A 1,153,433-nucleotide genomic window follows, 5' to 3' on the forward strand; every position below is an offset into this window, starting at 1 on the left:
TTTCCCGAACGTTATCCACAATACGCTCCCAGAATGTAAGTTTATTATCGGATTAGTTATTATTAAATCAGATCCATTTTCTCGTTAAACGTAGATTTGATGCATTTTCAAATAATACAATGACACCATTTATGTAACCTTCATTTCTATTTAAGTTCAGAATACTGCAATAAGAATACATCGTCGGATGTTAGAACTCGACATTTAGAACAAGATTGCCTCACTAGATTTCTAAACGAGAACTCACGCTCTCCATCGTCAGTTGCGCAGTCCACAATGGCTATAAAACGCTTGGGCCAGTCATCAACCAGCAAGAATTTGAGAACTTTTCTCGTACAACACAGATATTTTGTTAGTTTATACTGAAAGTAATAATCTACATTACGACAAAAAATGAAAAGTACATATCCCCGTCTGTAATTACGGAGTTTATCACATTGCAGTATAGAAATTGTTCCGAAAGAGCTTACACCAATAACTGTCATTTGAGTTAGTAAATATTAGTATTACCAGTACAAATCACAACATGGCCAACTCCGGTAGCTGAGTGGTCAACTTGACAGAATGTTAATCCTAAGGGCCCGGTTCGATTCCCGGCTGGGTCCGAGATTTTCTCCGCTCAGTGACTGGGTGTTGTCCTGATCATCATCATTTCATCCCTATCGACGCGCAAGTCACCGAAGTAGCGTTAAATCGAAAGACTTGTGCCCGGCGAACGGTCTACCCGATGGGAGGCCACCGGAAGGAGAAGAGGAAACGAAATGAACCTTCATGGGTTGAGAGGATATTTGTTGTTATTCCAGTGATTACAAAATTCAGTCAAATTAAGAAAGAACTTGGCTGTATGAGCCCACTTACGAGCAAAGACGTTGGACCTCTTCTGGCCTGGAAGCATTCACTGATTCGGTTAGGAAGGGTGTCATCAAGGCGTTCAATCCCCTCTTGAGGCAAGCTGACCCACAGCTGTTGTAACTGGATACTTGCACTAGGACGGAGTTTATGTCTGTGCTGATCCCCTACATGTTCTATCGGGGAGAGATCTGGGCACCATGTTTGCCACAGAAGTACCTCAAAACCATGCAGACAGTTCCTAGAGACACATACCATGTGCGGACGAGCATTGTCCTGTTGAAGCCTGGCACCACAAGATTGTCGCATGAGAGTTAACACATGTGGACGCATATTATCCGTGACGGACAGTAGTACCATCAGTGTTACCTTAATCACTACCAGCCGTGATCTGAAGTCATATCCGATGGTTCGACACATCATGATCACAGGAGGAACACCGCTGTGTCTCTCCAAAGTATTGGAAGAATGGAACCTTTCGTGAAGTCGCTGCCGTCAATACTGGTCAGATGAGACTCCATGCATCAGCAGTTCATGCCTCCTAGTCATTGCACCATTTCCAGCTCGACCGTTTACGGTGAGGTGTCAATGGCAGCGTGAGACTGTAATTTCTTAGTCAGGCTGCTGCTAGTCTCCGAGCAATGATGTGCGATGACACAAAGTGTTGCATGGTGTCCTTTTGGTGCAGAATAGGGCGGTACTCCCTTGTGGTGATCAGACGTGGTCGACCGGAACCTTGACGACGGGTATGCTTGCCCTTACGTTTCCATGCAAAGGAGCCATTGCCAGATACGAATGTCCCACAAGTCTGGGTATTGCACAATTCGACCAGCCGGGTAAATGGAGATTCACTATGAGTCCCCTTTCATATTCTGTTATACACACGTTAAAACAAGTTTTGCATCACCTCGGTTCCGGCCGGCCGGAGTGGCCTTGCGGTTCTAGGCGCTACAGTCTGGAACCGAGCGACCGCTACGGTCGCAGGTTCGAATCCTGCCTCGGGCATGGAAGTGTGTGTGATGTCCTTAGGTTAGTTAGGTTTAATTAGTTCTAAGTTGTAGGCGACTGATGACCTCAGAAGTTAAGTCGCATAGTGCTCAGAGCCATTTGAACCATTTTTGAACTTCGGTTCCGAGAGTTCCGGAACCTGTACAGAAAAGTGGAATAGAGATCAACATAAACATCATTTCCACCCTTTTTATTGCTCATCAGAATCACACATGTATGTTGTACCACCATACAGCGAGACCTTCAGACGTGGTGGTCCAGACTGCTGTACACACTGGTACCTCTAATACCCAGTAGCACGTCCTCTTGCACTGATGCATACCTGTATTCGTCGTGGCATACTATCCACATGTTCATCAAGGCACTGTTGGTCCAGATTGTCCCACACCTCAAAGACGATTCGGCGTAGATCCCTCAGAGTGGCTGATGGGTCACGTCGTCCATGAACAGTCCTTTTCAATCTATCCCAGGCACATCGATAGGGTTCATGTCTGGAGAACATGCTGGCCACTCTAGCAGAGCGATGTCGTTATCCTGAAGGTAGTCATTCACAAGATGTGCATGATGGGGCGCCAACTGTCGTCCACGAAGATGAATGCCTTACCAATATACTGCCAATATACACTCCTGGAAATGGAAAAAAGAACACATTGACACCGGTGTGTCAGACCCACCATACTTGCTCCGGACACTGCTAGAGGGCTGTACAAGCAATGATCACACGCACGGCACAGCGGACACACCAGGAACCGCGGTGTTGGCCGTCGAATGGCGCTAGCTGCGCAGCATTTGTGCACCGCCGCCGTCAGTGTCAGCCAGTTTGCCGTGGCATACGGAGCTCCATCGCAGTCTTTAACACTGGTAGCATGCCGCGACAGCGTGGACTTGAACCGTATGTGCAGTTGACGGACTTCGAGCGAGGGCGTATAGTGGGCATGCGGGAGGCCGGGTGGACGTACCGCCGAATTGCTCAACACGTGGGGCGTGAGGTCTCCACAGTACATCGATGTTGTCGCCAGTGGTCGGCGGAAGATGCACGTGCCCGTCGACCTGGGACCGGACCGCAGCGACGCACAGATGCACGCCAAGACCGTAGGATCCTACGCAGTGCCGTAGGGGACCGCACCGCCACTTCCCAGCAAATTAGGGACACTGTTGCTCCTGGGGTATCGGCGAGGACCATTCGCAACCGTCTCCATGAAGCTGGGCTACGGTCCCGCACACCGTTAGGCCGTCTTCCGCTCACGCCCCAACATCGTGCAGCCCGCCTCCAGTGGTGTCGCGACAGGTGTGAATGGAGGGACGAATGGAGACGTGTCGTCTTCAGCGACGAGAGTCGCTTCTGCCTTGGTGCCAATGATGGTCGTATGCGTGTTTGGCGCCGTGCAGATGAGCGCCACAATCAGGACTGCATACGACCGAGGCACACAGGGCCAACACCCGGCATCATGGTGTGGGGAGCGATCTCCTACACTGGCCGTACACCACTGGTGATCGTCGAGGGGACACTGAATAGTGCACGGTACATCAAAACCGTCATCGAACCCATCGTTCTACCATTCCTAGACCGGCAAGGGAACTTGCTGTTCCAACAGGACAATGCACGTCCGCATGTATCGCGTGCCACCCAACGTGCTCTAGAAGGTGTAAGTCAACTACCCTGGCCAGCAAGATCTCCGGATCTGTTCCCCATTGAGCATGTTTGGGACTGGATGAAGCGTCGTCTCACGCGGTCTGCACGTCCAGCACGAACGCTGGTCCAACTGAGGCGCCAGGTGGAAATGGCATGGCAAGCCGTTCCACAGGACTACATCCAGCATCTCTACGATCGTCTCCATGGGAGAATAGCAGCCTGCATTGCTGCGAAAGGTGGATATACACTGTACTAGTGCCGACATTGTGCATGCTCTGTTGCCTGTGTCTATGTGCCTGTGGTTCTGTCAGTGTGATCATGTGATGTATCTGACCCCAGGAATGTGTCAATAAAGTTTCCCCTTCCTGGGACAATGAATTCACGGTGTTCTTATTTCAATTTCCAGGAGTGTAGTTGCAATATCGGTCGGAGGATGGCATTCACGTATCGTACAGCCGTTACGGGACCTTCCATGACCATCAAAGGCGTACGTCGGCCACACATAATGCCTCCTCAAAATAGCAGGGAACCTGCACCTTGCTGCGCTCGCTGGACAGTGTGTCTAAGGCGTTCAGCCTGACCAGGTTGCCTCCAAACACATCTCTGACGATTGTCTGGTTGAAGGCATATGCGACACTCATCGGTGAAGAGAACGTGATACCAATCCTGAGCGGTCCATTCGACATGTTGTTGGGCCCGTCTGTGTGCTGCATGATTTCGTGGGTGCAAAGGTGGACCTCGCCAAGGACGTCAGGAGTGAGGTTGCACAACATGCTGCCTATTGCGCACAGTTTGAGTCGTAACACGACACCCTGTGGCCGCACGAAAAGCATTATTCAACATGGTGTCGTTACTGTCAGGGTTCCTCCGAGCCATAAATCGTAGGTAGCGGTCATCCACTGCAGTAGTAGCCCTTGGACGGCCTGAGCGAGGCTTGTCATCTACAGTTCCTGTCTCTCTATATGTCCTTCATGTCCGAACAACATCGCTTGGTTCAGTCCGAGACACATGGACACTTCGCTTGTTGAGAGCCCTTCCTGGTACAAAGTAACAATGCGGACGCGATCTAACCGCGACATTGACCGTCTAGGCATGGTTGAACTATAGACAACACGAGCTGTGTACCTCCTTCCTGGTGAAATGACTGGAACTGATTGGGTGTCGGACCGCCTCCGTCTAATAGGCGCTGCTCATGCATGGTTGTTATCATGTTTGGGTGGGTTCCGTGACATCTCTGAAAAGTCAAATGAACTGTGTCTGTGATACAATATCCACAGTCAACGTCTATCCTCAGTAGCTGGAAACCGGGGTGATGCAAAACTTTTTTTGATGTGTATATATAGTATATGGTGCCTATCATAAGAACTGTCAGCCGCATTTTCAGTGGTGTTCTGGCAGATTTTTGGAGTTTCAATTTTGCAGTGTGTAGATGGAGTCAGCGGCTTGGCGAGACGCGCTGTCACTATCCTTTGGACTAAACACCTACCGCAAAAAGCGACATAACTCTAGTCTATGAGGAGCATCTGAAAATTTGTTAAACTATTGGGAGTTCGGGATTCTTGCATGACTCGCTTGAAAAACGGCTAAAATTTCCTGTAAGCTGTTTTATTGTCTTTAAAACACAAAAAATGTCTATCAAGTCCTTATTTAATATCCAGACACTAATTCTGCAATGCTACTGTCTCAGTAATAAGTTCACACCCAAAAGCAGCCAGAAAATGTTTAGTCCGACCCGATATTTTAAACGTCCTGAACAGTCACTGACCCACGACTACTTGCGAGTTAAAACATTCAGTCGTTCAGTAGGCTTCTTGTACAGAAATGGTCGCCTTAATGTCTCGTAATTTGCACGAAACACGCCAAGCGGAGTAAATGTACGACTTAAAATGTCTACACGCGATATCTCCTAAAACAAATCATTCACAAAGTCCAAACTTCTCCAAAATACTGGATACTGTAGCCGTTTTTCATCAGGTACACGAGAACCGATCAAACGCGCGGTGCCAATTCGATCAGCGCGGTTTGACATAGGTGACAACCAGAAGACGGCTCCCGAACGACTATCTCGACTCATAGCTCCGAGGCTTAAAGCCCTACTCAAACGCGCGGGAAAGGCTGAATTCTTATTGCCTACTATGTTAAGCAGCTGATCAGATCAACTCGAGCACTTCCATACTCGCGGTATTTCTAATGTCAGCCAATCAGATTACCACACGTAATTCAGACTAGAAATCTCGTAGTTCCGAGATTAGGTAAAGTTAAATGAAAACAAAATATGATCCCTTTCCACAAAATAAAGTTACTAATAAATTTAACTCCACGTCCCTTCTGGCTGCCTTTTACGAAATCAAGCTCACTCGAACATATATCACAAATCCCCCTATTATACAACAACTTTCTCACGCTTACATTTACGTAGATTTAATAAAACATCACATTCTCACTTTATGCATGTTCTCCATTAACTCTCTGAATCTCTCCAAAACACTCACACAACCAAAACACAATGATATAATAGTTATCCAATGTACTGTTAATTACGTCAGGAATCTGTGGCAATGAAACAAAAGAAATTTACAGAAAATTATATTATATGAACCTATCGTCTTGGTTGTAGTTCCTATTGATACTATAGATGAATACATTACAGTCCCTAATCGGTTTCACAATGCCAGCACAGTTCTTATGTGTTTTAGGTAAAAATTAATATCTCCGAAAATATTGACATTACAGATTTGAAATTTTATCAGTGTGGTTTTGTTATCCATAGAATTTTGTACACTGAGTATGAAAGCGATCGATTAATATTTAATAATACTTCTTTACATTCACAGAGAGTACGTGTAACGTATTGCACACAGCGTTAAGTAAGTGCACGGCTCACCCGGTCCAGTAGCCGGGCCGGCCGCTGTGGACGAGCGGTTCTAGGCACTTCAGTCTGGAACCGCACGACCGCTATTGTCGCAGGTTCGAATCCTGCCTCGGGCATGGATGTGTGTGATGTCCTTAGGTTAGTTAGGTTTAGGTAGTTCTATGCAAGTTCAGTGTCAATGGAAAGTGTCGGTTTGTTTTTAAACCGAAATTTTACGTGCTTATTCGACAGAGTGGTCCCAAATCAGTCTAGAGGGATATTTGTTTTATCGATACGTATTAACAGGGGCAGTAAAACAGGAAGAATAACCAGTACTGCAATAGCGACGTTATAGTACTGCTGTATGGTGATAGCAGGCAGCGCCGGTCAAGGCGGAACGTGAGTTGCTGCTGTACATCTGGTTCAAAATGGCTCTGAGCACTATGGGACTTAACTGCTGAGGTCATCAGTCCCCTAGAACTTAGAACTACTTAAACCTAACTAACCTAAGGACATCATACACATCCATGCCAGAGGCAGGATTCTAGCCTGCGACCGTAGCGGTGTACATCTGGATATTCTTTCTGTTCAGCTGTCCCATTTGATACATATCAAAAAAAGGAATATCGCAAGTGAGTTATTAGGGACCACTCTACCGTAAAATTCCTCTTTAAAATCATTTTGTCTGTAACGGAAAGCAAACCACGTCGTTTATTATGACTGAGCATCGCATGAAATAAGTGATGAGCAGTATGTATGTGGGCTGACTTACGCATCGACGTATTGCTGCACGTGTTGGGCACAATATATCGGTGATGTGTCGCTGCTTTCAGTAATGGTCTTTGGAACATTCCCGCACCTGTAGACCACGTTCTGGATATCCGAGTACTGTGGAAGCACATCAAGATCGATGCATTATGCGAACGGTGGTGGCCGACTAAAGGCTGTCCTGGGACGAAATCTGAGCTCAAATAGTACCTGCTGTGTCATTGGACCATCGGGAACCGTCTGCTTGCAGTAGATTAGAACCACGTGTGTCACTGGCCTAGCTACCACTGTCACCACGATACTAACAAGCATGCTTACTCTGGTGTGATGCCGCACAGGGTGGTCGCGCGGTCTAGGGCGCCTTGTCACGGTCCGTGCCGCGCCGCCCGTCGGAGGTTCGAGTTCTCCCTCGGGCATCGGTGTGTGGGTGTTGTCCATAGCGTAAGTTAGTTTACGTTAGATTAAGTAGTTTGTAGGCTTAGGGACCGATGACTTCAGCAGTTTGGTCCCATAAGACCTTACCACAAATTTCCAATTACTCTGGTGTCGTGAAAGAGTCGACTGGACTGTGGAAAGGCTCTCTATAGTCTTCAGTGATGAGAGTAAGTTTTGGCTGTATGTAGACGATGGACGTACACGTGTATGGTTTAGACCTGGTGAACGGGCTATATTGGAGTGCATTCGCCCACAACACACAGGTCCCACCGCAGGTCTCATGGTGCGGGGGGCCATTGGTTACAACACGCGGTCACATTTGATGTTTCTGCTGAGTAAAGTAACCAGTGCCCGCTACATTGCTTAGGTTGTTATCCCCGTTCTATTACTATTACTTCGACAGTAAGGTGATGTGCTTTATCAGCAGGGCAATGTACGTTCACATACAGCTGCTTAGGCGCAACGTGCTCCTCGTGATGTACAACTACTGCCCTGATTCGCAAGACCATCTGATCCCTTGCCTACTGAACAGCTATGGGACAGGATGAAGCGAGAAATTAATGGTTCTCCAGGCTCTCCAAGAACCACTGCCGAATTATAACAAAAGGGGCAATAGGCTTGAGGCACGCGAGGATACATGCCTGCGTTGCTACTAGAGAGGGGGGGGGGGGGGCTGGGATGTACTGTGTATTGATGCGACTGTTTGAGTACCCTTTCCTGTGACATGTGTGTTTCATTTGGTCTGAATTTGTTATTCTGTACTTGATTCGATGACGAAATACCTGTCACCCCACTTGTCAATCAAATGACCTTGTCCTTCAGGGTTTTGCATTTTTTCTCCGGCAGTGTATACAGGGTGAAGAAAAAATGTCGCACCTGGAGGTCGGCATGAGACCCCTCACCCAGATTAAAGTTTATCCGGCAAAATGAGGTCAGGTGCATTTTGAAAATAAATCTATGCAAATGAGGAGCTGGCAACACTGTCACACTATGGAGTGCATCAGAATGTACAGGGGAACATGTATTACCCTACGCTACCGTACCAGCTCTTGTAGCTCACTGAATAGACTGCTGGGTCATCACATCCATCACGGAGCCATGATTCGAATCCTCGTCAGATTCCTTTTTTTAATTTTTGTAGGCATCTGTTCCAGTAGGTGTTTTGCGACAGTTATGGTTTCAACGTGATGCATCTTTGGAATGAATGTGGGTACCTATTTAAATGAAGCGTTCCCAGGGAAATGGGCTGGTCGTGGCAGTCCAGTGTTATGACCTCCACATTCCGCAGGCCTTAATCCACTAGATTTTTATTTGTGGGGACATTTAAAGGGTCAGGTTTCTTGCAGTCCACTCATGGATGTACACCACGTAATAGACCGCATGCATACTGCTTCGACAATGGTGGTCGCCGGTGTGTTGTGTAGGGTCCAGCAAAGTATGATCCAGCAAGTGGTGAAGTGTTTACAAATACAAGATGGTTGCTTTGATCGTCTTCTCTAAAGTGAATGTTGCTCGTACGTGTACTTACCGACTCTGTGAAGATAAGCCTGGACGTCACAAGTACAGAATGGAATAGTTGTGCGGAGCATAATGTGCAATCTATTCTAGCCTATCTATTGTGTTTTTTGTACCCCATTGGATACAGATGAGGTTATTGTTACTACCATTATTTTTTATTGGATTTATCTGTGTCATATACGAAGAAAAGTTCATATTATGTCTTAATGTTTAAATAAAGTTAACAGTAACAGAAAGAAATACACAAGATACAGCATTGTGGAGGTGGAAATTGCATATAGTTTGATTCTTTAAATGAAGAAAAAACAAAAAAGGTTGGTGTGAACGCAACTCGAACATCGGCGAGTCTCCATATCCATTCCCCACGGCATTGCCTCCTCTCACTGAGCGAATGGGACAGCTGTGGCAGCACGTAGAGTTCATGCTGCCCGTTCTTAGCCACGCTGCACGCAGTTACGGCACTGACAGAGCTTCGTTTTTTAAATCGCATTTCTATTAAACTTATAGGCAGAACTAGGTTTTGCTACATACAATTTTGGCTTGAAATGGGATGAGGAGTCGCATGCCGACCTTCAAACGTGGCGTTTTTTCTCCTCCCGCTATACAGGGTTCCCCATCTAACTTTGCCACCTCATAAATTTCCGAAGTGACACAAAATGCGAAAAATACAGTTGGCTGTGAATGTGCCTATGTCAGTGGCTCACACAACGGGTAGGAATACACAATCCATAAACGGGAACAAACGTCACTTTCAACACAAAGTTATGTTTTTTCGTTTCGGAAATATATCAGGCAGCTGAGTATATAGTGTATCGCGTAAGACGTAACTAGAGAGCCTGTATTGGGAGAGAGTGGCCAACCGGACGACACGGCGGCCATTTTTCTGCCAAACTGCGGGCGGGACTTTTGAATGACCAGTAGTGGAGTACACACTCACCGAATCAAAAGCACAAGACAACATGGCGAAATCATTCGTTAAATGCCTTTGTTTATAAGAATAATGTGTTATAATAATTTTCACACAGCCAATTTACAGGTCTGCTTTCAAATTTAACTATGTATATTGCAAGTTGTTTTATATGTAGTAAAAAGCAAAAACGACTTACTTCGCATAGATAAGAGTACTTGGTTGGTTTCCACAAGGCTCCTGTTTGATTTATGTCAGCCCTGTTCATTGCGACTGCCCACTACTTTCGTCTTTCTTCATTGCGTGAAAATGCTAACATGCGAAATCCACCTTCGCCTCTATTGGAACAACCAAATGCAGCACAACCTGGCATCATTTACGAACGTCTGCAGAACGAATTACAGATGTCAAAAACAATACTGTACAATTACTAACGTGTTTACTTCAAACATGTAGGCCTACCGACTTCATCACAAAACGCTTCATTATTTCAACTCGTATTTAAGATCGAAAACGCTAATTACGTACTAAAAACGATATACAACTTAATCGAACATGCATGCACAACGGATAACAAGTCTCTCAATAATTCAAATACCTTTTAATCCTTTCCAAAAGTCCTCTGAACTTCAATTCAACTCAAAAGCACGGCGAACAAATGAAGCGCGAGAGACGTTTGGCGCCATTTTTCTGCCAAAGCTAATTGACCAATCACGGGCAACTTCACCTATGGCCACTCTCTCTGTATACAGGCTCTCTAGACGTAACCCTCGGAAGTCACACATGGCTCCACAGTGATGAAATTCCGAACTATCGTTATATGGAATATTTTGCTCCATTCGACGACCCCAACCCTTCTCTGACTTAGTTAACAGCAAGTTTTTCTCCACACTTTAGACGTACGAGAGGTGTTCAGTAAGTAATGTAAAATATTTTTTATGAAAGTGGGTTGGATTTATTCAGGATTCCAACACACCATACTGTTCCCACTCTTCTGACTACAAGACACTATTTTTCAACATAATCTACGTTCAGTGCGACGCTCTCACGCCAGCTTACTGGGAAGACCTGTATGCCCGCATGGTACCGGTATACTAGTCAAGGTCAGAGCCAACGTCTTGCTGCAACACTGACCTCCCTAACATCCATGTACTGCTTCCCGTGGAGTGCGACCTTCACTGTGCCAAACAGATGGAAGTTGGAAGGTGCGAGATCCGGGCTGTAGGGCGAATGAGCAAGAACAGTCAGATTAAGATTTATGAGCTCCTCCAGAGTGTGCAGACTTGTTTGAGGCCATGCGTTGTAATGGAGGAAGAGAAGTTCGTTTGCATTTTTGTGACGACGAACACACTGAAGTATTTTCTTCAATTTTTTGACGATTGCACAATATACTTCAGAGTTGATCGTTACTCCCTGAGGGAGAACATCAAATACAGTAACTCCCGCCCCCCCCCCCCCTCTTGTACTATGTTTGACAAAAAATTGTCACAGTCAGTCTCGTAACGCGCAAGCAATTCCGCACAGAAGCTCCTGCGTTACTCTTTATGGTCTTCTGTTAGCCGGCAAGGAACACAACGGGTTCGAGTCCTCCCTCAGGCATAGGTGTGTGTGTTTGTCCTTAGGATAATTTAGGTTAAGTAGTGTGTAAGCTTAGGGACTGATGACCTAAGCAGTTAAGTCCCATAATATTTCACACTCATTTGAACATTTTTTAACACAACGGGCACACGCCTTTGAATGCCGCGATCGGTGGAAGAGTGTATCAGCACTACCAACGGAGACGTTCTATTGTGCAGCGAGGTGTCTGATTGTGATCCATCGATCACCTCGAACGAGACTGTCCGCACGCTCCAACATTGCAGGAGTCTTATCTGTTTGCGGCCTGCCGGCACACAGGAGATCGGACAGGTTTGTGCGACCTTGTTGCGATGATGACAGAAGCGTTGTCCAACGAGTCATTGCTTTTTTTTTTTTCACTGCCAAGTCTCCGTAGACATTCTGCAAGCGCCTATGAATGTCTGCGATGCTCTGGTTTTCTACCAAAAGAAAACCAATGACAGCCCTTTGCTTGGAACACCTCTGTTACAGATGCCATTTCGAAGGACACGTATAGCGCCGCCACCTATCGGAACCTCTTGAAACTATAGGGGCCGAAGCGGGAATATTCCACGATGATCCGCAACAAATTTCGATTTTCATGTGTTGCGACATTTATTGAACGCCCCTCTTATATAAAGGGCTTTGCACGTTGATGTCTGAGAGGAAAGAACGAGAAGAAGCCCGAATCAGCTTGCTCCTTAAGCTCGCTTTACTCTAAATATTTGTCGCGCTACTAGTGCTGATGCTGTTATTTTGTGTAAAGCACATTGTGACGTACGTAAGTAGCGATAAAACGACAGATACGCGCGGCGTGAAGGAGCGGCGTGCTAACAGCGCCGAGACCGTGGCCCGGTGCGGTGCGGCGCGGCGCGGCGCGGCCGGCACTATTACCGACACGTGATTTCAGGCCGGGGCGACCCTCCCCGCGGGCGCTGGCGCTGCCGCAGCAGATGTACTGCCGAGATGCGCCGATAGCCGCGCCCGGGAGATTGGTATGCGTCCGCTTGGCGCCCGGCGCACCGTCAGCGCTGCCGCGATGCTTTATCTGCGCCGCCGCCACTGCCGCAGCCGCCTGCCACGCACAATTAACGCCAAACTACCCTCGGTAATCTAAAGCACATACACCCGTGCGTTACATGACAGACACACCTTGTAAATTCCCAATTCCTCGCGGAAAAATGGAACTTGTGTCCAAAAACACAGCAGCGCGTGTCCTAAAAATAGTGCTGGAAACAATACAACTACGAGGCGCGTTCAACAAGTCATGCAACACATTTTTTTCTGGCCCATTTTCGCTTGAAAAAAAAAAATGCGGAATTTGTTGTGAGACATCGTGGAATATTCCTGCTTCAGTTCCTATAGTTTTAATAAATTTCTGATAGGTGGCGGCACTAAACGTAGCTTTCAAATAACGGAAGAGCGTTCCAAGCAGAGAGCTGTCATTGAGCTTTTCTTGACGGAGAACCAGAGCATCTCAGATATTCATAGGTGCTTGCAGAATGTCTACGGAGTACTGGCAGTGAACAAAAGCACGGTGAGTCGATGGTGAGGCGTCTGTCATCATCGTAGTAAGGTCAGGCAAATCTGTTCGATCCCGCACACAAGTGGGACTCCTACAGTGTTCGAACGTGCGGACACTCTCATTTGAGGTGATCGACGGATCACAATCAAACACGTCGCCACAGAGCTGGACGTCTCTGTTGGTAGTGCTGACGCACTCGACCACCAGTTGAGGTACTCAAAGATGTGTGCGCCTGAATTCCTTGCCGCCGATCAGATGGCCATAAAGAGAAACGAAAGACCATAGGTGGGCAATTGCTTGCGCTTTGCGAGGCTGATTATAACAATTTTAGTCGAACATTGTCACAGGCGATGAAACGTGGGATCACCACTTCGAACCTGAAACAAAACAACAACCCATGGCGCCACACAATCTCTCCTCATAAGAAAAAGTTCATAGCCGGTGAAGTCAAGTCGATGGTCTTCTGGGACTCTGAAGGGATTATTCTGTTCGATTTCCTCCCTCATGGTGCAGCGATCAAAACTGGAATGTGTTGTGCTAGCCTCAGGAAATTGAAGAAACGTCAGGATGTTCGTCGCCACAAAGATGCAAACAAACTTCTCCTTCACTATGATAATGGAAGTCCTTACACAAGTTTATGGTGTACTGGAATCTCGAATAAAACCAATCTGATTTTTTTAAAAAAGTGTTGCATTACTTATCAAAGGACCCTTGTATTTACTAATTTACTTAAGCGCGTCAGAAAACATTCATTAATCAAAATAATACCTAGATAATTTCAGTCTGATACTACAAACATTACCAGGACCCGCCAGGGTAGCCGAGAGCGCTAACGCACTGCTTCCTGGACTCGGGTAGGCGCTCCGGCAACGGATCGAATCCGCCCGGCGGATTAACGACGGCGGCCGGTGTGCCGGCCAGCCTGGATGTGGTTTTTAGGCGGTTTTCCACATCCTACTAGGTAAATACCGGGCTGGTCCCCACGTCCCGCTTCAGTTACACGACTCGCAGACATTTGAAATACATTCACGCTATTTCACGATTTACACTAGATGCAGACAGCTAGGGTACACTAATTCCGTCCAGAGGGGGGGGGGGGGGTATGGGGTGGCGGCAGGAAGGACATCCAGCCACCCCTAAACATTAACATGCCAAATCCATTTAACCATGGCCGACCCTGCAGGACAAGGCGCAAGCGATAAATAGACTACAAACATTACCAGCTTTCTAAAAACAGATGGTACATAGTAACACACATTTAAAATGGTGTGTGACCAATATTTAGCGACCTCACGGGGCTCAGGGGTAGTGCCATCAGTTCATGTAGCAAGCATGTAGCCAGACACAGCTTGCAGATGAGGACATGGTCTATGATTTGCTCTTCTCCGCATTCGCACAGTGTCGAGTCTCAAGAAAATCCCCACTTCTTCAAGTTGGTCTTGCACCTGCTGACTCCAGATCTTAGCCTGTTGAGCTTTTGCCATGCCGGCCAGCTTTCTTCATGGCCAGAAGGTACATTCTCATATGGGACCATCAGTTCTGTGATGTTGCAGTCTCAGTTACGCCAGGAATTTAGCACGAATGCTGAAGGTAGTCCAGTGAGAGTTTCTGTAGTATAGAGAAAACTTCGCCTTGACTTGAATCGGCAGTTGCTGGTGATTACGCATGCAGAGTGGATCTCGAAATTTACGGTTTCATTGCTTTCTAGTCGGGCAGTAGATTCATGGTGAATATCCGGGGGTTGGATAACTGCTAGATAATAGACTTTTGGAGTGGAGTTGATCTCCTGGGGCCTGTGATGATTCTGAAGGTCTCGTTCAGGGCAACGTCAACCTCCCTGGCATGCACGGAGCTGCACCAGGTAGGACAGGCAAATTCTGCTGCAGAATAACAGAGGTCTAAGGCTGATGTTCTCAGAACACGAGGCTGTGTCTCCCAAGTTGTACCAGCTAGTTTCCGGACGATGTTATTTCTTGCTGATACCTTTCTTTTGGTGTTCAGGCAGTGGGTTCTGTAAGTTAATGTTGTGTGACACATTCCATTGTCCTGCTGGTGGATGTAAAACTGCATGCTGATGTGGGCATGGTCCTCAAGAAAAGATGCAAGTGCATACTTGTGTTGATCCATTGTGCCTTCCATAACGACAAGATGACCCAGGAAGAGCCACGAAAACATTCTCCAGACCATGACGCCCTCTCCTCCAACCTGGACCCTTCCGACGATTGTTCCATGGTGTTTGTTTTCAGATGTCCCGCGCCATACACGCGAAATATCCTATGGAGCATGAAACGGGATTCATCCGAAAAAAGATTACATGTCACCACTCAGTGCGCATCCAATTGTGGTACTGGGTAGCACATTACAGCATTCGTCACTGATGAACAGTAGTTAGCATGGGTACATAAACCAGGCGACTGGTTCAGTGGCCCGTGCACAGCAACGTTCGCAGAACGGTCGTTGAGGAGACTGTTGGTAGGCCCCTGGTTCATCTGGGCGGTCAGTTGTTTAACAGTTGCGTGTCTATTCGCCCGTACACGTCCCCGTAGCCACTGTCACCTCTATCATCTATGGCCTATAGTACTCAACAGTTGCCTCGGCACCGGTTTTGGGTAGCGCCATTTGGCCATGCACAGTGTACAACGGAAGTGTCCATGCGTCTCGGAGTGAACCAAAGCGATGTTGTTCGGACATGGAGGAGAGACAGAGAGACAGAAACTGTAGATGACACGCCTCGCTCACGCCGCCAAGGCCTACTACTGCAGTGGATGACCGCTACCTACGGTTTATGGCTCGGAGGAACCCTGACAGCAACGACACCATGTTGAAGAATGCTTTTCGTGCAGCCACAGGGCGTCGTGTTACGACTCAAACTGTGCGCAATAGGCAGCATGATGCGCAACTTCACTCCTGACTTCCATGGCGAGGTCCATCTTTGCAGCCACGAAATCATGCAGCACGGTACAGATGCGCCCAACACCATGTCGATTGGACGTTATCTTCACCGATGAGTGTCGCATATGACTTCAACCAGACAATCGTCGGAGACGTCTTTGGAGGCAACCCGGTCAGGCTGAACGCCTGAGACACACTGTCCAGCGAGTGGAGCAAGGTGGGGTTTCCTGCTGTTTTGGGGTGGAAATATGTGGGGCCGACCACGCCGCTGGTGGTCATCGAAGGCGCCGTAATGGCTGTACGATACGTGAATACCATCCTCCGCCCGATAGTGCAACCATATCGGCAGCATATTGGCGAGGCGTTCGTCTTCATGAACTACAGTTCGCGCCCCCATCGTACACATCTTGTGAGTGACTTCCTTCAGGATAACGACATTGCTCGACTAAAGCGACCAGCATGTTCTCCAGACATGAACCGTATCGAACATGCCAGGGATAGATTGGAAAGAGCTGTTTATGGACGACGTGACCCACCAACCGCTCTGAGGGATCTACGCCAAATCGCCGTTGAGGAATGGGACAATCTGGAGCAAGAGTGCCTTGATGAACTTGTGAATAGTATGCCATTACGAATACAGGTATGCATCAATGCAAGACGATGTGCAACTGGGTATTAGAGGTACCGGTATGTAGAGCAATTTGGACTGCCACTCTGAAGGTCTCGCTGTATGGTGGTACAACATGCAACGTGTGGTTCTGATGAGCAAGAAAAAGGGCGGAAACAATGTTTATGTTGATCTCTATTCCAATTTTCTGTACAGGTTCCGGAACTCTCGGTACCGAGGTGTTGGAAAACTTTTTTGATGTGCGTATATCCTCCACTGCTAGTGCTGCCACCAGCTGTCCGTTAGTGGTTATTGCACGCTGAGGTCGAACATAGGCGGTGGTTACACTAGTGTGACTGGACGGTGTATTACATGTTACAGAAGCATTTTTAATTTATTAATATCAGAAAGGATGACAGTGTGACACGAATCTGACGGGGAAAAGAGACAATACCAAATTATATGTACACAAACGAATTTATTTCATTCTAAGATTTTGAAAGTTTACAAGCACATGACACTAATTTATTTTATTGCTTATTGTATACCGCGTAATATTATTTAACAAGTCGTAATACATGTCTCATGTGACAGTGATAAGTAGCAGACTTGATCTTCGGGGGATCGATAATTTGATAACATACGGATGAGATCTTTCTTTTTGTGTCGGCTAATAGACGTAACGGCGTACAATAGTATATTGTTTTCGTACAACATACGCACAGAAGTAAGGTCTACTCCTGTCGACATGTACTAGCCATGTATTATAACGTAAGATGGAGTTGGAAGCTTCGGATACATGTTTGAAAATGACCAAAGATTGAAACTGACCATCGTGTAGATAGTAAAAAAAAATACAGCCTACCAGAATCATATTTTCACTCACAAAACGCATTGAGGCTGTGGACCACACAAAAATAAAATAAAAAAGTTAAAATAATATTGAAACCTTTAATTATCTTAAATGTTTCTCGCGCCTGAATATTGTCATAATACGTCGATTTGCAGCTACAAGGCTTGCTTGCCCACTCAGCCTCTTGTCTGCATCTTTCAGCCTTCCATGTCTTTTACGTAATTTAGCACGATTTGTAGTTTTGTGGCGGTGTTCGTAGCGACAAACAATTCGCTGTAGAAACGGCTTACGAAGTCACCGCCACACTTTTAATAGCGGGCCGACCGGTCCGCTGGAACAGTGAACAGAAAGATGAATACCCAAACACTCTGATTAAATAAAAGTCGGTACTTATCTTTATTAATGAAGATACAGTAACACAGTAGTGAACTCGGTGTCTACAGAAATCTGTCTAGTTCGAGTCGGAGCGGCTAGGTCAGCGTCGGCTGACGACAAACAACAACTCTGCTGCGATGAACACACAACTGACTAGCCAGTACACAGTTCGGTGGCGAGTATACAACTGAGCGGCGAATACAGAACTGTGTCCTAGCGCTCGCGACTCCAGCGCTTAAGAAGCCAGAAGCCAGCGGTGGCGCGCGCAGACTTGCGGCGATTTGTTGTCTCGCTGGCGCTGCTTATGCGGACGGCGTCCGGACTTTGATGCTGCCAACCTTTTGGCAGCGGGCTCGGGTGGCATTACTGGCTAGGATATAACATGTAGATGTATGTATGTCAACATTTTCCTCTATTCTAGATAAACAGTCTCCCTTCAGCATGTTGCAGGAAAAGAGAAACAAAATAAAAATCTACTGCTAGCCAGCAGACATACTAGTAACAGCACTGCACTAACAAAAACATTGCTCCCAAAACAATAACAAGCACAGTGAGACTGAGTGTTTGGTCTGAGGGTAGGACAGAAGTGGAAGTTAAGTGTTAAACCAAATTGTGATTATGTTCGTTTCAATATACATTAATTTGAAATTGTTATTACTCACTTCACACACGCACTTCATAATCCCGAAATCTTAGGACTACCTATTCCTACGATCACGATTTCAACGTATTTATAGTAGAGTCTGACACGTACCATGCACACACCTGATTCATGAATATTTCCCATCGGATGAGGCAAGGATGGGGAAGGAAACCGGCCGTTCCCTTTTAAAGGAACCATCCCGGCATTTTTCTGAAGCGATTTAGGGAAATCACGGAAAATCAAAATCATGACAGCCGGAGGCGGGTTTGAACCGTGGTCCCCCCCGAATGTGAGTCCAGTGTGCTACCACTGCGCCACCTAACTCGCTCATTGTATTAGTCTATGAGATATGGGACAGGTGCACAGAGGGATTCAGTTTACAAATTAACTGTCGGTTCATTTTAGGATTTCAGCGCTACGTTTTAACGCTATAGTAAGAATAGCCTTCCTCTATACTAATAATAAAACGGTAAAATCGTTCTGTCTGTTTGTTCAGGTTAAAATCAACAATCGAGATCGCAATAATATTTGTTTATTTACCGGTTTCTGGTTATGTTAAAGTCATCCTCAGGAATTTTGGCCCGCTGTGGCCGGTGCTGGCAGCTCCTTGATTTTCTCGTGATACCACGATCGAACACTGTTATTGTTGATTTTAACCTAAATATAGCGCCGAATCGCTGCACTCCATAGATAATGTTGTCTAAATTTGTGATGTCTGTTTGTTTGAACACGCTAATCTATAAAACTGCTAGACGAATTTTCATGGTGTTTTCACAGGTAGCTTGAGAGTATATGGGGTCAACATATAGGCATTATTTCATCAAAATCGGATGAGACTTTGTGATTTAAAGTTTTACCTAAAATCGTGTGCTCAGCTTAGTAGTTCGCATGTTTAATCATCACAGCGTAGTACGCCAAAGAACCAATAGATGACGCTGTTAGTTCCGAAGTACACCAAAAAACCAACTGGTAGTGCTGTTAGTTTCTTTTTAATTCAGTGACAGAAGTATTTTCGGAAGTCAGCGACAGAATGAAGTGCCACATTCTCTTCTTTATAAATATATGTTTTCGTAGAGACGTTCAGCTGTATATGCGGATACTATCTGCGAAATATGTTGCGAATACAGCCAGTAGTAAAGAAGTAAATAATTAAAACGCCATGCATGATGCAGCAGTTTCTCACACATCTCAGTACTCGTATTTTTACATCATATCTCCCGGACTATGTGTCATACATTCAGCAGTATGTGTGGATACCGTCTGCGAAATATGTCGCTAATAGAGTTGTTAGCAAATATGTAATAAATTTAAACGTCACCCACGATGCTGCAGTTTTTCGCGCATCGAATTGTTTATGACGTCATATCTCCTGAACTATGTACCGAACAATGGTATGATTTTGCTACCGGCCGTTGTGGCCGATCGGTTCTAGGCGCTTCAGTCTGGAACCGCACGACCGCTATGGTCGCAGGTTCGAATTCTGCCTCGGGCATGGATGTGTGTGATGTCCTTGGGTTAGTTAGGTTTAAGTAGTTCTTAGTTCTAGGGGACTGATGACCTGAGATGTTAAGTCCCATAGTGCTCAGAGCCATTTTTTTATAATTTTGCTGGTACATTCAGCAAAATGTGCTGTGAATACAGTTAGTAATAAAGACGTAATAAATTACAACGGCATGCCTGATGCGGCAGTTTTACAACATGAACAGCGAGAATGTAGTAAACTATAAATTTTTCTCTTTCATCACTTTGTTAGGGTTCTCATGGAGACAAAGTTTCGTAATGGTTTGAAAATATGTGAAAAGTTTGTTCCAAGTCACTAAGTGCTATCATTTTCAAATACTGGTTGAATATAGTCTCGCTATTTGCGCGTCGTGAACAACATTACAGTTTGCCCCCACCCCATCCCTTTAATAGGCACGTGTCCTTACCCTCACATCGATTGTTTCCAGACAGTTAATAATAATGTGTGCCAAGTTTGGTTGCAGCCCCTTTCCACCAGGTACAAAGATGGAAAAACTAAAAAAAAAATGGTTCAAATGGCTCTGAGCACTATGGGACTTAACTTCTGAGGTCATCAGTCCCCTAGAACTTAGAACTACTTAAATCTAACTAACCTAAGGACAGCACACACATCCATGTCCGAGGCAGGATTCGAACCTGCGGCCGTAGTGGTCGCGCGGTTCCAGACTATAGAACTAAAACTTTGTCGCAGTAGTCTATAATACACTTTAAGTAACATGTACATTTATCTGAAGACGGAATTGCTGATATCCCTTTGTAAACTGTGCTTTAAGTTCGTTAGTGCTTGTTCGATTATTTCTTCTTTTAATATGACATCCGTTTCTTCAATGTCACTATATGGATTGATAATCCACTGAGGCAAAACATCCTCAGACCTAGTTGCAAATATGTGTGAAGGACGTTTAAATGTTGACCGTACACTGAAACGTCATTATCCTGGCAACGCGTCTATGTCAAAGTGGAAAACTAGCAAAATTCGTTCCGTCCATTGTTTTGCTTCAATAATTTAATTGTGGCACGAAAATCTGTATCAGATTTAGACTGTCACTTTAAAACAGAAAGTCAATTTCATCAAATTTAGTAAACAAATCTGTTAAATAAGGAACGTGTGGTTTCCACTTGATTAAATTTTATTTTAAAAGTGTTATCTTACGCGTTCAAAATATCGAAAACAGTCTCAAAAAACGAAAAAAGTATTGTCCAACATTGATTGCCAGCGTGCTTCAGAGAGAAGGAGTAAACTATCAAAGTTCCCATCATTTTCTTCACATAACAGCGCATATGCCCTGGAATTTAACGCATTGAATCGAATTTTGTTTATTACTTTAATGATAAATTGGAGAGGTTGATGCAGTCTACCTCTCAGATTTTTTACAACTAAATGTTGTCGATGGATGGCACAGTGTACTCCAAACACTGCAGGTATATTTTGCTTTAAATGACTTATACTGTAGGTCCACGATAGCTGCTGATGTTATATTCTATAGAGGGGTCACTTTTTCCATTGAACAATCTTTGAAAACATTAAATAATGGTTCACCTCAAGTGTCTGCTGTCACGGTTCTCTCTAACAGCTGTTCTGCATGGATTTCTTGGTCCATACAAAATGAACATATGCCAGTAATAATGCTTCATTAACAGGCAAAACTGACTCGTCTAGTTGTGTGGAGGACTGAATCGTTTGCTGATAATTTTGCAAGATGCTTTCAATATTATACCTCATTTTCCGGGCAGGAAGGCGTGCCAGTCCCCAGCAATCTGCCTGGCGGATTAGTGTCGAGGTCCGGTGTGCCGGCCAGTCTGTGTATGGTTTTTAAGTCTTTTTTCCATCTGCCTCAGTTACACTATGTCGGCGATTGCTGCGCAAACACTTTCTCCACGTACCCGTACACCATAATTACTCTACCACCCAAACATTGGGGCTACACTCGCCCGGTGTGAGACGTTCCCGGTCGTAGGTCCACTGGGGCGTCGAACCGCACAATAACCCTGGGTTCGGTGTGGGGCGGCGGTGGGATGAGTGAACTGCTGGAGCCTGTTGTGGGGTTGTGTACCACCGAGGCTACGGCGGGGACGAAGTCTCTCCGTCGTTTCTAAGAGCTCACTTCAATACAATACAATACACTACAATACCTCATTTAGTCAATACGTCTTTGAAGTGTGTTGTTCCTCAAAGGAATCGGTGTTCAGTGTATCATAAGTTTTTAAAATGTTTTGAACGGCTAGCAGAATTAACTGTTCCCATTGTCCCACTCCTCAACGGGGATTCAGCGTAGATCCATCAGAGTGGTTGGTGGGTCACATCGTCCATAAATAGCCATTTTAAGTCTATCCCAGGCATGTTCAATACGGTTCATGTTTGGAAAACATGCTGGTGACTCTAGTCGAGCGATGTTGTTATCCTGAAGGCAGTCATTCACAAGATGCGCACGATGGGGGCGCGAACTGTCGTTCATGAAGACGAATACCTCGCCAATATGCTGCCGATATGGCTGCAATATCCTTCGGAGGATGTCATTCACGTGTCGTACAGCCATTACGGCGCCTTCCATGACCACCAGCAGCGTACGTCGGTCCCACATAATGCCACCCCAAAACAGCAGGGAACCTCCACCTTGCTCCACTCGCTGGACAGAGTGTCTATGGCGTTGAGCCTGACCGGGTTGGCTCCAAACACGTCTCCGACGATTGTCTGGTTGAAGCCTATGAGACACTTATCGGTGAAGAGAACGTGATGCCAATCCTGAGCATTCCAATTGGCATGTTGTAGAGCACATCTGTAGATTTCCCTATAATTTCGGTGAAGAGAACGTGATGCCAATCCTGAGAATTCCAATTGGCATGTTGTAGAGCTCATCTGTATCACGCTGCATGGTGTCGTGGTTGGAAAGATGGACCTCGCCATGGACGGAGTGAAGTTGCGCATCATGCAGCCAACTGCGCACAGTTTGAGCCGTAACATGACGTCCTATGGCTGCACGAAAAGCATTATTCAACATGGTGTCGTTGCTGACAGGGCTCCTTCGAGCCATAATCCGTAGGCAGCGGTCATCCACTGAGCGATGAATGTCATGGACAGTTCCTGTCTCTCTGTATCTCCTTCATGTCGGAACAACATCGCTTTGGTTCACTCCGATACTCCTTCACACTTTCCTTGTCGAGAGCCCTTCCTGGCACAAAGTAACAATGCGGACGCGGTCGAACCGCGATATTGACCGTCTAGGCAAGGTTGAACTACAGACGACACGAGCCGTGTACCTCCTTCATTGTGGAATAACTGGAACTGAACGGCTATCGGACCTCTCCGTCTAATAGGTGCTGCTCATGCATGGTTGTTTATATCTTTGGGCGGCTTTAGTGACATCTCTGAGCAGTCAAAGGGACTGTGTCTGTGATACAATATCACAATCAACGTCTATCTACAGGAGTTATGGGAAACAGCGTGATGCAAAACTTTTTTTGATGTATGTAGATTTAGCCATATTTAGTATCAGTTATCTGTGGGTAAAAGTTAAACTGTTTAGTTAGATAAGATAAGACATAGCAATCATAATCAATTTTCTCTGTCTCAAGTCATAAGACTATGCAATCGAAAGAAATACAAAAGAAAATTTGATAAAAATGAAAATAATGATTTACTAATTTTCTGTGGCACTCCTAGACAACATGCGATTGTCCTACTTTAACTCATATAGTACCTGATCGTTCACAGAGAGATGAGCGACGAGGGCTTCTAGTTTTGGATCGGTAGAAGTCAACCGACTTTCTCCCGCTCATGTTTTGTTAGCTGCATATATCACTGATGTAACAACCTGAACATTGTGATGTAGCCATTTTGAAGTGATCGTTCTGGCGTGTTGTGTTGTGTTGCATATTAATCATCTCTCGATGAGTGACAAAGCCGTTCCTAGCCCATCACGGGCACCGCCAGACAGTCTTTCCATTCCTCGGAGAAGGGCAGGGGATAATACTTTATGGAGCGGAGGTAAATAAATAATAATTTAGCTGCATGTTGTGAGCAGGAGAGCGAGTTGCTCCGTCCTCACTCTCACCCAAATAGACGAATAAGGAAAAGTTTCAGCTCTGTGAGTACAATTCGGAATTGAGGTTGCGACCTGACAAAATAGGATCAACTCTCGTGGATCCCCACATAAATAATGAAATATCTACAAGAAACTATCATTAGTGCAAAGAAGGCAAACTGAAGCTGAGCCTGTGCTGGACAAAATCATTTAAACCCATTTACGAACTGCTATAGAGATCGGTTTACCTGTTCCGAATGGAGAAGAAGAAGAACACGAAGAAGAAGAAGAAGAAAAGAGACCAAGAAAATGCAGACAATGACGCTGAAGCCAAAGCAGACAATGTATTTTTGAAAGCAAAATTTGGAGGCATTGGAGGGAGGAGAAGAAGAAGAAGAAGAAGAAGAGGAGGATGACTGTAATTAGGAATATGATGACGAAGAAGAGCATGATTATTAAAAGGAAGATGATGATTCTGTTGCTGCTAATGATGATGAGAAGAAGAATAAGAGGATGGCTATGATGGGCAGGTGATATTTACACCTGGAAGATCATCTTCAGTGAATCGCCAGCAGATATCAACAGTGTCTACTGGAATAGCCCAAATAAACTGGTAGAACGATTAGTTATCTTGCTAGCTTCAAAAGTGGTAGGCAACAATTTACATGATAATGAAATAATAGCTGTTGTAGAGGAGCTGTAAGGAGTATCGATTATTGCTTGAAGTTTCCAATGACTGTGGAAAATAGAGTGAAAGGCACAGTTGCAGAATGGTAAATTCCGTATAAGAACACCAAGTCTTACTTAAAGAATGAAGAGCTTAGATGAATAATGATGAACTTTGTAACGTTGTTACTTTAAGGGGATACGGAATCACCTATCCCCGCAATGTTAATATATGCCTACTATAGGGAACATTTTCTCACAAACTACTGGAGACAGAGAGGTAAAAATTTTACTGTATGTGCATTCATATGTTACAACAATACTGAAACAACAGTTTATTGTCAAAGTATTTTCTTACAGAGATATTGTACATTTATTTTTAAGTAAATTTTTTCCATCGCTTTTTACTAGACTATCACCCCTAAGTCTTTTGTAAATCAAGTAATTAAAAAATCGTTGTTTCAGTATGTAATAGGGACCTATGTCACTACGTCATAAAAATTTCAGACTTCTAGGTTGACCAGTACCTGAGATAATGTTCCTAGATGAAGTAAAAAGTAAACTTACGGGAAACGGAGAAAGAAGATTAAAACGTTCCTGATCCGCAGCTAATACCCCCTTCACAGTCTTCATAATCATCTTCAAGTCTTCTTTTGGCACCCCTCTGCACCTGTCTTGCTTTTTTCACTAATGTCTTGATTATATTATCAGCATGCCTTAGTCTGTGCTGATCTAAAAAGAACATAGCACGTACCGTACGGGAACCAACACACATACCCAACTTTTGAAGGACCTGGCATTTAGTTATATTTCCAAGATTGAAGGTTGCCACAGCATCATACACACCAAAATGTAGTGTATTAATTCCGACAAACACTGTTTTTGGGAGACGATGCCATATCACACTATTCAAGCACTCGTTGGGGTTCTGCGTTTTTCCGTGAAGACATTTCATCAGAAGACTTCTGTCAGCCAGATCTCTGAAAATGGGTTTTATTTCTGCCATGATGGCTGATGGTAGACTGTGGTGGTGAATGTATTTCTCTCCTGTTGTTAGTCCCCTATTGTATTTACACCAGCTGTTTTCACCTTTGGGGCACAAACCATGTTGTGGATGCTCATCCGTGGATGCGGTGTGGAAATATAAAGCCCATATAGCTCTCCTCATTTCTTCAAGATTGCCTGTATTTTGCCTGATTGCAAGGCCATAGCAGTTCTGAATGTGGTCTATTATGGAATCAGTCAATCTTCCTCTGCCATCCAAGGTTTTCCCATCATCTAGTTTTTTCCCTTTCATAACTGATTTTAACCTTCTCAGCCTGGCACCCATTCTCTTCTGCACATGTCCTATACATTCAAGTTTGCTTATATTTACACTGTTCCCATATGGTTTGCTTTCCAAAACTTCTTTGAATGCTTTAGAGTCACCATCTCCCAGATATTTGACATAGCGAACATTATACCACTGTGAAGAGCGATGAAAAATTTTCTTCACCCCAGCAACCTCCATGCCACCACTACTACCATAATAATTAGCAATACAGTCATCACTGTGTTCATTTTTCAGCCTGCCTGTGCACCTACAGTATTTAGACATTATTGCAACATCAATAACCTTGCCAGTATCAACACTAGTTGCTGTTACAACACCATTGTTGGAGGTGTGGCCCCTTTTCTGCCACGTGCCATCAAACGCCACTGTGAGGTCACGACTGCCGTCATTTTCTTCCACTGCTTCTTCCACAGCAACCTGCATTGACTTCTGTGCTACATCTTCAACTGCAGATCCTAGTACATAATTGTAAGCTTCAAACTTTGAAGGTGCACTTGGAAGATTTAGAACACCACATAGCATATCACCAGCTGCTTTGCCCTTACCAATTGCTCGCAATCCATAAACTAACCTAATATTTACACTATAAAGTTCAGTTTTCTTGTATCCATTATTTACAGTTACTGAAACCGAACTTGGAAACTTACAGCTGTATTTACAAACACTGCATATTAAATTAAACTGGGCAGCCAGGCCAACATGGGATTCTACTTTCAGAGAAACGTTTCCATGACATTTTTTGCAGCACAAACTGTTTTCAAGAGCTTCACACAATATATTCGTATCAATGAGTTCAAAAACTTCATTCCCTCTATCAAGTAAATTATATTTCTCTTCCAAATCTCTTAGTTTTTTATGAGAAGCACTGTTTTCATTTGGTGTAAGTTCGTTCGGCAAATCAGTAATAAGTGGATTCACATTTTCCAACAGTGATGATGATGAACTGCTTTGCTTTGCTAATGAATCATTATTTCTTTTCTTTTGCCAGTTCACACGCTTTTTAAATACTTTTGCTTTAGCTCTAGGCATTTTCACTGCGAAAAATGAAGCACTAAATACGAAATAACTCAACAACAACTACTTTCTTATATCACACTGTTAACAAAACAGTCCCGCCACAAAGTCAAAGAGTAACTTGAGGAAACCAGAGAGAAACATTTTCGGGCAACTAGTGTATAAATAGGCGCTGGAAACCGGGATATTTGAATTCATGTCACTTTAAAGGTGCTGCCAAAAAGTTCATGGTCAGCCACGAGAGACGTGTATAACTAAAGCGCAATACCCGATCTCACAAATATATAAAAATAAAATAGTTATAATTGTAGTAGAGCTATGTATGATACGTCATTTTAAAGAGGAAACATGGCAGAATATAATACGCCAATAAAAAAAAAATTCGATTTTTTAACCCAAAATCCGATTCCGTATCCCCTTAATTTCTTCTGAAAGCGGTGCTGATATTCAAGACCATAAAAGTGGGTTAAAAGCTGTGAGCTGTCTGGGGAAGTTAACCTTGCATTACTGAGCAACTGTTTCACCAGGTCTCCAGTCTAGCTTACCAAATTCCCAACCAGACTAACATTAATTATAATCTTTTAATAGTCATACGACAACCGGTGATATGTATATAAAAAAGAGAATTTAAATAAAAAGAAATAAATCAGTTTATATTTGGAAATTTATTTTAACATTGATCATTGAAATTTCAGCATATTAAACTCGATTCATAACTAAGCTGGTGCCTTATTTAGGATTGTGAAAATGTGAGATTGTAATCTTACGGAACACATCAAATATGGAGCCAAGATTGGGAGACTGCATACAACACTGCATTCATAAAATAACACACGAAGAACGTTGAAACATATGCAAGAGGAAATTAACCACAACCAACCGATTCAATTTTCACCCAAAGAAGTTACGTTCGTAGCACAATCCTGTCCGTCATGTAATTACCAAATACTGGTATACCAAATTCATGCTAACTCCCTGTGAAATCTTCCCGAAAAGAGTAGCTGAGGGCTACTTTGATTATAACACCACATGCTTCACGTGGTCAACTTGGTTTACACAAAGAGTGTAACTCCACAATAATTTTGATAATTAAAATAAATTAGATCGAAAAGCAATTTACAAAAGAAAAACCTCAAACTGGTTACTATCGTCTTACTATTAACCTGATGGGTCAAACCATTGTATGAGCACGTGGTACTGGTCTCACAAAGTACACCCCACGTGGGTTGAACATAAAGAAAAGTTGCTATATTGAAAAATATTGTCAGACGAGACGTTATAATCTCACGCACATTCGCATTTAAGATTGATGATCTTAGTTAGAGTTACTGATCAACACGTGGTTCCACTTTACTCACAAAGTAGTGACAAAGCAACTACCGGAATATATTCTGAACTTCACACTCGAATTACACTGCGCTGCAATTTTAGATAACATTAGATATTTTAGAGCTAAACTTGAAATAAAGGTGATTAAATTTTCAGTTAGGCTGAACTTAAGAAATCCATTGTCCTACGGACTTAGCAGACACGCGCTTAGCCGGAGATTTTACCACTTCCGACGCTCGCCACTGACAGACTGCCGTGGTCCCTTACTGAGGGTGGCTCACAAATACAAACAGAAGTGGCCAGAGGGGCAGCTTCCTATACCAACATGACAAGGGATGGACAGGACCATACTAAGAATAGAAAACTCTCTGCTTTTAGAAAGCGTAGCTACCTGTTCCAACGTTGGTCCTACTGTTCTCTAGCAGACAGGCTTGTTTGCTACCCTCAAGCATGCAACTAGAAATACATTTGCTCATTCATCCTCTCACATAGAAGGGAAGGGGGATGACAGTATCTTATCATATACAGTATATAAAAGAAAGCGGATGTAGGTTCCGTATGAGACTGTGTGACATGAATTACATAGAAACTGTGTTTTAAAGTGTAGTAATGTGACGGATCGTTCTTGTTTATGTGTAAAAGTAACACGTTCCACTACTCAGTCTCCTCCCAGATAGTCAGAAACGCCACAGTAAATTTAGAAGAGGAATTTATGCCGTAAATGACATCAGATTTAAGAAATTAACATGAAAGGAATCCAGCAGAGACCTTTCAACTTACTCCATTGACACACATACTTGGTAAGTTGTTGATGGAACCAAGTGCAAGTAAGATGATGGTTCTGTGGGAAAACATATCAGTAACTCCATTTTCCCAGAGGCTGTTGCTGGACAGCATCTTTTAGCGTATAAATAAAAAGCATTTGCTGGTGTTAGGTATTTTGATCATATTGCTATGCAAAATGCACTACAATCATAGGAATATGTATGGATAAATGGTGAACTAACTGAAACTGCTTTCTGTGAGCATAAGATGTTATCAATGCATAACATTGCCTACATCGGTAATTATCGTTGATAAATAGACTTTTAGCCGTAAGTTGAATCACCTGTAGCGTCCATGTGTGTTTTGAATGTTCTACAACCAATTTTATGTATTTAGATGAATTTAATGCACGGTACAGATATTAAACTACTTTTATCTACTATCCTATCATTTATTTCAGTAGTGCCAATAAGCAAGCTACATGAATTTTAATAAGTAATACAGACAATTAGATGTGGAAATATTTAAATTGGAGGTCCATTTTGCTTGCAAAATGTGGCATAAGAAATGAATTTTAATTTGTAATACAGATAATTTAGATGTAGACATATTTAATTTGAAGGTACATTATGCTTGGAAAGTCTCGTACAACAATTGTTAACTAGTGCTGCTTAGTCTACAAGTTTTTCTCAGTAGTGCCAATATACAAGCCATATGTAATTTTTTTAATGTCATGGAACAATTAAATTATGACAGTAGTACCATATATGTTTTGTGCTGGAAGTCTTCCATATTATGAGAAATAACACAGTTTTACTTTTCTGTCAACTCTGAATTGTTTGCAATCAGAGACCTGTAATTATACTTGCCAACTGTGGTAAGCAACCTGTGTGTGTATGTGTGTGTGTGTGTGTGTGTGTGTGTGTGTGTGTGTGTGTGGCGGAGGAGGGGGGGAGGGAGGGGGGAATGGGTGGGTGGATGTGCATGCATACGCGTGTGTGTGTTTGTGTTCCTGATGTATTTTAGATGTGGCAATACTGCAAATTATACCATTTATATAATTTTTTGGATAAATAGTTCTGAGCACGGCACAAATAATTCACATCATTCACATACTTTTGAGCACAACCCATGCGGATGTTTTTGCTTACATTGCGACAGGCTATATCATTTCAATGTCCTGTAAAGCACTGGTATGTGATGAGCTGTTTCGTTAATCGCCACCTCCGTTCCAAGAAATGTGGTGTGGCTTCTTGGATGTGAATCACATCCAAGGGATGGCTTGGCTTGTCATATGATCATAATAACATCATAAATAAATGGGTCTGATTTGTGGTATCATGGGTACTGCACTGACCGGGCTCACATGACGTCACAAACGTAAACATCGTGTGCCACAGTCACTATAGATATTTTACTGAAATAGTCTTTCTTGATCCTTGTTACAAAAAAAAAAAAAATGGTTCAAATGGCTCTGAGCACTATGGGACTTAACATCTATGGTCATCAGTCCCCTAGAACTTAGAACTACTTAAACCGAACTAACCTAAGGACATCACACAACACCCAGCCATCACGAGGTAGAGAAAATCCCTGACCCCGCCGGGAATCGAACCTGGGAACCCGGGCGTGGGAAGCGAGAACGCTACCGCACGACCACGAGATGCGGGCGATCCTTGTTACATGTTTGATACTGTTTCAACAATGACGATAAGCCATGTAGAGCATGGTAACACTCTGTTTTATGTAGTGAAACGCGTCAGTGGTTTGGAGAATCAGGTCAGCTCTGATGACATCGGGAGGCACGTGCGACACCCTCTGTACCCGCTCTCGAAGAGAAACATTGAAGGAGGTTGAAGTAGGTAAGCACACTGGCCACGCCGCTGGTCCTCTTCGGTGTGCTGGTGCTCCACCATGCTCCGACCAGTGCTTGCCATTCACAGCAAATTTTACTATGCCCAGCAGACTAATACATTCTGTGTGCAGAGACTGATGAGATACACGTCATAGAAGACGATAATCAAGCATAGCACGTCTCTGTTAAAGGCGGCCTTGTTAAATTTTTGTAAAAGAAACCAACTCTTAGACTCCATAGGAGGTGCGAAATCAGGTGGTTGTGGTGCTTGCACTTTCTGAGGGTGGTACTCGTTCATACTGTACTGTAGCGGTGGCTGCCAGCAGTTAGGCGACTTGTGCCCATAACACGCGACTGAACTAACTGAAATTGTACCGCCAAACCACAGTCACATGACCCATAGTAAATACGATATTCTCACATCACGCTTTACAGCGCCAGCCTTATCAGTACGAAGGCGCCTTGTTCCTTTATCGTGAAACTGCAGCAAAGGCGTCTGTCTTCTGTTAGGAAACCTATGCTCTTACATACGAAGGGCTTCTTCCCCCATTGCGTCTCGCTTCATAGTAAACCATACCCCTGTTAATGATTTCAAGCAGTTTGTAGTGCATACTGCATCCACAAGTTCATAGGTAAACAATAAACTGGTAAGGTACACTGAACGATTAGAAGCAGGGTACCACTTAACTACGTAGTGGCTACAGTGCACTATATACCATAACCAATGCGCTTCACTTATGACATAGTGAGAATCCGTTGTTGGAGTCGTACTGGAACTGTGCCCGCACCGGTTCGTGGTTGTAGTACTTTCATTCTCCTGGAAACTTCTCTCGGTTATTGCTTGTACAATTTACCCTTGAATATTTTATCAAAACAACGCCGTAATAGGGGGACCTGTGCCCTGTTAGCTTCAGAACTTTTTTTTAACAACTATTACACTTATATTTTTTTGTATCTCTAAATGAACGATATTCGTAATTCTTCTACGGAGTTGGACGAACGTGTGCTGAATTTCACTGCGTGAATCCTTTCTTCCAAGCTGCAACGTCGCTTACGCCCCCTGACTCCGACATTGACCGATCTCTCAGCCATAGTCAAGATATCGTTCAACAGGTGTACGCGGTACCTTCCATACCCTTTAAGTGGGCCTCGTTTGCCCTTGGCCGAACTGAGACACCCACAGACGTTTTGTTTTGTTTGATACCTGAGGACATCCTGCTACATGAAGTTAGTTCACAACCACATTGACATAGCGTATCCACGAATTGGAGGAGATGATTATCTATGACAGGTTACTGCTGTTGTTTGTATCCTACACTGCAGTCTGTAACCAGTCACTATTACACTTAACATAAAATGTTCGCGTTCACAAATAACAGTAATAGAAAAACAATTTACGCTGGACAGAGGAATAATCGTTTATTCGAGATAAACATTTCTTTAAAAATGAAGAACAGCACTTAAAATCAGTAGTGCAGCTGAGGTAAAATACTTTGGCTGCGTTGCTGTAATGTCCAAAGCCATTGCTCATTATGCAGGTTAAAAGGTGTGCCTCAAGGCTGATCGGATATTCCAACGTCCATGTCCTTCCCGCGGCATTACTGTTGCCTTAATGGTGCGACCACGACGCGCCGTACATAACATTATGCCGAAGCATGCAGGTACAATTTACATTTTAGGGCAATGTATCACAAATATATATTGACGCAAGGGTAATCCTCTTCTGTAAGGCGTCTGACATTTTTGTATACATTACGTTCTCGCTTTCTTCGTCCATTAAAAGACAGAACATAAATTAATACGCTGAATTTCGATGACATGAAGACATATCCATCGCTAAAATATTTTAAGCTTATCTAATAACTTTCTGTTAACAATATAGTGCCGACTTTGATGCGAATGGATAAGTTAAGCAAAGAATGTAACACATATAGCGGAACATTTATGAGACCAAATGGTAAATTTAGAGTCAACAAAAATGACATTGTAAGTAAAGCTCTTTAGAATAAGCGAATCTAAAGACTGAAGTAGCGCAGCGGAGCAGCCCTTTACAGACTGTTCCAGGAGGAATGGTCAGTACTCAGGGAATGGCAATAACGATTATTCGAAGCAAAAAGTTTAGTAAACATGGGCTCTAAAACGCATACCTTAAGAGCTATGAGAACCTACTCATCTCTGTACTATGAAATGCATCTCTCCTCCTGAACAAGTCCTCATAGCTCTTAAGGTATGCAGTTTAGGATCTATATTTACTAGACTTTTTTGCTTCGAATGATCGTTCCTGTCATATCCCTGAATGCTGACCATTCCTCCTAGGACACCCTGTATACAGGCTGTTTGTTTTACTTGAGGCAACTAGATACATCGAATACGAATTATCGCACAAAGAATGTTTTCTGTGAAAAGTTAATATTAGTAAAGGTGACATCTGTCTGTGCTCCAGCTGGTCGTCTCCTAACCACCCCTCCTGCGTGCACGGAATCAACTTTGTATTTCCAAATTGGATTCTACGCACCATTCTTTCCCATTCGTGGTAAATGGTGCTGTAATCGACGAATATCATTTGTGCCTGTCTTTGCAGCTAAGAAATGACGCACTTAATTCTTAATTTAATTTACGATGTAAATGTAAACTTTTGTGTTCTAACGGTTGATACTGATATTTTGATACTGATATTCAAACGTTACTTGAGTGTTGTAGACGTGATTGTACAGTACAAACAATATTGCTAGACATTGACATTTTTGGCAATAGTTTTCTGTTCCCCAAACCATCGAAATGCTTTAGTTTGGTGGCCGTCCTCGGACCACGAAATCTGGGTGACTGATACCGGTGTGTGTTTCCATCCAACCGCCCTGACTCTCGTTCTGGCCGCTACGCGGCTACCGGCGGAATACAAACCACAATCCTGCAATAAGGTAAAATGTCCATCAAGTGACAGTGGCAGGCAGACCTGCCATGGATACAAGCCGAAATCTAGCATTCCAATAGTGAGAGGCAAGGGAACACTCGAAATCAAGCACATCAATACCAGAGGCAAGAGGACTCCCCGGTATCATTCATTCTGATGGAAACAGAAAACTATTACATCCACGTCGTTTTTCCTGAATTACGCTAAGCGCAGTTTCTAACGAGACAGTGAAACGGGCAACCATGTTATTCAGTACAATTAAATTTGTAAGACTAAAGTGACTTTCGAACATCAAAATGACCCGTTAGAAGACACATGTTTACATTTACACCGCAAATGAAATGTAGAATCAAATGTGTCGGTTCTTAATTGCAAAACAGTCATACTTGATATATGTCGATTACAACGCCTTCTATCTCGAATGGAAAACACTGGTTTGAGTAAGCCGAACGTATTTTTTGGCGTACCATACGAAAATGCAATTAAATGGGTGGTTCCCATCTGAAAGTACAAAGTTGACTCCGCCCACGCAGGAGGGTTGGGTAGAAGGCGGCCAGTTGCAGCACAGATGGATGTCCTCTTTGCTAATATTATCTTCTCACCTAGAACATTTTTTTCTTCATACGATGCACCGTTTTCGATATATTTAGTTGACTCAAGTTAAAACAAACAACCTGTATTCACTAAAGGACATGAAAACCTTTACCGAATGCTACCTAACTGATATTCCAGCATTTCCTCGCCTGTGAAATATGTTGATTAAAATTTCATCTTCATAAGCTCTTATTTTCTGTGATTTTGGTACAGAAAAACCCATTCCTACCTACATTAAGGAGGCAAAAGTCATGGTATAGCAATATGTACGTATACAGTTGTGGTATTATCGCGTATAGATGGTATAAAAGGGCAGTGCATTGGTGGAGCTGTCATTTGCACTCATCTGTTTCATGTCAAAAGGTGTCAGGTGTGATTAGAGCAGCACGACGGAAGTTAACAGACCCTGAACGCGGAATGGTACTTGGAGCTATACACGTGGGCATTCCATTTCGAAAATCGTTAGGGAATTCCGAGATACACAGTGTCAAGAACGTGCCGACAGTACAAAATTTCAGGTATTACCTCTCAAGACGGACAACACAGTGTCCGACGGCCTTCGCGTAACGGCCGAGAGCAGTGCCTTTTACGTAGAGTTGTCAGTGCTAGCAGACAAGCAACGCTGCGTGACATAACCGCAAAAATATGCGTGGGACGTACGGCAAACGTGTCCGTTACGACGGTGCGGCAAAATTTGTCGTTAATGGGCTATGGCAGCAGACGATCGACGAGAGTGTCATTACTAACAACACGATATCGCCTGCAGCACCTCTCCTGAGCTCCTGGCCATATCGGTTGGATCCTAGACGACTGCAAAACCGTGGCGTGGTCAGATGAGTCTGGATTTTAGTTGGTAAGAGCTGATGGTAGGGTTGGAGTGTGGCGCAGACCCCAGACCCCGCGTAGCCATGGACCGAAGTTGTGAATAAGGCACGGTGCAAGATGGTGGTGACGGTGTAATGATGTGAACTGTGTTTACATGCAGTTAACTGGGTTCTCTAGTCCTATTGAACCGTTCATTGACCGGAAATGGTTATTTTCGGCTGCTTGGACATCATTTGCAGCCATTCATGTACTTGATGTTCCCAAACAAAGATGGAATATCTTTGGATTGCAATGCACTTTGTCACTGGGTCACAATTGTACGGGATTCGTTTCAAGAACATTCTGGACAATTCGTGCGAATGATTTGGCTACTGAGATATACCGACATGAATTCCTCGAACACTTATGGGACATAACGGAGAGGTCAGTTCGTGCTAATATCAAGCACCGGCAACACTTTCGCAATTATGGACGGCTAAAGAAACAGCATGGCTCAAAATTTTTGCCGGCCGGAGTGGCCGAGCGGTTCTAGGTGCTTCAGTCTGGAACCGCGCGACCGCTACGGTCGCAGGTTCGAATCCTGCCTCGAGCATGGATGTGTGTGATGTCCTCAGGTTAGTTTAAGTAGTTTAAGTAGTTCTAAGTTCTAGGGGACTGATGACCTCAGATGTTAAGTCCCATAGTGTTCAGAGCCATTTCAACCATTTCAAAATTTTTACAGGAGACTTCCAGCGACTTGTTGAGTCCAAGCCACCTCCAATTGCTGCACTACGGCGGCAAAAGGAGGTGCGACATTATGTTAGGAATGTCCCATGATGGTTATCATCTATAGGTATGAAGAATAATATGAGTAGATGACGGCTATTGGGAGTGACTAACGTTATGTTAAGAACAGAATGTGTAGACAGGTGGCTGTAGTGTAGCGACTGCAGAACGAATGATAACGAGATGGAATCAGGGCAACAGTTTGGCAAGAAGGGCTACACCACGAGAAGACAGTAGGCTTTAAGACATTGTTAGATCGGCTCTGATGAACAGACATATGACAATGGATGAAATCCAGGCAGAGGTTAGAGACAAAGGGTCACCGCGAACCGTCGCGAGCAGTTCGGTGGGTTGAGATCTCTAATTGCTGTGCATTGTTTACCGCCGATGCCACACTATGGACGACAGATTTTGATGTGTAGAGAAGGAGTGAGCTGGATCACCGAGTGGCTTCCCCATGACAAGACCTGCCGTAAGGCAGAACGCAAAGTTTTTTTTTTTTTTTTGTGCAAGCTTCAACATTATTTGCTTTTTCATAGACGCTATTTTTTACTTACATGCGACGATTTCGCCCCGTTAAAAGCCAGGTGTTCCTTTCTATCTGCTAGTAAGCCATGAATCAAGTCATAAATCTTGTGTGGTATATCGTAAGCTCACAGTTTGTTGAGATGTCTGCAGTGTGGAACTGTATGGAATGCCTCTCGGAAGTTGAACAACACAGCATCAATCTGGTCACCGTTATGTGCTGCCCTCTTGTTTTCATCGACGAAAAGAGAGAGTAGAGCCTCAAAAGATTCCTATTTTCAAAATGTGTGTTGTTTGTTACAGTGGAGATTTTCGTCCTCAAAAAATAATAATACACGAGCGCAAAAACGTGTCCGATAATTCTAGAACAGACTGACGTTAGCGATACAGCATGCAGTTACAATCTTCTCGGAAACGAGAATGCCTCTCAGACTACTTCCAAACACTTGGAACGCTTCGTTCCTCCAGTTAACTACATATACATCCACGTGACTACTCTGCAGTGTCTGGCAGAGGGTTAATAGAACTAACTTCAAGCTATTTCTCTACCGCTCCACTCTCGAACAGCGCGCGGGGAAAACGAACACTTAAATATTTCCGTGAGAGCTCTGATTTCTCTTATTTTACTGCCATGATCGTTTCTCCCTATGTAAGTGTGCGCCAAGAAAATATTTTCGATACAGAGGAGAAAGTTGGTTACCGAAAATCGTGAAAAGATCCTGCCGCACCGAAACACGCCTTTGTTTTAATGACTGCCACCCAACTTGCGTATCATGTCCGTGACTCTCTCTCCCGTTTCGCGGTAATACAAAACGAGCTTCCCTTCTTTGAAATTTTAGATGTCCGTTAATCCTGTCTCGTAAGGGTTCCATACCATGCAGCAGTACGCCAGAAAGGAAGGACAAGCGTTGCGTAAGCAGCCTCTTACGTGGATTTGTTGCATGTTTAGTGGATGTGTTGCAGTCTTTGGTTCACCTTCCCCACAACATGATCTATGTTTCCTTTCCAGTTTAATTTATTCGTAATTTTTATCCCTAAGTATTTAAATGAGTTGACAGCCTTTAGATATGTGTGATTTATCGTATAACCGGGATTTTGCGGATACCTTTTAGTATCCATGTTGATGACTTAATACTTTTTATTGTTTAAATTCAATTGCCGCTTTGCACACCATGCAGATAGCTTGTCTAAATCATTGGAGAACGCCAGATACCACATCTGCTTCAAACCATGGCTTTCTGTCAATTTCTACGATCCGTGACATTTATAACAGTAAATCACGAATCGAGTCGCACAACTGAGACGATATTCTATAGGCTTGCAATGTGGTTAGAAGTCACTTGTGAGCAACAGTGTCAAAAGTCTTCTGTGATTCTAGAAAGATGAAATCGAATTGAGATTCCCTTTGGATAGCACTCGCTACATATGGGGATAAACAACTAGTTGGGTTTGAGAAGAACGATATTTTCTAAATCCGCGCTGAATATTTGTCAGTAGATTGTTTTCTTTGAGGTAATTCATAACTGTCGAATACAGTATACGTTCCAAAAAGCTACTGCAAATCAACATCAGTGATACGGATCTCTAATTCAGCAGATTACTCCTACTTACTTTCTTGAGTTTTGGTGTGATCTGTGTAACATTCCAATCTTTAGGAACGGGTCTTTCGTTGAGTGAGCGGTTGTATATGGTTTATAAGTATGGAACTGTCACACCGACATACTCTGAAAGGAACCTAATTCGTATAAATCTGGACAGGAGGACTTGCTGTTATTAGGTGATTTAAGCCGCTTACCTACACCGATGATCTCTACATCTAAGTTGTTCATGTTGGCAGCTGTTCTTTATTCTGCCAAATACTGAGAGAAAGTTTCGTTGTGTGAACTATTAAATGCATCGTGCATTGAAGTGCGCGCTAAATTACGAGCTTCGGTAAAACATCGCATATGTTGGAGATTTTACGTGCTATTAAATTTGGCTTGCGTTTTTCTTTTCTTCTACAAGAATGTCCTGATGTTTTTTGTGTATCATGGGGGAACAGTACCATCTCTTAATAAATGTAGCTGGCATATACACTGAAGAGCCAAAGAAACTGATACACCTGCCTAATACCGTGTAGGGTCGCTTCGAGCACGCAGAAGTGCCGCAACACGACGCGGCATGATTTCGACTAATGTTTGAAGTAGTGCTCGAGGTAACTGACACCATCAATCCTGCAGGGTTGTCTGTAAATCCGTAAGAGCACGAGGGGTGGAGATCTCTTCTGAACAGCACGTTGGCAAGGCATCCCAGATATGTTAAATAATGTTCATATCTGGGGAGTTTGGTGGCCAGCGGAAGTGTTTAAACCCAGAAGAGTGTTACTGGAGCCACTCTGTAGTAATTCTGAACGTGTGGGGTGTCGCATTGTCCTGTTGGAATTGTCCAAGTCCGTCGGAATGCACCATGGACATGAATAGATGCAGGTGATCAGGCAGAATGTTTACGTACGTGTCACCTATCAGAGTCTATCTAGACGTATCAAGGGTTCATATCACTCCAACTGCATAAGTCCCACACCATTACAGAGCCTCCACCAGCTCTAACAGTCCCCTGCTGACATGCAGGGTACATGGATTCATGAGGTTGTCTCCTTATTCGACACGTCCACCAACTCGATAAAATTTGAAACGAGACTCGTCCGATCAGGCAACATGTTTCAAGTCATCAGCCACCTAGTGTCGGCGTTGATGGGCCCAGGAGAGACGTAAAGCCTTGTGTCGTGCAATCATCAATGTTACAGGAGTGGGCCGTCGGCTCCGAAAGCCCATATCGATGATGTTTCGTTGAATGTTTCGCACGCTGACTCTTGTTGATGGCCTAGCGTTGAAATCTGCTGCAATTTGCGGAAGGGTTGCACTTCTGTCACGTTGAACGATTCTCTTCAGTCGTCGTTGGTCCCGTTCCTCCACGATCTTTTATCGGCCGCAGCGAGATTTGATGATTTGCCGGATTCCTGATGTTCTAGGTACACTCGTGAAATGGTCGTACGGGAAAATCCCTACTTCATCGCTACCTCGGAGATGTTTTGTCCCATCGCTCGTGCGCCGACTATAACACTATGTTAAAACTCACTTATATCTTGATAACCTGCCTTTGTAGCCGGCCGCTGTGGCCGAGCGGTTCTAGGCGCTTCAGTCCGGAACCGCGCTGCTGCTACGGTCGCAGGTTCGAATCCTGCCTCGGGCATGGATGTGTGTGATGTCATTAGGTTAGTTAGGTTTAAGTAGTTCTAAGTCTAGGGGACTGATGACCTCAGATGCTGAGTCCCATAGTGCTTGGAGCCATTTTGAACCTGCCTTTGCAGCAGCAGTAAACAATCTAACAACTGCGCCAGTCACTTGGTGTCTTATATAGGCGTTGCCGCCCGCAGCGCCGTATTATGCCTGTTTACATTTCTCTGTCTTTGAATAGGCATGCCTATACCAGTTTCTTTGGCATATATATATTGTAGCGCCAATGGAACTGGTATAGGCATGCGTATTCAAAGACAGAGATATGTGAACAGGCAGAATACTGCGCTGCGGGCGGCAACACCTATATAAGACACCAAGGTTTTTTCATGATTTCCCTAAATCGCTTAAGGCAAATTCCGGGATGGCCCCTTTGAAAGGGCACGCCGCGCGGGATTAGCCGAGCGGACTGAGGTGCTACAGTCGTGGACTGTGCGACTAGTCCCAGCGGAGGTTCGAGCCCTCTCTCGGGCATGGGTGCGTGCGTTTGTCCTTAGGATAATTTAGGTTAAGTAGTGTGTAAGCTTAGGGACTGATGACCTTAGCAGTTAAGTCCCATAATATTTCACACACATTTGAACATTTTTTTTTTTGAAAGGGCGCGGCTGACTTCCTTCCCCATTCTTCCTTAATCCGATGGGACCGGTGACCTCGTTGTTTGGTCCCCTCTCCCAAATCAACCAACCAACCAACCAACACTAAATGGAATGCACGCAATCTTTGGAGCTGTTATATCCCCTCTCTTTCGTACAGAAACAAGTATTCCAAGCGAAGTTAAGCCAGGCTTCCAAAATGCAATCAAGAATTAAAGGCTATTGCTTACGTATTCTGTGTATAACTTATGCACCAGAGTACCAGAACTACCTCAAGAAAGTAGAAAAGTGATTCTGACCTGTTCCACTTTGGAAACACAGGATTTCTTAACGCAACTTCTACGAAGTGTTACTGATACCACTCTGAACACTACTACGTCAGTGGCGAGCTGATCGGTTTTGTCAAATGTCAGCAACACAAGCTGCGCTCTCTTTGGGACTGCTCACTCTTTGGTACATTTACCGCATGTAATTTTGTATGTGTGTTTGTGTGTCGTGCAAATATTTTTTATTCATGTGTATATGTACACGTCAATATATACACATCACGTGTTGAAAAAAAGAAAAGAATGTATATTTATGTGTGCATATATCACACCATGTGTGTGAAAAAAAGTTAAAAATTTTTAATACCATAAACAAAAAATGTTTCTACATTTATTTATCCATTAATAGTTACCTAGCCAAATAAATGGTTCAAATGGCTCTGAGCACTATGGGACCCAACCTAACTAACCTAAGGACATCACACACATCCATGCCCGAGGCAGGATTCGAACCTGCGACCGTTGCGGTCTCGCGGTTCCAGACTGCAGCGTCTAGAACCGAACGGCCACGGCGGCCGGCCCTGGCCAAATATCTCACAAAATAAGCATCAAACGAAACAACTACAAAGAACGAAACTCGTCTAGCTTGAAGGGAGAAACCAGATGGCGCTATGGTTGGCCTGCTAGATGGCGCTACTACACGTCAAACGGATATCAACTGCGTTTTCTTATAAAGGAACCCCCATTTTTTATTACATATTAGTGTAGTACGTAAAGAAATATGAATGTTTTAGTTGGACCACTTTTTTCGCTTTGTGACAGATGGCGCTGTAATACTCACAAACGTGTAAGTACGTGGTATCACGTAACATTCCGCCAGTACGGACGTTATTTGCTTCGTGACACATCACCCGTGTTAAAATGGACCGTTTACCAATTGCGGAAAAGGTCGATATCGTGTTGATGTAAGGCTGTTGTGATCAAAATGCCCAATTGGCGTGTGCTATGTATGCTGCTCAGTGTCCTGGACGACATCATCCAAGTGTCCGGAGCGTTCGCCGGATAGTTACGTTATTTAAGGAAACAGGACGTGTTCAGCCACATGTGAAACGTCAACCACGACCTGCAACAAATGATGATGCCCAAGTAGGTGTTTTAGCTGCTGTTGCGGCTAATCCGCACATCGGTAGCAGACAAAATTGCACGAGAATCGGGAATCTCAAAAACGTCGGTGTTGGGAATGCTACATCAACATCGATTGCACCCGTACCATATTTCTATGCACCAGGAATTGCATGGCGACGACTTTGAACGTCGTGCACAGTTCTGCCACTGGGCACAAGAGAGATTTTTTGCACGCTTTCTATTTAGTGACGAAGCGTCATTCATCAACAGCGGTAACGTAAACCGGCATAATATGCACTACTGGGCAACGGAAAATCCACGATGGCTGCGACAAGTGGAACATCAGCGACCTTGACGGGTGAATGTACGGTGCGGCATTATGGGAGGAAGGATAATTGGCCCCCATTTTATCGATGGCAATCTAAATGGTGCAATGTATGCTGATTTCCTACTTAATGTTCTACCGATGTTACTACAAGATGTTTCACTGCATGACAGATGGGCGATGTACTTCCAACATGATGGATGTCCGGCACATAGATCGCGTGCGGTTGAAACGGTATTGAATAGCATAATTCACGACAGGCGGATTGGTCGTCGAAGCACCATACCATGGCCCGCACGTTCACCGGATCTGACGTCCCCGGGTTTCTTTCTGTGGGGAAAGTTGAAGGATATTTGCTACCGTGATCCACCGACAACGCCTGACATCATGCGTCAGCACATAGTCAATGTATGTGCGAACATTACGGAAGGCGAACCACTCGCTGTTGAGAAGAATGTCGTTACACGTATTGCCAAATGCACTTAGGTTGACGGATATCATTTTGAGCATTTATTGCATTATTGTGACATTTACAGGTAATCACGCTGTAACAGCATGCGTTCTCAGAAAAAGATCACACAGGTACATGTATCACATTGGAACAACCGAAATAAAATGTTCAAACGTACCTACGTTCTGTATTTTAATTTAAAAAAACCTACCTGTTACCAACTGTTCGTCTAAAATTGTGAGTCATATGTTTGTGACTATTACAGCGCCATCTATCACAAAGCGAAAAAATTGGCCCAACTAAAACATTCATATTTCTTTATGTACTACACGAATATGTAAAAAAAAATGGGGGTTCCTATTTAACAAAACGCAGTTGATATCCGTTTGACCTATGGCAGCGCCATCTAGCGGGCCAAGCATAGCGCCATCTGGTTTCCCCCTTCAAGCTAGACAAGTTTGGTTCTTTGTAGTTTTTTCGTTTGACGCTTATTTCGTGAGATATTGGCCCCGGTCACGATCAATGGACCAAATGGACCACCCTGTATACACGCAAATGCCTCTTTTAGTTGTGAACAGCTGCAGCTATGCCAAAAACAACGGAACTTTGAAAGATCACTGCTTTTTGTTTTACAGTGTTGGGCGCTAACAATGATTTCAAAATTGCTGTTGTTTTTATTATGCCTAAAGCCACTTTTCTTGCAGCTTCGGAAACGTTCAAAAGTTCGGAGCTTAGAGTCAACGTATAGTTCAATGATTTCAAACATATAATGAAATATTTAACGGTATGACAGCACATTGCTAATTTCGCTGCTGTTACTGACTGACCCTGTTCGATTGCATTTGAAACAAAGTAACTGTCCATTTCTTTAAGTGCTTCCAGAGTGCACTTTTGATTTGTGCTTTACGTTAGCTAAGTGATTAACTAAATGATCCTTAATATCTGCTCTTCCCTATCCGCATTAATATCATAATACTTACAAATTACACATTCTGCTTCAGAGTCACGCCTCCCTCGTTTTATGAAAGACCATTCATCTGAATATGTTTCTTGGAATGAACACTTCCTCTTCGGAATTTTCAGTTCACTTGAAACAATCAAACACTTTAATAACAATTTAACAGCGATTCGACTCAGAGAAACGGAGAGACACGTTGCTGACTAGCTTAAACTAAAGTGAGATATTTTGGTGGTAAGTTCCTATGAGACGAAACTGCTGAGGTCATCGATCCCTAGGCTTACACACTACTTAAACTAACTTACTTTAAGGACAACACACAAGCCGATGCCCGAGGGAGGACCCGAACCTCCGACTGGGGGAGGCTTGAGAACCGTGGCAAGGCGCCCCAGACCGCGCGGCTAAAATGAGAGAAGGGACGTTGATAGTGACGCATCAGTCTGGCATTACGCATTCGAATCATAGTGCGTAAAGCAGGATTCATACTTTGAAATGAGTTCTTCCCTTTCAAACATGTCAGGTAGCAAATAAAATCACATAATAATGGTACAAGTTGCGTAGGGAACATACAGTAATCGAAAGCGTTCACACAGCGACGAGTCTTAATCAGTTTCATATAAATATTCGAGAGCACGTTACACACATTTCTTGGTTTCACCCGCTCAAAAACGATGTAAACAGTAACATTCTCTTTTTCTAGTGAATTCGTAGTCTTCAAGGTTAAGTGCTGTAACATATCGAAGAAGTAAAAGCTATAGAATATTTTTTCTAATGTGTGGATACGGCTCTGTTCTTGAATAAACAGAGCTGTTCAGTCACTATCCCTCTTTATAGCGATAACTAAAGTATGACCATACTTTGCACAATACACTCACTACCATTCCTCATATTGACTCTTAGAATTACGGCATTACCTTATTTATAGACATCCTGCACAAAGTTGAAGCTGAATAACTGAATGACGATGGATTCATAGTGGTTACTTAGTTACATACAGGTGGTGCGCTGAAAGGGGTAAACAGAAATCTATTTGTACGATTGGAATAAAGCATTTTTTGCATTCAAGCCTATAGGATGTTTCTGCATAACTAAGTATTCCTATCTGAATATTCAGCTCCCGCACACACATGTTTCAGGATCTAAACAGGTATGTATCATTAAGTGCCCATTTCTCGAACATGTAACAAACAAAATCTTTGTATGACGCTCTAAGAGGCTCTTTTGTTTTTTCGTAACAAACTCAGTTTTGCTAGCAGCAACAGATCAGTCTCATAGTGATCCTTCTCCTGCTCTAAAGTGTAAAGAGATACAGTGCTTAGCAACAGGAACTTAAAATGTGCTTAGACTCGATGCAGCACAGTTTTGCGGGTTCTCCACCCATTTGTTTGGCTTCTGAAAATTAACTCCGATTGGACGTACCCTAGTATATATTACATTGCAATGATTTCTTGGTCAGCGGAAATTTGTATGATCTCTGTGATGGTGAGTATGTCTACGGTAGCTATGCATGGAATTCACTGTCACAAACCCCGACTTGGTGGTCTGAAAATACATTGGACGCCACTGTGTATTGGCCGTATTTACAAGTATCATAAATACGAAAAGGTTTCGTGGAAGTGGTGAAATCCACAAAATAAAAAAAAAGATGCTCGGGCTTTTTAAAATTGTAATTACATCCTTTGTTCATCGCCAAATATGTGACGGTGGGGGGCTTTATTTGCCAGTGGGCAGTACGAAAACGATACGCAGCTGGTGCGAGTGTAGACGTATCATTTTTTTTATACACCTATAAATGACAGGCAGGAACGTTATGCTGCTGCTTGAACGTAAAGGCACTGTGGCTCGTGTTCCGACATATCACCCGACGTTTGTGAGAAGTAATAAGACAACTTTTCGTGTAAAAAAATTACATATGTTAGTCGTAAGGGAGGGATAGATTTGACTTGGTGAATTGTGATTTCAACGCATTGAGGAGTATATCCGAACGGAAGGGCCGATAGATTCATTTTGTAAACATGCACAATATAGCAATGCAAGGGTTCAACTGGATCTGCTATAATGTACAAATAGGATGGCAATACGGCTGTAACAAAATGGTTACGCAGAACGTACTCTCATCGGCTCCCCTAAGGAGATCGTAGCGTTTTCTTAGGTGCACTATCGACTGCGATGCTGATTACAGTACACCAACCCACGTCGGTGATGTCTTCCCAACCCTTGCGTCCGCGGGACCGCTGCTGATTATCAATAGTGTTGGACGCCTGTTTGAGAGAGTCTTGGCAGGATGCAGTACCTTCCGGAAGCGCTGAAAATGGTTCAAATGGCTCTGAGCACTATGGGACTTAACATCTGAGGTCATCAGTCCCCTAGAACTTAGAACTACTTAAACCTAACTAACCTAAGGACATCACACACATCCATGCCCGAGGCAGAATTCGAACCTGCGACCATAGCGGTCGTGCGGTTCCAGACTGAAGCGCCTAGAACCGATCGGCCACAACGGCCCCGGGAAGACTTAAAAGTCAAATAATTTCCTATAACTGAGGAGAATCGAGACACTTAGCCAGTGTGAGTGTGGACATGCACACATACAAACGATAACTGTACTGCTTGGCCGAAATGTGTATATTTTGCAGCGTAAAATTATTGTGGTTTATGTTCCGGCATGTGCAAAGCAAGTGGATTTGTCTGGTCGAAAGGGATGTATAGAATCGACACATCGACAGCCTTAAGGGTAAAAGAGAGACGTTCCGTGGAAAATAACGAGCGCTATAGATATTGAGATTCGTTCCAGAACCACAGCTGATAAGAGGAGACCATACATCGCTAGTTGTCTGACTGCAACAACAGTCATAATATTTAATTGTAATTACACTGATAAATATGTGCCTGGTTCCCAGTACTCTTGTGAGTCTGGAGATGGCCGTAGACAGCATAGCAGGAAGCAGGCAGGTCGGGCCCGGAAACACTATCTCAGCGGACGCCGTGTTCCAGGCTGGGTGTGGCTCAGCCCTTGTACACCAGTTCGTAGTGTAGATAAAGCTTCTGGTCTGCCGGTGCTCATGACGATTTGGCTCGCGGCTCCCAATGGACTGATGAATAGCGAACCAATATACAGTTTGCAGTGAACCGCCTTCAGGACCGCTTGTGTTGCAAGTATACTCCGTGGAAATTTGAGAAGGTTCAGTATGGCGAGTGTTGGCACTGGGAGTATAGATAGCATTCGAATTCCTACCACTCATATCCTCCTGGGGAGAACCCTCCACGGCTGGCGGGCCTCTCTCTGGCTGACACGCGGTTCCACGGCTGCGGCCATGGTCTGCGTTTGTGGTGGTAGTTTTCTCGGGTCTCTGAGCGTTGGCGCTGTACTAGAGCTCCGTGCGCTGCATCTGGTGAGTACGTCTGATGTAAGAGTTTTTCAGTGATCTCATGCATCTAGCCGTGAATGGGTCATGTTTCTCAATACACAGCAACAGTTTTCGTTGTTACTATCCTATCACGCGGTTAGCGCAACGCAATCTGACTTTCAAAATTCCCTACAAAAGAATGGCCCTGACTAACATTAAACTATACCTTTCACAAATCACTTACCTCACAAAAATCTTCGCTGCTCAAGCTACTGCAATACAGCGAGCGCCACTACTGCCAGCTAAATAAAAGATTCAAACTATGGAAGGCACTAACTACTGATAGGGATAGTTAGCAAATGAAAGATATTAATAGAGAACGAACAATGTATTTACCTTGATATCATCATATATAAATATAGCAGTTCATGACAAATTACAAACCTCCGCCATCTCTCTGCCCACATCCACCACTGCTGGCGGCTCACCTCCAACTGTGCAACGCTACGCGCTGTTCACAGCCAGCTGCCTAACACTACAATGGCGAGTATTACAACAATGCAAAGCAGCCACAGACTGCACACAGCACAGCCAGTGATTTTCATACAGAGGTGGCGTTACCAATAAAAAAACCTAAACAGCCTACTTACATAGCCCCCATGCTCCCCACAAAAAATTTTACAAATTGTGTTGGACAGTGGCCAATACAGATTTGATAAAATTTTTTATAATTACAATAACAAAGATATCAAATGCACACACTTATTGATACAATGTTGGTCAAAAGCTAAAAATTTCTCACAGTCCATAAAGACAGTCCAGATTGTTCATCACAGTAAAAATGCAGAGTTTTTCTCAAAGTCTGAGCAGTAAAAGAAAATGCACACAGAAGTAGTGGATTTCCATGCAGTCTTGAAGAAGTAGTGTTGTCCTTCCAACGGAAAGACAGTGCTGACTCTTGACATGCATACAGGTAATGGGCCACAACAGAGCAAACCCACAGCAGAGTCAGTCGAAATTTTGAAGAGTATTGGTAGGTAGGTCATCACAGAGGAGACCCACTGTAGTCCTGGTGGAGATTACGGTATTGGTGGGCCACCAGAGGTGCAGACCCACTGCAGTCCTTGTAGAAATAATGGTATTGATGGATCATCAAAGATGTAGACCCACTGTAGTCCTTGTAGAGATAATGGTACTGGTGGGTCATCAAAGATGCAGACCCACTGTAGTCCTTGTAGAGATAATGGTACTGGTGGGTCATCAAAGATGCAGACCCACTGTAGTCCTTGTAGAAATTACGGTACTGGTGGGCCACCAGAGGTGCAGACCCACTGTAGTCCTGGTAGAGACAGCCAGCAGCCATCTGTTGCAAATGTGCAGGTGCACAATCACCATCGAAGAGTCTTGCGGACAATATAGCAAGTCCATAAACCACCACTTGTGCACTCACAAAGTTTCTGGAATTGTCCTTAGATCCAGCAAAGCTGTTATCCAGTCCCTTGCTGAATCATTAACACACGTGCAAACACTATCAGTCCCTACTTCTCACATATTGTCCATGTACTATGACCAACAGAAACGTGTGCAGTGAAATGTTACTTAATTTGAAGAACTGGTAACAATTACAATTTGGTAACGTAAAAATACAATAACAAAGGTACAAAATACATCATTAAAGAACATAATAATACAGATAACATTTGTAGTACAGGCTTTACAAAAGAATAGAAATGAACATATACATCAGCGTTACAGGAATTATGACATGAGTACAAAAATAAAAGATCAGAATCACTTTCGAAACATCAACTTCACACATGAGCATTAAAACGAAACAGAATAAATAATGTGTAAGCATATTTATAAGGTAAATAACATATTATTAATGCCAATTATATTCGAGGATAACAGTATTCCTCATCATAGTGAATGTAGCTTAATATTAAAAGAAAAAAAAATTCTATGAAACTACACAGAGACAGGAAGAAAACAAATACACAAGGGTACACAAACATATAGTGGGATAATACAAAAGGGAAAGGACAGGGTTTGTTTTACTGCAGTATTTTGCATGGAGATCTCCCTTTGTTCAACATTATTCCCAAAAAGTCCTATCTATACCTGCTTTCTGTATTTTGTTCACATCCTCTGTCAATAATAGTTTTTCTCCACTGTACAGTATCCTATTTCTTATAAATTTATAATAGTTAGTTTCTTATATAGTCTACCCCCTCTTAAGCTAACTTAAATCTACTGAGCTCAGATGCTAAACTAAGGGACGAGGCAATGCAGCAGCACATAAAACAATTAATATAAACAGCAATAAAAAAATGGAAAATCGCAAAGCAAGCTACAGTAAATCTAAATTAACAGAAAAAATGCAAAATTACAACTAATATGAGCCAATGTGCAGCAACATGAAAAATAAATGAGTAGTAAAATTGGCTTAGCAGAGTAACACAAAGTCAAATTCAGTAACACTACGCCTGGCAAACAGCAGTAACTTATACCTAAACATGACATAGCTCAAGCAGAAAAAATATTACAGTAAAAACAACAATGCAGATAAGGGAAATGTATATTCACATCTTAATATCTATGTAATTAAAGTGGTGCACCACAACAACTTATTGTAAAAGAAATATTACCATGTATTTGAAAAGAATATTATGTATGCAGTTACTGTTACTAGTTCCTTCTTATTGTTCTTTCCTTTCCAAGAGCTCCTTTATCGAAGAATGTGGGTCATAAAATAATTATTTAATAGATCTGTTGACAGAAAGTGTTCACATTAGCAAATGCATTTTATTTTATAAAAGCAATGCTGCAACACAGCTGGAAACCAGATGTCAAATGAAATAAGCAATTACGCAAACCAAAGCATAAAAACATCATTCAATAGTCATGTGGCATTTCGTAACTCAGTAGCTCTCAACTCTCGTAGAAAGACACTTGTCATAATCAGGTGTGCAGATGTACGAATATTTCCCATCAATTCATAAGCATTTCAGTAATTAGCACAAAGTACGAGTAACCATATGTTTTCAGGTAGTGAGCGAGTAATATTTGCCATGTTTTCTACAAAAGAACGTCAATAGCCAGGAAAATGGCCTCCCTTTTTTTTCTACCTGTGCCGCTGAAAGGCTAATGGCTTTCTTTTTTTTTTTTTTTCGGGCGGCTGTCGCCCAGGTGGGTGCCCGCGACGCATTACGTGCAGGTGGTCACTTAACTTTCTTACGGAAAGAATTAGCGTTGCAAATCTGTAGAAACAAAATCCTATGAATATAACAGTGTCCAAAAAAATTTTCAGTGGCATTGTGATACATTCACACATGATTCACACATGTACACACATTTCATAATTCTAAAGTATGATTCTTGGTTTCCAACATCCTTTTCCATAAGTCAGAGTCCCTAATCACTATTCATTACTCCTTACCTTATTACACACACATACATATATATATACACTCCTGGAAATTGAAATAAGAACACCGTGAATTCATTGTCCCAGGAAGGGGAAACTTTATTGACACATTCCTGGGGTCAGATACATCACATGATTACACTGACAGAACCACAGGCACATAGACACAGGCAACAGAGCATGCACAATGTCGGCACTAGTACAGTGTATATCCACCTTTCGCAGCAATGCAGGCTGCTATTCTCCCATGGAGACGATCGTAGAGATGCTGGATGTAGTCCTGTGGAACGGCTTGCCATGTCATTTCCACCTGGCGCCTCAGTTGGACCAGCGTTCGTGCTGGACGTGCAGACCGCGTGAGACGACGCTTCATCCAGTCCCAAACATGCTCAATGGGGGACAGATCCGGAGATCTTGCTGGCCAGGGTAGTTGACTTACACCTTCTAGAGCACGTTGGGTGGCACAGGATACATGCGGACGTGCATTGTCCTGTTGGAACAGCAAGTTCCCTTGCCGGTCTAGGAATGGTAGAACGATGGGTTCGATGACGGTTTGGATGTACCGTGCACTATTCAGTGTCCCCTCGACGATCACCAGTGGTGTACGGCCAGTGTAGGAGATCGCTCCCCACACCATGATGCCGGGTGTTGGCCCTGTGTGCCTCAGTCGTATGCAGTCCTGATTGTGGCGCTCACCTGCACGGCGCCAAACACGCATACGACCATCATTGGCACCAAGGCAGATGCGACTCTCATCGCTGAAGACGACACGTCTCCATTCGTCCCTCCATTCACGCCTGTCGCGACACCACTGGAGGCGGGCTGCACGATGTTGGGGCCTGAGCGGAAGATGGCCTAACGGTGTGCGGGACCGTAGCCCAGCTTCATGGAGACAGTTGCGAATGGTCCTCGCCGATACCCCAGGAGCAAGTGTCCCTAATTTGCTGGGAAGTGGCGGTGCGGTCCCCTACGGCACTGCGTAGGATCCTACGATCTTGGCATGCATCCGTGCGTCGCTGCGGTCCGGTCCCAGGTCGACGGGCACGTGCACCTTCCGCCGACCACTGGCGACAACATCGATGTACTGTGGAGACCTCATGCCCCACGTGTTGAGCAATTCGGCGGTACGTCCACCCGGCCTCCCGCATGCCCACTATACGCCCTCGCTCAAAGTCCGTCAACTGCACATACGGTTCACGTCCACGCTGTCGCGGCATGCTACCAGTGTTAAAGACTGCGATGGAGCTCCGTATGCCACGGCAAACTGGCTGACACTGACGGCAGCGGTGCACAAATGCTGCGCAGCTAGCGCCATTCGACGGCCAACACCGTGGTTCCTGGTGTGTCCGCTGTGCCGTGCGTGTGATCATTGCTTGTACAGCCCTCTCGCAGTGTCCGGAGGAAGTATGGTGGGTCTGACACACCGGTGTCAATGTGTTCTTTTTCCATTTCCAGGAGTGTATATATATTCCTCGACACGTCAATCTTGCGACGGCACTTCAATATTTCATCATAATAAATACATAGCATAACCAAATTCCTCATATAGCATCAGCTTATTGATCATAAACATACCTCAACAGCATAATACACATCGTGTCATCTGCCTCAAACGTACTTTAAAAATCATGAATCCATACCAAATACATCATTCAAAGCTCTCATAGTATCACAATGGTTCCGAAAAAATATGAAGAGTTCACACAGTACAGACAAAATACAATTTCGTAAGTGTGAAGTTATCCAACAGTGTAATTACGTAAACATGTGTCACTGACGTAGTAAAAAAAATGTTTATCTCTCAGTTAAATGATCAGATAGCTGTGTAATTTGTGTGTTAGAGAAATATGGTACCGATGTGTAAAGTTGTATAAGCAAATACCATATTAGCTAGGGTTCCTTGTGGTTGCCACACACATGGTACACAAAGTAGGCGTATACCCCCCTGTGGATTAATGTAATTATACCCTCAGGTGTTACAGATTACAGCAATGGAATGAAATGTATCACGGAAAACTTTCTTTGTAATTCAAAAATCTTTAAAAATAAATGTTTTAAGTACAACATTAATCACTGAAATGCGTGTCCTGCAGCGCTAAATGTGCATCTTGTTGTAAGATAATCTCTGTGGAAGTGTCGTAGTTATCGTCCTCCAAAAGCTAAGTTCTGCAGAAGCCAATGTACTTACCTCATGATAAACAAAAGTGAAATGCTTTGCGTATAGATATCTTAGTTATTACGCTTATTGTTGTGATGAAGAAATTACTGTGCTGTAACGTATTGTTGTGCTACGGAAAAGGCTGTCTCATTGTAGCTATATCACAAAAGTTACTATTAAAACATGTTTTACTTTCCAGAATAATACAGAAAAACTGTGCAGATATAAAACAGATACTCCGCAAAAGCAACAATGTAAATTGTCACACATTAGTAACGTCGTGATATAAATCGTGTAGCTGTCCCATAAACTAACCACTGTGTCATCTGGTATCTCACAGAAAGTACTTTAAATACAGAATGTATTTTCAGGTAACCAAAATGTTGCATTAAAATCTCATTAGCAGTACCAGATATAATGTTATTTTTCTCGGAGCCAGCCGGCGCACGTGTATGCCTGCGGTGCGAGTCATTGTCTGTCTCTTTGTTGCCGCGCGTCGTTACTGGGATTAGGAGGCCTAACTTCCACAAATTCGCCATGCCGAAAGGGCCCAGCTCTGTTTAAAGCTCGCCAGTTCTGATGGAATTCAGGTCTGTCGTTTTGTCGGTAGTTTACACAGTTTCTTTCGTGTCGGTCATGTGGTGGAGAATTTCTCCCTGAATCGTAACTGCGCGCTGAACTGTTGCGTCTGAAATTATTCTGTCTCCCTTGATAATAATAGTTCTGACTACCATATTGTCTGTTTCTATGGTTATCTCTGTCATATTCATTACTACGGAAATGCGATCTTTCTCTGTAACTATTACTCTGCCAATGGTTGTCATATGGGTGGTGTCTGTTTTGGTCACGATTTGCTTTGTAAGAATAGGCTTGTCGTGTCCAGTTATTGTTTCTGTCGTCACGGAATTGTGACGGAAGTGACCTGTAGTGATTGTTTTCCTGTTTTCGCATCCCGCGACGGTCTGTGTCAGTTTCCAATTCTTGTAACAGTCCCTGAAATGCTTCAATGTCGTCTTTGCAACGTCCTGCTAAAATAATGTGTCGTAAATGTTCAGGCAATTTGAGTAAGCAAATGCGGATGAGTTCTGAGGAGCTGTATGGGTTTGAAAGATATTGATTCTTATGCAACATGTCTTCAAAATATTTGACAAGACTGGAAAATTCAGATTGTTCAAAGTGTTTCATCATCATGATGCTATGTTTTACACGGTCTTGTGTAGCTTGAGACCAATATGCTGAGAGGAGGGCATGGTAAAACTCTCCTTCACTGTGGCAATCGTGAATTACCGATCGCATTCTTACAGCTGGTTCATTCTCCAAGTAGCCACACATAAATTCTAATCTGTGTTCTAACGACCAGTTGGGAGGAAAACAATGCGAGAATTGATGGAGCCATGCTTGTGGATGAATGTCGTTGCCAGAATTCTTAAATGTTTTGAATTTACGTGTAGTAATGAATAGCTTATAGTCAAAATCATCATGTCGGCGAGTCGCATATCGGTCATTGTTAGGTCGTGTCGGCCGTTCCATCTCAAAATTCGGTGCACATTCCCAATTTCTTTCATAACTTCCGAAATGCCCTGTGTTATTATTTTGTGGCTGTTCCGTATTTCTGTGTCCCTCTTCCCGTATTGGGGCGCGAGTATCCTCTGAAATACGTAATTCTTGTATTACCTGTGTCAGCTGATCTTGTACTTCTCGGATTTCTCTTTTGTACTGTGTATTGATTTGATTTTGATTCTGTTTGAATTTTCTAATTTGTTCATACTCTTCTGTGTCAGTGAAGGCTACAGGTCTTGTGTCATTCAGATCATCATCTACCTTTGTAGATAATTTAGTGACCTTATCCGAAAGTTCGGCTACTTTCTCCGATAGTGAACACATTTCCTGAGAGTGTTTTTCTGAACCAAGTTTCAGAGTGTCCATTTGTGTTGAAATCGTATCTACTGTGTCCTTTAAGTTTTCTTGAGTTTTTGCAAGTTGCGTAACCGAATCGGTAGATGCAACTAAGTCAATTTTAGCTTGCAAGGTGTTGTGATTTTCATGAACAATGGTTTGCAGTTCTTTTATGGCTGCTTCGTGATTCTGTAATACATTTTCATGCCGCGAAAAAATGGGTTGAAAATGCTCACAAATTTGTGTTTTTATGTCATTACAGACTTTTTGACATTTCGATTCAATGTTATGTAACTCACTAGTTAAATCTTCACGTGTTTGTTCAAGTGTGGTGTCTAACTTTTGAAGATTTTGTCCCATTGCGTCTAACTGTTGCTGTGTTTGTCTCTGGTGTTGTTCCATTGTGTCTAACTTTTGAAGATTTTGTTCCACTGTGTCTAACTTTTGCTGTGTTTGTCTCTGATTTTGTTCCATTGTGTCTAACTTTTCAAGCTTTTGTCCCATTTGTTGCATTAATTGTAATAACAATGCACTGGTGTCTGAAACATGTTCCTCAGTGCTTTTCGGCAGTGAATTTGCACCGGCAACATTCACATTTTGACAAGCGGAAAATGTGTCTTGACTCATTTGAGAAAACGGTGAGAACCCAAAACCTGAGTCTGCAGTATTTGCAATATTGTGTTCTGTCATTCCCGATTCCTGAGGCGAGCTGTTGCCGACCAATCGATCGATAACGCTTCCCAGTTCACTACCTGTTTCACTGTCTACACCATTGTTTGCCGCCCGCTCCATTTCCCTATGCGCAATTACCAAATTACTACTTTGAACATTAGTTAATTCATTACCCAGTGGTGCTGGCAAGCTACGCTCGTCGTCACTATCATTTCTCAATTTACTTTGGAGCCTAGTGTTACGTTTTTCACACGCCATAATTGTCACAATATTTCACACGACAACACAGAAAAGCACAATTTGAAGAGCAAAAATAAGAGAACACATTAACATAACACTGAAAATAATATATAGTTAATTGCAGCTGCGAAATACTTGGTGCAAATCTACATGCATGCCACAACTGTTTTACTGTACAACAATGAAAGACTGCAACTACAAAGGAGATTCTCTCTATAATTATGCGCTAGCAATAAACAAAATCTACACTAATTACACAAACTACACGAAAAAAATCAGAAGATTCCAGTGAGGTATCCTGGCACGGTCGCCATATGAAACGTCCCCTTAGGACAATTATACATGACTGTGCTTAAACTGACACACAATATTTTGTTAGCGCAACGCAATCTGACTTTCAAAATTCCCTACAAAAGAATGGCCCTGACTAACATTAAACTATACCTTTCACAAATCACTTACCTCACAAAAATCTTCGCTGCTCAAGCTACTGCAATACAGCGAGCGCCACTACTGCCAGCTAAATAAAAGATTCAAACTATGGAAGGCACTAACTACTGATAGGGATAGTTAGCAAATGAAAGATATTAATAGAGAACGAACAATGTATTTACCTTGATATCATCATATATTAATATAGCAGTTCATGACAAATTACAAACCTCCGCCATCTCTCTGCCCACATCCACCACTGCTGGCGGCTCACCTCCAACTGCGCAACGCTACGCGCTGTTCACAGCCAGCTGCCTAACACTACAATGGCGAGTATTACAACAATGCAAAGCAGCCACAGACTGCACACAGCACAGCCAGTGATTTTCATACAGAGGTAGCGTTACCAATAAAAAAACCTAAACAGCCTACTTACAACGTCACCGCTTCCAATCACGATGTCAAATAATAATAGGTTTGGATTGTTTAATGAAATTTCTCGTCAAAAACATGACACTGTAGTTTATGGATTAGACTACTGTGTAGTGTCAACCTTTTTAATATCGTGTAGTTTTAAACAGTGTGTGTGAGAGAGGGAGTGTGTGTGTGTGTGTTTAAGTTAATTGTTTAAACGCCTGTATTAAGTATTTAATCAATATTTCCTGTGGCACATCTTCTGAAGCAACATTTGTGACATCTTAAAGATGTGATATTCGGCACCAGATTTGATACCTCCTGAAGCAGTTCATGAAGTGTACCACAACAAATTTTGCGTGGAGGCCTGGAGCAGATTAGAGTCCACGGCGGAATGAAAGCAAAGCAAACTACAGCCCCCCCTCTCCCTCTCCCTACCTCTCTCTCTCTCTCTCTTACTCTCTCTCTCTCTCTCTCTCTCTCTCTCTCTCTCTGTATGCAACGATCTTTTCTTTAAAGTGTATTTCGAGTCAGCCTGCTACTTGTTTTGTGACATCATCAGTTTATGTGTATGTGCAAGAGCTACCACTACTGACTTCTATCCCCTTCATCACGATCATGTGACCGAAATTTAATTATTTATTAACTTCAGCAGTATTTCTGGATCGATCCCCAGTCAGGCATTTACTTTGTAAGGGAGGCGTGTCTCGTGTGCGCCGGTATCCGACAGGTTGATTCAGGTATACAGTCCACAGTCCACTGAACAACAGCGCTCAGGTTGATACCGTGTTCCTTGATTTCAGCAAGGCTTTTGACACCGTCCCGCATTGCCGCTTAATGAAAAAAAAAAAAAAAAATGCGAGCTTACGGAGTATCGGAGCAGACCTGCGATTGGATTCAAGATTTTCTTGCAGATAGAACTCAACAAGTCGCTCTTAAGGGAACCAATTCGCCAGATGTAAAGGTAATATCCGGAGTATCTCAGGGAAGTGTGATACGACTGTTGCTGTTTGCAGTATATATAAATGATCTAGTAGAAAGCGCTGGATGCTCTTTTGGTTCAAATGGCTCTGAGCACTATGGGACTTAACATCTGAGGTCATCAGTCCCCTAGAACTTAGATCTACTTAAACCTAACTAACCTAAGGACATCACACAAAGCCATGCCCGAGGCAGGATTCGAACCTGCGACCTTAGCGGTCGCGCGATTCTAGACTGAAGCGCCCAGAACCGCTTGGCCACAACGGCCAGCCCGGATGCTCTTTAAGACTATTCACAGATGATGCAGTTGTTAATACCAAAGTAGCGACATCAGAAGATAGTAAGAATTTGCAAAACGACATGCAGAGATTTGATGAATGGTGCAGACTCTGGCAGTTGACCCTGAACGTAAATAAATGTAACGTATTGCGCGTACATTGGAAAAGAAATCTTCTACTGTATAGCTACACTATTGATGACAAACAGTTGGAGACAGTGTCTGCTGTGAAATATCTATGCGTAACCATCCAGAGCGACCTTAAGTGGAATGACCGTAAAAACAAGATAGTGGGAAAAGCAGACACCAGACTCAGATTCATCGGAAGAATCTTAAGGAAATGTAGCTCATCGACGAAAGAAGTGGCTTATAAGGTTCTTGTTCGCCCGATTCTTGAGTATTGTTCATCTAGCTGGGATCCCTATCAGGTAGGACTAATAGAGGAGATAGAGAAGATCCAACGAAGAGCGGCGCGTTTCGTCACGGGATCGTTTATCTGGCGAGAGAGGGTGACGGAGATGCTAAACAAACTCCACTGGCAGCCGTTACAAGAGAGGCGTTGTGCATCACGGAGAGATTTACTATTGAAATTTCGGGACAGCACTTTTCAGGAGTCAGACAACATATTACTTCCCCCCACATACATCTCGCGTATTGACCACGAGGGGAAAATTCGAGAAATTAGAGGCAACACAGAGGCTTACCGACAATCATTCTTTCCATGCACTATTCGTGAGTGGAAGAGGGTTGGAGGGATCAGATAGTGGTACTGAAAGTACCCTCCGCCACACACCATTAGGTGGCTTGCGGAGTATGATGTAGATGCACATGCCTGCACGCTGAGGCAGCCAACAGCCATCGAGGATCCTTGGGTGCGTGGCCGTGGCAGCCGACGCTGTGAGAACGGCGCATGGGTTCTTGGAGCTGGTGCAACTCTGGTGCGTGGAGCGAGTGCGAGAAAGTTTTTCCGATATGTTTAAGCGGTCTGTGACAGTGTAGTTACATGTTTCCTTATGCGATCGGAATGAAAAAAGCTCTGCGATTGTTTCAATATTCCGTACACTGAATCGGTTTCCTGACAAATTCTTTAAATGAACTATATTCCATACACCACCCTGTATCACGTAAATTTGTTAAGTAAACGTTATTCCATACACTGCAACCAGTTTTCTGAAAAATTCTTTAAATTAATGAATAAACTATTTTCCAAACACCCCCTTGTGTCCCATAAACTGTTTAAATAAACAATTTTCCATGCACTGCAATCGGTTTCCTGAAAAATGTCTAATGAACTGATTCTTTTCCCCGTCAATTTCAAGCTGGGGGAGGGGGGAGGGCTGGGTAGTTTCCCAGAAGGGGAGGCGTAATTAATTGAGCGATTTAATTAATATGTGAATCAAACTGAAATCAAAAGTGTGTTTGTATCAGTGAGGGAGTTCCCAGGGGAGGGGGAGGAGGAGACGGGGGCTACTTGGAAGGATGGATTATCCTCACGAGGTCATAATCCATTTGGCGGAACAATAGGTTAAGGACCTGTCAATCAAAAGAGAATGATAGGTTTACCCATGAATGTATACACTTGCCTGAAGTAGACAACCCGCACTAACGAATGGCGCTTGTGTCCCCATTGCCCTACTGCTTACCATGTCAAACGCTTTTCAGATGACTAAGAATATGGGAAAGGTCTGTGGCCCTTCATCCATGATTCGCAGGATATCGTGTGACAGTAGGGCAAGCTGAGTTTCGCACGAAGAATGCTTCCAATTCTGTGGTGTTTTGTGGACAGAAGCTTTTCTGTCTCAAGAAAACTTATTGGATTTGGACTTAAAATATGTTTAGTTGCTCTGAAGCTAATTGATATTAAGAATATGAGTCTGTAATTTTGTGGGTTCGTTCCTTTACCCTTATTGTATAAAGGAATTCATAGAGATAAAGATCCACGAGAGTCTTGTGAAGCCGGCCGATGTGGCCGAGCAGTTCTAGGCGCTTCACTCCGGAACCGCGCTGCTGCTACGGTTGCAGGTTCGAATCCTGCCTCGGGCATGGATGTGTGTGATGTCCTGAGGTTAGTTCGGTATAAGTAGTTCTAAGTCTAGGGGACTGATGAAAAAAATGGTTGAAATGGCTCTGAGCACTATGGGACTTAACATCTATGGTCATCAGTCCCCTAGAACTTAGAACTACTTTAACCTAACTAACCCAAGGACATCACACACATCCATGCCCGAGGCAGGATTCGAACCTGCGACCGTAGCGGTCGCGCGGTTCAATACTGAAGCGCCTAGAACCGCTCGGCCACACCGGCCGGCCACGTTACGAACTCTGTCTTTTTAGTGAAGGAAGGCGTACGAATGGACTCTGATTGAAGTGTTCCTAGACGTTATTCCAAACTACACAGAAGCTCTTCTGCGGACCTTGCAGAAGCAGCAAAAATGATTCAAATGGCTCTGGACACTATGGGACTTAACTACTGAGGTCATCAGTCCCCTAGAACTTAGAACTACTCAAACCTAACTAACCTAAGAACATCACACACATCCATTCCCGAGGCAGGATTCGAACCTGTGACTGTAGCGGTCGCGCGGTTCCAGACTGTAGCGTCTAGAACCGCTCGGCCACCCTGGCCGGCGCAGAACTAGCACTCCTGGAAGAAAGGATATTGCGCGAGAAATGGGTTAGCCACAGGCTGGGGGATGTTTCCAGAATGTGATTTTCACTCAGCAGCGGAGTGTGCGCTGATATGAAACTTCCTGGCAGATTAAAACTGTGTGGCGGACCGAGACTCGAACTCGGGACCTTTACCTTTCGTGGGCAAGTGCTCTACCACCTGAGATTAAAGTTTGACGTCCCATCGCCACTGGGGTAATGGGAGACGGGCTACAAACTCGGAACACTTCAGGGATCGGGAACGAAATCGGCCGTGCCCTTTCAAACGAATCATCCCGGCATTTGCCTGGAGCGATATAGAAAAATCAGGATGGCTCGCTACCTCGCTTGGTTCCGCAATTTCGGTTACGCTAGCACAGGGTACAGCAAAAAAAGATAAAAAAAATCCGTTTTTTCGAACAGAAATATGATAAACTATGCATTCTAAGGAAAGTTCCTTGATAATGATAATAAAAGTAATAATAATAAAAGCACATAGTCACTCCTGACACAAAACTGCACAGAAAATAAAAGTAAATTGTAACAGAAAAGCGTCAGAACCATCATTTTTACCTAATGTCTTTTTAGTAGAGGACGACTATAACGGAAAAAATAAGGCTGTATTCTGAAATACCCAGAGCAACTGTTACTCCTAAGACTACCCGTGTAACATCATAAAGATACTATAAATAGCACATGCTTTGACTTCAGAAGGCCGACTACTCAGTAGCTCGTAAGTCATCTTTGAAGGTGTGTAAATATCAATACTTACACCTCAGCAGCTTCCCAGGCGTTGTATGAATTTAGATGGACACTCACCGAGCTAGATGGCGCAATGATAAATCGATGGACTCGCATTCGAGAGGACTCTTGTTCAAATTCCCTTCCATCCTTCAATATTTAGGTTTTTCACGGTTACTCTAAGTCGCTTAAGGCGGACGCCGATGTTGATCCTGTGAACAGGACACCGCCAATTTACTTCCTCGCCCTCCCAAATCCAAGCTTGTGATCCATCCCTAACGTCGTCGTCGTCGACGGGACGTCAAACCCTAATATCGATTCCTTGAAATGGGCACAAAAAACGTAGAGATATAGAAAAAAATGTCATAAACTTTCGTATTCAAAGCGGGAGTAAGTCAAGGATACGGACTTTCCATGACACTTGGAAAGCGTCGTTGAAGAAGTATGGAATGTATTTATTCTTAAGATCAAGCAGTTGACAATATTGAGCAGGCATAGACAAAAACTGGTGACGCCACAATGGCCTCAAAATAGGTGAAAATTCGTATAAGAAACTATAAATGAGTAGCCCTCCAGAGTGTATAAATTCTATCCAGTTGGCGCTTTAGATCGTCAAAATCCTGAGATGATTGGAGGGCCTTGCCCATAATGGCTCTAAAGTTCTCAATTGTGGAGAGATCTGGGGCCCTTAATGACCTCGACAGGGTTTTTCAATCATGAAAACGGGCAGCAGAAACTTTCGCCGTGTGCGGACGGGCATTATCTTGCTGAAATGTAAGCCCAGGAGGGCTTGTCACGAAGACCAACAAAACGGGGCGCAGAGTATAGTCACCGTACTGCTTTGCTGTAAGGGTGTCGCGGATGACAATGAAAAGAACCAGCACTCCAGACCTTGTCGGGCGGTATGGCGGACGTCAGTTACGTTGGTCTCACACCTCTGTAAAGGGTGTCTCCATACACGTTCTCCGCCTGGAAACTCATTGACTGGAATATAATTGTCTTCAGTGATGAGTTTCGCTTCGAACTGAGCCCCAACGATTAGCAAAGAACCCAGCTAGGTCGCCAGATCTTTTCCCAATAAGAGCAGGGCAGGGCCCTCCAATCAGCTCGAATTTTGACAATAAACTCGCCAGTTGGACGGCATTTGGCACTATATGCCTCAGGAGCACATTCAACAATCCTAGACATCAACAAGAAGCCGAATAACTGCTTGCATAAGGCCAGAGGTGGACCATCGCGTTATTTACTTGCTCAGTTTGTGAAGCTCTTTCTCTCGAATAAATCACCAATTTTTTCGGAAATTGTAATCGCAAAAGAATGAGCTAGCAATGAAGATTTTCAGAACAAAGATGAGAGTGAACGGAAATTTGGCAGAGCGGTTCTAGGCGCTTCAGTCCGGAACCGCGCGACTGCTACGGTCGCAGGTTCGAATCCTGCCTCGGGCATGGATGTGTGTGATGTCCTTAGGTTAGTTAGGTTTAAGTAGTTCTAAGCTCTAGGGGACTGATGACCTAAGATGTTAAGTCCCATAGTGCTCAGAGCCATTTGAACCACTTTTTTTTTAATCGGAAATAACGTTTTCCAGGAATCTGCACCATTCACATCTGAAAACTTTTACAAAATTAGTGTGATTCTGTGGTCACTAATAAAAACTATTTTTTGCAGAACGCTCTTAATAAAGTGAAAGATAATGATATACGAAAAACAAGTGGAGATAAATACCATTAAGACTCTGATTAACGATTTACTGGGTGCTGTCACTACAAGAAGCCCGACTGTTCACTGACTACAGTAGTAATGCAATACCTTAAGTTTATTGGTCATTGTTTAAAAGTTTGGAATGATGCAAGACATACATTAAAAGACTTCATTCTACACTGGAAAGGACTTCCGACACCAACAACTGATTACGGTGCCTTTATATTACGTTATATTTTTGTGCTTTTAGGTACCATGTAAAGTCATACGTTTCTTGGAAATCATGTTACCATTAGTCAGTAACGATCTGAGGAATTATGAGGTAGAAGCAGTGGCTCATACAGCCGGTTATTCAATTATTAATTAAAATTCGCAGCCATTTAGGGCCATCATGTAGAGGATAACGTGATTTAAGTAGGCAATAAATTCAGACAGGTGCCTGGTGAAAGATATATAAAATTTTACACCTATTAACTTGTTAATGTTTGAATATTAAGAGGAACTTAGTAATTCTGAAAGAGTGCTATAAATTCTCGGCGAAAGTAGAGCGATGAAGTGAAACAAGTAGTGTAGCTTGCTGTTGCGATCACTCCCATAATCACGTGCTGCCTCGAACAAGGTTGTCAAAGTTTACCATTCTAGTTACACGCATGGAACGTAAGAGCTATGTGAATTATCAGGCTGAAAGGTAGAGTTTGCAGCTAGATGCAGTTGTGTAGTGATTTAGTAAGAAGTAAGGGTGAATCGTTGAACAGAGCGTCCAGCCAGTGCACTGCAGGCACACAAAAGAAGTGAAAGAAAGAGACACAGAGGGAGAAAGACAGAAAAAATCAAGCTGATTAATAAAAATGTTGGGCTACATATTAAATGACCATAGCAGTTGATTCACATTGTTTTTGATGGTGAGAGAGACTGAAATGAGATTAAAGTCACTAGTTCATATAATTTTTCTCATTTACCACCCATCGTGTTTTGCAGTGAGATCCACTAAACTGAGAAGAAAGATCTGAAATTCCGGGAAAGCTTGAGATGTAAGACTTGAGAGAATGTAATAATTGTCTCTGATTTGCACTGTTTTAGCAGTTTATATGTATAGCACATAGCATCATTACAAGCAATATATAACATTCGTTAAATAATATAATTTTTATTTGTTCTAAGTCCAGACTTTTGCTGTTGTTTCTTGACTTCCTTCAGAACATTGATGAACTCTGCGTGGCAGGGCGGCGTTATCTGAGACTCTCTAAGATTCGTACTGAGTATAGCTATGATTTTCTTGATCACAAAGTAGCTGAGCTCTTTTGTTTTAAGTAAAACATACAACACATCTGTTAGCATGAATTTAACTAGTTAATTACTTTTGAACAATGTAACAGTTCCGCATCTTCTAAACCAAATACATCTTACCTTCACAGGTCAGATAAAGGTGAGGAAAATATTAATGCGTATTAGTTCAAATGGTTCAAATGGCTCTGAGCACTATGGGACTTAACATCTGAGGTCATCAGTCCCCTAGAACTTAGAACTAGTTAAACCTAACTAACCTAAGGACATCACACACATCCATGCCCGAGGCAGGAGTCGAACCTGCGACCGTAGCAGTCGCGCGGTTCCAGACTAAAGCCCCTAGAACCGCTTGTTCACAGCGCCCGGCTGAGTATGAGTAAACTGTGGAAACTTTGTTTGGACGTAAAAACGAGGGCCGTTCAATAAGTAATGCAATACATTTTTTTCTGAAAGCAGGTTCGTTTTATTCAGGATGACAGTACACCATATTATCCCTCACTCTTTTGGCTACAAGCCCCTATTATTCGACATAATCTCCGTTCAATGCGACGGCGTTACAGCACCTACTGAGAGGACTTGCATGCCCGTGTGGTACCACTCTACTGGTCGACGTGAGCCAACGGCTTGCTGCATAATAACTTCCCCTTCATCAACGTACTGCTTCCCGCGGAGTGCATCTTTCATTGTGCCAAACAGGTGGAAGTCGGAAGATGCGAGATCCTGCCCTTAGTGTGAATGACGGAGACAGTCGAGTGAGGGTTTGTCAGCTCCTCTCGTGCCCGCAGACTTGTAAGACACCTTGTGTTGTCATGTAGAAGGAGAAGATCGTTTGCATTTTTGTGGCGACGAACACGCTCAAGTCGTTTCATAAGTTTCCTGCGGACAGCACAGTACACTTCTGAGTTGATCGTTGCACCAGAAGGGACATCAGACAGAATAAGCCCTTCATAGTCCTGCAGGACCGTCCGTATAACTTTACCGTCTGAGGGTGCGGCTTTGAGCTTCTTCTTCGGAGGAGAGGTGGTGTGGCGCCGCTCTATGGATTGCCGTTTTGTTGCTGGTTCGAAGTGATGAAGCCGTATTTCATCATCTGTGACGATGTTCGACGAAATATTGTTACGCTCGGCCTCGTAACACGCAAGCAGTTCCACACAGATGGTCCTTCGTTGCTCCCTACAGTCTTCTGTTAGGAGGCGAGGAGCGCAGCGGGCACAAACCTTCGAGTATCCCAACTGGTGGACAGGTATGTCAGCACTACCAACAGAGACGTTCAGTTGTCCGGAGAGGTGCTTTATTGTGATGTGTAGATCACCTCGAGTGAAACTGTCCGCATGTTCCAACATTGCAGCTGTGTTCGGCCGGGAGGTACTCGCAGATCGTACAACTTCGCACGATCTTGTTGCGATGATGGCAGATTCCTGGTCCAAGGACTCACCGAGCTTTTATTCACTGCCAGTGCTCCGTTGACAGTATGCAAGCGCCTATGAGTACCAGCGGCCACAGCCTATACCACAAACTGACAATAGTAGAGAACTTCCACATACGTAAGGCAATAGCAGAAAGCAAACAAGTGTTAAATGTAAACACTACACTCTTTAAAGGCACATTATTTAACACATTAAAGGAACTTTACAGAAAAGGCAACATAGAAAGCCAAAGGAACTTACACACAAGCGCGCTCGAGCACGCACGCACACAAGTAGAGAGAAAAAGTAAACAAAATTCAAATTTGAAGCCAAACTTTCTCTGGAAAAAATATAGTGCTCAACGCTTTTTGCGAAGTAGAAAGGCGTTCGTAAAATCGAAATTACACAAAGTCCCTTAACATGTATGTGCGGTGCACTCAGGACGCAAAAGAAGAAGGATCAGTCACAACAAAAATGACAAACATATACGCAAAACATTGCCACACCAAAATCATGTTTTTTAAAAGTCAAGGGATGTGTTAACTCTCCGACGAAACTCACATTTACATCGTTTGGTTTGCAGATGACGAGCTATCAGTACACGACACCATACAGATGGTCCTGCAAAATCATATAATGTAAAATCACGCTAAGAACAAAAACGTACAAAAACTTTCTTTAGGCCTCACTGTGTCAGATCAGTTACATCCTAAAATATGTGCACTTGTTACAGTTTTCAATAATCAAAACCTACTGATGATGGCACGTAGATGCCGAAAGTTGTTTGAGTAACAAGAAAAATGAGTGTTTTGCGTAAAAGGCGGAACCTATATCCAATAATTTAACTGAAGACACGGAAAGAAAGACAAGAGCTGCAGATCCAAAAGAAGAAAAGTGCATATGGAGTACATGAACTGTACAGATCAGTAGCACTAGTGGATCTGATGGACCAGATGCTAAAATGTCCATATTAGAACGTGATGTAGTCTCTACAGGTGGCAATGTAGGTGCTGACTCTGGCATACAGTCGATCGTACTCATGGCAAACACTGTCCTGGGATACATCATGCCTCACCTGCTCTACCTGTTCACGTAGTTCTGTAAGAGTTGATCGGTTGAAGAGTCGTATGAGTCCTACCATATCCTACACGTGCTCGGTTGGATACAAGCCCGGAGATCGAGCTGGCCAGAGTAGCTACTGCACTTCTCGAAGAGCACGTTTAGTTACATGGGCAGTGTGTGGGCGAGCATTTCCTCTTAGAACAACACATCGCCTTCCTGTGGCAAGAACGAAAAAAAAACGGGTCTAACAACATTCCGCACTTACCGAGCGCTGACTAGCGCCCATCCAGAAGCACCAAAGGGAACGAGAGTTGTAGCTTGTGATATCCGAGACCGTAAGGCCTGGAGTGGGGCCAGTGTGTCTTGGACGAATGCGCTAACCAGACCAACGTCGTACGCCCAAACGGCCATCACTTGCGTGCAGGCAGAATCTGCTTTCATCACTCAAGAACACGGCTCGCCATTCCATCTTGCGAGTGATCTCTGACGGCACCGATCGAGTCGTGCTCGTCGATGCTGTGGCGTGGGTGGAAGACGAGCTAGAGGTGTGTTTGCCTGTAGTCCCACTGCTAATAACAAGTTTGCAACAGTTCGTGTTGACACGTCTGGACTCACGCGTCCTCTTTCTGCGATGTTGTACCTGACTGATCTACCATTGCTTCCCTCACAATACGATGATGTTGGCAGGCGTCTGCGTTGCGTGGACGTCCGGAACCACGTTTGCGGTTGTGAGAACGTTCACGTGACCATTGATATCAGCATCGTTGAACAAATGACGCAGCACATCCAACCTGTATGGAAGTTCTCCGAAAGGACCATCCCACCATTCGGAAGGCCACAATTCTATCCCTTTCAAAGTCTTTCATTTGGCTGCAGGCGGCACGAGTGCGTCCCCATGGCACGGTTGGCTGCTTGCTTCACACGTTTGCTCCACCCTGAGCCTTCTGGCTATGAGCATTCCCCATTGAAGAACAGACACAGACGGTGCTCTGGTACCAATGCCACTATGCTATCTGTTGGGGGACGACGCTGAAACTGTTATCAGTACATCTACAATCCCCCCAGGTGCCATATGCCGTCATATTTAAAAAAAGTTGAGCATCACCACGGTTCCCAGAAATCCTGAAGAAAGACGTTGACTGTGGGTATTGCATCACAGACACAGTCCCTTTGACTGTTCAGAGATGTCACTAAACCCGCCCATAGATGTAAACAACCATCCATGAGCAGCGCCTATTAGACGGGGAGGGGAGTTTAAAAATTGGTTCAGATGCCTCTAAGCACTATGGGACTTAACATCTGAGGCCATCAGTCCCCTAGACTTAGAACTACTTAAACCTAACTAACCTAAGGACATTAAGCACATCCATGCCCGAGGCAGGACTCGAGCCTGCAACCGCAGCAGAAGCGCGGTTCCGGACAGAAGCGCCTAGTACCACTCGGCCATAGCGTCCACAGCGGCTGGCACGGAGGGGGTCCGACAGCTGATCAGTTCCAGTCATTACACCAGGAAGGAGGAACACGGCTCGTGTTGTCCTTAGTTCAACCATACCTAGAAGGTCAATACCGCAGTTCGATAGTGTCCGCATTGTTCCTTTGTGCCAGGAGGGGCTCTCAACAAGGGAAGTGTTCAGGCGTCTCGGAGTGAACCAAAGCGATGTTGTTCGGACATGGAGGAGATACAGAAAGACAGGAACTGTCGATGACATGCCTCGCACACGCCATCCAAGGGCTTCTACTGCAGTGGATGACCGCTACCTACGGATTATGGCTCGGAGGAACCCTGACAGCAACGCCACCATGTTGAATAATGCTTTTCGTGCAGCCACAGGACGTCATGTTACGACTCAAACTGTGCGCAATTGGCAGCATGATGCGCAACTACACTCCCAACGTCCTTGGCGAGGACTATCTTTGCAACCACGACACCATGCAGCGCGGTACAGATGGGCCCAACCTGCCGAATGGACCGCTCAGGATTGGCATCACGTTTTCTTCACCGATGAGTGTCGCATATGCTTTCAACCATACAATCGTCGGAGACGTGTTTGGAGGCATCTTGGTCAGGCTGAACGCCTTAGACACACTGACCAGAGAGTCCAGCAAGGTGGAGGTTCCCTGCTGTTTAGGGATGGCATTATGTGCGACCGACGTACGCCGCTGGTGGTCGTGGAAGGCGCCGTAACGACTATACGATACGCGAATGCCATCCACCGACCGATAGTGCATCCATATCGGCAGCAGATTGGCAAGGTATTCGTCTTCATGGACGACAGTTGGTGCCCCCATCGTACACATCTTGTGAATGATTTCCTTCAGGATAACGACATCGCTCGATTAGAGTGGCCAGCATGTTTTCCATACACGAACCCTATGGAACATGCCTGAGGTAGAATGAAATGGGCTGTTCTGGACCACATGACCTACCTACCACTCTGAGGGATCTACGACTAATCACAGTTAAGGAGTGGGACAATCTGGACCAATAGTGCCTTGAACTTATGGGTAGTATGCCAAGACTAGTACAAGCATGCATCAATGAAAGAGGACGTGTTATTGGGTATTAGAGGGACCGCAAATGGACCACCACCTTGAAGGTCTCGCTGTATGGTGGTACAACATGCAATGTGTGGTATTCATGAGCAACAAAATGTTGCTTTCTATTCCAATTTTCTGTACAGGCTCCGGAAGTGTCGGAACTGAGGTGATGCAAAACTTTTTTGATATATGTATATATCATTGCATATATATATATTCATTGCACGATCCAAACTGTCTTGAAACATACATTTGTGGTTCTGCATGTGTTTGTGGTGCCGTTTGTTCATCAAGAATTTCGAAACGTGTTTGTTGCGGTGCAGGCTGTCTGATTTCACGTATGTTGTTTTCCGCCTGTGATTGGAATCGAAAATGCATGTTATCTTCGTTAATTGCTTGTTTTTCCGGTGCTGTTACAGATACGGATATGGTTGCAGACTCAGTGCTTATTCGATCTTGTTCACTACGCTCTTCAATGGTTTGCGACAGCTCTGTTCGCAATTTCTGAAATTGTCGCTTCGTTTGCGCTTCTATTTTGACTATGCGGTTATCATATCTTTTCAGCGCTGCTTTTGTGATACGTTTGTGTAACACACTGTTTTCAACAATTTGACGCGCTGTACCTGCTGCTTGTATAGTAATTACGTTTATCTGTTTCTCTAGTTTCTTGACTTCTCCCTGGGTGTTGTTACGTAATGTTTTGATCTCGTCCTGTGTGTACGTCCGCTTGTACCTTGTCAATGTCTGTTCTCAATTGATTGTGACCTGTTATTAAGTTTCCTATCACTTCTCGAGATTCTTTTGCCTCATCTACAATATGACTTAGGAGTAACAGAATTTTTTTGTTTTGTTCTTTAATCTCACGCATCTGTCTCGTGGTTTCTGCAATTTGGTTCGTCGTTTCTGCATTCTGAATTTTAATTTGTTTCGCAATTTCTTTATTTTGTCTTGTCATGGTTTCCGTCATTAATTGTAATAATGCTGCCAGATTGGTGAGTCCTATTGCGTTTTCTTCCGACGTCCTACGCTCTGTGTTTTCGCACAAGTGTTGGTTTGCAACCGATAGCATTGAACTGTGCGGTGACACGTTTCTGCTCGAATTCCTTGTACTCTGTGGTGAGGGAGCTCTGATTACTTGTACTATGGGTTCTACGTATTGAAGACGCAAGTTAGAATCCTCATCGGCTGTCTCTCTACTTTCCTGCTCCTCTGTCGTATGCTGACCTAGGTTTTCTGTGCCTTGACGTACATTATCCTCGTTATGGTGCGTTATCTGTACTATTTCTCGCGATACTGCATCGTCTGTTGTACTGTCCTCTATTCTCTGTCCATCTTCATGCTGGGTCTCTACCTCAATTCGGTCAAGGTCTGGATCTGCCATTGCTAATCTTTCCGAATCCCTTATTTTCTGTTTTAAAAGCATTTCACGCACCCTACTTCGCGTCAACATGCGCTCATACGATCACACGCGTTTCATAAACGTGATGCACACACGACTTGACAAACCGTTTACTTACTTGTTGGGCCAGAACCAACTTGTCAACGATGTATCCGCCACCTGTGCACTTGCATTGGAGAGAAAACTTAATTCTAACAATATTAAAATTCACAACTTAATTATGCTATTGTCTCTGCTAGAATGTCTCACGTTCTATTGAATACTTTCTTACTATCTATGGCTGCAGCTACTGTTTTCGACTATTTATAATTTTAGGAAAAAAAAAATTGTTACGAAAATTTTTCAAGATATTTTTCTGACCTAGTTAGGCATGTGGTCGATCTTCAATCATGGTATTTTACCATCCTGGCAGGGTCGCCATTCTCTAACATTCTGCATGGTTTCTGTTTGTTCTAAGTCGTGTCTCTCTACCACTTTCGCGCAACAACGCTCTGAGTGTGTTTTTTAGGGGATTGACTAGTTTGAATCTGAGACCTGTTGCTGGTAAGGAGACGCCAGACATGTAGAGTTCAGAAGAGTTCAGTGAGACTAGCGATGATATAATCAAATCCTTAATGATTTCAGCGTCAGTTCCACTGCACTCCCTGTAAAAGAATCTTAATACTAACTAAATTTAGTGGAAGGGGTTCAAGGCTTTCCTATTTTTAGTTAGCTGATAAAATAACGTCGAAAAAGCAGTTAAGTTTACCATTGGAATTTTTATTCTACTCACAAAACTTTGTTTATAAAATGCACTATTGATAAAAGGAAATATTTTAATAGCGGATGATGAAAACCAACTGTGTTCAACAAAAATGTGAACGAATATTCCCTGAATGGGTTTCCAAGTGCTACAATGGATCGAAGGATGACCTATGCCATATCACATCTATAATCTAGATTTAAGTTAAGTTTCATAAAAGAGAAAACTATGAAATTGGTCTACAGTGACCCTCAATTATCTTTAATTACTTATTTAACTTGTTGTAAAGTACAGTGGCTGTTGTGGCTTCTCAATAATTATGTAACAGAAAAATCATCGCGTTTCAGATTTTTACTTCACGTAGCAAATGTGAATACCATGAGCTTTAATTGACGATCGACACTAGTATTACGCAAAACGGGGATGTAATTGATGAGACTTCTGCAGTTCTGAGGGAAGCCTTATGCGCTCAAAAATTCGGCATCGCATGCGTTCATTACCTTGTCGATGGTTATGCAGCGTCAGAGGGCGGCGGGCGACGCAGCTCCATACAGCTCGCCATCACGGAAGCAACTCACTCCTAACTTCTCCTTACTACAATTTACCGAAGTTGGTTTAAAAAAAACTATCTGGCTGTGTTTTCATCTGACCAATCATGGTCTCAATGTTAACCTTAAGCTCCGCCTACAAAAATTCTGTCTATCCAATGAGAAACGTTATACTTTTCATGGTGGGCAATGTTTTTAACGTTTGCAACGTAACAGAGACGCGAAAAAGTCTCACACTAAAACTTGCGGCTGGTGTGGCCCTTTTAGTGTTATCGTAAGATCTATACTGTTCTTCTGGAGGGATCTAGCTTTTAACATGGGCTGGGGGGTGGTCCTGGTGGTTACTTTACGTGGTGGGGCAATGTTTTTAACGTTTGCAACGTAACAGAGACGCGAAAAAGTCTTACACCAAAACTTGCAGCTGGTGTGGCCCTTTTAGTGTTATCGTAAGATCTATACTGTTCTTCTGGAGGGCTCTAGCTTTTAACATGGGCTGGCGGGTGGTCCTGGTGGTTAGCTGGCGACGTGGGTGTCTGTCCCTTATCGTAGGGCCTTCTAGCCTAACACGTTTCTGCTCTCGGCTTCTGTTCTCGTTTCTCCCCTCGGAACTGCGTCTGTTTCACGGTGGGAAGGTATGACATGCATGTAGGCATTCTTGCGTTAGTCTGTGGTACTCCATCTGATCACTGGTTACTCGTATTACTTTGGTTAATTTAATGTCACGATTTATTCAGAGCTGTGTGACATACTACTGGATTTGCTTATCATGTCAGGGTTTTCATGGAAGGTGTTGGATTTGCCTTACACCTTACATATCACCACCCTTCGAACTTAATTTTTGCACTGAAGTTAGGCAATGATTGAATCGTTGTCTGTCAGTCAAAAATTATTCCTTTATCTAAATTTGGTTGCCTACTGCTCAGCCACGTTATTCTGGTTCTATGCTAGTTTGTATTACTAATTTATATTTTTATTTTCTTCCACATTATTCTCAAAAATATGTTTATATTGACAAGAGAAGAATATTTTTATGCTATTATTATTATTATTATTAATTTTTAATTATTTTCTTTCTTTATTTAAGTGTGAAGTTTGTTTTTTAAGAAGTTTGTTATCGAAAGTGAGGAGTCTTTCACATCGATTTTCTTAGAAATTTTTTTTTAGAAATGTAGTAATTAAGTAAAATTTATTCCTAACACATTTTCTAAATATCATGTACAAGTAAAATGTTTTTGTTTCTAGACACTCATTTCAACATTGTTACACTAACAAATAAGAATTATTTCCAAGAATTGCTTTGACAAAGAAATAAACATAAACAAGTATTGAGATATTATCCTAACAAATGGTACAAATGTTAAAAAAAAGGGAAAAATCCAACAAGATAATTTTTTATTCTTTGTTTTTGTATGGAGAAAATAAGTAAAATATAGTTATTCTTTTATTTTTATGAGGAGAAAATAAGTGGCATATAGTTTTTGTGTTTATTATGCCTTACTTTTGTTCTTTATGTACTGTCCATTTCAGAACTAATGACTTATTTTTATCGATAGTCTATTTCTTACTCAATTCCATAGTCAATGACCGTTATTTTGTAGTTTATTAGCTGTCTGGTGTGCTTAACTTATTTTGTTTTTCACACGTTTCTTTTTGCACAATTCCTACATCACATAATTTGATTTCACACATTCACACATTCCTATGAATGATTAAGCATGAGGTTGGCGAATGTTTTTGCACGAAGGTGATGGACTTGAGCGAGATGGATGTGGGGAAGTATATGATGTACAGCTTCGTTCATCGTTCCTTGTTGGCTTTGCAAGTGTGTGTTGCTGTTGTGGAAGTCCCATAATAAAATGGAGCCGTGAGTGCAGAATCTTGTGGTTTACTGACTTTGTACGCGTGAAAGTGATCGATATGTGTCGCTGAAAGTGGTCGGTTTTCGTTGTAATACTTCGCAGACGGCTTGTTTACAATAGGATAGGGATTTGGGAAGGTATGTCGTCTATTTTTCACCCATCTTCTTTCTTGGTCTCAATCATGCGAATCTTCAACTTCTGTTCTTCCTACTTTTTCTCTGCTTCTTACTTGCTTCTTGGTTCTTCTCTGGGCAGGATATGGAAATATTTAATGATAACTAGTCGCTTTGAAGTTCTCCTCTTAGTACCAGTTTGATAAATTGTTTTCGTGTGTCATTTTTACTTTGTGGAAGTTTTCTTCAGTTTCGTGCATCAGCGTGCTCTTTAATTGCAGTAGTGTGACTTTTACACATTTTTTTTTTTTTTGACAGTGGTGGCTTGCCCAAGCGGTCTTCTCGTCGGGCCGTGGTTTGCTCGCTCCGCTGAGTCGGGGCGTTCCAAGACCCTCTTGGCCTTCCGTGTTCTGTCCCAGCAGGGTTCCCCCAGTCTGTGGTTCCGCATTCTGTCCCAGCAAGGTTCCGCCACTCTGTGGTTCAGCAGATTTACTGCCCACTTCAGCTACAAGAGCCCTCTGTTGGTCTTGCTGTCCTTTCCCTTCTCTCGATGCTTCTGCCTTGTAGGAATCGTGTCTTGCTAATTATGTCCTTTTCTTTCTTGATACTTCTCGCGTTGCAACTTGTGGGTTGTTGCATCTGGTCTTTGCTGGAGTTTTTACAATGGTTCTTACAAAAAGCTTTACTTATAATCATCTAACATATGTCTAGTACCTACATTGTTTTACGCTTTCTTAAAAAACTTTACAAATTTCGGCGCCCTTTCCATCAATTCTAAGATATTTTGAGTCTTAACTTCTACAAGAATCCTCAAATTCGTTTTTTATTTTTGTGTAGTGTCGTGGTGTATATCATTTTAGTATTTCATGCTGTTAGACTATCTACCTTTTATCCCTTCACCTTAATCTATGGTACTATTGGTGTTATTTTTGTTTTTGTTTTTATTGAAACTACTTTTTTTTCCCACCTTCCTCTCTCTTCATTCTTCTTTCTCCTGACGATCTTATATGCAACATAATCTTGAAATATTATGCTGATTATTTACCAGTAACAAAATTAATGTTCAAACTTTTTGATATGGTTCACATGGTGAACTCCTAAGGTTTTGCCTGTTTTTGGGTTCATTAGTTCCACAGCATTATCATGAGCAATTCGGCTAATTATGACAGGTCCTTTGTATGCAGGGTAAAACTTATGTATTTTGTGTTTCTGTTTGCTGTAGAGATAATGTGTGTTTACAAATACTTTCTGGCCTACTGAGAATGTTCTTTTAATTGCGGTTCTATCTCCTCTTTCTTTTCTTTTAATGGCTGCCTTTCTGATGTTGGAGAGTGCTGTTGCTATGACTTGTTTGTGCTGTCTACGTGGTACAATAGGAAATCTAACATTTTCTCTGGTTATGTTTGGGGGTTCAATATTTTTAAGTACAGTAACTGGAGGTAGTAGTATAGTGCTATGTGGCATTTCATTTATTACTTCTTGAAAATCTTTAAGGTATATATCCCAAGTGTTGTGTCTTTTGCCTGCATATGATCGGCATAAAGTGCCTATGTCCTTCATAGATCGTCCTGCTGGATTTACGCTAGGTTTGTACTTAGATATGTAGATGGGTTTTATTTTGTGTTGTTTTAACGTGTTCTGCCATTGCACTGATTTGTATTGTGGGCCATTATGCGAAATTATTCGTTCCACTCGACCTACTTGTCTGAGAAAGTCTTTTCTAAATCCTTTACTTATAGTAAGACCTGTTGCCCATTTCAGTGGTGTCTAGGTAACATATTTAGAAGTAAGTTCCTAAACGACAAATATGAAAATATATCCATTTTTTGCGTGGGAGGGGCCCCATCAAATCTGTTGCAGCTATTTGTTTTAATTTTTTAGGGATTATTGGAAACATAGGTGGTTTGGTTTGGAAAGTGACGTGTTTAGCCCTCATACATTTTTTGCATTTGACTAATACTGTTCTAATTCGTCTTTCCATATTAGGAAAATGGCTTGTTTGTTTTATTTTTAAAAAGCATTTCTTTGGTCCAAAGTGGCCATTACTTAAATGTGTATACCATATGCACTTACTAATTAACTCATCTGGGATATAAATTAACTATTCATTCGTTGCAACATTTCGTCTAAAAAATAAAACATTATTTTTTACGAGATAGTGCTGTCGAATGTCTGGAAAATCCTTACTTCTCCACTTGTGTTTGATTCCTAGTATTTCGGGATCCTTGTCCTGTTCTTTGCCTATGTTTTTCAATGCTGTCGTAATGTAGTTTTCGAAAGGTACTTGTTTCATATAGTACATTGTAAACTGGTGTTCTGCTGCTTCCAAACCTATGTTACTGGATGCACCCTGTGGACATCGTGATAAAGCATCTGCTAATACATTCGCAGGTCCTGGTATGTGTGTAATAGTGAAGTCAAATTCTTGTAGTGTTAACATCCATCTGGCTAACCTCCCATGAGTTAGTTTGGCGGATAACAGAAATTCTAATGCTTTTTGGTCAGTGTATACTTTTGTTTTTCTTCCGAATAGGAAGTATCGAAAACGTTGGAAGCCCCATACAATGGCCAATGCTTCCAGCTCCGTGACTGAATAGTTTTTCTCGCTTTTTGTGAGTACCCGACTGGCAAATGCAATTGTTCTATATGATCTTAGCCCTGCCTGTTCGCATTCTTGGAATAAAACAACTCCTAAACCTGTTTTCGCGCTATCAGTAGCCACACAAAAATTTTGTGTTAAATCAGGATGTGCTAAAATCGGTGCTGTTGTTAGTGCGTATTTCACTTTTAAAAATTCTTCGTTGGCTTGTTGATCCCATACCCATGGCTTGTTCTTTCCAGTCAATGCACATAGGCGTGGTGTTGCGAGAGAGTTGATCGAAATAAATTTTTTATAGATTCCGGTGAGACCTAGAAATCCTCTGAGAGTTTTCTTATTATATGGAGTACATAATTCTTTGATTGCCGTTAGTTTTTCGGGGTCGGGCATTACCCCTTTCTCTGAAATTATGTGTCCTAGAAATTTGACCTCTCCCCTTCCAAATTTGGATTTTGTTATATTTGCTGTGCCCCATGCTCTTTCATGATCTGTAAAAACTGATTTAATGTGTCGTTGTGATCTTCCCAAGAGGGTTCTGCTATAATCACATCATCAACATAACAAGTAATTTTTTGTAAAATTTCAGGACTGAGTATAGTATTAAATCCCCTAATAAACGCTGCTGATGATATGTTTAAATCAAATGGCAATCGTTTAAACTGGTAACATCTACCGAATACGATAAATGCTGTAAATTGTCTACATTCTGGGGCCAATTCTATTTGCCAGAAACTACTCCGTAAATCAATTGATGAAAATATCTTAGCACCGTGGAAGTTTTGTATCAATTCCTCTAATTTTTCTGGGCGATCTGTCTCAGAGATTATGATTGTGTTGATCTGTCTGGAATCAAGCACTAACCTGATGCTCCCATCTCGTTTTTGTACAATATGGAGCGGGCTGTTATATGTGGAGGTAGCTGGTTCAATAATATCATCATCTAACATTTTAGATATCTCCTGTAATACTTTATTCCTGCTGCTTAATGGGATTGTATAGGGTGGCACTCTAAATGGTTTGTGCTGTTTTACTTCAAACTTGTACTGAAAGTGTTTAATACTGCCAGTCTTAGGTAAAAATACCTCTGCTTTATCTCGTAAAATACCCTCTAATTCTCTTTTACTGTGTTCCGAAATACCTTGAACTTCTTGCAATTTTTCGTCGATTTCTTTATGGACTTCTAACATGAGTTGAGGCGATTCCCCCTTTTGTGTATACCATTCTAATTCTTCATCCTCTTTATCTCGCGTCATTCTTAATTGTTTGTTTATAACTGGTATTTCTTCTAATTCTAGCTTTTGCTCAAAGAGAAGTGTGACATTCCCGAATGTTACGCTACCTTTCCCCATATCTATTATCGCTCATCTCTCATTTAAAAAATCTGCACCTATAATCAAATCTACAGTCAGTTTAGGTATAATCACGAAGTTGGCTTCGATCTTTTGACCTTGACACGAAAGAGTTAAGCTTGTTTGTCTCGTAACTTCCGCAGCATTGTTTCTAATAGGACCTCTTACTTTAATCTTACGTGTTTTCAGAACTGGCAATTCCTCATTGGCATTACACTGCATGAATAAATTTTCCTGAGATCGCAGTCAGTTCACTTCCGCTATCAATTACAATATTGACTGGGATACGCTTTACCATGGCCTTCACAATTGGTTGAATTTGAAAGGGTTGGTTCTGTTCTTCTTCTTCTTCTTGCATCAACGAATCCTCCACAGAATCATACATGAGTCTTTTCAGGAATTTCCCTTGTGAATTCGAACTTTCTGTAGGATAAGCTTCGACTGCTACTTCTCTCTCTTTTATTTCCTCTTCTCTATTTCTTCCTACATTTACGCTTTCTTCAACATCCTCTACTTTTTCCTCATCCTCGTCTATCTTCTCCTTCTTCGTCGCTACTTCCACATAATCGCATCTAAATGCTCTAATTATCACTTCATAACTTCCTTCATTATATACGTTGGGTTGTGTGCCCACTAGTAACTTATTTTCAACTTCTGTCGACTGTGCATTATCCTCATTGAATTCGCTTTCTCTGGTTTCCATCTCAAATAGCTCTGCAATACTCATTACTTCGTCCTTTCCTCCTACATTTGTTGTGCATGCCTCTGGTAATTCATCTTCCTCGTCAGTATTCTCCCAATTAATTTCATCCCAACACGATATTGTTATTTTCCTGTCTCCGTTTTCATCTGGTCCCTGCGGATTTGTTTCTTCCTTCTTCTCTTCTCGTGATAAGGTATTTACTTCTCTGTTCAAGGTGCTGCAATTGTCCTGGGTCGGTGCGTCATTCTCTTTGGCATGGGCGCTTAGCTGTCAATTCAAACGTTTATCATGGTTTGGTGGTCTTACCTCCACCTCTTCTATCTGTATTCTCTTTTCTTGTTCAGCTTGTTGATAGTGGTTTCTTTGTTGATAATTTGTCGGTCTATTGGTTCTCATGTACCCGTTCCGGTTGTCGTTATTCCCTCTGTAATAGTTGTTGCCGTTCCTGGGTGAATTACAGTTATTGCCATATTCTCTTCTAAATCCATAACCGGTTCTTTGTCGAAATCTATTGTCGTTTCTTTGTGCGAAGTTATCACGTGGTTCGTAATTATTGTTTCTTCGAACTGTGTCTTGTGGATTCCACTATTTTTTGCTTTCGTTTTCACGTGCGCTTCGTCTTTTTATTGCGTCATCTTCCGAAAATATGAACTCTAGTTCCCTTAGAATACCTTCAAATGCTTCGACGACATTGCCTCCGCTACCTACTAATGATTGCTGTTATTTCAATGGTAACTTCGTCGCGCATAATTTAATCAACTCTCCATCACTGTATGGTACATCTAAGCATTGATTTTTCTTTGCCATTAATTCGAAATATTTCACGGGACTCTTCTCTCCTGAATTTTCAAAATATGGGTTCTGTAGTAATTCGTACTTCACTCTGTTCTGTGCTTCGCTGGACCAATACCGTGAGAGAAAGTTCTCTCTGAAATCTTCGTACGATCGGCACGTCACTGCAATATTTTGCATGGTTTCTGCGACTGTTCCTGACGTGTGTGCACATATAAAGTCTAATTTGTGTGCTAGCGTCCAGTGTTCTGGTAATCCTACTCGGCATTGACCAATAAAAGTTCGTGGATGTAATGAGTTTCCTTCTCGAAAGTGTTGAAGTTTTCTGACTGTGAGGAAATGATCGTTGTCGTACTTCGTCATAGTTCCATATGAAATTCGCGATTCTTCGCCACTTTTGTTTCTGATAATTTCTCCCGTCGTTCTTTCCGGTTGTGGTAGATCCATTGGATATTGTCCACAGTAACTTTCGCGTACCCTTGCGTAGTATCGTTGGAGTGGTATGCAATAATTTTCTTCCATCGGTTGTGAACGTGTAGCTGAATGCATTGCACTGTACTCTTCCCGACCTGGCTTTCCATTGTCAGGTATTGGTTCGGTATCTTGTCTGGCTAACCTTGCCCTTCATTGCACGATCCAAACTGTCTTGAAACATACATTTGTGGTTCTGCATGCGTTTGTGGTGCCGTTTGTTCATCAAGAATTTCGAAACGTGTTTGTTGCGGTGCAGGCTGTCTGATTTCACGTATGTTGTTTTCCGCCTGTGATTGGAATCGAAAATGCATGTTATCTTCGTTAATTGCTTGTTTTTCCGGTGCTGTTACAGATACGGATATGGTTGCAGACTCAGTGCTTATTCGATCTTGTTCACTACGCTCTTCAATGGTTTGCGACAACTCTGTTCGCAATTTCTGAAATTGTCGCTTCGTTTGCGCTTCTATTTTGACTATGCGGTTATCATATCTTTTCAGCGCAGCTTTTGTGATACGTTTGTGTAACACACTGTTTTCAACAATTTGACGCGCTGTACCTGCTGCTTGTATAGTAATTACGTTTATCTGTTTCTCTAGTTTCTTGACTTCTCCCTGGGTGTTGTTACGTAATGTTTTGATCTCGTCCTGTGTGTACGTCCGCTTGTACCTTGTCAATGTCTGTTCTCAATTGATTGTGACCTGTTATTAAGTTTCCTATCACTTCTCGAGATTCTTTTGCCTCATCTACAATATGACTTAGGAGTAACAGAATTTTTTTGTTTTGTTCTTTAATCTCACGCATCTGTCTCGTGGTTTCTGCAATTTGGTTCGTCGTTTCTGCATTCTGAATTTTAATTTGTTTCGCAATTTCTTTATTTTGTCTTGTCATGGTTTCCGTCATTAATTGTAATAATGCTGCCAGATTGGTGAGTCCTATTGCGTTTTCTTCCGACGTCCTATGCTCTGTGTTTTCGCCCAAGTGTTGGTTTGCAATCGATAGCATTGAACTGTGCGGTGACACGTTTCTGCTCGAATTCCTTGTACTCTGTGGTGAGGGAGCTTTGATTACTTGTACTATGGGTTCTACGTATTGAAGACGCAAGTTGGAATCCTCATCGGCTGTCTCTCTACTTTCCTGCTCCTCTGTCGTATGCTGACCTAGGTTTTCTGTGCCTTGACGTACATTATCCTCGTTATGGTGCGTTATCTGTACTATTTCTCGCGATACTGCATCGTCTGTTGTACTGTCCTCTATTCTCTGTCCATCTTCATGCTGGGTCTCTACCTCAATTCGGTCAAGGTCTGGATCTGCCAATGCTAATCTTTCCGAATCCCTTATTTTCTGTTTTAAAAGCAATTCACGTGCCCTACTTCGCGTCAACATGCGCTCATACGATCTCACGCGTTTCATAAACATGATGCACACACGACTTGACGATCCGTTCACTTACTTGTTGGGTCAGAACCAACTTGTCAACGATGTATCCGCCACCTGTGCGCTTGCATTGGAGAGAAAACTTAATTCTAACAATATTAAAATTCATAACTTAATTATGCTATTGTCTCTGCTAGAATGTCTCACGTTCTATTGAATACTTTCTTACTATCTATCGCTGCAGCTACTGTTTTCGACTACTTATAACTTTAGGAAAAAAAGTTTTGTTACGAAAATTTTCAACAAGATATTTTTCTGACCTAGTTAGGCATGTGGTCGACCTTCAATCATGGTATTTTACCATCCTGGCAGGGTCGCCATTCTCTAATATTCTGCGTGGTTTCTGTTTGTTCTAAGTCGTGTCTCTCTACCACTTTCGCGCAACGACGCTCTGAGTGTGTTTTTTAGGGGATTGACTAGTTTGAACCTGGGACCTGTTGCTGGTAAGGAGACGCCAGACATGTAGAGTTCAGAAGAGTTCAGTGAGACTAGCGATGATATAATCAAATCCTTAATGATTTCAGCGTCAGTTCCACTGCACTCCCTGTAAAAGAATCTTAATACTAACTAAATTTAGTGGAAGGGGTTCAAGGCTTTCCTATTTTTAGTTAGCTGGTAAAAAAACGTCGAAAAAGCAGTTAAGTTTACCATTGGAATTTTTATTCTACTCACAAAACTTTGTTTATAAAATGCACTATTGATAAAAGGAAATATTTTAATAGCGGATGATGAAAACCAACTGTGTTCAACAAAAATGTGAACGAATATTCCCTGAATGGGTTTCCAAGTGCTACAATGGATCGAAGGATGACCTATGCCATATCACATCTATAATCTAGATTTAAGTTAAGTTTCATAAAAGAGAAAACTATGAAATTGGTCTACAGTGACCCTCAATTATCTTTAATTACTTATTTAACTTGTTGTAAAGTACAGTGGCTGTTGTGGCTTCTCAATAATTATGTAACAGAAAAATCATCGCGTTTCAGATTTTTACTTCACGTAGCAAATGTGAATACCATGAGCTTTAATTGACGATCGACACTAGTATTACGCAAAACGGGGATGTAATTGATGAGACTTCTGCAGTTCTGAGGGAAGCCTTATGCGCTCAAAAATTCGGCATCGCATGCGTTCATTACCTTGTCGATGGTTATGCAGCGTCAGAGGGCGGCGGGCGACGCAGCTCCATACAGCTCGCCATCACGGAAGCAACTCACTCCTAACTTCTCCTTACTACAATTTACCGAAGTTGGTTTAAAAAAAAACTATCTGGCTGTGTTTTCATCTGACCAATCATGGTCTCAATGTTAACCTTAAGCTCTGCCTACAAAAATTCTGTCTATCCAATGGGAAACGTTATACTTTTCGTGGTGGGGCAATGTTTTTAAAGTTTGCAACGTAACAGAGACGAGAAAAAGTCTCACGCTAAAACTTGCGGCTGGTGTGGCCCTTTTAGTGTTATCGAAAGATCTATACTGTTCTTCTGGAGGGCTCTAGCTTTTAACATGGGCTGGCGGGTGGTCCTGGTGGTTAGCTGGCAACGTGGGTGTTCGTCACTTATCGTAGGGCCTTCTAGCTTAACATTGTTCTGCTCTCGGCTTCTGTTCTCGTTTCTCCCCTCGGAACTGCGTCTGTCTCGCGGTGGGAAGGTATGACATGCATGTAGGCATTCTTGCGTTAGTCTGTGGTACTCCATCTGATCACTGGTTACTCGTATTACTTTGGTTAATTTAATGTCACGATTTATTCGGAGCTATGTGACATACTATTGGATTTGCTTATCATGTCAGGGTTTTCATGGAAGGTGTTGGATTTGCCTGACACCTTACAACGTGTTTCATACGACGTCCAGTATCGACTGAAAGTGTCGGTTTATTTCCCATTACAAACAAAACAATTTTTGTAGTGGAATTTTACGTGCCTATTCTATTGAACGGTCCAAAATTAGTCTAGCGACATTTGTTTTAATCGAAATGCATTGGTATGAAGAGTAAAACACGAAGAATCACAACTAGTTCAGTGGCGACAGACCAGCGGCTTCGCCGGCGTTGACTGCTTCCGTCATGCAGCAGCGGTGCTGGTGTACTTATTATTTTTCATGTTTTACTGCCCCTGTTAATACATATCGATAAATCGAGTATGCCACTAGACTAATTTGGGTCCACTCTATCGAATGGGCACTTAACATTCCGCTTTAAAATCATTTTGTTCGTAACGGGAAACAAATCGTCGCTTTCCGTGGATACTGTGCGTCACGTAAAAGATGTGATGAGAAGTGTTTTTTGGGGGTGACTCTAGCTATACACTGCAATAAATAAATGGCAATTATCTGCCAAAACACCGGAGGAAATGCGCCTGACAACTCTTAGGCGGTACAGCCGGTATATTATAAATATTTAAAAAATACATAATCTATGTCTGTCCAAAGTTTTGTTAGAGTATCGTGTAAAAATCTGAAGTAATTCGGTCAAGTATTTTTCGAGATTTGTGGTAACAATATAAAACAACGACTTGCCTTTATGTAATAGTATAGGTGTATCAGAAACCTGAAAGCAACGACATACTTTCAAAGAACTTTCAATGAGTTTACTAATTCACCTCATATAAAGGGTGTCCCATCCCTATACAATTATTATACAGAATGTAGAAGTGTTGAGTGAAGAAACTAATGTTCGTAAATGAATGTTTCAGGTGGTATGAGATCTTGAACGAGCTATAGGTGGGAGGCAAATGTTTGTTAACTGATCATGTTTCAAACAACTCTTTGGCCACGCAAACCTTACCAAAACCAATCACACCGACCAAGAGATGAAATCCTAAAGGTCACGGACATTAATCTGCCTGTCCGTTTAAAAACGTGGTCATGTGAGCCCCTGCTTGAGCCAATGCATCAACTTACAAGTAGACTACCATTCGTAAGATTATACGTATTACAACTTTTATGCACTTCAAATATATATGACACATACTCTTGGTTGATTAGCGATTAGATATCCAATATTAAACATAGCTAAATAACTAGCTTTATTGAAATTTTATCTACAACTAACGGAATTGGGGGAACCAAGTCATGTTAACAATCCTATTCACTTTGGCACTGTAGTCCCATGTTACTCAAATGACAATTTTAAAAAGGTCAAGATACTAAATTCCCATTAAATAAAAATAATGAAAATGAGACAATGGGACGAACCACTCATGCTAGCGATAATCGCTAGTGTAGGTGTGAAGAAACCTTTGTTTCGACATCATTCTATGATTTATTGATTAAATTTTTTATAAAAAATTGTGAATTTGTTGAACAATAATGGAAATATGGTCATTCCTTTGCCGACTTCAAGACGTATCCAACTGAGCATCGTAAGCATACATTGCATGTCTGTGTATTTTTTATTGATTTTTTAAACTATATTAGTACGAATGTTAATAAATTTGATGATGATGACTTTATACACCTGGTAATAATTTTAGTTAGCTTATATCACTATCGCAAGTTCTGTCTCTTGAGTTTTCATAGCTTGTCATAGCTTATTAGTTTTAATGTTTTCAGCAATATTCTAAGTTTAAATTTTAACATATTCAGTGCCTGGTCATTTTGCTTCGCTTCTTTAAGCATTCGTTGGAACACGCTCCCTTCTCACTAAGGGATTATGCAAGTCGCTAGGTCGCTGCTGTCGGCCGAGCAGATCCCCTCCTCCGTTCACAGCTCGCTGCGGTAACTTGGCTACGCTGCTCAGCGCCCGCTGACTTTACCTGCCCTGGACACTACAGGGCAACTTGCAGCCACATATCGCTCAACCAAATACTCTGTTTTTGAATGCAACTTGTTTGCAAACTCGTCGTGCGAAATGTCACACACTCTTTGTTATCTTACCCAACTTCCCCTACATAAAGGTATTGCCAAGCCTTCAGGGTCAAAAACATACAGATAGTACAGTATCTTAAACTGAATACTTTATGATAAGGAACTAATGGTCGCTAATGAATATGCAGTTTTTATTGCATTTACGATTTACACCTTACAGCAACAACTTAGGGCCATATCAACTGTTCATAAACTGTCAGTATCACTGAATGCATTACTACATAATCCGATGACACAGCTGGACTCTGAGTTAAACATAATATGGCCTCATTGCTTGGACACGTTGCTTATGAAACACAGGAAGCCACTACAGAGTGGAGGCCGTGTGGAGTGGGATGAGCGGCATTTTAGGTTACAGAGTCTCAGAAAAACACAAAAAGGGCTTCAGTCTCAAAGGGTATCAATCAAACATAGGACGAGGATACATCTAGGAAAAATCGCTATTATATTCGTAAACTGTCGTAGCTGTGTTGGGAAAGGACCATAGTTCCAAGCGCTAATAGAAAGTACTGAAGCTCAAGTATTTATAGGTACTGAAAGCTGGCTAAAGCCGGAGGTAAGTTCGACCGAAATTTTTAGAAAGCACCTAACGGTGTTCAGAAAGGGTAGAATTATTAAAAGTGGTTGGTCTTGTAGAGAAACTGAAACGGATAGTTGCTGTAAGTTAGTATGGGTAGATGTTATACTTGACAATCGAAATAAATTGGTTCCTTTTACCAACTCCCCGACTCAGATGATATTATTGCTTAAAAATTCAAAGGAAACTTGAGTTCAGTATCAATTGGATACACTACTCCTACAGTTACAGTTGGCGATGACTCCACTGTACCCTCGATATGTTGGTGAGAATACATGTTTAAAGTTGGTAGTAGGCATAAAACATAGCCAGAAATTGTACTAAATGCCTTCTCCAAAAGTTACTTTGAGCAATTAGGTTAGGATTCCATTCGAAGTGCAAATGTTTGTGAAAACCTACTGGACCTCTTAAGCCGGCCGATGTGGCCGTGCGGTTCTAGGCGCTTCAGTCTGGAACCGCGTGACCGCTACGGTCGCAGGTTCGAATCCTGCCTCGGGCATGGATGTGTGTGATGTCCTAAGGTTAGTTAGGTTTAAGTAGTTCTAAGTTCTAGGGGACTGATGACCTCAGATGTTAAGTCCCATAGTGCTCAGAGCCATTTGAACCATTTGAACCATTGGACCTCTTAGCAACATATATAATCCTGAGAAAACAGCGGGACGGCTGTGATACAATACACCATTCTCCAGGGCTGCATCAGCGCATCAGGGATTCCATGCGACGGAGGGTGGATGCATGTATCCTCGCTAACGGAGGACATTTTGAACATTTCCTGTAACAAAGTGTTTGAAGTCACGCTGGTACGTTCTGTTGCTGTGTGTTTCCATTCCATGACTAATGTGATTTGAAGAGAAGTAATAAAATGAGCTCTAACATGGAAAGTAAGCGTTTCCGGACACATGTCCACATAACATATTTTCTTTATTTGTGTGTGAGGAATGTTTCCTGAAAGTTTGGCCGTACCTTTTTGTAACACCCTGTATAAAAAAGGAAATTGAAATAATTTGCTGAATTACAGATCCGTATCACGGACGTCGATTTGCACTAGGAATGTTTCCTGAAAGTTTGGCCGTACCTTTTTGTAACACCCTGTATAAAAAAGGAAATTGAAATAATTTGCTGAATTACAGATCCGTATCGCGGACGTCGATTTGCACTAGGATTTTCGGACATACACTGTGTTCGAACATTACGAATTACCTCGAAGAAAATAGTCTATTGGCACACAGTCAGCATAGGTTCAGAAAATGTCGTTCTTGTGAAGCAAAACTAGTTCTTTATTCTCACGAAGTAACGAATACTATCGACAGGGGATCTTAAATTGATTCCATATCTCTAGATTTCCAGAAGGCTTTTGACACGGTTCCTTAAAAGCGACTTCTAATCAAACTGCGTGCCTATCGAATAGCGTCTGAGTTGCCGGACTGGATTCGTAATTACCCATGGGAAAGGTCACAGTTCGTAGTTACTGACGGAAAGTCATCAAGGAAAACTGAAGTGATATCTGGCATTCCTCAAGGAAGTGCTATAACCCCACTGCTATTTTTAATTTGTATAAACGATTCAGGAAACAATATGAGCACTGTCATAGATTATTTGAAGATGATGCTGTAATTTACCGTCCAGTAAAGGCATTCGGCGATAAAATCCAGTTGCAAAATGACTGAGACAAGATATCTGTATAGTGCGAAAGGCGGCAGTTGACTCTACATCTACGGTCGCAGGTTCGAATCCTGCCTCGGGCATGGATGTGTGCGATGTCCTTAGGTTAGTTAGGTTTAAGTAGTTCTAAGTTCTAGGGGACTGATGACCTCAGAAGTCAAGTCCCATAGTGCTCAGAGCCATTTGAACCATTTGACTCTAAATAGTGAGATGTGTGAGGTAATCCACATGATTACTGAAAGGAATCCGTTAAATTTTGGCTACACGATAAATCACCCAAATTTAAATGCTGTTAATTCAACTAAATACCTTTGGACTACTATAACGAACAACTGAAACTGGAAAGATCACGTAGAAAATGTTGTGAGGACGGCTTACCAAAGACTGCGTTCTGTTGTCATAACACTTAGAGGATGTAACAGATCTACTAAAGAAACTGCTTACATTACGCTTGTCCATTTTCTTCTTGAGTACTGCTGCGCAGCACGGGCTCCTTAACAGAGAGAATTGACGGAGGACATGGAAAACATTCAAAGAAGGGCATTTCGTTTTGTATTATCGCCAAATAGGGGCGAGAGTGTCACAAATATGATACGCGAGTGGCGTGGCAATATTTAAACGCCGACCCATGTCGCCGAGCGGTTCTAGGCGCTTCAGTCCGGAACCGCCTTGCTGCTACGGTCGCAGGTTCGAATCCTGCCTCCGGCATGAATGTGTGTGATGTCCTTAGGTTAGTTAGGTTTAAGTAGTTCTAAGTCTAGGGGACTGATGACCTCAGATGTTAAGTCCCAAAGTACTTAGAGCCATTTGAACCATTTTTGGAACAATTAAACCAATGGCGTATTTGATTGAGATGAGATCTTGTCACGGAATTTCAATAAAAGCTTTTCTCCTCCACAGGCAAAAAATTATTTATTTAACCCCTTCGTAAATAGGGTGAACGATCATGCTAAAAAAAATAGACAAATCAGAGCTCGTGAGGAAATATTTAGGTGTTCAATTTTTCCACGTGCTATTCGAAAGTGGAGCAAAAAATATGCTGAAAGTGATTCCAAGAACCTTCTGCTAAACACTTACGTGTGAATTGCAAAGCAATCACGCAGATGTAGAATTAATGAAAACAAATGTCGTGGGGCATTGTTAGCTGGGAAATCCCAATGAGCGGGTTGAGCCGCCTGCTGGAAGGGTTGTACGTCCTCTATACTAGTGGGCTTTGCGGATATATAAGATGTGTGACGTATGTGTATTTTTGGAGCGTATAGTGCGGTGTTATGTCTGTGTCGTATGATGATGATGCTGAGAGAAGGGAGGGGGCTAAATCCGGCGTCGGCCCTTAGCCTACTCCTCTCGGATAGTCCCAAGGGGGCCGTCGAACTTAAATGTCCCCATCCGACGGATGGATGACTGTCAACAGTGTCACATGCTTCCACTCAATGAAACGCTGCGGGGGGGGGGGGGGGGATTAGGAATTCAATGCAGAACATTGGCGCAAAGACTGTTGACAGGAACGCTGTCAGCAAAACTCATACCCTTGCCTGCCAAAGACTAGAAGTGAATAGTTCCCGGCTGGTCCCGGCGGAGGTTCGAGTCCTCCCTCGGGCATGGTTGTGTGTGTTTGTCCTTAGGATAATTTAGGTTAAATAGTGTGTAAGCTTAGGGACTGATGACCTTACCAGTTAAGTCCCATAAGATTTCACACACATTTGAACATTTTTTTTTGAATAGTTCCACCACCAGGATTCTAAGCTGCTAACCTCTGAGTAGAGTGGCATCGCAGCAATGTCGCCTACCTTTTTTTCTTTTTTTACCTGCAACGGAGGTAGGTATATCAGCACAACTTCCGTGGTATTTGGAAGTTTGAAAAATCATATAAGAGGCGTTGACATTATGTTAGCTGTATGGTTAAATGTTGAATAAGTTGTTCTTGATACGTGCTACGGTATTAAGTGTGAGTAACTGCCATAGGATAATACAAAATCACTTGAAACCGCAAAAGGAAGATTGGGTTTAACATCCCGTCGACATCGAGGTCATAAGAGATGGAGCATAAGCTCGTATTGTGTCAAGGATGGGGGAGGAAATCGGCAGTGCCCTTTCCAAGGAACCATACCGGCATTTGTCTGAAGCAATTTAGGGAAATTACAGAAAAGTTAAATCTCGATGGGCGGACGCGGATTTGAACCGTCGTCCTCCCGAATGCGAGTCTAGTGTGCTAACCACTGCGCCACATCACTCGGTTTGAAAACGGTTACAGAGCCGAAACTGCAACATTCTAAAAAAGGAATAGGAAAGAAGAGAAGGAATAGCGAAAGTGATATCATTTAGCCAGTCTATTAAGTACCTAACTGCATATTATTATGATGTAAAGGGCGATCAGAAAGTTCCCGTCTGAGGGCGTTGCTGCAGCAAATGTGCAGCGTAGCACGACTCCGATGTGGATCTATAAGCACCGACATATCAGCAAGGGATTATAGCAGCATTCGTGTCCTTCCGACGTGCGTACGGTAAATGCGTAAACGTGAACCATTGCGACGTTATTAACAAACGCTTCCAAACAGGACCACCGTGCTGTGATTTCTTTCTTGACTTCCAAAGGACAAATACCTGCAGACATCTAACGGAGAATAAAAAAAGTGGATGGTGCAGCATGTCTATCGAAAAACGGAAAACCGCGCCAAAGGATGGTGCTGCTTTGTGATAACGCACGTCTCCATATCGCGAATATCGTAACGCAGGAGTTACGGCAAGTTAAGTGGGGGACACTCTCCCCATAAACTCTGCCCATACGATTATCATGCCTTCGGTCCCTTAAAAAGGCCTGGAGGGGTCGACGATTTCTGTCGGACGAAGATTTGCAGCAGGCAGTTACGGACTTGTTCACACAGCAGAACACAGTGATTTACCGAAAGGGTGTCTTCGACCCCTGTGCGCCGGCGGGATGATTGTGTCAATACTTACGGTGATTTTCCCTGATTGAAATACCGATCCTGGATTGTACGGAATTCGAATGGAAACCTTTTGCTCGCCCCTTACATATTGTGCAAATAATTTGTGGAAAATATAACTAATAAACCTACTGTCTAACAAATGAAAGTGCCAAGTAAGTATGTCTCGACTGACCGGAAATGTTACCCGTATTTGTTCAAGTTGCCGATTTGAAAGAGCGACGAGAAAGAAGAACGTGGACTTTCCGTCTCCGGGAAACTCCAAGAGCAGTTCACTTTAATTTGCAGAAATTCAGCTTTCCTACAGCCACCGGCGTAAGACGGCATTTTTAACTCGCTTTCATCAGCGTTACGTACCGACAACAGTAGCGTGCGGGAGCGGTTTCGCTGGGAAGAGGTGTGTCAGCGAACGGTTCTCAGGGATCCGGCGGCTGTTAATATCCCAGGAAGGCTGTCAGCAGACGGCAGCCGGCGCGCGAATCAGCAATTGGTGAGCGGCGCATGCCGACCAGCACGTAGCCGGAGCCAGGCTCGCGTCAGTACAGCCGGCCTTGCGAGGCCACTGTCTAGCCCAGACTGCAACTAGCCACGTGCGAACCACCGCCAGTGCTCGCCTTTCGCTTTCGAGACCGTGACTCCGCACAGCGCAGCCAAGTGCAACGCGGGCGGAACAATATTGTCGAGCTACACCCTCGTTGCGTTCGACGACGATGTGTACGGACTTATAAATAAGCGTATTGCGTTGCAAGTTGTCTGTCACATTTTTAACTTTCGCTACTGAATTATTTCGCTTGTTGTTAACTCGCAGGTGCGCTGCAAGGTACAATATTGTGTTCGAACATCGTGAATTACATAGGAGAAAACGACTTATTGACAAATAGCCAACATGGATTCAGAAAATATCCTTCTTGTGAAACACAGCTAGCTCTTTATTCTCACAGGGGATGTCAAATTAGTTCCATAGTTTTTGATTTCCAGAACCCATTTCACATCGTTCCTCACAAGCTACAATCAAATTGCATGCCTACGGAGTATCGCCACAGTTGTGTGGCTAGATTCACGATTTCATGTTGGAAAGGTCACAGTTCGTAGTAATTGACGAAAAGTTATCGAGTGAAACAGAAGTAGTATCTGGCGTTCCCCAAGAGAGTGTTATAGGCCCTCTGCTGCTCCTAACCCATACAAATGATTTACGAAACAATTTGAGAAGCGCTGTTAGGTTATCTGCAGATGATGCTCTCATTTATCGATTGTTAAGTAAAAAAAAAAATGGTTCAAATGGCTCTGAACACTGCGGGATTTAACTACTGAGATCATCAGTCCCCTAGAACTTAGAACTACTTAAACCTAACTAACCTAAGGACCAGAATGAGATTTTCACTCTGCAGCGGAGATCATATCAGCGCACACTCCGCTGCAGAGTGAAAATCTCATTCTGGAAACATCCCCCAGGCTGTGGCTAAGCCATGTCTCCGCAATATCGTTTCTTTCAGGAGTGCTAGTTCTGCAAGGTTCGCAGGAGAGCTTCTGTAAAGTTTGGAAGGTAGGAGACGAGGTACTGGCAGAAGTAAAGCTGTGAGTACCGGGCGTGAGTCGTACTTCGGTAGCTCAGTTGCTAGAGCACTTGCCCGCGAAAGGCAAAGGTCCCGAGTTCGAGGCTCGGTCGGGCACACAGTTTTAATCTGCCAGGAAGTTTCATAACCTAAGGACATCACACACATCTATGCCCGAGTCAGGATTCGAACCTGCGACCGTAGCGGTAGCGCGGTTCCAGACTGTACCGCCTAGAACCGCTCGGTCACCCCGGCCGGCCTGTTAAGCCATCAGAAGATCAAAACCAGTTGTAAAATGATTTAGCCACGGTATCTGCGTGGGGCGAAAAGTGGCAACTGACTCAGAATAATAAAAAGTTTAAAGTCATTCACATGAGCACTACAAGGAATCCGCAAAATTTCCGATACATGATAAATCACACAAATCTAAATACTGAGGGGTTACAGTTACGAATAACTTAAACTGGAACTATCAAATGGATAATGTTGTAGGGAAAGCGAACCAAAGATGAAAGTGGAACGGGTCTACAGTACGCTTGTCCGTCCTCTGCTGGAGTGCTGCTGCGCCGTGTGCGATCTGCGTCAGATAGGACTTACGGATGACTTCGTAGAACTTCAAAGAAGGGTAGCTCGTTTTGTATTATCACGAAATATCGGAGAGAGGGTAACTGATACGATACGCGAATTTTGACGGTAATCATTAAAACAGAGGCGTTTTTCGTTGCGATAGCATCTTCTCATGAAATTCCAATCCCCAACTTTCTCCTCCGAATGCGAAAATATCTTTTTGGCTCCCACCTACATATGGAGAAATGATCGTCATAATAAAATAGGAGAAATCAGAACACGCACGGAAAGATCTGATCGTTCGTTTTTCCTGCGCACTATTCGATAGTGGAACGATGCAGAAATAGAATGAAGGTGGTTCGATGAACCCTCTGCCAGGCACTTAATTGTGACTTGCAGAGCAGCCATGTAGATGTAGATTCTGTGTTGACTGTCACTAATGACCGCGCTGTCGACGGGACGTTAAATTCTAATCTTCCTTTTTTCCTGTTCCGAGCTATTATTTCTACGATCGTAACTGCCTTTGACACTTTCAGTTAGGTGGTCGGAAGACAATGAGTTTCAAGTTCCTCAGGCCATTCAGATTTGATCGCGCCTCGTGGCGAAAGATGGACTATGTATTTGAAACGGACAAAGTGCGTACGATTCAGTATGGCCTGCTTGCATGAGTCGGTCGGTGACCTTGAATGGGGTGCTGCGCTATGATAAGATGAAATATGGTTGTGTAGAATTTGAGTACAGACTCAATCAGTCTGCTGCTGGCTCGCAGATATGCTGCACTTAATGAGTGCCTATTTTTCTGGTTCGTATTGCACGTTTTGAAGTTGTAGATATTCACGGAATCTTTTAGGACCTTTGAGCGTATTTTGCATATTGAGACCGAGAGAAGTGACGCAGTGGTTAGCACACTGGACTCGCATTCGGGAGGACGACGACCGCACGGGTTTTGATTTTCCGTTATTTCTCTAAATTGTTTTAGGTAAATTCGGGGATGGTTCCTTTGAAACGGCACTACCGATTTCCTTCTCTATCCTTGAAACATTCCGAGCTTGCGCTCCGTCTCTAACGATCTCGATGTCGACCGGATGTTAAACCCTAATCTTTCTTCCTTCTTTCCCATTTGGAGATGTTGCTCCTGTGGGATCGAGAAGAGAGTAGTATTCGATGCACTGTACAGAATCGATTTTCTATTAATCGATCCAAGTAATAGGAATTTAAACCCATAATGTCCCCCACCAATGACCCTCTTTTTGTGCACGAATACTGTGTGTACCATTGCGGTTAAGTATATTTTGGAAGTAACTAGATGCTATTCAATTAAAATATTTTCAAAATCATTAGAAATTCCTTGCTATCATTTCCCTGTTGTTGTTGTGGTCTTCAGTCCTGAGACTGGTTTGATGCAGCTCTCCATGCTACCCTATCCTGTGCAAGCTTCTTCATCTTCCAGTACCTACTGCAGCCTAAATCCTTCTGAATCTGCTTAGTGTATTCATCTCTTGGTCTCCCTTTACGATTTTTACCCTCCACGCTGCCCTCCAACACTAAATTGGTGAACCCTTGATGTCTCAGAACATCTCCTACCAACCGATCCCTTCTTTTTGTCAAGTTGTGCCACATATTCCTCTTCTCCCCAATTCTATCCAATAATTCATCATTAGTTATGTGATCTACCCATCTAATCTTCAGCATTCTTCTGTAGCACCACATTTCGTAAGCTTCTATTCTCTTCTTGTCCAAACTATTTATCGTCCATATTTCACTTCCATACATGGCTACACTCCATACAAATACTTTCCGAAACGACTTCTTGACACTTAAATCTATACTCGATGTTAACAAATTTCTCTTCTTCAGAAACGCTTTCCTTGCCATTGCCAGTCTACATTTTATATCTTCTCTACTTCGACCATCACCAGTTATTTTGCTCCCCAAATAGCAAAACTCCTTTACTACTTTAAGTGTCTCATTTCCTAATTTAATTCCTTCAGCATCACCTGACTTAAATCGACCACATTCCATTATCCTCGTTTTGCTTTTGTTGATGTTCATCTTATATCATCCTTTCAAGACACTGTCCATTCCGTTCAACTGCTCTTCCAAGTCCTTTGCTGCCTCAGATAGAATTACAATGTCATCGGCGGACCTCAAAGTTTTTATTTCTTCTCCATGGATTTTAATAACTATTCCGAATTTTTCTTTTGTTTCCTTTACTGCTTGCTCAATATACAGAGTCAATAACATCGGGGAGAGGCTACAACCCTGTCTCACTCCCTTCCCAACCACTGCTTCCCTTTCATGCCCCACAACTCTTACAACTGCCATCTGGTTTCTATACAAATTGTAAATAGCCTTTCGCTCCCTGTATTTTACCCCTGCCACCTTTAGAATTTGAAAGAGAGTATTCCAGTCAACATTGTCAAAAGCTTTCTCTAAGTCTACAAATGCTAGAAACGTAGGTTTGCCTTTCTTTAATCTTTCTTCTAAGATAAGTCGTAAGGTCAGTATTACCTCAGGTGTTCCAACATTTCTACGGAATCCAAACTGATCTTCCCCGAGGTCAGCTTCTACCAGTTTTTCCATTCGTCTGTAAATAATTCGTATTAGTATTTTGCAGCTGTGACTTATTAAACTGATAGTTCGGTAATCTTCCCATCTGTCAACACCTGCTTTCTTTGGGATTGGAATTATTATATTCTTCTTGAAGTCTGAGGATATTTCGCCTGTCTCATACATCTTGCTCACCAGATGGTAGAGTTTTGTCAGGACTGGCTCTCCCAAGGCCGTCAGTAGTTCTAATGGAATGTTGTCTACTCTCGGGGCCTTGTTTCGACTCAGGTCTTTCAGTGCTCTGTCAAACTCTTCACGCAGTATCGTATCTCCCACTTCATCTTCATCTACATCCTCTTCCATTTCCATAATTTTGTCCTCAAGTACATCGCCCTTGTATAGACCCTCTATATACTCCTTCCACCTTTCTGCTTTCCATTCTTTGCTTAGAACTGGGTTTCCATCTTAGCTCTTGATATTCATACAAGTGGTTCTCTTTTCTCCAAAGGTCTCTTTAATTTTCCTATAGGCAGTATCTATCTTACCCCTAGTGAGATAAGCCTCTACATCCTTACATTTGTCCTCTAGCCATCCCTGCTTAGCCATTTTGTACTTCCTGACGATCTCATTTTTAAGACGTTTGTATTCCTTTTTGCCTGCTTCATTTACTGCATTTTTGTATTTTCTCCTTTCATCGATTAAGTTCAATATTTCTTCTGTTACCCAAGGAGTTCTACTAGCCCTCGTCTTTTTACCAATTTGATCCTCTGCTGCCTTCACTACTTCATCCCTCAGAGCTACCCATTCTTCTTCTACTGTACTTCTTTCCCCCAGTCCTGTCAATTGTTCCCTTATGCTCTCCCTGAAACTCTGTACAACCTCTGGTTCTTTCAGTTTATCCAGGTCCCATCTCCTTAAATTCCCACCTTTTTGCAATTTCTTATTACGACGAATTTACGCTGAATTGCACCCTGCGATCAGTACCAAACCACTGAACATAGAGTGCATTTTGCCATCAGCAAAGGTAGCTACGTTCTTGAATTATTTCTACGTTCAGAATAAAATTATTGAGCAGCTGCAGTGAACTATACTCACCGTCTTCCTATGCACGCTTTTTAGAACAGACGGTAAGACAGGCGCTCACGTATCTGACAGAGATGCAGTTTATACTTTTATATACTGCTCAAAATAATTGGGGGGACACCTGTATCAAGTCTCGTATGCTAAATCTGTTTTAATATAGGCTGTACCTGAGGTCTTATTGCATAGCCTGATATTTTCCTCAGTCCGGAACCGCGCGACTGCTACGGTCGCAGGTTCGAATCCTGCCTCGGGCATGGATGTGTGTGATGTCCTTAGGTTAGTTAGGTTTAAGTAGTTCTAAGTACTAGGGGACTGATGACCACAGATGTTAAGTCCCATAGTGCTCAGAGCCATTTGAACCATTTTTTTGAACCTGATATCTTCCCTTTCAAGGCATGCAACACCCAAAGTTTTTCGCTATCTACAGGCTGTGTTATGCATTACCGTGGACGTGAGTAGCGGTGTCCCAAAGTTCTATTATCAGGTACACAGACGACAGTTGCCATTTGCGGACGTTGTATTCCACCAAGCATATGCAATTCGTCATGTTAATGAAGTGCAAGTAACCATGACAGAGTATGTGATGCAGTAAGGATGGACTTCACCTTGCTGTCATCCATAGGTTGCGGACACGCTACAGGGAGACAGGTCAGTACACAAGGCGAGTTGGATAAGATCGCTCACGCATTAGAATCCCACGTGAAGGCCGATATCTGCCCAACTCTGAGTAACGGCATCGTACGGATACCGCCAAAGCACCGCAAGACGATCTCAGAGCCGCTGTGCATGATCAGACTGTAAGGAACAGGTTACGAGAAATGACCTTACGACCCAGACGTCCTGTTCGTGAACCTCGCTTGGCACGAGAACATCTAGCAGCTGGCCTTCAGTTCTGTCGTTTCCACGTCAACTGGTAACTTCGTCACCAGCGAAACGTGTTATTCGCAGACGAGTCCAGATTTTCCCTAACGCAAGATGATGGCCGGATTCGTGTGTGGAGGTTCCGTGGTGAGCGGTACCTCCCAAATGTTGTTCAGGAAATCCACGGATTCTGCCAAGGTTGTGTGACTGTGTGGGGAGACATCAGAGTTGACAGCGGTGCGGATCTTGTCGTTGTCCACAGTTGCCTTACCGCCAGGCATTACATCGCACAGATCCTGTTGGACCATGTGGTGGCTGCTGTAGAAGTTGATGGTCGAATTCCTATGTAGCGGGCGTCAGCACAGATGTTTTGCGACGCCAGGGCAATGGAGTAATGAAATGGCCAGCGATGAGTTCCGACCTAAACACCATCGACCATGTGTGGGACATGCTTGGAGGCCTGTTCCATCATAGATTCTCCAAAATTTCTCTAAGGTTCTCATTAAAGAATGGGAACAGATACCACAAGGTGGCCTCCGTAGACTTATTCGTCAGGCGGTGATGCACGAATACAAAGGGCATACATGTTACAGAAGCTCTCAAAGTCTAACGAGAAACATCCAGGATAACGGGATGATTGATTGTTTCCACTTTGTTTTCGACACCTGTCAGACATTTCAGTTCTTGTTATGTAAATGAATGAGGATGTTTTGATCTTACGTTGTGTACTTAATTTGTGAAAGGTGAAGTTATAATTTGGTAACATAACCGATCCTCAGTCATTGCACAGTGAAGGTTGGCAGACGCCCAAAATCATGTTCCCCTAATTCTTTAGGGCAATGTCTAAAGTGTGACTACGTTGCGTGTTGCATTTGAGTTCTTATAAGACTGGGAACTGCTTTCCCTTTGCACACAACGGAGCTGCAAAAACGGTGCCTCGCACGTTTCTCACGTAAATTCAGGCATTAGTTACTACTAGTCCGCTTCACGCAGATCAGTTGACTACTTGCTACGTCCGTTATAAATATGTTGCACAAAGTATACCTTTCCTATTCTAGGTCATATTTTCTTTTCAGATCGCGTACTTCGTAGGACAAAACCTTGTATATGAGAGGAGATTTATATTCAGAGCTTATTTCGGGCTTGCTTATGCACCCGCCTTAAAAACTGGATAGGGAGCTTACAACGTCGCGACGATAATTTGTTGCTATGTAGAGTAACCGCCGTTTGCAGCAACCACTGCAGACATACGAGCAGTATGTGTTATTCAATGTGCTGTAAATCATATTTACGATAAATGTCAAGTGAGCAGAAAATTTCAGGACCATTAAAAAGCATGTAAAGTCATATGGCTGCACGCTGGTGGCCGTTTACAGGTTAGTTATTGACTGCTTATTTATATTCAACATTTCCTCTGTGTCATAGAAAGGGGTGTTAATGGGTAAACAATTGTGACCTACATTTGGAAATACATCTGCAGTCTTTCAGCCTATTTCTTTCTATGAACATGTTGTAAAAGAGTTTTGTAGCTGTGTATATCACTCCTTTTTGTTTGAAAGCTAGAGTCACCAAAGGAAGGTACAATTAAATAAAAATATGGCTTTTTAGTCTTTGATCGCTATTTAAGACAATCATGTCTAGTTTTGATGAAGGTACAATTCATTTTTCCTTCTAGTGTTACAAGCACATCGGACAGCAAATTAGTCACCTTCAGGAGAAATCATGCTAATAGCGTATAACACCGCCTCAACTCGTCAAGGAAAAAGTTTCAGAACAGTGGCTCTGTTGTCGCTTTCTACTCGTTCTCTCTTACTGAAACATGCAGGAGTGTGGGTGTACGGTTGATCGTGATAAATCACAAAAAGTTTTGCATCACCCCGGTTCCCAGAACGCCTGAAGATAGACGTTGACTGTGGATATTGTATCACAGACACAGTCCCTTTAACTGTTCAAAGATGTCACTACACCCGCTCAAACATATAAACAACCATGCATGAGTAGCGCCTATTAGACGGAGGGGGTCCGACAGCCGATCAGTTCTAGTCATTCCACCAGGAAGGAGGTACACGGCTCGTGTCGTCTGTAGTTCAACCATGCCTAGACGGTCAATACTCCGGTTCGATCGCGTCCGCATTGTTACTTTGTGCCAGCAAGGGCTCTCAACAAGGGAAGTGTCCAGGCGTCTCGGAGTGAACGAAAGCGATGTTGTTCGGACATCGAGGAGATACAGAGAAACAGGATCTGTTGATAACATGCCTTGCTCAGGCCGTCCAAGGGCTACTACTGCAACGGATGACCGCTACATACGGATTATGGCTCGGAGGAACCCTGACAGCAACGCCACCATGTTGAATAATGCTTTCCGTGCAGCCACAGGACGTCATGTTACGACTCAAACTGTGCGCAATTGGCCGCATGATGCGCAACTGCACTCCCAACGTCCTTGGCGAGGTCTATCTTTGCAACCACGACACCATGCAGCTCGGTACAAATGGGCCCAACAACCTGCCGAATGGACCGCTCAGGATTGGCATCACGTTTTCTTCACCGATGAGTGTCGCATATACTTTCAACCATACAATCGTCGGAGACGTGTTTGGAGGCAACTCGGTCAGGTTGAACGCCATAGACACACTGTCCAGCGGGTGCAGTAAGTTGTAGGTTCTCTGCTGTTTTGGGGTGGCATTATGTGGGACCGACGTACGCGGCTGGTGGTGATGCGCAACTGCACTCCCAACGTCCTTGGCGAGGTCTATCTTTGCAACCACGACACCATGCAGCGCGGTACAGATGGGCCCAACAACCTGCCGAATGGACTGCTCAGGATTGGCATCACGTTTTCTTCACCGATGAGTGTCGCATATACTTTCAACCATACAATCGTCGGAGACGTGTTTGGAGGCAACTCGGTCAGGTTGAACGCCATAGACACACTGTCCAGCGGGTGCAGTAAGTTGTAGGTTCTCTGCTGTTTTGGGGTGGCATTATGTGGGACCGACGTACGCGGCTGGTGGTCATGGAAGGTGCCGTAACGACTGTACGATACGTGAATGCCATCGTCCGACCGCTAGTGCAACGATGTCGTCAGCATATTGGCTAGGCATTCGTCTTCATGGACGACAATTCGCGTCCCCTTCGTGCATATCTTGTTAATGACTTCCTTCAGGATAACGACATCGCTCGACTAGAGTGGCCAGCATGTTCTGCAGACATGAACGCTATCGAACATGCCTGGGATAGATTTAAAAGGACTGTTTATGGTCGACGCGACCCACCAACCACTGTGAGAAATCTACGACGAATCACCGTTGAGGAGTGGGACAATCTGCACCAATTGTACCTTGAACTTGTGGATAGTATGCCACGACGAATACGGCATGCATCAATGCAAGACGACGTGCTACTGAGTATTAGAGGTACCGATGTGTTCTGAAATCTGGACCACTACCTCTTACGGTCTCGCTGTATGGTGGTGGTCAGCCGATTTGGCCGAGCGGTTCTAGGCGCTACAGTCTGGAACCGCGAGACCGCTACGGTCGCAGGTTCGGATCCTGCCTCGGGCATGGATGTGTGTGATGTCCTTAGGTTAGTTAGCTTTAAGTAGTTCTAAGTTCTACGGGACTGATGACCTCAGAAGTTAAGTCCCATAGTGCCCAGAGCCATTTTGTATGGTGGTACAACATGCAATGTGTGGTTTTCATGAGCAATAAAATGGGCGGAAACGATGTGTATGTTGATCTCTATCCCAATTTTCTGTACAGGTTCCAGAAGTCTCGGATCCGAGGTGATGCAAAACATTTTGGTGTGATATATGTGATAAGCTTGTAATGGTAATACATGGAAAGTGTGTTGAGAAGTAATGTTAAGAAACGGATTCTATTGCACCGGATCCGAGTGAATTAGCACTGAAGTTAGCCAATAAGGTCGAAGCGAGCACTAACTCAAGTATCTTGCCAGGGACGGTCTCGCTAAACGTGTACTTCGTTTGGTTTCCTCAAACCGAGTAAGCGTACCTTTTACTTACCTAGTGCAAATTTATGATTTTCGAAAAAGGCACATTTTACCTGATAATCAGCATTTCAACAAAGGGACACGGACCCACAGATGTCTGCGCTCCATCGCATTTTAGCGCGTGCAAATTCTTGCATTTGCACGCGAAAAAACGTAATTGGCTAATTTCAATTATAAATAATTCGAAAATTTTTTCTTAACAATTATTTCTCAGCACAACCGCAGCTGCACTGTTTCTGACCACCCTATGGAAATACACATTTATGAGGGTGTCCTGAAGAGGAATTTTTGTGTGATAACTCTTCAAGCTTTCTACATAAAACAAACGTTATTAATGTCTTACATCTTGTTTTTCACGTCTACATATTTATTCCCCAACATACTGACATTGGCGACGGACATATTTATTCCAACGATAGACCAATTTGTTGATACCGTCACTTGACTGCCAGTCAACCGAAAACTCCTCAGTTGAGTCTGTTGACGGAGCGGCAGCCTCACCACTATTCACACCGCTTGATCACTGTGAAAGTGAAGTTCTCGAATGTGTACTGTAAATTTTGGGAATAGGCGAAAATCGGTTGGGGCCAAGTCGGGACTGCATGGAAGATGATGGATGACAGTGGACCCAAGGCGTCCGACTGTTGCAAATGTATTTGATATGGCATTGTCATACTGAAGGATAGGGTGCTCCATGGGTGGACGAGCTCTTTGAGTTCGAAACTCGATTACAGCATGCTGTTTCTCACGCACCGAATAGTTATGTTAGATACCATCGTGTTACAAGTTACAGTTTGGAGCCCTCTAGCGGCAGAGGGCTGCAAATATGTAGACATGAAGAGCACAGATTTAGAATGTTAACAACATTAGTTTTATTTGAAAAGCTTTTAGAGTTTTCACGTAAAAAGATCGGAGGCATTACTTTTCAGCACGCCCTCGTAGATATACGTACACTCATATACATACATACACTGTACACACATACACACGAGTGTAATATACATATTCACTGTCAACTGATCAGCCATTGTACTGGTACTAAAAAATCACCATGCCCAATGGCTGCGTATGTAGCAGCATTACAGCGAGTCGACGGCTGTAGTCGCGAACTCGTACACTCGCTCTCCTTTCTACGCTGGTAGAGTCCACTTGTACTTTACATCAGACTCAAGTGAGGAGTTTTCGGTTGACTGGCAGCGACGGAGACTCGCGAGTAGCGTCTCTGAACGTAAGAAGGCAGCGAGTTCGGAGATGACGTCATAGGACTCGCGGGCGAACTTAATGCAAATATACAGAGCTCATTTCTGATCTCTGCTGTGAACACGGAAGTTGTATTCTTGGAACATGGCAGTGTCCACTCCACTACAAATCATGAAACATATGAGCATCACGATAGATTCATTCTGCCACTCTGTCACGTTTCCATTTCTGCCCATTTTACACATCTGATTGTATACGACCGAATGGTGAATACACACCGCTTTAATGGTGAGGATAACCTTATCGCCTTGTACCAGTTCCACACCGTCTGCAGGACTCCAATACGATCAGTATGCTCTTCCAAGGAAATGAGTTGACATCAAATATCTTCGATAAATAAATGTATTCTGAGGCTGTGATTAATGATACATATCCACAAACTTGGAACCTTCCACCTTGTTTCTCATTTTATGTTGGTGTAATACCTTACTGAAGATTTGAACCTTAAAATCTGGCCCTAGTAAAAACTATTCAAAGAATGCTAACGAAGTGCACAGAGAGTATAAGGGATATTTTGTAAACAGCCAAGTGGAAGTTCCGTGACAAAACACATTAATATAAAGAATGAACTGGATCAAATAAACAAAACAATTTGCATTTTCACTTACCTTTGGTTAACTTCCTATTGCCATTTTAACTCTGAAATTCCTTCCAGAAACATCTGCAAATTATAATATAGGCGTTTTGATATATACATTTCTTCAATGCCCTGGCCAAATTTCATCTTTGTGATTTTTTTTAAGCATTGTTAGCCTGACTTCTTAAGTTATGGAGTTTTACTTGAATCTCTTCAACAGTCATACAAAATTCTTCCGCCATTTCAGTTAAAGCATTATGTTTCTTCATTCTGTCTATATATTTTGCATGTAACGCTGTATAGCTTAAGTTTACTGTCAGAAAGGTAAAAGAGCCGCCAACTTACGCGATGTCTGCCTAATGAGTTTGAAATTGCAAGTAATCAATATTTATATCTATTCATATAGATGTGCTTATGCATTTAATTGGTGGTAGAAGTATATATCTTTGACACAAATTTTTCAGTGTTTACACTAGACACGATTTCCGACTGACATATGTCAAATGTAAGTGTATCTTAGAACACAATGAACTCCTCAAATCAAAAATGTCATACATGTATGACATACAAATATTTGACATACAATTTACATGTGGAATTAACATGGTAAACATAACTATAGTGTGCGAAGGGGGAAGGAGGAAGTGCGGGGGGATGTGTGCAGACTTGTAATACAGAAAATTCGATGTATTCAGCCTGTTTACATATCTCTGTATTCGAAAATGCATGCCTATACCAGCTTCTTTGGCGCTTCAGCCTATGTTGAGTGCTGATCACAATGAAAAAACTTTAATGAATTCAAAAACTATTAATTTGTGTGTGTGAATTTTTATTGAATGTACTGATTTGTTAACAGCCATAGACTTTCATTTATTGTCCTGACTGTTTCTGACTGTCGTGAATTATGTATAGAGCGTTAGAGCATTTCATTTAAGTTTCAGAATGTTGAGCTGTAAACTTGTTCACCGAATATTAATGACAGCACGTTCACCATCACTTTCTGGCTGTCTGCACAAACAATTTTCAGGCTCTTGTATTTAAAAAAATTCGGACAAACTTTCAACAACAATAAAACCAAGAACAGAACTTCCAAACTCCTTAATGTCAGCCACCGCCCCATAATTCCTAACACTTGGTTTAAGATGCATGTGAGAAGGTTGTATAGGTGGGAAAGACTTGGAGGCAGGGAATGTTTCACGACCTGTAGACAGTGGAAGGTCTCAAACTGTTTACATAATGGTAAGGCGAGGATTCCGAAACCAAATTTTAAACTGTGAGAGATTTCCAGAAGTGGATGCGGACACTGACCATAATTTATTTGTTATGAACTGTAAATTAAAAGTTAAGAAATTAAGGAAATAGGTCTGGATAAGTTAAAAAGAATCAGAGATTATTAAAAGATCCAGAGAGAGCTTTATGTAACATTTGGCTGATATAGAAGAATGGAATACAGTAGAAAACGCATAGCTGGCTTTGAGAGAGGAAGCTGTGAAGGCACCGGAGGAACAAATGGTGAAAAGATAACGCCTAATAGAAATCCATAGATAACGCAGGTGATACTGAATTTAACTGACCAACGAAGGAAATATAAAAATGCATTGAAATCAAAGCAAGCGAAAGAGAGTACAGAAATCTAGAATACAGACTGGCACAAAGTACAAAATAGATAAGCAGAAATGACTGAAGAGCAGGCTATAGAAGCATGTAAACCTATGGAAAAATATATACCACCTACAGAAAAATTAGTGACACCTTTGCACGAAAGAGAAGCCACAGTATGAACATCAAACACTCAGACGGCAAACCAGTACTAAGCAAGGAAGTTAGAACTAAAAGGTGAACGGAATATACAGGATGTTAAAATAAGTGTATTCCATAGTTTTAGAGGTGGTAGTATGGACCAAAATAAGAGAAGAACGCCTAATTTACATGGGCTCTAAAGTGCATACCTTAGGAGCTATGAGCATTAGTTCTTCTATGCTGGTGTGAAACTCATCTCTTCTAATGTAAGCTCTTTGCTATTACGAATGATGTACACAATACAGTAAACAACTGACAACACATTCCTCTGTTGTTGTCTATGGATATAATACGCTGTAAACATCTGTTAGAGTTGTTGCTATAAATTGTATTCTCAGTTCTGCGTAGGTGCAATGCATACATTACTTCTAATGGAACAAGTTATGTTTTGGCGAATTTGTGAAATGTGTTACATTGTAGATTTATCTTTTAATTTACCAGTATAATGGTAGCCAATTATTCCACATGGGAAGGTGTATAAAGAATGCAGGGTACGATATGCACAAACAGTCAGTTGTCCTGCAGAATCTGGTTCTATAGCTCCAACAATGGCAGATCATGACAGACCTTGGACCATTTGCACTCCTGTTGTGAAGGAGAGAGTGTTGCAATGAATGCTAGAAAATCAAGGAACTAGCGTGTGTAGAATTTCAGTATTAATTTCATGGTTACTTGTGCACGGTTGCTTGTATAAATATGTAGAAGGAATTAAAAACAGGAAAAATCATAAACAAAGATATTAAATAAATATAAGTCAAAAAATGTTAAAATTTTTCAATCATTCTGAAGATACTATTTTTGGATTAAGCCCTGTTGGTAAATATACCGTTAAATTCAATGGTGATAAATTAAAGTTGGCGAAAAAAATGACAGAACAGACAGATTAATGATTAATACAAAACTTTTCATTAATTCTTTAAATTCTATGTTGTATCTGTTTGTAAATTTTTTGCTTGTCTTATTTTGAATATTTTTTGAGAAGAATGAACTACATTTTTATGTGTTTTTATCTTTAACTGGTATAGCCCAAGCAAATTTTGGGAAAGTCTATAACAGTTAATACGTTTTTATATCTTTTATTTACTTTTAAAATTCCTTTAATTTTTCAGAATCCATTTCAACCAACTCAACTTGTCATACTCATTAATTTCAAAAGAAATTACATTTTTTTGTCTTTGGTTCATGCAATTCATTAATAATTTTTTCATGAGTATTTAATCAATTACCTTCAATTTTTTAAGATATTGCTTTCTTAAATTTTACAGATTGAACAAATTCCCTCAATTCCATGTTTTCCAATTGGAATTGTTAATTTTTGAGGGTTATGCATTTCAATAAAATTTTTGCAGTTCAAACAGTGGATGTAATTATAATGCTCCATTTATATAGAATAAAGAATAATTAACAGAATCTTTTGATCTTACATTTGGAAAATTTTAGTTGCTTACTACTTAAATTGATTGGATGTCAGCATTTATTTTGTAAATTTTGTCAAAAACACTCATCAACATATAGTTAAAGCGCTGTTTATATTTTGACCAACAAAAACAACTTTTTAAGAATAAATCACATTTTTTGAAATTGTACATTTTTTGTTTGCCATCCATCATAAAAGTAAATTCAATTATTTGTTTAGAATAGCGTTTATCTTTAAGAATACTGATTTTAATATGGAGTTAAATCTCTTTTTGAGGAATAATCAGAGAAACCCTTTTCTATTTGGTTTTTTGTAAACTAGTTAGCCAGATTAGTTTTATAATACTGATTAAAATCCGTTTTAGTGATATAATCATTCAATCACGTTAAAATACATGTATATTCAGCTTTAGTAACGAGAATCTTTACTTCATTAGCTAAATATTGTCTGATCAGTGCATTGTTTGCATGAGTAGGATCATTTATGTTCACAATTTCTCTACCTTTAAAAGTAACAGACCCTTAGTTACTTTAAAAAAGGCATTTAATATTTTCTGGAATTTTTTAATTACAATATCTATTTCTGAGTCTAATGATGGTTGAATATTTTTCAATTTTGTTTTTAATGACAGCAATGACAGTTTTCTTATTTTAATCTCATGCTCATTCTTCCTGTAGTTTGGGATGCAATGCTGAACAAATATTTTTAATTTTGATTGAAAATCTGTATATTTTGATTGAAAGTCTTCAAATTTTGATATTAATTAATCATTGGTTTTTGGTTCTAATGATAAAAATTTTTAATTTTTTTCTGTAGCGTTACTGAGTTTAGCATGTAACTTACTTCCAAAAAGTTTCATTTATTAAATTGAAAATATGATTAAACTTATAATTACTATGTAATAGCTTTAAATAAAAAAAGCACAAATGACGACAAATAAATTCACTAAAATTTTGTATTATTTCGACGCCAGAATATAAATCATATTTTTCACAAGTAATTTACCAGTTGTTTCGATATATTTTCTCCCAAATGAATGAAAAACAAATTTTATATTTTTATTCTTATAATAACAAATCTAGTGAGTACCAAAATGATCAAATGTATCTTAATTTACTATTCTACATTCTAAACTTTTTGGTTTATCAGGTAAAACACTATAAAAGTATTTATTTCTTAATCGTTAGAGGGTCTATAAAAGGGCAGTGTATTTATGCAGAATGTTATTTAAATGGAAGAGGATGTAGATGAAGATGAAATGGGACATATGATACTGCATGAAGAGTTTGACAGAGCACTGAAAGACCTAAGTCGAAACAAGGCCCTAGGAGTAGACAACATTCCATTAGAACTACTGACAGCCTTGGGTGAGCAAGTCCTGACAAAACTCTACCATCTGGTGAGCAAGATGTATGAGACAGGCAAAATATCCTCACACTTCAAGAAGAATATAATAATTCCAATCCCAAAGAAAGCAGGTGTTGACAGATGTGAAGTTTTGCTATTTAGGGAGCAAAATAACTGATGATGGTCGAAGTAGAGACGATATAAACTGTAGACTGGCAATAGGATGGAAGGCGTTTCTGAAGAAGAGAAATTCGTTAACATTGAGTATAGATTTAAATGTCAGGAAGTCGTTTCTGAAAGTATTTATATGGAGCATGGCCATGTATGGAAGTGAATAATGGACGATAATTAGTTTGGGCAAGAAGAGAATAGAAGCTTTCGAAATGTGGTGCTACAGAAAAATGCTGAAGATTTGATGGGTAGATCACATAACTAATGAGGAGGTATTGAATAGAACTGGGGCGAAGAGATATTTGTGGCAGAACTTGACTAGAAGAAGGGATCAGTTGGTAGGACATGTTCTGAGGCATCAAGGGAGGGCAGCGTGGAGGGTAAAAATCGTAGAGGGAGACCAAAAGATGAATACACTACGCAGATTTAGAAGGATGTAGGTTGCAGTAGGTACTGGGAAATGAAGAAGCATCAAACTAGTCTCAGGACTGAAGAGTACAACAACAACAATCGTTTAACTACTCATCTATGTCAAAATTAGATAAGGGATTATTAAAATTTGTTATTATTTCTTTGAATTTTTTTTTTACTTTATCCAAAACGTTTGCTTCATTTTCCCTTGCTAGATTGTCTTTTTCGTTCTTCTGATTCTTTACCAACTTTTGTCTTGATTATAACTGCATTTGCAATTGCTGCAATTCCACCAGCAAGTGAACCAATATTTGCTGGATATGGTGATGCAGCTAATAAAATTTGTAAAAAACAAAATTCATGCTTTGTTTCTTTTTTGGTCATTAAATATTAAATAATTTTTTCCGCAACAGGGATACCTGATTTAATAATTAAATTTCCACCAGTGGTTTATCTCTTTTCTTTTCTGTGCATCACTTAAAAATTGATCAGTACAATTTAATGCCTTATTATTCAGTTCAAATTTTATAGATTTTGATTTATTTTGCTATTTGGAAGTGTAGTATAATCAATACTAAAGTTATTCATATATATAGATCGAAAATTAGTGAAGAATTTCTTTACAGTCCCTATCCATTTTCATTTACATTTAATCCAAGTCCTAATTATTCCTTCAACTGCAATTGCACCCATTTTTTCACCAGCTGAAGAATCTGAAGCGTGCATTCTTTCTTTTGCAACTAATTGAAGTTTTTCATTAGCTTCATGCCTTTTTCATAATTTTTTATGATCATTATAAAAATATTGTGTTCTTTACATGCTTCATCAATGGATTTATTCCTATATCTGCACATACTACTCTTTTATTTACTTTAGTCCCATTGCTACAACAATTACAATAGTTTGACGCATTTTAAATGGTAAATTATCAACTGCATCATTAACTGGTATTTTCACTTTGCCAAAATGTATGTGTAAGCTATTCAAAACTCTAATAAAATATGGAATTCCGTTTGAATTGTTAATTATAAAATCAGTGAGTTTATTAGTAAACATATCTCTTATTCCAACTTCAGCAGTATGATAATTTTTATTTCCGGCTGATTCTTCTCCATAGATTACTGTTCACCTCTCACTTAATTGACGAATGTCATACAACCAAATATATTCAACTGGTTTTTCTCAATATTTTTTAACTAAATCTTGACAAATATTTTGAAAGGTATCATAAAAATATCTTTGTGAGAAACAAGCAAAATATTCTTCAACAAATGTTTTTATCAATTAATTATATTTATTCCCTGTCCTGACATAATTTTATTTAGATTATTTATTAGATTTTTTATTTAGACATTGTAGTTGCCCATATCATTAACGTCGATATGCAGCAGGATTTTAGAACATATATTTTGTGTGAACATTATGAATCACCTCAAAGAAAATGATGTATTGACACACAGTCAACATGGGTTTAGAAAATATTCCTGTGAAACACAACTAGCTCTTTATTCACATGAAGTGTTGAGTGCTATTGACAAGAGATTTCCGATTTATACCATATTTATGGATTTCCGGAAGGCTTTTGACACTGTGCCAGACAAGTGTCTCATAGTGAAATTGCATGCTTGTGGAATATAGTCTCAGTTATGTGATTGGATTCGTGATTTCCTATCAGAGAGGTCACAGTTCATAGTAATTGATGGAAAGTCATCGAGTAAAACAGAAGTGATTCTGGCGTTCCCCAATGTAGTGTTACAGGCACTCTGCTGTTCCTTAACTATATAAACGATTTTGGAGGCAATCTGAGCATCTGTCTTTGGTTGTCTGCAGATGACACTGTCATTTATCGACTAATAAAGTCATCAGAAAATCAAAACAAACTGCAAAACGATTTAGAAAAGATATCTGAATGGTGCGAAAAGTGGCAGTTGACCCTAAATAACGAAAAGTGTGAGGTCATCCACATGAGTGCTAAAAGGAACTCGTTAAACTTTGCTTACACGATAAATCAGTCTAATCTAAAAGCTGTAAATTCTACTGAATACCTAGGTATTACAGTTACAAACAACTTAAATTGGAAAGGACACATAGAAAATGTTGTGGGGAAGGCTAAACAAAGACTGCGTTTTATTGACAGGACAGTTAGAAAATGTAACAGAACTACATACGAGACTGCTTACACTACGCTTGTTCGTCCTCTTTCAGAATACTGCTGCGCAGTGTGGGATCCTTACCAGATAGGACTGATGGAGTACATCCAAAAAGTTCAAAGAAAGGCAGTATATTTTGTATTATTGCGAAATATGGGATAGAGTGTCACAGAAATGCTGCAGGATTTGGGCTGTAAATCATTGAAAGAAAGGTGTTTTTCGTTGCGATGGAATCTTCCCACGAAATTCCATCCACCAAATTTTTCCTCTGAATGTGAAAATATTTTGTTGGCACTGACTTACATAGGGAGAAACGATCACCATGATAAAATAAAGGAAATCAGAGCTCACACAGAAGGATATAGACGTTCAGTCTTTCCGCGCGCTATACGAGATTGGAATAATAGAGAGTTGTGAATGTGGTTCGATGAACCCTCTGACAGGCACTTGATTGTGATCTGCAGAGTATCCAAGTAGATGTAGATTTGTAGATGTAGAAAATACAGAATTTGAGTTGAATGAAATTTAGCATAACTTATTAAATCAAAAGAATCAATTTCTTCACCTAACTCATCCAAAGTAATTGTTTTTTGGTTGAAAGATCAATTAATCAATCAGTATCTTCATATTGTTTTTCACTAATATTTAATTTATTATCATTGAGTTCTGTTGGATATTTAACAATGTATTAAAAAGTACCAACAGATCTTAAGCCAAAAATAGTATCTTTTCCATGATTGATAACTTTTAACATTATTTCAGTTATATTTTTTAACTTTTTGCCTTTTGATTTTTTCTATTTTTAACTTCTTCTTCATATTTACACAATAAATCCTGTTTTTCTGATACACATAATGTGTAAACTGTTTTATCACTATCACATTGCTCAATTGTTGCAATATCGCTAAATCCTTCCAAGTAATGGTGTTTATCAGGAGCCATTTGCTTTTCAACTCTGTTTTCTTTAATAGCTTTAAACACATTATTACCTAATGCTTCACTTCCTTGTTTAACTTGTACCAGCTGCATCGACAACTGGTTGATCTTTGTTTTTTAAAGTTTTTATAATCTATTCTTGGTTGTTTTTTTCAATTTTAAACACTTCTTTGAATTGTTCTTTTACTTTTCTGTTTTGTTTAGTTTTTCTAACAACTTCTGAGATTAATTTTGAAAACATTTATTAAGGATAAAAACGGAATAATTATGTTTATATTTTAAATTTATCATTTAAATCAACCTTGTTATGTTTCATGTTAATATTCAATGTTTTTATGTTTAACATTTTTATGTTTAATGTATGATGTTTAAAAATATCTTTTGTCTGTTTTACCATTATTAGTCTTATCTATTGTAATAATTCATCTTTATTCCAACATTTACTACATATTTCTTTAGCATCATCAAATTTTTAAACAGTACCTACAAATTCATGATGAATATGCTTTAATTTTGTGTGATCTTGTATGAACTATATAAAAATATAGATTATCTCTAAGTAATTGTTTTGGAATTTTTGAATTGGCTTGGGCTAAGAAACACCAATCTATTCCTTTATGTCTACCTGTAGTAAAATACTCTCTAAGTGCAACCTGATTTTCAAGAAAGAAATTATGTGAAAACTACAACTAAATTATTTTACCTTTCATCTAATGGAATAAATTCATCATTATTTTCAATAAATTTTTTATAAATTCTTGATATTTTGGTTGATCTTAAACTTTAGATTCGATGAACAAACGACTAAAAGAAAAAAGGAAAAAAGATTAAGTGTTCCAATAAAAGAAACGTATAAAAATGTTTCACTACTTGGTTTTTATTCAACTATTACTTATATTCCGCCAAAACGAGGATAATGGAATGTAGTCGAATTAAGTCGGGTGATGCTGCGGACATTAGATTAGGAAATGAGACACTTAAAGAAGTAAAAGAGTTTTGCTATTTGGGGAGCAAAGTAACTGATGATGGTCGAAGTAGAGAGGATATAAAATGTAGACTGGCAATGGGAAGGAAAGCGTTTCTGAAGAAGCAAAATTTGTTAACATCAAGTATAGATTTAAATGTCAGGAAGTCGTTTCTGAAAGTATTTGTATGGAGTGTAGCGATGTATGGAAGTGAAACGTGGACAATAAGTGGTTTAGACAAAAAGAGAATAGAAGCTTTTGAAATGTGGTGCTACAGAAGAATGTTGAAGATTAGATGGGTAGATCACATTACTAATGAGGAGGTATTGAATAGAATTGGGGAGAAGAGGAGCTTGTGGCACAACTTGACTAGAAGAAGCGATCGGTTGGTAGGACATGTTCTGAGACATCGAGGAATCACCAATTTAGTATTGGAGGGTAGTGTGGAGGGTAAAAATCTTAGAGGGAGACCAAGAGATGAATACACTAAGCAGATTCAGAAGGATGTAGGCTGCAGTAGGTACTGGGAGATGAAGAAGCTTGCACAGGATAGGGTAGCATGGAGAGCTGCATCAAACCAATATCAGGACTGAAGACCACAACAACAACAACAACACACATTTGAAACGTGATGCATGAGAACAATCAAGGCATACATCACTATTTCAATGAATCTGGAAATACTCATGTTAAGTTTTGGCAAGTAAGATTTTCATTTAACACATGCAGTTATGCATAGCCAAATAAATCATTCACCATTTAAGGGATTTTTATAATTTTTCCTTTTTTAATTATTTCGTTGCAAATTTTTGCACATGAAGAGATCCTAGTGACATCTTTTTAAAATTAATCAATATATTTTGTGTAATTACACATGAAACATTGTCCTTATGGACATCTAGCACTTTTTTTAAACTTTTCGTTATAAAAGATCTAGAGGAAAGACAACAACTGCCATGTCTAATTTTTTTATGAAATAATTATAGTTTACTAGTCAAAAATTTAATGCACGTGGAAGAACACCTGGTATGTTATCCCAGGCTATAAAATAACGTTATAATCATCTTATTGGTATCGAGGGGGTCAGAAATACCTGTTTTCTTGTTAAAGATTGATAACGCATCTTCATACAAACTAATCTGGAGATATCACAGTTATCTTCCTCATTTTATTGTCGTTTTAACCAAAGAGGCAATGATACAGCGCTTCATTTTTATTCTAATTTGATGAAAGACTATTATATGAGTTCTATTGTTAGGCCGAAGTAGATGATTGTCCTCGTGACTATCGAGGATAGCAATCATAGGAGTTTTATTCTTTTCATAAGGACAAGTGGTGGGGTGATGTGCCGTTACAGTCACATATCGCTACACAATGTTTAATCAATTTATTACCTTATTTTTGGCTATGTTTAAGGAAAGCGGCTGGCTACCTCTGCAGAAAGATTTCTGTTTGGCTTGGTGGAAAGCGAATGAGCCCAGTGGCTGTTTACCAGGTCTGGCTTGACCGCTAGCCCATCGTGGAAAAATTAGTTGCCTTCACTCCAAAACCTTGTCATCCATTCAGTCATATGAATCTTGTCTGACACAATGCTGTGGCGTGAAGGGATCGACCAATAAGGAAGTAGGGAGTTAGTTTGAGTGGGCGTTCTGCTCTGGGACTTGTTATGGGAAAACCATATGGATCTCTCCTGATCCAAAAGAAAGCGGTCGCAGCCTTTCCTTGCCGCCATCTATGTCGTTTTAATTCACATCTGACTTGCGCGTTTCGCAATTAGCTCTGTCCGTTAGCTCATCAGCCCACAATTGGTAGGATTTGCTGAGCGACCTGGGTTGCTTGATTAACTGAGTTAATTCGTGAGTCTCGCAATCGTTTGCCTTGCATTTGCAAGCTGTGCAGATTACGAAAGCTTGTAGCTCTTCCCAGGCAGTCTTCCATTTAGATTCGAAGTGTACTCCAGTGTGTTAGCGGTACATCCAGATGCAATTAAGCTTCTAATGAGCCAATGTTTGCTGTTAACACTAGTAAACAGATGTCAAACTATAGTAACTGCTTAACAGTAATTTTCATTCATTGACGTAGAATTTGATTACAATAAATCGATATTGTCCAGTGCACGCTTTCTTTGCAGTGATAACCGCGAATCTCCTATAACTAATTCTGACTATGCGGCGCTCAAACAATAAATATAGTCAGCTATTTGCATATCTAATTTGTTGTCTCACTGTGAAGCTGTTTTCGTTACAAAACAGGTGCCCATGCTTCGGAAATCAGTGTTAATTTTTTAAGTGATGTATAATGAGCATTGCATTCGCTTGCATAGCATTTTGATGTTGGAGTCGTATGTGTGGTAGGCAGACTGCACATTCAACTGCCGAGCCCCTACACAACTTCGACTTAACTTATCATTGGAAGGCTGATCGCACCACAAACAAACGGTAAGAAATTTCTGTGGTCATGGTAACATATCGACGGCGCCAGGACTGTCGATCGTTATCGCTAGAGCATACACAGAATGAGTGTCTGTCGCTTTATTAATTGACTTGCCTCTTCTAAATACTTAATGGTGAGGGCTTATCGAATGTAAAAGTCTGTGATTTTGTAACATTTTTGCATGATAGTTTTGCAAATGTATCATGGAGAACGTTCGGAAGGCAAATTGTTGCGTAGGATTTGGTATCATCGGATCCTTGTCTTGCCTTTAACTAATTATCGCCATCTCAGCATTCTTCCTCCGTGCGGAGACCCGTCCTTGGAAGATACACTCGTTATACAGTTCACACAGGTAGATATCCAGATAGTCACATAAAGCTTGCTTTACTACATCAGGTATCCTATCCGGTCCTGGAGATTTTTTTGTTTCTCAGTCTTAAAATTATTCGCCTAATTTCTTCTTGTGCAAAGGAGTACACAAGCTTATTGTTTCTATGTTCTTCCCACAACATAGCAACCTACGCTGATTATCTGTCTCATGTACTTCTTTATCGTCAGGAAGCAGTTCTCCCATTAACAGGGCCGCAAACTGTGAACCTACATCTACATCTACAGACATACTCCGCAATCCACCATACGATGCGTGGTGTTACTGTCCCATCAATTCTTTAGTATGTGGACAAAATTGTTGATGTTCGTATTTTCTCGCAGACTATTTTGTATATTTTTCCAGGGATCGCTTTTTAAGTTAGTTTCCACTAAAGGTCTCCATCGTTCAATTTTTGTGTTTCGTAATTCTTTCTTAACGTGTTGTTTAACATACCTGTGAACATGCAGCCGTCGGATTTTTTCTTCTTTGGTGATGCTGGATCTCCTATCTTAATCTCTAGAAGAGCCTCTCCTGATAGGTATCGAAGCCTACATTGTCAGTTCTTGTACTTTAAAATCCACATCACCACCCAACTAAGGACTTCCCTGACACTGAAACACTCCTCTCACTTTTTCTCAGTCAATCTTCTTGGTGTTGCATTTTGCCCTTATACACACCTTTTCTGTGCTGTCTTGGGTTTTCCTTCCATTGATAACAATGTGCATGATTTTGTGATCACTTTATGTCATTCCACTCTCAACCACCCAGACTTTTCAATACTTCCGACTACTCTTGTGACTGAAATGAAAGCCAGTTTTTATAATTTTTAAAAATGTTTGAGTTCTGCAGTTACTTAAGCTATGCTGCACGTTTCATAGAAGGTGTATTGCATGGTATCATTCAAAGTTCACAGTTCACATTTTAACGTTATCTGACGGATTTCTGTTCTGAACAACAAACGTAAATTAGTGGTACTTTTGGGGTGTGATGTTTGGGAACTTTTATGATAACATATAATCGATAGGACAGCCTTGTCTTTTAGCTGCAGAATAACTATGTCTTGAGTTCTTGTAGTCAATCTAGTTACCAAAATTACCAAAGACTACTAGAAGTATCACCATCCTGTAAATAAACAGTTTACTGCAGCAGTCAGAAAATTACTGTTGAATTAAGGATACAAATGAAATATTCTGACTCATTTACGAGCATAGCACCAATAGGACACTAGGCAATAATCATTTATCTGGCCAAGATACTTTACTGAATCATTTCTGGGGATGTTTCACCCTTTTATTGTGACTTAACGATTCAGAAGTATCCTCCTGGAAATGAACATAATTGTACTGTATTCACTGGATTAATTTTAAATTTTCAGAAGTCTTCACCATCTACAAATAGCATGGCAATGTAAGTTGGGTTGTTTGTGGGAAGAAATCAAACTGCGAGGTCATCGGTCTCGTCGGATCAGAGAAGGACGGGGAAGGAAGTTGGCCGTGCCCTTTCAGAGGAACCATCCCGGCATTTGCCTGGAGCGATTTAGGGAAATCACGGAAAAACTAATTCAGGATGGCCGGACGCGGGATTGAACCGTCGTCCTCCCGAAGGCGAGTCCAGTGTGCTAACCACTGCGCCACCTCGCTCGGTCGCAATGTAAGTGAGATTTTCATAACTCCAATAAATAGCTGTATTCTCCGCTGAATGTGCAAGGTTGATATTTGTCCTGTTTGTAACGTTATTATGCAATAGACAGGTTTTCTGGACATATTTATTTATTAATTTATCATATGATTACAGGAGAAAATACAAGACCACTATTTACATCAAATACATACATTCCCATACAGATACACACAGCGTCGGGTTCATAGCCATCAGTCCAGATTAAAAATCCTGTCAGAGGCTTCAGCAGACAAATTCTGAATATCTTCCATTGTTCCTCTGAATGTTCTGAGGGAACATTCAAACGTTATATGATCTACAGTTTGCTCCTTTTCACCGCATTCACACTAAGAAGAAGACTTCCATTCCCATTGGTGCAGCAATGCTGTTCATCTGCCCTGGTCAGTTCTGATCCTATTCAGTATGCAGTAGTGTCGTGGGAGATAAAAGCCTGCTGGTCGGGAGTTTTAATTGGTCAAGGAAGTTTGCTCCTGCCATTTATTGTCCTAGGCATCTTGCATATTAGAACGGCTGTTCTGCAGACTGATTTATGTGCGTCACAATGGTTTTCTAGACCCCAACCGCTGGGGTTATGATAATAAAAATTCTGAATTAACTGGTAACTCTGGGATTCTTGTTCACACGTTCAGAAATACTTGTGTTCTGCTGATGATCTGTATAGGAACATTTCTAAGAGCCAGTAGCCAGTGCGTGTTTGTGGGACGAATACATCCAATGATGAGGTGCATTGTTTGAATGAGCTGTGTTTCAATTATTTTGGTATGAGCACTGTTTAGGCTGGTGGAACAGCAGTATTCTGCGACTGATTGTGAAACAGCTAAAGGTGACTACTTGAGAACTGTTGCAATGGGAGGTTCCTGTATACTTTTGGAATATATTGTTCCGAGTTTTGATTTTAGCTGCCCCATTCCGATAATGGATCTTGTATGTCAGTTACCCGTATAGGGTCACTTCTTGTTATTTTGGAGAGTTTCAATATTGGAAATTCTGATCTCTAAATGTGATATAAGGTTTGTAGGTGGCTTGTTTATTCCGCAGATGAAAAGTTGATTTGGCTGGAAAGAATTATATTTGAAGTTTCATATGTCTTCAGATCTGACGTTGTTTTGATTCAGCTTCCCTAAAGATTTGATCCTGAGCCATCAAAGCTATATCGTCAGCGTAAATAAATTTCCTGGATTTAGATTTTGTTAGGTCATGTTTACACAAGTTAAAACAGTGTGGAACCAAAACAGAACCTTGTGGGATAACATAATTCATTTTATCAACTATCGTTTTTGAATACTCTGAGAACGCCTGGATGTATCTATTGTTCAGCATGTTGCCAATTAGAACGGTTGATTTCAAATACGGAGTGTTACTGATAAATTCGAGCAGTAGCCTGAATAGTCTGTCACGAGAGACGGTATCATAGGCTACAGTTAGGTCGAAAAAGACCCACGTGCTTAACTTTTGCTTCTCAAAGTCGTTTTAGATCTGTGTTGATATTGTTAGTGCTGTTTCACTCTACTTCCGTGTAGCTTCCCTGAAATAGGAAGACGTCCATTTGATGTGCTTTCTGTCTGTATCTTCGATAAACATTCACTCTTTGCTGTGCTTATGCCTTCGATGGTCAGTTGATAAACTTAAATTGAAGATCAAATGTTCCGAACCTGAGGGTTCTAAGAAGGACTTATTTGGGTATCCCTCCTCCATAATTTTTGACTGAGAGATCGTTTAAGACAGTTGGTTCTTAGGAAAAGCCTTATTCCTTATTCGTAAAACGACTTCTACACCTACATAAAGTAGCAACAATTCTGTTTATGGAGACAGATTACAAGATCTTAATAATTTACTGTGATGAAAAGTGTAGACAGAGATTATATAGCAGGCCATTGTGTCATGGACAGCTAAAGGCTCTTTTATTATTTTCAAATACCGTCCCTGTACTGTGACCATTCACTTGTGACTTACATATGGAAGGCCGGAGTGGCCGAGCGGTTCAGTCTGGAACCGCACGACCGCTCGGTCGCAGGTTAGAATCCTGCCTCGGGCATGGATGTGTGTGATGTCCTTAGGGTAGTTAGGTTTAAGTAGTTCTAAGTTCTAGGGGACTGATGACCTCATATGTTAAGTCCCATAGTGCTCAGAGCCATTTGAACCATTTTTGACTTACATATTTACTTTATGTCTAAGAATAGCTATTTTTACGACTTTCAGAAAATGTACAGGCCAACAACATGTCTCATTCCCATATACATTTTCCATCACCAGCAGCGGAGATTCATAATGTATGTATTCCATCAGTATATTTTCATTGAGACAGAGCTAATATTATCAAGTCCTCAGTACGTTCCCACATTTATTTCAGTTCAAACTGCTGTCAATGTTTGTCTAGTTATTTGACACTCTAAGTTCAATATGTTCCATAACATTACTGCACCAGGAGCTCAACTCTGTGCATATATGTTCACTATCACATTTTTCATCCACATTCATATATCAGAAACTACCTGCTGATAACAGATATGCTTGGCTGGTTCAGTAAGGTTTCTACTGAGTGTTTTTACAACTCTTTAGGTGATATGAGAGTCCTGTTAATATACACATTTTTCCACTTAGGTTGTGTACACTAGTTTTTGAGACCTAGACTGAATGAAGTCACAATACAGTGATTATCCAAGATTTATAGGCTTTAAATGTGTATTGTAATTTATTCAGGAAAGGAATTATGATTTAATTTTTGTTTACTAATGAAAAAATGTGAATATTCTGTTAAATTCAAATTTTTAGTTTTGGAATAGTTCCTTTGCAATGCATTCTTCTCAGTGAATCATTTTTAATTTATCAGTAACAGCATTTACGTTATCTATGTAAATACCTTCAATAGATTGTGCAGGATCGATTTAAACTGGGCATCAACAGATGACAGAATTTTGTCTACAATTAATCAATACTTTTAATTATAATTGGAGAAATCATTTAAAATTAAAACATTTTTTTCATTCCTTAGAATTGATGGCCTATATTGAGTATAGGACCTCCATTAGCGTGTTCTAGTACTTCAGTACGCTGTGCACATAAAAATTGGCAGATACTAGCTCAAGATGACAAGACCCTGTAAATTCTGTAAAACTGCGCACAGGAATTTGATCGATGCAGAGTAGAAACTGAATCAAAAGAATATTTTGTAGACCTGCACGTAATAATTTTCTTCTCTCTACTCACTTCATTATCATCACCTATTTGGCATCGGTTGCTGAATATTGATCTCCTCCAGAATCCATACATTAATGAGATGAACAATAGGTATTCATATTGCCCTTGCAAGTTTTTAATATCATTCACCCATACTCCATGAGGTCAATTTTAAAGACTTCTCGTATATCTTGTGCTCCAGTAAGGAACTTCCGCTAATGACAACGTCGGCTACTCCTTCCAACACCGTGGCACGAACTGATATAAAAAAAGGAAAAAGAAAATTAAAAAAAACCCTGAGCCTGTTCTACCAAAAAGGGTTTGGTTAAAGGCAGCATTAGTGACAACCGCAATAAATATCGAAGGCCTTTCTGCAGATAAGGACTTATTTCTAATTACTCTACCGAAGGATACAAACTGTAATTTCCTCCTACTTCCGGGGACACACTGAGGAACAGAAAGCAGATGACCTCTTGTTCAAGGTATGAAGCAAATACTGCAGAGAGCTCACGAACAATATGGAAGTGCAGTCTTTGCTAAAAGTAACATTAAATTCACGTCGGCAGCTCCAACTGTAAAAAAGACGTCGATATTCTTATCTTCGAGGGCAACTCACGCACGGTAACTTCCTTCTACAAACCACCACCTGTAGATTTCACCTTCAAGGACCAAAAAAATCTCCGAAATCAGACCTTAAAATCTGTTATTGGTGATTTTAACTGCCATAGCACGGTGAGCAGCTACTCTGAAACAGACATACATAGTGAGAGACTGTAATAATTGGCAAAAAGGGTGGATGTAAAAGTAATACATGATGTGAAACAGCCGACGTCCTTCAACAGTGGAAGATGAAACAGAGGATACAACCCAGGAAATATCTTTGTTAGTGACAGAATCAGTGGCTAGACATCAAAAACTGTGGGAAGCCCGATACCACAGTCGTAACACAGACTAACAACCCGCATAGTCAGTGCAACTGTCAGACCCCATAGTAGTTCTCTTTAAGACACTTTAATTTTAATAAAGCAAAGTGGAAGTGTTTTACAGAAGAACTGGACCGAGAAATCATACAACTGGTACCACGTACCAGTTCTTATAACAGCTTTTTTCTGCTGGTAAAAAAATCCAGGAAGTGTATACAGAAGGACTGTAGGGCTGAAGATATTGTAGACATGGAAGGAGGACCTAAAGAATTTGTAGAGCAGTAACAATCGATGTACGACGATTATTTCTCAGAAAACACTTTTCGAGCATGTGAAGAGGTCTTACAATCAATATTAACAGTGCGAACAGAAAGATAGTCAAAACTGGTAACGGATCTCGATATGAAGCCAAACAGCCTGCGAGCGTGGATGGTAGGAAAATGTCTCTGGAACGATCCTACAACTCCAACACCTGATCTAACTGGAGTAACTTCTGACATGATAGCTCACCGCTCACCGCCTTCTGTTAAGTGGTTAAATACCATCTAAAGTGAGAAGACTGAAAATCGAACGTGATATAAGTAATGAAGTCGACGCCCTCGCCACGCCATTTAGTATTCAAGAGTTGAGAAGAACGATCCACCAAATGAAAAAACACAAAGCTGCTGGCTTGGATGGTATCCGCACTGAACAAATAAAGCATCTTGGGCCCGCAGTCCTAAACTGGATTGTACACTTAATGAACAGTTGTATCACTCTGAAGAAAAGCCAAGGTGGTAGCACTTTCAAAATCAGAGAAAGAACCTACAGATCCACAAAAATTCAGGCCTCTGCCACTTCCGTATTATGTATACAAGACACTTGAAAGAATGTTTCTTGACAGAATTTTTGGCACAATGGAGACCAAAATCATACCAGAAAAGCAGGATTTATTCCTGGTAAAATATGTTGTGGCCAAATACTCACTTACGCAACACAGAGGACGGTTCCGAATGGAAGCAGACAACCGAACTCACTTTTACGGATCTCTCGGCTGCCTGTGATAATGTCAACCACCAACGACTGCTCGTTAAATTTTAACGTCGCCAGTTTTGTTTAACATCTATACAAATGACCATCCAATAAATGCCGAGGTGAAACAGTTTATATATGCCGATAATACTGCCGTGGACGCACAAAGAAGTGGAAGGGGAACTGATGCGGACTCTCGAACACTTAGCTGTCTACCACAGAGAAAATTTTCTCAAGCCAGATCCCTATAAAACTCTGGTGTGTGCCTCCCAGATTAGAAACAAAGACGCATACAGGCAATTGAAAGTGATGTGGCAGGGCCAGGAGTTGAACCATGAAGGCTCTCGACATTCATTTCCCATCAGGCCACGACAGAGCCGCCGTTTACTTTGCGAGAAACCCGAGTTAGAGTAATATTCAACAGATAGCATCTATCGGAGACAGAAAAAGCGGAAGTTACGATGACAGCAGCTGTGTGCGACCACATGAGTTATCCTTCCAGGTTCTCTGGTGACGATGGCCAAGATCCAAACAAGTGGCTGAAAGTACGTGAGCGTATAGCCTGATTTAACAAATGGGATGACACCGTGTGTTTGGCTAACGTATTTTTCTACTTGGAGGCCACTGCCAAGCAATGGTATGAGAACAACGAGGAGAAGTTCACAAGCTGGGAAGTATTCCAGGCGGAACTGCGTAAGTATTTCGGCGACACACAACGACAGAAGTGCAGGGCTGAAGATAAATTAAAGTGCAGGGCACAGCGTCCAGGAGAACCTACAGCATCCTACATTCAAGACAGCCGGCCGCAGTGGCCGTGCGGTTCTAGGCGCTGCAGTCCGGAACCGCGGGACTGCTACGGTCGCAATTTCAAATCCTGCCTCGGGCACGGATGTGTGTGATGTCCTTAGGTTAGTTAGGTTTAAGTAGTTCTAAGTTCTAGGGGACTGATGACCACAGATGTTAAGTCCCATAGTGCTCAGAGCCATTTGAATTTTTGAACATTCAAGACGTCTTGGAGCTGTGTAAAATAGTGGATCCTAGAATGAAGGAGGAAGATAAGGTTGCACGTCTCATGAAGGGTGTTGCTGAGGACATGTATCAAGCCCTACTCCTGAAGGAGGTTTCGACAGCAGACGACTTCATAAAATGGTGCCAGTATATCGAGACAATGCATCAAAAAAGAATTACACGCAAGTAGTTTGGACGGCTTCCAAACGTCGTATCGATGTCTGTGATGGAGGAAGAAACTGATTTCAAAAAATGGTTCAAATGGCTCTGAGCACTATGGGACTTAACATCTGTGGTCATCAGTCCCCTAGAACTTAGGACTACTTAAACCTAACTAACCTAAGGACATCACACACATCCATGCCCGAGGCAGGATTCGAACCCGCGACCGTAGCAGTCGCACGGTTCCGGACTGAGCGCCTTAACCGCGAGACCACCGCGGCCGGCAACTGATTTCACAAGTGCTCTTCGTCAGACAGTGAGAGAGGAAGTTCAGAAGGCACTTGGATTGCATGGCGAGCAAAAAACCGAGACACTTCAAGAGGTCATAAGGGAGGAATTGGAACAGACATTGAACCTAATCTCTCGTCCTTCATTTCCCTTTAAAACGGTGAAAAAGTCGAGACCCAGGCGGAGTTACGTTCCTACACTGCCACATGAGGAACCTGTTTGGGCACCAAGGAAGACTGACGTCTGGAGGACCCAGGCTAACCAACCAGTATGTTTCCACTGCGGACGACCGGGACATGTGGTGCGCTATTCTCAAGAAAGGCGGCGGGTATTTGATGGCGCCCGCGCCAGAAGACAGCAGACCGATCTTAGCCGACGCCAACTCCGGGACGACGAAGATCAACAAGAAGATGTGGGCGCAGGACGACGTAGGTCACCATCGCCGCAAGCTGGCCGCTGGACGGGACGCTCCCCAACACGCCGATCAAGTCTCCATCTCCGTTTAGAAGCTCCAGTCGATCACCTAGCCGCCGCAACCTGAAAAACTATAGGATGCGACCTTCTTTGAAGGTGAGGCCGCCGAAGAGAAAAATCCTCCGCCGTCGATCACTACAAAAATGATAGGAAACTATGTCGATATCCGCATGGATGGCCGACCAGCCGAAGCTCTTGTGGACTCTGGAGTATCATATTCAGTCATTTCGGAGACGTACCGTCGCCAGTTGCAGAAAACAGTATTCGTCGACAGCAAAACATCTCTGCTGAAGGAGGCTAACGGGAAATATGTAAAACCTACAGGAAGATGTACCATTCGTGTGGGTATCAGTGGCCATACGCAACCCTTAGCATTCATTGTCTTACAAGAGTGTAGTCATGACGTCATTCTCGGATAGGACTTTTTGAAAGCTTCTCGGGCAATTATAAATTGTGGCCACTCGAAGGTTATGCTAGACGAGATGAGATACTGTGGACAGGAAGATGCTCATCCGAGTGTGTGGAGACTATGTGTGCTGGATGAAGTGATCATTCCTGTAGTTAGCGCTAGAAAGGTAACTATCACATGTCATGTCATGCATCAACCCATGGATCTTTTAGTGGAATGTAAGAGAAGGTTATAGTCTATGCTTCTAGGACACATACAAAAGCCGAGAGAAACTACTCAACTACAGAAAGAGAATGTCTTGCTGTGATCTGTGCCATGTGCAAATTTCGACAGTATCTCTATGGAAGGCCATTCTCAGTTGTTACAGACCATCATTCACTTTGTTGGTTGATAGGTCTTAAGGATCCAATAAGACGACTCACCAGGTGGGCACTACGTCTTCAAGATTGTGACATTACCATAGTGTACAAAAGTGGAAGAAAACACCAAGATGCGGACTGTCTCTCAAGAAACCCTGTGCAAGACCATCAGGACTTTGATTAAGATAGTGACTGTCTCACTGCACTCCAAGATCTCTCTGCTGAGCAGAAGAAGGACGCCAAGATATCTCAAATTATGCTTACCTTAAATCGGTCAGAGAATGTGAAAGGACAATTTAAGGTAGTTAATGGATTACGTCGCAAGAAAAACTTTGATCCGCTTGGAAAGAGGTGGTTACCAGTGATTCCTAAACATATGCGCTTAGATGTTCTACAGAAATTCCATGACACACGAGAGGCCGGATATTTAGGACTTATTAAGACATATAATAGGATCCGTAGGAGATTTTTCTGGCCAGGTTTATTTAGGAGTGCCCGCCACTATGTGGTTCAAATGGCCCTGAGCACTATGGGACTTAACTGCTGAGGTCATCAGTCCCCTAGAACTTAGAACTACTTAAACCTAACTAACCTAAGGACATCGCACACATCCATTCTCGAGGCAGGATTCGAACCTGCGACCGTAGCGGTCGCGCGGTTCCAGACTGTAGCGCCTACAACCGCTCGGCCACCTCGGCCGGCTCCGCCACTATGTGTCGCACTGTCTAGTTTACCAGAGGAGAAAGGCAGTTCTTCAGAAACCTGGCCGACTCACACCAATTCGACCAGCCAAAACGCCTTTCCAGCGTGCTGGGATTGACCTTCTCGGTCGATTTCCAACGTCTGCTAGTGGCAATAGATGGATTATTGTTTGCACTGGTTATCTGACACGCTATGCCATTACAAAAGCCGTAAAAACAGCCGAAGCATTCGAGGTAGCCAAATTCATCGTAGAAGACATTGTATTAAAACATGGTGCCCCAAGGTCGTTAATTACGGATCGAGGGCAAGTTTATCATTCGAATCTTGTGACGGAGACAAACCGTCGGTACAACATTACTCATCACATGACGACGCAAACTAAGGGGCTTACTGAACATCTTACTAAGACATGCTATCAATGTTCGTCAATGTGAGCCGAGCAACTGGGATGAGGTGTTAACTTTCGTGACGTTTGCCTACAACACCGCCAAACAAGACACACAGGATTTACGCCATTTTTCCTGGTGCATTGGCGTGAGGCGACGACGATGATGGACACTGTGTTTCCGTTACATCCTGATGACGTGGACGACGGCTACATTGGCCAGTTGTTAACCAGAGCTGAGGAAGCTCGGCAGTTAGCTCTACTCCGCACGCTGCAGGCTCAAGAAAACGATCGCCGGAGGTATGACGCGAGCCACCACCCCGTTGTTTACCAGCCTGGTGACCTCGTCTGGATCTTCACTCCTGTTCAGAAGGTTGGTCTCTCTGAGAAGCCCCTCAGGCGCTACTCTGGACGTTATAAGGTTGTAAGACAGTTGTCTGATGTTACTTATCAAGTTGAAGATTTCGACCCCGACACAAGACGACGAAAGATCAGAGATACGGTCCACATCTTTCGAATAAGCCCTATAAGGATCCTGCAACCCAGGGTAAATTCGAAGCTTCAGAAACAGGCAACAAGCGGAAAGGTGACGAAGAATGTAGCGGCAAGGGAAGTTCTAAGAAGATCACCGCCAGGGCTAGAATCAGTCATCGGGAGTCGGAGTATGCAGGACCGGTGACTCGTTCCCGAACTAGGACGATGTAACAACGAGAAGCTGTTCTCTTAAGGAGGGAGTAATGGAGTAGAAGAAGCTGAGTAACACAGCTGTAATGCCGGAACGGTAGCTCATCGTGTTCTGTCAGAGGGTTTAGCTGCCCTCTGTAATAAAGGAACTGAGCGAAAGGAACAACGAACAACCTGAACAAGTGTCATCGGACGTACGCCACGAACAAATTCAACTAACAAAACAGAACAAATTGAGATAAAAAAATAGTGTAGTGGTTATCATGCTGGACTGTTGCATGGAGGGTCGTGATTTCAAAACTCACCTGAACTGCAAAATCTTAATTTCTGTATTCGGTTCGAGTACATTCCAGAAGTATCCACAATTGGCAAGAATCATTGTACTGGAATGTTCTGTAGCTGTATATATCCGTATGTGTTCTGGCCGGAGGCAGTTCGCTCCGAGCTTTGTATGTGCAAGTGCTGAATAAACCTTCGTTAAGTGAAGTTTGTGTTCGTCATTCATCTAATTACACCTTCTTCTACGTGACAATATACATTTCACTGAGGAGGATAATAATCCTGTAATTTTTATGATTTATTTTTCTCCTTTATTGTGGAACAGAGTAATTACAACATTGTTCCCATTTTGTCCATTGTCTTCCTTTGTAGACATTTGGTAAACAGTTATGCTAGCTCCTTTTGGATTACCTTGACTCTATATTTCACCATTTCTATTGAAACACGATTATACCGACGTGCCCTTAGTTTCCTCACACGTTCAGTGGCTTGATTCATGTCATCTGGCACTACTTCCAGAATCAAATTATTTATATACTTAACGATTTCTGTTTATGTTTCATCTCTAGAGCTATAAAAACCAAGCATGTAAGGAATTATTGGAATGCTTTTAAAAATTTGTATCATAGTTAGTTATGGTGTCATCTGTCATTTTAAATGATGAAGGTAACGGTTTATTTTCTCCACACTTTTACTGTAATCAGTCGTTTCCTCTATAAAATTTCTATTGAAACTTCCATATTCCCTTGAAGAAATATGAGAACAGTTTTATTTGATTTTCTAGCATGTTTCTAACAATTTTTACTGGAAACTTAACGTTTTCTTTAATAGTGACCTTGTTCCGTTAGAGACTTCCCTTTCCTTTGTTTTCTTTTTAACTACTGCAGTTCAAAGAAGAGCAGCTATTTTGCATTATCGCGAAATACGGGAGAGGGTGTCATGAATGTATTATTCGTTTCGGGCATCAATTATTAGAAAAATCATTAGATCCTTGAAAGCGAAAATATTTTTTCACTCCCTTCTAGATGGGAGAAATGATCATCGTAATAAAATGAGTGAAATCAGAGATTCCACGAAAAGATTTGGGTGTTCAATTTTCTCACACGCTATTAAAGAGTGCCACGGTCGAGAAATAGCTTGAGAATGGTTGTATGAACCCGTTGCCAAGTGTGAACTGCTGAGTGCTCATGAAGATAGATGTAAGGATAGATTTTTTTCTTGAAAATATATTTATTTTTTTGTCTGTTGACAGCTGTTGTTTTTATCTTTTGATTACCGTTTGTGGACACTGTCACACATTTTCATTTAATTTGTAGTTATATATTAACTAGTTTTACAGAAACATTACCAGTTACAGTGTCATTTATATTAAACTACAGTTTTGTATGCTTTCCTTTGTGTTAAAATTCAGAAGGGGCAGGATACCAGTTTTGTGTTTCGTATGAGTGGTTTGGATCGTGTATTACTCGTTATTGACAGATATGTCCAGATTTGAAAAAAAAATCTTTTGTTGTTTGTGTAAATAGCTGTGTTCAATAATTGCTTCTTCATCTATGTTTGTATAACCTTAATTTTCTAAGGTGCTTAATTAAATATCCATTCTTTAATAAATTCTCATAAGCAACATTTGTGATTTCCTGTGTAATGAGTTTGTTTCTTTCTAGTTTAACATCTATTTTCAGTCTGTCTTCTCAGTCTATTATCACTTGAAATTCTGCGCTACTGTAGGGCTATAATATTTTGTAGAATTTCTTCACTGTTTCGCAAAATACTATCAATTACGTTTTTAAATCCATTAGGTCCTTTCCAAGCCAATTTTATGTTTGTTTTCTTCTGATAGAATGTATTACTTTCATAGCTGTTGTTCTTATTGGTAACTTTCAACAACGCCGAGCCACTATTGTTTCACTACTCACCTCATTAGTTCCTAGTGATCAAGATGTCGGCTCGACGTTGTGTGTCCTCCTTTTCTTCTCTTCACGTTAAGAGAACTCAATGCTGCTAACGCATTAGTTGCCAGAATCGAAGGCTTGGAACCATTTCAATTAGAGTTTACGAAGTATACCAGTTGAGTAAGAAGTGAGAGAATTTGAAATAGATAGATATAGTCCACTGTCTTCTGTTTCCGTAAGAAGCGTTTGATACATTTTCGTGCAAAAATATTAATAAATTTTAGTGTTCTTATGTGTGCTTCAGGGGAATTTGAAATGAAAAGAATAGAAGTGTTTATATTTATTGGATTTCTTTTGAACACATGACAATAGAAAGTCTAAATTCATAGTACTGAATTCTGTAAAAAACTGTATTGGACTTAAGTAAGAGATTACGGATTTTGTTCTGTGTGAGGGCGAAACAACTGTAAGGGGAGTGGAATGTCAGATGATCGCAATCGAAGGGGTAGTGCAAAAGCTGAGTGGTCTCAACTCTACGTGTCTACTGAATTAACTTTTCGACAGGGATACACGTGGCTTCCTGGATGAGCCAGATCTATCACACTGTGTGCCTAGCAATTCTCGAGCCAATATTTATATTAATCACTGCGCAGAAGCGTTTTTTTCTGCCCCTCGGCTAAGAACACAATACGATGATCGAAATGACTAGTGTCTCTCTGTCATACCACATAGATACTTGTCTTCTCATTTTGCTCTTCTGATTTGTGTGCAATTCCTCTATCGCGAAACTATGATTTGAACACGTTCGATCGCAATAGCAACGCCCTACTACCAGACACATTCCTGCTTCTTTGATGTAGCGTATAGTACTGGCCTAGCCAAGTGTTAATTTTTAAGATACTACTGTTTGCCTCAACGTGACTCCTGCGTTACATGGGGTATCGTGTAATATTAGCTTTCATATTCACCTGACTAACTTCTTTGTGGTATGTTATTTATGACAAACCTTAAGATATTCTGAAATCTCGAGCTGCTAATAACAATAATTTAATCTCTCACTAGACGTCTGTGTCCTGAATTTAATATACTGGGTGCAACGCGTTTGAGTGCAGATATTTTTACGTGTGGTACCTAAATATGTATTCACATTAGTGTGTTGAATACTTTTTCCCTGGGTCGAACAGTCTTCTCACAAACTTCACGGCGAGATGTTTCCTTCACGGTCGTAACTCCACCACTACGTAGACTGCACCTGCCAGTATAGACTAATGATTTTGCTTTCACGCGTCCATTCTTCAACACCTCACCTGCTGCACAGTGGAAAACAAGCATTAATGGTTTGCTCTTGCCACGTATACTTGGAGATGCTACCCAACCTAGAAACACACTGCTTTTAATAGCAATAATTATTGGTCTGTAGATGACGTAAATACTAATGCACTGTCGTTTAGCCCACTGTCCTCAGCCACCAATAGGAATATGTGCACTTGTACCTGTTACACGCTGTATCTAGAGGAAAAAGTTATTTTTTATTGCATTTCGGTCTTACTTTCTGCAATATTTTGTGTGCCCAGTTGTAATTCACTGTATCACCTCCAGAGAAACATGTATAAGTGTGTTGTTTACTTCTATGTGTTGTCTTTCCAGAATGATTATTTGTGTGTTGCCAACAACGAGAAGATTAGCGAGTGATGCTCTTGTCTTTCAAATTTGGTTGATATTTACATGTCTTTATTTAGGGAATTAAATGAAAAACCATATTTCTTATTAGTTTTGGTCCGCAAGGATTGGTGTGGCATGGAGATGTACTGTCTCTGCTTTGACAATCAGTGCGTTATTCGATTTCAATGAAGTAGTTAAAGGTCTATGCCAACGTCTATGATTATGTATCACAAGAGTCAGTGTTTATGCTAATGTTATTTGCTGCGTTCAGTTCCTGTAATTCCCCATGAAGATACATTCTCTGGATTTCAAAAGTAGTACTTTATGTAATGTGTGAAGTATATCTTTGAGTCATTGTATTGTATTATATCTTAACCGGAGGCCTAGAAACGACGGAGAGGCTCCGTCCCCGCCGCAGCCGCAGTGGTCCACAACCCCACGACGACTACCGCAGTCCACGTCACCCCTCCACCGCCCCATACCGAACCACTCTTTCAGGGTTATTGTGTGGTTCGGCCCCCAGTGGACCCCCCCCCCCCCCCCCCCAGGGAACGTCTCACACCAGATGAGTGTAACCCCTATGTTTGCATAGTAGAGTAATGGTGGTGTGCCGGCCGCGGTGGTCTAGCGGTTCAGGCGCTCAGTCCGGAACCGCGGGACTGCTACGGTCGCAGGTTCGAATCCTGCCTCGGGCATGGATGTGTGTGATGTCCTTAGGTTAGTTAGGTTTAAGTAGTTCTAAGTTCTAGGGGACTGATGACCACAGATGTTAAGTCCCATAGTGCTCAGAGCCATTTTTTTTTTTAGTAATGGTGGTGTACGCATACACGGAGAACTTGTTTGCGCAGCAATCGCCGGCATAGTGTAGCTGAGGCGGAATAATGGGAACCAGCCCGCATTCGCCGAGGCAGATGGAAAACAGCCTAAAATCCATCCACAGACTGGCCGGCTCATCGGACCTCGACACAAGTGCGCCGGGCGGATTCGTGCCGGGGACCAGGCGCTCCTCCCCAATCCGGAAAGCCGTGCGTTAGACCTCACAGCTAACCGGGCGGGGTCTTTTGAGTCGTAGTAAAACACTGTGGTTTTCAAGCAAACCTTCACGTAGAAAGCTGTTTTAGGTTACTCTTTCGATCAGCTGGCAGTCGCTGCAGCCAACACAATATTCTTAGGAAACTACCGTGCTACAAACGACACTGTCGTTTATGACAATTTTAGAGAGGTAATGCTACTGCTTACGAAAATGTTTATTCTGGATGATACGAGAAAATAAAGAAAATTTCCATCCTTATTTATCTGTATTCTAGCTTTTGGGTGAAAAATATTTTGGAGAGAGCAGCAGCGAGTATGACGCTGAATAAATGTGGACCACACCCTATCTTGGCCCCTTACCCCTGCGATCCCCGTAGGGCGACATGCCGCCGGCTACTGCTTTGATTTTTGCCGACGGTAGGGCACGTATTGACACACCATACTTCCCATCACTGGGACTGTGGACTAGATTTGCGCGTGGGTTGTCCCAGTTACTTCTTGTAACTAGGCTCCTCGGTACAGCTGAGCGTGCCGTAATTTTATCGGAACAGTTAAATGTCAGGTATGCATGAAATGTGTGGAGTGGCCGAATATAACACAACTGTACACAAGCAATTGCGAGAAACGAGGCACTTCACAAATCGAACAATTTGCTATGGAAAAGAGGGTAGCTTTCAAACATTTGAGCTCTAAAGACAGGTGGCTTGTAAGAATTCGTGTCGGTTTAGACAGAGGAGGTGAGAGGCTCTGATGAAAGTCATGTTATTTGAACCAAAATTGCGGCTAGAATTCCACATTAATAAGAGGTCAGTCTTACGACCCTTATTAAAAAGAACGTTCCCTGTGAAATCTTTTAGCCACGTAAGACGCACTGTTACTCCAGCCACCTATACTGTACCAAAGCAGTAAGAGAGTGGTGTGTAAGTAACAAAGTGGTTGAATTATGCTTTCTGCGCAGAGAGAGGCGGAGGATATTTGACTTCGTCGATTTTTGGTTTCTATTTCTGTCCCAGAATAAACACTCCAGTTATTCTCTCACAAGGTAAATGGTAACGCTAAGGTATGCTTCTCATGAATGCAGTGTTTCTACTTCCGAATCTCCCTTCGAGAAATAGCGCTCTCGCTTATTACGGCTAGACGTTTTTAGGCTAGACGTTTCTGGGTTAAACTCTACGACATGTCCACTTCATATCTGGCTGTATGGAATATAATTTAGACAGATTGTGTATGACTCTCAAACAAATGTTACACTCTGCTGGTTTTCTTTAGACATATGACACTCCATGTAACACGTATCAAGAGACATTGATATCGACAAAACAATTCCAAATTTTTTTCTGGGTTTCAGCGCTAGGTCAGAATATGAAAGGCTTTATCATCTTGGATATCTGCGAGGTCAGTTTTTCTTCCTACCATCTCGACTTTATCACCAATTATGGGAAGCAATGCTGCTTGAGTTAAATGTCAGTGATTTATGTACAGTCTCCTCGGAGTGTTTCGCATCTTCACTGTTTGTGTATTGGTTGTCTGAGGTGACTGAAATAATCCAACAAAACGGCCCTACTAGTAGCCAGTTACGTGAACATGAAATATTAATCACGCCAATGAGTCTAGCTTCAGGCCAATGAGTCTAGCTTATCTCTCTGTGTCCGGCCGAGTGGTTCTAGGAGTTTCAGTAAGGAACCGCGCTGCTGCTACGGTCGCAGGTTCAAATCCTGCCTCGGGCATGGATGTGTGTGATGACCTTAGGTTAGTTAGGTTTAAGTAGTTCTAAGTCTAGGGGACTGATGACCCCAGATGTTAAGTCCCATAGTTCTTAGAGCCATTTGAATATTTTTATCTCTCTGTCCTGCAATCTGCCATTGTTTTCTCGAGGTTCATTTTGAAATAGACCTGATGTTGCATTTAACAGAGAGAAGAGAGACATAGCGATGTTATGTTGATTAGGGTATTGACATGTAATAGTTTTTGAAATCAAATGCTGGCAACAGCAATTGAGTAAGGATTGTGAAGGGAAGTGTTAATGGAATGGAAGTGTAATTCGGCTGTTGTTTCTCTCAGTGGAAAATACTATATTGTTAATCAATGAATTTATTTTTATTTATTAATTTATTAATATTATTTTGTTTCCTGAAAATTTAACTCTACATGCATTACACGTGTCTTTCTAAATGCAACATCAGTTGATTCCTACAGCGGTAAGAAATATACATCTGTTAGAACATTTCGGAGGGACATATTCATTATTTTCTTCTGCTTACGATTCTCTTATTACACAATAAACATACATTACTGTTGACACATTTTACGGCGTACAAAAGATTCATACTTATCAAATACAAACAAACATTTAAACACATTACAGATTGCCTCATATAAGTTTTAAATACTTGTCAAATAAATTATATCTGTAAATATCAAGGTCTTAGAGACAAATTAATTTTAATGTTGTAATGGCAGTGAAATTTTCTTGCATACATAGTAGTACAGCCTCTACGAAATGATTTAGAGCTATGATCCATCTCATCATACAAGGAATTCTTTGCAAGGCACTTACATATTTTTACGACCACTTTTTAGTAGTGTAATGGTAAAACACAAAAAATAAATGAAAAAACAAAATCACTGTTTGTGTTGAACATAGTACTTCTTCAACAGTGATGAGATTCAAAAATGTCTTTAGTGCTGACGAGAGGGAATGTATCCCACTAACACGAGAATTAATAAGCAATTTCTAATTAAGATATATACTTTCAGTACTTCAGAAATTAAATTCTTGGCACTGTGACATTAAACGTGCTATGCACGCAGAACGGCTGGATAAATAGGTGTACGGTATTTCAGAGAAACTTGCTTCTTCAGCCTTAGTCAGTCATTTGTTTGTGAAAGATTCATTTATTCTATTGAGGTTACAGGTAATTAGCTCTGAATATTAGTAGGATACTGAATTGTCTTTGGCATTTTGTCTACATACATATTCAGTGATTTGACTAAAGTTCATGTAGGATTATGATGATATTTTGTAATGAATACATTTTAAAGTTAAGCAGTTACATTTTATTGAGGTGCTCATTTAAAACTAATAATACTGCATCACCATTGTCATCTATATTATGTTATTACCGTTAGATGATTTCAGCATTCGGTGGCGGGAATGTCAGCAACTGCTGAATCGACTGCATTTCATGAAGATGATTTCGTTTTTTGTTTTTTTTTTTCAGTTCAATAATCTTGAAGAATAGTTATTTTGTTGTACATAAATGTTAGAAAGTTAGTACGAAAATTGTACACTATTTTAAGTTACTTTTTGACCTTTAAAATTATCGGTTTACTGACATTCAATTTCACAGTAGGTAATACTAAAACACACCTTAATTTCATAGTGTGATAAATTCTTAAATATGTTTACTGTTCTTCATACAATACTCACGAACATACATGACAAAAATATTTTTTATTCTAGTGCCATTGTGTCATAATTAGTTTTCAGAAAAATTGCAGAAGATACGCCCCTTCCACCGACACAGCTGTTACTGTAAGCAAGGTGTTTTAACACCTATTAGAGAAAAGTTAGTTGTCTGTTTTTTCTACGGCACACTCAAATGATTTTTCCATGCTCATTATTACAATATTGTATGTACAAATAATTATGCTGAACGAATTTAATTGATATTTTCGTTTGCCATAATTTTAAGGTATTTGATATCCTAAAAATAATTACATACTGCATGACAAAATCAACAGGGAAACTGAAACCCATACAATGAGCTTTTTCGCTTTGGGCGTCTCTTATGAGACGTGGAAAAGCCGTTACTGCAGAAGCAATTATGGCACTGTCTCTCTCTCTCTTTTATTATATTTTTTTATGATGCACCTACGGCCCAGGAACATTAGCTCCAAATATATTGTTAATCTTCTAGGAAATATTTGTCGTTGATCCTCTGGATGTTAATTGCTTTCCACAATTTACAACTCGGTCTCTGGCAAAAGTATTTTGACCTACTCCAACACAAAAATGCCTCGCGTATGGTCTGTGTCATCCGCACGTTTCATTTCTATCGTTACAATGTCCCTGAGTAGTTCCGTCTTGCTCTTGAGTGAAACGTGATACCACAATAGTAAACATTGACGTCTTTCATGTATTTCGTTCCTTTCTTCGATCTTCGCTACAGCACAGTTTCTCTGAAAAGATATTTGGACTTTAGAGGCAATTTCACATATAAATTACATTCATTCGCATTCAGACATTCAGTACTCATTGCTTACGCACCCTAGAGTATTTCAAATTTTTCTTGTTTTACCGAACTAAACTGGAAATCAATAGTGGCACTGTGTGGCCTGAACTGCATTAAAAACAGAACTTCTTCTTGCGATGACTAAAAATTTTTACAAAAAATCGACAATTTCTAAACGATGCGAATAAACTGTTTCAACTAATTTGTGAATGGAGCACATACAGTAGTACATTAATGCAGTGTTCATTCGGGTATGTTCAGTACACGTTTGGTGGCAGCTCAAATTCTTAGCTACTGGGTGGGTCGCTGGCGGGCCAATATTTAAGCAATACTTGATTTTGTTAGGTACATAATACTGATAAAACTTACACGCAGCATATGAATGTATGGTAACGTAAAACTTAATTAAATACGACGATAGTAAATTTTCACACACACGGCTGAAACAAATACTGTGACACAATATACTTCGGGAGCGAGCACAACATTTTAGATCTCGGGGATCGACGAAAATATACACAAGGTTGCACTGCGCTCATTGGGAACCAATTCTGGTATACAAAAAACTCCATTTTGGCCGACGTATCGCGGGGAGATTATTGTACAGCGGTAACATATTTTTCAGACCGTGAATACTGAAGTGTTTCCGTAATCGAGCTTAGTGTACAGAACAGTGTGTGACAGATGTACAGGAGAGAGAAGTTATTCGAAGTAGTCCACTGAGCGCACAAAAGTAAAGGAATTGGAAGTCGCGCAACCCAAACCGCGAATGCTGCCGTTCCAAACCTTTTGGGCCTGTCTTTAGAACACGTTCTCGTGATCGTATTTAATACACAAAAGTGGCAACTGGCTCTTTTGTCGTAGCAGACGGAATTCACTCTCACTACGACTGTGCGACAGAGCGACTGTGCGACAGAGCGAATAGTGCGAGAGGGTGCCTACGCACGTGTCGAATAACGAACGAGCCACCGAATTTCGCCGAACGTACCCGAAGACGGAGCTCTGTTTGCGGATACGTTAGAACGTCTCATACACGAGGGCGGGAAGACACGACTAACTTTTGACGGATACAAGAAGGAGGGACAGACGGAGAGAGATCGCTCGTTCGCCGATTTCAACTGACACCGTCTCGGGCAGCCTACGTAGCAGAGCCGTCTAAATGCGCGACGTTTCGATGTCTTTACTCCACCGGCAGTCCCAGACGACTCGGGTAGTAAATTTTGCCACAGTCTTCCCACAATCCAGCCAGGACGTACGAGGAGAAATCTACTAAAAAGCCTACTGCGGGAGAGAGAAACTGTCGGCTAACAGACGAGACAGAAAAAAGGGAAAAACGGAAAGGCCTTAGACGTAAATGAAATATATACACTATATACAACAATGACGTACACTTTTACTGCAAATAATACAATCGAAGAGTAATCTACCTTGTAAATCTATTTATAAAAGAGTCTGTGTGTGGAGAGAGTGTGAGCACGCAGGGTGTCGCGAGTCGAGTGGAGAACGCTGGCCGCGGCGAGCCACAGGGGTGCCGTGAGTCATTGCGGGCGGACCGTCGTCGCCTCCGCCGCGGCCGCCGCCGCCTCCGCCGTCAGTCTTTCCGCGGGCTCCGCGCTGCCGCTGCCTTCCAGATCTCTTTGGTTCGTCCGGTCCTTAAAACTAGAGTCGGCGGCGGCCTGCTTGCGGCGCCTGGCGCGGCCGCGGCTGCGGTCGCGGCCCCTCCGCCGCTGGCGCTGGCGCTGGCGCTGCCGCCGGCACTGCTCGCGGTCGGCCGCGTCCTTGCAGCGGCGGCGGGCCTTGCCGCCCTTGGCGGGCCGCCGCGCCTGCCCCTTGCCCCGGCCCTGGCAGTCTTCTCCCTCCGGCTCGCCGTCGCGGCAGCGCCGCTTCCTCTTCTTGCGCTTGCGCCGGCGCCGGCAGCGCGTCTTGTCGCGGCCGTCGGCGTCGCCGTCGGCGGCCGCGTCGTCGGGCGTCTGCGCGGGCGCCCGCGACACGGGGCACAGCTGGTGGTGCGCGTGGTGGCGCAGCGGGTGCGCCGTGGGCTGCGGCTCGGAGCCGGCCGCGGCGGCGGCGGCGGCGGCGGCAGCGGCGGCCAGCAGCCGGTCGACGGCGGCCTGCGGCGCCGGTTTGGTCAGCGTGCGGGTGTACGTGCTCAGGCGGCGCAGCGGCGCGCCCGCCCGCACCTGCACCTTGCGCGGCAGCCCGCGCTTGTTCAGCGCCACGTACAGCGTGCGCCGGCCGTCCGAGTAGCGCGCCGACGTGTACGTGTTGTAGTGGTGCTGCTCGAAGATTTCGTTGAAGATACAGTCTTTCGTGAATTCTTTCTGAAACATCAAAGTGAACGCTCGTCACTACTTCTGACATAAATTTTCTATACAAATACGGAAATCTGCAACCGGTCACTTCTCTTATAACGAGCAATAAATAATGCAACAGCTTCCTTAACGTAACTTTGTATAATTCGTATTAAGTTAAGAGAAGAGAATGTACCGGGTGATCAAAAAGTCAGTATAAATTTGAAAACTTAATAAACCACGGAATAATGTAGATAGAGAGATAAAAATTGACATACATGCTTGGAATGACATGGGGTTTTATTAGGAAAAAAAAAAACACACACACACACACAAAGTATTGCTAGACCCGTGAAAGATCTCTTGCGCGCGTTTTTTGGTGATTATCGTGTGCTCAGCCGTCACTTTCGTAATGCTTGGCCGCCCAGGTCCCCAGACCTCAGTCCGTGCGGTTATTGGCTTTAGGGTTACCTGAAGTCGCAAGTGTATCGTGATCGACCGACATCTCTAGGGATGCTGAAAGACAACATCCGACTCCAATGCCTCACCATAACTCCGGACATCCTTTACAGTGCTGTTCACAACATTATTCCTCGACTACAGCTATTGTTGAGGAATGATGGTGGACATATTGAGCATTTCCTGTAAAGAACATCATCTTTGCTTTGTCTTACTTTGTTATGCTAATTATTGCTATTCTGATCAGGTAAAGCGCCATCTGTCGCACATATTGTGAACATTTCTATTTTTTTGGTTCTAATAAAATCCCGTGTCATTCCAAGCAATTGTGGCAATTTGTACCTCTCTATCTACATTATTCCGTGATTTATTCAGTTTTCAAATTTATACTGACTTTTTCATCACCTGGTAGATGAAGATGAAATGGGAGATACGATACTGCGTGAAGAGTTTGACAGAACACTGAAAGACCTGAGTCGAAACAAGGCCCCAGGAGTAGACAACATTCCATTAGAACTACTGACGGTCTTGGGAGAGCCAGTCCTCACAAAACTCTACCATCTGGTGAGCAAAATGTGTGACAGGCGAAATACCATCAGACTTCAAGAAGAACATAATAATTCAAATCCCAAACAAAGCAAGCGTCGACAGATGTGAAAATTACCGAACTATCAGTTCAATAACTCACAGCTGCAAAATGCTAACACGAATTTTTTACAGACGAATGGAAAAACTGGTAGAAGCCGACATCGGCGAAGATCAGTTTGGATTCCGTAGAAATATGGGAACACGTGAGGTAATACTGACCCTACGACTTATCTTAGAAGCTACACTAAGAAATGGCAAACCTACGTTTCTAGCATTTGTACACTTGGAGAAAGCATTTGACAGTGTTGACTGGAATACTCTCTTTCAAATTCTGAAGGTGGCAGGGGTAAAATACAGAGAGTGAAAGGATATTTGCAATTTGTAAAGAAACCAGATGGCAGTTATAAGAGTCGAAGGACATGAAAGGGAAGCAGTGGTTGGGAAGGGAGTGAGACAGGGTTGTAGCCTCTCCCAGATGTTATTCAATCTGTATATTCAGCAAGCAGTAAAGAAAACAAAAGAAAAATTCGGAGTAGGTATTAAAATCCATGGAGAAGAAATAAAAACTTTGAGGTTCGCCGATGACATTGTAATTCTGTCAGAGACAGCAAAGGACTTGGAAGAGCAATTGAACGGAATGGACAGTGTCTTGAAGGGTGGATATAAGATGAACATCAACAAAAGCAAAACGAGGATAATGGAATGTAGTCGAATTAAGTCGAGTGATGCTGAAGGAATTAGATTAGGAAATGAGACACTTAAAGTAGTAAAGGAGTTTTGCTATTTGTGGAGCAAAATAACTGATGATGGTCGAAGTTGGCTAATGGTTCAAATGGCTCTGTGCACTATGCGACTTAACTTCTGAGGTCATCAGTCGCCTAGAACTTAGAACTAATTAAACCTAACCAACCTAAGGACATCACACACATCCAAGCCCGAGGCAGGAGTCGAACCTGCGACCGTAGCGGTCACGCGGTTCCAGACTGAAGCGCCTTTAACCGCACGGCCACAGCGGCCGGCATGGTCGAAGTAGAGAGGATATAAAATGTAGACTGGCAATGGCAAGGAAAGCGTTTCTGAAGAAGAGAAATTTGTTAACATCGAGTATAGATTTAAGTGTCAGGAAGTCATTTCTGAAAGTATTTGTATGGAGTGTAGCCATATATGGAAGTGAAACGTGGACGATAAACAGTTTGGACAAGAAGAGAATAGAAGCTTTTGAAATGTGGTGCTACAGAAGAATCCTGAAGATTAGATGGGTAGATCACATAACTAATGAGGATGTATTGAATAGGATTGGGGAGAAGAGGAGTTTGTGGCACAACTTGGTAGGACATGTTCTGAGACATCGAGGGATCACCAATTTAGTATTGGAGGGCAGCGAGGAGGGTAAAAATCGTAGAGGGAGACCAAGAGATGAATACACTAAGCAGATTCAGAAGGATGTAGGCTGCAGTACGTATTGGGAGATGAAGAAGCTTGCACAGGATAGAGTAGCATGGAGAGCTGCATCAAACCAGTCTCAGGACTGAAGACCACAACAACAACAACAACAACAACAACAACAACCCCTACCCAGTGATAGATACAGAAAAACCTCAAAGAGGGGGCGCTAAAGATATCTTGCGCTACCTTCACTTTTACCGTTATAAAAAATAGTCAAGTCACATGCAAAGTTTAAGAAAGTTTTATTTCAACTGATTATACACCCAGGTGTACCGGTATGAAATGAGCGTTAAGATACAAATGTGTCGATAGGGAACATTTGTTGTGAACGAGCGTTAATTTTTTGTTTATTTGGTGGGTATGAAATCCTTCAAAGATATTTAGTATACATCAAGTCATGGAACAAACAACATCATATGTTTTCATCGTGTTAGCAATGTCGAATTTTGTACCAGAAAGTGATGATTTGCGGAAAGCATTAATTTTTTGTTTTCATTTGAAAAAAAGTGCTGCAGAGTCGCATCGAATGCTTGTCGGGACATATGGTGATCATGCTCTATCATAAGCAACATGCAAAAGATGGTTTCAACGGTTCAGAAATAATGATTTTGATGTAAGAAATGAAGAACGTGGAAGACCACCAAAAAAGTTCGAAGACGCCGAATTGCAAGCAATATTGATGGTTCAAATGGTTCTGAACACTATGGAACTTAACATCTGTGGTCATCAGTCTCCTAGAACTTAGAACTACTTGAACCTAACTAACCTAAGGACATCACACACATCCATGCCCGAGGCAGGATTCGAACCTGCGACCGTAGCAGTCGCGCTCTTCCGGACTGAGCGCCTAGAACCGCTAGACCACCGCGGCCGGCAATATTGGATGAAGACGATACTTTGAGTCAGAAGCAAATGGCAGCCATGCTAAATGTTGCACAACAAATAAATTCTGACCATTTGAAAGCTATGGGGAAGATCCAAAAGTGTGAAAAATGGGTGCCACATGAATTGAATGAAAGACAGATGGAAAACCGAAAAACCATTTGACACATTTTGCTTCAAAGACATGAAAGAAAATCAATTTTGCATCGAATTGTTACTGGAGATGAAAAATGGATTTATTTTAAGAATTCTAAACGGGAAATATTGTGGGTTAATCCGGGACAACCATCAACATCGACTGCAAAACCAGATCGATTCGGCAAGAAGACAATGCTCTGTGTTTGGTGGGATCAGAAAGGTGTGGTGTATCATGAGCTTCTAAAACCAGGTGAAACTGTGAATACTAATCGCTACAGACAAAAATGATCAATTTGAACTATGCATTGATCGAAAAAAGACCATAATGGGCCAGAAGACATGGCAAAGTAATTTTTTTAGACGACAATGCACCTGCACACAAAGAAAAAATGGTTCAGGATACGATCAAAACACTTGGCTAGGAGCTGCTACCCCACCCGACGTATTCACCAGACTTGGCCCCTTCCGAGTACCATTTGTTTTCACCAATGGGACACGCATTGTCTGAGGAACAGTTCGATTTCTACGAAGAAGTCGAAAATTATGTGTCTCATTGGTTTGCTTCAAAAGACGAACATTTCTATTGGCGTGGTGTCCACAAATTGACAGAATGGTGGTCAAAATATATAGAAAGCAATGGCCAGTACTTTGAATAAAATGTTTTTACTTTTCAATTCAAAATTAGTGTTTCATTTTCACAAAAAAACGCTCATTTCATACCGGTACACCTTACAAGACAATGCCATCTTATGACATAAACAAGTTATAGTTGTGGTTCTCTTTCTTAAATGATGAATTCTATGCTCCCAATCCTCCTGGCAAGTTGGTTAATTATATCGCTAATAGGACAATCAATGTCAGGGTGAGTGTTCAACAGAGCTAAGCCGTTATGTCAGTCCTCATTCATAGTCGAGACAGAAAGTACAACTACTCAATAACTCGATTCAGTCGAGTCGACTGACGAAAGAAACGAACGAATAGCGTGCAGCCTGACTGGTGGGGGCGGCGCAGGTGGCAATGAGGCTGGCCGCGTAAGGGGGGGGGGGGGCGCCCAGCGCCCCCCCCCCCCCCTATGTATCCGCCACTGCCCCCACCTCAGGAGCTGTATTGCTGTTATTGTGTTGTTCATAGGGCCTGACGATGGCATAATGCAATGCCGAGACCGATTGGCTCTGAAATGAATCACAGATAAAAACACAGCTGTTGGTTTATTTGTTTATTGCTGAATATATCGTCAGTTGTCCTATCGTCCCTCATAGCAAGGATGGATGAAGTGGAAATTACTTCTTTGACCAAATGTTTCAGGGAACGAAAAAAAGATTCCCTAGTTATTACACAATGGATAATTGAGGATTTTCATGGCCAAACGAAGAGTGGGAAATGAACAAACGAAATATCAAATTGACCAGATTGAGGGTTCGTTATGCAAAAATAGATTTAATCGCTTGACAATAATCAGGCTAATTAAGGACTACTTGATTAGTGATTTCAAGAAAACGAAATATCTCACGAACAGCTGCTACTAGTTTTGTAGAGATAGTTTAAAAAAATGTAAAGTCAAAGCACAAATTGAAAATTCTCTGCTTTCTCTTGATCTGTATACTCTTAATAGAAACTGCATGCCGATCCCTAATAAAAATACACACATCAAAAAAAAGTTTTGCATCATCCTGGTTCCCAAACCTCCCGAAGATAGACGTTGACTGTGGATATTGTATCACAGACACAGTCCCTTTGACTGTTCAGAGATGCCACTAAACCCGCCCAAACATGTAAACTACCATGCATGAGCAGCGCCTAGTAGTCGGAGGCGTCCGATAGCCGTTCAGTTCCGGTTTTTCCACCAGGAAGGACGTACACGGCTCGTGTTGTCTGTAGTTCAACTATGCCTAGACAGTCAATACCGCTGTTCGATCGCGTCCGCATTGTTACTTTGTGCCAGCAAGGGCTCTCAACAAGGGAAGTGTCCAGGAGTCTCGGAGTGAACCAAAGCGATGTTGTTCGGACATGAAGGAGGAGATACAGAGAGACACGAACTGTCGGTGTCATGCTTCGCTCACGCCGTCCATGGACTGCAGTGGATGACCGCTACCTACGGATTATGGCTCGAAGGAACCCTGACAGCAACGGCACCATGTTGATTAATGCATTTCTTGCATCCACAAGGCGTCGTGTTACGACTCAAACTGTGCGCAATAGGTTGCATGTTGTGCAACTTCACTCCTGACATCCATTGCGAGGTCCATCTTTGCAACCACGACACTATGCAGCACGGTACAGATGGGCCCAACAACATGCCGAATGGACCGCTCAGGTTTGGCATCACTTTTTCTTCACCAATGAGTGTCGCATATGCCTTCAACCAGGCAATCGTCGGAGACGTGTTTAGAGGCAACCCGGTCAGGCTGAACGCCTTAGACACACTGTCCAGCGAGTGCAACAATGTGGAAGTTCCCTGCTATTTTGGGGTGGCATTATGTGAGGCCGAAGTACGCCGCTGGTGGTCATGGAAGGCGCCGTAACGGCTGTACGATACGTGAATGCCGTCCTCCGACCGATAGTGCAACCATATCGGCGGCATACTGGCGAGGCATTCGTCTTCATAGACGGCAATTCGCGCCCCCATCGTGCACATCTTGTGAATGACTTCCTTCAGAATAACGACATTGCTCGACTATAGTGGCCAACATGTTCTCCAGACAGGAACCCTATCGAACATGCCTGGGATAGATTGGAAAGGGCTGTTTATGGACGACGTGATCCACCAACGACTCTGAGGGATCTAGGCCGAATAGCCGTTGAGGAGTGGGACAATCTGGACCAACAGTGTCTTGATGATCTTGTGGATAGTATGCCACGACGAATACAGGTATGCATCAATGCAAGAGGACGTGGTACTGGGTATTAGAGGTACAATTGTGTACAGCAATCTGGACCACCACCTCTGAAGATCTCACAGAGCCATAAAAAGGGCGGAAATGGTGTTTATGTTGATCTCTATTTTAATTTTCTGTACAGGTTCCGGAACTCTTGGAACCGAGGTGATGCAAAACTTTTTTTGATGTGTCTATACTATACTTCATACTTTCTGAACGAAAATTGTAAAAGTAAAAACATTTAAAAGAAAAAGGTCACACTTTTGTGAAATGATTTGTCTTATAGTAAGAAACGAAATGAAAAAATTTGAGGCAGCTTTGAATGATGCGGATTAGCCGAGCGGTCTACGGCGCTGCAGTCATGGACTATGCGGCTGGTTCCGGCGGAGGTTCGAGTCCTCCCTCGGGCATGGGTGTGTGTGTTTGTCCTTGTGCTAATTTAGGTTAAGTAGTGTGTAAGCTTAGGGACTGATGACCTTAGCAGTTAAGTCCAATAAGATGTGACACACATTTGAACTTTTTTTGAATGATGCTCGAATTCATCTACAGCAAATGAGGTACCAAATGAGAATTTCAAGTCCAATGTTTAACTTAGTATTCTATTATTCTAAAGAGCACTACATAATATTCCAAATAATTTCACAAAACATTAAACCTTTTTTCATTTTTTAAAACTCTTCGGTTATACCCATACACTAGTTTTCGAACTTTTTCATGCTGATCTTCAGCTGGGATACATGGACGTCATATGTTTACTTGTGCAGTGTGATACTGGTTACTCGCTTGCAACAGTACTTATCACTTTGTAGTTGGTATTAACCTGGCACCTTCGTTTGTGATTACCAATTGGCCAGAGATTACTCACTTTTTAATATTAATATAAATACAATCCGATTATCACTATAAATATGTTTATCGTAACAGTCAGTGAATATTTACATTGAAAGTGAGAAGTTAGTAAGTGAATATTAAAACATATCGAGAGACCACAGTTCCTCCCAGGGTATACAGTGTTCAAATAACTTATGAGAATGCAGCCGCGTGACGTTATCGACAACAGCCGATTTTTGAGACTACACACCCTGCCGGTTTCAAGACAAAATTTCTTTGAAAGTGGCACGGTGTACACCTTTTGAATATCGGCAGTTGTCGACGAAGTCACCCGGCTGCAATCCCGCAAATTATTTGCAAATAAATATCGACTATTACGATAAATCTGTAAATATATTTGCCGGCCGGAGTGACCGAGTGGTTCTAGGCGCTACAGTCTGGAACCGCGCGACCGCTACGGTCGCAGTTTCGAATCCTGCCTCGGGCATGGATGTGTGTGATGTCCTTAGGTTAGTTAGGTTTAAGTAGTTCTGAGTTCTAGGGGACTGATGACCTCAGCAGTTAAGTCCCATAGTGCTCAGAGCCATTTGAACAATTTTTTTGTAAATATATTTATCGTGACAATCGGTGTATATTTATATTCATAGTGGAAATTGAGTAATCTGTGACCATTTGGCAATCACAATGGAAATTTCCTGATGGATACCAATTACAGAACCGCCCATACTCTCGCAGAGCCAGCATCCAGCATCACACTTTGGAAACAAACATGTAGCTTCCACGTATCCCATCTGAAGATGAGCCTGAAAATGTTCGAAAACTAGTTTGTGACAGTACATGAATATTTTTTTTTTTAAAAGATACTGGTTGCAGTTTTCAGTATTTGTATTCAATACACAGTCACGTGTTCTAGAACATCCGTAATGGATGAGCTTAAATTTTATAGATGTTAGTTTACAGCTTGGCGCAAAACCGCTATCCTCACACCAGGAGAAGTCGTAGCAACTTGTAGGTATGTCATTTAGCGCAAACACTACAGCCTGAACTGCCAGCACTGTCCCACTTGCCACACTAACAACGAGGCTACTGATGTTTGCACGCAGTACACCCCATTACTCGCTTTACTCATGCGCAAAGGCCAGTTTCCTCTTACAGTCCCCCTCGCTCCTATGACAGAGGATATCTCGTGGCGCGGGTAAAGTAATATATCTATTTGACACAGCTAAGCGTACCGAACAAAATGTTAGTCACCTCCCTAAAAGAGCAGCACGCTACGGAATTGAACACGTAGCTTCCTCGAGCGTATCTGTAGATCAGCCTGAAAAGGTTCTAAACGATGTAAAAGTGTAGAACTGGTACCAGGCGGTCAAGTAATCATCCAACGTTGACTCAAATCGTGGCTGTGTGCCAATCGATTGCATGAGACCAGCGTAGTTAGATGAGTTGACGTGAAAACGCGAGACAATGGCAGAAAACAGCTACCGTGTGTGAGTGAAGAGGAGAGATTTGTTGGTGCATCAACGCGAACTGTGCAACGTGCCTACAAGTAGAGGTGTACCTCTCGCAGCCATGTTAAACGGCGAACAAAGGATGCAAAGAGATCCGAACCGATTGTGACCGGATAGGAATGTGGCGCTTTGTCAATGAAAATCGGTTTCATGGTCTATAGGAATTGCTGCCGTCAGTGAACTCGGGTCCATCTCAACCACTCTGCAAGTGAACACCGCGAAGCGAACTTCGCGCAATAGACAGATGGAGTCGCGTACCTGGTAAAGGACCATTGCTCACAGCGGCATGTATGGTGAGTGAGGAGGAAAGGTGCATGTGTTGAGGCCTGATAGTATTGGTGATCCTGAACAAAAAAACTGCAAATGAACATATGCCCTCTTCTTAACCGCATCCGACATACAGCTCTCTTAAAACCACAGGCGTCAGTCACATGTCCTTCTTCACCAGCATTCACATGTAAACATAACCGAAGCGACATTAGGCTATATAGTGTTGTCTTTAGTGACCACAGGTCATTTTTCTGAAGCCACACTTTTTTTCTCCACATACACATTGACTAAGTGGGCCCGCTGCTTCCAGCGGTAGGGTTCCGATGTCTTCACGGTAATTCATTTGTACACCAGTTGGGCTGATGCTACTCCAAACAGGACATTTCAACTTAAAAAACAGCCAAGGCATCCCTCACTACGTGGAATTTCTCGCTCGTATTTTACATGCTTGCGCTCAAGTAAAGGATCGTAAGAATGAGCTCAGGTCAGTAACCCACCAGCTGTTTACAATAGCTGTAAACTGCATTGCAGTTGACAGTAAACTTTTTAAACATCTTTACGAGAAAATGGACGCAGTTAAACGAAACATTAGATTACACTATTTAATTTTATATCACGTGCATTTGTCCTGTTCCCCATTGTTTTCATTAGTTTCCTTGGAAAATATTAAGAGCAGGAAATATATTAGTATGTGGTTTTTTGTTCATAATAACTAATTCTATTACCCCTCAAAGTTTGTACCTTTCCTCTTGCTTCACCCTGTATAAAGATGCACGTGTTCAATGTGTCAATACAGATGCCGGACAGTAACGAAATGGAGGCAAATGGTGTGGTCCGACGAGCTGCAAGTTGCCCTCTTTTCAAATGATGCTAGGTGTCGAGGGCGGCAACGACCTAGTGAGATCCGTGTGGAGACTGTAATTCAGGTCTAGGGGTGGTTCTGTGGTGTTTTGAGGGTGTACTTCGTACCATTACTTGAGCGCCTCATACAGGTCGACAATAATATGAACCAGGATGCTTGTTTCAACATTCTCAATTCTCAATAAAGAGGTGTTTCCCTTTATTCTAAGTTTTCATGAAGAATATGTTGTGGACACTCCTGACGTCCTAGATGACAACAGCTATGTTGACTAGGCTGAACGCATACCATCCTCGTTTGACGAAAGCTCAGGCGCCCTACCGTATCTCGACTACCCTTTAAATCAGCCGATCTTTAACACATGGAGAAGGTCTGGAGCTATTTGGAACAGGAGCTGAAACACAGAGCTCTTCATCGCCGAAATGTAGTAGTTGTGCGGGATCTAACCATGAACGAATGGCTTCAGCTGGATGTGGCATACTAGAAGAAACCTGCGGGCTCTCTTCCTCGCCGAACTGATGTCATTATGAAGGAAGGAGGCGGTAATAGCGGGGTGGGATGACTAACTTTGTGTTCGGAGTGCTTACAGGTACGTTAAGCCTCGCACACAACAGCTGCAACCAGCGATAAAATTCACCAAACGGTTACACCTAACACATCTAATACTACTACAAAAACTAGCCTTTCTACGTCCTGATCTGCTGCATGAAAAAGAGCCCTACTTTTTATCTGAGTACTTTATCGCAATACTACTGTTAAACCTACCATAAAGCATACTTTTCCGTATTACTAGGTAATCAAAAAGCATGTATGTATTAAATTTTTACTTAATTACATTACAACGTACACATAGCACTTACTACACTCTATAAAATATCGTACAACCCTTCTCAGTTTACATGTTCAGATGCAATTTCTTTTTCCATTTAATTGTGGTCTCAATACTTACATTGTACGGTTATTACTTTCAGATAAAATTTGTGATGAAAGTTGCCCATCGCTAGAGTTTCTAATTTTCTAGTCAAGTAGTTGAACTATACAACGAGACTAGATGTCCATTGGGATGAAATAAATGTCAGTATCACCGTCTACCAAATGCAGCTGTAAACAACATAACAACGAATAAAGTGAGAAAACAAGACCTACATCTATATGTAGCTCAGTACTCTACAACCCATTTGACAGTTTGTGGGGGAGGGTACTTGTGGTACCAGTAACTGACGTCCCCTTCTCTGTTATACTCGCGAAGAGCGCGCGGGAAGAATGGTCGTCGGTAAGCCTCTGTATTAACTCTAATTTCTCGAATTTTCTCATCGCGGCATTTCGTGACATGTATGTAATGTGATGTTTTACTCTTCCCGGAAAATACTCTCTCATAATTTCAATAGTAAACCTCTCCGTGATGCACAATGCTTCCTTTGTAGTGTCTGCCACTGGAATTAGTTGAGCATATCTGTAACGCTCTCACGCTTACTAAACGATCCCGTGAAGAAAGGCGCTGTTCTTCGTTTGATCTTCTCTATCTCATATATCAATCCTACCTTGTAAGGGTTCCACATTGGTGAACAATACTCAATAATCGGACGGGCAAGAGCATTGTAAGCCACATCTTTCGCGGTAGAGCTACATTTCCTTAAGAAACATCCTATGATCTCAGTCTGGCATCTGCTTTTCGTACTATTTGTTTTATGGGGTCATTCCATTAAGGTCACTCTGGATAGTTACTTTTAGAAATTTTACGCTAGGTAGTGTACCATAAATTTGTCATAAATCGTGTAGGTACACAGTAGAGTAAATATTTTCCTACATATGCGCATTATATTACATTTATTTACATTCAGGGTCAACTGCCAGAGCATGCACCATTTGTAAATCTTTTGTAGGTCATTCTGCAAATCGATACTGCCTTCTGGCGTTGCTACTTCATCTGTGAACAGTCTTAAATAGCTTCAGTCGCTTTCTACTACATCATTTATATACACTGTAAACAGCAACGGTCCTATCACGTTCCTTGGGGCATTGCGGAAAATACCTATATAGCTGTCTATTTTGTTCCGTTAAGAGCGACTTGTTGAATTCTGTCTGCAAGGAAGTCTTTAATCCAGTCACAAATCTGGTCCGATACTCAGTAAGCTCTTTTTTTTTCACAAACTGGTAGTGTTCGACGGCGTCAAATGTCTTCCCGAAGTCAAGGAACACGGCATCAACCTGAGCGCTTTTGTCTACAGCACTATGGATCTCAAGGAGGAACGGAACGAGCTGAGTTTCGTAAGATCTCTGTTTGCGGAATCCCAGTTGATTTTTACAGAGGGGATTTTCATTCTGCAAAAGCGGCATAATTCTTGAGCATAAAACGTGCTCCATGAATCTCAAACAGACTGATGACAACGATATAGGCATCTAATCATGAGAATCTGTTCTACGATCTTTCTTGAAAGCTGCAACGACCTGCGCTTTTTCTATTCACACAAAAATATCTATAGTAAAGTGATAGAAATGACGCGGAACGATAACAGGGGTGCACATCACGTTAGTTGGATCAGAGTAGTCAGTCCTGCATAGTTCTCAAGGAAGAGGTTAAAGCTGTCCTATCCGCATCATATGTCAAGAGTACCACGATACACGTGAGGCAAAATCAGCTGAAATGCAGTTTGGTTCGGCACAGATGATAATGACGGAAACTATGACTACGAACTTCGTGCCATCATTGGTGTCGAAAGACTGAGGCATCAGTATGGACCTTATCCAGTCCATAAAGATAGTGTTAAAAGAACAGTCAAGATTTAGATACAAATTCGCTGATCAGATGAAGCCGTCTTCCATGTGAGTGGACTCGTCAATCACAGCTGTCACTGTTAACCTTCTCGCCTAGAAAATCGCTAATTTATGGTAGGGAAAATTGGACAGCGTCATTCTCTAACTATTGGTGTAATATTCGGTGCAGTGCTATTTGGTGTGTGTATATTATTCTTGGTGTGATGAATTTGAAAATGTATGTGCAAATGCCAGAATTATTCGTTCAGCCTACTGTTGCAACCTCATGCGATAAGGAAAATGCGCACTTAACACGGGTTTTGGTGCCACCTCATTGGTTTTACGAACAAAGAGTCAGAGTTTAACGATCAAAATTCTTAAACATAAGCATCGAAAAGACGTGTTCTTTGTCCCGAGTAATGTGAGACACCTTGCTCAGACAGAAAGTAAAAGGAACACTTGTCTTATGCTGCGTTTTTCATTCAGGGCCAATGTTTCCAGAAGGACGACTGCTGAAGCAAAGCAGATGCAGGCTACCAACATCGCTTTATAGCAAAGCTGTATGTAGGAATGCATCTGCCAAAATGTGGCGGTGATCTGGAGTGTGGCGTGGCTTGGAAAACTAAAACAAAGGCTCTTTGTCAGCTCTGAATATCCGTGGTGAGAGCTCAGCGCGCAACGCATCAGCTTTGCTTCTACGTCAACATCTACATCTATATGATTACTCTGCTATTCACAATTAAGTGCCTGGCAGGCAGAGGGTTCAATGAACCACGTTCAAGTTGTCTCCCTACCGTTCCACTATCGAAAGGCGCGCGGGAAAAGCGAGCACTTACATTTTTCTGTGCAAGCCCTGATTTCTCTTATTTTATCGTGATGATCATTTATCCCTATGAAGGTGGGTGTCAACAGAATGTTTTCGCAATCGGAGGAGAAAACTGGTGATTGAAATTTCATGAGAAGATCCCGTCGCAACGAAAAACGCCTTTGTTTTAATGATTGCCACTCCAATTCACGTATCATGTCTGTGGCACTATCTCCCCTATTTCGCGATAATACAAAACGAGCCACCCTTCTTTGTACTGTTTCGATGTCATTCGTCAGTCCCACCTGATGCGGTTCCCACACGGATCAGCAATACTCCAGAATAGGGCGGACAAGCGTGGTGTAAGCAGTCACTTTAGTAGACCAGTTGTACCTTCTAAGTGTTCTGCCAATGAATCGCAGTCTTTGGTTTGCTCTACACACAACTTTATCTATGTGATCGTTCCAATTCAGGTTATTTGTAATTGTAATCCCTAAGTATTTAGTTGTATTTACAGCCTTCAGATTTGTGTGACTCATCGCGTAATCGAAATTTAGCGGATTTCTTGTAGGACTCATGTGAATAATTTCACACTTTTCTTTATTCAGGGTCAATTGCCACTTTCGCACCATACAGATATCTTATCTAAATCATTTTGCAATTCGTTTTGGTCATCTGATGACTTTGCAAGACGGTAAGTGACGCATCATCTGCAAACAATCTAAGACGGCTACTCAGATTGTCTCCTATATCGTTAATACAGATCAGGAACAATAGAGGGCCTGCAACACTACCGGCCGCGGTGGTCTCGCGGTTCTAGGCGCTCAGTCCGGAGTCGCGCGACTGCAACGGTCGCAGGTTCGAATCCTGCCTCGGGCATGGATGTGTGTGATGTCCTTAGGTTAGTTAGGTTTAAGTAGTTCTAAGTTCTAGGGGACTGATGACCACAGATGTTAAGTCCCATAGTGCTCAGAGCCATTTGAACCATTTTTTGAACCTGCAACACTTCCTTGGGGAACGCCGGATATTACTTCTGTTTTACTCGATGACTTTCAGTCTGTTACTACGAACCGTGACCTTTCTGACAGGAAATCACGAAGCCAGTCGCACAACTAAGGCGCTATTCCACAGGCAAGCAGTTTGGTTAGAAGAAGCATGTGAGGAACGGTGTCGAAAGCCTTCTGGAAATCTAAAAATTGGAATCAATTTGACATCCCCTGTCGATAGCACTCATTACTTCATGAGTATAAAGAGCTAGTTGCCTTTCGCAAGAACGATATTTTCTCAATCCCTGCTGGCTATGTGTCAATAAATCATTTTCTTCGAGGTAATTAATAATGTTCGAATACAGTATATGTTCCAAAAGTCTACTGCAAATCTAAGTTTGTGATATGGGCCTGTAATTCAACGGATTACTCCTACTTCCCTTTCGGGGTACTGGTGTGACTTGAGCAATTTCCCATTCTTTAGGTACGGATCTTTCTATGAGCGAGCGGTTGTATATAATTACTAAATATGGTGCTATTGTATCAGAATACTCTGAGAGGAGCCTGACTGGTATACAATCTGGACAGGAAGCCTTGCCTTTATTAAGTGATTTAAGATGCTTTGCTACTTCTATGTTTCTCATCTTGGCAGTTGTTCTTGATTGGAAAGTCCTATTGTCAAAAGTCTCTCTCCCTCTCTCTCTCTCTCTCTCTCTCTCTCTCTCTCTCTCTCTCTCCATTCGTTTGTAACTTATGGAAATATACAATTTTATTCCAGTCTTGACGAAATTTTGCGCACTTTACTTTCAAGAAAAGAGGAAGATCACTGTTTACATAAGATTTCGTAATCTGGCTTCAAACGTATATGTATGCCATATATAAAGAGGAAAAGTTCTTCTCAAAAATCTCCAAAAGTTCTTGGTGGATTTACTTCAGATTTCTACACGATTCCATAGTGAACACTTGGGTGGATGTAGGCTATGTATATTTTTAATATAGATATATAGGAGGAATGTTGTTACCAAACATCTCTAAAAGTACTCGAACGTTTTATTTCAAAGTTCTTCACCAATTTACTTCTAATTTATAAATTCAGATGATTCGATGAAGAAAATTAATGAAAACCTAAATGCCTCGCAAACGAAATATATCGTGGTAAACTGACTAATTCCTGTCACGAGAATAAATCACAGCGTCTTGGTGTAGACGTAACCAGATCGCGGGACGAGCGAAAGCTCGAGAATTTGACAGAAAAAAGATTGCAAACTGTTATTTATTAATCTGTTGCCGTTGTTACATGTGAAATATACCCTAGAAGATATTTTAATCCATGTGGCAGTCATTAAACATCCCGGGTAACGACGGGCACTGCAGTTAGTAAATCATAAGAATGTTGTTCCTCCTTTGGTGAAATAAATACAGTCTAGAAATGCCAGTTGTGAAATGTAATTCTAGATTCGTTAAAATCTAGAATAAAAATAATCTAATGAAACAATTTTAGCTCGGTGTTATTTCAGGTAAATAAAAGCGCTTTCTCTTTATGAGAAACATGCACAATATCATACGAAATGTATGCTACCGTCAGAACGTGGGTTTAGACCAAAAATTAGTTGCGAGAGAATGAGTTGTGAATTCGACTAAATTGTGGCTGATTGATTTATTTCGTCGTTGCTAATTCCTATATAGCCACCGAGTTCTCAAGACATATATGAAATAAGGCAACATTTGTAGTTCTTGCTGTATATAGCGGAGGCGGCCTCCAAGGCGTGACAGGGTGGTGGGAAGCGGCTGCCCAGCTCGCTGTGTTCCTAAATTAGGTGCCATAGTGGTCTGGACCATAACGAGAAGACGGCCGCCACGCCCACCTATAGATCAGGCGGCTATCTCCCGTCACTGCCAGGGCAGGGCGTGTCTGTTACACTGTGTAACTTCACGTATGTTAATGAATTTATCATTCGGTTCTTGACACGATATTATGTATATTATTATACAAATATTTCGGTAGGTGAGTTCCATTGTGCTCACATATTTATTTATGATCTCGGTTCGGCTTCGAAGCTCGCCGTCAGATAAGCCACGTGCTATATAACGTCTAAACCCACGTTTAACGTAAGAGAAAAGAGACAACACGAGGAAAGTTTCATAGGTTCTCAGCTCTGGACGCTACTGCGTATTTCCTACACCGCTAAGGAAACAAGAAAAAGGATCACCAATCTCTATTAGAGAAAAAGTTCTTTCCTAAGAACAGTGATCATATCTCGGAATAATCTGTCCTAGACTCAGAAATATTCAATATCATCACGTTTTCAACAGAAGTTTCTAGTGAGTGTAGGTCACGTGTCACCCAGACGCTAGATCAGGTCAGAATATTTTGAATATTTTTAACAAAAATTAACATCTTCGAGTGAATTTATATTACGTGAGAGTTTCTAATCTACTAGAATGAAAACGATACAGAACTACGTAGTTGTTCTGTAGCTGATCCTGATAATGACGGGAAGGAGGTCGTCAAAAGCTCACATTTTACTTTAAATGCAAGATTAGCCAGAATATTTTAGTATAAAATGTCTTTTTGGAAAGCTTAATTCACATAAGTAATAGTTGTTGTTACTGGTTTTAAGGAGTTCAATCACACGGTTATTAAGCCGTTCCTAAAATACTGCATGACGAATATCGTTAAAATCTTTAAGACTGTAAAATTGAAATAATAAAATATTCTTTAAATGCCAGATTCACACATTCGCAGTGCAAGTATTCCTTCTGCACAGCAGTGTGCCTAAGTGCAGAGGAGTATGCTAAAGAATAATTTATCCGCAGACGTGTTAACCTCATTTTTACTGGATGAGCCATCTAAGTTCTTAACTTTAATATGGACAATGAAATAAGTGTTTCAGCGATAGATAGTGCCCCAGTGCACCAATATTTTGCTGTATATTCCGTGCATTTAACTTTCTAATCTGCTGAGACACTGCAATTATATTTTCTAAATCAAACTGTATGCTTCCTCTTCGGCATTCAGAATGAAGATTAGAGTTTAATGTCCAGTCGGCAGAGCGGTCATTAGAGACTGTGCACAGGCACGGGTTACGAAGAGATGGCGAAGGAAATCGGCCGTGCCCTTTTCAGAGGAACCATCCCAGCATTTGATGGAGCGATTTAGGAAACTCACGGAAAACTCAGATTTTGACAGCTAGACGGGGATTTGAACCGTCATCCTCCCTAATGCCAGCCCAGTATGCTAAGCATTGCTCCACCTCGCTCCCTAGGCATTTGGGCGCCCCTGTAAAGAAGGAATAAAGGTAGCATGATTATGGTTGAACACCCCACGACTAGACTGGTAATGTTTCAGCAAAAACTCGATTTAGAAACGGATGAGTAAGGAAATCGACCACGCCGCTTCAGTGAACCCATTTGCTGTGAGCGATTGTGTCACCTTTCTCGGTACCTGAAAAGAGGAGAATAGTGATAAGACACTTGCAGCGAATGGCACGGAACATTTTTCAATAAGATGCTACGTAACGAGGCTGCCACCGTCGGTACAGTGCAATTTTTAAGTGTGTTTTCAAGCAAAAGTAGAAAAGTGGGGTATAGCCTCGACCTTCTTCTTACGTCGTTCCCGCAAACGATATCAGGAGTTTACATTAATGTTCTCCATTTTTAAAGGTCACTAGAACGCCGTTTAGATAATGGAACTTTATAATAAAATCATTTACTTAAATGGTTCGATAGATACAAAATTATGAGCGTGGCCATAAAGTGAAATAATCACCCCATAGCGTACTATCCCTTTCTGAAACCTTATCCCAACATATTTAGCGGTTGCGGAAGTATTTGGGTTGTCAGCTTAGGACAATTAATAGGAATATTTTTATAAATTAGGAGATGACAGCAAGGATATGGAGTGGGACATAAAGTGATCACTAGAAACAAACTTTCTTGTGTTCACCGTAAGCTGTTGTTAGAAATCCAGAAGAGCTTAAATCGGGATTTCTAGCTAGGTTTGATGCGGTTAGTCCTCGCTGCTAAGACCGTTAGATGAGCGACTGTCTTTACAGTTGCCAAGTGTCTGGAGAACGCGAGTGCTGGGGCCTTGGACAGTGTCACTCGGGCCAGCAGCTCGCCTGTCCAGAGTTTCTCAGATTTTTCGGAACCTCTTCAAAGAGCACAGGCACCAAAAATGAATGCCGAGAAAAAGTTTTGTTCGTGTAACTATGAGATGTTTGCCTCTTTTTTCCCCTTGCCATTCCGTTTACGAAAGGAAACATTTAAGCCCGAGCGTCCTCGTCGGAACGAGAGGCTGACGCACAAAAAGAGTGCGTCTCGGCTGGGATGAGCGCGGCTCTGCACAGTCTGCTCCCAGTACTCCGGTGGCGTCAGTCCGACTACACCGTCCGCATGAGATACAGGGGTGACGGCAGCCAGCACTAGTATGCTGTACTCGTCGGTACGCGTCTGCGTTGAAATAACTGAACGGTTTACCGATTAAAGCTGCTTTCCTCAAATGTAATATTCCTTGTGCGCCATCAATACCACATATCACATCCCCCATTGATACGTTAATAACTGTAACTCCCTTATTCTACCATTAAGTACAATCTACTGTTTCAATATGATAGGATAATTGTTGAGATGCCACGGCCGTGCTGATATGCTCTGTAGATTCTTACGAGCTACAGTCGTAGGTTACATATGGACACGGAGGGCCGCGTGATTCATATATATAACAAACGCCCCATAACAGTCACTCTTCTTAATCAAAACGAAGTTATCTGTTATGAAATCTTACTGCAACTATATCACATCAGTACAGATATAAGGACGCACCAGCTATCCAAATGTGTGATTTATTTAATTTAAAAATACATGTATAGGGAAGACATGATCCCAGTATCTTTCTCTTTCTTTTTTCCTGGCCTTATCCCGTACATTCACGGTGTCGACATGTTAATCCGGATTTGGCAATGTGAGTGGTAGTGGTGAGCTGATGCCCTTCCTGTCGCCATCCCTCCCTCCTTGGGATAGAAGAGCATGACCTGTGTGTCCGTCTAGTGTTGTCTCATCTGAAACGGTGAGAATGTATTCGAATTGTTTGTGAGTCTTGTAGCTGAGGCGAGACGTGGGTGCTAGCCCGGTATTCACGTAATCGTATGTGGGGAAATGCTGTGTCGTCCGAAAAAGACATAGCCAGGGCAAAAGCATCACAGGCACAAAGATGCGAGCCATAGAGACTCACCACTTGAGCGAGTTCCAACAGCGCCACGAGCGGCGCTGAGGATGAAGATATCGACTTCACCTCGGCCAATTGCCGGCCGAATCAATCTGCCAATGACCGGATGACAACGGACGGAAGCCTACTCGGAAGATAGAAGAGCAGCTCTCGCCCACTTGGTTATAGACCACCGTCCAGGGCTGACTTAGACAGGAAACGTCGTTTAGTGAAGTCTTAGGAGTGAACAGACAGTTGTTGTGAATTGCATTTGATATGTCTGTGACGTTTATCTACGATTATTTGTACTTAGCCATTGAAGACCTTCATTATTCAACTAGTCATAAAGATAAGTAAACCTTTTTTACTTATCTAACGCATTGCTACTAATTTGCTAGTGTGTTGTTGAGCCTTCCTTCTCCTATCCTGTTACCCGACCCTGGGGCATAGCTGTGTAATAGTGGCAGGGAGAAATTGTCTCAGCGGTGTGCAGCACCAGAAGCCGTTTCACCAACTCACAGATTCGGCCTACTGTAACAACAGTGGCAACTCGGTCTCCACAGCAGTAGCGACGAGACCTTTACAAAACTGGCGACGAGGATTTACAAGAGGAACCGCCTAAAAACCACATTTACGCTGCCCCACGCACCGGTCTTCGTCGTTAATCAGCCAGGCGGATTCGATTCGGGGTCCGAGCACCTCCCCGAATCACAGGGGCGGTGTGCTAAAACGCTCGGCTTTCTGGGAGGGTCGACGTGATCACCGTATTAAGTTCTTAAAACTGTTATGTCCTTAGCTGCAACAGACAGCAAGAATTCGTTATCAGATATCATGGTACAGCGTTCGCAATTACTGGTGGCTCTGAGCATGCTCTTAGAGCTCTGTGTAGATATTTTTGACTGTGCTTAGTGACATAATACTTTCAATGACTTAATAATGGGATCATGTCTCCCCTAAATATGTAGTGCTTTTAAATTCAGAAAATTACTCATTTGGAAAATTGTTGCTTAGTAATTTCGATAATGTTATCGAAACAAATGTTGTTAAGTAATATTTCGCATGATCAGCAGACAGCCGTACTGACTCTTCTTTGTAAACGGAATATATATTCTCCAGAATAATAAAAATTACATCAGAATGTTTTGCGATTTTGTTCCACAAAAGTGTTGAAAACTTATTAAAAGCCAGCCCTATTCCATTTTAGACAAGATATGCCGAAAGTATCAATAAATCCATGTATTTTATTGTTCTTGTTACGTATCCTGGCGTGCCTGTGCTAACCACAATCAACTGTGGTGATGCGAAGATCGCTTCTAATGAGTTTTCCCTTTTTTTCTTGGAGTCCATTTGTAATTTGTAAGATATATTTTGTTGTAATTTCATCTACTTTGTAAGATATACTTTGCTCTAATTTCATCTATATTTTTATTGCAGGAAATTAATTTAAAATTTGTGTTAGAAAATGGGTGAGTTTATTTCAGTTAGTTGTTTCAAATGTGTGACAGCCGGGAACGTTAATGAACGTTAGTGTGGTGGCTTCCGACCCGGAGATAACCGGCCGGATACTGGAGAGTGGAAGGAAATTTCATCACTAATATTGGCTCTTTATGAGGAGCAGAGGTGCCGACGTAAAATGCCTGATCACAAAACCTTCTGCAAGAGTCTTGAGACATCTCCTCATTGTCTAATGCAGAGGAGAGGAAGGACAATCAGGTTTAAAAGCCCTTCAACGACGAGGTCATTAGAGAAGGAACACAACCTCGAATTTCGTTGGACGGAGAAGGTAATTGAGCGTGTCCTTTTCTTTGGAACCGACCGAGGATCGACCTTAGTGATTTATGGAAACCACGGAAAATCAAAACCTGAATGACCGGACGGGGAATTAATCCACGGTCATCCTGAATGCGAGTCCACTGTCTTATCCATTGTTCCACTTCGCTCCCCCATCATGAAGTGGAGTAGAAATGCACTGCGTGCCAACAGTGTTTGTCATTTTCTTCTTCCTTTCATCTCGCAATCATCCACAATAACGCAAAAAAAATTTCCGTACTTTACCCAACCCTTTATATGTCCTCACTCAGTTTCTAGACGGTTCACCGCTTCCAGTTTTTAGGGCAATCTATTAAGACACTGTTCGCTTACGTAAAGAAAGCGGTCGGTATGGGTTAACGTCCAAGAGGTATGCAACACACCTAACTTACATGTACCGCGGGTATGACCTTAGCTGACTAAAGCTACCAGGAAAACTACTTATGATAGTCTACGGTAGCATACGATAGTCTTACAACTCTAATCACGGGCCATTTCCTTCCCATCCTTGTCCAAAAAATAGCCCGCAATCTGTCTCTAATGACGTCGCAATCGTCGGGTGTTAATCCCTAATGTTCCTTTCTCCCGCCGTCTCGTATCGGGTGAGGCTATAGTAAGCCAACGGTGCACTCAGTTAAGAATTGACGGAGTTGGGTCTGAGGAGCGCTGTTTACCTGGAGTGGCAACCTGCTGGTCATCTGGAAGCGCTACGTAGCAAGCAGGTCCGCGACTCTGACCCGACGCACTGCCCGGGAGATGGCCAGGCGGGAGCTGCAGACCTTTTGCTCATTTTTGCGCGCCGCGCCGGCCTCTGTTTCTTTGTTCTCTGTTCTTCATACGTCAATGAGGAATGCCGCCGCCTCCGACCATGTCAAAGCGGTATTTATTTGCCGCGACTTTTTGCCGCCCTCTCTGCATGAACTATTTGTGAGGCATCTGCAGATGAGACAAGAAGACCGCCCAAAATTTGCCGAACAATTTGTGCGCCGCGTGCTTGTGCGACCAAACTGCGCTCGTGATGGATTCCCCACACGTTCGCGGCGACTGTATTAGTAATCGACGGCGATAAAACAGACGTCAGAAATTTGCCCCGTTTTCGCGCGGCGACGGGAATGTGTTATTTCGGAGTTCCCTTCACGGCAACAAACGAAAAGGCAATAATTTTCATTTTTTTTTATTTAGGAGCCTAAACAACTTACGCTTGTCATTTATGACCTGTTAGATATTTCTAAAGTTTTATTCTAATGATATACCAGACCGCTATTGAAAATGTTTCCCTAATGTCCTTTGAGTACAGCTTTAGGCAGGATAAGATTTAAGAATTCAAATATTTTGTTTCTTATACCTATAATGATTTCTGTGGCTTTTCTCCTTTAGAATATTTTCTCAGAATTACGTAATAGTTAATTCTCTTTGCTCCTTATCACTAGCAGAGGAATTTTCATACTGCATAGACATTGCGGTGGCGGTTCTCCCTAATTAAGAATTCTGGAACGCAATGTGCTAATCATTAAACGCCTCATTACGTTGCTGAGTGTGGTGACGCAACTATTAATAAGCCAGTATATTTGCATTCCAGAGTGAAGCTCAAATCCGACCCGCCATGGTAGCCAAGAACGCTAACGCGCTGCTTCCTGGACTCCGGTAGGCGCGCCGACCCCGGATCGAATCTGCCCAGCGGATTAACGCCGTAGGGCCGGTGTGCCGGCCAGCCTGGATGTGGATTTTAGGCGGTTTTCAACATCCCCCTAGGTGAATAATGGGCTGGTCCCCACGTTCCGCCTCAGTTACACGACTCGCAGACATTTGCAACACATTCGCACTATTCCATGGCTTACATTATACACAGACAGCTGGGGTACACTAATTCCTTCCCGGGGGGTACGGGGTGGTGGCAGGAAGGACATCTGGCCACTCCTTAAACTTACCATGCCACATCCGATTAACCATGGCCGACCCTGCGTAACTGCGGGAGAAGGCTCAGACAAAGAAAGAAAGAAAGTGAAGCTCAAATCCCCTTTCGGTTAACCTGAATTAGGCTTTCGTGTATCATCTAAATTAATTCAAGCGAGTTGTGGAACTGTATCTTGCCGATCCATGGCACTCGTTTATCTGATCTTGCGGTTCTGTTGCAGCATCGTTTTAGACGAGCCACACTCCTCTCATAGGTCACGCCGACGTCCTACCAGTGTTTACTTTCTCCTCCGGTGACTCGATCTTAAGATTGGTGCATCGTACTTATCGATAGCAAGTAGCTATTTGTAGATATTACGTTTCACACGCTATCTATTTCTCCCATCTATAGTTACGCATAGCAACAACTATTAGCTCCTATCCTTTGCCTAATATGAATAGTCTGCAACTGTTCGAAAATATAAGGAATTTTAGGATTTAATATCTTGTTGACTTCGTAATCATTAGAGACAGAGTACAAGTTGAGACTGTACCTCGATGCAGCAGAACCGTCTTGCTATTTGCATTAAATGTTTTTAGCGAAATCGCCAGCAACTTATATCAGTGTGGCTGCTTCCCCCGAAAACGAGTCCAGTGTGTCAACCGTTGCGCAAAGTCGTTTGGTCACGATGAGTTACAAGTTCCATTACAGCAAGATGAGGACGAGTTCTGAGCGATGCGCCAAAGCAGAGTGGGTTCTTAACCAGCCGAAAATAATTTCGGTTGCACTTTTTCTCGGCAGCTTCTTTCCCTCCCCTTATTTCGCTCTGCTGCTTTTCGTAGACAAGCTATCAGTCTCTCGCGATAGCGGAACGAGGGGCGTTTCTGGCGGAGGACGTGTAATAATGACATCTGCTGCGCCTCGCGGCTAGCACGCGCCTCGGCTGCCTGGAGAGTTATGATTCATCCGGAAACGTTTGGCGCAGCGCACGCACCGTAATGAATGCCTCTATTAAAGATGTTAACTTTCTAACGAGATGATAGTCGAAAGGCCACACCCACACACGGCCACAATGCCATCGCGCACTAAATCTGGTGCACGGCGTTGCAAGGACGTCTTGTTTCATGCGGTCCAGCACCCACCCTGTGTCTCACCAGCATCATTCCAGCCAAGTTTCGTTTTTGACTTCGGCGCACGCGCGGATGCTTTACATACTGTTTCCGCTGCGAATAGTAGAGTATCCAAAAGAAAGCATCAAGTGAATGTGTACGTTATCTCGATGGAAACATTAGCCACACGGGTGGCATGAACCAATATTTGGTCAACATTCAGCCCGAGAGTGATGACTGAGTGAAGTGTAACACAGTGAACTCGTTTTCATGAGGAGCCCGGTTCAAACCCCTGTCCTTCCCGAACTTTTTCATGTGTTTTTGCCAAGATCGGTCTCCAATGACCTCGATGTAGACAGGATTTTAAACGGTAGACTTCCTTCGTTAATGACAGCGAGGACACAGAAGCCACTTTTATACCTCATTAATTTTTTGTGTCCCACAAGATAGTCATGTGTTGGTGCCCAGTTGTACTACAGTTTTACCTACATAAAAGAAAAATATAAAATGAAACTAAACTATGCTTCAGCATCACGTCGATGACGAGGTCAATGGGGACAGTGCTGCACAAAGATGGAGTACGACATTGACAATCGGTTCACCTAGTAACCTCGTCGAGATCCCTCTGAAGTGATTTAGGAAATCATGAAAAACCTAAATCTGCAATGAGAGCCAAATGCATTTACAATATCCCACGGTACTCACTTCATAATCAAAAGAGATGTGCCCTTGTGAAGGACAGTAACAGTAAAAATATTTTTACTATTTTTAAAATATTCCCTTGTTGTTAATATGTGTATATGGCACTGACTTTTAAAACGATATCATCATTGCTGAACGGTTCACGCTGTACAAAATCAGACTGAAGCTTCTGAACATTTTTCAGAAGCTGTACCAGTACTTTAAAGGCTAGCACGCACTCATTTCCGTTGCGATATAGTTTCACATACAGCACTAAAATAAGAGTTTCTCCTGAAACAGCACACCAGTTCTTGCTGCTAAAAAAAGGCAAACCACCCAAGTTATTCTTGTTGCTAACCGAACATATCCAGTTCATTCCTACCATCACGCCATTTTCTTTCTTCCTACTCACTTATTTTACCTATTAGTTATGCTAAAAAAATAAATCTGAAATAGCGCATTCTCCAAATTTCAGTAATATTTTCGGGTAACAAACTACACAGACAAGAAACGTCCATATGGCGATTCGAGAAACTGAAATGAATTTTCTCAGTGTCTTTAAACACTGAAAGCCAATTCCCTGAAACAAAGTAAATTTCTGAAACCAAGACTCTTAGTTTAAGACGTCACTCTATTAACGGAACGTCTTATCATGTGTTTCCGTCATTTATCGGAAACCCTGCATAAAAGTTCCTCAGACGCAATGTTGAGCTAAAAAGCGTTTCCGAAAACTAAAGACGGTTGGAAGACTTTACATACATTATTACAAATACTGAAGCTTCCTTTTCGTACTAAAAAAATGTCCCCTTTACACCTCCATAGTGAAGTATGTTTGTAACAGTTTCAGTTTTCATAGCAGTATTTCTAAAATTCGTGGACGCACGTATTTTATTACTCATTGCGATACACCGACATCATATACGACCTCCTACTGAAACCGAATGGAAAATTTGGCACTTCCAAAGCATTATTCCCAATAAGGCAAATTTTGCAGACAACTATCAGAACAGACTCAAATGAAATCTGATTTTCACATTGTATTTACGTCATAAATATTTGTCATTTATTTTTGAATGCTTTTTTATAATATGTCCTCTAAAAATCGTTGGTTGGGGAGCGCGAGTGTAGATCAAAACATTGGCCGAGTAAAAAAGGCAAGCCCACCGGGGTGGCCGAGCGGTTCTAGGCACTACAGTCTGGAACCGCGCGACCGCTACGCTCGCAGGTTCGAATCCTGCCTCGAGCATGGATGTGTGTGATGTCCTTAGGTTAGTTAGGTTTAAGTATTTCTAAGTTCTAGCGGACTGATGACCTTTAGAAGTTAAGTCCCGTAGAGCTCAGAGCCATTTGAACCATTTTTAAAAAAGGCATTTCAATGCTAATCCCTCGACTTCTCTTAACTCATGATATCTCCGCAGCAGTCGATTCAATCTTGCAAGGGATTGATGGATTAGATCTCAATCTACATCTACAGCATACTCCGCAAGTCACCGAATGGTGTGTAGTGGAGAGTACTTTTTGTACCTCTAACTGAACACTCCAGCCCTGTTCTATTCGCAAATAGCACGTGGTAAGAATGGTTGTATTGGTTCTAATGTCTCGAATTTTCTCCTCATGACCATTACGCGAGGCGTATGTTGGGGGAAGTAATATGTTGTCTGACTCTTCCTGGAAATTGCTTTCTCGAAATTTCAACAGTAAATCTCTCCGTGATGCACAACGCCACTCTTGTCATTTGCCAATGGAGTTTGTCGAGCATCTCTGTAACGCTTTTGTATCGACTAAACGATCTCTTGACGAAACGCACCGCCCTTCGCTGTATCTTCTCTCTGTCTTCTGTCAGCACTATCTGGTAGGGGTCCCAGACAGATGAGCAAACTCAAGAATCGGTCGACCAAGCGCCTTATAAGCCATTTCTTCATGGAGCTACTGACCCAGGCGGTCTATAAAAGCATCCGATTACCATTTTTGACCGATCTTTGACACTTAACTTCATCCAGATTAATTCACATTCGGAATCCGTGACAACCTCACTAGATTTTATCGAATTCTTTGCTGCAATAAACACGCCGCCACCACTGGCGACTGACCTATCCTTACGATAAATATTCCAATCTGAACTTAGGGATTCGTTGTCATTCATGTCTGGTTTCAATTAACTTTCTGTTCCTAATACTAAAAATAAATGTCGTGTGACGAGGGCCTCCCGTCGGGTAGACCGTTCGATGGGTGCAAGTCTTTCTATTTGACGCCGCTTCGGCGACTTGCGCGTCGATGGGCATGAAATGATGATGAGTAGGACAGCACAACACCCAATCCCTGAGCGGAGAAAATCTCCGACCCAGCCAGGAATCGAACATTGACATTCTGTCGCGCTGACCACTCAGCTACCGTGGACGGACTTTTTAATACTGTCTGTGCGTTATAACCTTCAGTAAGCGATACTAATTCTGGGACCTTTCCTTGTATGCTCCTGCAGTTTACTGAAATCATATTAACTTTTCGTATCTCTGATCTGCGACGACGAACGTTCTCTGAGGAGATTGTGGCTAATTTATGAGGCAATTCGTCTTTGATCATAAGGGAGAATTTCTGTAGCCTAAAAACGCCCCGTGCGCATGCCACGCGTACTCTGCTACCCCAGTAGCTGCTTCCTGAGTGTGGTGTAAGCCTTACCTATTAAGGGGAAACCTACAATTCTCTACCTGACACCGGTGGTCGAGAAATTCACGTCAGATACCGTCGCAAAGTCGTCTGAGCCTGTGGTTTAGACTTTCCACTCTGTTCCAAACCAGAGGACCGCGATCAACCTTGGGTCTGATGCAAGAAACAGATAGCTTAGTCTTCACCCTGCATGCGATGCCAGTTGAATAAACTCGATACTAATTACAGAGGGTCACCGAGTTCCCAGTAAATGCGTAAACACATATTACATTTCGCTGAGATTACGATACAGGACATAAAACCCGTAAATAGGACGGTGATCACTATTAACTCATACAAACAACATTTTCGTCGAGATTTCAGTTATCCTATTTTATCTTATAGTATTTCTTACAGCACTTTTCGGCGACGCCACCATGAGGTACTTATAGAAGAGGAACACGTGAGGAGAGAAAGGAAAATTGTAAAATGAAATGTGATACCTCCGAGGTAGACAAAAATTCTATGTGTCATTTAGAACAGAAAAATAAGGTGGAATCTATACAAAATGCAGTTAAGACAGATGATGTTTTTTCTACGTTTATGTGAACCATTTAAGAAACAGCAATTATACCAACTACATTGTAATCTTCGGCGGCATCTTCATCGATACGACACAACATGTAGTATTACCAAATGTGTCCAGTACTCGTAGAAGTATATAATTTTTTGTGTACGGATAATCTTATGAAGAATAAACGAAAGTAAATGTAAGCTAAAAAACTAACTGACGATTTTCAAAAAATATCCAATGTTGGCCTATAGATTTGTTACGATGACTGCGTTGAAAATATGATCGGAGTAAATTTAAATGTAAAATACATTTCACATTCAGTTTAACTATTGATAAATTCTCCGTAGAAACGACGAGAGAAAAATATATGGACAGTCTATGAAAGAAGAAATAGTAACATAATATTACAGGGAACCGTAGAAGGCACAAATTGTAGGTGCCACTTTGAGAGGCACAAGGCAGGCAATCGTCGCGGGTGGCATCAAACCAGTCAGAAGACTGATGAGTTGCACCTTTCCCCACATCCTAAAAAAAAAAGCACCTCAGTGATTATGGAGAAACGGAAAAGGACTTGCAGTTCGGAACGGGTTGGGCAGAACAGCAGAACAAGCAGCACAACACAGATAGTGGAAACTTAGTTGGAGGTCGCCAGACCTGGCGCCTGCGTCGGCGTCGGCAGACAGTATGTATCGGATAAGAATGGAATGCCTCCATGCACGTTGGTCGGCATTGTCCTAGTTAGGTGGCCGTTGATTTAGGAAGCTGTTAAGGGGAGACTGGCGTGGGAGGGCCCGCACGACCACGTCGTTTGTCTCACCAGGTTTACACGATTCCAACACGCTGATTGGACAGGCTGTTCTTATGTCCACGACTGCTTACAGAGCTCAGATCGACGTAATGCCGACCATACATCTGGACCGCACTGTGTAATGAGGCGGAGCCATCGGACCGCGCCAGTCACCAAACGCGGCATTATGCAATCTCTGGCAACGAAGCGAGTGCGCCAAATTTTGTCGTTACAGTCTAAGTGAATTAGAATTTGTGTCGTCGCCTTCGCACTTACTTCTGCATCCGCAGCTACAGTCTGCGAATCACTTGCAGTTTGTAGCTGATGGTGACTTCTTTGCCTTTCCATTCGCTGATGGAAAGTATCTCTGCGTGGTCGCAGTCGTAAGGGGGATTAGCGCCCGATCCGAAGCGTGCCGGTTCGAAACCTGATGGTGGAAGAAAATTTCATCGCACCAATTTAACGGACAAGCGGTGAAAAGTTGATGGCGCATACTCCGTGTGTCGATTTGTGTTTTAAATTTCAATTCTCTCTGAGAGTCTTATGCTGTGAGGACTCAAGGTGACGTTGATGATTATCTTTTTACCTGGTAGACTTCAAGCTCGGCTGACCTGTTCGAGAGTAGAGCACTATCTACAGGCACTAGGTCTCACGTTTGACGTACTGTCATCATCTTCAAAAATACCACACCCTACAAGCACTCAACAGTTATCAATACTGAATATTTACACGTAACACAATACTTAGCGAATGGAATGTGCGAATGTGCAATAACAGATAAATAAACAACTCGGTGATGTATCTAACGATTTTTAGTGTGGGCAGTGGTGCAGTGCTTACAACAATGTACTCATTATCGAGAGGAGTGGTGTTCAGAACCTTATCCAGTGTTTCTTATTTATAAAACTTGTGGTTTCACTAAATAACTTCGGGCTTCCGCTGACAGTTCCTTAAAAACAGATGAGGTTGACATCCAGTCTCGCCCATGTTCGATTGGAGCTTGTGCTCCGTCTGTAGTGTCACTGAATTCAACGCGACACGGTACCTTAAAACCATTTTATTCCGTCTGCCTTCTAGTTAAGAATGACATTCGCTACTGATTTTATACTTTTATGGTACGGTATAATAACAATGCGAACGTATAACTTGTGGAATTCAGTGCAGAGAGTGAGTTTCGCTACAAGTAATGCTCTATCAGTTCTGGTTGAATGGTGCAGGTTTATTTTCCTTGTATTAATGCAAAAAAGTGAACTATGATTATGGAGTAGATAGACTGTAATTACGTCAAAGTCATGAAATAATATCACTCAGAGTGCATACGTGTTACTGTATAGTTGAGGAAACGCCAAAAGTTCTATTCCTTAGCGTGACGTGGAGTAATTGTATGTAGTCTACAAAGGTGATGCCGATATGACGTTTCTAAGATAGCTTTCGGGGTATAGACAAAATACGTGAAATAATAAAGTCTTATTTGTGAATGCAAGTACTTCTTTGGATTATACTGTTTGAAGAAGCTGGAAAATACACATGATAAACTATGAAAGCAAGATATGTATATTTTGGTGGTAAGAATGATCAGGCCGTTAGTTAGTTTTGGTTCTAAATGCCCGGGATGCGTTGCAGTGCCTCTTTTTCTTTCTAAGTAGGTAAACGCAGACAAAGTGTATGCATGTGTTATATATATATTTCATACGCATTTATATTTGACATACATTTAACATACGTCGCACATATTTTACACGTATTTCATCCGTATCTTTAGCAAATTTCACCCTGAAATTTCATATGAATTCTAAGAAAACTTGTACTTTTGCGAGTAGCTAATTGTCGTTTCGAGGAAAAGAACTGTCACTGGAAATTGTGTGATTCACCGCCGTTTTACACCATGCGACTCTAAAGAGGACATTAAATGTATCTGTGCTATTGACCCGTGTGGCATAGTCTTCGGTCCCGAAACACGCTGGCAATATTATTGGCTCGCTGCAATGTTTATTTGCACGATGTGGTCGATGCACTGAACAGCGCTTCATATTTTTAAAGTACTCCAAGTCAACTACTTGCAGGAAAGAAATATTAACAGATCGTTTTCAGACGTTTCCAAATGTCACCCTTTCTCATCGTCTACTCCACTCTTAGCGATAGTAGGAATATCTTACACCCACAGTATTTTTATACGATTAATGAGTCAATTATATACGAAATTTGGCTGACATGTATCCAGGCGTTGTTTATGCTTTTCTGTCGTCCTTTTTCACCCCAAAGCCTCAGCCATATGGTTACTAGGGATCTCTTGCAGTTACAGTCAATTTTCGCAGATAGTATATGTACCACTATGGGTAAAAATCCCTTCAGGCGTTACAGAGACATTCTCTCTCTGTCTTTGCATATCGACTCCGAAAATTATGCATCTGATGCCAGTAGCGGTCGATATCGAATATTTTTTCATGTCACGTCTTCTCGCCTCCACCATTACCCCTCTGGGTTGTTGAGGTACACTAGCCCACAAATTTTTTACAAATAATTATAAAAATGATGAGTCATATAAATACAAAACTTGATAAACATTGCTCCAGGTGTTCCTGATTTTAGCTTCTATGTCATCTCCACTTCATCTCGACTCCTATACGTTTTAGGTGGCTCTTACCCCACAGAAACCTTCGTGGGGGTGCGCACAACAATTCGCCAAAATTTCGTCGTTCTCAGGTGCATAGTATAGGAACGAATAGAAGAAGAAAAAACAAATACTCATGTTTATGTACTCGATTAGTTTAGTCTATTTCCATCAACTGAAATACCCAAAGATAATAAAGTCTAGATTGACTCAGCGCACGTTGCTTTTACGTACGAGAATCTCGAGAGCAGTAAGTCCCAGCATTACAATATTTCACAGTGATACCGTCTCACCATAGAAATCTCTACAAAATAAAAAATGGTTTGAAAGCTTATATGAAGTTGTGGGCACACTTGATAACTCTCATACCGCCGACTACAACCACCGTTGGAAGGTGGGGAAAGTACCAAAGGCAAAGAAGCGATTGTTTTCGGCAAATGTCACGTGCCACAGAGTTCACATTTTAATTTAGGAAGATAGCGACTCGAGTATTCCCATTGTCTGCCTCCACTCATTGTGAATTCTGAGCGCGTTGTGGCCGCTGATAGAGATAAATCAATTCGAGAGCTGATCAGTTTAGCAATGATTCATGTGTTCGGCACATTGTTTCGCATCTGACCACCGGATTCTTTTTTCGCGGGACGAATAATCTTCGTCTGGCCATCCAACGACGTCAGAGAGAAGCAGAGGACTTCTTAGTGTTCGAATTTTGCCATCAGAAAGCGAGTTGTTCTGAAATGGTAAAAGAACAAAGGGGCCGACAGCGGCACGTGTTTTCCGATTGTCCGGCTGGTCCGGTGAACAAGGGAATCCAGTTCGAGCCCGATACAGTCTCTTCTCCAGTACGTGTGGGTTGTATAAACTGGTTCTTTATACCACCGTCATTACTGATTGTTTCTGTATCATCTGGTGAACCACAGAATTGTTGTCGTTATAATGCATTAGTTACTTTGGAATCAATACCATACGCAGTAAGTTAAGGTGACGTATTGTGCGATCGGCTTCTTCTCATCGGAATAATATTACTAGATGTATCCACTCGACGCTTTCAGAGCTGGAATATTTGTCAGGATAAGAAATCTTTCCTTCAATCCAACGAATTTGCAGTACATATTTTTATTACACAACTGAATTTATGTTACAGCTACAGTGAGGTGGCTAAAGTCAGGGGATAGTGATATGCATATATACAGATGACGGTAGTATCGTGTACACAAGGTATAGTTAGTTAGTTGCTCTCATGTGCCATGGATCATTTTGCACGATAAATCGTGCAATGCATTGGTGCTGCTGTCATTTGTACTCAAATGAGTTATGCGAAAAGGTTTCCGACGTTATTATGACGACGGGAAGTAACAGACTTCGAATGCGGAATGGTAGTTGGAACTAGATGCACGGCACATTCCATTTCGGAAATCATCAGGGAATTCAATATTCCGAGATCCACAGTATCAAGAGTGTGCCGGGAACACCAAATTTCACGCATTACCTCTCACCACGGCCTTCACTTAACGATGGACAGCAGCGGTGTTAGCGCAGAGTCGTCAATGCTAACAGACAAGCAACACTGTATGAAGTAACCGCAGAAATTAATATGGGACGTACGGCGAACGTATCTGCTAAGACAGTGCGGCGAACTATGGCGTTAATGGGCTATGGCAGCAGAACGACCTACACGAGTGCTTTTGCTAACAACGTGACATCTCATGCAGCGCCTCTCCTGGGCTCGATACCATATCGGTTGGACCCTAGACGACTGGAAGCCGTGGCCTGGCCAGATGAGTTCCAGGTTCAGTTGGTAAGAGATGATGGTAGGGTTTGAGTGTGGCGCAGCCACGGGCGCATTCTGTTAACAAGGCAGTGCAGTGAAATTCTGGCCCCCGGATGCGTGAGAATAGTTTTGTGAGATATTGAAACTGCGTACTAGAACGGATTTAAAGCTCAATTTCAACCCACTGTTGGTATTTTTTTACACATGAAGTATTCCTGCACGCCTTAGAGACTTACGCAAAACAACAACCTGTCAGGTACTGAGCCAGTCTACCTATCCTACGGAGGCTTTTCAGCTAGCTATTAGGAAGCAGTTCTAAGATGGTATTTCATTGCAGAGCACTCGATTTAGTGGTATTTCCCTTGGAATGACGAGCACCGGGACAGCTCAGGTTGCAGATAGATGCAAGTGAAACACTCTCGGCATGGCCCACTGTATGATCTTATCTCAGTCTTACAATGCGTTGTCCGAATGGCAGATTTCGTTCGAAACTCAGTGAGTACTGGAAGTTTAGATTTTATAAGAAAGGCTGTTCCATTTTGCTTACCATAGATGCCGTTTCTCCACAACACATTGTTAAAAGTTGTGTACTTTTTCCATCACCGTAAATGTGGGAAGCAGTAAACTTTATTACCATCAGCGAGACTCAAGACTTCATTTGATTCTGTACTGGCGTTTAAAAATAAGACTGTTCTTCATTAGCGCAAACTTAACATAAACTGAACGAACATTCAACCGTTGGTTATCACTGCAGCGGAGTCATTTTTACTGTGGGTAGCAGTTAACTTCCAAGACACGAGAGTTTGTTATTGTTGTGGCTCTCCAGGATATTAGAGAGTATGTGTATGGTCACTTTATTGTAAAAAATTAATTCATCAGTCAAAGACTGGTCGACACTGAACAAATATTTTCGGTTTTAGTTGGCTATGAGCATCAGGTCTGCTATTTGTTCCGATGTCAGGAAAGTACTCCTTGAATGGAGCAAAGGCGTATAGTAATCAGAAATATACATGTAACCAAGATCATTGAATGCTAAATGTATGGCGTTCTTCCAAGTTACGAGACTGATTTTATTCCTGGCGTATAAGCGACGTCAGCACAGTAGCTAGAATAGCACCCTGAACTGTAAACAACAGATATGCTTTCCAACAGTCAATTGTAAGCAGTGGACGAGCGGACGTAGTGTGTCGACGTTGTTATGTCACAAATCACAACAATAAAGACATTCTCTAGAATGTTTCGAAGAAGAGAAAAATGTTAGCAACTTTTGTCCCGTACACCTTGACTCCCGAACAAAAGCAACGACGCACGGACGTCAGGCGCGAATTGATCGAAATGCAAAACGCGGACAATTATTTTTTAGTAAAAATCATCACAGGTGACGAGACTTGGTGTTATCAATACGAAGATACCACAAAACGACAAAGTGCAGAAATTCACGCGAAGGGTCAGCACCGGCATTCAATCCAAAGAAGGACTTGTCTGACAAATATACGGGGTTGTAAGAACGTTCTGTACGATCTATTCAAGTGGAAGGGGGAGGGGGGAAAGAGACTATGGAGAACGTCTGAAGCATTAACACTACCATCCTAAAGTTTCTCTATTTTTTACGATGTTTTTGGTATGTCTCTTTCTTGTCTGTCTGTTCGGTATAAATTTTACTTTATGAGCTAGAAGCGTAAATGGATGACCGTGCAATATGTGATTTCCATATGAGCTAGAGATTTGAAACCTTCGCCATAGCTCAGAACTGGATAGCAATGCAGTATTAACTCGCTTTCTTGTCTCGTGTGTGGCGGGGGGTACGTTGTGTACCACTGCCATTTCCCACTCTTCCTATTTCAGTGACGATGGTCCGCGGGAAGAACTATTGGTGGTCAGCCTACGTGTGAGCTCGAATATGTCTTTTTTTTACCGTCACGGTCTTTTCAAGAGATATACTTGGGAGGAAGCAGAGTACTTATTGTGTCACGTGAAGAGAGACCGTGCGGTGGCCTATGGAGTATGTATGTAGATGTGGATGTAGATATTCCTACAATCTTTTTAAAAATCGCTTTGTATGCACATTCTTGACGTACGGAACTGTTTTTGGCTATCTTACTACCGTACTCGAGCGAGGAAGTGCGCAGATTAAATTTTATACGAAATGAACAACAAAAAGTTTTTAAGTGGGTTTCATTGTGTATTAATATGTAAATCATGCCGCTTGCACAGCCACCGCACGTGTACTCTACCAGTTTTGAGCTTGACAGGACTTCATATAAACCCGTATACTCTTACGAGGAATGTGATCAGTGCCCGCAGGTGAAACACTTTTATACACAGCAGAGGTGTAATGCTCCATCTCCGAGGAGATCCTTTCATCGAGCGTAACCAATGCGTAACCTCAAGCTAGAGGCCAGTGTGTTATTTGGGAAACGCGGCGCTGCTCCTCGGGCCATTCAGTTTATAGGCTTTCTCCGGGCCCATAACTCTGGCTTCTAATAATGTCTCAATTTCCTAACACGTTGGTACTGCTTCAAGTATTATCTGATGTCTACTGGTACTGCTGGATCAAAATTTCATGCACTCCTTGAATCGACTCCTGAGTTGGTCAAATAAAAAAATATATATATCGACTTTCCTCTCTATTGAAATCGTTGAAAGTACAGCTTTGTTAGAAAGTGTAACAACGATACTGAAATATGTTTGGAGTCTGCATTAATTTTCACATGGTTTCACTAAATATATTATGGCGAAAAAAAGAGACACAACTAACTTGGTTTCGCATCCCAGTCCATTTCGTACTGTTTCTCCGTCTCGACGTCGTCGAAATGTAAAGCTCTAATCTTAAATCTTTGATTCCCTTTCCTTTAACTTTCTGTCTCTTAGGATAGCTAAAATATTTAATTTATCGGAATACGGTTTGCTCCACGGATGCCAGACACTACACCATTTCGATCAGTTTCCTGGATATGGAGTATGTTACTGTTAAACACATGAGCCAGCTGAACAGGTTCCTGTTATATAATTTATGAACGAAAATTGCTTTCTCAAAGTAATGTAAACCTCTGGATGCTACTCTTGTCAAGAGGGTTTATAATTTCCCATCTTAACGATTCGTCCTCGTGTTCACATTAGTAGTGAACGTTGCTAGTTCTAATCCAGCTGAAGGAATTATTTTTACTGTTGTACCGAACATTTTCGCTTGACAGCGTAGTTCAAACTGTACCATATAATTTCGTATACCAGACTGAGTTCCCGCGCGCTGATCAATTCTTAAAAATCTGTGCAGTATCTCGTGAAACGAGAGAATAGTAAAGTATCGACCATCAGATGCCGGCCCTAATGGTGATTTATGGAACAACATACGCTGTCGACAGGAGTCGCCTGTGAAACTTTACCTCTGTTCTCAGCAACAGCAACAAATAAATGTCACACGTATTCATTAGAAATCAATATTTGAATAATTTCCACATAAAGGTAGGGCTGCCCTCGACCCGGCTGGTTTGAACATCTCATTGTTTTAATAGGTATGGACTAAAGAAGGTGGTATGTCCTTGCCATCTTCCGACTTCTGAACCAATTAAACCAGGCAGTTACAGGGAGACGTACAGTCTCACATGGATTACCAACCACGGTGCATCGTAGTATTTCTCACAATAACTACTAATTGCCAAAGATGAAAGAAGCGATCAGTATCATAAGGAAATGTTTGCACCGTCTGAGGTTTTAACCGTATATCTTTAGATTTGTTGACTAACACCTATCCCCTTTGCCACCGAGCCACGTACAGACGAAGTACAATACATGAAAGTCTTTGGACGTCAGTGGCAAGCCATTTCCATTGAGACGTTGATCAAAGAAAGAGCATAGGATAAAGTGCCCACATTTCGAGTGGTTGCCTAATTTCAGGTAGCTGAATATCTCCCTCGAATGGAGCTGCACTGTGCAGCTCGCTCCGATAACCAATAGCAAGGGTAATTCTGATAGGCCATTGTGAGTTTGGTGCCGGTGCTGTTAAACGTTCCATTCTCCACAACTTTTTTTGCACTGTAGTCAGTATAACCATTTTTTACAGAGTTCAGTTGGAGGTCTTTCCTTTCAAAGTACTTTCAAAGTATTTCATTTGAGGCAGTAGTTCTAAGCATGCTCTTTCTTATCTAATTGATAAAACTGTCGCCCATCGTTCACTTACTGATTAGATTGTACATTAACAGAAGTAAAGGATGGTCTTTCATGCTGGGTTGTAATAGTTTGCACTATTTCGGGTACCCGAAATTAATACAAACAAATGTTCTGATTTTATTCCAGATGCCACCTTTCCAGTGTGTGAGAGACAGAGACGTTGGTCCACTGATAGGTAGCCACAACAATGGAAGTGGCTGCAAATAGTTAAAAAAATGTGGGATCTATTCTTGTGACCCCCTGATTTCTTCATCTATGGATTTTACTCATGAGTAACCAACATCAAATGCTGATAAGGCCTCAGAAGCTACAGCAGCACCACATTGTCGACTGCAGTTACTGTAATGGAAGAAACAGCGGTTTCTATTTTTGAAGTCAGCTCGCCTACTCTACTTCCAACAGCAAACCCATCACCAAGAGCAAATAAAGCAACAGTGTTGACATCATCTCCCTTGAAATAGGCTTTGGTGCAGCCTCTGCCTCAAGGAAAAAGAAAGCAAGTGCCAAGACTACAGGAAAGCCACCACCTTCAACAAAACCTGCTCCTGTAGCTCCGTTTGATGCGTCTAATAGACCTCCAACAACTGGCGCTACCAAAAGAAAGCTGTTCGCAAGAAAGAAGCAAAGCGCCAAGAAACCGCAAGACCGCTACGGTCGCAGGTTCGAATCCTGCCTCGGGCATGGATGTTTGTGATGTCCTTAGGTTAGTTAGGTTTAACTAGTTCTAAGTTCTAGGGGACTAATGACCTCAGAAGTTGAGTCCCATAGTGCTCAGAGCCATTTGAACCATTTGAACCAAAGCGCCAAGAAACGGCAGCATCATGGTGACGAAGACTCCGATTCAAGCCTTGATGAAAACATATCGTAAGACTCATTAGCTGAATATGAAGAGGACGAGGAGTGCTTTCACTGCAACAACTGTCATCAACTGATACTCCTATACTGCGTCGGTTGCTTTCGCTTGTGTAATGAGCTTTGTTCAGATGTCGACGATAATACTTTGAAAGATTTTAAATGTGACTTCTGTATCAGAAAGCACAAAGATAACTTTTCCGTGTAATAGCTGGAACATTTGCATGGTTACCGACAATTATACACTACTCTTTAATTTTGAAACAAACCCTTGGTGCGAACAAAGGCTGTGTAACTAATTCACTAAATGTTGGTGTTTATCTTCAATCCGTAATTAGGAAACCAGAAATTATGAACCATATTTTCTGGAGGTAAAAATTACACATTTTAATTCTTTGTCTACATCTACATCTACATTTATACTCCGCAAGCCACCCAACGGTGTGTGGCGGAGGGCACTTTACGTGCCACTGTCATTACCTCCCTTTTCTGTTCCAGTCGCGTATGGTTCGCGGGAAGAACGACTGTCAGAAAGCCTCCGTGCGCGCTTGAATCTCTCTAATTTTACATTCGTGATCTCCTCGGGAGGTATAAGTAGGGGGCAAGCAATATATTCGATACGTCATCCAGAAACGCACCCTCTCGAAACCTGGCGAGCAAGCTACACCGCGATGCAGAGCGCCTCTCTTACAGAGTCTGCCACTTGAGTTTGCTAAACATCTCCGTAACGCTATCACGGTTACCAAATAACGCTGTGACGAAACGCGCCGCTCTTCTTTGGATCTTCTCTATCCGTCAACCCGATCTGGTACGGATCCCACAATGATGAGCAATACTCAAGTATAGGTCGAACGAGTGTTTTGTAAGCCACCTCCTTTGTTGATGGACTACATTTTCTAAGGACTCTCCCAATGAATCTCAACGTGGTACCCGCCTTACCAACAATTAATTTTATATGATCATTCCACTTCAAATCGTTTCGTACGCATACTCCCAGATATTTTACAGAAGTAACTGCTACCAGTGTTTGTTCCGCTATCATATAATCATACAATACAGAATAATAAAACATTCGGAAATTTTTTGCAAGGGTAATATTCAAATATTCCATAGTACAGCACGTTTTCAATTTTTAAGGACTGTTAATTCACCGGTAATCTTAAATTTTAAAACGGTACGCTGCAACGTCCCCACGAGTGTTCAGTAACGGTGTCAACCGAAAGGAAATCCTTGCTCACCGTAGGCATTACTAGGGAATTTATCGCAAACGCTGGCCAGTACACGAGTGCTGGATCGATTTACTCTTAAATTACACACCTCATATACACTGATCAACCAGAACATTATGACCACCTACCTAATAGCCGTTATGTTCACCTTTGGCACGAATGACAGCGGTGACGCGTCGTGGCATGGAAACAATGAGGTCTTGGTAGGTCGCTGGAGGGAGTTGAGACCGCATCTGCACACACAAGTCACCTAATCCCCGTTAAGTCCGGGGAAGGGGACGATAAACTGTGACGTCGTGTTCAATGACATTCCAGATGTGTTCGATCGCGTTCATGTCTGGCGAGTTGGGGGGCCAGCACAGCAACTGGAACTAGACACTGTGTTCCTCGAACCACTCCATCACACTCCTGGCCTTGAGACATGGCGCATTATCTTGATGAAAAATGTCACTGCCGTCGGGAAACATAATCGTCATGAAGGGGTGTACGTGGTCTGCAACCAGTGTACGATACCTCTTGGCTGTAATGGTGCCTTGGACGAGCTCCAGTGTTCCCATCGACGCCCACGTGAATGTCGCATAATGGGGACGCCACCAGCTTGTCTCCGTCCCGCCGTGCAGGTGTCAAGGAGCTACGACGGATTCGCGACCTCCAATCGGCATCATGAAGAAGGTATCAGGAATCATCAGACCATACAACGCCCTGCCACTGCGCCAACGTCCAGTGCAGGATGGCCACATGCCCATTTTAGTCGTAGTTGCCGATGTCGTGATGTAACATTGGCACATACATGGGTCGTCAGCTGCTCACCACAGCACTCCTTGAACACCCGACAAGTCGGGGAGTTTCCGAAATGCTCTTGTCGAGCTTCCGGGCCGTCACAATCTGCCCTCGGTCAAACTCAGACGGGTAGCACGTCTTCCACATTCTACACACGGATATCACGCTCACTGATACTACATGCACCGTGCGTGTGTCTGACTAGCAGTCATTCCTCGCCAGGTGACGCTGCTACCGCCTGGACGGGTTTGTATCGATAGTAGGTCGGTGGTCATATTGTTCTGGCTGGCTAGTGTATGGTTAATTATAAGAAATGTCTATCGGCGTTATGTGGCTCTCAAAGTCAAATACGTATAATCGGAAGAGAGAATTACGTGCATACATAAAAGTTGAACAATGATACTCCCACGACCTTAAAAACCTGCGCAAGATATGAGTACATCGACAGTCAATATACAAGCAACAAGTATCGATAAAATGTAATATAGAACCTAAAATAGTTTCAGCTTTAACTTAATGTGAAGAGACGTATCTCGAAAATGAACTGATACGAGATCTGTTTAAAAAATTGTTACCTTCTAGCTGGTACCACTCCCCGACATCCTTAATAACTTTACTATTTCATATCTCGTTTAGTTTCCAAGCTGATGTTATCCAAACGAAAGACAGAGCTATGATCGTGACTATTATTTCAATATTTAGCATGCGAGAGCAACGATGCAATGTGAAATTTCGAGAGAAAGCTGAGAAAACATTTGCGAGAACATTTCCACCGTTGAAGAAAGTTTGCAGAGCTCTTGCTGCAGGATGAGTGCACTGTCCCGTATGGTTTTTCGTGTTCAGATTGGTCGCCAATCAATTCAAGGTGACCGTCGGCCCGGAAGGTCTTCGAGTTCAACTGTGAAGACCTCACTTTCAGCTAATCGATGATCTGGTGCACATCAACCGTTGTTCAGCTGCAGAGAACTCGAAGACGAGGTTAGAATCTCAACTGAACACAAGTTGAATTTCTGCAAAGTTTGTACTTTGTTTTATGACTGAAGAACAGAAGGAACACCGAGTGAACGTTTGTAACGAATTTCTTAATCAAAATAACAATGACGAAATATTCATGCAACGGATCATCACAAGAAAAGAGTGATATACGGCTACGTCGCTGAGATAAAAGTCCAGTCATAACAGAATATTAGCACCCCAAAAAAGCAAGATTGTTCTGACCTAATGTCAAACAGTAACTTATAAGTTTTTCCTATGTCAGTGGAACTGTGCATTTAGAATTTTTACGTCTGGGTCAAACATCCAACCGCATTACACTGCAAGGTATTTCAAGCAACAAATGAAATAAAAAGAGACCACAGTTGTAGCAAGACAATTAATGGTGCTTTCAGAATGACAATGAGCTTCCTCACTCAGCTTTGTCTGTTTACGATTTTTGTGTATAAAATTCCGATTACTCTCGTTCCCTGGCGATGCTCTCCAGATCTCCCGCCAAGAGACTTTCTCTTGTTGCCAAAATTAAAATCAGTGCTGTAAGTGCACTCTTCTTGACACTACTGCTGACATTAAGAAAAATTCGCCACGGATAGTGAAGTACATTAAAAAGAAGCTTTCGAGGGCGACTTAGTGAGGTGAATAAGACACCGCGAGGGTAAATGCGTAGACAGTGTGTGGTGTGCTTTGAAGGAAACAAATACAACAGATATTATTAAAGGGTTATTTTTAACAACCCCCGGACAATGCAACCTGAAAATTATTAAAATAGCACTCACGCTTTTAACTCCACCTGCAGCTGAGTCCATTTCACGCAGTATTTATTGCGCTCTTGTGTGACGACTGCTAGACCTTCTCTGGGATGACAATCGGTGCCTTCCAACTTTATTTCTTTGTTGGAGTTATACGACCGTCATAAATTTTAAAGCGTTCCAAAGCAACATCGAGTGGAATTTTGAAACGATTCTGTGAAAAGCATAGTTCAATGGTAGCATTTTTTCGCTAAGAAATACGGCAGTCTACAAATTAAGACTTCGATTTATAAGGGAATTAATTCCTCCCTTCAGATTCGACAGTAACGAAATCATTGCCTAAGAAATAAGTCTGACAGTTCGTTGTTACAACGTCTGGATGCGTGGTTGGCTGTGCCACCCATTGCGAAGTCCGCAGGTTCTGGTCGTGTCGTTTCTACGAACGCGCGTTTATGTAGGCGCACGTGTGTGATACTGTCAACTATTTTACGAAGACACGAACCTTAAAATCTAGGAAGCTGTATTCGAACAGGTTTCCCAGGAGCAGGGCGTTGTCACGTGCAAGTGGGCACACTCCATCACAATTCTCTGCAGAAAATAACTGCAACATTTCAGAGGTTTCTTAAAAACGAATAGAGCTGCCGCCGAATCGGTATCTATGTTCAATTCTCATACTATGAGATTTATTTAAGGATAAGTCTGCGCTGTTACGACGTCTGCTATAAACGGCAAGGGAAGAAAATTGTGGTTGAGCTTCCAGCGTTTCGTAGTGTATTACGAATATGTTGGAACTTGGCCTGTCTTAATTTTGTATGATACGATGTTCTCTAATGATAAAAAGGTTTTATGTTAATATTTTTTGAAATGTTTAGGATTGTGTATTAATGACAATTTCGCTTAGGGTTAGCAGCTGTTGCATCCATAATCTCATAAATTAAGTCTCAAATAAGGTAATTACAAGCTTTAATGAACAACCATTATTGCAAAAGAACTATCTATAATATTCTGTCTTTCGTTTGGACAACATCAGCTTGGAAACTAAACGAGGTATGAAATAGTAAAGTTATTAAGGAGGTCGGGGAGTGAAACCAGATAGAAGGCATCAATTTTTTAAATAGACCTCGTATCAGTTCATTTTCTAGATATGCCTCTTCACTTGAAGTTAAAACTGTAACTGTTTTAGTTTCTAGATAAACATTTTATCGATGCTTGTTGCTTGCATATTGACTGTCGATGTACCCATATCATACTCGAATTTTTAAGGTCGTGGGTGTGTCACTGTTCAACTGAAAAATTAACGTCTAAGTGTTCAAATGCTATTATTATTGCTTTAATGTGATTTGAAAAAGGTACAGATAACTGGAGAAATACAGATGTTTATATCTGATTGGTGTCTAATGTAATTATTTTATTCTCTCATTTTGCATTTCACTCTTGGAACAACACAATGAAATACAAGCTGCAGTTTTTCTTGACAATATTGTTACTGCCATATATATCAGATGTATTACAGCATAGCGCTGACACATTTGTTACTGCGCTCAGCATTATTGAGGAATTGTATGTCTTTCCTCTTCGGTTCAGTACTGACATTTGCACATAATGGCTAAGTACATTCATGTCCATAACTTAAAGGATCTTCTAGTTGCACCAAACAACAAGAAACACCACAATTAGGTGTTTATCAAAATGTGTTCTCTCAACATTATGACGTACGTCACAATGATTCGCATGCAAAGTGTACCAGATACCCGACTACTTGATATGTCCTCCATCGATGGCATTTAGAATGTGAATACAGGGTTTGATGCCCGCGCATGCAGTGTAGGACGCACAACCACTGCCCGCTTCTGCATCAGGCCCTCCAGCATGCCTCGTGGTAGCCTCTCATTGACAGACAAGCACCCTTCGGAGACAAGCAACCGACCATGTAGGCGGTGTTAGGAACATTAGGTTTTAGCATTCTGTCAAGAACGAGGTCATCAGAGGCGGAGTAGTGCTTTTGAAAGAAACCACCCAAAAAATGTGTGAAACCTGATGGGACTTAACTGCTGAGGTCATCAGTACCTAAGCTTACGCACTACTTAACTTAAATTATCCTAAGGACAAACACACACACCCATGTCCGAGGGAGGACTCGAACCTCCGCTGGGACCAGCCGCACAGTCCATGACAGCAGCGCTTAAGACCGCTCGGCTAGTCCCGCGCGAAACCATCCAAGCATGCGGACAGGTATGCGGGTATGTGAAACGTGTTTAATCCAAATGCAAGTCCAATGCTGTAACAACAGTGGGACTTCATTTGGTGAGATGTTTGAGCTGCAGTCCTTAGGCCTAAAGCGTCCCGTGTGTATTCCATCCAATTGAAGTCTGGTGAACGAATAGGTTGCGTGGTCTCATCTGCTGCAAGTAGTAACACACTCTCTGTGTATAAACCATCAGATAGGACACAAGACCACATCCACCACGAAAAAAGCTCATGTGCCTTATTAAAACGACATCCTGTACCTCTGTAGCCCCAGGAAACTCCTACAGTGTCATACGTGCTCATTAATTCATGCCACTTCTGCATAGAACGCTGGAATCACCTTTTCCAAATTTTAGCACGGTTAAACGTGTCCTCGAAGTGCGACAGCCAGTAGAATTACTATCGAGGTTGAACAGAGACTTACTCGCGAACAAGAAATTACGTCATAATCCTTGTCTACTCATAGCGGGAAAGACATTTTATTCGCCAAGGCATTGTGGTAACTTTGTGTAATACGGTCACTGGTATTGGGTTGCCGACAGTATAAAGTAAATCTGTGGAAACCGGTGATGTATTGTCTGCCGGTAGATATTTGAAATCGAGGCTAGCGTCGGGTCTCTAGCCAGAGCGCATGTCTTCCGGTGTCTAAGATAAGGTAACGATCCAAACACACAGACACACACAGACACACACACACACACACACACACACACACACACACACACACACACACACATGCGAACGCTATTCAACCACCCAGTCTGGGACACTGAGCGTTCGAAATGGTATAATACAACAGCAATGTAGCAGATTTTACGAATTACTGAATCAGAGGGTGAAACAGTAAGAAGATACAGGAGGAGGAGATTACTGTTTAACGTCCCATCGACAACGAGGTCATTAGAGACGGAGTACAAGCTCGGATTAGGTAAGGATGGGGAAGGAAATCGGCCGTGCCCTTTCTAAGGAACCATCCCAGCATTTGCCTGAAGCGATTTAGGGAAATCACGGAAAACCTAAATCAGGATGGCCGGACGCGGGATTGAACCGTCGTCCTCCCGAATGCGAGTCCAGTGTGCTAACTAAGACGATACTGTCTTATTGAAAGAAGAAAGAAAAACGAAGGAAGGAAGACTGGGGTTTAACGTCGCGTCGACAGCGGTTCATTGGAGACAGTGCAGAGTTTCGGATTATTTTTGTTGAGGCTGGGAAAGGAAATCGGCCGTAACTTTTCAAAGGAACCATCCCGGAATTTGCAAGGAGCGATTTAGGGAAATACGGAAAACCTAAATCTGGATAGCCCGAGGCGGATGAACCGCTGTCATCCCGAATGCAAGTCTAGTCTGCTAACCACACTGAAAAGCAGAAAGAGATGAAATAAAATATTTATAATTGAATAATAGCTACTGATTTCAGAAAGTTATTTAGAATTCAGTAGAGTGTGCTGGGCAAAGGACTTTATTTAATTATGCCTTTACTGAGGACTAATTTGGCGCTAAACCAGTGACAGTCAACCTGTTCCTTACCACCCACTAGTGGCCGTTGCAGCATTCATGGTGGGCGGTGGGCGGTTGGGTGTTAAGGATATTTTGATTAGGTTTCCATAAGTTTTGACATAAAGTATTTGGTAAGTAATTATTGTTATATGCTTTAACTTGCTACAACTCTGCTTTATAAACTTTATAACGTAACGTTACTTCCCTACTTTATAAATCACTGTTACTGTGGAAATGGTGGGTGGTTAGAAAGTTTTACCACTAACAGAGATACAAAAGGGGCGGTAGGCAAAAAAGGTTGACCACGCATGCTCTGAACTATAGCCACATCGGTTTTCGGAGGACCTGCGGTTTGGCGTGAGCCACAATGAGACAACAGTAAAGTGAAGGTATTGTTGTAGTATGAATTTTTGAGCGTCGAAATGGACGAAGAGTTAACTTGATTACGTTAGACTGTGTTCCAGTAAGAATTTATGAATATCACAGTGGACGAGTAACAAGTTTGGCGAAGTGGTCCGTCGCCGGATATCCTTAACTAGTAACGACCGGTACAGAGAATGCCATAAGCTTTCTTAGCAAAGAAATGGCGGTCATAACCGTAAATTTCTTCCAAGACATTATTACGCCAAAGATGCGAAATATCCTTGGATCCTTCTTGGCTTTGAGGAAATTTATCACTTTGTTTAATGACCACTGTCTTACTTTATTATAGGGACACAAAGGGTTATCGATTACACTGTAAACAGCGCATACTGCAAGCAGGGAAAGTTGCTGCTTTTAAACAGACATTAACAGAATTCATCTGATGCATCGGATTATTTAAGTTGCACATGTCTGCCCCATCTCACACGTCTCCAAATAGTCAGTCATAAAGCGCTACTGACGCCAGCGAGCACCAGCACAGTGCCGTGACAGAAGATAATGCTGGACCATTCACCGAAACGTGTGCTGACCGCAGCAGAATTACATAAATTCCACACCAGACGTCCTCAACAGGACTCCTCGACGAGACACAAATACTACAAAATTATTAACTCTGCGTTCAAGAACACGGCCAACCAAGCTTTACTAGTATGCCAGGGCTTCCTTGATGTCAGTTGTATAGTTAACCTGTCGCCAGTACTGTCACGGACTCTCGATTTATGAGACAGACACGTGACACGTCACTATCCTCCACCACATACAGGGAATTTTCGACAAGGATTGCAGTATAATGTCAGAATGTATCGCAGAACCACGTCCCAGGCCGCAAACACTGTCAAAGAATCGAAATACTTTTATTGAAATTTCGGCGGCTTCACGAAATACTAACTTTATATTAACACTACGTTTGTAGTCATCTGAAACGACAGCCGCTTATTGATCTCACTGTTATATACACTGAAGAGCCAAAGAAACTGGTACACCTGCCTAATGTCGTGTAGGGCCTCCGCGAGCACGGAGAAGTGCCACAACACGACGTGGCATGGACTCGACTAATGTCTGAAGTCGTGCTGGAGGGAATTGATACCATGAATCCTGCAGGGTTGTCCATAAATCCGTAAGAGTACGAGGGGTTGGGGGTCATTTCTGAACAGCACGTTGCAAGGCATCCCAGATATGCTCAATAATATTCATGTCTGGGGATTTTGGTGGCCAGCGGAAGTGTTTAAACTTAGAAAAGTGTTCTTGCAGCCACTCTGTAGCAATTCTTGTCGTTTGGAGTGCAGTATTGTCCTGCTGGAATTGCCCAAGTCTGTCGGAATGCACAATGGTTCAAATGGCTTGAGCACATGGACTTAACTTCTGAGGTCATCAGTCCCCTAGAACTTAGAACTACTTAAACTTAACTAACCTAAGTACATCACACACATCCATGCCAGAGGCAGGATTCGAACCTGCGACCGTAGCAGTCGCGCGGTTCCGGACTGCGCGCCTGGAACCGCTAGACCACCGCGGCCGGCAATGCACAATGGACATGAATGGATACAGGTGATCAGACAGGATGCTCACGCACGTGTCACCAATCACACTCGTGTCTAGACGTATCAGGTGTCTCATATCACTCCAACTGCACACGCCCCACGCCGTTACAGAGCCTCCACCAGCTTGAAGAATCCCCTGCTGACACGCAGGGTCCATGGATTCATGAAGCTGTCTCCATACCCATAAACGTCCATCCGCTCGATACAATTTAAAACGAGACTCGGCCGATCAAGCAACATGTTTCGAGTTATCAACAATCCAATGTCGGTGTTGACGGGCCCAGGCGAGGCGTAAAGCTTTGTGTCGTGCAGTCATCCAGGGTACACCAGTGGACCTTTGGCTCCGAAAGCCCATATCGATGATTTTTCGCTGAATGGTTCGCAGGTTGATACTTGTTGATGGCCCAGCATTGAAATCAGCACCAATTTTTATCACGTTGAACGATTCTCTTCAGTCGTCGTTGGTTCCGTTCTTCTAGGATCTTTATCCGACCGCAGCGATGTCGGAGATTTGATGTTTTACCGGATTCATGATATTCACGGTACACTCGTGAAATGGTCGTACGGGAAAATCCCTGCTTCATTGCTACCTCGGAGATGCTGTGTCCCATCGCTGGTGCGCCGACTATAACACTATGTTAAAATTCACTTATATCTTGATAGCCTGTTATTGTAGCAGCAGTAACCGATCTAACAACTGCGCCAGACATTTGTTGTCTTACATAGGCGTTTCCAGCCGCAGCTCCCTATTGTGCCTGCTTATTGTATTGACTGTATTTGAATACGCATGCTATACCAGTTTCTTTGGCGCTTCAGTATATCTTGTTTAGCGCTATTTTGCATCTGTGTAATTTCAGCAGAGCAATGTAGTTTTTATAAATATTAGAGACTTTGGTTATGTAAATGAAACGTCATAATATGAACACACTTTTTGCAAGGTAATGTGCTGTGGGGCAATCGATGAACACAGTTCACAAGCCGCGATCGCAGTGTAGACATTTTCATTGTTCCAAGATGACCGGTTTCAGTAGTCTCATGCTGCCATTTTCTTATCTTATGCAACTTTTTATAAAATTTGCCATGTTACATTACATGAAGTCAATGCATAAAAGGCACTTCCCACGTATACATGACTTGATAAAAATCCAATTGATAAAATGCACAGAGTTTATAAAATGCACGCATCTGATAAAATCGTCGTATAGTCCATGCCTGTTGTTGGCGAACATGATTCTGTAGCGTAGTGCTACACGGCAAGTTTGTGAGAATAATTTTCGCCACCAACCACCAACATGCATGGACGATACGACGGCTTTATCAGCTGTGTCGATTTTATCATCTGTGTGCATTTTATCAACTGTGTGCATTTTATCAATTGAATTTATGTATATGTGGGGAGTGCCTTTTATGCTTTGACTTCATGTAACGTAACAAGGCAAATTTTATAAAAAGGTCCAAAAGATCAGATGATGGCAGCATAAGACTGCTGAAACCGGTCATCTTGGAACAATGAAAATGTCTACAATGTGATCGCGGCGTACGAAACGTGTTCTTTTTTAATATGAAGGCTATTGCAAGAGGGTTTAGATTCATAAGAGATCTGCAGCTGAGTCATTTCTTTTTGTAAATTTACAAATGTGTTCCCGCAGATGATTGACTTCAGGGACAGAAATGTAGATAACCTGAAATCTGTGGCCAGTGAATGATAACTGAAACGAATACCAATGTAGAATTTATGTTTACTAGGTATGACTTCCGCACTTCTACGTCGATAGAGATCTCAGACTGGGCTGTTCTGGTACTGAATTATCTAAACAAGCAGAGGTGGGAAAACAGTGCACAGCACCGCTACATGGAAATGAGTAATGTTGCTGTTGGGCTCTCATGGCAGGTAAGTGAAAAACACTACAGCGTTTCTCATCTTTTGGACGAGTCGACTTGTAACATTCAGTTAGCCGAGACGACATGAATACATCAAATGGTGGAGAAGGCACGGAGAAGAGGCAGATAAAGCCATAAGAGAGACACTGCCGTTCCGGCGGAAGATTTAATGTCCCTCCGGCGGGTTCTGATGTCCATCCGGTAGTGTTACAGAATATTGAATAGTAACAACGTTTTCACTCTGAATGGCTAGTACTTGATTTCTGAAAGTACTTTAACTTCTTAGATACTCATGTTTATACTAGTCGGCAACGCAAAAAGATAGCCAATAACAAATAATTTCCTTTTTTTTAACCTGACAGGTTAATCTATTCTCCCGTTAAGTCTGAATGTAATACGGTAAGATTCTTTGCCACGTATGGCTGCGTAGACGTCAGATCATAATGTAAAAGTTGTCAGTTAAACAAATTACAGAGAATGGTTGTATCTCCATCATTTCTAATATGTTGTCTCCAACGAGAAAGGTCTCCTGCATGTTATATTGCAAGGAAGCATTTTGAGGAACTCCACATTTTTTGGACGTTGATATGCTGATGACACCGCTAGGTTTATTTATTTTTTATTTATTTATTTATTGTTCCGTGGGGCCAAATTAAGGAGAAGTCTCCATGGCCATGGAACGAGTCAATACATGAAATTGTAACACGATAGTAGAAACAGATAAAATGAAATACAAGAAACGTATTCAGGCCACAATTCGTAAGTTTAAATAAAGAAAATCAACAATGTAACACTGGAATTTGATTAATCTTTCAGCTCCTCCAGGAGCTCCTTGACAGAATAGAAGGAGTGAGCCATGAGGAAACTCTTCAGTTTAGACTTAAAAGCGTTTGGGCTACTGCTAAGATTATTGAGTTCTTGTGGTAGCTTATTGAAAATGGATGCAGCAGAATAGTGCACTCCTTTCTGCACAGGAGTCAAGGAAATGCATACCACATGCAGATTTGATTTCTGACTAGTATTAGCTGAGTGAAAGCTGCTAACTCTTGGGAATAAGCTAATATTGCTAACAACAAACGACATTAAAGAAAATACACTCCTGGAAATGGAAAAAAGAACACATTGACACCGGTGTGTCAGACCCACCATACTTGCTCCGGACACTGCGAGAGGGCTGTACAAGCAATGATCACACGCACGGCACAGCGGACACACCAGGAACCGCGGTGTTGGCCGTCGAATGGCGCTAGCTGCGCAGCATTTGTGCACCGCCGCCGTCAGTGTCAGCCAGTTTGCCGTGGCATACGGAGCTCCATCGCAGTCTTTAACACTGGTAGCATGCCGCGACAGCGTGGACGTGAACCGTATGTGCAGTTGACGGACTTTGAGCGAGGGCGTATAGTGGGCATGCGGGAGGCCGGGTGGACGTACCGCCGAATTGCTCAACACGTGGGGCGTGAGGTCTCCACAGTACATCGATGTTGTCGCCAGTGGTCGGCGGAAGGTGCACGTGCCCGTCGACCTGGGACCGGACCGCAGCGACGCACGGATGCACGCCAAGACCGTAGGATCCTACGCAGTGCCGTAGGGGACCGCACCGCCACTTCCCAGCAAATTAGGGACACTGTTGCTCCTGGGGTATCGGCGAGGACCATTCGCAACCGTCTCCATGAAGCTGGGCTACGGTCCCGCACACCGTTAGGCCGTCTTCCGCTCACGCCCCAACATCGTGCAGCCCGCCTCCAGTGGTGTCGCGACAGGCGTGAATGGAGGGACGAATGGAGACGTGTCGTCTTCAGCGATGAGAGTCGCTTCTGCCTTGGTGCCAATGATGGTCGTATGCGTGTTTGGCGCCGTGCAGGTGAGCGCCACAATCAGGACTGCATACGACCGAGGCACACAGGGCCAACACCCGGCATCATGGTGTGGGGAGCGATCTCCTACACTGGCCGTACACCACTGGTGATCGTCGAGGGGTCACTGAATAGTGCACGGTACATCCAAACCGTTATCGAACCCATCGTTCTACCATTCCTAGACCGGCAAGGGAACTTGCTGTTCCAACAGGACAATGCACGTCCGCATGTATCCCGTGCCACCCAACGTGCTCTAGAAGGTGTAAGTCAACTACCCTGGCCAGCAAGATCTCCGGATCTGTCCCCCATTGAGCATGTTTGGGACTGGATGAAGCGTCGTCTCACGCGGTCTGCAAGTCCAGCACGAACGCTGGTCCAACTGAGGCGCCAGGTGGAAATAGCATGGCAAGCCGTTCCACAGGACTACATCCAGCATCTCTACGATCGTCTCCATGGGAGAATAGCAGCCTGCATTGCTGCGAAAGGTGGATATACACTGTACTAGTGCCGACATTGTGCATGCTCTGTTGCCTGTGTCTATGTGCCTGTGGTTCTGCCAGTGTGATCATGTGATGTATCTGACCCCAGGAATGTGTCAATAAAGTTTCCCCTTCCTGGGACAATGAATTCACGGTGTTCTTATTTCAATTTCCGGGAGTGTATATAGTGTGAGGGAAATGTCAGAATTCCCAGACTATTTAATAGTGGTCGACAAGAGGTTTTCGAACTTACACCACATATAACTCGAACAGCCCGTTTTTGAGCCAATAATACCCTTTTTGAATCAGAAGAACTATCCCAAAAAATAATACCATATGACATAAACGTATGAAAATATGCTAAGTAGACTACTCTTCGTGTTGAACTGTCACTTATTTCAGATACTGTTCTAATGGTAAATAAAGCAGCATTTAGTTTCTAAACAAGATCCTGAACATGGGCTTTCCACAACAGCTTACTATCTATCCGAACGCTTAGGAACTTGAACTGTTCCGTCTCGCTTATAATATGCTCATTCTGTCTGATCAAAATATCAGTTCATGTAGAATTGTGAGTTAGAAACTGTAAAAACTGAGTCTTACTGTGATTTAGCATCAAATTATTTTCCACAAGCCACGAAATTATTTCATGAACTACATTATTTGATAATGTTTCAATATTACACACAAGATCCTTCACTACCAAGCTGGTGTCATCAGCAAACAGAAATATTTTTTAATCACCTGTAACAGGTAAACAACACCTATCTGTTTCTCATATTGTTTTTCTCTTGTGGATTCAAGGAGAATGCAACAGAAATATGCTCTCTAATAAGCGTTTCTAATAAATTGATGTTAGATTCAACTGTTAGACTAGTACTGCCAGCCCGTTAATTTGTCAGCCAGCTTTTGGAAAACAGTAACGTGGCTCGAAGAATTTTGTACTGGTTCTCAAGGATGCTCGTTTATACTGTCCGACGTGGATATTATTCTTTCGATTAGAAGAAGCAGCGATTACACCGGCGGAGGTCAGAACATCCTTAGTGATTATTGTGTCAGTGGGGCGTCGGTCGCACGGGATAAAGAAACTCACAAATTAGAAAAGAGTTCTGCACGCGCGCTGCGCCATTAATTCCCCCGTGCAGCGCGCCGGCCACAAATAAAGAGGAGACATGTTTTCATCAGCACGTTTGCGCACTCTTTGTTTCGTTTTGCTCTCGCGCTGCCGTTTCGGCGTTATTAATCGCTGCTCCCGCAGCGGTTCACAGCGGCGACGCCCACTACAGCAGCGCAAGTCTATTTCGGCGCTCCCTGGTCTGCGAAACCGAAGAGCTGGCTTCAGTAGCTAAATACTCTGTTAGGTACACTGACCCACTGTTCTGAATTCTCTGGCACGTGGCACAACGGGAAACGAGAGGTTATTTCAGGTAAACTTCAAAGAAATGTGCCTTGTCCGTTGACTTGAATGGACGCTAGGAAGGTCAAGGAGGTGTGATTTAAAACGGGACCTTCAGCACGTGTGGAACACTTATAACAAAATAAAATTCGGATTGCTGCTAACAAACTATGTCTGGCAACAATAACACCGAAGACAACCTGTTAATATGTCTGGAGCGATTTACGCGAAGAATAGATCTCAAAGAAAAAATCTGTGAAGTTTATTCTTGGAGTGGTGTAGAGTAACAGTTGAAGGCGCCAACTCAACGATCGAGTGAGGAATATGAACGAGACTTTATCTCAGTTATCTCAAAGAATTTGTAGAAGAACATTTTTATAGTTTACCACAACACTTGGTAATCTTTTTTACTTCAAAAGCCCATCACAGACGGCGAGTTTGAAGCAGGGCATATGGAGCGGGCAGTAAGAACCGGCATATTTCACCAAAATCCGTTTTTGTTATTCGCCACCAGTGTGTTTCCTCTCATAACATTTTATCTCCATTAAATTTTTATAATTCCAGTGCGGCAGTATCCAGTTGACTTTAACAGACGACGACGCCATTAAAAAAAAAAAAAAGTGTGATTTTCAGATATCTACAGAGTCCTTTGCCCCCAGTAACCCTGATGTTATTTCTCTTCTAAAATTTCGATTGTGGTTCATCTGCATCTACATATATACTCCGCTAGCCACCAAGCGGTGTGTGGCGGAGGGCACAATTCACGCCAAAGTCATATTCCCCCCCCCCCCTTCCCACTTGTTAAACTCGCGAGAGGGAAAAACGACTGTCTGAACGCCTCAGTACGAGCTATTAGTTCCCTTACCTTTGAATGATGGATCCATATGTGACAGAATCTCGAAGAAGTTTTGCAATGGACTAGATACTTCCAAACAGGTAAACATGAAAGTATATCTGTGTTATCTTGTCCGCAGCTCGTGGTCGTGCGGTAGCGTTCTCGCTTCCCACGCCCGGGTTCCCGGGTTCGATTCCCCGGCGGGGTCAGGGATTTTCTCTGCCTCGTGATGACTGGGTGTTGTGTGCTGTCCTTAGGTTAGTTAGGTTTAAGTAGTTCTAAGTTCTAGGGGACTGATGACCATAGATGTTAAGTCCCATAGTGCTCAGAGCCTGTGTTATCTTGAGTCTTACTCTGTAGTCTGTAGTTTATACAGTTAGCCGGAACTACGACTATCAACCAAGAAATTTATGTCGTTAATGGCTTTGAAGTTGACTACCACTTCACCTTTCAAGAACAGGACCAGACAGAATGTTGTAAGAAACATTTTTTCTTTTCTTTTGATACCTTGCTCTGTTGATGAAAGAAAATTTCAAGCAGATCAAGTGAATAAGAAAATGTTGAAGTCTTTTCACAGAGGACAAAAAAAAAAAAAAAATGGCTCTGAGCACTATGGAACTTAACATCTGAGGTCATCAGTCCCCTAGAACTTAGAACTACTTAAACCTAACTAACCTAAGGACATCAAACACATCCATGCCCGAGGCAGGATTCGAACCTGCGACCGTAGCAGTCGCGCCGTTCCGGACTGAAGCGCCTAGAACCGCTCGGCCACACCGTCCGGCATAGAGGACAGATCGCTGCGGCTTCGTTAGCTGGATCAGCCATGTCCACATCTGCCGTTGCGTTAGGTATATCGAAAGAAACTGTACCCAAACCAAGACAGTATTCGGGATGCATAAAAAGGTTTGATCAGAAACGACTACCTAACACTGGAACGGGTTGTCGCAAGGGACTGCTAAGCTGTCTAACAGAAGAGATATCATGTAATAATCGGTGTACCGAACAGCTTATTTCTGAAATCAAAATCCGGCTAGATGTGCGTAAACTGTACAACCCTGGCTTGTTGTCAACGTGAAAATTTCACCATCATCAGTCACTTCAGATTCACTGCTAGATCATGGTCTCGTCTGGAATCTTCCATCGAAAATGAACTATTAGGAGAAAATGGTATAGGTTCCATGCTCCATGGAACAGTAGTGGTCGTAGGAGAGGGACAGATATGGTGCAACGCTTTACATTTAACTTTGTTTCCAATATGAGGTTGGATCTATATGTGACAGAATCTCGAAGAAGTTTGTGCAGTGGACTAGATACTTACAAACAGATAAACATGAAAGTATATTTGTGTTATCTTGAGTCGTATTTCGTGGGTCAGTTTATTACTCTTCAAAAACAAATTACTGCCAGATATCATATTGATATTTTTGGTCAGTAATTGCATTCTGTGGTGCGAAAGACCCTTCAGCTATGACTGCGGGCACCAATCTGACATAGCACTGGCATATTTTGCAACAATGTTCAGAAGTGGATGAATTTCAACACTTAGGCCGGTGACGGAGAGACATTATCGAATGGTTCGTATCAGATCAGAAGGAAGCAAGGAATATTCCAGGTTAACGTCCTGTCGACATCGAGGTTATTAGGGATGGAGCACCAACTTGGACTGGGGAAGGAAGGGAAAGCAAATCGGTCGAATCCATTCAAAGGAACCATTCCGGTATTTGCCTTAACAGATTTAGGGAAATCAGGGAAAACCTAAATCTCGTTGGTCGGACGGGGATTTCAGCCGTCGTCCTCCCCAATACGAGTCCATTGTGCTAACCATTGCACCACCTCGTTAGGTTGCAGGTCAGAGGATGTATTGCAGATGTTCTTCCACATCGTCGCTGACGGGAGAAGTGCTTCACTACAGGAGAAATAACACAACATTTCTCTGAAGACAATTCCAGAGCTGTATACATACACATGAAACTGTACCAGGGTCTACAGATGGTCCAACGCCTACTTAATCATGCTCATTCAAATGTTTCCAGTACTTTGATCATTCATCCAGTGACACAGAATCAAGTAATATGTTGTCCGGTTCCTCCTGAAAAGTACTGTCCCGTAATTTCAACAGCAAATCTCTCCGTGATGCACAACGCCTCTCTTGTAACGTCTGCCAGTGGAGTTTGTTTAGCATTTCCGTAACGCTCTCGTGGCGACTAAACGATCTCTTGACGAAACGCGCCGCTCTTCGCTGTATCTTTTCTGTCTCTTCTGTCAATCCTATCTGGTAGGGATCCCAGACAGATGAACAAACTCAAGAATCGGTTGACCAAGCACCTTATAAGCCATTTCCTTCATGGGTGAGTTACATTTCTTTAAGATTCTTACGATGAATCTGAGTCCGGTATCTGCTTTCCCACTCTCTGTTCTATGTGATCATTCCACTTAAGATCACTCTGGATAGTTACACCCTCATATTTTACGGTATACGCTGTCTCCAGCTGTTGTGTAGCTGTAAAGTAGTGGATTTCGTTTCTGTCGTTGTCATCTCGTTCAAATACACTGCCAGACAAAAAAGGTGAAGCACCTCGAAGACGTGGTCGGATGCCAGGGCCACTGTAAGTTCGTATTGGTACATACCATCGGTAGATATGAAAATTATCAGTGACGGGCAGAACGGCAACCAGAGTGCGTTAGTGTTCTTCGTGTTTAGTTTTGTAACCATGCCTAGTGAGGCAGCTGATGTTGAGTGCTCCCTGTCAAGGACACGGAGTGCCATAATCTCATATGAGACAGCGCTATCACCACCTGACAGAGTCAGAGTCTCATGGGCACCGTTCAGTATCCACATATGTGGGGTAATCCCGATATTGTACTGCACGGGAACTTGAGGGCAGACATAGTTGTTGTCAAGGTTCCGGTCGATAACGTCTGATAACCTCAAGGGAGGGTCACCATATTGTGCCCTTACACATCGTAACCACTTCACATCTGCACTTGCCATTCGAGAACAAGTAAAGGGCTCCTGAGTCATCCCACACCATTGGCCGGAGAATAGCAGCAGTCAGAGTAAGGAATTACTGTCCCATGGGTAGGCTGCCGTTAACACCACAACACAAGCGCCCGCGTTTGAAGTGATCTCGTGATGGGGAAGCATGGACTACTGATAAATAGCGTCGCACTGTGTTCACTAATGAATCGCTGTTCTGCACCACCCTGGATGGCTGTCGTCTCCGAGTTCGGCGGCGACACGGGGACAGGACCCATTCTTCCAACGTTTCGGAGAGACACTGCGGTGCTACTCCTGGTGTCATGGTACGACTGGTAGTGACTGAAGGAATGTCATTTTTCAGCAAGACAGTAGTTGTCCACAACTGGCGCATGTCTCTATGAGATGTCGGTGCATCGCAGAGGTACTCTTGTGGCCAGCAAGATATCCAGATCTCAGGGTCTCTCCCCGATGGAACGAGCTCGGACGTCAGTTCCTTCCCAGTGGCAGTATCCAAGATATCAGAGACCAATCGAAACAGTTGGAGGTCAGTTTGCTCCAGGAAACGATGCAACGACTTTATAACATTCTTCCCAAGCGAATCACGCTGATAAGTGATCTCAAACTGCTAAGTTCTTTGTAAAATGGATCCGATATTGTAATCACTGAAATAGCATCACATATTCTCTCAAACTGTGAAGTTTAATTTCGTTTCCTCTTCTTCTTGCCTCAAGTTTTTTATTAGTGTATGTCTTTCTCTAAAGTACTGCACAGTGACGAAACATCACGGGGTTATACTCGTTAAAGCACTGCGGACTTGCTGGCTCATTCTGCTCACGAGGCAGTCAGGGAGAGGATGTATTTTGCGAGCTGTTTTGTGGAGTCGGTGTGAACAGCAACACGCGCTGCCTGCTGGCGCTATTTCTGTTGGAGGCTCGTCTGGTTGCCCACCATTGTATTGGCAGCCTCTCACATTCCACATCACCTGCCTCAAATACAGGTGCAAACCTTCACTATTTCCCAATGGGTGAGTCAATCTTTTTATTGCCTTATTATTCCTGGCAGTACGTGCCCTAACTAAAAACGTCAGTTTCTGCAACAGTCACTGCCCGATAATAAATGGGTTTGAGCAATTACGTGGACCTGTATTCATTTCCGAATGCAGTGATCACTTAGAATCTCGAATAATGTCGCTACAAGGCGAGGAAACGTGATATTTTAAGAAGGGAATCTGTGAAGTTCATAAGAAGAGGACACCGGACTGGAATGCCGCCACTGCAAAAGCATTCTTGCGGCTCTTGCGCTTATAAGGACAGGCTGTCGCCGAGGAAGTGGAACGCTGTGGCTAATGGCTCCTAAACGAAATAAGGGCCTGCGTATTTCTGCATCGGATGCCACAGAGCCACGGTTTCTTCGTGCCTGTCGGTCAGCCTGTCTCAAGTGCTAAAAGCTTTGTAAAGTAAGAGGACATATTACGGTAGAAGATGAAGCAATGTCAATTTCTTCCGTAGTTAATTTCACCGTTGTCAGATAACAAATAATAATTAAAAAAAACGACGGTAGTCGTCTTCTTCATAAGTTCTGCAAATGTAATTTTATAACTGCCTAAACCGTTATTGTAAAATTTCTAGAGTTATGTGAGAAAAGTTATATGATGTATGGCATGTCTGTCAGTACTAATCACACTTGACACACGATGTTACAGAAAGACATGTCTAGAAATTATAGGTTTTCTTTTGTAACGGATTAAATAGTGAGAATATTTTAAATTGCAAGCAAGTTATTTCTCTTGATAAAACTTCTCTTTTCTCTATATTACCGTTTATTAATCAGGTAACTGCGCTGTTAATGAGTACTGTCGTTAATGTTACCGAGATACTCCCGATACTGCTCTTATCCGATGAAATGTTTTTAATTGACATAGTATGAAATTGTTTACACGTTTATTTTCAGTTGGGGCTTAATCGTCATAAACGTAACTCTTCATTGCACAGGTCTGGGAATGATTGAGAAAAGCAAAAGGCCGGAGACCTGTTTCCCGAGACATTCTGCCATTCACATGTAGTGTTCTAGGAATCGAAACACCCTATGAATTACAATTTCATTTGTTCCCTCGGCAGGTTGCGAGTAATCGCTGCATCTCTAAGCCCAGTGAGCCACTTCTGCGACTATATTTAAGTCTCCACAATGGCAGGCCATAATGTCGTCTGTTGTTGATGTATTGTACATTATTACCAGTATTACTTGTTAAGACAAAATTCGCTCTAACGAATGCTCTAAACAATATTTTTATTAGGTAGTTCACGTGGGCAACTTTTTCAAAAACATGAATCATTCAGTACGACAGTAATCAAATTTTGTATTTACTTAACAGTATGAAAACATGTTCTCAATGAGATAATGCCTTTTATTCTGTGTGGTATAACTCCCCCACGGAAAGGGATGGGGGTAATTTGGCCCGCTGCCTTTCTTTCTCACGAAACGCAAGGATCATCTGAAAATTATTTTCACCAGAATCGTTGTATAAAAGACAGTGACTGTAACGGCATCTCATTGTTAATGTCATTCCAGTCGTACGTGTCCATCAGCCAGCGAACCAGCATTTACCTCACTGCCAGGCACTGCCAGGACCTCGAAGATTTGACGATGAATGTTTGCTGTTTAAGGAACGAATCACGGGAGTCATGATGGCACAATAACAATGTTATGAAATTATTACGAATGCAAGGTGAGCTCATAGAAGATACAAGAAGCGGCGAATTCCTGTTGGCAAACAGACGCTGCTCAAAGACAAAACAAACGTAAGTACGGCTTTGGGAAAAGCGTTCAGTGAATTTGAAATGAAGGTTTTTATCAGCCAAGTTATCATAAAACGTTTGGATCCGATGTGAAATTATTTGATGGATTAACGTCATTTATTCAGATACTCATTCATCACATTGTCACAGAAACGAAAGAACGTAAACTGAACGTTCAATGGTTAAATTCTGTATTTCAAAATCGATTCTTCAAAGAAGATCACAACACGCTACTACATCATGTCGTCGCACGAATGAGAATATGAAAGACACAGACATATCTGAGTATAAAACTGAAAACCAGCTAAATACGTTCGTTAAAGGAAACCCATGGGACCCGATGGAGTACCGATTACGTTCGATGTCTAATATGCGGAAGAAATGGTAACCATCTATCTTGGATTGTTGGAACAATGGGGCATATTTACGTCAACGATGTTAGTTTGCGGTTTAATAAAATAAGATATTTTTTTCTAGCCTACTACGAATTTTTTGGAGGCCCAACAGATTTTGGTTAGGGATCAAATCAGAGAGCATCTGACAGCCATCTCATTCCGCCGGTTCACGACACCCAGATGGCTGCAGATAGCGGGACGTAGATTGATGTCTGTCGCCTTGATTACCGATGAATTTCATCTCTGCCGCTGTTTAAATAAAATAACTGCTTTTGGAATATTGAAACATGAATGCGACTGTATTGGATACATACTAGGAAACAGAAGTGAGTGCGTCGTTCTTAATGAGGGAATCTTTTCAGAAGTGAAAGTAGCCTCCGGAGTGTCTCAAGAAAGTGTGATAGGATCATTACTGTTCACGATATATTTAAACGATCCGGTAATATCTGTAGCTCTCTGGGACTGACGCAGACGACGCATTTGTGTACAGGCAGGGAACATCGTTAGAAAATTGTCACGAAATGCGGGGAAACCTGAAGACGATCGGTGTTTGATGGACAGCACGGCGGTTTACTGTCGACGTAATTAAATGTGATTTAATGTGGGTAAACAGGCAAAAAGGCCAGATATCATTTGACTGCATCATCAGTCGTTGGATAGATTTACAATCGTTAAATATCATAGAGTACCTATCTGGAGCGATTTCGGGTGGAACGACGACATAAACCCAGGACGGAGTCCAAACTGGTTTATACACGAAGCAGATCAATTGTTCGATCAGTTCTTGAGTATTATTCGTCGGGCTGGGATCTAGGGTTAAGTGAAGAGGTGGAGAAGATTCGAGAACTGCGCGATCGTCACTGGATGGTCTAATTAGTACTAGAGCTCAACAAATTCCAATGGAAGACGCTTCCACGAAGATATTTCGTATCACGGAGAGTCGTACTCTCAAAATTACTACAGTGCACGTACGGATACGTACATTAGCTAATCAAAAGAATCAGGACACCTATTAGTGAAGATTAATTAGCCTTTATGACGTTTTGAATTCTGATGGGGACAGTATCAGTGAGACGTCATTACGTCTGTGTAGCAATGGCAGCCCATTCTTCCTGGAGAGCCGAAATCAGAGAAGGTACTGATGTTGGACGCTGGGTCTGGAGCGAAGTTGAAGTTCTAAATAATTCCAAAGATGTTCTTTTGGGTTCAGGTCTTGAATCCGGGCACGCCAGTCCATCTTAGGAATGTTATTGTTCACAAACCACTGACTCAGATACGCTGCTTTACGACATAGCGTACTGTCATGAAGACACAAACAATTACTGTCTCCGAACTGTTCCTGCACTGTACGCAGTACACAGTGGTGTAAAACGTATTCATATCCTTCTACATTTAGCGCAAGTCCAATAAGGTGACTACACCCTACGCACGAAAAACACACCTATATCGTAACATCAGCTTCTTCGCACTTCACTATTGGCACTAGAAATGATAGCAGGTAACGTTCTCCAGGCATTAGCCAAACCAAAACCGTTCCATTGGATTGCCACAGGGTATTAATCACTCCAAATCATTCGTTCCAAGTATTCCGCAGTTCACTGGCGTCACTCTTTACAGCACCTCGAGCGTCGCTTAGCACTGACGACAGAAATGTGTGACTTATGAGGAGCTGCTCGACCATTGTTCCCTATTGTTTTTTACTCCCTACGCACAGTCATTGTACTAGCTGGACTGCCGGTAGCACTCTGTAAGTAGCGAGTGATTTCTTCCGCTAATATAATGCGATTTTTTTACAGTCACACTCTGCAATGCGCGACGGTCCCTGTGCGTCGCCGGCCGCTGGTGACCGAGCGGTTCTAGGCGCTCCAGTCTGGAACCACGCGACCGCTACGGTCGCAGGTTCGAATCCTGCCTCGGGCATGGATGTGTGTGATGTCCTTAGGTTAGTTAGGTTTAAGTAGTTCTAAGTTCTACGGGACTGATGACCTCAGATGTTAAGTCCCATAGTGCTCAGAGCAATTTGAACCATTTGAACCCAATGCGTCCGACATGGGGTCTGGTCTCGGTTTGGCTGTCGCTGTTCCTTCGCGCTTCCACTTCACAGTTACATCCCAAACAGTCAGCCTGAGCAGCTTTAGAAGGGTTGAAATGTCCGCGATAGATTTGTTACTCAGGTGACATAAAATGACTAGTTAACGCTCGAAGTCGCTGACCGACCCATCCCGCAGTTATTCCAATTCTGACAGTGCAATGCCTCCCTCATCCTTTTATGCTGGCTGTCGTGACGTCTAGTGGTAAAGACCGCATTAGGTAGGGCTGTCCTGACCTTCTGATCAGTTAGTGTGTATCTCGTGTAATAACAACGATTGGAAAATCAAATAAAATCTATGTTATACAGATGAGTATAAAAAAATCGCTTTTTCCGAGTACCAGTTGCATATGGAAAAGCAAGGTGGGAGACTGATACTATAGTACACTACTTACTGCCACACATAGGCCTACCTCATAATCTCTTGGGTAGCAAAATAATGTATCAGACAGCACTCGTACGCCGTACACAACTAAATGCAAATTGTATATATTTCTACCTATAACAAAATCTCTTCGACAGATGCACAAAAGGTACCTCCCTCGTATCACTGGCTGGATTCATCTGCAGTAACTACTTTTCGTGTGACTTGCGCCACAAGAAAGTTGTCACCTGAGGTGCAGACACAATGCAGTTAATAAGAGCGATTTGCAGCGGTTTAGTAAATGGGCTGGGCCGGTATTCTTAGCGCGGGTGAAGTGGTCAGCGACCCGACGTCGCCGGCTGCGGCTCTGTCTCGCCGCGGCTGGCGGCCCGCCAGCCCACACCAGCTGCCACGCGCTACACTCACCCAGACGCAGCCCTCAGCCCAAGCCTCCCCCGCCCCCACCCTGCTCCAGCCCAGCACAGCGACATCTACACTCCACTCGCCACCTCACGGTGTGTGGTGTACCACTGTCACTCCCCTTCCCTGATCCATTCGCGAGTGGCAGGCTGGAAGGACGACTGTTGAGAAGCCTCTGTACGAACTCGAATCTCTCCAATTTTGTTTGCCTTCGTGGCCTTTCCGAGAGACACACGTAAGAGCGAGCAAATTTTTGTTGATTCTTCTACAAATGCAGGCGCTCGGAATTTTAACAGTAAATCACACTGCCGTGTCCAACGCTTTTGCCATGATGGACTATGCTCATCTCCTTTGGGTCATCTCAGTTTCATCTTTCGGTCTTACCTTATAAGAGTCCTTAACTGAGAAGCAGTACTGTGAGGATTTTGTAATCTACCTCCTTCGTTGTTGGATTACACTTACTGAGTTTTCTTCCAGTGAATCAGCAGGTACTTACTATTAGTTTTATATGGTCGTCCTTCGCTTCGTACACATACTCTCAGCTATTTAATAGACGAGTCTTTTTCCAATAAATGCTCAGCATTCGTGTAACCGAGCAGTAATTGGTCTTGTCGGATCCTGTAACTCTTCCTAGGATGAACGTCTTCACTGGAGATCTACATCTACGTGACTACTCTGCGACTCACACCAAAGTGGTTGGCAGAGTGTTCATCGAGCCACTTTCAGACTATTTCTCTACCGTTCCACTCTCGAACAGCACGTGGGAGAAACGAACACTTCAATCTTTCCGTGCGTGTTCTGATTTATTTTATTACGATGAACATTTCTTGCTGTACAGGAGGGAGTCAACAAAGTATGTTCGCACCCGAAGGAGAAAATTGGTGATTGAAATTTAATGAAAAACACCTGTGTTTTAATGATTACCACCACAATTTGTATATCATATCCGTGACATTCTCTTACTTTTTTCGAGATCATAAAAAAACGAGCTGCCATTATTTGAAGTTTTGTAATATCCTCCGTCGAGCGAAGATATTACATTTGGTACTGTTCATATTCATTACGGTGGAGCAACCATTATTATGAACACGCTGACAGTTAAGTCGGTCTTACAGTGTCAATAGAGTAATGGTAATAACGATAGTGGTAATGTCTCAGGCTAGGCCAGGAGCCCCACCTGCGCAGAGCCCAGGAGCCTGGTGCAGGTCTTTCGAGTTGACGCCACTTCGGCGACTTCCGTGTTGATGAAGACAACACAACATGCAGTCTCCAAACGGAGAAAATATGCCCTCCAGCCAGGAATCGAACCTCGTATGGCATTCCACCATGTTGACCGCTCAGCTATGGCGGCGGATGCAGTTAAAGAATGCTCCACGACGGATGTTTAACCATCCAAATTTAGGTTTTCCATGGCTTCTCTAAACTGCATAAGGCACATGCCAATATAATATCTTTGTAAAGAACATTGCTAAATTCTTTCCCTATCCTTTCCCATCATGAGCTTGTTCTCCGTCGATGATGACATCGCTGATGGGATGTTACGCCTTGATCCAGGGTGCTCATTTCATAATGCTTTCTATGTCGACTATCGCAGATATACAAACGACACCTGAGCTTTCAGCAGAAGTAGACTTTTTGTTGTTTGTCAGAGCTTCACTCCCTATTGGTATGGTCTTTAGATATAGTGCCAGACCTTTATTGGACAGTAACCACTCACGTTCCTGGATGAAACAGGTAGCGTGCGATATCACAGCTGTTCTCGACTTGAAGATGGACAGTTCGAACCTTTATGGGGAAGAGAAGTTTAATACAGCAAGACAAAACGATAAATTTAGACATAGCGCTCATGGAACCGCAGCGACTGATTATCAAAAACCATTATTGATGCAACAGATGTCGCATTTTTTATTCCTGGTGACCGGTTTCGATTAAACCATCTTCAAAGATGTCCATAATGAGGTGGCAGTGTAGGCAGCACTGATGAAGTACCACGGTATACTAGGTGCCATCAGCGATGTAAAATAACAACTTGTGACAAAAAATAGCAGCTTTAGCTGTATAAAGATCAGTTTATAACAAAAAAGATAACGGTGCACAGTTGGTTTTAAACAGTGTGCACCAATGCGCTGGGTTACTTTCGCAGCCTTTCTGCAATGTCTTAAGGTGAGGGCATAATGTCCTTTTAATGGCGATCCCAATGTCGGATGGGGACTTTAATTTACGCGACGCGCCGCTCGGGATTAGCCGAGCGGTCTAAGGTACTGCAGTCATAGGCTGTGTAGCTGGTCCCGGCGGAGGTTCGAGTCCTCCCTCGGGCATGGGTGTGTGTGTTTGTCCTTAGGATAATTTAGGTTAAGTAGTGTGTAAGCTTAGGGACTGATGACCTTAGCAGTTAAGTCCCACAAGTTTTCAGGCACATTTGAACATTTTTACGATACGCATTTATTGGTATTCTAGCGGAATAGGCTATGTACCGTCATAGGGTCCTGCACTCTCTTTTCTCTTGCCGACATCAAGAACTCAAACCCTCTCCGTGTAGCCTTCCGGTTGTAGTTACTGGACAGATTCCGCCAGTCGCGACATATCAGAGGAGATGGCTCGTAGCTTTGATTGTGGATTGTACGCACAGGTATCACAAGGGTGGAGAATATAGTTACAATAATCCAAACTTAGTTATCGGCTGTTGGTTTACCACATTGCATCCAGTTCTGTAGAAATGTATTGATTAAAATTTGAATGCAGTCGCATATGCGCCACTCGTGGTGGTAATGGTAATACAGAGTGTGGCGTATTCCAGTCTGTACATCCTTATTTTCATAGGAGGTTTCAACGACTGAGTTTATTAGCAGGCTAAGTCCCACAACTGACGGTGAAATAGAACAAGTCGTCGTTCACGAACCATTCTGTTAATTCCTAATGCTTACTCCTCGAGACGAAAAATATACCGGCGAAACCTCTTTTGCCGATTATCGTTGTAATTCTTACCGGCCTACCCAAGTGAGGGTATACGAGATAAACTTGCACACATGGCCAGACTATGGTCTACAGTTCGTATGCCCTATGTTTGCTTCAGAAGAACTCTCAGTAATTCTGCTCAGAATATGATTCCAATTACAAAAGTCTCCCAATAAGGAAGCCTGACTACTTTCGCCACCTCATCCCTTCCTGAACTAGACATCTTCTACTATACAGAGCAGAAACGAAGGGGAGTCATTCTAGCGACGATGTAGGCCGCAGATAGAGAAAACGACTTTGACAAAGGACAGTTCGCTGTGACCTAGCATCTGAGAGCAAGTGTCTCAGAAACGACAAGCAGGTCGGCTGTTCGGTGCTGTTGTCATGAGCAGCATGGTGTATCTACGAATAGGCTGCAATATGCTGGATGTCACGCCTGTTCACAGAAAATGGAGGTCGGAATCTTGCTCGGTCTGTAAAGGAGCGTAGTGTGCGATCTGTGGCAAGTATAACGAGAGAGTGCAATGCTAGTATATGCACAAATACTCCGGAGCACGCCATTTAACACACGCTGTTGAACTCGAGTCTCCACAGCAGATCACCACTACGTGTCCCCATGTTGAGCCAACGGGATCATCATTTATTACTGCTGAAGGCAGGGGACCAAACAGACGACTGTTGACCAAGTGGAAATGTGTCGTTTGGTCGGATGAATCAAATTTCTTTTCAACAGTTCGACATAGTGAATAGATACACCATCATCCAAGCGAACAAAAAAATGTGTGAAATCTTATGGGACTTAACTGCTAAAGTCATCAGTCCCTAAGCTTACACACTACTTAACCTAAATTATCCTAAGGACAAACACACACACACACACATGCCCGAGGGAGGACTCGAACCTCCGCTGGGACCAGCCGCACAGTCCATGACTGCAGCGTCTGAGACCGCTCGGCTAATCCCGCGCGGCTTGCCGTAACATTCATCTCACAACAGACACATGCCGGTTTTTGCGATATTGTGCCATGAGGCACACCTGGGCTTCTGCGAGTCGTGTGGCAGTGATCGATGCCACCAGACGGCTGTGGACTATGTGAACTTTGTTGCGGGCGACCTTTGTCCCTTCATGTTTGATGTCTTTTTCGTCAGCAATGACATCTACCACCAGGATAACTGTCCGTGTTACAACGTCAGGATCGTGCTGCAGCATTTTGAGGGACATGTTAGTGAACTCACGTTGATGTTCTGACCACCAGATTCGCCTGACATGAAACTGATAGATCACATCTGGGCCGTTACTGCTCACCAGCTCCACGACTACAAACCAGAAGTCCGTAATTTACGGGCATTGTGTGACCTGAACGAGACATCTGGTGTTACGTACCACCTGCAACCTACCAAGAAAGAATTGTGGAATCCATGTCACGCAGAACTGTGTCTGTATTTCTTTGTACAGGTGGACCAGTATGCTATTAATCAGGTGGTCATAATGTTTCATCACATCATTGTACAGATCCAATCACATTAAACCGAGCGAGGTGGCGCAGTGGTTAGCACACTGGACCGCATTCGGGAGGACGACGGTTCAATCCCGCGTCCGGCCATCCTGATTTAGGTTTTCCGTGATTTCCCTAAATCGCTCCAGGCAAATGCCGGGATGGTTCCTTTGAAAGGGCACGGCCGACATCCTTACCTAATCCGATGAGACTGATGACCTCGCTGTGTGGTCTCCTCCCCCAAACAACCCAACCCAGTCACATTAATGTGACCACCGAGTATGCAATAACCACTCACAGACGGTGGTGGCGGCACTAGCAGTGGAGGGTACATGAAATGTGTAGGATAAACACAGACAACCGTGCAGTCGTTGTCGCAATGCGGATACAGAGCAATTTATCTGAGGTCCAAATGGTCTTGTTCATTGGCTTTCAGACCAAGAGTGGAAGCATTTCCGATTCGGCTAACTTTTTAAACTCTTAGTTTGTCGTCGCGCTTGCAGTGTACCGTACGTAAAACCGCCCTATCCAAAACCAGCGCCAGGGCTACTGTGGTGCACCATTGGCCATAAATGACAGGTGTGAACGATGGCTGCGGGGATGTGTAGGGGCCAACAGAAGTGCAACTGTTGAGCAGCTGGTCGCACAGCTGAACCAAGGGTCTACCAACAGCATCTCCTCAACGCCCCTACAGCGAACGTTGCGGTGTATGGGCCTCCGCAGCAGGCACCTGGTTCATGCACCCACGCTGACTACTGTTCATCGGTGACAAAAGCTGGAATTTGCACGCCATTACCGCAACTGGACGTCCACTGAGTGGCGACAGGCGGACTTTTCCGATGAATCACGTTTTATGCTCCATCGGACAGATGGCCGTTGGCGGGTACGGCCCTGCAACAATCTTCGAAAGGGACCGGGCCGGAGGAGGGAGCGTTATGGTCCGGTGAATATTTTCGTGGCATTCCCTGGGTGATCTCGTCGTTTTGGAAGGTACAACTGACCAACACAACTATGCATCTATCGTTGGGGACCATGTCCACACATACATGTAGTTTGTTCTTTCCTTGGAACGATGGCATCTACCTGTACGACAATGCAACGTGTGACGCAACTGATGTGTGTTTCGAAGAGCAACAGGAAGAGTTGGCCGTACACCTATGGCCCCCAAACTCCCCGGATTTAAGCTCAATCAAGAATCTGTAGGACCACCACGAGCCGGCTTTTCGCGTGATGGATCGTCAACCGAGAAACCTATTGCGGCTGGCCACGGCACTAGAGTCGGCATGGCTGCACATCCCTATCGGTACCTTCCAGAATCAAACCGACTCCGTTCCTCCACGTCTGCCCTGCAAAAGGTGGCTATTCAGGCTTTTGACAGGTGCTCACATTATTGTCATTGGACCATGTATAATAGGGCAATATCAGGATCAGCAAACTAACTCTTGTTACCCAAAACATGATACCTCTCTGATAAGCAATAATGTTGCAAATTGTACCAAAAAGATCATCATTCCTATATGTCTTGCTCTATCCCATAGTTATTTTGACCATATCTGGCCCCAGTGCTGAGAGGACCTATACGAAAACCGCAATAAATATCTTCATTTATCACGCTTTTCACAGACTTTCACTAAACACTAGTAGTGACTGTGCCGTTTGTCATTACGAATACTTCTACTGCAGTTACTTTATGACAGCCTCAGTACAGACTTTAGTTAAGTTTATATTACGTCCTCCTGTGCAATGGCTTTCTGGTGGAATTTCATAGCAAATGAAGTTGTTTTTAGTTATACAGTGGCTGGCATACGTCACTCATGTTTTGTGTGGAACGATATAGAGCTGAAGATGGACCCCCGGCCGATACTAGATCGATGTTAACGTATCACATAATTGGTAGCCTTCGTGGATTATTTCAAAATGTCGTTCCTTTAGTGTTGAGAGTGTTATCATGATGCATCATATTCCTTCGGCATCACAACCATTAAACGTGAGACATAAACCACACCACCTGACTGATTCCATTATTTCATTTAATGCTTTACTATCCCACTTTTCACCTGGGATGAAAATCACAGAAAACGTAAATCAGCATACTCGCTTATTATTTTCGAACATTAGTTCAGCATCCTGAATCGGTAGGACCGCGTCAATCCCATGACTGCGACTGGTGTGCATAGGTTACTCGTAAGTGCATTGTCTAGTTCGTTTATAACGGTACCTATCCACTGTCAGAATATATATTTCTTCTTTGCAAAACTCTTCTGTTGATCAATCATTGTACTCCGCATTATTTCCTACAGCTATCGTCGTCCTTGTTATCAAAATGAAAGTAACTGATTTAAAATGTGTCATGAAGTCGCCTACAGTGATCTATCAGTGTTGTAGAAAGCTGTCACGAATGGGTTGAAAGGGGCGGTTATAACTGCGCTATGGACTTGGCAGTTAGCGTAAGCGAAACGCTGTGAACTGCTATAAAGAAACTGGTCAATTGGTGTGTCAAAAATCCGATGCTTGAAAATGGCACAAATACTGAAATTCCAAAAGTAAATTGAAAACAGTAACACATAAAAGCAAATATGACAACGTTTCAAAACTTCTACTATGAAATGCCTGATGCATGCAAACATACTGTGGTCCTCTAACATCTTAACAATTATGACTATCTTGAACATGAAAATATGTATTAGTTTCCCATAGCTTCTATGTCTATGGATTGACTTTTAACTGGTTTTTGAAAATACCTCTACTTAATTTGATTTCATTTACTGTTTGCTAGTGTATAGTGGAGTAACACTGTAACGCATGGACTATTAAATACAATACTGACACAATTTTCTAGCTTGCAGCGCTTTTAAATTTCAATAGAATATTTGTTCCTAGGAACATGACAATGTTCTACCTTGGAGCATTTTTTCACGTTTGGAAAAATCTTAATTTTCTGGAATAGTTTTTGTAAGTTCAGAAAAAGACTGCTGCACACAAATAGTGTACCGTATCATTTAACAATAGAATAAGAAAATATGTCACACTTCTGATACAAGGCTGTCTAGAGGCCGTCTGAAAAGTGTTCTACGGTACGACAATCTCCCCTATATATACGACATGCTGTAATTTTTCTATCCACATGGCGAGCAAAATATCCGATCTACAGTCGTCGTCAGAGATGGAACAGAGAAAATATAGTTGAGGCTTCATCACGGTTCACAGCACTTACGTTGCGTACAGGAGAAGCTATGAGAGAGAGCGAAGTAAACGCACTGGTACAGGCTGTTAGATGAGCGAGGCCTGCGGCTGTCGTTTTTTGCGAGGCATAAGCAGCACGCCAGCCGGAAGCACTGGATTCCTCGAGGGCTCACACCGGGATTGACAGCAAGAGAAACGGCTGCTCGCTACATTGGTCTCCCTCTAACTGTACGCTCCGTTGCTATTATGTGGCTAGCTTCGGACACTCCTTCGTTTTTTGGTCATCTGTCTTCCCGGTAGCCGTCAGATCGTATCGCCGTGTCACCGAGATGTATAAATACGGACCAGATCACTCCATGAGCATCAGGGCACACTCTCATATCCGTGACAGATTCTAAGTGAAGTAAAGGAAATGTTATTACGCAGTGACCGCAAACGATTGGATCGGAAGTTTACTTTAATAAGTAGTTGGAAACATCTTCTAAGGAGGATCATACATCATATCAATCGGGAATCAGAAAAGTACTCAAATGAATGATCCTTCATCTTTTCCCTTGAATAAAAAAAATGAAAAGGAAACAATATATTTCAACATATAACACTCCAGCTCTCAGGCTGCATTTTGGTGGATACAATTTCCTGCACTTCCAGCTTTGCGGTTCCCTATTCTTTACTGACGATTAGCATTCAGCGTGCAACTGGGTTTACCCCCTAAGGAACGTTTGTTCTCGCCACACAATGATCTGGAAATTAACCTTAGATTACTAAATCCTCGTAAGATTTACGATTTCAGTAGGTTATAAAACAGGACATTTTGTAGTTAATTCGGTATGTAATATACCATTGAAGATCCAATAATTGTAACTAACTAATGCATAACCTATAAATTATGACTTTCTTTGAATAAAATGTGGAGTAGTAAGCTTTACGATGGTTTAACAGCATTGTAAAATTTCCCGTCCTTTAGTGTACTAGAATTAATTGTCTGTGGTATTTAGTGAAAACTGCTACGGTGTTCACAATTCCAAGAAAAACCTTGAGCAATGCGAATCGCGAGTATTCGACCAGTATTTAAACTGCGCTCCTCGTGACAACGAATTATGATTAAACACTGCACAAAATCTTGTAGTTACCGACTCCTGAAGTTTTTTTCATTAAACTTCTTTCGAATGCGATTCTTGAGATTTAAAGCCAAATGACGCTTAATGAAGAAAAATTATATGAGTTTAAAAGCAAGCGCGTTGGCTGGTTCCCTGAAGCAAGTCCACGATGAAACACAGCCTGCAATATCATTTTAACGTCATAACATCCTATTAATGACAACAACGCAGTCATTTTATCACACATACTAATACATTCCTAAATGACTTAATTACCAACCAAACGTTAGCCATAATTTTGCTGGATACCACGCCTACAACAAAGATTAATAGTAAAGTCATTGCAGTAAGTTCTCTAGCTCTTTCTTGTATTCACATTTGCGAAATAAATTTAATTTGAAGAAACTCTACCTTCGTCGAAATACAAAATACTTTCTTGGCTTTTGTTACCTGGCTGATTTCAGCACCTATGAATCACCTTATGTAGGTGTCTAGTTACATAATTCTTAGTTTATGACATCAACGATTTAACTTATAAAATGGAATTTTTAGGCAGACTGTAAGACCTTGCAGTATTCCAATTTTTTTTCATAAATATCATCAATATCATCAATAGTGGGTAGTACTCGTTTACTGGTGTATTCTTACGGTACAAAAATTAAAAAAAAAAACGTAGTGGAACCGTTTTCCGAACAATAAGGCAGACTTTACACGTGCAAATTATTACTATATAAAACGTGTCAAGTGCTCAGTTTCCTTGTTGATTAGATTTAATAATCAATAAAGGAGTCACATTGACATGGAAAAATATTGGAATGAACATAAGAAAAAAAATATTTTGCGATTTGAGGAATATGGATTTTCAAGGAAAACACAAAAATAAAGCTGCCGTTACGTTAAGAAAATACCAAATAGATACTAATGAAACAGAAAATGAATACAGACAGAAGTCTTGTTATCGAGTTCCGTAAGTAATTTATTCTGTTTCGGCAAAAATAATTTATACATTAAGTTATTAATGGTTTTTAATACAGGGATCTGCGGACCAGTCTGAAACGCTATCTGTGCTGTTATCACTGGTATATGGGCTGGAGATTGTGTGCTTTATCGCAGAAAATTGCTCTTCCTGAGAATTTGTTTAGTCCTCTCTTTGTTCCAGCAAGGGGTCGTCCGGGAGTTTTCCCTCCCTTTTTCTGAAGTAAACTTGAAGCGGCGTCCGTGGGTGACGCCAGATAATAATCGTTATTTATGACACGTTTCAATAACGTGTATTTCTTATCTGGGGAAGAGGGTGCGCGCTTCCTGAAAACTACCACACCAGAGATTGGTATCTGCTTTACAGACAGGTCAGATGATCTATATATGGCGGCCAGCGGGCCGCTGCTATATCTCTCGGTCGCTCGAAAAACACTTTTCGGGGCCACAGTCCGCCCGTCCGTGCTCGCTTCAACACTACCACACATTCGTAAACGTGTGAGCTCGGTGACTCGATCTCAGGTAACAGGTATAGATGTAAATCGATTTTGTTTTATACGATTCCTCTCCGGCGTCCTTTGTCGAAAGAACATAACTTTTATCGACTCACATTCCCAGTTCGGTGAATAGCAGGCGGACACCTGAGAGCCGTGTTGTGTGAGAGAAGTGGCTTGCTATGGTAAGTGCGAGACGCTCACAGATCCCGACGTCGACACGACAAAATGTGTGCGCACAGCTCGTTTAAATGTTTACGCTGAGGGGATATTCCACACTAACAGCGAGCAGACCATACGTACGGGACAGTCGCCCGGCCGGACGACAAACAGGAATGTCCTTCCCGGTAAAGCGACAAGGATCGTCCGCGTCAAGTTTAAGGCGCTCTTAAGGAGCCTTTGTAGCACTTGTAGAAGAAATTGTCAATAAAGTCGACGGATAAGTGAATTTCCGTATCTCTTGAAAGGTAAAGGCCAATTGTACTTCCAATTGAGTCTTGAGACGGGTTATCTCCGAAGTACAGTCGCGTACAGTTGGAATCAGCAGCTTTTCAGTTCCACGGCTCATATTTCCTTGCTGTCTTTTACAAACGTGTGCAGCCAAGCGAGAGGGTGCTAAAATGTTCTCACACATACCTCAGTAGATATAATCACACAGCAGAGTAAAGTAGATCCTAATCGATAGAAAAGGAAATTGATATTTCAGCTTCAGTTAAACATCTCGAAATAATGTCTCTCGAATGACAAACAATACTTCTTTTCGTCATCATCATCTACTTGTTCGTCCTCTTCTTCACAAGGCTATGTCCTGACAAGCATTTTCCCCTAGTTTGTGCTGTTCTCTTCATTTCTTGATTAGTTTGGTACTTCGATACTTTCATATATCTTCAACTGTGTTCTTTCTTGGCTTCTCCATCGCTATCTTTTCGAAAATGTCTCCTTCCTATACGTCTGTTAAAACTAATTTTATCTCAATAAATGTGAGAAAGTTCTGTTTTTCTTTTTTGGATAGTTGTTATTAGGTTTCACTGCTTTCAGAACATCTTCGTGGATTTTGGCTGCTGTCCAACTGTTTCTTGTTAGCCACACTTCCATCACTTCTAAGAGCTTTCTGTCCATCTTCAACTGTGTCCAGCTATCACCGGCGTATAGGAGTACACTCCAAATGAACGCTTTCTGTTTTTTTCTTTCTATACCAAACTACGTGTTCACTAGTAACTTTCTTCGTTAATTAAATCATCTTTAGCTGTTGTAACTCTTTTTCTGATTTCTATGCTGCATATGTTGTCTTCTGTAATGTCGATGTCTAAATAACAAAATTTATCAATTTTTTATTTTGTTTCTTTCAGTGTGTATGTCAGATGTCCCCATTTTCATTTGTATTTGTATTTTGGTTTTATGACTTTCGATTTTAAGCTCAAACTTTTCATAATGTCTGAAAATTTAGAAAATATATTGTGCATAAATTCTTCAATTTCAGCTGTTATGGCAATATCATCTGCAAATCTTGTGCAGTGAAAGGGAATTTCTTTTATTTTAACTCCAAATATTTTACCTTTGAAGATCCTCCTAGACTCACCAACGAAAAGTTAAGCTTATAAGGGAAGAAGGAGCATACCTGCTTTACCATTTTTCTAATTTTGATTCCGCATTGTTCTCCATTATTCTTTTAATAGCTCTTTGAATAAATTTCTCTGGCAAATTGTTCTGTCAGTCAACTAACAACGTCACCTCACTGCGGCTTTACGACGAATTTCCTACTCTTCATAAAGATATTCACAAATCATCAACATACGACAGCGTCATAATGACAGACACAATCAATGTTTAATTTTGGTAAACATTTTTGGAAACAGTGATCAATAGAGTATTATATTTTAACTTAAGTTCAGTCTTGATCACAACATTTATGTCTCAATAACATAGGTGACCGGTTTCGGTTATATTTATATAACCATCTTCAGACCCATGGATTCCCTGGAGGATGGTAGGCGGAGCTCTCCTTAGCTACTACGAAGTTGAGCACTATAGGACTTAACATCTGAGGTCATCAGTCCCCTGGACTTAGAACTACTTAAACCTAACTAACCTAAGGACATCACACACAGCCATGCCCGAGGAAGGATTCGAACCTGCGACCGTAGCAGTCACGCGGTTCTAGGCTGAAGCGCCTAGAACCGCTCGGCCACCGCGGCCGGCTCGTGGTATTTCATGAGCCCCATGGTTACTCTGTAAGATCGCGTTACTGCCAAGGATTATGCGACCGTTTTGGCTGATGAACTCCATCCCACGGTATACTATATGTTTTCCAATGGTGACGCTGTGTTCTAAGACGACAAGGCCGCTTTTCATTCCGCTAGAATCGTCCAGTACTGATTTTATGAGCGCGAAGATGAATTATCGCATCCAACCTGGCCACCGCAGTCATCAGATCTCAATACTATTGAACGTTTGTGGTCTACTTTGGAGAGAAGGATGCATGGTCGCTGTTCACCTCCATCATCGTTACCTGAAACTAGCCACTATTTTGCAGAATGAATGGTATAAGTTTCCCCTTGAAAACCATACAAGTTCAATTTTTATCCTTTCTGTGACGCCTGGAAGGTGTTTTCAATGCCAACGTGTCTCCTACACCGTATCAGGCACGCTAATGTGTTTTATTTTTGTTTTTTTCCAAACTTTTGCCAACGCGGCTGCTGCGGGGAACCTAGTGCTGATATCGATATCTGGTGATAATGTCCCGACATTCGCCTTAACCTCTTCGTTCCTTCGGTCCATACTTGTGGACTTTCGTTCATTTTTTCTCCATAAATAAGAGTATTTTTCCACTAAAAGACCGATGGCCCGCGAGTACAGGCATTCTAGTTCTTAGTTTTGAAACTAGTGCTCGGTATCTTTTTGCAAGGAACGATTAGTGTGTTAGTTTACAGCTGGTGGTAGGCAGAAAATGGTTACTACTAAAAATCGAAAAGGTGTACAAATAATTATTATGTCTAAATGAAGACCTCTACCTGTGTTTTGTAAACTAACGTTCGTTAACTATTCTAGATATTGAGAACTAGTTCGGATTCGTATAAATTTTATTCGTTAGTATGAAACAACCAATTTTCTGAAGCTCCTCGGAAGTGGATCTCAGGTCGTAATGCATCTCTGCTAGTTTCAGTTTAGTCCTCGAAAGTGGAATATTGACATAACCGTTATTTCTACACTCTACAGCAATGCATGAAATATTAACTGGTGAGTAATTGGAAACTTGTCTTAATGATAGCAATGCGGAATTATCTGCTTGGGAAGATGAAGAGTTCTCGTTTTTATTCGAGTGTCCTGTCGAGCTTGATGAAAATAACTGGTAAAGAATGAGAACGTTAAGGTGTCGTGACAGTAGCTAGGAGGAGTCCTTGGACAGTGAATTGATCTGAGGGTGAAGATGTAAATGATATGGAAAATATGAGAAAAAAGGCTAAGAAGAGCTGTGTTGCAACATATTTCAGAAGTACGTTTTTACGATCTTGGTCAGCTATCAAAATTTGTCGAGGCTCCAAAGGCAGCAAACCTAGCTGCAGTTCCAAGGTAAGAGACTTGTGTGTCAAATGTGGAATGTATTTATGTATTGTCAAAATTATTGTTTCGAAGCTTATTTACTGGCAGTAGCAAATTATTACTTACCAGAAATTACTGTATGATTATTATTTTTTTGCATTTATGAAGTTGTTTTGGATCATCAACAAAAATGTATAATGGAATTCGTATATTTCTAAAATATTAACATTAAGAATCCTATTTTCTGTGTACATTAGCAGATATAGTTTGCTGTTTTAAACAAATATATACAATAGTGAAAAATAGTTTTATTGAAGAAAGGTGAAAGAAAATGCAAAGCAAAGACTAGTACGTTTTCATTATAAGTGTGACTTGAGATCTACATATGTGGACATCCATTTATGCCTTAGTCAATCATCAAGAAAATATTTCATTTGCATTTGTATCATGCTTGTTCATTAGTTTGCTGGAAAATATCAAAAGAAAAATTTGCTGCTTTTTTTTATTTCAGGAGTGAAGAAGTTATTTGAGTAGAGAAATCATGGACAACGTAGCTCTGGTTGATCTGACGGGAATTTGAACAGTTATCCTCCCGAACGTGTGTCCAGTGTTTTACCACTGCACAGTCTTCTATCTTATTAGAAATAAGTTCAGCTAAAGAAGTAAAACTCCACATTACAGAAATCAGGTGTGCCTTTTATTAGCAGAGTTAACAAGATGATAGCCAACATCTCGTCGAGATTGTGGTAGCTTATTCGGGTGAAGAAGGACGAGGGAAGGAGTCGATCGCAGCCTGGATAGCGGAACCTCGGCGACTTTAGGAAGAAGTAACTAAGAGAACCTAAGGAAAATGAAATTCACACTTAAGGGACCGTGTCTAGGTCCCCGCTTATTCGAAGTCATGTTGCTTACCTCTGCGTCACCACGCTCGGCATTGTTTGTATCCCTGAACGCTTTGTGTCACTCCAGGTGTGACAAAATGATATGATAGACAGGGGAATACATTGTTATCGGAAGTGTAGAGGCGAGCCGCATGGCAGAGCAGGTTGCAGGTTGCAGCTGTCGCTACATTCCTGAGCTCGCCGCGCCTGCCGCGCGATAATACAAATGTTACGCCCCCGCCGCCATCCCGGGGAATGGCTGTATTTTACGATCCAGCTAGGGGGTGTATTTTTTGCCCTTTAATCCTCACACCACCCCGCTCCAACTCAGCGCTTCCCACATACTTATGGAGTAGCCCTCAGCAATTTGTTGCATTCCGAGTTTTAACACTTAACCACATCTGAAGTCTTTTTGGGGACAGAGGAGATTTGATTTGGAGGTGAATTTTTTTCCCCCGCGTTCGCGTCTCGGGGCTGGCAATTACGGACCGCCGGCGTTTGATGCTTGTCTGACTTACCGGCGGCGCCTTGTTAGGCAAACTTCTCCCACTGCCGCTTCCATACAGATTCATTTTCTTCTTTAACGGTCGAATGTTGCCGTCAGCCTCCGACCTTCGGAACTACTGAACGTTACTAGAACGACTTTATGGCTGCGCAGATTCTTGTTAATTTTAAGGAACGGTCGTTACAGGTGCAGGAATCGTGAGTAATTAGCTCCTCGCCTCGGAAAAACGACACCGTAAAACAGTAAATCGAATTATGTTAACTATCTTCCGAGAAGGCGAGAAGGTTGTGGAGTATTAAATACTTTTCTCCGTCATTGGTGGCAGCTGTAAGTTCTCAAAGACTATTCCCTACGGACATGAGTTTCATAGTTAGTTCCTTCTCTCTCTCTCTACCTCCCTCTCTCTCTCTCTCTCACTCCCTCTTACACACACACGCACACAAACACAGACAGCTTTTACTGGTCATACGTGATCAAGATCATGAGGAATTCTGGGAATTAAGTTTATAAAGTGGAGTTAGCAACTAACTGCACTATAATAACCGACACATTCAGTTATAAGGCACAAAACATATCTGACCCGAATGTTATATTATTGTTTCCTGAGTTGCAATAATTAAAAATTGTAACAAATGTTGTGTTGTTGTTAAATGGAAAAGTACAAAATTTAGGCAAAAGGTATCAGATACGGAACAAATGAGACCGGAAAATTTTGTGGTGTCTTTTCGGCAAAAAATATTTAAGACTGGGTACAGCTGAGGTTTTAATTGTCGTAGTGGAAAACTATATGGATATATAGTTCGAAAGAGTGCTACCTGGTGTATAGGATGACGAACACTCGAGGGGAACGTTAGTCAGAGCACACAACGTTGAATCAGTGCGCATAACGTTGAAAGAGGACTACTTGTGACTGAAATGGGATACGAGTGAGACACTACAAAGTTATTTCATACAGAAATGATAAGTTTTACATGAATCTCCTCTTGACCCCCTTACATTAAAATTTATTTTTGAGAACATTATGTTTTAAAAGGAGTAGAGGGTATTTATTGAAGAAATGTGTCGAAATTACGCCTAAAGCACTACACTATTACTTTAGTTTTCCTCCAGGTGTTTCAGCACACTGCGTGGTTATCGTCAGTGGCTTGGTTATTTTTCTGCCTGTATGATCTCGCATTAAGACATATTACCGCTCAAGTGTTGTGATGAACAGCCACCATAGTCAACTGACTGTCTTTTCCAATGCGACAATTACTTGTATAAACAAATAGAAAGAAGCACGAACTGTGACAGTCTGCAAAACTGAATCTCCTGTGGTGCGAGAATTTTGTGTAGCCTTGAAAAATAAATTGCCAAATTACTGAAGGTAGCAGATAATGTGCTGAAACATGTATGGGGTCTTGAATAAGACGGGCTCTCGATAACAGTTTAATCAATTTTTCTTTACAACCACGGAAATTAAAAGAACTACAACCTCCAAACAGTATATTACTTTTTTGTATGGAAGCTATATGAGAAAATGTAAGCAGGTAATAAATTTACTCAGTATCTGTAATATGAAGCTATATGACCTTTTGAAAGAAGCAGTCACGAATATAGACAAAATACTAAGATAATTTTTATCACGGAAATGTTGCCACTCATGGTCATACGCTCGTGCAAGAATGAAGTATTCATTTGATTACAGCATGGAATACAAGAATGTAGAGGCACACATAGACGATGTCATATCTACGCTGCAATTAGGTAGAAAACAACAAAAATGATGTTGTAAGAAGACGGATAGTCAGTAATAAAGTTTTTTCACCGACATATCATCCGTTCCATATATATGCAGTTAATACTTCGTAATCAGGAAAAATGGCAGTAGAGACGCGCATGTTTCGATAACCAACAACGAACAACAGATATTCACAAAATTTCAGGGGGAAGCTGATGTCTACTCTCTATTTCGCTACCGTTGTTTGGGACAGTGCTCTAACTCCCATTAAACTCAGTTAAGATTATCTCCTCCACTTCATTTGTCCCACCATTGGACTCTACTGTACTTGCCTCTTGGATTACCACCTGCTCTTTACAGAATTGGAGAGCAGGCAAGCCTAGATGTTAAAATGGGTTGTCCGCCAACGGCTGGTGTGCCTCGTTTCCATGACACCCATCTCCATCTGTTGAACGACCACAACATACCGTTTCTCAAGTCCCTTATAGTCGCAGTTTATCTATTCTCTGTACTCTGAGATGGTTGGCTTATTCGCCTCTATATTCAATATCAGTCATATCCCTTTAGCTACTCGTCACACAACATCTGCGTGGACCTACGCGCGGTCATTAGCGTGGCAAGCTTTTGCATGATCGGTGTATATTTGAAAAAAATACAAAATCTTTACAATCACAAATATGTCCACATAAAATAGGACTGCAATTGTGCTGTTTAATGCAAGTTACTTAAACCATATGATGATGATGTGGAGGTCTGTCGTTGGCGTTGTGTGGAGCCGTTGCAGTAGATGGTGCGGCCCTCGGCTGCTCCTGGATGACCGTGGTGTCGAGGATGGTACACGTTGGCCAGCTCCAAATATTAGCAACGGACATGTTAGCTGGGAATACGTACGTGCTAGGAATTCCAAGGATTAGCGTTGATAGTAATGGGTTGGGCACATAGGAAGTCTTGCTTTGGATAAGTGGTTAACTGTAGGAAGGGAGGATAGGATACCGGAGTCTTGATCACGAAATGGTAAAGACAAACTCTACTTACTAGAATTTTATAATTTTTGAGATAGAACAATCAAATTAGACAGGGTTAAATTAGCTTCCGATAATGATTTAGAAATACTAGAGACAAGCTAAATCAGTACGGCCGGATTATAATGGGAATAATTAAATGTTCAGCACTTTACTGGTTTATCGGATCCGTATGTTCTTGCATTACTTATGCCTGGGGCATATCAAGAGTGTGGAACAAACTTAAAGAAAAATTATTTTCCACCAATGTAGAGTTTACTAAAATTATTGTGCTTCATAAAACATTCACTAAGGACATCGTTCCTTTTTCTCTTGCGACTTCCTTTGGAACAGTTTAAAACTACCATACACTTAAACAAAATTATTAGGTTCAGTGGACGTACTTGACCGTTCTGTAAATTACTTAATTCCAATCCGAGAAGTTTCCTTCAACAACGACTAAGAGTAAGCCGTAGTCAGAGGGATTATGAGCCGAATGTGGATATCGATTTAGTGTATGTGTGTATGTATGTATGTGTGTGTGTGTGTGTGTGTGTGTGTGTGTGTGTGTGAAATTTCCTTTTTCATTCTTATTTATTAAATATTGTCACAATGAATAAATTTTAAATTTCAGATCTTACGATACGTCTTAATAACTGCGCTAGCGTTAAGAAAAACAGAAAAAAGGAAAGTAGGCATTGTCTTTCGCAGTATTTAGATTCAATAAGAAAGAGCAGAACGACACAGTCCATCTATACAATGGAAGACTAAGTCAATTAAATTGCCACTGAAAACGTAGTTTGTTTTAAATTAGCCTTTAGCTACAGACGTGCTCCAGATATCATATTCATGATATCTCGGTATAGGGCCCATTATGTCAGTCGACTTATGCGAGAGATTCGTACTGACATTTAAATAAAATTAAATAAGGTCAGACTTCTTTTTGTTGTGGCCTTCAGTCCAAAGACTGGTTTGATGCAGCTCTCCATGCTATTTTATCCTGTGCAAGCCGGTTCATCTCCGACTAACTACTGCAACCTACATCCTTCTGAATCTGCTACTGTATTCATCTCTTGTCCACCCCCTCCGAGTTTTACCCCCCCCCCCCCACGCTTCCCTCCAATACTAAACTGATGATCCCTTGATACCTCAAATGTGTTCTACCAACCGATCCCTTCTTCTAGTCAGGTTGTACCATAAATTTCTCTTGTGACCGATTATATTCAGTACTTCCTCATTTGTTATGTGATCTACCCATCTAATCTTCAGCATTCTTCGTTAGCACCACATTTCAAAAGCTTCTATTCTCTTCTTGTCTAAACTGTTTATCGTCCATGTTTCGCTTCCATACGTGGCTACACTCCATACGAATACTTTCAGAAAGGACTTCCTGACACTTAAATCTGTATTCGATGTTAACAAATTTCTCTTCTTCAGAAACGCTTTTCTTGCCATTGCCAGTCTACATTTTATGTCCTCCCTACTTCGACCATCATCAGTTACTTTGCTCCCCAAATAGCAAAACTCATCTACTACTTTAAATGTCTCATTTCGTAATCTAATTTCCTCAGCATCACCTGATTTAATTCGACTACATGCCATTATCCTCGTTTTGATTTTGTTGATGACACTGTCCCTTCCGTTCAACTGCTCTTCCAAGTCCCTTGCTGTCTCTGACAGAATTACCATCTTATCGCCAAACATCAAAATTTTTATTTCTTCTTCCTGGACTTTAATTCCTACTCCAGATTTTTCTTTTGTTTCCATTATTGTTTGCTCAACATACAGATTGTATAAAATCGGGTATAGGCTACAACCCTGTCTCACTCCCTTCTCAACCACTGCTTCCCTTTCGTGCCCCTCGACTCTTGCTCGTATAAATGCCATCTGGTTTCTCTAAAAATTACAAATAGCCTTTCGCTCCCTGTATTTTACCCCTGCCACCTTTAGAATTTGAAAGACAGTATTCCAATCAACATTGTCAAAAGTTTTCTCTAAGTTTACAATTGCTATAAACATAGGTTTCCCTGTCCTTAAACTATCTTCTGTGTGAAGTCGTAGGGTCAGCATTGCCTCGCGTGTTCCTGCATTTCTCCGGAATCCAAACTGATCTTCCCCGGTGTCGGCTTCTACCAGTTTTTCCATTCTTCTCTAAAGGATTTTGCAGCCGTGACTTACTAAACTGATAGTTCTGCATTCTTTGGAATTGGAATTATTATATTCCTCTTGGAATCCGAGGATATTTCGCCTGTCTCATACATCTTATCACCAGATGAAAAAGTTTTGTCATGGCTGGCTCTCCAAAGGCAATCAGCAACTCTACCGGAATGTTGTCTACTCCCGGGGCCTTGTTTAGAATTAAGTCTTTCAGTGTTTTGCCAAATTCTTCACGCAGCATCATATCGCCCTTATCATATTCATCTGCGTCCTCTTCCATTTCCATAATATTGACCTGAAGTACATCTCTCTTGTATAGACCCTCTCTATACTCCTTCCACCTTTCTGCTTCACCTCTTTGCTTAGGGCTGGTTTTCCATCTGGGCTTTTGATATTCATACAGGTGGTTCTCTTAAATTTTCCTGTAGGTATCATCTATCTCCCCCCTAGTGATATATACTTCTACATCCTTACATTTGTCCTCTAGCTATTCCTGCTTAGCCATTTCGCACTTCCTGTCGATCTCATTTTTGAGACGTTTGTATTCTCTTTCACCTGCTTCATTTACTGCATTTTTATATTTTCTCCTTTTATCGATTAAAGTCAGTATCTCTTTTGTTGCACAAGGATTTCTACTACCCCTCGTCTTTTTACATACTCGATCCTCTGCTGCCTTCGCTATGTCGTCTCTCAAATCTACCAATTCTTCTTCTAATGTATTCCTTGCTCCTATTCTTGTCAATCACTCCCTAACGCTCTCCCTGAAACTCTCTACAACCTCTGGTTGTTTCAGCTTATCCAGGTCCCATGTCCTTAAATTCCAATCTTTTTACAGTTTATTCGGTTTTAATTGGCAGTTCATAACCAATAACAATTTAAATCCTGGTTCCGAAATCTCCGTCTTACCATTATATAATCAGTCTGAAGCCTTCCGGTGTCTTCAGGCCTCTCCAATGTATACAACCTTCTTTCGTGATCCAGAATGAGATTTTCACTCTGCAGCGGAGTGTGCGCTGATATGAAACTTCCCGGCAGTTTTAAACTGTGTGCCCGACTGAGACTCGAACTCGGGACCTTTGCCTTTCGCGGGCAAGTGCTCTACCAACTGAGCTACCGAAGCACGACTCACGCCCGGTCTCACAGCTTTACTTCTGACAGTATCTCGTCTCCTACCTTCCGAACTTTACAGAAGCTCTCCTGCGAACCTGGCAGAACTAGCACTCCTGAAAGAAAGGATATTGCGGAGACATGGCTTAGCCACAGCCTGGGGGATGTTTCCTGAATGAGATTTTCACTCTGCAGCGGAGTGTGCGCTGATATGAAACTTCCTGGCAGATTAAAACTGTGTGCCCGACCGAGACTCGAACTCGGGACCTTTGCCTTTCGCGGGCAAGTGCTCTACCATCTGAGCTACCGAAGCACGACTCACGCCCGGTACTCACAGCTTTACTTCTACCAGTATCTCGTCTCCTACCTTCCAAACTTTACAGAAGCTCTCCTGCGAACCTTGCAGAACTAGCACTCCTGAAAGAAAGGATACTGCGGAGACATGGCTTAGCCACAGTCTGCTGCAGTCTGTCTACCACACATACGACTCCAACATCAAAATGCTATGCAAGCGAATGCAATGCAGAAGTAAAGCTGTGAGTACCGGGCCTGAGTCGTGCTTCGGTAGCTCAGATGGTAGAGCACTTGCCCGCGAAAGGCAAAAGTTCCGAGTTCGAGTCTGGGTCGGGCACACAGTTTTTAATCTGCCAGGAAGTTTCTTTCGTGTTTCCTAAACCAAGTGTCAGCTATGATTTAATTATAATCTGTGCAAAATTCTACCAGACAGCTTCCCTTTTCATTCGTTTCCTCAGTCCATGGTCACCTATTGATTTTCCTTCTCTTCTTTTTCCTGTTTCCGAATGCCAGTCCCCCATGACTATTAAATTTTCACCTCCCGTAACTATCTGAATAACTTCTTTTACCTCATCATACATTTCCTCAATCTCCTCCTCATTTGCGGAGCTAGTTGGCATATAAATTTGTACTGCCGTGGTAGGTGTGAACTTCGTGTCTTTCTCGGTTACCATAATGCGTTCACTATGTTGTTCATAGTAGCTTATCCGCGTTCCTATTTTTTTACCCATTATTAAACCCATTCCTGCATTACCCCTATTTCATTTTGTATTTACAGCCTGGCATTCACCCGACCAGAAGTCCTGTTCCTCCTGCCACCGAACTTCACTAATTCCCACTATATCTAATTTTAACCTATCCATTCCCCTTTTTAAATTTTCTAACCTACCTGCCCGATTAAGGGATCTGACATTCCACGCTCCGATCCGTAGAACGCCAGTTTTGTTTTTCGGACTTCAACAGACAATAGTCTCTCCCTCCCTCTGTGTCTCACACGCAGTTTCCTCTCCATCCCTCCTCTCTCTCTCTCTCTCTCTCTCTCTCTCTCTCTCTCACACACACACACACACACACACACACTCACAGTATTTGTTGTAATAATGAATAAATCAAGCGATCACTAATCTCCTCACACGCCAAGCTACTACACTACGCTGCAAAAATCTGTTCTGTTGACTATGAGAGAAGTAGAGCTTAGTATTTAGTAATATCAGTTGTTGCGTCATTATACAAAACGTTTCTTACTTCGGCACTTTTTATTTTTTAGTGGTAAATCATCAGAGTCTCTAAGCAACCTCATAAAGGTAGACGTGCCCCATCACGGTGAAGGACTTTAATAATATATTTCTAGCAACTATTCAGATCTGATATTATTACGCGAACAAATTTCAGGTCAGTCATTTTATTTGTTGTTTGCAGCATGTATGATGCTGTAAAGACTTGTGTCTACAACCTAGTCAATTCGGTTTCTGTCAACTCTGCACTGTCTTCTTCAGTTGTACTAACACTCACGTCGCAAGGAAACTAAGTGCACGAGCCTTATTTTATGGAAATCACGAAGTGTCTAATTCAATATGGGCAGACGGAGATCTGAACTCTTCTCATCCAGAATATACATGTGCGACGTCTTAGCCATTACGTTATGTCGCGCAACCAGACAGACAGGATCTTAATGAAAAAGGCACTTCGACGCCTAATAATTCTTTGATGCTCTTACTGTAGACTACCGTATTGTTGACAGAGTCCACACGCTCCTTATGTGCTAATTGTTAGGCTAGTGAGACAGTCTTGTGTTTTTGGAAGCCGGTCGCCCGCAGTGGAGTTGGAGTGGTGGGAGGCCGTGCCCGATGGCATGGAGATAATTCCCGAAACGCGCTCACACAAATAATATCGTATTCAATGTATTACAGACCATTACGCCGGCGCTCGGCGTCGTAAAAGTGAATTAGTGCGCCTGTTGAGGAGCATCCTCGCGGGCCCTGATAACTCTTTTCCTTCCGGTGCCGTCTTCGCCGTTGCGTTGCTGCCTTTTGTTTTTAACGTCTGGGATTGCTCGCTCTAACGAAGTGCCAGTAATTTTTTCTCCAACGGGTCAAGAGTTTCTTTAATAGCATGTCCACCAGCTTGACCAGTATACCCGTGGAATCAAATGTAGGCACTTACGTTCATTTGCCTTTACAAAACTTTCAGTTTTTTCGATCATTCATCGAGAAATGCGGAAGAGTGAATGTGCATATGTAAAATGTGAATGTTAAACGGTATTTATCGTTACAGCGAATTAGTGCTATACGAATATTTATGAACAAGAAGAAGTTTCCCGCGCTGGCCTAAAAATAATGTCGCTCTACCCGTCATCATCTTTATACGAACTCTGAGTAATTTCGTCGTTATAAAAGGTTGGATAATCTGAGCCGGTATCTTGCAGGCATAAGAAGAGCGATCGAGGTTCCTTCGACTGGCTCAAGTGCATCGCACTTCAGCATGTCTCTATTATAATCGTCAGTAACTACTTGTGATGCTGAAACCAGGAGTAAGGCCATAATATGGCAGCACATATGCATTCGGACACCTACGTCGACCTGGCAGCACTGATTGTGCATACAAATGTTGCCTACACATTTGGGAAATCGTTTGTAGTTACCATCAGAATACTAGAATAATTGACCGAGGCGCAACGCAATTATTTTACGAAGAACTACGGAAACGGGAACTGTGTTAGAACGCGAAGACGTGCTTGTTTGGGCACGTAATTATTTGTTCAGTAATGTTATATCCCTCGAAATTTATCAACAACAAACGTATCGTGAAACCATTCTCACAGGACTGTTCTTGTTTCAAACGAGAAATTAGATTACACTGGCTGCCAATGTTTTAGTCAATATTGTGTTGTTAAAATCTGCAGAGGATCTCCGACAGGTCTTTGAAAGAACTGACCAGTTTAGCATAACCGAACTATACATTGTTCGTCAGAAAGTTTTAAGGAAAAACTGAAGAGCTAGCTGTTTCCAATAAGCAGTTCATATACAAATGTACCCAGTTTTCACAATAAACGAATGCCAACAGTGTCACAAGCCTTAAATACAGGAAAGACTGTAGCTAAATTTGGGAGTGAATCTACACTAGTCTAGAGATCAGGAAATGTACGCCGCCACCTCTTCCCCTCCTGCCAGCAGTATACGGTATGAAAATTCCTTTCCACGCTAGAATTCACTTCAGCTAACTTCGGGTTGAGGGTCATTTCACTGGCGTTTATCTGCGATCTGGATTCGGAAGCGAGTACTAGCGTTACGACGGCCTTCCACAATCTCCAGGATAATGGACTTGCCAGAGATTGTGTCCCCATATGCTACTGTCCTTAAATGAAGCAAAGTTCAGCCATAACTTTGGAATGTCTCAACAACGTTTATTGTTCAATTATTTTCTTCTATGAACAACTATTATAATTTGTCTATGGTTAATCAGTTAATGTGCCACATATTGCGTCTTAGTTAAATAATCTTACATCGCATTTACACTCAAATAATCCCCCTTGTTTTATTCCCAATTCTAACAGTAACATTTTTCTTCTCAGGAAATGGAGATACTCTGCAGATGTACTAGTTTCAAATATTTGATCCAACAAAATTTCACTGCGCCAATAACTTATCTTTGTTCCTGATGATGGTGTAACAGCCGAAAACCGGTTCGTGAGACAAATAATAAATATGAAAGAATATTATACCAGTATTATGTGTGTTTCACTCATAATATATAACAGAAGCTAATGAGGTGCTGCAATATAGGTAAAGCAAACATTCCAGGAAATTTTAAATTCAAGAACAAGTCATTGTGCTGTCAAACCGAAAAATACTTCACTGGGAAAAACTATTATTGGCGGAGAGAACTGTTATTGGCATGAGGGGTTTCCGATCATTCTTGACAAATGAACGGCTGAAATTCGTTTGCAAAGCTATAGCCCTATGTGATATTGTTGGCATCAATGCACGTTAGAAATTAGAAACACGTTTTATTTTCGCGTATTGTGTACTTTCTGTAGACTACAGGTACTCTCTATAGAAATCAACATGGATTCCTCAACCAACCATTATGTGAAACCGATCTCACTCGGCAACGAGACCCAGAAGGGAGCAGGCAATCCGACTCGTTCGTTGAAGTCCGGAAGGGATTTGATACTGTTCCTCGCTATCGTCCCATGAGCAAAATACGAAGGCACGGCGTATCAGACGAGGTTTGTAAATGAACTGAACAGTTCTTAGCAAATAGAACACACCGTGTCGTCCTTAACGGGGTGAAATCGTCGAACGGAATAGTAGCCTCGGCATTATCCCAAGAGAGTGCTGTAGGTCCATATAACCTAGCAGATCATGCTGGGAGTTCCACGAGGCTGTTCACGGATGATACTGTTGTGTAAAGAGATGATGCAATGCTAGGAATCTGTGGAGGAATGTAGGAAGACCTATAGGCGATCGAGGTTCTCTCCAGTAATTTTCAGCTGATCTCCAGCATAAATCAATGTAACGTATCGCACATGAGTGAGAGATAAGCTAGCACGCAGCTTGTGGGATTCAGAGAGGCGCGCCAGGCCTGGATAGAGTCCGCCCCGCCCGGTGGATTAACGGCGAGGGTCATCGTGCCGGATGTGATTTTTAGGCAGTTTTCTGCGTTCGACTAGGTAAATATCGGGCTGCTACCCACGTCCCGCATCTATTACACGATTCGCAAACATTTACAAAAACGTTCGAACACTTTCACATGAGATAACACTAGAAGTAGGCAAATAGGGTACAAAAATTCCATATTGCGGGGAGGGTGGTGGTGGTGGTGGGGGGGGGGAATAAGAATGTCATTCGTCAACCCTTTGGTACTAACATTATCGAATCTCACAATTAATATACCGACCCAATGAAGATAAGGGATAAAGGCGAGGAAAAAAGAGGATGGTTTGATTACTCGACTGCCGAACAGTTACTGGAAACAGTCACAGCCATAAGATAGCTGGGCTATGCGTACGGAGTAGACTTATAAAACTACCTTAGGCTCCCGCAGATAGACGTTAATAAGCGTAGGGGTTTTCCTAATAACTTTGGTCACTTAAGATCGTAACAGTGTTCGCTGTACGTTAGGTGTGTTGCGTATTATCGGGCGTTAATTCATTTCGATTTTTTTGTTTGCGTATGAGATCAGTGTCTTACAAGACTCTGCTAGAAACCGGAAGTGGTGGACCATCTAGAAACTGAGTGTCGATGTGTAAAGGGCCGCGTAACCTCTACATAGTCTGTTACTTAAAACTAAGCGTGTTTATAGCAAAAATGAAACTGTCGTTGTTTAATTCAGGTTCTATTCGAAAATGGCTGACTTGTAACGTGAAACAGAGGGACTTTGGAATAATAATAATAATAATAGAATAAAGGAAATACAGATTTATTATATGTGTTCGAAAATGCAGTTGCCTCAAAGAAAGATAAAATTTAAAAAATGCTAAACAAGAACTTATCAAACATCGTTTCAATACTTCGTCGAGCTTATATAAAACATGTTTCTGTTGCTGCTAAAGAGCTATCACTCTTATCTACAACAGGAAACTCTTGCCTATAATGTGACGAAGAACGCCCTATTGAGTACAAAATAACAACAACAATTATACAGATTTTTTGTGTTTGAGCATGTAACTTGCATGAAAAGTAATTGTTTCGGTTACATGAAAGAGCAGCTCAAAGAGAAGTCGCCAGTACCAGTTCGGCTCTCACACATTTATTTATTCTAGTGGCTAGCGTTGCTGCGTCTGGATTACGGGGTCCCGGGTTCGATTACCGGCTGGGTTGGCAATTTCCCCAGCCCGGGGACTGGGGGTTTGTGTTGTTTTCATCATTTCATCATCATTGTTATTCGTGACAGTCGCTCGATTGGACCTTGAGTAAAAAAAATTGACTGTTTATAAACTGGGATTTTGTACGGGCGCTGAAGAGCGCCCCACAAACCAAACATCTGCTTCAACACTTATTTATGTTTCTTTTCCTACCAATACTACCAGTACTACCGGTGATCCTACAGTTTACTACGTTATTTATGTTCTGTACCAAAACTACCGAACCGTAGTTTTGGTAGAGCGCTACTCTAATAGAAAGCGATTTATGCACGAACGAAAAAATGGCTGACATCTTAATAAGTATCCAAGGAATAGAAAAGCAACTGAAATCACTTAACAGAGGAAAGTCCACTGGACCTGACGGGATACCAAAAAAAATGGTTCAAATGGCTCGGAGCACTGTGGGACTTAACATCTGTGGTCATCAGTCCCCTAGAACTTAGAACTACTTAAACCTAACTAACCTAAGGACATCACACACATCCATGCCCGAGGCAGGATTCGAACCTGCGACCGTAGCAGCCGCGCGGTTCCGGACTGCGCGCCTAGAACCGCTAGACCACCGCGGCCGGCACGGGATACCAATTCGATTCTACACAGATTACGTGAAAGCACTTGCCCCCCTTCTAACAGCCGTGTACCGCAAGTCTCTAGAGGAACGGAAGGTTCCAAATGATTGGAAAAGAGCACAGGTAGTTACAGTCTTCAAGAAGGGTCGTTGAGCAGATGCGCAAAACTATAGGCCTATATCTCTGACATCGATCTGTTGTAGAATTTTAGAACATGTTTTTTGCTCGCGTATCATGTCATTTCTGGAAACCCAGTATCTACTCGGTAGGAATCAACATGGATTCCGGAAACAGCGATCGTGTGAGACCCAACTCGCTTTATTTGTTCATGAGACCCAGAAAATGTTAGATACAGGCTCCCAGGTAGATGCCATTCTCCTTGACTTCCGGAAGGCGTTCGATACAGTTCCGCACTGTCGCCTGATAACAAAGTAAGAGCCTACGGAATATCAGACCAGTTTTGTCGCTGGATTGAAGAGTTTTTAGCAAATAGAACACAGCATGTTGTTATCAATGGAGAGACGTCTACAGACGTTAAAGTAACCTCTGGCGTGCCACAGGGGAGTGTTATGGGACCATTACTTTTCACAATATATATAAATGACCTAGTAGATAGTGTCCGAAGTTCCATGCGGCTTTTCGCGGATGATGCTGTAGTATACAGAGAAGTTGCACCGTTAGAAAATTGTAGCGAAACGCAGGAAGATCTGCAGCGGATAGGCACTTGGTGCAGGGAGTGGCATCTGACCCTTAACATAGACAAATGTAATGTATTGCGAATACATAGAAAGAAGTATCCTTTATTGTATGATTATATGATAGCGGAACAAACACTGGTAGCAGTTACTTCTGTAAAATATCTGGGAGTATGCATACGGAACGATTTGAAGTGGAATGATCGTATAAAGTTAATTGTTGGTAAGGCGGGTGCCAGGTTGAGATTAATTGGGAGAGTCCTTAGAAAATGTATTCGATCAACAAAGGAGGTGGCTTACAAAACACTCGTTCGACCTATACTTGAGTATTGCTCATCAGTGTGGGATCCTTACCATGTCGGGTTGACAGAGGAGATAGAGAAGATCCAAAGAAGAGTGGCGTGATTCGTCACAGGGTTATTCGGTAAGCGTGATAGCGTTACGGATATGTTTAGCAAACTCAAGTGGGAGACTCTGCAAGAGAGGCGCTCTGCATCGCGGTGTAGCTTGCTGTACAGGTTTTGAGAGGGTGCGTTTCTGGATGAGATATCGAATATATTGCTTCCCTCTACTTATACCTCCCGAGGAGATCACGAATGTAAAATTAGAGAGATTCGAGCGCGCACGGAGGCTTTCCGGCAGTCGTTCTTCCCACGAATCATACGCGACTGGAACTGTAAAGGGAGGTAATGACAGTGGCACGTAAAGTGCCCTCCGCCACACACCACTGGGTGGCTTCCGAAGTATAAATATAGATGTAGATTTGAAGTGGAACGACCACATGAAACTAATCTTAGAGGAGGCAGATACCAGACTGAGATTAAGTGGAAGAATCATGGAAAAGTGTAATTCACCTACGAAAGAGGTAGCTTACAGAACAGTCGCTCGACTGATACTTGAGCTTACCAATCTGGGACCCTTGCCAGATGGGATCGATAGAGGATACAGGGAAGGTCCAGAGAAGGACAGCACGTTTCGTCACGGGTACCTTTAGTAAGTGCGAAAGCGTAACGGAGATGCTGGTTCAGCTTCAGTGACAGGCGTTAAAAGAGAGGTACTGGGCATTACGTAGAGGTTTGGTGTTAAAATCCTGAGAGAGTACATTCCTAAAAGAGGCAACTAACACGTTGGTTCCTCTTACATATATCTCACGAAGGACCACGATAGTAAAATTAGACAGATTCGAGCTCATACAGAGGGTTACTAATAGCCATTCTACTTGTGCCCCTTTCGCAATTGGCTACTGGAATACGAAAGGGGGAAGAGACAAGTGTTACACGAAGTAACCTACGCTACCCACCGTGGAGTAGAGATGTGGTAGTCAACCACGATGTTATTGCAGCTGGCCGTTATCAGAAACACGCGGTGACGTTACAGTACAGTGGTGACTAAGGAAAACGCGTCGCATTGTCAATGCTTTCAGGTTAGTTGCGTAGGTACTATCACCCGCGATTACGCCATGAGTCACGATGTGCCGACAGAAGTTCCCTGAACAATATTGTGGTCGACTTATAGAGCTAGTTTCGGAGAGAGCTGTGCGTGCTCTCACTCCGGTGGATTTGGTTTACGGCGCGTTCCGCAGCCTGCGATCGCCACAGGCCAGAGAGCGCTGGTATTCCTACTGCAGCCGCTACTTACGCGGTTGCAGCTCGTCGGCCGGCCGTCTGTGGCGACGCGCGACTATGGAGGCGGGTGCCTGCGGCGGCGGCGGCCTCCGACACTCGTAAAGCAGCGTCCGGCGCAGCCGCAGCCCCGCATCGTACGAGCAATTACGCGCCGGCCGGCCTCTGGGGCGCTACCGGCCCGCTTCGTTAGCCTGACCCTCCCGCGGGATGGGCGCCAAAAGCTACCGACCTTCAGCTGCCTCGAACCTACTTTTTCAATTACTTACTTTAATTGACAGTTATCGTCGTTATCCTCGTGAGCCTCACTGTTCGTGTACACACGTAGGGATGAAACTCAACCACTAGCCCGAACTTTTTGCTCGATTATGTGGAAGGGAGATAGGGCGTGACGTACTGTCGACGACGAGGTTATTAGAGACTGAGCAAATGCTCACACTGGGGGGGGGGGGGGGGGGGGGGGAAGGGGAAGTAAATAGGCCACGTTCGAAGGATCCATCCCGGCATTTGCCTTAAGCGATTAAAGGAAACCACGGAGAATGAAAAATCTGGATGGTCGAACGGGAAGTTGAAATCGGGTCCTCCAGATTGCTGGTCCAGCGCCCTGCCATGATTTGGCGCCATGGCAGCAATACACTGAGGTGACAAAAGTCATGGGACACCCCATAATATCGTGTCGGGCCTTCTTTTGCTCGGCGATGTGTAGCAGCTCGACGTGGCATTGAGTCAACAAGTCGAAGGAAACCCCTGCAGAAATAATGAACCATGCTACCTCTATAGCTGTCCATAATTGCGAGAGTGTTGCCAGTGCAGGATTTTGTACACGAACTGACCTCTAGATTATGTTGTATAAATGTTCGATGGGATTCATGCCACGTGATTTGCGTGGCCAAATCATTCACTCGAACTGACCAGAATATTCTTCAAACCGGTTGTGAACAACTGTGGCCCGGTGACATGGCGCATCATTGTCATTCATAAAAATTCCATAATTGTTTGGGGACTTGAAATCATGAATGGCTGAAAATGAACTCCAAGTTGCCGGACATAATCATTTCCAATCAGTGATCGGTCCATTTGACCCAGAGGACCGGTCTATTCCATGTAAACACAGCCCACACCATTATGAAGACACCAACAGCTTGTACAGTGCCTTGTTAGCAAATTGTGTCCGTGACTTCATGGGTTCTTCGCCACACTCGAACCCTACCATTAGCTTTTACCAACTGAAACTGGGACTCATCTGACCTCGCCAAGCTTTTTCAGTCGTCTAGGGTCCAACCGACACGGTCTCGAGCTCAGGTAAGGTGCTGCAGCCGATGTCGTGCTGTTAGCAAAGGCACTCCCTTCGGTCCTCTGCTACCATAGCCCATTAACGCCACATTTCGCCGCACTGTCTTAACGGATACGTTCACCCTATCTCCCACATTGATTTCTGCAGTTATTTTACACAGTGTTGCTTGTCTGTTATGAGTTGCAACGCCGCAGCCCTCAGTCGTTAAGTAAAGGCCGTCAGCCACTGCGTCGTTCGTGGTGAGAGGTAATGCCGGAAATTTGGTGTTCTCGGCACGCTCTTGACATTGTGGTTCTCTGAACATTGAATTACATAACGATTTCCGAAATGGTATGTCGCATGCGTCTAGTTCCAACTAACATTCCCCGTTCAAACTCTTAATTCCCGCCGTGCTGCCATAATCACATCGGAAATATTTTCACATGAAGTTCCTGAGTACAAATGACAGCTCCGCCAATGCACTGCCCTTTTATACCTTGGTTACGCGATACTATATACACCTATGTAAGTGAATATCGCTATCCCATGGCTTTTGCCACTTCTTGTAATGAGCCGAGTTTGATTCCCGTTTGACTGTTCCCGTTGGAGTTACCGTACTTCTCAGTTAATACATTCTTGCCTATTACGTAAGTTTTAGGCTACTGTGAAAACAAATCTTTTGTTTAGTCTGGGAAATACCATGGATTTTCTATCCAGTCTGAAAGTGATTTCCAAAATACAAATAGTCGAATGCTGCGCTGGTCTACGAGTCCTCTCTCGTCTTCTCTGATCACAAAGGCTGAGGCAAGGATTTATGTCTAAAATGTTGAAATCCGACAATAAATTTAGTAGTCATAACTGTTTCTCCGCTTAGCAGTTAACTGTGTTGATGCGAGAGCTTAAGAAGCAGTGAGGAGACGCTAGAAATTAAAATGTGGGTTCCAGAAAACTGCTTAGGTTATTATTCCGTTTGGAATCCAAGACCGTAGTGAGAACCGTTTTAATTCTTCGTTCGCATCGTACCCAGGCCATTTTATAAAGATGACGAGGGTAGTTTTTAAGTTGTGGAAATGACTTGCTAACATAGAAGACACGAGTTTTATTGCCTTTAGCAATCTAATGTGAAGTATATGTTAAAAGTCAGCAAAATGTGAACTTAATTTATGGAACTAGGAAGACAGTTACTGAATTATCTTGCTGTTTGTTGAGGAAAGGAAGACCAGGTGCTTAACGACCCATCGACGAACAGGTGATTAGAGACGTGCCTTAACCTCATGTTGGAGAAGTAGGCGGAAGCAGATTGACCACGTTCTTTCTTAGAACACATCCGATCGTTCTGTCGTTCACTGAGAATACGTCGAACCATGCAATTTCGACATACACTCCTGGAAATTGAAATAAGAACACCGTGAATTCATTGTCCCAGGAAGGGGAAACTTTATTGACACATTCCTGGGGTCAGATACATCACATGATCACACTGGCAGAACCACAGGCACATAGACACAGGCAACAGAGCATGCACAATGTCGGCACTAGTACAGTGTATATCCACCTTTCGCAGCAATGCAGGCTGCTATTCTCCCATGGAGACGATCGTAGAGACGCTGGATGTAGTCCTGTGGAACGGCTTGCCATGCTATTTCCACCTGGCGCCTCAGTTGGACCAGCGTTCGTGCTGGACTTGCAGACCGCGTGAGACGACGCTTCATCCAGTCCCAAACATGCTCAATGGGGGACAGATCCGGAGATCTTGCTGGCCAGGGTAGTTGACTTACACCTTCTAGAGCACGTTGGGTGGCACGGGATACATGCGGACGTGCATTGTCCTGTTGGAACAGCAAGTTCCCTTGCCGGTCTAGGAATGGTAGAACGATGGGTTCGATAACGGTTTGGATGTACCGTGCACTATTCAGTGACCCCTCGACGATCACCAGTGGTGTACGGTCAGTGTAGGAGATCGCTCCCCACACCATGATGCCGGGTGTTGGCCCTGTGTGCCTCGGTCGTATGCAGTCCTGATTGTGGCGCTCACCTGCACGGCGCCAAACACGCATACGACCATCATTGGCACCAAGGCAGAAGCGACTTTCATCGCTGAAGACGACACGTCTCCATTCGTCCCTCCATTCACGCCTGTCGCGACACCACTGGAGGCGGGCTGCACGATGTTGGGGCGTGAGCGGAAGACGGCCTAACGGTGTGCGGGACCGTAGCCCAGCTTCATGGAGACGGTTGCAAATGGTCCTCGCCGATACCCCAGGAGCAACAGTGTCCCTAATTTGCTGGGAAGTGGCGGTGCGGTCCCCTACGGCACTGCGTAGGATCCTACGGTCTTGGCGTGCATCCGTGCGTCGCTGCGGTCCGGTCCCAGGTCGACGGGCACGTGCACCTTCCGCCGACCACTGGCGACAACATCGATGTACTGTGGAGGCCTCACGCCCCACGTGTTGAGCAATTCGGCGGTACGTCCACCCGGCCTCCCGCATGCCCACTATACGCCCTCGCTCAAAGTCCGTCAACTGCACATACGGTTCACGTCCACGCTGTCGCGGCATGCTACCAGTGTTAAAGACTGCGATCGAGCTCCGTATGCCACGGCAAACTGGCTGACACTGACGGCGGCGGTGCACAAATGCTGCGCAGCTAGCGCCATTCGACGGCCAACACCGCGGTTCCTGGTGTGTCCGCTGTGCCGTGCGTGTGATCAATGCTTGTACAGCCCTCTCGCAGTGTCCGGAGCAAGTATGGTGGGTCTGACACGCCGGTGTCAATGTGTTCTTTTTTCCATTTCCAGGAGTGTATTTACTTGTCCATGACATGACAGGCAAAAAATTGAAGCATCCGGAAGGCGATAGGTAAACTAAATGAAACTTTACGGGTTGAGAGGGCATGTGATGTTATTTCAGTGATTACAGTAGAAGTATTGTCCTCTCCTGAGGCAACGTGACCCGCAATTGTTTAACTGAGCATTGATATTCTGGATACTGGCAATGAAACGGAGTTAATGTCCGAGCTGGGCCCTTACATGTTCTGTCGTGAAAAGATCTGGGGAGCTTGCTGGCCACGGGAATACCTCGACATCACAAAAGTAGTTCATAGAGTCATGCGCCATGCTTGAACGAGTATTGTCCTGTTGAAAAATGGCACGAGGATATTGCCGCACGAGAGGTAGCACATAAGGAAGCAGGATGTCCGTGATGTATCGTCGTTCCGTCAGAGATCCTTCAGTCACTACCAGTTATGACATGAAGTCATACCCGATAGCTTCGCGCACCATGACACCGCTGTACCTTTGCTAAACATTGCAAAAATACGACCTGTCTTCAAGTCGTCGCCTTCCTAGTCAACAATGGCCGTTCGAGATGATGCAGACTCGCGACGCATCGCAGAGCACAATGCGACGCTATTTATCAGCAGTTCATTCTTCCCGGACACGTCACCGCTCCAAACGCAGCCGTTTGTGTGATAGTATTAACGGCAGCCTACGCGTGCGCCTGGTAATTCCATTGTCCGGCTGCTGCTAGACTCCGACAGATGACACAGAATTTTTCTGGGAGTCCATTACTTGTTGTCTGATGGCAGTTGTGGGTGTGAAGCAGTTACGATGAGCTTCGTGTCCAGTACGACTATCCTCCCTTGCTCTGGTAAGACGTAGTCGACCGTCAAATGGAGAACAACTAAGGGGTCTCTTTCTAACTGTATCAGAAGCTGATAGCGCTGTATCATACTCGTACACCGCATCTCCGTATCCTCCACAGTAATAACACAACGTCTTACTCTTCTCATGCCTCTTACATGCCTTATAAGCCGTGCTAACGAACACTGAACACGAACAACACTAACGCACACTGGTGGCCGTTCTGCCTTTACCAGAGAATAGAACTCTACTTATTAAAATACCCACGTGTACAATGTTACACTGACTACAGAGCATATCTTTTGGGTACTTCATTTTTTTATGTCAAGCAGTATATATTCCAGTGAGGACTGACAATGTCTTTTCATCCTTTTCGTGTTCTTGCTAGGATACATTTTTGTTCCATTTAGAGATCGACAGAAACGGAGCTTCCCTGCAGATCTGCAAGGAAGTAACGTCCTGTGGTATGAATGGCTGAAATCTCGGCTACGGAGGCGGGAAGAATTAAGTAAGAATTTCGATGTAACGAACCAAACTAGTATTCGTCTTGGGTGGTTTAAGAAATGTACGGAGATAATCCATGCATTGATGGGAGAATGGAAGCGTAAAAACGCCCTCGTCGTTGTGTGTAGGACTAGCGGCCTGTTGACAGCAGAAGCGCAGGGAGCACAGGTGTTGTGGAGGCGGCGTGCAACACGCGCCCTATTTGCATCTGCTGGCTCGACCCATAAACTGTGGCAGTTATCGCCGCTGGAGCTGCGCTGTCTCTTAATAAAGGCGAGCGGGGAAATAATTGCGAATAATTTAGTTCTCGGGGGATACGCTTGGAATTCCGAGCTTGAGGTTTGTTCTCGGCTGACGGATGGTGACAGAGAGCGCCATAAATCGCGGCGTCCACAAACGGAGGCGCTATCTCGGCCCGGCATCTCGACCACTGGGTTAGCGACGCGACGCATAATGCGCGCCGCTGCCTCCCGTCAGCTGGTACACTCCACCGATACCATACGTCACGGTTCCTCCAACCGCCTCCTTGTTGTACCAGTACTGTTGTTGCAAAGACTGTAGGGTAGGCAACTGTCAGAGGTGGAATGGACCAAAACAAGGAAACAAATTCAGTAAACATTGGTTCTGAAAGGCATACATTAAGACCTATGAGCGCTTCATCGTCTTCCACATTGTGAAACACACATCTTCTACTGGAAGATCTTTGGTTTGCATATTTGTGGAGGAGATAGTGCGAATCAAAACAAGAAAAAAGTTACAGCAAATATGCGCTCTAAAATGTATATCTTAAGAGCTATTGGCACTTATTCAGTAAAAGAGGTGTGGTTCACAGTAGCGAAGATGAACAAGTAAGGTATGCGTTTCAGATCCCATTTTTACTAGATATTTTTTTCTCGCTTTGATATGTACTACTACCACTGAAAGTTTCCTACCACATTGTTTTAGCAACAACTGTACCGGTACATGTATTCTATTGACAGAGGTATCAGAAAGAATTTCACTTATAACTTTGGACTCGGGCGTCTCTGGACCAGGGTACCTTACCTGAAATTGATACATTTATCCTTCTCCATCATCCCTGAAAATTTATAACATGGTCACGGTATCATCTTGTATATGCGTCTGCAGGTGCTACAATCATCAGGTGGATGATGGACCCACAGGGTCTGCAGTGCGTTGTGTGATTTAACAAGACATGGAATTTGTGACTAAAGGCATTATTATTCATATATCCTATGTATAGGACCGAAAAATATTTATAAAACAAGATAAAATATCTTTCTTTCAAAACCTTGATGTGGGCCCCCTTGTAATCTTACCTTAAGTGGACGTGATTATTTTGAATGGGTTTATTTTTCAGAGGATAGCTGATACGAATGAAGTTATAGCGTTTTAGCGGCAAATTCCGGCTTCGATAAGTGTTGAAAGTGATATTTCAAGATAACTAAGCAATGAATATGCTATAAGTAACTTCAGTAGTAGAAAGTGAAAGCATAAACCAATTAGCCGGTAACATTACCAGAAGGTAACATTACTCGTATATGTTAATACCATGTGAGGTTCTCAAGACTTTTACCACTAACTTTGTAATCAAATGCTACAAAGTCGTCCTTCTTTGTTATAGGCACCATGTTGCAGTTATTCGCATTTAAAGAGAGCTGCCATTCATTACAGCAAGCGGAAATTTAGTCTATGTCTTTCTGTAATACGCTACGATTGTCCAGTGACGATAATTTTTGTGCATAACACCCTCGTCAACGAACTAACCTGTAGTGCTGCTAATCCTGTTTGATAAATCGTTTATGCATATTGAAAGTATCAGAGTTCCTGTTACGCTTCCGCTATCCATATTCTCAATTGGCTATATTCGATCACTTCATTTAGCAAGAATTTTAACTGCCTACTCTTCTCCGAGTAACTGATCTGTACGCACAGAAGGCATTATGTCCCGTGTGGCCACAGTTAACAGCCAATGCGTCGACGCCTTGCACGACGGAGTAAGGCCAATCCTATCACAGATCGTCCTCTCTGTCTGCTCTCAGCCGTAACTTTTGTTCCCTAGCCTTAGAGCGTATGCTAAGCAGAATGCGGGAAGCCATACTATAATAAGAAAAGTAATCCAAAGGATAGCCACAAGGATAAATCTGACCTCAGAACGTCTGTAGTACATACAGCGCAACAGAAGTAAAGGACAGCTTTTTCGAAATCCTTTAATTGTCTCCCATCGCGACGTAGAAATTTGAAATTTGGCTCACAAGTGCCTAAAAGCTTTCTCTGTAATGTTGAAAAAGCGTGGCACCCTGCGACGTCACCCTCTGGCTCGATGACGCTTGAAACAGCAAGGTGTCGATACAGGCGAGGAAAGGCCAGAGCTCAGAAGTTCATGTGACGTGTGTGGTGAGTCACTGATGTCACATTTGCACCATATTTCACCATAATTTTGCCCAATACCACTGTGGTCGTATAATACGATGGGAAGGACGTCACAGCTCCTTTTATTCACATTGCACCCTTTGCTTTGACGCCTCTGTGCTGTAGGTCAGAACTGCAACGCCCAGAGTTGAAATCACGCGGTTTTCTTATGAGTGGCCGAGGAAAACATTTCAGACACACCGCAGCTCAGAATCGACAGAAAAAGGCGTCATGAGATGGCATAAAGGGCATCAATGAAACTACCCATTTTCTAGGGAAATTGATTCCCACACATTTTGCAGTCGAAAACAATAAATCGCAGTGCGATGAGCAACACAACGATGATCTTGACTACCTTTGACACCATCTGGGCGATTCAACCGGTATCATCCCTATCGATGGACACAACGGCACTGCAGTCCCAATGAATACGATCTCGCATCTTTGGAGTGCAGGGCGACTGCAATATTTGCTCTCTTGTACAGACTGGAACGATTAGAGACTGTTCATAACTCTTCGAGAAATTTCAACGTGATCCAGAGAGAAGCAAATGGTGTTTATATTTTTCCAGCCCTCTTTTTTCGCGTCCTTCTCTGGCGTGATCAAGGGGGGATGGAGGAGTAAGGTTGATGGGTGCATGAATAAAACGGCAAAGGGTCCTTCTATGACTCCTTAAGTGGACAGAACCATTGGTGGTACCCGCCCACTTTACTGAGAATTTTAAAAATGAACCTGCACCCAACTCGCCTTATTTGTTCATGAGACCCAGAAAATATTAGATACAGGCTCCCAGGTAGATGCTATTTTTCTTGACTTCCGGAAGGCGTTCGATACAGTTCCGCACTGTCGCCTGATAAACAAAGTAAGAGCCTACGGAATATCAGACCAGCTGTGTGGCTGGATTGAAGAGTTTTTAGCAAACAGAACACAGCATGTTGTTATCAATGGAGAGACGTCTACAGACGTTAAAGTAACCTCTGGCGTGCCACAGGGGAGTGTTACGGGACCATTGCTTTTCACAATATATATAAATGACCTAGTAGATAGTGTCGGAAGTTCCATGCGGCTTTTCGCGGATGATGCTGTAGTATACAGAGAAGTTGCAGCATTAGAAAATTGTAGCGAAATACAGGAAGATCTGCAGCGGATAGGCACTTGGTGCAGGGAGTGGCAACTGACCCTTAACATAGACAAATGTAATGTATTGCGAATACATAGAAAGAAGGATCCTTTATTGTATGATTATATGATAGCGGAACAAACACTGGTAGCAGTTACTTCTGTAAAATATCTGGGAGTATGCGTGCGGAACGATTTGAAGTGGAATGATCATATAAAATTAATTGTTGGTAAGGCGGGTACCAGGTTGAGATTCATTGGGAGAGTGCTTAGAAAATGTAGTCCATCAACAAAGGAGGTGGCTTACAAAACACTCGTTCGACCTATACTTGAGTATTGCTCATCAGTGTGGGATCCGTACCAGATCGGTCTGACGGAGGAGATAGAGAAGATCCAAAGAAGAGCGGCGCGTTTCGTCACAGGGTTATTTGGTAACCGTGATAGCGTTACGGAGATGTTTAATAAACTCAAGTGGCAGACTCAGCAAGAGAGGCACTCTGCATCGCGGTGTAGCTTGCTCGCCAGGTTTCGAGAGGGTGCGTTTCTGGATGAGGTATCGAATATATTGCTTCCCCCTACTTATACCTCCCGAGGAGATCACGAATGTAAAATTAGAGAGATTAGAGCGCGCACGGAGGCTTTCAGACAGTCGTTCTTCCCGCGAACCATACGCGACTGGAACAGGAAAGGGAGGTAATGACAGTGGCACGTAAAGTGCCCTCCGCCACACACCGTTGGGTGGCTTGCGGAGTATCAATGTAGATGTAGATGTAGATGTAAACAACCTCTGAAGTAGTCCTACGCGCTTGCAGGCAGGCAGCTGAAATCTGAATGGTGTCAAGGGGTTCCCTGCCTCCAGGCGCCTATGACTGTTGTTCAATGGCTTTATGGCGTCGGACACGGTGCATTGGTATAAGCAGATATAAGCGAAACCATTGTACTGCACTTGGTAAGAAATGTATTCTGTTAATTTGGCAAGTAAAATGGCGAATTCGATAGTGTCACAGGCTTTTATGAACTCTAAGAACCACATGATAGTCGCCTCTTGTGCATCCATGGCAAGTTTCAAGTCATCTGTTACCTTTATTAAGGCAGATGTTGTGCTGCGATGTTTACGGATAGTTTGTTAGCTGATCGTAGGCTATGTATTCCACATACATTTTGGAATTTCCACATACCAGCATCAGGTTGACATCAGCCTACAGCACTGCACAATCAATCGCATTCGCCCAATATAAAATTCCAAGATGGCGACTACCGTTAGGACCCGTAATTTAAATCGACACAACGAAAGACAGAAAATTTAAGGCTGACCTCTAGGACTTCGCCGCTAGGGACGCAGTTCAAGCTCAGCTTTTTAAGGACGTGGGTGGAAATCGGCTGTAGCCTTTCCAAAGGTAACATACCGACATACGTTTGTACTGATTCAGGGAAAATATGCGAAGTCTAAATATGGATGGCCCGTATGGGATTTGAACCACGCTACTCCCGAATGCTTGTCGAATACTTTAACCACCGTGTCATTTCTCTCGGTATTCGCATATTGAACCCTGACGGCAGGTTTTATTCACAGTTAGTGGCTATTTTGATTATCTTCTCTAAAGTAACTCAGAACTTCTTTTCTGTGATTTACTATTTACTAATCGTTATTCAAACAGTAAAGAGTTAGTTCCTTGCATCGAAGCTGGCTCTTTCATAATGGAAGAAGACAGCATGAATGGTTTCAGTTATGTATACGTGTCAGATTTAACCGAAGCAGTGTGGCCTGGAAGTTTTAGGATAGAACGTGACCTTCGGGAAGGGAATTGGAGTGCTGTCAAATAGTCCATATCTAATGATGGCATGGTGACTACATTTCCATTCGTTCCATCCTACTTATTCGCGTCAGGGATCATAAAAATTTTGGACCATGGCCTACAAGTGTGCAAATTTCGTCTGTGTGCTCATTTACCACCACGTAAGCTCCTTGATATTATTAAACACATATACAAGAGGATGTGCCTGAATCTGTCAAACGTCAGAAGGACAAATAAAAAGGAAACAAACTTCGAATTATGTCTAACTTAGATTCCGACGAAGAAATGTGAGGATTAATTCCTATATACAGAGAACAAAGTTCGATGGAGACTGATATGAAGTTTTTCTCTAGCAAATTTTAACGAGGTCCCTAGTAGTCTAATTAATAAGCTATTCTGCTATCCTGCACATTCAGAGTTCATATTCCTCAAAATTATGAAAAAAGTCGAACTTTCCCTGGAACAAATAATAGTTTCATAATGCATTAACATAACTTTTTGAGTATGTCCTGTTTTGCAGAAAATCATGATAGACCCACTGAATACCACTAGGGTCATATGCAGCCCCCCTTCCCTCTTGGGGTTTTATAATACATTAACGCTGTTTTACAATCTATAATTACTGTTGCATTTGTTTTGTTACATTCTTGGAAATATTTTTGGAATGTTCGTTGTTGTCAGGATTTCATATGCTGTTAGTTTTCGATTTTATGCTTGTGGAGACTAGTTGTGTGTCTGTGGCTTTAGCTGAAAATGGCTCGTCACCTTACCGAGAAAGAAGTGCTCGGAACACGACTGCAAGATAATCCTCTCGCTGGAGAATACAGTAGTGATATCAGTGACATAATTTCTGATGTTTGATATAGTGAAGTAGAAATATAAGTCTTAGTAGAGAATATTCCTGAGTCAGACTGGAGTTCGAAAGAAGATATGGCCAGGGCAAATTTCCAGCTTGTAAAGAGAATGACACATATCTCTAACTAAATGTGCGGTAGCATCTAGTGCCAAGATATATATTTTTATCTTTTTGGTGTAAGTAAAGAAAGAAATACGAGTTGGCAAACTTGTGGAGAAGAGGACAGATGTAACATAATGCAGGTAAAGCTACGCCCAAAAAAATTCACAGTATAAAATGTGGACACCACAGAATCAGGTTTTCAGTTGTTTCTTAGGATGAACACAGTTGATGAAATACTAAAGTGGACTAACGAAAAGGGAAATCTTGTTTGCAGTACTATATTTAATCCACTGAAATTAAGTGCTTTATCGGTTTCTTGATACTGGAAGGTGCTTACAAGGCCTATAATGAAGCAATTACATGTCTGTGGATAAAGTGCTTGGTAGATACATTTTTAGTGAAACAATGGCTAGAAATTGTTTTGCTCAGATTTAAATATGCATCCGATTTGACGACGCGCATGCGAGACGTCGCAAGTGTGCTCCTGGCAATGTGGCTCCCATCAGAGAAATATCTTAAATGCGGGTAAAGACATTTCAGGACACTTATGCTCCTCGCAGCAATGTAACTATCGTCGAGTAACTCGTTACACTTCGTGGTAGATGTCCATTTCGGCAACATATTCCTTCGAAACCAGGAAAATATGGTCTGGAGCTACAGGCACTATGTGAGAGTGTAACATGTTACTTTCTCAATCTGCAAGTTTGCACTGTCGACAAGAAAATGAATCACGTGAACGTACACTACAAAGAGAATGAGCAGAAAGTGGCCAACGATATTATTTTACAACATGATATAGAGTAGTGAGGTGAGAGAACTAATAATATGGCTACATCTTCCACCAGGCTGGTCAGAAGCAGACATTCCACGTAGAACTAGGAGAGTAACTCATTGGTAGAAAAATAGGTATTATTAGTTCCCCAGTACTTTTATCAAACCACAGACGGAAAAAAAGAGGACGGCGTTCATTTTGTGAAAGATCTGTTCGTAGAAAATACACTGACAAGTGCTAAAAATGTGGATGTTGTAAAACCCACTTGGCATTTTCTTATCTTACATGCAATGCCTCACAATTGTCGCTTTGGAATTTGACCAAAAATATTTGTAGTTTCGTCAGTATCGTTTCTTGCAGCTTCATTTATGATCATACCACTACCATTAAGTTTTAAAGCGTGAAAAATGAAAGGAATGTGATTATATTCAACAATCATTGAAATTTTACTTAGTAAAAAACAGATTGTAGTGGACTCATTAGGGACGAGAGTGGTACCCAGCGCAAAAAAAAAAATCAGTATTAGGAGAATTAATGTTTCCAGACGATGGACAGATTACTATCAACAATACAAGATGCCCCACTTCATGAGATATCGTGGAAGTTCGGAGCCGATTCGCACGCTGCCTCGTGATCAGAAACTGTACACCACCACTTTTCCTGTTTTTAACCGCCAACTATCTGTTTGTGTGTCTACATCTAAAGCACTAGCCTGCATTAGATATCTCAGCTATGGAGGCATTTTTCACTATCAGTGGCTTATATACATTATATACGAACTCTCACAGTACAGAAATGATACTATCGTCATTACTAATGAACTTAAAACAACGTCCTCACTCTGTGCCATATTTCATCTTCCTCGATCAATTCAGTGGTAGAGGAAAGTCGGTTTGCTACGGACTTCTTCTTGCGCTCCGCCAGTAACTGTATACCGTGGTCTGACACGAGACTGATACTGCAGGTATGTGTAATTACCAAATAACTAGTGATCGTTCCTGACCTACTGCACACATCTGCATTCATTCCTTCCACCGCCGCAAACACTCCTGCATGTCGTTCAGCACAAGGGTGCGCGGGAGCTTCGCTGTTCTCTCCTTCTAGCAGAGCACATGAACACAGTAAACAGTAAACTGCTCGTCCATTGCTACTGCGCCGACCCAACAAGCTGACGCTTTTCACAGCCTAAGGATACACACCAGCCAGTCGCTCAAGATATTATGGTTAATGTTGCTGACTCTCGATCACAGAGCCCCGGGTTCGATTCTAGGGCGGGTTGGGCATTTTCTTTTCTCGTTACAGGGTATGTGTGCTTTCCACATGATCATTTCATCATCATCACGCTCAAGTCGTCGAAGTGGGATGAAATAAAAAAAGATTTGCACCAGGCGGTCGAACTCCACACACAGGGGCTGCAGGCCAAATATGCCACACGCACATTTTGCTAGCACGTTACAAAAAAAAATTTCGCAGCAAGCCTATCTTTGTACAAGATGGTTGAGGGACTTCGGTTCTTCAGTATAAAATGTAAAATTAAACATATCTTCAGCCGCCGTGTGTTTTGAATGTGGTTTATTTATGCGACCAGCTTCGTCATTTCAATATGCCACCTTCAGGCCCCCTGACCTAAGCGTAGGAGGATTTTTGACCTGTTCGTTTTGAATGTTTATTTAGCAGTCTTCAGCTGATGAACGACGGGATGGCCTTGTTGAAAGTGGAAGTCTACGGATACCAGTTACTTAAGGCTGGTCCCTACTTCGACTGCACATGAGATTGCATTTCTCCTACATGTTAGTCAGGGGGCATGAAGATGTAGTTGTGAAACCCAGAAAGTGGTCGCTCAAATAAATTACATTCAAAATATAGATGGCTGTAGGTGTTTTTAATTTCAAATTTTAAAAATTTACTAGTAGTGTCGAGAGTGTCGTTTCTCTCTGTCCTGGTTCCGAGTCCTCGTTTTTCACGTTTTGTTCTAAACTTTCACCTTTCTGATTGCATGAATTGTTCGCTAGAAAAACAAGAGCCTGACTGAACGACATGATGAAGAAGGCAATGGTAGAAAAAAAAAATGGTTCAAATGGCTCCGAGCATCATGGGACTTACATCTGTGGTCATCCGTCATTAGAACTACTTAAACCTAACCTAACGACATCACACACATCCATGCCCGAGGCAATATTCGAACCTGCGACCGTAGTGGTCACGCGGTTCGAGACTGAAGCGCCTAGAACCGCACGGCCACACCGGCCGGCGCAATGGTAGAACCTATAAGATGTCGTTACCTTAAGTGAAATTATCATGTTACCTAATGCAGTCGCGGAATTGCGGCTTTGGCGTCAAATAAGGGGAATATTTGAGAGCTCCAGGACACCGGAGACAACGATGAGTGTAAGACTAGAACAATCAACAACTTTTTCCAGAACAACGTTGCAGTAACTCGTCGGCTTTTCAGCGTGTTGTAGGACAGCTCCACGGAATGGGAGAGCTGTGTGGGGAATGTCCAATACCCAGGCGTGCTGCTATGATAAGGATCGCGATGCGGTGCGTGCATCAAATCGTACCTCAAACGCAATACTACGGCCGCTCAGTGCCAAGCAAGAGGCTGGACGATGACATATTTTTCAGAGGAATACATAAACGCGCCAGTACTGACCTCATGACTGGGTCATTATCCGTTTCATTACGATTATTACTGTCGTTTGATTTACATAAGTGGCGTTATTTGTTGCGTAGTTACATAAGCGATAAAAGTACATTGCCGGAAATAAAAGTAGGACTAAAAGGAAAGGAAGCATTGGAAGCAGCTCATTGTGCTGTTAGTAGAACATTAAGCTTGTCACCGAAGTTTTAGTTTACGTACATTTCTCCAGATCGACCTGGCGAAGAGAAGAGAGCAAAATTATTCTGTGTCTAATGATTATAAAATGTGTTACTAAACACCATGCTACAATCATCACAGTGCGTTAACTACTCAACAATTAGTGCTCACAACCAAATAAAAATGTGGTTAACATGGAACTGACTCTTCTGAAGCATATCGGACGAGACAGATAATGAATGGCGAGCGTTTTCTTTTTAATTTATTTTCCTATTTATTTCAGTTTTACTATTTTCTCATGATTGTAAATGAAACTCACAAAATTATGCTTGTTGTACAGTATTAATACATTTCGTTAACCTGTTTTCGCTTTAAAGGCCATCATCAGTCTTTGTGAAAGAGGAGATAGGGAAGCTATTGAAGACAAATTTAACTAAAGGTAACTAGCGGAGCAACTATTAGTTACTCACCCAAGATACTGTAACTCCATAAACTTGATATGCTATATGGTTAAGATACGTGACGCGAAGGTCATTAGTGCAGAGCTAAATACAGTAGCAGTTGTGAAATCCGGAAAAGAAGTGTAAATTAGAACCAAACTAATACTCATCAAAGTCAATGAGGAAGATCCTCTAAATGATGTTTATTCCCTCTGTTCCCAGTCTGAACGACCAACCCTATCATAATTTCTTCCAGACCACAGCCTCAAACTCATTCACGACCCATTTATGCACAACTATGCAAACAGTGCTCTTTATCCTTGTACACAGACTTCCAGATCCGCCGATGAAGCGTGTCTGGGCGAACTATGTACACTGTGTGGTGTTTGAAGGAATGTGTAGATGATTCTGTTGCTTCAATACTTCTGCTACTCCTCAGCCGAATTCGTTACAAGCAGGTCACTTCACTAACAACTGACAGTGTCAGCCTGAGCCAGTTTTTTTTTGAATATATATACCACTAAGTCTTGTAGCAATTCCTCCGGGAGAAAACAAAAGCTGAGGATATTCCATGTGATATAATGAAAACTGTCACCATGATGATGAAAATTCCGATTCCGAACTCTAGGAATTCGTTCTCTTAAAGTCTCAGCCATTCTCGTTAATCATTACCTTTACTGCATCCTACTTGCATTGCGAACACAATATGAAGTCACCGTGTTACTCTAATGACTCTAGTAAAGACTGAACATCCTGTTTAGACGCAGGTCAGCAGCATGTACGAATATTAAAAACTTCATTACACTATGCTGTCTGTGATAATGATATTTATTCTGCAACCGGCTTCTGTCTTAAACGCCCTTCAACGGCAGAAAGCTTATCGCAGATTTAATACATGTTATACGTTACTTCCGAAAACCGTAATTGCCAATATAAATGGAAAAACGTAGCAAGATTACAATACGATGACTCTCTCACAAAAGCTTGTATTGCCATACATTATATATTGTCCTTTTGAAAATGGCTTAAGACCGAAACCGGCAGAATAAATATCATTATCACAGACAGCACAGTGTCAAGCATTTTGTAAAAAAAAATATTTATAATAATAATAATGACTTCAGCGTCTTTGCTACTAACCTAATGACTATATTTGATGATTGCACGCAAATGCTAATAAACATTCCGTACCCTGAGCTATTTTTCTACTGACAAGGGAACCTCCCCATCGCACCCCCCTCAGATTTAGTTAGAAGTTGGCACAGGGATAGGCCTTGAAAACCTGAACACAGATCAATCGAGAAAACAGGAAGAAGTTGTGTGGAACTATGAAAAAAATAAGCAAAATATACAAACTGAGTAGGCCATGCGCTAGGTTTGCAACATCTAGGAATCTGTCAGCTTGCGAGCGCCATGGTCCCGTGGTTAGCGTGAGCAACTGCGGGACGAGAGGTCATTGGTTCAAATCTTCTCTCAAGTGAAAACTTAAATTTTTTTATTTTCAGACAATTATTAAAGTTCAGGCACTCACACGTAATCAACTTCGCTTTCCAAAATTCCAGGACATGTTTAGATTTGCTTGGACATATGAAGGATTTGACGGTCTACACACGGAAACATTTGAAAACGTAAAAAAAAAAACATGTTTTGACAGAGCACAGGGAAAACTGTGCGACTGTGAAACTGTTGCATTCGTTTGTTCAGTTTATGTGACAAGCTCTTATGTTTTCATCAGTTTTTTGGGAGTGATTATCACATCCACAAGAAAACCTAAATCGGGCAAGGTAGAAGAATCTTTTTACCCATTCGCCAAGTGTGCAAGTTAGGTGGGTCGACAACATATTCCTGTCATGTGACGCACATGCCGTCACCAGTGTCGTATAGAATATATCAGACGTGTTTTCCTGTGGAGGAATCGGTTGGCCTATGACCTTGCGATCAAATGTTTTCGGTTCCTATTGGAGAGGCACGTCCTTTCGTCTACTAATCGCACGGTTTTGCGGTGCGGTCGCAAAACACAGACACTAAACTTATTTCAGTGAACAGAGACGTCAATGAATGAACGGACACATCGTAACTTTGCCAAACTAAAGAAAATAAAATTTTCACTCGACGGAGGACGCGAACCAAGGACTTCTCGTTCCGTAGCCGTTCACTCTAACCACGGGACCACAGCGCTTCTCAACTGACATTGTACTTGAAGTTGCCTATGCTGCACATGGACTACTCAGTTTGTATATTTTGCTTATTATTTCATAGTTTCACACAACTTCTTCCTGTTTTCTCGATTGATCTGTGTTCAGTTTTTCAAGGCCTATCCACTGCGTCAATTTATAACTAAATCTGAGGGGGGTGCGATGGGGAGGTTCCCTTGTGACTATCACGGGAATAAGCCGCTACAAGGCTACTGTGTTGTTAGGATTTATCTCAACAGTGAGAGGACAACGTCCAACTTCTGTCAGACGCCCGTATTAGTTAGTCACCTGTGAGAACTCCTGCATATTTTGTGGTGGATTAATCTTAGCGAACCATGTATCACTGATTTCGACACACTCTTTGACTGTACGAAGACTATCTAAATTCAAAGCCACTGCCAATAACAGCTGTAGCACTGTGGTATTTCTTTGGATGTAAAAACTACTCTCCTTTTAATTTTATAAGATCCTGAGTCAATCACATTTTTTCTTCATATTTCTCATATTGATTATCTCCCTCCCCCTGTCGGTGCATCTCTTTTCCAGTTTTGTTTTATTTCCTTTTTTCTCAATCGAAAACGTGGAAGCGTAGGCATTAGTTGCTTTTGTCAATACCAATCTCTCAGATTTTCTTACAGCTAGATGTTGAACAACGATTTCTGCATTGACTTACACTATACTTCTATTTCTCCTTTTGAACCAATGAAAAATCAATTCAGATTACAAGTCTGGTTACACTGATCAGCCAGAACATTATGACCACCTACGTAATAGCCGTAATGTCCACCTTCAGCACGGGTAACAACAGCGACGGGTCGTGGCATGGAAGCAATGTGGCGTAGGTAGGTCGCTGGAGGGAGTTGGTACCACATCAGCACACCCAACTCACCTAATTTCCGTAAATTCGGGGGAGGGGGCGATGAGCTCTGACGCCATGTTCGATCACATCCCAGGTGTGTTCTATCGGGTTTAGATCTGGCGAGTTGGGGGTAAGCATATCAACTGGAGCTCTCCACTGTGTTCCTCGAACCACTCCGTCACACTGCTGGTCTCTTGACATGGCATATTATCTTGTTGAAGCATGCCACTGCCGTCGGGAAACATGATCGTCATGAAGGAGTGTACGTGGGCTGCTACCAGTGTACGATACTCCTTGACAGTCATGGTGTCTTGCACGAGCTCCACGGGCCCCATGGATGACCATGTGTGTGTTCCCCAGAACATAACTGAGTCACCGCCAGCTTGCCTCCGTCCCGCCGTACATGTGTCAAGGATCCATTTCCCTGCAAGACGACGGATTCGCACCCTCCCATCGGCATGATGGGTATCGGGATCCCTCAGACCATGCAACGCTCTGCCACTGCGCCAACGTACTGCGCCGATAGTCACGTTCTCATTTCAGTCGTAGCTGCCGATGTCGTGGTGTTAACATTGGCATATGCATATGCGTGGCTCGTCGGCTGCGGACGCCCATAGTTAAGAGTGTATGGTGCACTGTACGCTGCCCAGCATTAAAGCATGATGTAAATTTCGCCACAGTTCGCTACCTGTCTTTTCTACCAGTCTGCTCGGCCGACGACGTTTGGGAATGGTTTCATCTTAGCTTCCCCACGTGTTGAAGACACTCACCATAGCACCCCTCGAACACCCAACAAGTCGTGCGGTTTTCGAAATGCTCACGCCGAGCCTCCGGGCCATCACAATCTGCCCTCGGTCAAACTCAGACAGATCGCGCTCCTTCGCCATTCTAGACACGGACAGTCCGCTCACTGATACTTCGTGCACCGTGCGTGTGTTTGACTAGCAGTCATTACTTGCCAGGTAACCCTGCTATGCCAGGACGGGTTTATATCGATAGTAGGTCAGTGTCCATAATGTTCTGCCTGATCAGTGCTTTATGGAGTTGTTTTGGAATCAGACGAACCAGAAAGTCCTTCGTTAAGAAACAGGAGAAAATGTCATATCGCCTTGCTCAGTCAGATGCCACAAGAAGAATGTTGTTGTTGTTGTGGTCTTCAGTCCTGAGACTGGTTTGATGCAGCTCTCCATGCTACTCTATCCTGTGCAAGCTTTTTCATCTCCCAGTACCTACTGCAACCTACATCCTTCTGAATCTGCTTAGTGTATTCATCTCTTGGTCTCCCTCTACGATTTTTACCCTCCACGCTGCCCTCCAATACTAAATTGGTGATCCCTTGATGCCTCAGAACATGTCCTACCAACCGATCCCTTCTTCTGGTCAAGTTGTGCCACAAACTTCTCTTCTCCCCAATCCTATTCAATACTTCCTCATTAGTTATGTGATCTACCCATCTAATCTTCAGCATTCTTCTGTAGCCCCACATTTCGAAAGCATCTATTCTCTTCTTGTCCAAACTATTTATCGTCCATGTTTCACTTCCATACATGGCTACACTCCATACGAATACTTTCAGAAATGACTTCCTGACACTTAAATCTATACTCGATGTTAACAAATTTCTCTTCTTCAGAAACGCTTTCCTTGCCACTGCCAGCCTACATTTTATATCCTCTCTACTTCGACCATCATCAGTTATTTTGCTCCCCAAATAGCAAAACTCCTTTACTACTTTAAGTGCCTCATTTCCTAATCTAATTCCCTCAGCATCACCCGACTTAATTCGACTACATTCCATTATCCTTGTTTTGCTTTTGTTGATGTTCATCTTATATCCTCCTTTCAAGACACTGTCCATTCCATTCAACTGCTCTTCCAAGTCCTTTGCTGTCTCTGACAGAATTACAATGTCATCGGCGAACCTCAAAGTTTTTATTTCTTCTCCATGAATTTTAATACCTACTCCGAATTTTTCTTTTGTTTCCTTTACTGCTTGCTCAATATACAGATTGAACAACATCGGGGAGAGGCTACAACCCTGTCTTACTCCCTTCCCAACCACTGCTTCCCTTTCATGTCCCTCGACTCTTATAACTGCCATCTGGTTTCTGTACAAATTGTAAATAGCCTTTCGCTCCCTGTATGTTACCCCTGCCACCTTTAGAATTTGAAAGAGAGTATTCCAGTCAACATTGTCAAAAGCTTTCTCTAAGTCTACAAATGCTAGAAACGTAGGTTTGCCTTTCCTTAATCTTTCTTTTAAGATAAGTCGTAAGGTCAGTATTGCCTCACGTGTTCCAGTGTTTCTACGGAATCCAAACTGATCTTCCCCGAGGTTGGCTTCTACTAGTTTTTCCATTCGTCTGTAAAGAATTCGTGTTAGTATTTTGCAGCTGTGACTTATTAAGCTGATAGTTCGGTAATTTTCACATCTGTCAACACCTGCTTTCTTTGGGATTGGAATTATTATATTCTTCTTGAAGTCTGAGGGTATTTCGCCTGTATCATACATCTTGCTCACCAGATGGTAGAGTTTTGTCAGGACTGTCTCTCCCACGGCCGTCAGTAGTTCCAATGGAATATTGTCTACTCCGGGGGCCTTGTTTCGACTCAGGTCTTTCAGTTCTCTGTCAAACTCTTCCCGCAGTATCATATCTCCCATTTCATCTTCATCTACATCCTCTTCCACTTCCATAATATTGTCCTCAAGTACATCGCCCTTGTATAGACCCTCTATATACTCCTTCCACCTTTCTGCTTTCCCTTCTTTGCTTAGAACTGGGTTTCCATCTGAGCTCTTGATATTCATACAAGTCGTTCTCTTATCTCCAAAGGTCTCTTTAATTTTCCTGTAGGCGGTATCTATCTTACCCCTAGTGAGATAAGCCTCTACATCCTTACATTTGTCCTCTAGCCATCCCTGCTTAGCCATTTTGCACTTCCTGTCGATCTCATTTTTGAGACGTTTGTATTCCTTTTTGCCTGTTTCACTTACTGCATTTTTATATTTTCTCCTTTCATCAATTAAATTCAATATTTCTTCTGTTACCCAAGGATTTCTACTAGCCCTCGTCTTTTTACCTACTTGATCCTCTGCTGCCTTCACTACTTCATCCCTCAAAGCTACCCATTCTTCTTCTACTGTATTTATTTCCCCCATTCCTGTCAATTGTTCCCTTATGCTCTCCCTGAATCTCTGTACAACCTCTGGTTCTTTTAGTTTATCCAGGTCCTATCTCCTTAAATTCCCACCTTTTTGCAGTTTCTTCAGTTTTAATCTACAAGAAGAAGGTGGACTGAATTCCGACGCTAGTAAGTACACAGATATGTAATCAAAACTATTTTCGGCTCTGCAGTTGCAACAAGTTACAAATAAAATGGTAGCTTAAACATTGTGACTAAATTACACTCGAGTAACATTTAATATCTACCTTAATAAGATTGGAAAACAAATGACAAATCATAAATAATTGGAGAGCCGTGTTCACGGTTTCGTATTAGTTTCCCCGGTGACAGTATGATATGTATTAAGCCGCGCACGAGACAATGTCAAGATTGAATCGTTCTCATCCGATTATATTTATTACTGTTGTCGCGCTAGGACATTACTCAGGCGGAGAATGAATGGATCAGCGTGACATAACAGTAACTAAAAACCCAGCCCGGCGTCTGGCTGCGCGCGCCTTTCACCCCGAGGAGACAACAATAATAAGTTGGCCCATTCGGCTAGCCGGGACTCCGGTGTCATGCACTGCGACGCGCCTCTGCCCAGTACTCGGATGGCAGCTGCTTGCATTCCCTGCCGGAGGCTACACTCTAGGCTCAAGGAAAACCGAACCTCGCCCAACAGTATCTGTATTGTCATTCATTTCCAGGAAGGAACGCTAAACGTCACCTACTTCTTGCATTCACTAAAGCATCAAGAGAGGTGTGGCATTAGGCATATTGTAATTTCCTTTACAGCAATATTTATACAAGTTATTGTACACACGGCTACAGAGATGCCCTCTGTTTTGGGAGAAATAATTCTGGAATAAATCACTTACAATTAATTGTGTTTTCCTGTACAAACAAATGCACGTAATGGAATACATGCCTGAGTCACATGTTACAACTTGTGGCATCAGTAAACCAAGTGAAGTTTTCTGTTTTTAGTGTCTTATAGTTTTGGGTTAGCTGTGTTTTTTTGAGGCACCTGCTTCTATATCTTAAAGCGCAGCTCGCTAGCTTCGGCGACAGGCAGGGGAGCGCTACCTCCCCTCCCCCCCTTTCCCCCTCCTAGACGGATCGTATCCGAACGTCGGATTAACGACGGTGGCTGGTGCACCGCCTAACCTGACTGTGATATTTAGGCTCTTTCCCACGCTCATTTGGGCAAATAGTTCGACGGTCCCCAATTTATGCCTCAACAGGCACAATACTCAGTTAAAATACGATCACACGGAACAAAAATTACATACTCCACTGGCAGGTGGCACTCACAGCTTCCTTCCCTTAAGTAGCTGACGATGATGGCAGTACGAATGGCATCCGGACACAAAGTTAAATAAAACATATTGGCCAAATCCAAATCTTGAGTACAGCCGAACCTTCACGAGACTGTATTAATGCGAAGGAGAAGTGAATAAGGTGAATAACCAAATGGGGGAGGACCTTTAGAGGTTAACACGAATCAAAAACGATGTCGCTGGATACGGAGTTCGAAAACCGTGGTGAAGGAAAGTAACCGGGGCCTACTCAGAAGTACCATTCCGAGTCTCGACTGAAGTGATTTATGGAAAAGCAAAATCTATACCTCGGTACTGGAAAGTGACTTGAATCTCGTTATTCTGATATGCGAGTCCAGTCCTCGGCCAAACCTGGCTGGTTCGAGTTTCGCAGCAGACGTATGTCACGTATGGATTTTTAATCTCTCTCTTTCATCCGGTGCCAACGAGATATACGGGCCGTGCAGCGTGCATCACAACAAGTGACATTACAGGTCTCAAGAGTTCCAGCGATCGTCTCCGGCGGGTAGCGAGTTACTATTTCACACCAATTCAATACTTGTACCTGCGCGTTTAAATATAGTCTAATTTTCGATAACGCATAGAATAGTTAAAGAATTTCGTGGGCGCCTTTCCATTCACATACTGTTTTCCCTTCTGCTCCGGACTTAGCCAAGGGTTGACGAGGCATGTCGGGCAAGGCAACTAGCGCAACGTCACAAGTTCGTTGTGGGGCGCGTATTTTCCGTGGGCCCTGCTTTCACTTATGCACTGCGACGCGCCTCTGCCCAGTACTCGGATGGCAGCTGCATGCATTCCCTGCCGGAGGCTACACTCTAGGTGCGCAACTTTAATCCCAGTTCCATAGATAGATGCTCCCACTCCTTACCTAACTGGTTTGTCTGAAAAGTTACAGAAATGCCTCGCCGCCCATGGTAATTTTGCACATATATAAACAGATGCCACATGGATATCAAGCATATTCAGCTTCATCGACATCGAAGAATCAGCTGTGCACATTTGATACAATAAACGATAGGGTTTGTTGGATGATAATTTCTTTGGAATTTTGGCGAAGGGTGGACAGGAGGTTAGAACTTAAGGTCTCGTTGTCACTGAGATCATTAACTGCGGAGCACTATACTAGCTGGACAAGGATTGAGGAAGAAATCGGTCATTACTATCTTTAATAAATCGTTTTCTACTATGTCACGCGCCGCAGTCTTTGCTCAGGATCCCACCAGAATGAGCATTCGTTGCATTGTTACGTCGTGTAATTGGAGAAGGAGGGAAGATTGAGTTTAACCTCCCGTCGTCATTAACCTTATTAAAGACGGGCCACAGACACGGAGTCGACAAGGATGGGTAAAAGGTAGCGTGTTAGGTTGCTACGAAAAGCTGTGTAGGATGCTCCGATATGTTGTTATACAAAGGAAATGTACTCATAGCAGAATAATATTTGCGGACGTTCTTCATTATATTACTTGAAGACAACATGAGCCACCACATTCTTAACCTTTTACGCTGGCAATAGTCGCACGGTGTGGCCTAACATGGTACGGAATCTTCCACACGAGCAGACTCCGGTGTAATATGCCAATAAGTAGACACACAACACGAGACTGGATGTGACGAAATAAACTGCATACTTCTACCTTTTGTATCGGGTTTTTGGACCGGTAATACCTGTTGTACAGGGCGTAACGGATATAAATGCACATATTTTTATACGTGGTACCTTAATATGTACGCCAACGGCGTTGCCGCATTGGTAACATCGGTGCTCGACAGATCACCGCAGCTAAGCGCTGAAGGGCTGTTGGCAGGCGGGGAGCACTCAGCACCCAGCCCCTGGAGCTACTTGAGTAAGAAGTAGCGAAGCCAGTCACGAAAACTGGCGACGGCCGGGAGAGCGGTGTGCTGACCACATGCCCTCCATATCCGCACCCAGTGACGCAACTCTATAAGGTTGACACGGCGGTCGGTCGGTTCGCTAGGTCCTTCCAAGGCCTTTTCGGACGCAGAGAGAGAGAGAGAGAGAGAGAGAGAGAGAGAGAGAGAGAGAGATAGAGAGAGACCTTAATATGTACACACATAAATGTGTCGGGTGTTTTTTCTCTGTTGAACACTCCTCCCATAAACACGTCATCTAATTTACTACTTGATGTTTTCTGCGTGGTCGTAACTGCACCAAGTGGACTATGCTGTCAATATACTAGGGCTATTCGGAAGTAAGTTCCGACTGACCGCGAAATGGAAACCAATTCGAAAATCAGAAATATTTCATCTACAACAGTTAGCTACAGCTTTCAGTCACTGCTCTACATAGTCACCACTCCGACTTAGACATTTGTCGTAGCTTTGTACCAACTTTACAATACCTTCCCGCCAATTCTCTACGCTCACCTATAGCTCGTTGTCTGTGCGAAAATGTTGTCTTCACGGCCAGCAGTTAACGTGACCAGAGATGAAACACAGAGGGAGCCAATTACGGGCTGTAGTGCGGGTGACCAAACACTTCCCATCGAAAACGCTGCAGGAGCATTTTCATTGCCCCTGCAGATTGCGACCGAGAATTGTCACAAAGTAGGAATCGTATGACAGATCTGTAATGTGGGCTGCGTAACATCAGGCGAAACCTCTCACCAGGACCTCATACTTGGCGGGAGACACTATTTTCTACGCATCTTTATGTGCTCACCATGTTCTCAGAACTGAAAAGAGCGAAGTGATGCAATCGACAGGCGTACTAGAGACACTGTCGAACAGACTTTCACAGTGGTTTCCATTTCTTGATCGATCGGAACTTACTTTTCGAATATCCCTCATAGAATATCCGTTTAGCTTCCATACGTCACCACCCGATCTGGTGCCCACGGGGAATAAGCATTAATGGGTTGCTCCTGCCGCATGTACTTGGAGGCACTAACCAACACAAAACCATACTACTCCTAACAGCTATAATTATTAGTCTGCAAATCATGTAGATACGGAAGTAATGTCGTTCAATACACCATCCTCATCTGCACTTACACCCGTAATACCCAGTATAGGGTGAACCAGAACTCTACGGAGAATCTTTCAGAGGTGGTAGTATGGACTGAAAGAGGAAAGAAATGTCTAGTTAACATAGGCTCTGACGTGCGTATCTTAAGAACTGTAAGCACTTTTTCAGCAGAAGAGATGTGTTTCACAGTATTTAAGACGAATAAATGCTCATAGCTCTTACGTTATGCACATTAGAGTCTATATTTAATGGACTTTTTTCTTGTTTTGGTCCATACTACCATCTCAGAAAGATTTTGATTTTTGGTTCACACTGTATATACTTATTTTAGTTGATTGTTACGTTTTAACTTATAAATTATTATATATCATTACTTTTCACATGAAATGAAGAATTAATTTTGTAGCCGGCCGCGGTGGCCGTACGGTTCTAGGCGCTCGAGTCCGGAGCCACGCTGCTGCTACAGTCGCAGGTTCGAATCTTGCCTCGGGCATGGGTGCGTGTGATGTCCTTAGGTTAGTTAGGTTTAAGTAGTTCTAAGATCTAGGGGACTGATGACTACAGCAGTTGAGTCCCATAGTGCTCAGAGCCATTTGAACCATTTTTTGAATTAATTTTGTGTAGCAAAGGCGAGTGTATGTCACTACATCTCCGTTATGAAAAGGAGCATCCACTTATGCCCAAAAACAAAACAAAAAATTCTTTTCCATATTATGTGATGTACGGGTGAGTCACTATTTTTTTCATTATTATTGGTACTCAGTTTCACTGTGTATATCATTACCCTATTGTACGATCTATGGTGGCTATTATCTTTTGTTTCGTTTCACTCTCACTCGAGAGTCCAGAAGCAGAAGCAAAATTAACAGAAATATGTTCGGAATTGGCCAAGTCGGTAAATGTGAGTCCCAGAAGCAGAAGCAAAATTAACAGAAATATGTTCGGAATTGGCCAAGTCGGTAAATGTGAGTTTATGCAGGGTGGTCAGAAACATTCTGAAAAGCTTGTAAGAGTGTTGGAGGATAGGTTGTGCTGAGAATAATTGTTAAGAAAAATATCGATACTTTGTGCCGTTTCAGAGTTATTTAGCATTGAAGTTAGCCAATCAGGCCGTTGCGCGCCCAGGTTTAAGCTTCGCTCCATGTACAATTAGTGTCAAAATGGTTCAAATGGCTCTAAGCACTATGGGATTTATCATCTGAGGTCATCAGTCCCCTAGACTTAGAAGTACTTAAACCTAACTAACCTAAGGACGTCACACACATCCATGCCCGAGGCAGGATTCGAACCTGCGACCGTAGCAACAGCACGGTTCCGGACTGAAGCGCCTAGAACCGCTCGGCCACAGCGGCCGGCACAATTAGTGTCGCTTGTTCTCATAGCGTAGATGGTAGTACGTGAGACTCCTCGGCCCTTGGCTCGGGTTCGATCCTTATTACCGTCCCATGTCCAATTTTTGTATTGCTCTCTTGCTTGGTTTTAGGAAACCAAATGAAGCAGACGTTTGGCGATACCGTCACTGGACGGCCGCTTGAATTTGCGTACGCAGCGGACTGATTGGCTAACTTCAATGACAATTAACTCTTAAACAGCCCAAGGGTATTGCATTTTTTCTTAACAATTATTTCTCAATACAACCTACCCTGCAACACCCTTAAAAGCTTTTCAGGCTGTTCCTGACAACCCTGTATATTACTTCGCTCAAAACTCTTCGTCAGAAAATGAAAAAAGTAAAAAAAGGAACTGAAACTTTTACTGGCTGGATTAAGTTTCATAATAGCATAAACACTTTGTTTCGTCTCGTAGCGAAAGCAAGCTTTCAGCGGTCCTTCGTATGACGTGCTGCGTAGCGAGTGTGCACTCTACTTGGTCCGTTATGCATATGGCAGGTCTCGTGCTTAGCCTCCTCCGTCGTTGTGCAGCACATAACCTGCTTACAACTTTTATTTTGTTCTGCTCCAGAGAATAAACTAAAGTATATGTGTCTGAGTGTAGCATATACTTTTTTACACTATATGCTCTCTGTGCATCATTTGTTTTCTGTCCTGTATGCTCCCAGCAGGTCGCAGTACCTGCTTGAAGAAAGCTGTTTATCACAGTGTCAGCATGTCCGGGAACCTTATTTGTTTTTAGTAATTTTTAACTAGAATGCAGTGATATATTTTTTGCTCCATGTAGCACTGGGAGTACATTCGGCAACGACCTATACTTTCACATTCCAGTTCCATTGTTCTCTTAATTTTAGTGTTTAATACTGAGATTTCCGAGTAATGCATATATTTAAGTTATTTTCTAACGCAAATAGCATTCACTTTGAACTTGTCTTATAAATTTTGTTGAATCAGACTAATTTTTTAAATTTGGTATTTTAATCTTCTTTGTCCCATAACCACGCATTGACCAACAATATTAACTCTTCAGTCATAAAATATGAGCTCAAGACTGAGGAGGTTAATATCTTTGGTAGGAACGTTAAAATTGGAAGGAATATCCCTCTGCTCAACAAAAAGGCTTTCGTGCTTGAGAGTGACTGACGACTGCCATTCCAGCTCGCTGCTTGCGCAGAGCGGCACCGACAACGGTCTACCGACGCTGGCACTAGAGGCTGCCCGATAATATCGGCCGACGGATTCGTCGCAGTGCATCCGATCTCCTTCGTCAGGTTTTGGAGGGATGAAGGATGTTAGGTAAGACTCTTTTCTATGAAGGAAGTTGGGATCTATTTTAACCTCTGTGGCCGGGATATGTGACACGACGCTTCTGTGCCTGGAAACGAATGCTGCACTGCGCCTTTTTCTACTAAAATAACGCCGAATGCACGTGAATGAGCTGTATCTGTTTCTAAAACAGCATGGCGAGTACCACTCACTCTTTCCTCAGTTACTGGAATATCCAAACAAGTTTTACGAATATATGAGACGAAGAGAGAATCTTTCTGATACATATTAGAGGCGACTCGTGGTGACATTGAAAAGCAAGATTACAAACACTCTGCACTACTTCAGATTTGACTGCCATTCAGCACTCACGTGACAAGCAAAGATAGATTTCAGAATAAGATACTGTGACCATCTAAAGCACTGAAACGTGGATACACATACACAACGTTTGCAAACTACCTCAAATACGAGAATCACCACCCTACTGGCATAAAAACGCAAGTAAGCCGTAATAATGATTCACAGACAGCTAATGCCCATCTACCACAACCCAAAAAAGATCCACTACAGTAACTTTAAGAATAATGATTTCAGTCCATAGATTTTGAGCTGTATCCCGATTATGATATTTTTCATCCCCAGGATGCCACAAACCCTTTCTTTCGTCGAATGAAATTATCAGTTTCTCACAGTCCATATTTCATGTGTTAGAGCATCGATATATTCGGCTGAAGAAAACAAAATGATTTATATTTAACCGATTGTCGTCCGAAGTCCGCACTTAGGGTGACGAGAACGGCTGCATTGTGACCGCGCACGTAATCGCGTATTGATTTGAAAATATCAGTCAACTTCGGCAGACGTCAGTCGTCTTCGGCCGATGTCGGTCGTTGTTGGAGTCCCCCAACGGCGGTGCCACTGTGACCGCAGCGTATGAATAATCTGCAGATGATATGCGATGTCTGCCCGATCAGCGGACATGTGAGGAAGGCGGCAGCGGTTTGAGGGCAGGTGCGCGTGCAGCGAGCGAGTTGTGAACCCGGATGCTGCGGCTGAGGCTGCGAGGGCGTTGGTCCGGAGAAATCCGCGGCCCCCCACGCCCGCCCCCGCCGCGCCCCCCAGGCGACTACTCTGGCCGTTGGCCGCTCTACATTGTCCGCACGAGGCCACGTGTACTCCTCGCTCACGGAGACACGCCCACGGAGGAGCTCGCCGCTCGCTTACCTAGCGTAATATATTACACCGGAATTTCGAGCATATTTCACTGTTGCAGGTAGCTTTGGCCACAATGGTCTATTTTTCTACGTACTACCCGTCCGAATCAGTTGCCGCACGCCGGCGATATATGGGAGGTTGAGCGCCGTTGTATGCCAGTCCGCAGCCCGATGTCGCAAGCGATTCTCGATCTCCCTGACAGCTTAATCTTCTCTTTATATTTCTTACCACTGTCTCCCTCGGAACTCAGAGAGCCTGCTAGTTTAGTACTGGGAACGAACAGTGTGTGACTCGAAGAGTCGAGAATGCTCTACAATAATCTAAAAGCTGCAAGTGACGTCTCTTTATGACGAAGCAGGTCCAAATTAAATCCTCACAGGGCAAACAAGAGACCAATAATTTCTCATCTTTTTCGGAAATTTCGTGTGCAGTCATAGTTTCTTATTGCTTTCTAATATAACAGCAGTAGTAAAATTAGCTACATATCTTCTGTTTCCACTACTCAAGCTTTCTTTCCTGAAGGATTAATGTAAGCAGTCATGGCGTTACAAGGCTATACGTTTGAATGACTGCACTTCTCATTAATACCAACATGAACAGTTAATAAAATAAAACAATCTTCCGAATGCTTATGTATTTCTCCAGCCAGAATTACGTGGGCAGTTATATCAGAATGTTATTATGCAAATCTAGGTATTTATTAGAAAAACTCCAAATTTTCGAGTGAGATAGTTTACAATGGAATGGAATCTAGCAGTGTCGTGGAACATTTTCTCAACGTTAGCTTTCCTGTGTCAGACGTATAACACGGAAAGGTAATGGATTCTGCTTAGAATCTGGCGGAAAGTATTTTGGCAAGGAAACTTCCTAACAGGTTAAAATGCTGTTCGTGAGCTGTAAACGAACTCGAACCTTTCTTGGCTAAGACGGAAACCGAAATGGAGCTTCCGATGTCCATCTTTAACAGCGTTCTAATATACCCAGTAGTGGAATTACAGGGTACTGTAATACTCTGCAAACCAGCCTTCTGCGTGTGCCTAGGGTACCCCGTAGCAGTCGTATTCGAACTCTTAGAGCAGCTCTTTACGTGCAACACGACGAGATCTATTTTGGTGTCTGATTTTAGTTAATTGAAAAATAGCTACTCAGATATCCCCCCCCCCCCGCTTAGATTGCAACCCTTTACAATATTTTTTAGAAACTAAAGGTTTAATGAATTTCGTCAATTAGTGAGAGCATATCTGCAGTCCTATCAATAGATAGGTACGTTCTCTTCCAGCGTTATGTCACACACAACAGAAACAATTTCATCGAAAAGCCGCTGTCCAGCAACAGGTTCAGTCAGTAACGCATTAAGTTTCGTAAACTAATATATGTATACATTCTTCGGGATCTGTTCACGGGACCAGTGGGGAACCTACACCAGTATGAGCAGACGAACTATAGCTTTTTCCGTTTATTCTTTACCATTAATCATGTCGTCCGATTGACGAAGAACGCTTTGCGTCTTAGCTACTTCTTACTTTGTACTAGTTTCTATGGGATACATGCCTTAAATAGCGAGTTATACAATATTATCCTCTGTACTGAGGAGGCGGCATGGACACTCCATTGCAATCTGGATCTGTTGGAAATATTGTGGAAATATGGAAGGAAGATCGATCGTGGTTCAATGTCTAGCCGGCAGTCTGGTCACAGAAAGCAAGCAGGTACGGACAAAGACGCGGAAAGAAATCGGCCGAACCTTTTTTGAAGGAAAATTATGAGAAACCTATACCTGGATGAACCGACTGGTATGGGATCACCATACTTCCGGAATACGATTCAATTGTAAGCTAATACGAGACCTTGCCTATTAGCATGCGTAGGCTCCAGCGGAAATGGATGAATCCTGACGTCCCTAGGTTAAAAGGCATCGATTACTAAATGTCACGAGTGGTACACCCACCGATATAAAAGAAGACGGGGAGTACTGTGAGTCAGCATGGAAGCAGTAGCAGCAGAATAGATTTGTCAGGAAAGCTTTGTGACTTAGAACGTGGGATATTCATTGGATATCACCTGAATAACAAATCAATCAGGGACATCTAAAACCTTCTACAACTGCTCAAGTCGACAGTAGGAGATGTGATTGTGAAGTGGAAATGCTAGGTAACAACAACAAGGAGCCAACACCAGGCAGACCTAGGGACCATCGAGCATTGCGATGGGTGGTTGAAAAAAAAACCACATGAAATAAGTGAAAGAAATCACTCGTGTGTTCGAAAGTGCTCCCAGAAATCCAGCTAGCATAATGATTGTGCGTAGGGAGCTAAAAAGAATGGGATACAATGGTCCATCAGCTCCTCATAAGCCCCATATTTCTGATGTCAGTGCTAAGTGATGCTTGAGGTGGCGTAAACAGCGACACCACTGGACAGTGAATGACTGGAAGTAAGTGATGTGGAGCGATAAATCACGCTATACTCCGTGACGATCCTATAGAAGTGTTTGGGTTTGGCAGATGCCTAGAGGCGTTACTTGCCATCATGTGTAATGCCAACAGTTAAGCACGGAGGAGGTGGTGTTAAGGTGTGGGGGTGTTTTTCGTGGTTAGACTGTGATCCCCTTATTGCGGTTAAGGGAATGATAGATTTGGAAGGATATGCTCACTTTTTACAGAGTTATGTACTGCGTAAAACAAAATAGCAGTTCAGAGACTATGATTTTACCAGTATTACAATGCACCCAGTCATAAAACAGGATTTTTGAGGCAACAGTTTATGGACAGTAATACTCTTTAAATGGACTGGCCTACGTGAGTCCCGTCCTTGAACTAAATGGCACACCTCTGGAATGAGTTGGAACGATGGTGTCGCTGCAGACCCCAGTGTAAAACATTGCTACAGTCTCTGGTTTTGGATGTTCAGGAGAAATGGTCTGCCATTCTTTCGCAGACATTCATACACTCCACTGAAAGTGCTTCCAGCAGGGTTCAAGCTATCATAAAGGCGAATGGTGGACACATCTTATCATAATGTCCACTAATAGGTGTTCGTATACTTTTGATCATACAGTGCTGTGCGGCTGGTCCCGGCGGAGGTTCGAGTCCTCCATCGGGCATGGGTGTGTGTGTATTTGTCCTTAGGATAATTTAGGTGAAGTAGTGTGTAAGCTTAGGGACTGATGACCTTAGCAGTTAAGTTCCATAAGATTTCACACACATTTGAACATTTTGATCATACAGTGTGGCTTCGTGGCTACTTTTTGGTCCCGAGATTTTCAGCTCAGTGTAGTATCGAAAACACAGATACTAGCTGTCACACATTATTATGCGACGTGCACAGAGATGCCGCAGATAAAAGTTGATCACGAAGTTCGATGTTGTTGTTGTTGTGGTCTTCAGTCCTGAGACTGGTTTGATGCAGCTCTCCATGCTACTCGATCCTGTGCAAGCTTTTTCATCTCCCAGTACCTACTGCAACCTACATCCTTCTGAATCTGCTTAGTGTATTCATCTCTTGGTCTCCCTCTACCATTTTTACCCTCCACGCTGCCCTCCAATACTAAATTGGTGATCCCTTGATGCCTCAGAACATGTCCTACCAACCGATCCCTTCTTCTGGTCAAGTTGTGCCACAAACTTCTCTTCTCCCCAATCCTATTCAATACTTCCTCATTAGTTATGTGATCTACCCATCTACGAAGTTCGATACAGGGTCTAAACCTTGACCTACGGTTTTACAGACGACTATTGTTTTGGAACATAAACGGTACAGCCAAACGTGCTAAACTTCTGGCCCCGCCAGCGAGCGAGAGCTCGTTAGCATTGTCACTTTCATAGTAGATAGGTGCCGAGTCGCGCCTGAAGCGAGTTGCGGTCGGCCGGAATGAAAGGCGTGCCCTCCTAACGGGAAGCGCGCCGCAGCTCCAGCCTGGACACGGATCACGGCCCGCCGACTCGCTCCTCTCCAGCCAGCAACCAGCCGCCCCAGCCCTGCCCAGTGTCCTGGGGAAGGTCACGTGCGACGAGTCAAACACGTATTTGTAGAGGACCGTGGGCTGAGTCATAAATTAGAGCTCGAGCGATGTGCCGCGTTTTCATGGTTGTTCACAAGGTACAGTGAAGCTCGGAGGTTGTCTCACTCTCCGTTTAGCGTAGTGCGTCAAGTGATTATCTGTACCTCGTGGACGACTGTGACGAGTGCGTAACCGATGAAGTGTTGCGGTACAGATGTTACGGACACGTGGAGACAAAAAGAAGACAGTGGGACGTAGTATCAGCTGGCGGCATGCTCGTCTCGAGTAGCACCGAAGAGGCCGTCGCGCTTAGCGTTCACAACCTACGGTCGGGTTACGGTGAATAGTGACATGCAACCTCACTGTGCGAGACGACGCTGATACATAGGGCATAGAAGCACATTCAGACGCTCAGAAACAGTATAGCACAACGCTTTCTCCCTTTATCGGGAAAATATTGTTTATGATAATTTCCTACATCACGAGGATTCGAAGCGTCTACCTCTGTGTCGAGAGTCATTACACTCTTCACCCGTCCCCTCTCGCTCTCTTCACAACAATTCCTACAGCATGTTTGTAAGGTAAAGTCTTCAACTGGGTTTCCTTAGAAAAATGTGTCGAAAAAATAACATTTCCGGCCATTCAGAATACGAGTGAGAGGGTAATGTAACATACGCCTCTTTTGACTTACTGATTTATGCACTTATGCGTTTTCTTCACAGTTCACAATATATCTGCCTCCACGAAATCAGCATTGCGCTACTGCATTACAATGAAGCTGAATTCTAGAGATTATGCGGTAAAAACACGATGAACGTACTACGCAGTTGTGACTGAACGTGTGTAGGCACGTGCCGCGTCTTCGTGAAAAGCGTGGGCATCCAGATGAGTGAAATTGTGGAACCGTTAGTTGAGAGACTCAGTATCAGGTCGACTATCTTTGGAGCATTCTTTTGGAACAGACTTTAATCCCGGCAGATAGTTTAAACGGACGTTAACGAGTGTGCGGTGAAACGATGGTTTATTTTACGTAACGTCCTTCTACTAGACACTGAACCGAAGATTTCTTGCTCGTCTAAGGAGTTGAATAACATTCAGTCAAACATACAGACAAGATTATCCGCTAATAGTGAAACTCTTCGTGGTCCTCGTACAGTCGCCCATTACTGACTCATAAAAATTATTCTTTGCCATTACGCATGTTCATTGCAGATCCTATTTAACTTGTTACTTCCCTTCACTGTAAAGCAGGAATGCGACTGGTGCTGTCTGCGACAATCCCCTCATTTCCATCCGTATAATTTGACAATGAAAACACGTTTACTAAAGAAGTGATAAGTTCATAAAACGTTGCTACCCATTTCAGCACGTTCTTCTAAATTTTTATTAGAAAATCCTTTTCCATTAGATTAAACCATAATACACCTAATGAATTAATAGTGCTACGTACAGATATATGTTACTGTCCTCCCTGTTAATTCTTAGGAAACTTACGTGGTATGAGATTGTATTTCTGTTTACTTAAAACCATAATTCGTCTCTCTTAGCGAGGTAATAAGAAAAGGAGATAAATTAGACAAAAATCTTGAAGGTGCTTCTAAGGAATCAGCAGAAGTAGCCCAAGGAAATCGCATCTATAAGAGGATTTTTTTTTTCATCCTCCGATTGGTTCTGAAATTAAAACTGCAGTGGAAATCCAGTGAAGCTTGTTTCTAATATGCTTGTCGATCGCATCAGGTTGCACTTTTCAGTTCCGAGATCACAGTGAGCACGTAAAGATGCTTACAACAACAGAGTCTCCCGCTAACTGTGCAGTGCCTGCTAGGGATTCCACCGGATTTCAGGCAGCCCACATAACGTAGCTGTCATGCGTTTCCTTCTTCATTAAAGTGCTCGGCCACATACTTCAGGTTCAACAACAACGCTCCTGCAGCGTTTTCGATGGGAAATGTTTGATAACCGACCACACATCTCGGAGTTGGCTCCCTCTGAGTTTCATCTCTTCGCTCACGTGAACCGCCGGCTATGAGGACAACATTTTGGCACACACAGCGAGCTACAGACCAGAGTGGGGAATTGGCGGAAAGCACAGGTGGCTGCCTTCTATGACGAGGGTGTTGGATACTTAGTATCGCACTACGACTAATATCTATGCAGGGGCACCTATTATGCCGAAAAGTAGCTGAAAGGTGTAGCTGACAGTTTCAAACAAAAGATTTCTGATTTTGTGTGTGTTCTCTATTTCGCAAACAATCGGTAGTCGAAAATATAACCCTCGTATGACTGGGATTGGAGCTTCGGCTACCATTTATATTAGTCCAACAGGTTAAAACAGTCAGTCACTATTATGGGAAGGAATTTACCTCTGTCAACGAATGGGACCAGAGGTTGTGGGTCGCCGCAGTCAGCTAGAAGCGCGGGAATCTGCACGGCGATGACTCGTCTGGACTTCAGATAACAACCCTCTCGAATACGAGTGCGTCCGGCCACCGTCTCACCATGTAACATAGAGCTATTCCTAGTAGCTACTAATAGCAAAGGATAGTGCACGGACGTAACACAGCCAACGGCTACAGACATCATAAAATATTCATTACTCCTTGAAGTAGAGGCGTAAAACATTACTAATTCAAACGAGAAGAATAACATGAAGAAATTTTAAGTAAATAGTCATAAGTCAGAGCAATTATTCACAAAAAGTGAAAATAGCATTCTGACGCTCTTACGTGCGAAGCGTCAACGATATTAGTCTCCCTATCCAAATCCATACTCTCCGCCAAATTTACAGTCTACTTCGCAATCCATCACACGACGTATGGCAAAGGGTACTTCTTTTACCACTTCCATTCCCAGTTCTTAAACAATACGCGGAAAGAAAGAATATCGGCAATTCTACGTAACAGCTCGAATTTCCCTCATTTTACCGCCACAGTTATTTCACGAGATATACATATGCGAGGAAGTAATATATTGCTTGAGTACTCATGAAAAATGCACTCTCCTAATTTTATCAGCAAACAACTCCGTAACGGACAATGCGTGTCTTGTAGCGTCCACACCTGGACCTTGGTAAGCATCTCTTTGACGATCTGTCGTTTACCAAACGAGCCAGTGACGAAATGCGTGAGGCCACCCTGGTGTTGGTTCAACTGTGAGTGTTCCTTCGCATTTCCACTTAACGCTCAAGTCACCAGCAGTCGACTTGGGCAGCTTTAGAAGGAATTAAATGTCTCTGATGGAGTTATTACTCAGGTGACATCTAACGACCAGTCCATGTTCCAAGTCACTGACATCTCCTGACCGACCCATTCCACTGTCAACGTTTCTCTCGTGGCAACGCAATACCCTCCCCCTCGTTTTTACTGGCGTTCATGTCCGGATACTTTTGATCAGAAAGTGTACAAAGCGTCATCTGTGAAAAGCCTCATGGAATTTTAGATGTTACAGATTGTTTATTACAAAGTTTACGGTGATGGTTCCATAACAGTCCCTTTAGGCACATCCAATACTAATTTCAAATCTGACAGTTTCTTCTCGTTAAGAAAAGCATAATGTGTGGCATTTTCTAGGGAGTCTTCAATCCTGTAGCACAATTGATATTTTCTTTACCTGACTATATCGAATACCTCCAGGACGTCATGTAATAGAGCATGAACCGGAGCACAGGAATCTATTGTCTTCCGATTATGACAAAGGAGATATTTCGGTCTGCTAAGAATGTTTGTATAAAACGTGTTCCATAGTCATAAAATAAGTTGACGTTAGGGATATGTTTGTCTATAGCTACGCACAGCTGTCTGTCGGCATTTCATAAAAACAGAAGTGATATTTATCTACTTCCACTCTGGGACTCGCATTCGGGAGGGGGACGGGTCAAACCCGCGTCCGCCCATCCAGATTTAGGTTTTCCGTTATTTCCCTAGGTTGTTCCAGGAAAATTCCGGGATGATTCCTTTGAAAGGCAGGGCAGATTTCCTTCTCCATCCTTGACACAATCCGAGCTTGTGCTCCGTTGACCTCGATGTCGACGGGTTGTTGCACCCAATCTTCCTTCCTACCTTCTAATTCCAATCTCCTGTAACGCCACGTTCGTCCAGTGAACCACGTTAAGCTGTTGTTAAAAGGAGAACAAGCTCTTTTTATGAAAACTGTAGAGATACACTATGTGATCAAAAGTATCCGGACACCCCCCAAAAACATACGTTTTTCATATTACGTACATTGTGCTGCCACCTATGCCAGGTACTCCATATCAGCTACCTCAGTAGTCATTAGACATCGTGAGAGAGCAGAATGGGACGCTCCGCGGAACTCACGGACTTCGAACGAGGTCAAGTGATTGGATGTCACTTGTGTCATACGTCTGTACGTGAAATTTCCACACTCCTAAACATTCCCAATGTGATAGTGAAGTGGAAACCTGAAGGGACACGTACAGCACAAAAGCGTACGGGCCAACCTCGTTTGATGACTGACAGAGACCGCCGACAGTTGAAGAGGGTTGTAATGTCTAATAGGCAGACATCTATCCAGATCATCATACAGGAATTCCAAACTGTATCAAGATTCACTGCAAGTACTATAACACTTAGGCGTGAGGTGAGAAAACTTGGAGTTCATGGTCGAGCGGCTGCTCATAAGCCTCACATCACGCCGGTAAGCCGGCCGGAGTGGCCGAGCGGTTAAAGGCGCTACAGTCTGGAACCGCTCAACCGCTACGGTCGCAGGTTCGAATCCTGCCTCGGGCATGGATGTGAGTGATGTCCTTAGGTTAGTTAGGTTTAAGTAGTTCTAAGTTCTAGGGGACTTATGACCACAGCAGTTGAGTCCCATAGTGCTCAGAGCCATTTGAACCATTTCACGGCGGTAAATGCCAAACGACGCCTCGCTTGATGTCATGGAGGGGCCTGCTCCCCTTGTTGTTTTCCCGGCACTATTACAGCACAGGCCTACATTGATGTTTTAAGTACCTTCTTGCTTCCCACAGTTGAAGAGCAATTCGGGAATGGCGATTGCATCTTCCAACACGATTAAGCGCCTTTTCATAATGCACGGACAGTAACAACCTTGTAATAGACTGGCCTGCACAGAGTCCTGTCGTGAATACTATAGAACACCTTTGGGATGTTTTGGAACGCCGACTTCGTTCCAGGCCTCAGCGACCGACATCGATACCTCTCCTCAGTGCAGCACACCCTAAAGAATGGAGTGCTTTTCCCCAAGAAACCTTCCAGCACGTGATTGGACGTATGCCTGCGAGGATGGAAGCTGTCATCAAGGCTAAGGGTGGCCAACACCATATTGAATTCCAGTATTACCGATGGAGGGCGCCACGTACCTGTAAGTCATTTTCAGCCAGGTGTCCCGATACTTTTGATCACATAGTGTATCACACCAGGAAAGAAAGACTCTCCTATGTAACGACGAATACGTAGAAACTGCACGTTCGTTTGGGACGGTCACCTCACACATCGCAGTGCACGCTACTTGAGGTCTGTGACATTTTTCCCGACAGTTCGACTGGGCCCGAGACTTGTTTGCTGTCCGACGCTGCGCTCTCTCCGGTGCTGCTGGAGCGCTAAGTGCGTGGACTACCAGAAGCACGAGCAGCGACACTTTAAAGGTCGTGTTAAATTGTACGCCTTTGATGACTACTCTCCATCCACGGCGCCGCATGTGTCCTGAAAAGCTGCTACAATGCCGCTGTTACTGTAGCCACTGTTTTTATTCATTGCAGTGGCAAAGTATATGGGTCCTTGTACTCACCCCACATGACTTAAAATGAAAACCAAATAAAAAAAAACCAAACCGACTTTTCCCTCTTGCTGAGGACCACCAGCTGTTAACTTAAAGTACACTTTCTCACGATACTCAGTGACCTTAAATACGGGTAACGTAGCGAAGCGAGACAAAGCTCGGATTTTAGAGGAAGCCCTTCTTCAGGCTTTTTGGTTCATGATGACACGCGACATGCAACGTTGGGGAACTGACGTCAGGCTAAGCGCGGAAGCACTTCTAAATAACCCCTCCGTAACAAATAAATAAAATGCGCTCGGTGTGAAACAAAGGGAATTACGTAAACAGCGGGGGCGCGTGGTTGGAGTCCCTTCACCGAGGCTGAAATACGCCCCTTAGGCACGCATAAGTAGCGGCAATTAACGCAGGACGGCCTCTGCTAAATACAGGCCGGCAATAATTCCACAAAAACGTGTATGCTGATTAGATTCATAAATCCTCATGTTCACACAGTACAAGTCCAATTTTACCTTCTTAGCACGAGAGATGAATGGCAGGAAAGAAACCTATTGCGACTGCATGTTTCAGGAACATTGGACTTCCTTCACTTCCCTCTGTTGTGAGAGGGTGATAAGTTAAGAGACATAAGACGTAATTATAAACAAATGACGAAGCTGGTGCGTCGCTCACAGATGGTGCGAATAAGGAAATGAAAGGTTAAGAAACTCTCGTCCTTTTATTTGTTCATGTGATTCTGTACTGTGTTATTTGAATTAATGACCCCTCTCTCTCCCTCTCACTCTAATTTCTCTCTCTTTCTCTCTATCCTCCACTTTGTCTAATATTAATGTCATTCATTAGTTGTCAATTTATAACCTAGAAGCTGTTTCTTCACTGAGTGTCAGAGTGAGGCGTACAGTTCAACTAACTAAGAAGTGATATTAGCAGAAAACTCATTTTCTAACCTATCTTCCTCTACAGTAGGGGAGAGTGTTGAACCGTGGAACAACTGTCAGACTTTCGCCCTGTAATAGAAGTTGATTGTATTTTCTTATTTCATTTTTAGATGATAGCATTCAATTTGGTTTGGTGTAATCTTTTACTGGAATTATAAAAATTGCTCCGGAGAATTCAGGTTTTCCAAATGCGAAAGAGTATTCCAAGGTACAACACGGTCATGTGCTTATGAAAAAATATTCGACTGAAATTTAAAAGTGTTGCAATAGAGACGCTCTTCTCATTACTGTATTTATATCTGTTGTATTATTAATGTACTTGCTTTAAATGTGGTAAGGGCCTTTTCGACCATACGACTGCCCTACGACACTCTTCCATTTCTTTCTGTTGAGTGCACCGTTTATTCATTTGGTGTTGATGCTCATCCTCTGTGACCTCCCTGATGATGTCTCGCTTCCTCATTCTAGATATTCCTCTTCATCGCGTTCAATCTATTGTCCTGCAGAATACTGTTCTAGGTGTTCTATTCTCATGGCCTGCCCAGTCCAACCTTTAGTTGTTTAGCACTTCGTGTCTGCAACGCTCTCGTAATTCTTCATTTCCTCTTCTCTTCTGTTCCTTGTTATTTTCATCATATAGAGGTCCGAAAATTTTCCTTAGTGTTTTTCTTTCGAAGAGTAACGGTTTTTCTTCGTCTTTCTTCCCAAATGTTAATGCTTCACATCTGTGTCATGTTACTGGTATGATAGTCGACTGACACAAGCGGATTTTGAAGTTAGTACTAATTGATATTTTCTTTAAGATTTTGATCAGTGTAAAATGGGTTTTGTTCACTGTTGTTAGACTGTTACCTATTCCTATATCCGTTCTATCGTAGGTACTAAAAAGACTCCCTAAGTACTTGAAGCGGCCGACTGTCTTGAAAATGAATAGCCATAGATGAAGTATTACTTCACTAAACACCAATAATCAGGAAGTAAATCAAATGAAGTATAAGTATTATCGAAACTCAGTTAGAAGTTAAACATATTTTAAAATAGAAGCCAACGCAAACTAACACAAATTTCCATTTTTAAGAGAGGGAAAGTTGTTTAGACAGCAAAGAAACCCTCGTTAATTATGTTTACTCACCATAAAATTCTTCCAACTAATTTTAATATATTATACAACAATTAAATGCGCAGAACTCAGTTTCATCGGAAGAATCTTAAGGAAATGTAACTCATCCACGATAGAAGTGGGTTATAAGGCGCTTGTTTGTCGATTCTTGAGTATTGTTCTCTATCTGGGATCTCTATCAGGTAGGACTGATAGAGGAGACAGAAGATCCAACGAAGAGTGGCGCGTTTTGTCAGTGGATCGTTTAGCTGTCGAGAGAGCGTTGGGGAGAAGCTAAACAAACTCCACTGGCAGGCGTTAGAAGAGAGACGTCGTGTATCACGGAGAGATCTACTACCGAAATTTCGGGACAACTCTTTTCAGGAGGAGTCGGACAACATATTACTTCCCCCCACATACATCTCGCGTATTGACCACGAGGAGAATATTCGAGAAATAGAGCCAATACAGAGGCTTACCGGTAATCATTCTTCCCACGCTTTATTCGCGAGTGGAACGGGGTTGGGGGGATCGGATCGTGATATCGAAATTACCCTCTGCCACACACCATATGATGTAGACGTGAACTCAAAATTTTACAAAATTCTGTACAAAACGCAACGGCGTGTGTCACAATAGAAACAGTAGAAAATGCCGTTATGGCGCTATCTACTGTGCTTTCCTTCATGTGATTCTAAAATGGCTCGCCAGATTGAAACCTAGGCCAGGAAACAGCATGTATTCCTCGGTGCACTATCCGCAATGCGTAACACTCTCCTATATTAGAGATTCCTATCGGAACTTACTATCGATGAATAATGAAAAAAGAATCAGCAACTATCGAAACCCGGAAGAAAAATAGTCCATTTCCCATTTGACGGTCTAAAGAAAGTTGAAATACCGCTTTTTCTATGTGACTGCCTCAACTGATGTTAACAGATTGCAAAATTTACCGTTAATGAACGTTATCACGACTCAGCGGTACGTCCACGTGCATCGAGATGATCGATTTCTTTGTATTAATTATCACATCAAAAGATTAAGAAGCCACAATGTTCGATTTCTGATTGAAGATTTTCATTGTTGTCTTATAAGGATGAGAAGTGTGTGGTACGAGAGACTGATGGTTACGATAGCGCTCGGGTAAGATTGCCTCGACGCAGAGTACCGGAAGAGCAGAGGACTGGAGGATGAATCATTCTCCTGAGTGTACCCGGCAGCGGACATCAACTACCAATCTGGGCCGCCTGTGATGTTCCTCGTATAGGTCTTATTATCATTTTCGTTGTGGATTTTACGGACGCAGTTCCAGCTGTCGAGCAGCCCCTGGAGATCAAAATACGATTCCGGTCGCCTCACACGAGCCACGTCACATCGCTTTAAAAACGAGTTTTACTATAAAGATGTCAGATAGCCGTGACAAAATTCTGGTGCATGAATATGTATTGCACCTGAATGAAACTGTCACCGGCTCTAAGCCCGTGTCTATAAATAAGTAAATAAAAGATCACTGAAGGAGGACAGTGTTCACCGTAAATCATGCGCATTAGAGAGGAACAGCGGGCTGCCCTCGCGAGTAATTCAGAAGACGCACAGCCGCATCGGGCGTTGCGCCTGCCAACCACTTTCTAACTATACTTCACTGCCGACTCGCTACGCAGCGGTCTTATCAGCGCTATGCGTATCAGCCCTCGCCACATGCAAAACACAGCGCACTTTGTTATCGCGAGCGCAAACAGCGCCGCTCTTGCCGCATTTGGTTTTGCAAGAGCGGCCCAGTTGAGAAGCTGACCTTCGGCACTGTAGCATTCAGTACACCCCGACGCGAAACGCGCCGTCCTTAGGATCACTGACCGCTTAACTTCAGTGCCTTGACGTGCACAGCATGTCTATAGGGAAGAAAAACGTCTTATGTGCCAGAGATGTTGGCAAATGACATAGTCTAGACCGATTGTAACTCACATTATGGTTTAGTGTCCTTCACCGTAGTTCCTGCAATATGTCATTCGTGTCGATTGACGTAATAACGATATGACTAACGAGAGGCTGAATCACGCTAAACTCGTTGAAGGCCTTCCAGCATTTTACCGACTATGTTCGATGTTGTGCAGAAAAAAAAATAGCTCTGAGCGCTATGGGACTTAACATCTGAGGTCATCAGTCCCCTAGAACTTAGAACTACTTAAACCTAACTAACCTAAGGACACCACACACATCCATGCCCGAGGCAGGATTCGAACCTGCGACCGTAGCAGTCGCGCGGTTCCGGAGTGAAGCGCCTAGAACCGCTCGGCCACAGCGGCCGGCTGTTGTGCAGAAAGTAAAACGACATTATATTGCGAATGCCAAGCATTGTATACCCTTTCTAACCAGCATAGACCAGTTCACTGCTGTCTATATACGTGCTGCATGCAGAGAATCTTGTGAAACCAATATAGACTCAAATCTCTTGATGGCAGAATTCAGGAAGTACTAAAGGCAACTGCTTCCCCGATAAATTCATTGTGTGTATATTATTGAAAAATAATTTTGGTGTATATCTAAAATGTCCACCGCTCGTGGTCTCGTGGTAGCATTCTGGCTTCCCGAGCACGGGGTCCCAGGTTCGATTCCCCGCGGGACCAGGGATTTTCACCTGCCACGAGATGACTGGGTGTTGTTGTGTCGTCTTCATTGTCATCGTTCATCATTATTACAGTCGGAGGAAGGCAACGGCAAACCACCTCCATTAGGACCTCGCCTAGTGCGGCAGTGCCGGTTTCCCGCATCGTTCCCCTACGCTCTGTCAAGAAGCATGGGACTTCATTTCCATGTGAAATAAAATTCTTTCTCTGTATTTTCTTAAAATCCTACAGTTACAGTTATCTTTCGACGTTTGATGAGTAGGAATTACAAAGACAGAGTAGAGAAAGTAAATACATGATAATTTCTGCCTCGAGTACACATGAGAGAGGAAGTAAAGAAAGACGTGATAACTTCTCATCTCCATTAGGCGAGGGAGAGGAAGGTAGAAAATACATAATTAACCCTGAAGCATCTGTCTGCAAGAGAAAAAGTCATTAAAATGATTTTTTAAAATGTCAATCGTTTAATTCAAAATTTCCATGTCCGAGACTCGAACCTGCAGTGATTTTTAATCCGATTCTCCCAGTACACTTGCTGATAATTGAGAGAAAGGGTTGAAATTTCAATTCTCATCATTTGTCAGTTGGCCGGTTCACAGCAGTGCTTGTGTAAGTGAAGTTCCACGACATTTTTTAATTCATTAATTTCACTTCAATTTCTAATGTCCCACACTTCTTAATTAATTTTTGTAATACGAATCGTCATTATCAGGAGCGACATCTTCATCTGAACCGAATCTGCGTAACCTAACTACTGTAAGCCAGGTTAAGGAAGACGGTGATTTGGTGGGCTGAGTCTGTGCACTTACAGTGAATCCGTTAAGGAAGCCGAATAGAGGACAGTAACGCGACCTTTTCTGGAATGCTGCTGATGCAGTGATAGTAGTTTTTATTAACCTGACCTGCCAGAATACGTCAATGGAATTCATGGACTGCAATCGCGGCAGTTGGGTATAGCCTATACGAATATGTAACACATATGCTAGGAACCAAAACGGGAACAGTTAGAAGAAAGTTGTTCTCATAAATCATGTAGCATACATTTTTAGATCCGGCATTCGAAATGTGTCGTACAAAATTTCCAGTCTGCTTCATGTATATCGTGAGGGATCTTTAGAATCAAGTAAGAGGTCACGGGTGCATACGCAAGCATACAGACCGTCCATGTACTGCCGTTTCATATGTGAATGTTATAAGACAAATACAGATAATACTTGTGTCCTCCGCCACGCGTAGTACATCGGCTTGTATGTATGTGTGTAGACATCCACGCTCTCCCCAGTACGGAGACATTTTTTTTCAGAAACATTGCGCCACCATCATCTCACTAACGGCAAATATCTTGACACCAGGTACACAAAGAGCTGTGTCACAGTTCTGCGAATGTACAACAACTACTACCGGCTTACTAGCGACAATTTAATTCAGTTCAGTTTATTGCTACGAATTTTTGACCTGTTATCTGGGAACTCTGAATAGGTCGTACATGATGATGACATGATGATTACGTATGTAGTAGTAAACCATGTTAACAGCAACCATTGGTAATATTAATGTAGAAATAAAACAGAACATTTGCAAAATAAAAATCAGTTAAAGAATAATATCAAATAAAGGGAAATAACGCAAGTTCCAAGTGAATAACTCTCATCTTAGAATGAGATTTTCACTCTGCAGCGGAGTGTGCGCTGATATGTAACTTCCTGGCAGATTAAAACGGTGCGCCCGACCGGGTCTCGAACTCGGGACCTTTGCCTTTCGCGGGCAAGTGCTCTACCATCCGAGCTACCGAAGCACGACTCAAGCCCGGTACTCACAGCTTTACTGGCAGAAGTAAAGCTGTGAGTACCGGGCGTGAGTCGTGCTTCGGTAGCTCAGATGGTAGAGCACTTGCCCGCGAAAGGCAAAGGTCCCGAGTTCGAGTCTCGGTCGGGCACACAGTTTTAATCTGCCAGGAAGTTTCAACTCCCATCTTACATTACTAGATATGTTACTGGCAGCCTCGGAAGAACTCGAGCTTTGCCGACTAACTAAAACTACACCTACTTCTGAATATATGGTTGCTATACTATTTTACATCATCCATACTGGTATGTGCATCCCTCGGCAATTCCCGAGCTTACGCTTACCCTTGTGGGTGACCATAGCATTCTTTCTGTCCTTTTTATTTTCTAAAGATCCTTTTAATTAAATTTATATGTGCATATCATTGTCTATAATTGAGGAAACGCTTCTTGTGACCTGTTGACATTATTTTGATATTCAGAGCGTCCAGTTGATCTTATGGACTGAACGTGAAGCAGTTGCCTTTTAGATATCCGATGTGCTATCATACTGACTTTCGTTCTCTAGTTTTGGTACTCAGAATTGTTTGCAGGTCGCAGTATAATTGTCTGCAGTCTTTCTCTACCTGATAAATGGAGCATCTGAGATCGATATGATCAGCGGAATCTTCCTCTCCACATTCACAGATTGTTGTGTTACATCACACTCTATGCAGATGTTTGGGATATGGACCGTGACCTGTTAGTAGGTGCACTATACCTCAAGCAGGGGCAATGCCGCACAGTTTGAGCCTCCTCCTGATGCTTGGGAATTTGCTGCAAACACTCCTTGCAGTGCTCCTAGTGTCTCAGTCAGACTGCCATTCACCTAACTTCCAGGCTCGAAAAATTTGTTTTAACAGTAATATGAGTTCCTGTGAACTCGTACACACGGTCATATTACTAACGCCCAAACCAAAACAGGGCTGCCGTGTGACGTACCAAGATATTCGTTGGACATATCCCTAGGATTACCAGTAAACCCCTCTACAGGTGTAGTGAGACGTACAAGAGGCATCCCTCGACTATTCATGACCGCTTTGTAGCTAGGAGCAGATCAGCTGCAGCATCGTACTTCGTACTCGGGGGAGTGGGGGGAGGGGGGGGGGGCGTGGGACAAATCGCCGTCCGCAGCTCGTGGTCGTGCGGTAGCGTTCTCGCTTCCCACGCCCGGGTTCCCGGGTTCGATTCCCGGCGGGGTCAGGGATTTTCTCTGCCTCGTGATGACTGGGTGTTGTGTGCTGTCATTAGGTTAGTTAGGTTTAAGTAGTTCTAAGTTCTAGGGGACTGATGACCACAGATGTTAAGTCCCATAGTGCTCAGAGCCATTTGAACCATTTGACAAATCGCCGTCTCGTCACTTTTCCATGATTTCACCATACATTGTCAAACGAATGCGTAAAATAAGTCTATGGGCTGCTACTCTTCCCAGCCTTCCCCATCTGGGATAGTGCTTCGTCTCTATGTACTCGAAAAACGGAACCATTCTTCTTCTGCAGCCAGAATCCACATTCGCGAAAGGTCTGTACAGAAGCTATTGTTGTTGGTCATACTCAGAGTAGTTGCCATAGTTAACGATACAATGATGCTCTCGTTGCATCAGAGATTCTCTAGTGTTCATCGTACTCTAATCCGCATTTCTGCTTCCTTGCGAACGTGGTACATATTTTCACAAAAAATAAGTCTCAGCAAATAAGTTTTAAACGACAAAATACACAAAACTATTTAAACGACGTCATGTTCACTTTTAGCTATCACTGTTTTCTTGTGCTGTTAAAGTTTGGGCTTTTCTGTCACTTTCAAGCATACGGTTCGATGTTATATTACGGCACAGAAATAGGTTAAAATAATTTTCTTGTAGGGCTGTGTCATTTTTGATTGTAATATAGTCAATGGCGTTTATCAATAACGTGAGCAGATTTGTTATTTACTCATGCTATTGATAATAGCCATTGACTGGATTACCATCAAGAGTGAAACAACGTTACGTTATTTTTAACCTATTTCGATATCATACAAATCGAATCCTACTGTTTAAAATGGCACAAAAGCGGAAACTGCAATAGCCCAATAAAAGAGCTAAAGCTGAAAACTAACATAATGCCATTTAAAAAAATTATAGAGGCTGTGGATCCTTATTACAAGAAATCACTGCAGTAACCTGTAGTAATGTTTAATGTAGGTGACATCATTCTCAAACATTTTCAACAATTAAGAAGAATGAGTCGCCGTAGAACATTTAACTCAAAATCCGCGATTTCTTTTATTACTATTTGTTTGTGAATTAACGTTCTGTCGACAGCGATATGATTAGTAGCGGCTTATAGTAAGCGTATCTAATGGGCAGAGATACCGTCCTTTCCCTAAATGAGGTCTTTAACTGGGCTGAGATGCAAATCGTATTATATATGTCCGGACAAACTAAACGAGGCTGAAACTGGAGGTCGGTCAGTCATACGTCTAAATGAGCGCGGAAGATTATTTAATACCCAGGCCACGCTATGTATCGGATGTGGTAAGGATCTTAATTAAAATTTACTGTGTACCACACAGAGTTCTCCACTTCCTGATCAGCAGAAACCTTACTGCAGACACTGCCACTGCGCTAGAGTTGGCCTAAACTAATCTATGAGGGAATATAATACTTCATAAAAGGTGCGTCACTTATGATGACACCGATACCAGCAGTATCTGTGGGACTATAAATAAGAAGAAGAAGAAGAAGAAGAAGAAGAAGAAGAAATTAATGGACCAGACTGCTCTTCCAAAGGTCCTGGTTTCGAATGCCGGTGAGTCTTAGGATTTTCACCTGTCACTTATCGCTCCTTTTGCCTCTAGAAATGTCAAGACGCACCGTAGCATGTAGTCCGCGTCAGATTACAGGTCCATTATAGTCATCAGGGCAAGTCATTTCAAAGGACGAAGGAAGGCAAGGGCATACAGTTTCGAATAGGACCATGCACACTACGGGACCATGACGTTCAGTGACAGCTTTACTTAATAAGACTGTCGTCTTTCTCATTCATGTGCAAAGTGCGCTTAACAGGTAACGTGATAGTACGATCAGCCCTAGACTTCATGAGACGTGGGGAAGATCACTGCTGCAATTGTCATACACACTGTAAAGAAAAAGGAAGAAGACCTAATGCAAACATAGTCGACGGTTTCTTAAACATTTCTCAAATTTTTAGCCTCAGCCAACGTACTATTTCTGAGATATGAGGGCTATCCTGGAAGTAAGTTCCGATCTGTTGCGAAATGGAAACCACTGTAAAAATCTGATGAAGTTTTGTACAGATGTGTTGGGTAGCGTCTCCAGTATGCCCATCGATCGCGCCAAGGCGTCCTTTTGAATTCTGAGCGAACAGTGAGCTCATAAATATGCCTAGAAAATAATGTCTCCCGCCAAGTATGAGGGCCTGGTGAGAGAGTTCGCCTGATGTCATGCAGCCCACATAACATAGCAGTTATGCGTTTCGTTCTTCATGACAATTCTCAGCCGCACTCTGCAGGGGCAATGAAGATACTCCTGCAGCGTTTTCTGTGAGATGTGTCTGATCACCCATAACACAACCCGTAATTGCCTCGCCCTGAGTTCCATCTCTGCTCACATGAACCGCAGGCTATGAACACAACATTTCATTTTTGCACAGACAACAAGCTGTAGACGAATTGGCGGAATGCACAGGCGACTGCCTTCCATGACGAGCGTATTGGAAAGTTGGTACAACGCTACGACAAAGGTCTAAGTCGGAGCGGTGACTATGTAGAGAAGTAGCGTAGTTAACTATTCAAAATAAAACATTTTTGATTTTCACTGTGGTTTCCATTTCGCGACCGATCGGAACTTACTTTCCTCATAGCCCTTGTATTTCATACGTTGCTGTTGAGGTTTAACAACGTTCATTTACGATACAGCTCCATCAGAACACGAACTCCTATTCTTTCTTCCCTGTCGCCTCCATCGGAAAGCAATAAATCTGGTGTGAAAATGAAAACTGCTGCACCTCCAGCCATCATCAGCAGCGAGGAGGATTGCGGAACTGAGCACGCTGGGCGCCTTAACTAGGCAGTTCCCACGGGCACCAAGAAGTGTCGAGAAAATTGGTCGCGGCGCGGAGGTTATGCTTGATAAATGGAGCGGTGGCAGCGACGTATGACAAACGCAGCGCGCCATCCATCACGTGCCTACCGTACGGCGTGCCGTGTAATAAGGATACACTCCCTCCACCCAGTGATTTAAACCGGCGGGTCGCTGTCCGCCGGGAGACGTACCGGGCTCCAAAGCTGCGACGCTCCTGGCAGCCGCTTCTCTCGCCGGCCACAGGCCCCACTACAACCTCCTTCTCTCACCGAACAATTGCTTTCCGTATTTGTGAAGCGACAGAATACTCTTTCTCAGGCGATGTTCGAGCATTTCCTTGCAACACTTCGCATTCCTAGCGGATATCAATGTATGTGTAGTGCGATTATGACCAATGCCTCTGCTGGGAAAATTCAGAGGTAACTACTGTCTTTGTAGACATTTTAAAATCCTAGATACTTTTCGGGCTACAGGTTCTAGTCTAACAAGACGACCACATGGCAATCTGATTTTTGTAGTTCCTTATATCTGTGGTACCTGAAGTTCAGAACTCCAATATTAAGCCCCTAAAATAGTTCGATGCAAATCTAAAAAAATATCCAGGAAATCGACTTGGAAGTTTTCCAACCGTCTTTAATAAGCTAAATCAAGGTAGATTTTTCTTCGAAGGCCGCGTGGCTATGTGTTAGAATGAAACTTCCTGGCAGATTATGTGTTAGAATGATAGCGTACAACGTCTGAGCTTTAGGTTCGATTCCCGGGTGACGCAAATTTTTAAACAAAGGTGCATGTCCTACTAGCGTTTCCGTGAAGCTTAAAATATATAAAGATGGTAAAAAAACAATAGTACTCGATATAGGTAATCGTTGATTCGAGCCTCGTTTTAGTTATTATTTTTTTCTTTTTTTTCGTTCAGTTCGAATACCTACTTCCTTTAAATATAAAGTTCATCAAATATATGCTAACAGATAATTAATTTCTGTTTTTATGAAAAATGCACGTTTTCTTATTTCTTATTGCACATCACACACACAAATCCAGTTTTCATTGCAAGTACACGTTCTTAATTACTGACCTTTTGTAAAAGATTGTTTAAATTTAAAAAAAAGCTTTACAAATTAAAATGATTTTTCATCCTTATATATTTTACACTTTATGGAAATTTCATGGAACATGTACCTTTGTTTAAAATTTTGGCAGGGCTGGGAATCGAACCTGTACCACACACGTGGTAGGCGAGCATTTATTTTCTTTTTCTTTCTTTTTTTTTCAGTTCGAAGACACGGTAATGTCTTTCCACAGATGCCTGCTGGACACTTGTATTACCCTTTGGCATTCATCGGATACAAGTGAGACATGTAACATGCTTTACAGAATGCATAGGTATGATAAATCCTGATTTTTTTTGGGGGGGGGTGAGATTATTGAACCGACAGAAGTTTTCTGTTATGGCACCTTGTATGTTATCCGTTGTGTGCTTCTAGTTTCTCTCGGTTATTATTAATAGACATCCGTCTAGTATAATTCCCATGGTTTCTTGCTTTTCCACCATCTTCGTACAGGATACGTCGACAGGTTCGATCCCATGATGTTTAATAGTTTACACTTTCTCTCAGTTATTTTTGCACCTAAGGTTGCGCTGTATTTGCAATCACACGACCTATAGAGAATAACTGATGATGCTTTAGCATATTAAAGACGTCCGTAAAACTTAACGTAGATTTCTTAGAGAATTTCTGAGATTTGCGTCCAACTGCTTATTCAAATAGATATTTAAGTTCTGAACTGCACAGACCATAAATTAAAAAAAAAAATCTACAAAAATCCGATTGCTATGTGGCCCCTTGTAAGCATGGATCAGTGCCTGGCGTCTTCTCTCCATTATAGCTACCGTATGTGATTGTCTATCACTGGATATGATTATAAAAGGACAACTAATATTACATTTTGTTATTGACTGAAGTACGCTACATTTTTTATGGAGCTGTTGATGATCAGTGTGATCGAAACTCGAAATCGATAAATAGTTTTCATTCAGGCAGCAGCTTATCCAGGTCGCCTTGACGTTCTTTGAATGTTTGCAAGCTATGGAGCACTATCTACGTAAAATTTACGAATTGAGTAAGCCACGTCTACTTCCTTCCTCATGTCCAATCCCTCACCCATCTACCCCCTACCAATACAAAAATTCGAAAATTAAATTTTATTCTAAGCATAAGTAACTATATAATAGCTATTTACAAAAAACACATTAGCTGAAATTGGCTTCATTTTTCTGATGGGAGCTTATGATCTTTCAGTAGACTGGCACTTTTCTAATATGGTAATTAGTTCAACAACCTCTGAAGCTAAGAACTACGTCAGAGAGAACCATTAGTTTGCGTAGATCGCTCCAGACATAGGATGGCAAAATTTTTTAATAAGTCCACGGCCGCTTTTTGTCTTTATCCCCACTAAACAAACATTGCTCTTACACGGAGTTTTCGACCATAACTAAACAAGTCAATAATTAGTTTGTTCAGACTGAAGACAATTCAGCAGTTGCGTTACTTTCCGTGTTAGATGGGAAGAAGAGTGACACTAAATGTCCGACCTGACACCTAAAATTTTAGGATGACGGTTTTAATTAATTTTCTGAGTGACGATTCATCCCAGTTTTTTCCATGTGATCAGGGAGCCATATGTCCTTGTGTAATTATTTTAGTTGACCTCATGTCTTGCTTATGTATTAATTGATATTTGTAGAACATCTAACTATTTTAATGTCGCCTTACAGGATATAAGATAAGTGTTATTTTGCGGTGACCGCGGATGAAACTTTACCTCGGACTGCCTATTCCTTTTTTATAACGTTTTCGACGTTTCAACCACATTCATTTCTATTAATTTTCGTAAGAGTTCTGATAACCTCGTCGTCGAGCACCCCTAAACTACAAAACACACACACACACACACACACACACACACACACACACACACACACACACACACAGATCTGCTGCGGTGTGCATTGCAATAACAGACTTCTAGTCGATTTGAAAATTGTCTAATCATCAGTTTTCCCGAGAAGGTCAGCCTACAGAACAAGGAGGTACAGAATGTTTCGGAGTCAGTTTTCTCTCTGTTTGCAAGAGGTGGCTGCACGCCGTTCCGCTATGAGGGAGAGAGCGCAGCGGCCCCATGATTAAGTACTAGATTTGTATTTGTTGTTTTCCTAAATTTCTTAAGGTAAATTCTGGAATGATTACTTTCAAAAGGACGCATCCTTCTTGCTCTCCTATCCCCGCCCTATCCGAGCTTACGCTCTGTCTCTAATAAATTCGTCGTCGACGGGACGTTAAACCTTAAGTTCCCTTTCTTTCTCCTTTGCTTGGAGGGAGTTTGTAATCTTCCATCGAAACACTCGAAGCTAGTGCTGGTAAATTGTGATTTCTGCAGTACTAACATTTTTATTTATAATGAGTTGGACATCTTCACTACTAACAAAACGTGCTCTAACTTATAAGAAAAAAAGTTTAGTAAAGCCAGTTTCTCAGGAAAGTTTAGTGAAGCCAGTTTCTGAGGAAATCGAAAAAAACACTGAATATTACTGTAGGCTAAGACAGAGAAATAAATCGTCTGGTGCACAACCAGGATCTGAAGTTTCATCTCATTTTACACACATTACAAATTCGAAAATTTTTGATTGTTTAGATACCACCTACAGCTGTTAGCTTTTCTTTATTTGTGCACTGCTGTACAATTGCGGTTTTAAAATCACTTTCAAGCGTCCTAATAAATGGAACGAATAGGAATTGAGTGCCCTAAGACTCGGTTTAAAGATAAACACGGTAACAAAACACATGATAAAAATACGTACATAACCTTAAATGTGTGACGCGCGTCCATATGAATTGTGCCAGCAGTACTGATTTTATTTCAACGACGTCATTTGCACTCAGAAGCACGATGACAGTGGACGCAGTTCAAATGTGAAATGTGCAAAGGCTATTCAGGCATGATGCACCTTTGCTGAATTTTTGTTCTGTAAATTTTTGTTAATCCTAGCACAGTCTATCATCTGATTTGTTCTTGTGTTTATCTTGTAATCTATGGTTAATGCACTGAATTGCTTTTGATACCGTATATTAGGATACTTGAAAATGGTCCAACATTGAAATTCTACAACACCACACAAGCAAGGCAAAAATTCCAGCTACAGATGGTATGAAATCATTCAAAAATTTCTTCGCAGTAGCGGAGTCAAGCACAATACAGAGCAATGAAATGTTATCTCACAAACAATAATATTTTACGTATAGGTCGGTCCGGGTTCAAGATGCAACTTCTCAGACACATCTCTGAATGGCTGAGTAATGATGATATCGACATCTTAAGGTTATTAGCTTCAAACGAGATAACGCTCTCGTTTACGTATCTTATTTCTCCTTTCCCGATATTAACTTCTAACATTTTCATTAGTCCCACGGCATTCAATACAACAATTTTTTCGTTTGGCCTTTTGTTGTGACGTTTGTTTAAAAAATGAAACCTAAAGGAGAGCCATTGAGGCTTTTCTTGTCAAAACTACGAGAAAGGCAAATGTGTTATCATATCAAGCTACATAGCCTCCATGATGGATTGTTTTGCTTCGTAAAACTGTTCAATCCCGAAGGCGGATCTTTCACCAGGAAGTACATATACGCCTCAATAAATTGCAGACAGTTTACGGACTTTTTGGTTATACATAATACATAACTGAGTAATACGGCTGATATCTGCACCCACTCTATCAATGAGTCCTACTCCTGCTGTAGCCTACAGCGTTAGCTAATACGACTTCGCGAAGAGATGCGCACGAGCTACAAATTAAAGATAAAAGAAAACAAAACTTCTAATCGTCAAACACTAAATTAGGGTTCAAAATCCCCAGTCTGTCATATTTACTTTTCCACAGTGCTCAATCCTCTCATTAGTAGCTACTAAGAAATAAGCATCAAAGCTTAGACGGCACATTTCTCAACGCCACAAATTTTGTCGTTATAACGGGTTCAATCACTGCCATTATAAGCAGGATGGATGCTGTCGGCTAATAATGATAAGTGATTGTTTTCCACCGAGTGGTGGGAAGCAGTGGGTTTGGAGCGTGGTGTCTGCAGTAATTTTAGCCGCGCTTAGCCGGTTGCATAACGACGAGCTGAGCAGCCGGTCTGTCAGTATGGTAATGACACGTCCAGCAGCGGGCCACGCACGCACCTGCGGCGGCACGCCGCCACTGCCGGATAGCCGCACTGCCGGCTTCGGCCTAGCCATTACTGTTCTGGAACCCTCTCTTATGTGTCTAGAGGAACTTCTGATTACATGTGATCCATTGCTTAGTGGCGCGACACAGGGAGGAGGCCATAAAGCCGTATCCGAAATTTTTTTGCTAAGCTCCTTCGACTAGGACGAGTCATTGTGCAGTACAGCATCGAGTTCACGCTTCTGTAGGCATTGTGTAAAAGAAAGTGAGATAAACTGAAACGTGAATTTGGCCGATAGTCGAATCCAAGCGAGTCACTGAGATTAATATTGGTACAGCCGTGAAGAGTGTTATATTTACAACGTTGAGAAATTGACCGTCTGAGCTTTGTTACTTAGACTAGTGAGAGCACTGAACACTGTTGAAAAGCAATTAAGACAGAGTGTGGATCTCGAATCAACATTTAGTATTTAAAGTGTAAACATTTTGTTTTCTTTTATCATTAGTTTATGCTGCAGACTGTTAAACGAAGGTCCGAGCATACGGGATAGGTTCTCAGGTATGTGAGTGGCTCGAAGGCTTCTTAAGAAATAGAAGCCAGTACGTTGGCCTGGAAGGCGAGTATTCATTGTCAAGAGTGTGCCTTTCGTGTCTGGGTACCGGGTTCGATTCCCGCCAGGGTTGGGGATTTTCTCTTCCCGGGTACTGGGAGTTTGTGTTGTACTCATCATTTCATCATTATCATCATTATCATCATCATCATTCGTTACAGTGACTAGCTTGGACTGAGTAAAAATTGGGAATTTGTACGGGCGCTGACGACCGCGCAGTTGAGCGCCAACTAAATCAAACATCATCATCATCGTCAAGATCGTCCTAGGGGACAGTAATAGGACCGCTCTTGTTTTCTATATTCATAAATGATCTGACGGATAGGGGAGCACCAATCTGGGACTGTTTGCTGACGACGCTGTTGGAGGACAGAATTTCTATATTGTATGATGAATGGCAGTTTGCTCTAAATGTAGGGAAATGTAAACTAACGCAGATGAGTAGGAAAAACAATCCTATAATGTCTGTGTACAGTATTAGTGGTCTGCTGCATTACACAGTCACGTCGATTAAATATCTAGGCATAACGTTGCAAAGCTGTAGAAAATGGAACAATCGCGTAAGTCCGGTAGTATGGAATGTGAGTGATAGACTTCGGTTTATTGGGAGAACTTTAGGAAAGTTTAGCTCACCCGTAAAGGAGATCGTGTGTAGAATACCAGTGCAATCCCACTGTTTTGGAGCCCCATCAGGTCAGCTCGCAGAAAGGCGCTGAAGCAATTCAGAGGAGCGCTGCTAGGTTCGATGAACAAGCGAGTATTATGGGGGTGCTTCATGAGCTCAGACGGGAAATTTAGAGAAACAGCATTTGGGCATGACTGCAGAAGTGTTCTACTGCTGCCACCGCAGGTTTCGCAAAAGGACCGCGAAGACAAAATGAGAGAAATTAAGGTTCGTACGGAGGCATATAGACAATCATTTTCTCTCGCTCTTGCGAGTGGAATGGGAAAGGAAATGTCTAGTAGCGGTACAAGGTACCCTCTGCCATCCACGGTCTGGTGGCTTCCGGAGGATATTTTAGATGTAGATGTAAATATGTTTTCAGTCAATGAGGGATGATTGCGACGGTTGAGATTTAGCCGCAAATTTCTGTTCAAGAACTGAAATCATCTTCCTGTTCGAGTATCCGCGCATGATTGAACCTCGGAGGTATAGGGAAGTTTCCTGTTTATAGAAATTTAGTTTCTAAGAACCGAAAGGGAACGATTAAAGACAGTATTTGCGCCGAAAGATAGAAAGGGGAGTGATGAATTAAGCTATGAGTATTAGATTAAAGATATCTCAAAGTTTTTTAAAGAAAATACTAAGACTATTCGTCGTAGGCGAACAGGAAAGAAGGAAGCTATAAATAATTTGTATATATATTTATGTGTAAAGTGAGAATTTTGGATTAGATTCCCGGTCCGGCACAAATTTTCGCTTGTTATTACTGACACATTTGAGTACCTAAATGCGGCTAACATCATTAAAATTTTTGAACCGCTAAATAAGCTACAGTTCGAGATACGATATTTCTTTAATCGCTCACACAGCAGCTGAACTACTAATTCCATCGAAAGACTTTTTACAAATTACGTCCCAGTTGCCAAATATCACACGCTACGCCGCAAAACGTTAGTATATCGATAAAAGTTATGGCGCATGAGATGTAAAGTGAGAATTTTGGATTAGATTCCCGGTCCGGCACAAATTTTCGCTTGTTATTACTGACACATTTGAGTACCTAAATGCGGCTAACATCATTAAAATTTTTGAACCGCTAAATAAGCTACAGTTCGAGATACGATATTTCTTTAATCGCTCACACAGCAGCTGAACTACTAATTCCATCGAAAGACTTTTTACAAATTACGTCCCAGTTGCCAAATATCACACGCTACGCCGCAAAACGTTAGTATATCGATAAAAGTTATGGCGCATGAGATGTAAAGTGAGAATTTTGGATTAGATTCCCGGTCCGGCACAAATTTTCGCTTGTTATTACTGACACATTTGAGTACCTAAATGCGGCTAACATCATTAAAATTTTTGAACCGCTAAATAAGCTACAGTTCGAGATACGATATTTCTTTAATCGCTCACACAGCAGCTGAACTACTAATTCCATCGAAAGACTTTTTACAAATTACGTCCCAGTTGCCAAATATCACACGCTACGCCGCAAAACGTTAGTATATCGATAAAAGTTATGGCGCATGAGATGATACGATGCTTTGCTTAGTGTGCCTTACTATCGTATAAGAAAACACGTCTGTTTGCACTGTGATAACGCTTTAGTAAGCTGCGTATGAACGAGAGAGTGGGATAACGTGTGCCAGATGAGAGCGTCAAACAGCCAAATCGACTGGAATTGATTGTTTACCATGCACTTTGAAGTAGCGTAGTTATTTGCTGTCCACTTGATCCTCTGTTTGAGTGAACAAGCAATGTGCTGATGAGCATACTCCACGTACTTTCCTCCATATTACTAACGTATATAGAACACAGAGAGCTAAATAATCCATTGAACTTGGACAAATAAGAATCAGTAAATACATTGCGTCAACTGTAAGAAAGTATGTTCGCCTCATCAACAAGTCAAACTGCACGCTCAACACAATCTGCAAATTTTGAATGGTTTCCGGCACCCGCACCATTACTCAATGAATATCCTACAGAAATTCATTATCATGCCAATGCAGTCTTAGATGGAAATTATCTATAACAGAGAGGTCAAATCCCAAACTCGTCGACTGTATATCAGAAATATGCAGTTCTCTTTTGTTATTATGCTAGCTGAGCATTAAGTGAAGCAAACTACACGTCGTAAAATTGCAGGCTACTGACCATTCATGAAGTCTTCCCCTGCTACGTTTATTCCGTCAACACATGTATTTAAATACCTAAGCGTATTATCCACATCTCTCCAGACTCATATAATGTTCACACCTTCGCGATACCGCTCTTCTCTAAATACGTAGATATTTAATAATTTTAAAAAGGTGAAACATGATATATTGGTCACTTAACCGATACGGCGGTCGTTCAACCACAACATTCAAGCTGTACGATTTTGCCCTGGAATGGTTAGATTTCTGGAAAACTGTGCTTCTTCAATCCATTATTTGATATTTTGTCTTATAAGTTTAAAAATTAGCTAATAATTTCAGAGAAATGTTCATTCTTCAAAATTGAAATGTCTAACCCATCGAAGCTAACGGTAAAAAACTGTAAAGTAGAGTAGATTTGATAGTAATTTGACATAGTTAATTTAAATTATGTTAAATCTGAGGTGTGTACACATCGCTGTCGGTTTCATTATTGATTATTGTGTTTAAGTTTATTTAATAAGTTAGCTTCAAATCAGATAAGTCGTGACATAGTAGATGTACTGGAAAGTGTACCTGGGCTGAAGTTCAAGATATAACTTATTAGTAAAGTGTTTCACTTACACTAGGAACTATTCTGTGCAAATCAGGATATCTTGGTTATTGATTATCAATACTGTTCGGTTATATAATATTAACGATGAAAATATTTAGAGTAATATAAAATATATTGGTTATTTCTCTGTAAAGAACAATGTATTCCTTTAGAGTTTCGAACAAGAAACCCCTCTGTAACTGCACGTGCACCATAAAAGCGCAGTTGATTTAAGAAAGCTGCGACATAGGAACATGCGTCTGTATTCAGAAAGGTACAATGCATTCTTAAAACAGCGATAATTCTTATTTTATATACTTACATTATGGAACTCATGATTTGCAGCGACCGCTACTTTTCTAGTAAAAAAAATGCACACGTTCTCACATCTTAAATTTGTAACGTATGAAAATTATGGGTCCTTTCCTTAACACTGAATTACTGACGCTACTTCTCGAGCCGAATATGGTTGCACTTGAACCAGTCAGTGTTATAATTGCGACAACGAAAATTACGCACCAAGAAGGAGAGTCTGATTTGCTACCAGTATCGCCAGGCAGCTACATCCCAAAATGTCTTCAGAGCAGTGAACATGTCACCAATAAGAAAGACTGGCGACTGGTTTATAGCAGAGCTCTTCTCACTTCGTTGAACAACGTGACATACCTGTACGTTGCAGCAGAGGAGCATCTAACCAGCAAGATAAATTTGAGTGGACACATTTTTGCACAGTCCCAGTCCGGGAAGTCTTATCGACTGGTACCCGTCACGGGCAGGTGCTATTCTGATCATAATTGTCAGCGCGCCCTGAGAGAGCCCACTGTCTCTTGGCAGAAGAGCATCGTTTCCCGATATCCAGGCATTCACACCCAAATCACATTGCCTCCGCTTCCAGAGAAGTCGCGAAAAGCTATGCTGAACTGCGACGGACCAGGCTAACCCTGGCGGCAAATCCAGGTTTCGTTTGGCCACAGATGCCTGCCCTGTGCGTCTGGGCAGATTTAATGATCACCTCAATCACACTTTCGTTGCTGTGCAACACTCTAGGACAACTAGATGTGTGCCCGTCACCTACGACGCGAGGTCACGTGTGATAGTGGCGATAGAAGTGCTGCTTGGACATCCTACCACCACATATAGCTACACAATGCACTGTTACACATAGAGCGCCTTTTTACAGTCCCGTGAACTATCACATTGTCTGATATTTCAGTGACGCAACATGTATTACGGCAACTGGTATGTTATCTAGAGAAACCTCTTAATGTACATCACTAGAGCAGCAAATAAGCTCACCGGATAAAATACGAGCGTCATTCAATAAGTAATGCAACACATTTTCTTTCTCGGCCCATTTAGGTTCAAAAATACGGAATTTGTTGGGGGTCATCGTGGAATATTCCCGCTTCAGCCCCTATAGTTTCAAGAAGCTCTGATAGGTGGAGGCGCTATACGTAGCCCTCGAAATTTTGTCTCTATCAGATGTGCGTTCCAAGTAGACAGCTGTCACTGAGTTTCTTTTTTTCTTTTTTTTTGTGGAAAACCAGAGCATCGCAGATATTCATAGGAGCTTGTAGAATGTCTACGGAGACGTGGCAGTGAACAAAAGCAGGTGAGTCGCTGGGCGAGACGTCTATCATCATCGCAATAAGGTCGCGCAAACCAGTCCGATCTCCCATGTGCCAGCTGGCAGGACACAGCTGTGATTCCTGCAATGTTGGACACTCTCATTCGAGGTGATCGAAGGATCACAGTAGAACACCTCACTGCTCAGCTGGGAGTCTCTGTTGGTTGTATTGACACGCTCGTGCACCAGTTGCGGTACTCAAAAGTGTGTATCAGCTGGGCTCCTCATAGCCTAACAGAAGAGCATAAAGAGCAACGAAGGAACATGTCTGCGGAATTGTTAGCGTGAGGCTGATCGTGACAATTTTCTTTGGATCATCGTCTCAAAACTTCAATTGACTGTTCTTCTGCGTCTTCACTCTACAGCCTGGATCTTGCATCTTCCGACTTCCATTTGTCTGGCCCAATAGTGGATGCACTCTGCCAGAAGCAGCACGTGGATGATGGGGAGTGTATTTAAAACGGAGAATATATTGAAAAATAGGGTTTTGTAGCCAAGAGAGTGGGGAATAATGTGGTATTGGAATTCTGAATGAAATCAACCTGTTTTCAGAAAAAAATGTGTTGCATTACTTATTGACGGCTCCCCCCCCCTCCCCCCCCCCCCCTGTATTAGTCAGCGTCTTAAAAGAGCCCACTGCTAACTTTAAAGGGCTGTTGATGTTGTAGTGGTACCACTGGTTATTTAATCTTCCACCACTTACGTAAATCATGCCAATGAAGTTGTATATACGGGCCAGTCGGTTTTATGAAATCAGCACAGTAAGGTATGTTGACGTAGAGGCGTGACACAATGGCAGAAAGGAACTATAGTGCGTCGACGTTATCATGATCACACCGTAAATAAAGTACTTCTAGTTGCTTGTGTATCAACGCGGAATGTTCAACGTGTCGACAAAGAACTGTATCCCATTCGTGGCCATGTAACACGGTGTATGTACAACGATCGTAAAAAGACTTCCAGCGTCAGAGACCGGAGACGAGGGTCACGCTTTGTCAATCGCAATCTATTAGAAACTCGACAGGAATTACTGTCGTCAGTGAATGCAGGTCGATTTCAAACAGTTTCTGAGCGAAAATTGCGAGGTGAACTGCATGCAACGGACATCTGGAATCTGGTACCTCGCGAATAGCCATTGCACACAGTGGCACATTAGAGATGCACGTCTTCAGTGCGCCACAGAGCACAGAAACTGGACAGTAGCTGACTTGAGTGATGTAGTGTGGTCTTCCGAGTCGTATTGTGACTCTTTTGCAAATGATACAAGGCGTCGAGTGCACTGACAGCCCAATGGTGTGTATGGCCCGCAGCGTATGTGTAGGGTGTAATTAAGTTTTCGAAATACCACGACTTGGGCCCGCTCAATCACGTAACCGTGTACATGAAGCAGGGTGTTTGTTTCAAGGTTCTCGGCGACTAATTATTGACCTTTCATATACATCTTCATCATGGGTATGCTCCAGACACTCCCATCTGCTAAGACGAAAACATCCGTTATCACGGCTCTGCATGCTTACTTTACTGGTCCGACGAAAACTTAGGCATTCTATCGGATCTCGATTGGCCAGCTAAAATACTCGGTCTTAGCTCCACAGAAAATATCTGGAACTACACGGCCCCGTCATATTAATGTGAGATGAATAACTAGTCACAGACGCCAGGTGGCAGCACTGACAGTGGAGGGTATATAAAGCATGTTACGCTCAGGAGGGGTGGGGGGGGGGGGGGGGGCGGCATACGTGGAAAACTGTGCAGTCGTTATCGTAATGCGGAAACGGAGTGATTTATCTGACGTCCAAAAGGGAATGTTCATTGGCTTTCGCTTTCGGGTTAAAGGTGGAAGCATTTTCTAAACACCTCAGTTTGTAAACGTTTCGCGTACCGCGGTAGTTAAATTATATCGTATTTGACAAAATGGCGCTATCTAAAACCGGCGCCGAGCAACTATGGTGTGTCACAGGCCGCAGACGACATCCGCCGGTTTGAACCCAATCGAGAATCCGTGGGACTATCACGTTCGGATTGTTAACGCCATGAATCCTCAATGGAGCAATCCAGCAGAGCTGTTCACGGCACTGGAGTCGGCGTCGCTCCACACCGCTGTCGGTACCTTCCAGAACGTTACTGACCCTCTCCCTGCACTTCCACTCTGCAAAAGATGGTTATTCAGGCTTTTGACAGGTGGTCACATTAATGTGACTGGATCGTGTATCCTGTATCCAACGATGTAATGCCTCAGAATGATACTACCACTGCACTTAAGGTGTGCAAGTGTTCCACAAATAACCGTTCGTTTACCACGATGTTACCCAATCACTTCGCGGTAATATGCTCTTCAAAAAGATTCAGGTGATGCTAACTACTCCTTCTTGGTATGTAACTTATTAATATAATTATATTAATTATTATTATTATTATTGTTTTTTTCAACTTAACTTAATGTTTTTACGTGGTAAGTTAGTCTGAAACAGAGATAAGACCGCGTAAAAAATTCTATGGACACACTTCAACCGTTGCACACATTTGTCATCAGTTCTTTGTGACCACTATTTATGTGTTCCTACCTCTGCAAAGCGTTTTGCAGCCGTTGGTGACCACTTGGGAAGTTTTGGCGACTTTAATTTTATTTCATCGTAATAATCACTAACTTCCGTTACAAATTAGAGAAAGTGACGTTACAGCGACTGTGTGAGAAGTTTCGGCGCCTTACCGAGCCGTATAACAGCCCGCAACTGTCCATACACAAGTACAGGCACGTTGCCACTCCTTGGATCTTCAGTTGACCCTTATTGACCGACGTCCTCTGCAGTATCGCTGTAACAGACAGAGAAACGTGTTAATGGACAGTATCTTTCTCTACCAGACATTAATTGTTCAAAATTCTATAAATCAAGTTATAACTCATTTTCGTATTTCCCAGATGCTCAGTATTTCTTACGTGTAAATAAAGAGATCATGCACACAAAGGAAACTGCTAAAGGATCATCTGGTTACAAAGCGTAATTTACATCGCGGCTACAACTGTCGAACTCGTATTCTAGGTTCCAAGCGACTTATGACACATACTTCCACAAGTGTCTCTAACATTGCGCGAGGGATTTTTCAACACAAGATAATTGCAATTTTCCTGATACCAGACCTAATAATACAACAGTCACGTACTGGAAATTTAAGACACCGCATTTATTGGAGATAATTAGTCTTCGGGGTAAGAGAAAATTTCTTCTCGTTGCTGGGCCACCAAATGACAAAGTTAGATGCCGTAAACTAAACTATGGTTTGCAAAAGTGAAAGAGCTCACTTCGACGTTATGAAATTTTCTATCGACATTGTACGTTTTTACACGTTAAGACAGAAAAAAGGACGCACAACGAAAGAATTACCCCAATGGGACGGAAATAGGAAAGTGTCATGTACATGTGCAGACAATGAAATGATTACAATTTCACAAAAACTGGATGATTAATTCAAGAGAAAGATCTTCACAAATTGGTCCTTATACAAGTAGTTATTCTGCTTGGCACTGATTGATAGAATTGTTGGATATCTTCCTGAGAGAGATCGTGCCAAATTCTGTCCAATTGGCGCATTAGACCGTCAAGATCTCAAATCGGCTAGAGGACCCTGCCCATGATGCTCCAAACTTTCTCCATTCGGCGACCTTGCTGGCCAAGATAGGGTTTGGAAAGCACGAAGAAAAGCAGTAGAAACTCTTGCCACGTGGGGGCGGGCATTACCTTGCTGAAATGTAAGGATGGCTTGCCATGAAGAACAGCAAAACGGGGCATAGGATATCATCGACGTACCACTGTGCTGTATGGGTCCCGCGGATGACAACCAAAGAGGTCGTGTTGCGGAATGAAATGAAACTGCAACCCAGACCGTTACTCCTGGTTGTCGGGGCGTATGGTGAGCGACAGTCGGGTTGGTAGCCCATCGCTGTCGGAGGCGTCTCGAGACACATCTTCGCTGAACATCGGGGCTCATTTCGAAGCGGGACTCAGCACTGAAGACAGTTCTGCTCCAGCCAATGAGACTCCACGCCCAAGGTGTGTCTGGAGACGCCCCGAAATGCGGTGGGATGTCATCGAGACTGTCGCCCGCCATACGACCCGATAACCAGGAGTTATGGTGTGGGGTGTCATTTCTTTTAATAGTAGGATCCCCTTTGTTGTCATCGTCCACACCCTTGCAATACAGCGGTACGTCGGCGATATTCTACGCCCCATTTTGTTGCCTTACATGGCGAGCAATCCTCGTCTTACATTTCGGTAAGATAATGCCCGTCCGTTCACGGCTTGCCAAACACTATCTTGGCCAGCAAGGTCTCCGGATGTCTCCCCGATTGAGAGCGTTTGGGCATTATGCGTAGGATCCTCCAGCCACCTCGGGATTTTGCTATTTAACTTAACAGCTGGACAGAATGTGGTACAATATTCCTCAGAGAGACACCTGACAACTCTATCAGTCAAAGCCAAGCCGAATAACTGCCTGCATAAGGAACAGAGCTGGACCAGTGCGTTACTGACTTAATCATTTTGCGAAGTTCTATTTCCTGAGTAAATCATCCAATTTTTCTGCAGTTGTAATAACTTGGTTGTTTGTACATGTGCACCATATCCACCGATTTTCGTCTCATTCGAGTAATTCCTTAGTGGTGAGGTTTTTTTGTGTTCAAGTGCAAACTGTAAATATCCCTGTAGACGTGCATGGAGAGGTAAGAAAGACCTACCAAGAATTATTTGAGTACCTATCTAATGAACGAAAGTAACCCACTGACAGAAAATTTACTTTTATTATTAATGGCAAATGTTTGTTCTTGACGAACCCTGCTAGGCTATAAAACTTTGTTTAAATCATTCATAATTTTCTGTGGGCCTTTGTCCCGTATCAACGTGGGGTCGGTCTTGTTACTACGGATATGGCGGTGTTAGTTGCAGAGGGTGGCGGTATGCTCTTCCTGTCGCCACCTCGAACCCCACCCCAGCTATCTGTGTCTAGTGTTAGCCATGAAATAACAAGAATGTGTTCAAGTGCCTGCGAATCGTGTAACTGAGGCGGAACGTGGGGACCATCCCGGTATTCACTTAGTGGGATGTGGAAAACCTCCTAAAAACCACATCCAGGCTGGCTAGCACACCGGCCCTCGTCGTTAAACCGCTGGGCGGATTCGATCCGGGGCCGGCGCGCCTACCCGAGTCCAAGAAGTAGAGCATTAGCGCTCTCGGCTACCATGGAGGGTACAAAACTTTGTTTAAATAAACTTAATATATTCAGTTTAACGCAAACGTTGTCAAACTAACGAACAACGTTATTCAAGAAATGTGTTCTAATTTCATTTACCACAAATTAATAATAGCACTGCTGCAAGGCCGTTTCCATGACCTAATGTATGACGGTGCTGGGCGTTGGCAAATAGGTTTCGGGTTTAATTCCAAATAATCACCTAAGGTTTTTCTATGGTTTCAGCGCGTGGAACGAGTCTCTTTAGTCGCGTTAAGAACATCTGAGGAACAGTTTGAAGGAGAATTACCGATCTCAGTTTTGAGAGCCGACATAAACCGCGGGCAGTATTGTGCTGACCATAACTCCCTCGAGCATTGTCATCCATTGACGCTACAGTCAGAGGATTAAATTGCCATTGGTAGGTCCCTGGGCATTATCGTGAGTTCTTTTTAATAGGAATGCTGATTACTGCAAATACGTAGCTTTAAATACTTCTTTTCCATTTTGAGACACTTAACTTGCGTTGAGAAAAATGTCTGAGATTTTTACGGTGTAAGGTTTTGCTACTAGCTGTGGTGACTGCCAGATAAGTTTTTCTCACTACCTCATCTTCATGAGTGCTAAAGTGTAATCATCGTCAAATGTATATTCTCCGTTAATTACCACATCTTTATAGCTACCGTTTTCAGCTCTGAAATGGACATTCACACCTACATATGAATCATTTGTTCATTCCTTGCTTCGTCCTCGTAATCCTTCCGGATTAGTGTATGGATGGCTGCTACATCAGTATTTCACATCTTTAGAAATGAGTCGCGGCCTTTGCCTCACCATAAGCTCTAGTTTCAGTTACTCTGATTTTGAATAAATGCCAGGCGTCACTTTCCTACAGCCCCGAACAAATTCCAAATAGTGTGAAATTTCCAGCTGAAACAACTCTTTTGGGAAGTGTGTGCACGAATTGTTAGTTGCGTGGCTGTGCTGCCAGGATGCATGCAAAAAACTGAGCTTAACAATTAACTAGATTGAATTTCGCATTATTGTTCATTTCTATCTCTAAATGGGTAGCACATGTGCATAAATGCAAGTGAGTTACATGGAATTGTTAGTAATTTTACGTGTTCCACATTTACTGAAATACACAGTGCTAACGAACTAGTCATCCAAACAGCCATTTATGATGTGTCAGTTAATACAATTAACTAATGCAATCGATTTTTCCGTTGACAACAGGGCATGAACAAAAGAAGCAAATGCATAGATTTCGATACTGAGTTTCTGTCCGATTCACAGCAAGCGTCTCCAGTCGAAATACTCATACATCTATGTATCACAGTATACAGCGACCGTCCAAAATGTTCAGAGATTGATTTTGGCGTATAAGCAGTGTGCGATTTGCAGGGGGGGATGGGGTGGATTCCCCCCCCCGTCTGCATCAGACCATCTTCTCCTCTGGTTTTAGTTTATGCATCCCAACCTGGGATAATTATTTCCCACGCACTGGAGTAAAACTTTACATATAATGTAAATTTGTGGAGCCGAACACTGAAAGTTTTTAGTAAGTCTTACTATTAACACTATTAATATGTTTCAGTTTTCTATCACCAGAATAAGTACAACTTTTCACAAATGTGCCTCTACGTTTTGAACTCCCCTCGTATATCTGCACCCGTATGTAGATGATTTTGTAAATAAGCTTTACCTATAATGTACTTTTAAAGATGTAACAAGGGATGGCTTTTATGATAATGCATTCGCGTCAATAGTGAGTTTCGGCATTAACATCTATTTATAAATAGCTGTTTAACCATGCGTAACGCCACGGTCCAAGCTAGTAACATACATAATTCTACTAACCCCCTAAGACATCCCCCCCCCCCCCACTGGTACAATCACAAATCGCACCCTGCGTATAAGTGATGACAGCCAATAACTACGGTGGTAGCTTGAACTAACAACTGTAAACAACATATGTTCACTCGAATAGTCAGTTGTTTGCAGGCAGGTTTAAGTAGTGGAGTGTTCTAAAGAAGAGAATAGTGCGTGCAATGTTAGTCCAGCGTACCTTGACTCCTGTATGAAGCAAAGACGCGTGGATACTTGTCACGACTTGACAGAAATGGAAAACGTGGACAATCCTTTTCTGGCAAAAATAATCACAGATGATGAGACTTGGTTTTATCAATACAAAAATAGCACAAAACGACAAAGCACAGAAATTCACGTAAATGGCCAACGCTTTGACGATATAACCAACGTTGAAGCCAATGTGACGTTAGAGTTTAATAGCATCCCAAAGAAGGACTTTTCTGACAATTCCACGTAGCTGTCCGAGTGTTCTGCGCGTTTTACTCAAGTGGGAGGAGACTGTGTGGAACACGTGAAGCACTAAAATCCTTTAGGTTTTATTGGACTGGCAAGTGTTGAAAGTTTTAAAACTATTGTGGAGTTTGTTGGTTTTTCAATCCATCGTACTTCAAGAATATTTAAGAAGTAGTAAAGAATTTTTAATAACGAAACTCGTGATGGAAGGCGAAACGCCAAAGTTTGACGGTTCTATTGCGAAGCTATCTAACTTCTGCTTTCACTTTATTTATGTATGTAAAGAAAACAGTAAATAAATTATACTGGCTATTTCTGTGTTAGTAATTACCTCTCTAAAAGTTGTCTTGCTTACGAACAACAAAGAATTGACAAGTAACTACATTACAACGAACTTTTGATTCCTCTGCCACCTTAATGGAATTTTAATTTGTGTTCGTTTAGTCACATAGACCTCGCTGTTTGGGCAATACGAGGTAGTGAATGATGTTTTCCAGGGACATAAATTTATAACGTATCATATAATTTCCTCAGCTTATTGTCTTTAATTTTAGAGATCAGTTTTACACATTTGGTAATATTGTTTTTAATTTAACAGACTCGAGAAGTAGTTGGAAACTATTAATGTGTGAACGATTTTTTATTAGGTTTCCAAAATAAGAAATGACTGTGTGGCCATATAGGCTAATACAATCTGCTGGTTTCAAAATTACAAAACTTCACTGTGTGTTAGTAGATTCAACACAACATGGTGTAGTAAATACATTGGGGTGCAGAAGCATGTCAGTTTTTCTAGACCTCTTTTCCTAACCACATCGAAGTGCATAATGAGTCAGCAGAATAGTGTCAAAACATAATGAAATATCATCTTAGTTTCAATGTTTTCTTTATGATTACCTAGAAAGTTATTTTTGGAAATTATAGAAGTTTTTCATAGAGAAGCTCTTAGTTATCCTGCACAGCATCGTCATCTCTGGTGGTCCATATTTAGCACATACGGAATCAATTTACGGGTGGAGAATAAGGAGCAGGGATCGCGTGATCTCCAGACCAACCCAAATGGAGTGTTTCTATAACAAGCGGCACATAATGGGGAGGCGAACAGCTGCAACGAAGAAAAAGAAATCTTGCCCTCATGCCCGGCTTTCTTCTCTCGCCTGCGCGTTTGGCATCTATAGTAATGACATAATAGCCTTCTTACTGAAGCCAGTTAATACTACTGAACCTGTCTTTTGAGATCCATATTAGGAATGGCGGAACATATGCTTAACGGGTCCTTTCAGATTTGTCACAACTGTAAAGACCTGTTTGTGACACTCGTCCTTGCATTCATTCCGTCGTCGTACCTTTGGAATTGCTGCGTGTATGCAATTTCAGCAGCTGGCACCTGCAGTTAGGCAACAGTTTTGGCACGCATGCGTGGAGTGGGTTCTATCTTCAAGCAACAAGTTGCAAACAGCATTTGGCGGAGTCAGTTTACGTCTCTTACTCGGTGTACGAATCAGTTGCTTGCTGGAAAAATTAATCAGGTCATGAAAGCATTAGCTGCCTGAATAATTTTTTCTTCCATTTCGTGAGAGGTGTGCTGGGCTGATAGCGTCAGGCTGCTCAGGTCGCAGTTACTGCCCTTGCCTCCATCTCAGGACAGCGGCTCATGAGTATTGCTACCTGGCTGTTCCTCTAACGTATGACACAGATTTATGTATATGAAGTCACAAACTATCTTTAGAGATCAGATATGGTATGTTGTTATATTTGAATTGTGAAATAAATATTGCCACTTGATTCGTTCTTACAGCCTTAACTGCCCTTAATTTCTAGTTTTTCATATGAAGTTCTGTTTATGCACTCGTAGCAACGGCAAAGCACAAATTTTTGTGTGTTTGTTCAAATACTGCTTATTACTGCATACTACGTCAGCGAAACTAGTAATTCGTAAGCACGTAACAAATGTTCTACTTTCCATTATCAGGGAATTCTCCTTAATTTTCTTAGCGCCAACTACATGCTTGGGTAAATTATCAGTAGTGTGTCGCAGTCTTTTTTTTTTTTAAGATAATCGGCCTTATTGTGGGTCTATATTCCAGACACTACGAATATACACAATAAAAACCAATGTGTCGTTAAATGTTGAAGACAGTTATTACTAGTGTTGTTGCATTCATATACGACTGCATGAAGTGGCACTGCGTGTCGGACATTTGGGCGTGGGAAATATTGAAGTGTGCACCTATTCTTGGAACGAAAATTTGTTTCTTTCTGACCACATCCGCTTGACTTGCCTTTACTGACATTATGTTGACGTCTCATTTTTTAATACTGTCAGTGAAGTATGTGCGCGCAGATATCCCAGGCGGCTATCTCCCTGCGGTGATGAGCTTTCGGCTTCCTGTCATCCTCAGTAAACGCTTTTTACTGCTTGAGTGATCATCCGGAGAGAACACAGTAGTTAACATTGTCAGTGCGTGAGTAAACTTAACAATGCTGATAAAATTCCGAGAGAAACGAAGCATGGAGACTTTGAACTCAATGGTGAACTAAACTGAAAACGATCATTTGACAATGTTAGGTTGTTTTTGGTGGCAAAGAGAAAATCGAATATAAAGTAGCTTGTTTTCCGTGTAAGAAATTGTAATCTCACATAAGACGCAAATCTCGTACTTTAGATCGGTTAAAACGAGATGTGCGCGTCTCGACAAGAATATAACTAGTTTTCTTTTTAATAATAAGAGAAATTCCAGAGAGGAGAATGAGGATTTCAGCGGATGAAAACAATTTAGATCATACCAAAGTTTCGGTATATCGAACTGGTTAAAGTGTTAACAAAATTTCAGCGTCAAATAAATGAGGATAAGGGATCAAAGACTTGTTCTTGTGAATAGCACTTCTCTTATTTCCGTAGACCAATTGCCAAAATGATAATGATATATTAAATACGTTACCGTTTCCCTGTAAAAGAGGCAAATCAAGCGCGTAGTGACAGAATTCTGAATGAAATCCACGTGAAGAATTCAAGTGGTTAAGTTTTCCTTCTTTGGACAATGCTAGAAATTTAAAAAATGGGAGCAAGTGGAGTTGTTGCAAAGGTTGCACTCAGACTTACCAAACATTAGTGCGATACTGATGGGGAAAATGAACAAAGTGCGGTGTTCGTGAACCGCCATATTTGGAGGCAACATCACAAAATTACTGACCAGACCAAGTGAAGGGATTTTGGGTGAATACATAAATCTGAACTGTATACCATAGGTGAAAAGAGTTTGCATGTCATCCGGGAAAGAGGCGTGAGTCCACAATAGCTCCGCTTTAATACCCAGTGTATATAGGGTGAACCCTAACTCCGCTAACAAAATTTCGGGCTTTTTTCATGCACATTTCGTGTTTTGGTATGGTGTACACATAGTTTTCGGTGACTCACTCATACTTTTGTATTTTTTTTGATTTCTTACTCCATTTATCTTTGTCTCTGTACTGCAGTGAAAACACCTGCACAGCAGTGAAAACGTCAACAATACGCGCTTTGTCTCTTGTTTGGAAGCAAACTTATTACATTCACAAGCAGTAATTCCTGTCGACGACAGTAATACCAACTTTACTTCTCGCCCTAAAGCTTGAATTCAATACTGCTCGGTTCTGTTTTGGGTTTGTCAATAATGATACACAGCAGTATGGCTGGAGAGTTGGGCTATATGCACCTCTTGTGCGGGTTCACTAAATGCAATGGAAGAGCAGTACAGCAACACTGTTCCCGCAGCGATAGCAATCGAATCACCGTACATTTTCACCTGAAGATTGTACGAGAGTAATACAACAAATCTTTTCCTCGGTCGGTTTCGGATGAAAAAATACAGAATTTGTTATGGGACATCGTGGGATATTCCCGATTCCGACCCTATGGTTTCATAAAGTTCCGATGGATGGCGGCGCTATACGCAGCCTTCAAAGTGGCTTCTGTAACGGAGGTGTGTTCCAAGCAGAGAGCTCTCATTCAGTGTCTTTTGGCGGAAAACCAGAGCATCGCAGATAGTCATAGGCTCTTACAGAACGTCTATGGAGACCCAGCAGCGAAGAAAAGTACGGTGAGTCATTGGGCCAAGCGTCTGTCATCATCTCAAGAAGGTCGCGCGAAACCTGTCCGATCACTCCCGTGCAGGCCGGCCGTAAACAGCTGTGACTCCTGCAATGTTGGAAAGGGCACACACTGTCATTCGAGGTGCCACAGATATGCAAACGAACTTCTCCTTCGCCACGACAACACAAGGCTCTACAAAACTCTGTGCACTCGAGAGGAGCTCACAAAACGTCATTGGACTGTCCTTGCTCACCCACCCCACAGCCGGATCTCACACCTTCCACTTCCAACGGTTTGGCGCAACTCAGCGGGAGGTAGTACGTGGATGATAGGGAGGTTATTGATGCAGCAAGACGTTGGCTCCGACGTCGGCCAGTTATGCGGTACCTTGCGGGCATACAGGCCCTCCCAGCAAGGTGGCATAAGGCCGTAACATTGAACGGAGACCATATTGAAAAATATGGTTTTGCAACCAAAAGAGTGGGGAATAATATGGTGTATTCTAATTCTGAATAAAACCAACCAGCTTTAAAAAAAAGTGTTGCTTTAGTTATTTGACGCACCTCGTAGTACACTACTGGCCATTAAAATTGCTACACCAAGAAGAAATGCAGATGATAAACGGGTATTCATTGGACAAAGATATTATACTAGAACTGACACGTGATTACATTTTCACGCAATGTGGGTGCATAGACCCTGAGAAATCAGTACCCAGAACACCTACCTCTGGCCGTAATAACGGCCTTGATACGCCTGGGCATTGAGTCAAACAGAGCTTGGATGGCGTGTATAGATACAGCTGCCCATGCAGCTTCAACACGATACCACAGTTCATGGCGTATTGTGACGAGCCAGTTGCTCGGCCACCATTGACCAGACGTTTTCAATTGGTGAGAGATCTGGAGAATGTGCTGGCCAAGGCAGCAGTCGAACATTTTCTGTATCCAGAAAAGACCGTATAGGACTCGCAACATGCGGTAGTGCATTATCCTGCTGGAATGTAGGGTTTCGCAGGGATCGAATGAATGGTAGAGCCACGGGTCGTAACACATCTGAAATGTAACGTCCACTGTTCAAAGAGCCGTCAGTGTGTACAAGAGATGACCGAGACGTGTAACAAATGGCACCCCATACCATCACGCCGGGTGATACACCAGTATGGCGATGACGAATACACGCTTCCAATGTGCGTTCACGCGATGTCGCCAAACACGGATGCGACCATCATGATGCCGTAAACAGAACCTGGATTCATCCGAAAAAATGACGTTTGACCATTCGTGCACCCAGGTTCCTCGTTGAGTACACCATCGCAGGCGCTCCTGTCTGTGATGCAGCGTCAAGGGTAACCGCAGCCATGGTCTCCGAGCTGATAGTCCATGCTGCTGCAAACGTCGTCGAAGTGTTCGTGCAGATGGTTGTTGTCTTGCAAACGTCCCCATGTGTTGACTCAGGGATCGAGACGTGGCTGCACGACCCGTTACAGCCATGCGGATAAGATGCCTGTCATCTCGACTGCTAGTGATACGAGGCCATTGGGATCCAGCACGGCGTTCCGTATTACCCTCCTAAACCCTCCGATTCCATATTTTGCTAACAGTCATTGGATCTCGACCAACGTGAGCAGCAATGTCGCGATACGATAAACCGTAATCGCGATAGGCTACATTCCGACCTTTATCAAAGTCGGAAACGTGATGGTACGCATTTCTCCTCCTTAAACGAGGCGTCACAATAACGTTTCACCAGGCAACGCCGGTCAACTGCTGTTTGTGTATGAGAAATCGGTTGGAAACATTCCTCATGTCAGCACGTTGTAGGTGTCGCCACCGGCGCCAGCCTTGTGTGAATGCTCTGAAAAGATAATCATTTGCATATCACAGCATCTTCCTTCTTCCTGTCGGTTAAATTTCGTGTTTGTAGCACGTCATCTTCGTGATGTTGCAGTTTTAATGGCCAGTAGTGTATACTGCCTTTTTTTGTGTCGTTGGTTTTGGTGATTGCACATAACCGGCTCTTTCGCCATTCTGAAGGTTTTATTTCAGAGAGACAAAGGTAGTTGAGGTAACAAACTGAATAAATCATTATTACTTCCCACGAGTCGCCGGAGACCACAGATTTGTTACACGAAAATACTCAGGAAATATCCTTGAACAACATTAGAAATTTTATCGATCGAGTACGGGTTCATCCCGTTTATTCACAGGAACGGTATGCGAGATTCTTCAGCCATATTTAGAAAAGTCGCAAAAACGCATCTTCAAACCGTAGTAGGTGCTGAGAGCATAAAGACGCTGATTACTATTTTGACAGTACTATTGTAGAACGTTACAGATATCTGTCAAGGCGGTATATCGAACCTCTGTGTAAGGTGTCCCGTTAAAAGATTCGGAAGAAAGAAGGACCAGAGAGGAGCATGCTAATAAGCGAAGTTTGATGAATTGAGCGCGCGGAGAAGGCTCACTTGAAATACAGCTCCAGTCAAACGCGCCAAGGCCGCCGCCGTCTCCCGGCAGGAGGACGTGTAATCTCACCAAATTATATTCCAATTATGAAACCAATTATCGTTTTCACGAGTGAAACTCGAATGATGGACAGGGCGCGGCTCGCGGCTGCGGCTGCACGATAGGGCCGGGCCGACTGACGTTTATGACGAGTTGTGCCGTCACGGCTTCTTCCCCTTTCTCGCAGTGTCTGCCCTCAGCACTTAACCCTTTTTATAGGTTTTCGGCCCTCAACGAAGCCATTTAGTGTTATTGGTATACTTAGAGGCAGACTACGAAATGAAATGGCGGTTCCGAATATCTTGAGAGCGTCTGTCTGTTCGACAGCGCTAATGCAGATTAACAGAAGACGAGCGCGCTGCCGGGTTCGCTTTGTATTCCTCGACGTCAAGACAGTCAGTAGTAAAATATTTATACCGGAGTTTGTTTTTAATACGGGCACTACATTCGCCTCCTAAATTATAGTACTGGTTGCTTTGCAGTGCCAAATATATTATCACTTTCTTTAATAGAACGTGCTGAGCGTTTAACGAACGACTGAATCAGCACTTTGTAAAACTTTCGTATTCGATATTCATGTGCTATTAAAATTTTATAGATATCGTCCATTCAGCGAACTGGTAAAGTCGTCTGTCGCTGTGCCAAACAAGTTTAAATAGACTGGATGAACGCTTATAAAATAACCAGTCTGTGAAAAGCACATATTAAATAATAACTTCACCAGATCAAAACTCTGTTCCACCTACACAGGAAGAAATACGAAATGTGATTTCACATCTCAAAATCAACAAAGCGCCGTGGGAAAATGGTAAAATCGCAAAAATGCTCAGCATCGAATGTGAAGTCTTCGTTGACAGACTGCATGCCATCATTGCCAATATATGGGAAAATGGCAACATACCAGTAGATTGGAAATTGTTTTGATCCACCTATTACACAAAAAGGAAGAGAACACGGGTCCAAACAATTATCGAGGTATTTCACTTCAACCAACTGCTTACAAAGTTTTCTCACGTATCCTGCTTACCAGACTAGAGCAACAAACAGAGCATCCGATAGGTGAATAGCAGGCAGGCTTCCGACTGTGCCGATCGTGAGCAGAACAGATCTGGAAACTCAAGATGATACTGCAACACCGGAAGTCAAAACGCAGATTTATCACTTTTGTAGACTTCAAAAAAGCCTACTAATCTATCGGCCGCATCACCCTGTTTAATATACTTCGTAAAATTCATGGGCGAAACCTCCGAACCCTTTAAAATTGGAACTGGAGTAAGACAGGGTGATGGACTGTTCCCATTCTTGTTCATCCTAGTACTCGATAACCTCATCAAAGCTCTGGAGAAAGAAATACCCGGGATAAGTGTGGGAACAGAAGATAAACGAATCAACTTTAAGTGCTTTTGATGACGACCTACCAATAATTACTCGGACTTCCGAGGAAGCCAACCACGACAGTGAGATGTTTCGTGAGACCGCCATCAGCATCGGACTCTAAATTTCTTATGAAAAAACACAATAAATAGACTCAAAGAGCCCAAATCTAGCATCACTTGCAATCAAGAATGACAACATCACACGAGTTAAGCATTTCGAATACCTAGGTGAAGTTACTGGAAAAACTGTCAACTATGGAGTAGGTAACAAAATACATGCAGAACAACTGCTTAAAGCTTACACAATTACTTTGAATATGTACATCAATAAATTGCTGTCCATCAAAGCAGCGGAGACGTCATCATTAACTACCAACGTCAAAGACATTGAGGAAAGAGAACAACAAACACTGAGATAAATATTTGGACTCAAAATTCAAGACAATATCGGGATTCGTAAAAGTTCATGAGAACTGCATTCGCTGACCGAACAGGTCATCTCACTTCCACGGAAAAATCTTACGAAATTCTACGGTCGTGTAGCAAGAATGGACAACTCTCACTTGACCAAGAAAATATCCCATCGTCAACGGAATCCGACAATCCGAAACACACTGGCTGGTAGACAACGAGAACGACGTCACAAAGAGCTGCATTGATCCACTGGCAACTACACGGACTACATACAGGCAGAAAATCAATACACGTAACTCTATACCCAAAAATCCAACAGGAATTAATTTTAAACTTCGAAACGCATGTACCCAAAAAAGATGACAGGCTTAAAGGGAAAGGATGAGGAAGTTTTGGGTAGATAAGTAGAACAGGAAGCCAGTGCTAAGTAATGGTTCCACTTGCCCTTAGAGGGCGAAACGACACACATTCAATATAATCACAGTTTTTACCTATTTTCTCTGCGAAATCCGAGTACAATAATGCAAATATTCTGACGGTTAAATTTGCGTAATGAACATCGAAGATTGTTCTACTGCTTTACTTGTTTTAATGTGTGTCTTATTTACGTGGATAGGGTGTTTTCAAAGTACCCAGAAAAACCTCTGAGGCACCACGACTTTTTTATTATGAGATTGTAAGGCACGTAAAATTATATAGATTCTGGAGCAGGAATAAGGGTTTATTAGTTATGCGTTTTAAGTGGCTGCGATTGATGTGAAACCAATTCTATTGTTCATGGAAGTAGAGTGAAATCCCAGTCACGAATGTAGGATTGCTGCAGTATTTGCAGCGATGTAATGTGGTAAGTTATGGACATCGAGCTTTTGCTGTGTGAGCGGAGCAAAAAAATTAGGCTTAGAAGTCAATGCAGTCAAAAGACACGGTCATTTACGTCACATTTTAATACTCGCAAACCTACTCATACAAACCTATGTACGAACTATTTATATAGATAGAAGGCTTGGGGGTTTATGGATAAAGTGCGTGCCAGGAAACCGAGAGGTGGCGGGATCGAGTCTAGGTGGGACCATGGAGTTTACGAACTTCATTTTAACCTAACCTTCACCTGTCAACGATGTGAAGGGTCGCCAGGAACAACACGTGGTTCGCATTGCACATTAAAGTGGAGGTCCCCTTTTGCCCACTTAGATAACTGGGGTAGGTTAGGGACACGCAGGTCACCGAGGTGGCGTCCGCTAGAAAGACTTGCACCACGAAATTATCATCTATATACGTAATTCAGTTTGTACGGAACGCTCAGAGCGCGAGCCCTGCTCACACTCGTCCGGTTATTTGTAACTAGATGTGCGGTTTTAACTGAAATGTTGCAGCTCCTTTTGTGCTTGCTGGATACTTGACCGTTACTGCTCGCGGACGCCATTGCTCTCCTGTGAGGTCGTATGGAAGAAGGGGTAGATGAGCGTCCCGGGAAATAGCCTCATCTCTGCCTGGTCGTCCAGCACGTGGCTGCCCGTGGCTTCCGTCACAAGCCTAAATTAAGTTGGTATCAAGTACATCTGTGCTCGGCTGCTGTCGCCGCTTCCTGCTCTCGAGTCGTTACAACTGATGACGATGGCTGCGGATCGTGTTCGCGTCGGCTGTGCGCCTTGGGTCACCTCCGAGTATTGCTTAGGAAAACAGCCGCAGCTGCGTCCTCCTCCTCCGTACACCACTGACTCCAGAGCTCCAACCGAAGTGGCCAGAGAGTTCTCTGGCAGCCTACAAGAAGCGGACAAGTCACTCTCTAAGACGATAACGTCTTTGCACTCAGAGCAGCCTTGTTGACCTTTACTATACCAAACACAACGGCGCAAGCAGTCTTACACTTATTGGACACGTGCAGGTCACTCTCTGTGGGCGTGGGATCAGCTTTGAATTTCACCAATACCGCTACAAGAGTTTTAAAGCCGTCTCTCTCTCTCTCTCTCTCTCTCGCTGATACGAAGTTAACTTACTGATTGCCCAGACATCAAATTTTTCTTTGTCGTGTAATGAACAGTTTCATTTCCCGAGATAAAACGGGAAACAATATGAGGCCTGAGAAACATCAGCCAAAGAAGAGACAAAACACTGAGTATGATTGTAAGTGCTGATAGCCAATTTTTCAGTGTGGAAGACAGTGAAAAGTATAAGCGCCGAATACACCTCTGTGGAGCAGCTGGCTGAGGAGAAAAAGAACTGAATGGTGTAACTGCATTATCCGAAAGATTGATGTTATCGGAAACATCTATGTGGTATAGAATTCACTCGGTAAAGGGCGATGTGGCATCTAACAGATAACCTGATGTGTTTAGAGTAAAAGGTTTATTCCGACTAACATATTAGCCTGGACTTCTCACAAAATAAACAACAGCTTAATACAAAAAGAAAAAATCTGACTGAGTAAGCGAGTTACGATCGTCAATGAAGACGAATTCATAGTTCACCGACGACAAAGCTTTCTGATTATCAGTCTCTTATTTATATTCTCGTTTCTAAAATAAAAAGTTCTAGAAACTTCTCATGTGCACTAAAGGAAAAAATCGCAGCATCAAAAAATAATTAATGTGGAGTAACAAAATTTCGGGAATATGTTTCTCTAGTTAACATGTTTAAGCGATTAACACTACGTGACATAATCTATTCCACATTTGAAGTGCTGGTACATTAATAACCTGTGTCACTATCAGAAAGTTGTATGCAAGTATGAAAACGTGAATGCGTTGTGTTATACAGGTGCCGAACCTCAGTTTGTAGGACGGTTTTGTATTCATGTTGCAGTTGGTCAGTCAATATAGGGACGATCAATGTTGGTCGTGAACGACGCTGGAGTTGTCGTCCGATGATTTTCCATACGTGCTCAACTGGAGACAGGTCAGGTGATCGAGCAGGCTAACTCAACATGCCGACACTCTGTAGAGCATGTTGGGTTACAACAGCGGCATGTGGGCAAGTGTTATCCTATCGGAAAGTATCCCCTGGACTGCTGCTCATGAATGACAGCACAGGAGATCGAATTACCAGATTGATGGACATATTTGCAGTCAGAGTGAGTGGCATACCTACGAGAATGGTCCCGCTGTCATATGAAATCGCACGCCAGACCGTAAGTCTGGGTGCTGGTCTACTGTGTCTGGACTGTAGACGGGTTGGTAGCAGGTCCTCAACTGGTCTCTTCCTAACCGACACACGGCCATCACCAGCACCGAGGCAGATCCAGCTTACATCAGAAAAGACAACAGACCTCTACCTTGTCCTCCAATGAGCTCTCGCTTGACCCTACTGAAGCCGCAAATGGCGGTGACTGAGAATCAGTGGAATGCACGCTACAGGGCGTCTGGCTCTGAACTGTCCTTGAAGGAACCGATTTGTAACAGTTCTTTGTGTCACTGTGGTGCCACCTGCTGCTAAGATTGCTGCTGCAGATGCAGTACGATGTGCCAGAGCCATACGCCGAACACGATGGTCTTCCCTCTCGGTAGTGGCACGTGGCCGTCGGCAGCCCGTTCTTCTTGCGACCGTACCTTCCCGTGACCATCGCTGCCAGCAGTCATGTACATTGGCTACATTCCTGCAATATCGCAGAAGGAATATCAGCTTCTCGTAGCCCTTTTACACGTCCTTGTTTAGACTCAGTGAGGTGTTAATAATGGCGCCTTTGGCACCTTAAAGGCATTCTTGAATAACATCAACTCACCATGTCCAATCTCAAAGGTAGCTAATGCTCACAACCGGTACAGAGTGTATTCAAAGTAAACCTGATTTACATCCTCATAGTGGCGCTACTAGAACAACTCTTTTGCGACTGGCGCGTCATTTGAATAGACATCATCTTTCAGAGGTAGAAACACGCTTACCAAGTTTAATTTATATCGCACAACTCCTTCTTGTTGCTGTGATTTTTTTACGTCAGTGTATGATCGCTTCGCATACTAATTATTAAATTAGTAAATGACATTACTAAATTGTTAAATGTAGTATAATATGCATGATGTTTCATGTTTGAATTTGTCTAGAATCCACGACGTACATTTATCTTCATCGGAAGAGACATACACTTCTGTGTTGATCGCAAACTGAACAACGTTGAACTAAAAAGGCATGCAACCGAATTTGTAGAGACATATATAGTGTCTAGTCGGTGTGAGTTACGTGTAGTTATGAAAGCGAAGAGCTGTTTTCTTAATTAATAAAATATCGCAGTCTTCCTCAACTCTGTTTCCGTATTTTATCATCCCATCATAAAGTAAGCTGAGTTCAAACTTTCTGAACTATTTGGACTTTCCATTATTCACAACAACAAACAGAAATTGTGCTCTGAGAGTAAAAGCTATTTAAAAACAGACAATTCAAAAAATAACTTTTCGATTCAACTCTGTGGTTCTCGTCAGGTACGATACTAACACAGACACAAATTTTGGACTACGACACATTACGTCATTCGCCTGTCACACTATATCATCCACATGTATACCTCACCACTTTCGAATGTCCTTCTTGGTAAATGGCTCTTGTGAGACATACGTTTCACTGCTCAATTGATTTGCATACATTTGTTCCCTTGAACGAAATTTGCATACTGCAAGGAGTATTTCTGAAGAATATTTACCTCTTTCATCCCTTCAGACAAATATTAAAAATACTGTTGGAAGCTGTGGCTTCCAACCTAAGGTTTTTGAACATTGTCTGTCTCTCAGAAGCAAACTAAAGTAACTCGTTTTACGATATAACACTTGTATTCAGGGAGAGCACATTTCAAACCTCCGTCACACCCATCCGTTGTTTTGCTAAATCACTGAAGTGAATACTCGGCGTATTCCTTGAACGAAATCGTGTCCGATTTCTTCTCCAGTCCCTGTTTCCTCTCTGCCCCTAATATTTGTGAATTAGGAGCGCCATTAAATTACAACCTATTCTCTTTTGTCTTTAACAGACACTGTAATCGCATTTCACGCCGCAGTCTACACCGTAACCCTAAAATAATAATCATCTTACCAAAATTTGAAATCTAGTTATCGCTTTTACCATATTTACGAAATAAATATGATGTTTGTAACAATGCCTTTTGCAAAACCGCAACTTCGATACTTTGGTGGAGGTTTTGACAAGTCAGTGCTCATCACCAGACTGCTTAACGCACATGCTGCAAACAGTAACACAAGATTCTCGTTGCGCTGCCAAATTATAGTGCATTCTGAAATGCTTTTGTAACTGTTCTCGCAAACAAATGAAAGAAAATATTTAGCCAATCACATAATCGACCTACTAGTAGATAATGACGCATTCATTTCTTATTTAAAATGATAAGAACGATGAACTACACTGCCTGACACAAAAGAGTGAAGCGCGCAGAAGAGCGAAACGAGACTTCATCAGTTGAGAGGGTGTGAGATGTTTTTTCGGTAATTACAAAATCGAGCCAAATTTACAAAAAAACTTCGCAGTATGAGCCCACTTATCAGTATGACGTTGCACCAGCTCTGGCCTGTATGCATGCACTAATTCGGCTGGTAATCGTGGCAAAAGCCGCTGTATCTCCTGAGGCAAGTTGATCCACAACTGTTGTAACTGCCCATTGATATCCTCGATACTGGCGTTGGGTCGGACTCGACATCCGAGATGGTCTCACGTATGGCCATCTCGGTCAGACCTGGGGAATATGAATGTTGCACGATTTGGCCAGCCAGCCAGTTTGCAAGCGCAAAACGAGCCCCTTTTCAAACCGACAACGCTCTCGCACATGCGCACGTGGCATCTTCATGTCTCTCACAGTGATCACTCAACGTCTGACGCCCGTTATATACCCTACCAGGTCTTATAACAACACTAAACACGAACAAAACTAATACAATCTGGTGGTCATTCTATTTATTACATAGAACTGCAACTCTAATCATTTACATACTCGACGATGGTGTGTACATGTACGAAGTTACATTGACAGCGGAAAGTTCCACGGGACTGGAAGAAGACCCAGGTCATAGCAAACTATAAGAACAGTAGAAAATCGGATGGACATAATTACCGGCCAATTTCACTGACGTCGATTTGTTGCAGAATCATGGAACATATTTTGTGTTCAGACGTAATGACCTTTTTAGACTTTGAGAAGCTCATCTGCAGAAACCAGAACGGTTTTAGGAAACAGCGGTCATGTGAGGCACAGCTGGCCCTCTTTGTGCATGATATACAACAGGTTCTAGATGACGGCTTCCAGGTTGATGCCATATTTCTCGACTTTCGAAAGGCGTTAGACTCAGTTCCGCACTGTGGCTTGCTCCAAAAAGTGCGCGCTTACGGCCTATCAGACGACATATACGGTTGGATAGATAGTTTTCTAACATACAGGGAGCAGTATGTCGTACTTATCGGGATGACTTCAACAGAAACAAGCGTAACTTCAGGTGTGCCCCAGGGCAGTGTAATTGGTCCGCTGCTTTTTACGATTTACCTAAACGATCTGGTTGATGGTACTAACAGCGGCATTGGACTGTTTGCCAATGAGGCTGTAGTCTACAGGAAAGTAGTATCACACGAAAGTTGTGAACAAATCAATGAGGATTTGCAGAAAACAAATGCGTGGTGTAATGACTGGCAGTTATCTCTCAATATTAGTAGTTGTAACCTACTGCGTAGAACAAGGTGAAAATCCCCATTAAAGTACGAGTACAAAATAAATGCCCAGTCTTTGGAAGCGGTAACATCCGTGATGTATCTGGGTGTGACTATTCGAAAGGATCTCAAATGGAATGATCAGATTACACAAGTAGCGGGCAAGGCGAACTCTAGATTGCGGTTTATTGCTAGACTCCTGAAGCGAAACAGTCCTTCAACAAAGGAAATAGCTTACGATACGTTAGTTCGTCCAGTCTTAGAGTATTGTTCGCCTGTAAGGGACTCTTACCTGTTGGGTCTAATTCAAGAAATTGAGAAGGTCCAAAGAAGAGCGGCAAGATTCGTGACTGATACATTTATCCATCGCGAGAGCGTTATAAACCTCACAGAAAGTTTGAAGTGGGACACACTTGCAGATAGACGGCGCGCTAAGTGGCAAGGGCTGCTCACTAAATTCCGAAATCCGATCTTCGCCGAGGATGTAGGGCATATATTATTACCACCAACTTTCAGATCGCGCAATGATCACCATTCAAAGATAAAGGAAATCAGAGCTCGTACTGAGGCGTTTTTCCATCGCGCGATCCGCGAGTGGAACAAACGGGGGGAAATAATGACTTTGGCGTGAATTGTGTCCTCCGCCACACACCACTTGGTGGCTAGCGGATTATATATGTATCTGTAGAAGTAGACATCCGATCACGACTTCTGGGTGCTTAATTTTTTTGTCAGGCAGTGCATTTTTGTGGTTGAGTGATTCTTCATGTACCACTTTCCTAAGTAAAAACCCTAAACATCTGAAAAATCTAGGTTTTTCTCTGACATGCAAAAAAATCCCAAAATGAACAAATGCATAAAAGGATTGATAAAAGTCGAAGAAATTGATTAGTAGCACAAAAAGGGTGGTAGTTTAATATGTACGGTAATCGTCAAAAGGAGAGAAAATCCATGGCATTCGTGCAATAAAGCTTCGTACTAGTGTAACGACTGGCACACGACTCAGTAAATTTCACATTCCAGAAAATCAGAGTGGTAAGAGAACGTAACAAAGAGTCCTGCTATCTCCGTAAGTCAGAAAGAAGGATAAGCGAAAAAAAATTGGGTATACCGCTCACGTCACTCTAGTACTACGAGCGAGAGAATCTTCTCTGGCTTTGATTGGATGAAGACTGAATACATGAATGTTTGTCCGGTACTTGTTAGCTGTCACAACAGTTTCAGATGAGACGAAGAAAGAGGGTCGAGAGCAAGCTCGAGAAAGAGGAGGAAAGGCGGGCAGACAGAAAGCAACAAACCCGTGAAAGTAATAAAAAGAAAGGATTACTACTTGTTCAACTGGTGTTTTTCAAAGGCCAGGCTCGGAACATTGAACCCGTTGCGGTGTTTGGAGTGTTTGCATTACGCCCGTTGACAGACTGTTCGCACACGCTCCGACCGCCTACAGCTCATTTCGACGGCTCAAAATATACACTTTGTAGCCGGTGTTTCATAAACTGTACGTAGGGATTAGGTTGTTACAGGGAGAGCGTTTGTTTGTGCGTCGGCGGACTTTCTCTGCGCGGCCGTCAGCGAAGAGCGATAGGTGCCGCCTTGCCGGCCGGCCACCACTGACATTTCTCGTCCACAAACATTTTTCTCTCCAAAGAGCGAGCAAATGCCTAATATAAAGCACATGTACATGTTTAGGCGTCTACGGCTGTACAAGGTTCTCCAAATAAACGCGCGACCTCCACGTTTCGATTTGTCTCTAGGGCACGGTATCACAGAAACAAGCTAGTGCCAGAATGAGGCCACGAAACCAACTCTCGAGTCTTCATCACTGAAAAATAATTTTAGTATTACCATGCAACTGCGATGTATCTTTTACTTTATTGTTACAAGCAAGGTACACCAGCAGCCTTGTTGACCACATTAGACACTGACTGACTGAAGGGACTCTCCGACCAAATGTTCAGTACTGTACATGGTCACCAAAAGAGAACACAAGAAATATGCAGAAGCGAGGTCGTCCAGATCTACTTTAATTTCTTCAACTGATTGCATACCTGATGTAGTTGGAAACATGTATTTTGCTATTATTGTAAAATATGACGCCCAATCGTAGTTAGTGTGTGCTCTGTGGTCAGTACGATCCAAGGTATTCGAAACTGCAGTCGAGACGCTTGTGAAGGACGTAGGGTCAGGCCCTTTTTTAATTTGGGTCTTCCAATTTCCGTAAATTACTCATACATTCATCAACTCGGTATACAAAAACATTGTTGCTTGCACAGCCGTGATCGACGCTGTAGACAGAGCTGTTCTGAAGATAGCTGCATTTCATTTGTTCAGTTGTTGGTTTTTAACATCCGGTCGAATAAAAGAAGGAGAACCTGAGAGGGAGAGGTACGTGCGCAGAAGAATTAGCTGTAACCTCATCGCCGAAACCATTGTGGGTTTACCTTGAAGTGATTTATGGAGGAACTGCGTAGCACTGAAATCGGCATGACGAGATTGGAATCTGAACGCTACTCATCTGGAGTACTAACGCAGTTTCATCTTGACTGGAGTTGTGTAATTAAATGTTGGGTCCCACGTTTCCCGTCTACGCCTTTCGTTCCCTGTAGCTTATAACGTGTGTGCTAATCCTTACACAAGCCATGTCGCTGTAGCGATTCTGTTTCTCTCCTCCACTGGTAGTATCGAATTCCTATGAAATTTAAGAAGACAGGCGGCACATCAGCTGTAGTACCTATCCAATTCGTTGAGTGAATGTTAAAGAAAGAATTACTGGATGTCAGGTCCGCTTATTATGCAAATAACTGTTTTTTTATTTATACCCAAACATGCTTCAGCACCTTTGTGCCACCATCAGTGGGTACGTTAACTCATATCCTAAATTTTTTATACGTTGTTGTGTAATGTAGGACTCTGTTTACTCTATGTCTACGCTTACATCTAAATGATTATTCCGCAATTCACATTTAAGTACATGGCAGAGGGTTCATCGAACCACCTTTAAGCTACTTCTCCATCGTTCCACTCTCGAACAGCGCACGGAAAAAACGAAAACTTATATATTTCAGTGTGAGCTCTGATTTCTCTTATGTTTTTATGATGATCATTTCTCCCTATGAAGGTGGGCGACAAAAAATATTTTCATACTCTGATTGAAGTTTCATAAGCTGCAGAGAATAATGCGTCTGTTTTAATGACTGCTACCTGAATTTGTGTATAATATCCATGGTACTCTCTCCCATATTTCGGCGGTCTTTGAACTTTTTCGATGTCCTCAGTCAATCGTATCTGATGCAGATCCACACCGCGAAGTAATACTCCAGAAGAGAGCGGACAAACTTAGTGTAAGCAGTCTCTTTCGTAGACCTGTTGCACCTTCTAAGTTTTCTGCCAGTAAATCGTAGTCTTTGTTTTGATTTCTCCACAACATTATCTATGTGATCGTTCCAATTTAAGTTCTTAGTAATTGTAAGCCCTAAGTATTTAGTTGAGTTTACAGCCTTTATATTTGTACGGTTTATCGTGTAACTGAAATTTAGCGGATTCTTTCCAGTGCTCGTGTTGATGAATCCACGCTTTTCATGAGTCAGAGTCAATTGCCACTTTTTACACCTTACCGTATACAGTTGCAATTCGTTTTGAGCATCTGATGACGTTGCTGTATATTGGACAGTTTCGAATATCCGTTCTTATCTGCAGACTCATATGTTGTGGAAACGCATACACAAACGCAAACATAGTTTTGCGGAGATTCACCCAAGTTTTTCACTTCGCAAAAAACAGTGTTTATGTCCTGCTCAGCAATATAAACAATGTGTTTTGCGAAGCGAAAAAGTTATTTTTTCTGCAAACACGATTACTGCTAGAGCTTCAAATGCAGATGATGAATATGTTAAAGACAGAGTTTTTATGTTGTCTTACCGCCCTCAACAACACTAATATGTATCCGCCGCTCATCAGTGGGACGTAGCCAACCAATCTGCGTTGAGTGTGTGACCGGGCTGCGGGACCGGCAAAAATATTATCACTAATCTTCCTTCTTCCTGTGGATATTTCTGTAAAATTATCTCGATGTGAGTTACAAAAGAAAGGCCTAGTCACTTTTGCTGTATGATAGGATTATTCATACAGTTTAAGTGAACTTCCATTGCCACAGCATATTGGAGGCACTTCAGTCCGCAACCACGCGGCTGCTACGGTCGCAGGTTCGAATCCTGCCTCGGGCATGGATGATTGTGATGTCCTTAGGTTAGTTAGGTTTAAGTAGTTCTAAGTTAAGGGGACTGATGACCTCAGCTGTTAAGTCCCATAGTGCTTAGAGCCATTTGAACCATTTGAAAGCAGTGTGGAAGGCTAGGAGGGTGTTTCTGCTGGACAGAACAAGAAGCAGTTGTTACCATCTCACTTGGAGAGTGAACTGATGTCAGTTAGTTCCAGTAAGACGGACGTAGACGGATTATGGATGAAGTTCAAGCAGATTGTAAACCGTGGTCTGGAAAGTTATGTCCCTAGTAAGTGGATAAAGGATCGAAAAAGTCCACTATGGTTTAATAACAAAATTCGGAAGATGCTGAGGAAGCAGAGGCTGTTGAAGTCTCGGTTCAAAAGAGAACGAACAACTGACGACAAGGAATGGATCGTAGAGCTTCGTGCGTCTGCGAAAAGAGCTATGCTCGAAGCCTGCAACATCTATCACCGTCATACCTTAGAAAAAGAACTAGCTAAGCGGGTCTAAGACTTCCATTCAGTCACTTGTTGACTAGTCTGGTGTGGCAATTGAACATGGCGAAAGGAATGCCAAAGTTCTAAATTTCGCGTTCAAGAAATCGTTCTCGCAGGAGAATCATAGAAACATGCCGTCATTTGGCCATCGGACAGACTCCCTTATGGACGACGGAGTAATAAGCATCACTGGCGTAGAGAAACAATTGAAAAATTTGAAAGCTAATAAGTCACCAGGTCTGGTTGGATCCTCAATTCGATTTTACATAGAATTCTCTACGGCAGTGGCCCCCATCTAGCTTACATTTATCGCGAATCTCTCGCGCAGTACAAAGTCCCAAACAACCGGAAAAAGCGCGTGCGACTCCTGTATGTAAGAGGGGTAAAAGAACAGACCCGCAAAATTACAGACCAATATCACTAACTTCAGTTTGCTGCAGAATCCTTGAACATTTTCTCAGTTCAAACGTAATAAATTTTCTCGAGACTGAGAACCGTATGTCCACGAATCAGCATGGTTTTAGAAAGCATCGCTCGTGAGAATCTCAGAGTGCCCTTCTCTCGTATGATATACTGCGAACAATGGATGAAGGGCAACAGGTAAAATCCATATTCCTAGTTTTCCGCAGAGCGTTACACATGGTGTCCCACTGTAGGTCCGACCACACGGAATAGTTTCCCAGATATCTGAGTGGCTGGAAGACTTCTTAAGTAATAGAATCCAGAACGTTGTCCCCAAAGGCGAGTGTTCATCAGAGACGAGGGTATCGTCAAGAGTGCCACAGGAAAATATGGCAGGACAGCTGTGATTCTCTGCATACATGACCGATTTGGCGGACATGGTGGGCAGCGATCTGCGGTTGTTGCTGATGATCCTGAGGTGTACGATAAGGTGTCGAATTTAAATTACTATAGGAAGATAGAAGATAACTTAGACAAAATTTACAGTTGGTGTGATGAATGGCAAGTAGCTCTAAATGTGGAAAAATGTAAGTTAATGCGGATGGCTAGGAAAGGAAAATCTGCAGTGTTCGGTTACAGCATTAGCAGTGTACTGCTCGACTGCATCACGTCGTTTAAATATTTGGGCGTAACATTGCAAAGCGATATGAAATGGAACGAGCATTTGAGGACTGAGGTAGGGAAGACGAATGGTCGACTTCGGTTTATTTGGAGAATTTTAGGAAAGTGTGGTTCACCTATAAAGGAGACCGCATATAAGGTGCTGGTAAGACCTATTTTTAAATACTACTCAAGTGTTTGGGATCCGTACCAGGTCTAACTGAAGGAGGACATCGAAGCAATTCAGAAGCGGGCTACTATATTTGTTGCCGGAAGGTTTGTACAACACGTAATTGTTACGGAGATACTTCGGGAACTCAAATGGGAATTACTGAAGGGAAGGCGACGGTTTTTTTTCCGAGGAACAGTATTGATAAAATTTAGAGAACCGCCATCTGATGCTGACTGCCGAATAATTCTACTGCAGTCAACATACATTTCGCGTAAGGACCACGAAGATAAGATATGAAGAATTAGGTTCAAATGGCTCTGAGCACTATGGGACTTTATATCTGAGGTCATCAGTCCCCTAGAACTTAGAACTACTTAAACCTAACTAACCTAAGGACATCACACACATCCATGCCCGAGGCAGGATTTGAACCTGCGACCGTAGCGGTCGCGCGGTTCCAGACTGAGGCGCCTAGAACCGCTCGGCCACCCCGGCCGGCTGAGGAATTAGGGATGATACGGAGGAATAAAGGCAGTCGTTTCTCTCTCGCTTTATTTGCGAGTGGAACAGGAAACGAAATGACAAGTATTGTTACATGGTACCTACCCTCCTCCACGCACCGTACGGTGGGTTGCGTAGTATCTATGTGAATCAGTTATAGATATTGTGCGGGCCAGAACAACAGGATCAACAGCGTTCAGTAAGATAGAGTCTACCATTGAAATTTTGAATTTCATTTCCCACTGTATTTGACTGGACTATTGTGTCTTTATTTTCTTACACTTTGGTAGTACACAGAGCGAATTTTTGGGCACTACATTTTTTTTCATTTACCATTTCTTTATTACCGTCTTCTCTGATCCACAAGTGATGGGTTTATTCAGTCCGCGTTTGCCTCTCATTTCAATGATGATGTGTTGTTTTTCTGTTGTGAAGACGGATAACCAATGTGGTATCTGCGTAGAGGAATGGTAAGAGACTCATATCCAGCGTTGCCAGTGTACTACACTGTCGTTTCTGTATCCAGCTTCTGAACGGTAACCTGCTGGTGAACGCTTCCGTATTCTGCATTGCAACACTCCACTTGTTATGATATTCGAACAGGCCCAAAACTGTGTCGGAGAGTGAAACTACCAGAATGCAAAATAAGTGTCAGCCTGTCACTAAAACTTTTAATCGCCTTTCGATGATGTATAGCCAGACACTTCAGGTACGTTCCATGTGTTACGTTACTACGCAAAAGAATACGCGTTGCAACTTGAAGAATTTATATATCTTTCATTATTGTAAATTCATCATCAGAGAAATGCATCAAATTTGCGATTTAAGGTACCGGTACTTGGTTCTTAATACCTGCTTTACGGTCACTCTGAGAAAGGAAACGGTTGTTATGGCACAGTGCTTTTTGCATTAAATACATCGCAGAAGTTCCGACACGGTGCTGTTCTTTCGTGCGCGGACAGTGCAGTCGCTGTGCCAGCGGTTCTCACGTTTTCGTGTGTTTACACATTAATTGGCACTGCACTTTCTACAGCACTTTACACTTTTTTCCAGCACACGTGTAACACACAGGGTTAAACATATTTGCTGTCTATGTAGCCATTTTGTTAATTCTGGCTTGTATGGTCCGTTCTCTCCAGTTGGCGTGAGCAGAAACAACCAACCGACGGCCACGAGTCTGAGACATTGCATCGGCTCTGTTCGAGCCCGAAAGTTGCAAGCACATTCGCCTACCATAGAGTTCGCAGCGTGATCTTCTTCCTTAGGGGTCCGCATCAATTAGGTGGCACTATGTTCCTCGCCGTTAGAGCGTGTAAGCAGTTTTATAGTAAAATAACTACTACAAAATGAGCAGGCAGATAGTGACACTATTACCAGAAAAAAAAGAGATTAAATTGGGAGGGAGAACGAAAGATCGCCCTATAGTCATCAATAAAATTCATCTATACTAGTGTCCGCCCCCGGTAGTTACCCGGCACGGTAGCTCAGCGTGTTCAGGGTTGGGGGTTGGGTTGTTTGGGGAAGGAGACCAGACAGCGAGGTCATCGGTCTCATTGGATTAGGGAAGGATGGGGAAGGAAGTCGGCCGTGCCCTTTCAAAGGAACCATCCCGGCATTTTCCCGGAGCAATTTAGGGAAATCACGGAAAACCTAAATCAGGATGGCCGGACGCGGGATTGGCGTGTTCGGTCAGAGGGTTTAGCTACTGTCTGTAATAAAAAAACTGAATGAACGGACCAACTAAAAACCTGAACGGGTGTCATCGTACATCCACCACGAACAAATTCAACGAACAATATAGAACAAAATGAGATAAAAAAAAATAGCTGAGTGGTCAGCGCGACAGAACGTCAATCCTAAGGGCCCAGGTCCGATTCCCGGCTGGGTCGGAGATTTTCTCCGCTCAGGGACTGGGTGTTGTGTTGTTCTAATCATCATCATTTCATATCCATCGACGCGCAAGTCGCTGAAGTGGCGTCAAATCGAAAGACTTGCACCCTGCGAATGGTCTAACCGCCGGGAGGCCCTAGTCACACGACATTTACATTTTTACATCTATACTAGTGACACATATTTGGTGCTCCAGAGCTCTAGTTTTTCAGATGCTGAAAGCACCTTATCCACAGATATGGAAGTTTTGGATATAAATTTCAAGAAATAGTGCTTCCACTCACTGTTATATCTATATTTCAGCTACACAACTGACAGGCATATTACAAACCAGAAGTCAGATTCAGAGCTTAAGTCTTGCCATACTGTAGCACACCAAAATACCTGGGAATAACACTAAATAGAACTGTGACTTGTTGTCAGCATCTTTCAAATATAGCTGTGAAGGTCGAAATGGGAAACAAAATTCTTCAAAGACTTTGTGGTGCCTCATGGGAGCTAATACTTAAGTCTTAAGAACCACAACCTTGTGTTAATAAGCCTTGTGTTGCTGAATACTGCTGTTCGACCTGGGTCAATAGTGCTCTCACTAGTAAGATACAGGTACAAATCCATCAGGCAATGCGAATAATTACGGAATATATTCCGAGTACAAACTACCTATGGCTTCATGTGCTCAGCAGTTTCTCCAAGGAGATCAGAAGGTCTTCTGAAGTCTGCCACAACATTCAGAGGAATCCTCAACAACCCATTCATCGAGATATTGCACGAGCAGAACTCCAATGCTTGAAAACAAGAAAACCGTCTTGGCCCACACCCTACAAGCTTGTTGGAGTCTCTTTCGGTGTCAACCATTCATGGAAAATTCAGTGGGAGCAGTCATCAGTTGTCTACAAACATCTTGGTGAGAACCAAATAATGTGAATACAAGGATTCGAGCTCCGCTGATGTCAACAGAGGATCATGAACGGGATTCCAACCGGACAAAGCAGTTGTGGTTACCCGCTGCACAAGTGAGGGTGGGCTAGCTATGCACATTGTTACTGTGTCGTATCCTTCCAATCAGTCTACCGTGTCGCTGACTGTCCTCTTCTAGCTTACTAAGGAACGGTAACTGACTTTCACTACGCATCGGACGAAGCGATTGAATAGATCAAGAAATTAGATCTGGTGATGTAAGAGCGTACGAGTTTGTGATTGTGCACATTTGTTCACAGATGTTGTATATCTGTGTTTGCTTTCATCATACGTCAAACAGATAAACGTCAGCCAAACACGCCATTACAGAAATTACTGGAGTGACATAGAACTACTTTATGAAATGGCGCACTACATCAGTGGCTAGTAATGCTGTAAAAGCGAAAACGCCGTTGAAGGATATTTCGTAGAAAACGTGTGAGGTCCAGGTGAAGTTCCCACTGGTAAGGCTGTTTAGCACCGAACATGGCCTATGTCAATCGAAGGGCAGCAGACAGGAACGCGGCTCACACAAATTGCAAAATATTTGTTGGCTACGGGATGCTGCGCTGACGCAACCGAGACAGAACCTCCGGTGGAGCAGGCAGCTTAGGTTCAAGTGTGAGAGGTTTGTGGTAACGACGTCGTCTTCTTGAAGCACCGTTACCCACCACACGCGTCAGCGTGCCTTCCTGACAGAGACAATCGCCACTCGCAACGAAATTTGCCACGGATAAGTCCGGGAACTCTGAACATGAAACGATTCGAACAGTGATTCGCCTGTAATATCCTACACGTACGTATAGTGACACAATACTCACTCTTCATTCACAGTAATTTTACTTTATAATGATATATTATGATTATTAGCTTGAACGACGAGAATACCTTGTATTGCTGCATATCGTACGCGTAGCGCAAACGAAATTATTATTCTCTAGATATTTAATGTCTCAGCAGTGGAATTTGTTACTGAGCAATGTTCTCTAAGACTCATTTAATATTTTCCATAAACTTGACAACTCCAATTGACAGCTAAGTCAACGATGTTATGTAACATCGTTGACATTGTAAACGTTGTTATATAACAGCGTTGACTTAGCTGTCAATTGAAGCTGTCAAACTTACGGAAAAGGTTAAATGGGTCTTAGCGAATATTTCTCAGCAACAAATTCCACTGTTGAGACATTACTTACCTAGAGAGAAACAATTTCGTTTGTGCTGCACGTACCATACGCTGCAATAGGAGGTATTAGACAGCGACAGCGTTAATGATGTATTATGTAAATAGCATGATAATGACCATGGAGCCAAAATAAGCTTTTAGCACCAGAAAATAATATATTAATAAAAAGTCTTTGACTATAGCTGTGTTTTGGCTTACTAAACGTGTAATATCCCTACAGGACATATATAACGCTGCAGGCGCGGAAGGACTGAAAATACTGTATCAGAGAACAGCTTTTTTTCAACATGGAGGTCAATAGAAACGGGCTCTAGCTCAGTGAAACGTAACCGTGGAATAAAAATATGTATTGCCTTGTTGAAGGGTCAAATCTGCATTAACCTGAATCTTTGAGAAACCTCGATCAAAATTATATTCTCCTCTTCTGCCTCCTCCTCCCTAAAAATAGAAACGGTCACAGTTTTGGGCGTAGCAGGAAAATTATAAGCAAGTATTTGCATAGTTATGCATCAGAGGTACACAGTCAGTGCTCCCAAGAAGTGCTTTATGAGATTCCAGACGGGCTGTGAATTATTCACGTTACTGCTAGATGACACAACGAAAAGTGAGTATTGGTTATAAATCAGTTCCTAGCTATTTTAGAAGCCAGAGAGATTTGTTTAAAATTATTGTCGCTGCCAAAAATATAAATAATACGCATGCAGCAATACTGACATACTTTGGTATGCCAGAATTACAAAATGGCTTGAGGGAAATAAATTATGTTGCCACCGCAGAAAAGAATTTCAATGTAAGGAAGAATATCTGCCTTAAACTACAGTACAAACATTTCTTTTTAAATGACGGAAGGCGTCGAGTGCAATGACAGCCCAATGTGGCGTTTAATACACAGTGTGTGGAGACTATACTTCAGGCCGAAGGTCGTTCTGTGTTGTGTTGGGATGTTTTCGCACCACAATCTGGGCCCACTCATTGAGGTTACCGTGAATATGACCCAGGGGCCAGAGACAGAACGAGAGAGATAAATAAGCCAGTTCATTCCGATAGAATTGCGGCTGCTAGTTTCAGGAGTTTATTTTTATATAAACATACCGTCCTTGTGAGGCAGGATTGTTCGATAAATTGTTTGCAAGTAAACATAAATGAGAAATGATGTAGATTACTGTTATAAGTTGTATTCAAGCGCAGACGATTTTCAAAGTAGTATGAGTAAGGTCTGAGGGCACCAAATACAAAATAACTGTGAGAGAGTTGTCTCGGCTGTAACGACTTTGAAAGGAAAAATTAGAAACTTATTGCTTATGTAAGGTGCATCTGCATTCTCTAGCAGCAAAAAGAACAAAGAATGCAGACCGCATCTGAGTGCCTAGCTGCTTCACGCACCTTCCCTCGTCGAGTGATATGCCGTGACAGGCTTGCATTAGGGACTGCTTTGGTTGATGTTCGCGACGGGTGTTACTGATTTATATGTTAATTAATTTCTAGGTTTCTCTCTACAGAAAAGCCAGTTTGTCTCCTCAGAACATACTGCTCCGCACTCTGCGGCAACAGCAATCACGTAGCATTCTGTTCACGGACCAGATTTAGGCTAAAGGCGAAAGTTATGTAACTGCCGGGATAATTTCCTCTGGTCGCTACTTTCTAACTTAACTGTTTTAAACTGTCATCGAAACGATTCTGAGCGTCGCTGACTAATTTGAAGCCCGCAGAAAAATAGAGAAGGCAGCATCACTTTCTATTCTAATTCGAAGGACCAAGCAACATAGTTTGTGAGATTATACACGATGTAGTTTAGTGGCAAGCGAATATCATGCCACAGTTCCGAAAAATGTACCGCGGAAGCTCCGGGTTCTTAAGAAACAGAACTTTTATTCTGGAGGAGTAGCCTTGAATCCCCGTTCGGGCATTCTTTTTTAAGTTTTCCTTTATTGCTGGGGTGGTTTTCTTTAGAGAGGGACACGATCGATTGCGCTCCCTACTCTCGACAAACTGAATCAGGACTTGGCCTGTACTGAAGATGTCGAAGGTTCATTAAACACTAACCATTTCTCCTTCCAAAGAATATAGAAATGCGCCAGGACTTCTACTGCTTTTGTGGTCAATGAGAAACTAATGCAAAGCTCGAGGAAACTCCTGAGAAAGAGAGAGAGAAGATTGGGGTTTAACGGCTCGTCGACGACGACGTCATTAGACACAGAACACAAGCTCATATTGGGGAAACAAATGGTCGCGTCTTTTTTCAGTACATAGCTCTATAATACTCAGAAAACGCACACGTGGGCGTAGGGACCTCTCTATCATCTATCATCAGATACCTGTTGATGAAGTATGGAATCTGCGGACTATCAAATTAGTCTTGTTTGCCAACTACAGACCCGTGATTAGATGCGTGGCCCTAAGAAGCACCCCCATCAGAGAATCAGTTACCCCCATAAGACAGCGAGCTAATGGCATGTAAGACCATCTCCAGTCTTGGTAAAGGGTTCAGTTCGACGAGGGAGAGTGTTCATATGTTTCTTCAGGTGAACCATATCCAGCTGAAGCTACTCATTGAGTTTTATAACCCGGAAAGCTACCAAATTGTGGGAAGCTGATTGCGTCTTTTCACCCACTGCTTCATAGAAGCCTGTCATTTACTATGGGATTAATATCGAGTATTTTTTAAGGGGAGGGGGGAGTTGGATTGCAAAAGGGAATCTTAGTTTTCGTCAAACCAGAGACGTATTCGTACATCCCTGTGAACAAGGCTGTTGTCATCCTGGATGACAGGAGAGCATACTGCATACCATCATGAATATGTAGAAGGAAGGGCACCAACTGATCACGGAGAACGTAGAAAAACAAAAATCCTGGTTCATAATCACGGTAACCTCAACGAGTGGGCCTAAGTAATCGAACGGAAAAATTAGCTAACACATTAGAGAACGACCACTGGCTTGGAGTACACTCTCCACCCATTGCGGTGTAGATGCCTCAATGGACCATATGCGAAATCGTCGCCTTGCATTTTGTGGAAAGAAGCAAAATCGTCACTAGTCGGACCATACAACATCCCTCCAGCCACCCACTGGGCAGTTCCTATGGTGTATGGCCCACCAAAGACGTGCAGCTTTATAGTTCGTTACGGGCAATTGACTTCTGCGAGGTGCCCGATTCCAAATGCCCATTCCACGTAGTTCCCTTAGCAGTTTTCGTTGAGATGGATATGCATTTACTAACAGCAGGAGCTCCCGTCGAGTCTGCAGCTGACTGTCATTGACAAGACGTGATATTCCCCTTCGGTCCCTGTCAGTTAGGACCTTTTTACTACCACTGTTCTTACGATGTGTTACATGACTGCCAAAGTTATACGTACAATCACTCGTACGCCAGCCTTGTGTGGCAGTACAAGATAGCAAAGGGAAAGCTCAAGTTTTAAATTTCGCATTTAAGAAATCGTTCCCTCAGTAGGTTCATACAAACATACGGTCGTTTGAACATCACACACACCCGTATGGAAGACCTTAACAGGCATCCATGGCGCAGAGTAGCAACTGAAAGAGTTGAAAACAAATAAGTCGCCAGGTCCGGATGGAATCCCAATTCGGCTTTGCAAAGAGTACTCTACGGCAATTACTTAGCTTGAATTTATTACGTATTTCTTGCCCAGCGCGAAGTCCCAAGCGACAGGAAAAAAACGCAGTGACTCCTATATATAAGAAGGGTTAAAGAACTGACTCACAAAATTACAAACGAATATCATTAACATTCATTTGCTGCAGAATTATTGGACATAACGTAAGTTCTAATATAATAAAGTTCCTTGAGACGCAAGAGCTTCTGTCCACAGTTGTGAGATATGGGAAAGTGTTGCTATGAGTGGGAGGGTACAAAGTGATTTACACAAAATTTCTAGTTGGTGAGATGAATGGCAGCTAGCTGTAAATGTAGAAAAATAGAAGTCAGTGAAGATGAGTAGAAAAAAACTAATGCGTAATGTTCGAATACAGCATTAATGGTGTGCCACTTGACAGTCACGTCGATTAAATATCTAGGTGCAACGCTGCAAAGCGATACGAAATGGAATGAGAGTGTAAGGGTTGTAGTGGGGAAGGCGACTGGTCGACTTCGGCTTATGGGGAAAGTGTTAGGAAAGTGTAGTTCATCTGTAAAGGAGACCGTATATAGAATACTAATGCGATCCTTTCTTGAATACTGCTCGAGTGCTTGGGATCCGCACCAGAACAAATTACAGGAAGACACCGACGCAATTCAGAGGCGGACTGCTAGATTTGTAGCTGGTAGGTCCGACCAACACGCAAGTATCACGGGGATGCTTTTGAAACTCAAATCTCAAATAAGAGTCCCTGGAGGGAAGGAGGCCTATTTGTGTTTTTTTGGTTTTTTGTTTGAAGGAAAGCTAATGAGAAAATTTGGAGAACCGACATCTGAAGCTGACTGCAGACCGATGTCCAACGGACATTTCACGTAAGGAACACGAAATAAGAGGAATTAGGGCTCGAACGCATGCATATAGGCCGTCGTTTTCCCCTCTCTCTATTTGCGAGTGGAACAGGAAGGGGGATGACTAACAGTGGTACAACTTACCCTTCGCCACGCACCGTACAATGGCTTGCGGACTATGTATATAGATGTAGGTGTAGACAGTCCGCGTTGAAGCATCAACAAATCGAGTAACTTCATTCTTGGTGTAGACATGAGCACGTTAAAACACAATGGTTCATTTCTGCCACTCTGTCCCGTCTCCACTTCTATCCATCTTACTGCGTGATTCTGTGAGACAGACTAGCACTTACGCACCACTTCACTGCCTTGACATACGTTAGAGGTGGACGGTCACATATCCGCCGAATATCACTTCTTGACCAAATAAAACGCTCCAAAGCGACTAGTATACTACTTCAAGCGGGTGAATAGTACTCCTTCAATTACATTATTTAGGTTGATCACTGAATATGACCCGAGAACAGTCCAGTATGCCAGAGAATCGTTATACTATTGACGGGAAATCAGAAATATCAGGCAGGTAAAGTTTATCAAGAAATGCGTGTGTCAGACTCGTGAAGCTGTAGGGCCACGTGGTTTCGGCGCAGACAATGGGCTGGGGAGCGGGATTCTCTGACGTAACGGCGGGGCGCCTCCTAATGACGCCTAACCAAGCGCAAGGTCGGGCCGGGCCGGTCGGCGCCGCTGCCAATACGGACACCTTTCTTTGGGCACCATCCGGCCCTGAAATCCTCCCAGGAGGACCTTCACGCGGGAATTTACCGCCTGCCTAATAAACTTTGTCCACGTGTCTCGCAGACCCATGTCTAAGCAGCTGACGTAAATGATTAAGCTGATGCAGACTCTGCGATCTTCGCCAGAGTTGTCCACAGCGACCAGTTGGGAAACAAAAGATATTAAAAATGTGCTCAGACTAAAGGAATCTTGCAAAGATTTACGAAGTAAACTAGTGCTTTAGAGAGGAAATCTACTCGAAGATATGCGACTGGCCTGATGCATGTTTGACTAACGGAACCCTGTACTTTTGACAAAGGCGAAACTCTGTCTAAGGAGAAGAGTAGTTCATTTATTATAAGTTTCCAGAATAAATCTTTCACTCTGTAAAGGAATGTGCGCTGTTTTGAAACTTCCTGACAGATTAAACCTGTGTGTCGGAACGGGACTCGATCCGGATCCTTGCCTTCAGAGGATGTATGTATCAACCCCACCTCCCCCCTCTCCCCTCACCATGACTTCCGCCAGTATCTGTCTACTGCCAAGGTAGACGAAGTAACTTTTACTGAATGCTGCGCTGCAATTCAAAGTGACACAGGTACACGACACCAAGTCTCAGTAAACAACAGTTGGAATGTTCTACCAGTCGCTCAATTCCTCGACGACGGAAGTCTGCTCCATGGCCACGGTGTCATTCGAGAACCGCTATGTGAACGTCCTCATCGCTGAAAAACTTATCCCCCCCCCCCCCCCCGACCCAGTCACCCTCACCGATGTTATTTTATATCGCGGAAACGATGAAAATCGCATGGTGCAAGATCTGGACATCCCGATCGGTATCGCCGACGTCTGTGTGGCCTAGGTCAAATTATTTGAATGTATCGCGTCCGTTCCTTCGAAAGAACAGACACCACGCATATTCCGCAGCTGTGGACAGGGATTGCGGATAGGTGGCCCTCGGTGGGAATGTGGATCGGCCGTGAGGGGTACCGAGATTGTGTGTGCAGTTGCGATAACGCTATGTGACGGATGCGCACAGTTGTTACCGCACCTGCCTAGTAAGCAGGAGATTCTGGCTTCGAATCCCAGACAGGTACACACTTTCCGCTGGACGCCGCTGATTCCGATTAATGTCCCGCTGCAGTTGACAGCAGTCATGCCAATTCAATTTACACTTGGTCTAATTGCTGGCACCATTTCACTACGGCTGGACGAGCCATTGTATTTGATCACTATATCACCAGAATTCAAGGTGAATCTGTGCGCAATTTAGACGTTTTGCCCATCATAACCTCCCTGTCCCACGTACTTCAACTTTTGGGCTACGTTTCCAGTTGCCGCGCCATCTTAATCGCACACTGTGATGCACCTTGTTGCTCGTACCACAGCAGAACTGTATGGCGTAAACCCGCAACGTACTCTCTTCAAATAATGTGCTACTCATGTTGCACAACGGTCTTAGCGTAAGGCGACACGTCTAAGTTACTTTCGGAAGTCCCTATGCACTTTTCAAACTTCTGGTAAGAACACTGCCCACAAAACGCAAGGTTCCGGACGGAAGTCTCGGCATTATACGTTTCTTTTCATTTTAGACACATCACATTTATAAGATTTTATCAAGCATTAGGGATTCCGACTATACGTTACAGGAATAAACCGCATGTATTTTGTGTTTTGCTTCACCTTAATTACAAATAAAACAATTTTACGGAATTTAAGTTTGAAATGTAGATTATTTCTTATCAAGTAGAATTTGAATATGACCACGTATGGCTGAAATTGGTAGCAATTGTTATCATATTATAAATGTATATAGAGGAATGTCCTTACTTGCCGTCACATACAAGATATTATCAGCTTGTCTTCTTGAAAGAACACAAAAACTGCTAGAACCCAAAATCTCAGATTTCCAAGCTGGTTTCAGACCAAACAGATCATGTCCAGAACAAATTTTAAACTTGAAATTGATTACAAGGATGAGACAAATGCGAAGGAAGCCTACAGTATATGTCTTTGTCGACTTTAAAAAGGCATATGATTCAATTCACAGACCCACACTATTTAAAATTCTTGAAGAACAAGGACTGGATAAGAAGACACGGAACATCATAGAGCAGACATTAACAAATACAAAATGCAAAGTGAAATTCATGGGAAAACTTTCAAAATCATTTGAGATAAAAACTGGGGTTAGACAAGGTGATGGATTATCACCTCTGTTATTTAACTTAGTTCTGGATAGAGTCATGGCAGAATGGGAAAAATAACTCAAAAAAGAAAAGTACTGGAAGCCAATATCACTGGGAACCAAAAAAGATGACCTACAAATCCCCTACTTAGCCTACGCAGACGATCTTGCAATAATGGCAGATTCTAGTGAAATGGCAGTCAAACAGATAAAAACCTTAAAAGAGTGTGCAGGAAAAGTTGGCCTACAAATATCTTTTGAGAAAACGGTGTTTACAACAACAAATCTAGAAATTTCTAAGTTACAAACCAAATATGGAGAAATTAAGAGGGTACCATACCTTAAATATTTAGGAGAGATAATTTCTGAAAAATACTCACAACAAGAAAGAATATTAAAAGCTCGTAGGGGTCTAGGGCTGGTCCAAAACATTTACAATAAAAAATGTCTATCTACAAATACAAAAATTAAACATTATAAGTCGGTAATTAAACCAATAATGCTATATGCCAGCGAAACCTTGACACTTAAAAGGAAAACAGATATGGAAAACCTGAAGAAAGAGGAAAGGAAAATCATTAGGAAAATTCTGGGACCAAGATGGACCAAAGAGGGGTATAGATTACAGAAAAATTCTAAAATTGATGAATATTCTAACATAGAGATAGACATGAGGAAGAGGCGTCTAAAATTCTATGGCCACATAATGAGACTTCCCGATCACAGACTTACAAAAAAAATAGTAAGATACGTAGCATCCCTTGTTAATGGAGGAGAATGGATCAAAAATGTAAAGAAAGATCTGGAATTAGCCAACATTACTACTGAAGACATGAACAAAAGAAACAATTTCAAACTTAAAGTTGACAAATGGGAGGTCAAACCAGAGACAAAAGCGCCGAGAACTGGAACAAAATGGAGCGAAGAAAGAAAAGCTGAATTCTTGCAAAGAATGAAGACCTGGTGGGCAAACAAGAAGAATAAGAAGCCCCAGAAGTGAACCATCTTTACTTAGCGTCTTCCATGTTGGGAGCTTTACGACTAATAATAATAATAATATTATAAATGTGTGTCTAAAATGGAAGAAGTGTAGAACCCACTACGTTTTACTGGACGGCGAATGTTCAACAGAAATGAAAGTAATGTTGGTGTGTCCCAAAGAGGAGTGGTAGGACTACTAATGTTCTCATTATATGTCAACGGTTTACCAGGTATGATTAGTATGACAGTCACATTGGTTGTTGACATTCTCGTTATCTAGAGGAAAGCAACATGGTTGGACGATCATAAGGAATTGTAGAAAGATATAGACAAAATTTCCACTAGGTGTAATGAGCGGCAGGTTATTTTAAACATAGATAAGGCAGTACCTATAATAGAGGAAGAATCCTATAGAATCCGATTGTAAGACTGATCACGAAATCCTAGTGCACGTCACATCGTTCAGATACTTAGGAGTAATACTAACAAGAGATAAGAAATGGAATGAATACGTAAAATCAATAACAGGGAAGGTGAATGGAAGACTTATATTTATTGGAACGGTTCTGAGAAAGTGCAGTGCATCTGGCAAGGAAATTAGATACAAGATGCTAGTGTGACGAACCTCACAGTATTGTTCCACTGTCTGGGATGCTAATGAAATAGTCATGACAAAAGACGTCACACGAATTAAGAGACTTGCCACTAGGACCCTATCAGCTCGGTATACCCCACAAAGCGCGTGTGGCAGAGATGATGCTCGGAGAACTTAAATGGACAACTTTAGAAAAAACGATTATTCCCGTGAAACCCTGCAGGGTAAATTTAAAGAGCCTTTAGTGGATGAAGATGCGAAGATTCTGCTATCACCTTCGGATATCTCACGCAGGGATTATAAGAATCAGGTTACAGATCATATAGAGAAATACAGACACTAATGTTTTCTTCACTCAATATGTGAATGGAAGAGGATAGAAAATCGCTAATACACACATCAAAAAAGTTTTGCATCATCTCGGTTCCGAGAGTTCCGGAACCTGTACAGAAAATTGGAATAGAGATCAACATAAACATCATTTCCGCCCTTTTTATGGCTCATGAAAACCACACATTGCATGTTGTACCACCATACAGTGAGACCTTCAGAGGTGGTAGTTCAGACTGCTGTACACACCGGTACCTCTAATATACAGTAGCACGTCCTCTTGCATTGGTGCATGCCTGTATTCGTCGTGGCATACTATCCACAAGTTCATCAAGGCACTGTTGGTCCACTCCTCAACGGCGATATGGTGTAGAGCCCTCAGAGTGGTTGGTGGGTCACGTCGTCCATAAACAGCCCATTTCAGTCTATCCCAGACATGCGCGATAGGGTTCATGTCTGGAGAACATGCTGGCTAATCTAGTCGAGCGATGTCGTTATCCTGAAGGAAGCCATTCACAAGATGTGCGCTGATGGGGGTGCGAATTGTTGTCCATGAAGACGAATGCCTTGCCAATATGCTGCCGGTATGGTTGCACTATCGGTCAGAGGATGGCATTGACGTATCGTACAGCCGTAACGGCGCCTTCCACGACCACCAGCGGCGTACATCGGCCCCACATAATGTTACCCCTAAACAGCAGGGAACCTCCACCTTGCTGCACTCGCTGGACAGTGTGTCTAAGGCGTTCAGCCTGACCGGGTTGCCTCCAAACACGTCCCGACGATTGTCTGGTTGAAGGCATATGCGACACTCATCGGTGAAGAGAACGTGATGCCAATCCTGAGCGGTCCATTCGGCATTCTGTTGGGCCCATCTGTACCGTGCTGCATGGTGTCGTGGTTGCAAAGAAGGAGCTCGCCATGGACGTAGGGAGTGCAGTTGCGCATCATGTAGCCTATTGCGCACAGTTTGAGTCGTAACACGATGTCCTGTGGCTGCACGAAAAGCATTATTCAACATGGTGGGGTTGCTGTCAGGTTTCCTCCGAGCCATAATCCCTAGGTAGCGGTCATCCACTGCAGTAGTAGCCCTTGGGCGGCCTGAGCGAGGCATGTCATCGACAGTTCCTGTCTCTCTGTATCTCCTCCATGTCCGGATAACATAGCTTTGGTTCACTCCGAGACGCCTGGACACTTCCCTTGTTCAGAGCCCTTCCTGGCAGAAAGTAACAATGCGGACGCGATGGAACCGCGGTATTGACCGTCTAGGCATGGTTGAACTACAGACAACATGAGCCGTGTACCTCCTTCCTGGTGGACTGACTGGAACTGATCGGCTGTCGAGCCCCCTCCATCTAAAAGGCGCTGCTCATGCATGGCTTTTTACATGTTTCGGCGGGTTTAGTGACATCTCTGAACGGTCAAAGGGACTGAGATACAATATCCACAGGGAACGTCTATCCTCAGGAGTTCTAGGAATCGGGTCGATGCAAAACTTTTTTTTATGTGTATATATACGAAGTAACCACTGGTACGCACAGAAGCAATTATGTTCACTTTAAGTAAGAGAATAAAGAAGAGGAACAATTCTTACAGTAAATCCAAAACCTTTGCCTTTTATACCAATTGTCAGGAACATAACCTATCAGATCAAAAGTATCCGGACACCTATTAGTGCACATTAATTTGGGGTTTGTCCGCACTTCACCTTTTCACGGTTAGAAGTCTGCTGGGGACACTTTTGATGAGGTGTCTCAAAAATATTTTATAGTTACATACTAATCTGCACAGGCACTTATGGGCTCATTAAACAGTGAAGCACTCTGTTTCTTGGGAAGTGTTCCGTGAGAAGCTGCTAAATTCACAAAGAGTGCAATAAAGATCTAGTCGGTTAGACTAGCTTTAAGATCATTACTACCTTTCGTGCTTCTGTAAGAATGCTTCCTTCAAACGGAAATTATTCTAATTTTTTTTTAGATACAGTATACTGAAAAGAGAACTTTCCTGAGGTACGATCAAAATGGTTAATGTTCAGGGGAAATTTACTTAACGTATTTATTCAGAGCTCCACTAGCCGAAATACACGTTTTCGTAAGGCTGATGTTGCAGCAAGGCTGTCAGTTGTATTCCGCAAGAAACAATCTACCATCGACTCCGCACATAGCTTCCCTAGTGTGACATGCGCAGTACTTGCTTACACTGACGCAAGTACATGTTGGACCAAACAACTTAAATAAACAAACACAAATCTGACAAGCTCATCTGTAATATAAAGCCAGATAGTTCATTCTAAATCCTTTCATTCGAACTTTATACACGTCTTGAATAGCAGCTATAATTAGCGTACTTAACTTTTTTTCGTCCCCTGGTGGACGATAGTGGCTACTTCCAAGGCTGTGGAGCAAATCTGTTCAAGAAGGCCAGACAAATGTCGCCTCGCTAATCCGATGTCCGTTAATAACAGAGATGACAACCGTCGTGGAGGTACAAAAGAGGTGGCGAAAAATGTGAGGCATAATTACTTCAAGGCCGACGCGTCTCCTACCTGACAAGTTGCGTCCTTCGCTGAGTATGTGACCCGTTTGCTTGACTGTAGTATTATATTGTCGAGGATGCCTCTGCGAAGGCTATGCGGACGACAGCTAGTTTTTGATGACCACAGTAGGAAAAATTGTCACTCCATGCTTATCGTGCTGCGAGGGTTCAGTCCGCATTGAACTAAGATATTTTTAAAAATTCGTATTTGTTATAACAATCCCGTCTGATTCCAAAATTTATTAGATACGTAAGCGATTATTGCCTAAAATTGTAAAATATAATCTTTAGCGCGTGATGTTATGCGGCGGAGTCACAGCTTCAGTACTGAATGTGTGAACGACAGTATTTGAATTTGGTAAGCAGTCAGGAATGAGCACAATGTACCTGAACTGCTCACTTTTTTATGTCTATGGCACATCGCGATCAATGGTTCGAGAGTGTTATCGCCTGCCATATCGCCCACTGTTTCGCTAGTCAGTTGTCCACAACTCCGTTCGAACCAAAAGAGCAAATTCATTTATCTCCAAATTGGTTTACCATGTAAATTTCTTTGGTGAATTAATATGCCCACTCTCGGCTTTCAAGCGAATATGGTGAATATCAGTGTAGCCAGTTTCTTCGAAAACTCGAGCTTTGCTGACAAAGAGTTAAAATTGTGATCGTTTCGATGCTTATAGTACTGACAATGTTGCGCGACACGAGCAGCGGAAAATGCTCATTCACAGGCAATTTAAAGTAACATTTATCACTAGAAATATGTTCTACTGCCTATTAAAAGTAGGCATTGATTAAAAGCAACAGACAGCATTTTGCTGAAAGGTAGTGGCGAGTATCCGTTGTTATCCTTACACATTCTGATCCCGTTCGGCAAAACTCAAAGGTGTGAAAGTGGATTTTTGTCTTATGTGCACTGCCTGAAAACAAACCGAATATTAAAAAGAGTGTTGTAAATAAAAGTTACCAACCGTCTCACTGACGCATTATTTCTTGCTTTAATAAAGCACTAAATCAGATGTGTGTGTTTTCTTTTATTTAAACGTTAGCTAAATATTACTTACTGTCATCATTTTAGAAATAGGAAAATTAAGAATTTAGTTCTGTCTAATGCTAAGTAAGAAGCTTAATTTTGCTAGGGGAGAAACTTCCAGGCATATAAAAACTGGGTACTGGGCTGGAAGTCGAACCCAGTACCTTGCCTTTCGCGAGCAGTGTTCTTACCAACTGAGATGTCCAGGCACGGCCCACGAGCCACAATGACAGCTTACAGAAAGGTTCTGGGTTAAAGACACAAACTGGTACAAAGCTTTAATCTGTCAGGAAATGTTGTACAGAGTTAGTGGCTTTAGGGAGGACACTATTGAATAATCATTTGAAATGAGGCTCCATGACAGTCTAGTCAACAGGGACGAGGGTTACCAGCCAAATTCGGCACGAAACCCTGCACTAACAGAAATACGCGTGTCCCTGCCCAGCAGATGACGCTTCGCGAGTCTTGGCAACACTGAATGCACCGAGAGGTGGACGGCGGTCCGCCCCCCTACCACGGGACGCCGATCCTATGCAAGGCGGATGGGGTTGGGGGAGGGGAGAGTCGCCGCTACTTCAGTATATGTATGTGACGCCAGCGCAGACTCCACATTTCGCCAGAAGATGTTGTGAGCGACACCAATCAAAACATCGTGAAATTCAACGCAGACACCCGGATGGAAGCCCGAGAAGATTTCGTCAGCAGTATACGAACGGAAAAAATTAAATTCACATATATCTGCCAAGAAAATTCATAAGAGCACACACTTCACTGCAGAGCGACATATTCATACTTTTTCTGGCGTTTTAAGATTATAGATGTTGACATCATTACGATGCATAGAAACATACCCTTAACCATCACTACTGGACCCAGGATCACAGTGGTGTGGGGATGCCTATTACCCAGGGTGTGGGTCGAGCTTTTGGCGCCTGCAAGAAAACGTGTGTAGATCTTTCATTTGCGGGATAGGCTCATAGAGTGAAGAAGTACGAACTGGGGCGCGTAAATGTTGGTGCTATTCGTGGCGAAGTAACTATTAACGTTAAGTTTTAATATTGTGCGATATGGAGGTGTACATTTTCTTACGGTGTCCGAACGGAATCATAATGGACACTGGCAAATTAAAGTGAAAAATGTGAATAGCGTGCGTGTGTATGTAAGCAAAATTGACTTAATATTGATGTAGGTACGTCTTTCATGAATTCAAGATGTAACAAGCCGAATGTTATTCGTAAGCTGTTTAATTTCAAGATCGTTTTCCGTCATAATATGTTAACTTGAGTCAGACATACTGAAAGTGGAAGTAGCAAATCGAGAGAAGAGTTGTCAGTCAGAAAAGTTTTGAGACTGGATTAATGAAATAACATAGAAAGGGTAAGATGGTGGGTTTAATAATTTGGGTGTTCTGCGTGGTCTCCCCTCCCTCCCCCCCCCTCACTTGAGTCAAACGCACAGAACGTTCGTGCAACGATATGAAACTGTCTTTGAGATGATGTTGTTCACCTCCTGCGTCACACTAGCTTGAATGTCGGTTAAGCCGTCAAAGCTTTGACCCATCACGTGAATTTCTGCACGTTGACGTTATGTCGTACGTTCGTGTTGATAGCACTAAGTCTCGTCACCCGTTATGATTTTTTCCAGAGAAGAATTGTTCGCGTTTTGTATTTCAATCCTACGGTCGCAGGTTCGAATCCTGTCACGGGCATGGATGTGTGTGATGTCCTTAGGTTAATTAGGTTTAAGTAGTTCTAAGTTCTAGGGGACTGATGACCTCAGCAGTTATGTCCCATAGTGCTCAGAGCCATTTGAACCATTTGTATTTCAATCAAGTCGCTGCAGGCATCCAGGCGTCGTCGTTTTAGTTCAGGAGTCAAGGTGTGCGGGAGAAACTTGCACACTCTTTTCTCTTCTTCGAAATATTCTGGAGAATATCTTGAACGCATGATTTAGAGTTGCCATTGTAAGTAGGCTGTTTAGATGTAAGTATGCTGTTTAGATTTTTTTAATTGGTAACGCCACGTAGCGCTCTGTATGAAAATCACTGGCTGTGCTGTGCGCAGTCTGTGGCTGGTTTGCATTGTTGTTTGCTATTGTAGTGTTGGGCAGCTGGATGTGAACAGCGCGTAGCGTTGCGCAGTTGGAGGTGAGCCGCCAGCAGTGGTGGATGTGGGGAGAGAGATGGCGGAGTTTTGAGAGCGGATGATCTGGACGTGTGTCCATCAGAGACAGTAAATTTGTAAGACTGGATGTCATGGACTGATATATATATATATATATATATATATATATATATATATATATATATATATATATATATATATAATGTCTTTTGAACACTATTAAGGTAAATACATTGTTTGTTCTCTATCAAAATCTTTCATTTGCTAACGATGCCTGTCAGTAGTTAGTGCCTTCAGTAGTTAGAATGTTTTATTTAGCTGTCAGTATTGGCGCTCGCTGTATTGCAGTAGTTCGAGTAACGAAGATTTTTGTGAGGTAAGTGATTCATGAAAGGTATACGTTATTGTTAGTCAGGGCCATTCTTTTGTAGGGATTATTAAAAGTCAGATTGCGTTTCGCTAAAAATATTGTGTGTCAGTTTAGTGAAGATCAGAATAAGTAAAGAGAGTAATGTCTGAGTACATTCAGTTTTGCTCAGCTGTTTGAAAAGCAAATACCGTAAGAGGTTTTCGAGCACAGTAATTCATAAATTTTTCTATGGGGACGTTTCACCATTTGTGACACAACATCGTTGACACAGCATGGCCGCGCGCCCACTACTCAACACTGCCTACTCGCAACTGACCTGTCGAACGCATGTCTGTTATTTACAGCTGTTATTTCAAGTTGTCACCTTAGTTGCTCCACTGACGTCGTTGATACGCCAGAAAATCAAATCAGTCTCGGAACTTTTTGTACAGGCGATATGGGCACACGGTTGTGGAAGTTGTTACTATGGTATGTACCCCCCGGGAGTAGGTTGTCTTGAAATACTTTCTACAAATAATCCCATGAGGAATCAATAAGACAGCAAACAACGGTTTAAGCAAATGAACAGTCCATAAAAATCGTCGCTACTACCGGACAACTTTTGTGTCTGCAGAAAAAACATGACACTTCGTTACGGCTGCGTCACAGTCGCCCCCGTGTCACTGAAAACTATTTCATCCGCCGATGTGACAGTAACGGTACCACGCCAACACGACGGTTATTTCTGAATCAGTTGTTCACTAGCCCGTAGTCTCTGCTGTGCAGGCAGGTGGGTCCCGTCCGCGAGAAGATGAATGATGCGTGCGAACGTAAGGGCTGTCAAACTGTTAAAGGTGGGTGTCGTCGACAAAAGTGGCGACGGCAATCGGGCGGGCACATCGCGATCGGTCGGGACGTGAGTGTGAGGGAAAGGGGGGGGGGGGGGGAGGGGGCGCTGGGCGGTGAGCATATCGCGTGTCTGCGGCGCGTCCGCGTCTTTACGAGCGACCCGTCCGCCGCTCTGACGTTTACTGCGGCGGAGAAAACCGGCATTGTCGCGTGTAACGCTGATACCCGCTCCCACACCAATTACGTCCGCGGCCCGGACGGCCATCGCTCAACTAAAACGGGCCCGCCTGCTCAACCGATTTCCGCTCCACGGGCAACACAGCCATAAATCACGGAGCGCTTCCCGCTCGTCGCTTCTCGAGTCGGCACCTTTCTCTCGCGTGCCTTCTCGCCCCAAATCGCTCCCGTTGCTAGCTGAGCCAGCAGGCAAGTCCTCTCGGGACAGCGGCTTCTCTAGACGACACAGACATCTAGAAAGCGTCTGTTGTGAGCTGGCCTCGTGACCGTAAATCTCATCCCTCGTCTACAAATAGACAACGGCTCCACATTTGTAGCTTAAGTTTACAGTTGAAGAAACGAATCACGCTACGTAGATATCCATTAACGGTTAGCCGATTATTCTCAAAGAGTAACTTGCTGGGAGGTAGTACGAGAGTGTGCTGAAAAATAACGCCTCCGAATATTTGATATGAAAATTTCTTACAGCTTTTTTTAATTTAAAAAAAAAAAGCCGCTCCGTCTACAGGCCACAAGTGGCCCATCGGGACCATCCGACCGCCGTGTCATCCTCAGAGGAGGATGCGGATAGGAGGGGCATGGGGTCAGCACACTACTCTCCCGGTCGTTAGGATGGTATACTTGACCAAAGCCGCTACTATTCGGTCAAGTTGCTCCTCAATTGGCATCACGAGGCTGAGTGCACGCCGAAAAATGGCAACAGTACATGGCGGCCTGGATGGTCACTCATCCAAGTGCCGACCACGCCCGACAGCGCTTAACTTCGGTGATCTCACAGGAACCGGTGTATTCACTGCGGCAAGGCCGTTGCCGCTTTTTTTTATTTTTTAAAAAAAAGACATTATTAACATTCTACATTTTTATTCTCCGTGTCTACATGTTTGCAGCCCTCTGCAACGGCAGAGGTCCGCAGCTCGTGGTCGTGCGGTAGCGTTCTCGCTTCCCGCGGCCGGGTTCCCGGGTTCGATTCCCGGCGAGGTCAGGGATTTTTTCTGCTTCGTGATGACTGGGTGTTGTGTGATGTCCATAGGTTAGTTAGGTTTAAGTATTTCTAAGTTCTAGGGGACTGATGACGATGGATGTTAAGTCCCATAGTGCTCAGAGCCAGAGAGAGAGAGAGCCACGGCAGGGCTCAGAATTGTAGCGCGTAACATGGGGAGTGTAACATAACCACGTCGTTTCGTGAGAAATAGCCTGCTGCAATCTACTTACAAATTCGGAGAGTTCGTCCACTCACGAAGCACCCTATACTTTAGCATGAGAAAGCCAGACTACACACGAGCGTTGCGACATTTCCAATAATCGGACACCTCGGGTTCACTGTCATCTATTATCCTCTATACAGTCCGACTTAGCCCCAGCCGATTTTCATCTGTTACCAAAACTTAAAGAACACCTTCGAGAACTTCACTTTGATAGTGATGAAGCGGTGCAAGTGAAGGTGACGTTGTGACTTCGTCAAAAAAGTCAAACATTCCACAGTGACGCTATCAAAAGACTGGTCTCCCGTTGAAAGATATGTGATCATCGCCAGGATGACTATGTTGACATATAAAATACATAGACGTGAAAAATAAACATGTAGAATGTTAATGACGTTCGTTTTACTTAAAAAGCTTTAAGAGTTTTCACGTAAACAATGCAGGGGAATTACTTTTCAGCACGCCCTCGTACATCACATTCTAGAGCGTTTTGTCACATTATTACTACGATTCAACAGCAATCTGATTAAGGACCGACGCAGTCTTCTGTACAAGTTAGCATCAACTTGCTTTTGCCGGAAAATTATGAAGTTATATGGGAGCAAAAATGTCGTTACTGTGTCCCAAAACAAGAAAGATTTAATGTGTATGAAGAGAATTCAGAAAGTAACATGCCCGTTATTATGACGGGCCAACTAACTTTTATCGAATGCTGCACTAAAGTTCAAAGTGACACAGATTTAGGCCTATGACATTATTTTTCATTGTAGCCGCCAAGTCTCTGTAAATAACGGTCGGGACGTCCTATCATAGCTCAGTTCCTGGACAACAGAAATCGGCTTGTTGGTCAAGGAATCATTCGAGAACGTCTTCATCGTTGAAAATTTTCCTTCCCCACTTACGTTCTTTCAACTGGCCGAAAAGATGGAAATCACATGGTGCAAGACCTTCCTTCCTTCACCATCAGCACCACACACAGCTGTGCGGGCTTCGGCTAATTGTTGGCTCCAGATCACTGCGGCTGCGACACTGCATTTGGCCTATACACTGCCAGGATTTCACGGTGAAGCTGTGTGTAATGTAGAGGTTTTGTCCACAAGAATTATACTGTCCTGCCTGATTCAACTTTGATGTACATTTCCAGTTGCAGTGTCGTTTCAATTGCGAAATGTGATGATCCCTCTTATTCGTATGATGGCAGAACGATGTCTGCAAGAAGCCTCTTTTCTGAAAATGCGCTACTCTTGTTGCGCGATGGTGTTATTGTGAGACAACATGTATCGTTTGTTTTCTGAAATCCTTCACATGTCAGGAGACAATGCATCACGCGGAAATTCATATAATATCTGTATGTACGTTAGTTTATGATTGCCCTTCCCGGAAACAACGATCTTGACACTGGTACCAGAATTTGCTGTTGATACCTGCAATTTATCGGGCGATTCAAATTTAACCACAAAATATGTGAGTTGAGTTGACGTGGGCAAATAAATCTCAGTAAATTCTAGTAAAACATGATGAGATGTCTCCTATGGACGTGTCTGAACGTAATGGAACAACTGTTATTCCGGTTGCAACTGGCTGTCATCCAGTACAGCAAAAAGTTATCATTCAGGCACAAACTGTTTTTCAGGTAAATAATTACGTGTTATTATTTATAATGAGTGATGAAGAGCTTCTGGAATGTATCACGAACTTTCTTTCATTGAAAAACGGTTATTCCTTTACGTCAGCGAAACGCTTCATGTAGCCGTAACATTAGAAAGACTGTGACAGAAGAACTTTATTAGTGCTATTAAATGCAATTAGCACCGAATACTTAATGACGGGATTTTGCTCTGTGTTTGCTTAGTGGTGTGAAAACCCTCTGATATTTCGGAGAAGGATTTGCAGTCGGAGTCCGCTAATCTGGAGCCGTTTTGTACAGACGAGGTGGCAGCGAGGCCACGGGGGATTGCTTCTCGAAACATCGCCATCATGTCACTCCTGAACCGCCCAAAAGCGGATTTGAAATGCAAACGCTGAAAGCGGGATAATGTAATCAGGAACCACGGGGTTTCGTTCGAGATACTGAATATTCATAATGCGTGTCACAACAAGAACAAAACACGCTGTAACAACGCATGATTGGAAATAACGAAGTCGGCAATATGCGAACGGCCCGCTTTGCGAGGCTCTCGCAATTCATCTCAGGCCACGCCGCCCGCTGTTCCGCGTCGTGTACTCCCTGTACACGCATTTGTTACCGTATCCACCGTGGTAATTACAACAACCCCTGCCGCGTGCCTTACGAAATAACCAATCTCCTCTTACTGTTTGCTCGTACCTACATTACATGTACGTCGTCACTGCGTTGTTCTAGTTATGGAAAACAGCAGAATGACCAGTGCTTGTTAAAGATTGAAGGTTATGCGTACCCAAATACATAACAAGAGCTTTGATTTGCATAACTACAAATAAACTTTATCTTTGCAGCTTGGCGCCCTGCAGACTGTATCTGTTACAGTGCACCGGTTGCCCATCATCAAAAAACAATGTTTCATTTGCTCCTCTGTGGGGAGTTTGAAGCATTCTCTCCTTTATTGTCTGTGTGCTCTCCGCTCTAAGATGAGTCGTACTGTTTACCTTCTCTCTTCCAGCATAATTTCATTTGCCCAGAACCAACCAATTCTGTTAAAATTCATTAGTCTGTCCGCAGTCTCCGAGAAGGTGCTGTATCCTCAAATTGTAAGCAGGTGAATTTAAAGTGGCGTCTACTTATCGTAAATCAAGTTTCTTTTCATTTTTCTAGACAAGAACCAGCATAACTTTTTGAACAATGTCAGGCATTATTTACCCAAATGCCTCTAAAACTACGTAATTTTCCCGTTTTAAAGAGATCGGCAAGCGAGATGGCGTCGTTGTTATAGCGCCGGATTCATGCTGTGGCGTAGTGGAGTTTCAACTTCTGTTCGATACCATTATTTATGTTTTCCGTGGTTTACCTCATATTATAAAACAAAATGGTGGAACAAGTGTCACACCCTTTAGAATCGACCATGGGAAGCTGTATAGGAGGCAACTGCATGCACCAGGAAGTGTAAGTGCCTGTCCTCGAAACGTGTCGTTGATGTGTTTTCATGCCATTTAAATTTCTAAATAACGGAGCAAAAATGACGTATAAAGGTACTCTAAACTCATTAAAAGGCGTGGGGGTGGAGGGTGGGGATTAATTGTTCGTTAAAAAATGCCTTTGTCAATTCCCTTCCCATCCTCTGCCAACTCAAGTGGTGATAAACCTTTGCCTATGAAAAGTTAAACTTTAGCTTTCCTGAAACTTCCTGGCAGATTAAAACTGTGTGCCGGACCGAGACTCGAACTCGGGACCTTTGCTCGGGCAAATGCTCTACCGACTGAGCTACCCAAGCACGACTCAGGCCCGTCCTCACAGCTTTAATTCCGCTTTCCTGTTGATGTGCCGCACCCTCTCAGCTTTAAACACAAAACTGTTATATTTCTTCGGTGAGACTATTTTTAAAAAAACCGCTTGCACCTCCGAAATACCTCTCTTACAGATACATTAGGCTCATCTCATAAGCAATATAATGAATAACAGAATAATTTGAGTAGATATCGGCAATCTGAACAAAGGATTTTGTCAGAGAAAAACATCAGGAAAAGGCAAAATCTTCCTACAACACTGAAATAGATTTGACGATTTTAGCAGCACTTCCTCACACATTTACCGTTATTTTGGGCGGTTAAACAACGATGTCGTGTTGACTGTCATAAGCTACCTCTCTTCAATAAATTATCGGTATGCTTCATGCATTGTTTAATCTGGAGCATTTTCTAATGTCTGACGCTATTTCTCACGTTATAAAATCACGCTTTTTCGTTACTGCAGTGGAAAGACGCATACGCTGTGTGTAAGACATACACTGCCGAGCATTATGGCCATGTGCTTAATAGCGTATTGATCCACCTTTGGCCGTGCGGTTTTAGGCGCTGCAGTCTGGAACCCAGCGACCGCTACGGTCGCAGGTTCGAATCCTGCCTCGGGTATGGATGTGTGTGATGTCCTTAGCTTAGTTAGGTTTAATTAGTTCTAAGTTCTAGGCGACTGATGACCTCAGAAGTTGAGTCGCATAGTGCTCAGAGCCATTTGAACCATTTGGTACACAATACAGCAGTGATTGTGCGTAATGTGTATTGAAAATGTCTTTGGTACGTCTCCGGAAGAATGTGGCGCCATATATCTAAGCACAGATCACGAAATTCCCGTAAATTTCGATCCGGTGGTTTGTCGGCGCGGAGCTGGCACCCGATACCGTCTTAGATGCGTTCATTTGGGTCCAGATCTGGCGAATTTGGTGGCCAAGACAGCAAAGTCAGTTCACTATCATGCTCAGACCACTGAAGCTCGATTCTGGCGTTTTACCACTGGCCGTTATCCTGATGGAAGATGCCATTGCCGTCAGGGAAGACATCAAGTATAAAGTGATTCAGGTGGCCCACAGTAACGTTCAGGTAATCCACAGTTGTCATAGTGCCCTCCACTACTACCACTGGTCCCGTGGAAACCCAGGCGTATGTCACCCCCAGCCCCTAACATAATACTGCTCCCATCGGCTGGCGTCTGTAGGCCGGTGGATGTATCAAATGGCTCAAATGGCCCTGAGCACTGTGGGACTTAACATCTGAGGTCATCAGTCCCCTAGAACTTAGAACTACTTAAACCTAACTAACCTAAAGACAGCACACACATCCAGGCCCGTGGCAGGATTCGAACCTGCGACCGTAGCAGTCACGCGGTTCCAGACTGAAGCGCCTAGAACCACTGGGCCACCGCGGCCGGTGGATGTATCGAGCAGCCTTTTGGATGGATGACGGCGTATTTGGAAAGGACCATCGATCTAGTGTAACACGACTCGTCTGACAAGGTGACACGTTTTCATTGATTCACGCTTCTCGATGATCCCGAGACCACCGCAATCGTGATTGACGGTGACATTGGATCAACACGGTAACGCTTCGGGGACGTCCGCTGCGGTGCCACATATTTTGCAATGTGCTCTGAACCGTGTCCTTCGAAATACTGGCGCCTGCGACAGCACTGTACTCTGGCGCCAATTCTGCCTGTCCCTCATTACAGAGCTGGTAAGCCTCCGTCTTTCACTTGCTGTTATTAGGTGTGTACATCCAACACCTCGTCGCTTACTCTTTGTTTTATCGTCTATCGACCACTTCCCAGGAATACTCACCAGAGTAGCATGCGAACAGCTTGCTAGCTTCGCCATTTCTGAGATGCACGTTCCCAGGCACAGTGCAATAACATTCTGCCCGAATCCCTCAGAACCTGGTGCGGCGGTCGTCTAGAATGGAACTGATGAGAATCGGTGGGAATCATTCTGACAGCCGGTGGTTCAAAGTCAGCAAATCAAGCCGGCTTCTCAGTAGAAAGACCTCAGTTTCTCTACTCCAGGGGCAAAAATAAAGAAGAAGATGATGACAGCTGACGGGACCCGAAATTTTAGCTGAGGAGATCACACAGCAGCTTGTTAGATCGTACATATCACCTTGCTTACTCCTTACCGACATGACACACCGTAAACACAGTGGGCCCAGTTCCACTTATATGCAGATAGATCCGTTGACTTGCTATCAAAGATGGCATGTTTCTTTTATTATCCAAGGAATATTCTACCAAAAATCTTAAAACGACGTCGAGAAAGATTGCAACGTCTTATATGACTCGGAGAATTGTGTTGGAAAAATTAGCATTCACTAATAACTTGTTACTTACAGTCATGTCATGGTCGAAAACTCGTTTTGCAATACAGTTACTGATACGCAACAAGTAAACACACAATGGGGATCTCCCAATGATTCTCATTCCATTCCCTCCCTTGTGCAAATACGAAGTTACGATGATTCTCCATTGTGTGTAGATGCTAATGTGGACTGTAAATAAAATAAAACCTATATTCTGCTCTGAATAGTGTGAAACTCCAAAACAAAAAACTGTATCATCAACATCCCAAGACTGGAAGTACCGGAAGGAAGGGCCTTAAATTCACTGGTTTACTTCTCCAAGCAAGTAATAAAGGTGCAAAACTTCAGTTCGTGGTTTTAGGCAGTCTCGTATGATAGGAGTTCAAGCTCAGTTCTCCTTCAATGCATCGCCTTTCATTTCACATCAGAACATAGTAAATTTCAGAGAAAACAACGGAATATTAATTTCAGTCAAGAAGATGCTTCGGCATCAGCAGCTGGCTGCTAGATTTCTGCACTACGGGGGTCCGTGAGTTATATGTGCCGCACTACATGCGCAGCAATAAATTAGGAACATACGTGTTTCACTGTGAACTAGGACACACTTGCGTAAATACCCACTCTCTCGCTCGAAGATAAATCTCAGGCGACTAATGTGTAATTACGAGTGATGTTATTTCAGTTACAGCGAAGTACAATCAATTTATACTTCAAGATCGTTCTGGGTCGTACTCAATGCAAATACCACAGCCGAAGTACGTTAGACCAGCTAATGTAAGAGTGGTGTACCTTTGCTGTAACTTGTTCACATGGAGGCGACGCGAGCCGTACACAAACCGCACCTTGATCTAGATCCCATCCATCTCTGTATATAACGTGGAATAAGACGTAGGTTGAGCCGAAGCAGGTATTAAGGTCACAGCGTTTTGCGTCACGTAACGGTCGTGGTGGCTCACAATATATCGTACTGATGACAAGCATTTGGCGCGCAATCTGCTGTGAAAATTGCCGCGAAGTTTATGAAGCTACAAGCTTCTTAAGCAGGATATACAATTCAAATTACCCGCTTTTACCGAATCAGTCAAGCACGTATTAACAAGCTTACGAATGTTTATCATGTTATTATTGTAGTATTGGTATCTAAATGAGATTCTCGGCCAGGAATTGGTGCTCACTGAACTTTAAAATTATTGCGCTTGACATCGCAACACCGGTTTTAATCTGCAACTGATTTTTCAGTATATTTTCTTTGTTTTTTTTTTTCCAAAGTGCGCAACACGACTGTAAAACTGGACTTCAACTTCACTGATTTCTCTTACTTCTGTGCAGATGTTTTGTACCAACTAAAGTTGCAATGCACATTTCACTCTACTGTTCCCCAGTTCTAGACCGATTTGAGGAACAACAGACGTGAACGTCGTGAGCCATAATCACAGGGAGTGACGAGAAGAAAATGGAGGCGCTAAACAACAATCCTGTCGTTTCGTCGGGAACAGCTAGATAGTCTGTCCAACATGGAACAAGTTCTGATTACGCACATGATAAACTGACGTGTTTAGTGGTCCAGAAGAAATTAATTCCTAATCATACTGTTATTTCCATTATTTAAACCTGTCTTCAACATTGTATAAACACGGAGCAATCATGTCTGTTATCGAATCATAAAATCAATCAACGGCATTTTTAAGCCGTATAGGAAATACTGTGTACCATTACGTTCCAACATACGTGTTTATCATAGGAAACTATCACAATTTGAAAGTCAAGTCGATATTACGAATACGTTGTGTCAAAAATATTTTCAAATAAAGATAATAAGAATTATTTCAAGAATTCATTTACATAATTGAGCATCTAAGTGTAACACGATACCACAAATCCGTCAGCCAGTTTGAGCTCAAGATTATTTAACTACTGCTTCTAGCTTATTCGCCATATATACGCGTTAAGAAAATAGTTAACGTTTCGTTTGATAATTGTACAAGCGTAATGCTGAAAAACAAGCACAAAAACATTACTAAATGCTGTTTGAGCTGAACTGATTTGCAATGATGTCGGCACTGACTGTAAATCGAGCACTTTTAAGACACGTATATCTTGTTTCCTTTTATATATGTAGATATTGTTACACAATTGCGAGAATCCAGCAACACTGGAAGAAGTTGGGACAGCAATTTGTAGTGACACAGACGCAGGCTGTAGATATTTTGCCGCAAGAGTCGTACGCATTCCTGCACAGCTCGATGTGGTAGTCGTCACAAATTGGAAGTGAATTTCAGGTTTGTCCGTACTCCTTACAAATTACTTACACTGACATTTATGGCGTTAGGTTTATTTGTGCGGGATTCTTTTTCGGATAAAGCCACTTAAGAGGAATCTGGTGTAATTTTCAGCTTGGACTGCGTAAAATTGTAACCTGAAGGTAACTTATATGGCACATTCCCTTCATTAAGGCTAACAGGGCGTATCGTTTACCACACAACGACTAATTTTTACCAGACAGGTCACAGATGTTTGTAGCTACGTATCTGACTTCAAGGTGATGATTCTTTTCTTATCTCGCTTACTGTGGAGAATTTAATTACAGTGCTGTTTTACTTGCGTACAGATACATGGCAGAGTGTCTTCCGTGGCTCTTTGAACCGGATAAATTATTAGCAGAAGACATGGTCCTCAGATAATCTTCTATAATTGGAGAAACTTTCCGCCTCATGCAAGACACAACTCATTTGGTTTTCTTGAAGCCATACATGTTTCAGCACTTTATGTCTTATCTTCAAAGGTTTTTCCCCTATTATTCTGCCTTACAGAACGCTATCAGCTATTTTATGAACCATGCCTTGTACAGCGTACCATACTTTCAGGTGTTGTCGTATTGTTTACCACTATATTAGACGTGTTAAAGAAACAATTTTGTTCAGTATCACTGTTTTAACTGGTACACACGTATGCTAATCTTTATATTTTATTTCACCACGAAACACAAAGTTTCTGCAGTAAATCCAAGATCGTAACCTTTTCCAGTTCTTTATTTGTTCCAAGTGGCAGAAATTCTCTATCTGTCAGAAGTAAAATGGCTCAGTTTCTGACCAAATAAGTCCTTTGATTTCTCTAACCGCAACACTTGATGCTCGCTAGCGACTGAATTTCTATGTTTGCAGTTCAGTGCAATGTTTTAAGCACTTAAAAAGTTACTGTAAAAATCTTAGTGTCACTCTTCCAGTAGCAGGAGGTTATACCATACGCAATTCTCTGCGATATATACATTCTCATAAATAAAATTCTTGAAGGTTTTAATCCCAGAAAAAGGTCCCGAACGATTTTGAACTCGAGAGTTATCCAGAACAGCCCACCAGATAAGCACGACTTAGAGTGTGCAGATACTGAGCACACGCAGCTCTATCAACATCCTCTATGGGAACGTCAGCATTACTCGAAGCTCAGACAGAAAACAACTGTCAAACCAAGTGCAAACGTGACAGCCCGTTATCGACGTGAAAGTTTCCCATATAAACATATGAGTGAGTTCGAACAGAGCTGAAAATGGGTTTGGTATGCCGTTATATTTCGATTGTAATAGAACATGATACCATGATAGCACTGCATACGGATCCAGGTTGACGTGCATTGGGTCTACCTTCTGTCTCCGTGGCTGCAACACATGCGCGGCAGTACTACCAGCGCACTATATAAGACGGAGCGGAGAACGTCTTCGTCAGTTCTCGTTCGGCTCTTCTGAAGATGGCTGGCAGTTGTCCAGCCGAAATATCGTGCAATGAAGTTTACGACGACCAGTTGCATGCCCGAAATCTTTTTGAACAGTTGATTCGCCGGGAAAATTTCAAATTTTACGATAAAGTTCTCATCAAAAACTCTGATTTACAGGCTATGCATTCTTCAGTTCTGATATCACACAAAGTCATATAAGGTAGCTAGCGTCTGTAACATCGAACCTTACGATATGTAATGAGTAATTATTTAGCTGATGGAAATATTTTTGTTCCGTACTCATGTCACTGGTAAGATAGTTTAATGTGGTTCAATATAGGTTCCCACTTCCAGTATCAATCAGTATTATCTATGGCCACAACTCAAGTCCACTGGTCATATTAGTTTATTGTATAAATCAGTGTGGCCTACCAGCTAAGTAAAGTCGTCCTCTCAGCAGAGGCTGTTTGTCCCCGGACTAAATGAAGTGTTGATTGCTGGCCGCTTCCGAATAGCGTCGGCTGCAAGCTACAAGTTTTGTATTGCACTGGACTCCACCTAACTAGGGCGTGTTTCCTTCCCAACTCATCTGTGGGCCTAAGCCCGAAATGACAAACGTGCATTTCTGGCGTGATCACCTCTAGGCCCCCTCAAGACTGGCTGGCAACCTTGCAAACCACTCTCGGTGGGTCCAGCTGTACCTCGTAAGACGAATAAACTTCCTTTTGGTGCATGGGAAACTAAATATTTTAACTGAAAACTCAATAAAAATTCCTACACCTTGACTTTCCTGACAGGCTCATTCTACACTTGAACACAACTATGTACAAGAACACAGTGACGAATTTAATTTGCATAAGTAACACTGTTTTGGTCCACTGTGAGTGACTGCCGACATTCGCCGGAACTTGAGAAAATCTGCAGTAATGAAACTGCCAATAACCATCATTATGTTAACCTGGCCTCATTAAATTACATAACCAGCACGCTCGGGTTGCTTATCCGCCTGACGCCTTTCAATTACCAACCGTAAACACTTACCGACGCCAACAACCAATGACGCAGTGACGTCACAGAAGACAGCTCAACACCAGCCTCTGGAACAATAAAACTAAATGTACAGAACTAATGGGGTGCGTTGCAGTAGTCTACATCCTAAATTCCACGCAGAATTCATTATAGAACCATGACACAGAACAACAACGAAAATCTGGAGAGCAGTAAGGCAAAACGTACAGTTCGAATTATGTGGTAGGGCGAGAGGTAGCTGACCAAATGTGTGTTGCATTTGAGAAACGTCACGATTACCTCCTCGAGCTGCTGATAAAATTCTTTTCTAAACAACCAGTTTCGGTCGACAGACTGCCATCTAGTTTTTAAAAGCATAAACAGCATAATTTTAGGCGAACATAAAATCACTGACGTCAGATAATAAAGCCATGAATTTGTCAGTATTGTCACATCGCAATAGAAATGACACAGTTAATAAATAAACTGTGCTAAACAGTGATCAGCTGTACAGTCTGCTGTATGTGGTGCGCGGCCGTTCGTAGCGTTAACGCCAATTGCTGATAAACATGAAAGAGTGCACTGCCTAGCACAGTTTATATATTGACGATGTAATTTATTATGATGTAAAAACAGTGAAAAGCTCGTGGTTTTATTATCCGACATCCATTACTTTATATAATTCTAATATGACGCTGTAAATGCTTTTAAGAAGCAGATGCTGGTCTGTCGACAGAAACTGGTTTTTAGAGAAAGAATTTCATCAGCAGCTCGAGGCGGTGATCATGATATTTTTCTAATACTTATGAGCTGTGGGGCGTTACTTCCTTAAAATATGCGTTGCATTGTATCATATGAAATTTCCAGAACGTATTTAGTCGCACAGTACACCTATTGTCCACCGATTATTCTGTATGCATTGCTGCAGGAGTTTCTTCTACCACCGAGGCGCGCCGCGATTCTATTGGAATTCACAACTTAAAGAGGACTAGATATCGACATACCGCCCAAATAAGCGTCGCTTTTACACTGGCGCTAACACAAAGGAATGGAAAACTGTGATGCTCATGAGCTCATCTTCGTTCATTGTACCCACAGAACTCAGTACCAGTACTCAGTTTCGTTAGATTTTGCACTAAAATTAGCGAAGAGCTGTGGCCCACATGCGGTAGCGTTCTCGCTTCCCACGCCCGGGTTCCCGGGTTTGATTCCCGGCAGGGTCGGGGATTTTCTCTGCCTCGTGATGACTGGGTGTTGTGTGATGTCCTTAGGTTAGTTAGGTTTAAGTAGTTCTAAGTTCTAGGGGACTTATGACCATAGCTGTTGAGTCCCATAGTGCTCAGAGCCAAGCCATTTTGTCGCCCACAACAGACAATACAGGAAAGGATTTGGATATATTAGGGACAGTCAAATGAAAACGAGACAGACGGAAAAAGTGAGTAAACTGTTTATCACTTCAAAAGTAATCACTATGACTCTTAATATTAGGTCTACAGCTTTGCTTCTGATATTTTTTCTCAAAATTCGAGGTTTTATTGTGAAAAACTTGCACAAACTTTACGATTCAAAGTCTTGGCCATTGCTGGCCGCCACATTCTCCTGCGTTTTGGGTAGCATACAAATCCTCTGGCGGAAGAACTGAACGTCCTTTGTGGAGAGCCTTGAATCGATTCAGTTTTGCACTAGTTCACATGATCGCTAGGGCTGGCTAGCCAGGCTGTGTGCCACTGATTGAAAAAGGTGGTAGTCAGCGGGGGCAATGTCTGGAAAATACGGCGGGTGGGTTAGGTCTTCCCATTTCAATATTTCCAAGTATGTTTTGACGGATTTTGCGAAATGACATCGAGCATTGTCATGTAACAAAATCACCTTTTCATGTCTATCACTGTATTGTGGCCGTTTGTCTTTCATAGCTCGGCTAAAACGCATCAGTTGTTTCCATCCCCTGTGATTGTTTTAGTCGTCGTAGTCAAGCAATGTCTACAATTTTGCACCTTCGAAAACTTTCTCTCTTCCACCGTCATGCCGGGCTTCGACGTCAAAATCACCGTTATTGAAGCGTTGAAACCGTTCTCTGCACGTTGTTTCACTTATAGTTGCCTCATCATAGGCCTCAGCCGCAGATTTCATTTTCCCGCAACTGACGAGAACGGGGCTCGTAATTTGACATATTCAATAGAGAGTAACTATGATGCACTTACAGAGCGACTAATATTTTAACGTCATTATGATTACAAATGCCTAAGTTTACTGTGTGACACTTACGACCTACCACCTGCACAATCACTCACCGTTGCTGCCATACATTACAATATTGCGGACGCAAAGCTGTTGGCTTAATACATTTATTCCAGTGTGAGACAAGACGGTAGACAACTTCATGGAAAAATATTTGATTGTACCTAGGCGTGTACCTCTTCATCCGGAGCAAATCGACGACCACGAATGTCTTCCTTCAGGGCCCCAAAAATCTGGGGATTGCATAAAGACAGATAGACACTGTATGGAGGATGTGTAAGGCCTTCCCAATGAAATTTCTGCAGCGTACTCGAAACAACCTTGCAATATGAGGGCGGACATTATCCTGCAACAGAATGATGCCCTCTGACACCATTTCCTAGCGTGGACACCTCACAAAAATAGAAACGCACCATCAACTTCAGACGCCCAGGAATGCTGACGGGCGGTATCAGTCTCTTGCAGGATAATGACCTCTGGCATGCTGCCAAGGTTGTTTCGAGGAAGCTGCTGAGATTTCGCTTAGCAGCCCTTACACATCATCTATATAGTGTCCGACCCCGGTAGCTGAGCGGTCACCGCGACGCAATGTCATACATAACGGCCCGGGTTCGATTCCCGGCTGGGTCGGAGATTTTCTCCGCTCAAGGACTGGGTGTTGTGTTGTCCTTATCATCATTTCATCCCTATCGCCACGCAAGTCGCCAAAGTGGCGTCAACTCGAAAGACTTGCACCAGGCGAACGGTCTACCTGACGGGATACCCTAGCCACATGACATTTCCATTTATCTATATAGTCCCGATTTCTCCCTGTGCGATTTCCATATTTTTGGAGCTCTGAAAAAAAAGCATTCGTGGTCGTCGATTTGCTTCTGACAAAGAGGTGCACGCCTGGATACAATTATTTGTCCGTAGACAACGGCAAACATTTGTCTCACAATGGGATAAATGATTTAACAGTTAGTGCGATTTAAAATAATACTTTGAAATAACAAACAGTTTACTTAGTTTTTTCTATCTGTTTTGTTTTCATTTGACTGCACCTTATAGTGTGTGAGTCTTCTAATTTTGAATGGAAGGTGGAGATCTGCAGTATACAAGGCAGACATCGATAGAGCATTTGTAATGAACCATTATGTAGAAATGAAGGGTTTTTATTTTTGAGACTCTGGAAAGCACAGCGACTTTTTATGGAAGGAGCGGAGTGTTGCAACTGTTTCAGTGGCATGGCAGTAGAAACTGAACGCATTCAGAGACGTACTACTTGGATCGTAACAGGTCAGTATAACCCGTAAGAAAGTGTAACGGAGACTTTCGGAGAACTTCAATGCGAATCTATGGAAGAAGGCGACGTTGTTGCTGCCAATTCCTGTTGAGGAAATACAGAGAACCAGTACTCAAAGTAGAACGTGATGAAGTTCTGCTGCCACCAACGTACATCTCGCGCGGAGATCACAAGAATAAGGGAAGAGAGGCTGGGCCGCGTCCTGCGGCATATAGATAGTTATTTTTCACTTGCTCATTCCGCGAATGGAACAGGGTAGAAGGTAGAGAATTGCTCATTGGTTTGACGTACCACCCGCCCCCCGCCTCCCCCAAGCACTGCACAGCGACTTTCTGAGAATACAGGGTGCTCTAAAATTCCCCTTACGAACTTATAGGACTTGTAGAGTGGACTGAGTAGACAAAATTTTGAACTGGAGCTCATGTCTGGAAACGTACCGTTTCCGTGCTACAACCATCTGAAATGTCCTTTTGAGGTGGTATGGATGTAGTTGTTGGTCATGCAGAACATACCAGCGATGCTGGGAGCAACATCCATTGTATGCGTAACTGCTGGTGTACGCACTGAGGGGTTCTCTTGTACGTGGTGCTGTACCATCTCTTTCCCAATTCGTGTGTGCGGCGTCTTCTTGGAGCACCATTGTCACGCCTGCTGTCGGTGAAGGTATACCTTCCTCGAGGTCGTTACGTAATTGTGACGTAAGGGGTATGCGATGGAGTTGGATGTTGTGGATAACGATCTTGATAAAGGAAATGATCAGCTCTTCCGTTGCCATGAGTTTCGCCACAATATAGAAGGATCCTCTCGGAGTATTCCGCAAACGTGTATTCAGCCATTTTTCTCTAAAACCCACAGTCACATGAATGAGGCTCTTACCAGGTCAGAGAGGTAGGACAGACGTCAAATGACATCAAGCGATCAGATGTAAGCGTCACCAGCCATGACTAACCTGTTGCCAAACATGTTTTGGAAACCTGGAAATTTGTGGTAAGGTTTTATGGGACCAAACTGTTGAGGTCATCGGTCCCTAACCTTACACACTACTTAATCTAACTTGAACTAACTTAGGCTAAGGACAACACACACACACACACCCATGCCCGAGGGAGGACTCGAACCTCCGACGGGGGAAGCTGCAAGGGCCGTGACACGGCGCCTTAGACCTCGCGGCTACCGCATACGGCCAAACATGTTTTCAAACGGCTGTAGGACGTGGGTCCCAATTAAAAATATTGTGTATTCAGTCCTGTCTAGAAGTCCCAGAAGTTTGTAAGGGGAAATTTAGAGCACCCTGTATATCTACAGAAGGTGTAGGAAATATTTTGGCCGCGCGGGGTAGCCGAGCGGTCTTAGGCGTCTTGTCACCGTCCGCGCGGCTTGCCCCATAGCAGGTTCGAATCATCCCTCAGGCATGGGTACGCGTAAGTTAGTTTAAGTTAGATTAAGTAGTGTGTAAGCTTAGGGCCCGATGACCTCAGCAGTTTGGTCCCATAAGACCTTACCACAAATTTTCGAAAAATATTTTGGTGTCCCACTAACTGGCCACAGCTCTTGACCATTTTTGGAAGCGAGACTTTCTGAATGCACAGATTACCTACGTTCCAACTGGTCAGACGGCTTCTAAGCCATTTACCAACCTCCAGTTTACGCCTTACGCAATGTATTCGTAAATGTAATATTTTAAAATAACTTGTACTCTTTGTCCGCCTTCTGGTGTAAAATAATCGTAAATATATTATATTTGTTCGCCTCTAACAACATTGGAGTGGAAATATAGTTTGTTAGAAATCATCAGAAACGATACGCTTTTCTGGCACCTTGCCAAGACTAATTTGCATAAACTACTGTTTGCGGGCTATGAAACTGTGTCAATTATAGACGACCCCAAATTTGGGTTATAATGATAACTTTCTTGTTATGACGCGAGAGTCGTTCATACTCAGTCAAATAACAGGCTGCTCCATATTTTTATGTTTTATTAGTGTCACACGAGTATACCAGGAATTAGTCTGATCGATTTTGCACGTTTTCAGGCGCCTAACTTTTTGCAAGGGCGTTACCGCCGTTGACAGCACGGAAGATGCATAAAGTAAATAGCAGGCTTGAAGCTGTTGCCAAGCCCACGCGAAACAGTCAGTCTCAATTAGCGCTGCCCTGTCCTATCTGCTCCAAGGTTTCCTTCGGAACGAGTTTATAAAGCGTGCCGCTTGTATAAGTGGAAATTCAAATTAAGCTATGATCGATGATTTTGAAAGTGCCGGGACTGCATACTTTAATCGTCGAATAATTATATCAGTGGGTCGGCTTCGAGTGATGGACGCTGCGACAGTGGTTGCTGGATGCCCCAGCACCCAATCAGCTGGCAACTGTGGAATTCGAACGTTGCTTCCTCATATGAGAATCGCGATTAATTAAAGTTATCTTCTTATTTCTGCTTCCCTCTCCGTAATATTCCAATTATGTGCCATTAGTAGCCAGGTGACTAAGCAAGTAAGATTTTATACTGAGGCGTGACAGCTATTCTCCATGAGACGTTCATCTTTGGTAACTTTTCTGGCCTCCTTAAAAATACCACTCTTACGAAAGAATGCAGTCCTTTCAGGCTCAGCAGGCAGCTGATTATAAACGTCTGTTACATCACACAGATACCACTTGCATTTCGGGAGATAAAAAAACCAAGTTTGCTGGTTGGATCCTCCAATGATACGAATTTACAAAGGAAACCATCAAACTGCTGAATCAGTGGCTTACCGCTTACACAATACGTTTATGACCACCACTACATAATCGTCAAGTAATTCAAAATAAGTTCGAGTTAAGCAACGTACGTATATGAGTGACAGAGCAGTGAATCTGCGCTCAAAAACCGTCTGTTATCTTTCTGTTCACACAGCCCTTTTCGTGATACCTCAGATAGAACGTCAGTGTTATGCTCCGTTGTGGGCACATTGCCCATTCTCCACTGGCCATGAATAATACTAATCTCAGGGAGAAATGAACGAAAACAAGACAACAAATCTTCGAGGCCGGCCTCACACCTTTCCGTTACATCGCTGGTTAATTATTTTTATGTTTGCGCTGCGTGCATGTGGCTCGCACAGCTACAATCTCAAGGCGATAAACCGGATGTCACATGGCGTAACCTCGTCACCGGGCCTTTTTCCGCAAGGTAAGTTACTTAAACTAAAACCGTGGTCTCGGAGATCAACCTGAATGAGGAGCACTTCACATGTTTTTAGTGTACTGTTTTTCTCCAGTATTATTTTGAATTTTCTACCATGCAACTATAATCGTAGATGGAAATTGGAAGCGCGTTTTTAACAGCGCTTAGTTCTTACAGTGTACCAAGCTATGTGTCTTACTACCGGTCAACGTTCTATCAGCAACTGACAAAAAGAAGTTTGGCATTCTTCAGAATTTACAAAATATCTAGGATACGTACAGGACAATGCTACTGAACAGCCACCCTGAAATATACCTGAAGTGATCCTAGGAATACTTAGAAATCATAAATCAACGGCTCAGACTGCTATCCTCTGTGGCACTAATTCTACTTGTTTCTCGTGTCGTTCCTCCCGTGATGACAGCCATTTTGTTCGGAACAGAGGCCATATAAAAGGATATTAGCCACGTTACTTCCTTCGTATTGAATGAAACACTCAGCATATAGTGGATTCTGTTCAGTAAATCTTGTTGTTTCAGTTTGGTAGTTTATTATGACATTCCTTTGTTACTAGGTTCTGAAGCACCTTGTCCACATCTGTAGTGGATAGTATGAGCTGTATCACCTACTTATTCGCCGAACTTGGCAGTCCGCAGCTGTGCTTAGGAGCTCTGTCCCCCTTCTTATCTGTTTATCCTTCACGCTCAATATCAGAAACAACCCTCTCCTGGTTGCCTTATTTAGTAAAATGATGACATCACTTTTCTAGCTTTTACCCTACATTCCAGAAATCAAATCAAATGGTTCAAATGGCTCTGAGCACTATGGGATTTAACATCGGAGGTCACAGTCCCCTAGAACTTAGAACTACTTAAACCTAACTAACCTAAGGACATCACACACATCCATGCCCGAGGCAGGATTCGAACCTGCGACCGTAGCAGTCGCGCGGTTCCGGACTGAAGCGCCTAGAAAAGCTCGGCCACCGAGGCCGGCATTCCAGAAATCCCAAAGATCCTTCCAACTCCACTTTAACCAGTTTACTTCATGGGTTAAGCGTTGGCTTCTGAACATAATTCCTTCCAAAATGCCAGGCAGCTATTACGAGACGAATTACCCACAGTTTCCGTCCCATTGACAACTACCTAACCATTTGTGACTATCCTACCCTACGAACTAACAACCTAAAATACCTTTGATTACACTCGACAGAAAACTAACATGATAAGCCCATCATCCAACAAAAACCCTAAAGTTACTAATACGCTATTGAAAGAGATTGCATCTCTTCACTTTCCTCCAGATCTACCAAACTTTCATTCGAAAAATTCTCCTCCACCAATGTTGTCTGCATAACCGTCCTACCAAGTTCTATCACTCTCTCCAAATCTTCGAACAGCATGCAGTCTGAATTATAATCCGAAACTGTTTACCCTCCCTCTCAATGATACTTTACCATGCCATCGAATTCTCACATGCCCTCGTTCACACTGACCACTTCGGTACAGCCTAAAATATAATCCGGTCCAACTACAACAGCCATATTGTTTCCCACTTAATTTCTAATACATATGTGCTGACGCGCTTCTGCCAACACAGATCACCAATCCTATACCTACAAACACTCCACAAACTATCCCAATCAAATTTCAACCATTATCCTCTTTTAGACAATGAAATCGGCTCCAGTATTTATCCAACCTACTAGCTCTAGATTTTCCCACCCTATCCTACCCCACATCACAGCTCCCCAACACCTTCTCCACCTCTACTTGCTCCTGGGTCCCTTTTTTTATACCCACACACTATTATCCTACAGAATGACTGAACTTCCCTGTCGTAACTAGTACTTCCCAACGCAGGTCCTTAAACTTTCAATGAGTGTGCAGCGCTTCTTTTTGAGATCACATTTCTGAGACCATTTTTTGTTTTTAAATTTTGTTATAAATACGTACCTGAAAATATATGACCAAACGTTTAACAGTGTTTTGTTATACCTTTGCAAAACAACTGCTCTAATTTCGTGAAGCGTGCATTCTACAAATACTTCGTACATGGATGGAGGTGGATGGCACCCGACTTTAGAGGATGGTTTCATAAGCCCTGTTTTACGAGTAGGGGGCTAAATCTTGATGACACACCTGATATGATCCATTTTGAACTATTTCAGGGCCTCTTCGGTATAGGAAAATAGCTCCATCACATCGTCACGCAGCCTCAAACTACCGTAGTACGATTATGTGCTTCTGACATATATTGCTAGAAATTAACCTTGGAGGAAAAGACATGTGTCATGGAGGGATACAAGAGGTTAGCAATAATATAGGCGTAGTCCAGCGCTCTCGCCGTACCTTCTGTAACAACCAGAAGTCCCAGGGATCCCATATATGTGCTGCACATGGCCGCCATTGGCTAATGCACGAACCGCAGTTGGTATGTATTAACACAATCATCGCGGTGAAATAACACGAAGCGCGATTCATTTGACCCTGCACCCTATTTTCTTTGTTCCATGACAAAATCGTGGTGATGCCACACCATAGCAACTGTAATCGATGATACTATTCGGACAACACGTTTCAGGCAATGTATAATGAACATGAACTTACGAATCAAAACCAGAAGTTCACCTTGGCACCAGCTGCAAGCTGCTACCTGATGTCGTAGCCGGTAGTGGTGGCCTTAGTGAAGCTAATTCACTTGCTCACCCGCCCATTCATTCCCCAAAGCGCAGCGAATCGTGAAGGCGATAATACAGCAAGAAAAGAAAAGGCGTTTGACGTTCTCCATTTCAGCAGGTACAATTCAGTTCACCTACAAGTAAAGTCATTAATTAACAACTGAGCTGCCACAACGATCGATCATCCGTAAAGGGTGTACCGATGTCGCGTTCCACTACTGGCCGCCAAGGTCGCCTGGTGTCACTGTACGTAATTTTTCTGTGGAGGTTTAAAAAAGACTCCATCTGTGTGGCTTCCCTTTCAAAAACGTTTAGTGAACAACATAGCAACAGCAATGAATGCAGGAGCTTCAGGTAAGCTAACGGAAGTACGGGAAGAATCTGACTATCGTTCGCATATTTGTCGTGCACGTCGGAGGGCACACTGAAAGTTTATGGAATGTAAATGAAGGTTTTCAAGCTAAATGTAGATGTAACAGGTACTCCAAGGTTGTATGTGCATTGTTATGTAATCAAGCCTGATACAAGTTCTGAAACCTTCTACACCAATGGGCACTGGTAACTTCATTTACAGTATAAGTAGAGAAGTTCGTGTGAAAGTATGTTCTCTAAAATTCATTATATCATATTTATGTTTTATGTAATCATGATAATTTTGAAGCTTCACCCGCCAGGTTAGCCGAGGGCGCTAACGCCCTGCTTCCTGGACTCGGGTAGCCGCACTGGCCCCAGATGGAATCCGCCTAGCGGATTAACGACGAGGGCCGGAATGCCGGCCAGCCTGGATGTGATTTTAGGCGGTTTTCCACATCCCACTAGGTGAATACCAGGCTGATTCCCACGTCCCACCTCAGTTACACGACACACTAATTGTGTTCTAAGGGGGGGGGGGGGTACGGGGTGGCGACAGGAAGGTCATCTGGCCACCCTCTGACGCTAACATCGCCAAATCCATAGTAACAAGGACGACCCTGCGTTGAAGTGGGACAAAGGCCCAAAGCAAATGATGACAATAATTTTGAAGCTTTAATATAAAAATGTATAAATTTAAATTTTTCTGTGTTTTGGTAAATTATATATCAGTTAAACGAAACAATGTCTTTGGCAACGATGTAAATTATTTAAGCCTCGTTGCCTCAAGCATAATCTCTGTACCTCTTGTTATTAGCACTTGGCGGGAAGTAAGTTGTGCGATCGGATCATGTCATGATTGCGATGCCGTACATAAGAGACATGTTTGGTGGAAATTTGCAGCTCATGGGAGCCAGCTGATGTTAATTTTTGATATGAAGAGATGAAAATACGTGAGATACAAATCGAGACAATTTATTTTGTTTTATAGTTAGTGATTCATCGAAACTTCATAATGCAGAAATCAGTACATATTTTTCGCACAAACAAGATCTCTCGCCATAGTCATATTTCTGATAAGAAAACGAGACCAACTATAAGACAATCAGCTAAGTAAAAAGTTAGACTTTGGTAAAGTGAACATTCGCTTCAATGACATTTTCTTCAAAATAATGACGAAAGTCCATTCAGAGGACAAGTTGTTGTATAGACGTAATTGAAGAGTCGTGTTACAGCACGCATTTAATAGAGATATCCTTGTATAATCGGATTTTTTTTTTTTTCAAATTCAAAAACGTTGTATGCCCTCAGGGCATAAGTCACAATCTATCCCAAATTTCTGTCTTCAGTGATGTAGGAAACTTTATCTTGAAAATGGGATGAATCTTTCTGAAACAGTAATTTTCAAAATGGACAAGCTTCCGACATCCTCGATCTTGAATGTGGAAACAATGTCTAGGGTGTTGTCGACTTCTGGTTTCACTGTGATTTCCCTGAAATGGTTTAAAGGTGACCACGGGGACTGTAATTCAGTACATGTACACAGTGATTTGGCCCTAAGAATCAGAATACGAGTTCAGTGTCTTATTACTACGCGAGCTACCTAGTTATCAAAAAGTTCCTTTTCCCTCTTCTAGCCTTGTCACTCGTGACCATAATTTCCGCGGCGCTCTAACCTCGCGAAGACATGTCGTCAGACGGAGATTCAGTCCGTACGAGAGGAATAAAACAGGAAAAGGGAGTTCACACGCCACACCCCCAAGCAGACGTGAGATCGTGCTGCGACAGGACAGATTGATAAAAAGAGCAGTGAGAGCCCTGCGGCTGGCGTACGTGCGCGACCCCACGGAGTGCGGCTGCTCTCGTATTCCGCAACATGAACAAGAGAAAAACGGCCGCCGCGCGGGCTCACTTTCGCGGCTTTGCATTTCCTCTGACTCACTCTGCACCGGAGTACGTCACCAGAACCGCCTTCCGGATACATTCCGTACTAGCAGCCTCCAATCACTTAACTGGCAAGAGAACAATTCTGTCCTAGCCTCCTCAGCCCTTTCCCCTGCACCGAGAAGGAAGAAAATTACGGTGAGCTCTGTCTTTAGGATGACTTTCACATACGCTGCTAGTCATTAAAATTGCCATACCAGGCACGGCAGCAATTACAGAACTTTTTAGGAGGGATAGATGGTTAAATCACATTTTTTTCTCGGCCAGGTTTGGTTGAAAAACTGCGGGATTTGTTGCAGGACATTGAGGAATATTCCAGCTACAGCCCCTATATATTCAAGAGGTTCCTATAGGTGGTGGTGCTATGAATAGCCTTCAAAATGGCGTCTATGACGGAGATGCGTTCCAAGCAGAGAGCTGTCATTACGTTTCTTTTGGTGGAAAACCATAGCAGCGCAGATATTCATAGGCGCTTGCAGAATGTCTACGGAGACCTGTAAGTCAACAAAAACACGGTGAGTCGTTGGGCGAGGTGTCTTATCATCGCAACAAGGTCGCGCAAACCTGTCCGATCTCCCGTGTGCTGACCGGCCGTATACAGCTGCACCTCCTGCAGTGTTGGAACGTGCGGACTTTCTCATTCGAGGTCATCGACGGATCGCAATCAAACACCTCACTGCACAACTGGACGTCTCTGTTGGTAGTGCTGACACACTCGTCCACTAGTTTGGGTACTCAAAGACGTGTGCCTGCCGGGTTCCTCGCTGCCTATCAAAATACCATCAAGAGCGACGAAGGACCATCTGTGCGGAATTGCTTGCACGTTACGAGGCTGATCGTGACAGTTTTTTGTCGAACATCGTCACGGGCGACATAACATGGGTTCATCACTTCGAACAAGAAACAAAACGACAGTCCATGGAGTGTCGCCACACCACCTCTCCTCCGAAGAAAAAGTTCAGGGCCGAACCCTCAGCCAGCAAAGTCACGGGTGATGAGGAGGTTATTGATGGAGCAAGACGTTGACTCCGACGTCGACCAGTAGAGTGGTACAATGCGGGCTCTTCCAGTAAGATGGGGTAAGGCCGTCGAACTGAGTGGAAATTATATAAAAAATATGGTTTTGTAGCCAAAAGAAAGAGGAATAATGCGGTGTACTGGAGTCCTGAATAAAACCAACCTTCTTTCAGAAAAAAATATTACATTACTTGCTGAACGGTCCTCTTACATAATGCTGTCACACGTCGCACCCACAATGGCTCTATCCCGACTGGGAAACGAATCGAACCGAGCTTGGATGGCAGATGCGGTACGTCATTCCATGCTGCTTCAGCTGCATGCAATAGTGAAGTAATCGAAGTGGCTGCTGAGTGATTGCGTGCTAGTCTCTCGGCCACGCATGAACAAATATTTTCTGTGGGCGAAAGGTCTGTAGAACGTGCTGGCCAGGGCAGTACCATCGGTATCTAGATACGTCAGGACAGCACGAGCAACATGCGATCTTGCGATATCTCGTTGAAAGATAGCCTTACAGAGACCTCGAAAATAGAGGACAACCACTGTCGTTAAAACGCTAGAAATGTAGCGTCTGCTTTCCGAATCAACTCTTATAGGAACCAGAGGCTATCGTGGTACATACCCAATGGCACCCCATATCACCTCACCACGTGATGAGCCCGCATTATGACGAAAGTACTCTGGCAATGTTCGGTTTCCTTGGACACTCCAAACACGATGTCCATCGTGATGCTATATCCAGAACCAGGTCTAAGCTGGTCGTAGGTTGTGTTCTAAAAATGAACAGCATAGAGACAGAAGTGATGGCACTTTCTGCAGGACCTGACCATCATTTCCCAGGACAATGCTCAAGCATGTGGAGTGCAAGCTGTTACTGATTTGTTTGATTGATGAGGCTGCTAAGTGCTATACCACCTACTGCACTCCCCTGACTTAAGCCCTTATGAGTTCATCTCGATTTTTAAACTGAAGGAAACACTTCACGGCATTCGCTTCATAACTGCTACAAATTCGTCGGACAGTAGACCGCGCCGATCGAACTGTCAACACAACTGGCACTGCTAAGAGTATCCTACGACTTCCACATCACTGGAAACGGGTTATACACAATGCTCATTATTACATTGAAGGTCAGTAAAACTTTGAAACACGTATCTATTTTGTACGGGTTGTAAATAAATAGTTGCCACTATTAAAGTTCCATCCCTCGTACATAAAAACGGATTGAAATGGGGTGGTTCCTGTTGAAGAACTGAAACCTTCACGTATTTGTGTAACTCTCAGTCACAGTTAAAATCTTTAATTCCTTGTCTTGCCTCCCCTTTGAAAGGGACAGATGAAATGGTCCCTTCCACAAAAGTAGGATAAAAAATTGGAGTACAGCACCTTGAATTCAATCTTCCTGGTAAACATATTCCGTACTGAGAAAAACGTCAGAATGGAATATGTTCGCCATGTCTCAGGTCGCTATGGTATCTCCTGCTTATTCCCTGCCTACGTTTATTAAGAAATATTCCTTGGCTAACCAATTTTTCCGTCGGAAGAGAGAGAGAGAGAGAGAGAGAGAGAGAGAGAGAGAGAGAGAGCTTTTAGCGCAGGATCATAATCCAAGTCTAGACCCTTCACGATGTAGAAGAAAGCCCTTCACGGACAAAATCACGCATGCATGAAGGTTATCAGATATTATTAACACGCTTCCTGGCCGTTTCTGTGCCCTTATGCCTTTTTTTAATCAGAATTACATCTTAAGCGTAGGTGATCTCGGTCGTACACTTTATACGACTCACAGTCGTACATTGAAATTGAAATTTGTGGTAAGGACAATGGGACCAAAATGCTGAGGTCATCGGTCCCTAGGCTTACGCACTACTTAATCTAACTTAAACTACCTTACGCTAAGGCCAACACACACACCCACGCCCGAGGGAGGACTCGAACAGGGGGGAGGGGGGGGGGGCGAACCGTGACAAGACGCCTCAGATCGCACGGCTACCCAGCCTGCACAGTCTTATGTGCAGGAGCTTCGGAAAGTAAATTATACACGTGGTCCCAAGCTAAGACCATTGTGCAACAAAAGAGTGGCGCATTATCAGAGGACGGTACGCGTTCAGGGTTTCATGCACACATAGTTATGCTATGGTACAGGTAGCATGCATCACTCTTTGGTAGTCAGACGGCGCAGCAACTGGAAACGAACTCCAAAACTTAAAAGACACGGGACAGTATGGCGCACAGACGTGGCTGATGCTGATCGGAGAATCCAGATCTTGCGCCATGCGATTTCTATCTTTTCCGTAAGCTGAAAGAACGTCGGGGAAGGGTATTTCTATCGTCGAGGGATTGAAAGATTGGTTGAATGCTCCGACCGATGTTTACGGAGACTTGATGGCTATTATGAAAAATAATGTTATGGATCCACGTTACTTTGAGGTATAATGCAGCATTCAAGAAACGTTATTAGGCCTGCCACAAAAATGTGTACCTTACATTCTGAAGTCCCCTCGTAGCTGTATTCCAAGCGCCTGTGCATAAGAGGAAGTTGCCACTTGTTAATATTAAGTCTGGCCGCGCAGGATGAGCCGAGCGGTCTGAGGCGCTGCAGTCATGGACTGTGCGGCAGGGAATCTACCCTAGAATTCATGTTCTAACGGTTACAATTTGGTAAATGGCAGTACCACTCATCAGCTTCCTTTTGCCATAAATTTGGACCTCGAAAATATAGACACTCAAATGACTCTACGTATGCACTAACCTACCTTTCCTAGTCCCTTTGGTGTGCACCAAAAGTACTAGAATTCTCGTGAAAACTGACTCTGGGATCTTCAGTGTCTCCTTTGTATTCCCATCATCTAGCCGAAGATCTACACTGATAAGCTTCTTGTTAGACACACAAAAAAGAGACAGAGACACGACGAGTAATAATAAATATTATACTTAGAAAAATATAAAAGAAGTTTAAATATTGGTGTACGGTCGACAACAACGTCACTAGAGGCGGAGCTTATACACACTTGTGTAATTATGGAAAAGAGAATTCAGCTGGAGCGATATGAGAAACCCACAAATACATAAACAATTACGAACGAGCGGGCATTTATTTTTCGCTTTTTCCGATTACAAGGATATAATTAAAAAAAATGGTTCAAATGGCTCTGAGCACTATGGGACTTAACTGCTGAGGTCATCAGTCCCCTAGAACTTAGAGCTACTTAAACCTAACTAACCTAAGGACATCAGACATCCATGCCCGAGGCAGGATTCGAACCTGCGACCGTAGTGGTAGCGCAGTTCCACACTGTAGCGCCTAGAACCGCTCGGTCACTCCGGCCGGCAATATAATTCACTCCTTCAACCCATTTGGCTTCATTCAGTACACCAGGTGCAGTGACATTCTGTTAGTTATAATGCTGATACTATAAGACATTCCGGAATACGATCCGTTGTTTTCAGTTCACCACAATCACACTCAATACTGGTGTCCAGAGGAAGCGAAGCCTACTTAGAGAAAACTGCCGTAACTTACTGCCACCAGCTGTTCATGGCACTGAAAATTCACAGTGATATCTCTGGACATCTTTGTATTAACCAATCGAACTGATCCCCTTGTCGTTTTTTCATATGGATGTCGGGAACCTCCTAACGCAATACTTCGGTAGCACTTCGCTTTAGTACGCAATCTTCTGTGAACCGCCGATTCTAATAACACTACGCGAGTGGCTCAGGAACCGGAGTTTCCTCGGTGGCAGAGGTCACACGAGTACCGTCGCTTTTACACTTTAGCTCTCTCGGCCTTCAGATGTGGCCCACACTTAATCGCGTCGTCTATAGAGGAGCGGCAAAGCGTGATAATAAGCGCTTCCACGCGGGATGATCTGATTTACTAGCTGTGCTTTTGGCACGACGAGCTGCTACATGCATTATGCTGCGAGCACCACTCTTAGGTGACCTTTGCGGAATATATGTGCTTTCCAGGCGACCGACACTTCGTATATATCTCTGTCCCCGCGCTGCGGCTAATTTATCACGAGCGCGCGGGAACACCGAGCAGGTGTCGAAAGCTGGACTCGAATTTAAGAGCGGTGTGGGTCACTTAAAGTGAATTGGCAGACACACGATCGGCGGCACTCATTGAAAAATGTCACAGTGACCCGCTTTGCGAACGAACGCCCATTTAAATCAGTTGGCGAACGGTCGACAATGTTGGAATTATAAACGAGTCTCGCCGACACAAGTTAGCAATCGGAGCGGGCCGGGCCTGCGCTCGCGTGGCCTGCATCTCAGCACACACACACCTCGCACTCAAAAAACAGCGCCGCACCAGTGTTTAATTATAAGTCATTTATGCTGCAATCGTTTCTGTTCGGAATGTTGTTTCACTGTAAGATATTTTAGTTAGCTAACTGAGAAGTTTGAGCTGCATCCCTCAGAACCTAAGGAGAGAATCGACGTATTAACCTCCTGACTACCAATTTGATTCCAAAAACATTAACACATGGATATTTTAATTAATGTCTTAATCAGAACTAACAATATCAAAAGAATGTTTCCCGCTGTTTGGTTTTCCAAGGGGGTTGGTGATGGGTGTAGCATGCACAGTATTATTTATGAGTAACTCCAGAGTTTCAGAAGATAATTGCGCAAAAATTATAAGACATACTGAAAACAGACACACATCAAAGGACAGAGCATCTCTCACACTTCAGGTGTTCAATATGGGATTCGTTTGTGAAGTGGAAAGCGTGAATTCGTGGCTGCAAGTCGCTGACCCGTTGTGTCCGGGAAGGCGCGAAGGAAGCCCACCCCTGGTAACTGAGTTGCCTGAACTAATTCAGTGTGACAGTACGGAGGCGAGAGTTAACAATGAAACTCGATGACAGCACAACCTACTGGTGCAATCTGTAATTATAAGATTTTGTCAATCATTAGCAGGTTTCCCGTTGCCAGTGTGACACTGATACACAGCAATAACATGCTGTAGTTGTCTAATAGCCCATCGTGGCACACATACGTCCCGATGGTACTCAGTGGGTTAAGGAGAGAATCTGCACTGAAGGAGTAAACTAATTAAGTCTTTTAATGTTTCTAACATACACTCCTGGAAATGGAAAAAAGAACACATTGACACCGGTGTGTCAGACCCACCATACTTGCTCCGGACACTGCGAGAGGGCTGTACAAGCAATGATCACACGCACGGCACAGCGGACACACCAGGAACCGCGGTGTTGGCCGTCGAATGGCGCTAGCTGCGCAGCATTTGTGCACCGCCGCCGTCAGTGTCAGCCAGTTTGCCGTGGCATACGGAGCTCCATCGCAGTCTTTAACACTGGTAGCATGCCGCGACAGCGTGGACGTGAACCGTATGTGCAGTTGACGGACTTTGAGCGAGGGCGTATAGTGGGCATGCGGGAGGCCGGGTGGACGTACCGCCGAATTGCTCAACACGTGGGGCGTGAGGTCTCCACAGTACATCGATGTTGTCGCCAGTGGTCGGCGGAAGGTGCACGTGCCCGTCGACCTGGGACCGGACCGCAGCGACGCACGGATGCACGCCAAGACCGTAGGATCCTACGCAGTGCCGTAGGGGACCGCACCGCCACTTCCCAGCAAATTAGGGACACTGTTGGTCCTGGGGTATCGGCGAGGACCATTCGCAACCGTCTCCATGAAGCTGGGCTACGGTCCCGCACACCGTTAGGCCGTCTTCCGCTCACGCCCCAACATCGTGCAGCCCGCCTCCAGTGGTGTCGCGACAGGCGTGAATGGAGGGACGAATGGAGACGTGTCGTCTTCAGCGATGAGAGTCGCTTCTGCCTTGGTGCCAATGATGGTCGTATGCGTGTTTGGCGCCGTGCAGGTGAGCGCCACAATCAGGACTGCATACGACCGAGGCACACAGGGCCAACACCCGGCATCGTGGTGTGGGGAGCGATCTCCTACACTGGCCGTACACCACTGGTGATCGTCGAGGGGACACTGAATAGTGCACGGTACATCCAAACCGTCATCGAACCCATCGTTCTACCATTCCTAGACCGGCAAGGGAACTTGCTGTTCCAACAGGACAATGCACGTCCGCATGTATCCCGTGCCACCCAACGTGCTCTAGAAGGTGTAAGTCAACTACCCTGGCCAGCAAGATCTCCGGATCTGTCCCCCATTGAGCATGTTTGGAACTGGATGAAGCGTCGTCTCACGCGGTCTGCACGTCCAGCACGAACGCTGGTCCAACTAGGCGCCAGGTGGAAATGGCATGGCAAGCCGTTCCACAGGACTACATCCAGCATCTCTACGATCGTCTCCATGGGAGAATAGCAGCCTGCATTGCTGCGAAAGGTGGATATACACTGTACTAGTGCCGACATTGCGCATGCTCTGTTGCCTGTGTCTATGTGCCTGTGGTTCTGTCAGTGTGATCATGTGATGTATCTGACCACAGGAATGTGTCAATAAAGTTTCCTCTTCCTGGGACAATGAATTCACGGTGTTCTTATTTCAATTTCCAGGAGTGTATTTGTCATGGGCCAAAGTGTGCAAGAATTGCTACAGTAATATGAGATAAAATAGAACACGACACACATATGACGACAATGTATTCCTTGTGAATTTCTTCCTCTTCTCTGCGAATTTTGTGATATTTAGTAAGATACCTGTGTACAAAAGACAGGAACCTCGCTGTCATTGTAACAGACCTATGTAGGTAAAAAGCTTTAGCGACGCGGCATCGGAAGAAACAATGCAGATAGCTGTATCATCAAAAAATTAATGCGAAATGTGAGAAAACTGCGGATAATTAAAGTTGCTAGCAAATCCCGATAGTGGAGTTATTCACAACCTTTTAATATCAAGAGGTTTTACCTGCAGCTCTTTAAGACTGAAATATCACGTAAATCTATTTACTGGAAGGCAGTTGCTAGACAGAGAATCATCAGATGTATCCTAAAAAAGTGCAATACGTTCATGAGAGACTTTTCTTAGAAAACTCAAATGTTAATTGTTGACTACTGTTCATCAGTATGGGACCATTACAAAGCTTAACTGACGGAAGGTATGAGGAAGATTCAGAGAAGAGCTATACGATACCCCTCAGATCAGTTTCGTTAGCATGACAGCATGAAAGCATGAAAGAAATTATGAACAAACTCTGGTGGGAGACGCTATAAAGAAGTGCATAGTGGAGAGATTTATTCTAAACATTCCGACAGCGGATGTTCCAAGTCTAGCCTAGAAACGTACGTCCTCTCAAATTCAACTTTCGTCACGACCTCGACGGTAAACATGGTGAAAATCGTTCCTATGAATATAGCAGGAAGGGAAGAACATTATATCCGCACCATCAGCCACGCTCCGTATGGTGGCTTTCGGGCTACATGAGAACCTCAACAGTTCTGCTCTTAAAAAGTTATAGCTCAGATTTTGACTGTCGCCGAATGAATTATTATGCATATTAATATTGTTTTACTTTGGACAGTGGCAGTAGTGGGTAGGGCGAGGGGTTCGTGTATTTCATTAATTGCCTAGTGTTTCACTGATTCCACTAGCCAACACTGTCAAAGTTGGTGAATTACCATAGTCGTTAGCTTCTGTCTGCAGACTGATGTCTTGGACATAGATTGTTGGACGTGTTAGCCTACGTTCCATGTTTGTGTTTGATTTGTATATAACAATGGGTTATAATAAGTCTTCTGTAGCTAAATGGAGGCAACAGAATACGGCTTTTTTTTCCGGTTACACGAAGTTGTAGGCTATTCAGTCAGAGGCAAATTGTAAAGATTCAAATGCGATGTTTCTGTAAAATCACATAAAAGAAATCTACAAGAGATCTGAGCGAAGGTATCGGGGAAACATGGTTTATTGAGACTTTCCAACCATCGTGGCAGAAATGTTAAGATGACTGGTGACATCGGTTTTGTGGTAATTAGGCCGTGGTCTAAGACGTATTTTTGTGCCTGAAGTTTCTTTCCTTACTGCAGGAGGTATCCTCAGAGGCAATGAAGATGTAAGCAGTCAACTCTCCAACGCAAATTGCTTTAAAAAGCGAATCAATGTACACTGCATTTTCTCAGCTATCCGAAACTTCCTAACTCTATTCGTAACAGTGCAACGTTCGATTTTTCTTAGACTACGGCGTCATTCCCGAAAAAGTGGTTTCCCCACAGGTGTAAAGACTAGCAATGAAAACATGCGTTGTATGAACAAATATAATGATCGCACTCGGGAACAATAAATCTGGTTGAACCTGCCATGACCAGTGAGGTTTCCGTAATTGTACCGAATTACAACTGTAGAATACTTTGCCCTGTCCAACCAAAATGCTATGGGCTATTCGTCCTCCTATCTTTGCCAAAACTGTTATCGATAATGATGTGGGGACATACCTGAAATCAACTCCCTGAAATCCAAGTCTGAGAGAACAGGACTAACATTCTGCCACAGAAAACTCGAACGTTGTCTCGGATTTGGTTTTGCAGTGCATAAAGACACTTCCATCGGTGACTAGCAGAGCTCGATGACATGAGTAAATGCAATCAGACAACGAGAGGGCTGCGGACGGCTGCCTTTTACCTGCCGGCCAACAAAATGCCGACTAACGCCGAGCACCCATCGTAGTCAACAATAAAATGCTGGAAGCCGCTGGCAAGCATACCTGGCGTCACTACCCGCGGGTTGTGACACAGTGGAAGAGAAAAGTAGCAGTTCGGCCAGAAGTGGACGTAACAGGAAGGCTACCACAGCAGATACACGGCGAGGCAAGCCATTGTTGCCAGCGTGCGCGCGTAACTGCCGGCGAGCTGTCCGCTCGAATTCCAGGAGCCTGCTTGCTGGCCGCGCTCAATGAAACCTGCGGACGTGTCTTCCTTTTCTCGGAAACGTTTAACGCCATTCTCGCACCTCGCCGCACAAAGAAAAGAGCGCAGCCTCACTCACCCGTACCTTCGAAACGGAATAAAAATCAGATGTAACCTAATTGGTTATCGCGCGCAATGCGTTTCGCCAGCGGAACTTAAGGTCAACACGTTGCCGGGTGTCCCACCCTAATGAAATATGCATGAGACCGTCACCCGGGCCCAGACGGCGCCGTAATTGGCTGCTTAAACAGCGCTGACATCGTTACCAGCGGCCGCGCCGGTCGGCGCTCTCGCCCGAGCGACGCCGACCACAACGCCGACGCCTCCGACGCCCAAATTAGTGCCACCCTCCAGCAGCTCGGCTTTCTCAACATTCGGAAAACGCTTCCTAGCAACTTCGCACCAGCATCGACTGATGATGAACAGGTAGTGGGCGGAAGTTTTCTTACCTTATCAGGTAAGAGACAGAGAAGATGTAACGAAGAGCGGCGCGTTTCCTCACGGGATCGTCTAGTCGACGCGAGAGCGTTACAGAGATGCTCAGCCAACTCCAGTGGCAGACGTTACAAGAGAGGCGTTGTGCATCATGGAGAGGCTTACTATTGAAATTTCCATGGATGACTTTCCGAGAAGAGTCGGACAACGTATTACGTCCTCCGACATACCGGGTGATCAAAAAGTCAGTATAAATTTGAAAACTGAATAAATCACGGAATAATGTAGATGCAGAGGTACAAATTGACACAGATGCTTGGAATGACATGGGGTTTTATTAGAACAAAAAAAAATACAAACTTTCAAAAAATGTCCGCCAGATGGCGCTTCATCTGATCAGAATAGCAATAATTAGCATAACAAAGTAAGGCAAAGCAAAGATGATGTTCTTTACAGGAAATGCTCAATATGTCCACCATCATTCCTCAACAATAGCTGTAGTCGAGGAATAATGTTGTGAACAGCACTGTAAAGCATGTCCGGAGTTATGGTGAGGCATTGGCGTCGGGTGTTGTCTTTCAGCATCCCTAGAAATGTCGGTCGATCACGATACACTTGCGACTTCAGGTAACCCCGAAGCCAATAATCGCACGGACTGAGGTTTGGGGACCTGGGAGGCCAGGCATGACGAAAGTGGCGGCTGAGTACACGATCACCACCAAACGACGCGCGCGAGAGATCTTTCACGTGTCTAGCAATATGGGGTGGAGCGCCATCCTGCATAAACATCGTACGTTCCAGCAGATGTTTATCAGCCAGGCTGGGGACGGTGCGATTCTGTAACATATCGTCGTACCTCTCACCCGTCACGGTAGCAGGTTTGCTGTGCAGCGCCATCTGTCGGACATTTTGTGAACGTTTTTTTGTTCTAATAAAACCCCATGTCATTCCAAGCATGTGTATCAATTTTTACCTCTCTATCTACATTATTCTGTGGTTTATTAAGTTTTCAAATTTATACTGACTTTTTGATCACCCGGTACATCTCGCGAAATGACCACGACTAGGAAATTCGAGAAATTATATCTAATACAGGGGCTTACCGATAATCATGTTTCACACTTGCCGGTGCCGAGTGCAACAGGGTAGGGGGGGGGGAGGGGAAGGAGGGGGTATCGGTTACTGGTACCAGAGGTACCAATCACTGTTTCCCACGCGACTGTAGCGAGTGGAACAGGTTAGGGGGTATCAGTTAGTGGTACGAGAAGTATCCTCCATCACACATCGTTATGCGGCTTGCAGAGTACGTTGTAGACGAGGCACTCCAGTGAAGTAATCAGTAATAAGAAGTCGAACGACACCAATACTTGAATATTGGGATACTCTAACTAATCACACGGATTCTTTCAAATTAATTTAATTTACTTCGTATTAAATTGAGGCTAGCGACTTTTTAATTGACCTACTTGTCAGAGAATTTACCAAGTACACGGCCTAACAAAAAAGGTAGGGTACACAGAAGGGGTAGAGGCAACGAAATGAAGCTTCACGGGTTGAGTGTGTAAGTGTGATGTTATTTCAGTGATCACAAAATCGAGTCAAATTTACAAAGATCTTGGCAGTATGAGCCTTCTTATCAGTATGACGTTGCATACTCGGGCCTGGGTACATGCATTCATTCGGGTAAGAAGGGTATCCTTTCCTGAGGCAAGCTGGCACACTACTGTTGTAACTGGTCCTTGATATCCTGGATATCGAGGGCGCAGTTGACGTCTGAGCCTGTCCCACACATATTCTACGCGGACTGATATGATGCTTTTGCTAGTCACAAGAGTACCTCAACACCTCGCAGATAGTTCATAGAGACACGTTCCATATGCGGGGCGAACATTGGCCCGTTGAAAAGTGGCACCACGATACTGACCCACGAAAGGTAACACATGAGGACGCAGGATGTCTGTTACGTACCGCTGCGTCGTTCTAGTAACGACTACCAGTAGCGACTTGCTACGGTTCATAAGAGTGCGTCGTAGGAATATCAGCTTGTTTACAGGAGTGCTACTCGTAACTGTCAATTGACTGAGTCCTTGTACTTCACTCTGAGTCTAGGAAAAATTTAGTACAACCCATACTGCGTTTTGAGCAGGCCCTAGTTGAAGAACTTCCTCATTGTCTGCCTCCGATCTGAGGATGATGTGTCGCCGTATCTTGCACGCATCTGTTATAACGGTGTGAATGGTGTGGAATTGTGCTTGTGATCTAGCTCACGATAGAGAGAAAAATAGTGATATTCTCTTGAATGCAGTATATTACTTCCTGAAAACGCGAACCTAGCTGCTGATGTTCGACGAAGGAATTGCCGTCAACACTATCACATGCTCCTACTTCATAAGATACTGTGGGGAAGACTACAATTTAATATAGGACAATTAAACATTATGGCAATTAAGAACTTAAGCCGTCACCATTATTCTCTTTTCCGACTCAATTATGTTCTTTTTTTTTCAATACTGGTATCCTAACTGGCGACCTTCAGCACAGGTATCGACGCAGTAACAGGAGTTAGACTACGAAATGGATCAGCTCGTGCTAAGGATCTGGATCATGCGATCACTGTGGCTTTTGATATTCGGAGACACAGAAAATTATGCAGCGTACCCACATGTTGCCAGTGTTAGGCGTGCATACTGTTGCATCCCACAGTATTTTAATTATGTTATAAATAGTCCAAATTTGCATTTCAATAGCGAATAAGGGAAGAATATACGAAAACAAAGCAACTTCTCTGCTGGGAAATACCCTCTGTAATGATGTTACTAGAGACATACGCCCATCCTGCCTCAATCTTAAGCCATATGTTCGCGCATGTGAAACGTACGAACTTTATTGTGGGTGTAAATCTTATTATATCTGTTAGTTTGTTGTGGGTAACTTGCATCATGTTGGTAACTAACTAAGTGAACATGGGACAAAGAATCTGAGCTGTTAGCGGGTGAAGGAGAGCGACTGGATTTTGAGTCTCTTAGTGTGTTGTTGTGTTGTGCTACAAAATATATTTTTCTTGAAATTAGAAGATAAGGAAATGATATACTATGATTCGTATCTTGCTAGCAGTGACTCGAAAGTTGCTACGTTCTGCAATACGACGTGGTAGGGGAGGTTTTATAAACTCTGACAGTGGTCATGAATACCGGAATGGTTCCTTCAGAAAGGTCGGCATAATATTAAATTTTATCTACCATCAACGTAAGTGATCAAAATAACTGAAGCATGGAAGCAATGAGGCCTTGCTAGGTCGCTGGTGGGAGTTGGCGCCGCACCAGCACTCACAAGTCACCTGATTCCCGCAGATTTTGGGGGAGGGGGGGATGAGATTTGAAACCACGTTCAATCACATCCCAGATGTGTTCGATCGGGTTCAGATCTGGCGTGTCAGATCTAGGGTCAGCGCGTTAATTGCAGCTCGCCAGTGTGTTCCTCGAACCACTCCACCGCACTCCTGGCCTTGAGACATGGAGCGTTATCTCGTTGAAAAATGTCACTGCCGTCGGGAAACGTGATCGTCATGAAACGGTACGTGGTCCTCAACCAGTGTACGATACTCCTTGGCCGTCATGACTCCTTGCACGAACTCCACTGGACCCATGGGTGCCAATGTTCCCCAGAGCGTAAAGGAGCCGCTGCTAGCTTCTCTCCGTCCCGTATACAGGTGTCAAGGAGCCGTTCCTCTGGAAGACGACGGATTCGCTCCCTCTCATCGGCATGATGAAGAAGGTATGGGGATTCATCAGACCATGAAACGCTCTGCCACTGCGCCACCGTCCAGTGACGACGGTTACGTGTCCACTTCAGTCGTAGTCGCCGATGTCGTGGTGTTAACACTGGCACACGCATGTGTCGATGGCTGCGCAGATCCGTCGTTAGGACTGTAGGAGTGTTCGGTGCACTGTGTGTTCAGAGACACTTGTACTCTGCCCAGATTAAAGTCTGGTGTTAGTTCCGCAACAGTTCGCCGCGTGTCCTTTTACCTGTCTGCCCAGCCTACGATGTCCGCCCAACCCTACGAAGCCTGGACTTGGTTTCGCCGCGTTTTGAAGACGTTCACCACAGACCTCCTCGAACACCCGACAAGCCGTGCAGTTTCCAAAATGCTCGTGCCGAGCCTCCGGGCTATCATTATCTGCCCTCTGTCAAACTCGGGCAGACAGCGCGTTTTCCCCATTCTACACACGGTCAGCACGCTCACTGATAATACATGCACCATGCGTGTGTGTGGCTATCAGTCATTCCTCGCCATATGACGCTGCTATTGTCTGGGCGGGTTTATATCGATAGTAGGTCGTTGGTCATAATGTTCTGGCTGATCGGTGTATTTCCTATTTCAGTTGATAATTATTGTGAAAGCGTCACACCAGCCTAAGTCTGTCTCACGTAGTTAGTCATCAGATTGGGAAGTAAAACTTAGAGCTAAATTTATATCTATACCCCCAGTGAGACGGTATATGGCGGAGGGTTCTTCGTGTACCACTGGCATTTACTTCCCTTCCCGTTGGAGTCTGAAACGGTTCGCAGGAAGACCTACTGTTCGTAAGCCCTCCTATGAGCTCGACTGCCTCTAATTTTACTAGCATGGGCTTTAGGGAGAGAAACACATCGTTGTTTTGAATACCATGAAAAAGAATTTGGACGCAAGTCAATAAACGACTAAGCGAGAATGAAATCGGCAAATCCTGGAATATGTAGCAGAGTTTGCATGTTTATTGGTAAGTTTAGCTGCTTGGAATAACACGTAGTAACGATTATTGATCGCTAGTGTCCTCCTTCGTCCGTAGCTAGCTTCGTACTTAACAGGCAACTGCACACCGTCGAATTTGGGTTTACAGACAATATTAACACTGTGGTGTGAGATTGTTTCCACTGTATCACAGACGACATTGTTGTAGACCTGAGATCTCCAGTCGCGTCCAGTTAGAGAGCAGTGTTCTGCGTACAGTAGGTACACAAGCGCGAGACGCACAAATCAGTAAAAATCTACACCTATAGAAGATGTTAGTTTTAAATGTCGTCTACCAAACGACCAAGCCTTTGAAATGTGTATCCCAAAACAGTCGGGAATTATCTGAAGTAAAGTCTTATAGCATGGTTGACTAGGTGGCACCGAGGGGTAAGTCCAGCCACGTAATTGGAGAAATTATCTATTTCCTGTTGCGGTTGTACGTGAATGGTGTGTTACAAGTGTATAGACGCTGGCTGTAATGATTGTGTATACAATGTTGTGCAGTGTTTGTGCTACATAACAATGAGAGACACGGAACAGTGAAACTGATAACAGCACGTATTCTTGTGCCAATAGAGAATAGAGCTGTCGAGATTAGCATTCCCACCCTAAATATGGATCACTATGAATAATGTCGCGTACCCTTACTTCACGAAACTTAGCGGAGAGGTCTGGCATTAAATCCAGTACACTGGTGCTAAGTGTGATGTTTAGGAACTGCGCGCTACCACTTCTGCCATTGGCGCCCTGGTACCTGTTATGCAAGTTTCTTCCACCACCAGGTTTCGAACGGGCCACCTCCGAGTCGAGTGCAACTGCACAAGCGTGAGTTAGCGACTTCGACAACGGAGGCAGATCTGTATCTAAAGTAAGACAAACTGCCTCGTAAATTTGGCTTCGGCAAGGAAGAGCCACAAAGTTTTATTGCGGAAATATCGAAATGAAAGTGCGTCTTCATATTTTCCCAGCGCGTTGAAAGTCCATTAAATTTCAAGCGGGCAGCGTATAAACTCTTTTCTTTTATTGATATTTCGGCCGTGTACCAGCTGGCCATCTACCGAGTGAGGCAGTCGTTCACTCTAAATAGACAGGAAAGTACACAGCCGAAATATCAGTAAAATAAATAGTTTCTACGCCTCAGTGCCAGAAATCTAATGGATCTATCATCGAAACGAAATATTCTGCCTGACTCAGATATTTTACAAGGAAAAATATACAAAATGGATCGCCAACACGGTTTTTCAAGAGAAATTACGGGGAAGCTAAAATGCGTATCTGAAATTCATTGGAACATTCGAAAAAATAACAATTCGCTATCTGATTCATGGTAAGTTACATGATTATACAAAATATGTATTCTGAACATATGGAATTGCGTATAGCATGAAAAAAGGTGACCAAAAAGCGAGCATCGCTAAAAATCCGTGCGATTCATTAGTGAGCGAATTATTCAAATTAAAAGGCAGTTCGGGCTGGGCGTCTAAAGGAAATCTGTCGTTAAGTGTTCGTTAAGTGTCTGCGCGGAAAAACTCTTGGGCGCTATATTTGGCGACTTAACGGACGGCCACCCAGGTGCATGAAGGGAAACACGTCTGAGGTATCAATAAAGTCTGATAGCGGCGACGATTTAAATAATTCTCATCTATCAACATCGCAATTACTGTTACTTAGCTAAAGATCGGCAAGTCTGGTGCGACAGCGATGGGAGTATTTATCTCCTTCGTCAGCTCAGCCGCCTCCAGCTACAGTTTGGGGAGTGTGGAGGGGGCTGTTTAGAGGCCAGAAGCTTGGTGTCATGTATATATTACATTACATCTCTCAGAGCTGACCTGGTTCCAGCAGACTCGCCTACCACCGTCCCGCCTACAGCCAGCTCCTGTGAATTACAATGAAGGACTATGTAAATGCCTCTGGCGATCTTCCAGATCGAAATCAAAGCTCAAAGGCTAATCGACTGTCTCGTGGATTGAGAATAACTGCTCAGACGTGGGGCGATACCCCTGAGTCGACCCCTCTATGGTCCAGATGCGCACGACGTTTGGTTCCTGATGATTATTATTTCGTTTGCACATTTCCTTTATTTTCTTCCCAATATGTGCCGAGATGTCCCAGAGAGGAAACATTTTGACTTCTGCCCAGTTTCTGTTTTCAACAGATCGCTCAAAATTGCTGTTGTTGTGGGCTTCAGTTGGAAAATTAATTTCCTTCAGCTCTCCACTCTGTTCTATCCTTTACAAGCCTCTTCATCTCTGCATAACATGCTAATCTATCCTGTGCGTGTCTCATCATCTTTACATAAATACGGAAAACTACATCTATTAGAACCTGCTTACTATAGTCAAGCATTGGTCTTCCTCTACGAACTCTGTTCCCCACATTTAGCTCCACAGCCAAACTGGCGATAGAATCTGACAACAGAGGGGCGTCAAGTAGTTGCCTGCCTGCAGGTGTCTAGGAATACTTCGCAGATTCTCTCTGTAAAGTCATATTTTTGAACTCCTTAATAAATTTCTAAATAAATGTGGGTGGCTACCACCGAGGGTATTACCCAACTGGTGGGGGGGGTTTTAGGGGAAACCTTTGCCGTTGTATTCACGCCTGTGTCAATGTCGCACCCCTCCGTGATCATGCCACAGTAGGGAGTGGAACAGGACTGTTGAAATAGCATAAGCACCCTTTGCTGCTTCAGATCACGTTCAAATTTCGTCGAATAGTTGAGAATGGTTCCTTGTGGTTCCAACCTGCGCACGAGAGCAAAATCTGCGGTTGCGCTGCACTCCACAGTGGTACCATCACTTTCAATGGGGGATGCAGTCCCATAGTGTCCTCAGAGACGGGTTGAAACGTCCGGGGGTGTCAGAAGTGTCAAATGTTGTCCAGAACGTCGCTCTACTGCGCATCGTACTGAGAACTGCCGTTTTCTACCGTGAAATGTATGGGAATCAACGCCCCAAGGAAAGTGGTGGTTTTATTGACGCCACCCTCTGAGGCCTTTACGTGTCGATACTGAGCGACGGTATGTCTGAAATCTGTTCCGCGGCACCCATAAGAAAACAGCGCGATTTCAATGCTGGGTGACGCTTTTCATACCTCCATCGTAGTGGTGTCAAAGGAAGAGGTGAAATGTGGATAAAGGGAAGTGTGACGACCTTCCAATAGTGCGACACGTCCATGGTGGCGTTGGGTAGAAATGCGGTGCAGTTTGGTGACAATGTGACACCACAAACCCACCTTAAACTTCAGTTGCACTTATGAGCTGTGGTCTTTTTTTCCGAGTGGGTCGATACCTTGCTCTTTCAAGCGTCGTCGAGCCCTATTGTACCGTCGCAAGATGACCCTCTTTTGCACCCTTGGAGAGGACTGTTGTAGGCACCTTTGAGCCAAATTTCATACTTCTGCGTCGCAAAGGAAGACAGTTGCGAAGTTTCGAAAAAGTGATCCTTTAATTGTATTGTGCAGTGAAGATTTGCGAAAAACGTTTTAAATGTGTTAATCGGAGGTGAGGGTATCATCTGGAGTGCCCCAGGGAAGTGTGGTAGGTCCGCTGTTGTTTTCTATCTACAATGCAATGTAGATAGCAATGTGCGGCTGTTTGCTGATGATGCTGTGGTGTACGGGAAGGTGTCGTCGTTGAGTGACTGTAGGAGGATACAAGATGACTTGGACAGGATTTGTGATTGGTGTAAAGAATGGCAGCTAACTCTAAATATAGATAAATGTAAATTAATGCAGATGAATAGGAAAAAGAATCCTGTAATGTTTGAATACTCCATTAGTAGTGTAGCGCTTGACACAGTCACGTCGATTAAATATTTGGGCGTAACATTGCAGAGTGATATGAGGTGGGACAAGCATGTAATGGCAGTTGTGGGGAAGGCGGATAGTCGTCTTCGGTTCATTGGTAGAATTTTGGGAAGATGTGGTTCATCTGTAAAGGAGACCGCTTATAAAACACTAATACGACCTATTCTTGAGTACTGTTCGAGCGTTTGGGATCCCTATCAGGTCGGATTGAGGGAGGACATAGAAGCAATTCAGAGGCGGGCTGCTAGTTTTGTTCCTGGTAGGTTTGATCATCACGCGAGTGTTACGGAAATGCTTCAGGAACTCGGGTGCGAGTCTCTAGACGAAAGGAGGCGTTCTTTTCGTGAATCGCTACTGAGGAAATTCAGAGAACCAGCATTCGAGGCTGACTGCAGTACCATTTTACTGCCGCCAACTTACATTTCGCGGAAAGACCACAAAGATAAGATAAGAGAGATTAGGGCTCGTACAGAGACATATAGGCAGTCATTTTTCCCTCGTTCTGTTTGGAAGTGGAACAGGGAGAGAAGATGCTAGTTGTGGTACGAGGTACCCTCCGCCACGCACCGTATGGTGGATTGCGGAGTATGTAGATGTAGATGCAGACGTTTGGCTCGTTGCTCCACAGAACACTGTTAACAAAGTTACGAGCTATCGGAATAGGTTCCCAGATATGTGAGTGGCTCGAAGGCTTCTTTAAGTAACAGAACCCAGTATGTTGCCCTAGACAAGGGTTTCGTCAGGATTGCCCCAGGCAGTGTCATAGGACCGCTATTATTCCATACATACATAAAGGATCTGACGGACGGGACGAGCAGCAGTCCGGCTGTTTGATGATGAGGCTGTCGTGTACGGAAAGGGGTACTTGTTGAGTGAGTGTAGAGCGACGCAGAGTACTTAGACTAAATTTGTAATTGGCGTGGTGAATGGCAGCTAACTCTAAATGTAGAAAAATGTGAGCTAATGCAGATGAGTAGGAAAAAAATCTCGTAATGTTCGAATACAATATTAATAGCGTGCCTCTTGACATAATCAGTTTATTTAAGCGTAACGTTGCAAAGATGTATGAAATTGAACGAACATGCGAAGATTGTGGTGGGGAAGGCGAATGGGCGACTTCGGTTTCTTGTGAGTGTTTTAGGAAAGTGTGGTAAAGGATGGCATGTAGAACACTAGTGCGACACATTCTTCAGTACTGTTTGAGGTTTGGGTTCTTTATCAGGTCGGATTTAATGAAGACATCGAATGAATTCAAAGGCGGGCTGCTACATTTGTTAGTGGTAGATTCGAACAACACACAAGTATTACTGATATGCTTCGGGAAATCAAATGGGAATTCCTGGGAGGATGGCATCGCTTTTTTCGATTAACACTATTGCGAAAATTTAGAAAACCGACATTTGAAGCTGACTGTAGCATGATTCTACTGTCGTCAACGTAAATTTCTCGTAAACACCACGAAGTAAGATAACAAAAATTAGGGCTCGTTCGGAGGCATACAGGTGGTCATTTTTCCCTCGATATATTTGTGAATGGAACAGAAGAGGAAATGACTGGTGCTGGTACAATGTACCCTCCGCCACGCACCGTACGGGAGCTTGCAGAGTATGAATGTACACGTAGATCGTTGCCTCGAATGAACTATCACCAATGTTATCATACGAAAAGTCTTACGTAAGTCTCACTCTCACTCTCCCATCTCTATTCGGGCACCCAACGAAGATGTATATAAGTTGAAGATGGGATGTGCACATTAAAATGTCTATAAAAATAATTAGTTTTCAAGCTCAGATTTGAACTTACACCCTTCAAGTCACGGCCAGACACGCAGGGTGGAATTTTTTAATAGGAAACGCAGGTTTAAAAAGGAGGACGGAACTTATATATCAGGGTGCAGCCTCTGTTTACATGTACAAGTATGTAGGCCAAGCGGAAAGTTTGGATCTGAGGGGAGCGGTTACCGAGTAAACTGCGTAGCTTTAATGAGGCACGAATCGTCCTTCGCATTTCGAAGGCGGGAAATCTGTCTCTTGCGGCCACAGTGACACTGGGCACTTGTAAACTGCTTTTAATGGAGCATTAATCGCTTTAAAAGCCGAGTCCAGTTTGCGTGCCAGGCGGCGCGGATGATGTACGCACTTCCGACGCTATCAGCCGGGGTACAACTCCATAATTCAGGCGCGGCGGGGGCGGCAGTGAGTTACTGGGCCCTACTATGTCAGGCGAATTAATTGCCCAGTCTAGCTGACTGGCTCCGCAAATTGAACCAATCCCGCTTAGTGTGTAAAGGATGCGTATATCAGTCAGCGAACCGCGACATAAATTCCCCGCCGGCTGTTGCTTTTGGCAGCAGATTCAAAGTGCGTCCACATCCACAGTCTTAATGGTCACACTTCCTCGTGTGTTGTGAAGATGACCTACATCCGAGGATTGCCAGAAGAGGAATAGGGAAGACTCGGCCGTTTGTCAACTAACTCTGAACGACTTCCTGCCACTTCTCACAGTCCCGTGTCACGATTGCGTAATATGGACCAGAATTCTGAAATTTTATTAATTATGTGGTACAGGTGTTGCTCAGAAATACCTCATAACACATTCAACCAAGAAAGAGCACCCTCACGCGAGCTATGTTTCAGAGAGTCGCTTACGACGTCACGTTCTGCAATGTATTGTGCCAGAAAGCAGATTTGTTGTTGTTGAGTTCTCATGTAATTGAATTATGAATCGCTAGTGGAATCAGTCTACTGATATAAACACTTGGTTGAAACAATTTTCGGGGATAAGAAATAGAATGATAACAAAGAATCAGTCGTAAATAAAACAGGTAGCAGGCTTCGATTGATTGTTACGATAGAGGAGAAATGCAACCTATTTTCCAAGGAGATTGCTTGCAAAACTATCGTGATATCCATTCTAGAATATTGATTAAGTGTGTGGGATCCATATCAGATAGTACTGACGGGAGATACTGAACGTATACTATAGGACAGCATGAATGATCACAGATGTGTGTGTTTGTGTGACCCCCTGAGGGGGAGGGGGAGGGGGGGAACGTTACACATCTGCTGACATTCCTGAACTGGCAGACGGTTGAAAGTTGATGCAACTGCGCACACATTTAAGCGATCATTCTTCACGTGCTCCAAACGCGAATAAAAAGGGAAAAACCCTATATATGCGGTACAATGAGAAGTACCCCTGGCATGCAGTTCAGTTGTTTTCAAAGTATCAGTGAAAATGTAAATTCAATTTCGTGCAGAAAAGAGTAATCAGTTCCTTCCCGGTATCAATAACTGCGTATTTAAGTCTCTCCTCCCCCCGCACAGGCCATTAGGGCCCAAAGGTACCGACTGGCCGCCGTGCCATCCTCAGCCCACAGGCGTCACTGGATGCGGATATGGAGGGGCATGTGGTCAGCACACTGCTCTCCCGGCCGTATGTCAGTTTCCCTGACCGGAGCCGCTACTTCTCAATCAAGTGGATCCTCAGTTTGCCTCACAACGGCTGAGCGCACCCCGCTTGCCAACAGCGCACGGCAGACCGGATGGTCATCCATCCAAGTGCTAGGCCAGCCCGACAGCGCTTAACTTCGGTGATCTGACGGGAACCGGTGTTACCACTGCGGCAAGGCCGTTGGCACATATTTAAGTAGTCACTGATATTCTCACTGCTTTACTTCTGCATGCAATTTTTTTCTGAATGCGGATGTTCCTGTCACGTTTAGTACTTACGCAGAAAACAAAGGTAATACTATAATAAACTAGGAATTTATTTAAAAATGTTATGCACTATATCAAGTCCATGTACTCAAAAATTACATTTTGTTGCTATGAACAATATGAAACGTCATGTTGGACTTCAGCGTGCAGTAACCACTCACGGAAGGATGCCGGCCGGGGTGGCCGAGCAGTTCTAGGGGCTACAGTCTGGAACCGCGCGACCGCTACCCGGTCGCAGGTTCGAATTCTGCCTCGGGCATGGATGTGTGTGATGTCCTTAGGTTAGTTAGGTTTAAGTAGTTCTAAGTTCTAGGGGACTGATGACCTCAGAAGTTAAGTCCCATAGTGCTCAGAGCCAATTAAACCATTTGAATAGAAGGATGGTGGCAGCACTAGCATTGAAGGGTATATAAAGTGTGTCGGGTGGACGCTGAAAACCGAGCAGTCATTGTCGTTGTGCAGAAACTGAGTGATTCATCTGACGTCCAGAAGGACGTGATCATTGGCTTTCGGGCCAAGGGTGGAAGCATTTCCGGAACGGATAACTTTGTGCCGCCGTGGTTAAACTATACCGTGTGTGGCAAATACGGCGCCGAGGCGACTCTGGTGCACCATGGTCCGTACACGGCAGGGGAGAACGACGGCTGCCGAGATGCGTACGGGCTAATAGACGTCAGCTGTTAAGCAAGTGACTACCCATAGACAGACGGTCTACCAGCAGTATCTCCTCAACGGGCGTTCAGTGGACGTTGCTACTTATGGGCATCTGCAACAGGCGACTGGTATATGCACCCATGTTCACTGCTGTTCATCGGTGACGAAGGCTGCAATTTCCACGCCAATGCCGCAAATGGACGTCCACTGATTGGCGGTATGTGATCTTTTTAGATGACTCACTGTTATGCTCCGTCGGATAGGTGGCAGTTGTCGTGTACGGCGTGACACGTCTGAAAGCAAAGGGTCCAGTACGGAGGAGGGAGCGTTATGGTCTGTGGAATATTTATGGGGAGTCTCCTGGGCGATTTCGTCATTCTGGAAGGCAAAATGGATCAACACATGTATGAACCTACCTTTGGGACCATGTCCACCCCTACATGCAGTTTGTTTTTCCTCTGCACGGTGGCATCTTCCAGCAGGAAGATACAATGTGTTACACAGCTCGCAGTGCTCGTATGTGGTTGAACGAACACCAGGATGAGTTTACCATACCACCCTGGCCAACAAATTCCCCGGATTAAAATCAAATCGAGAATCTGTAGGACCACCTCGATCGGGCTGTTCGCGCCACGGATATTCTATCGAGAAACCTATCGCAGATGGCCACGGCTCTGGAATGGGCACGACTCCACACCTCTGTCAGTAATTTCCAGAATATCAATGACTCCCTTCCTGCACGTCCGCGCTGCAGAAGGTGGTTATTCAAGCTTTGGGCAGGTGGTCATACTGATGTGACTGGATCGTATATAATTTCACGGGAGAATAATCTGTGGTGGACAGGAATTACTGTCTACGCAGAAACACCACATAGCAGCTCAGTTCTACTCTGACACAAATGCTCGTTTCAGTGCAACATACATACGGAATGGAAGATTTAATTTCGTCACCAACAGGTATCCTAAATTATGAGCTTTATAGGGGAAGGTGAGGCAAGACGGGGAGGTGGGATAAGACGTGGAAGGGCTATAAGCTACAGTCAGAGTATTGCCATTTGTGGATAGCTACGTCAACATCATCAATACACAGGTCCCAGTGTGTTGACATTGCTGAACCTTAGTTTCGCGGCGGTTTCTGTGAACTTTTCAAGGTACGTACAATTGTTATACTGATTTGCAATGTTTTACACCTTTCGAGGTCCTTAAACATGTGTTTCGTGAACATTTGTCCAGACTGTATATATAGCACTGAATAGCACGTCTTATTAACAGTAAACTGCTGTGTCAGTAGTCAATGTTCACTACATAGTGTTCATGTAGGCGTAATGTAACCTGACAGAATGGTAGGGGGCAAGACGGGGTGGGGCAAGATGGGGAGCTTCCCCGTCCTGCCCCTACTATTTGTCCAACCATTACGTTCTTATCGTCTCATGTGTTTACCTCGCTGCGGGTTTTGAACACGTACATTATACGTTGAATACAATTGTAAATAGAATGGTATTCGTTATTCCAACACTTTCCAAATTAATTACAAAGTATGCCTTAGGCTATATGGTGAATAAAAATACACAAAACGTGCAAAGTCAGTATTCTTGCCATGCTTTAACGATTAACTATTGGAAATATGGTATTTACTGTATAATACAGGAATGATCTGACTAAATAGTACGTTCCACGTGTTTTATTCAGATGGTTCGCAAGTATCGGCGACAAACGTCTAGGCAAGATTGGTCATTGGAGTCAATGGAAGGCGCTGTAAATGATGTTATGGAAGATCATATGGGTTCTTTCAGGGCTGCTCGACAGTTCAACGTGCCACAGAAATATGTGTTTCAGCGACGGGGTGCCCACGACACTTGTGTAGGGACAGAAAGTGATGATGATTCGTTATTCCAGTCCTTATTTAAGCTTTAGAGATGAATTAATGCTAGTTCCCCATCTTACCCCGCATATGGGGCAAGATGGGGAATTGGTAGTGTATGTTTCAAATCGAGATATTTCTAACTAAATGTAACAAGTCTGCAGGTTTCTTTGCATGCTATTGTAATTCAATTGTTAAACAAACAAATGATAATCAAACCTACTTGGATTTGTTTGTTTTTGTCCCTTTTGTAAGGGTTTAAAGTTAGCTTCCCCATCTTGCCCCGCCTTCCCCTACATATGCGCGGATCTGATCGTGCATTTCAACCTATCGTTAGACAGAAATCATCGGACTTCAGCTACATGCCGTCCATTCCTTGTCACTTTCAGGAACTTTCATCATCTGAATGTGGAGAGTGAACAGCTCTTTGATTGCCTTACCTTGTTAATGACTTCACCCAGCAAATACCGTCTAGTTATTACTTCGAAACCGTATTTCATGACTGATTTTCTTCGTTATTGTTGGGACACACCGAAGTGTTCAGGCATTGTCCCTTTTTCCCTCATCGTAATATACCGTGTGTAGATCAATGTGATAAATGACTACGCAAAGCTGTATTATATTTTTATTATTATGGATATCTGTGTAATTACAATAAGAGAGGGTACGAAACTTGTTACTACATTACAGTGACGCTATTCAGGACTTGATGTTGTGTAATGGAAGGAAAAGAAGGAGCTCACCGACTGCGGTGCGAGGAGACAAATTGCTGAACAGGAGCATGATCTCAACGGTGTGATTTAAGTGGAATTGCATCACCCCCTTGGACCATTCCATTTCGAGACACACCGTCATTCACAAGCGCGATAATTAGCAGATTTAGTTAATAATTGCGGCGCTAAGTAACAGCATTAAGCTATGAATATCAACGAGAGGGAAGTGGCACTTTCACACTCGTCGGCTGGCATTTTAGGCACGTGACATATGCTAATGCGACTATATATCACGCCACATTCTATTCGCTCCAGTTACGGGATATTTGCGCAAGTGACGGCTATGATCTCATTCCAGCAGCGCCTTCTGCTGCCGTATACGGGATAATTCCCTCCAGTTGGCTGGAAAGCGACACTGCGTCTTAAACATCCACTCGTTATCCATTAGTTTAATGCGACCGTTTATTTTGTTACTGTCTTTCGCAATTAGTGGCGCAGTGGATCACTCATAAGACCACAACATGGTCCACCCAAAATATCACGTTTACATATTCATACCTACGTCTATATTTCGTTTAATGCCACACAGTGTTCGTAGTTTATCAGCACCATTTTGCCTCATTGCTACTGTATTTGAGGACTCCATTCGGAAGAACGGCTGTCGGTACGTCGGTACTCCTCAGTTTAAACATGAGTTTCTATAATTTTTACGTTATGTTCATTACGCGAGATATAAAGTGTAACGAGTGTAACTGGAGATTTTTTTTTTTTATCTGCAGTAACTGCACACATATGAGTGTGATGGTTGTTTTCTCTGTGTGCCGAAAAGTCTGCCCACAAACACGTCTCATAATTTACTACGTGATGTTTTCCGCACGGTCGTAACTGCACCACTAATTGCACTACGCCTGTTGGGGTAGACCAACCGTTACGCGTCGACGAGTCACACATTCAACGTCTGCCCTGCTGCCCAGGGGAAACTTAGCATTAATGGCTTGCACTTTCCACATGTAATTGGAGGTAACAACCAACCTAAAAACATTTTACACCTAATAGCTATGATTATTAGTCTGTGGATGACGTAAATACTGATGTAATGTTTCCAGTACTGCGTCATCATTCACCAATAGAAACATCTGCAATTATACGCGTGCACACTGTATATGTGGTTTGAAATACTACGTTTCTTGACCCGCCTTTCGTAGTTCTATGTTATTGTATTAGGTGGCGTTTTTGTTTTCATTGTGTATGTCAAAATTTGCGAATAGGTGATCCTTCGATTCTGCGCTAAGTAACCTGATCGATGGCGAAGACTGAGAGAATCCGAAGTGCGTTCCCAGGCATGGGTGTGGAATTCTGATGAGGCACATCCCTGTCTTTCTCGGCAGGCGATAGATGTGTATTAGTGAATGTGGACTTGTTCAGTAAAGAGAGAGACCCTAGAGCAGAGTGTTGAGCCATTAACTGGCTAGAGGAGGTGTAAAATAAAAGTAACCGAGTTGGCTAGGGTTAATTCATGTCAATAAATTTTGTTTCTTACAGTACAGAAACTGGAGAGTGATGTTTTGGTGAGAGTCTGTCCCTATTGACTTTGAACTGTGTCCTTGTATGCTGTTATGATAATTATCATGGCAACTGCTAACAGGCAGTTATGGGTAGTATATTGAACTGTTAGCGGTGAACATATTCCAGCCAGTGCTCGTACCTTGGCTCTTTCCTGAAAGTAGTCAGATAGGTACAGGATGTTTCATTATTGTCTTTTGATTAGTGAAGTATAATCCTGCCTCGAGGGTTAAAGCGAGTCTGATGACCCTTTTTTATATTGATTTGGTCGTATAACAGTGCAGGCAATTAATCCGCGTCTGCTAATAAACGTTTCTAAATAAATCTTCCGAGCAGTATACGGCGTAATTTGTGTCGCGCGCAGCACATCGGCAAGATTACATAGATTCAGAGCGTCCCCAGGAGTTTGTTTTCGCGTGATGCTACACAAGCTCCGACGCACGAACGAACGGAATGTTGCAGTATATGAGAACAAAAAGAAGGTATGAGCGCATGGGCTGTCTGATCTCTCTTCGCAGCAGGATACAGTTGACACTAGTCGAGGTTTCTCTCATGAGAATCGTCTATTTGATATTACATCGAAATCTGAGATAGCTCTGTAGTCCTAATTTCTTGGTTCTTATTTTACTTATTGTTTGAATGTCCATATATGGATATGCAAATATCCAATTTCTTAGTTCTTATATTAATTATTATTTGCAAATAATAAGTAAAATAAAATCTAAGAAATTAGGACTTCAAAAATTTATAAGTAGTACCGAACGTTGAAAAAAGAATGTAGATATAGACATAACACATAGAAAAAAAGTATAACAGTATCAAAAATCAATACCTACATAAGCACTTGATAAACAGGACTAGCTGCAACCATACAATATCGTTGGAGTATCTCTCAAATATGTCACGAAATGACTGATATAACGAATATAATCTGACACCTTCATAAAATAATAAGTCATGTAAGGTGATACTCTACTATTATTACTCCAGTGAGACCAAAGGAACGTAATTAACAAGCAAATAGACAGTGACAGAACCACAGATATAGCGTGGCTATCAAAACAATCAGACGTAGGTAAAAATGTATAATAATGATGTCCATTAAATAATAACCTATAAAATTACAACTAATAATAATTACCTATAAAATTAGAAATTATGTACCAAAATTATGAACCATTTACTTACATATGAGTTGAAGATGGTAATTCAGCTGAAATAGGCATATTGTAAAAATAAAAGTAACCAAACTTCACATTGTACTTGGAATTATATTTATACAACTGAATGATTGATTTTAAAAATTTTAAAGTAATGTTACAAAACATAAATAAATTTAACACTTTAGGCGGACGTACTCCTTTCTGTTCGACTACGCTATTGGCGAAAAATTACTGGAAACAACTTTTAAATATCTAGGAATATCTATGCGGAACGATTATATAAAGATAATTGCAGGGAAATCACTCGCCAGAATGAGATTCATTGGAAGCTTCGTAAGGAAATGTAAACCATCAACGAATGAAGTGGTTTACAAAACATTCCTTGCGGCTGTATTTGAATACAGCTAATCGTCCTAAACGCTTACCAGGTAGGATTAATACAGCAGGTAGACAGGATTCAAAAAAGAGCTGCGCGTTTCTCTATGGTTCGTTTAGTGAGCGCGAGAGCATTATAGAAATCCTAATCAAACAGCGGTGGCAGACACTGTAAGCAAGGTAGTGTGCATTACGGAGAGGTCTGTTCCTTATTGGGATATTTTGACGATCACCCTTCTTACGCCATGTCACATGACTGTAAATGATGCACCACTCCTCGTAGGCACTTCGGGCAGTCCGCACTGATACACTAACAAATTGGGCAACTTCATTCCCATTGTGATCATGGGACCGTTCAAACACGATAGCTCCTTTCTACCATTCTGTCGCGACACCACGTCGGCTCTTCTTAGTGCACTGATACAATACGACCGATTGATACATAAGCTCAATGCACACCACTACACTGTCATAGCTTAATTCAGTGAAGGTGAGTCACATGACCACCTGGTACCAGTTCCAATTTTTTTTGTCTCAACACTCTTTATTTCTTACCTTATTAGTCCACCAACGCTATTTACAGCTATCGAAAACGATCAGCAATTTTTCTTTTAAGGTAATGACTATTATTTTGCCAGGTTAGTTTATTTTAAGCAGCATCGGAAATATTTGTGGATAACAACACAACAGGTGCACCCGTATGTATATATTTGTTTATTTGCCTTTGGCGTTGACAATTTAGCCAGAGAAGTGAGTAATTACAGACTTGTTATACAATTGACACTCTTAACAAAAAAGGACGCACCTCGAGGAAATTATCCGAATCGGGTGGAAATCGGTAGATGTGATGTACATTTACAGGCAAACAAATGTTCACCTTTTCAGAAAAAGTCGGTGATTTATTCAAGAGGAAGAGCCTCAGAAATTGAGAAAGTCAATAAAGCGTTGGTCCACCTCTGGCTCTTATCCAACTTGGAATTGTTTGACAGGGTTGTTGGATGTCCTCCTAAACGATATAGTGCCAAATTCTGTCCAATCGGTACGTGAGATCGCAAAATTTCCGAGCTGGTTGGAGGGCTATGGTCTGGAATCTTATTGAATGGACTACAATTGTCTTCAGTGATGAATCCCGCTTCGGACTGAGCCTCGATGCCCAGCGAAGAGTGTCTGGAGACGCCCCGGAAAGCGGTGGGATACCACTCTGAATGTCGCCCGCCAATACGGCTCAACAATAAACTGATGGTCTGGGGTGCCATTCCTTTTCTTAGCAGTACTCCTCTGATAGTTATCCACGGTACCCTTACAGCACAGCGTCGGCGGTATTCCACTCCCTGCTTTGCTGCCCTTCATGGCAAGCCATCCTGGGCTTACAATTCAGCAAGATAATGTCCTCTTGCTTGTCTTCGTGCTTGCCAAACCCTGTCTTGGCCAGTAAAGGCACCGGATCTCTTTCCAGTTAAGAACGTTCGGAGCATTATGGGTATGACCCTCAAACCATTTCGAGATGTTGATCTAACGTGTCATTTGGACAGAATTTGGCACGATATCCCTCACAAGGATATCCAACAACTCTGTCGACAGCTGCCGAAAATTGTCGATCACAATTGTATGCTGGGGAATTTCTCCTTGTGGCTTTGTCTGGTGTAGCGACAACACCTTAGTATCACATGGTTGAGATCTGTAATGTCAGTTGGGTGGAATTCGCAGTATGTAGATTGCTGAACCTTCATCCTATGAAGATGCGAAGAGTAAAAGCCGTGACCTAGCCTGATGCTCGTTATAGTAGTGGTATGATGTCTCGATAGCTTGAAATGGAAAAAACCAGGTTTTTATCCGAATGCTCGGTTGTATTTCGGCGTAATGACTTTCTTCGGACTGTTGTGAGATTTGTCACGTCTGTGACCATTCTTGAAGGACTTGTTCCCTTACATCAGGAACGAAACCTGTGTGTGGATGGCAAGTGTACTAAGGTTGGAAATTAATCACACTTTATTTCTCCAGGTGGTCCGTCTACTCGTTGTATGAGATACCAAACTGTCTCTTGGCTTACACACTGGTAGATTAACTTAATTACATCGAGCACATGGTGGTTAGTATTGAAGTCCCATTCCTGCTTTTCTAGCCAGCCGGTGTGGCCGAGCGGTTCTAGGCGCTACAGTCTCGAACCGCGCGACCGCTACGGTCGCAGGTTCGAATCCAGCCTCGGGCATGGATTTGTGTGATGTCCTTAGGTTAGTTAGGTTTAAGTAGTTCTATGTTCTAGGGGACTGTGACCTCAGAAATTAAGTCCCATAGTGCTCAGTGCCATTTAAACCATTTTTCTGCTTTTCTATGTTTTCCAGTGCTCTCCTGACAGTAAATATGTCGTCGAACGTATAGGGCGCATATTGAAGGGCTTCCTTGACTACAATAACTTCGCCAGTGTAGGTGTTGGTTTCCGTCAGAAGCCTAATCTTACCGCAGGATAGTGGCTTTACGCCGTCATTTGTACAGGAGCTGCAATTGCAAATTTTGGCAGATGACGACCACGTTGACGCAATCAGCAGGGAGACGCCAGCAGAAGAAGTGAATGGCGGATCCGACCCTCTGGGATGATAGAAGACTGTGGGCCGGTAGTTCAGTACTTCGTATTCCAAGTTGAATTCAGGAGGCAGAGAGTCTTTTTGAAAGAGGGGTATCATTTATCTTTGCTATCAGAAACTTTGAGTCAGCAGAGACGTCGCCGTCCTTCGAATCGAATCGACGTACCCGTTGCCCTCAATGAAGCAGTTAAGATTACGAAGGAGATGATGAACTTTTGCGCTACTGTAGTAAGTACGAATATCTGGGCCAAGAAAGTCCTCCTCGGTTGAAGAGGCATCTCGCTTGTCCATCTCGTACGTCTGCTAATAATAATGTGGGAGCTGTGTGCAGACTGCAGGCGGTGGGAGACGCGCCGCCGCCGTCTGTCAACGCGGGCGCTGCCGATCAAGGCGGTCAGCGCAGACTGCGGCGACAAAAGCCACGCCGCCGCGCGCCGTCGCAAAATATTTACCGTCCCCGGCGCGGTCGTTAACCTGCGCCGCCGACTGTCGCCGCGTATCAATAAATAGCGCGACCCAGAGCAGCTGCCGACGGACCGCCACTGTCAGCCACACGTGCTTTGGCGCCCACTGAAAGACAGCGGCCAGCCCAACATCATACAGCCAGCGCCGCACGTCCTTTCGCAGTAATCGACAGCAGCATCAACGTTTCGCCATCGACGATCCTGTATGGCTAAAGAAACAGCACAGAGCAGAGGAGTTGGCACGAAAGGTCGTTACAGGAGAAGAAATTGCAACCGTAGGTGAGCGACGGAGCGAGTGACAGTTACAATACTAGCTAAAGAGGTGAACAGTATTTACTACTTGACAAATATGTTGCAATATAGTTGCAGGTTTGTGCTGGCTATAGTGTCGTACCTAACAACCGTTCCATACTTACACTGTCATTAGATCGTTTGCCTGAGCTGTAGTAACTTGTATCTGCCTAATGCAAGAAAACCAACAAGAATACACCAAATGATCAAAAGTACCCGGATACCCCCCAACCGGCCGGAGTGGCCGTGCGATTCTAGGCGCTGCAGTCTGGAAACGAGCGACCGCTACGGTCGCAGGTTCGAATCCTGCCTCGGGCATGGATGTGTGTAATGTCCTTAGGTTAGTTAGGTTTAATTAATTCTAAGTTCTAGGCGACTGATGACCTTAGAAGTTAAGTCGCATAGTGCTCAGAGCCATTTGAACCATTTTGAGCCATACCCCCTAAAACATACGTTTTTCATATTAGGTGCGTTGTGCTGCCTCATATTGCCAGGTACTCCATATCAGCGACCTCACTAGTCATTAGAAAAAAATGTTCAAATGTGTGTGAAATCTTATGGGACTTAACTGCTAAGGTCATCAGTCCCTACGCTTACACACTACTTAACCTAAATGATCCTAAGGACAAACACACACACACCCATGCCCGAAAGAGGATTCGAACCTCCGCCGGTTCCAGCCGCACAGTCCATGACTGCAGCGCCTTAGACCGCTCGGCTAATCCCGCGCGGCACTAGTCATTAGATATTGTGAGAGAGCAGAATGGGACGTTCCGCTGAACTCACGGACTTCGAACGTGGTCAGGTGACAGGGTGTCACTTGTGTCAACGTCTGTACGTGAAATTTCCACACCCTTTCCACTGTTTCCGATGTGATGGTGAAGTGAACGTGAAGGGATACGTACAGAGCAAAAGCGTACAGGCCGACCTCGTCTGTTGACTGACAGAGAGTGCCGACAGTTGAAGAGAGTCGTAATATGTGTAATAGGCAGACATCTGTCCAGACCATCAGACAGGAATTCCAAACTGCATCAGAATCCACTGCAAGTACTATGATAGTTAGGCAGGAGGTCAGAAAACTTGGATTTCATTGTCGAGTAGCAGCTCATAAGCCACACATCACGCCGGTAAATGCCAAATGACGCCTCGCTTGGTGTAAGGAGCGTAAACGTTGAACGACTGAACAGTGGAAAAACGTTGTGTGGAGTGACGAATCACGGTATACAGTATGGTGATCCGATAGCAGGGTGTGGGTATGACGAATGCCCGGTGAACGTCATCTGCCAGCGTGTGTACTGCCAACAATAAAATTCGGAGGCAGTGGTGTTATGATGTGGTCGTGTTTTTCGTGGAGGGGGCTTGCACCTCTTATTGTTTTGCATGGCACTATCAGAGCACAGGCCTACATTGATGTTTTAAGCACCGTCTCGGTTCCCACTGTTGAAGAGCAATTCGGGGATGGCGATTTCATCTTTCAACACGACCGAGCACCTGTCCATAATGCACGGCCTGTGGCGGAGTGGCTACACGACAATAACACCCTGTCAATGGACTGGCATGCACAGAGTCCTGACCTTAATCCTATAGAACACCTATGGGACGTTTTGGAACGCCGATTTCGTGCCAGGCCTCACCGACCGACATCGATATCTCTCGTCAGTGCAGCACTCGGTGAAGAACGGGCTGCCATTCCCCAAGAAACCTTCCAACACATGATTGAACGTATGCCTGCGAGAGTGGAAGCTGTCATCAAGGCTAAGGGTGGGCCGACACCATACTGAATTCCACCATTACGGATGGAGGACGCCACGAACTTGTAAGTCATTTCCAGCCAGGTATACGGATGCTTTTGATCACATAGTGTAATTCTGTGTTACTATAATGTGCTGGATATTAGAGCCCATCAGCGGAAAAATTCTCTTATCGAAGTGCAAAAAATAGTCGAATATGCTCCTGTTTAAATGACTATGAACGAAAACTGGGGTACTAGTTGCCTCATTGTACCTTTCTCAATAAATGGTTCAAATGGCTCTGAGCACTATGGGACTCAACTGCTGTGGTCATCAGTCCCCTAGAACTTAGAACTACTTAAACCTAACTAACCTAAGGACATCACAGACACCCATGCCCGAGGCAGGATTCGAACCTGCGAACGTAGCAGCAGCGCGGCTCTGGATTGGAACGCCTAGAACCGCACGGCCACCACGGCCGGCACCTTTCTCAATACATTTAGAAATTTTCTCAAAAATTTTGCCATGCGGACATATTCGCGCTCTTTTTAACATGCAACTGACTTCTCGCTACCACAAGCTCCACTAACTGCAACACGCTCACACCCTCTATTCCATCGCTGTAAGTGGCTCGTGCTCATCCCCTCCCACTTGTCCAGTCTCACTCATTCAGCCCAACTCATTGTCATTATCTCTTTGTAGCTGTGAGGCAAGAGGCAGTGACAGAGCGACACAGTTCCCTTCGTTCTGTCCTACTACTACCGTCACCTGTCACTGTCTCCCTCTTGCTGTCCCTTACTGCTACAGTTTCATTCATTCCTTCCGACTGCTGCTCTCTCCTCTCACTGTCACTATCTTCCTCTTTTTTCGCTGTCATTGTCATAGACTCTCTCTCTCATTATCACTAGCTCTCACCCAATCCCACTTTCTCCTTCCCTTTATTCCTGTTCCACTAGCACAGTCTCCTTCACTTCACTCTTTTCCTAGCACTGTTCTGTCACTGTCAACTATGCTCCACTGACGCTGTGCTCCTCTCTTTCTCTCACACTGCCGTTGTCTCCTTCGCTCTTTCTATTCCATAACCACTGTCTGCTGTCTTCTAGCGTTGATTACTTTTCCGACTGTTTCCCGCTGCCTTCTCCTCTCTAACCACAAGAAACCGTGGATATGTTCACATGCTTGTTTTTGGGAAAATTTTTAAAGGGGCTGAGGAAGGTAGGATTACTCAGCTTGTACCCTACTTTTCAGTGAGAGTCTTTTAAACAGGAGCACGTTCCCCTTTTTAGTGCTCCACTCGGAACATCTTTCCACTGGTTCCCTTCTATTCCCTGCTACAGCACGGCATGTCATTCATATGAAAAGAACTTAACGGGTCAGTAAAGTTTTGATAGTTTACTTATGTGAAATTGAAATAACGTAAAACTAAGCTTACAGCTCATACCGGATTTTATGCACGTATTTTTAGGTATACAAGTCGGGTAACTTTGAACCCCCGTATATCGGAAACGGATAAAGATATGAACAAAAGTTTCAAGCCTGTCTGATATCGTGATCCTAGGAATATATCGTAAAAATATCAGACATTTTCTGTTTATAGCTGTCTTGGAACCCGTGGCTCGATCTTGTTGCTCAAAAACCAAGTTTTTGAGCTGTTTTTCGATAACGAATAAAGATTTTTCAAAACGGGAAGATCGTATTTGTAGATAAATGCCTATAGAATATAGCGTACAATTTTGAACAATTTTCTTCTATTAGTTATTTAGATATCCGCTGCTGGCGGTGAGGAAATGGTGAAAAACGCTCTTTTCGGGTTTTCTCAGGAACCGCCCGTGAACTAAATGGTGCCTCCATAAGCCCTTCAGGCGTACCTTAGACCATATCTGACTCAAAAAGAACCTACCGAATGCCACATTTACCGAATCTGAAGTAAGTGTGTAATATTCAAACTCTGACCTTTTATTGTAGGATAGTTACAGTAACGCGATCCTTCTGTTGGGTATGCAAATGGTACCTAGCTGAAGGGCTACCCACAGCTCTTGACCCTACGTTCATGTTACCAATAGAATCCGAGGTATGAGCCCCGGAGAAATCCCGTTTTTATGCGCGGTGTTTTGGAACGCATTGGTGGCGCATGCTGTCGCATGCGTACCGATTGAACATCTTACACACTGCAAGTCACTGTACGGAGCACGGCATAGTGTAACACGCTGTAGTACGTAAAAGTCAGTAACCATTGCAGCGTATTTGACACAGAAGACGAAAGATGAGCACTATACTTGACAGTCTCCCTAATACTGTGCAAGTTTTACTATCTCTAATTTTCAAGGTTTAGTTTCTTGCCCAGTGATGTATTAGTGGAAGTTAGTCGGTTTTTACCTAATAAGCAGAAAACCGCTTCGGAATAAGCAAATATTAGTGGAACAAAATGAGACTGCTTGAAATGGTCCTACCAAAAAGAGAAGGAATAAAACATTAAAATGATAAATTGTATGACTGAACATTTGCTTAATCACTGTAGCTCAATTCTTCGATGGTGTAACTGTTTTGTTAAGTGGAAGAATGCACTATACTATTAAAAACCAAATGCATTACAAATACTGGCTCAAAAAACTAAATGGAATAAATATGCCTGTTATGGTGAACGTTACATGTAAAAAACAGATACATAACAGAATGTGCACCTGGTGGTAACTGAAAGACACTGGAAGGGTAATAAGAAAACACTAAGCATCATACTTGATTGAAAACTAATTTACACTCTGTATAGTGAATGAAAACCGAGAAAATTTTTGAAATGCTACACAGTTGGACCTCACTATTCATCCTTAACTATCTGAACAAGAAAACGAATTAGATGATTTATTTGTCATAGTAATGGATCTACGCATGAAACCATGTGGAAGACGAACGTATAAAAATTATAGGTGCAAGAAAAATTGTAAACGACACTCGACAGTTTAAATAGTTGATATGTGCACTCAGACGTGCTACATAACTCGGAATTATTGACAAACATGTTAAATACGCAGACATATTTAAAATGGCGATATTGTCAGCAAGTTCCTTTAAATTAAAAGGCTGAAGAGGTACTACAGAACGACCACAGCACAAACTCATGTAGCACAGAGAGCAAAACGACGTAAAATTCTCAAGAACAAGATATGAATGAAAGCAAACTCCATGGATACAAAAAATAGTAAAAACACTTTAAACACTCAGGAAATGGACGAAAGATCGCTGGCAGAAAAAGATCAGCAAAACCCCTTTCTGAGTCCTACTCTTAATGTAAGTTATAACCGCCCTGCAATATCAGTAAGCGGAGTTTGCTGATTTAGGTCTATTGAATGCTAATGAGATACGAGCGCTACGGAAAACTTGCATGAGTAGTCGCGTGCATGTGCCTGTACAGAAAAAGAGAATGAAATAGCGATTCGCTTCTTCTAGGGAACTTACGAGAAAGCGGGTGCAAGTACGTTACATTCGGCGTACAGATACAGAAACCGAGAATTGCACAATAAGGAAATATAGAAAGTGCTGATAACGCTGAATATTATCAATATTTCAGGAACTTTTAAGTCTGCGGATACAGACTTTAAATAAACAGCAAAATAAAAAAATCACTGTCCTATTCTCGTGGAGCATCCACGAATGTAACTGGAAGGAGGGTAACTGACGGTGAGAACGAGTATGTTGAGCAGTCCAACCGTACTACGGCTTACGTTGTAAAAGTGGGTGCTCATACGTTGCGTTTCCCATAGCTAGTATGGAAAATGTAGTCCATTATATGATCGATTCCAACTGAGAAAGATGCGTACATTGACGCCAGCTAGCAACACGTACCCAGGTTCGAGTCTCAGTCCTGCACGCAGTTTTAAATTCTCATTGACGTCTAAAGAACAGGATACTTGGCTATACTCACAGACTTCTCATACTTACGACACCTTGTCTAACTTCGCTCATAGACACAAGGGAAAGCAAAAGAAATTCATCAATGGAAAAATTTGCCCTTTTTATCCATCATTCTGTTTTCATACGCACATGAAACACTTGAGTTTGTTCGGTAAATATGTGCATTTGTTTCACAGTTTAAAAATAAATCGTGGCACCGAAATAACCTAAAAAAAGGTTTTTGAAAGCAAAGTCCGACAGATTTTTTTAAATTATTTGTCTAAAAGTAAGAAGTAATACGTTTGAAAAATTTTTGTGGCACCTTATTTGTTGTATGTGCTTTCGAGCATCATTCGAAGGCGCGTCAGATGTTTCTCTAGTTTATTTTCTTTTTTTCTTTTAGACAAATCATTTCATCTAACATTTGACAGAATTTTTCCATTTTTCTATTTTCCGGGTTTGTTCATAAAGCATAATCTTATTGACGCCTCATTTGCTTTCCTATCGTCTTCTGCTCTCGAAATGTCCTGAATTTAGTACTTTATTCGAAGGAAAGCATTTTGACAGTTAAACATAACACAAATGTAACTAGAATTGGCTAACCCAGAAATGTCCTAAACTAAGTTCTTGATTCTAATGAAACGATTTTAAGAATCAGATAACACACTAATGCAACTTTTTTACGCAAAGTAAGTACGGTTTGAACGTATGAACTTTTTGAGACTTCAGTTATCTTCCTAGCTTCGTCTGTTCTCGAAATGTCCTAACTTTTGTATTTGATTAGAAGGAAGCCTTTTTGACCGTTAAATATCACACCAATGCTACTTTTTTGTGTATAATAAGTAGACTTTGAAGAGATGAACTTTTCGAAATCTTTTGTAAAAATTTCATTTGCCCTCTAATAATTAATTAACTTTATCTTAATTATTGTAATTACTTTCCAGAAACGAAATGCTTTCTTGAAAAACTAGACCTCACATTTGCCCATTTCCCACTCTAAATTTGGCTATGAAAATTTGGACAACAGTTTTTCCTCAAATAATTAATTAACTTTTGTTGATTACCCTGATTACTTTCAATCATATAAACTCTTTTTTTTGGAAAACTAGACCTCACGCTGATCAGTTTGATACCCCATGAGTTCATTTTCTGTTCCTCGTTAGGCTACGAAAATTCGGACAAAAACCCATTGTGTAATTTACCAGGAGTCTTGTTTTCGCTCCGCTCAAACATTTGAACAAATGAGTTTCTAAGCACATGTGTTTCAACTGTTCCATGTAGGAAGTTATTTAGGCTACGCCGGCCGCTGTGGCCGAGCGGTTCTAGGCGCTTCAGTCTGGAACCACGCGATTGCTACGGTCGCAGGTTCGAATCTGCCTCGGGCATGGCTGTGTGTGATGTCATTAGGTTAGTTAGGTTTAAGTAGTTCTAAGCTCTAGGGGACTGATGACCTCAGATGTTAAGCCCCGTAGTGCTCAGAGCCATTTGAACCATTTGAATTTAGGCTACGTCCTGTTTTCCATCTTTCTTAATTTTATTTATTCATGCTCAAATACAAGAAAACAAATTGGGAAACATGATGCATGACAATAAGAGACTTCCCCGTATCTCACGGTGGTATATCGATCATTTTAGCTGAAGGCTGTTCAGAAAATTACGCCGTTGTACTTCGAGAGAGCGATTTAGAGTTAGGTATACTTCATAGTTTCCTAATGTAAATTTAGTTTGCTGGTCTCAAGGCGAGTCCTATGAAGTGCGTTTATCGCAGTCCTCCAGGAAAGGAGACAGAGCGAGATAGTGACAGAAGTGTAGCGAGGCTTTGTGTGCGATTTTGTTAGCGGTCGCAGTAAATCTGTCGCCAGTATTCTGGGCTCACGCACGTGCGGGAGGGCCGGACCTTTAGCGCTGGCTGCTGCTTTGTGCCTTCCAGTCGGCCTCTTTGAGACGCCGTGTCTATGAGTTATGATTATCTCACGATTTATCTCCACTGGTATCACCCCGGTGATTCATGGTTGTCCACGAGAAGGTTTCGTTCTTACGTTCCCGCGTTCAAAGGCGCACCGGTAGCATCTTCATTGTGAAGCACAAAAGCTAAAACATCCGCTTTACGCATTACCTCCGAGCTGTATCAGAGATGAAAACATTTAATTCAGGTCATTAAATGATTTGCTGTCACGAAATCGACCAGGAAAATCAGAGGCAATAGGGCGGAACTGTTTCCTCGGCGTCTGTAAACAGCGTAAGTAGATTTTCTACGAAGGTTTTTTCTCGGTAGAGCAAAAGATTAACGGGAGAAAGGGAAATTCCTGTGACTAGACAGGAAGAACCACCGGACGCCATAGACGCGATATTAGCGGTGATGACAAGAGTGAGTAACTCTCCCTTTCAGATTCGATTTTTATGCGCTACACGCGTTAAAGTGTGGTCAGGAGTGAGATAAGCTGTTTTCAGTAGTTAGACATTTTTTTCTCAAAATGAGAACCTTTATGACTGTGTCAATAACGGTAGTTATTTACCAGACTAGAAATGTCATTATTTTTTATATATGACCTGTCCCATATTTACAAACAGTTCATCTTAACATCTGTTTGAGACAAGGAAGAAAAGCCTAATAAGTTTCCTTAACATAAGGCAGTCCTTGTTACAAAGTAACTCGTCAGTCCAGCAGTTATAGATGGTGATTTTGCTAAATGGGGACAAACGGTCATATGGATGTACGGCCTGAAGCGCCTTCCAAGCGAGGTACAACCACTTGAAGGTGGAGATGACAGATCTTTGACAGTGACCGTGGTATCAATACCAGGCATAGTGAGGCAAGTCAGTCGACCATGTGGAACATTCTCCACGACGATGGCCACTATCCGAATCACTTACAATGTATGCAGGCTTTATTACCTACGGAATATCATGCACGGTGACTATTGTGTCTCACTGGTCACAATGGAGATAGAGTTTTTGTTACGGTACTATTCATAGACAAGGCTACCTTTGCGACGGGAGTTATTGTCACTCTTCACAACAACCTCCCGCGTTATGTTAACAGCGAATCATCATCACCGGTATAGGCGGGGATCATGAAATGAAATGATCGTATGGCACTGATGGCCGGGAGTCTCCACTTGGGAAAGCTCGACAACCGCGGTGCAAGTCTTTTCAGTTGACGCCATGTTGGGCGACTTGCATGTCGGTGATGATGAAATGATAATGAGGACAACACAACACTCAGTCCTCCAGAAGAGGAAAGCTCCGATCCGATCGGGAATCGAACCTGGGCCCACTGCATTGCATCAAACGCGCTGACCATTCAGCTAAGGAGGCGGACGGTGGGGATTATTCTCGAGCAACGCGTGAATCAGCCATCCTTCCAAAACAGGTGAGGAACCACATCTACACTTCCTGCAGGTGACACTACACTCTTGGTTGTGGATCTGAACTGAAACCTACATTGTCTAAAATCTTTTATCTTCATCTTCAAGTTGGTGTGCCAGCATTGTAACGCATTTCTGGCCGAATGTCCGCAAGACCTTTTAAGTTTCTTGCCCTGTCAGGAACTGTTCCCGCAGTTTTTCCCAATTTATAAAAACCACGCAGTACAACTTCCATACGTCCATTTGTTAAACTGGTCTGGGGATGGATTTTTTGTGAATCTGAAACCGGTCATATGCGAAAAATTAGCGATCCTGGATTGGTAAATAAAACTGTTACATTCAGACTCTTCTTTTCGTCAAACTAAGGATCCTATGTCTTAAATTTAGAAGAAATCGGTATTATTTCTTAAAATATTTTAGACCATGAAACCTTAAAACCAACATCGTGGATTTACGGCCTAGTAAATCCCTTCTACACGATTAGAGCGTAATTTGCTGAATTCTTCTGACCTAGAAATCTCTGGGTTTGAAAAGGATGGAAGGATTGGAAGGCAGGAAGGACGAGTGGAAGGAAAGAAGAAAGAAAAAAAGACTTAGATTTAAACTCCCGTCGACAACGGTGTCATTAGACACAGAGTGAAAAGTCGGATTCGAGAAGGGTCTTCGTCTTTTTCTTGTGCCTTTGTCCCTCATCGGCGCAGCGTCAGCGTGGTTAAAATGGTTCAAATGGCTCCAAGCACTATGGGACTTAACATCTGAGGTCATCAGTCCCCTAGAACTTAGAACTACTTAAACCTAACTAACCTAACGACATCACACACATCCATGCCCGAGGCAGGATTCGAACCTGCGACTGCAGCAGCCACGTGGTTCCGGACTGAAGCGCCTAGAACCGCTCGGCCACAACGGCCGGTCACGGTGGTTATTAAGGGACCTGGCATGGTTAATTTAAGGGGTAGCCGGATGCCCTTCCTGTCGCCATCCTCTTCCCCCAGAACGGAATATGTGTACCCCGACTGTCTACGTATAGTGCTATTACTGTGAAAGTAAACGATAGCTTTCTAAATGTTTGCAGGTCGCATAACCGAGATCGGACTTGAGTACCAGCCCGGTATTCACCTTGGGGGATGTGGGAAACCACCTAAAAACCAATTCCAGGTGCGCTGACACACCGACCCTCGTCGTTAATCCGCCGGCCGGATACGATCCGTCCTGGAAGTGGCGCTTTAACATGTATGGCCGTCCGGGCGGGCAAATTCCAGAAGGATGGCGAAGAAAATTGTACATGTTCTTATCTAATCACTAATCTTAGTTTCCGTTCAGCGTTTTAAGAAAAACCACATGAAATCCGGGTCTGAGTGGATCGACTTGGATTTGAACCATAGTCCTCCTGAATGTACGTCCAGTCTTAATCACTGCGCAACCTCAGTTAGTCTGACGAGTTCGACAGCAAATGCTGAGATGAATATTGGGTATTCAAAATATCCAGGAGTAGAAAGGCATTTTATCGTGTCACCACAGTTTGTTCTTGATTACGAATTTAAATGTATCTTAAATATATACAATGATTGGGAAAGTTTCTACTATTTAAAAAATTCAGTATCATGGGATATTTCTCGGTTCGAAAACAAAATGAGTCAATAAAAACAATTTCAGGAAATGTTGTTGGAGCAGTGTGTTTAGAAAAACTGACAGCAAGTACTGGTAAGTCATTCTGGTGACATCACTGCTAAAATATCTGCGGACGTGTTAACTGGAACGGTAGTCATGTGGGTTTTCGTGAACTGTCATTTACTACACTGGAATACTCATTTTTATATCTGGGTCTGCTTTCAACGACACTGTATTTGTCCGGTAGGCAGAGTAGATAACGTAATGCACCACGGAAGAGACATTGTTTTTAATAAACTAGAATGTAGACGTGAGTGTCTTTGGGTCACTGATTTTATGAGTTGCTTTAGTGTTATGTCCATACTGACCTAGAAGTTTCAACAACACAAGTGCGGGTGCCGAATCACAGAGACCAAAGGAACTGCGAGAAGAAGAAAAAAGTTCGTTAATGACACAGACTATCAGAGAGCGCTAGAATGGCATAATTGCCTGCCACGTTGATTGTAAGCATACGGCCGTCATTATGTCAGCGGACGCATAAATTACCGTTTTTATGGAGCATAAAATATCCTAACACTCGAGCGTGTCTTCTTCTTTTTTACGGGACAGTTTATTGACCAATTCAGATAAGAGTTGGTAATTTCGAGCTGGCCTTCGTCATATCAGCCGAGAAGAGCTGCTATTTCTCTGTCAATAATACGGGACCAGCTTAACAGACGAGTTACTATAATTTGCCACAATGTGGATAGTCCTAAGTTTCTGTGTTTAGATTAACTTATGAATTTTTACAACAATTGTACCTGAAATTAATAAGGAAGCTTTCATAGCCCGACATAAGCCTTTTATCGGGCGGATGTACTACAATTCTGTCACATTCGGAATAAATGTTAATGACTATTACTTATTGCTAAGTGCAGGGGGGAGGGGGGGAGCTTTCATAGTACCCCCATGGGTCGTAGAAAAACGCACACGCACGCACACACACACACACACACACACACACACACACACACACACACACACACACACGTGGAAAGTCGAACTATAAATCCCTACAAAGCGAAAGGAAAGTAAGAACTATTACGGTTTAATCTCTCGTCGACGACTAGATCATTACAGACGGAGCCCAAACGCGGATTGGGCAAGGATGGCGAAGAAAATGGCCATGTAATTTCAAAAGCATCTCACCGGCGCACACACTGAGTTTGGAAAACTACGAAAACGTAAAATTGTGTCGTCAGACGGGGATTTGAAACTCAGTTCTTCCGAATGTGACCTGAATTTCTTAGCCATTGGAACACCTTGCTTATTCATACAAAGAATGGTGGGTTCGCGGATGACGAATTTTCATAAAAATTGAAAAGAAACATCAGAAAGTGTGGCTAGGTTTCTTCATTATGACTTCTTAGTCGACTGTTAATCAGGGACCTAGCAATTACTCTATGTAGTATCAGGGCACTGAGAGCGTTACTAAACTGTGACAAGAAACAATAGCAACAACAGCTGCCTTCCAAAGTAATAGACATCTACAATGCAGAGCAATAAAGTACTTTTCAGAAAGTAAATCAGATTCTAGCAGAAACTGAAATGACGAGTCAAATATGAAACTCGAGTTACGCTGTCATATACCACTGCACGTCGAGCAGTCCACTTTCAAAAAAGGCATCAGGTTTCAGAGCAACCAATTCAATATTTGTCAATGCTGTGCACAGTTAGATTGGATTTACTTTAGCAAACACGTTCCTTACGGATAGGCAACCCAACGTTCTCTGCCGCTAAACAGGCAGTCAGCCAAGACGGCGTGCCTCCCACAGATGAAATACGAATCGTCGTTGGCGAAATACGGACACACAGATGGAAAAATCATCTGTCGGGTATTTTACCGTGAAATTCCCAACCAAGGTTTGGTAACGGTTAGTACGGGAAAGTATAATATACCAGAAAACAACAGAAGAATAAATGCGAGTAACAGAATAAACTAAAATATTCCGCTTTTAATAAGACTATACACGTTGTGGTGTTGAAGACCGTCCCTAAGGAAAGTAGACGGGTATTTGTAACTGCAGCATAAAATAATCTCCTTCTCCCCTCTGTGAGAAACATTTTTAGAGGTTACGATTCCAATTGGTTCAAATATTCTTTTGTTGGCCTTACGAATTTAGATTTTTCAGTTTACTTGTCAGCTCTGTGCCTGTATAGTTATCTATTAAGCTTGACGAGAATTGTTTTCGGAAAAAATGAGATTTAACGTTTATTCATACACAGAGTGCACTCCAGATTTTACAGATATTTCCAGGTGAAAAATTATGTGATCACACTATTTGATTCTGTTTTCAGTCCAAAGTACGGTTTGAAAGTTGTCACTGCTCCTGTCTTCGATAACAAGTGAATATTTATATCGAATGTCGAACCTAATCCGAGTAGCTTATTGTGGGTGTAATCTGAGGACCTAAATCGTAAATATTATAGCAGACACTGCTTCTTTCTGCTTCAAGTCTGTTCACGTGCCGTCTGAAGGTACCTCTAAGTTGAACGAAAACTTAAGCCTCCTTACTCGAGAGAATGATATTTTCTTCACGTTGGTGATTCTTGTGAAATGAAAGTATTATCTCCACTGTAGTTTTGTTTGTTTTAAAATAATATTGGAACTATATGGACAAAAGTGTAAGACTGATAAGCTAAATTTGCGTAAACAGTTTAGTAAAATAAATAAAAGCAAGAGTAGTATTCAGTGGTTCAGTATAATAACTTCGTGTGGCTCAGTGATCGTGTAAAAGATTTTCACCTCGACTACTTGCCTGTCCCTAATCCATCCCAGTTATACAACCGGGGAGAAGGGCCAACAGTTCGTTATGGAATCCGGCCACTTGTCACTTATGGCGACTGGTCACATCGTTGAGAGGTGAAGGCAGACTGACAATTTTTGTGACCCGGCCGGGATTCGATCCTGCAACCTCTGCGTTTCCAGGCACGCACTTTACCTTAGCCCCCCAGGTCAGGCAGGGCGTCCGTGGTAGTGCAGAATCCATTGTAAACGCAAACAAACAGCTCACACGTTATTGTTTATAATGAAGACAGGAAACAATGATACAGCCACTGGAGGACACTGCTTGAGGCTGTGCTAGCTGTTTAGATAGCCTGGATGATTAAAAAACTAAGAAGTGTTCCTTAACACCTGGGGGTAAAGTACATTACATGAATACCGTTGGAATAATCAAGGCAACGAAAACTGAGTTGAAATTTCTGAAATGTTGTAAAAATATTAATATCTATGGGTGAATGGCAGAATATTTCCTCATTAGGATCAGAGATACACTTTTTTATCGTACAGTCAGCATCTGAAAAACCTTGCATTTAACAGCGCAGAGGTCAAGTGATAAATACACGGACCTAAAGGATTTATATATTCACGATACGCCCTTTTGTTAAATTAGAATTTTTAATTGTTTCTCGTTCAGTAAAGGACTATCCGCCTACATTGCTATTCACAAATTTTTTAGGCTTGGAAATTCGTATTCTTAAGTTTGCGAACGTTGTAACATTCATAACGAATAGCTCAACCGATCCTAAAATTGGAGAATGTGTCTACCCGTGTACCAGAAATACGTCATAAGGGTTTCAGAGATATTGCATTACACCGACCCACTGGCATACTCTCTTTTGTGGCCGGACATATACCTGTGTTACACCAAGTTCAGCAAATAACGGACCGTAAAACGAAGTCTAAATGTAAAAGAAAATCCCGTGTCAACGTCAAAGATTGCAGTATCAACACGTGAGTTCGAAGACGACAAAATGAACGGTCTCCTCGAAACTGATTACTATACCGTGACATTTCTGTTCCGCAGGACGTGCTGGAGTGATAGTGTCGCGTGTGTAGAAACAGTGGACGCAAAAAAGTTGTCAGCAGGTAGGAGAGGGTCCTGAACCGCGCCACGCAACCCCAGTTCGGGATGCTCGCTGTTAGGAACGGATCATAAATTTGGAGTGACGCTGGAGAGCAGCAACGGGGTCTGTCTCCAATCACAGTTATACCCAGTCTGCTGTAGGTTAGACCGTTACCACGCTTGCAACTTTGTGTTTTTCCATCGTCCTGAAATCATGAGAGCCTAAGGTTGCTATCGGCACAGTAATGCCGTTGTCGGGGTAAAATGTGTCTTCGGACACGTCCCAATTCCATAGTTAAATGATTGTAATATTTACGGTAATCGTAGTTCAATGCATCCCTGGCGGGGTTGTCAAAGCTAAATAACTAATCCAGCTTTGACGGGACTGGACGAAAGGCTCGAACCATCTCTTAATTGAGAAAAGTCTTTCCACTTAACCAACAGAAAAACAGGAAAACTCTTAACTGATTCAGTACATGTTTTCTTTCTGTTTTTGAGGCCTCTCCTCTGCAGCTGTAGTTTTACATTTAATGTAGGAGTTATTCCTTCTTTTTCGGCTGTAAAAAGTCTTATTTGGGACAACGCATTTCATTTCCCTTTAGACTATCTGGTCAGAAGTATCCGGATTCTCATTAGTGGACATTAATATAGGCTGTGTCCACCATTTGCCTATGTGATGGCTTGACTGTGCCTGGGACACATTCAGTATGGAGTCTTCATGTCTGTGGAGCAATTAGAGCTCTTTCTTCCTCAAGAAGCGAAACAAGAGAAGGTACTGATGTTGGACGCTGAGTTCTGGAGCTATGTCGACGTACTAATGTGTCCCGAAGGTGTTCCATTGGGTTCAGATCGGGGCCCTGGGCACGCCAGTCCGTCCAAAAACCGTCGTCTCACAGATGCTGCTTTATGACAGCGTGCAATGTGATGATGATACAGTCATCTTCACCGTAGTGTTCCTCTAATGTACGCAATATACAACATTGTAAAATGTGTTCATATCATGCAACATTTATTGTTTTATTAAGCGCAATAAAATTACCACACCCTAATCACGAAAAACACCGCTATACCGTAACACGACCTACTCCATGCTCTACTGACGGCGTACACGTGACAGCAGGTAAGTTCTCTAGGCATTCACCAAACCCAAACATTTCTATCTGATTGCCACAGGATGTAGCGTGATTTAATCACTCCCAGTCACTCCCTTTTAGTCATCCACTGTCCAGTGGCATCGCTCTTTACGCTACCTCAAACTTCGCTTAGCACTGCATACAGAAATGTGTGACTTATCATTGTAAACCAATCTGTGTATCTCAATACGCACAGTGACTGTACCTGCTCGACTGCTGGTAGCACTTTGGAACTCACGAGTGAATCCTTCCGTTCATTTCATGCATTTTTACAGCCGTAAAGAAGGATGATTTCAGTTTGTAATATGTGTGGCAGGTGAAGTTAGAGTATAGTAACAATAATTTCGTATGGCTCAATGGCCGAGAGCAAATCTTGAAACTGGATACCACTACGGCGACTTGCGTGTCCATAACCTACCCTAGTTAGTCAACCGGAGAAAAGGCCTACAGTTTAACGTGAAATCCGAACCAGCTATCTGTTCTGACGAATCACTGAGAAGTGATTACCAGGTTAAAAGGTAAACTGAGAGATCCGTGCACCGATCAAGATACGATCCGACGACATTCCTGCTTCTAGGCATGTGACTTACCATTCTACCAACAGGCGTAGCATATATTCTATCAAGTTTCGGTGCTGTCTACAACTCTGGCTGCTGTTTACTTTTCTGTATTTCCCGCCAGATACCTCCTGCTCTGCAGATGACCAGCTTATAGCTCCTATTACTGCCACGAGATGTTACTCCAAACGCCAATTAAATACGTATATAGCACACTCATCATTACTATAAACAGGAAATTACGAGTGTATACACATACTTTCCCGTGACTCAGTCTATCTATTAGTTAAAACAGTACCAAAATCCTTACAGTAGTTCCTGGGATTGGTCATAACATGCAGTCAGAAAGACACAGTGGGGAACTTTGATTTACAATATATACGTAGGCAGAGAAGTAATCACTAGAGAGTTGCGCGATACAGCTGCTCCCTAAAATGAACCTGCTACGCTAACAGATCTTTTCATTGAAACCGAGTAACAAATCAGCATTTTTCGATTGATATGGTAGTCCATAATTACAGCGAGCAACAATAAATAGCGACTAATTCATGTGAGGACGTTTCAGTAGAAACAATCATTTCTCTCACAGTGCGTCATGTACTTAATGCGCTGTAGCTTAACCGAGACTGCACGTAGCGAGCCAACCGCTCGGCTGCCCGCAGATCTCCTGAAGTTGTCTGCAGCAATGAGTCATCACAATGCAGGATTCTTACAAGCAATCACGGACGACAATGCGGAAGTGATTTTGCTAGCCCGCTGTTCGGTGACGAAATTGGGCCTGCAACAAAGCCGTGCGGAGATAGGTGTGCTTATCAGCGTGCAGACGTGCCCGATAAGGGGGCAGGCTCCGCTCTCGTGACGTTACAGCCCATTGTATCAGCGCCCTCCGCCTGTTAGACGCATTTCGGGCAGCTCGACACCATTTTGCCACATCGCTGCGATGTTTTGTCTCTGTGCGAATTGATCTGCATTATTTACGTTCTTTAGAATCCTGCTGTTCCTGATTGGTTATTTTCAGCCAGCGGTAAATCTCTATGGAGATACTGAATAAGCTTCGATTCCAGGCACTTCCTCGACTTTTCCTAAGATTGGAAGATCTGGAACCGGGTCCACTCAGCTTTGTGAGGCTTAATGAGGAGTTGCTCGAAGAAAGAAGCAGCAGCTTCGCCAGGATTCCCTACTAACACGTAGATTCTGCCTTGTTGGTAGCAGTCGACCGGTCGGAGCAGGCCTAGAGCCTAATCCGTGAGTATAAGAATGGCGTACGGCGTGGTACTAGTCTTTCAATTGGGCACCACATCGGCGGCGTGCTTTTCCGGCACGGCCCCGACGTTTCTCTACTTTTGTGATCTGGCGGAACCGGTGTATGCAATGCGGCATGGCCGTTTTCTTCTAACTCGTGTTGTTTACACTATGTTTACGAGTATTAATCGTGTCTACACTGCCACTCACGACTCACGACCGCAAAGTTAGAGCAATGTAAGTAAATAACGAAGTGTTTTGTTAGTGGTATATCAGCACACACCACACAGTTGATCGCTAATTATGATTGCACACCTAGCGGCAGAAATTGCACAAAGCTGGCTGTTTTCGGTCTTACCCCAGACATTGGTTAGAATTGTACATTTAGCTCACTATCATTTCTAGCTGACATCTATTCCTCGTTACTAAGAGTCAGTCTACAGCGAGGCCATAATGGTCGGTGTATGTGGCGAGGACCAGTGAAAGGCCATATTTAAGGACACTAATTCAGCGTTACGTTCAGAACCACTCACCTATGCATCCGCAATGAACGTATAAAAAAAAAAAAGTTGATAATATGAGGGGCAGTCAAATGAAAACCGAACACCCGCCACAACGTCACGAAGAAATGGTTCCGTTCAAACCACAACCACACCCCCTCTTGCACTTCCTCGTCCGACTGAAACGGACGTCCACGCATGCTGTTCTTCAGGTCACCAATGATGTGAAAATCACACGACGAAAGATCCAGGCTGTACAGAGAATGCTGCAGTGTTTCCAAACAAATCGCTGAAGCGTAGCTTTCGTCCGATTAGCAGTGTGGGGTCGAGCGTTATAGTGGAACAGGATGGTTCTGTCCGGCACCATTCCGGTAGCCCGAGGGAAAAGGCCACAAGAGTATGTGCGGTTGCGGATTCGTCAGCGGCCGATCGCGTTCTACGAAACAGGAATTCGTCTCGCCTCCCAGTGGGAGAAATATCTTGGGGTGTGTGATGATTACCTTTGAATGGAACCATTTCATAGTCACTTTGTGGTGGGTGTTTGCTTTTCGTTTGAATGCCTCTTACACTTACCCTAGTCCCAAGCAGACTATATTACCCAAAATATGTACAATGAAGTATGTTTGTTTATTTTACAGTACTAAGGTATAAAATCGCTTTATATTATATGAGCACATTAAACAGCAGCACTCTCAAATTAAAAAGTGAATTCACAACTGAAGTCTTATCTATTTTTTATTTGGTACCTGAGAACTTATCTCGGAAGTTATCACTTGGAGCATCTATCAGATTGGTGATACTATAGAATCGATGCCTTTTTCGCGACTGATAGTTCTATGGGACAGTAATGGAAGCCAGACGTTGTAGTCATTTGCCTCTGGACGTCTGCAAGAGCAAATCTTAGCGAGAAGCTGTACCTCTCTCAGCCTGCACATCGAGTTCACCAGTTGACAGCACAGCATTTCATAGCCAATTTCAAAACATCACTGCTGTGGAAAGTAGCACGAAACTACTGTAACTAGCGGCACTAAACCCCGTCCAGTTTATTTGTAAAAATACGACATGACGCGATACCTGTGACGAAAGTGGTGTGGCAACGGCCGCAGAGGAGACTGGTAGCGTGACGCGGGTCACGGCTGCTCGTCTCGCAGTTGACTACAACGGCGGGCTGAAGCTGCCACGGACAATTGCTCCACTGCATAACAAATTGGCTTCTCAGTGCACGACCTCACCACTTCTCGTTTTTCACAGTTATTGCCATCCATCATAAGGTCTGCCCTCTTCTCACAGTGGCGGATCGTTTGACCTAGTAACGCTTCGCTGCGACACAGATTTGTAATTCACGGTTACAGATCGTGCTTCCTTTTACTCAGCTTCGCACCTAACCTGCTTGACAAGACGATAGTTCGGCGATAGTCTCCGAACTCACTCGACAGAAATTACGTAAGTCACCTAAGTTGATTATGACCCACGCAATATTTAGAAATTAAAAATGCAGGCCTATAAAAAATTCAGTTAATTTTAAAAAGCCTGCAACAGTGGATATCCTTTAGAATTACTTTTATTTCGTTATTTATCTACGTAATGCTTTCCATGGACTGTGTTCCACAAATTTATATCCGCATGACTTATGATCCAGATTAAGAGTTTTTGTTTTTAGTATAATGACTTCCCAGAAATCTGGCTAACGACTCGAAACTTGTGACGAACAAAAATGACAGCTTTGTGAAATACAGACTACAATGTAATTAAAAATGGTTCAAATGGCTTTGAGCACTATGAGACTTAACATCTGAGGTCATCAGTCCGCTAGAGCTTAGAACTACTTAAACCGAACTAACCTAAGGACATCACACACATCCATGCCCGAGGCAGGATTCGAACCTGCGACCGGACCGGTCACGCGGATCCAGACTGAAGCGCCTAGAACCGCTCGGTCACAACGGCCGGCCCAATGTAATTACAACAATATTCCACGAAGTACCCGCAGCTAAGTATACTGGAAAGATTCAGATAAAAACTCATGTTCTTGGACTCAGAAGAATTGTCTGCAGAGGAAATTAGATTAACAAACGAGACATTGAAAGTAGCAGATGAGTTTTACTACTGTATTTGGGCAGTGAAATAACTGATGACGTCCAAAGTAGAGGGGATATGAAATTTAGATTGGCAATGGCAAGAAAAATGTTTGTGAAAGAGGGAAATTTGCTAACATCGAATATATATTTTAGTGTTTGCAAGCCTTTTCTGTAGGATTTTGTCTGGAGTGTAGCCTTGTATGGAAGTGAGACGTGGACGACAAACAGTTTCGTCAGGAAGAGAATAGATGCTTTTGAAATTTGGCGCTACAGAAGAATGCTAAACATTAGATGGATAGAGCATGTGGACAATGAGGAGGCAGTAAATAGAAAAAAAAAGGGATCGAATGATATGACACATATTGAGAGATCAAGCGATCACAAATTTAGTATTGGAGAAAAGTGTTGGGGGTAAAAACTATAGAGGAAGACCAAGAGATGCATAATAGAGCAGGTTCAAAAGGATGTAGGTTGCAGTAGTTATGTGGAGATGAAGTAGCTTGCACGGCATAGAGTAAATTGGACAGCTGCATCAAACCAGTCTTTGGACAAAAGACCACAACAACAAGACTGACAGAAATGTTTATACCGGGTGATTTTCCTAAACAGAGACGAACTGCATGAAACAGCATAATGAAAGGCCATACGGACATACGGCCGGAAACGCGTTTCTGCGAAGTTCGCCCAGTTGAAAGTGGACATAAAAGATCTTTGGCAGTGTCGGTGTTAGATATTGAAAGCGCACATGAGAACAGACCGACAAGTGGGAATGTTCTGTCTGTTCTTGTGTTTCAGCTCCACACTCAAGAGGGTAATGAGGTGGGGCATCGTCACGTAGTAACCACGGCCTCCAGCAGGGAAGCAGGGTCACCAGGAGGAAGCGTAGACATGCCCCGCCTATTGTGAAACAATGACTTGTCCAGTGAGACGGTCACCAATAATGCCCGTCCGCACATCGAGGCTGAACCGGTGCTGATGCTTCGCTGTCACTATACAATGGGAATTCTCCGTGGCCTACAGGTGGGTGGTGTGAAGATTGAAAGTACTAACCCTCTTAAAGGTAGCTACATCTGTGAATGGCACGGATGACACAAATCCCAGGATCGTGGTGGCCTTTATGACGAACAAGCGACGAAACTGCTACCGTGGAAGCAAGTCCGTAGGTAACAAGACCTGTGTGAATTGTAAGTCATACGGATAGTGGCAGCTGTCGAAGAGAATATTCCACACAGTCATCTAGCTTACTTCATGCTGACGGGCCACTTGCCTGGCAGCAATACCACAGTCCTTGTCAGACATATTTTTCCTACACCTTCAAGCGGGTGTACCAGCCTCGGAATGCATTTCTCGTCAAATGTACAGATGACCCTTTTTTTTGCTCCTTATCCTCTCAGGAATCTTTCCTTGCAGTTTGTCCTTATTTAGCAAAATCACCCTGTGTACACCATCAGCTGCTGTTCAATGAGGTGACAAAACTTACGGGGTTGCGATATGCACAGATACAATTGGCGGTAGTATCGCGTACACAAGGTATAAAAGGTCAGCGCATTCGCGGAGATGTCATTTGTACTCAGGTGGTTTATGTGAAAAAGTTTACGATCTGATTATGGCCGCACAACGGCAATTAACACACCTTGAACATGGATTTGTAGTTGGAGTTAGACGCATAGAACATTCCATTCCGGAAATTGTTAGGGAATTTAGTATTCCGAGATCAACCGCTTCAAGACTGTGACGAGAATAGCAAATTTCAGGCATTAGCTCTTCCCACGGGCAACGCAGTGTTCGACGGCCTCCGCTTAACGACCGAAAGCAGTGGCTTTTGCGTAAAGTTACCAGTACCAACAGACAAGCAACACTGCATGAAATAACTGTAGATATAAATGTGGGACGTACGATGAAAGCATCCGTTAGGGCAGTGCGGTGAAATTTGGCTTTAATGGGCTACAGCTGTAGACGGCCGCCGCCAATGCCTTTGCTAACAGAACGACATGGCCTGCAGCGTCTCTCCCAGGCTCGTGACCATATCAGTTGGACCCTAGACGATAGGAAAACCGCAGCCTGGTCAGATGAGTCCCGATTTCACTTGATAAGACCTGAAGGTAGAGTACGAATGTGCCGCAGACCCCTCGAAGCCATGGATTGATGTCATCAACAAGGCAGTATGGGGTAAGCTGGTGGTGCTGGCTCGATAATGGTGCGGGCTGCATTTACGTGGGATGGACTGGATCCTCTCTTCCATTTGAAGCGATAATTTCCGGAAAATGATTATATTCGGTTAATTTGGAGACCATTTGTTACCAATCGACGATGGAGTTTTTATGGGTGACAATGCGCCATGTTACTGGGCCACAGTTGCTCGCTATTAGTTTGAAGAAAATTGTGGACAGATCGAGCCAATGATTTGGCCACCCACATTACCCGACATGAATACCATCAAAAATTGTGGGATATAATTGAAAGCTCAGTTCGTGCACAAAATACTGCACCGGCAACACTTTCGCATTTACGGACGGCTATGGAAGCAGCATGGGTGAATATTTCTGCGAGGTACCTCGAACGACTTGTTGGGTCCATGCCACGTCGAGTTGCTCCACTACGTCGGCCAAGAGGAGATTCCAAACGATATTAGGATGTATCCCATGACTTTTGTCATCTCAGTGTATAAAATATTGTCTGTTAGGAATAATCGAAATTAGGCCTAATGAAGCTGCATCGCAGTTTATCGACGGACCATACGAGTTAGTCTAATATTTTTGTTTACTAGTATTACAAACTAGTTTTCGAATACTGTAGTCAGCATGTCATGACGTCCACGGAATTTTGATAATAGTGATTTTCATGTTCCCTTCGTCAATATTATTTTCTACGTTTGCCGGTTTGCTACGGAATTAACCCTTTAGTGACCAAATTATTTCCAGAAGTTGTAGACTTTTTATGAGCACTTTATTGGGCTAAGAAACCATTCATAAAATCATAGTTTAAATCTTGAAAGTGAGAGTTTAGCCTACGAGTATAAAAAAATTAGTGGGAACTATTGTTCCCACCGAACTCTGGAGTAACTTCACTTGCTACTTTAAAAAAATGTATATCCTTTATTCTTAGTACAAAAAGCATGTTGAACATTACATTTATATTTGTATCGGTTCATATAGTCCTTTGAGTTCACTAAGGTGATTTACTATGGAACTTAGAGAAGCATGGTGCTACACACAAAGGTACACGACAGTTGCTACACATTTTTGTTATCTTTTCTTTGATCTTGGTGCTACATTGGCGGCATCTTCTATTTGTTGTACCTTTTGTAGGCAAATGAGTACAACCTTTCTCCAGATGAACTTCATCTGGTACTCCAGACACGTCTCTTTTTGATGTTTGAAAATGAACGGGCCTTCCTCTTCGCTTATCTTCTACATCGTCTGGTAAAACGTACAAAATTCTGAAAACCTCATCTGGCATCAGTCCACACATTATAAACAATAAGAAACAAACAATAACTACGATTGCACAGCCATATCCATTGCACTTCACACAAGTTCAGTGGGAAAAATAGTTCCCACTAACTTACCTTGTATTATTTACATAATTTTCAGTCAAATCAAGCAAATATACACGAATACTATCTCCCTCGTAAATATAAAAGTAGATAAATACAACAGAAGTCATTTCACACGCAAAAGGAAAGCACTCTGTACAAAAAACGCTGTAGCGTTCGAAACAGTGGCTCGTATTTACACGGAAACTGCGCTTCTGCATTGATTGACTAACAAGGTAGAAATACAACCGCTTTCGCACACCCGTTGACAATCTTCATGTATTTAGCATACTCTAATAGAGATGACAGCACAAGTTAGAAGTCGGAAAACGGGTTACCACTAAACTTACAGCGAAATCAAGTAAGTGGGAACTATAGTTCCCACTGGTCACTAAAGGGTTGGTATCTGCAGTATTCTTTAGCTTCAAGCTGACAAAATATAAATAAAAATATCAGACAGCAAAAAAGTACATGGACTTAGAACCAGTGATCTCTCTGTCACAAGCGTGTATTCACTACGTCTATGGCACAAGACGCTTATCAGACGCAACAAAAGTTTTCTGGGATTTCAACAGTAACAACACACGAGTGGTAAAAGGGAAGGTTACCATTTCTCATTGGTTTTCTTATATTTAAGTTACACCTTTAATATTACATTTTAAGTTGGAAGTATGCTGTAAGTTCGATTGCTCATTGATTCCAGTGAGAACATTCCTCTGAATATTACGTCACTATCTTAGCTGGAATGACAGACGTTCAAAGAAATCGTGCATCGGTTTTAATGACTTCTGCAGAATCCAGTCGCCCGTGTTTTACTGTCTTACGTTTTCAGCTTGAAGAAAATTACTCATAATACTCTGGGTTTTAACAATGGTTGTTTAAGGATAAGTAACACGCCGCATTGATAATGAGGTCTGATATCCGTAACAGTTTTTGAGCACAAGGTAAACTCAGAAAAAGTGTATAAAGCTATGTGTCGGTGTCTTAGAGATAGGTGTGCACAGTCAGATCTGCAAGTATTCAACAGCTTTGTGTGAAGATCGTGTGGTAGAACAGCGGCGAGTACTGGCACATTAAATTTCGGGCTTTAGCTCCAGACAGCTTTATGAATGTGAGTAATCCGAGTGCGTATCATGGTTGATGCTCTGATTAAATCTGTAGATGCTCATAATTGTTGGGAAAAGTGCTACTGATGTAAGAGGAAACTAACCACTCCGACTTCATTAGTGGAATGCCAAGAAAAGCAATGCAATTTCCCTCCTGTGCTACGTTTCTCGGAATCCGGGCATAGGAATAGAATTACAAAAGCTTTAATGAATTTCCTGGAGACGCCACCTGACAGAGAGACAGCCAAGAGAATTAAATGAGCAAATAGTGAAGTGTAGAAGTTTCGAGACTGAAAAAGGTGTCTTCTCACACGTAGCGCCGGTTAGCTGCTTACGTGCTTTTACTCTGCTTTCTGCTTTACTGATTGAGTTTGATAATCAGGGAAGCGGACAGATTTGCTGCTGTAATTGCGCACAGTATACTATCTACTACGTTGCTGTTCAGTGGCCGTGAACAGAAACGTAAGACATAACCTTCAAATAAAGTGAACATTTTTTTGTTGAGAAAATCGCTTTACGGTTAATATCATCACAGTTCTTTGGATCATATCTCTAAAGTGAGGAAAAATTTTTCCTGAATCATTCTACGTGAGTAAAAATAAACTTACGTCTGAGCAGAGGACTCAAATAAAATGATCTGACGAGTTATGTTTCGCGTGACAATCTCCGGTTTTAGTGACCCTGGAGCTACGCGATGGACAGAGGGATTTCTCTGCTTTCATTTGTTTCCCCGAATCGATCGAGTCGTATGCTGATACTATTTTATTACTAAGAACATGGACCCGTCTTCTTGACCCAGTGCTGTAGCACGCTTACGCGCGGTAGCGCTTGACTCTAGCAATAACCGGTTCGAACCCTAGTGGTCGAGGAAATATTCACCACCGGTTTCGGGCCAATAAAGAGAGGAGAACCGACAGCGGCAAGTTCCTGTACACCGGAGTCCGCAGCACTATGCTCGGCTAAACTCGAAACTTCTCCATAGTGTCTCACGAAGTGTGAGCGTGTAAACTTTTGACGGTGATATGTCCATCGGATGGGAGCGGCAAATTCAGGAGCCCCAGCGGTTCTATCCGAGAGAGTAGAGGAATGTGACGGCACCGAATTTCATCTATTCGCTCCTCTTTCATCGTCATCAGCAACAATAATCCAACTCTATACGCATTCATCACAGCCACCTGCTTATGCTTTGCAAATGAAAGATCCCCAGTGGGTGCAAAAAAAGAACATCTTCCTCATTCTAGCGGCTAATAAAGTAGGCTAAGTGTTCACTGCATAGGTACTTTGCTACAAATTCTTTGCAGTCAGTTCGCGTTACTAAATTTGATTCGTAGACAGAAACTTCGTATGAGTGGTCAGTTTTCTCAAATCAGGGCATATCCGGATTTACTTTCACATTATTTTCTAAAAACCTAGCGGGATGCTTACGATATGTTATTTTGCCTTCGAGGCAGCGGAATTCCTACGTTTCGTCTATATCGCGGTCCCAAATTGTGACGTTAAGTTTGTCGCTGATCTCATTTCTGCAACTCCTCGTTACCTGCACCTTTCTTCGGTTTACTCTCATTCTGTATCGTTTGCTTATTGGACCACTGATTCCTTTTAACAGGTCCTGAAATACTCATGTATACCTAGGAGATATTTCAGCTGACGATGCCATACGACATTTAGAAAACCCATCACAGAATTTGTTCCTGAGCCTTCTGAAGCAAACGGCTGCATTTGTAACCGCCTCCGTGTCGACGGGATGTAAGATATTTTTGTATACAAAACGGAAAAAAAGTGCAGGTTGTGGTGCTGCGTTTCGTAGGTGACACTAAGCGCCCGCATCTCGTGGTCGTGCGGTAGCGTTCTCGCTTCCCACGCCCGGGTTCCCGGGTTCGATTCCCGGCGGGGTCAGGGATTTTCTCTGCCTCGTGATGGCTGGGTGTTGTGTGCTGTCCTTAGGTTAGTTAGGTTTAAGTAGTTCTAAGTTCTAGGGGACTTATGACCACAGCAGTTGAGTCCCATAGTGCTCAGAGCCATTTTTTTGACACTAAGCCATTCCGACAGCTTAGGCATCGTGCTAAGACTGGCGGCCTCGGTGTGACACACGATGAAAGCTTTTGTAAATGTGTCTGGTGAATTTCTACTCGAGAAAAATGCCGCTAGATAGTGCGCTTGGCCTTCGCGCAGATCACGGTGGCGATAGTGGATGATAAACGAGCGAGTGCGTCCTCGCGGTTGAGGACGAGTCGGGATTCGGCCCGCCGAACACCTGTCGTAAGGACTGCCGACGGGTGCCGGTATCCCCGCTACTCCGCGGATGACTAATCACAGGTGGCGACCCTGGCCTGTCCGAAACGTCGCGAGCAAATCCGTCCGCCGTAACGAGCGGTGTTTACCAGACTGACGAAGCGGCGTGTCACAGCTCGTCGCGCGACGCGTCACCGGTGGCTGGGAGGGGGGAGGAGGGGGAAGAGGGGGGATGTCGCGGAATCAGGTGCGCGAACGTGTGGGAGGCGCCAAGGCCGCAGACGTGCCGCTGCGCGCGTACTCGCCGACAACGGCACGTAGGCGCCGCACACGCGATCTGCCCCGCGCTTCCGCCTCTCTGCTCTGCTTATTGCGTAAGATTGGCACCAGCTAGCGACCGTCTCGCGGCGACTGCCAGTCATCTCAGGCGAACCTGACACTACCTCGACAACATTTTGGGATCTCGTCTTCTTTGGAAACGTTACAGACCGAGGACTACAACAATCAGAGAGATTAGAGCCCACACAGAAGCATACCGACAATCCTTCTTTCCACGAACAATACGAGACTGGAATAGAAGGGAGAACCGATAGAGGTACTCAAGGTACCCTCCGCCACACACCGTCAGGTGGCTTGCGGACTATGGATGTAGATGTACAATTCTGCAAATATGGTATAGAAATCGGTTGTTACCTACCTGAAAAAAAAGTAGACTGTCCGAACATTCCCCTTAAGTTATTTACGGAAAATACGAAAATCTTAAATCTGTGTGATTGGGTGCTGATTTGGACCACGCCCTTCCACGGTCTAACGACTCAACCACTGTTCCACCACGGATGCTAATAGCAATAACAGCGATTACGATGCCAGAAGAGTTGTAGTAACAGTTAGTTACCAGCTTGAGTAACATGCATGGATCGACAGAGAAGATGAAGGAAGAAGGAAACACATTTACATATGAATTTTAAACGTCCTCGTAGATGAGGTCGCTAACGCTCGTCTATGTGGTGGCACTCGGCCTGGAGGTAGGACAGTTCAATTCTTGGTGGTGTTGAAATTTTTACTGCGGGTATTTGGCTGGCAAGGGGAGGAGAGGAAGTAGGCTAACGTTTCTGATGACCAGTCTGTGCTTCAATGTTAAGGAATAAATTCCAAATCTCTTCGTAGTGTCACGTGAAGTGAGGCCGTGTGGCAGTACTGGTGGTGATCCGTCCGTCGGATGCGGACAAAAAATGGTTCAAATGGCTCTGAGAACTATGGGACTTAACTTCTGAGGTCATCAGTCCCCTAGAACTTAGAACTACTTAAACCTAACTAACCTAAGGACATCACACGCATCCATGCCTAGGCAGGATTCGAACCTGCGACTGTAGCGGTCGCGCGGTTCCAAACTGTAGCGCCTAGAACCGTTCTGGATGCGGACATTAAGGTCGGTTGTCCCCTGGGCGCTATTCGAGAGGGGTAGACCATGTACCGGCACTGGGTTTAACCCTCTCTCTTCTTTCCTCGTCATCATCATACAACACATACATAACGCTATACTATACACACATCCATTATACTCACCTGCACTTCAAAAATAAACGTACGTTACAGCTCCCACACATCCGCAAGGAAAGTTGCCCATGTGCGTGGGGAACAACACGCTTTCCGATACGTGACTGAACCAGAGTCGAGGGATTTTCCAGCGAACAGTGCCATACGGCATTTCATTAAATTCAATATACATTTGCACGATTACTCTGCAGTGCACACGTAAGTGTTTGGAAGAAGGTTCAGATTACCCCTCTATCGCTCTGCTTCCGAACAGCATGTGGGAAAAATGAACACCTAAATTTTTAAGCGCAAGTTCTTATTTATCTCATTTTATTACGACAGTCGTTTCACACACTGTAGGTGCGAACTAAATATATGTATGTTCGCATTCAGAGGAAAAAGTTGGTGATTGAAATTTCGTCTAAAGATCTCTCTGCAGTGAGGAACGTCTACTTTTTAATGACTGCCACATCCGTGACACTCTCTCCCCTGCTTCGCGATAGTATAAAATGAACAGCTCTTCTTTGAACTTTACCGATTACCTCTATCAATATCATCTGCTGAGGATCCAATTCTGCACAGCAATACTAAGGCGACGGAAAAGTGAACTGTGGGTAGTCACTTTGTCAGATTTGTTTCATCTTCTAAGTCTTTTGCCCCTAAAACGTAGTGTTGGGTTCGTGTTCCCCGCATTTTCTGTGAGATAAGTCCAATTTAAGTTGTTTGTAATTGTAATCCATATGTAGTTAACTGAAACTACAACTTTTAAATTTGTGCTATTTATCTTGTAATCGAAACCAAACGAATCAGGATTTAATGTCCTGTCGACTACGAGATCATTAGAGACCGAGCACTAGCTCTAATTGAGGATGGAAATAAACCCTGTCATTTTCAAGGAATCATCTGTGCATTTGGCTTAAGTGTTTAGGGAAATCATGAAAAAACTTAACATGGGGGGGCCGGACAAGGATTCGAACCGCGGACCTGCCGAATGTGAGTCTAGTGTCTTACCCCTGGGCCACCTTGCTCGGTACAGAAAAATGAATTCCTCACTGTCATGTCATTCTGAAGTGCTCACATCCACTCTCAAATTGTACAAAGGGATTTTGCAAGATACGTTCCCCATTATTACCAAAATATACTCTAAGATAAAAAGAAATGCACCACGAAGGAATTATCCGAATGAGATGGAAATCGCTCGACGTGATGCACACGTCCAGAAAAAAATATGACTACAATATCAGAAAAAAATAGATGATTTATTCAAGACATAGGGCTTCACAAATTCGGCAAAAAAATGTTCAAATGTGTGTGAAATCTTATGGGACTTAACTGCTGAGGTCATCAGTCCCTAAGCTTACACACTACTTAACCTAAAGTATCCTAAGGACAAACACACACACCCATGCCCGAGTTAGGTCTCGAACCTCCGCCGGGACCAGCCGCACAGCCCATGACTGCAGCACCTTAGACCGCTCGGCTAATCCCGCGCGGCCCAAACTGCGCAAGTCAATAACGTGTCGTTCCGCCTGTGGCTCTTATGCAAGCAGTCATTCAGTTTGGCATTGACTGATACAGTTGTTGGATGTCCTCCTGCGGGATATCGTGCCAAATTCTGTCCAACTGGCGTGGCAGATAATCAAAATCCCGAGATGGTTGCAGTGCCCTGTGCGTACTGCTCCAAACGTTCTCAGTTGGGGAGAGATCTGCAGACCTTGCTGGACAAGGTATGGTTTGACAAGCACGAAGACAAGTAGTGGAAACTCTCGCCGTGTGCGGGCGGACATTATCTTGCTGAAATGTAAGCCCACGATGACTTTTCAAGCAGGACATCAAAAGGGGGTGTAGGATATCATCGACGTACCACTGGGCTGTAAGGATGCTACAGATGACGACCAAAGGGGTCCTGTTACGAAATATCACCTCATACTATCACTCCTGGTTATCGTGCCATATCTGTCAGTGAGGTTGGTATCCCACCACTGTAATGGGTGCCCCAGACACGTCTTTACTGGTCATCGGGGCTCATTTAGAAGTGAGACTCATCACAGTTCTACTCCAATCAATGAGATTCCATTCCCCGAATACTAGTAATGACTTGTTTGGTGACGCCCAGGACAACAGTGGGATACCATCCTGTCTCCCTCCATGCGGCCCGACAACTGGGAGAGAAGGTCTGAGGTGCCATTTCATTTCATAGTAGGACCAATTTGGTTCTCATCTGCAGCACAGCGGTACGTCAATGATATCCAACGCTCCGTTTTTTCTCCGTCATGGCAAGCCGTCCTGAGTTTACATTTTAGCAAGATAATGCCCTCCCGCACACGGCGAGAGTTTGTAATTCTTGTCTTCGTGCTTGCTAAATCGTACCATGTCCAGCAAGGTCTGCACAGAATCTTCTGCACAGAATCTGTAGATATTTTTCCAGTGCCCTATGTAGCCCTCCTGTAGCTACTTTGAAGGTAAAATTAAACAGGTAACAGCTCGTGCGTAAACAGTAGGTGTAAATGTAAAGGAGTTAACGGAAGTATATCTGCACATGAGTTTGCTTCAACGTCTTTCAATCATTAACGCCATAAACACTTTGCTTCTTTCTCTCCTTTTCGATTGGGACTGTTTTTGGTCCACTAGAGAGCTATTTATAAGTCCAGTTCGTCCCGTGTTCTTTCATTACGTAATAATATCGTTGCTCTGGTTTTTTTAGAGAACTTTACATCAATTTCATTTGTTATATAAAATTTTTCCCTAAAAGTCTATTTGAATCCCCATGGACTCCAATTCTCATCTCTTTCATCTCACGTCATTTCTGCATGTTCACTGACACCAGGATGATTATATTTCATAAGTATTACTATTGACAACCAAATGTAACACGTCAGTTAACCTAGACGCTAACAAATGTTATTAAAACAAGAGGATAACAGAAATGCAATCAGCTGACTACCAACCGATCCTCCAAACGCTATATTGTGATTGACTGATAGCTTACCTTCCTTTCTTGTGTGTGTGTGTAGGACGTATTATAATTAAAGTCACTAATTGAAACGGTTCAAAATACACGATACTAGAAGTGAACGCTTAAAATGACGTAAATCTCCGACTTTGGCTAAGAATAATTTCCTGTGGCTCAACAGCCAGGTGCAAGTCTTTCAATCGAACACCACTTTCGCAACTTGCGTGTCCCTTATCTAGCGCAGTTATCCAAGCGGGGGAAGAGAGCCGCAGTTTACCGCGGAATCTGAACCGCGTGTCATCTTTGGCGACTCCTCACATCGTTGATAGAGGTGAATTCTAGATGAAGCAGACTGAAAATATCCGTGGTCCGCCGGGGATTCGATCCTGCAACCACTCCGTTTCCACGTAAGCACTTTACCGGGCCAGACGTTTGCTACTGGCTGTAACTATTTTTATTGAGCAACTGCGATTTCAGCTTACATTCCATTGGCGACATATACAAAAATGTAACACAGTGTTATAAGAACAACGTAATAGGAGAACAAAAGTATGTACAACAAATTGGCAATCTATTAGCATTCACAAAGCTACAAAATTCTAATTCATTACGACATAGAAACTAAACTCCGTCCGAAACAGGCCTTCGAAGGCCCAACGGTATCTACCGGCCGCCGTGTCATCCTCTCAGTCCAGAGGGGCGTGTGGTCGTGACTTCTAGTGGTCAATTTCAGATTTGTTAGGTGTGTCGGGATACTTTTCACGAGATAATGTATAGTAAAATGCACCAAGAAAAGCATAACAGAAGAACCACAGTATGTAGAAGAGCCTGTTAATATTCACATGCTTACAGGATTCGTTTTCACTACCACACAGAAACAGTTTTAAAATAATAATGTCCATGGACTGTACCAAGCTTGATTGCAAATAAATTATGTATATCTGACGTATATATCCATGATTTATTTGCAGAGTATCGAAGGCGACAATGTCCAAAAAGGACGTTGTAATTTTTAATTTTTTTCTATGCCGTAATATGACATCGAATCTTGTAAGTACGTGAATGTCAAAAGACTGCAAATTAGTTCTCTTACTACGTTTTTTCTCGGTGCTTTTGTAACATATTTGTAGATGCTTGGCAATGGCAGATAAGCCAAAACTGCAGTAGCTCGCCGGCCGCGGTGGTCTAGTGGTTCTAGGGGCGCAGTCCGGAACCGCGGGACTGCTACGGTCGCAGGTTCGAATCCTGCCTCGGGCATGGATGTGTGTGATGTCCTTAGGTTAGTTAGGTTAAAGTAGTTCTAAGTTCTAGGGGACTGATGACCACAGAAGTTAAGTCCCATAGTGCTCAGAGCCATTTGAACCATTTTTTTTGCAGTAGTTCAATAAAAACAGGTACAGCAAAAATCAGAAAACGAAGTCAATAAAAGAATTTATTGTGTTTTTGGGCCAGACCTGCAAAATGTTAATAGAAACAAAAGACTCTCATTACACTGGGGTTAATTTTCCATAACTGAAATGCTATTACCCACTCCAGATTTCTATATACGTAACTGACTTTTCGCGCTGCAAACACTTACTCTCTTTGCAAATTTGTTGTCTTATACCTATCATCATAAATATTTAAGAGGCAGAACAGTGCGCTCGACACTGTACGCAGCACATAGTTGTTTTCAAAATATCGACGGCACAGATCTTTCTGAGTTGTCAGTTGCTTTTCTTCTTATTTGTGTGACCACTAATAATCATTTCTTCCTTTGATCATCCTGGTAGATTAGCCTGCGTGCATTCATCATGAAACATGATGAAGACATACGTAACTAACTAGGTCAATGTACAATTATATGCGCTGTTGTATCTGAAATAATACTTAAACGTATATTACTATTTGAATACAGTATCATCTTCACAAGCTAAGGCATAGCAGCAGCTTGTTGCTAGTTGCGCAGGAGGAGGGACGCGGAATGAATGATGTTCTCGCGAACGAGCAGTAAGCAGGCGAGTTTAATCTCCGCTCCAGCAGCGTTCCGCGATGTCTTACTGCCAGTCCTCATCCCAGATATGGAAATTTTATTCATCCCCTCTGTGACCTCCGTGGAACCCCGCAGACGAATAATGTGGAAGTAAAGTAAGACATGAAACTGCAGATTCATTCTGCGTTTCCTGTCAGCGTAGCAGGAGTTTCTCGCCTGTAACAGCATCGCTGTAGTCTTAATGTTCAAATCTCAAGTCACAGGCGTCGCAAAACCGTTCCTTGTGACGGAGTGGCATAGTTTATATGAGTAGGTAGCGCACGGGAGGAAAAAGAATATATTATGGTTCCCACTAACCTACTGCGAGAGTCTGTCACAGTGAAATACAAGTAATACTGGAGAGTGTTTCGCTGTGACAAGATGATTTGCGTCAAACAGTTTCAAGGATTTCCATACGTTTCAGATTACCCGGCAGCCAGCAGTTAGAACTAAGCGCTCGTTGAAACTGTGTGGTCACAATGTCGGCCCAAGTGACTACGTGGCACTCTAACAAGTCTTTGTGTTTGAAACTCCCGTTCTCCATCGTCATAGAATTTCGCATTTTCCTCACAGCTAATGTATCCTGGTCATAAAATAAACACAAAAAATGGCTAGAAGGTGACAGATAGTAAGAAACTAAATAGGTGTGCAGCATTGCTGACGACAAACAGGAACATAACGTTAAAGTGACTGTGAAATGTAGCATTTCCCTATTTTAGTGTGTGCAGTTATGTAGTTCCTGTCCTCGTGATCATTAAGTAGCGCGTTGAAAACGTATACTTCTCCACAGTTATTCAAGAAACGTCTTTCACAACACTCTCTAAAATAAATTACCGTATTATCCATGTAACCTATAACAGTCTACCTACATAGTGACATGCCCGTGGTTTATACGGTGTAGCATACATTATTTATGATGAAACATTAATAAAGGTTTCTTTACAAACTTCAGCACTGAAGAAAATGAGTAATTCGAAAGATTACAATTGCTCGTGACAGTATTCATGTCCTTGTAATTGATAAATATTTTACTTGGTTTAGTCTTTATGCTGAAATTTAAATTCACTTACAGACAGAATCAGACACTCAAAAGAGCACTGGCATGACGACTGAGTGAGATACGATAGTTGACATACTGAAGTCACATTCGGTAAAAGTGGTTTGAAAGTTTCGAACTTCTCGCTGTTGTTTAGGAAGATGGTATCACGTCATCCAGATTATGAATCATTTAGCAAAATGACTTGTTGCCATTCCTAACTGGTTCTGATTACTGTATGTCTCTCTGTAAGCGCTGTCGTAATGGCACAGCGGCTAGATCCATAGATCTTTTCTAGTCGGTGTACTTCCCTCTCCACTCACCAACGGACCTACCCGCGGTCACCCTGAGTGAATACACTATCTTATCAAAAGTATCTGGACACCCCTATGTACTGTGGAATTTACCATTAGATGTCACTCGAGGCGGACCCACCAACATAAAACGAGGCGGCTAGTATTATGTTGATAGCAGGGAGGCAGTAGCAGCGGAATGGATCGGTCAGGAGATCTCAGGGATATCGAAAGTAGACTAGTCGTTGGATTTCATCTGCGTAGCAAATCCATCAAGGACATTTCAACCCTTCTAAAGGTTCAAATGGTTCAAATGGCTCTGAGCACTATGGGACTTCTGAGGTCATCAGTCCCCTAGAACTTAGAACTACTTAAACCTAACTAACCTAAGGACATCACACACATCCATGCCCGAGGCAGGATTCGAACCTGCGATAGTAGCGGTCGCGCGGTTCCAGACTGTAGTGCCTAGAACCGAACGGCCACTCCGGCCGGCCCTTCTTAAGGAATTCAAATCGACTGTTGGTGATGTGATTGGTAACGCACAGCTAAACCAAGACCAGATAGTACTGAAGGGCAGGAATCGTCGAGCATTGGGGAGAGTGGTTGTATAAAGTAGCGTGAAATCAAGGGAATGAATCACTCATGAGTTCAAAACTGCTATAGCAGTCCAGTTGGCACAACGACTGTGTGTAGGGAGTTAAAAAGAATGGGGTACAGTGGTCGATCAGCTACTCATAACCTACACATAATTACAGAGTAGGTGGTGTTATGATATGTTTTTCGTTGCCTAGTGTGTGGTCCCTTATAGCCCTTAAGAAAATGCTAAATTCTGGAAGACGTGAACACTTTTACAGGATTGCGTATTTTGTACAGTAGAGAAACAGTTCAGAGACAATGATTGTTCGTATCAGCGTGACTACACACCCTGTCATAAAGCAATATCAGTGAGGCATTAGTTTGTGGTTGGTAGCTTTACTAAAATGGACTGGTCTTCCTAGAGGGCGGAAAAGAGTACAGTGGAATCCCCTTGAGATGAGTCAGGCCGTCGACTTCGCTCCAGACTATAGCGTTCTCATATACTGAGCACAGAACAATGTAGCTCCCAAGTTAGGCTCTATCAGGAGGTCTGACAAGTTAAGGAAGCTGAGCAACTTGTAGTCTGGAGAACTAAGAACGTATTCAGATATTACCGACGCAGTTCGTTTTAATCTATGAGTAGGTGAATACATAAGCCGTTGGTGTGGATCGGTATAGATACTACGGTTATCATTAATATACGATCGATAGAGAAAAACGTTAGGAAATGTAAATAAATATCTTCATTATTGTACGGAAATGTAGTCGTTCGACTGTGTGCAGTAACTCCAGACTACATAATGTGCACAGTGATGTATCATTTCGACAAGCCTTTCAAAGGGTACAACTCGAAATTGTAACATGGACTAGTTGTAATATTTATTAGCACGACGCGTTTCGGAAGCATATTGCTACCATCAGGTACATGTCCATTACATTAATGTCAAGTGTGATGATGGTTATCTGCTGGCTGTAACAAAGTTATGTAACGAAATTTAACCCTGTACAGAAAGAGTCATTTATTGTTTGCGTTTAAACCGTTTCATTAATTCAGCAACAGTTATTCACGTTAAGGATACTAGCTACCCATCCCAGGATACCACGAATGATCATCCTATATTACAGAAAATGCACAAAGGAAACCAAATGGACTTGCATGAAGAACTACAAGTTTTCATTCATATCCAGTACATGGTAAAAGGTTACTAAATTATATGCTAGAAGGAAACAATGTACGGTAAAGTTCTCCAATAATTTCCCCATTGTGGAATGCTTATTTTCTAATACAAGGAGTTAACTGAAAAATATTATTGTCTTAACATTATTGAATAAATAAGAAACAGAAAATAATCATACTAATTAAAATGTGCGATGACATGAATATACTTACACAAGGTGAACATTAATGAAACCGACAAACTGCATGACGGATTCCTGACTGGAAATGGAGGAAAAAAGATCATATCAATATGGGTCCGAAAATGCATCGTTGCCGCGATAGATGGCGCCGACGAATGACAGTTCCCCTGACCACGTGTCACGTGTTTCTTATGCGTTGCAGATTATGATTGATGCAGCCTACTGTAAGCAGCAGAATGGTCCGGTATTCGTGTCGGGAACAAGCCGAGATGGTGTTCGTTCGCGGCCAAGCAGATGGAAACGGTCGAGAGTCGAGAGCCAGCACGGCTAAACCAAAACAAGTATTCTCACAGACACAACCACATGATACAACACTTCAAGCCCTTTTTGGGCGTTTGTGTGATCATAGGCCCTTTCAGACAGGCGGACGTGCAGGGAGGCGGTGGACTGTGCATGCACCAGATGTGGTGGACCGGGCTCTACAGGCTATTGAGACGAACCCAAGTACTCCCGCTCGAGGTTCGACTCATCCCTCGGGCATCGGTGTGTGTGTTGTTCTTAGCCTAAGTTAGTTTAGGTAGAGTGTAAGTCTAGGGACCGATGACCTCAGCAGTTTGGTCCCTTAGGAATTCACACTTACACGAACCCCAGTACAAGCTCCAGGAAAGTGTAAGCCAAAATACGATTATGTCTACTCTGCCTGACAACCGCTACCGTCCCTATCACCTGCAATCCCACTGACGCCACTTTCAACATCAGTTGTGACGTGGATGTGATGCAGCTCTGTACTAACTTGCACCGGCCGCTGTGGTCGAGCGGTTCTAGGCGCTTCAGTCCGGAACCACGCGACTGCTACGGTCGCAGGTTCGAATTCTGCCTCGGGCATGGATATGTGTGATGTCCTTAGGTTAGTTAGGTTCAAGTAGTTCTAAGTCTAGGGGGATTGATGACCTCAGGTGTTGAGTCCCATTGCGCTTAGAGCCATTTTTTTCACTAAATTCAGCGACGATCTGTCATCGTTGTATGCACACAGAGCATTTCCGGGCACATGCTCGTAGCAACTTTTTTGCTCCATTTCCAGAGGAATCCATCCCTGCAGTTTGTCGGTTTTATTAATGTTCACCTAGTATATAAGAAAACCCATTTTCATTGTTTGTACTATCACAGCAATTGAAATAAGTTTATCTTAGCCGTTAAGTCTATGGAATGTAAGCATCTGAACGTGAAAGGGATGATTTTGTATTTATTATTGTGCTCTGTGTGCCAGACAAACAAATATCCATAAAAATGTACGTAAAGACATTAACAAAATGATTTAAACATACAACTCACTTAAGGTAAACACTAAAATAAACGGATCTCCTGTATTGGGTTAAATTTCAGTACATAGCCTCACTGGTACACCCACCAAATAATCATAATCACACTACAGATTAATGTACACGTAACTGTAATGCTACTGATGATGGCAGATTACTACTGAAACATATCTTGATAATACATATTAGTAAAAAGTGACTGAAGCAATAAAAATTATTTCATAAATTTATAACACAGTCGCTAACCTCAACCAATTTCATGTAGTATGGATAAATTTAAGCAGATTAATTCTTCTATCAGCTTTCCACAGGAGAAATAAACACTAGTGCCTAATAGCGAATGGATGATTTAGTATCAGGAACCTGATCTTGCAGCCTACGAGAGTAAAATGTATTATCTGGAAAAGAAGCTTGGACGAATCGCGGGGAATTCGGCTGACTGCTGTGCGGTGCTTTCGTTGAACGCGCGGTCTGTTTGGAAACAGTTCCGGGAATTTAGAGGCGATGGAAGGAGTCGCTGACCGCGACGTGTGTGCCTACAGCACAAACACATGCTTGTAGGCCGGACACGGCGTTCCAACACTCGCAGCAGTGACAGCGTGACGTGTGTGTGTCCTGTATCGGAATGCAGATGCACTTTTCCCTGTGAGTCTGTAACAGTTGAAAAATAATCTATAGGCTAGTTGCGCTCAAGTAGAACGAAGCCGATTCCAGGCCTAAAAAAAACTATACTCCGCCCCAACAGGCCTCGAAAGGCCCAACGGTACCGACCGGCCTCCTCAGCCGACTGGCGTCACTCTATGCGTATATGGAGCGGCGTGCGGTCAGCACACCGCTCACCTGGCCGTTGTCAGTTTTCGTGACCGAATTGGCCTCACAATGGCTGAGTGCACCCCACTTGCCAACAGCGCTCTGCAGACCCGGACGGTCAGCCCTCTAAGAGCTAGCCAAGACCTACAGTGTTTTATTTCGGTAATCTGACGGGAACCGGTGTTACCACTACGGCAAGGCCGTTGAGATTCCAATTCTAATGGTATAGGAAAACACCATCAGTGGGATCTGGGTTGGCAAGGAAAGAAATTGTTGTCACGTGTAATTTCCGATTACCAGATTGTGCGCCACAGCCTTATGCTAAATTTGAAACGTCGTGGGCAGGAATCTAATAATTAATTTGGTATGGAAGCGTACCATCCGTGATTCATCTACTTCCCTCATACACTGTATAGGCATCAAGAACAAGGTTTCGTACGACTGTCAGAAGAAAGAAGAAGATGGCAATCTTTTGCAGTTTCCCTGAAGTTTCTTTGAAGCACAGCGAAACAGTTTATTGCAAACCTTTGTGAAACTGAAGGTGCCCCCTCCAACAAGTAGACCGGTTATATTATGTGACGCCGATCATAAAATACACGAAGCCCTTATTTGTTTTCTCGAATATTATAACTTTCTTATAGGAAAGTGTCTCCTCCATCTGTGTTTGAATTAACTCTCTAATCTTCAGGTATATGCTTGAAAATCTCTGTTGAATTTGTTTTATTTCCTACTTTGTGTCTAATTGCTAAGTCAAGTTTCCTTAGGCATATGTATTGTGCCTATGTAAACATTTTACAATAAGTTTAAATGATTGTTCATACTTTTTATATTGTCATTTCTTTGAATATATACATTTTATATTTTTACCAACCTGTTGCAGTGTGATTCAACAAGGCAAAGCGAAATTTAAAAAAAAAGTCAAAGTTCATGTCGATGTCACAAGGAATGAGGACACGTCAAGAATGTTGATGCTATTCTAGGAGGGTAGGATTCAGCCTCTTCCATTCTTTCACTTCCGCGAACTTCTATAACAACACAAACACAACGCTGCACTGCAAAAATAAGTGCCACAGTCGTCCACACGACACAGGTACCCTATTATCCGGAAAGAAGAGATACCTTACCTCACTTTTGTAGCATATGCTATCAATGCCCACAAAAGTGGTCAACAGTGTATGAGGTGGAACTAAGTACCTGGTACACACAACATCCACTAGCGATAGTCTTTCCAGTGTACAGGAACCTACCAGTTGGTTTCCAGCGACAGAGTGCGAAATGCTACTGCACAGTTACAGAGCGACAAGATATCGCAGAGTCTACAAGGAGAACAGGACTTTTGTTGTCTATACATTAAGCATGTCCGGAAAGCCAGTCAAGGCTGTGTACCTTCGCCTTGTCGATGAGTTTTTCTGCCTTACGTCCTTTTTCTGTAGACAATAATGCAGATGATCATCGTTTCATTTTAAGTCGCTGTTCAGTTCGATGTCTTATTTCTTTATAACATTAGTTGGTGTTGGAATTAATTGTTCTTAACTCTTTGATTGATTCGTCCGTGTTTATAGAGAGACTATGTATAACTTGCAGGTTGATCTTTTTCCACAACCGTTGCTGCTCTTTACCCTGAAACATTTCAGCAAAATTTGTCCCTTATAATTTGGTTTTATTACCAAAAAGTAGGAGAGGAAGATGTACCATTAGTAAAGAGGAGGCCGCAGCTCGTGGTCGTGCGGTAGCGTTCTCGCTTCCCACGCCCGGGTTCCCGGGTTCGATTCCCGGCGGGGTCAGGGATTTTCTCAGCCTCGTGATGACTGGGTGTTGTGTGATGTCCTTAGGTTAGTTAGGTTTAAGTAGTTCTAAGTTCTTGGGGACTGATGACCATAGATGTTAAGTCCCATAGTGCTCAGAGCCATTTGAACCATTTAGTAAAGCGGAATTTATGTTTTACGTCAGGAATAATTTGGTGAAATAATTCTTCCTCTTCCTTTGCCACAGTACATAGGAGTCAAATATTGGCTAAAAAGCTACTCGTGTGAAACAAAAATAAAGTGTTAGTGTCACAATATCCGCAGCCGTATAAACGTAGCACACGACTGTAAGACTGTAAGTATGCTAAACAAGTCTCCTTCATTTTCATGGTCTTTACCCTCTAACATTCTTGACGTGTCCTCATTCCTTGTGACATCGACATGAACTTTGACTTTTTTTTTAAATTTCGCTTTGCCTTGTTGAATCACACTGCAACAGGTTGGTAAAAATATAAAATGTATATATTCAAAGAAATGACAATATAAAAAGTATGAACAATCATTTAAACTTATTGTAAAATGTTTACATAGGCACAATACATATGCCTAAGGAAACTTGACTTAGCAATTAGACACAAAGTAGGAAATAAAACAAATTCAACAGAGATTTTCAAGCATATACCTGAAGATTAGAGAGTTAATTCAAACACAGATGGAGGAAACACTTTCCTATAAGAAAGTTATAATATTCGAGAAAACAAATAAGGGCTTCGTGTATTTTATGATCGGCGTCACATAATATAACCGGTCTACTTGTTGGAGGGGGCACCTTTAGTTTCACAAAGGTTTGCAATAAACTGTTTCGCTGTGCTTCAAAGAAACTTCAGGGAAACTGCAAAAGATTGCCATCTTCTTCTTTCTTCTGACAGTCGTACGAAACCTTGTTCTTGATGCCTATACAGTGTATGAGGGAAGTAGATGAATCACGGATGGTACGCTTCCATACCAAATTAATTATTAGATTCCTGCCCACGACGTTTCAAATTTAGCATAAGGCTCTGGCGCACAATCTGGTAATCGGAAATTACACGTGACAACAATTTCTTTCCTTGCCAACCCAGATCCCACTGATGGTGTTTTCCTATACCATTAGAATTGGAATCTCAACGGCCTTGCCGTAGTGGTAACACCGGTTCCCTTCAGATTACCGAAATAAAACACTGTAAGCCTTGGCTAGCTCTTAGAGGGCTGACCGTCCGGGTCTGCAGAGCGCTGTTGGCAAGTGGGGTGCACTCAGCCATTGTGAGGCCAATTCGGTCACGAAAACTGACAACGGCCAGGTGAGCGGTGTGCTGACCGCACGCCGCTCCATATACGCATAGAGTGACGCCAGTCGGCTGAGGAGGCCGGTCGGTACCGTTGGGCCTTTCGAGGCCTGTTGGGGCGGAGTATAGTTTTTTTTAGGCCTGGAATCGGCTTCGTACGGGATCGGCTTGCTAATTATTAAATGTGGCAATGTTAGTAGTAAAGGGTGGCCGGATGCCTTTCCTGCCACACCTCTTCTCCCTACCCCCACCCCTCACCCTCTCTCCACCCCCGCCGCCCGGAATGGAATTATGTTCAAAATGTTCAGATGTGTGTGAAATCTTATGGGAATTAACTGCTAAGGTCATCAGTCCCTAAGCTTACACACTACTTAACCTAAATCATCCTAAGAACAAACACACACACCCATGCCCGAGGGAGGACTCGAACCTCCGCCGGGACCAGCCGCACAGTCCATGACTGCAGCGCCCAAGACCGCGCGGCTAATCCCACGCGGCTGGAATAGTGTGCTCAATCAGTTTGTGTCTAGTGTTAACCTATGTGAGAGTGTGCAAACGTTTTCAAATATTTGCGGGCCGCATAACTGAGGTGGAACGTGGATACCAGCCCGGTATTCACCTAGTCGGATGTGAGAAACCGCCTAAAAACCATATCCAGGTTGACCAACACGTCGTCCCATGTCTGTAAACCTCCGAGCGCTCCTCCCGAATCCCGGAATCGGCGTGCTAACGCAAACAGTTGTCCGAGCGGGTCTGTGCGAAACAAATACAATAAAATAATTAGTACTCATAGAAGTATTCTCAAAAATGGCACATCGACTTTTTTTTAGAATAGATTATGCTCAGCACGCAGGTCAATAAAACATGTAGATAATTGTTGACACTGCTGTTCGGTTTTCGTTTTTTGCGTATATATGACAATATCTCTAAGTAAATGAGCTGGTCTGTAAGTGCCATCTCACGATTATGATAAGCACCCTCGCTGGAGAATGACATATTTGTATGTAAACATAAGGACTGTATCATTCTGAATACTGGAAAAGTAAAGGGCACGGAGTATTTTAGCGGACAGTTATCACCGTAGCCATAATAAATTACTATGCACTCAACGTACAAGATTATTTCATACCTTTCAGAAATACAAAAACCTAATGGTAAAAGGAAAAGTTTCTCGTATAAAGAACAAAAAGGAAGAGGAGCTGGCACTATTATGAATGAAAGCAGTCATACAAATCCTATGGTGATTATGTGGTAATTGACAGACTTAAAAGTGATGACCACTGGCAGTGAGAGTGTTTACTTTGTTTGAATTGTAATAAATGTGCCAAACAGAGACGAGTCAACATAACTGTGTCCACGCAGAGCGGAACGGGAGCGAACTGCGACCCGAGTCTGCGGTCTGCTGGCAGCGCGGCGTCGGGTTTCCGCGGAGGTCGCCGTCCGCCGACTTCGGAGCCTCCTCCGCCTGACATTTGCTTCTGTGTCAGTTCTGCTCCCAGAAACGCATTTACCCCGCAAGAACGTATGTCAGTTCCTCTGTATCTCTATAGCTCTGCTTCAGAGTTGCAAGGCGCAGAAGTACCCGCTAGTACCGTGGGAAAGTTATTAAGAAGAATGGGCAATAATAAAGCCAATCTAAGTTGGTGGCTTTTATGTTAGATTATTTGCGATATCAGTGTAGAAAATAATAACTGTTTATTTAAACTTTTTTATTTAGTTATTTCTTGCAATTTCATACGTAATGTAGCAGATTGCTAATGTGGTATAGCTTCAAATACAACGAGGTGACAAAAGTCATGGATTACGATATGTACATATACAGATGGCGGTAGTATCGCGTAAGCAAGATATAAAAGGGCAGCGCATTGACGGAGCTGTCATTTGTACTCAGGTGATTCGTGTGGAAAGGTTTCCGATGCGACTATGGCCGCACGACGGGAATTAACAGACCTTGAACGCGCTTTGGTAGTTGGTGTTAGGCGCATGGGACATCCCATTTCAGAAATCGTCAGGCAATTTAGTATTCCGAGATCCACAGCTTCAAGACTGTGACGAGAATACCACATTTCAGACATTACCTTCACCACGGAAAGCACAGTGGCCGACGGCCTTCACTTAACGACCGAGAGCATGGCGTTTGCGTGGGGTTATCAATGCTAACAGACAAGCAACACTGCATGAAATAGCTGCAGGCATGTGGGACATACATGTGGGACGTACGATTAAAGTATCTGTTAGGACAGTGCGGCGAAATTTGGCGTTGATGGTCTATAGCAGGCGGCCGACACCAATGCATTTGTTAACAGAACGACATCGCTTCCAGTGCCTCTCCTGGGCTCGTGAACATTTATGTTGGACGCCAGACGACAGGAAAACCACGGCCTGGTCAGATGAGTCAAGATTTCAGTTGGTAAGAGTGAAGAAAAGGTTCGTGTATGCCGCGGACCCCTCGAAGCCATGGAGCCAAGTTGTCAACAAGACACTGTGCAAGGTCGTGATGGCTCCATAATGGTGTGAGCTGTGTTTACATGGAATGGATTGGTTCTCTGGTCCAACTGAGCCGATCATTGACTGAAAATGATTGTATTCGGCTACTTGGAGACCATTTGTTCCTAAACAACGACGGAATTTTTATGGATGACAGTGCGCCATGTCACCGGACACAGTTTTGCGCGATTGGTTTAAAGAATATTGTGGACAATTTGAGCGAATGATTTGGCCACCCAGATCGCGCAGCATGAATTCCGTTAAACATTTATGGGGCATAATCGAGAAGTCACTTCGTGCACTAAATCTTGAACCGGCAACACTTTCGCAGTTATGGACGGCTACGGAGGCAGTATGGTACAGTATTTCTGTAGGGGACTTCCAACGACTTGTTGAGTGCATGCCAGGTCGAGTTGCTGCACTAACCTGGGCAAAAGAAGGACCGGCACGATAGTACCTGTATAGGTTTCACCCTTGATGCTATTGCAGACTGTGCATGTCTAAATGTATAATTACATTTGTCAAAGAAGGTGACTATTCTAATTTGGCTCCATAACTGTCTCTGATTATTCAAAATAATTTCCATCCGGTTTTAGGAATACTCTCCTAGGCCCAGAACGATTCAATCTAGCTTAAACTCAACATGTGAGGTGGCACGCTATATGCGTAATCTGTAAACAAAGCCAAGTTAGTTGGCTCTGAGCACTATAGGACATAACTGCTGAGGTCATCAGTCCCCTAGAACTTAGAACTACTTAAACCTAACTAACCTAAGGACATCACACACATCCATGCCCGATGCAGGATTCGAACCTGCGACGTAGCGGTCGCGCGGTTCCAGACTGTAGCACCTAGAACCACTCGGAAACCCGGCCGGCGCCAAGTTAGTCAAAAGTAGAACATTAATGTAAGCCAACAATGAGGACAAGGAATTCCAGGCACCATGCGGCGTCCAAATCCAATTAACACAACAGCATGATTAATAGTAGCTCACGCAATGTATTGTACTAGACTGAATCACGGCTTCCTGCCTGGTCCCTTTGCTGCGAGCGACTCCGCCATGGATATTAGTAGTTTTTGGGGATTTTAAACAGACAGCCATCTCATAATAGGTAAATATGCTTCATGATACACATATGTGGTTGGTGCGTTTCTACATTTAGAACTCCAGGACACGTCTCGAGCCTGTATCTGCCGAGGCCACTGGGGATACCTTGCACTGCACACCTAAACGTTTCATAAGAGACCTTTCCAGTCCCTCCAGGCAGTCAGATGCTGAGATGTGACCGCCTGGTTTCCAGCTGTGGCTTTGATTTCCCGCTGGTGTATTTCTAATTCCTTCAAGAAAACATCAGTGGTCATTTACTTCTGTGTTTGCTATAGCCTTGCTTAATTCTGATCATCTTGAGCTTCACTGGTGATTCTTATTAATATTAACAGGAACCTTCACAACTGTATTAGTGTGCATTTATTACGTCACGACCATTTTCATTCAATGAGCATCATCAGGGGACAATGCCGACAGTCTTTATAACGAATTCTTACAAAATTGTCCCAATATCATGCCTCAAGAAATCTAACTGTCTTACGTAACGTGGAAGACACGTTCTGATACATGACGAGCACGCAGACGCTACATCGAGTGCCTGGCAGAAAAAAAACGAGCAGTGAGTGTAGACATGATGGCATGCTGTACACGGTGAAGGAAACAGGTCGTGACATAATAAATGTACATTAATACAGCTGTGGTGGTTCTTATTAATATTAATAGCCTTCCTTCTCTCATTATTATTTGGAATTTTTGATTCTGGAAGAAATTCCTGTTGTCGTCCGTCATTCAAAAAATGGTTCAAATGGCTCTGAGCACTATGGGACTTAACATCTATGATCATCAGTCCCCTAGAACTTAGAACTACTTAAACCTAACTAACCTAAGGACATCACACAACACCCAGTCATCATGAGGCAGAGAAAATCCCTGACCCCGCCGGGAATCGAACCCGGGAACCCGGGCGTGGGAACCGAGAACGCTACCGCACGACCACTAGCTGCGGGCATCCGTCATTACTAGCTGTCTATTACACACCTATATCACATGATCCGATGTCGCTCACATGCTACGGAGCCACATACTCACATTATTATTCGGTCTTAAGCTAAACTGCTCCTTCACGTTTAGTAAATAACTGTGAATATATCGTATTGTTGTTGCTGTGTCCCAGGAATGCTGACGTTTATGCAGTAGCTGTGTTTTGATTTCTTCTCGTCCCATGATATTCTTGGCGCTTTGTAGTCTGCCTTCTTCAGACAGTAAGAACACCCAGGTATGTTGGCTAGAGTCCCACAAAAACCAATACAGCCCCAACAGGTTCAATCAAGTACGCACCTGTAAAATGCAAAATCACTCTTCGTTGCACACGCAACAGCACAAGTGCTGGTTTGACCAGTTGCAGCGTATGAGCCCACACGTTTGCTTCGTAACATGCATTAACTGCCAGAATGGCCTCGTGATGTATTCTGGTTCTTTTTAACAGGTGTCCAAACAGCTCCTGTCCTATATTCGTCAATCTCTTCATTATATAAAGTCCGTTCCCGTAAACATGTAGAGAAGGGAAACGGACCTTTGTGAATGTAGCCTTTTGTATAGATTAGCAAACGCTTTGGAGAAATATGATGAAACTGTTACACTCTAATACGAGCTACCTTACATCGTTAAATACGCACTGATCTTGCTGAAAGTCTCGTACTAGCCAGCGACTTGAACCGTCGCAGAGAGAGTAGCTTTATCGCCAGTGAGCATCCTGTAATATCCTAATTAAAATATAATTTTACATACGTTCAATACCTTCTTGTATCTCATTCTATGCATATAAACTACGTGCTCTGATGGACGTTGTAGCTGAGGATATAAGAGTAAGTCTACGCTGCAGTCGACGTGTTTACATCTACAAATATACTCCGTTAGGAATCTTAGGGTGTTTGACAGGCGCTACTTCTTTCTTGTATCTCATTGTAGGCATTCAAATTTAATGTTATTATGGACATCGTAATTGATGATGCAGTAGCAAATCCTCAATGATTTTGTTGAGATGTTTACATCTACATTACCCTCCGTCTGGGATCTTACGGTGTTTGACCGGGGCTATTTCGGATACCAATGCCAGTTGCCCCCTCACCTATTCCATTCGCGAATGGTGTGTAGGAAGAATTATGGAACACACTTTATGGTCACGTATTATAAGGTATTTTATGAACAGCGGTATGTGCCAAACAAATCATACGTTTAGTTCAAAAAACTCTGGAGCTGCTTGTTTTAAATAAAGTCTTATTTAAACACCATCATTATAGCATTCAAAGTACCTACACCGGAAAGCTCTTCCACAGAAGACTTCTGCTCTCTAGTAGAATTATTGCGTAGTAAACGAATTTGTCTTTGGTAGATCTGTCACAGCTCTCTCAGTGAGATTTTCTCAACTCCGAGACTGTGAATATTAAGTAAAATTTCAATTTTGAAGTGTAAGAGAAAGTAAATCGAGCTTTAGTTGGAACCCCTATCAACCTAGTTCCACGGAATTCTTGTACATACAGTATACTACGGTAAGTTGTAGGCTGTAGAGAATTCGTAGATTCCGCTTTGAGATCCGGTTCTTGGAATTTTCGAAGCAATTTATCCCGAGATGTACGGCGCTTTTCCGCCATTAACTACCGGATGAGGTTTTTCAATATTTCGAATACGGTTTCTCATCAGAGAAACAAGTCCGTGACCACTGGTAACCTTCTTTATGTAAGCCTACATTCAATGTTTCCTATTAATCTAAACCGATGTGAATTCCACACAGATGAACATAATACCATCATGGAGCGTAAAAGTATCTTGTCAAATGTTTCTTAGCAAGTGACATATATTCAGCATCTCATCGAAGACACGAATACAGCAGCCCTTCACTTGACCCACAGCTTTTATGAACTCGTACATCATCAAGCCTTTGCATATTGTGACTAGCAGGGATTTTTAGAGTATTAATGATTCCAGTTGCGATTCATTAACCATGGAGTCAAAGGCTGTTACATTTTTACATTCCGTAAATACCACAACTTTACGTTTACTACATCAGGGGATAGTTGCCAGTCCTTGAACAGATTCACATATTGTTAAGATATAACTTGATATTATCATAAATCAATAAGTTTTCTACGTAATGTATGAAAGTGGAACTAATAACGTCTCCTAAGACATTAATAGACTATCCGATCGAAAGTATCTGGACACTTATCAGTGGACATTAATATGGGGTGTGTCCACCCCTCGAATTTATGACGGACACATCTAAAAGAATTTTATGGAGGTACGTATGTTTGAAAATATTTTTCATGGAGACGATAATAGCTTCTCAATATAGTGCTCAGCCAACGTACATTTTATTTGATGGGTGTTATTCCGTAGCCAGTGTACGCAAGAGGCAAGAGATTAGTGGCAAAGTGCATTATAAATTAGAAAGGTAGACCTACAATTGAACAGAACTGACGAACGTAGTAGTGTTGTTGTCTCTGTGCTTCTTGAAGCACTGCGTTTTTCGTGCAGTGGAAATAATGACTTTTGTCACGAGAGCATCGTAAGTCTCGTCTTAAGGGCATAAGAAGCACAGATAACATCCAAATCATGGCGAAAGGGTTTAGCACAAAAACTAGCTACGCTATCCCACCAATAGATTATCTGCATCTACCTTTATTGTGGATGATAACTATTTAATACCTTTTTTATTTCACGAAAAATTTAAAAATAATAGGGAGATATGGTAGCCGTTAAAATTGAGATAACTGTAAACGCCTATATCTCCAGGGTAGCGCATTTATATATGATGCACACAGCAAAATAGAGTCTTGAATGTAAGACTTCACGAATATTTTCTGTAATAAGCAGAATGGAAACCACTAAAATTGACACATGTACGTTCACAAAGCAAACGCTTTTACTGGGAGCGGTTCCTTTTCTGCCCTCTCACTGCTTTTACATTTGTTTATGCTCGGTATCACATCGCGTATCATTTTGGGTAGACATTTGTCCTTGTTCAGACTGGAAAATCCACTCATAAACCTCGGTTTTAGCATCAGCATAAAGGTGTTTTGACTTTTAGCGTGCTTATGGTCCCTAAAGTTAAAGGTTATATCTGATTTGGATGCAAATTCGCCGCGTAGCTCTTCCTAAAGTGGTGAACGCAGGCAGATGCAGCCTGGCTGTGCTAACAGAGCCGTTGTAGCCTTAATATCTCAAGCTATATAAAAGTAGCCGCACCTAGTGCCTAATCGGGATAATTTTCTGACGTACGACGTCAACAAGTATGCTCGCTTACAATCACAGACCTTTACGGATTTCAACACAAGAAGTCATGGAGTACTTTATGATCAGTCGCGACTGTGGGGAGACCCTTTATGTAGTGTGGAATGCAAAACATAATATGACGTCAGTTTTCATAAACACTGAGAGTTGCTGAAAGTAAAAGTCTTATTAAAAGTCCCATTAATACCGTTTCCTTTTTTATGAGCATCCTGAAATACCAAGTTTAGGTATTTTTCTGCCAACGTGCGCATCAAAACAACTTATATCGATCCATCCCACAAGTGGTAAGGACTCTATAATTTTTCAGAGTTACGACGACAGCAGTACATCGTTTTCTGAGCATAAGTGAAGCTGTTGACAAACTAAGGTCGTGTAAAAAGTTCTACTTTCAGGTGTCACCTATCTAAAGGGCCCTGTTTTCGTCTTTTGGTTTCAATATATTGTTTTGTTGAGAGAGATGCATTTCATTTGGAGTAATGTGATAACAAGAAATGATGGCTTTTATTATTAAATTTTGAAGCGATTTCAACATTCAGACCAAGATGTATACGGCTTACGAGGAGAGACAACCAAGTGACCTCGGGAAATTAAATTACCTATCATTCTCTGATATCGATGCAAAATCGCACATAAAATCCATTCTGGGGCTGGCTGGCAGAAGGTTGTCTGCAAACATGTTATATACGACTGTCTAGGCAGACAAACTCGTTCATTGAGCAAACGCGGGTCCGTTTCATGACCTAGTGACTTGTCTGACCGTGTATCTCTTACTCAGTGTGCGAGCTGCTGAAATTACTGTCACTCTAGCCATGCTTTTGCAGAGCGCCGCTAAACTTACGACTGTGAACCTGGAGCTGCTAACTACCTCCGTAAAAGCAATTCGACAGGCTCATTAAGAGCCAGACCAGCTTCCAAACACGTCTGAGGGAGATTACTTTTGGAAATAAGTTCTAAGTTGAGGTCTGGCGACTTAAACACGACATCTTTACATTAAGTGGCTTTCCCGCATGTTAATTAAAGCAAAACGGTCACCGTGCTGTCCGGTTTGATGGTATAAACTTCTGATTGGTCTGTACAAATATAAGCAGATCGCTTAAATACCGTATTTAAGGTAAGAAACAGTTTTCATTTCTTTGATTACGGTCCTAGTCTTTTGGTATTTGATGTTTTGTAAGTTATGTGACCACAGAGACCTGATTTAGTGGAACTAACTGTCGTAACCACGCACTTAATCACTGTTCATCAGTTACTGACTGTTCATGTAGCTGCTCAACCACGCGCCGCGTCCCCGCAAAGAAAAGTGAGTGTGAGATTTTGATACGTCTGTTCCTTTCGTTAAGCAGGTGCTTATCATAAAATGCCTTAAAAATATTCTTTTTTCAGTGTCTTTTGTGTACTATATTGTTGATACTTATTTTCCTAGATGCGTTTCGCATTTTATGTTAAAGACCTCTTCGGTACTGTATCTTGAAATGTTACGCATTTTTGTTTTTCAGCGTATTAATTATAGATTTAAAGCAACTCATGGCCTGACTTTAATATAAAAGGAAATGACGCCTCCATTTAATTCCACTTATGTTGGTATTTACCTGAAATGATTCAAAGAACTCATTAAAATCTTAAATCAAAATGGTCCAAGGGGAATCTGAAACTAGCTCCACCCGAATAAGAGTCTAGTCTTTTAAACACTTCCAGTATCATTACCTCTTACGATAGGTAAGACCTGAGTTATATTTATGGTATCTTCATAAACTAGTTTAATGGTGCTTCTTTTCTTTAAATCGTGAAACTTTGCAATGCACGTAATGTCTTTGCTCTGTAAATATAATTTACTATAAGGGTAACTGTCGTTCCTAGTCAAGTCTTGTGAGCCATTGTTGAAACTTCAACCTCAAGTTCTGCGTAACAAATCTGCTGCGCCCTTTTAAGTCAAACAGGTTATGGCGAAATATTGTTGCAACTCCATCCGGCTGTAAACTCGGGATCAAAATAAATATCTTAGAGCATTTCTAGAGTTACGCCATCTGCTGGCACTGCTCACCACCTTCCCCATTTCCTTTATTTTAAAATTAATGCACTTCAGAAATCTTGCAACAGACTTCCTCATACAGGTCACAGGTAGGAAATGCAGGACAGTTCCATTTAGTCGTAGGCGTGAAAGCTTGAGGAGGTTCCTAAGCTGTCATGCCACTGGCTCGTGGAACACTTGGAACGGACTATTTTTATTTGATGTTGCAATTCGAAGAAATTCCAATCAAGCTTTTTGGAAATTACATATCTCCAGAAATAAATCACTGCGACGCTGCAACTTCCGACGTAAAACTGATAAAATCTGCACAAAAACACTTCTGGCTGCGTCAAAATTTAGAGGGTAATCTTATCCCAAGGTGTAGGATCAGCTAGGTAACAAAAGCACCGATTACTGCAATAGAGACACTTACTTTTATTAGTCTTTGCGGTTTTGGGCACAGAAGAATTGCGTGAAAAAGTATCGTATAGCAAGCCACTACGGCTATAGCTGTCTATGAATAACACTTATGTGGCACGGCATTGTCTGATACACGGACACGTAAGGTTCAAAAGAGATACTGCTCTGCTCATAAAAATGTTGCGTCAGCCTGAAAAGAAATAAAAATTAATAGGGTCATAAGCGGCGTCCCGAGATGTGACAGTTGATCTGGTCCTGCCACGGGGGGGGACCGTAAGTCAGAGCTCGCGATTTGCCTGTCCGCTGCTACATCCAAGGCCGCCAGCCGAATAAGGGCGTCGAAATATAGCTAGTCGTATTTCGCGTCTCATTTACACTATGTCCTGGGTAGCACGCAGCCGGGTGCCCATTGAGCCGAGACTTTACGAGTTGATTTAAAGCACACAGGCAAATTGAAAAAACATAACATATTTCATACGTGCCTTTATAAAGCATTCTAGCTCTATACGGCTATTTATTGTTTGAAACTATGCCGTGAAAGAAGTTCTTTACGACGAGATAACATGTCACAGTTTGAAGTTTTAACAACGACCTCATTGTGAACGTGTGGTCTCTGTTGAGTTGTTGTTGTTGTTGTGGTCTTCAGTCCTGAGACTGGTTTGATGCAGCTCTCTATGCTACTCTATCCTGTGCAAGCTTCTTCATCTCCCAGTACCTACTGCAACCTACATCCTTCTGAATCTGCTTAGTGTATTGATCTCTTGGTCTCCCTCTACGATTTTTACCCTCCATGCTCCCCTCCAATGCTAAATTTGTGATCCCTTGATGCCTCAAAACATGTCCTACCAACCGATCCCTTCTTCTAGTCAAGTTGTACCACAAACTTCTCTTCTCCCCAATCCTATTCAATACCTCCTCATTAGTTACGTGATCTACCCACCTTATCTTCAGCATTCTTCTGTAGCACCACATTTCGAAAGCTTCTATTCTCTTCTTGTCCAAACTGGTTATCGTCCATGTTTCACTTCCATACATGGCTACACTCCATACAAATACTTTCAGAAACAACTTCCTGACACTTAAATCTATACTCGTTGTTAACAAATTTCTCTTCTTCAGAAACGATTTCCTTGCCATTGCCAGTCTACATTTTATATCCTCTCTACTTCGACCATCATCAGTTATTTTACTCCCTAAATAGCAAATCTCCTTTACTACTTTAAGTGTCTCATTTCCTAATCTTATCCCCTCAGCATCACCCGATTTAATTTGACTACATTCCATTATCCTCGTTTTGCTTTTGTTGATGTTCATCTTATATCCTCCTTTCAAGACACTGTCCATTCCGTTCAACTGCTTTTCCAAGTCCTTTGCTGTCTCTGACAGAATTACAATGTCATCGGCGAACCTCAAAGTTTTTACTTCTTCTCCATGAATGTTAATACCTACTCTGAATTTTTCTTTTGTTTCCTTTACTGCTTGCTCAATATACAGATTGAATAACATCGGGGAGAGGCTACAACCCTGTCTCACTCCCTTCCCAACCACTGCTTCTCTTTCATGCCCCTCGACTCTTATAACTGCCATCTGGTTTCTGTACAAATTGTAAATAGCCTTTCGCTCCCTGTATTTTACCCCTGCCACCTTCAGAATTTGAAAGAGAGTATTCCAGTTAACGTTGTCAAAAGCTTTCTCTAAGTCTACAAATGCTAGAAACGTAGGTTTGCCTTTTCTTAATCTTTCTTCTAAAATAAGTCGTAAGGTTAGTATTGCCTCACGTGTTCCAGCATTTCTACGGAATCCAAACTGATCTTCCCCGAGGTACGCTTCTACCAGTTTTTCCATTCGTCTGTAAAGAATTCACGTTAGTATTTTGCAGCTGTGACTTATTAAACTGATAGTTCGGTAATTTTCACATCTGTCAACACCTGCTTTCTTTGGGATTGGAATTATTATATTCTTCTTGAAATCTGTGGGTATTTCGCCTGTCTCATACATCTTGCTCACCAGATGGTAGAGTTTTGTCATGACTGGCTCTCCCAAGGCCATCAGTAGTTCTAATGGAATGTTGTCTACTCCCGGGGCCTTGTTTCGACTCAGGTCTTTCAGTGCTCTGTCAAACTCTTCACGCAGTATCTTATCTCCCATTTCATCTTCATCTACATCCTCTTCCATTTTCATAATATTGTCCTCAAGTACATCGCCCTTGTATAAACCCTCTATATACTCCTTCCACCTTTCTGCCTTCCCTTCTTTGCTTAGAACTGGGTTGCCATCTGAGCTCTTGATATTCATACAAGTGGTTCTCTTCTCTCCAAAGGTCTCTTTAATTTTCCTGTAGGCAGTATCTATCTTACCCCTAGTGAGACAAGCCTCTACCTCCTTACATTTGTCCTCTAGCCATCCCTGCTTAGCCATTTTGCACTTCCTGTCGATCTCATTTTTGAGACGTTTGTATTCCTTTTTGCCTGGTTCATTTACTGCATTTTTATATTTTCTCCTTTCATCAATTAAATTCAATATTTCTTCTGTTACCCAAGGATTTCTACTAACCCTCTTCTTTTTACCTACTTGATCCTCTACTGCCTTCACTACTCCATCCCTCAGAGCTACCCATTCTTCTTCTACTGTATTTCTTTCCCCATTCCTGTCTATTGTTCCCTTATGCTCTCCCTGAAACTCTCTACAACCTCTGGTTCTTTCAGTTTATCCAGGTCCCATCTCCTTAAATTCCCACCTTTTTGCAGTTTCTTCAGTTTCAATCTGCAGTTCATAACCAATAGATTGTGGTCAGAATCCACATCTGCCCCTGTATATGTCTTACTATTTAAAACCTGGTTCCTAAATCTCTGTCTTACCATTATACAATCTATCTGATACCTTTTAGTATCTCCAGGATTCTTCCAGGTATACAACCTTCTTTCATGATTCTTGAACCAAATGTTAGCTATGATTGTTGAGTTACTGAAGATAATTTTATAACATTTCCCTGCTGCCCTGTACCGCTGATCGGACACAGGAGAGGCACACGAACTTTCTTGTAAAGATGTTTAGGAACAGAAAGTAATAGAGACAACAGCCCTCGACTTCAGACGTCGCTTTTCTGTAAAACTGACAGGCAGCCTTTACTTGCCTTTGTGATACTGAATTTCTTTCAATGACTGGTTCAAGGGACTGAGATAGCCTTACTTCCAAATGTTCTTCACCACATTACCTTCATCAACTGCAAGGTCGGTATTATCGCAAGCTCTACATTTGTATTTCTATTCTCGTATTTAAATAGAAACAAGTTGTTTACTGTTTTCGGTGTAAGTGAAATTACTAATCTAATTTCAAGACAGCCAGTTAATGTCTCAGGGGGACAGTTCTTTGGCGGTTCAAAACCCCATCCGAAGATCCAGTTTTAGGCTTTGTGTAGTTTCCCTAAATCATTTAAAGCACATTCCGGGATGATTCCTTTTCGTAGTTGTACAAAGTACCCTCGACTATGCACCATACGGTGCCTTGCGGAGTAAGTACGTAGATGCAGATTTCGATGTAGAAAAGTACACGGCCGATACACGTCGTATTCCGAGCTAGTGCCGTATCTCTAAAAATCTCGTCGGTGAGACATTAAACCTTCACCTTCCTTCTTTACATGTTTTCCTGACTCATTACCAATCGAGCAGGTCTGGAATGTAGTGAGTCGGCACCTTGTTACTTACAGTGCATCTGAAACCAATATCGATGCTTCGCAGTCTCCAAGAGATCCAATCAATCTTTGATTCTATACTGCGACGTTTCGAGGTTCTGACGGTAATATGAAGGGGTTTCGCACCATACTGAATTCTCGAAGTCAGAGGTCATCTACATTTCTGTAATGCCAATTATTTGTAAGTTGACATGTACCTAATCAGAAATATAGATCTCATTATGTCATGATGTTGCGGTTTACACGCACTCCTATAGCTTTTAGCATGCTACTAAATGGGAAACCACCAAAGAAAATTCCGTTTATTCCGACTCAAGACGTAAAACCATATAATGAAGTGCAGCTACTCATGTAGGTTCAGTGTGGGCTGTAATTATCGTATGGCAACGAAACTTGATAGATATGCTAACGCGTTAATGCGGAACCGATTTACGATAGAAAAAAATAGTTCCAATTTTGGTCACCAGGTGGAAATCTGGCGCTATACAGCATCTCGTCGACGTATCCGGTGCTTAGATGGATAAACTGTGAAAGCGGCAGTTAATAATAAAATCAACATTATGCATTTTTCAGTTGTTTGACCTTTTCTGCCCACGTAACGCTCCTAATTCATTACATATAGAAACATTTCTACATGTCCTTTTCGTATTCATAACGTCAGATTTGTACCTGGTGGCCAAAATTGGAATCGGCTCCGCAATAACACTTTAGAATAGCTACCAAATTTCGCTTCTATACGATAATTACAGCCCATTCTGGACCTCTGTGTATAGTTGCACTTTAATTATAACCACCCACTGTATGTTGAAATTTATAGTAGTGGCGTGTATTTTGAAGACACGTTCAACAGTAATATTCCTCGAAAAAATATAATATTTCTAAGGCTTCTCTTTTGGAAAGTTTCGGTGTTTGACGTTCTGATGGGCACTAGGTAAGTATCTCGTTTACTGCTGGGCTACTTCATCTCGGAAGTCCCTCAATAGTGGGGAACAGGTCTGAGCCTTGTGTTCCGGCGCAGTCGCTCCTGACGCGGCTTTGTCGCTGGTATGCACAAAATCCCTCTACTAAACACACCAACAACGGTAAATACTTGAGCGCCGCCCCGAACGTGCATAAATAACTAACTTAATCAGATAAGTCGCAGCAAGTTGCGTAACGGGATTTTATGAGTGACCGTGTGCGCTACGAAATGATTGCCGGAACTCGATCTGATTTAATGCCGGGGCACAGAAGAGGCGTCCGCGCTGGCAAGGCCAGAGACGAGGCGTCGCCTGCTGTGCGCTGTGTGGTGGCCGGCCTAAGCTCCTCCATCTCTAACAATACTATCTCTGCCATTGCTATCCGAGATTCGGTAAGCAGAGTCTAAAAGACTGACTGTTCAGCAACCTGCCTGTCATTTGCGTTTGAGTTCTTTTTTTGGTTATATCTCGTCCCAAGAGTCTTAATATATCTCGAGTAGCTGTGAGCACTAAGGACAGTGTTGTGTAATCGCACTGTACCTTTTGTTGACATGTACCAACTACCGAATAGTGAATAATGATTTTCATTCCATATTATTAATTGGATTTGCACTGATGTACTACAGAATTATTTTATGACTATCTGATTATCCAGCGCTGCCCGAGTATGTATCGATTCCAACCTTCTATTAGTCCATTTATTAGTTTCTCTCTGTTTTTTGTGTAAATACTCGTAAATAAATAAATCACTGCCTGCCTCCTCCTTCTCCTCTCTCTGATCATCTCCTCCTATCTCCCCCCCCCCCTCTCTCTGCCCATCTCATACTTCCTCCCTATCTGTGCCCATCTACCCCTTCACCCTCTTTGTCTGTACATCTCCTCCTGCCCCCTTCTCTCTTCATGATATCACCCCCACCCGAATAGGAGGCTAGTGTTTATTACCCCAACATTATTTATTTCCAGATCGTAACTAATAAGTATACCAAATGTGGTCGAAATCCTTCCAGGGGTTTGGGATGACCTTTTCATACGTGAGTTTTTCCTCGTACACACTTGTCAAACAAATTTCACGGATATTTAACATCTTCCTCACATATTTCTTATTTCATCTACATTTCTGGCGGGTTTCGCCTGTAATTTCATTTTCACGTAGCTTAATGGATATGTGTTGCGCAGTTATTTGATTCTGCAGGTAAGTCGAGTGGTACGTGTGGTTACTAATTGCGAAATGTGTTGTGAATCGAATTAGTAGAAAAGAAGTAACCAATTAAAACGTCATACATTGTGCGGCAGTTTTTCACCCATCTCAGCATTTGACGTCATATCTCCTGACCTGTGTGTCATACAATGACATATTTTTGTGTGTACATTCAGCTGCATATGCGGATAATGTCTGTGAAAAATGTTGCGAATAGAGTTAGTAGCAACGAAGTAGTAAATTTGAAAGTCACAGATGGTGCATCAGTTTTTCACGCATCTGTGTTTACGACGTTATACTTCATGCGACAGTTTTAATGCACGGTCAGCGAAAATGTAGTAAGCGATAAACTTTTTTTCCTTTCATCATTGCGTGGAGGCCGTCAGCGAGAAAACGTTTTGTTAAATTTGAAATTATGCGTATAGTTTGCGCTCTCATTCTCAAATAATGGGTGAATAAAGAATGGATACCCGTGAGTCTCAGGCTACACTGGTTTTTCACCCCACCCGCACCCATGTGGCAGGTAGATTGTTCTTATCACGACAGCGAATCTTTCCAGACAGTAAGTATTTTGTGTACCAAGTTTAGTTGAAATAGGTCCAGTGGTTTAGGAGGAGATATGCAACATACATAATACATACTTACGTGCATCTATTTTTTCTAGTATGCATGGATTAAATCTGTATTACATACATGTCACGTTCAGCATTCCATTTTGTCAACAACAAAATGCACACCAATGTCAGAGACTCATAAAACATGTCTCTCGATATCCCTACAAATACTCAGAGGTCTACAAAATTTAGAAAACGTTACATTACATTATCGTCTGCTCCGAATATCTCCCAAATTTTTCACCGTACTTGTGTACTGATTTGGTTCTCATTATGTACTGACTAACGTAAACAAAAGAAGAAAACTATGTATGACAGTAAATAAGCGTTTCTAGTCGATTAGAGAACCTAGTGAGAAGTTCCACTGAAATAGCCGGATCTTCACGGTAAGCAATGTCCGCCGTTATTATTTATTTTTCAGATAATTTACGATTATGATAGGATCCTTGGGCACTTGACATCAGGGGATTTTGTGCCCGTTTTAGGTAAGTGGGGGCTAAAGAAGAGTTATACAGATGCTGTGAGCTATTTTGGATCTCGAATAAAGTTCAGGATGTTATTATATAAAATTATATAAACAAGTATCCTAAATGAGATAAAGAATACGGAAAATTTTTGGAAATTTGTGGTAAGGTCTTATGGGATCATTCTGCTGAGGTTATCGGTCCCCTAAGCTTACACACTACTTAATCTAATTTAAACTAAGTTACGCCAAGGACGACATACACGCATGGCCGAGGGAGGACTCGAACCTCCGACGGGGGAAACCACGTGGACCACGACAATACACCATAGACTGCGCGGCTACCCCGCGCAGCAAAGAATACGCTGTTTACTATAATGAATAGAAACCTCACCGCACATTAGAATGATGAAAATTAGCGACGTGTAGATAATTCAGCAGTTTGAACAGAAGTATATGCAACCTTCCCTAAAGCCGAATTGCTGGTACTCATATCTTAACACGATGGGTGTCAATGCATCTAGAAATGGTGTGCAGAAGGCCAAATTCGCATCCTATAGCATATAAAGTCCAGGCGATTAATTAATTTCTGTCATTGGTTCAGTAGTCGTTCCAGAAACTTGTTACTAGCCTTCCACTTGCCATCCGCCGCCATGTTTTCTATGGCTTCAACAACCTGATTCAGAAAACAGAAACAAACAAACCATAATAAACGATTAAATAGTATTCGCACAGCACAAGCTATAAATCCTCTAACCATATTAATATTTCTTTTTTTTTTTGTTCTTAATTCCCTTTAACCCCTGTGTCTTTTCTGACTTATGCCGCCTTTTATGCTTATACTCACGGCGTAAAGTTGATGAGTAGCTGAGTTCGATTTTGATCTGAGACCGACAACAACAGAATCGAAATATGCAGCATATAGTTTAGGATCTGGTAAAAGGTAAGGCTCCACGTTCTGCCTATGACGGGCCATTCGGTTCCGGCCGACCGCCGTGTCATCCTTTGCCAATGGCATCATCCGATGGGGTAGGGATGGACATGTGGTCAATACACGTCTCTCCCGGCGGTTGTCGGGTTGCTTAACGTTGCGACAGCAGCTTATCGGTCGAGTAGGTAATAAGTCGGTCTGACGAGGCCGCGGGCACCGCATACCAGTCCTTCCACGAAGGAAAAATCCTTGGCAGTACCGGGACTCGAACCCCGGCTCCTTCACATAACATTCAGCCGCTGCCCACGAAGCTCGGAGGCGGACAATTTAGGGTGTTGGCTTTCTAAATGAATGTATTCGTAGACATAAAACCAGTGCAATTTATTTTGCCAAAATATCTGCATGAATATTACGATATCAACGTGAAATTATCATACTGGATATATAACAGCAACACTGAAACATATTTGGGGTTCAATAATAGAGGTTTTAATTGATCACGAATTCTTTTAACAACAGGCCTGGTCCCCTTGAGCTACTTGTTCTGCACGGGAGAGGCCAAAGAAGGAGAGGCAACATTCTACAGCATTTTTCCACGTATTTTAAATCGGCAGTGAAATGTCTCGAGTGGATTCACTACGACTGGTCATGATGACTGAGGGTTATCACGAAGCAATTACCCTGTCCATTGCATTCGAAGATAAGCTGGGGCAATGTAACAGGTATTAGACCCAGTGGCGCGACTACGTGCATTGAGCAGCAGCAATGAGAGGAGGTGCAGCTGTTTTGGGCAGCGGCGCAGTTGTGCAGGAATGCAGACCGCATGCCGAGCCGGTCGTTGGCGTCCGCGCGCCTGCAGACAGCACAGAGCAGGAAACACCACTCAGCGCTGTGGGAATGTCCAGCGAGAGCGCGCCGGCGCATTTCCGCGCCCGCCCGGACGCGGCGTGCGGATGTGCGGTGCAACGTTGCGTCGGCCAGCCGCTTCCACAGAATTGCACACGGAATTCGCCGGGAATGAGATCACTGGCTGGATGCACCCCGTGGTAGTCCAGCCGTCTGCCTCTGGGAGGCGCGGCAACGAATGCTCGACGCTCATTGGCGGGGGGCTTGGCGACTAACCCACACTGCAGTAAACTTCTGCAGGGGCGGCAGCTGATTGGTATGCTAGTAGTAAGATGATCCGTGAACGTCTGCTAGGGGTTACCTTGTTTTTCATAATGAATATCAAGCCCAATTGGGAAATATGACATAATTAACAAGACAAAACAATGTGTCCTTTTATACTGGGTGGTTATAATTAAAGTCCATTTACTCACAAAGATCTGATATGGGCTATAATTAACGTATGGCAGCGAAACTTAGTAGATATTTTAATGCGTTAATGAGGGTCCGATTTACGCTGGAAAATATTAGTTCCAATTGTGGCCACCAGGCGCAAATCTGGCGCTGTGAATGCAAGAAAGACGTATGTAAGTGTTTCCATATGTAATGGATTATGGACGAAACACGGGCAGAAAAGGTCTAACAAGTTACAAAGGCGTCATGTTGGTATCATTAACCACCGCTTGCACAATTTTTGCAATATGAACACCGGAGACATCGACGATAGCATATCTACCAAGTTTCGCTGCCATACGATAATCAAAGTTCACACTGGACCTCCATCGGTAGCTATATTTTAATTATGAGTACCCAGTACATTTTCTTTCCATTGGCGTCACAGCAGTCATGAAATTATAATGGCGATTAAATCGTACACTGTTATCCAAACGTTACGAAATCGCTTCCACGCAATCGGAAACATGTGTAAGAATTTCTGTACCTCTATTATACATGGCTGTTCTTTAGAACCTCCGGGGTTTCAGAAAACGGCTGCGGGAAAACTTCATGACATACAGGAAATAAAGACATGGCAGCGGATAGAGAATGTCTACAAGTGCGTAGTTCACATTACAGATGCTGAATATGGACACTGCTTCTGACATTGCGAACGTCAGTGTATACGGGTGATGCGAGTGCGTGTGCAACAGCAGCAGCCCGCTTTGGATGTTTGTTCACTGGGTTGCCTGTCCGCAGGTGCCACCTAATTCAGTACGCCAGTACAGAGTGAATATGACGAAAGAGAAATTCCGACATCGGCTTCAATCGGGAATTGAAGTAAATCCAGTGACCACAAGTGTAAATTCGTTCCCGACCGCTACTCGATTCCGGATTTCCCGCTTATTGCCAGCGGTCGCCTTAACCACTTTGGCTATCCGAAAACGCTTCCCGTCCATCCCAAATCCCCATGCGTCGCGCTCTACATACGTAGTGTCCCCTGTCCGTTACCCTCATTATTCGCAGCCTCACCTCCTTCCCGCAATAGGTCGAACGAAGTGTGTATCCGCACTGAAGGTATCGTTATTTGCCTATCAAGGCGCATGCATTTATATATGTTGTGCCGGTTCTTTCTTTCATTTCGAATATGGCTTTTTTTATTGGAATCATGTTTTTTTCCAATTTAATTTATGACGCTATGTGTGTTCTACATGTTGGTTGTGTTAACTGCTTTCGACTCACAACTTCTTGAGTTACATTTATTTTCCAAATGTTTACTTTGTTCATGGAAATCAGTGTCTTTAATACAAAAAAATGTCGGACATTCCTGAAAACATTACGTCTCACAAAAATATTTTGGCTGGCCGTATTTCGTATTACAAGCAGTCTAGTAGCACACAGAAATTATGTCGTCCAAAAACATCAATAACAGGAGACATTGGCACTGTAAATACTTAACTGGGCAGGAATTTCTGGTCTGGTCTGGTCTTCCAAAGATGAAGCCCTCAAAACTATCCACTGCTGATAAAGAAGTGTTTCTTGCAACACTCATCTGTTCTAGCAGGTTCTGAAACTTATTTCTTAAAACGTACAGAATATTATCAGATATTCAGAGATTTTCACACATTAATTTCACTATTGCAGGAACAGCAGTCAAAGCAACTTGATTAGTACTGTAGGGAAGCAGCCTACTCACGCCGTAATAAATTCACATCAGTCTTTCCATTGTGTGCCAGCCAGTCCGCTGTAACTAGCTCTGACGTCATAAATGTTGCGCAATACTTTAAAAATCAAGTGAATAACCTAAAATGTTTCTAGCATGTCAGGAGTAATACTAAATTAATATGTGTTGAATATCAGTTCGATAACTTTAACCATTTTCGAAATTTGGACGTTTTTCTGTAAAAATCATTGGCGCAACAGAAAAGAGCTAGAGACTTAAAAATTTATATTTAGATTCCTTTTTCATAATTATTTAATAGAAACAGTCGTCTGGATCTCACAAATTAAGATTTTAGTTGAAATTCATGATTTTCTGGTTTTTGTCTTAAAAATTAAGGAAGCAAGATAGATTAAGTAGGCTAATAAATAAGGCTAGGATGTTTATATTTAAGTAGAATGGAGATCCGCTATAACCATAAAGATGTGAGAAGTTTCATTTGAATAACTATAAAACTATAGCGATAGCGTATCTCCAAAGGGCAAGTTCAGAGCTCGTCTACTGCGTGCAGTGTAATTAAATTAATTCTCTCGCCCAAAATATTTAACTTAGCCACGTCAAACTTTTATTATGATTACTTACCTGTGTGTTGAATGCACATTTCAATTGAGAGCTTCATCGGCCATCAGCAAAGGAAGCAATGATTTATTCAATAACTTAATGTGGTGCATTACTAGCCCAGCGGCTAGTCGGGAGAGCCGATTTGATTAGGCGTTCCCTTAGCCGTCCGCACCGCGGCTTTATATATAAGAACGCTGCGCGAGGAAAAGGCCCCAGTTCTCTCCAGACGCTGTATAGCACACAATCTGTGTCGGGAGTCGCGTCGCGTCGGTATCACTGCTATAAACAGCCTCGGATGCCGTATTAAGTTACTCGGGATACGTGTAACCATGAAGTCATTTTCGAGTGAAGTGTGAATTCTGGGATGACTTTAATTTTCGATCTTCAGTTTGCGTATGTCGTATTTTCACGTGCCGCCGCGGGACAGACATTCTACCATTATTTAGCGTGGCGTTTGATGAGCATTATCATCAAATTATGGCGAGCATTCTTTTAAATATTTAATTTGGACAGTTATAGTTGCATCAGCGCATTACACTCTGAACTGCTCTGGTAGCTGGATTGTGTGGATTCCTTTTTCTTTGATCTGTGACTTTCAGAATATACTGAACAATTTTTAGAAAATCGTTTTTTGATTATGAATCCCAGACAATCTCCTAATTTCTCAGAGCTATAAGCTGCAGCTATAAGTATGTTTCTCAGATGAAATGGGCACTAGGAATTCTAATTACAGGCTTCACGTTTTGCTAATCACTTTCTGGTTGCCAATATTGTAGTTAGAGAGCCAGTGTTGAGAACGGCAAACGACAGCATAAATAATAGGAACTGGTTTTACATTCTACAAACCAAACATTTATATCAACAACATAAAATTGATTAAATTTCACCAGCCGACCCACAGTACATTGTCATAAAATGTACATATTGAGTCTCAAAACACGTGGGAGCGTATGCGCCGAAACTCACGCCTGTGTAGCTATCGTGCATGTCGAGGAAATTAACGTCTCAGCACCCAAATAAGTGGTTTAGCCCCCTTTCGCAGGTAACAGTTCGAACTTGAACTTCAATGCCGAACACCCGATATTTCATTATATTTATGACTCTATTGGCTTATACTTTTCCATATCGCGTGCAAACGAAAGGGCATATTGTGAAAACGATGCGGAAGCCGTTACAGCGATTTGATCGTGCGGTGCTAAAATGAACTGGCCCAGAAGGAGTCCTATTAGTTTCCATCTGTATATGAGCCGCCTCACGTCGTTAACAAATGGAAGAAATTAATGCGTAGAAGTTACCGCAGACATAAACGAATCATTCGGCGCTTGTGTCTTCGGCAGTAATCTCGCTTCCTGGAGGAATTCAGAGCGCCAGTCCGGATTACTTTACGATATTAATCTGTGTGGAGCGCCACAGCGCATTCGACGCGGCTTTTGATTATTTCGTGACACGAATTCGTGATTGAAGCCAACTGCAGAAGCACGGACGGCGTTTCTCGCGTCTGTTGGCCCTGCGCAGGCTTCCCACGAAGTACAGCACCCACAGCAGCTCTTTGAATATTCTTGTGCTCTGAACACTTGTTTGAGAAACTGTGCGAAGTTCTATCAATATGATTCATGTAAAACCTGTAATTTTTTTTAGAAATTATTCTGTTTCTGGTTAAGCATTTTATTTAGATATTGTTAACATCTGTCATAAAATATTTTTTTGGTTAGATACGACAGTAAAAATTTTGCGAATGACATGGGCAGAAAAGATATGTAGCATTTTAGCGATATAACTCTTAGTATTACTACAGTTATAGTGTATGAGATGAAGTGGCTGATCTGTTACTTTTATTGCTTTAATTGCACCGAGTGAGACTGTACATTGGTTAAGACATTGGAGCCGTATTTGGAACGAGCGTAGTAAAAATGCTGACGAAATAACCAACAATTTTATTTGGGAAGCTCTTCCGAAGAAACTGTATTTCAGATTCCTCCGAATGACAGATGAAGCAATGAAAATATTTAACAACTTAAGATATTATCAGTGCCCGAACACACTCATTAACGGTAACGATTTTAGCACACTATAATCGAAGCAAAATCGCACAAGGTAAACACCGCCTCTGCTGCTATGAATAAAGAAATATTCATAACAGCCAAGGCGGTATTAACCTTGCGCAATATGGCTTCTATTACTTACGATATGACTGCAGCATCCAAAATAGAAAATTTTTGCAGAACAGTCCGTTCGGGTGGCGTCCATCTGAATACCTGTTCTTGTCCAAAGATGAGTGGTAAGACCTCCACTACTTTCAAATATCGACTGGTTACGTCATGTGACAATTAATGAAGCATATGTGTAGAACATTTTTCTGTGTATGGCGCCAGTTCGACCTCAAATGTCTCAAGATATCTAGATCTGGTGGAATGGAGCAATGGTTAACATAATGAACTCTCATTTGCGATATTCAGGATTCAAATCACTGACCGCAAAATCTGAATAAGATTTGTTGTTATTTCCAGAAATCACTGAGGCCAATGTTATGATGGTTCCATGAATTAGACCACTGCCTATTCCGTCATTTATCGACGTCTGTCTGGACGAGTGCTTTGCCCCCAGTGACCTCGCTCTCGACGTGACCTTACACTATTAATGACCTTTTTGCCGTCGGAATATACACTGATGGAAAGTGCCACATCATGAAGCACCAGTTCGATTTTTACGTGGAGATGTTCTAGTATGAAAGCAAACTGCCTCAGAATGTCATCTTCAAAAATTTCTTGGCATACCTGAAACACGCGCTACATTAGTTCATAAAGATTAGCGGATGGAGGCTGGTATGAGAGTGTACATGTTCCCGTCACATCACAGACAGGCTCTGTTGATGACAAATCTATGGACTGCGCAGGCTAGTCAATCATTCATACATTCATCAAGACGTTTGAGGTGTCGAACTTCAGGTTGGGATATTGCAAAAGCCTTTTGAAATATGTCATTTGGTATCCCGGTCATGACGACTATGGCAACAGGGTTCACCATTCTGTCTTCATTCTTTCACCATTCTTTCTTCATTCAGCCTCCCATCAACCATTACCGAACCAGTCCTTCCGCCACACCCAATAGTTCGGGGACACCGAGATTCCAAGTGTTAGAGAGATAAGTCTCACGAGAATCCACCAAGTCACCCATGGATGTGGTAGCATAGATCCGACTGCCACAAATAGAAGTGAGACTCACCTCTGAATGCCACACACTATCTCCACTTACTCTGGCTCTGCGCAATTCAAGTGTCTGTTGTCTGCGGTATGATATCTCAAATCAGCTTCCAGCAATCAGTTTCCGACCGCTTGCCTGTAACCTACTCGCCACGCTGTTCTCCTGAGACCATCTCGTCACCACTCTTTCTGCACTAACTGCGTTGCAGCAAACTGGCTGTGCGATCTGTTTGTCTGATGCTCATATGACCCCCATTCATGAAAATAATTCGACCTATCTAAAAGCCCGATTGATGGCGATAAGCGGCACATGCACTCCCTTTGGGCTTCCTGTGTTGCCATCTCCACCTGAAAAGTTCGAGTAGCGAATATTAGACACACCCAATAGCCATAACGTATTCATAGCATACTTCATCTGTAGGGATTTTTTTCTTTACTAAAAATAAGCTCGTATAACGGTGAAATTTAATCGGTACTCATGCGACTGCAAATGCGTAGATACGGGGTCCTTCCGGGGCTTGTATCTCAGATTGTATTGGTGATAAGAAGGTAAGGACAAGTATTTTCAATATCCCTTGAGCAGGGGACCTTTTGCATACCCAAATGGAAGGATCGTCTTAATGTCTGTATGCTATAATACAGGGTCAAATTGTGCATATTACTCACATGCTCCTGTTCAGGCAAATGAAGCAAATCGGATGGTTCTTTCTGCATTTGATGTGGTCTGTGGTGGGCTTTAAGAATCTTATGGAGACACCATTACTTCATGGGTTTTGTCAGGGGTTTTGTCACGATTTTTTCATACCAAAACGAGCCGCGGATTCAAGGACGGCTATGCACAGCACATAACTTAAATTTTTACGATATAATCTTAAACCCCGATATTGAACAATCTCGAACATGTTCTTGATATCTTTATCCGTTCGAAATACAGCGGTTCAAAATTATCCTATATCTACATGTAAAATACGAGTGTAAAATCCGGTATGAGGTGAAACCTAACTATAACAAACGCAGCAAAGTGCTTAAATTTTAGCGGAGTAGTCTCTGGGCAGTTATCTAGAACTTCCATCTGCCGGTTGTCAAAAATCTTTATTCGGTATCGAGAAACACCCCAGAACCGTGGTTTTTGGGTACCAAATCCGAGCCGCACATTCCAAGACGGGTATACACAGCAAATGGTTGTAATTTTTACGGTATCTTCCTAAAATCCTGTTCTCGGACAACCTTGAAAATTATCTCCATATCTTTATCTGACATATAAGGAGTATAATTTAAACCCCCTTGTACGCGTAAATTATTCATGTGATTCCGGTCTGAGATATAAAATTAGTTTTGCGTTACTTCAATTTCACCTAAGTAAACTATTAAAAATGTTCTGAGGCATAAAGTTCTTTTCATATGAGTGACATGCCCTGCTGTGGCAGTGAAAAGAAGGAAACCATCGGGAAAATGCTCCTACCGGAGCACAGAAGAGGCAAATTTGCAGCTGTTTAAAAGATTCTAACTTAAAAGTTGATTCTACTTTGCTCAGCACCATTAAAAATTTTCTCAAAAATTTTGGCGTGCGATTATATTCGCATTTTCATATGGCGAGAGAGAAGGAGACATTGGCAGGGCGAAAGAGTCGGAAAAGTAATAAATACTGGAAGGTAGTAGACAGTGGTTGTGGTATACAGCCGGCCGGTGTGGCCCTGCGGTCTAGGCGCTTCAGTCTGGAACCGCGTGACCGCTCCGGTCGCAGGTTCGAATCCTACCTCGGGCATGGATGTGTGTGATGTCCTTAGGTTAGTTAGGTTTAAGTAGTTCTAAGTTCTAGGGGACTGATGACCACAGATGTTAAGTCCCATAGTGCTCAGAGCCATTTGAACCATTTTTTTGTGGTATACAAGGAGCGAAGGAGACAATGGTAGTGTGAGAGAAAGAGAGGTATAGAGTGACAGTGGAGCATAGTTGACAGGAACAGAACAGTGACAGGAAAAGAGTGAAGGAGATGGTGCAAGTGGGACAGAATGTATGACAATGACATCGAGAAAGAGAGAGATAGTAAGAGTGAGAAGGCAGAGCAAGAGGGGGGAGTGACAATGAGGCGCGACAGTAGTAGCAGGACAGAACGAAGGAGACTGTGGGGCAGGAGACAGTGACAGTCAGAGCGCCACAAAGGGACAATGATAGTGAGCTGGGCTGAATGGGCGAGTGAGAGTGGGCAAGTGGGAATGGATGCGTATGAGCGACTTACAGCAATGGACTAGTGAGAGCGCACGAGTTGCAGTTAAGGCCGGTATTACACTATCAAATTTCTATGTCAAAGATTTGATCAAAGATGTGATCAAATATTCCGTCAAATATATTTGACAAAGATCTTTGACGTAGTGCTAGATGGGGTATTACACTGTCATCATATTTTTCGTCAAAGTTAAAGATGGCTGACAACAATAACTTGTTATTAACCGCAGCAGTTGCATGTACCACAATTGCACTGTGTGCACATGCAGGAGAGAAGTGGGGGGAAAAAAGGAAACATACCTGGGTGAAGCCGTGGGTTTCACGACGACACGAAAAAAGCATTCAACAAAACTTGTTACGTGAGCTTATAGTGGAGAACGTCAAGTCGTACATCAATTACTTAAGAATGGATGAGCATACATTTCTGTATGTGCTCAGTGAAGTGTATCCTCATATCACAAAGCACAATATTCACTTAAGAACTGCTACATCTGCAGAAGACAGGCTCACTGTAACTCTCCGATTCCTTGCTACAGGAGAGGGTTTGGTGCCTCACGTTGTAAGCTTCAGCTTCATACATCTCTATTAATTTTGTAGTTGTCGGCACACACCAATTGTATTTACCGGCAATGTTATTAAAAACACTACAGACGACAGAACGCTGAGGCGATGCTAGCGCTCCATGTGGTAACATGTCACATTGCAGTGAACGGAAGACAAGTGACTTCTTTGATCAAGTGTACAGCGAGGCCCTAGATTCGATCAAATATTGGACGACATTTGACAAAGTTCCCTATTACACCATCAAATATATTTGACAACATTTTTGACAAAGATATTAGATATTTGACAAAGAAATTTGATAGTGTTATACCGGCCTAAGGGAGCTTGTGGGAGCGAGAGGTGAACTGGATGTTAAAAAAGCGCGAACATGTTCCCACGCCAAAATGTTTGGGAATAAATTTGAATGGTGCTAGGGAAGGTGGAATGAGGCAGCTGATACCTCGTTTTACTGTCAGTCGCCGGCCGGAGTGGCCGTGCGGTTCTGGGCGCTACAGTCTGGAGCCAAGCGACCGCTGCGGTTGCAGGTTCGAATCCTGCCTCGGGCATGGATGTGTGTCATGTCCTTAGGTTAGTTAGGTTTAATTAGTTCTAAGTTCTAGGAGACTGATAACCTCAGAAGTTGAGTCGCATAGTGCTCGGAGCCATTTGAACCATACTGTCAGTCCTTTCAACAGGACCATATTCATCGTTTTGCGCTCCGAGAGTAGCATTTTTTCGCTGGTCAACATATCCCATAGGCATGGAAATACTGGAACACCAGACTGGTAGCAATCACTAAAGGTGTTCACGGCGTAAGCTTACCATTGCCGGCTGTGCTTTACAAAGTGCTAGCAGGAAGTAACTTGTAAAAGTTCAAGGGGAGAAGGTATTGGCAAAGGGAAGAAGAGAGGAGGTATTTTGGCATGTACGAAAGTACATTCCGATGTCTCTTTATGTGTGTGAGAGAGAGTTGCTGCTGATTCAGCCCTGGTGCACGGCAGGGAATGGGGCTATCGGCCAGTTACGCAGCCAGCCTATCCGTCGGCGCCTCGCCTTCCCATTCACCTGGTGGCGGCGTGAATAAGGGGCGTCAGAAGCCAGGCAGGACAAGCACAATGCGACCCCGTGTAATAACCGACAAAGGACCGCCGGACCGCCGCCTCTGCAACCCGATCCCGGGCGGTCCGCCGCCAGACCGATACAAGTCTCCTTCTGTCTGCCGCGGGGGGCCTCCTTATTTTTCAGCTGTCCGCTCGCTACGAAAAATTTCTCACGTTCAACTTCCCGCTGCACATCTATTATCACTGCTTTCCTCCAACTGCCTTAACAGACAGGAAGCCTCAACACGAACCGTGATTATGGCTACACGTTTGCGAATCATCACGTTCCACTGATGAACTCTCCTTTTTTTCTTCATTTTCTTCTAACAACGAAGCAAGTATATTTCATGAATAAAAATCAGTCGGTGCTATGTACTTCGCTTTTTATGATGTATTTCCGATAGGTTAAAAAATGAAACAAACGCTTTATTTCTTGCATCTCTATTACTGTACAATTCATCTCGTAAAACATGTCACACAAACAGCTGCAGTCTTCAAACTTCTCCAGAAACTCTGTCATCAAAGTTTCGTCCTCCTCCCACTCTATTGTGCTAGCCACATTTGAACAGCGTTTATTCCCGTGGGCGCGCAGTGACAGAAGACGGAGTTTTGTCGGGCGTTTCGCAGGACAGTGCTACACACCGCACAATTTGTCGGATGAAGTGGCTGTGAAGAGAAAGGGGGGCGGGGAGGTAAGCGGTCAGCTGTCGGCTAGTCATCCTCAACTCACCGAACGACAAGAAAAATCGGTCTGTCGGTTGTCCAAATGACCTAAACAGATCAGATCTGTCGTTCGGTAGATTGGTGTATCTATGACGCTACCTCGATGCCGTCGGTGCGCGTGTGCTGGTGTGCAGAGACGCTGCTGTGGCTGAGAAAGTCAGTTCCTTATGTTCATTACCAGATATCTTACTATAAATGTTTGATTAAGTTCTGGTTCGTATTGCAAGGCTTGGTTCACACAGGAGAATCGTGCAACGATACCGTCATTTGACTATCTACAGGCTCCCGTATGGACGATAGTAATAAGCATATCTGGCGTAGAGAAACAACTGAAAGATTTGAAAGCAAATAAATCACCAGGTCCGGATGGAATCCCAGTTCGATTTTACAAACAGTACTCTACGGCATTGGCCGCTTACGTAGTTTGCATTTATCGTCAATCTCTCGCCCAGCGCAAAGTCCCAAGCGACTGGGAAAAAAAGCGCAGGTGACTCCACTATATAAGAAAGGTTAAAGATCGGACCGGTAAAATTACACACCAATATCCCTAACTTCTGTTTGCTGCAGAATCCTTGAAGATATTCTCAGTTCGAATATAATAAAATTTCTTGTGACTGAGAAGCTTACGTGCAGGAACCAGCATGGCTTCAGAAAGCATCGTTCGTGCGAATCTCAGCTTGTCCTATTCTCACATGATATACCGAGAAATATGGCTGAAGGGAAAAAGACAGATTCTGTATTTCTAGATTTCCGGAAAGCGTTGGGACACGGTGCCCTATTGCAGGCTATTAACGAAGGTGCAGGTATATTGAATAAGTACAAAGATATGTGAGTGGCTCGAAGAGTTCTTAAATAATAGAACCCAATATATTTTTCTCGACAACGAGCGTTCATCAGAGACAATGGTACCGTCAGGATTGCTCCGGAGAAGTGTGATAGGACAGCTGTTGCTCTCTGTGTATATATAAATGATTCGGCTGACAGGATGGGTAGAAAGATACAAGATGGCTTAGACAAAATTTCCAGTTGGTGTGATGAATGGCAGCTAGCCCTAAATGTGGAAAAATGTAAGATGATGCGGATGAGTAGGAAGAACAAACCTGTAATGATGCGGATGAGTAGGAAGAACAAACCTGTAATGATACAGTATTACTAGTGTCCTGCTTGACACAGTCTAGTCGTTTAAATATCTGGGGGTAACGTTGCAAAGCGATATGACGTGGAACGAGCTTGTGGGAACCGTGGTAGGGAAGACTTCGGTTTACTGGGAGAATTTTAGGAAAAAGTGGTTCACTTGTTAAGGAGATCGCATAGAGGACGCTGGTGCAACCTATTTTTGAGTACGGTCCGTGTGTTTGAAATCCGTACCAGGTCGGATTGAAGGAAGACACTGAAGCAGAGGCGGGCTGTTAGATTTTTTACCGGTTGGTTCGAACAACACGTAAATGTTACGGAGATGCTTCGGGAACTCAAATGGGAGTCCCTGGAGAGAAGGCGACGTCTTTCGCGAGAAACACTATTGAGAAAATTTAGACAACCGGCATTTGAAGCTGACTGCCGAACGATTCTGCTACCACTAACATACATTGCGTCTAAGGACCACGAAGACCAAGACACGAGAAATAAGGGCTCATATGGAGGATTACAGAGAGTCGTTTTTTCCTCGCTCTATTTGCGAGTGGAACAGCAAAGGAAATGACAAGTAGTGTTACAGGGTTCCTTCCACCACGCACCGTACTGTGGTTTGCGGAGTACCTATGTAGATGTAGATGTAGTGATATTCACAGCGTTTCCAGGTCTTTAACGAGCACTTATCTATGTTCAAACGATACTTCGTTGTTTGGTGAGATGGGCACGCTTCGAAGCGCGGTACAGAATCGGGTTTGCACTTGTCCATCTGAATATTAGGGAAGCTCAGTTCTTCACATCCTCGTTTAGCGACACATTTTCAGTACATTCTAATGCACAGAGATTTCTTTTTGTTTAAATCTTTTACTTATGGTGATTTACTGTACCACGTGTTGAACGCACAGGGGATGTGTGTGGCGTCGTGGCCATAACTACAATTTAAATGAAATTATTCTCTCTAAAAACCAAGTTTACGAGGGTCATTCGTGATGTCTTTCCACTGTTTAAATACGCTGATATATTTTCGGTAGTATATGTGCTTTGAAACGTGCATCGACCTATCATACGTAACGTAATATGTTTACTGACTTCAGCAGAGATATCAATCTTCCTGATTCAGCATTTCAATCAGTATACACGTTTTGCAGATCTGAAGTCCGCAGTATACTTCCTTTGTATGCTTTTCAGGGCAGAAGGTGAGTCATCAGCTGGTGATACAAAGAGAGCTGGCGGTTCATCACATTATATACGTCGCGAATTCTTTGTGTCTTTAAAATTAAGATTTCCAAACAGAAAAGTTAAGCGAATAGATTGAGCTAAGCTTGGGTGTAAAGTGGGTTACTTACACATGCCTCCCTATTTTTTTTACATGAGTTAGTATGCCTGCAGAATTCAGTCAGATGTTCATTTATGCTCTTCATTATTAGGTTGTGCAAATTAAGGTACTCTTATCCTTCTCTTATTCTATTTCTTTTTAAACACCATACTCAGATAGTGTTAAAAATATCAATTCTTGCGTCTAACCATTGTATAAAAGAGATTATTCTTACTCAAGGTATGTTTCAGGATACATATCTGCATGTTGTCCGGGTTTCAGAGGTGACAATGCCGCCGCCTCTCTTGTACTGCCTACCACTAAAGTTTGTTGAAAACTTCCGTAACGCTCTCGCACTTACTGAACGAACCGCCGGTGACGAGGTGTGCTAGCCTTCATTGTGCCTCCCTATTTTTTTTACATTCATACTACCTAGTACGGGAGCCAGATCGACGAACAACACTCAAGAATCAGTCGAACAAGTGATGAAGAGTGGAAAGAACGAGTTTTTTGTAACGGCGCTGTTTACTGTAATTTTTTCCTTAAGATTCTCCGAATGAATTTCATTTTGGCATCTACTTTTCCTACAGCTAGCGTTATGTGGTCATTACACTTACGATCAACGATTCTCTACCAGCTTGGCAAACCCACCTGGTGAGGGGGGGGGGGGGGAGGAGGGGGGACGCGATAACACTAAATGGGTGGCGCGAGATTATCGAAAAGAAATATAAATACAATAATCGGTAAATTTACTGAAATAAAATAAAGCGTAGTGCATTCTGACATAATAAAAAATTAAAATCCACATTTACACTGATATAATCAGCTTATAAATAGGACTGTACCAGTACCGCACAATGGATTCAATAATTAACTTTTCAGTACTAAATTAAAGCCAAGTTTTGTAGTTATCAGTGACTCCTTTGGGCCTGGCTTGGAGGGAAAAGTTTTTGAAGGGGGGTTTAATATTAGGAATAGCCTATTTGAATTATTTTTCTACGTGTAGCTGAGATTTATTATTTGTACTCGAAGTAGCCAACGAAGAAAATCCGGTTTTGCAAATGTAGGATGTTGAAAATGGTTGTATATACACAGTAATTGAATTGTAAAAAATGAGGTTCTGGTACTGTGATCTTTCCGGGGGGTGTTTTTGAAATTAAGACTACTTAAAACGTTATTTTAAGGCTTTTATGAGCATTTAAAAAAAATGTGAATACAACATTTGTACTGGTAAAAAATGAAACTCCCATGTGCACCACAAAGTTTTATTACATGTTTTATAATTAAGTGGAATATTATTTCTCAATTCGCGATTTGTTACAAAAATTAAATTATAGTAAGGTGAACACACGTAAATTTGAACTATGAGGTACTGAAAAACGGAAAAAAGGCTTAAACGTTTTAACTTACAGATCATAAAACTGTACAAAGCTTTTAAAGGTTTTCGTTGTGCGTTCCTCCTCTTTCTCTTTTCTTTCTGTTGGTGTCCACAGTAGAGTGCCGTCCGTGAAAAAGCCCGGATTCTACGTACTTTGAAGGGTAAGGCGAGTCAGTGATGGGCCATTCAAGTTCATAAAAAATAGAAAAGAAACAGTCCTTGTTAACAAAGAGGCGCATATGATTAGATTCACTAGATGACAATGGAATTTTCTTGATGGTGGATGTCACCGAAAGCAAATTTGTGGGATACTTTCTTTTGTTTTCACAATTTCCACCGAAGTTTTCACAATCGTCAAAAAGATACTCACGACATGCTTCAATTGTATCTCGTTTATTCAGCTGAAAGAGAACTGCAGGCGACTCAATATCTTATTCCACACCTCAGATTATGCTGTACTGATTTCTGTTGTCAGATGTACCGTTACGAAGGGAGCGTATGGTCACAAATGAGGCACTCAAATGTTGAGAAACGCTGCTTTAGATCACTCCAGGTAGCCCAGTTGCTGAGATGCGAATCGTATGCGGGAATAGGAGCGAGGTTTGAACCACTTGAGGCAACTTAAAATGCAAACAAGTCAACGAGCGGATTATTCTGTATCGCTGACGAATTCATGCTTTTAATCAGTCTCTAATGAACTCGATATCGAAAAGATGTGAAAATCTGACCTACGAGTCACCACGACCATCTGTTGGATTCGCTGTATCGTTTACACTCACTAAAGTGCAAGTTAATTACCATGTGCAGCGTAAACAAGCTTATTTTACGACTTTGACATACGTAAACCGAGAAATCTGCGTTCAGGTTGTGCGCAGGCAGTCACGCTGACGTACGGTGAAGGCGAGAAAATGGGAACAACAGCAGGAGAACCGGTCGCCAGTGTGTCCAGAAGCCACTGAACAACGTACAGTAGTAGTGTATATGCATCTTCATCAGCATGGACTTTTTGGAAGTCGCACAGAAACTCAGGGCGTCTTCAGAAAAAATTGTGCTACAATTCTCTTAATTGAGTTTATGTGTTTATTCGGCAAGCACAGGAACAGAATAATTAAATGCATTCTATAATCATTTTTTATCGTTTAGAATACCGAAACCTTAAGAAAGGAAGCCTACGGTAACAATACTACTACAACCACAGCTCTAGATTATCTAATATTAAGTTTTTTCTGTTTACCATTGTAATCGACTCTACAGCCACTCTACAAACGAAAAGGGAAGATTCGTATTTCTAGCACATGAAAAAAAAAGGATTTTTCAAAAGCTGCAAACAGTAACGAGTAAATAATTACATTATCGAAGACGGACGGAGAAACAATGACATACGCAGCTGTTGTTATAAGGAGCTCGAAATAAACAGACCCTACAAGCTGATAACAGGCGATTGTGAAGTGGACTAGCGCTGTGGCCAAACTAATATATTTTTGTAATCTAGATAAAGCTAACAAATCGGTCTCTCGTCTACTTCAGATGAAATACAGGGTGATTCCGTGATGATGTCCCAAACTTTCAGGACTGATGGAGAATGGTAAATGTCTGAATTTGTGGTAAGGGGCCCTGGTCCGGAAGCCACCAAGATGGATGTTATAAGCGACAATCGTTCTGATACCTCTGCTACACTGTGTTTACATGGGGCTCCCAAAGCAGTATATCGTAAACCGATTTCACAGTACCGTTTCTGGTTGGTCATGTAAACACTCCAAAATCGATTCTGTAAATCAGTTTCCAGTTGCCGGTTTTCTAATTTCACAATCGATTTTCGCTCCCATGTAAATGTACAACCGTTTTTGAAACGTGCTTGGATTGCCCGGTTAGGTCTTGGTTTCAAAATATTCGACTAATATGGACTGGGTTGCTTATTGTGCAGTGAAGTAGAAGCAGAAATGTTGGACTGAGCATGAAACTGTCTATCTCTAATTAAATATTCGATAATGTAATTATTTACTCGTTACTGTTTTTTTTTCATGTGCTAGAAAAACGAATCTTCCCTTTTCGTTTGTAGAGTGGCTGTAGAGTCGATTATAATGGTAAACAGAAAAAACTTAACATTAGAGACATAGCGATTATGTTGACTAAATCAGAAACTGGAACAACTGTTTTCCAGACGCGACATTTAACTGGGCTAGAAAATCCGCTTCAGAACTTTGCTTCTAAATACGACAGTGAAAAACGGTTTCCGAAATTCGGTTTTCGTCTTTCGGAAGATGTGTTGCACGCAAAAGCAGTGACAGTGGAAGACATGTTCTGGTACTGTTGTTGCTAAGATTGTAGGGTAGGTAACTTTCAGAGGTGGTAATATGGACCAAAATAAGAAAAAAGTATCTATTAAACATGAGATTCTAAACTTATGTCTTCTACTGAAAAAGTGATCATAGCTCTTAAGCTACGCATTTTAGAGTTCATATTTACAGGGCCTTTCTTTCTGTTCATCCAGATTACCTCATATGAAAACCAAAGAACTTGCAGCAGAAGCGATGTGTTTCACAGTACCGCAGATGAACAAATTCTCGTAGCTCTTAAGGTCGTTTCCGGATCAGGGTCCCTTATATTAGACTGATACGTTTACTCTCCTCCATCATCCCTGAAAGTTTGTAACATCATCACGGAATCATCCTGTATACAGGGAAAGCTGCAAACGTTTTTCACCTCAAATAAGTCTTGACTCGTCAAAGAAATATGTCTCTGTTGTCAGGTACTTGAGAGGTTCATGAAACATAGACCAACGTATTTTCGCAACTTCATTAATCATCGAGGCAGAGGCACCAATTATTTTTAATATAATTAGGGTATGTTAGCGTTGGAATAGTAGATCTGTGTGATACAAATTCAGTGATATAGCTCCTTTGTGGGTACGATTAGAAGTAACCGGGTAAAGTACATCAATTATTGGGCGTTTTTAGCTGCAGAGGTCTTCTGAATGGCGCTCCGCCCACTCTCCGTCGAGAGTGGCATAAACATTACGTGCCGGTTGCCCCCGCGCCACTGGTTTCTATGGAGAGTGGCGTAAACTTCCAGAATAACGTGCCATTCAAACGGCTGCAATAACAGCAAAAAAAAAAAAAAAAAAACTCTGTGTTCAATGTATTTTTACTCCATAGTTTCTTGTCAGACCCAAACAAAAAGAGCTATATCCCAGTAAAACAACGGAGGCTTTCAGCAAAAAAAGCATGCTGTCAGTTATTTAACGTATACAAATACAAGTGGAGGCGGAGGAATATAATACACAGCAGTCGTGTGAGAAAATTAGTTTGGAGTATAATTCGCTGTATTACGTGACTTCGTTAGTACAATTTCAAGCGCACTAACGATATGCGTTATGCAGGGAAGAAACATGTAACTGTGCAGTAAATATGTAACAGCTCGACTTCTTTTGTATTTCTGTTAGTTGCAACAAAGTACGTTTATAACTAGTCGCTATAAAGCAATTAGTAAATATTATCAGTCTCAATATGTTGATGGGGGCAACTGAGGGTCAGTTGTGTAAGTTGTGCACTTAACGTATATGTTGGTGGACAGTGCTGCATGTATTGTGGACAGTGTTAATATTTTTAATATAAAGAGAATAAGCCACTTCAAGCCCCGCTTCTTGTTATGCGGATCCACATGAGTAGTGTGATCATTGCATAAATGAACAGCTACCCTGAACAATGACACCGTCTATGGTCACTACGACAATAATACAAACGAAATCACTGTGGACATAATAAAATATTCAAAGATCTTTCCACCTATTAAGCAAAAATTGTACGTCCAGTTCGACCGCAATATTGGCAAAGGCAGTGTCACTGTGATTAACGGAGGTAAAGAAACAAATTATGTGACTTTTAGCTCTTAAGCGCCTAAAATATATTTATAACTGCATTTTCAATGTTCACATATACCAAATTACAGTCAGTACAAGAACAATTTTTTTCACTTACTAATCTAGTGGCCTATTTTTGTCAAGTCTAGGTAATTAGAATCCCCAATCTTTCACTGAATAATTCAAAAATACGCATTTCTTAAGCGAAATGGTGTGGTTAACCCCAGAGTTAGTGCCACCCAAAACGGGCAAGCACAGATAAGCAGACAAGACCTACAAACGGTGGTAATAGTGCCGTAACTTACAGAATCGTCCAGAAAAAAAGGAGCGCTTTGTATCGGATTTACGAGCAGACGGGCCTCCTGCGCTGTGAGGGTGATAATTACTTAGGTATTGTCAGTGTGAACGGCCTCATGTCTCATAAGATTAGTTACGCGTCGCACGGGTAGGGGAGAAGCCAAGCTGCATAACTTAATACAGTGCGATGTGGCGTAGGCCATGTTACCTTCTTCACAATTATAAAAACATCCGCCCAAAGCTAACACCATTCCAATCCCCTTCTCGATTTTCATACTCGGTTGCAGTCGTTTAAATTGCCCGTGGTTACCCCACCGCTACCCGTGGTCTGCAAGATCGTTCCTCTCGTCATACAAGTCTCCTTATCGACTCTTGTCTAAACTGACCTTCGTCTGCCTTTGATAATGGGACCACTACTCTTCTCCACAGCTAAATTCACAAGAATTCCTACAGTGCTACTACATCGCGATACCTAACTCTTCATTCACAATACCCGTCCGTAGAAGAAATTCAAAAAAGTCAACAACGTACTGCCACGAAGAGTGATGTGTGGGTTTGAGTGTTTAGTGGATGTCGAGATGGTTAGAGTGCGACCATGTATACACCGTTTGTCTGCGAAATATCTGAGACGAAGTATGAAAATTTTACGCATTAAAATGTCTGCACTGCAATAGATTCGTAATGACGATCACTAGAGACAGAACCGTCATGAGCGTACGGGAACTGGTAAATAATGGACATTTGTCCTAAGTACCACACTACACAGGCCCTAGAAATCAGCAATATTACGTAATTCTCAGTACGCATGTCACAGTTCATGACGGTAAAACATTAGTGGATTTAAACTTCACTAGTTAAAAAGAAAAATTTTTTTCTTGGTGCACGTTAAGTTTTTTATTTAAATTTTACAGACAAACACATTTCACCTTAGTTACAAGACATCTTAATTGAGTTTCCTGAAATATTACACGATTTTTTTTGCGTTTTCACATGTTATTGATTTAAAAAAGCAATCTGTATATGAGTTTTATAGAGCTTTCGAGATAAAGTTTCCTTTTTTTAGTACAGAAATTTGATTTTATATTCTAGCCATACTGTCTGTGCTGCTTGCAGAGAGAATAAGCATAAATACTTTAGTATTTGTTTCAAAATTTCACTACCTATCATTGCCATAGGACTGGACTGTAATGTACAATAGTTCCTGGTAATAAAGGTTGATGTTTAGTTAACTTTATTTCTGGATGATTTGGGTGTGATATGATATTTGGCGACAACAGTGTCTGCACGGAACACACAGAGAGCAACATCCCGTTTGTGTTTATGATTTTTTTATACACAGAAAGGACAGCTGGAGATAGTTAAAGTTTTATAGAAGAAGTCTCCTTCGAGTAAGCTAAGTTCATAAGTGCTCAGCGCAATGGAAATACATCGTTGTATAATCCTTAAGAGTATCTTGCTTTTAAAATATGCTACCAGGTTATACTAAGTAGGGCGATGAAATAAATGATGGGCTACGTAAGAAAGCAAGCTATCAAATTTTTACTGACTCGTCGCAGTTGAGAGAAAATAATCGTATTATTGTCGTAAAAATACTGGGCGATTTTTCGAGTATCATTCTTTTCCCCAATAACACATCTTTAAGTTTTTCCATTAATCTCGACAAAACGGGAAATATCCTCATATTGAGGGCTTATGTTATTCAGACTACATGACTAATTTGACTTTTTCCATAAATATGTTATGCAAGTGCCTTCTGCAGACGACCCGCCTGGACAGCCGAGGACGTTAACGCAATATTTTCGGGATTCAGGGAGGTGAAGTAGCCTTGGATCGAATCCGCCTCGTGGATCAACGACGAGTGCTGGTGAGCCAGTCAGCCTGGATGAGGTTTTTAGGCAATTTCCAACATTCAACAAGGTAAATAACGGACTGGTCCCCCATCAGATAAGTGCGATAAATGCTAGCCAAACAGTCGTAAAACGTCCTCACACTTCAACATGCGGTTTATTCTAGACGCAGACAGATAGGGATACAGAGATTCCGTCTCGTGGGGAGTGGAAGCGCTAGTGCTCCCTGTCTCAGAAGGACTATTCGTTCGATCTCCTCGAAAGTGAGTGTCTCCTGCGAGACGCTCTTTACCGAAACAAAAAGCACACCGAAGCCGCGACGTATCGAGGCTGTTTCTCCAGGTCAAAGGGCCGCAGCATTACAAAAGCGGAAAAACGCCCACACATGGAGAGTACTGACCTACCAGTCAACGGAAATATAAATCACGTTTCCTGCTGCCGTCTGACCTCTGCAAGGATTAGAGCTTGCAGTCTCCTACTCGCAAATATCATTGAGGCGTTATCTTTAGCCGGGTGACGTTGCAGTCTCTTTGCAGTAGACCGAGTACGTTTTGAGCGAATGACCGCATTACGATAACGCATGTTTTCTCGAAATAGCTTACAAATCAGACTCCACACGCGTAACTTTACGTAGAGCACAGCTTTCGTTTTCAGCCATGTAGCCATCGACATTCCAGTCAGAGGACAAAGGACACGAGAACTGAAAAGAAATTTGAGATGAAATGTTCGTGCAGACAAAGGTACGCTACAGTGGACGAGCAGCAAAGTCAATTATTAGCGTAAGTTTTATTAGCCTCTAACTTCCGGTCGACTGTGACGTTATCAGAGATAGATCATTATTGGTGCGGTTAACTGCCGGTGAAGTGCAAAACATCACGTAATTATTTGGTATGTTCTTGTATATTCGCGAGACACGTCTACAAAGAACGCTTATATAGCCCAATTTTTTTTGCAGTTTGATAAGGTTGTGAAACGGTCTGAAATTCAGATTCTGAAGCTGCACGAAGGCAATGATTTCAGACTGGACCAACAAACTTCTAAACAGGACTCACGGATGCAAGTACTCCGTCAGTCCAAAATGTTTAGAGATTGGATTAATAAATGATATAGAGACGTTAATATGGTAGTTTTAATGCTTCAGATGTTCCATTTGTGACTCCCCTCTTGAATAAAACGCACAGAACGTTCATATAGCCACGTGAAACTGTCAGAAAAGTCCTTCTTCGGAATGTTCGGTATGTTGTTCAATTAGCCGCGTCATATTGGCTTGAATGTCGGTTACGTCACCAAAGCGTTATCTTTCACCAGAGTTTGTGCATTTTGTAGTCTTGTGCTAAATTCGTATTGATAACACAAAGTCTCGTCACCTGTGACAATTTTTTTCCAGAAAAGGACTGTTCGTGCAATGCATTTCAGTTAAGTCGTGTTACGTTAGGCGTCCACGCGTCGTTTTTTTTTCCGGGTGTTAAGGTGTGCTGGACCACCATTGCACACACGGTTTTCTCTTTTTCAATACACTCTGGAGAATGTCTTCAGCACTTGATTTAGGGATATTGCTCCATTTTCATTTGTGACACAACAACATTGACACACTATCGTTGCACGTCCAGTACTTAACACTGACTGATTGGTCGAATGAACGGGTGCTGTTTACAGTTGTTAATACAAGCTACCACTGTAGCCACTGCTCTGACGTCGCTTACACGCCAGGAACAAAATTAGTCTCGTAACTTTTTGGACGAACGGTGTATGTGTTAACTAAATGACAAGAAAAGAATGCACTGCATCCTTTAGACTTCCATATAAAACAAAATAAAGCATCTGTGGACGCAAATGTTGGCTAGATACCCGCTGCGCTCTACTAGGTATCGGCCTATTGAAATTCGTTCAAAAAAAAAAAAAATGGCTCAAATGGCTCTGAGCGCTATGGGACTTAACATCTGTGATCATCAGTCCCCTAGAACATAGAACTACTTAAACCTAACTAACCTAAGGACATCACACACATCCTTACCCGAGGCAGGATTCGAACCTGCGACCGTAGCAGTCGCGCGGTTCCGGACTGAGCGCCTAGAACCGCTAGACCACCGCGGCCGGCGAAATTCGTTCGCTCTTGCCTTTCTCCAACCTGAAAAATCGACCCACACACCCCGTCGCAGGGAAAATATTAGTTTAACATGGAATATGCAATTTGATACGATTAGATTTTTTATCCCACAACAAGCATTTCCAGATATGGAAATCATTTTATCTGCGAGAAAAAATAACAAAACGGAGGCTAAGCCCTAAAGCTCTGGATCTGCAGTCTGGCACTTTTCTTCACAGCCCCAAAGTCACGTGTACGCAAATATACCTGCGGCTAAATCTAGTTGCTTTCTTGAAAACCAGAGATGTGGCTAATCGTCTGAACTGTCTGTAATTGACTGATTCGATAGAAACAACTTACGTGGATTTTAATTACTGTTCGGAAGAAGGATTACTACAGTGAATAACAGGACAGTTCTAGAATATGAAGGAATATTTTTGTAAATAATGGACGCTTGTTCTAAAAGTCCTCTATTGTACTTACACTTATGATCAGATTTTGTAGTCTCGGTTATTTGTCTCACACATCGAAACATCTGGGTCATGCCGTGAGGAATGCTGAAAGTAGCTAGTGAGCACGTTTGCTAAGCCATTAGTCGGGTACTATGAGGAACTGGAATTAAAATTCCTATCCGAATGTCCTGATAGAAGTTTCCCATTATTTCCCTGAATCATTTTACGTGACTACCAACGTGGCCGGTAGCTTAATGTCCTTTTGTGTGATTTCATCAAGTAGCAATGCGCTTGAACAAGTGAAGAGTCTTGGTATTGTTTTACTACGGATTTACACTGCTTCCTGGATTTAAATAAATAGAGGCATCCATCCGGAGGGATTTAACGTCGAAACACCATATAAATCTATCTGAGGAAGACATCTGCCAGACAGACCCATTAGAAGAAATCTAAGTAGTGGCAAAGGAAGAGGCAGCTTACTGAACGACTGTTGAATATTTTTTGTCTGCGTGGAACTCCTACGAAGTCAGGTAAACGGGTGCAACAGAAAAAAATCGCGTTTGGTCAGCGCGAGAGCGTCACAGAAACTCTCAACAATCATCGGTTAGAAAAACTACAGTTAAAATGTGTTATAGAAGATTAAGCTTTACTATCAAAACTCCGAGAGGGTACTTTCCAACGAGTCTCGAAAGACACATTACATCTCCCTTGTGATTGCTATGAAAGTGAAACTAGAGGAATTGGTGCTTACGGGGCAGCATACCTACATTCGCTCTGCATAACATTTTTGAACAGAATAGGAAAGCGAGATGATGTTTGTTGCGCACTTTGTACGCTTTGGTATTCACCACATCGTTTCTTGCAGTGTACTGATGTAGACCTAAATACATACGTGATAATTTCTTTCCGTATTACTGATGACCACAGATGTTAAGTCCCATAGTGCTCAGAGCCACTTACCGTATTGCCCGTATTGTAACTTGAACCTGGAGGACGGAAGCCACTGCATACATGGGCGACTATTTAGGCTTGGTCACGCATGCAAATAGAAATATGTAACAACTTTACAATATTTTTAAATTTGATTATACAATAAGGCCCTTTATCGAGAGGCGAAGAAGGATAATACTGCTGACTACATGGTAACTAGGCTACATTTAATTTAAGTAATACAGTACTATTAAACAGGTATATTTTGGCACTTTGCAAGTAGTTTAAATGGTGAATAATCGTTCCCGGATCGCAGACTAAAAGAGCCAAGTTTTATTCTTTACATTACCACTAATCCAAACGATTTGGTGCTTTGTAATCAAAACAAAATTCTCCATCATAGAACTGCTGGTACTACTTAAAGATAAGAACCTAGCCTCTAGGAGCGACATGTATACACATCTGTGTCTTTCTTAGTTATGGAAGATGAAGAGGCAACCACTTTCTGCTTACATTCTGTGACTTCATCTATTTTGGCATAGGTAGAGGAATCTCCGTTACTATCATTCGTAGCTTCTCGGAGCATGTAGAGGCTTGACGTTATTCCACGTGTCTTGCAAGCTATTGCTGATAACCAAGTTCTCACTGCCGGTTTATCAGTTGTCGTCAGTATTACGGCAAACTGGACACACCGCACCAGTTTCTGATAGAGCAGTTTTTCCTTTCCCATCTTTTCATACTAATTTGATGCGAGAGTAAATTCTTACTAACAAGGGATTCATACAGACAATATGTGCAAGGCACGATTAGAACTTCGAGATGTGTGAACAGGAAGACGCAACTGTCAACCGTTTTCGAGAATACAGAGTTTGAAAATTTTAGGCTAGCTTATATACTTTGTGTAGTTGCAAGTATTCACGTAACACGCAGCCGAGCGAGTAAGCGAACAATTTCACAAGCGCGAGTTACCAGAGCCAATGTGGCTACTGATGCTTTTTTTTTATTGCCACGATATTCTGCCAACAGTTTTATTATAACTGTGCAACTTATCAATAGTCATTTATTATTTATATAGCATTTAACCCGAAAAAGAAGAGAAAACCTATTTTCGTAAGAAGATTGGAAATAAAAAAAGGATACATAAGAACTTTCAATCAAATATAGCCAGACTACAGACATTCCATTTATATTATGGTCTCTATATTTGTGGCAAGCGTGATATATAACCTATGGAGCGCTGCACCAGTCAGGATGAGACTGATCGTAGAAACATGGGAGACAATAATTATTGCAACATATAGGCACGTGTGTTGGACACTGAATTTTTGCATGTGCATAATTTTCAATGTGTCTATTGCAAAACCCTCTTAGTTTGGGTCCGTGAATGGTTCTCGGTCATCATACAATTTAGCGGCGCACAATCCATATCGACGAATATTGGTACAGAGGACTGATGGTGTACGATTGATTGAATTTTTATGTCATCTTCTCTAGAAGCTATCTCTTTATTCTGTTCGACGATAAATGCGCAATTTTGTAGTCGTTTTATAAGGTTCTCCGACTGCATGTAAAAAATAATCATCGGAAGACTGCACCAGCGGAGTACATTTGGGAGGAATTACTCTAATACTGCATGTTGGCCGAATATCTCGGGAATCAAAAAAAAGGACCGGTAGCCAGATTCGGTCAGAGAAAAATGGTTCAAATGGCCCTGAGCACTATGGGACTTAACTTCTGAGGTCATCAGTCGCCTAGAACTTAGAACTAATTAAATCTAACTAACCTAAGGACATCACACACATCCATGCCCGAAGCAGGATTCGAACCTGCGACCGTAGCGGTCGCTCGGCTCCAGGCTGTAGCGCCTAGAACCGAACGGCCACTGCGGCCGGCCCGGTCAGAGACTTCACGATTGTGAAACAAAATGCTTACTCGCTCAACTGCGGACTCAGTGAAAGCTAACGACCGAAAAAAGTAGTTAAACACCCCTAAAATATTCGAACTCGATTTTCTTGAAAACTATTGAGGATTACGTCTTGCTGTTTACGTATGTTGAAGTCCTAGTCGTGCCCTACGCCTTCTGTCAGTATGAACAAAATTTGTGGTAGAAGTTCTTGAGGTCTCCTTGTAAGCTTATGTTTGTATACTGTCCAGTATTTTAGTAAATATTAATTCTAGTTCAGGATTTCTTAGTAATTTACGAATGTTATTGGTTGTAACTATTTGCCTGTCCAATGAGACGTTGGACAAGCGAACGTCGCATGTTCAGGTGTTTCTTCTCTAGTTCCACAGCTGCATTCTGTGCTGGGCAGTAAATGCTGTGTGAGAGGAGTTAGGAAGACACCTGAGAGGCCGTACGATGTGTGAGTAAGAGTGACGGAGTACAGAGAATGCAGCGGCGTGCGGGGGCAGTGGCCGATGATTGGCGCATCCGTGCTGCGTGCTGAGGGGCCCCGCTCGCTTCCCGCCGTTAATTCAAATTCACGACGGCCTGCACGTCGCACGTCGCGGTGCGCTGCCGCGTCTTCGCACTACACTGCGCGAGCAATGATAGCCGCTTTCCGGCAGTTAACTCCGCCCGACGGCAATTTGACTGACAGGGAGCGAGTACTTACGGAGAGCCATTGTCTCCGCTGCGCAGTTGGGACGTTAATACCTGCCTGAAACCCGGCCCACTCCATTACTCGCCCCTCCGAGCAGTCCCCGGCCGTTCAGCGAGTGCGGGCTGCGAGCAGGTTCCACAAGTGTTTGTGGTTCTTCTTTAACATTTCATCGGCGTCCGTTCGACGGACGCGGAGCGTTCCTGCTCGGACTAGCAAAATGTGGGGAAGACATGAGTAACGTGCGAAAACCTGAGCGTTTGTCTCGAGGCATGAAATGAAACGAGCGTAGAAGCTGAGCCAGGTTTTTTAAGCATAAATGGAATACTACTAGAATGAAGTACTGTGATTATATGTTATTTATCTAAAAGAAAGACAATACCGTAATTTTCAAAATTGCACGGAACGTAACTGGAGGTATGGATCTTAATTTATCTGCGACATATGAATAGCTCCATGGCTTTCATAATAATAAGAAAAATATTGTAAACAGGTAAAATTTCATCGTATCAACTATTTACGTTAGTTTCGACTCCTTTACATTTTCAGTCTCCGGTATATCTTCATCAAGTTGCTTCTGCCTCCAGTATTACACATAAATTAAAGTTCCTGATGGTATACATTAACATACGTTGAAGTTATTGAAAGGCTCTAGTGCTAACACGCTGAGAAAGTGCTCATTTTTAAAATACTCTGGAATATGTCTATTATGGTTCAAATGGCTCTGAGCACTATGGGACTTATCTTCTGAGGTCATCAGTCCCCTAGAACTTAGAACTACTTAAACCTAACTAACCTAAGGACATCACACACATCAATGCCCGAGGCAGGATTCGAACCTGCGACCGTAGCGGTCGCGCGATTCTAGACTGTAGCGCCTAGAACCGCTCGGCCACCACGGCCGGCTATATGTCTGTTACGCTTTGTATCTATTTCTGTAATCAGTGTGCATCTCAAGTCAACTTGATGCACGGAGAATGGCGCGCTGTTTATTATTCTACAGAAAAAATGAAACTACTTCTGCATGTACGTACCACAATCTTTCGACAAAAAAGTATGTTCATGTGCGTTTAAGTATGTTACTAAGCACCCTTATTTGTTCACTACACAGTATAAATATTTCATTTCCAGAAAAAAAATACGTGTCGCACCCTCAAAATGGACTGAGGAACAAGATAGTCAGATTACATACATCGTTCATTTGACGAAGTTGTGACGGGTTGTAGTATTTTTCCTACTGAACACGTGGAAATAGGGACCATAGATTCATCGAGGTCACATTTGAGACGTGTCAGTTGGGACAGCGCACTTTCACCAAGTTAGGCATATCTATCAGCTTTCTTGATTCGTCGTCCGCAAGGTAGTTATATCTTTCACATTACATACTGTAGAATCCTGTAAACTCTTTGATGCAGTTGTTGGACGATTTTGCCTTGACAGAAAACGCGGTTCCAGCAAGACCCAGACCCAAACCCATAGAAACATTCTTACATTTAGTGCTCTCTAGACTGTAAAGTCCTCAAGTTTACCGTTATCAGTATCTCAATTGTTTTCTGGTTGGATATCCAAAATCTCTTACTCATGGAACCCTAGTGAGTAAGAACAAGAAATTTAGTGCCAAGATTTCAACTGTGATGAGGTTCTAAATCTGCGAGGGATATTTGAAAGGATGGTCGTTCTATTAAGCAGCATATCTTAAGGAAAGAAATAGAAGAAATGGAATGTAATAGTTTAAAGTGCAGTAGACTACGAAATGGAGAGGAAGCTCGAAGTGGGCAAGGATGGAGTAGGTGCTGTCCGTTAAGAAGAACCTTGCCTGGCATCCAACTTAATCGATTACGGAAATCTCGGAAAACCTCAGTATGACTGGCCAGACTGTTCCCGAATGTCGGTCTCGAACTTTAATCACTGTGCCACGTTGGTCGGTAGGAACAATAAAGTACATTGTAAACACACGATTGACAATGACGTGAGTATAGCGTACACGTGTAAATAAATGTGTGTAATCGCATGCACATACATATAAATTTTACAGCAATACTAATTTAACCAATAGAGAAGTTCAAAAATAGTTCAAATGGCTCTGAGCACTATGGGACTTAACATCTATGGTCATCAGTCCCCTAGAACTTAGAACTACTTAAACCTAACTAACCTAAGGACATCACACACATCCATGCCCGAGGCAGGATTCGAACCTGCGACCGTAGCAGTCGCGCGGCTCCGGACTGAGCGCTGAGAACCGCTAGACCACCGCGGCCGGCAATAGAGAAGTAAAATGAAAATAATGTGACTAATATTCGCTGTTAAAAACTTGAATACACACTATAAATGTTCCACTACAATACTGTGTATTCAAGTTTTTAATACTTCTATGTTCCTCCAACAACCGAGGGAATATTCCATGGCCGCGCGCGATTAGCCGAGCGGTCTGAGGCGCTACAGTCATGGACTGTGCGCCTGGTCCCGGCGGAGGTTCGAGTCCTCCCTCGGGCATGTGTGTGTGTGTTTGTCCTTAGGATAATTTAAGTTAAGTAGTGTGTAAGTTTAGGGACTGAGGACCTTAGCAGTTAAGTCCCATAAGATTTCACACACATTTGAACAACATTTGAATATTCCATAAATACTGATTAACAGTATACAGGGTGAGTCACCTAACGTTACCGCTGGATATATTTCGTAAACCACATCAAATACTGACGAACCGATTCCACAGACCGAACGTGAAGAGAGGGGCTAGTGTAATTGGTTAAAACAAACCATCAAAAAATGCACGGAAGTATGTTTTTTAACACAAACCTACGGTTTTTTATATGGAACCACGTTAGTTTTGTTAGCACATCTGAACATATAAACAAATATGTAATCAGTGCCGTTTGTTGCATTGTAAAATGTTAATTACATCCGGAGATATTGTAACCTAAAGCTGACGTTTGAGTACCACTCCTCCGCTGTTCGATCGTGTGTATCGGAGAGCATTGCAACATACATCGCGTTTCTACAGAATGATCTGCCAACGTTAGTCGAAAATGTCCCACTGGAAACGCGTCGACGTGTGTGGTATCAGCATGATGATGTACTGCGGCGTGTACGACATTCCTTACGCCAGAGATTGCAATTGTGTGCAGCAAATGATGGCCACCACATTGAACATCTATTGGCCTGACATGTCGGGACACACTCTATTCCACTCCGTAATTGAAAACGGAAACCACGTGTGTACGTGTACCTCACCCCTCATGGTAATGTACATGTGCGTCAGTGAAAAAGACCAATAAAAAGGTGTTAGCATGTGGACATAATGTGCTGTTCCAGTCTCTTCTGTACCTAAGGTCCGTCACCGTTCCCTTTGGATCCCTACGTAATTCGGTGCTCTCCGATACACACGATCGAACAGCGGAGGAGTGGTACTCAAGCGTCAACTTTAGGTGTCAATATCTCCGGATGTAATTAACATTTTACAATGCAACAAACGGCACTGATTACGTATTTGTTTATATGTTCAGATGTGCTAACAAAACTAACGAGGTTCCATTTAAAAAAACGTAGGTTTGTGTTAAAAAAACTTACTTCCGTGCAATTTTTGATGGTTTGTATTAACCAATTACACTAGCCCCTCTCCTCACGTTCGGTCTGTTGAATCGGTTCGTCAGTATTTGATGTGGTTTACGAAATATATCCAGCGGTAACGTTAGGTGACTCACCCTGTATAGTTTAAGTGATATTTCCTTAACCTGGTTTCGTGTGTATGCGAGAAAGTTTGGTAACCAGCTCCATTTACGAGGACAGTGACACACGATTTCAAAAAATAAAAATCCGGGCACTGGAGCTTTCAACACATTTGCTACACGACGGAAGACGTGTGGTTGTCCCAACATTTAAAACGTCTTCTCGGTGTGTAGTAACTTATTCGTAAATTCAGCATTGCAGTTGCTACAGTACGATGAAAATTATTACATAGCATAAAGTTTAAAAGCAAAAAGCTACTGCTTCATATTCTTCACGGGAAATTATTTTACTATGCTGATGTCCTACGCATGTGCATGTAAACGTAAAACAATAAATAATTGTGTTCCATAAATTGTTTTTACTCCATTCCTGAATACTTTATATGGATGAGCCTTTCCGTTTCCTAACAATGAGGCCTATATTCCATAAAAGTCATAGAAGAACATAAATTAGACAATTAGTATTTTTCGGACGACAATTAAGGCAGACCATAAACAGTCTGAAACCTTCTTTGATCATAACTACTGTATCATAGCAATTCTAGGACTCTTAGCGCTAATGCTACGAATTTACCACTCTGCTGCCTTCATAGGAGATATTTTAAATATCTGCGTCCTCAACAATGATATCTAATACCCGCTGCTCGAAGTATTTGCATGGATTATGGTAGTTAATGAGGCAGAAGTACAAGTGTCGGTAACGTAGTGTTTGACTGAAAATAAAGGCGTACTCATCTAGAAATTAGCGCAGTAAGATTATTGATTGGAAGACAAGTATAAATCAAGTATTAGATGACGGAGGAAAGTGTAGCGAAAGGCGAATTCCTTGTATAGTCGCGGTTCGCTTATCAAATGACCCTATCGACTGACTTTGATGCCCTCATTTTTTACTCTCTGGGTCAGTTGTGATATTTGAAACAGAAAATTCTTCGTTCACACTATTACAACATAATTGTATCATTTAATTAGCGGTTAACGGAAGTAAAAATCGGAAAATTACATGTGGGCATGTCTGTCGCACTTTTACAAATGGAACTACAGAGTTTATCAGTTCTTTTCATTCCACACACTGTGCCTGGAGGCCAGTCTTCGTCGTATCAGCAGTGCTTTCATATTGAATGTTGGTTATGTAGTTGGCACGAAGTTTAGTTCTTCTCACTCACGTACGCGGAACTTTTCTCTCAATATGAAACGTGTCACCACTAGCGCATCATAAACATCGGTCTCATTCACGGGTTCGTTGTGTATAGAAAGCGACAAAGAACTGCCGTTGGACATTAAACTCACATATCCTGACAGAATGGCACGACCCTCTAGTCTACATTACATACAGGTTACGGATTAACGATTACAACAAATTCATGAATACAGCCAAGACTTGTGCATAAAGAAACATTAAAAGATACCTAATGCCTCCTGGATGGCGTAGCGCTACATCACAGCAATCACAAGCGTGCTTAAAAGCTCGGGCGTCAAGACCATTAAACGCCGAAAATTACGTAACAGGTCAGCGGTAATGTTCTCCGCTCAGACCGTGGACTCGCGTTCAGTAGTGGCCGATTTCAATCAGCTGTCCGAACGAACCACTTTGGCTTTCTTGCGCTGTTGTGGAACGGTCGAGGTGAACTCCAAATAATTCCTTAAAAAGACCACGGCCGGTTCCTTCACCGAAACTTGTCAGAGGCGAGTAGAAGTTCTGTTCGTAACGATCTCGAAAGCGACGGGGCGTGAAACGTTGACTGAGATCTAGGTTGATCGCTCAAGTGGCCGTCTGACAAGAAACGCCATGTTTTCGCGGTGCTTGGCTGCGTACGGCAGTCAAAACTTTGGATAACTGCCATGTTTTGCTGTCACTCTTTGACTTGATCCTAGAGAATTGTTCATTCTACCGGATGAAACTGAATAGCCGTATGTCCCAAACTACACAGCAATAAAACAAAATAGGAAGTCTCGATATATCTTTGTCATGCTGGAAGCAACTGTCCGAATATCGTTAACTTCCCAACTCTACGTCGTTATAAGGTGTGTCCCAAACAGAACTAAACGCTCAGTTTTTAGGTAGAGGAGTATATGAAGAAATATCTCATCATATCGCACATATTACAGAATTCTTTTCCCACGATTAAAGGGAAGAATGCCTATGACATTTGGCAGCCTAATTTGACAATTCTGCAATTGAAATCTAGATCTGTCTGATTTCTTGCACGTTATATTTTCGGATATGGATCTACGTTTCTGGGGTTACTAAATGGTCACATTACCTTAGATAATTATAGAGCTGAGATGACACACAGCAGGACGTCCCGAGTTTACACTTTAACAGAAACTGGCCCAGTTCCCGTGACAGGAAATGTTACTCGTCGCGTTGTATCAGGAGATTGGTTCAAATGGCTCTGAGCACTATGGGACTTAACAGCTATCGTCATCAGTCCCCTAGAACTTAGAACTACTTAAACCTAACTAACCTAAGGACAGCACACAACACCCAGTCATCACGAGTCTGAGAAAATCCCTGACCCCGCCGGGAATCGAACCCGGGAACCCGGGCGCGGGAAGCGATAACGCTACCGCACGACCACGAGCTGCGGACTCAGGAGACTGGTCCGGTCTTCTAAACATCCTGTGTACGGATGATTACAGGTTGATTGCAGTAACTATTAGGTACTTTTATAGCTCTTGAAATTTCTAAGACTCTGTTCGACATTGAATAAGCATGCTGATTACCATATTTTCCTCTCTATTCATTCATATCTGCTGCCTAAAATTGTTAAGGAATTAATTTTTCGTAAATCCTTTTTGCCAATAGCACGGAAGTGCCACAATTCTGTGAAAGTGGTCATATGCTTCAGCCGTTGTTTAAAAGGAAGCGTCTAGCAGTGCTGGCATAGATGGGAATTTATTCCCGCAACCAATGCACACTACGTTTATGATGGGTTCTGTGACAAGTTTGTAGTCTATTCTGCACTGAGATATCACCAGAACAATTAGAGAACTTCACAGCAACTTCAATATTAACTTTTTATGCAAAATTAAAACCCGGTGAAATATACATGTCATGGAGAATGCGGCGAAAGTGATGTAAGAAGCGGCTCAAATTGTTGTGGTTTAAGAAGCGTGCGCATATTTACGTAAAGTTCGTTATGTATCGACATAATTACACACCAGTTTTTCTTCTGCCGCGAAATAGTTATTTTCTCCAGGTTCTGATCTACAATGCAACTATTGATGCCCCAGCATACTGCATAAGTTACCTGAAATGCCACAACGCTTACAAAGAGTAATCACGTTGTAACTGATAATCTTCAACGTGAATGAAGAAAATGATCAGTTTTACGCACCGGCACACTCAAGTACCAATGAGAAAAACGTTTTGTCAAGTGACTACATAAAAAAATTGTTTCTCATTGGATCTCTGACTTGATTACCTAGCTAAATGACTCACTGGTTAAAATTCTTAGGAAGTATTCTGTAAGTCGTAATTCAAATTTACGTCCTACGAATCTGTATTACGGATTTTTCTTTCCTAAATCACCAAGAGAATTCTGAGACGCTACCTTGAAGAAGTGCACAGCCGATTCCTCGTTGCATGGCCCGGGCTAGTGCTTTGTCTCTGAAAACGTCGACGTACAGGAGCTGCTGAATTCCACCTTCGGACCATTCCTTCTGACAGGATCTTCGATGACTATGGAGCTCCAGCTATTGACCACATTGCTCGAGTTCCGGTGGAAGCTGGCGCGTGGCGAAGCGGGGAAAACTGGGTTATCCTCGCGTCGTACTACGGTTGTAATTCTTGAGCGGCTGCCTTTGAGTGCGAGGCACATACACCGTGCGAACCCTTGGGCCCGTGCCTGCGTACACACGCGTCGTTGCGTGTGCGCGCAAACACCGCTGCGCCTGTTGACTCCCTTAATCTGCAACTCCCGGCCTTGCGATTCTACGATGCACGCATCCGTCCCACGATGCGCCCAGCCAGGCAGCACAGCTTCTTTTTTACATTTCGCTCACGAAGGGAAGGAAGAAAGATTAGGGTTTAACATCCAGTCAACGACGATCATTAGATTCTGCTTATCCTGCCTAGGGGAATCATCTCGGCATTTGCCTAAAGTGATTGATGAAAACCCCAGAGAATCTAAATATGTTTGCCTCAAAGGGGATTTTAAGCACCACCTTGCCCTATTTAAGACTAGTTGTGTCAAACGTAGCGCGTAATTACCATGTAACATAGCAATTACCAGTATTTTCATCAAATTTCTAATATAATGTACACACTTTTCAAGTAGATCAATTCAAATTTGAGGTCTGCTGTAGTTTTAAATTAGTAGTCCCGGGAAGAAAAACATTTTGGTGGGAAAAGTGGAGACATTCAGACATTTATTTAGCAACAAGTTGTCATTCTTCACAATGGTAGGTCAGGCCGAGAACACGAAGGATCAACTTGGCAAGCAGTGTGCCGGACTCTTTTCCTGGATTCCCTGGCAGAGGGATATAACTGGAGAGATCCACACTGCGTAGTTTCTCTGCTGAGACAGCCCATGGGAAGCCGCCGCCGCCGCCTTGTGTCACGAAATAGTGCCGTCTCTTTGTCTTAATTACGATCCGATCGTTATGGAAAACGACAAATTTCTAGAGCTGGTGAAGGTCGACTCAGTTAGCAGAAGACCTTGGATAAACCATCAAGCATCAAGCATCACTGTTCTGCCCAAAGATGGGGTCAATCGGACCTAAATGACCGCCTCGTCATCCAAGAGCCAATGGCGTCATGTGGGTTGGGCGTGGAGGTGCAGGAATCATCACATTAACCTCCCAGCGGGTTGTTTGGTTAGCAGACCTGGTGCCGCTGCTATACGGTTAAATATCTTCTCATTCGACATCACGATGTTTGGTGCAACTCGTTCCAGTCCTCCCACCACGAAAGATCGCTGACATTACTGGGAATCGAACCCGTGTCCTTCTAATGGCATTCAACCATGCTCACTACTCAGCTACGGAGGCGGACGAACACACACTACGAAATTTTCAAAAATATAAGACAGAAATGGCTATGAAAGTGGTAAGGAGCCAGAAGGACTATTTAAGGCACCACCCGACAGACAGTGAGGAGAACGATCCTAAGCGTTGGCGAATGTAGTCGCCCGTGTCACGTCTCCGCTGTCGCAGTCCTAAGCCTTCCACCTAAAGATGGGACGGGCACAGCAAAAAGCTGAGATTGTCCTGCTATGGACTTGCGAGGAAGAAACTGAGTTTGCGCTCGTTCTTCGTAACGATCACGCTCTCCGTAATGTCTTAATGACCGAGAATAGCACAGAATTGCGTTGGTAAGTGTATACATTCTAGGGTGGCTTGCATTTCCTACGTTTTTCGTTTCTGATGAAGTTGCCTAAATCCTAGTAGCAGCCGCTAAATAATAATTATCTATTTTGTTGCCATGGTGACTTGAGCTCTTATTTCGGCAACTTTTATATCAGGACCTGTCAGTCTAAAACATTCTGTGATGGCGTCGGCCAGGGAACTGTACCTAAATGGCCACAGCTTTTGTGGAAAATGTATTTAACTATATAAAATAAATGAATGTTAGCACGGTACCTTATGTGGACTATCTTCTTTCGCTATTTTTAACTGTTGCGAGATGCGACGTTCACTATGATATTCCGCTGGTGCCTATTAAGTCGAGAAGAGTAAGCCGAGAACAGTACAGTTAATATTGCATTTCTTTCAGTAACTGACCGACGCGGCTCCAGTCTTGTAGGTACCTACGACTTGCCAGTAAGCACGTGACAACGCCACACCGTTTAAGAGTACAGATATCGATACCGCTACGATATATCGATTTTTACCCTTACGTGTCTTTGCTGGATCGAAGATCAAAGGTGGTTTGGGGATGCCCTGTCAGTTATGGAGGCGCTGAGCTTTAGGCGCGAGCAGAAAATGCGCGTGAGCAGTTAGTCTGCGCGATTCGCCCATGGAATGAACAACTGTGAGTTAAGTCGCGGCCCCGTTGGAGCAAATAGTGAATATTGTCTGTTCATGCACTCTTATTGGACTTAATATCGACGTACGGACCTCTTCATGAATTCAGGGCATAATAAGATGGTGTTGATCATAAGCTGTTTGATTTCAAGATCTCTTTTCTTCATAATATTAACACTGAGCCAATCATATTGAAGAATGGCAGTTGCAGAATGAGAAGACATGTGTAAGATAGCACACGGCTATGGATGTTATTACAGTGATACGTGTACCTCGGTTGTAAGTTGTCCAGAAATGTTGTTTACAAATAGTCCTGTGCCGAATCAGTACAACAGCAAACATCATTTTATTTGGGTTTTGTCCCACTTCAACGTGGGGTCGACCGAGTTACTATGGATTTGGCAATGTTAGTGTCAGAAGGTGGCTGGATGCCCTTCCTGTCGCCACCCCATACCCCACGGAACGGAATTAGGGTACCCCAGCGGTCTGTGTCTAGTGTAAGCCATGACCAGCCCAGTATTCACCTAGTGGGAGGAGGAAAACCGCCTAAAAACCACATCCAGTGTGGCCGGCACACTAGCCCTCGTCGTCAATCCGCCGGGCAGATGCGATCCTTGGCTGGCGCGCCTACTCGAGCTCAGGAACCAGCGCATTAGCGCCCTCCGCTAACCTGGAGGGTCAGTACAACAGCAAACAACAGGTCAGAAGAAATACAGCGATAATGAACAGTTAAATACAACTAATAGGCTAGATGTCACGAGAGGCAGACTTGTCAACATAAATGGAGATGGGGACTATTGTCAAGAGAGAAGCACTAACAGCACAATAGGTCGGCTAGGAGAGCTCAGTGATTGCGACCGCAGACTCGTCATTGGATGTCATCCGAGTAAGAAATCCTTCAGGTAGATTTCAACCCTTCTAGAGCTGCCCATATAGGCTGTTGGTGATGTGATTGTGAAGTGGAAGTGCGGAGGAACAGACACAGCTAAACCAAGACTACACAATCTCATGTTCTGACGGACAGCGACGGTCGACCACTGCATACGGTGTTCGTAAAAAATCGCAAGAAATCAGCGGAAGGAATCACTTTTGGGTTCTACAGTGCTACCAGCTATCCAGCTACAACAATGACTGTGAGCAGGGAGTTAAAAATAATACAGTACTATGGTCGAGCTGCTCCTCGTAAGCCACTCATTTCTGGAGTCAACGTTAAGCGACGTTTGAGCTGATATAAGGGGTGACACCGCTGTGCAATGGATGACTGGAAGCGAGTGATATGGAGTGATGAATCACGCTATACCCTGTGTCAATCCGATGGAAGGGTTTGGGTTTGGCGAATGTGTGGAAAATGTTACTTGCCATCCAATTTAGTGCCAAAATGAAGAATGTAGGAGCTGATGGTATGGTGTAGGGGTGTTTTTCGTGTTTAGGGTATGGCCCCTCATTGCTCTTAAGAAAACGCTAATACGAGTATCGTAGAGAAACAGTATGGAGACCATGATCTGTATCATCGTGACAATGCAACTTGTCAAATGGTTCAAATGGCTCTGAGCACTATGGGACTTAAGATCTGACGTCATCAGTCCCCTAGAACTTGGAACTACTTAAACCTAACTAACCTAAGGACATCACATACATCCATGCCCGAGGCAGGATTCGAACCTGCGACCGTAGCGGTCGCGCGGTTCCAGACTGAAGCGCCTAGAACCACTCGGCCACACCGGCCGGCGCAACTTGTCATAAAGCAGCATCTGTAAGGCAGTTGTTTGGGGCCAGTAACATTCATGAAATGGATTGGTCTGCTCAGAGTCCCGATCGGAACACAGTGGAAAACCTTTGTAATGATTTAGAATATCGACTTCGCTCAGGATCCCTACAGTTAACGTCGGTATCTTCTCTGGTTTCGGGTCTTGTGGAAGAACGAACTGCCATTGCTCAACAGACATTCAGACACCCCACTGAAAGCGTCTGTAGGACAGTTCAAGAGCCCATAAAAGCGAAGGGCGGACAGAGCTCGAATTAATGTCCACCGAAAGGTGTCCGGACACTTTTGATCAGACAGTGTCTGTCCACGTTTTCACTTAACGTGTCGTTTGAGGGCACCGACGTCGGTGACAAACTACAGTGTCATCAAGGTGGATTCTGCATGCGAAAGTTTCACATTTGGTGTGACTCAGGAAGTGGGTTAACTGAGCGGAGCGCGGGGAGCAGCGGCTGTCAGCAGAAGACGCTGGGACGGCCCCTGAATGACGCGCTGGCCATTGTGCCGCCTGAATGCGGCCTGCTCTGATAATGGCAGGGCTCGTTCGCTATACAGTTTGTTATTCGTTTGCGGCAGCTGTCGGAGCGGGCCAGTGTAGCCTTACACAAACCGCAGAAAGCTGAGGCCGGCACGCTGCAGGTGCGCCCGCTGCCAGGTTCCTTAGCCTCTCTCCTAGCGTCGTGCGGGGTCCAGATGCCGTCCCTGTGCCCACATCCGTCAGTTAAAGTAAGGGATGGAAGTCTTGCGCGTCATTTGTTTGTGACAAGTGCGGATCCACAAGGTCACCGGGTCGTGACCCCTCCACCAACATTTATCTGAAAACGGTTATGCGGGGTATTAGGGGTATAAGTGCAGATATTTTTATTGTTGACTGAGGACCGTGTACTGAACAACATTACAACAGTATTTAATCCATTTGTAGACTAATAACTGTAGCTATTAGCAGTAGTATGTTTTTAGATTGGCTAGGATCTCCAAGTACATGTGGCAAGAGCAAGCCATTATTACTTATTTTCCTCTGGGTAGCAAGTAGTGTGGACGCGTGGACGCAAAACGGTTAGTCTATATTGACAGTCGTAGTCAACTTAATGGTGCAGCTACTACCGTGCAGAAATCAGCAGGTAGTAAATTATGTGAAACGTTTGTGGGAAGACTGTTAGACGCAGAGAAACAACAACGAACACACTGATGGCGGCACATAGTAAGGTACCAATGATCACAAAATCTGCACTTATACCCCTAACACCGTGTCTTTTCGCGTATATAAATTTCCAGATGTGTCAGCTAACTTTTGGAGAATACTGTGTCTTGAGAACCCAAGAGTATTTAAAATAGCAAGAATTCTTAAGTAATTATAAGCTTCCTTTAACAAAGAGAATTTTCCAGTTCCGTTCCTGAGTGTTAGCCCACGTGGATTGTTTTGTGACCTAACTAGCAGTAGTAAGCATTCCAGTCAGGAAAAGGAGGCTGTTGAACGACCAACAACAGTTATATCACGGTTCATGAGTCCACAGGTGGGACTGGCGAACCACAGAAATCGAGGAAAGGCAAGACAGATAAAAATATGAAAAAACAACAGAAAGACTCACTTTCCTGATCGTAAGTGGAAACAAGATAAAGCTGCGGCGTTCCCCTCGTTTACACTCTCGCACAGACATAGTCGGCAGGCCTACGCTCACAGTCAAATGGTTCAAATGGCTCTGAGCACTATGGGACTTAACATCTATGGTCATCAGTCCCGTAGAACTTAGAACTACTTAAACCTAACTAACCTAAGGACATCACACAACACCCAGTCATCACGAGGCAGAGTCACAGTCATAGCGGTAAAAGAAAGCTCATAACGCTGAGTGAAGAATTCGTTTTTATATCGTATAAATTATGAAGTTTATAAAGCTGTGAACATTTGTTGCTGTTCTTGGAAACACTATATGACACAGGTACTTTTCAGTTTTTAGACGAATTCTTTTTGGATTGTACACCAAGCACTGCTGTAAACAAAATATATAACATATTTTAATACCTACTGTTATTAAGTTTAAAATCTCAGGCATATGTACTTCGTTAAAAGAGAGAGTGACTTCGAGTTATATTTTTGATGTGTAGGGGAGAGGAAGACTTAGTAAGAAGCTGTGGCTTTGCCTCCCCCCCCCCCCCACCCTCTCCCCTTGTCCGAATCTTGGATCCACCCTAAACTTTGTTCTGTGCTCGTCTGACGTATTTTTCTGAGGTTGTGATTGGGCACCCAGCATTTGCCTCAACGAGCGTGGAGAGCCGACTAAAAGCTTTTCTCGGGCTGGCCGATTTACCACAGCAACGGACGTTAATCCACCGAACGGACTCGATCCGGGTCTCTTTTACCTCCATAGCTAACAAGCTAGCACGCTGCGCCTTAACCTATTTCTTTTTTAACTCGATCATGGTCTATTTCATTAACTCAGTGACTGTAAAAGCGTTTTATGAATGAGAATCGTATGAAATAACGAATTTAAACTGCCACCGTCCTTACCTGATGTGCAGCTCTCGGAGTTCTTACTGTGATTACAGGAACCTATGGCCTTATCTTTCACCATTTCTAAGCAATAAGCGTAGCCACGATATACAGTTCTGAAGGAGCAAGTAAAAGAACCTTCCTCAAATGTTACCTTTTTTACTCTGAAAACCAAAACTCAAATTCATCCATACAAAAGACATATTCTGATTATCACTGTATCAGACAATAATGATATAATGAAGCAAGATGAAAGCAAGGGAAAATAATTGATTTTTATGTAGGTTTATAATTTATGGAAAGTATCGTTACGCTGTGCACTACGCAAGAAAGAAAAGAAGAAATAAAAGAAACTACAGGAACAAAGCGACTAATTTAAATATTTGTAGTCATCCGAGTTTGCTCTCAGAAAAAAACTGTAATTTATGAGACAGGAAGTTGAGTGATATCTGATTGTGGGGTGCACGCGTATTGTACATGATCTCATCTCGCATAAGCGGCCAATCGAGATGGCGCAGTGGTTAGGATATTGTTCGGGGGGAGAAAGTCTCAAACCGCAACCCACTATCCAGACCCAGGTTTCCTGCAGTGTCCCTAAATCTCTTCATATCTAAACTAGTAGGGTTCCTTGAAAAAAGGTCGTGACCGATTTCTTATCGCATCTTAGTAGTGCAACTGAGGTTATGCCTCGTCTGTAATGACATCGACGTCAACAGATAAAAACTCAATTTTCTTTCGCAGAGAGCAATGTGTCGAATTTTCAAGTGTCTTTAGCACGCTCGCTGCATCGTTAACATTTTTCTTTGCATTGCTGAATATCAGTCTACTTAGAGTGTCGTATTCTGCGTGAAGCTCCTCATTTGTGAACGGACTCTCCGCGGAATGTTGCCTGGAGCGCGTCTACGAAGAAGGCAAGAAATAACCGTAGTTCTCATACACACTTTTTATTGCCGCTTAATATCCAATCGACAGCGAGAGCGGAGAAATTCTTACAGAACATACACTGCAGAGTGTTCGTGTAAGATGGGATGATGGCATCGTGCTTACCATGAAGGCCTCTTATTCTGGAAGAGAGGGTTTCAAATTCCTGTACGGCCATTCTGATTTTGCGTGGCTCCCTTAAATCATTTCAGCAGAATTACGAGATAGTTCGTCATCCTCTCGTTCTTCAGCTGGGATTTTGCTACGTCTCTAATGACCAGGATATCGACGATGTATTTCAATGTTATATTCGTTTAGGGAATGTACGAGTAATTTGTCGTGGCCTTGTTCAGTAACCATACCGTCACTCGTATGATTTAGATTAGTCGTGGAGAACATACACAGAGATTGTGCGAGCGATAATTAAAACTCGTTGCTGCTTTAGAAAAGATTGCCGTTTTGTAGCTTCTGGGCTTCGAACGTGGAGTATCTGACGTGTGTCAACGAATTGTCGTCCGGCGTGGCTGAGAAAGCTAACTGAGCCACATTCGTACTAGTCGGCCTGTCAGTATCGACTCGGTAGTGTCTTCACGGTACGCTACTTAAAACCATCGGATTCTTATCAACGGTAACAGTATTAGCGAACGAATCTATAGAAAACGAAGAGACGTGCAGACGGCGAAGGGCTTGTCACTGCTGACGGACGACGTCGTCAATAATCGGCCTCTACTGCACGAAAGTGTCAAATCACGCACGTAATCAAGTGCGCCCATCGCAGTGCGTGCAACCAAATTGATGTCGGCAGCCTTGACCTCGTCCTTTCGAATGCAACAGCGCCTTCTATTTTGGAACTTGTGCCGAAGCCCGGCTGCTTTCTCACGCGCGTTTTTGCTCGTGCGGCGCGACCTAGCGGCTCCCTCGAGCGCTTACCGTGTTTTGCTAGCGGCAAACCTGCCTTAATGCGGGCAATTTCGCTTCAATCATTGTACTTAGCAAATCTCTACATTTGCGCTAACAAATTGGCCTCCCTTTCATTTGCTTTACACGGAGTCGCGGCTTTAAAATAAAGTGATCACTCGAGCGTTCTACCAGACAGCCTCCAAGATGTGGCAATCATTAACTGTTTACTGCAGGTACAGCAACTGGAAACGTACAGCCACTACAGGAAAATCGTTGTGGATGCCGGTCACACAAGATACGGACGGCGTCAATCGGAATCTCAAACCTTTAACTTCCTTATACGCCGTTCCCTCGAACGTACAGTTCGCGTGCTTCGCTGGTCGTTAACGGGAGACTCAGTTCGCGATTTTTTTCCTGGGAAACAGCTGATCATTAACAGTCTCCTCCCTCTGCTCTATTCTTCGCTCGCAGATTTATGTAACAGGCTTCGATTACTTCGGATTTGCGCTAGCTGATGATTACTTAGCCAATGAGGTTCCCACGCTAAGGAACGCTGATTCAAATTGTCTGCGGAGGTGTATTTAATTGCTGGTGAAAATTTACCGTGTAGTTCACCGTCGAGCAAACACACAACATAAACAAATTCGAGGGAATCAGCGCCCCGCATACATTGGGGAAAACTGTCTTCATATATACACGACTGGCAAACGCATGCAGTGACAGAAATGTGTGCTTCTCTGTTTATATAGAAGTGATCGATATGCGATAAGCCGTCGTATCCGAAATGAAACTGCTTAATTTTTATCATTGTAAAAAGGAAAAGTTTTAAGAGAGAATTTAACCAAAGTGGCAACGTAGGTTCGGATAATGTCGTAACATGTCACTATATATGATGTAACTGATATAAGTGCAGACTGAGTAACTTGGTGACTGAGGACAGGATTAAATTATATTTGCTTCATTTGCAGACTAATAATTATGGCTATTACAAGTCATATTCTTTGGGTTTGGTAGTACCTCCACGTACATGTGGCAAGAGAAAGCTTTTAACTCCAAATTTCCCTGGACAACGACTCACATGTTGAAGTGTGGACGCAAAACGGTTAGTCTATACTGACAGGTGTAGCCCACTTAGTGGTGCAGTTACAACTCTACAGAAAACATCAGGTGGTAAAGTTTGTGATGTTTTTGTGGGAAGACTGTTCGAGCGAAGGAAAAACAACCAACACACTAATGTGGTAAATATTAAGGTACTACATATAAAAATACCTGTATGAGATATCTTTAATTGTCTTGTCTTGCCGACAGCGACCGTCATAACGGTTTTACGAGTGAACCTCAATACACTTAACAGGCTTCGGTATGAGTGACAACATCTAGGAAATAAAACACCTGAAGTCAGTTCTGTGGAGCTCCAGTCGTTTCTCCACAGCGCAGAGCCTACACTGCGGCAACGTGAATACAGTAGGGAAGTTTGTACTGCTAAAACGCTGACTTCATAACTGCGAAATCCGATCCTTCCGATAAATGCTTTTGCTAGTTTTCTTGAGTCCCTGAAATCTAGGTGCTGCGTTCAAGAATACTGAAGAATCTTTTCTGAAGGTAAAGAGTAAGATGGCGCAGTGGTAATACACAGGACACATAATTCAGAGGACAGCGATTCATCTGGCCATCCAGATTTCGGTTTTTCGTGATTTTCCTAAATCGCTTAACATGAATGCTGGGATGGTTACTTTAGAAAGGCGTGGTCGATTTTCTTCCCTGTTCTTACCCTAAAAGAATTTGTGCTCCATCTCTAATTACTTCGTCGTCGACAGAACGTTCATTCCTTCTTCCTATTCTAAAAGGATTCAGAAGACTTTCTGTAGAACTAAACATTGTGTTATTCGCTGGTGACCTACCACTGAAATGGCTACTTTCAAAAATGTAATTTTCTCATAAAACTTAAATTGCGAAAAGCATTTTCTTGAGTAGGCATTTGGCCACTCGTGTCATCTAGACTGCATACTTTGTTATACACTATACATTTGATTTAATTGCTCTAACGCTGTAGGAAAGTGAAAGGTCTGTGAAATTGACCGTGATCTTTTTAAAACAACCATTCTGGCATATACAGTGAACCATTTAGGGAACCTACAAAAATCTGAATGTGTATAGCCAGAAGGAGATTTGCAGTCTGCCCTTGCAGAAATAAAAACAGTAGACAACTTGATTTCTGTCTTGCTGCTATTTATAGAATTCACTTAATGGAAAAAAGTGTTTGTATATCGGAACTGCTATGCATCATGAAAGTACACGGTAGTCTGAACATATCTCTTTACTTAAGATAGGTAAAATTATTGTTTACTCATTCATGTTAATCGGCTGGTTTTTTGTAAAAATTTGAAGAATACTTATAAAATAACGATTATGACTTCAGGGGCTGTCTGACTGGAATGCAAGCAAGTAAACTTAGCCTTGGATAGTGTCCGAAGTAAGTAAGCAATCTAGAGCTTGGTGTTGAGCTGAAGACGTGAAGGTACAATCATTGCATTTCTTGTAACTGCGGGAGCATTTCATTTATGTTTAACGACGAATTATTTTCTGAAAAGCAATTACTTCTCGCCAAATACACAATTTTTATTGCAGCAGTCTAAATGTGTGTAGAAAACTGTGTGAAAATAGCAACCGCATATCGAATGTTTGGCAATTTCCAGGGAACGGCCATCATAGAATAAGCAAGCAGTTCATGCATTCAACCATACCACCAAGCGCCATCACAGTCGATGAACTCAAAAATATACGCGTGCGAAAAAATCCTTAACGCTTCCATAGTGATCACTGAATGACTATAGTGGAAAAACAATGTGGGGGAAACTATTATCTGTCTCGAGTGATTAATGCTTCGTCTTTAGTTTCACATCGTTAGCGAGTTATGTCCAACATGCACTAATAGCTATAATGGAAAGAGGCGCTAAGCTTACAAAGATACTTGAACACTGAACGGACATAATTGTTTTCACGAAATTTTAATGCTAGTCTGATTCCTTTGTACTGCTGCATGGATGTCGCCACGAAATTCGCAACTGTATTGTAACCTGTGAATGTTGTTGTCAGCCAGTCTGTCAGCGCGGAGTGGGATTGGTGGGCTCCTTATTGCTTGAAGATACGCAACGGTCGGAGGCCTATAGCAAACAGCCGTAGCAGCTACTTATACCGGGAAACAGCACATCTCTACTGAAATGAAAATGAATTAAAGGGAATTTCTAGTGTTTGCTATCCACTTACATTCAAAACAAACAGGCGCAGAAGTTGCAATTTCCAGTATGAACTGTATACCTGAAGATTGGTGCGAGCTTTAAAACGGTAGTACAGTCAACACGAAATGAGTGATAATAGGCAATTAATTATCAATCTGAATATCCTCTTTCTCAGGTCCTTCCTCAAACTTAGCAAACTGCCAGCTCGTCGAGGAGCCGAGCACTGACAAAACTTAAAATAATGTTGGCAGTCATACGACGATCACACGAGCGTTCGAGCGGCTGTACTAGGGTAGTGATCTTCCTGTTTCCTCGTCTGATTCGCGGTAGGCTTTAGTGGGAAGACAATATGAACCGAGCAAGTTGGGAACAGGTCTCTGTCCCTGGTCCGGTTCTTCACCGACACTAGTGGAAGAGAATGGGGAGGACGGCTAAAGAAACGAGGCATTGTTAGGTGGGGGTTCACTGTTAGACCCACGAAAAGCGCTCACACGAGGAAGTAGCAGAGGTCAGGCGGCTGCATCACCCAGTGTCCCTCTCCCCCGGCGCGAGGGCCCATTATTTACAAGCCAATAAAATGTGGGGCGCCTTCATAATGTCGGGGGCATCGCATAAATCACGGGGCCGACTAACACAATGGCTGCAATTAGCCGGCACTCGGCACGCCGCTAACTCCCTCTCCCGGTTCCAAACTGCTTACGCTAGGCGTGAGATGTGACCACTTTTTGCGATGTCGTTTCCTGTGATGCGATGAACATCGCATTGACAATAAGTAAAGCTATCCACAAATGCTAGAGCCGTTGGACTGAATGCAGCACAGACGACACTCAAGAAATTTTCCAGTTGGCCGCCGTGGTATTCTCTTTTACATTTCACTGGTTTTACCAATAAGAGGCAATAAACAACAAAAATTATGAAGTTCTCCACATTTGTACTAAACAACTGAAGTTACACGATAAATCACACAAATTTAAAAGCTGTTCGTGTAAAGCAGCAACCAACCACGTATTGGTTTTTAGTTACTTTTTTCAAAAAGTATCGTTATCAGTTTTGAATTACAATACAATTCATCATCAGACAGCTTTCATGATTTTGTCAAAACACAGAGTTGCCTTGAAATGTCCACCAGGATCATTTGATTTTGCAGTTTCACTCCAACGGATCGTGTTCATATTATTGTGTGTATTTTCAGTCACACACTTTGATTTTTGTTATTAGAGACACTCGTTGAGGCACAAAACAAATTACCAGTGCGTACCACGTAGTTTAAGTCTCTTACAACACATGAAAAACAACACTGCCGTATTTGTTTCCAGATGTAATTTGTGGCTGGTTACTGCCATACACCATCAACTATCAGTTTTGCATTAAAGCCACGGTCTCTACTCATTCTTTATTTGATATAATAGCATGAATTTAAGGGTTTTCGGTTTCACTAATACCGAACGGTTATAATTACGAACATCTTAAATTGGAACCATCATGCAGAATATGTTGTGGGGGAACGTGAACCAAAGACTGCCTTTTATTAGCAGAACACTCAAAAAATGCAGCAAATCTGCTAAAGAGGGTACCTACACTACTCTTGTCCACCCTCTTCCGTAGTACTGCTACGCTATATGGGACGCTTGCCAAATAAGACTGGCGCAGGCTTTCGAAAAAACAAAAAGAAGGCAGCTTGTTTCGCAGTATCAAGAAAAAGAGAAGAGATTTCACGGATGCGATAAGCGAGTTGGGAAGACAATCGTTAAAAAAAGGCGTTTCTCGATGAGGCGAGATCTTTTTCACGAACTTACAATCATCAAATTTCTCCTCTGAATACATAAAAAAAATTGTTGACCCATATCTATATAGAGAGAAAATACCATCGTGATAAAATAATAGAAATTAGAGATAATGCGGAAAATTAACGTGTTCATTTTTCCAATGAGCTACTCGAGATTGTTGACCCATATCTATATAGAGAGAAAATACCATCGTGATAAAATAATAGAAATTAGAGATAATGCGGAAAATTAACGTGTTCATTTTTCCAATGAGCTACTCGAGAGGGAAACGATACAGAGGTAGTCTGAACGTGGTACTATGCACCTTTTGCCAGACATTCAAGTGTCAATTAGAGAGAAGTTGTGTAGACATAGATGTAGAGGTAAGCGCTTAGATCATCCAGAATTTAAGGCTCGGCTTGTCCCTTTCGCATGGTTTACAGCAGTTGAAAATAATCGTAATATTATTTAATGGAACCGTAGTTAATGGTATTCTAAAGAATGCTGACTTACGTATGGCTTTGAAATTGTCAGATTAATACTACAAGCTTTACTTGACACTGCTGCTAATCAGGTACAGTTCGCCGAGAGTTTCACTGCTTCAGTCAACTTCCAAATAACACACAGGCCGTCCTGCATACCAGCTGCTGGGGGAGGGAAGGAGGGAGAAAGAAAGAGAGAGACAGAGACAGAGAACACCTTAGCGCTGTTTACATTGCGGGCTGCTCATCTGCTAAGCTTCCCTAGAATTATTCGAAAATGTTCAGCTTGTTGAAGATTTCTAGTGAGTTAATCTAACTGGCTCAAAGTTTGGTAAAACTTCGTAGTGAGTGAGACGCTGTTACGGTCTAGGCGATGGCCGGGTCTTGCAGAAAGTGTCGCCGCTTCTTTCTCTAAGCTGGTCGCAGGCTGTGTTCCAAAAATGGACAGCTTAAAGAAAGAAGCGGCGGCATGTTCTGCAGTACACGGTCATCATTTACCAAGGCAATGCACGGGTGCATAGGGCGCAAGTTGTGACTGATTTGTTCGATCGATGTGGCTGGTTAGTGCTCTACCACCCACCGTACTGCCTGGACTTAAGATCTTGTGACTTTAACTTGATTCCTAAGACGAAGCATTCGCTTCAGAAATGTTATTCGTGGGGCTCTAAACCGCTCTACTTGAACTATCAACACAACTGGCGCTGCTAAGGGTATTCTACGACTTCCACGTCGCTGGCGACGGATTATACACAATACGGGTAACTCCTCTGGAGGACACTAAAACTTTGAAACATGTACCTATTTTGTATAAGTTGCAAATAAATAGTTGCTACTATTAAAACTGCAACACTCGAAATATATTGTTTTCAAGTTAATTGACTATTTTTTCGAGAAAATACAAGTGACAAGCGGGAAAAATAAGAGACATAAAAAGACTGATAGTAAAAAGAATGTCAAACAGTCAGTACCAATGAACAAAGGTGATACGCAAAGCGTTTTGTGGCGACTAGGAGTGATATTTTTCAATTGCTCTAGTTCATATGATGGTATTAGGTAATTCGAATGGATCAAATATGTGAGCGAGAAGAAACGAGTCGTTTTACTTGTACCGATAGTATCTTATAACCATACAGGAATTATGCAGATTATTATTTAACGCTTGCGCCACCGCTTCGTACGGCCAAGGCTACTTTTACGCTCGTTGCTTGCCCTGAGGCTCGTAACGAGAGAATGTATTACTCAGATACGTTACAAGATTATCCAGCTACTGTATTACGTTTTACTAGTCTGTGGAAAGGGAAGACGTGCCCACACGTCAGCTCAAGTACTTCCAGGCGGCATCGTTTGCACCAAAAGTACATAACGTGGAATTCCTGTTTGTTGTGGCTCTCAACTTCACAGCATTCTCACGCCACTTTTGCTGCGCTTGTTAAGGCCAGTCACGAAACGCGCATTTTTTTCCTCTTTTCCAACGCTTTTGAGCATCGCCATTAGACTGGGATCTGAAGTTCGAGGACAGGTCACACAAGCTTGTTATAGGATATTTGTATGGCGGACTGTCTACCCTTTCAGACAAATGGGCGACTGACGATAGAAACGGTTGTCACATATTGTATCGTCTCCGGGTATCTGCCTGCCTGAGGACCCGTGTCACTAACACCGCTATGTGATAAACGCTATATCGCTTTGTACAGTGCGGTCCTCTTTAAACACTCTCTTGTACCATCTTCCACTCCACATAATTGCAGCTCGCGCTAGAGTTCTTATTGTTTTCTTTGCCTCTTGTCAAGTTTATTATTTTACGCCGTAAGAATCAATCCATGCAAAGTGTGCAGCGGACTTTTTTTAGTCGTGTTAACTTTCATTATCTATTCAACGTTATTTTTACTCTTGTCTGGAATACTGCACTTGCCTCTAATAGGCTGCGGAAAATTATTTATCTTCGGTGTTTAACGTGCTGTTGCATTATGACAAGCTCGGGCAGCAGAATGTTTTCAAACGTAGATTACGCGACAGCAAGTAAGGCGGTACGTGCGCGTCATGGTGGGCGTGGTTTCTTAATGCAGCTTGTCACAAGTCTTAGGTGTGTGCTCTGCTGCTTTCCCACGTCGAGCTCAGAACACCAAACGTAATCATTTCTGTCATTTGAGAAATCAAGTGTCATCCCTAAAAAGTTGGATAACACCAAGAACTTTTATATTAGGACAGGAATATTATTTCTTGCGGGGGACTCCAGATCAGCCGGGAAAATGAATCGGGAGTAGGAAAAATGAAGCCCTGTTATAACTTCGTAGAAAGTAGTTTAACATTAAATATGTTAGATTGGTGGATGTGTGGTTGCAAGCTGAAATCCTTAGAATACAGTACAAAAGCATTCTGTCGTGAAGGGTGATTACGCCGAACTATATCTGTGGGTTGCATTTAAGTCGTAAAGGTAATGTTTTAGGTGGTATACCATTTTCTTACTAGAAATATTGGGAAGCTATGGTCGACAAGCCTCTATTTCTCCGTTGTCTTGTGCTATATAAATCTATTACGTGTAATTTAAAATTAAGATGATTGTTTTCTCTTATGTTTTGTTCATTTGAACTAACTTAAAATGTTTTCTAAGCTAAAATTCATTTTACAAGTCAAGCTGATACGCCAAATTTTATTCTTGAAATAAAAGATTGTTTCGATACAGAAGTGCAAGGAAAAACACATATACATTTATTATATTTTTTATTTGTCTCTTCTGCGGACGGGCTTTTCTTCTGCGGGCAGGCTTCATGACTTCACAGTTAATTAAAAATACGTTTAAGAGATACCAATTTATGTCCCAAAATATCTCCACATATAGCTGTAAACGTTGTGACCGAATTCTCAGTAACAAAAAGGTAGTGCAGACAGAAAAGAAACTTTTTAAGAGTTAAGAATTGGTTGTTGTTATTACTGTTGTTCTTGTTATTGACGTTTGTCGTCTGTGCCATAGGGAACCTGTTTTGTCATCCCAGCCCACCATTTTCAGCCCACCCTCCCAAAATATTATCTTTTGCACCTTGTATTGCTTCCGGTTAGCAACTTGATAGTACACTAAACAGATACACAGTGGAGCTACAATTTTAAATGTTATCTCACTGAGGAAATAGAAGAATCCGAAAAACAATTTAAGCAGCGTGTGTATCTCCAAGAATATGTTTCCAAATTATAAGTACTGCATAACTATTTTTATGATGCACGTCATATGCAAAGTGTATGTATATCTGATGCACGATGCCCCAGGTGTGCAAGAAATCGAGCCCGGCACAATTGCTAGTTTGTAGGCTTGCCGATTGTGGCGGCAAATATTGACACGCAAATAAGAGGGTACGGTGACCCGGCGGGAGCGTTCACCTCCCCTGAAGCCTCACTTCCCCGTATGGAGTTCATCTGAAGAATTGAGATTGAGGATGAGAGACGCATAACTCCCCCCCCCCCCCTCGCCCCCCCCCCCCCCTAAGTATTTTCCATGCGGAATACTCAGAGTGTGCCGCTTGCTCTTGATTAAAGCCATTGTATGATTCTTGTTTACATGAAGCACACCCTGCATAAAAGCTACTTAGAGAAAAGTGATCAGTGCTGAAATACACTCGTGCTCATTCATGGCGCAAACTAATCCTCGTATGTAAAAGTTTCGAATGAAAACTGTGAACTTTCTAAGCCGATGAAATTAGTTTCTATGTCATTTACTTTAACAGTTATGCATGTATAAAATCTAAATATTTACTTTATTTAACTATGAGAATAACAGGATAAAAAAGAAAAATTATTATAACGAGCTAGGCACAATAATTTCCGTTACTAGTAAGAACGCCGTATTAAGTCTCATACAGTGTGTCGAATGTTGCCGTTAAAGCAGAAAGGAAAATAAAATTATCTAGTGGCCAGATAAGCTGCTGGTTTTAATTTTGAAATGTGTGTCCCACAGAAGATGAACTTGCAGTAGAAGAAGCAATGAACAGACGGACAAAAGCAGATTTCACAATAAATGTTACTTACATGCTTCCCTGTGTTGCCTGTACAGAAACTTGTGGAAGAGTATGTGCACAAGAATGTTATAAGACTGCACAGTTAAGCTTCATGCGGCGTAGTATATCAGGGTAGCACTTTCCATAACGCTTTGCGTGATTTTAACCAGATTAGTGTGAAAGGACAGTGACTTACTATTCATCCCATTTGTTTAAGAGGCGGATACTTACCTGAAACAGACAAAAGTAACTTTACTTTCAATTCTTCATAACTTTGAACAAAGAGAACAGACTTTATTACAGAGGATAACTAATGAGGAAATGAAAACTTAACAATACAGGACAGAACAGAAGTAATAAATAGGCACACATTAATTAAATGAAAAGTTAATCTTCCATTAATAGGAAAATTGTTTTAACTATAGCTAACACTTTTTTCGCAGGAGATATCACCAACTGTGTTGATATCTCTAAAAAATTACATATCGTTCATTTTTCAGTCTCAGTTGTACATTTTTTTAATAGTATCACTAGTTTCGGTCTCGCTGGACCATCATCAGATATACGTAGCTGCATAAGCAAACTGTCGTTTCTGAAGATGTTCCAGGCAGATCGAAATTAGTGATCCTGTAGAAAATGCGCAACTGAGATTAAAAAATTAACAGTATCTAAATTTTTTTAAGAAACAAAATTATTTTCTGAGTGAAAAAGTGAGTCAAGACGTATTTCTCTTCTGTAGCATATTTCCATCCAAATACTAGTGTTACTGGCTTGTAAGAGGTACTTAGAGTATTCCTTAGATACAGCTAGGTTTGACCAAAGTTTAATATTCTTCTAAAATTTTTATCAGTCTGCACAGTAAATCTATCATTTTTCATGTTTTAAGTGTTGACTTCAATTAGTCTCTGACTATAAATAAAATCACCTGTAAATTAATGTTAATTATTTCATGAATTGTTGAAGTTACTGAATTGCAATTTGTAGCAAGTGGTAATACAAAAACGAGCGAGCAGTCTGTATTGCATGTGTAATTCTCGTTATTAATTAATTCTTCCGAGTCAATGAAGCAACTTTCGTGGTATAAGAGTAAATATAAACGTTGCAATAGCATTCGAGTGTCACTGGATCTACGACTAAAATAATATGATGTCTGTTAAGTTCAGCAAAGAAACCATATAGAGAAAAAAGATGAATGTGGTGTGAATCAGAGACGTCTTTAAGGAATTCCCCAAGAGAAGCCTCCATGCACCACTCTAATATATCCAACCTTTGCTACGATAATGATGTTTAAATTTTTTAAAAGTAGGAATATTACTTTTTTGATATGGTCTCAGTTGCCATTTTGTAGCCTTCCTGTCGCAAAGTATACGACTGTTAAATGCAACACATTGCTTTCTAATTGGAAAAACCTGGTCTTAATACATTATCAGCACAGGTGTTAGAAGATGTTTCACCCTTGAAATCACGCGTGAGAACTGCGCTGTTCGCTCTCCTCAGAGTCTCAGATAAATGCAAGAAGGTGGCGGGATTCTGTGAAAATAGTTCTCTCCACCGTTTCAGTCTGAGATACCGCACGGCCGTTAGCGTAACGCTACTTGACCTCACATAAATACAAAATAAACAGCTCGTTTTATCAGCTATGCAACAAAATTAGCTGCAGCTTGGCTGCAGTAGCTACCGAGACGCTGTGATATGTGGGTTGAAGAAGTCGTTAGATTATATCACACCGAGGTGAACGACATCTTTTTTTTCCCCCTCTACAAACAAAGAGTTCTTTACCGTGTGGTACTTCAGAAATAGAGGTGGACAAATATTTGTGATGCAATTTGCAGTGCGATTGCCGACAATGTATAACGTCTTATCTCTGCGAACGGCGCCGTCTCTTGACACCGATTGGACTGCGTTTCGCCGACAAAGAACTGGCTGCTCTTTCGGCGAGAGAAGTTGCAGAAAGTTTGCCGTCTGGCTTTCCCTGCGTTACTGGTTGCGTCGCAGTGGGAAGCGTATTAATATTTCACTTTACGAGAGAAAGAAATATTCAGTGGGACTGTCACATAGAACCCTCTGAAGTATCGTTCGGAAGGCTTCCTCGTAATTCATTACCGGTTGTGGCATCCATCGGGGGACATTCTTCTTTAAATGTTGCATTGTTTTTCTTTTCGTCCAGGCTGTGAAGGCAGAAGGGATGTCTAGCGACCGCCATGTAATCTTCTGCCTTGCGGCGTCAAGGAGACGTAGTATGGCTGGGCACGTGGTGAACAAAACACTGTCCCGGCCGTTTTGCAGAGTTTCCAGACCGTCAAGCCGCTACTTTTCAGTCAAGTAGCTCCTCCGTTTCGATTGCGAGGCTGAGTGCACCCCGTACCAGTCCTACCACAAAGGAAAATCCCTGGCAGTACCGAGAACCGAACCCACGTCCTCCGCATGGCAGCCATCTACGCTGACCACTCAGCTACGGAAGCGGACCTCTTTTTTTAAAATGATGGAAATTTAAGTTTTACCAGCTGTGTTACAAATGGTTATTAAATTCCCCGTGATATTTACATGGAACACCAGATTAAAACTGTGTGCCGGACCGAGACTCGAACTCGGGACCTTTGCCTTTCGCGGGCAAGTGCTCTACCGACTGAGCTACCCAAGCACGACTCACGCCCCGTCCTCACAGCTTTAATTCCGCCAGTACCTTGTCTCCTACCTTCCAAACTTTACATAAGCTCTTTTGCGAACCAGAAGAGCTTCTGTAAAGTTTGGAAGGTAGGAGACGAGGTACTGGCGGAATTAAAGCTGTGAGGACGGGGCGTGAGTCGTGCTTGGGTAGCTCAGTCGGTAGAGCACTTGCCTGCGAAAGGCAAAGGTCCCGAGTTCGAGTCTCGGTCCGGTACACAGTTTTAATCTGCCAGGAAGTTTCATATCAGCGCACACTCCACTGTAGAGTGAAAATTTCATTCTACATGAAACACCATTTTCCGAAGGCGACAACATCCTTAGTCTCATATAAATACGTCAATGCCAGACTATATAACAATTTACGAATTTTGCTTTATGTAATACGTACAAAATAGATGTCGAACAGCTGACATGGAAGTCTAAATAATTATTATATTTATGATATTGAGCTTACGTCTGAGAGCAGTTAAACAAATGTAATTTATTTTTCGCCATACGCATTTCACCTTCATATGTTATTAATACTCTTCGGTGGCCTAGATATAAATACAAATTTAGACTTAAATACTGCACCTTCTGTTTACAGTTTCTGACATTGCAGTTTTAGATTATAGAGAGTTCTAGAAGATTGTGTGATCTGTTTTCTACTGTGTGTGTTGATGTCGGACTACGTGTCTGTTTGCTTTAGTGTTGAAGAAGCTTGAAACATTACCGTCCTGTGGGAATTATTGAGGAGGAGAGAAAACTGTGCTTTTGCCTGTGCTTTCTTAAAACCCTCTGGCAACTCTCGTATTTCTGGTTTACACAACCCTCGTGATTTTTTGTGGATTTTCTTTTTTCTATACTGGTCCACAACCAGGCGGAAACCGACACCTGACATCGGCATTAATAAAAGAGGTAGTCATTACAACTAGCCCTGAATGGAAATGGCGCAACGGGTAATTGGGGGAGGGCTACATGAGAGCGTTACCTAGAGAACAGAGCGTGTCCTATTTTGCACGTTACTAATCTAGGGGCTGTAGGGCTCACACGCTGATGTGTGGGTCCCTGCGTTCTATATCTTTTTGTTATTTTTAAAACTCTTTTCCTTCGATAAATGAATTCTATTAAATTGACTTCATTGTGATTTCAGGATGTGTTAAAGATTGATGATCATTCATAACCTATTTATTTTAAACACAATCATTCGACTTTACAGCAATTACAGAAATTATTCCACACTATAGAGATTGCATTTTTTACAACTTGTAGCTTGGCTATCTTGTATGCTAATCAGCACGCACATTACTGTTTTACGGGCAAGACGGAACTGGTTTGGCCAAATATGTACCACCAAATTCTACCATTACTTTACACAGAACATCGACTATGTGCGATAGGGATAACGGACAGGCTGGGGACCAGACACATTAACACAGGGGCTCGAAGGAGTTTAGCGGACCGATGTCTGTTTTGTCGCTATTTGAAACTCGTGCCCTCCAGCAACGAATGATCGACCACGTGGGATTACAGTACATCCAACTACAAAGGGAGTGGAAACATTTAACTATGCCGTGAGGCGGCGCATTACGATGTGACCGTTCGATATTATGATTTGGCTACCCAATGATGGTTCAAAAATGGTTCAAATGGCTCTGAGCACTACGGGACTTAACATCTGTGGTCATCAGTCCCCTAGAACTTAGAACTACTTAAACCTAACTAACCTAAGGACATCACACACATCCATGCCCGAGGCAGGATTCGAACCTGCGACCGTAGCAGTCGCGCAGTTCCGGACTGGCTACCCAATGACCAACCACGTTCAATATTACTAGCATGGGGCAGACCACGTGCTCTAAGGCCCCCTTCAGACAAAGATACATTTTTGCAGTTCAATTTTTCGACCAAAATAAATCTCTCGTGTTTGAATATACTTCGTTGCACTCGATTTGCACGATAGAATTTATACATTGAAACTATTGATGAGACTTTGTAGCTCACAACACCAAGTGCCTTTGTACAAAGGATGGGAGCCTACTCTGTTTCCACACAAAATTTCCGAAATAAGCGAGAAAGCAATCATAACGTACATTCATTTCCCTACGTAATTTGACGCTGGAAATAGAAAGAATTCGTTCAAACATCCAAATACCTTTCTTCCTGTGAACATCGAGACAGACGCACTGAGGGCACATCTGCTCACATACCCATCTTCTGTAGAACTCCTAGAATATGGCGAGCACCCGGAGGTCTTGCTGGGCTCCGGTGGAGGGGATGGTCGAACCACTTGGCCGTGACCAACCTCTCCACCCCAAATCTTATGATACGGGAACGACTATGACTTCGACCTGCCTGTGCTGTATCTCTGATCCCCTATCCAGAAGTAAGGTTGGCAGTACTAAACTACAGAACTACTTCTACTGTTTCCCAACTAGTATTTGGCCACGCTTTATAGTAAGGTGGGAAGGGGATTAGGAATGTTCACGTGCATGATTTACATTAAAGTACAAGTAAAACATGATAGCCGACATATATAAATATGTATAATGAAACGTAACACACTCTTCATCCGTCCACATGGGGTTCCGCTGCACCCGCGGCCGGCCGCGTCGTGCAATAATTTGGCGGTGGAGCCGCCTCAGTTTCTATTCCCGGTGTGAGCGAGCAACGAAACCTGCTGCTTATGGAGCGATACTACTGTACCGTTTCAAGCTGTTCATCTGCTTGCAGCATTACAACCACTTAGCACATGCAGAGACAATTTTATACGATGGTATTATGTACTGTTCGTAGTTTTGTCAACTAATGAGAGCCTATATGTGACGTCTGTAGGATTATTTGTTTTGTATAGCTATTTCATGATTCTGATGAGTTTTAGTAGTGAGCTGGCGTTTATAAGTATTTGATCTTATCGAAGAATTTTCAAATAAATTTTGTACGCATCCTGGAGAGGTCAGTACAACATCGGCCAACAATGAGTGTCCTTTCTCAATTCGACCAGTCAACTTCCGTAGATCTTATGAACGATTACTAATGTGAGCGATGCTGTTGTAGGAGGGATATGATGTAGCTGAGATAAAAGCAGTTTTCGAATAGTTATTCTTGTGTTCACGGCTCTATAAAAAAGTTAACGTCTTTCTTCGAATAGTGTTACGTTTGGCATGAAAATACAAGGTGCACTAGTTAAGAGGCGAAAACTAGAAATTTTCCGTGTGTCGTTAAGTGAAATTAAATATCTGGGCGTGTGCAGTGCTCGGAACAGGGGCCAAACGCCACTTGTCACCGAGACTGAGCATCGTGTCGCCCTCGTCCCAGTTCACGTTATATTACTTGGCAGCAGATGCACGAAAGTTACGCCCATTGAATTTTTCACCTACGGGTGTGGCAGAGGCGACCTTGTATTTGCCCTTTTTTCCTAGCCTACTTATTTAAGAGAAAATCCTGCAGTATTTATGAAAGCAAACCGAGCTTCGGGCAGACGTTACCAACAAGTCAGTATTATTTCAAACTTGATGTTCTCACTAACCCAGAACTTCCAGTTTCGAAGCAGAAAGCGCATGATTTGGTACCAGTGTTTACCTTATATGCAGTAAATTCTGCACACATACTTTTCTTTTTAAACTACACAAAAATCAAGAAAGGTGCAATACAGTTCGGGAAAACGCAAATGGAAGTTTTCCGTCTAATGCGACATCTTTGTTTTTGATAACATTATGCTGTATCACAGATCTCAGAGCGCCGCACACACATGGGCAGTTTGCATGCCCTGTGACACAGTCTGCATAATGTATAATGAGCGAAGATATGAACAAGAAATATAGTACAATTTTCACAAGATTTGTCATTAATGTGAGGAAAATGTTCTTATATAAATGGCATATTATACGAATTTGAATGTGCCTCCAGAGAAAAACACTGTCATAGATCAGCAAAAGCTAGTCATCTGGCAAATATGTACTAGAAATACGGGATAGTTAATCCAGTTACAAAACACTGGATATTTTGGATCTAACAGATTTTTAGGTTTCCGTCAGTGGTGATGCTGTGAAATGACCATACTACCGGAAGAAAATTAAAAAAAAAGAGAAGAAAAATCAACACTCTGAGTGATTCCTTGTACTATGTTTACGAAACTGTTAGTATGAATTAATTTTTAATGTGAATGCCTAAGTGTTACCTAACAAAACATTAGCAAAAACATTAAAGAGAAACAAATTTGAGCACTTCTTCCCATAAAACAAAAATATAATACCGTGAAAGGCTTTCACGTCCGTGATAAAATTTTCTTTTGTACAGATACATATTTTTTGCGGGGTATGGACATCTTTGTCGGGGTATAAGCACGAATGAATGTGCTATCTTCACGTATCATTATCGTGAAAGACTGAGGAGACAGAAAGTCAACTGTTTATCGGAAAATTCGGGAGCGGAGAAGCTTGTAGATCATCTTCTCAATAATTATCGTCATAACGGTCAACATCTCGTAGAACTTGTGCAATGCTGTGCTGTCTACACGCCAGAAAATGTAATTTTTATTTCCACTATAGGCACCACCCTATATTTCCAGTTACGAGATCCAAGATCTGTACAGTACAAATTCACGATTAACGTAACTATCCATTCTGTATCTTGACACAGTTTCATAGTAGGTAGAGTGGAAAAAATACCGTAATATAGCGATGGCAATTACATGCCTATTACCAGGGGGTCACCAGGAATAAAGAACGAATTACGTCTCCAGCGCACAGCAGTGGAGTAGTATTCTACTAGAAATTCTGTCTTGAGTACTTCTTAGGTGGGAGCGGAATGGAGAATTTATTTCATCATTCAGTCGATGTTGTGACGGAAGTCTCAGACCACTGAGTAACTCTGCATCTATCGGCCGCGACATATTTGTGGGATAGTCCCTGGTGCTTTGTGGCTCTTCCACGATTCCTGAGGTCACTTGCTGTCACGAGAAGTGTATTTGCTGGATTATGTCCGGTGGTGCACAGAGGAGGGCGGCTGTTTCTTGTTGCCCCGTCGGCGACGTGCTGGCGCCCCCTGTCACGACACATTAACGTCGGGGGCGGTCTAGCAGACCGGCCCTACACGCCGCTATGGAGTACACCATTTCCTAACGAATGCCGTGTGCTTTCTCACAGACGCGGGATCTTCCCAGCTGGAGTATTTTGTACTGAACCGCCAGTTATTTTCTTATTGCGGTCATATGAAACTGACAGACAGCGCTCAGATGTAAGGTGCTCGTCGAGGGAGAGGACTGAAAGCTTTTCATTCATTAAAGCTTAAATTATCTTTCTCTTAAAGAAAAGATGGAAATGTTGAAGACGTTGCAGTGGCATCACCTACCATAACCGGACACATAAATAAACGAACCCGCAGCAGTAAATAAGCTACGAGCAGTTAATAATTCTCGTATGAATTATTTCCTTCGGTGAGATCATTCACTGCCATCTCGTACAGCGTAGCACGCAGTGTATTAATTTGCGTGACGGGATGAGCCACATCTGAATCGAATCCCTGCGGCGAATTGACTACCGTAGCTGCTGCACCGGCAAGCTTGAGCGTTGCTTTTAGGCGTGTTCCTTTAGGTAAATGCTGGCTTGCTCTCCTATTTCCGCCTCAGAACATACAATCACACACATAACAAAGTTTGCATAATACCAGACAGGTGGCGCAATCGACTCCCCTCCCTGACGACTGCGGTGACAAGATGGGAATCCGGCGGCACAGTCAAAAATCAATTCGCTAAATCTTGAATACAGCGGAGCTTGTACTAGATGGGACTAATGCTAACTAAAACAAGACGTAAAAGTAGTGAGATCATTTACTCGGGACACGCTGTTTTCGTCAAAGTCACCTGTTAGTGAGATATGCATGCAACATCACAGACTAGCCTCGGTTCACGATGTCGTTGTTTTATAACTTCATTAGTTTTCCCTCACACACGTAGCATCCTCATCCTCAAAAAAGAGGCTGGTTTCTAGTGGAGAAGCTTGCTGGCAATCATCTAGTCTGTGGTGTGCGTCAAGATGACACGTGAATCGCGGAAAAAGTGGATGCGAAACTGTGTCTCTGTTGTACATCTGTGCTGTTTCAGTCACTGCTTGTATCCACCGAAATAAACGAAAACAGAAGTAGGTGAAGCTTCGTACTCTCTGAAGTCGTCAAACTTACAACCACACAATTATTCCAACGTTAATTATGTCATTAGTTTTTCTGTAATATGACATATATTTACATTTTACATTGCTTTCTTTCTTTTTCTTTTGTTTTATCGTATGACTTCGGAATCTTTCCTATAATTAAGCTTCCAACAATTTGAAGATGGTAGTCGGTGCTACATACCATGTAAAGTACAAGTAATGTATCTACACGTAGTTTTATTTATATACAAACTTTTTGTAATTTAAATCGTATTTGTCTTATTTTCCATATTGTAATGAATGTACGTGGGACAAAGAAGAACATTTCAGTACAGAAATCGCCTTGTGGTTAGCATGACTGCTTCTAGATCGTGGGATCCCGGCTTCGATTCCCGGCTGTGTTGAAGATTTATTCTCTCGGGGACTGGGTGTGTGTATGGTCCTGATCATTTCACCTCATCTTCAACGACGCGAAAATCGCCAAAATGGCCTCAAATAGAAAGACTTGCACCAGACATTCGAACAACCACAACTAATAATGTCATGCGATGTTTTCATTTAATTGACTTATTCCGCGACGCGAGTGTCACCTTGTCGCACTATCAAGTTTATATAGTCATTCAATTATCGTTAATAGTTAATCTGACGATGAGATACAGATGCTGCGGCGAGTTTTCGGTTAACCAGATACCTTCACTTACGGTTTCATTTACTTCGTTGATCGATATATTTATTTTATGTAGCATGTAGCTGATTTTAGTTTTTCCACATCAATTTGTAGCTCTGTAATTGGTGTAGAATGACTGAAAAAAAGTCATCGAGAATAAATAAAGTTGTGATCTAGACTTTATTACTCAGGTAACGTAAGTGAGAATCTTATCCGACCATTTCAGCTCTTAACCATAATAAAAAGGGAAGCATTACAGACGTGTATCGAAATTACTTTCACACAACGTCGCAAACCACACACAAGTCAATTTTCCCGACTGAATTTTGTGCAGCACTAATGTTGATCGGAGTGACAATTTGTGACCCCAAGCTGATGCTAGTAATGTGTGCGTGTCACCACAGACTCCTTCTCTGATTGGAAACCTAGTCAGCGGCCTAGATTTCATCTTTACTGACTACTACACGGTTTTGATCTGCTAAAAGTTACTGGTATGTTATACAGGTATCTTTTGTAGAAGCAGTATGAAAATGAGGGACCTCTTTACGAAAACTCAAGCTAGGTGATGCAGTGGTAAACATACTGGAAACATGAGAACGTAGTTTTTTTGCGGCGATATTCTTGGATAAATGTTTCACGGATTTCTGGCCGTGTCAGATTTAGATGGAATCTCAAGCATTTAACGACTACCTCTTTCTTCATCTCCCGGAGTTACCTGTAGGCCATGTGATACTGCAATAACAAAATTATAACACAGTCTAATCCCTACTCGCTTAAGATGACGACAGAGGTAGTTACCGAAAGCTTGATATTGCATACAAATCTGAAGCGATAAGAAATCAGTGAAGCATTTTCAAATACTGCAGACACGAATGAAACTTTCATACTGTCACATGGTTGCATCTTAGTGAGTATCTATGACAGATTAAACCTGCATGCTGACAGAGTCTCAAACCTCGTACTTGTCCTGTCCTAAGCGACGCTCCACTAACAGAGCCGCCGGCCGCAGTGGCCATGCGGTTCTAGGCGCCACAGTCTGGAACCGCGCGACCGCTACGGTCGCAGGTTCGAATCCTGCCTCGGGCATAGATGTGTGTGATGTCCTTAGGTTAGTTAGGTTTAAGTAGTTCTAAGTTATAGGGGACTGATGACCAAAGAAGATAAGTCCCATAGTGCTCAGAGCCATTTGAACTAACAGAGCCGTTTGCGAACTATTCACGGATGTGCTCAAATCTTCGCACTGCTAGTTCGTCTTTCCTTGTTCAATATGGTCAATTGAGAGAAAAGGTTTACTGCAGAATGGCTTAGCCACTGTCTGGGCAGCGTTCTAATTCATCCCAAAGGTGCTCCGCTGGATTCAGGTCGGGACTCTAGACAGGCCAATCCATTTCAGGAACGTTATTGCCTACAAACCATTGCCTCAGAGAAGCTGCTTTACGAGACGGTGCCTTGTCATGCTGATGAAACAACTATCGCGTCCAGACTGTGCCCTTACTATACGCAGTACGCAATGCTGTAAAATGTGACTTTATCTTTCCGCGTTTAGCGTTTTCTTAAGCGCAATAAGTGGACCACATCCTAACCAGGTAAAGCGCTTCCATATGGTAACACCACATGCTTTGTACACACATCAAAGTTTTGCATCACCTCGCTTCCGAGAGTTCCGGAACCTGTAAAGAAAATTGGAATAGAGATCAACATAAACATAATTTCCGCCCTTTTTATTGCTCATGAAAACCACACATTGCATGTTTTACCACCGTACAGCGAGACCTTCTGAGGTGGTGGTCCAGATTGCTGTACATACCGGTACCTCTGATACCCAGTAGCACGACCTCTTGCATTGATGCATGCCTGTATTTGTCGTGGCATACTATCCACAAGGTCATCAAGACACTGTTGGTCCAGACTGCTCCAGTCCTCAACGGCGATTGGGCGTACATCCCCTCAGAGTGGTTGCTGGGTCACGTCGTCCATAAACAGCCCTTTTCAGTCTATACCAGACATGTTTGATAGGGTTCATATGCTGGCTAATCTAGTCGAGCGATGTCGCAAATCGCAAGATGTGCACGATGGGGGCGCGAATTGTCGTACATGAAGACGAATGCCTCGCCATTGTGCTGCCGATATGAGTGTACTATCGGTCGGAGAATGGCATTCACGTATCGTACAGTCGTTACCGCGCCTTCCATGACCATCACCGGCGTACATCGGCCCACATAATGCCACCCCAAAACAGCAGTGTCCTTCACCTTGCTGCACTCGGTGGACAGTGTGCCTAAGGCGTTCAGCCTGACTGGGTTGCCTCCAAACACGTCTCCGACGATTCTCTGGTTGAAGGCATATGTGGTAGTCATCGGTGAAGAGAACGTGATGTCAGTCCTGAGCGATCAATTCGACATGTTGTTGGGCCCATCTGTACCGCGCTGCATGGTGTTGTGGTTGCAAAGATGGACCTCGCTACTGACGTCGGGAGTGAAATTGCAAATTTGTGGTAAGGTCTTACGGGACCAAACTGCTCAGGTCATCGGTCCCTATTCTTAAGCACTATTTAATTTAGCTTAAACTAACTTACGCTAAGGACGACACACATACCCATGCCCGAGGGAGCACTCGAACCTGCTCCGACCGTGACAGGACGTCTAACACCGCGCGGCTACCTCGCGCGGCTCGGGAGTGAAGTTGCGCATCATGCAGCCTATTGCGCACAGTTTGAGTCGTAACACGACGTCCTGCGGCTGCACGAAAAGCATTGTTCAACATGGTGGGCGTTGCTCTCGGGGTTCCTCCGAGCCATAATCCGTAGGTAGCAGTCATCCACTGCAGTAGTAGCCCTTTGGCGGCCTGAGCGAGGTATGTCATCGACAGTTCCTGTCTCTCTCTGTCTCCTCCATGTCCGAACAACATCGCTTTGGTTCACTCCGAGACGCCTGGACACTTCCCTTGTTGAGAGCCTTCCTGGCACAAAGTAACAATGCGGACGCGATCGAACGGCGGTATTGACCGTCTAGGCATGTTTGAGCTACAGACAAGAGCCGTGTACCTCCTTCTTGGTGGAATGTCTGGAAATGATCGACTGTTGGATCCCCGCCGTCTAATAGGCGATGCTGATGCATGGTTATTTACATCATTGGGTGGGTTTAGTGACATCTCTGAACATTCAAAGGGACTGTGTCTGTGATACAATACCTACAGTCAACGTCTATCTTCAGGAGAACTGGGAACCGGTGTGATGCAAAATTTTTTTGATGTGTGTACTTCACTGTTGGCACTACGCAATGTGGCAGGAAACTTTTTCCAGGCATTCGCCAAACCTAACCATTCCATCAGATCACCACAGGGTATAGCATGATTCCAATCATCAGCTGTCTAGGGCGTCGCTCTCGCATACAAATGGTGTCTTAAACACGACAACAGATCCTTAACATATTTCAAAGCATGTGGAAAATTTCGCTTAACTAAACAACTGTAAGCAGCAAACTAAATGTGAAGGTTCTGGAATGAAATTTGTATTACTGACCCTTGCAGATACACTGAAGTGGTATCCGTTAATTTAGTGAGACGTTATGCTGTGCAAAAGTATGTGATCAAAATATGAAAATATGTTTTGTCGTGCACAAGCTATTTCAGTATGAATTTGGGAAAAGGAGGACGTGACACCGTGGTAGAAACGCGAAATGTTCTCGAGATTTCATCTAATGAAATCACCTTTTAGGAAAATACCTCGAACATCTTACATTCGTGGATAGGTTTCATTACTGCATTACAAAAAAAGTTTAAGAAATTTATCTCTATTTTCACAGTAGTACGCTTACGTAGAATCGAGAAATTGTGGTACAAACGATATAATTAATACCACTGCACGTGAGTAACATTAATGGAAACCTAGGTATTATTTGTCGACCAAATATCTGATAAACACAATCTCAATACAGAGCAAAACAAGTTGCGTGGCTTTTATACTGATTGGTTACATTGTGGACCGTAGTCTGACAGGCACCGGCAATGAACATTCGAAAGCCAGAGAATCATTGGAAATGATGACAGAATTGGGCATCAAGGTGACATTTTATAGCTAGGCGATTACGTACAGCAGATAACAGTGTGTGTAGTAGACGGGCTTTCACCGGGCCCACTTGGTTGAGCATAGGCTCGGCTCAGGCTTTCGTGCCTCTGATACGGCACGATAGCTTCTCTTTGTTGAAGCAGCGAATTGGCAGCTCGGGAGTAGTTCCTGTGTCAACTGCGATAAAAGAATTCTGGAGCTCACGGCTTGTTCTCGTACACGCCGGGCCTCCGAGGAACGGCGTAAAATTTCTGAACTATACAATTTCTTAACTCGTCAATAATGAGCTGCAGCTCCTGTGTTTCGTAATTAGTCGTGCCATTCTCGTATTCATGATTTTCTCATGATGTTATGTAACCAAGAGGCTGTTGTACACCATATCATTATCTTTACGCTGTGGTCTAGAATACTGTGTAAGTAGGCTATTTAGGATTTCTTATTGGTAACGCCACGTAGCGCTCTGTATGAAAATCACTGGCTGTGCTGTGTGCAGTCTGTGGCTAATTTGCATTGTTGTCTGCCATTGTAGTGTTGGGCAGCTGGATGTTAACAGCGCGTAGCGTTGCGCAGTTGGAGGTGAGCCGCCAGCAGTGGTGGATGTGGGGAGAGAAATGGCGGAGTTTTGAAATTTGTAAGACTGGATGTCATGAACTGCTATGTATATTATGATTTTTCAACACTATTAAGGTAAATACATTGTTTGTTCTCTATTAAAATCTTTCATTTGCTAACTATGCCTATCAGTAGTTAGTGCCTTCAGTAGTTTGAATCTTTTATTTAGCTGGCAGTAGTGGCGCTCGCTGTGTAGCAGTAGTTCGAGTAACCAAGATTTTTGTGAGGTAAGTGATTTGTGAAACGTATAGGTTAATGTTAGTCAGGGCCATTCTTTTGTAGGGATTTTTGAAAGTCAGATTGCGTTGCGCTAAAAATTTTGTGTTTCAGTTTAAGCACAGTCATGTATAATTGTTCAAAGGGGACGTTTCAACTGAATCTGCCGATACCACCGATACTTTGACTTATGACGGTCATAAAAATGATGACCATAAGCTACTCATCGACATTCAAAATGCGTAAAAAACTTTTAACTGTCCTCATGAAATCACATTCGTTGGCTTCGTCAACTTCTACCAAATTGTCACTTTCCAACGTAGCCTAGAACAAGCACTACGCTAGTGGTCAGTCTGTCATCACAGACACAACCGTAATTAACATTGTTGGTGTTTTATTCTATCTCTGCGCACGATGACGCCACACGCAATATCATCATTACGTTACGGATCAAGGTCAAGATCCGGTATTAGTCGGTTTAATCCTTCCTGTAAACTCTGTGATAGCTGACTGACTCAGCAATCAAAAACAGCTTCATCCTATTCCAGGTAATTTATGTTTACTACTATATCAAGCTACTGAGAATTTTTCCTCTTCACCGAAGGTGACTGCCAAAGTATGCTACTCTGTTCAGAAAGGCAGAAGCTGAGGTTACTCTTGAACTTGCTCCTCTTCTAGCAGCAATTTATCGATGACCGCTGAAGCAACGAAGGATACCTAGCGACCGGAAAAATTGCACATCACCCCCGTTTTCAAGAAGGATCTTAGGACAGACGAAAATGACTGCAGGCCTATATCGCTGACCTCAACCTGTTATGGAATTATGGAACATGTTTTATGCTCAAGAATTGTGACGTTTTTGGAGAACTTAAGTCTCCTCTATAATAATCAACATGGATTCCGGAGGGACCTTCCGAAGCTCTGTTCCTCTACGAGATCCATGTGGCTGCAGACATCGGCGCGCAGGTTGATGCCTTGTTCCTCTACTTCAGGAAGGTATTTTACACAGTCCCGCACCACCGTGTAGACCAGATTTGCGACTGGTTTCAAGACTAAATGCAGATACAACTCAACACGTCAAATGTGTGTGAAATCTTATGGGACTTAACTGCTAAGGTCATCAGTCCCTAAGCTTACACACTACTTAACCTAAATTATCCTAAGGACAAACACACACACCCATGCCCCAGGGAGGACTCGAACCTCCGCTGGGACCAGCCGCACAATCCATGACTGCAGCACCTTAACTGTAAAGGTAATTTAGGGAGTACCCCAAGGAAGTACGATAGGACAGTTACTGTTTACAATGTAACAAATGATATAGTAGAATGCATCGGAAACTTTTAAAGGCTGTTCGTAGACGATGTGGTTGTCTATAAAACGGAACAGTGCTAGAAGACAGTAAAGATTTGCAGAAGGATCTACAGATGATTGATGAATAGTGCAGACTCTGGCAGTTGAACCTAAATGTCAATAAATGTAATATATTTCGCATACACAGAAAAAAAACCACTACTATACAACTACACTATTGATGACACATTGCTGTAAACGGTATCTGCCGTAAAATATCTAGGAGTATATATCCGGAGTAACGTTAAGTGGAATAACCACGTAAAACAAACAGTAATAAAAGCAGATTCTTAAGGAAATGTAATGCATCCACTAAAGGAAGTGGCTTATAAGGCGCTTGTTCAACCGATTCTTGAGTATTGTTGATAAACCTGGGTCCCTCATCAGGTAGGATTGATAGAGGAGGCAGAGAAGATCCAACGAAGAGCGGCGAATTTCATCGTGGGATCGTTTAATACGCGCGAGAGCGTTACAGAGATGCTCAACGAATTCCTGTGGCAGATGCTACAAGAGGGGCGTTGTGCATCACAGAGTAGATTTCTAATGAAATTTTGGGAGAGTATTTTCTGGAAAGACTCAGACAAACATATTACTTCCTCCCACGTAAGTCTCGCGAAATGACCAGAACGAGAAAATTCGAGAAATTAGAGCTAATAAAGTGTTTTACCGACAATCATTCTCCTACGCGCCATTCGCGAGTGGAACGGGTAGTGGAGGATCAGATAGCTGTACCAAAAGTACCCTCCGCCACACACTGTCAGCTGGCTTAGGGGATATTGTTGTATATTGTATATATAATCAATGACGCTGAGGTCTGGACAGCGGAGCGATGGTGTCATGACCAGTACATTGGCGGGCTGCCCTGGGCCTGTAGCGAACAACACTTATGAAATTTCCAAGTGATTTCGCATGATTGTAATGTTCGGTTTCATACCAAAACGGAACCAGAACTAAATAGCTGCCTGTACGTTTTTCGTTGTTTTGGACGCCGATATCGTGCAGAAAATTCTGGTCAATATCAAACATTATCCAGCAAGCAGGCTCCACCGAAACCTCAGGACTACCACTTTGACGAAAGGTTAAAGAGGACTCGCAAGCATTTGCGAAGTTGGAGCCGAGATCACGATGTTGCGAAACCTTGGGAGGATATATGTCGAGGCCGTTGTCACACCTTCGCAGAGGATAAATTGCTAGATACGAGTAAAGCAGTTACAAGACTTTACAAGCCTTTTGGGGCGGTAAGAGTCGCGAGAAGGCGGTGCTGCTGAAAGTTTTATGCGGCGCTTGCAATTTAGCACTGACGCAAATTGCCAAGTGAGCCTTGAATGTGGGAGTGTACACAATATTTTGACTGGACCTAAATCGCTCGAAGCAGCAGTGATCGAGTGAGAAATTTAGCATATTCATGTTGGAGTCGGATAAGAGCCATTGGGAAGCAACTGGAGGATTGGAGGGAACGATCTGGAACTACTCTTTAAACGAGGTCAACGAGTGTGGCGTGAATTTTAGCGTCGAAAGAATAAAAAATCGGCCAGATATTGGGTTTGTTAATGTCTATCGTTTCCAGTGACTATCAGGAAAATACCCCACTATCTAATTAGCGGCGTGGCCCAATAGCACAAGAGTTGGTCTCCGAAAATTGCAAGTGCTACTCATTTCCTACATTATGCACACTTCAAAATAAAACTACGAAGACCCCTTAGACAGTACCTTTCTCCTACTAATTCCTTATCACCATATCTGAAATAAATTCAACATACGAGCTTATCACGTCTGTGTTGTTGTCGAAAGCCAGTTGTTAGCAGTTAGTTAGGGTGATAACATTCAAGCTTCGCAAAGTTTTCTGCAAACCGGAAAATCTTATCAGCGTTATTTCTAGAGGAGGAGGAGATTAGTGTTTAACGTCCTGTCGACAACGAGGTCGTTAGAGACGGAGCACAAGCTCGGATTATGGAAGGCTGGGGAAGGAAATCGGCCATGTCCATTCAAAGGAACCATAGCGGCATTTGCATGAAAACCTAAATCAGAATGGCCAGACGCGGGTTTGAACAGTCGTCCTCCCGAATTCGAGTCCAGTGTGCTAACCACTGCGCCACCTCGCACGGTGTTACATTTATACGTGCCGCCTTGTGCAAAGAAACGTGCAGGAGCACAGTGGCCCAGTCTATATTCCTTGATCTAAATTCGGTTCATCCGAAGAGATGGCCGGAAGGGTTGCTACTGAATGAAAGCTTTTACATTCCGAAAGGTAAACCTTGCCCAATAAACATGCTTTCTCCTTCTTTCTAATTTCACAGCGTAATTTATGGGATCTACTACTTGAAAAAAAATGTGTATTGAGTGTGAGGCATAATCGTTGTTGAGACAGATTTCGCGAAAGTTCGATGACATTAATTAACAGCTTGCCATTGAAATGTCGAATTACTTATGCCAAAAGTTCATGGGACTTGATCTGCTGAGCTGGTAATCACTAGAGAATTTACTCTGTAGGCTGTAAGGGATAATTGTTTACAACGTACCACAGTGGAACATACGAAGACGACACGAACAATTCGACATAGGACAATTATAGTCCATCACATCGGGAAACTACCACAAATTGAACTGCAAGAACCGCCTAACGTACAGTGCATGCGTGTCGTGTCAGTGTTTTCAATTATCTTTCGCTCTCTCCCTGTAAACTATTAGTCTCGGAGAAATAATAAATACGACGTTTCTTGTAGGAAATTTATATTAATTTATCTTTGCACAGGATACGTTTTCACTACAAGCCGCAGTTTTCGAGTTATTCAAGAAAAACGCACAAAAGTGACCACCAAACGCACACCCACCCCCACCACAACACTCACCCCGCACAGTTCGCGAATTTTACTATGTTGTTAATGGCTCTTCCTCCTATCACTGTACAAAAATTTGTGACTACACGAATTATTTCTCATGTGTCGGCCTTATGTGGTCTCCGTGAGGGCTATTACGATACCGGCTTGGACGTGCACTTACAAATTGTAGATTTGACTTTTGTGTAAATGTTGCTTCCCAGTTCGTGATTTTTAACGTCATTCGATTAACAATTGTCGTGTTTGTATGGCTTTCTTACTACGAAACAACTGCTTGTATGGATTAAGCTGAGATCGAATTGTATACGTGATTAATTTTGCATAGCGTTTACAAAAGTATTTTGTGTTTCCTTATTCTCACGGGAAAGTTTAAATTAATAATGTTAACGGTGTACTCGGCTAAGCCAGTGGCGTGATAGTCCAGGCAATGGCCATATACACTGTCAAATATAGGAAATAATTAGTGTAGTCTCTCAGTACAGTGGTAGGAGGGAGTGCCACGAACAACATACTAACATTCCCGACCGGGGGAGGGGGTGAGTGTGATGGTGGGGGAGCGTTTGAAGAACACTTTTGTACGTTTTTCTTGACTAACTCGAAAACTGCAGCCCCAGTACAAAGCCACACTGTATTAAATTTCGTACGAAAAAGGTATTACTCGTTTTTTTCCCTCTGTGACTAATGGTTTGCGCGAGGAGAGTGAGAAGAATCTGAATAGCCTAGGCGGTCTGTGTTGGCCAATTTGTGGCAATGTCCCAACTTCGTGGACCACAAGTGTCCTATATCAAACCATTCGTCTCGACTTCCTCTGCGTCACAGTAAAAAAATTAAACCGTTGTAAAATTATCGATTACAGCCTGTGGAGTAATGCAGCGATTTGACACCAAATAGTTTTTTTTTTTTTCGGCACTGGAAATGGATGAAGGAGCAAGAGGTGTGTAGGGAGGGAGAGTAAGGGCAAGCAGCTAGTACTAATACCGAATTCCAGAACTGGGGCTTTGTAACTGTAAGCCTTCCGCTGCGCCGAGCGGACGAAGAGCGAGCGACAAGCCGCCCCGCACCTGGGGTCGAGACGCAAAACCTTATCTGCGGCTGCGTGTGGTCTCGTGCATCCCATTAACGGTGTAATGGCCCTCGCTGCAGACGTGGAGGCCACGCGCTGCTCTGTTACTCACTCAGATTTATGTGCCACTGCAAGAACTACATTTGCCTTCTGCGATACTTGTGGTAGTCAAGGCTAGTGCTGCCTACACAGTGGTGTCAAAGATACGAAACTGCCACTACGCGTGAAACAGAAACACTGCGACTGTGTCAGCTTCGTCATATCGAACTGTTATCCTAATAATTAAACGCAGTGAGCAACACGCACCTTTACGAGGAGGAAGAGGAGGAGCAAGAACAAAAAGAGAGGAAGAGAGAAATAGAGGGACTGGGAAATGGGTGGGCAGAGGAAACAGATATACTAAGAGGGTAAGAAAACTATATAATATATAGTTAAAGCGTCTGATGTTAGGAAATCGCGCCAAGAATTTTGAACTGAGAAGCTGAATGGAAATGAACCCACAGCGTGTTGCAAATCTTTCTAATTGACATCACTTGAGCGTTTTGCAAGTGAGGGCGCGTATGTTTAATTTTTCTGAGTAGCTGAGTGTAATGATTGTGTAATGGCAAAGTATGTGACACAAGTCCGCCACTGGAATGAAGGGGGTATGTGGTGGGCCAATCGCCCCGGCCGCCTTTTGCCCCCTGGAAATATCCCTGATACTCATTTGATAGCTGGATTTGTGGATCTGGGGCCATCCTGGAGGACCTGGAACGACGAAAAATCCCCACTCGAAAATGGCTCTGAGCACTATGGGACTTAACATCTATGGTCATCAGTCCCCTAGAACTTAGAACTACTTAAACCTAACTAACCTAAGGACATCACACACATCCATGCCCGAGGCAGGATTCGAACCTGCGACCGTAGCGGTCGCGCGGTTCTAGACTGAAGCGCCTAGGACCGCTCGTCCACACCGGCCGGCCATCCTCACTCATATCCGAGGTTGAATCCAGTATTTCGAGGACGAGTGCGTAGTGCTCTACCCGCTAGACCACCACGGTCACCAGGAAGTGTGTATGCCGTGCAATGTCGAGTTTTTGTATTTTTCGACATTGGTGAGAGAGAAAGGAGAGGGTTTAATCTGTTTCCGGCACATAGCCTACTCATCTCGAATAACACCAAGGACGTCGGCAGAGTAACGTGCCCATCCGGAGGAAGGATTGCCATCAACAGTGTCACGCCATCTCATTCCACGAAACACTACGGAGAGGTCCGGAAGTTAGCTCCAGAATTGAGGTAGTCTGGTTATCACGAAATGTACGCCACCACCTCTCCTCCTCTTGTTTTTCAGATACATTGAGCTCCAGCACACAAACTCATCGGAAGAAACCGTAACTGAATCTTCTTCACGTACTCCAAAACAACTAACGAAGAAGCGAATCTAGGTAAACAAGTTTTCTGTGTCTAAATACTCTCAGAAAATAATAGTGATTTCAGAATATGCATCTACGTATCGTTCTTCAAAACACCTATTTATCAGCTTAGAAACGAATGTAGAGTGCAGATATTGCCAGATAACTTGACATGATAGCATGATAAACTTCTGCAGGTTTTCCTCTTGAGTAAGTTCACCTTCTTGCGTGTGAATTGACAGGCCGATCTGGCCTCTCAGGGACATTTCCGTTTGGAGCTTCGCTGAAACTAATCTATAATTGACATAAAATAATATGCTCGTAAGCAGTTTCCAGAATAGCAGCTGCTGATGGGGCATATTGCCTTTAGCAGTGACTCAAACGAAGATATCGCACAGCATTCACCTAAAGAAGCTATGCAAACCGCACAAAATTTAGATGTAGGCTGTCCGCTATAACGAGACGAACAGAAGGAATGAAGCTCCATAGTCATCAAAGGTGGAGTCGTAGACGTGATGGCAAGGGGTGGACGAAAGTAGTTTTCCTGGTATTCACATAAACTGATTTATGCAACCAGGCAAAACCGGAATTAGCATAGTCGAATATAAATCGAGTGGTTTAACGATTGCTCCACATTGCTCGATCGAGATCAGTATTGTCAGGTCGATCCGTAGACTACGTTCGGTCCGTGCCTGGCTTACCTTCCTGTATCGCAAGCTAACATTGTGTGCATTACTTTATACGACTGTGTCAAGTGAACCATTTGTCAGGCTTAAAAACAACAATGGAGTTTTGGTCTGTCATTCACTGCTTACGCTGACTATTGAGAGATGGCGATATTGCGTATCACAACACCGGACTGAATTAGTCAATGCGTGTTCCCCTAATCGATTTCTGATATCAATGACAAATTTTTCACTTGTATCATCTCGCTCTGTTTGGTGTGTGGTATATGCCTGACACTTCATAAGCAAAAAGCAATATTCTCAGTGTAAATATGATTCAGGACACTTTAAAAACCAAATTTCTGCAACTTAAGTAGTTCCCTAAGTCTACAGAGTGTCCGAGAAGTCCCCATACCCTTTTCACTCTGAGAAACTGAGGAAATAAATAGTCATTTTTGTGGTATTCCAGTTTTCAAGCTGACGAAAAGCATTGTTTTCAGTAATGTGTTGTTTTGTATCAGTATTGCATTGCTTCAATTGTGAAGCCGTGTCTGATGAGAGTGGACACAGTTACTGTGTTGAACAACGTTTAGAGCGTGTGTGTGGGTGCTCTAACGTATACAGGCAGCGCATACAGTATCAGAGATAATGGGTACGCAGATCGCTTTGGCAAGTCCAGAGCTCGTAATGCAACCCTGCTTGATCGCGAGACACGTGCTTTTGTTTCAGACAGTGTCAGAGACAGGTCACGTAGCGGACGTAAGAAAACGCGAGAGGAAACGTGCGCCGCTGTGGCTCAGTCAATACAACAGTCTCAAATGAAATTTATTCGGAAAAGAGCACATGAACTACAAATACAGCTGTCAACATTACGTGACTACGTTTCAAAAAAAGTTGTTTCAGTATGAGGCATTTGGAGCGATGTTTGTGAATGAATTTTGTGACAACGATATGGGACAGCGGCTGGCAGCCTGCTGTACTTAATTCGCACAGATTCCAGATGTCGTGTCTCGCTCAACAGTGTTGTTTTCTGATGAATATGCGACATACAGCTGTTTACACAGGAGGAGTGCTGTTTCCTGATCCAAGAAAAATAACCATTATGTTGCAAGAGTTGGAAAGGAAGTAGCCTGATGCTGTGATGTGGGCCGACACAAGGATAACTGTTATGACCATATTTCTTTTAATGGCACGTGAATCGAAAATATTATTTGGACATTTTAGAATCGCGATAAATACCTCCAATCACATTGAAACGGATACCACGAAGCTCATGCCTTACCACGCTAGATGACTCATTATGGGGAATAACCAAGTCGGTTCAAGAGAAAGGAAGAATTGCACGGAAATTTTTAAGGAGCATTTGGAAGCATAACCCTTGAGATGCTCTGCAAGAAGTCAAGGAGGAAATAGAAGGGCACAGATCTCTGTGTATCGCACATTGGAACACATACAGCCGGCCGTGGTGGCCGTGCGGTTCTAGGCGCTGCAGTACGGAACCGCGTGACCGCTACGGTCGCAGGTTCGAATCCTGCCTCGGGCATGGATGTGTGTGATATCCTTAGGTTAGTTAGGTTTAAGTAGTTCTAAGTTCTAGGGGACTGATGACCTAAGATGTTAAGTCCCATAGTGCTCAGAGCCATTTGAACCATTTGGAACACATACAGAGCCTCTGAGTACACACACTGCCTGACATGAAAGTGAAGCACCCAGAAAGGGAGGAGAATAAACGATGAAACGTCACGGATTGGGAGGGTGTGATGTTCTTGCAATGATTACAAGTCGGGTCAAATCTACAAAAAAATAGGCACTATGAGACACTTACCAGTAAGAAGACATTGCACCCCTCTTTCTGGCCTGGATGCGCTGATTCGTTCGGAAGGGGTGTCATGAAGTCGTCGTATTCTCTCCTGAGGCAAGCCGGCCCAAAACTGTTGAAATTGGTCTTTAATATCCTGGATACTGTCACTGGGAGAGAATTGACGTGCAAGATGGTCCCATACATGTTCTACCGGGGACTCAAGTAGGGACCTTTCTGGCCATGCAAGTATCGTAACATCACGTAGACAGTTCATAGAGACACGAGCAAAGTGTGGATGAGCATTGTCGTGTTGAAGAATGCATCACAATACTGTCGAATGCGAGATAACACACGAGGACGCAGAACGTCCGTGATGTACCGTTGTACCGTTTGAGTTCTCTCAATCACTACTAGCCGTGACCTGAAGATATACCCGATGTCTTTCCACATCACGACGACAAGAGTAACACCACTGTGCCTTCTCTGAAGCATTAGAAGAACAGAAACTCTCTACACATCCCCACATCGCCGCCATACTCGCAGACGATGGTCATCCGGGGTATGCAGAACCACGATTTGTCACTGAACACAGTGTAACGCAATTCATCAGTAACCCACGCTTCTCAGTCACAGCAACACTCCAAACACAACAGTTTATGTTATGGTGTTGATGGAATCCTACGCATGGGACGTTAACTCCCTAGTCTGGCTGCTACCAGTTTCCTACAAGTGGTGCAGAACGGTACATAATGTTGCAGGGCCTCCATTACTTGTTCTCGCATGGCAGGTGACGTGAAGGGGCTACGATGTGCTTGACGCACAAACTGAGATCCTCCAACATGGTGGTGAGACGTGGTCGGCCAGAAACTTGATGAGTATGCTTGTCATCACGTTCCCGTGCTGTCCAACATTGGGCCACTCTCACGACCGAATGCATCACAAATCTGGATGTTGCACAACTCGACCAGCCGGCCAAATGGGGACCCACAGTGAGGCCCATTTCAAACTCTTATCAGGTGCTGATAACGCTGTCTCATACGAGTGCGCGGCAAGTCCGTTGGAGCTTAAGAGCGCGCGGCAAATCTGTGTTCTTCACAGTGATCACTCAATATCTGATGCTGTTCAAGCCCCTTATATACCTTGCCAGGCATGGTGACAACACTAAACACTTGTCACCGATAACTGAAACTCTTATGTCTTATGGATGCTTCGCTTTTTTGTCAGACATTATAGTTTTTAAGTGCAAGTAGTCTAATATACAATATACTGTTTTGACCGAGGGATACGGGGATTTCTCGGACACGCTGTGAGCAATGTTACATTTCTTAGGTGGCTCCACAGCCCAGATAATGTCAGCTTTCATGTGGTCAGCGAAATGTCTAACATCGAACGCCATAACGTCAAAGGAAAGGCGGGGACTACGTCCTTACGTGCTCACGACCCGCTTGGGCGGAAACATGTGACGCTGGCGCGCCGTCCATAAGATCTCCAGTCTATCTGGAGAGAAAGAGCAGCCAAGTACTTAGTGAGGTGTAACTGGCAGCGGCCGTAACCCACTTGTAGCGACGAGAGAGCCGTCAGGCCTAATGACTGCACTGCGACAGCCGTCCGCGCACAAAGGACTCCCACTTTCTCTCCGGCCAGTCTCTTAAACAGCGATCGCGATGTTAATAATCATCCATACATTAGGCGGGATTATTCCCTGGAGCGGACAGAGATAAAACGTCGGGGGCGCTTCTGTGGGAACCGCTGCCACGTGACGGCAGCGGCAGCCTCGATTGGTTCGTATACACGTGCGCGCGCTCCGCAGCCCCAAATAAAACGGCAGGGAAAATTCTTCTGATTAGTCAGACTAGCACTTCTGAATGCCCTCTCATAAAGAGTGAGCTATAACGCGTTTATTCCAGAGGCGCTCTAGGACCGACGCCATTCTTCTTGAAAAATTCCTCTCGTAATAGGCTTGGCCATCAGGATGCAAGATGTGTGCTCTTTTAGCTTTCTTCTCAACATAACATGTTACCCATATAACACATGGAAGGCTCCTCAACAATGAGGTCCTCTTATAAAGGTGATTTCTACGCATTCTCTTAGCCATGGCTACAACAGGGACAGGGCATCCATTTACATTACATTAATAGTCTTGCGGAAATTAAAGAAGTTGAGATAAACAAACAATAGTAAGAAGACTTGCCAAATTAAATTAATTTCAGAACATTCAGGTTACCGGTGAATTTTATATTTTTTCCATAACGTGAGGCTATTTCAGTTTCGAGTTGCTGTAGCTCAAAGTCTAGTGCAAGCGTTTCTAGCTGACTCCGTTTCAGCGACTTACGTTTCGGAGTAAATGATTGTACAAATGTGTCGATGACACGTCGAGCATAGCGTTCTGTTTAAATTGTTCATGATGAGAGAAAAGAGAGACACACAGAGAGAGAGAGAGAGAGAGAGAGAGAGCGAAACACGGTGTCCTATGGTGCCAAAGTACACTCTTCTTCAATAGCATAAAGGTGCAGTCGATGAAGAATGTGTTAATAAATAAATGAAAGCGTCATAGGAAAATCAATATAAAGCATGCTACAGCACTGTTTAATACCGCCTAATATTTCCCACATGACCCTTTGTTAATAAAAATGCATTATCAGTCCACGATTGAGCACTTCAGATAGCACTGCGAATGTTGAAGATAGAGCTTTCGTTTGAAACAGATATCAGTTGAATAAAACGGATTTTACAAAAAGCTGACGTACGTTCAACTAGTTAAAATAAATATTATGCTGTTTACGTGCCAAGCGAAGCCAATAAGAATTTTTTCGAAATGGAAACAAAGTATAGGATCTGCATGACGAAGATCCATGATGTAGTATGTAATTATTTGGAGGGGTTTATGGACAACCGCCGATTGGACAGAATGAATTTTTCAGAACCCAGATACCGTTATAGTCATAATGTCACTTGTATGTCACAGCTCGTCTAGGGGTCTTAATTCGCGTTTCAGCTTCACTGCCAAATTTTACAAACTAGACTGGACTTGGTCTGTAACGTTCCCTATCAACTTACACGCCGACAGCACCTAGTCACCTTACCTGTAGCTACAGGTTTTCATAATAGTAACTTAAGGGATACAGTTTCTTCGTACATCGAGTTTAGTCACCGCAGAGTGGGTCGTGATCCTAGTTGTCACTGAGACGTTAGCAGGCATTCGGTGAAACACACGCGCTGGGAGTAACCGGCCAGTGCCGGTACTGATAGACGAGACTGCACTGTGATTAAGGCACTGGACTCACACTCCCTATCCTTCCCTAATCCGATGGGACAATGACTTCGCTGTTTGGTCCCCTCCCCCAAATCAACCAACAAGCCAACAAAAGGATTACAGAATATTTCTATCTGGGTCAACGTGTAAATATGAAAGCAGACTTAAAAACAGAAATAATTCGAGTATTAAATTGAACTCGCAAACGTACGAAAGATACTCTTCAGTTTTAAAGTATAAGATGGCGGCTGATCTGGAAAAGCACTGTTTTTGACCGATGTATCCTACCAGGAATAATTTATGGCTGTGAGACATGGTCATTAAATGAGTTCATTGTTAGTAAACTCATAGTAGATCAAAGAGCAATGGAAAGATCAATGTTAGGGTACAGAAAGATAGAACGACAGCAGTAGGTATCAGAGAAAAAACAGTCAGTGACATAGTGGAAGGAGTAAATACCTTGAAATGGTACTGAGCTACGAAAGAAAGTTGGTTTCAACTAGAAGCAGGAAGCCCAAGGCTGGCAGAGATAGAAGAACCTGCTGGGATTCTGTGTTGCACGCCGTTCAAAGAGTCAAGGAGGCCTCATCACCAAGTGACTGAAATGGCTGAAGGTGATGGTGATGATGATGATGATGATGATGATGATGATGATAATGATGATGATGACGAGTAGGTTAAATCACCTAAGCCTTTCGACCCGATCGTCCGCCTCCGTAGCTGAGTGGTCGGCGTAGATAGGTGCCATGCAGAGGACCCGGGTTCGATTCCCGATACGGACAAGGATGTTTCCTTGGTAGTGGATGCACTCAGAGTGGCGTCGGCAATTGAGGAGCTAGTTGACCAATAGTAGCGGCTCGACGGACTGGAAAGTCTGCGAAAGGGGCGGGAGAGCGATCTGCTAACCACATGCTCCTCCATACCGACGCCGCATGGCAGACGTTAGACATCTCTTCTGCCTTCGCGGCGTGGTGGGGAGCTCGTATTCACCCGCTCGTCCCTCCGCTAAGGCGATTTGCTTCCCCTTCCCTCACAAATTAAGTTAGTGCTTTATTTCTAATAAGATCTATTAAGATCGATGTTAAACACTAACTATATTTACCAAAAAAAGTTTAATTTCCTCATTCTTAGATTCAGTAAATTACGTTTTCTTGTTTAACAGCTGTCGGCCAGCGTTTATATCACACGCTGTTCATCTGGAACACTTAGTAGCGATTTTCTACTGATGGCGCTCCTCTGTATGTACTTGTATTAGTTCCCGATAGGACTTCGCGAAACCAGTAGAAACAACATTTGCGACAGTGACCGAACTGCGCCGAGCGACTGTCCACAGCGCTTACTTGCAACGCACGAGGAAGAAGCTTGTCTGCCGTGTCCTCGTCCACGATGCGTGGCCGTGCCTGCTGATCGGCAACACGCGCACCAGTCTCCATCCCGCTGTTTTCATTTCCTTTAAGCTTACTGGCCGGGTGGCCGGCTGCGAATAGCTTTTCGTTCGATTTTTCGTTACCTGCAAAACTGCACGCGAAGCGAAAAGGAGTAATTATGCAAACCGGCCAGCCAGTTCGTTCCGATGGCGCTCGATACGGGGCGCAACGACCGCGGCTGCGGCTGTCGTTTATTTTGCAGCGTCTCCCGCCGGGAGCCTGCGAATAGAGCCGCTGCTCCCTTTAGCACCCGTTCTCCATTCACAGCACCTCTGCTGAATATAAACGGAAGTCACTGCGTGTATACAGTTCTTCAATGAAAGCAGTCGTCACTGCAACCGACAGAAAGCAGTTAGAGCGGGAGCTCGAACCAAATTGTGTTCACTTTTTAAAGATTTTGTTGTTTACACGTTCTTCCTCCTACACGAAATTACAGCAATACCAGTTGCTTCTTTGGTTGAAAATGAGGAAGAAAACAACCTTAATACTATAGGAGGAACCGGCCTGAAGTGACCGACGGTAGAAATGGTAAACCTAAATCAAGTTGTCCAAATAACATGTGGGAGCAGGGAAGGACGATTTCCGGCCGGTGTGGCCGTGCGGTTCTAGGCGCTTCAGTCTGGAACCGCGTGACCGCTACGGTCGCAGGTTCGAATCCTGCCTCGGGCATGGATGTGTGTGATGTCCTTAGGTTAGTTAGGTTTAAGTAGTTCTAAGTTCTAGGGGACTGATGACCTCAGAAATTAAGTCCCATAGTGTTCAGAGCCATTTGAACCATTTGAAGGACGATTAGGATATAACGCCCCGTCGATGACGAGGATGAACAAGGACAGTGACACAAGACATCCGTGTTCTTTGTAAAGGAATCATCTCGGCCTTTGTATTGAGCCATTTAGGGCATCCACCGAAAGCCTGAAATCGATGCATGTATGGGGAAATAGAATTCTGGATTCTCTAGCGTGGGAGTCCACTTAGAACTACTTAAACCTAACTAACCTAAGGACATCACACACATCCATGCCCGAGGCAGGATGCGAACCTGCGACCGTAGCGGTCGCTCGGTTCCAGACTGAAGGGCCTAGAACCGCTCGGCCACAACGGCCGACGTAAACTCACAGCGGAAGCTGTGTGCGTCATCCGTAAGTACAAACTGACGTATGCACTATCTAATCAAAACAATCCGGACACCTGTTAGTTGACATTAATATGGGGTGCGTCAACCCTCGCCTTTATGGCGGCTTGTTCTGTGCCGGGGACACTTTTAATGAGGTGTGTCAATGTCTGTGAAAGAATGGCAGCCCATTCTTCATCTAGAGTCGAAACCAAGGAAGGTAGTGATGTTGGACGCTGCGGACTGGAGCAAAGTCTGCGTTATTACTCATCTCAAAGGTGTTTCATAAGGTGCAGGTCGGAACTCTGGGAAGGCCATTCCATTTCAGGAATGTTACTGTCCACAAACCTTTGCCTTGGATATTCTCCTTTTCTCGATAGGGTGCATTTTCATGCTGATATAAACATTCATAGTCCTCGAACTGTTCCTCTACAGTACGCAGTGCATATCCTTCCGCATTTAGCGACTTCGTTGGTGCGATAGGTGAACTACACTCCAACCACGAAAGACGTCTCGGTATTGTAACACCAACTCCTCCATACTTGTCTTTGTCTCTACATATGATGGTACCTTATGTTCTCTTGGCCGCAGCTCGTGGTCGTGCGGTAGCGTTCTCGCTTCCCGCGCCCGGGTTCCTGGGTTCGATTCCCGGCGGGGTCAGCGATTTTCTCTGCCTCGTGATGCCTGGGTGTTGTGTGATGTCCTTAGGTTAGTTAGGTTTAAGTAGTTCTAAGTTCTAGGGGACTGATGACCATAGATGTTAAGTCCCATAGTGCTCAGAGCCATTTGAACCATTTTGAACCTTATGTTCTCCAGGCATTCGCCAAACCCAAACCATTCCATTGCATTACCACTGGGTATAGTATGATTCATCACTCTAACTCGTTCCTAGTCATCCACTGTCCAGTAGCTTCGCTCTTTTCAGCGCCTCAGGCGTTGCCTATTACTGACTTCAGAACTGTGTAGCTTATGAGGATTTGCTGGATCATTGTATCCCATTGTTTGTAACTCCCTAGCCACAGTCACTGCGCTGGCTGGCCGTCTGGTAGCACTTTGGAACTGACGAGTGATCTCTTCCGCGATATCATGCGATTTTTTACAACTAACCTCCACAATGCTGGACAGTCCCTGTCCGTCAGTACGTAAGGTCTGCCTGGTCTCGTTTTAACCGTAGTTGTTCCTCCGCGTTTCCACTTCACAGTCATGTCTCCAACTGTCCACTCGGCACTTTTAGAAGGGATGAAATATCTCATATGGATTTGTTACTTAGCTGACGTCCAATGACAAGTCCGCGTCCAAAGTCCTTGACCTCTCCCGGCCGATCCATTCCGGTGAACTGCATCTCTGCTGACAACACAATTCTCCCTGCCTCTGTATCCCGTCAGGTTCGCCTCCCGTGTCATCTAACAGTCAATTACGCCTATCATGTCAGGATATTTTTATCAGATACCCTATATTCTACGAGCTTCTGTTCTTTCAACCTTACGTGATGCTGGAAATAGGAAATTGTCTAACATTCAGCTGAATGAAAACAGAAACTTTCGTAAGGAACGTGCTCTGGCTTACCTGCGTGAGTCATGTCTACCTTGTACTTAGCCATCTTAACGGACCAGACAATGACATGGATTGCTGCTTTCTGAACCCAGTGGTTGCCGCTAGACCCACGGAGCTCAAAACCACTTCTGGTGTATTTTGCCCACTCCAATCAACTCGAAAGGCAAAACGCTCTATGAAATATCCTACAGGAAGGCTCTGAAATAGGAGTAGCACGTAGCGATGGTGAACACACATTTATCATTTGTCTGTTTTTAGAAGTGGATTAAGGAAACGGGGAGGGGGCTACAGCTGGATAATTCTCCGATTCCAGTGTGTTCGAGCACTAAGCACTATGGGACTTAACGTCTGAGGTCATCAGCCCCTAGACTTAGAACTACTGAAACCTAACTAACGTAAGGACATCACACACATCCGTGCCCGAGGCAAGATTCCAACCTGCGACCGTAGCAGCCGCGTGGTTCCGGACTGAGGCGCCTAGAACCGCTCGGCCACAGCGGCCGGCTAAATCCCACTGACGAGAGTCACAAATTTACTTGTCAAGGCCCGTCTTGACCACACTGGGCCTTCTTCCGCAAGCTCCGCCACAGGAAAACTAGAACTTCATACAGAGAAGCCACGAGGCGGCGCCATAGAGATCCCACTTTCGAGTTTTTAATTAACAGTCACTGTTTTATTACCTTGGGCTACGGTTATGGTTCAATTGTTTTGTCACGCTGGAAGATTTCGATTTATAGATATGATATCAGTTTCAGACTTTTCACTCTGCCTTTTACACAATTGTGTGTTGTTGACTTTTCCAGTTAGGAGCTTCCCATTATTTCTCTTTACACTTTTTATGTGGATTTGAAGTATGAATCTAATTCCACATATTGTATGTTAGTTCGTGATTTATTGTCAGACGCATATGTTGCCATGTGAAGAAATTTTAGTTAATGACTACACATACTGTACTTTAACTATTAAATTTACGACACTGGTCAGTCATGTTCCCTAGCTATAGTGCCATCTGCTGGCCTCAGTTATTTGTATATATACGACATGCATCATGGCCGTCACCAGCACTTAATTTGTACCCACTTCTATAGATTTTGACGTTAATACCTATATCATAATATATTAAGGTATGTATGGCTAGTATACATGGCTCTTAATCATTTAGATATATTATTTTTCTTATGTATCAGCAAGCCTTTATAGATTTTGCTTCAGCTAGTCGAACTTAGTTGGTTACGCCACTGTTTTTTTATTTGTAACGGATCTAAGTATGGCAGTAGCAGAAACCGGTAATAGGGGATTGTAAATGAAAAATATAAAAATGTGGTAAAGACGGACATTTACAAACGAAGTGCGATTATATGATTGCGGACTCATTTACAAAATTATTGTCTTCAAATTGAGTGCACACAAATACTACAAGAGAGCCGCCTACTAGCGTGTTGTCCCGAGAGGGAACAAATTCGAATCAGTAGATGGGATAAGTGTGCTGGGGACGTGACGTGGAGGTTTACAGTTTCCGATGTTCACACTGTCATAGATTAGTTAATCCGTACATCGACCGATGAAGAAGCCATACTATGATGGTAAATTGTGTGTGTTTGCAAAAGATACAGGGAGTCCGAGCTAGATGTATACACAGACAAATCCTTATAGCGAAGGAACGGGACGTTTTATTTTATTTTATTTTATGTTATTGGGTAAAAACGAAATCCATAGAGACACTCTCCAAGATGTGATCGTCTCCATTTGATGAGCTGCGCTGACTCGCATGATGCATGCACGCCAGTGACAGGGCACAACTATCTCGACACGATGGCGAAGTGTGCAGTTCCAAAGACGTCTCCCGACGTCATTTTACATTAGAATAGTACCCCTTTCCCCACTATCATGGGGATGTTACCACATTTTTGCATGAAACGTTTCCTGAGCCGTTGGGTAGAAATGGGGAGTCCCATTGCCTGGTCGCTCGGTCTCCAGCTCTGACTCCGATGGATTTCAGCGCTTGTAAATTTACCAAGGATATTGTTAAGAGAATATGGGTTCAAGCTCTGGCAGAGTTGAGACAACAGGTCTAAGCTGCAGTAGAGGTCATAACACCTGTCATTCTTATGAACAAATGTTCAAATGTGTGTGAATTCCATAGGGACTAAACTGCTGAGGACATCGGTCCCTACACTTACACACTACGTAAACTAACTTAAACTAACTTATGCTGAGAACAACACACATACCCATGCCCAAGGGAGGACTCGAACCTCCGGCGGGAGAGGCCGAGCAATCCGTGACATGGCGCCTCAAACCGCACGGCCACTCCGCGCCGCTCTTATGAACTTGGGGCGAGAAGTAGAGTATCGTTTCGATATCTCTTCAAGCTACAGACTGTGTCCACATTAGCTGTACCAACACGCATAAAAATGTTTGAGCTCCTGTGTACAATTTTGGACAAATAAAGTTATAAACCTTAATAAAATAAACAAACGTTTTTTATACATCTAGCCCGGACACTCTATAGAATGGTACCGGTGTCATGAAGCTTTGCATTCGTGTTAGGAGGAAGAGTTGCTTAAAGAGTGTCAGCCGAAATCTGTAACGAAAGTATAGCAGTGATAGGCAGATTACGAATCTTTTTAAAGTCAGGTGCTGCATCGACAAGGATAAATTCAATTTTGTGTATAAATGTTCTATTCCGATATAAAAGTTAACACACAGTTTGTGAAGAGAAGCATAGGTTTCCTCCCTGCTTTGTACGTACACTACTGGCCATTAAAATTGCTACACCAAGAATAAATGCAGATGATAAACGGGTATTCATTGGGCAAATATATTATACTAGAACTAACATGTGATTACATTTTCACGCAATTTGGGTGCATAGATCCTGAGAAATCTGTACCCAGAACAACTTCCTCTGGCCGTAATAACAGCCTTGATACGCCTGGGCATTGAGTCAAACAGACCTTGGATGGCGTGTACAGGTACAGCTGCCCATGCAGCTTCAACACGATACCACAGTTCATCAGGAGTAGTGACTGGCGTATTGTGACGAGCCAGTTGCTCGGCCACCAGTGACCAGACGTTTTCATTTGGTGAGAGATCTGGAGAAAGTGCTCGCCAGGGCAGAAGTCGAACATTTTCTGTATCCAGAAAGGCCCGTACAGGACCTGCAACATGCAGTCGTGCATTATCCTGCTGAAATGTAGGGTTTCGCAGGGATCGAATGAAGGATACAGCCACGGGTCGTAACACATCTGAAATGTAACGTCCACTGTTCGAAGTGCCGTCAATGCGAACAAGAGGTGACCGAAACGTTTAACCAATGGCACCCCATACACGCCGGGTGATACGCCAGTATGGCGATGACGAACACACGCTTCCAATGTGCGTTCACTGCGATGTCGACAAACACGGATGCGACCATCATGATGCTGTACACAGAACCTGGATTCATCCGAAAAAATGACGTTTTGCCATTCGTGCACCCACGTTCGTCGTTGAGTACACCATCGCAGGAGCTCCTGTCTGTGATGCAGCGTCAAGGGTAACCGCAGCCATGGTCTCCGAGCTGCTTCAAACGTCGTCGAACTGTTCGTGCAGATGGTTGTTGTCTTGCAAACGTCCCTATCTGTTGACTCAGGGATCGAGACGTGGCTGCACGATCCGTTAGAGCCATGCGGATAAGATGCCTGTCCTCTCGACTGCTAGTGATACGAGGCCGATGGGATCCAGCACGGCGTTCCGTATTGCCCTCCTGAAGCCACCGATTCCATATTCTGCTAACAGTCATTGGATCTCGACTAACGCGAGCAGCAATGTCGCGATACGATAAACCGCAATCGCGATAGGCTACAATCCGACCTCTATCAAAGTCGGAAACGTGATGATACGCACTTCTCCTCCTTACACGAGGCATCGCAACAACGTTTCACAGGCAACGCCGATCAACTGCTGTTTGTGTATGAGAAATCGGTTGGAAACTTTCCTCATGTCAGCACGTTGTAGGTGTCGCCACCGGCGCCAACCTTGTGTGAATGCTCTGAAAAGCTAATCATTTGCATATCACAGCATCTTCTTCCTGTCGGTTAAATTACGCGTCTGTAGCACGTCATCTTCGGGGTGTAGCAATTTTAATGGCCGGTAGTGTAATTGGTATGGAGATAATACAATGCAAGGATAACTAACGACCTGTATGGTAATAATGAGAGTACACGGAAGACAAATTTTCAAAGCTGAGTAGTGGCTACGGCTAGTGTGTAACTTGGAGCGTGTAAGCTTTATGTTTGACAGATGTTTCATGTTTCGCACTCAGTGGCCAGCGCTAAGTGTGCGGTGACAGTGGCCGCCAGGTGCAGAGCCGCGCCCCGTCTCCGGGATTAGGCCGCCGCTGCCTTCATGTAACGTCGCAGATGCTGGTGATTTTTCTAGGCGCGAGAAAAATGCGGCCTCGCCTCTGGCCGGAGCGAGCTGGAATAAAGATAATGACTTGACGTCCCGCTCTCTTTCAGCACGTCGCGCGAGGTATAATTTCTTCCTGGGGGGAGTGTCCGGTAAAATTTATGTGTTTGCTTGCTTGCCTGGCCTTCTGTGTTGCGGTTAAAAAAAAAAAGTTGAAATCAGCGGGAGTCATAAGCGACTCTGTCATCCACGCTCTGTGGTCATAGGGCACACTTCTAGGTCACCGGCACACGGTGCTGAAAAATGGTGGCGACGTAACTTTTTTAAAAAAAGTTAAGTAATCCGTCACGTGATTACTATGATGTATCAGCAAGGACGTAACTGAAATATTGTGTAATATATTCCTGCAGATCTTGTGACATAGGCGCTAAGCTGTGTCAAAAATATTCTACACGTATTCGTATTGACATTTACTTAGGACCAGCCATTCTTCTACCAGTGTTGTGACAGAGTTCTGGTGCCAGTGGAACAAGAACAGTTTGCCTAGTCTCATCCGCCGAAATCTTGTTCAGGCCTACGTCAGAATTTCATTTAACATGACGTATTCCAGACTGAATCGTATTTCACTGACAATGGTGGAGTGCTCTTTTCAGGAATACTATGTTTTTCACATATACCAGTACTAAGGCCTCGTGTATTACCATAATAAAAAAAAAACTTCGCATTTCTGTGGCACTATGTGTAGTGTAGTACAAATGCTCGACTCTTTTTCCGACTTTGAACTGTGTCGTGTGATATGTTTAAAGTCGAGCTACTAGTATTCTTGACCTGCCTCTGTAGCCGAGGTCTCTAAGGCACGACTGTTCGGCGGCTCTCGACTCTGAAGTAAACCTGTTCGCCTCCTGGTTGTGGGAGCTTTTCACTGCCAGTGTGTCCCCCCCCCCTCCCTTCCCATCATCCATAACAACATAGTCCCAACTCTACACTGTACAACCACTCATCACAGTATTCTACACACACACACACACACACACACACACACACACACACACACACTTGACGCCTCGCAACAGGTCGGAAGAAGGCGACGACAAGCCACTTCCACTAGGAACTTGCCTAGAACTGCGACGCCGGATTTTTGTGTTTGCCTTCCACACGTTCTTTCCCTGAGTGTGGCACTATTTTGATTTTTGACTAGCGGACTTGAAATCCACTAGAAAGAAGAAACAGAGGACTCAAGAAAAAAAAAGACGTATAGAAACGTTTTCTGCACTAGAAGGAGAGAAAGCAGACGTTTGTGGGTTCAAATGTGTCCTACTTTGAAGGCGCCCACACCAACTAAACGCATCTGACAAATAGGATATTTGCAGCATCAGACGCGTTTCTTTTGTGTATGCAACATTTTCCACGGAGCACTAGAAAAAGTCTGCAATAAGTTGCTTGTTGACTGACGCTGAGGTTTTTCGATGACACCAGTCACAGTGCACATTAACCGACCACGGCAAATATTTTCTCAGCACTGCAAGTAGTCTCACTTCTTTAGCGTTGAATTAGCATGACCGTCATGTAATAATCCAGAACGTAATACAGGGCACATCACTTTCTTCCATGTTTATTGTCCTTCCAATGATTTGATGGAGCTCTCTGTCACTCCCTATAGTGCACTAACAATATGTTACCTACAAATATATTACACAGTGTGGTTAGCCGGGCGCTGGTGGCCGAGCGGTTCTGGCGCTACAGTCTGGAACCGCGCGACCGCTACGGTCGCAGGTTCGAATCCTGCCTCAGGCATGGATGTGTGTGTTGTCCTTAGGTTAGTTAGGTTTAAGTAGTTCTAAGTTCTAGGGGACTTATGACCTCAGCAGTTGAGTCCCATAGTGCTCAGAGCCATTTTGAACCACAGTGTGGTTACGTCCGTCTCGTCCATCGAACAGCACCTTCACCTTTGTAATAGCTTCGCTATTGGCTGCAAACCTGGTACCGACCAATCATGAGCGAATACGCAATGCTGTAACACTCGCCTATATAATCGGAAATGCCTAGTCAGAACGGTAACTTTAAAGTTTCCATACTGGCCGAGTAATTTGATGTGCCAAGGATGATCACCACTCCCGACAAGAAGCATGCAACACATTAAAGAAATATTTCCACCGCGGGGCCCTACATCTACATCTACATTTGCATCTACATGGATACGCTGCAAATCACGCTTAAGTGCCTGGCAGAGGGTTCATCGAACCAAATTCACAATAATTCTCTATTATTCTCGAACAGCGCGAGGAAAGAACAAACACCTATACCTTTCCGTACGAGCTCTGATTTCCGCTATTTTATTATGATGATCGTTTCTTCCTACGTAGGCCGGCGTCAACAAAATATTTTTCGCATTCGGAGGAGAAAGTTGGTGACTGGGATTTCGTGAGAAGATCCCGCCGCAGCGAGAAACGTGTCTGTTTTCATGATGTCCACCTCAAATCCTGTATCATTTCCGAATCACTCTCTCCCCAGTTTCTCGATAATACAGAACGTACTGCTCTTCTTTGAACTTTCTCCATGTACCCCGTTAATCCTATCTGGCAAGGACCCCACACAGCGTGGCAGTGCTCCAGAAGAGGACGGACAAGCATAGTGTAACCAGTCTCTTAAGTAGATGTGTTCATCTTTCGAGTGTTCTGTAAATAAAACGCAATCTTTGTTTCGCCTTCCCAACAACATTTTATGTGTGTTCTGTTCAATTTAAGTAGTTCGTAATTGTAATTCCTAGGTACTTAGTTGAATTTGCGGCCTTTAGGTTGATTTATTTATTGTGTAAGATAAATTTAACGGATAGCCACTTACATCTGCGATTGCCGATCGACTCTTCGATTTCGCGACCACCAAGCCCTCTTGAAACCGCTTATAGAGTGAGGACTTCTAGCCAGTTAGCCTACTAACACTTGTCTGCAAAATGTTTCTTCCTGCCGGGACTTCTCGCAGGTTTAGTTCCACCTTAGTAAATGTTGGGAGAAACCCGACGTCGTCGTAAAGTGTTAAGCCATTAAGCCAGTATAGGAAGCTCTGACCATACCACACATATGCTGATAGGGAAAAATCACCTCAATTACACTGCGTCCCCAACAGCCAAAAGGACGTTACTACGCGCGCGGCCGCCTGTCGGGTCAAATTAAAAAGGAATAAACACTCTAGAATGAATTTTTCATTCTGCAACGAAGTTTATGCTGTTTGGAAACATTCTGACAGACTAAAATTCATTGCTGGACCGGGCTACGAACCCAGTTCCAATTTCGGGTTCTAGTCCTGTCTGGTAGACCAGTGGACGGATAGCTTAGTCGGTAAGACCATTTTTCGCGAAAGGCAAGGTTCTGGGTTCGTGCCCCGGTTTTGATCTCTCAATAAGTTTCAATAAAACATATTTCTCAACTAAAATACGAATCGGATAATTGTACCTCGGAATCCACGTGTCAGAAGACCGGAGAAGGTACGTTCCAAGTTTTACTAAAGACGCTTCGCGGTAGAGGTGCAAGTGCAGCCGCAGGGCACGGCGAGTGGGAGGCGTGTGGCGCGGCGGCTGTGCGCGGCGCGGCGGCGGCCAGGTCACGGGCTGTGGGTCAAGGACGGCGCATGCGCGGCCGAGGGCGGCGCCGGCGGCGGCGGCCAGCCCGAGCAACAGCTGACGCGGCCGCTCCATCCCATTAGCTTAACGCTCCGCTAGCGCGCGCCGCGTCTCTCCAATTTCAAGAGCAAAGCCCGGCCGTCCTACTCATACACCCACGTTATCTCACCACGCATGCCGCTGTCCTTCCGTATTTGCTCCAAATTAAGAGGTACCCCAGCCAACTAAAGTGCCTGGCCGATGTTGGCGTGGAATAAACTCACGGGACAAAGTATTAGTCACTCCCTGGAAAAAGCCTACTGGCCGCTTTGAAACTGTAGGTGGCGTAGAAGTGTAGAGTGAAAAGGTCAAACTTTGTAACTGCCAAAGCTCACGCTTTTCAGGAGACTAATAATAATAATAATAAAATAATAAAAATGTCGTGTGACTGGGACCTCCCGTCAGGTAGACCGTTCGCCGGGTGCAAGTCTTTCGATGTGACGCCACTTCGGCGACTTGCGTGTCGATGGGGATGAAATGATGATGATTAGGACAACACAACACCCAGTGCCTGAGCGGAGAAGATCTCCGACCCAGCCGGGAATCGAACCCGGGCCCTTAGTTTTGACATTCTGTCGCGCTGACCACTCAGCTACCTGGGGCGGACATAATAATAATAATGATAATAATGATAACAAACAATGATTCTCGATTTCTAGACAACTTATTTGTATCCAAAAAACTGAGAAGGTTTTCTGATACTGCAGAATTCTGCTGCTCACCTCATCACTGAAAAAAATGAGACGAATTAGAAAATAAACAATTTGTTAAAAACGTTCTGGATATCATGTCAGCGAACTGACTGGTTCTAAGTGCCAATAAGAAAGCTTTTATATCAAGATCAGTCAATACTAAGAGACTACATCTACACCTACGTCTACATTTATACTCCGCAAGCCACCAAACAGTGTGTGGCGGAGGAGGGCACTTTACGTGCCACTGTCATTACCTCCCTTTCCTGTTCCAGTCGCGTATGGTTCGCGGGAAGAACGACTGTCTGAAAGCCTCCGTGCGCGCTCTAATCTCTCTAAATTTACATTCGTGATCTCCTCGGGAGGTATAAGTAGGGGGAAGCAATATATTCGATACCTCATCCAGAAACGCACCCTCTCGAAACCTGGCGAGCAATCTACACCGCGATGCAGAGCGCCTCTCTTGCAGAGTCTGCCACTTGAGTTTATTAAAAATCTCCGTAACGCTATCACGGTTACCAAATAACCCTGTGACAAAACGCGCCGCTCTTCTTTGGATCTTCTCTATCTCCTCCGTCAACCCGATCTGGTACGGATCCCACACTGATGAGCAATACTCAAGTATAGGTTGAACGAGTGTTTTGTAAGCCACCTCCTTTGTTGATGGACTACATTTTCTAAGGACTCTCCCAATGAATCTCAACCTGGTACCCGCCTTACCAACAAGTAATTTTATATGATCATTCCACTTCAAATCGTTCCGCACGCATACTCCCAGATATTTTACAGAAGTAACTGCTACCAGTGTTTGTTCCGCTATCATATAATCATACAATAAAGGATCCTTCTTTCTATGTATTCGCAATACATTACATTTGTCGATGTTAAGGGTCAGTTGCCACTCCCTGCACCAAGTGCCTATCCGCTGCAGATCTTCCTGCATTTCGCTACAATTTTCTAATGCTGCAACTTCTCTGTATACTACAGCATCATCCGCGAAAAGCCGCATGGGACTTCCGACACTATCTACTAGGTCATTTACATATATTGTGAAAAGCAATGGTCCCATAACACTCCCCTGTGGCACGCCAGAGGTTACTTTAACGTCTGTAGACGTCTCTCCATTGATAACAACATGCTGTGTTCTGCTTGCTAAAAACTCTTCAATCCAGCCACACAGCTGGTCTGATATTCTGTAGGCTCTTACTTTGTTTATCAGGCGACAGTGCGGAACTGTATCGAACGCCTTCCGGAAGTCAAGAAAAATAGCATCTACCTGGGAGCCTGTATCTAATATTTTCTGGGTCTCATGAACAAATAAAGGGAGTCGGGTCTCACACGATCGCTGTTTCCGGAATCCATGTTGATTCCTACATAGTAGATTCTGGGTTTCCAAAAACGACATGATACTCGAGCAAAAAACGTGTTCTAACATTCTACAACAGATCGACGTCAGAGATATAGGTCTATAGTTTTGCGCATCTGCTCGACGACCCTTCTTGAAGACTGGGACTACCTGTGCTCTTTTCCAATCATTTGGAACCTTCCGTTCCTCTAGAGACTTGCGGTACACGGCTGTTAGAAGGGGGGCAAGTTCTTTCGCGTACTCTGTGTAGAAGCGAATTGGCATCCCGTCAGGTCCAGTGGACTTTCCTCTGTTGAGTGATTCCAGTTGCTTTTCTATTCCTTGGACACTTATTTCGATGTCAGCCATTTTTTCGTTTGTGCGGGGATTTAGAGAAGGAACTGCAGTGCGGTCTTCCTCTGTGAAACAGCTTTGGAAAAAGGTGTTTAGTATTTCAGCTTTACGCGTGTCATCCTCTGTTTCAATGCCATCATCATCCCGGAGTGTCTGGATATGCTGTTTCGAGCCACTTACTGATTTAACGTAAGACCAGAACTTCCTAGGATTTTCTGTCAAGTCGGTACATAGAATTTTACTTTCGAATTCACTGAACGCTTCACGCATAGCCCTCCTTACGCTAACTTTGACATCGTTTAGCTTCTGTTTGTCTGAGAGGTTTTGGCTGCGTTCAAACTTAGAGTGAAGCTCTCTTTGCTTTCGCAGTAGTTTCCTAACTTTGTTGTTGTACCACGGTGGGGTTTTCCTGTCCCTCACAGTTTTACTCGGCACGTACCTGTCTAAAACGCATTTTACGATTGCCTTGAACTTTTTCCATAAGCACTCAACATTGTCAGTGTCGGAACAGAAATTTTCGTTTTGATCTGTTAGGTAGTCTGAAATCTGCCTTCTATTACTCTTGCTAAATAGATAAACCTTCCTCCCTTTTTTTATATTCCTACTAACTTCCATATTCAGGAATGCTGCAACGGCCCTATGATCACTGATTCCCTGTTCTGTACATACAGAGTCGAAAAGTTCGGGTCTGTTTGATATCAGTAGGTCCAAGATGTTATCTCCACGAGTCGGTTCTCTGTTTAATTGCTCGAGGTAATTTTCGGATAGTGCACTCAGTATAATGTCACTCGATGGTCTGTCCCTACCACCCGTCCTAAACATCTGAGTGTCCCAGTCTATATCTGGTAAATTGAAATCTCCACCTAAGACTATAACATGCTGAGAAAATTTATGTGAAATGTATTCCAAATTTTCTCTCAGTTGTTCTGCCACTAATGCTGCCGAGTCGGGAGGTCGGTAAAAGGAGCCAATTATTAACCTAGCTCGGTTGTTAAGTGTAACCTCCACCCATAATAATTCACAGGAACTATCCACTTCTATTTCACTACAGGATAATCTACTACTAACAGCGACGAACACTCCACCTCCGGTTGCATGCAATCTATCCTTTCTAAACACCGTCTGTACCTTTGTAAAAATTTCGGCAGAATTTATCTCTGGCTTCAACCAGATTTCTGTACCTATAACGATTTCGGCTTCGGTGCTTTCTATCAGCGCTTGAAGTTCCGGTACTTTACCAACGCAGCTTCGACAGTTTACAATTACAATACCGATTGCTGCTTGGTCCCCGCATGTACTGACTTTGCCCTGCACCCGTTGAGGCTGTTGCCCTTTCTGTACTTGCCCGAGGCCATCTAACCTAAAAACCCGCCCAGCCCACGCCACACAATCCCTGCTACCCGTGTAGCCGCTTGTTGAGTGTAGTGGACTCCTGACCTATCCAGCGGAACCCGAAACCCCACCACCCTATGGCGCAAGTCGAGGAATCTGCAGCCCACACGGTCGCAGAACCGTCTCAGCCTCTGATTCAGACCCTCCACTCGGCTCTGTACCGAAGGTCCGCAGTCAGTCCTGTCGACGATGCTGCAGATGGTGAGCTCTGCTTTCATCCCGCTAGCGAGACTGGCAGTCTTCACCAAATCAGATAGCCGCCGGAAGCCAGAGAGGATTTCCTCGGATCCATACCGACACACATCATTGGTGCCGACATGAGCGACCACCTGCAGATGGGTGCACCCTGTACCCTTCATGGCATCCGGAAGGAACCTTTCCACATCTGGAATGACTCCCCCCGGTATGCACACGGAGTGCACATTGGTTTTCTTCCCCTCTCTTGCTGCCATATTCCTTAGGGGCCCCATTACGCGCCTGACGTTGGAGCTCCCAACTACCAGTAAGCCCACCCTCTGCGACCGCCCGGATCTTGCAGACTGAGAGGCAACCTCTGGAACAGGACAAGCAGCCATGTCAGGCCGAAGATCAGTATCAGCCTGAGACAGACCCTGAAACCGGTTCGTCAGACAAACTGGAGAGGCCTTCCGCTCAGCCCTCCGGAATGTCTTTCGCCCCCTGCCACACCTTGAGACGACCTCCCACTCTACCACAGGTGAGGGATCAGCCTCAATGCGGGCAGTATCCCGGGCAACCACAGTCGTAGTCCGATCGGGGGATGCGTGGGACGAGCTGGCCGTCCCCGACAAACCCCCATCCGGAACCCCACAGTGACGCCCATTGGCAACCGCCTCAAGCTGTGTGACCAAAGCCAACACTGCCTGAAGCTGGGAGCGAAGGGATGCCAACTCAGCCTGCATCCGAACACAGCAGTTGCAGTCCCTATCCATGCTAAAAACTGTTGTGCAAAGAACGTCTGAACTAATCTACAGAGAGCGCAACCAAATCGACACAAAATTTAAACGGTTATTAAAATACAAGATTGCCTAGTAAATGCAGTAATGCTGCTACTTGCGCACTGCTGACACACTGCTCGGCGGCGGAAGGAGACTACGCGATTTTACACTATTCAGATACCAAGACGCGATGCTACAACTTTCAAATACTATAATACGCCCGAAATTTATGAATTAAACAATGCAAGTACCAAAAACACGCAAAGAAATTAAGAATTAAACTATGTAACAAATGAGTGAGCTATGAGTATACGACTTGCTGCTGCAGCTGCTTATCCAACGGCGGCACGGAGCACACTGACTGTGACCAACCGACACTGGCCGTTCAAAACAAAATTCGATACGTCATCCAGAAACGCAGCCTCTCGAAACCTGGACAGCAAGATACACCGCGATGCAGAGCGCCTCTCTTGCAGAGTCTGCCATTTGAGTTTGCTGAACATCTCCGTAAAGCTATCACGCTTACCAAATAACTCTGTGATGAAAAGCGCCGCTCTTCTTTGGATCTTCTCTATCTCCTCTGTTAACCCGACCTGGTACGGATCCCACACTCATGAGCAATACTCAAGTATAGGTCGAACGAGTGTTTTTTAAGCCACCTCCTTTGTTGATGGACTACATTTTCTAAGGACTCTTCCAATGAATCTCAACCTGGCACCCGCCTTACCAACAAGTAATTTTATATGATCATTCCACTTCAAATCGTTCTGCACGCATACTCCCAGATATTTTACAGAAGTAACTGCTACCAGTGTTTGTTCCGCTATTATATAATCATATAACAGTGGATCCTTCTTTTTATGTATTCGCAATACATTACATTTGTCTATGTTAAGGGTCAGTTGGGACTCCCTGCACCAAGTGCCTATCCTCTGTGGATCTTCCTGCATTTCGCTGCAATTTTCTAATGCTGGTAGTATAAGAACAAAAATAACCCACCCGGATAGTTGTGCGTATTGAAGCGCCGCTTCCGGTACTAAGAGATTCGCAGGCCCCGTATCTAAACTGCCCGGCGTATTAACGACGACGAGTGGTGTGCCGGCAAGCCTGGGTGTAGTTTTTAGGCGGTTTCCCACACCCCACTGGGTGAATATTGGGCTAGTACCCAAGCCCCGTCTCAGTTACACGATTCGCAAAAAGTTAGAAACGTTCGCTCACTTTCGCATGAGTGATGCTGCACACAGACAGTTGAGGTGTACATGTTCTGTCCCGGGGGATAACGAAGTGGCGACAGGAAGGGTATTGGGCCTCCTCTTACCTGAGCAATGCCAAATCCGCTAATAATCTTGCCGACCTTACACAGATGAGGGACAATGGCAGAAGAAAAAGAACGTAAGTGCAGAATACAGTACTAATGTTTTAACAAATAGAATTATCGTCAACAAAAACCATTCCTCATACCTTTTTAATTTTTTACAAGAAAATACCAAGTTGAATTTAAGAAAAAATATTTCAGTCCCGGCATTTGTTTCTCACACCCCCCCCCCCCCCCACTCTAGTATCAGCTATTGCAACGTTAGCTATAGAGCTCCTTGTGCTGTTGAGGAAGAAATGGCAACTTCGTCAACAGATATTTCTGGTTTGCAACTGATAAACATGGCCGGTCTTTCAGATGACGTACGGCGTGGCATACGTCAGCCACGGTCTTCCAGCTCTCCAAGACATTGACATTTTTCCATTCTTTTGTTTCAGAGTAAGGATTTTTAATAACTGTTCGAGATGGGTGAGTGGGAGACACTTTGATCAGCATTTGGAGGTCTTACACGCCTGCTTTGACAATTATATTTCAGGAGCATCGTTAAGAACAAATAAGTGAGTGGTATGCGTTGGAATTACGTGGAATGGGTTCATAGCTTTATCTGATTGTGCAGTCTTGTGTAAATCTATTTTTTAAACCTAAGTTATTTCTTTCCGTTACAATATCCGCCCCCGGTAGCTGAGTGGTCAGCGTGACAGCATGTCGATCCTAAGGGTCCGGGTTCGATTTCCGGCAGGGTCAGGAGATTTTCTCCTCTCAGGGACTCGGTGTTGTGTTGTCCTCATCATAATTTCATCCCCATCGACACGCAAGTCGCTGCGTGGCATCAAATCGAAAGACTTGCACCCGGCGAACGGTCTACCCGACGGAAGGCCCTAGTCACACGCCATTTATTTCAGTTACAATGGTACTTTGGAGATACAAGACTTCTCACTTGCCCTTCGCTTATCACACAAACTATGCGGGAAATAAATGGGGGAGACGTTGACATACGGCACTTACAACTCTAGAGGGAAGCACTACTTGGCGTAAAGACCTTATGCTATCTTGTAATGAATGTTTGAAATATTTTCTCTTTGATTTGGTATTTGGAACATATCTAGGAACATCCAACAGAGTACCGAGAACACAACAGCACTGAAAACGCGTTCTGTGAAAAAAATGGCACTTAGAAAGTTTGAAATTTCCTCTCTTCAGCAGTTATTTGACAGTCCACTGCTGCACTGATTCGAGGCAGTGAAGTGGTGTACGTGCTGGTTAGTTTTTATCGAATTAGTGCATTAAGACTGGTGACGGAATGGGAGAATGGAGCTACCGTGTTTGGACGTGTCTACGGCCACACCTAGAATGAAGTTACTCGACTTTGTTCGTGTATCAACGGCGACTGCCCAACGTGTCTGCAAGGAATAAGGTACCAGCAATGCCATGTAACACGACATACGATGAGTAGTCGTAAAAAACAACCTAACCGACGGGGACTGGAAACGAGTGACGCCTTGTCAATGAAAATTGGTTCCAAACCGGACCTGAACTGCTTTTGTCAGTAAATGCTGGTCCATTTCAACCAGTTTCCGAGCAAGCGTAGCGAAGGGAACTGCATACAGTCGACATTTGGAATCGAGTACCTGGAAATAGTACATAAAGCCGCACGTCATCAGTGGTCCAAAAAACACAGAAACTGTCCAGTAATGGACTGGAGGCGTGTAGTTTGGTCCGACAAGTCGCGAATTTGCCTGTTGTGATGTGCTGCGAGATGTCGAGAGTACCGACAGCCCAATGAGTCGTTTAACCTGCTGTGTGTGGAAGGTGCAGCTCAGAGGGTAAGTGCTTCTGTTACGTTTTCGAATTGTTTTTCGTACTGTGACTTGGGCGCACTACCCTAGGTTAATGTGAACATCTACATTCACATCTACATGATTACTCTGCAATTCACAATTAAGTGCCTGACAGAGGATTCATCGAATCACTCTCAAGTTACTTCTCTACCGTTCCACTCTCGAAAGCCACTTAGGAAAAACGAACAGTTATATCTTCCTGTGCGAGCTCTGATTTTTCTTATTTTATTGTGATAATCATTTCTTCCTGTGTAGATCGACTCCAGCAAAATACTTTGACATTCAAAGGACAAGGTTGCTGATTGAACTTTCATGAGAAGATCCTGACGCAACGAAAAACGTCGTCGCTTTATTGACTGCCACCCCAATTCGCATATCATATCCATAGCACTCTCTTCCTTATTTAGCGATAATACGAAACGACCTACACTTCTTTGAACTTTTTCGATGTCCTTCGTCAATACTATCTGATGTAGATCCCACACCGTACAGCAATACTCCAGAAGAAGGCAGGCAAGCGTAGTGTAAGTAGTCTGTTTGGTAAACCTGTTGCATTTTCTAAGTGTTCTGCCAATAAATCGCAGTCTTTGGTTTGCTTTCTCCACAATATTATCTCTGTTACGGTTACAATTTAAGTCCTTCGTAATTGTAACCCCTAAGTATTTAGATGAATTTACAGTCTTTAGATTTATGTGATTTATCGTGTACCCGAGATTTAGTGGTTTCCTTGTGGTACTCATTAGAATAACTTCACTCTCTTCATTATTTAGAGTCAATTGTAACATTTCGCACCATGCAGGTATCTTGTTTAAACCATTTTGTAATTGGCCAAGATCATTTGATGACTTTACAAGACGGTAAATGACGCATCACCAGCAATAATTTCTATGAGAGCTGCTCTGATTGCCTCCTAAATCGTTTATGTGGATCAGGAACAGTAGAATGCTCACAACACTTCCTTGGGGAACGTTAGATATTACATCTACTTTAATCGTAGACTTTCCGTCGGGTACTACGAACTATGACCTCTCTGACAGGAAATGGCACGAACCAGGATATTTACTTCAACATTCTCGACGATCAAGTGCTGTCCTTCCTCGTACATATTTGTGATGAGTATGTTGTACACAATCCCGTCTTCCTTGATGACAACATCCGTATTTCAAAGGGGTGAACGAATATGTTCCTAGTTTGACGAACATCTAGGCGCGCTATCACATCTTGACTCTGGCACTAAGTCACACGACCTTAAACCAACAGAAAATGTGTGGTACTGTTTGGAACACTGAGCGAAACGAAGCTATATAATCTCCACATGTCGGCAGTTCTACGTGATATGATCATCACTGAATGGCTCTATCGGGATATAACATACCTGACTCTACTTGAAGATTCTCTTTCTCGTTGAATTGATGCCGTTATCAACGTTAGAGGCGGTGTTACAAGATTTTTCTCCTGGGAGTGTGCATATTAACTCGACTTAACACCCTAACGTCCGAAATTGGGGTTTTTGAGCAAATCATAATTATGTTAAACTTCCACGAAGATTAAAACTGTGTGCTGGACCGCGATTCGAACTCGGGACCTTTGTCTTTCGCGGGCATGTGCTCTATCAATTAAACTACCCAAGCACGAATCACGACCCGTCCTCAGAGCTGTTCTTCTGCCAGTACCTCATCTCCTACCTCCTAAACTTCACAGAAGTTCTCCTGCGAAAATTACGAGAATAGCACTCCTAGAAGAAAGGATATCGCGGAGGTATGACTTATCTACAGCCTCCGCAGTAAAGCTGTGAGGACGGGTCGTGAGTTGTGCTGGGGGAAATCAGTTCGTAGAGCCCTTGTCCGCGGAAGGCGACGGTCCCTGAATCCGGCTCACAGTTTCTGTCCTCCAAGAAGTTTCATATCAACACACACTCCGCTGCATAGTGAAAAATTCATTCTGAATAATTATATTGTTAGACTTAATTATCACAAAGGTTTGTATAACAGACTAAAAACTGAGGCACCTACGATCCAAATAAACTTCGTCTGAACAGGCCTTGAAGGCTCACTGGTACCGACCGACCACCGTGTCATCCTCGGCCCACAGGCGTCACTGGATGCGGAAATGGAGCGGCATGTGGTCAGTATACCGTTCTCCCAGCCGTTGTCAGCTTCCGTGACCGAAGCCACTTCTTCCCAATCAAGCAGCTTCTCAATTGGCCTCAAAAGGCCTGAGTGTACCCTACTTGCCAACAGCACTCTGCAGACCGGACGGTCGCCCATCCAAGTGCTAGTCAAATCCGCCAGCGCTTAACTTCGTTGATGTGATGGGAACCGGTGTTACCACAGCGGAAAGGCCGTTGGCGTGATCTAGATACTGCAGTAAATTTTGTCTAATTTTGGTATGTGGTAGGAGTCCAGCAGCGACTGCAAATAATATTATCTTTTCACAGTTTCCTGATTCTGAAGCTAATTGCGGGCAACGTTGGGCAGTAGAGTAAAAAAAAAAAAAAAAAAAATTAGGTAGAATATAAATCGTGAAAACGTACGATAGTAGGAAACAGAAGACGGCCTGGGCTCCAGCACTAAAATAGTATTAAAAAAAGCGGGTTATGCATATGAAAAGAAGTAACCCAGCTGGAGGACAGAGAAATAGAGAAAGCTTGGCACGATGCTCGAACAATTTCGCAGCTGACTAACTCGGCGAGGATATGGGCTTTGGGGCTCAGTCACGCAGGGAGTAAATAAAGAGATTAACATACGAAATTAAGACAAGGACGGTACTAGCTGGCCTCGCCACTTTGCAAATAAATGATCCGCTCAATGAATACACGAACCATCTATTTTAACGCACTCAGCGCTCAGGGACAGTAATACGCCGCATAAGCATCCTTAGCGAAACGCCACTAACGTCTCAAACGTGCATGATACGAATATATTAGGCACTTAGCTGTCAACAGATAGGGCTCGCTGAGATTGCTAGCGACAATTACGTCGCGCGCTGTTAGTGCCACCATTTGACACTTTATGACTTCTATGTTTCACAATACGAGGACTCAGACTGGAAAAGAACCACTCGATAAATATGAACAACGTGATTGGGTTGTCGCTACAGATTTTCTAGGACGTTGCGAAACCGTGATTTAAAGAATGACCTTAGCAAGCGCTACAACTTCCTTGGTGACAGGCCTTTCCACGCACATCGTACAAATCACTGCATAACGTCGGTTATACGTGGTATATGTACCAGTAAGTCTTTCGTTATTATCCGGCGAAGAAATCCAGCTGTTGTCTCAGCAACGTAATTGAATTTCGATTTCATTCAAGTGAAATTTTACGCTCTGCTATTTTGAACTCTAGGAAATGTGTTTCGGTCCAACTGATGATTAATGAATTTGGCAACTATGAGCCGGTAAACTGTATGCGTCAGAATAATATTGTGATGAAGTCATAGTAACGTTATGGTGAAGTGCGAGTGTGTACAAACACTCGCCCACTGCTTGAATACTGCTCAGCGGTGTGGGATCCGTACCAGATAGGGTTGATAGAAGAGATAGAAAAGATCCAACGGAGAGCAGCGCGCTTCGTTACAGGATCATTTAGCAATCGCGAAAGCGTTACGGAGATGATAGATAAACTCCAGTGGTAGACTCTACAGGAGAGACGCTCAGTAGCTCGGTACGGGCTTTTGTTAAAGTTTCGAGAACATACCTTCACCGAAGAGTCCAGCAGTATATTGTTCCCTCCTACGTATATCTCGCGAAGAGACCATGAGGATAAAATCAGAGAGATTAGAGCCCACACAGAAGCATACAGACAATCCTTCTTTCCACGAACAATACGAGACTGGAATAGAAGGGAGAGCCGATAGAGGTACTCAGGGTACCCTCCGCCACACACCGTCGGGTGGCTTGCGGCGTATGGATGTAGATGTAGATGTAGAATGAAGTAAGCCGGGTGCTAGAACAAACTGGTGGTGGGTAAGTCTGCTTACAGCCATTACTCAGCAGCATATACCTACAGTGAGCAGTGATTCTTATTTGAATGAGTAATTTACGTAATTTATTAACTTTTTATGTAGACATACCGTAATTATAGGATGTAAATGATAAATCTAAGCACCTACAAAAGCGATAAGGCTCCTGATTCCTTACAGGTTTCTTGTGGTTCCAACATGTGTCAGGCGTGTTTGGTGTCATCATTCTTCTTACTGAGATTTTACCATGACCTGTCTGGAAACTCCAGGCATTACATTTAACCAGATTCAATATATTTTAGAAGGAAGTGTACGTACGTACGTTTTGCTTAACAGTGTCAATAAATAAGAGAAAGTTATTGATTATGCTATATGTACATTGAAAACAATTATAAAACCAGCAGAAGAAGGAAGAAGAAGAAACTGTGTTTACGAATTGAGATAACTGAAATAATACTATACGACGATTAATATGAGTGATGTTCAAAACAAAAGGAACGAAACAACACTGGAGGTATGACTGAAGTCTTTATTGAAAAGTTATCACTAGACTCCTTGAACACAATTATCCCACTGTTTCACGAGCAGAAAGATCCCTTGTTGCCAGAATTTCTGTTGCTGTGACAGGAGCCAGTCCCTCACTGGCCCTTCAGTCCGTCGTCCGATTTGAAGCGCTTCCCTTTGAGGTGTTTCTTCAGTCGATCAAACACATGAAAGTCGCAGGGCGACATCCCCGGGCTATGGGGCCTGTTTCCACTTGAATCTGACCATTACAATTTGTGTGACCTTGTAGAAGTGTCGATGCGCGTTATCGTGGAGCAGAATTACTCCGATCGTCAGCAGTCCAGGCCGTTTACTCTTGATGGACTGTTGCAGGCTACGGAGTGTCTCTCAGTACAAGTCAATATTAACGGTTTACCCGTGCTCGAGGAATTCGATGAGTACCGGACCTCGGACGTCGAAAAAGACGCTGAGCATCACCTTGCTGTTAAGTGCACTGCTTTGCATTTTTCATGGGGGAGGTGACGACGCACGCTTCCATTGCAAGCACGTCTCACTACGTCATCCCAAGGCGGCATGTGCAGCTTTCAACGGGTTTGGTCGCTACGACGTTTCGTACCTTTTCATTTGAACACTTCTTAAAGAATCCAGCGGGTCAGCTGCAAAATTAAAATTCAGCTGTCATTAACGGAACATAAGACATTCGGTTTTGTTCTATTTTTTACAAATTTTCCCTAACGCGTAATTGTGCGATGTCTACTCACTACAAGTGATTGATACATGGAAGATAAGTCGGTTGATGGAGACGTGCTCCGTATGTAAGTAATGTTATATTTCTACTTTAGCGTTTACAAAATGTTCCGTGCTGTCGGCATCTATATGCATAAATTTGTTTCTTTACCCTCCATCAGATTCCACTGATGGTGGGCTATGTGCACGAATACCGGTCGGGAAAATACATAAACTTAAAAAATCGGACACAGAGTGAGCAAAGTAGCTCGCTCGGAAAATATAAGACCGACGTGGAATTGACCTTTGTTAATAAACAGGAGAACTTCTCACAAAATAAAATACAGGCAACCTGGATTTCAATGCACCAATCGATTGTTATCACATGTCTGCACATGCCCATCTGCCGCATACGCTGTCATTACGTGTGAGTGAGAGGAACAAATGTATTTGGTGACAGACTGAATGCACACAAAATGGTGCTCACAATGAAACAGCACATGTCCATTGCCGAATGTTATACGAAGCAGAAATCTTGGGAAACATGTGTGGAACTCCTTGCGCAGGAGTTTCAGAGTATAAATGTTTTGGAAAAACCTCCAGCTAATCTGCAGTGAAAAGCTTGGTGGCAAAGTGCTGAGAGACGAACTCTTCAGTGAATGAAAACCGTAACTACCAGGAAGGAGTCCGAACACGAGACAACAAGAAACGACTCGAACAAAAGTCCCATTAAATCTCAACACTATTTATTTGTGCCAGTAGGAATTAAGAGATCGTCGTAGCGAAACATGATCAAAAGGGAGTTCCATCTGTATCCTTACAAATTTACTGTTGTGCAAGAGTGAAAGTGTCCAGACGAAAATTCGCGTGTTGAGTTCCGCCGGAGTGAAGCGGAATGACGACTTCTCGATCCTCGGTTTTCCATTACTTCAGATGAAGTCTGGTTCAGCCTTTCAGAGTATGTGAACTCCCAGAACATGCGCCACTGTGCATCAGAAAATCCCCATCGGTACTCCGAAGAGACATTGCATAATCTCAAGACGGGTGATTGGTGCGCAATGTCTGGTGTTCGCATCATAACACAGAAGATGACTGTATGGATAATTTCAGCAAGACAGAGGGATAGCACACACCGCCTTGAGGAGACACAATCAGCAGCGGCGATGAAGTCTTGTGGCCTCCTAGATCGCCTGGTCTCTCTCTCTCTCTCTCTCTCCCTCTCTTTGATTTTTGCCTGTGGAGCAGACTGGAAGATCATGCGTATTCATATTATCCTCACACACTGGAAGAGCTACAGCACAACGCTGAATAAACGGTATTGTTGCTATCCCTCAGGGAGAGCTGGTACGCATGTCTCATAGTCCGATAAATAGAGCACAGTGCTTCATCGCCGTCAAAAGTGACCATTTCCAACATCTTCTGTGATGTTCTTAAACAAGGGTCAATACCTGGTGAAGCTGATTGTAAATATTTTCCAGGTCAGATTCACTTTGCACGCCGTGTATTTTCTATAAGTCACAGATCACCCAGCATAAAATATTTACGGAAAATATCTGCTAATCTCCTTATTAACTATAGACAAGCATCCACTTAAATGTGATATTAAGCATTCCTAGAGAAAACTCTTCGACGACCTGCTGTTTCACAAGAATAATATTTGATACGTCTCCTTTAGCATTACATCATGACGCTTCTACTTCAATCATCTCCTATCACTTCTGGAGCTTTCGGTAAGGCTTTTTTAATACTCGCATGAACATGATTTATTTCAAATGTCAGGCAGAAACAGTGCTCGTCTCGTCAGTTAAATTTCAATGTGTCCTCCTCGCATGAATCTTAAAAGACACTTGTTTCCAGCATGACCTTTATATTCAGAGGTTCAGAAGAAACCCTAAGATATTTTGTGTTTATATCTTATTTCAACTCTATGAACAGTTAGTGGAACATTCAGAGAGGCTATGAACACGTTAGTCACAGGGAAGCGCTGTAACAGCTAAAGAAAACGAAACAATAAGAATAACGACGCTAAGAAGGGTGTTCTGTTGTTGCATGAAGCCTTGTTAACGTAATTGTTGAATGAAACCAAAACTAACTAATCGCCTAAGATGTGGAACAGCAAATTTTCTACAAATTCTCGACAAAAATTGCAAGATAATGGGCAAGTAAAGCAAATAAGACTATTTTCTCTCTCGTTCTGCTTAGATATTTTTTACGGGACACCATACTTGCTTATTCAGAATTGTGCTAGAATAAAAAAGCGAATTCGCTATCTGAAAACAATATAAAGATACTCAACGGGACGGCAGACCAGTCGTTGTTCACACCTCCTCGCACGAAGAAGTTTTAAGTCTTTTTAGAGTAAGTAAGAACGTACAGCCTTCTGCTTTTAGAGCACGAGAAACTTGAGAACCCGAAAACAGAATAAATCGCTGAAGTCTGTGTCATTTTCTAGTGCACGGACTGTTCAAGTAAAAGTGGATGAACAAATGAAAGTTTAATAGGTGCGCTTTGTCCTTACAAATTGTCAGACCACACTGTATCAATTACAGAGGTTTTAACAGTCCTGTGTGACATTGCTTTTTTTATGCATCCCCTCTAGTTTTGCCACAAATGTCGCTACGGCTGAAAGAGCTGACAAGAGTCCGGAACTGCCCGCCGAATCGCATCGTCATCTTTGTGAGAAGCCGCCTGATGCCTATCTGACGCAGCAACTACACAAAACCAGTTGTGGCATGTTCCAAGTACTGTCTTGTAAGCGGAGTCTTTGCAGTCATAAATACAACAGAAGCCTTTTACTGATCGGCGACCAGTTGGCTGACTGAGGGTGGTTTTAGAAAAGCAAACCGGACTCAGAGAATGTCTTTGAAGCAGGCAGAAAGGTCAAAGTATATTAGTATTGCTCGCTAAGTGAACTTAGGAGCAGTTCTTGACTATGTTGCATTCATGTCAGCTGAAGTACAGTCACGAGCCACTGTATCAGACACATCATCCTAGCAGTGTGTAGAGTCCTGCTGCAACCTCATGATGGCGGTGGCTAATTGCAATATGAGCATCAGAAGACACAGGTAGTGACTTGAAACCATGGTCACCTATGACCGCCCGACGGCTAATCACAGTTCATTACGACTCATCACATTGTGACCAACGGCCATCACTCTTGAAAAGCGTGCTCAATAGGACTGAAGTAACCAAACCTGGAGTAGCAACAAATATCTTCACATATATGTTCATCGAATCACACTAACACCAACCAGAGTGATGGAGTATTGTCTTCAGAAAGGAAGAAGGGAGATTACGGGGTAACATGGTTATAGAGATAAAGTACAACCTTACTTGGTCGACTATATGGAAGGAGATGGGCGGCGTTCATTTGAAGGAACCGTTCCAACATTCACCTGAAGTGACTTAATGCAACTGCGGAGAATCGACGTCAGGATGCGCGAGCAGTGATTTGAGCCCGAGCCCTCGGGTTGTGAATCCAATATCAACAAAGGTGTATGCGGGTTGCTGTGAGAAATAACGGCACTCACACTATTGATCCTATTTCGTCTGAAGTAAACATTCGTCGTATAACGATGCTACCACTGATCTTAACTGTGCGCTGTTGACAAAGATGGAACGAATACCCATGAGACTTTTGATGCTGTCATATTTGTTGTTGCCGCGCAACTTCATAGATTGCAATCAATTCACGGTAGTGTTCCAGCACCAATAGCAATCTCAATGCCTTGTGACATGCGATCAGCAAAGTACTCGTGTGAGATGGTAGTTTGTGTATCACATTTCGACTATGTTGTTCTATTCCTCATGCATTTAATTATCACTCGACCTACTCGATGCATGGACAATATTACATTAGTTTCTAGAATAATGAACAACCAGGCCTAAATGAAGTTAAACACGAAGTCTTACTGTTAATTAAAAGAGAAATTCGATAGTATCCAATAACTGTTATTAGTGCTTGGATCATTCTGCTACAGCAAATAATCTAGAAAAACCGAAGGTTAGTTCACAATTCACAAATGTACAAGATGTTCCCGTAATGATACAGACTTTTAGTGATACTGGAGAATTACAAAGAAGCAAAATAAGATAGAGGAATTCCAACTGTAAGTGCCCCAGTCGTAAGCAGAATACCAAAAAACAGTCAGAATGAGGTAATATTGATCGAAGCAAAAAGATACAATAATTTTGTAGTGTTTACTGCCTAGTATCCTGGATATCAGTATGAATAAATTTAAGCAAAGCAAGAGTAAATGCTGTGAGTAACAATTAATAAAGGGTAGCACTAACCATTGAATAGGGGTCACTGTGTTTTCTGTATTGCAGAGAAGCGTACTGAGTTGGAATGGCGTTGTAGCAGAAGCATTCACGAATTACGATCACAAAGGTAGCCTGATTAGAGAGTATCAAATCAAGCCTCATAAACACACCGAAGGGGTCGTGCTTAAAGCCACTCAAAAGAAACATTCACTATGGACTCAATCTAAAATATTTAGTACTATAATCTAAATAGTAGAAACGTGGTTTCAGGATCGTGGGTGAAGTTCAAAACGAGTTCCTTCTCTGAAAGAGAAAAGTAACATGGAGTGTCTCTACCTATTTAGTTCACGGGAATCATGGGCAGAAAGAAAATGACCCCAGATAAATAGAAAATTGGAACCTAGTAGCTAACAGGTAATAAGTTGTAGAATACATCACTTCTTGGTGATATAAACAGCCTCAGTACTCAACCGGTGACACAACATGGACATTTATGCATTTCTCCACCTCATCAAACATACAAATGGGACCTCACCTAATTGGTGACGCAGCGTCACAGCGTAACACCATTTCCACTGCTACTACGTGGTGATGTGTGTCATAGGGTTGTTCAGTTGATACTTGTTCTTCTTCATTTGCCAATACGTTAGTGGATTGACTGTTCGTCCACTTGTAACTTTAGTGTGTTGTTATCTCACTATAGCTGTCGATAAATATTCTGGCTTCCAGCTTTTAATTGGAGCGTTTCCAGACCAAGATAGTTTATAGTACTCTGATGCTTGTACGTTTCTACATCAGCCGGAAATCTCGTTCCATGTTATGCACCATCATGTATACACAGATATGTACTGAGGGGCTTCTGACTGAGGCATATTGGCGATATCACGATTTCGTAACTTTGTCTATTAAACTCCAGCGACATTTCAGGTTACTGACAAATTTGGTGCAGTGGTCGAGACAATGGACTTGTAACTGAGCAGGGCAAATCCCCGTCGCCCATTCTATAGGGTGTTTTTTTTTCCACCGTGTACAAACTCTAGGGATTGATCCATGAGAGGGTACGGAACAAAAAACGTCTAATCAAATTACGTCCGGAAATGCATGGTTTCCGTGCTAGAGAACGTTTATTCAACCATACATTGCTACCAAGACTATGGTCTAATACGAGCTGTACCATGCAGCCACAGTTACAGTGTGTGTTGAAAATGGTTTCCGTGTGCCTCAATGCAGGCGTGTACGCGCCGTAGCATATTCTGTCTCCCACGTTCACGTCGGCCAGGCTGCATCCGAACAATGTCAAAGGCAGTATGAATACGCTGCTCCAGTGTCTCCACATCTGGAATGGGCTTTGCATACACAGTACTTTTGAGATGACGTCATAACCAGAAATCGCATGAGTTGAAATCCCGTAAACGAGCAGGCCATGCAGCTGGATCCCCTCGTCCGATACATCTACCAGGGTAGACGTGACTGAGATGCGTCCGGACGTTAGCGACGTATTAGGCTTGAGCATCATCATATAGCAGCCACATAACTCTCCGAATCATCAATGGAACTTCTTCCAGCAGGGGAAGCAAAGTAAGTCATCCGCAAGAAACGCCGATAGTTCCGGCCTGTTAGGCGACGTGGAAGGAAAACTGGTCCCAAAATACGATCGCCAATTATCCCAGCCCACACATTCCGGCTGCATTGATGCTGATGATTCGCTGTCACCATATCATAGGGGTTCTGAATATTATCCCACAGATGATTGTTACGAAAGTTGGAGATACCACTCCGGTTAAAGGTACCCCTATATGTGAATTGGATGGATGACACAAATCGCGGAACCGTGGTTGCCTGGTGAAGAAACCAGTGACAAACTGCTCCAAATGTGGAAAGTCTGTCGCTAGCAAGCCCTGCACACGCTGTAAGTGATAAGGGTAGTAACAACTGTTATGGAGAATGTTCCACACGGTCGTCTGGCTTACCCTGTACTGGCGGGCCAACTGCCTGGTGCTCTGGCTGGCATGGCGGTCACCTTCCACAGTGTTAATCACATTTTCCTCCAAGTCGGGTACGTCCTTCGTGATTTTCTGATACGACCCTATCTCATACAAACGGTGAAACATTGTTGCATATATTGAATGCTGTGATTGTTGTCAACGGAGATAGATCTCCTGATACAACCTAGTTGCCCACAGCCCGTTGCCATTTGCCTTTCCGTCGGTCTTAAGGCGCTGCAGTCACGGACTGTGCGGCTGGTCCTGGCGGAGGTTCGAGTCATTCCCCCGGCATGAGTGCGTGTGTTTGTCCTTAGGATGATTTAGGTTAAGTAGTGTGTAAGCTTAGGGACTGATTACCTTAGCAGTTAAGTCCCATAAGATTTCACACACATTTGAACATTTTTTGCCTTTCCGTAAGTAAACAATTTGTTAGCAAGCTCTCGATTCGAATACGGAAACATTGTTACAACGCTTTATTACATTCTGTACAAGGTGAGTCAGCAAGAGCAGTGACTCAGATTCAACATTACCAATCACTACGGCAGGAGAAGGCACTGGGGCATGAAGTATGAGGAACAGTACCACCCTCTAGGAGGAAACCATGCCTACTGTAGCTGTGACTGCAAGGCACAGCGCGTATTAAATCGCAGTCTCTGTAACAAAAAATAATTGAATAAATTGTCTCTACCATGGAAACCATGCATTTCCGGACATAAGTTCATTAAACCTTCTCTGTTCCGTGTCCTCTAATCGATTAGTCGCCAGATTTCGTACACGGTGGAAAAAATTACCTTGTAGTGTCAATATTCTGCAGGTTAAATAACCACTTGAGGCTAATGTAGGAATGCTTCTTTCACCAGGCGACGGTTGAGTTCTTCCCCAAGCTTCTCCAACTGAGTGCTTTCTGCTGCAGCCCCATAAACGACGTACCATTCTGGGTCGATGACAGACGAGACTTCTTAACGTGACAGACTAAAAAGCTGCTGGTAAACCGGCGTTAAGAGGGAGGGGTGGTAGAAAATAAAAATGCTATAAATTAAACTTTTGAATCCTCGTTGCCAAAATTCAAGTTGAAGTGAGAATATCTGAGCATTCCTTCGTCGTTTAATACGTAGCTCGATTGCGTCCAGCGTACCTGAATATCTTTTAAGAGAAATTATGGTAACATAGTAGTATCTCTGTAGAAATGAACTCGGTGAATTTCAGAAATTAGCTTTCACTGAGTTCGATGTATCTCCCTGTACACGGCTGTACCTTTATGGTACTTAGGGAAAGGCTGAAAACTGTGAATACCTTTAAGACAGTAACACACAATACTGCAGATGATAACGGCTACTCTGCGCCATCTCACTAATACGCTCGGTTTTTGGGACATAGACAAACAATGGGAACTTATGCATACGGTCTTCCTGAACATGGGGCTCAAGGTCATCGTACGGCCTACGTCGCAAACCGTACACAAATAAGCGTCCCAAAAAACGCCTGGCATTGTGAAATTACGAGGACAGCTATTCTGATTTCACGTAGTAGAACGCTCACCCATGTGAACATGCCGGATTAGGGGGCGTGGTCGCACCGGCCTTGGCAAGCTGCCGCTGCGACGCGGGAAGCCAAGCGCGCAACACACCACTACGGTTAACATCTTCATTTTGAAATGCTAAATGGAATACAATGAATTCTCGCAGACGAGAATAGCTACGTGACCTGATAGCAATCTAGACTATTTGTTAGCCCTGTTCGCGTTGCCGTGTTACATATTAGTTTAATATTAACATGCGCAGTCGGCCGCCCCACACTGACCTCCAAAGATAACATCTGCACACGTGCTCCGTTCACAAATCCGCGACATCATTTTTGATGAGGCTGCCACACAGCGCGGTCCTTATCGAAAGAGCAATCGCGGCCTCGAGTAAACCCACTTTCTCCATCCTAGTTTATTATTCATTATTGACTTATTTGTCACACTGGGCGTAGCACCGTGCAGGTAACAGCTGTTTCACGTCTGCAGACGTGTCCGCATTTTTGTGCCGATCCGTCAGAGTCAGAGGCATTTTTCTCATCGACTAGCGACTTAGCTATCAAAGAATCTGAATCAGTGGTCTTGACTCTTCAGTATTAAATCCACGTTCCTCATGAGGATTTTCTAGTCTTCTCGGATCTGACCAGGTAAAGGCACGAGTTAAGATGAGTAATATCCTATAGCCATCTGTAGTGCTTTGCCAAGAACTATTCTTTCTATATCGTTGTATGTACTGCACTCCAGATACTCTATGTACATAACGCTATCCTCATACTTATTTCAGTCCCGATTTACAAGGCTACTTCCTCTACTGAGCTCGTTTTCTCGTGTGCTTTGGCGGGAGAAATGATTTTGAATAGGGAAGTTTGCAAAGATGCTGTTCAGAGGCGTTCTGAGCACTTTAGAACACAACATGATGCTGAGTAAAGAGTAGAACCTTCCAAGAATGCTGGAAATTTAAACATTGATAACTGCGTGTATCTCAAAAGCGGCTATCATCGCGAAAATCTAGAATTACATTCAATTGTAATGTTACAAATAACGTCTATGAAAATTTAACTAAAGGTGAACATCTTCAGTCAGAGTTGTCTTTTTTAATATCATTTGTATTCGCGGAAGTCTAGAACAGATACTCTACTTCAACTATATACTGACGTAAATCAGACTTGGCCCTTAGTGCTGATCCAGATCAAACTTAAAAAAAAAGAAGGAAGATACGGATTTGAGATCCAGTCGACGACGAGATCATTAGAGGCGGAGAACGATCCCAAATTGGGAATGGAAATTAGAAATTTCCCGTGCCCTTTTCCGTAAAAACTACCTGTTCTCTACCTTAAGACAGTCAGGACAACCAATGAAAACCTAAATCTAGATGGTGGGACGGAAACTGGAACGCCGGTCAAGGTGAATGCGTGTCCAGTGTCTTGACTAGTACACCGTTTCATTTGATAAAAATAAATAAAGGGCATGCAGCCATCCTTTAAATTAACCGTGCCACATCCGTTAATAATCATGCCGAGCCTGCGTCTATGCAGGGCAAAGGCACAAGAAAAAGAAAAGATTACAGCAAGTCGTTGCTCTGCTCCTTTCATCCTGCACCGTACAAGGCAACTGGGCAGATTGCACAGCGGTCACTTTTCGACTTTTGTCGGTACGGGACCTTCTTACCACAATGGACACCAGTCATTGTCTCCCATATAAGCCAAGCTTTGCTAACGCAGTTTGTGATTCGAGGAACGGGTGAGCCGACGGCAGCGATTTTGGAGCCAAGGTACTTTGAAGATGTCTGTCTGCAGCAGAACTATATCGTTAATCTTGATTTTGTCCGCATTATTCGCATGTGTTGACAGTTGCTCACTCTTTTTGTCACTGAGGAGTATTCTGGAGTTTTCAAGCCGGTTCTTCCATGCTTGAACTTGTCGTTGGAGGACAAGTAGCCAGCATCCAGTAGAACATCATCAGCATACACCAGGGTCCAAGATGCTAATTTCTGAAGATATCTGATGGCCGTGTCCATTATTATAACGAACTGAAAGGAAAAGAAAGCAAACCTCTGATGGACACCAACAGAAACAGGAAAGTCATCTAACACCCCAGCGGTAGAATGCACTTGACTTCTAAACGTTGTGGTAGCACAGCTGGATTCATTCAATTAGTTCTTCAGGTACTTCATGCCCTCGGATGGTAAACCATATGTGATCCCGTAGTACTCACTCAAAAGCCTTGTCCGGGTCGAGGAATGCGAAGTGATGATATTTAAAATTCTCATAGTGCTTCTCAATAAACAAGCGATTCGCGTGGATAACATCAGTGGTAGTGGTCCCACAGCCTTTAACAGAGCCACACTGCTTGGTGATAATAATGACGTATGTATGTAGCTACACTATCAGCTGCTGTAAAAAATGTATTAAGCTGCTGCCAGTTTCGGTTATTACGGCCCATCTTCCAACGCGTGATAATTATGAACAAAACAAAGCATGATATTTTTTAATTATAGAAATTCATTTAATGCATATCATAATGTAATAAGAACTTACTGCTCAAAATTTATTATAGAATTTTGATTTTTGATGTTCTGATCATAGTTGCCTTAAAAAAGCAAGCATAAACATTTATATTACATCCCACTAACACAGTTTTGGTAACTGGTAACATCTGTACTCTCGCTGGAAAGGCGGCATTATACACTTTTTTAAGACCTTTGTAATTGATAATCATCATCTGAGGCACTGGTCATATACTGCAATCAAAACATACTACATACATCACTGAACTGTCCAAGTTGTTCTTTCTTCTCACATTTCAGCCATTGCGAACATAATGTGACTGCACCGATGAAAAAAATAAAAGAAGAAAACATATGATAGCCGGTCGGGGTGGCCGAGCGGTTCTCGGCGCTACAGTCTGGCACCGCGCGACCGCTACGGTCGCAGGTTCGAATCCTGACCCGGGCATGGATGTGTGTGATGTCCTTAGGTTAGTTAGGTTTAAGTAGTTCTAAGTTCTAGGGGACTGATGACCTCAGATGTTAAGTCCCATAGTGCTCAGAGCCATTTGAACCATTTTAGCCAAGAAACGAGAACTGATATGACATAAATTACTAAATCTCTAAATTTTGCGTGTCGTTAAGAGCAACGACGCCTTTCTTCAACGAGTTTCGTTTGCCATCGTCCTCTTCTTTCAGATCAACATGTATACCATACACCCTCTGTACAGCTGATATTACACGTTCCGTCATAGCTGCATTTTATGTAAACATTTAATTGGTGTGACAGAGGTCACATCACAGAGGTCACATTTCAATCCTGAGGTAACTCATTATGAAGCGACAATATCAGCTTCTCGTAGATAAGGAAAAAATGTCGCGGACCGTAGGAATGTTGTTAAGCAGCTGTTGTGCTGAACGACGGTTTCGCATCCCGGGCCAGCCCTATAGCGCAGGTACAAACGGGACATAAACATGGGAGATATGTTGAGGCGGCCGACACCGGCACGATCCATTAATGAGCCCATCCCTGCGTGGGCGAGCCGCGCTCTACCGCATCGCGCTGCCGGCGCCGCTTTAATTTCCCAGGACAGCGTAGCGGCCGTCTTTTAAATATTTGACCGTAAAGCTCCCAGAGTTGTGTTCTAACTTAGAGACTTGTACGTACCAGACGGCAAGAAACGAAGCATTTACAGCCTCCTTGATTTAATGGCGACATCCCGTCGAAAGAGAGCTAGGAACGAATCGAATATTGTGAATGGTTCATTTTGTTTTCTGCACTGTCATCCCCGCTGACCTTGATTTCTTAAATCCACTGTAAAATTGTTCTAAATGTTTCATAATGTCTCGATATCTCCACAGACACTTCAGTAACTGGCATTGCGACGAATAAAAAGCAGAAATTCGTTTGTCCCGCTAAAACTCTGTTATTCACCTGCAACCCATATTTCCAGTTTATGAAACAGTGTGGAAACCATGTTGGTACTGAAGCTTCACAAAAAATTATTTGCACAGTTCAAGGGGTGTCTTTAAACAGTCTGCTTTCCAGATTAATTAATGCACTGCAGTTTTTTCTACGAAATCCCTCACATTTGATGGAATTTTCTCTTTGCCTGAAGGTGATGAGTAGGAAATTCGTTGAAACATTGCTTCAGGGTGACGCTGTTAATGGAGTCACGATCCGAAAAGAAGCTATCAGTGCTGTTCGCCGAGCAACACTGCAATTTTATAGCACATACGTGTTCCGAAAATTTCAATCTTTAATTGTAGCTGTACAAAGAAAACAGAAATCCGCGCGAAGGATGGATTTGCTTTTCGTGTAATTATTCGAAAGATACTGAAAATTTCCTGTTTTGTGTCCTTGGTTTTCTTAACATTGAATTTAGAATAGATGATATGTGTATATGTGACGGAGGGGAATATTGTACAATATACACAGGAAAACAAATTACTCATGCATAGCTACGTCCTGTAGCATCACAGCAAACGAACATTAGGTGTCGACATGTCTCCGCTCTTCTACGTACTCCTCACAACGATCCTAAGAGAGCCGCTGCATTGGTTAAACTGTGGTAACAGCAGACTTTTAAAAGTGGTTTGGCTTGTGAGAGATCTTCCATCAACATGATGTCTTCAACGAGTCCACAACTGTTTGCTTCATTTATCCATCTCAGAACAGATGTTCCGCCTCACGTTGATGGTTCTTGTTGCTTACTTTCCTCTACGCTTATAATTTATTTTGCTTGTAGGATTTAACGGCGCGACGACAGCGATGTCATTACAAGCCATTAGTTAGTATTTGGCATGCATAATGTAATGGGTCGGCACACTCGGCAAGGAAACTACCTCATCTTTTATTTGATGTGTGATGCGTCTGTCATGAAAAATGTCTTTATTTGGCAGCTATATTGTGCAGAAGGCTAATTGCATCAGCTCCTGATTACACGACAAGAAAGAAACTAGAATCTCGTCGGTCTGAACCATCTGCCGTTGAGAATTCTTGTGATTATGGAACGTTAGCAAATGCCGACAACTGGTGATACTCCCAGAAAGAAGACCGTACGTTAATGAAAGCCCAAGCATTTCTCCCTTAATAGGTCTAATAATGGAGGAGGGTGGTTATTTGTTACATTACGGTTGATTTTGGATAAGAGTATTTCCATATGCTAGGAACGTGGACCACGGTATATAATCTGTATTAGCATTGCTGTCACGATTTTTTGTAAGTGTATCGAATTCTCTGATTCTGTGATCAGTTCCAGTAATACATAAACCCAGATACCCAAATTCTCAGAGAAATTTTCTGCAACTAAGGAGCCATTAATAGGTATGTTTTTAACATTGTCTCATGTAATTGCTTAACGCGCATTTGTGAATTAATAACCAAGTAGCCGCAGTTTCCATGAACCAGTCGCAAATATCTATTGACACCGCAGACCATCGCCACAGTGAAATTGCAAAAAGCAGTTTAATACTAGAGTTTGCAATAGCAATAAGCATGTACGTGAGACATCTCCCCAAATTAGAATCCTACAACTGCGAACAGATGACAGATAAGAGGGTGCATGATGCAGTGTCGAGTAGTACTGTTAGGGCGATAACTGGCCAGTTTGGTATAGAAATGATTGGATAACTCAACTGAAAATCGTTGGTGGAAAGACAGCATCATTCTTCGCTAAACGCAGAATTTAGAGATCTACTAATTTCGTTCTATCAATTCTCGTATCATGTTAGGACATTTTCCACACTGTGTACAGTGACAAGGTAAGAGATATTTGCATGTATGGAACCATAACGCACATTTATTAGCATATAACATAATTAACAAATGTTATTTACATTATTATTGTGTTATCACCGAAGCAAGATACTAAATACATTGCCATTTGTACATCTTTATTAGCTGAAAATTATAAGTCAGTTCCAGTTCTCCCCAGGTAATAGATCCATTTAAAAGAAGAAGATAAAAAATTACTCAGAAAACTATTGGTATGTATTTTTAAATAAATGCGTACAGAAAGATAGCAGATATGTTCGGTCGACTTGGCACATTTTCTTCGTAGATGGAAAGGGAAACGAGCAGCTGGCGGCGTACGTACACACACACAAACGCATACACACACACACACACACACACACACACACACACACACACACACATACATACATACATACATACATAGAATTAATCTTCACCTTCCACGAGCGAATGAGCGAAGAATAACTGCGGTTGTTTACAGTGAATAACGTTGCTGCAGTTTGTCTCATGGCCATCAACCAAATATGCGATTCGTTCTCAAAAGTGTGCCATCGTGATCACGGTGTTAAATGGTTTGCCACGAAAATACAGTGTTAGCTCAGATCTGCACAGGCAACTTATCAGAGAAGTTTCGTACAAGCTGCGTGAGAATCGCTTTCCAGCTGCTGAGGTACGGCGACGCATGGTATGTTTGCGAAACTGCGAAACATGCTATGTTTGCGTTCTCAGATAAATTTCGTGGTAACTGATTTGCAGCCACGCGTTGCCAGAGCCGTATTTTAGGTTGCTCGTTGCTATTTCGCAGCTTCTTTGCGATTCGAAAGCTTCCCCTTTCTAGATTCACTCTTTTCTTCAAGTTTAAAGGCTCTTCTTCGCTAGTTTTACATTTCATTTATTTATTCTGTCTGTTTTTCATAGAGACTATCCGATAAAAAATAATAGGCATTAAAAACACAACTTTTTCATTTGAAAGACAATTATAGTTTCACCAAGAACACCAGTAGATTTAAAACTAAAAGTCAAAAGACAATGTAGCTACTGACTGTTCGGCAATACATATATCATAGTTACAAAAGCGACGTCAGAGAACAAGCAGATGTTAGGCACTATCGCTAGATGTTTCCCATTTAGAACAACAGGAGAAGAGACGAATATCGTCATAGATACTGAAACCAGAAACTCGTTTTCAATAACATTTCTCAAAGTACTCCGGGTATATTTCATACGAAGAGTAATTTCGCTGCATTGTTGATAAAACGTATGTTCCGAAATTGGCAAATTGGCTCTCAGAAGCGTTCGTACTATTAGTATGTCAAATAAAGAGACTATTGCGAAAAAATTAACATTACTAACGCAAGACAACTTCTAACAAATACCTTAGGTTTGGTAACAAGACTGTATGATCTAAATGGTAACGCAGTTATTTATGTGAAGCATAGTTTCCTAATGCAAAAAGTGATATTAACGAATTGAAGGCCATTGTCTCCGTGTTTTCATTTCGCCTTCGGTACGTTTCTTCAGATACGCTGCACCATATTTCAACGCCATCTTCAGTACATAGTTTACCAAAGAGAACGAGATAATGAAACACTTTCATAAAGTCACATTTTTGTAGAAATATAGTTAAACAACATTTCCTGCTGTTTGGATGAAGTCTTCAATAAGTTCAAGTAGCTAGTTCTAGGTCAGTCGGTCACCTATGTTGTACGGAGTTCAGTCCTTCATCAGATGCCAAATACAGCGTGTGGGGAAAGAAACAAGCCGTCACGTGTTACACAATCAGGTGCGAGAGGCGTTCCAGAATGCAGCACGTGGGAACGACGCTCGGCAGAGCTAAATGGTTGAGAGGTGAACAGCTGGCGAAAGGTGTCCGCAGTGTTAACGGCGGAGGCGGCTTTCACGATCCATCAGCCCAGCTATCACAGTTCAGCGCACGACTACCAGGCTAGGTAGCTGCCTTAGAAACCATTGCTGGAACCGCTGAGACCGAAACAGTTTCGGGTGATAGAAAAATAAACGGAAATGAATGATAAGAAACCATGTGCGATGTACATGCGAAGCATTTCCAGTCGAAGTTTGCTGTGTTTTTCACACAGTGCAACACTTATTTCAGTCAGTGATAATGCAGGAGAGATTCTGCACAGGCTTGACCCAAAAACTGACTCCAGATTCTTGATAAGGCGCGCGTCATATACCTAGCCGGAAAGGGGGAAGGTCACAGTTTGAAGTCTTTTGCATGGGGGTTGGGTTGTTTGGGGAAGGAGATCAGACAGCGAGGTCATCTGTCTCATCGGATTAGGGAAGGACGAGGAAGGGAGTCGGCCGTGCCCTTTGAAAGGAACCATCCCGGCATTTGCCTGGAGCGATTTAGGGAAATCACGGAAAACCTAAATCAGGATGGCTGGACGCGGGATTGAACCGTCGTCCTCCCGAATGCGAGTCCAGTGTCTAACCACTGCGCCACCCCGCTCGGTTTCTTTTGCATGACGATGATGTTAGAAACGGAGCAATGTCGTATGTGGAAGGGGTTATTAGAGAAGGAATAGTCCGTGGCTTTACTCATCATGCGCCTGTGGTGATCGAGAGGAATCAGGGACAACCTAAAGCTGGATGAAAAGACAAGAATTTTAACCGCGCTCCTTTCGAATAATACGAAGGCGCACAACGGACTGAGAACGAATTCGACTTTATCTTTCCAGAGGAACCATCACCCCATCCCTCTTACCGATTGTAGGGAAACCACATAGATCCTAAGCCAGGCTGACCGGACGAGGATTTGAACCGCGAGTGCGATACGAATGCGATAACTCTCATCCCCTTCACTCAGTTTTCGAATATAAGTGCTGTAGTTTAGCCATCTCACTCTTCTATCCTGGCCAAAGGCTGAAGTCCATCTTCGTATTCGCCAAACAACAGCTGAACACAGATAGGGAGACAAAAATGTTAACTGGCCCGCTGGCACCTTAACAGTCAAAGCCCTCGACAGGGATGCACATGATTACATAAACAATGGCCGCTGTCCGTCCTATGTTACCTGCATGTTTGTAGTGGCAAGAATGAGGAAGAGTGTCTACAATTTATAAACGTGACCAGCTGACATCAGATGATCCATATCTCCTCTAAAGAAATAACATTCTCTTATTAATCGCTGGATCATGTTGCGTGGCCACCACAACATCTGCGCCGCGATAGCGCATCCTTACTTGTGGTAATAAGTTCGTAGAAGGAAACCCGGCAGTACGTATTCGATTCGGCCAATATACGCAAGAATTTGACAGCAGAAACCTGTTGTTAGAGCTCTGACGTAATTTTTGTTGTAAATTATGCTTAGTGGTGATCAATACTCTAGCAACAGAAGCTCGAGCTCCTTCAAATTTCCATCCTGACAGGATTTTCCACTTTGTCTCACCCATATGTTGTCAAATCTCGGATGAATACACAATAAATCATCTGTTACACTCCTGGGAAGCTTCCTCCTCTACAATAACAAACGCTAGTGTAGAGCACGTATAATCAGTGTTCCAACCAACAAAAAGAAACATTTTTGTTTCCACTAAATACAATCTATGTACCACAAGATGTAAATAACCTATTCCAACACCGATTTTACGCGCTTACTTTATTCTTCGGTGAAATTGTAATAGATTAATACATAATTCCACAGGTTCCTAAACGTGCCGGAGTGAAATCACTGGGGCAATGTCTTAAAATTCTACTATCATGACTCGAAAGTGATATCCTAAATCTAAGTTCGCCTCCTAGCGTCGTTTCTAGAAAGGTAACCACAGCCATAGTTAAAATTATGCTAAAATGTCTGATGTCAATGAAGACCAAATAGTTGTATGTGCATAGACTGATTATTTTCCTACACGCCTGGTAAGCAGTTTCTTATCCTCAGGCTTCAGAGGCACCACATGATAACTTACTGAGAACGGAAAGTTGGAAGTGAGCAAAAACGCGTATCCATAAGCTGAAACTTTTAAGGAATTTCCATTCTCACTTATTCTCCTAAAACATCAGCTGCGACACATTCTTCCTCAGGAACATTAATTCATCCTTCTACGTAGGAAACTTTACTGGCACTTATGACGTGTGGCCTATAAACCTTATACAACTGCCCATGAACTTTATAAAAGTACTGTCGATTGTTCTTGACAGAAAAAGCACTACAACACGACCTGTCAAAGCACTCATTGTCAATCAGCCAGGCACGGCGACAATCATGTATCTGATGGCGACCGAAAAGCCGACAGCTCGCCATTACCTCACAGTGAATCACAATCCCGCACCTAGTCACAATCGGCAACAGCTCCCAAACGAATCTTACTTCACAAGACACTTCTCCCTGATACATTCATATGCTACGCCTGTGACAGAAGCTAGGACGAGGATGGAGACGGAGACACGCCGCGCGAGGAGTAAATACTGAAGGCTCTAGTTATGCCTAAATAGGAAGTTACAGCGACATGGTGTTGTTACAGGTAGCAAATTTTATGCGATTCTCATGAAAAAAAAGAGCGTAGACTCTTCCATGGAAACAGCGAATTGTTTATATTTAAAAGGCTAATACTAGTGTGAAATAAATGCTAATAGAAAAACTGATAGGTAATCGAATACTATTAAACATACATTAAAGTTACTTGCATTAAGAAAATAGAGAAACATTGTCAACAGAGGTGCTAAATAAATGTTTGTGTCAAAAAATACCAGACTACACAAATGTGGATCTGAAGAAATTAAAAAAATGCTTCGGCTACAAAGAAACGTATCTATAGGACTACTGCTTTCATGATCAGTATCGGTTGATTTTCTAGTATTTAACCGACATTTAACATTTTTTTCTCTATTAAAAAAATTGGTTCAAATACTCCGAATCAACTGCTTCCGATATAAATTAGATAACTTGTGCAAAACGTCGAAAATATTAACCCTTATACCAAAACACAGTTAAACAGTCAGCTTCATTACGATTCTCCAGTTTAATTATCTAAAAACTGTTCCTAGACTACGAGTTACCAGCCACATAATGTGAGACGACTAAAATCGTCATATCCAAGTGTTGCAGACAAGCCAAACCATCTAATTTCGATGTGCAATAAGGACACGAATAACGACGCATGTAGCAATAGAAAATATTAAAAACGAAAGTACTGAAAAATTCCTTGCCATTTCCAAATTCGTTAGAAAATGACATTTTGCTCATATTCAATGCAAGGACAAATAAATTTAAATTTCAAGAAAGGTTAGTCGTATAGGAAATACTTATTCTTAATCTTATTCTTATATTAACACAGGATCAATGACGACGAATCGTCCGACATAAAGAAGCCATAATAAGACAAGTCTCTCTTAGCAGATAACTAGGCTCCTGATACATGCCGTTTCCGTTTGTATGTATCTCACATTCAACGTTCGCAGCGTCGCATAATGGTACAAAATTTTGAACAGGAAGGGTCTACTTGAGGAGTATATATTTGCTCAAGATCTACAATATTCCGTAAAGGAATTATTCCACACTGTGCCTGTAAGAGCGTGAACAACGTTATGAAGAACTATGGAAAACAAAAATCAGAATGACTTGTGATTGGTAGACGATTTGCGGCCTACTCGACTACAGACTGATATCTTAGAGTTGCTTCCTGATTCTCCGTCGCCAGGAACGTGAGACTCATTAAACATGCCGGCAGACTTCAGCGAACAAGTCACATCCCTTCTAACAAGCTCGAGCGAATTTCGTATCTCCAGCGGGTCATCAGTTATCTTCCTACGCACCTCTTCGACCGGCGACAAACTTTATGCTTCTGGAATCCTCCGCGACGACAGCAGCAACAGCTCGCGACGGCGTGATATGTAAATTAAACACAGGCGCGCTCCACTGCCCAGCCTTCCGCATTTTCCGCTGTTATTCTTCGCCAATCTGGCGATCTCGTTCAAGGCTTCAGACATCGGTCGAGCTGACGTTCGGGCAAAATCTTTCCATAGAACTCATACTGATTTCTGCCGGGTGTTATACAGAAATCGGTGCTCTTTACATTTATAAAGTTTTGTTTCTGTTCCATTCATGCTTGGGTTATGGGAAAAAATTCTACTTGTATGCTTCTATACGGCTTGTATTTTATTTTACCAGTCTCTACAGAAGTAACATGTAGAAAACTGAGGAATTTTCGTAGATTACATCCTAAAAAAAGCGAGATGGTGTAGCAGGTTCAATACAGAAAACAGGAATATTTGTAGAGGATCTTATAAGCAAGACTACCTTATCCCTCTGGTACATTCACGTTTGGCATAGACGACACAGAAAGCCCTTTTTAAGTGTAATTGCATGTATAGGACTAAAATAACAGTGCGTTGATTAATGTTAACTCTGATCATGTACACATATCCTGTCCACAGACTCGTTCGACATCACTTCGATAAAATTATCTTTCAAATGATCGGTGGAACGTGTATCTAACTAACTAACCGACTTTCTCTCTCCAATAGTGCATCTCTCTTTCCTTTCTTTTCTTCCGTTCCTAAACGTCAAATACCAGTATTAAATTTTGCAAAAAGGAAATACTGAAGCCACAAGTTGAGTAAAACAAAAACGTAGTTATACGTCAACGTCCAAGACCAAGCAGTATCAAACATCGCAATAACTGAGTAAGAAACCAATCACAAGAAATGTAAGAAACCAAATATTGAAATAGCTAATGTATAGAGATGGTATAAAATGTAGACTGGCTGTGGCGAGAAAAGTGTTTCTGAAGAAGAGAAATTTGTTAAGATCGAGTATAGATTTAAGTGGCAGGAAGTCTTTTCTGATAGTCTTTGTAAGGAGTGTAGCGATGTATGGAAGTGAAACATGGACGATTAACAGTGTAGACCAAAAGATAATTGAACCTTTCGAAATGTGGTGCTACAGAAGAATGCTGAGGATTAGGTGCGTGGACCACGTAACTAATGAGGAGGCGCTGAACAGAATTGGGGAGAAGAGGAATTTGTGGCACAACTTGACTAGAAGAAGGGATCGGTTGGCATGACACGTTCTGAGGCATCAAGGGATCACCAGTTTAGTATAGGAGGGAAGTGTGGAGGGTAAAAATCGTAGAGGGAGACCAAGAGATGAATACACTAAGCAGATTCAGAAGGATGTAGGTTGCAGTAGTTATCTGCATCTACCTCTACATTTATACTCCGCAAGCCAACCAATGTTGTGTGCGGAGGGCACTTTACGTGCCACTGTCATTACCTCCCTTTCCTGTTCCAATCGCGTATGGTTCGCGGGGAGAACGACTGCCGGAAAGCCTCCGTGCGCGCTCGGATCTCTCTAATTTTACATTCGTGATCTCCTCGGGAGGTTTCCGTCTGCTTGGCCATACACATACACCATCTCGGCTTGCTGACGACATGAACACCGGACCATTCAGCTGCTTGCAGTACGCTGCCTCAATCACACAACCTGCAACGCACAAGGAACATTCGATACGTGGTCAGAGCAAAAAAATGGTTCAAATGGCTCTGAGCACTATGGGACTTAACATCTGTGGTCATCAGTCCCCTAGAACTTAGAACCACTTAAACCTAACTAACCTAAGGACATCACACACATCCATGCCCGAGGCAGGATTCGAACCTGCGACCGTAGCAGTCGGGCGGTTCCGGACTGAGCGCCTAGTGGTCAGCGCAACTTTCATTCCTAAGCGCCATCTATCGTGGCAAAGATGCATTACCGGACAAATGTACATAGGACCTTATTTCCTCCATTTAGTCAGGAATCCGTCCCTGCAGTTTGCCGGTTTTATTAATGTTCACCCTGTATATAACTCTACTGATGTACTGTACCCAAAAACTCACTTTTTCAGTGGCCAAGTGAAAAACGTTTTGTACTACTAAAGTAAAAAACCCTGTGTCGTTTGTGAACGGCTTATGAACTGTGAAGTCAATTTTTGACAAGATCCCAGGAAGACCGGAGTTTTAATTTCCGGTCAACGTCTATGCCAGTAAAGAACGAGCGGTTACACATTTGCTGAATGAACCATCTCGGAATTGTGCCGCAGCAGTTCGGAGAAAAGCTAAATGACAATATGAATTTATGAAAGTGTTTCATCGATTCGTTCTCTTTGGTAACTTGTGTATTTAAGACGGCATTAGAAGACAATGCTTACGTCTATAGATATGTATCAAAGGCGAAGTGAAGAAGACACAGTTAGACTGGCCTTTAATCAGTCAGTACACTTCCCGGCATTAGGCAGTGCCACTCGCAACGGGTGCGAGTTTGCAGTATAGTTACCGAACCTAAGTTATTCATACAATATATCTTGCATTAAAAAGCACTCCGTCTTCAGGCCATAAGTGGCCCATCGGGGCCATCCGACCGCCGTGTCATCCTCAGCTAAGGATGCGGGTAGGAGGGACGTGTGGTGAGCGCACTTCTCTCCCGGTCGTTACGATGGTTTTCTTTGACCCGAGCCGCTACTATTCGGTCGAGTAGCTTCGTCAGTTGGCATCACGAGGCTGAGTGCACCCCGAAAAATGGCAACAGCGCATGGCGGCCCGGATGGTTACGCATCCAACTGCCGGCCACGCCCGACAGCGCTTAACTTCGGTGATCTGACGGGAACCGGTGCATCCACTGCGGCAAGGTCGTTGCCCATATATTGCATTAGTAATGATTATTTTTGTAAAACAATTACATCATATACCGTAATATCTTGCAATAGCTATCAAACTTTCCCAGAGAGCCATTTTTGCAATTCCAGAATGAGTACTGTACTGTAGTTGCAGGGAAGTTTCTCGTCAGATGAGTACGTACACCGTAAATGGAAACAAATGATTTCAAAACGGGTTTCAGGCGTAATCAAAAATAATGATATACGTATGTTTGATTCTTCTCTTGTTGGAAATATCTAGCGAAAGTGTTAAAAATCTTTCTGTTCTTTCGTTACGAATGGAAATGGAAATGCCGTGTGGCTAGGGCCTCCCGTCGGGTAGACCGTTAGCCTGGTGCGAATTTTTCAGGTTGATGCCATTTCGGCGACTTGCGTGTCGATGGGGATGAAGTGATGATGATAAGGACAACACAACACCCAGTCCCTGAGCGGAGAAAATCTCCGACCCAGCCGGGAATCGAACCCGGGCCGTTAGGTATGACATTCCGTCGCGCTGACTACTCAGCTACGAGGGGGCGGACTCGCTACGGACTATTTATACGGAATAATTACTATCGCATCTTCAGACGCAAATTTCTTTCAAGGTGATACGAAAGGTTTTGTTACGTTGACAAACAAGCCGATGGCAACATTATGTACAACAACCCTTCTGCCTCCATTGTAAATCACGCATAAGGACCATGAAAATTAAAGAGATTACGTCTACTACGGAAGATTACAAACAATCGTTTTTCCTTTTACCATTACTGAATTAGCTGGCACAGGGACTGGTTCAAAAAAATCAAATGGTTCAAATGGCTCTGAGCACTATGGGACTTACCATCTTAGGTCATCAGTCCCCTAGAACTTAGAACTACTTAAACCTAACTAACCTAAGGACATCACACACATCCATGCCCGAGGCGGGATTCGAACCTGCGACTGTAGCAGTCCCGCGGTTCCGGACTGCAGCGCCTAGAACCGCACGGCCACCGCGGCCCGCACAGGGCCTGGTTAATGGTGGTAAAAAGTACCCACCGCCACGCGCTGTACAATGGTTTGCAAGCTGTATAGACACACCGGGACGGTGTCTTGTGGAGCACTGTAGCTTCTGAACCGTAGTTTCTGCTTGTAGGGACTAAGCAGGATTCTAACACTCCTGTCCGATTTAGACAATTGTTGCGATTAATACAGTTTTCGATGCAACTGTGTAATAGTCTGTATGATCAAATCCTAACAGAACAAATACATCTCAGTGCATGAAACACGTGTAGACTACGACTCATTCTCAAGAGTAATATATATTCCAAATCTGCACAAAACTCTCCGTAAAGCTACAGGCCAGCATTGCAGTGCCTGTTCCTTTCTGGACTTGGAGAGACAGAAACCAGAAACTGTGTAGTTAGCAATCAACTGTGCATTTTGCATATTTCGGTTTTAATACCTGTATGGAAGAAAGAAGCCACTGTATTCTGGTAAGTCAGACATCATGACAGTCTCAATTGGTCAGAGCTACGTACAATTACGCTGGATTTTTCGATTACGGTTGCATCCACAGTTCACATATAGATGCATAGTGTTAAGCACAAGGAGAAGATTCGAGTTTTTCCCCTGAAGTCTTTGGAACTTATCGTCTTGTGGATTCTTTTTATACATTATAAACGCTATCAACCTTTTCGTCCCTTTATTTTATTGAGCAAATGCTAGTTAATCGTGCCACTTGATAAGAATTTTCCCTTCCTTTACCAATGAATGAATAAATCTACCGTCAGTAATTGAGGTCTCAGTAATTTCTGAGACTGACGTGTTGTTCCTACTGCTGCCTACTTTGTGGCCGAATTAGCCTCGCAGACGGCTGCATCTACATAATTACGCCACACCTGCGATAAGCCAGCAGCCACATCAGACTGGTATCTGGCGTAAATCATTCATTTCTGAGTGATGGACGTTCTCATAACTGTACTAGTATAGAGTTATTTAAGTATTCTGACAGGTGATTAAGATCCAGAGTTTTATACAGTTTAAATCATCTGTTACTCAACTGGAAAGTATTTTATAACTTTTATAAATAAAGAGAAGAAACCCATTGCCACCGGTAAAATAAACAGTCTAAAAAATAAAGGGAACAGATTATTAAAGCTTACCTGTTCTCTACAAATGTATTTGTATCTATGACTGCTTAACTCCATTCTTGGAACGAGGCTAGCGACTTAATACATGCTCTCTGCAAACGACAGAACACTTATAAGGGTAATATTTGCTTCGGATGCCAGTGTCTCACTGTTCACCCTTCACACCCTGTAAGCGTCAGAAATACGAGTAGATTAACATGTATCTAAGTCCTCATCTGGCGATTATCGCCTATTCTGATTCGCGTCCCGCTGCAATTATGACAACATACGTTGCATGTACAACGAGATATGAAGAAAACACAGTATTGTTGTTATCAAATCCTCGTCTTTTTTGTCGCTGTTTTCTCTATTATTTGTCTCTTAAAGTCGGCTGCCTGCATTATGAGACTAGCAAAGAATCATTGAAAGTAACAGAGGAAACATTATTGTGAGACAAGAAAATCCGAGCACGAAAACAAGTTGAAGGTGAGACAGCAATGGATGAATTTTTAATGAATTAGTTTTTAGAATGACGCCAGTTATTACTAATATAGCTGGTTTACTTTACCCGCTGCCTTTTTTCACCTGCGTTAAACTCCTTTGCGCCTCGCTATAGGATTAAAAGTTAGATTGTTTCTCTAGTATTTTCATTGTATTAAACATATGATATTCGCAACAGCTATTAATAATACATATATGAATCATATCTATTATTGTGTATAATTAATTAATTCGTCACTAATATTTATGTAATTCATGTAATTGCATGTTTTGACGATCTTGAGCTATGATTTATTCGAGTACTGACAAAGTTTTCAACATTGATAGAATATGTGGTAGGTGTGCGTTTTCGTACATACAGAAGAATCCACCAGATGACAGAAAATAGCGTGCGAAGTGGTGCCGTATACAAACATCCGTCCAGCTATCTTGATATAGATTTTTTGTAATTTTCTTAAAACACTAATTGAGAACGAAGAGATGAATTCTTAAACACAACAAAGCTCTATTTTCTTACCCACAGCTGTCCAATCCAAGATATATATGTAGCTATATATAGTCTACAGCGACGTAGACGTAGACGACACGCTGCAGTCTAACCTTCGATCATTTTATCATTGAATGAAACGGCAGTAGACGAAACGACACAAACCTTGGTGTTACGACTTTATTTGACCATAGGACACTTAGAACGGGAGGTGGAAGTGCTTTCCGGGAGACAAGAGCGAATTATTAAGATCGCTAAACACATTCGTGAATGCCTAAGAACATGTCGAGCTCTAAGGGCAACGAACAGTACGTTGTTCAGTGTTCTATCGCTTTCGCCCTTCTTCCTGTGCTTATAAAAATAGTTCTGGTCCACGATTTTGAAAACGACCGTTTATTCATGTACGCATGAATACGTCAAGTAGGCTAAACCCAGGCGAGCTTTATAGGCGGCGCCTCGTTAGCGTGTTCACGGCGCTCATCGGAAGCTCCGCTACGCCACCTGCATCTGCCGTTGTAAGGAGCGTACCTCTAGTTTTGCGGTCTTAAAGTACTATTTCCGCAAAGTAAACTATCCCTTGTAACACGAAACTTAAATAAGTTTTCAGGGCAAACAAACAAATGTATCTACTAGACATAGGAAATAATGACATGTACTAATAAATTCGTCTCTCGCTTGTTGAGAAATATCTCTCGCTATATTCTACAACCTCACTCGCTAACTTTACTAAATAAATATTATCTGTCCATCTAACTTTCAACACCCTTCCACAGCATAGCGCCAGACCTCTCTTCTTTTCCAAATTTCCCACAGTCCATGATTCACTGTCATACATTGCTGTACTCCAAACGTACATTCTCACAAATTTCTTCCTCAAATTAAGGGCCGATGTTTGATACTAGTAGACTTGTTCTGGCCAGGAATGCCGTCTTTGCCTGTGTTACTTTGATTTTTATGATCATACTTCATTCGTCATGTGTGATTCCATTGTAGCAGAATATAATACGCACAAGTTATAAAATCATACAGTGTCATAAACACAAACTATAATTTGATGAAATTCTTGTAAGGTGTTTTCTCTTCGCTGTGCAAGAGCTGGGCACTGTCACGAGGTAGGTTCCATTTGAAAATTTGAAACTTTTGATGTGTGGTGTAGCTAGAACGGTTTTTATGCAAAATGACGGCGCATAGGTGTTCAATACATTTCAAGTACCATCCACTCAGGTGAATATTGTTAGAAGCTACTTTTGAAACATCGTGTCAAATAGCAACAATACTAACCTAAGTTTATAAGCAAAGCAATAATGTCTGTTGTTAGCACATCTGAGTCCATTAAATATGTCTTAAGAGTGGCTGAGTGTAAACAGATAACCACGCAAAGCACTGAAGTCGCACAAAGCTTCATAAACCTGATTTTCTCAGGCGTTACTGACATGTACGTGGAACCAGCACGTTCGTTTATCTGTTTATGCGCTTACAAGTGAGGCAGCTCTAACGGTTCGTCCTCCGATTTTAGAAGTGTGGCCGCAAAACGCAAAAGAATATGGCGTGACTTGCTACGTAAGTGCACGAAGACGGTGAAAAGGTCTACTCTCATGCAAAAAGGGAATCGAAAGCGTAACCGAGTTTCGATGAAAATCATGATAAGATCCATTTTCGAGACTACTTGTTACTAAAGGAGGCCATTTTCACACCACCAGTACGACTTCTCCGAGAATATTCAACGGCACAAGTGTCTTAAAAACTTTCCCGTCTTTATCAAAATAATATCTTTCAAGTAATGATTTCCCGCGAGGAATTGATTTAACTGCGACTAAAATTAGTTGTGTGGAGCAAATAATCAACAATAGCTTAAAATTTCAATATTATATTATCAGAATTTATATCCAAGTATCTTCCCGTGCATTTCATTCAAGTTAATGCCAAATGATTGAAGACGTTGGGTACGAGTGCTCCTGGCAGATGAAGAGGTTGGCACAGAAGAAGAATTTGTTGCGGGCCGCGTCAAACCAGCCAGAGGACTGATGGCCCAAAAAAATTATCATCATGCTTGTACGGGATGTTATGAACGCAGTCAGTATTGTTGAAGATAGTAATGACATACCTGTCGGGCGCAATTGTGAATGAAATGATGCATATGGGTTGAATATGTGATACTGTCACTGTGTGAGTAAACAAGTGTGTTTTTCGTATATGGGTGCGTGACTGTAAAAACGAAAATAAAAATTACTCATTGATTTCTATTACGGAATAGGTCACGATTCGCAGAAATTTATCTTTCGTCCCAGTACCAAAGTGTGACAGTATATAAACAGGGTAATTAAGTCTTGAAATAACGATCACCGAAATTCAGCTAAAGGTTCTTGCATTTTCTTCCAGTTTTGATGTTGAAGATGTGCTTTTGAGAGTATCCAGTTACATACCGTTGGTCTTAAGCACGTATAGTTGCTAGACCAGTCCAGTTACCAGTAAGGAAAATGGCGAAAGGCATGTGACACTTACCGTCTGTTTCACTGCCCTCTCTAACAGAACAAAGCAGAGAGGCAAGGACTGGTAGTTGTACGGTGGTGGTGAAGGAAGCGCGGTGAGTTCCCCCTGTTTATTCCTGTTTCTGAGCGCTGGCAAGTGTACACGGGTGGAGAGGGGAGAGGTGGGGGGGGGGGGGGGGGCGGAGCGCCGTCTTTGGACGCAGTGAGGGATAAACGAGCTGACTACCGATGTCCAGCGGCGCTTGCGAACCGCAGCGATTTATGTCTGACCGTCCTTCCTAAGGGATGCTCACCGACTGAGTTGAATATAGCAACCACCGTTGCAGAAACGTAGGCTGTATTCTGTCAGCGGAACCACTGAGTTCTCAGAATAAGGAATCCTCCTCTTTAGTAATACGTAATACTGCGGGAGAGGGAAAGGAACGCCTAAGTCAGTACATCGAGCTCCACTGAATCTGATCAGGAGCATTGATTATGTACTTCTACAAACATAAATAAGCTAGTTACCTGTAGAAAAACTATCTTGCTGTGGACGGTTATACCTTTCATGCAATGACACCAGGTTACAGCAGTCGGCAACTCGGTAAACGCATCAACGCAGCAAGATGATTCGCTCATGAAAATAGTATGACGTAATGTTGTTCACCTGAACTCTGCACCCAAACGTTTCAACTCTTTAAAAGTCACATTTACTGTACCTGCGAACTGAGACGAGGCGAAAGGAAAAGGATGGTCATAGTTTAACGTCCTGTCGACGACCAGATAATTACAAACGGAGTACAAGCGAGGATTTGGGAAGAAATATGAAGGAAATCGACAGCACTATTTCAAAAGACCATCCCGGCATTTGCCTTAAAATATTTAGGAAATGCAGCGAAAATCTTAAGCTGTATGACGGGATGGAGATTTTAGTCATTGTCCTCCCGAACACCAGTCCACTGTATTACTACTGCGCTACCTCGCTCCACTGAGACTAGAAGAAATGTCGATGTAAGAAGCATACTATTAACTTGGTCTGTTGTGCTACAACCCACGTTTAATATGTACAATTAAATGCTATGTTAATTTTACTTTTACAGTCGGCAGCTCGCGACGTATTTCAAGCCACATCATTTGATAACTATTCAAAGTACATTGGAGATTAATTATATTATACCTATAAACATAATATCCGAAAAAAATGGTTCGCTCATGACCATTTTTTTGTTCATAGTATTGAACTTGACTGGAAAGCTGGGTAGAAGCCGTAAGTCATACAGATAAACTATTACATAGGCACTTAATGAAAAACTGGACTTTGTGAAGACGAGTAAGTGCTGTCAGGTCAAGACTGATCGCAGGCTGATACCAGCCACCGTCACACTAACAGTGTGAGGAGTGGCATCCCAGATCAGTCGAGCAGTCTTGGAGCTTCTGGGTAATAGGTCTTGATAGTGAGCTATGCAAAGATGGTGTCGGATGCAGGGCAGCTTCCGACAGCTTTTCTTGTAGCGAGTCATTCTGGCAGGGGAATGCACTTTCACAGGACAATAAGACACGGCCCTCCTCATAATCGTTAATACCTTAATCTGCTATGAGTTTATCCAACAGATTACTAATTCTGAAAACGCTTCCAACCGTACATAGCACTATTTCGTTAGAATTTCGACAGTGTTAGTTACATTCCATGTAGCCAGGATGTACATAATCCAGCATCATCATATTATTTACCCATGTTCACGGATTCCCTAATCTTGTGATACTCCTTACAATAACCTATTATAAACAGATACTCAGTCAGTGATGTCTCAAAAGGCAATTAGACGGCAGCCGCCACCGAAGGAAAAATACATATAGCGTCCGAAACAGGGCGTTCCCGAGCGGCTCGTCTACACTTGAACTTTCGAGAAGTTAAGATGTCACGTGGTGTTACATGGAGTCCGCTTTAGGGTGAACTATTTATTTGGAAGCGAACAGTAAAGAGGAGTGATGCAGGGCGTGGCTCCACCGTGGACACGTAATCACCAACACGGCGTAAGGCAAACCTACGACTGACAGCGATGGTGCCTCAGCAGGCCACCTTAATCTGCTATGTTCCAAAAATGGTGTGCTAGGGCGTAGTCCTTGGGTGCCACACTCGACTAACTCCGTTCCAGGGTGACGAAGACTTACATGAATATCCTTGCTCACTTTCAAACAATACATCTGTTGATCCAGATTACTTACTGATAGCTTTTATGTTCTTCAGTTTAGACACTTTTCAATCTGAATGACATCTACTGTAGTCTTTCTTATTGGTCATTTATTGCAGCCTTAACCTTATGCAAGTGAAACTGTTGTTCTGATTGTGACAGGCAGGATGGGGATTGTTCGGAAGAAGGCAAGACTATCTTCCGTCTGAGAATCCTATAAGTGCTACAGCTTTCGCACATGCTGTCGTGTTACTAAAACCCTTACTGTTAGGTGAGTACTTCGAATATTTTATTTAAGAAACATGGTTGAAGTTATCGATCTCGTACAACATTGTACATTTCGTTTTCAGCCAACTGTTTTTTGGTTTCCCACTATCATCACGGACCAGTGACTCTTCGCAAGACATGAAGTCCAAATTAATTGGCGTAATATTGAGAAATAACGACAAAGTTTTCGAAATATCAATGCGAGGCTTTTCTACTACGTATCTGTTGAATCCTCATTGACGATTAAAACTGTACCTGATTGTACTCTTTTGCTAAGTTAGTTCAGTGTTGCACCTGAAATGCTGAGTTCGAGTCCCGGTCAGTTATATAGTTTTAATTTGACCCGCGTAGAAATTCAAATCACACCCCGCTACACAGAGCAACTTTTCAGATATGTCATCTATTAGTCGAGAGGTTTTGCGCTGAAAAAAAAAATTCAAGCTTAGCGACACATTGAGGGACTCTTGAGTTTATGATATGCATATAATAGTTACGTTCTTAAGAATGTTCAGGAGTTGCCTAAACTGTTATAGCTTAATTTAAGAATGAAATATTAAACTGCGTAATTAGGTTTCTAACTGTTTTACAAGTAGATGGTTTCGTTAACATCATCCTTGTAGGAAGTCAGTGCGGAAAATGCCTTCGCAAACGAACGTGGATGATAGAAATTCTCTTCTACATAGGGAAGAATGAAGAAATTATCGAAAAAGAAGTACCGCATCAGTGGAAGAACGTTCATGTCGAATGACTTACAGTACGTAAAAAACGCATGGAATTATTTTCTCTGCGTTCAAATTCCTGCTAGAGAACGAAGTGGCAAAGAGTTTACGGAACTACACTTACATTCGGGAGAATCGGCCTTAAAATCCTCGTCCAGTAATTTCATTTTGGTCTCCCTTGGTTTCCATGAATCGCATGCAATTGCTATAGATTTTCTTTCTTATCCATATATAACTGAGTCTGCAACCCATCTCAGCAACCTAATTCACTAACGCAGGCGTGTGCGGTGGCCCTCAACTCTGAGGTAAGCCAGCCTGAATCCTGATGGTGGATGAAATTTTCACAGCCAGTATTTGCACGGCAAGAGGAGGAGAAGTGGTAGCGTGAAGTTCCATCATGTAATGAATGAAATTCCAGACACCTCCGCAGTTTTTCTTGAAGTGAGGGCATGTAACAGCACAAACATAGCACTACATTATACATGCATCCACTACACTCACCTACAATCCACAAGGGCACATACGACTCAACTCTCACTCATGTGCAAGAAAAGGGGCTAACGTGCCCGAAGGAAGAATTTTCTTTCCGAGAGGCGGCTGGACCATCCCCGTGATACCACACTTACATCTTTTATTGAGTCAATGCTCTGACTCTAATGACGTCAATGTCGACGAGACACCAAATTTTAACCTCCTTTCCATTATATTACACTTGGAAAGGAGAGAACAGAAACAGAGTAACAACTATGAATTAGTTTAGCGGAATCAGTTGATAAAGAACATGTGAAGCGAGGGTTCCCATCTGTAACCAAAACTCACAACAAACGCGAGCAACAGATTTGAAGAGGCCGCGTGTGTTCCCGCGCAGAGAGCGTGCGCTAGCGCAGGTGCGGCGGCGCCCGGCAGGCCGTTAGCGTTCATTGGCGACCCAACACCAGACGCTGCGCTGCCAGCCACGCTCCGACGCTCCGGCTAGCTGCTTCTTCTTCTCCAGCCATTCATTAAATATCACACGGTTTACAAATACAGATGGGGTTGGTAATTTTGGTAAAAAGTCTGTCATTTTCCAACAAAGAGCTCCATCATGGAGGACAAGAGTGATTTCTGTAACGATTAAACTAATATTTAGTACAAACGTGAAGCAGTGCAGTTATACGGATGAGGAACTTGGAAAGTTACTTCTACAATCACCAAGAATTTGCAAATCTTCCTCAATAGATGTCTTAGGAAAATCCTTAAAATCATTTACCCAAATGTGATATCGAACGAAGGGCTTCGGGACAAAACTAGAGAAGAACCTATCGGCATTCAAATCAAGAGAAAAAACTGAAAGTGGATCGCACAAACCCTCCGAAAAAGCCAGGATGATGTAGAGAGACAAGCTGTCTGCTGGAATCCACAGGATAAAAGCAAACGAGGAAGACCAAAGACATTATGAAGGCGGACAGTGCAGGGAGAGTCCAAGAAGGAGGGGAAAACATTTGCAGAGCTAAAGATTGAAGAGCAATAGGAAATAAGTAAAGTAGGTCTGTGCGTCTAATACTTATAGAACCGAATTGTTGTCCTTCCTTACAAAGTGTTCCTTTTGTGCAAGCTACCCGAAGGTAAGTACACATCTTACAACTATGGACTGGTAACGAAATGACGCTGGCGTCTGTTGATTGTTCGTGTGGGAGGGCTTAATTTGTAAGAACTGACTCAGTAATTGATTACTACGTTAAGACAAAAACTTTCTCAAATTTCCTGTGGTAAGCCTGTAAATCCAGGCAAAGGTAGAATCTAGACTTTACAAGAGTTAAATCGTATATCTCGCCGATATGTTTGTGGTTTGTATTACGGGAAAAACAGTTTCAGAAATAAGTTGTTCTGCATCCGTGAAAGTGTCGTTTAATTTTTAACATGTGGCGCATTACTGTTCAGCGTTCCTCTGACAACGAGGTCATCGGAGACGGAGAAATGTCTTTACTACAGAAATATACACGAAGAAATTGGTTGTTGCATTGTTGAGGAAACCATCCTCATATCAGCCTGGTGTAATTCAGGGAAATTACGGAAAACTAAAGTAAAAATGAACAAGCCAAAATATGAACCATGATCCTCGAAAGTACGAACGACATTTATTAAGCATTGTGCCACATCAGTAGATTTGTGACTGACAAAAATACGGAAATTACTTACCACACTCGTTGCACGAAGTGAGTCGTGTTAGAGTCGCATATGACCACGATCTCTGAAGCATCTTACTACAGCTCATGACCCAACAGCTAAGCACTATTCTTTAACTGTCATCAACCGCTTTTCGAAACCGGCTACTACACTCTATCAGACTTCGTCTAGACTACCACCAATTCGCGTACAAAAACTGGTTGTGTTCCTATTTCTAAATGGTACACCTTCTTCCTACTCTTGTTCAGAATCAGTTACATGTGGTTGAGCCGACGTAGTGGCCGAGCGGTTCTAGGCGCTTCAGTCTGGAACCGCGAGGCCGCTACGGTCGCAGGATCGAATCCTACATCTACATCTACATTTACATGTACATTTACACTCCGCAAGCCACCCAACGGTGTGTGGCGGAGGGCACTTTACGCCTGGGGCATGGATGTGTGTATGTCCTTAGGTTGGTTAGGTTTAAGTAGTTCTAAGTTCTAGGCGACTGATGACCTCAGATGTTAAGTCCCTTAGTGCTCAGAGCCATTTGAACTATTTTAACATGTGGTTGTGTCGTTTTAAGAATTTAAGTTTCGTTTCAGAGTTTATGAACATCCTGCTTCATCCATTGTACAGTGTCATTAGCGACTGTTAAAGAGGGTTTAAATGTTTCTTTCGATTTTGTCAACCAATAGTTGCAACCATCAATTGTTATTGAAGAAGAGGACTTAAAGAATCTGAACAGCTACTAGCTGATTGACGTGATAGTCGAAATACTATCTGTCTCAAATCGTCTTTGGCGAAAGGTAGGCGAACGTGTCATTTTCAGGGCTTGATGTTACTTTAGTTTATTTCTTTCTCGTTGTCATAGCATACACCAAACTCACCCGCCAATTGACACTTGACCTTCCTCCTTTGATTCTCATTTGGATCTTGTATAACCCTCTCTTTTCTTTCTGATGTGTTTTAATCCCTTGATTATGGCACTACTAAATTTTACAGGATAAAATTCTTTTTGGTGAACTCCAGTAAGACGATTTTCTCCGTAGTTGCATCATGTATTGCTCATTTACTTATTTTATATTAGGACCTCTAAAAATTATTTCTATGTCGAAGTAGTAGATCAGGACTTTTAACTCTTTTTCCAAGTATTAGGACGTCTGTATCTCACAGTAGGTTGTCGGAGATGGTTCAAATGGCTTTGAGCACTATGGGACTTAACATCTATGGTCATCAGTCCCCTAGAACTTAGAACTAGGACATCACAGAACACCCAGTCATCACGAGGCAGAGAAAATTCCTGACCCCGCCGGGAATCGAACCCGGGAACTCGGGAGTGGGTTGTCGGAGAAGCAGCGCGAATCTGCTGCAGATTATTGGTATGTATGTTTTACACTGGTAAAGGGAAGCCCGCTAATGGATTGCAGAATTCTTGTAATTAGAGACTGGACCTGTAAGCTGTGCTGTCTACAGGTTTCATTGTTAACCTTCTGCTCCGAACTGTGGCTTCGAATTAGTTCGCCCCTGCAAACATGCAGCCCAGTGAACATATTTGCAAAGCAGGTTGCCGTCGCGACTTCCCACACAGTTTGCGTCAATGAACTAACTGCAAGCCTGTATTGACGTTTGCTGTTTCACAAACTGTGGCCATTCTGAGCACCTCTAATATGAGTTACAAACTTGGAGAGATTCTCTCTCCACTGAAGTGTGTCTGTCCCTTGTATGGCTCGCAGTTTTTGCGCAGTAGTCTTCTGAAACTGTGGAGGTATCTGTAAATAAAACTGTATGTCCTACTCGTTCGCGGGTTGGAAAATAAAACGGTGGGAAATATTTTTTTCGTATTGTTACTTCTGATAACTACATTAATTAAAATAACCATATATTAATGTCTTCCATCCAGATAAAAATTGATAGTGAAAGGATTATGACCATTGTAGGTTATGTGCGTTCTATAATAGGCAGAGTGTCCCGTATGAAGAGGTCCATCGTACTTTCACTTTCACGTTCATTTATACATCCTCTCTGCCATAGGTAGAAAAGTAGTTGTCATTTCCAGGAAACGCATATTTATAAAGTCGCTTTGAGTAGTTCTAGATGAGCACTCGTCATTTGGCAAACTTGGTTCATCACTGTGGGCGCTGAAGTGACTACTAAGAGCGCCAAATTATTCTGCTCGAGTAGTTGGTGGGACTAGGAACGGCATGGGACGCCCTGTGCGTCAGGCTTCGTATCTCAAGCATTAATCATTGAGCGACGAGCACTTTCGTGTATCCCAATTTTTTACGAACATTAGAAACGCGCCGGATTAAGGCTTCGGCCCTTCACGGTGCGTTGTTTCTGATGACCTTCCACGAAACACGTCAAGAGAACACGGCCGCAGCTCTCCCTGTTAAAACGAGTCTACGCACGCACAGCGGACGTCGTACTCTTGTGCTTTGTGATACTTCTCTGGACTCCCAACATTAGTACTGGCGCCAGCGTGAGCCGTATTCTGTGTAAAGCATACTGACACGCTGGTAACGTTAATTATTGATTATTACTCGTCATATCGATGGACATTCAGAAAACACAAGTGTCATACGTGTCGAGACAGTTTACGGACAGAGGACGGACGACAAAGATATAGGGATCTACTTAAAGACAGAGAACTTTGTATGGCAGTTGGTAACAGTAGCGTGGTACCAAGGAGGACGAGTAAGGGAATCATACAAGGATCAGCTTTCTCGCTGATAATTTTTTAATATCTTCGTCTCAGATATGCACATCATTTTCGACAACAACATTAATATACTACAGTAAGCTGATTATCTGCGCATATACACAACAGGCGACAATTTAGGTAAAGGACAGCGTAAAATGGACGCAGCGATGACATCCCTTGGCTACTGGCTGCAGGAATACGGACTGACCATTTCACAGACCAAGTCTGCTGTGAGTATCTACACCAGCAGCAAGATATCCCGTCTATGACGCTAAGAACATACACTATGTGATCAAAAGTATCCGGACACCCCTAAAAACATACGGTTTTTATATTAGGTGTATTGTGCTGCCACCTATCGCCAGGTACTCCATATCAGCTACCTCAGTAGCCATTAGACATCGTGAGAGAGCAGAATGGGGCGCTCCGCGGATCTCACGGACTTTGAACGTGGTCAGGTGATTGGGTGTCACTTGCGTCATACGTCAGTACGCGAGATTTCCACACTGTTTCCGATGTGATAGTGAAGTGGTAACGTGAAGGGACACGTACAGCACAAAAGCGTACAGGCCGACCTCGTCTGTTGACTGACGGATCCTGCCAACAGTTGAAGAGGGTCGTTACGTGTAATAGGCAGACATCTATCCAGACCATCAGACAGGAATAGCAAACCGCATCAGGATCCACTGCAAGTACTATGACAGTTAGGTGGGAGGTGAGAAAATTTGGATTTCATGGTCGAACGGCTGCTCATAAGCCACACATCACGCTGGTAAATGCGAAACGACGCCTCGCTTGGTGTAAGGAGCGTAAGTATTTGACGATAGAACAGCGGAAAAACGTTGTGTGCAGTGACGAATCACGGTAAACAATGTGGCGATCAGAGGGCAGGGTGTGGGTATGGCGAATGCCAGGTGAACGTCGTCTGCCAGCGTGTGCAGTGCAAACAGTAAAATTGGGAGGCAGTGGTGTTATGGTATGGTTGTGTGTTTAATGGAGGGGCCTTGCACCCCTTGTTGTTTTGCGTGGCACTATCACAGCACAGGCCTACACTCATGTCTTGCTTCCCACAGTTGAAGAGCAATTCGGGGATGGCGACTGCATCTTTCAACACGATCGAGTACCTATTCATAATGCAAGGCCTGTGGCGGAGTAGTTACACGACAATAACATCCCTGCACAGAGTCCTGACCTGAATCCTATAGAACACCTTTGGGATGTTTTGGAATACCGACTTCGTGCCAGGCCTCACCGACCGACATCGATACCTCTCCTCAGTGCAGCAGTGAAGAAAGGATTGCTATTCTCCAAGAGACCTTCAAGCACATGACTGAACGTATGTCTGCAAGAGTGGAAGCTGTCATGAAGGTTAAGGGTGGGCCAACTACGTATTGAATTCTAGCATTACCGATGGAGGGCGCCACGAATTTGTAAGTCATTTTCAGCCAGGTGTCCGGATACTTTTGATCACATAGTGTATGTTCTCCCATGAAGCCAGTGGTGAAATCCCTTGGTCTGTACATCGACTGTAAACTACTATGGATAGCACATATAAATCAATCAGAAGCAAAATGCGAGAAAAAAATAGCTTGTTAAGAGCAGCAAAATGCGTAACACGTAAACACGTAGAGCGAGCTACTACACATGAGTGAACGTGTTTCATGTTGTGCGTTCACGTCTGGATTACGAAGCATATTCTACGGATCGGCGACGGACACCTTACTAAAAAAAACTTATACCGGCTTGACTACATCTTCTAGACTGTCACTGAAATGGATTGGAAGGAGCCAACTGAAAATCATATACCTAGTAGATCATTGGGTTACTGCGTGCTCCCTTCCAACTTTTGTGTTAGAAGGATCTCAGTACTGTATATCCTCTGAATAATTTCGCTTTCTGCAAGACTTTTTCTTACATTTCATGATTTTTTGTTAATATGAAGTCACTGAAAATTTCTTATTGCTAATCAGAAATAATAAAGATGTTGAAAACTGCTATTTCCTAATAAGGAAAATATAAATGTTCGTATCTATTAAACCATAAAGATGGATATTTTCGCGGTTAATAATTTTCTACATTCAGACTAGAACTGTTCTTATAGTATCCCTCGCAGCACAGTGCTTAATCCTAACGAGAAGAGCAACTGTTTCGCAGAAGTGGAAAAAATTAGTCGATAGAGTTGGAATAATAAATGTCCGGCTTGTAATGGCCAAACAGTGTGAGATGCACCCCAGGCGAAGTGTAACGCTTCGACAAACGTCCTATCCCTCTGTTGGGCTATTTTTACGTCTATAGTACCATAAGAATAACGAGAGCTAGATAGAGTGTGGGTTGCCGAATAGATCATTACCAAAATTTGAAAAATATCATAATAAGATGGCTGGTTGTGATTGAGCAAAGACAAAATCGCATTTCTGCAATCGCAGACGGGGTCAGGTTTGCATTCTCATCCCCCAAAACCAACAGCAATAAACGATTTGGAAAATTTCGCAGATGCGATCTCCTAGGTTCACGTTTTACTGACGCTGACAGAGGAATGTCATGAATATGAAACTAAGAATGTAGCAAAATGTATGCCTTGGGCCTATGGAAACGTTTATTTCCCTACATCAAATGGACAAAGAACTAAATTTAACACCATTTAGTGCACTGATAAATGGATGTATATAAAAGAATTTTCAAACATCCAGTTGCTTGATTTTTTTATAATGTGTGGAAAGACAGATCGCGAGTGCTTAGCACGATCAGGTTACCCTTCACGATACAATCGCACCGTTACACTTCACAATAAACGAAAATCACTTCCTCTTTTTCGACTGTCGTATACATTGTCAAAATCTAAACAGCTTCACGAGCAAGTTGTCTGATCGCTAGAACAGCAGAACAAAGTTTTACGGGCTGTAGGATCACTTCATAAATTGTCAAATGACGCAGTAACGAAACAGCTAACTCGTATTCTTGACGATTTTCTTTGATTTTGTCGATTGGCAGAGACCACAACCAACTCAGGTCAATGGTACTCTTCTGAGATTCCAAAGTCAGGTAGACGACTCTCCTAAGAGATAAACAGGCGTTGCACATGCTTCTAATATGTTTTAAACTAAAAAGCGTTGCAAATCCAAAATTTAGTTACAGAAACTGAAGTTAACAGTTTCTGTTAAGTCTAAAGCTTCTTAAAGTCTGTACGTTTATGATATGGAAGACTTGTCATTGGACAGAAGTCGTAGGAACAAAACGAATTAGTTGAACAAACCAGCCGGCCGGTGTGGCCGAGCAGTTCTAGGCGCGTCAGTCTGGAACCGCGTGACTGCTATGGTCGCAGGTTCGAATCCTGCCTGGGGCATGGATGTGTGTGATGTCCTTAGGTTAGTTAGGTTTAAGTAGTTCTAAATTCTAGGGGATTGATGACGTCAGATGTTAAGTCCCATAGTGCTCAGAGCCATTTGAACAATTTTTTTTAACAAACCAGGATTAATAACTTGCAGTATCAAATTTTAATTCACTGCTTCAAAGCAGAATACCAAATTCCCAAACCTATGGCCACCGTCAAACGATAGTGTCTAAAGCACAGACGGCAGTCAAGCTGGAGAGATATTTGCTTCGTGAACAAAAATTTGATTTATTTGTGTCACATCATTTCAGGTGTTGTAGGATCTATAGTGCCATACGTAGTGGTCGGAAGTAGAACGTCCACTAGAGTAGAAGACAAGCAGTGATGCGCACACAGAAGGGCCGCAGTCGGGCGTTCGCGGCTCTCAAAACTTCTCCCGCCGTCTACCGACTATCTTCACATCTCACTGCTCAAAAGGCGTAAAAGCACGTTGCCCGCAACACATAATCATTCGTACAGGCGCAGCCTTTTTCCTTTGTATCAACAAAGCGCGATACCCAAATTGTTTCCGAAGCGTGCATTTCCTAACTAAAATGGGCATCATGGATAAGGATTTAGCCGCCGGACAGAGTACCGCAATGACTGCCCCGCACAAAATCGCTTCTTTATGGTTTCAGTTCCGCGTTTGTAATCTTCCGGATACTCCAGAACCCTTTGCTGTTTTTCACAGAGCAGTCACGAAGATATATACGTATGAATCAGTTTTTGTCAAATAAAAGCTCTGAATTCCCTACATTATTTAAACTGAATTTTGAGCAGTCTTGCCCAAAAGCACCAACATCAGTAGCAGTGTCAATTAAATCAAACGTATACAAATTGGTTTTAGAAAATCTTTCCACCTCCTTAAATATCTCAGTTCAATAGAAACAGAATTCCAAAATTTTATCGCAATTACAAAACGGTGTACCATAGAGTATTTCTCGCTGCAATAAGGTTATTAATTCAGAATTAATATTCAACGTTAACAACAGAAACGTAATTTCCTGGAAGGTGAAAAAATCTGACACATACGAAGGACAATGATATGTTAATACATTATCGAAAGAAACTAGTAATATTCTCGTATAAGTATTTTTAAATTCTTGAAGAGAAGCTATAAAACGTTCTCAAAGAATTATGGTTTCTGCAAAGTATTATACAGCAAATGCAATAACTGTTATGCTTACGGCGGTGTATGACATCAGTAAAACAGTATTAATATATCAAAAAAGGGCTGCAGGCTTAGATAAAGTGTCACCCTCAGTCATCAGAATGAGATTTTCACTCTGCAGCGGAATGTGCGCTGATATGAAACTTCGTGGCAGATTAAAACTGTGTACCGAACCGAGACTCGAACTCGGGACCTATACTTGAAAATGGCCTGGAGGCACGAGAAGGTTCCAATTACATTACATGATGGTCAGACAGAGATTCCTAAATCAAATATCAGATTTCAGGCGTAAGAAGCAGATATAAATTCAGATCACAGTTTAGTATAATGATGAACAGTAGACTGAAATTTTAGAACATCGTCGGCAAAAGTCAGTGCAGAAAGATGTGGGATACTGAATTACCGAGGACTGATGATGTGCGTTTCTAATTGTCTAAGACTGTTGATACTGCGATACTTAACACACTAGTAGGCTGTTGAGTTGAAGAGGAGTGGATATTTCTAAAATGGGCGATCATAGAAGTTGGACAGAGAGTACAAGAAATGGAAGTGCGAAGAAACCTTGGGTAACAGAAGAAATACTTCAACAGATCGACGAAAGTGGTAAGTACGAAGACTTTCAGGTAAAGACAAGAATACGGCAGAGTAATTCAGGTAGGAACGAAATAAATGGGAAGTGCAGGGAAGCTAAAGCGAAATAGTTGTAGGAAAAATGCGAAGCAATCGAAACAGAAACGGTCGTTAGAAGAACAGATTCAGCATACAGAGAAGTCAAAAGAGACTTCGGTGAAAGTATAGCAAAGACATCCGCAATAAGAGTACAAGAGGAATTCCGCTGTTAAATGCAGAAGAAAGAGCAGGTAGGTGGAAAGTATACACTGAAGGCCTCTGCGAGTGGGAGGAGCTCTCTGATGACGCGATAGAAGAAGAAATGTGAGTCTATATTTAAGATATAGTGGATCCAGTTTTAGTGTCGGAATTCAACGGAGCTTTGGAAGACGTGCGATCAAATAAAGGGGAAGTCGTCGATAACATTCCTTAGGAATTTATCAAATTACTGGGGATAGTGGCAACCAAACATCTTGTGAAGTTGGTTTGTAGAATCTATGGGACTGGAGATAGACCATTAGACTTTGGTAAAATTATTATTCACACAATTCTGAAAATCGAAAATAGAGATAAGTGCAAAATCAGTCAGATTAACAGTTCAAGCATCAAAGTTACTAACAAGAAAATTATATAGAAGAATGGGAAAGAAAATTAAGGATCTCTTGGGTGACGATCAGTTTCGCCTTAGAAAAGATAAAAGCTCCAGTGAGGCAGCTCTCACGTTGAGTTTGATAATGGAAGCAAGACTTAAGAAAAATAAAGACACGTTCATGGAATTCGTAGAACCAGAAAATGCGGTTGATAATGTAAAATGGTGCAAAGTGAGAGAAATTCTGAAGAAAATATGTGTAAGTAATAGGACAGGACGGGTAATAGTATGTACAAAAACCAAGTGGGAACAATAAGAATGGAAGACTAAGAAGAAGTGCTGGGATTGAAAAGGATGTTCGACAGGGATGCAGTCTTTCGATAATAGTTTTTAATCTATACTTCAAAGAAGCAACGACAGAAGTAAAAAAGATTCAGGAGTGGAATTGAAATTCAAGGTGAAAATATATCAATAATAAGATTCCAGGACGACTTTACTATCTTCAGTGAAACTGAAGACGGATTAAAGGATCTGTTGAATGGAATGAAGAGTCTAATGAGTATAAACTATGGATTGGGGATAAACAGAAGAAAGACGAAAATGATAAGGAGCAACAGAAATGAAATTAGTGTAAAACTTAAGATCAGAATTTGTGATCAAGATGTAGATAAAATTAAGGCTTTCTGCTACCTTGTAAGGGAAGTATCAAGTGACGGTCGAAGCAAGCAGCACGTAAAAAGCAGACTAGCACAAGTGAAGGGGACATTCCTGGCCAAAAGAAGTCTGGAGTGTCAAATATCGTCCTTAATGTAAGCAAGAAATTTTTCAGAATGTACGTTTTGAGCACAGAATTGTATGGAAATGAATCTTGAACTGCGGGAAAACCGGTAAAGAAGAGAATCGGAGCATTTGAGATGTGGTCCTTCTCAACGATGTCGGAAAATTACATGGAACGATAAGGACTGACGAGGTTCTCCGGAGGATCGGTGAAGAAAGGAACACACGGCGAATAATGACAAGAAGAAAGGAGAGAGTGATAGGACATCTGTTAAGACGTAATGGTTCTAGAGGGAGATGTAGAGGGTAAAAACTGTAGGGAAAAAGAGAGACTGGAATAAACGCAACAAATAACTGAGGACGGTTGGTGCAAGTGCTACTTTGAAATGAAGAGGTTGGCATAGGATAGGAAATCGTGCCCGGCGGCATCAAAGAAGTCAGAAGACTGATGACCACAAAAAACGGAATGTTATCAGCATGTTACGCCCATGGTCACTTTATCTGTGCGTAACAGCTAGTGCCTTCAGTTACACATCAGTCTTTAGCTATGGTATCGTTCCTTTCTCTTTTTGTAGATCAAGTGCACGAAATATGGACACAATTTTCAAGCTACAAAAAAGGGCCATACAAATACCAACTGACAGCTTGTATGCGGTACTTGGAGGTTGCAGGTGGAACATCACATCTATTTCCAACCAAACTTTGCACACGCGACTGCTACTGAAGTTGGGATGTGCGGAAGTAAACCGAAAATTGAATGTGGATTCTGAGAATATACAGCTGTCAATGAAGCGTTGTTTTTAAGGCACAGACTTCCATGGTTATTAAGGAAAGTGCTGTTGGAAGCAGTTATACAAAAGTATTATTAAAGAATTGTTTCCCAAATTTGCCCGACGTACGCTCCAAATCAATGACCAAAACACAGTATCAGTGGTACAGTTAGCTCGAGGGATTTAACTTCTGTTTCCAGTTTTAAGTGCAACAAAAATCTTTTGCTACTCCGACTGATCCACCTCCGTAGACAAGGTCGCTAACGCACGCCTGTTGCGGTGGCGCTCGACTCGGATGGAAGCCAGTTCGAATCCTGGTGTTCAATAATTATCACTGCCATTATGTGGCCGGCAGGAGGAGGAGGAGTGGTGGCGTGAAGTTCCTGATCATCAGTCTTCGCACAAGTGTCCTGGAGTAATTCCAAGCCTTTCTGCAGTGTCTCATGAAGTGCGGGGATGTGACACTGCTGTAGGAGGTCCGCCGTCAGCTGAGGATGTTAAGCTCGACAGCCCCTTTGGTGCCATTCGAAAGGCGTAGGCTATGTGCTAGCGCTGAGTTTCACCTTATCCCTTCCCATCACGAACACAAACCCAACACTGCACTGTGCAAACACTCATCACGCTCATACAGAAGACGCAGTTACACACATGACGCTTCTCAACAATGGCAAATCAGCTCCACTAGGAGCTTGTCTAGAACTGCGACGTAGGATTCCTGCATCTGCTTCCCCTCACCTCACCCCCCCCCCCCCCCCCCACCGCAGCCCTACACTTATTCACTGAGTATCGGACTACTTTGACTTTGAATTACACCTATTCCGATAAAGTACATTATACGACAGATCATTTTATCTGATGACTGATTATCGTATTCCACACTCAAGTACGATGTTACCGCGAAACCACGGAGAGGATTACTTGCCGTAATACTGAAGGCATGCTTTGTGCACCTTCTGCAACGATGTGTAGAGATTATTTCGGAACAATAATAGTTACCACGGAAGGATCACGTCGGAGGGTAGCTACACGTGTAAGAAGGTTTTTATTTAATGTTCGAAAGTATGAAGCAGGTTCTGCTACAATAGTAAAAAATAAGATGACTGTCGATCTTTTAGCTTCAAAAGACTTTTAGAAGTATGAGGAGGATTTAACGTCCCATCGACAAAGGGGTACGAAACGGAGCACAACCTCGTATTGGCGAGGGATACGGAGGGATATTAGCCATATGCATTTCGAAGGAACCACCCCGGAATTTGCTGTAATTGATGAAGGTAACGAGTCTAGATTGTTTTCCTGGTAACAATTCCAGCCAAAATAGCGGTGATTTCATCAAGGCTGAAAAAACTGAGTCATAACCTATCCCCCGAGAAAAATAAGGGAAAATTTTCAGCTATAATACAACTTCTGTAACAGAAGGGAAAATGTTTTCTCTTGCTCTGTTAAATGTCTCAGATGATTTGGAAGACGTATGTGACTATGCATAGTATTTTCACGGAGCCCTAATATTTCAAACATCGTTTGTAAATCTAATCTAAATCAACAAGTTCGCCTTATATAAATAGCTAACCATTTTAACATCCAGACGTGTTTCGGCACATTTATGTTATCATCAATGCGTACTTTTATTTATATCTTATTCTGTGGAATGTTAGGTTCTGTATGATCTTCTTTAGAGCGTTATGGATGTTCTAAAGAACTTAACATTCTAGAAAAAAGGACCTGAATAGATGTACTCACTGATAATAACACCACTGTGCTGAGATATGTTTTGGCATTAAAGAGAGTAGTTTGCATGGTAGGGGGATTGTAATTCCCATAAATTAGTCTGTCCAACACGTGTGTTGTTACAATTTCAAAGCCAAACGATGATGACTAATCTAAATTACTTCACTTTATAATACAAAAAGTTAACAAATGCCCTTCACGTGGATGTTCTGTCAGTGTCAGACGTCAGTTGCAGTCATTGCAGTTGGCCATTCAGAGAGATGAGATGGGTCACACTCACTTCAAATCAGCAGTTATGGAACGCAAATTAGTCCCTATGATTTATTCGGAGACTTCTCAGTCACTTAGGTGTATACAGGACATTTTTCTCTTCCTGCTTAACATTTATTGCTTATATACGTAAAAGAAAAGAAACGCCACTGCTTGAATTACAGCCAGAGAGCAAACGCGCCTTGCTTAGTTGATACTCGTTTCGATTAGGTGTGGGCGAAGCTCCTTCATCGTGTATTAAGCAATACGAAGTACTTGAGGCGAGAACCATCGCTACATGCTTTGCAGGCTCTCAGACATCTGAAGAAAGCGTCTGATGAATTGTGTTCCTTAGATACCGAACGTCACTACTCTTAGCGAGACCGTGGCTTTATTTGCTGTTATCTTCTGCCAGTATCTCGTCTGTTTACTACTCTCCATCTGTCACTGTATAAAATGTTAGTATTGAACACGATACGTAGTAAAAAGTGATAAATTTATATTACTGCAGCAGTGTCGAAACATATACCATAATGAGGAAAGTCAATCGGCTGATGAATACAGGCCACGAAAATCGCGGCAACAGATTGACATTCTGTCATATCATGTTTGATTTCATGGAGGCATAATAGAAATTTGTATGTGAGCAACTGATGCCAGAGCGCTGCGTCTAATTCGAGATGTTACTCATAGTAACAGGAGAGGCAGTGTGTGTAGTTTAAACGGCCTAATTGGATGGTGAGTACAGACATCAAGGATGTTGTTAGGACCCTATTTGAAGACTAGGATAACGGGGAAGCCAGAAATGAGTGTACTCAGAGATTGCCAAAGAGCTGCAAGTGCCATCTCCAGGCTTGGGTCTTATACTACGCGACACGTCCTACGTCGCCCCATAAAAAGACCAGCCAACGGTGAAGAACAGTCTGCAGGATCGTTATCTGTTACTACTGGCAACTGACATGAGAGGTTGCAGCAACATAAGGCACGTGCTGCAAGGAAAATTCTAGTCACGTCCTGACATAGTCAGTATCCACGCCAGATCATCCGCAACTTACGTCCTGCTCATTCCCGTGCAACTGCGGGCTCACAGAAGGTGGACTCAAGAGCACTGGTGCTGGATAAAAAATCAATGACGCTATGTGTCCTACTTTTACAAGTTGTCACTTTCGCTGCTCAGGTGGCAACGGGAAATCCTTTATAATCTGGGTAACATAGCTCAAAGGAACCAGGATGGTGCAATATAGTGAGTGACATGCAACGCTCTTACTAAAATTATACTATAACGTCATAGCTATCTGCAAGTAGGTGAACTCATAGAGAAAATATTAACGCTATGAAAGCATAGCTTGTCATCTGTTGCCTTCACTTTTCTTAACGTTAAGAAGAATTAGAACATAAAACTAGAAACACCGTATGCCCCACATACCGTGGCCAACCTGTTTTTGTAAACTATTTAACATACTGAAACAAGACTCTCGACAAGTGAATGAAAGATTAGAGTGGTAAAAATTCGATTTTGGAATAACGTGTAATCAATACATTTAAAAAAAAGTGGGATTTAGCAACGAAGTCATAGACCAACTAATGAGTTTTTGTATTTAGGGCAATAGACGACAACGACTGGAAGAGCAGGAAAATAAGTACACAGAACAGTAAAATGATCTGGAGGAGTTTTACTACATTAACTAGATTTTTCAAGTCTAAAATTTCATTGGGTCTGAAACGGAAAGTGTATAGTCAATACGTATAGCCAGTTTTGGTTTATTGCAGTGATAAATGGACTGGTAGCGTGACAAGCATTCCAAACCTCAGGACTGCTACACGAGTTATTTACAGATGCATGATGGGAACTACCAGGATTGACATTAAAAATGGATCAGGGAAGAGACTGAAGAAGATGTAACTATGAATGCAGTGATGGTGAAGGGATGGAAGATGCATCAACAAAGTTTCTTTCTGAATTCCAAGATATAAGAAAAGATCAAGACAACGCCGCAACGAAATAGAGGTGAAAGATTAGAGTTTATTATCCCGTCGACACTGCAGTCATTAGAGACGGAGCTCAGGCTCGGGTTTACAGTAGATGCGGAAGTAAATCGGTCGCCATTTTGAGAAGAACCATTCCTTCATTTGCTTAGAGTGATTTAGGGAAATCACGGAAACCATGCCGGCCGTGGTGGCCAAGCGGTTCAAGGCGCTACAGTCTGGAACCGCGCGACCGCTACGGTCGCAGGTTCGAATCCTGCCTCGGGCATGGGTATGTGTGATGTCCTTAGGTTAGTTAGGTTTAAGTAGTTCTAAGTTCTAGGGGACTGATGACCTTAGAAGTTAAGTCCCATAGTGCTCAGAGCCATTTGAACCATTTTTGAACGGAAACCATGTTGGCCACACGTGGATTTGAAACATCTGCACCGTCTCGGTCGGTAACGGCGGAGTGAAAGGTATGTAGATACCATTAGAAAGCACGCTGTAGCTACAGAGATGGGCGGGGCAAAAGACTGTAAGACACAGAAAAATTTTAGACGAGTTCTTTAACCAGACGTGAATGCCATATGGCTGTTGATGAAGATGGCGATGAAGATGTTGATGACGATGATACTGATACTTGCAATTTTTCCTGTCCACCGAGGCACTAAAGGTAGTGTTCCTCAAAGAGGTGAAGTACTTAACGCATTAGAGAGCTCCTTAAAATATGACGGAAATGTACCGTACGTGAAGTGGAAGGCCGTTAGCAAAGAACATTTTAAGGGCTTGTCGCGATAGTGGTCAAGTAGTTCTGTGTCGGCAGGTTTATCCTTCACGTTTAGCACATTTTGCTGCTATTTATGCGGAAAGTTTCGCTTCAAAGATTAACAAGCGCTACATTAATTTCAGTATCTTTTGAATACCGCTAAAACAAACAATCATTCACAAATAAACTTACAGAAATACCTCGTCAAGCAAACCACTTACGCACAATTATTTCTCGAAAATCTCGTTTTAATATCTTGACCGTTGCGTCTTCTTGCGAGGTGCTTGTCTCGATTCAGCCGCTAAACGGGCGGTCGCTCCTGTTGCAATAGCTGGTCGCCACATGGCGACGAGCGGACGTGACAGATAAAGACGTCAGCGACTGGAGGCTACCTTTGAGAAGCGGCCGCGAGGTTATCGCAGGCCTGCCAATCCACTAATCGATGCGCCGCCCTTTCCACACGACCCCGAGAAAACTACTGCTCGCCATTTCTTTCGGCCGCGGTCAGCAGTTCTGCACGTTACGGCTCGAGCCAGTAATCGTAATATTATGTTTTTACGAAGCCTTTTGCTGTCGTCGTAGTTACCGAACGGACATGGTGGCCATAGCTTGTTCGGTGACCTCTTTCCTTGTGCTCCCTGGCCTGTTTTCTCTTTTAGTTCGACACAGTGCCCTGTTTTCTGACGCGTGTTTGCTCACAGAAGTGGCTTTCGTATCTTCTCTCAGTTTAGCATTCAGAGGTCCTGCATTCTTCTGAAGCGTTTATCCGAAAATCTTTGATGTGTATCGCGAATATTAAATACAGACGACAACTTTCTCAATACTAATGTCATAAGGAAATATTACTTCTTTCAACGGAAACACGAAAATAAGATGATGAATATTATCGATGCCAGTTTAGTATTCAAAGACATGAAATCTGAACATAAATGAGTCAGCGGGAAAATAAACTCATTCGGAATTTAATTACAGTCCTTTTTCTCGACCCAGTAAGTGTGTTAGAAACTTAGTACACTGTTTACGTCGGCGTCCAGATGCTAACTAAGCACTGTTATAGTGTGTCGGTGGAAGATGCCACTCGTTCTGCTTCTATGTGAAATTATGATGGGAATTTTGAAATTTTCAATTTTTGCCAAACGCGTTTGGCAAGTGGAACTTCCTGGCAGATTAAAACTGTGTGCCAGACCGAGCCTCGAACTCAGTAGAGCACTTGCCCGCGAAAATTCAAAGTTCCCGAGTTCGTGTCTCGGTCTGGTACACAGTTTCAATCTACTTGGAAGTTTCATGCCAACGCACACTCCGCTGCAGAGTGAAAATCTCATTCTGTAGACAAAATAGAGTTTTCATTGCGACTACCAACCATTTCACTGCTGATATTTACTGTCTTACAGCACAGTCGTTTCACATATCTGCTTCACTTGTTCATGTTTCATAAAACCAATTTTTACAGTAAATATACTCAATCCAGTCCACTTACGGTCTCTTTTTTCGTAGTAGTTTCTTTTACACACAATACAATCATTTTCTGCAGCAATCGACTTTAGTTTTCTTCCCCGCTTGGTGGTTGGAGGACTTTATTTTGGTGTTAGTACTTTTCTTTTGCGGTGCTTTCAGACTTCGAAGGATGTTCGGATCTGTCAACAACGATGCAGTTTTCTTCCTCCTTTTCTTTGGTGTTTCCAGAAGAGGCATCGGTCCAGTTTATTTTAAACGACGTAGAGCTCTTTGCGTTAGGTACAACACTTGCGTTACACGCAATTTCTACTACTGCAGATTCATAGGGAGTATTGGGTTCTGAGTTGTCAGATCCACCAAGAATGTTGGTTCCATTAGGACGCTTCTCTGTAATTTCTGGGCATCGTCTGCAAATAAATAAGAGTACAAAAATTTATTACGAGTGTTCATATTATCCCAAAGGAAGTATGGCGTTTTTTTCCAGGTATTGGGGTGAGGTGCAAGTTAAAATGCGTGTTCCAGTATACCAGCAAACGGGACGTAACTGGACGTACATATAAATGGTTCAAATGGCTCTGAGCACTATGGGACTCAACATCTTAGGTCATAAGTCACCTAGAACTTAGAACTACTTAAACATAACTAACCTAAGGACATCACGCACACCCATGCCCGAGGCAGGATTCGAACCTGCGACCGTAGCAGTCCCGCGGTTCCGGACTGCAGCGCCAGAACCGCTAGACCACCGCGGCCGGCGACGTACATATAGTTCAAGACACAGAGTACATAATAAACACACAGTTAGAACTGGTAAAAATGTATAGAAATCACTGTTATTGTTCTTAAATATACCTGCGATTATTTTACAGCGTGAATTTTCATACATGTTATAGATTTTTGGGTCTCAAAGATGAAAATATCCGTTACAACTCCACCTACCTATTTCCCGTCGAGACTTATATTCAAGGAAACAGTGGACCGCTGGGAGCTGAGCTCTCTTAACACAGTGAAGTAACACGGGAAAATAGGCATCATACCGCGAGTACCATCTTGCCCCGATTCACTCTATAGCATTTGCATATAACTTTGGCTCATAAATAATGCAGCTCCGCAGCAATTAGTGCACTGTTACCACTAGATGTTTCAAATGGAATATAGTAAGATGAACATAGCTGTAGTTTAACATGTACACCTTGTTTCTGTTAGAAATTTCTCTTTTGGCAATTAGCAGTCTGTTATTCACCGACGGCATCAGTCTGGCAGAGGAATGAACATTGGCGGGTCGAATAGACGCTACGTTCTGCATAACCAACACCGCCTTGTTATAGTGCGCTCATTTTTTGCATGAACACGGCTGGTCGCAAAAAGTTGAGTGAGCAGTGAGTTAAGTAGTGTCTCAATGCATGCACGAAACTTGTCTGAGTAATATGGATTCATATTAAGTGTTGTACCTTCTCCACGTTCTCCGTAAAACATTGCTAAAACTTTTCGTTTTCAGCTATGCAAGAGTACCAGTTGGCCCACGAAGTGATCTTCGTACTAGAGATTGTGGGGATGTAGGTTTTTGCAATTCTGAAGTCTTCCGTTTTGATGATTTCGAAATTTTTAGAGACGAGAAAGTTACGACGTTTCACAAAAACCATCTGTTGTGTAGGGGGCCGCGCGGGATTAGCCGAGCGGTCTGAGGCCCTGCAGTCATGGACTGTGCGGCTGGTCCCGGCGGAGGTTCGAGTCCTCCCTCGGGCATGGGTGTGTGTGTTTGTCCTTAGGATAATTTAGGTTAAGTAGTGTGTAAGCTTAGGGGCTGATGATCTTAGCAGTCAAGTCCCATAAGATTTCACACACATTTGAACATTTTACCTGACGACTGTGTATCAGTGTCCTGTATTCTATCTGCATATTTTCTGCAAGTATTGTAGCGAGAACCTGGAAATGTAATTGATGAAGAAAATAGATCTTTAGTATAAAAAAAGCCTCGTATCAAAGATGCCCTTGTAAATACATGAGTCTTCGAATTTAAATTAGTTAATCCCATTTAAATTACTTAATCACATCCAGTGGCATCTACGGTGCATTATCAGTATTTAAACGATGCGAAGGTAAATGAAAATTTGCACAAACGTAAGTATGTAACACACTCACTAGCATGAACTGGCATGCGCCTGTGATTAAACAAATAAATAAATAAAACCTTCTGAAACTGACGAAATAAAAAGAACCCATTGCAAGGAATGTATTGTCTAGACAATTGAGTTTCCGTCAATGGAGTTGCTGCCGCTCATTCAGTATGTCATTTAAAGATGTTTACTGACGGAAGGCGTGCGGCTTCTGGGTTTGGAGAAAGGGCGAGGAAGGGAGGGAGGGAGGGAGAGAGAGAGAGAGAGAGAGAGAGAGAGAGCAAGATAACAGATCTCCATCCACAGGAATTAGCGCCTCTCACCCCGAAATAGTTCCCTCTACGAGTCGTTCGTGAAGGCCGAAACAGGTGCGTGGCTTAAAATTTCGAAGCGAGATTAATAGCCCAGAGCGGCGCAGCTAGCTGGCAATCCCGTTGGCCGGAACGGTGAGTAATAGGCTATTGTGCGGCAGAGGCAACGGTACAGCTCAGCCCAGACCTACCTGAAGCTGCTGAATCACACCATACGAGCCTGTCTCGCCAATCAGCAACAGCATTATGATGGATTCGAATCTGAACAACGTCGTATCCAATGGCTTCGCTTTCAACTTGACATATTCCTTACCTCGTTTGTTGAACTTATGCGCAATTTTTTTTTCCCCTAGACGAACGAAGAAACTGCATGCAAGTAATATCTTGTCAAAATCAACAGCACTTTGTCTTCCCGACGCGTAGTTCGACGAGGAGTACGATACATCAGCCACGTTACTAGAGGAATATCTGACTTACTTCATGCAAAGTGTCTACATAGCACATTTCATCAGCATTTTTAATTATTTTATGTGCTAGGTCGTCTTTTCTTCACTTGCTTTAATGATACGCTTTTGGGTGTGCATCTTGGGGGAAGTTTCGACTTTTCTACGCCTATTCTGTACATAAAATGGAATCGTCAACACGGCAGAGCACAGGAAGGCATATGTTTTGCCAATCATGTTGTGAAAACTACAGAAATCACGTTAATTTAGGCCTTCTCTACTAACTCAGAATTCCACGCTTGTCTATCATTTTTACAAGAGCAGCATGTCTTCGGACAGAACTTCGTCCGCTTGCTATCATTATATAAGTCTTTAGTACTGTTGTTAGTTACTAACAATAAGGAAAAAGTTGTAGCTATATTCTGATAAAGTTTTTCATCTAAAATTACTCACTGCTTTTGAATTAGGATCTAACGAATCTTCGAATTACTAGGAAACACGAACGCTGAATATGACTCGGTCTACGTAAGCGTTTACAGTCCATGGGATGCTTCCGTGGCAATATCTTGCAGGTGTTACAAACTTTGGACTCTTTTTGAAAACTCATATATGAAATTGAGCCGAAGATATTTGCTATTAAAAATGTAGGAAGGGTTTCTGTTTCGATTGTTTTAACTTTTTATGGTGTTCGTGGTTTTGGGCAAAGAATTTGTACACGCGTGTGAATTTATAAAAGAGTCATATAATTGTATTTCCACTTTCATACATGATATCTAGCTGTAATTAACTAAGAGTTGAGATCAGCAGCCGGATGGACTACAATGATTATTCTCCTATGATTTTACATAGTAAGCGACTTAACTGTACGATGCACCTCGGTTTACTTTTCAGGCCATTAAACGGTGGTGTAACTCATTTCCGTATCATGATACACATGCACGTGGAAGGATGGGTCAGCAAAAACGGGATTAGGCTGGATGAGGAAGGATTTCATGCGTCTTATACGCAATGTGCCAACGGCCTTGCGGCAGTGGCAACACCGGTTCCCGTCAGATCACCGAAATTACGCGCTGTCGGGCTTGGCTAGCACTTGGGTGAGTGACCGTCCGCACTGCCGAGCGCTGTTGGCAAGCGGGTGCACTCTGCCCATGTGAGGACAATTGAGGATCTACTTGATGGGAAGTAGAGGCTCCGGTCACGAAAACTGACAATGGCCGGGGGAGCGGTGTACTGATCACACTCCCCTCCATGTCCGCATCCAGTGACACCTATAGGTGAGGATGACACGGCGGTCAGTCGGCACGGTTAGGCCTTCAAGGCCTGTTCGGACGGAGTTTAGTTTATACGCAGTGTGGGCGCGACTGCTATGTAACAGGAAAACACGACGTCTCGACCATTTGGAGATGCTTATGAGTGGTTAGTGTCCTCAAATACATGAAATATATCGTTAATTTCTTATCGGGAATCTTGGGAAATTCAGTCGAAACGGCAATATTACAGTTCATGCAATGTATACCTACATCTTGCATAACATAACAATTTATCACTTGCCACGTCCCTCTCAAGTAACACATTCAGTAGGAGCAGAGAAATCAGCAAGCAGCAAAAGGAAATTCACTGGTGTATAAGGCAATAAACCCTAAGTAATACTTCCATAGCCATCCGAATTTAATAACTCAGCATCGTTGAAGCAAAGCTGAAATGAAGGAATAGTGGTTTTGGTAAATTTCAGGAGATTTTGTGTGGGAGACGAGGTAAGCAGCTATTATAAGTGAGCGAACGTTCGGCAAGTTGGTCCGCACGTTTGGCACATTAGCACTGGTTAAGCTGAGCCGGCGCAGGAACGCAGACAGGAGCTTTTACTGAAGCTTGTTTGGTCCTGGAAGCACAGAAGCCGCTCGGAGCTCGCGAACCCTCCGAGAAGTTCCCTTACAGAGCGCAGATGGGAGCGCGTCTCTTATATTTCGAGAGCTTCCCTGTCATCATTCTATCAGTTATACGAGTACATCCCGTTGCTATTCAAGATAAGTGAAACACATACTAGATTTCGAGAAAGACTCTGACAGTTCGGAAAGAAACTTGCAGCATGTTTTACGCCTAGACAACCTTACAGCGGAGAACAAAAAGTTCGAGATGCACCAAAAGGTTATCGCTGGTCTATTTACTCATTGCAGAAAATACCATCTCGTTTTCCAACTATACATATCACACCAACGCTTGTCACTTGTAGTTAGCATTTACGTGTCAATGATCAGCTGGCGCACAATTTTAATCCTTAACATAAAACTGAGACACGAAACTTCGGTTAATTTTAGTTATACTTACATTTTTATGAATTATTACATCTCGTGATGGAAGTAAAACGATCATATTCAAAATGTAAACGTGGCTTCCCTCCTCTAATCCACAACTGCAATTCCGCTAACTTATTGGTGGTCGCAAATGGAACAGCAGTTTCATATAAAATGCAAGCAAAAATTCCGTATTTCGCATTTGCTGAGTATTACAGCGCCTATCAGTTACTACTTAATTATTCAGAGTTCAAATGGCTCTGAGCACTACGGGACTTAACATCTGAGGTCATCAGTCCCCTAGAGCTTAGAACTACTTAAACCTAACTAACCTAAGGACATCACACACATCCATGCCCGAGGCAGGATTCGAGCCAGCGACCGTAGCAGTCGCGCGGTTCCGGACTGAAGCGCCTAGAACCGATCGGTCACCGCGGCCGGCTATTCAGAGTTCTAGGATACAGTTGTCTCATAATAAGCATAAGTCTTCACAGATTCTGCAAAATAAGATAAATATTTCCGACTGTCATGATATTCTTGTTCTTTTTATAAACGTATCTGACGCTTAACATTCGATTAACTCTGACTTCCAGGAAGCAATAATAGTGTAACATCCCACTCAGTCTTACATAATAACAAAAAGCATTTCTTGTTGAATAAAAAGTCCATCATTTAACTCACTTGTAGGACACATCTTTCAAGGCTGTCTTCTCAAAGAAATACCTGATGCTCTCATTGCTCCTATCATGTTCCAACCCTTCAGGTCGCAGTTCAAGACTGTCCCTTTCAGCAGCTCCCATCATGTGCCCTTGGTGCTTGGCACGACGGCCTCCACCGCATAGTCAAACTACAAACAGCTCTTCGATTTATCACTTCCATCCATTATGATGTCATGTCAGTGAGCAGGCAAAACCAATAGGTCACTTATTCTGAGCGATTAATATGGACGCTTTCAAATTTTCTTGTTGTAAAAGAGGAGAGGTCAGCTATCGAAAAGTTCCATACGGCTGAAACATACATTCACAAGACTGTTTATTTATCAATGCTTAATTTCCATCAGAGAGAGCTGTCGTTCAATACTGAGAATATATTTCAAATAGCGCGTACTCCGTAGCAGCGTAAAGGTTCCATTCTAAAAATAAATCAGTAGCATATGAGGACATTTCGGTAATTGTCGGCAAAGAACCGTGCCGTGACGTGTGCTCTGACATTTCAGTTAGTGTGAGCGTAGCCACAAAAGGCAGGGGTCTGCGTTCACGTTGCGGTCTTGCACACTGTTTTAAATCGTTAAGAAGTTTGACTAGAACGGAAACTTGCTGTAGAGTGAAAGACTTGTTCTGAAGACGACTAATAGACTGTGGCTGAAAAGTTATCCACTACCTCTTCCCCCAGCGGTGTCATTCTATCAATGTAGGTGCTAAAGGATCGCCTCTGTGGAATATTTACAGTACTAGGAGAGAGGTACAGGCAGACTGAATTTTTGGGTCGTACCATGAAACGTACTGACATAAGTCACTTGGAAGTAGCATTGCCCACGAAATGTAAGAGTTCGGATTTGAATCACAATCCGGTAGATATTTTAATTTTTTTGGAAGTTGATCTAGGCAACTACTTAGAACGAAATTAGATAGCGAAAGAAAAAAAAATGATAGTTGCTCCCTGCAACCGATTATTTAGGTTGGATGCACTTAACAGCTGTTCTGAGTAATCACTATTAACACACACACAAAAAAAAAATGGTTCAAATGGCTCTGAGCACTATGGAACTTAACATCTGAGGTCATCAGTCCCCTAGAACTTAGAACTACTTAAACCTAACTAACCTAAGGACATCACACACATCCATGCCCGAGGCAGGATTCGAACCTGCGACCGTAGCGGTCGCGCGGCTCCAGACTGTAGCGCCTAGAACCGCTCGGCCACACCGGCCGGCTTATTAACACAAAAGATAAGAATTTTTTTTTTGGTAAGTCATTGTTGCTTTTACCATATCCGTGTTGTTTCCAGAACAGGAAACGCTAACAGAGTATAGTTTTACACCGTTGATTAGAATGAAAGATGTGGAATCCAATCCTTGAAGTATCGAAGGTCATTTCAGATGCGGCAAATCGTTTATAAAAGCTGAAAATATCAAGTCACATAGTGGTTTATATTCCACTCTAAACTGGATATCTCCTTGTAACTGGCTAACTATATCAGTTATCAGGCAACGGGTTATCACTTCCGATAGAACCATGCCCAGTTAAGTACTACGGTTCAAACCGACCCTTCGACTAATGACTGCTTTGGTTTCATCCAGAATGTGTGTGACACGATTTAACCATGAACCTTGCCGAGGTAGGATGGCTTGCATGCTTCAGCGGTTATAGATATCTGTACCATAGGTGCAACCACAACGAAGGGGTATCTATGGAGAGGGCAGACTAACCATTGGTTCCTCAAGAGGGACAGCAGCTTTTCAGTGCTTGCAGGGACAACAGTCTGGATCATTGACTGATATAGTCGTGTAAAATTAGCCACCATGGCCCTGCTGTGCTGGTGCTGGGAACGGCTGAAAGCAAGGGAAAATTATAGCCTTTTTATTCTGCTGGTGATGCAGCTGTACTTTATGGCTGAATGATGGTGGTATGCTCTTGAATAAAATATTTTGAAGATGAAATAGCTCCCAGTTCGGATTTCCTGGCAGGAACTGCTCAGAAGGGTGTCACCGCCAGGGAAAATAAAATTGGTATTCGAAGGTTTGAAGCATGGAATGCCAGATCCCTTAATCTGGTAGGTTAGAGAGCTAGAAAAGGGAAATGATTATGTTAAAGTTATATATACTGGGAATCAGTGCACTGCGTTGGCGGGACGAACATAACTTCTGTTCAGATCACTACAGGATCATGTAATTGTAAGACAGAGATTTCGGTACTACATTTTGAAGTGTAAGACATTTCCACGGGCATGTGTGAAATCTGACTGTAATTAATTGTTTATGAACTGCAGATAAAAAGTGAAGAAATAACAAAAAGGTTGGAAATTAAGGAGATGAGACCTGGATAAATTGAAAGAATTAGAAGCTGCTGAAAGTTTCAGGGGGAGCATTAGACACAAACTTGAGCAGCATATTCTAGAAGGTGAAGAGTACGTGGGTGAAGATGAGACGGGAGATATGATACTGAGAGAACGATAAACAGTTCACATTTTTGGATTGTGGTGCTATAGAAGAATGATGAAGATTATATGGGTAGACCGAGTAATTAAAGAGGAGGTACTTAATCTAATCTGGGAAAAAAGAAATTTATAGCAGGACTTGACTAAAAGAATAGATCACTTGATAGGACGCAACCTGAGGCATCAAAGACTTGTCAGTTGGCATTAGAAGTAAGTGTGGAGGATAAAAATCGTAGAGGCAGACCAAGATTCGAACGGATGTAGGTTGCAATAGCTATACCGAGATGGAGGTGCTTGTACAGGTTAGATTAGCATGGAGGGCTGCATCAAACTAGACTGCGGACTCAACACCACAACAACAAACGAATTTTGAATACATACAATATGTCGCTGTTACTGTTTTCCGGAATAATTTGAAGAAGTCTTTGTATTAAGTAATTTCTCTTTACCCATGGTACCAAATGAGATGGCAGAGGGCTGGACTCGCAATCGGGCGGGCAGCGGATTGAGCCCCCGTTCGAATATCCTGATTTTGGTTTTCCAATGTTTCCCTAGGCCGCTTAAGCCAAGTGCCAAGATGTTCTTTGGGAAAGAACACGGCTAATATTTGCCTCATCCTTCCCCAGTCCATGTGTGAGTTCCATCTCCAATGACCCACGACATCGACGAGACGATAAAATCTAACCTTCTTTCCTTTAGCCGTGGTCGTGGGACAACCTACAGCTTTATGTACGCTGGGTTAATTCATGATGACAAGTAACTGTCGATTAAGAAAAATTCTAATATAGAAATAAAAAAGATGGAATTTTGAAAAGAAGATGTATAGCCCTTATTGAATACGTATAGAAACGGAGATGTTTCTATCTGTTGCCGCTACACTCTTATTATGAATGTCAGATTCTTGATGGGTGTTCTAATAGCCGTGGCAGTGAGTTGTTAAAAGATAGGAATTAAAATACCGAATTTTTCTGTATGCTCACTATTCAGGACACAAACGCAAACCACCAGAGGTCAAGTTTTTCAGCAGAAAGGCAAGCAGCGTAATGTTCTGGCTACGCTACGACGCCCCCCGTCACCCGAAATCGTATTTGTAAATGCTTTCAGAGTGTCGAGCTAGAGTTTTTATGACTGGTTTCCGAATATGAGATGGCCGCTGTGGCCGAGCGGTTCTAGGCGCTTCAGTCTGGAACTGCGCTGCTGCTACGGTCGCAAGTTCGAATCCTGCCTCGGGCATGGATGTGTGTGATGTCCTTGGGTTAGTTAGGTTTAAGTAGTTCTAAGTTCTAGGGGACAGATGACGTCAGATGTTAAGTTCCATAGTGCTTAGAGCCATTTTGAACGGAATATGAGATCTCATTTAATGATGCGCCATTACTGTACGAAATTTTGCTGTCACTTTCCTTGAAGAGACGACGACAGAGAAACAACAAGAATGAGGAGAGAGAGCTCCGAAGCTCATAGACAACTGCACAGTCGGGCGGCCAAGAGAGTCACAATAAAAACCGAAACACACAGCTCTGCTGCAAAAACAGAATGCTGATAATGCGGCGCAGGGTCGGCTTCGTCGCCGGTAGGCGGCTTTCACGTTTTCACCTTGTCTGCGGCTGCAGCAGCTGCTCTTGCACCCTACAGGCCGATTTATTTTTCCTACTCTGAGTAAAGCTATCTCCAAAATGTGAGCATAAAGAGTCCTTGGAAAATGTAATGAAAGTCTCGTTTTAACATAGTGCTGAGCAGTATTACGATGGTATGCCAAGTATCGATAGACTTAATATCCCATTTACTTTAACTGTTAGCCTTAGGACAAGAGAAATACGTTATAATTTTAGTACAGCCCAAAAAGTTGCTATATGATTTCTTTTATTCACGACTAATATCAATCACAGATCATCATCAGCTCTACGTAATATTATAAACATAGTATGAAAGGTCAGTTTACTGACAACAGACATATGAGCAAAATATAAGAGTCCAATGTATTGAACATCACGTCTATGCAAATATTTCAGTTTGAGGAGCCGTGATGCTCAATATAGTGGTTGCCTGTATGTCTAGTTTCAAGCTATATTTATATAACTATGTCGACCTGATGATGATCTGTGATAGAAACCAGTTGCTATTTTTTTAAAAAAAGATTCCGATATAGAGGTGCTTCAAAAGGTAAGTTACACATGTCGTCCCACATTACGAACACTGCGCAACAAGTGTGACACATTGTCAGAAGAGAGTATATGTACTGGGTTTCCTGCAGTAACGGTTCTGCTGCAGTACGGATGACAGGCGCATCATAGTCTCAACAGGAGTTCAGTGCCTCTACAGGTCATAACGCCCAATATGAAGTTGCGCACTACTACCTCTCTATGAACTGCTGTAGAAGTAAGTTTTCTATTTCTCAAGAAACGGGAGCATGAAATATATTAACCAAAACTGATGTGTTAGGTGTTCCATAGCTTTCCAATGATGTTGCCTAAACCGTCTGGTAAATGATACTGAAACACAGTAGGCCATGCTTTATAGATAACAAGGCTTACATATGTAGGTTTATTCTACATGGGCGTGTCTTAAGGTTATTAATCTCACAAGAAAGCAGCTCGTAACATGGAGGGCATATGCGGGTGTCACAGTGGATACACTGAGTTCTCTCGTTAATGATATCTCGAGGCACTCCATGGTGATGTTAGCGTCCTTTCTGAAATAATGTCGCGGATGCTTTCGATTCACACTGTTGATTGACAGCCAGGTTCTTACGCCTCGAAAATTTGTCGTTGAGGGGCTAGTATACTTTCGCAGGCATGCGAAACAAATTTCACAATTACTCAAAGGAAATTGTAGATGCCGAGGATAAAAAAATTTAAAGGAAGCTGTAGGGGAAAAAGTGAAAATGATCGAGTGAGGGATTGCATATTTCTTGCGGCTGGTACGCTGTTTATGATAAGGAGATACTGAAGGGCCAGTGCGCGCAGAAAATTCCTTCGATCGAAAGAAAGGAGGGAAATTACAGAGATTACGAAAAGGAGAAATAAGTGACCAGTGTTATCACTAGTTTCCTCCTAAGATTCAGAATGATGTTTTTTAAGGTATAACCTCTTAAACTTACAAAGAGAATTCCTTTATTTTGGTCTACAAATTCTTTCTACAGAAGTGTCGAACGAAATTTTCCTTCCTTAGTTGCCACATACGTACTGAAGGTTGTCACTGTATCATACCACACGGACACACTCGAATAAATCGCATGGTTAAATTTAACCAATGTCATTCCAAGTCTGCATTATAATTTGTTTATGATTGGTCTCTTTCCTTTGTGATCTATTTAAGAGGATTTCGCTGAGACGTATCTAGATGATTCTGTTCATTCCAAGACATTATCTAGATATTAAATAGATATAGTAAGCGGGTGATCTCTTTCAAATATATGCAGTTTGTCAACCGCGATGAAAGTAAAAACCGAAATATAAACGACGTTTCACCGTATTTTTTCCACTTTGGGAAACGTTGTATAGGGCTTATACAAAGGAATACGAAGTGAAGTACAGAAGAGGGGATGAGTTTTATTTTTGCGTAGAGGTCTCATTCATGTGTCATGTGATTTCTTGGAATATATGGAACTGCTCAAAGCAATGAATATTTTGAACTTCAGTGGAAACATAGCCGATTATAGCTCCACAGAGGATGGAATGGTGTATATCAAGTGGATTGGATTAGAGTTTAACGTCCCGGAAACTGCGAATTTATTAGAAACGGAGCACAAGCTCGGATTACGAAAAGGCAGGGGAAGAAAATCGGCTGTGTACTCGGGGGTTGTAAATAGCGTCTGGTGGTGCTGTACGTTGCCTCATTTGCGGATAACAAACAGCATTATTTAGCATGTCGCGAGTGTGACGGTAAGAAGGACGTGGCCTCGCCTCTTGGTGTTGCTCCGAGCAAGGTGTCCGAGGGCTGGATTTACCACTGGGGAGGCGCACAACGCTCTCACTGCGAGCTATTCCGATTTGTTTACTTTCGCCAGCCACCAGCACCGTTCAATTCGTCTTGCTGTCTGCTTGAACACGCTGCGTACCTCCACCTACACATTTGTCTCCAGAGCTACCCAAATAATTGTCGTCCCGGGACCCCGAGGGTGTGAGGCGCACGGTAAATTCGTCCAAAAATAAGAAAAAGATAACAAGACAAATTAGAGCCACCGGAAAGTCCCCACAACAAATTCCAGTACAATGCTTCTAGATAATAAAATAAAACAAGGTCTATGACGTTAGTATGCGAAAGCAATCTAGCGTGTTTCTTCCTCACGTTGTGGGAGTGATTTATGATCTGCAAATGATGATGATCCTATTTTTAATTCAAAATTACCTTCAGTAACATGCGGCAAGGTGGCAGGCAGAGTCAATAATGCTCTGTACACAGATTCCCGTTTTTATTATAGTCATAACATTAATACATTGGTTTAGAGCTGAAAACCACGGTAACAAGAGAACTTATTGATCAAACCAGTTGATTCTTGGTCTATTTCAAAGAAAGCGCATTGTGAAGGCGATGAAACTGCGGAATGAATTGGATATATACTGTTTCTGTTGAATAGCGCGAGGCAAAAGGAACATCGGAGGTGGGAATCGATGTATCACGTCCAGTGCTGACTCTGTATCGCAGTCATGTGCGTCAGCATCACTCGAACGATAGTGACGCTTTTTGCTGCGAGGTTCTGCGGAGACCTTGACGCCGTTCTGTTATTCATTCATAGGCGATGGTTCAAATGGCTCTGAGCTCTATGGGACTCAACTGCTGTGGTCATAAGTCCCCTAGAACTTAGAACTACTTAAACCTAACTAACCTAAGGACATCACACACATCCATGGCCGAGGCAGGATTCAAACCTGCGACCGTAGCGGTCGTGCGGTTCCAGACTGTAGCGCCTTTAACCGCTCGGCCACTCCGGCCTGCTCATAGGCGATGCATGACTTTCAGGGAGATCCTCTCTTTAACTGTTACAGAGAAAGCTGACACATTGTTCGAATCCATAGATTACTAGATTCTTATTGAGCAGTATTGTGGCTCACATCGGCTTGCGCACATCCCAGTTCAACTTTCTTATTGTTTCCGTAGGAAATATCAAGCGAATGCTTGGATGATTACATCAACAAAGCCACAGTGGAATATCTTGCTTTACATGTTAAAATGAGCTTTTACTCTGTCTTTAATAACCTCGATGTCGAATAATGTACCTTGTAAAAAAGTAAAGCTTACATCAACCCGGAGGTTCGTCTGGTAGTCACAGTGCTGTACTAGGCCTGGTCCTGCAGAAGGTTGTATGCCCTTGCCTTCCTTCCGCCTTTAAAGTGCCGTACTCAAGCAGTTACAGGCGGAATGAACACGCAAACTGCGCATACTGTTTCGCTTCAGCTGTAGAATATCTCAGAACAAATGAAAATTTGTGGCGAACCGGGAGTCGAACACTGATTTCCCGCTTGTCGCAAGCGGTTGCCTGCGCCAATTCGCCTGTCCGAGCACACTTTCAGGAGCGGCCCAAATCTCCATTACTGTCCTGGTGTGTATTCTCCCTTGTGCTCGCACTACATAACAGTGTCTCCCGCACTGGGTGACACACTGTTTTCTCTCGTCATTGCTTTTGCTATGACATGAAACATTGCAGCGCAGTGTTGAGATCGTCAACGCAGTGTCTCAGACATTGCACTGTAGTATTTCATGGCGTAACAAGGCAATGATGAGAGAAACCCGTGTCTCACCCTGTCCTGGAATCACGGTAATGCAGTGCAAGCACATACTGGGGCAAACGGAGATTTGGGCCGCTCCTGCAAGTGCCCTCAAATAGCAGAAGTAGTTAAGGCGGCAGCTTGCGACAAACATAAAATCTGGATTCGAGTTCCAGTCCGGCACAAATTTACATTTGTTCTGAAATATTCCACGGCCCATGCGGAACTATAATCGCAATTTACGAGTTCATTTTTAATTGAATGCGGCTGCTGATCGTCAACGCAGTGTCTCAGACACTGCACTACGATTACAGGCGGACCTACAATGTAACGTGGACAGCGGGCCACAGTGCAGCTCGGCGTTTTCCACATTAACAGACATAGCAAAAGGTGATATAAGGTATAAATGACGGATAAAAGTCGTGGAAGGGAATCTTGCACAATGCTATTAAGTTCTTGTCTTGAAATAAAAAAGTGATGCTTTAATCTTCTGAAATATCATAAAAGAACAATATTGTGAATGTGTTGTGAGGCACGATGCGTAAAAGTTTTCATAGAAGTTGTTCGAAGGAGCTGCCTTAGCTTCTAATCTGATTTTCTCTTACCCACTTTTTAGTTGAAACATTTGATACGTAAATTACTAGCTGGATCCTGTCAGTGTTTGTAATAAACATTATTCCCAGAAGTTCGTCAAAAGCTTTTCTATAGTAAGCGGGCTCCATCTACATCCACATGATTACTCTACAATTCACAATTAAGTGCCTGGCAGATGGTTGTTCGAAGCACCTTCAAGCTACTTCTCTACCGTTACACTCTCGAACAGGGTGCGGGACAGCTTAAATCTTTCCTCGCGAGCTCTGATTTCTCTTATTTTATTATGATGATCATTTGCTCCTATGTAGATGGGAGCCAACAAAATACTTTCGCATTCGGAGGAGAAAGGATGAAATTTCATGAGAAGATCCTGCCGCAACGAAAAACGCCTTTTGTTTTAATGACTGCCACTCCAATTCACGTACCATACCCGTGGCACACTCTCCTGTAATTTGCGATGGTAAAAAACTTGCTGCCCTTCTTTGAACTATTTCGGTGGCCTCCAACAGTCTATCTGATGCGGATCCCATACCGCGTAGCAATACTCCAGAAGAGGACGAACAAGCTTAGTATGGGCAGCCTCTTTAGTAGACCTGTGGCATTTTTTCAGTGTTCTGCCAATAAATATGAGTCTCTGGTTCGCTTTCCCCACAATATTATCTATGTGATCGTTCCAATTTAAGTTATTCGTAACTGTATTCCCTGAGTATTTAGTTGAAATGACAGCCTTTAGATTTGTGTGATTTATTACGTAACCGAAATATAGCCGATTCCCTTTAGTACTCATGTAGATGATTCCACACTTTTCATTATGTAGACTCAACTGCCATTTTGCTCACCATACAGTTATCTTGTCTAAATCATTTTGGAATTGATATCGTATGTCAATGAATTTGCTTAGGTGCACGCAGAGACAGAACAATAAAAGGAAAATTGTTCAATGTGTAAAGATATGAAGTGTAGTGCTTTCTACCCACAAACATTAGTTACACTACTTTTTATCGGGTACCCTTTGACGGAAGATGGCCTTTTAGAGCTTGTCGGTTCGATTCCCGGCGGGGTCAGGGATTTTCTCTGCCTCGTGATGACTGGGTGTTGTGTGATGTCCTTAGGTTAGTTAGGTTTAAGTAGTTCTAAGTTCTAGGGGACTGATGACCATAGATGTTAAGTCCCATAGTGCTCAGAGCCATTTAGTGCTTGTCAGTGTCCGTGCATGTAATTTCCACCGTAATCAAACAATACACTTTGGTCAACACAATTTGTAAATCTCAGCAGTCTCACAAAATATACCCTGACCACATGAAAGGAAGGAAGAGTAGGATTTAATGTACCGCCGACGACAAATTCATTAAAGACGGAGAACAAACTCGGATTGGAAAAGTCTGGAGAAAAAAGTCGGCCCCACTCTTACAAAGGAACCATCCCGACATTCACCTTAAGCGATTTAGGAAAATCACGGAAAACCTAAGTCTGGTTGGCCGGACTCCGATTTTAGCCGCTACCCTTCTGGTGTTTTAACAATGGGCTACCTCGCTCACTTGACCAAACGAAGTGTGCGGCCAGTAATGAGAGCAGCAGTGTGTTATCGCTCCGAGAAAACCTGGTTACCTTACTTATCTGTGTATTCAGGATAAACTAAAAACGGAACACTAGAAATACCCTACGCTAGCTCGATTTGTTTCCCCCTTCTGTAAACCAACGCAAAAGAATACGATTTAAATCGTAGGGAATATACTGAACTTCTCACACACACCCATCGGTTGATCTAGCTTGATGTCGGTGAGTGTATGTAAACAATACGGTCCTCCATGTATGTTTAGTCAGCTCCACAAGCTGCCAGTCTGGTGCTACCTAGCTAGGAACTGCTTATATGTGAGATCTTTATGGCTCCGATACGCACGTAAAAGGTAAGACTGTGTAATCCGCTTTTGTCACAAAAAAAGAACACGGTTAAGGACGGCTTAGGGAAGTGGGTTGAACGGCCGAAAATCGGCTGGGCTGTGCAGACGAGCTACGGCTATCAACTGTTGGATACTCCAGGAAGCGACAAATGCTCGTACGGTTTGCGTCCAGAGCAGCCATTTTATGTTTTGTTTTATTTGCTGGGTAGGCAATCACTGCCGGAACGAGGTCGTGCTGATCCAACAAGCTGCGCTTTTTATTGGCATACGGAATTTTGACTAGGACGGTAAAAGGAAAGAAATGCTGCTGGGAACACATCGCAGAGTATTCAGAAATGCTGTCACGTGGCCCGCAGTCTCTAGACGGAAGCCCACTTCAGAGAAGAGCCTTCGGCGCTTGCAAACAGATTTCTAAACCCAGCCAGAACAGAGGGCGCTGAACTCAAGTTCTACGTGAGGCTGCAGTCCACGTCCCCGTTTCTGGTCGGACAGGTAGAGAAAGAAAAGGGCTAACAAAGCACGAGAGAACCTCAGGTGCAATTTTACAAAAGTTTTGTCGTACCATCTTTGTCACGACTGGTGTTCGACGTCAGTCTGAACCGACATGACAGAAATTTCAAAAGTGATTATTGATTACAGGTAGATCAAAGAGTTTTTATGGACGTAGATATTCGGTGTGCACATCAGCTGCGAGATACTGCAGTGCTTTGAATCGCCGTCTTCTGCATCGTATTTGTACGCGAATGTAGCGTCGTTACCTCGAAGACAAAAGCGAAAAACTAATTTTGGCTGTTAGCGCAGTTCACTGTATATAGTGGCTCACGTGTTCGCAAAGTGGAGATCAAGCGAATTGCCATTGTGGTCAACGGGGCGGGGTTAACGTCTCCATTCCGCCATCCTGATTTAGGTTTTCCGTGATGACTCAAATCATTTGGCGCTGCGATCAATTTTCTTCTCAGCCTTGGCAAAATGCCCTTGTGCTTTGACACTAATAACTTCGACGTCGATAGGACGTTAAACTCTTTCTGGAAAATGCTAGGTTAGCATATGCATCTAATTCAGATACGGTTTGAATTTCTTTTTCTTTGTATGTCTGACAATGTAATGTCCGTATATATATCATGTAAAGAACATTAGGAGTTAATTGTGAGTAAAGCTGAGAAATGAATTTGGCCTTCAGTAATCTACGTCTCTGTGGGATCTATAAGCTTGTGAAGGTTATTTCTAATATGGGGTTAGCTCGTGAGACGTGCGACTGTGCCGCAGGACAAACGACGGTTCGCCTCAGAAAATACCTGTGTACAGTCACTGAACATTCAGATAACGGCACCCTGATAACGTCATTCGTACCTCGATATATGTTATTTGAAACGTTGAAATATCTGTTTATGCTGTTTCTATTGTACTCTTCTCCTTCAGGAGAAGTTGATTATTCGAATTGCGTAGATGAATGCGCTGATGCTAACTGCTACAAAACTATGTGTCGTCGTGGCATTCGAAACAACTCTTCCCTTATATAACCGGATGTCTGGAGTGCATGCGATCACGGCATTGTATTCCGCTTCCTCCCGTAAAAGTTCTGCAGTTAACAATGACTCAGGTTTCCTGAAGATGATTTACCTACCAAGTGTGCATGTTGCAGACCGTCGACGTACATGGAATCCTTTCCGAATTTTAAATGAGACGATTGCGCATTTCCGTACTGTACTAATGGAGGTGGAGGACCATAAGCAAATAAAACAATAAGTTTTAGTACCCACAGTGATTGCTGCACTCTCTTGGTTATCTAGTGGACGTACGGAGTGTGCCTGCTAAATTTTTTATACGAAAATCGCTTTAACGTATAGTGAAGCAGCAAACAAATGAGAGCATGCAACAATGTGCCTCAATTGTACTTGTAACGCATCCTTTTCAGGCCACGACCGTCGGTGAATCCTGGTTGTTATTGTGAGAGACAGCTTCGGTTTCCCGGTCTCCGAGAGACGGGGACCATTCTCACGCCTGGAACGAAGTGGGCGATCTCTGCTTAATCCGGCTAACGTATGATGGCCTGGCCTGAGCGGCAAGTTGTCAAAGGCGAGTATTTCCCAGAGAATAGCGGCCGTGTCCTAGTACGCTTTGGGAACAAACTCCTGAAAATATCGACAGGCAGCAGCACTTTACAATAGAACTACATGTGTTCGCAAGAAATGGCCAGTGACAGTGCTTACTTTCTGCTCTGGAAGCTGATTGGCTGAAACGTTTACATGTGGAAAATATAGCATGGAGATGGAAGCAGCTCACGAAATCGGAAAGTCGATCGGTGGCAGTGATAGGGTGCAGGAGGCGAGTTGAGCCCTCTGGGACGAGTTAGTAGTCGGGGAGCAGTAATGTTGTTCTCTAGATGTGGAAAGCTCAGAAGTGTTCGGAAGTACGTTCTCTTTTGGTGGCGTGGGAAAACTTCTTAATCTAGTGCTGGCTTTCGAGGTGGGTGTTGATGTGAGCCAGCGTACAAGAAATGATAAGTAAGAGGCCGCCTAACAGAGTGCGGAGCAACTAGCTAGATGGAGGCGCTGTGTAACGAACGAAACGGACTAGGCGAGCGTTATTAGCAGAAGAATAAAACGAGTTTTGTTCTGTTAGAAATTTGAAGTGTGGAGTGCCCCTGTATGCACTTACCCTCTTTTAGTTTATACTGTGTGCTTGTGCTGTCTAAAGAAGATATGGAGAAACAGGTTGGTAACGGTATAGTGACTGATTGTGGTGTTTGTAGTCCAATCCAGTGATCGGGCTGGGGAGTTTCTGAAGGTAGTCAGGAGGCTTCAGGGCACTAAGTAGTGGTATAGAGAAAACACCTGTTTTAACTCTGTGTCGCGGGTCTAAGTGAGGCTGCGGCCCTTGTATGGCATTACAGTACAAATGTAGCAGGGTCTAGAAATTATCCAGACGCAGAAACAAACGTCTGGGAGGAAGTCTATGGAGCAATACGTAGCTCGATTTGTCTCGCGCATGGCACGGCGCTAAGAGTTCGTGGATTCTGGCCTCAGCCGCGACAAGACTTCATCAGACGCTACGGAAGCTCCGAGACGACAGACAAAGAGGAACGTTTCATGCTCGAAACATCAGACACATGTAATTCGCGAAAAGGTCGTAGTAAGAATATACTGATACCCACAATTTAACGATTTATGCATACGATGGTTCAAAAATGTTCAAATGTGCGTGAATTCCTAAGGGACCAAACTGCTGAGGTCATCGGTCCCTAGACTTACACACTACTTAAACTAACTAATGTTAAGAACAACATACTCACCCATGTCCGTGGGAGGACTCGAACCTCCGGCTGCAGGGGCCGCGCAATCCGTGACATGGCGCCTCAAACCGTGCGGCCACTCCGCGCGGCAAACGGTGGTGCAAATTGGTATTTTTATTACTTATAAATATTTTCCCATGGATGAAGAAATCCTCACAATAATGGCAAAATATTAGTTTTTTCCACGGCCTAGCGCCAAACGATACCGTAATTTAATCTCTTACATTTTTCTTCTTTTCGCCTTTCTCCCATCTCCCGTGCTTCAACTTACTATCCTCAGAAAGTATTTCTGTCGACCACATCTTCAGGTTTTCCATCGGAAAATTCAACGATCGATTTATTGAAATGGGTGGGCAGAACTAGTTCGTGCTGACTGAAAACTGCACATGGATATTTCCTGGTTTTCCTCTTTTCTTGCTTCATATTTCTTTGCTGGATACCTGTTTGCTTTAATCAAATCCTAGACCTCCTTTGATGAATTTGTACTCTTTTTTTTTTGTAAAGCATCAGACGGTCCTTTACTGGACTGCAAAAGCATGTAGGCTTAGGACTACTGCCTTCAGAATGATTTCATTATGCCGTTTTTTTTTTTCGTTTCATGAGAGGAAATTTCGGCAGTAGATCCTTCGTAATGTTCAGCTGGTTGTTTGAGCTCTTCGTAATTTTCCCCCAAGTTATTCTGCGTTCACTCCATTTTTTCTGATGAGCTACTCGATGTGATCTGTTTATTCTGTTGTTTCCGATTGTTTCAGAAGTTTTGGCGAGAGGTTATTATTATTATTATTATTATTATTATTACTGGAATTGTTTATATTCCTGGACCTAAATTTAAATTTCACCTAAATCATAGCATTGGTCTCAATGTTATTATTGTTTGCTACTTTTCCTTTCCTTAACATTTGTACTAATAGACATATGAATGCGTCACAGGAAACCAAAGAGAAATTTGGAAAGGGAGTTGAAGTTCAGGGAAATGAAATAAATAGTTTGACGTTTGCCGATGCCCCTGTAAATCTATCAGAGATGGCAAAGGACTTGGAAGATCAACTGAACGTAACTTATAGTGTCCTAATATAGATTTTAAGAAGAACACCAACAAAGGTAAATCAAGGTAGGCCTAATGGGGTATAGTCCAATCAAATTAGGCGATGCCGACGGAATTAGATTATAATAGTCAGTAAAAGTAGGAGTTTTGCTGTAATGGTAGCGAAATAACTGACGATGCCGAAGTAGACAGAATATGAAATGCTTATTGATAATAACAAGAAATGTGTTCCCGAAAAATGTACTTTAGTGTGTTAACATCTAACATAAATTTGAGAGTCAGAAAATATTTTCTGAAGATATCTGTATGGAGTGTAGCCTTGTACGGCAGTGAAAGTGGACGGTATGGAGTTTAACAAGAAGAGGATAGAATTTTAGATGTTGTGCTGAAGAGCCGCGTGGGATTAGCAGAGCGGTCTAAGGCGCTGCAGTCATGGACTGCGCGGTTGATCCCGGCGGAGTTTCGAGTCCTCCCTCGGGCATGGGTGTGTGTGTTCGTCATTAGGATAATTTAGGTTAATTAGTGTGTAAGCTTAGGGACTGATGACCTTAGCAGTTGAGTCCCATAAGATTTCACACACATTTTTGTTGTGCTGAAGATTAAACAGATAGATCGCATGACTGATGATGTACTAAACCGAACTGAGGGGAACAGAAGTTTATGGCACAACTTCATTAAAGGAAGGGATCGACTGATAGAAGAAATCTTGAGGCTTCATAGAAGAATAGCCAATTTGGTAATGAAGGGAAGTGTGCGTGTGGGGAATAAGAAGTGGGGGGGGGGGGAGTGGTGGGAATGTAGAGAGAGACCAAATCTTGACTTGTAGCCAGCAGGTTCAAGTGTATGTAGGTCACAGTAGTTATACAGAGATGAAGAGACTTGTACTGTATAGACGAACGTGTTGGAGAGCTGCTTGAAACCAGTTTGCGCACTGAATACCAAACCGAATGCGTCACGCCAGGTGATACACGTACATAAAAGTGTAGTGCACAGTGGCAGAAACGTTGCTGTATATCCGCGAGCTGTGTGCGCGAAGTGCGGCGGCCGCAGGTGCACAGGTGGCGAGGTAATAGTCGCACTTCCGCCGCCTTTGTGGGCCGGCCCGACTCGAGTGTTTCCCTGCCCCACTCGGCCCATCCCCGAGGATCGCCGATAAGCGCCTGCAGATACTGCCTGCCATTCTTCCTTTGTCCAGGCCTGCCGGCGGAATCCAAAGTGGATCCGCGTCTTTCAGAGCAGCTTTCCCGGCATCGGCCAATCGACGGTCGCTTTCTGCGTCAACACTCGGCGAACTTGTAGCTTACATGCGAAGCATATCGCTTACGAGATTATCGTCGGAGCTATCTCGTGCCGTGTGAGGTCCCTACAACATGGGACAGTAGGTAGAGGCCAGTCTGCTTTGCAAGGAGGACAGCTCCGCCTAAGACCGGTTTGCTTCTTCTGTCAGAGCGTCACGAAACGTGCTGACTGAACTGAAACGACACGTTATTGTCCCGCGAAGAACCAGTAGAGAAATTTCTATACCAGTATAAATTTTGTGTCAACAGACCCTCCAACCCGTGCAAACTCCGTGTGTCTCTGAAGTAAAAGCGGCAACGGCATTATTGCTGCAGCGATTCGAAGTATAAATATAAAATAGATATTCTTCATTGTCGGTACCATAGCCATAAATTTATTAAAATCTTCACTTAGGCTGTTATTTATTTGAACTTTTTCTTCGTTTCACATGAATTTCTGTTTTTTAAGCCATTATCAAGCTTTTTGGCAGAAAATGATGCCATACGTATAAAAATGGCAGCGTACTTAAATTAGTTAGTTTGTGCAGCACTAACTATCGGAATATCAAGAATAGTTAAGTACTTTCTCGTACAACAAACCATTATCGACAGTTACCAAGTCAAGGCGTGCCCTCTCCTTCTGGTTCACCGGCTAACTGCCAAAACATTGAGAACAGCTAAATTTGTAAACTAAAACGATTAGAAACATAATGTTAATACCCTGCCATTTTTATACGCACGGCACCCGTTTCTGACTATCAGTAATGTTATATCCTAGCCAGTAATGCCACCCGAGCCCGCTGCCAAAAGGTTGGCAGCATCAAAGTCCGGACGCCGTCCGCATAAGCAGCGCCAGCGAGACAGGAAATCGCCGCAAGTCTGCGCGCGCCACCGCTGGCTTCTGGGTTCTTAAGCGCTGGAGTCGCGAGCGCTAGGACAGTTCTGTATTCGCCGCTCAGTTGTATACCCGCCACCGAATTGTGTACTTGCTAGTCAGTTGTGTGTTCATCGCAGCAGAGTTGTTGTTTGTCGTCAGCCGACGCTGACCTAGCCGCTCCGACTCGAACTAGACAGATCTCTGTAGACACGGAGTTCACTACTGTGTTTCTGTATCTTCGTGAATAAAGATAAGTACCGACTTTTATTTAATCAGAGTGTTTGGGTTTTCATCTTTCTGTTCACTGTTCCAGCGGACCGGTCGGCCCGCTATTAAAAGTGTGGCGGTGACTTCGTAAGCCGTTTCTACAGCGAATTGTTTGTCGCTACGAACGCCGCCACAAAAAATAAAAATACAGTTTTCAGCACCTCAATCTTTTACTATACATAGGAGGCGGTATCTCCTAACTTGGTAACAGTCTATACCAGTTTATCGTATGGGGATCTACAGTTTAACGGGAAATACGAACCGCGAACAGGTTGGTATTTTACAGACAAACGAAGTGTTGGTAAGGGTGAATGTTAGAAAAAAATGCTGAAATCAACAGAGTCATTCAGTCCAAGAGCGTTGATTATAATCTGGCCCTTAACGGCAACTGCGTCAAGCTACGTGAATAAAATCGAAGGCTCGTATATAGGTCGTTTTACTAACCAGGCGCTTCTTACGCATTTCTACCAAACAAATGAGGTGATGTTGGGTGAGGAGAATTATGTCGACAATTTGTTGATATCACAGCAACCGCCAAAGCTGGAAGCACGGCAAGACTGTTAATTTAGTTGAATGTCTTAATTTACGCCAATTATAGTAACGAAGCCCATCGTGAACTGTGACGAGTCGTACAGAAATTTTTCCTGCATTAGTGTACGTATATGCACGTTGTTCTTTTTAAAATAGTTGACATTATCAGTGCAAAATATTATCTGCCCCTCTGAGGTACACTGTGGCTTTCCTGCGTTCAGTCTGTACCCATGTTACTGTGGCGTACATTTTAGTGATAAAGGTATCTAATTATATTGATCTAGAACTGTGATGTCCTTATCGATTTGAGGATTAATGAAATATCGGTAGTGTCACGCAAATCGTGAGCTACGGATGTAGTCTCATGTGATAGGTGAAACCAGGCAATATTGGTTTAAGCTAAAAATGTATAATTGGCAATGAGGCATGCTGACACATACTTCTGGACAGACGAATACGTAGAATGGCTACAGTCCTTCTAATAGCGTCAGCTTCTTGAAATAATATTCTAAGTCAAAAGCAAAGGCAATAAAAGGAAACAGCAGTTTTATTTATTCATGTAATCACTTACAATTACTTCTGTTGATGGCTAATATGTTTAACTTTTAATTCCATAAAAAGTGTGCTAATAAGTAATTATGTTTGAAAATTGAAATTGTTCGATAGATTATCTCTACTTAAACTATGGTTTTGAACGTAGCCCAGTAGGTGTTGACGAAAATAACATACAGAAACAGAAGATCAACATGAATAGAACCAGCTTATTAAAACATAATAGCTGTGTTCGTACAGAACATATCTATATTATGAAGACGACCGTCTTTATACAGTTCCAACTCGAGTCAAATGGTTCAAATGGCTCTGAGCACTATGGGACTTAACATGTGTGGTCATCAGTCCCGGCCCGCATCTCGTGGTCGTGCGGTAGCGTTCTCGCTTCCCACGCCCGGGTTCCCGGGTTCGATTCCCGGCGGGGTCAGGGATTTTCTCTGCCTCGTGATGGCTGGGTGTTGTGTGCTGTCCTTAGGTTAGTTAGGTTTAAGTAGTTCTAAGTTCTAGGGGACTTATGACCACAGCAGTTGAGTCCCATAGTGCTCAGAGCCATTTGAACCATTTGAATCATCAGTCCCCTAGAACTTAGAACTACTTAAACCTAACTAACCTAAGGACATCACACACATCCATGCCCGAGGCAGGATTCGAACCTGCGACCGTAGCAGTCTCGCGGTTCCGGGCTGAGCGCCTAGAACCGCTAGATCACCGCGGCCGGCCAACCCGAGTCCATTGAGCATAATCACCTTAAACATTTGTTTACGACAGTGGTGAATTACGCCACCGTAGCTGAGAGTCCATCGTGTGTGGCTGCCATTCAGGGGAATCAGGCTCGATACGCAGTACCGTAATTGTTTTCTGTTCCGGCGTAACGAGAAACGACGGCATGAAGTTAAAGAACGCAAGAGCAGAGAAGGCTGTGAGACGACGTCAGCCAATAATAGTTCGCTGACTAGGACCGCACCACGACAGCAGCGGCCTCTAGCCGAAGAGAATATAAGCGCCGCTCCAGTCTCGGAGACAGTAGAAGACGGACACTAGTAGAGCCGGAGTAGAAGAGAGCACTTGAAGAGCTGTTACTTATGCTCCATATCCATTACTTGTATGGACATTCTGTATAGCGAAAGACATTGATTATTTGCATGTCATCAATAGCTTGAGACACGACGTTGTAAACTAAAGTTAAGTATTGTCAATCTACTTTATTGTAATAAAAAAACATTAATGTGATTTGCTTGAATTGTTGTATAGCTATCCGAGAAAGTAGCATCCTTTAGGCACCCTATAAGGGATGAGTGGGCAGGACCCCACATTTTCTTTGACGGGAAGATAGCAACACTTCAATTATACCTCTTAAGGACAACTAAGAGCCGCACGGGATTAGCCGAGCGGTCTGAGGCCCTGCAGTCATGGACTGTGCGGCTGGTCCCGGCGGAGGTTCGAGTCCTCCCTCGGGCATGGGTGTCTGTGTTTGTCCTTAGGGTAATTCAGGTGAAGTAATGTGTACGCTTAGGGCCTGATGACCTTAGCAGTTAAGTCCCATAAGATTTCACACACATTTGAACATTTCCTGACAACTAAGAAGCCACTTGTAGAGGATGCAGCCGCGGCAATATCAAAAACAAGCATCAAAGATAGGGAGAGTTGTTTGCTTGTGACATGTCCTTTCAGTACCGCAGTCCAGGAGTGTCACTGGCTGTAGGATAATTTCATCATTGTAGTAGGGGACCGTGATCTCGAAGATAACGTGCGACTTTTACCCGCCATTCTGTCATAGTAATGCAACCGAAAGTGCGGGATTCTATAAATTTTCTGGCGGAGATGTTTGCCAGCAGCTCAAGTTCGTATTTAACGAAAGTGCCCACAGCAGGGGATCTGATTACTAAATTTCCACGCTGAATGGAGCGGCTGTCTCGCGTTATTATGCAGTCTAAATGGGCACGCAAACTGTTGCGTAATGTGGTTCGTCCTTCCGCAGGGACGAATTGTTGTTTCGGCGACAGTTTATGCACCGCCGCTGCCCACGGCCGGCGCAGTAAATCTCGCGATGATTCGAGTGGACTGAGCCACAGGTGCCTTACCAGATAGTATCGCCAAGCAGCACTAACTACAAAGCTTCTCCCTAAACTGCCTCGCACACACTTATCGTATTTCCACGACATGATCATACACAAAAGCTGTTAATGGAGTTTCATGTTCGCCGTACGGAGTGGAAGACATCACTCAGAGACGATGGTTATTCATATGCGAAAGCCGATAAAGGAACAGCTGCTAGTGTTTCATATACATCAAAATTGTGTATCAGAAGTGTTCAAGAAACGTAGAAGAACATATTTTGAAGGAAGCCGACATTTTTCTCGAGAAACTCGTTTTGGTAAATTTAGAAAATCGTTATTCGGGAGAGATTTTGCAGCATTTCTATTGCCTCGATCGAATATCTCGCGAAGGGATAGTGAGAATCAGATAAGAGGGACTGGAATATGTACAGAGGCGTACAGTCAGAGTTTATCGATCGTTCAGTTAGTTAATGGAACAGAACTAAGAGTGGGTAATGATTCAAAACGCCCTCCACCATGCATTGAAAATGGCTTGCGGGGCACTTTATAGGTGTAGACGTTGAAATTCAAATATTCGTGTTTGGATCTCTAGTCAGCTACTACTTAACGTTACGATCCTCCTTCCCAAAGCTTTGTACTTTTAAAAACTCGCTATTCTGTTTCCACTTTAAACAGAAAATCCCTCATACTGAAATGGATGAGCAGGCGTGTGGGCTGCAGAAACACGAGGTCATGCAACGGCCAATAGTATAATTTCCGATAAAGCGCTGTAATGTTCACACCAGCTGTTGGGTTGATGATTGCTTCACCTCAGTAAAGAATTTCTTAACCCTTTCGTGGTTGATGGATACATATGTCCCATTAAAGTAATACGCAGTTTTCAACGTTGGGACGTCTACATCTCTTCTATCTAGTGCTAGGATGCAAAGAGATGCTTTCGGAAACTGGAGCAATGATATGGGGCAGCGTCTGTTTATGAGTGGCACAGTGAGTTTTTTTCACTTAAATCAAATGGAATTACCATCTTCTCCATTCCAAGAACGTTTGACTGTATTTTCTTATACATCACAGACATTATTATGAAACATTACAACACACCTCAGTAATTCTGCTGGCTTTCACATAATTTGTAGGTAGTGGGAGGCATATGCCCCAGAAAACATCATGGAGTATAGAAAACATTGGTGTATATTACATCAAAGCCATTTTCAAATATTATGTTCAATATTTGTGTGCGATGTTTCACGTTTTTCACTGTCAGGAGGGTAAATGCGTTTTGTTGCGGACTTGTTAGACTTTTTTCCATAATCGCCATACCGATTAACTCATTCTAAAATTGAAAATGTAACTATTAAAAATCCTAGGTTCACATGAAAACATGCATCTAGTTAGGTTCATGCTATACATGTGTCCCACTTCAACGGCTTTCAAAATCGGTTGGCCTAAATCTTTTTTGGTAGTGAAAATGTGTTATTTATCACAAAGGAAGACAGTTTTTTAGCTTTTATTTTTCAAATATATGTGAAATTAAGCTTATTCGCGAAATGGATAATTCCTCTTAAGATTTTTGAGCATGAACAAAGACGTGTGTTTTCTCTGAAGTATCATTGCACCCACGATATGAACGAGAACCATAGGCTACCAACGTGAAAGTTATGTATACGACTCTTTTAAGAGAGAAAGTAGTGCTGAAACGGGTTATGAGATTTTAAGTGAAACTTAGAAAATCCATTTTGTACTTAAGACTAGAATTAATTGTAAATAATACTCGTTACATGAAACAGAGAAGATACATTCTTAAAAACTATTATTATAATGTAACTAAGGTGTACCATACAACGGAAGGAATCCTCAAAAATACTCAGGCATATTAAATATTAATAAAAGCTTAATCCTCAAGGAAGGGGTTTGAAGTGAGTGCATCAGACTGTAGTGAGAGTATTCATAACTTTCTCATACAGTGTGCAAAGGAATTCATTTTCAATTCAGTATCTAAATTTTCAAACCGAAGCCTACTTGAAAGAGAAGACAAATATGAAAAATAAAAATATAAAAATCAGTATTATAATGGAGCACATAGTGTGGTCGTGGAACTTTTGGGTTCGCGAAGAAGTCAGTATTATAATGAAACATGTGTTACGGTCAAGAAACTTTTGAGTTCGTCAGAAAAATATTCGCAAGGCTTCACCGAAGACACGTATAAGCAGTTCCACGTTTTTAAACAACGCTTGTAGCATACCGCTTCTTGTACTGTGCAATCAGCTATCTTAGCACTCTCCTTCCGGCTTTTATGTCTCTACTAGACAAAAAAGGGTTGTGCCTCGTGCGCTTCCTCCATTGTCACAATCACGTCTTATGAAGATTCTGGCATGCTCGGTCTTGGTAAGCTTTATGCCTTCATGTTATACTCTTCCGAGTCCTTCAACATAGGGTTGTAAGCATCCATGTTTTAAAGTCAAGAAACTACAATCACACACTTAAAATCTCTTTACAGGCATCGAGAAACACGTCTCCCCGCTACTTTTCCATCCTCTGGCTTTGATTGGCAGTTGGATAAAATGTTCCTGCGAGGCTTAGCATTAACTACCGCTTTGCGTTTGGAAGTCATATCAGAATCGCGCATTATTAATACAATATTAACAATCACAGCTTACATTTTATCAAACGTTCTGGGAGACTTCACCGCCAACGGGGATTCATAATAGGATTTTCATTTTCCGTTATTTTCGTAATTCATAATTTTCACCCATTTCTGTTCCTCTTTACAGTGCGATGTGCACGTTTTATTAGGCCTATACAGAGGTTTCAACATAAATTTCAGCTCTTTTGTTCTGTGCGCTCGTTACTATACAAACACCAAAGAATATCAGTGAAGGTTCTGAACCGAAATATATTTAATCAGTGACGCTGACTAAATCAAAAGGCAAACGGCTGATAGAAACAAAACTGGATTTTCAGCAAAACTTACAGCAAGAGTTATGTGCAAAGAAACTGAGGTATCGTGGCCGAGAGGCGCAGTATCTTCCCGCGGCACACTGCTATCGCTGCCGTCATCTTGAAACACGCCGCGACAGGTTTCCCGAATAAAAGTATTCCCATATTTTAACTTTGTCCTTGCCCTCTAATCTACACTCTGACAAAAATTACCGATCGTTGCGGGGCAATTTCTGCGTCAGTGGAACCAGCTGCTTAAAATACGTTCCTGACAAATTGACGTGAAATATTGTACGACGTGTAACAGTGACACAGTAATGTCATTTTGGAAGTTGATGGTCCTGTTGCCTTGTAAATATAAGGTCAGCCTGGAAATTCACGCAGACGCATCCCATGCTCCTCGCCAACTTTAACCGGTTTTACCCACATATTTCTAATTAAAATTTTCTTGAACTTTTTAGTCTTTTTCAAGTGTTACCGGCTTATTTTATTGCAGCCATTGCTAACACTAGAAAAGTGTGAATTTCGACGACTTGCAAGTGTACTCATCTAACTATTATCAACAGCACACTCTTATGTGAGTGCCTATACTTTTCATGATGAATGGTACATATTGGCTGCACTATTGGTTGGTTGGTTGGTTGTTTTGGGGAAGGAGACCAGACAGTGAGGTCATCGGTCTCATCGGATTAGGGAAGGACGGGGAAGGAAGTCGGCTGTGCCCTTTGAAAGGGACCATCCCGGCATTTACCCGGAGCGATTTAGGGAAATCACGGAAAACCTAAATCAGGATGGCCGGACGCGGGATTGAACCGTCTCCTCCCGAATGCGAGTCCAGGCTGCACTATTAAACAAGATAATATGCACTGTGTGTTTCATCAGCGCATGCTCTTTAACCGAGGTGTATCAATGTGTTTCTTTCGCGCACACAAAATTCTGTCTTCTTTTTCACGAGCTGAGCGTTCAGTTTCCACATCCCCAAAGCAGATAGTATCATCAGAATGATAGATACTGATTACTTACACGATCCAGGAAGTACAAACAACGATTTTACCCTGGGGAACAGTTACTAGTATTTGGATATTGTATTTCTCTACTTACATACAAATATATCTTGTGATTCATCGCGTCCGCAGCTCGTGGTCGTGCGGTAGCGTTCTCGCTTCCCGCGCCCGGGTTCCCGGGTTCGATTCCCGGCGGGGTCAGGGATTTTCTCTGCCTCGTGATGACTGGGTGTTGTGTGATGTCCTTAGGTTAGTTAGGTTTAAGTAGTTCTAAGTTCTAGGGGACTGATGACCATAGATGTTAAGTCCTATAGTGCTCAGAGCCATTTGAACCATTTTCGATTCATCGCCAGCAAACTGACGGAACGTCAAGAGAAATGCTTCGGAGAATCGGAATCATTGGCTCCAAAAGAAACTTGTATATTGTCGGAAAAACACAACACCCGGAAGGCCTGTATTTGTTGAGTATAATATGTGTATATTAAGGGTTGCAAAGTTGTCAATTAATGCGCTGCTTTCATCGGATAACAAATGGCACTAAAAAGAACTGACAGTGTGCCCTCCGTATCATCTCTGAAGGAGACGACTGTGACGCTGCTAGAGAATGAATGGTAGCACCAACAGTCATTCTAAAACATAGCTATGTCATTACGGTACGAGGGAATTACTGGCACACAAATATCCATGTATCCAGACATTGTTATGCGAAACTGAGAGGCCGACGCGTCGGTATAAAAAGAGACAGGAGGTATTGGGATACCAGTAGAGAAGCAGTAATAGAAGAATGGTTCGGTCAGAAGAGCTCAATGACTTTGAACGTTAACTAGTCATTGGAGGTCAATTAAGTAACAAATCAATCACGGACATTTCAACCCTTGTAAAACTGCCCGAGTCCACTGCTGATGATGTGACTGTGGAGTGGAAACGCGAAGGGGCAGCCACAGCTAAACCAAGACAACGCAGACCTCACGTACCGACAGACAGGGACCGTCGAGCATTGCGGAAGGTAGTTGTAAAAAATTGGACAAAATCAGCGGAAGGAATAACTCTTGAGTCCTAGTGATGCCAGCAGTCCAGTTAGCGCAATGATTGTGTTAAAAAGAATGGGATATAATGGCCGAGTACACTCTCTTTCAAATTCTGAAGGTGGCAGGGGTGAAATACAGGGAGCGAAAGGCTATTTACAATTTGTACAGAAACCAGATGGCAGTTATAAGAGTCGAGAGACATGCAAGGGAATCAGTGGTTGGGAAGGGAGTGAGACAGGGTTTGAGCCTCTCCCCGATGTTATTAAATCTGTATATTGATCAAGCAGTGAAGGAAACAAAAGAAAAATTCCATGGAGAAGAAACAAAAACTTTGAGGTTCGCCTATGACAGTGTAATTCTGTCAGAGACAGCAATGGACTTGGAAGACCAGTTGAACGGAATGGATAGTGTCTTGAAAGGAGGATATAAGATGAACATCAACAAAAGCAAAACGAGGATAATGGAATGTAGTCGAATTAAGTAGGGTGATGCTGAGGAAATTAGATTAGGAAAAGAGAAACTTAAAGAAGTAAAGGAGTTTTGCTATTTGGGGAGCAAAATAACTGATGATGGTCGAAGTAGAGAGAATATAAAATGTAGACTGGCAATGGTAAGGAAAGCGTTTCTGAAGAAAAGAAATTGGTTAACATCGAGTGTAGATTTAAGTGTCAGGAAGTCGTTTCTGAAAGTATTTGTATGGAGTGTAGCCATCTATGGAAGTGAAACATGGACGATAAATAGTTTGGACAAGAAGAGAATAGAAGCTTTCGAAATGTGGCGCTGCAGAAGAATGCTGAAGATTAGATGGGTAGATCATATAACTAATGAGGAGGTATTGAATAGGATTTGGAGAAGAGAAGTTTGTGGCACAACTTGACTAGAAGAAGGGATGGGTTGGTAGGACATGTTCTGAGGCATCAAGGGATCACCAGTTTAGTATTGGAGGGTAGCGTGGAGGGTAAAAATCGTAGAGGGAGACGAAGAGATGAATACACTAAGCAGATTCAGAAGGATGTAGGTTGCAGTAGGTACTGGGAGATGAAGAAGCTTGCACAGGATAGAGTAGCGTGGCGAGCTGCATCAAATCAGTCTCAGGACTGAAGATCACAACAACAGGTCCTCTTAAGCCACACATTTCTGAAGTCAGTGCTAAGTGACATTCGAGATATTGTAAAGAGCGAAGGCACTGGAAATGAGTGATTTTGAGTGATGAATCACGCTACACCGTGTGGCAATCCGATGAAAGAGTTTGGGTTTGTCTACTGGTTGAGAACATTACTTGCCATAATGTATAGTGCCAACAGTGAAGTACGGAGGAGGCTGTTACGGTATGGAGGTGGTTTTCGTGGTTAGGGTGTGATCCGCTTACTGCGCTTAAGAAAACGCTAAATGAGGAAGGAGATGACGCTTTTACAGTATTGTGTACTGCGTACAGTAAAGGAACAGTTCGGAGGTGATTAATGTTTGTATCATCGTGACTGTGCACCCTGTCATAATTTAGAAGCATATGTGTGAGAATGGTTTGTGGGCAACAATATTCTTGAAACCGACTAGCCTACTTAGAGCCCTGGCCTGAACCAGTGGAATACTTTTTGGATGAGTTAAACGTCGACTTCGTTGCAACTTCCACCAGTCGGCCGTTGTGGCCGAGCAGTTCTAGGCACTTCAGTCTGGAACTGCGTGACCATTACGGTCGCAGGTTCGAATCCTGCCTGGGGCATTGATGTGTGTGATGTCCTTAGGTTAGTTAGGTTTAAGTGGTTCTAAGTCTAGGGGACTGATGACCTCAGATGTTGAGTGCCATAGTGCTCAGAGCCATTTGAACCATTTTGAACTTCCACTATCTCTGCTTTCTCTGGTTTCAGCTCTTGGAGAAGAATGGGCTACCATTCCTCCACAGACGGTCGGTCACTATGGCAGAAGTGTCCCCAGCCGAGTAAAAGCTGTCATAAGGCCGAAGGGTGGACACACCCGACATTAATGTCCTCTAACATGTGCTCGCGGACTTCTGATGAGATGGTGTAGACGTGCATCAGAATGAGACCACGAAGACGACAAAGGCTGCAGGGTTTGATTTTTCCTGTCGTGAACGCTCGAGAATCAACATCATCCAATCGGCACAAGGAAGATGTGGCCACATCTTGAGGTAGTGGTGTTGTTGTGTAAGAATTTCGTGTGACTGTGGTGCGGAGGAACATACAATAAGACATGCTGTGAAGAACCACCCCAATAGTGGTTTTAAAGGTGGTCTGAAAGACTTGCACAGTGTGTCACCGACTGCTGCGATCTGGTTCTCAAATTTAAACACGATTCTGTAGATTGATTGAGAATGTACACGTATATGTTCTGCAGCGCCGTACAATGATAACATAATAATCGCAAAACAGTTCGGAGTCCCACACAGAGCAGAGCCTCGGAACTGAGCACGTGAGAGGAGGGCGAGCGTTCGCAGAAGGGGGCTCGTTACGTGGCTACGGCGGCGCCTCGGCCGCCGGCCGCCGCGGGCGACGGACGCTCGTCGCGCCGTATTTACTGCCCGCCATTGTCCGCCCTCGGCTCCGCGACTCTAAATCACCGCCCACAAAGGCACGCTATCGCCTCTCCACAGATAGTCTCGAAATAGCCTCAAAACGGATGGCAGCCCGGAATTTCTACTACTTTTGTAAAACGACCTCGGAAGCTACAGCACTGTTGACGTACGAGCAGCAAACTGTTTACAGCTTTAATTGCGTGTGGGACGCCAGATTCCACTCTCGGCGGACCAGCGCGACAACTGTGCAATCGGCAGGCACGATTAACGTCTTTACGCTACATGTTGCCATTGTCCTCTCTTATCCAATCAAGTCGTTTTATTGAATCTGACAGGCAGTTCCAAATTAGCGCAGAGTGACAATTCATTCTGGAAACAATTCCCTCAGGCTGTGGCTAAGCCGTTTCTATCGTTAGGGCTAGTCCCAAAAGGCACGTATGAACGCCTTTGAAGTTTGGGAAAGATGAGATATAGCGGCTGAAGTAAAGCTGTGAGGGCGGCTCGTGGGTCGTGCTTCAGTGGCTCATCAGGCATACTAGGGATTTGTGAATAATAAAGGTTTCTGTTTCTTTAACTTCCTATACCCAACGGGATCGATAGCGGTGAGGAGGACATTGCGGCCAGGCCTCGGATCCCACCCCTGCCCGCTCTGCTCCCCTCCCCCCACCCCAAGCCAAACCCACCCGTCGGTAGAAAAGCATCAACTGAGCATTTGCCTACGAAAGACAACGGTCTCAGGTTCGAGCCCCGACTCGGCACACAGTTTTAATCTGACCAGGAAGTTTCCGAGCAGCGCACAATTCGTTGCAGGGTTAAAATTCATTATTAAGTCCGTTTCTTTGATCGTATACAAAACACACACATGTTGCTCCGCATCACTAGGCGATGTCGCCATTATGCAAGGTGGTCATAAACAGTCTGAAAAGCTTGTAAAGGTATTGCAGGGTAGGTTGCGCTGAGAAATAATGTTTAAGAAAAAATTTCCATAAGTTGCACCATTTCCGAGTTAATTAGCTATGAAAGTAACCAATCAGGTCGTAGCGGGCGCATATTCAAGGGGCCCGTCGGATAGAATTAGTGTCACTTGTTCTCATAGTGTAGATGATAGCGCACGAGACTGTTCAGCCTTTGTCTCAGGTACGAGCCTTCTACGGTCCCATCTCCAATGTTTGTATCGCTCTCTTGTTCGGTTTTACGAAACCAAACTAAGCACACGTTTGCGTCAATGTCTCTGGCGGGCTTCTTCAATTTGGGTGCGCAACAGCCTGACTGACTAACATCAGTGATAATCGGGAACGGCACTACTTAATCGGATCTTTTTATGGTATTAACAATTATTTCTCAGCACAACCTGCCACGCAACACCCTTACAAGCTTTTCAAATTGTTTCTGGCCACCCTGTGCCAGTTCCCAGAATCAGCTATGCATAACAGAAGAAACAATAACATTAACTGCCGTTATTACATGATGGAACTTGTCTACAGTGTGTGTAGTACACATGTGGCTAGTCGGTAGGCGCTTATCCATCTTCGTCTTGTAGGCCGCTACGTAACTAGGGTACTTGGTACTGAGGCCGATCTTCGAGATTACATCTGGCTGACATCATTCCATTTTTTGTTTGATCATCATTGTCTGGCGTGTTTATTCGTGTACTGAGATCAACACAACTTTGCAATGAAGTAAAAGGTCCACGTTTCAATAATTTTTGTTTGTAAGATACAGTTCAAAGCATCGAAAACGCACAAACTAAAGCCACATTGCTTAAAACAGTAACGTGATTCCTTTCTCATTGTTTCATTTCCGACCAGTGCAAAGATATAACACACACACACACACACACATACAAAACGGAAACTATACTCTTTATCGAGGGAGTGCTGAAAAGTAACGCTAACGAATTTTTAATTGTGTTCTTACGATCGGTTGAGGTGTTATATGTCATACATATTACTCGACCGATTTTCTCGCTTTGCTGACGCAAGTTGCAATTCTCTGCCGCTGGAGTGCTCCGAACTGTAGCATGTAAAAAAAATGCTTCAAATGGCTCTGAGCACTATGGGACTAAACTTCTGAGGTCATCAGTCCCCTAGAACTTAGAACTACTTAAACCCAACTAAACTAAGGACATCACACACATCCATGCCCGAGGCAGGATTCGAACCTGCGGCCGTAGGGGTCGCACGGTTCCAGACTGTAGCGCCTAGAACCGCTCGGCCACCCCGGCCGGCTGTAGCATGTACCCTGGTGTGTAACGCAACTATGTAGGTGCGTGAGAAACAGCGTGCTTTAGTCGAGCTTCGAACAATAGAAACATGTATCCACCTGAAATCCATAGAAGAATGAAAGCTGTGTACAGTGAGTACTGTATCGACATCAATAATCGTGCTCGTGATGGAGGAAACGATAGTGCTAACCTCAATGATCTTAATTTGGGTGACAGCAGGGAGCAGACTACCGTGTACGGCAACCGAAGAGACTCATGGGAGTCTAACTGATGAACTCTTCAGAGAAAGTCCTTGGAGAACACAGACACAGCTCTCAGGTATGCGTGACATATCACGAGGGCGTATATAGGCCATCATTGTAGGACTGTGCTACAAAAAACACATAAAACTGTGTGAACGGTGGGGCCTCAAATGCTTACTCCTGACATGAAACAGAGGAGACTGGACATGTGTCAACTTGTCTCGCACTTGGATAGTTCACCGTCTGGGTCTGCCGAGTGCTGTTGGCAAGTGGCTGCACTTAGCCATTATGAGGCCAATCATCGGTCAGAAAACGGCCGGGAGAGCGTTGTGCTGACGACACGCCCCTCCGTATCCACATCCGGTGACGCCTAAGGGCTGTGGATGACACGGCTGCAGGACGGTACCGTTGGGCCTTCAAAACTTGTTCGGACGGTGTTTGTTTTTTTTTTTACATTCCATAAATCGTCTCAAATGTGTTACCACGTCTCAAAAAACGAGCTTCACGTTTATCACTGTGGCAGTTTTCCGCTGTTAGCTGGGATGTGCTTGTACGGTCTGAGTCCGAAGGATTTTTCCCTTCTCCTCATTTTCTAAGTTGTCCACTTTTCATGAACAACGTAAATGACACCATACTGTAGGAAAATTTCAATCAGCTTTCGTGAGATATTGGAAAGAAAAACGGTTGTGAGTGCATGAAATTTTACGTAGCCATAATAAAAGTCTTTCAGTGTAATCGAGAGAAGAGACTGATTTTCAAAGCATTCAGGCTCCATAAATGAATGAAGTTGAGCTGCTCTTTCACTAAAAGTTCAACCAATTTTTCTCCTATCTTCTTCCTTTACTTGCAAATTCGATGGCAAACTGAAGAGCCACTGAAACTTCCTGGCAGATTAAAACTGTGTTCCCGACCGAGACTCGAACTCGGGACCTTTGCCTTTCGCGGTCAAGTGCTCTACCAGCTGAGCTACCGAAGTACAGCTGTGAGCACCGGGCGTGAGTCGTGCTTTGGTAGCTCAGTTGGTAGAGCACTTGACCGTGAAAGGCAAAGGTCCTGAGTTCGAGTCTCGGTCGGGCACACAATTTTAATCTTCCATGAAGTTTCATATCAGCGCACACTCTGCTGCAGAGTGAAAATCTCATTCTGAAGAGCCACTATTCTCTTAATTCAATGACAAACACATAATTCCCGTTTATATTGTGTCGCATTCGGGAGGACGACGGTTCAATCCCGTCTCCAGCCATCCTGATTTAGGTTTTCCGTGATTTCCCTAAATCGTTTCAGGCAAATGCCGGGATGGTTCCTTTGAAAGGACACGGCCGATTTCCTTCCCAATCCTTCCCTAATTCGAGCTTGCGCTCCGTCCCTAATGAGCCGGCCGGTGTGGCCGTGCGGTTCTAGGCGCTTCAGTCTGGAACCGCGTGACCGCTACGGTCGCAGGTTCGAATCCTGCCTCGGGCATGGATGTGTGTGATGTCCTTAGGTTAGTTAGGTTTAAGTAGTTCTAAGTTCTAGGGGACTGATGACCACAGATGTTAAGTCCCATAGTGCTCAGAGCCATTTGAACCATTTTTCGTCCCTAATGACCTCGTTGTCGGCGGGACGTTAAACACTAACCACCACCACTATATTGTGTCATAAAATACAGAACACGAATTATCAGCCGTATTTATGAAGCAAGGCGCGTGTGTCTATAATTGCAGACAACTTTCTATGGTATCAAAAAGGTAGAGCTTAGTCTTCGAATGTGCACGCTTAAGTTTTGGGAACAAGTGTCAGACAGGCCACAATAAGGTCAAGCCACAAGCCCCAGTGGCTTCTTTGCTGACGTCAGAGAAGGCAATTTTTTTGGGGATTAGCTTCAGAGGCCTCACGAACCTGTCATGCGTTTTCAAGCACAACAAAAGTCTGAGCGTTGTATTTCGTAAGAGTTCTGACAGAGGTAACCTTCCAGAGAAGCTTTCATGCGCACAGAAAAGTCGGCAGGAACTAATGGAGCAAGGGGCATGACACGAATACTGCTTTTCTCGCGTTCTGCTTCATTTGTATGTAGAGGAGTTAGCTATCGATACGTGAGGCGTCAAAGTTACTGGTCGGCACTGCAACACCGGTATAAGTGTGAAGGCTAGTGTTCGTCAACAGAGCAGATGCAAGAAATGATACTCGTTCGCATTAAAAATTGATGGGAATATAGTTGCGACGTAAATCTGGGAATTTATTTTTTTTCGAGATTCACAAATGAAGACAGAAAATAAGTGCATATGATCTAGAAGACTGTCAGGTACTAACGGACTGGTTCTTTATCATTTCAATATTGCACTAGAAATAAAACGAGTTAGATGGTGCAATAGTTTAGCCACTGGACACGCATTCGGAAGAAGTGAGGTTCAGATCCTCCTCCAGACGTCCTGATTTTGGTTTTCCGTGGTTTCCCTAAATCACGTAAAGCGAATGCTGGGGTGGTTTCTTTGACAAAGGACACGGCCGATTTCCTTCCAGGCCGAACTGGTGTTCCACCCCTGATGACCACGTTGTCGATGGGACATCAAACCGGAATCTTTCCTTTTTTACTGGAGGTTAATCTTTTCATAAATGAAGAAGAAGTACAACGATTTTTAAAAATAAATATTCTGTTTCTATGAAATCAAACGTTGAAGACAAGTACACTAATGCTTTGCGTAGAGATACTGACATACATTCTGTTGGGCCCAGAGCATAGTATACGTCGGTATAAGACATTATGGAAATAAATACTTCAAAACCAGCTGAAATAAGGTACTCCGTTTTTTTTAATATTTTGAACGACAGGCCTGTTTCGGCATATTGCCGTTATCACGTGACGTCTAGCTGGAAGTGATGAGCATATTGCATCTACAGTAAAGACTTTCTGTCATCTCTTGGCGAGTATAATAGTTCTTGTTGTCACGAAACGTAAAAATACGTTTTTGTTAGATATTTTGATAGTTCAGTTTTGACAGTAGCTTCATAGTAAAGAACTGTCAAAACTGAACTATTAAAACATCTGACAAAAACGTATTTTTACATTTCGTAACTACAAGAACTATCATACTTACTGAGATATGACAGAAATACTTTACTATAGATGGTCGTCACTTCCAACAGGACGTCACTTGATAATGGCAATAAACAGAAACACGCCCCTTATGTTAAATATTAAAAATAAATATTACCTTATTGCAGCTGGTACGGAGACGTACAGCTTTGCTTCACTCATTCACGACAAGGAAAGTGAGACACTAATAATAATACAAAGTAACCTCTGTCATTCACTGTATATGACTTTTAGAGAATACATTTTGAAGACAGAATCAATAAACTAATTTCACAGCAAACTGTTCCGCTGTTTAGAGCGTCTTTTAATCCCAGGACTATACAGAAACAGGACAGCAGAACAGAAAACTGCATCTCTGTCTTCCGTACTGAAACTTATAAGTATACAGGATAATATGCAGAAAGATTTCAACTGTGAAGGTAGCGCAGAAGTGTTTAATCTGGAGACGATCATCAAAAACCATGATACCAAGTTAACTAATCGATATAAAGTTGAAGACACTTACCGCTAAAAACAAGACTTAAAGACGAAACATTTACAAAATGTTGTTGAATACTACGATATCCAGCACTACTTACGTGCTCTATAGCCCTACACCGACGAGTGCTAGAATACGACCAGTCTGCCTACAGGAAGTGCCAGAATATTAATGCCTATGTTGTCATTCTATTTAGCACTCCGCACTATCGAGGACTAGAATTTTGCAATGACTCACGTGGAGAAGGCCTAGTGGCAACGCAATTGGGACCTTGAAACGAAAAAATGACCTCGTTTTCCTGTGCTGCATTGGGAGCTCGGACACGCGCTGTCCTCGAATATGACAGCAAGGTAACTGGTCCTTTTGGAACGTCATGCAGTCTAAAGAAGATGAAAATCCCTTGGACTACTGACTGGCGTTGCCTTTCAAGTATTAGCTAACCAGCGGCACTCTTCAGTAGCTTCTGTGAATAAAAGGTCATGTCAATAGGTAAGATACAAGCATTGTGAATAGAAAGCCACGTGTGGCTAAAATTAACGAATACGGAGGAGAATTCATGTAAGTGTGCCACAGCAGCAATATTGATTACACTTTACTCTGCGTTAGTGACTCAACAGATGATACTAGCTGCAGTAATGAATGTTATAACATAGGTTTACTTCAGACAAGTAATCAGCGAAGGGGGCTGATAAGGATGAAGCTTAGAGAAAAAGTTAGAAAATGACTGTTCTTGTAGTTAAGTGGAAGAACATTATGGGCTTTTATTAAAGGAGCTGTGAGTCATATCTAGAAAAGTTCCTTGTACAGAGGCATGCAGTTCTGGAATCGTCGCATTAGCTCCTTTTCTGCTATAGAATACGTGTCATCTACATCAGTGATATGATACTGGGCATGTGTAACTGGGATACTTCTTAAGAAATCCTCGCGAGAATGATTTTCAGACAGTATTCAGGCATTTAGTACTGACACCAGTAAACGGAAACGTTGAACTAGACCACAGTAGGACAGTGTGGGCCATTTACAGTTTGCTCGCCTCTGTGAGACCGCACGAGGTCATCTGAAAAGTTCGTGGCAGAGCATTTGATACAATTTTTCACTGAATAAATTACAATCCCTAATCTATACACTGTATTAACGCAAAACAGTAAAATTTACATAACATGTGATAGTATTAGAGCCGTTAGTTTCACAACGCTCTGTTCTCCCTGTTACAGGAAGAGCTTTCATCTCACAAAACAGTATCGTAAACTGTCATATTAGAGTTTTGAGCTCAGTTCCCGTGCTCACAGAAAAGTAATAATGAATTAATAATGGGTCCGTAGAGACATAAATTTATGCAGTGAAACGCAACATAACAGGACGCAGTACTTGCAAACATGCAGGAGAAATCGTGAGTAGACACTGTCAAAGTACGAAACGGGATCAATGAATAACAAACTTCACGAAATTGTTCGCCATACCTAAGATTCACAAAACTTTTATCGATGTTCACAGGTTCAGCTCAACAACACAAAACACATTTGATACATACATTTTAAAGATTGGATGGTCAATAAAAAATTCAATGGAGACGATTTTCTAACATCCCCCATGTTTGCAGATGACATGGTATACTAATTCAAACTTGTAGCTGATTTTGGTTGGCAGCTGCAGGAAGAACACAATGTAAAATGAAAGGTAAAGTGCACATACAACGTAAATGACTACAAAATCTGAGGTATCTAATTCCTTAACCTAAAAATAACCTATCTGCATGTATTTCAGGAAAATAATACAAAATACGTTTCGGTGATAAAATAAACAATAACTTGTCCACCTGCAAAATGGCGGACCCACTCTTAGTTCATTATCAGTACCTTAAAATTAAGAAATATTATTTTGTCATTATCGAATTTCTGAGTATATTGCATATGGAGACGCTGAATCAACAATCAAATCACAGTTAAAACACACAATGCAAATAAAATTTAGCAAATGAAATATTTTAAAATATTAAAAAATGGCTGAAACTGGTCACTTACGATTTTTTGCTAAAAAACCAATTGAAAGGGAGTCAAGCTTTTCACAGCACATTATGTATGCTGACGATTTGCAGAAGTAAGGAATACGTTTGTGTGAAAACACGTTGAAAAGAGCGGTGTTCATAAAAAAACATCTAAAATCAAACATTTTAAAACTCTCGTTATATACGACGTTCTAGCTATCGGTTTGGACAGCGTTTGACACATTCAATCTTCATAAATGACCTGTCATATAAGGTCTACAACTTTGCTTCCACCGTTTTGCAATAGACGGCAGCAGTGGGAAGTAGTGGTGCAAGTCGTTCGTCGTAAGTGTCATACAGCAAACTTAGGCATTTGAGAACATAATCAGTCGATTTTTGATTGTATCATAAAGTTATTCTCGACTGAATACGTCAAATTATGAGCCCAATTCTCGTCATCTGCGTGGGGTTTTAATTTTCTGCTTTGATATGAAGAAATCTGAGGCTGAGGCTCAAACAGCTGGGTAAGACCTATGATGAGACGCCTGTTAGTGACAGAACTTCGCAGAAAATGGTTTCCATGCTTCAAGAATGGTAATTTTGAGGTTGAAGACCGGCATGGTTGTGAAAGAGCGAAAGCTTTCGATGCTACTGCAACCGACGGGAACAATCACAGGAGATCGTTATCGAAAGCTATTGATGTGTTCGAGCCGAGCACTGAATGACAAACGGCCACACTACAGCGATAGACATGAAGAAATTATTTTTCATCATGACAGTGCACGACTCCATGTCGAAAATTCCGTCAAAACACACTTGGAAACGTTGAAACGGGAAGTTCTACCCCACCTGCTGTGTTCTCCAGATATTCCTCCCTCTCACTGCCACCTTTCTCGATCAATGGCACACGGCCTAGCTGACAAGCACTTGCGGTGATATGAACAAGTGCAAAATTGGATCGATTCATGGTTCCCCTCAAAAGATGCCCGATTTATACACTGCGGGATTTGTATGTTGCCCTAAAGCTAGGAGAAAGCAGTGGCCAACGATACCCAATACTTTGAATCGTAAATATTTGTAAGTTTTTCACAATAAAGTCTCGAACTTCAAGAAAAAACGGCAGAAGCAAACTTTTAGACATTGTATTACAGCATATTGACAAAAAGTAATAAAATTTACGCTTATTTGACTGTCGTTGTTGTTGTGGTCTTCAGTCCTGAGACTGGTTTGATGCAGCTCTCCATGCTACTCTATCCTGTGCAAGCTTCTTCATATCCCAGTACCTACTGCAACCTACATCCTTCTGAATCTGCTTAGTGTATTCATCTCTTCGTCTCCCTCTACGATTTTTTTCTTCTTCAGAAACGCTTTTGTTGCCATTGCTAGTCTACATTTTATATCCTCTCTACTTCGACCATCATCAGGTTATTGCCCCGCAAATAGCAAAACTCCTTTACTACTTTAAGTGTCTCATTTCCTAATCTAATTCCCTCAGCACCACCCGAGTTAACTCGGCTACATTCCATTATCCTTGTTTTGCTTTTGTTGATGTTCATCTTATATCCTCCTTTCAAGACACTGTCCATTCCGTTCAGCTGCTCTTCCAGGTCCTTTGCTGTCTCTGACAGAATTACAATGTCATCGGCGAACCTCAACGTTTTTATTTCATCTCCATGGATTTTAATACCTATTCAGAATTTTTCTTTTGTTTCCTTCACTGCTTGCTCAATATACACGTTGAATAACATCGGGGAAAGGCTACAATCCTGTCTCACTCCCTTCCAAACCTCTGCTTCCCTTTCATGTCCCTCGACTCTTATAACTGCCATCTGGATTCTGTACAAATTGTAAATTGCCTTTCGCTCCCTGTATTTTACCCCTACCACCTTCAGAATTTGAAAGAGAGTATTCCAGTGAACATTGTCAAAAGCTTTCTCTAAGTCTACAAATGCTATAACCGTAGGTTTGCCTTTCCTTAATCTAGCTTCTAAGGTAAGTCGTAAGGTCAGTATTGCCTCAAGTGTTATTTGACTATTCAGATGGATATTTTTGGTGGTAGAAGCTCGTGCTGAAAGCATGTTATAAAAAAAAAGTGGGCATTAAATCTTTTCTTAGTCGCAGCCAATAATTTTTCATCATAAGACGTTTTCTGACAGCTATAATATTGAGACTGATAGTAAGTGGTTAATCTACGAATTTTATTCTCTACTCGTAGCTTGCAAGCAGACAAACTTTCTGGTGTCTGCTGTAGCTGAAGCACTTAGCTTCTGTTTGGGGATTGTAGAAGTGCCCACAAATCTTGCTACAAGGGAAAGAAGTCACAAAGATACTAAACAAATCTACCCAAATGGAGCGAAAGGCCGAAACTGTTCATTATGAAGAAGCTACATGGGATGATGCTGAGAGCTAGCAGGCACGAGACGGGGTAGGCGGTAGGCCGCACCCCTCGTCAGCCCACGTGTGTTGGGCGCACGTGTGGTCGCTAACTGGGCGGCGCCAAGGCTCCTCCAGACGCGCACAAACAACTATTTGATTCTGCTTCATTCCTCTAATATCCCATTCCGAGGAATGCGTTTAATATTCATAGAATTTATCATAGCGTGTATCGGCGCCTTGTGGACAAATTTATGTCACCGTTTAGATTCCACCGTTGGGTAGAGTAAACTTTCATTATGTATGTGTCTCCCTCCTTCCGTTGGTACGAGATAGCCTCCGAGTACTGAAACGATTTACAGCTGCGTTCTCAGCCACTTGGAGGCCTGTCGAGACAGTGACACTATCCCGTTCTATAAGATACGAGCCCGAGGCACTCTTACAAGCGTTGCTGTCGTTCCTTAGCTGCCCCGTTCAGAAAAGAATTTATAGAGACACTCCGATCTGATAAATTATTTTAAAAGCTACAAATAGCCACAACACCTTCCGAGGCATGTGTCACGTCGTTAAAGCATTGGTGTTCTATTTTATGGCTAGTTCGTCAGCTGCTGCCTTCGCCGCTTTAGTTTGTAACTGCAGAACTGCGCGTAGGAAAGTGATTCCTATCTCCCTATTTATTGTCAGACACCTATAAGACGTCTGAAGGAAGTAGTGCAGCGGTTAAGACACTAGGAAGATGTCCGAAAGGAGTTGGTTCAAACCCTGTCTTCAATTCAAATTTACTTTTTCCGTGTTTTGCCTGCATCACTTCAGGCAAATACATGGACATCTCTTTTGATTAGGCTATGGTGAAAACCCTTCCCCACAATTTTACTAACTTTCGAGCATGAGATTTGTCTACCCTTTCAGACCTAGAACCATAAACATCAGATAGTTTACTCTTATTACTTCCTCACTTGGCCGTGAGAGAACCTAGTTGGTTAACTGATCTACTTGCTGTATGTTCGCCGTCGACGGAATTTGTTCTGCGTCCATCAAGTGCAGAATCACTACTGAGAATGACGTCAGTATATTACACTTAGAAGTGGCACTGGCGATTCTGCTTTGTGCAGATGCAGATGCAGATGAAATCAAATAAGGTGTTCTTTGTACAAAACTAGCATTGATAAATGATACAGTCCGCTAAGTATGTTAGGCATGAAATCTAATACCAACAATGATATTACGAAAAGACAAGCAATATTGTCCTACTGCTCTGCAACGTAGTTTGCGAACTGTTTTTCTATTATTAGCTGATGCATCTCTCTCTCATGCCGAAAGTAATGAAAATATTCAACTCTCACACAACTAATAGTAGTAGTCGCATTTATATGAAAGCGACGAGTGTAATTGACGTAAGATTTGGGAAAGCAGCCAGTGACTGATGAACGAAATTACAACGGGCTGAACACATACAAAAAGCTTCAGTCTGGAACCGCGTAACCACTACGGTCGCAGGTTCGAATCCTGCCTCGGGCATGGATGTGTGTGATGTTCTTAGGTTAGTTAGGTTTAAGTAGTTCTAAGTTCTAGGGGACTGATGACCTCAGATGTTAAGTCCCATAGTGCTCAGAGCCATTTGAACCATTTTTGAACATACAAAAATATCATTTTTGGTACTCTAATTTTGACTGAACCTATCTAAGGATGGCGGTATGATGTTTTGGCGCTCCTCGTGGAAGTGAATAATTAGAATGTCTGATTACAGATACCTGTGTATTTCAGTTGTTGTCCCAACCAAAAATGCTCACATTCAAAATGGCAAAGGCGATCGTCCCACATGAAACCCTTGTCATAGATACCTACCTCTTAAACACTCTATGTATAAGTGATACTAATATAAACAGAGCTGTGGTGGGACAAATACACAGGAATACTCGTTTCAGCTGCAGTGAAAGAGTGTCAGTTGCTAACAGCCTTATGAGCCTGGCAGCTGAAAATGGTTTTTGTACCTCTCAGCTGTGAATGAGGCGAAGCCCATACCAGGCTAGCAACGGGCTACAACGCTGACTAATCCGGAGTCAAGAGTACAATAAACGTCTCCGCTGCGCTGATCGCCGGTGAAAGTACTTCAACGTTTTCTTTCAGCAGAGAGGGTACTGTGTTCGTGTCCCACTTAAACAGCTGCTCGGCAAGCCATCTGCCACTTCTGCTGTGCACAAAATTTACTGTTTTATTCGAGAATATGAGCTTGGAGAACTATTTATGTAATACAATAAAATTATCTGCAACTCTCTCCATTTCTTCTCAGATTTTTCCATTAAAATATAAACAAGCCTTGAGTTCATTTACTATAATCTTAAACCTAGTGAAGTAACACTTTCTTTTCTTTCTGCTGTGCTTACTTTGAAATAACGCTATCGAGACTGAGTTAGCGGCTCTGAATATTTCATAAATCCTTGTAGTTGTGCAGTATTTGAAAAACGTTCATAAAAGGCGAAAGTGTGATTGAAGGATGAGTTGAGATTGACGATTCGTCCACGATGTGGTCACTGGGCGAAAGTGAGAGAAGAAATCGACGGTGAACTTTTCAAACCAAATCATCGCGGCTATCGTCTAAAATGAACTTCAACCTCGTTTCTCCCGAGTATAGTACCAGTGCCTTAAGCTCTGTGCCAACTCCCTCGGTAGACAGTCTGTCTTTAATATTGACATTAAAATCATTACTATTAGTTTAAACACGTTTATAGCAGAATTTAATTACAGGTACCAGAATATTCAGAAACAACGTTTGAGCTCGACGTCTGTACCGCAACGAACAGACTTTGGACATGTTTTACGAAGGAACGTGTTCGAGATCCACGGTGATGTCCTAATTTGCAAATTCTGTTGATAATTTCGAATAAATGCTAAGATAGTTCCTTCTTTCTGGAAGGAGCCAGCCAAATAGGAATATGCTCCTCCATTCTGCAGCCGAGGTTTGCGTCGTAGGTAACACTGTTCAGAGTGGCTCTTCCATTTGCAGCCCTTTGCTTACTACCTGCTAGTACGAGAGCGTTAAAGCTACATTAATCAGCTTCAAAGCGGTTTATTGTTCAAATTTTATTGCCTGAACGAATTAAACAAATATAGTGAGATGCTCGCTAGTGATACATTTTGAAAGACATGCTTGTACAATACCAGTAATTATGCCAACAATAGAGTAACAGAAGTGATATCTCTGGTCTCTGTTTACGAGGCGGTGCGAGTACTTTTGCCGTACGTTACGATGCAAGCCATATAAGAATGACGTTTTTTAAAGGAAACTGGAAGACCTACACCCGACAGCTTTAATCGAAATAAGTACCTAGACGGAGATAAATATTCGAGTGATGGGAAGATACCGATCGAATTTCGCGTGCATTTGGTTATACATATTTTTTAAAAATTTCTGGTCACGGTGTGAAAAATGAGGAAGATACGATGGAAAAATGGTATTTACGAGTACACGCGCCAAGGATTCAGTCATTACAAAATGTTTATAATTTTTGTACTCGTAATGAGTGAGGATACTTCTTTATTTAACTCAGTAAAGAATTACCACAAACGTGTATGGGTATTTCACATACATCACCAACTTGTGTTAGCTCGATTTCCAAGAATGATTATGGTCTGATAGAGCAAGGATGCCAAAGAAAATTCGCAGCGTCTTTTTCAAAGGATACATCATGGTATTCGCTTAAGCCTCGGAAAACTTACTTGTTAGAACAATAATAAAGAAACAACACGAGAAATGCATGCTTGAAAATAAACGCAGATCCCAGCAAAGACTGCAAGTTGCGCTGTTGTATTTGACCAGAAATGGCACCTGTGCAATGTCCTCAACACGACGCAGCACGGTCGTGGTTAGAACAGTGTTCTCCATAGTTGTGAATGCAGTATGTCGGAGTTAAGTGAATCTGAACGTGGGGAAAATTGTTGTTGCTCGTATGGTGCGTGCTTCCGTAATCAGGTAGCCGGAGTGTTTGGTGTTTCAAGAGGCACCGTATCGAAGATACATACCTCTTACAGCGAAAGCAGATAAGAACTTCATCCGCTTCGTCACAACGCCCACGAAAGTGTGAGCTGAGTGATCATAACGGACGGTCGTTGAAGAGGATGATGACAAAAGCTACAGAAGTCACTGCGGGACTGAATGTCAGTATCAAAACGAATGGAGTTCCATAAGCAGGTAATAGTAGACGAAACTGGAATTCCAAAACCACTCATCAGTTACGCCGTAAAAGGAAAACGTGGTACCGTAGCTATAAAACCTGCACTGTTGAGCAGTCGAAGAAAGTCATTTTGTCGGAACAGTCTTGGTTGACACTGTTTCCTACTTCTGGATAAGTTAGCGTCCCAAGAGCGAAACCTTGCGGGGATTCGGTGATGATTTGGGCAGCCATATCGTTATATTCCATGGGCCCCATGGTTACTCTGCAAGTTCGCGCTACTGCTAAGTATTACATAACAGTTTTGGCTGATCAGGTCCCTCCTATGGTACAATGTTTGTTCCCCAGTGGTGAAGCTAAGTTTCAAGACGTCAGGACCGCTCTTCATATACCTCACAGCGTCCAGGACTGGTTTTGTGAGCTCCAGGATGAACTGTCCTGGCCACCATAGTAACCATATCTCAATTTTATTGAAAATTTGTTGCCTACTTTTGAAAGAATGCTGCTTGATCACTATCCACCTTCGTCATCGTTACCTGAACTTGCTACCCTCCACTACTTTGCAGAAAGACTGCTTTAAGATTCCCTTGAACACCATACAAGACCTGCATTTACCCACTCAGAGACGACTGGAAGCTGTTTTGAATGACAACGTCTTTTCTACAACGTATTAGACATCGTACTGGGTTATGTTTGTGCTTTTTCCACATTCTTGTCCAGCCTACATATATTAAATGACTCGGGGAGGAACAGAACATTACCTCACTCTTTTCGAACGCAAATTCTATGTGCTAGCCGAGGCCAACTTTACTGGACTAAGAATATGTAACAGTTCCATTGCAGGTTGTTGAAGCTTTACAATTGGTTACAATAAACAGTCAAAAAAGTAACTGCTGTAGTCTGGTTGTTGAACTTTTTAAAGCCCGAACTTTTCGATGGAAAAGAGTGGCCATTTGCAGAATGAAAGGCCGTTCATTAAGAGAAGTAAACCGATAACCTACGAAGAAGACTTTGCGTACAGAGAGAAGAAGGAGAAAAGTGATTGCAAATATATCTCGTGTCGGTGAAATGTGACCGTGCCGAACGGTGTTAACGAACCTGTACTTCGACTACCGCTAAAACAGAAATAAAGAAGGGACGGTGAAGGTACTTAAACAGCTGGTGTACGCAAATGTTTGGTGAAGTGTTGCACCTACAGATTCTTTCGCTACAGACAGAACAAACACCGTTACAAAGCGCCCATTGTATGACGACATTTCCCGAGGACCCGAAAAAAAGATGTGATTTCAGGAAGAGATGCCAGTTCTACGGAAGGCTAACGGTACTTGCGATTATTTGACCAACTTGAAATATAATGACGATCTTCTGATGAATGTTAACGAGTAGCCCTTATCATTATATTTGTAAGAAACTCAAAGAGATCTGTTACGCAGCATAACAATTTATTCATTTTGATTCTCCTGGACGAGAGTACGAGAAATTGTAGAATTTCCGTTAATGAACTGCGAACTTGCATACCCCGTATGTAAATTCCAGTTACGAATAAATTTCGTGAGTCATGCGATTCACGAAGTTCTTTGATGAGTACCTCTTTAGTCACTGATATGCAGGGAATATTGTGTATGTTAATAGGTTAAGTTGAGACGTACAGGGAAGTTATAATTAAAGTGCAACTACCCACAGAGGTCCAGATATGCTAATGCGTTAATGTTGAACCGATTTTCGCTGGAAAAAAATTAGTTTCAATTTTGGTTACCAGGTGCAAATTTGGCACTATGCAGCATCTCGTCGAGTCTTCGGTACTCGTATTGAACAAATTGTGTAAGTGGCGGTTAATAATAAAATTAACATTATACCTTGCTCATTTGTTTGACATTTTCTACCCACGTCCCGATTCTAATCCATTAAATAATAGAAGTATTTCCATACGTCTTTCTTGTATTCACAGCTCCAGAATTGCACGTGGTAGCCATAATTGGAACTAGTTTTCTCCAGCGTAAATCGGTTCCGGATTAAAACATAACAATATCTATGAAGCTTCGCTGCCATGCGATAGTTACAGCCCACACTGGATGTCTGTGACTAGCTGCACTTCAATTATAACCATCCGGTACGATAACATGAATCTTGTAAAGCGAAAAAAATCAGAATGTAGTTCATGGGCGCGATTTTGTGTAGTTCAGTTTGCCTGCAAAAGAAGTAATTTAGAGGAAACCTGCGAGATTCAGCTTTAAATTTCTTACAGCTATCTGGAACCTTTATGTAGTATGAATGACAGAAGTAATTTAGGAGTTGCATAATTCGTGATGACTCTCTGTAATCGTCGTGGGAGAACCTAAGAGAAGCTCAAAAACTGAACTGGAAATCTCTACGAGAAAGACACGACATGAAACATAACTTTGAAATGATCAACAGTATTTGATACACGATTCAAAGAGCATGTTATTCCCCATACGTACAGTGGTAAAATTAGGCAGACTAGAGTGCAGTATAGGCACGAAGGGAAATGTTAGACATATACAAAACCATAACACAATAGAAGAGATGGAAGAGTGGGCAGTAAATAACATGAAATCCAATAAATCTACAGCATTTGGCAACAAGAAGATAATAAAAAAAACCTGATGATGCTGAAACTTCAGCGAAACGTGCCTGGGGAATTATTTAGTAAATTAGCTGTTCCTTTGAACCAAGGTTCCTTCATAACACATAATAGTACATTGCCAATGTAAAGAGGATTACAATTTGCAGATGTAGCTTCGTGAGGCCAGTCGAGGAGCTCTCTTAAGTAAACGTCTCTGATCAAAAGCATTCGGACTTTAATAAGGAGTGCCTTCATGACGGCATGTGTTTTGCTAGGGACATATTCCATGAGGTGTCTGAATGTCGGTGGAAGTTTGGCAAACCATTCTTGCTCAAGACCCGAAACCAGAGAGATTGGCGGTTGTAGACACTGGGATCTGGAGCGAAATCTACGTTCTAACCCATTCAGGTCATGACTCTCAACACACCAGTTCATTTCAGGAATGTTATTGTGAAAAAACCGTTGCCTTACAATTTTTCTTTGGAAATTTGTGGTAAGTTCCTATGGGACAACACTGCTAAGGTCATCGGTCCCTAAGCTTACACACTACTTAATTTAACTAAAACTAACTTACGCTAAGGACAACACACACACACCCATGCCCGAGGGAGGACTCGAACCTCCGACGGTGGTAGCCACGCGAACGGTGGCAAGGCGCCTCATACCGCTCGGATGCTGCTTGATGACTGGGTACATTTTCATGCTGGTACGTACAGTCAACGCCTCTAAACTGTTCCACTGCTCTACACAGTATACAATACTATAAAATGTGTTCTTGTCCTTCAGATTTTAGCATTTTCTTAAGCGCAATAAGGAGACCATCCCTAACCACGAAGCCGGCCGGGGTGGCCGAGCGGTTCTAGGCGCTATAGTCTGGATCCGCGCGACCGCTACGGTCGCAGGTTCGATTCCTGCCTCGGGCATGGATGTGTGTGATGTCCTTAGGTTAGTTAGGTTTAGGTAGTTCTAAGTTCTAAGGGACTGATGACCTCAGATGTTAAGTCCCATAGTGCTCAGAGCCATTTGAACCTAACCACGAAAAACACGTCCATATCGCAACACTTCCTCCGTACTTCGCTGTTGACACTACTAATGACGGTAGGTAATGTTCTACAGGCACTTGGTAAACCCAAACTCTTCCATCGGACTGCCACATGATACAATGTGATTCATCTCTCCAAATTACTCGTTTACAGTCATCCACCACCCAGTAACTTGGCTCTTTACACCATCTGGAGTGTCGCTTTGCATTAACTGCAGAAATGTGTGCCTTATCAGGAGCGCTCAGTTGTTGTTCCCCACGTTTTTTAACTCGCTACGCACAGTCATTGCGCTACTTGGACTGCTGGCATCACTTTAGAACTCAAGTGATTTCTTTCGCTGCTTTCATACGATTTTCTACAATCATCATTGGCAGTGCTCGAAGGTTCCTGTTCGTCAGTACATCAGATTTGCCCGGTCTTCATTTACCTGTGGTTGTTCCTTCGCGTTCCCATTTGACAGTCACATCACCAGCAATCGACTTGAGCAACTTTAGAGGAATTGAAATGTCCCAGATGGAGTTACTTAGGTGACATCCACTGACCATATTCATCTTCTGTTCTTTGTGACAAGCAGTATTAATTTTGCGTTACAGAGTAGAGCACGTCGCTGTTTCCTGCGCCGGAAGTTTTTATTTTAATTTTGTATGTGTTATTGCTGATGCGTTTATGGCGGCAAAGTTTCGTCTTAAACCTCGAGTCCCTTCTACTGAAATACTCTGGTCAAATATGTGCCACAACGGGTGCTACAGCAGAAAACAAATCTAATGGAATTAGGGTACTATGCCGACAGCCCGTAGACAATTGTTTAGGCTTGTGTGTTTCAGGATTACGTCTAATCGTATAATGTGATGTGTCGGTAGTTATTGGTACTACGTAGGTTGTCTGAGTGGAGGATACAAGGCGTTATTACAAGGTCTCCGTGGTAGCGCGTGGAGGAAGCGACCTTGCTAAGTGGCAGTCATACGTCCGGAGTACGGTGCTCTCCCAAACTCGAAGCTGCTTTTAGATCTCCGGCTATCGCGCCGTGTGTTTATTGCACCAATTAAAACATAGCGGCGGGTAGAAGATGACTGCCGAAGATAGGACTACTAGGCCTCGCACGCCCCCACTAAAACGTCTAGCGACGATTCGTAAACTTCCTCTCGAACTCAATCAAAGATGGGAGATCGAGAAGTTAATACGCCGTAGCGTACCGATGATGGCGCAGATAAGCGTGAATATAGGTTAGTAGTGGATCGTCTTTGAGCTGCAATTCCTACTACTAAATTAGGGTGGCAAGGCCGTCTGCTGTACCTTTCCAGGCCGAGTTGTTTGGCCATTTACTGAGGATTTCTTCTGTAACCGCTCATTCAGCTTTTCATGTATATTTTCAGTCTTTGACTATCCGACTGAATCAGTGGGTTGGACAGAGCCTTCAGTCTCTGCCAGCATGTAGTTATCCATATCACTTTCCTAATCACCATTATCCAGGACATTTACTTTCACCTTTAGTAAACCTTATCCCAATGTAATACAGAGTTGGGCATAGTACTAATATCGTTATGTGAGTGTGAACTGTCAATCGATATCTGTGAACATTAATATGCACGAAACAGTCCTTATGACAAAGAAATGTTGGTAGTCGAGGAAAAGGACTTCACTTCCGTAAACTGTTAATACGCCGAGGTTGCAACGGAAACAGATTTTTTATTGAAATACGCTATAAAAGTTTTGTTCTGCTGTTTTATTCTTAACACAATTTACGATTCAACATACATATTGCACTCATTACGGCAGCTGACCTTACCTTCTAGAAGCCGTTTCAAGCCTTTTCGTGTCTCGCTCAGATTTCTGTAGAAATTGCTGTAATCACATGTTCTTCTATGAGATCTGACTGTGTGCTTCGGAGATTTTCATCTAATACATTTGCCTCATAATCTAACACGTACTAAAATTTGAAAGTACTTACGTCAAGAAAGTACGCTCTCGGTATTGTTTTTGAAAAATATATTTATTGATTATATTATAGTTCAAAAAGGAACAATCTCACGAAATCTGTAAGTGGATGGAAGTCTTTCTGTTTGTTCCCAACAAGTCCTCGCATCGCGTACGCGGTGTCCGTATTTACCGGTGTTAATAATGGGGTAAGTAGCAGAAATGGCAAATCGTAAGGTTGAGAAAAGAGAGACAGAGAGATATTTCACGTGTGATATGCTTTAGAATCTAGTTTATACGTTACATTGTTTCGAACTATTTATATCAGAGGTTGGATGGGTGGATGTCCGGAGGTTGCATAACTCGGAAAATATAAAAAAGAAAGTTTATGTGTGACCACTATTTGAACAAACCCTTCCAAGGTCACAGACTTGGCTCGCCAAGTGATATTACGCTGATCCATCTACATAGCTTCTGTTGAGAGGAGACTGAAGCCCGAAAAGGGAGAGTAAACAACCCCTCCGCTATTTTAAATTAGACAAAAAACGGTATCTGTGTGCTGGACCTAGTGGGAGGGTGCGGTCTTCCGAGAAGTGCGACGTGGAGCCAGCGGAGGGCGCGCTGAATACGCGCGGGGGTGTAGTGTGAGGCGATGCGGCCACACGCCACGCCACGCCAGCGCACACAAGGCGCCGCTTGTTCAGCCGCAGCACGCGCCACCGTCGCCCGATCACGCACCCTCTGCCGCAAATGTTTTCTCGGCAGCAGGCGCACCGCAAATTGCAGCCATCGTCACACCAATTCCCGATGCACACTTTGCCAGTGAGGAGGCGCACTGATTAACGTGCAACGGCAGTTACGGCCTGACAAACGTTTTTATCGTTTCACGAACTCATTTGTGGTGAAGCGCCCGAAAGACGCCACTCGCCCGTCCTTATTTTTTCACAAACTAAATTGGCGCTTTCGCCGTTAGAAACTTGTTCGTGCTGAGACATTAAACCCTAGAAGAGACCGAAGAAGATAAATGTAAACGTTTGCTCCATTAGAACCCAGGTCAGTTGGCAATAACATAGCCCTGTCAACATATCTGTAGAGCTGCTGAGACATCAGATACAGTGTGGTAGCACGCCGTCGGTTTGGAGAAAAGAAATACAGAATCCGCACATAAAGTGTAGATGACGTATACTACAGAAAAAATGCGAAGACTTAACACAAAACATGAATACGATAAGAACATTTCTGCATGATAACGAAATCCTGTAATATTCTTTGCCAAAATAAGTCTTATATTTTGGAATAAAAACGTGTAGATATGCGTGTGCTGTGACAGTTTAGTTACGCTACGAAACTGGCACTGACTTAAAAATCTTGAGCAGATTACAACAGACTATCTTCGATAAAGACGACGACTTGGACTCAAAGAATTAACACAGTTTTTGAAAGTAACCATCAGAAATTTTGCTCTGTTAAGCACTGTAGAAAAGAGGAAATATTAATAACACGATTGAATAGCGATACTTTGGGTCCATCTTCCAACAGTGGACTAGAAATCCTCCATTAGAGATTGACGGAACGTTCAATGACTTTAAAAAAGTCGTAGTCCAACATTCCTGTCCAAGAGAAGTCTGCTACTATCACGGGCATTAAATATGAGGAACAAATTTCTGAGAATGTACGTTCGGAGCACTGCATTGTATGGTAGTGAAACATGGACTGTGGGAAAACCGGAACGGAAGTGAATCGAAGCATATGAGATGTGGTGCTACAGAAGAATATTGAAAATTACGTGAACTGATTAGATAGGACATGAGGAGGTTCTCCACAGAAGCGGCTAGGAAAGGAACGTATGGAAAACACTGACAAAAAGAAGGGACAGGTTGACAGGACATCTGTTAAGGCGTAATGGAACTAGAGGGAGCTGTTGTGGGTGAAAGCTGTAGAGAAAGACAGAGGCTGGAATACATCCAGCAAATAATTGAGGGCGTATGGTGTAAATGCTACTCTGAGATGAAAGGATTGGTATAGGAGAGGAATTAGTGGCGGGCTGCATCAAACCATTCAGAAGACTGATGACTCAAAACAACAAGCAGTCCGGTATCAAGTAGATATCCTCTAATTCACAACAGTAAAAGAGTAGAACGTTATCCCCATTTGTAGTCCAGAAACAAATAGAGATCTGTATCGCAATAGATATATACCCTAACACTTTCGGCGACGATAGTTTTGAAAAAAAAAGAAAGGTATTTTCTCGAAGTAAGCTAGTATTAGGTATATTCCCTGCTAATTTCAACGGTAACAGCAGAGGAATACATCTTCCTGAAAAAATATCACACTATTACGTAGGCCCCCGTGCTTTTGGATAGTCAAAGAAGATCACATTTCCTCTAAAAGTAGTCCAGTACCAGTAGAGATCCTGCAAATTTGGACACCAGAAGATTGCCTGAATATTTTCTCCAGGTTTAATACAATAATGTCTAAGAATTTTAAAAAGTAATAGAAGAAGAATATCTTATGAAGAAGAAGTGGAGTACCAAGTAAATATTACTCACACCTCGACAGATATAGAACAGAATATCCGCTCCTGAAGTACATCAGTATCAAATGATAATTTCGCACTTGTTGACAGAGTTGCTATTTACCTAGTTTTTTTTATTTTGTTGCTGGGTGTTACGTTTCCTTTAGATTCCACCCCTGACATTGATGTTAAGTAGGACCTGCCAAAGATGTAAGTTTACACTTACTTCACTTCAAGCCTTGTAAGGTGTCGGACCTAGACGGACAGTGACCAGCGGCTCATGAAAAGAACAAAAATTCTTTGTCGCACCTTGGTTACGAACCAAGAAGCAGGCACCAACTTCTCTCTCTGCCTCTCTCTTTTTTATAGAGCTGTGCGATTTTTCGATTAGACAAATTAAGTAATATAATTCTTTGACAAAGCTAACAAGAAATCACGGAGTAAAAATACATTCGATGTAGGCTTTTCCGTGGTCTTGTTGCGTTCGTTGAACAGTACACCACCCAGAAGTTTACCCTATCTCCAAGGAAACTTGTTCAAATGGTTCAAATGGCTCTTAGCACTATGGGACTTAACTTCTGTGGTCATCAGTCCCTTAGAACTTAGAACTACTTAAAGCTAACTAACCTAAGGACATCACACACATCCATGCCCGAGGCAGGATTCGAACCTGCGACCGTAGCGGTCGCGCGGTTCCAGACTGTAGTGCCTAGAACCACTCGGCCACTCCGGCCGGTAAGGAAACTTGTGCCGTCGGGTAAAGACGTTATATCATGCTTGTGCTTTGGGTTTAAATGTGTTTGGTGCCATAGAAAATATTACATCGCTGCAAACTCATCAGCCGCCATTAAGAAGAACCAGTTAACTTTCTTTTACCTCTCATAACGTTCAACAAAAAATGCTCAGATATCCATGAAAATATTTGAAACACGCGAAGGAATTAGTGTAAAATATTATTAAAATTATGAAAGTGAAATTTATTATTTTAAATGAAAAGATAATTATTTCTTCCGTTTTTTATATACGCAGTGTCACTGACGCATCGAGCAAAAATCGGACATTAAAATAACACATGAAATAAATTAAATCAAAAACTGTGAACTAAACACAACGAACTGACGACGTAGCTCTTGTCTTGTCAATTGTAAGGCTCTGTCTTTTTCTGTGAAATGTGCGATAAATATGTTTGTCAGTTAATTTATTTTCTATTCGGAATTCCGTGTGCAGAAAGTAGTACTGTCATTAATAAACGCATATAGCGTAGGATAGCACATAATATGAATATAAATACCATTTATACTCTCTGCTTCCCATGGCTAATGTATTCTGCAATTTTATTACCCATAAAACGTTCAGGAGACACATATCACCACGTGAGGAGGAGTAAGTAGTTGATAAATACTCTGAAATGGACGCTTCAGTATGTTGCTAACAGGCAAAACATTCAGCCAACAAACTAAACGTATGACTGATGCACCAGAAAAAGCCGTGCATGACAACGGACTGGATTTTCGTGGTAACATCGCTTTGGTACCTGTGATGAAAGACTGAGGATTTGAAAGTGAAAAAAAGGTGATCCGGTTCGTTTTTTCTTTCGTTTACATTTTGTTGTTTCCACTTTTAGGGAGATGGGCTCTAACACGAGTGGCATGATTGTCGACTACTTTTTGAAAGGCATCCAGGTGTTAGACGATATGTAGCAGAACTGTGACACCCTTGGATGCCACTTGCTTGTTCTTTAGTGAAAGCAGTGAATACACTGGCAAGTAACCGGCGTTGATTCCTTAGGAGGTCAGGAACTGCTTGAACAAAGAACCAGTGGCACCTCGGCTTATCTGTTACCTGTGATGGATGAGCGAGGCGACGTCATGGTCGCATTCCATAGCCGTAATGCTGTGAAGTAGAAGCAGACTAATTTATTTAGTGAAAAAGAGATGAAAAAACAGCAGAGATATGCAAGAAAACCATCCTTAAACAATATTCACTAAAGATCTGTTTGTGAGAAAGAATACCGTGTAGGTAGCGCAACCAATGGAACAGAGATTAAAATGTAGAAATATTCAATAACTATTGTTATTAAGAATAGATGTTAGCTTTCGTAAAAGTCACATGTTTCAAGCCATACGGCCACCTAAGGGAAAATTAAAACCGAAAGAACAAATATAAGACTGATGAATCTGCCATCAGATCAAGGGGACCAGATGATAATGTAAACCGATCGTTAATTCAGCCTCTTCGTAAGGCATAATTGGATAGCAGTATACAGGGAAGTGTGGTTAACACACTGCTCTCTCTGTCTTTAACGTCGGCTTTCGGATTCGGAGACTGTACTTGCTACTCGACTGGACACTAAGTTGTCCACACGACGCCGAAAGGGCACCATGGCAGTATTCACGGCCAACCCCGGATCTTCTACGTGTTAGTCACACTCAGCTGCAACGATGGACTTAAAAGGCAAAAGGATAACAAGAAAAAATAAAATTTGTAATTTGAAATCAAGATGTATAAGAGCAATATTTACGTGTAAGTGTCCAGACAGAAGAAATTACAACAAACAAATCTGTAATATAACAAAATACACAAAATGTAGAAAAAGTTGTGTCGCTTGGTTATAAATTAACTAAGAGCAATTGTAGCATCATTATGTAATGGATTATCATGGCTTTCATCTGATTTCTTGCTATATGAATTATCTTTGATAGGTGAAAACGGAGCACTTGCATTTCAAGGTCACATATACGGTTAGCGGCTGGTGCTCCACAAACGTGACTTAAGGGATTAGCTGTCGCCCTTGACGGAGCGATGAATGGAAGAGCAGGCGGCTCATTCGCTCATTGATGGTGGAGAACAAAGGCAGCGAGGTGGCGGGATTAATCAGCGGCCTACGCCCAGGGCTGTGCACCGCTATGCTAAGCCAGGCGTACGGGACTGCAGTTCCACGCTCCCAGCAAACAAGGCTGTAGAGAGTTTCTGAGATTTTCTTGTAGTCGTCATTTTTCAAGTCACTGTATTGTTTGCTGTGATTAAGTTCCTCAACCAAATTTTTCGTTCATGAGCTGTAACCACTTTACTGCTTTGCTGCGTTATTTACAGGATTATTGAAAGAAAAACAAGAACTGTAAATTATGAAGGTCACTTTATGAGGAATGTGAGTTTATTGGACTCTTTGGATAGGTTTATTGTTCCGATTTACAGCAGTCAGAAATTATTAAAGACTGCCTATTTCAGAAGCGACGTTATATACATATATGTGCGAAAGAACACACACCATTTTGATCATGCAGCCACTATGAATCAAGATACAAAGGAACTAAAGATATTAACTGCCAGTTTGCACTGATTTAAGTCAATAGGGAAAGTCGAAACTTTGTGCCGGACCGAGATTCGTATTTGGGTCTTCTGCTTACTATGCAGATGCGCTGACCACTACGCCATGCGGACACAATGGTCATTGCAATTGCACGGATTACCTTCGCACGCCTCCCGTCAAACCCAAATTCTCAACTTATCCACACATCCCCTTGCCCATTATCCTAATTATTTGCGGTATTTCGCCGATTCCCGTGAGAGTTCGAGCTTGGTATTCTTCTGAAGTGGAGAGATCACTGGCCATCGTCGTCCTAATTATATATGTGGCGTCTGTTCTTTCGGACAGATGCACAACAAGCTCGAACACTTACGGGAATCGGTGAAATGCCGCGAGTTATGAGGATAACGGGCAAGGGGTACTGCATTAGTAGTATGCAGGTAAGTTGAGGATTTGGGGTCTGAACGAGAGGCGTGCTAGGATAGTCCGCGCAGTTGTGATGACACAGTGTGTGGAGGGCGCAGTAGTCAGCGCACCTGCCTAGTAAGGAAGAGACCGGGTTCGAGTCCCGGTCACGCACAAATTTTCAGCTTTCCTCATTGATTTAAATCGGTGACCACTGGCAGCTAATGTTTTTAGTTCCTTCGTGTCATGACATTATATACGTTCACTATCTCTCAGAGTCTGACAAACGTGGACGGTATACTTTATTGTGTTGACTAGTGTAATATTGATTTATATGGAAGAAGATAATTTGTTTCATTTGAATTCAACGCCTCTCTTTTGTAGCTGAGGATGCTATCGCATGCTAGGCTAGTGTCATTGGAAAATGCCATAACCGTGTTCGCTCAGGAAGAATAGGGGAAGTGTTGGAGTACAGCTGTGTACTGATAACATTCTCATTGTCTTATACGGTGAGGTCGTGCGACACTGTTTACTGATATGCGCGTGTGATGGGGAGGACATGTGCCAAAACTCTTACACTCTATTCGTTCTCATTATCATTTGTAACAATGCAAACAGAAAATTTTACTGTACCAAAACTCACCACAGCCATCCACATGATACACATGTGCCACAGTATACGTCGATAATGAAAGGGATCGTATCTCACATTTCCAGTATATCCTATCTCTGATGGATAAATAAATTTTATTTCTGTTAAGTATTCCATTTGAAACTCATTTCGGGGACTGGCAAACAATAACGAGTAAACATGTTGATTGACGATCTGATTTACCAGATGTGTTTGGATCTCTGACACTGTATTGCGGCTTAGGCAGACACAAGCAGCGCATAAACAATATTGTCTGAAACTAGTTCTAATGAACTGAATTGTTACGTAGTAAAATATTTTATACGAAAGTTAATGTCTTACCAACAGTGATATCATTACGAGTGTCTTTTCGTACTTTCCTACTGTAGTAATACGTATATACGAGGGCCGTTCAGAAAGTAACCTCCGGTTGATTTAAAAAAATACACCAAGTTAAATAAAAATATTTTAATATATACATCTTACAACTACATCTTTGCACTATTTTTCTACATAGTCTCCATAGCGATTGAGGCACTTATCGTATCTCTTCACAAGCTTTGAAATTCCTTCTGCATAAAAATCACCCGCTTGTGCCTGGAGCCAGCCTGTGACCGCATCTTTGAGCTCTTCGTCGTCATCAAACCGCTGTGACCCGAGCCATTTCTTCAAATGCATGAAGAGGTGATAATCACTTGGCGCCAGGTCTGGGCTGTAAGGTGGATGGTTGATAACGTCCCACTTGAAGGACTCAAGGAGGGCCGTTGTTCTGCGAGCAGAGTGAGGACGGGCGTTATCGTGCAAAAAAACGATACCGGAAGTCAGCATACCACGGCGTTTGTTCTGTATAGCCCGTCGTAACTTTTGTATTGTTTCACAGTACACGTCTTGATTAATGGTCGTACCACGTTCCATGAATTCAACCAACAACACCCCTTTGGCATCCCAAAACACCGTTGCCATCAGTTTTCTGGCAGAAAAATCTTGCGAGGCTTTTCTTGGTTTGGTAGGCGAATTTGAAAGTGCCCACATCTTTGATTGTTCTTTTGTCTCAGGGTTCACGTACTTAATCCAGGTTTCATCACCGGTCACGATTCTGTTTAACAATGGTTCTCCTTCGTCCTCATAACGTGACAGAAAGTCTAATGCAGAGGCCATTCTTTGAGTTTTGTGGTGGTCGGTAAGAATTTTGGGCACCCATCGTGCACAGAACTTACGGTAACCTAATCTTGCTGTCACTATCTCGTACAAGAGAGTCTTAGAAATCTGTGGAAAACCAGTAGACAACTCCGACATTGAGAAACGTCGATTTTCACGAACTTTTGCATCAACTGTCTGAACGAGTTCGTCAGTCCCCAATGATGGTCTACCACTCCTCTCTTCATCATGAACGTTTTCTCGTACACTTTTAAATAAACGTACCCATTCACGGACAACTCCTTCACTCATAACTCTTGGTCCGTACACGGCACAAAGCTCACGATGAATAGCTGCTGCAGAATATCCTTTGGCTGTAAAAAACCTTATGACAGCACGCACTTCACATTTGGCGGGGTTTTCTATTGCAGCACACATTTCAAACTGCCACAAAAACTAAACTGGCGCAGGTACGACGTTCACTCGACCACGGCTTGATGCCGACTGACCTGTTGAGTGCGTGAACACACAGATGGCGTCGCTACTCACCCCACAACCCGCACTGTGACCAATCGGAGGTTACTTTCTGAACCGCCCTCGTATTTTAATCTGTAATAGCGAGGACGGAAGACTGCCTTAGCTGGGAGCTGACATGGAAAACAATTGATCGTAATCATATCAGTCGAACAATATAGCTATTCACCAAATAACTTTTTGTCGTCTCCCTCCTTTCTTTACAAAGAAAGTAGTCTGACCAAGAGTAATTCCCATTTTTAATTATTCCTTGTGTAAGAAGGATAGCGGCCGATCGATGCAGAAGTCATGTAAGTTATCTTACGGAAGGTTACTTCCGTAAGTTAGGAAATTAACGTTCGCTCTCTGCCAGTGAAAAATGCATACTCAGATGATATTCACCTAGTCTTACATCTGATGCATGTATCTAATATGTAAGGGGATGTCTCTTTGAGGCAACCAAGAATATGGATTATCGTCTCTTCAAGGAAGAACCTTATATGCATACTCTAAATACTGTTTATATCTGATAACAGGGCACAACACCATACTCTCAAGAATTTTAGAGCATCAGTGATGAGTCTATTCGTGACTCAAGTGGTGTGAAAGCAGTTAGGAACTTGTCTGAATGAATTCGCAAACTGCATTTCACTGGAAGTGATTCTTACTGATAATACAGAAGATATTCAGCTTCTTTTAAATAGAATTATCATCGTTAGAAAAGAGTGTGGTCTTAATATAAATGAACAAAAAAAAACATTATGAATATTAGCAAGAAGACAATACCCAACGTGGTTACGAATTTGGATGGACACATACTTGGAAGGGTCAACAAAATTAATTAGATGAAATACTGATTAAAAGAAAAATGGGATCATGATTGATGAGATAAGAACTAGAATTGGCATGCACGGTCAGAATTTCAAAAACTGAACCATCTAACGTTTATTACTGACCTTCAGTTTAACAAACATTAGCGAATTGTTAAGTGCTGCGTGTTATTGGTATTGTTGTATGGAGTAGAATCTTGGACAGTTAAAACCCCATCTATGAACAGGCTAAGGTCTTTGAAATGTAAATGTACCGCCGCATGCTGAAGATTCCTTGGCTGGATCAAGTGATCAATAATGAGGTACGTTACCGTGCTGGTAAATATCTTGAGCCACTATAAACTCAGAAAATCATCATATTTTGGGTACATTCATTGAATCGAAAAGAACAACTCCAAAAAAATCATCATTGAGGGAAAGACAGAAGGAAATCGTTGACTTGGTCGGAGAAGTGCTACATGGTCACAGAATCTCCGAGAATGAATCGATATTCTGGGTATTACCATATTCATTGTAACAGCTGATAACAAAGAAGAATACATAATGAAGGTCACCAGTCTTCTGTAAAGAGGCCACACTCAGTAGAGAAGAAGAAGAAGAAGAAGAAGAAGTTAGTGACACCTTAGACATTCATGTTTGTTTGTGTAGAAAGCATTTTGCTCCATGAAGTGCCAAACATTCTTTGCAAATAGATATGAACATACTTCAACGAGATTTTGCGTTTTAGTTATGTAAAATTCTTTCTTCACCCTTCATGTTGTATTGGCCTGCCTGTAAATACGTAATTGGTGTACAGTAAAACGTAAGTCTGGGGCGCACACTATATACTACGTAGCTGTTATGTTTTTTTGTGTTGACAGGAATCTCTTGATTGGTTTTGCAGCAGAGCGTCTCAGCGTATATCAAAAGGTGCAATGTTGTGAATTGCTATTTGCCTTTGGTCCAATACACGTGACATTGTAAGGAGATGTTTAGTGCGAAATATGATGGGAGGCCCTGTTTTTCACTCACATATCAGGAGACAATGGTTTTTCTGTGTTCTGACACGATCTCTTGTTGTTACTTCTCTATTATCCTACAAGCATTTTCTCATAAATTGTAATAATTTTGGACATACACGATCTTCTCGTGATTCTGACACTAAATAAACTATTTAACTTTAATTCTTAAGTTATGGCAATTTTTGTAACGGATTAGCTGACCTGACTTTTTCCATAAAAGCTGTCGATTTAAGCCGCATCACTCATGACTCCACAAATCAGGGAAATCACGAGAGTAAACGCTTTGTACCTTTCGTTCAACCATCCCAGGTGAATGAAATATTAAAGCTGCATTCCCTCCTCTTTCTTCCTGCATTTTGTGTTCTTTCTTGAACGTAAGATTATCAATAAATGCTATAGCATCCAGCCTAATGGGCGACTAACTCTAATCCACAGGCTGGGTGAGCAGACTTTTTCAGTATCCTACGCTTTAGTCCTGAAGCAATGTGTAACGATAACGAACATAAAAGGTGTGCGAGAACTGTACGCTCAACAATATATCTGCCGGACAAAAATTATTATCTTAATAATCCGCAGAATATATTGCCGGAGCATGCTACGACACCAAAATACCCTGAGGCTCTTTTTCTCTGTGTGTAAATAAATGTTTGTTTGATGTTAAGACAAGAATGAGATTGCTAGCAATTGTTCGCAAAGGCGGAATGCGAAGTAATGTACAGATCTGTATGCACGGAATACGGGAGGCAAGTGAAAGAAAGGGCAGGCGACGTCGGGTTTTGTATGAGTTATGCCGGCACCTAGTGGGGAGCCGCCTCATACATAAAACATGGCCGCTCAACATGACAACCGCACTCTACTTGAGCTACGATTCGTCAACAAGCTGCCGCTCCAATGTTTTACATGCACCGGTACCCTTCCTCTCTCGCTCACGCGTTCAACTTTTTTCTTGTTAACAGAACACGTCAACGGCCGGGTTCCCTCCTTACGAGAGGATAGCGCTAAAATCGCTAAGTACACTTCGGAATTTCCTTCTTGACGTAAACGAAGTTCATTGGCGTGCATGACCAGGGCTTAATTGTAAGACAGGTTGCCATGCCTGCAGAAATATCATACATCGAATATGATCCGTCGGCTTCTGTCGGAACTCGTGTGTCTCACCTAAAGCGACGCTTTCTCGTTCGGCGGGAGAATGATTTTTTTTTCAGAGTAGTATACACAAAAGCAGAGTATTTTAGATGTAAGACAGTCTTATTCACAGATTTAAAGAGGCGTACAGGTGACTTGCTGTAATCACATGTAATTTTTTCTGGTGGACGCTAACATCAAACTCGACTGGAATTTTAACTATACGCCAGAGGGAAGCAGTAAGAGAAAATAATTTCTTTTATTTAATTTCAGTTATGTGTCGTTCAACTTAACCGCAGTAGTTGTTCACAACAGCACGTGGAGTTTCATAATTTTTGGTTTCTTGATGAGCAGCATCGAGCAAGATTTGCTGCTTTTTTTTTTTTCGTGGGAGATTTCGAAATGAATCTTACATTTCTCTCCTATGCGGTCTCATGTGACGTAAAATAGAAAATTATTGCAGAGTTAGCTTTTCAGCTGTATTTACCACTCATTTTCCGCTATTCTCTGACTCTGCATTAACTGTAAGCCGTGGGAGCGGACACAGGGCGAAGCTGTACTGTAGCCCTCCACCACAGAGTGTCCATAACACGCTGTACTAAGTGCCCAGTCCTTCCATGGGGGCTAATACCTTCCACACTGAACAAGGGGTCATTTAGCATCGGCACGGACGATATGGCGGAAAGGAAAGTCTGTCATCACTGCCGGCAATCGAAGCACAAACTAACTGACGACTTGGTTACCTTTAACTCAGCCGCCGAGCCCTACAATTTGTCTCACCGGGACTAAATTAACAGTCCACGTATAATGCAACCGGACGGAAATTAATTTGCGCCTAATCGAGTTCAAACACGTAGCGCGGCTTATTAAGGCACCGAGTGCGAGTTTTTTGTTGCAGCCCTTACGCAATGAGTGAGTCGCGTGGCGGTGAAAGAATAGCCGCGGCGGGCGAGCGGGAGCCGGGTGCGTGAACTAGAAGCGGAAGGCGCTGCGACCAATTCGTGCTATTACGCGTAAGCGCGTCTCCGGCCGGCTTCGTAATAGCGGGCTGTCACTGCGTAATGACAAGGCGCACCATTGCGAATAGCGCAACGTCTCCATTAGCGGCCTAATACGTGCCCCTTGCTCTCCGCATTCCGCCGGTAATCACATTCCAGCCACCGCGACACCTCGTCCGATGGCCAAATTATGCATCACATCAATTCCCAAACAATAGAGCCGTCTCGGAATAAAGAAATCTCACGGGCGAAGTCGGTAGTTAGCAGTGATATGTTGACGCCAGAAGCTGTGCTGCATTTCGGCGTGGCTTACGGGTGCCAACTGTCGCGCCAGTAAAGTGGCACATAAAATCAGCTTTCGTAGTACACGAATGAGTGGGTGAGGCTAATTTCCGAGAATTGAAATTACAGTTTGCGCTCTTTTCTGGTGCGTAGATACGAAAAACACTGTTTGTCGTGTCCGGAAGGCAGAAAGTGATGCAGTAAGAGTGTGATAGTACAGCAAATTATACCATTATTGTCACCAGGCAACATTTGTCGCTCTTTTCTCCAAACAAAATGAGAAACAAGATGTAATGACACAGGCAACAACTGTTCTCTCCACAAAAGAATTTTTTTATTCTCAGTAACTTTTTATTGCAGCACCAAATCGCTCTGGAGAAATGCTGACATGTTTTTTCAAATTAATGTTGCTGTGTCTGTTTTAGAATATTTTAGAAACGTTGTAGTGACTGTCCGTTTCTGTCAACAAGGACGTTAATGAAGTGGTACAGCTAGTATTGTTACCGTAGCAAAGAAAGTTGTTATATTGTTATTGCATTGTATTTTCCTAGAGTAGAAATTTAACTCGGTAGTGAAACTCTCACCCATCAGAACCCTTGAATTATAATGGTCTCAGAAAGCCCGAAAGAGCAGACTGAATGTAGCTACTATTTCTAAAAACACTAAGGGACAGGATTTCATAGCACGAGATAAGGCTTTGACTATTGTTTGAATATGTTTTATGTATATCCATCTTATGACGGCTATTGGGACGGGAGCAGCTATATCTATGTTCAATAATGACAAAACGTTAAGTTGTACGTGTTAGTTTTTATTTACTTACGACCGGTTTATATGATACAATTCACCATCTTCAGGTTGCTCCACAACGTATGAAGATCACGTTTCAATGGGAAGACACCATTTTTTGAATCTGTTTCATTTCAAAAATTCGTTTCCAGGTTTTATTCTTGGTGTATTCCACGGAACGACTGAGTCTACTATAGAAAGTAATTTGCAGAGTTCGTGGCACCTCGACCAGTACACGCGAGGAAAGTACGTAGAATTTAGAAAGAGAATCCAAGATTTGTTAGCGAAGAATGCATATTATGATTTATCTATTAAATAAGAGAGTTAAGAGATATTTCTGGGAATGAGAAATTATTTTTCTTGTTTGAGCAGCAGTCATCCTGCTAGCTAGATTCCAAGTCATGACGAAATCTGCGTCTTCAACATATCAATGCTGACGGTAAATTACGCTAAGTAGTAATAAACTGAAATATGCTTGTTCCAGCGCAAAAGTGATAAAGGATCACGAATAACCAGTGACTCACACCTGAATGCATGTGTCACACTCAGGCAAATGAGACATGAATAATGTAGAACCGAACAAAAAAAAGCAAAATCAGTTCCTTAACACATATTTTCTCTGGAAGCTGATTTCTGATCGCGATCGGCATAACCGAAAATGAGCGTTTCGTTGGTAGCCACGCCAGGTGCAGCGGACGCTTGCAGCGATGAAATGTGATGGTGTCGGTCCCGCGGTTGCCTTATGGACACGGCATCCGCATCTGTGTGTGTCGAGCGCGAGAGAGCCTGTATCGATTCATCACGGTGCGTGGCGCTATGGCAGCTGTTCGTAACAAAGGCGCCTGCTTCCTTGGCTAAATATCACCCCTTCCCGAAACACGTTCTCCCTCGCTGTGAAGTCGTGCGCGCCCGCTCGTTTCTATTTCCTTCTAACGGCCGTCGGATGTCTCACGCAAAGCAAATCTCTTGTCTCATTATGCCGGCAGAATTAATTTTTATTCCACCGCCACTATAATTATCATAATTACGACCTGCTGGGCGGAGGAAAGAGTTCTGAGTCTTTAAAGCTCCGTTAAAGTGTTTCTGTTAGCAGCCGCAGTGGCTGTTAGCCGCAGTGGCTGTTAGAAACGTTTTCTCCTAACACCGGCGGTCCTCTTTCTTCCCATCTTCTTCGCCACGCACACGCACACACACACACACACACACACACACACACAGAAACACACGTACACGCACGCACACACGCACGCACTCATCCACCCACTCGCCAGGGATAACACCGTCGTTCGGTTCCTGAATGGACAGTCTGAAATGTGAGAAACACTTCTGAGCTTACTGTCCCGCCCAAGCTCTTAAAGTAAAACGCCACACATTGTCTACCGTCAGCCAATTAGTCTTAACCAGCGTTTTCTTCCGGATTCAAATTCAAAATGAGATTTCTCAGAGTTACAAGTAATGTCAAATAGCGTCTCGAAAGCAAAGCAGAGTTTTAAAAAGAAACTCATTTCACCAGCAGTTCCCCATGAATGTCCGTATTTTGATGTCGTAAATACGTTTCAAAAGCGCAACAGCGCTTAGCTCTGAGGGTAAGAACGTGTATGGGGATATATTCAGGTAAAAACTACTCATTTCGGCAATCACAGTACGCTGTTGGTACGAAGAAAGCCTCTGGAGAAGGTCCGATACTGCAGATGTCTGACGAAATGGTAACGACAGGAAGCTGTCAGTATTCGAGAAATTCTCCGTCGTACCTCGCGAAGAAATTCGTCGACCGGCTTCTGTATTCCCCGAGTTCGGACGCTGACGTACTGACTTCGACTATCGCCTCGCTATAAATGAACTGTCACTGTGTGTTTCTGTCCTCATAGTTACTGGAACAATGATGAAGTGGTCGCATATGTGTGCCATATTCACATCTCTTCTACTCAACATGTGCTCATAGCTCTTAAGGTGTGCATTTTAGAGCCCATCTTTGCTAGACTTTTTTGCTTCTAATTCTCATACGTGTCATATTCCTGAATATTGAACATTCGTAGTGGGACACCCTGTATACGTGGTTTCTCTCCTAAGAGTCGACAGGCGCGTTTCCTCTGGTGTTTCGGCAGGTATCTGCATTTTCTTTCTTGCAATATGCAGCTGAATTCATCCAAACAGCACTGCTCGTCACGTCGTACATGCGATGCCCAGTGTAGATGGAAAGCGCTGGTTTGTTTCCCTTAACAAACAAAATAATTTTTAAAGACATGCAAACCGACGGAGAGGTCTCAAATTAGTCTAGTGCGGTATTCGTTTTATCGCTTTGTATTAAAAGAACAGTAAAACACGAAGAATAATCAGTACTCCAGCACAAACTGAGCAGCGCTACTGCATAGCGATTGTAGACAGCATAGGCCAAGGTGGTGCTGTCTATGCTGAACTACTGATTATTTTTCGTGTTTTAGTGTTCCCATTAGTGGATAGCAATAAAATGAATATCGCACTAGACTAATCTGGAACCGCTCTATCGAATGGCACATAAAATTTCTCTTTAAACATAATTTTGTTTGTAACGGGAAAATAATCAACGCTTTCCATCGACAATGGGTGTCGCATGAAATATGTGATAGGCAGCATCTTTCTGCGCTGACTCCAGCTACGCACTGCAAAATCGAAATTGCAAATATCTGCCGAAACACCAGAGAAAATACGCCCGTCGACTCTTGGGAGGGACACTCGGTGTATTAAGCTGAGCTAAATGAATGGCTCCGTACCCGCAAGCTAAATTATATTAACAAATAAGAACGAAATAAATGCATTAAAAACTAGCTTGCATTTTTCCTAGGTTTCTTTACGCACAATGTTCAGAATAATAATTCGTATCCATTTGCCGTCAGTGACGGGGGCTAACGTGATACGCCCTCTCAAACTGATTTACGCTAGAACACCATGTAAATGTACCGAACACAATTTTTGTGGATCACGTGCTCAGCAATGTAGTTTCTTCTCGTTACTGTTTCTGAATTCAAAAAGAGTTAAGAAGCTAATAATTTCAACATTGCAGCCCAGTCAGCAGTCGTGATAATCTAATATATAAGAAACTGTCAGCCTCGATTGCGGTAATGAAACCTGCTTTACCTAGGTTTCAGCCCAAGTAATTGAGCCTTCTTCAGAACATAAACCTGATTCTATAAATTGTCTACGAGAGCATGGTCTAGAAATAAAACTAAAACAGCCTGAATATGCGTAGTCACATTTTAAAAATTCGATACATAGGTACTAAGTCACCAGCAAGACTTAACTTAAGCTCCGGCGAGCGCCTCGTCTCCATGGACGCCGTGCGGTGGGCCTCGGGAGCTTACTTGAAACTACGCCTATCCAATTCAAGGCTCAATTACATGGGCTGAAACCTAGGTAAAGGTTGGTTCCATTACCACAATCGAGGCTGATAGTTTCTTATATATTACTTAATATTTTTGTGCAGCTCCCAATTAGCCTTCCAAGTGACGTCAAATCTACATTCTTTGATAGCGTCTCAGGTGTCGGCTGCGATTGTACTAGATATGGTACAGAATTTTAAATCATTGATTTAATTCCCTGTTTGACTGCATTTTCAGCGGCATTCGTAAGGACAAAATCGAGGCTGAATCATTCTTTATATGTTTGTGCTAGTAAAAAACTATTTCCGTCTTTTTACTGGGCTGAGCAGGATGTAAGGACACGCGAAAGCTGTGTCGCAGTTCCGCTGAGTAACGTCCAATAATAATGCGGCACCGTCTGTCTCCTGAGTGCTTCGCTGTGACTACGCGGAAAATATGGATTCAGAATGAATCGATTTACGGTGTCTTTCGTGTGTACTGAGCATTTTGAATAAGTGGTTTTATGGAAAGGGTGAGCAGGACAACTAGTGAATCTATTCTGTTTTTAGTGCGCTTGAACGTAACACGTGTCATAGCGAGCACCTCGCCAGGTCGTGAAGATCCTACAGATGTCTGTCGGCGGCTGTGTCATCCTCTGCTACGGAGGCGGACCTAACATCTGTTATACCCTAGTAATATGTTGTAATAAGCAAGTTTAGATTCATTGAGATTTTACATGGCTTATCACAACAGTTTGACAAATAAACACACACACACCTTTATGTGAAACAGATATGTTATTTTGTCGCCATAACGTACCGAATGGGAGTAACAGAGACATCCTAACTCATTGCGACGGTCTTCCGTTTTCTATGTGTTGTAGTACACCATTTAGTTTCGAAAGCAAAGTATTTTGGTGTTCCATGTGTACCACTTTCAATGCAGATCGCGCAAAGTGGTGGAATTAATAAAATAAAAATCAAGTTTCGATACTCTAGACGACTGGCCACTTAGACGCCGGAGCACCTATTACGTACACTGCCATGTTCTCCAGTCATAAAAACAAGTGCATAATTTGCAGGAAGTGGTTTTCTTCGCCGCGCGGGATTAGTCGAGCGGTCTCAGGCGCTGCAGTAATGCACTGTGCGGCTGGTCCCGGCGGAGGTTCGAGTCCTCCCTCGGGCATGGATGTGTGTGTGTGTGTGTGTGTGTGTGTGTGTGTGTGTGTGTGTGTGCGTGTGTGTGCGTCCAAATGACACCATGTGGAAGGTTGTGACGGTCAACTAAAGGCAAGCGACACACTTCAGATCAGAGATATTGTTCTCACAAATAAATCAATTGAGGTTGGTCGAAGTACACAGATGAAGATTTATTTGGCAAAGCAACCTTCATCGGCCAGCATGTGTATGAGAGTATAGACCTCTAAGGCCACTGAAAAACGTATTTTCTGAAAGAACAACAGATTGAAGTGAACTTCATAAACTGAAATTAGAACTGAAATACCTCGTTAGCGGATACACTTCTTATGTGCAAAAGATGCTGTTTGAAGCATAGACCATGGCCCGGTGATAATTGAAACAAAAATTATACTGTGCATTGCTTCGATTATCACGTTCTTCCTGACAACGGAAATGATTTACGTGTGTAGACTATCTAAAGAACTTACGCTCTTATCTCCCGTAAGCCAACATGACATGGAGACCGATCAGTGTTACTTAGAGAAGCATTATCATGCTATTACTTTGTCAGTCTTTACTCTTAAAGACACAGTTAACTGTAACTAACTGTGTATATGTATTAGAGGATCCATTGCATAACAAATCAACCGTTTGATACATTTCATTAAAAAAACCTCAAATTTCTCTGAAGACTACTGACGTTTTATGAGAAATTGTGAAGTGACATATGAAGCTACAAATAGATAAGAGGTAGTCGAATATATTATTGACGAAAAAGTTTTTACGTCCAAGTTTCATTTCATAATTTTGCCCACGCCTGTAATTCAAGAATCAAGTTGTGTGTGGTTCGTTGTGGTGAAAACAGTAGATATATAAAACTTTCTGGCAGATTAAAACTGTGTGCCGGACCGAGACTCGAACTCGGTACCTTTGCCTTTCGCAGCTTATTAATAATATCAAAGACACGACTGTCGTGTAAAATCTGCATTCTTCACATCTTGTATGCAATTACGTAATCAGCGTAAATAAGTGTCGTAAACAACTTTGTGTTTCATGATTTGTTGCTACCGTACTCTAAGAATTAGAAGTGCATACACATTTACATTTTCACATTCGGGAGGACGACGGTTCAGTCCCGCGTCCGGCCATCCTGATTTTGGTTTTCCGTGATTTCCCTAAATCGCTCCAGGCAAATGCTGGGATGGTTCGGCAAATGTTGGGATGGTTCCTTTGAAAGGGTACTGCCGACTTCCTTCCCCATCCTTCCCTAATCTGATGAGAACGATGATCTCGCTGTTTGGTCTCTTCCCACAAACAACCCCCAACATTTACATTTCTGAGACAAGTTTGGGCTTTACCTCTTAAATGAAAATACCAGGGCGTGCTGAAAAGTAATGTCTGCGAATTTTTTTATTTTGTTCTCAATATCGGTTGAGGTATTACATGTCAAGGATATTACTCGATCAACTTTCTCGCTTTACTGATGCTCAAGTTGCAATCCTCTGCCGCTAGAGAGCTCCGAATTGTAGCGTGTATTGTGGTGGTGTGTAACATAACTGTTTTCGTGCGTGAGAGACCCTCACAAAAGTGAAAGCACGAATTCGAACAGTGTCCCCACACATGGAGCACTCTATCGTTCGCCATGACAATGCCAGACCACACACGAACGTTGTGACATATGCTACAATCCGACGCCTTGGGTTCACTGTCATTCAACATTCTCCACACAGTCCCGACTTTTCCCCTTCAAATTTTCATCTGGTTCAAAATATAAAGAATACCTTCGAGGACTTCACTTTGGTGGTGATGGAACCAGCAGGCAGAGGTAAGATTGTGTCTTCGTCAACAAAGTTAAACATTATACAGTGAAAGTGTCAACAAACTAGTCTATCGTTGGAAGAAAAGTATTCGTCACCAGGGTGACTATGATCACATATAAATATGTAGACACGAAGAGTAAAGATGCAAAATATTAATAAAGTCTGTTTTATTTAAAAAGCTGTAAAAGTTTCTACATGAAAAATTCGGACCTTACTTTTCAGTGCGATCTCGTATGTTTCAGATTTCTGTCGTATTCCACACCTATGCGACCATTTCTCTTAGGAATTGTGGAAGGAACATTTTCATAACGCTTTTTATATACATGACGTATATATTTCACGTATAATATGTTCCAAGAACTACTTCTCATTGTCTATCTATGGGTCGAAAAGAGTACGTAATCTAAATTAATCTAACCGTAGCTCAGGACGGCTAATTGTACATTGAAAATAGTGTGGTTGTTTCAGATGTTGATGAATTTAGCTTTTGATTGCAAAACCAACATCGTCTTGACAGATTATGAATATCCATATTAGCAATTTTAGTCTGTAGATGGTTAAGATGTTACCAGCATCTACAATACGAGCTGCACACAGGGCAATCAATTTCCTGTGGTACTGTCGCTTCTACTTTTTTCCTTTTTTTCCCAGATAGGCCACACCAGTGTCACCGTCGCTGTCACACGCCGAAGGGATTAGGCGTCTGTCCCGTTCCGGTTCAGCGGACCACCTCCTTCTTGGGTGCAACGTTTCGAAATGTACTCCTTAGACGAGAGTTAATATCAGGGCTCTATGCGTTGGAACGATAACGTGGATAGCCACAGGATGTCTGAGTGGTGTTCTGTGTACGGAGTGCTCATTTCCGACAGCCGGCACATCAGGCGCCATTACTGGCCCATAAATGTCTCTCAGCATGCGTTCCGGCTGCTTCGAGCCGTTGCTGTTATGCTCTTTTCTAGACTCTGTCGTACAGCCTAAACTGCACTTGCAACAAACTCAGAATACAAATTTCTTTACTGTGGCAGATCTTCCATTTCGCTTCGATGTTCCATTGCTACAGCCTACCATTTTGTTCCTGTTTTAGTTGTTTCACTGACTCACCAATGTGGTCTTAAGAAGTTGTTTTTCTACTGATATCGTTTACAGGTGTATATCACCTTCTGTCTGGGAACGCAGCATTTTCTGGTGTACTATGTCACTTTGAAAACTTCACGTATCTTAACGTATACAACATGAGCATTACACGACTTTCATGGTCTTTAGTCGATATGAAATGCACGTATAATGTGGATTGAGCCTTTTACGGCGATAATGATATTGCATATTCTGATAACACATAAACTGGTTCTCGTTTTCAACACATATATTATATTTAAGTCTAAGTACCGTCTCGTAGCTCAATGTGCCTGTGTGGGTGACTCCATCTGTGCAAAGCTTTACATTCGGCAATATGATTTTTATCCACACGGAGAATGTCGTTGCATCTCCGACGCCAAACAGCAAATATAACCAAAGGTATCGACCCCACACACGTCCATGCGTGAGCCTGTTGAAGTCCAAGATGGTGATTTTCACTGCCTGTTACCCACTACATGTAAATGTATATGCGGTTAGCGTTACACAAAAAACTGCGTGACCAATATAAGACACTTCTCACCTACTGCGAAGGCAAGCAGTGATGTCATTCACGTATTAGAGAGTAGTACCTCTTGACAAGGACATATGCAACAGTTACGAGATAAGTGTTCTTGTTGTGGCACTACTCGTTACTTAACTCAGCAATGAACTGGTCAGTTACTTCCTTTTCCTCCATAAAATGTCTGTTTATTTTATAACCTTGTGCTTTGTGCCCAGTTGTGAGTCATGCCATTGTACGGAAGGCTGAATACGCACGCACTTCCACTATCTCAGAAGTGTTTGCTACTGCTGCATTTCGTAATGCTCCAGGCATTTGAAATAACTGTAATTATATGTAGAAAGTTTTCGGTGCACCCTACATAATTCAGTAACGCGGAAAATATTTACGTTATCAGAAAACAGATGATTTTCCCCATTTACAAGAGTATGTTAAAGTACTCACGTGGATCGCCGGGCAATGTCAGCACACAATTGTACTTGAATCGGCAGTTTAGCAGTATTCATTATAGAAGTCTCAATAAGAAACTTACCTGCAAAAGAGAAAAAGAAAAGAGATTAAAACGACACAGCCCTTTGCATCGTTACAATGAAGTATGGATACAGAACTACATAGAGATAACTGGTAACTTTATAAATACGCTATAAAATTTGAACCTTATTCTTTGGAAATTTAATTACACATTAGTTAGCCGTAGTTTATCTATATTTTTAATTAAGATTCTAATTGGATCATTATCAACCAACCTGACATTTATTCTCAACATTGAAATAAAGAGAATTTGTCTATACCTCTGTGACGGGAGAAGAGAAACAGAAGTGTCTCTTACACTGATTCAGAAGTTTTCTGTCTTGTTACAGACTCACTTGAAATGAGTACGACCACAACCAATTTTTTGGAATCTTGTGTTGCACCATGTGTTGGATTTCTTTTATAGCCCAGTTTTACACAATGTTGCAAAATTATGAATTTTATATCGTCACCTTACGACGTATATGTATATGCGGAATACACGGAAGCAATCCCACTAACGTTCGTGCGATTTTCAAAATATCGCGTCAGTCATGAAATGTCACCTCTACGTTCGAAGTAACATGTTGATTACTACAAACACTGTTCGAATACTTTATCGTTAAGACTTTGGCATAACGTGACAACATTTTGTAACTCTCAAACCCCGACATTGACGGAACGTTAAATTCTTATATTCCTTCCTTCATAACCTAATTTGTGATTTTCTTCGTTTATTTTCACCTTGGTGAAATTAATTACTAAAGGTGATTGCGAATATTTCATATGTCATTTCTGAAGCTACCTTCATCCTTCTTAATTATGTCGCTGGAAAAAGAACAGAAAAGGAAACAGAATAATGAACGAAATTAAATGCGGACAAACGAAACATCTTTCTGAGACGACAGTATAAGACAAAAACACTTGGAAACCCTATATGTGCTACGTATACCGATCATACCATTGTTTAAAGAGGTGGGGTATATCTGAGTCCCCCGTTGCAGGATGATGGTAGTGTGAAATAAGCGATTGCTGCAGGGTGTATTAGTTGTAGTTATACGTTATTTTTCTCCCTTCCAGAGAAACCACGGCCTGATAGCAGGACTACGGACATGCAGGATGACGATCAGCCATATTACTAACGTCTTCTTCCAACGTGTGGTCCGCACCCATTGCTCACCTGTCTTGTCACAAGCAACATTTCACTCGAGAGCATATGAATAGGCATTGACTGGCGTCCATAGAAACATGGAATGTAACGGTAGCCCGGTGAAGTTGTGGTCTGCGGAATGTAGAATTACTTAAGAGAACAAACACTGGAGATTCGCATGTTGCAATAAACTAGATGGAAGCCCAATTATCACAACAGTAAGTCCGAAATGTGCAATGTTTCGGCGAGTACCGAGCACCGAGTTTGATTCATTGCGATGTTTCAGTGGTTTCCCCTTTACTATGAAAATATTGGCCTGATTTCCAAACACAACTTTGTGCATTGTATACATCTTCATAATAAAAAGTAAACATGTTTGGGGAACTTAAAAGTTTCACAGACAGATCGCTTTCAGCATCTAAAGATGCGACTTAGCGATGTAAACTTAATTTAGAGCCGACCTCGCTGACTGACAGCAATCATTTTAAACTTGTTTTCGTAAAAAAAAAGAACGAGAAAACAGCAACTCTAAATAAGATATATGTGAAGATTGACGTCCAGTTCTTCTGCCCTCAAATGTGGAGGGACATAATGGAAGTAGGAGCAGAGGTAGTGAAAGAGGAGCGCTAACCAACTCTGTCACTGACAAGGCGTAAGACGGACATTGCAAGTACGAACAATGCCTTGTATCGCAAAATTATATGAACAAAAACAATATAAGCAAACACCTGTCGCATGTTGACATCTGTTATAGCAATGGGGAAGAATGGTATCGTAATTATGTACAATAACCAAGTTGATAAAATACAGTTGTCCTGGTGACCTGATCACAAAGTTCCCTTTATTCTGTATCAAGATATTTTAAACACTATGTCAGCAGTTCGAACTGAGTCGTTGTTTCTGACCACACCAAGCAGACCCTAGTGATGGTGGCAGCGTTATCCCTTAGGTGGGGCAAGTGGCAGTTTTGTGCACACTGGCTAGATTGACAGTGAAATGTTAATTATAAACCTTCACTCTCGAGAAGGATTAAGGAAAAAAGATGTACTCAGCGTATTGCGTGTGCCTCCACTGTCCTTCTAGGTAAACATTTCAATTGGTCTGTGTGTGAGAATTAAGATCTTAGGAAACAATAAACTGTGGGAGGAGAGGTAAGAAAGTGCTAAACAAAAGAAGATACTTTTGAAATAACATGCAGCTCACTAGAAATGAAGTATACGATAGCTAGGATAAAAAGCTCTGCAACCTTACGGTAATAGCCACATAAAAACTGCGACGATGATAAGAATCTGACGACGCAGACACTGACTGTCGCGTTATACGGCAGGACGAACAGAAGCGCTGGTACGGCACTAAAGCGACTTCCGGTGATAAATCTTTCTTTCTCTGTTCGGCTGTGCTGCTAGTATATTATGTAGAGGCTCACCGCAGTCACATGGAATCATTACGTGGCGAGGTCTGCAACAGGTTGCGGAAAGGGGAAAGCTGAGACTCGAGAATGCACAAGATTTTTGAATAAGGTAATCCGTCCGTTGTGAGAGGCGGAGAATAAGTCGCTAGGCAGCTTTTTTGTGGTATTAACCTGTCGTCTTTCATTTTGTACCCGAAAACTGGAAGAGACGTTAGCGCTTTGGTGTAGTAGCCATGCCTGGTAGGCCATGAACGAGTGTGTGTGTGTGTGTGTGTGTGTGTGTGTGTGTGTGTGTCTGTGTAAGGTAGCCATTGCCAATATGACGGCCAACATCACATGTCCAGCGGGGCAGTACTTCATACAGCCCGATAGGATCTACAGCGCCTGTGGCTTTAAGAGGCTGTTTTCTCCCCTTTGGTGTTCCGTTTATAAAACTGTCGCGTGGGTCTGCACCGTTACTTACTGCTTTTAGTGAGATACAGTTCTGACACTGTTTACGAGATAGTATTGTGAGAGATGTCAGTCGACAATCTTCAATAATTTCTTGTACAACTACGAAAAAATAACGTCGTGGAAAGATAAAAAAGCGAGAATATTTTGTAACTTTCTACACCGCTCCTGAAATGCGTTGTTGGCGGGTATTTATGCTTATGAGTTTCACATCTAATAACTTTGTAGACAAGTCCCTTCAAAACTGTGAATTATTTGTTTCGTGACACAACCGTGACTTCCACATCACATAACACAGAATGTAGTGAATAAATATAAATGAGTTGGTACGCATTAAACGCCTACAATTGTGCGCAGACGGCTTCATTGTTCATAGAAAAGAGATTAACCATCTGCTACCAGTCCAACCTAAGATGTTAACATTCAATTATAGCCCAACAATATGTTAAAAGAGCAATAAATTCTATATGAAATTCATTTATTTAACAGATTGTTTATTATAAAAACGTGTAATTACAGCGTAATGTTTACAAGCGGAAGGAAAATTCATATGTATTTCAGTCACAGTCACCATTTACGCGTGGAAAGTTGATACATGAGAATAATAACGACTTGTGTTTGCGTTCCCATCAAATTTCATCGCTCGCCCCACCCCTTTAACAAATATATGAGACTCTCCCCCTCCGCCCCCCCCCCCCCCCGCACCCCGCACACACACACACACACAATTATTCAGCCGGCCGCGGTGGTCTTGCGGTTCTAGGCGCTCAGTCCGGAACCGCGCGACTGCTACGGTCGCAGGTTCGAATCCTGCCTAGGGCATGGATGTGTGTGATGTCCTTAGGTTAGTTAGGTTTAAGTAGTTCTAAGTTCTAGGGGACTGATGACCACAGACGTTAAGTCCCATAGTGCTCAGAGCCACAATTATTAAAAAATTCATCCGCGTATTGTACGGAGTTGTCAATCATAAATGATTTCGATTTGTTTTGAAAATTTTGCATAATGTTTGTCAGCACCTTTATTTATCATGTGTATGGTGACAAATAGTAAATTTTGGTTTATATCTTTGGTTTGATTTTTAATATAATGGTGAACAACAGATTGCATCTCACTTGTTAGGAGACATTAAGGTGTCAACGAAACCGCAAAAATGGCCCCTAAGTAAAAGAAAGGGAAAGACGTGTTACTTATATAAGGGGCAGTAAAATGTAAACGAAACAGACAGGAAAAGGTAAGTTGACTGTTTATTACTTCAACAGTAACCACCATAACTGTTAATAAATTTATCCCACTGTGAGACGAGACGGTCAATGTCTCCAAGGGAAAATTTTTCGGTTGCCTGCGGAACCATGATTGTACCCAGGGGGGCACCTAATCGTCCGAATCAAATCGACGGCCACGAATGTTTTTCTTCATGTGGGCTCACCCACATGTTGCCAAGACTGCTTCGAGTACGCTGCAGGCGTTTCTCTGCGAAGCCCTCACGTATCCTTTGTATAGTTCCGATCTCTCCCCACGCGATTTCCATATTTCTATAACTCTGAAGAAAGATCATGGTTCCGTAGAAAACTGAAATCATTTTTCCACGAAGGCAATGACCGTCTGGTCTCACTGTGAGATAAATGTATTACCAGTTATGGCGATTGTTTTTGAAATAATAAAAAGTTTACTTCCTTTCATTTATCTGTCTCGTTTCCATTTGACTGCCACTTATACGAAGTACTCTCCACTATGCGTTTTGCAATGTAAATGTGCAAATGAAGATTTAGATGTAGAACACGGCGAAATGCATGTGACTACGAGGTATACGACCGCACAAACCTCATTTGACGTATTTTTGGTAATATTCAGGATGTATGGCATTCTTACATAGTCACAATGGCCCACAGATCTAGAAGAAGAAGGGAAAGATGCATAATGCGTAACAGACGTTTATGACAATACGAAGATGTTGAACTGTCTTAAAAAATATACGTTAAAAACAGTGTGTTCATTCATTATACTCCGAACGACTGTTTTCAGAGTGAATGACGAGACGTAGAAAGATTAGTTATCGACGGGGTAGGAAAACCAAGATTATTCAGTAGAAAACAGCAGTTCGACCTGCACCTCGGTTGGAGCACCAATCAATAACAGGTACTAGTGTGCTTGAATTCAGAGTCACTTTCCAGGACAGACGCAAGTCGTGGGTGAGGCGATAAAACAACACGAGGAATTCCTAGTTTATCTCGACGTTTCCTCAAGTCTGTGGGCGGAAAACGTACCAGCGCTCTAATCTACAGTTTCAACACAACCGCATTCCGCATTCGACGATGCTGGTTCCCGATACCAGAAATAGATGAATTTCGAGGTGAGCGAGGCGCGGAGTGTAATAATGCAGTCTCAGGACGCTCTAGAGTCTTGGACCAGCCTTGTTACGTCTAAGAAACACTGTCTATCAGAAAGCCACCGAGCGAGGTGACGCAGTGGTTAGCACACTGGCTTTGCTATCACGGAATGTGACAGTTCCAATACTCTTCCGGCCACCCAGATTTAGGTTTTCTGTGATTTCTCTACATCGCTCTAGGAAAACGCAGGGATGGTTTCTTTGAAAAGGCACGGCCGATTTCCTTCCTCACCCTTGAAAAAATCCGAGTTTGTGCTCCGTCTCTAATGACCTCGAAGTCGACAGGACGTTAAACCCTAATCCTCCTTCCTTCCAACAGAAATCCGGGCAAATTTACTGCATACATTCATTATCATCTTTCTTCTTCTGTGTAATAAGGTCATTGTATTAGCGCTGTTCAGAACCATTATTTGAAACTACTGCATATGATATTCATCGTTTATGTTACTGGGTCTGTACATTTGCAACACCGTAGCTTGCAAAGGGTTTTACCTGCTGTGTAGCTTGTTCCCATATTCATTGTTTAATTTACCAACAATTTTGGGAATTTAGACACAGTTACAGTGTTTGCAGTATTTGTTTCCATTAGTTGATGTGCTGTTTTATATGTGTACTGAATTAGTCTGTAATGCTCAGCTTGAATCCAATTTATCTGTTATTTCCTTGGACGTTAGTTAGAAACTTGAATCTGTTCATCTGGGATCATGTGTATTCTTCAGGTGTACTGTATCACCCAAAGCAGGAGCCTATCACATACTGAAGCACAACAAAAGCAATGCAGTGTCAAAAAATGAGAAATACAACTATCAGGTAAGTGTAAACTACGATATTTAATGTTTTTGCTTGAGATTCATCCAACATGTGTATCGACATACACGGTTTCTTAACACAAGTACTTCGCTACCATCCACAAAGGTTGATAAGATTGCATCGTATGAGGATTATTATGAAGAGCTGATGGCTATATCACAAAATGTTTAACTAATAACCAACCTCCCTCCACAATAATGCATTGTCATATGGACCAATGAAAAGGTTAAGCTCTAGTTTTAGGTAATGTGATAGTTCTGTACTATCCAGTAACATTAATGTGATCGCGTAATGAAAGGGTGAACCATCATACACAAAGGGGACCGCTGGGAGACATAGACATGCAAGAAGAGAGAGGAAGTGAGGTTCTGGAATGTACCCGTGGCCAGCTGCGCTAGGTGTCTCGGTTGAGAATCCATGGGGCGTACAGCCCGATTGAGTCGGTCCACAGATTCTCGACTGGGATTAAATCTGGTACGTTTGGTGGCCAGGGGAGTTTCTTTTCGAACCACGTACGTACACTGCAAGTTGTGTGACACGTTGCAGCCGGCCGAAGTGGCCGAGCGGTTCTAGGCGCTACAGTCTGGAACCGCGCGACGGCTACGGTCGCAGGTTCGAATCCTGCCTCGGGCATGGATGTGTGTGATATCCTTAGGTTAGCTAGGTTTAAGTAGTTCTAAGTTCTATGGGACTGACGACCTCAGAAGTTATGTCCTATAGTGCTCAGAGCCATTTGAACCATCTGACACGTTGCATTATCCTGCTGGTAGATGACATCGGGCCGAGGAGAAACGAAGTTCATGTAGGGGTGGACATAGATCCCAAGGCAGATGCAGGCTTGGGTTGAACAATTGTGCCTTTCAGAATGACGAGATCACGCAGCGAATGCCACGAAAACATTCCCCAGAACATAACGATCCCTCCTAGTTGCAGGGTGTCTGCTTTCAGACGTTCCACGCCATACACATCAACGGTGATATGTCCGATGGAGCGTGAAACGTTATTCCTCTGAAAGGGCCACCTGATGCCACTCAGTGGACTCCAGCTGAGCTATGGAGTGCAAATTCAAGCCTTCGTCGCCGATGAACAGCAGTCAGCATGGGTTCTTGAACCAGGCGCCTGCAGGGCTGGCCATACCCAACATTCGCCGAACGGTCGTTGAGGGGACACTGTTGGTAGCCCCTTGGTTCATCTGGGAGGTCAGCTGCTCACCAGTTTCACGTCTACTCACGCGTACACACTTCTGCGACCGTCGTTCACCCCTGTCGTCTATGGCCTGCGGTGCACACAGTTGCGTCGGCACCTTTTTTAGATAGCACCATTTTACTTCGCACGGTATACTTTAACCACGGCGGCACGCGAACAGTTTACAAACTTAGCCATTTCAGAAATGCTTTCACCCTTGTCTTGTGGGCGTCAGATAAACCGCTCCATTTCCACATTACGACAACGACTGCACTGCTTTTCGCGTCCCCCTGACACGCTATATACACCCTCCACTGCTAATGCTGCCACCTGCCGTCTGCGAGTGGTTATTGCGTGTTGACGTCGTACGTAGGCGGTGGTAATGTGACTGGATCAAATGGTTCAAATGGCTCTGAGCGCTATGGGACTTTACATTTGAGGTCATCAGTCCCCTAGAACTTAGAACTACTTAAACCTAACTAACCTAAGGACATCACACGCATCCATGCCCGAGGCAGGATTTGAACCTGCTACTGTAGCGGTCGCGCGGTTCCAGACTGAAACACCTAGAACCTCTCGGCCATACTGGCCGGCGTGACTGGATCATGTACATGTCGTACGCGTGCTGATGCCTGGAACACGGAACACATTCGAATCTTCGTGGTGTTTTAATTTCATCTTCATCTAATGTTATTGTAATCAGTACTAGTTGATGGGGTACGAAGCAAATAACTGTTAATCTAAAATCGCATTTCCTGTCAGGACAGCGACTGAAACAGAAACTTGCATTACGCAGAGAGCTTGGAGTTGGAGATACAACCACAGAACAAAACGACAGTGTGATATTCCTTTGCGTCATTGTAAAAGACCCAATACTAGTTTCTAAATACAATGTCTGATCAAAAGTATCCGGACGCCTACTAGTGGACACTGGTATGAGGTATGTCATCCCTGTGATTTAATGATGGCCTTAAATCTGTCGGGGATACTTTCCGTAAGGTGTCTGAATATCTGTGGAGGAACGGCAGTCCATTCCTTCTCAAGAGCCGAAACCAGAGAAGATAGTGATGTTGGAAGTTGGGGTCTGGAGTGAAGTCTACATTCTAACTCACACAAAGGTATAACAATTATTTCATTTCGGGACTTTGACCCGGCCAGTTTATTTCAGGAACGTTACTGTGCACAAATCATTACCTCACAGGTGCTACTTTACGATGGGGTGCACTGTCATGCTGATGCAAACAAGCGTTGTTCAAATGGTTCAAATGGCTCTGAGCACTATGGGACTTAACTTCTGAGGTCATCAGTCCTCTAGAACTTAGAACTACTTAAACCTAGCTAACCTAAGGTCATCACACACATCCATGCCCGAGGCAGAATTCGAACCTGCGACCGTAGCAGTCGCGCGGTTCCAGACTGTAGCGCCTAGAACAACAAGCGTTGTCTCCGAACTGTTCCTCTGTTGTACACAGTACACAATGTGTCCGTATCCTTCCGCATTTAGTATTCTCTTAAGCGCTGTGAGTGGACGACGAGAAACAAACCCATTTCGTAACACCACCTCCTCTGTACTTCACTGTTTGCACTATTCATGATGGCAACCAAAGTTCCCGAGGCACTTGCCAAACCAAAACCCGTCCATTGGGTTTTCCACAGGGTACAAAGTGATTCATCACTTCAAACAACTCGTTTACAGTCATCCACTGCTCATTGCCGTCTCTCCTTACGATACATTGGTCGTCATTTAGCACTTACTACAGAAATGTGTGGCTTACGAGGAGTTGCTCGACCACTGTACCCCTTTTCTTTTTATCTCCCTACGCTCAGTCATATGCTAACCGGACTGCTAGCACTTTGGAACTCGAGAGAGATTCCTTCTACTCATTCCATACGATTTTTTACAACCATCCTCTCTGACCATCAACACACGAGGTCTGCCTGATGTTGGCTTATCTGCAGCTCTTCATTCGCGTTTCCACTTCACAATCACATCACCAACTGTCGACTTGGACGGCTTCAGGGTTTAAATGTCGCTGAGTTATTTGTACTCTGGTGATATCCAGTGCCTAGTTCACTTCCAAAGTCACTGATCTTTCCTGCCATACACATTCAGCTGTTACTACTTCTATACTGACGACATAGCACCCCCCCTCCCCCCCCCCCCCCCCGCCTCCTTTTGAAATGGTCAGTCCGCCTCTAGGTGATAATTGCTGGTCAGTTTTGCAGTACATTGGAGTTTCTGTATGCTTTTTATCAAATAGTGTATGTTTTGAGCTGCAGTTTCTGAAGACTGCTTAGACTCATATTTTAGTCATAGTTTCCATCATTCAGTCTTTTCTTCCTTTCAGAAGTTATTTCAGGTTTGCTTACACAACGGATGCCGAATGAATGTACCAGGTGATCAAAAAATCAGTATAAATTTGAAAACTGAATAAATCACCGAATAATGTAGATAGAGAGTTACAAATTGGCACAGATGTTTGGAATGACGTGGGGTTTTATTAGAACCACAAAAATACAAAAGTTCAATAAATGTCCGACGGATGGCGCTTCATCTGATCAGAATAGGAATAATTAGCATAACAAAGTAAGATAAAGCAAAGATGATGTTCTTTACAGGAAATGCTCAATATGTCCACCATCATTACTCAACAATAGCTGTAGTCGAGGAATAATGTTGTGAACAGCACTGTAAAGCATGTCCGGAGTTATGGTGAGGCATTGGCGTCGGATGTTGTCTTTCAGCACCCCTAGAAATGTCGGTCGATCATGATACACTTGCGACTTCAGGTAACCCCAAAGCCAATAATCGCACGGACTGAGGTCTCGGGACCTGGGAGGCCAAGCATGACGAAAGTGGCGGCTGAGCACACGATCATCACCAAACGACGCGCGCAAAAGATCTATCACGCGTCTAGCAATACCTTTTTTTGGTTCTAATAAAACCCCATGTCATTCCAAGCATGTATGTCAATTTTTACCTCACTATCTAGATTATTCCGTGGTTTATTAAGTTTTCAAATTTATACTGACTTTTTGATCACCCGGTACATCGTCCTGTTCTTAAAAACAATTACATCACCGTTGTCCTTTCTTTATTATAACTAAGAGTTGCTCTTTCTGAGGCTACAAAGGAACTCAATTCCAAGCAATCTATTGCAACATCGTATTGTGAATGGTATTATATTTATAACACAATGAGTCTGACATGAGCGTTACATATGAAGTTCTTGTCGCTTCACCACTTAGGCAAGGAAGATAAAACTATATCATAGCATCCCTGTTTCGGACTGGTCGTCAAATTATTGTACACATACTATATCCACAAGAGTTCAACAATAACTTCAGCTTTTGTTTAAAATATTTATATTATCCTACTTTCCAAAGCCTAAATTGTTCATTTATTATAGTGGCTCTTAGGCACGATAGGTTAAAGACACTAATCGTCATCCTATACAAGGAATCATTCGAGCATTCGCATTAAATAGCTCGAGAAAAGCAAGAAATATTTAAACTGAAATGGTCCGAAATTCGTTTGAATCGTCCTGATACAGCATACACAATTAGATTTCAACATTGTTCAACATCTTTTGGTTCCGGATTCCTGCATGCCATATTTAATTTTAATTTTGTAGAAACATGTAATGGTAAAATAGTAATCCCCAGTATAGCAACTCCTTGGGGTAAAGAAAGAAAGACAGACAGAGAGAGAGAATGAGTGAGAACTAGGGTTACAACTAATGGCGCTACGTGAGAAAACGAAAGGAAATTATATATTTGCTTCCTGGCGACTGAGCCGTATGAACGCGGAACGACAGACCCAGATTTGTAGCGTTCAAGGCTTTTTTCCCATTTCCGAGGTAAGAATTCCCAAAAGGAGAGCGGTGGCGTCGGGTGAGAGTCGACGAGGCTGATAAGGAGCGGGGCGCTACCACCTAACAGCTGCTGCGGGCCACGAATAAATTTCCGGGAGCGCGCGTGTCTTGAGGCTAACGCGGGCCGACAGCAGCCGCTAATGATACGCCTCATTGTGGCTCGTTAGTTACTGCGCGCCTCATCTCCATACAGCCGCCCGCAATTAACAGCGTGTCCGGATTTATTTACATATATGAGAAGTGCCGCGCCGATTCCGCTGGCGCCTAACCTAGTTTTTACTCCTACGCCGCCGACTTCTCTTTCGGCAGAGGCGCAATCGAGCGAGCCATTAAGTCGGAAGCTCCACCTATTAATATTCTGATTTGAGAGCACAGCACACGACCTAATTTCCCATCGAAACTGTAGTAGGGTCTATTTTTAGAGCTCTTCTTTGATTGGTCTTTATCAGTGCGATATCATGTCTGACAGACTAATTGCCACTTTCCCTATTCCCCCCCCCCCCCCCCCCCCCGCCCCTCTTCGCGAGAATCCTCCGATAAATGCTTTAAATGCTTATTTTACGACGATTGTTCGCAGCCTTCTTTCCTTGCAATCAGAGATTCTAGAGTTGTAGCACAGGGATCGACACAATTTTTCGAAAGTAGCTGTACATAACGGCCGTGGGTAACATTTAAGCGCAAAATTTTGATATTCTGATGGGAGCACTTCCACCGGTCAAGCTCAACACTCTTTCATATCCGACCTAAATAGATTAAAAGTTCTGTACTATTTTTTTGTTTTGTTTGACGATCTGCCTTGATTAAGTTTGAATCGACGCATTAATTCATCTGGAGAATAACACTGGAAAATATCTCTGTTTGGCTACCTTGAGAGTGCTGCCCTAGCGTCTTAATAGTCAGGTTTAGATAAAACGCGCAGTCAGTAACACATTTCACCCTAAAGACGTCCAATAACTGCCTTCGAAGAACGTGATAACGCTGTACTGTTCGTTGCCCGAAGAATAGCAGGGTAATTTGAAGACTCCAACTGTATCCCAAATCGAGCAATGTAACCAGAACACGAGATACGTGGCACGCAGTAGAGCGAGTTCCTCAGATGGACAATTTTATTTACACCTAATCAGAATGACGGAAATTCTTTTCAGCATCCGTGTTTAAGTCTACGTTGAAAAACTAGGTAAGTACATAAAATCACTTTGTACCATCGATTAATAACAAGAAAAATGCAGCCTCGACACACAATTTCAGAAAAACGATAAGGTTACTTCATATTACCTATAAGGATAACATAGCAAATTAAATGAATATTTGTTACAGGTATTACACGTAACAACGCGCAGGTTGGATAGTATTAATCCGGCTGACGGCAGCCACGTCCACATTTTCATCCTTAGAGCTCACGATAACTGAATCATAAGTTCGATGAGACAAATCCATTTCATCATTAAGGTAATAATTGTTAAAGTACGCATCGCACTGAGCATTCGAGTTTAACCGTTGAGAAGCCAACAAAAGGCACCTCTTAAAGTGTAACACAGTAAAATTTCATGTCGAACCGCTGGAACTTCCTCACCTGTGATATATTCGACGTATATCTCTTTGCTCCCTTTCTAAAGTTTTAGTGAAAGTGGCATACCCCTTCTTTCCACCTCGCTCTTTAAGGTTCAGATTATTGTGGTAAGTGCTTCTGCAGTTTTTCTGCAGTGCTGAGTGTCAAAAGCAAGTAAAGGATTATACCAGGCACTGACGCATAGTCTGACGCTCTCGAAACGCATCACGCCAGACATCAGTTTCACCATCCCCCTGCGAGGAATGAAAACAAGATTGAAACTTCCATGACATTATCGAGACTTTGGAAATGTAATGCAGGACAATGGTGCATAACTGAATAAACAATGACTGTATGTCACACTCTCCCAGTAAAATTCTACTATTGAAAATGTTCTTCCATTACCAGCGTTCGAACTTATTGTTCCCCGGTTGAATATCACCACGTCACTATAGCACAGCGACCTCAGCCATAGAGGAAGGCCTGTACCGTGAAATACGGACGGATATATAAAATACATCGATAGTCGATAATAAAAGTACGCAGTTACTCACATGCGATCATTGTTATTTAATGTCGAACTGGCGTAATAAAACACGTAGGCTGTAAAATCGAATATTCCAGTTTACGAGGTCCCGATAGAAAATACGTTACCCACACTTGTTGAATGATTCATTCTTTCAGAAGATGAGGTGTTTATTACTGCAAGTATTGAAGTAATTTTGTTCCCAGGGCATTACATATTTTGAGAGAGGATTTATAAAGGTCCCATTATAACTGCGCTGGAGCCTAAACGGGCTATTTGCTTTCACTTTGGAAACGCAGTGGTTCTTCTCGCTATCAGTTTCTTTTTCTCATGCTCGTTCAGCACAATCACTTGGTCCGATCATTTGTGTATCGTACGGTAATAGTCTGTGATATGTATCAAAGCTAACGACATTAATAAGTTCAGGTACGAGCGGAACGCCAGATGTGGCGTTTAAAGTTATTCTATTGCGACCTGATCGGTCAGAAGCGGAAAATAGTTCTACTTTTGTTTGATTAATGAGATAAGTGCCACGATTGCTCCGCTACGAGATTTTAATTCTATAATTATTGCAGAATGAAGTGGCGCGTTACGAGTAAGTTACAATTATTTATTGACAAATGAGAATGGGGTGGTCCAGTTTAAGTTTTAAGACTGCAGATACACTCGATTTTGTGCATCCCGAAGTCACACTCCTGAAATTTTTATCTATAGGGGTCACCATGCATATTTAATTCATAAGAGGGATACACTTAGGATTAAGCTCGTTACTTCACACCTTTGACCCAACGGGATAGCCGCGCGCGTTAGCACGCCGCTTCCGGGCTTGGGGAAGGCGTGCCAATCTAGGATCGAATCCGCCTGGCGGATTAACGACGAGAGCTGGAGTGGCAGCCGGCATAGAAGCGGTTTTTAGGCGGTTTCCCACATCCGACTAAGTGAATATCGGGAGATACCCGCGTCCCGACTCAGTTAACACGATTCGCTAACATTTAGAGAAAGATCGCACACTTTCACATTGGATAACACAAGACGCAGACAAATGGAGTACACGCCATCCCCTACGACTAAATTTGCATATCCATTAACTGACATACCGATTTCGTGAGGATAAGGGATACAGGGAAGGCGAAAGAATAATAAAGAAGGATTACTTCGTATCGTTGCGTCCTTTCCTCCTACTCTGTATAAACAGTAGGTAAATCTGTTTTAACAGCTAATACCCCTTAGCAAAATTTTTACTACGGTAATATCTCTTTTGTACAAACGAAATCAAATTACTGTATGATGGTAAGGTAAGCACAGTTTTCCGATCTCTGGAGTTAATGCCCGGCGTGTCGGCCGACGCCGGGAATGTCGCGCGACGAACGTGGACTACTTAACGACGTAATTGAAGAAACTAGTCCCACGCAGGTCCGATTAATTTCTCGGCGTCCGGCGATACGCTGCTGAAGTATTTATTGGGCCACGCAGACGGCTGGCTGGCGACGCCGCATACATCACACTCGCTGCCAGATAGCACCTCCCGTAAGGCCACGTCCAATTAGGTGTTTAAGACGTTTAACCGGAATTTGTCAATGTATCCGCTGGGAGAAGGCCCGCCGTATATTTCCGGGCCTACCTGCCACCGCGACACCGATCGAGGCTCGCGGGAGGCGCGTTGGGAAAGTATGGAGAGTGATAGGGAAGGACATGTATCTTATCGCCACAGTCTCTCACTTACACGTGTGGTCGCTCCCATTTACTGTGACCTATTTTAACGGTTCAACTACTCTGAAATCTGCAGTATAAGGGATAGTTGGCTGTAGTTCCCTTGACAAGGAGATTTGTACGAGGGTAATCTTAAGGATTTAAGTATCGCTTCGAAAAAGTAATGTTAAGCAGTTAATTATACAGGCAGAGGTCTGCAGACCGGTATACAATGAAATACCCACGCGGTACTACCGTAGCATGCAGTTAGAGGAGACAAAGGAAAATGGCATAGCCCACTGATGAAGTCGAGTGTCGTTTGGCAATTTATTTTCTGTATCTGAAGAGAAACAACAACGCAGCAACAATCCATACAATGTTGATGGAAGTGTATGCTAACAATTCAACATCATATATGTGGTGCCGTACAGCATCGATACCGCATCAGGCAGAACGCATCCAGAGGTTGACAATAAATCATGTGACGGCTTCGCCGATCAGCGCCCTGCTTGAGTACAAACCTTGTGCTGCAAACGCAAATCGCGCCTTTACCAAGCTGGCATAAAAAGACTCCGCTACGAGGCCTACCGAGTTAAGTAGCACAATCAGACGAAGCATCAGCTGTGTTTACAGTAGTTTCTCTGTATTATGATTATGTATGACGACTAGGCTCTGGTTACTCTCTAGGATTCACTGTTTGAAGTTAAGTAAAGCCACTGTACTCTTCAGATTTCATGTGCTTCTAACCATTTATGCTTTCTGTCTAAACACCCACCTGCTCCTCGGCGCCCATCTCTTGAGAATCCAACAATAGGAGGTGGTGGTTAGGTGGGGAAGACGCTTGCAGTGTGGTCAAACATGTCTAAATAACGAAAGACGAAGTGAGAGACTATTTCTCTGTGAAGAGATGGAAATCGTAAGAGAAAGGGATGCCCTATTGCCCCAAGACCGGAATATCACAATGAGGCGATTGCAGGACAGTCAAAATCAGGCGCCGATCGGTTTTCAACATCTTCCACGACATTCTGAACATGCCAAAGGTCGCTATCCGCTACGTTCCGAGACTACTCGCACATACTCATAAATTCCGTCGAACTGAGGCAACAGCAAAAATGCTATACCTGTGTCAAGTCGATATGCATGACTTCTTTAGCCGCCTATTCACCATTGCCGAATGCGACGAATGCTGGATGTATCATAATGACCCACAGAAAAAGAAACAAAGTACTCACTGGAAATGTGTGGATTGACCACTGCCGAATAAGGCGAATACCCAACTTTCATCGAGAAACGTGATGTTGCGTGTTTTTTTTTTTTTTGACACCCCCGTGATGTGTTGAAAATACTTTGCGCTCATTATGGGTCGCAGACGTGAACTACGAACATCAACGCAATCAAGATTACACAGCTATTCCATAGTTATCTTCTGACAATAGAAGCAGACATTGGTGGACAAACCTGGGTACTATCGTGAGTGTACGTTCAATATGCACACTTCATTGAACCATACACAAATACGATATGAGATGTAGCTCATTACGCCAGGAATAAGAAATTACTAATATCAGCAGATATCAGTGCAAGATCAACGCCCTATAATACAGATAGAACTGATGACAGAGGAGAAAGGGTTAATGAGGTAATACAGGAAAATAACCACAAGGCGCGAAAAAAATTATCAATTTTTCGAAACGCCGCAGTCGTCTCCCATTGCAAGTTTGAAATTTTGCTCAAAGGTAGCTTCAACATTTCTTTGTAACGTTCAAAAGCGTGGCGCCCTGCGACGACATCATAGGGCTCGGCGACGTTTCAAGCTGCAAGGTGCCGACACAAGCGAGAAAAAGGCCACAGCTAAGAGTCATGTGAGGTGTAAGGTTGGTTAATCATGTCACAATAGCACCAGATTTCAACACAATTCTGCCCGACGCCATCGTGGGCGTGACACACGATAGGAAGGACGTCACATCCTCTCTTATCCACATTTCACCCCTTGTCTGCGACGGAGGTCAAATCCGCGACACTCAGAGTTGAAATCACGCGTTTTTCGTATGAGTGGAAGAAGAAAAGATTTCAGACACTCCGTCACTCAGAATCGACACGAAAAGCCCTCAGCAGGTGTCATAAAGGACGTCAATGAAATCGTTACTTCCCTTGGGGCGTTGATTACCGCTAATTTTGAGATCGAAAACGACAGTTCTCGGTGCGACGAGCAACAGGACGGCGTTCTTGATAACTTTTAGTGCTTCTGACACCTCCAGACGTTTCACGCTCTCTCTAAGAACATTGCGGGGCTGCATCCCCATTGAATGTGATCGCACCACTTTGGAGTGCAGCGTAACCGCAGTTTTGCTCATGTGTACATGTCGGAAGCAACAGTAACCTTTAAAAATCATTCGACGGAATTTGAACGTTATTCGAAGCAGCAGAGGAGCCTGTGCTTTCTCAGACCTCTTGTTTCGTGTCCTCCTGTGGCGTGATCACGGAGGGGTGCAACATTGAAATTTGCGTGAAGAAAACGGTAAAAGGTCCCTCTAAGAGCCTCCCCCGCCCCCTCCCCAGTTAAGCAACACCCACGGTGCCACTCACACTCCTTTGTCGAGCACCTGTCAGAGACTTAGGCACCCATTCAGCTGAGCGGTGCCAAGCGGCTGCTTTAGCGCCTGAGGGCAGGCAATTCCTTCCACACCCCTTAGTTGGGGATAGTTTCCCGCCCAGTTTTTGGCGCAGAACCGAAGTCAATACTGTTTAGCCGAATGTAAGGGGTTGAACCCTTCTCAAGTTACAAAAATGTAAATGTTAGGGTAAGCCGGTCAGACAAATAGGTAAAACTAAACTGAAAATTCTTGCACGTATTTTTTCGTTCTCCAAAGCACAGAGGTCTGTCCAAATATATGTAGGTCTTCTTCTACCTAAAGGGTAAGTCTGTGGAATCTGGGTAGGGGGACTGGCGAATACCTTCTCAGTCATTTCTCAGTTCGTGGCCACCTACTACCAAAATCTCACGATGAAGTTACAGGGGGCTGTCGAGACGACGTGCCGTGAGAAGCTTTCATGTGAGGCATTTTTGCTCCACGACAACGGACAAGCTCATTCGGTAAGGGATGCAGTCACACGAACTACTTCTTTGGACCACGCCCCAATCTCTTCTTTCATGGGCTTTAGTGCCTTCAGCCATTTCCAGCTTTTGCTGGACAGACAAAACACAAACATAAACAACCAAGATCTCTGCCAAGTAATACTTCGTTGGGCATATTTTATAACACTGAAGGGTGAATATGCAGAGACAGACCAACACCATCGCCAGTATTCAAGGCCGCATACTGAATTTTTCGAGGTGATAGTTAAAACTTTCTGACTACCCGTCGTACATGATCGATGTCCAGTTTAGACTCTCGGATCCTGTGCTCGAACAATGGAGCAAACGCTTGGAGTACAACAGGACGTTGGTCACTGGTTCTGTCCAGGCTGCGAGTACGTCAGGAAGTTAGTTTCTCTTTATAAAGAAGCCGTTTCAGTGCTAAAGCAAAGCCCTAGTTTTATCAGTCTTCGCTGAGGCCACAAGCGTGGGGCACTGGTTAACGTCACTATCTGCGCCAAGGGAAGTCGAAGGGAGGAACGAAGATTAGAGTTTAACGTCTCGTCGACGGTGAGGCGAAAGACTAGTTGCAGTAGCTTGTCAGCAAGTCAGTTTGCACCGATGCTATAGCGTGAACTGTCAACATTGGTCCATTTACCACTTAACTATGAGACGGTTACGTTTGCCGCAAGGACTTCACTACCCGTGTTGCTCTTGCGCACAGGGCACTTTACTCTTTCAGAGTCCCTCACCCTTTTGACAGCGGACGTTTCGTGGTGCTACTCATTTGTTTTTTTTGGGGGGGGGGGGAGGGGCGGGGACGGTATTTGTCGGGTACTGAAACGAGAATCTGTTGAACCAAACAGGCAGCGAAAACTGAGTCGCCAGTCACTGAACAGGGTTCAGTAGAAATCGTTTGGATCATGGTATGAAAATATGGCACTTTCCTACTGAGAGAGTCTTTGAAATCTATGTTATAAATCGTCGTACATGGGATCACCCATTCCCTTCCACCAAGGTGAGTCTGATGTGTTGTACGAGGTATATGTGACTGTATGAAATAGAACTGATCACTGTATTGAGCGAAGCGTAGAGAGCTAGAATAGTATTTTTATCTCGCTGTGCAGGAATACAAAAATATGAAGTAGAGACCGAAACTCTCTGCTATATCATAATCTTCTCCTTTCCAATATCACCACAGAGTGCTCCAGTTTTGATATCCACATCAACATACTCGAATTATAAAAGACCCTCATCAAATCGGTAGACTTCGATTTGCCCCGGCATACGTAGAAAAATCAACAAAAAGAATCCGAGTAAACTCATGGAGTATCCAAGAACATTGTTTCAAGAGGAAAATATTGCCCCTCATCTTTTGCAGTTGCGATGAGATACCCTGAACCATCTAACACCTATGTAATTTGGTACCACAGACAGAAAACGCAAATGATTTTTCTGACACTGATCCTCGATGCTATTGACTGGACTGAGAAATTAAATGTAACAAATGGTTCAAATGGCTCTGAGCACTATGGGTCTTAACTTCTGAGGTCATCAGTCCCCTAGAACTTAGAACTACTTAAACCTAACTAACCTAAGGACATCACACACACCCATGCCCGAGGCAGGATTCGAACCTGCAACCGTAGCGGTCGCGTGGTGCCAGACTGAAGCGCCTAGAACCGCTCGGCCACACAGGGCCGGCGTAAATGTAACATTATCAACTACTGTACCGTATATATAGGACACTTTTACTGAGTGTTTTATCTATTTTTCATTAGTACCGTTGTTTTATATCTATATAATTATATTATGTGTTCCTCCATACGCTAAATAAATACTACTAAATATTTTGATTGTGCAATTTATAGATTTCATTTATGTTCTGTTTTTTTCCATTCCGCGTTTCATGTAAAAATGTTGTTGTTGTTGTTGTGGTCTTCAGTCCTGAGACTGGTTTGATGCAGCTCTCCATGCTACTCTATCCTGTGCAAGCTTTTTCATCTCCCAGTACCTACTGCAACCTACATCCTTCTGAATCTGCTTAGTGTATTCATCTCTCGGTCTCCCTCTACGATTTTTACCCTCCACGCTACCCTCCAATACTAAACTGGTGATCCCTTGATGCCTCAGAACATGTCCTACCAACCGATCCCTTCTTCTGGTCAAGTTGTGCCACAAACTTCTCTTCTCCCCAATCCTATTCAATACTTCCTCATTAGTTATGTGATCTACCCATCTAATCTTCAGCATTCTTCTGTAGCACCACATTTCGAAAGCTTCTACTCTCTTCTTGTCCAAACTATTTATCGTCCATGTTTCACTTCCATACATGGCTACACTCCATACAAATACTTTCAGAAATGACTTCCTGACACTTAAATCAATACTGGATGTTAACAAATTTCTCTTCTTCAGAAACGCTTTCCTTGCCATTGCCAGCCTACATTTTATATCCTCTCTACTTCGACCATCATCAGTTATTTTGCTCCCCAAATAGCAAAACTCCTTTACTACTTTAAGTGCCTCATTTCCTAATCTAATTCCCTCAGCATCACCCGACTTAATTAGACTACATTCCATTATCCTTGTTTTGCTTTTGTTGATGTTCATCTTAAATGTAAAAATAGTGGCTGTAAAATTCTATATTGGGGCTGGAACGCCAGATTTTGGCCACAGTTTCGTTGTTAGTCACTACTGGCGCATGAGAAGTAGCGCGTAAAGCGCCCAAGCTGCGCTACTTCGAGAAGAGCTACAGCATCCCGAGATTGATGCAACTACTGCATACTTCTACACGTGTCTCCCTGAACGTAGTACCTGTAGTGTTAATGGGCGATTGTGGGGCGTAATTGGCAACGCGTGGGCGCAGGCAGAGACAGCGTCGCCGTGTCGTCGCCTGGCAGTGCACCGATCGGACGACGAAGGCCACTGCAGCGCATTACCCCCGGTTTAGCGCCAACTTAAAAATAGTAGTCTCGTGAGAGCCGCCGTTAACTATTCACGAACTCGTCGCCGCGTAAAAATACGCGCACACACGCACAAAGGCCCGCGTCGAGCGCTAACTGCGCCAAGCCGTGAGACGGCTACCACTGCTGCCAAGCGAGACTGCTTGGCTAACGACAATTTTAATGAAGTCACAGACCACTCTGCGCCTAAAACGCTGCACTTCGAGACCGGACTTGGTATAGGGAACAGAAAGAAACATCAGAGCATCCAGTAACGCGACATATCAATCTTAAACTCGTGTTCTCCGTGTTGAGCCGGATACAAAGTGCCCTTTGAAGCACACATAAACGAGATTCATTTGTCTGTTCCGAGCGTGGTTCCGTAACATGGACTCATCCCGATATCACGGCCGTAAATGAAAAAGCAGCAGCTGGTTCCGGAGAACACGCTGTGAAACTATAATTAGCGAATCGCTCTTCCAACGGGCCTGTTGACGCTCTCGTAAGCGGTGCGTAGTATTCACCGGGTGCGTAAATGAAAGGGCGTGAACGTAGCGGCGCATCGCGCCATTTATCTGGCCCTCTTACGCGCCACACTTAACGTCAATCACTACGTAATGACCACCATTACTTACGACGGGCCTACACCTTCCGACATACCCAGTTGGATATGTGGAGTCGACGCTTATGCAATACATCCACGTTGATAGTCTCGTTTCATCTCTCTAAGAAGCTCTCTGGCTGCATTTCAAAAACTTCGGTAATGGCAGTAACATATTTAAGTGTCATAACTGTGCTTCATTTACGCTGTTGAAATTAGTTCCAGGAGAAATGATTGTAGTAAATTCTCACCACAGAGTGTCGACGGATGCTGAGGAGATTGCCCTAGCCCTTCAATAAAATACGCTTTGCAGTAGTATTTCTCCCAAGATAACATCGTATTCGAAGTAATATTTCTCTTCCAGTATTGCGTGGTGAAGAGTAGGCTCAACAAATTCATTTACCATCTTTGTTTCCTGCTGGAATAGGAGGAAGCGCATTGCCTCGGGATGAGGAGTGCGGGTCACGCCTTCTCAGCCAAGTGATCGAGGTTCCCAGTGTCCCGCCACCCAAATTAAACCTGCTTTGCTGGCTTTTCTTCGCATTCGTTTGGTATACTGCTTTAGTGTGTTGACACACTCATTAAGTTTCCACGATTATGTGTTTCAATTAATGAATCTTTCACTGGAAGCGCTACTATCGATTAAAGCGTAAATCGGCAGCATCATTGCAGGAAAAACCACAATGTGTTGTGTGGCTGGCGGAGAGGAATTTTGTTCAAAATGTGTGTGAAATTTTATGGGACTTAACTGCTAAGGTCATCAGTCCCTACGCTTACACACGACTTAACCTAAATTATGCTAAGGACGAACACACACACCCATGCCCGAGGGAGGACTTGAACGTCCGCCGGGACCAGCCACACAGTCCATGACTGCAGCGCCTTAGACCACTCGGCTAATCCCGAGCGGTGGAGGAATTTTCCAACTAACTGAAGGTTCAGAACAGATTACGGAAAACCACCACCAGATGTCGAGTTGATTAAAGCAAGGATGCAAAATTTTTAGACTGGATACAGTTGAATTGAACAGGAGCAGTGGGCGACCTTCGACGTTTGCAGAGACTGTCGAAAACGTCCTGTCAGTGTTTACACGATCACCGTCCATATTGGTAAGACGAGCTTCACGTCAGCTCCAGGTACCAATGACCACACTGAATACAGTGTTACGCAAAATGTTTTGCTCGAATTGAAACCACGTGACTATGAATAATGAGAAAAATTTCCAAGAAAATGTTATTCCATATTGAAGAGAGTAACAATTAATAATGTTTTCAATTGATCACCACCTCGTTGGGTAACACGTGTACTTCAGTCTTTGGATGAAGAATATCCGTATTGATGGATTCGAAGAGAGGGCCAATCTCGTGACCACCTGTATCACCAGACGTTACCCCACTGAATGTTCTTCCTTTTCCGGATATATTAAGAACTGGTGTATGCCACACCTGTGTCGGATATGGGCACATTGCGTGAACACAACACTCATCCTGTTGAAAGTGTCACCCCTCAAATTCTACAAAAACTGGCGCGTGGTAGAGTACAGTTTATGCATTTAGCGTGTCACCAGCAGTGCTTCCATTGAATACATCAAATAAAATTATATATCATTGGAAACGTTAGGACTGTAAGTGTCGAATATTATACCTGTTTCTATGTTAATTGCGGAGTTGAAGCCACTTGAAAACGGAGTAAACATTTTGAGATCCCTTATAACTCGTTTATGAAATTATAAGTACTCCCCACGTATTAATACACGCGCTCCAACTAAAATGACCAAATCTTCGTTAGTGCTTTACCCCTCCACTTCTCCAGAAAACGTTCGCGAAATACGTAACATACTCCTTGAACTTTTACTCTGCGGAAGATTTCGAGCGAACTAGCCACTTTCTTCGGACACGCAACTCGTCTTCGGGAGGAGTTAATTCCAAATCTCCTTGCAGTCATCCTGAATTAGGATTTTTGTGTTTTACTAAATCATGTCAGGTGAAGGCCTGGGTGGTTCCTTGAATCCAAAATCCTTCCCCACTGTAGTACGTTCATGGTTGTGTCTCTTTTCTGCTGACCTCAACGCTAAAACGCCAGTCCTACTATAATGGGCCCAAATACAGCACCTATCGATTCTCAGCCCGAATAATTAACTCCGATAATAAACAACAGATGATGAGAAATGGAGGTGTTCCTTGTTAGCACTCTTTATTATTTTGTGGTTTACAATTACCTACCTGTACCATACTCCTGGATGCCGAAACTTTGAAGTTTCTCCAATATGCCACAGTATGTGAGCTACAATGGTACTAGTTGGTAGGATAAATGTGCTACATCTTGTGCTCTTCCCTTCCGCTGAGTGTTACAATTTCCACAGAGAAGGGAAATGTGCAGAGTAGATAGCAACAACTCAGTGCGTTGACCAATCGCTTGACTTCTTGAAATGACCAAACACAACTGTGAATGTTATGTGGTGCGATAAACACATAATGCATAAATATGTTTAACGGCACTTCGTATTTACACACATTTTACTTTGTTCGGTGGCTTTCAGAGCTACTAACTGCAGATCCAGTATAGATGTGACTGGCAGTCCTCCTTAAGAGAAACGGAACTGACGTCTTTCTCAAGGATCAGAAAGAGGCTGTTAGAGTAAAACGCATCGACACAGACTCTTCGACAGCATGTTAACGTCCCATGCTGCATCTCCTGTTGGCCTCACGAAAATCACACAGGATATGGGTGATACCTTAATACCCAAACCTATTCTAAAGAATACCAAAAACGACTGAACAGTCGCGTATTTTCTTCATAAGTAGTCCCAGTGTCATTTGGGACTAGAACGATAACTTCGGCGATCGTATTCTAAAGAGAGAGTTGCCGTTGTTCGAACAGTAAACCATTAATAAGATTCATTTTTTACTTTAACTCTTAATCCTTTACATTTTAAAGACATCCTATTGTGAAAATAAAGTGCGTGAGATTGAGACTTCGCTGCTATTGCTACCCTTGCGGAGTAGTTCACCGGTGTGACAGATATGCCTTACGCCTCCACAAGACTACGTTTTTGTGCGCCTGTGGTAAACTAAGAAGAGTAATTAGCAAATTTTGTTAGAAATTCACTTAAGATACTGTAATTCATGTTTAGTCACTGCAACAATTGAATAAAAATATCACCAACTAAGCTTAAATAAAGGCAAATTTTATGTCAGCTTTATGATTCACCCTTCCTTTCGCTATGAGAAGATTAGTTTGATGAGTGACAAATCCACAGTCGTCAGGTATTGTTAAACATGATCATTGCTTCCTATGCCTGCCATAATTGTTATTTGCTGCAATAATTATCATGTTTAACAATATGAGAAATGTGGTGATATGATTCCCATGTTCTTGGTAGTAAATATATCAAAATTTTGTTTCCTAACTTGCAAGATTCGAACCGGCTGCTTCCATGCCGAGCGTCCCTTGGTTACTGCCCTGAAGCCACGTAGACGGATCAGCTGCACCTACATTGCTTATGTACTAGATATTTAATACATTTGATTAATTTTATTTCAGAGATCGCAAAAGATTAAATAAGTGTACTACCAAACAAAAGTACAAGGGTATAGCCCTACATTTAATATATTATTTCTCACTGACAAACTTTATACCCTTCACGCAATGAATGGAACGAGTTTATATGGGAAGAGCTGTTTTCTATTTTAATTACATTCATAATTATAGTTTTCTCAACGTAGCGATTCTTGGTAAAACTGTGAAGCATGTTATTTTCCCAAAAGTAAGTCAGAAGAATGGTAGAAAAATGGATCCAGTACGGATGGAGAGGGTTTCGGTGTATTAAGAACAGTGCACAGGAGAGAGGAAAATCGGTATTGTGTCACGAAATTAGTAACTAAAATTTTTCTTCGTTTCAGCACTAACGTTGCTTCGTTGCATCTTGAAGGGAGCCACATAAGGAATTGTAGTGATATGGGTTTTCTTCGTGTGAAATATGTGTCTTATAACTTTACTTTTCAATCAGTTAATCACTATTACAAGAAAATCACGAATACTGCACCCGCACTGCATCTAAATGTCCGCTGTGGCAGTAAAGCAGAAGCAACTTTCCCAGTGACCCAGAAAAGCGGCAGCCTTGGGCAGCATGCATTAGGCCCAGATGCACGCGTCGGTTCACCCAGATTAAGCATCCTAATAGCTGCTCGCGGGCCTTTAACAGCTTCGCAGCACTAGCGTGAAGGAGCTCACTACCATCAGCGTAAATGAAGCTATCGCAGGGAATCTATTCTACTAGCCGAAGCTGGAAAAAAGAAATAATCGATTAAAAAACAAGAAAACAAAAGAATAATAAGAAGAAAATCTCCCACGGGCAGCTGCGACGGGCGAAATCTTCACAACAGGCGAAAGCTCGTTATACACTCCTGTTAATTCACGAGCCCGACTCCTAATTAAAATCTTGTTCCTACCTAAAAAAAAGTTCGTAGAATCCAATAACAAACCAGTTACGAAATACGTTTTTACTTCCTAATTTGAATTCGTGCTGGACAGTTCTCTTTTAGTCCATTGTCTGATAAACCGTTTGCAAATGAATTTGTACCTCAATTTTAGTAGATGCTTTGAAACAACGTCTCTAGCAACTGTAATCTGATGTTCGACTGCGATTAGAAAACGTCGACTGCTTTTTCTTTCAGACGACTCATTCTTCAGGCGTAGAATGGTGTTGTGAGTATTGCTTGTGTTACTTTGGACTAGTATGCTGGAGTCAGGATAATGAATGATGAAATAGCAAATATATCGTGCACCTTAAAGTAAGACAAAAAACAAATGTATGTTTCATAGGATTTGTGTAGAAATTTACATTTAAATCTGACTAAAGAAACGAGGTGGAGTAGTAATTAAACGAAAAGGTTCTTGATCAGCTTTGTCTTTTATCAAATGTGACCGACTGATACAAGCTTCGCGTCTGAAAAAGGAGTTTAGAATCGGACCGTGATGATGATTTAACTGTTTTTGATAGTGATTATTGCAACAATATTCGCTCAATAACTGATTTCATTAATTCGCAAAATGTTTAGGCTTCGAAGGACGTACAATGTCAATGCTATTTTGTCGAAAATATATTATGAGAAACGTGTCTGTAGTAGTATTGTAATGATTATAATTGAAATGCAGCAACCAGCAATAAGTAAGATATAAAAAGTTTATTCACATTTAACAAATACTCAATACCCTAATACACCATACTTGTGGCTGCTTGCCGTATTTAAGCTACAATCCATACACTGACATGTTATGGCGTTCGAAAAGAATCTGTTGCCGAGGTTTATCACGCCAAAAACTTACCTCAATTGTTTCTCAGCGCTTTTCGCGCTCATTAGAACGCAAAATACACTGCAAAACTCTACTCTACAGTAATCTGAAGACAAGAGATGAAAATTGACAGGCGGTGGATAACGTCTGCCGTGCTCATAGTGGCAGTGTTATTTCTGAAGAAATCTTGCTGAATGCCAGGGGGATTTATCACAGGGAAGAGTTATCCATTTCCCAGAGATAGAGTTACTGATGTTGTTACACCAATTGTCGAAAAACAAAGTGTCTTTTAAATATGAAAACACAATTGATGACTTAGAGTGAAAGGTGAAAAGTGAAGATGATCTTCTTATATACCTACGTTCGTATAGAGTGGTCTCGGCCTCAAAGGGTGGCAACTTTGATTGAGCATTCTCTCCGATATCCAAGACATATATTTGAAAATTTCCATTTTCTTTCACTGCCTCGAATCTAAATTCTGTCCGGCCCATATCTTCATCTACAGCAATACTCCGCAAGCCACTTTACAATGTGTGGCGGAAGGTACTTCTGCTATCGCTAACTGATCGCCCGCCCCTCCCCCCCCCCCCCCCCCCCCCACCATTCCCTGTTCCATTCCTGAACGGCGCGTAGGAAGAATAATGTGAACTCGAGCCGATGCAACATTTATCTCTGATCGTTCTTTCTTTCCTTTCTAAATTCCGTGCTACTTGCTCATCAGCAGATGTGCCAAGAGACCTAAGTAGTACGTGTTGACACGTCGGTACAAACCTACTGTTTGACAAAATAGGAGAGCTGGGAAATAGGAAATATTAAACACAGTGAGGATAACGTGTCTCATCGGACTAAACTTTATGGATCTTTCTCATGTAGTACACCGGGCACCGATTCGTTCGTTTCATACTGCATTATCTTCCCACCCGCCTCCGTAGGCCGCCAATGTAACTTCTTACACATACATACCATCGGTGGAAAATGATTAAAGCTGCAATTCTCTGTGACAGGTAGAACGACCGCCATAGTGCATTAGTGCTATTGGTGTTTAGTGTTGTTACCAGGCCTGGTAGAGTTTATGAAGTGCGTGAATAGCATCAGATTCTGAGTGATCACTGTGAAGGACACGGACATGCCGCGTACTCGTATGAGACAGCGTTAACAGCTCCTCACTGAATTTGAAAGGGGCATAATTGATGGTCTCCATTTGGTGTCCAACTGGTCAAACTGTGCAATGTCAATATTTTTGAGGCATTCGGATATGACAATGGCCCGATATTGGACTATATGGGAACGTGAAATGAGGCATATGCGTCGTCAAGGTACCGGTCGACCTCTCTGACCACGACAATGGAGGATCCCTTTCTGTGCACCAAGCACGTTGCAATCTCTTCACATCTGCGCTTGCCATCGGAGAACAAGTAATGGCCCTCCTGCAACATTCTGTGTCGGTGACCACCACCAGCCGGGCTAGGGAATTACCGTCCCACGCTTAAGCAGCCTTTAACACCACTACACAGACGGCTGCGTTTGGAGTGGTGCCGTCACCCGGATGAATGGAATGCTGAGAAATGGCGTCCCATTGGGTTCAGCGATGAAGCGGGCTGTACACTACTCCAGATGATCGTTGTTAGAGTGTATGGCAGTGACCTTGGGAGAGGTCCCATTCTTCCAATATTTTTAGAGGCACCGCGGTGTCACTCCCGCCGACGTGGTGTGGGGAGCCAGTGGGCATGGCTTCAGGACACAGCTGGTAGAGACTGAGGGAGCTACGAAGGTACAACAGTACCCCACAGACATCCTGCGTCCTCGTGTGTTACCTCTCGCATGACAGTGTCGTGGCGCCATTTTCCAACAGGATACAGCAAGTCCGTTGAAGAAGCTCGTCATTATGAACTGTCAACGTGATGCTGACATACAACTATGGCCGGAAAAACACCCATATCTGTCCCCGATAAATCATGTGATGGACCGGGTTGGACGCAACACAGCTGTGGGCCAGCTTGCCTCAGGAGATGATATATCGCCTTTATGACACACTTTCCAACCGAATCAGTGCATACATATAGGCAAGAGGGGGCAAAAAGCCATACTGGTAAGCAGGCTCATTTGAAAACTTCTTTGTAGCTTTGACTATAATTTGTAGTCATTGAGGTAGTATCACATACGCTGTCAACAAGCGAAATTTCATTTCGTTCCTTCCTCTCATTTCTGTGCTCTCCTTTTTTGTCTGGCAGTGTAATTCTCACATTGAGGCAGAAATGCGCATTACCCCATTACCAAAAAATTTCTGCCACTTTGTGAGAAATAGTTACGAAGAGTGCTGGTGATTTTTTGGTATCACTTGAAGACGTTGATTTAGAATGAAACCGGTCGTGGCATAATAAGCGTACCTGAAGTACAGTTTTAGTGACTTTTATTAACATGTCTGAACGGTTAATAATCGCCTTTCTATTTCAGATACATATCACCTTAATGGTCTCGCAAAGAAAAGAATGAAAAGAATTTTAACCTGTTACCTGAATGACCATCTTCGCTACATATTTTAAAATGACTGAAGGCCCTGCAGTACGAGATTCAGATCTAACAAAGGCGACAACGTCTGTGATGTAGTAGATAGTAAGCTTGGTACTGACACAGTGGCCCGAGACACTACCTCAGATTTTCTGTATTGGAGAGATACGGAATGGCGAACACACAGTCCATCAATAATGACCATGTCGACGGGACATTAAACCCCAGTCGTCTAACTCCTCCTGTACCACGCAACCTCAGAAGACTAAATTAGAAAGCGCTCGAAAAAATGCATTGAGGTAGCATAAGTCATGGGCTATCTCCAAATGTCGTGTAAGGCTTTCTTTTTCCTGGCGTAGTGCAGCAACTAGAAGTGGCATGGACTCAACAAATCGTTGGAAGCTCCTTGCAGAAATGTTGAGCCATGCTGCCTCTATAGCCATCCATAACTGCGTAAGTGTTGCCGGAGCAGGATATTGTGCGCGAACTGACCTCTCGATGATGTCTCATAAATATTCGATGGGATTCATCTGGATCTGGATGACCAAATCATTCGCTCGAACTGTGCAGGATGTTCTTCAAACCAATCGTAAACAATTGTGGGCCAGTGTCATGGCGCAATGTCATCGATAAGAATTCCATTGATTTTTTTGGAAACACGAAGTCCATGAATGTCTGTAGATGGTCAATGATCGGTTCACTTGGACTAAAGGACCCAGTCCATCCCATGTAAACACAGGCCACGTCATTATGGAGCCACCACCTGCTTGCCCAGTGCCTAGTCGACAACTTGGGTCCGTGGCTTCGTGGGGTCTGCGCTACACTTGAACCCTACGATCAGCTGTTACCAACTGAAATTGGAGCTCATCTGACTAGCCAACGGTTTTTCAGTCGTCTAGGGTCCAATCGATTGATCACGAGCCCAGGAGAAGAGCTGCAGTTGATGTCGGGCAGTTAGCAAAGATACTCGCGTAGGTCGTCTGTTGGCATAACGCATTAACGCCAAATTTCACCACATCGTCCAGTGTTGTTTGTCTGTTAGTACTGACAACGCTACGCAAACCCCGCTGCTCTCAGTCGTTAAGTGAAGGCCGGCAGCTGCTGTGTTGTGCGTGGTGAGAGGTGTGTCCGACATTTGGTATTCTCGGCACGATCTTCACACTGTGAGTCTCGGAACATTGAATTCCCTAACGATTTCCGAATTGGAATGTCGCATGCGTCTACTCCAACTACCATTCCGCGTCCAGAGTCTGTTAATTCCAGTGGAGCGGCCATAATCACGTCGGAAACCTTTTCACATGAATCACCCGAGTACAAATGACAGCCTCGTCAGTGCACTGCCAGATTATACCTTGTGTACAGGATATTACCGCTGTACATATCGCTATCCCACGATTATTGTCACCTCAGTGTAAATGGCGAAATTAAATCTTAGCGTGTGGGGAGATATAGTGAGCTACACGGCGCTTACCGTATGAACGAGAGCGAAACTAGCGACAGAGCTGGGTGACTTGTCGGGCCAGTGACACGGCGCCGCGTGCCGGCGCGGTCGCTGTTCCGCAGCGCCTGCGTTCTCTCTGGGTCAAGTTTATTTTGGGGCTGGCCGCCGTGGTCATCCGGGGCGCGCGCCCCCTATCACACCTAGACTTGCTCCCAGCCGCGTGCCTGCACTTGTACCCTGCGTGCCGGGGCTACGAGACTTGTCTGCATCAGAGATCACAGATGGGCTCCGTATACTCGCTTTAAACTCGCCAGCGAGATCTGTGACGTCATCTCCGATCTCGTCGCCTCCGTGTGCTAGTAGACTCGACTCCTGAATCTCCGCCGCAGCCCACCCCTCACGTGAGTCTGTTGTCGGGTACAAGAGGAACCGACTCACTCATAAAGGAGAGCGACTACACGAGGTTGCGAGTGTAACAGCGGACAAGCGGCATTCCCGCTACGTACGCAACCGCTTGAAATGTCACAAAATGTCCGACCTGCCTAAATGACGAAAAAATGGTTCAAATGGCTCTGAGCACTACGGGACTTAACTTCTGAGGTCATCAGTCCCCTAGAACTTAGAACTAGTTAAACCTAACTAACCTAAGGACATCACACACATCCATGCCCGAGGCAGGATTCGAACCTGCGACCGTAGCGGTCGCGCGGTTCCAGACTGTAGCGCCTAGAACCGCTCGGCCACCCCTAAATGACACAAGCGGGTTATGTATCATAATTAGTTAGCAGTGAATATTGTTCTCAGGTTGCCCTCCATGGGCTGGGTGCACGCAACGACTGTGGTTATATTGGGTTAGAGCAGCAATCAGTCGTAGAATTAAGTTGCTTTAATATGACACTTACAGTCACAACGTAGATCAGATTTCGACCTGTGTCAGGTCATTATCAATGCAGTGCGGAATTGTAGCAGTTGTTCGTGCTCAGGTGAATGCTTACACAGTTCACATTCAATGGTTGAACTGTGTAAGCATTCACTTGAGCACGAACAACTGCTACAATTCCGCACTGCATTGATAATGACCTGACACAGGTCGAAATCTGATCTGCGTTGTGACTATAAATGTCATATTAAAGCTACTTAATTCTATGACTGATTGATGCTCTATCTAACCGAATATTGGTCTGTTTATGCATTTATATAGCTAAAACTTTTTCGAAGACTCTTGTAAATTTACTTTAACATTTAATATCTATTCAGAGAATGTCTAGCAATTACGTTCACATGCGACTTCCTGGCAGATTAAAACTGTGTGCCAGACCGAGACTCGAACTTGTGACCTTTGCCTTTCGCGGGCAAGTGCTCTACTACCAACTGAGCTACCCAAGCACGACTGACGCCCCGTTCTCACAGCTTTACTTCTGCTAGAACCTCGTCTCCTACCTTCTGTAAAGTTTGGAAGGTAGGAGACGAGGTACTGGCAGAAGTAAAGCTGTGAAAACGGGGCGTGAGTTGTGCCTGGGTAGCTCAATTGGTAGAGCACTTGCCCGCAAAAGGCAAAGGTCCCGAGTTCGAGTCTCGGTCCGGAACAGTTTTAATCTGCCTGGAAGTTTCATATCATCCACACTCCGCTACAGAGTGAAAATCTCATTCTGGATACGTTGACATGTATAAATTTTCGAGGCGTTACCGAGTCTGTACCGACAGTACGAGAAAATATAACATGATGATGAAGTGCAACCACTACATGGTGATTAGTTATTGTAATATATTACAGAAATGAATGATAAACTTCAGAGCTCGTTGTTAGCTCATAAACTCAACCTGAACAAATGAATACAGAAATAGTGCTCATTTTTATCGCGGGAATATAACAGTGATGTTTCTCTGTACCCAGTTTTCGTAACACGTAACTTTTCTCACGGTGGTGGTGGAATAGACAACAATACAATCATTTTGTTTCCAATGGACGAAATTTGTATATTTTTCGTATGAAGCGTGGACTACTGCTTGAAACATAAGCCAGATATCACTCCTCCTCTAATGGGACTATTTTGCAGTTGTATGCTTTCCATCAATTAATTTTCCTCTTACACCTTCCACAGTTTCACATATGCCTCGTTAAAGACCATCTGATCCCGCCAATCGACCATTTCCCCTTGTGGGTGCTACATTACAGCAGCAAGATCGTGTACTCATCTTCCGTACTAAGAGAAAGTCACGACTAGCCTTACACTCCTGCATTCTTCAGTCAGAGAGAACGCCCCACAGTTCCCAGACTCATCATACTCACAGAAATACACCAGGAACGAAGAACGCCCTTTAAGATTGATATAACAACGGTGCTTTGATATGTGAAGTATGCATCCCGAACATTAGACTCGTACTGACCCATTTCTGATCTCTAATCTGCATCACTAGTCCCCTCTGCTTCCGCAGCTGCTGCATGGTGAGACGACTGACTGCAAGCCGCTTGACGATTACATTTTTGTCTCATTTTGTCAGCCGGATAATTCGTTTCTGGATAGTAAAAACATGTTGCTTATCTCCTCTAGAAAAGTAAATTGTGTTAGTTAATCGCTTCTGTGGCACTCTAACTATGACTAACAGTTCTTCATGTAACATTCTCAGTTTCCTGTTAATCAAATTTTTCAGAGTTAGTATGATTAAATTAACTGCTAACCGCAGAAAAGTAACAAATCCAGTTTTACACATTTTGCAGATGAGACAAAAATCTGCTTTACACAAAAGTTCTGAAAATTTCGCTGTGCGCTGCCTTAGAGTATGTAATTTTTATCCAACTTTGTGTTACCGCTAGCTTTTTTTTATTGCCACTGAACATGTTCTCTTTTTGCAGCAAATAATATGTAATATGAAGTAGAAGCACTACCTTTAGAGTATACAAATATGTTTTACACATTTTCCTCAAACTAAATATACATCTTAGATATTATTATATCAGAATAAGTTCACGGAGTTCAAGTTATCTTCAGTTTCATTTATATTTGCTGTCGGATATGTCAAAATTTCATTCAAAAATTACATCTCTTCGTCCCGAATGTAAATTAAATTTTTTTTAAAAATATCATCCAGTTTTAAGGTGTTTACGGATAGTTTGGCTCTGTAGGCAGGTCCCCTGAAAAGTTCTACACTTATCTGAGTATTAAAATAATAACTACAAGCTCGCTGGTCACTGATGTTTATTTTACTTTTACTACGTGTGTCGTGTCCTTGCTGGAATGATAATTTGGTAGGGCAAAAGAAACCTTTTTGTCTTTTGGATCACCTTTTCCACAAAAATCATTACTAATTAGAATTTTGACCACCAAGTACTGTAATCTGTAAAATCTTCTGTTTTCATGAGTACAACAGTAAATTTGCCTCTCTTTTGTGAAGACTCCAATATGAGTTCAATCATCTCACTAACAGTGTAATATCGTTCGTGTTTTTTTCCTCCTGATGATGTCTATAGGAAATTTTGTTCACAGCAGAAACGGAACACGTACAGGACATGCTCCGTTTTTGCAGGAAATGATCAATTGCACCTATTGCCAGAGACGCTTTATTGACTTTGGACAAATGTATCTGCAGTAAATGATGTGCCTACAGCGTTGGACGTATCTGATGCAATAAAGCGAATTTTGAAAATTTTGGACATGTTGCGTTCTTGCCGTTAGCGATTAAAATACGAGTCGGGCAAGAGTTTTGCACGGAACTTGCTTCTTAGTGAGTTACATTTTCTATGAACTGCTCCAACGACTTTCAGCTTCGCCTCTGCTTTTCTACAACAAGGTTCCTGTGGCTGTTTCCTGAAGTAAAAATAATCCAAAAGTATTTCACTGTTGACTGACAACAGCGGTGTACTGTGTACGGCGTTCTTAACCAATAAACGGTATTTGCGGCTACTACACTGACTCACATTTTCACTCAGCTACCAATCTTTGCACATAATATTAGTCGTCTGCAAGACTCCTCAAATTCTTCATTGGTTTTCTGGCGTTACCGCATTTCACAATAAATCCGTGCCGTGCATGAACAGTCTCAGATAGCTACAGTGGTAAATAAAAGAGTTATTTTTGAAAACATTATTGGAGATACCAACCATCCAGTCATAATCTTTGAAAATAATTATGACAATCTAGACCGCAAGGCACATTTATTCAAAGGTGACAGGTTTCGATAATTACATGATTATCTTTAGACCTAGCCATTTTGATGTCCAGAAAAATGGCTAGGTCTGAAGATGATCATGTAATGATCGAAACAGGTCACCTATGAATAAATGTGCCTTGCGATTTAGGCAGTTATAATTATTTTCAAAGTAAAAAAGTGGCATTTGAAGTTAACGCTATGTCGACGATGGGAACGTTAGAGGCGGTCCACAAGTTCGGCTAGCACAAGGGCGGTAAGGAAATTGAATGCGTCCTATTCAAAGAAACCAACCGGGCACTTTTTTGGAGAATTTCGCAAAACATAAATATGGATGGCCGGTATTCGAACCCCGCTCTTCCCGAACGCGAGACCATTGCCTTAAGCGTCGCAGCACCTCCCTCAGCTGCAAATTACATTACACAAAGGGAGGAGTATTTTACCACGTATTCAATAATCTCAGCTGCTCTTTAAATGAAACTTCAAATTTTTTAACAGTATTCCAGGCTCTCAGTCACTGGGGCCCGGGTTCGATTCCAGACTGGGTTGGGGATTTTCTCTGCCTGGGGACTGGGTGTTTGTGTTGTCCTCATCATATCATCATCATTATCATCATTTGTGACAGTGAATAGATTGGACTGTGTACAAAATTGGACTGTGAAAAAATTGGGACTTCGTACGGACGCTGATGACCGCGCAGATGAGCGCCCCACAAACCAAACATCATCATCAGTATTCCAGGCCTTGAGAGGGAGAGTATAATGGTATGCTGCTTGCCTGGTATCCAATGAAACTTTCCACAAAGCGAGATGAGTAATGAACTACATACAGGGTGCTCGAAAATTCCCGTTTGAAATTTCTAAACTTGTAGGAAAGAGTGAATACATAATATTTTGAATGGAAACCGATGTCTGGAAAAGTCATCCAGTGACGCTACAGATAGTCTAATTTATAGGTGCTGGCATCTGTAAATGTACATCTATACAGGGTGATTCCGTCATGATGTTACAAACTATCAAGGATGATGGAAAAGGGTAAAAGTATCAATTTGAGGTAAGTTTCTTTGTGCCGGAAACGAAAGTATAGAAAGTTATAGACGAAACTTGTTCTGATACCTCTGACAGTGGAATACGTATACCCGTACTGTTGCTGCTAAGATAGTAGTGTAGGCAACTTGCAGAGGTGGGAGTGTGAACCAAAACAAGAAAAAATGTCTAGTAAACATGGCCTCTAAAATGCGTACTTGAAGACATATTAGCACTTGGTCAAGAGAGGAGGTGGCTTTCACACCAGCGAAGATGAACGAGTGAGTGCTCATAGCTCCTCAGGTATGCATTTTAGAGTCCATTTTACTAGACTTTTTCTTGTTTTGGTCTGTACTACCACTTCTGAAAGCTGCATACCCTACAAGCAACAACAGCACCGGTATATGTATTCCAGTGTCAAATGTATCAGAATAATTTTCGATTGTAACTTTCGACTCGTTCCTTTTTCGAATCGAGGACTACTACTTCAAACTCATACCTGTATCCGTCACCATCATCCTTGAAAGTCTGTGACATCGTCATAGAATCACTCTCCATATACTTACATTTACAGGCGCTCTGTAGCGTCGTTGGATAACGTTTCCGGACATGGGTTACTATTCAAAATATTGCTTACTCACTCCCCTCTAACTTTGTAAAGGGAATTTTCGAACACCTTTTATAAATGTCAAGAATTCCGGCACAAGATGTTAACATGAGACAAGGGGGAAACTGCGTTGTGCCAGCACTCTGGATTTCATATATAATGCATACCCCATCCTTTTCTAAGGAAAATTTAAATGCAAACCGTAACGAGTAACATTCATCAATCTTTTTTTTCCAATGTCTCTCGTGTGGCATAAACAAGTAGTTCCGTTAAAAAAGGAATAGTTATTTCAGTATGTCAATAGACATAATTAACCATAGAGGAAAGTACACTTCTCTCTGTATACTATCACCCATTGAGAATCTCGTCTCGGTATCTTTAACAGCCCCGAAAGTATTTGGTGTCTGCAGCTTAGGTGACTCACCCTGTATATACTGTCTGGTTACACGCAAGTTACAAAACTGGAAACAGCTGTTGAGTCATCGGGACTACAGACGTGTTTAATTTTGTAGCTTTAACACCCTAAGCCGTTCGTTGGGCTGGAACTCAACTGGGGGGCAATAAGAGAGCGCGTTAACGACAACAACACGGCTGTGGCATCGTAAAGTTTTCCGATCAGCAGAGACCACATCCTGCGGCCCAGGGCGCCTCGCGTGGGGTGAAGGTCACTGAAATAGAAAGAGGCTGCGCCATATGGCGGCATCGGCTGGCGCTGCGCCAGCTCCCGGTGACAAACGTGCCTCGCCATCGGAAGTGCAAGTGCAGGCGATGGCACGCCACCAACTACGGCCTTGCCTTTCCCAGCACTCGACTTGCAGTATCATTCACTTACGGCGAACGCGACAAGAAACGATACCGCGTAATTGCGCAATTTAAATCCCAGTGTGGCCTTCTTCATTCTGGTTTCCCCAGGTTCCCTGCCCGGTCTGGAGGATTGCTACGGTGACCTTCAATGACTCCATGGCAAATTCATTCTGCAGACTTGTCAGAATGTTCATACGGTCTTTCCAGCTGATACACCGTACGACAACATTTTCGGGTGTGCTGTAACACCACTCGATAATTTCATGACACAGCCTGGAGAAATTTTCGAACTGTCAGGGATAATTAAGGTTGACCAAATAGTGAACGTCTTGATATACACTGATCAGCCAAAACATTATGACCACCGACCTACTACCGGTATAAACTAGTCCAGGCCATAGTAGCGTCGCCTGGAGAGGAATGACTGCTAGTCAGACACACGCACGCTGTATGTAGTATCAGTTAGCGTGCTGTCTATGTGTAGAATGGGTTAGGCGTGCAATCTATCTGACTCTGACCGAGGGCAGGTTGTGATTGCGCGGAGGCTCGGCACCAGCATACGGCCGGCCGCGGTGGCCGCGCGGTTCTGGCGCTGCAGTCCGGAACCGCGGGACTGCTACGGTCGCAGGTTCGAATCCTGCCTCGGGCATGGGTGTGTGTGATGTCCTTAGGTTAGGTAGGTTTAAGTAGTTCTAAGTTCTAGGGGACTTATGACCTAAGATGTTGAGTCCCATAGTGCCCAGAGCCATTTGAACCATTTGAAACAGCATACGGAAACTGCACGACTTGTCGGGTGTTCGAGGACTGCTGTAGTGAATGTTCTCAACACATGGCGAAACCAAGGTGAAACCACGTCCAGACGTCGTGGGGTTGAGCGGACACCCCACATTACACATGTCGGACGTCGTAGGCTGGGTACATTGGTAAAACAGGACAGGCGGCGAACTGTGGCGGAACTAACATCATTCTTTAATGCTGGGTAGATAGTAGTACACGTAACGCGTATCCACAGGACATGTGGCCTGTAATTGAAGAAGTATCATGATGATCTCTCCATTGGCAAAAGATTCCGGAATAGTCCCCCATTCGGATCTCCGGGAGGGGACTGCCAAGGGGGAGTTTACCATGAGAAAAAGATTGAATAATCTACGAAAGGATAACGTTCTACGAGTCGGGGCGTGGAATGTCAGAAGCTTGAACGTGGTAGGGAAACTAGAAAATATGAAAAGGGAAATGCAAAGGCTCAATCTAGATATAGTAGGGGTCAGTGAAGTGAAGTGGAAGGAAGACAAGGATTTGTGGTCAGATGAGTATCGGGTAATATCAACACCAGCGGAAAATGGTATAACAGGTGTAGGATTCGTTATGAATAGGAAGGTAGGGCAGAGGGTGTGTTACTGTGAACAGTTCAGTGACCGGGTTGTTCTAATCAGAATCGACAGCAGACCGACACCGACAACGACAGTTCAGGTATACATGCCGACGTCGCAAGCTGAAGATGAACAGATAGAGAAAGTGTATGAGGATATCGAAAGGGTAATGCAGTATGTAAAGGGGGACAAAAATCTAATAGTCATGGGCGACTGGAATGCAGTTGTAGGGGAAGGAGTAGAAGAAAAGGTTACAGGAGTATATGGGCTTGGGACAAGGAATGAAAGAGGAGAAAGACTAATTGAGTTCTGTAACAAGTTTCAGCTGGTAATAGCGAATACCCTGTTCAAGAATCACAAGAGGAGGAGGTATACTTGGAAAAGGCCGGGAGATACGGGAAGATTTGAATTAGATTACATCATGGTCAGACAGAGATTCCGAAATCAGATACTGGATTGTAAGGCGTACCCAGGAGCAGATATAGACTCAGATCACAATATAGTAGTGATGAAGAGTAGGCTGAAGTTCAAGACATTAGTGAGGAAGAATCAATACGCAAAGAAGTGGGATACGGAAGTACTAAGGAATGACGAGATACTTTTGAAGTTCTCTAACGCTATAGATACAGCAATAAGGAATAGCGCAGTAGGCAGTACAGTTGAAGAGGAATGCACATCTCTAAAAAGGGCCATCACAGAAGTTGGGAAGGAAAACATGCCCGCATCTCGTGGTCGTGCGGTAGCGTTCTCGCTTCCCACGCCCGGGTTTCGGGTTCGATTCCCGGCGGGGTCAGGGATTTTCTCTGCCTGGTGATGGCTGGGTATTGTGTGATGTCCCTAGGTTAGTTAGGTTTAAGTAGTTCTAAGTTCTAGGGGACTGATGACCATAGATGTTAAGTCCCATAGTGCTCAGAGCCATTTGAAAAATGGTTCAAATGGCTCTGAGCACTATGGGACTTAACATCTATGGTCATCAGTCCCCTAGAACTTCTTAAACCTAACTAACCTAAGGACAGCACACAACACCCAGCCATCACGAGGCAGAGAAAATCCCTGACCCCGCCGGGAATCGAACCCGGGAACCCGGGCGTGGGAAGCGAGAACGCTACCGCACGACCACGAGATGCGGGCAGAGCCATTTGAACCAGCCAAGAATTATATACACAAGAATGGAACAGAAAATTGAGAACGCGCTAGGTGACGATCAGTTTGGCTTTAGGAAAAGTAAAGGGACGAGAGAGGCAATTCTGATGTTACGGCTAATAATGGAAGCAAGGCTAAAGAAAAATCAAGACACTTTCATAGGATTTGTCGACCTGGAAAAAGTGTTCGACAATATAAAATGGTGCAAGCTGTTCGAGATTCTGAAAAAAGTAGGGGTAAGCTATAGGGAGAGACGGGTCATATACAATATGTACAACAACCAAGAGGGAATAATAAGAGTGGACGATCAAGAACGAAGTGCTCGTATTAAGAAGAGTGTAAGACAAGGCTGTAGCCTTTCGCCCCTACTCTTCAATCTGTACATCGAGGAAGCAATGATGGAAATAAAAGAAAGGTTCAGGAGTGGAATTAAAATACAAGGTGAAAGGATATCAATGATACGATTCGCTGATGACATTGCTATCCTGAGTGAAAGTGAAGAAGAATTAAATGATCTGCTGAACGGAATGAACAGTCTAATGAGTACACATTATGGTTTGAGAGTAAATCGGAGAAAGGTAATGAGAAGTAGTAGAAATGAGAACAGCGAGAAACTCAACATCAGGATTGATGGTCACGAAGTCAATGAAGTTAAGGAATCCTACTACCTACGCAGTAAAATAACCAACGACGGACGAAGCAAGGAGGACATCAAAAGCAGACTCGCTATGGCAAAAAAGGCATTTCTGGCCAAGAGTAGTCTACTAATATCAAATACCGGCCTTATTTTGAGGAAGAAATTTCTGAGGATGTACGTCTGGAGTACAGCATTGTATGGTAGTGAAACATGGATTGTGGGAAAACCGGAACAGAAGAGAATCGAAGCATTTGAGATGTGGTGCTATAGACGAATGTTGAAAATTAGGTGGACTGATAAGGTAAGGAATAAGGAGGTTCTACGCAGAATCGGAGAGGAAAGGAATATGTGGAAAGCACTGATAAGGAGAAGGGACAGGATGATAGGACATCTGCTAAGACATGATGGAATGACTTCCATGGTACTAGAGGTAGCTGTAGAGGGCAAAAACTGTAGAGGAAGACAGAGATTGGAATACGTCAAGCAAATAATTGAGGACGTAGGTTGCAAGTGCTACTCTGAGATGAAGAGGTTAGCACAGGAAAGGAATGGAATTCGTGGCGGGCCGCCGCATCAAACCAGTCAGTAGACTGATGACAAAAAAAAAAAAAAATAGATAGTAGTGTGTCTGAACAAACAGTGCGCTGAAGACTCCTAGCGATGGGCTTCCGCAGCCGACGACCCATGTACGTGCCAATGTTAAAACCACGACATCGACAACTGCGACTGAAAGGGCACGAGGCCATCGGCACTAGACGTTGGCGCAGTGGCAGAGCTTTGCATGGTCTGATGAATCCCGATACCATCTTCATTATGCAGATGGAAGGGCACGAATCTGTCGTCTTCCAGGCGAACAGCTCCTTGACAGCTGTACTGCGGGACGGAGAGAAGCTGGCGGCGGCTCCATTACGCTCTGGGGAACATTTACGTCGGCATCCATGGGTCCAGTGGAGCTCGTGCAAGGTACCATGATGGCCAAGGAGTATCGAACACTGGTTGCAGACAAGGTAACCCTTTCATGACGATCTTGTTTTACGACAGCAGTGACATTAGTCAACAATATAATGCACCATGTCACATGGCCAGGAGTGTAATGGAACGGCTCGCTGGACACAGTAGCGAGTTACAGTTGATATGCTGCCCCGCTCCCCAACTCGCTAGATCTGACCGGATCGAACACATCTGGGATATGATTGAACGTTGTGTCAGAACTCATCGCCCCCTCCCCGGAATTTACGGCAATTAGGTGAATGGAGTGCGGTGATTTGGTGCTAGCTCCCTCCAGCGACCTACCAACGCCTCACTGCTGCCATGCCACGACGCGTCGCTGTCGTTATCCGTGCCAAAGGTGGTCATACCGGCTATTAGGTAGGTGTCCGTAATGTTCTGGCTGATCTGTGTACAACTCCCGTGTTACTGTTATTTCATCTTGCTTAATTTCAAAAGTATGATCTTATATTGACAAATGAGTGTTGCACTGATGTGTGCATTTGGCCGCAAACCCAACTGTATTATTGCCCTCTTTATACGTAACTACCTAGATGTGTGTACTACATGTGTGACTCATGTTGCCATCCGATTCAACAATGAGTTTCTAAGGCATGTTTACGACACATTTGGGACTACGGAAAGGTACTATTCTACGTTATTTCGCTCCAGATGTATCGTTGCTTTTTTCTATATAGGAAATGTATAACGCAGCTGTACTTCTGAGAGTTCATTTGGTGCTGCAGGAAGAAGCGCAAATCTCCTGAGGAATGACGACGTTACGTAATATCCATATTAAATGCTTTCATCGTACCACCCTTAAGAAACATAACTCTTCTGGAGATCAAAATGTCATAATAATGACCACAGTACTCCGACACTGTGTGATGATAGCTCTGAGAACCTAAGGTTGCAACCAAAATGTTACGTGCTGTAGTTATAAATGAGGCCCCGAGAACCATAAGGGCCTAAAGCACACCGTAATCGATTCTGAGGCTCCAACATGTACGCATGCCAACGGCCTTGCTTCAGTAGTGACATCAGTTCCCGTCAGATCAGCTGACGGACTTGGCTAACATTTTTTATGGTGACTGTCCGGTCTGCCGAGCGCTGTTGGCAAGCGTGGTGCACTCAGCCCCTGGGAGACAAATTGGGGAGCTACCTGACTGAGAAGTAGCGGCTCCGGTCACGAAAATTAACAACAATGGCCGGGAGAGCGGTGTACTGCACACACTCCCCACCCCCCTCCATATCCTGGGCCGAGGATCACACGGTGGTCGGTCAGTATAGTTTGATCCTTCCAAGACCTGTTCAGAAGGAGTTTACTTCAGTTAGCATGTATGTATGCTTCCTGACCTGTTGATCTTACGGTGAACCAGCTTCTGCAATGCTATACCCCAAAGTTGTATATATGAATATTTGCGAAAAGCTTTCGCACCGATTTATCTGATATTCTCTTCAACGAGGGCCCAAAGCACAAATTTTCATTGCTGTAGGAACGATCACTGCCTACACTGACGCCCATGTCTTCATAATATCTGGAAGCTGTGGAAGGAAAGTTCCACCATAAACTTTCGTTCCATAGTTTCAGCATTCCAGTCTGTAAAATGGACGCTGAGGATTTCAGAGTCATTAAGTGTGTTACCAACCTCACTACTAAACCAGAAGTGATGTTCGTGGTAACAACGTACATTTCAGTAATTTTACAGTGATTAAGTTTTCATTACCGTGAACTGTTGTGTAAAGTAACATATTCTTCATTGGAATCGTGGAAGGCTGCCAGTGAACGGTCCAAGCTCAAGATGTGAAACATCGAGCGCACTGCTGGAATCGTGGAGAAGTGGTTGTGTGGTCACGGTGTTGGACTGTAAAGTGAAAGGTCCGTCTTCAAATCTCCCTCGTGCCTCATTTTTTTCACAAAATTATGAACTTTCCGTCCGGTCACTGACGTGTCTTTTCTCCTTCGGTAGACTTGGCAGTTGTATTATATATTGGTCATAGATTACGAGTCATGTGATAAGAATATATTACCGTCGCAAGTAAATGTGATAAATAGTGAGAGCAGGGGAGACGCCGTATAGACCCCTCATGGAAATGAAACCGGTTGTGAACTACGCTACAACAAAGGAATTCTAGGGTCAAAACTTCCAAAACGTAACACAAGAGCCATATCATGTGGTACTTGTGTAGAACAAATGGGAGGTAGGCCTACGTATTTCTGGAGGTCCCTTCGTTGCACGTCGCTGTTGCAAACGGACGTTACACTGCGGTACAGACACAAATTTGAATACAGCGAACAGACACGTCAATGACCGGACGGACAGTTCACAATTCTGTGATAAAAGAAAAGGGAACACGAGGGAGATTGGAACAGTCCAGCGCCGTGATCACATAACCACGACGCCGTAGCTCTTCAGGTTCGTTCGATGTTGGACATCTTAAGCTTGGACCGTTTATTTTTTCTATTTTACTTCTTTTTTCACAGTTCAGTTCACTTTCTTCCTGTTTTCATGCTTGATCTGTGTTCAGTTTTTGACGGGATATCCATTGGGCCATATTACCACTAAATCAGAGGGGGGTGCGATGAGGAGTTTCCCTTGTAAGTACCCTTTGCTGAATACTTAACAGTGGTTCACAGCGTAAGTATGTAGACGTAGATAGAAATGTTAAAGCCTTTGCCCGTCTATTCATTCTCAATCGGCGTGCTTCAAATTCTCAATTTGTGATGAGCCGACTGTTAAAGAGCATCCCTAGTGGTTAGTATCTTGAGCATACGAGACTGTCTTAGAGAATACAAAGAAGTTACGTGTATCCCTTTTTTTGTGATTGAAGTGTTGAATTCGCATTCATGAAAAGCAGGAATCAGATACTCGTGTTCCTTTCATGGCACACAGAAAGATTTTCCATAGTTCCGTGGTTCCCTTACACCCACGTCTACATGAATACTCTGCAATTCACATTTCGGCGCCTGGCAGAGGGTTCATCGAGCCACCTTCACACCATTTCGCTACCGTTTTACTCTAACAGCGCACGAAAAAAACGAAAACTTAAATGTTTCCGTGCGAACTCTGATTTTTCTTATTTTATTACAATAATCATTTCTTCGTATGAAAGGCTGTCGTCAATAAAACATTTTCGCTTTCAGAGGAGAAAGTTGGTGATTGAAATTTCGCGAAAAGATCTCACCGCAACGAAAAACGCCTTTGTTGTAATGGATGCCACCATAGCTTGCGTATCAAATCCGTGACACTCACTCCCCTATTTCGGGGTAACACAAAACGAGCTGCCCTTCTTTCAATTTTTTCGATGTTCTACGTCAGTCAGATCTGGTAAGGATTTCATACCGCACACCAACTCTCCAGATGAGGACAGACATGCGTTGAGTAGGCTGACTCCAGTATACTTCAGCACTTACGGATTAACGATAGAAAGGAACACACAAATGAAGTAATGTAATGAATATTTTTGCTTGGAGAAGCAACTCCGTTTCCAATAAAATACGTTTGCTGCGTCTGCTCCATTTCCAAAACTGATCTCGCTTTAGTCGCAATGATCTAGGCCACAAGCCATCAATCATTTTAAATATAACTGAAGAGCTTACATGTTAAGTGATAGAAACCTATTATCAATAAACGTGTATCAGAACACGTGACCCAAGGTACCATGTCCTTTCAGACCATTTCAGCGTAATTAGCTGCGTTTCATTGTTTGAAGGTCTCTAGACACATCGCTATAATGTAGACTGTATTTTCAGTGAAGCAAAACAGCACTGCGGAAGAAGGAACGCAGTGAGACTCAGTGTAAAAGTGCTGAGAACTGACACAGCTACTGTAAAGTGATAAAGGAAACGTGTCTTGAGAATCAGAAGCCGTATTGCTTCATCGATATATGCTACAATTCAGAAAGAATGAAGGAAATTTGGAATTCAATGTATTATCAACAACGGCATCATTAGGAATGGAGCAACTCTCTCTTACAATGATTTGGGAACTAATCGATCAAAGGAACCATCCCAACATTTGTCGTATGTGATTTAGGGAAACCACGAAATATATAAGTCTGTACATCTGTGCGGCGATTTTAATCCATCTCTTTCCGAGTACAGTACCGCGCTCGATTCCACAATGAAAAATTAAACTGATCTACGACTGTCGTAAGTTGTTACAACTTGTTAACAGCAGTGTACGCCATATTTTCTATCGAGACTAGAAGGGCTTGCAAGACTCACTGACATGTTAATTCCAAGTTGTCATTCCCCTTTTAAATGGAATGTATTTTGTAGCTTGTCAGAAATAAAACGAGAAGTTGTCCAAGCAGCTACTTGAATAATAAGAAGAATCTATGCATGTGGATGAAGTGTGAACGAAATTAAGCGTCGATATCCGCATCTTCGTCATTGTTCAGCGGTGAACTAAAAATGAAATATATCCCGTTGATTACATAATGAAATAATTCACTTTCAGATACTGAAGCACTTTTTATTTTTCTGAAATGACATACATTCAGAAACAGGCATAAATAAAATAAAAGCGAAAAGATCTTGCAACCGGTTACTGCTAACTTCTTGACGATGGCGACTTTTTGTTGAGTTAGGAGATAATTAACGTTTCGCGTGCATCTACTAGGCAGTATTCCGCTCGCATTCTCCACTGTAATTGAGAATGGCACTTTTGGCGGAGAGAACTCCAAGGGCAGCTTGGCAATCAAATGAGAAGTCTACTTTCTAATAAATGTAACTTGTCTGGGGTGCAGGGCGTCAAATAATACTATGCTACATATTATTAGTTACCAGAGAGCAGTTGTGCTTCCGCGAAACGACTTTCACTGTTTCTAGCCCCGTTCAGATAAAATGAAAGATGACACACAACATGAGAATTAAGCACGCTAATAATGTTTTTGTCTGATGTGAATGCATCAGTCGCCATAGGATAATTTGAGGACAGTTTCAAGTAATTATTCACAAATATCATTTTATGGTACGTAGCAGGGAGCACCTTTTAGCGTACCATATTTGAAAGTTCATGTCATCCATGGATGGGGTATGGAGCGCATCAATGATTGTACATGAGGTGACATGGCATTAGTCTCGTTATACAGGGTGAGCCACAACTCCATCGACAAACTTTCAGAGGTGGTAGTATGGACCAAACCTAGAAAAAAATGTCCAGCAAACATGGGCCCTAAAGTGCATACTTATGGTACCTTCACTACTTTGAAACACATCTCTAGTGAACACATCCACATAGCTCTTTTGGTATGCATTTTAGAGCTCATCTTTACTGGTCTTCTTTTCTTGTTTTGGTCCATTCTACCTCCTCCAAAAACATGGAAAGCAAAAAGCGTGCAGTAAATGAGATATGGGTCATAATCGAAGATGAACAAGTGCTCATAGCCCTTAAGTTATGCATTAAAGAGCCCACGTTTATTAGACATTTATTGCTTGCTTTGGTCCATACTACCACCTCAGAAAGCTTTTTGGTGGTATTCTGGTTCACCACGTATATTCATGGACCATGTTGAAGCAGTAAGTTAAGGGCTGAAGAATGTTCTTAAATTCTCGTCTTATTAGAAGCCCCTGGAATTTTGTAAACATTTTTACACAGGATATCTATTAGGTTAATTACACAGGCTATCTATTAGGTTAATTCCTTCAGTGTCTCTCAGTTCAAAATCGTCAACATTTCTGTGTCACTCTCCCGCGAATAAAATATTTATTTGTATTAACAGTGCCATTATTTCCATACGCACTATATTCTGTCATACTTCAATGTGACAAGGAGTGCAGTATTCCAGTAGAAGTATGTTACAAGCAGTTTCCGTCACACGTATGTCACGAATACCAGACGTCAAACCACGTGACCTTAGCGCGACAGAACTACAGCGCGACGCACCTCCCTAAACATATACGTAGAAATGACGCAATATTCTTTCATCACTAATGATTTGAGGCACGAAAGTTAGTATAATACGAATTATTTGTCATGTGAACTCAAGGACGTCCTGCAGAAGCCTGTTTAAAGAGTGGGGAAACTAAATATTGCTCCCCAATATATTTACTCCTTACTGAAATTTGTCATTATAATATCTCTTTTTCAAACCGACAACTCGCCTCATGTAATTGGTAATAGAAATAAGATTATCTTTGAAAAGGTAGCTTTGGGCCAGAAACGTATCCATCATTCAGGGAAACACATTTTCAGTAAGTTGCCAGCAGCTATAGAAAGTTTAACTAGTAACAAAGTTCACATGCACTTGTGTCAGTTACATGAACAAGTGTGTATAGTGCGATCTGTAGCAAACATTACAAGATGAGGACTGTCGACGACCGTCCTGTGCACAATATGCATGGCACGTGACTTTTTTGATGAAACGAGGATGATGTATCCACATCCGTTACTATGTTCCTATAGTTGCACTTGAGAATGAGCAGTGCTCGAAACTAGCAACGAAAATAAAATACTTTAAAACATAGCCTGGTGGAATAATATCCTTTTTCAAATTTATTGTGACTGTGGAATCCACCCAGAAGAAACTGATCAATAAAGTTCATTTTAAGAGGACCTAAACGATTTATTTGTGGTCGACACCTTCTGCTCCACTGGTGATTTTATTAGCAGAACTGACTGCTGTGTGTATATTATTATTACTATCAAATAGTACAGTCTGATTACTGTAAAACTTCAGTGCAATAACTTGACTAATAAGTATTGAAAAACGATATTTTCTACTTGATGACGAGTGGTTACAGTAGCGTAAGAATTATCATATGCACCTCTGTCAATTGAACATTTACATGATTTGTGACAAGTTTGTTATTGTCTTTTAGATGAAAATCTGTTTAAAATTTTTTGACTTGCTTCGCATCCACGAGGTCCATTTCATTTGGTATCTGTGGTAGGTACATTAGCGCATATTTTTCTTTTTAAATTTTTATTGTGTATTTTTGTTGTGTAACATTTTCTACAGCCTGGAGGATCCCCTCACTATGGATCTATTGGAGTGAAAATTGTACTTAATTCAAAGGGCTATACGAAGCAAGTGGTGTTTCATCCAATTTCAAAAGACTGTGTCTTCCGTATGAATGAAAAGAGAAACTTGGGGTAATAATTCGATTATCACAATATGCAATCATAAGCCGCGACAACAGACTCAGTCTATTAAAGAAAGTTTAAGGCAACGGCTATTCACTATTCCTAGCCGATACTGGGCACAGGCGCCAGGAAAACATTCTACAATCTGATGCACACAGGCAGACCTAAATACCTGCGACTTTATTTTGAACATAAGCGTCACAAATGAGTATTTCTCGGTAGGGTGTCTGCAACAGTTTAGAACAATTTCATTTTTGCTATATCGTAGGAAATACGAGTAAGTTGTTTGGAAAACTATGCGGCACCATCGATAAATTAAACTAAATGTATGCCTCTGATGATAGAAATTCGGGTGTGTTTCCTGCTGCTAGTAACAGGCTCGTCAATGTATCATTTACACAGTAAGTGACATAATAATGCAATGTAATAAGAGGTCTACGATAAAGACTCGAAAAAAAGAGAGGGTGGAATTGTGAATTAGCGCTTAATGTACCCTGTTGTCCCTCATGTTCGTAAGTTTCATATATTTTACATTTGGAAAAGAACAACTGCAGAGGAAATTTGGAGCTGCTAAGAAACATAAGTGAGAAGATGAAACTGTGAATCACATGCAGATGCCGCTGACTACGAATCTGAATCCTTCGCTCTGCGTCACGGCCATCAGTCCTATTGAGAAGACAAACAGCCTTCGGGTTAACGCCGCGAGTCAACAGAATAAGGATATGCGCGGGTACCGATGGGAACGGGAGTGCTGGAAGAGCTGAGGGGCAGACAGGAATATATGTGGGTGGAAGAGCGAGGGAGACGCCAACAGGCCAATCACCCCACGCAGGGACCTACCGCAAGAGCGGCCACTCCCAAATGACGCCTCTAAACTATGTTTACGGACGGTACTCCGAAACAGCGACGGTCAGACTCCGTAAAGCGGCAAGATGAAGCAGTTAGAAATTTGTGTGGGCTACGGCTGGGAACAAAAGGTAAGCACACCAGAATATGTTTAACAAGCTGTTCACCAGGGGAACACTAATAAACGGTTTTTTCGACGATGTTACATACTTATTTTCTTACAAATGAACCCTTACAATGTCCGGGGACGACGTTATAAGCCTTTTAAGTAACATCATTGTGCTGTCACGATACATGAGGGGATGATATGTCACGTGGTAAAGCGCAAAACATGTTGCCTCAACGTCAGGTTGTGTTACAAGGAGGAGAAGCTGTAACGCACTAGCCGCAAGCACAAGGAAAAAATCACCCGCGCAGCTAAAATGTTCATAAGAGTGAACGTAACGTGTAACTGCGAGATTAGCAACCACATATTGCCAATTACCGTTTCAGTAGGAAGTAGCCGGCTCACTTATGGTTTTACCACCCACTAATTTCATCTATTTTGTATAGTACGTAACGTTACATTGATCGTAGCCAAGTCTTTACGAAGGAATAACTTCGCCCGTAGTCTAAATTGCTAGGGTCTCAAAGGGAAATAGACGAACTATTCTGCACATGCCAATACGAAAAAATATGAAGAATGTCTGTGCCAGATTTATTTTAAATAAAAATATGGCGGTTTACGGTACAGTTGCGCTTTCATTTAAGATTTGATTGAAGAATATCTAAATACGTTTTCTTAGCTATCTCTTCGTAGTTTTCTCACGAATAATTTTAAAAAATCTAAAATATTATCGTTATCCAAATTACCACCCAAAATGATACGATGAATGTAACTACACTATTTCAACTTTTAGCAGTGTTTCCTCTTTGTACTTTCAGTACTGTTTAAGAAAATATTCATAAAAGTGAAGAAACTAAATTATGGTGAATGGATTATGTATTATAATTTGTGAACACGATCCTCAAACATATAAAGGTTTCTGAGGCAGTTTTTCCCTAGTCTGCTGAAATCTTCAATTTTGTGTTATTGCATCAAATTTAATCTTCTTTTCTTTTCTCCAATCCTTTGTCATCTTTCCCTCGTCAATACTTCTCTGAGTCCTCACTGCCCACATTCGCTGTACCACTACTAGTCATTTCCTTTCCTGAATCACTCTCAAATAGAGCGAGGGTAAAACGACTGCTCTACGCCCCCGTACGAGACCTAATTTCTCGTATCTTATCTTCGTGGTCCTTAGGCGATTTGTATGTTGGTGGTAGTAGAAACGTTCTACAGTCAGCTTCAAATACTGATTCTCTAAATTTTCTCAATAGCGTACCTTCAAAGAAACGTTGCCTTTCCACCGGGGATTCCCACTGGAGTTAGCGAAGCATCTCCGTAATAGCTACATGTGGTTCGAACCTAAAGGTAACAAAGCTAGAAACCCGCCTCTGAATTGCTTCGATGTCTTCCTTTAATCCAACCTGGTAGGCATCCCAAACAATCGAGCAATTCTCAAGAATAAGTCGCACTAGAGTCCTATATGTGGTCTGCTTCACAGATGAGACACACATTTCCAAAATTCTCACAATAAACTGAAGTCGACCATTCGCCTTCCCTACCATAATCGTCGCATCCTCGTTCCGTTTCGTATCGCTTTGCAGCATTAAGCCCAGATACTTAAAGGACGTGAATGTATCAAGCGGGACACCACCCATGCTGTAGCCGAACATAATGGGTTTGTTTTGTCTACTCATATGCATTAACTTGCATTTTTCCACAAAAAAAAATGGTCGTATGGCATTGTTGGCCGAGAGTTTCCGTTCGGGTTCAGCCGCCAAGTGTAAGTCTTGTTTCAGTCGGCGCGACATTGGGTGACTTGCGGCCGATGATAAGGATAACACATCTAGTCCACGAGCGGGGAAAATATCCAACCTGGCCGGGAATCGTACCCGGGCCCAGTGGATGGGAGGCGAGCACGTTACCACCCAGCTAAGCAGGCGGACATTTTTGTACATTTATAGCTATATGTCATTCATCACACCAACTAGAAATTTTGGCTAAGTCATGTTACATCGTCCTGCAGTCACACAACGATGACACTTTCTCTTACACCACAGCTCCATCAGCAAACAACCGAAGATTGCTGCTCACCATGTGTATAGAAAATAATAGCGATGCTGTCACATTTTCCAGGAGCACTCCTGATGATACCCTTGTCTATAATGAACACTCGTCATCGAGGACGACGTACTGGGTTCTGTTACTAAAGAAGTCTTCGAGACACTCACATACCTGAGAACCTATTCCGTACGCTCGTACCTTCATTAACTGTCTGCAACGGGGCACCGTGGCAAAAAATTTTCTGATATCTACAAATATTGAATCTGCCTATTGCCCTTAATCCATAGTTCGCAGTACATCTTGTGGGGAAAGGGCAAGCTCACTTTTGCACAAGCGATGCTTTCTAAAACCGTGCTGATTCGTGGACATAAGTTTTTCGATCTCAGAATATGTTGAAGAATTCTGCAGCAAACCGATGTTAAGGATATTGGTCTGTAATTTTGCATGTCCATTCTTTTACCATTCATAAATACAGGAGTCGCCTGCGCTTTTTTCCAGTCGCTTGGGACTTTGCGCTGTCCGAGAGATTCGCAATAAATGCAACCTGGTTAAGGGGCCAATACCATAGAGTATTCCTTGACGACTTATTTGTTTTCAATTCTTTCAGTTGTTTCTCTACTCCATGGACGCCTGTTACTTTGTCCTCCATGCAGGAGTCTGTGCGATGGTCAAACGACGGTATGTTTGTACGATTCTCCTGCGTGAACCATTTCTTAAGTTTGCTTTCATTATAACTATATTTGCTTGGGCACTACAATGTTTAAAATCTCTGTGGCATTAGTAACGCCTTTATCATCTGACGGTGTACACAGGTTCATTCTTTTTATTGTGGCGTTACATTTCTTTGCGTTATAATCCTGTGGGACCATTGACGAAATGTTATTGTTTACATTTTCTCGTGCTCTGTGTTTTCCCCTGGAAATAGTCTTCAACAGTTTTCCTAGTGACAGTTACCAAAGTATTGAAATTAACACGAAAGACAACAGCAGTATACGCATTACTTTACTCATATTGTCAGTATTTACCTCGCGGTTTGTCCGCCTTCACAGCTAAGCGTTCAACGTGGCCGGCGGCCCTGTGGAGGACCTGGGTTCAATATTGGTCTTACCAAGGATTATTCCTTGGTGGGAGCTACTCGAAAGAGAAGTAGTGGCTTCCAGGTGTGTAAAACTGACAACGACCGGGAGAGCGGTGTGCTCAACCCACGCCTCTTAACACCGCAATGACGCCATTGGCTAGCACGACACGGCGATCGGTAGGACCCGATTGGTTCTTCTGTGGCCAAAACGGTGGAACTTTGCTTTTTTACCTCGTGGTAACAACATAGATAGCGTTGACGACAGGTAATTTTCATTTTCTTATGTCTTTTCTTATCTAGAAACACGATTACCAGACCGTAGGGTGGCAAGTGTCATATGAAGCGATATGAGCCAGCGATGGATCTAACAATCAGTGATAAATGCACTAGGCGAGTATTCTGGAGTATTTGGACTGAAGTGAGGCGCAGGATTCCTGATTTAGTTTTGCCTTTGTTTCCTCTAATGAGGAGTTCATTCAGTATCCTCTATAATTATTAAACTAGTGAATTTGGCTCAAAAGCAGTTCCGTCTATAATTATTAAACTAGTGAATTTAGCTCAAAAGCAGTAAGTATTACAAGTTTGTGGATAGGATATCTATAGGAAACCTGGGCACTCACATGCCTACTCAGTACGTCAGTCGTAGGAACTGCAAAAAAGCGAAACCCAGCTTGAACAAATGCATGCGCTTCTTATGTCGATCAACTGTTACATGCTCCTATAAGACAGTCGAAATAAGAGCCTATTTGGAAATTTCAATAAAGCTTGTATTATTTCATCACGTATTCGGCGAAGAGGCTTCTTATATGTAACCTATAGCTGCCCACGCAATGTGCTCCCAAATTTGTTTCTTTATCAGTGTCGTATAGGTACTGACGCCATTATTGGCTGAGGGCATTGACTTGGGCCTCATAACTTTCTACATCCATGAATAAACCATAAGGATAGCCCCATGTTTGCGTGACGGCGCCGTTTCCTGATGGCGTGTTACCTTACCTGTACCCGGACGAGCTCCACGACGATTGTTTTGGTTTTATGTTCACATGGACACCAAGCTCTCTACTTGTAATGTACATAAACTTGTAGGTGTTATCAGTGTTTGTGGAAAGCGCTTTGTTTTTCTAGAGAAATCATCTAAAAACACAAACCAACGCGGCTGACACAGAGGACGAATGGCACTGCGTGCGAGTAAAAGTTTCGCAAATTTACAACATTGCTGTGCCTATTTATGAGAAATTTTGGCGGACGAGGTAACTTTCTAGTTTTAAACTCTCGCTTTCAAATATATTTGCTACCATATGACAGCGCAGTATATGCCTCGGTGGCTAAGTAGGTTGGCGTCGGATATGAAGTCGACAGACTCGGGGTTTTGTCATCAGTCGGTCGTAGGATTTTTTCCGTCGTTTATCGTCTTTTCACCTTTGGAAACGATCTGTTTATATGAAACATTCAAAGCTATGCGGTTGTCCAGAGTCCACCTTAAAGTCTACGTCATCTAATAATTAGCTAGTAAGACAGTTTAAAGGTCGGAGGAAGGCAAAGGCAAACCGTATCCAATAGCAGCATGCCTACAAAATCACTGTGGTGTTCAGAGGACAATTTTCTCTTGGACTATCAAGGGTACTGGGCATATTCGTCGTCGCCAATTTCGTCCAAATTTCTGGTATATTCAGGGCTTGGCGCCTGGCCAGAAATGAAAGTGACAGCAGTGTGAGTTCCAGATGGCTAAGCAATTACAAAATATGGCATGAGACGTTTCCTGGCAGCTGTTGGTCTATAGGGAAGAGTACAGAACGGTAATCTGAGGGTCAAGGGGTCGAGTCCCTATGCGGAAACCTTTTTTACTTTCAATTTCTACGCTACTCATATTGCAAATAAACTGAAGTAGTGCACAGTATAATTTATTTATTAATATTTTCATAAAAGGTATGAAAAGGAAGGACAAAGTAAAATTTGGCTAAGCAAATAAATTTACAGGAAGGGAGTGTAATTCGTACACGACAACTTTGTATATAAAATTAGATACTTTTATTATTTTACATGTGATTATTTACACGTGCTGGTGGGATATCTGCAGTAAAAACAAGGGTAGCCGTAATTTTCTTAGAATCTTGCACCCGTTATAAATGTCTCATTTTTACCTCTACCGTATGCTTTAATTACAGTCCCTTCTTGGAAACTTATTTGCTGTCTCAAATTTTCCTTTGCGTTTCCTTTTCATACCTTTTACGAAAATATTAATGAATACGAGCATTAATTCGGTTTATTTACAAGTTAAGTAACGTAAAACCTGAAATTGGAAAATGTTTCCAGATACGGACTCGACCCCACGACCTTACAATTCTTGTCCTGTACTCTGTCCGCTACGCCAACCGCTGCATGGAAACTACGCCAACATAAGTGGCTCACGACTCGCCCGACCAACGCTTAAAATGCTATTTTTTTTCTAAATACTCGGCCATCTGGAGCTCCCACTACTGTCACTTCCATTTTTGGCCAAGCCCTGCATATACCATAAATATGGTCGAAGTCGGTGACGACGAGTAGGCGCAGACAACAGCAGAACAAATTCGTCGCAGTGACTTGGAGTAATACGCGGTATTCTGAAAGACATTATTCGTTGCAGAGAATTACTCAGTACGATATAATAAAGGATAAACATTAGAACAGCAGAACGGAAGAACTCTTGAGACACTTTTAGCGTAGATTAGATGTCGAAGTGTCATTTTCCTATGCTTGGAACACGTATCAACAGATAGGGAGAAAGCACAAATTCCTTCCCACGCCGTCCTCCACGGGTATAAATGTCTTAACAGCACCACAGCAAGAACACGTTCTATGAAAAATCGAGATAACTCCGTTCGCTCAGTCTCACTTCTGCTTGTAATTATCAGGCCCAAATAATCTTATCGACAATTATCGCGGCTTTATCAGTAATTGTTGGTATGGCTTTCCGTGTCCCGTAGCACGAGAACTAATAGCTAAAGCAGAGGATTGTTTGTTGAGCGTCCTACGCTTGTCTGTCGGCGGCGTTTAATTAGTACTTGTACCGTGGGATTCACAAGCCAGCAGCCGTAGCGGCTGCCGGTTCGATACCCTGCGCCGTCGGCTGTCCTTCACTGCCAATCACTCGACTCCGACCTTCGCTTCAACCTGCAAGGTCGTACCTACAACTATATCCACATACATACTGCGCAAGCCACAGTATGGTGCATCGCAGAGATTACCTTTTACCACTACTAGCCATTTCCTTTGCTGTTCCACTCACAAATAGTGCAAAGGAAAACCAACTGTCTATACGCCCCGTACTCTAATTTCGCTTACCTTATCTTTGTGGTCCTTACACGAAATGGACGTTGGCGGCAGTCACCTTCATATTCCGGTTCTCTAAATTTTCCCAACAGCGTTCCTCAAAAAGAATCCCTCCAGGTTTTCCCATTAGAGTTCCTGTAGCATCTCCATAATATCTGCGTGCTGCTCGAACCTACAGGTAACACGTCTAGCAGTTCGCCTCTGAATTAATTTGATGTCCCCTTTTCCTTGAATCCGACCTGATAGGGATCAAATGGCTTGGCTCTGAGCACTATACGACTTAACTTATGAGGTCATCAGTCGCCTAGAACTTAGAACTGATTAAACCTAACTAACCTAAGGACATCACACACATCCATGCCCGAGGCAGCATTCGAACCTGCGACCGCAGCGGTCGCTCGGTTCCAGACTGTAGCGCCTAGAACCGCACGGCCACTCCGGCCGGCTGATAGGGATCCCAAACAATCGAATACAACTCATGAATGGGTCACTCTAGTGTCGTATACGCGATGTCCTTTACAGATGGCCCACAGTTTGCTAAAATTCTTCCAATAAACCGAAGTCGGTCATTTGCCTTCCGTACTACAATCCTTACATGCTCGTTCCATTTCAAATCGCTTTACAACGTTAGAACTAGATATTTAATCGACGTGACCGTGTCAAAAAAAAAAAAAAAAAAGGCTCTGAGCACTATGGGACTTAGCATCTATGGTCATCAGTCCCCTAGAACTCAGAACTACTTAAACCTAACTAACCTAAGGACATCACACAACACCCAGTCATCACGAGGCAGAGAAAATCCCTGACCCCGCCGGGAATCGAACCCGGGAATTCGGGCGTGGGTGACCGTGTCAAGCAGCATATTAATAATACTGTATTCGAACGTTTTGGGATGGTTTCTCCTACTCATCTACAACGACTTGCATTTTCCTACAATTAGAGCTAGCTGTCATTATCACAATGACTAGAAATGTTCTCTAAGTCATCTTGTATCCTCCGTCAGTCACTCAATGATGACACTTTCCTGTACATCACAGCACCATCAGCGAACAGCCACATTTTGCTGCTCACCCTGTCCGTCAGATCATTAATGTATATAAAGAATAACAGCAACCCTATCACATTTTAGTGGGGCACTCTTGACGACACCCTTGTCGCTGTTCAATATCCGCCAGAGATGACATCTACTGGGTTCAGTTACTTAAGAAGTCTTCGAGCCACTCACATATCTAAGAGCCTACGCCCTATGCTCGTATCACCGTTAACTGTCCGCGGTGGGGCACAATGTCAAACGCTTTTCGGAAATCTAGGAATATGGAATCTGCCCGTTGCACTTCATACATGGTTCACACGATATCATTCGGGAAAAGAACAAGCTGAGTTTGTACGATCATCCTACGTGAACGATTTCTTAAAGTTGGGCTTTCGTTTTCCTGTCTACTATTGCCACACTAGACTGGTCAACGAGTAACTGGAGAGAAGCCTTCGACCCGCTTAGCGATTTTACGCAGGACCAGAATTCTCTCGTCTTCTCGGCAAGATGTTTTGATAAGGTATGACGATGGCAGTTGCTGTATGCTTTGCAGATCGATCTTTTTACAGACGTACGAGTTTCTGCTAACTTCTGCCTATAGGCATTTGGGTAGTCTCTTCTGAATCGGGAGTGAAACAAGTCTCTGCTTCTTCAGGATTATCCGATTTTTGTTATTAACCAACGCTGGGTCTTTCCCGTTCTTAATCCACTTACTAGGCACATAATTCACCAGAGCGCGACTTATAACCCGTTTAAACTTTGCCCATTATTCCTCTTCGTCCGTCATACTGAAGCTGAATTATGTCAATGTCTAAGCTGGATGCTAACAATTGCTGATCTGCTGTTTCTAGCAAAAATGCTTTCCTAACCTTCTTGATTGATTTATTAACTTTAGTAACCATCGTCGTTATGATGACATCATAGTCACTCATACCTGTCTCTATACTGACAATCGTCAATAAGTCAGACCTGTTTGTAGCTACAAGGTCTAAAATATTTCCATAGCGAGTAGTTTGTATAACTATCTGTTCCAGACAGTTGCCTTTATACTAGTGCAAAAGGAAAGGGACGAAGCGAGCACTAGAGCGGCAGTCTTGCGGCTCACTCTGAAGATGGCTAAACGTTATACGGCCGAAATATTAGAAGACGAAGGAGAATTCTTGCGGCTGCACACCCGAAACTTAATGGAACAGTCTTTGCGCCGCCAAAACCTGAAGATTCACATAAAGGATAGTGTTTAATTTCCCGCCAACATCGAGGTCATCAGGTGCGTAGCTGTAGCTCAGACAGGCAAGGATGCTGACGACAATAGGTTGTGGAGCTCTGCCAGAATTCGTCTCAAGCAATTTAGGGAAACAACAAAGAATTTGAATCAGGGTGGTCCGACGTACGTCTGATCCACGCTCGTGATGAATACGAGTTCAGTGTGTGACACCTCGTTGTGTGATCTGTGAAGGAATTCTCTGCATCGTCAGTCATGTTAGTGGCTAAACCTTGAGCAACCTAGTGGCTCACAGTGAATGACAGTCAGATTTGTAGATGTCATTTTGGTTAGACATACAGAGTACAATTTAGGAAGTTTAAATCGAGATACATACACTTGTGGAAACTGTAGCCGACAGGAAAATCGATAGCGGAAATTGTGATTACAACACTCTACGTTTGCTCAGCTGTTTGATACGTAATCCTAGGCTGCTGTCACTGTCTCGTAAACCGAGGGTGGCATATTCTTCCTTCGCTTCGGGCGTGACTGAGGGTCTTAAATGTGTCGTTGCTGTGTAAGTATCCTGCAAATGTAGAATACCAGAAGAATAATAGCAAAATCGTTTCTGATACATATATCCAATGTGTGTGATTTGTAAATAGAATATGCATGGTTAGTAGACCAGTAAAAAGCGGAGAATACAGCACAGATGTGCTAGTTGTTGGCCTAAATAGCCAAAAGCCAGTTAAAGAAAAAACACCACAAATCTGTCCTTAAATACGCCATCCGTCCAAAAATGTCCTGGACTGACTTAAGTCATGGCGTACAAGCAACGTTAGCGCAGTAAGTACGGTGGCATGTTGAACTAACAAGTGTACACAACAGATATGCGTTCAACCAGTCAGGTGTGAGCAGGTTGTGTTAGGTAGTGGGCGTGCGACCATAGTGCGTCAGCGTTGTTATATCACATATCAGAATGGAGTAATGTCTCTAAAGCATATTCACAAGACATTTTCCAGAACGTTTTGAAGAAGATAAAATTGTGTGCAAAGTCTGTCCCACACACCTTAAATCGCATGGATGAGAAACGAGGACAGTTCTTTTCTGGAAAAAAAATCATGACGGCAAACGATACTTGATATTATCGATACGAATCTGCCACAAACAACAAAATGCAGAAATTCACACGAAGAGTCAACACTTTAATGACATAACCGACATTCAAGCCCATGTGGCGTGCGAGTTGAACATCCCAAAGATGGATTTTCTGAAACTTTCACGTACTGTATGAACAATTTTTTCGTTGTACTCAAGTAGGGAGAGACAGTGTAGAACACCTGAAGCATTAAGACCACCGTCTTAAATTTTCTCCATTTTTCTTAACCCAACCTCGAAACTTGGACTGACGGAGGTATGTCGTTTCTAAATCGACAACAGAAAGACGCATCTCATCTTACTATAAAATAAACTAATTGTTTCTCTCTTGAAGTGATGGCAGCTCACCATTTACTTCTCATTGATTTCCTGTATGCTGTTAACTACCGCCTCGCATACATCGTTTTAAAAAATCGTAGACATGTTTAAACTATCTCCTCCTATCTCTCCCTCTCTCTCGTTTTCCCTCTTTCCTTTCTTTTACAAGATTTGTGCCGTAAGTTTAATTTCTCATTGCGTTCATTATAATGTGAATCGCCAACATACTCTGACTTGCTGTTGTTGGGGTAACGATTTGTCGAGGTTGCAAACGCACGCGGGCGCTGTAGAGGACTTTCGACGCGCATCCTGTGGTTGGCAAGTAGGAGACAGAGGTGGTGGCATGGGGAACTCATCCCCAGTCTGTGGCAATGTCGTGGCTGAAAATACAATCTTATTGTAAGGGCCCTCAAACAGCGTTAAGCCGTCTGTCGTACCGAGACACTGGGTACTTCGACTATGTTCTTCGAGGGGAGTAGACTCCGTGCTGGCACTGGATTTTATGTTCTTCCTGCTTACTCACCCACGACAACACATACATAACATCACACTGCACAATCACTCATCACAGTCATGCACACTACACTGATACACACTTGAAATAGCACAAGAGATCCGAGGAAGGTAACAGTAAATCACCAATTTGCTCAGGACAGCAATGCAGTTCTCCTGAACTGACTCACGCTCTGTCTGGCATTGCACTTTTTTCAGAGGTCATTAGTCATTACTTAAAAGTACGTATTTCTACGGTGTAAAATATAAAACGTCCAGTCCGATGCGAGTGAAGTTATAATAGTTCAAAATCAGCCGAGATGAACAATAAAATGAACTTAAGAACTTAAGGACCTGGGTTCAGTTATGTGGCTTCCCTAATTCTGTGATTACCGTTCGGGACTTAAAATAAATGCTGGGGGATTTCTTTTAAAGGAACACGGGCTAATTCCTTTCCCATCTCTGCGCAATTGAAGCTTATGCAGCGTCTCTAATGACCTCGTCATCGATGGGACGTGAAAGCTTGATCCACCCTGCCTAATCTTTGAGGCCCACACTGACTACTCCATTCCCGATGTTAACCCTCCGCGGATTCAGACAGCAGTGTGGTGTCGCTCCAAGCACAGCCCTAAGGTAACCTATAACTGGTGGGAAAAGGAATTCCCATCACTGGTTGTTCTAAGATAAATTAAAGGTGTTAGAGGTTGCGCGCTACCAGGTGACAGAGGCCGGAAGCTGACGTGCGACGCCAAGAACTGCGTAGCCTGGGGACACTGAACAGCAGTTTTTATGCTAATGTATGCCATTGTCGACCTGTTTCCCGTGTTGGGGGATAAGGACACCCGGGCTGGGCAGGGCAATTACACGAGCGTCCGTCAGCCGTATCGGCGCGGCGATCGCAGGACATGCGCCGCTCTCGATATTTGGCTGCGCTGTCTATTGTCTGTAATGAGGCGCCGCCCCGCCCGTGTCAACACGGACGCTCGATTTCCACCTGGCGTGTCTCCGGACGGCTACGGCTACGGCCTTTGTCCGCCTTACCGCTCCCGTGGGCCTCTCTCACGTCCGGGAGCCTAAGCAGACAGTTTTCACTCGGCTAGCTCTGACAGTTGCGTCTATTTCCAGTTGGGACACTTCAATCTCAGACGGCTCAGTTATTAACGCCCAAAAGTCGAGATCTAATCGCGTCTATTAAAAGGTCACAATCACTGTCACAGTTGCCTGACCTCAGGGCCCTCGACATCTTAATTACAGTCTAACAAAGAGTGATGTCCCGGCAGCTTTTGTGTTTCGGGATTGGCCTCGGTAGGCTCTTCGCTGGCCAGAATGTGTTCCGTTAACGTTCCCGTTCGCCTCATGCACAAGGGTTGGAGGCATAAATATGAACATCCTTCCGAAACTCGTACTCTAATTTGTTCATAACGTATTGAGGTCTTTTGTTTCCTCATTCAACTATAATGTCTCTGAACACTACTCTGAGCCGTGAGTACGTTTGTGACAGTTTCAGTGCTTTGGTCTATCGACTTATCGAATCTTACAGAAATTTAAAGAGGAAATGTGTATTAGAGTCATCCAAAACAATAAGGGGCAATAAAAAAGTTTCCGTCCGAAGGTGGTGCAGTCCAAAATCGGTATGCCAATATGCAAAATCGTCGTGAGGATTGAGGCAATCAGCCCACCTACGCACCAGTTTGAAAATACCCGTTTGTTAAAACAAGATGTCCTGCTGCGTGAATAAGTCCTTAACTACCTGCTGCACACCCTCGTCCGAAAGGAATCGTCGTCCATTCAACGCTTTTTTTAAGGGCCCAAAGGCGTGACAACTGCATGGCGAGAAACCATTATAGGGTGGGTGCTAAAGTGTCTCCCACTCATGCTAAACGCATAATGCTTTTGCATTACAACGTTTTCGATATGGGAACGTCGTTATCACGAAGTAGCAGCACTCTTTGTTGCAGTTTTCCCAGACTTTAGGCCTTAGTAATCAAATAACAGCGTGAGCATCACCTTTCCAACAGATGGCTGGCTCTTGAACTTCTTGGGAGGAGGGGGACGATGGACGAACCACTGCATCGTCGACGCTTTCGATTCCGGTTCCCAGCGTCGCCACCAGCTTTCGTCGCCTGCGACAATGTACTCAAGGAGCGTATGCCTTCAACGCTGAAACGTAGCAGGTGCGTCAGCAAACAGCCATCCGATTTGTGTTCGGCATTCAACACTTGGGGTATCCACTGGCTGCAGACCTTAGGTAGCCCAACTCCTGTCGGATAATGTGTTGCATGTTATCGAAGCTGATCTCGTGATCCTTTCGTTAGCGCACGAATGGTGGCACACCAGTCCACCCTAATCGAATAATCACCGAGCGAGGTGGCGCAGTGGTTAGCACACTGGACTCGGATTCGGGAGGACGACGGTTCAAACCCGCGTCCGGCCATCCTGATTTAGGTTTTCAGTGATTTCCCTAAATGGTTTCAGGCAAATGCCGGGATGGTTCCTTTGAAAGGGCACGGCTGACTTCCTTCCCCATCCTTCCTTAATCCGATGGGACCGATGACCTTGCTGTTTGGCCCCCTCCCCCAAACCATCCCTCCATCGTATCATCAACGCCCGCTTGTTGTTATCCGTAATGGATGAGACTGGCCTCCCAGATCGACCAGAGTTTAACATCGAATCGCGACCAACACGGAATTTGGCGCACCATTCCATAACGGTGGTTTTCAACAGACACACTGCCCTCTACACATTCCTCATTTTCCGATGGATGTCTACCTACGTCTATCCCTCCCCACCCAAGACAAGAATAACAACATGTTGATCCTGTTTGGACGCATTTGGTAGTAACGTCGCCATAGTTCCCGTTTCCGCATTTACCTCACGCGCACCAGAAAGACATGTATGGCACTTTTTTGATCACCCCTTGTACTTTATTTAGTATTGTAACAGTATACGGACTGTGAAGAACTTCCATCTGCGCAATATAGCAGTGGAAGAAAAATTAAGCTACTGACAGAGATAGGAAGACGAGGCAGGGTTTGTGCCTCTAATGAGATGTTCACGGTCAGAAAGTTTAATATATGACTAGATAAAACAATGTCTACGGAGGAGAAGGAGGAGGAGATCAGTGTTCAACGTCCCGTCGACAACGAGGTCGTTAGAGACGGAACACAAGCTCGGATTAGGGAAGGATGGGGAAGGAAATCGGCCATGACTCTGTCAAGGGAACGATCCCAGAATTTGCATTAAGTAATTTATCGAAATCTCGGGAAACCTAAATCGGAACGGTCGAACGCGGGTTTGAACCGTCCTCCTCCTGAATGCGAGTCCAGTGTGTTAACCACTGCGCTACCTCGCTCGGTAATTGCAACGTAGAGAGTTGTAGTTTATAAACAAAACATTCACGGTAGCGCTGCTATTTCCAAACACCTCTTAAATCACTGAGAAGGAGAGGAGCGTGCACGGCACCGAGTACGTAGAGTAATGAGTACAAAACCTAAATTACGGACAATGGAAGTATGCCGTGACGTCCAAAGAGTCTAATTTTCTTATTTACGTATTCATAACACAAGGGAAGCATAAACGCAGACTACCTTAGTATGTTCTCCAAACTGAACAGCAGGATGGATATTCCGTAGTAGTTTGGATAGTAATATTGTGGGTTTTGGTCGCCCTGTGAAACCACTGAAGGGAAAGGTAACTAGTAAATTCTATGGAACCATTTTTGGTGATAATATTCATTCAACAGCACTAGAATTGTTCCCAGCAGGTGTCTGCATATTTAAAAAAAGATAGGTCTTGCACTCACCCGAAGGCAAAAGACCAGGAGCGATTTTATGGGCATTAGTTATGAAATAATGCGCATTATCCCGGCTTCTTTTCCAAAAAGTTGCATATAATCTAGGAGTTGTAATCAGTAGTGAAATAACAATTTATGGTCTGTTGTGATTCTACAGCATCCCGTACAGAAAAGAACAGTTCCTTTACGAAAAGAGTGGAAGATGTGCTCGTACAGAAAAGGAATAATTCCTTTACAAAAAAATGGAGGATGTTTTAGACATCAGAAAAATCCCTACAGCACTTAAACTGACCTCGTAGCAAGACACGAGTTCGGGTAATTTAGTTTGTATAGCAACACCAGCGAAATCCAAAAGATACAGCCTCGAATCTCAGACTGGAATACAGGTTTCATCTACAGGGAGCTATTCAATTATCACAATCTTATTCCACTACGAGCTGCAATGAAGCTCACATGTTCTTAAACCGAAACAGGTACATATGGAACCGAAACAGACAGTTATTTCAGATACTAGAAAAATACTTATCTTGAAGATATTCAATAAGCTGAATATATTTTACTAACAAGTAACTGGGCAAAAAACATTGTTTCTGTGTGTAAGTCTTTGATATAGCATATACATAAGCATAAAAGTGATCATTCTCATACCATACCAACAAATAAATTACTACTGAAGGTAATTTCTTTCGCTTTAATTAACTTCTGACATCCCAATAACGACGCCGAGAAATTGTGCGTCAAACACATATGCTAACGAACTAATCGTGTGATGCACTGAACATGGCTTGTAAAGCCGTGTAGCCTCAAGCGATCTTCTCCGGTAGGCTGTAAAGTGTAAACCATACAGGCAGAAGGAAAACGCGATTGACTGACAGTAAAACCGACTTGAGATCTCTTTGATTTTCCCAGCATCATTATTTAATGGTGTGGGTTCATTCAATTTTTATACACAGTATTCCCACGACCGACCCAATCGCCTTCTACAAGTCCTGCAATCCGCACTGTTATGCATACTCATTGCCTGGACTCCGACCACTTTGCTTAACACCCGAAATCACACCCGTTATAAAATATATTTCTATTATTCCCTGTCTCTTACGTAACTTCATATTAGAAATTGGACAGCTTGCAGAGTTATTCAAACAGGCAAGCGCTTAAAGCAATTGTGGTACATATTGTGTCAGTTCATTCTTTCTCATTTCTGTCTCTTGTAAGTTCAGGAACTGTGTTTTTCTTCCTGTTTGCTTTAGCGTCTCCTAGTTAACAACCAAAACATTTTTGGAGCGTCAGATCGACTGCAAAAAATGGTTCAAATGGCTCTGAGCACTATGGGACTCAACTGCTGAGGTCATTAGTCCCCTAGAACTTAGAACTAGTTAAACCTAACTAACCTAAGGACATCACAAACATCCATGCCCGAGGCAGGATTCGAACCTGCGACCGTAGCGGTCTTGCGGTTCCAGACTGCAGCGCCTTTAACCGCACGGCCAGAGATCGACTGCAGAAGAAGTTGAACACAATGACTGCAGTCACTTATGTTTCTAAAAATGTTCGAATGTTCAAATGTGTGTGAAATCTTATGGGACTTAACAGCTAAGGTCATCAGTCCCTAAGCTTACACACTACTTAACCTAAACTGTCCTAAGGGCAAACACACACACCCATGCCCGAGGGAGGACTCGAACCTCCGCCGGGACCAACCGCACAGTCCATGGCTGCAGCGCCTAAGACTGCTCGGCTAATCCCGCTCGGCTACGGCTCTACAGTCTAAAGCCAAAGATAAATGGACAACACCAAAGTCAATAGTGGAGTCTTATGACTGCTTTCAAAAAAACAGAACGAAACCCTGCTTTTCTGATACTTCGGCCAAAAATCGTAAAGTTACGCGTCGGGGAATCCCAGGCTACCACCGCCTCTGAATTTTACTGTTGGCACTACACACGCTGGCAGATAACGTTCAACGGTCATTCGCCATACCCACACCCTGCCATCGGCTCGCCACATTGTATACCGTGATTCGTCATTCCTCACAACGTTTTCCCACTGTTCAATCGTCCAATGTTTACACTCCTTACACTAAGCGAGGCGTCGTCTGACATTTACCTGCGTGATGTGTGGCTTATTAGCAGCCGCTCGACCATGAAATCCAAGTTTTCTCACCTCCCGCTTGTTGTAGTACTTGCAGTTTGAAATTCCAGTGTTTTGGTCTGGATAGATGTCTGCCTATTACAGATTACGACACTCTTCAACTGTAGGCGGTCTCTATCATCAGCCGGCCGCGGTGGTCTAGCGGTTCTAGGCGCGCAGTCCGGACCCGCGAGACTGCTACGGTCGCAGGTTCGAATCCTGCCTCGGGCATGGATGTGTGTGATGTCCTTAGGTTAGTTAGGTTTAAGTAGTTCTAAGTTCTAGGGGACTGATGACCACAGATGCTAAGTCCCATAGTGCTCAGAGCCATTTGAACCATTTTGATCTCTATCATCAACAGATGAGGTCGGCCTGTACGCTTGTGTCCTGTACGTGTCCCTTGACGTTTCCACATCACTATCACATCGGAAACAGTGGACCTAGGGATATTTAGGAGTGATGAAATCTCACGTACAGACGTATGACACAATTGACCCCCAGTCACCTAACCACGTTCTAAATCCGTGAGTTCCGCGGAGCGCCCCATTCTGCTCTCTCACGATGTCTAATGACTACTGAGGTCGCTGATATGGGGTGCCTGACAGTAGGTGGCAGCACAATGCACCTAATATGAAAAACGTATGTTTTAGGGGTGTCCGGATACTTTTGATCACATAGTGGATATTAGTCGGGAAATGAAGTACAAACTGATGTAATTTCTTTCAGTACACAGTCTTCAGTCACCATTTATACACTGTATAACGCCTGAAAGATATTTGTTAACGTGAAATGAGGTCTTATTACAGTCAGCCTAAATTACTACAATACGTAATTATATTCGCTGTTTTACGTTGACATGGCACTGTTTATACTGAAATTGCGTAACTTATTCGTAGGTTTGTGATGCATGGATGGCGTATGGTAAACAAAACGCATGAGAATGTGCGTCCGACAGAGGCGGCGTGGGGTGCGGCGCACAGCAGCCGCGCCGGCGCAGCGGGGCTGCGTGCATTCGCCAGAGAAAGTGCGCCTTACGTAATGGCGTGGGTGTTACCGCTCATTGAGACTGCCTCGCGCCTGCCTCAGCTATGAACCATGTTTTATTCATTGACAGTACCATTCAGACGCTGCTCATTTTATTTCATCTTACGATAACGCTAAGCGAGCGCCGCAAGCGAGCGTCAGAGACACTGCTCTCTCGTTTTGGTGGACGAGGCGAGTAGCTGAGATGTACGCGAGATTACAGGTGAGTACTGGAATGGCTTATTATCTAATCCGTTATTAGAATGTCTTATTACCCAGATGGAGCAGACACGCACGGTGTCCAGTGAGCACGTAGTCAGCAAGAAAAGAAATATCGGAGCTATAAGCTGGAGCACATGGCGACGCACTAGCTAATGGGAAGGGCTCAAATAAGAATGACGTTAAAGAACATTAAGATTAATAGTTTAATCTCACGCCTTTCCTGCCTGCTATTATAAAAGTCAACAGGTATCTCTAGTTTACTGATATAGTCATCAAACTAAAACTGCAATTAAAGAGTATAATAAGGCCTGACATCCACAGTAAAGGTAGGTTCTTGATCTCCTAAAAGAGGCAGTTTCTGCTGGACTCACATAACGTTACTATGTTTTCATACCTCTCATGTAAGTAACTACTCCATCAGTCAGTATCGGCAATTCAGATTACATATACACCAAGGACAAAAATTCTGCGACAAATTGCGATCAAAATCGAGAACATGGTTTCGGCCTTTCTCAGACACCTTATAATGACTGTATGGACATGCATCTACCATAGAGAATAACTTCTCTTTTTTACCATCTAACGGCCAATAAAAGTAATCGAATAGTAGCTCAAAATGGCTCAAATGGCTCTGAGCACTATGGGACTTAACATCTATGGTCATCAGTCCCCTAGAACTTAGAACTACTTAAACCTAACTAACCTAAGGACATCACACAACACCCAGTCATCACGAGGCAGAGAAAATCCCTGACCCCGCCGGGAATCGAACCCGGGAACCCGGGCGCGGGAAGCGAGAACGCTACCGCACGACCCGAATAGTAGCTTAAGGGAATAATTATTGTCTTAAGCACATTTATTGTAACCAAATAAAGAATACACTTAAGCCCGATTTATCGATACCTATATCGAGCGAGCAGACAATACAGAATCCTCATTGTTTTCTGAGGGAATTCTTAACGCATAAAAAAAAGGCATTTGCCAGTTTCCGACGTTATTGGGCAATGTGACAGATTCTCAGTGTGCGCTGCTGATAGAAGTGCCTGTAAGTATCGCAAATTTTTGTGTAATTGTAGATGAATATGAAAAACGAAGGAAAAGAGAAGGAGTAATTTGCCGCTGGCGCAAGGCGTAAGTGTCTTTACAAGCATCAACAAAGACGGTAGGTTATCATCTGCGTCCGTTAATAGGACACTGTCATCTACATCGCCATCTAGTAATTCAGTCAACAAGTTTTAGTATCTAAGCCAGGATACTGTCGCACCATAGTTTGAACACCATCGCATTCCGTCATCTCATTTTCGTTTTCCGGTGAAATGCAAGACCCCGCGGCATCTAGAGACCTTAACTAAGACCTACAGGAGTTCTTCGATCAGTAGTACACATGTTCGTCTTACGACGTAAAGGACTGTGTGTTAGGCAATAGCTTCAAGATACTCTTAACAAATAACACATTATTTCTACAGAGTGTTGTGACTGTGTGTTGATAACGTGGATAGGGGCAGTAACTCATGTCATTCAATTTATTTGGTTGGATATTTGCCGTAGCAGCTATTATAGTTGTTATTTGTATTATTAGTTTTGTCTTAGATATTTTGCAGTATAATACGGTAGTATATTTCTTACTTGGTGCTTATCGTGCAAGGGGTGAAGGGTCATAAAAGTCTAAAGCAGTGTGCGCCCAGTTGGGTTCGTAGTACGCGGAAACAATCGAAAAAATATCGTCTGGGATGCATTACACGTACAGAATCCTAGACGGTCTGAATATGTCGAATTTTCTGAGGAACAGTGGCGTTGCTTGTCGGTACAGCAAAGCACTTGTATTGCTGTGACATCTACATTTGCCAACCGTCGCTTGTCTGACAGTTGTTTACTTCCTCCAGCCAAGTCAGTCATAAGTTACGCTAAATGCAACAAGACTGACGGTGTGTCGGAGTTAGCATATAACTGTCAGTCACATAACTTTTTCCTTTGTTTCTGTCATTTTCTCACGTCAACGGAATATGCATGTGAGCAGAAGCATGAAATGTTTACCTCACCCTTGTCTTCTTCAAAGGTTGCGCGGACTATGAGCCCTGCTGCTCCTCTCGTGACGTAACTACTTTACCGAAACTGTAATACGAGATCCAGTCTGCCCGACGTTTTCTCCTACAACTCTTTCTGGATTGCAGGTGTCCACCTGTGAAACTACTAACCCAGCAACCTATACAGGACAGAACAACACGCTCTCCAGAATAAGGGTCTAAAGTCTTCTTTTCTATTATTAACAACGTTGAAGCGTTATAGATACGCTATTCGCAATGCTTTCTCATACTGCTACTTTCTTCTTTATTTTCTCCCACCCTCTGTCTGCTCCTCGTAAAGCGTGAACCCTTTCTACCAAATCAACATGTTTTGTTATTATTTTGTTGCTGTGGCTTATGGATATCACATATTGAAGAATTTACTCGCACTTCTCGTCATTTTAATAGTTCAAATGTGTGTGACGTCTTATGGGACTTAACTGCTAAGGTTACAGTCCCTAAGCTTACACACTACATAACCTAAATCATCCTAAGGACAAACACACACATCCATGCCCGAGGGAGGACTCGAACCTCTGCCGGGACCAGCCGCACAGTCCATGATGGCTTCAAATGGTTCAAATGGGTCTGAGCACTATGGGACTTAACATCTGTGGTCATCAGTCCCCTAGAACTTAGAACCACTTAAACCTAAATAACCTAAGGACATCACACACATCCATGCCCGAGGCAGGATTCGAACCTGCGACCTTAGCAGTCGCGCGGTTCCGGACTGAGCGCCTAGAACCGCTAGACCACCACGGCCAGCACAGTCCATGACTGCAGCGCCTAAGATCGCTCGGCTAATCCCGCGCGGCGGCACATTTTAATAGTGCTTCCCTTATAATAATAATAATAATAATAATAATAATAATAATAATAATTATTATTATTATTATTATTATTATTATTATTATTATTCAGAGGCGGGGCGGGCTGCTAAATTGTTACTGGTAGGTTCGAATAACACGAAGTTATTACGGGGACGCCTCGGTGATTCAAATGGGAATTACACGAGAGAAGGCGACGTTTTGAGGCTGATTAAAAACAGTTCTACTGTCGCAAACATACATTTCGCGTAAGGACCACGAAGATAAAATTAGAGAGGTTATGGGTACCCTCCACCACGCACCATACGGTGGCCTGCGGAGTATGTATGTAGAGAGAGAGAGAGAGAGAGAGAGAGAGAGAGAAGTAGGACTCAAACAACATCCAGGGCTTGGACGAAAATATGGAAGTACCGAGAGAAATTAATGCCTGAACATGAAAATAGCCGCGCGGGATTAGCCGAGCGGTCTTAGGCGCTGCAGTCATGGACTGTGCGGCTGGTTCCGGAGGTTCGAGTCCTCCCTCGGGCATGGGTGTGTGTGTTCGTACTTGGATAATTAAGGTTTAGTAGTGTGTAAGCGTAGGGACTGATGACCTTAGCAGTTAAGTCCCATAAGATTTCACACACATTTGAACATTTTTTGAACATGAATACAGAAGCTAGCCAAGCCTGCAGGTTCCGCTATTGTATTTGGTCACGAAGGGCATCTGTGCAACGTACTCAATACGTTGCAAATTTCAGTCGTGGTCAGAATAGTGTTTTGTGTCGTTATCAGTGTGTAACGTAGGAGCTAAGTGAATTCGAATGTTGGCAAATTGTTGTTGCTCGTATGGTGGGTGGTTCAGCAACCAAAGCAGCGAGGTACCGTATTGGAGATTTATACTGTATGCAAGGAAGGCAGAAAATCGTCATCTGCTAAGTCACAATGCGCAAGAAAGTGTATTTCAAGTGATCGTCACAGACGGCCACTGGAGAGGGTTGCGACGAAAAAGAAGAAGAAGACAGCTGCGAAAGCCACTGCAAAGCTGAACGTCGCACTCGTGAACTCAGTCAGCACCAAAACAACACTAAGGGAGCTCCATAAGCAGGGAATCCCAAGGCGAGCTGGAATTGCAAAACGACTCATCAGTGATGCAAATGGCCGTAACAAGAAAACGTGGTACCGAATTCATAAAGCATTGAATATGGCTCAATGCAAGAAAGTTATTAGGTAGAATGAGTATTGTTTCGCACCTTTCCAACTTCTGGCCGGGTTTACGTCCCAAGAGTGAAATATGGCGGGGGTTGGGTGATGATTTGGACAGCCATATCGAGGTATTCCATGGGCATCGTGGTTATTCTGCAAGATTTCATTGGTGCCAAATACTATGTGACCATTTAGCGTGATCACCAGCTCCATCCTATGGTAATATGTTTGCTCCAAAATGGAGATGCTTTGTTCCAAGACCACAGGATCCCTGTTCACATATGTCACACCACAGAGAATTAGTTTTGTGGGAGGATGAGTTGTGACATCTCCCCTGGCCACCCCAGTAACCAGACGTCCGTATTACTGAGCTCTTATGATCTGTTTTGGAGAGAAGAGTGCCTGATCGCTATCCCCCTCCACCATCCTTACCTGAAGTTGCCACTATTTTGCAGGAAGAATGGTATAAGATTTCCGTGGAAACCATACGGGACCTGTACGAGTATTTGTCCATTCCAAGACGACTAGAAGCTGTTTCTAATGCCAATTGATTTCCTGCACCGTATTAGACATGGTAATGTATTGTGTTCTTGTGTTTCCATATTTTTGTCCAATCCCTGTACATTAGAGGTGAAAATAGTAACGAATATTTGCATCTGATACGTGGCTTTGAATCACAGTCCAAACGAGAATGAACCTGCGGAATTCCTCGTAATAACAAAGACAAGCAGCAGTCACGTAGCAAAGCTACAGACGGAGAAAAACGTGGCACCTGACATCGAGGTTCTCTCAGCGCCGCCACCGGAGACCCATCTCGACAACGCTGCTAGATCAAAGCGACGCGCTGACTTTTATGGGGCGGCAATTGCTCGGTACAAAGCTAAGTGACACGCAGCTGAATCTATTATACTGCCACACTCCAACAAAGGATCAGAGAAAATTTAGCAGACAGAAATGGTCTCATAAGTGCTGGATACTGTGGAATACTACCGGAGAGTTAGTAAACGTTTTCTGTTCTTCACTCTTTGCGTAGTATACAGGGTGTTACAAAAAGGTACGGCCAAATTTTCAGGAAACATTCCTCACACACAAATAAAGAAAAGATGTGATGTGGACATGTGTCCGGAAACGCTTAATTTCTATGTTAGCGCTCATTTTAGTTTCGTCATTCCAACGTGATCAAATTGTAAATTTTCACAGTCAATATGTGTGGGCTGACGAGAATCCGCACGCAATTGTGCAATCACGTCATCAACACAGATTTTCTGTGAACGTTTGGGCAGGCATTGTTGATGATGTCTTGATTGGGCCCCATGTTCTTCCACCTACGCTCAATGGAGCACGTTATTATGATTTCATACGGGATACTCAACCTGTGCTGCTAGAACATGTGCCTTTACAAGTACGACACAACATGTGGTTCATGCACGATGGAGCTCCTGCACATTTCAGTCGAAGTGTTCGTACGCTTCTCAACAACAGATTCGGTGACCGATGGATTGGTAGACGCGGACCAATTCCATGGCCTCCACGCTCTCCTGACCTCAACCCTCTTGACTTTCATTTATCGGGGCATTTGAAAGCTCTTGTGTACGCAACCCCGGTACTAAATGTAGAGACTCTTCGTGCTCGTATTGTGGACGGCTGTGATACAATACGCCATTCTCCAGGGCTGCATCAGCGCATCAGGGATTCCATGCGACGGAGGGTGGATGCATGTATCCTCGCTAACGGAGGACATTTTGAACATTTCCTGTAACAAAGTGTTTGAAGTCACGCTGGTACGTTCTGTTGCTGTGTGTTTCCATTCCATGATTAATGTCATTTGAAGAGAAGTAATAAAATGAACTCTGACATGGAAAGTAAGCGTTTCCGGACACATGTCCACATAACATATTTTCTTTCTTTGTGTGTGAGGAATGTTTCCTGAAAGTTTGGCCGTACCTTTTTGTAACACCCTGTATAGGTTCTTCTGTGGTTCTTCTGGCGTAACTATTTTACCGTAACTGCAATACGAGAACCAATCTGCCCGTTGTTTTCTTCTGTAAATCTCTGTGCATTGAAGCCGTCCACCTCCGATATGTCATACTTAGAATTTCTTCGAATGAATTAATGTAGTTTTGCTAGTATTCTACGTGTAATGACAACTGCATCCATTCTGACAGGAAAAGTGGTATATTCAGTTTTTTTGAAGAACAGTGCTCTCGATATTGATTAACAAATTTGATTCCAAAGTTAACGTCTTTCAGACAGTACGTATAAATGTGGTAATTGAGATCATCAACTTGAAACAGAACGCAAACAAAAACGTTAATGAACTTGCATAAGGTGAAAATTGGGAAACAAATACAGTAATGTTGCGACATAGGTTTCAGCAATTTTGTTAACTATTACCTCGACCCCAGGTAACAATTGTTTAATACGACTATTTATTTAAGTTTTCATTGTGGGTAGCGTATGTTGAAAGTGGAGCAAGCGCAACCACCTTTAGTACACAAGAATTTCAGATACTCCAAAAATGTTGCGATTTTATTGACTTTAGATAAAATACAAACGTTTGTTCCCAAATTCGAAGTCAAAACGAAGTGAACAACCGAAGCTACCAGCAAAGACTATCTAGGTGGAGTTCCATGAATTTGATACTTGCGCTGACCCAGTCCTTGTGACGGTGTCTTTTGCGAGATGGTCCGGCAAGCTGATAAAAGCGTCAGACGCATGAAGCTGTCATCCTCAATCAGCTGCAAGTGATTTACTGAGTCCGTGCCCTGCGCGACATCCACAATTAACGGCGAGTGCAATTACTTTTTGATTTTCTTTGTAGAAGCACGCGCCGCCCTGCGGCCGTTCACCCTGCTAGGGGTTTTGAATGCGGTCGTAACCGGAAAAGGCGCCTGGCCGCTTCTTGCTGACATGGTGGCCGCTACTGGTCCAGCGTCCCTCTCAGAATGAGGCGCCCTTCCTGGAGGCCACCGTACGTGCAATATTCACAAATACAATACCAAAAATTCTTTTTCTCATTCAACATAGTACACTGTTCGATAAACAATATGGAACAATCGCATACTATGTTGCAGTTGTTGAAAACTCAATGCGAGCTCTGATTCCCTTATTTTATTCTTACGATCGTTTCTCCCTATGTAGCTCGGTGTCAAAAAATTATTTTCACATTCGGAGGAGAAAGTAGGTGCTTGAAATTTCGTGAGTAGATCCCGCCACAACGAGAAACACCTTTGTTTTCATGATGTCCACACCAAATCATGTGTCATGTCCGTGACACTGTCTTTCTCGATAATACAAAACGAGCTGCTCTTCTTTGAACTTCCGCGATGTACTCCATTAATCCTATCTGGTAAGGATCCCACACTGCGCAGCAGTACTCCAAAAATGACGAACAAGCGTCTTTAACTCCCATACCTTGTCACAGTGCCCGTAGTGTGAAATGCTCGATGATGTGGAATCATGATGCAGACCATGTCAGACATTCTCTTTTGTATCAAAATCTGTGTTAATTGTTTTGCTGTGGTCGGCAAGCAATAAATTTACAACTTCGGCGTAAATTAGCACGTAAGGAATTTCGTGTCACTTCATAATTTTATCATGCTCATTGCAGCGCAAAAAAGGGGGTTAAAATGTTCGACGTAATTTTATAATTTAGTGGCTAAGTATGAAAGCCAAAATAGATAAATTCAAAGATTAGAGGTTCAGTCCTCAGTGAATCGTAACATTCTTTTATCCGTCAGTTATCGCCTCTAGTAATGATTTGTTAATATGAAAGCTGTCAGGTTCCAACGTCATTCGGAGACCACGTTAACTTAAAGGCAACACTTTACCTAGCTGGCTGGGTGAGGCAGTCTGAAGAGGTCTGAGGAAGATAGGAGTCATGCCACCTCCAATTGGACCTTGCAAAATACCATGACTAGGTGTCATCTCTGGATTATTCAGTTGCATGTGTAGAAATCATGCCAATTATCAACAGAAACTATACAGGGTGATCAGAAACAGCCTCTAAAGCCTGTAAGGGAGTTGAAGGGTAGGTTGTGTTAAGAAATAATTGTTAAGAAAAAAATTCCATACGTTGCATCGTTTCGCAGTTAATCAGCACTGAAGTTAGTCAATCAGGCCATTGCGCGAGCAAATTCAATCGGACCGCCAGATACAATTAGTACAGCTGTTCTCCTGGCATAGATGATAGCGCACGAGACTGTTCAACCTTTGGCTCGGGTTCGATTCTTACTACCGCCCCATGTCCAACGAAGAACGCGTTTGGCGACACCGTCCCTGGCGGGTCGCTTCAATTTGCGCTTCCAACGGCCTGATTGGCCAACTTCGATGCTAATTTACTAGGAAACGGCACAAGGTACTGATTTATTTACTTAATGATTATTTCACAGCACAACTTACCTTAGAATACCTTTGCAAGCTTTTCAGACCGCTTCTGACCACCCTGTATATACCTTTCTTCGTAGGTGCCCGAAGATGAGAACGGTGTGTGATTTTTACACACAAGAGCGGGCGAGTGAGAGAGAGAAAGCTGTCAGATAACATATTTACTAGTATTGTTAACTTGCTGCAGTAAAATGTGTACCTTTTTGTTCTTCCTTCTTTACCTTCCATATTGTACTTTACTATCGGTTTACTGCAAAACTCTCGGTTTATACCTCGGCTAGTTCTTCCAGTAGAATACTAGCAAGGTGCTCAGGTTTCGCACGATTAGCAGCACCTAACGGCCGCACGACTTTTCTGTCGTAGCGGTAGTCGTAAGTCATATACACAAACCATCCTCGCTAATCATTCTGTCTATTGGTTAAGACTGTATCTAAATCCCTACAGTAGTTCCTGAGAGTAGCCGACACATACAGACATAAGAAAGCGGCGGAGGACTTCAACTTAGAATAATAAGAAAATCGTGATTTTTCGTATAGGTATGAAACAAGGATTGCCTTGCCTTTTTTTCCTTTATTGGATTCGAACCTACGACCGTAGCAGTCGCCCGGTTCCGGACTGAAGCGCCTAGAACCGCTCGACCACCCCGGCCGGCGATAGATTTCCACATCCGAACATGGGTGTTAGGTGAATGTGTATGTTGTAAAATATGTGGAGGGTCAGTTAGTTTAAATGAAGACTGTGAGATATTATATGGAATAGCCAGGAAACGTATCATTAATTGTGCCAGTTGTAAATATACTCATTCATTTTGGAATTCTGGTAAGTGTAAAGATAATTATTTAGAAGTAAATGTTAGGTGGTTTTATGGATTGAGAGCTATTGGCAAAGGACACACTGCAGCAGAAACAATGTGTGCCGCGATGAATATGTCACGCCTACCTTGTAAAATCGACAAGTATGCAGGATTTATTGGAGCTGCCGTGGAATCTGTTGCATGCGAGTCAATGAAGGATGCTGCATACGAAGCTTCTGAAATAAATAATGGTATGACTGACATCCCAGTAGCTAGCCGGCCGGGGTGGCCGAGCGGTTCTAGGCGCTACAGTCTGGAACCGCGCGACAGCTACGGTCGCAGGTTCGAATCCTGCCTCGGGCATGGATATATGTGATGTCCTTAAGTTAGTTAGGTTTAAGTAGTTCTAAGTTCTAGGTGACTGATGACCTCAGAAGTTAAGTTCCATAGAGCTCAGAGCCATTTGAAGCCATCCCAGTAGCTTTTGATCGCACTTGGCAGAAGCGCAGCTACAGTTCTAAGAATTCTGTTGTTACGGTGACCAGTGTGGATACTGGAAAGGTAACAGATTTCAGATTTTAACCAAACATTTTGATAACTGTAAATCAGGGAATGAAGAAGGGCATATCTGTGACAGAAATTATGAAGGAATAAGCGGTGCAATGGAGGCCTCTGCAGCCACTGAATTTTTTATTCGATCTGTGAACGAAAGAGGAGTGTGTTACACTAAGTTCGTAGATGATTGAGACGTATAAACATATAACAGTGAAGTAGCCGCTCAGCCTCATAATGAGAAGATAATCACAAAACTGGAATGTGTTCATCATTTCCAGAAGAGGATGGGCACCAGGTTGAGGAAGTTGAAACAAAGTTTGAGAGACAATAAATTTTCTGATGGTAAAACCATAAGAGGCAGGCAGACAGACAGACAAAATGATTGATGAACTACAGCAGTATTATGGGATGGCCATTAGAAATAATACTGAGGATTTGTTGAAAATAAAGCTGGTAGTATGGGCTACCTTCTTCCACAGACTGTCAACTGATGAAAAAGCAGTACACCACCTATACTCTCCTGGATATGCTTCATGGTGCAATTACCGCAATGCCCAGTACTCAAACACTTCATACAGCCATAAACATTCCATCCCAGCAGCAGTCATGGATATCATAAAACCTATTTCCGGGGCCTGGCAAATCCTGAATTCCTGAAGAAGTGTCTGGACGGTCAGACTCAAAATCCCAATGAGTCGTTCAATAAAATTATATCGACTCGCTTACCAAAAAATGTTTTTGTTGGAGTGAGGACACTAAAGTGGGGAGTCAGTGATGCTGGTACCGCTTTTAATGATGGCAACATTGGCAGGTGAAAGTGCTACAGCATATTGGCATTAATCTTGGAGCAAACTGCACTAGAGAACTTGAACGAATGGACCAGGGTCGCATTAAGAAAGCAGAGTATGCAGCACAGATGGCCACTAAGGAGTCCCGAAGGAAGAAAAGAAGAAAGAACTAGGAAAAAGATCAAGAGGATGATATACAGTATGGTGCACGGTGCTTCTGAGTGACTAAAAATAAAAAATTAAGCATATATTAAGTGAGGATCCCACTTTAGAGGCCGTTCCTAAAAATTTACATTTTCTGTTGCATTTTTCTCTGTTGCATTTTTCACTAAATCTCAGAAACCACTTCGATTAGAGTATTCAAATTTTCAGGGAGTAATAACATACATATCCTGAGGTTACTGAACTAAAAGAAGGACATAATGTTATGTATAATTAAAATTATTTAGGATAACGTACAAAAAAGTACACAAAATTTTAATCGTGTTGTTAAAAAATTGTATTTCCGAAATCAGTGGCTAAAATGCAATTATTGTAGTCCAGTAGACACAGAACATACAGTTTAATGCCCTGTAAAAGTTTCATGTCAATGGCTACAGTGGTTCCTCAAATATAGGGAAGCCAAGTCACTAAATTCAACATTGTCGGGATAGGGTGTTCCAACTCCCATTAAATGGTATCAAACTCACTACAGTAGTTCCTGAAATTAGCCTTCACACACAGATAGAAAATCTCAGGAGAGAATTTTAGTAATGTGTACAGATACAACGAAAGGAATTATCCGGGTTCGGGTCTCTGTCTTTTCAACATTTCCCATCTGTCTACAAGGTTATTACCCATCCAGGGTCAAAGCAAACGGAAATGTTGTACAGTCTTTGCACATATTAGAGTTTTTGAGCTCCAGATTGTCGAAAGTTTTCCAAGTCTCATCGCATTTCGGCAGATCATTACAAAAATTATTCGCGTCTCTTCGGCGAGGCCACTATGTTATATAGGCTGATCCGCTCGAATTTAACTTCCGGAATGTGCTGTCGCCTTGGACTATACGCCAGAAATAATAATTCACAACAGTCCTATTAACTTCCGACAAAAGCGTTCCTTTCCTAGCGAGAAAGTAGGGAAGGTAGCCTGCCGAGAGGAAGGGGGAGACAGGAAGACAGCGAGGACAGAGAAGCGGCGCGCTAGTCGCGGGCGAAGTGCAGCCAGAATGCGGAAGGTAATACAAAAGACTTTCCAGGTGGCTACGAAAAGGAGGAAAGAGAACAAGAAGAGCGGCAGCCGCCACGGCGGCAGCCAATTACCGCAGCTCCCCGCCTGCCAAAACACGGCGTCCAGCCAGCGGCGGCAATTACGTTCACACTGGAGCTCCGCAAAGCGACTGTTTAGTTCGCCTCTAGGAGATCCCGGCTAGGGCCGCATCCATAGCGCAACTGGAGCGTGAAGAAACACAACCTCCCTTCGCTTTCGAAGGAACTCAATTCGTTCGGGCAACTGATTATTGACTGCGAAGTTACAAATTGAGCTCCAACACGCAAATAGATTTTTCTTATTTCTCTTCCTCCTCCTCATCAAAAGCTAGACAGTGATGGTACACTGCCAACTTTTTAACGGTGATTTCACACAGATTTTTATTCTGTTGCTAGACGCCTATCCTATTTTGTATCTACTTCGTTATTCACACTTGACACTTGACAACGGAGGGACAGTCTTGTACGCCACTTCTCCTGTAAATAGTTCAAATATTTTGTGGATATTTTCGTGTTTTAACCGTTTATATGTTGTACATTCACTATTTGATCAAAAGTATCCGGACACCCCCACGTAATGAGGAATCTATCACTAGATGTATTCTGTTGTCAATAGAGAAGCAGTAATAGCAGAATGGGGTGGTCATAAGAGCTCATTGTCTTCGAACGTGGACTAGTCACTGGATGTCACCTGAGTAACAAACACATCACGGATATTTCAACCTTCTAAAGCTGACCAATTCGACCGTTGGTAATGTGACTGTGAAGTGGAAACGAAAACAGCTAAACAAGGACCAGGCGGACCTCATGTATTGATGGACAGGGTGATTGTGAAAAACTGCATGAAATCAGCAGAAGGAGTCACCAGTGCGTTCCACAGTGCTACCATCCGTACAGCTAGCGTAACAACTTGTGCGTAGATAGTTGAAAACAGTGGGGTAAATGGTCAGGCAGCTCCTCATATGCCACAAATTTCTGTTGTCAATGCTAAGGTGATGTACAGAGTGACACCACCGTACAGTGGATCAGTGGAATGGAAGGATTTGGTGAAATGAATTAAATTATACCACGGGCAGTCCGATGTAAGGGTTTGAGTTTGGCGAATTCCTGTCATCATGCGTAGCGCCAACAGTGAAGTACGGAGATGGTTCAAATGGCTCTGAGCACTATGGGACTTAACATCTGAGGTCATCAATCCCCTAGAACTTAGAACTATTTTAACCTAACTAACCTAAGGACATCGCAGACATCCATGCCCGAGGCAGGATTCGAACCTCCGACCGTAGCGGTCGCGCGGTTCCAGACTGCAGCGCCTAGAACAGCTCGGTCACACCGGCCGGCGAAGTACGGAGAAGTTGGTGCTACCGAAGGGGGCGTTTTTCGTGGTTACGGTGAGGTCCCCTTATTGCGTTTAAGAAAAAGTTAAATGCACCATTTTACAGCATTGTATACTGCGTACGGTAGAGGAACAGTTCAGAGACGATGATTGTTTTTTATCAGCATGACAATGTAGCCTCTCATCAAACAGCATCTGTGAGATTTTGGTTTGGGGACAGTAACATCCCTCAGATGGACTGGCCTGCCCAGAATCCCGAACTTAAACCCAATGGAACACCTTTTAGATGAGTTAGAACGTAGTCTTAGCTCCAGCCCCTAGCGCCAAACATCACTATCTTCCTGGTTTCGGCTCTGGAGGATGACTGGGCTGCCATTGCTCTACACTCCACAGGCACTCAGACACCGACTGTGCCGGCCGTTTTGGTCGAGCGGTTCTAGGCGCTTCAATCTGAAACTGCGCTGCTGGTATGGTCGCAGGTTCGAATCGTGCCTCGGGCATGGATGTGTGTGATGTCCTTAGGTTAGTTATGTATAAGTAGTTCTAAGTCTAGGGGACTGATGACCTCAGATGTTATGTCCCATAGTGCTTAGAGCCATTTCAACCATTTTTGAATACCTCATTGGGAGGGTTACCAGCAGGGTTCAAGACGTCATAATGGCGACAGGTGGACACGCCGCTTACTGATTTCTTGGTAAAAGTGTCCAGATACTTCTGTTCCGATGGTGAATTGATACAGTCTGATATTCAAGCGAGTGTGCGAAGTTAAATAAATTGAGCGTTCCTTATATGTCTTATAAGTCATACAGCGAGACATACTGGTTATACTGACATTTGATACTTCTGGCCAGAGATATTATGATCGAAGAATGTATCAAAGCTGTTATTTTTCATATCGCAGATTATCAAATATACAAGAAGGGGAAAAAAATATTAAGGCAAATACAGACACATAAACAGGCCGTTAGAAGAAGTTAAAACTCTTAAATTGAAGTAAAGTAAATTAATCCCTCTTTCAGAGTCATAGAGTCGTTCGTCGGGAACCACCCAAAGAATAAAGAAGATAGAGGAATAGAATGCTTAAGTCTGTACCCCAAACCCGGAAGTCGATGTAAAAAGCGCCACCCACAGATCAAGACATCGTCTAAACGAGCTGGAAAGAGGACACAATATTTTCCATTAATATGGAGACCACTAATTTTCGGAAACGGTACAGGACATTGAAACAAATATTTCAAGAGTGACAGTGAGGGAGGAACGAGTATTTTAGTACACCGTTAACACTCGTAACTGTTTCATCTATCAATATTATAACGGAATAATGGCACTTAATGGAATGATGTGACTTTTATAATAAAGTGTATCGGGAAAATAGGCTCAGTAATACACCGATTTCGATGAAACTTGTCACTAAAAGAGCAATAAAAGGCGCTAAATACGAAGATCCAGTTTTCCGCCACAACGAGTTGTCACTCCGCTACGGTATTTTTACGTCGACAACTTGGGAAAACTTCACTATTTCGGTGGTTTGACCCTTCAAATTTAACATATATCTGCACTGTACTAAATGTTTCACTGACAATATTAACAAGAGTTATAACGCTATACTTCCGTTTTCGAGACCACGTCAACTGTCGTTAAAAATATATCGTTCTATTTAAGAAAACGAAAGCTGTTTCAGTAGTTCAATGAATAATAAAATATAAATGTTATGCATGCATCAAAATGATCACTTTCCTGCGTATTATTACTCGTTGATGCCTTTGTTCCGATAACTTGAACCGTTTTGATACGTCGACATTACGTAGGACAACCTACGTAAGTGGCCTTCCATATTGTGGATCGACCTGGAAGTGGCTGATAATCTGTAAATGTTAAACGAACAGAGGTTGGATAAACATATGGAAACATTGAGAGAAACGGATTTTTGAACATAAATGCAGATGCTAGCTAAGCCTGCAAGTTCCGTTGTTGTATCTGACCACAAACAGCATCTGTGCAATGACCTCAACACGTTACAAGTGCCAGTGGTGGTCAGAACACTGTTCTGTGTATTTGCGAGTGCATGTTGTCGGCGTTACGTAAATTCTAGCGTAGGCAAATTGTTGGTGCTCATTTGGTGCATGCTTTCATAAACAAGGGAGCCGAAGTGTTTGGTGTTTCAAGAGCCACTGTTTCAAAAATGGCTCTGAGCACTATGGGACTTAACTGCTGAGGTCACCAGTCCCCAAGAACTTAGAATTACTTAAACCTAACTAATCTAAGGACGTCACACACATCCATGCCCGAGGCAGGATTCGAACCTGCGACCGTAGCGGTCGCGCGGTTCCAGACTGTAGCGCCTAGAAGTCACTGTCTCGAATATTTATATAATATACCGGGAAAGCTAAGTTAAAAGCGGACGAAACTATGTGTTGAGTGATTGTGACTGACTATGATTGAAGAGAATTCTGACGAAAACTAAAAGGACGACGGCTGCAAATGTCACTGCAGAACTGAATTTCGAACTCGCGGTATCTGTCAGCACCAAAAAGACAAAAATGGATCTTCATAAACTGGGAATCGCAGGGCGAGCTGGAACTTCAAAACCTCTCATTAATGATGCAAATGTCTGTAACAGGAAAACGTGGGGCCGAAGTCATATAACCTGGACTATGGAACAATAGAGGAAAGTTTTTTTTTTGTAGGATGAGTCATGTTTCACACTTTCCAAGTTCTGTCCGAGTTTACGTCCCATGAGTGAAACATGGCGGCGGATCTGTGATGATTTAGCCAGTCATATCGTGGTATTCCATGGTCATCATGGTTATTCTTCACGGTCCGATTAGCGCCAAGGATTATGTGACCATTTTAGTTGACAGATTCATCCTATGGCAAAATGGTTTTCGTCCAATGGTGATGCTGTGTTCCAAGACCACAGGACCCTGTCCACACAGCTGACATCCTCCACGACTGGTTTTGTGAGCACAAGGATGAATTATCACCCCTCCTCTGGCCAACCCAGTCACCAGGTCTCAATCTTACTGATCTTTCGTGATCTATTTTGGGGACAAGAGTGCGTGATTGTTATCCACCTCCATCATCGTTACCTGAAGTTGCCACTAATTTGCATGAACGATGGTATAAGATTCCCTTGAAAACATTACTGGATCTATATTTATCCATTCCTAGACGGCTCGAAGCTGTCTTGATCGAGTTTCCTACGTCGTATTAGTCATGGTAATATGACGTGTTTTTGGTGTTTCCGCATTTTTGTCCAACCTCTCTAAGTTAGTACAGACAACTCGAGGCCTGGGGAGCACTTTAGACGAACCTTTCCTTGTACTTAATTTCTTAAAATCAAACTTTTGCCAACCCAACACTCTTTCCTTTTATTTCATCGTTGGGTCGTTACACTTCCCAGCTCGTGCTCATTGGATGAAGAATCTGCATATTCTTCCGTTATAGATCTTATAGTGCGACGTGACGTTACTTCCACTAGGGGAAATGGGCAGTGCGGCCATCTGCTGCACTTTTTGCCAACGTCTGGGGCCAAAGAAATGCGTTTAGTGTTCTTAAAACATCACAAATCGCTGGAACGGTGCCCAAAGGAGAGCACCTTATACGAAGGAGCATGTAACACAGCAGTGTAACATTACTGCACAGAAAAAGTCCACACAGCAATGTATTCAAAGAGGTCTGGCCAGATGGACTGTCGCAGCAGACGACCACGCGGTATTCGGTCCTGGCTGGACAAAAACTCTGAAGTGCAGTCGAGCGGCAGACACGGTATCACTCCGCCTCACAGGCACCGCCACCGCTTTCCGCTGCGACATCTTCACAAGGTGATTACACTGCGATATTGCTAAATCCGACGAGTTGATACAAGGCAAAAGTTGTCATAATTTGTTCAGTGAGGCACACATTGATTTGAGGTAGACCTTCAAATAGTTTCATAACATTAAATTTGTGCAAAATATGTGAAAAGTGGAGAAAACAATTACATTCATCCCTGATCTATCAATCTGGTTGCACCACTTTATGAGTCACATATTACAGCGAAGCAAACCGAAAATACGACGTTGAAAAGAGCAACAGTCGCACTCTGTTTTCAGTGCTATTTAAAAATGCCATTTTACGGAATCTAACTTCCTGAAGTAAAAATAATACAATCGTATAGGATGATGTGGAGAATAAAGTTCGTCATGATCACGTAACTCCGAGGAGACTGATTTCGATATTATTTTAATTTCTCTAGTCCTTCAGCTGATTTAATGTTGCTTCCATTTCTTCATTCCTGATATAATTCATTATACTTTTATTTCCTACACACGAGAAGCATTTAACACCTTCAGTATGTTTATTGTTTTTCCTCCTCGTGCACTGCGATAAGTCCCCTTATCGCGTATCGGAACCGCCAACATAACTTAAAGCTTCTTAAACAGCATTTTCATGTCTGTCGCCGAAGTCAGTAAATCAGGGTGCTCGTTTTCTCGTTCGTGCAATGACAGCTTTATATCCCGCAGCCTTCACATACTCTCTGGTTTCCTCTAAATCCATGCAGCTTCATTCCTTCCACAATTGTGTGCTTCTTTTTCCTAGGCGGAATGGTAAAAATACAATGAGGCGGAGCTCCTTGTGACAGTGATCCTTAACGCATCAACTGGATACAAAAGTATCGAATACAAATATTTCCAAAATCAATGGTTTCATCCAAGAGAAACCAGTAAGAGACTGCATGAGAAATATGATTTACTAATTAAAGCTGCAGACGACACGTGGGATGACAGGAACGAAACTACAACGGTTCCTCCTCTTTTTCCTGCCCCCTTAGCCACATCTTCATGGGGTCGGCGTGTCAATCTGGATTTGGCGGTGTTAGTGGTAGTGGGTGGCCGAATGACCTCCATGCCGCTATCGCCCCCCCTCCTCTGCCCCTTCCCCACTACGGTATTCTCCTACTCGGATGCGGGAAACCGCCAAATAATAGCATCCAGGCTGTCTGTCTCACTGGACGTTATCGTTAACACGCTTCTCCGAATACCGATAGTGGAATACTAACGCGCGCCGCTGTTCGCATTATCCAATGATTAAATCTATTAAAATAAACATGGATTTAATTATTGTGCCTGTAATAATGGAAATGCCCCATGAATTATGTCATTCATGGCACAGAAGAACAATATACATCGCAACCTCCTGTTTACACGAGAATGATACAACGAAACGACTTAATAGTGAACTAGTAAGACAGGGAAACCAAAATTTAGCAGTTTAACAGTGCATTATGACGCATTAACATTATTTGCTAGCCATACAAAAAGGAATAATATTGCCTAAAACTATGCACGAATAGGGTCGACAGCTAAAGTATTCTATGAGTTTCTTCTGGTTTATAAAGTAAAGAACGTGTGGTCAGTATTCATTTATCATGCCCTATAGGAACCTTTCTAGAGATGGCGTTACCAGCTATGACGAAAACACTGTGGTAGGTTTATGCAAATTTACCAAGTGAGGTAGGGAACTATACAGCCCTACGAAGCTATCTCTCATAAACGACGAGTTTGCTTGTGGCATTAAGAAACAACGATCTTAGCTCAAGATGTACCGATTTTGGTTAAGTCCCAGCAATAAACGCACCAGTACACTGACGGAAAAAGATCGCACCGCTAAAAAATAATTAATGTAGTGTAATGAAATTTCGGGAATACATTTGCCTAGGTTGACTTATGATTTAAGCGATTAACACTGCAAAATCACAGGCTAATGTAAGCGCGAGATAAGCCGTTGCAAATGTGAAATGCTTGTACATTTTTAACCGGTGTAACCGCCAGACTGTTGAATGCTGGCATGCAAACGTGTATGCACTGTGTTGTACAGCTGTCGGATGTCAGTTTGTGGGATGGAGCACCATGCCTGTTGCATTTGGTCGGTCAATACAGATATGGTTCAAATGGCTCTGAGCACTATGGGACTTAACATCTGAGGTCATCAGTCCCCTAGACGTAGAACCACTTAAACCTAACTGACCTAAGAACATCACACACATCCATGCCCGAGGCAGGATTCGAACCTGCGACCGAAGCAGCAGCGCGGTTCCGGACTGAAGCGCCTAGAACCGCTCGGCCACAGCTGCCGGCGCTGGCCAAGGGAACATGTCGACACTCTGTATACAACAGCGGTATATGGGCGAGCGTTGCTGTTCGTGAACGGCAGCACGACAGGTATAATCATCAGACTGACGTACAATTTCGCAGTCAGGGTGCGTGGGATAACCACTAGAGTGCTCCTGCTATCGTACGCAATCGCATCTCTGACCAAGTCTCCAGGTGTAGTACCAGTGTGTGTAGCACGCAGGCAGCTTGGTTGTAGTCGCTCAACTAGCCTTCTTCTAACCAACACAAGGCCATCACTGGCACCAAGTTAAGGGCCAGCTTCCATCAGAGAACACAACAGACCTCCAACCTGCCCTGCAATGGGCTCTCGCTTGACGCCACTGAGGTCGCAGATGGCTGTGGTTTGTGGTCGGTAGAATACACACTACAAGGGGGGGTCTGTCTCGGAGCTAACCTTGAAGCAACCGATTTGTACTATTGATTGTGTCACTGTGGTGCCATCTGCTGCTTAAATTGCTGCTGCAGATGCAGTACGCTGCGCTAACACCATACGCCGAACACGATGGTCTTCCCCCTCGGTAGTCCCACGTGAACATTCTCGTGACTGTAGTGTAGTCAGTGTACAGTGGACAAATTCCTGCCAAGTCTTTCTGCAATATCGCAAAAGTAACAAACAGCTCCTCGTAGCTCTATTACACGACCTCGTTCAAATTCAGTTAGGTGCTGATAATGGCGACTTTGTAGCCTTAAAGGCATTCTTGAGTATTATCAACTCATCACGTCCATTCTCAAAGGTAACTAATGCTCACAACCATTACAGCGTATACTTAAAGTAAACCTGATTTGCACCCTCATAGTGCTGCTACTACGCCACTCTTATGCGACTGTTGTGTAATTTGAACAGACATCATCTTTCAGATGTAGAAACACGCCTTCTAACTTTCGTTTATGTCGCACAAATTCATCTTGGTGTTGCCATATTTTTTTCGCCACTGTATTAGATGCGTCAACGTTATCAACAAGCCGGTATTTACGAGGCGTATTCTGAAAGAAAGGTCCGATTAGGAGCGAAATGGAAACCACTGCGAAAATTCGATGTGACTTTGCACAGATGTTTTGAGCAGTGTCTTTAGTGTGCCTGTCGATCGCTTCAAGTCGGTCTTTTCAGTTGAGAGCACAAAGTGATCACGTAGAAGTGCCTGAAACAACAGTGTCTCCAGCGAAGTCTGTGGATCTGGTGAGAGATTTCGCCTGAGACTATGCAGCCCACATAACATTAACGTCATGCCTTTCTTTCTCCAACATAACTTTCAGCCGAATTCTGCAGGGGCAATGAAGACGCTCCTGCAGAATTTTCGATGGGAAGTGTTTGATCACTCACAATACAGACCTTAATTGACTCCCTTCATTGTTCATCTCTGCTCACATAGCTACGAAGACAACATTTCGGCACAGACAACGAAAGGTAGACCAGCGTAAAGAATTAGCGGGAACCACCGGCGGCTACTTCCTGTGACGACGGTAATGGAAAGTTTTCAACGTCATGACAAATGTCTAAGTCAGCGACTATTCAGTGAGGTGGTTGGAAGGTGTGGCTAACCGTTGCGCATAAAAAAAATTGATATTCACTGTGGATTTCATTTCGTGACCGATCGGATCTTACTTTCCAAACAGCCCTTGTACATCATAGGTGATTTTTGTTCTATAGACATTAGGCCCAGAACTATTTGGTTCCTACACATTACTTGACTCTGAAGATAGTAGGTGGGTCTTTATAGCCCCTGAGGATGTCTCCAATATTAAACTAAGGCATAATTCACGCGTAGCAAAAATCACATAGCATATTACCAAGAAAGCTTTTACATGGTACACTAATAGTCATGTTAGCTACGATCCTGTCAATTCGTACGGTTAAATAAAAAAAATGTTTCTACAGACTGTTCTCACCGACAAGATATAGTATAATCTGAAGTGAAAGCAGTGTCTAGAGTGTGCAAGGGAAGGGTGATAGCACAATCACTAGCAATGATGTGCACTCATGGAATGACAGACACCGTCGGTGCCTCCCTGAGGTTGTTCGTGGGTGAAGCAGTACTATACAGGCATCATCATTATAAAATTCAGGCAAAATGTGGACGTTGGATCCTTGGTGCAAAGACTGGCAGCTGAACCTCAGTATTAATAAATGTAACGTACTGCGCGTAAATAGACGAAAAGACGCGGTAATAATAGCGTAGATCAACAATGAAATTTTCTTGGAAACGTTCACAATCGTCAAACATTGTTTATGCGGAACGCTTATAGGTGGAACAGCTACTACATCTAGTTGTCAGGAAAGCAATTACCAGACTGAGATTCATTGCAAGGTCCGCGTAGAAACATACGAGTAAAACTGATCCACGGAAGAGTTTGCTTAAAGCACTGTCGTCCTTCGATTCTTTACCATACTTTGTCAGGCGCGAACCATAACAGATTTGAATAACACGCGGGAAATGAAACATTCGCATACAAGTAAATTTACTTCATTACAGTGCTATAGAAAAATGTCTCCAGTAGCAGATGAAATGGCGCCGTTTGTCACTGAAAATATTTCTCGTAAGATTCCCAGGACACCCTTTCCAAACCGAGTCTCTCAAAGATGGCGCGTAATATTATAACCGTAAAATTGGAGACATTACGACCATGCAGTGCTCTGTCAACATTCGTACTTCACGCGAAGCTTCCTCGAATACAATAGGAAGGGCAGGGTCATACCCTTACCCCACTTCCGTCCACCACACGCCGTGATGGTTTGCAGAGTCTAAATGTACATGTAGGGTAACAGTCGTCATTTTTTGAGGCACTTGACAACGGTGGAGCTACTGGCCGAGAAAAGAAGGTCGCTGAATTTGGTCATACTGAATTTGTTAGCAGAGACCGAGAGTTTTGGAAAGTATTTGAAATGTCCGCTTGGCATGCCTGCGACTGCAAAAGGAAACGTGTCCGCGCAGTGCAAAAAGTCGCTTGTAGCACATGGATCATACATCGCCGCTACCCTTATACATTTTGATGCACTGCGACTACAAAGCGGAGCAATAAATTTTGGACAAGAATGACTGAGGTACAGTACAGAGGCAGATATTATTGCTAACTGTCCGTGCACATGTCTTTGAGCGTGTTCCGACAGACATATTTGTCACAGTCGCCGGTAAGGGAAGACGTAAGTCCGTGAACTGAACGTGTCACACTGTTTCGCAACAATTCATTTCTTCGTATAACTTAAGAGGACAAAAGATTTAGCTCGGAGTACCGCACATCTTCAATGTATCTGTCAGTGATGCCTTTCATTTGTAGCTGTGACCCCAGTCCCAAGAAGGAAGTAAAAGAAAAAGTTACTGTCTAAAGATGTGTCGTCCTCGAGGTCATTAGAGACGCTGTGTAACGCTGTTACTGAAAAATTATACACTGCTCCGCAAAATTTAAGTACGAGATTGATGAAGTAACATTACATGTTAACAATTCGGTGGGAATGAATGAAAGTACAGGAGCATGTTGCCAGGGGTCTCCCAGTCGCGTAAAGAAAGCTGGAAATGACATGGCTTCATCATGACTACAGTGCCAAACGGGGTGGTCAACGCAACAGGTGGCAGTTGATGGAACGGGAAAATACAGTGTGCGCCAGTCGGCGAGCTGCTGCTGCTGCAGCTGCAGCGTGCCCTGAAGTGGTGTTCATCATTATAACATGGATCGAACACAACATTTGGATAATTTTACACAGAGAAGAATCATTCGGAAACTGGTAGAAGAACGAACTGTGACTAGTGCAGCCCAGGAATTTATTATTGCTCACAGCATTATTTCACGTACATATGGAGCGTTTCGAACCACAGTCACTGCAGCCCAATGGAGAAAAGGTGAGCGACCACGACCGGCTACAGCAGCAGACGATCGCTACATTGTGCAACAGGCAAAAAGGAACCAATAGTGGCTGCAGCTGCAATCATATTTAACAGGACTGCGAAGTGCGCAATTACATAGTCCACAGCGGCACGGCTACTGCCCGGTGACCGATAGACTGTGCACCGTTGACACCCGCAAATCGGCGGCACCGTTTACGATGGTGCCAAGAGCATAGGGACCGGACTAACGAAGAGTGGAGTCGCGTGTTCTCGGATAAGAGCTGATTCAGTCTGAGCAGTGATTCTAGACGTACCTTCACAAGGCGACAGGCTGGAACACGTAATGCACCCAAGAACACTGTCGAACATGGTCGTTTTGGTGGTGCAGGTGTTGTGGTGTGGGGAGGCATATTGTTGGATGGACGTACTGACCTCCGACTACTTGAATGCGGTACACCCATTGGTCGAGTTTATTGTGTCACTGCACTTCTTCCCCTTGCTTGTCTTTTCAGGGCTATATTCGGTCACGACTTGATTTTTATGGATGACAATCCGCAATCGCTTCGAACAGTGGAACGAGAGGATATTCGACAGATGAACTGTCGAGCCACTTCCCCCGACTTAAATCCCGTCAAGCACGTGTGGGATGCGTTGGGTACAAACACGTTTAACACCCACTCTCATGTCTGAGGTAGGACTCCAAATCGTGACAAGTGATTTACAAGGCTGCGAAATTAACCATAGATCACGATGGCTGGGCCGAAAGAAGGAGGGGTGGTCAGAGTATATCATTACGTCGACAACCAGGTCATTATAGGTGTAGTATTTGCTCAAATTGTACAATAATGGAGGAAATAAAAGGGCGTCACACGTAGAAGAAAATGTCTCCTACTCAAATCAAACGATTTAGGGAAACGGGGGAAGCCGCGTGGACAATGACAAAACGCCCAAGACCGCTCGGCTACCCCGTGCGGCAAATGATTTAGGGACACTATAAAAAATTTAAATCAGAACGTCCGGATGCGGATGTTGTATCCATTTTTCTCTCATTCACTTCCGATTATTTAACTATTGACAGTACTCATGACTGTTCAGAAACTATAATTTTTTGACTATAGCTGGAACTGCCATGTTAGAGATATTTAGTAGATAGTAAACGAACTACAGCTGTCTTGTCTAATTTAGCTCACGCTGTTGTTTATCAGGGAGTAGATATAAGAAACTCGTACACAAACTAATGAATTATTACTCTGTAAGACGAACAATCTCTGTGTTAATTACAGCAGTACGGAAAATCCTGGAAACAGTTACGGTTCGTGAGTCCATGTGCTGCCCACGCTGTGTGCTAGTCGAGTAATAAGCTTTTGTAAGGGAAATCTCTTTAACCGTTAAGACTAAGTAATTAAAAGAACGTTCGCGCTTGCAGCAAGCGTCAACAGACGCAGATAATTCTGCCTAGCAGAGACCATCGCTCGGCAATAAACTCGTGGAAACGTGCGCATTATACTTATTTGTACTCGCTGGTCCACGCAAATGTCGTACGAAGTAAAAACTCTACAAAGAACAAAGAAATAGTGCGTAGTAAAATCTTTTTAGTCAAGAGGTCGTTATCGAAGCATAAGATAACAACGAAACACGTAAAGCGTATGAGGCTATCAGACGTTGGTACAGAACACAACAAAACCATTTTACATTCCGTCCCAGATTACCTCATTCACAATTTTAAGAACATTAAAATGAAACAAAATAGAAAGAAGAAAAGTATCGGTGACAGGCTTCAAAACAAAATGCTGCTATGATTTAATCATCAATCACGTGACTGTGTACTGGCACATGACGTGACAAATCAAACATCTGGTCATGACACCACCAGTCCGCAGCTCGTGGTCGTGCGGTAGCGTTCTCGCTTCCCACGCCCGGGTTCCCGGGCTCGATTCCCGGCGGGGTCAGGGATTTTCTCTGCCTCGTGATGACTGGGTGTTGTGTGATGTCCTTAGGTTAGTTAGGTTTAAGTAGTTCTAAGTTCTAGGGGACTGATGACCATAGATGTTAAGTCCCATAGTGCTCAGAGCCATTTGAACCATGACACCACCTCACAACATACATCTTGATTTGAATGCTGCAAGAGTAGTACCTCTTACTCGAAGAATAATACAGCATGCTTTAACTTTCAGTAACAGACATACAAAAAATGTTTGACTGTCCAAAGGATGGTTCGAACTCGACTAAACTTTGCTATGAGTGATACTACTGCAAGTGGAAAGTTACCGCCTTGCTCTAGAGTGTAAAACTGCTAACATACCCAGTTGTGTGAAGAGACAGTTAAATATGGAATCTGAACAATGATGCAACGTTCACGTTCAGAAAGAATCCAGCACTAATAGCAATCACAGAAAAAAAATATTAAAAGGAACCATAGGTGCTACACATCAAGAAAACCCATGAAATAAAACTTTTGCCTTTCATTCTCATTTTTATCTGTCAGTTGACTGGCATGCAAAAATTACTTTAACTACTGGAACGTTTAGTAACGCATCGAAATTGTACAATAATCTTACCCGCAGCTTCTGATGAACAGAATCGATATGAGGTTTGGTGCGGTTTGAATGGGGGTGGATTTTGCATTTGTTGTTAAACAGAATAGCTTTACAACGTTAAGGTGGATTTTAACGCTTCATCTAATATCAGATTTAAGAAATAAAGGTGGTCTGCAAAGGAAAGAAGAACTGAGAACCCACGATACCTGTGTTATCGATCACGATGACACTTATACCTAAGCGTCGTCAAATAGGTGTAGCTCTGCTGACGACGAATAGTACGGCGTTCTGAAAGTGAGTTTTGTGTGCATGCTTGCTGCCAGTTTGCCGGCTGCCAACACGGAAAACCGCTTCGTTTCAGCTTCTGTGCGGCGATATCGTCTTACCGGCAATATGAGTCCCCTGGAATGGCTGGACAGTCTCATTGTTCCCGAGTTCACCGTGAAACTGCGGTACGTACGGAACTCAAAACAAGGCGAAGGCTACGCACTTGCGGACGTTAAGAAGAGTTCAGAGAGTTACAGGCGAAACTGAATTACCTTGAAGCCCATATTAGTTCAAATGGCTCTGAGCACTATGGGACTTAACATCTATGGTCATCAGTCCCCTAGAACTTAGAACTACTTAAACCTAACTAACCTAAGGACAGCACACAACACCCAGCCATCACGAGGCAGAGAAAATCCCTGACCCCCCCCATATTAGTGTACGTTCAAATTGCCTTACATGGAATACATTAATACTAGTTTTATTTGACTTCAGGGCTCCTTCGACAGTGAAGTCTTTAGAGGTAGATACCTACTGAGTTGAAGAAGAATGCAAGGACCCGACGTCCTTACTGTTTAAGACCGCTGTTTTCTTTTTTGTCCAAGAAATATCTAAATAGCAAGCTCGGACTGAGACTAGGAAGAAAAAAGAAAGAAAGATTTAACGTCTTGTTGACAGCGAGATCATTAGAGACGGCACACTATCTCAGATTGTGAAAGGATGTGAAAGTCAAATGGCTGTGTTTTTTCCAATGGAATAATTGAGGCAGTCGCGTATGCGATTCAGGGCAATCAAATGAAACCTAAATCTGGATGAATGGACAGGGAATCCCGTTTATGCTGAATGCGAGTCTAATGCCTTTAACTACTGCGCTTCTTAAGTCGGTTAGAGATTCGAATTCACCTCGATCACAATGCTCGGAAATAAAAAATAATAATAAATAAACGGATAGTGCATCCAAAGACATTAGCTCACTGACAGTGAATAATTCCACTATTGTAAAGAAAGAACTAGGATGATATATTAAGCTAGTACAGTTCCCATGTGAAACAATTTACCTTTACTTTGGCTAAAGGAATAGCATATGCAGTACAAAAAAGAAAAAAAAATTGTTTGTGTGTTATGATTGACAAGAAGACCCCGAGGGAGATCTTCAGATGCCTAATTGATAAAGGTTTATTCCTTATTGCACAATGTCACCATTCTCTCATGAAGTGCAAGAGTTGTGTGTTGTATGTTGCTAGTCCATGAACTAGGTTGGAAACAGCTTTAGTCCATGGACTACCAACGATGGAAATCGTAGTTAACAGCAAACGATTTTTTTAACCTCCGCAAGTTGTTTGTAAGAGAAAAACATGGGAAAACTTAACACAGTAACGTACTTGTAGCTACTACATAATGCATTTGTTTTGTATATATATATATATATATATATATATATATATATATATATATATATATATATATATAATTTATTGCAGGCCACTGAATGTGCTTCATAAATAAAAGAAGCGAAATGTATAGGCAAAAAACAAATTGCCTTTTATTTAGCTGAAAAGACAGAACATACCTCCATGAATTTTGAAGCAACTACGAAACAACAGGAAACGGAAAGAATTACGCCCTGGATTATCCTTGTGTTACCACCACGCCTCGACCTGATGGCCAAATGCTGAAGGTGAAATTTTCGTATAATATCAGGAGTCGAACCGGCCTCTTCCGAGTCGACTGACAGCACACAGATATGCGTTAGCGACCTTTCCTTTCCTGTCTCATGCTTCATCATTTTTCTTGTGCAGTTCTGTACTGATGTCGCATGACTATGCCGGGGCCGGCTGCGGTGGTCTAGCGGTTCTAGGCGCGCAGTCCGGAACCGCGCGGCTGCTACGGTCGCAGGTTAGAATCCTGCCTCGGGCATGGATGTGTGTGATGTCCTTAGGTTAGTTAGGTTTAAGTAGTTCTAAGTTCTAGGGGACTGATGACCACAGATGTTAAGTCCCGTAGTGCTCAGAGCCATTTGAACCATTTTTTGACTATGCCGGCGACCTCGGCAAGAAAGTTGCTAGTAAACAAGTGTCAGTATGCCGATGTGACCACGTAGATCTGTCTTTGATGAATATTCAGTATAACTGTGTTGTTTTTGTGAAGGTTTTTCCCATGTCAACCAGTGCCGTGTACCAGAATGATGTGCTCCTTGGGAGCATTCTGCAACATTCGTTCACAGCGTCAAGTTACACTATTACGAATTTGTCCTACATGTGATGTCTGCAGCTCACAATGTATTTCAAGGGAAGCGCAGCGTCGATGTAGGTGTCTAAGACGACTGACAAGCAGTCCTTGCGCAATTTTCTCTTTGCAAACACGCGCGAAGGAAGCGATTTACATGAATGGTAGTAAGGGATTGTCATAGGATTCCTGTTCAAGGAAAGAGAGAGCAGACTTACTGAAACGATGATGAGTTATCATGCTTTCGTGGTGAAACTGTATTGGGAGTGGCACTGCTGTCCGAAGTAAGTGCCGATTACGACGGCGCGTTGAGTCAAAATGACGTACTACAGCCAGATAAACTACGGTGCAACCAGACTCCTGTTTCCCACAACTGTTCAGTTACCTATGCTGAGTATACGATTTCTAAGCGGACTAATGATGAATATCCCATGCCAACGACAGTATATAAACAGGAAGGTAGAAGATGAGGAATTATCATCCGGCCTGTGATGACGTCATTTGAGAGTGAGTACGAACTCGGGTTGGGCTGTATCCTTTCCAAAGGTACCAGAGAAATTCAAAAAATTAGTTACACATTATTATGGCAGGCCACATAACTTTTATTGAATGCTGTACTACACTTCACAGAGACACACATACCTGACACTGTGCCGGCCATTGTGGCCGAGAGGTTCTAGGCGCTTCAGTCCGGAACCGCGCCACTGCTACGGTCGTAGGTTCAAATCCTGCCTCGGGTATGAATGTGTGTGATGTCCTTAGGTTAGTTTGGTTTAAGTAGTTCTAAGTTCTAGGGGACTGATGACCTCATCAGCCCCCTAGACTTAGAACTACTTAAACCTAACTAACCTAAGGACATCACACACATCCATGCCCGAGGCAGGATTCGCACCTGCGACCGTAGCAGCAGCGCAGCTCTGGACTAAAGCGCCTAGAACCGCTCGGCCACAGCGTCCGGCAAAAATATTTTGTAGGCTCTCGTATTCCTTTTATCTTATCCAATCTTACATCTGTGCTACCATCTCTATTGTCGTGAATATTCCAGCCCGGACCTTTAGACAACTACGGGAAGCACTGCTCTTTATACCGGAGGATTCCTACCTACCAGCAAGTGTATGCTGCCTGTCTACTAGCTCTCAAATACAACAGTGTAACTGGACTGGGTACGTACGAATTATCGTTACGCATTTCGTATGCTAGTTACTGACTTACACTGCTGCAGTACGTATGCTACAAGTACGGGAGTGGTGGAGAGAGGGCGGCATTTCGCTAAAGGAGCGGCAAGGGCTGCGTGTCAGCGCTCCGTATATGGCGGAGGCGGCTGTCCGTCTGCCCCGCGATGGAATGTCTGCCAAAATGCGCCACGCGCGGCCTGCCCGCTTCATTTCCATACAATCTGTACATCGGTCACAGGACCGCGACGTCCACGTCGGCGGACGCGGGTGGCTCACATAAAGTCTCTGGCCTATCATACGCGCCGCCAGACCCACCTGCTGCTCGCCAAATCTGCGAATGTGCGCGCGTTTCTGACGGCGTGCTTCACAAGAGCTGCCTCTTTCCGTAATTTGGTCGCAGGAGACTCAAGAGAACTTCCACCCAGGTCCTATTTTTAAGTAATGCCCTCTGGTGAAGAAGAAGCAAATTTATGAGCGACGCTCTCATACACTGATGTGACAAAAGTCATTGGATATCTCCTAATATCGTGTCGGACCTCCTTTTGTCTGGTGTAGTGCAGCAGCTCGACGTGGACTGGACTCAACAAGTCGTTGAAATTCAACTACAGAAAAAAATGAGAAATGCTGCCCCTACAGCCAGCCATAATAGCGACAGTCATGTCGGTGAAGGATTTTTGTGCACGAACTGGCCTCTAGATTACGACCCATAAATGTTCAATGGGATTCATTTCGGGTGAACTGGGCGGCCAAATCATTCGCTCGAATTGTCCAGAATGTTCTTCAAACCAACCGCGAACAACTACGGCCGTGTGAGATGACGACGTTGTTTGGAAACATGAAGTCCATGAATGGCTACAAATGGTCTCCAAGTAGCCGAAGATAAACTTTTCCAGTCAATAATCGGCACAGTTGGGCCAGGGGACCCAGTCCGCTACGCGAAAACACAAACCACACCGTTATGGAGTCACCATCAGCTTGCACAGTGCCTTGTTGACAACTTGGTTCTACAGCTTCGTGGGGTCTGAGCCACTTTCGAATTCTATCATCAGCTCTTACCAACTAGAATCGGGACTCACCTGACGAATCCACGGTTTCCAGTTGTCTAGGGTTCAACCGATATGGTCACGAGTCCTGGAGAGGTGGTGCAGACGATGTCGTGCTATTAGCAAAGCCACTCTCGTCGCTCGTTTGCTGCCATAGCCCATTAACGCCAAATTTCGCCGCACTGTCCTAAAGGATACGTTCATCGTACGTCCCACATTGATTTCTACGGTTATTTCACGCAGTGTTGCTTATCTGTTAGCATTGACAATCGTACGCAAACGCCGCTGCTCTCGGACGTTAAGTGAAAGCCGTCGGCCACTGCGTTGTATGTGGTGAGATGGAAAATCCCCAAATTTGGTATTCTCGGAACGCTCTTGACACTGTGGACCTCGGAATATTGAATTCCCTAACGATTTACGTAATGGAATTTCCCATGCATCTAGCCCCAACTATCATTCCGCGTTCGAAGTATGTTAATTCACGTCGTGTGTTGTTAATCACCTCGGAAACCTTCTCACATGAATCACCATAGCACAAATGACAGCTCCGCCAATGGACTGCCCTTTTACACCTTGTGTACACGATACTACCGCCATCTGTGTATGTGTACAGCGCTATTGTATGACTTTTGTCACCTTAGTGAACACCATTTCAGAGAAGGACAGAAATTTAAAAGTGATCGCTACACGTTCTCTGTCACAATGCCGACTCATTCTGTAATCCATTTTCAGTGGTGCTCTTGCGATATAGGGAAATCCCGATGAATGATCCCTCTTGTTTTCACAGCATCACGTGTCTAGCGTGTATCTGCGTCATGTGGAGGACTGCGGCGTATATTTTAGCAGTTTTGTTGTTGTCGATGATTATGTATACGAAAGAAATGAAACGGATAAAATCCTGTGCCGTAAAATGGCCTGTACGGATCAGATGACACAAAAAATTAAAAAAAAGGGGAGTAAGTTTAGGGTTGAACTTGTCATCGATATCGAGTTCGTTGCAGACGGAGCACACGCTCGGAATGTGCCAAGCGTGAAGAAGGGTATCGCCCGTGTCCTTTAAAAGGAACCGTACTCGGATTTATCTCGAACGATTTCGCGAAATTACGGAAAACCTAAATCTAAATGCCCGGATGCGGTTTTGAACCATTGTGCTCCCGAATGGGAGTCCAGTGTGCCACCTCGCTCGGTGACACCAAGGAGGCAAGGCTAACGAACAGTGTCACATGGCCGCAGGACATGAGATATTGTGGGATTTATCTCAAAACATTGGCGCAGCATCTGACGATCATGAACTACAAGACACCGTCTCTCGTAAATAAATACTTCACGGATTTCATTCCACGTCAGATTTGTCAGTTTCGATGGTTCCTCGGTCGTCATAGATAGGAGATATTCTAGTAGGCCATTAGGTACTTCTGTTGGCGGAATTACATCATAGAGACGTTACAAAATCATGGAACCTCCATATGCTACTAAAGATAATGTCAAAGTCTATAACTGAAGAACATTGGTTGTGATGGAATTACAATGACGCAGTGACGTCTCCAGGACAATTAGGACAACTGTAGCACCTAATGGCCTACTGAAATATCTCTTGAGATGACGAAGGAGGAAATCGTCGATAGTTGGAGACTGGAAAAGCTGACGCGGCAAGAACTTCGTGGAGTATTTATTCAAGAATGTCTCCGCGAAACACTACCCACATCATTTGTAGTCCTCCCACTAGTTACATACAAGTAATTAATATTTTTTTCTGGGTCACAGTTCGAACCGGCCATGAGTGACACCACAACACTGACTACTGAGACTGGTGCGTTTTATATAAGTTCGGCCATCGTCATTAAAAAAAAATTGAAACAAGGGAAGCAATGGGAATAACTACGCAATTTACAATTCTATGATGAGCGAAAGACGCTCTGTAGCCAGTAACGTGAAGATTTGTGGGGACCAAGAAACCGCGAGCGCTATGAAGAGAAACGAGGGAGGCAGGCTGACAGCGTGATAAGGGATTGTCGTGAGGGAGGGAAACGCCAGACTCAGATGTACTGGAAGAAATATTTATCATGCATAGAAGAGATGCCTTACAATAACTTAGTTGTTTCAGTTCTTGAGTTCTGTTTGTCTGGTACTCGTATCGACTGAATTTAGGGGAGACACGGGAAACATTCAAAGTAGAGCAGCACGACTCCTAACGTCTTTGCTTATTTATTATCACAGTTGCTCAAAGAACTGCTTTGCGAGACACTAAAGAAGGTATTGTGTATCCCACAGAGCCGTGTACACAAAATTCCGAAACCTCACATTCCAAATGAAGTGAAGAAACATACTGCGTCCTACAAAATAAGGCTTGCGCACTGAATACGGTGGTAAAATTAGAGAAATTCGAGCTCATACACAAGAATATCGACAACTAGTCTTCCCGCGTACCTTATGAGTGGAATAGGAACGAGGGCAAATAATACTGATACACTAATTTCTCCCGGCGTATGGTGATTGTGGAGTACAAATGTTGACGTAGATAAAACAGAAAAACTGTTGTAAGGAAGTAGACACTGAAATTGCGCTTTTATGTGAGACGGCGCTTAAAAGTGCTGTCGAAAGAAGGAAGGAAGAAAGAAAGATTTCATTTAACATCCCATCAACATCGAGGTTGTTACAGACGGAGCAGAAGCTCGAATTGCGTGCAGGTGGGGGAAGGAGATCGACCGTGACCTTTCATTTGCACGGCATTTGCCTGGAGTGATTTATGGAAATCATGGAAAACCTAAATCCGGATGGCCGGACGTGTGTTTGTACCGTCATCCTCCCGAATATGTGCCGTCGAGCCGGCCTTTGTGGCCGGGCGGTTCAAGGCACTTAGTCTGGAACCGGGCTACCGCTACTGTCGCAGGTTCAAATCCTGCCTCGGGCGTGGATGTGTGTGATGTCTTCAGGTTAGTTAGGTTTAAGTAGTTCTAAGTTCTAGGGGACTGATGACCTCAGATGTTTAGTCCCATAGTGATCAGAGCCATTTCAAACATTTTTGTACCGTCAACAGTTAACAAATTAGAAGAGTATTAATTGTGTTTCTTCCATTGGCATGATACGACGGTTTTTGCATTTTTCGCTACATGTGACGTTGCCACCCTTACTTATCTCTAAGAGTATGCGAGTATACTTTATGTTTGTAAACGGGGGACGAGCAGGATAAATTGCAGACTAGCTCAACTTACAGCTGTGATGTACACCGTCTCATCAAAAGTATCAGCACTAGACGTCACGAGAGGCCGGTACAAAAGGAGGCGCGGAGTATTGTATTGTCAGTAGAAAAGCAGCAAGCAGGATTGGTCAGTCTGGGCAGCTCAGTGGCTGTCACCTGAGTAACAAATCCATTAGGGACACTATATCCCTTCTAAAACTGCCTCGAAGGAACACTCACAGCTAAAGGAGGAGAAGGAGGAGATTAGTGTTTAACGTCCCGTCGACAACGAGGTCATTAGAGACGGGCACAGCTAAATCAAGACGGAGCAATCCTCTGTACTGAAGGACAGGGACGGTCGAGCACTGTGGATGTAAAAAATCGCATGAATCAAAGGAAATCAAGCGGCTCCTCATAAGCCACACATTTCTGTAGTGAATGCTGAGCGATGCTTGCGGGGGTGCAAAGAGCGACGTCACTGGTCAACGAATGACTGCAAACGAGTGATTTACAGTGACGAGTTACTCTGTGCCCTGTGGCAATTCGATGGATTGGTTTGGGTCTGGTGAACGCCTGGAGAATGTTCAAAATGTTCAAATGTGTGTGAATTCCTAAGGGACCAATCTGCATAGGTCATCGATCCCTAGACTTACACGCTACTTAAACTAACTTAATCTAGCTTATGCTAAGAACAACACAGACACCCATGCCCGAGGGAGGACTCGAACCTCCGGCGGGAGGGGCCGCCCAGTCTGTGAAACGACGCCTCAGACCACGCGGCCACTCCGCGCGGCCCTCAAGAATGTTACCTGTCATCATGTGTAGAGCGCGGCATTACTTCTACCGTTGTATACCTCCGAGCAGTGGCTGATGGGAAAGTCGAGAATATAACATCTTTACGTTTTCCACTTGTCTTGTCACTGTTCACTCATTAGCCTGGAGCATATCACTCATAAATAAGTGATATCAGTATCCATTTGGAAGGTCAACCTAGTTGCGAGCTGCTAAGATTATTAAACCTTAAGTTCAAAAATGGTGCAAATGGCTCTGAGCACTATGGGACTTAACTTCTAAGGTCATCAGTCCCCTAGAACTTAGAACTACTTAAACCTAACTAACCTAAGAACATCACACACATCCATGCCCAAGGCAGGATTCGAACCTGCGACCGTAGCGGTCGCGCGGTTCCAGACTGTAGCGCCTAGAACCGCTCGGCCACTCCGGCTGGCTTAAACCATAAGTACAGCGCGGTATGGCTTATGGGATTATCTTCCCAGCGAAGGGCCCATCCGGCGGCTCTTATTGTTATACTTTGGAATGAATTTTGGCTTCCTGACATTCGGTGTTTAGTTCGCCCTGTTTCAAAATGACATGAGGTGGGCTCATCTGGAACAAAAACAGGACTTGTTATATCGTTGAAAATGAAAAGAAACTTACATATTACAGTTTACGTCCATCCATGCAACTCCTCACAGTGGTTTGTACAGTGTGGATGTAGGTGTATATTTCAGCAGTCTTTCTTCTCACACTCCGTACACGAATGGAACAGAAAGAAACCCTTTTATGTGATACAATGTGAAGTGCCACTGTCACGTACTTCATAGTGGTTTTCGGAGAATGGATGTAGATGTAGATGTAGATCTAGACGTTGCAACGTAAGAATTCGACAGAGAAAGTCGGGTGAGTGTTCAATAGGCACATCTGCAAGACGCTCGGGAGTAGTTTCTGGGGATAGACCGGAATTTTTTGCTAAACAGTGAAAACTATTTATCTCCACATATGAATTCGTGGATTTCAGAGCACTTTGCCACCACGCAATACAATTTCACATTAAATTTCTGTTGGAAATTATCATTTTCCCAGTCACACGAAACGCCGCTCTTCCTTATGGACGGTCCCGATGCACGCAATCAAGGAATGTTTCAACCATCACATTAGCACGCAACATTTTTACAAGGCGAACTGCTTCTTCTTTCTCTCTTTAAGATAACAGGCGTGGACGTAAACAGTTTTCTTCTGCACTTACGCCAGGCTCCCGCTTTGGAAACCAGCGCGAGGCGTACCGAGCTTCGCACAGATTCTTGATGCGCCGGAGTACATTATGAGCAATTTCGAAGGAGTGCTTGTTTGGATTCGAGGTGAGCGGGCCGTACCAGACTCGCAAGCTAGTGCCTGGTTAATTATATATTCTCGCCGAACTAGAAGCTCTCCTCTCACAGGGTCCATAAATACGGCGTTACGATGGCTGGCGTTATTTAGAGGTCCCTGGAGGTTCGAAATGTTTTCTCAAAGCGTGCGGCATTGCGGTGGTAATGTTTATGTGACTGTGGAATGCGAGTCGCATTGTAACGGTCGCTCGTTTCAATTTCTGTAACGTGCTCCCTCATCTGGAGAGAAAGCAGAGATTTGCTACGGCTTTTTCGAGAAACATCCGACAGGCAAGTAATTGAATCAAGTGAGTGTGAAACTCTTCTCCAGGGAGGAAATATCACTGAGGACCGTAAAAGAGGAAGAGCCGTTGTTCGCAGTGATTCATGAATACCTTCCCATCCCACGTTGTCTTCGTAACGGAAGACATCAACAAAATCGACAATGTCTTACCTTTCTCATACTTCCTCCAGGAATAATATGCTCTCTCAGCGTAACAGGTGTTGGCTAGTTACGCCTCATATTTTGATTTGTCTTCATTACCAACTTGCTGAAAAGGACTTAGACCTCTTTCGGAGACCTAGAGACCGATCAAGATTTTTATTAATTAATGAGACGAAGTTAATCACCCAATATTTGCCTTGTTGGACGAAATTTGGATGAGACACTTATTTTTGTAGTGCATGAATGAAGCTGTACGTAGTAGACAGATGAGCCGAAGTTTTTGCCATGTGTATTTGTACATAAGAAACAAAATTAACGTTACACCCGTCTTTCAGAAGTCTTATCGACTAACATTACCTTGCTGCTTTTATTGACCTTTATTACTTTTGCTTACAGACACTATTGTAGTTTCAACAATTAACATGTGCGGTTCTGTAACTCTTAACAAATCGTCGTTTGACAAACATCTATTTGCGCTCAGAAATCCCTGCATAAAATTTCCAAAGTGAATGAACTGTTGCAGAAGTTTCCTAAATCACATTTTAGTGACAATTACAGATTTAGTTTGAACGAAACATTCAGTTATTGTACAAATTCTAAAGACAGCATATGTCTGATATAGCTGTCTTATGAGCACAGTTATAATCAGAGCAGTCCACGTTTGTGTGTCACTGAAAACGAAGAAAAAAATTCGGATGTTTGTTCATCTAACAGTAAGTACACTACTGAAAAAAATCAATTTGTCATAATCGAGACGATAATGGAAGAATTTGCGTTAACACAGCCTCTGCAAGATGCTGTTATTCTTCAAAAGAATATAACTTATTTCTTGCAAATAAAATGAGTGAAAAATAATAAAATTGGGCTGAATATAGTTGTACTGTATGTAATTAGCACACGATTAAACTTTCTGAATAAACAGAATCTTTCAAATAAAAAACAAACACAGTGGCTAACTACTAAAGTAAAACTTTCTGTTAATTCCCGACATTGCCAAGGAGGAGTCAAGTTATCTAGGAATTTTATTAACAAAATATTTTAATAGTCATGATCGAAATCACAAGTTTAAGCGATTACTAGATTCAGCTGATTATTCAGCCTTCTTCAGGTCTACGGTGTACATCGACCTTGGCCACCTACGGAATATAGCGTTTGTATTCCTTTTATTTCCACGCCATAGTTGCAATCTTTTCACGTGGCTGTTATGTAACCGCCTTTTTCTTCCTTCTTATTTTTATATACTTGTGTCACATGGAGAACTTGCATACTTTTTACGCATTCATCAAATACATTCTTGTATACATTGTTCTTAACTATTTTATGATGTTAGGTATATATTAGTTAATTAAATATCTTATATTTTCTTCTCTTATTGTTTGTTACTCCTTGCGTTATATGAGTGTATTTTTCTTTCTACGTGTACTCGAGCGTCACCAATCGGCAGTTTGCCTTTCCTTGTGAGCTACCTTACACAAACTGTTAGTCAGCATACATTTTTGAAAGGGCCGCATACTTTATGTTGTTGCATGTTACTTTTGTAACGAGGTTGTGTACATAATATTGTATATCAATGTGGCCTTGTAAGAAAAGTTTGTGCTTTACTTATTCGTGCCTGGGTTATTCCTTTATGTACTCTATCTTGTATTCACATCGTTGTTCATACTTTTTAGGTCTTTCACACCTAATGTCTTAACTTCATGGTATATGCCATTATTTTATTGTATTCCGTCTGTTGTATGAGTTATTACTGTTAATCAGATTTTTTGGTGTGTCTTACTTTACGAACAGACACTACACAAGCGCGGTAACTAATTGACCTTTGTTTATTGTTTCGAAGTTTTAATTAAATCCTTCAGTGCCCTTTCTTACTGCAGTTTTCTGTTGTCACTTCAGATATCAAGATGGCTGGATAATCATCTGAAACTAGTAGTCAGTTAAACTTACATAATTGGGATTTTTAGTATTAAAAGGTTTCGTTAAAAAATTTTTAAAGCTTTTTATTTGCCACATTATGTACGTATCTGTAGGTTCATCACTAGCCTTTAAAGCATATGTTCCATTCGACACACTCAATTACTATTAATATTTAGTTGCGAAACTTAAAGCCGTATGCACGGAACATGACAATCTTTGTAAGAACGACTAGGCTTAGGTAAATTATCTGGAACAAAAATAACAATAGGCCGGCCGGGGTGGCCGAGCGGTTCTAGGCGCTACAGTCTGGAAACCGCGCGACCGCTACTGTCGCAGGTTCGAATCCTGCCTCGGGCATGGATGTGTGTGATGTCCTTAAGTTAGTTAGGTTTAAGTAGCTCTAAGTTCTAGGGGACTGATGACCTCGGAAGTTAAGTCCCATTGTGCCCAGAGCCATTTGAACCATTTTTTTGAAAAATGACAATATTTCTGTATGCAATGTATTAATTCCCAACCGTATAGTCCGAAAATTGGGTTTTTTAAACGTCTTTATGGCTCAAATGGCTCTAAGCACTATGGGACTTATAAACATCTTTATCATTCATATAATTTATAATAACTAGACTTTACGTGGTCTATTCTTTGCAATTTCTGATAAATTAAATAAATTTTGATTTTTATCAGTTCCACTGAAGTTAGAGTTCTCTGAAACGATTTTATGATAAAAACTTCAGTAGCGTGAATAATTTTGTGACAGTTTACTTACGTCACAACTTATTTCATACGAGTAAGTGATTTGATACACTTGTCTCTGTTTAATGTCTAGATACGACACCGACCCCAGTTTTTGGTATTGTGACTTCAGGTGGTTGGCACATCCGTATCTGTACCTTGATATAAAAATCCGAGTATTTCGCCTTCATTTTACTGAAAGGAAATTTTTTCGTTAAATGCTTACGGTTCTCAAGGAAATGTGTTAATACAGGTAAGGTTGATGTATTTGGTAGCTACTGACTAATGTCGCACGTTTTGCCTCAAATTATCAGACACAAAACACACTCTTATATAAAATCAACGCACATTAAATAAACAGAACGCTCACCGTTAAGTACGTGAACGCGAAATGCGTAGTGGGCAATGGAGGATCATCAAAAACAAATAAATACTTTGTTTTTGATTTGCAAGGAACCCACTCTACCTTTACGTGCGCTTCGGTACCTTCACAAGTCCCGAATGCCAACAATATACGTGAATTACATGTGGTAGGTATCCTCAGCCACGTCTGTGAGACTACACTCGACTTAGTTCAGTGTATTGCATAAGTACATAAATATGCTTTCCTTCTTGTGTAGCTGACGATGGCGTAACTGGCTACAAAAAATAGGAAAACGAAGGAACATAGGTTTCAGCTCCATTTTCTGTTTTGTTTTAACAAGGAGGTCCCTAATTGACAACACATAAACGGAGCAACAGATTCTAAAGGACCGTAAGAATCTATTGTCTATCTGAGAGCTCTGTGTGGTTAGAAAACTTTGCGTTACGGGTCACGTCCTGTGTTCTCGGCGGTGCTGACAACCCCTGGTGGCCCATTAATTCCTAAAGCGTGCCAGGAGCACTGCCATCGCCATCGCCCTGCCGCAGTCATTAAAATGCCACAGATATTTATCGGCACTGTGGGCATCTCGCTTTGCTGGCCAACTCCTGAATGCAAGCTCGTGCAACGATAACTTTTGTTTTGGATCTCAACGGTGAGGGGAAAGAAATGGCTGTTCACTGACAATACTACGGACTCTTTGTATTTAGCTCCAAGTCCTTTTGATACACTCTTTGGCTTTTTATTTCATCGAAAGAATTTACATTGCTACACAAATATTGGGTAGGGTCTTCAGAAGTTATTTGCACATGTCGCATCACGCTAAAGACCATTGTGCAACAGGAGCGACGAGTTATGAGCAGAGATTACGTGTTGTAGGTTTCCTGCAGACATAATTCTGTTGCTGTACATCTACATCTACATTTATACTCCGCAAGCCACCCAACGGTGTGTGGCGGAGGGCACTTTACGTCCCACTGTCGTTACCTTCCTTTCCTGATCCACTCGCGTATGGTTCGCGGGAAGAACGACTGCCGGAAAGCCTCCGTGCGCGCTCGAATCTCTCTACTTTTACATTCGTGATCTCCTCTGGACGTATAAGTAGGGGGCAGCAATATATTCGATATCTCATCCAGAAACGCACCCTCTCGAAAACTGGACAGCACGCTACACCGCGATGCAGAGCGCCTCTCTTGAAGAGTCTGCCACTTGAGTTTGCTAAACATCTCCGTAACGCTATCACGCTTACCAAATAACCCTGTGACGAAACGCGCCGCTCTTCTTTGGATCTTCGCTATCTCTGCACGGGTAACAGGTGCATCAAAGCGTTGGGGCGAAATGGCGCGACAACTGGAAATATTCTCCAAAGCTGAAATACGCGGGACAGTACGATAATTGTGGGCAAAACTGGATTGCACACAGATTTACCTTGAAATTCTAGCTGTATATGCACCAAATATAACGTTGCGTCCAGCCTAAGTGAAATGGTGCCAACAATTTGACCAAGACCGCACGGACGTGGATGATTCTGAAATGTAAGTCCAGCTCTTGAAACATGTAATTTCCATCTTTTCGGCAAGCTGGAACAACATCTGCGGGAAAGAGATTTCCAATGAAGAGGACGTTAACGCAGACGTTCTCGAACGGATCCGTGATTAGAGGTGGATTTCTATCATCGAGGAGGTTTCGATTACCGTGAGAAGTGTTTTAAATTATTGATCATAGAATTAAACTGAGAGATCAGTCTAGAAATAAAACTGACACTGGAAATGAGAGGCAAAATCTGCAGAGAACAAGGTGAAGCAATATTTAAAGCACTGACGTCGTATATGCGTAAAGAACGATTTGAGATTATCGTCTGGCCGCTAACATTGTCGTTACCCTAAATCACGTCTGGCGAACATCAACTTCAATCATTCAATAAAGCCACGGCCAATTGTAGTACCCATCCATGTCCATTTACGCTAGTGCTCCGGCTCTAATGACCTTGGTGTCGGATGGAAGTTAAATTGTGCCCTTCCTCGCAAACACCCTCAAAGTCATGTAGATTTAACTCTTGTTGCGAAGAAAAACTTCAGTCTGGATATTGCTCCCTTATATTTAATTGAAGTGGACAGTTTTCAAAAAGGACAAAGCTAAGCATGTGTACATCTGTCGACTGTCATTATCTGGTTTGGAATTTTAATGGCACAAAACAGTTTCTTAATAATGGCGCGATATTTAAAATTTGTTTCTGAAACGAGCGTTGGATCTGGGCACCTAAATAGGACTAATATTGTGTCAAAACCATTGATGAAAACACCTCACGTACGATGACAGGTGATGCGCATTAATTCTATGCGTGGCCGTTCTTCCTTACTTTAGAAGGTGGTACCCCTTACCCTGTCGGATAGCCGCGTGTGTTAACGCGACCGCTGCCGGCACTGGGAGGTTTGGTGCCACTGGATCGAATCCGCCCGGCAGATTAACAAGGATGGGTCGCTGTGCTGGTCAGTCTGGATGTGGTTTTTAGGCTGTTTCTCACATCCCACTAGGTGAATATCCGGCTGGTTCCCAAGTTCCGCTTCAGATAATTGTTGCGCAAACACTTTCTCACAGTTGCACACATAATTTACTCTACACGCAGACAGATTGGCTACACTCTTCTATCCTGGGTGGTGAAAAGGCGACTGATAACCTTAGCTAAATGGACTCCTTAAACACTAACTTAGTATCAACATCTGTACCACATCTTTTTAAGTTCACATAGCGCACATGAAGCCACTGGATGTTTATGCTAATAGCTTTAGGTCTGCTATGCAATCTATAGCTACTAGCATAAACATCCCATAGCTTCATGTGAGGTATGTATGCAAATGCATACATCCTCTTTATTTACAGAAGTACTTCAAAACTAGAATCTTCACACACATCGAAAATAGCCAAAACAGAATGCCTCAATAGAGTGATACATGTCTCAGCTCTCCAATGTATGCAAAACAATGTAAAATATTTTATAATAATCGCTCATTTTACAAATTTAAATATTTTTTACCAAATGTTTCTATAAGGTTAACATGTAAAAACGAATTTGCAGAAAGAAAATAAACAAATAAACCCATCGGAGATAGCACAAAAGTGCTAAAACATATCTGGGTGAAAACAAAATTAAAAAGGTGTCTTGTTTAAGGCGTAATTCCTCTTCATTTTTCTTAGGAAGTACGGACATAAAAAGACCCGCAACATTCGCAAAATGAACATTATACCAGTATTTACGTCATTTGCATATAAATAATTGTAGCTATTTCAAGTTCTATGTTTTTAGGGGTTTGGTACCTCCAAGTAAACGTGGCAAGAGCAATCCATTAATGCTTATTTTCCCCTGGGCAATGGGTCAGGTGTTGAAATGTGAATGTATGGACGCAAAATGGTTAGTCTATACCGACAGGGTTAGCCTACTTACTGGTGCAGTTGTGACGGTGAAGAGAATATCAGGTAGTAAATCATGTGGCGTCTTTGCGGGAAGACTGTTTAATGCAGAGAAAAAGCAGTCAACACACCGATCTGTGTACCACATATAACTTACACATGTTACATCCTGTATGTTGTAAACAGTAACCGCCATATCGGACCTCCTCAGTGCACTCTTGAAATTACTTTTAAATCTCTAGATATTTTTCCCTGTTGAATTCGTCAGAGGCACTATAGCAGAATGTGCAACCTCTCGTTGAAATACTGACATCGTCGTGTTATCTCATCTGCAATATCATCTCCTGGGGGCAAGCCAACAGACGGTGACATTTGTGGCTCGGAACTAATTGCAGCTCGATTGCTGGCACTGCACGCGAGGCCTGGAAGAGCCACAATGCACGTTACTGAAGTGCAGCCAGTCAAGGATGATGCCCCTGGATTGACGGAGGCGAGAGAATTCCCGGCTGCCCTCATTGTGCGCGTGTTAGCGAGGAGTCCCGCCACCTTCCACCTCCTACCGGCCGCTCTCGTGAGCGGGTTGTTAGCGCCAGCAAACATAGGGATGTCCAACGGCCGCCGCTGCCCGCTGCATAGCCGCCCTCCATCTGCCAGCCTCGAACGCCTATGAGATGTTTATTGCCCAACAGGTAACACAGTGTCAACCTCAGTGTCCAATTAGTCTGGGTGACAGGCGCCGTTTCACGCCTGTCAGCTGATGCAGCTCTCACCCCGGCGAGCTGCTAGCAGAGCCCACACGTCATTATTTACGCCTGTGGGCGGTCGCTCCTTCTGTTACCAGACTACGCCGTTCTGTCTGGAGAGTTCGGTTATGTTACGTTGTATAAGCACAAGAACTCACGAGTAACTTATCACTGGAACCAGTGCCCAAATACTACTCTCTAAACAAAACGGGAGAGAGGTAACAGTTCTCTTCCAAAACATCCAACAGAGCTTGCTGTACAGGCATTGCGTATGTCTTTCTTTAACAATGCCATGAAAGACAACATATTAGTACTGATGCTCAGCCGGCCTTTGTGGCCGAGTGGTTCTAGGCGCTTCAGTTTGAAACCGCGCGACCGCTACGGTCGCAGGTTAGAATCCTGCCTCGGGCATGGATGTGTGTGATTTCCTTAGGTTTGTTAGGTTTAAGTATTTCTAAGTTCTAGGGGACTGATGACCTCAGCTGTTAAGTCCCATAGTGCTCAGAGCCATTTGAACCATTTGAACTGATGCTCAGTTGTGTTGCAAAGGTAAAAATGACGATGGGGATACAGCAACGCTGAATACTGGCCTCGCAAATCCTAGGGGAAATTTTAGATCAGAAAGATGTCGACATCAGACAGTCAATAACTGCTTATAATTGTTATCATTTTTGCGTACATATAGACCGATGTAAGTAGCTGAAGTAAGTCTTTACCTACGAACAGGAAGAACTGACAGTGAAGAAATACATTAAACGTGGTAGTTCGTGACTTGCAAAAGACGATCGCCTTTAATAAGAGTATGGAGAATCATATACTTTAAATTCTACCTTCAGTGTATAAATAGGAGATCTCTTGTATCTTTATAAGCTATTTGACGGAAGATGTACCGTGAAGCAGAAGATAGCGTTACAGGTGCATCTATAACATATATAACATATTACGGTTTTTTAAATTATTTTGGAAAACGGAACGTGTTTCCTGCGAGGGCTGAATTTAATCGGCATTACACTTGTGGATTTCAATGTAATTACAATTGCAGTTAGCCAATTTCAATTTCAGAAGTCATTATCAAGCAAAAACTGACAAAAATAATAAAGAAACGGCTTATGCCGACTAAAAAGTGAAGCAAACAGGAGGGGAGGAAGAACCGAAGTGAAATTGCACAGGTTGTGTTTTTATTACAGTGATTAGAGAATCGAGTCAAATTTACAAAGAAAAAGGCAATATGAGCCCACCTATCAGCACGACGTTGCGCTTCTTCTGTCCTGGATGCATGCACTGATTCGGTTGGTTAGGGTGTCATAAGACCGTTGTATCGTCCCCTGAAGAAAGCTGGCACACAACTGTGGTAACTGGCCTTGATTTTCTGGATACGGGCTCTGGGACGAAGCTAACGTGGGAGCTGAACCCACACATGGCTCTGAGCACTATTGGACTTAACTGCTGAGGTCATCAGTCTCCCAGAACTTAGAACTACTTAAACCTAACTAACCTAAGGAGATCACACACATCCATGTCCGAGGCAGGATTCGAACCTACGACCGTAGCGGTCGCGCGGCTCCAGACCGTAGCGCCTAGAACCGCTCGACCACTCTGGCCGGCGAACCCACACATGTTCCATCGGGAACAGATCTGGGCATTTTGCTGGTCAAGGGAGTACAGTTCCTCAGAATCGGGCAGACGCTTCATCATGACATGTGTCATATGTGGACAAACATTGCCCTGGTGATGGCAGACGCAATACATGAGGATGCGGGATGTCCGTGACATACCGTTGTGGCTCGAGAGTTCTCGCAGTCACTATCAGCAGTGACCTAAAGTCATATCCGATGGCTCTCCAGACCGTGACGCCAGCAGTAACACCGCTGTGTCTCTCCAGAACAGTGGAAGAATGGGACCTCTCCAAAGGTCGTTTGCACACTCGGCGATTATGGTCATCAGGGGTACTGCAGAAAGGCAATTGATCGCTAAGTACAAAGCGACGCCATTCCTCAGCAGTCCATGGTTCCGCGTCACGGCACCATACCAAACGCAGCTGTTTGTGTTGTGGCGTTAACGACAGCCTGCGTATCTCAGCCCGGCTGCTGCGTCTCCGACCAATGGCGTAGGATGATACACAACGTTGCTGAGAGTTCGCTACTTTTTCTCGGACGGTGAGTGCAGATGTGAAGCGGTTATGACGTGTCTGGTGCACAATAGGTGATCCTCCATTGTGTTGGTCAGACGTGGTCGAACGGAAAACTGACAACGAATATGCCTGCCCTCACGTTTCCACGCAGTCCAACGTCGGGTGACTGTCACACCCGAATGTCCCACAAATCTGGATATGGCAGGATTCGACCAGCGAGTCTTTAGAGACCCTCAACACAGCCGTTTCCAAAGTCTGTCAGGCGCTGATGACGCTGTCTTATACGAGTACGCAGCATATCCGTGTGCTTCACAGGGATCACTCAACATCTGACATTGTACACACCCTTTATATTCCCTACCAGGCCTTGTAACAACACAAAATGCGAATCATACTAATGCAGTCTTCTGATCGTTTTACTTGTCACAGAGAAACAGTTACATACCCGCCGATGGTAGGTGCGTGTACGAAGTTACACTGACATCCGAACTTGTCTTCTGGGGGCTTCACTTCTTTGTCAGGTAGTCTAAATAGTTAAGATGAAATAACCTTTAGCGATTAAATAAACATGAGTAGCTACTAATAAGGAATACAGCCTACGCTTTTTATAATGTATCCTTTTGTCAGTAGATGCAAATCTGCAAAAGACGATTTTTACATTTTATGAATAAGAGGCTCTTACTAACACAGGAGGCTTTATTTTAGGAGTTAAAATTTGAGAGTTCTGATACAACTGAGTTAGTAAGACTTTCCACCTGGAATGTTACAGAAGAAGCGTTTGCGCTAATAATCAGTAGAAGTGTCGTTGAACTGTTTTGACACTCTTTATAGATTTTGGATATTTAGTCTAAGAGCAACAGTTTTTTCGAATACTAAAATACTACCACCTGTTTTTTGGACATAGTTCTCATGTACTATTGGAGCAAAACAAATGTGTATTTATTAACACAGATGAAACGGAAGAAGGGCAAAAATTAAAATAATTAAAATAAGTGGGAATCTTATACTTCAGTGCAAAAACGAATTTTACCAGTACAGAAATACTAAGAATCTGATAAACAAAACTGTTTAGTTATTATTCAAGAATCTCTACAGATTTTTTCGAGGAAATGTTTGAGCAAAAAGAGAAGCACGTTGATGTGCCAGTGGCTTTCCCTGCATCGCTCTGAGAGTACGGCATATTCTTCTTGAGCATTGAGAACTATAATGCCATCCAGCTGTCACTTACACTGATACACAATGGAAGGACACTGAAACTACCACTAGGCGCCAAGTGGTTGGACGTCCACGACTCTTCACAGAACCTGCGCTTCGGATGCTTGTCTGCTCTGTTAAGTAGGATAAATGGTGATTTGTGGCACCTCTGCCAAAAGACTACAATGCTGGTGCACACACAAGTATTTCAGAGCTCACCGTTCATTGTACATTGTTGAACGTGGAGCTCCGCAGCATACTACCCCTGCGTGTTCACATGTTGACCCAACGACATCATCAATTACAACTGCAGTAGGCACGCGTTTATCCGGATTCGACCGTCGATCAATAGAAACGTGTCGGCTCTTCGAGTGAATCACATATTTGCTACAGTAGGTCGATGGTCGTATCCACAAACGTAGTGATCGAGCTGAACGGCGGCTAGAAACGTGCAACGCCACGGCCGCAGGCTGGAAGGAGCATTATTATGCTACGGAAGACATTCTCCTGCACTTGCGTGGCACCTCAAGTGGTAATCGAAGACACGCTGACAGCTGCGAACCACCTGCATCCCTTCATGGTTCGCCGGCTGATGTGGCCGAGCGGTTCTAGGCGCTACAGTCTGGAACCGCACGACCGCTACAGTCGCAGGTTCGAATCCTGCCTCGGGCATGGATGTGTGTGATGTCCTTAGGTTAGTTAAGTTTAAGTAGTTCTAAGTTCTAGGGGACTGATGACCTCAGAAGTTAAGTCCCATAGTGTTCAGAGCCATTTGAACCATTTAACCTTCATGGTTCAAATGGCTCTGAGCACTATGGGACTCAACTGCTGAGGTCATCAGTCCCCTAGAACTTAGAACTACTTAAACCTAACTAACCCAAGGACATCACACACACCCAGGCCCGAGGCAGGATTCGAACCTGCGACCGTAGCGCATCCCCTCATGCTCGATGTCTCCCGCGACAGCGATGTCATCTTTCAGCAGTATAATGGTCCGTGTCTCGGAGCCAGAACCGTGCCACAGTGGTTTGAGCAGCATTGTAGTGAACTCTCGTTGATGTCTCGGCGGCCAAATTCGCCTGATGTACATCCTATGGAACCCATCTGGGACGCTATCGAGCGCCATTACTGCGTACGCAAATCAGTGGCCCGTTATTTGCGCGAATTACGTGACCTGTGCATAGGCATCTAATGCTATATCTCCAAAAACCTGCCAACAAACTGTCGGATTCCTGATGCCCAGGATCAGTGACATATGTCATTCCAAAGACGGACAAACAAGCTATTAAGCTGGCGGTCATAATATTTTAGCTCGTATTAAAGCTCTGCGTCCACCCTTTTGCGGGATACACATCTCACATCAGTTAATGCCGGCTCGAGAGGCTCGTTTCCTATGCAGAAAACTGATGTCAAATAAACCACACATCGCACTAAAGCATGACTGGACATCGGACGAGACGTTTGTTCGCGGCGTTCTCTTAACTAAGATAAGGCAGAGGGACAACTTCTTCCTTCCGTTATTTATTTAATCCGTGCTCGGTGAAATTGAAACTTATCCGAGATCACAAGACGTCAGGAATAATCACCTGTCAACGTGTTAATCAATTTATGGGACAGAGAGAAAAAAGGAACAAGTAGAGACGGCCGTACCGTTAGGAAGCACGCCACGACCGGATTTATTAGTGTTTCCAGCTCAAGTCTCATTAGGAAGACAATAAGAAAGTTCTATATATGGGAGATAGGGTTTTGAAGCGCACATGGCAACAAATTATGGTTGCGGGCAGGCGCAGGGCGACACGCTCGCCTCGTTCGTTATGCCGCTGCAATTAGGCAGCACGTTTCATTGTTACTGACCCTCTGTGACAAAACGCGCGCTTATCGCCTAAATCACGCCGCTGCTGAAATACGAGTGCGTTAACTCTCACCTCGGCTACCAGCGGCTACGAGTAGGTACGTCACAGAGTGGCGCCGCCGGGCAGCACCGCTCTGCAACCCACTGTCGCTAGCCCATCTCAACACAAATGAGAAGAAAAGTAACGCTGACCGTTAGACGGAAATGGCGTCGAGACGGATCATGGCAACTGTATGAAGAAATGAAGCAAGATAAGAAACTGCAATCAACTGTCACAGAGTCACTGGTTACTTCGTCATCAGCTCCATCAGTAACGTTGGATAAAACGAAAGTGTATGATGATACAAATACGCATTTTTTTGCAGTTGCATAAATGGATTTTAAATACCTTTGATAATCTTAAAGTAGCTGCGTACATTACGGACACTCAAATGAATAATGTTGGCGGAGTAATTCTACATTAAATTCAGGGGTAGAAATAAACCTAGGATATATATCTCCCCACTCATAGCCATAGCTTTGAAGGCTGCTTACCTGATTTCTCCTTATGTCATACGATTTATCATTCCTTACTGTCAAAGAACTTTCTCAATCCGAAAGCTCAAGCAATGCATTGTATATATACTCTGTCGACTTTGCCACTGCTACCACATGATTCTTGTAGTTTTTCTTTCTCTTCAGAAGCTGATTTCCCTGCGTTCTATATTTGTAGTTTACCAATTTCTTATTTGCTTGGCGCCACGTGTAGAGCTCATGCAAGACAATAACACAGCTAAGATTGCTATCTACATGGTTCCCACACTTAGTACGGCCTGGATAGTATATCTTATAGCTGCCGTATATATCCTAAAGAGTCTGCACTACGAAAGAAAAACAGTTACGAAGTCTATGAAGTGTAAGAACGAGGTTTTTCGTCATCAGTGGGCTTCTGCGCTCTTTAACTTTCCAGAAACACACAAACTCATATTTTGCCCATTGCTATTGGAGTAATTAGAACTAGAACGTTAGAGGCTAAGCAGGAAGCAAGAAGACAAAACTAAAGAATGCAATTTTAACTAACAAATGGGCACTAACATGATGACGGGCGTGTAAAACAATTTTGCAAAAGGAAAAGAAGAATGTCGCCAGGTATAATTTGCCTCTTGTTAATAATCCTGCCTTATTTCATTCACTGCTTAGAATCTGCACGTTTGTTAGAGACTACTGCGTGCTTTCATGATTTGTTTGTAGTGGAGGCATTAGAGATAGTCTCATCATTCGCTAATTTGTCTGAGAAAATTGGAAATACTACAATAACCAGCAAAATATTCATTGCATAATCTGTAGCTTTTTGCAGTGATTTCGTTGTTTCAACTTGTAACTCCAGTACTATAAACTACAGGTTATGACAATTGTTCTAATCATTTAATTACGTCAGTAAGTGATATTCTCTTTATATTTTCGAATTTCATTACACACTTTGAACGTATCTCGGTTTCATCTACTTCGCTAACTTGTAGCGTCATTCTCCTTCCGTTAAATTAAAAAAAAAAAAAACTATGAGCAAACGTGTATTCATTTCTTTTGCGAATAGTGTAATACTGAACTTGCTTTAAACTCATAACAAAACTTCGTCCCAAACACATGTAATTGTACTATGAATTAGCAATAGAGAGAGCCATGTTGGGAAAATCACTAGGATTGGAGAACAGACGGTAATGGAAGATGTGATTACGACAATAATGGAAATGTGAAGCAGGTGACAAGAGAAAATAGTTAGTGGATGGACCAAGAAAGCTTTTGAATTCCCAGAAAAATAAAAATATCGTAATGACATAATATAACATGAGTGGTAGTTATTAGAAAACATGCATGAACAATACTGATGTGTAGGCAAGATGAGACTATAATTCAAGGATAAGTTTTGAAAATATATTTATCCTGCTGTATAAGTCATAGAAATGAAGATGACGATCTTCAGCTTAAAGACAATTAGTTTATTGGCGATAACCGTATAAAGACTTCGAATTAATAGCTGTCTAAATTTATCGACCATGATTTATAAAAAAGAGTTGTTTCGAAAGTAGTATATTTTTTGGAAATGTCACGTGTAATCTGTGTGAGGTACACAGTCTACAGCATTCCAGAGTTTAACGACTACGTGACAGTGCCTTCGGGAGTGAAATTTAAGCTATGCAAATCACTTTCCCTGTTTGCATTTGTCCTCACTCTTCTTGAAATATGAACTTTCTGTAAGTCAAGTGAAGTTGTAAATGAAAGAGCTCGGATTTTGCGTTATGTACTATGGATATGAAGAAAATGTCCAGAATTATTCGAAGTACTACATGCGTAATAAATACACTATGACTGGTCCACAAGTGAGCAATGTAGCCAATAAGGCGGGGCATAAGGCAGGTTGGTCTTCATTTGGTCCCTTAAGACAGTGCCCTGTGGCTAACGACAACAAACACCCTTAAAATAGCAGAATGGAAATCCGTGGGCTATTTCCAGCAGCCGTTAGTCGCTTTCTGTTTGTTCTGCCAGCCGTCCTCTTCGCTTTTCAGTTTGCCACTCAGAAGCAAAGGAAATGAGAAGAAACGGACAACGATAGCCATTGTATCTGCCGGCACAACTTCTGGTGGGCGTTACTGGTAAGCTTCTCACGTTGCAGCCTCAGTGTTTGTTTCCTGCGCTCTTAATTCACTGTAGATTTCAGTTAATGAAGCTATTATAATACTGAAGTGGTAAATTGACCGATGCGGGAATATTTTGTTCTCTTTCTGGCTTCATCGCACACTAGCACAAGCCGGCCGCGGTGGTCTAGCGGTTCTAGACGCTCAGTCCGGAACCGCGGGACTGCTACGGTCGCAGGTTCGAATCCTGCCTCGGGCATGGATGTGTGTGATGTCCTTAGGTTAGTTAGGTTTAAGTAGTTCTAAGTTCTAGGGGACTGATGACCACAGATGTTAAGTCCCATAGTGCTCAGAGCCAGTTGAACCATTTTTTGAACCACACTAGCACAGAAAAAGATGCAGGAGTAAAACACTTTACTCCTATTATCGATGCACCGAGTTCGATAACGCTCTAAAGTCCAGATTTAGGATTCATGGGGTTGTCTTACACCGTTTTTGTCAAACCGTGGATGAACATCAACAGAATTTATTTCATAGTTCGCATTAAAAGCAATGGATTGCAGTAAACGACGCCACAACAAATAATTTAATGAAAATATGCCACAGAAAGCATCGATATACATCGCTTTTGTAAATAAAGTTTATTGGTCATTATTATTTCCGTATTTCAGTCACATCGATCTTGAACATTCGTTTGAAAATACTGAGCGTCCATAGCGATTATTGTTAAGGCTGCAGCAGCTACAAAAATCACCAGGGGTCTACGCAGTCGAAAATTAGCCACTTTCTGAGACGAACTTTGTATTAATAGTATTCTAAAAAATGGCGGCTTTTGTTACAACTATGGAGACATTTTAATCCACCGCTAGCAACTTACTAGATCGGTCAGCTGCTGTTTTAAAATATATTAAGTAATGTGCTCACTAGCTAACAGAAAGCCTGAAGATGGGGTTCCGTCCTTTAGAATCTGCAGCTGCACCGCTTGGATTTAGCCCTCACGTATCGACATGCGTCGTAGTTGCAGCACATGATTCTTCTAACATTTCATTGGAGTCACTATATGACGTGTGGTCGAAAGCTTTCCTTGTTCCTACTTAAGACCAATAAGACCTATTCATCGCAGTCTTCGCGCCTTCGTTTTTGCGCTATATTGGGTTGGATAGTCAACTCGACGGCTCATGATTCAGCAAATCTCTATAGCTATTTTTGTCTCGAACAGGTCTTAGGTTATTCTGACACATGTTGTTCTAAGTTCAGAAGTTTCAAATCTTTCTTCATAAACCTACGCAAAGTTTTAATCTCTCTGAATGACACGAATACTATTATGACAAGGCATAATGTTTACTCGATAACGTACTTCAAACTACGATATAAGTCAAATTTTTTTTCTCTTGAACAGCGATCCTAATTCGGGATATCCACCGAACGAGGTGACGCAGTGATTAAGACTCCAGACCCAAGTTTCAAATCACCGTCCAGACATACTGATTTAAGTCTTACGCAGTTTCCCTAAAACGGTTATGGCGAATGCTGGGATAGTTGATTTGGAAAGAACAAGGCTGATTTCTTTCACCATCCTAGTCAAATTTGAGTTTTGCGCAGTCTCCAGTAACCTCGTTGTTGACGGTATGTCATGCTCTAATCTTCGATTTATAAATCGGGAGATTCAGTGAACCATGCCCAAACTCATATGAACAGCAACATTTCTAAATTTTTAAGCACCGATAGGAGTGTCGAGGCAGTTAAGGGAAAAAAAATGTATTTGGCAAGAGCAGGACCCAAATCTGATCTGCAAAAATTCAGTTAAGTTTCCTGTGACCTCCTTAAATTACTAAAGCTAAATGACTGGCGCGTTCTTTCAATAGCACTTATCTGATCAGTGCGCCACTGATTCGTCCCTAGTGGCCTCGACATCAACAAAGCACTAAATTATTGCTTCCCTTTCACTTAAGCCATTTGTGTTCAAAGTTCTAGATTTCTTAGTTGAAAGCGAAGATATTATAAGAGTCGATTTCAGAACCATGTTCTGCTGAAGTTAGTCTGTGCCTGTTATCGCTGAAACAGCTCAACTTGCCATTTAGAGGTCTCTTCAGTCTGATGCGAAATCCGACTTAATATTTTCCACATATTCGGAATTAAGTGTTGCACTGAATGCCATATAAAGCCTCCAATCGATCGGAACTGAATATAGATATTTACATTGACAACTTAATATTCCACAGATATAATAATCGTGTTACACAGGTCTTACCTTACTAATCGTATATAACGACCGAAAATAGTAGTATTAACCGAATACCTGGGAAATAATAGACAGAAAAATCTGATACTGGTCTTTGTCGTCAGATCTAGAGTTTACAGTGTGACCAAGTGACGACAGTGTGTAGTTGGAACTCTTAGTGCTGATCTTATTTTTCGGCAAAAGTAGCCTTGTGGGTAGAAGTGAAGACTGCATCTGTTCTCGTGGCTGCATTACGCACGGCGAGTGCCTTCATTATTGTTGCGAGCCACGTATGGTCGCGGAGCCCACGGCAATGCATGAATGAGTGCCCTGGAAAAGCGGTCCGCACTACAATAGCCGGCGTTGTTTGGAATTCCAGCGACTACTAACTATAGCCGGGCCTCGTTTGTATAGGCTGGCGCTCTCACCCGTTTGCTTAGGTGAGACGCGCAGCTTCTGCTTACGTTCTTCCCAAAAACTCAGACGAAATTCGGCAACGGCCTGTTTCCTCCCAAACTCGCCGTCCAAAAGCAGACAGTCGTGTTGCGTATTTCTTTCTAAAGAGGTCCGTTTCCGACTTCTTAATGGGGTGTTTATTTGCCGCGCTTCGGAGCGTCCTGTGGTATCCTGAGTAGAATAGTATGGCGTCGATGTGCCACAGACGTACCTTTTTTTCTTTTCCTTACATACAAACGACCTTCTGTAGCGTGTTAGAGAGTCTGTATCTCGTAGAATGGTAACATTTAAAGTGCCTAGATGACTCTAAGGGACAAATTTTTGCTGAAAAATAAAATATTTTTATGTCATAGAATTTGGCGCAATCTTAGGTCCCAACTGGGAACAGTTAAAAAGCTGTTATTGCAGTACCGCATCTCATTTTGCTTAATGAAAGTTAATCGGATGTCAGCTAACTGAGTGACTGTGGGTCGTAGAAGGAGGAGGGAAGGTCATGGTTTAACACCTCCTCGACGACGATTTAATACAACAAACGGGGCACAAATTCGGGTAGGACAAGAATGGAGAGAGAAAACCAGCCGTATCAGTCTCAAAGGAACCGTTCCGGCATTCGCCTTGGTCAATTCAGGGAAACACCAGAAAACCTAAGTGTAATCATTATATTTAATACCGCATGAAGGAAAATAAAAATGTGTTCTTCAAACCGTATACAGAAGTTTCAATTTTCCGACTAATGTTTTTTAATGCGTCTGCTGAATGTAGTCGAAAACTTTAAATTACTTGCCAAATTAAGATCGAAAAAGAATCTGTATTACAGAGGAGCGAAAAATTCAGTATGTTTGTCTGGATAATTATGCAACAACTGGACTGTAGTATTTATTTAAATCAAATATGTTCAATGAAACATACGATAGGATGTACCACCTCTGCTATGAACAGAGCGCCAAATCTATATGGTAAACTCCCGTTGATACTGAGGTCATTAAAAATGGAGCACCAGGCTCTTGTGGACATGAATGGAAAATGAGTTCGACATCGGTCTCGGTGAAGGACTGACGTTGGCACTCGCTTTTACTGATTGAAAGAAACTACGGAAAACGTAAATCACGGTGCCAGAGGGTGGTTTGTTCTTGGTGAATACTTATTCATTATCTTAACCACTGCAGAATATTTTCAGTTTGTGTGAGATTATCACTGAGGTGGTCAGATTACTTGTTAGGATCACAATGACGTTAATTTTTCAGTTGTTTTTATAATAGTAATGAATCATGTACCATCCCCCCCCAACAGCTTCACCAGCTTATTAAGGTTACACTCACACACACACACACCAGGAAGATTACATCTTTATGAAATATCTTGACTGTCGTTCTAACTCTAAGCTCTTTCTTCAATAATTCTCCGATTATCCGTGTCACGCTTGTAATGACAAGCGAATAATCGGAGAGTATGGGGAAAACCTGACCCCGGAGACCACCGCCACGTGCGCAAAAGCCGACCGCTGCTCGAACGGTGCTTGGCGCGAGATAATGAGCGTGGAGCTCATACTGGGCTGTGTCTCATAAAAATCCCGTGGCTCCCCGTGAGTAACGACGTGGCAGCCAACCACGACCGTGCGGGACCAACAGCACAGCCACTGCCGTTAGCTGCGGGCTCAAGTCATACAAGCGACAAACAAAATTTTTATTTCTGTGGCAAACGTCGATACAGCTTTTGCTGCTTTTGCGGAACAGACGTTTACCGAGATCGGGACAGTCCTTTTGACAAGATTTTCTTCGAAATCGTTTCTCCTTAACATTCACTCAAACAGTATTCTTTGAAATATGGTTGTTCGAACATTAATATTTATGGGCCGCCGAAAATACCGCGCCTTGTTCTTAGAAACAAGTCGTAAAATCAACTCCATATGGCAGTGTTTTACAACTCTTCGTTTTAGATCTGCACGCTGCAACACAAGTTTAAGCGGGTCCGTGTAAGATTTTTAGTGGAAAGATAGGGTTCTGCAGGAGGAAATAATTAATTTAGATTTAAATACATTTTGTTATAATTCCTTCTAATTGCGCAGAAGAACTACCACAGATCTTCTGCATACTATATGTATTTTGTTACTTTATAGCAAGGAGAATTTAATGTGGGGTCAGGGATTTTCTCTGCCTCGTGATGCCTGGGTGTTGTGTGATGTCCTTAGGTTAGTCAGGTTTAAGTAGTTCTAAGTTCTAGGGGACTGATGACCATAGATGTTAAGTCCCATAGTGCTCAGAGCCATTTGAACCATTTGAATTTAATGTAAATATATCCACTTTGACTGGTATTATTTTGTGCTATAGAACTGGAGAAAAATGAATATCTTCACTCCCCCGAATGTGACTTAATCAGTCTTATCGATTTCTCACGACCACCACGTACTACATACGATACAAACAGCAGAATCTTTGTACAATCTGTTTCGAATAATCGGTGAATAAACTCCTTTAACATCATTTCGTGAAAAAGATAATTTCCCATATATTTCATTGTAAGATGACTGAATATTATCGTAATACCATCATAGGGACTGAAACGCCCAGTTGAAAAGAAAATAGCAAGCCTTGGAACCCGATCGATATCGCCACGTTTTACCGGTCCTGTCGGTATCATGTGTAGTCGGAAATGCTGGAATAGCAGGTACACGAGCGATTCAGAGTCGAAATATTGTACTAGAAAGGCACGAAAACGTGCGGACAGGAAAATGTGCGTTCTCCTTCACTAGTTTTCAACTACACGTTTTTAGTGCTTATAGCTCGCCGAAACAGTGCACTTCCCATCTGATAAGCAAAAATTAATGATGATATGTCGAATACTCTGGCAAGCTGTAAGTGAACAGTCGTTCACTACCGTTTTTATTTTCTGTGTGACAATAAACAGTTACCTGCGGGAGACAGCACAGAAAGTGCTGCTCAGTCGTGTAGAGACTAATTTGGAAAAAAAAAAAAAACATATCTACCATGCAACCAGTTTTTCAGCTATTTTCAGTTCTTATTTTTCTTTCTAAGGGAAGTAACTGCTGATTGCGAAGGCGTAATCTTTGTCACTTAAAGACTTTTCTCTCTTCAGTGACACACAAGTGAACATAACGAAAAACATCAGTCTTGTCACCCCCAGCCGTGGCAGTAATCCTGCCTTTCCGGGTGCATTTTCTGAATACAAGTCTGGTGTCGGAGGATTTAACATCGTAAGGTGGGCCATTTGAGCCAGGCTCCCACACCGCTTTCCTGGAGCGTAGGTGGCGGCGTCCTGCCGTCAGATTATAAGAAATGCAAACATTTCGTGGCTGTCAGGTCATTACGCAGCGGTGCGATGGGGCCGGCAGATAGCAGGCGGCGCCTCGTCGCGTGCTGACAACAGATTCTGCTCCATCGTCACGAACAATATTTCAGGGCGTGCAGAACCTGTTCTTTCCTAGAGTGCAGCGCGGCCCCGGCCCTTTGTCGACTGCCAGGCGCGGTATTTACACGGCAACAAGTGCGTCGCATCGCCGGACGCAATCTGTAGCTGGGCGCCCACGTGGCCCCGCCTACATCGGTTTGTCACGCCGCCCTAAATGGATTGTCGCCCCGAAACTTTAAACTGCGTCGCTCTATTCATCGGCGCTGTCTGGCCTCCTCGGCGACCACCCGAGTCCTGGAGAACGTTTTGTTGTTAAACGACCCGTTGATGTCGAGCTGATTACAAGTCAAGAAATTCCGCTCCCCCGTGCAAGACAAGGTTGTACAGTTTGTTGACGACTGGGGTGGAGCGTCTGGAAAACTAATCAGGCACGTTTCCTAGTAGGCTGAAAATATAATTCCTTAACATCTAATTTCTTATCTTAAATTAGTAACTGTAGCAAACGTGTGGATCGTTTTGGTGTTCTATTATGCTGTGTGTGCCGTCACACCGATAACTGCAGAGGCTGTCACCAGCCATGCTGTCTCCAGCCGTGGAGCCACAAAGTTTCGAACAGTCGCCACACAGATGGTGCTTATACAAGAGAACTTATTTATGCTCTCGCAACAAGAACCACAGTGAGCCTTCTACATCCGCCAACAGTTATGTCATTCGCCAAAGAGGGCGCTGAAACGAGGAACTACATTCTGACTCGGCCAAATAGATCACAGATGGACATTCTTCCGTCTTCGCGGATATATGTGGATTCACATCTATATTCGGCCTGTTCACCACCAACAACAGTTGGTGATCACCAGGTCCAGTCTACAATCATCGTCAGCTGAGACAAATCCTAAAATATTATAAAAGCCAAGCTCCGTTTTCTGTCCCTAACGATTCAGAACATGTCAGAAAGAAAGGACACAAACATATATACAAGGTGGTCCATTGATCGTCATCGGGCCAAATATCTCACGAAATAAGCGTCAAACGAAAAAACTACAAAGAACGAAACATGTCTAGCTTGAAGGGGGAAACCAGATGGCGCTATGTTGGCCCGCTAGATGGCGCTACCATAGGTCAAACGGATATGGCTCAAATGGCTCTGAGCACTATGGGACTTAACTGCTGTGGTCATCAGTCCCCCAAACGGATACCAACAGCGTTTTTTTAAATAGGAACCCACACTTTTTATTACATATTCGTGCAGTACGTAAAGAAATATGAATGTTTTAGTTCGACCACTTTTGTCACTTTGTGATAGATGGCGCTGTAATAGTCACAAATATATGGCTCACAATTTTAGACGAACAGTTGGTAACAGGTACGTTTTTTAAATTAAAATACAGAACGTAGGTACGGTTGAACATTTTATTTCGGTTGTTCCAATGTCATACATGTACCTTTGTGAACTTATCATTTCTGAGAATTACCTGTAAATACTACATTAATGCAATAAATGCTCAAAATGATGTCCGTCAACTTCAATGCATTTGGCAATACGTGTAACGACATTCCTCTCAACAGCGAGTAGTTCGCCTTTCGTAATGTTCGCACATGCATTGACAATGCGTTGGCGCATGTTGTCAGACATTGTCGGTGGGTCACGATAGCAAATATCCTTCAACTTTACCCATAGAAAGAAATCCGGGGACGTCAGATAAGGTGAACGTGGGGGCCATGGTATGGTGCTTCGACGACCAAACCATCTGTCATGAAATATACAATTCAATACCGCTTCAACCGCACGCGAGTTGTGTGCCGGACATCCATCATGTTGGAAGTACATCGCCATTCTGTTATGCAATGAAACATCTTGTAGTAACATCGGTATAACATTACGTAGGAAATAAGCATACCTTGCAGCATTTAGATTGCCATCGATAAAATGGGGGTCAATTATCCTTCCTGCCATAATGCCGCGCCACACATTAACTCGCCAAGGTCACTGATGTTCCACTTGTGCAGCCATCGTGGATTTTCCGTTGCCCAATAGTGCATATTATGCCAGTTTACGTTACCGCTGTTGGTGAATGACCCTTCGTCGCTAAATAGAACGCGTGTTAAACATGTCATCGTCCCGTAATTTCTCTTGTGCCCAGTGGCAGAACAGTACACGCCGTTCAAACTCGTTGCCATGCAATTCCTGGTGCATAGAAATATGGTACGGGTGCAATCGATGTTGATGTAGTATTCGCAACACCGACGTTTTTGAGGTTCCCGATTCTCGCGCAGTTTGTCTGCTACTGATGTGCGGATTAGCCGCGACAGCAGCTAAAACACCTAATTGAGCATCACCATTTGTTGCAGGTCGTGGTTGACGTTTCATATGTAGCTGAACACTTCCTGTTTCCTTAAATAACGTAACTATCCGGCGAACGGTCCGGACACTTGGATGATGTCGTCCAGGATACCGAACAGCATTCATAGCACACGCCCGTTGGGCATTTTGATCATAATAGCCATACATCAACACGATTCCGCAATAGGTAAACAGGCATACATCAACACGATATTGACGTTTTCCGCAATTGGTAAACGGTCCATTTTAACACGAGTAATGTGTCTCACAAAGCAAATACCGTTCGCACTGGCTGCATGTTACGTGATACCATGTACTTATACGCTTGTGACTATTACAGCGCCATCTATCACAAAGCGAAAAAAGTGGTCAAACTACAAAATTCATATTTCTTTACGTACTACACGAATATGTAATAAAAATGGGGGTTCATATTTTAAAAAATGCTGTTGATATCCGTTTGATCTATGGCAGCGCCATCTAGCGGGCCTACCATAGCGCCATCTGGTTTCCCCCTACAAGCTAGAGGAGTTTAGTTCTTTGTAGTTTTTTCGTTTGATGCTTATTTCATGAGATATTTGGCCCGGTAACTATCAATGGACCACCCTGTGTATATATTGTGTGTTTGTGTGTGTGCATCTGGCGGCAAATAATGATACCTTTCTGTGTACCTTACGTCCGACAGGAATCAGACGGAACCGCGAGTTTTGAGAATAATGGACAGTGGACGATGCTTGTGTAGCGTACGAGAAGATGAGCATCTGCGTTAGCGCTCGCGTACAGTGGGAAATCCGGGTCCGAGTCCCGGTCTGGCAAACATTTTCACTTGTCGCCATCGGTTTTATTACAAATCCCGAGTGTGGCTGAGTTCTGTGTCTCTCTTATGTCGTATATATATATATCCACTGAATAAAAAATAGTGTCTGTTCTTTCGGACATGTCCGAACACACGCTGGACGCTGTACCTCACGCACAACAGTAAGTTCGTAAGGATACAGATACAGGCCTTTTTTGATAACTTTTCGACACGACGATTTCTTAACACCCACGTGCACAAATAAACGGGGCTGAGATTTCGTCGGATTTTGATCCAGGCTTTCCTTCATTCGAGCAATATTTTCTGGTGTTCGATCTCTTTTCGGATAGTTACGGTTTTTATTTGCCCTAGAACCACTTTTGGACCGTTTAGCCACTATGTTCTGAATTGCAGACTTTGCTGGATGTTCTACAAAGACACGTCCAGTCTTAAATTCTTGCGCACACTGTTTCGCACAACTTTTCCACAAAATGTGTTTCGCACAACACTCGACAATAAATACATGTATTCTGTATTGCACTGAACTGGTGACTAAGCATGTCTGCTCCTGTCACTCACTCAAACGCAATAACATACAGTTAAGTACTCGGAACAGAGCACGCGGGCGATGTACACGTGCAATCATGTGGCAGCAACCGACTGGTGAATCGAAATTACGTTTTCCAGCATTTTTTGTGGTGGGCAATTCTCTTGTTGATTAGCGACGGTCAGTTTCGCGCCAGTTTTATAAATATTTTCCAAGCTAGTTCCTTTTGTCCACCCTGTGTTAATGTCATTATTTTAATTTTTTCCAGCAGTCGTAAGATAAAAAAAGTAATAGTTACTGAAGTATGGAGGAGGTAGAACAAGTGTTAGAAATTATGAACTCATTAGATGTTTTTGTGCTTTCTCTATCTCTTCCTCTCAGTATTTGTGTGCGTGCGCGCGCGCACGTGTGTGCGTGCGCGCGTGTGTGTGTGTGTGTGTGTGTTATTTGTGGGTAACGTAAATCCTTGGAGAACTCTGTTGATCGATGACACCACCTTTATCATTTGCTTAATTAGCGTGTACCAATCAATCTAGATTGCTTTAAACCCGAGAAAAGATAGTTGTTCTTAAGTTGTATTTTTTGCATACTGATGAACGAATTCTGACGGCCTGAGTCTCAGATACGTGTTTAAAAGGTCCTGGCGTAGTACAAAACTCCGTCCGATAATGGAACAGCATTCCTGGGAGAATACTCACAGAGTTTCCGACTGGATAAGCGGTTTGTTGCCCCAGCAAAAGTTGTTAGATGCTGACAAGGACAGGAAATCTGAGTGTAAAAGTATCATCGTGTTCAGGAATGGAGCACAAAGAGGCATATTTTAACTGTAAGTTTTGCATTTTATATAGTGATGATGTCATTTAACAAAAGTCACCATGGGAAGGATGCCAATTGATGATATGACTATGGATTTAAACTGACTTCAGACGTGCGACTAAACTGAGAAACTCACCGAAACATAAACCTCGGGAAATAGTAATACTCGAACTTCAGCCATAAGGCGTTATACAACATTGTTGGTAGTGAACGCAAACTAGGGACTTACTAACTAGACATCACTGGACCTAGTGTGAGAAATTTCGGTGTATCACATGTCAAACGCATTCTAAGAATACACAGTACAGCAATATGCGTTCGGCGTCAAGCTTACGAACCTATTTCTCGGCAGAATTATCAGCTTTTCTGTGTAGGAATGTCTGCGCATTGAAATAAAGAGGAGAAGCCATTACTCGAGACTGCAATCAAGAAGAAGTATGTATGAGTATTTCGGCTGCTAGCGTAATGAGCGTAGCTGATTATAGAAGGTAGAACTATGAAATAACGTTGACAATGTTAGGTCAAGGATTTGTTAGGCTCACGTACTTCTCAGAAAGTTCCAATCACTGTGCTTCAATTCGGCCTCTGCATCCTCCATCGGCTGAATGACAACTTTATGGTAGTTTGAGAAGTTTTTCGGAATTTCTGTTCATCCATTGCCGTAGAGAAGACACTTAAATAAAAACCGTGGAGACACCTATTTTTTCCGTAGCAATCTGTATTCCTTCTTCCTGTAATTTTTTTGCGTAAGAAAAATAGATTTTACACCTACCATTTACAGGCATTGCGCAACATGTGCTTACAATTTGTTTGTAATGAAGCCTAACTGTCAACTAACCACCTAACTCGTAATCATTTAGGAATAAAGCGAGTTAAATTTCTAGACTTTAATCAGGTCGCTTAATTTTTCTGTATTCGGATCAACTACGAAGTTCTCGTCTGGCGCGGGATGTGATAAGAAGCCCGAAGATAAGGTCTTGCATACCGAATCCAGACAAACAGCAGTCGCATACTTCTTACTGACTGGCTTTCTCACAAAGAATAGGAAAGTTATCAATATGACACCGATTCAAGGCAGATAATCCGTGAGCGAGCAGGACTTTCACACTGGCCATCAACCTCTATCCAGCGCGTGCTAATCATAATAGCGGGCTGCACTTACAAGCGACCGCCTCTGCTCTTGTGTTTCGTTCTTCATCAGACAAACCTCCCTATTGCATGGAATGAGCAAGGTGAAACAATGAACCGAGCGAGGTGGCGCAGTGGTTAGACACTGGACTCGCATTCGGGAGGACGACGGTTCAATCCCGCGTCCCGCCATCCTGATTTAGGTTTTCCGTGATTTCCCTAAATCGCTCCAGGCAAATGCCGGGATGGTTCCTTTCAAAGGGCACGGCCGACTTCCTTCCCTAATCCGATGAGACCGATGACCTCGCTGTCTGGTCTCCTTCCCCGAAACAACCACCACCACCGTGAAACAATGTTTAAGACATGCATTTGTGAGAACTCTGCTTCTATTGCTTGTTCGGTCAAGATTTGAGTTTTCCGCGGATCCCCTATATCAATTCCGGCAAATGCCGGTATGATTCCTTTGATTAGGACACGACTGATTTTCTTTCGCATTCGAGCTTTCACTCAGTCATTAACGACATCGTCGTTGACGGGACGTTATACACCATTGCGACGGGGGCCTGTAGTCGTCCTCCGTGCTGCTACTTTGACGGTGCTCGGTGGTTACTGCTAGAGACATCCATCAAATGAAACTGAAACACTGGTCAAACACCCAGTGAGGGAGAATTACGAAGTCTCAGATAACTGGTAGTTTAATAGCAGCATATTTCTGGTAGAACACGTGTTATTTATTTTACTGTTGAAGTGGTCACTGACATGGCTATCTGTTAAAATTTACTGTAGGACATGCAGCACTGTTGAGTCTCCTAGTCTCGCGAAGGTTAAGCACTCTGCCAAATATCATACGTAGAAAAGAACAGGAGGCCACTCCTCGTGGTCCTTCAGCTGATACGCATGTTTACGACTCCTTAATCCAGACCTGTAGTTAAGCAGCGGGACTTTCGCATAGGAGAACGTATGGGAGCGACTGCAATCATTAACCGCACGCGATGTTCGGCTTTAGCCCTGAAGAGCGACGCAAGCGTTCCCAAAAACCTATAGTTTCAACAGATCTCGTGAATCGGAAGGTCACAGTGTCACTGGTTGGCATTGTAGTTTTCTGGTGTTCCAGACAAATACGACGAAGCGTAGACGTGTCTAGGCATGAGAACAATCTAACTGCCAAATAAAGGTTCATTTCCTGGCAGTCACGTCATAGCTAAAAACTGTTATAATTACACTGCGCAACATCATAAATATGCAATACATTTAACTCAGAAGCAGAAGATAATGTTTAAAATAATACATAAACTTCAAACATACACATACGGTACTATCATCACCAAGTGGCAGCATTCTCCTTAAATGCACAAGCCGGCCAGTTCACGATAAGGATTTCACCTTACACATCTCCATACATCAACCACTGCCGTGAAAGTGTCAATCATTTATGGAAATCTCACTCAGTTAACAAGACCCTCCATACAGATCACGAAAAGAAAAGTACCAGCATATGGTTTTGAACACCATGATCGTCATAGTAAATTAATGAAACTGTTGAATGCAACAATGGAGTTTCAACCGAGGTAGCTACTCACACTTAACTACTACATTATATGGTTTGAATTGGCCATATCTATCAATAAATTCATGTGGGTGGAAGATTAACCACCACCAAACAACTGTACATGGAGCGATAGATACATTAATTTAAACAGGAAGAGAACTCAGTCCCTATTACTAGATATTTATTTAGAGAAGAGAGACAAACACACGCATTCGTGTTATTAGATCTTACAAGCGACTTCACTTCCCGCCATTAGATCTGTAGGCCAAAGGATACTTTCTCTTAAGGACACAAGACGGAAAGTTAATTTTCCATATTAGTGCATTTACTCTGCTTTGAACCTCACTTGTCGCTTTTCTGTAGCTTTTTCGCAGTCTTCCTCCAGTGTTTTCTAACTTATGAACTCTATCAGATCTCAGTTGCTCAATCAAAGTATCACTACCAGTGACTGTCGCGCCCTTCTTCCATATGTAGCAATTCCTGTTTCAGCCACACCGTTTCAGTGTATCGTTAACTGTCATGAGATCTGTATTTTTGAGAAAGTGTTTCTGTTGCTCTCTAGCCCGCATGAAATCAGATATACCAATTCTTTGCCTCTGATTAATTAAACCCATTAAACTGATCTTATGGGAACTGCAGATGCGTCAGAAACACCAAGAAGGCATTTTATAACATGGATTCTCTGTCACAGGCGGAAACAATTCCGCAACATTCTAACAATCAAGTGAACAATTTTGACTGAATTCATGGCAGTATTTATTTCAGATCCCTGCTGTGACTCTAGTTCTGTAATAAAAGAGTAGTTCGTTTGTTACGCGCCTACACATACCAGCAGCTGACAGATCATATAGTGTATACTGGGTTGCGGTCAATTCTCGCAGATTCGTCATCTATCCGTTTGTTCCATATAAAGTAATGTATGAAATGATTGTAGTAACCTGCGTCATTCTCGTCTTTTAACATTTTTTTTATTTATTTTTTTTTTTTTAAATCGGCTTTCGTATTACCACTGTGTAAGCTTTTCATGGCTTAATGCGAATGGTTCGAGCAGCGCAGGTTACATCACCAGATGAAGCAGAGCGCATTACCATTACACGAATTTCGTAAAAAATGATGATGTCCTTACATAATGTGGCGAGCAGCGAGAGGAGCGTAAACAGTGCTATGGCGCTTTTTGTCGTCAGTGTTTGTGGCTGCGGGTCACATTTCGAGTAAACCTGCAAACAAAGCAAACAAAGCTATTGTAGATATATGTGACCGAGATTAGTGTGATAAGCTGTTTGCCAACAGAGCCGCCGCGCGGAGGCGATAGGCCGCCGGAAAGGGAGCGCGTCGCGATCTGTCTACAGTGTAGTCACTAAGGTCTACGCCCGCTTGTTACACACACAAGTCAATCACTTAAACTATCTTCAACTAAAAAAGAATTTGACAGTGGTCTGAAGTGCTACACGCTGAAGGTTAAGTTTGCTAAAAGTCAATAGGAAAGGCGTGGCTTCTTTCAAACGCCGAGAAGCTACAATTTGTTACATGTTTTGTAGAGTTTTTGCGGTGTGAGTATTTTATTAACACACAGCTTTTTATGTAATTAAAATGAAACAGGAATTAGATGACAGTCTCGAATAACTAAAAGTACTAAATAACGCCCATCTTTCTGAAGCAATCGAAATTCCAAGTACAACTTCACACGGCAACGCTTCTTAAAAATGAACGTACTTTCACTTGTATATAATATAAGATGATATAATTTTACTTGAAGTATGTGCACCTATACCGAATTTCTGGTGTCTAAACGAGTAACAGTGGTTATTAACGCACGAATTTGTAGAATTGGTTTAAAATAAAACATTCCTGTGCTGTTAACTGGATGTAAAGCACCGTTTAAGTGATTCCAGAAAAATAAAACTTCTTGGAATAGAGAAAGAAGAACTATATTCTTGAAATAATTGGGAAATAGCTTTTTTTATTTTTAAAATTTTCGGTTTTTGACCTGAAGGCCACAGCGCCTTCGGAAATTGTTCTCCCGACTATAATTGCTGCGTATCTTGAATTTCTCATATCTCTCACGCAATATTAGTTGAAAATCCTTACTTACAAAATATATTTCCTTGTAATTTATTATAAAAAGCTACGTGAGTGGACTCATTTTTATTATGTTTTTAAATTTAACAATGTCTTCAACCTCTCACTCTGTTTACATGATTAAAAATTGATGGAAATAGATGAAAGGTTTGACAGATGTGGTGACTCGTAGATCACCTCACCCCCGACAAGAGGTTATCCCCCATTTATTAAAAACCAGTATATATACTGTCGCCGCACTGGGTAGCCGCGTGGTCTGGGGCGCCTTGCTACGATTCACGCGGCTTCCTCAGTCGGAGGTTCGAGTTCTCCCTCGGACATAGGTGTGTGTGTTGTCTTTAGCGTAAGTTAGTTTAATTAAGATTAAGTAGTCTGTAAGCCTAGGAACCGATGACCTCAGCAGTTTGGTCCCATAGAAACTTACCAAAAATTTCCAAATTTCCAATTTACTGTCGAAGCATAAAAAGTATACGGGAGACAGTCGTTTATTTGACATAACTACACTTCAGCACCCGCATCGTCTCCTACAAGTACTAGTAACATAACGATATGTAAATAAGAAGTCCACTAATGTAAAGAAGCCTTGACGTCAGTCGTGAATTGGTTACGACATTTTGAAAGCTTCAGTGATGACAGTCTATGAATAGCTGAAAATTTACCAAGTACAAATAAACGAAAATTTCGTCTAATATGATGATTACCTGCCCTGTCCATACGCGAACTTTGAAATCTCCTCAACCCCCGGCCCCCATCCCCAAACCTCGTTTCGAACGACGAAAGGTAAGTTTACAGATAACCAAAGACAACCCCTATCTAAATAAATCTGATGTTGAGAAGTGGATGAATCAGTTTTATTCCCATGTGATCTTCACCTATATAATAATGCGTCTTTATTGAATTACGCATCTTCTCCATTTTGGATGCCAAGAACAATTCTTCGCTTCATTAGAATGCATTAAATTCGTGTTAGTTCCGTCTGAAGATCACTCATGTCATTCCACAATGCGTTTGTTTTACGGTACTTGGTTTCGCAGTTTTCTGCAGTACAGCAACGACGACCCGACGGTAGAATGGCTTGTACCATGTCATCGTTCATCTCACAAAACGGGCGGCCTGTTTGAGGTCAGAGGGAAACGGGCTCGTAAAACTGCAAACCGACCGTCTCATTGTTCGAGCTGCACGGCCCGTTGCAGTGAACCCTAGAGCCGAGCGGAGATTAGTGCAGAGTAGGCCTTGGCTTCGGTTAGCATCGACCCGACAGGAGCTGCTGTGAGGACCGCGGGAAACTCTCCTCACAATTTCTCTCCGTCTTTCCGACACGTAGTGCTAAGTTGCACTCCTAAAACATACCGTTACCGCACACCATAAATGTGGCATAATTTCTTTTAAGGCATTTATTAATTGTAAACAGCGTAGGAAATGGAATTAGAACTCATCTTACAAAGCACCTTTCCAAACTTAACTTTTTAGATTCGTGTCTAGTACACAGGGTGTTTATGTAATAATGACATAAACTTCAAGGAATTGCGGAAGGCCAGGCTTTGTGGCAGAGCGGTTCTAGGCGCTTCAGTCCCGAACCGCACTGCTGCTACGGTTGCAGGTTCGAATCCTGCCTCGGTCATGGATGTGTGTGAAGTCCTTAGGTTAGTTAGGTTTAAGTAGTTCTAAGTCTAGGGGACTGATGACCTCAGATGTTAAGTCCCATATTGCTTGGAGCCATTTTAACCATTTTTTGAATTGCGGGAAAGAGAAAAATGTATCAGTATGAAGAAATGAAATTGGTCTGTGGGTGACTGAATCGAATGTTGTAACAAATAAGCCCTCGTCACAAATATTAAGTCAAAATTGACCAGTCTTGTTGCAACCCTTGTTCACAGTACGAGCAGCCCTTAGCGGCTCGCCATCTCACAAGTGTTCTTGACGTCGCTTTTCCGGCTTAGATCTTTTTTAATATGTGACTTGTAAGTACTGCATCTTTTCGAGTCAGTACAAACTTTAATTTTATTAATGTACTATATACCTAATGTTTTAGTACAGTTAGTCTAATTCTGAAGACGACGCTCATAGTAGCGTCGAAACCAGGTCAATTTTGACTTAATATTGGTGACCGAGGGCTTATTTGTTACAATATAATTCTGACACGGTCACTGAACCTTAGCAGCTATGTTCAAAGTTTTATGAATCGAATGTTACGACGCCAAATGTGATGTAGGATCCCTCCACTAGTGTTCAGACATAATGAACTTTCTAGACTCTGAGAAGCTCATCTGCAGAAACCAGCACGGTTTTAGGAAACAGCGGTCATGCGTGAATGATATACAACAGGCTCTAGATACCGGCTCCCAGATTGACGCCGTATTTCTCGACTTTCGAAATACGTTCGACTCAGTCCCGCACTGTCGCTTGCTCCAAAAAATGCGCGCTTACGGTCTATCCGATGACATATGCGGTTGGACAGAAAGTTTTCTAAGAGACAGAGAGCAGTATGTCGTCCTGAATAGAGTGACTTCAACAGAAACGAGCGTAGCTTCAGATGTGCCCCAGGGCAGCGTAATAGGTCGGCTGCTTTTTACGATTTACATAAATAATCTGGTTGATGGTATTGACAGCGACATTACACTGTTTGCCGATGATGCTGTAGTCTATAGGAAAGTAATATCACATGAAAGTTGAGAACAAGTCAATGAGGATTTGCAGAAAATAAATGCGTGGTGTAACGACTGGCAGTTATCTGTCAATATTAGTAAGTACAACCTACTGCGTATAACAAGGCGAAAATCCCCATTAATGTACGAGTACAAAATAAATGCCCTGTCTTTGGAAGCGGCAACATCCGTCAAGTATCTGGGTGTGACTATTCGAAATGGTCTCAAGTAACGGCAAGGTGAACTCTAGACTGCGGTTTATTGGTAGAAACAACAAAGGAAATTGCTTACAATACGTTAGTTCGTCCAGTTTTATAGCATTGTTCGTCTGTTTGGGACCCTTACCAATTGGGTCTGATTCAAGAGATTGAGAAGGTCCAAAGAAGAGCCGCAAGATTCGTGACTGGTACATTTAGCCATCGCGAGATCGATACAAATCTCATATAAAGTTTGAAGTGGGACACACTTGCAGATAGACGACGTGCTAAACGGAAGAGGCTGCTCACTAAATTCCGAAATCCGATCTTCGCCAAGGATGTAGAGCATATATTATTACCATCAACTTTGAAATCGCGCAATGACCACCATTCAAAGATAAGGGAAATTAGAGTTCGTACTGAAGCGTTCAGACAGTCGTTTCTTCCTCTCGCGATCAGCGAGTGGAACAGAGGAGGGGAAATATGACTTTGGTGCGAATTGTGCCCTCCGCTAGCTGAGTATAGATGTTGATGTAGATATCCCAATCAACGAGTCGTTGTTTTTACGATGTAATAAACTGATTTATTATGTACACAATTGCTAACATTGTAGGTTAGGCAAACACAACGAACATTCACGGTCAACATCGTGAAGCGTATGGACAGTAGACTCCACTAATGCGCTGCAAATGATGTGACATGGTCGATTCTGAAGTTAAACTGGAACACTGACATCTGTGTTCGCAGGTTGAAATATTCGGTATATCAGCCCCAGTTAACAGGCATTCAAACCGATCAAGGAATTTGCAGTCTGATTTTAAAAATGGTTCAAATGGCTCTGAGCACCATGAGACTTAACAGCCGAGGTCATCAGTCCCCTAGAACTTAGAACTACTTAAACCTAACGACATCACACACATCCATGCCCGAGGTACGATTCGAACCTGCGACCGAAGCGGTCGCGCGGTTCCAGACTGAAGCGCCTAGAAACGCTCGGCCACAACGGCCGGCCATGATTTTCAACAAGCATATTGATAACTCAGGGAAGATGACAGCTTGTATGGAGCTAATTATCCACGTATGACATATGTCACACACCATGTTTCCCGTGGTAAGGGAAGCAAAGCTTGCAGTACCACAATACATCCGTCAAGGAGAGCAAAAAACTGTACGAACTTCTGACTTGGAAGAAGCAATGCTTGCTCCAATCAGTCCTTCATCATTTGCTCGTAAAAACGTGTCGGACACAGTACTGTGTAAAAAGTAATACGATAACAGTAGATAACCATTCACAGGAAAAGGAATCTGTAACGGCTGTCGATCTTGAACCTTCGAATACATTTACTCAGTGGGGTATTTAGGTGTGTATGGTCGATCCTTTCTTTCCTATGTATGAACTTCTCTGACACGAAAAATCTCTCACAGTATGAAAAGTTGAACAATCGTTCCCGATTACATTGTGCGTATGAAAGGCAATTACACTGACATGAAGAAAAGCACAAACAGAATTTATATTCATGCAGAGGTACATCCAATAGTACTGACGCGTTCTGCTTTATTTATGATACTGACAATTCGTTCGCCTTGTACGATCTGTTCTGCTTGGAGTTTAGGAATTATTGTCGCTTGTAAAATTATTCACGAATTATATCCTGAGTGGGATATTACGTAGACAACGGACTTCCTCGGCGGAGACCGTAAGGCGTGCTGTTTTCTTTTTATTTTTACTCAATTGGAACTAGTGGTTAAGAATCATTTTTCCATCGCTTAATCCTTCCGTAATCCCAAAAACAGCTTGTCTGGATTTCCAGGTATAGTCACATCAGTCTAAACTTGCTTTGCAGAGAGAACTTTTTACTGCACAATACTCTGAGCTTATTTTTCCGTCCCATTGATGGACGGAGCATATTAAAAAGTTTGTTTATTTGATTCTGTGTGTGCAGTTACAATTTTATTTCTCTTACCTCACAGTCTCTAAGGAAACGATGAACGTTATGTATATCCGTAAATTACACTCCGAAAATCGGTCCTTGCAGTTTTCTAGGTAGGTTTTCACGAAGTATTTGACGTCTTTCTGTGTGTGTCTACTTGTTGAAGCCATTCAAGCTGTCCTTCTTTGTATATGGTCAGGCTTCCCCGTTAGCCCTACCTGATATGTACAGCGCACATCTGAATTGTGTAGCTGATTGCTCCGTTCGTAAACCCAATGCCTTTTCCCAACACCCTATGGTCGCTGATTGCTCCGTTCATAAACCAAATGCCTTTCCCGTTACCCTGTGACCAAATTATTTGCTTTAGGTACAACTCGACCTGTCTGCTCATTTGATTCATGTGCCACCACACTGATCATTTGCAAGTCGTTATTCCCGTTATTCAAGGCTGCAACAGTTTTAACTTGTCTGACAATATATCAAAGAGATACAACGCACTGAGAGTTGAACATTCTACGGCTGCCTAAAGCCCCCTTTCTTTCATCACTAGTAATTAAGGAAATGATAACTCCGGACAAACGTGCAGTATGTTAAGTTACTGAGGTATGTCTTGACTGCTTTAGAGATCAATGTGACAGCGTATTGCAGTCACATCAAACAGAATACGTGAACTGGTCTGGTCTGCACTTAAAATCTTCAGTGTATATTAAAGGTCTCAATAAAATAGCGTTAAAACACATAATCATACTTAGGAAATGTTCCAGCGGGAGTTGAGCTGGTAGTCCAATAATCGCTTCGAAATAATCTTCGAAAAAAATACCAATACGGGAATCCCTACTGCGGGAAATCTATCTCTGAGAGCATGACCACCTTTGACACGCTCAGTAGGATACCACAGCGGCTAGAGACAGCGTCGTGTGTGTGTGTGTGTGTGTGTGTGTGTGTGTGTGTGTGTGTGTGTGTGTGTGTGTGAATGTGTGTGTGGTGTGTGTTTTCTACTTCACAAGGAGGCCTTTTGGCCGAAAGGTAAAATGTAGAGCATTCTTTTCGTTGTGTCTGCCTGTGACTCAGCGTCTCCTGTCTGTGGTGAGTAGCAATCTATCCTTTTCATAATATCAGAGTTTATTACGTCATATCTCCTAAACAATGTGTCGTACAATGTTATGATTTTGCATGTCTGTTCAGTGATATTTGTGAATGCTGTCTACTGAATGTATCACGAATAAAGTTAGTAGTGAAGAAGTAATACATTAAAACTTCATGCCTGATGCGCTAGTTTTACTGCACGGATAGCTAAAATGTAGTAAGCCATAAACACTTCTCCTTCCATCAGTTTGTGGTGAGTGTCAGCGAGAAAACGTTTAGTAAAGGTTTGATATTATTTCTAAAGTTTGTTGCAAATCACTAAGGGCTCTCATTCTCAAATGCTGGACGAATAAAATCTGGGTATTGGAGCGTCGTGGCCAACACATATGTTTCAACGCCGTCCTCGCCCCCTTGATAGGCAGGTGGTTCTTATCCCCTCAACGATTCTTTCCAGACTATAAGTGATATGTGTATCAAGGCTCATTGAAATCTGTCTAGTGGTTTAGGAGGAGATATGGAAAATACACGCTTACATACGTACATACACTCATAAGTAATTAAATACATTTTTGTAATACAGCATGCATGGATACGAGCACATACATACGCACAAAATACTATTCACACAGAGTCACTACTGCAGCCCGACAATTAATAGCGAACTAGATGTTCTTCGCGACACAGGAAATAATCTTTTAACTGTACCCCGACGTGGGTTACAGAAACTGTGATTGGTGAATCAAAGGTAGTATTAGGACACGGCCCCACGGCCGCAGATGCAGAAATCGTGAGAGGTGAGGCGATTGTGTCGAATGTGCTCCGTCATCAAGCAGAGGATTGCTGTAGCGGACACGTGCTCTGGAGTTAATCACCTGTCCCGGAGGCTCTCATCAGAACGGAGATCGGCTGGTCGGGAGCGGGAGGACGTTCTAATAAGCAGTCAGATTACACGCTGCGTCGAGGGAGGAAACGAATCGGCGAGCGGCGGAAGCGAAGAACCGGGGTATTTGTGCCGCCGTGCCGCTGTGGATGTTGGCAGGCGGGCCGGTCGGCGTGCCAACTGTGGAGCCGAGTCACCTTCGTTGACATTTCAGGACCTCACACGCGCACCCCGCCGACGCCGACGCCGGCACGTTTATTACGCTAAGAACGGCGGGGAAGCGGCGGCCACCGATTATACCAACGTAACAAACACAACCCCATTTTCGCATCACTGGTTCGCAGTGCGCTTCATACTAGTCACTGAATGAGCTAGTGCAGTGGTAAAGACTTCTCTCGGGGATGAATGAGTTTCCAATCCCCTTCTGGTCATCATCATTTGAATTTCCCGGCGATCACTCTAAATAATTTCAGTTGAATAATGGGATGGTTCCTTCATCACGCAAGTTCTTGACCGATTTCCACCCCAGGCCTTGTTCAAATGTGCTAGTGCTCGGTGTCAACTGATCCCGTTAAATTCTAAATTCACCTCCTATCTGAGAGTCGTAAACCACTAATCATCATCATCTTGAGTGCTGTATGCTCTAGGCATTCGTGACCCACTCGAGACTCAAGTTTAATGTTTCCACAAAAGTGTATCCAGTGTAAAAGAAGGTTTGACGCCCTATTAACAACAAGGCCACTAAAGAAAACTCAGCAAAGCTTATTTCGAAAGCAGGGAGAAGTAAATTCATCGCGTTTTTTAAGGGAAACCATCACGAAATTCACTTCACAACCTAAATCTGAATGGCAGTACCATAGTTGGAACGTCCGTCCTCACAAATACAAGTCCAGTTGCAGGGAATGTGGAAGGGTTCATGTACAAATCAAGAAAATTTTTATTGCACGTGAATCGATGTGATCTGATTGTTTCGTACTATAATGTAAACGTAAACTCCGTCTACAGATTCTGGTTGGTCAATGGGTACTGACCGACCGCCGTGTCATCCTCTCCCAATGGTGTCTTTCTCTAATAATCCATCGAGGACAGCGGGATAACAGCCGGGATTGAAGTACATGAATAATGATAATTAAAATCAAGAGCTATATTGTAATCCAACGTCGTTTATTTAAAACGTGCTACCACTTTCGATGCCAAAAAGCATCATCTTCAGGCCCCAAGCGTAATCTGCTATCAACGTACGAACTACAGAGACAAAGACAAAAGGAATCTTCAAATGTCAACGGTACAATATATTCAGCATGTTATGCCACCATGGGCAGCCAACAAAGTTGAGTGCAGCAGGACCAAAATCAACTGAATTCCGTAACTTCGAGCCCACCAGCAGACAGATGACAACTGACCATTAGTGGTCTTGTTACTGGAAGTTACGGAATTCAGTTGATTTTGGTCCTGCTGATCTCGACTTCGTTGGTAGCACGTACTGGAATAATATGCTGAATACGTTCTATTGTTTCCATTTGAAGACTCCATTGGTCTTTGTAACTGTGGTTAGTACGGTGTTGGCAGATTAAGCTTGACACCTGAAGATAATAATTTTCGGGGTCGAAACTGGTAGCATGTTATGAATAAACGGCGTTGGGTTATAATAAAGCTGTTGGTTTTAATTTTTCAGATGGTGTCTTTGGACGTGCTATGGAGGGGCGTAGGTTATGGAGGGGCGTTGAGTATAAGGGGGGGGGGGCATGGAGCACTCCCCGCCGCTGTCAGTTTTCATGACCTGGAGCCGCTAATACTCGGTCACGTAGCTCCTCAGTTGGCATTACGAGGCTGAGTGCACCCCGTTCCAGTCCCTCCACCAATAAAAAATTCCTGGCAGTACCGGGAATCGAACCCGCGACATCCAGATGGCAGTCACGAGCGCTGGCTACTCGCTACGGAGACAGGTACCATAGGTTAAAAACTTGTAAGTAAAATAAGAAAACATTCAGTCACCAGGAAGCTGATATAAGTAAAGCAATATTACACTGTAGCGCCGAGGAAACTGGTATAGGCATGCGTATTCAAATACAGAGATATGTAAACAGGAGGAATATGGTGCTGCGGTCGGCAACGCCTATATGAGACAAGTGTCTGGCGCAGTGATTAGAGCGGTTATTGCTGCTAAAATGGCAGGTTATCAAGATTTAAGTGAGTTTGAACGTGGTGTTACAGTCGGCGCACGAGCGATGGGACACAGCATCTACGAGGTAGCGATGAAGTGGGGATTTAACCGTACGACCATTTCACGAGTGTAGCGTGAATATCAGGAGTCCGGTAAAACATCAAATCTCCGACATCGCTACAGCCGGAATAAGATCCTGCAAGGATGGGACCAACGACGACTGAAGAGAATCGTTCAACGTGACAGAAGAGCAACCCTTACGCAAATTGCTGTAGATTTCAGTTCTGGGACATCAACAAGTGTCAGCGTGCAACCTATTCAACGAAACGTCATCGATGTGGGCTCTTGGAGCCGAAGGACCACTCGTGTACCCTTGATGACTGCACGACACAAAGCTTTCGCCTCGCCTGGACCCGTCAACACCGACATTGGACTGTTGCCTGGTCAGAAGAGTCTCATTTCAAATTGTATCGAGCGGGTGGGCATCTATGCGTATGGAGACAACCTCATGAATCCATGAACCCTGCATGTCAGCAGAGGACTGTTAAACCTGGCGGAGGCTCTGTAACGGTGTGGGGTGTGTGCAGTTGGACTGATATGGACCCCTGATACGTCTATATACGACTCAGACAGGTGACACGCACGTAAGAATCCTGTCTGATCACCTGTCTCTATTCGTGTCCACTGTGCATTCCGATGGACCTGGTCAATTCCAGCAGGACAATGCCACATCCCACACGTCCAGAATTGCCAGAGTTTGGCTCCAGAAACATTCTTCTGAGTTTAAAAACTTCCGCTGGCCACCAAACTTCTCAGACATGAACATTATTGAGCACATCTGGGATGCCTTACAACGTGCTGTTCAGAAGAGATCGCCACCCCCTCGTACTCTTACGGATTTATGGACAGTCCTGTGGGATTCATGGTGTCAGTTCCCTCTACCACTACTTCAGACATTAGTCGAGTCCATGCCATATGCTGTTGCGGCACTTCGGGTGCTAGTGAGGGACTTACACGATATTTGGCAGATGTACCAGTTTCTCTGGCTCTTCAGTATATACGGGTCGTCGTCTTAACTGATGGTATGTAATCTAACTTGGTGACTCTACCATATACGTATCTAAAGCACCACCAAAAACTGTATGATTCAAGAAACCACTTTCATCTAAACCAGCATTTACCAATGAGCCCTCAACGGCTGCATCTCTGATGTGACTTCGAACGTAGAGGAAGTTCTGAAGGGTTTCTTTAAAACTGATGTGTCTACAGACGCAATCACTAAAGATTCACAACAACTGGCCACTTTGCGCTCCTAATTTTTCTGCAGCTGTTGTAATTGAGTAACCTGCCATTCTAGCAGCAATAACCGCTCTAATCACTGCGCCAGACACTTGTCTCATATAGGTGTTGCCGACCGCAGCACCATATTCCTCCTGTTTACGTATCTCTGTATTTGAATACGCATGCCTATACCAGTTTCTTTGGCGCTACAGTGTAATATTGCTTTATTTATATCAGCTTCCTGGTGACTGAATGTTTTCTTATTTTACTTACAAGGGTTGTTTAAAAAGTGTCGAACGTATTGCAAGGGACACAGATGACAACTAAACGATGCAAGTATCATTTCTTTCGTGTAAGTGGTTATTGTAACTCGACTGTGTATACTGACGTATTTCTATGTATTCATTTAGCTGTCTTCGAGTAACATTTCCTTTTGTTCATTAAAATCATCGCTTAAACTTAATTTACCGGTATTGGAAGAAGAAGGTATAATTAAGTTTTTCTTCTGTTAGATGTTCATTATCGCTAGCTCCTACTTTTTCCGATCCAGTAGAATAAGGACCGAAAGGCCTTCTCGTTGACTGAAAGTCATATTTCACCTGATGCCTGTAATATCGCAGTTTCAGTGCAGTTTTTGCATTCCCATCTAAAATCATTATTTTTTTCGGTGCACATGTTTGACAAAAGACCGTGTGCGTTTACATAGAGACTGAAAACTGTACCAGACGCTACCTAAAATATACCTCGTCTATCAGTAAAAAAAGCATAATTTCCGGAAGAAAAATAGAAGGCTGTTAAAAATTTATTAACCTCAATAGTGTAGCTTAAAGCTCCTTTTGAGAAACTTCTCTTGCCTCTCACGATAAAGAGTAGCCTGTGATGTAATTAAACCTGACGGGTTGGTTAAAAGTTATTCTGATTATATAGTGTTTAAGACCTGTGCCTTTACTTTGCCTCTTGCCGGTGTAACAGTTGGACAATAAAAGGCAGTGGCAACAAGGAGCGCAGGAAATACTTGCACGTCTACAAAGCAAGCTACTTAACAAATACTGCGGCGTACTTGTGTCTGGCCTTGCGAAACCTGTGGCATAAAATCTCAATCCTTAACACCAGTTGTCATGAGGAATGTTTAAGTATGCGTTGCATCTGGTGAATTTCTTCGTTTTTTGAAATCTTCCAGCAGAGCAGTTCTCCTGCAATACTAGTTGGACCTGAACGTTGTTATAGGAAGAGTTATTTGAGGCGAATTTTCCAGAACCCACAGATGCAGTTGTTATGAGGATAAACGGTTTATCACTCGACGATAAGGTGCAAATGGAGAATGTCATGGTGCAACAATAACAAAACTGAGACTGTTGAGACAACGTATCGGAGGTACAAGTACCCGAGTCTGATTTTAATTGGTGCAGGAACTTTATCTATTTCCAGGCCTAATTAACACACATCGAGTTTGGACTATAATCTTGGGTGTGGGCAACGTAAGAACTATTGTCCAGCAGAGTTTCCGCAAGTTCCTTGGTCTACTAGTTTGGCTTCGTTTGCCTTCTGGACGCCACGGAAGTCTCTAGCTCACCTCAAGCGACCTGAACCGGAAACCATCAACGACTGAGTGTTAGAGACAGCGTCTGTTTGGCTTGCTTAACAGAAACTTTCCCATGATGTTGAGTATTTTCCCAGTACCATATGAGTTGGAAACAACTTCGTGAGAAGCCCTGACAGGAAGGAGAACTTTCCATGGAGGCTTACTTGCGGAAGAAAGGGGGAGGGGGAGGAGTTGGGGTTATCAACAAGATTCGTGACTTTCTAGTCATGAGGTCTGATTTTCTGAAAGGCGTTTGCGTTTAAACATTTCGATAATTGGCGCTTGAAGCTCTCAGAATTCTACTAGTCGATCTACAGCCCTCCTGAGTATTGCACAGGGCGTCTGGAGCGGAGGTGCTGTTTGATTTCGTTACTGGCGTCGGATGTAGGGTGTTTGTGATCAACATAACTATTCTTGCAGTACAGAAAACATGCAAGGATTTTTAAATGCTTTCCGTGTGCGGACGTTGATTTCACATCTATTTCTTGTTGCGGAGATTTCTGCGGAACTTGGAAGAAACTGGTTTGAGATGGTGTATTAATTGTTGGTGGTGTACGTTGTTGAGCACAGTGCTCGCGGTTTGGAGTCCGTTTGAAAACAGTCAGATTGTTACACGGCATTTATCATTGGTATTAATGATTATTTCAACCTAGCCTCGCGGGTCTTAGCGAATCTTACGACCCTTATTAAGACAGTTGTATAGTAGTAAAAATGTCGAGAATTGAAATAATCCTTCCGATAAACGTTTCCGTGGTAGTTAGTAGTGCAATACATAGCATAATTGACTGGTGCGTCGCAAATCGAGACCAGAGCGTAGATTCCTATAGCAACGCGCGTCAGAATGCGAGACGCCTCGGCGACTCGTGGGACGAGACTAAAGAAAATTTCAGTGGTTACTGTGTGTTCAGCTTCTCTTTAACTTATTTATTTAGTTTGGTTTAGTTAGTTACGTGTTCCAGGTATCACTTGAAAGCTGTTTCTTAATGATGGAAAGAGTCAATTTACACACTATGAACTTATTTGTATTTAAATACAGCTACATGCTGGACATTTACAGATGAGTTTGCAAAAAATAAAGAATGTATAATTCAGTAATACATATAAGTATATAATTCTTTTGCACCAAATAAGCTACAAACTTTTTCCTAGGGAACAGCAGGAGATTTTCGAGAAGGAACTTTTTCAGTTTACTTTTGAATTAACCTTGGTATCTGTCAGGCATGTAAATGATAAAATATATTTAGGCTGTTGATTGTTTCAGGGGAAAAATCCTGGTTTCCAATCCAGACTTTCTAATATATGATTCGTAGGTAGACCAGATGAGTAGTGATAGAAACACTTCCTTAAGTAGATCATTGACAAAATAACGCAAAAGCTATGTTTGATGCACAAACGAGCAAGCTGGGATAAAAATGGTTCAAATGGCTCTGAGCACTATGGGACTTAACTTCTGAGGTCATCAGTCCCCTAGAACTTAGAACTACTTAAACCTAACTAACCTAAGGACATCACACACATCCATGCCCGAGGCAGGATTCGAACCTGCGACCGTAGCGGTCGCGCAGTTCCAGACTGTAGCGCCTAGAACCGCTCGGCTACTCCGGCCGGCAAGCTGGGATGAAACGAGTCTTCACAGACGGAGGTTTCTTATTTCACTTTGATAAATAAATAAGGATAAAGTCGAGAAAGTATCGTGTTAATTTTCGTGGCTACAGCAGCTATTAATTAACGAGCTGCCTTGCAGTGACCTTTATTGAGAAGCAATCCTTGAGATCACTTGCAATTACCTGAACCGCTGCCAGGGTAGCATTTACTGTGACTGAGCATGCGATTCATTCCTCATCACTTAGTTTCCACTAACACCTGTTACTAACTCTGATTTACTTCCGATGCACTCCTGTTATATGTTTACGCCCAACTCAAATGACTTTTTGGCTTTGTACGTTTCTCAAATTCATGCTATTTTTTTTTTAACGCACGGTCACTTCTTTGCTTTAAATTTCCCATTCTTGAATAGAATAATAACTTTCAAATTACTTCCTTTCTTTCCAATTTCGGACATTATTTTTCCTTTCTTCGCTCTGTCCATTGCTTACAAATGTGCTAGTATAAATCTGTGATTGGTTACACGATTACGAATAATAAACTCTTGAGAATATCATACCCCTACTCATCATTCATTATCCTATTAACACACACACAAACTATATAAACTTATATTTGTTGTCATCAATTAAATCTTGTTGAAAACTTTTGCACACAACCGAGCAACTACACCCTGCCGGACGAACGTAGGATTCAATTTTAGATTTCTATTCACGTTGGAATGTAAGATTTCGTAAAGTTTACATCACTTCGGAAGATATGCATGTGTCCCTCAGATTGCTGTAATCATATATTATACAAGTCGCTTTTATCAATTAATCCGCAAAGAATCAGCAAAGTGAATCGTTACTGAATGCAGTAATCCAGTTGCAGAAAGCGATAGCTCCCATATAACTAATGTGGCGATGGTAACCGTTACGAAGTTACCCCACGGAACCGTAAGGTATATTCCACATAATTCTGATTCTGGCAGTGCTATTTTCACTTATCTGGTATACTTGTGGAAAAACTGAATGGTTACCCACTTCACCAATATAAAAAGGCCCCTGAAGCTGTGATTTAAATTAATATTAGTCTTAACATTATCCGGCTCGTACTGCAATGAGATAGACGAGCAAATGCAGCGGCTGCTCTTTTCTAATAGCTATACACATATTTGTATTATGCTGTAGCTATCTTTCTGTAATATACACATAACTATGTTTTCTGTTGTGAAACACCGGCTTTGAACTCATAATTTCTACTCCCCCTTACGAATAAACATGTTAGCATGGAATTTACGGCTAAACATTGTTTAGGTAGGTGTAGAAAACGGCTCAAACCTTGTTAAGATAGGCGTAGGAAACGGTTTACAAATTACGCATACCAAAATACAAGTGTGGGTAACTACCTACGTTCTCTAATCAGTGATCTAGTCACTGTGTAGCGATAAGTATCCAACTTGGTATCCATCACAACTGTCACCAGTTAGTAACAGCACTCAGTTGGGATGCGTTAAGCGTTGATCGTTTGCTTTGCGGTCCATACATTCTCAAAATGTTTATTACGAAGTCATTATGTAAAGAAACAAGTGTTTTATCGTTCTTCAGTACTATCCTCTACGACAGATACTGGTGCGTCTTTTGTGTCTACAAGAATACCGTTTCTCCAGTAATGCGATTCACGTCTGTTGGCTCTAAAAGACAACGAACATTGTTATCTCAGTAACAGATACAGTGTACAGGGTGAACATAAATTATTTTCCTTGTTACAAAAATCTGTTTCTATGGCACTATGCTGGATACAGCTATGAGGTTTGTAGCACATGGTAGCTTAACTCATTAAGTTTTTGTGGATATACTTCTACGAGAGTTCTAGCAGCATCTGATTTTCTTTTCCTCTCTCCCTCTTGCTACAGGTAACGTAATTTAGGTATGCTGCTGTCACGATGGCATCTATGTAGGAGAAAGCACTACGTTGTGTGGCTTCATGGAACAGGATCGCCCATTACACTTCAGTCGCAGTTCCATAATGCCTACTGTCGAGACTCACCGGGTGTGAAGAGCATCAACGGATGGTGTGAGAAGTTTAAAGAGGTTGGCAGTATTGGAGACAAGTAAAAAGGCGGTGAGAGACAGCACCATTGATACCGTGGGCATAGGATTTCAACGCTGTCCGTGCAAATCGATGCATCGTGTTTCCAGAGAAACAGGCATACCTCGGAGCACAGAGGTAAAAAAAAAAAAAAAAAAAAAAAAAAAGGCTACATATCCAAGCATACAAAGTGCAATTCCTGCAATCTTTGCAGCCAGGCGATAGGCCCAAACGTTCTAAATTTTTTAGGAAATCGCTGAGACGAATCTACGCAAACAAAGTGTTTCTTAATAAAAATTTCTTTTTCGATGAAGCGACTTTTCACATCACCGGGAAAGTTAACAGGTCTAACGTACGGTTCTGGGGTCAGAGAACCCACACATCATGGTGCAGCAGATAAGGGACAGCCATAAAATGAATGTACAGGATGACTTCATGCACGACATAATTATAGGACCATTCTTTTTCACTGAGCCTACCATTACGGCAACAGTTTTGCTTCAAATGCTTGAATTTTAGGTTGCACCTCAATTACTGGAATTTCAGTCACTGATAGTGTTTGAACAAGATAGTGTTCCGAGGGGGGAGGGGGGGAGGGGGGGAGGGGGGGAGGGGGGGCGAGGGGAGATTTATTTGTTTGAGACGGATCGATCGGTAGAAACGGTCTAATACCATGGCCGTCACCCCTCGTGACGTTTTTGTGGGGTTACGCTAAGGATAAAGTGTTTAGTTCACCAGTTCCTGAAGTGCAAACTCTTACTATACGAATACGAGCTACTGCACTGGCGGTGATGGAAGATGTCAGTTAAGACGTGGAGAGAAATCGAGTACCGCCTTTGCAATTTACGGGTAACAAACAGAGCAGATGTGGATCCATAAAAAAATATTAGGCAGCTACTATTTGCAACAAACCGCATAGCTGTATCTAGCACAGTCTTTTGGAAATAAATATTTGTAATCAGGGAAATAATGTATCTACATCTACATGACTACTCTGCAAATCACACATATATGCCTGGCAGAGGGTTACGCTTACTCTGAATACACTTCCGCTTCAGCCAGCGGGTATCGGGGTTTCAAACAGACCCTCGACTGTGTGTACTGACTTGCGCGCACACGAACTGATTCTTCGGGCCTGAAGAGGAAGGACCACGCGGCTACGCGTCCTGTGCTGGTGAAAGGCAGCCAGGTGCGTAGCGGGGCGCAGCGATATCGCGATCCTCTGGACAAAGGAGGCCCGCTTTGTATATGGACACCTCAGCTCCCGTAACACGCGTCGGCTCAGGCGGATTGACACCACCGCGGATAAGATAAAAAAGGAAAACGCCGCATGATTGGCCCGCGGCTCAGGCTTCACGCTATTAGCGAGCTGATTGGAAAAACGCTCGCCGCTTCGCGCTCTACAAAAACGAAAACCAAGCATATTTATTAACACTCAGTTAACCAGATCTGATGCCAGCATGAAGCGCGCGCGTCGTTTCTGAGTGGTAACCTCTTCTCGTGTCTAGTGGCACAGACTTTCCCCACTTTTCCATAGAACAACAACAGGGGCCAGGTGCAAGTGATATCTGGAAATCTCGTGGGCACCCAACATCGGGTCATGTCAGTCATGTAAAATAGGTGGGAGGAGAAAAATGGAACATTTTCTGTAGTTTGTAAATACAGATTTACTGCAAATACACAAAACAAAGTCCAGTTTTGGCCAACCAGTGAGTGTTTCGGAGAAATCTTCCGTATTCACATCTGAGAAAGACCATCGAACAGCCGAGTTACGCTTCACCTACAAGTTTCAGAATTAAGTCAGGTTTTTATCGTGGGGGCAGTCCCACCTCCAACGATCTCACGTTCTAGAGGACACACGTATTACTGTTCTGAGTACGTAATCGGTAAAACAGATAATACTGAGAGGCTATACATTAATTGGCTTATTCTTGAATTGATACGTAGCAGAAGAGTGGAAACGTCAAACGTTCTAAACGTCAAATCTCACATTTGTCCGAAAAATAAAAAAGTACCTCTTTTCGTAGATAACTTATTTTTATCGAAAAAACTGAGAAGATATTCTGATGAAACATAAATATATTATTTCCCTCATCACTGCAAAAAAATTAGACAAAGTGGAAGATAAATAATTTATAAGTGCTATACTAGGGAAATGACTGGTTCTAAGTGTCAATAAAGTTTTTATTTCAAGTGTCGTTAACACTGAGGTATTATATCTTATTTGTGATAGTACGACTTCATAAATATAGGTGTAATGTTTTTACTAGTAGAATTGGAGGCAACAAAAATCATTTCTCATCTCTTTTAAATTTTTGTATAAGAGAATAACAAAATTAAATTCAAGAAGGAAATATCTCAGCATTGACTTCCTTTTCTTAGATTTCTTCCGATCAGATGTTGCAAAGTTTACTGTAGGACTCTCTGCGCAACTGAGGAAGAAACAGCAACATCGTTAACAGGTGTTTCTGTTTTGAAGTACGGCGTAGCATACGTCACACATTGCCTTTCGCCTTTCGAAGACACAAACATTTTTCCAATCTTCTCTTTGAGAACAATAATTTTTAATAACTCTTTGAGATGGATGATTGTGAGACACTTTGATCATGCTGCATTTGGAGGTCTTACACGCGTGCGTTGACAACACTGTTTCAGTAGCGTATTTAGAATGAAAGAAGTCAGTTGTATGCGTTGGGAGTACACGGAAGGGATTCAGAGCTTTAGCTGAGGCAATAATACTGAATAAATCTTGAGGAACAAGGGCCTTGCTTACGTTCTTACATTTCTTTATACTAGCAAAATCACTGTCGTAGCTCAAAAACTGTGTCCGCTGACCAAAAACTTACGGATTTTTTTAAACCATCCGAAGGTAATTGGAGGAGACGTACAGCATGACGCAGGGAACTCTAGGCGGAAACACTGCTTGGCACAAGGATTATGCGCTATCTAGTAATGAATATTTAAAACATTTTCTCCGTGGTTTGATACTTGGAACAAGTCAAGAGACATGCAACAGAGTACCGAGAACACAACAGTAATGAAAACGCGTTGTGTGGAACAATTCCTCCTAGAACGTTTGACATATCCACTCTTCTATTATTTAAGCAAAATAACTTCAAAGAAAGATTCTGAGCAGCAGGAGAGGCTCTGAGCACTATGGGACTTAACCTCTGAGGTCATCAGTCCTCCAGAACTTAGAACTACTTAAACCTAACTAACCTAAGGACATCACACACATTCATGCCCGAGGCAGGATTCGAACCTGCGACCGTAGCGGTCGCGCGGCTCCGGACTGTAGTGCCTAAAACCGCTCGGCCACCCCGGCCGGCAGCAGGAGAGGATGCAGTGTTCATTTTTGGTTGAATTGGGGGGGGGGGGGGTGGGCGGAGAAGATTTTTTGCTGTCTCCCCCCTCCCCCCACCTCACCACAGCAAATATACTGCGCGATTCCAGAGTGGTAACAAGGGCAGTACTTCTTACGCGACGAACTGAAAAATATCCGCTGTTCAACATAGCTTGCAATTCCTAGAACTCCTTGCCATTTTACGGACTCTTAGTTTTTAAGCAGCCAACGGCCTTGTCACAGTGGTAACACCGATTCCCGTCGCATCGCCGAAGTTAAGGGCTGTCGTTATTGACTAGCAGTTGGATGGTTGACCGTCGGGGTCTGCCAAGCGCTGTTCGCAAGTGGGGTGCTCTCAGCCCTTGCGAGTCCAGTTGAGGAGTTACTTCACCGAGACGTGGCGGCTCTGTTTACGAAAACTGACGACGGCCGGGAGAGCGGTGTGCTGACTACATGCCCTCCATATCCGCATCAAGTGACACCTATCCGCTGTGGATGACACGGTGGTCGGTCGGTACTACTGGGTCTTCCGAGGACTGTTCGGATTTAGTTTATTTAAGTTTAGTTTAATGCTACTTTGTTCTCTGAAAGTAAGTTGCGAAATGTGGAAATGGGTACCTTTAAAAGTTTAAGCTTTTACCAAAATTTGTGTGTGACCTGGGAGGAGGGGTATGATGGAGTAACAAAACTCACGACCCCTCTAGACTATCCCTTGCCACACTCACCCTCCTCCCACTTACCCTGGATTCACTCCTGCAGAGAAGAGCATACTTTTGGTTCTTAAGTCTATCAGGTAAGTTAGAAAGTGACGAGACACAGTGAAACGGTTTTCCTTTTTTGCGCGAAGTAGAATATAGGAATATGGTAAGAGAAATAAGTGTGGAAGAGGCCTCTGACGGTGGTAGTGAATGGCGGAGCGCGTAAATATAGAAGTGCGGCTACTGCCTCCAGTTCCAGGTTGAGGCGTGTTTAATCAGGCCGGGCCGGCATGTGGCGAGGGCGAGGTATGCGCCCCGCGGAACGGCAGCGGGCCCGCAACCTGTTTCGGCTTTCTCAAAGCGCGGTTTGTGTGCCCACGGTGAGCTGGAACCATTAGGAGCAGATACGAGAACAGTTAGGCCCGCGAGCGCCGCCGCTCCCACACTTATCGCGCGCTGCCCCCTTTACGCAGTTATCTAGGAGGGAACGATTTTCTCCGAGTCCTAGACGCCATCTAGCGCACACGCTTCTCTACACGAACAAGTCTGTTTTGCATATATGACTAAAAAAAGAGCTCGGCAACTACACGACGAAATCAGGAAGTTCATATCTTTAGTATACGACACACAACCTGATCCGGCTTCGCAGTGGTAGCACTACGTATCTAAGGCCGGACTACTTGTCTGGTGAAGCGTTAATAAATTATATGTACAAACTTTCCTTGGAGTCAGTCTCGCTATTAGTGAATACTGTTTCAAAATCCCTACACTAGTTCGTACATTAGTCTTCACACAGAGACCGAAAAACGCTGAAAAGCTTCGCTGCTCTCTGGAGTTGCGGTGGCTGTGTACTTTATTGCTTTTCCCGCCATACATCGCCTCTTTTGTAGCTGATCATCTCGTACGCCCCATCATTGTCAAGAGATGTCTCTCCAAATGCCAATTAAATATGGAACAGATAACAATACATAACGACACACTCATCATTACTATAATTATAAATTATAAACAAAAATCATGGAAGATGCGTAGCCGGCCGGAGTGGCCGAACGGTTCTAGGCGCTATAGTCTGGAACCGCGCGACCGCTACGGTCGCAGGTTCGAATCCTGCCTCGGGCATGGATGTGCGTGATGTCCTTAGGTTAGTTAGGTTTAAGTAGTTATAAGTTCTAGGGGACTGATGACCTCAGAAGATAAGTCCCATAGTGCTCAGAGCCATTTGAACCATTTTGAAGAAGCGTATTTAATTGCACTTTCAATTTTGCTACAATTTTGTTTCTTTATATCGCCAAATAGTCTATGCAAAATTATCGCAAAGATATCCTGTAATCAGTATCCACTGGTGATGTAGACTCTCTTAATTCCTTCTTTGTGGGTCGTTCTCATTTCATTTCATTGATTGCATATTTAGATACCTGTTGTCCAGTGTTTTAAAACAGGTCGTACATTTTACAATTTTTCATGTGATTACATGAATTGTCCCTTATTCCAAGCAAATACCTGCACTGTTTTCAGCAACAAAAAATCGAAGTAATAACAACAGATTGCAAAGAAAAATAAATTGATTAAAGAAACCAGAAGGTGTTAAGTAAGAACGTTAGTAATTTGTTGAAACTGAAGGAAGTTTAAAAACGACAGAAAATATGGGGTATGAGTTGTAGGGAAAGCTAGTGAGCCATGCGCCCACCGCTGATTCGTGTTGTTACTAAGCAACGCGCCTGTATGTACTGTACAGATTTTACGTGGGTACAGCAACCTGTCACGGCTTGTGTGCTAGTTTTCATCATCGTCTATGTTATTACTTAGACCAGTTTCACCATCTTCCTTTGAGGTGTTTGTCTTACTCAGTGTTTGTTTTGGTCTAGGTCTCACGTGAAGTTAACTTTGTCGTTCTTTTATATACTGAAAGTGCAGCACCTTTGAGATCGAGTCTGCCGTACTGTCGACTTCTTTGCATGCTGTTTAGTCTCTAATCCCTTTGTGTAGCCTGCGTCAGAAGTGTGCAGCGTATTATGACGTTCTCTGGGAAACTTCTCTTCCCACTAGTGCATTCTTACCTTTCACCAAGATGCACGTGATGTAAATGCATTGGGTAACAGCCATGTCGAGTCAGGAAGTGGACCATGGGAATGCTGTGACAGCTACGAGTAGTTTTCACCTTTGGCGAATTCGGCACGCTTCCAGCCAATCAGAGTAGCCGCGGTCAAGTAGGGTCATGCTGCAGAGAGAGTTTGAATTCACAGTCTGTTCTGGACGTCGAGGAGAGGTAGTTGGAGCAGTTCGGTGGTAACGGTCGCAGTTCTGGAGATTTTTAGTTATTTTCAGACAATAATTAAGACATTTTAGTCATGCGGTATTCGTATTCGCACACTTTGCTACATTTCGCGTGCTGAATCGGTGGTGAATTGCGAAAGTTATCTGTTATTTAGGCCCGAGCTATTACAGACAACTTAATGACACTTTGCTTTTAGTAAGTTGGAAGTTGATTAGAGGATAGAGCCGTAATTACTCAATCCGCTCCATTATGTACTTATTTTTTTAAATTCTCCTCTACACTTTGAATTATTCTATGTCTTACTGGAAAACCTTTATAAGAAAAATTGTATCTCTGTGATTACTATACATTCTATTGATGTTCGAGTGTACTGCGATTATCACGTGGCTTATGTTCTTGTTTGGTCACAGTGAAGTTAATACAGAGTATCGCTTCAACGTTGCTGCCATTCATTTCTGCTCCCCAATGTCACTTATTTAATTTTCGTACGTAATTATCATGCACGCATGGCCAACCCAAAATCTCTTGCAAGAGGACTCTCAGAATACTGAGAAACTGTCGGAAACTTATAATGGTCAACTCAGGCAAGGGCAGTACATAAAGTAGATATTGTTGGTAAAGGGAGCATAGCACCTAGACACAATATGGATGCGTCTTTTCATAATCCAGTATATAACCCCGTTCGTCTCAGTGACGGAACTGCACCTAAGCGACGACAATATTTTGCATCACCCTTATGGTATATAAAAGCACTAATGAAACGGAAACGTTCATCAGAGGGTACGCTGCTACCTCAAGGTGGTTTACAAACAGGCTCGTCCGCTTTGCAGTGCAACACCGCGACCACTAAACCACGACGCCATGACTCTTAAGCTTTTCTCAATGTTGCAGTTGTTAAGCTTGGACCGTTCGCCGTTTACATTATGCTATCAGGGTCACCGAACCACTAAATGTGAACGGGGTGCGACGGGGAGACTCCTTTGTAAGACGAGCAGACTCCTAAAACATATTTTTTTCCACAATCCATTGTTAATGAAATGAAGCCTAAAAGTTGAACCAAGCTACACACAAGGTACCTACAAAAACCCGATGACAATTTGCCTAATAATTTTGGAAATTAGCGTATACAGACAGAGAGAAAGACAAAATTTTTGAAAATGGTCCTATTGTATTCTGTTACATCCCCTATACCACCAGCAATCAGTTCTTGGAAAATATTTTCGATGAACAAATACGAAGGTTTTACAGTTTTATTATTAGAACTGATTTGATTTATTTTTCCTCATTTAAAATGCCTTAATAATAGGAACTCCACTTAAGTAACAACTAGAATAGCTCTTCAGAGGTTCATTAAATGACCGTTTTATTTTGCACTATTTCAATCTGACTCGTTCTAAATAAGTGCTAGAATGTTTAGTACGTGGGGACTTCAGAAATCAAGTTACACATGTCGTCCCACGCTAAGATCGTTGCTCAAAAAGAGTAGGGTATTGTGAGAAGAGAGCACATGTTCTGGATTTCTCGCAGACGTAGTGCTGCTGTCGTACGGGTAGCCGGCCGGGGTGGCTATGCGGTTCTAGGCGCTACAGCCTGGAGCCGAGCGACCGCTACGGTCGCAGGTTCGAACCCTGCCTCGGGCATGAATGTGTGTGATGTCCTTAGGTTAGTTAGGTTTAATTAGTTCTAAGTTCTAGGCGACTGATGACCTCAGAAGTCGCATAGTGCTCAGAGCCATTTGAACCATTTTTTTTCGTACGGGTAACACCCGCACCTAAGAGTGGAAGTGAAATGACGCGGCAACTTGAAACGTACTTTAAAGCTGAAGTACACGGGGCAATACGAATCTTGTGGGCAAAGCCTAAATTGCATATAGATTTACCGTGAAATTTTGACGATATGTGAACCAAACGCAATGTCGCTTGTAGCCAAAGTGAAATGATGCCAACAGTTTGACCAAGCCCTCATAGACGTGACTGACGTTGATCGGGAAAGAGCCATCGACATCTACCACAGCCGACAATGTCCAGCCAATCGACGAAGTGATTAGCAGCAATCTCTGGTTTTCCGACGATGAGGACGTTCATAAAGAGGTTCTCGAATAGCACTGTGACCAAGAAGTGGATTTATATCGTCGAGGAATTGAACGATTGATAGAAAGTTCTGACCGTTGTTTACAGATACTTGGTGACTATGTTGAAAAATAGTGTCACATATCTGCGTCACTTTGAAGTGTGATGAAGCATTCAATAAAAGTTACTTGATCTGCCGTAATAATCTGTAACCTACTTTCTGAAGTCCCTTCGTGAGAAACGTAAGTAAGCCAATGTACAATAGCACTTAAACTGATAATTCACATTTTATATGGAGATTCGTGGTCACCTTCTGTGCTTTGAAGCTTATTGACTCATTATACTATATGCTAAACAAGTCCAATCTTGGTTCAGCGACAGTATTCATCGTTTAGGAAACATCTAAAAGGCGAGCACTGAGCTACAGAGTGGAATATTCATTCGGGAGCAACCGTGCTTATTAACAACTTCTTCCTGCAAGGCAGCATATGTGGCTCAGCCTCGCCACCTTCATAAATCTGGAGCTGTAAGCTTTGCCCGTGTCTGTGCTTCCCGACGAGACGCAGGCGGAGTGCTGCAGACGCGTGGAGTGATCTGGCGGCGTGGGCCAGTAGAGGTCATTGACACAGCCAGTCTCGGTTCGAGCCCCGGGCGAGGCCAGGCGTGCTGCGTGCGTCAGCGTCCACTGCCGAAGCACTCCCACGCGAACTTCTAATCCAATTCTGCGAGCCTGCGGTCTGCCGGCAACCTCGTAAATATAGACTGCCAGTTCCGCTCCCTACAGGTTCCACTTGCTCGGAGCATTATAAATTTAGCGAAATAATTAATCTACTACAACAATCGTGGCCCAGTATCTTGGTGCAGCAATCGTTGGCTGCGTTCGATAAAAGCTCATGTTTCGAAAGAGTCACGGCTGTGCACTCTTTGTGTTACGAAACGCGGAACACACCATCTGGCGTTGTTATCGACGAGGGCTGAATTTTAATCGCCACATTAGTCCGCTGGCCACCACTACGCCTCCAGCTCACTAATCATCTGAGCTCTATTCATTTGGGGTTAATGGGGGACCTCCTCTTCTCACAACCTAATATACTTCTTTATTGTTAGACGATGCTCGCGTTTAATTTTCGTTATAAAGTGAATCAGCTGATGAATGAGCTACGTTTACTCTCGCCTTCTCGCCGAATTTTACCTTGACTTACGAAAAGTCTGGGGAATTCGGAAAAAAATACAGACTCTTTGAGGACATGTGTGCACAACACAACAGCCCAATACTTAAATACAGAATTAGTTTCAGTCACCTATGCCGTTCAACTTATATACCTTCCCATCCGTTATTTTGTATTCATTTATCTTAACTGGCCGCTAAGGAACGCCCGGTTTGCTATCATAGCAGTAAGAATTATCTTCATCGATTTCGTTCATTTCAAACTGAACAAAAATTAAAGGTGTCATTAACACAGCAGGCTACAACGAGATGGCTTAAAAGGTATATAAATCACCGTAAGCCTGCAAATGATCCTACAGTTAGCAATTTTTAAAATACCACACTTAACACTGAAAATTTCCCTTTTGTATGTACATATATCTTATCTCATGAGGGGTAAGATAGATACTGCCTACAGAAAATTAAAGAGACCTTTGGAGAAAAGAGAACCACTTGCATGAATATCAAGATCTCAGATGGAAACCCAGTTCTAAGCAAAGAAGGGAAAGCAGAAAGGTGGAAGGAGTATATAGAGCGTCTATACAGGGGTGATGTTCTTGAGGACAATATTATGGAAATGGAATAGGAGGTAGATGAAGATGAAATGGGAGATATGATACTGCGTGAAGAGTTTGACAGAGCACTGAAAGACCTAAGTCGAAACAAGGCCCCGGGAGTAGACAATATTCCATTAGAAATACTGACAGCCTTGGGAGAGCCATTCCTGACAAAACTCTACCATCTGGTGAGCAAGATGTATGAGACAGGCGAAATCCCCTCAGACTTCAAGAAGAATATAATAATTCCAATTCCAAAGAAAGCGGGTGTTGACAGATATGAAAATTACCGACTATCAGTTTAATAAGTCACAGCTGCAAAATACTAACGCGAATTCTTTACAGACGATTGGAAAAACTGGTAGAAGCCGACCTCGGGGAAGATCAGTTTGAATTCCGTAGAAATGTTGGAACGCGTGAGGCAATACTCACCCTACGACTAATCTTAGAAGAAAGATTAAGGAAAGGCAAACCTACGTTTCTAGCATTTGTAGACTTAGAGAAAGCTTTTGACAACGTTGACTGGAATACTCTCGTTCAAATTCTGAAGGTGGCAGGGGTAAAATACAGGGAGCGAAGGGCTATTTACAATTTGTACAGAAACCAGATGGCAGTTATAAGAGGCGAGGGACATGAAAGGGAAGCAGTGGTGGGGAAGGGAGTGAGACAGGGTTGTAGCCTCTCCCCGATGCTATTCAATCTTTATATTGAGCAAGCAGTAAAGGAAACGAAAGAAAAGTTCGGAGTAGGTATTAAAATCCATGGAGAAGAAATAAAAACTTTGAAGTTCGCCGATGACATTGTAATTCTGTCAGAGACAGCAAAGGACTTGGAAGAGCAGTTGAAGGGAATGGGCAGTGTCTTGGAAGGAGGGTATAAGATGAACATCAACAAAAGCAAAACGAGGATAATGGAATGTAGTCGAATTAGGTCGGGTGATGCTGCGGGAATTAGATTAGGAAATGAAACACTTAAAGTAGTAATGGAGTTTTGCTATTTGGGGAGCAAAATAACTGATGATGGTCGAAGTAGAGAGGATATAAAATGTAGACTGGCAATGGCAAGAAAAGCGTTTCTGAAGAAGAGAAATTTATTAACATCGAGTATTGATTTAAGTGTCAGGAAGTCGTTTCTGAAAGTATTTGTATGGAGTGTAGCCATGTATGGAAGTGAAACATGGACGATAAATAGTTTAGACAAGAAGAGAATAGAAGCTTTCGAAATGTGGTGCTACAGAAGAATGCTGAAGATTAAATGGGTAGATCACATAACTAACGAGGAGGTATTGAATAGAATTGGGGAGGAGAGGAGTTTGTGGCACAAGTTGACTAGAAGAAGGGATCGGCTGGTAGGACATGTTCTGAGGCATCAAGGGATCACCAATTTAGTACTGGGGGGCAGCATGGAGGGCAAAAATCGTAGAGGGAGACCAAGAGATGATGGGAGATGAAGAGGCTTGCACAGAATAGAGTAGCATGGAGAGCTGCATCAAACCAGTCTTAGGACTGAAGACCACAACAACAACATGTACATATATGAGGATGAAGCTGAGAATCTCTCCCAAGAGCATGATGAACTAGCAAGCGATGTAGCGTTTAATATGGCGCATTTCAAATAAAAGAACTCTAACTTTCAAACATTGTCCTTCTCCAAAGTTGCTCTTTGCATTTCACAAAGTGAAACAAAATTTAAATCTTCTATTTATACAATGCTACGTCAGTGACAAGAATCACTAGTACGTACACTTAAAAGTGGTATCCTTAATAGTCGCTCGGTGCTTCTAAGCACGCAAAGAGACTCAGTTATGATCTGAATCTCGCTACTACACATTGAGAGACCAAATTCCTACCCGGGCATTTAGATTTAAGGTTTCCGTGGCTCCCTAAATTGTTCAACGCTAGTGCGTCTTTTACGAAAACGCCACTCAGACGACAAAATATAATTTTTCTTTTTATTCTCTAGATACTTATTAACACAATAAAACGCAATTATAATTCCTCGGGTGAGAGCTTTGTCGCATTCGTCTTGGCGGAGGCCATAACGAGCCAAGCGAGATGACTTACAGGCTGTAACATTCAGGGTGGTTATAATTAAACTTTCGGTACTTGAGCCAGTGTAGACGGAAAACTGTTTAGCGAATGGGTACCCAACTTCAAACGAATGGTGTTCAAACTGTCACTGTAGCATTTGCGGTGTTAGTAGTGTTAGTGTCATGCCTTGGTGTTAGGCGTCGGTACTGGCAAATGCCCACGAGCAAGAGGCGCCGTGGTGCGTACGTCACAGCACGTGACACTAACGGTCTCACAAGTGCAAGCAGCCGTCTCTGACGGGGATCGAGTAGCTATTTCAGACGAGTTTAATAATTCCTGATTTTGTGTTTAAACGCATGGAAGTTCTCGACAGCACACGACAAAATTAAACCTTTAGTGAGCACCTTTTCAATTAAATATTGATTTCCCGTGGACCTTGCAAGGAGCCGAGCATTCGCGAAATGAGGCGGACAAGCCGACTAGCGTAATGTCACAAGCTCGTTGTAGGGCCCGCTTATCTCGTTGGCCCCGGTGCGGGCGTGGTGACGTAGAGTTGGAACCCCTTACAGTTGTAGACAGTCAGCATGGGTCTGGACAAGGTGAACACAGCTTTAATCGTAAAGCAGTTTTATCGAAGCAACAGCAACAGCGTTGCTGCGCTTCGCGAGTATCGAAGCATTAAAGGAATACGGAGAGGTCCTCTTTCCATACCATTGTTGAAGAACATCATTCGGAAGTTCGAGTTAACTGGCTATTTGGGGAATTGTTCCTGGAAGAGACCGAAAGCCAACTGCGCCACAGTTTGTTAAAGAAATTGTTGTTGCTATGACTGGAAATGCTGGATGCAATATTCGATTTTAAAGCGGTGCACAAGCTGTGTCATGACAGCTGAACGTTCCATGATCCACCGTTCGAAAAGAGCTGCTAACAGTTGTGAAAACGTACCTCTAGTGCGGTTCCGTGTTGTCGAGGATGCAGATGGTGGTCACACTGTGCAGCGCTTGTAACCTCGAACGTAAACATGGCACGAAATTATTAAATGTTACCCTCTCACCACGAAATTAAAATGTATTTCTTCCAATGGTTTATACCTTATTTCTCTTATTTTTCCACAAAGTTTGTTCTCCTATGATTACTCATTTTCACGGGGACCCTCTCAAGTAGCAAACATTTAATTATAACCATCCTGTTCATTTCCCAAGCCGGCAAGTGTGGTTTGTCGCAGCAGTCACTATTCGATCCGGATTTGAAACTGGAGAGGAATTTTACATGCGTTAATTGCAGTGCGACAGACTACTTCTGTGTCCAACAAGACGAGCGCGAGAATCTGCAAATTTTCAGGTGTTCCAAACCGCAGTGGAAGTGAGATATCCCTCTCACCGGCACCATATTGCGAATGGGGTCATTTATTTTTTCTCTAATTTGAGTACAGTGTGGCACACAGGAAATCATTCAGTTTACAGTGGACACTTAGCTTGAGTTTTGGATGTAGCTAGGTGTAGGTCTGAACAGCGTTGACTACCATTTACATAACCTCATTGGAACTCTTAGGGTCTTCTTCTTCTTCTTTCGATTGTGCCTATTCCCACAGTTAGGCAGGGTCGGCATGGTTAATCGGATTTGGCAATGTTAGTGGAAGGGATGGCCGGATGTCCTTCCTGCCGCCACCCCGTAGCACCCAGGACGGAATTAGTGTACCCCAACTGTCTGCGACTAGTGTAATCCATGGAATAGTACGAAAGTGTTCAAATGTCTGCGAGCCATGTAACTGAGGCGGGATGTGGGGACCAACCCGGTATTCACCTAGGGGGATGTGGAAAACCGCCTAAAAACCACATCCCGGCTGGATGGCACACCGGCCGTCGTCGTTAATCCGCCGGGCGGATTCGATCCGGGACCGGTGCGCTTACCCGAGTCCAGGAAGTAGCGCATTAGCCCTCTCGGCTAACCTGGCGGGTATTGAAACTCTTAGGGTCATCAGTTTTCAAATAAGGTTACGAGGGGACCACCAGGCGGCAGCAACAAATACAGAGCTGTTTTGTACACTGTGGTTAGAAACAGTCTGAAGTGCTTGTAAGGGTGATTCAGTGTAGGTTGTGCTGAGAAACAATTGTGAAGAAAAATACGATGCGTTGCGCCGTTACCGAGTTAATTAGCACTGAAGTTAGTCAATCAGGCCGTGGCGCGTGCAAATTCAAGCAGCCCGTGAGATACAACTAATGTCAGTTGTTCTCACACCGTAAGTGATAGCGCACGAAACTGCTCAGCCTTTGACTCGGGTTAGATCTTTACTATCGATCCATGTCCAATTTTTGTATCGCTCTCTTGTTCGGTTTTAGAAAACCAAACGAAGCACACGTTTGGCGACACCATCTCTGGCTGGCCGCTTGAATTTGTACGCGGACCGGCCTGACTGGCTAACTGAAATACTAATTAACTAAAAAAAAAACTAACGTCTCAAATTTTTTAACAATTGCTTCTCGGCACAACCTATCCTGGAACACCATTACAAGCTTTCCAGAATATTTCTAACAACTCGTTATGTAGAGTCCGCCTCCAGAGCTGAGTGGTAAGCGCGGCTGACTGCAACGCAGTGGACCCGGGTTCGATTTCCACTATTGCTAGGAATTTTTCCTTGATGAGACGACTCGAACCGAATGCACTCAGCCTCGACAGGCCAACTAAAGAGTTACTCGACCAAATAGTAGCGCTTTCAAATTCAAGAAATGCGATAACGACCGTGAGGGCGCTTTGCTGACCACATTGCGTTCCATACTACATCCAGTGAAGCCATTGGCGGATTATGACACGGCGATCTATCAGAAACGATCTGTCCGTCTAGGTCCACAACATGAAACTATTATCTGTAGAGAGGATGTACAGAATGAGAATAACGCTGAGGAAGAAACAAAATAATCACCATGGCGCCATTGGGTAAAAGGCCTCAAATGTGCAACAAATTTAGAGTTAATATTGTCCGTAGTTGTTTTACAATTGCTAGCGGTATGTCAAATCCACCACTGAAACAAAAATGCGTATTTATTTTACCATATCTAACCCCGTCATGCGACCCAAAATTGGGTTTTCTCCTGAAGATCCTAAACAACTTCAATCAACTGACATTAGGACTTCTCTGAATAGATCGCTATCGATTTTCTTGCTTGTACTTGTCTGGTGAGCTACAGCGAGCACCTCTACTCAATGATCTCTCTCCGTCGAGTCATCCAGATTCAGAATATCCGCGGTTACCCTAAACCACTGGAGGAAAATTTCATGATGGTTTCTTGGACACGGCCGATTGTTGTCTCCATGCTCGTCCGTTCCCAGCTTGAGCTCCGTCTCTAATGATATTGGCAGCGCAGGGACGTTCAACCACACTATTTCTTCGATGATCTACCCACTCAGATAGCCCAGCGTGCTACTGCGTCCGTCCGAGACGGGGAGGTGCACCGGTCCCGCATTGAATCTCCCCGGAGGATGAACGATGAAAGTCAGTGTGTCGGACAGTCTGGGTTTGGGTTTTAGGCATTGTCCTACATACCACAAGGTGAATACCGAGCAGGTAGTCAAGTCCCGCCTCAGTTTCATGATCCCCCAACACTTAGAATACTTTCACTCACTTCCACATAAAAAAAAACTACAAGCAGACAGTTGGCATTAACGTTGCTTTCTCCGTCAGTAACCACGCCGACCCTGCACCGATGCGGGATAAAGGACAAGAAAAAGAAGAAGATTCCTTCGATGACCTCTGTATCGTCGGCACGTTAAGTGCTGCACATCCTTCCTTCAAAAGGAAAAAGGAAGATCACTAGATCACTAGAGACGAAGCATAAGCTAGCATTGGGGAAGAATGAGGAGCTAAATCGGCCGTGTCCTCTTCAAATGAACCTTCCCAGCATTTACCTTGAGCGATTTAGAGATATCTGGGAAAGGAAGGGTGGACGGAGATTTGAACTGTCGTTCTCCCGAATACGAGTACAGTGTCTTATCAGTGCACCACCCCCTCGGTCGGTTCATGAAATTATTCACCTGCTCGTTTCGTCATAGATTGAAAAGCCAGAGTCTTATCCATAATGGCATAACTACAGCAGGGCGTGGTTAATTATTGATACATGATGCAAAATAAGCTCAGATTAACAGTTTATTGATGGAAACGGTATTTAGTGGATTGTAAGACTTAGCAGAGGATTTGCAGCGAAATTCTAGAAAACTGTGAAGGACATTTAAGGAAGGAAGGAAGGAAGATTAGTAGTTACGCCCCATCGACAACGAGGTCATTAGACATAGTACAAATACTGATTTTTTTTTAAAGGATGGTGAGGGAAACCGGCCGTGCCATTCATAAGGAACCATCCCAGCATTCTCCTCAAGTGAATTACAGGAATGACGGAAAACCTAAATCTGGTTGGTCGGACACTGATTTTACGTGCTCCCAAATGCGAGTTCAGTGCCACAACTACTGTGCCACTTCGCTCGGTGTGAGGACATGTAGCTACGCGCCTTTGACACACTGCGACGGACAAAAGCTCCTCGACACGAAGCTCTAGTGCCTTCTTCACGTGGCACCACACGTCGCATACTAAACACGGATGTGCACTTCGAGACTATTCAGTCCAGTTTCTCCTCGTAAAACGCTTCTCGAGATCTGTACAGATTAATAAAAATGCGTATCGAGCTCTTTGGGAGCGCTTTTAACGTCTGTGGTTGCCGTCGTCGGAATATTACTGCAGGAGGCATCACGACCCCATACGGCTGTGTTTATGAGCCTCGAGAATCGGCTAAGAATGCCTGGGAATACATTTACCGTCCACAAATGAAAGAATTCTCACATGACAGCGCCTCCTGGCACTGGACGACATTTTGGACAGCGCAGATAATGTATATAGGGTTTAGAATTCGTTGCGAGATCGCTGTTTGTCGTAAACAACTTCCCATTCTGCACAATAGCTGCGTCCTCAAGAGGAGCCTGTCTCGTGATGCCTCCTCTTAAAACTTGCCTCTCCCTGTCTGACATACATTCATATTTTCTTCATTTTATCGTTTCTTTTTGAGATAGCAAAGTTTTCGTATTTTTTCTGCAAAAATAGTACTCGTTTTAAAATTCGGTGTTCAGTTCATTAGGCTACATTGTGAAGTTTCCAGTTCTTTTTGTCTTATAGAATCCTTCATATCGCATCACAGTCTAGTAGGATCTCACAGTTGATGTCATGACACCGTTCTTTTCGCACAAGCACACCTCACCGGTGGTGCAGGGGTTAGCACACTGGACTCGCATTCGGGAGGACGACGGTTCAAACCCGCGTCCGCCCATCCTCATTTAGATTTTCCATGATTTCCGTAAATCACTTCAATAGATAAATGCCGGTATGGTTCCTTTTAAAGGGCACGGCCGAATTCCTTCCCCATCATTCTCTAATACGATACCGAGGACCTCGCTGTTTGGAACCTCCCCCAAATCAACTAACAGACCAAGCACGCCTGTGATAAACCCTCCAAGTAAGAAAGAAATTCAGTGTCTAAAGAACACGTTGTCTAACGTTGAACTGTGTAACGAATATGAAAATTAATCACAGAATAGTAATTATTAAGCATCATACCTGGTTAAGAATTTCTACTCGCCAATTTCTTTCACTGTACACACGTACACCGATTCGAGCGCTACGTTCTGATTTATATCAGTAGACTGGTATTGCTTATTGATACGTATCAATAAAAACAATAATAACGCCCTCACTCAAAATAAAATAACTGTTAAGTGCTCTGAGTTGGCCATCAGTAATTATGGTTTTTTATCGAAAATCGCGATGCGAATCAAACAAGCGCAGACATAGACTTTCCCCGCCTCCAGGCCAATCACTGCTTTCACCAGACAAGTCTGCCGGCAGCTTTCGAGAACAGCGCTGCACCACAACAGCGGGGTCCGATAATGCATGTAGTCAGTTGGAAAGCATAAACTTATTGTAATTCTTCCAGCGCCATAGACGCGTTGTAAATTACAGTGCGCGTTTATCTTTAGAAATATCTAACCCGGAAAACTTATGCTGCACGCATTACGTTTGAGTATTTCTGTATCAGGGTGAGACAGCGACCTCATCTGGGAGATGATAGGTATACCGGCTTGCTGAAAACTTTTTAGCTGTTTTCCAGCCATCGAGGGAAATAGTATGCAAGCTCTCGAAGTACACGTCCTCCTACCAAACAACAAAAGAAAGCACAATCGGGATGTACGCGAAATTTATGAATTTTCGCGGGGAGTGGTGGAGACGATTCTCCTTTAAGTCAGGCTGAGTTATGTCTGTCTATAACCACCGCTTTGTCAAGGAGAGGCCGTGCGGTTAAAGGCGCTTCAGTCTGGAACCGCGTGACCGCTACGGTCGCAGGTTCGAATCCTGCCTCGGGCATGGATGTGTGTGATGTCCTTAGGTTAGTTAGGTTTAAGTAGTTCTAAGTTCTAGGGGACTTATGACCACAGATGTTGAGTCCCATAGTGCTCAGAGCCATTTGAACCATTTTTTTTTTTTTGTCAAGGAGACGTTACAATATCAACGTATTAGTAATAACACTATAATAATAATAATAATAATAATAATAATAATAATGTGTCCAGGTATTGTCCACCGATTGAAAAGGAAGGGGAAAACGAAAATAGTCGAAGGAATCGTTTATAAAACAAACTACGACACAATTTTAAACTGATCCTTTAGAGCGAAATGTGGCAAGAGAGCATAGCACAATGCCACAACGACTAGCGAAAACTTGGTCCACGACATTGTTGCTGTACTGCACGTCGCTTGGTATGTAAAGGCGTGGCTCTAATTAGTAAAGAAACTCTTCAACCCGCACTAGAACATGCTCCTGATGATATACGTGAAGTACGTTTCTCCCGCCACTTACGTATAGTAACACACATTACCGGCCGAGGGTACAATGGAAACAGGAGTGGCATTTATGTTAGGGTTCTGGCTGGTATTACTTTCACGTTCGTGCAGACTGGAGCTCCATTTCTGCTGCCTCACCTAATGTCACGCTCCCGTCTTGGATTAACCCTGCTGTTCCCTACGTGGGTGGTGTAACTGTTCTTTTATGTGTTTAAGACAACGTTACAGTGCGCAGCAGCCGCAGAGAAGCTACCTGTAGCAAATGGTCGAACGCTATAAGTCTGTTTCCTGACTGCTTTATGTCGGTTGACAGTGGTACAGTCAGACAGACGGGTTGTGCAGTAAAGTGCATCCCACACGAGACACGGAATTGACTAAAACAGTTCGGTAAGTTTCTCCTTAACATCAGCATACACAAGTAATAAAATTAGACTGCGCTGATAACTAACTTTTATTCCTGCTACATTCAAGTGGCTAATTTAGAACAATGAACTGTGATCCACTCCGAAAATATTATCATATTTAATATTGCAGACACATATATCTAACACGGATCAATCAAGTATCCGCTACCCTCAAACCCAGCAGCTGTGTTCTTACACATCTACAAGACTCTCCTCTAGAGAACGATCCTTTCAAGTCTTGAATGACAAATCCAGCGGTAAGGTCACATTTGTCAGATTAGGACATGAGTAGGAAGCAGGGTTGCGGAAAACTTTTGAGAACTGTGTTAAGCTTGTTATTACTGTAAAGCGAATTTTACATGTCGATTAATGGAACAGGTGAAGTAGTAGATTGTGTTGAGCCGAACATTCTAAGTCATTAACACGAGAACTTTTTAAGTTAAGAATTATAAATTCTTCGTCTACAACAGGAGAAGACACAGGCGATCCACAACGCATAGCCAGTCATTTGGAGTGGCCGAGCGGTTCTAGGCGCTTCAGTCCGGAACCGCGCTGCTGCTACGGTCACAGGTTCGAATCCTGCCTCGGATATGGATGTGTGTGATGTCCTTAGGTTAGTTAGGTTTAAGTAGTTCTAAGTCTAGGGGACCGATGTCCACAGATGTTAAGTCCCATAGTGCTCAGAGCTATTTGATCTCCCAAGAGTCAGACAATTTTTCACTGGTGTTTCTGCAGATTTCAATTCGGCAGGGTAGCCTCAAATTAGAGTAGTGCGATGTTCGTTTTGTCAATATGAATTAACGTTGACAATAAAACGCGAAGAATAACCGGTACTCCATAAGTGACATTAACGCTCTGGCTCATACTGAGTGCTACCGACATGAAATAGAGCGCTATCAAGTCGACTCTGGAGTACTTGCTGTTCTTCGTGTTTTACCCTCCCTGTTAATTCATATCGAGTTGTTTACTCTCCCTGTTAATTCATGTAGATAAAACGAATAGGTATCTTCCTACATCATTAATTTGGGGTCGCTCTATCGAATGGGCGCGAAAAATTCCGCTTTATATATATATATATATATATATATATATATATATATATATATATATATATATATATGTGTGTGTGTGTGTGTGTGTGTGTGTGTGTGTTTGCATTGGCATCTGCACGTTCCTTTTCAATTTTTTATGGTTTTGACCTATATTGAGCAGATGTTCCATTCTGTGAAGTGTAAAGAACTTCGACATATATTTACACATTAACTTGAAAGAACGTAGCAAACTAAACACGAAATTTAGTAAGCCTGCGGGAACACAGAAGGAGCTGGCGCGGACGCAACTGTTAGAAGCGGCGGGCAGTGAGGTATTCGGCTCTCACTGCGGCGCAATGTTTGTTTAGCGCAGGGTGCCTTCTCAATGAGTGTCCTATCTGTTGAAGCAAGCGCGGATCTGGCGGGCGCACGGCGACGTGTACACAACAAGGCCGATACACACCAGCGGGGCCGAGACACGAGACGTCCGCTCCGTAAACACGCCGAGGTGGCCGACCCCCGCCGCGGGCGTGACGCAAAATTTAACGAGCTCTGTGTTGTCTCGTTACATGCCAGGTGCCTTTTATGCCCCTGCAATAATCTTCCGCGTTCCCCGTGGACGACTTTACGTCTTGCTTCTCCGCGTTCTCTAGAGCCGTGTGGTCTGCTGTCTATTAAAAATCGTTTTTAACGAACACGAACGCTATAGGATTTACTTCCCTGTTACGGATTATATATACATTAATAATGTGATAAATAAGAATCCGCTACACAGACTGTATGAGCTAAGAGTAATAATCAACACCATGATTCCCTCTGAATAAAACATATTTCGGTCTTATGGTCACAGCAGATATTAGATTTTCATTAAATAAAATGTGCTACAATCTACAAAATTACCCCGTTTGCACCTGTAACACGTATTCGTACACAGGCCATGACGGTATCTGTCGCCTGTACGCAACCAAACCGCCGCATATAAATTAATGTTAGGATAATTTCTGGAATTTTGATTCGTCGTAAGGTGGCACGAAACAGTGTTTCACTAAGGTGGTCGTATCCGCCTTTTGGAAAACACAAAACATTTTTTTCTTTGATTTAGTAACCCATACAGTTTTCGTCAGTGATGCCTCATCCATCTTGTGCAAGAACTTATGTATTTATGAAAATGCGCATACTAAGAAATGTAAAATTGTTGTCAAAAGACTAAAGGTTTACATGAGCTATTTATGAAGTGTTAGAATACAAATAAATCTCCTGTGAATTAAGTTTACACCTGAAATTTTCCCACATTCGTTGCATTACTCTTTTACGTGCAATGCAGTGAAGTGTTTTATTTACATTATCAACAATTTATTCTGTCGGTTTCTGGTTTATTTTTCACTATGCGTTTCATGGTTCGTTTTCTCCGTAGATAATAAACAGCAAGGTGGTTCATTTTAATGGCCATGACTATATTTCCCCCCTTCCACATCCAGTCCGAACTTGTGCTCAGTCTCTGGCGACGTCATCGAACGAGATGGAGCAGTGGTTTACACATTAGACTCGCATTCGGGAGGGCGACCGTTCAAACATTTGGGAGGACGACCGTTCAAATCCGCCTCCGACCATCCAGGTTTAGGTTTTCCCTTATTTGTGTAAATCGCTTTAGGCGAATGATGGGACGGTTTAGCCAGCCAGAGTGGCCGAACGGTTCTAGGCGCTACAGTCTGGAACCGCACGACCGCTACGGTCGCAGGTTCGAATCCTGCCTCGGGCATCGATGTGTGTGATGTCCTTAGGTTAGTTAGGTTTAAGTAGTTCTAAGTTGTAGGCGACTGATGACCACAGCAGTTAAGTCCCATAGTGCTCAGAGCCATTTGAACCATTTGGGACGGTTTCTTTGAAAGCACACGGCCAGTTTCCTTCCCCACCCTTCCCCAATCCGATATTGTGCTCCGTCTGTCATGACTTCATTGTCAGCAAAAAATGTTAAACCTTAATCGTCCTTCCACCTTTCCAATGACTTCGTCGTCGAAGGGACGTTTTACCCTGTCTTTATTTCCAGTTGATTGGCTCCCTGCCCCTCTAGAAGAACTATAATGCCACTGCACCAGTAATGTGCATCGCCACTCTGATAACCGTTTTCCGTAATAGTGAGCGCAGTGTTGGAACAGTTTACATTATGGAGCAGTCATCCGTCCTCTAGGCCCACGAGACCTTTATTGGAACTTAAACGAGTATGCAAGGCTATGCCTATACAGGGTGAACATTAATGAAACCGCAAACCTCAGGAAGGGATTTCTACGAATATGTGTCCAGAAATGTACCGTTGCCACGGTAGATCGCGCTGACGAATGACAGTTCCTCTGACCGTGTGCCGTGTCTTCCTTGTGTGTTGCAGGCGGGGTGATAGACGCAGCGTACTGTAAGCAGCAGGATGGTCAGGTATTCACGTCGGGAACAAGCCGAGCTGGTGATTGTTTTACGGCCAAGCAGGTGGAAATGTTCGAGAGGCAGCACGGCTATACCAAAATATGTACCCTCGCAGACACCGACCACGTCACACAACCTTTCCATCACAGATACCAACCACGTCACACAACATTTCAAGTTCGTTTTTGCCATTTATGTGATCACGGGTCGTTTCAGACAGACTATCGTGCAGGGAGGCGGCGGACTGTCCGTACACCAGAACTGGATGACCGGGCTCTACAGGATATTGAGACGAACCCTTGTACAAGCTCCAGGCAAGTGACCCGCCAACCTGGTGTAAGCCAAAGAACGATTATATGTGTCCTACATGACCACCGATACTATCCCTATCACCCATGGAGACCACTTTGAGCATCTGTCGTGACGTGGATGCGATGTAGCTCAGTACTGTGTTCCAGGACGACTTCTTGTCGTCGCACACCCACCGCCCATTTCCTGACGTACGTTCATAGGACCGTTTTCCTCCATCTGCAATGTGGAATCCGTCAATTCAGTTTGTCGGTTTTACTAATGTTCACCCTGAATACACAATCGAGTTCACGTTGTGTCATAGGGCTGATGAAACGATTGCTTAATACGAAGTGATATAACCATTCGCTCAAGTAGTAGAGGCGAACTGATGAGAAGGTGGTGCGATCATCGGTTAGATAATTTAGTTTTATTTATCGTTTTTGTATATTAGATACTACTGAAAATTCAAATGGTTCAAATGGCTCTAAGCACTATGAGACTTAACATCTGAGGTCATCAGTCCCCTAGACTTAGAACTACTTAAACCTAACTAACCGAAGGACATCACACACATCCATGCCCAAGGCAGGATTCGAATCTGCGACCGTAGCAGCAGCGTGGTTCCGGACCGAAGAGCCTAGAACCGCTCGGCCACAGCGGCCGGCTTTGAAAATTAAATACAGCAATACTGATTGGCACCTTAGGGAAGACCAATGCTCAGTTGTCTTTCCTTGCAAGTTTCAATTATTACTTTAATCCTAATGACTTCGCTGTAAACCAAACATTAAGCTCTACACAAAACCTTACCTATAAACATCTTTTGTTTTCAAATTTACTACTTTAAAAAAAATTGTATTTTTTTTATCTGTTTCCATGACAAGCAGGCGTCGGTAAAATTTAATACTAGCTGATCGTAGTAAATCCTTCGGTGAACATCTTCAGCACGAGCCTAAGTACAACGGCTAGCAATGATTGGCAATGTCGGCCAAAGCTCCAGTGAACATCGTAGATGCATCCCATTAGAATTTATGGTAATTGTCCCTGCGAGACTGGGCAGCGACCTCGAACATCAACCGAGTTAAATAATCCATTAAGATTTCAATTAGATGTCCGATAAAAGAGGCCTGACAGTCGCGTTCCCCTTTGTGAAAGGCATTTCCGTTTAATATGTTCGTATTGTTAAGACAAAATATGTCCCAAATCAGAAGCGTCTTCATTAGTTTATCAGCGGTACATGGCAGCGACGGTCATCGAGTACCAAACGCACAAACAAAAAGAGGAAGAATCTTTCATACAACTTTTTCTAGCAATTAATTTGAATAATTAGGCCTGCTTTAATGTACGTGTCGAGATATAAACCGTGGCGTCGCGCAAGCTGCAATAATAACAAAAAGAGAAGTATGCGGCTGGGACCAGATACGGGTTAAAAGGGGAGAAGATAACGTCGGACTTTGTCCACTAGTCCCGAAACGTGCACAGCCGTCTGGGAAGGTGTGCGTGAATTGCTGAATTGTAAAATCAGTTACAGACGCGTGCTGTCATTGCAGCAGTTCCGCTTTCCTTCTTTTAATATACGGAATAAGAGAAATATGCAATAACTTACCGACTTACTTCCAAGAGTAGTTCTTCATTTGAAAGTGAACAGAATATTTATTGCAAAATCTAAAATTATATGCAGATTTATGTAAACATTCCGATGCGAATGATAATTATTCGTGCCTAAAAGGTTAGTCTGACGTTTCCCTCTCGACTACTAACATGAACCATAAACTTCGCACCTGTTCTCTTGTATCCATCCCAAAAGACTGGTCTGGAAACAGTAAACGTGGCGACGGCGGTGTAATCTTGGCACACCCAGCAGCATTTTCATTCGACAACATAACAGTAGGACATGTGTTATCAAATTTTAGGCACCTCTTCATGTTTCATCAATTTCTCACGATCGCCACACTACATCTGATTCGGTGTAATACGTAATACATTAACGGGTATTTACTTAGATGATTAATTCCGATCAGTATGCCTAGAAAATATTCTAGAATGAGGGCAGTACAGTGCACTTACATTAAGCTTAACTTAACTGTCTCTCTGGTTCAATGTGAATGGAAGAAACAATGGGACAAGGTCGTGGAAATGAGACCTTCCAGGTCTTCGTCTTTTTTTACAGTAACCGCAATAAAACTCACGTCAGGATAGTATCTGAATCCCACTCAGGACAAAGAGGGCCCGGTGCTTTAATCAAAGGCCAGGTGGCATAAGAAATAAAGCATATGTTTCGAACACCAACGGTACTTCTGGAATACCTGACTGCAGCGTCACACTTTGTAAATAAGAATATTAACATTTTACTTTCTTTATGATGTTCATAAACAATGCCATAACTAATTTACAAATATCAATGAAAGTGTATGTTGCACAACTATGAGCATAGAATTAACAACAGAATAAATAAACCTCGTACAAAGTTTTGCAATCAATACACGGAATTTGTGCACGCACAACCGTTTTTCGCGATTATTATAGCTGGCTTATTTTAAAATTCAATTAAGTAATTAACTCATTGGTGGACAGTTGGGTTAAACACTCTTCTTCATGCAAGAAAACGTAGCATGGCAACTAGACAAGTTTCCATCGATTGAGTATTACTTATCCGTCGATGATGGTTTATCATTATAGTCGACGCTTTTGTAAGAGGTAGATGCAACAACTGAATGTCTATTCACGTATAGTTTTCCTCTAAAAAATACGTTTCTACAGTAAAACAAAAGAATGGTTTTCGGTTATTACCTTGTTACACTTGACATCGTCGAATGGTCTCCCGATTTTTGATTGTTTTCAACTATGTATTCACACTAAGAGTCCTCGTTACCATTGCTGTACGTCTGAAACTGTGTTGGTCAATCATTGCCAAAACACTAACAATAAAAAAACAGGATACTGCACACATTTGGTTTGATCCGATAACAATGCGATCGCTAGACAAAATGCTGTTCTATTGTTGAATGAGGATAGAGTGAAGGGCTCTATCGCATCTTGTTAAAGAAAGTACTCTCAAAATCGCTTACGATGACTTAGGAAAGTCGCAGGAAGTTTAATGTAGAAGATGTGGATTCGAACTTGTTGAATCTTGTTGAATCTTTGATGTGACGTCATAAGCGAGTGACTGCGTGTGAGATCGCTCTCCAAGTTTTTATATATTTTTAGGTTTCAGATTAATATTTTAACAGTTTTTGTAATAATATTTACTATATAAGTGACACATTAGTGGTTTCTTCATGCACCTCTGCCTTTCTAGTGTTGTGACCTGATATTTGTGAGTGTTTCGTATCGAGCAACGTAACCTCTTACCTGTGTTTACATTTCGCGCTGACCAGTTGCAGCTGTAGCGGCGCATCGAAAGCTAAGTACTAATTAATTGTTTGTGTATAGTGGTTTATTTAGGAACTTTAGTAGTCTTCAACCGGAGTTTTTTTGTGTTTTCTGGTGAAATAATTTCAGAAGAACCTTTTGGGAACTGTTTTCAGCTTCGTTACTGTGTCATTAGACGTTTGATTCTCTTTCTGTATTAGTCTTTTGTTATATTCTCATTTATTGTTTATTAGTACTGTTAATAATAGTAGTTACTTCCCTTGTAGAGTAAGTTTGTGATTATTTGTAGTCAGGTTTTAACATCTTCTTATTGTAGTAGCGGAACTTAGAAAAAGTAAAATTTTACCATGAGTGAGAAGTGTGGGCTTTGCCGTAGGTTCGTGAGTAGTGGATTGCGGTGTGAGACTTGTTCGAAGTATTTTCACTGGGGGGAATGCAGTGGGGAAGCCAGTGGGCATTCTGGTGAGATCCTCTCCTGGAACTGCAGGTTATGTAGCAAGAGTAAGTTGATAGAGGAGCAGAAGCGTAAGATCTGTGCCCTTCAGGTGCAGCTGAAAAACGCACAGGAGGAGCTAGATAGGATGAGGAGGGAGAAGTGGGTTGGGGAATGGGAGCTGGCTGTTGGCGAGAGATCTGCTAGGAGAAGATGATTTTCAGATAGTTTTACTATTGGTGTTTACAATAGATATGACCAACTGTCAGAGTCTAGTGGAGAGGAATCTCTAGTAGCTGTAGATGTAGGAAGTATGCAGCAGACCTCAGTAGTTGCGGTGGCTATAACAGTTGCAAAGTCGAAGAGGAAGAAGGAGGTTCTGCTGTTAGGTAGTTCTCATGGCAGAGGTGTAGGCCAGCAGTTGCAGGACGTGCTGGGGACTGAGTACCAGGTCACCAGCATTGTGAAGCCTAATGCAGGATTGGCTCAGGAGACTGTTAACATAGGGGGGTTATGTAGGGATTTTACTAAAAAGGATCAGGTAGTGATTGTGGGCGGGGCTGGTAATAGTATTGATAGGGATGGGGACTATAACATAGTTGCTGACCTGGAAAAGATAGCCACTCAGACTGGCAACACGACTGTGCATTTCGTGGAACTGTTTCAGCGTCACGATCGGCCTCATCTTAATACGGCCGTCAGGCGTAATAACATGAGGCTTGGGGGGTGCGCTGATGACAGAAAGCATGGGTCACATTTCAGTGGTGTCGGTGGAGTCTATCAGCAAGACGGGTTTCACTAGACATGGCCTGCACCTCAACAGGTATGGGAAGGGGAGGCTGGCAAAGCTTTTAGGTGACAGCATAGGTGGGGTTGGTGGGATCACTCATGGGAAAATTCCTGCAGTAGTGGGTGTTAGAGCTGCACCTATTTTAGATTGAAGTCAGCTGATAGGTATTCCTGCTTAAGGGAAGTCTGTCTAACAAAGGAACCACTTTAGACAAAGCTTAGGTATCCGAGTAATGAGGGAATTAGTATATTTCATCAAAATATACAAGGTATTAGAGACAAAGTTAGTGAACTGCTTATAGATGTTGACTCTGAAATTATTGGTATATCTGAACACTTCTTAAATAAGGAGATAATTCAGAGGCTTCCTTTACCAGGATACAGGTTGGCTGGCCACTTTTCGAGGAGCTCTTTGCGGTGTGGGGGAGTAGCCATGTATGTGAAAAACGGCATCCCATTTGAGTCAATTGATGTTTCAAAGCACTGCACTGAAAAGGTGTTTGAATGTTGCGCAGGTGTGGTTAAATTTAACGGAGCTAAACTTCTAACTGTTGTTATTTATAGATCCCCAGACTCCGATTTCACAACATTTTTGCTAAAGCTGGAGGAGGTTCTTGGTTCACTTTATAGGAAATACAAAAAGTTAGTTATATGTGGTGACTTCAATATTAATTGTATAAGTGATTGTGCAAGGAAGTGGATGCTGGTAGACCTCTTTAAATCATATAATCTTATGCAAACCGTATTCTTTCCAACGAGAGTGCAAGAGAACAGTAGAACAACCATAGACAACATTTTTGTTCATTCCTCATTACTAAAGGGCATTCTGTTAGCAAAAAGGTGAATGGCCTTTCAGATCATGATGCACAAATTTTAACTCTAAAAGATTTTTGTGCTGCAACACGTGTTAAATATAGTCATCAGCCGTTTAGGAAAGCTGATCCATTTGCTGCAGAGACCTTTGTAAACCTTATCAAGGAACAATAGTGGCAAGATGTTTATAGCGCTGATACAGTAGACGATAAATATAATGCTTTTCTCAAGACTTTTCTCATGCTCTTTGAAAGTTGCTTTCCGTTAGAACGTTCAAAACAGGGTACTAGCACAAACAGGCAGCCTGGGTGGCTGACTAGAGGGATAAGAATATCTTGTAGAACACAGTGGCAATTATATCAAAAACGTTAGAAACAGTCAAAATCTAAATGCAGCAGCCCATTACAAACAGTATTGTAAGGTGCTTAAAAATGTTATTAGGAAGGCAAAAAGCATGTGGTATGCAGATAGAATAGCTAAGTCTCAGGATAAAATTAAAGCCATATGGTCAGTCGTAAAGGAAGTGGCTGGTCTGCAGAGACAGGTTGAGGATATAGAATCAGTGCGTAGTGGGAATGTCCGTGTTACTGATAAGTCGCAGATATGTACACTATTTAATAATCACTTTCTGAATATAGCAGGTGAACTAAATAGAAACCTAGTCCCAACAGGGAATCATATAGCGCTCCTAGAAAAAAGTGTTCCGAGACTGTTACCTGAAATGCTCCTCCATGATACTGACAAGAGGTAGATTGAGTTAATAATTAAATCACTAAAGATCAAGAACTCTCATGGATATGACGGGTATCTAGCAGAATACTGAAGTATTGTTCTGTGTATGTTAGCCCAGTACTTATCCGTATCTGTAACTTTTCCTTTAGGAGTGGTCGGTTTCCTGACCGATTAAAGTACTCGGTAGTGAACCCACTTTATAAAAAGGGAGACATTGATATGCCTTCTAGTATTACAGGTGTTTCAAAAATATTTCTGTTTGCTGATGACACCAGCTTGATAGTGAAGGATCTTGTGTGTAATATTGAAACAGTAACAAATAATATAGTTCATGAAATAAGTTCGTGGCTTGTGGAAAATAATTTGATGCTAAATCACAGTAAGACTCAGTTTTTACAGTTTCTAACTCACAGTTCAACAAGAACCGATATTTTGATCAGACAGAATGGGCGTATTATAAGCGAGACGGAACAGTTCAAGTTCCTAGGCGTTCGGATTGATAGTAAGCTGTTGTGGAAAGCCCATGTCCAGGATCTTGTTCAGAAACTAAATGCTGCTTTATTTACCATTAGAACAGTATCTGAAATAAGTGACACTTCAACACGAAAAGTAGTCTGCTTCGCGTATTTTCATACGCTTATGGCGTATGGTATTATTTTTTGGGGTAATTCTTCTGATTCAAAAATGGTATTTTTGGCTCAAAAACGTGCTGTTCGAGCTATATGTGGTGTAAGTTCGAGAACCTCTTGTCGACCCCTATTCAATAGTCTGGGAATTCTGACATTGACCTCACAGTATATATTTTCTTTAATGTCGTTTGTTGTTAGCAATATTAGCCTATTCCCAAGAGTTGGCAGCTTTCACTCAGTTAATACTAGGCAGAAATCAAATCTGCATGTAGAATGCACTTCCTTGACTCTTATGCAGAAAGGAGTGCAGTATTCTGCTGCATCCATTTTCAATAAGCTACCACAAGAACTCAAAAATCTTAGCAGTAGCCCAAACTCTTTTAAGTCCAAACTGAAGAGTTTCCTCATGGCTCACTCCTTCTATTCTGTCGAGGAGCTCCTGGAAGAGCTAAAAAATTCCAGTGTTACATTGTTGATTTTCTTTACTTAAACTTACGACTTGTCACCTGAATATGTTTTTTTATATTTCATTTTATCTGTTTCTAATATCGTGTTATAATTTCATGTATTGACTAGTTCCATGACCATGGAGACTTCTCCTTAATTTGGTTCCACGGAACAATAAATAAATAAACAAATAAAATAAATAAAACTTGACTCATTCAGTACCAATTAATTTCATATTTTTAGAACAATGTGACGACAGATTGAAGCTGTGTGAATAAATATACCTGATGAGTTAGGATATTTCAGCAACTGGTTTATTTCAGATACAATTATGTAGTGCCGGTCTTTGCCTCCATAGCAACCGAACGAAGATGTATGTACAAGTATGATGCCTTAACTATTAGTGAAATTGGTAAACATCGCAAATTCTTTATTACTTTATTTATACGTCACTCTTATTGAAATGCTAGTCATTATAGATTGAGTACTTGTGCTCAGATTTTATAGAAAGCTGAAGTTTCCAATTCGCGAATGACATCATAATTTGTCTGCAGAAATGTAAGAAAAACGGTTGTAATTTATAGCACAATAATCAGCTCGGAAGTGGGGGGGGGGGGATTTTTCAGATACAATATACGTTTTACTATTTCATCGTCAGTTAAGTTATGCGTACTCGTATGTTATTTACAAATAAATCAGTCGTAAATAACGCTTAACTGAACGAAACGAAGATACAAATGACAACTGCATCTACAGAGTCCTTTTGGCCACGTGCGATCGTAGGCAATAGTATAGGTCAGATACCATATTGCAGCACAGCAGACAGGCGATATAACCTTTTGGCTACGTGCAACCGTAGGCGACAATATATATCAGATGCCCGAATGCTGCATAGCACACGGACGATACAATCTGTACGGATTTCACTCGCTAATGAACTGATGCGAAGCCTTGCTATAAAGTCACAAATTCGGCATTTGACGAGTTCATTTGGAACGCAGTAATTGTAGGACGTGTGTTGGCGTAGCACTGACGTCAGCTCTTTGACAATACATTAACATAATGTGTTGATCTCTGGTCTAGGCATAATCTGCTGCTCTCCAAATCTCTTGTCAGGTGGTCTGTAACTAGTTATTGCTGGGCCCAATTACATGCCTAGATTCTTCTCATCGCCTTTTTCCGCGATGGGCTAGAAACGAAATAATTACTGTCTTCTTGACAATTTGACAACAAACGCATATATTTCATTTCACTGAGGAACGCTGTTTCATATCTGCAGATATCCGAGTTTCAAAATTGTTCTGGACTTCAAGATCATGTACTCTGAGTAGTAGTTTCTTGACAATCTGAAAACCATAAGGAAAATTTATGATGGAAGAATATGTTTAGCACTTTCTACAGAATAGCTTCTGCCCGTTACTAACATGTACAAAAGTTAACTTCGATTTCTCGTGTGTGTGTGTTAATAATCAAATATATTGACAGTGTTAATGTGGATGTGTCGTGTCAGGCATGTAGAACTTCTTGGAACTCAAAATCTGTGTAAATGGAAGATGTTCTATTTTACGTTAAGTGAGGCTGAAATTAGTTATAGGCTGCCAAACGTAAGATGTAAATGATTAAATAGAAATCTGTCTTGTGGCGCTATTAAAGAAAAATAAAAAAAAGATTTAAATGGCTCACTACACTCCCTGTTAACAACAAAGTGAAATGCTGACGTTACTGTATGGCTTATTCTGAGAGCTTTTCACTCCTGTCACTAAGTTTTTTTCCCAACACTGTTAGTTGTAATGAAAGCAGTGACAGTGCATGGATGAATTTACATATGCAGAGTGAGTCGATATGTACCTCGTGTGTGAAGTGACGGTATGTGCCGGAAGAGCAACACGACGGAAGTCCGAGGGAGTCCGCCTCGCTAGCTGCGTGCTCACCGTGACGGATTGATAAGCGAAGAGGCCTGGATTTGATTTCAGGCCAGGTCGGAAGTATTTCTCTGTTCGGGGACTGGGTGTTGTCGTTATGTTCATATCGCTCTAATTGACGCTCCATTGTTGACTGACTATATGGGTGCGTCCCTAAAGCCAATAAAAAAAGGAGCGAGCTCAGTGAATCAACGAACACTTCTCTGTAGAAGACGACACACATTGCTTATATGGTCTGGTCAGCAAGTATTCTCTCTGCAATACAGCCACAGAGGGAACTGCCGGAACAAATCAAATGAGTTCTTTTGCATCGGATCACGGATAACCAAAGACCTCTAAGTTTATTGGTACCATGTATTCACGATAAGTGAATCGTTTATTTCAGAAACCCGTCAAATGGCTCTGAGCACTATGGGACTTAACATCTTAGGTCATCAGTCCCCTAGAACTTAGACCTAATTAACCCAAGGACATTACACACATCCATGCCCGAGGCAGGATTCGAACCTGCGACCGTAGCAGTCCCGCGGTTCCGGACTGCAGCGCCTAGAACCGCACGGCCACCGCGGCCGGCGAAACCCGTCAACTGAAGTTATTTCACAAAATGGCATATTTACAGAATCGATACTTCATTCTGTAAACACAAATTTTACTGCACAAACCCATCAGCTGTCATTGCGTCTTCTGGGTTATTATATAAACCAAAGACTGAGTTTAGTACAGAAACCGTTCAGGCGATGGATATCACATAGCGCATTTCTGCAGTAAAGTTCCACGTCTGTTGTCAACACTGCAGCGTTGGTTGTTTCTGCTTTCCCAGTTGCACTAAATGTCTTTTGTCGTCATTTCTCAGCAGTCATCATGGAGTTGTTGTCTGCATGTTACACTAGTGCAGTTATAATAACTTCTAATTTTATAATGTTTCACAGTTTTCGTTATAGTGCCTAGCAGTAACTGTGTGGACGAACCTCAGTTAAGAGGAAAACATGGTGTTATTAATGAAGACAATCACAAACGAAGTGTTACGGTAAAATGGTGCCAACGAAATTCGTTCCTATATGAAATTTGTTACTTGCCACTGTCCACGTAAATGCAGTTTATCAATTAATTATGAAGCAAAAAATAAGGCTTGGAACTATTTTTATGGATTGGATACTAAAAGCACTCAAGATACGTATATGCAAACATTAATAGGAGTAAAGGAAGTACATTGTAGAGTTAATACATACAAAGGCCAAGGTCACTTTGATACCGTTGCAACTGAATCTTCACGCTCAAATGAAGGAACCTATAAGGTTTGTTTATAACATTTTGTTTCTCTTATCAAAACACAATGCAATATCTAAATAAATAATTCAGCTTTCAAAATATGTTTTTTTAGAAAAACAATTTTTTACTGCTGAAAACCGTTAACTGAGATAATTATACATATTTTTTTAAAATTAAGGGATAATTGTTGTGATTTAGTCATAGGCCATACCTACTTCGAAAGTATGTTAACTACTACTCCAGATGTTTTGAAGCAAAACAATGTGTTGTTATCAACAATATAATGTTTTCTTTGGTTTCCCGAAATCTTCACAAATTGCTCTCAGCGGGTTTCTGAAATAACGATTCTAATGTCGTATGGCTCGAGGCCTTCTGAATGTTGTGGTTCAGCGTACCTTCCAGCGAAGGTGATTAAAGATGGAACACTTTTTCGGTCATCGGGAAGTGATTTCAGCGTAAATAACGACTGAAGCAGGAGAATCTAAAGAGCGACAACCAAATCTCTATGGGCACTGTGGTCTTCCGGTTGCGTTGCCTCTCAGATTTCCGGAAGAGGTGGCTTGGCTACGCGCTCTTTAGGCAAATGCCGGCTCATTACCGGGGAGCGCATTGTTCCGTCAGCTCGTGGCCCGTAATTGCGTGTTAGGCGCCCCCACCTCGGCATCAGCTCCGTAATAAATTCTAATGAGTTACACGACGGCCGGCCGCTCGTCAGGTATGCCTGTCCTGTTATTGTACGTCTGGCCGGCGTCAACTGCGGGACGCGGACACACGCCCACCACTTTCCGTGCTCGGCCGGCTCGCACGCGAGTAACGCTGCAGTCACCGAAATCTTGTCGCCTGCGCACACTAGCACGTGCTACGCTGGAACGGCGTCTCAGCGCAAGGACAGTAAGACAAGTGGCGACTTGGGAGAACAGTCAAATCGTCGAACTCGTTTCCCCGAGATGCACATTTCAAATCCTTGGTCAGAACATTGGTTTAGACTCGATAAGATTTTCTCAAACCACTTCAAAAAACTGCACGAATGGTTAGTAAACACGCTCCCTTCCCAAATCTGTGTTGCTAATCGGCTAACCCGGTGCACGGTGCACAACACCAGTTGCAGGACCGAGCGAGGTGGTGCAGTGGTTAGCACACCGGACTCGCATTCGGGAGGACGACGGTTCAATCCCGTCTCCGGCCATCCTGATTTAGGTTTTCCGTGATTTCCCTAAATCGTTTCAGGCAAATGCCGGGATGGTTCCTTTGAAAGGGCACGGCCGATTTCCTTCCCAATCCTTCCCTCACCCGAGCTGGCGCTCCGTCTCTAATGACCTCGTTGTCGACGGGACGTTAAACACTAACCACCACCACCACCCCCAGTTGCAGGCTGCCTATTTAACAGCTTCCAATGGCAACAAGAATTTGATTTGCCAGTATTTCATATAATTATTGACAGAATTTTAAAAAAAGTGAAATGCTGTCGTAGTATATTCATTAAGAGGTATAATCTTATGCTAAAGATTTAATAAAGTAAGACAAGTATTGCAGATGGAAACACTGTATATGTCTTGAGGTGCAAATTCTCGTCTTACAATCGACTCTTGTGCGCTTAGGAATGGAGAAAAGTTGGTAAAATATTCGTACTGCGCGAAGGAAACATGTAGTGAGTTGTAATCATAAAAGCGGCTTGACAGTTGAGAGCCTGGAGGAAATGGTTCGGAAATTGAAGTTTAACGTCCCGGTAACGACGACGTCATTAGAGACGGACTACAGAGTTTGAGTGTACATAGAAAGATAATGAAATCGGTCGCGTTCTTTTTCAAAGAATCCACCTTGGAATTCGCCTTAATCGAGAGGTGGGAACCATGGAGAACCTACGTTTGGATGGCCAGTCGGAACTTTGACTTACCGAATGAAGTTCCAGCACCGTAACTACTCGAACAACTCACATAGTTTGGTCTACCGAACCACCTCTACGCGTCTTCCACCCAACAATATCATATGGCTTTACTACCTGATGAAAGTTTCCCAGTGAAATTATGATGGCAAGATAGATGACCAGATAGTCTGAGAAGCACTGACGACGTCTGAAGAGTCGAACTGGGAAACGTTCTAAGGGTCAAATCTCACTCTGTCAAGAGAATCCAAGAACAGTGTATCTCTTTTTGTACATAAATTACTTGTATCCAAGGAATTGAGAAGGTATTCTGATACCACAGAATTAAGCTGCCCATCTCATTACTGTAAAAAATAATGAGACATACGAGTACAAGAAAATAAATAATTTTTAAAGAACCTTCCAAGTGCTATGATAGGAACCTGACTGGTTATAAGTGCCAATAAGGAAGTTTTTGTCTCAAGTGCCATTAACACAGAGGCACTGCGTTTTATTTATGATAATACACGCAAAGATACACAGCAATAAATATCTTGGTCGTATATTCTGACATAATTTAGTAATAACCGCAGTAAAGGGTGACTAAAATTGAATGGCGGCGTAAAAAGCCGAAGTTCAAAAAAATGGTTCAAATGGCTGTGAGCACTATGGGACTTAACTTCTGAGGTCATCAGTCCCCTAGAACTTAGAACTACTTAAACCTACCTAACCTACGGACATCACACACATCCATGCCCGAGGCAGGATTCGAACCTGCGACCCTAGCGGTCGCACGGTACCAGACTGTAGCGCCTAGAACCGCTCGGCTACTCCGGCCGGCGCCGAAGTTCCATTTTTAAATATTTTTCGTGTATGATGTTCTGTAGCTCTAAGAAATTGTATGAAATACACACTGTTGCAGTATAACCAATGAAAGCTGTATTTTAATATTTTATTTTCCACGGTCGCTCGAAACTGTTGGCGGTAAAAAAATAAAAATAAAAAAAAACAGCTCTGGTGGATTATTATTACAACAGTATACATTTCATACAAGTTCCATTTTTCTTTTTTTCCTTTCCTTTCTCGTTCATTTTCCAATACGACGGAAAAACGTGCATACAAGATTGCTGCGAATAGGTTCCACGTCTCTAACATATTTTTAAACGTTCTACAAAACTTTAATTTCAGGAAAGAAATCTACGTAGTTGACCATGTGAAGCAGGAAAGCTTTTATTGTATTGAGTGAAATGAATTTTACTTCAGAAATCTAGAAGTGCTCTGTTGAAGCAAGAGTATAAGATTTTTACGATAAAATAATGAATACGAATGCCATGTTATGCAAATAATTTTTATTCGAGACAAAAAGCGGGTAGATCACACTGAATCCAATAATGAGTTTAAATGATTGTGAGTTCCAGATGGTAATCAGCGTCGTTAATTTTAATCTCTCAACTATTCGCCTAAATCGAGTTTTATACTTACTAGAATGTCAATCTACGGACAAAATTTCTACGTCGTTTGATAATACAAAAGTTTTATAATCAGAACACGGAATGAAGTAGTCTGATTCGCGTCTTGGTGTACGACAGTCCTACTTTTCTAGGGTGAATAAAGACAGACATCCGCGTCTCGCCCAGAAAGGATAATGCGGCAGTAGCGGACGTTAACGACGCGAGAGTATAACTAGCTGTGACTTTCCTAACTGGCTGGCTTCCTTATGCTCATGGCCGACGAATTATTCTGGTGGTAAATAAACAAAGGGCATATTTTGCTTTCATTCTTCGTAATCAAGAAATCTGACTTGGAATGGCTGCGTTTGTTCGTGCCAGGTGTTCTGATAAACGTACAAGCCCGTGTTCAGTGTAGCTTTCTCGGGGCTTCTTAAGTTCTTAAGTCGCATTCCTGTTACAAGTGCTCGAGCGCGTGTACTTATGAGGTTATGGGGGTCATGCCCTTTGATCCTACTCATTAATGACATATGCGCTCATTAAGAATTCCAGCATCGCATGCAGTAGGACAAGTTTTTAGACGTGTCAAATGAGTCATAATCAAAAAGTATAAGTAATCCCTGTGTTGACCTTGAGCTACCAGAAAGTCTTACTACGATGGTATTGTAAAATCTACACAGGGAACTAAGGATTAACCAGTACAGCTCTTAATCGTGCCGGTAATGAAGGCACAATTTCTATCAGACTTATTTATGCGAGGCAAAACAGATTCGCAGCCTTATTACTTGAAGTTTGACAACCCGTCGACGGCGGATGAGGACAACGGGAAAGGAAATTGGTCGCGTGGGTTTCAAAGGAACCATCAGCGCAGATACTTTATATAATTTAGGAAAGACAAGAAAAAAATATGGACGGCCGAACAGGGATTAGAAAATCCGTTACTGTTAATGAGAATTCACTCTTAATTACTGAGCCACTTCGCTGTGTGTATGACATGACGTCGACAACGCCGCTGGACCATGAAGAAAATGTTTCGCCAATATTACTCGTGTGTTACCTTGGGATAAACAGCGCTGCGCATTATTTAGAGTAAAATATTACGGAAACAGGAGAGTTAAGGTAGCACCAAGCACGAGAAACTAAACTATTATTCTAGTCTACCAGAAATGTTTTTCCTCAATCACTAACCACTCTACAACACGTTCCTGGCCGTAAAACGAACAGGAAACAACAGTACTTTGCCCTGTATGACATTAATGAGAGAATAGGGCTACAGATATCATACGATAAACCTCATATATCACATTTTCGGTAAGGGTGTCGTCGGTATGGAATTCCATAATTTACTTCCGCCCCATATTCCTAATGTCGATTTCACGTTTATGCATGTGCAGTATTCTAAATAGTGCTTTAGCTTCAGGGTAACAATGATATTGTTAGCAGTTTCTGAACGAGGATCCAGGTTTTATGGCCTCTTATACTGTCCCACTGTCGCCATTTACTTCATAGGAATCATTTACGGAAAATTTTTACTAATACAATAGTATAAGCATATGTTTTTAATTGCATAAAAATTACGAAAAATAAGCCTTACGTGGAAATAAATTAATAGATTCGGGTTTTGGTGCCTTTATACTTCAGCTCTTTTTCCTTAATTAACAGTAATAATTTCGTGTTGCTCGACGACCGTGTGCAAGTGTTTCAATTGGACACCATTTCGGAGACTTGGGTGTCCCTTTGTACCCCAGTTATCCATTCGGGGAAAGGGGACCTACAGTTCAACGTGGAATCGGAACAACGAGTTATTCCTGCCGACTGTTCACATCGTTGAGAAATGAGGGATTGATTAACGGGAGACTGAAAATTTTCGTGGGCAGACCGGTGTTGGATCCTGCGATCTCTCTATTTGCAGGCACGTGCTTTACCACTAGCCCATCAAGTCCGACAGTTCTTAAATTGAGTGACAATGTTATTAATTTTCGTACATTTGGGTATCATAACTCACCCTATTGTTTTGCAGACTGAGCATCATAATTAGAAGTCATATTGCTTGGTTTTTAGTAAATATGTCTGTGTGAGGAGTTATATCGCCTTACAATAACATCCTACTGACAATATTGCTATGGGTGCACTATAGCTGCACTATAGCTGTGTGAACATAGATCTTGAGACAGTAATCGAGTAACTAACGCTACAGTTCGTTCGGAAACCCGAAGACTACTGAAAGCTTTTCCGAGCAGAGGCACTAGCTCATAAACCAAATGTAAACAGGTTGGTGGAATTTGAGTATTGTCCGGTTATTCAGCTATAAAGCTTAATCAGACGTAACTTCCAAGCCGTACAGTACGCTTCGTAGCCCTGTGATGTACCGACGAACAGGACAATGCTTGTTTTCTACGGCGGTAGACTTTTCTGTCTGACCTGATGCTTAAGAGGACGCGAGCCCGGGGCCCGCCAGAGTAACTCAGCTACGGACCACCTCCCTTGAACTCGGTGTCCGTAATTGAATTAATTATTGGAGAGCGGCGAGACAGGAAGCGGCTCGTTAGTTTGACGCAATCACGGCCGCCCACTGTGAGGGCGGGCGCAGACAATGTGCCTCCAGGTGCCGCGTCCGTGTTAATGTGCACGCAGCGATCCTCCGCCCCCACTTCCGAGTGTTGACCTTTCCATCTGCGGCGTACCCTCCCAGCCCGCTAGCTGCGTGTACAACTTGTACTTGGGTTCCTCAGCCTGAAGCTGCCAGGTATCCCCGTGATATATGCGGTTATTTAAACAGCAAAAGTTAATCTCCATGTTTTCTCAGTTCGGAAATGATGGATCCCATTTTTAGTAGCACTAGACAAAAAGAAAGTGGTGTAGTCCGAAGAGTGAAGTCCCAGGCTACAGTCAGTGCCTCACAGCGGCAGCACAAGCTAGAGACAGTCAGTGCCCGACCCAGCAACGAATGAGAATCGTCGGCGAAGACGCGCCCACAGTAGATTCCATACGCCGCCGCTATCGGAAGACTACTTACGTCAGAGCGCAGCCCCGCTCGCCCCACTGTGTGATCGTCGATTAAGACAACAGCATAAACATAGCTCCGGCAGAGCGAATATTATTAGTCAGAACTGTGTACTGAAATTAAAGACACATTAAGATGTCACTATACTCTACTGATTTTCAAGTACATACAGTACGCTTGCACTCGGCAACAGTCATAAGTATATACTACGATTCAAGTGGACATGGATACCCTCTAAGTTAAGTATTACAGATCAAAGCATTTTGCTCAAGTTACTAATATTTTACGTGTGTTGTAGAATCCGCTCGACCTCTTCCTGCAATAAACCTAGGCTTGCTACAGGCCGGCCGGAGTGGCCGTGCGGTTCTGGGCGCTACAGTCTGGAGCCGAGCGACCGTTACGTCGCAGGTTCGAATCCTGCCTCGGGCATGGATGTGTGTGATGTCCTTAGGTTAATTAGGTTTAATTAGTTCTAAGTTCTAGACGACTGATGACCTCAGAAGTTAAGTCGCATAGTGCTCAGAACCATTTGAACCTTGCTACGATACACAGTCGAAAATGAGGGATGAGCAATGTAAACTTTGAGACTTTCCGATGACGGCGAAGGACTTGGAAGGTCAATTGAACAAAATGGTTAATGTCTTGAAAAAACGTTATAAGATGAATAGCAACAAAAGTGAAAGAAACTACAGAATGCAGAGAAGCTTAGGAAAATCAGATGATGCTGAGGGATTTGCATTTGGAAAGGGACACTAAAAGTGGTAGATGAGTTTTGCAACATATCTGACCATAGCCGAAGCAGAGAGGATATGAAGTGAAGACTAGCAATAACGAGAAAAGAACGCCCAAAAAAGAGAAAATTTTTAACATCTAATATAAATTAAGTATTAGTAAGTCTTTCATTAAACTAATTGTCTGGAGTATAACCCCAAACGAATATGAAACGTGGACGATAAGCTTTTCAGACTGGAAGGGAATATACCCTGTGATGCTACAGAAGAACGCTAATGATTAGGTGGGTAGATCAGATAACTAATGATTAGGTACTGAATCAAATTCTGGAGAAAATTAATTTATGACTAAAAGAAGTGATCTATTGATAGGACACATCCTGAGGCATCGAGGAATGGTTGATGTGGTAATGGAGGGAGATGTGGGTGTAAAAACTGTAGATGGAGACTAAAGCTTCGGAGGTCTATAGATTTCAGTAGTTATGCAGAGGCGTCCACAGGATAGACTACCACGGAAAGCTGCACGAAAACAGTATCTGGACTGAAGACCACAACAACAACAACAGCACTATTGGGTAGAAGAAAGTGGTTTTTCCAATGCAAAACCATGGAATTATTTTAACGTTAAATCTTACATCAGTTCTCTGTCCTCACACTTATTACCAGATAGAAGAGTATATGCACCAGTCATTGCGTACCAAGGAACAGCGTGTATGAATACGCTCCAACTGAAAACAATGTAAGCAACATTGTGAGGTTTAGCTCAGTACCGAGAAAAGAGAAGCTTTGGCTTGAGTGATTGTGAGTTCCACGTGAACTCGACCTGAAATTAAATACCCGGACGTCAGGTCGCCTACGTTGCTCTATATAATTTCCAGCAGTGAATAGGGATGTCTATTTTTATTTGGCCGGAGTGACGGCCTTATGTATTGTAACTCAAGGTGTGATTCTAATAAACTATATTGGCTATCAATGCAAGCTTTATTTTTCCGTATGTTACGAGAATCAGTTAATAATGTATAAGTAATGCATGCAACCAGCTATTTGTATCATGGCTTTTGTATAGGGGGCTGCACTAACAATAAGCAGAATCAAATTTGTGGCGAAGGTGTGCAGAAACGTCGGGTGAGCTGACTGAAATAACGTGAGTCCACGAGAACTTTGATGTTTCCATAGCAAGCGGCAGATGAAAAGTATAGGTCTCATGTGGAATTATTGGCGATTTCATCCGATGCGGACAGTAAGAAGAGAGACGAAAAAGCCATAGTAAGTTTAAAAACAGAGTATTGTAAGCGTTATGTGAAACTCTGAATTTTATAAGTTGAAGGAGTAGATACTTAAAATATTTTCACGATAGAAAATTATGACTTAGTGTGAAAACAGGGTAGACAGTAATGGGGAATATTCAAGAAAGTCTAATTGTGCAGATATTGCGGGAAATACAAGGTAATACAGTCGAACTTAAACAGGACACTAACATGCCAAAAAATATCAAGTAAATAAAAGAGATAAACAAATGAATGTTTCCAGGGAAAATACTCAGTATGTGGAGAAGTTTTTGTGAGAAACTGAGTGAAGTAGATATCAAGCTAGGTTCAGTAACTGAAAATATTGTTGGGTAGTATCTTAAATTCAGTAATGAAGTTAGGGAACTTACTGAAAACCCTCATATATTCAAGTTGTCAAGTTGAAATAGTTAAAAATATTTGTACTGTGGAGACTGCTGCATAGAAATTATAGTTGGATAAAATGGTTCAAATGGCTCTGAGCACTATGGGACTTAACTTCTGAGGTCATCAGTTCCCTAGAACTTAGAACTACTTAAACCTAACTAACCTAAAGACATCACACACATCCATGCAGGATTCGAACCTGCGACCGTAGCGGTCGCGCTTTTCCAGACTGAAGCGCAAGAACCGCTCGGCCACCTTGGAAATTAACACATTAACAAGTAATACAACCACAGTAGAGAGCACATTCACACAGAAAATTAATAGTATGGAGACTGAGCAGAGTACGATATTTAGCGTTATATCTATATGTCCCTGATTTATTAATAATGATTTTAGAAACATTTCAATAGTAATGAGCAAATATATTTTGGAACTGTAATAGCTGTACTACCGTTGAACTGTAAAGGTAATGTTGTTGGCATTAGTGACGGCTCAAAAACAACTGTTTCAAAATGGTCTTTAGTTAACATGGTTTTATCTTGAAAAATAATTAGATCTATTTTCCTGCAGATACTGAGAAGACATGAATTAGTGAAAGATTCAGAGTGTATGCTTAAATGCTGTATCATACAGGCCTAGAAACGATAGTACGAGTACTTCCTTCATGAAGGACTTGGAGAAACTGATGCACTTAAAAAGAATTCTGGGGTCATTGACCATCATATCCACTTTTAAGTGGAAGTTACCAGAAAAATTCCGATCTAATGTCATCAGTGCACAAATTGACGAAGGAGATGATTGCATGCAATACGTAGAGAGAATGGTTAAGAGAATTAATTAAAAATGGGAAGAACAGTAATTAGGATAGAGAACTGCTGAGGTACAGGAATAACAAAATATTGGAACCCAGCTCATCTCGGATAGGAGTCAAGCACCTGAATGCTACGACACCTAGCTCAGGAATCCAGCGAAAGAAGTAAGAATCATCGATTGTGACCCAGCAACTCAAGATTACGTAAGGAAGAGGAATAATAGATTTAGATAGATTAAATGTAGGTCCGAATGAGAAAAAATCCTGTATATTTAGACAAGTAAATAACTTTAATCTCCATCTATCATCACGATTGCCTTTTATCGACAATTGCTCTGAAAATTTTAGTATCCCCCTAGTGACATCATATTCATTACTGCTTAGACTGTTACCGTATATAATTGTAAGAATCCAGGTAATACAGGAAAATACGTTGCATCCTTTATCTCAAACAGACCCTGGTTTTGAACGGTACGTCCAAATAATTTGGTAGAAAGAGACACCTATTTCTTTAATAAAAGATGGATAGCTTCGAATACATTGATGGAGATTGGTTTATTGGTAACTGTTGTAGTAGTCTAGTTTTTCTCGACGAACAACCAATGGACGGGACTCCAAATTATGAAGGTCTACTGCTTTCATCTTTCTCAGGCACTAACGAAAAGAGCAAAATGTGAGGAAACGGGAAAAAAATTCTTTTGTAGCTGTGATTTCGTATTGGAAACGCACTACGTCAACAGATTTATGTTACTCTTCGGAACGGATTGTGTGTAAATTCGTTAGCAGGGAGCGATATATCACGGCCGTAGCGGGAGCGGTATGTGAATGCGTGGCCGGGTGGCGATTCACAGGCCAGCTGACCAGTGGTCGCCCTTTGTGTCCGCGGGACCCGGCCTATTTTTACGGGCAAACCGTGCCTTCCCCTTGAAATTCGAAAGTGAAAACTGGCGTCGTGAAGAGCCGCACGTTCCACGTCAACTGGTAATCGGCTTGAGGGCCTAATCTCGGGTAATATTTTCACTTTACTTTGACGGTCAGCCCGCGCGGCGCGGCGGAGTAATCTTCCTCGTGTGATGGTGCCAAATAGTCCGATATTAGAGTATTATCTAGCTCTAGATGCAGCGAAGGAGCTTAGCTGCTGCCGCAGCTTTCTCACGCAATCACGCAGTCCCCGGGCTTGGCGATTTGATGGAAGCGCACGCGCCAGCGCTAACTCCTGCCACGGAATTTTAATTCCAGGGACACCGCGCTACGGACTGCCGCTGGAGCCCTCCGACGGGAAATTCCTCGGCGAAGTATCTTTTTGCGTTAATCGATAGTCCGAATTCGGCTGTATAACTTCGGGGGTCTTTTGTTAGCCGACTTTCGTCATGAATAATAAACTAAAGGTCAGCTCGGGGAAAACGAAGTAGGGGTAAAAAGTAGGAGAAGACGAAAGAAGGAGTGAGTAGAGAGGAAAGCGCTGAAATATCCTAAAAGCGGAGCCGGAGCTCTGGAAGAAGCAAGTCCTCAGCTATACCTGTCCCATCGATTTCGTTGCTACCCCGTAATCAATGGTTACGTATATATTAGGAGTTGTGGAAACGCAGCGGTTTCCCAAGTAGTCGCAGTGGGAGGGCAGCCTTCATTACGGCCGCGTCGTCCCTAAACAAACGGTATATTTTATAACGCTGCGTCGCGAGCTGTGATGTACGGCTTTCACTTGGGTGGTAGCGGCGGCTGCCTTCAGATCCGTCTTGTCAGGGAGCTAGTAGGTTCGTGCACGGCTAGGAGACTGCTATTTAAAAAGTAAACCCTCTACGTTTTCTGTGAAAACTTCAGTGGTCATTTTTTGCTCTGGAAGCGATATTAACTGTCAAACTGGTGGCCAGTAGACAGAAGAGAACGCAGAAATTATCCGATGCGCAGGCAATTAACGCTGGACACGTTTATGGGAACTCTTAACGTGCTGCGGTGCATGGATACTCAACTTGAAAAAATCTGGGATACTCTAGGTATTGTTGCAAACATTATATTTAAACTGCCTAAACTGTGTAAATTCACGATCATATATTTGCTTCATTATCCACAATACGTTTATAAGGCACTCTGTAGAGCTTATAACTCGTGAATGTACAATTATAGACCATAGGGTACTTTTTGATATGACTGAAATGCTACAGGGTAATTATAAACGATTTTAACAAAAATTGGAGGTGATTCATAGGAATAAAATAAGAAAAAGTTTCTGATGAACATATGTCACAGGAAACGTTGTTGCTGAGTTACACTTAAGACGTTACGGGAAATATAACGATGCTCAACGAGTCCGGTATGAGCAACGAGACATGCGTGGCAACGACTCACTGTTGTCGCTAGATAATATTCGGCGCTCTGCCGTACAGCTGCGGAGACGTTATGGATACGCTGTTCCAGGTAGCGCAAACCACAATTTTCGTATGTTCCACAACCAAGTGTGCTGTTTATTAGGCGAGTAAACATGAAAGGTTAATGCACTGGATCTCGATTCCCGAGCCACGATATTGGAAATGTATTGTTCAAAGTGGGAATAGTACGCACAGGCTCATAGAGTGGTCGTGGGCAAAACCAGAACATGTATTGAATCGAAACCGGTATTGACGCTGAACGACAAACGTGCCGTGACAATTGGTCACATGTGAGTTTTGTATAATTTTATAATGCCATATTGTTAAAGTGTGGCCTCGTCGATGATTAAAATACGCGGTGCAGACATCAGTATTTCAGTTGGCCATGCGAAACAACAACCCGCAGAATTTTCTCCTTGAATCGAAACACTTTGCAGATACAGTTTCGTAAAACGTGGCTATGTGGCAATTCACTTGTATACTCACGCCTGGATTATTGCTCGTAAGTTGCGATTCACGTACCTCCACGATAGATACTGATCCATGGAGGGTCTCACTATCCACGGTTTACTGGAATAGTTGCACAAATGAGGTGACAGATTGTTCGACCTTTGCGATGATTGCTGTCTGGGGGCGAAACTGATGTTCTGCTTCATCTCCATTAACATTTGCACGAACATACATGAGCAACAAGTCACCTTGTTCTTAGTTTGAATACCGCACCATATTTCACGTGCAATTCGGCTTCTGGCCCCGTCACACAGTTCATTAGTCGTGGTCCTTGCGGGGCTGTGGTATACGAGAAGGCTGTTTGTAACAGGCTGAGACACATTTGCTTCACACTGTGTGATGAGTTACATGGTTGTCTCCACAACAGCTGGATCCAAGGACTCATCCACTCCTCCCCCCCCCCCCCTTTTTCACTCGCACGTTTGTTAGAAAACCGTTCAAGTACGTTGCGTATTGTACGAATCTGAGGATGCTGGGTAACTATTACTTCTATGTGAATATCAATATTTACCCTCTTATTTCTTTCTTCGGTGTTTTATGTTCACGTTGTTAACCATTGCTGCATCGGGGATTTGAAAGGCTGTAACATCAGATAAGGTTTGTGATCTATTACCCTAAAATGGCTACCAGCCCAAACTATAAAAAAATTTATCGGTAGTTTATATATGGGCAAACGCAATGTTTTTAAAGGAAGATTAGGTTTCAACGTTCCTTCACCGGCAAAGTCATTTGAAACACAACTCTAGCGTGGATTGCGGAAGGACAGCGAGAGAAGTCGGCCGCGTCCTTCACAGGAACCATCCCAGCATCTGCCTTAAGCGATTTAGGAATATTGCAGGAAGACCCAAATCTGAACAGCCAGACAAGAGATTTCCACATCATCCACTGGAATGAGAGTCCATTGTGCTGACCACATGCCATACCACCCGTCGCGGTGTTTTTGATTACACACTTCTTTGTTTGAGAATATGAAATGACTTTTGCACGAATACAATCTGAAAATAACACACAGCACACCACTATTCGCCCAAATGGTCTCATATTCGTTTCTTCCTCTTCTTTATTGACAGATACGGGTAAGTAAAGCAACTCGTTTACCCATTGTTATTACTGTTGAATAAATTTCCTCCTGGAGCTAGTAGTGAAACCGATGTGGTGTGTATGGGATGTACTCTATTTCGAATGACGTGAGAAAGTCCTTCTCCGTCGTTTCATTATCAAGTAAAGATGTTCCTGTGGTTTGTAAAGTAGTAACTGATGATAGCGATGCTACAATAGTTGCCCACGTGGGAGTTCTCTGCAACAATGTGCGATGTAAATTGTGGTCCGAAGAACTTGTGCCTTCCTCAGCACTCTGTAGGATGCACCACATTCTGTCATCTGTTCTGTTTTTCAGAACGGTCGATGACACCGATGACTGTCTATTTGACTGAGGAACGGATGTCTAAAACCTTTTCATCTACAAGTCACGCCGTCACTATTCATTCTGCTTCAGCAGATGCTAAAGGAGGTAGCTTATGATAATGCTGACCGGTTTTGTAATACTCGTACGATTCACGTGATCTAGACACGAACCAGCAAAGTGGTGAACATGGCGTTGTATTTGATTAGTCTACATGTATGTACACATAATATGTAGCTAGAAGAATATCTGCGAAAAGGATAGCTTCTGGCATGCAAGACGTCAGGTATGATGTCACCTTTGTAACTGTTATGGTAACGTGCGTGTCACCTGTTGCCGAAAACCAGAGGAAGAAAATTATAGTGGTGTCTAGGAAAGTGAAATTTGAATTGTGATGAGATTTCCAGTAACTCTCCACACAGAATACAAATAAATACTTGTAAGAGTCTAGTTTGTGTGATTCTTTAAAGGAGCCTTGTAACAAGTGTGCGATTGTAAAATATATTCGTGTACAGTTTCCTTTATGTGTAAAGGAATTCCCAGATGGTCAGAATCTCAACTCGAACTGCGAGCCATGAAACTACCAGTTGCGTTCTGTTTCCGACCCTTCCTTTGAGTGCATAACACCCTGTGAAAACAATCTTTCTTAAGGATGCTACTTTTAAGACGCCAGTGAAATATACACTGTCAGTCAGTTTTCTTTCATTCAGTTTTCTTTACAAGCAGATGTTATTCGTCTAAGAGGACGCAAAAGAGCGACGAAAGGAAGGAGTAATGTGTGGAAATGAGGAACTGGTGGCTTCTTTGCAATCTTTCCTTGCGGATGTTTGTCTTACGAATGTCAGCTCCAGCCCGTTGTTTTACTGATTTGAGACGTATATCCTAAAGCCAACCGCTACGTTTCGTCTGTCACTAGATTGTGAACATTATTCCGACGAAACCCAAACACTCACTGATTGTGAAATTCCATATTCATGTCTTCTTGTATTTTACTTTATCTCACCCAAATATCTCACATGTCAATAACACTTAATAAAAACGCATTGTGAAAAATATATGCACACTTGTAGTGTTCGAACATATGCATATGTGTGTGTGTGTGTGTGTGTGTGTGTGAGAGAGAGAGAGAGAGAGAGAGGGAGGGAGAGAGAGAGAGAGAGAGTGAGAGTGAGAAAGAGAGAGAGAGAGGAGGGGAAGAGAGTCCTCACGTCACAGGTGAACCTTTATGTTTTCGAATGCGTCTTGGCAGTTTCTTCTACTGTAGAGTCTATTCCTGGCCCGGAGCCTTACGTGATATTATTAGGCAGTTCAGTGACTACTCAGATAGTTATAGAATCAGCTGCATTGCGGCCGAGTTATTTATAAACACTTCCGCAAAGTAGTCGGTAACAGTGCGTTGCACTCCACAAAGGATTCACCGATCCGCCTGCTGCTGACTGATATTTCTCTTCATCAAAGACATTGTTCTGAGGCTTGTAAGGAATAGCCTATATCTAAAATATGTGAGCAATGTTCGCTCTCAAACCAATGATAATTTCACTGTCCATTTTCCACTGGTGCAAGTTTTCTTGCATAACGAAGGCCTACATAATCTTAACAGAGGTGACTAGCTCATAACAAGGAGGACAAATGTAAGTAATACGTGGTTGTGTGGTTGACATGGTGTTTAAAGTTAGTCACTTAGCGTATCGCGCCCGCTACTTCACCCTCACTTCCCACCCGTCATCCCCCACCCCTCATCCCCCGGTCCTAAACTTTGCTCATTTGCTTAGCGTACGGTCTATGAAATGGCTGTAAGTAATACTACCCCTTTTATATGTTATGCATGCGGTGAAGATTACAATAATAAAACAGTTGGATGAAGAAGCGGTGCGTTAGTTGTACAGATTTAATTATGGTATTCTTGCACTAAAGCATCGTTGCTGTCCCAAAAATATATTATCTGAACTTCAGCAAAAAGCCACTATCGAAAATTACACGTTGATGTGTATCATAGAAAGTGATCTGCCAACTCGGTCGAGCGAAAGAAAACAAACTGAAATTAAAGAAATGTAATTTCCTTCAGGAATACCGAATTTGGCTGATCGCAAGTTAACAATACAAAGTCGACTGGAAAACCATCAAAATATTTGTCGACAGCTTCCATCATAAGGCGATACGCTCATTTTCGCGTTCCTTTTGACAGCAACATATTTGCCATACAAACGACGATGTCAATACGTTGTACCTTGTCCTTTTCTTTTCTTTTTTTTTTTTTTTTTTTTTTTTTTTTTTGAACTTCCAGTCTATAATGAATTTTTGTGGCTACACAGCTTCCCTCGTCTCTCCTGGAAATTGCTTCTAGGAGGCTTTCCACATCCAACTAGATGAATACCGGGCTGATATCCACGTCCCGTCTCATACACACGCTACCCAAATATTCACATAGTTCTCTCACACTTAAACATCAGATTAACTTTAGTCGCCAGATACTGTTTGGGGAGCTTTGTAGCGTTATGAAGGGCATCCGGCCACCAATGTCACTAACACATATAACACAGGTAACAATGTTGACCCTGCAGAGAAAACGGTAAATGGCAAGAAGGAAGGAGAAGAAGAAGAAGAAGGAAGAGGAGGAGGAGGAGAAGCCATAGATTTGTTTGCTACGCAGTGAGGAGCGCAGCTTACGTTTTAATGTTCCGTCTCAGATCCGCTGCATTAGTTCGGGCTAGAGATAAAAAGAAAGAAAGCAAGAACGGTGAGCAGGGGCAGTCAAAAATAAGCCGTGGCCTTTCTGAAGCAGCCATTCAGATTTTCGCCCCAAATGATACATGGAAGCAATAGAAAATTTTAATCGGGTGTACGATATGAAACCGAATTCACTTCTCCCGACAACAATCCAACGATTTAACAATCGTGGACCTCACGATTAAGGGAATGGAATAGTAAGAGAGGAAGGAAATCTGTACCAACACATAACTTACACCTTCAGAACAACACTAGTGAACAAGCCAAGCTTAACATATTCATCCGACGAATGGTTCAGCATCAGCAACACTACATACCTTCAACAATTGAGACCGACCAGTTAACCAACAAGGTAAGGGTACAATCTGACTGTCGGACCCTTCTTCCCTTGTTGGTCAAATCTACGGATGAGAATTTCGTCTGTCCCCTATTTATTCGGACACATCCGAAAGGACAGAAACAATTTGTTTTTGATCGCGCAGCCTTATATATAAGTGAATAAACTGAAATTCCGACAGTAGCCACAATCAGGCATTAAAATAAATTCAATGGCAACAAGCTGTATTTCCCGCCTTAACTGCTTCCGCTATCCTGGCATGCTTCCCGTCCAACCCAAATTTCCAACTTTTCGCACATTGCATACGTAGCGTCCCTGCCCATTACCCTCTCTGCTCGCAGCCTCACGCTAATTCCCACAAGAGGTCGGACGACGAAGTGTGCATCATCACTGACTGATCATTAATTGTCGTCAGGGCTCACATATTTATATGAACAGTGTCTGTTGTTTTTTCTTTTTTGGACATAAAGAAAGAAGAGACACTACACATATAAATGTATGTGCCTTGACGGCAATTAATGATCATTCAGTACACATACACTCTTCGGCACTCTCTGCTCGACCTCTTGCGGGAATCCACGTTAGGCTATGAGTAATGAGGGTAATGGACGGGGACGCCACGTATGTAGTGTGCAACAAGTTGGGAATTTGGGTCGGAAGGCTGGTCGAGACGCGTGCAAGGGTAACCGGATCGATTAATGCGACCGTTCGCGTAAAGCAGGAAGTCAGGCTTCGAGTCCTGGTCCGGCGCAAATTTTCACTTGTAGCCAGTGAATTTATTTCAATGTTCGATTGCGGCTAATGCCGTAATTTCAATTTCGTCTCTTACTTCGCAGTTGGTCTTGACTGCAATTGCATGCGTTACTGATATCTCTTGCTTTTACGATGCGTAGATCGTAAAGTTCCCGTCTCAGAAACTGACATAGGCCGGGAGAGCGGTGCGCTGACCACATGCCCCTACATATCCGCATCCAGTGACGCCTGTGAGCTCAGGATGACACGGCGGTCGGTCGGTACCGTTGGGCCTTCATGGCCTGTTCGGGAGGAGTTTAGTTTTAGTTTTTTAGATTGTAAAGTAACAGCTAAAAAAATATTACAACCTGCACATAGTCTGGATCATTTTCTTTCTTTTTTTCTCGCTGTGTATTTTTTAAAATGGATTCCTATCATATTCATTGACGGATGACCGGTATAATAAAAGACTAAAAAAGATTTTTTCCAATTAAGGCACTCTTTAAATCAACAATTGTCGTATTTCACGGATATGGTTACACGCTTCATTGGAAATAAGTGTTTGTATACAGTTGGTCTAATCAGAAGAAAATGATTTTAATTAACTTATCAATAAAAACACTTGGTGCTCAAGTAGGTTAAACAGTGTACAGCATTGAATATCTCGTATTTACTAGACTAGTCAATAAGAAGGACATTCGCTGTAAGTTGTTTCTGAAAGAGTGGTTCCGATAAGCCCGTTACTTGAATGTAGATAATTCACCTGTCACAGGCTAACAGACGTTGCTTCAAGCTCCGTTATATTACCCACGGCTGTTTCTTGTGCTGGCAGATCTTTCTTTGCTGTGGATTTATTTCTAAAATAGGGATGAGGAAGGCCTATGTGCCGAAGCGTTTTACTCATATCAATATGTTTGAGTGGACCTGTACAGAGAGAACGCATATAATTACAAAGTGCAGTTCCTTCAAATCAAAATACATTTTGGTGAGAGAGCAATGAGAAAATTTTATTCAACAGATGCTATACGATTTCTTAATGATTAAAAGTCACATGAATGATTTAACAACCATTTCGCTAAAATATTAGACTATTCTGGAAACTGCCGCGCAGGGTAGCCACGTGGTCTCAGGGGTCTTGTCACGGTCCGCGCGGTTTCCTCCGTCGGAGGTTCGAGTCCTCCCTCGGACTTGTGTGTGTGTGTGTGTGTGTGTGTGTGTGTGTGTGTGTGTTGTCCCTAGCGTAAGTTAGTTTAAGTCAGATTAAGCAGTGCGTAAACTTAGGGATCGATGACCTCAGCAGTCTGGTTCCATAAGACCTTACCAAAAATTTACAATTTTTCTGGAAACTAAATTCTTCCATCTGATATATACAATCAACGTGATGATGAAGAACATTCTTACTGTTTTTTTCGTTTTTTCTTTTTTTTTTTTTTTTGCTTTTGCTTCTGCAGACAGTCATAACCAGAAAAAGGTAATTTATGGTTCAAAAATGGTTCAAATGGCTCTGAGCACTATGCGACTTAACTTCTGAGGTCATCAGTCGCCTAGAACTTAGAACTAGTTAAACCTAACTAACCTAAGGACATCACACACATCCATGCCCGAGGCAGGATTCGAACCTGCGACCGTAGCGGTCGCTCGGTTCCAGACTGTAGCGCCTAGAACCGCACGGCCACTCCGGGCGGCAGTAATTTTTAGAGAAATTTTAAAACCTAGTGCCGAGAAAGTCTAAAATCCCACGCAACATCCCATTGCTCAGCATGACGCCAAAATCTGCTCCAAGCCAATTATTCAAGTCACTCTCCGCTTAGAGTCAAGGGCCTGAAACCAGTTCATCTATTCACTCATGACTACTTGTCTGCTTCTGAGCCGGAATAGGTGATCCGAAGGTTAACATGGAACAAAGAACGTGAGCATCCCTCATATACCGTACATCGGCAGAACTGAGACTAATGGCAGTTAGATAAGCTACGTGCGAAATGGCATGGTTCGCAGGAAGGTCGCGCTGGAGCCTCTACGTCCAGATTTAAATGCGTCAAGGTCAAGGAGCCCGCGAGCTATCATGTTGGCACACTAACCCCACTCGACGCCTCGCTGGCGCCTATTATCCTGTTGCAGTAATGGAGCGCGTTAGCGCGCGGATGTGGTTGCACCACGTGGCCTTCTCTCCAGACCTCCTGTGGCAATAAATCACTCGTATTAAATGTCTGTATCGGAACTCCAGCGATCTTCGCCTGCCAGATTTCTCGGGGGTTTTGTTTCCAAAATTACTGGCAACTTCAATTACTCGTGGACGTGCTTGCCAACGGCAGCCTAGAACTCAGTTTGGATAGGTCATATTCATTTACAGTAAATCCGTTAGGTTGAATATGATGTTCCTGCTGCGTTTTCTAACACTAATACCGTTACTGTTTTGCTATGACAGGTAGCTCAGTATTTGAGTCTGCTATTTGTATTTATTTGCATATACCCAGATCATTGTTTACCTGACTTTTTTAAGAACAATGCTTTTCTTAAATCGGCCATTCCCTTACGTAAACTCTATAGTGACTCGATGGAACCTCTAAAAGAACAAGATCACTTTGCTTGTGTCCTACAGAATCTCTACGACTCTAGGTTCCATCATTCTCACCGAACACTTTCACAAATTTTGCAAAAGACAATAAAATCGAATCTGCGTCATTACACAAATTTAATTAATTCAGATGGAGGCGATTTTCACTTTTTCCTTTTTCACGTGGTCTTTCTACTACATGTGACGCAAGTATGATTTCAGATATTTCTTTAAATAGGTTACACTTTGCATCAGTTAGTCTTCTGTGGAAGACAGGTAAATAGCACCGCAAAGACTTGTGTACCTCGGGATAATCTGGACCGATATTTAACGGTCTTTCCTCTTAGCAGATTAGTTGCTTTTTTTTTCTAAAACACTTTACGCCATAAAATCCCAGACCGTTCCCTTCAAGAGACCACTAACGATTCTTTCTCCCAAATTTCTCCGTCTCTCATCATTGTAATCTTAACGGGACATTAATTGTAGATATCCTTCCTTGCTTTCCTTCAAAAGAGCTGTAAGGCTTCTTCCACAGTCGACAAGATGTAGCTCAGTTCAGGGCTCAGTACAGTCTTGACGAACACTAACTTTCCTAAAATTGAGAGTCTTCCAGTCTACAAGTATCCTGACGTCTTGAGAATTGGGGGCTGAATACGAAAAGCATCTAGCGTCATCAAGATTTGTCTGGGTGAAAATAAAGCAAAGCTAAAAATTAACATCACCTAAGGTCTTGTACAAAATTAATACCTGCAGTTAGAGTTAACAGTATTTGGGCTTTCAAAAACTGCGACCGGAGCTGCATTTCCTTAAATAACTGCTATTAAATCCATAGGAAACACTGTGCACTGAATGCAGCTCTAACGACGAACGTCAGTAATTTAGCTTCAGAATATGCTCATAGACCGAATGAACACCCAATGTTCTGTCTACGTTGAATCCACAGGCTTATTTTGTTGCTAACGTAAGTGTTTGGTTCCAAACTGATGAGAAACTTACCAATTCATGTGATCGAACTGTTTTAATTCGATAAAGAAATATATAGCTGTATGGGGATACTAGTATGCGCGGAAAAGCCACAGTTTTAACACCAATTACAGTACGATCACTATCAGACTTTTCGGAGTAAAATGTCGTCTCATAACTTTCGCGAACAGTGCGTGGTAAAATTTGTTTTCGTATTTCAACTCCTTGCTTGATACTGCCAAAATTGTGTTCTCTAATGAAGGACAAATATTCATGAAACAAAATATCAGTTTTATAAACACTAAAAGCAGAAACTTTATCAAGTGACTATGCGTTGCAGCGAGCGTAATATCTTGAATGGATATCCTTTGTTTAATCTTGTCTGGAAATTTACTACAGATACTTTTCAATCTGCTAAAGTCTAATTTTTTAATGCATAACAGTGACAGTAAAATTACTCTGAAGGACGCGGATATCGGTAAGTACATAGAGGGAGGGAGAGAGAGAGAGGAAGGAGGAGAGGGAGGGAGGGGGGAGGAGAGGGAGGGAGGAAGAGTGGGAGGGAAGGAGGGATAGAGGGAGAGAGAGCGTTAAAGAGGGACGGAAACACAGAGAAAGAGGAGTGAGAGAGACAGAGAAACGCTCTCCCTCAGGGTCAAGGTTGAGCTCTGAAAAGCACGAAAAACAACTGCAGACAATGAAACAACAACTGCCAACTGGTGTAAAGTGCCATTTTCTAAGCGGAACACTGCTCAGTATCTTCCCTTTAGACTTAATGGGCAAGAAGCAAGAGTATGGTCTAGTGTTACCGAAAATGTTATTTTTCGTTGACACCGTGGAATATCTAATTTAAAGGAAGTTGTTATTGAGTACCGAAGCGTTGAGAGAAATACCTTTGAGTGTGAAAGACACTAAGACACATGTTACGAAAACGGAACTGAAGATTTAATAGTTTCAACAAGAACTATAATGTTATTCTCATGTTAGTTAATGATAACAACGTGTCATACACTACTGCGATTATAATATTGATGACAAATCACTGTAAACGGTAACTGCCGAAAAATATCTAGGAATAACCATTCGGAGAGACTTAAAGTGGAGGACCACATGAAATAAATTTTAAGTAAAGTTGATGCAGGCGGAGATTCATGAGGAGAACGGAAGTGTCATACAAAAGTCTTTTAAGACTGGTTTTTGAGTATTTCTTAATATTAGGGGACCCTTACCACACAGGATTAATAGAAGAGGGAGAGAGAAGATACAAGGAAGAGCGGCGAGAATCGATAAGGGATCGTTTAGTCGGCGCGAGAACGTTGTTGAGGTCCTCAGCAAACTCCTGTGCCAGACGTTACATGAGAGTCGATGTGAATCACGAAATAACCACAACAAGAAAATTCGAGAAATTAGAGGTAATACAGAGGCTTATCGACAATCGTTCTTCCCACGCGCCATTCGCGAGTGGAACGTGGAAGAAGGGCTTCGTTAGGGCCATCAGAAGTACCCTCCGCCATACATAGTCAAGTGGCTAGTGAAATATTGATGTAGATGTAGATCCTCGCCCAATTCAAGCTCGTGATTGGTGTCACGGACCTTGTCGTTCAGACAACGTCAAACAGAATCCTTCCTTCTTTCCTTCTTTCCTGCTAAAGAGCCACTGAGGGGCAAAGAACCACGAGAATCAGACAAGTTTATACGCCAACTGAAGGACTCAGCTACTTACCAGAAAGATAAAAAGTTCGTGAGTCCGTCAGGTTTTGTCTCGTCGAAAGGACTGGTAAGGCGCGAAAACACTATGTCCTGATCGGCAATCTCGTCTCATCACATACGGGTGCAAAAAAGAATAGAAGACGTGATGTACATTTCCGTCACAAAGGCCGAGAAGCGCCCACAATTAAATATACATTGATGCCTGCCAAAATCGAAACACCGAGGTGACATGATAACCTAAAAATTTACGAGGCAGTTAAATGAGTTTGAAATCTCGAGCTTGTATAGTAGGATCACAGAAAGTTCTTTAAAATATCGGTGCTCCGATTTACAAAGTGACTACAGGGGAAATTATAAGCATTGGGAAAAAAACATCGTGGATTCAAGAGAATCTCTGATATTTTTTCATAGATTGAGGGCTAAGTACAAACTACTGGACAGCTTGAAACACAGCATGATTGTTGGCTTTTTTTTTTTTTTTTTTGGTTCTTCAAATTGCCACTCGTAAGGAACAAACGGTTACTACAATCACATAGGTACAGAATCAGCTGACAGCCAAGATTCTGGCCTTACCGCACGTCCACGAGGCACACCGTAAGTTACAGAAAGCGTAGAGGATCATAGGGAATTGAGGTAACCTTAGCGTTGCAGCTTCGTTATTCAATAAGTGGACTGGGTAGAGAGAAAGCGATACGGGCATTTCCGCGCCATCGGCACGAGGCAGCGGACGCATCTCTCGGCCGGCAGTGGGCTGACTGAACGAAAGCGAAGGCGAAGGCGCCTAACGGTGACGGCGTGGCGCCTGCGTCGCCCACGCGCCAGCTGATCGCGCCAGCTGCCCGGCCGCAGCCGCCCACGGCGCGCAGCGCGTAGGAGCCGCCAGCCACGCACTCCCATCTCGTTTATGCCTGTTTACGCCGAAATTACTGTGCGCTGCTGTATCCTTGTACAGTTCAGTATAGGTGGGTGGACTTGATGTTCCAGAGTCATTCCGCGTTGTGTCCACTAGAGATCACCGAGTCTCGTAAACAGGTTAAGACATTTCTTGCCGGGGAGAGGTTGCAGTGGCTAGCTATTACAACGTTACAACACCCAGATTACCATCAGCGTTTGCGCTGGCTGACTAAGGAAGGGAAAGGAGTGTTTGTCCCATTTGTTACGAAATTTAATCCCAAGTATCTTTCGTTGAATAATGACTAGCGCAATGGACGGCTGGTAAACGGTGACCGTACGCATAGGTACGAAACCTTTAAAGACGCAGCGGAAGGCTTATGTCACTCGGTTAATGAGATACCTGTGGAGTTCCTTTACCGGTGCCCTCTAGTTTATCCAACAAGAATAGTCCCCTGTCCCAGCCGATTATCATCACTTTGGCTGGTAACTGATGGAGATTGAATTCACTGTCGAAGGTTATGTGAGGCGTCAACAAACCGAAATCCTTTCGTCTGTCGTTCATGATACGCTTTCCTGCTAGCACGAGAGGCACTCAATAAGTAACGCTACACGTTTTTTTCTTGGCCAGTTTCGACTGAAAAAGTGCGCGGTTTGTTGTGGGGCATCGTGGAACATTCTGGCTTCAGTTACTATAGCTTTATGAAGTTCTGATGTGTGGCGTCGCTATACGTAGCCTTCAAAATGAAGTCTGTAACGAAGGTGCCGGCCGGAGTGGCCGAGCGGTTCTAGGCACTACAGTCTGGAGCCGCGCGACCGCTACGGTAGCAGGTTCAAATCCTGCCTCGGGCATGGATGTGTGTGATGTCCTTAGGGTAGTTAGGTTTAAGTAGTTCTAAGTTCTAGGGGGCTGATGACCTCAGAAGCTAAGTCCCATAGTGCTCACAGCCATTTGAACCATTTGCAACGAAGGTGCGTTCCAAGCGGAAAGCTGTCATTGAATATCTTTTGGTGGAAAACCAGAGCATCACAAATATTCATAGACGCTTGCAGAATGTCTACGAAGACCTGGTAGTGAACAAAAGCACGGTGAGTCGATGAGCGAGGCGTCTGTCGTCACCGCAATAATGTCTCGCAAACGTATCCGATCTCCCGCGTGCTGGCTAGCCACACACACCTGTGACTACTGCATTGTTGGAACGTGCGGACACTCTCAGGTCACAATGAAACACCTCGCTGCACAACTAGACGTCTCTGTTGTAAGTGCTGATACACTCGTCCACCATTTGTGGTACTCAAAAGCGTGTGCCCGTTGGGTTCCCCCCCCCCCCCTTGCCCCCCCCCCCCCCAACAAAAGTCCATAAAGAGCAACGAAGGACCATCTGTGCGGATGGTAATGGCAGTGGCAGAAACTGTGATCGATAATATTGGAATGGAAAATGTTAGGCTCCATGTATCTAAGCAGCGTTACTTAGAGTGAGGATGTTTCGTATTGTTGATGGTGATATATTGTCAGTTGCACTATTGCTAATATTCGAGAAGGGGAGGCAATGCTAACCCAGGTACTTGTGCGATTTGACTGATTCCAAATGTATCTCATTGTGTTGCAGTCATAGGATAAAGCCTTTTTCCGTTTTGTGGAGTGCACAATTCTACACTTCTGGCCATTTAAATTACCACCTCTGTAACAGAGGACGCTGACGCTCACCTGTGCGGTGGCGGTCGGCTAGGAAGTAAACAGCGGAAAATTTTCACTACTTGTATTTGCCCTGGGAGGGTAGGAGAGGTGGTGGCACAAATTTCCTGATACCGAGACTTTGCGCGAATATCCTGGATGAAATTCCAAACTTCTCCGCAGTGTCTCATGGAATTATGGCATTTAACATTACTGATGGACATCCGTCCGTCGGAAGAGGACGTTAAGCTCCGCGCAGCAGCGTACTTCGAGCTATTTGAGAGGAGTTGGATTTCAGCCTCTGTCTTCCCTCCACCCTTAAAAACACAAACTCAGCAGTACACTGTTACAAGCATACATCAGAGGCATCCACATGATACAGATTCTTGACACTTTATAACAGGTCGGAGGAAGGCAATGGCAAGCCACCTCCACCAGAATCGTGCCTATATCGGAAATGCAGGATTTCTGCAACCGCTCCCCTACTATCGTATCTTGAGCATGGAACTACTTTGACGAACTGCCTGTTGGCTTGTGTCTCGGGTTCTTGGGCCGACGTTTGTTTGATGATCTTTCTGACGTTTCGCCAGCACGAGTTGCTGGCATCGTCAAAGCTTCATCCTCCACTGCTAGTGGAATGGAGGTGAAGCTTTGACAATACCAGCCATTCGTACTGGTGAAACGTCAGAAACATCATCAAACAAACATTGGCTGAAGATTCCGAGACAGAAGATAACACGCAGTTTGTCAACAAGTGGTCACGAAAGCCTTAACAATTTTGTAGTTTCATTTCAATCATTTAAAGCTAGTTGCTAATCTTTGCACCACTTTTAAATCTTATCAAGATCTGTCTGAATATTTATGCAGCCTTTATCAGATAATACTTTACTGTAGATAACTGCATCAGCTGAAACAAGTGTTACAATGTTACTTAGATTTACAGTTATTCGTTATAAGAGAATTCTGCTGACACAACAAGTTTGAACTGGCATTCGACATTAACCGAAAAATACTGTTAAGGCAAAGAGAGATACAAGGAAGATTAGTCCCCTTGGAGATGTGGTTCATCTAGTGTAGCTAACTGGAAGACTGTTTGTATTATGCCATACGCATTTCGCTTCTTTTTATTTGTGAAGCATATTCAGTGGCATGTAATTCATGTTTGTTTTATGTATGTAACAACTGCTATAATAATTACAGATATGTTAATACATAACAGTTTTTGTTATTCTCTTGTTATTAGGTGGGAAACAACTTTTTGTAGCACAAGTTTCGTTAGATTAAAATACTATTTGGTTCTGCTTACGTTTTGTTATGTTATTAGACTATACGTGCCGTTCTGGAGCTGTACTTCGTTGCTTAATTGGTTTACGTACTACAGGATATCCGATTTTTGGCGTTTTTGGACACATTTCAACTGAACATCTCACATTCAACTATCACTATGTTTTGGTTTGGTGAATTTACTGTATGTAGTGAAACGTCCTGGCAGATTAAAACTGTGTGCCGGACCGAGTCTCGAACTCGGGACCTTTGCCTTTCGCGGGCAAGTGCTCTATGACTTTTTTTTTTTTTTTTTTTTTTTTTTTTTTTTTTTTTTTTTTTAGGAGAAACAGAAACCTTTATTATTCACAAAATAAACATAGTACGTCGTGACACATGAGAACTGTCCTGGAAGGAACCTCGCTGCCGTCCTACCATGCAGCATGAAATAACAAAATCAAAGTGGGGCCACCTCCGGCACCCTAAAGAAAAGTATTTATGGATATTAAAACAAAATATGAAGTACATCCATTTGCTAACTGTTCAAGCGCGAGTTTTTCGTAGGTCGCATACTCGCATAGTGTTCTTAGTCGTTCACATTACTTGGTCAGTTTCACAACGAAAGCACCGCCGCTCATCTTTGCGCACCCGGCACACCCCAAGTATATGGCGGGTCCGCAAAAACCGTTGCTACGAAATTGGCATACCATTCCTTGTACTTTTGTAGCCGTAATAGTTTTGTGTGTCCATCTTGCAAATATTGCCAGTAATCCAGGACGTTCAGTAAGTTCGTACGTGTGTCTCTATAGATGTAATGGACCATCATACCTGTGATCCACGCCACTGCGTTCGTCTTATGACGCGGAAAATACGTTTCCTCTGGAAAAAATACTATGTCAGAACAGACTGCTGTATAGATAGTGCTCCGCATGAACGCTATTATCTTCCTTGCGAGAGTCCAGACAGCCAATGCCTCGCCGCAGACCAGCCGATGGTCGTCCGTATCCGGCACGCTTCACTGCTGACACAAGGGCGAATCCGCCAAATGTATTGGGTACTTTTTATCATTTGTAGGGTATTTTCGGTTGACGACAATGTACCATGTTGATCTGACTGATGTAGGTAGGTGGGGGTGGTGGACCGTGCGCCACACCACGTGCCAATTAACAACTGGATGTTTGCGTTCCACCCTATTCCGGGCGATCTGCCGAAGAAGCAGATGGTACACGTCCTTCGACGTCGACTGTCGTGTCGTCGGTAAACGCTCTCGAACGTAACTGTGTTCCACGATGAACGTGCGCACATACGTTAAAGGGGGCGATATATGGCCGACACTGACTGGAGGAAGATGCGATGTTGGTACGAGTTCTTCGATGATCGTCCCCGTAAGCGAGTGATTCCTGTTGCGCCACCGTTTGAGCATAGTATTAATATACATGGCACGCGCCTTCTCGTGCACGTTCACTAAACCAACGCCCCCCTCTCGCGCTGGGAGGGTAAGCGTGTTGCACTGTACCTTAAAGTGTTGTCCCAGGCACACATAGTACCCAAAAGCCGCCTGAAGCCTCATAGCCATCGTGCGCGTCAAGGGGAGAAGGTGTGTCAGGTGGCACATCATGGGCGCGGGATAAAGGTTGACGAGTAACACTCGCTGCAGCATATCCATCGACCGTAGGGCGTTTAGTCGTACTGCCGTGCGGACTCTGAGTAGCAGTCTTCGATAGTTGTCCGCAGCCGTTCTCGCTGTCTCTTTATGAAAGGTGATACCCAAACAGCGGAGGGTTTCCACCGCAGGTAAGGGTCCTTCCGTTCCTGGTTCTAGTCCACGCCCCACATGCATGAATTTTGATTTTCGGTAGTTGACCACACTTCCAGCTGCCATCCCATACGTCTGTAGCCAATCCAGTGCTGCTTGAGTCTCCCTCTCATTCCTTACGAGGAACACAATATCATCCGCGTATGCTCTGCATTTGAATGATAAATGCCGTAGGGAGATCCCGGTAAGACGGCGGCGAAGGCCTGCGAGGCACGGTTCTAAGGCGATCGCATAAAGGAGGATCGACGAGGGGCAACCCTGTCTCACTGATCTTAGGATCTTAAAATACTCAGTTCTCCCTCCGTTGACCACCATCGTTGATCTGGCGCCGTGCAACAGCCGCATCACAGCATTGGTCAATAATGGCGAGACACCCATCCTGTTCATCACCGCCGCGAGGTACACATGATCCACGCGATCAAAAGCATGATCGAAATCTACTGCAACCATCGCCTCCCGGAGGCGGCATGCAGCCGCGAGGGCGACGACGTCACGATAGTCTCCCAAGGCTGTGTGGATATTACTGATGCCGCCAAGACAAGTCTGATCGGCAAGTATTCGATTCTCCAGCGACTTTTTGATACGACTTCCCAGGATGCGCATGAAGATCTTGTGGTCACTATTAAGGAGGGTCAAGGGGCGATAATCACAAGGCCGTTTGCCACCACGGGGCTTCGGTATCGGTATCATGAGCCCTTCCGTGAATTGAATGTGAACCGGTACTTCTTGACGCAGAAGCTCATTAAACGTACATAGCCACATCGGTGTCATAATGGTCACAAAGTCACGGTAAAACCCCAACGGGAATCCGTCTGGACCTGGGGACTTGTTGCAGGCACCTCGTGTAATCGCTTCCTCCAGCTGTTCACACTTAATTTCAGATAACCCGTCCGCTTCCCCGTTCACACTCGTCGCGTCTGGGATCTCTTCCAGGACGTTCCCCAGCTCCCTCTGACCCTCCCCGTTGCTCGCATAGAATCTGCTAAAATGATCCGTGAACGCCTGTGCTATGCCCCTTTGTGTTGTAAAACGACGACCATCGCCGAGATCGATCTCATGTATTAAATTCCTGCGTCTTCTTCGTCTTTCCTATATCACATAATGCATCGAGGGAACCTCGTTGGGCAGGAAATCCTGCGACCTCGCGCGTATCATCGTACCTGCCATCCTCTGCGTCGCAAGTTGTACCAGCTTCTCCTTAACTCGGTGGACGGCCGTCTAGCGTTCTGGTGTAGGTGGCTGAGTTAACAGTTCCCGGAGAGCCGTAAAGTAAAACTCAGTGGTCGTGCGCTGCCATTGAGAAACCTCCTTCCCGTAACCTATTAACGTCCTCCGTAAAGCTGGCTTTGCGCACTCGATCCACCAATGCAGGACAGAACCGAAAGAATTTCGTCGACGGAGGCAGCCATGCCACGCGTCCTCCACCATGCGTCGGCATTCTGCATCTCGCAGGTGGGAGGCGTTCATCTTCCAATTACCCCTCCGTCTCCATACCTGCTCTCTATAAAGGTTAACCGTACAAATATATGCCTCGTGGTCTGTAAACGCTGTCGGCCATATTTCTGTGTCCACTGTCGACACTGCTAACGCCCTTGAAATGTAGATCCGGTCCAAACGGCCCACGGAGTGGCTAGTAAAAAATGTATACCCTGGTTGGTTGCGATACTTCAGGTCCCATGTATCGACTAATTCCATCCCGTTGACCAGCTCCCTAAGTTCTTGGCTAGCAGTATAGTTAGGTTGTTGGTCCTTTCTGTCGAGCACACAATTAAAATCTCCGCCGAGTATGCGACCATCGTATCGTCCCTGGAACAACGGTGTAACCTCATGGGCGTAAGAATCTGCTCTGTGCCTTTTCTTATCCGAGCCTGACGGTGCGTATCTGTTGATCGAACGTATTACATTTATGGTCACGGCCGTACCACGGGCAGAAGGCAAATATTCTATCTACTTCGTCTGCACGTATCCCTTCCTTTAATATTATAGCTGTGCCAACGCCTCTCTCGTCACACGGGGAACAGTAAATGTCGTAACCGTAAAAGTCCGAGGGGGGAAGTACCCGAACTTCTTGTAATAGTGCTATGTCTAAATCCGCAGCCTTTATCATGTCACTGAGCATCTTGATTTTTACCGGCGTCCCAATGCTATTGATGTTAACAGACCCTATCCGATAAGCTTGTTGCATGGCGGTCAACGTATATAGGGTACCGTGCGGTCGCTAATTTTGCCGTACATAGGCTGCTGTCGGACTAACGTCCCCCGCCGTCCCCTCATATGGTCTGCCATTATTCCTTGCACTCTGCCGGTCTTACACCGGGAGAGTGCGTGGGAGCAGTTCCTCCGGCATCATCTGTTCCCCACAGGGGTGGCTCTTCTGACCAGTCCCCTAGTGTCTCATCGTTGTCGTGCGGTGCAAGCGCCGTAGCCTCCTCAGTAGCCTGTTGCCGTCTATCGAGCTCCTTCACTGTGTCTGGAGCATCGTCAGCGGTAGGTCTTGCCGCCGTCCCGCTGGCCACCGTTGCATCCACGCTAGGCAGTTCTTCTGTATCCATGGTCGTCTGTTCTGTACCCGTAAACTTCTCAGAATTGTCTGCTAGATCAGAGTGGTCGTTCTCCACCGTGAGGCGGCGCTTCTTCCGGCGTTTTGGTGATCGCTGTTTTCGTTGCCGGGCCTCGGAATCAGAGGTCAGCATGGTCTCCAGTTGTTCGTGAGGGACGTCGGAATCGTGCGCCGTCGTATTATCGACGTCTACAAGTGCCTTATCTGAACGGGCCGCAAGCGGAACCGAAGAGAGGGCGTCCTGTGACTGCTGCAGGCGGTCCAGCGGAACGTCGTCTTTCTGTGGTTCGCCACGATCCGCCGCTGTCTGTGTGTTCTGGTACGCGTCTGTCTCACGGCCCACATCATCGCGTAATGCGGCGACGTAAGTCATGGGGAGCACAGTCGGATGCGGTGTGAGGGGTGGATCATCCCGTGGCAGCTGTAATAACCTTCGTTGAGCACACTCAGAACGTATGTGTCCCTCTTTCCCACATCCAGAGCACGTCCTTGGTTGTCCGTCGTAAATGACAATCGCCCTACAACCGGCGATGTACAAGTATGACGGGACGTGTTTTCGGAGTTCGATCCGTATTTGTCTGACGCCATTGAGGACAGGATACGTCTTGAAACTCGCCCATTTTTCAGCCACGTGGGATAAGACCGTTCCGTAAGGACGCAGGGCGTCTGTCACCAATTCTTCTGGCAGTTCGAATGGAAGCTCAAAGACGCGGATCGTTCGGAGGCCCATGCCGGCGTGTTCAACTGTTACCGCTCCAACATTCCCGTCCGAATGACAGAAACGAAGTCCTTGTCGGTGTCGAAATAGTAGGTCGTCACATGCCGCTTCATTTATGAGCTTGACATAGACCACGCTGCTGACTATAGATAAGTGTATTCCAACTAGAACGTCAGGTTCGATTTTCACCTCGTCCCGTAAATAACGTTCGATCTCGTAAGCCTTCGGTCGAGCATATTAGTTAACAAAACTAAATTTCAGTGTCGATTTGCGGAACGACAAGGCCATGATTCGTTCTATGTATACCGCGACACACCGCTACACATGTAACGTAAACACCTCTCGCACAGACGTGCGGCAGGGACGTAAACACCGTCCGAACCGCTGCGCCGCCGAAGGCTGACGCCGTAACTGAGCTACCCAAGCACGACTCACGCCCCGTCCTCACAGCTTTACTTCTGCCAGTACCTCGTAGTGTACTGTATGTAGTGTTGCCAAATATCGCTGTGAGTTCGTCTTTCGTTTGGTGTGTGTGTGTGTGTGTGTGTGTATGTGTGTGTGTGTGTGTGTGTGTGTGTGTGCGTGTGCGTGTGCGTGCGTTTATTTGGCGAGATTAAGTTATTATTTGGTGTTGCTGCATTATTGTTTCAGTAGGCAACATGATCAACAACCTGATACTTATATTGATTTGGTCATTTACTACTTTCCTGTTCATTGCAAGGGTGCTTTTGTTTGTGAAAGCTTTCCTGTAATGCTAGGAGTTTTCTGTTGCGATTGTTCATTCTAAATTTTCAAAATCTGTCCCATGTTAGATGCTTCATTTGATTTTCAGTAAAGATATAATCGCTATTTTCATATTTCCAGCTCCTTATGTGTTTCTTTATATTTCGCTATACATAGTTTTGAAATTTCTACCTGTCATTCCCAGATACGCTGATTTGCAGTTTTGACATTCCATAACCAACTCCTTGGTAGTTGTCTGGTTTTTCTGTTGGTGTTTAACGTTCCGTCGACTACGGAGTGCCGGCCGAAGTGGCCGTGCGGTTAAAGGCGCTGCAGTCTGGAACCGCAAGACCGCTACGGTTGCAGGTTCGAATCCTGCCTCGGGCATGGATGTTTGTGATGTCCTTAGGTTAGTTAGGTTTAACTAGTTCTAAGTTCTAGGGGACTAATGACCTCAGCAGTTGAGTCCCATAGTGCTCAGAGCCATTTGAACTACGAAGTCAGTGAAGACGGAATATCAGCTTGCTTCCTGGTAGGATTGGACCAGATATCGACCGCGTTCTTCTGAAAGGAATAATCGCGGCATTTTCCTTAAGCGATTTAGAGAAACTAGGAGAATATAAATCAGGATGGCTAGACGCGGATTTGAGCTGCCTTCTTCCCGAATACGGGTCGTGTCTTACCACAGCGCCACCTTGTTCTGGGCTCTGGGCTGTTCAGACGAGACGCAGGAAAAAGGAAAATACGGCCAATGCGAAGCGGTTGTGGGACGACGGCCACAGGCGGTAGACGGCTGGGTGCTGCGGCTGCCAGTGAAAAACCGAAAGCTGCCAGTTGCAGTTGCAGTTGCATTCCGAGTCGGTAGGTCCCGGGCGGCAGTCCATCAGTATTCGGCGCACCCCACAAAGAACCGGCCGGCAGGCCGCGCCTCATTCGGCCCGGGGCCGGTTTCGACTCCGGGACCGCGCCGCGCAGCAGCTGCGGACTTGGCCGGTAAGCCTGTGTTTATTTCTTCGTTGCCCGCTCGGAGATGAAGTTGTCTGCCGGCACGTGACGCAAGCCTTCCTCCGCCATCTAGCAGCGACGGCGTTAACGACGCCGCCGTCCGCGGCTGCGTAGCGAGCCGCCAATCTATAAATGGACGCGTGTGCACCAAATTTACTGCGCGCCAACAGGTGTCCGTGGGGTCGGCGCGCTCCTATTGTTACACCTCCGTTTCAAAACATTTCACCAATTCCAGGAGCGGCACACGGACGGCACTGCGGAAACGGTACTCGCGATCTCCATATACACTTGGCAGACTACTTAGTGGCGTGTGAACCACCGCCAGTTTCGTCCCCATCTAGCTGCAGTCGCGAATGCACCACGGTAAAAAACGACTGACGGTTAAGCCACCATACAAGATCGAAACTCTCAGTTTTTACCTGTTCGCGAAATGTATACGGGATGAGGCAATATTTTGGGCCGGCCGCGGTGGTCTAGCGGTTCTAGGCGCTCAGTCCGGAACCGCGGGACTGCTACGGTCGCAGGTTCGAATCCTGCCTCGGGCATGGATGTGTGTGATGTCCTTAGGTTAGTTAGGTTTAAGTAGCTCTAAGTTCTAGGGGACTGATGACCACAGATGTTAAGTCCCATAGTGCTCAGAGCCATTTTGAACCTATTTTGTAGCGTCTGCCACTGGAATTGGATGAGCTTATTCGTGACGCTTTCGCTCTTAGTAAAAGGGCCCGTGACGAAATACCCTGCTGTTAGTTTCCTCTATCAAACATAGCCGGTAAGGGCCCCAGACCTAGAATCGGTATTCGAGTATTCATCGAACGAGAGTTCGGTCAGCTATCGCCTTAGAGGGTATTCTTCCAATGAAACTATCTGGTATATGCTTTCCCTCTGACCAGTTTTATGAGTTCGGCCTTGCTTAAAATATTCCGTAATATTATTAATACATGCGACTATTTCCGATGATTATTCCGCAATCATATAATCGAACAATAAAGGGTCTATCTGCCTACTTACGCACAATACGCTACATTTGTTTATGTTGATGGACAACTGCCAGTCTCTGCTCCAAGCATCATCTCTCTGCAGGTCATTTCTCTAGTGTGTTCTAACTCTCCGACTCCCATATATACAGTAGAATCACGGGGCATCCGACATTATGCATGTCATGAACACCAATGGCCACGCGATAGTCCCTTGGGATATACCCAAAGTTGCTTTTATTTCTGAAAATTTCTCTTCATTAGAAACGACATGTTGTGTTCTGTTTGCTAAAACCCTTCAATCCAGTCACAAGTCTGACTGTAAAATCGAAATTAGCGAGCTGATCACAGGCTGTCTTTTCCTCTAGATGAGATAAGTCATCTTATAGGCACTTCAAATGTCCGCGATTGCCGAAAATACCCTCTGAGCACGGGAAGTTGAAAATCTATCAATAATTGCCACGGTTTAAATTAAAGGCTAGGAACAATTTTTCTCTGCTCCCCGAATATGCGTTTACACTGATGTGCCAAAAGTCAAAAATGGTTCAAATGCCTCTGAGCACTATGGGACTTAACATCTGAGGTCATCAGTCCCGTAGACTTAGAACTACTTAAACCTAACTAACCTAAGGACATCACTCACATCCGTGCCCGAGGCAGGATTCGAACCTGGGACCGTAGCAGCAGCGCGGTTCCGGACTGAAGTGCCTAGAACCGCTCGGCCACAACGGCCGGCGACAAAAGTAATGGGATAGCGATATGTAAATACACAGACAGCGGTTGTACCGCCTATATAAGGTATAAAAGGACAGTGCGCTGGCGGAGCTGTCACTAGCAGTCAGGTAGTTCTTGTGAAAAAGTTTCCAATGTGATTATGGCCGCAAGACGGGAATTAACACGTTTTGAACGCGGACGAGTAGGTGGAGCTAGACACATGGGACATACATTTCGGAAATCGTTAGGGAATTCCAAATTCCGCGGCTCACAGTGGCAAGAGTGTGCCGAGAATAGCAGATTTCAGGCATTACCTCTGACCACGGACAACGCTGAGGCCCACCGCCTTCACGTAATGACCGAGAGCAGCAGCGTTAGCGTACAGTTATCAGTGCTCACAGACCAGCATCACTGCGTTAAATAACCTCAGAAATCAATGTGGGAAGTACGACGAACGTATCCCTTAGGACAGTGTGGCGAAATTTGGTGTTAATGGGCTATAGCAGCAGACGGCCGACGTGAGTGCCGTTGTTAACGGCATGACATCGCCTGCAGCACCTCTTCGGGGCTCACGCCCATATCGGTTGGAGCCCAAACGACTGGAAAAGCGCGGCCTGAACAGATGAGACCTGATTTCACTTGGTAAGAGCTGATAGTAGGGATCGAGTGTGGCACAGACCCCACGAAGCAATTGACCCAAGTTGTCAACATAGCACTGTGCAAGTTAGTGGTGGCTCCATAATCGTTAGGGCTCTGTTTACAAGGAATGACTGGATCCTCTGGTACAACTTAAATGACCTAGTAGATAGTGTTGGAAGTTCCATGCGGCTCTTCGCGGATGATGCTGTAGTATACAGAGAAGTTGCAGCATTAGAAAATTGTAGCGAAATGCAGGAAGATCTGCAGCGGATAGGCACTTGGTGCAGGGAGTGGCAACTGACCCTTAACATAGACAAATGTAATGTATTGCCAATACATAGAAAGAAGGATCCTTTATTGTATGATTATATGATAGCGGAACAAACACTGGTAGCAGTTACTTCTGTAAAATATCTGGGAGTATGCGTGCGGAACGATTTGAAATGGAATGATCATATAAAATTAATTGTTGGTAAGGCGGGTACCAGTTTGAGATTCATTGGGAAAGTCCTTAGAAAATGTAATCCATCAACAAAGGAGGTGGCTTACAAAACACTCGTTCGACCTATACTTGAGTATTGCTCATCAGTGTGGGATCCGTACCAGATCGGGTTGACGGAGGAGATAGAGAAGATCCAAAGAAGAGCGGCGCATTTCGTCACAGGGATATTTGGTAACCGTGATAGCGTTACGGAGATGTTTAACAAACTCAAGTGGCAGACTCTGCAAGAGAGGCGCTCTGCATCGCGGTGTAGCTTGCTCGCCAGGTTTCGAGAGGGTGCGTTTCTGGATGAGGTATCGAATATATTGCTTCCCCCTACTTATACCCCCCGAGGAGATCACGAATGTAAAATTAGAGAGATTAGAGCGCGCACGGAGGCTTTCAGACAGTCGTTCTTCCCGCGAACCATACGCGACTGGAACAGGAAAGGAAGGTAATGACAGTGGCACGTAAAGTGCCCTCCGCCACACACCGTTGGGTGGCTTGCGGAGCATAAATGTAGATGTAGATGAACCCATAATTGACTGGAAAAGGTTATGTTCGGTTACTTGCAGACAATTTCCAGCCATTCACGGACTTCATGTTCCCAAACAACGACGGAATTTTCTTGCCTGACGAAGTGCCACGTCACTGGGGCACAGTCGTTCGCGATTGGTATGAAGAACATTCTGGACACTTCGAGCGAATGATTTGGCAACCCAGATCACCCGCCGGGAATCCAATCAAACATTTGTGGAACATAACCGAAAGGTCAGTACGTTCTCAAAATCCTGCACTGGCAACACTTCCGCAATTATGGTCGGCTACAAAGGCATGGCTCAATATTTCTACATGGGACCTTCAGTGACTTGTTGAGTCCACGCCATGTCGAGTAGCTGCACTAAGCCGGGCAAAAGGAGTTCCGACCCGACCTTAGGAGGTATCCCATGGCTTTTGTCGTCTCAGTGTCTAAAACATCGTGAGAGGTTAGCTAGCTTGTGCTAACATCACAGATGTAGACTGCTGCTGGCCGCATGTAAACCCACTCTCAGTTTGGTTTACATAACTTTGACACAACTAATATTTAGTAAACAAATCGAGATATTCGAGAACTGAAGGAATGTTTCTTTACAAAGGACACTCAAGTAAATTTACTTCTATTAAGTCGAGATACCGCGGCAAAGGTTGTAGTTCTGTTGTGCAGCAGATGAAATTAGTAGAACTCGCATCTTTAGGACACGACGGTATCTCTGTCAGGTTATTTACAGAATGTATGAACGAATTGTCTTTCTCCATCATGATTTACTTCAGATACCTCCAGCAGAGAACTATCTCATGGGACAGGTCATACCTATCACCAAAACAGGCAACTGAGCTGATCCACTCGATTACCTTTGCAAATCATTCATCGCTGTTTTTCAGTTCAAGCATAATGATTTATTTGTAACTAAATTACGTTTTTCGTGGAAACCAACACGCATTTTGCAAACAAAAAGTTACAAGTAAGTGACACATCGTTTGCGCCATTACGATTGCCACTGCCGAGCACCATCCCTTCTGTTACAAGTCGACTGGCTGCTGACAGATATTAAGGTGCAACTGACTAACTGCATGTGTCACACGTAACCAGTTGTGAAAGATTGTGCGACTAGGCTGATGTTAATACTGATGCTTCGATGACAATGCACAGGCAAAACGAAGCTCTGAATGTTGTACAGTGAAATGCTTCTTCCCGCAAAATACACACATTAAAAAAAGTTGACTCTTCAGAGAGGCCACTAAACCCGCCAAAAGATGTAAGCAACCATGCATGAGCAGCGCCTATTAGAAGGAGGGGTCCGACAGCCGATCGGTTCCAGTCATTCCACAAGGAAGGAGGTACACTGCACTTGTTGTCTGTATTCACCCATGCCCAGACGGTCAATACCACGGTTAGATCGCGTCCGCATTGTTACTTTCTGCCAGGAAGGGCTCTGAACAAGGGAAGTGCCCAGACGTCTCGGAGTGAACCAAAACGATGTTGTTCGGACATGGAGGGGATACAGAGAGACAGGAACTGTCGACGGTATGCCTCGCTCAGGCCGCTCAAGGCTATTACTGCAGTGGATGACCACTATCTACGGATTATGGCTCGGAGGAACACTGACAGCATTGCCACCATGTTGAATAATGCTTTTCGTCCAGCCACAGGGCGCCGTGTTATGACTCAAACTGTGCACAATAGGCTGCATGATGCGCAACTTCACTGCCGAAGTTCATGGCGAGGTCGATTTTTGCAACCACGACACCGTGCTGCGCGGTACAGATGAGCCCAACAACATGCCGAATGGACCGATCAGGATTGGCATCACGTTCTCTTCACCGATGAGTGTCGCATATGCCTTCAACCAGACAATCGTCGGAGACGTGTTTGGATGCAACCCGGTCAGGGTGAACACCTTAGACACACTGTCCAGCGAGTGCAGCAAGGTGGAGATTCCCTGCTGTTTTTGGATGGCATTATGTGAGGCCAACGCACACCGCTGGTGGTCATGGAAGCCACCGTAACGGCTGTACAATACGTGAATCCATCCTCCGACCAATAGTGCAACCACATCGGCAGCATATTGGCGAGGTATTCGTCTTCATGGACGCCAATTCGTGCCCCCATCGTGCACACCTTGCGAATGGCTTCCTTCAGGATAACGACATCGCTCGTCTAGAGAGGCCAGCTTGTTCACCGGACACGAACCCTTCGAACATGCCAGGGATAGACTGAAAAGGGCTGTTTATGGACGACGTGACCCACCAACCACTCTGAGGGATCTACGCCGAAACACCGTTGAGGAGCTGGACTAGCTGGACCAACAGTGCCTTGATGAACTTGTGGATAGTATGCCACGACGAATACAGGCATGCATCAATGCAAGAGGACGTGCTACTGGGTATTAGAGGTACCGGTGTGTACAGCAATCTGGATCACCACCTCTGAAGGTCTCGCTGTATGGTGGTACAACATGCAATGTGTGATTTTCATGAGCAATAAAAAGGTCGGAAAAGCCGCGCGGGATTAGCTGAGCGGTCTGAGGCGCTGCAGTCATGGACTGTGCGGCTGGTCCCGGCGGAGGTTCGAGTCTTCCCTCGGGCATGGGTGTGTGTATTTGTCCTTAGGATAATTTAGGTTAAGCAGTGTGTAAGCTTAGCGACTGATGACCTTAGCAGTTAAGTTCCACAAGATTTCACACACATTTGAACATTTTTGAAGGTCGGAAATGATGTTTACACTGATCTCTATTCCAATTGTCTGTACAGGTTCCGGAACTCTCTGAACCGAGGGGATGCAAAACATTTTTGGTGTGTGTATATGAAAAATGCAGTGTATATTTTTACTCTGTTAATTCATCTGCGTTCTGCTGCGGCAACACTATCACTTTCAAAATGGTTCAAATGGCTCTGAGCACTATGGGGCTAAACATCTGAGGTCATCAGTACCCTAGAACTTAGAACTACTTAAACCTAACTAACCTAAGGACATCGCACACATCCATGCCCGAGGCAGGATTCGAACCTGCGGCCGTAGCAGTCGCGCGGTTCCGAACTGAAGCGCCTAGAACCGCTCGGCCACCACGGCCGGCACACTATCACTTTTCCAGAGCCGTTGAACTAAGTGCGCGTATTAGGACAGAGTATTCATTATCTTACGTTTCGTATTTGTTAAGAGATATAGTTTCATTGAAGTAAGGCTTGTTGTAAAGGAAACAGTAGCCCCTCTGTACAAAGAGAAACTGAAAGTAGAATTCTACCTAACGGATTTTATGAGAATCCAGGAAATATACTATCAGAACGAAGATCTGAGTCGCGCATCTTAACCATTGCACCATCTTGTGTGACCTGTCATTTTATGTGTTTCATTCTCCAACAATTTGAGTCAACTTTGAAAAATAGCAGTCTATTTAACGAAGAGTCTTCAGTTATCTGCACTTGACCGCAAACAAGATTTGCTGTCCTAGTTGTACGACAGAGAAAGTGTGGGCCTTGGAACTGATTAAAGGACCATCATATAATTTGGCTGGAATGTTGAAGGGACACCAGGACTAAGCAGAACTGGACGGTCAGACTGATATTCAAAACCGCGTGTACCTGGAAGAGGGTTTATTGTCTTGTATGCAAGTCGGCAGTTCGACAAGAAGCATTCTGTCTAGCTTTGGGGGAAGCATTTTATGTTCTAATGTTTCGATATCAGCATGACATTACTGTATGGATGCGCAGTTATTTGTATACAGGAGGTAACTGCAGTACTACATTTCTTTAATTTGAGCGAACTGTATTTCAACTACTGTGACGGACTTGAGCATGTGGCCACCTACAAAACACGTCAGATGAACTCGTTGTGAGACGAAGACAGCCACTTCAGTCTCCGGACTTGTGACCCTTCGTTACAGAACAATTCTAACCGTCGCGTCAACTTCATAGGTTGGTGACAAAACTATTCAGACACTAGGTACAGAAATGCCTCAACGTTCTTGTTATTGGGGTAAACATTTCGGATAATGCAAGATAAGTCACAGTTAGACCTTGGATAACCGCCATTGCCCCTCCTTCGGTGAAACCTTGATGAGTCACGTTCCCCGGATAAATGACATTCTTTTATCTTCTTGTACGGAATCAAAAGTCATATCGATAGCGAGACTTAACGATGGTTTCCCTAGGTTCACGTCGAATGGGTAGAGAGCATTTCGTGCCATTCATTACTGAAACGAGTAAGCTATTCAAGTGAAGCTCAGCTTGAATATTTTCTGTATGTAAAACAGACGAGACAAAATGAGTTGGAGTAAAGGCTTCAACGGACTAAACAGAGAATGATTCTGTTGGATATAGCGTCAGTGATGTCTCACGTATGTGCTGCTTCTTCAGTTTACACTGAATTGTCGTAACTAGGCTAATTTATAAGTTTATCTTAATTTTAGATTCGCAAGCAACAATCACCATCTAAAATCTGCAGCTGAGGCCGTTCACCGTTACAATGCAGAGGTCATGTCTACACGGACAAAGCGTGCAACTCCCTCGGTATTTCTCTGGTATCTCCTTTCTTTTCACATGTAGATAAACCTGTTGCACTGCTGTTACCCTGATGTAACATGAGGTACGTTGACTTCACACTCAGGGCAAGAAGCATCACATTGCTCTCTGTATATGAACTATATTTTGTCTAAACTATACTTTTTACCTGATTTGTAAATGAGGTTGCTAATGAGTAAGGTGACCAACTTGAAACCTGATGATGGAAGAAATGTTCAACCCAATTTTTGGAAGCCACGGAGAGAAGAGGTAATAGCATACAGCTTGAGACCACCAGATTGCTCAAAATGTTCTCAGTCAATCCCGCACTTGTCCCCTGTGTCTCACGGAATGACGGCGTGAATCACTGTTGGTGATGACCCGCACTTTTACCTGGAATATCAAAGTCAATAGTCTGCCGGGGCTATACGAAAGGGTATGCGACAGTAGTGAATTTCACTGTTTTCCTTCCGGTCAATTTTCATCATCTTCGATAGCAATATAATCACAACACTTGATTGCAAATGTGCTCACAACAGTTATCCATGTCATATAGATACTTGACACTTCATGGAAGATCCATATATACATTTATCATCCGCATACCATAGCAAAGGATACTTCCGATTGAGTTACATATCACAGGAACCAAATAGCCAACTGCCTTCCATAGGATCTTGCCAACAGATGATGTGTGATACCGCACTTTATTGGTAACTATTACTCAGATACCGTCAATGGTTGCTTTCGCAAATAATGCAGCTGTCTATAATGAAGTACTGCCTAATAATTTCTAAAATATTCTGTCAGATCTTGATAAAACATGTGTAATGCACAAAAAAGAACACGTTGTATACAATGTCTACAATATCAGTGAGTCTCAATTGTAATAAGTCACCTGAAACAAATATATAGTTACAGAAATTTGAAGGGGATAGACGGAATGATCACATAGGCTCAGTCGTGCGAAAGTCAGGTGTTAGATTTCGATTCATTGGAAGCATATTGGTAAAATGCAATTAATCTACAAAGGAGACTGCTTATAAAACACTCGTCCGACCCACTCCAGGGTACAGCTCAATGGTGTGGGACCCATACAAAATATTAGGGCATATTGCACGCATACAAGAAAGGGCAGCACTTGAGGTCACAGGTTTGTTCAACCCATGGGAGAACTTTGCGGACATGCTGAAAGCCTGAACTAGCAGACAACTGAATATAACACACAAATTATATCTTGAAAGCATATTTAAAAATGTTCAAGAGCCAGCATTAAGTAAGGAAGCTACGAGGAAGTGCTGAAGTGCAATGTCACCGAATTTTTTATATGAAAAGTCTTAAAGCTTCTCAAATTAAACAAACTTATTAACATTCTGCAACTTTATTCTTCATGTCTACATATTTATTTCTCGACATAGTCACCCTGGTGTCGAACACATTTCTCCTAACGAGAAACTAGTTTGTTGATACCGTCACTGTAGAATATTATTAGATGGAGCCAAAACTTCACCTCTGCTTGTATTGCTTCATCACTATCAAAATTAAGTGCATGAAATTCTGCAAGTTTTGTAAACAGATGAAAATCGGATGGGTCAAGTCGGGACTGCTTGGAGGCTGATCGATGACAGTAAACCCAAGGCATCAGACTGTTGCTGACGTCGCAGCGCTTGCGTGTGGTCTAACAGCGTCATGTTTAAGGAGATGGTGCTCCATGAGTGGACTAACTCTTCGCATTCGAAACTCGATTACAGCACGCTGTTCCTCATGCACCGACATAGTTACGTTACACACCGCCATGTCACAAGTTACAATTCGGATCCCTCTAGCGCAAGTATGAAGAAAGAAGATGTAGAATTTTAATAACGTTTGTTTTAATGAAAAGCTCCAATAAATTTCACATAAAAAGATTCAGATGCATTATTTTTCAGTGCACCCTCATAATAATATCCACCGCCCACCCAAAAGAAGAGAAAAGTGTGTGCAAAGTTTGTCCCGTACAACTTGACTCCCGAACAAAAACAACGACGCGTGAACACCTGCCGGGACTTGACTGAAATGCAAAATACCGACAGTTTGTGTTCGGAAAAATCATCACGAGTGACGAGACTATTTTATCAATACGGAGATCCCACAAAATGACAAAGTGCAGAAATTAACACGAAGGGACAATGCTTTGACCATGAACTGAAGTTCAAGCCAATGTGACTCACGAGTTGACCAACAACCAAAAGAAGAACTTTCCTGACGGTTTCATTGGTCGTGTGAACGTTCCATGTGTTGTAGTGAAGTGGGGCAGACTAGTTTCGAAACATTTTGGATTGACGGGTTATTACAACTCCTAACGTACAGCTACGATAGGGACCGCGAAGCAAGATTGGGTTAACTGCAGTGCACACAGAGGCATTTAAGCAATCAATCTCCGCGCGCTCCATATTCGATTGGAATGGGAAGAATCTGTAGTGAGTGGTACAATGTGAAGCCTCCGTCATGCACTACGCAATGGCTCCGAGAGTACAGATGTACACTACTGGCCATTAAAATTGCTACACCACGAAGATGACGTGCTACAGACGCGAAATTTAACCAACACGAAGAAGATGCTGTGATATGCAAATGATTAGCTTTTCAGAGCATTCACACAAGGTTGGCGCCGGTGGCGACACCTACAGCGTGCTGACATGAGGAAAGTTTCCAACCGATTTCTCATACACAAACAGCAATTGACCGGCGTTGCCTGGTGAAACGTTGTCGTGATGTCTCATGTAAGAAGGAGAAATGCGTACTATCACGTTTCCGACTTTGATATAGGTCGGATTGTAGCCTACCGCGATTGCGGTTTATCGTATCACGACATTGCTGCTCGCGTTGGTCGAGATCCAGTGACTGTTAGCAGAATATGGAATCGGTGGGTTCAGGAGGGTAATACGGAACACCGTGCTGGATGCCAACGGCCTCGTATCACTAGCAGTCGAGATGACAGGCATCTTATCCGCATGGCTGTAACGGATCGTGCAGCCAAGTCTCGATCCCTGCGTCAACACATGGGGACGTTTGCAAGACAACAAGCATCTGCACCAACAGTTTGACAACGTTTGCAGCAGCATGGACTATCAGCTCGGAGACCATGGCTGCGGTTACCCTTGACGCTGTATTACAGACAGGAGCGCCTGCGATGGTGTACTCAACGATGAACCTGGGTGCACGAATGGCAAATTATCATTTTTTCGAATGAATCCAGGTTCTGTTTACAGCATCATGATGCTCGCATCCGTGTTTGGCGACTCGCGGTGAACGCACATTGGAAGCGTGTATTCGTAATCGCCATACTGGCGTATCACCCGGCGTGAAGGTATGGGATGCCATTGGTTACATGTCTCGGTCGCCTCTTGTTCGCATTGACGGCACTTTGAACAGTGGACGTTACATTTCAGATGTGTTACGACCCGTGGCTCTACCCTTCATTCGATCCCTGCGAAACCCTACATTTCAGCAGGATAATGCACGACCGCATGTTGCAGGTCCTGCACGGGCCTTTCTTGATACAGAAAATGTTCGACTGCTGCCCTGGCCAGCAGATTCTCCAGATCTCTCACCAATTGAAATCGTCTGGTCAATGGTGGCCGAGCAACTGGCTCGTCACAATACGCCAGTCACTACTCTTTATGAACTGTGGTATCGTGTTGAAGCTGAATGGGCAGTTGTACCTGTACACGCCATCCAAGCTCTGTTTGACTCAATGTCCAGGCGTATCAAGGCCGTTATTAAGGCCAGAGGTGGTTGTTCTGGGTACTGATTTCTCAGGATCTATGCACCCAAATTGCGTGAAAATGTAATCACATGTTAGTTCTGGTATAATATATTTGTCCAATGAATACCCGTTTATCATCTGCATTTCTTCTTGGTGTAGCAATTTTAATGGCCAGTGCTGTAGATATAGTGGTTTTGTCATACATTCGTTTCAGGTGCAAAGTCAGCGTTCGAGTAAAATGTTGCAGAAAACTGTCTAAAGAACATACCGTGGTTGTTCCATGAGGGTTCCCGACCAGAGTTAAGAATCAGGCGACACGTATCTTTCGTGTGAGAAATTGCGGCTTTAAAGATCTGAAGTAGTAATGACCTGGAAAAATAGATACAACTGCATTCGTTTGGAGCCAGTGCCCGAGTGTTTCGCCTGCGTACTCGCGAAAGGCAACACACGGCAGGCGTAGGACGGAAAAGAATGGGCGGAAGCGGTGCGTGGCCGAGTGCGGAGGAGCGGGGCGGCGGCGACACGCGGGATGCGTGCGGCGTGCGGCCGCGAAGGTCGAAGACCCGCTGGCACAGTTGCCACTCGTTAGCGGTTACGCTCTGCCGCCAGCCGAGCCCACCTGCTGATAGTGTCACACTCAGGCAAAAGTGCAGCCCTAATTCTCAGTACCCACCAGAGGAATATCGTCAAAGCCGCTCTTATTGGCACCGCTGACTACATCCACGTAAACGTGATCAGCGAAATATTTTTAGGAACTTATACTGTTCCTGTAGGGCAAGAAATTATGAATATTTTTTTCGATACTACTCTGCGTAGGTAGGACACAGTTTACAATCACTCGCACTGGAATCAACGCAGAGAGCTTTGAAACTAACAGGCAGCTCCTGAGGTTGACGACGGTAAAGTTAACGAAGTGGACGGCTAGCCGAAAACAATATCCAGAGAGTAGCGAAGTAGTTGTAAGCGTACACAAACGGTCTAGGGAGCAATACGAATCGAAACGTAATACAGGCAAGGTCAATTATTGTACTAATAGACAGCGCGTGGCAAAGGCTTCGAGGAAATAACGAGGCTGACTGGCAAGTGTGGTGCGACGGTATCTCCCGGCACACACGCGCCAGTCAGCTGGGCTGTGGTGGTGCCCTCGCGGGAGCAATTTGCGGCCAGAGTGCGAAGCCCGAGTATCTCTGACCTGTCTGCCATATTGATACTCGGGCTGTGCGGGGAACCCGGAGCACTGTCGGATACTACAACTTTACTCTTTGCCGATAACCAAGTCCTGATAGCGGGATACAAAGATGACTCCAGTTACATGTTCAGGACACTGCACGAACAATACCCAGAATGGGGTCTGACAATAAACACAAAAAAGACGGAATACATGGTAGTGGGTGAAGATGAACGAGAAGACTTTAATGTAGGAGTCTGTAAAATCAAAACTGTCTGCACGTTTCAATACATGGACGTCGTTTTTGCAACAAATAGAAGAAGCGCAAAAAACACAAATAAAACTGAGCAAGCCAAGAACAGTAATTGACCAACGTAACTCCTTGCTATGTTGTGACAGAATTATGAAGAAGACAAAGATCTTGCTGTACAAATCAATCGTATAGAGTATTACCACATATGACACTGAAAAACGGGGGGCAACCAAAAAGAAGTTGTTACGCCTCCAGGTCGGAATACATCAAAACGTAAGAATATGGAAAATTACAGGAGAAAAGATACTATTCTCGAAGCTACAGTTACCTGAATATTAACTTGGTATGGCCACCTCCCACGAATGTATGGTAACCGCTGGCCAAAAAGAATTTATTAATGGACACCCACTGAGCGAAGGAAACCTGGAAGACCACCTAGAAGATAGAGGCAAATGTTAATGATGCGATGAATTCAACGGGCCTTCAGGAAGAAGACTGGACAGATAGGAAACTATGGAAGTTGAGAAGCGATCATCTATAGAAAATAGGGAAACAGGATATTTAGTTAGTACGAAACTGAATAACAAACAAAACTAACTTGCACGTAGGATACTTGGAAACTTAAAATACTCATCAAAGTAAGGATTGTCACTAGTATATTTTCAGAGCGAGTAACGCAGCACTGTATTTTTTTAAAAGAACGTAGCACTTTTCAGTTTTGCTGTAATAATTTCATTTGTTCACGATTATTTTCAGCCATCTAGGGGATTCTCAAGTGATTTTGTGGTTTTGTACAAAATAGAATACACTATGTTACCTCCACGAATAGAAATAGAGTAATGTGAATGTAAACGTATTTTAAATACATCTACCTGCAATAGAAAACTATGCATTACTTACTGAAATGGCAACGTATTTAAATTTTTGTTTCATGTTCATTTTCGTTCACAAAGGTTGTCTTATTAGTTAAATGTTTGACATTAACAGACGTAATACATTGATAAAACATTAACGTTAACTACGGGATAAGTGGAATAACAATTTCAAATACTATGACTGTATATTTATGCGTGAAGTTAGGGAAAGCTAAAATATACTAAGAAATAAAATAGTATGTAAAATAAAATGAAGTAAAATAAAAACAATTATTAGAAAAGAATGTAGAGGTGAGATTAAATTTTAAATAACATTTTATTACATACATGATTTTTAATTGGACACTAGCAGAATGTGACTGAAGTTATCGATGAATTTTTTTCTGAAAAACTCTTTGCTGATTAAGAAGTGTGTCAGGTTGACTTTTTAAATGACTGATGAAAATTTAGATTTCTTCTCAGATATTAATTTGCTTCACTTTCTTAGCATAATGCAGTATTTGGGGCTTTTCGTCAATGTTTCTGGATGTATGTTTGTTGTTTAGGAGATGTTGTGCAAAGCGTCTTGTGCTGTGATCGTTATATTTTACGTGCTCTTTAAAAGGTATCCAAAAGTGTCCACCAGTTTGCCCGATGTATACTTTGTCGCAATTTTTTGAAAAGAACAGTATAATTAATTTAAAACATGACCTTGCAAAAAATTTCATACACGACTAAGAGAAGCCCTTAAAATGGCAATTATCTCTTCACAGATGAAGAAGTAATAGAATGTGTAGTTACAAACTCCAGAATCTCAACATTTCGAACAGAACCAAAAATTCATAAAACGATTGTACCTATCTGCCAGATTTTTACAGTATTGACAGTCCCACTTATTTTTTATACAGTAAACTTAATTGTTTACTCAACAAGCTCTTCATATATGAAAATAAATACATGATAAAAATACACGTGAATTAATTAACCAAACCAAAAATACATGTATTTTTGATAGCAGTCAACAGATTTCTTTTGATATTAATAATGTTTACAAAAGTAGCCCCATTAAGAAACTACAAATATAGCTGAAAATTATTTAATTAAATGCAAAGCACTAATTCCAGCTGAAATCTACTATTTCATTCAATTATTACAACTCACTCTTTCATATTAGTACTTCTGCTTTCAAGATCATACATATTCCCAACCAGACAGTTTAGTCATGGGTAATAGCATGGCAGGAACCTTAGCCAACATATTCGTTAACAATATTGAATTAAATTTTTTTTGAGGAATGTAAAGAAACAGCAGAGAAAGTCGTTTATTACAAGCGTTCATCCTATTGAATGACAGAGAAGATACAGACACCATGCATTCACAACTGAATAGTATGCATGATAAAATCCAATTCACCTATGAAACTGAAATAAACAACTGTATTAACTTCCCAGATATCACATTAAAGAAAGAAAATTCAGAGCATACATCTGGAATTCTTCGAAAACCAACTACTACAGACACATTAATCAACAATAAATCATGCCACCCAGAAACGTGTAAAAAGCATATTTTCAGTCAACGACATGGAGATTAATAAGTTTTTACGTTGAAGAAGATGAGATCGGGAAAGAATTAGCAATAATAGAAAATTTAACTAAAATAAATAATTTCATAGAGCGTAGCCGCAGACAGAGGAACAACTTGACATCCAGCAAAGAAAATGTGGAAAACTTGACAAAAATCTGCCAGAAGCGTTCCAGCGCGGAAGTATGGTGTGGATAGAAGTCGAGAGGATCGATGGCCGAGCCCGTTGCAATAAAGTGCAGTCGGTAGGGCGTGAGGCGGCGGCTGGCAGCTTCCCGCTACGCGAGGCCTTGCTGGCTGCGCTCAGCTGGCAGGAGGCAATGCACCTGCGTCCTTCAGCGCCCGCGCCGCGACTTGTATTACATCATCGCACCAGCGCCGCCGGTGCCGCTGCCGATGCCGACGGCGAGCACAGCGCGCCTAACGGCATCCACCAGCATCACCGGCACCACACCGCACCACGATACTCCACTTTGCCCCCCCCCCCCCTCCATCCGCAGTCAACATCCCCCTCCCCCACCCCCAACCCCCGCAGCGCTGACGAGTGACACCGGCCGCCTTCTGCGAATCCTGCTTTTTCTCTGGCGGCTCTCTCCAGAAATGCACGTCGGAATGTCGTGGTGCGGCTCCCCTGCCCAATTTCTGCGCTCGGGTCAGATCGCGGCGCAGGAGTCCAGGTCGGACTGGGAGCCGCCGTGTGGAAAATTGCGCTACGCTTCGCTTCGTTTCTCTTATTCCAGGCCATTTGATAAAAGTGAAAATATTAATGACCAAATTTTTGTCTTTTTCACATTTTGCTGTTCCAATTGAGGAGTCCGAAGACACCCAGGCCAGACTCATAGTTTCAGAGCGACAGAGGAGTCGCAATGACTGAGCATTTACGTCCTAAAAGACGAGCAAGACGAGCACCGCCTTTATAGGCACAGACGGGCCAAGCGGTTCCGACCGACCGCCGTATCAACCATCAGCCGAGGGCATAATGTAGACGCCTTAGGGAGGGGTGGGCGTCAGCACACCTCACTCCCGGCTGTTGTCAGGTTAGCAGACCTGGTACCGTTACCACTCGATCCAGTACCTCCTACACTGGCATCACGAGACTGTGCACCCCGTTCCAATCTTCCCACAAAGGAAAAATCCCTGGCAGTACTGGGCATCGAACCCGAATCCTCCACATGGCACTCAACCACACTGAGCATTCAACTACGCAGATGGACGCATCCTATAAAGAGGCACGCGGAATTGGAAAAACCATATCACCACCATAATTTAGTTTTCTTATAGTTTCCTTAGTATACTTGAGGTTAATGTTGTTGTGGTCTTCAGTCCTGAGACTGGTTTGATGCAGCTCTCCATGCTACTCTATCCTGTGCAAGCTTCTTCATCTTCCAGTACCTACTGCAACCTACATCCTTCTGAATCTGTTTAGTGTACTCATCTCTTGGTCTCCCTCTACGATTTTTACCCTCCACGCTGCCCTCCAATACTAAATTGGTGATCCCTCGATGCCTCAGAACATGTACTACCAACCGATCTTTTCTTCTAGTCAAGTTGTGCCACAAACTTCTCTTCTCCCCAATGCTATTCAATACCTCCTCATTAGTTATATGATCTACCCATCTAATCTTCAGCATTCTTCTGTACCACCACATTTCGAAAGCTTCTATTCGCTTCTTGTCCAAACTAGTTATCGTCCATGTTTCACTTCCATACATGGCTACGCTCCATACAAATACTTTCAGAAACGACTTCCTGACACTTAAATCTATACTCGATGTTAACAAATTTATCTTCTTCAGAAACGCTTTTCTTGCCATTGCCAGTCTACATTTTATATCCTCTCTACTTCAACCATCATCAGTTATTTTGCTCCTCAAATAGCAAAACTCCTTTACTACTTTAAGTGTCTCATTTCCTAATCTAATTCGCTTAGCATCACCCGACTTAAATCGACTACATTCCATTATCCTCGTTTTGCTTTTGTTGATGTTCATCTTATATTCTCCTTGGTTAATACGAGGACTATTTCTCATGAACAATAATCATTTTTGTACAATGTAAGATTGCGTTCCGTCGCTCATAACATGGAAGTCAACGGATCGAAAACCTCTGCTCTTCCTTCCTCCCAAAGGCCTAACATGCCATTATCTCCTTACTGCAAACGAGGGTTTCGAATCCCGATCCAGAACTCAGAATACATCTCAAACGAAATGACGATCATAAAACGATAATGGATGAGATGCAGGAATAAGTTGGATAAGAAGTCACTTGATGTCATCGAAGAAGACCTATGATCTAATGAGATTCGGAGAGAATGATGCCACTTAGTACGATTTTTCAGGAGGCAACTTGAGAGCAACGGTATCGTTCGTGGGTTACCATGCACATTGCCACAATTACCGATTTTTATGAAATAAGTGTTGAATGTTGTACAAAGGTAATGTTTTTATCCAAGTTTCTAATACGAATGAAGACTAGGCGTAGTTCCAAGATTTACAAATTGTGCGCGAAAGACAAGTAATATTTCGCTGCACCTTAGGTAAGAATCAATAACATATCTGTTACGTTATGCATTTCTCTGCCGTTTGCAATTATAGAGGCAACAGCCCTTCGCCACGGAGAATGTTCAAAAATGGTTCAAATGGCTCTGAGCACTATGGGACTTAACTTCTGAGGTCGTCAATCCCCTAGAGCTTAGAACTACTTAAACCTAGCTAACGTAAGGACATCGCACACATCCATGCCCGAGGCAGGATTACGGAGAATGTTTTTTTGTGCGTTCTGCGTTCTGCCCACACACGAGACCGTACTGGCTGGTATTTCAAGGTCGCAGCATGGAGCACGTCGGAGGCATGTTAGTTCAGAGATCTGGGCATCAATGACAAACTCTGGCACTTCAAGAAAAATAATCTTACGATACCAACTGCGACTAAGACTGGAAGTCATATTTCTTTACCAAAGTAAAACGTGATTCAAATAATACGACAAGTTAACAACGGAAGTGGAATCGTTACGATGAGGTGTTCAGCACTAGTGATGTATCACGTACCATGCAAGTGCCTGATTGCGGATCCAATTCGCAGACACCGTACAACGATAATGTATATCTCGTTCCAAGAACATGCGTCTTCGATTTGTCAAGCGAATTGCTATACTACCTGCTTTCTCGACTCATTTCAAGAAAGTCACAGGTCTGCTTCTCTGCCTAATCCTTTCGCAGATATCTTTCTCCTAATCTTATCAAATCTCGGAAGAGATATTTTATCATAATGATAACTAACTCAGGGCATTCAACCCAAAAATTACTAGTCAGCGTAAAAACGCCTATCACTGAAGCAGAATATAAGAAACCTACCGAGTTCTGTATGCTGCGAGTTGAGCGCTAGATGCTCTGTTGACCGGGTGAACATTTCTTACAGGTTTTGGTACATGTGAATGAGATCCTGATGGTATATTCTTTGTACGTGAGCAATCATCATTGCATCAGCCAGGATGAGTGTGGTGTTCATTATTCCGGGTGAATGCCATTTCAGAGATATTGCTTTTCTTTTTCTTATTCTAATCTTTGTTCAGACTGGCTGCCATAAAATGGGGTGCTGCAAACATGCAGCTGCACAGGTTTCTAGCTGATTACCAGATCAACATCTGACAGTTTAAACCAGTCAATAGTTTCTTTTTTGTGACACTACGTAGACTTCAAATATCGTTCTTCTTTTTATTGTATCATATTCGGCGTTTATCAAATGGTTCAAATGGCTCTGAGCACTATGGGACTCAACTGCTGAGGTCATTAGTCCCCTAGAACTTAGAACTAGTTAAACCTAACTAACCTAAGGACATCACAAACATCCATGCCCGAGGCAAGATTCGAACCTGCGCCGTAGCGGCCTTGCGGTTCCAGGCTGCAGCGCCTTTAACCGCACGGCCACTTCGGCCGGCGGCGTTTATCCCATTACAGTTAGTAGATTTTTCGCTAGAGTGACACTTCCATGGCATGAGAGAAATTCATATGTGACGAATATATCCATCGTACAGGTCACAGTACTTATTACAAGGGTGGCGCACTTCTAAACCAATGAGTTTACTGGTTCGTCTGCCAACTGCACTGAATTATTTCTCCTTGACTTTAGTCAATTTATGTGTAAATAATAGCTAGTACCGATTCCACACACTAGACTAGTACACGCGGTGGATGTTGATATTGTGAAACCAGTAAAGGCATCGAAGTATCAGTCCGCAGGTCGTAGTATAGTGGCCGCCTCTGAACCACGGGGGTCCCGAATTCGATTCCCGGCCGGGTTGGGGATCTGCTCTTCCCGTAGACTGTGTGTTTGTGTTGTCCTCATCATTTCATCATCATCATCATAATTCGTGACAGTGGCTAGACTGGATCATGTAAAAATTGGACTGTGTACAAATTGGGACTTCCTACGGGTGCTAATGACCGCGCAATTGAGCGCCCCACATTCCGAACATCATCATCATCATCAAAGTATCAGTGTTAACTATTACACGTTATAATTAATTACAGCTTGTAAGTGTACAGACAAACAAAACAAAACAGCGTGAATGATTCATTTTACACCGGAGTGTGTGTGGTTGGGAAACTTCCGAACTGGTTAAACCTGTGAACCGGACCGGAACTCTAGCTCAGGCAAGAGCCTGGACTTGAGTTCCAGACCAGCACACAGTTTTAATCTTCCACAAAATTTCAAAATTAAACAATAATGGGTGATAAATCCCTTTCAAACTAGCCTCAATGAACGTACAAAGCTTCTGTAGGTTTACTTCCTAAGCTTGTTTCAGGCTGCGCGTTACGCGGCAAGCGGCGCCTAGGAAGCACGTGTTGTCTCCACAGTCTCTTATCTGTATTCGCGCAATTCTTGCGGCTGGTGACGGGTCCACAGGGATGGGGCGATGAACCCAGCTGTAGATGACGCTCTGCTGTACACAGTACACGCAGTAACCTAGTCTACAGGGGAGCATACCAATTAGGCGAGAAGAACCCTGGCTCAAGCGGCCGCTAGTCGGCTCTAGCTTCATTCAGATTTGATTGGTGTGGACGAACAGCAATAAAGAAATGTCTCGGCTGGAGACTAAATACGATTTTAGCGTTGATATTAAGAATTTAAAATGCTTAATGGTACTGAAAGCGAGAAAGTCGTGAAGCATTAATGCCCTGGTGGATTCATGGCTGTCTTGTAGATTATTGATGTCAATCAATGTATATTACGTTCACTGATATGCTGTGCCGGATGGTCGATTTTTACAAACGCTAAAGACTGTGTCATCTATGTCTGAGGGAAGTTCGGGCAATCTATTTAAGCTCTGTGAATGTCGATAATGACTGATCTTGGTTTCATTGCTGAGGTAGTTTGGCTGAAACCAGTGAGTAGTGAAGATTGCCAATGGCGTCCAGCCGACGAAACGGAACTACCGCTAATTGCAACTTCTGGTCGGGTGAAAACTGCTGAAGTAATGGGAGCAGATATTTGAAACAAATTATTACTTTTTTCAGCAAAAGAGCAAACACCGAATATAAAAATGAGCTGAGGCGGGTTCCTGAAATACGACACCTATCAGCTTTACTTTTAGACTGATTGCGACGAATTTCATAATCATTTGGTCTAGTTAGCACTAGATCGTACAAATCGATTAGCCACTCTAATAAAGGCCAAGTTGTTAGTCTTGTCAAAGGATCGTTTTGCCCACGAAGCGCAAATAACTAGATTTTATTTATCCAGTATTTGAGAATGAGAACACTTAGTGACTTACAACAAACTTTACACATAATTTCACACTCTTACGAAACTCAATCTTGCGGACAACCCGCAAAAAATGATGAAAGGAAGAAATGTTATCTCTTACCACATTTTAGCTATTCATGCAGTAAAACTGCCGCAATATGACCACAAGAATCATTTCAACTCGAAATGATTGCTGAATATTTCCCCCGCTGTAACTAATAAGTTTTTATGACTTATTATTCGACCAGGTACCATAGATCAGTACTACCCTGATGATGGTAAATCCCGACTAGCCTAAACAGATTCTTCGCCATGCACTGTATATGCACATGGGCCCTGAACATTGACTGCCGATGCTAAGAAGGTACAAATCTTCCAGATTCTTTTTCTAATCCAAAAACAGTTGTGAATAATCCATGCATATGATAAAAATAGATGTGTGTATGATGCATATTTTAAAATTGGTTATATGTATGTATGTAGGTATGTATCTTCTACATCTCCTCCTAAACCACTGGACCGATTTCAACAAAACTTGGTGCACATATCACTTACTGTTTGAAAAGAATTGCTGTGGGGGTAAGAACCACTTATCTTTAAAGAGGTGGAGTTGGGGGTGAAGAAGTTGTGCAGCCCACGAAACACAAATACCCAGATTTCATCTATCCAGTATTTGAGAATTCGGTCTCAAACATAGAGCTATGTGGAAATGAAACTGCAGGGTGTAATTTGCTAGGGATACAGATGAAATATGTGTACTATTATTTTCACATTCTTAGTGACTTTCAACAAACTTTACACATAATTTCAAACCCTTAGGAAAATTTTTCACACGGAAAATTCGCAAAAATGATGAAAGGAAGAAACTTTATCCCTTACTACATTTTAGCTATTCATGCAGTAAAACTGCCGCGTTAGGCATGACGTTTTAATTTGTTACTTCTTTACTGATTGTTGTATTGACGACACATTTTGGAGACAAATACTACTGAATATACCTGCAAAAGTATATCATTATACGAGGAATATATCAGGACATAAGACGTCATAAACACTGAGATGTGTGGAAAAGTGTCACACCATGCATGACGTTTAAATTTATTACTTCATGATATGACTTTTATTTGTCTAGATCACGAGTTCATAAAGACTAATAAAAGTCATATTGAAAATTAAGATTGCTGCTCCACATTCTTCAGCATGTCAAGCCTATTAATACTACATCTTTGTTACTAACTCTATTCGCAACACATTTCGCAGGTAGTATCCACACACACCGCTGAATGAGCCTGACGTATTATATCAACGTGCGAGACATAGTTCAGGAGATATGTCGTCTTAAACATAGAGCTGCGTGGAAATGAAACTGTAGGGTGAACTTTGCTAGGGATACAGATGAAATATGTGTACAGATATGAGTGAAATATGTTAAATATATGTGGGAAATGCGTACGCGAGCTAAGTCTCGGTTAAAAGTTCCTCCTAAACTCATGGATTTATTTCAGCCAAACTTGGTACACGTATTACTTACTATCTGGGAAGAAATATTGTGGGGGAAAGAATGAGCAACCTCCTGTTGGGGTGGGGGTAATAATGTGGAGATAGAAGGGGAAGGAGGAAATGAACAGACAGCGAATTGGTAGGAGGAGATGGACAGAGAGAAGGGCGGAGAGAAGATGTACCGGAAGAGGCGGAGGAGGAGATGTGCAGGGAGAGGGGGAGGAAGAGATGGACAGGGTGAGGAGGAAGGAGCATATGGATAGAGAGATGGGGGAGGAGGAGAATTACTTAGAGCAGGTGAGGAAGAGATAGAGAGGGATGCGGAGATAACACTAGGGAATGAAATGGGCAGAGGGGGAATGAGCAAATCGACAGAGAGAGGAGGAGCAAGTGGAAAGAGAAAGGGGAGAGGAGCAGTTGGACAGAGAGAGGGGAAATGAGGGAATGGACAGAGAGAGGGGGAATAAATACATGGCTGGGCAATGACGAGTACCCAGCTAATCCCTGCCTAAAATATGATGTGCTAGAACGATATTAATGCTAACGTATTTCAATGTAAAGACGTAAAAAATTCATTTACGAGCTCGATCATAACGTATTTGTTTTTAAGATTATCTCTGGATTTTGTAGTGCTCTGCCAAAATGGACTTTACACACTGACGGTGCTGTGAATATAATTATCAGGTGATTTTTGAATAATCTCGGCATAAAAAACGAAAATAAGTGTCCAATATTATTCGAAATGCACGTCTAGTGGCCGATGTCGGTGGTATCTCCGACCCGTAATTATCTGTCATAGGTCATTAAGATATTCTTATCGTCAGTATAGGCCAAACAGTTCGCTGTAAATGAAGGACTGTGTCCATTTTCGGACAGATAAACTGCTAATAAAGCCAATATTTTGACATTTTCAGCGATATATAAACGGTCATTTACAAGTTTAGCACTTCGGATCCACCAACCAAATCGGGTCTGACAAGATTTAGAAATGCCACGACGGTTCTTGTTAAAACGATTTTAAACGACAAGATACTTTACGGTCCATGTTAAGTCGTTAGGTGGCAAACCACAATTTATGTCAATTTCTAGGATTCATTAGGAAGGTTTATTGCTGATGAATGAAAATGTTGTTGTTGTTTTAGTTATAATACTTTTTCAGACATAGTAAAACTACGTAATTTATTTGAATGTACAGTCATGTACTTCAGTGTCTTCATAAACGTGTTTGAAAATATAAAACTTGTCTCTGAATTCTCTGTGGTAGTCGCTATGGTCTTGGAAACACAATTTTTTATGAGGACAATAAGAAGTCATGCTACTAAATATTCCAGTGTCTTTGGCTTTTTTAGTATTTTATACAAGATACATTTGCACGTATTCTGGGAAAGATAATGTACTTGCTGCATCAACTAACTCCATAACAACACGCAAAGAATTTATCTTTTCCTACATCGTGACACGTTGCATCCCTCGTAAGTCTCGATTGGACAGGGTAGTAATAAATGTTTATGAAAATATAAACACTGTTCGCTCTCACTTTCACAACCCATTCCTTTTAAATCAGAAAATCGTTTTGTAAAAGCCACTCGTGGATAGTTTTTGGGGCAAAACTACCACCATATAGTAAACATATGCCTCGTTGTGAGTAGCGTGTGTAGAGCCTAACGCATGTCTAATGAGCGTCTTGCGAAACATGTTGTCAAGCAAAAAATTAAAGTACAACAGGTTATGAAAATTTTAAATATTGTAATTAGTCACCGAACTTCAATTCATCGCTGAATTCATGTTACTAACCTGATCCGAGAAATATTTAGTCATGCCATAGTAAAATATTAAAACCTCGCCAAAGAAAAGAAAACGCTGCATCGTCCGTAAGAAAGGGAGACAGAGCTCTTGGGTGGTGCTGGTCTGTTACCGGGAATTTAGCTCGAGACTGTTTTATGATTCCCTTAATACGTTTCACTAGCTTTACATCGCGAGCCATGTCATTGAGTTGGTAGCGTGTGCCGCCGGAACCTTTGGGTGGTCCTCGTTTTATTTCCGGGCTCGGATTATTACGCAAGGAACAAGGACAGCTTTTCTCCATGTTACAAGGACTTTAATAAGTGGAACGCGACGATCTATTTTTTGATATTTCTCTAGCGGATGGGGAACGGCACTCTACGCGGCTCCTGTGGAGACAGAGCCCATCTGTGTAGTTTAATAACTGATGTCTAATGAGTTTACAAAGATTATGGACCGTGTGCTGGAGACCGATATTCATCAACGTGGACGTTAGGAGCTCGCCTTGCAGCTGTTTGAAGATATGGGAGCTGTTGCCCACCACTCCAAGTTTTCCTACGGATGGCTCGTTACAGACGGCGCTACATAATCAGCGTTCTCTATTTGTTACTCCCACACTCCCGTCCTTACTAAGCGAGACCGTCACATCTTGTGACGTCCTTCAGTCTGATTTTCTCTGTAGGGAAAGAACAGAATGAACCGGTAGTTGCTGTGCTGCACGTGAATTAAACAAAAAACGTTTCTCTTTACACTTGTTCGAGGACACGACCTGTTGATAAATTGTGGCGGGATAAAACTATGCCGCAATGTCAAAGAGCAAGTTGGGGCTCTGAGTCTGCACGTGAGTAGTCTTAGGTGTCTCAATATGAAGAGCACTCAGGTGCCTAGACTGAGTCCTAATCTGGTACATAGTCTTAATTTGTCACAGATGACCATTGTACTGGTAAGTTCGTAGGTCCAGTTCCGGTGTAATCGATAGCGTTTTCACTACCTGTAAGTTTCCATTTATTCATCGATGCTGTGATTTTTTTAATGATTTATGACTTAGTTCCACCACAGTTCACAAAATCCAGCAGTGTTTCCGATGTTGTGTTTTCTAATGTAAGAGTTCATAATTTTGTGTCATCAGTCTATTGACGGGTATCTAGAGTGTACCGCTTTCAGTATAGTTCTGCGTATTCTTCAGATTTTCGGGAGTCACAGGGGTATTTTACTTGGAGTAATAATAACACTGATACCATTATTGGGATGCAGTGTTGCTTGATTATCAGGCGAGCTGAGTGATCCTTAAGGTCGGCGCCACTCATTCCTTCTTCCAATCATATTATATAAGTAAGACTTGGGGTGCTTGCCGTACGTATAATGCTACATCGCGCTTGAAGCACAAAAACAGCAGCCAGGGCATACGCTTATTGCATGATTCTCGATAATAGTTTACAAGAGGGGTAGTCAATCTTTTTCACTCACCACCCACTTTTCTATCCATCTTAGCAGTAAGATTTTTAACCGCCCACCATTTCCACAGAAATGGTCATGCATAAAGTAGGAAAGTAACTTTATTTTATTAAATTTATAGAATTACAGCAAGGTAAAGCATATAATAATAATTACTTATCAAATAGTTTACATCAAAATTTTAATTTAGCCTCCTTAAAATGCTTTTAGAACTCCCGCCATCTGATGCCGACTGTGAAAGCTGTAACGTACTCAAGTGAGCGATGGGGAGCAGGTTGACTTGCACTGGTTTACAAGAACACGGAAGCTAAATAAGTCACTTTTGACTTTGAGTTTTTATGATTTTTCACTCATAATGATCTCGATATATGAGTTGACCTGTGAGTCAATCTTTCACAGTAACTTGTTGAGAGTACTCTTGAAAACAAGTCGAAGCCAAGACGTATTTAGAAGAAGAAGAGACGGCATGAGAGTAAATTTCTATTATTAACACAGGCATCTGTTAGAGAAAGAGAAGAAAGGCGAGAGAATAATGAAACGTTCATTCAACAAGCTAAATTTCGTATATGGTATCACACACTTAGCCTTTACCTCGTCATCGGCATATTTTGCATTGCAGCCAACGATCCTGGTACTGCTAGTACCCTGACATCCACGGCCAACATACAGAGCTGTTAGTTGTCACGACCGTAAAATACACGACGCCTACCACATGTTTACACTATTCAAAGACTTAAGTCCGGAAGATAAACTCCAGCTACCGTCATTAATTTGAACGACAATGTTGCAAAATGCATCGCCGCTCGCCAGCGTTGTCAATTGCTCGTTTAGGACGCGTAAATTACCCGCTAATATCTGTTGCGCGATAGTGGCGATTTATGGACGTCAGTCTGAGTCGAGGCGGCCGAAGCGAGGCGTCAGTCCTGAGACCGACGGCGCAGGCGGAGCCGGAGGCGTGGGCGTCGGGACCACGTGTCCCTGCTCCCCAAACTCCAGCCAGCTGTCGCAGATTACTTATCGCGGTAACACAAATAGTTACGTCACGGCTTCTGGGGATACGCGCTAATTACAAGGCTCGCTCTTGTTTTGGGCCGGCAGATAAGCGCCACCAGAAGGCAATAATGGCTTACATTGTAATGACGAAGGATTCATTGACACGGAGCGCGCGACAGCAGCAAGGCCGACGTCACAGGGTCAGAGGGCCGAGCCGCCAAAACACGCCTGGCACACTTCTGTTCTCACCACTCTGGCCCACGAGCAAACCTGACACTGCCAAAGCTATAGACTTCCAAAGCATGCAATGGTAATGTCCTGGCGTTCGTTGCATATGCTCCTATTCGCAGTAACAGTAACTACACAGTTTTTCCCTAGAGCTGGAATTTTTTTTGAAAGTTCAAGTGCCTGGATGTGTTGCCTCAAGCTTGCTGCCTTTCCAGGATTCCTAGAATCTTAATGTGTAGATGCGCAGGCACAACCAAATAGAAAATAAACAAAATTTGTTCTTTTCACGTTACAGTTGCACATGCACTGAAGCGCCAACGAAACTGATACGGACATGCGTATTCAAGTACAGAAATATGTAAGCAGGCAGAATACGGCGCTGCGGTCGGCAACGCATGTATAAGACAACAAATGTCTAGCGCATTTGTTACATCGGTTACTGCTGCTACAATGGCAGGTTATCAAGATTTAAGTGAATCTGAACGTGGTGTTATAGTCAGCGCACGAGCGATGAGACAGAGCATCTCCGAGTTGGCGATGAAGTGGGGATTTTCCCGTACGACAATTTCACAAGTTTACCGTGAATATCAAGAATCGGGTAAAACATCAAATCTCTGACATCGCTGCGGCCGGAAAACCATCCTGCAAGAACGGGACCAACGACGACTGAAGAGAATCGTTCAGCGCGACAGAAGTGCAACTCTTCCGCAAATTGCTGCAGATTTCAGTGCTAGGTCATCAACAAGTGTCAGCAGGCGAACCATTCAACGATATGGGCTTTCGGAGCCGAAGGGCCATTCGTCTACCCTTGATGACTGCACGACACAAAGCTTTACGCCTCGCCTGAGCCCGTAAACACCGATGTTCCCTGCTCGGACGAGCCTCGTTTCAAATTGCATCGAGCGGAGGGACGCGTACGGTGATGGAGACAACCTCATGAACCCATGGACTCCGCATGTCAGCAGGGGCTCTTTAAGCTGGTGGAGGCTCTCTAATGGTGTGGGGCGTGTCCAGTTGGAGTGATATGGGTTCCCTGATACGTCTTGTGACAGGTGACACGTACGTAAGAATACTGTCTGATCACCTGCCTCTATTCGTGTCCACTGTGCATTCCGACGGACTTGGATAATTCCAGCAGGACAATGCGGAACCCCACACTTCCAGAATTGCTAAAGAGCGGGCTCCAGGAACATTCTTGTGAGTTTAAACACTTCCGCTGGCCACCGAACTTCGCAGACTTGTACATTATTGAGCACATCTGGTATGCCTTGCAACTTACTGTTCAGAAGAGATTTACGGACAGCCCTGCAGGTTTCATGGTGTCAGTTCCCTGCAACACTGCTTCAGACACTAGTTGAATTCATGCCACGTCGTGTTGCGGCACTTCTGCGTGCTCGCTGGTCGCAGATTAGTCAGGTGTACCAGTTTCCTCGGCTCTTCAGTGTGCTTCACTATTATAGCGAGTGAAGTACCACTGAAAAATGTTTACTTGCAGTAGAGCGCCCTCCTCTAATGACGTCGTCACGAATGGCCTATTAAACCATAATCTCTCTCCATTTCTTTTGCATTAGAGCGATCATTGGGAAACAATATCTTAACTTAAAATAACGTCGATGTTTCGACAAATGTGTTGCCTGCAGCTCTTATTTCTCATTTTCCTTCTTTATCTTAATCAATTTTGCTCACGTGAAATCTAAAATACTTTTATTAATTTAAGGACATCGAACATTGACATTAAAACAAAAGTTGTAATGAATAAAAACTAAATGGAAGTCTGCTGACAACATCTGAGAACATACACTCCTGGAAATGGAAAAAAGAACACATTGACACCGGTGTGTCAGACCCACCATACTTGCTACGGACACTGCGAGAGGGCTGTATAAGCAATGATCACACGCACGGCACAGCGGACACACCAGGAACCGCGGTGTTGGCCGTCGAATGGCGCTAGCTGCGCAGCATTTGTGCACCGCCGCCGTCAGTGTCAGCCAGTTTGCCGTGGCATACCGAGCTCCATCGCAGTCTTTAACACTGGTAGCATGCCGCGACAGCGTGGACGTGAACCGTATGTGCAGTTGACGGACTTTGAGCGAGGGCGTATAGTGGGCATGCGGGAGGCCGGGTGGACGTACCGCCGAATTGCTCAACACGTGGGGCGTGAAGTCTCCACAGTACATCGATGTTGTCGCCAGTGGTCGGCGGAAGGTGCACGTGCCCGTCGACCTGGGACCGGACCGCAGCGACGCACGGATGCACGCCAAGACCGTAGGATCCTACGCAGTGCCGTAGGGGACCGCACCGCCACTTCCCAGCAAATTAGGGACACTGTTGCTCCTGGGGTGTCGGCGAGGACCATTCGCAACCGTCTCCATGAAGCTGGGCTACGGTCCCGCACACCGTTAGGCCGTCTTCCGCTCACGCCCCAACATCGTGCAGCCCGCCTCCAGTGGTGTCGCGACAGGCGTGAATGGAGGGACGAATGGAGACGTGTCGTCTTCAGCGATGAGAGTCGCTTCTGCCTTGGTGCCAATGATGGTCGTATGCGTGTTTGGCGCCGTGCAGGTGAGCGCCACAATCAGGACTGCATACGACCGAGGCACACAGGGCCAACACCCGGCATCATGGTGTGGGGAGCGATCTCCTACACTGGCCGTACACCACTGGTGATCGTCGAGGGGACACTGAATAGTGCACGGTACATCCAAACCGTCATCGAACCCATCGTTCTACCATTCCTAGACCGGCAAGGGAACTTGCTGTTCCAACAGGACAATGCACGTCCGCATGTATCCCGTGCCACCCAACGTGCTCTAGAAGGTGTAAGTCAACTACCCTGGCCAGCAAGATCTCCGGATCTGTCCCCCATTGAGCATGTTTGGGACTGGATGAAGCGTCGTCTCACGCGGTCTGCACGTCCAGCACGAACGCTGGTCCAACTGAGGCGCCAGGTGGAAATGGCATGGCAAGCCGTTCCACAGGACTACATCCGGCATCTCTACGATCGTCTCCATGGGAGAATAGCAGCCTGCATTGCTGCGAAAGGTGGATATACACTGTACTAGTGCCGACATTGTGCATGCTCTGTTGCCTGTGTCTATGTGCCTGTGGTTCTGTCAGTGTGATCATGTGATGTATCTGACCTCAGGAATGTGTCAATAAAGTTTCCCCTTCCTGGGACAATGAATTCACGGTGTTCTTATTTCAATTTCCAGGAGTGTAGTTGCCAAGGTGTACATTATTAGACGAGAATACTATAGAATATGGTACGTTCAGAACAGACAAGACGATGAACGGCATCAACTCACGCCGACTAAACTCACTCTGTGTGCAGATATGTTAACACATTCTTGTATTAGCACTTGGCTCTGTGAGTGCTCATATTTCAAAATTTCCATGTAAATAGCGAATAAATGAACAGTCTTAGAATGTAGCTTTCAAGTTTCCTTGTCGATTTCATGTATGTGGTCAATTGTAATTATTTTTTATATTGCTGTTTCGGCTGCATCCACTTATGAGTGTTTCGATTGTTATCACGATTGTATGACGTCAAATACACAGATTATTTGGTTTCAAGGCACCATATCGTTCGTAGTGGGATGTCGCAGTTTCAACATCTGCGCCGATCCTTATTAACATATGTGAGTTCTACTCTGTGTGGTCGCATAGTCTTCCGCGCTCATTGAGAATATAGATTCTCTCAGAAGGTGTTCAGAAGACACGCAGCCGAAGTAGCAGGGCAAGTTTATAGCTAGAATGTACTGGATACTGGAAATCTCATGAACTGATAGTCGATAGTTTGCAGTAATAACTTTCAGCTTGAGAGAGTCATCCTCTTTTTTCAATTTTTTGTATTCTGAAACTGTTTCATATAAATTCTGGACTCTTTCTTAACGATGTTTTGTCAGGGATCAATGTCCGTAGACATTGAGGTCATCGGAGATTCATAAAGCTAATTTAATCTTATTATATTATCTTATCTTTACTGTGGCGGCATGTTTCAAGACTCATGAAAGATTTGTTCGCATTGTCTGCGTTCCTGAACTGAACCTGCGATGCGGAACCTGAGGGCCACTTCCCCTCTCGTTTAGTGAATGTGAAGGGCAGTCCAGAAATCACATTCACTATCGCCGCCTTTTCGCACTCTTCTCCACAGTGCTCCATGAACAACGTCCTTGACTTAAGAGAAATATGAGTTTGTGGCACAGGCCGCTTGCACCCTCGCGAGTGAAGGAGAAAAAATCTGCAATTCCCATAGTCGTCAAGACAAAACAGTCTGTTGGACTTGGCTTTCTAATAAGATGTGTTGCTGGGAACAACCTAGAATAAAAAGTTGCACAATCAAAAAGGCGTTAGCTAAACTGTCCTAAAGTCCGATGACCCATTTCTTTAAACTACTTCTGCTCCTTGTGTATGAACCTAACAGTTAGCAATTACGTCGTAAAGAAAATGCAAGAAATACAGAAAGCACTAGTAAATCTATAATTGGGACTTGTCCGTCGCAAAACTAATATTCCTGCCAGTTAAGTTTACTAACAAGGGAACCTCCCCATCGCACCCCCCTCAAATTTAGTTATAAGTTGGCACAGTGGATAGGCCTTGAAAAACTGAACACAGATCAATCGAGAAAACAGGAAGAAGTTGTGTGGAACTATGAAAAAAGTTAGGAAAATATACAAACTCAGTAGTCCATGACCAACATAGGCAACATCAAGAAGAACGTGAGCTCAGGACCGCCGTGGTCCCGTGGTTAGCGTGAGTAGCTACAGAACGAGAGGTCCTTGCTTCAAGTCTTCCCTCGACTGAAAATTTTACTTTCTTTATTTTCGCAAAGTTATGATCTGTCCGTTCGTTCATTGACGTCTCTGTTCACTGCAATAAGTTTAGTGTCTGTGTTTTGCGACCGCACCGCAAAGCCGTGCGATTAGTAGACGAAAGGACGTGCCTCTCCAATGGGAACCGAAAACATTTGATCGCAAGGTCATAGGTCAACCAATTCCTCCACAGGAAAACACGTCTGATATATTCTATACGACACTGGTGACGGCGTGTGCGTCACATGACAGGAATACGTTGTCGACCCACCTAACTTGTACATCGGTAAAAAGATTCTTCTACCTTGCCCCATTTAGGTTTTCTTGTGGATGTGATAATCACTCGCAAAAAGTGATGAAAACATAAGAGTTTGTCACATAAACTGAAAATAAAAACTTAAACTTTTCACTCGAGGGAAGATTTGAACCTAGGACCTCTCGTTCCGTAGCAGCTCTCGCTAACCACAGGACCACGGCGCTCCTAGACTCCCATTCTCCTTGATGTTGCCTATCTTCGCACGGACTACTCAGTTTGTATATTTTACTAATTTTTTTCATAGTTCCACATAACTTCTTCCTGTTTTCTCGATTGATCTGTGTTCAGTTTCTCAAGGCCTATCCACTGAGCCAACTTATAACTAAATCTGAGGGGGGTGCGATGGGGAGGTTCCCTTGTAAGTTGTAGCGGCACGTTATTCAGCAAAACCTCGACACATTCTTCCAACTGAACATTACATGTTTGGAATAATTTCTTTTTCCTTTGGAGACACTAAATGAGTAATTCAAATGATCAGAGGAAAGGGATTTTGACGCCCAAGCAGTTGCAGTCACTATTGTGACACTCCCCTGCTGTTCTTAATTAGACATCGAAAAAACGATCTGTAGGTGCTATGAGAATGATCAGCAGAATAATGACATATTTGGACAGAGAATCATTTGTTATAAGGCGTTGAAGAAGACTCACAAAACAGGTATCAACATGCCCATCAAGTTTAGTCACTTGACATTAACTGTTAGATAAAGGTCTAGTGCTTTTCCAAGCATTACGGTCTATTGTACCCCTGCATTTTTTTCTTTCATCGACATACCTTCCATCAGGTCGTCGTCTCAGCCTTTTATTCTCTCTTAGGCTCCGGCAAAGTAGCTGCTAGGTACAGCTACTGTCCACTACTTATCCCACCCACCACCATTGATTGCATCCTCATTAAAGCCATAAAAATGTCTTACTCTACAGCCTGTTGTCTGATCCTTTTCCTTGTTTGCCTCTCTATCCGAGGCATTCTCTACATGTCTCTCTCCATTGCTCATTGAGCAGCCTCCAATTTTTGATTGATTTTTCCCATTAAAAGTTGACGTTTCATTGTCGTAGGTCCAAACAGGTAATACATACTGATTGTAAAATTTCTTTCTCAGATGTCTCGGAAACTTTGTTTTGAAAATCCTATTTAACTTACCAAAAGCACCCCAGACTATTTTTTATCGACTGTTTAATTTCATCTGCCGTAAATAAATAAACTCACAACTAGTTCTATGCCTTCTATGTTAATCCCTTCTACTTTAATCTTTATCCCTTGATTATACGTTATTATAGTCTTGTTATAATTTATTTTCAGCCCTGCTTTCAAGCTTCCTGTATTAATTGCTTCCGCTCTTTGTTGTAGTTCATTTACATTAAAGGCATACATTACAGTGTCATCAGCAAAAGGAAGGAGGTTCAAATATGTTCCATCATGTATCAGTCAGTCAGTCACTCGCAAAACATTTAGTTGAGAGGACTGCGGACTTCATCACGCAGTCTGCAGTGCCAGTTGGTGAGCAACCCACACCTATTTGTTTACCGTAAAGTTGTCTGCCAAAGTTGTTACCCTATGCTTACTAACAGCTACATGGCATGAACGTCTGGACTGAACGTTAGGATGTAACGTGATCAGTTCTCGTAACCCACCTTAAGATCTAATTAATGACTCGCGCTTCCCTTGTTAGTGGAGTCACCATTTGCAACCCTGTTAACAGTATTGTGTCTCTAACACCTTCGACTCGGGCAGTTCGCTCTCCCCTGCTGACATTAGATGAAATAACAACACTGGAAAACATTCAGCATTTTCACATTGTGTTTAGAATCGAATAACATCAGCAGCACATTTCAGCTTAGAAGGAAAGTATATTATCAACTGGAACGTGGGCTGGAACACTACCGTAATTTACTAGACGAGATTTCATTTTTTTTCGCATATTTATAGCATTGCCAACGTAAAGTTTACTGCGTACAGTATTCTAGGTATCGGTTCCCAAGTAATTTACAAACAAAGTATCTCAGTCGCCATACTCAGCAATGTTCTCCAGATTTCAAATTGTTATTCTACATATACCGATGAATCGAGACATCATTTAGGATATAGTTATTTTTAAACAAAAAGTAGTCTAGATGGCATCACACGTAAGTGTAACATTTTGTTGATGTGTAGATTCATAGCACTAAGACGTCTGTGTTGGTATGCACTAGTGTAGCAGATGGATATTTGTAAATCAAAATGCACAGTACGCCTAAATGTTAAACGAAGAGCTTCCTGCAACGAGAGTTGGCTTCATGACAAGAAGCCGGGTGCGGTCGAAAGCTTATCTGCGTTGTGGCGGTCGGCTATTTGTCGCGCTGTTTACCGCGACGTGATCTGCATGCCGAGGGCCGGCCCACGCCTCCCCTCTAGCGCCACCTCTCACCGTTGCACGACTTTCCTCCAAAGATTTTTGTTTAAGCAGTTCAATCTAGCATATTTTTCAAATGCTATTAAAGAGAACGGTAATCGCAGCACTATAAAAGTTGCAAGGCTCCAAGTGCTCGTGGTGCATGTGTGTAAATCAATGAAGAGATGGCAGTACTTCCAAGCCTCTCAGAGTGCACACTTGGACCCACTTCAGTACAAGGTATCGGCATCAAGGGCTGCAATACATTTCTCTGTTCCGAGAAGAGTTAAGTGAATGAGGCCCTGAACGGTACAGTTATCTACCTATTAATTTACCTATTACTTCACACATATGTTCATTAGAGGTGAAGTCCTGCCGTATATTCAAAAAGAGGCGGGGAGGGGGGGCAATAAAATTAGGATTCAACGCCCCCTCGATGACTAGGTCATTAGAGACGGAGTACCAGCTCGGATAGCTCCATGATGTGAACGGAAACCAGCCGTGTCCTATTCAAAGAAACTATCTCAGTATACGTCTTAATCGATTCACAGAAACCACGGGAAACTAAATCAGAATGTCTGGACGGAGATTTGAACACCACTACTGACAAACGCGAGTCCAGCTTCTTAAACAATAAACCTTCTCGCTCCTCAAATGTCTTGATGAGTCCTCTGGAAATGTCTCCACTGTGAACTCTGGCACTTTCCCGTTGATATTTCATCGTTCGCCATCAGTGTGACGGCGACTTGACTGAGAATCTGGTAATTTTCACGCAATTACGAGTCCTTATCCATCATTAAGGACAACTTCACATCAAAGCCAATAGCTCCACACACCGTAGTGCCTCAGGCAGGCCCTATGTGCTTTCTGACAGTAAAATCGACTCTGCTCATATCCCTTGCTGTCAACACTGTGGCCAAGACTGAAATGGATTCATATGTGAAAACGATGTTCTATCGTTCGTCGGCCTGGCTCCCAGTACCATATCAAGCATGTACAAGGCTTTCTAAAATTCAGGAGGATTATTCGTATCGAACTGTGTCTCGGCCTGCGCGCGGTTGTGTGTGTGTGTGTGTGTGTGTGTGTGTGTGTGTGTGCGAGAGAGAGAGAGAGAGAGAGAGAGAGAGAGAGAGAGGGAGGGGGAGGGGGTGGGGGGAGATGGGTGATTCATCGAACTAATCTGTAGCCAGTATCAATTACGCGCCAACCTGACATCAAGCCACCTCCAAAACAAATGACCGATTCCTTCAGTTTTGAAATTTTCATTGTCTTTAATGTCTAAAACATACTACAGCACGCGTATTTGAAATTTATTTACACATTCGCCCTGAAATTTCTCCTTAATTACTTCAGAAACGTGCGCATTTCAAAATCGAGTGTTTTAACGTAAATAAGAAAGACAGTCGGCTATGTACCAGGAGCTTTAAAAGTTAAGCAGTTGTCACGTCGATTGTGCAAAGCTTGCACATGAAGGTCGTCTGTTTCATCTTCTTTCGTAACCTGTGCGCTATGCGCAATTAACTCCCTGCAAGTAAAGTGTCAGTAACATGAAGTCAAAAAGTAGGATAGCTACCTACAATGACCTATGATCACAGTGAGAACGTGGGGTTCTGTTACAAACTTAATCGAATTTTTGGACTCTTTACATGTCTCAAATACTTTAGCATGCACTGGAAACGATACTAATTTCAGGTGCGCCACGAGGAAGTGCTACTGCTCATATTACGCATTAATGAAGAGCAGGTGAAAGCAATCTCTTCCTTTCCGCAGATAACGACCTTGTTTACGAAACAGTATACCTGTACATGAAAGAGACAACCTGGTGTAGGCTAATAGCCAGTCAGATATTGGCAAAAATCAGTGTGTTGCCAAAATTCATAAATTTTCCTTAATGTAGTGGAAAAATGTAACGTCGTTCAGAAAACATGAACGTGTAGTAGCGTTGATTATCAGTTACTCAGACAGGTCATTCAGATACCTGGGTAGTACCATTTCGTGGGGATATGAGGTGGAACGATTACTTAGGATCAGTTGTAGGTAAAGCTGAGCACGTAAAGAGCTATTTAGCTCACTGTAAAGCGCAACATAAATCAAGGAACCTGTGAAATGGTATGCACATGTAGAAAAATAGAGCATGTACAGAGATATACAAGCAGTCATTCTCCAACTCCCGCCGGTAAATGGATAAGAAGAAACCTTGAAATATCAAAAACTAAACTATACTGTCTGCCACGCACATTATAATGGTATCTAAATGTAGATGTACATTTTTTATGTAATATACAAGGGCCTGCTGAAAAGTAATCCCTCTGAATTTTTTATTCTGTTGTCAATAACGGTAGAGGTATTAAAAGTCATGCATATTACTCGGTCGACTTTCACGCTTCGCTGACTCGAGTTGCAGCCCTCTGCCGCCAGAGGGCTCCGGATTGTAGCGTTCAGTATGGCGTTGTGTAACGTAACTATGCCGATGCATGAGAAACTGGGTGTGACAGTCGAGTTTGTAGCCACAGAAAATGTTCCTCTAATTAAAATCCAAAGAAGAATAAAAGCTGTGTACGGTGACGATTGAATCGATATCAGTAATGTGCGTCGTTGGCTCGTTCGTGCTCGTAATGAAGGCAACGGCGCTGCTAACCCTAACGCGTGTGACAGAGCTCGGACTGTTTCCAAAAGTTGAAGAACACCTTCGAGGATTTCACTTTGATAGTAATAAAGTGGTGCAACCAGAGCTGAAGTTGGAGCTCCGTCAACGAAGTCAAACATTCTAATGTGGCTGTATCTACGAACTGTTATCTCATTGTGAGGAATGTGCTGGTCGCCAGGGAGTTTGTGTTGAGAAACAAATACGTAGACATGAAGAATACAGATGTAGTATGTTAATAAAGTTTATTTTACTTGAAAAGCATTAAGTTTCTCCACATAAAAAAATTCCGAGGCGTTACTTTTCTGCACGCCCTCGTAGAACTGAAATTTCGGAAAACGATACAGGAGCTCACGATCCGTCACAGCGTAACTGAGGGATCAAGTTTGTTAACATTGTCAGTCAGGAGACACGAGCTCTGTTGTAAATTTTTTTATATAGTTTAGGAACTGAAAGCCCACGTAGTCAAGTTTCGGCTAACAGTATAGCCATTGTCAGACGTAATCTCTGTTACGAAACGATGTAAATTCTGATTGCGTCAGTTACTAAGATGTAATGGCATATCGCCTTTGGTAAGGCGATATCTTTAACATTTAATCACTTTAGTGGTTGTTCCTTATGCAAATATTGTTTTACTTTCACAGCCTCGTTTCTACGATAATGTATATTTATGACCACCGTCCAATTACACTGGTCACGAACGATGAAAAGTTATTTTTAATTATATTATGTATCAATGTTGTGATCTTAAGAAGGATTTTAACGATCTATGAAGCCATAATGAGCCCAAAACTAACTAAAAACGTTTTATCGTATGTATATTGTCATTAATTTGTGTATATACTCTTAACCCCTGTTACAATATTATGTGCAGTTATTCAAGCTGTTGCGTGAGAAAAAAATCTGTTTTATATCTTAGATCTGAGGATGGCTAGATTGTTAGCCGAAACTAGTAATCCATCAAAATTAAGAAGATTTAATGTGCGATCTTGACTTCACGGGTTTCCAATCCCTAAGATAAATTTAAAATAACTGATGAGCACACAATCTTAAATTAAGCAGTCCGTTCGGGGTTAGTGTAGGAAAGTCTTGGGAAAACTTATCACTGTGGGAGCAGAGTTTCGGGAGGAACGCCAGGGTGAGGATGACAAGGGTGTGCGTCCCTCGCCTGCTCCCATTTTAACGCATTTCTCTGAACGAGGGTGGTTAACGACCGCAGCCGCGGTCCGGCGGCAGAAGGCTGAAGGCGGGCACGGTCTCTGCGTCGAGGCCCGAGCTCGGAAGCTGTCCCGCCGTGGCTTTCACGTCTCCCGAACCTGTCCACCTAGCCACGGGAAGCTACAGCCACCTAACGAACCAATCCATCATTTTGTAACAACGACTCGCCCTTCCAAACAAGTGTATCTGTCGCCTAAGGACTCTAAAGCAGCTCCACGACAACATTCGCTCGGGAAAGTCCTGTTCCTTTTTCTTGTTTAAACATAAGAGGAGCTTAAAATAGCGACCTAAATATTTATATAAGAGCGCTTATCTCCGGTAATTAATATTCACGGAGAAAACGCCCAAGCAGTAAATTAAGGAGCGTGTGGGCGTGAGGAGCCGGCATCCTTCCGCTGCGCAGCTGTGCGCGGTGTTCCAGCATCGGACGGTCTGCTCAGATCTTACCGTGCCGCGGCGAGTCTTATCTCAGCTGTCTTCACTCAATCGCGGCATAGATCTTAGAAGTAGAGAAGTTCGCTATTTTCGGTGTTACCTTGTGTGGACTCACTATCTTGTAAACGTGTAAGTTGAAGAGTAGCGGTGTAACTTAGCGTATTTTGCATTTCCTCATATTACTTGCCGTCAGGGTACAACATTTCCGCTCTGGAAGTAAATACGAAGGGAGGAGTCTTCTTTATATACGATAAGTTCAGTTATTTCTACCGGGTGGCTATAATTAAAGCGCAGCTACCCACGGAGGTCCAGTGTCGACTGCAATTAACGTATGGCAGCGAAACTTGGTAGATATGCTAATGCGTTAATGTGGAACCGATTTACGCTGGAAAAAAATAGTTTATTTTGGCCACCAGGTGCAAATCTGTCGCTGTACATCTCGTCGACGTCTCCGGTACTCATACCGAACAAACTGGTAACTGGCGGGTAATTATAAAATCAACATTATGCCTTTCTCCCTTCTTTGACTTTTTTTGCCAAACACCGCTTCATAATCGATTACATATGGAAACGTTTGTCTACATCTGCCTTGCATTCGCAGCGTCAGATCTGCCTCTGGTGGCAAAACAGTTTTTCTTTCTCTTCCTTTCTAATTTTTTTTCAGCGTATTCCGGTTCCGCATTAGCGCATTAGAATATCTACCAAGTTTCACTACCATACGATAATGTAATTACAGATCCACACTAGACCTCTGTGAGTAGCTGTACTTTAATTATAACCACACAGTATAAACTTATTAAAGATAACTTACAAAAAGCTTATCTAACAATAGCATGTCCACAGCGTTGTAAAATTACCTCTTAAAGAGTTCATTTAGTTGATTGATAAGTTCAAAAGATGGTTCAAATGGCTCTGAGCACTATGAGACTTAACTTCAGAGGTCATCAGTCCCCTAGAACTTAGAACTACTTAAACCTAACTAACCTAAGGACGTCACACACATCCATGCCCGAGGCAGGATTCGAATCTGCGACCGTAGCGGTCGCGCTGTTCCACACTGTAGCGCCTAGAACAGCTTGGCCACTCCGGCCGGCGATTGGTAAGTGATATGCCTCTTACTGTGCTGTGTTCAGACGAATTTTCTAAATTCTTATGGTTTGTTCTGTAGTGTTAGAAAAAGGAAGGCAACCGTAACCTTGTGATGTATCAGTAGTTTCCCTAGCTCATCAACCTTTCCGTGAACACAACTTCAGAAAATCCGAGACAAGCAAACGAGCTGGCACAAAGCGAACGCAGGCACTGTGTTAGTTAGAAGAGCTTTGACATCTCGAAGCATCTTAATTTGTTTTTTCCGTGGTTTTATGATAGTACTGATAGCAAAGAAATAACGATTCCTTCCAAAATACCCCAAGAAGTTCCCACGCTTCATAAAAAGAAATGACTGTACCTTCCCTCAGTGAAGAGACATTTAACTACCTGTAATGATACGTCTGTGGATTGAAGATGAAAAAGATAGGGGCAAAACCGGTAATAGTTTAAGGACACAATGAGTCAATTCTGATTGTTGTTCTGCATTATGATATGCCGAATGTTTGTTATTTGGGAACAAATGCTTTCGTGTTCGGATGTTTACAGGAACTGCCATTTTAAAATAGTGTAGATTATATCTCCGCTGTAAGTTATACTGTATATTAAACGATTCGTTACTTTACGTCAGCTAATGAAGTAACTTACAGGTGTATCAAAATAATCATCAGAACACCATTCGCCAGAATGGTAATGTGTCTTAATAACTTTCAGAAGTGCATGCATCACCCAAAATAACTGAAATAGAATCTATCAGTCCGCCTATTACAGTATCATAGTTGGTGGATTCCGACTGTGTATTCATTGACTTCGCTTTTAACATAAGGACAAGTACTGTTGCGATTATAATTGTTAATGCAATAATAAATAAGGCATTACGAAAAATTATTCTCATTGTCATGGGTACCTTACTGTACTGGAACATCTCAAAAGCGGCGGTTAAGACGTGAGAACTGTGATATCGACCAAAAGAGAATTTTTGTATCTTGAGTGAAAAGAAAAAAAAGTCCACCTCCTCGTGTAGCTGAAGATGAAGCGCAGTACTTTCGACGCAGGGAAGTGAGCCAACCTCAGATCTAATCAGAGCGGTGGATTCGAGAGTGGCATTTGCTTGACTTTCCATGCTCGTTTAGGCAAATACTGGGCAGATCTCCTATTCTCGCCTCAGAAAACATGATACACAAACTGCTGGAGCACGATAACACCCATCGAAAGGAAGCTGCGCTATTCACAGAGACGGCACACAGGAATTTCATCACTTACGTTAACTTAAGACTGGCGACACGAGAGGCATCCAGCCATAAAGTCAAAACTAATGAAAGAAATTTTTCAAATCATGGAAAAGAGCGGACGAAGTACAACGAGATAAACGCTGGAAAAGAGTGTCAAAGGAAAAAATCCGTGTAAACTGTATTATTAGAAACGTTAATTGACTTTTGGATACGGCAGAATGCGAAATGTATCGTAATTGCGGAATTCTGAGAACTTTATAACAGGTCAACTCGTCTTTGTCTGTTGTAGTTCTTAGTTCGAAGACCGGTTTGATGCAGCTCTCCGCGCTACTCCATCCTGTGCAAGTCTCTTCATGTCCGAATAAGTACTATAACCTGCGTTATTAACCCACTTATTATATTCATTCCTTGGCCTCCTCCTCTGCAGGAAAATTATCGTCATAGAAAATCCTCATGCAAAGCAAGAAACTCGTTCAAATATATTGTAGTACCATAACACAGAATACCGAAAATCATCCGTAATGGGTAAGTTTAACCTGATTACAAATTGCTGTGGCCTACCACTCGTTACTGAAGTAAGGTAACTGAATGGAAACGACAATTTTAATTAAATTATACGTCTTACAGCATTATGGGGTGGGAAATCTCACGGTGTGGGGTTCAGCAGCTTGCGGAAAGACTGTCTTCCTCCGCGCACATCGGCCCCTTTCCATGCGGATGTGTGAGAATTGTGTCGTGTGCGTGTGTATTTGTGGAGTGTAGGTGAGTGTAATGGATACATGTATAGTTTACTGTTATGTTTATATTGTATGGCGGTGACGATGATGATGATGATGATGATGATGATGATGATGATGATGATGAAGAGGAAGAGTGACGGCACACAGCCTTCTCCTCTCGAATAGCACCATGTGGACCGCCAAGATTAACGTTCCCATCCGACGGACGAATTACTATCAGCAGTGTCATATGCCCTCACTTCATGGGGCACTGTGAAGAGGAATGGAATTTGATGCGGGACATTGGTACAATGATTGATCACGAGGAACCTTACGCCACCACTTGTCCTCCTATCTCCTATCAAATACCGGTAGTGAAAATTTCATTCTCTACCAGGATTCGCACCGGCGTACTTCCGAGTCGAGGGCCACCGTACAGGTGTGCGATAGCGACCGCGGATACTGAGACGGGAGGAATTTACTGTGTTATAAGGAAAGTATCTAATACTGCGAAATGCGACAGTTCTTCGCTTCAGACAGATTTCAATGCTCACACGAAAGTTAATCTGAAAGGACCGCTATCTGTCGCTGAGTAAATGCGAGAGCCTAGAACGCAGTTCGTAATCCTCGCGCTGGCCCAAGACCTCCGCGATCGTAAAAGACACCGAGAGCCAATGCACATTGTTATTGTGTGTCTCGCCGCACAAGCTATTAGCAAGCGAACGACTCTACGGAATAGTGCCAGCGAACCCCGTCGGATCGTTTTTCTGCGCGCGTCGGCTCGCGCACACACGTGATGCACACGGCCGTAGCGCTGCAGCGACAGAACCGGCTGCGACTGCAGCGCGATACTACACGCGCGCTCGCCGCATTATGAATGGATGCCACCGGATGTTGCGCTCCTCATTCAACGCTCGCCGCGCGCTGCGCTCCCTACTTAATTGAACTCGCGTATCTGAGGTGATCGGATCGGCTTTCTGAAGCTGTCACCCCAGCCAGTTAGTTCTTGCAATTGGTACATTTTAATTGAAGCAGCGTCTTCGGTTTTGCTAGCGTCAAACGGGTACGGCAGCTGCATAGTGCGATCCGCGGGGAGTGCCGTCTAAGCCCGGTTGCGCAGCTTGGTCGGCACTTTTTACTGTCTCGCATTTGGCGGGGCATGACGCGGAATGCAACGAAGCTCACGAAAACCTTTCGCGGCGGTCACGCCTCCTGTAACTGGGTCACGAATTGCCTTCGAGTTATCGAAAATCCGAGGGCGCTATCGGCAAACGCCACGTTAAATTCGGCGTTTTGCATTAAACGAGAACCAGCCGTCGGTATCTGGCAGCAAGATCTTGTAAGCCCGCAGATTTCTCGGAAAACGAACATGTAGATCAGAAATGAATAAAAATGGCCTGTAACAGATACGGTTACTGTGAACAACCAAACCCATTGCAATTCGATATCCATTCTGGGACAGCGATGAGATATGTAACGTTTAGTGTACAGTTTCGAGGCGCGCGGAATGTTCAGAACGTAAAATATCTTAGCCTTTTTCCTGGAAAATTCGTTTTAAGTTTTAGAGATCTTTTTCCGATCCTCTGGTACTAAATTATCGTAACCTTCCTGTATTGACATTATAACTAACAGCATGCCGTCGAAATTCCCTGTAATAGCCCAAACACCTAGAACTAAAATCAAAAAGTTATTATCTTTAAATCTTACAAAATGCTACATATACTTGACTTAAGACGATATAAATGGTTTTATTCTACTGTAAAATGTATTTTTTCTCCAATGAGTCACTAGACAGAATTAAATTATTGTGTAAACAATACAACGTCTATTATAAATAAGAATAAAATCATGTAATCACTTGGTTTTTATTGGAAATTTACCGTCGGATATTGCTTTTAAAACTGAAGGGCCGTAATAGAAGGATCTTCGTAAATAATTAACTCTAAGTGAAAATCTCTACCATGAAAGAGTCATCTACGCTGGCAGTGCTCTAGTCGTGTCTTGTTTTGGATTTACGATACACGGAGTCACCTATTTGAAATTCATCGATTTCCGATTAGTCAATGAACTAAGATGAGCTCGAGCAAGCCACAGTTTTCTATTCAAAGTCACCTACTGAAGACTGAACCAATACAAACATTCAAAAAACACTGGAAAGTTTTACCTACGACAAGTTTTAAATCAGAAAGAAATCTTTCTTCTATAAAATGCTGTGTATGTTTGACATTGCTATGTTGCGATGCGCTCCTGCTGCACGTGGATTCCATTAGGATGACGATGTGTTCACAGAATATAACTACGGACGTAGAGGCCTACGAATACTAACTAAAACCGAAGTTATTTAACTTCATCCATGTCGAAAAGGAATTAAAACAAACAATCGAAAGAGGGATATTATAATGTTTTTGTGCAAGAGTATTTGATTTCATTTTATCTCTAGAGTTATCAGTTTTGTCCATAGTCAGTTTCGGCCCGACAGTAGTTGTGTAAACTAAACGAGGACTAAGAAGTTAAACAACTTACTATAAAAGATGCACAGTTATATGCTTTTACGCCTAATTATGAAAACTTCCTCGTCTTTACATTTAACGAAGCTACTGATACGTGGAAGAACTAAGAGCCATGAAAAATAAATGACGAAACCATCTTTTCTTCAGTTAAAAATAGCTGTCTTAGGTTAGGTCAGGTCCTATCACGTGTTCATACTTGAGATCACGCACCATCATTTCTGTTGTGACACTTGTTCCAAATCCGGTTAGCTAGAATCCTAATGTCGTAGTGGTGGAAGAAATTATCATCGCCAATATTTGGCTATTAGAGGGAGAGGGAGGAAGTGTTTGCCAAAGTTGCAAAACATTACACTATGTGCCTTTGTTCCAGAACAAATCTGAAATCTCTCCGTAGTTTCTCGTGGCATTGTGGTATATGCTGCTACTGATGACGATTCATCAGTTGGCGGTCCCTAGGCGAAGATTGGGAACCGTAGAATACACCCCGGCATGGCATTTCACTCTCTTCATTGTCACTTCTCGTCGTCATCATCAGCGGAAACGCGACCATACACTCGAAAAAAATTCGTCACAATGGATTACACGCAGTAAATTTTTTCAAGATACAGCATACTTCGAAATGGTAGGCTACCTCATGGGTGCTAGTAAGGAAGCTGTCCCGAATCAAACAGCTGACTCCAAACCAAAAAGGGCGCACACCGTTTACAGTTTTATCGTACATCAAAATTAATGTACAGAATTTTGGTGAAATTAAGCATAACTCAAAAAAACATCGTTCACTAGAAACGACATTCGCTTCCCAGTCAGAAAACTACGTTGGCAGGTATTGCGAAATGAAAGGCTAGCCGTGATATTCGTAAACGAAGCGCCATGTCAGTCTTCTAACGGAAGTCAGATATTAAATAATGTCAAGTACAAGCTTTGATAAACGACATTATTTTCTATTAAAGGAGATCAAAAAGTTACTGGGATTAATATTTCTTCAGTACCACGAAATCTTCATGCTACCTCCAGCACGCCGGCCGGTGTGGCCGTGCGGTTCTAGGCGCTTCAGTCTGGAACCGCGTAACCGCTACGGTCGCAGGTTCGAATCCTGCCTCGGGCATGGATGTGTGTGATGTCCTTAGGTTGGTTAGGTTTAAGTAGTTCTAAGTTCTAGGGGACTGATGACCACAGATGTTAAGTCCCATAGTGCTCAGAACCATTTGAACATACCTCCAGCACAATTGCATTTTTGATTTAATGAACGCGAGAGAAGGAAATGGGAAAAAATATTTGTAAGAAAGGAATTCATTTAGATCATTGTTTTAACAACGAAGACGACAGATTAGGATTTACAGTACCACGTACATAGCAGTTCCAGTGTACCAGCCGGAGGTACGCGGATAGGTAGGCGCCGGTAGGCGGTGTAACCAAGCGGACGAAATAGATTCCAGACACGCAGTTGCACAACAACAATATTCGGCATTGTACAAACAGCATCGCTTTTATCGAAGGCGCCAGCGATAAGCGTTTCCCAGCAGGTCGAGCCAATGCACGATAGGCGGATAGCCGGCGGTTACGATAGTGCGCTGGGCCGCTCTGGCGCGTAGTGCGTTAATTACAAGCAACGGCGCCGCACCGTACTGTCACACATCAGTCTCCCTCGGCAGTTTCCGAACAAACACGTTCTGTCGCGGAATGTTTCCGTAAAAAACAGTCGGTAAAAACAACTAAACGCCATAATATTTACGAAAAAGGAAGTGTGTAAGGTCCCTTCGACGATAAAGTCGTTACAGACATGGAAGAGGCTCAGAGTGGTGAAGAAAATCGTCCGGTTTGTTAAGAAGGAACCATGCGTGTATTCGTCAAAGGTGATACAAAGGAATCTGAATGCCTCTTCTATAAAAAGCGAATCCATGGCCTTAAACGTTTCGCTATCTCACTCAACAACATTTGTGATATGCAATCGTACAATTAACCTATCTCCTAGAAACAAACATTACAATATATATCTACTACGAGGTTCCCATTACAATCGAGATGACCATCTTGTAACCTGACAGCAAAAATGGCTTGACATATTCTAGAATGGTAGAATGACTTATATGTCTCTTTTCGAGGAGGAAATGTTTTTTTTTTTTTTCAAAGTATCTAACTCGCCAATAAATTTGAATGAGATTTTTAGCGGTTTTGCCAACGTTTTTACTCAGTCGCTTGTTCGTCCCATGTTCCTGCAGTAAAACACGAGAAAGCACAAAATAAACGAGCAAAGTCTGACACATAGTTGACTAGTAGGACAGACACACAAAAGAATATGAAGTATTGGATACAAAAAGTATTTTTTCATTTCTGGCCATGCATTGGTTTCATTGCTGTGGAAAGGGGAAATCAAAGAACACAACTGATATGCTGTTGACGAAATGCGTCGTGATGTTCCACTTAGCAAGGTAAATATGTTTCGAAGGTGTTTCCATCACTTTTTCTTTTCGAATTAAATTTCATACTGCGAGCGATATCGCTGAAGGCATTGATACGTTGCAATTCACGAGGTCTACAGAAGACACACGTGCGTAAGAAACAAACCAGCGATTCACTTGTAAGCATTAAGGAATGTAAGACAATGATGAAATTACTGAGCGCGTGCTACCGAGGAACTGGTTGCATACCATTTTCCGGCCATTATGTCTTAAGTTTTAAACCTCGAAATTGTTTCATCACTAAAGACACAGCAGAATCAAGTCCGCACACTTTTCAAACCTCGCCACCTCTACACGCTGTATAATATAATGTAACAAATTAAATACAATTGGCAGTTTCGATTGTGAAGGCAGAACGAAACGTTTCATCGGACAAAGTATAAGGAAGAAAGTACTCTTGTCCTTAGGCAAACCTTAAGAAGAAATTCGTGATTTAGAGAAACTGCGAGAAACTTGACGCAGTAGAGTGGCAGTGGGATGTGAACCATGACTATGTTGACTACATAGTACCCCATCCGATGTCTCAGAAATGCCAAACGCATAAATATACAGATTCCTCTTGTGAAACAAAGGTTTTCAGGTTTAAGTTCGATTGATCAGTGCTGGCAATGGAGTAGCTAATTAAAATAACACGGCTTGCAGTTGCTTCGGTAATGTTTGACGCCCAAATAAACTGGCATGTTGGAATTTATTACAACACCTTTAGGGAACGAATCCAATATCTCAAACATTACGCCACCTAGCTTGATATCGAGTTCAGGATCAACTGAAAAGCACGTGAACGCGACGAAATAACATTACAAATGTCGCACATCTTTTTGTTCGCTAAGAAAATACATAATTAATGGATAATTTCACATTTTCGTAATGGCCACAAAATTGAGTAATAAAAAAGTTGATCACACGGGTGGCGCGCATTATTCCGTAATGAGCGTCTAAAGAGCGGGTGAAAGGCCTGCTGCACACAGCTGGCAGCAATATTTGCCGTACGGCCGGAGATGACACACCTCATGCTAGTCCATTTTCTTGGCAAGCTGGCCTCTGTCTCGTCTATTTCTGTTTGTCGAAAGGTGTTGCATTCTGAAAGGGAAGCCTGGCGCGCAGCTTCGTCGCCACAAGCCCGAAGCACATCCAAGTCTGAGTCTGTAATACACGACACATTGTCTGGTGCGTTCTGGAGGGTACCAACCAAACACACAGGGAGGGGGAGGGAGATTAGAACGGCTGTTGGTGCACCTCTGAACTTATTACCTTTCCTCTTACTATAATCATCTGAACATGTGATCATATAACTAAACAAATTGTAACCGCATTACATAGAAAGTGTAAGAACAAACTCTGCGTTATACCGACCTCAAAAATGTACGTAAATGAAGAATACGATACATCAACAACTGCCCTTGATGATACCTGGGACCAATCTGCAATAACTCACAGTACTCGACTGTACATATTGTATTTTTATTCATTTAATTTATCTAACAGCTAAATAGAATGAATTTTTCACTCTGCAGCTGAGTGTACGGTATTATGAAAATTTCTTGCATATCAAAACTAGGTACTGTCGAATGTAAAGATGTAAGGGCGGGTCGTGAGTTGTGCTTGAGTACCTCTATGAAAGAGCACTTGCTCGCGAAAGGCAAAGGTCCCTGTTTCGAGTTTCGATCTGACAGGCATTTTCAACCGGGAAATTTCATCAGCTAAATACTTCTGCAGATGTTGTCGGTACTGAGTTCCCTCCGCTAATATCAGTTTCGCAAGTGGCAAAAAAATAAAATAAAATGTGTGCTTCACTGATTGGCGTAATTACAGTTCTTTATTAAGAATGCGTTCTTCTGAACAGAAATGACAGAATGACGCACTCCTTCAACGAACTTTGGCTCCTGAAGATAGAAAGAGGCTGTGACTCTGTGACTGGGGTTTCTCCTCTCGTCGGCAGCGAGGTCGTGGCTGACAGACGACATCGATTTTATAGCCACCGAGGAAGGAACCGGTTGAGGCCTTGGACAAGTAGCAAGAAACAAATCTTGCATTCATCCCATGCGATTAGCGAAACAGGAAACTGACAGACGGAATATATCATTCCGCGATCAGAACGGCATACCTATGAAAAGAGATTAACGTTTCACTGATGAGCCACAATAGAATATGAGCGTGAACACAGAAGCACATCATTGTGGCGTGAATGAGACTGTAAAAGTGGTCGACATATACAATAAACCTTGCTATATAGCCACAAGCATCGCTGTTGAGAAACGAAGAAAGAGTTTTAGATCCCGTTGACGCCGAAGTAGCGAAAACCACGGTAAAATCAAAACAGGAATCTCGGACAGGGATTTGAAACCTGTCACTCCCGAATACGAGTCCACAGTATGAAACATTACGTCACCTCGTTCTGAACACAGGTGCACACTGTAGTAAATTTGCTAACGAACATTAGTTGTCTTAAGGCATTTCATCGTGACATGAAAGATTTCGCCGACAGTTCACGTAATTCAACCTTCATTTTTGTTATCCATGTTAACTCTCAAATTCAGCATGGTACAGCGGTGTGTAGCCGGAATACACAACAGAAAGGACCCTCAAACATCCTAACACATACATTTCCACTTCAGTGTTCAGTCCATGGGAGAGAAAATAACACTCCTCAGTCATTTCTCGTCTCCTTGGTAAGATAAAGATCATAAACGCCACAGTCAGAAAAAAATAAATAAAAATTTCTGTACTTAAAGCGATAAAGTGAATTTTGTATATGATATATACCATTTTCAGCCTATTTTTTCCCTTATCGGTATTTCTGCGGTCCCTACGAACCAAATACTGTAACCCCTCTCACATATTGCTGTGCAGAAAAAAACAATAAAAATTTCAGTAATACCGTTAACCTGTAGGACTAAGGGAAGTTTGGTTTATTTTCATCTATTGAAATCTACTGACATGCCATTTACCTCCAGCGCAGATCTTTCTACTTCGTAAAGGCAGTAGATCCCACAACTGTATCTACACTCTCTTTACCTTCTTGCGGAGTAATTTAAAAATATATACGGTATGCCGGAGATAACGATTTCTTTTTCATTCTCTTTAGAAACAAAATAAGCTTGAATTAAATAATGCCAAATTAAAAACACGCTTATCATTTTTTTCATCAATTCTGGGTGAGTCCAGAAATTCTCTAGTGAACGATCGTGAGATTTTAAAGATGTTGGCCTGCATTGCAGTACCACCATAAATTTGCGTACCTGTGCCTATGATAAAACGTTCTTTGCATTGTTGGTGATATTACTGAACACTGTTGTGTCCCTTATCCGTATTCTCCGAAACGAATGGACTGTTGTAAGAGAGTTGTGGGTTCGAGACCTACCACAACCTCTACCAATTTCAAGTTTCGCTGAGAGAGATCAAACAGAAAACCTTCGAGCATTTTTGTTTAAGGTTTTTATTTAGATAACTCACTCGGAAACATCCTTTACTTTTCAAAATAACGATATTTTACATGTGTCAGAGGTAGATTGGAAGAACGTCTTAGTAGATCCATGATGCACGAGTCTAAAAGCGTTCAACGGTTTCTTTCCTGTACTATGCTCCTACGACACTTTAATTGAAAGTACGCCAACTGTATGTTATGCACTGTTTGACCTATGTCAAGTGATAGAGGGTGATTGTTGCTGAATTCTCTACTATCTGGATTGCACGACTTCTGAACATCTTACTTTGACAGTGAAGATGTGCGTCGGAGAAAGCTTTTATTCTTCCAGTTTCATACAGCTGGGAGTACACGCACGGATATTCCAGCCATAACATACTGTTTAGTCTTCCAGCAAAATAAGAAAAGGAACTGGGCGGAGACCTACACAAAGGCGCCTGAGTTGCGGGTTGCATCCGGAAAGAAACTGTCTGATGCGAGCCGAGCCTCGGGCAACTGTGACAAGTTTTCTTGAGGCACTCCCGGCGGGCACCGTGTGGCTTCCTTTCTGCCAGCAGGCACGTCCATTGTACCTCTAACTCTGCCATAGAATGGATAAATATTATTGGTTACTAATAAAACGATTTTTCCATCTACCACCGATATGAAAACACCGTTACCCAATGACAAACTCGCTTTAGTTTGCAACATTCAAATTTACTTTTAATTACCGTACATAAGTTCTATACGTTATGTAATTCAAACGCGAAAGACGAGGATATAATTGAACACATCATCTCATTACTGTCAGTTGTCTTTCTCTTTCCACGAATCAAATGGTATCGTATGAGACTGCCAACTAATTTGCGTGGTTAACGTTAATTAGCTTATCTACAATTCGATCACTTCCAATGTACACTAAGATGAGCAAAACTCATCGCAAACGTGAAAAAATGGGATTTCGTTAAACAACAGTTATTTGGTTTTTGTGTTAAGTCGCAAGCACAATTGTTGTGTTAACAGCAGCTTGATGGGCTAGACAAACGAAGAATCGGCAATCTACATAAATATTTGCAGGGCTGTATTATCACACAGGAATTTCATGTGATTTTCAAGACACCGGCAGGAAGAATGTTAAGTTGCTTCTTCATATGCGCCTCAGATTCTCGCTATGCCAATTATTTGACACGAAAGTTCAGAGAACACGATTTACATATTGAAGAGAAGACGGCATTCAAGTAGAGATGAAGTCAGTGGTAGTTTCGACCACGGCCAACATGTGCTGTTGGTGTAGGGCCGGTGGCAACTTGGACAGTTGCCAAGTATTACATTACTGCACATTCTGCAAGCCTTCCCAACTAAATAAGGTAAGGAAAGAGAGAACTTGGTAGTACACAGTAGTTTAAAAGTTTGTAATAAAATGTAGAAACAAATGAAAACCACTTGTTTTTCCCGTCACCATTTAACCTATGGAACGAGTCAAGTATTGTTTCACGCTGCAGTGAAGTATCTAGGAATACCGGTCTGGAGGTGAAAGAATTACGTAAACGTAGAAGGAATAACGTTAGAAAAATGATAGAAAATGTATTTCATGTACGAGAGAGATCCGATCGAATCTTAAGTGCTGTCCGTCAGTATGGGCCTCTTAGAGATTTTGGTTAATGAAGGAAAGAGAGCAGTATCTAAAATGCCGCGCGGGATTAGCCGAGCGGTCTCAGGCGCTTCAGTCATGGGCTGTGCGGCTGGTCCCGGCGGAAGTTCGAGTCCTCCCTCGGGCATGGGTGTGTGTGTTTGACCTTAGGATAATTTAGGTGAAGTAGTGTGTAAGCTTAGGGACTGATGACCTTAGCAGTTAAGTCCCTTAAGATTTCACACGCACGCAGTATCTAAAATGACAATGGTTTCGTCATTTGACTCATTTTATTTACTTCTGCAGCAGATATTGCAATTTCGGCTTTACAGTCATTTTAAGTGATTCATTATTGTCATTTCGAAATTAGTTGTACTGCATGTCGTACTACATGTCAAGAAGGTAATATTAATTATTTAATCATACTAATATAATGTAAATGCCACTTATTATGGGGTGTTACAGTACAAAATGAGAGATTTATGTAGGTTGTTGTAATAGTGTATCCAAAAGGAAATAAAATAACGGTCAAATAGTGAAAGTATTATCATTTAGAGGGTTCTAGACGACTGTGACACATAATAGTAAATAATCTAAACAGAGGAGATTCAAAGAGGAAATGTGCAATTTGTTTTGACACACTGGCGGCGTCACAAAATAGCACGTAACCTCCAGTGCAATACGCTACACGAAAGATCTGCGTCTCCTGTGTGCCTGCTTTTTAACATTTTTGAGTGCGTCAGCTTCAAGATGGGATAGTACGATGGAGGTCCACACGGACTCTGCCACAGATTGCACGGTGTCTTGCGGAACACAGGCGTAGAACTTGCGAGTTACAGCTACGTGTTATTGGGAGTTCTCCTAGCAGTCAATAGTATACAACTAGACTTCGCACGATTCAGTGTTTACTGTGGTGTTCTGTAGGAACTAATGCGGCCTCTGGCCGCCCTATTCACCCGCAATGCGCGAGGTAAAAGGAAGTGTGGAGAGGAGAGATTAGACGGGGTAAGTAGCAGCGGAGGTGGGTGCGCGTGGTGGCGGCTCGGGCACAGGTGGAAGCGGATCGCGATTTGGCGCGGCCAGCGCACCGAACCGGTTTTGGCGCAGCACTCTGGCCTTGGAAGGGTACCCGCGTTGCCGACGAAGACGCCGACGCCGATACCCGCGACAAGTGGAGCGCCGCGACCCCCGACCCGCCCCCGCCTGCGCCTATAATTTTCGGCTCGACTGCCCGCACAAACAACGCCGCCTCCACCTTCCGCACGTTCCCCGGGCCTGCTTACAATGCTGTCAGATGGCAACCCAAAAGCCGCCAGTACCCGGAATTCGAGACCAATGGCTCTCGCTCTCGGAGCAGCGGTACTCAAACACTGCCCTTACAATAGTTTTCACCAGATTACCGACGAAATACGTAATACGGTGTCGCTGCGTACTAAACGTCAGATTGAACAAACTGAAGAACTGGTGACACGAAAACGTGTTAGTAAGACTGCGGCCAGTGTGAGTTCAGTTTTCTTCCGTAGTCTCACCGAATTTATTCGTTAAAGTGAGATCTGTATGTCGTATAATGTAATGTCTGCTTTCTTTAACAGTTTCTTATTTTTATTAAAGTGAAATCTGTGGTGACTGCAGTGTGTCGGAAGTTTAATTATCAAAGAAGCTAAATGTTAGTGAGATAGGCACGTATAAGGTGGTTCCACTATGGGCAGCTATTATCAAACAGTTACAAATCGATTACACCATACTGATGTATCGGTATTGCTGCAGGGTACAAGGTTAATGCGAAATACAGCTGTGGAGCTCGATAAGAGGGCTAAACAAACGCGATATCACACAATAAGTTTCTCTAGTCTTAGTAAACGTAACAGTACGATACGAATAGAAACGCGCAATATAAAAGCAGTTACCACGGATTGCTCAACCACATTGCAGCTAACTTGCATCAGGGGAAGCGCACCACCACTAAACGTGTGTGTGCTGAGGCGAAAAATGGCAGTTTTAAGAGAGACCACTGCGGAGGGGAATATTTCACAGCGACCGGTTACTATGTGCAGTCTGTGGACAAATGAGGAAACTTGAGCCAAAGAAAGAAAGAACTAGACAACTAGAAGCGTACACGTTCCGCTGCACAAACACGTTACCGTTAGTAGATCCGCGTTAATTCGAAGGTAAACGGTGGTGGGAGCCCGCAGCCCGCTCCCGGAAGACGGCCCGAGGGCCGCTTCCGCGGGACTCCGCTGCGCTACAGATGCGCCCGCCTCTTAAATCGAAAGGAAGGATTTACTTGGCCGTAAATCATGTTCTAGAGTAGCGGCTGACAATACGCGGCCGGGTCTCGGCCTCGTAGTAAATTACCTCGGCCGCTCCCGAAAAATGGAACGGTCGACGAAAGTATCTTCCCCCCGTCACTGGGCATTTAACAAAAAATTAAAAACAAAGATACTGCTCATAAGATGACAGCGGAACGGAAGAACCTCTGTTGTTGTCTAAATTTTGGACTTACTAGCATTTTCGGCGGAGAACTGCTTCCGGCGAGCTCGAAGGAAGGTGTAACAGGATGATTACGATACTTCGAGACGAAGTAGTTTGAAATAGGCACTTTTACACATTTTTTCGGTTTTTAAGCAAATCGTGAACATTTCAGGAATGATGCAACATTTTCTGTTGTATATTTAGGTTTTCACAACGGAGTCAAAACACGTTCTTCACGCCTCGAATTTTCTCACTCAGCTAGTTTAATATCAGCCTCGTCCATCTCCGGAATTCGGAAATATAAGTAAAGTTTGCGATTTTTTTATTTGTTTTTCATTTTTTGGAGAAATTGTAGGAGTCACCAGTAGAGGTGGTCACGTCGATATTTCCAGGCAATTGCGGGATACTGAGAATCTACTTTCACGTTTCGTCACAGAGGCAGGGAGACAAGTGGACAAAGCAAGACACAGCGTTCTGGAAGACTAGCCTAGACAAGACGCAGAACACTTCCGGCGGAAGTGTCAGGGCTTAGGACCGGTTCCTACTCACTGTAGTCGCTGACATCGTCACTCGTGCCGTTGACGGTGCCGTCAGGCAGGATCTGCAAGTGTCTGTTCTTGATGTACATCTGAATCTTGCGCGCGGGTCCCGTGATGTGCGACAGGTTGGCGCTGCGCTCACTGCGCACGGCCAGCTCGGGCGCCACCATCAGCTCGTGCGCCTCCAGTCTATCCGGCTGTAGGGGTCTGGCCAACGACAGGGCACTCAGAACAGCAGCAACCAGCCCCAGGTGGAACACCCTAACCATGACTGGGTGGCGGCTTAGCGGGTGAAGTCGCTGCCCATGGCTCACGTGTGGTCGCACGCACCGGACCACATGGCGGCCGCACCACCGACTACAGCATGCGACGGCGGTCGCGCGCGCACTGACACGCCAGCCGCCGGCCGCCGGCTGCGGCGCCCGCCCCCTCCCCTGCGGTCTCCCCGCCGCGGGCTGCCCCCTCCACGCCGCCGGCACAGCCGCCGCCGCCGCCGCCGCCGCCGCAACAATCCACCCTCGGTCACATGGCCCATTTACTCGCCGGCTAGCGAAAAGCGGCGGATGCCTCGCCGTCTATGACGGCTGCACGCTGTGACGCCTCGGCCCACGCCTCGCAGATAACGCGCCACTCAGCCGGCGCCTTCGCTGGCAGCGCCACTGTTCGCGCTATCGGGCGCCACAGCCGACTCTAGTTAGCAACCGATAAGAACACACTCGCTCGTCCAGATCACGTACAGATCGTTTCACACCATTCTTACCTTACTCGGAGCTTAATGTAGGTTAAAAGAAGACATCTACCGAACACAGTCACACCGAGCAGCAGATAAGTGTAACCGACGTAGTTATATTTATGAGTGTAAATGTCAAACGCTCTAGGCGTCATTTTTTCATAAAGTTCAGTGCTATTTGTGGTGTTACCGCCAGACACCACACTTGCTCGGTGGTAGCCTTTAAATCGGCCGCGGTCCGTTAGTATACGTCGGACCCGCGTGTCGCCACTATCGGTAACTGCAGATCGAGCGCCGTCACACGGCAGGTCTAGTCTAGAGAGACTCCCTAGCACTCGCCCCAGTAGTACAGCCGACTTTGCTAGCGATGGTTCACTGTCTACATACGCTCTCATTTGCAGAGACGAATGTTTAGTATAGCCTTCAGCTACGTCATTTGCTACGACCTAGCAAGGCGCCATATTCAGTTACTATAGGTACTATCTTCCAGAATGTATTCTGAACAGATAATATTGTCAGTCATGTACCGTCAAGAGCGACGTTCATCATTAATGGATTAAAGTTAAGTATCAAACTAACTACGTCCGCTTTCTGAATTCTCATTCCTTGTCATGTTTCAGACCTCACGTCAGTATAGTTCTTCCCTCCTCATGCTAGCCTGTTTGAGCTAAAACGCGTGCATTTCGGCCTCCACTCGTAACACGGTGTTGGCTCTTCTGCTAACACAAAACTATTGTGTTCTCGGTACTCTGTTGCGTGTCCCTAGACTTTTTCGAAGAGCCAAATCACTGAGAAAATCTTTCAAACGTTTATCACTAATGGGTGCAAGGTGAAAGAAGGGCAAGGAAGATCCTTGAGTTAGAAGCTATGAACCCATTCCACGCAATTCCAATGCAAACAACTGCTCTGCTTTTAAATATACTGCCGAAATGTTGCCACTATGAGCGTGTACGAGCTCTAAATACAATAGGCCTATGATCAAAATGTCTCATACTCATTCCCCTCAAACATCTATTAAAAATTCTTACTCTGAAACAGAAGAATGGAAAAATGTCAGTCAATTCAAAAGATGAAACACTGAGAGTGCTATGCCACACGTCATCTGAGAAAGCAGCCGTGTTTACCGACTACAAAACAGGAAGACCTCCTGCCTATGGTGCCATGTCTTCCTCAACAGCACATGAAGTTCTACTGTGAACTTTGTAACATCTGATCCCAAGAATTGGGTTGTGTAAGAAACAGAAGTCGTATCGAAAGATTTTTCTTGAATTTCATTTTGTTATTTTCATCTAAAAATGTAAAATATATGCGAATTGGTTGTTAAAACATTACTACAGTATTTCTGTAGCTGTATTTTTACAAATGAGCTAACGATCTTGCCGCAGATGCAAACAATGGTTCACGTCAGATCACCGAAGTTCACCGCTATCGGGCTTGGTTAATACTCGGATGGGTGACCGTCCGCGTCCGCGCAGTTGGCAAGCAGGACGTACTCAGCCCTTGTGACCCCAGCTGAGGAGCTACTTGACTAAGAAGATGCAGCTCCGGTTATGAAAACTGACAACGGCCACGAGAGCGATGTGCTGACAATATGCTCCTCCGTATCCGCATCATCCCCTCAGCTGAGGAGGACACAGCGGTCCGTCGATACTGTTGGGCCTTCCGAGGCCTGTTCGGATAGAACTGAGTATTTTTTATTATCACACGTAGAACATATTGCCCAAATATTAATGGCAATTGAAGCAAAAACTTTCTTATTCCGACTGAGAACCAGTCAGTTTATTAGTATTCCCTTGTATGTATAAATTATTTATTTTCTGATTTGTCTTATTATTTTTTGCAGTGACGAAGTGAGCGGCTTAATTCTGTGGTATCAGAGTATCATCTCAATTTTTTGGATACAGATAAGTTACATATAAAGAGCGATACATTGTTTCTCGGTTCTCCTGACAAATCAGAGATTTGGCACATATTTGATCTTGATTTGTTACCGTATCATTCTGTGATACAAATGCGATATGTCGGCTCAAGAACAATACTCTGCCGATACAAACCGCCAGTGCCTCGTGTGTGGCTCTAGCAACGTTTGAATTTGGCAGTGACAAAAATGTTAAAAACTTCCTCCGTGAGACACTCACCCACACATGATATATCTGGGGATTCTTCATCTTATCAAGTTACCTTTCAACCATCCACTTCCACGTACAAAGCGCTGCCATCAAAATACTGCATTCATCCGGTTGCATTTCCATAGCCGTTATCCTAAAAGCTCCATAAGGTGACGTGAAAAGTGTATACCAGGAAGAAATCGGCATGTACGAATGTGGAAAGCATTTTCAAGACGTCTTTAGGCTGGCTTTCGCGTCCATACCCAGTTAATTAGGTCTGAGGAACGGTGCACGATATCAATTACGTCTTTCATATTCGGAGTCATACGAGAAGAATGGTCAGTTTAGCTGCATTTTATGACGTTGGCTTTTGGTTTTACTTGGCAGAAGCTTGGCTAATGCGTGTTAGTTGTACTTTCTGCTGTGTGCAGCTTCCACTGTCGTGACCGAGCGAGGTGTCACAGTAGTTAGCACACTGGACTCGCATTCGGGAAGACGACGCTTCAAATACGCGTCCGGCATCCATATTTAGGTTTTCCGTGATTTTTATAAATTGCTCCACGCAAATTACCGGGAGGGTTCCTTTGAAAGAGCACGACAGATTTCCCTCTCGGTTCTTGAGACAGCTCGATCTTAAGCATCGTTTCTAATGACTTCTATATTAATGGGACGTTAAAACCAAATCGTCTTTGCTCCGTCAGTGGCGTGACTGCCATGATGGCGAACCGCCGAAGAGGAAAGCACTTGCTGCAGTTACGTGGTATTTGGAACACACCGACAAAAAGAAGTTAATCGAAACAAAGCTGTTGCTACCTTTCAGGAAGGCACTTCCTTGGCTGAAAATTGGGTTCCTAGCAAAGTAGTAGTTCCAACGATCTAGATACGATTTACAAAATTATGTTGAAACTAGAGCTTTTCATTTTTGCCTACCTTAACTGTGGCACACTGTAGCGTAGAAGCCACAAACGGTACTCCGTGACAATTCGCAGGTTAAAATCTCTTCATTCAACACGTTACGAGACTTGTAGGTTATCAGTAGGTACATGTCTTCCACGTCTTGCGGTCTGTAGTATTTCAAGACTCAACACTGATCTCCATTGGTAGCCGAAGGCAGACACATAGACATCGCTGCTGACATTTAATCTTGGCTCAGACGAACGTCATACCAGAAGACGCAGATAGTTCAAATGGTTCAAATGGCTCTAAGCACCCTAGACTTAGAACTACTTAAACCGAACTAACCTAAGGACATCATACACATCCATGCTCGAGGCAGGAGTTGAACCTGCGACCGAAGCAGCAGCGCGCGCGGTTCCGGACTGAAGCGCCTAGAACCACTCGGCTACATCGGCCGGCCGATGCAAATAGTAATCGTAATAAAATGTTATTGCGCGATATAATAAGGTTTTTCAAAAGAAAACATTGTCCACTATGTGCTGCATAAATTAATATATCGCTGCCGTGGACACTTGAGCAAATAAAGTTGTTAATGATAAGGCACTGAGCCTCGAGACACGCTGTAGGAATCTGATTTGTCAAGCAGTGGCTGCTTACAGTTTATTGTTTGTAATTTTTTTACAGTATTACATAATTTTAAGTCATACGAATACTGCATGAACAATGACACAGTGAGACAGCCAACTCATGAGTTAGGGTGACTCCTAGCATCGCTAATCTCCTGAATAAAACAGTGGAATTAGTTAGCAGTACGCATTTTTGATCAAACTTATTATGGTCCTGTGGCTTGGAGGCGGCATTAACGAAACTTTGGGGTTCAGGTAGCTAATTCTACATTGGCGTTCTAAACCTTCAGCATCGCACTGCAAGCTGTGTAGAATGCACATTTAGAACAACTTCAGTTTAATTAGCCCTACAATCCTAAAGTGATTGTCCTCACAAAGCGGAGAAAGAAGAGTCATACGCTCTAGTTGGGAGAGATCTCACAACAATTGTGAAAACAGTTGGTTTAGTATGTATGCTTTGACAGTCATTGCAAGTTTTTCAAAAAATTCAAATGGCTCCAAGCACTATGGGACTTGACATCTGAAGTAGTCAGTCCCCTAGACTTAGAACTACTTAAACCTAACTAATTTAAGGACATCACACACATCCATGCCCGAGGCAGGATTCGAACCTGTGACCGTAACAGAAGCACGGTTCCAGACTGAAGCGCCTAGAACCGCTCGGCCACAACGGCCGCTGAAAGTTTTTGTCGAATTATCTATGATGCAGTCGGGGTTGTAATGATTGCATTTGAAATGTGCTACCTAAACTCACAGAATACAATTACGATACACATTACCTGTGAAACGCATCCTCGGAGTAAGGATAAAAATTTGTCATCCCACATGGTTGGTTGGTTGTTTTGGGGAAGGAGACCAGACAGCGAGGTCATCCGTCTCATCGGATTAGGGAAGGACGGGGAAGGAAGTCGGCCGTGCCCTTTGAAAGGAACCATCCCGACATTTGCCTGGAGCGATTTATGGAAATCACGGAAAACCTAAATCAGGATGGCCGGACGCGGGATTGAACCGTCGTCCTTCCGAATGCGAGTCATCCCACATGAACATAGCGTTTATTGTATCTATCATCACTGACTGTCAGAAGAAGTGTACCACTGACTTCGTTCTGTGTTCTCATCAAACTACTCCCGCACTCAGGGAATGAGCGTAGGTGTGCAGATGTAGGAATCCATGACCGCCGATCTAGGCAAGGTCGCAATCATTTTACGCCACCATCTGTCCACCCTAGCCAAGTAAACACTTGTAGTGAAGATTTTCCACCACCAGGATTCGTTCCGGCGCACTTCTAATTCGTACGCCACCGCACAGTAGTTCGTTAGCAATGTTACTGATGCTTACGAATATTAGACAAAATACATTTATTATGCGTTCAAAGGGAAAATGGGAACAGACTGAAGATATAATATGTTGTTGCACATTTAATAGCTTAATGTCTGAATTACTTGCATAAAGCTGTAGATGAGAAGCTTTCCACTTTCCACTGTAGAAGAGACGGAAATGGTAACTCGTCAGTGAGTATTCAGGTGTTTTTCTTTTCACAAGTGTGATCCACTTCCAGTCTGAGAGGACATACGTAATTTATCAAGATCAGGATGCCCTAGACAAACGTTATGAAAGTATAAATCCGGGTATTACATGAAATAAGGAGCGATGTGTTCCGTTTACGACTAAGTATCACGTTAAAATTTACTCCGCAATAGACGTACTACGTGTAGGCCTAATCGTCTCCATCCATAAAATGATGACTGAGACAATGCTGAGGCTGTTGCTTTACGATCCAAGTTGCAGGCTGACAAAGTGACGAGTATTGTACTCTATATTTTTCATTTTATATATATATTTTGTTTTGACCCAGCGTCTGGTTTTCTATAGTGCGACGTACTGTGACATACTGGATACAATAGTAGCTTATAAACACACGATCAGTAATCGATACCCAGAGCCGTTTGTTATGGAGCTTTTTAAATGGCTCTGAGCACTATGGGACTTAACATCTGAGGTCATCAGTCCCCTAGAACTCAGAACTACTTAAAGTTAACTAACCTAAGGACATCACACACATCCATGCCCGAGGCAGGATTCGAACCAGCGACCGTAGCACTCACGCGGTTCTGGACGGAAGCGCCTAGAACCGCTCAGCCACCGCGGCCGGCGGAGATTTTCAAATAACCGTTGAACTAACTACGACAATAAGAAGAAAATAGTATATGGTTACTGAAAGAGCAAGTTACTGCTTAAAAATAAAGTGAATACTAATGATAAGTAAAAGAATTCGATCAACAAATATTAATTCTAATTCTATGCATAGCCCGTTACTTTAATTAGTCTTCTAAGAACGAACAGCATCCCACTACCTAATGGGAACACAAGCAGCTGCAGAGAAGGAAATGTTTAATGCATTGTTATAATTTTTAGTATGCCAGAACTGTGCTGCTGCGGTTCTGTTTGCGGTGCACAGCTAACTCACCAAATGACCTGTGATTGTCATCAAGTCTTTGTTTTTATGTTTCCTCGATATTATATTGTAAGGAGCAAATCAGTATAACAGCACTTATGTCTCTGCTTATAAGTGAGATGCATTGTAAAGTAAAAGAATTGATCGAACTATCAGAAGTTTTCTGTCAGTAGTACTTACTGTATCACACGTACGAAGTAATCTACAAAAATATCTCGGCAGTTGATACTCGCTGATAACATCAAGAGGCACGTGTCGTCGCCCTCCGTTATCTCATTTCATCGGAGAGAACAACTTTATAAAAACCCGCCTCCGTGGCCGACGTCGCTAAAGCCCGCCTGTGCGGTGGTGTTCGACTCGGAGGTAAGCTGGTTCGAACCCTCGTGGTGGATGAAATTTTCATTGCTAGTATTTGGCCGTCAAGGAGAGGAGAGGTGATGACGTAAAGTTCCTAATCAGCAGTGTTTGCACCAATGGGATGAATTAAATTCCAAACATCACCGCAGTTTCAATACAAACACAACACTACACTAGCACATACATTCCTAAAGATACAAAAAAAAAAAAAATGGTTCAAATGGCTCTGAGAACTATGGGACTTAACATCTGTGGTCATCAGTCCCCTAGAACTTAGAACTACTTAAACCTAACTAACCTAAGGACATCACACTCATCCATGCCCGAGGCAGGATTTGAAGCTGCGACCGTAGCAATCACGCGGTTCGAGACTGTAGCGCCTAGAACAGCACGGCCACACCGGCCGGCCTAAAGATATACATACCACCTCTCACATATCCGAAAACACAAGAGACAATGTACGTGGTGGAACAACACTCTTCCAGACATGCGGCTGAACTTGGCCGTAGGCTATTTCACCCAAGAATTCCATACGACATTTTTATTTTACAATAAATTCATTTTATACTGAAGAAGTATTCAGTCACGTGTATAGGTGTAAATGCTGCATGTACGAAAGCGTTTCTTGGTTTCCATTATAAGATATTTCTGAGATATGCCTGTGTTGCCTTATAAATGGAAATGTCGTGTGGCTAGGGCCTCCCGTCGGGTAGACCGTTCGCCTGGTGCAGATCCTTCGATTTGACGCCACTTCGGCGACCTGCGCGTCGATGGGAATGAAATGATGATGATTAGGACAACACAACACCCAGTGCCTGAGCGGAGAAAATCTCCGACCCAGCCGGGAATCGAACCCGGGCCCTTAGGATTGACAGTCTGTTACGCTGATCACTCAGCTACCGGGGCGGACCGTGTTGCCTTATGATTGTAGCATAGTATGAAGTTATGTTACCGCGTTAATGAATATAGGTACCGAGGCACGCCATACCTGTAGTCAAAAAGCAAACAGAAATAATCTAAGAGCCGTTCAAAAGAGCCGAAATGCATATCATACGTTTTGGCAATTATGCCGTAGGATCTGTGGTTTTTAAAGCAGCAGCTAATTATTTGAAATTAGAAGACATCGAGTAACGAAAAATATGTCATATTAGAGAAGTGGGAGTACTTCTTTAGGTACCTAACCACTTGTTGTTATTGCAGCATCTCATATGGTGCTCTGCTGGACCTTAGCTCTGCATTCAGCTGTGATTTAGCGAATGTGTGCGGGCGGAGTACGGGTGCACCGCGGAGGTGCTACGCTGTATCTACGAGCGTCCGTGGGAGTCACAGGCATTCGCCTGATACTCGGGCAACCCAATACACAGCAGTGAACAGCGGCACGGTAGCCTGCAGCGACAGCCTGACAAAACATTTATTCCGCACAGTTTGACCTACTTGGCCAAGTAACAGGCACGTAACTTGCACTGCGTAAACATTTAGCGACCTCGTAAAAGCTTGTTACATCAGCATCAAGACATCCCTTTTGTATACGTTTCTTTGTATCTGACTAGGCAGCGAGACAAAGCCATCCGCCCACGTTGCTGAAGAATCTGACACGAAAGTATTAATGAAAGGCATCTCTTAGTTTGTGATTTTCGTGAATCAGAAACTTGTTTCCCATCTTGGCACTAAAGGGCCCCATGCTATGCCTGAGAATATGAGCTGGTGGCAAAAGTTCAAATCCTGTCGATGTCACGGCACAAAATCTCATCGTTATGGAGAACTGGTGTTGCACATGAATTATAGCTGAGTCAAGACAGAGAAAGAAGACACAGAATAATCAGATAATTTTGTGTAGCAAGGGCTGTTCAATTTCTTACCATAGTTGTCTATGTGACATTTGACGTGTGATCTTCACACGTGGTGTCAAGGTACAATTCACTTTCCCATTTTATTGACATAAAGACTGTTTTGTATTTGATAGATGAAACTAGGAAACAAAAACTTAGCAATTAAAGGAAAAAATACCATTTATTAATATATCGGCTTTGCTAGAAAGTTATCGTGAGCTTAGATAATACACAAGTGGCTCACTGAGTTGATATTTATGCTTCCAGTAGTGTGGTATCAGATTTTGAGGCTGCGCATGTTAATGTGATGATAGATACGGCAGTAAAAGTATGATTTTAATTCCCATTACTCAAACACGCCTAACACTGTGAAATACTGGGAATACATATTCATTAAGTCCTGAACAGCCAGAAACGTCGACGTAGAGATCATTATGAACGAAGAACCAGTTCAGCTGGAGGAGGACGGAGCAATGATTTCTCTGGGAATTTGCCTAAAGTATGTAAGGAGGTAACTATACTCGAATGGATAGTCGGGTTCTGAGCCCCAGTATTCCCAAATACGTATCTAATACCTCATCCGCTACATCGTCTCACTGAATTGCAAGAATAAATATCGTTGAATGGCTTTTGAGGCTCGGCCGGAGAAAAGGGGGCCCCGAGATAGAGCTTGAAATATGTGATTTCCGACCGCAATCGTCGGGTTGTCCTTTTGGGCAGTAAGGGACGTCAGAGCAGGTTCGCGCTATTCTGGCGGAAGGGGGCGCTCGACAGCCTGTAGATACTGGTCTGGTCTTTCTACAATATTCCAAATATTTCGAATGATTTTCACAAGAACGATAGGCGGTTTACATCTGCGTAAGCTATATTTGTCAGTTAATAAGCAGTAATAGTAGAATGCGTCTGTCAGGAGAGGTCAGTGACTTCAAAAACGTGGACTCGTCATCGGATATCACCTGAGTAACAAATCCATCAGGAACATTTCAACTCTTCTAAAGTTGCAGACGTTTCAACCCGTTTAAAGGTGCTCAAGTCAGCTGTTGGTGATGTGATTGTGAGGTGGAAACGGGAAGGAATAACCACAGCTAAATCGAGACCAGACAGACCTCATATACCGGCAGACAGGGACTTGTGAGCACTGCAGAGAGCAGCTGTAAAATATAGCATGAAATCAACGGAAGGAACCATTCGTGAGTTCCGAAGTGGTACTAGCAGTCCAGCTACCACAATTACTGTGGTTAGGGAGATAAAGAGAATATTATACAACAGTCGAGCTGCTCCTCACAAAGCACATACACTCCTGGAAATAGAAAAAAGAACACAATGACACCGGTGTGTCAGACCCACCATACTTGCTCCGGACACTGCGAGAGGGCTGTACAAGCAATGATCACACGCACGGCACAGCGGACACACCAGGAACCGTGGTGTTGGCCGTCGAATGGCGCTAGCTGCGCAGCATTTGTGCACCGCCGCCGTCAGTGTCAGCCAGTTTGCCGTGGCATACGGAGCTCCATCGCAGTCTTTAACACTGGTGGCATGCCGCGACAGCGTGGACGTGAACCGTATGTGCAGTTGACGGACTTTGAGCGAGGGCGTATAGTGGGCATGCGGGAGGCCGGGTGGACGTACCGCCGAATTGCTCAACACGTGGGGCGTGAGGTCTCCACAGTACATCGATGTTGTCGCCAGTGGTCGGCGGAAGGTGCACGTGCCCGTCGACCTGGGACCGGACCGCAGCGACGCACGGATGCACGCCAAGACTGTAGGATCCTACGCAGTGCCGTAGGGGACCGCACCGCCACTTCCCAGCAAATTAGGGACACTGTTGCTCCTGGGGTATCGGCGAGGACCATTCGCAAGCCTCTCCATGAAGCTGGGCTACGGTCCCGCACACCGTTAGGCCGTCTTCCGCTCACGCCCCAACATCGTGCAGCCCGCCTCCAGTGGTGTCGCGACAGGCGTGAATGGAGGGACGAATGGAGACGTGTCGTCTTCAGCGATGAGAGTCGCTTCTGCCTTGGTGCCAATGATGGTCGTATGCGTGTTTGGCGCCGTGCAGGTGAGCGCCATAATCAGGACTGCATACGACCGAGGCACACAGGGCCAACACACCGTCATCGAACCCATCGTTCTACCATTCCTAGACCGGCAAGGGAACTTGCTGTTCCAACAGGACAATGCACGTCCGCATGTATCCCGTGCCACCTAACGTGCTCTAGAAGGTGTAAGTTAACTACCCTGGCCAGCAAGATCTCCGGATCTGTCCCCCATTGAGCATGTTTGGGACTGGATGAAGCGTCGTCTCACGCGGTCTGCACGTCCAGCACGAACGCTGGTCCAACTGAGGCGCCAGGTGGAAATGGCATGGTAAGCCGTTCCACAGGACTACATCCAGCATCTCTACGATCGTCTCCATGGGAGAATAGCAGCCTGCATTGCTGCGAAAGGTGGATATACACTGTACTAGTGCCGACATTGTGCATGCTCTGTTGCCTGTGTCTATGTGCCTGTGGTTCTGTCAGTGTGATCATGTGATGTATCTGACCCCAGGATTGTGTCAATAAAGTTATCCCTTCCTGGGACAATGAATTCACGGTGTTCTTATTTCAATTTCCAGGAGTGTATTTCTGTAATCAATGCTAAGCGCCGCTTAAGGTGGTGTAAGGAAAGACGCCACTGAACAGTGGAGCGTTGTGAATGCTTGGAGAACGTTACCTGCTGTCATGTGTAGTGCCAACTGTGATGTACGGAGGAAGTGGTGTTACGGTTTGTGGATGTTTTTCGTTGTTAGGGGGTGGTTTGCTTATTGCGCTTAAAAAATGCTAAATGTGGAAGGATATGAACAAATATGACAGCACCGCAAATAAATGTCGTGTGACTAGGGCCTCCTGTCGGGTAGACCGTTCGCAGGGTGCAAGTCTTTCGTTCTGATGCCACTTCGGTGACTTGCGCGTCGATGGGGATGAAATGATGATGATGATTAGGACAAAACAACACCCAGTCCCTGAGCGGAGAAAATCTCCTACCCAGCCGGGAATCGAACCCGGGCCCTTAGGATTGCCACTCTGTCTCGCTCACCACTTTTTTTTTAATTTTGTTCGTTATGGTTCGTTGCATTTGCTCGTAGCGGACGTCACATGACATTCGTTGAAGTTCATTGTTGATCCTTTTACTCAGTTCTTTTTATCACAGAGAGCAGCCAGCTCTCTGACCGAACACGCTGAGCTACCGTGCCGGCGTCACTCGGGAGCGGACGACAACACCGTGTGCTGCGTACAATGGAGGAATGGACGATGATTTTTGTATCTGTATGACCCCACCACAAAGCAGCATCTGTCAGGTAATGGCTCTTAGACAATAACATTTTTGAAATGGTCTGGCCTGCCAAAAGTTCCAACCTGAACCTAGTGGTGCACCTTTGGGATGAGTCAGAACGTCGACTTCGCTTCAGACCCCAGCGTTCCAGCATCACTATCGTCTCTGGTTTCGACTCTTGTCGAAGAATCGGCTGATATTCCTCCATAAACGTTCAAACATATCGTTGATAGTGTCCCCAGCAGTGTGCAAGCCGTCATAAAGGCGAAGGAGGACACAACCATTAACAGGTGTTCGGATACTTTTGATCAGGTAGTCTTTATGTTGGGCCCGGTGCCTACTATGCTAGCTTAAGGGCTAGTGACGTTCCCATGTCAGCAAGTGTTTTCAAGCACATATTAGAAATAAACTGTTGAAAAGTCATAGCAGGAAGCAGCATTTTGACGCGGAGTGTTATTAGCGCGAGTAGTGGCAAATGGCCAATGAAATTACCTGCATGCAGCTCTTGAATCTGACTGGTTAAAAAGCCTGGAGGTAAAACAATTTAGTGTAACTGCTAGGAGCTCGCAAAATTCTGAAGTCGGTTGGCTGACCTCGGGGAGGGGGGGGGGGGGGGGGGGAAGGCATATAGTCGTAGGCCCTGTGGAGTGGAGGAGATATTTTAAGTTTTGCTCGTATGAATTCAGTAGTGATTGATCCTCAGTTACTGCTGATACGGAAGTCTACAGGAGCTTGAAAGTGCGTTTCCGTCCGTGGACCTGGAATTTCTGTTAGTCATTTTCCAGTGTTACGGCTGACTGCTGCGATTTGGTCAGCGAATACGTTCTTCTTAGGCGGAGTCCTCACGTCAGAACATGTTGCCATTGGCTAGCTGGACGTCATGGTTCATAAAAGTGACGGAGTTACCGAGGTCTAACTGAACCAATAACTTAAATTTTCTTTCACAGAAACTCGACGTTTAGTGTTTTTGTTTGACTTAGCCCCTTTTACCTTTCAGGTGTTATCCTATTGTTTTTCCAGAGGATATTGTCGGCAGTGGTTGCTGGAAACCAGTTAGAGACGGTGTAGTAACTGTACGAGGGGTACGTGTTCCAAATTAGTGTTCAGATTTGAGAATTTTCTGAAAGTCGTTGGATTACTAGAAGAGCATTCAGTAGTGACATTCGAGGAGTGAGAGTTTTAATCCATTGTAGTGAGTAAAATAGTCAGTAGTGAACCAAATAAGTAAAAGGAGAAGGCTTTTTAGAATGCTTTGGATGTCACAGGAGATATTGAATTTAGCTGATAGAAGCAGAATATACAAAAAGTGGGAAATGAAACAAGTTAAAGGAAATACAGATGTCTAAAAATTATACTGATAAAAATTGCAAAACGGCTAAGCAGGAATGGCTAGAGAACAAATGCAAGACTATAGAAACATGTATAACTACAGGAAAGATACATACCGCTTATAGAAAAATTAAAGCGACCTTAGGACGAAAGAGAAACAGCTGTATAAATTTCAAGAGCTCAGATGGAAAGTCAGTAACGAGGAAAGAATGGAAGGTTGATAGGTGGAAGGAATATATAGAGGGGCTAATACAAGGGAGCCGATGAAGTACATGAAGATGAGATGGGAGATATGATACTGCGAAAAGAATTTGACAGAACACTGAGACACGTGAATCGAAGACCTGTCGAGTAGGCAGCATACCCTCAGAACTACTGATGTCCTTGGGAGACCCAGTAATGACAACACTATTCCACCAGGTGTACAAGATGTACGGGACAGGGTAATTCCTTCAGACTCCAAGAATAATACAATTTTAAAAAGATTCCAAATCTAAAGAAAGAAAGTGCTGATAGGTGTGAATATTACCGAACTATCAGTTTAATAGGTCATGTTTACAAAATAATAACACGAATTATTTAAAAACTTAGAAAACTGGTACAGGCCGACCTCGAGGAAGATCATTTCTGGTTCTGAAAAAATGTAGGTGCACATGAAGCAATATTTAGTCTGCGACTTGGCGTAGAAGATAGGTTAAAGGAAGGGAAACCTACGATTATAGCATTAACAGGTTTAGAGAAAGCTTTGAAAGTGTTGACTGGGGTATAGTCTTTAAAATTCTGAAGGTGGCAGGAGTAAAATAAAGGACGGGAAATATTATTTACAACTCGTTCAGAAATCAGACGGCAGTTATAAGGGCATGAAGGGGAAACAGTAGTTGAGAAGAGAGTGAAACGGGATTATACCCTATCCCAGATGTTATTCAATCTTTCCATTGTACAAACAGTAAGGGAAACCAAAGAAAAAATGGAAAGTTAATCAAAGTTCAGTCAGAAGAAATAAAAGCCTTAAGGTCTGCCGATGACATTGTAGCTCTGTCAGAGATAGCAATGAAATGGAAAGAACATTCAAACGGAATGGACAGTGCCTTGAAACGGGGACATAAGATGAACATAACTAAATCCAAAACAGCGGTTATGGAACGTAGTCGTATTAAATCAGGCAAGGCTGAGGGAATTAGATCAGGAAAGGAGACACTAAAAGTTTTAGATGTCTGGAGGGCTATCGTTATGGAGTGACGTAAAAATTGTAGAGGGAGACCAACTCTCGAATATATTAAGCAGATTCAAATAGATGTAGGCCGCAGTGCTTATTTGGAGATGAAGAGGCTTGCACAGCATAGACTAGCGTGTACTGGTGAATCAAACCAGTCTTCGGACTGAAGATCACTAGAACAACATGGAGTAATTCGAAGCGAGGCTGGCGACTCTTTTTGATTCACTGACCTGATACGAGTCCTTCAGTAAGTCTTTCCGAGCAAATCTGTGGAATAATACATCGGGTAATTTGTCCCGCGTGCCCACACATAGCTAGACCGTGCGGATTCAGGGCGCAGTTGCGAGTGGAACTTTGCGTGGTAGCTCTGAGTAAGAAATGAGAGCTCCTGGTCTTGCTACGGTACCTATCCGTGACATGTGCTGCCAGCAGTTATGTACAGTGGCTACATTCCTACAAAATATTTCTGCAATATCGCGTAAGGACGATTCAGCTTCTATTTGCAATATTACACTACCTCGTTCAAACTCAGTGAGCTGTTGATAATGGCGTCTTTGCCGCCTTTAAAGGCATTCTACATCTACATATATACTCCGCTAGCCACCAAGTGCTGTGTGGCGGAGGGCACAATTCGCGCCAAAGTCATATCCCCCCCCCCCCCCTCTATTCCACTCGCTGATCGCGCGAGGGAAAAACGATTGTGTGATCGCCTCAGTACGAGCTCTAATTTCCCTTATCTTTGAATAGATCGTATTTCGGAATTTAGTGAGCAGCCCCTTCCGTGTAGGGCGTCGTCTGTCTGCAAGTGTGTCCCACTTCAAACTTTCTCTGAGATCTGTAACAGTATCGCGATGGCTAAATGTACCAGTCATGAATCTTGTCGCTCTTCTTTGGACCTCCTCAATCTCTTGAATCAGACCCAACTGGTAAGGGTCCCATACAGACGAACAATACTCTAATACTGGACGAACTAACGTATTGTAAGCAATTTCCTTTGCTGAAGGATTGCATCGCTTCAGGATTATACCAATAAACCACAATCTAGAGTTCGCCTTGCCCCTTACTTGTGTAATCTGATCATTCCACTTGAGATCATCTGGAATAGTCACACCTAGATACTGGGCATTTATTTTGTACTTGTACAATAATGGGAATTCTCGTCTTGTTATACGCTGTAGGTTACACTTACTAATATTGAGAGATAACTGCCAGTTATTACACCACGCATTTATTTTCTGCAAATCTTCATTGATTCGTTCACAACTTTCGTGTGGTACCATTTTCCTGTAGACTCCAGCATCATCGGCAAACAGTCTAATGCCCTGAAACGACCAATCAGATCGTTTATGTAAATCTTAAAAAGCACTCTTGACTAACGTCAACTTGCAACGTCAAATCTCAAAGGTAACTGACGCTCATGACCGTTACAGCGAGTATTTGAAGCAAACCTGATTTGCATCCTCATATTGATGCTACTAGCACCAGTCTTACGCGTCAGGTGCGAAATTTGAATAGACATAATCTTTCAGTTCTAGAAACTCGCCTATCAACTTTCGTTTATCTAGCACATTTCCTTGTTGGTGTTTCTATTTTTTTTGTCACCAGGCAACCGAGATGTTGTCGAAGAAGAACGAAGATAAGTGTTCAATGTCCCGTTGACGACGAGATAGGGAAGAAAATCGGCCATGCCCTTTGAGAAGCAACATCCCCGTATTTGCTTTAAGCCATTTAGGAAAATCACAGAAAACGCGAATCTGGATAAAATGTTGAACTCTAGATTCAAGAAACAACGGGGAAACGTCGACAGGCAAAATTATGTACTAACTTTGGCGCTTGTAATAAAATATATCAGTGCGCGAAGCATACGAGTTCTACTTCCCACCAAGCTGACAGAATTAACACGAATTCAAGTGTATACTTACACATGGAACTCATTAATATTTGAGAGCAACCTCTCTGAGTAAGTGGGAGTAAAGTTATCTACACTGTATATACAAGGAAAGATTATGCAACGGTTTTCTCATTCAGAAATCACGGTTCGTTGTTTTTGTTTGTGAGACTACCGTTTTCTACTTCGTATAAGAAAAAGAAGCGTCTACCTTCACATATTGGAATTCGACAGCAGGAGGATCGTAGTCAATCGAGACTGCGGTTCATTGTTCTTCTATATTGCTGCTCGCGTTGGTAGCAATCTCACAACTGCCTCGCAAACTGTCTTGGAACTGATGGGTTCAGGACTGCTATACTCAGTGCCACGTAGGATCTCAGCGACACCAAGTGACTAGTGCTCGATGGGTTCACGAGTGCCATGTACAGTGCCATGCAGGAATTCGACAACACCAAGCGACTAACGTTCCGTGGATTCAGGAGTGCCATACTCGGTGCTACACAGGATCTCAATGAAACCAAGCGGCTGTCACTCGTTGGGTTCAGGAGTGCCATACTTCATGCCATGCAGAATCTCAGCAACACAAAGCAACTAGTGTTCGGTGGATTCAGGAGTCCAATACTCAGTGTCATGCAGTATCTCAGCAACACGGAGCGACTAGCGCTCGATAGGTTCAAGAGCGCCATACTCCGTGCCGTGCAGGATCTCAACGATACCAAGCGACTAGCGGTCGAGAGGACAGACATGTTCACTAAACCATGCAGGATCTTACAGCCAAGTCACATATCTTACATCAGGAAGTGAGATTGTTTACAGTATGACAATTATCCATCCCGACTGCGTGACTGTCTAGAGTGCCACGCACTGTCAGCACGGCTATCATTGTTGCAGCTTTCCTTGACATGGTGCCACTGAAAGCCGCGCATACAGTGGTGCGCCCAACAACAATGAACACAGGAGTGGTTCCACGTCGTCTTTTCAGACGAGGCCCGGTTCTCCCTACAGCATCGCAGTAGACGTATCCGTATGTGCATCTCCGATGAAAACAAACGTTGTCATGTTACATTTGGCTGGCAGTGGTGGCCGAGCGGTTCTAGGCGCTACAGTCTGGAAACGCGTGACCGCTACGGTCGCAGGTTCGAATCCTGCCTCGGGCATGGATGTATGTGATGTCCTTAGGTTAGTTAGGCTTTAGTTCTTCTAAGTTCTAGGGGATTGATGACCTCAGAAGTTAAGTCCCATAGTGCTCAGAGCCATTTGAACCACTTGTTACATTTGTCAGGCTCATGCGAGCATAACACCTGGCGTGATGGCATGGCGTGCCATTGGGTAGACAATCCGACCATCTTATGTTCCCATTGCCGGTAATTTGGGCAGCAGACGTTACATCTTGATGCGTTAAGAGTCACTCTAGGTATTGTTGATGTCAATGAAATGAAATGGGCAGGATATAAGGATTTCTGGTAAGATGAATACACGTTAATATCAACAGCAGCAGAAAATGGGCTTACAGGAGTTGAGTTCTTTATCAATAGAAAGGCATGGCACAGAATGACTTCCTGTGAGCATTTCAGTTACAGGGTTCTTTGGGTTCTTTATCAATACAAAAGCTTGGCAGAGAATGACTTTCTGTTAACATTTCAGATACAGGATTCTTCCCATCAGAATCGACAGTAACAACAACAGTTGTTCAGGTATGCATACCGATTTCACAAGCAGAAGATGAAGAGATAGAAAAAAATGTAAATATTGAAAGGGTAATTCAGTACGTATAGGAATATGGTTGTCTAGTGGTCACGGGAGGCTGGAAAACGCTGTTAGGAAAGGGCAGAAGACAGACTTACGTGACAATATGGTTTTCGTAGTAGGAATGAGAGAGGAAAAAGGCTGACTGGGATATGCAGTAAATTTAAATTAGTAATAACCAACACACTGTTCAAAAATCACAAGAGACACGGGTAGATTTCGATTCCAATTGAATTACTTCGTGGTTGGACAGAGATTCTGAATTCAGATAGTGAAATTTAAGACGGACCAGGAAAAGATATAATCTCTGGTAGCAGTTTAGTAGTGATGAAGAGCAGACAAATGTTTAAGAGAATCGTCCAGAAGAATCTATGTGGAAAGATGTGGGTTACGGGAGTAGAGAAAAGTGGGGTAAGGCCGGGTAGTGGGATGAGACCGGATACCGTGTTTCTGATGTCACTTTTTATGGTGGTGGTGCTGGTGGAGAGATAGAGAATTGCTCCACTAATGAAGAAGAAAGAGTGACTATATTGACGTGTTGTTGCTGTACAGCTCACTGTATCTGAGACAATAAGTTTTTTTTTCACGGTATGAACTGACTAATAAATATTCTTCTGTTTTTAAACTGTGGTCATTTCATAATTATTACATTTACGAAAACTCTATTTAGGAATATTAGATGATTTGTAAGTATTTATACACTAGGGGATTTAGTTCCACAATAAGGTGCTTATGTTTCGTTTTTATAACTTCTGCTCTCGGGGTAAGACTGGGTAAGTTGAGTATTGCACTACAAGCAAGCCATGTTCTGAGTAACGAATTCTCTTGACTTTGGATGGGCATGGCACACGTAGGAAGAGTCTGTATCTGATCAACTTGGCCCGAGGAAACAATATCGTTTTGCTGTGCTTGCCACCACATTGTTCCCACTGAATGTAGCCCCTGGACGTGACCTTTAGGGCTCCTTTGAGCATCTATTCCGACAAGAAGTTCTTTAATACCTTGAAACACATTCCGGAAGGGCTGTGGCCATTCATCAGGTAACAAAACTGTATGGTGCTGCTTTTCTAGAAGTAGCAGAAATGTAAACTGCAGTAAATGGGTACAAGAAAAGGAATTTATCCACTCAACAGAAATTTTTCCAGGCCACTTGTTTGCCCCTTCAGTGACCAGAGATAGACTGGTCCTCTAAAGGTAACTACCATTCCAGAAGAGAGCCTGTGTGTAGAAGAAAACCTGATCTAGAAGAGAACTCTCGTCCACTGGCAAATATCGTTTCAGCAGAGGACCACACTGCAACAGAAAATCCTGTAAATGGTGAACATATATAGGTGGACTGGACATTTACTTGCGGATAGTTTCAGAATAAGTGGAAATTTCATGTTACGAGAGCGAAGCAGTCGCTTGTGACACCTGTGGAATAGTCGACTTACGCCAGTGACAGTAGTATCTCTGAACTTGAATATCTTTGTCTCAGTTGTATAGCCATGAATAGTCGAGTGTTGGACATGGAGTAAGCTGACAGAACTATTAGCGTAGTGCAGACTGGAGGAGGATTTTGCTGAAGAAAATTGTTTGGCATTATTAATCTGATGAAAAGACTTACAGTTGCAACATTTATGGAACAGAGAAAATGGATTTGTGTTATGGATATGTTTTTAAGGTAATAATTTTTGCTGGTGCGTTCTGATAATGTTAGCGGTTCTTGCAACAGTGCAGTCCGCCTTCTCTCCTCAGTTTAGGTGATTTCAGTTTAATTCATTTCAATTAGCATAATCGTAAAAGCACTGCCTTCTAAGACTTTTGTAAAAACAAAAAAAAAAGGAAGTACTGTTGCTGTTGATAATGCTGTAATTTTTCAGGTGAGATACTTTTCACATGTTGTTGGTTCTTTCGTTTGTTATATCACGAGTCCACTGCTCATATCCTAAGCATTTTCTTTGTAATTCAGATTTTAATGGACCAGCGAACAGTGTCTGTTTCATAGTGTTGCTTCGTAATTTCAGTGTTCCAGTTTTTTAGGCAGTTCCCAGGTTTGTAGTGGTACTGGTTTTTAAACTAACAGTTCTGATTTAATTTCCTACACAGTGAATGCCAATTAGTTTTGTCTTTATGTAAATGTGTGCACTGAGATACGCTGTTTGCAATATTAATTCAACTTTTTTAAAACAGGTGACAGTAGATTCAGATTTGAGTAAAAATCAGGCAAACATTTTAATGCTCATGAACGAACGAATGATCGAATCAGAGAAAATAACTTCCACCTACACAACAAAGAATAAGTCTGAAATTGCAAAGCCTCAGTCTCTTTTAGAAATTAAGAACATTGAATCGTTTACGAATGACCTCCGCTGCTCAAGAAGTTTGGAACCGCAATCTTTTGTGCTTGATACCTTGACTATGTCGTCTATGTTTGCTATATCACCCAACGATATAATGCCACCACCTCAAGTTGCAAACAAGAAAACAGAAACAAATGGTAGAAGAAGAGGAAACTCGTTTTAACATCCTCACCATATAAAAATGAAATGGAATGCCAATAAAAGAAAACAAAAAAATACGCGAGATAATTGTATAAAGGAAGAGAAAGTTATTTTGTAGAAGCAAAAAAAAAAAAAGACATCAAAGCGAATCAACCAAAAATGAACGCATATGAAGAACCAACATAAAAAATAATGTCACTTGCTTGTATTTTGACGACTTATGCTGATGTGACAAAAGTCATGGGATAGCGATATGCATATATAGATATAACGGCAGTGTCCTTGTATACAAGACATAAATGGCAGTGCATTGGAGGAGCTGTCACTTATACTCAGTTGGTTCATGTGAAAAGGTTTCTCCGACGTGATTGGGCCACACGATGCGAGGTAACAGACTTTGGACGCGGAATGGTAGTTGGAGCTAGAAGCATGGGACATTCCATTTCGGAAATCGTTACAGAATTCAATATTCAGAGATCTACAGTGTCAAGAGTGTGTCCAGAATACCAAATTTCAGGCATTACCTCTCACTACGGGCAACGCAATGCCCGACGACCTTCACTTAACGACCGAGAGCACTGCTATTTGAGTGCAGTTGTCAGTACTAACAGACAAGTAATACTGTATGAAATAACCGCAAAAATCGACACTGGACGTGTGACAAACATATCCGTTAGGACAGTGCGACGAAATTTGGCGTTAATGGGCTATGGCAGCAGACGACCGACAAGAATACATTTGCTAACGACACGAAATCGCCTGCAGAGCCTCTCCTGGGCTCGTGACCATACTGGTTGGATCCTAGACGACGGGAAAACCGAGGCCTGGTCAGATGAGTCCCGATTTCAGTTGATAACAGCTGATGGTAGGGCTCGAGTGTGGCGCAGACCCCACGAAACCGTGGTCCTAATTTGTCAACAAGCACTGTGCACGCTGTAGGTGTCTCTTTAATAGTATGGGTTATCTCTATACGGAATGTACTGGATCCTCTTGTCCAACCGAAGCGATGACCGATTGGAAATGTTCGCCTGCTTCGCTGGGTGGTTACGTGCTTGCCTCCCATGCAGTGGGCACGGGTTCGATTCCCGGCCAGGTTGGAGATTTTCTCCGCTCGTGGACTGGGTGTTGTGTTGTCCTCATCATCATTTCATCCTTATCACCGGTACGCAAGTTGCCCAATGTTGCGTCGACTGAAATAAGACTTGCACTCGGCGGCCGAACTTCCCCGGACTGGGCCTCCCGGCCAGCAAGGCCACACGCTTATTTCCATTTTACCGATTGGAAAAGGTTATGTTGGCTACTTTCAGACAATTGCAGCCATTGATGGACTTCATGTTCCCAAACAACGATGTGATCGCACCGGGCTACAACTGTTCGCAGTTGGTTTGAAGAACGTTCTGGACAATTCGAGCAAATGTTTTGGCCACTCAGGACGCCTGACATGAACTCCATCGACCATTTATGGGACATAATCGAGAGGTCAGTTCATGCGCAGAATTTTGCACCGAAAACGCTTTCGCAGTTATGGACAGCTATAGAGGCATCATGGCTCATTATTTCTACAGGGAACTTGTTGAGTTCATGCCGCGTCGAGTTACCGCTCTACGCCTATAAAAAGGAGGTTCGATACGATATTAGGAGGTATCCCATGACTTTTGTCCCTCACAGTATTTTCAAACTCAGAAGGAGAAAATTGGATTCAATGCGGAAAATATCTTTTGCTGGGCCCACGAAAGTTGCAATGGGGCAGATGATAAGGATTGTTACTTTACATGTGAATTTTCTGAATAATATTGTTCACTAAAGCCGGCCAGGGTGGCCGAGCGGTTCTAGGCGCTTCAGTCCGGAACCGTGCGACTGATACGGTCGCAGGTTCGAATCCTGCCTCGGACATGGATGTGTGTGATGTTCTTAGGTTAAGTAGTTTAAGTAGTTCTAAGTATAGGGGACTGATGACCTCAGATGTTAAGTCCCATAGTGCTCAGAGCCATTTGAAACATTGTTCACTAAATTATATTTCAATAAACAATTCCGCTGATTTTCCACGGAAAATTTTGTTTTCCTATATTACCCGTAAAGTTGGCGTGTGCACTCGCTCTTACCCCACTCAGATACATGCTACCCAAATATTTAGAACACTTCCTCATACTTGCTATCAGAATTTCCTCTTTATCAGACGGACTGGGTAGACCGCTTCTCTCCTGGAGGGTGAATAGGGGGCTGATGACCTCCGTTGTTTGGTCTCCTTAAACTCTTAACCTGCCCAGCAGATGATTCTCTGTATAACTACTCAACGTAATATTAGGATAAAATGTTTAGTATAATATCTCACGAATGTACGACTCAGTATCGTATCACAGACGTCTAACGTGTCAGTTCACGGCCGTACAACTGAAATCTTCCCTATTACCACAGTGTTACTTATTTCGAAAACATAGACTTCGCCTTAGCTAGAGACACGATTTAATGCTCATGTATGTTTAAAAAAACCGATAGCTAAGGTAAATATAGGCAGTGAATCAAACACCTTCTGTCACAAAGTATAACTTGCTCCACATACGCTATACCACTTTCCATCGGAAATTTATTTTTATCAGTATTGGAAAACACATAATAATTTGTCTTAATGTGTTCGCTGCGTTTTAGGTCCAGGCCCTGTTCCATTCTCAGAAGTGAAGGAGAAGTGCGTTGTGCCTGGACATGGGTCTTTGTTTACGGCCCATATGGGTGCGTCTGTTATTTGTGCCGTATCTGGCAGCACGATCCGCCTGACGGTGGGGGAGTTGGCACATAAAACATAAAGTTCCTCCTCCTATACAATACGTAGACGGCTGGCATTCGATTGCTTTATTAGACCTTAGACGAATTCCCCCAGTTCTCCTGTGCTGTGTTCACGATAACATGTTTTTATGTGGCATACGCGCACGGAATCTGCGAGGAGTCCTTTTTATCACTGGCCGTTCGATTCGGATATTTTCGGGTTTTATTCCTTTATAAGTGCGCCGCCCTCGAGGCCGAAGGGTGGCACGGTTCGAGAAACGTATTGTGGGCCCTTTTTGTAGAAGGGGGAGTTAGAGCGCGGCGAGGACAACTTGAAGTGTGTTTTGTGAGCAGCGGCAAAACAAGCCGGGAGACGGCAGAAGGCAGCCGCACTGAAAGGGGTGAGGGGTTGGGGTGAGGGCGGAAACGACTTGGCGACAGCGACCGCTTCGCACCTCCCCGCCGCTCCCTCCCCCGCCCCCGCCCACCCGAGCCTGCTTTGAAGTCTTCCTCACTCCAATCTCGTCAGCAAACTGTTTACTTGCACTCAATTTGGAGCAGCAGCAGCTACTAACGCACAGCTGACTCGCGTAACTAACTGGGTGGCTCTTCTTCGAACCGTACCACGTTCTGTTCTGTGAGTTCAGTGGCATTCAGCATAGACTGTTTTGCCGCGTTGGCTTCCTGTTACGATGTCTTCATTAAGAGCTGTGGACATTGCTGCAATGAAGTCAACAAACCGCAATTTAAACTTGGTCATAGTTAGCTAATAATTTTCATGATCACTGAATTATATTGTATATACATTTACAATTCGTCAAATCTGTGTTTAAACTGCTCAGCTCACACACACACACACACACACACACACACACACACACACACGCACACACACACACAACTTATTAAACTTACCCTTGAAAGAAAATTTATAATACGTGATTTCCCATTCAACTTATCAACATTCATATCTCTAGTATCACAGACTTACAAATGCTTTCAATTTATTCATCTTTTCGCTCGTCGAAATTCCCCCACGTTTTATTACTGTTGACGTTGCATCCCGACTGTTCCAGAACTGCATTAATTGTGTAAGTCTCAGCAAATAAGATTCTGAACTAGCTGGTGACATTATTGTGATCATTTGTCAAAGCCTGAAAAACCATTTTTTGCAGCGCGGGCCGCTTGCGATACATGCGGGAAGAGAGTCAGTTAGATTCTGGAAGGTACCGGCATGGATGTGGAACCATGACGACTCCAGTGCTGTGGCCAGCTGCGCTAGGTTTCTCGGTTGAGGATCCATGGTGCGAACAGTACGATCAAACAGATCCCGCAGATTCTCCACTGGGTCTAAATCCGTGAAGCTTGGTGGCCGTGGGAGTACTGTAGACTCAGCCCTCTGCTCTTCGAACAACGCACGTACAGTGTGAGCTGTGTGACACGTTATATTGTCCTAATGGTAGATGCCATTACAACAACGACTGCATTGTTTTCCGCGTCCCTCCGACAAGCATTATATATCGCCCACTGCTAGTGCTGCAAATTACCATCTATGAGTGATTATTGCACGCTGACATAGGACACAGGTGGTGGTCACATTAAGGTGACTGGACCGTGTAGATGCATTCATGTAAGACATATTTGCCAAAATAATCTTTTTTCGAGCCTACAACTATTAATAAACTTATACTTTTTATTGTAATTGATTCATCAATGTAAAGGTCCATAGCCTTTAGATTAGGTATATCTCGAAACCGTATAGCTCCTTCTTTGGTCTTCAATTTAACGTAAAAGACACCATGTATTGTATATTATACAGTGGTCCCAGGAGGAATGGCCATTATTCAGTGATGTGACAGGAAAGATCATTCGAAGCAAAAAAACTCCAGTAAACTGGGGCTCTAAAATCCATACGCTAAGAGCTATGAGCCCTTCTTCATTTCTGATACCATGAAATATCCAGTCACAGGTTATTTATGGATTACCACAACGCTAGTCGTGGTAGATGTTTGAATGCTCTGACTGACAGAGAAAGTGAAAGAAGTGAAAACAGGGAGAATAGTGACACATCAGCAGCTTCTCACTAACATACAGAAAATCATGCAGAATAATGGTTGTACAGTACAAACTCTGTGCTGAATAGACTAATACATTTTTGTAATTATTCTTTTTATATTCATTGCCAGTGAAACATAAATCTGTTTATTGATATTAGAAAATATATGTACATCAAGCTTATACTAAATTAGGGAGTGTGTAACAAAGGACCTGCAATGGTAGTCCTAATTCCAGTACCTTGAAGTTAATAACTAAACCTGATGTTTCGAAGGGGAACATTAATTTACAGAAAGTAGAATAAAGCAGCAAGCAATGACGTGTATTACAAGAGTAGAGAACGATTAACTCAAATTTTCTCTACTCTCATCTGTTCTATCATCTCTCTCTCTCTCTCACTGCACCAGAATCTTAAAATTCTACTTTCTTCTACATAATAATGTATAATGTTTTGTCTCTTAAATACATTTCAACAATCTTGAATACTTAAGTAGGGGGACAAACTTCGTTTCAGTCTATTTGGTAGTGCAGGTTGCCTACATTCAGGGAAAAGTATGCACTCAGGGGCAAACCTGTTTTTCTCATTTGATTCACAGGTACTTAACCTATTGTTTTGCTAAGAAGATTAGGACTCCCAGGAGTCATCCATCCTTTTGACTGACATGTCCTTAACCTATTGTTCCTCCACCCCTCTCTCTTCCTCCTCCCTGTCCTCCACCCAAACCCTCAGGAAAGCTCCAACCCTCCCAAACTCCCCCTCGCCGATACAAGCACACTTTTGATACCAATCTGATTGACTAATTAATTTACTCGATCAGTCAAATAAATCATACTAAAACCGCCTAGTCCCCCCTTCCCACCCCCTCCCGGAAACTGGCGAAAAAAAGACTCAGTTGATCGGTCATTTGGAGACAGTTTGATTCCAGTGTATGGAATATTATTTAAACTATTTAGACTATGTGTGGAATAATGTTGATTCATTTATGGCAATGTATGAAATATACACTCCTGGAAATTGAAATAAGAACACCGTGAATTCATTGTCCCAGGAAGGGGAAACTTTATTGACACATTCCTGGGGTCAGATACATCACATGATCACACTGACAGAACCACAGGCACATAGACACAGGCAACAGAGCATGCACAATGTCGGCACTAGTACAGTGTATATCCACCTTTCGCAGCAATGCAGGCTGCTATTCTCCCATGGAGACGATCGTAGAGATGCTGGATGTAGTCCTGTGGAACGGCTTGCCATGCCATTTCCACCTGGCGCCTCAGTTGGACCAGCGTTCGTGCTGGACGTGCAGACCGCGTGAGACGACGCTTCATCCAGTCCCAAACATGCTCAATGGGGGACAGATCCGGAGATCTTGCTGGCCAGGGTAGTTGACTTACACCTTCTAGAGCACGTTGGGTGGCACGGGATACATGCGGACGTGCATTGTCCTGTTGGAACAGCAAGTTCCCTTGCCGGTCTAGGAATGGTAGAACGATGGGTTCGATGACGGTTTGGATGTACCGTGCACTATTCAGTGTCCCCTCGACGATCACCAGTGGTGTACGGCCAGTGTAGGAGATCGCTCCCCACACCATGATGCCGGGTGTTGGCCCTGTATGCCTCGGTCGTATGCAGTCCTGATTGTGGCGCTCACCTGCACGGCGCCAAACACGCATACGACCATCATTGGCACCAAGGCAGAAGCGACTCTCGTCGCTGAAGACGACACGTCTCCATTCGTCCCTCCATTCACGCCTGTCGCGACACCACTGGAGGCGGGCTGCACGATGTTGGGGCGTGAGCGGAAGACGGCCTAACGGTGTGCGGGACCGTAGCCCAGCTTCATGGAGACGGTTGCGAATGGTCCTCGCCGATACCCCAGGAGCAACAGTGTCCCTAATTTGCTGGGAAGTGGCGGTGCGGTCCCCTACGGCACTGCGTAGGATCCTACGGTCTTGGCGTGCATCCGTGCGTCGCTGCGGTCCGGTCCCAGGTCGACGGGCACGTGCACCTTCCGCCGACCACTGGCGACAACATCGATGTACTGTGGAGACCTCACGCCCCACGTGTTGAGCAATTCGGCGGTACGTCCACCTGGCCTCCCGCATGCCCACTATACGCCCTCGCTCAAAGTCCGTCAACTGCACATACGGTTCACGTCCACGCTGTCGCGGCATGCTACCAGTGTTAAAGACTGCGATGGAGCTCCGTATGCCACGGCAAACTGGCTGACACTGACGGCGGCGGTGCATAAATGCTGCGCAGCTAGCGCCATTCGACGGCCAACACCGCGGTTCCTGGTGTGTCCGCTGTGCCGTGCGTGTGATCATTGCTTGTACAGCCCTCTCGCAGTGTCCGGAGCAAGTATGGTGGGTCTGACACACCGGTGTCAATGTGTTCTTTTTTCCATTTCCAGGAGTGTATATAAAAGTTCATGAGATATTTCGAAAACTACCTTCACTTTCTGCAGACGGGCAAATTACTAGAATCTCAGCGGCAAACTATGTTGTACAGATCGAGAAACATACCGCAGTCATATTTCACCGACAGTTGAACCCTGCAAATTAGGTCTACAGCTCATGAATGGAATGAAGTGCGGTATAGTAGTCGCTGTTGGGGTCTCCCGTGCGTGTCTCTATCACAATGAAGGTCACAACCGCCCTATGTGATAATTACAGATCACGTTGCTAAATACCACTGTCCACGGACCACATATCGGCCTCCTCTGATCTTGCGGCTCGCAAACAAAGCATCAAGTACAGCATTCTGTTGATCGGAAAATTCCAGACTCGCTTCCGGTCTCTGTCTTTCTCCAGAGGCCATTCCCTCATTGTCTGTGTGAACCAACGTTCCGAAACATGCAGACAGAGGTTTGCATCTCTCCTCAGAATACAGTGTTCCTCTGCCTAATGCTGGAGGCCAAGGGATAGCTGATAAAATTTCGATGTCAAAAATAGTGAAATGAGCCATTTGCACTACCCATTGTTTAACAATTTACAGCAGTCAAATAGATCGCTTAGAACGCTCACCTCCACCTGACGATGATCTTTCTTCGTAATAAAAAATGTTTTCAACTTTTGAGTAGCGCACACACACACTCATTATGCAAATCAAGTAATGAAATTGCCGCCACAATTAGATCGTAGCCCCAAATGTATCCCAAGTCTTGTCCGCGCCCTCCTCCACCACAACGTTTCACTAAACATATCTGATAGGAAAAAAAAAAAAAACTGCCGATCACACAATCTAACGATCGCGTAGCGCGCGCCGTTCGCTGTCTACAGCATACACCTACATCTACATTTACATGTATACTCTGCAAATCACATTATGTGCCTGGCAGAGGGTTCATCGAACCACCTTAACAATTTTCTGTTATTCCAATCTCGTATAGCGCGCGGGAAGAATGAACACCTATATCTTTCCGTACGAGCTCTGATTTCCCTTATTTTACCTTTCTGATCGTTCCTCCCTATGTAGGTCGGTGTCAACAAAATAGTTTCGCATTCGGAGGAGAAAGTTGGTGATTGGAATTTCGTGAGAAGATTCCGTCGCAACGAAAAACTCCTTTCTTTTAATGATGTCCAGCCCAAATCCTGTATCGTTTCTGTGACACTCTCTCCCTTATTTCGCGATAATACATAACGTGCTGCCTTTCTTTGAACTCTTGCGATGTACTCCGTCAGTCCTATCTGGTAAGCATCCCACACCGCCCAGCAGTATTCTAAAAGAGGACGGACAAACGTAGTGCAGGCACTCTCCTTAGTAGATCTATTACATTTCCTAAGTGTCCTGCCAATAAAACGCAGTCTTGGTTAGCGTTCCCCACAACATTTTCTATGTGTTCCTTCCAATTTAAGTTGTTCGTAATTGTAATACCTGGGTATTTAGTTGAATTTACGGCTTTTAGATTAGACTTATTTACCGTGTAACCGAAGTTTAACGAGTTCCTTTTAGCACTCATGTGGATGACTTCACACTTTTCGTTATTTAGGGTCAACCGCCACTTTTCGCACCATTCAGATATCTTTTCTAAATCGTTTTGCAGTCTGATGACTTTATTAGTCGATAAACGACAGCGTCATCTGCAAACAACCGAAGACGGCTGCTTAGATTTTCTCCAAAATAGTTAATATAGATAAGGAACAGCAAAGGGCCTATAACACTACCTTGGGGAACGCCAAAAATCACTTCTGTTTCACTCGATGACTTGCCGTCAGTTACTACGAACTGTGACCTCTCTGACAGGAAATCACAAATCCAGTCACATAACTGAGACGATATTCCATAAGCACGCAATTTCACTACGAGCCGTCTGTGTGGTACAGTGTCAAAAGCCTTCCGGAAATACAGAAATACGGAATCGATCTGACATCCCTTGTCAATAGCACTCAGCACTTCATGTGAATAAAGAGGTAGTTGTGTTTCACAGGAACGGTGTTTTCTAAACCTATGTTGACTGTGTGTCAATAGACCGTTTTCTTCGAGGTAACTCATAATGTTCGAACAATGGGTATAGCTCTCATCCGCACCGATCAGGAGAGAGACCAATAGGCGAACGCATATGTGCGCGGAATACAACTATCGGAAACGAGATGGGATTTTGGAAAGTACTATAGGATTCCTAAGCTGGTTCTCTCCGCAGCATTCGGAAGGAGGGAGGAAGGTTCTACTGCGTGATAGAATAGAGACAACAGCAAGTACCACTGCAACACAGAGTCCGTTGCGATGTATTGAGAGGCACTAAACAAGACACACTTAACCATGATCCAGTCCGTAGCAATAAGCTGTCAGGACTAGATGTCGGAGACAGCTGGGAACACTCGCACATCCCACATACTCACCTTCCGGACGTCTAAAAGCCGCGCCCCCAGTCCCCATGTACTCCGCCAGCGCCGCGTAAAGAGGTCAGTGGAAATTACGGGCGCGGCTGCAGCCGCAGTCGTGGACTCGCGTGTATGCCAGAGTACACCACCCCCAGCGATGGAGGGCATTCGGGGATGTTTGGGCTGGTAGGAATTCGGATGTTATCAATACCTCCACCGCAAACGTCCATCATTTTGAAAATTCTCTGATGTAACACAGACACGTACGCTTCTGTGGCGCTCACCCAGCACACTGGCCACTTCAGCAGCCCTCACTACCGCGGGCAAGATCAGACAAGTAGGCACATACTTTGCACCCGTCAAAGTTTTAACTGATCCGTTAGTTTCGGTTGCCGACACTTCGTCACCGCCCTTGCAGGCAGCCGCGGTGCACTGTAAAACAAGCAGCTGCAGCTTGGACGCTCCTTCGGTGGTCTCGGAGAACGGACATGTTGTCCACCGCGGTATCAGTTAAGACTTAGTTAGCAATGCGTAGTGTGTTAATCAGAGCCGGTTCGGCAATGTCGGAAGACACACACGTAGTCTGCCGCGGTCAATGTTATTTCGGACTTTATTAGCAATGCATGCTTATTTCGATGTATAGGTCAGGAAAGTGTGATACTAATTACGGAAATATGCAGTTCATCAAGTTTCTGAAGGAAAAAGACATATATGACCAAGAGTATAAAAGTAAGTGTGATAGGTACAGGAGGAAGCGGTGGTTAGTTGTTATATCTCGTCAATATTGTTACGAAATATCGGTAATATACCACGCGTCAAAGATGTTATGCTCTTTAGCAGGATGTTCAAAAGTGCTTACATCCCCCCACAGGATCGCTTTGCGAAGAGTTTTTCGCTATTTGCGGCGCTCTGGCACTGTCGAAAATAACGTAAAAGCGCTTGAAGTCGGGAGTTTGCAATTGGTAATACGCATTGTCTCTACATGTGTGTGTGTCGGGCTGACAGCGGTGGACGGTTGTGGCTCGAATGCAAAACATGCTAACTGTTCATCCATAAATTACGCTGCCGAGGTTGCGCACTCTGTAGGTACGGGGAGGGGAAACTCTCACCGTCCAGGACGCTATGTGCAGTCGACACACTGTCAACTAACGAATGACTTATTACTAGAATAAAAAAAATACCCGAAATCTACAGTTTGCACATGTCCTGATGTGGCTGTGGAGGAGTATCAGACTTGGTCGATGTAAACAAAAGTAGCGAACTCATATGGTAAGCAATAAGAGCATATACTCAGGGGAAAAAGAATCTCAGAGCAGCGCACAAATCACCTCTGAACATATGTCATCTGCATGTTGCAGATCTCTACACGGTAGACTGGAAGCCAGACGAACGTACAGAACTGTGTCAGACTTTGAGTTTCCATCAAGTGTGTCACTACGTGAGTCTGCAGACAGGCTCTCTGATGTACCGTAGCAGTACACGGATTTGTTTGCAGACTACGAGTTTCCAATATGAACCACTCGCTGAGTCTCATCTAGGTATGAGGCGAGTGTTACTATACTTTTCATGACCGTTCTATCCAAAAGGCGTGCATGTTAATCACCAGGAAAAGGGGAATTATTAGGGTTTTTTAAAAGGCAGGTGTATAGGGTACGCAAATATCCTGCTATAAGATCAAACAGCGGATTGGAATGCTGCAGCATGACCATATACCCACGGTAAAATATCAAATAAACATGAAGAAAGACATAAAATCCATAAAAATCGACGAAACCTGGTATAATTACGAAAAACTGATGGGAGATAGGTAAAATTGGGGAAAACGCGACGAAATATGTAAAAATGAGAAAAAACTGGCAAAATTGCTTAAGTAGACTGAGACTAAATAAAATTAGAGATAAGGTACCACACAATTCGTGGATTGAGGAGGGTTTGGGGGGTACCCGGTGACTCAACACCGAGAAAAGCTTAAAAATTATGCTCTGGCTGCATTCAATTTTAACCCTCCACCTCCCCTTGTAAAGTACGTGAGTTTTCGTAACACACACTCCAACAAAGGCGAAATACGGTAAACAGCAATAACGCTGTTACATCTCCTTTAGCTACTGATCGTGGCACTTACTCCCTCGTAAGAAGTTGCTGTTTCTTTGTGGGCACTTTCCTGAAGAAGTGTGTGTGTGTGTGGTACCTCAATGTGTCAGCTATCGAAAACATTCAAATCGGTTTTTCTTCGCTCTGTTTCCTAGTCAGACATAGCCACATCCATCAAATTGATACAACTACTATTACTAATCATATGCACAGCTGACATGACAAGTGTGATTCAGAATACGTACGTATCCGATTTAAAAAGACGTATAAAATCCATTAATTTCCTAAGAGACAGAACAACAGTCTCCAGACTTCGTGCCAGTTGGTTTATAAGCAGCTCGAGCGGTGGATTCACACTGACGATGCCTTCCTATGATACCGGAATAGCGTAGAAGCAAGTAGTTTTATCATTTTAAAATTTATCATCGTAGTGATTGGAGTAATATACTTACGGAGTGGTTGTATGTCTGATGTTGGATAAATACACTCCTGGAAATTGAAATAAGAACACCGTGAATTCATTGACCCAAGAAGGGGAAACTTTATTGACACATTCCTGGGGTCAGATACATCACATGATCACACTGACAGAACCACAGGCACATAGACACAGGCAACAGAGCATGCACAATGTCGGCACTAGTACAGTGTATATCCACCTTTCGCAGCAATGCAGGCTGCTATTCTCCCATGGAGACGATCGTAGAGATGCTGGATGTAGTCCTGTGGAACGGCTTGCCATGCCATTTCCACCTGGCGCCTCAGTTGGACCAGCGTTCGTGCTGGACGTGCAGACCGCGTGAGACGACGCTTCATCCAGTCCCAAACATGCTCAATGGGGGACAGATCCGGAGATCTTGCTGGCCAGGGTAGTTGACTTACACCTTCTAGAGCACGTTGGGTGGCACGGGATACATGCGGACGTGCATTGTCCTGTTGGAACAGCAAGTTCCCTTGCCGGTCTAGGAATGGTAGAACGATGGGTTCGATGACGGTTTGGATGTACCGTGCACTATTCAGTGTCCCCTCGACGATCACCAGTGGTGTACGGCCAGTGTAGGAGATCGCTCCCCACACCATGATGCCGGGTGTTGGCCCTGTGTGCCTCGGTCGTATGCAGTCCTGATTGTGGCGCTCACCAGCACGGCGCCAAACACGCATACGACCATCATTGGCACCAAGGCAGAAGCGACTCTCATCGCTGAAGACGACACGTCTCCATTCGTCCCTCCATTCACGCCTGTAGTGACACCACTGGAGGCGGGCTGCACGATGTTGGGGCGTGAGCGGAAGACGGCCTAACGGTGTGCGGGACCGTAGCCCAGCTTCATGGAGACGGTTGCGAATGGTCCTCGCCGATACCCCAGGAGCAACAGTGTCCCTAATTTGCTGGGAAGTGGCGGTGCGGTCCCCTTCGGTACTGCGTAGGATCCTACGGTCTTGGCGTGCATCCGTGCGTCGCTGCGGTCCGGTCCCAGGTCGACGGGCACGTGCACCTTCCGCCGACCACTGGCGACAACATCGATGTACTGTGGAGACCTCACGCCCCACGTGTTGAGCAATCCGGCGGTACGTCCACCCGGCCTCCCGCATGCCCACTATACGCCCTCGCTCAAAGTCCGTCAACTGCACATACGGTTCACGTCCACGCTGTCGCGGCATGCTACCAGTGTTAAAGACTGCGATGGAGCTCCGTATGCCACGGCAAACTGGCTGACACTGACGGCGGCGGTGCACAAATGCTGCGCAGCTAGCGCCATTCGGCGGCCAACACCGCGGTTCCTGGTGTGTCCGCTGTGCCGTGCGTGTGATCATTGCTTGTACAGCCCTCTCGCAGTGTCCGGAGCAAGTATGGTGGGTCTGACACACCGGTGTCAATGTGTTCTTTTTTCCATTTCCAGGAGTGTACATCCTTCATTAATTAAGAGCGTTGCATTCCGCACGACTAATACTTCGGAAACCGTATGGCTTTAACAATATAGCATTTTTAGGTGCAGAAACGTGTAATATCAGAGCGTGAGTTTATGTTCTACAGTTGTTTCTCTCATGCCGGTACCTTTCTGGTACTGACTCCGGACAGTGGAATAATGCTTCGGAATTGATTGCACGGTTGATTTACGAGAAATGTTTCAAACTGCACACGTATGGACCTCCATTATGTATAAACCACACGTTTCTTCTTAACCGTCTGTTACATCACCGCAACACGCTCATGTCTACTGTACACTGACAAGAGGTGAGACCCTCCTCGACACGCACGCATCTGGCGAGATCTTGTCCTTTCGGATGAGTGCCGTGGGTAAGATTAGTGTAACAGGAAGGACTGGTCGAGGACAATGTGAAAGGGATCTGTCAGTCTCCCAATTTGTCCTACTAATGCAACAATAATGTGTGGCACCCATCCACACATGGAAAGATGACCAATCGTAATCGTAAATTCTGCATTATGTTTGATGCGCTGGAAATAAGTAGATAAACTCTTTGCATAGGTACAGGACGCTGCTTTTAGTGATGACGCAGAAATTGGGACGCATTCCACTGTGTCACTGACTGGCGTTGAAATTACGGAACAACAGGTAAAATTGCTAAAATTGATCTCACTATCAACTGCGGTGTGTATTACAGTACATAGTCCCACATCAGCGCTGTCTTTCCCAACCCGTCCATCCAATGGGTACGCTGTGGATTGCAGCATAATGATTGATTGACACCACTCGGTTGAGATGGACGGAGCCTTGGTGGAACACTGGATATCTGCTACTTGTCACTGTGGAGCGTGGGATTAAATGTATAGGTCATCATCTTCAGACAGTTGTTTGGAAGCTTTCCTCAACGCTGCAGACTCATCCTATTTCCATATTCTGCGATGTCCTCCATATGTTTTTATTTGTACTGCCTCGCGCATGTTGTGAACAGCACCTTCCAGCGATGGTCAATAACGGAACAGTAAACATGTACACGGCTGCAAAATGAAGGAGCAATGCTCTTCGAAATGGAACACCGAGACACCCGCTTATCCTGTCGCTGGGGGAGATGAGATTATCCGAACAGGTCATTACGTTCGGATAGCTGCTGGAAGCGCTCTACAATACCGCAAACTTTTTCAGTTTACGTATGTTGCGACGTCTTCCACATTTTTGTAAGTGAGAAACATCGCCTCTGTGTTTTCTTTCTATCAACCTCTGTGTTGTGGGAGCTGTATAATTTACAAGATGCGATGTTCAACTTTCAATGACAGCCAAATGATTGAAAAGTGCTAATGTCAGTTTGGCAGCAGCTGATACGAAGCTCTAAGTCATGGTGGAAAAAATAAAGTGTATGGCAGTGTACACTGATTGAACGTGTTACAACCGGAAAAACAATGTATTGAACTGCTTATAAAGGAACAATACAGGAACACTCTCGCGTGATTGATAGTCTGTTGGATATGGTCTTCGTCCAGTACAGACGACAAAACCTTGTGCAGATATGTGCAAACGACTTCGAACACTGGCCTCTAGCTCCAATGGAGCGATACGTGTATATGTAATATGCTCGATGACAACACACAGACGGCAGTTGTTTTTCGATATACCGGAAGAAAGAGACGCGGTAAGATCTTAAAGGATGCTCTGTTACAAGGAGTGCTATGACTGGTTAAAGTTTGGATGGAGATAGTTCTCTCAAAACAACACCGATTTTACTCATAAAACTAATGGGAATCGACTGTATCTATTCTCGTGGAATCATGACTATTTTTATTATTATCATCACGAGTGTGTTGTTTAAAAACTAGGTGTTACCGCACGCCCTGTGTTATTTCATACTTCATAACCTCTGATCATAAAGTAGACACCACTTTAATTATGGCTCGTTGAGGAATCTAGAAATGATAGTGTTTTTTTCCGACATGTGAGTAGATTGCGCGAAACAGGTTGTTATGGACGAACTGCTTACAAAACTAGAACGCGAGAATCTGCTGCTCTATGACAGAAATCTTACAGACATGTTGGTAGAGGTGAATTATGCATCAAAAATGTTAAATGTAAGCACGCAGATGGTAACTGTCCAGATGTGACAGAAGATAGATACGTGGTAAAATCTTATAGGGCCTCTGTAACAAGGCAGACCCTCACGATTTGTTTCGTGAACGCCAGTATGATAGAGCATCACAGCGTTGAGGATTACAACCTGCGACCGCAGCGGTCACGCGGTTCCAGACTGAAGCGCCTAGAACCGCACGGCCACACAGGCCGTCTGTTTTGTGCATTATGGCAGCTCTCGTTTTATCTCGGGCACGGATGTGTGTGATGTCCTTAGGTTAGTTAGGTTTAAGTAGTTCTAAGTTCTAGGGGACTGATGACCATAGATGTTAACTCCCATAGTGCTCAGAGCCATTTTTTGTACAAAACAACTACGCCCTCTTGAATTATAGCTTGTTGTTGTCGAACCTAAAATGATTGTTCTTTTATGACATGTGAGCCAATGGCGTGAAGATTGTTTTCTCTAATGTTATTTCACGTGTGTGAAATGTTTGTAATTCCCATGTGCATGACAGTTTATTTACAGACGCTGATTTGAACGCGAGGGACGGTCTCAGGTCGTCTAATTCGTCCATCAAGCCGAGAGAAATTGCTTTGGTAGCTCTTAGCACTCCATCAAAAGCCAAAAATAAGTTTAATACTCTAGTCCCGTGACGTGACAGATAAGAAAAGATATTTTCCCACTTGATGAAGGAATACTTATGCCTATGCCTATGCCATCGTCCTGTGCATGATTTTCACACGTTACGATACGTCAGCGACGTGAAAGCGCACGTATTGTCCGATTTCTTCTATTATCGAAAATAACTCCTATAAACGGGAGGAATCGACACTTCACATGATAAATTCGAGGTGCATGATCAACAACATCGCTGCCTCAGATTTGGTAAAGTAGATTATTTAAACTGGGTGCTCTATGTCGGTGAGGCGTTGTTTACAACTGCTGTGTACGTCCAAACTGCAGCTTCTTGTTTCGCAGTGTACCGCGCCTGCCTGCAAGCGCGGTCACAAGGAGTTGGCAACCGAAACTAACAGATTAGGTCAACCTATGACGATTACAAAGAATGCGCCTACCTTTCTGATCTTGATCGTGGCAGCGAGGGCTGGCGAAGTGACCAGTTTGCTGGGTGAGCGCCACAGAAGCGTACGTGTGTGTGTTACATCAGAGTATATTCAAAATGATGGACGTTTGAGCTGGAGGTATTGATAACATCCGAATTCCTACAAGCCCAAACATCCCTGAATGCCCTCCATCCCCTGGGGTGGTGCACTCTGGCATACACGCGAGTCCGCGACTGCGGCTGCGGGCGCGCCGGTAATTTCCACTGACCTCTTTACGCGGCGCTTGCGGAGTACATGGGCACTGGGGGCGCGGCGTTTAGACTTCCGGAAGGTGAGTTCGTGGGAAGTGCGAGTGTTTCCAGCTGTCTCCGACATCTAGCCCTGACAGTTTATGGCTACGGAATGGATCATGGTTTAAGTGTGTCTTGTTTAGTGCGTCACAATATATCGCAACGAACCAATTTTGGAATCCTATAGTACTTTCCAAAACCCCATCACGTTTCCGGTAGTTGTATTCAGTGCACGCATGCGTTCACGTATTGGTCTCTCTCCTGGTGGGTGCGGATGGAAGCCATGCTATAGACAGCAACGGTTCGCGCCACTCGATCGCTGTTTTGTGTGATCGGTAGAATTTTTTTTTTTTCACCAGTTATGCTTAGTGAAACGTGTGGTGGAGGCGGGCTCAGACGAGACTTCGGATATATTTAGCACTACGATCTAATTGTGAAGGCAATTTCATTACTTGATTTGCATAATTGCCGAGTGTGATACTCAAAAGTTGAAAACATGTTTTATCAAGAAGAAAGATCATCATAAGGTAGAGGTGAGCGTTTTGAGTGCTCTGTTTGACTGCTGTAAATTTTTAAACAATGGGTAGTGCAAATGGCTTATTTCACTCTACTTTTGACATCGAAATTGTATCAGCTATCCCTTGGCCTCCAGAATTAGGCAATAGAAACACTGTATTCTGAGGAGAGATGCAAACCTCTGTCTGCATGATTCGGGACGGTGGTTCACACAGGCAATGAGGGAATGGCCTCTGGAGAAAGACAAAGACCGGAAGCGAGTCTGGACTTTCCCCATCAACAGGAATGCTATACTTAATGCTTTGTTTGCGAGCCGCAAGATCAGAGGAGGCCGATATGTGGTCCGTGGTTGCTGGTATTTAGTAACGTGATCTGTAATTAGGACATTGGGCGGTTTTGACTTTCGTTGCGGTACCTTGACGATAGAGACACGCACAGGAGACCCCAACGGCAGCTACTATACCGCACTTCAGTCCGTTCATGATCTGTAGACCTAATGTGAATGGTTTAACTGTCAGTGAAATATGACTGCTGTATGTTTCTCGATCTGTACAACATAGACTGCCACTGAGATTCTAGTAATTTGCCCGTTTGCTGAAATTGATGATGGGTTTCGAAATATGTCATGTACTTTTAGATATGTAATTGTATCGATTTTCCTGTCTGTGCGCCGGCCGAAGTGGCCGTGCGGTTAAAGGCGCTGCAGTCTGGAACCGCAAGACCGCTACGGTCGCAGGTTCGAATCCTGCCTCGGGCATGGATGTTTGTGATGTCCTTAGGTTAGTTAGGTTTAAATAGTTCTAAGTCCTAGGGGACTAATGACCTCAGCAGTTGAGTCCCATAGTGCTCAGAGCCATTTGAACCATTTGAACCCGTCTGTGCTTCGACACCAGTGTGCTTCGAGAAGTGAGGAAAATAAGAGCATTAACATCACTGACTGCAGCAAGAGATATAAACTAAGCCTACTCGGCGTATCCAAGCGCGATCAGAATAAAAAAGCACCGCAATTGTTTAAATATTCAATGCTGGGACCGATTTCGTGATAAATTCTTTTAATAAATTATATTCCGTACACCATCCTGTACCCTGTAAATTGTTTAAAGTACAGTATTTCATACACTGCAGTTAATTTCCCAACAAATTCTTTAACTAAATAATTAAACTATATTCCAAACACTGCCTTGAATCGTGGAAATCCTTAAAGTAAATAATATTCTTCAAATTGTCCAAATTGTTTAAACAATATTCCATACATTGCAATCGAATTGTCTCCAAATGACCCATCAACTGAGTCTTTTTCCAGCCAATTTCCGTAAGGGAGAGGGAAGGGGGGAGACTGGGGGGTTTGCCCTGAGGGTTGATTTATATGACTGGTCGATTTAATTAATTAGTCAATCAAATTGGTATCAAAAGTTTGCTTGGATCAGTGAGGGGGAGGTTGGGAGGGTTGGAGGTTTCCTGAGGGTTTGGGGGAGGGGGAGGAGGACGGGGGGGGAGGAGGAGGAGGAGGAGGAGGAAGAGAGAGGGGTGGAGGAACAATAGGTTAAGGGCATGCCAATCAGAAGGCTGGATCATCGCCAAGGAGTCCTAATCATCTTAGCAGAACAACAGATTAAGTAAGTACTTAATGTATTGTTCTGCTAAGAAGACAAATGAGAACAACAGGTTTGCCGCTGAGTGCATTCTTTTCTTTGAATGTAGGCAATCTGCACTAACAAAATGAACTGAAACGAAGTTTGTTCCACAACTGACATAGATGTAACAATTCTTTACTTGCAAAAAAAGAAAAAAAGAAGGTTGATTCGTAAATATTTATCAAGACTTTGTCTTGAGCTAAATATAATATCTTCTTTGGTTTTTTCATCCGCACACATTTCAGTGATGTTAGATTATCATTAGAGTTTTTCCCTTCATTTTACTTATCAGCACGATTGACACTAATGTTTCTATTCCATTTTTCTAAATACTACTGCAAGAGGTTCTGCCACAGGGCATGTAGGAATAACACCACTGTGGGAACAGAGTTGGTGGAGCAGCATAGCTTACCTAACGATAAGGGATATACATGAAATGAATTAGCCGGTCGTTGTGGCCGAGCGGTTCTAGGCGCTTCAGTCTGGGACCGCGCGACCGCTACGGTTGCAGGTTCGAATCCTGCCGCGGGCGTGGATGTGTGTGATGTCCTTAGGTTAGTTAGGCTTAAGTAGTTCTAAGTTATAGGGGACTGATGACCTCAACTGTTAAGTCCCATAGTGCTCAGAGCAATTTTTTGAAGGAAGGATTCTGATGTCTTTCCACTACAAAGCGTTGTAGTGGATTTTCTATTCCGTGATCGTTTATCTCAATATCTGAGGGTACCACAACTGTGGTGAAAAATGGTGTTAAAACAAAACAATAATTTGTGTACTTGTAAAGTGATGAACCATTCCTTATCAATTACTGTTTTCTGCCAGAAACTACTATGGCTTAAAACTGTTTGCAGAAAATCAGAAAAACTTAGACTGGTAGGCAACCTCATTAAATGTTTCGCGACGACATCTACATGTAATTTGGTTTGCAAAAATAAGTCTCTGTTACTATTATAAAGGTAAATTGCAAATGATACCGAGAAATGGACATTGTTTTGTAGTCTCAGTTTCAGCAGTGTGTCACGAAAACTCAAAATTACGAAAAGTATGAAGATGGAACATACTAACAAATGCACGAAATGTGAGTCACCACGTGATTCAAATGAAGTCTCTCATTTCTCTGAACTTTCGGAAATAGAGTATTTAGGTAGACAAAACCAATTATTAAAATAAATAGATCAGCAAGTGGGTATCAGACATGGAGTACTACGATACGCCACTGAGTTATAAATATACTCCTGCTACTGTTTCAGAATCTAAGCACCATCTGCTGTATTTGGATCAACAAGTGTTGAAAAGTAAGACAGTTAGACTATTACTGACTAGGTAGAGTTGTCATCGAGAAAGTCACTAAGACTGATGATATTTTTCATACTGTAGTTCTTATAACACGAAATATGTAAAAAAAAACAGAAGCTAAAAAACCGAGGAAGGATGATGTGGTAATTCAACTGAAAGACATCTGTAATCTGTCGGATATCGAAACAGTCGCTACTGGAATTTCTACAGAAGGAGAAGAATCAAGAAAGTTCCAGAACAGTACACAGTTCTTAGAATTGAATGATATTGTCTTTAATCAAGGTCAGAAAGCGGTTTTGCTACGGGCTTGTAGCTTTACTGGAAAGCTGAGGGATGAATTCTATATGGCAAATTGTTTTGCTCGTACAGAGGGTATCGTTTCAGCGTTTGTAGAGGAAATCGACTGATACAGCTGCGTGTTTTGGACAGTGACCCTCAACACTGAAGAGGTTCCATATACACAACATAGTCAGCATCTTTCTATCACATAGTTCATTCCAGCTACTTGAAAAAATGAAAGTAAAAATAAAAATTTCTGTGTGCACAGTTCAAGGCCGCGTCGTACATTTTTCGTGAAAACTTGGGGATAAAATCATAACAAGTGTTCCGTATTAATGTGTAATTTAATTATCAGTCTATTTTATACAATCGTTACACAGAGTAGTATATTGTTACAGAATATACAGGGTGAACATTAATAAAACCTACAAACTGCAGGGACGGTTTCCTGATAGCAAATGGAGGTAAAAAGGTCCTATGAAAGTGTGTGCGGAAATGCATTGTTGCCACGGTATATGGCGCTGACGAATGACACTTCCACTGACCACTTGCCGTGTGTTCCTTGTGTGTTGCAGACTGTGATTGACGCGGCGTACTGTAAGAAGCAGAATAGTACGGTACTCATATCGGGAACGAGTAGATGGCGTTTCTGTACGCCAAGCTGATAGAAACAGTCGAGAGATAGCACAGCCTTACCAAAACAAGTACCCTCACACGCACCAACCACATTACACAATATTTCAAGTCCTCTTTTGGTGTTTTTGTGATCATGGGTCCTTTCAGACACGCGAACGAGCAGTGAGGCGGCGGACTCTGCGTACACCAGATTTGGAGGACCGGGTTCTATAGGATATTGAGACGAACCCTAGTAAAAGTTCCAGGCAAACGGCCAGCGAACATAGTGTAAGCCAAAGTACGATAATGCGTGTCCTGTGTGACAAACACTACTATCCCTATCACCTGCAGTCCCAAGGAGGCCACTTTGAACATCTGTTGTGACGTGGATGTGATGCAGCTCTGTATTGTGTTCCAGAACGATTTGTTGTTGCACGCACACCGTCCATTTCCGGACACATGCTCATGGGACCTTTTTCCCTCTACTTCCAGTCGGATACCGTCCTTGCAGCTTGTCGCATTTTATTAATATTCACCCTGTATAAACCATAATTTTCTCTAACATAGCACCAGTTGACAACACAATGGTATCACGCAGCCATATACATGGTGGTCCTTTGATAGTGACCGGGCCAAATATCTCACGAAATACGCATCAAACGAAAAAAATACAAAGAACGAAATTCGTCTAGCTTGAAGGGGGAAACCAGATGGCGCTATGGTTGGCCCGCTAAATAGCGCTGCCATAGGTCAAACGGATATCAACTGCGTTTTTTAAAAATTGGAACCCCCATTTTTATTACATATTCGTGTAGTACATAAAGAAATATGAATGTTTTAGTTGGACCACTTTTTTCGCTTTGTGATAGATGGCACTGCAATAGTCGCAAACGTATAAGTACGTGGTACACGTAACATTCTGCCAGTGCGGACGGTATTTGCTTCGTGATACATTACCCGTGCTAAAATGGACCGTTTACCTATTGCGGAATCGTGTTGATGTATGGCTATTGTGATCAAAATGCCCAACGGGCGTGTGCTATGTATGCTGCTCGGTATCCTGGACGACATCATACAAGTGTCCGGACCGTTCGCTGGATATTACATTATTTGAGGAAACAGGAAGTGTTCAGCCACATGTAAAACGTCAACCACGATCTGCAACAAATGATGATGCCCAAGAACGTGTTTTAGCTGCTGTCACTGCTAATCCGCACATCAGTAGCAGACAAATTGCGCGAGAATCGGGAATCTCAAAAACGTCGGTGCTGAGAATGCTACATCAGCATCGATTGCAGTCGTACCATATTTCTATGCACCAGGAATTACATGGCGACGACTTTGAACGTAGTGTACAGTTCTGCCACTGTGCACAAGAGAAATTACGGGACGATGACAGATTTTTTACACCCGCTCTATTTAGCGACGAAGCGTCATTCACTAACAGCGGTAACGTAAACCGGCATAATATGCACTATTGGGCAACGGGAAATCCACGATGGCTGCGTCAAGTGAAACATCAGTGAGTTCAAATGGTTCAAATGGCTCTGAGCGCTATGGGACTTAACATCTTAGGTCATCAGTCCCCTAGAACTTAGAACTACTCAAACCGAACTAACCTAAGCACATCACACACATCCCTGCCCGAGGCAGGATTCGAACCTGCGACCGTAGCACTCACGCGGTTCCGGACTCAAGCGCCTAGAACCGCACGGACACCGCGGCCGGCGAACATCAGTGAGCTTGGTGGGTTAATGTATGGTGCGGCATTATGGGAGGAAGGATAATTGGCCCCCATTTTATCGATGGCAATCTAAATGGTGCAATGTATGCTGATTTCCTACGTAATTTTCTACCGATGTTATTACAAGATGTTTCACTGCATGACAGAATGGCGATGTACTTCCAACATGATGGATGTCCGGCACATAGCTCGCGTGCGATTGAAGCGGTATTGAATAGCAAATTTCATGACAGGTGGATTGGTCACCAAAGCACCCTACCATAGCCCGCACGTTCACCGGATCTGACGTCCACGGATTTCTTTCTGTGGGGCAGTTGAAGGATATCTGCTATCGTGATCCACCGACAACGCCTGACAACATGCGTCAGCGCGTTGTCAATACATGTGCGAACATTACGGAAGGCGAACTACTCGCTGTTGAAAGGAATGTCGTTACACGTATTGTTATACGCATTGAGGTTGACGGACATTATTTTAAGCATTTATTGCATTAATGTGGTATTTACACGCAATCACGCTGTAACAGCATGCGTTCTCAGAAATGATAAGTTCAGAAAGGTACATGTATCACATTGGAACGACCGAAATTAAATGTTCAAGCGTACCTACTTTCTGTATTTTAATTTAAAAAACCCACCTGTTACCAACTGTTCGTCTAAAATTGTGAGCCATATGTTTCCGACTATTACAGCGCCATCTATCACAAAGCGAAAAAAATGGTCCAACTAAAACATTCATATTTCTGTACTTACTACACGAATATGTAATAAAAATTGGGGGTTCCTCTTTAAAAAAACGCAGTTGATGTCCGTTTGACCTTTGGCAGCGCCATCTAGCAGGCCAACCACAGCCCATCTGGTTTCCTCCTTCAAGCTAGACAAGTTTCGTTCTTTGTAGTTTTTTCCTTTGACGCTTATTTCGTGAGATATTTGGCCCGGTCACGATCAATAGACCACCCTGTATGCGCGGATTATCACTGTTTTCTGTACGAGCTGCATTCAAGTTCTAAGGCCTCCAATTTTTTTTCTCCGGACTGGAAACAGATAGAAACATGCGCGTTGTTTTAAAATGAGGCCGCGTTCATTGTCAATACGTCCCAGAGATGGCAGCACCGTACGGCAGATGGAATTTTACCGACAGCGGCGAGAATGAGAACTGTTTTAAATACTTAAAATGGCGACGTTTTCCTTACTTGAACAGCGTGCAATCATTCGTTTTCTGAATTTGCGTGGTGTGAAACCAATTGAAATTCATCGACAGTTGAAGGATACATATGGTGATAGAGTTGTGGATGTGTCGAAAGTGCGTTCGTGGGTGCGACAGTTTAATGAAGGCAGAACATCGTGTGACAACAAACTGAAACAACCTCGGGTTCGCACAAGCCCGTCTGACGACATGATCGAGAAAGTGGAGAGAATTGTTTTGGGGGATCACCGAATGACTGTTGAACAGATCGCCTCCAGAGTTGGCATTTCTGTGGGCTCTGTGCAGACAATCCTGCATGACGACCTGAAAATGCGAAAAGTGTCATCCAGGTGGGTGCTACGAATGCTGACGGACAACCACATGGCAGCCCATGTGGCATGTTGCCAAGCAATGTTGACGCGCAACGACAGCATTAATGGGACTTTATTTTCGTCGGTTGTGACAACGGATGAGACGTGGATGTCATTTTTAAATTCAGAAACAAAGCGCCAGCCAGCTCAATGGAAGCACACAGATTCACCGCCACCAAAAAAATTTCGGGTAACCGCCAGTGCTGAAAAAATGATGGTGCCCATGTTCTGGGACAGCGAGGTCGTAATCCTTACCCATTGTGTTCCAAAGGGCACTACGGTAACAGGTGCATCCTACGTAAATGTTTTGAAGAACAAATTCCTTCCTGCACTGCAACAAAAACGTCCAGGAAGGGCTGCGCGTGTGCTGTTTCATCAAGACAACGCACCCGCACATCGAGCTAACGTTACGCAACAGTTTCTTCGTGATAACAACTTTGAAGTGATTCCTCATGCTCCCTACTCACCTGACCTGGCTCCTAGTGACTTTTGACTTTTTCCAACAATGAAAGACACTCTCCGTGGCCGCACATTCACCAGCCGTGCTGCTATTGCCTCAGCGATTTTCCAGTGGTCAAAACAGACTCCTAAAGAAGCCTTCGCCGCTGCCATGGAATCAGGGCGTCAGCGTTGTGAAAAATGTGTACGTCTGCAGGGCGATTTCGTCGAGAAGTAACGCCAGTTTCATCGATTTCGGGTGAGTAGTTAATTAGAAAAAAAATCGGAGGCCTTAGAACTTGAATGCACCTTGTATTGCCTTCCAACGACACCTGCACGTGATCCGCCGACGTTTGGACCATTGCTGGCCCCCGTATGCCGGATGGGCCAACTACATAAACACTTTTACCGTTTCTCACTTCCTTCTCGAAGCTGCCGTAGCTCTCGCTTTCACTCGGCGCTGGACTTTTTAGGCTTTTTGTATTCCTTTCGAAGCGAGATTTCCTTTTATTGTTCGCTTTCTGTAATTCCAAACTCATTTACGAGTCATATGAGATGACATCTTTCATTAATTTGTAATACTTTAATACCTATTTTCATTAAATTCTGACAAATATTTTTATTGTCTTAGTTTGGGTCCTAGTAAAGTTCCCTAACTTCTTCACAGTGATACATATATCAATGTCCTAGCTAAACGCGTGTCAACATTACATCAGTTATAAATTTTCATAAAGCTAACTCGCAACAACAAATTCCGCGCATGATGACGTCACAGGCAAAAAAAATTCTGCTCAAAAAACCACGTACAGGTATGATCAATCCATTGTGAGGCCTACCACTGTTTACGCATTATTAGTCTCTCAGTTATTAGTGATTCAAATTAGACGGTATTTTGTCACACTAAAAAGTTCGACCGACCACCACTGAGTGTATAGACGTTTTCATGTCAAAAAACATCTTTTCTTGATTCCTTAGATTGTTCGTGTAAAAATAAACGAAGTGTCTACCTATACAAACAGCCTATACAAACAACTACTTTCTGCGTGACGTAGGCTGAAATGTAGTTTAAATTCAGAGAAAGAGTACAAGATCTATGACAAAAGAGGTAACTTTCTTGGTCTGGCTTGCATTTTTTGCCTAAATCCAGCAAGCTAACAAAAAAACCCATTCTTGTTTTGTAGACCTGTATCTGCGACAGAAACTAAGGTTACAAAGCAATTATAAAACATATGGTATGTCAAAGTTTGAGATTTTTCATAATAATGTGAACGTTGTAAATATAGGCTGTGAAGATTGTTTCTTCTATACGAGTCTCAAGTCATAGGTTTGAACGACAGATATCATTTTCAGGATGGAGGGAACATAGTATATCAGTGGCAAAACGTGCTTGAGAACTAAAAAGCAAGAGACAATTTAGCAAGACAATGGACCTCCTCTCATTGTTTATCTGTGAACGAAATTGCTTACAAAACACAAGTACAACCGATAATTCAGTATTATTATTCAGTTTGTGATCCTTGAGGAGTTGGAGTAACGGAGGAGGGTTGATTCGAGCATCACGAAGTAAACCTGTTTGAGGTTTGTCTGCTCTTTCATTGATCTTGTGTTGATAAGGACTCGAGACCGTTAAAAGGTAATGAGAATTTTGCAAACTATCCCCATTGGTTGCGAAAACACACTTGACCTCTTAGCCACAAACAATCCAGAGCTGATAGAGAGCATCATGACTGATACAGGGATTAGTGATCACAAGGTCGTTGTAGCTAGATTCAATACCGTTTCATCCAAATCCACCAGAAACAAACGTAAAATAATTTTATTTAAAAAAGCGGATAAAGTGTCACTAGAAGCCTTCCTAAGAGACAATCTCCATTCCTTCCGAACTGACTATGCAAATGTAGACGAGATGTGACTCAAATTCAAAGATTTAGTAGCAACAGCAATTGAGAGATTCATACCACATAAATTGGTAAGAGATGGAATTGATCCCCCGTGGTACACAAAACAGATCCGACCGCTGTTGCAGAGGCAACGGAAAAAGCACGCGAAGTTCAGAAGAACGCGAAATCCCGAAGATTGGCTAAAATTTACAGACGCGCGAAATATGGCTCGGACTTCAATGCGAGATGCTTTTAATAGGTTCCACAACGAAACATTGTCTCGAAATTTGGTAGAAAATCCGAAGAAATTCTGGTCGTATGTAAAGTACACAAGCGGCAAGACGCAGTCAATACCTTCGCTGCGCAGTGCTGATGGTACTGTTACCGACGACTGTGCCGCTAAAGCGGAGTTATTGAACGCAGTTTTCCGAAATTCCATCACCAGGGAAGACGAATGGAATATTCCAGAATTTGAAACACGAACAGCTGCTAGCATGAGTTTCTTAGAAGTAGATACCTTAGGGGTTGCGAAGCAACTCAAATCGCTTGATACGGGCAAGTCTTCGGGTCCATATTGCATACCGATTAGGTTCCTTTCAGATTACGCTGATACAATAGCTCCCTACTTAGCAATCATATACAACCGCTCACTCACCGATAGATATGTACCTACAGATTGGAAAATTGCGCAGGTCGCACCAGTGTTTAAGAGGGTAGTAGGAGTAATCCATCGAACTACAGACCTATATCATTGACGTCGGTTTGCAGTAGAGTTTTGGAGCACATACTGTATTCAAACATTATGAATCATCTCGAAGGGAACGATCTATTGATACATAATCAGCATGGTTTCAGAAAACATCGTTCTTGTGCAACGCAATTATCTCTTTATTCGCACGAAGTAATGGCCGCTATCGACAGGGGATCTCAAGTTGATTCCGTATTTTTAGATTTCCGGGAAGCTTTTGACACCGTTCCTCACAAGCGACTTCTGATCAAGCTGCGGGCCTATGGGGTATCGTCTCAGTTGTGCGACTCGATTCGTGATTTCCTGTAAGGAAGGTCGCAGTTCGTAGTAATAGACAGCAAAGCATCGAGTAAAACTGAAGTGATATCGGGTGTTCCCCAGGGAAGCGTCCTGGGACCTCTGCTGTTCCTGGTCTATATAAATGACCTGGGTGACAATCTGAGCAGTTCTCTTAGGTTGTTCGCAGATGATGCTGTAATTTACCGTCTAGTAAGGTCATCCTAAGAACAGTATCAGTTGCAAAGCGATTTAGAAAAGATTGCTGTATGGTGTGGCAGGTGACAGTTAACGCTAAATAACGAAAAGTGTGAGGTGATCCACATGTGTTCCAAAAGAAATCCGTTGGAATTCGATTACTCGATAAACAGTACAATTCTCATGGCTGTCAATTCAACTAAGTACCTGGGTGTTAAAATTACGAACAACTTCAGTTGGAAAGACCACATAGATAATATTGTGGGGAAGGCGAGCCAAAGGTTGCGTTTCATTGGCAGGACACTTAGAAGATGCAACAAGTCCACTAAAGAGACAGCTTACACTACACTCGTTCGTCCTCTGTTAGAATATTGCTGCGCGGTGTGGGATCCTTACCAGGTGGGACTGACGGAGGACATCGAAAGGGTGCAAGAAAGGGCAGCTCGTTTTGTATTATCACGTAATAGGGGAGAGAGAGTGGTAGATATGATACGCGAATTGGGAAGGAAGTCATTAAAGCAAAGACGTTTTTCGTCGCGGCGAGATCTATTTACGATATTTCAGTCACCAACTTCCTCTCCGAATGCGAAAATATTTTGTTGAGCCCAACCTCCATAGGTAGGAATGATCATCAAAATAAAACAAGAGAAATCAGAGCTCGAACAGAAAGGTTTAGGTGTTCGTTTTTCCCGCGCGCTGTTCGGGAGTGGAATGGTAGAGAGATAGTATGATTGTGGTTAGATGAACCCTCTGCCAAGCACTTAAATGTGAATTGCAGAGTAGTCATGTAGATGTAGATTATAAGGTAATTACAATTTTAAATAATTCCCACAGTAAAGCGCAAATTAACCACTAGTTAACAACAGGAATTTATATAATTGTTAACATTCAGTTGCCCCGTATTGTAACCCCTAAATGTATAACTGCTGTGAGTCTGATGATCTTTCAGCAATAGTTTAGTCAAACAACGCATTATTGTGCCATGTGGGTAAGGTCGTGGCACAATATAATTCGGTAAAGAATTCAAGCTGTCTAAAACTCAACACCTTTAATGTACAAACTCAGTGAAACGTTCGTTAAGAAGAGCATAATTAAGGATGGAATCGGTCTGCACCAAATTCATTTTTTCTTTGCTGGGTTTCAACATCTCGTCGACGTCGAAGATGTTAGATGTAGGAGTACATGGTGAGATCCGGGGCAAGTCCTTTGTAACATCGCTTCAGGATTCTTCCAGAATTCACCTGTACTAATTTAAAAGAATAAAGGTTGAACAAGACGAACCACTGCGGCTGGAACCAGAATTATCCAGAACAGAAGTCCAGCGTATCCATCGGCCGATGAAGAGAGAAAAATATAAAAAACGCGAGAGAAATAAAATGTAAATAAAAGTTTAACACAGACAGAAATCTAAAAAACGTAGAAGACTTTTCTAACTTCCGAACTAAAGACGAGATACAGATGTCACTAAAATACGAGTAAAGCGCGTAGTGTGTCGTCAGGAACGAGTTTGTATGGGATTACTAATGGATGTGTCACCGAGTTGTACTCTGGCCCGTCGAGTGTTTCGAGGGTTAATTAGGAAGATATGCATTATCGCGGATATCAGCACAAAGAAAGTGTTCGCAGTTGGTCGGTGTGGAACCAGTTCCTATCAGCAGACTCAACAAACTGGCACTGGAAACCTTTCTACTCTGCGGAATATAATGTTAGATGTTTTTACTTCGGTGGGAGAGGAGATAAACAGACAAGGTTAGGACTTTTAATGAAAGCAACTAGATTTACAAGCCGAATTCGTGATGTATGATCATCAAGCTGAATTAAATCAAGCAGTCCCAATAGTTACATAGATCTTTAACAATCAATTTTATTCCTTTCGTTTTCCAAATGATATTAAAAGTTTCGAAGTTCCGTGAAATGACGCGCGAAGTATCTGCCTGTGTTCCATTATAGCTATGGCCACTATTTCCCACTGTTAGACCATTAGTCACCTGCATTTTTGGGACTGAAACAAAATGATAGCGTTATAGGTACCAAAATGCATACTTTGTGCATCAGGCAACAGAAATCTGATGTGCTTGTGCAATGAGAGGATACTGAATAGAAGTATGGGGATTGTCTCTTTTACACTGATCAAGATCACAGAGAAGTTACTGATCATGCTGTTGAAATGTTGGTGACTTCCAGGTATAGACTGGGAGAGTCATGCAATCAAAACTGGTGCCCGAGTTAGGGATTCGAGTAACATTACTATAAATGCCTTGTCCGAAAATTACTTCGAGCAGATAGAGAACCAACTCGTGAATGTAACGTCTTAGACCTCCTACCAACAAAGAGCCCTGATCTTATCGAATCAGTTAACGTAGAGGAACGTATCAGTGATCACAAGGCTGTGATAGTAACTGTAACTACAGGTTTTACAAGGAATGTTAAGAAAGGTAGAAGGATATTTTTGCTTAGCAAGAGTGATAGGCTACAAACTGCGGTCTTTCTGAGTAATCAACATCAAATAATCGGTGCTGGGGACAAAGATGTGGAGCACAAAAGAGAAAAATTCAAACGCATCATTAAATATACCCTAGACAAGCATGATCCGAGCAGTGTCATAAAACTGCTCTGCAAACAAAGAAAGCTTCATCACAACTTCAAGAGAAGTCAAAACCCAGCTGACAAACGAAATCTGCACGAAATGAAAATGACTTTGAAAGCAAAATTCACTCAAACGTTATGACTAAATACTCTAAGAGGTTTTGGTCTTATGTGTAAATCAGCAAGCAGTTCGGAACCATCTGTTCATTCACTCATTGACCATACCGTTACGGTGTAAAGTGAAGCGCCGGCACGCCAGTCGGAAACGATAGAGCCGAGAGGGCTGCGAGACGACGTCAGACAATTGCACGCTGACCGACCCCTCTCCAAGACGACAACGCAACAGCAACGACCTCTATGTGAAGAGGACATAAGAGTAACATCAAGACTAGTGACTTGTATAGCTGAGACTTAGGATAGTTTATACTGAAGAAGCTAGCTTATTTTATCCGTCGCCCTTTGCTTGCGACACATCTGTGTAATATTCAAAGTTAAGTATTGTCATTTACTTTTTCGGAATAAAACTCATTAATACGATTCGTCTGAATGTTGTTTACCGATCGAAGAAAGCAGGTTTCCTAGACACCCCATATTCGACGAGTAGGCAGGATAACACATACTGGCACCGAAACAGCAGATAATGGAGAGAAGACCGAAAAATTGGGTCTTCCGAATCTATTTCACTGCAGAACATCATAACACAGTCCCTCCTTTCGAGGAACAGTCAAAGTGGCAGATATTGAGATCGCGGAATAGAAAAGCCACTACAATCGCTTTGTAGTGGAAAGACATCAGAATCCTTCCTTCTAGCAGCAGCTTATCGTAGGCAGCTGGAGCAATGAAGGGTGCCTAGCGGCTGCAAAAAAGCGCAGGTCATTCCCGTGTTCAAGAAGGACCGTAGGACAAATTACTGGCCTGTATCGTTGACGTCAGTCTGTTGTAGGATTATGGAAAAATTTTGTGTTCAAGAATTACAACATTTTTGCAGAACGAAAATCTGCTCTATAAAAGTCAACATGGATCCCGCAGATAATGATCTTGCGAAACTCAGCTCGCTCTGTTCCTCCATGAGATCCATAGCGCTGTAGTCAACGACACTGATTGATGCCGTGTTCCTTGCCTCAGCGAAGGATTTGCCACCGTTCTGCACTGACAGTTAGTGAAAAAAAAAACGAGCTTATCGAGTATAGCACCAGATTTGTTACTGGATTCAAGACTTCATTGTGGATAGACCTCAACACGTCAGCCTTAACGGAAGAAAATTGACACAGATGTGAAGGTAATTTCCGGGATACCCCAAGGAAATGTGGTGGGACCTATACTGTTTACAATGTATACAAATGATTTAGTTGAAAGCGTCTGAAGCTCTTTAAGACTGTTCACAGATGCTGTGGTTGCCTATAGGAAAGCAGCAATGCCAGAAGACAGTATCGATTTGCAGAATGATCTGCAAAGAATTGATGAATGGTGCAGGCTCTGGCAGTTGAGCCTGAAAGTAAATAAATGTAACATACTGCGCATACATAGGAAAAGAAATTCCCTACTGCAGAACTATTGAGGAGTAAATACCAGAGCGACCTTAAGTGGAATGACCACATAAGACAAATAGTAGGAAGAGCAGATGCCAGACTGCGGTAACTCATCCACGAAGGAAGTGGCTTATAAAGCGCTTGTGCGTCCAATTCTTGAGTGTTGTTCATCAATACGGGACTCTTACCAGGAAGGTTTGATAGAAGAGATAGAGAATATCCAACGAAGAGCAGAGCGTTTCTTCACGGGATCGTTTAGTTGGCGCGACAGCGTTGCAGAGACGCTCAATAAACTCCAGTGACCGACGTTACAGGAGAGGCGTTGTGCGTCACAGAGAAGTATACTACTGAAATTTCGAGAGAACGCTTTCCGGGAAGAGTCGCGCGACATTTTACTTCCTCTCACATACATCTCGTGGAATCACCACGACGAGAAAATTCGAGAAATTAGAGCTAGTACAGAGGCTTACCGACAATCATTTTTCCAACGCGCCATTTGCGACTGGAACAGGGAAGGGGCGTTCAAATGGTTCAAATGGCTCTGAGCACTATGGGACTTAACATCTGAGGTTATCAGTCCCCTATAACTTAGAACTACTTAAACCTAACTAACCTAAGGACATCACACGCATCCATGCCCGAGGCAGGATTCGAACCTGCAACCGTAGCGGTCGCGTAGTTCCAGATTGAAGCGCCTAGAACCGCTCAGCCACATCGTCCGGTGAAGGGGCGTTCACTTAGTGGTACCAGATGTAGCCTTCGCCACACAGTGTTAGGTTGCTTGCGGAATATGATGTAGATGTAAATGTAGAATAGTCTTCTTCATCATAATATCAGGAAATCATCAGGTAATATGCTCGTGGCAAAATTCTCACTAACAATTTGAGCTGCTTCACATCTCAATTAATTTAGAAAAAGAGAAAGTTTGTGACAGACTTTTAATCTCATTTTCATTCAGTTAATGCTAATGATCTTGACGTTCGGTCGGCCACGTCTGGTCGCACTATGCGCCGATCTTTACGGGTGTCTGTACTACATGGACGTCCAGAACGTGGCCTATAGGTGTGTGAATGATCCACAGACCACTGTTGAAAACAGCAACACACCACCTACACACACTGTCCAACAAGCGCAGCAATGCGTCTGTACATCTATCCGTGTTCCCACAGACCTACAGTGTAACCTAGAGCAAATGGCTTCAACTGTTCAACAGCAGTACATAATATCGGCGAGGCATGGTCGTGCCCTAGAATAAATGTTGCAAACACGGTTCATCTCTAGACTAAGCACAGTTACTGCCTACAGAGTCAAAACAGTGTGTGCACAGGCAGGTGTCCTGAACAGCCTCTGATCACCGATGACCGTGACACGTGAATCACTAACACATATTATACTTTGATGCCGTTGAACAGAGTTCTAGAGAATGTTGCGTTTTCTTTTATTTTCTTTTTTTGTTTGCCTTCTTTTTTTTCGGCAGTGTACACAGCATGTTGTGGGAACAGTACTGAAATACGGAATTTAATGTTCACTTTGATCTTTTGTTCATTGCACAAACCGTCTCAGTGTTCTAGTGGAAGCGTATTTGCTTCTACGTTTGTTACTACAACGCCTTGTGCTTGGTGTCCCTGGGAGGAAAACAGGGAAGGTGCTCGAACAGAAAATTAATTAACTAACATGCAAGTCCTTGAAGTGGAATCAGATCCAACAAATTGTTCGGGCCTTGAGTAACACATTCACAATGAGAAACTCTCTGCGGACTATGAAATGTTACTTGTTTGGATGATAATTTCCAGTGGACGAAGATATTCAGTGATAAATATTGTAATGTCTTCAACCACGAAGCGTATGTCGCTTCCGTGATAAATGTGACTAATTGGCAGATTGCCAGGACAGATATTTAAACAACTTTAATTGGCAATTCTGAGCAGCTGTACTTGTATCCACAGTGTGATCCGTTTTGCATATAACATTATGTTGGACGTGCAGCAGTCTTATGCAAAACATATGAACGCATGATTATTAATGCTCACCAATGCATGTTTCGTCAGTGCTGTGGCGTAATAAATACGTTTTCTTTTTTGCTCTGAAAATATTTGTTCTGAAAGCCATCGCAATATTTATTTTCTAGTTTTCATTTTTCCCTATATTGTTTTTATAGTGCTCTTCGGTTTACTGAGCAGTCCTCAGATTAATAATAACACACGCCAGCAAATATGCTTCTTAATGGAGTGAGTGGGAGAATTTTTTACAGAAATTCCCACGAAAAATGAAATGTTCTCCAGTGGTTAAACCAATTCTCTCCCTCCGGTAATAAGTTCTAGTTTCTTGAATACTTCACTTTTCTCTATAATTAATTCCAAACAAACATTACATAAGTACGAAAATAAGAAGTGAAATGTTGGAAGCAGTGTCCTCTCGTAATGTAGGTTAGCCACAATATTTTGAGCAACAGATGTTCTAGAAAAACACTGAGCGTATTTCATTATAAGGAATAAGTGTAGGCCATATTTATTTTCAGCTTTTATGTTTTGGCTTAAGTGTATTTTTCTTAAGTGCTGGTGCAGAATTCATTTTTAGTGGGTTTCCGTAAACATATTTTCACTTAACCTGAAATCGAAGAAAAAGTGGCGTATGTTTCCTGTCTATGAAACATTTGAATTACTCGACGAGGTTTTGCGTTTTATTTCTTCGTTGTTTTGGAAGCCAGCACGGTATTTTGCTAGACACTAATAGAAAACTTCCGAAAACCACATTCAGACTGGCCAGCTCTCTAGCCAAATGGTCTTGAATTGTGTTCAGGTCAAGCTCATCTCCATATCTTGTGAGCTAGCACACTAAGCTACACAGTCAGGTCCTTATTTCAATTTGTGTTGTATACGACCATGACATCAGTTTTTTCTTGCTACTTACCGGATTATTTCTATCTCCTTTGCACAATGACGTCTGTTGAAAGAAATTTCGTTGAATAAATTTAACATGCACCTTAGTGCCTAAGTTTTGGTTGCAGAGATGACTGTCACTATAAAATCCTCCAAAAACAGTGATTCTAGGTAAGCTATTTATCTTGAAATAATTTTCGTTTCTTTCCATTTGTCATTAAAATGAATTCCCAGAAAGACGAGAAGCACTGATAGAGGGCAGAGAAGGAAGTTTTTCACAAAACCGTGCTATGGCCGGAATAGGAAACACGTTCTAAGTAAGATGACACTGAGTCCATAATTGCATCTGGTTTGCAAGTACGAGCGAAATGTACATCCGTGAAGGTCATCTTCACACATCTGGGAGCGTTGGAGATCGAAGCCCCGTCCGGGCAATGAGGTTTAGCACTTCCATTGTTTCCCTAAAACGCTCGAGGCAAATATAGAGATAATAAATTTGAGAAATATGCTGCCGAGCTGTTGAATCGTATCTAAATAACCCATTTGTCGACGAGACGTGGAACGCCTATCTTACTTCTTCTTTCCTTCACTTTTAGAGAGACTAATCTGTCGTTTAGTGCCTTACACTAAATGGGTAAACTTTGTGAAAATTCCAGAAAAGCATAAATGGGCACAGTTAGGGCAAGTGACTGAATTTCAGCGGTTTCATATTGTGCGTCAGAGGGAGCCAGAGTCCTTTCGAAGATTTCCCCAATTTTTTTGACATTTAGAGGCAGCTGATTATCACTGTTAGTACCGACGTCTTGAGGAAGATGCACAACCTCGTTGTGTTTCCAGCTGCAGTGATGTACAAATTTTTAGCTGACTCGTATCATCAAACGGGCAACCGTTGCTTTTCGTATAACGAGTGTAGCACAAAGTAGGAGCAATGTTATCCATATAGCGTGAGCTGGAACCATCAAGAAGCGTTTGCATGTTGTTAGCCGAGAAACAAGCGTGACGGTCACCAGTCTTCCTCTTATGTCACCTCGCCGTGTAATTCCCCTCCGACGGCGCATCAAAAACGCAGCTCAAAATCCACGTTTACGCATGTGCTTGGCTAGCAACTGTATACGTAGCGTAGGGTTTTTGTGCCAATACTAGCGATTCTCTGTTCTTTTCCATTCGCGTATTGAGTGAGGGAAAAGACTGTGTATATGCCTCCTTAGGCGCACACTGTATCTTGTACTCGCGGTTCCTACACAAGACTCTTCCTCGAATACTGGTTACCAAAATTTACCCAACGGGAATCCTCAGGAACAGTGACTCCTCTCTTTGAAGACTCGAGAGCGTTTCTGTTTCAGTTTCGTGAGGATTATACCAGCCCCTTACGATCCTAGCATCGCGCCACTTCATTCCTTCGTTCCCTATTCTCATGCGTACTTAATAATGACTTCAAATGCTGCGCGGCAAGGCTCTAGTACTGATTTCACTAGAACCTTGTACATGTTTTCATTTACATTACCCTACAAGTTTGATAGGTTAATTGCCGTCTTTTGCAACTGCAATGAACGTCTTAATAAGACCAGACGCGTTGGGCTTTCTTCTAAGCAGCTTCAGTCGTCTTTGCAAAAGTTGGGTATTTTACTTGAAATTTTGTTTGCTAGGATGATGAACAGTTCACATTCTTTACTTACTACTATAAACAGTTAATACTTATCGTTACTCACTGCATCTGCGGAAGAAAGAGGCCAAAAAAAAAAGAAGACAACATTTACATTTCCTTTCCTGAGGACCTTTCAACAAGTGTAAGTTTTCCACGCCTTATCTACTATAGTCCTATTCCAGATAGCTTCGCAGTCTAATCTCAAAATAATCTAACCGAGCAAAGTATTGGCTCTAAGCACTATGGGACTTAACATCCGAGGTCATCAGTCCCCTAAGACTTAGAACTACTTAAACCTAACTAACCTACGGACATCACACACATCTATGCCCGAGGCAGGATTCGAACATGCGACCGTAGCAGCAGCTCAGTTCCGGACTGAAGCGCCTAGAACCACTCGGCCACAGCGGCCGGCGAAGTATTGGTCACACCATTAAAAGAGCACATTGGTGGCTTTGGAAAGCTGGAGATGGTACAGAACTGGTATCAGGTGATCATGTAGCGCTTTAACACATATGGAAGTTGTGGCATTGATGTGGTGTGTACGTGCTAGTCGGATGTATGGAATTAGCTCAGTAGCATGGGTCTACGTGGAATCCTGACAGGAAAAGAGAAAGGAGCTGTGGGGTTCGGACATGCCCATGACTATGTCATGAATGAAGTTGGATCGATTTGTTGATGCATTAACGCGGGCTGTCCAACGAGTTTATTAGGAATGGCGTGGCACTGTCAGCCAGACTCGGAGTTGGAATAGTGGTCGTAAAAAGATTCTAAGCGACAAGGACCAGCGGTTAGGATCACGACTCGTCAGTGACACACACTTTTAAATCCGATAGGAATTGCTGCTGTCAGTGAATGCAGGCCTATCTTAACCACTTCCAGAAGAGACATTGTGAAGGAAACTGCGTACAATGGACATTTTGAGTCGTGTACCTCACAGTAGGTCATAAAAGCACATGAAGCTGCAAGTCTGCAGAGAGTAGAAGGGGGAAGTAGCTGACTGGAGGTATGTAGTGTCGTCGGACTTGTCAGCAGTGTGCCTCTTTTCAAATGATGCAAAGCGTTGGGCACACAGATAGCCAAATGACGCTTTGTACCTACAGTGTGTGGAGGATGAACAGGGGAGGACAAAAATATGGAAACACCGAAAGCACAGAACATTACAATGCCCAGTACGGTCCAGGAAACCCGTTGGCTTTCAAAACAACTTCCACTTGTCTTGAAGTACTTAATTACAGATGCTGCATGGTTTTCAATGGAATCTTACATCATCATTCCTGCAAAATAGCTCAAAAATGGTTCAAATGGCTCTGAGCACTATGGGACTTAACTTCTGAGGTCATCAGTCCCCTAGAACTTAGAACTACTTAAACCTAACTAACCTAAGGACATTGCACACATCCATGCCCGAGGCAGTATGCGAACCTGCGACCGTAGCGGTCGCGCGGGTCCAGACTGTAGCGCCTAGAACCGCTCGGCAACCCAGGCCGGCGCAAAGTAGTTGTAAGTTCTGATAACTACGAAGGAGGAGGATAGCGATCATGCATTCTTCTCTCCAAAGTAGACAATAAAGGCTCTATAAAACTGAGATCTGTTGACTGTGGTGGGCAGGAGACGTGCGACAATTCATCCTGCTACTCACAAAATCAGTTCTGGACGATGCGAGCTGTGCGAACAGCGTCCTTTACGTCTTAGAACATAGCATCACCACTGGGGAACAAACATCGTACCATGGGATGGACCTGAACAGCCAAAATTGTCACATTGTCCTTGGCTGTAATGCGAACTTGCAGAGCAACCATGGTGCACATAAATTACCACGATATGACTGCTCAAATCATCACCGATTCCACGCCATGTTTCAGTCTCGGGACGTAAACTCTGCCAGAAGTTGGAAACAGTGTCAAACAAGACTCATCTGACCAAATGGGTTTCGTCAATTGCTCCGTAATTCGGGTTTCATGCCTTCGACACCACGTTTTCCTGTTACGGGCATTTGAATCCCTGATCAGTAGTTTTGGAATTCCAGCTTGCCCTGCAATTCTCTGCTAATAGAGCGACCTTCGTGTTATTTTTGTGCTGACAAGGTTCGTGAGAGGGACATTTACGATCACTCAACACACACTTCCGTCCGTTTTGTGAAATAGCGATGATATTTTCCCGTCTTCCCCGTATCAGGTACGAATCTTCGATTTGGCGCCTCTTGAAACATCAAACACTTCGGCTACCATGGTTGCGAAATACGAATCATATAAGCACCAACCATTTCCCCCACATCCGAATTGACTTAGCTACGGCATAATGCACTCACAACTACACAGAATACTGTGCCGACCACGACTTTTTTTATACTGCTGGCAGCATCCTATCATAAAAGCTGAATGTTACGCCTAGCAATGTTTTCCCAGACGATATCTTCAAACATCTACAATCATGAATGAGATTTTCACTCTGCAGCGGAGTATGCGCTGATATGAAACTTACTGGCAGATTAAAACTGTGTGCCGGACCGAGACTCGAACTCAGGACCTTTGCCTTTCGCGGGCAAGTGCTCTACCAACTGAGCTATCCAAGCACGACCCACGCCTCGTCCTCACAGCTTTACTTCCGCCAGTACCTCGTCTCCTACCTTCCAAACTTTACAGAAGCTCTCCGCACTATCCTTTCTTTCAGGAGTGCTATTTTCGCAGGAGAGCTTCTGTAAAGTGTGGAAGGTGGCAGACGAGATACTGACGGAAGTAAAGCTGTGAGGACGGGGCGTGAGTCGTGCTTGGGTAGCTCAGTTGGTACAGCACTTACCCGCGAAAGGCAAAGGTCCCGAGGTCGAGTCTCGGTCCGGCACACAGTTTTAATCTGCCAGGAAGTTTCATCTACAATCATCTCACTACTGCTGAACTTCGGCGTAGCAAAACGAGACTACCTCAGAAACTGTCATAGTTGCCCTCAAGGTAACCTGTACACAGATGTATAATCCTGTGATTATTCGAAGCACAGTGCACGAGAATCAAACTTTATTCTCGTGGAAAAATGGTTTCAGGGTGGTTATTATACGTCTACAATATCTGGTTAGTTCTACTTCTCCTTTTCTACTGTGAATTGTATAGTACTGCCTCCAGTGTCTACTTCCGGCTGATATTTGTCTACAAAGAGTTGATCTTCACCGGTCTGGTAGATATTGATCATTTACATATGTCCGTCAGCACAATGTTTCGTATCTCATTTGTTGACTGTCTTTTCAGATACTAAAGTTTTAATGTTGCGTGATAATGTATTGGGTTATATTCCTAAAACCTGTGGGCTCCTGTTTAAACTTTCATTATTAAGGCTGTATTCATCTTTAAACTAAAAATATTTTAATCTAACAACAGTTAGCTGGTTATTGCTCCGCTGGAGCCTACGGAAAAAATGCTACCTAACTTAACGGTTTTTTTTTAATTTCTATTGTTCTGTTGCTGTGACTTATTTATATACAGGGTTATTACAAATGATTGAAGCGATTTCACAGCTCTACAATAACTTTATTATTTGAGATATTTTCACAATGCTTTGCACACACATACAAAAACTCAAAAAGTTTTTTTAGGCATTCACAAATGTTCGATATGTGCCCCTTTAGTGATTCGGCAGACATCAAGCCGATAATCAAGTTCCTCCCACACTCGGCGCAGCATGTCCCCATCAATGAGTTCGAAAGCATCGTTGATGCGAGCTCGCAGTTCTGGCACGTTTCTTGGTAGAGGAGGTTTAAACACTGAATCTTTCACATAACCCCACAGAAAGAAATCGCATGGGGTTAAGTCGGGAGAGCGTGGAGGCCATGACATGAATTGCTGATCATGATCTCCACCACGACCGATCCATCGGTTTTCCAATCTCCTGTTTAAGAAATGCCGAACATCATGATGGAAATGCGGTGGAGCACCATCCTGTTGAAAGATGAAGCCGGCGCTGTCGGTCTCCAGTTGTGGCATGAGCCAATTTTCCAGCATGTCCAGATACACGTGTCCTGTAACGTTTTTTTCGCAGAAGAAAAAGGGGCCGTAAACTTTAAACCGTGAGATTGCACAAAACACGTTAACTTTTGGTGAATTGCGAATTTGCTGCACGAATGCGTGAGGATTCTCTACCGCCCAGATTCGCACATTGTGTCTGTTCACTTCACCATTAAGAAAAAATGTTGCCTCATCACTGAAAACAAGTTTCGCACTGAACGCATCCTCTTCCATGAGCTGTTGCAACCGCGCCGAAAATTCAAAGCGTTTGACTTTGTCATCGGGTGTCAGGGCTTGTAGCAATTGTAAACGGTAAGGCTTCTGCTTTAGCCTTTTCCGTAAGATTTTCCAAACCGTCGGCTGTGGTACGTTTAGCTCCCTGCTTGCTTTATTCGTCGACTTCCGCGGGCTACGCGTGAAACTTGTCCTCACGCGTTCAACCGTTTCTTCGCTCACTGCAGGCCGATCCGTTGATTTCCCCTTACAGAGGCATCCAGAAGCTTTAAACTGCGCATACCATCGCCGAATGGAGTTAGCAGTTGGTGGATCTTTGTTGAACTTCGTCCTGAAGTGTCGTTGCACTGTTATGACTGACTGATGTGAGTGCATTTCAAGCACGACATACGCTTTCTCGGCTCCTGTCGCCATTTTGTCTCACTGCGCTCTCGAGCGCTCTGGTGGCAGAAACCTGAAGTGCGGCTTCAGCCGAACAAAACTTTATGAATTTTTCTACGTATCTGTAGTGTGTCGTGACCATATGTCAATGAATGGAGCTACAGTGAATTTATGAAATCGCTTCAATCATTTGTAATAGCCCTGTATATGTTAAGATCTTCGTGAGATACTGGGTTTGTGTATTCTTTGTTTTCTACGAAGTGCTGCGTTTCACTGTGTGAATTTGTTTTGCTGTTTGCGAAAGCGTATCACACACACACACACACACACACACACACACACACACAGATATATATCAACAAATTATTTAGGAATAAAGGAGACGACTCACCGAAAGGCAGAAAAGTTTCGCCGTTGACAGGTACACAAACAAAAGAGTAATTTTTGTTTGTGTACGTTTATTCCTAAATTCCTAAATACGTTTTTAGCAACCAGTGTAACTGAATTGTGGTGTAGTGACAAAATACATTAACAGATGTAAGTTTATTTTTCAGGTTATCTGTAAATACAATTACTCACCAATTACATTTCTCGTTAGTAGCACATTCTAACGAGTGGGGTAGCGCAGTAGTTAGCAAACTGACTCGCATTCGGGAGGACGACGGTTGAAATACGCGTCCTTCAATCCTGATCTAGGTTTCCAGTGATTATCCTTAATCGCTTAAGGCAAATACCGGGATGATTCCTTAGAAGGGCACGGCTGCTTTCCTTCTCCATCCTTTCCTGATCCGAGCTTGTGCTCCGTGTCTAGTGATCACATTGTCGACGGCTTGTTGAACACTAATCTCCTCCTCCCCAGTCAGTTTCTTCTGGGTCGACTCCACAGCCTCATTAAATTTGAAGAAAGATGTTATTTGCGCACGGCACAATGTCAGTGGTTTTCACCCAAAATATAATGTGCATGACACAGCAATGCTTACGAGAATAACAGCATTACTACATTATAAAAATGCCACATATAGCCAGAAACACCAGTAAAACAGAACTTTTAATGTTTACTACAATGCTCTGCATTTCTCTGTTTTTCTCTTTAGCGATGATATCTCTCTACATGGTGATAATAAGTAGTTAGGTGTGAAGTAACAGCAGGTTAACAACCTTCTAAGGTTTACTAAAATGGTTTGCAGTAAACATTACAAGGTTTATTTTCCTGGTGCTTCTAACCGGGTGTGTCGGCCGGAGTGACCGAGTGGTTCTAGGCACTACAGTCTGGAACCGTGCGACGGCTACGGTCGCAGGTTCAAATCCTGCCTCGGACATGGATGTGTGTGACGTCCTTAGGTTAGTTAGGTTTACGTGGTTCTAAGTTCTAGGGGACTGATGACCTCAGAAGTTAAGTCCAATAGTGCTCAGATCCATTTGAACCATAACCGGGTGTGGCATTTTTATAACGCGGTGCCTCGCGGGATTAGCCGAGTGGTCTGGGGTGCTGCAGTCATGGACTGTGCGGCTGGTCCCGGCGGAGGTTCGAGTCCTCCCTCGGGCATGGGTGTGTGTGTTTGTCCTTAGGATAATTTAGGTTAAGTAGTGTGTAAGCTTAGGGACTGATGACCTTGGCAGTTAAGTCCCATAAGATTTCACACACATTTGACCATTTTTTATAACGCGGTAGTGCTATTGTTCACTTATGCACTATCGTGTCATGCACCACATGTTTTAGATGAGGATCGTTGAGACCGAGCTGTGCACAAATATCCATGGTATGTGATTTTTGATGAACCGAGGACGCTATATCCACATCTGTTAACATAGACGCACCTTAGAATGGGCAGTGTCCGAAATTAGTAGTGCAAATAAAGTAATTTAAAACACAGCGTGGTGGAATAATGTCCTTCTTTACATGTATTTCAGCATACAGTATCTTAATAAAACCAAAACACGTTTATCGGAACATTGCGTATATTTATACTTTGCCGAAGGGACGGATAACGGAAAAATAACTCTACATAATTAACTTTTACTCAACTAACAATATATTTGTTTTCAGCAATGTCGTATCACCAGTAAATCACAGTACAGAATGCGATGCAAATGAAGATTGGGGTGAGGGAAGAGGCGTGTCGAACTCTCGGTTTGCAGCCGGAAACGCCCGCAGCTGCCTGCTGAATTTTCTTTGGCCTTTAACAGTCAGAAAACAGCACGTTCCGCCCCCGCCTTCCGGCGCAGGGCGCCGCCACAATGCCTTACAAACAGACACCGTGGAAACCACATTTTGTTCGCTTTCCCCTATTCTCCGGTAGCTTATATACTTGTATCTCTGCCAGCTGCGTCACCTGACACGCCACATCATCTGCTCTGTGTGGGAGCCTCTCTTGTGGTGGAGAAACTCAATGCCCGTTTATATGTACGGTGGCATATTCAGCATTCAGCCTTTCTTCGCAAAATTTCAAATATTTCATTAGCTCCAGAGCCTTAATACGAAAACAATCTGAGATGTGAATCCTCCTGATGTTTTAGCAAGTTTAATACTTAATAGCAATCTTAAGAAGTGGCACTGGCGTCGTAACCGAGATAATCATTGTTTTGTTACAGAGTACCACAGTAAGGATGTGACTGATTTACAGTCTCACCTTCTGACAGAGACGCGGAGCAAGCGCTGTGTCAGTGGAATATATTTAACGGACTGTTACTTCTTGGAAAAATGCTTTCTGCTCTCGAGACGGGCGTTATACAGTAGCAGCTTCCGTTTCTTTACATCTACATTACATACACAGAAACAATATTAGAAAGCCATGACAAATATGCTGCACGATAGTGGATTAACGTTTATCTTTCTCATACCTTATCACATGGTAACAGTGTTTCTGTAAGCGCAATGTTGGTGTATTGCATTTGCAATTGCTCTGATGCTTTTTGGCTGTCCACTATCCGGCCGTTCGAGACGCTACCTTCCCCTACCTCTCTTTATGATAATCGCGCTACACCCATAATGTGTCAAATGAGAACTGTCATTGTCAAACTGGAGCATGCGTTCTATCTGAAATATACTCATTTATCTTTGATCGCATTTGGTAGATACACTATCTGATCAAAATTGTCTGGACAATTACTAGCGGACAGTAAAATTGGTTGTGTCCTACAGTCACCTTCGTGCAGCTTAAAATCTGCTGAGGACACTTCCAGTGAGATGTCTAAGTGTCTGGAGAACTGGTAGCCCATTCTTCCTCAAGAACCGAAACTAGAGAAGACAGTGATGTTTGACTTTGGTGTCCGGCGTCAAATCGATGCTATAATTCATCCCAAAATATCCAGTTGGGTTCAGTACGGAACTCTGGGCAGATCATTCTATTTCAGGAATGTTATTGTCCATAAATCATTTCCTGACAGATGCTGCTTTATGACAGGATGCAATGTCATGCTGTCACAGTGCTCGTCTCCGAACTACTGTACGCATTACATAATGCTGTAAAATCTGTTCAGATTTTTCAGCCAGTAGTATTTTCTGAGGTGCAGTAAGGCCAAGAAGGGGGCAAGACCCTAAGGACAAAAAACACCTCTATACCGTAACACCACCTCCTCCGTACCTCACAGTGGGAAATTTTGGAAATTTATGGTAAGTTCCTATGGGACCAAATTGCTGAGGTCATTTGTCACTAGGCTTACACACTACTTAATCCAACGAAAACTAACTTGCACTAAGGACAACACACATACACACCCATGCCCGAGGGAAAACTCGAAACTCCGTCGGGGTCGCCGCGCGAACCCTGGCAAGGCGTCTTAGACCTCACTGTTGGCACTACACTTTCTGTCAGATAATATTATCCGGGCATTCACTAAACCCAAACCCTTCCATCGGATTTCCGCACGGTATAGCGTGATTCATCTCTCTCATTCGTTTCTAGTTACCCAATGTCAACTGACGTCGCTCTTTAACCCAACTCAAGCGTCGTTTACCAATGAATTCAGAAATGAGTGGCTTACGAGGAGCAGCTCGTCCATCGTATCTCATTATTTTTAACTCTCTACGCACTGTCAATGTGTTAGCTGGACTGCTGGTAGTGCTTTGGAACTTGCAAGTGATTTCTTCTGCTGATTTCATGCAACTTTTTACAACCACGCTCCGCATCATCTGTCGGACAGCATTTGGTCTTGGTTTAGCTGCGGTTGTTGCTACGCGTTTCCGCTCCACCTTAATATCACCAACAGTTCTCTAGGACAGCATTAGAAGGGTTCAAATGTGCCTGATGGATTTGTTACTCAGATGACATCTACTGAAAGCACAAACTCGTCGCCTCCTTTTCTACTGGTGGGTCCGCCTCTGATGACATCTAGTGGTCAATTTGACATTACACAGGAGTGTGCGTATACATTTGATCACATAGTGTACATCACAGTTAAGCGGTTAGGTTTCTACTGAGTCACTATCAGAACTAAAAATCTACAAAAACAAAAATGCTAAATTATTATTAAATATAAGCAGCCATAAAAATAATAAAATATACAACAAAGAGAAAAAATAAAGCTGTACACGGTACCTTGTTACGAAAGTAACACGTCATGTCGTCATCAAGTACGAATTCTGGTCACTTGATATCACCTGCTATGCCTGCTCATGCGCCCTACTTTTTGAACAGAACAATTACATTCGTAGAGAGCACGTAAATGTGCCTGGGTTGCATGTGCGAGAAATACAATGTAAAAAATATTTATATTTAAAATACTATAACGTAATCATTATTTTTAGTTTTTTTGCAGTATAATCGACCAAAATTAAGAGTACTGATAGAAACGTAGGTAAACGGGAACCACATGCCCGGGAGCTCAAGTCGAACATATTATTTAATTACAGCAGTGAGGGACCATATAAACTTTTACAAATGCAAAAGAATCAAGCATAAGTAAAAACATAATTGTTAAAGACACGGAATTTTCCCAGTAAATGATTACAGGATGAAAATTTTGTGTCCAAAGACAAATTTTCGATGTAACTGCCAGAGTTTGCGATTGGCAGGTGGGCTCCTGTTTCCTTGTTATTCCTACTTTTGGGACTACAACTTGCAGAAGGGTCAAGAGGAGCGGAACTGCACAGTCACCTCCTATGCGCCATGGAAAGCACATATCAGCAACCATCGTCTTACGATGCGCTACAACAGATGATACGGCGAACACATTGCGATCCAGACATCGTCTGGAAATCAACTATTCCAAACTACTGAAATAAAAGTTTCGCTTAAATTCGCCTTGTTCAAATGGCTCTGAGCACTATGGAACTTAACTTCTGTGGTCATCAGTCTCCTAGAACTTAGAACTACTTAAACCTAACCAACCTAAGGACATCACACACATCCATGCCCGAGGCAGGATTCGAACCTGCGACCGTAGCGGTCACGCGATTCCAGACTGAAGCGCCTAGAACCGCACGGCCACACCGGCCGGCTTTCGCTTTGTTCATGTAACAGCCGGTCTGGATGCCTTTTTCTTCACTGCTGAAAATATCTAGTTCCTTCAATACGTTCAGAAGTGTTCTTTTATGTGCACTATTCATCTGTACTACTGGATGTTTGATTTTATAGATCCAAACGAAATGGGCGAGTAGAGGACAACGAAACAAGCAAATAATCCTAATCGCTATGCATACGACAGTATGTTCCAAAACAAAGCACGTAAGAACGAGATTTTCTGGTTCTCATACTTCGGGTTCAATTGATAATAAAAAGGTAGTACCAAGTGTTTTGGATAGTCCTTGTGCTAGGGGCCATTTGTATACCCAACATATGGATGGTTTTAGTGACAGTATCTTACAGCAAAGGGTCAAAGTTTAAAGCGAAACGCTCGCTTTTGCTTAAGAAAATGGAGTAAATCGGTTGATTATTTCTGCATTTGATGTGATCCACGTAGGACTTGAAGAGACTTAAGGAAGCGTCATAAGTCCATGGGCGGTTCCTCGGAAAACCAAACAAAAAATGTTTTTATGCTATATTTTCGCCGTCTCCAGCGGACCAAAACCCAACCGAGTACTCCAAAACGACTACGCACAGCAATTGGTTGAAATTTTTACGACATATTCCTCAGATCCCGATCTCGAACAAACTTCAGATTTTCTTAATATGTTTACCGTTTTCGAGGAACAGAGATTCAAATTTTCCCATATTGTACATATAAAATCAGCTGTGAGGTGAAAACGTAGTTTATAATGCGACACGGCACAGAGACATATTGTGTAAAGTATCTCCGTTATCATCTGGGAATTCCTTGTTGTAGCACTAAAGCAAATGCATTTTTTTCACTCTAATGCAGTCTGAAGTGTAAAATTAGTTTTTAATTACTTAAGTTTTATACAAGAAAACTCGCTAAATTTTACTGACCAATATATTTCGTTCCGTATGAGTTACACGCCATGCTCCAGCAGGGAAGAGAATAGAACTGTCGGAAAAATGTTCTTATCGGAGCACAAAAAATGCGAATATACTACTGTTTATTTAAAAGTCTCTGACTGAAAAGTGGAGTACCAGCTACCTAATTCTACCTTCCTCAGCCCCTTTAAAAATTTTCCCAGAAAATGGGTGTACGAACATATTCGAGCTTTTTTATGCTGAGAGAGAAGACAGTGGCAGTGGCAACGAGATGGAAAAGAAATGAATACTGGAAGTTGGTGAAGTGGTTACGTTATAGAAAGAGCAAAGGTGCAAATGGCAGTGTGAGAGAAGGCGAGGGACACAGTGGCAGTAGAAAATAGTTGACAGTGACAGAACAATGTTAGGAAAAAAGTGAAGGAGACAGAGCTTGAAGGGGAAGAGATAAAGAGAAAGAGGAAGTGGAAAAATGTCATTGATAATGAGACACAGAGTATATGACAATGACAACGAGGAAGTGAGAAATAGTGACAGTGAGAAGAAACAACATCAATAGGATGGTAGGAATGAGATACTAGCAGCAAAAGGGAGCAGGAGGGAGACAGTGACAGTGAGAGCAGACAGTAGTAGTAGCACAGAACGAAGGGGACTGTGGCTGTGACACAGGAGACAATGACAGAGAGACACAAAGAGATGACGGCAGTGAGTTACGCTGAATGAGTGAGTGAGAAAGGGCAACTGGGAGTGGATGGGAATGAACGACTTACAGCGATGTACTTGTGGGTGTGAGTTGCTGTTAGGGGAGCTCGTGGGAGTTTTAGGTGAGCTGCATATTAAAAAGAGGAAAAAAAAACACCAATAAGTTCGCATGCCAAATTTTTTTGGACAAATTTTAAAGGTTCAGATGAAGGTAGAATGAGGTAGCTATTACTTTTAAATAAACAGGGACGTATTCGCATTTCTTGTTCTCCGATAGGAGCCTTTTCCTCTTGGTAAATTTAGGATCGGAAACCAACTGTTTCCCTTGCACGAAGTGCTACGACCTAGTACATGAGAATTCTATAACGGAGTCCCCGAGAATCCGGACTGCAGACATGCCATTGAACATAAACATGTTACAACAAGCGTCCATATGGCCACCGTTCATGTGAAGGCAGGCTTCAGCACATCACATGTACAGGTTCAAAAACCTCAGGCGTTTTCCGTATGCGTTGAAAATCATCACAATGCGTCCCCGGAGTTCATAGAAACTGTTAATAGGGCTGTAATAAACCAAAGTTTTTAAATACCCTCACACAAATAATTCCAAGGGATTCAGGTCGGGATCTGGGAGATCGTGCATTGTTTTGGTCACTACCACATGCTGTATGCCTTGGGATAAAACTTTGCTCTCTCTTCCCTAATGTTCAATCCGTCCTACGAACTACATCATTGAGCAGATTTCTTTTATTTTAACTGTGTGACCAGATAATTTTCCTTCGATATACTCTCCATTTAATCTAAGACAGAGTAGACGTGTGCACGACGTATTTGCGAATAGTGTGTACCGTACTTTGTTCTTTGTTATTGTTGTTTAACTTTCTTTGCATCACATTTTCTGAAGCGGAGATTGTATACCACATCAGCATTTGCTTAAACGAGCGTGGAAAATGATCTGAAATCCACGATAACTTTTGAAGTCTAAGTAAAATCACAGTGTCTTCGTGCAGATTGCATTTTAGTTCTTTCAAACATTTCTGAATGTCCATTCTTACCTTTAAAAAAGCTTTAAGACTTTTGTTAAGAGGTGTGTGTCCCTACTAAAACTTGAGAATGAAGTATTAATATGTTATTAGCCATAAGTGTCTGTAAAATTTCTGATAAATAGCTTTAGCATATTTTGATGGACCACTGCTAATGCATTGATTGACCTCACAGCCACAACTAGCTTCCAAAAAGATGGCATGTACAGAGAAATCTGCACTGCCGTTGTGTGGTTGGCTGAAACCGGAGACTGTCCACAAGAATTTTACGCTTCGTGTCCATTACCGCAGAAACAAAACAAAACCACCTCTGAAACTCGTCCGGAGTCTGAAACAGGAACCGAAAACCACCATTAGTGTAATTGATCTAAACCGGCAGCGTATGGATCGCTTCCATATCATGTCCCGCCGGTTTTCGTATTAACAGATCGCACGAAGGTTCTGAGTTATTTCGATAGCATTCCAATACCACAGAATCTCTGTTACCATACAGTGTCCTCTTCCTTTGTAGTCTTCGTGAATAATTCGTATCTGTAGTTATCGAACTAACGCGAAGAATATTGTACGTATCCTAAAGTTGGAGGGAAATTTAAACCATGTCGGATCTGTGAAGTTGATTGCTGATCCAGCCTACTATTGTACTAGGTATTACCTTCTGGAAATGTAGACCGTAGGCACCAGAAATCAATACGATTAGTAGATAGTAATCAGACGACTGTTATCAAATTCAGCTTCTACGGTACTTACAAATACGCAGATATTCATATTCTCCCAACCATAACAAAACATTCAACGATGAGGCGAAATATGTAACCAACGCAGCACATTTTTTTGCTCACTACATCAACAGTGTGTTCTGATGCTGAATTTTCCTAGGCTCGTTCAAGATGGATGTTTTGAAAGGGTACCTGACAGCGTCAATATTTCCATTTTATCACAGAGCCTGGTGGCGCAGCGGTAAGATACTAGTCTCCCGTTATGGATGACGGTTATTCAAACTCAAGTCCAGCTAACTTGATTTTGGGTTTTCGTCATTTATCAAAATCGCTTAAGGTAAATGTTCGGATGGTTTCTCTGGGGAGGACACGACCGATCTATTTCCCTAATTCGAATTTGAGCTGCGACTCTAATGACCATGTCTTCGACGGAAAGTTAAACTTTAACATCCCATCCTTGCATTTTTCTCTCATCGACGATAAGACCATTCAAGATGTAGCATTAGTTCACTTTATACACCATCTGGAGAGAGATCCGACCGCGACTAAGTTGAAAGAAGTCCACCAGTTGTAGCTTTAGGCTAACACGAAGAAACTGAATGTTAATGGGTATATTGCTATTGACATTCGTTCTTGGCTGTTACAGCTTCGTTTATTATCAGATATATTAGTGAAAACCATAGGGCAAATATACACTAAGAAACTACGCAGGAATTATCTGGTTGGGAAGAAAGTCAATGAGTGTGACGTACATGTGTAGACAAAAAATGATTACAATTTCAGAAAAAATGGATTTTTTTTTTTCAAGGGAAAGACCTTCATAAACTGAGTAAGTCAGTAACACGTTTGTCCACTCCTGCTCCTTATGCAAGCAGTTATTCAGCTTGGTATTGATCGATACAGTTGTTCGATGTCTTCCTGAGGGATATCGCGCCCAATTCTGACTTGTTAGATCGTCAAAATCCCGAGCTGGTTGGATGCTGCTAACGTTCTCTATTGGGGAGAGTAATAACTCTCGCCGCGTGCATGCTGGTGTTGTCTTACTGAAATGTAAGCCCAGGATGACTTGCCATGAAGTGCAACAAAACGAGGCGTAGAATATTGTCGACGTACCGCTGTGCTGTAAGGGTGCCGTCGATGACAACCAAAGGTGTCCTCCTATGAAATGAAACGGCACCCCAGACCAGCACACCTGGTTGTCAGCCCGTATGGCGGGCGACAGTCAAGCTGGTGTTTCACTGCTGTGCGGGGCGTTTAGAGACACGTCTTCGCTGGTCTTTGGGGCTCGCTTCGAAGCGAGTTTCATCAATGAAGGCAATTCACCTCCGGTCAGTGGGATTTCAGGTCCCGATTACCAGCAAACATGTGTCTGGCGGCGCCTCAGACAGCGGTGGGATACCAACCTGTCACTTGCCATAGGGCCCGATAACAAGGAGTGATGGTCTGGGGTACTATTTTATTTCATTTCATAGCAGGGTCCCTTTGTTTGTCATCCGCGGCACCCTGAGGGCACAGTGGTACGTCTACGATATTCAACGCCCCGTTTTGTTTCCCTTAATGTCAAACTATCCTATGGTTTAAATTGCACCAACGTAATGTTGGTGAGAGTTTCTAACGCCTGTTTCCGTGCTTGCCAAACCCTGCCATGGCCAGCAAAGTCGCCGAATCTCTCCCCAATTGAGAACGTTTGGGCATTACAGACAGGGCCCTTCAACGAGGACAGGATTTTGACGATCTGATGCGCCAACTGGACAGAATTTGGCACAATATCCCTTAAGTGGACAACCAACAACTATCAATCAGTGCCAAGCTGAATAACTGCTTGCGTAAGGGCCAGAGGTGGAGCAACGCGTTATTGACTTTCTTAGTTTTTGCATAAACCATACCGTTTTTCTACCATCATTTCCTGGTCTGTACGTGTACGTCACATCTACCGGTTTCCGTCCCTTTTTTTTTCACCTTCGAATGTACGTAGGGTCTTCAGTCGTCTCGCGCTAAAACCGTTGCGCAACAAGAACGGTACATTGTCAGAAGAGAGTACACGTTCCTGCAGACACATTTCTGCTGCGGCACTGATAACAGGTGCATCACAATGTGCGACTGAAATGGCGCTGCTACTGGAAACGAACTCCAAAGTTGAAGTACGAGGGGCAGTAAGATTTGTGTGGACAAATCGTCTAAAATGCACACAAAGTCAGTGTGAAATCCTGGCAGTAGATGGACCAAAATCAATGTCGTGTCCAGCGGTAGTGAAACAAAGCCAACGATTTGATCAAGGTGGCACAGACGTGGATGATGCTGTTTGGGAAGTCCAGATCTTGCACCATGCTATTTCCATCCTTTCGACAAGCTGAAAGAACGTCTGGGGAGAAAGAGATTTTCCGCGTTCACGACGTTTACACAGCGGGTCTCGAAAGGCTTCGTCGACGAAATGAACGATTTGTAGAGCGTGGCGACAATTGTTTATTAAGACTCGGTGACAATGTTGAAAAATGTAGGCATGTATCTGTGTCGCTTTGAGGTACAGTGCAGCATTCAGCAAAAGAAGCTTGGGTTGGTATAATAAAGTGTAACTTTTTTAAGTCCCCTCGTAGTTCACCATTTTAATAAGTCAAGATTCTTGCCAACTTATTATACGTGAGTTGAGAAACTGCGTTTCGCAGTTTGTAAATTATTACTGATTTATACAAACTATACCTGAGCAAGCGGTAAAAGAAGCCAAAGAAAAATTGGTAGTAGGAATTTAAGTCCAAGAAGACAAAATAAAATTTTGAGGTTTGACCATGAAACTGTAATTCTGTCGGAGACAGCAAAGGATTTGAAAGAGCGGTTGAGTGTAATGGGCAGTATGTAGAAAGGAGGTTATAAGATGAACATCAACAAAAGCAAAACAAGGACAATGGAATGCAGTCGAATTAAATCAGGTGATGTTGAGGAAATTAGATTAGGGAACAGGACACTTAAAGTAGTAGACGAGTTTTGTTATTTAGGCAGCAAAATAACTGATGACGGCCGAAGTATAGAGGATATAAAATGTTGATTGGAAATGGCAAGAAAACTGTTTCTGAAGAAGTGAAATTTTTTGGCATCAGATACGGATTTAAGTGTTGGGAATCTTATCTGAATAATAAAAACATAAAACCAAAAATAACACATTGGACACGCTTTTGCATAAAACTGATCGATATGCCGGACACCTAATATATTGGTGGAAATAAAGAAATAAAATAAACTCTTTCACACAAAAAACACATTTCCCTCCAAGAAATCCATAAAAATGGAATAACTGCAGTAAAATTACAGTTAGTAAGCTGGTCAACTCGTATAGTAATATGCTAGTCAGCAATTAAGATGGCACATATTTGTGTAAATATAATAGACAACATGGCACACGTTGTGTCACGGATGTGAAAGCGAGTTGAGATGCCAATCATTAAAACAAAGGAGTTTTTCGTTGCTGCGAAATCTTTCGACCAAATTTACATCACCTACTTTCACCTCCGAATGTGAAAATATTTTACTGTCGCTAACCAACACAGGGAGAAATGACCATACTAATAAAATAAGAGAAATCAGAGCTCTTACGGAATGATGTAAGTGGTCATTTCTTTTTGTTTTGTTTGTTCTTGCAGACATGTCCGAAGCAACAGTCACTAATTTCATCTTGTAGCCACTATACAGGGTGCCCCATTTATCTTGACCACCCTAAATAACTGTTTGTCCAAATGCAAATTACAAAATGTTTCATGCAAAGGTTCTTTAGCCGTCAGGGGAACATCAATAGCATGATTGCCTTCGTTGTAGCTCTGTTTCTTTACAAAGGTATGAACAGCAGTATGACTTTTTTAAATGGCACCCTGTATTTTTTATTCGGTAATTCATTTCCTCTCCTAAAGTCACAGTGTACCATTCACTGAAAAACAACTTTATTAATTACATAACACAACATTGACTTTCAGCCCGGGATCATAAACTCGTCCACTTGCTGAAGTTGTCATAAAACAAATGAAAACCAAGTAAAAACATTACACACAACTGACTTTGACTCTCCTGCACCATTGTCCAGGAGCACAACATTAGAAGGTGCTCGAAGTGGTGACCCTGGACGCCGATACACTGGTTCACTCGTTAAATGAAAGAATTATTTACAGCTTCCAGTGTTGCCTGTTGAAGAGAATTACAAGCAAGCACGATATTTTCCTACATGCCCTCTGGAGTTTTTGGGGCCGGCCGGGGTGGCTGAGCGTTTCTAGGCGCTACAGTCTGAAACCGCACGACCGCTACGGTCGCAGGTTCGAATCCTGCCTCGGGCATGGATGTGTGTGATGTCCTTAGGTTAGTTTGGTTTAAGTAGTTCTACGTTCTAGGGGACTGAAGACCTCAGAAGTTAAGTCCCATTGTGCTCAGAGCCATTTGAACCACTTGAAAGTTGTTAGAATATCGCGATAGACAACGTCTTTAATGCATCCCCAAAGAAAAAAAGTCCAGAGGATTTAAATCAGGAGACCTAGCAGGCCAAGTAGCTGTTCCTCCTCGACCAATCCATCTGACAGGATACCTTCGGTTCAGAACACGACGTGTATGCAAGGCATTATGTGCTGGACATCCATCGTGTTGATACCACATAAGCATTCTGGTTCTTAGCGGCACTTCGTCCAGAAGAGGAGGAAGAAATCGTCTGAGGAAGTTGGCATACTCTGTGCCCTTTAGACTACCATTGATGAAATAAGGGCCAATAATTGTAGACCAAGCATCTCACACAAGACGTTAACTCTCCATTGACGCTGATGTTCTACCTGTCTAAGCCATCATGGGTTGTCGCTGGACCAATAATGCATGTTACTTGTATTTACCTGTCCTTCTGTAATTATTTTCAGCCATAATGCCTATGTTTGTGCACCGTGACTGTGTGGGATAATTATTTATTTCCAGTTTCTGCTACCAGTCACTTTTTATTTTATGCTTAATCTAACATAATACAACGCGTTTCGAACATGTTTGGGAGAAAGGAGGGGGGCAGTGTATGGCTAGATATCGAAATCAGTTATGTCTTCTGCTGGTTTTCTTTCTTGTGGTTGACTATGTATATCACAGCCTGTATAGGATGCAGATAGATTTGCATCAGTTATGTGTTGCGAAAATAGTGTGAAAGGCTTTTATATGACAGTTGATCACTTATAATTTCATCATCTTTCTGCTTCACTTGCATCACTGGTGTGATGACGAAGCTGTTGATTGACATTACACTATTGCATATTATATATTGTCACTCAATGGACAAAGAGTTCTAGATTAATCTACACTACTGGCCATTAAAATTGCTACACCAAGAAGAAATGCAGATGATAAACGGGTATTCATTGGACAAATATATTATATTACAACTGACATGTGATTACATTTTCACGCAGTTTGGGTGCATAGATCCTGAGAAATCAGTACCCAGAACAACCACCTCTGGCCGTAATAACGGCCTTGATACGCCTAGGCATTGAGTCAAACAGAGCTTGGATGGCGTGTACACGTACAGCTGCCCATGCAGTTTCAACACCATACCACAGTTCATCAAGAGTAGTGACTGGCGTATTGTAACGAGCCAGTTGTTCGGCCACCATTGACCAGACGGTTTCAATTGGTGAGAGATCTGGAGAATGTGCTGGCCAGGGCAGCAGTCGAACGTTTTCTGTATCCAGAAAGGCCCGTACAGGACCTGCAACATGCGGTCGTGCACTATCCTGCTGAAATGTAGGGTTTCGCCGGGATCGAATGAAGGGTGGAGCCACGGGTCGTAACACATCTGAAATGTAACGTCCACTGTTCAAAGTGCTGTCAGTGTGAACAAGAGGTGACCGAGACGTGTAACCAATGGCACCCCATACCATCACGCCGGGTGATACGCCAGTATGGCGATGACAAATACACGCTTCCAATGTGCGTTCACCGCGATGTCGCCAAACACGGATGCGCCCATCAAGATGCTGTAAACAGAACCTGGATTTATCCGAAAAAATGACGTTTTGCCATTCGTGCACCCAGGTTCGTCGTTGAGTACACCATCGCAGGCTCTCCTGTCTGTGATGCAGCGTCAAGGGTAACCGCAACCATAGTCTCAGAGCTGATAGTCCATGCTGCTTCAAACTTCGTCGAACTGTTCGTGCAGATGGTTGTTGTCTTGCAAACGTCCCCATCTGTTGACTCAGGGATCGAGACGTGGCTGCACGATCCGTTACAGCCATGCGGATAAGATGCCTGTCATCTCGACTGCTAGTGATACGAGGCCGTTGGGATCCATCACGGCGTTCCGTATTACCCTCCTGAACCCACCGATTCCATATTCTGCTATCAGTCATTGTATCTCGACCAACGCGAGCAGAAATGTCGCGATACGATAAACCGCAATCGCGATAGGCTACAATCCGACCTATATCAAAGTCGGAAACGTGATGGTACGCATTTCTCCTCCTTACACGAGGCATCACAACAACGTTTCACCAGGCAACGCCGATCAACTGCTGTTTGTGTATGAGAAATCGGTTGGAAACTTTCCTCATGTCAGCACGTTGTAGGTGTCACCACCGGCGCCAACCTTGTGTGAATGCTCTGAAAAGCTAATCATTTGCATATCACAGCATCTTCTTCCTGTTGGTTAAATTTCGCGTCTTTAGCAAGTCATCTTCGTGGTGTAGCAATTTTAATGGCCAGTAGTGTAGTTTAAGACTGTTTATTTTTAAGTAACATTTCTCTATATGCATGTATGTATAAACGCCTGAATATGAACAGAACATGTTCGAAACGCGTTGCATTATGTTTGATTAAGCATAAAATAAAAAGTGACTGGTAGCAGAAACTTGAAACAAATAATTACCCGTCCTTTGTTTCAGAAGGAACATTCATCGGTAAATAGTACATTGGAGAAGAAGTTCGGGTTGGCGAGGATTTGCTGCTGTGCCCACTGACAGAACTGTAAACGATTATGAAAATCATTCCCATGCAATTCTTGATGTAGGTCTACATGCTAAGGATGGAACCGCTGAAGTGTAAGAACACAATGTAGACTGATTTTAGGAATGCCAATCTCGTGTTCAAGATGTCGTGTGCTCATATGTGGATTCATAGCAACGGAAGCGAGAACAGTAACTCCGGCAGCTTCGTCTGGGCGAGTGCTACGACGATTCTATTTTCATTTGTTGAAACTTCCCGTTTCCTGAAGCGTCGCAACAAGACGAGAAAACATCCGTTGGGAAGGTGGGTTGTTGTCAGGAGTTCGCTCTCTGTACAGTTCCGCTACCTGCGTAGTATTTCGCCTACCTTTAACAACAACGACAACAACAATAAAAGATCTTTATGTCGATGCAGTTTGTAGGAAGGACACCCTTTCCTGTAGAGTAGGCATATGGCTACTCTACCCAACAGTGTTTAAAAGGACTAAACTACTGTACTAAATGTACCTGTACATAAGAAAGCAGTATTGCAATTACTGTTCTGCTAACTTACCTTCTCCCTTCTTCCCTCTCTTGGTTGGTGTACATTCTACTCACACAACTCTTTAACTGACGATGGCTGACGGAATGACGGGTGTGCATTCGACTTATGTTTACATTTGTCTTCTGTCAACGTCAGCACGTGGATGTGTTCCATTACCCCGAGTACCTGCACTAAGCTCTGGGCGCGTCAACGTCAATGTTGCTTTATGTAATTAATAACGTTGTATTTCAGTGAATGGTACACTGTGATACATTTTGAAAAGGTCTTTAGGAGAGGAAATGAATTACCGAATAAAAAGTCATACCGCTGTTCATATCTTCGTGAAAAACAAAGCTACAACGAAGGCATTCATGCTGATTGATGTCCCCCTGACGGCTAAAGAACATTTGCTTGAAACGTTCTGTAATTTATGTCTGGATAAACAGTTATTTAGGGTGGTCAAGATAAATAGGACACCCTGTATAATCAAGATACAAAAGAATGAAAGACATTATCTGTCCCCCTGACGGCTAAAGAACATTTGCTTGAAACGTTCTGTAATTTATATCTGGATAAACAGCTATTTTGGGTGGTCAAGATAAATGGGACACCCTGTATAATCAAGACACAAAAGAATGAAAGACATTATCTGCCATTGGGCATTGACGTATATCAATGGGGCACGATGATAATTTATGCTGGACCAAGATTCGAACTCCGGTGTTCTGATTACTAGGCAGATGCGCTGAACACTACGCCAAGTGCCCTAGCACGCCTCCTGTCAACCCCAAATCCTCAGCTTGCACCAAAATCAACTGATGCAGTGCCCCTGCTCGTTGCCTCATTACTCGCCGCATCTGCCGATTCCCGTAAGAGTTCGAGGTTGGTAAGCATCTGCACTCAAGGGATTATTGTCCATCGCCTGTTATATATGTGGTATCTCTTCTTGGGACATGAACACTTCAGTGCAGCCGGCCGCTGTGACCGAGCGGTTCTAGGTGCTTCAGTCCGGAACCGCGCTGCTGCTGCGGTCGCAGGTTCGAATTCTGCCTCGGGCATGAATGTGTGTGATGTCCTTAGGTTAGTTAGGTTTAACTATTTCTAAGTCTAGGGGACTGATGACCTCAGATGTTAAGTCCCATAGTGCTTAGAGCCATTTGATTTGAACTTCAGTGCCGATTCACACCACGCTCAAGCTCTTACAGGAATCGGTGAAATGCCCCGATTAATGACGATAATGGGCAGGGGCGCACTAGATAAGTAGCGCGAGGTGTAAGATGAGAATTTGGATCTGACAGGAGGCGCGCTAGGATGGTTCGTGCGATTGTGGTGACCACCGTGTCCTTATGGCGTAGTGATCAGTGCATCTGCCTAGTAAACAGGACACCCGAGTTCAAATCATGGTCGAGTCCAAATATTCAAATTGCCCCATTGATATAAATCACTAACCACTGGCAGATAATGTCCTTAATTCCTTTGTGTCTTGTTCTTTTTTCCCACACGTTGTTAGAGAGTGGAACTTAAGAGAAATACTGTGAAGGTGATCCAACGAACTCTCTTTCAAGCACGTCACTGTTAATTGCAGAGTAGTCATGTAGATGTCGATGTCGATGGGCATTTAGTACAAATTATAACACAATTTCACTGAATTCCTGTGCGCTAACAATTCTGACGCTCAATACGACCTCTGGGGCAATTTCTGCCACCGTAGCTGCCAAGTATTCAATAACGAGGGCATCCACCTGCTGGTCAGTGGTGTCGGTAATGTGGTGTGGCGTTTCAAATCGTGCATCCTTGAATCGCTTGTGCCACTCTTTGACCCATGCAAAGAGGATACGCAGTGTTTTTGGTACACTCGTGCCATTTTTCGATAAATTTCCGTTCCCCGCACTTCTTCGGCCAGTCAGGAAACTCACTACGCATCTATGTTATTCTTTTGAAGCTCCTGTTCCTGTTTTCAGCGCGACTGAGTGCAGTGGACGGTCCATGCAGGTCCGTGCTCGCTAAGTCGTCACGTGTGTGTGTGCGTGTGTGTGTGTGTGTGTGTGTGTGTGTGTGTGTGTGTGCGCGCCGAGGCCCACGAGGAAGGCATGCTGTAGCACATACGTCACAGCACGTGACACTACAGGTCTTACCAGAGCCAACAGCCGTCTCCGGCGGCGAGCGAGGAACTACACTCCTGGAAATTCAAATAAGAACACCGTGAATTCATTGTCCCAGGAAGAGGAAACTTTATTGACACATTCCTGGGGTCAGATACATCACATGATCACACTGACAGAACCACAGGCACATAGACACAGGCAACAGAGCATGCACAATGTCGGCACTAGTACAGTGTATATCCACCTTTCGCAGCAATGCAGGCTGCTATTCTCCCATGGAGACGATCGTAGAGATGCTGGATGTAGTCCTGTGGAACGGCTTGCCATGCCATTTCCACCCGGCGCCTCAGTTGGACCAGCGTTCGTGCTGGACGTGCAGACCGCGTGAGACGACGCTTCATCCAGTCCCAAACATGCTCAATGGGGGAGATCTTGCTGGCCAGGGTAGTTGACTTACACCTTCTAGAGCACGTTGGGTGGCACGGGATACATGCGGACGTGCATTGTCCTGTTGGAACAGCAAGTTCCCTTGCCGGTCTAGGAATGGTAGAACGATGGGTTCGACGACGGTTTGGATGTACCGTGCACTATTCAGTGTCCCCTCGACGATCACCAGTGGTGTACGGCCAGTGTAGGAGATCGCTCCCCACACCATGATGCCGGGTGTCGGCCCTGTGTGCCTCGGTCGTATGCAGTCCTGATTGTGGCGCTCACCTGCACGGCGCCAAACACGCATACGACCATCATTGGCACCAAGGCAGAGGCGACTCTCATCGCTGAAGACGACACGTCTCCATTCGTCCCTCCATTCACGCCTGTCGCGACACCACTGGAGGCGGGCTGCACGATGTTGGGGCGTGAACGGAAGACGGCCTAACGGTGTGCGGGACCGTAGCCCAGCTTCATGGAGACGGTTGCGAATGGTCCTCGCCGATACCCCAGGAGCAACAGTGTCCCTAATTTGCTGGGAAGTGGCGGTGCGGTCCCCTACGGCACTGCGTAGGATCCTACGGTCTTGGCGTGCATCCGTGCGTCGCTGCGGTCCGGTCCCAGGTCGACGGGCACGTGCACCTTCCGCCGACCACTGGCGACAATATCGATGTACTGTGGAGACCTCACGCCCCACGTGTTGAGCAATTCGGCGGTACGTCCACCCGGCCTCCCGCATGCCCACCATACGCCCTCGCTCAAAGTCCGTCAACTGCACATACGGTTCACGTCCACGCTGTCGCGGCATGCTACCAGTGTTAAAGACTGCGATGGAGCTCCGTATGCCACGGCAAACTGGCTGACACTGACGGCGGCGGTGCACAAATGCTGCGCAGCTAGCGCCATTCGACGGCCAACACCGCGGTTCCTGGTGTGTCCGCTGTGCCGTGCGTGTGATCATTGCTTGTACAGCCCTCTCGCAGTGTCCGGAGCAAGTATGGTGGGTCTGACACACCGGTGTCAATGTGTTCTTTTTTCCATTTCCAGGAGTGTATTTCAGACGAGTTTAATAATTCTTATAATTCTTGACTGCGCGTTCAAATGCATGCAAGCTCTCGATAGCACAAGACAAAGTTAAGATCTTTTCAATTATATATTGATTTCCCGCGGGCGCTACACGGACTGAGCGGTCGCGAAGTGCGGCGGACAAGCCGGCTTAGTGTGACTTCGCACGCTCGTTGCAGGGTCCGCATATCTCGTTATCCCCGTATGTGCGCCTCTGACGCCCTAGTGGCGGGTCTGAGGCCTCAAAACTCTTTAGATACCAAACCCTATTCCGTAGACAACGGATTTCAGATTCCTTCGGCGGTTTCCATTGTACAGCCCCCGGCTCGTTTCTTTTTGAATGACGCTAATAATCAAGAACTTATACTGGAATAGAATAGCTCAAAGCCAATTTGGAAGGTCGATTAGTAACATTATAAAAACGGCGAACGTTATCGGGCATGAACATAGTTTATTCTCAACTCTTTAATCAATATTCCGCAGCAGTTTCAGAAAACGAACTGAGAGGAGCGTTAAGGTGAATTAAAATCGATGGTGATAAAAAAATTCGCTATGCTGACGGTATTCTGATACTTGCTAGTAACATAAAAGACTCTCACTCAATCTTAGAAACGATTGACAAGGCAAGGAAAATTTTGGACTAGATAGACATATCAAGAATACCGAAGGACCGTCTTTAACAAGCCAAGAATAAACAATGTTATAAACTGTACAATCATTGAAAGAGTGGAGTAATTCAGATACCTATTACGCTGACTAACGGGGGAACTGGAAACGATATGTACAGTCACACACGAAAAACAAAGTTACAGGAGAGGAAAGACCTTGAGGGCATTCGAGATTTGCAATGTAACACTCGATCCTGCATATGAGTGTATCATTTGCTCTGTAGCTCGTACGGCTTCGAAGATTGGACACTGTGAGCTACCTCGCTGAGAAGCCTTTGTATGATAGGAATTCGATTGTATTGAATAATATTGATAGACCACAGAACGTATGAACAGGTACTTAAATAGCCATGTGAAACATCGGAACTAATAGAAATTATTCCAGAACAACAGTAAAAGTGATACGTAAAAATTCGGAAGGAAAATTAGTGTTTAACGTCCCGTCGATCGAGATCACTAGAGACGGAGCACAAGCTTTAATTGTTTCAAGAATGGGGAAGGAAATCTGCCATGCCTGTTCAAAGGAATCGTCCCGGCATTTGTGTGGAGTGATTTAGGGAAATCACGGAAAACGTGAACCTGGATGGCTGAATATTGATTTGAACCGTTCTCCTTAGTGGTTTGATATCAGGTACACAACTCCAATGTTACGTTACGCGTAATACATCAAACATTTCCATTAAGGTCGCCAACCGTCTTCCAGGAGACGGCACCTGAAGAACAAATTGCTAGAAACAATCGCTGAATAATTTTTACAAGCTGTGCTCCAGTTCGGCAAAAAAAAGCACAATGTTACTAGGATATATCCAACATTTTTGGTAGGCGACAGCCTACAGGATGAATATATTTTAGAATACACTAAGTGATCAAAAGTATCCGGACACCCTCCAAAACATTTGCTTTTCATATTATGTGCGTTGTGTTGCTACCTACTGCCAAGTACTCCATATCAGCGACCTCGATAGTCATTAGACGTCGTGAGAGCGCAGAATGGGGCGCTCCGCAGAACTCACGGACTTCAAACGTGGTCAGGTGACTGGGTGCCACTTGTGTCATACGTCTGTACGAGAAATTTACACACTCCTAAACATCCCTAGGTCCACTGTTTCCGATGTGATAAAGAAGTGGAAACCCGAAAGGACACGTACAGCACAAAAGCGTACAGGACGACCTCGTCTGTTGACTGATAGAGACCGCCGACAGTTGAAGAGGGTCGTAATATCGAGAACATCACACTGAAATTTCAAATTGCATCAGGATCCACTGCAAATACTATGACAGTTAGGTAGGAGGTGAGAAAACATGGATTTCATGGTCGAGCGGCTGCTCATAAGCCACACATCCCCGCCGTTAAATGCAAAACGACGCCTCGCTTGGCGTAAGGAGCGTAATTCGGAATTAAGTAGAAAATAAACTCCGGAAAGAGTCACTTAAGATAGTTTAAGCGACCAATAGAGTCGAACAAGTTCTCTCGCAGAAACGGATAGGAATAACACAAAAGCAGCTGAACGAACAGATTGCTATTTAAACATGAAAATTTGCTAAAGATTTAAATAGAGGGTCGGCAAATACTGTGTAGACGTAGTATCTCAGTATGAATTTAAATATAAGAAAACAAATCTTTGATTAGGAACAGGACTTAGCACCAGAATGAGGCAACTAGCATGAACAGGACAACGACGTACTTGTCACAAATTATATCATAGCACAGTTAATGCTAGGTTTAGATTGTGGCATACAGCGAAACTGTGAAATCGAAATTCCAGAGCTGCAATAAAATGGGCATCGCTTTAAGCAAGATGGCAGAGGGTGAACTGCCGGATCGCTGTCTGTAATAGTGTCGTCAGTGGAATAAATATTGCAAGAGAAATGGAATTGCTTTGAAGGGAGACAGACAGGGAAACAATAGCTGGTGAAACAATCGGCAGTAAGCAGAAGTTTAGCAAATGGATCGACGAGGACTGACGGAGAAACCAAAAATGGGAGGGGTGGCATTTCAGCTGCAACCATGCTCCACTGGTGGGAGGAAGGGGGGAGGGGGGAGGGAGGTGGACGGCATGAGGTCGGGGGCGAATGAACCTCTCAAACCGTCTACGTTTATGATATTCTCTGTGATTAAAAGCCAACAACATTTACTGAAAATCGACAGATATTTCATGAGAAGTGATAATGTGACGGCCAACATCTACATGACTACCCTGTAGTTCGCACTTGAGTGACTCTCCTAAGTGTTCAGCTAATAAAACGTGATCTTAGGTTTGCCTTTCCAACATTATCTATGTGATAGTTCCAGTTTAAGTTGTTTGCAATTGTAATCCCTAAGTATTTAGTTGAACTCACAGTTTTTAGATTTGTGTGATTTATCGTGTAACCGAAATTTAACGGGTTCTTTTTAGTACTCGTGGGGATGACCTCACACTTTTCATTATTTAGCGTCAACTGCCACTTTTTGCTACGGATGGTCAGCTCAGTCTTCATCTCGCAAGCAATACTAGCAGTCTTTACCACTTCAGCTAGCCGCCCGAAACCAAAAAGAAGCTTAGGAACACCAGAGCACATGCTATGTTATCGCAGCTGGCTATTAACACTGAGATGGACATGGACATTATCAGGGGCGAAAGCTCACGCAATAACCCCCAATTACGGGAGTGGAAAAGGAAACCCGATGATATTCAAAACAATTTCCAGTTGTCTCAGAATGGAAAAATGCAGATACCATACGATTTTCCAGGCAGTCTTATACCATTCTTTCCGCAAAACTGGGACAAGTTAAGGTAACAATGATGGAGGTAGATTCCGATCACGTCTTCTTCTCTGCAAAGTGGTCCACGGAAGCTCAGTAATTTTGAGATCTGTTGACTGTGGTGGTCACGGGGGACGCGAAAATTCATTCTTGTGTACAAAAAACAGGTCCTCGACAATGCGAATTGTGTGAACAGAGGCCATATCATCTTGGAACACAGCATCACCATTGGGGAACAAACACGGTTCCATGGGATGGACCAGATTAGCCAAAATAGTCACATAGCCTTTGGAAATAACGCGACCTCGCAGAGCTACAATGGGGTTCATGGAATACCATGATGTGGTTGTCCAAATCATCACCGAACCCCCGCCATGTTTCACTCTTGGGACGTAAACTCGGCCAGAAGTTGGCAACAGAATGTAACAATACTCGTCCGAGTAAATGCCTTTCTTTCATTGCTCCATAGTCCAGATTTTATGGCTTTGCCGTCACCTTCTCTAGTTATCGACATTTTCATTACTGATGAGTGGGTTTGGAATAGCATTTCTTCCTGCAGTTCCCCGCTTATGGAGCTCCGTTAGTTTTATTTTGGTACTGACTGGGTTCGCGGGTGCGACAATCAGTTCGGCAGTAATTTTTGCAGCTGTCGTCCGTTTATTTTTCGTCACAACCCCCATCAACAACCGTCCGACATGATCACTCAAGAAACACCTTCGCCCGCATTGTGAAAAGGCATGAGATGTTTTTCCGCTTTTCCTGTATGTGGTAGAAATATACAAACATGAAACCCTTCGCCAACCTCGGTTACGGTTACACCCATCATACGAGGAACCAAAATTTGTCCACGTTCGGATTCAGTTAGCTAAAACTTAATGCACTCATATCTGCGAATTGCTGTTGTTGTTGTTGTGGTCTTCAGTCCTGAGACTGGTTTGATGCAGCTCTCCATGCTACTCTAGCCCGTGCAAGCTTCTTCATCTCCCAGTATCTACTGCAACCTACATCCTTCTGAATCTGCTTGGTGTAATCATCTCTTGGTCTCAATCTACGATTTTTCCCCTCCACGCTGCCCTCCAATACTAAATTGGTGATGCCTTGATGCCTCAGAACATGTCCTACCAACCGATCCTTTCTTCTAGTCAAGTTGTGCCACAAACTACTCTTCTCCCCAATTCTATTCAATACCTCCTCATTAGTTATGTGATCTACCCATCTAATCTTCAGCATTCTTCTGTACCACCACATTTCGAAAGCTTCTGTATTCACCCTGTATTCACCTGACAAAAAGTCTTGTTCCTCCCGCCACCGAACTTCACTAGTTCCCACTACATCTAACTTTAATCTATCCATTTCCATTTTTAAATTTTCTAACCTACCTGCCCGATTAAGGGATCTGACATTCCACGCTCCGATGCGTAGAACGCCAGTTTTCTTTCCCCTGATAACGAGTAGTCCCTGTCCGGAGATCCGAATGGGGGACTATTTTACCTCCGGAATATCTTACCCAAGAGGACGCCATCATCATTTAACCATACAGTAAAGCTGCATGCCCTCGGGAAAAATTACTGCTGTAGTTTCCCCTTGCTTTCAACCGTTCGCAGTACCAGCACAGCAAGGCCGTTTTGGTTAGTGTTACAAGGCCAGATCAGTCAATCATCCAGACTGTTGCCCCTGCAACTACTGAAGAGGCTGCTGCCCCTCTTCAGGAACCACACGTTTGTCTGGCCTCTCAACAGGTACCCCTCCGTTGTGGTTGCACCTACTGTACGGCTATCTGTATCGCTGAGGCACGCAAGCCTCCCCACCAACGGCAAGGTCCATGGTTCATGGAGGGGGGGGGGGGGGGGAGGGGAGGCGGGGGGGAGGGGGGGGGTAGAATTACTGTATAACCCATAAACAATGTGATATAATGAAATTATATGTGCTTGGCTGTCTATAGGGTTTTGGTAATGATTCGATGCCGCAGTGTTCTTGGTAAGCATCGCTTTGCATCCGACAGTTAAAAATACAGACAGCATGAGACACTGATGCAGCCTAATGATAAACCTGTACGTTAAGCGAGACGTCAGCGTATCAGAATAAGGGATAACAATATTATGCTTAGAAAGGAAATTAGTATTTTGAGATATAAGCTCCATAGTGCACTTCAGTCTCTCTGGTATTTCGTTCGTCCTGTAGAGAGAATTTACTATGCAGTTAACTATACCTCGACTTATCGGCGTTGGCTAAATGTGACGTAAGTACTAGTACATACGTCACATCTGATCTGCTAACGGTATACTACGCCTTCTACATCTCTGACAACGGGTTCTACACAACGCTTGTGACTACTTTGAATGACAGCAACAGGTGCAAACATTTAACTTTTTGGATCGGTTTTGAATAAATAGTTGCCACCCCTCGTATATTTAATTATAGAGTTATTAAAATTTTACATGACCTTCTAATATTAGTTCTTAAAAATAATACACTGAATTCGTTTTTGAACAAGAGCCCATTTTTTGCTGGGAACATTGAAGGAAATGAGGCTAGTGAGAGAGAGGTTTCTTAATGCACCTTCGTCAACAACCCACCAGCATTTTGTTCATCTTGTAAGCAAATTTGCTCTGAAGCTAACCATTCGTTGACTATTTGGTGTGGGATAGGTATGACGCACACGCTTGAATATTTAATTTATGACAAGTTAACTTTTATTAAACTTTTATTTGACCTTCTGCTATGATTTCATAAAAAGTAAGTTACACCTAAATCATATGTGAACAAAATCCTTTTTTCTGCAGGAAGCATGGATTAAATGAAATGTAGTAGTTGTTCATGTGTTAGAAGAAGAGTATTGTCATACATTCGTCTAGAAGGAACAATAGTGTTACTGGTAGTAAGATAACACTCAGTGCTAAGTGGGAGAGAGACAAGTGTCACGGTTGGCCTACGTCGTATTTTGTCAAAATAATGTAGTATTTGACATGAGGCAGGTTGCATTTACTCTGTTGGAAAACGCGAGCCACTCCGTGGTGATTCAGCTAGAGTACGAAGAACTACACTGTTGCCGGCCTGAGTGGCCGTGCGGTTCTAGGCGCTACAGTCGCTACGGTCGCAGGTTCGAATCCTGCCTCGGGCATGGATGTGTATGATCTCCTTAGGTTAGTTAGGTTTAATTAGTTCTAAGTTCTAGGCTACTGATGACCTTAGAAGTTAAGTCCCATAGTGCTCAGAGCCATTTGAACCATTTGAACCAAGTTCCTGAAAGCGGATTTCTGTATGACGTGAACGGTTCTGTGAAACTGGCAGACTGAGAATTTCCTTGTGTCCGTAAGACGACCTCAGACTCTTCGATAGATAACCTGTCACTAGAAGTTACAAAGCAGGCCAGCGTTTAAGGGAACCCATACGCTTCTGTACTTGTCATATTAATTTTAAGGAACATTTTCTCTTGCGGCACATGCAGTATGAGAGTAATTTTGTTGTTAAAGCATGATGGGGATGTTTGCCACCTTTTTTCACAGGAATTTTCACATAATGGTAATCATTTTCAGATAATAATGTTTTTTCGTCTGAGAAAAATGAAATATCATTTTTCTCAGAGGAAAACAAATATTATCTAAAGAATGATTACCATTTCATCAACTTTTGTTGTTACTGATATTGTTGCAATTTTATAGTAAGGCTATGATAAAACGATTAAATAGGTGTGCTGTACGAACACTGAAAACTTAGGTCTTTATCTTTAATATAAGAACCTGTGCAGAGAAATACAATTGAATTGCAGGAAGGAAAGATCACACTTCATGACACAGACAAAATGATAATCACAGTTAAGTACCTGATCTGTCCAAGAACCTCATCAGCATCACTGGTGAATTTAATAATTGAATCATGTACGTGGGTCGTAGACGATGTGAATGGCAACCCTATCAGACACACGGAAGACGCTGTTGCAGTTCTGTGAAAAAGTTTCATTCTGGGGCTGACAACCGTACGGAGAGTTCAGTAGCTCACAACTTAGATTGTAACTTACGGTCTTAGGCAGCGAAATAGAAAAAGAAATTCAACATCTGAAAAACTATAAACCTCCTGGTCTAGACAGAATATCTGATGATTAAAAAATACGGCAGGAAGCTGTTAATGGGCAGCATTCAATGTGTACAAGTATATTGGAAACTGAGGAGTGGCCAGAAGACTTGTCGATGTCTCTCTTCATGTACCGACAGAAGAAAGGGTCAGTCAGAAACTACTCCCATTATCGAACTATTGCTCTTATATCCCACTCAAGCAAAATTCTGCTCTATCTCTTCGACCAGCGCTTGAAAGCACACATTCAGCCTCCTATATCCACAGAATAACCAGGTTTTCTTGAAGGAAAAGGAACTCGTGAACAGAGTCTCAACATTCGACAAATAATCGAGAAACCGCAAGAGCCCTATGTTCCTGTCTTCATCTGCTTCCTTGACTATAGGAAATCCTTTGTCTGTGTTGTCTCGAAAAGCTGTGGCAGGTGCTTGCAGAGTTTGATGTCCCACTTCACTTGACAGCACTGATCAAAAGTCTATACAATAATCACGTCGTAGCTGTGAAGGCGAACACTGGTAGTGTATCAAAAGATGTAAGACGGAGTTGTGTTCCGTCTGAAAAACTGTACAATATCTTCACAGAACATGTAATTAGGAATGATCTTGATGGTTGGAATAAAGGCATCTCAGTTGGTGGTAGAACAATTAACAACCTCCTGCTGATGACACGGTGTTTTGCTAACAAACGTAAACGACATTAGCCTGTCATATGGTTTGGACTTCAATCTCAGTAAGTTCAAACTCATGATAGTTGATCGAGAATCATAAGTTCAACTCACAGGTCGATTAAAGGAACTGGAAGTTACTCATTCTTTCGTCTATCTTGGTCAACGATTTGCGACACGGGAAGCTGGGAAGATGAAATAAGAAGAATCACGCTAGGACGAGTGACTATGAAGAATCTCACCAAGATCTTGTAGAACAGAGCAATAACGAACATCACGAGGACTCAGCTTGTTGAAACACTCGTGTCTTCCGTCTTCTCTTTTGTTGCGAAACATGGACACTTACGACCAGATGCAAGCAGCGTATCGATACATTTGAGCTGGTGCTTGCGCAGGATGCTGCACATAAAACTGACTGAAAGAAGAACAAATGTGTCCATTACTTAGCAACTCAATATCTCCAGGTGCCTTTCTTCTCGTGTCAACCAAAAGATTCTCTAATTCTTTGGCCATATTGTGAGAAGAGATGAAGAAGACTTAGAGAATAGAATCATGGAGGGTAATATCGAGGGCAAGAGACCGAGGGGAAGAGCAACTCAAGATGATGTCTGGTTTCACTCTTCAGCAAGTTGTAAGAGAAGCTGCTAACCGTCCAGGATGGTGACGCTTGGTTCATGGGCTCAAGACGCTCAGCCAAGAGCACAACGACTTGTGATGATTGGAATGACGATGATCTTTAATAATTTCACTTGGAAGTGTTCCTTATATTTCATAAAAGCACATTTGCGGGAAACTATATTTGTAGTTTCAACAACCGCTTAATGAAGTCCCGAACGGTAAAAAAGAGTTTCTGAGCCACTAAATACACTCCTGGAAATGGAAAAAAGAACACATTGACACCGGTGTGTCAGACCCACCATACTTGCTCCGGACACTGCGAGAGGGCTGTACAAGCAATGATCACACGCACGGCACAGCGGACACACCAGGAACCGCGGTGTTGGCCGTCGAATGGCGCTAGCTGCGCAGCATTTGTGCACCGCCGCCGTCAGTGTCAGCCAGTTTGCCGTGGCATACGGAGCTCCATCGCAGTCTTTAACACTGGTAGCATGCCGCGACAGCGTGGACGTGAACCGTATGTGCAGTTGACGGACTTTGAGCGAGGGCGTATAGTGGGCATGCGGGAGGCCGGGTGGACGTACCGCCAAATTGCTCAACACGTGGGGCGTGAGGTCTCCACAGTACATCGATGTTGTCGCCAGTGGTCGGCGGAAGGTGCACGTGCCCGTCGACCTGGGACCGGACCGCAGCGACGCACGGATGCACGCCAAGACCGTAGGATCCTACGCAGTGCCGTAGGGGACCGCACCGCCACTTCCCAGCAAATTAGGGACACTGTTGCTCCTGGGGTATCGGCGAGGACCATTCGCAACCGTCTCCATGAAGCTGGGCTACGGTCCCGCACACCGTTAGGCCGTCTTCCGCTCACGCCCCAACATCGTGCAGCCCGCCTCCAGTGGTGTCGCGACAGGCGTGAATGGAGGGACGAATGGAGACGTGTCGTCTTCAGCGATGAGAGTCGCTTCTGCCTTGGTGCCAATGATGGTCGTATGCGTGTTTGGCGCCGTGCAGGTGAGCGCCACAATCAGGACTGCATACGACCGAGGCACACAGGGCCAACACCCGGCATCATGGTGTGGGGAGCGATCTCCTACACTGGCCGTACACCACTGGTGATCGTCGAGGGGACACTGAATAGTGCACGGTACATCCAAACCGTCATCGAACCCATCGTTCTACCATTCCTAGACCGGCAAGGGAACTTGCTGTTCCAACAGGACAATCCACGTCCGCATGTATCCCGTGCCACCCAACGTGCTCTAGAAGGTGTAAGTCAACTACCCTGGCCAGCAAGATCTCCGGATCTGTCCCCCATTGAGCATGTTTGGGACTGGATGAAGCGTCGTCTCACGCGGTCTGCACGTCCAGCACGAACGCTGGTCCAAATGAGGCGCCAGGTGGAAATGGCATGGCAAGCCGTTCCACAGGACTACATCCAGCATCTCTACGATCGTCTCCATGGGAGAATAGCAGCCTGCATTGCTGCGAAAGGTGGATATACACTGTACTAGTGCCGACATTGTGCATGCTCTGTTGCCTGTGTCTATGTGCCTGTGGTTCTGTCAGTGTGATCATGTGATGTATCTGACCCCAGAAATGTGTCAATAAAGTTTCCCCTTCCCGGGACAATGAATTCACGGTGTTCTTATTTCAATTTCCAGGAGTGTAATTCTTCATGTGTGCTTCTTGTAGCGGCATTGTCCAGCTTGCCTCTCCAGTTCCTTCCTCTTGCTCTTAGGCTTACGATTCCTCTCGTTGTCTATGAATGATCATGTATTTTACAGCACACGTGACACTAAATAACATTTTCTTTATTGTTTGCGGAAATTACATCATATAATCTAAACAGCAGACTATAACACAGTCTGTCTACAATTCTTGAAACTCTCCTTGGATTATATCCAAAGAAACCAAACACTTGGTGCAAATGCAATAGGTACCAGGAATCAGAGCATTTTGATACACAGAACGTCAGTTTATGAGATCTGTCCGATACTGAATTATTGAAAAAATATATTCATGGTCTACAGAGAATCTGAATAAGAGTAAGAGTATAAACAATATGATTTGGATCAGTTCTTTGGTCCTCAGTCCCATGAATTTTCTTAGCACTGGATGTTAATGTTAATGTTGCCGTCTCTTCACTTGTACAGCGTTATTGCTGTTAGTAGCATCGTTCGCATTAACACAAGAAACTTCCATTATTCTCTTACTTATGTACCTTGGAAGGTTTCTTCTTTTTAAAAACTATATTACTGAATCGAACCATGTTTGGGCTCAACTAGAGATACAATTCACAAAGCAACGACGAAGATACAACGTTTGTTGTGAGGCTCACTGTCTGAAACCGAAACAGTTGCCTTTTGTACCATATTGGCCAACTATGGGTACATGTTCCGTAGATACACTATCTGTGAAATTACGGAAACGTTTGGATGACAGATTGTTTTCAGAGAACATGTAGCGACAATCCTACGTCAGCACACTTTTAGTAAATGAATTAACAGTGTTTAGAATTACGTAAAATACAAAACACTTACGTCATTTGAACAGAAATTTCTCTACTATTTAAGTATGCAGGCAATCCCAAAACGAAATTTCGTCATTTTGTGTGTCTGGTTTCCACACGATTTTGTTGTTGTTGTGGTCTTCAGTCCTGAGACTGGTTTGATGCAGCTCTCCATGCTACTCTATCCTGTGCAAGCTTTTTCATCTCCCAGTACCTACTGCAACCTACATCCTTCTGAATCTGCTTAGTGTATTCGTCTCTTGGTCTCCCTCTACGATTTTTACCCTCCACGCTGCCCTCCAATACTAAATTGGTGATCCCTTGATGCCTCAGAACAGTCCTACCAACCGATCCCTTCTTCTGGTCAAGTTGTGCCACAAACTTCTCTTCTCCCCAATCCTATTCAATACTTCCTCATTAGTTATGTGATCTACCCATCTAATCTTCAGCATTCTTCTGTAGCACCACATTTCGAAAGCTTCTATTCTCTTCTTGTCCAAACTATTTATCGTCCATGTTTCACTTCCATACATGGCTACACTTCATACAAATACTTTCAGAAATGACTTCCTGACACTTAAATCTATACTCGATGTTAACAAATTTCTCTTCTTCAGAAACGCTTTCCTTGCCATTGCCAGCCTACATTTTATATCCTCTCTACTTCGACCATCATCAGTTATTTTGCTCCCCAAATAGCAAAACTCCTTTACTACTTTAAGTGCCTCATTTCCTAATCTAATTCCCTCAGCATCACCCGACTTAATTAGACTACATTCCATTATCCTTGTTTTGCTTTTGTTGATGTTCATCTTATATCCTCCTTTCAAGACACTGTCCATTCCATTCAACTGCTCTTCCAAGTCCTTTGCTGTCTCTGACAGAATTACAATGTCATCGGCGAACCTCAAAGTTTTTATTTCTTCTCCATGAATTTTAATACCTACTCCGAATTTTTCTTTTGTTTCCTTTACTGCTTGCTCAATATACAGATTGAACAACATCGGGGAGAGGCTACAACCCTGTCTTATTCCCTTCCCAACCACTGCTTCCCTTTCATGTCCCTCGACTCTTATAACTGCCATCTGGTTTCTGTACAAATTGTAAATAGCCTTTCGCTCCCTGTATTTTACCCCTGCTACCTTTAGAAGTTGAAAGAGAGTATTCCAGTCAACATTGTCAAAAGCTTTCTCTAAGTCTAGAAATGCTAGAAACGTAGGTTTGCCTTTCCTTAATCTTTCTTCTAAGATAAGTCGTAAGGTCAGTATTGCCTCACGTGTTCGATTTTACTGTCGCAAAAAGGTCTATTTCTGAAGACATGCAAGTAAAACGGGTCATCTACGGTTATAATTTACAGCTCTTGCCACCACAGAAATGGATCGCAAGTGCACACCATTTTTCCTGGAAATTACTTGATACAAAAGAGAAACCTTTATTTGTATGTCAATCGTTTTGATCCCTTTAGCAACTAGCCGTTTCTGTGAGGAATGCGAGGTGGTGAGACGTCAGCTAGCAAGGAACTGGCGCGGTGCTGAGACATATGTTGACTTTTGGACGGAGGAGGTGCCAGCTGTGGTCTTGCCAAGACGTGGGCCGCTCCCCAACCGAGCCTATCTGCACCGCACACCACTCTCCCAATTACGCCTCACTCTTGTACCCTCACCTTAACTCATTTTCTTCCCAAGGTGCTTTCCGGGTGCCAGCACATCTTTTGGCAAGGATGCAAGTGAGTAGTGCACAGGAATTCTCGTTTTACAGATATGTCCTCGGTTCGGTGTAAGTTGAAGACTGATATGTCAGCACTGTTCAAGTCCTCATCGTACATTCTTAGCATCTGTCAGACTCGTCCAGCGAAATTATAGATTGTTAAATCATGAACACATCAAATACTTGCCTCATAAACACGGCGGAAACAAAATAAGTAAATGTTGGAAGTTTCAGTGTATTGCAGAATGAATGTAGCACTACCCACCTCAAGTTTAGGTTAGGTTTCACGGCCGATAGTGCTGTCACTATTAAAAAGCAACCAAAACCTGTGAAATGAGGCAAAGAATGTAAACTACATCTTTACAAATAGAAAAACAGTAAATGTTTCCTTATTAAACCTGAAATTAAGTTCCATAACCCAAAATTGGGAGGAAAAGCGTCATACATCATACGAACAGGTTGCCCATTGGGTCGTAAGTTCTAAATGTGTGTTCAAAAAATTCGAAACAAACCTATAATGAAATGGTAACATGATTTCAGCGGCTTCATGTTTCAAAATCCTGTTTTATCTTCAGTCTGAAGTTGGTTTCAAACGTCTCTCCGCGCTAGAAAATCGTGTGCAAATCCCTTCATCGGTGCATTACTGCTGCAGCCTTCATCTACTTCAGCCTACTTATGCAGTCAAGCCTTGATTTCTCTCTACAGTTTTACTTTCTCCGCCCATTCCGACACCCTCATCTACTTTCTTCCATCACCAAATTAACAATTCCTTGATACCTATCATGTGTTCTGTCAAACAGTCCAATAGTTTAATCAAATTAATTTCTCCACTATATGGCTGGGTGATTCTTCATTGATGTATCTAACTAATCTTCAGCATTCTTCTACAGTACCACATTTCAATAGTTTCTCCTTTCGCTTTCTGTGTATCGTACGTCTTACATATTTCGCTTTCGTGCAAGACCACATTTAGAACAAATACTGTGAGACCTGAATTCTTAAAACTGAAACATAAATAAAATGTTAACATACTTCACTTTTCAGACATGTTTTTAGCCTGTTGCCATATCCTCTTGACATATGGCATCGTCAGTTATTTTGCCACTGGAGTAGCTAAAGCCAGTCTCCTATTTTTAGTACCTCAATTTCTAGTCTATACTCTAAGAAAAAAAGAAAGAAAGAGAGAGAGAGAGAGAGAGAGAGAGAGAGAGAAACGATGCGCCAAAAAGGAACTATGTGAATGGGACAGAAATCAGTAGATATAATGTACGTGTAGAAACAAACAAATGATTACAGTTTCAGAAAAAATTTGGTTGATTTATTCAAGAGAAAAACTTCACAAATTGTTGGTTCATTAAATAAGTCATCGGTCCACCTCTGGCTCTGATGCAAGCAGCTATTACGCTTGGCTTTGGTGGACAGAGTTGTTATTTGTCCTCCTCAGGGATATAGTGGCAAATTCTGTGTAATTGGTGTGTAATTGGCGCGTTAGATCGTCAAAATCCCGATACAGTTGGAGGGCTACGCCTATAGTACTCCAAACGTTCTCAATTGGGGAGAGCTCCGACGACCTCGCTGACCATGGTAGGATTTGGCAAGCACGAAGACAAGCAGGCAAACTCTAGTCGTATGTGGGCAGGCACTATACTGCTGCAATGTAAGCCCATGAAGGCTTCGTATGAAGGGAAACAAAACGGGGTTGTGCTACGAAAAGAAATGGCAGCCCAGACCATCACTTCTGGTTATCGGTCTGTATGGCGGACGACGGATGGTGTAACACTACTGTCCGGGGCGTCTCGAGACAAATCTAGAATCTCACTGAATGTAGCAGAACTGTCTTCAGTGATGAGTCCCGCTCCGAAATTAGCCCCAGTGACCCAGTCACCAGCTAAGGCTTGTCTGGAGACGTCCCGAACAACGGTGGAATAAAGACTGTCACACGACAACCAGATATGATGATTTGGGGTGCCATTTCTTTTCATACAGGACCCCTTTGGTGGTCATTCGCGGCACCCTTACAGCACAACGGTACGTTGACGATATTCTACGCCCCATTTTGTTGCTCTTTATGGGAAGCCATCCTTGGCTTACATTTCTGCAAGATTATGCCCGCCATGACACGGCGACAGTTTCTATTGCTTATCTTGGAGCTTACGAAACTCCACCTTGGCCAACAAGGTCGCGTGAGCTCTCCCCAATTGAGAACATTTGGAACATTGTGGGCAGGGTCCTCCAATCATATAGGGATTTTGACGATATAACGTGCAAACTGGACAGAATTTGGCACGATATCCCTTAGGAGGACATCCAAAACTTTTATTAATCAATGCCAAGCCCAATAACTGCTTGCATAAGGGCCAAAGCTGGACCAACGCGTCACTGACTTGCTCAATTTGTGAAGATCCTTCTCTTGGATTAATCATATATCTTTTTCTGAAATTGTAGTCACTTGTTTGTCTGCACATGTACATCACATCTACTGTGTTGCGTCCCATTCAAATAATCCCTTCGTGCTCCGTCGCATATATATTTTTTTGTTCATCTTATAACCTCCTTTTAAGCCACTGTCCATTCCATTCAGCTGATCCTCGAAATTCTATGTCGTCTGTGATAGAATTATAATTTCATCCGGATGCGTTGATGTGTTTATTTTTTCGCTCTGAGCATTAATTCCTTTTTCACATTTCTTCTTTGTTTCTTTAACTGCTTGATCAAAACATAAACTGAATAACGTGGGGGATACGCTACAATCTCAGTCTCACTTTCTTCTCGACAACTGCCTCTCGTAAACGCCATTTGAGTTTTATAACAGCAGTCTCGTTTCTATACAATACCAGACTTCGCTCCCTGTGTTTTCTGCCTGATAATTTGAGATTTTCAGAGATTGTATTGAAGTCAACATTTTCAAAGGCTTTTTCTGAATCCAAATATTCTATAAATGTGTTTTCGTTGTTCTTCACTCTGTTTTCTGGGATAAGTCAGTATTGCCTCGCATGATGCGTCATTTATTAGGAACACAAACTAATTTTTCCTGAGGTGGGCTGCTATTATTCGTTTCAGTCTTCTGTAAGGAATCCACGTCCGCACTTTGAAATCAAGATTTGCTAAATCGATAGTTTTGTAGTACACCTTTCACCAACTTCTTTGGGATTGCGGTTATTACTTTCCTCTTGAACCTAGGGTGTTTTGGATGTCTGACATTCCAAACACAAAGTAGAACAATTTATCGCAGGAATCTTAGTTATTCAAAGGAAATTTCGTCTATTCCAAGCGCTTTGTTTCGACTTAAGTCTTTCAATGCCATTGTTAAATTCTTCTCGCATTTTAGTATCCCAGAATTCATCTTCAGCCTTTTTCCTCTTCGTGGTATTGTCATGATGCTTTTTTGCCCTTTATGTAGCTTTCCTAATTATTTCTTACGTCCTTGAGCCTTTCCTTCCTTGTTTAGTACCTATACCATCTAATATCTTTGTACAATGTCTTCAGTTTTAAATCCTACACTGTCTCCAGGTGTGTGCCACGTATAATTTTTCAAAATCCAAAGCAAGGGCATGCTGTATTCAGTACCTTTTGAAATTTTATGAAATCCCTCTCGAAGTTGCATCAACTTGAGTCTTCCCTTTTGTGGAAGCTGCATGGCGTGCGACATTTGCTTTTAACATGATGTGCCAGTTTTCCGAATTTAATTCATACCTCCTTGATCAAAAGGTTTCGTGATCCTACGACAGCTTCGATTTGCTGGCCAATGTATTCAAGGTATTTTATTTGTTGCAATAAATACTTACAGCATTAAGCCCACTACCTAGGGGAATATAATGAAACATAATAAAGTGACATATAGTTCTACACACATCAAAAAACGTTTTTCATCTGCCCGGTTCCCAGCACTCCTGAAGATAGACGTTGACTGTGGATATTGTATCACAGACACAGTTCCTTTGACTGTTCAGAGATGTCACTAAACCCGCCCAAAGATGTAAACAAACACACATTATCAGTGCCTATTAGACGGAGGGGGTCCGAAAGCCAATCAGTTCCAGTCATTCCACCAGGTCGGAGGTACATGGCTTTTGTTGTCTGTAGTCCAACCATGGCCAGACGGTCAATACCGCGGTTCGATCGCGTCCGCATTGTTACTATGTGCCACGAAGGGCTCTGAACAGGGAAAGTGTCCAGGCATCTCGGAGTGAACCAAAGCGATGTTGTTCGGACATGGAGGAGATACAGACAGACAGGAACTGTCGATTACATGCCTCGCTAAGGCTGCCCAAGTGCTACTACTGCATTGGATGACCGCTACCTACGGATTATGGCTCGAAGGAACTCTGACAGCAACGCCACGATGTTGAATAATGCTTTTAGTGCAGCCAAAGGACGTCGTGCTATGACTCAAACTGTGCGCAATAGGCTGCATGATGCCTAACTTCACACCCGACGTCCATGGCGAGGTCCATCTTTGCAACCACGACACCATGGAGCGTCTGACAGATGGGCCCAGCAACATGCCGAATGGACCGCTCAAGATTGGCATCACGTTCTCATCACCGGTAAGTGTTGCATATGCCTTCAACCAGACAATCGTCGGAGACGTGTTTGGAGGCAACCCGGTATCAGGCTGAACGCATTAGACACACTTTCCAGCGAGTGCAGCAACGTGGTGGTTCCCTGGCGTTTTGGGGTGGCATCACGTGGGGCCAACGTACGCCGCTGGTGGTCCTGGAAGGCGCCGTAACAGCTGTACGATACGTGAATGTCATCCCCCAACAGATAGTGAAACCATATCGGCAGCATATTGGCAAGGAATTCGGCTTCATGGACGAAAATTCGCGCCCCCATCGTGCACATCTTGTGAATGACTTCCTTCAGGATAACGACAACACTCGACTAGGGTAGGCAGCATGTTCTCCAGACATGAACCCTATCGCACATGCCTGGGATAGATTGAAAAGGGCTGTTTATGGATGACGTGACCCACCAACTCCTGTGAGGGATCTAGGCCGAATCGCCGTTGAGGAGTGCGACAATCTAAACCAACAGTGCCTTGAGGAACTTGTGGTTATTATACCACGACGAATACAGGCATGAATCAATGCAAGAGGACGTGCTATTGGGTATCAGAGGTACCGGTTTGTACAGAAATCTTGGCGACCACCTCTGAAGGTCTCGCTGTATAGTGGTACAACATGCAATGTGTGGTTTTCATAAGCCATAACAAGGGCGGAAATGGTGCTTATGTTGATATCTATTTAAATTATCTCTACAGGTTCCGGAACTCTCGGAACCGAGGTGATGCGAAACTTTTTTTGATGTATGTTCAAAAAAAATGGCTCTGAGCACAATGGGACTTCACTACTGAGGTCATCAGTCCCCTAGAACTTAGAAATACTTAAACCTAAATAACCTAAGGACATCACACACATCCATGCCCGAGGCAGGATTCGAAACTACGACCGTAGCGGTCACGCGGTTCCAAACTGAAGCGCTTAGAACCGCACGGCCACACTGGCCGGCATGATGTATGTATATTACTGTAGCGATAACGTTGGATTTGTGATTGTTTATACCATATGTTTTTTTAGAAAATTATTTTATCTCCTAGCCTCGGCGCTAAATTTCGATTCCTGTCGATTTCGAATAGTTTGTGCACTCTTTAATAACCCACGACCAACATCCAGATGTAAACTGCAGTAATGGCGTATTGATTACCATACTTCTTTCGCACTTATTTTTATGTAGAATATCTTGGTGTAGTGGATAAGACGTTTGACTGGCATTCAGTAATAGCAGGATTCAAATCGCCACCCAGTGGTTCCAGTTTATGTTATCCCCTACTTTCTTGGTTGCGTGGGTGATTCCTAGAAGAGATTAATGGCAGTTCTTCTCCCATACTTCTACAACTGGGCTTGGATGATCTCAGCGTAGTCGACACGCAGAAATATTTCTTCTCTCCTTTTGCAATGGCCGCTCGGAACTTCTTGCACCCGAGAGAAAATTTCACGGCACACTATGCTGTCCAAGATAAGTATCTTAAAATGACTTCTCTGTTTAATTAAGCATGGCAGAATTCCTATATTTTGTACTAATGCCTTGTAGGCAAAACTACTGTTTATCAAATATTAATAGTTTATAAATGGAACTTTGCCTAAATCAGCTTGCCTTTGGAAGAAATCTAACCACGATATCAGCCTCGCAAGAGTCGTTGCCAAAAATATCAAGCAGTGTGTATACTGATTCGTTGAATTTACACGGCGGTCAGGGCGTCTCGATGGAAGCGTGTTCAGCAAAATTCGAGGTTGCATAATCTAAGGCCAGCATAGAAATGTATCCACTAAATGAGAAGGATAGCATGGATTGCTTCCTAGGGATGCTAGGAAAACATTATACAGTTCTTTTTCTTAAAGACTCGTGTGTTAGTGTACGAATGTCAAAGTACGAAAGAAAAAATTGCTGTTCGATTCTCGACTGGTCTGGAGATTTTTTCAGGCACTTTACATTTGTTTGACCTTTGAAAGCGCAACGTAATTTGAAAAATTCCATTCGTGCATCTTTGAACGCAAATACAATGAAAATTATCTGTTTATTCGGAATATTGCCACTTTAAACGTCTTTGCGTGTTGACACATAACGATACACAGTCTCTAGTTTCCAGAGGTTGCATTACTGAGTAGGACGCGAGGATGCAAGTAGTTGAGAGTGGAGTCAAGCCGCGGTCTTGGACAGTAATAGTTGTTGAGTCGTGGAGAGAGTGAGAGAGAGAGAGAGAGAGAGAGAGAGAGAGAGTTGTATTACGGCAGAATGAGCAGCTTGGATGGCGAATGTACCGCACAGAGATTTGTGTTTGAGATGTTCCATGATGTGTGACCTGAGGGTGAAGGTTTATTCTTTAAGATGATTGCATAAAGAGAGAGCACTTCAGAAAACGGTTATATTTTTGAGTTTGTTAGCTGCAAACGTGAGTTCAGTAATTATTGCTATGCAAAGATTGCACTGTGTCTAATAATATCTACATGTTGGTACTCAGGGCGAACTATCAATCACGTATTCAGTATTCTAGTTAGCCTTCCCTCCTTTAGATTAATTACATAGTATTGCATTAAGAATCCAAGAAAACAAATTTTGTAACAGAAATATATTGTAGAAGCAAAAATTATCGTGGATGACAATGTGGAGGAAGTCAGTGATGGTTGTTCGTATTAGTCTGAGTTTACTTTTGTGCCGTTAAAAGGACTGAATACAATTTCAAAGTACTTCTTTTTGTCGTTTATAAATATCTCACAAAATATACGCCACTGTTCAAAGAAAAATATGTTTGGTAAAATCTGAACAGTCATGCCTTGCACTTTTGTGTAAACAGTAATTAAAAATTTTCAAAAGACAACCAAAAACTAATTTTTCAAGGCAGCAGTCTGAAAGAAATAAGAATAAGAAGGCAAACTGATCGAAATTCCGTAAATAGATCTCGCTGCAAAGAAAACCGCCTTTGTTTCAATGACTACCACCTCAACTCGCGTATCATATCAGTGACACTCTCACCCCTATTGCGCGATATAACACGAAACGAGCTGCCCTTGTTTGCACTTTTTCGATGTCCTCCGTCAATCCTACCTGGTAAGGATACCACACCGCGCAGCAGTATTCCAGCAGAGGACGGACAAGTGTAATTTAGGCTGTCTCTTTAGTGGGTTTGTCGCATCTTCTAAATGCTCTGCCAACAAAGCGCAGTCTTTGTTTCGCCTTCCCCACAATATTATCTATCTGATCTTTCCAATTTAAGTTGCTCGTAATTGTAATTCCTAGGTATTTAGTCGAATTGACATCCCTTAGATCTGTGCGATTTATCGTATACCCAAAATATATTGGATTTCTTTTAGTACCTATGTGGATGACCTCGCACTTTTCTTTGCTTAGGGCCAATTGCCACTTTTCGCACCATACAGAAATTCTCTCTAGATCATTTTGTAATTGTAATTGATCGTCTGATGATTTTACTACACTGTAAATTACAGCGTCGTCTGCAAACACTCTAAGGGGGCTGCTCAGATTATCACCTAGATCATTTATATAAATCAGGAACAGCAGAGGGCCTATGACACTACCTTGCGGAACGCCAGATATCACTTCTGTTCTACTCGATGATTCACCGTATATCACTACGAACTTGACCTCTCTGAGAGGAAATCACGAATCCAGTCACACAACTGAGACGATACTCCATATGTACGCAATTTGATTAATAGTCGCTTGTGAGGAACGGTATCAAAAGACTTCTGGAAATCTAGGAATATGGATTCGACCTGAGATCTATGTTGCACAAGAACGATATTTTCTGAATCCGTGTTGGTTACGTATCATTAAGTCTTTTTCTTCAAGGTGATTCATAATGTTAGAGTACAGTATATGTTCCAAATTCCTACTGTAAATTGATTGAGGTCAGTGATATGGGTTTGTAATTCAATGGGTTACTCCTATTTCCTTTAATGAATATTGGTGTGACCTATGCTACTTTCCAGTCTTTAGGAACAGACCTTTCGTCAAGCGAGTGGTTGTATACGATTGCTAAGAAAGGCGCTATTGTGTCTGCATACTCTGAAAGGAACCTGATCTGCACGTACCTGCAGTTCCCTGCCTCTAGGGGACTTCAAATCGTAGTGTATAACATGTGCATATGTAACGTAACAATGACAAACTGCCTATTGGCTTCTGTCTCGGGTTCTTCGGCCGACGTTCATCTAATGATGAATATGTGAGCCGCAACACCTCAAACGAGAAATGCAACACCTGGAAACTGTCCTGAGGAGCAATGGGTACTCCACAAATTATATTAGAAGTGTAACAGAGCCAAACACTCGGCGAAGTATGGAACCAGAAAAAGAAATGTCGGGTACGGCCTTTCTGCCATACATTCCCAGATTGACGGACAGAATCGGCCGTATATTGCGCAAACATGGCGTAAAGACGATTTTCAAACCGACAAGGAAGATCAAAGAGTGTCTTAGATCGGCGAAGGAGAAAAGAGACCCACTTGCAATGTCGGGAATATACCGTATACCATGCACATGAGGAAAAGTTTATGTCAGAATGACTGGACGATCCATCAACACCAGGATCAAAGAGCATAAGCGACATTGCAGGTTGGGGCAGGTGGAGAAATCGGCCGTGGCAGAGCACGCACTGAATGAGACCGACCACGTAATAAAATTCGCCGACACGGAAGGTCTGGCTGTAGAGAAGCATTATCACACGCGCTTGTTCAGAGAAGCTGTAGAAATACAAAAACACGCGAAAAGTTTCAACAAGAAAGAGGAAAGCCTTAAGGTCAACGGATCCTGGTTTCCCGTACTGCAGCGAACGACCGTCGCAGGTAGCAAGAGGAGAACCGCACCGAAAATGACCGCGGAGAAGCCCTCGGACGTTGGCGTGCCAGGTACATATAGTCTGCGCCCGCGAGCTCGGCTCCAGGCACCACCGGCAATGGAGGGTGAAGCTTTGACAATGCCAGCCACTCGTGCTGGCGAAACGTCAGAAAAATCATTAGATGAACGTCGGCCGAAGAACCGAGACAGAAGCCAATAGGCAGTTTGTCAACAAGTGGCCACGAAAGCCTTAACAATTTTGTAACGTAACAATGTCGGTAATTGAGAAACAGCGTGCTGTAATCGAGTTTCGAATCCGAAGAGTTCGTCCCAACTTGGAACAACCTCTCCTACAGCATTCAAATGCCGGACCACACATGAGCGCTGCAACATCTACAATAATCCAACGCCCTGGGTTCAGTATCGTCGATCACTCTCTGAACAGTCCCGACTTGATACCATTCGATTTTCTTGGGTGTCCAAACGTTGAAGAACGCATCCGAAGACTTCAATTTGATAATCATGAAGCCGTGCATCGAGGGACAAGGTTGTGTCACCGTAAACAAAGACAAACATTCCACAATGACGGTATCAAGAAACAGATCTTGTTGGGAAAAATGTGTTCGTCTCCAGGGTGACACCGTTAAGAGACAAGTATGTAGACATGAAGAAAAGAATGTAAACAACGTTTGTTTTATTTAAGAAGCTTTAAGAGTTTTAACAAAAAATTCGGAGGTATTACTTTTCACCATGCGTTGTTATTTGAAATTACAGATCATCCCCAACTCCCTCCCCATTAGATCTTTTAGCCACTCCCTAGTCCAAGGCAAGGCAAGATTTGGATACAACTGCTTTATTTAGTCACTTCCGTGTCGTGCTTTCCAGGTGGCCGACGTGGTTGCTCGTCCTACGCTCCCATGCGTTTGTTTGACTGACTAGCCCGACAGACACAATTCATGTCTTTATAATTAATTGATGGCCCCTGAAGATGAAGCTTTAAGCTTTGAAACTGGCCGAGGAATAAATTAAGAAAATTACTAGTAACTGAAGCGGATTTTTATTCTCCAAATATGTTTCTGAATGTTAACCTCATCAAATATTTTGCTTTATTTAGCAGAATAATACAGACTACAAAGGCTACAAAAATTCCAAATAAAGTGATCCGTTTCATCGCTGTCTCACAAACAGGCAATGAATGTCATACTGTTAAATTCAGTGCGAACACAATATTATTAAATGATTAAATTGATAGGCTATCCGAGAATCTTCTAATTTTTCTTCGGCATTTGTCCCATTTGTAATAAGATCTGGTAACGACAGATAATCTTCCACAAAGAGAAAGTAATAACTCTAGTTTTATTTGTAGCTTGATTATCTTCTTGTCGTCACGAATTTCTTTTACGGAACGGGAAGAGAACAGTGTTCACAATATGTCTTTGACTTGTGTGGACGTTGTTCTGTGCGTATTTGTACAACGGATGAAAATTTAAGAATATCAAGAAGTGAGAGTATATTTCCAGAGTATATTTCTCGAACTGGTTGTCGGAGCCATTTGGCTTACGCTGCAATATTGTACATAACACGTAACAGGAAAATTTTTTAACTCGAAAACATGCTGTTGAAAAACGTAACAATTGAAAATCTGTTTCAAGACAAAAACGAGAGTTACTAAAAAACTACGGTTATGACTGCCATATATGCCTGGCAGCGATGGGACATGATATCTTTTATGACCGGAGCCTGACAAAGAATGAGAACGACTCAAATATCCCGGAGTTCGTTCAAATGGCTCTGAGCACTATGGGATTTAACATCTGCGGTCATCAGTCCCCTATAACGTAGAACTACTTAAACCTAAGTAACCTAAGGACATCACACACATCCATACCCGAGGCAGGATTCGAACCTGCGACGTAGCGGTCACGCGGTTCCAGACTGAAGCGCCTAGAACCGCACGGCCACACCAGCCAGCCTATCCCGGAGTGGCTGGCCAACTGGCCTGGAGTGTCACCAGTGGCTCTGCGAACGCGGACGGAAGACAACAACGAAGAACGGGCAAGTGTAAATGGCTCGAGAAACAAACAAGTCCAGCGAGGAATCTAAACAGAGACACCACGACGTAGCGAAGCAGGAAAAAAGAACAATGGTGCATTACGGCTGGCGATATGTGTGCGAGGCGAATATACCACTGTAGCAGAACTGTGGCGCAGCTATCTTCATTACGACTGCCAACGCCAATTAGCCGGCAAAATCGATTTGGCTCCGCGGCTCAGTAAGGGCAGTTCAAATGGTTCAAATGGCTCTGAGCACTATGGGACTTAACATCTGTGGTCATCAGTCCCCTCGAACTTAGGACTACTTAAACCTAACTAACCTAAGGACATCACACACATCCATGCCCGAGGCAGGATTCGAACCTGCGACCGTAGCAGTCTGGAACCGCGCGATCGCTACGGTCGCAGGTCTGAATCCTGCCTCGGACATGGATGTGTGTGATGTCCTTAGGTTAGTTAGGTTTAAGTAGCTCTAAGTTCTAGGAGACTGATGACCTCAGATGTTAAGCCCCATAGTGCTCAGAGCCATTTGAATCATTTGAATTGAGAGCATCCTGCAAAGTGCTGGAGTGCAGCAAAGTTGGTGAAGTTGTCTGGGGTTGTGGAGGCTGTGTGGATATCTCCACCTCAGTGCAGGTGTCTATGGAAACCACCGCTGAAGTTCTGTTGTGCAAGTTATACCCGTGCAGTTTCTGGACTGGCAATGGCCAGCTTTCCAGGTCCAGCTGGACCACCAGTGGTGGTGCAGTCGAGAGGCTAGTGTAGAGTTGGTTGGTATGATGGCACTCATACTACCCAGCAGTGTCAACTTTCATTAGGCACCAACCATGGGTGCCCCTCCGCCACACACCGTTGGGTGGCTTGCGGAGTATCAATGTAGATGTAGATGTAGATGTAGATGTAGAACCATTATAGGAAGTGTCCACGATTCTTTCACCCTATATGAGCATGTAGAAACTGCTGTGCCCGGTGGATATCACACGACGTGCTGGGTCCAAGGTTCACAGGACTGTGGTGCTAGAAAATGGAGAAGACTTCATGGTTGCCACCCATCGAGGAGTTCTGCTGAGCTACAATCGTGAACAGAAATGGTCCTGTATGGGATGAGGAATATCGTCAGAGCCGCTGTAGTGTTAGTGATTCCCACTGCTACTAACAGTTGCTGCCTAAACATCTGCATCGTGCACTCTGCTTCGCCATTAGAGGATGGGGAAAAAGGCAGACTAAATAGGTGTTTGATGCCATTTGAGTCACAGATTTGTTCAAAAGCTATTGCCATGTGTTGGGGCCCACTGTCTGACGCAGTGGTGTGGGGAATCTCTTAGATGGTGAGTATCAGGAAAAGCACATCAAGTATGTTGCCTGTTGTGATGGACGCATATGATGACCACATATTGGTGGTTAGAGTAGCATCCATGACGGTGAGCCACATAAAACTCAGGAAAGGACCCGCAAAGCCCAAATGAATGTGGTCCCACAGGCAACAGGTGGTGGGCCAGGGAGGAAGGGAAGATTGCGTGGAACAGCCTGATTCCGTGCACAAGTGGAACATCTTTTCATCATGGCTTCCATGTCCTTGTTCAGCAATTGTCAGTAAGCTTGTCAACACGTGAAGGCTTTCATCCTTCACATTTCCCAGTGCCCACAATGGAGAACTTGTAAAACTTGAAGGTGCTGAGTGGTCAGCAAGACGACACAGTGGGTGTCTGTCCAACATCAGTCAAGGCTACACTGTGTAAGATGCGGTTGCTGTGCATTTTTGTTGAGATATGAGCAGCTGTAATGGGAAACAGATCCAGTATTTGATGGTGCTCCACGTCCATGTGGAAACATGAGATTTCCTGCTGATTGTGAAAGGCTGGGTCGCATCCTGTGAATAGACGAAGTAGAACATCTGTAATTTTGTGTTGTGCTGAGAAAGTGTCTGAGGTATTCCAGCTGTCCCTGAAAAAACTGGCATTTGTCTAAGTGGCACTTCAGCCCTGCATCACATAGCGTAGTAAACAGTGTTCAAAGGTTTCACTGGTGGGCCTGATGCGTAGCACCCATGGCAATTGAGTAGCTGAGGTAGTTAGTGCAGGCAGTGACGGACAAGATCACGTGTACCAGCCATCTCTGGAAGATTGCTGGAGTGGGAGAGATCCCAAAAGGAAAGCACTTTTATTTGTATAAACCGAAGGGGGTGATTATAACTACCATGTGCTGCGACTCCTCATCCTTTGGGATCTACAGATATGTATTGGCTAGGTCTATCTTAGAAAAATATTCGCTGATGGAGAAACCAAACAACGAGGTGGCATCCAGACCGAAAATGTTACTGGCTGAGTGACTATTGACAAGAACAGTGTTATCAGGTGCATGACCTTTTCGTAGTAGAGTAATTTAACTATCACTGTACGTGAACAACGTACAGAAGGACGAGGGCAGTTATGGGGGACCTAGGTGAGAATAAGTTTGAAGTTCACCAAGGAAACGGTGGTTTGTATCTTCACCTAGAAATGGACGCAATTCTAGGGTTTATAAACACCTTGGAAGCAAAAGGAACGCCTGAGAAACAATGACCTGAAGCTCATGCACCGTTACTTTACTCATGTGGTGTACCAGGGTCCGATCGTTCTGACAGTTTATGGCAGACAGTTCGTAGATGCTCATCTTTTCCACAATCCCACATATGTGTGCTGTGAAGTATTCTGAGCATGATGGAAGACCTTGACGCCCATACCGATGGCGTGCGACTGGCTGATCTGAGGCCACTGACACATCTGAAAGGAAAGAATCATGGTGCCACCATCTGGCAATGATTTGCGAGTATTGCGAGAAGGGATCCAACTTCTTCAATCAGAAAACCCTCTCTGAGGCAGCCCTAAGACAGAAGAGCGACCATTGGAGAGCATCATCAGAGATCCGAAAGACGGTTAATTGCTCTTTCAGCTGCTGTAACTAAGTGTCCTAATCTTCTTTGGCATTTTTATAAGGAGGAAACGTGGGTAGGCATCTCTTTGCCTGGGATGTGGCTATTGCCAGTATGGGATGGGCACCCAGAATCTGCAGTTGATACTTCAAAAGCTGGATACGATACTGCCTGTCAGTCAGTCGATCACATTTGTGAGAAAGAAATGAGCATAGCTCTGGAAGAGTCCTTGACTACGAGTGTGGAGCTGCAAAATCCTCTCCTCAATGATTCCCAGATATTCGCTGCAGGAGTCATATCTGAAATCCTCATTGGTTAGTCACTGTGGTGGATATTTTCACCTCAAGGTAATTTGTCCACCAGATGAACTCGAGGCTGACTGGCATAGTTGTCTAAAAGTTCCAAACTTTGTGATCAGACCAAGGGGACCACACAATGCTAACCGGCCGCTGTATCATTCTCTGCCATATGGGGTCATTCAGATACAGTATAGGAGGGTACGCGGCCAGCACACCGCTCTCCTGGCCGTTGTCGGCTTTCCAATCCTTGGAACCATTACTTCTCTTTCAAGGGGCTCCTCAGTGGGCACCAGGAGACTGAGTGGACCCCATTTCAGTCCTCCCACCAAAGAAAAGGTCCTTGGCAAAACCGGGAATTGAACATGGGTCCTCTGCATTGCAGTAAGACGAGCTGACGATTTTTGTTCTTTTTTGTAACTTTCTGTTTAGTTATTTCTGTTTTCCTTTCATTGAGCAATAAAACTGTAAAAATTCCATTGACAACCAAAGATTTGGAAAACTTAAGTCATTTTATGGAATAGAAATGCTTCAAGGAAAATGGTCTTCTTTGATCTTACGGTCAAATAGTAGTGTCATCCATTATGTTGTCGAAATAAGAGTAAATACGAAATTCTTCACTGTTGATGGGAATAATGGAATGAGAAACTGATACAACAAAATTTAACAAAACAATCCTTCTGGTTCACAAACAGCTAAAATAAACGTACAGGGGGTTTAAAATGTGTCACATTCCTGCAGGAGGTAGTATTGGTCCAAACTAGATGTAATGCTCCTGTAATGATGTGTCCACAAATTAATACCTGTTGAGATATGGACCGTTGCAGATTCGCAGTTCACGGCGCGATTTTTGTTTACATATGAGGCAGGATTGACAAGAGTTGGCACGTTAAATTACAACACGCACATGTGGGCAGATGCAAATCCTCGAGCAGTCATGCAGATGAGGCAGCAGGGTCGCTTCAGGATCAATTTTTGGGGAGGAACGGTCGGTGGTAGAGTCATAGAGCCATACTTTTTTCCAGACTGATTAATAGTAGCTGTATATCATCGATTTCCGTACGATGAATTACCAGCACTACTGGAAACCGCTACACTTGCGTAATGACAACGACTGCGGTTAATGAAGGGCGAGGTACCAAACCATTATCTTGGGATATTGTGACAGTACCTCACCGCAACATTTCATGGCACAACCCGAAGAGAAATTCATCAGTAAAGACAAGATTCCTCTATCCGCCCCAGGTCTAAACGTAACTTTGTCTCTCCACAATAAACGGTCCTAACTCGGCGCTATAGCAAACGGGACACACGCTAGACGGACTTGGAAACCAATGGCTCTGATTTTCCGCCATAAATTTTATGCTGAAACTTCAAACTCTTAAGGTAGCTGTAATCTCTGCAGACAGTTTTCTTGCAGATGTTGTTGGATTTCGTTGTGAATTTTAGGCTGGGTATCGGTCCTGTTGTGGTGTGGTCGCTCTTGGTCGATACTGTATATATATAACCAACGAATATTTCTTGCTCTGTGCAACTGTCGCTGAACCCTCCTACTGGCACTTTGTCGTACCTACAGTGGTGATGTGCTTCAAGGCATCCAGAGACTCTACGCTGCAGAATGCTCTGCTCACAGCGAAAGTTCAAACATGACTTATACTTTATGGATTTAATGTACAGGTTTCCAGTATATTTGGGTCATGGACCAATTCGAAGAAAGAAATATTCCTTCCAATATAGACAGAACAATCTCAGTTTGTGGAGAAGTCTTGATGGGGACTTAATGTGCAATTACCACACACATTCTCTTCCTGTTTCCTCATATTACTATTGTGATTAACTTTCAAAAACTGCTAAATGTTTATTGGACCATTTTTCTGAGATATATATGCGGTACTAATCTAGTAACTTACTAAGCAAATTATAAAATCTATCATAAATAACACCCAGTTTTGACGGCGTAGTGGACCAATGGTCATGAATCAAATGGTTCAAATGGCTCTAAGCACTATGGGACTTAACATCTTAGGTCATCGGTCCCCTAGACGTAGAACTACTTAAACCTAACTAACCTAAGGACATCACACACATCCAAGCCCGAGGCAGGATTCGAACCTGCGACCGTAGCAGCAGCGCAGTTCCGGACTGAAGCGCCTAGAACCGCTCGGCCACAAGGGCCGGCGGTCATTAATCCACTACGTGGATTCGAATTTGGTGTAGTCATCGCGACGTAATCTATATGCGCAGGCTAAGAGCTATCTTCCTTTTTCATTTTCACTTTATAACCTCGCCCTCTTTATGCTGTCAAATACAGGTGGCGTATCTGCAACAGGTCTATCTATAACAAACTCGTGTGAAAACTTATCCTAATCTTGTGTGTGAAGGCACAGTTACATTCCAATTAGTTGTGGTGCGCCTGTACACTAGATCTCACTTTGTGACCTTGACTTCTGAACGTATCTTAAATTTTACACTAGCAAGTCGCGGGAAAATCACACGTAACGGGCTCTCTTTTATACAACTATCTCAGTAACGTAACATTCAGCAAAGTCTTATTTTCGCCACTGAAAACCAGCTTGGGTTTAAGAATTGTTACAACACTGGAAAAATACGTCACTGGTAGCAATACTGACTATTTATGACTGCGTGTAAGCCTGTACTGAATTTATTATTAAAGGCCATCGTCATTTTAATTCTAAAGCATAAGGTGGATATAGGGTTTGGTCATTTTTCCTATCTCAGACACACACATATACACAGGTAAGCACTTCACTGCCCACCTTCAGTATCGTTTTGATACTTAGCGATAACCACGAAACCGATATTGAACGATCAGCGTCAGGATAATAGCAGCAACCAACTTACCGTTAGTTAGCATATCCTTCTGAAATAAATACTAAATTAAATTGGTTGCTGGTCCTGATGGGACAATTTATGAATATTCTTTTGGTATGAATTGAATTTATTTTATGCACGCTTTGTCTTATTATTGCAATGTTGTTTGGAAACAAGATGGATGCAAGCAGGTAATTTGACTATGAAGCATTCTGACTACCATTTTGAAATGTATTTTATTTAATTACTGAAATAATTAATGTTAAATATTACTTTGACTGCAAGCGGATTAAACTGAAGAAAAATAAGAAAGGCGACATGTTCCATACCATTGTTTGAATCAGAGGTAATTAATTCCACCAATTACTTAATAAAATATGACGACAGTCACAAATTGTCATTTCAGATTTTTACGTTTTGAGAAAACGTATTTTACTCACATATTAACTCTTTTCAAAATAGCAAAAGGAAAATGGTTTTGATTGCTCTTAGGTCACATGAAAAAATACGAAAATTTAAATGGTTATATCGCTCAAAATTCAGACTGTTGAGTACGAGTATGCATACAGACACAACCATTTCTCCCTTACATACAACTAACTATTAAATTATATAAAAATTCTTATCTTGCAGTAGTTGAGAAGATGTTGTTGATAGTGGCGAATAAGTTACACAATTATTTCGCATTTCAAATATGGTTCAAATCTCAAATATGGTTCGCCGTGTTGCCAGCCAGAGCTTTGCTCTTCCTCGACTGTTAAATTTTGGAGACGACTTACTATTGTATAAACCGTTGCAACATCATTTTTTTCTGATTTACATTTCGCAGCAGGTGAATACACATTTAGTATTGTATTGTATGGTATGTTAACCGGGGGCCTAGAAACGACGGAGAGGTTCCTCCACAACCCCACGACGACTACCGCAGTCCCCTCTGCCACCCACACCGAACCATTCTGTCAGGATTATTGTGCCCTATGTTTGCGTGGTAGAGCAATGGTGGTGTACGCTTACGTGGAGAAACTGTTTGCACGGCAATCGCCGACATAGTGTAGCTGAGGGGGAATAAGAGGAACCAGCCCGCATGCGCCGAGGCAGATGGAAAACCACCTGAAACCCATCCACAGACTGGCCGGCTCACCGGACCTCGACACAAGCCCGCCGGGTGGATTCGTGCCGGGGACCAGGCGCTCGCCGGCAGCTGTGGCCGAGTGGTTCTAGGTGCTTCAATCCGGGACCGAGCTGCTGCTACGGTCACAGAATCTAATCCTGCCTCGGGCATGGATGTGTGTGATGTGCTTAGGTTAGTTAGGTTTAAGTAGTTCTAAGTCTAGGGGACTGATGACCTCAGATGTTAAGTCCCACAGTGCTTAGAGTCATTTGAACCAGGCGCTCCTTCCCAATCCGGAAAGCCATGCGTTAGACCGTACGGCTAACCGAGCGATCAATGCACATTTTGCTGTACGCTTGAGAGCGTCATTTACACTTTATTTGTCGATGTCTAGCCTCAATGAAACTGAGAAACACTTTTAAAATACTTTCAGTTATCAGAACTTGTCACGGAAATGATATTGAGGTTGTATTATTAACATTTAACAAACAATTTCAGTTTTGTGGTCGCCATCACGCAGCGCGTGCAGTAGCGCGACCCGTCCTAACGGCTCGCTCAAGCTCGACTCCGTTCTCAAAAATGGTTCAAATGGCTCTGAGCACTATGGGACTCAACTGCTGTGGTCATAAGTCCCCTAGAACTTAGAACTACTTAAACCTAACTAACCTAAGGACATCACACACATCCATGCCCGAGGCAGGATTCGAACCTGCGACCGTAGCGGTCGTGCGGTTCCAGACTGTAGCGCCTTTAACCGCTCGGCCACTCCGGCCGGCGACTCCGTTCTCTCTCGCCGCTAAGCGCACCCCAAGATCATCCAAACAAACGCATCAGAAGAAAACAGTGGATAGCTTCCCAGCTTTTTCGGTTTACTGCTGCAGACGCTAATACAACATAATAATAAGAGTCCCTACAATTTTGCGTCTTAGCAACTAATAATTGGTAAATATTCAGAAAGCTTTCAGGTATTTTAAGCCAAAGATGGCAACATAGTTTCACCGGCCTCATCTACTAGTCAGTATCGATCATCATACTGCCGATACTTAAAATTAAAGTATACTTTAGAAATATTTTAAATTTATATTGTGTAATTAGGTAGTATGATGCCGTCGCGTCACAACTTGAAATAACTCTTAATATTCCTAAAAGCTTCATACAAAATACTTCGACGGAAAATATAACGCTGCCTGACTTAATTATTGATTAATGATTTCAGAATTATTTACGAATACGAGAGATCACTTTCAATTTACCATCTGCGTCAAATGATCAAAAATTTTACAGATTTGCGTGAGCATTAGAATAGACTACTGGACAGCGCTCGCATGCACTATTTCAAAGACTGCAGGCGTATCCCAACGATTTTGTTCACTTCCATAACGCAATCCAAGTGACGAGTGGATTACAGTGGTTTTATGTGAAGATACGAAGAAAGAAAGAAATATAAGAGGTTGACATCTGGCCACTGTCACGTCACTACAGCAGGAGTGCAAGGTTAGCTGGAATGGGATGAGGGAAAAAGAAAAGAAAGGAAAGTTTGGTAGTAACGTCCCGTCGACGGGAAGGTCCTTAGAGATTGGCAGTAGCTAATGTCGAATGAAGGTGGGGAACGAAATCGACCATGTATTTTTTAAACGAACCATCCGGGCGTTAGACTTGAGCGATCGATGGAAAGCACGGAAAAAATAAATACAACTGGTAGCACGGCAATCTGAGTTTTTCTCCTCCAGAATACTCTGGAGACGCGCATCCAGGCCTCGGTTCTGGGGAAGGTCACAGCTTGTTACAGTCTCTCGTTCGCTCCCTTTTGCAATGCCAACGATTATAATGATAACAACAGTAAAATATATATAATGTTTTAATACAATTATAGTATAATTGTTTTCACCAATAATTAACACATCCCTTTATTACAACTACTAGGAATTCAAGGAAAAACATCATTTGCAAAGCATTCTCCGAAAGTTTGAGAACTGCGTGTGCACTCACCGTTGCCAGTATTTCAGTTAGGACTACGACTGTTAACACATGTCTGCAGACTGTAGCTGTTGGAGCGTGTTAATGAGATTAATGATGTTTCTTTTAGTCGTTACCACTTACATTCGCGAAAGTAAGTGTTTTCGTTATTTTTTCTCAATCGAGGATCTTTTCCTGTCTGTCTTTCCTTCCTCAATTTCCAGTGGTTTTCCGGCTCTACCTGTGGACTCACGAAGCGTACAGCATTTGTTGTAGGTAGCAGGTATGGTGTTGTTATTCCACTGATTACAAAATAGTGAAATTGGCGAATAACTTAGCAGTACGAGCCCTGTCAGTACGGCGTTGCACCACTTCTAGCCTGGATACATGCACTAATTCGGTTGGCAAGGACGACCAAAGGCCGTTGTATCCCCTGCTGAGTCCAGCTGGCACACAGTTGTAACTGATCCTTGATATCCTGGACACTGGAACTTGGAGGGAGTTGACGCCCGAAATTGTCCCACACATGTTCTATCGGAGACAGATATAGGAACCTTGCTGGCCACGGAAGTATCTCCACCCAAACGCAGAAACTTCATAGAGATACGTGCCACGTGTGAACGACCTTCGTCCTGTTGAAAACTAGCAGCTCGATACTGTCGCATGAGAGGACACATGGAGACGTAAATTGTCCGTGACGTACTATCGTGCTGTCAGAGTTCCCTCAATCAGTACCAGCAGTAGCTTGAAGTCATACGCGATGGCTCCCCACACCATGATGCCAGGCATAACGTTGCTCTGTCACTCCTAAACATTGCAAGAATGGGAACCTCTCCCAGGTCATCGCCACACTAGCCAGATATGGTCATGGTGGGTAGAGCAGAACGACGATTCATCGCTGAACACAATGCGACACCATTCATGAGCTGTCTAGCCTTCACCGTCACGGTACCCCTCCAAACGAAGCTATTTGTGTTGTGGTGTTAACGGCAGCCTGCATATCGGACGATAATCCCCTAGTCCGGCTGCAGCTAGTCTCCGACCTATAGCGCGGGATGACACAGAATGTTGTAGGGAAGCCATTACTTGGTCGCGGCTGACAGATGCAGATCTGAATGGGTTACGATGTGGGTGGTGCACAATATGGCGACCGTCCCTTGTGGTGGTCAGATGTGACAGGCCAGAACCTTGATAGTGAGTATGCCTGCTCTCACTTTCCCATGCAGTCCAAAATCGGGCGCACCACTATCACATCCGAATGGAGACCCACAATGGCACCCCTTTCAAACGCTATAAGATACAGATATCGCTGTATTACACTAGTATATGGCATCTCCGTGTCTTTCACAATGAGCACTCAACACCTGGCGTATATACTGTGCGAGGCGAGATGGAAACCTACTTGCTTTTTCCGTTACGTGGACGACACGTTCGTCATCTGGCCACATGGTATGGATAAACTCCTTTACTTCCTTACACATCTAAACTCCATACATCTCAACATCAGATTCACAATGGAGACTGAAGCGGAGGGTAAATTACCTTTCCTTGACGTCTTGGTCAAGAGAAGGGCTGACTGCACCCTAGGTCATGGGGTGTATCGGAAGACAACGCACACTGATCTGTATTTGCACGCAGACAGCTGCCACCACCCTACACAGAGGAATGGGGTACTTAAAACTCTAGTACATAGGGCGCGCACTATCTCTGACGCAGAGAGTCTACCCCAGGAATTGGAACATCTGAGAGCTGTATTTCGAAAAAATGGCTAGCCAGAGTGGCAGATTCAACGTACTCTCCGCCCAACCACGACAGCACAACCTGTGGAGATGGATGAAATCACGAGGGAGGAGGCAGGCACTGCGTTTATTCTATATACAGGCGCACTCTCGGGGAAAATCGCCCGCATTTTGAAGAAACACCGGGTCGGAACCGTGTTTTGTCCTCCGAATAAAACTCGTGCACTGGTGGGGAGCGCCAAAGATGACCTCGGTTTGAGGAAGGCCGGCGTGTACCAGATTCCGTGTCAATGTGGCAATTCGTATATTGGTCAGACGATGCGTACCGTCGAGGATCGATGCCGTGAACACCAGAGGCACACTCGACTGATGTATCCGAGCAAGTCGGCGGTCGCTGAACATTGTTTGTAGGAAAATCACGCTACGGAGTATGAACGCTCGAGGATTCTGGTACAGACGTCGAGATACTGGGACAGCGTTGTTAGAGAGGCCATCGAAATTCGCACCAATGACGACCTCATAAACCGTGACTGTGGCTATAGTCTTAGCAAGGCTTGGGAACCAGCGATCGGGATAATCAAGAGTAAATCGAGCAAACGTATAGTTGTGACGACCACGGCGGACAGAGTCATCACACCGACGTCATCTCAGACGCCGTCGCAATCTGGTGCACCGCGCGACCGTGGCGCGGGGCGCGGACGGCGGAGGGAGTGCGCCGCGGGCGGAGGGTATTTAAATCGGCCGCCGCCGCGACCGAACCCAGTTCCTCCTGAGCAGCCATAGCGTACGGATCTCCGTGCCGGCACGTCACAGGAGCTCAGTCCGTCAGTTCACCTGATGATGATGGCGACATGTATGATCGCCGAAATATTGTGCCCGTTGGACACTGTAGACCGGCAGTACACCCGTGGATATTTTGATTATAAAAAGAAATGTCATTAGAGATGGTGCACAAGCCTGGATTGTGGATGGATAGGCAAGAAAATCTGCCGTATCCTTAACAAGCCGGCCATCCTGAAATAAGCCTTAAGCTATTAGGGAAAGCCTCAGTAAATCTAAATCTGGAAGGCCAGACCGGGTTTTGAATCGCCATCCTCTGTGTTGTATCCTACCTCTGCACCACCTTGCTCACTTATTTGAAAGTAAGTTCATACACGTGAAATACAGTTCATACATTAACGTGTATATTATCATTAACCAGACGTTAATGGAATGCTTACTACGTGATCCACATTGCAGCGGTATTTTATTGCGAATGTAATCCATACTATGAATGTCATTTTGCTTTGATAGATTGAAAACGACTACAACATATGAAACGAGTTGCAGTTTTATATTCGAAGCTTGAAGAAATTTGTGTTTTTTTATGCATTTGCAAGCGATAGATGCTCGGATTGATTCCGCAGCTGTGTTATCCATCTTGTAACTGAAGAATATCTACCTTACAGCTACAGTTTTTTTGACCGTCAGTCACCGACAGCTTTCTGAAATTTAGTCGCATTATCAACTTTGTCTCAAAAATGAGATCGACAGGAAGTGCAAAATGGCTAAGCAGGGATGGCTAGAGGACAAATGTAAGGATGTAGAGGCTTATCTCACTAGGGGTAAGACAGATACTGCCTACAGGAAAATTAAGGAGACCTTTGGAGAAAAGAGAACCACTTGCATGAACATCAAGAGCTCAGATGGAAACCCAGTTCTAAGCAAAGAAGGGAAAGCAGAAAGGTGGGAGGAGTATATAGAGGGTCTATACAAGAGCGATGTACTTGAGGACAGTATTATGGAAATGGAAGAGGATGTTGATGAAAATGAAATGGGAGATACGATACTGCGTGAAGAGTCTGACAGAGCACTGAAAGACCTGAGTCGAAACAAGGCCTCGGGAGTAGGCAACATTCCATTAGAACTACTGACAGCCTTGGGAGAGCCAGGCCTAACAAAACTCTACCATCTGGTGAGCAAGATGTATGAGACAGGCGAAATACCCTCAGACTTCAAGAAGAATATAATAATTCCAATCCCAAAGAAAGCAGGTGATGACAGATGTGAAAATTACCGAACTATCAGTTTAATAAGTCACAGATAAAAGTACAAAAGCGAATTCTTTACAGACGAATGGAAAAACTTGTAGAAGCCGACCTCGGGGAACATCAGTTTGGATTCCGTAGAAATGTTGGAACACGTTAGGCAATATTGACCCTACGACTTATCTTAGAAACCAGGTTAAGGAAAGGCAAACCTACGTTTCTAGCATTTGTCGACTTAGAGAAAGTTTTTGACAATGTTGACAGGAATACTCTCTTTCAAATTCAGAAAGTGGCAGGGGTAAAATACAGGGAGCGAAAGGTTATTTACAATTTGTACACAAACCAGATAGCAGTTATAAGAGTCGAGGGACATGAAAGGGAAGCAGTGGTTGGGAAGGGAGTGAGACAGGGTTGTAGCCTCTCCCCGATGTTATTCAATCTGCATTTTGAGCAAGCAGTGCAGGAAACAAAAGCAAAATTCAGAGTAGGAATTAAAATCCATGGAGAAGAAATAAAAACTTTGAGGTTCGCCGATGACATTGTAACTCTGTCAGAGACAGCAAAGGACCTTGAAGAGCTGTTGAACGGAATGGATGGCGTCTTGAAGGGAGGATATAAGATGAACATCAACAAAAGCAAAACGAGGATAATGGAATGTAGTCGAATTAAGTCGGGTGATGCTGAGGGAATTAGATTAGGAAATGAGACACTTAAAGTAGTAAAGGAGTTTTGTTATTTGGGGAGCAAAATAACTGATGATGGTCGAAATAGAGAGGACATAAAATGTAAACTGGCAATGGAAAGGAAAGCGTTTCGGAAGAAGAGAAATTTGTTAACATCGAGTATAGATTTAAGTGTCAGGAAGTCGTTACTGAAAGTATTTGTATGGAGTGTAGCCATGTATGGAAGTGAAACATGGACGATAAATATTTTGGACAAGAAGAGAATAGAAGCTTTCGAAATGTGGTGCTACAGAAGAATGCTGAAGATTAGATGGGTAGATCACGTAGCTAATGAGGAAGTATTGAATAGGATTGGGGAGATGAGAAGTTTGTGGCACAACTTGACTAGAAGAAGGGATCGGTTGATGTTCTTAGGCATCAAGGGATCACCAATTTAGTATTGGAGGGCAGCGTGGAGGGTAAAAATCGTAGAGGGAGACCAAGAGATGAATACACTAAGCAGGTTCAGAAGGATGTAGGTTGCAGTAGGTACTGGGAGATGAAGAAGCTTGCACAGGATAGAGTAGCATGGAGACCTGCATCAAACCAGTCTCAGGACTGAAGACCACAACAACAACATCAATTTTGTACAAGGAAAGAATAGCTGTTACGTCAATAATAATAAGGTAAAATATACATATAAGAATTTTTATTTTATTTCAATGTTTTCTTTATATCTCAAAATTAATGTGTGAACGGGAAACAAACCTATGATTTCCACCGACGTCGGGCAATGCATGATAGACGTGATGAGCAGTGTTTGGGTGGACTGTCTCCATTTCGACACTGCGAGAAATTAACTGCAGATATCCGCAGAAATATAAGAGAAAACGTTCCTGACGACTCTTAAGAGGGACACCCTACATAAACTCTATTTCCCCCTTGGATCTGCGCCTGATACACATAGCGTGTAATTGCCTGATCCTAGTGTAGCTTATCAGCCACAGGAAGAGCAAAAATTATACACTCTTCAACCATTTATCCTGTTATTTGGAATTTGAATGACATACACTGTAAAAGTAATATTAAAAATATAATAATTAATGAAGTAATAATTGTAGTGTGACAGTTAAAGATACTGCTACCACAGGGAAAGCTTGCGGTTCCAATGCATGTGAGGAAGTAAAGCTAGCAAAGCTTTCCGTTCTGCTTCAGAGGGGGCAAACGCGACCGTCCGACCGCCATGCCATCCTTTGCCCTTAGTGTCATTTGGATGCAGTATGGAGGGGCACTGGAGCCGTACACCGCTCTCCCACCATTGTCGACTTTCTTGACCTTGGAGCCGCTACTTACCTGTCAAGTAGCTCATCAGATGAGCCACTGATGAATTTTATTTGAAGTCTTCATTTGTTTATCGGCAATGTAAGGAAACTGCTGAAAAGAAATCAAAACTATCATATGTAAACTTTTATCTTTTTATTGTTTATGGTATGACTTTTCCTTTCTTTGTACGACACTGACAGTGTAAATATAAGTTTCCGAAACCGGTTTGCGAATGAAGTTTAACGAACAGTTGTAGCTGTTCGATGAATCTTCCTCCTCTACAGAACCAATGGACTCTTATCAAGAGTATTTCCAAAGCGTCTGCGGGTGTCAGATGGAGACTTTATCCCGAAAGGTGCTGTCTAGCTGCGAAACTTTTAAGTTAAGCACGTTACTTGATAGCCAGTCGGGGAGCGCGGGAGATAAGGCGAGGACAATACAAATATTTGGAGCTCCGCCGCCCAGCCACCCAGCACGCGGCTACGCCCTCCCCGGCCTAATGAACGCCAGGTACAACCATTACAGCTCCCCGCTGTCCTAAATATTTGTGTCGCCCTTTAATAATGCGGCTGACACTTTGGCGTATTGTCTTTATCACAGCTGGGACACTTTTTTGTGGGCCGGGCTCCCGCCGGTGATTTGGTCGTCGTCCTTTTTGCTTGCCTGCCGGGAGGAGCACTGAGTCGCCTTCCACTTCCACTTCCATGCCGAACTGGCCTCTGATTACATCTCGGCTTTTTGAGAAAAAAAAAGAGCCGTCGTTTTTGTCTTGTTAGGGTATGCTGAATGACATGCCTGTCCGAGGACGGGTCTCAATATGTAACCGCATTACTGGAGACGCCGGGATAGCCGGCGCCGCACCTAATCTTTCGTCAGGCTGACATTCCAGCTGCCTCCAGGCGGCCGCTTCTGGAGCCTCGGCTGGTGCTCTCGGCTCCACCTGAGGCAGAGTTAATATGTAAAATACATCGCGGCTCCCAATTTATAGGCACGCTGCCCTGGTGACAGCTACTTTTTCGGCCTGTTAAAATATACGGAGCTATATTTCCAGGACCCGCCCCCGTCGTCACGGTCGCTAAATACCTGTGATGTCCGACCTGGAAGACAGCTCAGATTCCTTAGTTGAAGGATTTAGTCATCGAGGGGGACATTGTTGACAATATGCAATAACTGATCGTCTAAGCTTGCGCCAATATTTTGGGCAAAGTCTGAATGTTTCAGCAGTATCGTAAGAGATCCACCTACGTATAAATTTGTCTTACCCCAGTGGTTCCTAACCTGGGGGTAATTTCCCTCCCAAGGGTGGGACAGGAATTGTTTCATGATTCACTTCGCAACAAATAAACTAATTGACAGCACGATTCAACAGTAACTACGTATGCTACACAGTGCTGTAGGATCTAAACATTACCGTTATTGTTATTATTATTGCTAGCAGTGGTCATACGCTAGTCATTGGCAGCTTGAAGTCTTTCGATTTCTGTCAGTTCAGAAGTAAAGAGTTCATCAATCTAAGTGATGTATAAACAAGAAGTGTGGTTGACTATAAATGGGGATGCAGGGTGTGGATGAAGCAAATGTCACTGAAATGAAATGTCGTGTGGCTACGGACTCCCGTCGGGTAGACCGGTCGCCTGGTACAAGTCTCTTTAGTTGACGCCACTTCGGCGACTTGCGTGTCGATGGGGATGAGATGATAATGAAGACAACACAACACCCATTCCCTGAGCGGAGAAAACCTCCGACCCAGCCGGGAATTTGAACCCGGGCCCCTTTTGTTGGTATTCTTCCGTTTTGACCACTCAGCTATCGAGGATGCAAATGTCATTAGGGAGAGGTGTCGTACGGAAGACGCATGTTTTGTAACAAGTGTCCACCCTCAATGAGAAGGAGCGGTATCGTACAAAGATCGCGGAGCCGTAGCGAAGTCGGCACCTCGCATCGATGCCACAGAAGTAGACAATGTCTCGCTGCATTCCGCAGCGACGAATGGGAGGCACTGGCGACGTCCAATTGAGCACAATTTTTCGCATAAGCATGGGTCAGTAATGCACTGTTGTGGAGCTACGACGATGACAGCCAATCAGCTACAATCGCTTGGAAGTTTTCTCGTTACGCAGGCATGTTAGGTGTTTCCAACTCTGGACGGCAGTGATTCCCAACATGTGACGAATTTCTTAGATCATGTAAATTGAGGGTAGGAGCCGGATAGCGGAAACGACAGGGAAGGGACTACTGATGTCAGCTGCCTCGGGACATAATGCGGCATCAGAGGCGACGAGTGAAAATGTGTGCTGGACCGGGATCCTAACCCGGGATCTCCTGCTTACTAGGCAGTTTCGTTAACCACTGCGCCATCTGGACACTGTTTATCACAACTGTGCGGACTGTCTCCGTACGCCTCCGGGCCGACCCACATTATCACCGAGCGCCACCTGTCCGCAGTCGACGTCCATGTGCTCCGTGCTCGCAGTCGACGTCCATGTGCTCCGTGCTCGCAATCGACGTCCATGTGCTCTGTGCTCGCTACTTTGAGATTCCGGCAGTAGTTCGAACGTAATTATACATGCTCACTGACGATGGTTGATTTATGGTTAATCCTGGCGAATGAATTATGTGAATGCATGGTGTCTGTTCCTTCGGACATTTCGAGAAAAAGTAATCAGGAGATCCCGGGTTCGAGTCCTGGTCAGGCACATATTTTTACTCGTTACCGTTGATTCCGCGTAAGTCCCAATGCCACTGATATGAAGAGTTCCATCCCTTTCCTTTCCTTTCTTCCCCTTCCACCTTTAGTTTACATAATATGTATCACAGCCGCGAATTCCGCGTGGTGAAAGAACAGTGAAGAATTCCTTTACGGCGACGAAGACGCCATTAGCAGCACGTCACTGAATTTGAACGCGGTCGTGTAATAGGGCTACGAGAAACTGGATGTCCTTCTGTGACATTGCAGAAAAACTTGGCAGGAATGTAGTCACTGTACAATGACTACTGGCAGCGATGTGCACTAAAATGTGCACATGGCACTACGGAGGGGAAAGACCATCGTGTTATGTGTATGGCTCTGGCGTATCATAACTGCATCTGCAGCAGCAATCTGAGCAGCAGTTGGCACCTCAGTGACACAACGAACTGTAACAATCGGTTACTTCAAGGACAGCTCCAAACCAGATTCCCTGTAGAGTGCACTGCAATGACCCCAACCCAGCGCTATTTGCGACTTCAGTGGTGTGAAACGAGACCTCTTGGGGGGGGGGGGGGGAAGGGGGCAAGGTGGAGGTCTGCCGTGTTTTCTGATCAAAGCTGTTCCTGCCTCGATGCCAGTGATGGCCGTGTCTTGGTCAGAAGATGGCCAGTTGAGGGCCTACAACCAAACTGCTTGCCTGCTGGACACACTGGACGTACACTTGGAGTCTTGCAGTTACGGTGTGGGGTGCGATTTCGCATGACAGCAGGAGCACGCTCGTGGTTTTCCCACGCAACTTGACCGCAAATTTTTACGTCAGTCTGATGTTTCGGACTGTTGAGCTTCCATTTATGAACAGCATTCCAGCGGATGTTTTCCAACAGGATACTGCTGACTCAATTATCGCTGTTCCAATCCAACATGCTCTACATAGTATCCATAGTGTCGATATATTGCCTTGGATTGCCCGATCACCAGATCTGTCTCCAGTCGAATACATAATATGGGGCGTGATCGGACGGAAATTCCTGCGTCATCCACAAACGGCATTATATTGACCGACCAAGAGCACCAGGCATGGAACTCTATCACACAAACTGACATCCGGCGCCTGTACAACACAATGCATCCATGTCTGCACGCTTGCATTCAACAGTCTGGTGGTTATATCGGTTACCGATGTACCAGCATTTCACATTAGCAATGGCTTATGTCGCGCTTACGTTAACCTGTCATCTGGTAATGTTACTCACTTAAATATGTTACCTAGACAAATGTACTCCCGAAATTTCATTACTCTACATTATTTTTTGGTGTTTGCATTCTTCCATCATTGTAAATTTAAATTTCTACTGAGTGCAGTACGTTTTGATGCAAAAACTTCATGGAATCTTAGAAAATTATGCGATAAATTTGTCGTATTCCAGGAATTTAGGAATTTGTTCGTCAGAATTGTTCGGAATACTATAGCCCTTCAGAATATGACACTGTTGATGATTTCCTTTGGACTTTTAGGGGCAGATGCCCTTTCCATATGTATATACCCCAAACCCAGATCAGTGTGATTTCAAAATCATTGCAATGTGTGATACGAGAAAGTTTTATTGTTGTGCTGGAATTACTTACGTTGACAGAGGTAATGGACCCGAAAGTACCTTACTCCTGCCAACTCAGTATGTTCTAAATCTTATTGACACAAAGCTTTGATAAGGACTGGAGCCACAGCCTTGGTAAAGTTACTGAAAGTTATCATTCGACTTAGGCTGTACCAAAACGTTTTGGTACAGTGTAAGAGGAATGATAACTTTCAGTTATCTTCTGAGCCACTGAAAAGAACCAACAGAAATGTGATGACCGATAATTGTTTCTCCACTTGTGAATTAGTTACAGAATCAAATAAAAGGTATTTCAATTTACTCGGTACGCTCTAGAAGAACAAAAAGGAACTTCCTCCATCCATGGTAAATCCCAAATGTCGCAATATGATTTCTTCAAAATTTCTGTACGATAGCCTTTCTTTCTGTCGGCCGGGGAGGCCGAACGGTTCTAGGCACTACAGTCTGGAACCGCGCGACCGCTACGTCGCAGGTTCGAATCCTGCCTCAGGCATGGATGTATGTGATGTCCTTAGGTTAGTTAGGTTTAAATAGTTCTGTCATGTAAAATCTGTGAAAAGAATGACAAAACTCTGGCTAATGCGATACTTCTGTGGCATTTTATATGCAGCAGTAGCAAGTGCCTGTGTGATTTACAACGTATATATGCCGCAAGAACATAAAAGCAGCACATGTTGGGCCGAATTTTTGAAGAAACTTTCTGTTGCACTGGCTACATTACACACGAAAAACAGGATGACAAATCCCCACGAGAAGCAATATGCAACATCTTAGGAATAGAAAAGCCTGAAGATGCACCATCACTAGCTCCTTCAACATCGGCAAGGCCAGAAAAATGTTGTTTTTGTAAATGGAAAAAGAATCGTAGAGGGAATTACTTATTCACCAAGTGTACACAAGAAAGTAATATTTCCGTGATGCGTGTGGTTAAATAAATACGAATAAAAACATTCGTTCTTAAAAAAATTTGCAAATAAAATAGTTTGTTCCATATTAAGCAAAATTTTGTACGTTTTGTAAATAAACATTTTTAACGTGTGTTATGTATGTATAGTAAATGAACACGATTAATAAGGAGAAGAACAATCTTTTAGCTAAATGTCGTACATGGCACGGCCTTTCGACATGTGTCCTGATATTCCACCTCGTAGCAGGAACGTTAATAATGGAATACGAAAACAGTAACTTGTTCTCGAAAGAACAGTTACTGTTGATGACCGTGCAGCTTTTCCCTGGAATAAATGACGACTAACGGACAACCTCAGCTGCCGACAGGTGTTGTCGATATACCTCGATGTGGACAGATGAAAATGTGTGCCCCGACCGGGACTCGAACCCGGGATCTCCTGCTTACATGGCGGACGCTCCATCCATCTTTTTTTTTTTTTTTTTTTTTAAAATCTCATTTTGTTCATTTTCGTTCGTTGTATCTGCTCGTGGCGGACGTCGCAAGACACCCGTTTCAGTTCGTCGTTGATCCATTAACTCAGTTTTTTTATTACAGAGGGCAGCTAACCCTCTGACCGAACGCGCTGAGATACCGTGCCGGCATCCATCTGAGCCACCGAGGACACAGACGAATAGCGCGACTGCAGGGAGTTATCCCTAGCACGCTTCCCGTGAGACTCACATTCCCAATCGTCCACAATTCTACATATGTATTGTACCTTATAGACATTTGCCCACCCACTCATTTTCAGCTGTCCACATCGAGGTATATCAACAACACCTGTCGGCAGCTGAGGTTGTCAGTTAGTCATCGTTAATAATGGAGTCTAAAGGCCACGTATTTTAATTTTTGATAATATACAGGGGCATAAATGAACTATTATTTAAAAAAGTAAAGCAGATCAGTAATTATTTACTCTGTGGTTGAACAGAGAACGTATATTAAATTTTAAACAGTCCTTTTTATCAAATCTTACATTTTTACAGCAATTACTTGGTAATATTGCCTCCAAAATCGCTGCAAAGCTGACACTGTGGAAAAATAACGCACAGCCTCTTACAAATCCTGTGATAGTTGAGGAAATATTGTTTAAATGAACACACTTTCAGGCTTTCTCCGCTGACCGACTGTACACTGCTGAAGTATGGTTGTCTGGAAATGTTTGCTGCGCTTGACGCCCCCTTGACTGCTCTCACGGTACTGGCAGGTTGGTTTTCTCTACTCTGTGTTTACTGGTTTATCTTTAAATTTAGACTCTTGTAATTTCAAGAGTAAACTTTACACAATGTCTATATCTTTACAGCAGCATCCCCCACTGGAGATTTCTTTAGCGTTTCTGTGTCTTTTGGTGCTTCTTAAAGGTACATGTATCAACAGGAGGCAGTTTTTTTTTTAATTTCATCAGTGTCTTCCATTAAGGGTCCCACACTGAAGAATAACGGTGAACACTTGAATCTACGAAAGATGTTCAAGGAACATTTTCTTAGCCAAATTAAACTTCATTGAGATTCTTGTGGAAGTTTAATTTGCCTGCGAGTTCTTGTCTCCCTCATGTACTATGGACCTTGCAATGTTGGGGTAGCTTGCGTGCCTCAACAATACTGCTGGTACAGTATACAAAGTGTTCCGAAACTGTTCATTCAAATTAATACATGAAGTAGAGAACATCAAAACAAATTTATTTCGATAAGAACAGTACGGTGTTTGAAGACAACTTTTAATGTAATGGAAGCAGTTGTTAGTGGTGCTGACGTAAGCTGTTGCTTCGGTGTCGCTACCTGGGAAAGTGCACTCACACTCAAAACTGTGGAACATGTATTGCCAAAACTACCGGAGGATGTACCTCAGAATGTTATACAAAGGCTGTAAATCCAACACGATGGGAAGCCAGCCCATTTCAGCATTTCTGTGAGGAAACACTTGAGAGCCACCTTCGGGAATCGATTGATAGGCCGAGGTGGCTTTATGGCTTGGCCCCGCGTTCACTTGATCTCACGTATCTGGATTTCTTTCTCTGGGGGCATACGAAGCAGCTGGTGTATGAAACCGTTGAGGGGACAGAAAAAATCTCGTTGATGGAACTGCTGTCACTGCTGGTGCCATTGCAGACATGCCAGGAATCTTCTAACGGAAACGCAAATGAATGCTCTGACTATGGACTCCGTCCATAAAAGTCAATGGTCACGCATTCGAGCATTTCCTGTGAATGCCACTACTGTAATCAACACGACAAATTACCGTCTGTGTGAATCGTCCCTGGCATCAGATATTGCCGTCAGGAACCATATGAACCATAGATAAATATACTTGTTTTGATACTGTATTAATCTGAGCGAATACTTTCGGACCACCCTATATAGTGTAACCATCTATTGAGAGACCAGACAACATGAGATTCCTGAAGAGGGGCAGCAGCCTTCTGAGTAGTTGCAGGGGTTACAGTCTGGATGATTGACTGATGTGGCCTTGTAACATCAACCAACATTGCCTTGCTGTGCCGGTAACGTGAACGGCTGAATGCAAATGGAAACTACAGCCATTAGTTTATATGCCAAGTAGCTCCGCAGATGAAGAGATCTAAAAACAGTATCGTGATATAAAATAAATTATTCAGGTTGTTAACGGAGACGAAAACTTAACTGTGATAGTGGACTGGAATTCGATAGTTGGAAAAGGAGCACAATGATAAACAGCAGGTATATATGGACTGGAGGGGAAGGAATGAAAGAGGAAGCTGCCTGGTAGAATTTTGCACAGTGCATAATTTAATCGTCGCTAATACTTAGTTTAAAAATCATGGAAGAAGGTTATATAAGTGGAGAAGACCTGGAAACGCTGGAAGGTTCCAAGGGAAGATATGGTCTCAGACCACAATTTGATGGTTATGAACTGTAGACTCAACACTCAATTAATTGTTGGAAAAGGTGGAAAATTATGAAGATTGGAACTGGATAATTTGAAAGACCTAGATGTTGAGAGTTTCGGAGGGAGCACTGGTTGGCTGAAACGGGGAAAGAAATACAGTACAAGAGGAACGGGTAGCTCTGAGAAATGAAATAGTAAAGGCAGCAGAGGATTAAATAGGTAAAAAGATAAGGCCTAATAGAAATCCTTCGCTATCACGGAATATATTGAATTTAGCTGTCGAAAGAAGAAAATACAAAAATTCAGCAAATGAAGTAGGCGAAAGGGAATACAAACGTCTAAAAATGAGATTGACAGGAGGTGCAAAATGGTTGAGTAGGGATGAGTAGAGGACAAATATAAGGATATAGAAGCATACAGAACTAGGCGATAGATCGCCGTCATGAAAATTAAAGAGACGTATGGAGAAAAGAGAAGAAGCTCTATGAATATCAAGAGCTCAGATGGGAAACCAGCACTAAGCAAAGAAGGAAAAGGTGGCAGAGGTATAAAGAGTGTCAATATAAAAGACACCGAACTTGAAAGCAATATTATAGAAAGGGAAGAGGATTTAGATGAAGATAGATGGGAGATATAATACTGCGAGAAGAATTTGACAGAGTACTGAGAGATCTAAGTCGAAACAAGGCACCTACAACAGAGGACATTGTCTCAGAACTGATGACGTCCTTGGGAGAGCCAGCCATACTTTAATTATCCCACCTAGTGTGCAAAGTATATGATACAGGTGAAATACCCTTAGACTTCAAGAAGACTCTAATAACTCCAATTATGAAGATAGCAGGTGCTGACAGTTGTGAATATTACCGAAACATCAGTTTAGTAAGACATGGTTGAAAAAAATACAAGAATTATGTACAGAAGAATGCAAAAACTGGTAAAAGTCGATCTCGGGGAAGATCAGTTTGGATTCCGGAGAAATTAAGAACAAGCGAGGCACTAATGACCCTATGAATTATCTTAGAAAATAGGTAGCGGCAAGGCAAACCTGCGTTTATAGCTTTTGAAGAATTACAGGAATATTTTGACAATGTCGACTGGAGAACAATCTTTGAAATTCTGAAGCTAACAGGGGTGAAACAAAGCGAGCGAAAGGTTTTATACAACTTGTACAGAAACCAGATCGCAGTTATAAGAGTCGAAGCACATGAAAGAGAAGCAATGTTAGAAAAGGGAGTAAGGCACGGTTGTGATCTGTCACCGATGTTATTCAATCTGTACATTGAGTAAGTAATAAAGAAAACCAAAGAAAAAAACTGGAGAACGAATAAAAATTCAGGGAGAAAAAATTAAAACTTTGAGGTTTGCCGTCAACACTGTAACTCTGTCAGAGACAGCAGAGAACTTTGAGGACCAACTGAACGGAATGGACAAAGTCTTGAAGGGAGGCTATTAGATGAACATTCTAAAATGCAAATGTAGAGCAATGGGATGTAACACAATTAAATCAGGCGATGCTGAGGAATTTAGATTAGGGAAGGAGACAGTAAAAGTAGTAGATGAGTTTTGCTATTGAAAAGGCAAAACGAAAATCAGTCTTCCAACATTAAACAGAAGCCAGTCCATTCATTCAGATCACCGCTGTTTGTTTCGTTCTTTTCCTATTTGCCACATTACCAGATTACCCGTAGAACATATTACGGTACACATCCTCGTGGCTCAGCTTGTTTAAATGTTGAACTCAGTTACAGAACAGTGAAATAACGATATCTACGTGTAAATACACTTAAGCAGTACTTAGCTGCTTTAATAAATTTCAGCAAGATAATGCTATTCTTGTCGTTAAGTTTTATTTTTAACGAGGCGGCTTCTATCAAGCTTTTCCACTCCCCTGTAAATAATTCATGTCAGCAACCATGACTTATTAATCTGATGGTTCTGTAATATTCAAGAATGTCGGCAGCTGCCGTTTTTGGGACTGGAATTATTAAATTCGTCTAGACGTCTGAGGGTATTCCACCTGTTTCATACATCTTGCACAGCAGGTGAATTAGTTTTGTCATGACTGGCCCTCCCAAGGATCTCAATAGCTCTGTGGGGATGTGTCATACCTCCCATTTCGTCTACTTAATCTTTTCTATCTGTAGTACTGTCTCCCAGTTCATTTGCCTTGTATAGTTCTATTCCTTTCATCTTTCAGCTTTCTCCTCTTTCTTCAGTACACCTATATGATATCTTCCAGAAAAACAAGAGCTATTTCCTCGACTGACGGGACTGGTATTGACTGTGAGACATGAGTTTATCCCGGCGTATACAATGTTCAAATATCTTACGCGAATGTAGCCAGGTGACGTCGTCGACAACCGCCCATATTTAGACAGTTGCACACCCTGTCATTTTAAAGTAAAAACTGCAGCAAGTAAGCACTGTGCAAGGGAATTTAAAACCTCTGATTTCAGAGCAATTCTAAAAAGATAAAACACACACACACACACACACACACACACACACGCACGCGCACACACACACACACACACACACACACACACACACACACACACACACACAAACACCAAACACTAGCGCGACCACACAACCAATGGTGTGTTGTATGTATGTCTGTGTCTGTGTGTTATCTTCATAGAATTGCTCTGAAATCCGAGGTTTTAAACTCCCTTGCACAATGCTTACTGCCGCAGTTTTACCTTGAAAATGACAAGTTGTTCACCTGTGGAAATATCAACAGCTGTCGAAGACGTCACCCGGCTGCATTCCGATTAGTTATTTGTAGGTGGTGACTGCTTGAACAACATTCCCAACAGCTGTTATACCTACATGCTAAATGAGTTATTCTTACAGACTTAACTCACTCTTCATACGCTAGTTCACAGTTTTTCCCTTGCCAGTATCAATTTTTCCGTTGAGAAAAGGAGGTGATGTAATGACTTATTGCCACGTAGCTCGCAGTCTGATCAAGTTGTTATTGCACATTAGCTACGCTACATCTCTGATGGATGGGTAGGACATCACTACGAAGAAAGATAGTCGCTTGCAGCTAAGTACCTCAGCTTTCAAAATGAACTGAAACGTCAAAGTTCTTGGAAATTGCAACACGAATATGGGAGCGTTTGAGTGAAAAAGAGTTTCGTAACACAGATTATCAATATGGCAGTCCAAAAGTGATGCGGATTACAGGACTGTACATGGCTGATAACTTAGAGAATTCAAAATGGTGCTTCAGCATTATATAGAAAATAACACATCAATTTTAAAAATAATTACAAAATTTCTTAAGTAATGCTACCTTACCTCGTCAAATACTAGAACATTTGTCGGATGCTGTGCTACAGCTGTATGATCTACAGGAAAAAAATAAATTCTCCACGTCATTTAAATGCTAATCTATAAATCATTCGCAGTACTGTGAAGAACAAGTTGGGGGGCGAGCCATATCCAAGACATATAACGTAAACGTACCGAAAAGAGTAATTGTGATAACCGTTGTTCTTCCTCGCTACGCGTGGCTGAGCCTTGTCTTGCTGAAATCAAAGCAGCTAAGTACTGCTAAAGTGCATTTACTAGCAAGTATCGTTACTTTTCTTTTTTGCGCACCAAGGCCAACAATACAGTTAAGCGACGGAGTTAGAATTTTACTCAACCTGAACCATGAGGATGTATAATACGTTCTCTGTGTAATTTGGTTCCCGGGCTGAAGACTTGGTGACCCGAGTGAACACCGATTTTCATTTTTCCCTTTCAGAATATTGCTCCTTTCAGAAACTTCCATTTTAGGAGGTACATTTTTAGTTAACCAAAAAAAATGTTATTTGAAAATAGCGCCAGTATTTGATAATAGTACGATAATGGTACAAAATATATCTTCAGTACCATAAAGTAGGATTCAACCAACAAACATGCCCACAAGTACGTATATAACATTCAAGTCTTTAGGGCTTCCTTTTAGCAAAATTTATGAAGGTGAATGAAGCTGACTGTATGGTTAATGCTAAAGAGATTAATAGAGATCTCTTTTTCAACGTTATACCGGGTTGGTGCATAAGTTCGTAGCGTTTTTGTTTTGCATGTCGGTATTCCGCTTGTTATGGGCTTATTTCTCGATTGTCATTTTGTATTTGTAGTTCACTGATGCTGTCGGAGTTTACATATTGTCATCTGGAGATAGCGGGTGGAGCTGTAGATGCTAGAAAGTAGAGTGGCAAGTGGAGAAACCGGAACATTTCCGACACATTCTTCTGTTTGAGTTCAGTAGAGGGGTGACAGCAGCAGAGGCAGCCAGAAACATTTGCGGGAATAATGCCATTGGACAAAGCACGGCGAGGAGGTGGTTTTCTCAATTTAAGGAGGATCGTTTTGACTTCAGTGACTCGTCACGTTCAGGAAGACCTTCGGCGTTTGATGAAGACAGTTTAAATGCATTAATTCACAATGATCCACGTCTGCTTACTCAAGAACTGATAAATGTGGCAAACTGTGATCGTTCCAACATCGTGTGACATGTGCACACAACGGGGAAGATTAAAAAACTTGGTGTAATGGTTCAAATGACTCTGAGCACTATGGGACTCAACTGCTGAGGTCATTAGTCCCCTAGAACTTAGAACTAGTTAAACCTAACTAACCTAAGGACATCACAAACATCCATGCCCGAGGCAGGATTCGAACCTGCGACCGTAGCGGTCTTGCGGTTCCAGACTGCAGCGCCTTTAACCGCACGGCCACTTCGGCCGGCCTTGGTGTATGGGTATCGCATGCTGTAAACCAAAACCGCAAAAATGAGCGGGTGGCCAAGGTGCATCTCTGCTTGTTCGTCATCAACTGGCTCGTGAACAGCACGGAACATTCCTGTCCTATATCGTTACTGGTAACGAGAAACTGTGTCTCCGTGTTAACATAAGGAAAAGAAAGGAATGGTTGAGCCCAAACAAAGACCTGAGCGCTTCCTCGAAAGGTAATGCTATGCATCTGGTGGAACAACGACAGTGTGATGTACTGCGAATTGCTTTCCCGAGGTGTACCCGTCAATTATTGTCAAGAACTGAGACATCCTGCCCGCGTAGTCCAGGAACAGTGACCAGGAAGACTGCATCAAGTGCTGCTACTCCACTTAACCTCACCTGCTTTCTTCCAGACTGACAAAAAGTACAGGGTGTCCCAAAAACAATGACAAGATTTTAAATAGAATCATTTATTACGAAAAAGGGCCAAACACCAACGAATTGCATACTAAATTACACAAAAAAGGGCAGAAGTTTATAAAAATCCATCATAAATGTTCAATATGTCCTCCATTGGCTGCACGGGCGACATCTAGCCGATAGACGAATTCATTCCAAACTGAGCGTAAGGTGTCTTCTGTCAGCAGCTGATACTCTGGTTTTTAGTTCATCAATGTCACGAGGTAAGGGAGGAATGTAAACACATTGTTTAACGTATCCCGATAGGAAGAAATCACACGGTGTTAAGTCAGGGGACCTAGGAGGCCAAGAGTGTAAAGCCTTCTCGGAGGCCTGTGCGCCCAATCCAACGTTGAGTCACGTTGGCATTGAGGAAACTGCGCACGTTGTTGTGCCAGTGCGGTGGTGCCCCATCTTGCTGATAGATGAAATAGTCAGAGTCAATTTGTGGGAATAACCAGTTCCATAGCATTGCAAGATGTGATTTTCCTGGCACTGTTTCCTCATCAAAAAAGTAGGGTCCGTAAACCTTGCTTTGCGAAACAGCACAAAAAACATTCACTTTTGGTGAATCACGTTCGTGTTCAATCGTTTCATGAGGATTTTCGAGCCCCCATATACACACATTATGACGGTGAACCTTACCGCAAATATGGAAAGTTGCCCCATGGCTGAATATCAAACGTGACATAAAAGTGACATCTTCGATGTCCTCTAGAATAGCACTGCTAAGGTCTACTTTTCACTTTGTCAGTATCTCGAAGAGCTTGTGTCAGTTGTAATCGGTATGGTTTGAGGGCTAAACGACGCCGTTACACACGCCACACTGTCATGCGCGGTAACTCAAGTTCTCGGCTAGCGCGACGCGTTGACTTGCGGGGGCTCCGTTCAAATGCTCGACGGATTTGTTCCACTGTTTGTTCATGAACGCGTGGTCGGCCAGGACTTTTGCCTTTACAGAGGCACCCTGTTTCTTCAAACTGTTTATACCTCCGTCGAAGGTTCTTTGGTGATGGTGGTTTAGCACGAAATCGAATATGAAACGGCCGCTGAACTGCGATCACTGATTAAGTTCGACTTAATTCAATAACACAATACGCCTTCTGTTGCGCGGACGCCATATTGCGCGAAACTGGCTACACGCTCCAGGTCAGCGATAGTAGCGGAATCTAGCAGATTTTTTCTGAAACTCTAGACCATACCGATTACATCTAGCGTTATTTCAGTTACCTAGTGACATTTTTCTCAATATTATTACAAGTTAAAATCGGGTCATTCTTTTTAGGACGCCCTGTACTATATGAGGTTTGGTTCGGAAGTCTTTCCGGTCTCACCTCAGTCATCCGATCTCGGGCAAATAATCACCTTTTTCGCTCTGTATCGAACAACCTCCAAGGAATTTTCCTTACCCATGAAAATGCGCTCGCTCGGAGCGCTGTCTCGACGAGTTCTTCGCCTTAAAACCACGTGATTGCTAGGGTCGCGGAATTTAATAGTTACCCCAGCATTGGAAGACTGTTGTAAATAGTGAAGGATAATATATTATTGCTGATTAAAGTCTCTGTTATGTATGCCTGTTGTGTTTATTAAGCTACGTTACGAACTTATGCACCAACCCAATACATTCGGAACGACAAAGGTACAGTTTCATCTCTTGCCGCCATAACAGTAAATTTTCACAGTTTTCCAAATGTTTTCGTGTGAATGCCTAAATGAGAATAAAATAATTAGTACTCAAGTACTCGATGAGTAAAATACAGGTATGTATTTTCGGCAAGTTACGATCAGAATTTCACCAAAAATTGTGACCCGAGATAAAGAGGTTAATTCCGTCGTCTGATTTTGCACTTTTATATTTGATGTTATGTTTAAGTCGTTTGTGGGCGGAAGGATAGCGGGTTATCTCTTAGACGACGCGTGTTCGTAAATAATAGCCGGGAGGTGCGCGCGCCGCTGTCCAAATGCAGACGGCTTGGCCTCGCCTGCTGTTGGCACCGGGTCCAGGTGGACTGACGCTCCGGGGGTCTTTGACTGCTAGCGGCATTCTTAGGCGGCTAAACTGAGAGTGACAACTGTTCGCGCTCTCACGTCGCGGTTGATGCCCTGCAGGCCCCGCACAATATGTCACCGCAAACACGCTGTCCTGCTCTCTGTATCATGGGAATACTAGTTTGGTTCAGAGAGGTACGCTGAAATCTGCGTGGAGTCCGCGACTTGTTTCAATTTGTTAATGTTTCCCAAGTTCTGTGCTCATAAAACACCGATTTATTACAAAGTCTCTTGCCTGCAGTTCCATTCCACGGCCAACATGAAGTTCTATCGAAATATTTATAGTTTTGGTAATAGTATATATGTATGTACCTCATCGATCCCGAAAATACATAGCGATTATAAAGCAAAGCAGTATATATATATATATATATATATATATATATAGAGAGAGAGAGAGAGAGAGAGAGAGAGAGAGAGAGTGAGTCACCTAACGTTACCACTGGATATATTTCGTAAACCACATCAAATACTGACAACCGAGTCCACAGACCGAACGTGAGGCGAGGGGCTAGCGTAATTGTTTAATACAAACCATACAAAAATGCACGGAAGTATGTTTTTTAGCACAAACCTACGTTTTTTTAAATGGAACCCCGTTAGTTTTGTTAGCACATCTGAACATATAAACAAATACGTAATCAGTGCCGTTTGTTGCATTGTAAAATGTTAATTACATCCGGAGATATCGTAACCTAAAGTTGACGCTTGAGTACCACCCCTCCGCTGTTCGATCGTGTCTATCGGAGAGCACCGAATTACGTAGGGATACAAAGGGAGCGGTGATGGGCCTTAGGTACAGAAGAGACTGGAACAGCACATTACGTCCACATGCTAACACCTTTTTATTGGTCTTTTTCACTGACGCACATGTACATTACCATGAGGGGTGAGGTACACGTACACACGTGGTTTCCGTTTTCAATTACGGAGTGGAATAGAGAGTGTCCCGACATGTCAGGCCAATAGATGTTCAATATGGCGGCCATCGTTTGCTGCACACAATTGCAATCTCTGGCGTAATGAATGTCGTACACGCCGCAGTACATCTGGTGTAATGTCGCCGCAGGCTGCCACAATACGTTGTCTCATATCCTCTGGGGTTGTAGGCACATCACGGTACACATTCTCCTTTAACGTACCCCACAGAAAGAAGTCCAGAGGTGTAAGATCAGGAGAACGGGCTGGCCAATTTATGCGTCCTCCACGTCCTATGAAACACCCGTCGAACATCCTGTCAAGGGTCAACCTAGTGTTAATTGCGGAATGTGCAGGTGCACCATCATGCTGATACCACATACGTCGACACGTTTCCAGTGGGACATTTTCGAGCAACGTTGGCAGATCATTCTGTAGAAATGCGATGTATGTTGCAGCTGTTTGGGCCCCTGCAATGAAGTGAGGACCAATGAGGAGGTCACCAATGATTCCGCACCATACATTTACAGTCCACGGTCGCTGTCGCTCTACCTGTCTGAGCCAGCGAGGATTGTCCACGGAGCAGTAATGCATGTTCCGTAGATTCACTGCCCCGTGGTTTGTGAAACCCGCTTCATCGGTAAACAGGTAGAACTGCAACGCATTCTCTGTTAATGCCCATTGACAGAATTGCACTCGATAATTAAAGTCATCACCATGTAATTGCTGATGTAGCGACACATGAAACGGGTGAAAGCAGTGACGATGCAGTATGCGCATGACGCTACTTTGACTCAGTCCACCGGCTCTCGCAATGTCCCGTGTACTCATGTGTGGTTTCATGGCAACAGCAGCTAACACACCAACTGCACCCGCTTCTCCTGTGACGGGCCTGTTACGGACCCGTTTGCGTGCTACGACCATACCTGTTGCATACAGTTGGCGGTAGATGTTTTGCAATGTGCGGCACGTTGGATGCTCTCTGCCCGGTTACCGTTCTGCATACACCCTGCAGGCTTCAACTGCGTTTCGTCGACACTCGCCATAGATGAGTATCATCTCCACCTTTCCAGAGTTCGAATACACCATGGTCACAGTTCCTACAACACTACACTATCACAGACGTCTGGTAACACGGTGTACTACAGTTGGTCTGCGTGCGGAGACGAATGCAGAATAACAATAGCAGCAAGCGCTACATGCGGGCACTGCGACAGCTAGACCAAACCACAACAGTGCACTACAGCCACACCCGTAAACATGGTCGTCATCGTAAACATGTCCCTGCAGATGCTGCTCGCCGACCGTGGCCCGTGTTTGTTACAACACGCAACTGAACGTCGGAGGTTTCAAGCGTCAACTTTAGGTTACAATATCTCCGGATGTAATTAACATTTTACAATGCAACAAACGGCACTGATTACGTATTTGTTTATTTGTTCAGATGTGCTAACAAAACTAACATGGTTCCATTTAAAAAAACGTAGGTTTGTGTTAAAAAACATACTTCCGTGCATTTTTGTATGGTTTGTATTAAACAATTACACTAGCCCTTCTCCTCACGTTCGGTCTGTGAAATCGGTTGTCAGTATTTGATGTGGCTTACGAAATATATCCAGCGGTAACGTTAGGTGACTCAGTGTGTGTGTGTGTGTGTGTGTGTGTGTGTGTATGTGTGTGTGTGTGTGTGTCAGAAAGAGAAGAGGGGGAGAAGAAGGAGGCGGTTAAAGCAAATAGACTAGGCACTAACAAATTCTGTTGAGACGCCTTATGTTTAGTGGGTGTATATCACTCATGCATTAGGCTGCCTATGACAAGCGCTTCTGACGGGTAGCACGTGAATTACACATATGTCAAATTCATAGACAACAGATATATGAAGATAAGCTTTCTCTCCATGATATCTTCAATCACTTAGGCCATTCAGTAAAGAATAAATAATAATTAGTTTTACAACAACCTTTCCGAATAACTCTGTGTATATACCCTGAAATAAATTTAGCGCACTGGATTTACACAGCTATAGATAAATGGTTCAAACGGCTCTGAGCACTATGGGACTTAACTGCTGAGGTCATCAGTCCCCTAGAACTTAGAACTACTTAAACTTAACTAACCTAAGGACATCACACACATCCATGCCCGAGGCAGGATTCGAACCTGCGACTGTCGCGCTTAGAACCCCTCGGCCATTCCGGCCGGCAGTAATACTTACGCCTTATAGCTCCATACCTAATGCCATTAGCATGGACGGAAGGTTAAACGCTAAAATTACTTCAATTCTTGGAAAAAAATCGCGCCTGTCTGAACACTTTTAGAAAGTAACTAAATATACTATGCAAAAAATAAGATTCTTATTTATGATTTTGCTTTAATATTGCAGTGCGTACTGTGTATGTAGCTATTCACGTAGCAACCAACAATTAATAGTGGTGAATTCCTTACTGTTTTAGTTTTTTAGCACAAACATTCGTCGTCGGACAAGTTTCAGACGCAAAATATCAAAGTGCCAGAATACTAAAATGACACAAAGAAATGAAGTATCTCACATTACGCAGTAAAAATTACGAAATTGATGCTACCAATTCGTAAACACGCCATTAGAAATGGTTGCCTTCATGAAGGACCCATTTAAATCTGACCATTCAGCATTTGTTCCTTCCAGGGCTCAAAACATTTGGCATGTATTTCTACACGATGCCGCGTAGGGGATTCACCGTTGTTGCTATCCGGCGGAGCGTAGCAATGCCTGTAATGTAAACGGCTTGTCCACTACCATCGCATCAGTTGATTTCTATTTAACTTACTACACAGAAATAATATAGTTAACGGCTGGAACAAAGCCTCTCACTAATACTATAATACAAATAGGTCCTTAGTAATTCGAGAATAGTGCTTCTTTTGTAACGAGGCAATAATCCTGCAATTTCTGCCTGCTATTAAAATATGGTACACTATGCTACCTGGTATGCAAGAGCTATGCCACAGCCCAGATATCCTCAGACTTTAAAAAGAATGTAATAATTACAATTCCAAAGACGATGCTGACAGTTCTGAATATTGCAGAAACACTGGTGTAATGCCATGTTTGGAAAATACTAATCCGAATAATTTACAGAAGAATCGAGAAACTGGTATAAGTCGACACAATGAAATATCAGTTAGGGCTCTGGAGAAAATAAGTAACGAGCGAGACAATACTGACCTAAAGCCTTATCTTAGAATAAAGGTTAAACCAAGGAGAATTTCAGTTTATACTACTTTAGATATAGAGACAACTTATGTAATTGTTTTAAAGGAATATACTCTTTGAAATTCTGTAGGTTGCAGAGGTAAAATACAGAAATGGAAGGCTATTTAAAACTTGTACAGAAACTAGACGGCCTAACCTACTTGTTATTGTGTCTATACATTGAGAAATAAGTAAAGGAAAGCAAGCAGAAATTTGAAGAGGGAAGTAAAAGTTCAGGGAGAAGAAATAAAAACTCTGAGATTTGCTGAGGAATTTGTAATTCCGTCAGAGACAGCAAAGGACTTGGAAGAGCAGTTACACGGAACGAACAGTATCTTGAAAGGAGGATATAAAACAAAACTCAACAAAAACAAAACGAAGTTATGGAGTGCAGTCGAAATAAATCAGGAAATGCTAAGGGAATTAGATTTGGAAACAAGATACTAAAAGTAGTAGACGGGTTTTCCTATTTGTACACTAAAATAACTGCTGATGGTTGAAGGAGAGAAAATATTAAATGAAAACTGACAACAGAAAAAAGTATTTCTCATTAAAACACTGAAAACATCGAATATAAATTTAAATGTTAAAAAATCCTATACGAGGGCATTGTCTGGAGTGTAGCCTGCTTCCGGACCAGACGGCATACCAATCAGGTTCCTCTCAGAGTATGCATACACAATAGCGCTTTTCTTAGCAATCATATACAACCGCTCACTTGACGAAAGGTCTGTTCATAAAGACTGGAAAGTAGCACAGGTCACACCAATATTCAAGAAAGGGGCCGGCCGGAGTGGCCGTGCGGTTCTAGGAGCTACTGTCTGGAGCCGAGCAACCGCTTCGGTCGCATGTTCGAATCCTGCTTCGGGCATGGATGTGTGTGATGTCCTTAGGTTAGTTAGGTTTAATTAGTTCTAAGTTCTAGGCGACTGATGACCTCAGAAGTTAAGTCGCATAGCGCTCCGAGCCATTTGAACCATTTTTTTCAAGAAAGGAAATACGAGTAACCTACTGAATTACAGACCCATATCACTGACCTCAATTTGCAGTAGGATTTTGGAGCATATACTGTACTCGAGCATTATGAATCACCTTCACGAAAATGACTTATGGATACATAACCAACACAGATTCAGAAAATATCGTTCTCGTGCAACACAGGTAGGTCTTTATTTCCTTGAAATAATGAGTGCTGTCGACAAGGGATCTCAGATTGATTCCATATTCCTAGATTTCCAGAAGGCTTTTGATACCGTTCCTCACAACCGGCTATTAATCAAATTGCTTGCATATGGAGTATCGTCTCAGTTGTGTGACTGGATTCGTGATTTCCTCTCAGAGAGGTCACAGTTCGTAGTGATAGACGGTAAATCATCGAGCAGAACAGAAGCGATATCTGGCGTTCCGCAAGGCAGTTTATGGGCGCTCTGCTGTTCCTGATTTACATAAATGATCTAGGTGATAATCTGAGCAGCCCCCTTAGATTGTTTGCAGATGACGCTTTAATTTACCGTCTAGTAAAATCATCAGACGATCACTTCGAATTACAAAATGATCTAGAGAGAATTTCTGTATGGTGCGAAAAGAGGCAATTAGCACTAAACAAAGAAAAGTGTGAGGTCATCCACATGGGTACTAAAAGAAATCCAATATATTTTGGGTAGACGATAAATCGCACAAATCTAAGGACTGTCAATTCGACTAAATACCTAGGAATTACAATTACGAGCAACTTAAATTGGTAGGACCACATAGATAATGTTGTGGGGAAGGCGAAACAGAGACTGCGCTTTGTTGGCAGAACACTTAGAAGATGCGACAAACCCACTAAAGAGAGAGCTTACATTACACTTGTTCGTCCTCTGCTGGAATACTGCTGCGCGGTATTGGATCCTTACCAGGTAGGATTGACGGAGGACATCGAAAAAGTGCAAAGAAGGGCAGTTCGTTTCGTGTTATCGCGCAATAGGGGTGAGAGTGTCACTGATATGACACGCGAGTTGGGGTGGCAGTCACTGAACAAAGGCGGTTTTCTTTGCGGCGAGATCTATTACGAAATTTCAATCACCAACTTTCTCTTCCGAATGCTTAAATATTTTGTTGACACCCACCTAAGTAGGGAGAAACGATCATCATAATAAAATAAGAGAAAACAGAGCTCAAACGGAAAGATTTAGGCGTTCCTTTTTCCCACGCGCCATTCTAGAGTGGAATGGTATGAAAATGGTTCGATGAACCCTCTGCCAGGCACTTAAGTGTGAACTTCAGAGTAACCATGTAGATGTAGATGTAGCTGTAGCAGTGAAACGTGGACGATAAGCATTTCAGGGAAGAAGACCAAACTTTTGAAATGTGATGCTGCATAAGAATTTGAAAATTAGACGGGATACATACTGAGACATCAAGAAACTGTCAGTTTGGTAATGGAAGAAAATGTGGGGGAGTCAAAAATATGGAGGGAGACCAAGACCGACTTTCGTAAGCAGGTTCAAATGGATTTACTGATAGGTAGCATTATTCATGCAAAGATGAGGAGGCTTGTACAGGATAGAATAGTGCAGAGAAGTGCAACAGATCAGTATTCCAACTGAAGTTCACAACATCAACACCGTAATGACTATTACTATCCCTTTCGAATTTTCAGTGACAAGGACGAGTCCAGGGGAGGATAGAATTCTTGTATTTAATAGATTGTCAACACATCAGCCCACTTGGATACTATTTTTAAGCCCTTTTGAATATCTTATATACAAATTTCTTGAAGTTTCCAATTTTTACTTCTTATTAATAGTATGAGAATACTTAAAATATGAAAATACTCATGATACCGATAGCACGATTCAGTAATAACTGGCAACATGACCTGTTTTTTTGTTACCCAGCATCAGCATTTCACTGAAATGGGAGAATGGAGATATCAACGACAAATTAATGACCTTCATGAACCATGGAACTTGCCGTTGGTGGGGAGGCTTGCGTGCCTCAGCAATACAGACAGCCGTACCGTAGGTGCAACGACAACGGAGGGGTACCTGTTGAGAGGCCAGACAAACGTGTGGTTCCTGAAGAGGGGCAGCAGCCTCTTCAGTAGTTGCAGGGGCAACAGTCTGGATGATTGACTGATCTGGCCTTGTAACACAAACCAAAACGGCCTTGCTGTGCTGGTACTGCGAACGGCTGAAAGCAAGGGGAAACTACAGCCGTAATTTTTCCAAGGGCATGCAGCTTTATTGTATGGTTATAGGATGATGGCGTCCTCTTGTGTAAAATATTCCGGAGGTAAAATAATCCGGAGGTAAAATAGTCCCCCATTCGGATCTCCGGGTGGGGAATACTTAAAAATGGTTCAAATGGCTCTGAGCACTATGGGACTAACTTCTGAGGTCATCAGTCCCCTAGAACTTAGAACTACTTAAACCTAACTAACCTAAGGACATCACACACATCCATGCCCGAGGCAGGATTCGAACCTGCGACCGTAGCGGCCGCGCGGTTCCAGACAGTAGCGCCTAGAACCGCTCGGCCACCAAGGCCGGCCGGTGACTACTCACAAGGGAACCTCCCCATCGCACCCCCCTCAGATTTAGTTATAAGTTGGCACAGTGGATAGACCTTGAAAAACTGAACACAGATCAATTGAGAAAACAGGAAGAAGTTGTGTGGAACTGTGAAAAAATAAGCAAAATATACAAACTGAGTAGTTCATGGGAACATATGCAACATCAAGGACACTATGATTGCATCAGCGCCATGGTCTCGTGGTAACGTGAGCAGCTGTGGAACGAAAGGTCCTTCGTTCAAATCTTCCATTGCGTGAAAATTTTTATTTTTTATTTTCAGTTTATGTGACAAACCCTTATGTTTTCATCACTTTTTTGGGAGTGATTATCACATCCACAAGAAAACCTAAATCGGGCAAGGTAGAAGAATCGCCAAGTGTACAAGTTAGGTGGGTCGACAACATATTCCTGTCATGTGGTGCACATGCCGTCACCAGTGTCGTATAGAATATATCAGATGTGTTTTCCTGTGGAGGAATCGGTTGACCTATGACCTTGCGATCAAATGTTCTCGGTTCCCATTGGAGAGGCACGTGCTTTCGTCTACTAATCGCACGGTTTTGCGATGCGGTCGCAAAACACAGACACTAAACTTATTACATTGAACAGAGACGTCAATGAACGAACGGACAGATAATAACTATGCAAAAATAAATAAAGTAAAATTTTCACTCCAGGGAAGACTGGAACCAAGGACCTCTCGTTCTGCACCTGCTCACGCTACCACGGGACCACGGCGCTTCTGAGCTCACATTGTGCATGATGCTGCCTATGTGACCCATGCACTATTCAGTTTGTATATTTTGCTTATTTTTTCACAGTTCCACACAACTTCTTCCTGTTTTCTCAATTGATCTGTGTTCAGTTTATCAAGGCCTATCCACTGTGCCAACTTATAACTAAATCTGGGGGGGGGTGCGATGGGGAGGTTCCCTTGTCAGGAGGACGTCGTTATCAGGAGAAAGAAAACTAGTGTTCTACGGGTCGGAGCGTGGAATGTCAGATCCCTTAATCGGGCAGGTAGGTTAGAAAATTTAAAAAGGGAAATGGATAGATTAAAGTTAGATGTAGTGACGTTCTGTCGCAGGAGGAACAAGACTTCTGGTCGGGTGAATGCAGGGTTACAAATACAAAATCAAATAGGGGTAATGCAGGAGTAGGTTTAATGATGAATAAAAAATAGGAATGCGCGTAAGCTACTACAAACATCATAGTGAACGCATTATTGTGGTCCAGATAGATACGAAGCACACGCCTACCACAGTAGTACAAGTTTATATGCCAACTAGCTCCGCAGACGACGAAGAGATTGAAGAAACGCATGATGAGATAAAGGAAATTATTCAGATAGTGAAGGGAGAGGAAAATTTAGTAGTCACGGGTGACTGGAGTTCGATAGTAGGAAAAGGAAGAGAAGGAAAAGTCGTAGGTGAATATGGACTAGGGGTAAGGAATGAAAGAGGAAGCCGCCTGGTGGAATTTTGCACAGAGATTAACTTAATCATAGTTGACACTTGGTTAAAAAGTCATGAAAGAAGGTTGTATACGTGGAAGAGGCCTGGAGACAGTGGAAGGTTTCAGATAGGTTATATAATGGTAAGACAGAGATTTAGGAACCAGATTTTAAATTCTAAGATATTTCCAGAGGCAGATGCAGACTCTGACCACACTCTATTGGTTATGAACTGTAGATTAAAGCTAAAGAAACTGCAAAAAGGTGGGAATTTAAGGAAATGGGACCTGGATAAACTGACGGAACGAGAGGTTGTACAGTTTCAGGGAGAGCATTGACAAGAATGGGGGAAAGAAATATAGTAGAAGAAGAAAGGGTACCTTTGAGAGATGAAATAGTGAAGGCAGCAGAGGATCAAGTAGGTAAAAAGACGAGGGCTAACTGAAATCCTTGGGTAACAGAAGAGATACTGAATTTCATTGATGAAAGGAGAAAATACAAAAATGCAGTAAATTAGGCAGGCAAAAAGGAATAGAAACGTCTCAAAAATGAGATCGACAGGAAGTGCAAAATGGCTAAGCAGGGATGGCTAGAGGACAAATGTAAGGATGTAGAGGCTGATCTCACTGGGGGTAAGATAGATACTGCCTACAGGAAAATTAAAGAGACCTTTGGAGAAAAGAGAACCACTTGCATGAATATCAAGAGTTCAGATGGAAACCCACTTCTAAACAAAGAAGGGAAAGCAGAAAGGTGGGAGGAGTATATAGAGGGTCTATACAAGGGCGATGTTCTTGAGGAGAATATTATGAAAATGGAAGAGGATGCAGAAGAAGATGAAATGGGAGATATGATACTGCATGAAGGGTTTGGCAGAGCATTGAAAGACCCAAGTCGAAACAAGGCCTCGGGAGTAGACAACATTCCATTAGAACTACTGAAAGCCTTGGTAGAGCCAGCCCTGACAGAACTCTACCATCTGGTGAGCAAGAAGTATGAGACAGGTGAAATACCCTCAGACTTCAAAAAGAATATAATAATTCCGATCCCAAAGAAAGCAGGTGTTGACAGGTGTGATAATAACCGAACTATCCGTTTAATAAGTCACAGCTGCAAAATACTAACACGAATTCTTTACAGACGAATGGAAAGACTGGTAGAACCCGACCGCGGGGAAGATCAGTTTGGATTCCGTAGAAATATTGGAACCCGTAAGGCAATACTGACCTTACGACTTATCTTAGAAGTAAGAATAAGGAAAGGCAAACCTACGTTTCTAGCATTTGTAGACTTAGAGAAAGCTTTTGACAATGTTGACTGGTATACTCTCTTTCAAATTCTAAAAGTGGCAGGGGTAAAATACAGGGAGCGAAAGGCTACTTACAATTTGTACAGAAACCAGATGGCAGTTATAAGAGTCAAGGGGCACGAAAGGGAAGCAGTGGTTGGGAAGGGAGTGAGACAGGGTTGTAGCGTATCCCCGTTGTTATTCAATCTGTATATTGAGCAAGCAGTAAAGGAAACGAAGAAAAATTCGGAGTGGAGAAGAAATAAAACTTTGAGGTTCCCGGTGACGTTGTAATTCTGTCATAGACAGCAAAGGACCTGGAAGAGCAGCTGAACGATATGGACAGTGTCTTGAAAGGAGGACGTAAGATGAACATCAACAAAAGCAAAACGAGGATAATGGTATGTAGTCTAATTAAATGATTTGATGCAGAGGGAATTAGATTAGGAAATGAAACGCTTAAAGTAGTAAATGAGTTTTGTTATTTGGGGAGCAAAATAACTGGTGATGGTCGAAGTAGAGAGGATATAAAATGTAGACTGGCAATGGAAAGGAAAGTGTTTCTGAAGAAGAGAAATTTGGTAACATCGAGTATAGATTTAAGTGTCAGGAAGCCGTTTCTGAAAGTATTTGTACAGAGTGTAGCCATGTATGGAAGTGAAACGTGGACGATAAGTAGTTTAGACAAGAAGAGAACAGAAGCTTTCGAAATGTGGTGCTACAGAAAAATGCTGGAAATTAGATGGGTAGACCACATAAATAATGAGGAGGTATTGAACAGAACTGGGGAAAAGAGAAATTTGTGTCACAACTTGACTAGAAGAAGGCATCGGTTAGTAGGACATGTTCTGAGGCATCAAGGGATCACCAATTTAGTATTGGAGGGCAGCGTGGAGGGTAAAAATCGTAGAGAGAGACCAAGAGATGAATACACTAAAGAGATTCAGAAGGCTTTTCGCGGATAATGCTGTAGTATACAGAGAAGTTGCAGCATTAGAAAATTGCAGCGAAATGCAGGAAGATCTGCAGCTGATAGGCAACTGACCCTTAACATAGACAAATGTAATGTCTTGCGAATACATAGAAAGTAGGATCCTTTATTGTATGATTATATAATAGCGGAACAAACACTGGTAGCAGTTATTTCTGTAAAATATCTGGGAGTATGCATACGGAATGATTTGAAGTGGAATGATCGTATAAAATTAATTGTTGGTAAGGCGGGTGCCAGGTTGAAATTCATTGGGAGAGTCCTTAGAAAATGTAGTCCATCAGCAAAGGAAGTGGCTTACAAAACACTCGTTCGACCTATCGACCTATACTTGAGAATTGCTCATCAGCGTGGGATCCGTAACAGGTCGGGTTGACAGAGGAGATAGAGAAGATCCAAAGAAGAGCGCCGCGTTTCGTCACAAGGTTATTTGGTAAGCGTGATAGCGTTACGGAGATGTTTAGCAAACTCAAGTGGCAGACTCCGCAAGAGAGGCGCTCTGCATCGCGGTGTAGCTTGCCGTCCAGGTTTAGAGAGGGTGCGTTTCTGAATGAGGTATCGAGTATATTGCATCCCCCTACTTATACCTTCTGAGGAGATCACGAATGCAAAATTAGAGAGATTAGAGCGCGCACGGAGGCTTTCCGGCAGTCGTTCTTCCCGCGAACCATACGCGACTGGAACAGGAAAGGGAGGTCACGACAGTGGCACGTAAAGTGCCCTCCGCCACACACCGTTGGGTGGCTTGCGGAGTGTAAATGTAGATGTAGATGTAGATGTAGGTTGAACTGGCTACAGGGAGATGAAGTAGCTTGCACAGGATAGAGTAGCATGGAGAGCTGCATCAAACCAGTCTCTGGACTGAAGACCACAACAGCAACAAAGAGCAGGATAAGTTAATTCAATATATTTTTGCACAACGCCAATAACACATATTTCACAGAACCCTTTTTAAAGAATCAATAGTAAATCAAACTATTGGTGACTTCTAGGAAGAAAATTGGGGTAATTATTAAGTATGTTATAAGCAAATATTTATATGGTAATGAACAGACACCAAGCAAATAGTGAAGAGTTTGTGAACATTACAGGAACATTCTATTCCATTTGTTCTATAACATATTTTCTCAAGTAGATCTTTTCCCGTACGGACTTCAAATATTCAGTGCTATGGTTTCTACACAGAGAGGAAAAAGAAGTGTATTACTAGCCATAGGTCAGTACCATTATTAACTAAAACTGTAGTTTAGCTGCCTATTTCTCGGAGAAGAATGTAAATTTCTATTTAGGAATGACTCATTAGTTGACAAGACAATTCATCACTTCTTACCTCTGGTAATTTAAGAGGTTTATAAAGACCTTTGGTCATCATGTCGGAAAATATTTTGGAACAACACAGCTAAAGAAGAAATAACAATTTCGCCCGAAAGTGGACCACAGAGGTTATGAAGCTGACGTATGCCGCTATTTAACAAGCCGAAGATCATACTGCGCGACTACATCACATTTAATCGAGTATGTGATTTGTGGTTTACAACACGAACTTATTTAGCAAACAATCCCTTTAACAATAACGATGTTCACATTGCAATGACATCCATATCTGCTATCCAAAATGTCTGAGTGCAGTTGGCATTGATTTATTATTTAGATCCAAACTGTAATGATGATTGACATACGCTCCAGAAACGGAATCGAATATTTGATAATACGGAAAGATTTCAAGCTTCCAATAGCTTACTTTTCAATTGCTTGTACGCAAATACTTGTAAATGGTGGTTCTTTCAAAATTTTCTAGAAGATTCGGTGGAACAAAATCAAAAGGAAACTTGATGATGCAGCTTTGTTTTACCTCACAATGAATGCCAAGTTGAGTGTTTGCGTAAAATTCTGCAGTTACGCAACACAGGTCTACATTGACTCGAACTTTATTTGTTACCTGTTGTCCCACTGAAGTCGTATGATCTATTTGTTTCCTACATTTCATCTAAGGTGGATGCAACATTTCAATTGAAAAGTGTGGTCACACTATCGAATCACAAAATATTTTCAATATTTTTGACGTTTATCGTTTATGAAGTAAAACTTCTCGAGACATAACGACGTCTCAAAAATGTTGATGCTTAAGAAGATGTTAACAGCATACAAAACGGAAGGAATCGCACTGAATTACACGAAATTATTTACACTAAATCACTTCGGTTGGGAGTGCGAGAAAATATTATCGATGCAATTTAGCTAGAAAATAGGAAAAAATGCAAAATGCAGAAGACTGGAAATTATTTATCAGCTGTTATTCAACACACAGCTACATCACAGTCATAGCAACTTTGTATACAAAAACTGTACACAAAGCTTAGAAAACCAAGTGGAGAAAAAGTGATCATATTTCTAAGCTTTCTAAATATGGTCCCAGTTGAAAAATAAAAAAAAACAATTTTTTTGTTTGTTTCTTATATATAGATGATTAAAATATTATTCTATAATTTGAAATTCATGTATCAACCATTGGAGAGAGAGACTCTTTCGAATCACCAGGTGGTTCTTTTGAATACCATTCCATCAGCATGTGCTGAATTTAATTTATCACTAGCTACTTATCTTCTCGTATAATGTACACAGCTGTGGTGACATAATAGGAAACAATATACTACGGCCGAAACTCCACGGCTTTTGAAAACGTATTATAACACTGCAACAGCATTTACGTAGCTTATGTAACCAAATACCAAATTTGGTTTACGTACTATGCCCCAACAGAACAAGTAGTCCTGTCACGGAAAAGCCACGTATAACACTACCGTCTGCTACTGCTATACCATAACCTTAAAGCAGGAGGCAGGTCGTGAAATAAAACTATCTAGTTAAAGCAAGTTTGGTACAATGCAACAGAGTAGTGTTACCCTCTGAGAGGAATTTTGTTATGTTGAACGTGTTGTACCTATCGGAGGTGGCTTATCGGAAATGAAAGTCGGAATTACGTAAATATTTGAACAGTACAAACAATATTTTACCTATCTACACTGTTCAAAGAACAAGGAAAACGGTCGCCAGCCTAATTAGGTAAGAGGATGATTGACATTCTTATTCAAAAAATTAAGTATGAGCAACCTTAACGCACAAACACAACCTATACTTTGCTACACGCGAGTGCAATGAACTCTGACACCTGCATATGTTCACGGTAAGATTTGAGCTAACAGAGCAAAACAAACTAATTGCAAAAATATAACAGATAACGAAACACATTATTACTTTCAGGGCTTATGCAAACTGAATGTTACATTACTATTACTATTCAGTGCAGAATCATTAATTGAACATAGGTTCAGTATTATTGTTCAAACATTTTCCTAGCTGACATAAAATTATAAATGTAGTTCACTGCAAAATTATGAACTGGCCACAGGTTAAATAGCTCTCAACTAAACACTATTCTATTTAGAATGAAAGTTAAATGGAATTCACTAACAGGTTACTTCTTACTGTCTTTTGAATAAAGAAATTATTGTTTTCATAAATAGCGGTAAAGGATAACCTGTGGATCTTATTACACTATAAATATACACTTTCAATACCCAAAAGAAACAAGTGCTTAGCAAGCATGCAACTTTCCACAACTGCAATTCACGACTTTTACTGCAGTAAGACACAATGTTGACAAATTTACAAGAAACTGACTCACCTATTAAAAATTACTACAGGCAGCACTATGATCATAAACTAAGCAAAACTTTATAAGCCTCAGTTTTAAGAACTTTTAATTTTTAAAAGAAACAGCAAATTGTCTTTATTACCACAGTCTTCTACTTTCAAGTAAATGATTAAATAGATGACTTTGAAACTCCAAAAAAAAAAAAAAAAAAAAAAAAAAAAAAAAAAAAAAAAAAAAAAAAAAAGAAAACTATAAATTGGACTGCTTCCATCACTGCGAGGCTTTCACAAGACTACATTTACTACCTCCCACAATTTCACTAAATCCACAGTAAATCTGAATACTCCCTTCTTACCAAAGATAAAAAAACATTATTTAATTAACTATTTGGCTTTGAGGCTTTCATTTTTTCCACAAACTATGACACTCGGTAATCATAGTTCAAATGGAGAGGAACCTGAGAGGTGTTGTGATAGGGAAAAAGTCAAGGTAGGTACATGAATTCAATCGTAAGTGTCCTTATATTTGAGCACACTAACACATCCAATAAGCTGGTCTTTCACTGTACATTATTATAGTATTCCGTTACAGTGATTGCGCAATGTGGTGGCAACTGCATGTTGGTAGGTGGATTAGCAGGCTGAATTGCTGGACTCTGTTCCTTCTTGGTGGCGATGATAAATACCAACTCCAGAATAGTTCCAGCTATTTATCCATCCATCCGAGGCATTGGCAAGCGGCAGGAAAAGCCTCTCTCGGAACCAGCACAATATACAACTTTTACATGGGCAGTGCACAGCTTGGTAGCTCGTCCCCGACTGACTCTTGTTCCACCTTTTCTACCTAGGCCAACCACAATTTGCGCCCGCTACACAGTTCCGTTCCCGAGGGGAACCACTATACCTTTAACATGCATACAAACTAACAACCCTAAGTGAAGGTCAGCAGTTTACATAACAGCAAAGAAACATTTTAAATAAAACAGAACATTTACACATATTAGTATTTCTACAAAAAATTATTCACCCAAATTCCAAATGTATACAGTAAGTTTTGTCTCCTTCCAATTGAGACAAAGAATTTAAATGACGGACATACTATATTGGCTAGAATCAAACCATGACATCAAAGTTTTTACAAAGAAAGGAGTATACAATTTTGTGTTATCGATTCAATCCAACAACCTTTACAGATACTCAATGTTATAACATTAAACCAAAACAAAAGGCAAAATAAATCCGTACAGCATTAGAGCTATGGTGTTACAGTATCCTGCGATGTGAAATTTACCTGCAGAGTTATGCTGACTCCCGCGATCCACTAACAGCGCAAAACTGTATTTGGTTGATGGTTATTACTGGTTTTGTAACTATGAATCGGAATATCTCATTTATTGGACAATAAAAAAGAAAGAAAAGCGGGTGATCACGTAATTTTACTGTATATTACCTTCGTTATGTTTCTTTGACCGGTGATTTATAGTCTTGTTTAGATGAAGTTTCTCATGTATTTATGCAAATAACTTCTATCCAGCTCATCATCGCAGAAAAATTTCTTGTTGTTTCATGTAATACTGAAACTTCGCACGAATAATACATGTATACATGTTGCATAGTATGTAACTCTTTGTAGAAAATTCGTCAAAGTTTTTTTAAGTAAGCTATTTTGATGAAGCAAGCTTTGACTTGCAATACAGAACTGCAAAAGATCGGTCAATTATTGGAATTCCAGGCAACCCCCCGACAACATACAACAAGTTCTGTAACCATTTGACGTTTTTAACAGATTTATACATGAAACGTGTGTGAATTACTCTAATTCATTTCTCCAATTTTTTACTGATGCCATAAATCTCCTCTTTCACCTACCACACTGGGAGGTCACACAGTGCTTAATCAGGGCTGTGCGTTAGATTTCGAAACGGGCCTTCGTGATCCACAATGACCCATCAAGCGTTACAAGTTTACTGCCTTCTTAGTGTGCTAAAAGTAAGTGGACCAAGAATTTTTGTCAATTCCATGCCACAATACGTTGAGAACTTAGGTCGAATGTGTGTTTTTCTGAACGACGGCATTTGGTTCCCCCATTGATGGAAAAATTGTGTTTTAGTCGAAAAGTTCGAGCCATATTTCATATTAAGGACGTATCGGCTTTACATATTTGAACCGATGATCACTGTGTTTTGTAGTCCTTTGGACTAATGACATTTCTGCTGGAAAAAAGTAAAATCTGTTTTGGGTAACACTTCACTTGCTGACTTCATACAAACATATTTTGCGCCATTTGCTTGTTTTCCTCGGTGGTTTTGTTCCATTAATATTGTTTTTACTAACTGGTTTTCTGTCTATTAGGTCCTAATTAGTTTAGAACTGTCTAGCGTCCGCAAAGACATTAGTGTGCAAGATTTGAAAATTACGGATGTTATTAGCTAAACAAAATATTTGGTAATGACACTAGACAGCGATGTCAAATGGAGTGCTTATGCTCTTATATCAAAAGTTGGTTGGTTGGTGTGTGGGGATTAAAGGGACCAGACTGCTACGGTCATCGGTCCCTTCAAAAGTTGGTAAATGGAGGAATACAAAGCAGCTGGTGACATGGCATTGAATGACGACGAGCGGGGAAAGCAGTTATTAGTGGTAGGAATGTGGACGAAGAGAAGTGATGCGCGGCTCCGTAGCCTGTGGCGATGTGCGCGCGATCCCGGCGCCAGCTCGCTTGGCGTGTGGCGTGCGGCTAGTGCCGGCCGGCGCACACTGACCTTCCGCAAGGCGACCTTTATTGGCGCGGACACAGAAATAACCTGAGCCGTCGACGTCGCGGCGCCTCTTATCGGCCATTAGCTGGCTGTCATCCTAGCGGGGCTCGTGCCGGCTGACCGCGCCGTTTGCCTGATAACGCCTCTCTCCCGTTTACTATAGCCTCGCGCTACTACGAACATGCCTGCATAAACTGACACGCAGTGTCTGTATGAGATACAACCGAGGCCGCTAACGCGACACTAGATGGTCGCTTCCAATTCTGATGAAATGAAAATCCGAAAGCTATCCGCAGTGTACATTGGAATCTCTCTGGTGGATTGGGACCTTAAACTATGACGGGTAGTCAAATGAAAACCGAACACCCGCCACAATGGGACCGTGGAAAGGTTCCTTTCAAAAGTAATCATTGGGAGACGAGGCGATCAATTCTTGTCTCGTAGAATGCGGTTAGCCGCTGACGAAACCACAACCGCATCCACTCTTGCACTTCCCCGTCCGACTGACACCGACGCCCACCTCACTTGGTGTGTGTGTGAAATCTTATGGGACATAACTGCTAAGGTCATCAGTCCCTAAGCTAAAACACTGCTTAAGCTAAATTATCCTAAGGACAAACACACACACCCATGACCGAGGGAGGACTCGAACCTCACTTGGTGCCAGCATTTAGTGCCCGAGGGTAAATGGCAAAGCCAACAGTGGAAACATCTCACATCTCCCCCGCCAAAGAAATCCAAAACTGTCACACAAGTTCCGGTACGGTCACGAAGACATTCGACTGCGGGGGCCCTCTGCTCATCGAGTTCCTCTAGTGTGGAACCACAATCAATGCGTAGTGCTATGTACACTTGCTAGGAACTACTGAAGTCAAAACGCCCAAGAATGTTGTCGGACGGAATAATCTTGTTGCACGATAACGCCTGTCCCCACACTTCTTATCGGACGAACGCTACGCTTCAACGATTTGGCTGGGAAACACTGTAACATCTTCCGTACATCCCGGATCGTTCTCTGTGTAGTTTTCACATATTTGATGACCAAGAAAGACATGCGTGGACGTCGGTTCCAGTTTGGCGAGGAAATGCAAGAGTGATTGCGGTTGTGGATGAGTCAGCGACAGATTGCGTTCTACAAAAAAGGAATTGATTGTCTCGGTTCCCAAAGGGTTAAGGTCTTAACGTTAAGGTGATTACTTTTGAATGGAACCATTCCATGGTTCCGTTGTGGTGGATGTTGGGTTTTCATTTGACTGCCCCTTACAGAAGGCCCCCTCTGCTACTATTCCAGAGGTGTAGGCTATATAATGATAACGGAGAGCCGGCCGAAGTGGCCGTGCGGTTCTAGGCGCTACAGTCTGGAACCGCGAGACCGCTACGGTCGCAGATTCGAATCCTGCCTCGGGCATGGATGTGTGTGATGTCCTTAGATAGTTAGGTTTATATTAACAGAATCTTCCGTCGGTTCTTGGTAGAACAACATTATAATAATAAATGAAAAGCACCAGTTTGCTTTTGTTCTACAATATTATTTTTATTGCTTACAAGCCGAAAACCGGTTAGCAATAAAAATAATATTGTAGAACAAAAGCAAACTGGTGCTTTTCATTTATTAGTTAGGTTTAACTAGTTCTAAGTTCTAGGGGACTAATGGCCTCAGAAGTTGAGTCCCATAGTGCTCAGAGCCATTTGAACCATTTTTGATAACGGAGAGCCATACTGCGGCTCGCGTTGGTGCTGTTTGTAGGTTCCTGTCCTCTGTTGGAGGCCAGACCGTATCGTTTAGCTGACATGGTTGCGGTTGTTTGTCTTCTTCTCGTGTTGACTGGTGCTACTTTCTTTCACAAGCGTCGCTTGTCCGCTAGTGGCAAGAGCGGCGGTTATCGATATGTAGTAACTGTGGCTCTATCTTTGGGGCGACGTCGTCGTTCTTCCGGGTCGAGTCGATGTGCAGTTCGGTTGGGGACTCAGGAGCCAGGTCCGTGAGAACACGCCAGGACCGCTGGTGGCGCGCGTGGACTGCCAGATCGAAGGCCTGTCGCGAGGGTGCACGACCTCGTCGTAAACCGGATCCTGCAAGCTTTAAGTTGAGTGTTGCTTCACGTAGTGTTGCCGAGGCGAAGAGCAGCGAGTGGAGTGTTTGGGGAAGGAGGATCCGATTAGCTTTTCTGGACTTCTAATTAATATTTATTGCGTTCAGTTTGTTACTATTTGTTAAGTGCAACCAGAGGTATTTTTCCTGCTTCGTGGCCGCTAATGCCCCAGTTACCTGCCCTGGGGGTTAGTGTATGTAACTGCAGTGTACGTTTCCTCGCCTTGTCGCTGCTGTCCAGTGAGGCATGTAGTTTTGACAGCTTTCTTGTTTGTAGGTTGGTTGGCAATTCTTCTACTCTTGTGATAGTGATTTCTTTCTCGTTCCCGGCGCTCTAAGAGCAGTATTCTGTTCAAACCACCGGTTCCGGCTTTGGCGTATTTTACATCTTTGCATTTGGTTTATTGGATGTTAGGTAGCCTCAGCAAGATTATCATTAGTCATTCATTAGACTGACAGTAGTCTGAGCTACCATCTTGTGAAGCGAATGCAACTCTCCGCTGCCTATGTCATCGCTAGCGGAAATGGTTTTTGCCAGACCTACTCAGAGGTCGATTCCTGGTGCACCGTCTGTGACTGGCCTTTGTGTTTTATTATTATATTTGCTGTTTTATTGTAGGTTTCTAAACTTTTTATATAATTGTAATTCTTTGCGTTGCAGCAGGTTTTAATGATTGTGCTACCAAGTTTACCATCATTTTGTCTCATCTGTTTGGTGATCATTTGCTTGTCATTTTAAATTAACCTTTGCTGTTGTATTCGCTGTTTTACTGTATGTTTTTAAAATTTTTTATATAATTGCCATTCTTGGCGTTACAGCAGGATTAAATGGTTGTGCTACCAAGTTTATCATCATTTTGTCTCACCCGTTTGGTGATCAGTTGCCTGTCTTTTTAAATTAACCTTTGCTATTGCACTGCTGTTTTGCAATATGTTTATTAATTTTTTTTTATAATTGCCGTTCTTGGAGTTAAAGGCCTCCAGCCGTGACTGTGGTTACTTGCCTTATAATTCTAATTGGGACCACATTGGCTTGTTTTTAAAACATTATTTGCTGTGTCTGTATTTTATGCTCATTTTGTAAATTGTAACGCACTGAAAGCACTATTAACTACACAGTTGTTTATCCCTTCATTAATAACGTGTGATATTTTGATTTATTGCTGAGTCTGGAATTACCGTTTTAAAATAAACGTGTATAATGGCAAAAGGAAACCAATAATAACTGATTACGGCCCCATCCACAATCGTAACCGAATCCTGCCTTCCTTGACTACCAGGTTCCAAACGGTTTCCGCCTTTCAATTCTCACCATCACCAGAAACATAAACACAAACATGAGCGGTCCTCACAGCTATAACTTTCGTCCAGGATTGCTAGTCCCGCAGAGCATGCGACAGAAATTCTGTGGTGTATGAAAGATGGGAGATGGTGTGTGCTGGCGGAAGTAAAGCTGTGAGGGTAGGTCGTGAGTTGTCGCCGGCACGGTCGCTCAGCATGCTCCGTCAGCGGACTTGCCACAATGTATAATAACAACAACAATAATAATAATAATAATAATAATAATAATAATAATAATAATAAAAAAAAACTGAGTGGAAGTTGTAATTAGTAAAATTTTGAAACATGTCATACGATATCCGCACCGAACAACTGGTGAGAAACGACGAATAAACAGATCAAATGAAAGAAGCAAGAAAAGGTCGATAGAGCACTTGCCCACGGAAGTCTACGGTCCCAGGTTAGAGTCCTGCTCCGGCACACAGTTTTAATATATCAGGAAGTTTCAGTTTTGTCTTTGATTCTGGGTACATGTTTGCGGCGTTGGTACACGATGACACAGCATGCATCTAGAGGAGCCGAAATAAAATAGCGCATCCCATCTCCTCGGTATCAATGGGCTATGCCATTTTCTTTTGGATACTATAATGACGTACTACGGTACTGTGGCGCCAGTGTCTCAATTTATATCACGGTTGCGGACATATACCTGTAAGAAAACAAAATTTAATTACTTGAGATTATTTTTCTATGAGATAATTAAAATTTTACGACTACCCTCATACATGTGCTCAATTTACGAAACACTTCCTTTTTTCGTTTACTGCCTGGTTAAAGAGATGTTATCCAATATTATTCAAAAAGTACGTACATTTTACAATTACCATTTCATAATAACAAAAATCGTACCATAGTACAAACATGCAGGATGTCCCAGGAGAAATGGTCAATATTCAGGGCTATGAAAAGAACGATCATTCGAAGCAAAAATGTCTTTGAAACATGAGGTCTAAAATGCATACCTTAGGAGCTGTGAGCACTTGTTCATGTTCGCTACTGTGAAATATTTCTTCCTCTGAACAAGTGCTCTTTATGGTAGGCATTTTAGAGCCAATGTTTACTAAACATTTTTTGCTTCGTCTGATCGTTCCTCTCATATCCCTAAACACTGACCAGTCATCCTGTGACACCCTATATATTGCCTCAGGGAAAAGTTTTGAACAAAGTGAAGTTTTGTACCCAATTTTGATTATGTGTGGTGTTCCATTAGCTTTATCGCCGGGATCTGCAGTCCACTGAACGCCTTCGGGAGTCCAGCATTCATTTTTTAAGCACTTTAGTCGTATACTAGTTTGCTAAACTAGACTCCTATAGAAAAATGGTCTTTGGTTTTGACGATCAGTCTTCTACTGTTGAGTCTAGTGTTACCTACTAACTGAGATTCCCGAAGTCTCAGAAATTTACTCGAAAAACACAGAAAACTCTGTGTCCTCCCCGTACTCTGTATGTAGACTAACCCTTGTCTCAAACGGCGTAGTTTAGAGCCCCGGCCGGCTTGTTTTGTGTGCTTGCTGCAGGTGAAAGGGGGTGCGGGCGTGCACTGAACTGCGCTAGCTATTAGTCAAGCTGTCAGCCAGCTAGCAGGCTCACTCACGACGAGAACACGGTAAGTGCCATAACCTGATATCCCAGAAACTTCGCCCAGTGCAAGAGGGGTCAAATAAGCGAACACGTGTCTAGGCTTAATTTGTAGATACTCTACCGTTTCTGAACAAATGACGGTCAAACTTTTGAAGGTTTTTCCGGATACTTTATGTGCCTTTTACAGCACGTTATCTTCAGATGAAATGATGGCACAGTGGCTGGAGTTGCGACTTCTTGATTTCGTGTGCCGTCTTCGAAACCCAATTATTACTTTTATTTTTGTTTCATATACTCATGAGTGTAGAAATTACTACACGAATATTTTCCATTGTATATTGATATACTGTTGCCCTTATTCGTCTACTAATTGTATGCCAGATGCATGAATTTAAAAAATGAGAAAATTATTTGAAAACTGTTTCAGTGAAATTCCTGTATTGTATCTTGATTCATAATCAATTGTACGCGACAGTTTTCGGAAAAGTCATCCGTTATGCATGATTTTCCGCGAAATTATTGCAAACGTGCAAAATCTTCACCAATATTCACGACGTTTCTTTCCCCAGTGAGATTTATACGGCAAACCTGCCTTTGCACAGTGGTCGTGGTGCAGAATATCTGTGTTCCGAATGTTTCTACGAGCGGTATCATCCAAGAGAATGTACCAAAACCTCCTGAAGAATGAAAATATGAATAAAACATAAGAATTAACATAATAATTTAAATGAAAATGAAACATCTAAATATGAGAATTTAAAAAGATTGCATCTCCTCAACATGCAATACATACACACATGTATTATACAAGAAATGTGTGACACGTATTGTGAAGTCCAGTTGTAATTTTACAATAAATATGACGCCTCTTATCCCCTAATTTGGTAAGAAATATTCGTGTAGTAACCAACTATGAGTAGATAAATGGAAACAATAAAATTAAATAAATAAAAATTGTATTCAGATTTCGAACACAGGGCGCAAAATTTTTAAGGAAAAAAAAACAGACGCGTCGCTAACCTTTGAGCTACTACTTTTATTGAGAATGTTGTGGGGTAAAAGGCACATAAAGTACCTCAAAAATAGTTCGGAAACTACAACGATCGTTTTTTTCAGAAACAGTATTTACGGGTAAGCCTAGTCATGTCCGCTTGTTTTGACTCCTCTTCCACTGAGCGAAGTTTATGGGAAATCGGGTTATGGCAGTTGCCGTGTTCTCGTCAGTGGTGTGATTGCTTCTGCCGTCCAGTGGAGGTTCACTAAACCGAAATGAAGCTGTGGACCATACGAGCCAATAATGTGAAATTATATTGAAAGTATTTTATCGAGTTGCGGAAAAAAGAATCTTTTAATATGCCCAATCATTTCCTATTGAATTAATTTATTCTTTTCTTCTTATTAGATAGAATAGAAGCAAAAAGTAAGTTCTCGACTGAGTTTCAATGAGCAGTGTCGCTGTCTTATGGGACAGACTTTAAACTGATGATTAGTAAATTTTTGAGGTGAGTGTACTATTTACACCAACGAAACAGTAGTTATTTGGACAAACAGTGCAACATTTAGTTGTTTAATTTTTCTTTCGCTCTTTCGTTAATTCTAATGACTAGCGTTGCTGCTTCTGGATCACTAGGTCCCGGGTTCGATTACCGACCGGTTTGGGAATTTTCTCTGCCCTGGGACTGGATGTTTGTGTTTTGCTCATCATTTCATCATCATCAGCATTTGTGAGAGTGACTACATTGGATTGTGAAAAGAAAGTGGACTCTGTAAGAACTTTGTACGGGCGCTGATGACTGCGCAGTTGAGCGCCCCATAAACCAAACATCAAATTCTTTCGTTGAGACTGAGGAACAGAAATTTATATTTCATAACAATGCTTGGTTAACTCATACCACCTGCAGCACATCTATTCGTATGACGTGATAAGAACATCTCTCTCATCTTTTACAAAGTGAGTAACATTTAATTTTAAATAAAGCCGAGAAAAGACGTATTTTGAGAATTTTGTAAGAAGGAAGTCGAAAAAAACTAGTACATCTTATTTCATAAACAGTGGACTGGACATTTAGGAAACTCTGCCGATACGTTGGGGGTACTAATAATTAAGTTACAACTTGAATGGTAAAACTTTTACGTTAATGGGCCTTGTTATAACGGCCCAGACCGAATTTACTGATCAGTGTACTTGGCAAGTCGCGCAATCGGAGTTAATGTTACACTATTTGTAGTTCGTCGAGTCTTGAACCTGATAAATATCGTCAGAATGTTATTTATTTTGTTGTCTAACTCTTTCGAGCATTTGCCAGTTATCAGTAATTTATGCAGTTTGTATGGACACTTGTATTTCTATAATTACACTCAAAATGAATGAAAGATTTTCATTAAGAAGTATTTTATTAATTGAATTTAATCCATCAATATGAAATTTATGGATCATTGGGGGTGAAACCAATGAAATGATATGCGTGTAATCATTTTCGAAATGCTGTTCATGAAGTGCAGTGAATGAATCGAAAGAGAGATGAAAGTTTGTGTCTAATTGGAATTACAATCACCACGAGCAGTCGCCGGACTAACTTTGTAGGCGTGTGGGTATTAGAAAACTGAATTACTCCCATGAGCAAGGAAAACAATGCCCTGAACTTTTAGGCTATGCAGAAAAAACGAATCCTTCTTCCCCGGAAAACAATTTTGAAACGCAATCTGATTTCGTAATTTTAACAAAATAGATATCGAAACACAAATGCTTACATGATGTAAACTCAACGAAAATGTTGGTTTTCAAATTGAAAGTAATCTGAATTAGTAACGGTATGAACTCCGAAATGAAAACGTGCGCCTGCTAATTCCGTTAATAACACTAGCCAACAATGAAAATGTAACTGGGATGAAATATATGTTTGATAACTATATCGATCACATTGATAACGAAAACGTCAATGAAAAGCTCGAATTAGGTCTCGTTTCTAAGTTAAAGTGGGGTGCAGTTAATTATAATTATATTTTATTAGCATTCATTGTCAATCTCTTCCCATATAGGCTTCTACATCCCGTGGATGGTAGACAGAGTGATGAAGTTCGAGGCAACAGTAGCTGCGTGTATTTTGTCGCTATATTTAGCTCGGGATCGTAGCAACAAGGGGAAGGGGAAGAGAAGGGGAGGAGCGGAGTATGTTTCATTTCAGCATAGTTTCAGTCTGTTACAAGTTGTATTCCGTTCTTGAGCTGGAAGGACGTGTAATTGAAGAATAGTTTGTGCGTGTGGTCATTGTAATTCTTGGGATTCAGTGTGCCTTGCAAATGCGTAAACAGTGCTGACAGTTTTTTCTACTTTTGTGGATGGGCCACGGTTAAATCGCAAAGGAAGGCCAAGAACACCACATATTAGGCTGTTAAATGAGGTACCAGGACCAGACCTGGGCTCCCCATGTATGTTAGACGTCTTGTGTTTCGAGTCTTCATTCGTAGTTGAATCATAAATGATCTCCCATGGGCTTTGCTATACCCATGATCTGGAGAGAACCGTCAAACCATGTGAATGATCGTTAATTTTGCATGACAACTCCATTGACTCATGGTGCTTTCAAGAAGAAAAAGTCGTGACATATCCTAACATACCGTCGGATATGCGAGCGCCTCACTGAGACAGACTGCCTGTTCCGTGCCACCTGATTGTGATGCGACGAGGGCGGAAGTGAAACCAGTGCAGCATCATCACCTTCAAAACCCACTTTTTCGAAAGATCCTGATTTTTTGTGTGACGATGAGTGTACAGAGAGTTACAAAATAGCACAGTGTGAACTTATTGGTCTATTGTGAGATCTGGAACTGCCGAAAGGTAACGGTGAACTGTTGGCATCGAGACTATAACAGTGGAATTATTTTGATGAGAGGTAAATGTGACTGCGTTCTGCAGCCGCCACTTATCATTCCTTCCATTTTTCCAAAGTTAAAAGAACTTGGTATTTTGTAACGGTGTTCAAGGACTAATGGCAACTATGGCTCTGAGTACTATGGGACTTAACATCTGTGGTCATCAGTCCCCTAGAACTTAGAACTACTTAAACCTAAGTAACCTAAGGACATCACACACATCCATGCCCGATGCAGGATTCGAACCTGCGACCGTAGCAGTCGCGCGGTTCCGGACTGAGCGCCTAGAACCGCTAGACCACCGCGGCCGGCGGCAACTATGGGCATTGACTATAAAAGTTATTGGTGGAGGTTGTTCATCGACCCCTCCAAAGCAAGTCTCAAGTATGTACTACTGCATAATGGCAACGTCTTACCATCGATTCCAATTCGATACGCACTTCTATTAAAGAAACGTATCATAACATGAAAAAATTCTTATTGCGATTGAACTATGACAAGTTTAAATGGCAGATTTCCGTGGATCTAAAAGTGATAAGCATATTACTTGGACTACAACAAGGCTACACCAAATTCTATTGCTTCCTGTGCCTCTGGAATAGCCGCGCCAAGACACTTCATTATAAAAATAAAAACTGGCCTAAACGTCAGTCACTTGGACAAGGATCTCACAATGTTATGCACGAAGCTGTTGTTGAATCCAAGAACATAATTTTCGCTGCTCCACGTATTAAATTGGGTCTAATGAAAAACTTCGTTAAGGCCATGGACAAAATTGGAGAAGCATTTCTCTATTTGCAAGAGAAATTTCCACGTCGTAGTGAGGCGAAAATAAAAGAGGGGATTTTGTGGGTCCCTAGATATGCAAATAGTAGAAAATGAGCATTTCAACATCATCCCGACAAGTGTTGAAAAGTTAGCTTGGGAAGGCTTTGTTCAAGTGTCTCGAAACTTTCTAGAATGTAAGAGGACAGAAAACAATAAGCGCTAAATCATCTGCTCTGCTACAATACACAGGGGTGCTACATATCTTTAAAGTTACATTTCCTAGATACTCCTTTGCCTTCTTTCACGAGAGCTGAGGTGCTGTAATCAACAGGGCACGTACAACGCATCCACCAACAAATTTAGGATATGGAAATGTGATAATGGCGAAAATGGAGTGCATCAATGCTAGCCGATTACTGTTGGACACTAATCTGGGAATCACCAGTAGAAAACTACAAACACCAGGAAAAGCGGTTGCGCCTTCAATGACCTTCTCCCGATGGTTAACACCAAGACAAATACACTACTGGCCATTAAAATTGTTACGTCACGAAGATGACGTGCTACAGACGCGAAATTTAACCGACAGGAAGAAGATGCTGTGATATGCAAATGATTAGCTTTTCAGAGGATTTACACAAGATTGGCGCCGGTGGCGACACCTACAACGTGCTGACATGAGGAAAGTTTCCAACCGATTTCTCATACACAAACAGCAGTTGACGGGCGTTGCCTGGTGAAACGTTGTTGTGATGCCTCGTGTAAGGAGGAGATATGCGTACCATCACGTTTACGACTTTGGTAAAGGTCGGATTGTAGCCTATCGCGATTGCGGTTTATCGTATCGCGACATTGCTGCTCGCGTTGGTCGAGATACAATGACTGTTAGCAGATTATGGAATCGGTGGGTTCAGGAGGGTAATACGGAACGCCGTGCTGGATCCCAACGGCCTCGTATCACTAGCAGTCGAGATGACAGGCATCTTATCCGCATGGCTGTAACGGATCGTGCAGCCACGTCTCGATCAACAGATGGGGACGTTTGCAAGACAACAACCATCTGCACGAATAGTTCGACGACGTTTGCAGCAGCATGAACTATCAGCTCGGAGACCATGGCTGCAGTTACCCTTGACGCTGCATCACAGACAGGAGCGCCTGCGATGGTGTACTCAACGACGAACCTGGGTGCACGAATGGCAAAACGTCATTTTTTCGGTTGAATCCAGGTTCTGTTTACAGCATCACGATGGTCGCTTCCGTGTTTGGCGACATCGCACATTGGAAGCGTGTATTCGTCATCGCCATAGTGGCATATAACCCGGCGTGATGGTATGGGGTGCCATTGGTTACACGTCTCGGCCACCTCTTGTTCGCATTGACGGCACTTTGAACAATGGACGTTACATTTCAGATGTGTTACAACCCGTGGCTCTACCCTTCATTCGATCCCTGCGAAACCCTACATTTCAGCTGAATAATGTACGACCGCATGTTGCAGGTCCTGTACGGGCCTCTCTGGATACAGAAAATGGTCGACTGCTGCCCTGGCCAGCACATTCTCCAGATCTCTCACCAATTGAAAACGTCTGGTCAATGGTCGCCGAGCAGCTGGCTCGTTACAATACGCCAGTCACTACTCTTGATGAACTGTGGTATCGTGTTGAAGCTGCATGGGCAGCTGTACCTGTACACGCCATCCAAGCTCTGTTTGACTCAATGCCCAGGCGCATCAAGGCCGTTATTACGGCCAGAGGTGGTTGTTCTGGGTACTGATATCTCAGGATCTATACACCCAAATTGCGTAAAAATGTAATCACATGACAGTTCTAGTATAATAAATTTGTCCAATGAATACCCGTTTATCATTTGCATTTCTTCTTGGTGTACCAATTTTAATGGCCAGTAGTGTATATGCATAAGCTTAAATAGGCAATAACGTAAAGTTATCATAATTTCAAAATGAAAGTTGATCTTGCATTTTCGTTATCAGCACGCCCGAAAACAAAGATCAGCTGATTTCGTGCCAGTTACAGCAAAATAGTCAAGTTTTGTTGGGTAGCGTATTTTGACTACTGCGTGCAATGGAAACACCACCACAATGAAACACCTTAGTGTATTCCTGATCTTTTTTATTAAATAAGCATAGCTCAACCAGAGTCAAAACTAACATGGAATCTTATTCTGTTTTATTATTCAGGAGAGGATAACTACGAATCTATAGCACCATCGACTGAAAATAAAATATTCGCACCTATAATTAGCTTCCATTTAACCAAAATTGAACAACCTGCTAGATCTGATTTCGCCATGCGGAAGGATATTGCCCCAGGTCTAAGCGCGGAGTAATCGCAAAAAAGCTATGTAAAAATTTAGAATGCACTCCCGAAATAACCTGACCAGTAGCTTAACATTTACCGTAGCTAGTGCTTAGAATGATCTCACCTGATTTCTTCACCATTCTACAAACTTCGATGCTGGTCGCACCAAACCCAACAGAGGAAATCTTATTCCTAAATCAAGCAGAACTCTAACCAGAATAAGAACAGAACATAAAATGGCGGCAGCGCATTCAGACAAGAAACACCTTGCGGCGTGTAAGCCGCGAAAGCTTCCTATTGGCTGAGAGCCAAATCAATCTCCCAAAGAAACGAGAACGCCTCTGTGTGCATACAAAAAGGTTGCACAAGGAACTTTATTTCGATCAATCGAAGCTGAGCACAGCAGAGACAAGCAAAATGTAGCAAAGGTGATTTCGCGATTCAGGAAAGGCAAAAATTTATGAGTATAATGAAACTGCCAAGTGAACAGAAAACCCTCAAGTTCATTCATTTCATGTCAGTCAATTAAATTAAACTACTGAATATGCTTTTGACAAAGTGAACTGCAGTCGTCTATCACAAATGTTTCACTGGTGAAGCTACTACTCAATGAAGAACTTACAGTTGACTGGTTGCAGAAAGAGGCACAAAACGTTAGTTTCATTGAATGTTTGGTACTTGTTACAAGTCTGAGATTGAGTTTAGAATCCCAGTCGGACACAAATTTTCATTAGTCAATACAAATTCGTTACATTTCAGGACCAGTATTTCTTGAGGGCTGTACATGACATCATTTCATGTCATAAGGTTTCACTCCTACTAATTCCATACATTCCATCTCACGAATTTAGCCGAATTCTCATAACACTGACGAGCCAAAACATTGTGAGGAATAAAGCCGATATGTCCATCTTTAGACTCAATAGAGCAGCTGCTCCGCGTAGCAAGAATTCGACAAGGCCTTGATAAGCTTCCAGAAGTACATGGCACCACATGACTAGGCACGGGTGCATTTTCTGTAAATTACTGGCCGGCGGTTTGTGGGCGCGGAGCTGGCACTCGATAGCGTCCTAGATGTGTTCCATCGTGTTCATATCAGGCGACTTTGGTGGCCAAGACCTCGACGTGGTTTGTTGTTGTGCTCCCCAAACTACTATTGCACGACTCTGGCCTTGTGACACTGACAGACTCCGAAACATATGTGTCTGCACCGGCATTGTACTTTGTCGTCAGATCTGGCACAGATCGTCGCTTATCCTGATTTACAGAGCAGTCAAGCCTCCGACCTCCAGATGCTGTGATGAAATCTGGACGACCAACACCTTGTCGCCTACTTTTGGTTTCACCGTCCTTCAACCACTTTCTATAGATGCTCATGACAGAGGCACGCGAGTAGTCCGACCACCTTCCGAGAAGCTCGTTCGTAGGCGCCGTGTCTTTGTCAAAGTCGCTTATGTCTGAGAATTTCTACATTCACGGGCCGTGTCATCGCTAGAATGTGTCCCCATTCGTCTCTGCTCCTCTTATATACATTCCTTACCGCGTCACCTGCCAGTAACGCCCGTCAGCGACATTTAGTGTCGTGGTGGGTAGTGGCCATATTGTTTTGGCTCATCAGTGTATCTGCACGGCAGGGTAAGACATGGACTGATATAGACTTATCCCTGTCTCTAGTCTAATTATTCCCGAAAAAAGATAATCATTTCGGAAAACTAGGAGGAACACGTAAGAACGATGAATATTTTATTGGATTCCTGAGGTGCGGTACGATGTTCTCATTGGTTAAAGCTGCTACTCCAATGAGTAGAAGATCCTGCTTCGCGTCACAGTTTGCAAAAATTCCTTTTTTTATAAAATATTCCTTATATGATTTGATCTATATGTTTTTTGTATGCTATATAGTGGTGGATATGTTCTTTGCAATATAAGCCATCCAAATACATAGCAAAATACAATTACAGCACCTCCACTAAAATGCGTCATACATAAATGTCACGTGAATGAGATAATACAGGATGTCCCAGGAGAAATGGCCATTATTCATGGATATGACACTAACGCCCATTTGAAGCGAAAAACGTCATATAGACATATGCCCTGATCCGATTTGTTTCTGAGATAGAACACATTTAATATACACTGCTATTTATGGAACTGATGGCTCAATTTTGTGCCCAGTCCTATTACTCTGCCAGAAAGACAAACCGAGCAAAGCGGTTGAAAGCAACGAGGTAGGTTGGTCTAGAATAAAACTTCTAAGAGGTTGGTTGGGTAAGAAAAACACGTTAGTGACCCTAGCCAAAAAAGAAATGTACATGCACTTTGTTCTATGTCGGAAACTATTCGGAAAAGGGCATATGATTCCATGAAGTTTTTTGCTTCAAATGAGCTTTCTTGTCGTATCGCTAAATATTGACCATTCCTTGTACGACATCCTGCATAAGAAAGTGTAGACAGTGAGTTTCTCATTCAAATATCGCAATTCGATGTTGTTTGTTTGTGATAAATCGTCTTATACTGATGAGCCAGAACATTATGACCACCTACCTAATAGGCGGTATCGAGCCGGTAACAGTAGCGACGCGTCATAGCATGGAATAAGTGTGGCCTTGGTATGTCGCTGGAGATAGCTGGTACCACATCTGCACGTACAAGTCATCCACTTCATGAAAATTTGGGGGAGGGGGGTGATAAGCTCTGACGCCACGTTCAATCACATCCTTGACGTGTTTAGATCTGGCGAGTTGATGGACCAGCACATCAATCAGAATTAGCCACTGTGTTTATCGAACCACTCAATCACATTGCTGGCCTTGTGGTATGGCGCATTATCTTTCTGAAAAATGCCACTACCGCAGGGGAACATGATCGTCATGAAGGGGTGTATTTGGTCTGCAACCAGTGTGCGATACTCTTTGGCCGTCGTGGTGTTTTATATGAGCTCCGCTGGATGCATGGGTGCACACGTGAATGTTAACCAGATCATAATGGAGCCGCTGCCAGCTTGTCTTCGTCCTGCAGTACAGGTTTCAAGGAGCTGTTCATCTGGAAGACGACGGTTCGCGCCCTTTCATCGGCATGATGAAGAAGGTATCGGGATTCATCAGACCATGCAACGCTTTGTCACTGCGCCAACGTACAGTGCCGATGGTCATGTGCCCGTTTCAGTCGTGGTTGCCGATGCCAGTGTGTTAACATTGACATATGCATTCGTCGTCGGCTGCGATGCACTGTGTGGTCAGACACACTTGTACTCCGCCCAGCATTAAAGTCTGATGTTAGTTCCGCCACAGTTCTCCGCCTGTCCTGTTTTAGCAGTCTGTCCGACATCTGTAATGAGGGGTGGTCGCCGAACCCCACTACGTTTAGGCGTGGTTTCACCTTTATTCGCCATGTGTTGAAGACAATCACCACAGAGCTCCTCGAACACCCGACAAGTCCTGCAGTTTCCGAAATGCTCAAATGCTCGTGCCAAGCCTCCAGGCCATCCCAGTCTGCCCTCGGCCAAACATCGCACGACTTCTCCATTCCACACACTGACAGCACGCTCACTGATACTACATGCAACGTGAATGTGTCTTACTAACAGTCATTCCAAGCCAGGTGACGCTGCTATTGCCTGGACGGGTTTATATAGATAGTACCTCGATCGTCGTAATGTTCTGGCTGATCAATGTATACCTCGTGTAAGGAGAAACATCTAGTAGTGCGTTTCGGAATTGGACAGTGACAATATATTGGTGAATCGAGACTGTAGTTTATCGTTCCGCGATAATGGTTGTCGCCTTGGTTGGGAGCCCACGACTGACATACGAATATGGAATAGATGAATTTAGAGGTGCAACGTTCAACGCCATGCAGCATCTCAGCCTCCCTACGCTAATAGCTACCGAGAGGGCAGACACGTTGCTCACTCGGCCGTGCAGGATCGTACGGCCACGTCACGCACCTCGAGTCACGAAATGGGCGTATTTACAGCAGTACAAGTATCTACACAGACAGCGTGACTTCGCCTAAGCACTACGGTCACAGTGTTGCGACTCCCATTGACGCCGAGGAGGAGAGAGGCTCGCCGACAAAAGTGGCCTAACTACAACACTGGCCCATCTCGTGGCGTGGTAACATGAAATGCTATTGGGTACACAACACTATAGCCTCCAGCTATAACAAAACTACAATTTTCAGTCGCACGGCACTGTAATACACGTGCTTTTTCTCTGTGTAACAGACTTGTTTAAATACAACCGAAGCACCAGTTGCCAGACGAATAATGGTGTAAGCTTGCTGGTTGCCTTGAAGCAGGTAAAGGTCAGACATAGGTGTCAAGAAGAATAAATATTAGTGTTTCTGGAAGCAGGGAATAATCACATGTCTGGAAAGCAGACTGTTCAGTCAAGGTACGAGCAAAACACATTAATGAGCGATGTTCTTTGTTATCCTTTCGAACAATTAGATCTCCTCTTGCTGCTGGTACAGGGAGGGTAAAGTTAAAGTTAATGAATACTCTACACAGAAAGCTTCATGAAAGTCATTTGAAACACATATGAAAGTGATATGATCATTCACATGAAAATTTCTCACCTCTTGTCAGAACACGGAGCTTTATCTTCTGGGTGAGCCAAATCTACACGGGACTGCCTATGAAAAGAAGGCCTTTCTTTGGAAATATTACAACTGGGCTGGAGAAAATGAATGTGAGTTTTCATTTAGTGAGAAACAAAAACCCTTCAACATTCATCAAGTATCGTCGACAGGCCGTTTCTGAGGACTACTATAGTAGATAAAGATAACTGTAACATTTTCCTACTGAAAGTATGAATTGGCGGGTGTATAATGAACACGCTCTTCATTATTATGTATATTCTTATTGGTATATACTCCTGACCTAAATCTAGGAGATAATGTTTGAACTATCGTAAGGATACATATTAGTGATCGCAGTCGTTTACCCCAGGCCTTTGTCAAACCGAAAGAAGCTTTGCGAGAAGAATGGCCATCACTTCCAATGAATTTCATAGAAGCCGCCATTAACAGCATCATACATCAGTATATGTGGCGTTTGTGCCCGGGGTAACAATGTTCCATATTTACATTACTTGAGCCGTACCAATGTGACACTTCTAATTTGTACATCTCTAACATATTAGTGGTATGAACAAAAATGAGGCCGGCTGGAGTGGCCGTGCGGTTCTAGGCGCTACAGTCTGGAGCATAGCGACCGCTGCGGTCGCAGGTTCGAATCCTGCCTCAGGCGTGGATGTGTGTGATGTCATTAGGTTAGTTAGGTTTAATTAGTTCTAACTTCTAGGGGACTGATGACCTCAGAAGTTAAGTCGCATAGTGCTCAGAGCTATTTGAACAAAGATTATTTGTCTTGAACCTTATTTTCAGATTCTGCTATTAACTTGACGTGCATTCCACGCTATTGCTAATTTTCGTCACTTTTAATTTGTAACTGTTAGAATTGTTAATTTTGTGGTTATACCTTAAGTTAAACCGAGCGAGGTGGCGCAGTGGTTAGCACACTGGACTCGCATTCGGGAGGACGACGGTTCAATCCCGTCTCCGGCCATCCTGATTTAGGTTTTCCGTGATTTCCCTAAATCGTTTCAGGCAAATGCCGGGATGGTTCCTTTGAAAGGGCACGGCCGATTTCCTTCCCAATCCTTCCCTAACCCGAGCTTGCGCTCCGTCTCTAATGACCTCGTTGTCAACGGGACGTTAAACACTAACCACCACCACCACCTTAAGTTTAAGGACCAGGTAAAACGTACCAGTAATAACATAAGTGATCCTGGTAGGGATGGAAATGTAAATTTTGCTTTAATAAAGGGGAAATAATGTATCCTGGTGGTGTCAGTTTTGTGAAACGTGCCTATAATACTCTCCCTATTAACTGCATCTGTATAGATGGTCTGAAATGAATATGCACGTCATATTTAAAATTGCTACTTTGACTCCTTTAGTTTTCTTTTAAGCTATTACTTGATTTAATAGATCAGATATCCTAATTTGAACCAGATGATCCGTACTTACATGGTCCAGTCACATTAATGTTCGACGTCAAAGGGTAGGCCGGCCGGAGTGGCCGAGCGGTTCTAGGCGCTACAGTCTGGAACCGCGCGACCGCTACGGTCGCAGGCTCGAATCCTGCCTCAGGCATGGATGTGTGTGATGTCCTTAGGTTAGTTAGGTTTAAGTAGTTCTAAGTTCCAGGGGACTGATGACCTCAAGTCCCATAGTGCTCAGAGCCATTTTTTTTTTCAAAGGGCAGTAACCACATACAGACGATAGATGGGAGCAGGAACAGTAGAAGGTATACAATGCGTGTCGGGGGCCACACGGCAAACCGTGGCGTCGCCGTCGTAATGAGGAAACATACTTATCTGACGACCAAAAGGGCTTGATCATTGGCTTTCGGGCCAAGGGTGGAAGCATTTCCGAAACGGCTAAGTCTGTAACTAATTCGAGTGCAGCCGTGGTTAAAATAAACCGTGCATGGCAAAATGACGCTATCAAAAAACCTGTGCCGAGGCAGCTGTGGTGTCCCACAGGTCATAGATCACTTTGGTGAATGACGACTGCGGTGATGTGTACGGGCGACAAAACGTGCAACTGCGGCGCAACTGACAGCCCAGATGATCCAAGAGACTACCAACAGTTTCTCGTCAACCACTGTTCAGCGAACGTTTCTGTGTATGGACCTTCACAGCAGGCGTAAGGTTCATGCACCCATGGTCACTGCTGCTCATCAGCGACGAAGGCTGCAATTTGCACGCACTGATCACCAAGCACCTCGGATTTAAACCCAATCGAGAACCGCCTCGAGTTGTTGGCGCTTTGGATCCTCAGTGGAGAAACGTAGCGCAGCTGGCCACGGCACTGTAGTCGCCATTGCTCCATATCCCTTTCGGTACCTTCCAGGATCTCAATGACACTCTTCCTGCACTTCTCACAGCGTTCTGCCAGTAGAAGTTCGTTATTAAGGCTTTTTAGAGATGGTCATATTAAAATGTCTGAAGAGTGTATTATAAATATGGAATACCAATCAGACTTAGTACACATATTACATGCTGTATGGAGAGAATCACTGTTGCTGTCAGAATCATCTCCCCGTCAAAGTGATGGATGTGGCCGAAAAAGAAGTGTAGCCTACGACGCGCAAATATCTACCCTTTATTTGTTCAGTATTTTAGAATGAAAGTACTTAGGAACTTGCAATAAGCTTTACACGTAATTTCAAACCTTTACGAAACTCATCCCTTCTGACAGTCTCCAGAAAATGATGAAAAGAAAAAAGTTTATCCCTTAATTCATTTTCGCTCTACATGCAAACCACCGCATTTGGGATGAAGTTTCAATTTGTTACTTCATTACTACTAATTCTATTTGCGCCACATTTTGCCAACAGTATTCACATATACAAATGAATGTACCTGCAAAAATGTTTGTACGACACATATTTCAGGAGATATGACGTCATAAACGCTGAGACGTGTGGAAAACTGCCATATCATGCATGACATTTAAATTTATTACTTCTTTGCTACTAACTTTATTCATAACACATTCCGCACACAGTACCCACACATTCCACCGAATATACATGCAAACTTATACCATTTTACGGCTAATAGTTCAGGAGATACGACTTCAAAATATTTAACTTCATGAAAAAGAAACTATAGGGAAAAATTCTCTGGCAATTCAGATGAAGTATCAGTACAAATACGTGTGAAATATGTTAAATACGCTTGAATATCTGTGACATGTGCGTATGCAAGCAAACCCACAAGTAAAAAGCTCCTCCTACATCTCTGGATGGATTTCAACCAGACTTAGTGTACATACCACCTACTATCTGGAAAGAAATACTATGTCAATAGAAACCTGGGGTAAATGTGATAACATGAAGAGAGAGGGGAGAAAGAGGAGATAGCAGACAGAGATGGGAGACGAGGAGGTGGACACAGATAGCGGGGAGAGGAGATGGACAGGTGAGGGGTAGGGGGAAATGGAAGAAAGGGAAGAGGAGGAGACGGAAAGAAAAAGAGGGAAAGACGGAGGATGTAAACAGGTGGAGATAGAAGAGAGAGGGAGGAGGAAGAGATGGATAGACTCAGGGGGTAGGGAGAGATGGAAAAAGCGAGGAAGAGGAGGAAATGGACAGAAAAAGAGAAGAGGAGGAGATGGACAGACAAAGGTGATAAGAGAAGATGAGCAGTGGTATGAGGAGGAGGAGATGGACAGAAGGATGGCAGAGGGAGAGACGGGAAGGGTAGATGGACAGAGGATGAAGGAGCAGATGTACAGATGGGAAGGAGGAGACAGGTTCAAAATGGTTCAAATGGCTCTAAGCACTATGGGACTTAACATCTGAGGTCATCAGTCCCCAGACTTAGAACTACTTAAACCTAACTAACGTAAGGACATCATACACATCCATGCCCGAGGCAAGATTCGAACCTGCGACCGTAGCAGCAGCGGGGGTCCGGATTGAAGCGCCTAGAACCGCTCGGCCACAGCGGCCGGTGATGAGATAGGTGGAGATGGGGGCGGAGAGAGATGGAGAGAGGGAGGGATTCAAATGGCTCTGAGCACTATGGTACTTAACATCTGAGGTCATCAGTCCCCTAGAACTTAGAACTGCTTTAACCTAACCAACCTCAGGACACCACACACATCCATGCCCGAGGCAGGATTCGAACCTGCGACCGTAGCAGTCGCGCGGCTCTGACAGAGGGAGGGGGATCGAGGTGATGGACTAATAGAAAAGTGGAATAAATACACACCCGGGCAACGCCGGGTACTCAGCTAGCATTTCTTACAACTGCAACGGAAAATCTTATCTCAGTTAAATCATACACTGGAAAACGCAGAGTATAACATCCACTATTACCCATGAAATCTGTCTTATGATTTAGTAATGCAGTAAGAATTTTATGGAATATAACGTACAAGATCTGTAATTCCTTTAAGTATTAGCGAATCAGATGGCGCAGTGGTTAGCACACTGAACTCGCATTCGGGAGGACAACGCTTAAAATACGCTTCCGGCCATCCAGATTTAGATTTTCTGTGATTTGCCTAAATCGCTCCAGGCAAATGCCGGGATGGTTCCTTTTAAAGGATACAGTCGATTTCCTTTTTTATCTTTGGCACAGTCTGTGCTTGTGCTCCGTCTCTAATGACCTCTATGTCGATGGGTCGTCAAAGCCAATCTTCCTCCCTTCCTTTAAATATACCAATGAAATGATTTATTTGCCAAGCATGGTTGATCTGACTGAACAAACGTAAAGAAAACACAGTCAACTACATCATATACGTCATATTCCAACTTTAAATCAAAAAAGAAATTTATCGATGTATCAATACCGAAAAGTTTAACTTTTACGAGAAATACACACTATCGCATAGGACCGTGGATTTGTGGAAGTCATGCATGTATATGCAAACAAAAAGAACATTGAGTTTGGGGTGGAAAAGAACGAAATCACAAGTTCTTTCATTCATCAAAGAAAGAGAGATGCAAGTGATTCTCCACTACCGATAGCTGCTATGAAGGCTACTACAAATTGGCAAAGAAGTCTTTGTTCAATCCTGAGCACACACCAACATACGAAAAATACATTAAATTCCATGTCATAAGACCCAAGAAAAATCATCCACATGTGTAGGTATTGGTTCTATTCTGCAAGTTTAGATCTATTCAATGATCAGCAAAGAACTGAATTTCGATGCACTCTGAGCAACAAACTGAATTTGAAAATCTAGACACATATTACATAATTACAAAAGGCGCAAGTATTTACTGACTCCCAATGTCCAAAATGTTGCAATGAAGATTATTAAGTACAAATATCACACACTAAGTAAATCCAAACACCAGAATCCACAGTGTCCGTAAGGCATGTCTGTCCTCGCTTCTCAAGTGGAGAGGGAGTAACCGCAAAAGAAGACCACAGTATTCCATGGCAATCTGTCTAACTGACCAAGCACCTGTTCTGATGGGAAAGTTAAGCTCAAATGGCTCAAATGGTTCAAACAGCTCTGAGCACTATGGGACTTAACTTCTGAGGTCATCAGTCCCTTAGAACTTAGACCTACTTAAACCTAACTAACCTAAGGACATCACACACATCCATGCTCGAGGCAGGATTCGAACCTGCGACCGTAGCGGTCGCGAGGTTCCAGACTGTAGCGCCTAGAACCGCTCGGCCACTGCGTCCGGTGAAAGTTAAGCCTCTCTGACTTTCCGCCTATGCTACTACTAGTTTTCAAAACTACTCTAGCAAACTACAGTGACCGGCCATCCTTACGAAACTCAAATCAATTCACCTCAGTTACATATACTGTATTAAATGTTACGAAAAGGAAAAAAGGATGTAGAAAGGACGCAGGTACATAAATATCAATGTAAAAGAACTAAGAAGAAATCGACTCGCTTCCTTCCTAAACGCTTACTAGATTCACACAAACACACAGGTGGTGAATGTCAGCACAAAATATGAATGTCTTAACATAGCGGCAAAACATATGAGATGGATATGACTGATCCGTCTCACAATTTACAGTGTGGAGAGTGATTATGGTACAAAATAATTTACTAATTTCACGACGTAGGAACGGTGTTTCGTTAGCGTAAGTTTAACCTGTAAAATACGCGCAACACCAACAGCAGCAGGAAGCAGGCTACCTTCCGTATCGACATCTACCGTAGAAGAATATTATTGATAATATTTCGCAATATGAATTTATTTTATAACGCACAACGTTTGTGTATTTTAAATGAAACTACTTACCCAACAGTCAGACATTATAGATTTATATTTCACAGTAATTGTTAATACAGAAATGATACGCGAGTAAATGAGTGAATGATCCTTATAATTTACGCACAAAATAATGAAAAGTGAGAAAGAAATGAGCTTGATTACATTTACACATTTGAGTATCACTTGTGCTTGAGTGTCTACACTGCCACAATTTCTTGCGATAATATTCTGGTCCATATTCTGGCAGCATGAATAAATACAAACTTCAGCTCAGAAAGTGTCGTTAGAAGGTAGGTACACAAAAACTGTTTATCAGTTCATCTTTACAGGCACAGGGTGGCATTTTCCCGTGTTTTAGTGTATCTTTTCCGAGAGCTGCCGCAAAGAACAGTTCAGTACAGCCGACGTAAACGTTCCCTAGGAGACGAGAACTGAAGAAAGATTAGAATTTAAGATCCTGTTGACATCTCCAACAGGTAAGAGAGCCTGGGATACCATCGAAAACGACAGGTGATGAGAGGCAGGCAGAACTGATTTTAGACATTGTGTAGGCTGCGAGATTTGAATTTATTGGAATACTCGATAGCAACCAATTTTGACACAAAGCTCGCTGACAGAGTTAACACTCGCAGCCCACTCACTCCTGGCTCTGGGTCCATCTAAGGCTGTCATCGGTTCCTTTACCGAATTTCATGTCTCGGATATGAATAACTCAGCTGCCCTATCAAGATACGATCCCTGTTTCTCCCTCTCTCACTCAGATACAAAAACACACACACGCTCACGAGCAAACTCGCGCACACACAACCACACTTAACCTCACACGTATACGAGTCAGATGTGCCTAATTTTCAGTGTCTGTCCTTCAGTGAAGCGCTGAAACAATGTGTATACATCTCGCAAATGTTCTTAAAGTTGATCAATGGAAGCCTGCATGATTTTGTTCCGAATAACTCTTGTTTTCTTTATATAGTTGGAGTAAAACCAGAACAACCTTGCTAAGAAATTCACAAACGCAGGCAGTATAGGACTGAACAAAGAACAACCCCTTTCAGTGTGCTATGTTGATTCATTGATATGAAATAATTGTAATATTGTGTAATAGTACCTTAGCGGACGGATAAAATACTTTCACTACATGATAACTTTGCGTACACACACAGAAACTTAACATGGTAGTAATTTCTTAATTTCTTCTGCATATGTTGTTTGGTAGACCTATTTTGTCATATGTTAGTCTCATCATTTCCTTAAATACTGACTGTATTGTGCCGTATATCCAAGCTTTGTGTTACAACATGTAGGTTTGTAGACGACAATTTCACTTCGGAATCTAAAATGCTAGTGATCCTGTTTTTGACCAACAGACGTATGAAAAACCGTTTATTTTTAATCAGGATAGTACTATTCTTGCGTTGATTATTTGTATTAGAATTCATTAAACGAAATAGAAAGAAACAAGAAATACGTACTTCTTGCCTTTTTGTTGTCTAAAGAGATTATAACAGGCAACTCGTTCTCCGACATTCTGCCTTGAACTTCAAACTACTCTCACCTCGACCGTGACTCAACAGAATGAGGCAAGTTCCACAGGATCTCAACATGCTGGTTTTCACGGACGGGCTATTGTGAAGACCAGACGACACATAACAAACGCACATCTACTCGTTGTTTATGTTTGTAAGTACACACAAGGAGTCATGTTGATGGGAGCTGATAAAGTAAGTAAGAATCACATAAACAAAGAACTCCTTTTCACTTCCACAATGCTTTACGTTATATGAGACTAAAACTTTTGTTACACGAAGCACGGAAAAATAAAGTATCTTCTATAATACGAGAATAGTGGCCAATTTACACAGTAAGTATACCGCCCGTATGCAGACTATTTGGTTGTTCTCTCATTTGTTCATTGTATAATACCGACATAGACCTATGAAACTGCTCTCCTAAGAAGGTTATGGGAGACGAATTTAGGATCAACGCAGGAGCGTATTTTTCGAAAGTCAAGAATATTCCAAGAGACTTTCTTAACTGCTAACTGTATGACAAAAGGGTGATGATCTACGGTTGGAAGATAAACGTGGGGATTGGAATACGGTACCTCTGAAGAAAACGCTGAACTCTACGAAAAATGAACTGAATAAAATATTTAATTCCCACGATATGTACGCGATGTTGGTTGATGACCATGAATCAGTGTCACAAGCCACAGTCCTTGGTCAACCCTACCTGGATCTCAAGTCTAACAGAAATAAATTGCCTCCGTCAATGTGACAAATCGTATCCTGAGCCACACTAAACTCTAAGTGTTTCATTATTATCAATATGAGTAGTCTTAGAAGATGTAGGAAATCAAAAAACTTCAACAGACTCATGACTAAAAACGCAAGAAACGTTAAAAAATTCTATTTTTCTTTTACCTTACGCCTTACGTGTACTTGCAGTATCTAAATATTAAGCAGAAGTCGTTATCAGAAGTACATTACATAACATATACTATTGCGCTAAATGTATTTTTGCAGAAGATAAATAAATCACAATTACACTACAGTCGACGTAATCGTCTTGAGAGATTCAGAAACTGTTTAAATAATTAAGATAATTCTCATTCATTGTTCCTTCTCAGTTGCACAATTTCAATTAGCTTGCATATTTCGACCACTCTGGAATCTTCAGATCCTAGTAATTGTATCAGGAACCCATCTTGTCTATTCGAAACGAAGTAATCTAATTAAAATTGTGCAAATGAGACAGAACAATAAATGAGAACTATCTTAAATCCCAATTAAATTTAGATGATAAAAGTGAAATTTACGTTTATTTCGTGTCCGCCATACTTTTTTTTGTAACCGAGAGAGCAGACAAGGTTGGCTAGATATGTCGTTCGTAAGGATCAGATGTTAAAGTAAAAAATCTTTTTTGACATGGCGTCATCACCTTCCTTGTGAATCACTCTATGTATTAATAAAAGTCGTATCAAAATCCTTACAGCAGTTAGTGAGATTACCCCGAACATACTGATAGAAACTATGGCGCGGGGCTTTAATTTATAGCATTTACGGATGTGGAACAGAAGAAGATATATAGGTGTAGATTGCGCTACGCCTACTTGCTTTTTCTGGCTGCAATGAAATACTGATCATTTGCATATCGAAGCAGGTAGTATACTTACTGGCAATTTGACATTTGTTGCTTGTCGCCTTTATGACGTTACAGTTTTAATGGCGACCAGTGTATTACTGCACCCTCCTACTAACTGAGACAAAGTCCGGCTGATCGCTCAGAGAAAAATGAGAAAAAAGAGACAACTGATTGACTGGAAGGAAGAAGAATGGCAGTGACATTGGAACAATAGAGATAACGGCCGTCGAACTTGTAACGTCTTCCCCTAAGGATGAATAATGTTAACTCTAATAGCGACGTGATTTATTTCTCAACAACACGTGATCGATATCTGCATTATCTAAACAGATTAGAATGCAACAAAGAGCATTATGTGAGTGTGAGGTGACGGGTAACCCATACCACATTGTTTTCAGCTATCCAAGATAATATGTGATCACATAGGAGATGCTGAAGACAGATCTCTCTGACGGTGTCAGTATATTGAGGCATGGAGCTTTGTTAATATTTTACGGACCAATTCGCCACAATAGAGGAATTGAACTACGGGGTAACCTGGTGAACAGTGGTATTAAGTAGTTGATGGCAATTCGTTCAGTGGCGATCTAAGAAAAAGCTAATGTAGCGAGCGCAGTATAACTTTATACACACAGTTTATAGCTGAATTCACTACACAAGTGCAACAGCAATGGCCGAAACCTTTTTCTCTCAACAATCCAGCACACGCATCTGCTCTCAGACTGCGTAGTGCTCAGTCTGCCACACCAGAAGATACGAGAAATGGAATACAGGACCGCATACGATGTTGCCGGTACCTTCAGAAGCTTACACAATAAATGCCTCTTCAAAGTGCAGTTCGCGTGTTAGTGCCACAGGAGGTTTAGTAGTGGTCTCCAAAGACATGCCGTTGTTTTAGCTTCTATGTCGTTTCACTTGTTTTTCACCCCAGGTGTAGCGCCTTTCACTATTTCTCTTTTCTTTTACGGCGTGCGATATGGAGTGTTTGTGTGGGTCAACATGAGTGAGGTAGGATTGAGCGAGTGAGTGAATGTGACAATGTTTTTAGCCCTTTTAATATTTATGCTAGCACTGATAACCTCGCCATTGAGCACCCATAAACCCCAAAATCACACACACACACACTCTCCATGGACACAGACGACCAAGACGAGGAAAATCGGCTGAAGTTTTGAAGATACTGTTACCAGAGATGGCCAAACTCGTTCATCTTTGGAAACTAGGCCCCTGGTGACCAGTTCTTTTTGAGACCCATTCATTTCTACCTATTCACCATTCCCTTTTTTTATCTAATTGCGCAATGCTGTGCTGTAGGAATTAAAAAAAAAGTCAGAAGGAAAAGCTAGAAGTACTGTACTCAATAACAAAAGCGTCCACAGTATCTGTGCTAAGAAGAGGTTACTCGTACTAGTATTGCGGTGAATGGGGAAATTATTTTGAGATTTCACCACAAATGGTTATGAGCACACTTGCTACTAGTCAGTATCCGTTACGTGTATCTCCTTCCTTCACACTGATTCTGAATTAATACAGCCGGCCGGTGGGGCCGAGCGGTTCTAGGCGCTTCAGTCTGGGACCGCGCGACCGCTACGGTCGCAGGTTCGAATCCTGCCTCGAGCATGGATGTGTGTGATGTCCTTAGGTTAGTTAGGTTTAAGTAGTTCTAAGTTCTAGGGGACGGATGGCAAAAAATGGCTCTGAGCACCATGGGACTTAACACCTTAGGTCATCGAAATGGTTCAAATGGCTCTGAGCACTATGGGACTCAACATCTTAGGTCATAAATTCCCTAGAACTTAGAACTACTTAAACCTAACTAACCTAAGGACATCACACACACCCATTCCCGAGGCAGGATTCGAACCTGCGACCGTAGCAGTCCCGCGGTTCCGGACTGCAGCGCCAGAACCGCACGGCCACCGCGGCCGGCTCTTAGGTCATCAGTCCCCTAGAACTTAGAACTACTTAAACCTAACTAACCTAAGGACATCACACACATCCATGCCCGAGGCAGGATTCGAACCTGCGACCGTAGCAGTCCCGCGGTTCCGGACTGCAGCGCCTAGAACCGCACGGCCACCGCGGCCGGCGCGGACGGATGACCTGAGATGTTAAGTCCCATGGTGCTCAGAGCCATTTGAACCATTTTTGAATTAATACTTCTATCTCTGGGGCAGGGCATGATGACTAACCTTATACGCCATTCCATTATGCACCTCCACATATTTCGAGCTACCTGATTTGAAGCATTTTTTTTTTTTTTTTTTTTATTACTATGGATCAATTAATGTCGCTTTGCGAACAATAATCGACATGAAACATGCAGACAGATTAAGAGTGTGTGTGGCATACTGGGACTCGAACCTAGAATCTTTGCCTTTCGCAGGCAAGTGCTCTACCGATTAAACTATCCAAGCACGACTCACGACCTGCCCTCAGCGCTTTAAGCTGAATGGCGCACACAAAGAACTAGAAGTCGAGATTTCGAGAATGGTTTGAGATTGAACAAGAAAGGACGAGCACAATGAACGAAATGAAGCACAATTCAATAGTGACTGAATAATTTTGAAGTTGGAACGAGGAATGGGGAATGGATAACCACCGGTAAAAAACGAGACCGAGGTGCGGACGAGGAACGATGATCGAATGACAACTCAAAAACGAGAGTGACTGAATGGGACCGACCTGAAGCGAACGGTGAGCGACTGTTCCTTAGAAGCCGTTCCTGGTCCTTGCGATCAGTTTAGTGAACTGTTCCTTTTATACACGTTCCTTGATGAACGACCCACCTCTATTCGCTACTAATCACTGGCTGTTTCTAAAAAGCAGGGTAATTAGCTTAGGAACAGAAATTGGTGCATTAAATGGTGACGCTATTTTGCTATGTTGAATGCTTCCCATGCGTGTGTTGTGAAATTTTAAAGGTAGGAGAATGGCTCAGGTAGAACTGAAGTCGTGAGGGTAACAAATGAGATGAACCTAGAAAGCATAGACAGTAAGACCATTGTCCGCCAAAGGTAGGAACCGAGGTTCGAGTTCCTCTCTGGCACACAAACTTAATCTGCCAGTAAAATTTGAAATAGCCTGCATCCACTGCAGGCAAAAAGATTTATTGTGGAAACAATCCTTTAGCTGTTACTACGCTATTGCCTCACGATATCCTTTATTTCAGGAGCTCTATTGCTGGAAGGTATGCAGCGAAGCTTCTGAGAAATTTGAAAAGTAGGAGAGAGTTGCTGGCATAAGAAGATGTTCGTGAATCACCTTACAGTTCCTTGGGTAAGGATACTGGCCAAAAAGACAGGGAGTCCTGGTCTGGTACACAGTTCTAATCTGTCAAAAAATCTTCCAACTCGATCGTCTCTTTATCATTCTGTCGCTTAGGACGAGTGCAAGAATCCTATTCTTATTTCTTGCCTTTTCCCGTTTAACGACTGGGTCGCCAATGTTACATGGGTTTTGGCAAAGTCAGTGGCAGCTGGTGGCAGGATGACCTTCTTGATGCCACCACTACACCCGCGAGGGAAATTGTGCACTCCATCTATCTGCTTCTAGAGTAAATCTCAAATTGATGTGTGAAAACGTTTTTTGAAAATGCTTGCGTAGTTTGTATCACCTAGTTGAATGTGGAAAACCGCCCAAAAATCGCATCTAGGCCGGCCAGATCACCAGCCCTCGTCGTTAATCCGCAAGGCAGTTTCTATCCAGGGCAAGCTCGCCTCCCTGAATCTCTGAAGCTGCACGTTAATGAGTTCGTCTATCCAGGCGCGTTGATGAATGCAAGAATGATTTCTTCCAAATGCTATTGGACTGTCACTTCTACCATGTTTCCTCGAATGACGTAACCCCTCCTCTGTGACGACTTCTATGTGGAAGTGTGTTTTCTCTCTTTGTCATTCTCACAGTGTACATCATTCAGTGGCGACGTAATGCCTCTGATTTTTTTCGGAAATCTCTTGAAGTTTTTCAAACAAAACAAACATTATTAACGTTTGTCTGAGAAATTTGAAAAGTAGGAGAGTGTTTCTGGCAGAAGAAGATGTCCGTGAATCAACCCCTTACAGTTCCTTAGGTATGGATACTGGCGAAAAAGACAGGGAGTCCTGGTCTGGTACACAGTTCTAATCTGTCAAAAAATCTTCCAGCTCGATCGTTTCTTTATCATTCTGTCGGTTAATGGTAACGCGTATCCATGGCAGTGGGTAACGTAACTATGTCGGCGCATTAGACACAGTGTTTTGTGTTAATGTTTCGAATTGATCGTCCAGGAACCTCTCCTCCAGCATGACAATGACAGATCACACACGAGCACTGCGACATTTGCAGTATTACGAAACCTTGGTTTCAGTGTCATCAATCAACTCTACACAGCCCCGACTAGGCTCCAATCGATTTTTATCTGTTTCCATAACTTAAAGAACAGCTTAGAGAACCTGACTATGGTAGTGATGAAGCGGTACAAGCAGAGGTGAAGTTGTGGTTCCGTCAGCAAAGTCAAACATTCTAAAGTAACGGTAGAAACTGTCTCTTGTGGGAGAAATGTGTTCATTGCCAAGGTGACTCTGTTGGGAAATGAATAGGTAGACATGAAGAATAAAGACGTAGAGTGTTAATGATATCTGTTTACTTTTCAGAACGCTCTCGTGATAACGTCTTTCATTAAATAACTCTCAATCCCCACCGCTTGCCGTTGCGCGACGCGTGCTCTTGTCCGTTAACACGCCCGAGGTGCTACAATGCAACGCTTTATGCTCTGGTGATCTGCGGACTGCCAGTGACAGAGGCACCGGAATGCCTCTCCAATTGGCGGCGCGTAAACTGTGTAATTCTGCCGCGCACGCAATTCTCTCGGCTCCCAGAAATTCCGGCAGCGCACAGCTGCGGTGTTTCCAGATCGGCGGCTGTGATGAGAAGGGCCGGGGGACGCTGGAATTCCAGACCACACGCACGTCGTCCGTAGCGACGGCGCAGTACGTGGCCGCAGCAGGGCACAGCTTACCACAGCACACACTTCAGTTCGTATAATAGCTATTGACCTGTCTATGTCATCTACAGCAGACGCTGATACAATAGCTCCCTACTTAGCAATCATGTACAACCGCTCGCTCACCGATAGATCTGTACCTACAGATTGGAAAATTGCGCAGGTCGCACCAGTGTTTAAGAAGGGTAGTAGGAGTAATCCATCGAACTACAGACCTATATCACTGACGTCGGTTTGCAGTAGGGTTTTGGAGCATATACTGTATTCAAACATTATGAATCATCTCGAAGGGAACGATCTATTGATACGTAATCAGCATGGTTTCAGAAAACATCGTTCTTGTGCAACGTATTCGCACGAAGTAATGGCCGCTATCGACAGGGGATCTCAAGTTGATTCCGTATTTCTAGATTTCCGGAAAGTTTTTGACACCGTTCCTCACAAGCGACTTCTAATGAAGCTGCGGGCCTGTGGGATATCGTCTCAGTTGTGCGACTGGATTCGTGATTTCCTGTCAGGAAGGTCGCAGTTCGTAGTAACAGACGGCAAATCATCGAGTAAAACTGAAGTGATATCAGGTGTTCCTCAGGGAAGCGTCCTGGGACCTCTGCTGTTCCTGATCTATATAAATGACCTGGGTGACTATCTGAGCAGTTCTCTTACGTTGTTCGTAGATGATGCTGTAATTTACCGTCTAGTAAGGTCATCCGAAGACCAGTATCAGTTGCAAAGCGATTTAGAAAAGATTGCTGTATGGTGTGGCAGATGACAGTTGATGCTAAATAACGAAAAGTGTGAGGTGATCCACATGAGTTCCAAAAGAAATCCGTTGGAATTCGATTACTCGGTAAATAGTACAATTCTCAAGGCTGTCAATTCAACTAAGTACCTGGGTGTTAAAATTACGAACAACTTCAGTTGGAAAGACCACACAGATAATATTGTGGGGAAGGCGAGCCAAAGGTTGCGTTTCATTGGCAGGACACTTAGAAGATGCAACAAGTTCACTAAAGAGACAGCTTACACTACACTCGTTCGTCCTCTGTTAGAATATTGCTGCGCGGTGTGGGATCCTTACCAGGTGGGATTGACGGAGGACATCGAATGGGTGCAAAAAAGGGCAGCTCGTTTCGTATTATCACGTAACAGGGGAGAGAGTGTGGCAGATATGATACGCGAGTTGGAATGGAAGCCATTAAAGCAAAGACGTTTTTCGTCGCGGCGAGATCTATTTACGAAATTTCAGTCACCAACTTTCTCTTCCGAATGCGAAAATATTTTGTTGAGCCCAACCTACATAGGTACGAATGATCATCAAAATAAAATTAGAGAAATCAGAGCTCGAACAGAAAGGTTTAGGTGTTGGTTTTTCCCGCGCGCTGTTCGGGAGTGGAATGGTAGAGAGATAGTATGATTTTGGTTCTATGAACCCTCTGCCAAGCACTTAAATGTGAATTGCAGAGTAGTCATGTATATGTAGATGTAGATGAAACACAAAAATTCTATATTCCCTTGAAATTCTGTATCCGTATGCTAGACACTGACATTCATTTCTCTTTCATTATTATGCGTTCCAACACATTACATTCTATCATCCGTGGATAAGCAATTGATTTTTGCCACCGGAAAATTCTGGCAAAAATTAATTGCTTTTCAAGACAGTCTGTGAAGGAAATTTTTTATTTTGTTTTTCAGCCCTAGGTCACAATAATGGCACCATAACGAATTTAGACTTTCTAAAAAAATGGTTCAAATGGCTCTGAGCACTATGGGACTTAACTTCAGAGGTCATCAGTCCCCTAGAACTTAGAACTACTTAAACCTAACTAACCTAAGGACATCACATACATCCACGCCCGAGACAGGATTCGAACCTGCGATCGTAACGTTCGCGAGCTTCCAGACTGTAGCGCCTAGAACCACTCGGCCACCCTGGGTGGCAGACTTCCTAGTAAGTGATAGGTGGTCCGTTTAAAAAGAAAAAAAAGATAATATTAAAATACTAGGGAACTAAATTATAGAATCAAACTAGCTACTATACACAACTATACGCACGTGGATGTGTTACAGAGCAACTGGTCATAGTACAACTAAACAGACCAAGACAAGCACTCACTATTTAAATATACCTGCGATGGTCGTTGTAGCTGAAGGCTGCAGTTCACTATATTATGGTGTGAAGTTAGAAAATTTTAAAAGGCAAATCTGAGTCTAAGGTATTAAGAAATAGTCTCCCTTATCAAAATAGAAAATAGTAAAAATTACGTCACATCTGGTGTAGGTAAGCTAGACAAGCACTCACAATTTAAACATACCTGGGATGGATATTGGAACTGAAGGCTGCAGTTCACTATATTACGTTGTAAAATTAGTAACGTTTAAAACGCAAATCAGAATCTAAGGTATTAACAAAGTTTCACCCTAATCAAAGTGAAAATAGTAAAAAATTACTCACTTCTGGTGTAGGTAAGCTAGACATATACTAGAAGTCAGGCCACCTGTGGCCTCATGTGTACTCTAACAGTCGATATAATGTAGCTGTTGTGTCAGACTAATATCAGACAAATGCAAGCCGGCAACAGAACGGACCTAACGAAAAAATGGAAACCAAGGAGACGGAACGTTACGACGGATAAAAAAATACTTCGGAAAGGCTTTTTTACGAGAATCGTTTTGCTCTTTGAACAGTTCGTATATGTATTTCTAAATTGGTAAAAATCAAGTTTGTCAAGTGCATCTAAATGGCGTCCTTTAGGAATGTTGTGACATGGCTCTAAGCACTATGGAACTTAACATCTGAGGTCATCATCCCCCTAGACTTAGCACTACTTAAACCTAACTAACCTAAGGACATCACACACATCCATGCCCGAGGCAGGATTCGAACCTGCGACGGTAGCAGCCGCGCGGTTCCTGACTGAAGCGCCTAGAACCGCTCGTCTACCGCTTCCGGCTGTTATGACATATAAGGATGTTGATTAGAGCATCTTACTTTATGTCCACATTGTTAAAAATTACTTCAGAGTTGCCCGTTTAGCCTACATAATATTTCTGATGGGTACCACATTTTATCTTATACACATCTGATTTTGAGTTTTTGTCATGAACTACTCCTTCCTTGCGAGGTATTTTGGATTATTTTGGTTATTGGAACTGAAGGCTGCAGTTTAATATATTGTGGTGTAAAGCTAGTAACTTTTAAAACGCAAATCTGAGTCTAAGGTATTAACAAACAATAAATTCAGACAGAACAAGGCAGTCTGTCTAGTCTGTTTTAGTATGTATAACTTCGATTTGCTACTATTTAGAGAAAACATGAGTAATAATTGTAGTTCATATTTCAACATGTAGCTAAAGGTGTGATACAAGCTACGATGTGATGTTATACACCAGGTTTTAAAATTCTTTACCAGCGCTGGATCGAAGAACCAGTTTTTGAAAAATAAGAGAATGAAACGTTTGAAGCTGCTGTATAGTGTCGATAGCGACCCAGAGTATATACACTCCTGGAAATTGAAATAAGAACACCGTGAATTCATTGTCCCAGGAAGGGGAAACTTTATTGACACATTCCTGGGGTCAGATACATCACATGATCACACTGACAGAACCACAGGCACACAGACACAGGCAACAGAGCATGCACAATGTCGCCACTAGTACAGTGTACATCCACCTTTCGCAGCAATGCAGGCTGCTATTCTCCCATGGAGACGATCGTAGAGATGCTGGATGTAGTCCTGTGGAACGGCTTGCCATGCCATTTCCACCTGGCGCCTCAGTTGGACCAGCGTTCGTGCTGGACGTGCAGACCGCGTGAGACGACGCTTCATCCAGTCCCAAACATGCTCAATGGGGGACAGATCCGGAGATCTTGCTGGCCAGGGTAGTTGACTTACACCTTCTAGAGCACGTTGGGTGGCACGGGATACATGCGGACGTGCATTGTCCTGTTGGAACAGCAAGTTCCCTTGCCGGTCTAGGAATGGTAGAACGATGGGTTCGATGACGGTTTGGATGTACCGTGCACTATTCAGTGTCCCCTCGACGATCACCAGTGGTGTACGGCCAGTGTAGGAGATCGCTCCCCACACCATGATGCCGGGTGTTGGCCCTGTGTGCCTCGGTCGTATGCAGTCCTGATTGTGGCGCTCACCTGCACGGCGCCAAACACGCATACGACCATCATTGGCACCAAGGCAGAAGCGACTCTCATCGCTGAAGACGACACGTCTCCATTCGTCCCTCCATTCACGCCTGTCGCGACACCACTGGAGGTGGGCTGCACGATGTTGGGGCGTGAGCGGAAGACGGCCTAACGGTGTGCGGGACCGTAGCCCAGCTTCATGGAGACGGTTGCGAATGGTCCTCGCCGATACCCCAGGAGCAACAGTGTCCCTAATTTGCTGGGAAGTGGCGGTGCGGTCCCCTACGGCACTGCGTAGGATCTTACGGTCTTGGCGTGCATCCGTGCGTCGCTGCGGTCCGGTCCCAGGTCGACGGGCACGTGCACCTTCCGCCGACCACTGGCGACAACATCGATGTACTGTGGAGACCTCACGCCCCACGTGTTGAGCAATTCGGCGGTACGTCCACCCGGCCTCCCGCATGCCCACTATATGCCCTCGCTCAAAGTCCGTCAACTGCACATACGGTTCACGTCCACGCTGTCGCGGCATGCTACCAGTGTTAAAGACTGCGAAGGAGCTCCGTACGCCACGGCAAACTGGCTGACACTGACGGCGGCGGTGCACAAATGTTGCGCAGCTAGCGCCATTCGACGGCCAACACCGCGGTTCCTGGTGTGTCCGCTGTGCCGTGCGTGTGATCATTGCTTGTACAGCCCTCTCGCAGTGTCCGGAGCAAGTATGGTGGGTCTGACACACCGGTGTCAATGTGTTCTTTTTTCCATTTCCAGGGGTGTATTTACAGCTTGCAATTCACAAGAACAGAAGTTTCATCTTCTTTTTTTACATTTTACTTCAGAGTTAAGAAATCGCTTTCTGTGAGACAAATGAATTTAATTTATTTTCAAGTGGTTCTTATAGTTTTTGATGTTTATTGCTTATTTGTACACGCAGTCGTCGTACATCGAAACGTATTTAGTTCACTGTGAGAAATTACGTGTACGAACCTGCAATAAGCTCCAAAAGCTGCATGTATCGCTGTAAGATATTATACTTCACGCTGCGTATGAATGAATAAAGTTCATATCGTTAGAGAAAACATTTTCATTCTCGTGTCACAGAGGGGAATAAAGGATGAGCAAGTGGCTGTTAATTATTTTACAGTCCAGGACCGGACCCGTGCTTCACCAGCAGACACCCCTTTTCCACACGGATGCAAATTTCAAACGAAATGGGCTTCTGTGATCTGTCTGGGCCGGAGACGTAGGCTGTAGTCAGAGAAATGTTAGAATGGTGTATATGAAATTAGACTACGACGGGTAAATATGTGTTTCTCGCACCAAAAAATTAAGTCTGCCAACTTTGTTTGATTACATTTTGTTTGGCAGAAACGTGCAGGGTAGTACCAATGAGAAAAATGGTCCTTTAAGTGGTCAATGATCGATCGACTTTCTATGGTCCTAGGAGAAAGTTTTGAGAACCTACTACCTGTGAGAGACAAAATTTTTTTGTAACATTGCTGTTATTAATTTGAAGCATATTTTTGTCTGGTGGCCCCTAGATAATTTTTAGTAAGATGTGCTGTAACAATTTTTCCATTATGAAGTTAAAGTCCAGAATAATTCTACTGATACATTTACCAAACCGTCTCTCTAGTAATTTGACGGTCATTCCAAGTTCGTTTAGTTGTTTAAAAAGCACATGCATAATCCGTTTAGTTGTTTAAGAAGCACATCCATAACCTTACATTCACATAGTTTTACTGCAAAGTTCTGATCAGCCATTTTTTCAACAGAATGAAGTACTTTAAATGTGTCATCACACCTTACTGCGTTAGTATTAAATTGCTTCCAATTAATATATACTGCCCTCAAAAAACGTTGAGGTACTCGTCCCCCAAATCAAGCTCAAATGGTTCACAGAATTCTGACAACATTTCTCGAACAGTTTTGGTGTTACGAAATTTATGTTCTACAAGACATTCTGTACCTAATGTCGAAAGTTAGTTTTTCACAACGACAAAACAAACTGTCTCAATAACAGAATCATCTATGTCATTTTTGTAAAAATTATCTATGTCACTTAAAAGACCAACATCTTCCATAATATAGCCTAGTTATTCAAAGCTTGAAAATTTACTAAACTGTCTTCAATTTTTCTGGATTCTACAATTAAGGCAGTTGGTGCCTCTTTTTTTTTTTAGTCGTAATTTTCTGAATTCTGAATATCACTTACTATTGTTTTTACATCTTGTCCCAAATCTTAGATTTTTGTGTCAAGATGTTGTACAGATTGTTCAACTGTGTATTATTTTCATATCATTCCTCATTTTGTAATTTTCGATGTGAATAATTTTAAAGTTTCTTGTTTTTTAGTTAGACTGGTTCACTAACTACCCAACACTAACGAGGACTTCTAGTTCATGTTGTGATTATGGTTGAGTCTGAAACTTCAGGCTGTTCACTTCGAACTCGTTACACAAAACACACTCATCGAATACTAATTTCACAGGGAATCCTTCGACTTTCAATGACATTATTCCCTCACCCAGGTAAATCACCACCTATAATGTTTGTCCCCAAAACATCCTCTTTCATCAAGGGAGCAATTAAAAAATTAAATTCAAGCTCACTTCCCAGGAATCTAAAATTAATACGTGCCTGCGTTCGGGTTTCAACACTCTTTCCACGAATCGCTTCCCTCAAATTTGTTCTCGCCTCCTCGCGCTTCTGAAACGCCGCCTCACTGCTAATGGTCAAAGGACTTCTATTGTATAAAACGCTTGCAGGTAGCAAATTTCTAATCGAGATCTGGACCAACAGATGGAACTCTCATGTTGGTAGTCTCTCGGAACAGCTCTCATATATTCTCTCTCACATGTCAGACATCACGCTCTCTTTCCATAGTTCTTTCCGCCACAACGCCTTCCATGACAGACAACCCTCATTGAGGTGTACTTTGTCCCTCGCCTGGAGTATTTTTGCGGAGGTCAGCTGACCTAATTTCCACACTGGGGCGTAGAATAACACATCTGTTGTTCCCACCGCACTGATCAGAGAAAAGATCATGATACCCGTAATTGATCCGTTGCAATGTCTGGCCGTTACCGCCGTCACACGTATCGCTTTTCGCTCTTTGCCATACCGATCAGTTCGGTTGTTGTGGCTCAAGTTATTCTGATATGGCTGCTGACGATGGTGATCCTGGTCTTGCCGCTGCGTGTATTCTCCATTTCCTATTCTTACTGTGTGTGCAGTGGTCTGCAGTAGCCTTTTTTACTCTGTGCGCTGTTTTGTGCGCGCTCACCCATATCATACTCTTCAAATATTTCAATATCATCTTCACATCTGCTCGCTAGAATAATGTGTCGAGCTGTATCGGCAATTTCATAACGCAGATAGGGATGAGTTCTTCCGGTCCACATGGATTATACTGAAACTGGTTCCGCTGCAGCTTATGTTCTGACATATCAGCATATCTCGTGAAACCGTAATGGTTGAAGTTCAGTAGTATAATAATGCAATGTTTCGCTCGATCCTGCGTGGCCTCTGATCAGCAGACCAATAACAACGCCTAATGAAATTCGTGAATGGTTTCACAGTCGTGTGCAACCGCTCTCATCCTAAGTGAGGGTTCTCTTCCAAATAGCTGCACATGAACTCTACAGGGTGTACTTAAAGTCCGGGAACACTTTCAATTATTTATTGCACAAGAACTAAACATTGTACAGATGTCATACATATTGCATTTTGAAGAGAAACTCTCAAAGTTTTCGTAAAAAAAATTGATATGCGAACCATGAGTGACCCGGCAGACGTCAACTCGGTAATCGAATTCTTGCCATACCCGTCCCAGCATGGCATCGTCGACTGAGGCAGTCGCTTCCCGTATTCTCTCCCGGAGCTCTGCTACATCACTTGATAGAGTGATCTTTAACGTGTATCCACAGAAAAAAAGTCACAAGGGGTGAGATCTGGTGATCGGGGAGGACATTTCATGAAACAGCTCGCTCCGCACCTGAACTCGCCATGTTTGCAACTAGCGCTGACCATTGGAAAATTTGTCAAACTACGCTGTGGCGGTGTACACGATAAAAAAAAGAAGACTTCCAGGGCTTGTCTTCAAAATGACGTATGTATTATATCTGTACAATGTTTGTTTCTTGTGCAATAAATAATTGAAAGTGTTCCCGGACTTTATGTAGACCCTGTATTTTATGAACATTCTGCGAAGCGAGAGGGCGTGGAAATTGAAACTGTTCAAGCTAAGCCAGGGGACAGAGGCCACTGGCAGAATTGCGAAAGACCCTGAATTTCGTAACGGAGAGGAAGTGTTTATAGTCGAAACCTTGCACTTACTCCCACGGAAGAACACTCGTAAAAGTTTCTGCCTCTCTCTCTCCTAGCCCTGAAATCACTGTCTTGCCTATCGTCAAAGTCATCTTCATATTCTGAATCGTGGTCATGATTGTCGCGCCTATCCTTCCTTCAACATTCACCTCCTTCTATTCTACAACCGAGGCAGTCCTCATGTTGCGATACCCCCTCATGTAAGTCTTTCGCGACACCCTGGGGCCTCCTGTTAATTTCATATTGGCCCTGTTAACAGTGACATCATCTCCTCTGTATCACCATTGCCCCCCAGTACAGTCGTATCATTATTTCACATCATAGTAAGGTTTGATACACTTTACGTAAACTTTGTAGCCTCGTCTCTCAATTTTTAATTTTTCCTCTTCCCCAGTTACTTTTCAGTACACAACACGCTCTTCCAGCAAAATAATGGCCACACTATAGCTCTCAACCTTCCCTTTTACAGATGCGATTTCCTCCATACCTGCCTTCTCCACCAAGTCTAGCAGTTCTTCGTGCTCGAAGGTGCACTCATCCACTATGTTTGGAATTCCCCTTCAAACTGTTTTACCGAGACTCTGCTCCACACTTTCAAACTTTGCCCTGTGGTCGGCAGCGATCTACGTCCTAATCTCATCTGCCAGACCATTCAGTAGCGCTTGTACATAATCCATTTTTTCTCGCAATTTCGCGTCGGCCGTAGTTGATTTTTCGCGAAGCTTCACATTACCTGCAGACAAATCTTCGCAAAGCCTCCCAGTGTTTGCAGTTGATTTTTCGCAACTTTTAGTAATTTTGGTTGTTCAGTCTTTACTAAGTTGCCTTCCTAATTTCTAAATGATGTGGGCCTACTAATATCATTGCTGGTTTGTGACCAGACTAGCGGCGATTTCTGTTATAATTCCCTTACAACTCTGAGAACTTTGTGCCTTATCTGCATTCTCAAAAGCTGCTAGTGAAACCTTCCACGCACCTTCCAAGGTTAAGACTGCTGCAGTGCACTGAAATCTGGCTCACTAATTTGTTCATACACTTGCCTATCGATGGACGGAACAGCACCACTACTCCCTATATTCTCTCTTTTCTCTACTTCAGCGTTTGAGAACGCTGCTTGGACTATGTTATCCTCACTCCTATTGCGCCTGGATTTGCTCTTTAAGTGACTATGCATACCCAAGTTTCATGTACAAAAATAAAACAAACTGTACACAG

General features: G+C 43.0%; 1 protein-coding gene, 1 long non-coding RNA gene, 2 other non-coding genes and 1 pseudogene across 4 annotated transcripts; 2 read left to right on the top strand and 3 right to left on the bottom strand.

Annotated features, from left to right (window-relative positions):
* Positions 1-133,635: 133,635 nt before the first annotated feature.
* On the bottom strand, positions 133,636-136,375 carry LOC124721670. The gene is made up of 2 exons (XR_007006371.1): positions 136,113-136,375; positions 133,636-134,632 (listed from the first exon to the last, which is right to left on the bottom strand). It is a non-coding gene; the product is annotated as an uncharacterized LOC124721670 (long non-coding RNA).
* Positions 136,376-136,475: 100 nt separating this feature from the next.
* On the bottom strand, positions 136,476-958,380 carry LOC124722353 (the record flags this gene model as incomplete). Its single annotated transcript, XM_047247526.1, has 5 exons — positions 958,017-958,380; positions 819,532-819,622; positions 294,642-294,745; positions 136,791-137,006; positions 136,476-136,724 (listed from the first exon to the last, which is right to left on the bottom strand). Coding segments are annotated over exons 1-5 (675 nt in total), but the record flags the coding sequence as incomplete, so codon positions are not given.
* Positions 387,141-387,258, bottom strand: LOC124723723 (annotated as a pseudogene).
* On the top strand, positions 719,016-719,090 carry Trnal-caa. Its single transcript has one exon. It is a non-coding gene; the product is annotated as a tRNA-Leu (tRNA).
* Trnaa-cgc lies at positions 870,643-870,715 on the top strand. The gene has a single exon. It is a non-coding gene; the product is annotated as a tRNA-Ala (tRNA).
* Positions 958,381-1,153,433: the final 195,053 nt, after the last annotated feature.

The sequence above is a fragment of the Schistocerca piceifrons genome, chromosome X, assembly GCF_021461385.2.
Source record: "Schistocerca piceifrons isolate TAMUIC-IGC-003096 chromosome X, iqSchPice1.1, whole genome shotgun sequence".
Lineage (NCBI taxonomy): Eukaryota > Metazoa > Arthropoda > Insecta > Orthoptera > Acrididae > Schistocerca > Schistocerca piceifrons.